Raw genomic sequence first — 1,020,091 nt, 5'->3', positions numbered from 1 at the left:
CCAGAAAGTCGATATTTTCAAAAAAAAATTTTTCGAGATGACACTAAATCTCGACGTTTCATGCAATTCTAAGCCTTTTGGCATCAAAAATTTTTTTTCGATTTCGAAAATTTCATGTACTCCCCCCTATGGTGATTTTTCAAGATATATGAAAATTCCACGAAGTGGACTAAGAAGGCTTGTTTTTAGATTAGCATCACTGATTACAAATAGGCAACGCAAATGTCAAGCACTAGTTTGGAAAAATGATGCTGACTGTGTGACATAAACACTGAAGAATGCTTTTGTGAACTACTCGATTCAATCTGAATCAATTGGTGTCAAAAATGAGCTCAAATTAGTATCACAAATTTTTTAATGAAAAGATGAAACATGTTTTTATGAGACTGTCATGAAAAAAGAGAAAGTCATTATCACACCACTAGGTGGATTAAGAAGGCTTTTTTTAGTTGAATTTGAGAAATAAAACGTTGTTTTCAACCAACATAAATAGTTGAATTGGTTTCTGCAATTTGCAGCTATATGGCGCACTGTCACCGAAAAAACGTTAACACCGTAATGACTACTAGTCACTAGATGGCACACTACTACCGAAAAGAACTTTTCAGTCGCGGTTGTCTTTTCTATATTGGCAGGTATAAATACGATGTTGTATCGGAGAAAAATACATGAACGAAACATAAACTTCTTTTCGAAATTTTTTCTTCTAAGACGCTGTTTCCTTCATTCGACTTTGCGAAATCGATTCTCTCACTGAAAATTTTGAGCACTCGGAAAACAAAAACCGATCACAAGTAGTACACCGGACAGCGTAGCCCGGAAGGTTGGAAGATACAAAAAACATCATCTGACATATACAATTAGAGTGCAACATTCGAAACTCATTTCATTGTTCCGTGTAAAAATATTATTACGCAAAATCGCTTCAAATACGCACAAATTCTGAATAAATACACTTTCCACTAACAGTTTACGTCATTTTCGCATATCGGTTTAGAAATTTATATATTGATGTATCGTAACACATGCGGAAAACATCTAAACAATTTGCAAGCAGTTTCAACAAGACAGTCCCTTTTAGCTTTTTAATGGATTGTTTTGCTTTGAAACTTCTCATGAGTTTTGGGTAATAAACTTGTTGATAAAACCAATTTCATTTTTGTTTTCTTTGTGCTGTCCTTCAGTAATGACAGTGATAGATAAATAGAAACAAATTTTCTGATTTTAATAATGAAATTAGCTGTCAATGAGAATTTCGTGTTGGATTGAAATATTGCTGGCTTGTGTCCAGAATATTCGCCAACTAAACACATTCTCTAAAAATAAGAGTTTTTTCAGCAAAGTAAATTCTCAATTTTAACTAATTTTATAGTTATTTTGGAAATTTTGTTGTTAAAATCAATTAATTCAAAAACAGTAATACGAATTAGGCGCAGAGCTAATTTCGGTCGTTCCGTGCGCCACATCGTTTTGGTTCATGTGCTGTCCGACCTCGCTACCGCTCGTTCGGACCTAACTAAAGCAAAGAAACCTAGCTTTGAGTAGACCGGGCCAACGAGGCGGTTACATGTTTGTATGCAAGAGGCCGCCGCTTCCGACGGCGGGTCGGCGGCCAGCCCAGCCGGCGTCGCCTCGGCGGCTTATGCCGCCGAGCCATCTTGGTTTCGGTTATGTGGCTGTGCCACATCAGTTATACAGAAGGCATAATAACACGAAATAATAATAAGTATAATATGATCTATTCGAAATTATCCTTTCGGCGAAATGTCCCTTTCGGTGAAATGACCCTTTCGGTGAAATGATCCTTTCGGCGAAACGACTTTCGACGAAATGACCTATTCTGCGAAGCGACTTTCGGCGAAATGGCTTTTGGCGAAACGTCCCGCTCCCGCTTTCTCATATCAATCATATTCTCAATACTGATACTGTGGTATACAATTAAAAATATTTCTCTTCGAATCTTAAAATAAACCAAAGAGATTATTTGTGCATTAACTAGTATAACTAACAGAATGGAACAGTTCTCTGACTTCGATGAGAAAACGAAGTGAGTTCCACTTTTGCAGGTATTTCGGGCACTGAAACCCGAGTATAATCGAAGTTGGTTCATATGGCCAGCTAACTAACTAACTAACTAATTAACATTACTCTACTAGTTTTCATTCAAATTTTGAAGATTTTATACGATTTTGACATCCTACTCTAAACGACGAATTTAATTGCATCCAAAAAAATAAGTTTAATTTTCGGTAGGAGCATAAGATCTTTCATTCAAACTTAAGATTAGGAATACCGGACTGCCATCTCTGAGTAAAGTAAGTAGGATCCTTTTTTGAGTATATAACTATTATCTGCCTTTGTTTTTCGAAAACCGGGAACCAGGATAGTCGGAATCGGTTTTTTTGGCTGCCTACTGATAATGGCTACCGATTGGAATACTTTCGGAACCAATTTAGACAACTTTTTACTTTTTTCGTTTCAACTCTTCAAGTGACTGTACACAATTTTTAACACACTTTGTCCTATCATTTCGGAACCAAAAGTCGGATCCGGATGAAATACAGGAATTCCGTAAAGAACTACGAGACCTTTCAATTGAATCTAAGTTGGTCAACATCGATTAAGTCTTTTTCAAGAAACACGCACACATACATTGCTCAGATGGATGAACTGAGTGGAATGCGTATATTGAAACCTAAATATTTGTCAATTCATTAGTTCTGATTCATGTTCCTCCCACTGCTTCATCCTTATAAAATTCAACTGTTCATTGACAACATGTTCACTAATGCGTTCAAACGAACTGTTTCCCTAGCTAAATCGAGACAGACGTACGAGCCTGTGTAAATAACTTCAGGAATCACATTCTTTCTTAAGCCCTGAACTCAAGTTTTAGATGGAATCGCATTGTATTTAGTTCTGAAGGTGACTGGTGTACAATTTCAGAACTAAATACTATGCGTCTCCATCGGATGATAATTTGATGGAGACGCATGGTTTTTCGAATGTTTTTTTTTCAAGTCTGATATTAAAGTCTGATAAATCAAGCGATCTGAAATAATCTAACTATGGACAATTTAATTTGTTATAAGTTGTTTGTAACAGTATTTTTTTGTGATTGTTTTAAAAAATAGTGGTTTTTACGTCCATCTGAGAATGATATACATTTCTCAACTCAGATGGGCTTTTTCCCACTCTGTTAGTCCATTTAGACATCAGTCCGATGGATTTTGTTTAATAAATAAATAAATGAATAAATAAATAAATAAATAAATAAATAAATAAATAAATAAATAAATAAATAAATAAATAAATAAATAAATAAATAAATAAATAAATAAATAAATAAATAAATAAATAAATAAATAAATAAATAAATAAATAAATAAATAAATAAATAAATAAATAAATAAATAAATGAATAAATAAATAAATCAATAAATCAATAAATCAATAATTCAATAAATCAATAAATCAATAAATCAATAAATCAATAAATCAATAAATCAATAAATCAATAAATCAATAAATCAATAAATCAATAAATCAATAAATCAATAAATCAATAAATCAATAAATCAATAAATCAATAAATCAATAAATCAATAAATCAATAAATCAATAAATCAATAAATCAATAAATCAATAAATCAATAAATCAATAAATCAATAAATCAATAAATCAATAAATCAATAAATCAATAAATCAATAAATCAATAAATCAATAAATCAATAAATCAATAAATCAATAAATCAATAAATCAATAAATCAATAAATCAATAAATCAATAAATCAATAAATCAATAAATCAATAAATCAATAAATCAATAAATCAATAAATCAATAAATCAATAAATCAATAAATCAATAAATCAATAAATCAATAAATCAATAAATCAATAAATCAATAAATCAATAAATCAATAAATCAATAAATCAATAAATCAATAAATCAATAAATCAATAAATCAATAAATCAATAAATCAATAAATCAATAAATCAATAAATCAATAAATCAATAAATCAATAAATCAATAAATCAATAAATCAATAAATCAATAAATCAATAAATCAATAAATCAATAAATCAATAAATCAATAAATCAATAAATCAATAAATCAATAAATCAATAAATCAATAAATCAATAAATCAATAAATCAATAAATCAATAAATCAATAAATCAATAAATCAATAAATCAATAAATCAATAAATCAATAAATCAATAAATCAATAAATCAATAAATCAATAAATCAATAAATCAATAAATCAATAAATCAATAAATCAATAAATCAATAAATCAATAAATCAATAAATCAATAAATCAATAAATCAATAAATCAATAAATCAATAAATCAATAAATCAATAAATCAATAAATCAATAAATCAATAAATCAATAAATCAATAAATCAATAAATCAATAAATCAATAAATCAATAAATCAATAAATCAATAAATCAATAAATCAATAAATCAATAAATCAATAAATCAATAAATCAATAAATCAATAAATCAATAAATCAATAAATCAATAAATCAATAAATCAATAAATCAATAAATCAATAAATCAATAAATCAATAAATCAATAAATCAATAAATCAATAAATCAATAAATCAATAAATCAATAAATCAATAAATCAATAAATCAATAAATCAATAAATCAATAAATCAATAAATCAATAAATCAATAAATCAATAAATCAATAAATCAATAAATCAATAAATCAATAAATCAATAAATCAATAAATCAATAAATCAATAAATCAATAAATCAATAAATCAATAAATCAATAAATCAATAAATCAATAAATCAATAAATCAATAAATCAATAAATCAATAAATCAATAAATCAATAAATCAATAAATCAATAAATCAATAAATCAATAAATCAATAAATCAATAAATCAATAAATCAATAAATCAATAAATCAATAAATCAATAAATCAATAAATCAATAAATCAATAAATCAATAAATCAATAAATCAATAAATCAATAAATCAATAAATCAATAAATCAATAAATCAATAAATCAATAAATCAATAAATCAATAAATCAATAAATCAATAAATCAATAAATCAATAAATCAATAAATCAATAAATCAATAAATCAATAAATCAATAAATCAATAAATCAATAAATCAATAAATCAATAAATCAATAAATCAATAAATCAATAAATCAATAAATCAATAAATCAATAAATCAATAAATCAATAAATCAATAAATCAATAAATCAATAAATCAATAAATCAATAAATCAATAAATCAATAAATCAATAAATCAATAAATCAATAAATCAATAAATCAATAAATCAATAAATCAATAAATCAATAAATCAATAAATCAATAAATCAATAAATCAATAAATCAATAAATCAATAAATCAATAAATCAATAAATCAATAAATCAATAAATCAATAAATCAATAAATCAATAAATCAATAAATCAATAAATCAATAAATCAATAAATCAATAAATCAATAAATCAATAAATCAATAAATCAATAAATCAATAAATCAATAAATCAATAAATCAATAAATCAATAAATCAATAAATCAATAAATCAATAAATCAATAAATCAATAAATCAATAAATCAATAAATCAATAAATCAATAAATCAATAAATCAATAAATCAATAAATCAATAAATCAATAAATCAATAAATCAATAAATCAATAAATCAATAAATCAATAAATCAATAAATCAATAAATCAATAAATCAATAAATCAATAAATCAATAAATCAATAAATCAATAAATCAATAAATCAATAAATCAATAAATCAATAAATCAATAAATCAATAAATCAATAAATCAATAAATCAATAAATCAATAAATCAATAAATCAATAAATCAATAAATCAATAAATCAATAAATCAATAAATCAATAAATCAATAAATCAATAAATCAATAAATCAATAAATCAATAAATCAATAAATCAATAAATCAATAAATCAATAAATCAATAAATCAATAAATCAATAAATCAATAAATCAATAAATCAATAAATCAATAAATCAATAAATCAATAAATCAATAAATCAATAAATCAATAAATCAATAAATCAATAAATCAATAAATCAATAAATCAATAAATCAATAAATCAATAAATCAATAAATCAATAAATCAATAAATCAATAAATCAATAAATCAATAAATCAATAAATCAATAAATCAATAAATCAATAAATCAATAAATCAATAAATCAATAAATCAATAAATCAATAAATCAATAAATCAATAAATCAATAAATCAATAAATCAATAAATCAATAAATCAATAAATCAATAAATCAATAAATCAATAAATCAATAAATCAATAAATCAATAAATCAATAAATCAATAAATCAATAAATCAATAAATCAATAAATCAATAAATCAATAAATCAATAAATCAATAAATCAATAAATCAATAAATCAATAAATCAATAAATCAATAAATCAATAAATCAATAAATCAATAAATCAATAAATCAATAAATCAATAAATCAATAAATCAATAAATCAATAAATCAATAAATCAATAAATCAATAAATCAATAAATCAATAAATCAATAAATCAATAAATCAATAAATCAATAAATCAATAAATCAATAAATCAATAAATCAATAAATCAATAAATCAATAAATCAATAAATCAATAAATCAATAAATCAATAAATCAATAAATCAATAAATCAATAAATCAATAAATCAATAAATCAATAAATCAATAAATCAATAAATCAATAAATCAATAAATCAATAAATCAATAAATCAATAAATCAATAAATCAATAAATCAATAAATCAATAAATCAATAAATCAATAAATCAATAAATCAATAAATCAATAAATCAATAAATCAATAAATCAATAAATCAATAAATCAATAAATCAATAAATCAATAAATCAATAAATCAATAAATCAATAAATCAATAAATCAATAAATCAATAAATCAATAAATCAATAAATCAATAAATCAATAAATCAATAAATCAATAAATCAATAAATCAATAAATCAATAAATCAATAAATCAATAAATCAATAAATCAATAAATCAATAAATCAATAAATCAATAAATCAATAAATCAATAAATCAATAAATCAATAAATCAATAAATCAATAAATCAATAAATCAATAAATCAATAAATCAATAAATCAATAAATCAATAAATCAATAAATCAATAAATCAATAAATCAATAAATCAATAAATCAATAAATCAATAAATCAATAAATCAATAAATCAATAAATCAATAAATCAATAAATCAATAAATCAATAAATCAATAAATCAATAAATCAATAAATCAATAAATCAATAAATCAATAAATCAATAAATCAATAAATCAATAAATCAATAAATCAATAAATCAATAAATCAATAAATCAATAAATCAATAAATCAATAAATCAATAAATCAATAAATCAATAAATCAATAAATCAATAAATCAATAAATCAATAAATCAATAAATCAATAAATCAATAAATCAATAAATCAATAAATCAATAAATCAATAAATCAATAAATCAATAAATCAATAAATCAATAAATCAATAAATCAATAAATCAATAAATCAATAAATCAATAAATCAATAAATCAATAAATCAATAAATCAATAAATCAATAAATCAATAAATCAATAAATCAATAAATCAATAAATCAATAAATCAATAAATCAATAAATCAATAAATCAATAAATCAATAAATCAATAAATCAATAAATCAATAAATCAATAAATCAATAAATCAATAAATCAATAAATCAATAAATCAATAAATCAATAAATCAATAAATCAATAAATCAATAAATCAATAAATCAATAAATCAATAAATCAATAAATCAATAAATCAATAAATCAATAAATCAATAAATCAATAAATCAATAAATCAATAAATCAATAAATCAATAAATCAATAAATCAATAAATCAATAAATCAATAAATCAATAAATCAATAAATCAATAAATCAATAAATCAATAAATCAATAAATCAATAAATCAATAAATCAATAAATCAATAAATCAATAAATCAATAAATCAATAAATCAATAAATCAATAAATCAATAAATCAATAAATCAATAAATCAATAAATCAATAAATCAATAAATCAATAAATCAATAAATCAATAAATCAATAAATCAATAAATCAATAAATCAATAAATCAATAAATCAATAAATCAATAAATCAATAAATCAATAAATCAATAAATCAATAAATCAATAAATCAATAAATCAATAAATCAATAAATCAATAAATCAATAAATCAATAAATCAATAAATCAATAAATCAATAAATCAATAAATCAATAAATCAATAAATCAATAAATCAATAAATCAATAAATCAATAAATCAATAAATCAATAAATCAATAAATCAATAAATCAATAAATCAATAAATCAATAAATCAATAAATCAATAAATCAATAAATCAATAAATCAATAAATCAATAAATCAATAAATCAATAAATCAATAAATCAATAAATCAATAAATCAATAAATCAATAAATCAATAAATCAATAAATCAATAAATCAATAAATCAATAAATCAATAAATCAATAAATCAATAAATCAATAAATCAATAAATCAATAAATCAATAAATCAATAAATCAATAAATCAATAAATCAATAAATCAATAAATCAATAAATCAATAAATCAATAAATCAATAAATCAATAAATCAATAAATCAATAAATCAATAAATCAATAAATCAATAAATCAATAAATCAATAAATCAATAAATCAATAAATCAATAAATCAATAAATCAATAAATCAATAAATCAATAAATCAATAAATCAATAAATCAATAAATCAATAAATCAATAAATCAATAAATCAATAAATCAATAAATCAATAAATCAATAAATCAATAAATCAATAAATCAATAAATCAATAAATCAATAAATCAATAAATCAATAAATCAATAAATCAATAAATCAATAAATCAATAAATCAATAAATCAATAAATCAATAAATCAATAAATCAATAAATCAATAAATCAATAAATCAATAAATCAATAAATCAATAAATCAATAAATCAATAAATCAATAAATCAATAAATCAATAAATCAATAAATCAATAAATCAATAAATCAATAAATCAATAAATCAATAAATCAATAAATCAATAAATCAATAAATCAATAAATCAATAAATCAATAAATCAATAAATCAATAAATCAATAAATCAATAAATCAATAAATCAATAAATCAATAAATCAATAAATCAATAAATCAATAAATCAATAAATCAATAAATCAATAAATCAATAAATCAATAAATCAATAAATCAATAAATCAATAAATCAATAAATCAATAAATCAATAAATCAATAAATCAATAAATCAATAAATCAATAAATCAATAAATCAATAAATCAATAAATCAATAAATCAATAAATCAATAAATCAATAAATCAATAAATCAATAAATCAATAAATCAATAAATCAATAAATCAATAAATCAATAAATCAATAAATCAATAAATCAATAAATCAATAAATCAATAAATCAATAAATCAATAAATCAATAAATCAATAAATCAATAAATCAATAAATCAATAAATCAATAAATCAATAAATCAATAAATCAATAAATCAATAAATCAATAAATCAATAAATCAATAAATCAATAAATCAATAAATCAATAAATCAATAAATCAATAAATCAATAAATCAATAAATCAATAAATCAATAAATCAATAAATCAATAAATCAATAAATCAATAAATCAATAAATCAATAAATCAATAAATCAATAAATCAATAAATCAATAAATCAATAAATCAATAAATCAATAAATCAATAAATCAATAAATCAATAAATCAATAAATCAATAAATCAATAAATCAATAAATCAATAAATCAATAAATCAATAAATCAATAAATCAATAAATCAATAAATCAATAAATCAATAAATCAATAAATCAATAAATCAATAAATCAATAAATCAATAAATCAATAAATCAATAAATCAATAAATCAATAAATCAATAAATCAATAAATCAATAAATCAATAAATCAATAAATCAATAAATCAATAAATCAATAAATCAATAAATCAATAAATCAATAAATCAATAAATCAATAAATCAATAAATCAATAAATCAATAAATCAATAAATCAATAAATCAATAAATCAATAAATCAATAAATCAATAAATCAATAAATCAATAAATCAATAAATCAATAAATCAATAAATCAATAAATCAATAAATCAATAAATCAATAAATCAATAAATCAATAAATCAATAAATCAATAAATCAATAAATCAATAAATCAATAAATCAATAAATCAATAAATCAATAAATCAATAAATCAATAAATCAATAAATCAATAAATCAATAAATCAATAAATCAATAAATCAATAAATCAATAAATCAATAAATCAATAAATCAATAAATCAATAAATCAATAAATCAATAAATCAATAAATCAATAAATCAATAAATCAATAAATCAATAAATCAATAAATCAATAAATCAATAAATCAATAAATCAATAAATCAATAAATCAATAAATCAATAAATCAATAAATCAATAAATCAATAAATCAATAAATCAATAAATCAATAAATCAATAAATCAATAAATCAATAAATCAATAAATCAATAAATCAATAAATCAATAAATCAATAAATCAATAAATCAATAAATCAATAAATCAATAAATCAATAAATCAATAAATCAATAAATCAATAAATCAATAAATCAATAAATCAATAAATCAATAAATCAATAAATCAATAAATCAATAAATCAATAAATCAATAAATCAATAAATCAATAAATCAATAAATCAATAAATCAATAAATCAATAAATCAATAAATCAATAAATCAATAAATCAATAAATCAATAAATCAATAAATCAATAAATCAATAAATCAATAAATCAATAAATCAATAAATCAATAAATCAATAAATCAATAAATCAATAAATCAATAAATCAATAAATCAATAAATCAATAAATCAATAAATCAATAAATCAATAAATCAATAAATCAATAAATCAATAAATCAATAAATCAATAAATCAATAAATCAATAAATCAATAAATCAATAAATCAATAAATCAATAAATCAATAAATCAATAAATCAATAAATCAATAAATCAATAAATCAATAAATCAATAAATCAATAAATCAATAAATCAATAAATCAATAAATCAATAAATCAATAAATCAATAAATCAATAAATCAATAAATCAATAAATCAATAAATCAATAAATCAATAAATCAATAAATCAATAAATCAATAAATCAATAAATCAATAAATCAATAAATCAATAAATCAATAAATCAATAAATCAATAAATCAATAAATCAATAAATCAATAAATCAATAAATCAATAAATCAATAAATCAATAAATCAATAAATCAATAAATCAATAAATCAATAAATCAATAAATCAATAAATCAATAAATCAATAAATCAATAAATCAATAAATCAATAAATCAATAAATCAATAAATCAATAAATCAATAAATCAATAAATCAATAAATCAATAAATCAATAAATCAATAAATCAATAAATCAATAAATCAATAAATCAATAAATCAATAAATCAATAAATCAATAAATCAATAAATCAATAAATCAATAAATCAATAAATCAATAAATCAATAAATCAATAAATCAATAAATCAATAAATCAATAAATCAATAAATCAATAAATCAATAAATCAATAAATCAATAAATCAATAAATCAATAAATCAATAAATCAATAAATCAATAAATCAATAAATCAATAAATCAATAAATCAATAAATCAATAAATCAATAAATCAATAAATCAATAAATCAATAAATCAATAAATCAATAAATCAATAAATCAATAAATCAATAAATCAATAAATCAATAAATCAATAAATCAATAAATCAATAAATCAATAAATCAATAAATCAATAAATCAATAAATCAATAAATCAATAAATCAATAAATCAATAAATCAATAAATCAATAAATCAATAAATCAATAAATCAATAAATCAATAAATCAATAAATCAATAAATCAATAAATCAATAAATCAATAAATCAATAAATCAATAAATCAATAAATCAATAAATCAATAAATCAATAAATCAATAAATCAATAAATCAATAAATCAATAAATCAATAAATCAATAAATCAATAAATCAATAAATCAATAAATCAATAAATCAATAAATCAATAAATCAATAAATCAATAAATCAATAAATCAATAAATCAATAAATCAATAAATCAATAAATCAATAAATCAATAAATCAATAAATCAATAGATCAATAAATCAATAAATCAATAAATCAATAAATCAATAAATCAATAAATCAATAAATCAATAAATCAATAAATCAATAAATCAATAAATCAATAAATCAATAAATCAATAAATCAATAAATCAATAAATCAATAAATCAATAAATCAATAAATCAATAAATCAATAAATCAATAAATCAATAAATCAATAAATCAATAAATCAATAAATCAATAAATCAATAAATCAATAAATCAATAAATCAATAAATCAATAAATCAATAAATGAGTGAATAAATAAATAATTAAATAAATTAATTAGTTAATAATTTTATAAATAAATAAATAAATAACCGTCGACATTTTTTCAAAATCTGAAAAAAAAATATCGTAATGTAAAATGGTTTATTTTTTATGTGAAATCTAGAGTGGTACCGAAATTATCAGTACGAATTAAAAATATTCGAAAATTTTGAACATTTTTTTCACATGAAAAACATTTGAAAAATTCTGAAATATTCCTGATTTTTTAAAATATTTTTGCTAAATAAGTTTTTGAAAAATTTAAGTAAAATGAAAATCAAAAGAACCACTCTAACTCCACCAATATGGCAGTTAAAGGGTTAAAATAATAATAATATAGACCCTTTCAAACAGCGTATAGTAATTTTTTTTCTGTTTTTGGGGCAGTTTTTATATGCAAACCCGGCTACACCTTTTGTAAATTTTAGTCTTCCGAGTCAGACAGTCTTGCATTCAATGCTGGGAATGTTTGTGGAGGGTAGAAGTCATCTTCGCAAAATTTACTCATTTTAGCTTCACTTTTGTTTTGGACAATTTCTTCCCATAGTGAGTCTACGTCTAGGTATTGAGCAAGAACACTAGTGTTTGTTGTCTGATGAACAGAGAAGATGCTTGAGCATATGATACCGGTCGTGAGGCGGCTAGGATTTAGACCATGTTCGATGTACGCTTAATCTGATCCAGTCTTGTGGTAGAGCCGTGTTACCACAGAAATTGGTAACGCGTATGCACGGATTGCATAAGAACGCAGGTTCGAGTACTGTAAAAAAAAATTGCCAAAATAACTATGAAATTAGTTAAAATTGAGAATTTACTTTGCTGAAAAAGAGAGAATGTCGCGAACTGGGATATTGGATAGTCTACCTTGGGTACGCAAAGAATTTATTAGTTGAGATCTGACATCACGATACTCCACGCATGTCCAAACGACATGATCAATATCTCGATAACCTTCGCCACAAGCACAATGATTAGTCTCGGAGAGCCCAATTCGAAGGAGATGTGCATCTAACGTGTAGTGATTGGACATGAGTCTGGACATCACACGAATGAAATCTCTACTCACATCCAGTCCCCTGAACCATGCCTTTGTCGATATTTTCGGAATAATTGAGTGCATCCACCGACCCAGATCATCTTTATCCCAAGAAGCTTGCCAGCTGGCAAGTGTTCTCTGACGAGACGAGCTATAGAATTCGTTGAAAGCAATTGGTCTCTCATAAATTTCACCCTCAATAGCACCACGTTTGGCTAAAATATCGGCTCTTTCATTGCCAGGAATGGAGCAATGAGCCGGGACCCAGACTATAGTGATTAGATAATTATTGTTCAATATGTCGTTCAGGCACTGTTTTATTTTGCCCAGGAAAAACGGTTCATTTTTGCCAGCAGCGTTTGAGCGAATGGCTTCAATTGCACTCAGACTATCTGTGAAGAGGAAATAATGGTTTGGAGATAATGTGACGATTACACTCAAACTATAATGAACTGCTGCTAGCTCTGCTATATAAACAGATGCAGGTTCTTGAAGCCTAAATGAGGCCGAAACATTATTGTTGAACATACCAAACCCTGTCGCTTCTTCAATTCGCGATCCGTCCGTGTAAAACATTTTCTCAGAGTCAATATGCCTGAACTTACTTGAAAATATTTTTGGGATTTCCGTCGAGCGTAGATGATCCGGGATTCCACGCACTTCACGCTGCATGGATGTATCGAAAAATAAAGTTGAGTCAGGGGCACTTAGGATGCTGACACGGATAGGAATATATCTTGAAGGGTTGATTTCCTGTGACATATGGTTAAAATATACTGTCATAAATTTTGTTTGAGATCGAAGCTCGACTAGTCGTTCGAAATTATTAATTACCATGGGATTCAGCACCTCACATCTTATTAGCAGGCGTGATGAAAGCTCCCAAAATCGATCTTTTAATGGAAGAACTCCCGCCAGAACTTCAAGACTCATTGTATGTGTCGAATGCATGCAGCCTAAGGCAATTCGCAAACAACGGTACTGAATTCGCTCAAGTTTGATAATATGAGAGTTTGCAGCGGAACGAAAACAAACGCATCCATATTCCATTACTGAAAGTATCGTTGTTTGATACAATTTTATTAGATCTTGCGGATGAGAACCCCACCAAGATCCTGTTATTGTTCGAAGAAAATTTACTCTTTGTTGGCATTTCGTTATCAGATACCTAATGTGTCCTCCCCACGTGCATTTGGAATCGAACCACACCCCGAGGTATTTAAAAGTTAAAACCTGTTGGATCATTCTTCCCATCATATGGAGCTGAAGCTGCGCGGGATCATGCTTTCTTGAAAAGACGACTAACTCTGTTTTCTCCGCAGAGAATTCGATACCAAGATGAACAGCCCAAACGGACAAGTTATCTAAGGTATCTTGCAATGGTTTATGCAGATCAATAGCTTTGGGCCCAGTAACTGAAACCACGCCATCATCTGCCAATTGTCTTAGTGTACATGGGGTTACTAGACAGCTGTCAATGTCATTCACGTAAAAATTATAGAGGAGCGGACTGAGGCATGAGCCTTGCGGGAGACCCATGTAGCTAATTCTGAATGTTGCCAAATCGCCATGTGAAAAATACATGCACTTCTCTGACAAAAGGTTGTGCAAATAATTATTTATAACCGCTGGAAGTCCATGTTGGTGGAGCTTGTCTGAAAGATCATCAATGGAAACTGAATCAAATGCTCCTTTAATGTCTAAAAATACAGATGCCATTTGTTGCTTTTGAGCGAAGGCAATTTGGATGTCAGACGAAAGTAATGCAAGGCAATCATTCGTCCCTTTATTTCTACGGAAGCCAAACTGAGTATCTGACAACAAACCGTTCGTCTCGACCCAAGTGTCGAGACGTCGTAGAATAATTTTTTCGAACAATTTTCTGATGCAGGACAACATCGCAATGGGTCTATATGAGTTGTGATTGGAAGCTGGTTTCCCCGGTTTTTGAATGGCGATAACTTTCACTTGTCTCCAGTCAGGTGGAACAATATTTTGCTCAAGAAACTTGTTGAACAATTCCAACAAACGTCTTTTTGCGAGGTTGGGCAGATTCTTCACCAAGTTGAATTTAATTCTGTCCAACCCTGGAGCGTTATTGTTACAAGACAAGAGTGCTATAGAAAATTCCATCATTGAAAATGGGTTATTAATAAAACCATTATTTGGAGGAGATTCCCGTATAATGCTCTGCGTAGGAACAGAATCTGGGCAAACTTTCCTAGCAAAGTCAAATATCCATCGGTTCGAGTATTCATCACTCTCATTGCCCACGTTACGATTCCTCATTCGTCTGGCCGTGTTCCAAAGAGTGCTCATTGAGGTATCTCTTGACAAACCTTCGACAAAATGTCTCCAATAGCTACATTTTTTGGCTCGAAGTATGCTCTTGTACTTGGTTTCTAAAACCATAAGTTTTTCAAAATTCTGAGGAGTTCCTCCTCCCCGTTTTAGAAACGTCTTGCAAGCATTTTGTTTTGCGAGTTTAGCCTCTGAGCACTCTTTGTCCCACCAGGGGTTGGGAGGCCTTCTGTTAGTCGTTGGCCCAGGAAAGCGTTTAGTTTGGGATTGTTCTGCTGCCTCCAGAATCGAACAAATGAGGAAGTCATATTCTTCAAGTGGAGGGAGCTCTTCCATTGAATTCAAAATACTAGAGATACTACTTTGGTATTTAATCCAGTCGATATTATTTGTCAAATCATATGGAATACTAGCGGAAGTAGCAATGCAATTGCTACTGCTAATTGAGATGATGATTGGTAAATGATCGCTACCGTGTAAATCAGGCAATATTTTCCAGGTGCAATCTAGTCGAATTGATGTTGAGCAAAGAGATAGATCTAATGCACTTGGGCGTGCCGGAGGTCTTGGGATCCGTGTCATGCTACCCATATTTAATACCGTCATGCTAAAATTGTCACAAATGTTTTGTATTAAAGATGATCTGCTATCATTGTAAACGGAACCCCACATAATACCGTGCGAATTTAAATCCCCCAGAATCAATCGTGGTGCAGGAAGGGCTTCAACCATTTCATTAAGCTGTTGCTGTCCAACTTGTGCTTTTGGAGGAATATAAACCGAAGCTATGCAAATATCTTTGCCTTTAATGTTTATTTGGCAAGCAACAACTTCTATACTAGAAGTTGAAGAAATGTTTAATCTATAAAAGGAACAGCATTTCTTAATTCCCAAAAGCACTCCACCATACGGAGAGTCTCTATCGAGACGTATAATGTTAAAATCATTAAAATTTAAAGCTATGTTTGAAGTAAGCCATGTTTCGCATAAAGCAAATACATCACATTTTTGACTATGCAATAATATTTTAAATGAATCAAGTTTTGGCATGATGCTTCGACAATTCCACTGCAGGACAGTGATTGTATCATTTGCGACGGGTGATAAATTATCCATCAAAAGATACAAAACCTGAGACAATTGGCCATTGAGCTGATAACTGCTTCAAAAAGGTTCTAGCTATTGGAAGGAATGCCATTATGAGGGTCTTTAAGGGTTCAGATATATTGAATGCTGAGAAAATCCATTCAACAATTTCCGAAAACTTCAGTAATCCTGTTGGTGGCTGTGAAATGGAGCCCACTGGATTATTATCTTTTTCTGTACTAGATCCTGGATTGGTTTGTGAATTTGACAAACCAGGAGGCACAGTCTTTGGTTTTGACTTTTTTTGTTTAACACGGGGATCTTTTTTTGAAGATGAAATTTTAGGTGTCTTTTTTGGTAATTTGGAGGAAGACTTCTTTCTCTTAACTGACCCTTGGGTAGTGATAAACGAATTACCTTCACTATTTTCGTCAGAGTCAGAGTCCTCTGGTTCCTCTAGATTTGAAAACCCGTTTTCGGTTTCCAAAGGGGGGACATCAATGACCGTTTTAAGCATTTCTGCATATGTGCACTTTAAATGCAGTGCATACTGAAATATCATCATGAGGACTATTCCCACAATAAATACATTTTTCAATTTCCTTGTTGCAATCATTATCTTTATGAGGCCCTTCACACTTAATACATTTTGGTTTATTACTACAGTAAGTAGCTGTGTGGCCGAATTTTTTGCAGTTCGTACAATTCATTACATTTGGAACAAAAAGCCGAACAGGGAGGCGAATTTTATCGACATAGACATGGGACGGCAACGCAGACCCGGCAAATGTCACTCGAAACGAGTCTGATGGGCGATAAACTTTTTTTTCCTCTTCATGAACTACTGAGTACAGTTGTTTGCACTCCAGTATTTTCACACCCTCAAGCATAGAGTTCTTGAAACGACCAACACCATGCTTGAGTAAATCATCTACCGAAAGACTCGCTTCGGTAACAACACCGTCAATTTCGACATCTTTGGAGGGTATGTAAACTTTATACTCTTTATTGAAATGTTCCGAAGAGACAATATCATTCGCGTGTTTCAAATTATTTACCACAACACGAATTTTATCGTTATTTACTTTTATGATCTCTTTGATTGAAGAGTATCGTGATGTCAAACCTTTATTAATTTGAAAAATGTTTAATGGCTTTGATATACGTCTAAAAAAGACTATCCAAGGCCCAGAAGAGCTCTCCTGATATTTTTTCGTTCGTGGGGGTATCGGATTCATGCTAGGATTTACGTCCATGGATTCATCCATTACATTAAAATTTTTAACTAAACTTTAAATAAAATTTGAAACCAACACTACACAGTACTCAATCAAAAGGAAAAGAAAAAACTTCTACCTTGAAATTGTTGTCTATCTCCGTTGCACTGCCGTGTAGATCCTCGTTGCTCTAGATGTTCTTGTTGGATGCTGATTGTTGGATGTGATGCTACTGCTACCTGACATCCAGCACCACTCGATTTCCGATTTACTTTTGTCTTCGCCAGCTGCAACCAGCGCAGGTCACCGGTGTATACCTGCGTGTTGTATGGCAGTGGAAAGACCGAGTTGTCTTGTCTCCTTCTTCCTAGTGCTCCGCACCGATATGCTTCTGCACCGAAGTGCCTTCGCACCGGTGTGCTTTTGCACTCTCCTGCTTCTATGTGCCTTTGCACTCTTCCTCTTCGATGTGCCTTTGCACTCTCCTGCTCAGCACTTGTGGCTGTATATTGCGGCCTGGGTAGAGTTTGGGAAACGCCCTTTGTTGTTTCCTTCACCAGCTTGGCCCAGCACTAGGGCTCTCTTATGCAGCACGACTATACGTTTTAACGGCTGCTGCCAACAGGTCTCTACCTGTAGTTCAACCGTTGTCGTATTTAACGCGTGTAAACCAACCAGCGTTATTAAACTGTACGCTTCTATACACAACCTTCTCGGTTGAACGGTTATTACTGAAGCAGCAGTGCAACTGCTGTCATTGTTTTTTCATAGATAGTTTCAGACTTTCATAGGGTTAGAAATTACGCGGTAATCTACAAACGTTTGCATCGAAATTCGCTACCGTCATCGGAATGTCAGTAAATGAACTTCGTTAAACACATACCGAAGCGTCCTCTAGTTTTCCTGCTCACTAATCGACTTTGCATTGCTAATGAGCTTTCGCCATTCTTGTTAGCATAGTCATTGCTCGACCCGGTGCCATCGTCTGGCCGATCCCAGGATGAGAAACCCAGGCAATTGGGCCCGTTCGATAAGCCATATTTAACTCAGTGAAAGTGTAGTAAGCCTAATGGCAAATAATTAAAGCCTTGTTTGGAAATTTACTATCTTCTAACGAATCCCGGTTTGAATAATCCATGAGATTTGTATTTGCTTTGCATAGCAGGCGATTCTAATTCCTACAATCGATAAACGGCGTGCAAGTTTGCTTATTTACTTGAATGAATTGTTGAATAAGTGGAATATTTAATCGGTTTTACTTTCATAAAAGTGTAGAAAATCTTTGCCATCATCGATTTAGAAACACAAGCTTTTAATTTGATAAGTCAATTTCGTCGGGGCTTTCCGTGGAAATTACTCCACTGCTAAACAGTATCTGCCCATTAACGGTCGATGGAGTGTAAACAGGATCATCGGACAAAACAAGCAAATTTTTGACTTTCTATTAGAACAACCTGGAAGCCAATTAATATTAATGCTTTTAACTGGTACATCGTGCTGCTTCAAAAGCTGGAAAAGGATCAACAGATTAATTTTGCATGCCATTATGCAATATTGAAAGCTTCAATCCGATTGAATCTCATTACTAAATAGGGGAGCTGTTACGTACGTATTTCTACAACCCATTCGCTGCTGAAATGTGTCTAGTAAATAGTTACCTTGACAACGGGTGGAGTCGATTTCAAGCATCGTATTGTGACAATGTTGGTGTGCTTTGATGGGCCTCTGGCGGACCGATTGTATTCAACGTTTAGAAAGTTGTTCAACTAAAATAACGGCATATCATTAAATGGTCGTATCAGGAAAATAATTGAGCCTCATTTTCCAATTTATGGCTCTGTTTTCGCTCTATCCAAACAATCCGCGAACTGTTCGAAAACATTTCATTAGTAGGCCGGAACTCCCTCATAACAATATCCAGTCGGCGGTGAAATCCGTCATAAAAATAAAAAAAACAACGAACGGAAGAAGCCACTCTGAGCTTCAATCGAACCCATTTCGATTACGGTTCACATCTCACCGGATAAGTGCAGTCCGATAGTTCGGCTCATATTTCATCCGCACAATTGATGTGACCCACATAATGGGTTTTGACAGAAGTCATCGATCGTTCCGATATGTCACGTAGAGTTCGAACGGAGCGAAGGCTGACGGGGCTGGCAGCGAACCATAAATCAAGTTGTTTTCCGTGACCCCGAATTCGTTCGGGGTCGGTTCGCGATTGTCGCACCGAGTTGAAGGGTGGTGCAATCGTGAAAAGTTTTACTGTTGAGCGGTAAATTTTAACGCTGCCAGCTTACGTTGGCTCACTGGAACCGACCAGCGAAAGTGATCAGGATGACGTTTGTAGCACTCAGTCGGGCGAGCGGAATAGAATTTGGTTTATGGAATTTTTACGAATACAGAAGCACAGATCTGAGATGGTGTTGGCATGTGAAAAGTGGTCTGCTAATCAGAAAACTTCTTACTTTTACTGCAATAAACTGGATATGACTGGATGACGCTTGGCTTTGTTGATTGGGTGAAATGTTTGTTTTTCTTTTTATCGGATCTCATTCTCGTCGATGCGCGAAATATTTATGTGAAGGTTTCTGATTTTGATGGCGTTACAAACCATGACATCTAGATTTGATTGCAGAGCGTTTTTCTTTTATTTCGACAACATAAACATTTTGGTTAGCTCTCTCTCTCTGGGCACAATGATTTCTTAACTGATTTATATTTCATTGCATTGTGGAATAAAATGGGTTGGGCCTCCAATGTTTCAAAAACTAGGTGGTGTGAAAAGTAGCCAAGTCAATTTATTTAACTTTATTCGCTACAGGTATTTTTTCAGCGATTTTCCTACTTTTTGATCACATTCCGAGTTTGCCGGATGTTCTGCGGAATACTTTTCCACGACACTGACGATCTTCAAACGCGAATAAAATTTTTCGTTGATGAGCCATATTTTGTCATATGGGAACAGAGAATAGTTAGGTGAAGCTGAATTGAGAGAGTGAAGTGGATGGGAAAGCAATTGATATTTCAACAGACATTGAAGCCGATTTGTCGTGTACAGAATCATTGCATGGCTGATGTTACTATTCGATCAGGGTTCCAATATACGACAACAGTCTTATAAGAACAGTGCCCTTTATGTAATTGCATTGAACTGCCAACCAGTATCATTTGAGATACTGCCGCCACAAATTTCTTGAAATCAATATTGTTTTATAGAATATACAGAATCGCTAACCACATAATATTTGCTGAACTTTTTTTGGTTTCTTTCGTCGTCTAGTCTCTCAAAACATCTCAAAAAATCTTTTTTTCTTGTCGTGAATACGACTTACTTTACTATGGGGTGCCTTTTCAAAATTAGCCATATGAATGAATGGGCAGAACCAAATCGTGAATATCTCGACTTGTATTAATGGCAGCATCCTAATTCTTTCACTATTTTTTCAAAAATATGATCAGGAATTTAGGATAATATTTGAATAGTGGGGATATTCCAGAAATAATCGAAATGGAGCAGTGCTGAATGACTTCAAAACGGCTACTACACTATCCTGAGTCCGGATAGTTCAACGTATGTTGCCAGATCAGGGACCTGCTCCATCATCGGTCTGTTTATCATCAATCTTGCTGAGAACATCTCTCATCCTGTTATCATTGAAGAACTCAGTTCCGACCACTATCCTGTTGTGGTGGAAAGTGGGTCCGGTGTTGAAACCCAGCAACGTACTCGACGTGATTATCATCATGTCGACTGGTCAGCATTCAGCAGCAGTGTGGACAACAACATTAACTACGATCGCCATTCAGAATCAGCAGAGGACATCGACAGACAACTAAATGAAGTTGAACGTGCCATCGCCAGAGCTCGTGTCCTAAACATAAGAGAAATACCAATATTCCCTAAATCTATCACCATTGATTCTACCACTAAAACATTAATTAGGTTAAGAAATATTTATCGAAGGCAGTACCAGAGAACAGGACTCAGTGAAAAGAAAACTTCAGCTAATATTCTCACTAATATTCTTAGATAAAGAATGAACGATATCAAAAAAACAGGGAATTCTCAGACCATATCAGTAAGCTAGATAATTATTCTAAACCTTTTTGGAAATTGTCTAAACTTCTTAAAAACAAGTTGAAACCGATACCACTTCTTCGTCTGGATGACTGTTTTCTCATAACAACGGTTGAAAAAACTACAACGAAAAGTGCACAAATCTAATCAAACTGTTCTAGATTTGCACTAAACTGAGGATATTTACCTTCGATTCGCGAAGAAGAAATCCTAATCGTTCTTTAGAAAACTTTTAGAGCCATTAGAACGGCTGATTTTGTGTGAAGCTCTCCACCGTTGTCCTATTTTCGTTGTTTTTTCACCAATGCAAACGACTAGCAGCTGTGACGTAATCGCTCTTGTCGGAAGCGAAACTAGCTTTGCAAACGAAACACAATACATCTACTCGCCGTGGCGATAGAATCCAAACTGATTTAATTTTTGTTAAGAGGTTTCTTTTTACGTGATTTCGTTTGTAGATTTTTCACTAATGAGCGGTCCTAACGGCTATAAGAAAGCAGCATGTAGAATTTTAATGTCGATTATTTCATTTTGGATTTGCATTTCATCGAAAGAAACTATCAGGATGATGTACGAGATTCATTCCTGCCTTTCAAAACATTTCGAACATTTTTTTTCGAAGGATTTGTTGTACAGCAGCAGATATCTTGTTCTCTTCCTCAGAACGCGTTCTGATTGGCTGATGTTGACATGGGTCAAATGAGACAGGTTTTCCAATAGTGTACTATTGAAATACTTCAATGCTGTTGCTATACACGTTTATGTTGAAAAATTTCGATTCTATTGGTAGTTAGATTATATAAATCTTTTCACAGATCACTGAGCTATGAGCTTTGGAAATACGAGAAAGGCAAACGCGCCTTATGAAGTATCCTCTTTGATACTCGTTTATACCAAACATTTCAGAAAAGTTTAATTTTGAATTATTTGAGATTCTGTCACAAAACTGAATATTTTAACATAAAATTGTGATCTTGTTTCCGATGGCATGTAGCAAAAATTATGTTGATTCGGTAGATACAAGAAGAGATATTCACGATCAAAAACTTATCACTCTCTCAGAGGGTAAATTTTCAAAAGGCGCCCCATAGTAAAGTAAGTCGTATTCACGACAAATGCCTAGAAAGGATCTGTCCGAAGAGCTATCGTCCAATCAGTCTCTTATCTTCACTGTCCAAAATGTTCGAAAAAACCGGGACAGGATTGTTTTTTTTTGTTAGATTTTGCAGACACCAATAACACTTTTCCGGAAGAACAATTTGGGTTTAGGAGAGGTGGTTCTACTATTCACCAGTTGGTCAGAGTCAATAACACTCTCTCAAGAAATAAAACTGTTTCGAAAACATCTGGCATGATTTTATGAGACGTTGAAAAAGCGTTTGACAAAGTCTGGCACGATGGCATAGTTTATAAAATGCATCATCTCAACTTCCCAACCTAGCTAGTCAAAATAGTGAAAAACTATCTGTCAAACAGAAGTTTCGAAGTCTCGTAAACAACTTATAATCACATAAATTTCATGTTCCCGCTGGTGTAATAATAAGAAATAAAAAATTAAAACATAAACTATGCAGATAATACCATAGATGTAAAGTTATAAACTGTATCACTAAAATATTGTAGCCACTGTATAAAAATATTGACAAAAAATGGATTAGAAATAAAATATTTAATGTAAAAAAAAAAATGAAAATAGTTCATTTCTTCTTGAGCGTTGGATGGAAGCAGACGTCAGGGCGTCAAGACGTATTCAAACGCATTCATCTGGCACTGCTAACGGATGTGTTGCGGTTTGTACGCAAAGCTAGTTTCAACTCAAACAAGAGCGATTGTATCATACAACAGAGCTGCTGGTCGTTTGCATTGGAGAGAAAGGAAACGAAAAACGAAAAGGGGACAACATTATATAAAATCTGCCATTCTAATGGCTCTAAATGTTATCTAGAAAACTATTAAGATTACTTCTTTGCAAATCGAAGATAAAAATAATCATGATTTGCTTCGTGCACTTTTCACTGTGCGAAGATCGTTCGAGAAAAATGTTCCGAACTGTGCTAAATATCGTAGGGAATTCCACAATTTTGTCCTTCTAAAAGGCAGAAATGAATCCTGTACAGCATCTTGATAGTTTCTTTCAATGAAATATGCAAACCCGAAATGAGATAATCGGCGTAAAAAATCGTTTCAAATTCTAGTAGTGAAAAGGGGGAAAGTTTCACAATTCACACAATCGATCAACTATCAATTCGAATTCGAAAGTAGGAAAGAAATTGTGTCAGTTTTATTCGTGTTCACGACATCCAGTTATTTCTCTGACATTACACACCCGTACTTTGCAAACTCGGGATCCCAAACACGCTGACAAAAAATGGTTGTCAGAACAAAACAAATGGCTTTGTTGACAACATTATCTTCCAAGTATTGGCAGTACATTTCTTGGTCAGGGAGTGCCACTACTTTGCGCACCACTTGAAAAGATCCGGGTCATCTCGCTGAAAGCAGTTTCCCCGAAATGGTTATTTCGCCGAAAGAGTCATTTAGTAAATCTGTAAACAGCAGAAGCTTTTCGTCTGCTTAGCGGTTTATATTGGACTGCTAGGTGGCATAACAGTCCAACACAAACTGTTATGCACCGATGTGTCAATGACGAAGCGTAAAGAAAACATAAACATAATAGTATTTAGACCCGTTTTGTCGTCCTACACTTGTACTTCGGAAGTACGTTTCTTATGGAGGTGCCAATGTTGTGGTGTGTCCGAAGGCTTTGGAATCAGGAATCAGAACTAATTGGCTCAAGAGGCACGTTCCGCTAGTTATTTGGAAATTTGTGTCTTGCTTTGGTTTTGAAACTCCGGACAGTAGGCTAGAATGTGTAAACTGAATGTTGCAGGAGGAGCATATTGGTGGGGATTATCTCTAGAGATAATGTATGCAATGGGATCCGGTAGACAGTGATATTATCGCCTATTCTGTAGTCGAACCGAATCAATCCTATCGAATTTGTGTCTAAAACTATCCCAAATCCGTATCAAAAATAACCTCAATGATAAAAATGTTTGCTAATTCTACCCTTTGAATAGCAACAGAACAGCGGTTTTATCAATCGAATCACTTGTGGATTGACGTCAACGGTGAGTTTCATAATTTTATCTTCTTTTCCATTGCTCACCCGATACAGGTATTTTTATTGCATAAGCAGACTAACTTGCGATGGATTGCGATATATCGAAAATGATCAGATTTTCAAATGAATTGGTTGATCAATTTGTATAGTTTGTAGATGCTTATTTGGGTTTTGACGTAGAACTACATCTTTTTGCCTTTCTCATATAGAAAGGTTATGCAATCACTTGAAAAACCGACTAGTAAAAATTGGCCAAATTGTGTCAAATAATCTCATGGTCTCATGGTCCTATACGGAATTCATGAATTTCATCCGGATCCGACTTCCGGTTCAGAAGTTATAAGGTAAAGTGTATTAAATATTGTACACCAATGGCGGAACGAAAACCGTAAAAAATGTTATAAACTAGACTCAAAACCATTATTCCCAATCTTATGGTCCTACCAAAAATTACTGCATCCTTTCGGAAACAATGAATATATAAATCGTCATTTAGAGTGCGATGGCAAAATCGTATAAAATCTTCAAAATTTGAATAAAAACTAGTAGACGATGTACGTCATGTTATTTGGTGGCCGTACGAACCGACTTCGATTATACCGGTTCTCGAGTTCCGGTGCCGGAAGTGCATATAATACAGGGTCCGGCACTCGAAGTGTAACAAATTAAAAAGGCCATAAATTCAGTTTGGAAAATTACTTTTACTTAATTCAAAGTACAAAATGTGTAAAAATAATACAAAATTCAGAATCAATTCACTTTTGCTCGATATGACCACCTTTTGCCTTGACTATGGCCTTGAGACGGTCAAAAAACGAATCGCAAGCTGCCCGAATGTGACTTGCAGGTGTATTTTGGCCCACTCGCGGACAATAACTTTTTTCAGCGCCTCGAGATTGGTGTATCTTTTAGTTCGGACTATGCTCTCCAAAATGGCCCAAAGAGAATAATCCATTGGATTCGCATCTGGTGAATTCGAGAGCCATTGTGTGGACGTGATGAAGTTCGGAACGTTGTTTTTCAGCAATTCTTGGTTCACTCGAGCTTTGTGAGACGGTGCCGAGTCCTGCTGAAACGTCCATGGTCTGCCACCGAAATGTTTGTCTGCCCACGGCTTCAAAGCAACCTCCAGAATACTTTTTCGATAATATGTCGCATTTACCTTGACGCCAGGCTCGAAGGTCTGAAGTTTGTTACACTTCGAGTGCCGGACCCTGTAGTGAACCAACTTCGTTTTCTTAAGGATGATTTACGCGAGCAAAGCACTGTTTCATTCTGTATGTTATACTAGTTAATGCTCAAGCAATCCATTGGTTTCTTTCTTGAATCGAAGAGAAAAGTTTTGAATAGAATACCACAATATTATACATGAGAAAGCCATCATTACACTACTAGGAGAATTAAAACAAGTTTTTAACTATCTCACCTGGGTGCATTTTCAAAATTTTACGGCACGAAAGTGTAACGAAATTACTTCAGTTTTGATTTCTTCATAACTTTTTCCCTATTTGTGTATTTTCTATAATTCTTTCACGAAACGAATGAAAGAAGATGTAAAATTGTTGTTGATATCACGTTTATTACAAAAACATTGTTTCAATAGTGAATAAATTAAACAAATCTATAAAAAGACCCTGTTCAGTCTATGATAATCCATGAACGGAGACAAATAGGGTGCGCAGGCTGCCATCTACTGCAAGACATTGGAACTACACCCGGCATTATTCGACTCGTGCTTCAGTCAATGACAAATATGAGCCTCCGTTTCTAAAGCCTAACACAGAAAAACAGCTAGTTATTCTGTGAGCATATCTGCTGTTGTACATTCGCAGTTTCGTTTCAAACAAGAGCGATTTCGTCATCCTGCTGCTGGTCGGATGCATCGGATAAAAAGAAAACGAAGAATGGACAACGATGGGGAATATTATACAAAATTAGTCATTCTAACTCCAAATGTTATCTAAAAAACTATTAGGATTACTTTTTTGCAAATCGAAAGTGAAAATCATCAGCTTAAGGCAAATCTAGAATAGTTTGATTGACTTTGTGCACTATTCGCTGTGAGAAATTCGCACCAGACGAGCGCAAATAAAGCTAACATTTGGTTGTATCGCGCTCGAAAAACGTTCCGAACAGTGTTTAATATCGTAGAGAATTCTGTAATTTGGTCCTTCTGAATGTTAGAAATGAATCGTGTACAGCATTTTGATAGTTTCTTTCACTGAAAAACTGTCCTAAACTGCCACACTTTCTCCTAGAATTCAAATGCAATCTTTTGAAACCGAATGGTCCCTTCCAATACTACAAATCGGTCAAACAGTATCAAATCAATTGCTATCTATACACATCTTGAACCTACGTCAACCTCGCGGTTATTTCTCTGGCATTACCTACTCCAAGTTTTTATAAACGTGCACAGTGTACATGCACAGAGTAGTTTGGGTCAATCGGATTGCTCAATATGGAACTGAATATTGTTTTCATTGAACCCCGAATCGAATTGTTGTTCAGTTTGTTCATGTCATATCAAAATACATGTATAAGCCTTCGATGTTACATTTTGATGTAGTAAACCTATTCGGATAAATGATATGGAATTTAAATGCCTTTTGAAGAAAGCTAATTTCAACCCCAGAAGGCTTTTACATGCTCTAAACAAATAAATCTGTGAATCAATAAATATAGATAAATAGTTAGAAAATTTCATGAATATATAAGAATATTAAAAAAAACTGAATAAGTAGATAAATTTAAACGTCAGGGTGGACAAAAAAATCGATTTTTTAAATTTTTTTTGGAAAACTGGTTTTTGTTGAAAGTTTGTATCTTGGCAACTAATGAACCGATTTCTTTCAATTTTTAAATATGTTGTCTGAAAATGATGATAGTTCTTAAGAAAAATGCATAGAGAAATGAAGTTGTGTTTTTGTGGTTGATAACGTCAATTTTATATGGTTTCTAGATAGATGGCGTTATACACTGAGGTCTTTTTATGCGGTTTTTTTACGCGACTTTTTTATGCGAATTTTCAGAGTTAGACGGTTCCCCTTCTGCGTTTTTTGTATGCGAAGTTTCAGAGTTATGCGGTTTTTTATGCGGTACGTAAATTCGCATAAAAGAAGACTTCAGTGTATTTACTAACATTTTTTTCTGAAAATCAAACCAATCTACAAAACATATAAACAAAACTGCAAAACGATACTTTTCGTTTTTGAGTTATAGTATTTTGAATATTTTAAGTCATGCATTTTTCAAACTATGCCAATGTTTAATATTGTTATTGTTATAAATTTTTGTATTTGTTCTGCAAAAACACTTATTTATTCCAGAAAAATATGAGAATGTAAAAAGTTCGATATTAGTGTTTGAAAACGCTAAATGTATAGGTTTTTTGTGATTTTTACGGTTTGTGGATAAAAGACGCTGTTTATTTTTATGTGCAACATTTTGGCTTTTTTAACATAATATATTATTTAAGGGTTAACCTAGTTTTGTGCTAGGGCACATAACCAATTTTACTATCTTTACGTTTCGTCTTACACTCGTCAGTGCAGAGCAGTTTAAATTGAATTGTTTAAGTTTGCAGTAAGCAGTTCAATTTGAACTGCTCTGCACTGACGAGCCTAAGACGAAACATAAAGATAATATATTAGATAATTAGCCAAGCAAAATTATCCGTTCTTTGAATAATAAACTGTTGAAAGTTTTAAGTCGAAATTTAGCCGATAAATGCAAGTCTTGAAATTAAAAAATAACTTATATCTCAAAATCGAAAAGTTTAACTTCTCTAATTGTTCGTTCTGTAACTTAAAAATAACTTAATTTTTAGAAAAAAAAATACGAAAAAAGCAACGCCCTTTAACTAAAACCCTTGAAAAAACGAAAAAAACGTATGCAACCACAAAACTTCACCTTTATTTATCGACGCATTTTACTCAGATACTATTGACGTTTTTAGATTTGAAAATTTAATGTTTTGAGATTCCCGAAATCGACATTTTTTTCTTATGCCAAATGTCTTCGAATTACATGGAACGGCCAGATTTTTTGTCACCTACGACAAAATTTATTCGTTTAATTTCGACTCCGGAACATTTTCCGACTCCGGAAAATTTCCGAACTCGATTTTTTTTTGTCGAATGTCTTAGAATAGCATCGTCAAGATTTTGTGTTATTTTCTGAAAAAAATTTTTTTCCGAAATCTCAACTCTAAGACTTTTTTGTATGCCAAATGTCTTAGAATTGCATGAAACGTGGAAATCTTGTGTTATCTCGAAAAAAAATCATGCAATTTTAAAACATACGACAACGAAAAAATTTCGATTTATTAATTTTAGTTGTTTGACGTAAAGCCGCCATAATCGGTCGGGTGACGGCCAGGATGTAGACCATGTTCGATGTACGCGCTATTGTGTCTGACTGGCGTTTTAGAGTGACTAAAACAAGATTCAGAGTGGCCAAATGGTAGCGCGTATGCACGGAATGCATAACAACGCAGGTTCGAGTTCTGTCTCTGAGCGTATCTTTTTCCAAAAAATCATCTTTTCTGTTGGTTTTTCATTCATTTGGCTTCTCCAATATATGTTTCCGCTCAGTCATTGCCAAACTGAAGAAATTTCGTTTTCTGAAATCTCAAAATTTTCCCAGAGTCGGGATTTTACTAAAAAAAAAACAAAATATCTTGACGTTTCTAAGACATTTGACATAAAATAAATGGTCGATTTCGTAAATCTTAATTTTTTAGGTCCTGGAGTCGATTTTCGATTCGACATAACACTAGATCTCGACGTTTCAGACCATTCTACACAGTTCGTGATTTTACATTTTACATAAATGGAACGTCGTATTTCACACAAATGTTCATTCAAGAACATGTAAAATAATATGATTTTAAAATTACATGGTTTGAATTCGAACGAAATAAAAAACAAAAGATCGTTAGCAGCAGCGCGACTTGAACCGAGAAACATTAGATCACAAGCACATCGGTTACTCAACTGAACCACAGAGCTCATATCTGTACATTGAATAATGTTTGCATATAAATCCATACAGTGGCACTTGGTAGCCGAGTGCAAATTTCACTCGGAGTGTGTAAAATTCTTTGCGAGTGGAATATTGCGTTATTTGAAAAATTAAGTAGTTGTGAATTGTATCGTTTGTAGAATTTTGTCACCTGTAAAATTCATAATTTTTTTCTGTGTAAGACGTTTGGCATCCAAACAAAAAAAAATTTTTCGATTTTAGAAATCTCAAAAGTTCCAGAAAGTCAATATTTTCGAATAATTTTTTTTCGAGCTGTCACTAAACCTCTACGTGTCATGCAGTTCTACGACTTTTGGCACCAAAACCAAAATTTTTAATTTCGGAAATTTTATGTAGCCCCCATCAAAAAAATAATGATTTTTCAATAATTGAAAATCGAAAATTTCCAAACTTTGACCGCCGGGCGGCACTCTTACCCTTATCCGATTTACTTCAAATTTTGAATAGGGGCTGTTTTAAGGTACCTAAACTTTTGAGCACTACCGCGTTACGAAATTAGTGATGCCCCGGAATATTGGCACCATAATATTCATATATCAGCCAAAGAGTGTACCGCTTTCTATCATTTTTTTCATATGGTTTATTTTAACCCGGCTTTAATTGCCCTCGGCATCTTATAGCTTAACGCAATGTGCCTTAAAATATGTTATTAAATAAAAAAAAAAAACCCGGCTTTAATCTTTTTGGTCGTTCACCGGGGGACTTTTTATCTACTCATAACTAGGCGTTTCCAGTTGTACGTGTCATACGATCGTTAATAACAAAATTGATTAATTTGAACAGATATGTTCCTAGTTCTTTCAGGCACCAATCGACAAGGTTAATCAATCGATTAGTGGGTATTATTCACCGATGTTAAGCATCAAGCTCCCGGAAAACTGATCGACTATTTGAAAAATTAAACTGGCATCACTTGAACTAGAAGAAACGGTATTAATGAGGTTCAATGTTTGAATTAAGGGGGTAGTAAGGGATAATTCGAATCAAAAAACACTTTTTATGTAATTTTTTACGGAGAAACAGCTTAAGCAAATTTATTCAAACTATTTTTACATTATAAAGCATCGTTTAACCGTTGTGCACTCGAAAAAAAAAACACCTTTAACCACCCGAATGGGTACCCGGGTACCCATTTTTTTAAATCGCTGTAAGTTGAGCATTTTTCAACCGATTGAAGTAATTTTAGCACTGTTGGATTCAGGAACTTAAGCTCTTTGGGATTGGTACCCATAAAGATGGACATGGTGCTCCTGGTTCCCAGGAACCCGGATATCCTAAATGAGTTCCGACATCGAGGCATTTATACACGGATTTCACGTATTTTTGTAATCTTATCTAAGAATTGCTATATGAAATCAAGTGCTATGCTGAGTTGTTATGTTTATATATTTCAGGGGGCATCCGTTATGTACGTAACATAAAATTTTGAATTTTTCTACCACTCCTTTCCCCCTTTGTCGAGCATTTCTCAATCTTTTCACCATGTATTGTCACGTATTTTTGAAACCTCTCCCCCCTAAACGCGTGACGTACTTTATGTATGTTCCCTTATATACTTCACTTTCTTATCTTCAGTTTGAAAATTATTATGTACTTCAGGCCTATTGCGAGGAGCACGCAATACAATTTTTAATTCTGGCAACAAACATTTCGAAACATCACGAAGTTACTTCCCAAACAGTTTCGTTCTCATTTATATTTCCTTTTTTTCGTTCTATGAGAGTAAGTCCAGAATAGGCCAACTACCCTTTAGATGACGTCATTTTTCTACAAAAGGTTCATTTTGGTACGGCCTTTCTCAAATAGCTGGTTTGGAAAAGTTTCAAATTAGTAAATGACATTTATGGTGGAAAACACAAGTGTCGGAACATTCTACGGAAATCCGGATTAACGGGAACCAGAAGAACCTACTACAGCAATATACACGGCCATCGAAAAGTGGATAAATTTTTGAATTTACCCGTACTGAAAAAATTCAAATCGGATGGAATTTGCCTTAGTTACAAGCATTTTTATTTGTGGGTACCCGGGTACCCATTCGGGTGTTTACGTAATAAAAAAAATTTGAGCCCCCCCATTCGACCCCCCTTACTGTAAAATGAAAAGTCAAAGCATGAGAAGTTATGGTCCAACTAGTTCTTGGAATTGACCGAATTGCAGAATCTTAGTTTAAACCTAACTCAGAAATTTCTTATTTTGAAATTCGAAAAGGTACCCGGGTACCCATTCGAGTGCATAAGGGTTAAAGAATATTTAGTTAAATTCCCGTATACTAATATTGTAAAATAAGGCAGTAACAGAGCATTCCACAAAACCTCACGTTGCGCGGTGAACACGATAACTCGGCGTAAAATTATCTGAAACCAAAAACGTTCCTAAATTTATTTAAAGTTCGATTGATTTGATATATAATTTACGTGCAAGAACATTTAGTATTGTGTCAAGAATTCCATGACATGAAATTCATCGAAATAAAAAAAGTGAGTTCTGATAGCGACCGCCGTGACTAGAACCTAGAATCATTCACATGACAAAGTACGTTCGTTAACCAGCTAAGCCACCAGGCCCGTACCCAGGATTTCGTTTCGGGAGGGGCCCACAAATAAGAAATAATGCGTCTAAGTGATGATTCTTGTGCATTTAGTATTTTTTGCTTTATTTTTTATTGAATATTGAGTGCAAGTATGTAGCATCTTAAGTGAATATGTACTCACATATTTCGGATTGGACAGTGAGAGATTTAAGCAAAAATTTCTATGTGTCAAAGGGAAGGGATCGATTTTTACATTTCTTCTAGTCCTAGCCCCATAGTTCGAATTCGACTTCTAGTTCTGGAAAAGCTGAGTGATGAGTATTCAAACCTTCAATTTCAATGGTGTGTTCTTATAAGCCACGATGCAAGATGGAACAAATATTTCGAAACTATTCAGTAAGCTCTTCTAGTTTTGCAAAATTTGTTGGTTATTTGTCGAACAGATGGTCAAGCCGATTTTAACAAATTTATATTCAAATGAAGTGACTTATAATACCACGTGATCCTATTTAATTTCATCGAGTCAACTTCCGTGTCTGGATCAGAGATGCCTGCAGATTTGTTTGTAAATCAGCAGATTTATAAAATAAGCTGTAGACATGTTTCAGTTGCAGACTTTTTTGTAGACTTTTGAAATCACGTTTTTAGTAGACGTTTGTAAAAATTTTTAAAATTGCTGCGATCTTTTTTTTTGTTCGCTATACCAATTCCGTGCTTCATTCTTTGAAGAAAATTTCGAGTTCGCGGACTTTTTTTCGAGTTTAAATTTTTCAATATATTTGAAATTTTTAGGGGAATATATGCTTGAATATATTTGAAATTTTACAGGGTGATGAGTATAAAATTTAAATTCCTAATTGGGAGTGATGATGTAACAAAAGAAAAATTTTCTTAGTAGCATTCAAAAACTTCAAAACGGAACTCACATAAATTTCTCAGAGCTCACACCGATTTTCAATCGCTCCAATAATTCACACTAATACTTATATTACCGAAATCGGTAATGTCCTGTTCTCTGGCGTATAATAATGAAGTAAGTCAACAGTAACCAACCCACACCATCATCATCAGCATAAGCGAACATGCTTCTAAAGTGTGCTCGCGTTCATCTTTTTTATCCTGAGTATGCAATTGCAAAATCCAGCGGCAGGACATCTTTTTCATTCGCAGAATCTTGCTAAAACTATGATATGTTTGCTCAGTACTAATCTTTATGGCACTTTCTGATCATCTAGTACCATTTCCTTTAAGTTTGACATTGATTGTAATCACTGTGAAACCCGACTTTTGAGCCTCTAAAATAAATTCGATTGCAAAAAGAAGCGGGCTATTTAAAACTGTTTGATAAAATCTTCTAATTAGCACATCTTGTTAGTTGATAACCAAAAAATTCATTTCTGTTCCTGATTCCGGAAATAAAATTACTTTACTTTGCTTTCGGGAGGGGCCCGGGCCCCTTCGGCCCCCCTTCTGGGTACGTGCCTGTAAGCCAAAAAAACACATATCTGTTTGGCTGACAGAAGGTGCATTTAAGTTCATACATACCTGCTAGCCGAATGCAAGTTACAATCAAAATCAGTAAAATTCATGCTAATCTAACATTAAGTCATTACAAATAAATTTTTTTTTCATTTGCTAAATTAGGTCCTTATGAATTACACGTATGCGGGATTAATTAATCTGTAAAATTCCAATTTTTTGGTGTGCTGTTTCATTATTTCCTTGAAATGTTTCACGAAACAAAAAGAAAAGGTAGCAAGATGGATGCCAGCATAACTTTTATTTCGTAAACGACGTAAAAATAATGCAAAAACGATTCTAAACACAAAACATTAAAATCACTCGAGTCTACAAGTTTCCATCGAGCATTATTCTAATAGTTCTCCGCAGGAAAGTGTCATCATCGGTTTTGAGTTTACTCTTAGCAAAAATGAAATTTTCGCTTGGTGTAAATTCAAGCATGCAGTAATTTATTCGATGATGACACAATATTACATCTACTAACATGTGAATATATAAATAAAATGCGTCTCTACCGATGTAAGTTTCAGCTAAATTAACTATGAAGTTAACTTATCTTTCCATACTTTGAATTATGAATGTAAGTGAATCACGACGCTCCTTTTATGTGCATCCTAAAGACGTAAATTTTTCTAAGTGTGTATTAGAGAAATCCAACAAATCGATCCTTTTTAGGGCCAGAAATGGATCCCAAAAAGCTTAACGATATTTTCTTTCGCTGAAATATGCGCAAAAAGAATTGAATTTTACAGGTGACTTAATCCCTCACACGATGTAATTCATGAAGACCTAATTTATCAAACGACGGAAAAATTTATTTGTAATGATTTAATGTTAGATGAGCTTGAATTTTACTGGTTTCGACTGTAACTTACGTTCTGCTAGCAGGTGCGACTGTATGAATTTAAATGCACCTTTTACCAGCCAAGCAGATGCGTGCTTCTGTGGCTCAGTCAAATAACAGACGTACTTGCGATCCAATGATTCCCGGTTCAAGTCGTGGCGGTTGCTATCAGTGTTCTTTTTTTTCAATGAATTTCATGGCATGGAGTTTTAGACACAATATTAAATGTTCTTCGACGTAAATTTGCGTGAACTGCGACGCTTCATTTATGTGAATCTAATAAGATGTAAAATCACAGGTTTTTTTTAAGTGTGTAGAATTAGGAAAACTCAATTTATTTCGTTTGGAAGCTCTTGGTTAGAAACAATTATCCACAAATTCGAATTCAACAGTGACCACAAACAACTAGAATAAGTTATAATAAATAAGAAATAATCTTCAAATCAGATCGCCAAAAAAAAACTGAGAACACAATTCGTAATATTTCATCCATATGTCCATAGATTTATTAATGTATTTTAGTGAGTTTCTGTTCCTTTTACTTGCGAGTGCTGTTCGCAAGATTCTACTACCATTTATTGGAAGTTATTTCGTTTCATTGTGTGTTTTTTTTTTCGGTATTACAAATAAACAAAAAGATACCCCGGTGCCCTTCGGTGCCGGCTGTTTGGTCTAGCAATGTGGAAAAATTTACACGGTAAAAAAAATTCTGATCGGTAATTGTCAGAAGGCTATTCCAGTAAATAAATTTCGTAAACACATATCACGAAGGGTTAGAGATAGGAAGAAAATGAGCTTCATAAAAAAAATGAACAAAAGACAGAGAGCCAAGCCGAGGTCACGTTCGGAGGATTGATGCTTGTTTTTCTTTTTTTTTGTTACGTCAATAGTTGGTGTTCGCGACGGACTGCGCACGGAAACGGTATTTGGGGCTCAAAACAAATGTCTACTCTTGCACTCGGTTTCGGGTTGAGGCCGGTTCCGGGATCACCCCCTGTTTCCGGCCACGATCCGGAATCGAGTGCAAAACAGGTTCCGTACGGCAAATTGTTCGGTTTTTTTTTCTTTGTTTATTCCTGTTAGTTTTGGTCTGCTCTCGCGATCGGAAGAAGCAATCCTTTCTGGTGATCTCGGCTCGGCTGTCCATTGTAAACGGGGTGGAGGAGGAAAAATTTACTATTCCGGAACAAATTACGCTCCGTTGTTGTTGTTTTAGTTTTAGTTTTTGTTTTCTTCTTTTAGCTAGTTGAGTAAGATTCGGTACTCGCCGTTCGGAAGCCTGATGCGTTACACTTAAAATGGTCAACTTTCTGATAAACTACTATCGTGAATAACTCAACCACAATTCCATTTTTGGTTTTGGTAACAAATTCCCAATCAATGTCCTTTCAGCAAATTTATCGTTCTTAGTAGTGCTTGTCTCGGCCGGCAAGCTTCTTGATATAATTTTATTTGTTTTGATTTAGTTATAATTTGTACTGAGAGTCTAGAGATTTTTTTCCATGATTTATTTTTGTTTTTGATTAATAACTATCATTGTTTCCATTTCTTTTAGTTTAAAACTATTTTATTTGATTTTCTTGATTTGCTCTCTCTCTTGTTTTAGGTTTTCATTAGTCTAGAACAGTAACACTGGCTTTCTTCTGATTACTGGTCAGTAGATTAGGTTTTGATTTCCCGCTACGACTGCGCTAACGATAGAAACAGAAGACGACGTTCGTCGGGTCGGCCGCGAGTATTCCCGGATATTTTCCGCTGCTAGAAAATATACTTCAAACTAGAAATCAATTAGTAGAAAAATAGCACTAACTTCTTGAGTTTTTCATTATTTCATCAATTTGAGCCTTAAACTATACACCGCTTTATTTCCCTTCCGTTTTTGCCCAGCAGAGTGCGCTAGCTGTATGTACAATAGTCGGTTTTCTCAAAAGCGCCATCTCTCGTCAGCCTTGTTCGTTAGACTTAATTACAGTTTTGTTCTCTATTTCGGCACAGCGCCGAGAGCAGCTCGTAGAAGTGAGCCTAGGTTTTTCTTTTCTTTTCTGTTTTATCCTTACACACTAAATTGCCACGGGCTTGTGCACGGCCAGCCAGTCAGCCATTTTCTTATTGTTGCTGCTGCCGTCATCGTAGGATTGGGCTGAATTTTACATAAGTTGCTTGCAATTTGCTGCTGCATTAAAGTTTTCTTTTGCTTTTGTTTTTTTTTTTAAATTTCACTTTTACGTCTTCTTGTAGTGGATGCGAGAGTTAAAATGTACAGTTTTTTTCTGGCCTCTCCCCCAGCTTGCCGCTATTTGACTACTTTAATTTGCTATATTATCTTTGAATGTTTTTGCTACATATATACAACTTTTTTTTTCTCTCTCCCTCTTTCTCTATAATACTGTTGATTCTGCTACTCGTTTTATAGATACAAAAAAATCCTACCACTGCTATTGTTAAGTAGAGTTTTATTATTATCCAACATTGTTGTTTTGTTCTAAATATATACTTTTATTTTACTATCTCGACATTTGAGTTCTTTCCCTTTCCGCCCAACACCAAGAGTTGGATTTGAGGAAATGGTTTCTATTTTTTTTTGCTCTATCGGAAGAATCTGCTGTTTCTGATGTTTTTTTTTTGTTTAGTGAAAAAAAAACATCAGTCTACTCGTACAGCCTGTTTTTTTCTTCTGTCTTTTCAGCCAGAGTTGCCAGGCCGATACGGTTCGACGACTTTACTATCTAATGTGCATTCAGGGGACAACGGAATCACACTGCAAAAGGTAGTTCGCCTACTTTGATGATTCTGTTCGAACGGTAATTTTTGTTGGTCTTTTCAGCGGTTTGTGTTAGAGTAAGTTATAATTTGTTGGTCACGGGAGCTCGGCCGGGTATAATAAATACCGTATTGCTACCATTCTAATTAGTTCTGTAAATTAAAAGTTGTTGTGATTTTTTATAATTTTCTTCAGAATGCCATAAACATAAACTTTCTACAAAGTCATTACAAAAAATTTGCAGTGCAATTTTTTACTGAAAATTTTTCGATCTCTCACAGAGATTGGAACACTTTTTGTTGAACGTTTTTAAAAAACATCACCAAGTTTGGGAAAATCAAACTATTCCCCAATATTTTCTCGCCTTAATCTAAAGTCAGTTGCCTTGCAATCACTGTGAAACCTAACTTTCGAACCGAGTGTCATATAGCATTCTACTCAGTTCACCGAAATCCGAAAATGTGTGTGTGTGTATGAAACAAAAATATGAAATGGGTGGATCGTTTTTTTTTCAAACTAAGATTAAAATGAAAGGTCTTATGGTTCTCCCTCAGACTGCTATTGAATTCATTTCGGAAATGTTGGAAAGTGTATTTAAAATTGCCATCCGTCATATAAGGTAACGACTTAATAAAGGCGGGAGGGTAATGTCAGAAACATAACTGTATGACGGGAGTACGAATAAAACTGACATACGAATTGTAAAATGATTTGAAAAGAATATCCTCAAACCGAGTTTAGGAATTATAAAATATAAATTATTGATATCCACTTGCCTAGCGTGCACCAAAACTATCCACCATTCCTTCGAAAATCGTGAGGAATGGTGGATGTTATTCACTTATATACTGATATGATATACACTGCACAAACTAGATATTTCAGGTGAACATCTCGCAAGCCGGTTGTAATGCCAAATAAAAAAAGATCTTGTTTAAATATCATCCATTTTTTTTAAAATTATACTTAGTTGGAATCAGCTAGATGAAGTATTGTCAACATGCCAAAGGTTTTTCTCTGTAATAAAGAACAATTTCGCAATAGGCGAGAAAATCTATTATAAGAGCAAGTTGCTTTTAAATCAATCATAGTTAGGGCATGTTCAGAAGTGTTTCAGTTCTAGATGCATAATTTATGTCAGTTTTACAATTTAAATCTAGGATTTATAACAACATAAACTGGCAGCCCCAGCAGCGTTCTAGAACGGCAGCGTATACCAGTTTTAAATTTGACAGTAGAACTGTTCGAATAAATAAAACTAAAACGGCTTGCTGGGGATACGTTTGTTTCAGTTTCAGTTATATTATAAACCATCCATATGAATCTTGCAGCTGCTGAATTTGCTCTTATTGTCTGTTTTACCAACGAACAAAACATGTAAACCTACTGCACTCCACCACTGAAAATATTGCGTATATAAATGACTCGGTTTTGCACGACACGCTTTGTGCGATGATTCGTTCAACGCATGCGTTAAAAATTTTGGCACTGAATTTCACTGCTTGTTCATACCAAACATTTATGAGAACTTCAGTTTTAAATTATTTGTGGTTATCTCATACTACTTGTCCCAGGATGTCGATTACGGCTATACCGATTCCCAGCTCCCGGTCCCAAAAGTACCGAAAATACTGGTTTGAAACCAAAAAAAATTCACTTCATTTTTCCAGAACTAAGAGAGTGTAAAATTTTTTAAAGAGTCCCTTAGTAATTCACATGAAAATATAACCAATTAGCTGACCCGTCGAACTTCGTCTTGTCCAAAAATTATTTGTTCAAATTTATGCATTCGGACAGCAGAATTGTCAAACGACTAAATGGTTAACGTTTCTCTCCATTATTTTTCTGATAAACTACAATCAACGGCTCACTAACCAGAATTTTGTATTGATAAACTTAACAAAATGTTGAAGAGTTACTCTCAAGTAACTAAAAGTTCGTGAAAAAAAAGGTTTTCAGCATTTTTCACCCCCCGCAACAGAACAAACTTCAAAGCGTTTAGCTGCTTTTAAACAGTGAGAAAGTTTACTCAGAGCTTGTTCTGTACGTTCAAATCGCCCAAAAAGTGCCACTCGAACCTTAGAGTTATTAGAGCTTAGAGTGGGCATTTTTTAGGTACTGTGGAACTTTTGGTTGCTTGGAGAGACGACACTTACATTTTAATTTGATATTGATCTTATCAATTTGAACATTCTTCACAGAATATGACATGTAAAATGGGAGTCTCGTTCCATTACGGTAATCATCTTGAACAATGATCTAATTGCCACTTATTATGTGCGCTTAGTGTAATCTAAATCATTAGAAAGCAAAATGCAAGGAAAATCTCTTACTTCGAGCTTGGCGCTTCTACAGCACAATCTTTTCATTGATTCATTCAAAAATATTCTGATTAATTAAACTCATCTGACTCCATTGAACATAATTCATCAACTGGTAAATGATATCAGAATTTTTTTTCCTGCCTACAGTGGTTTTCTAGAACATATGACTGAACATTCCGTCATCAAGTCACTTGGCAAACAATAATTTTGATACCCAATTAAGCACGATTTTTTCAACGATCTAGTATTCTATTCTTCGACGGTCAAGCACTTATGCAACTCGCGCGAAAGACATCAATCGTATAGATACGTGAGAAAGCCATCATCGCACCACCAAGTGGATTAAAACAGTTTCCTTTATGCAATGTTTTCTTTAAAGACTGTCCCAGAAAGTATGGACGCAACCAAAAACCGCTGCCATTTCACAATGGTTCAGAATCTGTCAATTTTTATGGCTGCGTCCTGTTGTTTACACTCTTCTCTAACCACTTGTGCAGTTGTTTATTCGTTTTCATTAGTTTGTTTCGAAATGCGTGGACTTTCAGCAGAACAACGTCGAAAAATTGTGTACAAATGGTGCACAGAACGCGGACTGTCACTGAGAAAGATAGCAAAAATAGAAGGAGTAAGTGAAAAAGCCGAAGTTCGGTGATGATAACACCTTTGAGGATAAACCGAAAACGGGTCGAAAAGAAGGTCCTGCTAACCCTCAGTTGGATAAACGTATACTGGAGGCGTTCGAGCAAAAGAAGGAGGTTTCAGCTCGGGATGTGGCCAAAAAAGTGGGCACTTCGAAGTCAAATGTTCTTCGTGCTAAAGAACGTTTGAATCTTCGAACCTATAACAAGCAGAAACAACCAAAAAGTAGTCCGAAACCAGAAGCATCGATCAGGCCGACGGTTCGAAAGCTGTGCAATACGATTCTTGCTGGAAATTTGAACTGCATAATCTTGGACGACGAAACCTACGTGAAACTCGATTACAAATCTTTGCCGGGACCACAATGTTATACGGTGCGAGAATTGAAGTCGAAAAATTTGGTAAGAAAGCTATGGTCTGGCAAGCAATTTGTAGCAGAGGTAAGATTTCGAAACCCTTCATCACCACTGCTTCAATTAACAGCGAAATATACATCAAGGAATGTTTACAAAAACGACTTCTACCCCTGACTCGAAGCCACAAAGATCCTGTTCTCTTCTGGCCAGATTTTGCTTCTTTCCACTACTCGAAATCAACGGTAGAATGGTATACTACCAAAAATGTCACTTTCGTCCTAAAAGACATGAATCCACCAAATTGCCCACAACTTCGACCAATTGAGGAATTTTGGGCATTAACGAAGGCACATCTTAGGAAACATGTCTCGGCAGCCGAAACCATTCAACAGTTCGAAAAAGATTGGAAAAAAGTGTCAAAATTTGTCGCCAAGAAGTCTGTACGGAATTTAATGACGAACGTTCACAAGAAGGTGCGCCAGCTAGTCTACAATGGCTAAGTAGCAAATGTTGAGAATAATATTCTGCGTCCATACTTTCTGGGACAGTCTTTATGCCTATGATGTTATTTAAATCGTCATCAGAGGGTCCGATTTAAAGGAGGACATCCAACCATATTTTAGTCACCTCAAGAGTCCCACAGGGTTCTCATCTAGACCCTTTCTAATTCGTATCATTTGTGAACGATATATTAAAACAAATAAAGGTTTGATATATGCCTATGACATGCAATGCCCATTCTCGCATATCAGTCCCATATCGGTTTTGGTCACTTTTGAGCTAACCCGACAGATGACGTCTATTTTTACCCTACTTTCAAAAATTGCAAAAATAATTTGGTGTTAGGTCAGTAAAATTAAAAAAAAAGCATCCAGTCAGGTTTGAAAAGTACTCGCATATCTGTCCGACGCATTAAAAATCACGTTTCAGTAACTAAAAATGTTCACAGATTGCATTCATTATTTTCTTCTAGTCACTGTATCAATATTTAGCGTTGGCAGTGCATGCAAAAATTTAATGTAAGATAAACTATCTTTGAATCGATATTTGGATATACTGCCCATATTTGCATACCAGTCCCATATGGAAAATCAGCGTGTCGAGAAAAAGACGATCAAAATTTTATTTCCGAGTTTTTACCTTTACCTTTACCTTTTAGTTTTATATATATATATATATATATATATATATATATATATATATATATATATATATATATATATATATATATATATATATATATATATATATATATATATATATATATATATATATATATATATATATATAACTTTAGAAAAACTTTCCGAGGCCCGGAGGGCCGAATGTCATATATCAATCGATTCAGCTCGACGAACTGAGCAAATGTCCGTGTCTGTATGTGTGTTGTCAACTAAGAGGTCGAGATCTCAGAGATGGCTGGACCGATTTTGATCAAACTAGTCGCAAATGAAAGGTCCCCCAGTCACCCTGAACGCTATTGAATGGTTTTGAGATCGGATGTTTACTTTTTGAGTTATACGAAGTTTTATGTCAAAATTTTCACTTTTTAGAAGGTATCTGTCATAATTGACCTTGAAAACAGAATATGTTTCCAGACTTAGATTCCGCACGGTAAAAGCTATCCAACAATCCATAGATTGTTAAAATCCGTCCATTTTTAACGGAGATATCGAAATTTTTGTATAAACGACTTTTTCCCCTATTCCAGCAGTAGAAGTTTTGAGCGCTGTCTGGCAAAGAAATGCTTGGGAGCAACATAAAACACGATTTTTTATACTGTTACATACATTTGTTTCTAAGTACCCAAAAAACTGTGTTCAGCATGATATTTTGCCTCAGACCGATTTTAGCACGGTTCGTTTTTGGCAACATAATCGTTCGAATATGGCATATGTAAACCAGATGACGGCAGAATTTTCGAGTTGAAAGCCATTCCATAATTATATTGATTTGAACTACTTACAGCAATAAATGCTGGAAGAACATAATAGCCATATACCATTCGAATCAGTTCGTCGAGATCAGCAAATGCGTGTGTGACAAATAATTTCACTCAATTTTCTCGGAGATGGCTAAACCGTTTTCTACAAACTCAGATTCATACGAAAAGTCGTATACTCCCAAACAAGGTTCCTGAATTATGTTTGGTTCCGACCTCTGGCTCCGGAACTACAGGATGATATGCGAAACGAAATTAAAACTGTGTAACTCATTCTTCTCGAAGATGTCTGAACCGATCTAAGATTCAAATGAAATCTAAGAATCATCTAAGATTCAAATGAAAAGTTTTAAGATTCTATAAAACATCTTGCTTTTCAGTCAAATCCAACTTCCGATTTTGAAGATACAGAGTGGTTAGTATGAAAATGTCTATTTCACATAAATTAATCAGGTTTATCGGGTTAGCAGATTTGGATAGTCGATAATCAAAAAAAAAATTTATTTCATTTTTGGTTGTATTCAGTTTTCGTTTCGAAAGGCACCCAAAAATTTAATTCGCACTACGATTCCTCAAAGATCTCTACATTGATTTTCAAAACTTTTTGAAACAAATGCTACTCAGATCAATTTGTCTGACTTCGGCTACATCGAATTTCGAATTCCGGTTCCAGTGTCGAATCGTTTCTCAAAGCTCAATCGTTTTCTCAAAAAAAAAGCCAAATCGAATTTCAGAAACAAAAATTAAAATTGAAATAAATCCAATGCTGACTTCCGATTCTGGAATTGCAGGAGGATGAATTTTTAAAATTCTAAGTGATATAGAAGATGACAACCCCGAACATCTTTAAAGTTGAACTCAAAACTGTTGTAATTTATTCGTCATATGTCCATACGAATCGGTTTGGGTTATGCTGGTTCCTGAATACCGGATCTGGAAGTACCTTAAATTACCCTGAACTCTAAAGTGGAACTTTTTTCGACATATCATGGAATGTTTATTCGATTGTTACACTTTTAGATTTAAATTCGATCCGATTTGCAGTTTCTTTAAAATCTCAAATTGCCATTTAAAACAACGGACATTAGAATAATGTCATGAAAACTAAAACACTGAAGAATATTCATGCCAAAAACATGCGGATTGATAAAAAAGGTATCATCTCACTGCCAGGTGGATTAAGCACGTGTTTGTCCTAAATTCACTTGTGAAAAATTTTAGTCGCGATTTCCGCAATTTTGATTCTTTCCCAACACTGGTTACATCCACCAACAAAAGGAAATGCTCGTATTACTCAAATACATTTTAAAAATACGTTTATTTAATGGAGCTGTCTTGTTTATTTTACTAAAGCAATCGATTTTTATTCTTCCTAGTCTCAATTTTTGAGAGTCAAACCTTCTGCTAGATGGGTAAAGCATATTTTTTACTCAAGAGCAACAGTCGGAGTCGTAAGTGCAATTCTCCCTTGCAAATGGTTCAGCTTGCGACTGAGCTGCCATCAATCTTCCTCTCTACCATCGCATCGGGCATCCGTTGGTCAGTGTTGAAGGCGTAATTGTAGAATTCGTATATATTTTGGATTGAGACCTCACCACCGTTTTTTCCGAAAGCCCGTCCACACTGTCCAAACTACTTGGTTTCAGTTTTGATTCTGGTAGTCCAGAATGTAAATGTTGGACAATTAAAATTGCAAATTGTTTCAAAGAAAATGTCGGAAACTATCCGACGACGGCTTCAGTCAAAGTTACATGTTCATAGTTTCTTTACTCTGTTAAGCGAGAGACGGATTTTCCGGTTTTGGAGAGATATTTTTTTTTGTAAAAAGGTAATAGTTAGGCAAGTTTCCAACTTATCCGAAGGCGTAAGTGCCTTGCATTATCATAGCTGAATTTGGCATTCTGCCACTATTATTCTGGAGCGTTAAAGTGGTATCAGAATTGAAGCGATATCAACAAACCAAAAAGAAAAGTGACAATCGACGAAACGATTGTCCTAAACCTCAAGAGGAACTTAAAGAAAAAGGTTTGATAGCTTAGCTGATCCAACGAAAATCTAAAAGTGCTCTATATGTTTAGGCTTCTTCATTGGTTGAAAAGTTATTTAATAAAATGTGGCATTCAAAATATATGAAATGGCCGCGATACATGTGACCAGAATTGAGCTGAAGTTTGATTTACAATTCCACTGTTCAGAAACTTTTGATTCCTAAAATTTGCAGAACAAATAATTTCAAATAATTCACTTTGAAAATTTCATTATTGTTAAACTACAGCTAAAAATGATCACTTTTGACAGGCTTTGAGTTACCATCACTAGCAACTTATGGTAACGTCTTCCGTGTAGCGTTTCCCTCTTTTTTTCTCTCATCAAAGAAAACTTTACGAACACCTGTGTGTGTGTGTGATTCCGTCGCACCAACGGAAATAGGAACTGAACGAATGCAAAGCAAATCTCGTAATACTCTAGCTATCACCCAATTCCAGCCCTGCTGCGGGCCGGTCCCTCTCTACAGTTGGTCAGTTGGTTTCGTTTGGATGCCACGCGGTTGTGGCCGGACCATCCCCGGTGCCACTGGCACTGGTAGCACCCACCGTTTCCATTCCACCGGACGACGACAGTTCCCGGGAATCACATTCCGGTATTGTCGTCGCAGTCGTTGCTGCAGCCGCAGCCGCAACCGCCACCCCTTCCATCACCACCGCCAACGTACCGGTTCGGGGGGTCGCACGTCCTGCCGGTGTCTTACCTCTGCTGCCACCAACGCCATTGACACCACCATTGCCGCCGTCGCCACCACCGCCCGGCACGATGCGCCGCACTCAATCGATGTTCATGATTTTTTTAAACGCCTTCCGGAACTCCGGATTGAAGATGGTGTAGATGACCGGATTGACGAAGCTGTTCATGTAACCGAGCCAGGTAGTCAGGATGAAAGCCGTCACACCCGGCTGGCAGGTCATGTCCAGCTTGGTGCACATCGCATCCATGATGTTGCACGTGAAGAACGGTACCCAGCAGATTAAAAATACGCCTATGGATGGATAAGAAACATAAAAAACCGTGATAAGTTTATGTTAGAAACAGTTGAAAATGAAGGCCAGTTAATGAAATTCAATTGATGAAATGAAAAATATTTCGTTGACGACTGTGTTTGAGGTTTTGACAATGGGCAATGGATTCAATCGAACAATCAGCAACAATTTTATATGCTTTTTGATTTTAAATTATATGAAACGTCGTTTCCAGTGAAGCATAAATAAGGTTTTTAATTGAAGTGTTCGTAATGACAGCCTTTGATTGATTTAAATGCCCACAAAAAACTGATTGAAATTATATTAATGAAAGGGTTTTTTTTTTGTATTTTTCACACAACCGTTAGTGAATTCAAACCAAGGGTGAAATTAACCCGGAAAACAATGTTGCATATTTCCTGGTTGCCATTCTCATCCTGAATTATTAAACAGCAGATAAAATGATAATTTAATTACGCTCCATAGGTTCCATAATAACCCGACATAAATACCACCGGCTGGGATCTGATTTCGGCAGGATCCTGAAAAAGAGAGAGAGAGAGAAAAAAAAACGCCTAACCGACCAAACTTTAGGACTTCTGAAACAACAAAATCCCAAAACAATTTACTTTTGCAGTCCATTCAGGTTTCGGCGCGTTGAGCAAACTCGGAAACACTAACCAACACCGAGGCTAAAACCAAAAAAAGAAAACACGGCTGACAGAAAGCACAAACCAACAGAAAAAAAACGAAGCAAAACAATACCGTCAGGCCGTTTTCAGGCGAACGTCGTCCGTTGAAACCAACTGCGGTCGCACACATTCGAGCATCATCAGCCAGAAGTCATCAGGAAGCGACGAACCCCCCATCGCAGACTCTAGCAGAGGACTTTAGCGCTTTAGCAGAGGACCGCAGACATTCTCTGCAATGCGGAGTTCGCGTACCGGAGAAGTGAAATTTGATTAGCGCAACAACCGTGTCCTTGTTGGTAACATTACACATCTCCCGACTGAGCACGGGCACAAAGAGAAACACAGGGACGGGAACTCCCTTCCCCCCTCCTCACACCATAACATATTCTCCCATTCACATTCACGAATTTTCGGATGCTATTTTTTGTGTACTCGAGCCTCATCCACCTTGTCTTCGCGTCCCAGGCTCAGCTGCCGGGGGAAACGTGCAACGTGTGGTCGTTTGACTGCCTAATAAGGTTTCATATGAACTGTGGATTCGAACATTACGTTGTGGAACGTCGGAAGGCAGCAGATTCCGGTGTCCAAATGAGCACTTCTTTACTGAGAGAGAAGTTTGCTGAAAATTGCGTACTCACATGGAATTGTTCATGTTTTGCTTGTACTGTAACTGCCGGTTCGACGGCTATTTCTATGCATAGAAAATGAAATCTAGGTTGTCATATTGAAAAGGGTGTGCCGAGAGGACCGATTCCAACGGAAAACTATGCTTTTGCCAGTGGTGTAACTACGATGAAGGAGAGCCCATGGTTATTTGTGGGAAGAAGTGTGCTAAAAATTTCTATTTAGTGACGTCATATCAAACAAATAGAATACACCGAAACCTTAATAAACGAACTAAACGGGGGATCGTAAATGGAGGTAGTTTGTAAAAAAAATTACGTTGTGTTATGAATGTGGAAACCCTTAAATCATGTGACTGTTTTGGAACGGATGTGAAGAGTAGGTGCCGTAACACAATGTTTGGGATCGTTTTGAAACCCAGTATGGCGGCCTTTGATTTATTGGTATTGCTTGAAAACATTTAAATACCCACTCGGAATCCTAATGCACTGATGAGTCAAAGACGAAATAAAAATATATATTTGAAAACAGTTATGTGCCCTAACACAAACAACTCCTGAATGACTAAATCTGCATTGGCCAGAAAAAGTCGAAAATTCGTTTTCGTTCGGTACGTCAGTGAAGACATCGCCCTTCTTTGCAAATGAAAAGTGTTCTGTATTCAAATGTTCAAATTGAACTGCCAAGTTTTGCATTAAGCAGTTCAATTTCAACTGATATGCACTGATGAGTCAAAGGCGAAGCGTGAACATATTTGATTCTAAAAAATATATGTAATGGAAAATAAAACAATGCCTAAAAAACAGAGTTTTATGAGAAAATCATAAAACTGTTTATGAAAATCTATAACACTTAGGCTATAAACCATTTGGTGAATTATTTTTGTTTTTAGTTATCAGGTGTGCAACTTTGCTTCCGCTGTTTTTTTTTCAAAATTAAAAGCTTCATTGAGAAAAAGTGCTTACAGATGTGTTATTCAAAGTATTGTCCGTCGCTAGCGACAACTTTCTCCCATCTTTCCGGCAATTTTCGGATCCCGGCTCGAAAAAAGGAGTCCTCTTTTGACGCTATCCATGAAGCAATCCATTTTTCCAACTCTTCGAAGGATTGAAAATGTTGATCTGCCAGCCCGTGTGTCATCGAACGGAATAAGTGGAAGTCAGAAGGGGCGACATCCGGGGAATACGGCGGGTGGGGAAGGCTTCCCATTTCAGCGTTTCCAGGTAATTTTTGACCACTTTTGCGACGTGAGGCCGAGCATTGTCGTATTGGAGGATGACTTTGTCATGTCATTGAATCATGCCCTGGGTCTTGAGACGTTTCGAAATGACTTGATGACTCACTCCCAACGATTCGGCAAGCTCTACTTGGGTTTGGCACGAATCATCATCAAGCAATGCTTACAGTTGTTCATCTTTGAAAGTTTTTTTTCTTCCACCACCATGTTTGTCATCGACATCGAAATCGCCATTTTTAAAACGTTGAAACCACTCCCGACAAGTTTTTTTACTCAGAGCAGCATCACCGTAAGTTTCTGAGAGCATTCGATGCGCTTCAGCTGCATTTTTTTTCGAATTGTAACAGAAAAGTAAAACTTCCCGCAAATGGCGAGAATTGGGCACATAAATAGACATTTTCGAACGTGAATAATACGAAAACAAGAACAACTGTCACTGAAACGGCGATAACTTTAAAGGCATTATCATCTATGTATTTTGACCAGCCTCAGCCGGTACAGCCACCTATCGGAAAACGGCGGCAAAGTTGTGCACCTGATATAATTTGACAGACGAGCAGTTATTTTTGACAGTTCAATAATCATTTTCCCCTGAAAACACTGAAAAAAACCTTTTTTAATCCACCTAGTAGTGTAATGATGCCTTTCTCATATTTCTTATGTTTTCAAAAACATCACTAGAAGATTTTTTTTAAACTTGAATAAAATCAAAAATAAAATGTAATTTTGCACATGTTTCCATTTTGACAAACCAATCGTTTTACATCGCTTCGACTCTACACTGATTTTTACAAAGGGCGGATGTATTTTTGCATGCAATTTCCTCAAATCGTTGAACTCGAAAACTTTAAATTATGCAAAAAGGTGTTGAAAAGTTGTAGAAAATTGATTGAGTACTTTCAAAATACTATACCAAAACAAAAATTAGATAACTACAAGTTCAGTTCCAGAATTCAGTTACAGCTCCCGAAATCAGTTCAAGAATTAAGATCCATAATACAAATTTCCAGAATTCAATTCCCGAGTTTAGTTTCAGAATTCAGATAAAAAAAATCAGAATTCAAACTCAAAATTCAGAGTTCAGCTCCAGAGCCAAGTAGCATGTTAAGTCGCTGTCCTATATTTTCATACTGACGGTTCTAGTTTAACAAATGAGTAAAAATTCCTGAAGTTGCGAACACACAGTTGCGTTCTGTTCATTTTGTTTTATTTTGAAGAAAAGTGCGGCATCTCATCCCATTTTGCCAAATAGGTTTTAAAATTGAAATAAGATTGGAGAACTGTTTGCTGCATTCGGAATTCTATTTCTATTTTTAGGGAAGTTTGCAGGCTCTCGCTAACTTACCGACAGAAAAAGGCACTGCAACAAAATTTGTTGTACTTTCGTGAATCATCTTGAGTTCCTATTGTTATGTATAAAAGTTGAACATTTTACAATGTGCTTACGAGCGTTATTACACACCAAAAAAATTTGAATTTTACAGGTGACCTAATCCCTCATACGATGAAATTCATAAAGACCTAATTTGTAAAATGACGGAAAATCTAATTTGTAATGATTTAATATTAGATGAGCTTGAATTTTACTGGTTTCGACTGTAACTTGCGTTCTGCTATCAGGTGCGACTGTATGAATTTAAATGCACCTTTGATTAACAGGCGTACTTGCGATCCAATGATTCTCGGTTCAAGTCGCGACGGTTGCTCTCAGTATTCTTTTTTTTATTTCAATGAATTTCATGCATGGAGTTTTAGACACAATATTAAATGTTCTTTCACGTAAATTTGCGTGAGCTGCGACGCTCCATTTATGTGCATCTAATAAGATGTAAAATCACAGGGTTTTTTTTAAAGTGTGTATGGTCGGCTTTTATGTGTGTCTGTCATTTATAGTTGTTACTGCAACGATGCTCTAACTGTTCAATTTGAACTGCTATGCATTAGCAAGTCGAAGATGAAACGACATCAATTTCACCTGTACCGTAACCCGGAGCAGAGCTGCTCGGCCATCCATGGAAGTTGACCATCAATGTCAACTTCCCTCTCTGAGCAGCCTAGATAGCCGTGTAGTGTCGGTAGCGGTTTCTCAACTGGCTAAGAATAACGCTACGGTCCACCTGTACCGGTGGTATAAGTCCACCAAACAGGTAAGCCGTGTGGCATCCGGCGGAATTATTTTTTACCAAGAATTGATCCACTGGTTTCCTGTTCCATGTCGTAAAAGGCCACAAAAATAGGAACTCCTAAGCCAAGGTGTATTTCCGTGCCGATGGCTGAATGGCTGCAGGAGGTTAAACAATGCAGTCGTGAACGGAATATCTTGGGGTGTTCCCTTACTGTGTTAAGCGAAGCTCTGGCACAGGGGACGACTTCTTTCTTCGCAACTCGTGGGATTTAAATGATTAAAACATTTAAAAAAATCCCTACATGGTTCGCTATAGGCGATTATAAGCCAATATATTTGGTTTCTTGTAGTTGTTGTACGGTTGGTGCTGGAGGTGGAATGTTCGTTACTCTAATTTATAATGGTTAGAGTGGCACAAATCAATCTTCAGCATAAACGTACAGCAACTATGAATCTATCCAGACTTCTTCAAGAAGGTAAAGCTTCTATAGCTTTGGTTCAAGAACCATATTTCCAAAAGGGAAACTTCTACGTTGGAAAATTGTTAAACCCAGTCTTTGTTGCCTTCAACAAGAACGGTATGACTAATCCACGTGAAATGCCTCGAGCATGCATACTTGCAAATAGTGCTCTCGATGTTTCTCTCATATCGGAGCTCACAACTCGGGACATTTGTGCTGTCACAGTTGGTATGACTATTGATGGCATAGACAGGAAATATGTCTAATGTTCGGCATATTTACCGCATAACCAACCTTCGCCAAGCGATGACTTCAAAAAGGTTGTATCATACTGCTGCAAAAGTGATTTACCGCTTGTAATCGGCAGTGACATAAATGCTCACCATATCATTTGGGGCAGCACAGATATAAATTCGAGAGGCTCTGATATAATGGAATTCGTGAGCAGTACAAACCTGCACATAGTCAATGCAGGAAACCGTCCAACTTTTGCGAGATCTGGCAGAGAGGAGGTTTTGGACGTAACTCTCTGCTCTGATAGAATTGCGCATGAGTTGGTGAATTGGCTCGTCTCCGATGAGCTCGAACCTTCGTTGTCTGATCATAAGTACATATTCTTTGATCATTCAAACGTTAAATTTGATATTATCACATATCGTAATTCCAAATCTACAAACTGGGACCTCTATGAAGAGGGCTTGGCGACTAGATTTTACGGGTACCAACCAACAGTTGAAACCCCAATTGATTTGGAAAATGTTGTCGACGAGACAAATTCACTCATAGTTGCAGCATATGAAGAGGCTTGTCCACTTCGGATTGTGCGAGCTACTAGAGGAACTCCTTGGTGGAATGCTGAACTAAGGAAACTATGCAGAAGAGCTTGGAACCACCGACGCAGAGATGGGTCGGAGGCATTCGTGTTGGCTCGAAGGGCTTACAAAAATGCTCTTCGATCGTCTGAGCGAAGTGGTTGGAAAAGCCTCTGCACAAATGTCTCTAGTCTCCACGAGGCTAGCAGACTAAATAAGTTACTTTCGAAGTCTAAGGACTTTAATGTCAGTTTCTTAAGAACTTCAGATGGTGAACACTTGTCTGATGAAAGTGATGTACTTCACTGCCTTTTTAACACTCACTTTCCAGGATGTATGGATCCATCACCGACAGCTCTTCCCGAGACTTTTTCAGGTAGTTACGATTCTTGGGCCCATGCTCGAAGCGTTGTGAATCGGTCAAATGGGCAGTTGAGAGTTTTGCTCCGTACAAATCTTCTGGAAAGGATGGAGTTTCCCCAGTGTTACTGCAGAAAGGGTATGAACATTTCAAACATGTTTTGAAGAAAATACTTACTTTTAGTCTTGCGACTGGGTATATTCCAAGAGCCTGGCAGGAAATAATTGTCAAATTTATTCCCAAAGGCGGACGCGATACTTATGAGGAAGCGAAGAGTTTCAGGCCTATCAGTCTTAGCTCATTTCTTCTTAAAACAGTGGAACGCATAGTCGATCACTATATCAGGAATGTTAGTCTGGGCGTGCAACCGCTACATGGAATGCAACATGCTTACCAGCGTGGAAAGTCCACTACAACCCTGTTACATGATGTTGTGTACAACATTGAAAAAGCTTTCTCACAAAAGCAATCTTGCTTGGGAGTTTTCCTAGATATTGAAGGTGCCTTTGATAACGTGTCTTTCAGTTCAATTCTGGAAGCAGCCCGTGGTCATGGCATACCTTCAAGTATCACAAATTGGATACACGCAATGCTTAGCAATCGACTTCTTTGTTCATCACTTCGGCAAGCAGAGATTAGAAAGCTGAGTGTCTGTGGGTGTCCTCAAGGTGGTGTACTATCCCCACTTTTATGGAACCTAGTCGCTGATAGTTTGTTAAGGAAACTTAATAACCTTGGATTTCCGACTTATGGTTTTGCCGACGATTATCATATATTGATGACCGGTATAAGCATTAACACTCTCTTTGATTTAATGCAGCAAGCCCTGCGATCTGTTGAACAATGGTGTTGTCAGGTTGGATTGTCTGTAAATCCGGGCAAAACATCAATGGTGCTTTTCAGTCATCGTAGGATAATCACAGGAGCTCGTCCGTTGCAGTTCTTCGATTCAGAGGTCACTGTGGTCGATCAAGTTAAATACGTCGGGGTTATTCTTGACTCAAAACTGAATTGGTCTGCTCACATTGACTTCAGGATTAAAAGAGCTTGCATGGCTTTCGGCCAATGTAGACGAGCTTTTGGAAAATCATGGGGACTCAAACCCAGATATATTCATTGGATCTACACAACTATTGTTAGACCAATTTTAGCATATGGATGTCTTGTATGGTGGCAGAAAGGAGAAGTCGCGACAGTTCAGTCAAAGCTAAATCATCTCCAAAGGATGGTCCTAATGGCGATGACAGGAGCATTCACGACAACTCCTACTGCTGCTCTAGAGGCGCTACTGTGCATTAAACCACTACATGTGTTCCTAAAACAAGAAGCATACCGTCTTAGGGTTACAGGGCTTTGGAACAGTAACCCATTAGATTATGCTACCAGCCACACTCGCTTGTTTTCTCAAATGGTTACGTGGGATGAGTATTTACTCGCTCCTAGTGACCTAACTCTCACATGCAGTTTTCCTTTCAAAACATTCAATGTGAGCTATCCTTTTCGTGAGGAATGGTTGTCTGGTTGTCTGGAACGACAACTTGATGAACACATAGTTTGTTATACGGACGGTTCTCTGTTGAATGGTCGTGCTGGTGCTGGTGTCTACTGTCGTGAAATGAGGCTGGAGCAGTCTCATTCACTTGGTAGATACTGTACTGTGTTCCAAGCAAAAATCTACGCGATTCTGTGTGGAGTACAATCGGCACTTCAGCAGTGGATCTGTGGTAAACGAATTTATTTTTGTTCCGACAGTCAGGCAGCCTTAAAAGCACTCAGTTCGAATGACTCACGGTCGAATCTAGTGATCGCATGTCGAACTCAAATTGAAGACCTCAGCATTTCAAATGCTGTTTACTTCTTATGGATGCCCGGGCATTCTGGTATTACTGGAAATGAATGGGTTGGTGAGTTGGCTAGAGCTGGTGCAACGAATGATTTCGTTGGTCCCGAACCAGCTTTACCACTTTCAACTAGTTGGATAAAGCACAAGATGCGTTCTTGGGCTGCATCCAAACATGCCAGCTACTGGCGCAGCTTGCAAACTTGCGCTCAGACAAAAGCATTTCTACCAGATTTAAATCTGAAAATGTCAAATTGTCTACTGCATTTCTACAAGTATCATTGAAGTATTCTGGCCAGAGCTCTGACTGGGCATTTGCAAACTCAATTATCACATGGCTACTATTCAACGTGCTGAGTATTATTCGTGTGATTTGTGTGAATGCGATTATGGTACTTCATATCATCTGATATGTAACTGTCCCGCATTGACGCAGCTACGTATCCGGGTTTTTGGTTCTCCATACATGGTTGAGTCTGTGTATGCGGAGCTAAAATTGAAAGATATTTTCTCGTTTCCTGGAGTGAATGCATCCCTTCTGTATTCACCTTAAATAGGGTTTAGCAGATTGTTTGGCATCCTTTAGGGGTTACCGAATTTACTTCTGCTCGTACATACTGCGAATCGTTCTGCATTCTTCCGGGAGTGCAGAATGGTGTCGCTTTTGTAAGATCTCTAAATCCTCTCGGAGGTTGGAGGTTTTATTAACAGCAGACTGTTCGGGACCTCGTAGAGGTTCAGAATTTACTTCTGTTTCCACTAAATGTGATCCTCAGCAGATTGTTCGGCATCCCTTAGGGATGCAGAATTTACTTCTGCTTTTATGTGTTTTTGTGTCGTCAATTTTTCCCATCCTCCTAGTCCAACCCTTACCATTTCCTTTCAATCCTTCCCTCTTATATATCGGGAAAATGATGCTAAAAACATATTGATGGCAAGGCACAAATCTCCAAATATCAAGGGGAACGTGCCATTTGAGCCAATTTGTTCTGATTCCTGATTCCTGATACTGCAACGATGCTCTAACTGTTCAATTTGAACTGCTATGCATTAGCAAGTCGAAGATGAAACGACATCAATTTCACCTGTACCGTAACCCGGAGGCAGACTGTTTCGTAGATCTCAAAAACAAAACAACTGTTAGTTAGTCAATCAATGCATCACAAGCTTTAAAGTTGTCGACAAGGCAGTTGATCTCTGTTTAGAGTTTTGCAAACGTTAACGATCAATTTCACCGTGTTGCTCCAGTTCGATCTCGAAAACATACACACATACACCCGAACGAAAATTCTCGGTAAAACGAAAGCATCACCATCATCATCCTCATATTGTTTTGTCGTTACATACGCTGTTTCGCCTCGGGAGTAAAGTTTTTTCCCGCATATTCCGACATTGCCTTACAAGGGCTGCTTCGAATAAAAACCGATATGTTTTGCCGTGTTTCTCATATTTTCCGTATACTGCCATAGCTGGGGTACGCAGGGGATAGCGAAGGAATTTTTCAAAGTTTGTACGGCTGTGTGTTTTTCAATGTGTTAGCCGGGGTTCACCCCGTTTGACATAAATGCGGTAGGTATAACGGATAGAAGACATAAAAGAAAAATTTCCTAAATGTCGGAAAAAATGGAGAGAATGGACCAGAATACCGCAACACCAAACACAAAAGAAGAAACACTGCCAACTAACTCAAGTTCCAGTCCGCAATTTTTTTTTTCGCTGTGGGATTTTACAAATTAATTCTTTTTTTTTCAAGCTGAAGTATTATGCCAATTGTTCGTATGCCGTGGCGGTGTCAGACATCGCGCATCCACGTTGAGTTTTGTGGGGAAGGGGGGAGGGTTCTACGTACAACAGCTTCATTAATGCGATGGAGAAAAGTTTTCCGATGTGGGTAAGTATTTTCCCCGGTAGACTAGTTCAATTGTTGCTTGGTACTTTATTTTCATTTTGCTCACTGCTCTTGGGACCCCAGACGTGGTCGGTTCGGTTCGAGAGGGAAAAAAAATTCAAAATCTGTGTGTTTCGTTGAAAGCGAAGGATAAGTTGAAGTTTGGATGGGATCGTGACAGAGCAAAAACATCCCTGCGAAAAACTGTGGCGTAGAATTGTAAATGTCGAATGAATAGCTAATTCAACAGCATGCTTGAGTTCACAAATGAAGCATGGGACGATCGCACGGAGGAAGGATTATTTTTAAACGTTGAATGGTTTATTCTTTTCGTAGAATTTATTTTCATGCAGAGTTTGTGGTGACGTCTGTTAAACCGGTTTTATTTAATAAACTAATTTGTTGGGGTTTTCTCCATTATGAGCTTTTCAGAAAACATAGTGTTTTGCCAATAGCGCATACTGCATGTGTTAGCTGTTTATGTTCAATCGTTAGGTGACGTTGACAGTACAACATGCACTGCTAATTTACTGATGAGTCGAAGACGAATCGCAAAAAAAAACGCAAAAAGTTATGTGCACTTTTTAAATTTGATTGACATTGTTAGCTTTCGCATAATCCTTGGTTTATCGAAATTTGTTGAGTCATCTTCGAGTAGAATTCAGCCGAGGAAAACTGTGTTATTTGTTTAGGTCACTTTTACCATTATTATTCCGGAACCAAAAGTGATCCACAATTTAATAGTACCTTGAAAAAACGAGCATAGGCTTGTCAAAATCGGCTCAGCCGTCTCTGAAAAAATATTGTGGTAAAAAATAACACGTTTTGTCGGTTACATCACTTATACCATCATACCTCCGGAACCAGAAGTCACAGCAAATTGATCTGCAAACTTGATCAATGACCCAATAGTACCTTTCAAACGAGTCTTAGTTTGTAGAAATCGGTAGAGGTAGTAGTTTTTGTGTGTCTCATTTCTCGAAAGGACAATGTAGGGAACATTTGTAGAGCTAATTTGATACTATTATTTTGCTGAAAAAAGTGTGTTGATACGTTAAGGCGTTTAAGAGTTATGCAATGTTTTTGAGTTTTTTGAAGGTATTTTTAAAACTAATTTGAATGAGTTAAAGAAAAAACACCCTTCCAATTTTCTTTTAAACTTTTTCTTATGTTATGACCTTTCAGGAACCGCATAGGATACATTTTCATCTATCTGGCATCTAATGAATATTGATATTTGAAGCTTGACTAGTTTTTGATTAAAAAACAGTCATAACTTTTTACTGGTAACTCATATTTGTTTATTTGTTTATTTGTTTGCTTGTTCCATCTGACAATAAAAGTCTTAATGAATATAAAGTTAAGTTATAAAATCGAGGGTTGCGACACTTTCTGAACAAACTTATGCGATGATTCACCAAAATCGAATAAATTTTCAACTAGGGAGAAAGTTCGAACACACGCTGCAATAGGTTCGTTGGCTCCAAACGATGTTCGATGGAATCTTCGTTGTAGCAAACCTGTTGATCGTAGAGTTCGTTGTGAAACCCGGAAGTCGATGAGAGACAGGATTTTTGGAGAGTCGATTTCGCCGTTGATAATCTTCGCCACAAACGCAGCTTGTTGAATCTTCCTTCGTCGTTCCAGAGTGTCAAGACCTAACAGGCGACATCGATCAGGGTACGGTGGCAGATCCAAGGGATTTCGCCAGGGAAGGTCTCTTAGCGCAAGCCGAATAAATCTTTTCTGAAGACGCTCAATCCGCAAGTTCCAAACGAGTTGATATGGACTCCATACCAAACTGGCATTTTCCAGCAATGGTCGCACTAAGGAACAGTATAACGCCTTCAAACAATGTGGATCCTTAAAATCTCTGCTGATTTTAGCTACGAATCCGAGTTGTTTCGTTGCCTTAGATATTAAAGCAGAACGATGCTGATTAAATGTGAGTTTTGCATCCAATACAACACCAAGGTCATTAACACAGTCAACTCTTGTAAGTGTTTGTCCATCAATTTTGTAGTCGAAGATTAATGGACGAAGTATTCGGTGAAATGTAATTACTTGACATTTGGCAATGCTGATCACAAGATGGTTTCGTCGACACCATGCGACAAATTCATCTAGCAGCTCTTGAAGATGGACGCAGTCCTCATAATTACGAATTACTAAGTACAGCTTCAAATCGTCAGCGTAGATCAGCTTGCATCCATAACCAAGCAGCAAAGCGGCATCGTTGAAAAACAGTGCAAACAAAAGGGGACCCATATTACTGCCCTGCGGAACCCCTGATTTATTCGTAAACGGGGATGAAACTGAGGTTCCCAATTGTACGCGTAGGACTCTACCACACAAATAGGAACTCAACCATTCAACGAACTTGTGTGATGCACCAAGTCGCATCAGTTTACATAATAGAATTCGTTGGTCTATACGATCAAAAGCCGCTTTTAGATCGGTGTATACTGCATCAATTTGTACCCTTTCCTCCATACGCGAAAAGCAGGTCGAGGTAAAATCGAGCAAATTTGTACTAACGGATCGTCCTGGCATAAATCCATGCTGATCGGTTGATATATAACTTTTTGTACGAGGAAGAACAACAGAGCTGACAACTATTTCGAATAGCTTGGAGGCAGCAGATAGGCTCGTAATACCACGATAATTTCTCACATCCTTTCGATCACCGTTTTTGTAGACTGGAAACATGAACGACTGCTTCCATATCGTTGGAAATATACCATGCTCGAACGATTTGTTGAACACGTAACATAATGGTTCGAGCAGAGCAGTTGCACAGCGAGTATAAACGACAGAAGGAATTCCATCAGGTCCAGCCGAGTACGAACTCTTCAGTTTCTTTGCTGCAGCACTGATCATTTCGGGAGTGATTATAAATGTACGCAAATCCACTAAGTTTTCAGGAACATATGATGCGGCGACTTCAGCTTCGATGTTGGAGGCCACTTTCTCAGTAAACACGGAAGCGAAGAATTTAGCAAACAACTCACATGAGTCTGATGTTGATGCAGACGTCACACCGTCAAAACAAACGTTCTGAGGAATGATTGAACATTTTCGCTTCGAATTCACAAAGTTCCAAAAATTCCTGGGGTTCCTACGTAGATCCGTTTGAACTCGCATGACGTAAGCTCTATATAAACCGGCATTCAATTTGCGGTACTCATCACTCGATTTTTTGAAATTTTGTTTTGTTTCTAAGCTCCGCCAACGACGGTGTCTGCGCTGCCAAGCATTGCGCTTGCGCTTTAAATCATGTAAACGTGATGTGGCCCACGGGGGAGAAATAGGTCGTTTAACAAATGGTAAATTTGTACTGAGCCAACGGGAGATAGTACTACAAAACGACGATGCCATCTCATCAACATTATCCGTTTCGCGCAGAGTTGTCCAATTATATTTCTGCAAATATTCCATCAGAGCTGAGAAGTCAATTTTTCTATAATTTAACCGTAAATGTGTGTCTCCCGAACTTGCTGCGTGTCGTGAATTATTGTCTTCAATGGGCAACGAAATTACTAAAGGTGGATGGTGCGGGTCACCGGGTAGGAGCGAAGCTACACACTCGTCAACAAACAATGAGCGGTCACAAGAACAAAACACTAGATCGAGTACCCGTCCGAGATGATTTTTCTTTTGGTTCGACTGATGAAGATTCAAAAAATCCATGCCATCGATCAGCGCCGTACTCGCAGCGGGCAGCGAAGAAGAGTTAAAACAATGCGTGGTATCCAGTCCATAATCCCATACAATTCGAGGCTGATTAAAATCACCACAAACAAGAATAGTTTCATCAGCAGATGCCTTACAGTTTAGTTCAATAACAGTGGAAATGTGTGCCTCTATTACTTCGACGATTTGACTCCTATCAGGAGGGATGTACACACCACATATGAACATTTTTTTTCCCCTTAACAGTGGCACTCGCACACACTTGTTCTAAGCATTGACCATTCACTGTTTCGATCTTTGAGGTGGTGTATTTTTGTGACACAGCAATTAAAACGCCCCCAAAACTTGTTTTGTTACTGTTAAGGGTACTACGGTCACAACGAAAAACATTGAACGATGTTCCAAACAGTTGCAGAGAGTTAATGCGATCGTCAAGTCCGGTTTCAGTCAGTATTATGACATCGTAATTACAATCGCTCGAGGCCAAAAATATATCGTCGATTTTCGTTTTCATGCCACGAACATTTTGGTAATATATCCATATCACAGCGTCTTCAGGATCGTCATGCTGCAACACGGGAACGTTTAATGTAGGAATCGATGAATTCATTGAATAATACTCGCCTCTGGTGGAAACCCGTAGGTTCCCACCGTCATCTGCCGAACGCACTGAAACAAGCCTGTTTACATGGTCTCTGAGTTGGTGGGTTGTATTCGACGGTCGTAGTTTTTTGGCTGAGGTATAAACTCACGAAACAGTAGTCCAACAGGCCATGATGCTGGATCCAACGCTTTAGTTTTCAAGTTGGGATCTAGACCAATTTTGAATGAAACGAACGACATACCAGTGACGTCTTTTCCTTTCGGTACGAGTCGTACGAAATCTGTTGGTTCCGCTATATTCAAACAACGGGATAAGATTTTTTGAACATCACCGTCGGTGATTAACGGATTGAACCCCGAAAGATAAAGCCAGAACTTCTCTTCGTTAGTGAAAATAGAACGAACCGTCAGGTCACTGAAATCAATTTCGTTTATGCCGCGTTCAGTAGGAGCTTGAATAGTCGCTTTATCATCATCCATTCGGCGACGTTTCGTTCCCCTAGGTGTATCCGACGGTGCTGGCCATATACGCTGTCTTTGTGCCGACATATTGTCTATTTTATTATTGAGAGCAACAACCGCTTTAGATAACTCCTGGACTTGCGCTGGTAGATCAATATCACTAATCGAGACGGGCGGTAGAGGTTGTTGGTTCTCAGCAATATACTTGCGAATGCTTCGGCCTTTTAACTCTTCTCTGCATGGTGTACATATAAGTAGTAGCTTTCCGAGATTAAAATAATCTCTCAAACCTCTAGCGTTTATACCGCAACAAGTTTGGCTGATATGTAAGAAGGATTCGCAAAAACCACAACGCATCGGTTCAATATCGTTGACATCCTCTCTGCATTCGCCGCATTGTTTTTTAGCCATTGCGCTTCACACCAGATTCGTGACAAACAGAAACTTTACGAAAGCGTTGTTTATGATGATGACGTATAAGCTACTTGAGCGGGAGCAAGCACAGATCCGAACGATTTGATAAAAGCGACACTGATTTTCTTCCTCGATAAAACACAATCGGTTGATCTTTCACGTTGAAGAACTTCTTGAAGGTTCACCAACATTAAATTGCTAACGATCGGTTGGTAAAAGATACGTTTGCAACACGAATTTTCGAAAAATCTCGACACACAACAGATGTGTAATAACTTCAACTTAACGAAACTTGAAAAAGCTTGGTTGAGCAAAATTGTGCGCAATGATTAGTTCAATAACTCTTCTACAACAACAAAAACATTTTTGAGTTCAATTCAGAAAGTTAGATTTCAGATTTCAATCTAAATGAGGACCACCCTAGTAACTTTTTTCAACAAAAGGAGCGTCATTTGATTACAAACAACTTTTGTGAAGACACCAACTAAAAACAAATAATATTTGATAGTGAAAATATTTTTGTCACGCTAATTTCCCGTTTCGAACCATAGTGGAACGGTAAAACATGTTAAAAAATGGAATAAACTTGATCTTTTATAATGATTAGTGATATTCCGTGGTTTGAGTAACATATATGAAGTAATCGAAAGATGAATTTTCAAACTTGTAGAAATGAGTTTATAATTATAATTGAAATAAAATTTGTTAGTCCATTTGCTCATATTCTATCACTTAAATCAGATCTGTATGTGAACTAATAAAGTTCACCAGAGATATTCAAGTGTATAGGATAGTTTTAAATCATCAATGGCTTATGTCCAAAGAATCACCCGCACGCTATCTCGTGGTGACCACGATGATTCGATCCTTCAATAGCTAATTGATATTTAATATACTTAAACGAACACGGTGTGCAGCAAACGGAAAATTGCACCGACTTACCGCACACAGTACAAAAGCGAATACCCAACGAGCCAAAAACAAAAACGTGAAAACGAATCGTTACTACGGTCGATGAGCTGATGACTGATTTGAACCGAGATATTGCAAATAATCGACCGAAGTATAGAGATAGAAAAGGTAGCTTTGCTCCATGATTTTGCTACATGATAATGCACCACCATCGCACAAGTCGAATCGCGCTAACTCGAACAAATGTTGGCAGTTTCCTATCAGATTTCAATGAAACTTGCGGTACATGAAGACTTTGTCACAAGAAAAATCACTTTGCATACTTTGTTTTCCCAAAAACTATCTAGACTGTATTTTGAAAAGGGCCAAACTTTCTTTACTAATTTTTTTGCAAATGGATGTAGTCTAAAACTGACAAATTTGATTTGAATGAAATTTTGTTACAGGATAGGTGATTATGTTCCTTCCCGATCAACTAGGGATAAGAAAATTGTATCTGGGGTTGTTTCGTTTTTTCTATCTAAATTAGTCATAATCTTCGCCTCGTTAATAGTTAAAATAACAAAAATTATAACTCAATTTAACCTAGGTGACAATAAAATTGTTACGAACCTTAATATGTAAATATCAATATTATATCTAAATTCGTTACAAATTTAGTACGACTTTTCAGCTGTTATAACCCATTTTTTGGAGGAAAAGGCTTCATCGTGCAAATCTAAAAATAGATTTCGCAAAGTAAGATGAAATTGTATACCTTTAGGCGATTTGATTTGCGATAAAAAAAACATGAACAGTTAGGCGACTGGTTTCGAACCGGAAAGTTTTGAGTTGCCAACATACGCTATGATTGCATCGGGGCATGAGAACCAACTGAGGTTCTCATGGTCTCATACGGAATTTCTGAATTTCATCCGGATTCGACTTCCGGTTCCGGAGTTATAGGGTAAAGTGTGTTCAATATTGTATACCGTCACTTAAACCGACGAAACAAGAAAACGTAAAAAAAAATCTAAACTGTTCCCAAAACTAAAACAACCTCAAACATAGTTTTCCGTCGTATACTCATCAATCCCGTTCCGAAAATACCCATATTGTAAGGGTTTTCTTTAATATCAACCAACCGGAAGTCGCCATTTCGAGTTTCGAAAATACCTAAAACATCATTTTCCGGAATCTAATCTTTGAACCCATTCCAAAAATACCCATATTGTAGTAGTTTCATTGAATATAAATAAGTCGGAAATTCCTTTTCGATGTATTCCAAAACCTCTTTTTCCGAAGCAGGTTCGTAAAAAAGATTACGTTATTTGGGATTTGGTTCGTAAAAAAAGGTAACGTATAAAAAGTGTTCGTAAGGTTTGGGTGTAACACTTTTTTTTGTCGGATTTGTCATTTTTCGACTCCCGTCATTTGAAAATAGGCGGTTGAAAAAGTTTGGCAATTTTCAAAAGACTGTTTAAAGACAGTATGAATGCAAACAAAAACCGCTGTCATTTTGCAACGGTTCAGAATCTGTCAATTTTTATGGCTGCGTCCTGTTGTTTACACTCTTCTCTAACCACTTGTGCAGTTGTTTATTCGTTTTCATTAGGTTGTTTCGAAATGCTTCAGCAGAACACCGTCGAAAAATTGTGTACAAATGGTGCACAGAACGCGGACTGTCACTGAGAAAGATAGCAAAAATGGAAGGAGTAAGTGAAAAAGCCGAGCGAAATGCAATCAGGAAGTTCGGTGAGGATAACACCTTTGAGAATAAACCGAAAACGGGTCGAAAAAAGGTCCTGCTAATTCTCAGTTGAATAAACGTATACTGAAGGCGTTCGAGCAAAAGAAGGAGGTTTCAGTTCGGAATGTGGCAAAAAAAGTGGACACTTCGAAGTCAAATGTTCTTGGTGCTAAAGAACGATTGAATCTTCGAACCTATAAGAAGCCGAAACGTAGTCCGAAACAAGAAGCATCGATCAGGCCGAGGGTTCGAAAGCTGTACAATACGATTCTTGCTGAAAATTTGAACTGCATAATCATGGACGACGAAACATACGTGAAACTCGATAACAAATGTTTGCCGGGACCACAATATTATACGGTGCGACAAGGGCAAGTGTTAAACCAGTCCGAGACATTGATTGAAGTCGAAAAATTTGGTAAGAAAGCTATGGTCTGGCAAGCAATTTGTAGCTGCGGTAAGATTTCGAAACCCTTCATCACCACTGCTTCAACGAACAGCGAAATATAAATCAAGGACTACTACTTCTATCCATGATTCGAAGCCACAAAGATCCTGTTGCTTTTTAACCAGATCTTGCTTCTTGCCACTACTCGAAATCAACGGTAGAATGGTATACTACCAAAAATGTCACTTTCGTCCCAAAAGACACCAAATTGCCCACAACTTCGACCAATTGAGGAATTTTGGGCATTAACGAAGGCACATCTTAGGAAACATGTCTCGGCAGCCGAAACCATTCAACAGTTCGAAAAAGATTGTAAAAAGTGTCAAAACTTGTCGTCAAGAAGTCTGTACGGAATTTAATGAGGAACGTTCGCAAGAAGGTGCGCCAGCTAGTCTACAATAGCTAAGTAGCAAACGTTGAGAATAATATTCTGTTGTTGTAGTCTAATATTATCAATATATCGAAAAAATTTTGAATATCTATCACCTGTGAATTATTTACAGCGAAATCAAAGTGCGTCCATACTTTCTGGGACAATCTTTATATCCATTTTCTAAAAACAAAGTACGCAAAGTGTTTTTTTTTTGTGTCAAAGTCTTCGCGTATAACCACGTGCCTCGCTCTGCGTATTACATTTCTTTTCATGCTCTCTCGCATATGTGCAAAATGACTCTCGATAGGCCGGGTGGCCAAGAAAGTTTTTATATTTTCGGTTAATAGTTTGACTACATCACATAAAATCCAATAAAGCTACCGCTTGTTTGACAGCATTTCTGAGCCGATTTTATTTCTTTCTCATTCTTCGTTACGTTACCAGGAAACTGGAGCAGAAAAAATGGCGCTTGCATAGAGATCGACTTACCTTCACAAAAATAACAATCACTTCATTTTTATCGCGACAGCACCTATGTTTTTATGCACTAATCGCATCGAAATTAAATTATCTATACATTGTCAGGATAGATTTTTGATGCATGACATTGAAAGCGAGATATTTAATAAACAAGTTGAAAGTTGCCGTTTTCAGCTATGCAATGAAATTCCTTCAGAAAAAAAAACTTTCCCGACCGCTAAAGTTGATGAATCATTCTGAAATTTTTACAGCATAATCTAAACTAATTTTCCAAGAGATTATCAGTTAGGTTTTATGATATTCGTCACCGTTTCTGAGAAAATCAGATTTGAAGCGTGACCTGACCCTAAAACACACTGGCTTAAGAAATTCGTCCAATGGGAAGTACTTGCTCGTGCGGCTTGCTTACTCACCAGATCTGACCCCATCCGGCTAATGCCGATTTGTCTCGTTCGGCCGCTCTCGTTCTGAACAGAACTTAGATTTTTTTTTTGGAAATTTACAGAGATGGCAAGGTATTTACGAATTGCATAATGTGTAGAAAGCGATGAAACATATTTCGAATGAAACAACTAAAATAACTAACCCTTGTCGTTAATGTATTTTATGTAAGGATAAATAATGAAATTTATTGACCGGTTTTTTTTTCTATGTCGGTTTTTTCGAACTGTTGACCTGCTCAGTTCAAACCACAAACAGAGGGAACGATTAATATTCGAGCTTCAGTTCAATTCGTTTTTTTTTTCAATGGAATCACTGAGCTATGAATTTTTTGCACTTAATGAAAGTGGAATGAAAATTGCAAGCAACTCAAAAAACCACTCACCCGAATGGCATAGGAATTAAATCTGAACTTTTCGAAAATTGCCAAAATCAAACACAAAGTCAGCACAGTCGACGTTTGTCAATAAGATCAATAAGACGCAAAGGGGAAACCAAAACTCAGCACATCAGAATCGAATTATTCCATACGCCTTTTCCGCGTCCAACGTCGTTGCCGTCGTCAGCCCAAATCCGGAATGTAGATATCGTCAACCCCACTGGCAAATATTTGAACCGACCAAGTACCGAACCAAGTCTATCTGTCTGTCTGTCAGCGTTTGCAAAGTGCCACATCCTCCCCTCGAAAGGAGCCCCCGGGTGATCCCATTTAAATTGAATTGAATTCCGACTAGTGCTGACTAGGATTGAACGCTTTTTTTTTTTGGCGAACGTTGCCACGCCCCGTCACTCCGAGTTGATATGTGGCTCGACGATTCGTTCCATATCCGATCTGAATTGCATGCTCGACAGCATCGAATACCCTCAATATTTCGTTCCTTCTAGATAAAATCCCCGAGAAGCAACACACAACTTACCTAACACTATCGCTAACGTTTTGGTCGCCTTCCGTTCCTTTTTCGCCGAGGACTTTTCCCGCTTCTTCTTGGACGCCTTGTTCACCTTGTAGATCGTGAATCTGCTGCACGTTCCGCGATGCCAGAGCCAATTTGTGATGCCCGGAAAATGGAATAAGAACCGAAAAATAAAAAAGGATTTGGTTAGTTATTTTTTTTCTTCTTTCGTTTAGTTTAGCTATTTCTGTTGCTCCTGTCAAGCAAAATATCTCTCCGCGCTCCTGGCAGCGGTAAGACGAAATTCATTTGGTTCAATTAAATCAATTTTGTTGGTTGGTTGGTTAGTTAGTTAGAGCGAGCGATGGTCTTGTTATCCTTTGAAGGATTTTTTGGCTGTCAAAAAAAAAGTAACCGGAAAAATTTTATTTTCATTTTGAATTGGTTATTCATTTTGATTGCCCTGCTTGACTCGACGGAAAGATTTAGCACGCGAAAAATAATGATCTTGCCGTCTTTGATGGAGGCTCGAGTCTATAAAATCAATGACACGGCCCTTGGGGTCAAGGTGTAATTCAACTGACATCTGTTCGATATTACTCCGTTTGTTTTCTTCTCTGGACAATACAAAAATAAAAACGTATGAGCAAATATTGTACCGTGCTTATATTCCACTTCCATAAACTTTTATTAACTCGAACGAGTGCGTGTCTGCCATTTGGACCAGCAGCGCTAGACTTGGCCCCTCAATGTGAGGGCGAAATTGCCTCGATAAACTGGTATCGTAACACATGACTACCAACCATTTGGGGGCTCAAACCGCGCTATTCGAGTGCAGTCAATGAATCACATGGCCGTGTCGTCGCACATGAAAGTCCATTTCAACGGGTTTCCGTTTTTTTTTTGGCCTGGTATCAGAAGCCTCGTAAGGACGATTCCAGTCTCGGTGGAATCACGGCTACGCAGTATTTCATGTACCGAACGTTCGACAATTGCGGCGAAATATGTTCAATCGTGATCCTTGCCGCCAATGGTTCGAAGCAATATGGCTCCACCTGACGGAGGAAAATATCACTTATTTTGCAACGCTTGATTTCCAACAGTATAGAATCTCAAACAGGAATTCAAAAATTCCTGCTTTGGTTCCTATTTCAAAACAAAAAGAAAGAAGCGGTGCCGTACGTCGAGTCGCGCTGTCCTCAGCCGAGTAATGGTGAATAAAAGATGAGTCCTAATCCTTTCCTCTTTATGACGGCTATAATTTCTGAAACCGAGCATGGCATCTCTTATTAGGACTGCAGTGGCCTATCGTTCCAACGGCCTCGTTCGGGTTTTTTTTCCTTCTTTGCTAACCGAGCCTCCGAATGTGACTGTGGTGCTGTTTTTATTTTTTTGCTTCTGTAGTTGTTTGTGGTGGAGAATTTATTTTTACGATAAGTTGTTTCGAGTTGTGGTGAAAAGCGTCGTGCCGGTTGTTAAAATATGAAAACTTATGCGTTATTTTTATGAGCGACATTCGGCACACGGGCGCAATGTTTTATGCAGTTTTTAATTCCGTACAGAAGCTTTGTAGGATTGTGTCTATTTTTGCTGTCGACAGCTTTTGAAAACCAATAGAAAAGGAAATAATATTTCTTTTATATAACTCGTTCGTTCTGATTCTAGTTTTTTTTTTCGAGCGTAAATCGAAAACTTCATTTCGAACTGAACTAGACTAAAGTCTATCACTAGTTTTAAAATTAAATAGTCTACTTTAGACCTTTATACCTTTGGACCTTTAGACCTTTAAACCTTTAGACCTTTAGACCTTTAAACCTTTAGACCTTTAGACCTTTAGACCTTTAGACCTTTAGACCTTTAGACCTTTAGACCTTTAGACCTTTAGACCTTTAGACCTTTAGACCTTTAGACCTTTAGACCTTTAGACCTTTAGACCTTTAGACCTTTAGACTAGACCTTTAGACCTTTAGACAGATCTTTAGACCTTTAGACCTTTAGACCTTTAGACCTTTAGACCTTTAGACCTTTAGACCTTTAGACCTTTAAACCTTTAGACCTTTAGACCTTTAGACCTTTAGACCTTTAGACCTTTAGACAGATCTTTAGACCTTTAGACCTTTAGACCTTTAGACCTTTAGACCTTTAGACCTTTAGACCTTCAGACCTTTAGACCTTTAGATCTTTAGACCTTTAGACCTGTAGACCTTTAGACCTTTAGACCTTTAAACCTTTAGACCTTTAGAACTTTAGACCTTTAGACCTTTAGACCTTTAAACCTTTAGACCTTTAGACCTTTAGACCTTTAGACCTTTAGACCTTTAGACCTTTAGACCTTTAGACCTTTAGACCTTTAGACCTTTAGACCTTTAGACCTTTAGACCTTTAGACCTTTAGACCTTTAGACCTTTAGACCTTTAGACCTTTAGACCTTTAGACCTTTAGACCTTTAGACCTTTAGACCTTTAGACCTTTAGACCTTTAGACCTTTAGACCTTTAGACCTTTAGACCTTTAGACCTTTAGACCTTTAGACCTTTAGACCTTTAGACCTTTAGACCTTTAGACCTTTAGACAGATCTTTAGACCTTTAGACAGATCTTTAGACCTTTAGACCTTTAGACCTTTAGACCTTTAGACCTTTAGACCTTTAGACCTTTAGACCTTTAGACCTTTAGACCTTTAGACCTTTAGACCTTTAGACAGATCTTTAGACCTTTAGACCTTTAGACCTTTAGACCTTTAGACCTTTAGACCTTTAGACCTTTAAACCTTTAGACCTTTAGAACTTTAGACCTTTAGATCTTTAGACCTTTAGACCTGTAGACCTTTAGACCTTTAGACCTTTAGACCTTTAGACCTTTAGACCTTTAGACCTTTAGACCTTTAGACCTTTAGACCTTTAGACCTTTAGACCTTTAGACCTTTAGACCTTTAGACCTTTAGACCTTTAGACCTTTAGACCTTTAGACCTTTAGACCTTTAGACCTTTAGACCTTTAGACCTTTAGACCTTTAGACCTTTAGACCTTTAGACCTTTAGACCTTTAGACCTTTAGACCTTTAGACCTTTAGACCTTTAGACCTTTAGACCTTTAGACCTTTAGACCTTTAGACCTTTAGACCTTTAGACCTTTAGACCTTTAGACCTTTAGACCTTTAGACCTTTAGACCTTTAGACCTTTAGACCTTTAGACCTTTAGACCTTTAGACCTTTAGACCTTTAGACCTTTAGACCTTTAGACCTTTAGACCTTTAGACCTTTAGACCTTTAGACCTTTAGACCTTTAGACCTTTAGACCTTTAGACCTTTAGACCTTTAGACCTTTAGACCTTTAGACCTTTAGACCTTTAGACCTTTAGACCTTTAGACATTTAGACCTTTAGACCTTTAGACCTTTGGACCTTTAGACCTTTAGACCTTCAAATTTCTGCAAATATCACCATCAAGAATTTTTTTTCTAATCTTGAGTAAAATAAGAAGCTTTCTTTGGGTATGAGCTAACACAACCTTTTCAATTTGTAAACAGTTATGTCAAGTTAGTAAGAATTTTTCTTTATTTTGCCTTATCGCACTAAATGATTGAACACACTTTACCATATAGCTCTGGAACCAGAAGTCGGAACCGAATGAAATTAAACAACGACCTATGAGATTATAGGAACTTTTCTTTGAGCCTGTTTATGGAAATCGATCAAATCATCTCTGAGAAAATTGAGTGAGTCTTGTTTTAAACTTTTTGACCACTATTTCCGGTACTTCTAGAACCGGGAACTTGGAACCAGTATTGCCAAAGTCGGTTGGTTCAGTAAGTAACTAATATAGCCTACAAATTGAATCAGTTTTAAACTAAATCTTTAAGAATTTTAACCTCTTTTGTATTGTCACTGTAAATGACGGTGTGAAATTCATAATCTATCTAAGGGAGTATAAGATTTCTTATTTTATGAGTGACATTATTTGACACATACACACACTCATACACGCACAGCCGTATACATTGCTCAGCTTGATGAACTGTGTCGAATGATATTGTTTGTTCACATGATCTTCTGATAACACTAACAAGTAGATACAAATTGAATAAAAGAATTAAAAATTCACTTTTTTTCATCTGAAAATATCAATTTTAATTTTCAACGAACGGAGCAAAGCCGCACGTACCGCCGCGTGGTTTTGCATTGTCATTTTGAATGACGATTTGAATGTTATGACACTCATCGCCCTATAATTTCGGAACTGAAAGTCGAATCAGGATGAAATTTCACAATATATTTGTATATAATAAGAGCTTTAATTTGAATCATGATTCGTGAAAATCGGCTTAACCGTTGCTGAGAAATCGAAGTGAGTTTCGTTTTTGAAGATTTTCTTCACTATTATCGGTACTTTCGGAATCGGAAACCGGGGACTAGTAGTCCCAAAGAAGATTTATATATTTACAAACTAACAAGATCTGCCAACTAGATGAATTTAACAGTCAGTTTTACAAAAATGTGCACCTCGTTTCACCATCGCTTGTGAAAAAATTGTCGTGAAATTGAAAATTTTCACTAATCGCACTGTAACACCGGAAGCCGGATCTGAATATTTTTTTCGGGAACTTTTTAAAGAATTTCAAGATCTTTCATTTGCTTCGTATTTTGTAAAAAATCGGTTGAGAAATTCCCGAGAAAATTGAGTGTGCATTTTTCAATAAATTTGCACATATTTCCTTGTAATTCCGGAACCGGAATTTGGATCCAAATGAAATTCAAGAATAATATATGAGGCCATATGACCTTTCATTTGAATCTAAGTTTGTGAAGGCCATCTCTGAGAAACGTGTGTGACTATTTTTTTCCTTTTTTGGTGCATATCACCCTGTAATTCCGAACCGGGAGTCGGATTCAATTGAAACTCAGGAACTTTGTATGGGACTCTAAGACCTTTCATTTGAATCTAAGTTTGTGAAAATCGGTTCTGCAATCTCTGAGGACACTCAGTGACATTATTTACACACTATACACACTCAGACATTTTGTGATCTCGACGAACTGAGTCGAATGGTATATGACATTCGGTCCTCCGGGCCTCGGTTGTAAAGTCGGGTTTCGAAGCGATTGCATAGCCTTTCTATATGAGAAAGGCAAAAACATCATTCGAACAACATTTAGTAACTTTTCCCTGGAATAATATAGAGAAATAAGGCGGGGATGGAGTATTTTTGAGGATGCTTCTTAGAAATCACGATTTGCGGTGTCCACTGGATCTCAGCGGAAATTAATTGGGAGTTAACAAATCAAAGCAGAATAGTAATAGTAGATGTTTTTCTAGTCCCCAACGGTTTTGTTTGTTTGATTTTTTTTTTATTATTTTGAATTTTTGGTGGTTGTTTAAAGTCAAAACTACGATTTTTCACATAAAAATCCGTTATTTTGTGACTGTAAAATCTCCCTAATGTAACAAAAAACGAAATGGAAAACGTTGGGGTCTAGTATTTTACATGTAAAAAGTGTGAGCAAAAGTTGAAAATATTTGGGACAGTCGATTCCGAATGACGATGGACACGGACGAGAAAAACGCGTGCAAAGTTCATTGTCTATAAAATCGAAGGAAACAGTTTATTGTTCTTGGGGGCCCGTAGGGTCTAACACTTTAAAAAATCATATTTTTTTCTTTTATATTTTCTTATAATTAAACATTACAAGAATGTTTTGTCAAGTTTTTAAGTCAATCGAAGTTGAAATCCTCGTCTTGTGAACCGAGCTCTTGCTTCTTCGCAGAATAAGATTAGCATAGATAAAGGCCCATAACTTCCAATGTTTTGTTTCAATAAGCTTTAAAATTTCATAGAATATTCTTGAAATGTTATACTATAAGAAAATATAAAGAAAATATTAAATGATTTTTCTACAGAAGTGTTAGACCCAACCCGCCCCTAAGAATAAGCAATGTCTGAATGTTACAATCCTTTTTAGGAATTTGACTTTTCTGATTCAAGAGCCTTCGCAGCCGATCCTTTCAGGTCGAGGCTCGAACATACGACAACTGACTTGTTAGACCAGCTGCCCTATGCATTGAACCGCTAATCCGGGCGAAACGTAAGTCATTGAATACTTTCAACTTTCAACTTTCAACTTTCAACTTTCAACTTTCAACTTTCAACTTTCAACTTTCAACTTTCAACTTTCAACTTTCAACTTTCAACTTTCAACTTTCAACTTTCAACTTTCAACTTTCAACTTTCAACTTTCAACTTTCAACTTTCAACTTTCAACTTTCAACTTTCAACTTTCAACTTTCAACTTTCAACTTTCAACTTTCAACTTTCAACTTTCTACTTTCAAATTTCAACTTTCAACTTTCAACTTTCAACTTTCAACTTTCAACTTTCAACTTTCAACTTTCAACTTTCAACTTTCAACTTTCAACTTTCAACTTTCAACTTTCAACTTTTAACTTTCAACTTTCAACTTTCAACTTTCAACTTTCAACTTTCAACTTTCAACTTTCAACTTTCAACTTTCAACTTTCAACTTTCAACTTTCAACTTTCAACTTTCAACTTTCAACTTTCAACTTTTAACTTTCAACTTTCAACTTTCAACTTTCAACTTTCAACTTTCAACTTTCAACTTTCAACTTTCAACTTTCAACTTTCAACTTTCAACTTTCAACTTTCAACTTTCAACTTTCAACTTTCAACTTTCAACTTTCAACTTTCATCTTTCAACTTTCAACTTTCAACTTTCAACTTTCAACTTTCAACTTTCAACTTTCAAATTTCAACTTTCAACTTTCAACTTTCAACTTTCAACTTTCAACTTTCAACTTTCAACTTTCAACTTTCAACTTTCAACTTTCAACTTTCAACTTTTAACTTTAAACTTTCAACTTTCAACTTTCAACTTTCAACTTTCAACTTTCAACTTTCAACTTTCAACTTTCAACTTTCAACTTTCAACTTTCAACTTTCAACTTTCAACTTTCAACTTTCAACTTTCAACTTTCAACTTTCAACTTTCAACTTTCAACTTTCAACTTTCAACTTTCAACTTTCAACTTTCAACTTTCAACTTTCAACTTTCAACTTTCAACTTTCAACTTTCAACTTTCAACTTTCAACTTTCAACTTTCAACTTTCAACTTTCAACTTTCAACTTTCAACTTTCAACTTTCAACTTTCAACTTTCAACTTTCAACTTTCAACTTTCAACTTTCAACTTTCAACTTTCAACTTTCAACTTTCAACTTTCAACTTTCAAAATCAAATCTCTGTAACTTGGAAACTTAGTAGAAAAATTGTGCCGATGAAGAAGCTCTGAGAGATCGATTAAGCATTCTGAAAATATACACACTGAAAAAAAAATCGATGGCTTTTTCAAGAATCGAAAAATTTACCGAAAAACTTCTATTTGAAAAACGTTGCTTTAAATTATTTTTGAATAATTTTATTTCTAGCTAAAGCTGAAGATCAACATTTGTAATAAATTACGCCTTTAATAAATGAAAATTCTTTGCATTTCATTCCTAAATATCACTAAAACACATATTTGGAGAAAAATGGTCACTATGGATGAATTTATTGCTTCTTACTTGAAAGAAAGAATGATGTCATTCTCATACATAACACTGTGGTATTCTATTCGAAATGTTTTTCTTCGATTTTTGAAAGAAACCAAGGGATTGTTTGTGCATTAACTAGTGTAACATACAAAATGAAACAATGGGTCGGTTTTTGTATGTTTTTACACGATTTTGCATCATACTTTAAGCGAGTTCAGTATAGATAAATTTTTCCGTTTTTTGTTTCACTGGTTTAAGTGACGGCGTACAATATTTAACACACTTTACCCTATGACTCCGGAACCGGAAGTCGGAATCGGATGAAATTCAGAAATTCCATATGGGACCACGAGACCTTTCATATGAATCTAAGTTTGTCAAAATCGGTTCAGCCATCTTCGAGAAAACTTGGTGAGATTATTTGACACATACACACACAGACATTGCCCAGCTCGATGAGCTGAGTCGAATGGTATGTGACACACCATTTTTACTAGTAGATTTTTCAATTGATTACATAACCTTTCTATAAAAGAAAGCAAAATGCACGAGTTAATCATCAAACATTTTTTGCAATGAACTAACATTTTTTTTGAGAAACGTATATTTTTAAAGATTTGATTTACTGCATTATTTCTCTTTGATAGAGACATTTTTCTTTGTTTTTTCGAAGATATTTTACTTTCACAAAACTGAAGTACGTGAATACGAAAAAACTGACATGGATTTTCATACTTCCGAACAGTGTTCGTGTTTGCCGATAACTTGGCAGAAAGTGGCTCGATATTTCTCTTTTCATTGTATACAACATTTTGATTCTGGTACAAACTGCTACAAGAGCGCGCTGCCTCTCAATGCATGAACCGTGAGAAAATGTTTCCACATTTCTTCGCTCCACTTCATACTCTGAGTATTTCACGACCCTTAACAAAATATATACAGTCTGGCAATGATCGGCGCTGTGTGGAATTTGCCAAGAGAGAATCGCAAGTTGACAGTTATCGCAGAAAATCGAATCGATAATTCAACTTGATGATTCTCATACTAGGCAACAATATTTCAAAACCCTTGTGTGGAGCATTCACAGACATTTTCATGGACACAACTTATGCAAAGGTTATATGCACATAGTTAGAATAAGCGGCAATAATAAAATGATTCTATCGCAATTATCAACTGCCTGTATAGAATCGGATCGCAAAAAAAGGATTGCTTCAGAGCGAATCCCCACAGTAGCGTGCTAACCTGTGATGCTCAGAAGGGTCATCGAGAGAAATTCGCTCTCGCACTGGTGTCCATTCTATGTTAAATGAACCATGTCTTTTTTTTTTGTTGCTGAGATGATATCTGTCTTCCTTTGATGGCACTGATTGAGTTGATAGAGAGCGTTCTTTGATACGATAAAAACCGTCCTTGTTTCCGAATATCAATACTCGACTAGAATTCAGGAACTAAAACTGAATTCAAAAACCAAATTCGATATCTTGGACAGTCTCAGAATTCAATTCATTAGTTTAGTTCTAGTTATAGAACTAAGCTCATTTGCAGAATCCATGTTCGGAATTTTGGAATTAAATTCTGAAATTGAATTCAGGGATTATTCTGATTCAGGAGTCAGTTCTAAAATTCAACTTCGAAGTTTAAATCTAACATTTGGTTCCAGAATCCAGGTCTCAGATTTATATTCTGAAGTTTGTTCCAAAAATCCAAAAGTTGATATCCTAAATCCGAATTCTGGATTCAAATTCCTAGCATAAAATAAGAAGCCTAATTCAGTCCAAAATCTAGTCAAGAAACCAGTTCCATAATCCAGAAATAGGAAATAGTTTCATATTCATGGTCATCTGGAACTAAACTCTGAAACTGAATTTAGAAACTAAATTCTAATTCTGAAAAAAGTCCTGAATTCAGATGAATCATAATCCTGTTTTTGAGTTTAGACCCGAAATTCCAATTTATTAATTCAGTTCCAAAATCTAATCCAAAATTCGTCTAGTTAAACATTGAGCCTTACTACATCTAAACCATTGTCCGAGCGTGAAATCGTAATCAAAATGAGATTTCCTCATCGTATCCAAAAGTTTGAGTTATTAGGGACTGAGGACAGTACCGTAAAGTGGTAAGTTTTTTGGTATTTTCTCGTTTCAAATAAAATTTTCTTGGAAACGGCGCAGAATACAAAAAACCCACCTGACAATGTCTTCGAAATTTAGTTGAGAATATTCTGTGAAATTTTCAGAATGATTCAGCGGTCGTGTTGTATTTTTTTCTGACTGAAGATCTGCTGATAATTAGAACGCTCGGAAATGCATTCCTCTACTTGTTCATCGAATATCTCGGCTTTGAAGGCGCGTATCATAAATCTACCGTGACAAAGTCTAGATAATTTAGTTTAGATGCGATTAGTACATAAAATCATATATGTTATCGCGATAAAAATAAAGTCTTGTATTTTTCTGTGAAACAAAGTCAATTTCACTGCATCCGCCATTTTTTTCGCTGATAGCATTCTGAAAAAGGAGAGAGAAATAAAATTGGCACGACAAAGCTGCCAAACACACAGACGTTTCATTGTATATAAACACATTTTTTGTTTCGCATTCAATCTTTGTGAAAGTTGAATATTTTTTCATTGTTCATTGGAATCCATGTAATGTCAAACCCATACGATAGATTTATGTGATAAAACTTCTCATCAAAATAATAAAATGTATTCTGGCAACCCGGTTCAGTTTGCTCATATACGAGAGAGTACAAGAGAAATACGTTGCGCAAAGGGATTTGAGCGAGTCACGTGGTCGATTTAAAACTCAACACGCGACCCTCTGTCCTCTGACCTTTTAAGTGACGGTATCAAATTTTAAACTCATTTTACCATATAATTACAAAACCGCAGGTCAGATCCGGATGAAATTTGGGAGTTTTATTTGGGTGTAAGAGACCTTTCATTTAAACGTAAGATTGTTCAAATCGGTCGCGCCATCTCTGATAAAAGTGAGGAAGTAATTCGAAATAGAAATTTTTTCACTAACCACCCTAACCTTTGAAGGATTTATTGGATCAGATTTTGTGTAAATTTTTCTCGAAACGACCTCCAAATGCCGTCAATAGCTTCAAATTGCAAGTTCGGTTATTTATTTGAGTCCAAACGTCTTCAATTGGCCCAAACGCTATTCGAATTATATCAACCCAGAGTACTTCAAAAATTCCGTTTGCCTCCTGTTTTTAAATTACATCGATTGAACCGAGATTTGGGAACTCATCGACATGTTTTACCTATTCGAATGATTCACTCTCTTGCTCATAAACCATCAAACTGACTTTGGTTGCATTTTGCTTGAATCATTTGAGACTTTTAAGAGCAGGAAAAAACTGCTTTAAAGTGCGATGTGTACGTGTGTACCTGAATTGGGGAAAAATGTTGAGATCGAATCAAAAACAATTGTCAGATGATTCATTTTTACAGTACATTCTATCATTCTACTTTACTACTCTCGAGCAATCATGAGGATCGTTCGATTATTCTAATTTAAGAGTATTCGAAATAATTTCCATCCAAAGATAATTTTTGAGTTGTGAGAAATTCACCGGGACAGCTACAGGCACAGAAATAAAAGGAACAAGTACAGAAGCTAAGTTAAGGAAAAAATAAAGAAGGTACAGGAACAAGTGCAGGGAGTACAAAACCAAGTACAGAAATGAGGGAAACAAGTATAGGAAGTACTGGCACAATTGAGTGCAGAAAAAGGCACAGAATGTGCAGATGGTACAGAAGTTACAGGACCAAATACAGAAAATACGTGAGCAGGTATAGAACGTACAGGAAAAAAAATCTGAAACAATCACAGAGAGTACAGGAACAAACACACAAATTACCGAAACAAGCACACAAAGTACAAAATAAAGTGCAGACAATAGAGGAACAAGTACAGAAAAAAGTTAAAAGTTCAAAAGTTGATCACAAATGTTGTCGAGACAACAATTTTGAATGGCAAATTAGAAGAAAAAAAAAGTTTTCATTCCACGCATTCCAACGATGTCAACTGCTATGCCATTTAAATTTGAACGTCATTTTCTCATCCGTTTAACTGTTCTATTACCGTCAATAATCGTTATGAGTCTGTAGCGTGAATTTAGAGTTTTTTTTTTTCAGATGGTAAATTGTACGCTGCCTGTTTGCGTTTCGGTAAACCATCGGTGTTATATATTTTGTCCTGTTGCCTGCGATATAAAAAGGTTGGGGCCCGTATCATAGAGCATTATAATGATTTTTTTCAATAATCATTAAAATTGATGAGTAATTTTGATTTTCTACATATTATATTATATTAGTATGATATTATTGCGCTACGAAGTGTGCTTGGGCCCGGTAGTTAAATTATATCATACTTCTGATGGCATGGAGGAAGAATTCTGTTGTTGCGTTTAGTACAGCTCGAGATATTCACGATTGAGTTCTAGCCATTCTTCCACAGGGCGAATTTTGAAAAGGCGCCCCGTAGTTAGGTAAGACGTATTCACGTCAAAAACTAAGATGAAACGGAGCGAAAGAGACCAATCTATTTGTTGTTTTCGTGTATTTTTAATCATTACGTGTTGTCAATGTTCTTTCTGACATTTTGTATTGTGACAAATTTGAAATTCGATGCGTTAAACGTTTAGAATTCTGAAATAATATTTCAATGTGAAAAATACAGTACTATTAAATGAGAAAATACAGTACGTTTGAGGGTAAAAAACAGTACGCAGTATTTGAGTCGAAAATACATCACAATACTGTAAAATACAGTACGGATACAAGTGTTATGTATCACTCAAGACGGCTACAAGTATTTAATAAATTTAAGAATGTTACGTGGGATGACCTTACAGGAAAAAATAATGTCAGGTCGTCTTCATGGTGTTGGTTGAAAATTGGTTGGTGCAAATATTTTTGAGTTCGCCTCGAGCGCCAGAAACGTTCACTACGGCTCGTTTATAACTGACTGTAATTTAATATTAATAGTTAGTAGAGAATTAATCGATTCAGAAATGCATTAATTCAACACAATCGTATCTACTCTAGTACATCTTAACTAGTCACATTGTTCACCTGCAATTGCTCAGCGTCAGAAAAAAAACCAATCCACCTTCGTGGTGTGTTATGTAAATTCATATCGCTTGTCAGGTCGTTGTTTCCCACCGTTTTGTGATCGCATTTCTAGCGAACTACTGAATGAAAAAAAAACCATTAGCGCCGATACAGCCAAAGGGCCTATCGATAACCTTAGAGTCAATAGAAAAATCGCACTTTACGTGACCAAACGATAGTTCCTTTCTGGAAACTTCAAACAGCTCACGTACTGCCGACTGCCGTTCGACGGCAATTATAATCAACAATTTAAATTTCCTCCCGTCTCGACAGCATCAGTGCCGATCGAGATGCAACACAACGCAGACCGCGACTCGGGCGCCGTCGTGCCGCACTGGTTGAACGATGCTTTCATGCTGGACATAATCCAGCAGGCCCGAAGCGATTATTCGATCGGTCTGTGTCACAACTGTAAATTTCATAGGTTCGAACCACGGGCCAATCACAGCAGCGTCTTGTTCCGGACGACGGTTCACTTCCGCTCGAAACGATCACCGCAGGAACAGGCTATCAGTTTGGTGGTGAAAATCGAACCGCAAAGTGTTCTCCTGAAGAATCGATCACTGTTCGAAACGGAGGTCCGTTTGTATCGCGAAGTTCTACCGGCGATGGGCCGAGTTCTGGCCGACGCTGGGGAAAATTTAGACACGCCCAGGTAGGATTCTGGTGGAACGGAAAAATACTATTTTAAACACTAACCATTTGATTCAGTCTGTTCTATTTCGCCGGTAAACCGACAGGTGTTATTGTGCTGGAAGATCTGTTTCCCGGTGGGTGGATTGGCGGAGGCGAGATCAAACGTTTCGAAGATCTGCAACCGGTTATCGACTCGATTGCCAAGTTTCATGCTGCTTCGTTCGTGCTCAATAAAAAGGTTAGTAAGATGCAGTAAATTGGAGCCGTGAGATCAGACGTAACTAAAGGGTGAAATTTTAGTCCACAAGCCTATCGGATATCAGCAACGTGTTCATGCAGAACAATGTCAAAGGCGCTCGGGACATGTTTCGACAGTTGTTTCATTCCTTTGCTGATGCCGTCCGTAACTGGGAGGGTTTCGCCCAGATCGGAACCAAATTGCAGCATCTTAAGCCATCATTCGAGGATAAATTAAATCAAATCTACATTCCGAATCGGTCCGGCACGGATGGACCTGGGTATAACGTTTTGAATCATGGAGATTTTCATGCCAAAAACCTACTGCACAAGATGAAAACTTCGCCCGGTTCCACCGATCGGATCGAGCGAACGGCACTGATCGATTTTCAGTTGTGTCACTGGGGAACGCCGGCCATCGATGTTCTGTATCTGTTGGATTTGGTCATCGATCGGGAGTTGAAACACACCCACCAGGAACAGATCGTTCGACAGTATCATCGAGACTTTGTGGATTACGTCACCAGAATGGGCCATTTGGGGTGGATTCCGAGTCTGCAGGATCTCCTGGCCGAGTTGAAACGGAGTGCGTTTCTTGGTAATGGATTATATTGGAGTTTAGTTACGATTTAAACTAATTGATTTCTGTTTCGTGTTTTCAGAATTATTCCACATTGTAATCTTCGAACAGTTTAAATACGTCGATTTATCTAAAGTATCGGTGGAGGATTTTGTCGCTGGAAGAGCAAAAAATTCTGGAGTCAACAGTGAAAAGTTTCGTTCCCTGGCTCGGAACGAGTTAAGAGATTTGCAACATCGGGGCATTCTGGATTGAACACATTCACGTCATTATTCATAAACTTTACTAGATTCCAAGCCAAGCGGGCACAATATTTTGGTTTTTAATCACCTTTCCATAAGCCAACTCCGATTATCAGCTCAAGTTATTAGCTTTAATTTGTAATAATCATAATTCTCTGTGGGTAGCAACTTTCGGAATAATTAAAGTAATAACTCAAAATTATGATTCCCTAACCTCGAATCTGATCCTGTCAGCCGGTTGATGATGTCGTGACACTGGGGCACGAAAGAAAAAAAAAGGAAAATGTTGAAGATTAACCTTTTTCTCGACTGGAAAGCAAAGATCATTAGACTGCCATCGGGGAAGCGGACAAATTTGTCTCTCCATCGTCACTGCCACGAGGTTTTCCACTTCCGGTCCAGGCAGGAGACGAATGTCCACTTCAGTCCGGCCGCGTTGTGATTAAAATTTGAGAGGGATGAATTAATCACTTTTTTTTACCCGGCCGTCACCGTTCAAGGCAATTTAAGTTTACCGCGGCCATCCGGAATTCGAAGAGGGTTATAAAAGATTCGGTTCTAATGAAAGCTGTCAGGAGCAATTCCGTAGTCAAAAAAAAAGAACAGTCTCATTAGGATATTATTTGGTCGACATTGAATGAAAGTTAGTTGAAAGCGAAAGTGTAAATCTCTTTCCACCAAATTACGTTGTGATACATGGGCTCTTTTCGAGTGGCTATTCATTGAACCTCCCCCCCACAAAGACGAAGTTCAATGATGAAATATCGCAAGACTTTGCTCGTTTTCGTGATTTACTTGGCACTTAGATTGGTTCCTTTTTGCAGGCATAATTTAATTTGAGTTATACTAACTCATTTGCGGGTAGACCATTTGAATTTGGTGCTTTTTCGAGTGGTTTTCTAGCGCTGGAAATTAGTTTCAAAGTTATTTGAATCCATTCCAGCTTCACGTCGTTAGGTTCTAGAATTTCTTTGTTTCTTGTATAAAATCGCAAAACAAAGAAAATTATCTTCTTCATTTAGTTCATGTTGAATACGCAAATACAGTAGATACGGTTGATACTGAAATTGAGTCCATGTTCCACGTGCCGTACCAACAATCAACAATATTTATATCGCGTTTTTATGTATATCTGTTTCTATTTGTATATGCAAATATTTTCGAAGACTGCTGGAATTTTAAATTATCAGTCAAATATACGTGAATACGTCTTATTTTAATATGGGACGCCTTTTCAAAATTCGACCTGCGGAAGAATGGGTTGAACTTTTCTCGTGAATACCTCGAGCAATTTGTAATAAAATTTTCAACAGTGACAGGTAACCATGATTAACTCAAAAATTAGGTTTTCTCAAGTTTTTGTAAAAAATGAGGAAAATTCATCACGCTTGCTTGCCTTTTCACCCATAAAAGTTTCGTTGTTCTACTTAAAGAGCATAAAAGGTAAACCATTCTCTAAAATCAATCATTTCTTCTTACGCGTCAAATGGAACCGGAACTGGAACTGGGTCGTGCTCTCATTCCGGACGTCGTGGCGAGCATTCGCCTTCCACTAGCAGCAGCAGCAGGGAACTGAATTTTGGATTCAATTTTAGAACTGAAATCAGAATCGGGTTTCTGGTTCACCTGAATTCCGAGCTTAATTTCAGTGAAAATGAAAGTGACTTCAATTTCAGAATTTAGTTCCAGATTACGGGTTCAGAATTAAAAACCATGACTCTGGAATCCTAACTCAGAATTCTGGAACTGGTTTCTTGACTAGATTATCGAACTGAATTTAATTCCTTTAATTATGTTCGGGATTCGAGTCAAGAATTCTGATCGATCTGGATTCTGTAATTAAATGTTAGATCTGAACTCCGAACCTGAATTTAGAACTGACTTCCGAAACAGAATTCAACTCCTGAATTCAGTCACAGAATTTATTTCCTAAATTCAGTTTCAGAACTCATTTCCCGATCCATGCCAGTTTTATTCCTGTTCACGTTCTTCTGTTATGTCTGTGCCATTATCCACTTAACTTTCTTAATTACAAAGGTTATCGAATTGTAATGTGATATCATTACATCATTTCTGTCTCAAATATCCACAAATATCTTATTAACAACCACAGTTTTTACAAATCAACGGTTGCTCTGATGTTTAAGTTATTTAATATTTGGATGCAAAAATCCGATTTATCTCGGAGCTATGTTAATGAAACCATAAAAATGAGTACTCAAAAAGAAACGGATTTATTACACTGAAGGAAAAAATAAAAAAAGTTTGTTCCGATATGGTTTTGAAGAAATTTTGGACTCTCTGTTTGAAGACCTGAAAAACCATTTTGTTCCATCAACTCTTCAGCTCTGTTGCATCCCGAGTTACCATTTATCAATTTCTGTTTTTGATTGCCCAATATTATCAAATGAACGAAGTTCAGGACAGTTGGATGGATTGATGCCCTTTTCGAAGAAATCCATCTCTTGTTTGTCAGGACAACCAGAGTTTTTGTCCGCAGCTGAAAATATCTGGCCAGATCATATCTATTTTGTGAATTTATCGGTTAAAACGCTGCTCAGGATGTATTTAGCCACATATTGATTATTGAATAAAATCACGTCGGAATTTCGAAGTGGGAGCTCAAAATTAAATTTCCACTCCTTTGAAACGAAATCAATCGTTTGATGCCAAAACCTAACCCAGTTTCCACCCTATCTGCTTTCAAACCGTTTGTTTGAAGCAAGTTTCGAACCTAGTTTCAACATTGTTGAACTGAAAATCGAATCAGTTTCGAACCTGGTTTATATATCAGGTTTACTTAAATTCCCGTTGGTAAGTGCGAAACCAACACAGTTCCGTGAAAAGTGTTTGTTTGACGACACTTCTCTGGGTCAGTTGCAGGTTTCTCAAGCTTAAACGATATTAGAAATGTTCTGCACTGAAAGCGACAACATTACGTTAATAGACATTTTTTGTATACTCAAAACGGATGTAGTGGTTCTTGAGACTCATCAACGGTGTAGATGCTTTTATTTTTATATTTCGTGACAAGTTCGTCTCTTAACTGGTTTAAAAAATCTTACGCAATTTATTTAATTCTGTCGTTTTGTCGTGAATACGACTTACTTTACTATGGGGCGCCTCTTCAAAATTTACCCTCTGAGAGAGTGATAAGTTTTTGATCGTAAATATCTCTTGTTGTATCTAACGAATCAACATAATTTTTGCTACATGCCATCGGAAATATGATCACAATTTTATGATAAAATATTCAGTTGTGTGACATAATCTCAAATAATTCAAAATTAAATTTTTCTGAAATGTTTGGTATAAACGAGTTTCAGAGAGGATCATTCATAAGGCGCGTTTGCCTTTCTCGTATTTTTAAAGCTCGTAGATCAGTAATCTGTGAAAGGATTTATAAAATCTAACTACCAATAGAATCGAAAATTTTGAACTTTAACGTGTATCGCAACAGCATTGAAGTATTTCAATAGTACACTATATAAATCAATAGCACATTAAAAAGAAACCTCTTAACAAAAATTGGATCGGTTAGGATTCTATCGCCACTGCTAGCAGATGTATTGTGTGTCGTTTGCAAAGCTTGTTTCGCTTACGACAAGAGCGATTAAGTCACAGCTGCTAGTCGTTTGCATTGGTGGAAAAACAACGAAAAGAGGACAACGGTGGGGAGGATCACACAAAATCAGCCGTTCTAATGGCTCGAAAAGTTTTCTGAAGAACTATTATGATTTCTTGCTCGCAAATCGAAGGTAAAAAACCTCAGTTTAGTGCAAACCTAGAACTGTTTGATTAGATTTGTGCACTTTTCGCTGTGTGAAATTCACAGTGATCGAGATCAAGTGAAGCCTTCTTTGTTTTTGCGAAAAATGTGAAAAAAAAGAATGCTTGCATAATTCATACAATTGATCAACTAAATGATATCCGGAAGTGTTAAGGAACATGTCAGTTGTTTTCGTATTCACGACATTCAGTTATGTCTCTGACATTACCCACCCGCCTTTTTTTATACTAAGCCTTATTGTACAAATAGGTATAAATTTTGAAAATTTCTAAATCTAGGTTGGACTGGAGAAAAACGCCATTGCTAAATTATTTGAACAATTATCATACGAAAAATCGAAAAATTAAAAGTGGAGAAAGTTTCAAACTTAGGGAATTCTGTTCGGTTGATAATCGAAAGGTGCTATTTGATACAACTAAGTCAAATGTTTAATTGAACTGTATTAGTTTTTAACCTAAACAATTATTTTCCCCGTGAATAAAGTTTGTGCACGTTTTATAAGAAAAATTTTATCAGCTTCTTTCATTTCGGCTTTCAACAATTCAAATTTCGGTTTCCAACAATTCAAACGCATGTATTGATAATTAATAATAGTTTTGAAGAACACGTTTTTTCAACAAAAAAAATTGATACCGAACTTATGAAGTATCTAATCATTGGATGCTAATTAAAATATCAGTCGTTGATTGTGGTATGTGAATTATTCAATCATCTCGCGATTAAAGAGCTAAATGCCTTAAACATCAAATGAAAATAAGCAATACCAATCAAAAGTTTGGTAATAAGACAATTAAAAATGAATATATATTGAAATAAATGTAGTATTAAAAATTGCCTAGCAAACTAGTTTGAAAAAATCACTTTATTCTTACAACAAACAAAAATGTATGATTATAACAAACAATCCCGTTAGTTAATTTATTTCAACTAAAATGTTTCTGAATATAACGCGCTACAATTAGTACCTTAGGGGGACGGGTATAGCGTGATGGGTAAGTCGATGGCTTTCACGCAGCTCGCCTGGGTTCGATTCCCAACCCCGCACATAGAGTCAGAAAGTTTTTCTGACCCGAAGAGGCGAATAACATTAATGTTGAAGCCTCTATAAATGAAAACAAAAATAAATTTTTATCTTCAACTGGAGTTAGTCCTTTCATAACTGACTAAATTTAATTTATGTGACTTTAAATAGAATTTATTCGTCACGTAGAGGTCGTTCATTTTGAACAAATTTTTCAAATTAAATTTACTGGGAAATTGTTTGCCAAGAAGTTTACAGAAACGAAAAATTTATTATAGTGTTTTGTAGTTTCAAGCAGCAATATTTCCTATATCAAACCAGATTTTCTTTCATTACTTGGGAGTTCTAACACTAGAAAGCGAGGTTATGTTAAGAAGTGTGTTGAATGAGGGCTACTCCGTTTGGCATAAGCACGTTTGGCATAACGCTGTTTGGAATAAAGCCATTTGGCATAATTTTCATTTGGGAAACGACTATTTCGTATTATGGTCATTTGGCATAACAGTTAATTGGTATACAATTTACAAATCTTTGATCATGCGATAGTCGTTTGACATAACAGATCAACATACTGCTTAATACAATTTGTTCTTTATTAAGATTTTGAAAGGTCTAATGTGGCTACCCCGCCTTGTTTTTGATGACCGAGTTTTTCTTGCAAAATATAAATAAATAAACGGCCACCCAAGTGGTGAGAGAAAAGTGTAAACAACGCCACTTAGACATCATTGTGTCATTGCTGGAATACGCCCTCAAATGTTTGAAAAAGTGGTCGACAATTGGACCTTAAAAAAGATTTTTAGTTCTGGTGGACATATTTCCGAAATCGTTTATCGCCAAGATATCAACTAAAAAAAATTAGGCCATTTCATAATTTGAAATGTGTTTTATTCAAAATTTCAAATCAGCAAGCTCTTAAAAGACACCCTTTATAAAAAACTTTTTCGCCACAGTTTTCGCCCACAACTGCAAATATCTGGCCAGATCAGATTCTGATGGTATTTTTGGTATTTTTGGTTGTCCAATTCATGTTTAACATATAAATTCTAACGATTTATTAATTTTAGTTTGACGTAAAGCCGCCATGACTAAGTTCAGTTTTTGCAATGACTGAGCGGAAATATATATTGGAGAAGGCAAGTGAAAGAAAAACTAACAGAAAAGATGAATTTTTGGAAAAAGATACGCTCAGAGACAGGACTCGAACCTGCGTTCTTTTGCATTCCGTGCATACGCGCTACCATTTCGCCACTCTGATCTTGCTTTAGCCACACTAAAACTCGAAACAGACATAGTAGCAACGTACATCGAAACGGTTCGAGTCCTGTCTCTGAGCGTATCTTTTTCCAACAATTCATCTTTTCTGTTAGTTTTCCTTTCACTCGGCTTCTCCAATATATATTTCCGCTCAGTCATTGCAAAAACTGATATAAATTCTATTCATTACTGGGATTTTACTCTTGTGGTCTGTCGTCGGTTTCCTTTTTTTAAGAGCGAGGTACAATATCAATATTGGCGCGATAATATCGCCAATTCAAAACACATTCCTTTGAACTAAAACCATCTATTACGATTCAAAATACGAATCGGAATTTTACCTCGTTGCTTGCTGAGTGTTTTTCTTGTCCTTCAGTGTGCTGTCCCTCGTGTTGGAGTTCGTTGATATCGTCGAGTCGTTCCGGTTGAGCGTTAAGGCCTGCTGCACCCCGCATCGCACTAACGACAGCGGTTTCAGCGTCACACTGGAAGGATCGAAGGATGGAAGAAATCGAAAGAAAAGCATTATAAATTGCTGAAAGTTTTCATTATGATTAAGCTGAAGCAAAACAATTTATTTGCAAGCGAAACAAATTCCGCTTTTAACATAAGAATGTTGGCAATTTAAATAGTTTCGTTAAGCTAAGATCATCAGCAGAGATTGCCTTGTGACTGTCTGAAGCACACCAAGCCCGACAGCTCATTATGAAGAACAACAAACTCATTTGGATTTGCTTCATGAAATTTTCTCCTCACATTTTAGAATATGGTAATAATCTAATCGCTTGGTGCGTTTGTTACCTGTTCAAAAGTTAAAAAAAAAAACCTGCCAAAGCAAAAACAGATAACGAACACAAAACGAATCGTACCTTGCTTCCTTCCTGGGCGAACCGTTCCTACTCCTAAGCGTAGCGTTTTTATTTACAATGACCGTGGCGGCCACGTTTGGACTGCCGGGTGGGGTCGCATTCGCTGCCAGCACGTCTCCGATGCCGGACGCCGCGTAGCCCGAGTCGTGATTGCCATTCGGGTCGGAGGGAATCTGCGTTGTCGTGATCTGGGCCACCACACTGTGACATGACAGGGCAGGCGGAAGATGAGAGCCATTGCAGCAGCAGCAACAGCAGCAAAAAATGAAACGAAGGTAAAACATAACACAAACTCCAGTTAGTCAGCCTGTCTTCGTGTCTGTCATTTGCCTCGGGCTGAATCAGGGATTATCATGACAATATTCAACAACGTAGGAGAAAAAAAATTAACACATGAACTAGCACAGTCACAGGAAATTAAATACAAGTGCCATTGCGCATACACATGAACATTGCTAACAAAGCACCGGCAATCAGTCATCCTTGCGAGGGTAACTTGGGAGGTCAACAATGATTCTGTACGCTAGGAATAGTGCAATGAAAATTGAAATTTTTATTTGAATAAAAAACGAAAGCAAATTGTGACTTTTGATCAGCACCTTCCCAAACTTGTCAAAGAGTGACAATGAAAATGAGTAAACCGTGCAGAAATTTCAAGCAGTGTAATTAAAAAGTCATTTGAAAGAGACGAGATAAGTAAGCATCACCGATCGTGAAAAATAAATACTCAGCCAACTGAAGCAGCAAAATGATTAAAAATTAAACGAAAATAAGGAATAACGAGAGCAGAATTCTTGGCCTCGGGAGCAGCTAATGAAAGCTATAAAATCTTTCTCCAGGCAGTTCTCTGCTAGCACGAGACGACGAATGCTTCATTTAATGCAAATAAAAATGTGCTATGATAAAGGCTTTTTGCTGATTTTAATCATGGTTGAAGTCTTTTATTGTAGAGCAGTGAATATGTCTTTCTTGTCATGACGCTTCATTCAGTTGAGAAACTTTTAAGAAGAGAGACGAAGCATTTTCTCTCACGACAAAACGAACCCAAAATAACGTCTGCAGAGAGTATCAGTCGAATTTCAGATCTTATTTTTTCATCGGTAAAATGAAAATCTGTGACGTTTGGCTGTAAAGGGTGTCCAAAATATGATAAATCGAAGTAACTACACCAAATAACCGAAACTACTATAGATACGAGCATCAACTGGCAAAAATCACTGTGAATCGTTTTGTGTCATTTTCGATTCTCAAAGCTTCGGTTGAATTTTGTTACTGTACAGCATACGATTTTTACCGAAAACCGAAAATGACCGAAAGGGTGAACGAAAGAAGGAACACAACTTTGAGTCGATTATTCCGCTTATGTCGTTGACAGGGCATGGATCTCGTTCTCTTAATTTGCAAGTGGGGCTGAGAGTGACAATTGTTTCTCGTCATTTTGTTTATCTCGTTTATTTTGAGTCAATGAAAATGGCTTTTGTTAGCTCTGGTAGCGAGTTTTTTTAATTAACAGTGGCTGTAGTTGATACTATAACAGGGGGTAACTGTTCAGAGACTTAATTACTTTTGTTAAAAAAAAAATACAAGATTCATAAGGTATCGGTGTGGAACAGTTATCCTTGATTATAATGAATTTTTTTTTCGGAGATTCAATACAGGTCTTAACGTAGTGAAGAATTTGTTCACTGAATTGACACACAGTTAACTGAGTCTCGTAGTTTACCAGAGGTTTACAAGGATAACAAGGAGCAATGCAAATGATTTTAACGCTTCTAATTCCGAGCTCGTAGAAGAATTTGACTTCTGCTTTAAAACAAGTTTCACATTCAGCACTTGCTTCTTACAATTTCTAATCGGTGAGCATTTTTTTTTTGTCGTCAATACGACTTACTTTACTATGGAGCGCCTTTTCAGAATTAAGCCTGTTCAAAGTAAGATAGAACCTTATCGAGAATTTATGGCAGCAACATAATTTTCTCTCCATACCAATTTATTAAAAAAAATCGGAGGTATGAGATAACTCAAAATTGAAAATTTTATAAAATGTTTGGTATGAACAAGCATTAAGGAGAAATTCATTGCCAAAATAAGGCACACAGAATTTCAACCGGACGACTTGAACGAGTTATCGCACAAAGCTTATCGTGCAAAACCGACACATAGAAATACGGAATATTTTCAGTGATTGAGTGCAGTGGGCTAACGATACGTTTTGTTCGCTAGTAAAACAGACACTAACTATGGATGGTCCGACTATTAATTGACTAATACGAGGGAGACATATTTGCGCATGTTGTTTAAGATGGTCAATTTGGTCATTCAATTTATTACGAAAATGGCCATATAATTGATTTTCTGTTCATTCTTTGTTACAGATCAAAATCTTTGACATAAGCTGTGTGCTGCTCGTTCGGTTCTTAGGCGAGAACTGTGAGTGCTGAATCTGATACTTATCATATATGTAATTCATTAAAAACTCTTTGAAAATCAGTTTCTATAGAAAATACGAGTAGTAAAAATTTGGCTATTCATAACAGTACACCACAACTTTATGAGTTGACGAATCCGATCAGTTATCATGAATCTTATAAAATGCTGTTTTGAATATTCTTGTGAATTTCAAATTTCCAAAGACAGCAGATTCTAAGAAATTTTGTTTTATTGTATCCTTTTATTTTTAATTTAAAACTAATGCTTTTGCTATGTGTTTCAAAAATTTACCAAATATGTTTCGGTACCTCTGAGAATACCAAACTACGAATATTTTGCGTCAAAAATTTAAAAAATATTTGTTTTTATTTGATTTTTTTAACATGTTCTTCGTCGGTCGTTGCCATCAGTTTACTTACAGTATCTGAAAAATGCAATTATTTCAAATTGTTAGTAAGATTCGACACAAATATATTTCTGTTATGTTTGTTCACCTGTTTTGTAATAAAAAGGTATAGAATATTTTTCCGAAGTATAGAAAAGCATGTCAGTCCAGGTGTCAATTAAAAAAATGCAAAATTAACCGCGTAACCTTTTTCTGTTATTATTTTGAACGCCTATAACTCAGTCATTTCTTACTGGACCTAACTCATTTGACTACCAACCGATTTGGAAACATTTAACTCAAACATATAAGACAACATCGTTTCAGTATATCAATAGTATGCCATTGAAAAATCGATTCCAATCGACCTATGTTTTCACGATCCAATCACAGTTTGCCATAATGATGTCACCCTCGACAGAACGAACTATCGCAGAAAAGGGAATCTATAAATATATGCACCGATACATTTTTTGCTTAGCCAACACTTAGCTATGAGCGAGGAAAGAGTAGTTGAATTAGCGAGTGGATGACAAAACTAAAAGTTACATCCATTGCACAGTGGTTCAAAAGCGCAATTTCACACTCTTAATTGATAACTCATAGTATCGTGGTTTTTGAGGTACAGTATCTTCAGAAAAGTTGTTCAGAATGATAGACGCCATCTTTTGGCAAATTTTATTTATGTGATTAATCCTCCTAAAAGTGAGATAAAAATTTTATTTTAGCTCAGGGCCAACATAGGGGCTAAGTTACTTCGACAAAGATGTTCAGAAAGTTATTTCAAACAAACTTGCTGAAGGTACTATTCCCGTAACTTGAGTATAATTCAAGATATAATGTATTTTCTTAAAAGGGTTTCCAAAAACCAAAGTCGTGGCATCTTGTATTATGAGAGTTTCCATGGTAACGAATATATACTGAAATCTGATCTGAAATACAAATTGCAAATGTCAAGGACAAGGATATTTGAAAAGAACATATCTCGCCAGCAGACGATCGCAGACGAGTATTTCAACCACGGTATGAAAGCTCTTTTGAAGTAGTTTAATATGTAAGTGGTCTCATCTGCACCTTCCTGCGCCTTTTGATAATAGACAAGTTAGAATTTTATGCAAAAAAACATGAAAAATTGCTCTATTTCATTAAACTGAAATGGTAGCAGCATAGTATGTTCGAGAAAGTTGTGTAGTTTTTAAAGATGAAAAACTTTGTATAACATGAAAAACTCATATAAATTGAAAATATATATGTTTTCTTACAAAAACTGGTTTTTGGAAACCCTTTTAAGAAAATACATTATATCTTGAATTACACTCAAATTACGGGAATAGTACCTTCAGCAAATTTGTTTGAAATAACTTTCTGAACAACTTTGTCGAAGTAACTTAGCCCCTATGTTGGCCCTGAGCTGAAATAAAATTTTTATCTCACTTTTAGGGGGATTAATCACATAAATTAAATTTGCCAAAAGATGGCGTCTATCATTCTAAACAACTTTTCTGAAGATACTGTACCTCAAAAACCACGATCCTATGAGTTATCAATTAAGAGCGTGAAAATGGGCTTTTGAACCACTGTGCATTGGCTCGCTGGATGGTCGCTTTTACAGGGTGTGCGAAGTAGAGATGGTCGGGTATAGAAATTCTTATACCCGAACCCGACCCGTACCCGAGTGATCAGCAAAAAAATTTACCCGTACCCGACCCGTACCCGATCAATAATTTTAAAAAAATTACCCGTACCCGACCCGTACCCGAAAAAAAATAAAAAAATTTACCCGTACCCGACCCGTACCCGATTAAAAATTACCTGTACCCGTACCCGACCCGAATGAGTAGTAAAAATTTTACCAAAATTCAGTATGGAAAAATTAAAGTGTTTTAGATATCAAGACGTATCAGGCTCTAGTTGGTAAGTAAAATACATTAAACAATGCAATAAAACACAAACGGTTCATTCGATTTCAAAATTTATTTTTTTTCATATTAAAGTACAATCCTTCCGGTTAATTGTGGAATATAATTTCATTCAAATGGCTGCCTCGGCTGGCCTTGCAGTACGCCATACGGTCGGTCCAGTTTTTTAGTACATTTTCGATTGTATGCAGCTTTATTTCAGCTATGGCTGCACGAATGTTGTCCTTCAAGGCTTGAATTGTCTCTGGCTTGTCCACATAACACTTATCTTTGACAGTCCCCCAAAGATAATGGTATAACGGCGTCAAATCACAGCTTCGAGGTGGCCAAACGACATTAGAATTTCGACTGATAATTCGATCTTCGAGGACTGTGCGCAGAAGATCGCTCGTAGCGTTGGCTGTGTGGCTCGGAGCGCCGTCTTGTTGGAACCAAATGGTGTCCAAGTCTTCCTCTTCAAGTAACAGGATCGCTAATCGTGGTGCGGTAGCTCTCGCCATTGACCGTGGCGACGGCTCCTGCCTCATTTACGAAGATAAATGGACCAATGATGCACCAAACCGTCACTCTCTGAGGATGCATCGGCTTCTCCACGATAACGTGCGGGTTTTCCGTCCCCCAGATGGGACAGTTTTGCTTATTGACAGACCCGCCGAGATGAAAATGCGCCTCATCCGAGAAGAAGATTTTTTTGCACACATTCCGCAACATTACCATGATTTTCAAAGTAAAACTGCACTATTTTCACGCGTTTCTCAAGCGTATACACAACCATTTTCGTTCAGCGGAAGGATACAACTAAGTTTCTGTCAAATCAGAAGTGCCATTGAGGTTACTAATGTCGAAATAACCGCTAGTTCAAAAATAAATGTTAGATGGCGGACCCTGTAGATTTCCAATGTCTTTGGTACTTTATACTCATTTACAAATGTCAACAAAAGGGAGTAATATCAACTCAAATTTTTCGAGAAGCATATTTACCCAAAACGTCGTAATACCCGTTGTATTCAATTTTGGGTAGGTATGGTTTTTACGAAACAGTGTGACTTTTGATTCGATTCTTTAGAGCCACAAGTAAGCGTGTTCATTATCTTGACACACAAATAAAAACTCACATTCAAATCACTTGAAAAATCACGTAAAATGATTCCAAATATCAAATTGAATATTATACGTGACGAAAATGAATGTTATGCGAGCATCCCCTAAAATGAATAGAGTATCATCAGTTCGTTTACGTGTATTGACCAAACATCATACAATGTACGTGTATTCCCGGTGTGAAAAAATCAATTTTGAAAATGGTGAACAGTGAGTCCTTCAAGTGTAAGTAGTTTGAACATTCGCAGGAATTTTTTTTTGGTTACAAAATGAATTATGATTTTGATTTAAATTTATCTGTCAACTGTGCCCGTTTTGAAGCCTCACAAACCCACACCCACTATGTTAACGGTAGCTGGTGGTTTTTACAGCAATTGAACTTCTTTGCCACCTCCGGTGGAACCCTCAACGAGTGAACACGGTGAAAATTTGAGTATTTCGCGAGAAAAGATTTTCACCCGTACTTTTGCGACTCCACGTTATCACGTATCGAGATTTTCACTTATAGTCCAGTGAAAAGAAACGAAAATTAACTGGCAATATAGCCCAACTTGCTGTGCCATCAATCGGAGTCATTTCAAGTGAGGTGACACCACCCAGAAGTGAAGAATAAGAAGAACTTCTATGAAGATTTTCTGAAATAAATGTTCATGTTTTTATGGTAAAAATCCTAATGATTTTATGAAAATTTTGAAAATCTCCAACCAATATTTAAAATAACAGTTTTCTTGTATCTGAATGTGATATGAGTACTACACTACATTTTATATATAAATCAAATAATTTTTACTGGATTGTGCATTAAACAGCTTTAAAATGGCAGTCCATTAAAACCTACGTGAAAAGTAGATTCCGACCGCAACATCTTAGAGCTAAGGCAGTGTGTCTTATTAAACATGTTATAAACAAAGTAGGGCGGGAAATATTCACATAACTTTTCACGTAACTATGAATGATCGCTTTTTTAATGAAGAAAAGAAATGTTTTTTTCTCTGGAAATATCAAAACCCCTTGAATCAAATTGTTTATTTTGCGGAAGAACTGTTTTGCAATAAAACATTCTCGTCAACGTGTAAACATATTTATGTGAAGTACAAATGATCGGGTAATCGATCAGAAAAAAAAAATTTACCCGTACCCGACCCGTACCCGAGTGAGCAGTAAAATTTTTTACCCGTATTCGACCCGTACCCGATTGAAAATAAAAATTTTTACCCGTACCCGACCAAAAACCCGTCGGGTACGGGTACGGGTCGGGTTTCGGGTAAAATACCCGATACCCGACCATCTCTAGTGCGAATGACATTTTTCGTCTTCGGTATATTGAATACCAATTAGCTGTATTTAGGACTATCGGCGATAAATTTGTTGGACCTATTTTGGAGCACTGTATCTCGTTGATTTGTTGACAGATTTTGCCACATTAAACTTGATTCGAAGGCATTACTCTAAAATTGTATGCATAAAATGGATTGATTTGTCGACGTGGTTCTGTGCTTACTGAAATTTCTATTTGCGAACAAATCGGTGTTATGAAGATAATCGTAGATACCTTTTTGCATTAAATGTGGCTGAAACACTATCATTGTCTTTATCTATCTTTGATAGTATTATAAGTGAACTTCGACAAAAATAAATAAAATCTTCGATTGAATCGATTCACTGCATATAAAATTAATTAGACTGTAAGTTATTTTTCTCCCGAACACAAGACATGCAGGTTCATAATTTTTCCTAAAGCAAAAATCAGAAGTTTCCAAAAACAACCAAGTCATGTAAATAATTTAAATACAAAGCTATTGACGACTTTTTACAACATGAGTATTTCTGGAATAAGTTTAACGCATATGTATCGAAAATAAATCTTATTTCATATTAAACAGTTCCTTTCGTCTTGGTTTATAGCTTGGAGTTGTTCGTATCTAAAATCGATCGTTCAAGTAACATTAAAACCATATAAGATGACTTTCTGTTGAACAATATTTTTCCAAAACTTTTCATTGTTTGGAAAAGGATAAAAAATCGAAATAATTATTATGAGTCTAATTATCAATTTTCTCTCCCGCAAACGATCTATATGCTTAAACCTAAATAAATTTTTATTTTTTTGATTTGGTGCATCAACCACCAGCTTTATGTATGTATTTATTATGGTAACCTTTGAATCGTTTATTTTTAATGTTTTTTTATTTTGTTGTCTTGTCGGTCGTGTCTTGTAAACACCTCCGTATTTTTTTTAGATCTGCGAATATTCAGTACACTCCAAAAAAATCTGAATTTCACAGGTGACTTAATCCCCCATACGATGTAGTTCATAAAGACCTAATTTGTCAAATGACGGAAAATTTTATTTGTATTGACTTAATCTTAGACGAGCTTGAATTTGACTGGTTTCGACTGTAACTTGCGTTCTGCTAGCAGGTGCGACTGTATGAAGTTAAATGCACCTTTTACCTGCCAAGCAGATGCATGCTTCTGTGGCTCAGTCGATTAACAGACGTACTTGCGATCCAATGATTCTCGGTTCAAGTCGCGGCGGTTGATATCAGTATTCTTTTTTTTTATTTCAATGAATTTCATGGCATGGAGTTTTACACACAATATTAAATGTTCTTGGACGTAAATTTGTGTGAACTGCGACGCTCCATTTATGTGCATCTAATAAGATGTAAAATCACAGGGATTTTTTTAGGTGTGTAGCTACTGAGACCGTATCGGGAGCAAGTCGAAATGTAATTCATTTAATTCAACCATCGAGCTTGTCAATCTGTCTCCGTGTAAAGGTTGATTTTTGTCGTCATTTTCCTTGAGATTTGCGTTCAAACAATCGAACAAAGTTATGTAATATTCGCTATTGATTATTTTTTCATTCTCAAGATAGTCGATGAAGATTTTTCCAAACAAAAATACTTAGGCCATAACCTTCCCACTGCAGTGATCTGATTATTTTAGGAACACCCTAAGTTGCTCTATTAAAATAGCTGTAACACTAAAACCGTTAGAGATACTACAATAGTTTTTTGCGGCAAAGTTACTTGATATAAGTTTATCTACAGTTTTACCGAAGGATGCAGTCCTCTATCTCAACACATATGGAAAATAATTTTTGGATCATCCTAATAATAAGAATCACCCTAATATCATATGCTTCAAAATATGGCTTATCTTTCACTGATCATTTGTTCTGAAGACATCGTAGCGCTAAAGTATAAGGCTAAGCCACAAATGTTTTTGTCCCCCTAAATTGTGGATCCGGACCACTGTGCCGTGTTGACTGACTGTTGTGCTTTTGTACACATCGGATGTGGTTCACTGCCTGCAGTCCACTCAGATGATGATCGGTTTGATTACGTAGTGAAGTGATGGATCCATGTTTCATCCATTGTCACATACCGAAGCAAAAAGTCTGATTTATCACCTGTGAACACAACCAAACGATGCACTGAATAATCAATGCTTTGTTTTTGATCGACTGTAAATAAAAGCGGTACTCTCTTTGAAAAAAAATCTTTGTTATGGTCAAATGCTCATGCATAATTGTAAAAACACTGAATTTTGATATCCTTATGGCCGTAGGATTTTCACGAAGTTTCAATTTACGATTAGAAATAATTTGTGGACTTTTCTAAGTTGTCTGGAGTAACAATCTCGATTGAACGACCAGAACCTTTACCATCATCGGTATCGGTGTAAGATTACGTTTAAATTCAGCTAAACAATAACAAATGGCCATATAGCAGGGTCTGGATAACACTTTGGAAGCCATTGCCGTGCTAGAACAGTACTTTTATCATCAACAGACATTGCAAAGCTAACCGACGAAATTGTTTTGAGCCCATTGTTTTGAAATTTGCAAAAGTAGCTTCTTTTAAATGGATGGCACGTTTTTCTGACTAATTGAAATGTCATGAAATTTCACACATAGGCTTTGAAAGCTGAAAACTTCGAAAACTTCCTATGGATTTGACAATGATAGCACCATCTGTATGTCAGTCAAACGATTTATTGAGTGATGTGTTACCTCCCTTCGCGGCATCTACCTGCCATTTGAATCTAAGTTTGTGTGAATTGGTCCAGCCATAATCGATATAGGTGAGTGCACAACTGATTCGAATGGCATATGATACTCGGCTCTACGGGCCTCGTTTAATTAATTCGGTATTCACAGTGATTGCATATTTTTTTGTTTTTTCACAATTTTTCTCCAATTTTCTCATTGTTTATTCCACGGTTTTTAGGAAATTTAAAAATACATCACACACCAAAAATCTTTCAACATTTTTAGAATATTTTCGAAAACTTTCAAGAATCATTTAGAGGTTAGATTAAGTTTGTGCTTATGGCACATAACCGTTTTTACTTTTCTTTATCTTTTGTCTTAGACTCGTCGGTGCAGAGCAGTTCAACTTGAACCGCTAAGCAGACGTAAAGTTAATGCTATTTGCAAAACATTTTTTACGGTTAATATTGGCCGATTCAGGTATGGTTATTTAGGGGTAAACCAAAGTTTGTGCTTAAGGCTCATAACCGTTTTGAACTGCTCTGCACTGACGAGTCTAAGACGTAACGTAAAGAAAAGATTCAAAAATCAATTATTTAGGGGTTTTGGTATCGCACATGGGTACCGATTTGCTCGAAGTGCAAATAACCATTCCTTATTTTTACGTTTCGCCTTCGGCTCATCACTGCATTAACGGTTTATGGTAAGTGGCGTTAGCAGTTCAACATAAACTGCTAATGCACTGATAAGTGCAACCTAAAAAATTTCGAAAAAAACGACTTTGAGATTGAAAATTTTTTAGATTTTCAAAATCGAAAAACATTTTTTTTGTTTGCTAAATGTCTTAGAAATATATGAAATGTTAAAATCTGGTGTAAACTTAATTTTTCTTTTAAATTGTCGAAAATTGAATTTAAAAATTAATTCAGGATTACATCAGATCACGACGTTTCATGCATTTCTAAAACAAAAACAAGAAGACCGGATAACTTTGAAAATTTGCGTAAAACCAACCGCGTAACTTCGGAAATCCGCGCAACAAAAAAAATACCGAAAAAGGCTCAATAGTTTTTTTTTTCTCAGAATAAATTTCTAAAGTCTTTTTTAAGAGCCGCGCAAAAAAAACACACTAAACTAAAGAAATTTTTGTTTTTGTTGGTAAATGTTTTAGAAATGCATGAAACGTCCAGATCAGGTGTAATCTCAAAAATATGGTTTTGAAAATAATCGAAGCTTTTCTAAGAGTCAGAGAGTTTAATTAGAATAAAATTTCTAAGAAAAACGAAAAAGACAAACAAGAAATCCGGTTAACTTTGAAAGTTCGGGTAAAAAAAAGGAAGCTTCGAAAATCCGCGTAAAAAAGACCTCAGTGTACCGAAATGGGCTTGATATCGATATCGAAAGAATTACTTTAAACTAAATAAAATTTATCTAAATTTGTTAAATTTATCTATAATTATTTGAAAAAAGAATTAATACTGCGAAGATCGGTTCTAGGCAATAACGAATATTTCGTGCCCACAATTTCACTCATAAAAAATTGTCAAACTTCGGCAAAGCTCAAAAGAAAAGCATATGCTCAAAAACAGCAGCAGGAAGTGCAAAAGCAAACTAAATTAAATGAATTAAAATTACTCAGGCTAGCAGACAAGCAAACCAAGCACATGCAGACAAATCAATTAAAACAATTAAAATCACGCACACACAAAAGCAAGCACATACACACATACAATCAGTCGCACGCGTAGCGGAAAGTTGAAAGCAAAAACGAATGAATTGGCAAGGCACGTGAGGGTAGGGGGGGAAGGTGTGCTGGCAAACCAAACCAAACACTCAAAAATGACACACATACTTTCCAGCTTCTTCAACGACTGTGGCCAACATAAATTCTGTTGATTTATCGTTCACAATCACATGACAGTCTTCAATGTCAGGGGACCTGTGAAGCGACCAGAAAAGTTCACAATTAGGACTTTGAATTTGCTTGCCACCGGCACCACACTGCACTCGGATTGGGTTGGGAACTAGTGTATGAATTTTCAAATGGATTAACTTGTGAATGGATTTGGATGGATGGATGTCCCTGTGGAGGCGTTGGGTTGTCTTTGGCTTGTTCTTTGGAGTGTCGTTGTGTGCGAGTGTGAGATACTATCGGATCAAAACATTTACTTGCTGAAATAAGCTGATTTCGCAGGTTTCGTGAAAACAAAACAAAAACCAAATGACATTTCAGCGGTGAAACAAAAATAAAATGGTTCCCAGTTTTTCGTTTCGTGTGTTTCAATCAGAGTTTACAGCATTCGACCACGGCAGTCATGCAAATTTTACACGATCGTAGAAGACATCAAACATCACGGCAGCAAGTAAGGATGGATTGTTTTTGTTTTCTTCGGACAGCACTGTTTAGGTACATGATCGCATCAAATAGCAGGACACAATGAATTTGAGTGTACTATACATCTGTTGGCACGGTATGATTGTGAAAGTGTAGTGGGCAAAGTGTAGGAAAAACTCGCGTAGTCCACATCCCGGACACCTACCCGGCATTGTCATCGTCTTCCTCGTTGGAACCGGACGCCGTATTCGTTGGCGGCTCGTCCGGAATGATTTTGCACGAGCCGCTTTTGGTGCTGCCGTCCAGCTGGGTTTCCACCGCAATCTTCGTTTGAGCAATGTTCTCCATCAGACTTCCACCGGCGGTGATTTCCGATATGTGGGGCTTGCGCGCTGCGCGTTGCTTTTTCGCTCGGGTTCGAAGGGCCTGGAGAAGGTGGAGAAGAAAAACGAAGAGGCTATATTAAATTTGATCTGCTATTATCGGTTGATTAAATAAGTGCATTCGATAAAAGAGAAGGGAAGGAGGGGAAATGACCCATCCAGGAAATCGAGTGTAGATAATAAAGTATTCTCATGGTGGAGCACCGGTTGCTCGCTTCCCGTTTATGAGAGCACTTTGAAGCAATTACGAAAGAAATTAAATTGAAGTGGACTGAACTATTTTACGATAATCAACTTTTGCCACTGTTGAAGCTCGCTGGTTTTCACTAGCAAACTATTGAATTCCATGGAAACTCTTCTTTTTTTTAATGTGGAACACATTTTTGTTTTCTATATAGCGGTGCAAACTAGAAACTCAAGAAAAATACACGTAGAAATGTGGTTTTGAACAATTACAGCTCAGTCAATTTTGTATCAATTATTAATATTATGTCACCATTTGATTGGAAATATTTCTACGTATTGATTTGAATGTTCATAGCCATGTATTTTTCATTTTATATCATTGAAATGTTGATTAATAGCTAGCAGTGTCCTATTTTGGCTGCAAAAAAAAAAAACTCCGGCATACCGGATTTCCCTTCTATACAGTGATGCCACCTTTTCCTGGAGCCAAATCCGTAGAATTTTCATTGAAACGAAAATATTCAAAATTTATCACATTTTTTTAATCAAAACAACGAACATATATATATATATATATATATATATATATATATATATATATATATATATATATATATTTATATATATATATATATATATATATATATATATATATATATATATATATATATATATATATATATATATATATATATATATATATATATATATATATATATATAAATATATATATATATATATATATATATATATATATATATATATATATATATATATATATATATATATATATATATATATATAAGTAATTGACAAATCGATACTTTTGTAATATTAAACACTTACAGCATTCAACAGTTCATATTATGTTTTTTTGGCTTTGCTTTAATGCACATATTATGTGCTAAAATGAAAATTTAATCTTTGTTCAAAATCTTCAAAACATCGCTTACATCCTCTTCAACATATTCGGTTTGGTTAGGACAGGCCCCGTACATGGACTTTTTAAATTTTTGCCTCATTTCTAAAGGTATTATCAGAGTGCTTGGACATCCAAAATTATTCAAGAAATCCTTCGCGCGCAAAATTCCAACCATCGTTTCGTTAGACAAACGATTCCTAACTTTTGTCTTGTTTAAGTTTTGAGCCGAAAAATTCGTTCTGCTGCAGCTGAAGAATGAGGTATTGCTAGAACGGCCAACAATAATTTTCGTAGTAACGGGAAACAAAGTTGCCCATCTCTTCTCTGTCGTGCCGTTTTGTCGCCATTGCTGCCCGTCAACCAATTTGCTCCCGTAACGCGTGCAATCGTGGATTCTGTTGGCAAATGTTAGCACGATTGCACGCGTTACGGGAGCAAATTGGTTGACGGGCAGCAATGGCGACAAAACGGCACGACATTCTCCTCATCGAAATAATGCTGACCCAGAAATCTTGTTCATTTAATGTTTCTTCCAAAGCATAATTTCCAAAATCCAGACTCATAACTTCATTATATTCATTATCCAAAGACTGCCATTCGGTTTTGTCTACCACATGTGGTAAGTGTGGTAATAATGACCCAACACTGTCGAATTTCCTGTTTTTCACGTTAATCGGTTCTAAACATTTCAAACTGTAGAACAGTCGATTCTGAAATGGAAATCTCGCAATCATTTGTGTCGATAGCTCGATATAGAAGTCCTGACACCTTTTACAAAAGTGTTCAACATTTACGGGATCCAGTTTTCTTGAGCTCAGTACCGCTGTCACTCGCACACCGAAATATATTTAAGTGCAATCCTTTAAATTTTCAGCACTAAATTCTAGGTCATGCAAATTTGGAGCAGATTTCATTATCTCTGGTTTAACAAAATATCCCAAAATTTGTCTAACTTTTCTTGTTAATGTGCTGTATAACAGTATAACTTCAGGTTTTTCCGATTGAAATAATTTGTTGATTCCATCGATAATTGGAAGAATAAAATTCAGAAATTCGATATACAACTCAGTTATTGGATCCAACAATATATTGCGAATTTTCATGGCGTTGGATAAATTGTCTACATTTGCTGCTAAACCAAAATAAATTTTGATTGGCTCAAAACGGATAGCAATTGCGTTGACTACTTGTCCTCGTGAAAGAAATCTTACATCGTGTAATCTGGGAATTCGAGTCGGTCTGTACTCTAAAAGATCTTGTATTTTGTCGAACTGTTTCAAACGAACCAGACTAGCCGATATGTAGCTGTAAATATCCTTCAACAATTGTTCCAAATGGTCTAGAAGTTTTTTTGTTGCATATGAGGCACAAAGCGCAATAGAGTGGCAAATACATCGTACATTAATCAAATGCGGATAATCTTTTCGTAATAACGATGTCACAGAAAGATTTTCTCCGACCATCACTGCCGCGTTATCACTACCAATCCCAATCAAATTGATTTTATAGGGAATATTATTCTTGCAAAATATTTCTCGTATAGCACTGTATAAAGATCTTGCGTTTGCTGATTCCACTGGTATCAAATCCAGGAATGCATCACGGATGCTGTTCACATCTTCATCGAAATAACGTACAGTAACACAAAGTACCTTTTCCGTGGATATATCAGTAGACTCGTCAACGATAATACTGAAGAAAGCTTTTTGTATAATTCTGATGAGCCGTTCTTTTTGAGTTTCTCCTGTTACAGCTACAATAATTTTTGTAGCTTTCGTGCGACCCATTCTCAACGATGAAACAATTTGAGAATCCGGAAATGTTGTTTTTAGAACTGGAACCAATGACTCTACAGCCTAGAAAGATACATTTTTATCCACAGCGTACAAGCATAATCTTATGCAGGCATCGATGTTTTTATTTTCTGATACCATAAAATCAGATATTTTTGCAGAGGGTTTAAGGAATGTTTTAAGGGCGTTCTGTTTGTGACACTCTTTGTTTGCGTGATTTTTCAGATCTTTTAAACCTTCATTTTCGTACTTTAAAAATACTTCACACACCTCACAATATGCTTTTTGTTTATATTTTTTAAGCCAAGGGAGTTCCTTCTCCCAAGAATCTTTGAACCTTTGTTCATAACGTTTTGAACCTACAATATTACATTGATATTCTCGAAGTCGTCAAAAGTAGATCATTTTGTAATTGATTCAACTAACCTTTCGACAGACAATTTTTGCCATTTTCCGTACTGTTTCAATCGTTGCTGACACTGTCGCTGTCTTCCAGCGCAACAGACTTGCTCTACTTTTCATATGCTTCTTCTTCCTTCTCACTGTCAGAGAGATCCTCTTCATCACATATTTTAACTTGTTTCAGTGGCGGTGGAACAATATCAGAATCTAAAATATGCGTTTTTTCGTACTTTCACAATATTATGTTTGCATTTACTATTAACTTACCTTGCTTCGTCTTTAATACTCCTCGATTCAGGAAACCTTGCATAATGCGGTTCATTGTAAATTAAAATTTGTTAGCAGCAAACCAATGCATCCAGCAATTGTGTAAACAAAAAATATATTATGGTTGATTTGAAGGTGGGAACATCAGCAATTTCACACGCCTATCAGAAGCTACACAGTTTGGGAAAAATATACGCAGGTACTCAAAAATAACTGATGCTGTTTCGAAGGTGGGAACATCAACAACACACTCGTCAACAACTACACAGTTTGGAGAGACAAATGCAGGGTACCAAAAAAGAGGGTGCAGAATAAACGAGATTAGTTGAAAGAAGGTGGAATACATTGAATTCTGGAAAATGTTGGCAAATCCGTAGATTTTGAATGGTTCGTCCGTAGATCCGTAGAAAAGACAGAAATCCGTAGATCTACGGATAAATCCGTAGGGTTGGCATCGCTGCTGCTATAGTCGACGGTTTTGAAGGAGTAAGCGATATATCAAAGGGAAAGCAGCGCTCTGATTGGTCAATCGAAGCAAAAGCGAAGCTGTTTTAAGCACGCGAAGCTATAAATATAAGCATAATTATAGCTAACGTTTCAGTCTTATGCGTAGCTTGCTAGAGGTAGGTTGTTGCTACAAAGCAAGACAAAAAGTGCCATAAACGATTTTAAGCTTTTATTGGTATGCTCTGATCTTGTGTCATGCAAGATTGGATGAAATCCCATGTTATGTCGTTTCACCTGAGAAATTGACAACTACCCCAGGGTAAATTTTGAGTGCATAAAATTAATTTCTTATTTATATAAGATGAACTCGATTGATAATGAGAAAAAGTTTATCGCTTCAACCGAAATCACAGAATGGTAGTAATGGTAAAGAAACGCTATAAAAATAACTACTTGGATACAAATCTTGAACACAAGCTTGGTGAAGAGAAGTTTAAATATCGATATCCGTACCGCAAGCATGTACAAACATTTAATTGTATACATTTGGGCTATTGTGTAATTTTGTCGGCTACGAAACAAATACAAATCACGATAAATACAGTCTATATTCTGGGTTCGCGTGTTCGGTGTTGATTCCTAATAACGATCAATCTAAGCAGACTCTTGTGCATTTGCGGATTCAAAAGTGTGACTATTAATTGAAAATGTCAATCTTTGGAAATTTTGGTTGCCTTGTTCCACATCAACGGCTCGAGCAACCCCATGGGGCTGATCCTGGTAGTTTTTGTCATTCCATATGCATCTAATTCTACTCTGGTACAATGTCTGCACTGGTGATCCACTACTCTATTAATTGGGTTCAACAGTCGTATATCAAAAACTTGATTGAAATCGATCTTTTATTTGTTAACGAAAAAAATATCACCACTAAATAGGGAAGATCGTTTGTCCAGTTTCATTTTCGATCTGAATTTTATATTTCATAATCCAGATTCGACTCATGAACACTTCGTAAATCGATTTCTATTGGGACTACAAATTCATTCGGTCCGTTTTTTCTAGGGTCAAAAATGCATTTTTTGTCACGACTTTTGCGCCATGAGGCCGAACTCATGAAAGATAATAACTTGATCGTGTCTTTGCTTGTATTCCGTACGTTCTTCTCGTAATGCATGCCTTAAACGAATCAATGTCAACTTACACCGATCGCTCGTTATAGTATCGCCATACTCAAGTTAAGTTCCCAGAATTCATCGTTAATTGAGTAACCGTACCCAGTCACTTAAAGTTTTGCTTGCTCAGTTCCAAGCGCTAAGTAGTCTACTTGCTTCATTGCCTTCACTGTTGGTAGTGAGCAAGTTAGAATGAATAGGCATGGACATCAACTCGATAACCAAAATAACTCTCCGGTCAGTTTAAATCGATAATTTTCAACTGTTTGAAATGTAATGAGATGTGTTTCAAAGTATTAGAAATTAAAACTGAAGAAGGAATCAATTAATTTATGTTTATTCTGTAATTGATATTTCAGCTATCATGACTGGTTTACCTTGTCATCTATTTTCTTGAACCAATTCGAATATTTACAAGCCACTGTCACACTATTGAAGGAGATGTTTCATTACTACAAGAGATCAAGTGACGGTGGTAAAACTGAGCTTCGAATGGAAGAGAAACTAATGAATAACTAAATGTTACCCGTTTGGCACGTCAGCGAAAGTTTTGTGTTACTGCAATAGAGTAATCGTCAGTGTGTTTCACATTCGGTTTCAATTGAATTGAATGAAGTTTTACTGCACTGATCCCCAGTAAAAATTCGTGAAAAAAGAACCCTTTTTATGTTGCCTTTAAGTCAGCTGCTCGCGAGTGAAAAATTGCCTTTCAAATGTGCCTCAGTTTCAGTTCATAAGGCACCCAACTGCCTTGCTTTTGAATCCGTCCCATGGACTTAAACCGTACAAAAACTGCTTGTTGAGTCACTTCCGATAATTCTGCTAGCTCTTCTTGCGTTTGACTCGGATCTTCATCGAGTAATGCAACCAACTGTTGTCGTCGAATGCAGTAATCTCCATTCTTGAAACATCGAAACCATTCCGTTCATGATTTATGAGTTGGAGCACTATCACCATAAATATCCACAATCATTTGATGCGCTTCAGCTGCACTTTTCTTCAAATTGAAACAGAAGACTTCCCGCCAATGCTGCTTAGTGAACATATAATTGCACATAATTAACGGGAGTTACGGATTAAAATGTGCAAAATAAACTATAACAGTGTACTCGATTTTCTCAGAGACCGCTCATTAAATTTTCACAAACTCAAATGAAAGTCTTTATTTGTTTTGGTCATCGCAACTTTGTTCAATTATGGTTGTTTATTGATTTTAAATGAAAGTTCTCACAACCCCATATAACACTATCAATTTTTATCTGGATACGACTTCTGGTTCCGAAATTACAAGCTGATAAGTATCAGAATTGCATTTTCTGGAGCGTGTTTTTATACATGACACGGAAAAATCAAACCAAATATAAAGACTGTCCTAGAAAGTATGGACGCAACCAAAAACCGCTGCCATTTCGCAATGGTTCAGAATCTGTCAATTTTTATGGCTGCGTCCTGTTGTGTGCACTTTTCTCTAACCACTTGTGCAGTTGTTTATTCGTTTTCATTAATTTGTTTCGAAATGCGTGGACTTTCAGCAGAACAACGTCGAAACATTGTATACAAATGGTGCACAGAACGCGGACTGTCACTGAGCAAGATAGCAAAAACGGAAGGAGTAAGTGAAAAAGCCGTGCGAAATGCAATCAGGAAGTTCGGTGAGGATAAACCGAAAACGGGTCGGAAAAAAGGTCCTGCTAACCCTCACTTGGATAAATGTATACTGAAGGCGTTGGAGCAAAAAAAGTTTCAGTTCGGGATGTGGCCGAAAAATTGGGCAATTCGAAATCAAATGATCTTCGTGCTAAAGAACGTTTGAATCTTCGAACCTATAAGAAGCAGAAACAACCTAAACGTAGTCCGAAACAAGAAGCATCGATCAGGCCGAGGGGAAATTTGAACTGCACAATCATGGACGACGAAACCTACGTGAAACTCGATTACAAATCCTTGCCGGGACCACAATATTATACGGTGCGAGAAGGGCAAGTGTTAAACCAGTCCGAGACATCGATTGAAGTCGAAAAATTTGGTATGAAAGCTATGGTCTGGCAAGCAATTTGTAGCCGCTTAAGATTTCGAAACCCTTCATCACCACTGCTGCAATGAACAGCGAAATATACATCAAGGAATGTTTACAAAAACGACTTCTACCCATGATTCGAAGCCACAAGAATCCTGTTGTCTTCTGGCTAGATCTTGCTTCTAGCCACTACTCGAAAAATGTCTCTTTCGTCCCAAAAGACATGAATCCACCAAATTGCCCACAACTTCGACCTATTGAGGAATTTCGGGCATTAACGAAGGCACATCTTAGGAAACATGTCTCGGCAGCCGAAACCATTCAACAGTTCGAAAAAGATTAAAAAAAAGTGTCAAAACTTGTCGCCAAGAAGTCTGTACGGAATTTAATGAGGAACGCTCGCAAGAAGGTGCGCCAGCTAGTCTACAATGGCTAAGTAGCAAATGTTGAGAATAATATTCTGTTGTTGTAGTCTAATATTATCAGTATATCAAATAAAATTTGAATATCTAACACTTGTGAATTATTTACAGCGAAATCAAAGTGCGTTCATACTTTCTGGGACAGTCTTTATTCAAATAGCCGTATCAAGCAGTTATGGTAAGTTGATGACTTCGATTTCTCATAAACGGTCAGACCGATCTTCGTTAACTCAGATTTAAATGAAAAGCATGGCTTCATTAGCTTCCGGTTCCGAAAATACAGGTATGTACCTGTTTTAACCCACCTAGTGGTTTAATTATGCTTTTCTCATAAAAAAATTGAAAAAGTTTAGAAAAGAGTTTTGAAGATTTCTACTGCATAATACTAACAAATTGATGTACTACATTGGAATTTAAGTTAGTGAAAATCTGTTCAATCATATGTGAGAAAGTTTAATGAGCTCAATTGTATCACATTTGAATACTATTGTCGGTACCTCCGGAACCGAAAGCTGTATATCGGCATTCGGTTTATTCAACCATACACTAATATGACCAACAATTTTTTTACGTTTCTTCGCGATGATTTGAATTTTGGAACACTTTGAATTTTGGTACACTGAGCACCCTACCTCCGGAATCAAGGGTTTGATCCGAATAAAAATTGGGATATTTTTATGGTATCTTAAGACCTTTCATTTGAGTCTAAGTTTGTAAAAATCGTTTTAGGTATCTCCGAGAAAAGTGATTAACAATATTTATCACACACACACATACAAACAAACCTTTGTAAAAATCGGTTAAACCATGTACAAAAACATGGGGTGCTTATTTTGGCCATTTTCGCAACTTGGAACCGGATAAAATTTGAAAGCGTTCTATGGGAAAATATGGCCTTTCATAAGAATCTTGGATTGTGAAAATCTGTTAAGCCATCTCCGAAAAAATTAAGTGCATATGTGCAAGCATATACACACAACGGCCTCAGTGTTCTCAAAGTTGGCTTAGCCGATTTTAAAAAATCAATGTTCATTCGAAAGCTGTTATTGAATTATGAAGATCAAATGGGTGTCACTTCTGGTTCCGTACATAAAATGGTATAAGTGACGTAAACGAATAACCGCACATTTTCCTCGGATCGATAAGATGGAAAAAGCATTGCTGATATGAATCGAAGACAATGCACAAAAAAGTATTCCGATCAACATAAACAACTTATAACAAAATTGTAAAACAGAGTACTACGTATGCAGCTTGGCTCTTGTACTTCTTCTCCGTTCATCGGGTGTTCCTCAGGGCAGTAACCTTGGCCCACTACTGTTTGTACTGTTCTTCAACGATGCTGCTTTACTACTTGGAGTTGGATGCAGATTGGTTTACGCTTGTAATATGAGCATTTAACGCTAAATCTCCTCACACATTTCAGACCATGTAATAGGAATATTCAAAGCTAAATCTCATCACACATTTCAGACCATGTAATATGAATATTCAAGACTAAATCTTTCTCACACCCCAGACCACACGCACTTGACAAAATCCAGTAAAAACACCATTCCACAAAAACCTAGAAACCTACATAAAACAAATACATTACCTACATGAAGGCAACTTACGCTGACCCAAAGAAAGGAACGACGTAGACATAAATTTCGACTGCAGAAACAAGGAAGCATCAAGTTTCAAATTGTTATATCATCGTCGAACATTCAAAATAAACATGACCTACTGTGTCACTTCCCCTTCTCTTGACGCCCTCATGTCCACAATTGAATACCAACCGGCACGACCTAGAATAACAGTAACTCAAGAACGCACACTAACTCAAACCGACACTCACGAGAATAACCCAACATGCTATCGCCCGCTCCTCTCCGTATCACACCCGCTCACTCTCATCAAGAAGCTTATTTCCTCTCTTACTCACAAAGTATACAATGGCCGACTCGATACAACTAATCCCACTGGTTAAACCCGACTTATACTGCACGTTCAAACTCCTCCCCCCTAGATTCTCACCAATTGTAAAAGTAAAGAAAATTAATTAGCTAGACTAGGAGAGGATAGGATATAAATTAACGAACTGATTAAATAAAGATTCATTCTTAATCGCAACTTAAACATGTGAGTTATTATTTTAAACGCTGATGACTTGAAGCTGTATGGTGGTGTTGAAGATTGTGTCCATCTTCAGGAGCTTCTAGATATTTTCGTAGACTGGTGTCGACGAGACGTTTTAATAATCAGTACCGTGAAATGTCAAGTTATTACTTTTCATCGTAAAACCAATCCCATAGTATTCGACTATCAAATTGATAGACAACTACTTGATATAGTCGAACTTGTCGATGATCTTGGCGTTTTGTTGGATGCTAGACTTATCTTCAATCAACATCGATCACCATTAATTTCCAAAGCAACGAGGCAAGTCGAATTTATTGCAAAAATTTGCCGGGACTTCATGGAACCGCTCATTGTTTGAAAGCGTTGTATTGCTCGTTTCCCACTACTGGAAAATTAACTCTCCAAAGATATTAGCTCTTTTTGACTTCCGTGCTTCTCTACGCTCGACTAGTCTACTTCAACTCAAGTTCTGTTCTACATCTGGACTCCATGAACCTATAACAGCACGTATCCGAACATTTTCCAAAGTCCAGCATCTATTCGAATTTGGTGAACCATCGCATAAGTTTGCACAAAAATTATCAAAGGTTTCTTTGTTTTAAATTAGCCGTTTGTACCTCGTGTTATCCATTAAGACTACTAATTCAACAAACAAACCAATGAACATAATTATTCAAAGTCTTTCTACAGCAAGAGACGAGAAGAACGTGCCTGGCTTCTCTCTGAAGCAACAAACAGTCGCTTATTTTCGTTTCCCGATTCGATTCTATACAGGCAGTTGATAATTGCGATAGAATCGTTTGACTATTGCCGCTTATTCTAACTATGTGCATATAAACTTTGTATAAGTTGTGTCTATGAAAATGTCTGTGAATGCTCCACACAAGGGTTTTGAAATACTGCAACCTAGTATGAGAATCATCAAGTTGAATCATCGATTCGATTTTCTGCGATAATTGTCAACTTGCGATTCTCTCTTGGGAAATTCCACGCAGCAACGATCATTATCAGACTGTAATGTTTTTTAAGGACCGTGAAATACTCAGAGTATGAAGTGGAGCTAAGAAATGTAGCGAAATTCTCTCACGGTTCATGCATTGAGAGACTCGAGTTCCTGTAGCATCTTCTACCGGATTGAAAATGTTGTATACAATATAGATAGCAATATAGCAGCTTCTGTCAAATTTTCGGCAATCACACTTGGTACATAAGCAATCTTCAGTAACATTATGTTTTAATCTTTGGGCCCCTCCCGAAACGAAATCCTGGGTACGGACCTGATAGACAACGCTCCTGGACATACTGCAATACAACATCCACAAGTGCAAGTAGTTTTTTTTACCGTCCAATACAACGTCTTTGATTCAACCTCTTGATCAAGATTTTGAAAGACTGTACATTTAACAAACATTCAAGTGTATTCTTGATCACTTGGCCAATGATTCATCTATAACTGTGATAGAAAAATGTTCGATGCAGGAATGCGTTCATTTTATATGGACCGCGTGAGATGGTCGAGAAATTATCCTTTTGGCGCATGCAGCAGGAGTTAATTCGGAGAACCATGTAAAAGCCGTGCGGAAAAATTAAAAAAAAAAAAACAAATCAATCTATACACCCGTTCAAGAAATATAGCTTTTTGAAAAGTTTCCCCGATTGTTTGTTTGGACTCTTCTCAAAAGTAACGCTAGAGTTAAAATGGTAGACGCATGATGCAAATTGTCCTCTTCGATCACAAAGAATACTGCAAAATTTGAGTCAAATTAAAACAAAAACACACAAAACTTAATCGACCTTGGAATAAATATGGAATTGCTCAGTATGAGAAAGTTTTCATCACCTAAATTTTGCTATGGCAAATTGTACAACCTAGTAAACAAAAACTGTTTAAATGCTTCTCAGTCAATACCTTCATAAGTCACATTTGGGCAGTGGGGATAGTATCTACAGAAGATTCTAGTCACATACGAGTTACGAGATGCTGGTATGTCAATTTTGCAGAAACCAGCTTCTACCACTTTCAGTGCAGTCAATTTTCTCTGACACCGCTTTTTCAGCAAAACAGTTTCAACTAGTCAAAAAAATTCTGTAAATCTTAGTTAGTTGAAAGCTGAATATAATAATTGCGGTTTTACCGGATCTTCGCTTCTCACGGTGTAGGGATACTTTCTCATGAGAAATTTATGAAAGTTTGATTTTAGATTTTTCGACTACTATTGTCAATATCGAAGCAGCCCAGTAAATTTGCATAGTCATAAACGACCAAACCTACTACATAGGATCAGTTTCAAAAATTTTCTGAAAGTTTTTTCCGCCATTGTTTTGAATGAAGACTTTTGAAACAAGAATTTTTTTCCTTCGAAATTTTAAACCGTGGGACCTGAGTCAGGTCACCTGACCATAATTTCCACAAGTACTTAAAACACCTACTTTCTTGCTGCTCCAAAGTACACCGGTTCTGTGTGAACTTTCTCGATGCATGGAAGTTGAACGATGTATTCAAGAAGCAGCTTAGAAGTTCGTTCGGTTGTGTGGCACGAGTTTTCAAGCGTGAAAAATGACTTGAAAATGGACTGCTTGGAATGCTATTCATGAACGGCGTATCCCATTTAAGCCAAACCAGTCCCTGTTATTCGAACTTTTAGAACTTTTAATTCAAATTTCATAAACACAAGATACATATCCAACCGAAGTTCTTACATTCAAGCTCTGAAAGAAACGAGCTTAACATCAACATCCATCAAATCAAGGCCCTATGTATAACAGACCCTCAGTCAGAGCCTCCGAGATAAGAACGCGATTAAAAATTCCGAAGTCATTATTATCAAAACCGGTGATTTTCAATGCAGAACACAATCAATTCAAAAACTGCGTGTCCTTGCGAAACCCTTCAAACCCATGAACGCGAACGCAAACGCAAACGCAATTCCAAGGCTTACTTTGATGTATCATCCTTCATTACAGCGAACCGCCACATCACGACAAGTTCCGCATAATAAATAGCCTATAACTTTCCTATTCCCACATCGTTTGGCGTGATTCTGAGCTACGAGAGAGCGCAGTAGCATTTCTAATGGCGGCATCGACAACGACGACGACGACGACGCCGAGAACGACGATGGTTATAATGATAGTTTATGAATAATAAAATTTCAATTTCAATACAACCCATGCAAAACCGTGGCTCACATGTGAATTTGAGCAAGCGCTCAGTGGGAAAATCAACATAATTCTTTCTGTGTGCTGGCAACACATTCACAACACAACAAACTATATTCTGGCGCACATCCCTAGCGTAACGATAATAGAATTTGAAATCATAAATAAACTGGTTGCTTCTACGCTCGAATCAGATCACCGGAGAATAAATCACAGATGGAATAGCCTCATTCGTTGCAGTGCCGACGAGTTTTTGTTGTTACACTTTTTGATGGGGAGGTGCGGGAGTGTGAGAATAGTGGAACAATCTACTGTTTATTTGTTCCAACAGAGTAACAAATAAACAAATTCACGGAATTCATGCCGCCTAATGCGGTCGGTCGGATTGGTTGGTTGAAAACGGATGTGTGCTCTGTGTGCGAAGTACCTACTGTAACATAAGTATGCTAGAACTCACCTTAAAAATATTCCAGTATAAAAACACCATTATGATACATGGTATATAAAAACTACTTAGCGACGAGTACACTATAAAATCACTATTGTAGAAAACGCACAGATCGGGCACCCGATCCGGGGTATTGTTTAGTCCTAGTACGATCGGTGACCCGATCGCCGCCGAGATTGCCCACACCAGCAGGATCGTCAGGCACACCCGGCGGCTGTTTTTGTGCTTCGCGTACTTGATCGGCTGCGTCACGGCGATGTATCTGGAAAAAGAGGAAGAGGAAATTGAGCCGATTAGCTTTCCGGTGGTAACAAGTTTGAAGTTGGTAGTTTTTTTTGATGCAACATTCCGGACTGTAATTTGATCAATCTGATTCATTGTTTGCTAGTTGTTTATTTAGAACACTGGTTTCCGTACTTTTTTTGGTCTAATGCCCATTTTAAATATATTATTCGTTTTACTGCCCACCAATTCTGCGACATTCATCATTTTTGCAGTTAACTCAATATTTAAATAAAATAGATAAAAATGATACCAAAAATAATTGGCTTCCCAATCCCAACGCGGTAGAAATTTAAGTTCCTATCGTTTAAACATTGAGCAAGCAAAACAACAACAAAACCTCACCTAGCATTGCTTAACCGGAGCAATAAAGTGAGATCGACTGGTACAGGAATGAAGTTTTTTAGTGCGAAATTTAACAAAAATGTGAACTTAACCGACCGTGCACAGTCAGATCAAATACCAAGTTTTTTTTTCTAGCGGAAAGTCCTCTGAGTTATGTATCATAACATCCACAGTAGTTCAGTTGGCAGAACGATTTCCCCAAATTGGAGAAGGTTACGGACAGATTTATAACTGTCTCTGAAAGCTTATGGCGCCAGTTTTTGGTTTTCATTATTTTCATTTTTTGAGTCATAACTTCAGACTGGTGATAAAGATGTGCATGACTGGGTGTATTACATTTGTTAGTAGGGCAAGGGCTCCCTATTTCATCTCATTTGTAAGGACGTTACCTTAAAAACCTGATTCAGCCACCAAAATCACTACGATTTTTTTCATATTTCTGCTTAATTGGCCTTGCTCCACATTGGGAATTGATTCACATTTCTTGGAAATTAAAATAATAATTAAAAAATCAGCTAAAAACACTTCTGATATGTTCACTACTGTGCTCCTAATTTCATCTCAAAGGTTTTATATTCATCCTATCGTTGGTCCTTTATTCATCCCATAAATTAGCAATGGCGACAGCAATCAAAACCAAAATATTGCACTATTACATTCTCAGGTTCAAAATGTCAGAATTTTCCTTAAAAAGGGTCTAATGCCAACTATGACACAACACACGATATTCAAAAAAAAAACAGTTTGGAATCAATTCGACGTTTAAAATATTTTGGATCGTTTTTATTACCTTTCGTTTCAAATTTAAAATTTTACTCTGCAGTTAATTTGGAGAACTTTAAAAAAACAAAAAAAGAATTGTTACTATTTAGGCATTAGCCCTTCTTAAAATAAAATGCAAAATCTGAGATGCCATTAATTCAGATTTGTCTGTATTGTATAGATTTTTGCATTCGCGTTCGTAAATCAGATTACAGATTTTCTAAATTTAATACAGATTTGTAAGATTCATAAAAAGTGAGAAGTAAAACGTTAGACTTTTCTCTCTGAGTATCTATTAGTATTTGATTACAGTACTTATTAGTGAAAACAGATAGAGCAGACACATATTTTCTATGAAAATATCTGGCATCTCTGTGCACAGCCGATGAAACACAAAAAAAATTGAAAAATAACCATTATGCCAAACGACTTTATGCCAAACGTGGTAGCCCCCATTTAACAGTGTTATGGTGACGTATAGCGGAAAGAAACCAGTGCAACTAGATTTGCCACAATGGTTATTTGATTATTATTTAACACGCTCTATTTGGTAATATTAGAATCCGAAACAGTTTTTTTTATATATAAATATCAATGATATAATTAAACTAATGTCACGGATACCAAAAATACTTGTTGATGATAATTTAAAGAAGAAAAAATATTTTTTTTTATTTAACGTTATGAGAAAACTTGGCAACCTTGCGATACGAAATGGGATGAAAACAAAGCGCAATCAAGTGAATCAAGTGCAAATATTTTTCATTGATTTCAGTGCTTATCAGGTAATTTCAGAAGTCGTTAATCGTTGAATAAACAAGTGGAAGGTGAACATTACTTACTATAAAGTCATCCAACATTGAATAGTGGTGTAATTATGTGAAGTAGTGATCATGTTTTGAGACGAATCGATTAGTAAATATACATAAACATGGTGAATTGTAAAACTTCAGACGAAAGTGGTTCCTAAATCAAAAAGTGAGTTTATTTTAAATGAAAAAAGCGATCGTTGAAGGTTTTTAACTTTTTTTTTGCAATTGGAAAGTGTGGCAAAACCTAGAATAAATGTTTTAAAATGTTCCACAGTTTTGTTCAGGTACGTTTAAAGATATGATTAATGTTCAAAGTTATGAGGTAAAGGAATGAGATGGAAATTGGAGCTGAGATGAAATAGGGAGCCCTTACCCTATTTGGTTCTACGATTGTTAGGAAAACTCCCAAGTTCTCTCACCCAGTAATAACTAAACGATATCTAGATCTGGATTCTGGTCCTGAACACTGGATAAGAATATTGAACTATTGCACAAGATTTCTGAACTTGAGGCAGAATTTAGTAATTATATTCGAAACATGGATCTGGATTCTAGACATGGAGTTAGATTGTGAATCTGAACAGAGACCTTAACCTAGATTCTGGACCTGGATTCTGCGCCAGAATACTGTTTTCTGAACTTCTGGCAGAGTTTCCGAAATTAAACTTTGAACCTATTTTGCACTTGGACTGTTAGCCTGGTTTGAATTCTGAACCTGAGTTCTCTAGAATTCCTCAATTCTAAACTTGAACCTAAATTATTGACAGAGATTCTAAACCTAGACCAGAATTCTGAACCTGGACTCTGGATTTGGATATCCGGCAAGGTTTCTGGATCTGAATACTGAATCTGGACACGGGTTTTAAACCAGAATTCTGGCAGAGATTCTGAATTTGATACAGAAATCTATACTTGGATATCGAACATGGATTCGGATTCTAGACCTGAACCTGATTTCTTGCCTCGAACTCTCGATGAAGGTTTTGGATCTAAATCTGGGGCAGGATTCTGGAGCTGGATTCAGGATTCCAAACAAGATTTTTTCTCAAAAAACTTGACAGAGATACTGGGAATGCACCAGAATCGTGAATCTGGAACTTGATACTGAATTTTGATTCTGAACCTGAAGCTAGATACAGAAACGTAACTCTGGGCTTGGATTATTCGCTAAAATTTTGAATTCTGGGTCTGTCTTCAGGATTCTGAACAAGATTTTGGATTCGAATTTTGAAAATGGTTCTGACCATCTCGATTCTGAGCCTGGACCAGATATGGACGTGATATGACTCGGATACGAGAAGTCACTCAGACGAACTGCGTGAGAAAAGAACAAAAATTGTGATTCAAACCTCGTGAGAACAAAATTCATATCAAAGTTTTGCAAAAGTTTGTTTTCAAAAGGGGGGTAGAAAGGTGAAGTTACGAGTTTAGAATGAAATACATTCAAGTAACGCATTTTCTGACCATGATTGCTTTTCATGAGAGAAGACTTATTGCTCTTGGTTCGAATCCTTTTGATTAAAAAAAATCATGTAAAATTAGCATGAGACATCATGAGAAGTTAAACTGATTGGTTTCATGATTTTTAAATCATGATAGCAGTACCGGATTTCTTTCCGGATGTATTTAATTCAAAATTAGTAGCTCCAATTTTCTACCTGGATATCACTTTTAACCTTCTGCCTCAAGTACTAGATTTGCACTGAACTGAGGATATTTCCCTTCCATTTTCGAGCAAGAAATCCTAATAGTTCTTTAGAAAACTTTTAGAGCCATTAGAACGGCTGATTTTGTGTAATGCTCTCCACCGTTGCTGTTTCACCAATGCAAATGACTGGCAGCTGTGACGTAATCGCTCTTGTCGGAAGCGAAACTAGCTTTGCAAACGACACAAAATACATCTGCTCGCAGTGACGATAGAATCCAAACCGATTCAATTTTTGTTGAGAGGTTTGTTTTTACCTGATTTCGTTTGTAGTTTTTAGTTTTTTCACTAATGGGCGGTCCTAACGGGTATAAAAATAGCCGCATATAGAATTTTAATGTCTATTATTTCATTTTGGATTTGCATTTCATTGAAAGAAACTATTAGGATGCTGCACGGGATTCATTTCTGCCTTTCAGAAGGACCAAATTTAGGAACTCACTGCGATATTCACCACGTGTCGGAACATTTTTCTCGAACGATTTGTTGTTTAGCAGCAGATATTTTGTTCTCTTCCTCAGAACGCGTTCTGATTGGCTGGTGTTGACATGGGTCAAATGAGACAGGTTTTTCAATAGTGTGCTATTGAAATACTTCAATGCTGTTGCTATACACGTTTAAGTTGAAAAATTTCGATTCTATTGGTAGTTAGATTTTATAAATCCTTCCACAGATCACTGAGCTATGAGCTTTCAAAATACGAGAAAGGCAAACGCGCCTTATGAATTATCCTCTTTGATACTTGTTTATACCAAATATTTCAGAAAAGTTTATTTTGAATTATTTGAGATTATGTCAAACAACTGAAAATTTTATCATAAAATTGTGATCATATTTCCGATGGCATGTAGCAAAAATTATGTTGATTCGTTAGATACAAAAAGAGATATTCACGATCAAAAACTTATCACTCTCTCAGAGGGTGAATTTTGAAAAGGCACCCCATAATAAAGTAAAGTCGTATTCACGACAAAATATCTAATGTGGCTACGCCGGCAATGGTTTGCATGTTCAAACATTATTCCTGGCATTTTCTCAGGATTCTCGAATTCTGAATAATGTTAATTATTTTTATTTAGAAAAGAACATTACTTTTTCAGGCTTAGAATGAAATTGAATGCATAAAGACTGTCCCAGAAAGTATGGACGTACTTTGATTTCGCTGTAAATAGTTTACAAGTGTTAGATATTCAAATTTTATTCGATATACTGATAATATCAGACTACAACAACAGAATATTATTCTCAACATTTGCTACTTAGCCATTGTAGACTAACTGGCGCACCTTCTTGCGAACGTTTCTCATTAAATTCCGTACAGACTTCGAACTGTTGAATGGTTTCGGCTGCCGAGACATGTTTCCTAAGATGTGCCTTCGTTAATACCCAAAATTCGTCAATTGGTCGAAGTTGTGGGCAATTTGGTGGATTCATGTCTTTTGGGACGAAAGTGACATTTTTGGTAGTATACCATTCTACCGTTGATTTCGAGTAGTGGCAAGAAGCAAGATCTGGCCAGAAGACAACAGGATCCTTGTGGCTTCGAATCATGGGTAGAAGTCGTTTTTGTAAACATTCCTTGATGTATATTTCGCTGTTCATTGAAGCATTGGTGATGAAGGGTTTCGAAATCTTACCGCAGCTACAAATTGCTTTCCAGACCATAGCTTTCTTACCAAAGTTTTCGACTTCAATCGATGTCTCGGATTGGTTTAACACTTGCCCTTCTCGCACCGTATAATATTGTGGTCCCGGCAAGGATTTGTAATCGAGTTTCACGTAGGTTTCGTCGTCCATGATTATGCAGTTCAAATTTCCAGCACGAATCGTATTGTACAGCTTTCGAACCCTCGGCCTGATCGATGCTTTCTGTTTCGGACTACGTTTTGGTTGTTTCTGCTTCTTATATGTTCGAAGATTCAAACGTTCTTTAGCACGAAGAACCACATCCCGAACTAAAACCTCATTCTTTTGCTCGAACGGCTCCAGTATGTACGTTTATCCAACTAAGGGTTAGCAGGACCGTTTTTTCGTTTTCGGTTTATCCTTAGAGGTGTTATCCTCGCCGAACTTCCTGATTGCATTTCGCATGGTTTTTTCACTTACTCCTTCCATTTTTGCTATCTTTCTCAGTGACAGTCCGCGTTTTGTGCACCATTTGTACACAATATTTCGACGTTGTTCTGCTGAAATTCCACGCATTTCAAAACAAATTAATGAAAACGAATAAACAACTGCACAAGCGGTTAGAGAAGAGTGTGAACAACAGGGCGGAGCCATAAAAATTGACAGATTCTGAACCATTACGAAATGGCAGTGGTTTTTGGTTGCGTTCATACTTTCTGGGACAGTCTTTACTGAGTTGATAGTTCTGTTCAATTGGAATCGGATGACCAAAGCATCAATACTATTTTCTTTAATAATTTGAAACAATTACAATTACCGAAGGATGGGTACAATAGAGATACTAAGTTCAGTTGAAGCTCATCAGCTTTGTAGTTGACAATCGACATTAAATCAAAATATATAATTTTCATTGGTTGGCTTTCGGCCGTTCAAAATTAATTGTTATTCAGAAGCCCGGCACCAATTTCGATCTCTTCCAAGAGCGAAAACATAGAGTGTTAATTTTTATCGAAGGATTCGATCTACTGAGCACCCGTAGCACATAGATTTCAAAATTATATGGGCTGCCGGTGTTAAAGGCTTGGTTCAAATCCTTGTAAAAGGCTATACCACTTTGCAGTCCAGTAAAGTACGACACAAAACTCGTTGCAACAGATTGGATTCTCTTACACTTACGAAGTAGGTTGGTGCCGAGGCAATATCAGAGACTCAGAGCCCAGGGAAGATCTACCAGTGGTGCAAGGCAGGAAGGAGTTCAAATGTTCAACAATCCACCGTAGATGCAAACGATGCTGCTGGAGCTGGCTGCATGGATGCGAGATGCATTTGCTTCCATCGGCCCGCGCCACTCGCAGCCAACCAAAGTGCAATGGAAGTTTCCATTCGAACAGCTCGCAAACTGCATGCTGATTCAACAGTGACGACAGGCACGGAATTTTATGGCCTGAAAGAAGCCCACGCCAGTCGATGGAAAATGTTAAAGCAGAGCCAGTTTAATAGAGAACGAGCCCACGGAGAAATGCATTTCTCTAGCCGCAATCAAAAGTCGTACTGAATTTCAATTTGTGGTTCTTTTTTGCTTAGACATAAAAGAACCCTTACAAAGTTCACAGTTCTCACAGCCGAAAGAAATAGTTTGAGCATAGTATTTCATCAAATTAGCGTGCAGATTTATGTGCGCCAGTCACCGCCAAGGATTGTAAAAGTTGAGCGGAATTGAATCATAAAAGTGATAAGAAATTTCCGGTAATTTCATTACCCACTAATTGGAGCAGGTTAGAGAGCTTCTGATTTGCAACCGGCAAAGTTCATCAAATTAATGTCACGATCCTCAATCAGACCGGCAAAAAGGGGTCCCAGTGCCCCCCCCCCCCACTTCCCCCTCCCGCCCAGCACCCACCGGAAGAAATTCGTCGCTAATTACCTAGAGCCCGCACCGCACGGGTGATTAATTTTCGTTTGCCTTTCCAACAAGGCACCGTGTTTCCGGACGGACGAGAGAAACGAACGGAAATCTCCCGACCAAGAACAGACTTCTGACGAGTCGATCGATCAATCCCCGGACGTCCAACTCTACAACCGGTAAAGTGGGGCTCGAAGGAAATCGGAACAACAACAGCAGCAGCAGCAGGAGCGGCAGCAGGAAAGCCATCACTCTAAACTCGGACAACGAAAAGCTGCTGCTGCTTTCGTCTTGGACCTCCTGGTCTGCCTACTTACCAGCTCCGGTTGGCCGGAAGTTTGAGAACTGCTGAATTATTTGGAAGAAATATTAAAACAATCAATCATAATCATCGGCCCCCGGAGAATCGCCTCCCGAGCCGGCGGTAATTTATCATTTTTTTCCCATCGGTGCGGCGTCGCGACGCTTGTTGATACTGAGTTGATACGTTAGCGGAACTACATCATTGTTTTGTGTCTTTTCTTGATCGGAGACTGGAGCGGAAAAAAAGAGAAAGTGTGTATGTCGCAGATGGAGAAGTTGAAATTTTCGGAAAATTGTGAACCGGCGAAGGATGCGGGTTTGTCACCGAACGGTGGTAGCTTGATGTTAAAAAAGTTGTTTTTTTTCGGTACACCGTCACAATTGATTGAGGTTAAAGGTGTGTGCAGTGACAGCTGGTGTTTTCCTGAACAAAAAGTAAGCTTGATTTTTTTTTCAATTAATCTCCTTGATAGGAATTGTAGTCTAGATCCGTAGACTAAGTATATATTGTTAAAAAAAAGCAAATTATTTCAGTTTTTGCAATGACTGAGTGGAAACATATATTGGAGAAGCCAAATGAATGAAAAGATGATTTTTTTTATGAAAGATATGCTCAGAGACCGGACTCGAACCTGCGTTCTTATGCATTTCGTGCACGCGCGCTACCATTCCGCCATCCTGAACCTTGTGATAGACACAGCTCTAAAACACGGTTTGGCATGAACATGGTCTACATCCTGGCCGTCGCCCGACTAGTACCATACAACCAAACATCTTCTCTGTTCATCACACACTAGTCTTCTCGCTTCATACCTAGGTATTTTCCGCTCAAGCACTGAGTAGGAGAGTGTGTTTATAAACGCTTGTCACTCAAACTTTTGATGTGGAACACATCTTTATTTTCTATATATGGGTGCAAATCAGAAACTCAAGAAAAACTACACGTAGAAATGTGGTCAGGTTTTAAACACTTACAGCTCAGTCTGTTTTGTATCAATTATTAATATTATTTCATCATTTGATAGGAAATATTTCTACGTATTGATTTGAATGTTCATAGCCATGTATTTTGAATTGTATATCATTGAAATGTTGATTAATATCTAGCAGTGTCCTATTTTGTCTGCAAAAAATCTCCAGCATATCGGATTTCCCTGCCATAGTCGACGGTTTTGAAGGAACAAGCGATGTATTAAAGAGAGGCATCGCTCTGATTGGTCAATCGATGCAAAAGCGAAGCTGTTGGAAGCACGCGAATCTATAAATAGAAGCAAAATTAAAGCTAACGTTTCAGTCCTATTCCTAGCATGCTTAAGGTAGGTTGTTGCTAGACAGCAAGACAAAAACGTGCCATAAAACGATTTGAAGCTTTAAGGGCTGATGCCAGTTGTTAGCGTAAAACCGTGTCGCTCGCTGTGCGCAGAGATGGCATTTCACCAGAGTGATACAGGCTAGAGTCAGATTTTTGCCACACCAAGGATGCAAAAAACGAAGCACCGCACAAAGAGGAAAGCGCACTTCTTCTCAGTGACGAATAGACAGCATTTGAGTGTGTGCTTGTGGTTAAAGCAGCTGGCGCGAGTGAAACACATTCTCTTCGCATGAATCGCTCACACGCGCTCTCGTCTAAATACACCCAAGTGACCACTGGCGCGTGATGGTGAGCGAACACTTCTGTGAACATCAATTAATAGAGAGTAGATCTGGCCTTGTTATTAAAAATTTGCAAGGAAAACCGAAAATTTTACGATAAATTGTTTTATTTTGCTAATTTTGCGTATCCACGCTTCATCTACGAAAACCATACAGCAGAGTGCTCACCGGCGTGTACACCTCTGTGAAAGTATCTGCATCCACCTCAGAGAATTTATTAGCTAATGCTCTAGCACTTTGGTGCGATTCAGTGGAAGAGGTAAAAGGAAATAAACAAACGCACTCATGATGCGTGCACACTTTATACAACAGTGGTGTATAAATGTGAAAGAGAAGAGCTCTCGTTGAAGTTGTCAGTGCGAGGGGAGAAATTTTGCTTGCTCTTCGTCACACAGAGGAGATAAACATCTCTGGCTGTGCGTATTACATTTCTCTTCTTGCTCTCTCGTAAATGTGTAAAATGACTCTCGATGTGGCCGGGTGGCCAAGAAAGTTTTGATATTTTCGGTTACAAGTTTGACTACATCACACAAAATCCAATAAAGCTACCGCTTGTTTGGCAGCCTTGATGACCCGATTTTATTTCTCTCTCATTTTTCGTTCCAAGATACAAGAGCAAAAAAAAATGGTGCCGCCATAGACACGTACTTACCATTACAAAAATGACATTCACTTAATTTTTATCGCGACAAAATATATGTTTTTATGCACTAGTCGCATCTAAACTAAATTATCTAGACATTGTCAGGATAGATTTTTGATCCATGATTTTGAAGGCGAGATATTCAATGAACAAGTTGAAAGTTGCCGTTTTCAGCTATGCAACTCTTCCTTCAGAAAAAAGACTTTCTCGACCGCTAAAGTTAAACAATCATTCTGAAATTTTCACAGTTTTTTGATATTCGTCACCGTTTCTGAGAAAATCAGATTTGAAGCGTGAAAATAGCCCTTTATAACGCCCTAAAATACACTGGCCTCAGCCCTTAATTGGTATGCTCTGATCTTGTGTCATGCAAGCTCGGAATTCCATGTTATGTCGTTTCCCCATGAGAAATTGACAACTACCTCTGGATAAATTTTGAGTGCTTAAGATTAATTTCTAATTTATATTAGATGAACTCGATTGATAATGAGAAATAGTTTATCGCTTCAACCGAAATCGCAGAATGGTAGAGAAACTTAACGCTAAAAAACTGCTTGCATAAAAAACTTGAACACAAACTTGACGAAGAGAAGCTTAATTATCAAAATCGCAAGTATGTACAAAGATATAATTGCATATAGTTGGGATAAGAGCAAATTCAGCAGCTAGAAGTTCTACATGGAAGATCTATAATAGAACAGAAACTGGAACAAACGTATCCCCAGCAAGCCGTTCTAGTTTTATTCATTCGACCAGTTCTTCTGTCGAATTTAAAACTGGTCTACGATGCCGTTCTATTTTTTGTATATTTGAAACACGAGTAAAACACTGCTGGGGCAGCCAGTTTTTCTTGTTATAAAATCCAGTTTTAAGTTTTGTAACTGCCATAAATTATACATCTAGAACTAAAACACTACTGAATATGCCCTAATGGTGTAATTTCGTCGGTCATGAAACAAATGCAAATCAAGACAAATGATGTTCGGTGTTGGTTCGGATTGATTGAACTTTTTGATTGTAGATCATTAGAAATTTTGGTTGCCTTGTTCCACATCAATGGCTCGAACAACCCCATGGGGCTGATCCTTGTAGTTTTTCTATGGCGGGTTTTAAAAAACAGATAATGATTCTTAGTGTATTCCAAATTAGACTTCAAACATTGAATAATTAATTTTAAATAATTTCATTATTTTACAATCAACTGCCGATAGCAAACAGTTTTAAATGTTCGATTATCGGTTTTGTTCAATATTCCTTTCGTAATCATTCGCACTCAACACAGCAAAATCTTCTACAAGCTGCCTTTTGTACCCTTCGCCCTGAACTCAAGTGGTAGATAGAAATGCATGGTATTTAGTTCTGAGGACAAGTGGGAACTTATGCATTATTCTACTCCTGCATCTATTTCAGGTGTTGCTGTGATTCAGCAGTCATTTGCTTATCGGTCCGTACAGCTAACAATGTCCATTTCACTCACCAACTAATCGCCAGGTAATCGTTTCTCTAGCCAGCTGGGAAAATCGCGCTCTAGTAAGATTTTCGTCTGTAAAAGGATCTTCAGTTGCTGGAATTCATCGAGAGCTATACCTATGGAATGGTTAGACAATGTTGTCATGATTTGAAAAACGGACAAAGTGTTCATGACGAAAAGCGAAGCGATAGTATGCAAAACGATGAAATTGTTCCTCTTGTGAACCACGATAAGTGCTATGGCTAACGAATTTCCTAACCTTGAACGCACTACTGTCTGCACAATTGCACAAAACTCATGGTACGTAGGTATAAAAGGTTAAAACTTTCAGAATTCAGTTCCAGATACAGAATCAAGCATTCAAATTGAAATGGAGAAACGCTGCTCCTGCGATGTATTAATTATTAATTAAACGGCTCATTTCAGAGCCTCCAGAATTGTTCTGTTAGAATTACTGTGATATTTTTGGAATTAAAAATGTCTTACTGTTCACTGTACGAAACAGTATGACAATGAAAAATTCAAGACTAGCCGCGATAAAAAACAAAATTTTTGCCTCAATGCAGATCCCATAGGTCATTGCAATCCAAGGCTCTTTTCGGGGCCACATATCATCATGAAGAATGATTTGAATTCTCTTAATTTCTCGCCAAAAGCATAGGATTGTTCAAAATGGAAGTTTAAAAAAATGGTTAGCGTTTTTGTTTTTTTCATATGGAAAAGTTATGCAATCTCTGTGAAAACCGAAATTGTTGTTCCGGCTATTCCGGAATTATGAGGTAAAATGTGCAAAAAAAAAACCCATGGGGTTGATCGAGCCATTGATGTGGAACAAGGCCACCAAAATTTCTAATGATCTACAATCAAACAGTTTAATCAATCGTCACACTTTTGAATCCGCAATTGCACGAGAGTCTGGTTAGATTAATCTTGGTTGATAGCCAACACCGAACATTGTTTGTTTTATAGCCGACGAAATTACATCAATATCCCAAATGTATGCAATTATATCTTTGTGCATACTTGCGATACGGTTTTGATATTCAAGCTTCTCTTCGCCAAGCTTGCGTTCAAGTTTTGTATGCAAGCAATTATTTTTATAACGTCCAGTTTCTCTGCCATTCTGCGATTTCGGTTTAAGTGATAAACTTTTCCTGATTACCAATCGAATTCATCTTATATGAATTAGAAATTAATCTTAACCCTCAGGGTACGGACTGGGTTACCGTAACCCGAGCGAAATTTGAAAGAAGCGCCATACGAAGAGAAGTCGGCCAGGGGGGGGAAAAAACTTATAGGTACACACTATTAGTGGCCCAAGCGGCAGAGTCAGTTTCCGCTTTGTGTCCGAGCTAGACACATATAAACATTGTGCTCGGGTGTGGTACACCCAGTCCGTATCGAACGTTACAAAATCCAAAATTTTCAAAAAAATTAAGTTTTAATTTTCGTCTGTTTGCCGCTGAGGAATAAAAAGGTAAGTAAGAATACGTACTCTTTACTTAATTTTGTAGATTCTAACCTCAAAATAACGCGTTGTACATGGTGTAAGCGAAGTATTGTAGTAGATCTCAATCACTTGAACGTACGTCTTATATCGAAATCTTTGCTGCTCGTAGTGAATTATAACTCATTAAATTTTATTTCTTGTAATGATACTACTTGTAATGATACTACTCAACAATATCTGAGAAACAATTTTTTTACGCTCAAAGTAATTAATTTTAACCTTTATCATCATAAATCAACGAAACAACGTTTTTTCGCTAACTCGAAAAAACGCGTATTTTCATTTTTCAAAAAAAATATAGTTTTTGGAATAAATCAAAAAACCGTTATGGACATTTGTAAGAACTACTTTTTACCTTTCAAATGCGAGTTATACAATGTTAATATTTTTTTTTTCAAAAAGTTACAGCATTTTGAAAAAAAACTTTTTTACAAAAAAAATTCAAGACCCGTTCACATTTTTCATTATATTTTTTTTTCAATCAGTTAAATGATTAATCTGACAACTCTATTATATTTTTGAGACAATTTCACACAAAATAAAAAAAATTATTCAAATTGACAAAGTACAGCTCGATATACACCCAATCAAAGTCGCCGGGTTAGGCTAACCCTGTCCGTACTGAACGTAACTTTTTTATAGTCCGTACCCTGAGGGTTAAGCACTCAAAATTTACCCTGGGTAGTTGTCAATTTCTCAGGTGAAACGACATAATATGGAATTTCATCCGAGCATGCATGACACAAGATCAGAGCATTCCACTTAAAGCTTCAAATCGTTTTATGGCACTTTTTGTCTTGCTGTCTAGCAACAACCTACTTCTAGCATGCTACACGTAGGACTGAAACGTTAGCTATAATTTCGCTTATATTTATAGATTCGCCTGCTTCCAACAGCTTCGCTTTTGCGTCGATTGACCAGTCAGAGCGATGCTTTCCCTTTGATATATCGCTTACTCCTTCAAAACCGTCGTCTATGGCTGGGAAATCCGATATGCCGGAGATTTTTAGCAGACAAAATAGGACACTGCTCACTACTAATCAAAATTTCAATCATTTATAATTGAAAATACCTGGCTTGGTACATTCAAATCGAATTTTAGAATTATTTCCAATCAAATAATGAAATAATATTAATAATTGATGCAAAATATATTGAGCTGTAAGTGTTTAAAATCTGACCACATTTCTACGTGTATTTTTCCTTGAGTTTCTGATTTGCACCCCTATATAAAAAATGAAGATGTGTTCCACATAAAAATGAGAAAAAAAGTGCACCAAAATTTTTCGGAGATGGCTGAACAAACTTAGATTCAAATGAAAGTTTTGTTGGTCCCATACAAAATTTCTAAATTTTGTTTGGGTTTTGCTTCCGGTTCCGGAGCTATGGGAAAAATTTTTACGAACATGAAAATATGTGTACTAACCTTTCTCAGAGATGTCGTTACCGATTTTTACAAACTTAGATTCAAATGAATGGTCTTATGATCATTTAAAAAAAAATTGAATTTCATCTGGATCCGACTTCCGTTTCCGGAATAATAGAGTACAGGGTGTTAAAAATTTTAAACCAACACTCATTGGGGCGAAACAAAAAAGATAAACAATTTTCTAAATTGACATCAGAACTACTCCAAAGAAATCGAAAAAAAAATATTTTGAATAATACCACAGTATTATACATATGAGAAAGGCTTCATTACACCACTAGATAAACTGAAACAGGTTTTTTTAAGTCGCATTCGTCGTTTGCCAGAATTTATATTGTACTTTATAAGGGCACAGTTTAAACGAGCCAATGTTATTCGTATATAAGTCAATTCGGTTATGACTCTTACGTTAACCACTCGCCCTTTTTAACGCAATTTGCGAATGAGTGCCAATAGTATAGCCCCTGCTGCAAAATGCGACGTAAAATTTTACATTGATAATTTGTCTAAAGATATTTTAGTTTATTCATATTTTGCAGCAGTTAACAACTGCCCAACTTTTTCGGTAGAAAGATATTAAGAAACGATAGTGTTAGTGATAAAACTTTTGTTTAGAAATGTTTAAAAAAGAACGGGATCGTTTTTGCCGGCAGGAACACTTTATACGACTTTCCCCTAGCTGTTTTGTTTGTATAATTTCTGTGTTTACAGTACTAGGCAGAATCGGTACTCGGTCAGGCCCAGGTAACCAGTAAGCACTAATAATGGCATTAAAATAGCCTTTTATGAGTACCAAAAATGCTTATAGCTCTATATCTGCAATCTGAAAGCTCATCTGTGGTAAATCAAACAGAATTCAGCTTTCAGAATGCACACCAGCCCTAAATAAGCATTATCTATGAATTGCCGTATATTTTGCCAAAGTTGGCCCTAATTCAGTCTTAAGTGCGAATGAAATGCCAATTGGCGATTTTTTGCTGTCATAATGCGGCATTAGTATGGGTTTATTGGTTACCGGGGGGTGTCAGGTTAATATTCATGTTTCCGTGTCTGGTTAGGTTAACTTTTGGCTTACTTGAAACTTTAATACTTGTGTTTTATGGGCTGTGTGTCGTGGGGTTTTGAGTCTTCATGTAAAGGACAATTTTATGAGTTTTTTTTTTAGTGCGTTTGGTCCAGAATGTGTTAAAAAAGATTAGTGATTTGGTTACGTGGGAAAATTGATTATTTGGTTTTGATGGGAAAGTTTGAATCAGTGTTCATATCACAGTATATTGAAAAATAAAAACAAGGCAGTGTTTTTACAATAGTTCAAACCGCAGTTCTGACAATTCGGGCAAGAAAGTTCTAAATCAAGGCGAACAAATTTCTAGATTGAACCAAAATCTTCTATCGCGAAAACACCGATGCAAAGCATTAAACGATGAGAGAAAAGTTCCTTTTAAATAACAAGTATCGGAGATATTTGAATTGTTCCTTCAATTTTGCCGTTAGACAGGAAAACAAAAGCACTGCCGCCCATCTTTGCTTAGTATACAGATCATTTACATTAATGTTCACTCTGTCATCATCTCTCCATCCGCAGTATGACAAATTCCTTCGAGTTTGAATTCCAATGGATCTCGAATCTCGCATGTTCTGTGTTGTCGTCAGTATCGAATAAGCCAATCAAATTTCCTCCCGAAACACCCACAGATCTTCGTTATGGCGGCGTGAGTAAAGGTACACCGTCAGGCTTGCTACCAAAACCAAGCCAACCCCACCCACCCTCATCAAATTACCATACGAAGCGTAATGCAAATACGACAATAATAAAGGCCATCAAACGGAAAACCGTGCGCTCCTTGCAGCACGCGAATGTTTTCATCTTTTATTCATCATCGCTTTAAAAGTCGTAATTGGCTCAACAGCAGCATCACCACTTTTGGCATTATTATTATTATTATTATTATCATTATTATTACTGTTATTATTATTACCCTTGCTCATTTTTCGTCGCCGTTACTGAATCGAGTGCTACGCAAACGCAGGACGGGAAAAGTTGTGACTTTCATAGCATTAAGCACAATTAAAATCATAACGAAGTGTGCTACTGTGTCTGCTGACTCCGGCAGGTTTTTCCCCGTAGTAGCACCGGAACGCCCAATCTGCTTGGCAACCTGCTCCAAGTGTCACGGCAGCCAACCTTGCAGGCTGCTGTCGGAGCTGATGAAGGTGCGATTTCGAGAAAAAAAACTGTTTGATGTGATTGCGGAGCATCCTCGGAGCACTTTTCGGTGCGAAACAGCATGCAAAAAAAAAAAGAAAACCACGCGAATTCGAGTCCATCGTTTAATATGTTGAGCCTTATCTAAATTGACATCAGAACTACTAGCGGACGAAGCAGCGTTTTCTGGAACGATGCCCAATTCTCGATAACCACTGCACTGAAGTTACTGTTCCCGACTGGTAATGTTTTAATTATACACCGCCAGACCGGGGAGAACCGCTGCGATGCGCTTTGAAGAAGTGGTGACGTGGTTTGTTCTTAATGAAGTTCACGTCTTGCCTTGCTGCTCGGTTCAGTGGCCCAAGGAATCAGGAATCAGAACTAATTGACTCAAGTGGCACGTTCCCTAAACTCCTCACGATTGCCCTTGAACTATTTATTTCGAAAATCGACCTTCGACTGTAATTTTCAGGAAAAAAATTGTCTATCAGAAAACTCCCTGAGTAAAAGCTCAGAAAGATTTTCTGCAAAGGCGATTCTCACTGAAACTGATTTCAAATGACAAAAAGCAGTTGTGAAAAGTTCACTAGCGAACATTCTGCTCAATGATATTTAAGAAATAAAGTTTTCAAATTGCATTTTTTTTTATTTTTGAAAAATGAATTTTCTTAGCCTTTATATCTCAGTCATTTGCAAAATATATGATGAATAAGTTCATCTATGAACAAAAACTGAACCTTCTAGAAAATATTCACTGCGCGTAGGGTGGTTGATAAGTGAATCAATAGTGGTGATGTATTTGAAATTTATTCAGCTTCACCATGGTGGTAAAGTATTATCATCAATAAAAGCAGCAAGTGCTGCGATTAATAATAATTATAATAATAATAATAGAAACAATAATAAAAACCCCAAAGCATGTTATGCAGCTGGTTAAAAAAATATTTCTTAATTTAGCTTGAATATCATACGCAAAAGTAACAGAAGCGCAGGTTTTCGCTATGCGAATTTCAATGCGCCATTCAAACGCTGCGTCTTCTGTGTGTTCAAGACATGTAAAATTCTGCGCTCCTGTTATTTCCATACATTAAATTCATGCTAAATAGCGTTTTATTGGGTTTAATCTAAATGGTGCAGCGCAATCAACCATCGGGAACTCAAACAGCCTTTCATCGCTACAATCGCTTTTTGGATTTATTTATTTCAAAGTTGCGATTCAGTTGCCAGTTTATTAGGCAGAGATTTTTTTATTGATTGAAAAAAGTAATAATTAAACCCTGCACGAATCACTTTGGTGTCGAACTGCACTGGTGTATTGGAAATTCAGCATTGAAACATCATCGGAGACTCTTCTCTCGTTTGGTTATCTTTTTAGCGATATTACTGAGGGTGAAAAATCGGTATCAAGTTTCGCTGACACGAAAAATCACTTGTGAACTTTGAGGTTCCGAGTTTGGTGTTTGCTTGTTTCATGAATGAAGTCATTTTTTTCAGTCACTGAGTTTCTTGAACTGAGTAATAATGAAATGAGCATTTTCTGATCATGATCATGATTTTCCCAACACTGCTTGTTTCTGTACTTTCTGTATTTATTGCTGTATTTTTCGCTCTTGTCGCTTGACCTTTCTGTAGTTGTTTCTGTACTTATTCCTGTGCTTTCTGTAATTATTATACTACTTTCTGCACCTGTTACCTTTGGGGTTTCTTCCTGTACTTTCTGAACTTATTTTAGTCTTTTGTGTACCTATTCTTGTACTTTCAGCTCTTGTTCCAGTACTTTTTGAACATGTTCCAAATCATGTACTATCTATGCCTGATTCTGATGTGTCTGTGCTTGTTTATGTTATTTCTGTACTTGTTCATGTTCTTCCATTTCCTATTCTTGTACCCTCCATTCTTGTTCCTGTACTTTTTGCAGTTGTTTTTTAACTTTCTGCACGTGTTCCTGAAATTGTTCTCGTACTTTCTGTTTCTTTTCATATATTTTCTGTACTTATTCTTATGCTTTCTGCAACTAATACTTTTGGTGTATGGTCCTGTTCTTTCTGTTCCTGATCCTAAACTTTCTGTACTTATTCCTGTACTTTCCGCAGTTATTCCTGTATTTTTCGCTTCAAGAACTTTTTTCATTTGTTTCTGTACTTACTCTTTTACTGTCTGTTCTTTTTGTATACTTTCTGCACCTATTACTTTTGACGTTTGTTTCTATACTCTCAGAACTTATTCCTGTCTTTTATGTACTTATTAATGTACTTTCTGCACTTGTTCTAGTACTTTTTGTACATGTTCCAGATCCTGTACTATCTGTGTCTGTTCCTAAATTGTCTGTTCTTGTTTATGTGTTTTCAGTACCTTGTTATGGTACTCTCTGTATCTGCTCGTATCTTTTCTATACTTGTCCCTGTACTTTATGTATCTATTTCTGTATTTTCCGTTCTTGTTCTTTAGCTTTCTGTACGTGTTTCTGTACTTTTTGTACTTATCTCTGTCCTTTCTGTATATATTCTTGTGCTTTCTGCAACTGTAACTTTTGGTGTTTGCTACTATTCTTTCTGTTCTTGTTCCTAAACTTTCTGTATTTCTGAATTTATTCGTGTATTTTTTGCTCTTGTTCTTGGAATTTCTTTATTTGTTTCTGTACTTACTCCTGTGCATTCTGTAACCATTTCTTTTGCACCTGTTGTTTTCGGTGTTTTTTTATGTATTTTTTGAGCTTTTTCTTGTACATAAATTATTTCTGTGCTTGCTCCAGCACTATTTGTATCTATTCCTGTTCTTGTTAAAGCGCTTTATGTACTTGTTCCTGTCCTCTCTGTAGTTGTTTTTGTACTTCTTGTTTTTATTCCTGTACCCTCCACTCGTATTCCTGTACTTTTGAACTTGTTTCCTATCTTTCTGCGCGTATTTTTTAAACTAGCACGTATTTTTAACTTTCTGTACTTGTTTCTGTGCTTTCTGTACTTACTCGTTCACTTTCTGTACTTATTCTGAAGCTACCTGCACCTGTTACATTTCTGTATTTTGAGAATTGTTATTGTATTTATCAATGCACTTTCTGCGCTTGTTAAAGTCCTTTTTGAACATGTTTTAGTTCTTGTACTATCAGTACTTGTTCCTGTACTGTCTGTTGTAATTTATATGCATTTTTGTACTTGTTTCTGTTCTTTCTGCTCCTATTAATGTACCTTTTCATTCTTGTTCCTGTATTCTTTGTACTTATTTTTTAACTTTCTGCATGTGTTCCTGAGCTTGTTATCGTACTTTCTGTATCTAATCACATTTTTCTGTACTGCTTCCAATGATTTCTGCACCTGTTATTTTTGGTGTTTGTTTCTGTTCCTCTTCCCAAACTTTCTGTACTTGTTCATTTACTTTCTATACTTATTATTGCATACTCTTATCTTGTTCTTGAACTTTATGTGTTTGTTTCTGTACTAACTCCTGTGCTTTCTGTAGTTGTTCCTGTATTTCCTGTTCCTATTCCCTTACCTTCCATTTTTGTTCCTGAACTTTTGTACTTATTTCTGAACTTCTGCAGCGTCATAGTCCCTGTCCCTGTCCCTGTCCCTGTCCCTGTCCCTGTCCCTGTCCCTGTCCCTGTCCCTGTCCCTGTCCCTGTCCCTGTCCCTGTCCCTGTCCCTGTCCCTGTCCCTGTCCCTGTCCCTGTCCCTGTCCCTGTCCCTGTCCCTGTCCCTGTCCCTGTCCCTGTCCCTGTCCCTGTCCCTGTCCCTGTCCCTGTCCCTGTCCCTGTCCCTGTCCCTGTCCCTGTCCCTGTCCCTGTCCCTGTCCCTGTCCCTGTCCCTGTCCCTGTCCCTGTCCCTGTCCCTGTCCCTGTCCCTGTCCCTGTCCCTGTCCCTGTCCCTGTCCCTGTCCCTGTCCCTGTCCCTGTCCCTGTCCCTGTCCCTGTCCCTGTCCCTGTCCCTGTCCCTGTCCCTGTCCCTGTCCCTGTCCCTGTCCCTGTCCCTGTCCCTGTCCCTGTCCCTGTCCCTGTCCCTGTCCCGGTCCCTGTCCCTGTCCCTGTCCCTGTCCCTGTCCCTGTCCCTGTCCCTGTCCCTGTCCCTGTCCCTGTCCCTGTCCCTGTCCCTGTCCCTGTCCCTGTCCCTGTCCCTGTCCCTGTCCCTGTCCCTGTCCCTGTCCCTGTCCCTGTCCCTGTCCCTGTCCCTGTCCCTGTCCCTGTCCCTGTCCCTGTCCCTTGTTCCCTGCATTTTTGTACTTGTACAAGTTCCCTGTCCCTGTCCCTGTCCCTGTCCCTGTCCCAAAAAAGTGTTGTAAATATACACGATTTATTCTTACTGTTTATAACTCACGTTTCAATATACAAAAATAAAAAATCGTGTAAACGCATGTCATCTGAGACCGACCTGATCCATTATTTATTCCATTCTAACGTATGTTTAAGTATTGATAAACGTAAATTTACCCATCTGCTTGAAAGGTGGGTATATTTAGCTCACATACAACTCATTCTTCTAAAATTCAGTAATTTTACAAATTAAGATCTTATGAATAGAGTAACTAGAAACTAAGAAAAATTTACATCTTTATAGATGCACATAAATGGAGCGTCGTGATTCACTTACATTCACAATTCTAAGCATGTACAGATGAGTCATATCAGTAACTTCACAGTTAATGTAGATGAAGCTTACATCGATACAGACGCAAAGTTTATTTTTACATGTTAGGAGATTTAATATTGTGTCATCGCCGACGAAATTACGGCATGCTTGAATTTACGTCAAGCGTAAGTTTCATTTTTTCTAAGAGTGTACATCAGACGCTCATTTATAGTATTTTTTAAGATCTTGACCTAAAAAAGACATTACTAATAACTAATAACATTGTGTTTAATTATAACTTAATAATGTATGATTTGGATGTGATTATCTTTTGGTACAAAAAATAAGGAGGTTTTATGCCTACTGGAGAGAGAGACTTAATAAGTATCAACTCCAATGGGCTTTTCCCTGCTCTAAATAAATAAATAAAGCAAGTTTCAAGTTTCAAGTTTCAAGTTTCAAGTTTCAAGTTTCAAGTTTCAAGTTTCAAGTTTCAAGTTTCAAGTTTCAAGTTTCAAGTTTCAAGTTTCAAGTTTCAAGTTTCAAGTTTCAAGTTTCAAGTTTCAAGTTTCAAGTTTCAAGTTTCAAGTTTCAAGTTTCAAGTTTCAAGTTTCAAGTTTCAAGTTTCAAGTTTCAAGTTTCAAGTTTCAAGTTTCAAGTTTCAAGTTTCAAGTTTCAAGTTTCAAGTTTCAAGTTTCAAGTTTCAAGTTTCAAGTTTCAAGTTTCAAGTTTCAAGTTTCAAGTTTCAAGTTTCAAGTTTCAAGTTTCAAGTTTCAAGTTTCAAGTTTCAAGTTTCAAGTTTCAAGTTTCAAGTTTCAAGTTTCAAGTTTCAAGTTTCAAGTTTCAAGTTTCAAGTTTCAAGTTTCAAGTTTCAAGTTTCAAATTTCAAGTTTCAAGTTTTAAAGCTATTTGCATTCATCCTCAGTGTACTCAATATGCACATGACTAAGGTATTTGTTGTCTCGTTTCGTCTTCGACTAGTAAGCATTAGCAGTTTACAAATAGCTTTAATATTTCGATCTGATTAGTGGGTTGTGCAACGAAGATATGTTCTTGTGAACATAAATCTAAATAACCTTCTCTGCTGTTAGTATGAATTTAATGCATTTATGCGACCCCACCAGAGTCACATACTGGCAGTCGGTGCCATGAGTCCAACCGGTGGAAAATCCGTACAAACAATACCGAATCCATGCCGAAAATGGGCCACCTTTCGCCCTGCGGTCCGATTAGCCACGCCTGGTTCAACGTTACAACATTCGAAAATCGTTATTTGTCATTCCATTATTTCATCGCATATTTGTACCCATTTGCAAGTCCATCCGAAATCAACTTGCTCCGGATTAATGCAAACCAATTACAACCACACTGTCTCCCCCTTCCTCTGGTTCCTGTCGGTTGGTTTGGCGAAAGAGAATGCGTCATTTTGAAGGCTTCGGACACACGGAAACAAGTGTATTCAACAGCACCACCACCACCGGACACAATGGGCAGGGAATCGTTCGGCCGCAGGCTGGTTTTGTATGGCAAACAGTTGTTTCGTAACCTGACCCAGGTCCTGGAGTTGTGCCGAATCGTGAAGATCTCCGGTTTGGTTTGGTCTGGTGCGGGTTTGTGGGGTTGGCAGGAGGCGTTTTTGTCACACGGTGGTGTTGTATTTTGGGGATGTTGTTTGTGCATCATCGACCGGTTACATTTCACAGTGTGTGTGAAAGAGATAGAGAGACGCTGGGAATGTTCGGTTTTCTTCTACACGTTCTCATTTCGTTGTTCGGTCGGTTTTCTACAACTGTCGTATTCAATTGTGGTATGCCCTTCGTATTCAGGGCTTTTGTGCGAAGTGGTTTCGAATTCGTCCCCAGCCAGCACAAAGCGAGAGAGCAGTAGCAGAGCCTTTACGATTTTGGTGGGATCCAATGTAAATCCTGGCAAATACACTGTCCCACCCCCCACTGGCCACTAAGTCTTCAGGCTGAACGATCTGTGCCATGCATGAGTTGAAATTTTCGAAACCGAAAATGTGAGTTCACAAAAAAAAACAGTTTGCCCCTCTGGTGGTCGGGGAACCTGTTTTCGGAGGAACCGGGCCGTGGGAAAGGTCGAGCACCGTTGGCTGTGAAAAGCGTTAAGTAGCACAGAACACGGTTCGAAGCACGCAAAACGTTTTAATAGGAATTTAATTTGCCTGAGCAATATCAGTTGGAGCGAAACGATTGTCAGGCAAAATTGAATTTGGAAAAGCTTGCCGTAGAATGGCACAATTTAAAAGCCATTATGATATTAAAGCAAGCTTTAACGTAGAATTTTCCCCCGGTTGATATTGGTTGGGAAAACAGAAAGCCAACCCGGAGTGTAGTACCTCATCGAAAGACACGACATGTGGACAATGGCTTCGTAAATACGCTTCCTCGTTGTTGTCACAAGACTGTAACGATAAATCAAGCATAAAGTTCTGCCAAAACAAATAATCAATATTTACAGCTGACAGTCGATCACCGGCTCTATTTCCCGGGTGGGGTGGTGAGGGGCGAACGTAGGCAGACGACAGCTCACAGCTCAATTGTTCGTCCGGTGGCTCTGAGGACTGCCATGGACTCAGCCGTCCCATCCTTTCGGTCCCATCCCGAAAGCCGATTCTTGAACGCGCGCTGACAGCTCTATTGGGACCGTTTGTGATAAAGAATTGATATTTTTTGTACCCTCGTGACAAGGGGAAATCTCTCATGTAGACAACAATCAATAAGAAGCCAAACAAGAAAACCGAAAATAAAAGACATACAAAGCCGCATCAAGGTCGACGAAAAGGGATACACGAAGCGGGCGAGTCAAAAGCTCTGCCGAATCACCAAACACCTTCCGGCGCGACTGTTTTGCCGTATTTTGTGTTTTTGTTTGTTCGCAGAATGACAACACGCATCCATCATGGGAGAGACGGCTTCCACGCCATCGCAACCAAGTTTCGTCATGCTTTACCGCGAAGAAGAAAGGATTCTCTGTGGTAAATTATTACCGTTCGTTGCCAAATTTTGGAAACCGCGGGATTCAAAGTGGGATTTGTGTTTTACCGACGAATTGCAGACTGGATTCTGGCAGACGATTACTGATAAATGTGCGCATTTTTCTTGTCCCAAAAATGTTAAGAAATTACTGTATTAACGTGAACCACGAAACCCCCAATTATTCTTCCTAATAGTGCGACAATACTTTTCTCATGCCATTTAAATAGTCTCATTATAATATTTATTCAATCCTATTTTTGGCCATTTGTTTATTGCACGGAACGACCGAAATTAGCTCTGCGCCTAATTCGTATTACTGTTTTTGAATTAGTTGATTTTAACAACAAAATTTCCAAAATAACTATAAAATTAGTTAAAATTGAGAATTTATTTGCTGAAAAAACTCTTATTTTTAGAGAATGTGTTTAGTTGGCGAATATTCTGGACACAAACCAGCAATATCTCAATCCAACACGAAATTCTCATTGACAACTAATTTTGTTTTTGAAATCAGAAAATTTGTTTCTATTTATCTATCACCAGTTTATTAGCCACAAAATTCATGAGAAGTGTCAAAACAAAACAATCCAATAAAAAGCTAAAAGGGACAGTCTTGTTGAAACTGCTTGCAAATTGTTTAGATGTTTTATGCATGTGTTACGATATATCCATATATAAATTTCTAAACCGGTATGTAAAAATGACGTAAACTGTTAGTGGAAAGTGTATTTATTCAGAATTTGTGCGCATTTGAAGCGATTGTGCGTAATAATGTTTTTACGCGGAACAGTGAATTGAGTTTCGAATGTTGCACTCTAATTGTACATGTCAAATGATGTTTTTTCTATCTTCCAACCTTCCGGGCCACGCCGTTCGATGTACTACTTGTATTCGGTTTTTATTTTCCGAGTGCTCAAAGTTTTCAGTGAGAGAGTCGATTTCGCGAAGTCGAATGAAGAAAACAGTGATTTAGAAGAAAAATGTTCAAAAAGAAGTTTATGTTTCGCTTATGTGTTTTTCTCCAATACACCATCGTATTTATACCTGCCAATATAGAAAAGACAACCGCGACTGAAATTTTTTTCGGTAGTAGTGTGCCATCTAGTGGCTAGTAGTCATTACGGTGTGTTATTTCGGCGACAGAGCGCCATATAGCTGCAAATTGCAGAAACCAATTCAACTATTCATGTTGGTTGAAAACAACGTTTTATTTCTCTAATTCAACTAAAAAATTAGTTGAATGGATATGAAGTGTGCCTTAGCTAAGAAATGACAATTGGTGAATTCAACTAAAAAAATAGCCATTTCAATAAATATTTTATTATTATCAAGGAAATTAGAATTAAAAAATCTAAATTAGCAAAAGTAAGATTTTTTTAGTTGTCTCAAAAAATAACTAACTAAAATCAGAAAATCAACTAATTTTTTCGCCAAAATGCTGATATCGGTCTTTCCGTGTGTGAACGTATCAAATAACCTAATTATAGTCTTCAAACGAGTATAAGTCTTACAAAACTGAAACGAGAAAAGTTTTGATGTATTAAAAAAACACTGAGATTTGTCTGTTGCGTTACATGTAAAGTGCAACACGGTTTTTGACAGATCACTCGTGAATCGTGTCTTTTTTCATAGTCAAACTTGTTCAGTTTGGTCTATAGTATAATCATGAATCGTCATTTGGTCTATAATTTAGTCATGAATGAACGTTGGAAAAGTTGGAGGAAGATCAAGTGTTTTTATGGAAAAAATGGATAAAGACTGTCCCAGAAAGTATGGACGCAACCAAAAACCGCTGCCATTTCGCAATGGTTCAGAATCTGTCAATGTTTATGGCTGCGTCCTTTTGTTTACACTCTTCTCTAATCACTTGTGCAGTTGTTTATTCGTTTTCATTAGTTTGTTTTGAAATGCGTGGACTTTTAGCAGAATAACGTCGAAAAATTGTGTACAAATGGTGCTCTCAGTTGGATAAACGTATGCTGAAGGCGTTCGAGCAAAAGAAGGAGGTTTTGGAAGTTTCAGTTCGGGATGTGGCCAAAAAAGTGGGCACTTCGAAGTCAAATGTTCTTCGTGCTAAAGAACGTTTGAATCTTCGAACTTATACCGAAGCAGAAACAACCAAAACGTAGTCCGAAACAAGAATCTCCAATCAGGCCGAGGGTTCGAAAGCTGTACAATACGATGGAAATTTGAACTGCATAATCATGGAGGGCGAAACCTACGTGAAACTCGATTACAAATCCTTGCCGGGACCACAATATTATACGGTGCGAGAGGGGCAAGTGTTGAACCAGTCCGAGACATCGATTGAAGTCGAAAAATTTGGTTAGAAAGCAATGGTCTGGCAAGCATTTTGTAGCTGCGGTAAGATTTAAAAACCCTTCATCACCACTGCTTCAATGAACAGCGAAATATACATCAAGGAATGTTTACAAAAACGACTTTTACCCATGATTCGAAGCCACAAGGATCCTGTTGTCTTCTGGCTAGATCTTGCTCCTTGCCACTACTCGAAATCAACGGTAGAATGATATACTACCAAAAATGTCATTTTCTGGGAAAGTCTTTACCATGACAAGCTAAATTGCCGCAACGGGAGTGAAGACCAGCCAGAAGAATAGCAAGAGCTAACAATGCATCCCCAAAATATCACTGTTTGGTATGGATTGTGGGCATTATTCGTTGAAAAGATTGATTTCCTATTCCTGTTAAAAAATCACCCTTTACTGTTTCATCTCTCGATAGGCCCGTACCCAGGATTTCGTTTCGGGAAGGGCTCTCAGATAAAAAAAAAATGTTACTGAAGATTACTTATGCACCTAATTCCCGGTGTGCCTTTTACCGGCGTTCATTACAGACACTTTAAACTTTTACGCTGAAACTGTCATTACGGAGTAGTCAATTGAATTAGTGACTGTGCCCGAGAGAAGGTTATTGTACTACATTTCTTTACTTCATATAGAAAAAATCCAATCCACAAGACCTGTGATGATGTCATATATTCTGAGATCATTCCTACGTTAAATGACGACAATTCACTGCATAGAGTAACACAGCTGATTCGTGGAAAACGGAAAACATCTTTTAAATTTTTAGGTCATATTAGTAGATGGTCATACAAATTTACTGTGGCAATACTGGTTTGGATTCAGCCAAACATGTACTCGAAGTGCGCTTGCGTTCGTCTTTCTAGCCCTAAATAGATAAAGCTTGCTTCATTAAGAATTGGAACAACTTTTGCTCATACTGTGGCGCTTCTGGTAGACGGATTTGGAAGTTCTTGGCGCCCACGTGTCGGGAATTTTGTCAGCTTCACGTTTGATTTTTGACATTCCGCAAATCGACTGTACTTTGTAAACAATTAACATGGAAGCCGAAACACCATTTTTGTACAATTAACGGCTTCCGAGTTACAACGATTTGAAAAAGGCAATTTTTGTGAAATGCAAAAATACATACGCCTTTTTTAAAAATCAGTCGTGAGTCGGATTGACAGAGTTTCATCCAAATCGGAGAAGGTCGATTCTGATTTTGTCACTTTTACGTGAACTCATTCCTGGAATTGCTCAGAAACGAAAAAAAATGGAGAAATATTATGTGGCTGTTGATCTTGTAGATTTCTAACGCTTCGTAACGCTTGTAACTTACAAAAAAAGTAACTCGTGTAATGCTTCGTAACGCCTAAAATTTACAAAAAATAACACAAGTAACGTCTATAGTTTACTAAAATGTAACACATGTAATGCTTCGTAACGCCTATAATTTACAAAAAGTAGCGAATGTAACGCTTCGTAACGTATGTAACTTGCAAAAAGTAAAGCATAAGGAGTGTATAGAAAATGAGCTATCCACAAATTTTTCTTTCAAATTATGAAGAAAAACGATATTTTATTCAAACAAAAAATTTATTGTAGTAGGTTAAACTTAAAGGGGGGGGGGGTAGGTTTGGGCCTAAACGACGAAAAAATCATCATTTTTGCGATTTTTTCCAGGATTATCGTTCAACAAAATAAATTCAAATGTTTTGCATGATAAAAAGCATCATTCGAACAACATTTTGTACCAAACAGAAATTTAGGAACATTTAGCAATTTTTTCGTGGAAAAATATTGAAAAATAAGTCGGTGAAGAGATATTTTTGAGAACGCTTCTTAAAAATCATGATTTGCGGTGTCCACTGTATCTCAGCGCAGACTAATCTGAAGTGAACAAATGAACGCAGCATAGTTAGAGAAGAAGTTTTTCTAGAACCCAACGTTTCTGTTTGTTTTTTTGAAATTTTTTGAATTTTTGGTTGTTGTTCATAGTGAAAACTAGGATTTTTCACGAAACAATCCCCCATTTTGTAACTGTTAAACCTCCCTAAAGTAACAAACAACGAAAAGGAAAACGTTGGGGTCTGATTTTTTATATGTAGAAAGTGTGTGCAAAATATGAAAAAAAATTAATGCAGTAGTTTTTGAATGACGAAGGACACGGACTTTCAAAACCTGCTTTCGAGGAAAACGCGTCTAAAGGTTTTTGTCTATAAAATCAATGGAAACAATTAATTACTCCAGGGTGCCCGTAGGGTCTAACATTTGCAAAAAATCATATTTTTTCTTTTATAATTTATTACAACGGAAAATTTCAAGAATGTTTTTGTCAAGTTTTGAAGTCAATCGAAGTAGAAATCTTGGGCCTGTGCGCCGAGCTCTTGCTTCATCGTAGAATGAGATAGCCATAGATAAAGATCCATAACTTCCAGAGTTTCGTTCCAATAGGCATGAAAATTTCACAGAAATGCTTTACTGTAAGAAAATATAAAGATAATAATAAATGATTTTTCAAAAGTGTTAGACCCTACCTGCCCCTTAAGCATAATGAAAACCGGATGAAATTTAAGTTATTCCTTCACGAATTTTCTAACTTTTGATCAAACGCTCTTCATCAAGTTCCGGACAAGTGTTGCATGCATTTTTTGCACGCTTATTCCCAGCTGCCTTACCAGTCTTCTTGAATACCCTCTCCACGATTGCCCAGTAACGTTCGATGGGTCGAAGCTGAGGGCAATTTGGTGAATTGATATTTTTCTTAACGAAATTTATACACTTTTCCGCAAGCCAATTGAGAGTGGTTTTGGCATAGTGAGCCGACGCTAAATCCGGCCAAAACAGTGGAGGTGTACTATGCTTCTTAGCAATCTCTTTTGGAGACACTAAGATCGATATATTCCTGCATTTATAGTTCCGGTAGAGTAAAAAAGGTTGACTTCAAACCACAGGAACATATTGCTTGCCATACCAGTATCTTTCGACCGAATTTCTCCACTTGAATTGACCTGTCCGTATCGCTCACATCCTGCCCAACAACGATTGTGAACCTGGAAGAGTTTTTGAGTCCTCCTTTACATAAGTCTCATCGTCCATCAAAACGCATGCATCCGAACACTTCTTCTGTTCTACACTTTGTTTCGGGATTTTCTGCTTCTTGTAGGTCTTCAGGTGATTTCGCCTCTTGATACGCTGGATCGTTCCGACACTCGTTCCTGTTTTTTGGCCAAACCACGTATTTACATTGATTTGTTCTTCATGATTAGAGATACCACTTTCTGGTCCAGTTTGGGTTTGGAAGAACCGGGTTTTCTGCCTCTTCCTGAGAGGTCATCTGAAGATTAGTGTTCCCCAAACTTAATGATGGTTTAACACTGGCATGATGAATTTCAAACCGTTTCGCCAATTTTCGCATAGCAATACCCTTCTCACTTTGCCATGTGTCCAGAACCTTAATTTTCACTTTCTTTTCAATACGCGACATTTTGAAATCGCAGAATTTCAACCACACAAACAAGTAAACAAACGGAAGCTGACAGCCAAGCGCACAGCATGCTGTGATCTGAGCATATAAAACCATCACAAATGCATGCGTAAAACACAAACGTATGTTAATAGCTTATTTTTGATACACTCCTTACATACACAAAACAATCTAACATGTTTCAGTTAATTGAATATTGTGAAATGTACATTAATGAATTGTTTAGTTTCAAAGAATCTAAGTAAGATCGTGGGCATTCAAGAATAATCTGGAAAACAAATATTGTATATAATCAGTTTAATATTACTGTGATAAAATCTGTAGAAGAGCTTGCTCATTCAAAACCTGCTCGAGAAAGGCTTAACCGATTATCCATCCAAAATCCCTGAATACTCGAGTAGATCTTAAGACTTGTTTCCACCGAAGTTCTTTGACGACTGGAAACCTACCCTGAACAGCTATAAATAGACAAGTAAGCAATGTGTAGCTATAGAAGTATGAACCACAAACAAAAAGGCGTTAGCCGTTATAGTTCTTGCTGTGACACAGTGTAATCCCTAAGGACAATATCCCCTCTGCTCTGCGAGTAAATTCCAGGTTTCAGTGTATGGGATTTTGAATATGTGACTTTTTCGCGATTCGGTACGAAAACTATTGCATGTCAGAAATTGGGAATGGTAGCTGAAGGTTGTCCCGGGTTGACGGTTCAATGCATAGGGCACTGGTCTTACAAACCAGTTGTCGTATGGTTCGAACACCGACCTGGAAGGATTCGTATTGTCAGTAGAATCGTAGCACTAGCCATTTAATGGTTCTGTACACTCTGAATTGGCTGCGAAATCTGTTGAAACAGAAGGTCAAATTCCACTACAGGAATGTATTACCAAGGCTTTGCTTTTAGCTGAAGGTTGAAGCCACACAACGGTATAGATAACTATAGAACAGAAACTTATAATGTTATAATGAATACTTTTATAAATTTCTTGAAAATGTCCTGCTTAGCCCCGATCTACATTTGTTGGTCGTTTCCCAAATTTATGCTAGGCGCACCAAACCATTTTGTATATTTTTACGTTTCGTCTTTGAATAAATTTGGGGGTAAAAAAATAAGCTTTTCCCCCTTCAACTTATAATAATCTGTACTTGTTTCGTGTTTCGTCCCAGACGTCAAACATTACACTTCGTGTGCAATATCAAAGTGTTTTGCAAACAGCATTAACTTTACGTCTGCTTAGCGGTTCAAGTTGAACCGCCGAGTTTTACATTAGGCAATTTAATTTGAACTGCTATGCATTGATGAGTCAAAGACGAAACGGAGAAAGAACCAAACAACACAATAATTATTGTTTTTTCGATAACGCTTCTTTGAAAATAGCATTGATTGATATTTTCGTACTCGTAAATAAGTCTACAAGTCATTTTTTTTGTTCACCGATCCTACCCACACGGTCAAAAATTTACCTATGAGGCAATGCCGACATTACAATAATGACAGTAGAACCTGTTAAGCTACTGCATAGATTTATTTATTTAGATGAAAATATTTTCAAACATTCATGCTGAGCAGGAGCAGTTAAACAATTGACCCGATTTATAATTAGAATTGAATGGATTACTAGAACCATCTGATCGATTGCAAATGATTGATAAACCAATTAGCCAGTTGAAACCTGTTCGTGTTTAGTTTTCAAACTGTTTGTTCATTGATTAATTGGTTACTAAACAGTAATTATAAACTGTGTCTCGTTTATAATTGCTGAGTTGAAAGCTGTGCTTCAGATGCTCGTTCGACTGATTTACTATTTTGAAATGAGACGAGTATTCAAGCTTAGCTTAGCTCGGAGAGTACGGTTTCAAATTAATTTAAACATAAAAAAAATGCAATACGAAATTCTTTGAATTCGATTTGACAGAATCTGAAAGCCCTACAGTAAAAATCTCTGACCAAACATCAGCTACATTGTACTGCACTCCTAACCAGATAAGAGCACACGGTTCCCCCACCTTTTTATTCCGGTGAAATGAACCCGAAAGCTAAGCTAAGATGGAAAAAGATTGCACTATTCTTCGAAGCTTGTTCACTTTGATTAGAGCACCGGTCCCACCAATCGAACTGATTGCATGCATCTTACCTTGAACAGAAAAAGAAAGATGGATCAAGAACAGAACAGAATCTGAATTTACGGCCCCCGAGCGCTTGACGTGGTGGAGGTGGCACAGCAACATGTTTCCGGTGCTCGAAGGCGTCAATCGTCATCAGCATCATCATCATCATCATCATCGTCATCATCTTCTCTACTTCAATCAAATATGTATGAGAGCGCAATAACGATAGCAAATACGAATCACGAAAAAAATGCAATCTTGGGAAATGGAAAAGCTTCGATCCACGAGTAAAAATATCCGCATGCAATTCTGATTCGCCAGCATTTGAACACGCGGTTGAAAGGAACGTAATTCTCACCGGGTGGTTCGAGGGATCTGTAGACCGAGGCTATTGTATTAGTTTTCGGAGGAATAACCCAACAATCAGAAACGGATTCGTTTCCTAGTAGGATTGTACAAATGGGTGATTATTTACTTAAAATTTACGGTGTGCACCCGCCTCGCACTGATTTTGACCTGTTCTGGAAAACAAGCTAATATTTTCCATCAGTCGGCTCCCGATCAGCGGGGAATAATAAATTTGAAATAGAAATCATCTTGCGAAATAAGCTCGATTGCGGCAATAATACTTCGGCAATAACCGAAATATTATTTGAACTTTTCTTAATTTTTCGTCTTGGACTCGTCAGTGCATAGTAGTTCAATTCGAAGGATTTTGAATAACTTCCGCATTTCTAATGAGTTACCATACATAAACCAATGCACACCCTCTCTTTCTGCTACTATCGCAGAAGACCAAATGTCATCATAGACACACGGAGAGGCATGAGATAGAAGCTTGTGAGAACTTCGTTATCTCACCTTTTGACGAACAATCGTCTCGCCAGTTTCGGTTTGTCGAAATTCCTAACGAAATGTAGGGGAGACCGGAGCTAAGCCGGACATTTTTAGGAAATTAAAAAATGCATCCATTATAATTGAATTTTTACCCAAGTTATCTATATACCGTTTGTGTAGCTTCAACCTTTCGCTTCCATTCCTAATTTCGGACTTAGAAAAACATGCATTAGTTTTTGTACCAAATCGCGATGAATTCACATACTTAAAATCCTATATTGAGGAACCGCGGGGCCAAACCGGAATATAAAGTTTTACACAAAAATGACTAACGAATACAGTAGGGCGCCAAATTTTAAGATAACAGTCAACACAAAAGAAATGAAATCGTGTTTAAAAGGATTGTATGTTTGTTACAACATTGCGGAAGACATAATCCTGCTCGCTGGGAATCTAGGTATTGTCTCGAAACTTTATGCCCTGCAGTACCAAATACTTGATGTTGAAACTGGCTTTAGAGTCTTTATTAAAGACTATTTGATTACATATAATGAAAGTTTTACTCAAATTCTCAGTAAATCTAGTTTTGATAAACGATAAGCAGTAGAATGGAAATATAAATATCAATATTTAGGTGCATGTTTCAAGAATCCATAGAGAATTTCAATTGTGTCCAGTACAGAACCCCGTACAGACAATTCATATCGAGACGCAATAAAAATTTTATTTTCCACGTAATCGAAAGCACTCAATAAATACTGGATTTAGCACGAAATTAACATTTGGAAGCATTAATCAGACCATCATTACAATGCACAGAAGTCAAATATATCCCAAAAATGAGAAATTTTCAAAATAAAACTTTAATGAAAAACGTATTAACATAAATACGATTGACACCAAACTGAGTTGACATAGTGTCATCCAGTTAACTGACGCCAGTCTGTTTTGCGGAATGTCAAAAATCATACGCGAAGCTGACAAAATTCCCGACACGTGGGCGCCAAGAACGTCCAAATCCGTCCACCAGGAGCTCCACAATATGAGCAAAAGTTTGTTCCAATTTTAAATGAAGCCAGCTCTAGGTTCGACAATTCATACTATTTTGTGTTGTAAGATTTTAAAGTTAAGCATTTTAATCTCATTCAATAGGATATTAAGACAATCATTTGAATTAAAGTTCGACCGGTTCACTCACGGTTAGTTTGTTTGGTTAAAAGCTAATAAAACTTGCATGCTAACAGAATTTACGAGCTAGTTTTAAGGATTTTGTTCCATTTTCAATACCCACTTACAATAATTCAATGAAAAGATTATTTCATTCTGAATATTGATTATAGAGACTTTGTTTGTTTTCCAGTTTATTGACTTACTCTATTTCTATTAAACCCAATATTCGAGAATAAACAAACCAAGAGAAAATTCGGCACTTCCGTTACTAAAAAAAATTTGAATTATATAAGAAATACAAGCGAAACAGGGTATTATCAGTTGCACAAAACCTACTTTGTGATAGGATTTTGATCTCACATATATGTAAATATTACTTACAGTGTTAATTGATATCACTACACCGCCGGTACGATATTAGTGTTCTAGCGGTTGTTAAAATTTACAGCCTTGACTCCAATGAAATTATTTCTGTCTTTCGGGCGCACATCTCGTAAGGTAGCTATGATTTGTCTCAGCACCGTATTCAACTAAAATCACACACCGGTAACAGACATTCGTGCCTGTGCCGAGATGCTGTTTCACATGTATGCTCTGTGCCGATGAATTCGCTTGTGTTTTCAAAATCGAGCTACGATATTGGTTTTCGTTTTCTTTATCGCTTGTGCGAAATCGAACATCACACACAGCGTGCTTCGTTCGTAGAGACGGTATTGTGTTTTTCTCATGTACGTACCAGCGGGTTTTCTAACATAGTTCAAACCTGCCTCCTCTCTCCTCACGAAAAATCTAAGAATGGTTTTTTTTAATTCTTTTGGATACTATAATTAATTATAAAATAAATAATTTTTAACAAACGATTTTATATTTATTTTTCACACTTATAGCAATTGATCAACATTTTCACCAACCGAAAAAAAAATCTGAGATCGCGCCCAATCTGTAATATATTTTGTAAGGGTTTCTACGAAATCCAGAGCGATTTTAATTAAGCATAATCTGCACAATGATCCATTTGTAATGAATTTCTTCAGAAAATCTACATAAAAAGATGATTTGAAGAAAAACATAATAGGAGAGACTGGGACGAAAATGTAGAATATATACCTTATGATAAAAAAAATCTATCAAATCGGTACAGAACGATTTTGCAACACGATTTGCTTCGCCGATTCAATGTTTTCTTCAGTAACAGATGTTGTTGGGCGGCCAGGGATCTCATCATGATTCAAGCTTGTACGACCACCTTTGAAGCGTTTATACCACTCGTATGCCTGTGTTTTTCCTAGACACGATTCACCAAAGGCCTTTTCTAACATTAAATCCATTTGCAACACAAAATTTTATGCACGCACGTTGTTCTAAATTTTCATCCATTATAAAAATCGCCACACGAAAATTTTTCAACTCCTTTGTATAGACGCCAAACAAAAACTAATCATACGATATGCGTCAAAATTTGACAGAATGTGTATAAAAGTGTTGCCAACGTTGAGAGAATAAAAGTTTACCGATTGGACAAGCGCGAGAATTTTTGAATGAAAATTCCGGTTCTTATTTGATCATAAGGTATTACCATCAACAAAATATTCGGTAAGGAATTTAGCTGATTAGGATGCGCTGAAATCAATGATTAGTGGATTTAGTCCACGTCCTTTGTCGCAATTTTGTTTTTAAATAGCGATTTATCAGTAATGCTATCCTTTTCTCTCAGCAGTTCAAATACCATTTCTAACTTAAATTGTGTTGTAATTTGATCATGAGCTGCATATGTTATTTGTAACTTATCAATTAGACAAAAACAAATCCATTCACACCCCATATTCGATCACGTCTGACTGACTCCTGCATCAGAATTTGACTGGCCATTTTCTTACAACCCTTTTTAAGATTTTCGAGTTCGAGGATATACGTGGGAATATGTATCTTAAACTAAATGCATTTTTGTTACTGATGGTTGTAGCTTTCGAACAGTATATAACATTCCGAGTGAAAATATTATTTTCCGCACTATTTTTTGTGCAAGACCAAAAGCTAAGTTATTTTTTGAGCAAGACCATAGAGTTAATGTAAACTCTTGCATTGAATTTATTCAGCGTAGCCCAAATTCATTTCATTTGTAAGAACGTTATTTCAAAAACCTGAATTAGCACTAAAATAATTATAATTATATCATATTTCTGCTTATTCGCTTTGCTCCACATTGAGAACTGATGCACATTTCTTGAAAATGAAACTAATATTAAAAAAAACATTAAAAAAAACAGCTAAACACACTTTCTATATGTTCACTACTCTGTTCCTAATTTCATTCCAATGGATTTTTATTCATCCTTTCCTTGGTCCTACATTTCTATTAATCAACGACTGCGATAACGATCAAAACAAAATATTGCACCATTACACGTCGTCGATTACACTCTCAGGTTTCAAATTTTTTGAATTCTTCTTAAAAGGCCTGATGCCTGATGCCACGACATTTTTGGAACCAGTTTAGAAACAATTCGACTTTCGAAAATTATTGTTTCCTTTCGTTTTATATTGAAAACTTTCCTGTAAGGTTAATCTGGATTGACACTTTTAAAAATATGAAAATACCAGATGCACAGCCGATGACATATATCGAAATGAAACCAGAGCTACTAGATTTGCAATTTTTTTATTAGTATTTAACACGCAGGAATATTCGAAGCCGAAACAGTTTCATTGTAATATAAATATCAATAATATAGTTAAACTACTGTCACGGATACCAAAAAAATACTTATTGATGGTAATTTAAAAAAGAAAATTTGGCACTTCTTCTTCCGTACCAGCACGTACCGATGCGTACCGATTTTGTATCATTTTGTATGACAGTTTGAAAGTTTTGATATTCTTTGTCCTATAATTTCGGAACCGGAAGTCGAATCTGGATGAAATTGCACAGCATCTTTTAGGACACTGAGAGCTTTAATTTGAATCATCATTTGTGAAAATCGGTTTAACCGTTGCTGAAAAATCGAAGTGAGTTCCGGTTTTGGAGCTTTTCTTCGCTATTATCGGTGCATTCGGAAGCGGAAACCGAGCACAAGTAGTCCCAAAGTAGATTTATATACTATTAACTAACAAGGTTTGTCAACTAGATGAATTTACCAGTAAATTTTATAAAAATGTGCACCTCGTTTCGCAATTGCTAGTGAAAAAATCCTAATGAAATTGAAAATTTTTACTAATCTCACTGTAATACCGGAAGCGGGAGTCGGATTTGGAAAAAAAATTTCGAGGACTTTTTGAAGAATCTGAAGACCTTTCATTTGCGTCTTAGTTTGTAAAAATCGGTTGAGAAATATCCGAGAAAATTGAATGCGCATTTTCTCCTAGGCACATATTGCCATGTAAATCCGGAACCGGAAGTTGCATCGAGAAAAAATGAATAGTGATCTATGGGACCATGAGACCTATCATTTGAATTTTAGTTAGTGAAAATCGGTTCATCTCTGAGAAAATCGAGTGAGATTAATACACACCCACACACACACATAGAGAGAGAGAGAGACTTGGCAATCTTGCGACACGAAATGAGATGAAAACAAATCGCACTAGTGGTGTAATCATGTGCAAAAGTGATCATGTGTTGAGACGAATGAATCAGTAAATACTAGAAACATCACGAACTGTAAAACTTCAGATGAAAATGTTTCCCTAATTGGAAAATGAATTTATTTTTAATGGAAAAAACGATCGGTGATGGATATTAAATCAGTTTTTAATGGAAAAATGCGACAAAAACTTAAATATATGTATATTTCAAATCATTTCACTGTTTTGCCTTTCTCTATATAAAAGTATTAGAATTGCTGGAGAAACCGACTTTTGAACGGAGCCTTGGAGACCCATACCCAAGTAACAATTCGAATGCCTTATGGTTTTGATTATAATTTATAGGAGTTTTGTAATTGATTTTCCAATCACTACCTGTTTTATGACAACTATAATAAGTGTCTCTTTTGAAAAGTAATATAATAGTTTTTAAAGCTTCTTTAAAACCCTTTACCTAGACTTACAACTTGGCTGAAAATAAAACAATTTGCACTAGAATAAAACCATTCAAACGCTCTTAATATTGCTTTCAAACATTTTCTTTAAAACATTATTGTCAGTTAAATTCTTTCATAAATCTAGTCTTGTGTGTGTGCGTGTTCATTGGATGACAGTTTCACTCAGAGCAAATTTGAGGGTTCTAAAGTACATTTATGACATATTTGTTGTGGCCTATTTGATTTATTGCATCTTACGTTAAGTGTAATTTGCATTAAAGGAAATTTCATGGCCGCCATTATGATGTTTCTTGCCGTAGCTTTTATTGACATCAAATGAACTTCGGAATGCAAAAAAGAAGGAAATATGATGGACTTTCATGATTCATTTCCAGGACGTATGCACAAGTTTTAACGCCACGAAATAGTTTTATACAAAAATGACGATGAATCACAGAAAATAATGTTAATAAATTATGGAGACTTTCGCAAAAACCGCATTTATTTCAAGGCGATTAGTTATAATTAATATTTTTATCCATACATTCACGATAAAAATAAAAGCGCATGAAATTTCTACGTTCGGAAAAAGCTTCAAACTCGTAAATAAAATCTAATAAATTCTTACTGATTCCATTCAAAGCAGACATGACAAACACATAGTCAAGAAAAATATGATCAAAACGACAGTTTATTCATAGCGGAATTCATTCCATCCGAATAAATTTAATGTTAATCGTAAAGCTGGTTTCAAAATTTTCTTGAATTTGGAGTTTGAACGCAGGTTTATGCTGATTCTTCACTTTGCTTTATAAACCTTATGAAGAATGGTCCACTTGGCAGGAACATGCTCTTATAGAGGTTTTCAGAAGGCTTTCGTGGAGTTTAAAGTTTTAATGCAAGATTTATTATGTAGCATTGAAGACAGCTACAAGTATTTATTAATATTAAAAATGTTACTTGGGTAGTGTCATATACCATTCGACTCATTTCGACGTGATCGGAAAATGTCGGTGTGTGTATGTGTGTGTGTGTGTGTGTGTGTGTGTGTGTGTGTGTGTGTGTGTGTGTGTGTGTGTGTGTGTGTGTGTGTGTGTGTGTGTGTGTGTGTGTGTGTGTGTGTGTGTGTGTGTGTGTGTGTGTGTGTGTGTGTGTGTGTGTGTGTGTGTGTGTGTGTGTGTGTGTGTGTGTGTGTGTGTGTGTGTGTGTGTGTGTGTGTGTGTGTGTGTGTGTGTGTGTGTGTGTGTGTGTGTGTGTGTGTGTGTGTGTGTCTGTGCACTTTTCGAAGATATTTCATCGCTCAATTTTATCGGAGATGGCTGAACCGATTTCAACAAGCCTAGGCATTCTTGAAAGCTATTGTTCGATTTTGAAAGTTCGAAGTCCAAATAGCTGTGACTTTTGGTTCCGGAGATATGATTGTATAAGTGACGTAACCGACAAAACACGTTGTTTTTCACCGCTCTAATATTTATAAGGGTACGAATATTTTGGGATATCCCCTAATTTCGTAAGGCGGTGGTACTCAAAAGTTTGAAAGTTTGTTTTTTTTAATTCGACTTTCTGGGACTTAGAAAAATTTTGATATTTTTATTTAAGTCCTAGAAAGTCGATATTTCCAAAAAAAAATTTTTTTCGATTTCAAATTTCATTTCATAGCTCAGATGAAATAGGGAGCCGTTACGTTACATATCAGAAATAACTTTTGGCTCTAAGCAATTAATGTTTTCAAAGTTTTGGAGTCAATGCTTGGAGTTCTAGGATATCATTGAATAATGTCCTCTATTTTCTCACTGTTAATAAACGTTAATAGAAAAGCTCAGAGTCAAAATTCTTACCAAAGTCATCATCGACTCGGACGGACACAGGTCGGTCGTTTGCTAAATATATTCGAACCCGATCGGAATTGAAAAAAAACTACTCACCTGTCTATAGATATTGCCACTAAATTAAATATAGATGAAGTTGAGCATATCACATCCATTGCTATGTAGAAATCACAAACGAAATTTGGCAACGTCCACGCTCCGTTCACCTGCAAGGAAAAAGAAAAAGTCAAAGAACAAATGTTGAACTTTTATAATTTTTAATACTGGCGGAGAAGTCGACAAGAAACTTTTTACGGTTGTGTTCATTGTTCTGGAAAGCTGATTAAATAAAATCATTCCGGCTAATAACAGATCAGATGCTGCACTGCACAAACACTATTAATTCTCCAAAACGGTTAAACAATGAACTGGAATTGGTTCCCACAACGTCCGACCGATCTCCAGAATGACTCAATTAAACGGAATCGGATCAAGAGTCAACCGACCTGGCTGAAAGTTCACTTTGAGCTCATACAAACACAATAACCATTCAGTAGCCCATTAGAACTTTGCCCGATCTGATTGTTCCGCTCGTGTTTCCACCCGGTAGGTTAGGTCTGTCTGCCAAAAATTGCCCCATATAAATTAATTAGCCAGACCCAGGAACCGTAATTACAGCTCTCGAAGCTGGCTGTGTGTGCGAGTGTGTGTCTGTGTGTGTGCGTGTGGTGCTGGATTGCGTGGGGTCTTCCGCAGTTCGTAACCTTTACGACCGACGCCGGAACATGGACCGATGCCCGGGAGTGGCCACAGTGGAATGATATGTTACGCACTGCGGTCCTAATGAGCCACGCAACGTGTGTGTGTGGCTCTGTTGGGCTATATAATTTTTATTAGCCTATTTATATTCGTTTAGGGCCCAGACTAAACCAAAAGGACCTAACGTCGTGCAGATGCAATTAATCACCGACGGGGTGGTGGTGGTGGACTCAGCTGTGATAAAACATTCAATAAGCGGCTATTAATTGGTTGGGGCGGTTTTTTTTTCGTCTCCTGCTGTCGTTGTCTTCCGAAAGCAAAGCACCAGGTACGAAATTGGTAATTGCTTCCGTGGAAATATTGCTCGCTTTCCCCGGAAAAACAGCGGGGACTCATAATCGCATCACTCATCGCCAAAACTTTCGGCTAATAAATGTGCTGCCCGTGTCGAAGAAAAAGATTCCACTTCGCCGTGCCAGTAGAAGTACCTACAGTTTCGTAGGACGACACGACGCTTCTGTCAATTATTATAATGAAATGGTTGCTCTTCGCTTTCCAGAAGGATGTTGGATGGTTTTTGTTTTCTTTTTTTCTTTTTTTTTCCACTACACCGACCATGTCGAGACAGCGCAGATGGAATGATTTCAAATTGCAACGTTCCGGCTTATGAGAATTCGCCTTGATTGGGACTCTGACTTTCCGTCTCGAGAGTCGTATGGAAATTGTTTTACTGCTTATCAGGCATATCCTGTGCCGGAGGATATTGCGAAGCTAATTGTGTTTGTCTTTTCAACAATTTAATCGTACGCCTCGCGGTCCGTCCGTGTTCGGCTCTCCGGCGTTGGAGTCTGTTTAGGGCGGTATTCAAATAATTCTCAATGTGATTATGATTAGACCGAACGAAATAATGAAGATTTGTATCCGGGAATTTCTGAACTTTTCGTTCATTTTATTTTCCAACTTCTGGAAATCGCCACGCATCTGATTGATGCAATTTAAAAAAGTTAGTCTCTGAGTGAGAAAAATATTTGGTTCAACCAGCGAGAAAGTTCACGAGAATTTAATTTGATCGTTTTGTAAACGTGAAAGTCGATTTTTCGATTACTGAAACTTTCAGTAGCTTGGATTGGACAAGATAAAAGACTGTCCCAGAAAGTATGGACGCAACCAAAAACCGCTGCCATTTCGCAATGGTTCAGAATCTGTCAATTTTTATGACTGTGTCCTGTTGTTTACACTCTTCTCTAACCACTTGTGCAGTTGTTTATCCGTTTTCATTAGTTTGTTTCGAAATGCGTGGACTTTTAGCAGAATAACGTCGAAAAATTGTGTACAAATGGTGCACAGAACGCGGACTGTCCTTGAGAAAGATAGCAAACATGGAGCCGTGCGAAATGTAATCAGGAAGTTCGGTGTTCACCTTTGAGGATAAACCGAAAAAAAGGTCGTGCTAACCCTCAGTTGAGTAAACGTATACTGAAGGCGTTCGAGCAAAAGAAAGAGGTTTCAGTTCGGGATGTGGCCAAAAAAGTGGGCACTTCGAAGTCAAATGTTCTTCGTGCTAAAAATACATGAATCCACCAAATTGCCCACAACTTCGACCAATTGAGGAATTTTGGGCATTAACGAAGGCACATCTTAGGAAACATGTCTTGGCAGCCGAAACCATTCAACAGTTCGAAAAAGATTGGAAAAAAGTGTTAAAACTTGTCGCCAAGAAGTCTGTACTGAATTTCATGAGGAACGTTCGCAGGAAGGTGCGCCAGTTAGTCTACAATGGCTAAGTAGCAAATGTTGAGAATAATATTCTGTTGTTGTAGTCTAATATTATCAGTATATCGAATCAAATTTGAATATCTAAAACTTGTGAATTATTTACAGCGAAATTAAAGTGCGTCCATACTTTCTGGGACAGTCTTTAGGATCAAAAGAAAACCGGATCGACCGAGCGCAGTGTACATGTAAGGTGCTTTGCTGATTAGGGTTGCTTAGATTTTTATCGACCTAAAATCAATAGACAAGTGATGATTGAAAATACGGTTAAGGGGACATGTTCCATGTGCAAGCATTTTCCTCATCATCAGGTCTCCCTTCGAGTGAACAATGCACGTTGATGATGCTGTAGTTGTAAAAAAGACCGTCTGACATCCAATCACTTGCTGATGTTACTTACTCAGCAATACGAAGCTAGTTAACAGCTCGTTTGTTGTGCCATAACTTCGATAGTCGGTCGTTGTCCGTTTTTTTCCAGATTTTCTGTTCAGTCCAACAAACTTCCTGAAGCACTTTGCCATTGAAGTTGCAAAAATTATTCTGTCGCAGCCTGTAAAACCAAGCGACTGACTGTTGTATGTACCAAGTCTCCAATCGGAGTCCTTATTTCGCCACGAATATTTATACCGATTGTTTTGGATCTGAACACCGATGACAATTTCAGGAATTTTTGATGATGAAGTTACAGCGAAGACTCCGCGAACAGGAAAACACATTAAATTATGTAAAGCTTTATAACTAGTTAGAATAGATTCTTTGGGTTTCTGAAATTAAAAGTCTAGCACTAATATTTAGAATAAAGATTGACAAATAAAAAACGGTTTCGAAGAATGAAATTGACCCACTTTGATAAAACAGCGAAACTTCTGGTTGATCTCGCATTCACACACACACACACACACACACACACACACACACACACACACACACACACACACACACACACACACACACACAAAATTGTCACGCATTCTCAATGAAAGAAACCATTCCAGCAGTCTCATTTTCAATGTTTTACTGTCTCATTCGTAAATGACCGACACCAGAACAAACGAAGAGAAACGAAGCATTTTCGTTTCTCGTCGAAAAAATGAGAGAGCATAATTGCCAACGTCACTCTTTCCTCTATGACAAAACGAAACCAACCTAACGTCTTCAGGTAGCAACAGCAGAATTTCAATTCTCATTCTTTCATCGATGTATTGAAAATCTGTGACGCTTGGCTATAAAAAGTGACTAAAATATGGCAAATCGAAGTAATTACATCCCAGAACTTCTTTGGAAACCAGAACTATTACAAATTCGAGAACCAACAGTTAAAAGTTATTGTGAAACCTTTTTCTGTCACTTTCGATTCTCACAACTTCGGTTAAATATCGACACTGCATTCTATGGGATTTTCACTGAAAACAGCAAATGACTGAAAGGTCAAATGAAAGAACGAACTCAATTTTGAAACTACTGTTCCGCATATGCCATTGACTCGACATGGATTTCGCTCTCATAGTTTGCAAGCGAAGCTGAGAGAGACAGTAATTTCTTGTCATTTTCGTTTATTTTTTGGTCAATGAAAATGACTTTTATTAGCTCTGCTTAAGAGACAGGTAAGGTCTAGCACTATTGAAAATCATTAATTTTTTATTTGTATATTCTTATACATCGATTGACTTAAAAACATGACAAAACAATCTTGAAATGTTTTATTATAACAAATTACAAATAAAAAACTCGATTTTTTCTAAAGTGATAAACTCCAGGAATAAAATTTTTTCCTTCGGTTTTAAACAATAACAATTTTAACAATAAACTTTAAACGCGTTTTTCTCTGAAGCACATTTCAAAAATCCGTGTCTATCGTCAAAACTACTTTACAAATTGTTTTCAAATTTGTTATACATTTTCTACATGTAAAGTACCAGACACCAACGTTTTTCTTTTCGTTTTTTGTTACTTTGAGAAGGTTTCACAGTTACCAAATGATAGATTTTTCGTGAAAATAGCAGTTTGGGCGTTTAACAACCACCACAAATTGGAAAAATTAACAAAATTTCAAATATAAAAAAATATAAAAAATTTGAAGGCTTATAAAAACACCTACTACAATTATATACCTTGGATATTTTGACTTCTGCTAATTTAGCGTTGAGATACAGTGGACTCCGCAAATTATGATTTCGAAAACGCGTCCCCGAAAATGCTTCTTCACCGACTTATATCCTGATATTTTTCCACGAAAAAATTACAAAATGTTTTCCGAATCTTTTTAAAGACTGTTCCAGAAAGTACGGACCCATTTTGATTTCGCTGTAAATAATTCACAAGTGTTAGATATTCAAATTTTATTCGATATACTGCCTACAACAACAGAATATTACTCTCAACATTTGCTTCTTTCCGTACAGACTTCTTGGCGACAAGTTTTGACACTTTTTTCCAATCTTTTTCGAACTGTTGAATGGTTTCGGCTGCCGAGACATGTTTCCTAAGATGTGCCTTCGTTAATGTCCAAAATTCCTCAATTGGTCGAAGTTGTGGGCAATTTGGTGGATTCATGTCTTTTGGGACGAAAGTGACATTTTTTGGTAGTATAACATTCTACCGTTGATTTCGAGTAGTGGCAAGAAGCAAGATCTGGCCAGAAGACAACAGGATCCTTGTGGCTTCGAGTCATGGGTAGAAGTCGTTTTTGTAAATATTCCTTGATGTATATTTCGCTGTTCATTGAAGCAGTGATTATGAAGGGTATCGAAATCTTACCGCAGCTACAATTGCTTGCCAGATCATAGCTTTCTTATCAAATTTTTCGACTTCAATCGATGTCTCGGACTGGTTTAACTTTTGCCCTTCTCGCACCGTATAATATTGTGGTTCCGGCAAGGATTTGCATCGAGTTTCAAGTAGGTTTCGTCGTCCATGATTATGCAGTTAAAATTTCCAGCAAGAATCGTATTGTATAGCTTTCGAACCCTCGGCCTGGTCGATGCTTCTTGTTTCGGACTACGTTTTGGTTGTTTCTGCTTCTTATAGGCTCGAAGATTCAAACGTTCTTTAGCACGAAGAACATTTGACTTCGAAGTGACCACTTTTTTGGGCACATCCCGAACTGAAACCTCTTTCTTTTGCTCGAACGCCTTCAGTATACGTTTATCCAACTGAGGGTTAGCAGGACCTTTTTTTCGACCCGTTTTCGGTTTATCCTCAAAGGTGTTATCCTCACCGAACTTCCTGATTGCATTTCGTACGGCTTTTTCACTTACTCCTTCCATTTTTGCTATCTTGCTCAGTGACAGTCCGCGTTCACATTTGTACACAATTTTTCGACGTTATTCTGCTGAAAGTCCACGCATTTCGAAACAAACTAATGAAAACGGATAAACAACTGCACAAGTGGTTAGAGAAGAGTGTAAACAACAGGACACAGTCATAAAAATTGACAGATTCTGAACCATTGCGAAATGGCAGCGGTTTTTGGTTGCGTCCATACTTTCTGGGACAGTCCTTAATTCCAGTGATTCTTAAAAGCGTTTAGTTTCATTATGAAAAATTTCCCTCAAAAATGGAGGTTTGAAGGAATTCTAAGCGATTATACCTTGCTACACCCAAACCTCCATTTACGTAATTAGTGGGACTTCGTAAATCGTAAATTATGACGTAAAAAAAGTGTACGTTATTTGGAATTTTCAACGTAAAAAAAAATTTCCCTTTGTATGTATATTATCGGAAATGTATAATTTAATGGATAACTATGGAACAAAAATTATTAGCATTTGCAGGAAAGAGATGTTCTAAGTAGCATCAATTTTCAAGATGGCGACTTTCGGTGTATCGATATTCGTTACACGGGCAAAATTCTGAATCTAGAAATGAGCAAAACGAGTCATGATTTGGGGAAAATAATATATTTTCATGTCATGACAATACACCATGAATAAAACTTTTCGGATCATGAACCCTTTGGAGTGATTTCACTGAAATTTAAACTAACGAACTTCACGTTGTTGAGTATAAATTCAGGCGGTATGTTTTAAAATATGAAGATTTCAAATATGAATTTAATGGAATGGAGTGATGAACGTATCTTGTCGTGAATACGACTTACTTTACTATGGGGTGCCGTTTCAAAATTTACCCTCTAAGAGAGTGATAAGTTTTTGATCTTGAATATCTTTTGTTGTATCTAACGAATCAACATAAGTTTAGCTACATGCCATCAGAAATATGATCACAATTTTATGATAAAATATTCAGTTTTGTGACATAATCTCAAATAGTTCAAAATTAAACTATTCTGAAATGTTTGGTATAAACGAGTATCAAAGAGGATAATTCATAAGGCGCGTTTTCCTTTCTCGTATTTTTAAAGCTCATAGCTCAGTGATCTGTGAAAGGATTTATGTAATCTAACTACCAATAGAATCGAAATTTTTCAACTTCAGCGTGTAAAGAAAAAGCATTGAAGTATTTCAATAGTACACTATTGAAAAACCTGTCTCATTTGACCCATGTCAACACCAGCCGATCAGAACGCGTTTTGAGGAAGAGAACAAAATATCTGCTGCTGTACAACAAATCGTTCGAGAAAAATGTTCCGAACAGTGCTTAATATCGTAGTGAGTTCCACAATTTGGTCCTTCTGAAAGGCAGGAATGAATCCCGTACAGCATCCGGATAGTTTCTTTCAATGAAATGCAAATCCGAAATGAAATAATAGAAATTAAAATTCTTTACGCTGCTATTTTTATAGCCGTTAGGACCGCCCATTAGTGAAAAAGCTACAAACGAAATCAGGTAAAAACAAACCTCTCAACAAAAATTGGATCAGTTTGGATTCTATCGCCACTGCAAGCAGATGTGTTTTGTGTCGTTTGCAAAGCTAGTTTCGCTTCTGACAAGAGCGATTACGTCACAGCTGCTAGTCGTTTGCATTGGTGAAAAACAACGAAAAGAGGACAACGGTGGGGAGCGTCACACAAAATCAGCCGTTCTAATGTCTCTAAAAGTTTTCTAAAGAATTATTAGGATTTCTTGCTCGCAAATCGAAGGGAAATATCCTCAATTTAGTGCAAATCTAGAACAGTTTGGTTAGATTTGTGCACTTTTCGCTGTGAGAAATTCACAGTAATCGAGATCAAGTGAAGCCTTCTTTGTTTTTGCGAAAAATGTGGAAAAGAGGAATGTTTGCATAATTCATACAATTGATCAACTAAATGATATTTGGAAGTGTAAAGGAACATGTCAGTTGGTTTCGTATTCACGACATCCAGTTATGTCTCTGACATTACCCACCCGCCTTTTTTACGCGATTTTAACTAATGTCTCAAATGGTGTACATTTGAATAGCAAAACAGTGAAAAGCACGACGTACTTCTTTAAATCAGAATCATTAACAATTAAAATATTATGTTTTTGAAAAACGACGACACCAAAAATAACGTTTTTACTTGCGTTTTTGTTCCAGTTTTGATTTTGTGTTTCAGAATTTAAACACTTAAACGAACTGCTGCTAGACAAAACACGTGTGAATCAAACCTCTTAAAAAACTACAAGGATCAGCCCCATGGGGTTGTTCGAGCCATTAATGTGGAACAAGGAACCAAAATTTCTAATGATTGACATTTTCAATTAATCGTCACACTTTTGAATCCGAAAATGCACGAGAGTCTACTTAGGGGCTGTCCATAAAAGACGTCACGCCGCAAGGGGGAGGGGGGTGTTTCATAAAACGTGACCTTTTGTGACAGGGGGGAGGGGGGGAGGTTTTTGGAATGTGACGTCCAATATTTTCAATGAGCGCATTTTTGAAATACCTAGCCCTATTTCCTGAAAAAATCTCCACAATAAACGTTTACATTCTATAGAAAAACGTGTATTTGTTGATGTAAAAGCTTCTTCTTGTAAATTCGGAATTGAATGATGCAGGAAATCATTTCTGTTGTGATCAGCAAAAGTGCACAGAGGAGCGAATAAATTAGCGAAATTAATAAATTTTGCCTAATATGAGTAAAAAAGAAAATGATGCCTTCAAACGGTTTAACTTAAGTTATGCACTTAAAATTTTTTCAGTAATTTGATTTTCTAGCATTGATAATAGTCTATCATAAGAATTTCTCTTATCTGATTCTGGTGCAGTTTATTCAATTGTACTCCATTTGAAAAAGGGCGGGAGATCAACGATTTTAGACGTAGATCATGTCATGTCTTATCTTGATCATATGTGATTTTCCTCCACCAACATCAAAGCGTATCGAATCATCCAATGATTGAACTTACATAAATCAAGAATCATTTTAGCTCAAAATCACCACCCATTGTGTAACGGAAGATCAGTACCGATATTGATCGATGTGATTTAAATTTCACTGATCAACTGATAATGAAAAGATTCTCCGGCAGTGATCTCGTTTTGATGAGGTTTTGGTCTTTATTTTCTCAGCGCTGTATGCTACACTAAGGAAATATTATTCTTTACCTAAAACAATAATATATCTATATCGATTTTTCCCTCATATTTGTATGGTTTGTCATACATATTGAGAATGTATTGAGATGAATTTTATTTATTTTGAATTCGCGACATGTGACATAGGGAGGGTGGGGGTCTTTGCTTCTGTGACAATTTGCGACAAAAGGGGGAGGGGGAGTAAAAAATCGTCAAAAAAGTGTGACGTCTTTTATGGACAGCCCCTTACTCTTTATTATGAACCAACACCGAACACGCGAACCCAGAATATAGACTATATTTGTCATGATTTGTATTTATTTTTTAGCCGACGAAATTACATCAATAGCCCAAATGTAGGCAATTATATGTTTGTACATGCTTGCGATACAGATATCGATATTTAAGCTTCTTTTCGCCAAGCTTGTGTTCAAGTTTTGTGTGCAAGTAGTTATTTTTATAGCGTTTCCCTACCATTACTACCATTCTGCGATTTCGGTTGAAGCGATAAACTTTTTATCATTATCAATCGAGTTCATCTTATATAAATAGGAAATTAATCTTATGCACTCAAAATTTACCCTGGGGTAGTTGTCAATTTCTCAGGCGAAACGACATAACATGGGAATTCATTCAATCTTGCATGACACAAGGTCAGAGCATACCAATAAAAGCTTCAAATCGTTTATGGCACTTTTTGTCTTGCTTTGTAGCAACAACCTACCTCTAGCAAGCTACGCATAAGACTGAAACGTTAGCTATAATTTCGCTTCTATTTGTAGATTCACGTGCTTCCAACAGCTTTGCTTTTGCTTCGATTGACCAATCAGAGCGCTGCTTTCCCTTTGATATATCGCTTACTCCTTCAAAACCGTCGACTATGGCAGGGAAATCCGGTATGCCGAAGATTTTTTGCAGACAAAATAGGACACTGCTAGCTATTAATCAACATTTCAATGATATACAATTAAAAATACATGGCTATGAACATTCAAATCAATACGTAGAAATATTTCCAATCAAATGGTGACATGATATCAATAATTGATACAAAATTGACTGAGCTGTAATTATTCAAAACCTGACCACATTTCTACGTGTATTTTTCTTGAGAATATATAGAAAACAAAAATGTGTTCCACATTAAAAAACTTTATGTAGAATTTTTCCAAATACCACGGATTGATTTTTCCTTTTATGTTTTCAAAACATCGTTTGCAAAATCGTCTTATTCAAAATATTTAGGTGAATCAATACAGCTTGTGTTGTTATATCTATGAAACAAATTAATAAAAGTGGCTTAACAATTTTTTTTCTGATTTCCGTTAGATGGTGTTCCAAATTCACAATCGAATTTAATTTTTGGTTTACGCTAGCTCTCGGAATTTTAATCTAGCAACAACGGTCACATCAAATATGTAAGAATACATTCAAACAAAATGTAACATTGATGTTTGTCAAATGAAAAGCGTAGCCGTGTTTAATCTCTTCTGGCGTCAATTTTCGGTTCATTATCTCTATGTTGCCAATTCTCTAACAGCAAGATTATCAAGTAAACATTTTCAATAGTTCTTGCTTCTCAATGTCTGCTCAATGTCCTTACCATTAATCTATTTAGCAATCTATCACATCAAAGGGCAGAGGGTTCAAAGTGATATACGGGTAGAAAATGGGCGTTACGAGCTTTGAAAGCAATACATTCGTCAAGTAACGCATTTTCTAACCATGATTAATTTTCATGGGAGAAGAGCTATTGCTCATGGTTTCATGAGAAGTTAAAATGATTATTTTCATGATTTTCTAATAATGACAGCAGTAACGGATTTCTTTCCGTGTACAAACTATCAGAATATGGATATTTTCGGAACGGGTTTGATGAGTACATGTTAGAAAACAATGCTTGAGTTGGTTCTGAATTCCAAGATGGCGACTTCCGGTTTATTGATATTCCTTGAAAGGCAAAAAGGCTTTTCATATTCTCGAATGCATGGAATAAATATTCCCGTTTTATTTGGTACAAGAGATATATACCAACGGACGAGTTTGGAAGCTAAATTAAGATTTGATAACAAGTGAGAATCAATGTACTTAGATTCTTCGCTGTAAAAGGTTAAAAACAACTAAGTAATTATTTGATAAATAATGACTAAGAAATTCATTTATCTATCTAGTAAGATAACAGCTAATTTTAAAGTTTGTGTAAAAGAAGATATTTTTTTCCACAACGAAAAATAATGTACAATTTAAGTCAAATGATACGTCAAATATTTAAAAAAAGTCAAGATCAAGTACTATGAAAGTCTATGCCAAACATGAGGTACTGTCGTTAATCAAATAAGAAAACCAGTTAATGTTCCCAGACTTTCCACTGGCATGGATCTAAGTAAAGTAAAGTTGCAATAAAAGAATGGCTGACACTTCTACATCCCAAGAATGACGAAAACATGCTTGCTCGGGAAATTCTCATTATCTTTCCGGACGCAGACAGACCGGTACACATCACACATAACTACACAAAGACTTGCCATCAGTTTACATAAACGCGACACCACGTGTTTCGTATTAGATAGAGAGAGAGAGAGAGAAAATTAGTGTGTCTCCACGTGGGGTTTCGCAAGTAATAGCAGATGATATTCAAATACACACCAACAATTCCAAGGCGAACATAAAATTATTCAAAATACCCGCAAACCTGTGGCAAACATATTTCTTCCGAATCAAAGTTCGCTACAACAAGAACAACCGAGAAACTTGACCCACATTTCTTCGTTGAACATCGTTATTCAACCCATGTTAACACATGTTACCAAAACTCACTTTCAGTCTAACCGAACCACAAGTAGCTCGGGCCCCCTCACCTGCAGAGCACTCTCATCCTAATCATCGCACTCTCCGTGTTTAAGATAATACAACGCGCCAGCCCAAAATCGCCAGCCTGGGCATGTTTTCGCCCCACCCGGATCCAACCCTCCGGCAACCGACGACCGTTCCGCAGAGGGTAGAAAGTTTCCCACCCGGTCATGAAGGTAACAAAGATCCGATGTGTTCCGTACACACACCCGCATTCCGTCACACACCGACACGCAGTATTCCGGTGGGATTTTGCTTTGCAGCAATGCTGAGTACGATATAACCTGGCTGATCCAATTTTTGGGCGAGCCTAGGCGAGAATCTGGGCTGGGATGAGAGTAGCATCTGTAGCAACAACCGAGAGTTTGACTCCTTCCGATGCCGTTCCATTCCGTTCCGTAGTCAGCTGCGAAACACCGCAGTCTCAGCGAAAAGTTGTGGATGAGAAATTTACAACCGGTCTTCGGTAATTCCGTTCCGAAAGTTGAGTCTGTCTGTTTTCTTGCTCCGCCGAATGAGGGTTTGGGATGCTTCGATTCGTGTGTTAATTCTACCTGGGTTTTCACCGCAACGACCTGCCCGGGATGATGCCCGACGGGGGTTGAACGTGGGTGGGTAATTGATTTCAACTGGCTTCTCGAGCACATTTTCTTAGGCATGAAGCAGCAATTAACACTTGAAACGTGTCCCAATCTAGCGTTTTAGTTGGGCGCTATCACCTGAATCCTAAGCGGAGGATAGGATTAATGAGCTAATGTAGTAATGAACCGGTTCACTGCCGGCGGGGTTTACCGGGGTAGCAATTTAAAACAATAAACCGACCAACCCGGTAGGTGGGGCAATCGAGCGAGCGTGGATTGGTTAAATTAGTAGGTCTATTCCTCGAGAAAAGATTATGCCGCCGGGTATAGAAATTCATGGCTGGCAGATTATCGGTATGAGTATCGTATCATTCAATCTTTGAATCAGATCCGTTCGAACCCCGTAAACGACCGGAGGTCCTGCGAGGACCATAAAAAATAATAATAAATCGGTACTGTTCCGGGCGAAGAACAATCATCACCGCCAAGTTGATGACCGCCATTAATGAACTTGGCAGGCGAATTATTGATCTACTCCTTCCGGCCGACATCTGGCCGGCACATAAAACGATGGTAAAAAGTTTGCTCCAGATGGAGGCAACAACAAACAAACAAACAAACCAACGAAAAAAAACGCAAACGGCAGAGCAGGATTCCCTGCAATCTTTATCGACGATCCACTCTCTCGAGTGCGATCCGGGTTAAAAACAGCAAACAAACAAATAAACACTTCCTCGATAGAATTACGGAAGCACCCCCCACCGCCACAGAAGGGAGGAAAACCGTTCTCACTGCGACCGACTCATTCCGCAGGGATAAGGAACTGAATCTGTTCTTAAGCTTTTTTCTTTCCCACATTCTGCACCGGACGACTGTGACTATTTAGAGGTACTTTCCGGTGACGTTTACAGTTTCATTAAATGGTCATAACAAGTTAGTGGCACAAGAATTCTAAGAGCTGTTCTCGTTGGATATTTATGATGCTGTTTTGGTGATGGTAGGAGGTTCGAAAACAATTTTTTCCTACCTCTCAGTCGATATTTCGAAGGCTCAATTCATCTAAACGGGATAGTTGTTAAATCAAAGAATAACCGGATGCAAGCAAGCTCCTATCAAATGCCTCACTGGATGGTATCAGATGCTGTTTATACAAAAGTTTTACGTGGATCGGCATTTTAACCAATTCTATTGCGAGGGAAAGTATTTCTTTAAATGAATAGCAGTAAAACTTTGTCCATGTCTTTAGTATGACAAATCATTAATTTTCGATAGACAGAGAGATACACTCTAAAAAATTTTGAATTTTACAGGTGACTTAATCCCTCATACGGTGTAATTCATAGAGACCTAATTTGGCAAATGACGGAAAATTTTATTTGTAATGACTTAATGTTAGATGAGCTTGAATTTTACTGGTTTTGACTGTAACTTGCGTTCTGCTAGCAGGTTCGACTGTATAAATTTAAATGCACCTTTTACCAGCCAAGCAGATCCATGCTTCTGTGGCTCAGTCGATTAACAGACGTACTTGCGATCCAATGATCCTCGGTTCAAGTCGCGGTGGTTGCTATCAGTATTATTTTTTTTTATTTCAATGAATTTTATGTCATGGAGTCTTAGACACAATATTAAATGTTCTTCGATGTAAATTTGCGTGAGCTGCGTCGCTCCATTTATGTGAATCTAATAAGATGTAAAATCACATGGTTTTTTTAAGTGTGTAGGTTCAAAAAAGATGAGTGCATGTTTTTCAATGTACAAATCGTTGTAATTCGAAACCTGTTACTTGTAGAAAACGGTGACAAAAAATAGTTGTAAATCAATTGGGCGTTTCAAAATACCACACAATATCTAATGTTTTCGCCTTTCTTAAGGAGTGTATCGAAAATAAGCTATTCACAATTTTTTTTAATAATGATAAAAAACTAAATTTTATTCAACCTAAAAATTGATCCTTTATTGTACGAGGTTAAACTTGAGCATAATGAAAACCGGATGAAATTTAAGTTATTCCTTCACAAATTTTCGACTTTTTGATCAAACGCCCTTCATCAAATTCCGGACAAGTGTTGCATCGGATTTTTTGGACGCTTAAGCCTAAATTTTTTTGAACTCCTGCATGTTCCCAGCTGCCTTACCAGTCTTCTTGAAGACCCTCTTCACGATTGCCCAGTAACGTTTGATGGGTCGAAGCTGAGGGCAATTTGGTGGATTGATATTTTATCAACGAAATTTATACCCTTTGGCATAGTGAGCCTGAGCTAAATCCGAACAAAACAGTGGAGGTGTACTATGCTTCTTATATAAAGGCAGCAATCTCTTCTAAAGACATTCAGATCGATAGATTTCTGCATTTATAGTTCCGGTAGTGTAAAAAATTGTTGACTTCAAACCACAGGAACATATTACTTGACATACCACTACCTTTCGACCGAATTTCTCCACTTGAATCGACCTGCATGCATCGCTCACATCCTCCCCAACGACGACAGTAAAGTACTGTGTACCTGGAAGGGTTTTTGAGTCCCCCTTTACATAAGTCTCATCGTCCATCAAAACGCATGCATCCGGACACTGCAAAAGACGCGATTGCAATTTCCGGGCCCTTGTTCAATGCTCGCTTCTTCTGTTCTACACTTTGTTTAGAGATTTTCTGCTTCTTGCAGGTATTCAGGTGATTTCGCCTCTTGATACGCTGGATGATTCCGACATTCCTGCTTTTTGGCTAAATCACGTATTGATATTGATTTGTTCTTCATGATTAGAGATACCACTTTCTGATCCAGTTTCGGGTTAGAAGAACCGGATTTTCTGCCTCTTCCTGGTAGCTTATCCAAAGAATAATGTTCCCCAAACTTATTAACAATGGTTTTAACACTAGCATGACGAATTTCAAACCGCTTCGCCAATTGTCGCATAGTAATACCCTTCTCACTTAACCATGTTTCCAGAACCTTAATTTTCACTTCCTTTTCAATACGCGACAATTTGGAAACGCAGAATTTCAACCGCACAAACAAGTAAACAAACGAAAGTTGACAGCCAAACGCACAGCATGCTGTGATCTGAGCATAAAAAACCATCACAAATACATGCGCACAACACAAGTGTATGTGGAAAGCTTATTTTCGATACACTTCTTAAATAGAAAGTATATTTGATCATTGTACATCTTTTTAACTTTTACTGCTACGCTTTTAAAACTGTAACGGTGAAACTATACTAAAGTATGACCTAATGATGACAAACATATTCTGACACACAAATTACACTAAACAGACTAGAGTAAAACAATAATAAACAATGTTTTTATTTGTGTAGATTACCCTATTCAGTAGAGAAAAATTTCGCGTCGTTCTTCGGGAATATTTCAAAGGTTCTGAAAAAATCGACTAGTTAATTTTGTCCGATGTTTACAACTGTTTCGTACTTTTTTTCCACTACATATTTATCCACACCTGAAACTGATTTCTGGACTCTCAGAAACTGGAAGAGCTAAATTCTGACAGACTCCGAATTTCAGGCCCGGAATCCAGATCAAAAATTCAGTTCACGAATTTAGTTCCAGAACCCAAGTTCCGAATTCCATTTCAGCATGCAAAGTTCTAAATGCTGAACCTGAATCCTGGAAATGAATTATGAAACTGAATTTGGGAATTAAATTCTGATACTGAGTTGAGGAATTAAATTTTGGTTCGAAGTTCAGATCTAACATTTTGTACCAGAATCCTGAAAACGAATTCCGCACCTAATTTAATGTACTAAATTCAGTTAATCTAGTTAAGTACCCAGTTTTTTTTAAGTTTCAAAACATAAAATTAGATATTCCAGAGTCTCAGTTTTAATTTTTCATCCTATATTCAGGAACTAAATTGTAAAACTGAATTCAGAAAATTCAAACCTTACAGAAATCGACAAAATCTTGTGATTTTTCATCTTACAAGATGCATATCTTTTTTCACATAAATTCATATCAAAGAACATGTAAAATTGTGTAGTTTGAAAAATATATGGCTTGATATCAAATGAAATAAAAAACAAAAAATAAATAGCAACAGTGCGACTTGAACCGAGAAACATTAGATCACAAAGAACGCTATTTAATCGACTGAGCCACAGAAGCACATATCTACTTAATGAATAATTGATACGTTAAAATTCATACAGCGGTATTTGATAAACAAGTCCAAATTACATTCGGAGCCTGTAAAAATGGAAATGGAATGGAATATTGCGTCATTAGACAAGTAAGAAATTATGAATTGTATCGTTTGTAGAATTATGTTACCTGTAATATTCATAATTTTTTTCTTTGTAAATTGAGTTCAGAATTCATGCGGAGCTCAATCCAGGTTCTAAATTCAGTTTCAAAATTCAGTTCGAATCGAATTCAAATGAGGCTTCAAACAATGTAGAAGGATTGTTTAGCTGCTGCTGGTTGAAGACGACTGCTCGTCACGCCGTTCGAAAAGCAAATGAGAGCTCAACCTGAGCGTTTGAGGTGTTATACCATGCAAAAAGGGTCTGTTGGTGTTGCTGATAGTAAAAGGTCCCCAGTATCAGAGATGTCCATCTCCTCTGTGTGACGAAGAGCAAGCAAAATTTCTCCCCTCGCACTGACAACTTCAACGAGAGCTCTTCTCTTTCACATTTATACACCACTGTTGTATAAAGTGTGCACGCATCATGAGTGCGTTTGTTTATTTCCTTTCACCTCTTCCACTGAATCACACCAAAGTGCTAGAACATTAGCTAATAAATTCTCTGAGGTGGATGCAGATACTTTCACAGAAGTGTACACGCCGGTGAGCACTCTGGTGTATGGTTTGCGTAGAAGAAGCGTGGGGCACGCAAAATCAGCAAAATAAAACAATTTATCGTAAAATTTTCGGTTTTCCTTGCAAATTTTTCATAGCAAGGCCAGATCTACTCTCTATTAACTGAAGTTCACAGAAGTGTTCGCTCACCATCACGCGCCAGTGGTCACTTGGGTGTATTTAGACGAGAGCGCGTGTGAGCGATTCATGCGAAGAGAATGTGTTTCACTCGCGCCAGCTGCTTTAATCACAAGCACACACTCAAATGCTGTCTATTCGACACTGAGAAGAAGTGCGCTTTCCTCTTTGTGCGATGCTTCGTTTTTTGCATCCTCGGTGTGGACAAGAATCTGACGCCAGCGTGTATCACTCTGGTGAAATGTTATCTCTGCTAGTATGGCACCCTGGCCCGCACAAGAATAAATGATCAATTCTCGAACTAGATTTACCTTTTGCACTCGTCCAGTTGTACATCGGAACTGATATGTGCCCGACTACCCCAAAACCATTGTCCGGGTGCGTAAAAGGTATGCTAGTATGATGTGTTTTTTTAATTTTTTCCAAAAGTTTGAGAAAAATAAATTTTTTGAGTCATTTATTGCTATTGAGTTATTTATTGTGTTTAGTGCAACTCGAGATATTGACGATAAAGTTCTACCCATTCTACCCCAGGACAAATTTTGAAAAGGCACCCCATAGTACAGTAAGGCGTATTCATGTCAAAATAGATTCTGTAGAACTAACAATGAAATTATTTACGTTTCGCATTCAGCTCATCAGTGCATTAGCAGATTATGTTGATCTACTAATGCCACCTCGCAGATCAACATTATCCGCTAAGCAGACGTAAAGTCGTTGCTACTTACAACGCACTTATTTTACACTAATTGTGCAATGTCTATTCTGATGTGCCGAAAGTAACGAAACCAATTGACGGCCGCCAACAGATAGTAGTCATTTGGGGGTTTGGAACCTCTTGGGTTCCAGTTTGTGCTAAAGTGCACATGACTAAGTTGAATTATTTACGGCACATCAGAATAGACATTGCACAATTAGTGTAAAATAAGTGCGTTGTAAGTAGCAACGACTTTACGTCTGCTTAGCGGATTATGTTGATCCGCGAGGTGGCATTAGTAGATCAACATAATCTGCTAATGCACTGATGAGCTGAATGCGAAACGTAAATAATTCAATTTAGTCATGTGCAGTTTAGCACAAACTGGAACCCAAGAGGTTCCAAACCCCCAAAATGACTAACAATGAAAGTCACTGGCGTGCTTATACCAATGCACGAAACATTTTTTCGCGGGCCCTGAAGAAGACTAGATGTTAATATATTCAGAGGAAGATCGATCAAAATCAGAAAAACAGCAAAGAGTTATGGAAAATTCTTAAACAGTTACTAAAACCTACACATAGCTCAACAAAAAACCTTAACATTTAATGGTATAAGGAGTGTATCGATAAGTAGTTAGCAACATTTAAACAGTTATTACTCTGAAATGGCTTAATTTTTTGCAGCGTGTTTTGTGGTGACATGTTTGTTTACATGTCAATAACAACTGCGCAAGCGATTGGTTTCGGTACTGTTTATCGTTTCAATGATGAGTCGAATTGATCCGGAAACGCGAATTCAAATTCGCACACTTGGTGCTCAGAAAGTGGAGTCACGTACAACGAAATTGAAAAACGGGTGAAAGTGCACCACACCAGTGTCAAAAATATTATCGAGAAGTTCGGTAAGACCCTTTCCATGAAGGATTTGCCCCGATCCGGTAGGAAAACGGGTCCCAGCCAGCCCGGCCGGGACTTAAAAGTGGTTGAGTACATCAGGAAAAACAACACCAGCATCGGGATGATTCAACGGATCTAATTTCGGAACTCCCTGAAAACGTACAAGAAACAGAAGGTGCCGAAAAAGTCCCTGGTACAATTTTGCGGTCCGGGCAGCGCTCGAGAGTCTTCCTTGGCGTAGGTTTCGTCGTCGATCAGGATGTCTTTATTCTGTAGAATCCGATTATACAGTTTTCTAGCTCTTTTTTTGGCCTGAACTTGCGCCAAAAAAAGAGCGAGAAAACTGTATAATCGGATTCTACAGAATAAAGACATCCTGATCGACGACGAAACCTACGCCAAGGAAGACTCTCGAGCGCTGCCCGGACCGCAAAATTATACGAAATCGGTGTACCAGGACCTGGACGACGCTGACACCACGGTGGCGATGGAAAAGTTTGGGCAGAAGGTATTGGTCTGGCAAGCAATTTGTACCTGTGGTTTGCGGTCGTCGATTTTCTTCACGAAGGGCACAATTAACGCCAAGGTGTACGAGGAAGAATGTTTGAAGAAGAGAATGTTGGCACTGTACAGAAAGCATAAGGCTCCTTCTCTCTTCTGGCGGGATTTGGCTTCAGCCCACTACGCCAACTCCGTTCTTCAGTGGTTGTCAAAAAATAATGTACAATTCGTGGAAAAGGACATCAACTCACCGAACTGCCCGGATCATCGGCCAATTGAAAGGTATTTGGCAATTGTCAAGTGGCACTTTCGGAAGGAAGATACAGTGTCCCAAAACATGCAGGAGTTAAAAAAAACTGGACAGCTGCCACCAGGATAGTCACAAAAGTAACTGTGCAGAATTTAACGAAGAATGTCAAATCCAAAGTGCGAGCGTTTCACAGAAACTAGGATTTTCTTCAACATAATCAGTGAAATGCATAAAAATGTAATTTTTCTACAATATATCGAAAACTGATGTCAAAATATGTTTTTTTTCGCTTTTTTATTCAATAATCAATGTTGCTAACTACTTTTCGATACACTCCTTAACCCGTTGCAGAAGAAAACAACTACAATTTAAAAACAATACATTGCTTGATTTTTGTTTTACAAGCAATTAAGAGCAAAAACATATACCTTAAATTCTCCGCTATCTTGAACGACATCAATTATAGTCGATAGAATATAAAAATTTAAATTTCACAAACTTAGAATTATATCGGAATGTATAGAATTCGAAAATTATTTGAATTTTCTATTAAGTAAATTCCACTCAAAAATCTATCATATAGTTGTTTTACAATTCAAAAAAGTAGAATTACGAATTTAGCACAAAAAATCCCACGAAATTAAGTAAAACCTGTTTTTGTCCACCTAGTGGTGTAGTGATGCCTTTTTCATATCTCTCTTATTCTCATATAACAAAGGAATGATATTCGTCAAACAATTTTGTTTAATTTTTGAAAAACATGAAAGCTAGTGCATAAACTAGTGTAACCTACAGAATGAAACAGTTCTCAGATAGGTTACGCCATCCAATCTAATGAATAAAACGAAAACCGCAGCACGGTGTTGAACAGTCGTTCGCACCGCACGCTCCTATAGCTCTTGGCTCCTGGAAATTTTTTCTGGCTACCTAGAGTTTCATTGATTCAAGGCTTCAGTCTTTTTCAAGGCTACCTGAATCACTAACAGTCTTTTTAAAGACTAACAATTAGTCAGCCTTTCTCAAGGCTATACAAAGAGTGATATTAGAGTGACTAAGAAATTAATCAGCCTTTTTCAAGGCTAGCTATTCAAAGAACTAATCTTCGAACTAATCAGTCTTTATCAACACTTTTCCAAACTAGGAGTCTAATCGAAGACTAATTTAGCCTAGTTAATTTAGTTTAAAATTTCATTCATTTCAAAAATCCCTGCGTCCAACCGGAAAGGCAACAAGCCTAAGGCTAAAAATAATTCAATACGGAATAAATCACAATCCGTTACTCAACATTTTTCTAATAACACTCACGATCTTATAGAATCTGAAAGTAAAAATAAAACACAACGGACGGATTTCCCTTCCGTTGATTCTATGCCGTCTAACAATATTTACGAGATTCTTCCTGAATCCGATTGTAGCGACATAGAAGAAAATTCTTAAAAATCCCAAAATGGACGCTTATCGTTCTGGGAAGAAGCAACAATCTGTGCCACCAGTGACGGTGATGATTACCGACTTCAAAGCATTCCGTACTGAGCTTTCTACTTTTCTCCCGGAAGTAAAAGTCTCATTTCAAATCGGACGAAGAGGAGAATGTCGAGTCTTGGTTGATGGATTGGATGATTACGAACGTCTTATTCGATATTTGTCCGAGAAACTTCATAAATTTTATTCATATGATATAAAATCAGACAGACCCTTCAAGGCTGTCTTGAAAGGCTTATCAAATGATCAAAGTATTGATGAAATTAAAAATGAACTAAAAGAATTGCTTGGTTTTGCCCCTTCCCAAGTAATACTTATGAAAAAAGAGCGAATGGTACTTCGAAACCACGCTCTGGAATTTCCCATGAACTTTACCTAATACACTTCAATCGAAGTGATGTAAACAATTTGAAAACTTTAGAAAAAGTACGTTTCATTTCCCACAGTAAAATTCATTGGGAACGTTATAAACGGCATAACCATATTGCAAACTTAACGCAATGTCGTCGTTGCCAAAAATTGTCAAATGGATATACGGTGTTTGAATTGTCGTAAATCAAATTCGAAAGACGTTTGTCCAATGAATGAAACCACTGATAAATTTTCATGTTCAAACTGCGATGGAAATCATAAACCCAATTATTTGAAATGTCATGTCAGGGAAAAAATTTTAAACGCTCGTTCGCTTAGACAACAAGTCAAATCAATGACCTTAAATTTACAGAACATACCTGAAAATCAAAAAACCGTTACAAATGCCACGCCTAATTCTTCTAAGGCACTTATTTCTTCGAATTTAAAACAAAAAACAGGTACGTCTGCCAATTCGTCTTCTAACGAAAATAATTTATTAACAGGTGCATCGACCTCGTCATCATCTTCTTCTAATGTCAGTTATGCTAGTATAACAGGTGGAAATATACCACTTAATTCTTCTAATGTAAATAATCAAAAGCCAGGACCGCCTTGCAGTTCATCTTCTAACGAAAACAATTTATTAATAGGTAGATCGGCCATATCATCTTCTTCTAATGGCAGTTCCAATGTTCCTTCAATGCCATTTGCTTCTTTAAACGAATCTTCGATTGAATTGATTCGCTCTCTGTATTAGTTAGTAAGTTAGTATATAAGTTCCTTTTCCCCATTAAAAAATACAAGTAGGTTTAGAATTTTCCCTACACAAAAATCTCAGAATTGCGGAAGCAAATGATGTCCTCATGGTAATAACCAAATCATATATTTAATAGGGCTGAAAAGTCACCACTTGTTGCTGAACATCCAATTTAAATCCTGATAATTTAATTTTAACTCATATGCCAATAAATAGTTATTAGAAAAACGCAGCACATTTCCTGCGTACCAACAGTTTTGGGCAGGGGTTGTAAACCTCGGAAAAGTAAAAAAATACAATTTACAAAACTAAAATGTTTTCAAAAACCACCAATAATTTATTGTCGTCTCAAACCTTTGAAGTCACTTAATAAAATAAATGTAATCAGCATATTTAACTGTTTTTTGCTGTAGTCTAACATTCAAATAACCGCGCGTGACTCACGAACCACAGGTTCCCGATCTCTGGGCTAGGGAATTGATTTTATTCCGATAGTTAGTCCGCATGTTTTCCATGCCAAAAAAAAAAGAAATCTGTTTTCATTGACATCGCCATTTTAGTACTCTTCGTGGCATAAGCATTGCTTCAACTGAACCGATGAGTTAAATGATCTTTAAATTCATGGAATAAAAGTCCACCAGCAATCAAAACTCAGATGCATTCCGAAGCCTTTACTTTGTTCTTTTTTTTTAAATGATTATTCAATAACTCTCGATGACGCAATAGGCAGGCAGCGCATTATAACACACTTCAATAGAACCGCCAGTCCAAAAACCACATTTAACTGTCAGTCACCCGTTGTTGATTTTTTGTTGTGGCTTTGCGGGACCTCGAACATGGTCAGGTTTTTTTGCTTGTATTGACTCTAGCATGTGAAACAAATGAAAACGTGCCTCGTGCCGCAAAACAATTTGGTCTGAGAAATCATAATTTCGAACGTTCATGGCCGGCAATCAACCGTCAATTCTGCAGAAAAAAAATGGTACCGGGATGATGCGTTGAAAATCAAAAAAAAAATATCCATTTCTGGTCGATTGTCATTGTCAGACAGAGTCAGGTTTTTTTTTGCTGACGGCTAAATGCGAAACGGGTTTGGGTTTTGGTTTTTGGTTAGTCAATTTATAAGTAATAATTTTACACCCTTCTAGCGTTACAAAATCGCAATTATTACTGAACCTCACAAAAGAAGATTAGTACCGGGAGCTGCCGGATCTTTCGGGCTCAAAAGTCGTATTTTAAAGTTGCTATTGGAGTCTGACATGAAAACAAATGCTTGTCGTATAATCTTTCTTTTATGGAAAAGACAAAAAAAAACCGAGCAAATGTTGCTACCCTTAGTCATAAAATTTCCGAATACGTTCCGTTGAATATCGTAAACGCATTTTTATGCACACTTTATAGTTTAATCCTTTACCCCCACCCCCTGTGGGGTGAGGTGGTGATGCATTCCGAGAAAACTCGTTACGAGAAATGCCAGCTTCAGGCAGCTGTCAAACGTACAGTCGTCACCCCCCAAAAGAAAAAGGGTGACAAAAGTGGCAGGGGAGGAAGAGTCGAATAACCACCCAAAAATAATAAAAAAAACGGATCAAATTTATGGCCTAACCCAACTCGTAAACTTTTGGGTTTTAGTGATTCTTAATGGAGCAACAAGCTGATTAGGATTTTTGATTGTTGACCGGAGTTTTGGGTAAAATATAGGCTAGACAATTTTCTTTCGTGGCTCGTTTGTTTTAAAATCCCCCCGCTTCAAAATGGGGGTTGAACTTTATAAACCGAATGCTATCATCGGTAACTGACCAACCGATCGACCGGTCGTTCGAAAGTGTCAAATACTTGGATATCCAGTGGTAAATCTCGTTTTTATTCACTGTTCTGCAACCGAAAATAAATTGCTGATCAAATGCGGCGTTGCTTCGTGGATTGATTCCTGATCCAGAGGTTAGGTGTACTTCGCTACCGTAGGATTTGATTATAATCCTTGTGTACCACTAAACAAGAAAACTATTATATTGCTTGGAATCGAAACCTCCTTTGTTGATAGTCTCCTGTGGAGAACAAAATTTTATAGCTCTTATACTTCCAACTGATTGCAAATTGCCTAATCTCTGCTTGTCCAACGGAGAGAGAAAAAAAAACTACGTCCGTTCAAAAGTAATATTTCACCGCAACATGAATCCAACCGGTGTTAGTTCTGCTGTCATTTCCACGTACAATTTTCATCGCTCGGCAAAAATCCTGGGCCCGGTTAGCGGTGATTACGCGCTGAATGCCGGGACTCTTACATTTACCTTCACATTTTCACGCTCAACTACCTGCACTGGGAACCAGAACCTGACTCCCACTTGAAGGCGACTAGTGCTTGGCGAAATTCCGTCTCGCAGTCAGCTTTGCTATCTCCTGGTACCGTAAAATGAGGTTACTTTGATTATGTGGCTAACTATTACGTTCGAAAATTAAATTTCAACTTTTTGCACTGCTTTCAAATTGTAAACGTTCGCAGAAACAGAATTCTCTTTTGTCGTGAATACGACTTACTTTACTATGCCTTTTCAAAATTTACCCTCTGAGAGAGTGATAAGTTTTTGATCGTGAATATCTCTTGTTGTATCTAACGAATCAACATAATTTTTACTACATGCCATCGGAAATATGATCACAATTTTATGATAAAATATTCAGTTGTTTGACATAATCTCAAATAATTCAAAATTAAACTTTTCTGAAATGTTTGGTATAAACGAGTATCAAAGAGGATAATTTATAAGGCGCGTTTGCATTCTCGTTTTTTTAAAGCTCATAGCTCAGTGATCTGTGAAAGGATTTATGTAATCTAACTACCAATAGAATCGAAATTTTTCAACTAAAACGTGTATAGCAAAAGCATTGAAGTATTTCAATAGTACACTGTTGAAAAACCTGTCTCATTTGACCCATGTCAACACCAGCCAATCAGAACGCGTTCTGAAGAAGAGAACAAAATATCTGCTGCTGTACAACAAATCGTTCGAGAAAAATGTTCCGAACAGTGCTTAATATCGTAGTGAGCTCCACAATTTGGTCCTTCTGAAAGGAAGGAATGAATCCCGTACAGCATCATGATAGTTTCTTTCAATGAAATGCAAATCCGAAATGAAATAATCGAAATTCAAATTCGATATGCGGCTAGTTTTATAGCCGTTAGGACCGCCCATCAGTGAAAAAGCTACAAACGAAATCACGTAAAAAGAAACCTCTTAACAAAAATTGGATCAGTTTGGATTCTATCACCACTGCGAGCAGATCTATTGTGTGTCGTTTGCAAAGCTAGTTTCGTCTCCGACAAGAGCGATTACGTCACAGCTGCTAGTCGTTTGCATTGGTGAAAAACAACGAAAAGAGGACAACGGTGGGGAGCATCACACAAAATCAACCATTCTAATGGCTCTAAAAGTTTTCTAAAGAACCATTAGGATTTGTTCATCGCAAATCGAAGGTAAGAAGCCTCAGTTTAGTGGGAATCTAGAACTGTTTGATTAGATTTTTTGCACTTTTCGCTGTGTGAAATTCACAGTAATCGAGATCAAGTGAAGCCTTCCTTGTTTTTGCGAAAAATGTGAAAAAGGGGAATGCTTGCATAATTCCTACAATTAATCAACTATTTGATATTCGGTAGTGTTAAGGAACATATCAGTTGTTTTCCTATTCACGACATCCAGTTATGTCTCTGACATTACCCACCGGCCTTTTTTCCTGAATTAAACCCATATTAAGTCTCAGATATAGATTATGTAGTATGTTTAGGAATCGAATCTTTTGAGTGCGAAATACTATAGAAAACATATTCATTTCACTCGTACGATGATAAAAACTATACAAATATGGCCTTATAAAGGAAAAATAATCTTATTATTTGTCTGGATAATTAAAACCATTTTAATTGTTTATTTTTTCTTTCTGAAAGGTAATCTGGAACTAAATTTATTACATTTGTGATAGAAACGAACCACCAACCAAGTTTGTACGCGTCAAACTCTGGACAGATTAAAATAGGATTGAAGTATTTGCTTTTAGATCAATTCAAGACGCTTTTTCTATTCATTCAATTGAAACGTTATTATTCATCTTAACCATTATTACAGTTTCTCAATCAGGCTACAGGAAGAAACTATGAACTTTTGAGTTTAATCCAGTCATTACGTTCTGTGCAAACTTCTCTGCAACCGATTTAGCTGTTTTTGTCCAAGATTTTAGAAATTTTTCTACAGTTGTAGCTTCTTGCTTAAATTTAGATAGTTCTCTCTTCACGAGAGCTCAATACCGCTCGATAGGTCGCAACTCCGGACAATTAAGTGGATTCGCTTCTTTCTTATCAGCATGGACTCCTTTCGCTTTATATAATTCCAAAACATCTGTGACAAGATGCCAAATCCAACCAAAGTAGCGAGGGAACGTGATGGCAGCGTACGAATGGTAACAATCGTTTGTTTAGGCATTCTTCACGATGTATTTCCTTGTTTTTCGTTCCGGTAGTGATGAAACTTTAGCTTGTTCGACCACAGCTGCATATTGCCTGCCAAAATAAATATTTTTTGTAGAAACTTTACCCTTTTTGTCTTGAAATGCTTCTCTACGTCGCACAGTGGTCCAAAATTGAAAAAAAAAAAAACGGTCAAAAGTCTCGACTGACTTTCGCTGATTTTAAAGAGCTAACGTGTCTTCGAAGAAGTTTTAAAAGATTAAGATTATATATTATACATTTTTTTGAAAGTGGAACCTTTTTTTTTAATAACTATATTGTTGATGAGTTAAAATTAAATTATTAAGATTTGTATTGGGTGTTCAGCCACAAGTGGTGTCTTTTCAGCCCTATTATATATATATATATATATATATATATATATATATATATATATATATATATATATATATATATATATATATATATATATATATATATATATATATATATATATATATATATGATTTGGTTGTTACCATGAGGACATAATTTGCTTCCGCAATTCTGAGATTTTTGTGTAGGGAAAATTCTAAACCTACTTGTATTGTGTAATGGGGAAAAGGAACTTATATACTAACTTACTAACTAATACAGAGAGCGAATCGATTCAATTGAAGATTGCATCGATTTTAGTCGTATAGAAAGTGACACCTTAATTTTTTTTAAGGGGGTAGTACAAATTTCGAATAAAAATATTTTTTTGTCTCATAATTTTTTTCTATCTCATTTTGAGGAACAAAACATTAGAAGTATTTTTGCTTAATGCAAAACAAATTTTTTTTTCGAGATATAATCACTTTATTTAAAAAAAAGGGTTGGTTGGTTTTATCTACGTAGAATCTACCTCTATTACCTAAGTATTTACTACAAAGTGCACGTAAACACGCATAAACAAGTTCATGTTTGCACGCGCAACTCAAGCAAATTGTTGTGATTTTTATTTTGTTTACTTTTTGACAATTAACAATATTAGAAAAAATCGGGTCGTCAAATGGTGAGATAACCAAGTCCTCACAAGTTCCTATCTCATGTCTCCTCGAGAGTCTATGATGACATTTGGTCAATAGAACGGCGTCGACTGGGTGCTATCGCCTTCTGTTCGTTAGTAGCAAAATGAGAGGGTGCGAAATGGATTGTAGTTTGAAGCCCATCCTAAAGTGCTATATCATAGTATATTGCAACATGTTGTTTGTAGCATTATTTGTTATATATTGAATTGAATTATATTACATTGTATGATATATTGTTATTATTATTATTATTATTATTATTATCATTATTACTATTATTATTATGATTATTATTATTATTATTATTATTATTATTTTTATTATTATTATTATTATTATTATTATTATTATTATTATTATTATTATTATTATTATTATCATTATTATTATTACTATCATTATTATTATTAAAATGACTCTTGCATACCGAAGATCGTGGATACATTTCAGACCAGGCCATTGCAATTGTCTCGTACTGAAATTTCGTGAAGAATCTGATATCTTCGAACGTCATAGCTTCAATAAAAATAAACTATAGCAAATTAAAAAGGAATTGTTTCAAGTTTGGAATATATAGTTGTAGAATAGTAGCTGTTTAATGTAACTAATCTGTACTTTAATGTAGGTGCATCGCCCAAAACTCTATTAGTGAAAAAGTGGAAAGCTTGCACAATTCATACAATCAATCAACTAACTGATATTCGGAAAAGTGATGGGAGCGTGCCAGTTTTTTCGTATTCACGAACTCCAGTTATGTCTCTGACATTATTCACCCGCCTTTTTTGTCCTGAAATGCTTTTCTACGTCGCACAGTGGTCCAACACTGGAAAAGGACGGTCAAAAGTGTGTACTGATTTTTAAGAGCTAACGTGTCTTCGAAGAAGTTTCACAAGATTATATTACGCTTCTTTTGAAAGTGGCACCTTAATTTTTGTTAAGGGGTAGTACCAATTTCGAATAAAATAATTTTTTGTTCCATAAAAAACATTTTTTTCTATCTCATTTTGAAAAAAAAACATTCGAAGTATTTTTGCTGAAGTTATAAATAATGTAAAAAAATATTTTTTTTGAGGTATATTCACTTTATTTAAAAAAAAAAGGTTTGTTGGTTTTATCTACGTAGAATCTACCTCTATTACCTAAGTATCTACTACAAAGTGCGCGTAAACAAATTCACGCTTGCACGCGCAACTTAAGCAAATTGTTGTGATTTTGTTTTGTTTACTTTTTGACAATTAACAATATTAGAAAAAATCTAAGTGGAACTCGATGCTTTTTTTAATGCCTTTTCAGAGTTAGTTTTAAATATTGAAAATCCGAAAAATTATCAAAAATTCAACACATATTAAGAAAATTGGAAAAATGTTTTCCGAACAAAATATGAAAAAGTATTGTAAAAGTACAAACCTTTACGAAGAGATTTCATTGTTAAACGTGTAAATAAATTGAGTTATCGCGAAGCAACTTGTTTTTTAAGACGGTATGTTGATCGTGCGACGCTCACTTAGAGATGTGCGAAGCAGCTCATACCGGTGAGCAGCTCCGAACTGATCAGCTCACTAAAGGGAATCGATTCAATGTATCAGCTCATCAGCTCATTTAAACTGAACTGAAGGTTTGTTTTGAGCGCCGTTTTTTCGAAATTATTGATGCACAAGGAACAATGCTATGCGAACTAACTTGTTTGCTCATTCAATCTGTTAAAGAATGATAGATACACTTTTGAAAGAACGAACAAAAGCTGATGCACACATTTCTTCTAATTTATAACTCGCTCTTCAAGAACCGAAGATCCGTTCAGCTCGTAACTTGTTCCCATCTTACCAGCAGGGATGCCAGGTCATTTTTTCAAAAATCTGTGATCAAGCCAATGACCTATCTGTGCAAAATCTGTGCACGTTTCCCCGTTTCCATAATAGCTGATCGGAATCATTTTGGTAAGGTGAAGTCTCACTATTTCCTACCGCTTTGTAACTCTTGGTACTAAACTGTGATCAATTTCAAAAATCTGTGATCGATTTCAGAATCTGTTTTCAGATATCTGTGAAAATCTGTGCCATTTTTTAAATCGGTGCAAGAGGTTGACAATCTGTAAAACACAGATTAATCTGTGAACCTGGCATCCCTGCTTACCAATGCGGTGAACTGGTGAGGTGCGGTTCTTTTAAAAAGAGCTGTGAGCTATCAGCTCACTTTAAAGATTCGATTCACTGGAATAGCTCAGGAGCGAATTTCCCATCTCTACGCTCACTGCAAAAGTGAGTTACAGAAATAGCAGACGCGTGACGTTTTTTAACCATTCATGGTTTCAGCATGGCCATAGTGAAAATGAGTCACACGAATAGCACTTATGATATTCTTAGTGTAAAATAAATTGTATTATGACTATATTTTCCTATAAGTATTGTAAAAGTTTGCTGCATTAAGTTGCATATTTCGCTGCAGTACAAGGTTTCCTAGGTAAAAATAGGTGAAATAATGTATAACTTTTACAGAAAAGAATAAACCTATGCATTACCTTCTACAAAACTATGGGATTTTATATTTTCTACAATTATTCCAAATAAAGTATGTATAAAAAACTAACTTGAAACAAGTTATGATTAGAAAACTAGTTTTAAGGGGATTGTCATAATTCAATAACTAAAACTAACTTTGAAAAGGCCTAAAAAAAGTTCCGTTGAGTTCCACTTAGATTTTTTTTATAGTATTAAGCATATCTTTTCCTGTAAATTTGGTAAAAATCAGCTGCATAAAGTTGCATATTTTGCTTCGGTGTAAGGTAAAAAATAGGTAAAAAAAGGTAAAATGTTGTATAAATTTGCCAGGAAACAACAAACCTATGCACTAGCTTCAACAAAAATATCGGATTTTTTATTTTCTTCAATTATTCCAAACAAAGTATGCATAAAAAAATAACTGAAAACAAGTTATGAATAAAAAACTGATTTTAAGGGGTTTGCCATGAAAGTGCCTTGTATATCCGAAACGGTGCGACCTAGACTTTTTGTATATTTGACAAAGTAAATTATTTTCAATAGTTCTAACACTTTGTAGAAAAAAAATCTATCTCTTCAAAAAGAAAAGTTGGTTAATTTTTTTGTCAAAGTAGGCCATGAACAATTAGGGGTAGAATCAAATTTATATATTTGTAAATAATTTCTTAAAAGCAACTATATGCATTCAAAGAACGGTTTGGCAGCTACTGATTTATGTTCACGTTTTTATTGATTCGAGTTACTGTGCGTCGTTCCGTTGCATGGCAGTATAAAAAAACATTACGGGAAGGTCATGAAAGTCGTCCAGCACAAAAGTTTCATCGTCCATTATCACGCTGGAAAACTTTTTCAAATATTCGCGACACAACTTGCGAGACCGGATTTTAACTGTTAATCATTACGGTTGAATACAATTTTCTGCTTGAGCGGCTTCATAACTTGCCTGTGCTTGGAATTTTGCACGAAACTCGTAGGCATTTCCGGTTCCGGAGATACAGTGTGATGTGCACCAAAAAATGGAACAAATATGCACTCTTTTTTCAGAGATTGAAGAATCGATTTTTACAAATTAGGATTCAAATAAAAGGTCTTATGGCCCTATAGCCTAATTTAATTTGGTAATACGTGATAATTAGAAAAAAATGTACACTTGATATTCTCGGAAACGACTTGACCGATTTTCACAAACTAGGATTCAAATGAAAGTTATCATAGTTTCATAAATATTTCTAGAACATTTTACCCAAATCCGACCTCCGGATCCGGTACTAAAGCATGATAAGTGGAAAATTTCATCCACCGGCCGGTGCCGATCGCCAGCTGAAGGCTGGATCTGCCAAAGTCGACCACTGCGACCCCAATACAACATAATCCAATTATACTATCTTAGTTTTAAGTTAATCGTTAATAAAATTAGAAAAAGCCCTTGGCACCTTAGAGCTTAAGCAGTGTGCCTTAAAAAAAATTATATTATTGAACTAAAAAAAAAGTGGAAAATTTCTTAAATTTTTCTCGTACAAAAACAGGTATAAATACCATAAAACTGTCTGATATATTCTTCTACTTTGCGGAACTTGTTAGTTTGTGGGAAAATAACAGGAATTCCCCTTTTCCTGCTCCGAAAGCATCGAAAATAGTGAAGAAAAACTACAAAAATAGAACTCACTTCGATTTCTCATCAATGCTTGAATCGATTTCCAAAAATCTTAGTTTAGATTAAAACTCACATTGTCTCAAAAGCTACTCCGAAGTTATATTCGGATTCGATTTTCGATTCCGGAGTTACACGAACGATGCGTGCTATGCTTTATTTCGTACACGCTATAAAGCAAACGAAACGGTTACGGATGTCTGCTACTGGTGTGTGATATTGGTAAAAAATGGTGCTGCGGTTGATAAAAATTTTAGTTTTTTTTATGATAAGTGCGGCCGAAAGAATAAGGGAATGTCAATGAATTGAAATTTATTTAAAATATAAACCTACATGGGAATTTCAAGCTTCACAATGTGAAAGCAATTTTCATAGCCGGTAGTACAGTAGTACCGTACCGGTGGTGTAGTGATGTAAATTATAACAATAATAATTATAATAATAATAGTAATAGTAAAGAGATATATCAGTTTCATGCTGCTGATTCATGTTGTTTAGCTTGACTTACATATGCAGAAGTAACAGAAACACAGATTCGCTTCGTTTGATAGATTTCTTTAATTGGTTTTATCAAAATAGATCATGAGATAGTAAGTCTAGGTTTAACTAGGTTCAAAACTATTCCAATTGTTTGCTGGTAAACGAACCAACTTCGACTATTCCGGTCATCTGAATCCGGTTTCGAAAGTATTGGAAATAGTAATAAAAAAACTGCAAAACAGCCCAAGTAGCACGTTAAGTTACTGTCCTGTATTTTTCTACAGATTGTGCAATTTAACAAATTAGTTCATATTACTATTGTAGTAACTATTGTGTTATGGAAAAGCGCAATTTTTATGTGTTGTGCAACATATCTTTAAGTTTTTCCCTTGTTACGAACATTTATTCTCAACTATTGTGCAACTTATACAAAAACTCATGCGTCGATCCTATTACAAATGCAGCAATTAAATCAGCGGAAATCAATTGTGAAACAACTACGTAATGTAAACAAGAATTGAATTGATGTTTACAAAAACATAGCAAACATAATTTCTAATGCATAAGTTTCACATTTGATTTTCAATACAACTGCCCGTAACACAACCATGGAACTTTAAAAATATTCTGCACATAAACAAATGGTAATACTACATATTGTAGAATTTATCTTTTATGTTTTAGTAAATAGAAAATCGACAACGAACTGCATTTTTATGGTGAAACATGGGTTCGTACGCCTGAAATTTTCAAGCCCCTTTGAATGTACGTGTTTTGATGATTGCACATCATTTTCTATGAAAATAACAATCTATTCTTTTCAATGAATATGATCGGGAGAGCGTTTAAAATATGTACAAGAAAGTTATCAAACATACACCTTTTCAAACGATTTTAATCATATTGATGGTTCTATTAATCTGAAAATCTTGAAATGAATTTCTCTTCAATATTTTCCAATATGATATCGAGGATAACAGTGTGTTGAAAAGAAAATGGTTCACCCAACGTAATGTTTTATTTTCCTTGAAAAAATGAAATTATAAACATGTAAATATTGAAAAGAGAAATTTTGGTTTTCAGGTCAAACTAGTTGACTTAAACAACAATACAGTTTAGTCATTCATCTTAGTGAACTCGACATTCATGATACTCACTGTAGATATTATTTTGGTGAGCCCATGTACTTTAGTTGAAAAAACAAGTTGCTCAAGCGATAATATATAACTATGAGAGTAACTATGATGAACTTAACTTTTCGTTCAATATCTTTGAAAAGTGATGTCAGGCCTGCTCATTTTTTCGCGAGATGAAAACCGAATACCAATTATCTGATTTGATTTTTGTTTTCATTGCGTATGTAATAATGTATTTCTGAAACTTTTATGATAATATTCTCATGTCGGCAAGCTTTACGTTCATTTCAAGCAGATAAACCTGGTACAACTTATTTGCAAGTTTCGAATTGTTTTTCGAAAAATGAAGAAAACTGCACACACTGACCTAAAATTTTATGAGGTAGTCAAGACAATGGAAAATTTCTGATAAGTTGAACAATTGTTTTTGTTACTTTGTTTTTACATGACATGATGTGAAAATTTTGGCAGAGCTTCTATAACTACTAGTGCAACGTGGGCAAGTTGGTGATTTGCTGCAGAATTGTTTTAGATATACTTAAAATTGTTCTATAGTGATTTTTTTCGGAATTATCGTGAAACCTAACAGGTATAAGTTGCACAACCGGTTTTAATATATTTAAAAATCTTTTTAAACATATCTAACATAAAAAACAATTCTAAAACAATTGTAGAACCTCTTGAAATTTCAATAAGTTACATTTGCTACTTGGGAGATCTCACTCACTTTGATCAAGATGGCCAAATCGTTTTTTACAAACTTATAGGTTTATTTTTAACGGAGATATTGACGTTTTTTGTGAAAGTAACTGAGTAGTCGCTTTTAGGGGAGTTGACTGGACGAATTTTCGCAAACTCAGATTTAAATGAAATATCTCTTTGTCCTACGATTTCTCGAAGAAAGCCTACACTGAATTTCAAATTCGAAACATATGAAATGTTTCACAATTCCTTGGGTGATTTTAACAGACTTCGTCTAGTGGCGGTAATAAAGAAGCTTAAACGTTTTCTCAAGGAGAAACCAAATTTCACAAACAAAAATTCAAATTTAAATACTTATGGTCCTATACAAAATTGGTGAGTTTCATCCAATTCTGGCTTTCAATTCTGGAGTTCAATCGTTGAAGATGACGATACCAGAAATAATATCAAAATTGAGCTCAAAACTGTTCCAATTTATTCGTCATACTACTTTTTGGAAATACAAACCGTTTTGGGTTATGCTGATCCCTGAATATCGGTTCTGGAAGTACCGTAGTATCATGACTAAAAACATCTCATGGAATGATTATTCGATTGTCGCACGTTAAAATGCAAAGGTATCATTTGATGGTTTCATAAAATTTCTCTTTTCGACCCGATTTTCTGTTCCAAAACTACGAGGTAATTGAAATTTTAAACTGCCATTTGAAACGACGGTCAGTAAAATAATTTCATGAAAACTAGAAACACCGAAACACCGAATAGTCTTGTAAAAACGTGTTTAATCCACCTAGCAGTGAGATGATACCTATTTTTATCAATCCGCATGTGTTTTTTGCATGAATATTCTTCGGTGTTTAAGTTTTCATGACATTTTTTGTAATGAACCTCGTTTTAAGCGACAATTTGAGATTTTAATCACTCATTACTCTGTAATGTCGAAACTGCAAATCGGATCGAATTTGAATCTAGAAGTGTGATAATCGATTAAACATGCCATGATATGTAAGTTCCACTCTAGAGTTTACGGTAATTTAAGGTACTTCCAGAGCCGGTATTCAGGAACCAGCATAACCCAAACCGATTCGTATGGCCATATGACGAATAAATTACAACAGTTTTGAGTTCAACTTTGAAGCTTTTCGGGATTGTCATCTTCTATATCGGTTTGAATTTTAAAAATTCATCATCATGTAATTCGAGAACCGGAAGTCATAATTGGATAAAATAATTAATTTTTGTATATAAGTTTGTTTTAATTAAAATTTTTGTTTCTGAAATTTGATTAGGCTTTTTTTGAGAAAACGATTGAGCTTTGAGAAACGATTTTATACTGGAACCGGAATTCTAAAAGCGGTATGGCCGAAGTCAGATAAATTCACCTGAGTAGCTGTACACTTTACATTTGTTTCAAAACATTTGAAAATCAGTTAAGACATCTTTGAGAGATCATAGCACGAATTAAATTTTTAGGTGCCTTCTGATCGACAACTGAATACCACTAAAACTGAAAAAAGTTAATTTTTTTATCGACTATCCAAATCTGCTAACCCGATAAACCTGATTAAATTATGTGGAATAGACATTTTTATACAATCCCCGAAACCGGAAGTTGGATCTGACTGAAAAGCAAGATGTTTTATAGAACTTTGAAACTTTTCATTTGAATCTTAGATGATTCTTAGATTTCATTTGCATCTTAGATCGGTTCAGCCATCTTCAAGAAAAATGAGTTACACAATTTTGATTTCGTTTCACATATCATCCTGTAGTTCCGAAACCAGAGGTCGGAACCAAACATAATGCAGGAACTTTGTTTGGGAGCATACGACTTTTCGTATGAATCTGAATTTGTAGAAAAGAAATTTTCCGAGAAAATTAATTGAAGTTATTTGTCACACACGCATTTGCTGATCTCGACGAACTGATTCGAATGGTATATGGATGTTATGTTGTTCCAGCATTTATTGCTGTAAGTAGTTTAAAACAAAATAATTAAAAAAAAATCTGCCATCATCTGGTTTATATATGTCATATTCGAACGATTATGTTGCCAAAAACGAGCCGTGCCAAAATCGGTACGAGGCTAAATGTCATGAAAAAGAATGCTGTACACAATTCTTTTGGTTCTTAGAAACAATTGTATGTAACAGTATAAAAAATCGTGTTTTCCGTTGCTCCCAAGCATTTCTTTGTCATACAGCGCTCAAAACTCCTACTGCTGGAATAGGGGGAAAAGTCGCTTACAGAAAAATTTCGATATCTCCGTTAAAAATGGACGGATTTTAACAATCTATGGCTTGTTGGATAGGTATTACCGTGCGGAATCTAAGTCTGAAAACATATTCTGTTTTCAAGGTCAATTGTGACAGATACTGTCAAAAAACTGAAAATTTTGACATAAAACTTTGTATAACTCAAAAAGTAAACATCCGATCTCAAAACCATTCAATAGCGTTTTGGGTGACGGGGAGACCTTTCATTTGCGACTAGTTTGATGAAAATCGGTCCAGCCATCTCTGAGATCTCGACCTCTTAGTTGACAACACACATACAGACACACACACATACACACACACACACACACACACACACACACACACAGACATTTGCTCAGTTCGTCGAGCTGAATCGATTGGTATATGTCATTCGGCCCTCCGGGCCTCGGAAAAATTTTCGAAAGTTTGAGCGAATTCTATACCTATTTTTTATATATATAAAAATAGGTAAAAAACACATGTGGTCTGATAAAAAGAAGTTATCATCTCACTGCTAGGTGCGTTAAAAACGTTTTTCTCCATATCTTCTTAAATATGGTCAGCAATTTATGATAAAATTTTGATTAGTATGAGATAACCACAACTAACTCATAATTGCAGCTTTCCAAAATGTTTAGTTTGAACGAGAATTAAGGTGAAATTCAGTGGTGAATAAGTATGTACACGCCGCTTTACGGTACCACACCATCATTGCAATATGGTACACAGCAGGCCAATAGTAGTTACTGACGGGAATGTTAGCGGCGGAAACGGGGATCTCCGCTCGTGGCATTTGAAATGCACGGCTTAGCCTGACAGTGGCGCACCGTAGAGTAACTTTACAAAGGCTGGATCAAATCCGCAGCTGCTTTCACTGTAACTGTTCGGTGAATGTTTGTGTGTACTCCTGTCTGCAAGCGTGGAATCAGGAAATGGTGACTGCACGGAGCTTTGCGCTTGAAGTGTCTCTCAGCAGGTAAATAACCGAGCGGTGGAAGGTGGCTTGTTGGAAAGCATTAAAAAAAATGTGCATTGCGTTACTGTAGAATGCATTTTGTTGACACCTCACTCAACTTCCAGTGTGCAGCATTCAGACAGGAGCAATTATCGCTGGATAAACAGTGGAGATTCTACCGGGACGACCGGGAGCGCAACAGGTTTTTTTCCGCAACGGCCAAGGTCAGTCTACTAAAATCGATTTTGTTTTACGAAGAATCAGGGGGTTATTTTATGTTGAAAGATTGACATGTCTATGTTTTTATGTCAAAAGATTCAGTGACGTCGTAACCAGTAGATTACTTTCTTCTTTTCTCGACCATTAAGATTTCATAGTTTTTTAAAGTAGAATCAAACTTTCAACTACTATGAAACACTATCAGCTCAATTTCAGCAGCATTACGCTGATGAATCGAAGGCGAATAAAATCATTATCATTATCATCATCGTCCGGTCCTTCATCGTCAGAAAGGACCTTGCATTTCGGTTCCATTGAGTGATTAGTAGATCCGCGAGGTGGCAGAAGCCGTCCAACATAATCTGCTTTGCACTAATGAGCCGAATTGAAAACGTCAAAAATTATTATCATGCATTTATTTACAACTGGCTCTTACCTTTTTTCAAAAGGTTGCACAAAAAAATTCATTTAATGGTGACTTAATTCCACATATGGTGCAATTTATAAAGACTTCACTTCCCAAATGACGGAAAATTCCATCTATAAGTTGTTATATTGTGTTAGAATGAATTTAAATGGCTCCAACTGTAATTTCTGTTCGACTAGCAAGTGCTGCTGTAGGAAGTTATATTAACCCGCAATGCGAATGTGTGCTTTTGTAACTCAGTTGATTCACGGACGTACTTTGCGATCCCATGCCCCTCGGTTCAAGTCGCCGCTGTCGCTATCAGTTTTTAGTTTTGTTTTATTGCATTCATGCCATGCAATTTTCGAATCACTCAATATTATATCATTTTGATTGAAATTTCGCGTGTTCTGCGACGCTCCATTTGTAGCTGTAGTTGGGTTAACTGGCCAGTTTCAGGAAGCGGATCAGGATTGAATATAATGTATTAAAAAAGCAGAGAGGAGGATTAAAAAATTACACTATCGTTCCTACCAGATTTTCCAAGTAGAGATTCTAAGTTCCAGTGGATGTAACATGCAGATAGTAGTAGTTAGACGGATATTTCTGAAAAACTGAATGGTTTCATGAAGGGGAGCAACAGTGTCTTCGAATGACCTTTGGACGAAAGTTGCATCTTCGGTGAATGCACGGCAGATTGCTGAAGTGGAAAAGTGATTTGAGCACTCAACTCAGAAGTGAATTCCAAATGTTTTATAAAAGAATTAGTCGCTAGTAGATACCGAGTAGGAATATGATATTGTGTCATACTGAAAGCTAGAACACGTGTCATGAAATTTTGTTCATTAAGCGTCAAGCGCGACTGAGGCCTGCTCATGAAAAATTTGGGAGCAGGTTGACGGATCAACGTGTTGTGAGTAGTTGATGCTGACAACGAAGACTGAAGACATTCCCAAAAGTTTAAATGACGAGTAAAATTTGGGGGCTAATAAATGCCAAATGCAAATTAAACTTGTCATGTCAATGCCCTTACCCCCCAAAAGCCATTACCCTGGGCCTAGAAGCATTGGAATGTATCCAAAAGGTTGGAAATTGAGTTCCGTACGAGTTGAAACGGAGAAAGATAACACATGGTGACGCTATACTTTCTGCTTCTCAGTAGTCAAATCATCACTGGACTTTTGTATCAAACCAAACTAGTTTAATCCGGATACCAAAGTCAAAATGGCCACAATTTGAATACCAGCTCGAGTACATCATTTTTCATCACACTCAGTCACACATTACGGCTTCGGTTGAAAGCTATTTTCATAATAATGAAAAAAAATTCTTAGGCCAAACTTCTTCCTTCACTTCCAAAGGCTAGATGGTTTTTGTCACACAGCAACGTCTTTGACTTTTCTCCAGCGAGTGTTTGCCATCAGTGTTTGAGCTTGAATCGCCAATATCTATGTGCGAACTCTGGATCAGGATTCGGGACTATGATTCCAATTCCGATTCCTTCTCTAAATTCTGGTTATCAATCCTAGACATTCGAATTTTTGTATTTGAATTGATAAATCAGAACACGGAATTTGGACTTTGGCAGAAAGAATTTAGCACAACTTTCTTAAAGAGAAGAACATCTTCAAGTGTGTTCTTTTCTTAACGAACTCAGCCGCTCCGTTTCGGTCGGAATATTTTTTTATCAAAAAGAAAATCGCAAGGAGATTTCGCTTATTTTGTAAATTAGGTATTCCGGTCAAATTTAAGAAAAGAATTTTGTCACTTGAAAAGGAAAATGAAAAAAAAAATATCTCTAAAATATGTTTGCAAGACAAATACCGACAGACAATTCTTTTAGCATTTTATTTTTGCAAAAAAAGTCTGAAAGCCAGTTCTTTTACTAATAAAATTCAACGAAATTATTAAAACTATTACGTAAAAGCTATGGAGGGGCATTATTTGTACAATATAATCCGCACAAAAAAAGATATCGCCGGCAAGAGAAAATAAAGCTGCTTCACCACCGTCGATTTTTGAGAATTGATCTATAGAGTTAATTAAATTTTTACTCGAATATTCAGGCACTCGAAATAACTCCTCAAAGTTTGCATCCGGTACATCGAACGGTTGGCTTAAACATTATAGAAATCGACGGTGGCAAACAGCTTAATTTTCTTTTGCCTCCGGCGTCTCATACTTTTGCTGATTATATTGAACAAATAATGCTTCCTGTGTTGCTACGTAAAAGTATTCTTTAATAATCTTGCCGAATTTAATCAATTAAAGGACCCTCTTTTAGAATCTTTTTCACAAAAAATGTTCCATAGAAAATTATTTTCCTTTTTCCTGTTTTCTTCTTATTTCATTTTGTTTTCTTTTTCATTTTCTTGTTCGTTTTTTTTCTCTTTCTTCTTCTGTTTATTTTTTTTTATTTTTCCTCTTTATTTTTTTCTTCCTTTTCCCTATCTTTTTCATTTTTCTCTCTCTCTCTCTCTCTCTTTTTTTATTTATTTTGTTTTCTTTTTTTCCTATTTTTTCTTTGTCTTTTTTTCTTTATCGTTTTCTTTTTTTCATATCCTTTTCTCTATCTGTTTCCTTTTATATTAATTTTTCTGCAACTGCTTCTTATTATTTCTATTTTTTTTGTCTTCGTTTTCTTCCTTTTCTCTTCCATTTATTATTTGCTTCTGCTTTTCATTTTTCTTCGCCCTTTACTTTCTAATTTTTTCCTTATTTTTTCGTTCATTTTATTTCACCATTCGTTATTTTTATTTTTCTTTTCTTTACTTCTCCTATTTAGTATGCTACAAAAATTCTTATCTAACTGTTTCCAAGTTGCGGTTCTAAGTTCCGTTGGATGTAACATACAGATAGTAGTGGTTAGGCGGATATTTCTGAAAAAATGAATGGTTTCATGAAGGAGCAACAGTGTCGTCAAATGACCTTTGAGCGAAAGTTGCATCTTCGGTGACTGCACGGAAGATTGCTGAAGTGGAGAGGTGATTTGAGCAATCAGTTCAGAAGGGAATTTCAATATTTTATAAAAGAATCAGCCGCTAGTAGATTTCGAGTGGGATTATGATATTGTGTCTTTTTCTTTGTCTCTTTCTTTTTATTATCTATTTCTATATTTTTTCCTTTACTTCTTTTTCTATTTCTTTATTTTTTCCTTTTCTTTTATCTTCTTTAACTTTACGGGAATTCAAAACTTAAGAAAAATAGGCGAAATTACTTTTTTCTGCAATTCCAAGAATATTTGTGACCGGAATTCAGCTGCTGGTTTCTAGATCAGACACTACTTTTTTTTCCTATTCCTTCTCCTTCTACTTCTCCTTTTCCTTTTCCTTTTCCTTTTCCTTTTCCTTTTCCTTTTCCTTTTCCTTTTCCTTTTCCTTTTTCCTTTTTCTTTTCCTTTTCCTTTTCCTTTTCCTTTTCCTTTTCCTTTTCCTTTTCCTTTTCCTTTTCCTTTTCCTTTTCCTTTTCCTTTTCCTTTTCCTTTTCCTTTTCCTTTTCCTTTTCCTTTTCCTTTTCCTTTTCCTTTTCCTTTTCCTTTTCCTTTTCCTTTTCCTTTTCCTTTTCCTTTTCCTTTTCCTTTTCCTTTTCCTTTTCCTTTTCCTTTTCCTTTTCCTTTTCCTTTTCCTTTTCCTTTTCCTTTTCCTTTTCCTTTTCCTTTTCCTTTTCCTTTTCCTTTTCCTTTTCCTTTTCCTTTTCCTTTTCCTTTTCCTTTTCCTTCTCCTTTTCCTTTTCCTTTTCCTTTTCCTTTTCCTTTTCCTTTTCCTTTTCCTTTTCCTTTTCCTTTTCCTTTTCCTTTTCCTTTTCCTTTTCCTTTTCCTTTTCCTTTTCCTTTTCCTTTTCCTTTTCCTTTTCCTTTTCCTTTTCCTTTTCCTTTTCCTTTTCCTTTTCCTTTTCCTTTTCCTTTTCCTTTTTGCCTTTCTCATATAGAAAGGCTATACAATCACTGCAAAAGCCGACTTTTGAACCGAGGCCCGGAGGGCCGAATGTCATATACCATTCGACTCAGCTCGACGAACTGAGCAAATGTTTGTGTGTGTATGTGTGTGTGACAAATATTGTCACTCACTTTTCTCGGAGATGGCTGAAGCGATTTTCACAAAATTAGATTCAAATGAAAGGTCTCATAGCCCCATACAACGTTCCTGAGTTTCATTTGGATCCGACTTCCGGTTCCGGAATTACCGGGTGATATGCACCAAAAAGGAGGAAATAATGCATTAAAAATGTGAAAAAAATGTCACTCACTTTTCTCGGAGATGGCTTAACCGATTTTCACAAACTTAGATTCAAATGAAATGTCCTACGGTCCTATACAAAGTTCCAGAATTCATTTGGATCCGACTTCCGGTACCGGAATTACAGTGTGATATGCACCAAAAATGTGAAAATAATGTCAACCTTTTTACTCGAAATGACTAAACCGATTTTCTCAAACTCAGATTCAAATGAAAGGTCTCACGGTCCTATACAAAGTTCCTGAATATTATTTAGATCCAAATTCTGATTCCGGAAATACAGAGTGATATGCATAAAAATGTGAAAGAAATACATCAAAAATGTAATAATAATGTCAATGTACCGGATGCAAACTTTGAGGATTAAGACGGATTTTTTTCTTTTTTTATTTCAATTTCTATCATTTCTTTTTGTTTTTATTTTTCAAATTTGTCCTTCTTTTCTTGTTTGATTCTGTTTTTAATTTTTCTTCGCTCGTTTCTTCTTAATTTTGTTCCTTTTTTTTCTTGAACTTTATTTTTCCTTTTGTTCTTTTTATTTTACTTTTCTTTAATTCTCCTTTTAATATGTCTAAAAAAACTCTTATTCAACTTGATGGGAATTCCAAATTTAAAAAAATAGGCAAAATTTTTTACTAATTTTCTGTTATTTCATGAAATTTTGTGACCCTAGTTCGGCTGCCTATTTTGAGTTCCGTACCAGGATTTCGTACCTGAATTATGGGCATGGACTCGGGATCTGGATTTTTCGACCTGAATTTTTCATGCGGGACCTTCATTCTGGACCCGAATTTCGAACATGGAATCTTAATTTAAATTCTGAATTCAGATTCTGGACCCAAATTTTGAACCTGAGTACTGGAACTGGATTTTCTGGATTCTGTACCTGGTCTCGAAACATGTATGTTGGACCCGAGTCCTGGATTCTCGAACAAGATTCTAAACTTGACCTTCGGAATGAAATTCATGGCCCTGTATTCTGAACCTGATTTTTTGGTACTACATTCTGGACCTGGATCTTGGTCCTGGAATCTGAACCTGGATTCTTGGCCTTGACTCCGAACTTGAATTCTGAACTTGAATTCAGATTCAAATTCTGATCCTGGTACAGCATTCTGTACTGGGGTTGGAATTTTCGATCTAGATGCTGGACCTGGACTTGGCGCCTGGATGGTGGATCTGAGTTCTGGACCTGCCCTGATTCTGGAACTGGATTCTAAACTTGAACTTTGAATTTAAATTCTGAACTGGACCAGAACCGTAATTCTGGTTGTGAATTCTTGATCTGAATGTCGAACCTGGACTCAATATTTGAATTCCGGAGGTGTATTCCAGATTTTAATTCTGAACCTGGACTATAAACCTAATTAATAAATATGGACTTGAATTCTGAGCCTGAATTCATGACGTGAATTCTGCATCTAGATTCTTGACCTGAATTGTAGAGAACAAAACAATGAAAAAATTTTGATTTGAAAAAATTGCTCTCAAATCTCTCCGTGACGACAATATTTTGATTGAAATCTCAAGTTTTGGGTAAAGCGAGCTCTTGTACCCCAAAAATTGCTTCAAGTTTCTCAAAATAGTGTTTAAAAAACTCATAACAGCATTAATATATACCTAACACATAAATCGAATTGATTTGAGAAGTCTCAATTACAAAACTAACCCATTTCTAGTCATGATAAGCCTGCTATGGATTCTAATTTTTTAACAAACAATATATGAAGTGCATAATGTCTTACTAACAAATTTTGCTTTTAAATTCAACCATATGTGAATATAAAATCGTATGTATAATCCGTAGAATACGTTTTTACTCAGCTTGTTCGCGGTTCATTAGAATATCGTACTATAAGGGACATGCAGTGCCCCTACTTAGATCATCAACTTACTGTGAAGCTATAAAGAAAGTAAAAAAATCTAAAATTCTTTCACGAGAGCAATCAACTGCCTTTTTTGTGGTTTCCCATTTCGGAGGGTAACAGCTAAATGTCATACGCAGATAAATTATTTTTGTATTTATAAATTGTATTGCTCTTTGTCACAGAAAATAGTGTATATTGTGCAGCAAAGTTTCGCAAACCAAATAAAGATTGCGTTACCTCTCAATGTACCAGTCACTCGCATCAGAAGTGAATTTGAATAGCGAGTTTTAGTTAGTTTTATTTTATGACATTGCGACACTAGCTCTTCGAAGTTCGCGACGATAAACATAAGAAGTAAAAAGTTTCGATTTGCTCGGAAATTCACGTCGATGTCATGAACGAAGTGTGAAATCTCACTCCCTCTCTCTCTCTTGTAATGTGATGGGTTTGCAAAACTGTTCACCGAGCAAATAATTCCCGTCACGTTTCGAAAATGATTATTCGGAAAACTTTTGATTGAATTTTTCATGTTCCAACTCGTGTGACACTTGTCTGTCGTAAATTGTTGATTGGCTCTAACTTCTTCAGGAAAAAACTCTGGCCATTTCGCGAATAACAAAAATAAAATCGAAACCTTTTTTTTTCTTGCTTTCGTTAGCATACTAGAAAAGAAAACATACTTTCATGACTCCTCGAATTTGATTCCATTAACTAAGGTTACAAATGTATTGCTTTTCTTTTCGTCTCAACCAGACCAGAACGCACAGAAAATACTTATCTGAAGGGTCGAGTCCTCGCGAAAGGTTCGCTGGGGACCAACACACACAAACATACATTAATCTCATTACCATCGGTGCCATCGTCGGAGGAAGGATCCGGACTCGGAATGGAAGCAGTGTCTTACCTGTAAGGAACGGAAAGAAAAAAGGTATGAAAGTGCATTAGAATCGTAATTCAGTTTCGCAATTTACTTTCTAATCTATTTTAGCAGGGGACACATAAAACGTGATAGTCGACGGCTTCCGGACTCAAAACGTGTCTGCATAGTTTATTTAGTAGCAAATCAGGCTACCCGGAAGAGTAGCCTCGATTCCGAGAAGTGCTGACCGATGTTGTGGTTTCTGGACGGTGATCGAATTTGAAAACTTATCGGTCCCTACAGGGTTCCCGGTGTACCGTGCGGCGAAAGACACGAAAGCTCGTTGGCTTTGTGTCCTGCTCTAGCACGGCGTGCAGTTGATTCGATTACCGTGGCGATGCTAGACTAGCGAAACTGGTTTGTCTCTTTCATTATGGGCTTCTTCCGGAAGAGTCCCCAGAGTACCATAAAGACTCGATTAATTGTCATTATCTAAAATCGATTTATTTGTACCTTCGGGTTCGCATCTAGCAAAACGATGCTTCGTTGCGGAAAACGGGCATTTTCTGAGTTTTTACTTCATACACATTGAAAGTGTTTCAAATGTTTCCATCAGTTTTATGTCAGTTGAGATTCCGAAACTTGTCGACTGTATAGAAAAGTAAACAAGGACTAAGTCAGAATACCAACAATGGTTTTAATCGAAGCTTTCCAACAGTCTGGATTACATGTCAGTCTCGGAAAAGATTACCTCGATTACTCGAGTATTGAAAAATCGTACTGAATCGTAGACAAAAAGGGCAATGCTGTTCCACGATAATGCGCTATCGCACAAATCGAAAAGCGTTCGTGACACACTGAAAAACTACAAGGATCCGGGTTCGGAAGCTAAGGGCTAATATAGCCGAAGTCGGTTTGTTTGTACTTCAACTGACAAGGACTATCGATTAGAATTGATTTGATTCAAGATTCAAATTTTTTTTCCGCGTTTTGTATCGCTACTTCATACAACTGTTTGAAATTTTCAACACTCTTCATCCAGTAAATCCACAACTGGAAGTCGAATCTGGATGCAATTTATGAGCTTTGCATGCAGACATTATCTCAACCCTATATTGAATAAATGTGTGGGTTGTGGTAATTTTTCATTCAACAAACAAAATGGAAACAATCGGACAATGCGAAAAAGTTTAAATTTCGTGTTTTGAGCTCTTTAGAAAAATTGTATATTGACGTAATCCTCTTTTGAAATAATGTATACTAGCTGAATTACCCGGCGTTACTCGGAAATGTTTCGTGAAGGGAAGGCCGAAAAAAATTCTCGAAGTTGTCCTGCTTAGTGAAATACTCCGATTGTAGTGAAACATAACTTAGACGGAAACCCGATCGAACAATACTCCGTTCATGTTCAGACTGCGAATGATCAGTGTCCCATCTCAGATCCCACAATAATCATAATTTTCATGGTATTCTCGACAAATTGGGTCAGTTTTATATTTGAACCCTTTTGTTAGGAACATTTGAAACACTTTTCTCTCTATAAATACCTTCTTAGTAACCTCCGAGTTTCATATCTGTATGTGCTTGTAACGTACTTCCGTACTTCCTCGTCACATTCGACCTACAATACCTTTGGCTTCCATGGCTATAAACACTTGCTACTACCTCCTCTTTATAAAAATTTTTATGACATCATTAATTGCTCAAAATTTTCATTCTGATAATGATTATTTTATAACGAAAGGCTGTTTACCATCATAACTACATTTGTACTATAAAATAGCGTTTTTATATAATTTATTTTACCACGGCTTTAACCATTTTGGTCGTTCATCGGAGAGGAAAACCTATAGAATAATGATTCATTTAATACCAATGTCGTTATAAACTTATTTCCATCACCTTGAGTCGACAGTTTTCTCAATTTACATAATAAAAAGCACATTGATTGTATGATTTCGTCAATTCAGATCAATGTTGAGAATACTTATTCCTCCGCCCTCTTGTGAATATTTTTGTGAACCTCACTTAGTTGCTAAAAATATACTATAATTCTATACTGTACTCGTAAAGATGTACCATTTTTTTTCGTAAAACACGATCAATTTTCCCTTACATTTTCCATGTTCGGTGCACTTGCTACACTCTCATCCTAAAAATAACCTTATAATCTATTTTGATTTAACTTCCCTTTTGTTAGTGAACTTACTACAGATCTCCTCCATGATAACCCTGAGTAGTATAAAATGTATCTGTGCTTTTAAAAAAAATATCGATTACCACCTTTGGTACATGAGCCAAACTTGGTGACGATTCGTTTAGTTGTTTCGTAGTTATGCTGAGAATTAAATACACTCACGTTCTTAGACAGACAAAGATTATTTTCCCTTAGTTCTTTGAATTCCCCGGCAAAATTTTACCAGATCTTTTGAAATTATTTGAAGAAAATTGCGTTGCAATCAAAATAACAACAGCAATACTATCTACTACGACCTTGAAATTCTCGCCACTCTCTTGTTTTACAAAAAAAATGGGAGAAAAAAAATTTATTTTAAAAACCCCTCCTTCTAGTCTAAATGCCGATTCTCTTCAAATTATATAAACTTCGTCACTGTCCTTCTCCCCCCATGTTAAGGACACTTGTTACACACTTTCCCCCCTGAAAATGTCCTAATGATCATCTCTGAAAAGCAAGAAGTATCTGTGCTAAATTTGATAGCAATCCGTTCAGTAGTTCCGGAGTTCTGCCGTTACAAACATTACATCCCCTTTTTAGAGGGACGTACCACATCCACCCCATACGAATGCCCTTATAATCATATCTAAGTTGCGCAAAAAGTATTTATGGTCTTTAAAAAGTATCGATTCTCGTCAAATTAGACAATTTTTTACATGACCCCCTCCTGTTAAGGATTCTACGAAAAGCATTATGTATCTGTGCCAAGTTTGATGGCAGTAGTTTCGGAATTATGCCGTATTAGACATTACACCACCCTTTTTAAAGGCACTTGCTACATCCACTACCCCCCCCCCCCCCCATATCCACATCTAATCCATTACCTCCATTGTTTCTGACACTTGCTATGCTCCCCTATCTAAATAATCCTTAAACCATCTCTGAAATGCACGAAGTACCTGTGCCAAGTTTGGTGGCAATCCGTTCAGTAGTTCCGAAGTTATGGCGTTACAAACATAAAAAACACATCCATTTATATATATATATATATATATATATATATATATATATATATATATATATATATATATATATATGTTGTTACTTTCGATTATATTAACAATTCAACTTTGCTCCTCCCTTGGATGAGACCCTTACTTTATCCACCCGCTCCCACTCTCTTCTTAAAAATGCTCTTAGGATCATCTGAAGCCCAAATAACAGTTCGGCTGAAAAGTTCGTATCGTTTAATAGAAACACACATTTTTTTGCCAAAATTCGTTTTTATTATTCAACATAATTGCCATCAGAGGCGATACAGCGATTATAGCGATCTTCCAACTTTTCGATACCATTTTTGTAGTCCTTTGCCTCAAAATAGGCCTCACTTTCAGCGATTACCTCTTCATTGCTTCTAAATTTTTTACCAGCGAGCATTCTCTTGAGGTCTAAGAACAGGAAAAAGTCACTGGGGGCCAAAACTGGAGAATACGGTGGATGAGGGAGCAATTCGAAGCCCAATTCGTTCAATTTCAACATGGTTTGCATCGACTTGTGACACGGTGCATTGTCTTGATGAAACAAAACTTTTTTCTTCTTCAAATGCGGCCGTTTTTTTGAAATTTCGTCCTTCAAACGCTCTAATAACGCTATATAATAGTCACTGTTGATGGTTTTTCCCTTTTCAAGGTACTCGATGAAAATTATACCATGCGAATCCCAAAATGCAGACGCTATAACCTTACCGGCCGATTGTTGAGTCTTTCCACGCTTTGGGTTCGGTTCAGCACGTGCAGTCCACTCAGCTGATTGTCGATTGGACTCCGGAGTGAAGTGATGGAGCCATGTTTCGTCCATTGTTATATATCGACGGAAAAAATCGGTTTTATTTCGATATAACAGCTCCAAACACTGCTCAGAATCATCAATTCGTTGTTGTTTTTGATCGATTGTGAGCTCACGCGGCACCCATTTTGCACAAAGCTTTCTCATATCCGAATATTCGTGAATAATATGTCCAACACGTTCCTTTGATATCTTTAGGGTGTCAGCTATCTCGATCAACTTCACTTTACGGTAATTGAAAATCATTTTGTGGATTTTTTTCACGTTTTCATCGGTAACAGCCTCTTTTGGACGTCCACTGCGTTCATCGTCTTCGGTGCTCATATGACCAGTACGAAATTTTGCAAACCACTTACGAATTGTTGCTTCGCCCGGTGCAGAGTCTGGATAACACTCATCAAGCCATTTTTTGGTATCGGCGGCACTTTTTTTCATCAAAAAGTAGTGTTTCATCAACACACGAAATTCCTTTTTTCCATTTTTTTCACAATAACAAAAGTAGCTACACTCAAAATGCAATATCTCACAAACTAATAATCAGACAGCTGTCAAATTTATACACGTATCTTTTGAAGGTTGGTACTAACTGAAAATGGTATGGATTTAATTCTAGTGGCGCCCTCTCATAGAAACGATACGAACTTTCCAGCCGATCTGTTAATATCTGTACTCAGCAAGAAGTATCGTTTTATGGAAAATTCTATAAACTTCACATTAAACTTCCTTTTTTAGAGGCACTCATTATATCCACCCCCCACAAATATCCTTAAACCCATATTTGAGTTTTTAAAAATGTATGTATGGTTTTAAAAAGTATCAATTCTCTTTAAATAAGATAAATTTAGACATGGCCTACTCAAATTAAGAACGCTTGCTACATACTCTCTCCCCTGAGAATGTCCTAATGATCAAGTAGCAAGAAGTAGCTTTGCAAAGTTTGATTGCAATACGTTCAGTAGTTTTGGAGTTACGCCGTTAAAAACATTACACCCCCTTTTTAAAGGTACAGCCAACCCCCATATAATCATACCTACGGAATGCAAAATGTTTCTATGGTTGTCAAAAAGTATCGATTCTCGTCAAATTAGACACATTTTTTCATGACCCATCCCCCCTCTGTTAAGGACACTTGCTACGCTCCCTCCCCCACAAAAACATCCTTATGATCATCTCTTAAGAGCAATAAGTATCTGTACCAAGCTTGATAACAATTCGGTAATTAGTTCCGGAGTTATTACATTACAAACATTACATCCCCCCCTTTCTAAAAGCACTTGCTACATCCACCACCCATATAATCATATATAATATATGCAAACTGTTTCTAAAGTCTTCAAAAAGTATCGACTCTCGTCAAATTAGACAAATTTTTTAAGAACCCCCCCCTCCCTGTTAAGGACATTTACTACGCTCCCTCCCCCATTAAAATACCCTTATGACTATCTCAGAAGACCATGAAGTATCTGTGCCAAGTTTGGTGACAATCCGTTTAGCAGTTTCGGAATTATGCCGTTTTAAACATTACACCCCCCCCCCCCTTTTTGAAGACACTTGCTACATTCACCCCCATAGTCATTTCTAAGGTATGCAAAATGTTTCTATGGTTTTCAAAACGTATCGATTCTTGTCAACTTATATGAATTTCTTCAAGACCCCCTCTTGTTAATGACACTGGCTACGCTTCCTTCCCTATAAATATACACCCTAAACCATCTCTGAAATTCTAGAAGTACCTCTGCCAAGTTTGGTGGTAATCCGTTCAGTAGTTCCGAAGTTATGGCGTAAAACTTGCAAACTTACATTCATTTTTATGTATATAGATAGATATATAGATTGAAAGTTATGCAGTTATCCAGAAGAAATATTATCATAAATAAGAAGTAATCTCGAGTAATCCAGATTAATCAGATTTTAAAAGTAATCGAGTTCTCCAGAAACAATCATGGTAATAATGTAGGTAATCGAAGTAATCCATTTCGAGACTGGCAAGTAATCCAAGCTGTTGGAAACCCTTGGTCAATACCTTCCACACAACCCACCTGAGTTCGATTCCCAACCCCGTGCATGGAGTCAAAAAGTTTTTTCGACCCGAAGAGGCGAACGACCTTATGCTTAAAACCTATATAATTGAAACAAACAAAAATAGCAGTTTTCATGCTCGATTCGCAAATAATTAGCAGTTTAGGTAAATAAAGACTGTCCCAGAAAGTATGGACGCACTTTGATTTCGCTGTAAATAATTCACAAGTGTTAGATATTCAAATTTTATTCGATATACTGATAATATTAGACTACAACAACAGAATATTATTCTCAACATTTGCTACTTATCCATTAAAGACTAGCTGGCGCACCTTCTTGTGAACGTTCGTCATTAAATTCCGTACAGACTTCTTGGCGACAAGTTTTGACACTTTTTTCCAATCTTTTTCGAACTGTTGAATGTTTTCGGCTGCCGAGACATTTTTCCTAAAATGTGCCTTCGTAAATGCCCAAAATTCCTCAATTGGTCGAAGTTGTGGGCAATTTGGTGGATTCATGTCTTTTGGGACGAAAGTGACATTCTTTGTAGTATACAATTCTACCGTTGATTTCGAGTAGTGGCAAGAGGCAAGATCTGGCCAGAAGACAACAGGATCCTTGTGGCTTCGAATCATGGGTAGAATTCGTTTTTGTTAACATTCCTTGATGTAAATTTCGCTGTTTATTGAAGCAGTGGTGATGAAGGGTTTCGAAATTTTACCGCAGCTACAAATTGCTTGCCAGAGCATGTCTCGGACAAGTTTAACACTTGCCCTTCTCGCACTATAATATTGTGGTCCCGGCAAAGATTTGTAATCGAGTTTCACGTAGATTTCGCCGTGCATGATTATGCAGTTCAAATTTCCAGCAAGAATCGTATTGTACAGCTTTTGAACTTTTGGCCTGATCGATGCTTCTTGTTTCGGACTACGTTTTGGTTGTGTCTGCTTCTGATAGGTTTGAAGATTCAAACGTTCTTTAGCACGAAGAACATTTGACTTCGAAGTGCCCACTTTTTTGGCCACATATCGAACTGAAACCTCCTTCTTTTGCTCGAACACCGTTTTCGGTTTATCATCAAAGGGGTTATCCTCACCGAACTTCCTGATTGCATTTCGCACGACTTTTTCACTTACTCCTTCCATTTTTGCTATCTTTCTCAGTGACAGTCCGCGTTCTGTGCACCATTTGTACACAATTTTTTGACGTTGTTCTGCTGAAAGTCCACGCATTTCGAAACAAACTAATGAAAACGAATAAAAAACTGCACAAGTGGTTCGAGAAGAGTGTAAACAACAGGAGTCAGCCATAAAAATTAACAGATTCTGGACCATTGCGAAATGGCAGCGGTTTTTGGTTGCGTCCATACTTTCTGGGACAGTCTTTATATCTTTGAAAATATCGTATTCGTGTCAATCCGGTTATGTCCCTGACATTACCCACCCGCTTTTTAATGTGTAACTAATATTAACATAAAATGATTTTAAAGATACGTTTCTTTCTTTAATGATTTCTACTTTAAATGATTTTAAAGATACGTTTGCTGTCTTTTACGCAAAAATATTGAAAAATCAATGTAATTCTTGAAACACCGAAACACTTTTGGAATTTCAGAAATCACAAAAAACAAACGTCTGATCGTTTTGATTGAAGATTAAGCTCGAACAATACGACGGTAGAAGTTCGAAATTCCCTACATTCGCATACAATACCAACAGTATCAGTTACAGTCTGTCGATCTGAATTCAATTTTACCCCAAGAATTTTCCAATCGAACAAAGGATACTTAAACTGGGGATGGAATGAAATTCAATTTGAACTGCTAAGAATTGTGCATTGCATCTAAAATAGTCGAACATAAGCAGAGCCAGAATGAGTCCAGTCCAGTCCAATATAGTATCGAAATCAACCGCAGCAATCATCTTTTACGATGCAATTATGTCTTCCACAAATTTGCTACCCGCCGTTTTTTTCCCGGAATCCGGAGTCTTTATATTCCAGTTCATTTCGTTAGTGCAATTACGTTCGCTAATAAAATCATCAATTTCCGAGATCACTCGGCGAGCGAATGCATCGCTTTGCCTTGTTCGGAACTCCATGCACGTCCAACACTGGTTCAACCTTTCATACGATTCGTACTAAGTGTTATAATAATTCCCCCTTCTACTTCATTCCCTGCATCCATCGGCCGCAGCATCTACAGCATGGTGAGCTGGTGAATCAAACTACGTTACGATATGAAGTAGCCAGCCATTTACGAACGGAACTAGTCTCGTAAATTGAGTCTACGTCGCTTGTACCGTTCCACCACCCACCGGTTCAGTTTCACTTATGTACCCCTTCCACCCCCTTTCAGACACGCACATGAACGCGTATCTTGTATGAAAAATAAGGGTGGCAAATATGAAACTGCTGCTGCTGCTGGTTCTGCCGCTGGCTCGAGAGTCCCTTATTTATTAGCACTAAAAGTCGGAGATGACTAGTTTATGAACGCGTGTGTGGCGGATTGTCTGCGTCGTGCCCTTCTTTTTCTTCTGGGGGGTGGGTGCGACAACACACAGCGAGCCTGTTCAGCAGAGCTTACCGGGGGAGTTAGTAACTGGTACTCGGATAAAAAAAGCTTTCGACTTCTTTCTTCCCCTTCCCACCCACCACGCAACGAATCGACGACGAAAAAAAAAACAAAATGAAACCCAACCTCCTAGCCTAGTTCGAACAACGCATGGAAGCAAAAGATGGCCGGAAAAATCCTTGGCACTCCAAAGCTGAGAGCATTAATTATCCTTTATTTTTCCAACGGGTGCTTGGCGGTGTATTGACTCCGTGCCACAGCCGTACAGAAAGGAGCTTCAAAATTTCACACGCCAGGAGAATTCGGTCCCGGAATTTCTGCCTGAGCTGCCTTTGCGTGGATGTGGATGACAAACAAAAATATACGTTAGTTTACCAGTTTGCAAACTTACTTGTACGCAGCGAACAACATGCCCAGTCACGGTGAATGTCGGATGTACGCCGGAGCCAACAGAAAAAGCGAACCGACAACACAATTCGTTCGGAATTCATAACGCAGCATATGTTCGGATATACACACATGCCGGAATGCTTTTCGAGCATTGGAAAACTGTTATTCCCCATTTCCGGCCACCATAAGCACAATTTTACAGTCGAACTAACGTCCACCCCCGACAGAAGTAGGAGCAGATGGAGGAGGAATGGGACAGCTTTACTGGTTTTTTTTATTCAATAATATAATATAATATTAAGGCACACTGCTTAAGCTCTAAGATGCCAAGGGTATTTACTAATCTTAATTATCGTCTAACTTAAAACTAGAGTAGTATCATTATGTAATATAGTATCTGGCGATCGGTAGTGGCCGGTGAATTGAATTTAGGATGAGATGATTCCAGATGGCGATGGTAATTTTCTATGTTGGCCGCATTCTTCGGTCCGTGAGGGTCCGCGGGAAACACCCCCAGGCTACGAAGGCCCGGCGGGTGGCCCGCATGCTGGTCATTGACTGGAGCGGTCTTCCGGTGATGGTGATGTTACGGAAGAGAATGAAAAAAAGAAGTAAATATTGTGGGAAACGGGGTAAAAAAGGGGTGTGGGAACAAAATGTTTGAAAACGACAGAGATCTAATTAGTTGCCATCGAGATGGTGAAAAAACAGGGAAAGGGGAACGAAAAAGTTAGTGACAAAAAAAAAAGATCTTGTTAATTCCAATGAAGATGGTGGACAGGGACGGGGATCGAGAGAATCGGGCGGATGTTAGTGTCGAACCTGTAGGTGGAGATTATATTTTCTGAGCGAGGAATAACACATTACACTTGTATATCAATGTGTTTAAGGTACTGGTATATGAGAAGCATATATGAACTATCCCGACTCGCCAACACATCCCGAACCGGCACCTCAGGCGGTCTACCTCGGGCCCTGAGGGATTCCAGTAGCTTCGACCTGGCGTCACGATACTCTACGCACGACCACACGACATGCTCGATGTCCTGATAACCGTCGCCACAGGTGCAGAGCCCGTTCTCCACGATCCCGATACGCCGGAGATGTGCGTTGAATGTATAGTGATTTGACATGAGCCGTGACATAACGCGAATGAAATCACGACTCATGTTCATCCCCTTGAACCAAGGTTTCGTCGATACCTTAGGGATAATGGAGTGTAGCCATCGTCCCAGTTCGTCATTCGTCCATGTAGTTTGCCAACTTTCGAGAGTTTTCTGACGAGAAATACTGAAAAATTCATTGAAGCAGATTGGTCTTTCATAAATATCACCTTCTAATGCGCCCACTTTAGCCAATGAGTCTGCCTTTTCATTGCCCGGAATGGAACAATGCGAAGGGACCCAGACTAACGATATTAAATAAGACCGTTCAGATAAAGTTCTCAAATGTTCCCGTATTTTCCCCAGGAAATATGGGGGATACTTTCCTGGCTTCATTGCCCGGAGAGCTTCTATTGAGCTTAGACTGTCCGTGACAATGAAGTAATGGTCTTTGGGCAAGGTTTCAATGATCTCGAGGGTGTACTGAATAGCAGCTAATTCTGCGACGTAAACTGAAGCCGGATCACTGAGTTTGTAAGAAGCGGTGATGTTTTGATTGAAGATGCCGAAGCCTGTGGACTCGTTGATGTTTGATCCGTCAGTGTAAAACACCTTTTCACAGTTGACTGTTCTAAATTTATTATAAAAAATATTTGGGGCCACTTGAGGGCGCACGTGATCCGGAATTCCACGAATTTCTTCTCTCATGGATGTGTCGAAAAACACAGTAGAATCAGAAGTATCCAAGAAATGAGCACGGTTGGAAACAAACGAAGAAGGATTAATATTCTGAGCCATGTAATCAAAATACAAGGACATAAAACGGGTTTGAGAGTTAAGCTCAACTAACCTTTCGAAGTTTTCAATCACCAGAGGATTCAAAATGTCGCATCGAATGAGCAAACGATATGAGAGATCCCAGAACCGGTTTTTCAGTGGAAGAACGCCCGCCAGCACTTCGAGGCTCATCGTATGAGTCGATTGCATGCAACCCAAGGCAATACGCAAACAACGATACTGAATTCTTTCCAGCTTAATGAAATGGGTGTTCGCGGCGGATCGGAAGCAGAAGCATCCATATTCCATAACGGACAATATCGTTGTTTGGTACAACCTGATCAGGTCTCCTGGGTGAGCACCCCACCAAGTTCCGGTTATTGTACGAAGAAAGTTGATTCTCTGCTGGCATTTTTGTTTCAGATACCTAATGTGACATCCCCAGGTGCCTTTGGAGTCGAACCAGACCCCGAGATATTTAAATGTGAAGGCCTGAGCTATGGTTTCACCCCCTAGTTGAAGCTGTAATTGTGCTGGTTCTCGCTTCCTCGAAAATACAACCAGCTCAGTTTTCTCCGTAGAGAACTCGATACCCATTTGAAGAGCCCATGATGATAAGTTGTCGAGAGTATCTTGTAATGGTCCTTGGAGATCGGCAGCTTTGGGTCCTATAATAGACACAACGCTGTCGTCGGCAAGTTGTCTTAGCGTGCAAGATGTGTTGATACATTCATCGATATTACTTACGTAAAAATTGTATAAAAGGGGGCTTAAGCATGAGCCCTGAGGAAGACCCATGTAGCTGAATCGTATTGTCGACAAATCACCATGCGCAAAGTACATGTGTTTCTCAGACAATAGATTATGTAAAAAGTTGTTCAAAACTGGCGAAAGACCATGCTGATGCAACTTCTCAGATAGGATATTTATAGAAACTGAGTCAAAAGCCCCCTTAATGTCTAGGAAAACTGATGCCATTTGTTCTTTACGAGCAAATGCCATTTGAATTTCTGTTGAGAGCAACGCAAGACAATCGTTCGTTCCTTTGCCCCTGCGGAAACCAAATTGTGTATCTGAAAGTAAACCATTAGTTTCGACCCAATTGTCTAGACGAAACAGAATCATTTTTTCGAACAATTTCCGGATACAGGAAAGCATAGCAATCGGCCGATACGAATTGTGATCGGAGGCTGGTTTCCCTGGTTTTTGAATGGCGATAACTCTGACTTGTCTCCAGTCGTGTGGGACAATATTACCCGTGAGGAACTTGTTGAATAAATTCAGCAAGCGCCTTTTGGCGGGGTCAGGCAGATTTTTCAACAAGTTGAATTTTATTCTGTCTAATCCCGGGGCTTTATTGTTACATGACAAAAGTGCAAGTGAGAGCTCTACCATCGAAAACGGTGATTCGTTTGTATTTGGTGTCGCGGCGCGGGTGATCTTCTGTTCCGGAACAGAGTCTGGGCATACTTTTTTAGCGAAATCGAATATCCAGCGGTTGGAGTATTCCTCGCTTTCATTCGTGGTGTTATGATTGCGCATTCGTCGGGCTGTGTTCCAAAGAGTGCTCATAGATGTTTCTTTCGTTAAGCCGTCTATAAACCGACGCCAGTAACCGCGTTTCTTGGCTCTAATCAAGTTCTTAGTTTTAACGTCTAACGCCGCGTAATTCCGGTAATTATCAGGTGTTCCATTTTTTCTGAATTTTTTATACGCGGAGGCTCTCTCCGCGTTTAAATTTGTGCACTCTTTGTCCCACCACGGGTTGGGAGGACGGATGTTAGTTTTTGCGCCGGGTACACGTTTCGTCTGAGCTTGAATCGCAGTATCGAGAATCAAGCCAGCCAAAAACGTATACTCTTCCTCCGGAGGAAGTTGTTGAGTTCTTTCAAGTTTCTCAGATATCGAGGTCGCATAGCTATTCCAATCAATATTTCGTGTGAGGTCATACGAAACATTGATTGTCTTCGATGGTTTTGAGCCGCTGGTGATTGATATTACGATCGGTAGATGATCACTACCGTGGGGATCAGGAATTACCTCCCACGTGCAATCCAACCGTAGCGATGTCGAGCAAAGGGATAAATCCAGCGCACTTGGTCTTGCTGGTGGTGCAGGAATCCGTGTCATTTCTCCCGTATTCAAGATTGTCATATTGAAGTTGTCGCAAATATCATGGATCATAGCTGATCTGTTATCGTCGTGAAGACAGCCCCATCCCGTACCGTGTGAGTTAAAGTCTCCTAAAACCAACGTCGGTGCGGGAAGGAGCTCTATGATATTACTAAGCCACCGATGCCCAACCAAGGCTCTAGGGGGAATGTAGATGGAAGCAATACAAAGGCCTTACCTTTGATTGTAACATGACATGCGACAACTTCAATACCTGGTATCGAGGGGAGGTTAATTCGATAAAAAGAATAGCACTTTTTGATCCCTAAAAGTACTCCTCCATAGGGATCATCTCGATCCAGGCGAATAATGTTAAAATCGTGGAAGTTTAAGGATATTTCAGAAGTTAGCCAAGTTTCGCACAATGCAAATGCGTCACATTTCAGATTATTTACTAGAATTTTAAAAGAATCTATTTTTGGGATGATACTTCTGCAATTCCACTGTAAAACAGTGATTAGATCCGTGACCTCGGTGGATGATTTAGCCATCGAAGGATACAATCGCTGAGAGAAGGGGCCAATTTGCAGTCAACTGCTTCAAATATGTTTTTACTGTTGGCATGAAAGCAATTAAAATGCTTCTAAGAGGGTCTGAAATATTGAAAGTTGTAAAAATCCAGTCCACAACATCAGAGAACTTGATAAGTCCAGCACCTAGTTGGTCGTGGGAATTCCATCTCGGAATTGAATTTTCCGAGACCAGGAGCTTTTTGCTTCGGTGTTGTGTCCCGATTCCCGTTAGCTGTAACTTTTCGAAGCCCTTCGGAAGACACCTTCGAACCCTTACTAGGTAGCTTATGAGAGGATTTATTTATTCTTTTCCTACAGCTATGAGGGACCGCCGAAGATGGACCTTCCAAAGGGTCGTCAGAATCGCTCTCGTCAGTTGACAAGCAGGCATATGGGTTCGTTGTCTGTTTAGGAGGGGTGGCACTTTTAAGCATCTCTGCGAAGGAACGCTTGGAGTGCTCCTTTAGGGAACGCTTCATTCGATCACCTCGCAGTTTGTAAGCGGGACAATCAGAGAGGTCATGCGGACCCTCCTTACAGTAGAGACACTTTTCAGCATCCTTACCGCAAGAGCCGTCCGCATGAGCTTCCCCACAGTTAGCACAACGTGGCTTATTGCTGCAATGGGTAGCTGTATGCCCCAGTTTTTTGCAATTAGTACAGTTCATTACTCGGGGTACGAATAGGCGAACAGGCAAACGAACCCGGTCCAAGAGGATGTAGTTGGGCAAAGCAGAACCGGCGAAGGTCACACGATAAGAGTCTGATTGGGGATAGGACTTTGTTCCATCCCCGGCGATCGATACTGAATGCAATCGCTTGCAATCCAGTATCTTGACATTCTTAAGTGAGGGGTCTTTAAAACAACCCGCCCCGTACTTAAGAACGTCCTCGCAAGTCAAACTCGAATCGGTGACCACACCGTCGATTTCTACTTCGCGAGCTGGCACGTAGACGCGGTACTCCCGCGTAAAAGGATCATTTTGAACGAGCTCATTAGCCTGTTTTGAACTGGTAAACAGGACCCTGAGCTTGTCTGGACGTATCTTATCAAAACTTTTTATAGTATTGTATCGCGAGGACAGGTCCCGCGATATTTTTAAAATGTTCAATTTTTTTTCTTTCGATTTGGTCCGGAAATAAACCGCATAAGGACCGGCCGGTAGTGCGAGCCCATCCGGATAGCTCTTTATGCGAGACTTTTTATAGTCAAGGGAAGTCTCCATTTGATCATCGGGAACGGGGGGGTCAGATTTAGACTAGACATGTTGCGGAGCTACCTCCGCACAGAATTAAGTGAATCGGGGAGAAATAGAACAGTCGAATGCAGGAAGGAAAAAAAAACTAAATAATGATACTTAACTTAAATCCAACGTGGGCCACCAAGGCCTAGCCCTCGTCGATCGGCGTATCGCCGCTGCGATGGTGTGCAAAAAACCTCCGAGAGGAAAAAGCACACTCTTTTTTAATCCGCACAGTGATATCACGTACACCGCTGGGCCTGTTTTGATCGATCGAACAATCACCGGCTAACGGTACTGTTTCGATCGTCCGCTCACAACAATACACTGCTTCAGTATATAATGTGCATAAAACCTCTCACAGGAAAAAGCACTATTGTCTATTACACAATAGCGATCTAGTTTTGATCGTCCGGTCACTTTATCACACACGGCACTGGTTTTCAACGCTTTCGCAGTAAACACAAAGCACGTCCGTTCACTCGGAAGGTTGAAACGGCAATGGCTTTACTGGTTAGCAGTTTTTCAGTTGTTCCGCATGGTGCAGCAGAAACTAGTTTGGAACAAACTTGGAATTTGGCATGCGTTGCAGCGGCGTCCGAAACAAAGTTGAAAACATTTTCTCCTCAATGAGAATTACTGATTTTCCGTTTTCCGTTTAAAGCATTGTAAGGCGTTGTTACACACCAGAGCGCACCGGTTTTATTACTTTCATTACGACAGGATGTCATTCCCATAAACATATGAACTTGACAGTCGTTTACCAAAAAAGCATCATTCAATTGAGACCACGTTGACTAATTCATCTCTGAGGAAATGAATTTCCAAATTTAACCCTATTCGGTCACTACTTTTGGAGCATCTGGTGTATCGGAGTAATCGTCAATGTCTTATGATTCCATAGCCTGCTATTGAATACTATTTGATTCCAGTTAACCGAGTCCGAAGTAACAGGATGATATGTGCAAAAACAGGAAAAATTGGAAATGGTTTAAATTTCTCAAATACTGTGGAACAGATTTTTACAAACTTAGTTTGAAATGAAAGGCCTTACTATTACTCAAAATTTTGCTGAATTTCATCTCTATCCGAATTCCGGTATTGAAATTGCAAAGTGAATAACAGGCGTCATTTGATTTGACGAAAGACGTAGTAAATCTCCAAAATTTTACTCAAAACTATCACAGTTTAAAGATTTTATCATGGTAAAGTTTAAAGATTTTATCATGGCGATTTTGAGCTACCCCTCAAAAACTTCGAAATGGAGCATAAATCGCGTTTGACATTTTGCGGCCAATAAAAACCCATTTTTAACTTTCATGTCTAAAAATCTCAATAAATCGGTACAACTGTGTTCTAGTGTTTAAATGGCCCTTTTTTTCAAAACATCAAGGTTTGCATTTGCAAATGCTGTTAAATTGTTTTTGCTATCACTTCTTAATATTTCAATTCACACTAATCAAATTGCATCGAAAATAGACTATAATTATTTTGAAAATATTAATGAGTCGATTTTTTCGGATGTAGAACCAGTAATGTACCAGGATGTAAATGAGTGACGAGTTTTTTTTTTGTTTGTACAATAAGTACATATTCAAGAATGTCAATTTCGAAATATCAGATAGGGCATGGCACGTCGTGAAATGTGCTTAAAGTGTCACATAAATAATGTGACCTTTGCGTCTGCTTAGCGGTTCAAATTGAACTGTTAGACGGGGATGGCAGTTCAATTTGAACTGCTTTATGCGAAACGCAAAGAAATCGAAACAGAATATGAACTTATTGTACAAACCAAAAACCCTTAAATAATTAGAGAGTCGTTTTTGCCTTTATCATATAGAAATCGGTTTTTGAAACGAGGCCCGGAGGTCATATACCATTCGACTCTCACGACTCTCTCTAGACTCTCTGGCTTCTCTGGACTCTCTGGACTTTCAGAACTTTCTAAGCCCCCTGGTCTCTCTCGAATCTCTGTATTCTCTGGACTCTCTCTGGACTCTATCTGTACTCTCTCTACACTCTCTCTGTACTCTCTCTGGGTTCTTTCTGGACTCTCTTTGGATTCTCTTTGAATTCCCTTTGGGAACCTTCTGGACTCTCTTTGGATACCCTCTGGACTCTCTGAACTCTCTCTAAAATCTCTCTGGACTCTCTCTGGAATCTCTCCGGACTCCTTCTGGACTCTTTGGACTCTCTGGACTCTTTAGATTCTCTGGATTTTCTGGATTCTCTGAACTCTCTCTGGACTCTCGTAGGACTCTCTCTGGACTCTATCTAGACTCTCCCTGCACTCTCTCTGTATTCTTTTTGGAAACTCTCTGGACTCTTGCTGGACTCTCTCTGCAGTCTTCCTACACTCTCTCTGGACTCGCTCTGCACTCACTCTACCATCTCTGTACTCTCGCTGTACTCTCTCTGGGCTCTCTCTGGGCTCTCTCTGGGTTCTCTCTGGACTCTCTTTGGATTCTCTCTGGACTCTCTTTGGAAACCTTCTGGATTCTCTCTGGAAACCCTCTGGACTCTCATAAATCTCTCTGGAATATCTCTGGATTCTCTCTGGATTCTTTATGGACGCTTTCTGGACTCTTTGGACTCTCTGAATTTTTTGGACTCTCTGGATTCACTAAAATTTCTCTGACCTCTCTCTGGACTCTCTGGACTCTCTCTGTAGTCTTTCTAAACTCTCTCTCTCTCTCTCTCTCTCTCTCTCTTTCTCTCTGTACTCTTTTTGGAACCTCTCTGGACTCTCTCTGCACTCTCTCTAAACTCTCTCTGGACTCTCTCTGCGCTCACTCTACACTCTTTCTGTACTCTCTCTGGGCTCCCTCTGGACTCTCTTTGGAAACCTTCTGGATTCTCTCTGGACTCTTTCTGGACTCTTTCTGGACTCTTTCTGGACTCTCTGAACTCTCTCTGAACTCTCTCTGAGCTCTCTCTGAGCTCTCTCCGACGTCTCTCTGGACTCTCTCTGGATTCTCTCTGAACTCTCTTTGAACTCTCTCTGCACTCTCTCTACACTCTCTCTGGGCTCTCCGTGCGCTCTCTCTGGATTCTCTCTGGACTCTTGCTGGACTCTCTGAACTCTCTCTGAACTCTCTCTGAACTCTCTCTGAACTCTCTCTGAACTCTCTCTGAACTCTCTCTGAACTCTCTCTGAACTCTCTCTGTACTCTATCTGGGCTCTCTCTGCGCTCTTTCTGGGTTCTCTCAGGACTCTCTTTGGAATCTCTCTGGACTCTCTGAACTCTCTCTGAACTCTCTGGACTCTCTCTAGACTCTCCCTGCACTCTCTCTGTACTCTTTTTGGAACCTCTCTGGACTCTCGCTGGACTCTTTCTGGACTCTCTCTGGGTTCTCTCTGGACTCTCTTTGGATTCTCTCTGGGCTCTCTGAACTCTCTCTGGAATATCTGTGGATTCTCTCTGGATTCTTTCTGGACTCTTTCTGGACTCCTTAGTTTCTCTGAACTCTCTCTCTCTCTCTCTGAACTCTCTCTGAACTCTCTCTGAACTCTCTCTGAACTCTCTCTGAACTCTCTCTGAACTCTCTCTGTACTCTATCTGGGCTCTCTCTGCGCTCTTTCTGGGTTCTCTCTGGACTCTCTTTGGAATCTCTCTGGACTCTCTGAACTCTCTCTGAAATCTCTCTGGACTCTCTCTAGACTCTCCCTGCACTCTCTCTCTGTACTCTTTTTGGAACCTCTCTGGACTCTCGCTGGACTCTTTCTGGACTCTCTCTGGGTTCTCTCTGGACTCTCTTTGGATTCTCTCTGGGCTCTCTGAACTCTCTCTGGAATATCTGTGGATTCTCTCTGGATTCTTTCTGGACTCTTTCTGGACTCCTTAGTTTCTCTGAACTCTCTCTCTCTCTCTGAACTCTCTCTGAACTCTCTCTGAACTCTCTCTGAACTCTCTCTGAACTCTCTCTGAACTCTCTCTGTACTCTATCTGGGCTCTCTCTGCGCTCTTTCTGGGTTCTCTCTGGACTCTCTTTGGAATCTCTCTGGACTCTCTGAACTCTCTCTGAAATCTCTCTGGACTCTCTCTAGACTCTCCCTGCACTCTCTCTCTGTACTCTTTTTGGAACCTCTCTGGACTCTCGCTGGACTCTTTCTGGCCTCTCTCTGGGTTCTCTCTGGACTCTCTTTGGATTCTCTCTGGGCTCTCTGAACTCTCTCTGGAATATCTGTGGATTCTCTCTGGATTCTTTCTGGACTCTTTCTGGACTCCTTAGTTTCTCTGAACTCTCTCTCTCTCTCTGTACTCATTCTGGAACCTCTCTGGACTCTCTCTCCACTCTCCCTACACTCTCTCTGTACTCTCTCTGGGCTTCTCGCTGGGTTCTCTCTGGACTCTCTTTGGAAACCTTCTGGACTCTCTCTGGACACCCTATAGACTCTCTGAATTCTCTCCGACATCTCTCTGGACTCTCTCTGGATCCTCTCTGGACTCTTTCTGGACTCTCTGAACTCTCTGTGAACTCTCTCTGAACTCTCTGAACTCTCTCTGTACTCTCTCTGGACTCTCTTTAGATTCTCTCTGGACTCTCTGAACTCTCTCTGAACTCTCTCTGGACTCTCTCAGCATGGTCTCTGGACTCTCTCTAGACTCTCCCTGCACTCTCTCTGTACTCTTTTTGGAACCTCTCTGGACTCTCGCAGGACTCTTTCTGGACTCTCTCTGCACTCTCTCTAGGCTCTCTCTGGGCTCTCTCTGGGTTCTCTCTGGACTCTCTTTGGATTCTCTGTGGGCTCTTTGAACTCTCTCTGGAATATCTGTGGATTCTCTCCGGATTCTTTCTGGACTCTTTCGGGACTCTTTGGACTCTCTGGACTTTTTGGGCTCTCTAGATTCATTGAACTCTCTCTGGACTCTCTCTGGACTCTCTCTGAACTGGACTCTAGTCTCTCTGAACTCTCTCTCTCCACTCTTTTTAGAACCTCTCTGGACTCTCTCTCCACTCTGCCTACACTCTCTCTGTACTCTCTCTGGGCTTCTCTCTGGGTTCTCTCTGGACTCTCTTTGGAAACCTTCTGGACTCTTTCTGGACTCTCTGAACTCTCTCTGAACTCTCTCTGAACTCTCTCTGAACTCTCTCTGAACTCTCTCTTAACTCTCTCTGAACTCTCTCTGAACTCTCTCTGAACTCTCTCTTAACTCTCTCTGTACTCTCTCTGGGCTTTCTCTGCGCTCTCTCTGGGTTCTCTCTGGACACTTTCTGAATTCTCTCTGGACTCTCTTTGAAAAACTTCTGGACTCTCTCTGGACACCCTCTGGACTCTCTGAACTCTCTCTGAAATCTCCTTGGACTATCTCTTGATTCTCTCTGGACTCTTTCTGGACTCTTTGGACTCTCTGGACCCTTTGAACTCTCTGGACTCTCTGAACTCTCTCTCAACTTTCTCTGGACTCTCTCTGGGCTCTCTCTACACACTCTCTGTACTCTCTATGGCCTCTCTCTGGGTTCTATCTAGACACTCTAGACTCTATGAACTCTCTCTGAAATCTCTCTGGACTTTCTCTGGATTCTCCCTGGACTCTTTCTGGACTATCTGGATTCTCTGGACTCTAACTGGGCTCTTTCTGGACTCTCTCTGGACTCTCTGGATTATCTCTAGTCTCTCTGAACTCTCACTGCACTCTCTCTGTACTCTTTTTAGAACCTCTCTGGACTCTAGCTGGACTCTCTCTGCACTCTCTCTACACTCTCTCTGTACCCTCTCTGGGTTCTCTCTGGACTCTCTCTGAATTCCTTCTGAACTTTCTTTGGAAACCTTCTGGACTCTCTCTGGACACCCTCTGGACTCTCTGAACTCTTTCTGAAATCTCTCTGGATTCTCTCTGGACTCTTTGGATTCTGTACTTTAAGCTCTTGGACTCTCCGTGGACTTTTGGATATGCCGATATCCAGCTGTCGGTTCCGGAAGTACCGACAATAGTAACCAAATGTGATAAGATGGAGCTCACTTCGCTTTCTCACACATGATTGAATAGATTTTCACTAACTGGCATCTTGTACATAGTATTCCAGTGGAAAAATTTGGTTTACGGAGACTATACAGTAAGTCGAGTGCTTGATCAAATAGTCTAATCATTTACCATACAATCTATAAATCGAACAACAATTATCATACGCACAAACTACTAGGTGTGCGGTTCATTTACTCTGAAATCAGTATCTGTATTTGAAGCAAATTTTAATCTTCAAAGGAATATCTATTTACTTAGATTAGAATTAAAATACATCCCAACCGCATCAAGTCATTTTGAGTTGGTAATTAGTTTCAGGTTCAAGGCGGCTAGCTTGAAACCACCTAACGACTAATCGTCTATTTGCGCCGCCTGTCAAATTTAACGTGCAATCGATTCGGAATTCATCACGATTTCTAACTGAACGCCGAATCGAATGCCGTCGATTTCTTGTCGGACACTGTATTCAAAAAAAAAAACAGTAAGATTCAAAAACAATCGAATCGGTTTAGCTTGGTATGAAATGTAAATTAATTTCCAACTCCATACGACAATTCGACGGGAATTCGATGAGAACGAGATTTAGTTGACTGAACACTTTCTGCTCATTCCAAAATTATTTCATTTCTCGTTTTAACAGTTCTAAATCAAGAGCCCAATAACAATAAATAACCAAATAATCAAGCTTACGGTTTTAGTACTTTCTGTTTCAGGGAATCGATGCTTGACATTGGTTTTACTTATCCAGGGCCAATCGCAAATGTTTTACTCATTGACTTATTCGTAAATTTATAGCCACGGTTTGATACTTCAAACGCTATCCGGATTAACTTTGCCAACTTTTGGGGGGATTTCGAGCTACGCAAAAAAAAAATTTGCGGGACAATTCGTGATACTTTGAAAATCTGTTCTAAGGAACTGTTGAAAAAAAAAATCACAACCGAATTGAAATGAACCTTGTGACAAAAAAAAAACCGCTCAGTGTAATCGAAAACAATTTAGAGATAGCCATGATTTTATATTCCATACTCATCCTGAAGTTTGTCAATTTGTTCTAGGTAGTAAAAGCTGCTGCCTTCCGGAAATAAATTTCACTTGGAATGGCATATCGCAATTTGTTTTTTTTTTTGTTTCCTTTACTGACCTGCAGCTTCTTTCTGTTTCGAAGGCGAAGGCGATGGCGAAGAAGAGCTTTCCACCCACCGGTTGTTTCGGTTTCGGACAGAACCAACGACAAAGACAATGGCTATCGGATATTGGAAAGTTATAAATCAAGCGGATTTAAGACATAACAATGGAACATTATTTTTGGTCGGTTTTATGAGATAGACAGTGTGTTCGACAGGTGTGGGGTGGGGGGGCGGCTCCCATCAATTGGCCGGATATTGGTGGAGAGCTTGATGGGATTATCAAATGATGGTGCGGGATCAAAGCAATAATTTTTGTTTCTATGTTTGCTAAAGGTCGAATGATCGTGACGCGATTGTTCAGCTAATCACGTGCTAAAATTTTCAGTCACTTGTTCTTAATTTCGGCGTTGTAATTTCGTCGGTTCGTTAATCATTCGCGTGGCTTGGCTAATGTACAGGATGTTATAATAAAAATTAATAAATGTAAAAAAAACAACACGCTCATTCACCATTGAGCTCTCAAATTACCACCCCCCAACGGCAGTTTTGCTATAACTCATAATTTATTAGCGTAGGACGAAAAAAAAACAACAATAAATAAATCAACCGACGGTCAATAAATGGGCGGAATGCCGTCAAGCTGCCCTGTCCGCATAATTCGCGTGCACGTCCGGACCGGGGACTTAAAATTGCGGCCACCACGGCCGGTGGACTGGCCGGCCTTTGTTTGCACTTAATTCCGGTAATTATTTTTTTTAATACACATTCGCAATGCGGTTGCCAAGCACGAATCCGATGAATCGCGGTGTTTGCCTTGTGGCTTACCGAAGGGATCAAGGTATTTGTTTTGGTTTTTCATTATTTGAAAAGAGGGGTGGAATGGCCACCGTACTTCGGTGCTGTACGGCGGAATCGGTTGACTCTGGGCATGTTTTTTTCCTGTTTTTTGTTCAAGCGAAACATTTTGAAGGATTAGTAGCTGTGCTCTGTGAATTGTGCCTAATTCGTAACAAGCGAAAATTTCTCAAGCGAAATAATACTCAACCAGCGGTGCCGACGAAGTTAAGTTATTTTCCCACGAAAGATTAATTCCTGCCTTTTTATTTCGCCTCGAAACCTCGCCTCCGGGCTATCGCCTGACTGGAACCTATTACCCCGGACAAAAGCAGTGCACACCCCGTCTTCAAACAAGGATCACGAAAACGACCGGCACCCGGCCCGCGTGTGATTTCTTCCGGCGCGCTCCGTAAGGGGACCGACTGGGCTGGCAGGTGCCATTAATCCTAATTTCAATTAGCGAGGCCTCTGTAGGGCTAGCCGGCAATTAACTGACCTATGCTATTCGTGTGTGGTGCCGTTTATGATGGCTGACCCGCAGTCTGTCCTTAGTCCGACTCATTCTTCGTCTTTCAACCCCATTCAGCCTTCACTCGATGTCCGTTCCGACACAGAAACCACGGTCAAGTACGGGATTGAATTACAGCAGCAGCAGCAACAGATCTTCCGAGGGAACCGACCTGTTCCGAAACAGTAGCATGTGTTTACCACCGCCCACCATCGACCGACCGACAGCAATAAAAATGAATGATAACTGAAAAGCATAACCGGCCAATGCTTTGAATGCTTTTTTTATGGATTCAGCTACACCCAGCAAATTCCAACAGTCCGTCCTGAGAGAGAGACTCAGTAGAAGTGAACACATTTCATCGGACGGATTCGGATTGCCACGAGCCACGGTTTATTCATGTGTGCGATCCCATTGAAGAATCGAAGGAATCGGATTTGTTTCCTTCGGATCAGGAAGGAAGCTTTGCTCCCGGGGGTCGGCATTTTATGGGTGGATTTTCTGCTTTACGACTCGTATTAATTTGTGCAATTTCCGTCCTCGGCCAGGCCTCCCCTTCCTTCGATAATGTAGGTTAACTGCTGAAATAGAATGGTGAAATTGTTTTTCTCTTGCTTGCTTAATAGCAGTGAAAGCTCAAACATATTCCGTTATTGGGTCGATTCATTCCTCATTCGTAGGATGTAATCGAAATTCATTGACTAAAGTATCAACATGCGAAGCACAGGAACTGAACTGAATTGATATTGTAGGTAACTGCTTTTAATAATTTGTGGTTCTCTCGGGTCAAGCAAAGATATAAAAACATAATTTTTTCCAGCTCCGAAGAACTTAAGACTGAACTCGCTCTTCAAGGCAGGTAACAAGTTTATAACAAAAAGCAAGTCTGTTTTTGTGAGTGGATCAAACACCCAAATTTCGGATAAACAAATTATTTATATTTTCGTTATGACATAATGACCTCTAGAGCATGAAAGTTGCACAAATGAGTTATGTTCTCTACACTGAAAATTAAGCAATTGTACCTCAATTATTTTGAGACAGGAAAAATAACAACCAATTTTCAGGAATCACTGCGATGGAACAATCACAAAACAATCAAATCCACAATCATTCTAACATAAAATTATTTTTAAATTTTCATAATAATTGAAAAATCGAACATTGTTAAAAATATTGAAACATACCATAAACAAATTCTTGGCTAATTTGAAATCAATTTTCGAACTAACACTCAAACGTATTTTTATATGAACTCCGTAACATAATTTAGAATTTCAGAATACAATTCCAGAATTCATTTCCTGAATCCAGGCCCTGAATTCGGTTCCGGAATACAGCTCCAAAATTCAGTTCCAGAATTCAAGTTCAGAAATCAAATCCGAAGTTTAGAGCTCCAGAAACCCGGTCCTGAGCTCAGTTCCTGTGTGTAAGTCAAAATTTCGGTTCTAGAATCTAGGTCCAGAAAACGGTTCCTGACTCCATGTTTCGAAATCAGGTTCAGAATTTTGCTCTAAAATTGATTCCAGAATCCAGTTCTAGATCCCGTATTCTGATGTAGAATCCAGGATTACAATTCGTTAATTTAATTCTAGTACAGCTTCAGAATTTAGTTTTAGAATCTAACCTCAAAATTCGGTTGAAGATACCATGTCTCGAAATCAGGTTCAGAATATAGCTCATGAGTTAATGCACAGAACAGAGGTGGAAATAAGCCCATTTCGAGCACGAAATGTGAATCAAGATTTTCGATTGTGAATCAAAAAAGCGAACACCGTGAATTGAAAAATTGGGTTCAAAACTAAAATTGAGATTTTTTTTTAATTTTGGGAACTGTATATTACACAGAATAGCAGCAGATCTTTTGCATACGCGCTCTTTTTATTGTGTTGAGACAAATTTGTTCTCATTCTCAGAAGACAACCATGCGCAGGCGAAGAACTTTTGCTGCTCTCACAAAAACTCGTTCGCGCATATATGTACCGCGACAGAAATGAATATATGTACCACGGCAAAAGATTTTATTTTACTTCCAGTTGATTGATGCTGATGATGATGTTCATGCACTATTTAGATTAAACCCAAGAAAACGCTATTTGACATGAATTTGATTCGTAGAAGTAACAGGAGTGCAGCATTTGAATGGTGCGTTTGAATTGGTGCAGTAAAATCCTGCACTCCTGTTACTTCTGTGTATGATATTCAAGCTAATCAGCTGCGTAGCTCACTTTGTGATTGGACATGTTTCTCTTATCATTATAATTATTATTCATCGCATCATGTATGTTAATATTGTTAGCTGTTTATGATATTACTCCACCACGACGGTATTACTGAATAAATTTCAAATACATCACGAAGCATGGAATTTCGATGCGACCGACGAAATAAACTCCCCTAACGAGCCTAAAAATTATTAATATCGGATAATCCATATCCGAGAAAATTGAGCGGTAATCAGTTTTGACGTTTACGTCACTTATACCATTATATTACCAAAACAGTAAGTGACAACCATTTGAACCTCAAACCTGTTTAATGAACACAGACTAGCATTAAAACGAGCCGAACTTAGTTAAAGTGTTGATTCCGAATCAGACAGTGAAACTGATAACGATGGAGACATTTTCAAACTTTAAATAAAACCAAAATTTATCTTATCAAGAATCATTCGTTTCAAAATTCATCATAATATATACCATAAATATGTGATATGAAAAAATAATACTGAGTATTTTAATTTACTGTGAATTATAAAATTTGTTTATTTCTACCCCTGGTATAACGTTTGATTATGAGTTTTACAGCGGGATCAAGTCAATAGTAGATTAAATCGTAGCTTGAACACCAAACGTTTCGACACCCTTCGTTTTGCGTCTTCTTCAGGAGACCTGAACTTGAATGTTAGGCACAAAATGAATTCTAACAATTGCCATTCTAAATTAATTACCTGGACTGCGATATCTAGTCTCGTGATAGGGCTACCATCTTTGTTGTAGCTGACGAGTCCTCGCTCCGGGACAGACGCTGTTTAGAGCCGCTCTTTACTCATCACACGATAGACATTTATTATACCAGCGAGTATTAGTGTGCATTATTAGACCTCGAATCTTCTAATAACGCGCACTAAGCCAAGAGCATCGGTATCATGTCTAAAATCAACAATTTAGGGCTCCATTTACTTCCTCATTCTCCTATCATCTCTTGGCATATCGTCCTAATCTTCAAAACGTGGGTTTTCAATAAAAATACCGCGGAGGTGTATTTCTCGAATTACACACCGGATCGAAAAGTGTATCAACGAAAAAAAGCTCATAAAAAAATGTCATAACATTTTTGGCATACCCGTTTGTTACTTTTCACCTAATTTAGTATTTTGGAAATTGATCTTTTCGATCTTTTTGATACAATGTAACATTGGCCGACGACGAAGGCAAAGCAGACTCTGTGATACAATTCCTGAAAAACACCAAACTGTACCAAAAAATTTAGTCAATTTGATGTAAATTACATTATGCCGAATACTCGATGGTCCCGAATGACCAAGAAGTTAAAACGTCCTAAATAAAACAAAAAAAATTCATATCTAGGATTTTGTTTCGGAGTTCTGAATTTTTGTCCCAGAATATAAATTCTGGATACGAATTCTGAACTCTAATTAAGGCACTAAATTTAGTTCTAAATATTGGCAAGGAACCAGTTTCAAAAATCTATGTCCAGAATCTAGAATTAGGATTCAGTTTCTGTGTCTAAGTTTTAACTTTTGAACCCGTATTCTGGAACTAAATTGCGAAACTAGATTCCAAAACTACATTCTAAAGCCAATTCCAAAATCCAATCCAAATGAGGCTTTATACCACACAGAAAATATGTTTTGGCTGCTGCTAATTAAAGACTACCGCCTGAGTCTACCTTAAAACCGTCGTCCTAGTACGAAGATAGCAAGTAAGCGTAATGAGTTTTTCACATAGTTTTCAAAAGCTCTAGAAAACTAAGTTTTTGAGTTGTCTATCGTTGTCACACACTGTTGAAAATTTAATCATAAATTACTGACATTATTTCAGCTAGCATTGAGAAAGGTTCAAGTTGTTGCGTTTAGTTCAACTCGAAATATTTACGACTAAGTTCTACCCATTCTTTTACAGGGCATCCCATACTAAACTAAAATGTATTCACGGTAAAAGGGCCGTATATAAAAAAGTGAAATGAAATTTCGCATAGTTCTTCAAAGAACCGATTTGAAAAGTTTAGGAATTAGGAACTGGACCTAAGGTCAAGAACTAAATTCAGAACTTAGAACAGACACAGAATTTAGTGGTAATATAGTTTTAGAACTATATTTTCGAAACTAAATTCAGTTCCGAAATCTAGTTCAAGCATACAGTTACAACATATACCTTCAATAGTAGTCACAAAGTAGTCGCAAAAAAAACCACCATGGATGCGACTTTCCTTAGCTGCCAGCTGCTGCTCAACACAATCCTCTCGAGTCACATCTGCCAGCTTATGGGAATCCGTATTATGATTCATGACACACCCAACGAGTGATATAATATTTATTTAATTTTTATTACCAAACTGAGTTTCATTCTTGTTTTTCTTTTTTTTTTGGCAACGCCCCGGAGGTCGAACCGAAGAATCAACCTGTGTTGGTTGGATTTCTCCGCTCCGAAGTGACATCGCAGCCATGAAACTACCGGCCATTATTTAACTGCTGGCGGGGGGTGCGGGGGGTGCTCTCAGCCGATACCACCCCCCTCGAGTTGGAGGAAATCCTTTATCGCACAACCCAATTGTGTGTCCCGCGTTGTTCGCACAAGAGACCGACAGGCTGCCGTTGTTTGTTTGATGGAGATGAATGGCCTAAATGTGACCAGTGTGTGTGTGTGTGTGAGAGAGTATTTGTGTTTTTGCCATTTCCATGGACGACAGGCTGACTGACGGTGCCACCACCGGTTAATGCGGATACAATCCCAAGCAATTTGCGGAAACTGAATGGATGGCCATTGTATCGTCTTTACATGTGACTGAGTAAAAGAATTGCACAGGACAAGCGCATTGAAGCATGGAGTTACATTGGAGCTACCGAACAGGTCAGAAGCGGTGCAAAAATGTATGATCCCGTAAAACCTTTCACGGCTGGAGTCTGACTTTCAGTCGAAACAGTTGCATTGGAGTGTACCAGGGGAAAGTGGGCAGTAGTGCGGTAGGTCTTGAAGAATGGTTATATCCGATATTTGCAAGGAAATTTCGTCTGCTGTCGGAAACAATAGGCTGTCGCCATAAATTAGTCGAGGGTTCTCGAAGGATGCTACCGGCGGAGACTGCGTGGCTTGGATCGGATTGGCACATATTGATGTGGAACAAACGTGGCATGGCTTCCAGTTTCGTCGGTGAAAATCTTGACAAATGCCTTTGTTGTTGTTGTTGTTGTTGTTGTTTAGTGCTGACCGTAACAGACAACCTGTCGGGTCAATTTGTGTCACTCACATGAAGTGGGATAAAAATAATTTCTTCTTGAATATTCAACTGTGACTATTTCGATATAGTCGCTGAATAAAGGTAGTTGGTTCTTTCAGATGGATTGAGAAAAACTTATCACACTTGATCACCTTTTTCGCACCCGGACAACGGTTTTGAGGTAGTCGCAGGCACATAACAGTTCCGATTTTCTGCTGGACGAGTATAAATCAACAACCTACAGTATGCATCGAGGGTATGACACCAACTAGTATACAAATGCTATTAGCTTCAGAAGGCCTTCCAACAACACCTGACTGTAGAATATATGAGTTTTAATAATTAATACAAAAAAAATGTTTTGAATGTTATACTTAGTATTAAACTTCGAAAGTCTTAATTAACGTTTGTGATTCACCATATGATATCATCCGTCATTCTTGTTGGTTCAAATTTCGAGTGTAAGCTAGGTTTCACATTCTAAGAAGAAAAAGAAGATATGCTTCGCGAGCATATAAATTCGTGCGTGATTCGCCGGCAGCTCATTCTTGCAACTACTTTTGAGATGGACGGATCGTACCAAACCGAGGACACTGCAAGTAAGCAGCCTCAACGGATGCGGCTAGCCAAGAATGGCTCTTCGAAGGGTGCAACGAAGTGCGTGAGACTGACTAAGGATAATCTCCGGAGGGTTGCGAGCGAGCAACCTCATCCAGTGCGGCCACTTAAGCATGTCGGCAGTGAGATTATCACAGCGACTACTGTTCCAGCAATCGGCGCCCACAACATCGATTCTCGACACTGACCACCTTCTACGAATCTTCATCGAAGTGCATCAGGAATATGGAATGAAACCTAAGGAAGCGCTGGCCGACCTGGACTCGTATGGGAAATTGTTGACAAGTGAACACATCCGCCGACTCCAACTAATCCGGGAAGCCGAACACAATTTTACAAGGTCGAATTTTCGGAAATAACGACGCCCTCTACTGAGGTAGTATTCTATAATGACGTAAGTGACTACACTTCATTCAAATCCTCAAATTTCTTCGCATTCACAACAGAATGCGATTGAAATTCTTGTCTACAGTCAGAATTTCAATCGCATGAAAAGCCCAGCCAAAATGAAGGAAATTCAACAAAATATTTTATCATCTTCTTTAGTTATTCTTGGAACTGAAAGTAGTTGGGACGAAAGCGTAAAATGCGAAGAAATTTTTGGAAATAACTTTGACCGTAACTTAGCACTATCCAACAAAAAATCTGGAGGTGGAGTCTTCATTGCAGTAAGTGCTGACTTTTCATCCGACAAAATTGAAACAAATGAATACAAAGAATTTGAAGATGTTTGGACCAAAGTATTTATATCAGGACAAAAACATATTTTTGCCTCTGTGTATTTTACCCCTGAAAATGCTAACAAAACAACTTTCGATCAATTCTTTCAAACCGTAGAGAAAATTATGTCGAATATGGAACCAGAAGTTAAGTTACACATATACGGTGACTTTAACCAACGAAACGCTCACTTCATCACCGATGAACAAAATGAATCCATTATACTTCCAATTGCAGGAGAAAATGAAACACTTCAATTTCTTTTCGACAGAATCTCTTTATTCGGCTTGAATCAAATAAATTCGGTGAAAAATAAACAAAAATCATATCTTGATCTTCTTTTCACAAACTGTACCGAACACTTCTGTGTGAATGCCTCACCAAAACCACTCTGGAAAAATGAAGCATTTCACACAGTAATTGAATACTCCATTTTTATGCATAACATGTCTCTCCCTAACGAAAAAGAATACGAGGAAGTGCCGGAATACCACAAAACAAATTTCGAAGAAGCAAAACGTAGACTAAGTACAGTAAACTGGCAAAATATTTTGAGTATAGTAGGAAACGTCAATGAAGAAGTGGAAAAATTCTATCTAATTATTAACAACTTAATTTCGGAAGTTGTACCAGTAAAAAGAAGAAGAAGAAGTCGCAATAGCAAATTGCCTGTCTGGTTCAAAACGCAATTGAAAAACCTGAAAAATAGAAAGCACATAAGACTTATAGAAATGATAAAAGTGTTATCAATCTACAAAACTACCTCGACATTTGCAATGACCTGAAGATAGCAATCAACTCGGCACACGAAGAATATAATTTTAAAGTCGAAAGCGAGATCGAAGAGCATTCTAAAAATTTCTTTAGCTATGTTAGAACAAAACTGAAGAATAACAACCTTCCTTCCCACTTCGGTTTTACATCTCATCCAAGTCAGTCGATAAAACAAAACCGCTTACGGGACGGAAGAAACCAAGTACAGTATTGTGTAGTGAACAATAGAACGATCTCGAAATGAGTGAATCAAACGAACAGAAGCTACCACCGACACGAAAGAATACAATTGTTGTTAACTTCAGGCAGTGCATTCGATTCAAACTTCGATACGAGAACTTGAAGGTTTGCTTAAGGAGCAAATGCATCTTGGAATTAAACGTGTGCATTTACTTCAATGTAATAAGACGAATAAGGTTGTTTACATCCAGTTTTATAAAGAGTTGGATGCAATTCAATTCGCAAGAAACAATAACAATGTGCACTATGTGGAGCACGAGAACATTAAGTACAACATTCCAGTATATATGGAAGATAGTGCTATAGAAGTGCGTGTGCATGATCTTTCCTCAAGCGTCATCGATTCATATATTCGCAAAACTATGTCCTAATACGGAGAGACTCTCTCTATCGAAGAAGAAAAGTGGAAGAATTTTTTCCCCGGTATTCTAAATGGCGTACGTTTGTTATGCATACACTTGAAGAGGCCTATACCATCTTATGTGATTTTCGGTCAAGATACAAGAATTCCGTGCAAATCACTTGTTACCTATAACAATCAGATGGCCACATGTCAATATTGCCAAGAATCTGTTCACTACGGTAAGCCATGTGATAAACTGGACAAGGAGACAACTACACCAAAGGACAACGGTGCTTCCTTCACACCAACCCCAAGCAACCCCAGTACACCTGTGACAGACGCCAACAACAATGAAGCATCTCCTTCAACGAAACCATCAGTATCCTCTATAGAACAAAGTACACCGGCTGCAGTTAACAACTTATCCTCCAACCAAACAGCCATTGCTACCAATGTACAACAAGGCGCATCTACAGCAACTAGCAACGAAAAGAAGACGGAAATCGACAACAATACCATCGATGCGGCAATGGATGACGAGACGAACCACGAACGAAGTGCCCCTCAATTCTCGCAGGACGTAAATGGAAGCTCCTCTCTCCCTAGAAAAAGGGTGACAACGAGATCCAACTCAAAAACTCGGCCACGTAAAGCTTGTACGCAAATAGGCCTGAATAAAAAATATCTTTTAAATAAACATATGAAACGTCAACCATGCGTCACCTGTTTAAATTTGTACTATGGAGACGCATGGTTAATCAATGCCAATCACATAAGAAAGCGATCTTGCGTGGTCAAATACAAGCAGAATTTCTGGAGGTGACTAATTATTTATGTGTACCACAAGACCAATAAGTAGGATGTGCTTTTCATATCGTGTCTTTAAATTTAAATTTAAAGGCTTTTTCAATCCAATAGCGGCACTTCAATTTTGCAGTAAACTTTATTCAAATATGAATCCAAATTGTTTTCTTCACCAACTCCTGACTATGCTAATGTTCCCTCTGACCAGTGCATTAGACCAATTTCAGTTTCTTATTTCCGAGTCATTTATACCGAACAAACATATTTTGACATACCAGCAACATCGTTATCCGTCTCATAATCCTGAATGATTCATCATTCGGGCTTTTCCCTCTCTCTGTTCCATACCAGGTCCCAGCCAATTTCCCAGTGACCGATTGCTTCGTTGACCCGAATCTGAACCTAATCAACACGAAAAGTCCAGTTTTTACATCCTAAGCAAACAGGTCCCAAAAGTGAGATCCCTTTTTTTCGGGGCCCAAACCTGCTCGAGCCCGGTAGTTTCCGAGCCCAGACAGAAGGAACAGAATCAAAGCAACAAACAGAAAGAATGAAAATGTAACGAACAATAAATCCCACTTTCAGCATTCGGTTATGCAAGCTTTGTCTACACTTTGGAGCTTTGTTTGTTGTAACCACTGGGGAAACTGCGACCTAATCATCCGTTCCGATATGAGTCCCAGGGGTGGTGGCGAGGGGCCCACAACGTGATTGGTTCGGACAATGGAGTAGTTAAGGGTTAGATTAGGCAAAAGTTCCCCGTTTTCCCCCGGAGAGCAATGAGATTTGAGCTATTCAAGAATATTCCCCGCTTTGGACAACAAACAAGTGAGCTTTGTTTGTCGATTAGATAGAAGATTAAGGGCAGAAGAAAACTTGATGCTTTCGTTATGGTTTTAAGTTGGTTTTATGACTTTGAACTCACGCTTTTTTGTGTCATTACGGGTCGTAGTTTATCACTCGGAATCCGATGAACTCAAATAATTTGACTAATTAATTCCCACTCTCGGCATTCGGGACATGACACTGTGGAATGAAAGTCGAGTATTTCTCGACGAAATAATAATGAGTCTCTTTTTCGTTTCGAACGCTTTCGAAATAATAAAATCAAGCCGGCAACCTGCGAAATTAGGTTAGTTAAGACCGGGACTTCGAAGAGACACAATTCTAAGCCCCGTTTGGAGAACATTTCTTGCGAATGCCCGGCAAGTGGGGCGATTATGGGCATGAAATGAAAAAAGAAAGAAATTTTCCAGATTGGCGGACGATTGGATTCGCTTCGGATGTTATTATTTTTATTACTCGCTTTCGTGCTTCTGCGCTTTTTTTTTTAATTTTCGCAAAACAAGTCTGCCAACAGCAGCTAGGAGTATACCAAATTATCAGTCTTGTATTGTGTTTCGTCGTTTCGGACGATTCGAATTTTTTTTTCGATTCGACTTTGTGACGTACTTCGTTGACAAAAAACAAAACGATCCACTTTCAGATAGGGCTGATAATGCGGCTGAGACCGTCGTTTACGAGAAACCAATTTCCAACTAATCTAGAAGAATTTCATTTTGTCAAAAATTAGAAGAGCAGATGATTATTATTATTACTCGACAAATGAACTCTCGGCGGGCGTAGCAATAGGGTTCTTGGGGTTGGAGGCGCGGAACAGCACATGCAATGCCATCATTTTGCGCAATTTGTTACAACTTTATATTATGTTAATAAAGTGGAAAGCCGTATTGCCGTATCATCAAAAGCAACAAAACGTGGTCACCATTAAAAAGGGACAATATCAGCTGGCAGATGGGAAAGTAACGGCGCTCAGGACGATAACCAGCAAAAAAAAGCTTGAGGAGTTCGCAATATATATATATATATATATATATATATATATATATATATATATATATATATATATATATATATATATATATATATATATATATATATATATATATATATATATATATATATATATATATATATATATATATATATATATATATATATATATATATATATATATATTCCGCAATTTCAATATGACGTTTCAAGTGAGTTTCTTGAGGATAATTTATGCATATGCGAAACAATCATATTCAAAATATTGCCAAGTAAGAGCACATCATCTGATGGGTTAGGGAGGAATATGGCAATACTGAAGATACGAGAGGATTCATTCAATGTAGGATTTTAAACATATTTATTACAAAAGTTTCAAACTTATTTATTAACTGAAAATCGTTCAAATATTGCTCTTTAATTTTCAAATTTCACTCAAAGCTAGTGTGGAAATTTTGAGAAATTTGCTCAAATTTGTTCAAAAACCGTTCAATGTTTATCAAAGTGTGTTCAAAGATTTTAAATTAGTTTTAAAGTTGTAAGCCATTTGTTTTTGACTGTAGGGAATGTAGCCAAAGTTATTCCGGAATATGTTCCAAACTCGTTCCGATTTTTTTTTCGAATCGTAATCAAGACTCGTAAATGTTTTCAACATTTTACGAATTTTGTTGACACTCAAAAAGTTTCTTCAATTCTTGTGATTACTGCAAATAAAATCCATTCGAATCTCGCTGAAATAGTTTGAATATTTGTTACTTGCTTGTTAAGAAGCTGTTTAAAGTTTGTACAAATTTGTTCTAAAGTACATTCCTCATCAAATGTGTTCAAAATTTAGTATGAATTTGTTCAAAACTTGCTCAAACTTTTCTCCATAATGGTTCAAAATGAATGCGAAATGTGTTTAAAATTTTTTCCAGCATCGTTAAATAATTGTTTTTAAATTTGTTTCAAATTTGTTCGAAGTTCGTTGAATTTTGAACGAAAAATATTTGATACGATTTTGTAAAAAAAAAAATCACCACATAATAAAAACATGCTCTGCAACAGCTAAAAATTAATTCGTTATTTAAAAGTTAAGGTTAAAATTTCTTTTTGAATTTGCTCAAGATTTTCTCCAAATTGTTTTTTAATTTTGTTGTAATATTCTTCCAAAATTTGTTGCTTTTAGCATTGAGACTTCTTTGAAACATTATTTGTTGACGATTTGTTCGAGATTTGTTCATAATTTATTCAAGTTTTATGTTCGAAATTTGTGTAAATAGGTTGCAATTAATTTTGTTATTTGATTAAAAAATTTTTAAGCTAATTACAGAATGATTTTTTTTTCAAAAATTGAAAAGAAATGATTCCGAAATATCTGAAAATAAATTCTAAATTTGACTGAATTTCTTTTTGAACTATATAAAACATGCTGAAAATTCAGAAATAAATATGAATTGGATCAAAGTTTTTTCGCAATTCATTGAAAATTAGTTCCCAATTTAATCAAAATTTGCTCGAAATGTGTTGGAAATTTGTTCTGATATCGTTCCTTACTGGTTCAAAACTTATTCTAAATCTGCTGAAATTTATTAGAATAATACAAAAATATGTATTAATTCGTTCAAAAATTTATTAGATTTGAAAATTGTTCTGGATCAGCTGAAACTTAATTGGTTGATTGGAAATTGAATTAAATTTGGTCTAAATTCTCAATTTTTTTAAATTTTCCGCTAAATAAATTCCAAAACGTACATCGAACATGGTCTACATCCTGGCCGTCACCCGACCGATACCTTACATCCAAACATCTTCTCTGTCCATCATGTTTCGCGTTTTAGAGTGGCTAAAACAAGATTCAGAGTGGCAAAATGGTAGCGCGTATGCACGGAATGCATAAGAACGCAGGTTCGAGTCCTGTCTCTGAGCGTATCTTTTTCCAAAAATTCATCTTTTCTGTTAATTTTTCTTTCACTTGGCTTCTCCAATATATATATTTCCAAAATTACTTGGTCCAAAATTTGATTAAAAGTTGTTAAGAATGTGTTCAAAATTCATTTCCAATTTTGTTGAAATTTTCCTCTAAATAATTCCCAAATTTTTTTTCAATAAAAGCTAAATTCGAGAAAAATTTGTTCGCGGTTTTTCTTTTGAATTTTCTCAAAACTTATGCTCGAAATTTGTGTAAATAGGTTGCAATCTGCTCAAAAATGGATAACAGTGTGTTCAAAAATTTATGAGAATTTTTTCTGAAATTGGTAAAATTTTAAATAATGTTGTTAAGAACTTGTTCAAAATTTGTTCCAAATTCTTGAAAATCAAAACGTATCAGAAATCAAATTTAACATATTCAGAATTGAACCCTAATTTCATTAAAACACGTTTAAAATTCATTCAAAATTTGCTCCTAGTTCAATCGATATGGTTCAAAAATTATTCACTATTCGGTCAAAATATGCCTAAATTCACTGTTCAAATAGGTCTTAATCTCATATTTATTGTTCAAAACTTGCTCGAACTTTTCTCCATAATATTTCAAAATGAATTCGAAATGTGTTTAAAATTTTTCCAGCATCGTTAAATAATTGTTTTTCAATTTGTTTCAAATTTGTTCGAAGTTCGTTGAACTTTGATCGAAAAATATTTGATATATGTACGATTTTGTTTAAAAAAAACTCGCAAAATAATAAAAATATGCTCTGCAACAGCTAAAAATTAATTCGTTATTTAAAAGTTAAGATTTAAATTTTTTTTTTTTGAATTTGTTCAAAATTTTCTCCAAGTTGTTTTCTAATTTCTAATTTCTTCCAAAAATTGTTGCTTTTATCATTGCGACTTCTTTGAAACAATGTTTGTTGGCGATTTGTTCGAGATTTGTTCATAATTTATCCAAGTTTTATGTTCGAAATTTGTGTAAATAGATTGCAATTAATTTTGTCATTTGATTACAAAACTTCAAAGCTAAGATTTTGTTTTCAAAAATTGAAAAAAAATGATTCCGAAATAACGTAAAATCAATTCGAAATTTGATTAGAATTTGTTGAAGATATTTTTCTGAAATTTAAACTTGTAAACTTGTAAAAATTTTATTCAGAAATAAATATGAATTATATCAAAGTTTTTTCGCAATTCGTTCAAAATTAGTTTCCAATTTACTCAAAATTTGCTCGAAATGTGTTGGAAATTTGTTCTGACATGGTTCCATACTTGTTCAAAACTTATTCTCAATCTGCTGAAACTTGTTAGAAAAATACAAAAATATGTAGTAATTCGTTCAAAAATTTATTAGATTTGAAAATTGTTAAAAAATTGTTCTGGATCAGCTAAAACTTAATTGGTTGATTGGAAATTGAATTAAATTTGGTCTGAATTCTCAATTTTTTTAAAATTTTCCGCTAAATAAATTCCAAAACTTTTTTCAGTAAAAGCTAAATTCGTGAAAAATTTGTTCGAGAATTTTCTTTTGAATTTATCAAAATTTATGTTCGAAATTTGTGTAAATAGATGTGTTCAAACATTTATGAAAATTTATTCTGAAATTGTTAAAATTTTATATAATGTTATTAAGAACTTGTTCAAAATTTGCTCCAAATTCTAGAAAATTCAAACGTATTAGAAAAAATTTAATTTTAAAATTTAAATTTAACATATTCAGAATAGGAACCGAATTTCATTAGAACATGTTTAAAATTCATTCAAAACATGCTCTTAGTTTATTCGAAATCGTTCAAAATTTATTCACTATTTGGTCAAAATATGCTTAAATTCACTGCTCAAATAGGTCCCAATCTCTTACTGAATGTTCAAAACTTGCTTAAGTATTTGAATGAGCAAATAATTTATTCAGAAATTTTTGTTTAATTTCTCTTCTTATTTTTCTTCTGATCACTTTTGATTTTTTTCCAATATTTACTCTTCTTATTTCATTTGTTTTTTCTCTTCTAATTTCTATTCTAAGTTTTACTTTAATTTCTCTTCTAATTTCTGCTATATTTCTTTCAAATTTCTCTTCCAATTTCTCTTCTAATTCGGGTTCTAATTACTCATCTCATTTCTAATCTCATATTCCTTCCAATCTCTCTTCGAAGCTTTCCTTTAATTCCTTTTCTATTTTTTCTTTTAAATTCACTTCTCATTTCACTTCTAATATCTCTTCTAACTTTTCTTCTAATTTTCTCTTCTAATTTCCCTTCCAAATTCTCCTAATTTCGCTTCTAAATTCTCTTATGATTTCTCTTCTTTTTAAATTTCTCGTTTAATTTCTCCTCTAGCTTCATTTTTAATTTCTCTTTTAATTCCTCTTCTAATTTGTCGTCTAATTTCTCTTCTAATTCTTTTTTTAAGATCTCTTGTTAATGCTATATTAATTTTTCTTTTAATTTCTTTTTTAGTTTCTCTTCTAACTTATACTGAGTTTTCTCTTTTAATTTTACTTTTAATTTGTTGCCAATTTTCCTTTAATTCCATTTCCTAATTGTTTTTTGCCTTTCTCATATAGAAAGGTTATGCAATCACTGTGAAAACCAACTATTGAACCGAGGCCCGGAGGGCCGAGTGTCACATACCATTCGACTCAGTTCGTCGAGTAAGCAAAATGTCTGTGTGTGTGTGTGTGTATGTGCGTATGTGTGTATGTAACGTTTTTTTTTAGATAGCTGAACCGATTATCACAAACTTAAATTAAAACGAAAGGTCTTGAGGTCCCATACAAAATTCCTGAATATTATTTGGGTCCGACTCCCGGTTCGGGAGTTATGGAGTGAAATGTGCAAAAAAAGAAAATATATGTTCTAACTTTTCTCATAGATGGCGCGACCGATTTTCACAATCTTAGGTTCAAGTGAAAGGTCCTGTGGTCCCATACGTAATTCCTGAATTTCATGCGGATCCGACTTCCCGATCCGGAAATATAGGGTAAAGTGGGTTAAGAATTGTATACCATCACTGAAAATGGAGAAAAACCTTAAAATATTTTCTAAATCGACCTCAATTTTTTTCCAATTGATAGTTTTTATCAGTAGACGGTCAAACAAACTGATTCCGGTTATTCTTTTAGGAATCGAAGAAAATTATTTTGAAGAATACCACAGTATTATATATGATGGTATGATTGATATGAGAAAGGCATCATTACACCACTAGGTGCATAAAAACAGGTTTTTCTTCTAATTTCTCCTCTGAATTCTATTAAAATTTTTCTTTAATTTTTTTTGGTAATATTTCGTGTAATTTTTCTTTACGGTTCGCTTCTGATTTCTCTACTCATTTTTCTTACAACTTCTATACTAATTTTTTAATTTCATTTCTCTTTCAATTTCTCTTCTTATTTCTCATCTAATTTCGTACCTAAATTCTTTTCTAACTTCTGTTCTATTTTCTCTTAAAATTTTTCTTTTTTAAACTCCTCTTGTATTTTTTCATTTAATTATTTTTTAAATTCTTTTTCTATTTTCTTTTCTTATTTCTTTTGTTTTTTCTCTTTTAATTTATATTCTAAGCTTTCCTTTAATTTCTCTTCTAATTTCTGTTCTACTTTCCTTCAAATATCACTCCCTATTTCTCCTATATTTTTTTTCTAAATTCGCTTCTATTTACTCTTCCAAATTCTCCTAATGTCGTTTCTAAATTCTATCATGATTTCTTTCCTTTTCTCTTTAAATTTCTCTTCTAGTTTCTCTTCTAGTTTCACTTGTAATTTCATTTTTGGTTCTCTTTTAATTTGTCGCCCAATTCCTCTTCTAATTCCTTTTCTAATATCTCTTGTTATTTTTCAATAATTTTTCTTCTAATTTAATTTTTTGATTTAATTTCTAATTTCACATTTGAATTCTCTTACAATTAATCTTTTAATTTCATTAGTAACATTTCGTGTAATTTCTCTATGAAGTTCTCTTCTAAATTCTCTTCTCATTTTTCTTACAATTTCTCTACTATTTTTTTTTATTTCATTTCTTCTTCTTTTGATTTCTCTTCTAATTTCCTATCTGCTTTCGCTTCTAACTTATTTTCTAACTTTTATTATATTTTCTCTTCAAATTTTACTTCTAATTTCTACTTTAAATTTCTCTTCTATTAATTCCAAATTCTCCTCTAATTTGTCTTTTAATTTCTTCTTTCTTTATATTTCTTTCCTAGCTTTTTCAGATATTTCTTTAAATTTCTCTTCAAATTTCTTATCTCATTTCTTCTCTAACTTTACTTCTAATTTCTCTTCTAATTATCGTTCTTATTTCTCTTCTAATTTCTGTTCTGACTTCCATTTAATTTTTACGTAGTTCCTCTTATAATATCTCTTCTTGCTTCTTTTCTAATTTTGCTTCTAATTTCTCTTCTAATGTCTTTTCTAAATTCTGCTCTTATTTCTCTTCTAATATCTTTTCTAATTTTCGTTCTTATTTCTCTTCTTAATCTATTCTTGGTTCTTATTTGATTTATCCTATAACTTAACTTTAAATATATCTTCTTATAATTCTTCTGATTAATCTGATCTTATTTTTTCTTATTCCTCTTCTAAATTTTCTCATAATTTCACATTCAATTTTACTTCCAATTTCTCTTCTAATCTCTCTTTTAAATTCCCTTTCTTATGTTGCTTCAAAATTCTCCTACGATTTCTCGTCGGGTTTTTCTTCTCTATTGTTTCAATTTCTCTTCTAAAATCTTTTCTATTTCCGCTTCCTATTTTGCTTTTAAATTCTCATATGATTCCTCTTTGAATTTACCTTCTCTACTTATTAATTTTTTTAAATTTCTTTTTTACTTTCTTTTCTAAATTCTATTCTAATTTCTCTTCTAATTTCTCTTCTAATTTCTCTTCTAATTTCTCTTCTAATTTCTATTATAATATCTTTTCAGTTTTTTCTTATTTCTCTTCTAAATCTCTTATTATTTCGTTTCTTATTTCTCATATAATTTTTTTTTAATTTTTCTTCTTTTTCCTTTTCTGATTATTCTTATCTTATTTATTAATTTTTTCCTCATACAATACATCTTCTTATTTTTCTTCTAATTCTACTTTTCTTCTTTTACTTCTCTTCAATTTTATTTTATTATTTCTTTTCTAATTTTTCTTCTAATTGTTCTTCTAATCCTTTTTATTATGTTTTCTAATTTCTCTTTTTTCTTCTCTTCTAATTTCTCTTCTCATTGCTTCTAATTTCTTTTCTAATAAGTCTTTCAATTTCTCTTCAGATTTTTTGTCTTATTTCTCGTCTAATTTCTTTTCCAATTTCACTTTTAATTTTCCTTTTAATTTCTTTCTTTTAGTTTTTCATCCATTTTCTCTTCTAAATTCTTTCCTAATTTTCTCATAATATCTCTCCTAATTTTTTAAATTTATTTTCCATTTTCTGTTGTACTTACCTATCTCATATCTACTAATTGTCCTTTTAATTTCTCTTCTATTTTCAATGTTTCTTCTTATATCCTTTGTTAGTTTTCTTCTAATTTTTCTTCTTAGTTCTCTTCTAATTCTCCTTTAATTTCTTTTCATATTTCTTTTCTAATTTCTCTTCTAATCGGTATTCTAATTTTTTATTAATTTCTCTTATATTTTTTTTCATTTCTCTTCTATTTTGTCTACTAAATTTCCTTCTAATATCTTTTTTAATTTCCCTTTATATTTCTCTTCCAATTTATTATTCAATTTTTTCTAATTTATCTTCTAATTTATTTTCTAATTTTTTTCATTTTGTTCGACAAAATGAACAAATTTTAAAATTTGCTGAAATTTTCGATACCTGAGCTGATTATACAGCAGTCTAAAAGTTCTTCGATTGATTCGAAAACGTCGGAAATGAAATTTGTGAAAAGTTTGTTCGAGCTTTGTTCAAATTTATTCCAAATTTGTTCGAATCTCGGGTGCATAGGTTGCAGTTTGCTCAACAATTACAATTTATTCAGAAGTTGATTTGCTCTGAAATTCATGAAAAATATTTCAAAATTTGATAACAGTTCGTAAAGAATAAGTTTATAATTGGTTCCAAAATTCAACCTTGCCTCAAGCTGAAGTAAATGAATTCAGAATTGGATATGAATTTCAATAAAACCCATTTATAATTCATTCGAAATTAGCTCTGAATGCATTAGAATTTGTCTAAAATTTACTCTCATTTGTTCAATATATGCTTTAAAATACTTGCTAAAATGTTTCAAATTTGTTTTCGGATGCGTTCAAAACTTGCTCAAAATTTGACTAAAAACTGTTCTAAATTTGTCTAAAATTTTATTCGAGATTTGTTACTAACAGAAAAGATGATTTATTGGAAAAAGATACGCTCAGAGACAGGACTCGAACCTGCGTTCTTATGCATTCCGTGCATACGCGCTACCATTTCGCCAATCTAAAACAGAGACAGAGAAGATGTTTGGATGTAAGGTATCGGTCGGGTGACGGCCAGGATGAAAACCATGTTCGATGTACGTTCTACTGTGTCTGACTGGCATTTTGGAGTGACTAAAACAAGATTCAGAGTGGCGAAATGGTAGGGCGTATGCACGGAATGCATAACAACGCAGGTTCGAGTCCTGTCTCTGAGCGTATCTTTTTCCAATAAATCATCTATTCTGTTAGTTTTTCATTCATTTGGCTTCTCCAATATATGTTTCCGCTCAGTCATTGCAAAACTGAACTTAGTTATGGCGGCTTTACGTCAAACCAACTAAACATAATAAATTGTTATATCTATATATTTCAAACCAGGGGTGGAAATAAGCAATTTTTTTGATTCACTGTAAATAAAAATAGTCAGTATTATCTTTTCATATCACATATTTATTGTAGATATTATAATGAATTTTGAAATGAATGATTTTTGATAAGATAAATTTTGGTATTGCTTAGAATTTATAAAGGAATTCGATTTCATTTCCCACAATTTGAAACATAACAGCAATTTTAGTTTTGTTACTCAATTTTTTAATTCACGGTGTTCGGCTTTTTGATTCACAATCGGAAATCTTGATTCACATTTTCATGCGCAAAATGGGCTTATTTCCACCCATTTAGTATAACGGTTATACTGTCACATACCGTCACGATTCTATATACGGTTTACGGGCACCATAAATAAACTAATCGAAAACGAGGTAGTTTAAAGTCGATCATGTTCACAAAGTGATAGGACGAACAGTTTCTATATGTTGATATATATTTCAGTTCGTCGAAAAGTCCACAATTCCATCCTATTTAGCCGCCTTTAGAAACACTAAAAAACGCTTCTGGGAGAGTAACAGTTCGGCTGAAAAGTTCGTATCGTTTAATAGAAACACACATTTTTTTGCCAAAATTCGTTTTTATTATTCAACATAATTGCCATCAGAGGCGATACAGCGATTATAGCGATCTTCCAACTTTTCGATACCATTTTTGTAGTACGATTTGTCCTTTGCCTCAACATAGGCCTCAGTTTCAGCGATTACCTCTTCATTGCTTCTAAATTTTTTACCAGCGAGCATTCTCTTGAGGTCTGAGAACAGGAAAAAGTCACTGGGGGCCAAATCTGGAGAATACGGTGGATGAGGGAGCAATTCGAAACCCAGTTCGTTCAATTTCAGCATGGTTTTCATCGACTTGTGACACGGTGCATTGTCTTGATGAAACAAAACTTTTTTCTTCTTCAAATGAGGCCTTTTTTTTAAATTTCGTTCTTCAAACGCTCTAATAACGCTATATAATAGTCACTGTTGATGGTTTTTCCCTTTTCAAGGTAGTCGATGAAAATTATACCATGCGAATCCCAAAATACAGACGCCATAACCTTACCGGCCGATTGTTGAGTCTTTCCACGCTTTGGGTTCGGTTCATCGCGTGCAGTCCACTCAGCTGACTGTCGATTGAACTCCGGAGTGAAGTCATGGAGCCATGTTTCGTCCATTGTTATATATCGACGAAAAAAATCGGTTTTATTTCGATATAACAGCTCAAAACACCGCTCAGAACCATCAATTCGTTGTTTTTTTTTTGTTTCAATTATAGAGGCTTTAACATCTTAGGTCATTCGCCTCTTCGGACCAGAAAAACTTTCTGACCCTATGTGCGGGGTTGGGAATCGAACCCAGGCGGGCTGCGTGAAAGGCATCGACTATCCCATCACGCTATACCCGTCCCCTCAATTCGTTGTTGTTTTTGATCGATTGTGAGCTCACGCGGCACCCATTTTGCACAAAGCTTTCTCATATCCAAATATTCGTGAATAATATGTCCAACACGTTCCTTTGATATCTTTAGGGTGTCAGCTATCTCGATCCACTTCACTTTACAATCATTGAAAATCATTTTGTGGATTTTTTTCACGTTTTCATCGGTAACAGCCTCTTTTGGACGTCCACTGCGTTCATCGTCTTCGGTGCTCATATGACCAATACGAAATTTTGCAAACCACTTACGAATTGTTGCTTCGCCCGGTGCAGAGTCTGGATAACACTCATCAAGCAATTTTTCGGTATCGGCGGCACTTTTTTCATCAAAGTAGTGTTTCATCAACACACGAAATTCCTTTTTTTCCATTTTTTTCACAATAACAAAAGTAGCTTCACTCAAAATGCAATATCTCACAAACTAATAATCAGACAGCCGTCAAATTTATACACGTATCTTTTGAAGGTTGGTACTAACTGAAAATGGTATGGATTTAATTCTAGTAGCGCCCTCTCATAGAAACGATACGAACTTTTCAGCCGATCTGTTATGATATTATGACACACCTAAATAAGATGATATAACCCTGTTGTTATTCGGAAACATACGACTGTTATTGACTCTAGACTTCGTTCGACGGTTCGTTCATTTGTTCGTAGCTACGGAGCAAGCATACAGATCCGAGCTGTTTTCTGTGTACTATAGCTGTATACTGAAGTATATGAAAGCATCAGCAGTCCCCAATGTGATGCTCTCGTATCCCTCCCAAACAGCTGTGTAAATTATGCAAATAAAATATCTGAAATCTAAGGTCGCATGGCAAGGATTGGAAAAACTCACATTCGGCACTGGTTTACTGATTCCGAAAAAACACCAGCAAAAACAAAATCCCAAAATTGAACATCAACCGTACGTTTGTCGAACGAGAATGGGCCCATATTTCGCACCAAACCCTCGTTCTGACATTTGCATCATCATCATCATTCGGATCCGTTCAGACAGGTCAAACCCATCCAATTTAATTCCCTTATCGGGAAGCTACTTTTCGCAAAAACAAACGAATCCCATTTCGGTTCTTGTCTGCTCATTTCAACTCCGAGATCGTCCTCTGCTGCGAAGAGCAGAAACGTATTCAGTTTGGCACATTAGAAATGTCGGCTCGAAGGAACCATCGCAATCCTTTCGGTCGGACGGTCAAAGGCAAGGAAAAAACCAACCCCTTCCGGAGACTGAGAACGAACCCCTGAAAGACCTCTAGCACCGATAACTCATTCAGTGACCCGACCAGTCATCGCCGATTCCATCGTCTTTCCGAAGCCATCGAAAATTATCATTCCATCAACAGCTTGCCATCGCTATTTTTTTGTGTGTGTGTTTGTGCGTGTGTCTCGGAAGCCATAGCGATAGATAGATAGATGGATAGAGAGACAGATAGAGAGGTTGGTCAATTTTAGGACCATTGAGTTTCTTCGGCTTACGGGTTCACCACCCGCCTTAATGAGTGGTTACAGGCGTGATGGAAATAATAACGATGTCTTATTTTTTCTGTCTTCTTTTTCTTCTGGTTGTTGCCATTCGATTCGATGGCCGTGCGGTGCGGTTCATCTTTTTTGTTTTCACCCCGACTGCGAGGCTTGACCGCGTCCTGCGGGACCGGTCGGAGGAGGGAGATGGCAGCAATAATAGTGATTTGATGTGGTAATTACAGAATTTGTTCTGTCACGGCTTATCAGATTTATGTTGCTACAATCGAGTTGAGTCGTGACGAGTCGACTCTCTGGGGAGGGGGGGTTCCGGGAGAAAGTCAAAATGGTAACAAGTTGTTGTACTGGCAAGGGATTTTGTTTTTTTTTCCTTTCCTTTGTTTCCGCTCAATAGATAGACCGATTTATTTGGCGTTGATGAGGAGTCGGATGTCGTCGAACGGTTTTGTCGAGAAGAATCTGATCCATTGGCAGACTATTTATTCACAGCGTGGTAATAAATATTTGCTTTCTGTTAGCAAAATATGAATAAGAATTTTTTGAAACATTTTGTTCGTTTCCCTGCAAGACAGTGGAACACATACAAAACTCATTGTCACATAGAGACATCAAAAACCTTATTTGTAGTGTTTTGAAGATCGGAAGTTAATAATTCCGTTGGACGGGACCAGATCCGAAAGTGGAAGAAACCGACTAGATAATTTCACTATAGACTAATATCTTGTTTAGAATCCACTATACAGTGCACAAAAGGAGTTTTTCGGGGAGTTTTGAATGAGTACTTCCAAGTTTGTTAACTCTCAAATTAGAACTGATCAGTTGCGCTCTACACAGTTGCCAGTTGTTTTATTTTCTTATTTTAATCTTTCTATGTCTCTGCACTCTTAATTTAATCCTTACATTTTTAGGTAATTATTGAACCGTACACTACATTATTAGTTTTTTTATTATTTTAAAATTCAAATAGTCGAAACACTTCATAGCACGGATCTCATAGGTTTTGATCATTCACAGATAGTCATTGCTTCTTCTGATTAATATGATATTCTCGTGATAACTTGCCAGAAGTTGTTTTTTTTTTCGTCTGCGACTCAGCTGTGCAGTAACAGTTTCTATTAAAACACTAGCTCACTAGACGCTAAGCAGACGTAAAGTATCTGCCTTTTTCTGAAACACTTATGCGCACCGAAATGTTTTATGCCTTTTTGTCAGACGTGCCGAAAGAATGAAGCAAACTAACGGCTATCTGTCCGCCAACAGATTGTACCACTGAGAACAGACATCTAAGCTAGTAAAACCTTTTCAAAAAAGCGTATGTATTTTTTGTGTGTCTCATTTCTGGAAAGGACAATGTATGGAACATTTGTAGAACAAATTGATACTATTATTTTGCAGAAGAAAGTATGTTGATACGTTAATGCGTTTAAGAGTTATTGAGTTTTTAAGGTATTTTTAAAACTAATTTAAATAAGTTAAAGAAAAAATACCCCTCCAATTTTCTCTTAAATTTTTACTTATATTATGACCTTTCAGGAACCGCACATTTTCATCGATCTGGCATCTAATAAATATTGATATTTGAAGCTTAACTAGTTTCTGATGAAAAAACAATCATAACTTTTCACTGGTAGCTCATATAAAAAAAGCTTGATTGAGCAAAATTGTGCGCAATTGTGAGTTCAACAACTTTTCCGTAGAACGTTTCACAAAAAAGTTAGAACAAAAAAAGTGAATTTTCAGAAGCCTCCCCCTTTTTTTATTCGGGAAAATTTATGTAACTCTATCAAATGAAAAGCTAGAGAGGTGTTTTTTCCAGCAAAGCTGCTCAAAATGAAATATCCAACAACTTTATTGTACAACAGAATCATTTTGGAGTTCAGTTAAGAAAATTAGATTTCAGATTTCAATCTAAATCAGGACCACCCTAGTAGCTTTTTTCATCAACAGGAGCGCAATTTAATTACAAACAACTTCTGTAAAGACACCAACTTCAAAAAACTAGTATTTAATAGTGAAAATATTTTTGTCACACTAATTTCCCGTTTCGGACCACTGAGCGTTGTATGAGAGCTCAAACGCCAGAGCCCCTTAAGGGATTACTGGGTTGCTCGAAGCGCCTCTACAGGAGAATTTCTACTTGGTGATTGCTTTTTAAAACAACCGTTAAATTTCTTACAGAAATTGAAATCTCTACTTGGATGTCTGTTCTCTGTGATTGTACGTCGTGGGAAGAGGTTTTCAATATTTGAACTGAATTAATTCTTTGATTTTTAGTTTTATTGCAGTTTCATTCATTTAACTTCCTTTTTGGTCCCTTTCTAATTGAGAGTGATAAACAATAAAAAAGCTTTCTAAATCATCCTAGTGGTGTGATAATGGCTTTCTTCTTCTTCAAAAAAATTTTTGCCTTTCTCATATAGAAAGGTTATGCAATCACTTGGAAACCCGACTAGTGAAAATTGGCCCGGAGGGCCAAGTGTCATATACCATTCGACTCAGTTCATCGAGCTGAGCAATGTCTGTGTGTGTGTGTGTGTGTGTTTGTATGTGTGTGTGTATGTGTCAAATAATCTCACTAGGTTTTCTCGGAGATGGCTTAACCGATTATGACAAACTTGGATTCAAATGAAAGGTCTCGTGGTCTCATACGGAATTCCTGAATTTCACCCGGATCCGACCTCCGGTTCCGGAGTTATAGGGTAAAGTGTGTTCAATATTGTACACCGTCACTTAAACCGGCGAAACAAAAAACGTAATAAATTTTCTAAACTGGTCTCAAAACCACACAAATCGAAAGCCATTATCAGTAGGCAACTAAACAAACCGATTCCGGCTATCCTGGTTCTCGGTATCCGGTTCTGGAAGTACCGGAAATAGTTTTTTTTTTATATCGTTTATTTATACCCGGCTTTAACCTAATTTTGGTCGTTCGCCGGGTTTGTATCCAAAAGGGAGGAGGGGGGGGATGAAATCATGGGGAGAGGGGGAGAGAAGGTATTTGTAAATTACAATGTGTTGTTTTACAATTAATATTTATCAAAGGTTCTAGAGTGTTGATGGCCGCGGAGGAACATCCTCGTGGATGACCGCAGGCTAAGTCCGTTCGGATCTAGTTCGCTGTTTTATTCCGAACATCGTTTGGATTGGTATGGCTTGTTTCAACGGGTTGTTCCAACTGTCGGCCGCGGACAACATCCCCGGGGGCCCGCCCCCGGCGGATGGCCGCTTTCTGGTTTTGGCGTTGTGCGTGTAAAAGAAAAGAAAACAAAATAAGATGGTTAGTTAGAAAAATGGGAGGGTTGATAAATGGTTGTATTAGGGGGTGTATGAGAGGAGGGGGTTTCCTTCGGCTGATGTTAGTACGCTGTTCTTTGTCAAAATCTTGTTAGTTCTGCGTCATAGATGGTGGAGCCGTACTTTAAAGACCGGGCGAATGTTAGAAGTCAAGCGGAAAATAGGAGAAACGGAGGCGCTGTCCGTTGGCGGCCGAATTTAGAACGGGAGTCATTAGTGTTTTGGTGGTGAAGGAGAGATTGTTTGGGATGTGATAATGACGGGTTTGGTTAGGTGGTTGCAGTAGGGTTGTGGTTTATTGCAGTGGGTGTGTGGGACGAGAAGTAATGCGTGTTAGGGGGAGATCTGTCGGCTGGGAGTTCAGGCTGCTATCTTGTTGAGCTGGTTTGTGAGCATCGTGAGAGAGTTATGGAAGGGGTTTGTATGGAGGGTTATATGGAGTCGAAAATTTTTCCATCTTTGAGGAGGAGGATTAAAGTTATCTCGGCTACGGGTTCATTTGAAAGGATGTTTCTGATGGAGGTGCCTATGTTGTAATGTTCTCGGAGCTTATGAAGCTCCGGACAGTTGGCTAAAATGTGCTCCACTGTAAGCGGGATATTACAGGAGGAGCACATTGGTGGTGGCTGCCTCGTTAAGTAATGAATGTGGGTGAGGCAGGTATGACCCGTCCGTAGCCGAGACAGTACTCGCTGTTCCCGGCGGTCAGGGCGGTCTGTCCATTTCATCAGATCGCCCTTTATCTTGGGCAGTAGGCCGCCGGATGCTCTCCAATGTTTAACAAAATTGTTGGTGAGTTTGGCCCTGAGATCCGTCAATATGTCGGCTGCAGGGACCTCTGATGCAATCCGGCGACTTTTCCTGCCCATAGCCGCTAGTGTGTCTGCGTTTTCGTTGCCCGGGATCCCGCTGTGTCCAGGGATCCAGCAAACTGTGACATTGCTGCCACAGTATGTCTCAATCGCCTGGACAAAGGGGTGTCCGGATCCTCCCGTCTCCAGAGCGGTAATTACCGCTAGGGAGTCCGAGAAGATCACGGCATCGGACCCCGGGGTTATGATCTTTATACACGCTAGAATGGCGGCAGCTTCCGCCGAGAACACCGAGCAAATGGGGTTTAGGCTGCGGTGAATGGAGGTGTTAGGTCCCCAAACACCGAGCCCGGTGCCAGAGTTTGTCCGTGAGCCGTCAGTATAGAACAAGGCTGAACCTTTGAACTTGTCGGAGGTGATTTTGTTGAAGCATCGTATTGCAACTGCTGGTACCGGCTTGGCTCCTAGGGAGGGTGCCAGTGAAATGTCGATTCTGGGGAGATCCTGTTGATACCAGGGTTTCTTCCAGACTCTGTGTAGGCGGGCCAGTTTAGGAAGTCTTTGTCCGGTGAATTCTTGGTACAAAGATTTCGCTATTTCCAGTAATGTGCAGTTGTTTCCCGATGTTCTCTCTAGGTAACTCAAAGACCTGCGTACGATTGTCCAGGCCAAGTGCCATCTGAAAGGTAGTTGGCCTGACTCTACGCACGCCGCCATTGCTGGGGTACTAGGGAGGAGGTTTGAGGTTAGTCTAACGGCCCTGTTGTAGGTAGGACCGAGAAGTTTAGCAAGGCTAGTTCTACCTATGGCCGTTGCCTCTATGCCGTAAAATATCCGGCTCCATATTAGAGCCTTGGCAGTGTTGATCCCTTGGTGACGATTCCATTTAGGGTGACCGGAGCAGATGGACCGGATGAGGTTCAATCTGGACTCGCAATCTTTCTTTACTTGAGCAAAGTGGTTCGAGAAGTTTAATTTACGATCGAAGATAACGCCGATAATTTTGGGGGACTTCTTGAACGGTACTGTAAATTGTCCGATCGTGACGGGGTGGTCTGTGTCCAGATGTTTTTCCAAACAGAAATGGGAGAGAGTACATTTATTAGGGGCGATATTGAAGCCTACGCTTTCTGCCCATTTGCAGATAGCGTTCGCCGTCTGTTGGATTTTGTTCCGTATTCTTTTTCTGGATTTGCCGGTGACAAGGATGATAATGTCATCGGCATACATATAAATCCGCACCCCTTTGGGAAGGTGTTTGAAAATGGAATTAATTCCTACAAGAAATAGGGTAACGGCTAGTACCGAACCCTGTGGGACGCCATTCTGTTCGGCGAATGTCTGAGATAGGGAATCACCTATACGGACTTGGAAGTTCCTGTTAGCCAGGAAGTCCTGTATGTAGGCACCCATTCGCCCTTTTATGCCCCAGTTAACCAGTTGTCGTAGGACCCCTTGCCGGTTAACTGTGTTATAGGCCTTGGCCAAATCGATCGATAAGGCGTCCGCGTGTAACCCTTCGTTGATCGCTTCGTGTATGGTGTTGCTCAGCGATGCGAGATGGGTTCCAGTTCCCTTTCCTTGGCGGAACCCAAATTGCCTGTGATCTAGTAAACCGCGCTCTTCGAGAAGTGTGACGAGGCGCCGGTTAACTAGCCTCTCGAGCGTTTTGCCAACGCATGAGAGGAGGCTTATGGGTCTGAAGTTTTTAGCGGAGTGTAAATCCGCGCAACCCTTGGGTATAGGAACTATGTGGGCAGTTTTCCAGTTTGCTGGAATTATGCCGGACAACCAAATTTCATTGAAAAGGTTTAGAAGGGCTCTGCGACCGGTTGGCGGAAGATGCCGGAGCATATCGTAGCTGATATTGTCCGGACCGGTAGATTTACCTTTTGCGGAGTTCAAGGCGAAGTTTAGTTCATCCGCAGAAAAAAGATTATTCCAATTTTCGTTGGATTCGGGTTGAATCGACACAGGTGGGCACGGGGCGTTTGGAAGTGAATTTAGGAATGCCTCTGGTAGTGCTGTGTCATCGGATAAAGATTTGAAATATTGGCCGAGATGGTCTGCTATGATGACCGGGTTGGATGTGAAGTTATCGTTTATTTTCAGGGTGAAGCCCTTGTATCTGCGTTTTCCTCTGAGGGCGTTTATTCTTCTCCACAGTTCGGCTGTGGAGGAGTCTGCGGAGATACCACCGAGGAAACTATTCCAGCTGTCTCCTTTCGCCTTGGAAATAGCTACTCTCGATAGGTTTCTGTGGCGACGAAATTCTTGCGCCTTCGCTTCTCTAGAGGGGTGATCTATGGGAGTTTTCTTAAGTGTTCGGAGAGCCTTCCTACGGGCTTTGATAGCATCTGCCACTTCTGGGCACCACCAGTGGACCGCTCGCTTGGGGGGTTTTCCGCTGGATCTTGGAATACTATCGTTGGCTGCTCCGATGATTATGTCCTCCAGTTCCTCCAGGGAAAAGTTAGGATCATTTCGGATCTTACCTTCTATGGAGGTCTCATAGCCCTTCCAGTCTGCACGCTGGTGGATCCATCTGCGAAATCGGGAGGTGTGAGGCTGTCGCTTGTCTAACGAGATCAATATGGGTACGTGGTCGCTGCTGCCAGTGTCGGACCAGGTGGACCAACCGCAGGAGCCGACCGTGTCTCGTGATGCTATAGACAGATCGATGGACGACTGGTATTCCCCCCTGAAAAAGGTTGGGCTGCCGTCGTTCAGCACGACTGCTCCACACTCCTCGACCGCATGAAGAATTTCACTTCCGCGGCGGCTGTTTTTCCTTGAGCCCCAAGCACAGTGGTGAGCGTTGAAGTCACCCAGAACAAGGAAAGGAGGTCGAAGCTGTTGAAGAAGTTTTTTCAACTTCTTACCTACCTCTCTGACTTCTGCTGGGATGTAAACGCATACCACAGTGCACGGGGTTGGTAATTGCAACCTGGTTGCGATGGCAATAAGGTCGGTTGTGATAGGGCAGGGGAGAGAAGGTATATCTGCCCTGACCGCCATGCCGATCGATTGGTGCAAGTTTTTACCAGTATCGGCACTCCAGGAGTAGCGGTGATTTAGCCACGAAGTTGGGTTGGTGCTTTGGCGAAGGTGCGTTTCCTGGAGAGCTATGACCACTGGATTATGAGTGGCTATGAGATGCTGGAGGTCACCTAGCGCGGGACTGAGGCCGTTGACGTTCCATTGGATGGCCAACGTGGTCCCGCTCGACAAGTTATCTGACTCTGAAGAGGACAAACTCTTTCTGGCGAGGGAAGCAGAAGAAGAGGATAGGAAAGGACTATAAGAAGAAGACGTGAAGGAGGTATTATTGGTGTCCAGTGGTGATCGGGGCGGACCGTCCGAAAGACGGGACGCTTGAGTCGCATGCCTTCTACAGCAAGCCGTGATGTGCCAAGAGCATCCGGGAATGGGACTCGAACACACTCCGCGGTCCCGTGTGCGGTACTCGGCGATGTCGGCGCTGTTGTGTGGTTCCGTCACCCCGTCCTGGACCCGATAGCCCACCGAAACTGGTGGGGGGGCAGGCGCAGGGAGGCGGTCATTCTGGGTGGTATGTTCTTCTTCATGTGTAAACTTGCTGACGGGTTTTCGGTAACAAGACGGGCGACCCGCACCCGCTTCTTCCCGGCCGTCATGGGAAGGCTCGGGGGAAGACCACTGGGCACCCGGTAGGGTTGTGGAGGGGTTATGTGTCTGGTTTAGGGTGGTTTCGGTTATTGGATGTGGATCGTTGGTAGGGGGGACTGTATTTCTGCTTGGTGTATTGGAAAAGGTGGTAGTGCGAGCGGAGGACGCCGGGGAGCGGCCGGAAAGGACCCAGGCCGATTCGACGTTCTCCTTTTTCTTTGGGAGATTGATAATGCCTTCTGTTATGATGTAGAGGGGGTTAGTCCCCGTACGGAATATAAATGGTGGCTGTAAAGGTTTAATAAATTAAATTGGATTTATTCAAAAATCATGCTTTCAGTGGAATTGGCGGGTGATACTTCGCGACTCGAGATATAGGTGGTGTGATCAGAGCTGGGTGAGGATGGGATGTCAGGCAGTTCTACCATGATCTGGTCCGGGTGGGGTGGGTTTTTGGTTTTAGGTGGTGAGATGTTGGTGTTCTTTTTCTTTTTTTTCTTTTTATCCCTCTCTTCGGTCGACCCCGAGTCGACTCTCTCGAGGGATCTGCCTTTTCTTGTTGATGTTGCGGTGGTGTTGTCGATGTTGGTGTTGGTATTATTTTTGGTGTTGGTAATGATGTTTTTAATATGAACGTTAGAGGTGTTAGAAGAGGGGTTTTGGTTGTTGGGGGAAGTTGGTTTGAGTTTAGTGACCGACAGGGAAGCCTCCTTCTGGGTAGTGGTCTTTGATTGTTGGTTTTTGGTTAGCTGCTCGATTTGTAAACGCATTTTTTCCATCTGTTTTCCAGCCTCTTCGAGCGCCGCACGAAGTTGGACGATCTCAGAGTCCTGAGCTTGGGTCTGTTTCTGGGAACGGAGAAGAAGTATTTCCGATTTTAGTAGTGCAATTGTACGGTCCTTCTCGTCGCCCCCAGAGGTCAGACGGTCTTGGACATTGTTGGCGAAGGTGGACTCTGGTTTACTATCACGTATCAACGCTCGGGCTTCCGGGAAGGAAAGTCCCCTGTCGGTCTTGAGCTTGATTATTTCCACTTCTTCCAAATATTTAGTGCATTTGTTAAAGCGGGCCGAATGGTTTCCGCTGCAGTTAACACATTTAGGAGGGTTCGGGCATGGGGTCTCTTCGGTGACTTCGTGTCCTTGACCGCATTGCAAACAAATATCCTGGTTGGGGCAGGTACGGGTTCCGTGCCCGAACCTTCCGCACTTATAGCACAACATTGGAGAAGGGTAATACGCTCGGGTGGGGATTCGGACTAGACCGCTATAGATATAATCGGGACGGGAGGACCCATGGAAGGACAGGACCAGGAGTGGGGTTTTTGTTAGGACTCCGTTTTTCCTGGAGTTGATCCTTCGGACAGCACATACTCCTTGTGGCTGAAGGTCTCGCAGGAAGGTCTCCTCGTCGTTGTCAACTGTGTCCCGGTCCCAAATGACACCTTGGACAAAGTTGAGCGTCGGATGAGGGATAACTTCAATTTTCTGGCCGTTGATTAGTTCTTTCATTCCGAGCAGGGCCTCTACGGTTTTTTTTGACGTAGTACGGAGTACGTATTGTGTGCCACGGGCCTCTTTATGGGCGGTTATCGTTCGGGTCGGGTCAAAACCGAGGACTTTCTGAACGGATTTTGATATCACAAATGGGTTTGTTGGTAGACGCGCCTCCGTTTCTCCTTCTTGGTTAACAGCACGGAGTAAGAGAGTTTGCCTATCAATCTCATCACCCGAGTTCAAGAAAGACGGGAGACGAGTGGTAGGTGCGAGGGGTGGAAATTGTAAACTATTGAGGTGGGGGGGGTTTCCAGCCTTTGATGAAGAGGCTGTTGCCCCATCAGGGGGGGCGGGCCCTATCATGGGGAGAGGGGAAAGGTGAGTTGTTGGGGGTTCGTATATGGGGTGTATATTATATTTACTACAGTTAAATTAAGGTGAAGATAGGGTGCTTACCCTAGATGTCCGGTAGGGTCGGAATTTTCTTCTTATCCTTTCGGCAAAAACCGGATTATTCCGGCAGAAAGTTGATCGGTTTCGCGGGCGGTGGATGCGTACCGAAGGCTGGCCGCCGATTCAACGACCTGTATCCACGTGATCGGTTTGATGAACCAGTTCTACGACCTTTATCCACGCGGTCGGGACACTTTACACCTACAACGAACTATATCCACACGGTCGGGATAATGCACGATCACTACTGCACTTCACTTTCCTGTATGAGTACCGTTCGTACGGTATTTTTGTAATGGCTGACTTTACGATTTGTCACCGTCCATGCGGTTTCGTTAGCAATGGCCTCGCCGGATGGCAGAGCCCGTACCCCGGAGTCAGCGCAGAATGGCTGCCCAGAGCACGTGGAGTTTCACTGTGCTTCTACACTAACAGAGGAAATAAAAACTTATAAGAACTGAATTTCGCGGGATATTATCGTGTCTGACTAGACGCCGGCTAGTCCGCACTGAGAAAGTTAAACGGTATCGGAAAAAAAACTTGTGGTTGTCGCAGACGCTTACGAAAAATTTCACTAGCAGAGCTAACGAGTGAACGGACCGAAGCGCTCGAGTGTTCGGTACGAACTGACCGGAAATAGTAGTCATATATACCAAAATAGATCTCACTCACTTTTCTCAGCGATGGTTTGACCGATTTCCACAAACTTAGATTCAAATGAAAGATCTCGTGGTCCCATACGGAATTCCTGAATTTCATCTAGATCCGATTTCCAGTTCCGGAATTATAGGGTAAAGTGTGTTCAATATTGTTCACCGTCACTTAAACCGGCGAAACAAAAAACGTAATAAATTTTCTAAACTGGTCTCAAAACCACACAAATCGAAAGCCATTATCAGTAGGCAACTAAACAAACCGATTCCGGCTATCCTGGTTCTCGGTATCCGGTTCCGGAAGTACCGGAAATAGTTGTCATATATACCAAAATAGATCTCACTCACTTTTCTCAGCGATGGTTTGACCGATTTCCACAAACTTAGATTAAAATGAAAGATCTCGTGGTCCCATACGGAATTCCTGAATTTCATCCGGATCCGACTTCCGGTTCCGGAATTATAGGGTAAAGTGTGTTCAATATTGTACACCGTCACTTAAAATATTTTCGGATACAACAAACATTTAAATCGTAATTTAGAGTGCGTACTAGAAGAGTTTGTGTGTTATGTTAGTTGGTGGTCGGTTCTTTGGTTTGTGGAAATGTGGATGACTCACGAAATCAAAGCATTGTTTTATTCTGTATGTTATACTAGTTAATGCACAAACAATCTCTTGGTTTGTTTCAAAAATCGAAGAGATAAATTTTGAATGGAATACCACAATATTATATGTACATGAGAAAGGCATCATTACACCACTAGGTGGATTAAAACAGGTTTTTTATCTTCTTTTTAAATAATTTGTGACACTAATTTGGGCTCATTTTTGACACCAAATAATTCAGATTGATTCGAGTAGTTCACAAAAGCATACTTAAGTGTTTATGCCACATACTCGGTATCATTTCTCAGACCAACCGCTTGTCATTTGCGTTGCCTATATGTATGAGAACTGTGATGTTAATCTAAAAGGACACCTCTCAATCCACTTAGTGGAATTTTTATAGATCTTGAAAAAGGGGGGATGTTGGAACATAAAATTTCCGAAATTGAAAAAAAAATTGATGCCAAAAGTCTTAGAGTTGTTACCACATCTGGAAACATGGCAACACTTCCAAAAGAAACGACTTTGCCGCCATCGAGAGAACGCGAGGAAAGAAAGTGCCACGAGTGAGCAACAGACTGGGTTCAGTGATTTTCTTAAATAGAACAAGTATTGTTAGGATACTTGAAACAGAAAGCACACTGAAAAGTAAGACTTCTTGAACGTGCGGAAAATGTATGATAAAATATGCTTATTCAATTTCAGTTTTGAAGCGATAAATACACGACTGTCGAAATCAGTGCAACGCTTTCATTTAGTCCTAACAAAATCTTCAAAATTTTCAATGTCGATGCGAGTGACTCGAACTCCTCCCAACCCTAAGCTCAATGCGGAACCATGAACAGACCCGATTCAGCGGATGATTTCGTGCAATGCGACGCTTGTGACTCTTGGTGGCATTTTTCCTGTGCCGGTGTTACGAGTTCTATAAGCGACCGTGCGTGGACTTGTTCAAAATGCGCCCCTCCGCGTGACAAGTCCTCAAAAAGTCCCGCATCATCACGCGCATCTTAACTTACCGATGCGATCAACCGACTTGAACAACGTTTAGAGCTAGATCTTCAACAGAAGTTCCTCGATGAAAAACAAAAGCTGATTGATTCTATCGGGACCGAGAAGACCCGAAGCCATCGGAGCCACGGAAGTTACTGCAAAGGGCGAGTAAAGGATTGGGTAGAGAAAGACACGATTTCGAAAAAGTAGCAACATAATGTAAACCCTGCTTGTACTTGTAGAGCCGGTATTCAGGAACCAGCATAACTAAAACGAATACGTATAGCCATAAATTAATATGATGAATGAACTGCAATAGTTTTGAGTCCAACTTCGAAGCTTTTTTGCGATGGTAATCTTCTATATCAGTTTGAATTTTAAAACTCATCATACTGTAATTCAAGAATCGGAAGTCACAATTGGATAAAATTCATTAATTTTTTATGGGACCATAAATTCTTCAATTTGGCCTTTTCTGAGAAAAAGATTGAGCTTTGAGAAACGATTCGATACTGGAACCGGAATTCGAGAACAAGTGTAGCTGAAGTCAGATAAATTCACCTGCTGTATAGTTTACGTTTGTTTTAAAATGTTTAAAAATCAGTGTAGACATCTTTCAGAAATTGTAGTGCGAATTAAATTTTTGGATACCTACAGAATCGAAAACTGAATACCACTGAAACTGAAATAAGTTTATTTGGTTATCGACTATCCAAATCTGCAAACCCGATAAACCTGATTAATTTATTTGAAATGGACATTTTTATACTATTCACCCTGTATCCCCTAGGCCGGAAGTTGGATCTGACTAAAAAGCAAGATGTTTTATATAATCTTAAGACTTTTTATTTGAATCTTAGATCGGTTCCCAACCCAAGTAACAATTCGAATGCCTTATGGTTTTGATTATAATTTATAGGAGTTTTGTAATTGATTGTTCAATCACTACTTGTTTTATAACAACTATAATAAGTGTCGCTTTTGACAAGTAATATCATAGTTTTTAAAGCTTCTATAAAACGTTTTACTTAGACTAACAACTGGACTAAAAATAAATCAATTTGTACTAGAATAAAAGCATGCAAACGCTCTTAGTATTGCTTTAAATTTTTTTCTTTAAAACATTATTGTCAGTTAAATTCTTTTATAAATCTAGTTTTGTGTGTGTGCGTATTCATTGGATGACAGTTTCACTCAGAGCAAATTTGAGGGTTCTAAAGTACATTTATGACACTCCTGTTGTGGGCTATTTGATTTATTGCTTCTTAGATTAAGTGTAATTTGCATTGAAGAAAATTTCATGACCGCCATTATGTTGTTCTTTGCCGTAGCCTTCATTGACATCAAATAAACTTCGAAATGCAAAAACGAGGAAATATGTTGGACTTTCATGATTCATTTTCAGATCGTATGCACAAGTTTTATCGCCACAGAATAGTTTTATACAAAAATGACGATGAATCACAAAAAATAATTTTCCTAAATCATGAAGACTTTTGCAAAAACCGCATTTATTTCAAGGCGATTAGTTATAATTCTTATTTTTATCCTTACATTCACGATAAAAATAAAAGCGCATGAAGTTTTTACGTTCGGAAATGGTCTCAAACTCGTAATTAAAATGTAATATATTCTTACTGATTGCATTCAAAGTAGACATGACACACACATAGTGAAGAAAAATATCATCAAAACGACAGTTTATTCATAGCGGAATTCATTCCATCCAAAGAAATTTAATGTTGATCGTAAAGCTAGTTTCAAAATTTTCTTGAATTTGGAGTTTTAAAGCAGGTTTATGCTGATTCTTCATTTTGATTTATAAACCTTATGAAGAATGGTCCACTTTGTAGGAACATGCTCTTATAGAGGTTTTCAGTAGGCTTTCGTGGAGTTTAAAATTTTATTGCAAGATTTATTATATAGCATTGAAGACAGCTACAAGTATTTAATAATATTAAAAATGTTACTTGGGTTCATTCATCTGCGAGAAAAATGAGTGACACAATTTTAATTTCGTTTCACATATCATCCTGTAGTTCCGGAACCAGAGATCAGAACCGAACATAATTCAGGAACCTTGTGTAGGAGCATACGACTCTTCATATGAATCTGAGTTTGTAGAAAACGGTTGAGTCATCTCCGAGAAAATTAAGTTAAAGTCATGAAAAAGGTGCTGTACACAATCTTTTTGATACTCAAGAACAATTGTATGATACAGTATAAAAAATCTTGTTTTGCGTTGCTCCCAAGCAAAGCTTTGTCATACAGCGCTTAAAACTCCTACTGCTGGAATAGGGGGAAAAGTCGTTTACACAACAATATCGATATTTCCGTTAAAAATGGCTTGTACCGTGCGGAATATAAGTCTAAAACAAATTGTTTTCCAGGTCAATTGTGACAGATATTATCAAAAAACTGAAAATTTGGACATAAAACATTGTATAACTCAAAAAGTAATCATCCAATCTCAAAACCATTAAAAAGCGTTACGTTGGACTGCTAATGTTACCTCGCGGATCAACATAATCCGCTAAGCTGACAATGTCGATCCTGACGTCTCAAACGAAATCAAATTTACGGTTTTTATTGCTATTTTTTACCTGGAGCTTTTAGTGGAATGTATTCAACAGTTTCACTTTTTCTGTACCATTTAATTCCACTATTTCACTGTCACGTTATTACACTTCAACAAAGTCACTCTACTTTAATGAAGCATAACAAACGTTACAATACAGATACGCGTATTTCGGAATGTTACTTACATCCTTCTAAACAAACCTATAAAACCGATACACTGAAGAAGGATGTAAGTAACATTCCGAAATACGCGTATCTGTATTGTAACGTTTGTTATGCTTCATTAAAGTAGAGTGACTTTGTGAAAGTGTAATAACGTGACAGTGAAATAGTGGAATTAAATGGTACAGAAAAAGTGAAACTGTTGGGTTATTATTGGTTTTGGTTTTTTGGTGTATTTTTAGAATATCTAATCGATTTTATACAATCGATTTGACAATATTTCCGTACTATTAATGGTTTCCGAGTTACACGGATTGGATAAAATTAAATGAAGGTTTGCCATACTGAAGACATGTGCCAAATCATCAAAGTCGGAGAAAATGGATCATAATTTAGTCACTTTTCTTCTGTTTCATAACTAAAAATGTTGATTTTTAAGTCAGTATTGACTCGAATTGGTCGCAACCTCATTCGTCCTAAATAAACGGTTAGTCATATTCAATAGTAGAGAAAAGTTCCAATCAATTCTGAATTATAAGAAACGAAGTTTTTCTACTGTTAATTTTTGTATTTGCTTACCATTTTGTTGGCACTTGAAATAAGAAAAGTAATGGGAAAAATCAGAAACATTATTTAAAATTTTAACTCAAAATCATGAGCAGGATGTAAGCAAGGTGTCACGTATTTCCTTCACTTCCAATGTGATTCTCTATTTATCAAAGCTACCGAAGAGTGATTCTAGTTCGGGTACCAAAATATGAAGACATTATTTTTCGTCACTTATTTATTCAGAATTTTTCTACGTTGCATTCATTCCGCCATCCTTCCGCTGATGCTGTTACTCAGCTAAATTATTTTGCAACCGTGCCTATGTTTCCTGCTTCTTCCTTCGGTTCCCCATTTCCGAACCTGTCAGCGCGAACCTAGCGAAACTGTCTAATTCGAAGTGACACATTCTGGCATATATTGCTTTCACCCGACACACACCCTCCCCCCTTGCTTTCCCAGTCGAGCCTGTACACAAATTAGTCTCCATTATTCATGAGGAATCGGCACATTTCCGACTTTCTACCGGGAAACGTTTGATACACTTATTCGCTTACTCGGAGTATCCCCCGAAGGAAGGAAGGAAGGCACACCTGTCGTCATTAATCTCCGTCTGAATTATTGGAACTGGCTCTGCTGGCATCACATCTTCTTTTGTGCCGGCCAAACCCAAACTCGGAAATGTACGCGTCATCGACATCACCACCGCCATCATCATCATCATCATTACCGTTGCCATCCGGGGAGGGAGGCGGGGTTTTGGGGGATGATAATTCGTGGGATAACAGGCACATTCGTTACGAGTTACAACAAAGCACCGAAAATCACCATCGGTCAGCGTCGGCGGAGACTTTTTGCCGACTTGCAAAAGGTGCACCAATTCCCACCGTGCACGGAATTCGGAATCTCATGAATTTTCCTCGTCGGCCCATTAACATCTCAGCTCGTCTAACAAGAACCAACTGACGCGACCGCCCACGCCAAACCTTCACGCACCGCACCGCACGGCATCGCATCTCGTGAGGGTGTGCAAATGACTGCTATTGTCTAAATTGATCCGATTATTGTCGTTTGTCGGCCGTGTACGGAACATGGCGAAACCAGAACGCATGGAAGTCGGTTGCCAATTTCACCAGGACACAATCAGAGAGTCTATTCTTAACCCGGGTCTACATCCGGTGATGGAAGACACGTCCCGCACGTATCCGGCTCAAATTTCTTTTTTTTCTGTTTGCTGCTGCCTCCACGGTTACCGATCAAAAGTGCGTGAAGGAGATGAACCGCGAAGACGGACGAAGTCAGTTCCTGGCGGAAGGTGAGTTGATCCCGACTAACGAACGGACCCGGAAGGGAAATTGATTCGTCGCAATTGGAAGTTGAGGTGATTTGACAAAAGGAAAATGGGCCTCTAAATTCGAGCGTGTTTGAATAAGTCCCAGTAGGATTCGTTCGTTCCGTTCGGACAGTTCCGAACGGTCATTTATGGACTAGCGAGAATCGCAATCAACTTTTGGCAATGTCGTTCTGGTATGACTTTCGATACCCGAAAGAGTTCAGAATTAGGGAGCCGATTCAATCCGATTTGATCAACGACGCAGAATTCAGAGTCATTAGAATGGTCTTTTGACGCATCCCAAACTACAGTAATTAAATTTTGGGTTTTCCACACAAAAAAATGTTAATCACTTAAACATTTTCCCACACCGCTCACAATCCCAATCACTTTCAATTCTTGCTCAAGCGGAAAAATCGTTTCCACAAAATGTCCAGTTTTATTGCAGCCAACGAAAAAAATAAAAAGCTGATTCAGCAAAGTGTCACCGCTTTTTCGAACCATTAATTAGTTCGCCGCATCGCCGCGAGCACACAGACGGAATGTGAAAATACCGCATCTGGTTTGGAAGCAAAAGCAGAGGGCGAAAATCCAATGACAATCGGAAAACAAAAGTCCCAAAAACAAAAAAAAAACACAAACGCCAACAAGTCCGGCAACACTAAATTATTATTCACGCGAAACAAGCGGAATAACTTGACAAGCACAGAAACGTCCCCCCCCCCCCCGGAAGGTACATGAACACACAAATAAGCTTCCGTTTATAACATCGAAAAATAGTGGTGGCACGTCTTTTACAGCTGTGGAATGAGAAAAGTTAGTGAGGAAGAAACATTCACGCTTAACCGAAGTGTCCAAGTTAATGAAAACAATGCAGCGCTGGAAGTTAAAACATTTTCTGAACTTCTGATAAAATCAAACTGAATCGCAACAACAACAAGTTCACTATTACTCTAGTGCACACAACAAAAAAAAAAAAAACAATCAACCTCAGCATCGATGCGAAACAAAAGTTCTGCCACTAACATAATTAAACTAACAAAGAATAACACTGTGCGGAGTGCAAATAAAAAGACTTTCATTCTGAAAATCAAATCAACGAATCGTGGAAAAGGGAACCACCAGTGTTGGCAGTTTCGTTGGTTACTTAAGTAAATTTTTGGTCCTTGGTTTTAAAATAAATTCATTGGCTATTAAGAATTTGACCCATTTTGGAAATCTGAAACGGTTCACAAAAGTCTTCGGATATTCGAAATTCTCAGGTCTTTCGAGAGTCTTAATTATCTGGACTTACTGAGTCCTGGAACGCTGAAATCTCTGAACTATTTGAATATTCTGAACTCTCTGAACTATCTAAATGCTCTAGTTTCTCTAAAAATTCTGGACTCTCTGAGGCTTTCTCTACACTCTCTAGACTCTATGAACCCAATGGACTCTTAAAATTTCATTCATTCTCTGGACCCTCTCGAATCTCTGAGTAGTTTGAACTTTATGAACTGTGATCTCTGAATTCCTCGAATCCTTCGAACACTCCGATCTCTTTATGGAATCTCTTAACTCTTTGTACTCTATACACTCTTGGGATTCTCTTGACATTCTTGACTTTTTTATCTTTCTTGACTCGTTGTACTATCTGGCAATTCTAAACTATCAAAATATTCTAGGCTCTCTAGAATTAACACTCTGGACTCTCTGAACTCTCAGGACTCTCTGAGCTGTATAGTATTTCTTAACTCTTTGAACTCTCTGGATACTTTGGATTCTTTAACTCTCTGGACTCTTTGGATTCTCTGGACTCTATCTAATGTCTCGCTGTACTCTTCGGATTCTCTCAGGAATCTCTGTGTTCTCTCCGGACACTCTGGATTCTCTGGAATCTCGGGATTCTCTCCGGACTCTTTGAACTCTGTGGATTCTCTGGACTCTTAGAACTTTCTGGACTCACTGGACTCTTTGAACTCTGTGGACTTCGGACTCTCTGGACTCTCTGGACTCTCTGGACTCTCTGGACTCTCTGGACTCTCTGGACTCTCTGGACTCTCTGGACTTTTTGGACTCTCTGAACTCTTTCTTGACTCTCGACACTAAGGACTCCCTCTGGAATCTCTGGACTCTCTTTGGATTCTTTGAACTGTCTGGACAATCTCTGAGCTTTCTGGTATTTCTGAACTCTTTGAACTCTTTGGGTACTATGGATTCTTTGACTCTCTGGACTCTATCTAACCTCTCGCTGGACTCTTCGGACTCTCTCAGGAATCTCTGTGTTCACTCCGAATACGCTCTGGACTCTTTGGACTAACTCGACTCTCTGGACGCTTTGTACTCTTTGGATTCATTCTGGACTCTTAGGACTCTATCAGGAATCTCTGAACTCTCTTTGAATTCTCTGAACTGTCTGGACACTCTCTACTATCTCTTAACGCTCTAGATTCTCTGGAATCTCTGCATTCTCTCCGAACTCTTTGAACTCTTTGGACTATCTGGACTCTCTAGACTCTCTTATCTCTCTGGACTCTCTGGACTCTCTGGACTCTTTGAACTTTATGGACTATGAATTTTCTGGACTCACTGAACTCTTAGGACTCTCTGGACTCTTTCTGGACTCTTGCTGGACTTTTAGGACTCTCAGGATTCTCTGAACTCTCTCTGAATTCTTTGAATTCTCTAGACACTCTGGACTATCTCTGGACGCTCTGGATTCTCTGGAATGTCAGTATTCTCTCCGAACTCTTTGTACTCTCTGGACTCTCTGAACTCTTTGAACATTTCGGACTCTCTGGTCTCTGATGGTCCATCTGGATGCTTCGAACTTTCTCTACTCTGAATTTTCTGGACTCACTGGACTCTCTGGACTCTTTGAACTCTCTGGACTCTCTGGACTCATTGGACTCATTGGACTCTCCGGTCTCTTTCTGGACTCTCGCTGGATTCTTAGGGCTCTCTCAGCAGTCCCTGGACTCTTTCTGAATTCTCTGAACTCTCTGGATACTCTGGACGCTCTGGAATCGCTGGAATCTCTGTATTCTCTCCGAACTCTTCGAACTCTTTGGGCTATCTGGACTCTCTGAACTGTCTGAACTCTTTGGACCCTTTAGACTCTCTGGACTCTCTCTGGACCCTCTGAACTCTCTAAACTTTGACTTTTCTTGACTATCTGAAAACTCTGGAAGCTCCTTCCTTGATTTTCTTGAGCCGGTATATTCTTTAAAATATTGACTTTTAGACTTCCAGATTTTTTCTTGGTTCGTAGGAATCTTTGGACGCTATTGAATCTAAATACTTTTTATGTTCTATTATCACTCTGAATTTTCTGGGCTCTACGGAAATACTTTCAGTTCAGTTTGCACTACCATCATTGTGTGTGTTAATGGCGAACATGACAACTTGTGCGTCTTTAGTGCAGAATCAAATTGCAAAGATTGTGTGAAATAATTTCCTATTCGTGAAAAATTGTGTGCTGAATTAGTGCTTGAATTGTGTTAAATACAGATAAGTAGTGTGTTCTGTGCATGCTTCTATTTGTATTGATAAAAGTATCGAAATTACCGTGCGACGTTCGCCCAAAGAAAGCGGCGTCGTTCCGTAATTTATTGAATGATTATTGTATTGTTTTTGCACCGTTTTTTGTTCTGTGATTTGTTCTCCTCTTGTGTGTGTCGGGCCGCTTGGTTTGTTCATGAAGCATGGGGGAATGCAAGAAGTGTGGGGAGAACATAGCCATATCAGATGTTGGAATTAAATGTTTGGTTTGTGAGAATGTATTTCACCAGCGCTGTTCTGGCCTTACCCGAGCTATTGCTAATTGGGTAGCGGATTTACCGGCGCTATTATTTAAATGTGCAGAATGCTTAGAAGGTAACGTTGTATCTAGTATTGTCGATAACGATGTTCATTCGTTCATTAGTGATATGAAGAAGGAGATGGAGAAACTAACATCCATTTCTGAATCGTTCGCTGGTTTGCGGGAGAGCATCGAAAAACAGATTAATGTCGCAATAGAGAGTGGAATCGAGAGACTGATCAGGTCTTCCAATGAAGCTTTCGAGAGAAAGATGGCATGCTTGGAAAACAGTGTTGCCAAAAAGTTGGAAGATTTGAAAAGTTTACCGATTTAAAATAATATGCAAAATTACAATGAATTGGCTGAAAAAAACAGAAAAAAAATTATTGTTGAGAGGAAGACTCTTTCGGAGTCTGCCGAAAACAAAAATTATTGTCGAATAATGATGAAGAAACGATGCTTGTTGACAATGATAATGACGAAAACAATAATGAAGTTTTTGCTAAAAAGGACATTTCATACGCAGATATTTTATCAGGGAAATCTAAAATTAGAAAAGTTAGCATCAAAAATCGTAAGACTCGCCCGGTTATTGTGATAAAACCGATCGAGTCGTCACAAACGAGCGATGATACAAGAAAATTTTTGAAAGACAAGTTGGATCCAAGGGCACACAAGATTAGTAACTTTAAAAATGGTAAAAATGGTTCGATTATTGTTGAGTGTGCAACAGGAGAAGACATTCAGACTTTAAAAAATAACATCGAATGCAAATTTGGGATTTAATTACAATGCTGTTGTACCCACGCCTGGTAAACCAAAACTGAAAATAGTGGGGATGAGTGATCGATATTCCGCTGATGTATTTATTGATCTTTTGAAAAGTCAAAATCAGGAAATTGTGATTGAAGACGTAAAAGTTGTAACTGACTTTGAGAATCCTCGCTTCAAATATAACAAATATAGTGTTATAATTGAGGTAAATAAGAACACTTATTCTAGCTTGATGGCCGCTGGCAAGGTGTGCGTCGGCTGGGATAGGTGTTCGGTTTTCGAGTCGTTCTACGTATTGCGCTGTTTCAGGTGTGGTGAGTTTGGTCACAAGAGCACCGAATGTAAGAATAAAGAAAATTGTTCCAAATGCAATGCTGCACATAGAACATCTGAGTGTACTTCAACTGATTTTAAATGCGTTAATTGTCTGAAAATGAACACTGTAACACGTAAAATGAATTTGGACATCAACCATCCAGCATTTAGCAAGCAGTGTCCAGTATATTTGAGACTGCTTGAATCGAGAAAGAACAACATAAGTGAATAGCAACTAACGAAGGGGAGATTATCGGAAATATTGTACTTAAATATTGCCGGTTTATCTACTAATTTTGTCGCATTGCGGCATCTTGTGGAGAATAACTGTCCTTTGTTAGTTTTGCTCTCAGAAACACATATAGTTGATTCTGATGCTTTCGATCAGTTCAGTATTCCGGGTTACACTGTTGCTTTTTGCTTGTCACATTCCAGACACACGGGTGGAGTGGCCATTTACGCCAGAGAATCGATTAAGTTCAGCATTCTATCAAACGAAGTAGTTGGAAATAATTGGTTCTTGGGTATATCAGTTGAGAGAGGCATGCAGATGGGAAACTATGGAGTTGTATATCATTCCCCTAGTTCAAGCGATCGCCAGTTTCTGGAAATTCTAGAAAACTGGTGGGAAAATTTTGTAGATTTTAGTAAACTTAATATTATTGCGGGAGATTTCAACGTTGATTGGCTCAGTGATCAGAGTTCGAATCACTTGAAACAGTTAGCAGAATTCTTCAGTTTCAAACAAACTGTGAATGAATTTACAAGAATTTCGAGACATAGCAGAACTTTGATAGATCACGTATATTCCAATTTTGACGGAGTTTATTCGTGTGTGGAGACCGATTGCAAGATTTCAGATCATGAGACAATTGCAATTTCCATAGCGAGTACCCCTAGAGATTGCAAAAACACAGTGAAAATTAAATGTTGGAAAAAATATTCAAAGCTAGCCATGTCTCGACTTGTGTCAAGTAGCTTGTATTGTACGCAGTTGACTGGAAATTTGGATCGCAGGGCATCTATTCTTACGGACGTATTAAAAAAGTGTACTAATAAATTAGTCACTGAAAAGTACGTTAGTTTGAACAGCTCAAGTAGCTGGTACTCAATGGACCTCTCACGATTAAAACGAGAGAGAGATAAACAGTACAAGAGGTTCTGTAGAACTAATAATGAATGTCACTGGCGTGCTTATACCAATGCACGAAACATTTATTCAGGGGCCCTGAAGAAGCCTAGATGTGAATATGTTCAGGGGAAGATCGATCAAAATCAGAAAAACAGCAAGGAGTTATGGAAAATTCTTAAACAATTACTAAAACCTACACATTGCTCAGCAAAAACTTTAACATTTAATGGCAGAGAAGAGCACTCAGAGCAAGTGATACCAGAAAAATTAAACAGTTATTTCGTAAATAGTGTACAGCAGATCAATCAAAGTATTGATTTGGTTGGTGAACCTGTTGAAATAACACAGCCGATTAGTAATTATTGTAGATTTCTTGAATTTCACCCAATCACTTTTGAAAAATTGAAAGATATTTGTTTTATTTTAGGAAAATCGGCTGGTATTGACAATGTTAACTCAAAAGTGATACAAGATTGCTTTCATGTTATCGGTCACGATCTGCTGGACTTGGTAAATGAATCGTTATACACGGGGCATGTGCCAAAAGTTTGGAAAGAATCGCTGGTGGTTCCTATCACCAAGGTTACTGGAACGGATAAAGCCGAGGAGTACCGTCCCATTAACATGTTGCACACGTGGGAAAAAATTTTGGAACTTGTTGTTAAAGATCAGCTGATGAACTATTTAAACTCTAACAGTTTGCTAATACCGGAACAATCGGGATATCGGAAAAGTCACTCTTGCGAAACCGCTTTAAACCTGGTTTTAGCAAAATGGAAGGAGAAAATCGAGATTAAAGAGACTATTTTTGCAGTGTTCTTGGATCTCAAGCGCGCTTTCGAAACAATTTCTAGACCTATACTGTTACAAACATTACAACGCTTTGGTATCGAAGGAGTAGCATATAAATGGTTTGAAAGCTATTTATTTGATAGAACTCAGAGAACTGTTTTCAACGATGTTGTGTCTAGTTTCCAGGGTAATTCACTTGGTGTGCCACAGGATAGTGTTTTAGGTCCGATTTTATTCATTATGTACATAGATGACATGAAGCGAGTTTTACGGTGTTGTGAAATAAATTTGTTTGCTGACGATACTGTTCTGTTCATTACAGCTAAGGATTTGGATGAAGCGGTTGCACATTTGAACGAGGACTTACATTCTCTGGCTCAGTGGTTGAAATTCAAGCAGTTAAAACTGAATGTCGCGAAAACTAAATATATGGTTATTTCTGCTTTAAGCACTGGACGTGAAGCCAACATTGAAATTGATGGAGAGATTATTGATCGCGTTAGAGAGTTGAAGTATCTTGGAGTCATAATTGATGAAAAGCTAACATTCAAATCTCACGTTAACAACATCATCAAAAAGGTTGCCAAAAAGTACGGTGTATTATGCCGTCTGAAAAATGATTTAACGACCAGTAGTAAAATTCTTCTGTATAAATCAATAATCTCTCCTCACATTGACTTCTGCTCATCGATTCTGTTCCTTGCTAACAACACGCAAATATTGAGACTCCAGCGATTGCAAAATAAGGTCATGCGATTGATTTTGAAATGTAATAGATATACTTCCCCTAATATTCTATTGAACGCATTACAATGGCTTTCAGTGAAACAGAGAGTATATTATTTAACAATGGTGCTCATTTTCAAAATCTTAAATGGAATGCTGCCTCGATATTTGTGTGATCGGATTGAAAGAGGAAGTGACTTGCATAGGTAAAATACTAGAAATGCGTCTGATGCGAGAACACCAAGCTTTTTGTCAGCCAGATCCCAGAACTCGTTATTGTACAAAGGGATTCGTTTTTTCAATTCGATGCCAGGACGAATCAAGCGGGCTGCAACATTGAGGGAGTTCAAAAAATTGTGTATTTCACACATAAAATCTATTTTGTAATTGAATCTTTAATGAATTAGTGCAATTTGATTTTTTCGAAAACTGTGTAAAATGACGAAGATTGTATTTATTTTATTTGTGTTTTTTTTTTTGCAAGTAAGACGCATTAGGTTGTTATGTTCTGTATGATGATGATGGATTTTTAATAATTTGTTTAGTTAAAAAAAAAATGAGTTGTCTACAAAAGTATGAGCCTCGCGCGCGCAAAGCAGGTAGAGGCAATCTGGAAATTGAATATGACTGAAACTGGATATGTTCTCTTTTATTTTTGAGAGCTTTAGCATTCTACGTGTCGAGATCGAATCTTAACTTTGTAAGATTTGATGAATTATTTATTGATTATATTTCGGAAATAATAGGGATCGGAAGTTGTTGATGGAATTGGGCTTGGCTCTGCTCATCCGCAGTCTCGTTACTTCATCGTAGCTGATGTGTGTAGCGATGAACTGGTCCGGCGGGAGGGGCCAGGTGAATTACTGTCTGATACTGACAAAGATATCGGGTTCGATTCCTGATTTGTTCAAGGATCTTCCCGGGTTGGAAATTTTCTTGAATGACCCTGGATAGTAAATCGGAAATATTTGAATGTTTTCTTGTTCTCAGTTGTACTTTAGAAGGAGAATCTATACCTGCTGGATTAACCAGATCGTTTTATATTTAGTTAACTGGTAAAAATATGTGATGCAATATTTATTATCATTTAGATAAATCGTCCAGCTCACACCTTTGTAGGGGTATGAGGCGGGACCATCATCATCATCATCATCACTTGTAAACTTTTCACTTCTTCCTGAGCTCTGTATTCCGAGAATGGGATTTTTGAAAGCTGAAACTTGACGATTCAGCTACCTGGAAGCATTGGATCCTAAATCCTAACTTTACTTACTTTTCAGTCTAGTCCTGTTATGTTCCTTGCTGTATCTAACAAACGTCTCCATATGGTCTTCGGAGAATCTGAATACTGCTTATTTTGGACTCCGAACTCGATAAAGGTCAAACTCTGGATTTTACGGTTCTCGCTTAGAAGTCTAATTAGATTGAATTCCGAAATCTAAGAACTCTTCTTTACCAACTCTGCTGCTCGACTGGACTTTGAAGTGTTATCGTTTGGCACTAGGAACTTAGCTATCCTCGTTCTGGACTCGGGAGACATAGAGCACATAGATTTTCGGGACTTTGCATTTTGAACTATTGAAATTCTAACTCCAGACAGTGATTCTGAATCTGAGACTGTACTCGAGTTCTGAGAACTCTGAACTACGGATTCAGTAAACTTGAAACTCTGATGGCTGATTCCTGAATATTATGCACTCTGTATTCTAAACTCTGTTTACACAGAGCTTTGCAACACCCTACAATAAACTCGGAGAACTCTTAGCATTGCCCCTTTTAAATTGAATTCTAAATCCTGGGCTTCAGGCACACTGAACTCTAGATTCAGGCTCAGTGAACGGCGAACACTTAGCTCTTAAATCAATAATCTCTGACATCTTAAAACTCTAATGACTCGAAGCTTTGCTCTTCAGCGACTTTGAGTTGTGGTCTTTTGGTCCCTTGTGACCCAAACTCTTTTCTAAGAAGATTCAAACCAAGTTTGGGGATATTTTCTTCCTGACGTTTCTAGAAAGAGTCAACAGAGTTCGAAGTTCAGAGTATAGGCTTAGGCTAGATTTAAGAGTACCCAGTATTCAGAGTCGCGAGACCTGAGTTAAGCGACTCTGAATACTGGCTACTCTGAAATCTTGCCTTTTATAATCTGAACCTCGAGCTTTGTAGACTCTTTCTAGAATCTAAGAACTATAAACACTGTAGACTCCATACTTTGACCTCTAGGGACTTTAATTGCTGGCCATTTAGTTCCAATTCTTGATTGCGTCGAACTCTGCACGCTTGGGATTTAAAATCCTGTGCACTATGAGCCCTCTGAACTCTGAATTGTAGGAAGGAACTCTTTGAACTGTTGACCATGAACTTTTAATTCTGAAAACTATAGTCTCTCACATCTGAACACTCTGAATTCTGTACTCCTAGGGTTAAGAATTGTGTACCCTAGATTCTGAAATCTATGCACTTGAAGCTCTGAAATCTGCGTACTCTTAACAATGATCTCTGGAATTATGAACTCTAAGCTTTCGGTACTTTGAATCCTGGAATATGGGCCCAAAAATGCAGAGTACGGACTCAATTAGTTGCGAATGCTGTTGCCAGAACCTCTAATCTCTAGCTTCTGAAGACTCTAAATTCTGAATAATAAATTCTGAGTTCTTAGAACTCTTATCCCTGGATTCATCTGTGGATTTTTGACAATATGAGAACGAATTTTGAATGTTGGAGGCTCTAATCACTGACGTCGAAAGAATCTGAATTCTGAATTTTTAGCTACTGGAATTTGATATTTTGTTACTCCAAATGTTGAACGCCGGGGATCCAGGACTTTTGACTTTGATGACTTTCATCTCTGATTTTAAGCTCTCTGCATTGGGATGTTTGAATTTGTAGTTTAGGAAACACAGAAATTTAAATTCAGTAAACTACTTCTGGGAGTTCTGGGGCAATTGACAATCTGCGGACTCGGTAAATTTGGTCTACGCTAGGCTTTTGACACAGAATTCTGAATGTTCACTCTGGATCCTAAGTACCTCTAAGTGGCCTTTCCACTGTTCCTACCGAAACTTTACAAAATTATTCTAACAAAAGACAAGAATACTTCAACAACTTTTTGTAAAGTGCCTTCTTAAAGTTAAAGCAGTCTTAATATTAATAATCATATTTTGACAAACTAAAATGTCTTCAATTTTTCCAAACTTCCTAAGGATTGCTTACCATTCCGTTCTGCCATCACTGCCGGAACGACAGGCGAGACTGGCTGGGGGCACGAAACCATGAAAACCACCCGCCCCGACATCAAAAACGTGTTCCCGCAGTCTATTTAATCTAGTTTTCGATTTTTCGCGATCCCTTTTCAAGCTGTATCAAAAGCCAGGCAGAGAAGGAGACGATGTCAGACCGAGAGCGGTTATGCAAGAATATTTCCTGTGCTGCGGAAAATAGGGCGGAAAACACCAAGAAGGAGAAAAAGGATGAGACGAGTGCAGTGTTGTTTCTGATCATTTAAATGCGGCATTCGGTTGCGATATTGAATTATCGTTGGTTGGAGAAAAGCAATTTATTGGAACATGGTTGAGTTTGAAAGCTTTTTTGGAAGCGTGAAAATAGACTAGTGAAAATTTTTAATCTGTTAGACAGCCTGAGGAAGATATAAAATCTTCTATAACCAAAAGTATAAAATAGCAGAATTTAATTTCAAATTGACTCTTATTTTCACCAAATTTTGATTATTCAACTTCTAAATAAGTTGAAGTGACTTAAAACTTGACATTGCCAGGTCTGGAGATAGAAAAGTAAGAGTCAAATGTTTAGAATTAGTACAATTTGGCTCAAAGCACCTTTATTGGAGAAGTTTGGAGTCAATTTGCTGTCACACGTGTTTCGAATTTTCCTGTAGTTTTGAACCCGCAAATTAGATCCTAATTAAGTAGTACTAATATCTAAGAGTTAAATATCGCCCATGGATCGAATTTTGTCCACTCCGCCTTGTAATTCAAAAAACCGGATATTGGATCTGAATTGAATCAGTAAATTTGTTATGGTACGATACAATTTTTCATTTGAATCTAAGTTTGACAGAATCGATGTTGCTATCTTCGTGAAAATCAAGTGCATATTTTGGTAGCATACACAAACGCACACACACACCTTCCCTAATTTCAATCGAGATAATATGTCGCAGTACGGAAGAAATCTTCCCGCCGAATAGGTAGAGTAAAGGATTTTTCCGCAGTTCGAGATAGTGTGTATTTGTGTATGCGACTACATTCCGTACTACGTAACGTTTGATTGGAGCTGGTAAAATACATTTATTAACCGCTGGAAACCTACAAGAATCAGCCATCTACATGTCAATTCTGTGAGCAACCTGCTCAATTCGTTAAGGTCTTAACTGAAGCTCAAAAAAGAACCCTGAATATCCAATATCCGTATAACAAAAGTATGAATAAAACCAAAAACATGCTGGAGAAGATTTACAGTCGTCAAATTTAAGAATCGAAATGGGGACGGGTATAGTGTGATGGGTAAGTCGATGCCTTTCACGCAGCCCACATGGGTTCGATTCCCAACCCCGCACATAGGGTCAGAAGGTTTTTCTGGCCCGAAGAAGTGAAAGACCTCAAGGATAAAACCTCTATAATCGAAACAAAAAAAAAAAAAGAATCGAAATCTTCTCACAAAAGCCGAGTTTCGTTAAAAAATTTGATCATTTTCAACTAGTGATCAATAACTATACTATTTAAAAAGTATCTCTAAAAATACTTACAAATAACTGTAGTGCAATTATAATATACTGATTTTTTACGTACCTGCAATGAAAAAATAAAACAAATTTATTAGTATTTGATGATCTCGATAGTAAGACTGGATAGAAAATCATTCATGTTTGATAGTTTAAGGTGATATTAAGACAGATCGTAAGACTAATCTTAACTGTTCTCTTGATAGATCCTTAAAAAATATCTAAGTTTCATTGCTCAGGGTACCGCAAAACACTACGGGATACGTGTTTGTGTTAGCGTTGCAGTTGTTGTAATTTTTGAAGTTGTAGTTGCTGTACTTATTTTAAAACAATTACTATTATTTGACTTGAAAACTTACGAACAAAATCTTTAGACAACGGGCAAAAGTATTGAGTAGGTTTGGAAAATATTTCAAACAAATGAGAACGGAATTTTTTTATTAAAATATTATTAAAAAAATCATATAAATTCATTTTGTAAAACAATTGGAACGAGTTTAAAAAATATTTTGAGCAAATTTAAAAAATCGATTCTTAATTTCACAACGATACCAAATGAAAATTCCGATTCTGAGTAAAATATAAACAAATTAAAAATATATTTGGAATGATTTCACAACAAACACAACTGTGAACAAATTTTTATGAATTTCAGAGCACATTTGAAATAAATGGAACAAGTTTAGAAAAAATCACCAACCAGTTTGAATAAAATTTCACGAAATTTTGAACAAATTTAGACTAAATTGACCAAATTTTTAACCAGATTTGAACAAATTTCTAACACATTTTGAGTAAATGTTAAACATATTACAACAAATTTTGATCAAATTTTTCATGCAAATTGTGAAGAAGTTTAGAAATAGTTTTGGGTAAATTTTGAATTGTTTCCGAGATAAATCTTGAATGAACTTTGAACAAATTTCGAACCAGTTTTGTAACAAATGTTTAACATTTTGAGTAAAATTTAAAAAAAAATTCAACACGTTTTTAACAATTTTTGTTTGAATAAATTTTGAAAAAAGATTTTCTCCAGCTAGTACTAATCTTGACCAAATTGGTCAAATTATGAACAAATTTGGAAGGGATTGTTAAGAGGTTTAGAAAACATTTTGATCAAATTTTGAGCAATTTAAAAAAATTTAAAGCATATGAAAAAATGGTGACCTTTCCAAGACAAATTAAAAAAAATCATCAAAATTGTAAACCAATGTTCAAAAATTTTCTGATGAAAATTATAACGGCTTTTGAGAAAGTTTATAACAGATTTAAAAAAAATGTGTATGAATCTTGAACGAATTTCAAAAGAAATTTTAACAAATTTTGAACACATTTTAATCCAATTTTGAATAAAAAAACCATTATTTTACAAATTTTGAATAAAACAAATTAAACAACTTTTAAACACTAATTTAGATAAAGTTTTAAACAAGTTTTGAACAGCTTTTGAGAAAATTTGTGAACATTTTTAACAAATTTTGAATCAATTCGAACCTAACGAATTTTGAAATTTCGTACAAAATAAATGCCAATTTTAAACCAATTCCGAACAATTTGATAACAAAAACGAAAAAAATTTAAACACATTTTGAGCAAATGTTAAACATATTAGAACAAATTTCGATCAAATTTTCATGCAAATTGTAAAGAGGCTAAGAAAAAGTGTTGTGTAAATTTTGAACAGTTTTCGAGATAAATTTTGAACCAATTTTGATCCAGTTCAGAACAAATGTTTAATATTTTGAGAAAAATAAAAAAAAATTACGTATTTTTAAAAATTTTTGTTTGAATAAATGTTTAAAGAAAAAATATTCTCCAGCTAGAACTAATGTTGACCAAATTGGTCAAATTATGAACAAATTTGGAAGGGATTGTTAAGAGATTTTGAAAACATTTTGATCAAATTTTGAGCAATTTAAAAAAAATTGAAATCATTTTGATAAATTGTTTAACAAATTTTGTACAAATTTGTACCCTTTCTTGGACTAATTAAAAAAAAAATTTTTGCAAATAGTAAATATTCACAATGTTCACAAATTTTCGGATAAAAATCTTAACGGCTTTTTAGAAAGTTTGTAACAGATTTCAAACATATTTTGAAAGAATTTTGAACAAATTTTGAAACAATTTTTGACATATTAGACAAATCCAATTTTTAATAAAACCAAACTTTTAACCAATTTTGAATAAAAAACTAAACAACTTTTAAACACTAATTTAGATAAAGTTTTAAGCAAATTTTGAACAGCTTTTGAGAATATTGGCAAACATTTTTTAACAAAATTTAAAACAATTTTTAACAAATGTGGAATCAATTTTGAACAAATTTCGAACCTAACGAATTTCGAAATTTCGTATAAAATAAATATAAATTTTAAACCGATTCCGAACAATTTTATAACAAAAACGATAAAAATTCTGGAAAGAAAATATTCTTCAGTTAAAACATATCTGCACCAAATTAGTCAGACTTTGATCAAATTTAGAACAAATTTTGAAACCATTTTGATCAAAAATGGAACAGTTTTTCAAACAAATTTTGAAGAAATTTGTAGCAAATAAACCTGTAAAAAATTCTGACCAAGTGATGGTCATTTTTGGACTAATTTTGAACAAATTTCCTGCAAATTTTTAGTGAATATTCATCAATTTTTTGAAACATATTAAAAACTTAACTATTTTTGTGAACCGTTTTGAACGAATTTTATTCAAGTTAATAACAAATCTCCACCAAATTGATTAAAATTTGAACTAATTATAATCAAATTACAATAAATTTTGGTCAAATTCGCACAAATTTTGAAATAATTTCAAACATATTTTGAAAATTATTCTAGCATATTTTCAACAAATTTCGAACAAATTTGTAACAAGTTTTGTATAAATTTTTCTTCATTTTTGAACAAATTTCAACATAATGATATTGAACAAAATTTTAAGCTAATTTTTAAACTAACTTTAATCTAATTTGGAACTAATTTTGATCAAATTTGGAATATATTTTTAACAAATTTCGTTTAAATTTTAGATAAGTTTAGATGAAATTTCAATCTAGTTTTGAACAAATTTTATTCTGATTGCAATAAATTTTGGTCAAATTCGCACAAACTTTGAACTAATTTTGAAATAATTTTGAACAAATTTTGAAGATTATTTTAACACACAAGGTCTCAAGCAATTTCTACTTTCTTTTGGATAAATTTCGAACAAACTTTTAACAAGTTTTGAATAAATTTTTATCTATTTTTGAACAAATTTTAATATACACTAAAGTCTTTTTTTATGAGGTCTTTTTTTATAAGGTGCGAAGTTTCAGAGCTATGCGGTTTTTTTATGCGAATTTTCAGAGTTATGCGGTTTTTTATGTGTTTTTTTTTATGCGGTACCTAAACTCGCAAAAAAAAAAACTTGCTACGGCCTTTTTTATGCGTTCAGTGTAATGTGCGCCTTCAGTGTAATTATATTGAACAAAATTTCAAGCAAATTCAAAAACTAACTAATTTGGAACTGATTCTGTTAAAATTTGGAATACATTTTTAAAAAACTTCGTTTAAATTTTAAATAAGTTTTGATAAAATTTCAATCTAGTTTTGAACAAATTTTAATATAATTTTTAAGAAACAAGACTGATTATGTTTTAAGCGAGTTTTGAACTAATTTTAATCCCAATTTTGAGCGAATTTTTGAATGAATTTTGAACGAGTTCTAAACAATTTTGAAACCAATTTTATTAAAAAATTTAAATTTTAACCAAATTCTTGAATAATTTCAATCAAATTTGAAACAAGTAAAGATCAAATTTCGTGCAAATTTGGAACAATTTTTAAAAAATTCTCGATAAATTTCGAACGAATTTCAAACATATTTTTTTTAAATTTCTATTTAATTTCGAGCAAATTTAGATTAAATTGACAAAATTTCAATGTTGAACAAGTTTGACCAAATTTTTAACAATTTTTCAACAAATTTCAAGCAAATAGTGAAACAAATTTGAAACAAATATTGAACAAATAATAACACATTTTGAACAGATGATAAGCAAATTTCGAAAAAAAAATTAATATTTTTGAACGAATATATGCAATTTTGAAAAACATTCAAACAACTTTCGAACCAATTCTGAACTAATTTCGAACATGTTTGAAAAAAAAATTGAACATGGTTTGAAAATGACATTTTTCTAAAGTTTAGAGAGATTTGTAAACAAATGTAGAACAGTGGTAAAAACAAAGGATGATCAAATATTGAACATATTTCTAAGCAATTTAGAACAATATGTTTGAACAAAATTTTGAACCAATTGGTTTGGAACAAATTTTAAAGAATGTTGGAGTGAATTTGAGACCAATTTTGAATTTTATACATATTTGTATTAGTGGTAAAATCATTACAGAACTAATTTTGAGCAAATTGTGAATCAATTTTGAACAAATTTTGTTAGAAGTCTGAACAAAATTTTGATTAAATTCGGATCGAATTTGAAATAAATTTCAAACATATTTTGAATATTTTTTTTTGGAACCTATTTTAAGCAAATTTGTAGTGAATTCAATATTATTCTTACATCCAATTGAGGTACAATTAATTTCAGAACAAATTTTGAGTATATTTTGAACAAATTATGGTCAATTTCAAACTAATTTTAGATCAATTTTCAACAAAATTTGAACAATTAACAAATTTGAAAATAATCATAAAATTGTTATCACATTGCCGATCAACAGCAAAATTTGAACAAATTTTAATCATTTTTTATCAGATTTGTAGAAGATCATATTTTGTACATAATTAAAACAAACTTTAAATAAATATTTTCACAAAACTTAAAAATTCACAATATATTTTACGGAAACATAATTTTTAAAAATTATAATTCCTAAGATACTTTTTTTAAATCTATCAATAAACTTAGAACAAATTTAGCCGTTCTCAGACAACTTGATCAAAAAATGAACTAGGAAACAGGAATCAGGAATCAGAACAAATTGGCTCAAATGGCACGTTCCCCTTGATATTTGGAGATTTGTGCCTTGCCATCAATTTGTTTTTAGCATCATTTTCCCGATATATAAGAGGGAAGGATTGAAAGGAAATGGTAAGGGTTGGACTAGGAGGATGGGAAAAATTGACGACACAAAAACACATAAAAGCAGAAGTAAATTCTGCACCCCTAAGGGATGCCGAACAATCTGCTGAGGAGCACATTTAGTGGAAGCAGAAGTAAATTCTGAACCTCTACGAGGTCCCGAACAGTCCGCTGTTAATAAAACCTCCAACCCCCGAGAGGATTTGAAGATCTTACAAAAGCGACACCATTCTGCACTCCCGGAAGAATGCAGAACGATTCGCAGTATGTACGAGCAGAAGTAAATTCGGCACCCCCTAAAAGATGCCAAACAATCTGCTAAACCCTATTTAAGGTAAATACAGAAGGGATTCATTCACTCCAGGAAGAACGATGAACCCTTCTGACTATAGCTCCTTACCACATTGGGTAAGAAACGAGAGAATATCCTTCAATTTTAGCTCCGCATACACAAACTCAACCATGTATGGAGAACCAAAAACCCGGATACGTAGCTGCGTCAATGCGGGACAGTTACATATCAGATGATATGAAGTACCATAATCGCATTCACACAAATCACACGAATAATACTCAGCACGTTGAATAGTAGCCATGTGATAATTGAGTTTGCAATGTCCAGTTAAAGCTCCGACCAGAATACTTCAATGAAAAATGCAGTAGACACTTTGACATTTTCAGATTTAAATCTGGTAGAAATGCTTTTGTCTGAGCGCAAGTTTGCAAGCTGCGCCAGTAGCTGGCATGTTTGGATGCAGCCCAAGAACGAATCTTGTGCTTTATCCAACTAGTTGAAAGTGGTAAAGCTGGTTCGGGACCAACGAAATCATTCGTTGCACCAGCTCTAGCCAACTCATCAGCCCATTCATTTCCAGTAATACCAGAATGGCCGGGTACCCATAAGAAGTAAACAGCATTTGAAATGCTGAGGTCTTCAATTTGAGTTCGACATGCGATCACTAGATTCGACCGTGAGTCATTCGAACTGAGTGCTTTTAAGGCTGCCTGACTGTCGGAACAAAAATAAATTCGTTTACCACAGATCCTCTGCTGAAGTGCCGATTGTACTCCACACAGAATCGCGTAGATTTCTGCTTGAAACACAGTACAGTATCTACCAAGTGAATGAGACTGCTCCAGCCTCATTTCACGACAGTAGACACCAGCACCAGCATGACCATTCAACAGAGAACCGTCCGTATAACAAACTATGTGTTCATCAAGTTGTCGTTCCAGACAACCAGACAACCATTCCTCACGAAAAGGATAGCTCACATTGAATGTTTTGAAAGGAAAACTGCATGTGAGAGTTAGGTCACTAGGAGCGAGTAAATACTCATCCCACGTAACCATTTGAGAAAACAAGCGAGTGTGGCTGGTAGCATAATCTAATGGGTTACTGTTCCAAAGCCCTGTAACCTTAAGACGATATGCACAAGATAATGCTTCTTGTTTTAGGAACACATGTAGTGGTTTAATGCACAGTAGCGCCTATAGAGCAGCAGTAGGAGTTGTCGTGAATGCTCCTGTCATCGCCATTAGGACCATCCTTTGGAGATGATTTAGCTTTGACTGAACTGTCGCGACTTCTCCTTTCTGCCACCATACAAGACATCCATATGCTAAAATTGGTCTAACAATAGTTGTGTAGATCCAATGAATATATCTGGGTTTGAGTCCCCATGATTTTCCAAAAGCTCGTCTGCATTGGCCGAAAGCCATGCAAGCTCTTTTAATTCTGAAGTCAATGTGAGCAGACCAATTCAGTTTTGAGTCAAGAATAACCCCGACGTATTTAACTTGTTCGACCACAGTGACCTCTGAGCCAAAGAACTGCAACGGACGAGCTCCTGTGATTATCCTACGATGAGTGAAAAGCACCATTGATGTTTTGCCCGGATTTACAGACAATCCAACCTGACAACACCATTGTTCAACAGATCGCAGGGCTTGCTGCATTAAATCAAAGAGAGTGTTAATGCTTATACCGGTCATCAATATATGATAATCGTCGGCAAAACCATAAGTCGGAAATCCAAGGTTATTAAGTTTCCTTAACAAACCATCAGCGACTAGGTTCCATAAAAGTGGGGATAGTACACCACCTTGAGGACACCCACAGACACTCAGCTTTCTAATCTCTGCTTGCCGAAGCGATGAACAAAGAAGTCGATTGCTAAGCATTGCGTGTATCCAATTTGTGATACTTGAAGGTATGCCATGACCACGGGCTGCTTCCAGAATTGAATTGAAAGACACGTTATCAAAGGCACCTTCAATATCTAGGAAAACTCCCAAGCAAGATTGCTTTTGTGAGAAAGCTTTTTCAATGTTGTACACAACATCATGTAACAGGGTTGTAGTGGACTTTCCACGCTGGTAAGCATGTTGCATTCCATGTAGCGGATGCAGGCCCAAACTAACATTTCTGATATAGTGATCGACTATGCGTTCCACTGTTTTAAGAAGAAATGAGCTAAGACTGATAGGCCTGAAACTCTTCGCTTCCTCATAAGTATCGCGTCCGCCTTTGGGAATAAATTTGACAATTATTTCCTGCCAGGCTCTTGGAATATATCCTGTCGCAAGACTAAAAGTAAGTATTTTCTTAAAAACATGTTTGAAATGTTCATACCCTTTCTGCAGTAACACTGGGAAAACTCCATCCTTTCCAGGAGATTTGTACGGAGCAAAACTCTCAACTGCCCATTTGACCGATTCAATCGTCACAACGCTTCGAGCAAGGGCCCAAGAATCGTAACTACCTGAAAAAGTCTCGGGAAGAGCTGTCGGTGATGGATCCATAGATCCTGGAAAGTGAGTGTTAAAAAGGCAGTGAAGTACATAACTTTCATCAGACAAGTGTTCACCATCTGAAGTTCTTAAGAAACTGACATTAAAGTCCTTAGACTTCGAAAGTAACTTATTTAATCTGCTAGCCTCGTTGAGACTAGAGACATTTGTGCAGAGGCTTTTCCAACCACTTCGCTCAGACGATCGAAGAGCATTTTTGTAAGCCCTTCGAGCCAACACGAATGCCTCCGACCCATTTCTGCGACGGTGGTTCCAAGCTCTTCTGCATAGTTTCCTTAGTCTAGCAAGTTCAGCATTCCACCAAGGAGCTCGCACAATCCGAAGTGGACAAGCCTCTTCATATGCTGCAACTATGAGTGAATTTGTCTCGTCGACAACATTTTCCAAATCAATTGGGGTTTCAATTGTTGGTTGGTACCAGTAAAATCTGGTCGCCAAGCCCTTTTCATAGAGGTCCCAGTTTGTAGATTTGGGATTACGATATGTGATAATATCAAATTTAACGTTTGAAAGATCAAAGAATATGTACTTATGATCAGACAACGAAGGTTCGAGCTCATCGGAGACGAGCCAATTCACCAACTCATGCGCAATTCTATCAGAGCAGAGAGTTACGTCCAAAACCTCCTCTCTGCCAGATCTCGCAAAAGTTGGACGGTTTCCTGCATTGACTATGTGCAGGTTTGTACTGCTCACAAATTCCATCATATCAGAGCCTCTCGAATTTATATCTGTGCTGCCCCAAATGATATGGTGAGCATTTATGTCACTGCCGATTACAAGCGGTATATCACTCTTGCAGCAGTATGATACAACCTTTTTGAAGTCATCGCTTGGCGAAGGTTGGTTATGCGGCAAATATGCCGAACAATAGACATATTTCCTGTCTATGCCATCAATAGTCATACCAACTGTGACAGCACAAATATCCCGAGTTGTGAGCTCCGATATGAGAGAGACATCGAGAGCACTATTTGCAAGTATGCATGCTCGAGGCATTTCACGTGGATTAGTCATTCCGGTCTTGTTAAAGGCAACAAAGACTGGGTTTAACAATTTTCCAACGTAGAAGTTTCACTTTTAGAAATATGGTTCTTGAACCAAAGCTAAAGAAGATTTACCTTCTTGCAGAAGTCTGGATAGATTCATAGTTGCTGTACATTTATGCTGGAGATTGATTTGTGCTACTCTAACCATTATAAATTAGAGTAACGAACATTCCACCTCCAGCACCAACCGTACAACAACTACAAGAAACCAAATATATTGGCTTATAATCGCCTATAGCGAACCATGTAGGGATTTTTTTAAATGTTTTAATCATTTAAATCCCACGAGTTGCGAAGAAAGAAGTCGTCCCCTGTGCCAGAGCTTCGCTTAACACAGTAAGGGAACACCCCAAGATATTCCGTTCACGACTGCATTGTTTAACCTCCTGCAGCCATTCAGCCATCGGCACGGAAATACACCTTGACTTAGGAGTTCCTATTTTTGTGGCCTTTTACGACATGGAACAGGAAACCAGTGGATCAATTCTTGGTAGAAAATAATTCCGCTTTGGTGGACTTATACCACCGGTACAGGTGGACCGTAGCGTTATTCTTAGCCAGTTGGGAAACCGCTACCGACACTACACGGCTATCTAGGCTGCTCAGAGAGGGAAATTGACATTGATGGTCAACTTCCATGGATGGCCGAGCAGCCGAATCAATAAACTTAGAACAAATTTAGCCGTTCTCAGACAACTTGATCAAAAAATGAACTAGGAAACAAATATTGATACAAATTTTCAAACGATTTTTAATAAATTTCCTACACAATTTTGGATCGAAATTCAGTTCAAAACAAATATCACACAAATTTGGAACAAGCTTTCGAAAAACAACAAACTCCGAACTTATTTTGAAAAACTATTGCTCAATGTAGAATTCATATTTGAGCAAATTCGTAAATGTTCCAGTTTCTATCATGGAGGGGTGTCTGAAGTCGATTTTTAAAGCTTGTTTTTTGAAAAGAAAATGAAAGAATTGTTTACAGAAACCATCTCAGTAATGAAAATTTCAAAACATTTTAAATTAGGCAATTCGTTTATATTCAGAGGAAGCATAATACTAATATACTGCCTTCGTCCACTATACTTTGTGTTTAATGCTTTTTAGATCAGTACTTGGCACCAGTGCAGTAAAATTCGATTCAATTCATTTGGAATCGAATGTAAAACACACTGACGATCTCTCTACTGCAGTGAACTTCACACTCTGACACACCCAACGTTCACTGACGTACCGAACCGGCAGCATTCAGTTCTTCAATCGATTCTCTTCAAACCAAAGCTCAGTTTAACCGCCGTCAGTTGATCTCTTGAAGTAACAAAATATCTCTTTCAATAGTGTGAGAGCGGCTATCAAATGAGGTTTATGTAAACATTCGAATTGGTTCAAGATAATAGATGAAAGACAAATCAGGTAGCTGAAATATCAATTACAGAATACACATAGATTAATAATTTCCTCCTTCAATTTTCCTTTTCAATACTTTACTCCACTTATAATTCTATTCATTCGAACTTGCTCACTACCAACAGCGAAGACAATGAAGCAGCTAGACTACTTGGCACTTGAAACTGAGCAAGCAAAACTTCAAATGACTAAGTACGATTATTCAACTGACGATGAATTCTGGGAGCTTCACTTGGAAATGGCAGCAAAAGTCATATGAATTTGTATCGGTATGCAGACGGTCAGTGGCCATAAATTTCATTTTCATCTGATATCATTCGATTGAAAATGAAATTTTACTGCACTGCTTGGCACTTACTGCAGCTTGCACTGTATGAGCAACGAATTACAAGTTTTGTTCAGTTGAATTTCTTGCACATTCTTAACAAAGGTCCGCACTTCAAATTCATTTATTGTTACTGATTCTCATCATGGTAGCTTCTAGAACGGCCGTATTTGATCACCAAATTCGTTTAAATCTGTGGTTTGTATGAATTGAGCCACGAAACCATTAATTTGCATTCATTTCAAATTTGCTCTAAATTTTAAAATCGTAGGTTGTTCACTATTCAGCACCGAAAACAACCTTTTAGAAGCACTTGAAACAGCAAATTATCAGCAACATCAACCACAGAAATCCCCTCCTTTATCCGATCCGGACTTTCACTTGCTAATCCGATTGTCCTTCAAATGCCAACACATTTGCAACTCAAGACGAGATCCTTCATTACAATATTCTTCCGCTAGGCAAAACATCGCTTGACTTTGACCCATGCAGGTAGAATCTAATGTGCCGAGCAAATATGTCCCGAGAAAAGTAGTGCACCAACAGCGGATTGATTTAAATTCTGACTGACTGTTTGCTGTTGATTGGATTTCATTTGTGATGCAAAGCACCACACATCAAATGGTAATACAAACAAGGACTTAACAAAATGTAGAACCCTCCAGTGTTCGGGTTGCAGTGGCCCTCATTCGTAGCAATGTAGTCGGTCTCCGGGTAGAACAGCTCCAACCTGCTCTTCTGTACAAGGGTTATGCCTGCTGGGATTCAAAGTGGAAAGCTCGAGTCGTCAGCATATTACTTATAATTTATTTTTAATCTCCTTCCTTGCCCTGGGGGCACTGCCAAGGTAGTTGGTAGCTATTCTATCTTGCCACATAATCTCTATCGTCTCGTTCCTCGCCTAGAAAACCTTCCCAGTGAACGCGTTTTCCAGAAACAAGGTCAAAAGAGCATTTCATCTACCGGAGGAAACTTGGACAAGTCTCAAACCCTTTTATGAGCGCTGCCGTACACATGCAATCACACATCCACAGGCAGAAACTACACAAACTACACGTGTTACGAGGAAACTCATTCCGTTCCTTCTCACCGCAGACAGGTTAGGTTATGAAGATAAATCAAATTAAAGTTTAATCACCATCTCGGCAAGCAACCGCCCTCGGGGTTGAATAACTATTGCTGTTTAGTATGTTTCTTTTGTCGGAGGCGAAATGTGAGATAAGACGGGTTTTGCAGAGGGGAGATCCTTCTTGTGTTCGGCAATGTGGGATGGCATATTCACCATTCCGAAAATCACGAATTCATGCTCAAGCCGGTTTCAACTGGAGATTGGCCTTTTAGTGTAATCGTTTGTAGAAGCAAAAGAATTATAACACCTTTTTTTCGCACCCGCTTCGGTCCACCGCTGTACATTTTGTTTCGTTTTTGAAGACCGACAATTTTCACACACTTGAGTCGGAGAGGCTGTTGTAATACCCATCATCGTCTACAATAGAAGCACCTTATCTGTCGAACAATGTAAAGTTGCACGGGAACTGCTTTTCTGGATGTTGGCTCCACTCAGCCAGTAATCCTTGTGCCGCTCAAATGCTTAGCTGTTGATAAGCTGCTTTCCAGACATCGTCGAGATTTTGTGAGAACATTCCGAAACGCTTTCCACACTAGCATTCTGTGTTGCACCCGACGAGCCTTCAAAGGCTGGAAAGTTTAATATAATGGAGTGAAAAATCTCAAACTCTCAAGCTTCTCGCCATTTAGTTCTGTGCGGGGGTTGCTTTCCGGAGAGGAATGGGAAATCAGCATCGCAAGTCGCTTTGAGGGATTATATTTAAATTGACCTTTAACAATATCAAAATTTGTGCAAACTTCTAATTACCGCTCACGTACGGGAAATAAATCTCAATGAAACGGTTGAAAAAAAAAAATGGCACTAAACATCCTTTTGAAGTATTTGTTGATGTACAGTTAAGGATAAAAAAAACAGTTTTTATAAATTGAAAACATCTGCCGAAACCAAAGGTTTGTGGGCATTTGAAGGTTATGTATCGGCTTTTCTGTCTTATATAAATTAAGAACTTCTTTATTTGATCTTCTTCCGACGTTTCGGTCCTTATTGGACCTTTTTCAAGGAATCTGTAATGTTTATTGTGTCAATTACATTCGTAATTACAATCTATATAAACATTTTAACATTTACCGACAATTATGGTGTTCTTTTGTCTGTTAGTTCTAGTTGAACATATAGTGGTCATACTTTATCTACAACTATACTGCCCATACTTGCATATCAGTCCCATATGGAAAATCGGCAAGTCGAGAAAAAGTCGATTAAAATATTATTTCCGAATTTTTTTTTATATTGTGCTACCTAATGCTAAATTATGGTATTATTAAATGAAATATCGGTAGTACACCTTTACTATTCCAACATTTCAGCAAATAAAATTATTGAAATTTGCACTGAATGGGACTGATATGCGGGTATTTTGCATATGGGACAGACATGAGTTGATATTTTTTTCACATTTTACTGAACATACCCTCAACTTTTATTGCAATTTCTGAGAGTTTATTGAGGATAGATTTCATTCCTTAAGCTAACTCAAAAATGGCGAAAATCGATATGGGACTGATATGCGAGCATGGGCAGTATAGTGAAAATGAATTATTTCAAACTGTTGTGAAAATATCTTGTACAATTTTTATCGTGCACCTACTGTAATTTGCGAAATAATAAATTATAACGTTTATTTTAGACGATCCTAAAAACAGACACTATCGGCGTCACTGCACACTTTAATCAAAATGTCCCTTTTATCATACTATCTGTTGAAACGTTATCTGGTGTTACTCTACTGTGTGTGTATGTGTCTGATTTTGACAAAAATAGTTATACACTGTTTGTTTTTATCCTCTCTTCTCTTCTTGCGAGTGGAACAGTCCAGCATACACAGCATGCAAGTTATTCGTATCTGTTCGATTGTTCACTGTGTTATTCATCGTTATAATTTATTATTTCGCAAATTACAGTAGGTGCACAATAAAAATTGTACAAGATTTTTTCACAACAGTTTAAAATAATTCATTTTCACTATAGTTGTAGATAAAGTATGACCACTATATGTTCAACTAGAACTAACAGACAAAAGAACACCATAATTGTCGGTAAATGTTAAAATGTTTATATAGATTGTAATTATGAATGTAATTGACACAATAAACATTACAGATTCCTTGAAAAAGGTCCAATAATGACCGAAACGTCGGAAGAAGAGAAAATAACACATGGATCAATAAGTCCCGAGACTAACAATGGAAACAACATTTTTTTGCAAAGTTTTTTTTTATTCGTCAACATAATCACCGTTTAGGGTGATACAATGGTTCCAACGTTTTTCCAATTTTTCAATACCATGTTTATAAAAAAAATTATCTTTCGCTTCAAAATAAGCTTCAGTTTCAGCGATGACCTCCTCATTTGAGCCAAATCTTTTTCCCTGGAGCATTTTTTTAAGATCAGCAAAGAGCCAGTAGTCACTGGGGGCTAAATCTGGCGAGTATGGGGGGTGGGGAAGCAGATCAAAGCCCAACTCGTTCAATTTCGCCATTGTTTTCATCGACTCGTGGCAGGGTGCATTATCTTGATGAAAAAGCAATCGCGGCACCCACTTGGAAAAAAAAACCTTTTTCATGTTCAATTTTTCATGAAGGATAGTAAATACACTTCCACATGATATCTGTGTCATCTCAGCAATCTCACGGAGCTTCACTTTACGATCTTTCATTATAATTTTTGTCACTTCACTCACATTTTCCGGTGTAACGGCTTCCACAGGTCTACCCGAGCGTTCCGCGTCATTTGTGTCGGTACGACCACGTTTAAACTAGGTGAACCACCGACAAATCATTGCTTTTGATGGACAAAAGTCCGGATAACATTTTTCAATCCATTGTTTCGCTTGCACGGTGTTTTTACCCATTAAAAAACAATGTTTTATCAAAACACGAAACTCGTTTTTTTTCCATTTTTTAAACAAACTACAAAACGACTTTACTCCAACCTCGATAACTCAGCTGTTTCTGGTCGGATCGACTTAAAATTTTGACCCGTTTCAAGCAAAGGTTAGTACTCTAGAAAGCCGTGATTACTGGTTTACTACGAGCGCCATCTCTGCCTTAGTCTCGGGACTTATTGATCCATGTGTTAAAGGAGTTCATAATTTATATAAGACTGAAAAGCCGATACATAACCTTCAAATACCCGTAACAGTCGTTAACAATATAAATTCAAAAGGTTTGTGAGCATTTTTATTCAATTGATCTGGAGAATTCGTTTCAGGTGCGTGACAAAGTCCACAGGTTTTCATCACATTGAAGAAAGAATGACGTTAGAATGGTTTCGTCTTGTCGTAGGGGAACGAGTGACGTCGGCATTGACACTCCCTATTGTTGAAGTGGAAGACAAAAATGCTCTCTTCGTTTGTTTTAAATGCGATCATTTTCGAATGATGAATTTCTTTTCGGTGAGAAATTAATACACTTTATTATCGTGTTCTGTACTACATAACGTTTCGACTTACTACAAAGAACAAAGTAATTAAAATTACTCGACATGTAAATCATTAGTACTATGAAATGGACATCAGTTGAATCGAAAATTTGATTTAAGACCACGATCGATGTAAAATTAGTTTGGCATGCATTGATTGTTGTATATTTAAAGGAACGCATAGTTCTACTTCAAAAGTATATTAACACTCAAAATTCCAAGCCAAAAAATAAACGTTGGAACGGAAACTTTGAGCTGACATAGCTCATCTGATTTTCAACGAATCTCGGTAAATTTTATACCCTTGAGTTTTGTGAAGTTCGTAGATTGATTCAAAAACTTTGTAGCTGACGATTGGTTAAGGGAAAATATTGAAAATTTGATTTTTCCCGTTCCAGATTTTTTTTCCATTCACAATATGGCCTATCTGCTTTCCTATTTTCTTTCCTTTGGCATCAACTTCGCATATACAATATGTAGAACTCCTACTTTACCGAGTCATAACTTTGATGTTAGTCAACTGATTTTCGAAATTTGGAACCTAACCATTGAATGAGTACAACTCCAGAAATAAAATGCACTGAAACAAACGAAAAATAGCGTTCTCTACCCAAAGCTGTGATGAAAGCTGTAGATAGATGACCTCAAAAAAGGTGGGATTTTTCACAATGATGGTAAATATATCGAAATTCAAAGCGATGGCCTATATATTTTTGCACATTTCATTTTTTCCCAACTACTATTTTTGCACAATCAGAAGAAAACCTTAAAAAATAGGTGAATTTATAAATGTATCTAAGTATTTCATTTTTTTTATATATTGTTAGCGACGGTATTCGGAGTTCTTGTAGCAAAACCCTATTTGTATAGATGTTATAGCTCAAAGCTGAAATTATATTTTCTTAACAATTTTACAGCTACTTAAGAAATTTCTTACTCACATTTTAGTCTCCTACTATAATATCTGTCGCGTAACAAAATGATCTTCTTGATCAAAGAAAGCCTAATCTATATTTTTATAAATGAATTTCAGACTTAAATTAATAATATTTCAATAATTCAATAAATCTCTTACTTGATGAAACTCACTTCCAATTCACATACGTATCTAACATGGCTACTACTGTTCGTTTCGTTTCCCGATCGACTGACGTTCATTTGTCATCACGTTGGCTCAATATTTTGGTATTAGCTCCGAGGGGTATCGTCGTTACAGATTGTCCGTAACATTCTCCCCCACGTGTCGCCGGATGGCTTGCAACGGTGTCATCAACTACATCCAACAGGGCTAGCTTAACGACTGCTCGTTCACGCAAGATACCATTTTTAGTTTGCACATCCACCCTACGAACTCTACCATCCTTACCAGGGTACGCCTTCAGCACTAGTCCTCGAAGCCAGCGATTACGAATGCCTTCATCTACTATCAATACAAGGTCACCCTCTTTGATTGGTCTCACATCTTGGAACCACTTCGTTCTTCTGGAAATTGTGGGTAGATACTCCTTCACCCAACGGCGCCAGAATCCATCTAGCGTATGCTGAATGCGGTTCCAGCTACATCTAATCGCAGTGTTTTCCTCAACTGGATCTTTCACCTGCTGCTTCACACCGCGTGAACCCAACATCAAAAAGTGGTTAGGAGTCAACGCCTCACTATCTGCACTGTCTAACGGAACGAACGTGAGAGGACGTGAATTCACCATATGCTCAGCCTCAGCCAGTAGTGTGTTCAATGACTCCTCATCTAACTTGCGTTCTACCGGAATCGTACCCAATGCAGTCTTCACTGATCTAACCATCCTTTCCCAGCAGCCACCCATATGTGGAGTTGCCGGGGGATTGAATCGCCATTGCGTGTGTTCATCTGTAAAGGTGCTGCTAAGCTCGTTGTTCATAATTTTTATCGATTCCTGTGACAGTTCTCTACTAGCACCCTGAAAATTCGTTCCTTTGTCCGAATAAATTTCTTGCGGTGCACCTCTGCGTGCGATGAACCTGCGAATTGCCTTCTTGCAAGAATCGGTTGAAAGAGTTGCAACAATTTCCAAATGTACAGCCCGTATGGTCAAGCAGGTAAAAAGGGCTACCCAGCGCTTCGCAGTACTGCGTCCAATTCGAATCAAATAGGGCCCAAATATATCAACGCCTGTATACGTAAATGGGCGCACAAAGGGAGATAAGCGAGCCTTGGGCAGAGGAGCCATCATAGGAGCAACAGGAACAGCTTTGTATACACGGCACCATTGACAATTCTTTGAAGCTAATCGTACTAAAACTCGTAATCTCGGAATGTTGAATCTTTGTCTTATTTCATTGACCACTGTCTCGTTATTTGCATGATGGAACTGACGATGATAGAAGTTCACAAGTAACTCCGTCACGCGATGGTATCTAGGTAGAATGACTGGATATTTGGAATCGAACGTGGCAAACTCTGCGGATTCTGTTCGGCTCCTGGCTCTAAGAACTTTGCTTTCGTCAAGTGTCGGGCAGAGTTTCAATATGCTGCTTGAATTTTCTATGGGCTTTCGATCTTCGACTGGTAGCTGGCAGTTCTTTATGAATGTAGCAACCTCGTCGGGATAAACATCTGATTGTGCCCTACGCCACAAACCCTGTTCCGCTGTTTGCAATTCCGCACGTGTTAAGTTTTCTGGCCACGGTCGTTGCTCACGGTGCAACGTGCGAGATATAAAACGATAAACATAAGCAGTGGCTCGTAGTAACCTTTCCCATTTGGAAAACCGTTCTAGATGTATCACTGGTTTCATAATAAAGTGACCAAACACAAACGCTGACCGTGTCTCTTCGGCAGCTTGATCCACAATTGCAATGCAATCTTGGGGCCATTTATCTTCATGGTGGTACAGAAACTTATGGCACATGTAGAACTGAGCGTTCGGTTCGAATGATGGTCCTTTCTTAATCCATTTCGTAGCTTCGTCTGCAACGTTTAAGCGCGATGGGCAATATCTCCATTCTACTGCCTTTGACAATGTTAGAATTTCGTTTACACGGAAAGCAACATAGGGTCGATACCGGCGAAGGTCCTTTGATCTAATCCATTGGAGGGTCGTTTTAGAATCTGTCCAAAATACGACTCGCCAAATTGGGAGAGAGTGGCCTTTAGTGATAGTTTCACGCAAACGAGATCCAATGACAGCTGCCTGAAGCTCGAGACGTGGAATAGAAAGTGGTTGTAATGGAGCGACTTTCGTTTTGCATGCTACCAGTGCACACCGAACGTGTTCCTGTTCAACGATACGAAAATAAGACACAGCAGAGTACGCTTTTTCACTAGCGTCAACGAAGATATGAAGCTCTAAGTTTTTCAAATTTTCCGGATGATAATTCTTGAAATAACAGCGTGGGACCTTGACGCTCTCTATCTTCTGTAAAACTGCAACCCACCGTTTCCAGCGACATAAGAGCTCGACGGGTATCGAGTCGTTCCAGTCAATACCTGATCGCCACACATCCTGAATTAATATCTTTCCGTGGATGACAAACGCAGCGACTAATCCGTTTGGATCGTATATACTCATAACCACGCTCAATAATTGTCTCTTAGTCGGGACTATTTCTCCCGCCAACAGCGGCATGTGGTCCTCGCGAAGGGTTAAAGAGAATGAGAACACGTCCTCTTCCGGCAACCACACCATTCCAAGCAATCGTTCCATTCCATTTTCTTTTTCCACAACGAAATTTTTCACAGTCGTAGGTTTAACAGCTCCAATTCTGTTTAACACCGATCGTTCATTCGAAATCCAGTTCCGAATGTGGAATCCGGCTTTCGCGTGGACTTCTGCTACTCCTAGGGCCATTTCAACCGCTTCGTTTACCGTATCGACGCTATCAAGGTAGTCATCGACATAATGTTTATTACGGATTGCATTAGCTACCTTGGGATGATCTGCTTCGAATATGGTTGCGTTGAGATTTTTAACGTATTGCGAATGAACAGGGGAACATGTCGCGCCAAAGATAGCAACATCAGTTACCATCGTATCAAGAGGTTTCTCCGGTGAATCTCTCCAGTAAAACAATTGTGCACTGCGATCGGCTTCTCTTATCATTACTTGATGGAACATGGCTTCGATGTCCCCACAAATTGCCACTTGTCTCTCTCTAAACTGGAACAGAACAGACAACAATGGTGTTAACAAATCAGGTCCTTTCAGCAGCATGGTATTCAAAGATATGCCGTCGACCTTAGCCGCAGCGTCCCATATAAGCCGTATTTTATTTGGTTTTTTTGGATTTATGACCACACCGAGTGGTAAGTACCAAGTTCTGCGAGGATCAAATCTATCGAGCTCTTCCGCAGTCGCTTTGTGCGCGTATCCCTTTGTCTGAAAATCGACGATTTGTTTCCGAACTTGCTCATATAGCAGCGGGTTTCGCGCTAAGCGTTTTTCTAAACATCTCATCCTTCTTTCTGCCATTGGCCTGCTATCCGGAAATTCAACATAGTCTTGTTTCCAGAGTAGTCCGGTTTCAAACCTTCCATTCTCTAGTCGTCTGGTGGTTTCGAAAAGAATAGAGTTTGCTCGTTGTTCGTCAATGCTTTCCTTACTAGGTGAAGTGACAACGCCAAGACTTTCCACCGCGAAAAAGGTTTTAACATACTCATGGAGATCATTTTCAGTTGAGCTTTCAGATATATGTAACTGCCTGTGTGGAAGTGAAAGTAGTCTCTCTTTCATGTTACCGTAAACGGCCCAACCAAGGCGCGTTTTTGTAGCAATTGGTTCTCCTACCCGTCCTTCTCTCAGCTTCAATGTTGCTAGTAAATGAACGTTGCTTAAACCAATTAGTATCCCAGGTACTGCCGATTGGAAGCTCTGGATTGGAAGCTTTCTCAGATGATCGTATTTGTTTATCATTTCCGTGATATTCATCGTTTGCTTTGGCAATCCAAGTCCATCCACTGTGAATACGTTTGAAGCCATAAAACGTTGCGAACGATTAATACCAGAGATTTCTAGACCTACTTCCAGAGATTCCGCGATATTTTTTGTAACACCCGTCGTCCAGTGAATACAGAGAGACGTTTTCTTTCCTTCCAACCCCAGGGCCATTGCTATCGTACTTTCTATAAGCGTCACCGACGACCCATCGTCGAGAAAGGCGAACGTATCCACTTTTCCATTTTTACCGTATAAGACGACTGGAACTATTCGAAATAGCACCGAGGTGGCATGTTGACGATGCAAATTGAACACAACATTTGGTGTAGACTCGTTTGTTGTTGGATTCATTTGAGGAAGTTCATAATGAAGTAAACGATGATGTCTCTTCTGGCATCCCTTCACTCCGCAAGGTTCGCTCTTACAAGGCCAACGAGTGTGTGGAATCAAACAACGCCTACACAATTTTTTCTCCTTCACAATATTCCAGCGATCGTCTAGCCCTAGGCTGTTGAACTTAGGACAATCACCGGCTATATGATTATCGACGGAGCATATCGAACATGGTTTGATATTATTGCTAAATTGATCAACGTTCTTCTTTTTATTCTTATCCTGTTTCTTGGAAGTTTCTCGATCTACGGTTAAGTGCGTGTTCACGAAACCCTTTTCTTTCAGCTTATTTCGGGGGTCTTCTTTTGATACCTTTGAACTAGGTGTTGCAAACATTGTTACACCACTGGTGGCAGATGCAATTTGCGCCATATAGTCACCGAACACACTAAGGTCAACTTCTGTAAATTGTTGCTGATAGAGCGCCCAATTGAATTTTACGTTTGCTGGAAGTTTATCCACAAGTTCGTGTAGTAGGATAGGGTTTGCTAAATGCTTCTCCATTCCTACTGCTTTTAAGTGCCCACAAAGATTTTGAACCACCATACCAAAAGTCACCAATGAATCTAACTTATCTGCTTTAGGGGAGGGGGCCGCTCTAACTTTGGCGATCATCGTATGAATTATTTGTTCCGGTCGTCCGTACAACAACTTCAATGACGACAATACTTGTGGCACAGTGGATGGATGAAGTAATAGGCTGCTTACTGCTTCCTTGGCACTTCCTTTAAGCGATCGCTGCAGTCGCAGTAGGTTTTCGAAGTCGGAATAACCGCACGTTAATGTCGAGTGGTTGTAGCTGCTTATAAAAAGTGGCCAATCAGCCGGGTCACCTGCAAATATTGGTAATTCCTTGCACACGACGTGTCGGGATGCTATTTGTTGAGAAGTGGGACCTAACGACGGTAGAATCACAGCGGGGGGACACGCTTCGGATGGATGAACATTTTCAAATTTCGGCACTGCCGAAGAAGCAACTAATGGTGAATTCAAAGAGGATGAAAATCGGGTACGACCTCCTACCGGACTTTCAACGGTGGTAGAGGAATGTAAATCGTGGTACTGTGAGGGGTTATCATTCATCTCATCGCTTAACTGATTGGCTCCAGATGGACTTACCGAATGCCGATCAAAAGAAATTGTAAATTTTGTTTTATTATTGTCGTAATCTGCTAATTGATTCTCTGCACGAGATTGCGTTTCTAAATTTTTATTCATACACCGTGTCGTGCCAGATCGGTTGGCTATCTGCTGCTCCAACTTCCATAAACGCTCTAGTTCATTCATCTGCTTTTCTTGGATTTCGTGCTGCAGCTGAAGTTTGCGTTGCCATTCACTATTCCGCTTCGCCTGCTCGCGTTGTTGTTGCTGCAGTTGACGATTTAGCTGCTCTTCGCGTTGATGTTGTAATTGTCTCTCCTTACCGTGTTGATCTTCGAGTTGCTTCACAAGTGCCAGATGGTTTAGTTCCCGCTTCTTACTCTCCTTTTCTTCGTGCGGAATGACCTCCAGCTCGCCCCGCTTCAATTTACTTCGCCATTCATCGAACGCTGATGCAGATACTTTATGAATTTTCGGTTTGCTGTTATCAATCTTTGGTAACGATATCTTCATCATGTTGAGAATAGAATCGACACAAACAGGTGAAACAACAGAGCCTTTGAAACTACTGGAGTTCTCTACAACGGTCGCAATAGAGGCAATCTCATTTATTGTGGCTTCAGACGTTGATATTGTCTGTATAGGAGTTGAATTTATCACTGGTTCCTGATTCGTTTGCTCAGAAACAATAGATGATATTTTAGCTTTTGCTATGGGAGTAGATGTAAAATTTGTGCTCACTAGCTCGACCGTATTTTCACTCAAGGGTTGGACATGATCAGCGCGTTCGGCCATACCTATATGGATGCCTAGACTGGCACTCTCAGTCTGTATTTGCGACTTGACCCAGTTCTCAACCATGTTGGGTGTTTGTTGGCTGTTACTGCTTCGGACACTCAGTTTCTCATCGATATCATCCTGCTGATGGAGAAGTTCGTACTTTTTAGAAAGATACAACCTTTTCCTTTCCAATTGTTCGAGTTTCATTCTTTCCTGTGCGATTTCATCTTGTAGCTGGTGTTCTTCGTCCATTTGTTGCAATTCAAGGGCGATTCGTATTGAACGGGTACTGCTCACATGCGATCCACCAGAATGAACGGATTTAGGTTTTAAGGGCGTACAAGTTCGACACATAAAAGGCTTTTTGTGTGCGGTTGCAGTAGTAACGTTCGCACAAGAAAAATGATAATATAACTCGCATTTCGTGCAACTAATCATATACAACTCTGCATCATTTGGCCTTTCGCATCCTGCGCAATCGTTTCTATTGCCTCGCTCGGTCTCGATGGTAGATATATCGAATGACGATGCTGCATTATCGGAGGTAGTCTGAGGTTGAAGGTTAGGTGCCTCACGTGCTGCTTTAGTCATAGAACGAGTCTGGCGAATAATCGACTTGTGCATGATGTCGAACGTAAAATCTTTGAGTTTTTGTTAGCGACGGTATTCGGAGTTCTTGTAGCAAAACCCTATTTGTATAGATGTTATAGCTCAAAGCTGAAATTATATTTTCTTAACAATTTTACAGCTACTTAAGAAATTTCTTACTCACATTTTAGTCTCCTACTATAATATCTGTCGCGTAACAAAATGATCTTCTTGATCAAAGAAAGCCTAATCTATATTTTTATAAATGAATTTCAGACTTAAATTAATAATATTTCAATAATTCAATAAATCTCTTACTTGATGAAACTCACTTCCAATTCACATACGTATCTAACATGGCTACTACTGTTCGTTTCGTTTCCCGATCGACTGACGTTCATTTGTCATCACGTTGGCTCAATATTTTGGTATTAGCTCCGAGGGGTATCGTCGTTACAGATTGTCCGTAACATATATAAATCAAAACCTAAAGCGAAGCCATGTACATTTTTCTGATTCAAAATATTGGAATCTTCAACAGAAACAATGTATTGATGAAAAAAATTACGTATCCGTTCAAAGAATCTCAAGAAATTTGGTACAAATACAGAGAATTTATATTATAGGAAAAATTTTGCCAAGCGATGTATCTAGTCAAAAGGTTCAAAAGTTATGGCATATTTTTTTATTATTTTAGTTACAAATCGATTTTGACCACAATTTACCAAAAAAAAAAACTTAAAGCTCGGTTTAAATGAAAATCTCAAGAATTTTGTTAAAAAACCTAAACTCTAAAAAGAATTATATTTTTGTATTGGGCAAAATATCTAAAGAATTCACTTAGGGGATGACCCATTTGTGCATGGGGCACATAATCGATTTATATACTTTAGGTTTCGCCTTCGATTCGTCAGTACATAACAGTTTGAGTTGAATTTTCTACATGAAATTTCCGAAATCAAATTTTTTTTTCTCATTGCCAAATGTCCTAGTCTAGACACGTCGCGATCTTGTGTCATCTTGAACAAAAAAATGTTTGACAAACTTTAACTTCGCAGTAGAAATTCACAAAATTTCTGAATTACAAACGAATTTCTTCGGATCTCTTTGAAAAAGTTATTAATTTTTTTTTTTTGTTAAACTGAAGTTGACTTAAATTGCAATCCTGTTGAACAAACCTGTTGAAATAATTCAAGCTTTATATTTTGTCAGCAAATTTTAATGTTATTAGTAAAATTCAAATTTTAAATCTCTCGGTATTGACTGCAAGCGATAGAAATTGTAATATTTTTTTGTCATCTCTCAGGCATCATATTTGCCAGATCTGATGCCGTGCGCCTTTTTTCTGTTCCCGAAATTGTTCCTTCGTGATAAGCGTTTTAAATCGACGTATGGAAGATTGAATTAAGCGTTGGCATATGTGTAAAATATAATATTAATAATTTTGAAATAAATTTTAAATTTGTGAGTTTCATTTACACAATCCAGGTAATTTTCGAGCGAAAAGTATAATTGTAAACAGTCGAATGCCATTTCACTCGAGCGATACACCAGCGTGTAAGTATCATGTCTTTCCTGGGGATGTAACCGTCGAATAACGCACAAAATGGAAAGCGCACTTAACAGCCAAAACCTTGGTATTACATTCCTGTAGTGGAATTTGACCTTCTGTTTCAACAGACTTCGCAGCCGATTCAGAGTGTACAGAACCATTGCATGGCTGGTGCTACGCTTCTACTGACACTACGCATCCTTCCAGGTCGAAACTCGAACATAAGACAACTGGTTTGTAAGACAAGTACCCTATGCATTGAACCGCCAACCCGGGACATGGAAAGCGCACTTCTCAGTGCCACTTAGGTGCGTCCACCCCAGAGAATTTGAGATCTCTGCTCTAGCACTTTGGTGTGATCCAGTACTTGGAACTAGTACTTGCAAGAAGACAAGAAGACAAACATGCGAGTGGTTAATGTCAGAGACATAACAGGATGACATGGTCACGAAAAAAACTTACGCGTTTTTCCACACTTCCGAATATCGAAGGTGTGTAAGGCGAAATACACGAGAGCAAAAAAAGACGGGTGGGTAATGTCAGAGACATAACCGGATGACGTAAATACGAGTAAAATGAATGGTTCAGTTTCTTTGATACTGAAGGATCTGAATTTTGGATCTGGATTCCTGGAACTAAATTTTGAGCCGACAGCTAGAACTGAATTTTGAATCTGAATTCTCTGGAACTGAACTCTGAAGCTGAGTTCTACAACTTAAGTCTGGATTGCTGAACTGATTACTGAATCTGTGTTGTTAAACTAAATTCGAGACCAGGATTCTGGCTCGGAACTGAATTCTTAACCTGAATCCTAGTAATGTACTTTGGACCTAGATTCTACAGCTGAGTGTTAGCTACAGAATTCCGGTTCAGGATTCAGTTTTAAAATTCGGATCCCGAACTCAGCTTCGAAATTCAAATTAATTTAGTTCAAAAATCTGCAGATTCTATTTCCTGATTTCATTTATCCTTCTAGATTGTAAAACTAAATTCTTGTACCAAATTCTAATACTGCACTGTATTTTTGAACTAAATTCTGGAACTACAATTGAATTTTGAATCTGAATTATAATCCTAGATTTCGGTCTGAAGTTCCAGAACCTCAGGTACAGAACTCAGTTTCAGGATTCTGTAACTACTTGAATTCTGAACTCCGGACAAAAACTTTGAAACTGAATTCCGGATAGAAATTTTGAAACGGAATTCTGATCTGAAATGCATCTTCAGTTCCAGAAGTCAGTTTCAAAATTCAGATCTAAGTCCAGAATTCATTTCTGAAATTTAGATCGAGAGCCCAGGTCTAGAATCGAGACTATGATCGCAGTTCCAGAATACAGGCGCAGAATCAAGTTCTAAAATTCGGTTTCAGCTACAGTTTCAGAATTCTGGAACTCGATTCTGGCCATGGATTCTCTACGAGGAACTGATGTTAAGATCTTGATTGTGGAACTGAACAAGAAAATCTGGTCTTGGATTCATAATCTGAAATCCAGTACTGAGCTCTAGAACTGTCAACTACGCAGGCTAGAATGAATGAAGTGTCAATTTATTAGCTTATTCACTTATGAAATATTTAGGAAAATGCAATTCGAATTAGAGTTATTTGTGGTTACCTCATGCTACTGAAAATACTATCACACATTGCTGATCGTATCTTCAATGACTTGGAGAGAAAATTATGTTATATGGAACAAAAGATATTCACGATCAAAAATTTACCAGTCAACCATATGATAAACTCTTAAAAGGTGCTCCATAGTGAAGTGAGACGTATTTACGTCAAAAAACGCCGAGAAAAGTAAGCGAAAATTTTCTAATTCGAATCTGTCAACACTCACTAAACCAATTATTTTCACTTCCAATTTGCATATTTCAACAGATAAGTAATTCTAAAAGTTTTTTAGATAACGTTTAGAGCTCTTTGAAGGGCTGGTTTTGTAGTTCCCCATATTTGTTCACTTTTCGTTGTGTTTTTTCTCAAATGCAAACGACCAGCAGCTAGATGACGCGATCGCTCTTGTTTGAAGTGAAACTCACACAGCGAACGATGCACAAAAAACAGTCACGCGGCAGAACTGAATGCTTGATTCTGTATCTGGAACTAAATTCTGAAATTTTATTCAGAAACTGAATTCTCGATACTCGAACTAAAACTGAGCTGTGGACCTCAACCAACCGAAATGATACACTTGCTTCACTTCCGGTTCAGTCAACTGCACAGATAAGAATGAACGAAATATATCAAGTGTTAACCTTTTATACCTCTCCAGTAGGTAACGCAGAAATGAAATGTTGCTTACTACATCAAAACCGTCGGCTCGGGTACGAGAAAGACAAACACCATTTAAGTTTTATTCTTTGATACTCGTTGATACCAAACATTTCAGAATACATTAGTTTTGAATAATTTGTGATTATGTCATACAACTGAAAATGTTATCATAAATTGATGATCATATTTCAGATTGCATGTAGCAAAAATGATGATGATACGTTTGATACAACAAGAGATATTCACGATCAAAAACTTATCATTCTCTCAGAGGGTAAATTTTGAAAAGCCGCCCCATAGTGAAGTAAGTCGTATTCACGACAAAATTAGAGTTGTGCAGGGGATAAGAGCGATTACGACGCCATTCAAAATGCTATATTCAAATTTATTCATAAATTCATTTAAATTAAAAAAAATCCACAACAATAACATTCTTGACAAACTCGTATCAAAAATACAAATTATCTAGCGATTTGAAAGAACACTCAAAAACCGAAAGCTGTCATATTGGATTTTACAATTTCTAAGACTATAGGTATTAATTTTGATAAGTGCGTAGACAAAAATTATCTATAATTCCTTGCAAAAATTCATTAGCATTAGCATTAACTTATAACCAAGGGTTTTTTTTAAAGAGACAAATAAATCAACTATATATTTTACATACCAGTTTTTCTGAACCAAAAACCTAATCTACCCTAATTACTCATATTGGAGAATCTGAGAATACCGATTGAAACTAAGTATTACTAGGATTGATAGACAACTGATCGCTTTATTGTTTTAAACGATCAATATTATTCTGCGTGTACATAAACTGCTTCGCGAGTAACAACTTGTAAGTATAGGACCGCATTAGCATATGCTTTTGGCTTATTAGAAACAAACCCTATCTATAATTCTTGATATGAAACTGATGACATAAAAAAATTTGAAAGGTAATCAGTTCTTTTATAAAATGATACATAGTAGAGATGAGCTAGGTGAACAAAGAATGAACAATTTTTCTATAGGCAAGAATATTAATTAGGGAGTGTATCGAAAATAAACTATCCACATACGTTTGTGTTGTACGCAAGTATTTGTGATGGATTTTTATGCTCAGATCACAGCATGCTGGGCGTTTGACTGTCAGCTTTCGTTTGTTTACTTGTTTGTGCGGTTGAAATTCTGCGTTTTCAAAATATTGAAAAGAAAGAGAAATTTAAGATTCTGGACACATGGCTAAGTGTAAAGGGTATTGCAATGCGAAAATTGGCGAAGCGGTTTGGGATTTATCATGCCAGTGTTAAAACCATCATTAATAAGTTTGGGGAACACTAATCTTTGGATGAGCTACCAGGAAGAGGCAGAAAACCCGGTTCCTGCAACCCGAAACTAGAGACTCTGCTGAAACTGGAGATCTATCGATTTGAGTGTCTCCAGAAGAGATTGCTGCCTTTTTATAAGGAGCATAGTATGCCAAAACCACTCTGAATTGGCTTGCGGAAAAGGATATAAATTTTGTTGAGAAGAATATCAATCCACTAAATTTAGTTCGCTTTCACAGCTCATCCAAGTAAGTCGATAAAACAAAGCCGCTTACGTTGGGGACGGAAGAAACCAAGTACAGTATTGTGTAGTGAACAATAGACCTCGAAAATGAGTGAACCAAACGAACAAAAGCTACCACCGACACGAAAGAATACAATCGTTGTTGACTTCAGACAGTGCAAAATTCGACCTTCGATACGAGAACTTGAAGGTTTGCTTAAGGAGCAAATGCATCTTGACATTAAACGTGTGCATTAACTTCAATGCAATAAGACAAATAATGTTGTTTATATCCAGTTCTCTAAAGAGTTGGATGCAATTCAATTCGCAAAAGACAATAACAATGTGCACTATGTGTAGCATGAAAATATCAAGTACAACATTCCAGTATATATGGAAGATAGTGCTATAGAAGTGCGTGTGCATGATCTTCCCTCAAGCGTCATCGATCCTTATATTCGCAAAACTATGTCCCAATACGGAGAGATTCTCTCTATCGAAAAAGAAAAGTGGAAGAATTTTTTCCCCGGTATTCTAAATGGCGTACGTTTGTTACGCATGCGCTTGAGGAGGCCTATACCTTCTTCTGTGACTTTCGGTCAGGATACAAGAATCCCATGCAAATCACTTGTTACCTATGACAATCAGTTGGCCACATGTCAATATTGCCAAAAAGCTGTTCACTACGGTAAGCCATGTGATAAACTGGACAAGGAGACAACTAAACCAAAGGACAACGGTGGTTCCTTGAAAGCAACCCCAGTACACCTGTGACAGTCACCAACAACAGGGAAGTATCCCCTTCAACGAAACCATCCAACGTAACCCCTATAGAACAAAGTACACCAGCTGCAGTTAACAACTTACCATCCAAAAAACCAGCTGCAAGCAATGTACAACAAGGCGCATCTACAGCAACTAGCAACGAAATCCACAACAATGCCACCGATGCGGCAATGGATGACGAGACGAACCACGAACAAACTGCCCCTCAATCCTCGCAGGAGGAAAATGGAAGCTCCTCTCCCCCTAGAATAAGGGTGACAACGAGATCCAATACAAAAAAAAATTATCTAAAAACTCAGCTCAATCGGCCACGTAAAGCTTGTACGCAAATAGGCCTGAATAAAATATTTTTTAAATAAAAAAAAATCCACCAAATTGCCCTCAGCTTCGACCCATCCAACGTTACTGGGCAATCGTGAAGAGGGTCTTCAAGAAGACTGGTAAGGCAGCTGGAACATGCAGGAGTTCAAAAGAATTTGGGCTCAAGCATCGAAAACATGCGATGCAACACTTGTCCAGAACTTGATGAAAAGCGTTCGATCAAAAGTTCGAAAGTTCGTGGAAGAATAACTTCAATTTCATCCGGTTTTCATTATACTCAAGTTCATCCTCGTATAATAAAGGATCAATTTTTAGTTTGAATAAAATATCGTTTTTTATCATAATTTGAAAGAAAAATTATGTTTTATCATAATTTGAAAGAAATCCTCATCAGAGTTATAATTTGGAAGACTAAATTTATCGTCGTTAGTGTCTGTACTACTAGCGATCGAAACGTGTTGTAGTAGATTTAATTGATTTTGGGTAGGTTTTGACTCAAAATTAGGTAGCGGATGGTAAGAGTGTCTGTGTGTCTGCACGACACGCTTTGTGCGATCATTCGTTCAATTCATGTGGTTGAAATTTGGCACGCCTTACTTTGACACTGAATTTCACCTTAATGTTTGGTCATACCAAACATTTTAAAAAACATCAATTTAGTGTTATTAGTGGTTCTACCATAGTACCGAAATTGTTATCACAAATTGTTGAACATATTTCCGATGGTATGGAGAAAGACTTATGTTGCTGCGTTAAGTGCAACGAGAGATATTCACGATTAAGTTCTGCCCATTCTTGCTCAGAGTGAACTTTAAAAACGCGCGCCCATAGTGTGGTAAAACGTTTTCACGGCAAAAGAAAAAAAACTACAAAACAAGATCACAAGAACGAGATAGGGATAAATCACTTCAATCAACTGCGTTCTGCCTATCGCTTTAATTCGTCGATAGTCAGTTTGCAGAATTAAACTCTCGGAATGAATGAGCCAGTTTTGCTGACCATCCAAACATTTGCAAATCGACTGGATTTAATTGAAAGTTGTGAATAGCCCATGTATGATGTTCTTCCAAATCCCATAAGTCATAGCAACTTCCCGTAACTCAATCCGGTGTCGAGATTATACCGAATCACTTTCTGATGCAATTTAGTTCTTGCGAAGAAGGGGCTAAGGATTGTTGCATGTTTTCTGTCCTGGCAAAGATAAACCACTTCAAACTGTCTGTAGCTGTGGGCATCGGGTACCGATCCGGTACACACGCTTGCACCGAGTGAAGACAATTTTCCATTCTTCGCCGTGTGCATCGCACCGGAAGGATATGTGCTTTTTCAGTATGATCCTGTGACAACATAAATTCATGTATCCATTTAACATTTTTATTTCAATGATAGAACCAAGTAAAATAGGAATATTTCACTCCCCGGAACCGGTTTTATTTATGGTGGAATTATCACGGTTGGCGTGTGAAAAAAGGGAATAGCAAAATAAAAAGGATGGCCATGCTGCGATATACCGGGGATTATGTGACAGGCCGAGGAATGCAACATCCTGCTGGTTGCTGATTGGTTATGCGGAAAATGCGAAGGAAAAACTTTTTTCCGAAACCGATTATCATGCGAATCTGCCGCATGTTTCCATCGAACATCCAAACTGGCTGGAAGGATTTGCTCTTTTTGTAATCCGAACAAAAGTCACACAATTTCATGAATCCAATTTGGGACAATCTAACTAACCTTCCGTGGGGAAAATGCGGGTTCTATTTTTTTTTGCATTTCAATTCAATGATGCTATTCAAGATTCTTTCTTTCGCTCTATGCTTCACGAATCTACACACAATGCCCGAATCGAAGCGGAAGGAAAATAGCTCTTGTTGCTTGGTTTTCCTTGCGAGGAAAAAAGGTATCGAACGTGAAAATGGGATTTCTGTTCAAGGACTGCATTTTTTTTTTCTTTCGATAAGAACGAAACCTCATTTGCTCCGTATCTCGCTAGCATTATTTGTCGATGCTCATATCGGTATAAGAGTTCTGTGAAAAAAATCTGTTACTTCATCCGATTAAACTTGTTCACAAAACTGTTTCTTGCTTCCGATTTTCTACGGAAGGAACGCTTAAACCGTGTAGCTCGACGCGGAAATAAACTACCGGACTTCCATGTTGTCTCAGTTAGTTTTAGTTAGCAAAACACAAACACAAAAGTCCACATCGTTTCGGGACATCCTCCAGGATGCTACTTACTAATTGCCGACAACAGCTGTCCCGGTTTCATAGCTCAAATATTTACTCTTGTCCTAGTTTCCTCGGTGGATGCCTGATGTCACCAGCGCCAATTCCAGCACATAACGCATTCTTCTATCAATTTTCAGCCCAGGTGTGTAACATTCAATTACACACTTTTGCTGGATGCTACCCCGCACAGTAACTGACTGGAAACTTTTACGCACTTTTACGCTGCTAGCGTTGTCGCCAACAGATTCCATTGATAAGAAACTCAAACGAACCTTCAAACTGTAATTAAACTTTTTCCTTGTAAGAACCCCCTAACGGCGCCACCCAAGCGGCTTCTACCGTCGAACCGGGAAGTCGAAGCAGCAAACATCCAGCAGATTTTCCAATTAACAGGTAATTATCGCAACACTGCAGCGGCGCAGAAAATCTTTCGTCCGGGGAGTTTCGCCAGCTCGAACTCGTGTGATCTACTATATTCGAGCAATCATAAGCACATGTTGGGATGCGTTATGAGCGTCGGAGAAAAAAAAAACAAAGTTTCTTTCCAACTTAATCCAACCGATCCATGTCGGAGTTGTGTAGCGAAGAGGGTTTTTTTTCTCTCTTTCTTTCTTTCTTTCACTTTTCGCTAACGTCCTGTCAGCATGATTTTCCAACCGACACAATCTCCGACTGAGCATGTTTTTTGAGTGGCTCGAATTACCGCAGATAAGCGAACAAATGGAACAATGTTTACCGTGGATGATCGCTTTGTTCGAAAAGCAACACGGTTCCACGTGCGACCGAAACCGGAGCGCTGGAAAGTTGTCGAGCTGTAGTTGTGCTTGTTTTGGTTGCCAACAGCAAATTTGTTCTCCATTTGGCAAACAACGAAAAGTGGGTTTTTCAATGGATTTGGAAACCAACCAGAGGAGAACGGAGAACGTCAGGAATGACATTGACAATGACATTAAAGTGTTTTAATTTTGCTGTTTCATTTTCAAAAGTAATGCGGAATTTGTTTAAAGAATATTGCCAATTCGAATGTCGCCATTTTAACTTGTTTTACGTTTCGTCTTTGACTCATCAGTGCATTAGCAGTTTCCGTTGAACAGCTAATGCCACCTCGCGATTCAACAAAATTTACTTACTGATGATTTAATGCTGATTTACAAAAAGCATTTACTTTACGTCTGCTTAGCGACTTTTGTTGAACCGCGAGGTGACGTTAGTAGGTCAACATGAACTGCTAATGTTACGATGAATCGAAGACGAAATCTGAAACAACTAACATAATCATGTACACTAAGCACAAACCGGTAACCCATGCACTATTTTAAGTACTCAATCTCTGATATTCAATCATCGGTTTTCAATTCCAACTTCTCAAGCTCATTCCAACAGTTTCCTGTCTCGTACAATACAAAGTAAAAATCTGTTTTAATCCACTTAGTGGTGTAATATTACTCATAACATCATAAATATTACTTTGGAATTCCCAAAAACAACTGTTCATTGAAAAGAAATAGGACATTTCATTTGGACTTAATGAGCTTGAGCGACCACCCCTGGTTGCTACTCCGTTACTGATCGGGATTAGCTGAAATTGTACAGGGAGTTTCAAGATGATTCGACCTGCGACTGGTAAACCAACCTTCATGTACATCTTCTGGTAATCCCAGAATTCATTGATCAGTACCGGCGCCGGCCAGTCCCGAACGTAGAACGTCTAAGGAATGGGAAGGGATGTTAGTCCAACACTTGTTGTTACAAGAGCCCGTACTATAAACTAAAAACTTTCCTATTTTTTTTTAAATAAAATTACGTGATACAAAATAAACAAGTGAATAGGATTTAGACAAAATAGTTGACTCATTGCATTAACATATTCTAAACAGTTGTTATAAAATCATTTTAAATCGCCAAATAAAGGTCAACAGATTCCACGCGCGTCTTGATTCTTTATTATTTCCGCTTTATTATTTTAATAATATATTAAAATTTATAATTGGTTATATTGGTTGATCTGGGTAGCCGGCTGCCGAGAAAAATATTAATTTATTGTATGAAATATTAATATCAAGTGTTTTTTTTTTACTATGTATTCAATATTCCGATATATGTTATCTCTGTTATTAACTTTGTAATATAAACAGATTAGTGTAATAGTTGATTTTTATCAACTATTCATAGTGTCAGTAGGATTCATAGTACTAGCCATGCAATGATTCTGTACACTAAGAATCGGCTACGAAGTCTGTTGAAACAGAAAGACCAAATTCCACAAAAGGAATGTAATGCCAAGACTTTGACTTTTTGATATTTATCATTCAATTTACAATCCTGAAAGACAATCAATAACATGGAAGAAGAAAACATTCCAAATAAAATTTTTCTCCGAAGCTAGAAGGAAATTGATAGGTTGAATGAAGAGATAATTTAGTAAAATAGAGTAATCAGAAGTGAAACGTTGAAAATATCTGATAACTGACAGGAAAAAGAAACTCCAGCAATTGTCGCCTTTTACGACGTGGAAGCAGGAACCCAGTGGATCTATTCTTCGTTCATTTTTTTCCGCCGGATTCCACACGGCATCTAGGCCGGTACTGTCCGGAGAGAGCTAATAGGTACTATCAATCTCCTAGTGGACCCCCGTCCCCTAGGACAGTTCATTTGGACTTGATGTAACAAAATCTACAAATTTTGCTTACCCTGTAGTTCCGGAACCGGAAGTAGTATCCACAACAAATTTAGGAATTCCGCAGGAAACTGAAAGACTTTGGATCAATAGGTTGTTAAAATCGATTTGGCCATCTGGAAGAAAAGTGAGGGAGATCCTTTTCTGCAGATTTTGATTACTATTTCCAATACTTCCGAAACCGGATTCAGATGACCGGAATAGACGAAGTTGGTTCGTTTGCCAGCAATAAATATGACCTACAAATTGGGACCGTTTTGAACCTAGTTAAACCTAGACTTACTATCTCATGCTCTATTTTGATTAAACCAATTAAACGAAATCTAATAAACGAAGTGTCAGGCTGACTAGTAATAATTCTAGTCAGTGACGATATCCAGCGCAAATTCCTTTTAATTTCGCTTACGTTGATTTATTTTTGAAATCTTTCGGATATCCGGGAAGAAACAAGTAGGGCATAAGAGCAGAAGTACACTTTTATGCTGGCTACGGTTCTCCAGCGGACTGTACCTATATAAGGGAAAGAAAGTTTTATTTAAACGACTAAAGATACTTAGCCAATTCTCTTGTTCGAGAATTCCTTTTGTTTGATGTGTTCCTGGCGAGCTGGCTTCCTTCTACAACGGCTGGTGGCGACGTCCTTCTGGGATTTCTTTCAAACTGACTGAAACACACTGGCTGTTCTAAAACTCATCTAAGACTACTTTATTTCAATTTTTCTTAAACTATATATACATGAATCTTATGGTAAAAATAATGAAAATGTTGCACGACATGCAGTGCAACATTTATTGCTATCTCCCTTTCTCCTTAGGTGCTGACGTTACCATTCGTCAGCACGGGTAAACAAATTCCTATCTACCTCACTACTACATAGAATTTGGTATTCAATGTTGCGCTTGCATTTCGCGCTATCCTTCTCTATTCCCTATCGCGTACCGACGCTTTCAGAACTTGTTGGTCTTTGTCGGCACGGGTAATCAATTCACATTTCTACCAGACTCAAAACATGACCGTCGCCAGCCTACCCTTTCCTTCTTTTATTGCAGTCCTTTCGGGAATTACGTATTAAATTATTTTATTACCGCAACCTTCCGAGAGCTGATTTGAACGATATTCATTTAATGTTCCTTTTCGGGCAATTGTTTATGTTTGTCCCTTCGCATTTCGTCATGGTCTTTGCTAATTAATTTTACTATTGCCATCGGCACCAGATTACCTGGCGTCTCGACCCAACTTAAGCTTCCTTTGCTATTTGAATTAGCGCTTATTGATGCACATGGGATGCGAGAATTGATGGAAAAATTAATAGCTCTCACGACTGCGCTGGAAACGCTTTATCGGTTCAAATCGCTTCTCGATCATAGTGCTCCTTTAAGCGCGTTGTTTTTTGGTTGATAAATAAATTTATTAATGCCAGTGCAACTGACGCAAACTCTACGCTCGACACGAAGTACGATTCTATTACTTTTGCATATGTAAGTCAAGCTAAACACTAAACAACATGATCAGCAGCATAAAACATGTAGGAGGGTTATTATTATTATTATTATTATTATTATTATTATTATTATTATTATTATTATTAATATTATTATTATTATTATTATTATTATTATTATTATTATTATTATTATTATTATTCACATCACTACACAGCTGGAACGGTATTAATGCACTAGCGGCTGTGAAAATTGCATATTTTTTCAAATAAATTTGAATTCAATGACATTCGTTTATTCTTTCGGTCGCACTTATCGTAATTTTTAACAACCGCTGCACCGTCTTTTACCAAAAACACACATTAGTAACAGACATCCGTAACCGTTTCGCTTTCTTTCTAACGTGTACAAAATAGAACAAAGCACGCATCGTTCGTGTTGTGTTTTCTTCTTCTACGTTGCTCGTACCGGTGTTGTATTGTCATTCTATATAGCGGTTTGAAAGCTTAGACGCTTATGGCCCTGTAACGGTGGAACCGGGGGTCGGATCTCAAAAAATTTCACAGTAGCTTTTAAGACAATGTGAGCTTTAATTCAAACCAAGATTTGTTTAAATCCGTTCAAGCATCGCTGTGTCATATCTTAATAATCAGACTACATTAGTTGATGGTTGTAGCAATAATGATTTTATTTTCAATTTTCAAACTTAACCTAACCTAGCTAACTTACTGTTTCTAGTTAATACATGCTATAGTCGGAGGAGTCAGTTTCATTTACATCTATCTATTTTACTTATGGCTTATGTAGCCCGGATTGGCACTGGTCTAACAAACCAGCAGTCGCATGTTCGAGCCCCGATCTGGAAGGATTCATAATGTCAGTAGGATCGTAGCACCAGCCATGCAATGGTTCTGTATACTCACGGAAAAGCCAGCGATCGCAAAACAACTAAAATATTAGTTGTTTTTCTGATTTTGATTGGTTAAAATTTGGAACAACTAATCGACTGTTGTTTTAACTAATCTGTCATTTTTGATTTATCGTGCTGGCAGCTTAGCAACGACACCCATCAAAGACACGCACCACAAACAAGTAATGAAACGTTTCAGTTGAGCAATGCCAAACACCCTGAGCGAACAATGAAACGTTTCAATGAGATGTCACTCGTGCAGTTGAGCAAAGACACAATCCCATCAAAGTTACTTGTATGCATGAAAGTAAAAAAAAATGTCTCAGTTGTTTCAACCAATTATTCAGTTATTCGAACATAAGACGCCAATTGCAATAAATATTTTTTACTGTAAGCCTCTTCGGGGGGCAGCTAATCGTTCACTGCTTGAACAACGAAAGTTTACCTAATTAACTGCTTATATCTTTATCACTAAACTCACAAAGGATATAGAAATGAACCAAATGATTACAATTCTCAAAAGGGAACTCACCAGAAAAATGGTCACAGGGAATTAGGGAATTTTTTCCTTCACTTGCAGAATCGATCGCTTGTAAACCTATTGCTACAGATACACTTTCAAGAAAATACAAATAGAACCACTTCACTTTAGCAGCAAATTTTTAAGCGTTAAGCGGTTTTAATAACATTGACATGAACTGTCCTAGAATACATTACTCTCAGATGAAATTAAAACATTTATACTGTAGGAATATTTATTTAATACATGGAAAACTTGTTTTACAATTAACTGTTTTATTCTTCTGAATATTTCACTTACATAAAACGACCACTACGCAACTAACATAAATGACGTTCATTTACCATTGAAAATTTTCAATGTGAAACGCATCTGGTGAAATGAAGAGGTTTTTAGTTCTGTGTTTTGCTGTCTTCGTTCTCCGCCAAGTGACAGCATTTGAATACAACAATTTCGGTTACCTGAATGGTTATGTCAAAATCAATAGATATGTTAGTTAAATCAACAACATTTTAGTTGAAACAACCAGGGCGTGAAATAATAATTGCAATATTGTAATTTTGTGATCTGCGGGTTCTCCGTGCTCTGAATCGGCTGCGAAGTCTGTTGAAACAGAAGGTCAAGTTCCACTACCGGAATGTAATACCACGGCTTTTATGTAGCCCGGAGAAAGGCAGTAGGAACAATGTAAAAGAGAGCGGTGTATCGGTACGATCAATTACGATCGGACCGATAGCACCGATAGTGTACCTATTATGCACAATCTATTTTGTCGCTTATGTAGAACGGCGGTACGTGGGAATGCTGTTTCCTCGCCGTGTGCACTATGTTGCAACGCGGCTGGCTAGCATGGGAACTTGATGTGAGCCATCTGGTTTTGCAACCGGCTCTTGGGAAAGGTTACGATCGTTCAAGTGTTTTACGGTCTGTGAGAAATTTGGGATCGATGTATGATTTCTAATTAAGGATACTTTTAGTGCGTGTTGCTTTGATTGTTATGATGTGTGACGTGAGGAGGAAGTGTTAGAGATAGTGAGAATATTGGGAATGTGAGAAAGTGTTTCGGTAGGATTGTGCGATTTGGGTGATCTTGGTTTTGATGAATTTCAAATAATTAAGTTAATATTATTATGCCACATCGCTGAGAAATCGAAGTGAGTTCTATTTTTAGAGTTTTTTTCACTACTTTCGATGCTATCGAAACTGGAAAAGGGGGGACCAGTAGTGCCTAATTAAGTTTAAATACTCACAAACTAACAAGTTCTGCAAACTAGAAGAATTGATCAGACAGTTTTAAGGAATTTCTACCTGTTTTTGACCATCGCTCGCAAAAATACTAATGAAATTGGTAATTTTTCACTTATCACGCTTTAGTTCCGGAACCGGAAGTCGGATCCGGATAAAATGTTCCAGAAACTTTTAGGAAACTATACGACCTTTAATTTAAATCTAAGTTTGTGTAAATCAGTTAGGACATCTCTGAAGAAAGTGAGGGCATATTTTTCCATTTTTTGTGCCTATCGCCCTGTATCTCTGGAACCGGATGTCGGATCGGTATGACATTTAATAGTAAGCTTTGGAACCATGAGACCTTTCACTTGAATCTAAGCTTGTAAAAATCGGTTCAGCCATCTCCGAGAAAAGTGAGTGCATATTTTTGTTACATACACACACAGACATTTTCTCAGTTCGTCGAGTTGAGCCGAATGGTATATGATATGACATGACATGACTCTCTTGTATCTTGTTCAATATAGCCTTGGAAGATGTGGTTCGAAGAGCCAAAATTGACACGATCTTCCGAAAGTCCATGCTGCTTTGTAGCATTGATGACGATATTGATATTGTGACACGTAACCTTGAGAAGATGACGGAAACCTACATCGGACTGAATGCTGAAGCTAGGCGTATCGGACAGGCCATCAATGCGTCGAAAACAAAATACATGAGAGGAAGAGGCTCTAGAGAAGAAACACTACGCCTCCCACCACGAATATTGATAGCGGGTGACGATATCGAGGTGGTTGACGAGTTCGTGTATTTGATCGCCGATAATGACACCAGTAGAGAAGTTCAGAGACGTATTTTGGCAGGAAATTGTGCGTACTTTGGACTCAGAAAAACACTACGATCGAGAAAAGTACGACCATCTACAAAACGCTGATGAGACCGGTTGTTCTCTATGGCCACGAGACCTGGACTATGTTGGCAGATGACCAACGCGCCCGCAGTGTTTTCGAAAGAAAGGTTCTGAGGACCATCTATGGTGGAGTGCAGATTGAAGACGGAGCGTGGAGACGGTGTACGAACCACGAATTGCAACAGCTGCTAGAAGAACCTCCCATATGATATCATTTAAAATGGACGGCTAAAGTCCAGTGAAAATGGTTTTTGAATCTGATCAGTAAGGTATATATGCGAAAAAATCTGAATTCTACATCTCAATAATGAAACGATATCCTCGATCGGAATTTGAAAACTGAATTCTGAACCGGAATTGTGTAACTAAAAATCGACTTCAGATCAAAATTCAGAGTTCAGGGCGCATTCATTTGCCGAACACATGTTCAGTTCCCGTACAACAATTAGGATCTAGGATACAGTTCTGGAATCAAGTGCAGCGCCCTTAGCAAATTTTCCTTTGAATTTACTCGTATTGTAGAAAAAGTAGGAAGTTGTGAAAGAAACTCATCAAGCAAACCCTCATATCAGCGAAACCACAACATTGATGTATAATCTTTGTTATAGAAGCATGAACATTTCCGAGCATTAGTCATCGCAACGATGTTGTAGAAACAAAACACGGACACTAGTCACTGCCACTGGCATAGTGACAGTGGTCTCGGCTCTTCGGTAGAACTTCGGGAGAAAGCCGGATTAATCTCCGACGTAAAATCTCAAGCTCAGCTTGTACTAAAATCTTCAGGTTTTACCCGTAAGTAAATGCTAGGAGTTTAAAAACCCATAGTTGGGAAGAGTTAGAGGCCAGTCAGTTTCAGAGAGTTCGCGGAAAATATCCGTAAGTCTCGACCCGTAGACAGTTCTGTCAGTTTTTCGGATAGTGTACGGATAGTAGTCCGTCAATCAGATGTCAGAGAGTCGCAAGTCACGGTCGTCATAGTTTAGAGTGTAGTCAGTGAAATTTTAAGACGAAATGAAAATATTATTCATTGCGCGATTTACACTATAAGGAAAAAAGGTCGTTCTCGTGTTATTAATCGTATTTCAAGTAGTACCATTCCATGTACAATATCGCTGTAATGAAAAAAACCCGCTTAGTGTGGCAAAAAGAAAAGCATGATAACAGTCCTTTTTATAAAAGTTTTATTGTTCAGGCCATATTGCGTACAAGCTTTAACACATGGATCAATAAGTCCCGAGACTAAAGCAGAGATGGCGCTCGTAGTAAACCAGTAACCACGTCTTTCTAGAGTACTAACCTTTGCTTGAAACGGGTCAAAATTTTAAGTCGATCCGACCAGAAACAGCTGAGTTATCGAGGTTGGAGTAAAGTCGTTTTGTAGTTTGTTTAAAAAATGGAAAAAACCGAGTTTCGTGTTTTGATAAAACAATGTTTTTTAATGGGTAAAAACACCGTGCAAGCAAAACAATGGATTGAAAAATGTTATCCGGACTCTTGTCCATCAAAAGCAACGATTTTTCGGTGGTTCGCCGAGTTTAAACGTGGTCGTACCGACACAAATGACGCGGAACGCTCGGGTAGACCTGTGGAAGCCGTTACACCGGAAAATGTGAGTGAAGTGACAAAAATTATAATGAAAAATCGTAAAGTGAAGCTCCGTGGGATTGCTGAGATGACACAGATATCATATGGAAGTGTATTTACTATCCTTCATGAAAAATTGAGCATGAAAAAGGCTTTTTCCAAGTGGGTGCCGCGATTGCTTTCGATGGAACAAAAACAGCAACGAGTCGATGATTCAGAAAGCAGTTTAAATTGAACGAATTGGGCTTTGATCTACTTCCTCACCCCCCATACTCGCCAGATTTATCCCCCAGTGACTAATGGCTCTTTGCTGATCTTAAAAAAATGCTCCAGGGAAAAAGATTTGGCTCAAATGAGGAGGTCATCGCTGAAACTGAAGCTTATTTTAAAGCGAAAGATAATTTTTTTTATGAACATGGTATTGAAAAATTGGAAAAACGTTGGAACTGTTGTATCACCGAAACTGACATGTAACCAGTTGATTTTCATACGTTATCAGCGTTTTACACGGATGTATCCCGTCTTGATCACAAATGATGTAAGATGGAATTTCTTTGCATAGTTGCATACGTACCACTCGCACGCAATTCCGGATACCCGGAAAAAAATTCCGCCATACTTCTCTTTCGATGGAAAGAACTTCACCGTACTGCGACATACTTTCCCGAACGAACCCTTCGCGGAAACAGTTTTTGGACAGTGAAAAATAAAAGTTACTGAGGGATAATAGCTACTTTTCGGGACAAAACATACAGCACAAGTAGCATAGATCCAGTTTAGTGTTACCGAGAAAAGATAACATGTGATAACGGTCTTGCGAAAAGTTTGCTGCCATTGTGTAAAAGCATGAAAACAGAACCGTGCTGTTAATTGTGAACGGAGAAAAAATAGTATTTCTGATCAAAAGAAACATCCCTCCAATCCTCGACGCACGCCGCTTGGACTGCGCGGCAATACAGGCTATTCACTAGCATCAAAATTTAGTTTACGAAATTCAAATTCGATATTCAGTTCCAAAACTCAATTTCAGAATTCAGTGCCCGTATTCATTTCCTAAATTCAGTTCTAGCACTCGATTCCAAAACGGCACGTTTAGGGGAACGTGTCATTTGAATCAATTTGTTCTGATTCCTGATTCCTGATTGAAAGCTACTATTGGGCCATTGATCACGTTCGAAGATCAAATGACTGCGACTTCTATTTCCAGAAATATGTTGGTATAAGTGATGTAACCGACAAAGCACGTTGATTTTTATCGCTCAAGATATAATTTATAAGGGTGCCAATATTTTGGGATCACCTCTAATTTCGAAAAGCACTAGTGTTCAAAGGTTTAAGCACCTCAAAAAAAAAGTGCCCATGCAAAATTTGAGCTAAATCAGACAAGGGTAAGAGGCGCTTCCCGGTGGTTAAGATTTGAAAATTTTCGATCTTGAAAAAGCACCATCAGAACAAATTGGCTCAAATGGCACGTTCCCCGTTCAACGTTCTGGGACTTTTTGAGATTTTTTAGAATTCGCAGAAAGTCGATTTTTTCAAAAAATGTTTTTTTCGAGATGACATTAAATCTCGTTGTTTCATGCAGTTCTAAGACTTTTGGCATCTACAAAATGCTTGCAATTTCGGAAATTTCATGTACTTGCTTCTTCATTTGAGTCGGATTTCTTACCGGCGAGCATTTGTTTCGATATTAGCGAATTGCCAATAGTCACTGGGGGCTAGATCTGACTGCACTGGGGTCTCTTTTTACGCGGTTTTTTATGCGGTTTCATTTTAAGCGGATTTCCGAATTTACACGGTACGTATCCTCAGTGTTTACGATGGATGAGAATGCAATTTGAAGTGTAATTCGTTCAATTTAACCATCGATGAATCGGTTCTCTGTTTTTGTGCAACAGTGTTGTTTTTCGTCGACTTATGAGGAAGTTTTTCCTTAATTTCTGAATTCAAATTATTTCATAATGCTATGCTAACGCTAGATAGTCGACGAAGATGAAACCATGTGCATCCCAAAATACTATAGTTCACCGGCTGCAGTCCATTCAGATGATGATCGTTTTGATTCCGAAGTGAAGTGAGTGGATCCATGTTTCATCCATTGTTTCATATATAAATAAAAAAATCAGATTTGTTACTTCGTAAACATGTCCAAACACTGCTCTGAATGATCAAGACGTTGTTGTTGTTGACCTACTTTTCTTCATATGGTGCCGTCGTTGAGTTGAGTGTTTTGTGTCCAGAAACCGATTTTCATAAACGTAGATACTGTTGTATATAATTTAGATCTGATTGCCTATCCTTACAATTCTAAACTTAGGAAAATTGAGAAAATTTAGAAATGACTACTGTATTTAAGAAACAACAATAAAAAAACTGCCATTCCGTTCACTCTGCTCACCGGAAACTGTGTACTGTGTCACATTTTAATTTCGGATGTTCATCTGAGCTGCAGACAAACCGATCGATGTGCACCGTTCCACTGACAATGTTACTAGTATGAATGGCATTCGTAAATCTTTTCCCCCTTCCTCATAGCCAACAGGTAAATCGAGTCAGGTCCGCCGCCGCCGCCGCTCCTGTTGATGTCCCTTTCAATTCCAAGTTTACCGTGTGAAACTGGAAGCGTTGAGCAATTTCCCAAGCGCACGAAAAACGCTTGCTGTTTGAAAAATTGACCCATATATCCGGTGTCGTGCCAGAGTTCCCTGCAGTCGGTCCTACAATACTGTGTTCATTCCCGGTGCATTCTCGTTTGATAGTGTGCAGTAGATCATATTTATTGCAAGCACAACCAACTCGGATTTGTTTGTTCGTTTGTTTGTTTGTTCGTGCGTTCGGGCTGTTGCTGAAAGCGATCGAAAAGGTGTGTTACAGCAGAAAGGATGCGCACGGCAGTGGCCATTTATCTTCGGAAAGCTGGTGCCGATCGGGTTCAGAACAATTTCCGAGCCGTCACAGGTGCTACATAAATGCACCAGCAGAGCCACTATCGATGGATCAAGTCCATTGAATGGAACCAGGTTTTCAGGATGGAACTCGTTTCCTTACTGCTAAATGTGGAAACTCGATCAAATTTTCGGTATTCGAGTTCAACATTCGTTAGTAAACATTTGGCTTGTTGTTGATCAACGCAATACCAAAGTTTTTGTTTCCTAACAAATTGATCTGCAGTGCAAAAAAAAACAAACACTTTTGTGCACAGCCCTAGTCTACCCAATTTGTCACCCGTTGCGAAACAATGATCGAATAACTGTGTGTCGTTTTCTCTCTCTCTCTCACTCTCTCTACTGCATTGTCAACACGATTCCTATCAGCCGGTAGCCACTCGTCCTGTTTTTTAGTGTCCTTCACAGAGCTGGAAACAATTAAAGTGTCCCGTCCTCGCATCGGTTCAACAAACCGGGGCCGCAGTCAGTAGAGTTTGCAGCGTGACCACAAGAGAATTATTTAACTACTTTTTCACCATGTAAACCTAGACGGTGAAGGAAGGGGAGCGGGGGGATGGTTCTAGATGAGGAACTTTTAGCACTTTTGACATGACACCCATCCATTCCTCACGCCCCTGGAAAGCAGGCAATGCAGTGTGATGCAATGCAGCATAGGCCGGCTGTGAAAAACTACGACGTCAGCACGCCCAACATCTTCATCATGCACGGCACGTTTTTGTACGAGGTGTTCGCGGCAAGTGTGAGGGCCGGCGGCACTCTCTGTATGTCCCCGCTAGCCTCCGAACCCGTTCCGTTCCGGTCTAATTTTTTTCGGAACAATAACTAACCAAATTGTGTGTGTCATTCATTTTTTTTGGGGCCCTTTGCTGTTTCCGGTGTGCAGAATTTTGTTGTTTCCAGTGCTACTCGAAAAGGGGAAAACTTTTCCTTTGGTTTCGTGCCAGGAAGAAAAAAACTTTTAGCCTGTCATCGTTTTGAAAATAAAAAAAACTATTGCAAACTTTCGATAGGTGCTCTGAACGTTGATTAGCAATTTTCCAGTTCAGAAAATCGGAAACATTAAAAGTTTTCTATCATTTTTTTCTCTCTCTCTAAGTGTCGGTTCGATGAACTCATTTCCGTTGAGGTTCGCTAGAGCTTGTATTTCCGCTGAACCAGTTCATGGACATGTTTTATGGCTGTCAGCCGGGCGAGCTCTGCTTCGTTTCCTAGTAATATATCACTCAGCCGGCGGTTGAAATTTTTGAAATGGGTTCGAAAGTGTATTGAGACTATGGAAGTAAGACGAATGGCCAGCGCATTTCCTTTTTTTTACTGAAATTGAGACTTGCTGTTGCTTCACAAAATGATTGACACAAATCTGTTTTGCTTTTGAGACTAAGCTCACAACATGCGGCAGCTTTGCCTCGAAAGGCAAGCTTATTTACGTTATAATGGATTTTTTATCCTTCTCTGCATGATCGAGCAGATGCAGCAGTGGAATCGGAAAAAAATCCTTGATGCGCGGTTTGCTGCTTTAAACGCTTGGCCAGTTTGAGGAATAAAGAGGGGGGGGGGTTATTTCCCTTGCTATTATTTTATTTGGAAATTACTTCTTCTAATGGCACTGTTTCACACCTATTTTCATACAGAAATCGCTCCAAACTACGAACGTTGCACTAAAAAAAAGCTTTAAAAAAGAATATCCCTCTTTGAAACCGTTTTAAATTAGTTTCATTTTAATTCCAAGACAAGAGAAAAAGGTACTTTGGATGTAAAGAAAACTGCCGCAGAAAATCACCATATTCTAGTAAAAGTACACCATGAACATGTTCTCACTAATCAGAAATTTTGACTTTGTTTATTAGGAGATGTCTCAACCAGGTGAAACCATCACTGGAATTGCATACAGACAAGAATTGAATGCTTGAATTTTGAACCAAACATAGTGTCTTTTACCAATTTCAATGCGGTTTCAGACAAGGTTCTGGCATACAAACTGCTATTATAGAAATAGATCGTTAGAATTGTTACATTGAAGCACACGATTTTACTGAACCAACGTTATTCATAAGTACCTGACAAATACACCACAATTTGTATCCGTTGATGGTGAACGTAGCAACCTCGCTCCTATGAAAATTGCTATACCACAAGGTAGTAATATGTGACCTTTATTATTCCTCTTATACATTAATGATTTTGAGTAACTTGAATCTAAGCGGAACTTCGCTGCCGCTCGTTCGGACCTAACTGAGGGATAGCTCCTAGCTTTGGGTAATCCGGGTAAACGTTCGCAACTAGAGAGAGAGAGGTGATTCGTGCGGGGGCGCTGCCCGCCCGCAGTGGCCGGCGCTTCCGACGGTGGGTCGCCGGCGCACTCGCGGCCTTCGGTCGTCTTGACCTGAATCATCTATGACGAACAGAATATTGTGCTAGCACTAAGTGAGTGGCTTATATAAAATGATAGTGTGCTATTTACTACAGAATTTTAAAAATAAAAAATAATAATGCTGTTTCACCTTATATTATTACATTACATTAGATTAAAATATTGCAAATCCAATTATTATTATGACAAATGGCATTATGCTAAGTGATCATTATGCCAAATAGCTGTTATGAAAAATAACCATTATGCCAAACAGCGTTAGGTAGAAAAAAAGAGAAGGACTATTTTGGGGAATTATTATGGGATCCAAAAAATGGAGTAATCCGAATTTTGCGTAAAGCACTTTTTAATATGTATATGTAAGTACAAAGAAATGATCAGTTTTAAAAATAGAAAAACAAAATGGCGGCATTTCCGCGGAAGTGCTGCATTTTGAGCTGGCCGGAAACATAAGTCAAGTAAATCTTGAACAATCGATTCAAAAATTTTACAGAATATTCTCGATAGTTATCTCCACAGAGGTACACACCCTGTGATTTTACATCTTATTAGATGCATATAAATGGAGCGTCGAAGTTCACGCAAATTTACGTGGAAGAATATTTAATATTGTATCCAATATTCCATAACATGAAAATCATTTAAATAAAAAAAATGAATACTACTTGATAGCGATCACCGCGTCTTGAACCGAGAACCATTGGATCGCAAAGTAAGTCTGTTAATCGACTGAGCCACAGAAGCACACAACTGCTTGGCTTGGTAAAAGGTGAATTTAAATTCATACAGTCGCACCTGCTAACAGAATGCAAGTTACAGTTGAAACCAGTAAAATTCACGTAGCTCTATGTAGCTCTGTGGAGATAACTATCGAGAATATTCCGTAAAATTTTTGAATCGATTGGTCAAGATTTACTTGACTTATGTTTCCGGCCAGCTCAAAATGCAGCACTTCCGCGGAAATGCCGCCATTTTGTTTTTCTATTTTTAAAACTGATCATTTCTTTGTACTTACATATACATATTAAAAAGTGCTTTACGCAAAATTCGGATTACTCCATTTTTTGGATCCCAAAGTAATTCCCCAAAAAAGTCTCCCTTTTTTTCTACAGTGGTGTAACCCCTTAAAACATAAATACATGATCTTTCGTTTCATGCGAAAGGTTTTACCAATTCATGACAACCAAGAGCAATGTACAATACTTTAAGTATCTGGGCATACATTTAGACTCTACGTTATCTTGAGCTCATTATACACCGAAACCTCCGTTTACGAACACTTTTTTTAATGTTACCTCTTTTTACGTAACTCTTTTTGCGAACCAAATCCCAAATATCACGAACCTACCTTCGACCTCCGACCTTTCAATTCCAACAAATATTTTAGTTGAAATAACTGGTGTTTTTATTGAAACAAAATTCTGTTAGTTGAAAAATAAATCGGTTTTATTTGTTTTAGACATTGCAAATAGTTGAATCAACTCGAACAATGTTATTGGTTTGCGAAAATAATCAAAATATACTTACTGATATACGTCATGATCTATTTGAAATATGTTCGGTATGTTGAGATTCATGAAATAAATATCGTTGTTAAAATGAAAAACAGTATTTTATATTGACATGTAATATCATTAGGGCTGGGAAAACCATCGATCACTGCTGATTTCAAGTGATCTTAACCAAGGAATAAATTATCATCACGAAATCAGAACTGATCTGATCTCTAAGTGATTTTGATTTTTATATGATCATGATCATGTCAAGTCGAGATCAGTGAAGATCTAAATTCTAAAAAAAATACTTCTGATTCGATCGGAAATGGTTGATTTAGAAAAACGTTTTTAATCAGCAAAAGTGCCCGGAGGGGCGAGTAAATTAGCGAAATTATTAAATTTGCCTAGAATGAGTATTGAAAGATGATGCCTTCAAACGGTTGAACTAAAGTTATGCACTGATAATTTTAGTCAATTTATATGAGCTTGGGTGCATCAACCGCTGGGAATTGGAATTTTGCGACGGCAATTCAAACGCGCCATTCAATCGCAGCGCGTTTTGTGTGTTTGAAACTCTTCGCTCCTGCTACTTTTATAAATCGAATTCATGTCAAAAAGCGTTTTATTGCTAATGCATGAACATCATCATCGGTATCAAACAGCTGGAAGTAAATCAATGATCGAATTTGAAGCATAAAATTTTTGCGCATACCTGAAAGATTACGAGATGATCATTCATTAACATTTTCTAATTTGTCACCAAATCTTTTTCATCTTAAACAAGGTTAACTTTAACACAACACCGCTGTAAGATAAACACTTGTTATCATAAATTTCTCAAATCGAATGAACACAATTTCACCAAACGCTTTAACCATCGATGTTGTTTTCATTGACATTTTGAAGCGACGCGAACAGATTTCAACTAAAAAAGTTATTGATTTTGCATTGCGATTATTGTTTTGCTTTCAACTGTCTCCGGCATTTGACAGCATTCAAAACCATATAATTTTCAACTACTTGAATATGTGCAAATCAAAAACCATATTGGTTGAATCAAAAAGAAATTAGTTAAATCAACTATCGCAAAAATCAAAAACTGCGATATTGCAATTTTATGATCGAAGGGTTCTCCGTGCGTTATCTTGGAATGTTAATGTTGAACTGGAATGCTACCAAACAGTTCAAAATAAACCGCTAAGCAGAAATAGAGTTTCTACTGAATTTACACCTATTTTCATGCACATATTTGGAGCAGATAATTAAACATAAAGTTACTTTACAAATCGGTAGGTTTCAATAGAATTTAATCGCAAACTAAGCGTTAATTGAAAGATAGTTATATTCATTGAAAATTCAATGCAATCCAATTTAGTTTTGCATCGATGAAAGTTTTCAACCAAAATCTCGATTCAACCCATGTCTAATCCATGTTACAATTGATTTACATGTCGTGTAAATTTCATTATTTCTTTCTGTGTCCTTCTAAATTTTTTTAAATGACATTCCCAGTATTTTTAGATTCTCGGTTTCGGCAATCTGGAATGGACCTCCCATACAGTTATTAATTCGCAAAAATCCTGATTTATGGAAATTGAGTTTTATTTTTGCACACTTTGTTATGATATCTAGAGCTTTGTCAAATTCTTCAGCATTCCGAATAAATATATTCAAATCATCCGCAAAGGCTATCACTCTAAGGAACTTACCATACGTAAGCACCCCGAGTATGCTCTGATCAATCTTGCGCGTATCAACGGTTCAATGTACAGCACGAAAAAAAATCATGCTGAGAGGGCAGCCTGATTCCTGTATTTTAATTTAATTTTTAAGAAAGCCATAGTATAAAACTTTCGATGTTGCAGTTTTGTAGAGTCGTTGTGTGCACAAAACAATTTCCTCAGGCAAATCAAATTTCGCCAGAACTTTCCGAAGAAAATCATGATTAACTATGTCGAAGGCTTGTTCGAGATCTAAGCTCAATAACTTTCCCTTGAGATGGTTATTCTCTGTGTCCTTAATTAATAAACGACGAGCATCATTCAAATTGTCTGTACATGACAGATTTGCCCTACATGCACTTTGTCCTTGGTCTATTACATCAATGGCACTAAGTTGCATTCGATTTGCTAGAATCTTAGTAAACAGCTTATAGTCAGTGTAGAGTAAACAGATTGGTCTTTGGTTATTCAAAAGAGTAATGTCTCCTGGTTTCGGGATCAATGTTACTATTCCACTTGTGAATTCCTTTAAAGGGACGTATTCCCCATTTTAATACGAGTTGAATAGGTTACATAAATCGTTCTTTATGATTTAAAAGTTTGCAATATGAAACTCGTACGTCAATTCATCCGGACCAGGTGAATTTTTCTGTTTACATCATTTCAAGATATTATAGTTTTCTTCACTCTTATTCTTGTCATTTAGATTTTTAATAAAAGAACCATGAAGGTTGTCAATTTCATTTTGTTAATATTCAATTTGTCAGTACAATGGGCGTAGATCCTTTTACCTAGTTTTGTATTGTCGGTAATAAGTTCATTACTCAAGACATCTTTTAATTGAAGGCCGAATGTACTTCTACGATGAATGTGTTTTGAGAGATGATAGATTGTCATTGTCGAATTCTGTTTGTTGATCCTGCAAAATCGAATACGACAAATCAATATCCATACCACGGTAATTTGAAGGGAAAGGAAACAAAAATTTCTTTTCCCCTAAATTTATGCTAGGTGCACATACTAATTTTGACTGATTTTACGTTTCATCTTTGACTCGTCAGTACGTAGCAGTTTATGTTGAACTGCTACTGCGACCTAACGGCGCAACATAAACCGCAGACGTAAGGATAATGCTTTTTGCAAAACACTTGTTTAATGTCTAAACTGACGTCTCTGACGAAACAAATTTCTTGCTTGCTAGTTTGTGGCAATTTGAGGAAATGAAAAACAATAGCAAGCCAAAATTTGTTTCGTCCGGGACGTCAGTTCAGATCAGTGCGGTAAAATTTCATTTTCAATCGAATAATTTAAGATGAAAATGAAATTCATGGCCGCGGACAGTCAGCATATCCCTACTAATTCATCTGACTTTTGCTGCCATTTTCAAGAGAAGCTCCCGGAATTCATCGTCAGTTGATTAATCGTACCTAGTCATTTGAAGCTTTGTTTGCTCAGTTTCGAGTGCCAAGTAGTCTACCTGCTTCATTGCCTTCGCTCTTGGTAGTAAGCAAGTTCGAACGAATAGAATTATAAATGGAGTAAAGTATTAAAAATGAAAACTGAAGGAGGAAACAATTAATTTATATGTATTCTGTGATTGATATTTCAGCTATCTGGTTTGTCTTTCATCTATTATCTTGATCCAATTCGAATGTTTACATGAACCTCATTTGAAGGCCGCTCTCACACTATTGAAAGAGATATTTTGTTACTTCAAGAGATCAACTGACGGTGGTTAAACTGAGCCTCAATTGAAGAGAAACGAGTGATGAATTGAATGCTGCCCGTTCGGGCCGTCAGTAAACATTGTGTGTGTCAGAGAATGAAGTTTACTGCATTAGAGAGATCGTCAATGTGTTCCACATTCAGTTTCAATTGAATTGAATGAAGTTTTACAGCACTGGTTCAGTCATTATGTAAGTGTTTTATAAATTAAAGATGTGCGAAACAGCTCTCACAGCTGCTCACCGAGCTCCGAACCGATCCGCTCACTAAAGTAAATCGATTCAATGTATCAGCTCATCAGCTTATTTAAATTGAACTGAAGGTTGGTTTTGAGCGCCGTTTTTCTTACTCCGTTTTTACCTTTTGTATATACGATCATCGAACTGAGAAAATGTCCGCGTGTGTGTATGTGTGTATTTGACAAATAATGTCACTCAATTTTCTCAGAGATGGCTAAACCGATTTTCACAAACTTAGATTCAAATCAAAGGTCTTATAGTCTCATACAATTTTCTTGAATTTCATTTGGATCTGACTTCCGGTTCCGGAATTACAAGGAAGTATGTGCAAATTGCTTAACCGATTTTCACAAACTAAGAAGCAAATGAAAGATAACCCTACGAGCTGCACATTTTTATAAAACTTACTGATAAATTCATCTAGTTGGTAGATCTTGTTAGTAAGTGAATATATAAAACTACTTTGAGAATACTAGTCCTCGGTTTCCGCTTCCGAAAGCACCGATAATAGTGAAGAAAATCTCCAAAAACAGAACTCACTTCGATTTCCCAGCAACAGTTAAGCCGATTTTTACGAATCATGATTCAAATTAAAGCTCTCATTGTCTTTAAATATACTGTGCGATCCTGATCCGACTTTCGGTTCCGAAATTATAGGGCGATAAGTGTCAAAACATTCGAATCGACACACAGTGGTCCAAAACTGGTGTAGTACCAATTTCTAAAAAAAATTACTTTTTCATAAAACACTTTTTTTCTATCTCATTTTGAAAACAAAAACATTTGAAGTATTTTTGCTGAAGATATAAATAATGTAAAAAAAAACTATTTTTAGAGATATATTCACTTTATTTTAAAAACAGTTTTAATGTGGAACACATTTTTGTTTTCTATATAGCGGTGCAAACTAGAAACTCAAGAAAAATACACGTAGAAATGTGGTCAGGTTTTGAACAATTACAGCTCAGTCAATTTTGTATCAATTATTAATATCATCTCACCATTTGATTGGAAATATTTCTACGTATTGATTTGAATGTTCATGGCCATGTATTTTTAATTTTATATCATTGAAATGTTGATTAATAGCTAGCAGTGTCCTATTTTGGCTGCAAAAAATCTCCGGCATACCGGATTTCCCAGCCATAGTCGACGGTTTTGAAGGAGTAAGCGATATATCAAAGGGAAAGCAGCGCTCTGATTGGTCAATCGAAGCAAAAGCAAAGCTGTTGGAAGCACGTGAATCTACAAATAGAAGCGAAATTATAGCTAACGTTTCAGTCTTATGCGTAGCTTGCTAGAGGTAGGTTGTTGCTACAAAGCAAGACAAAAAGTGCCATAAACGATTTGAAGCTTTTATTGGTATGCTCTGACCTTGTGTCATGCAAGATTGAATGAAATCCCATGTTATGTCGTTTCGCCTGAGAAATTGACAACTACCCCAGGGTAAATTTTGAATGCATAAGACTAGTTTCTAATTTACATAAGATGAACTCGCTTGATAATGAGAAATATTTTATCGCTTGAACCGAAATCGCAAAATGGTAGTAATGGTAGAAAAACGCTATAAAAATAACTGCTTGCATACAAAACTTGAACACAAGCTTGGTGAAGAGAAGCTTAAATATCGATATCCGTATCGCAAGCATGTACAAACATTTAATTGTATACATTTGGGCTATTGATGTAATTTCGTCGGCTACGAAACAAATACAAATCACGATAAATAGAGTCTATATTCTGGGTTCGCCTGTTCGGTGTGATTCCTAATAAGGATCAATCTAAGCAGACTCTTGTGCATTGGCGGATTCAAAAGTGTGACGATTAATTGAAAATGTCAATCATTGGAAATTTTGGTTGCCTTGTTCCACATCAACGGCTCGAACAACCCTATGGGGCTGATCCTTGTAGTTTTTTTTTGTATTATCTACGTAGAATCTACCTCTATTACCTAAGTATTTACTACAAAGTGCGCATAAATACGCATAAACAAGCTCATGCTTGCACGCGCAGCTTAAGCAAATTGTTGTGATTATTATTTTGTTTACTTTTTGACAATTAACGATATTAGAAAATATCTAAGTGGAACTCGATGCAATTTTTTAGGCCTTTTCAAAGTTAGTTTTAAATATTGAAAATCCGAAAAATTATCAAAAGTTCAACACATAATAAAAAAATGGAAAAATGTTTTCCAAACAAAATATGAAAAACTATTGTAAAAGTACAAACATTTACGAAGAGATTTCATTTTTAAACGTGTAAATAAATTGAGTTATCGCGAAGCAACACGTTTTTTAAGATGATATATTGATCGTGCGACGCTCATTTAGAGATGTGCGAAGCAGCTCCTACTGGTTAGCAGCTCCGAACCGATCAGCTCACTAAAGGGAATCGATTCAATGTATCAGCTCATCAGCTCATTTAGATTGAACTGAAGGTTTGTTTTGAGCGCCGTTTTTTTGCGTCCTTTTTCTTTCATATGCATGACCGAAATCATTGATGCACAAAGAACAATGCTATGCGAACTAACTTGTCTGCGAATTATTATTATGTCATATTTGAGAATATCTGCAAAAGTGGCATCCCTGAATGTACTTTAGCCTACTGAGTGAGAGGTAAGATTTCTTATTGACAATGGTTCATTCAATCTGTTGAAGAAGGATAAATACACATTTGGAAGAACGAAAAATGCTCATGTACACATTACTTCTCATTTATAACTCGCTCTTCAAGAGCGGAAGATGCGTTCTGCTCGTAGCTTGTTTTCACTTTACCAGCAGGGATGCCAGGTCATTTTTTCAAAAATCTGTGCTCAAGCCAAAAACCTGTCTGTGCAAATTCTGTGCACGTTTCCCCGTTTCCATAATAACTAATCGGAATCAATTTGGTAAGGAAAGAAAAAGGTCTCACTATTTCCTAACGCTCTGTAATTTTTGGTGCTAAACTGTGATCAATTTCAAAAATCTGTGATCGATTTCAATCTGTAATCATTTTCAGAAATCTGTGCCATTTTTTAAATCTGTGCAAAAGGTTGAAAATCTGTGGAACACAGATTAATCTGTGAACCTGGCATTCCTGCTTACCACTGCGGTGAACTGGTGAGCTGGGGTTCTTTTAAAAAGAGCTGTGAGCTATCAGCTCTTTTTTTAAAGATTCGATTCACTGGAATAGCTCAGGAACGAATTGCCATCTCTACGCTCACTGCAAAAGTGAGTTACCAGAAATAGCAGACGCGTGACACCCCCCGTTTCTTAATTATTCATGGTTGCAGCACGGCCATAGACTAACTGCATATCTCGAAATAGCGATTAAAGCGACACCTTGTGAGGGCTGGCGTCGTCAGCGCGGTACTCTTTAATATCCTTAGCAATGGTCTTACAAACTAAACTCGACTATTTTAATTGATATTATTTGCATAATCAGATGAAGTATGAGCACGGTTATTGAAAATCTCTTTCAAACCATAAAATGTTCTAGTTTTCGTCATAAATCGTTGAGGAAGGGAATAAAATAAGGAAGAGCGAAATGACAACGGATTTCTCCAGGGAACTGTTTTGCGCACCAATAGCTCGCTAAAACGCGAAAATTTGTATTATCCCGTTTTTTAGGTATCTTTACTTCTTGTCGATTAAGGAAACTCGCGTACAAAAACGATTAATCACATTTAATCTCACTTCATACATTTGAATATTCTTGCATCCATGTTTCTGCCTTCTTCTATGAAGGGTAGTAGAATTGCTGAAAAAAACAACTTTTGATCGAGCTCGATCATACGACCAGCTCGACGAGATCGGAAAATGTTTCTCTGTGTGTGTTTGTGTGTTTGTGTGTGTGTATAATGCTGAACCAATTGAAACGTTTGAAAGCTACTATTGAGTTATTGGTGAAGTTTGAAGATCAAGTGGCTATCCTTACCAGTTCCAGAGATATGATTATATAAGTGACGTAAACGACGAATCAGTTTTTATCTACCAGTGATTGTTTTATTTTAGACTCGTTCGTTATTATTTGTTTCAGATAGAAATTATGAAGGAACATTTTTACACCTCCCAACAGGTTTTGGGAACAACTAAGGAAAAACTAACGCATATTAGAGTGCTACGTTTAGTAACGAATCTGAAGACACTCATTTCTAAAAGTATATTTTCATATTTATTTAAGGCCTGAGAACAGTGGGTCGCGTATAAATTGTGAATCGACCACGTGATTCCCTCAATTCCCTTTTTCGTCTGTGTGTTATGATGGTTATGATGGAAAAACTACATTTTGGGAGCCTCATATCAATTATGCTCCTTATATCGACATAAATGCATTTTAAAGGGCCCATGTGTTCGACATATTTTGTTGTAGTAACTTGTTCTATAATTCTTCAAAAAGCTTGAATTCACTACCAATGTATGCAAATTAAAACTTAGCTCACTTCTAATTGGATTAATGACAACTTTGATTTTATTCAAAGAAGAAGACAGTTCCAAACAAAAGTTTTTCTGAATGCAATGAAGTCCCAAAATCAACCTCTGAAACTCTAACAAAAAACGTATTTTGATGTGGTTAGGACCACTGAGCACTCTGTTAAAAGTGAATGGATTTTTGGTTTTGAAACTATGCAATCCAATTATTGCAATTACAAAAAACTGAAAATTTTGACATTCAACTATGTATAACTTAAAAAGTAAACATCAAATCGCAAAACCAATCAGTTGCGTATTGGTGGACGAGAAGACCTTTCATTTGCGTCTAGTCTCGCCATCTCTGAGATCTTGACCTCGTTGTGAACAACACATAACTAACCACACACACACACACACGATCATTTGCTCAGTTCGTTGAGCTGAACCGGTTGGCCCTCCGGGCATCGGAAAATTTTTCGAAAATTCGAGCGAATCCTATTCTTAATTTTTTATATTTACAAAAATATTGTTAAAACTCATCAAAAAAATCTAAATTTTGCAGATAATACGAACAGAAGCGTTCAAAATTCCAGTTGCGTGTATGTAAATGAAGAAAATAGAGACTATTGTAAACTTTGTAAGCTATCACACTTTGTTGGACATTTCATAAGCTCGATGCAGCGCACCGCGCTGGAGACGCTATGCGCCACTTGGTGGCGCTTCCGGAGCTGCGCAGGTAGCCTATAGTGACAATGAGTCACACGAATAGTACTTAAGATATTCTCCTTAGAAAATAAATTGGATTAGGGATATATTTTTCTATAATTTTTGTGAAAGTTTTCTGCATTACGTTGCATATTTCGCTTCAGTGCAAGGTTTCCTAGGTAAAAAAAGGTAAAATGATGTATATTTTTTCCAGAAAAAAATAAACGTATGCATTACCTTCTACAAAATTATGGGATTTCATATTTCCTACAACTATTCCAAACAAAGTAAGGATTAAAAAAAAACTCGAAACAAGTTATGATTAGAAAACTAGTTTTAAGGGGGTTGTCATAATTCAATAACTAAAACTAACTTTGAAGGCAAAAAAAAAGTTCCATCGAGTTCCACTGAGACTTTTTCAAAGTATTGGGCATATTCTCGTTGGAAAATAAATTGGATTAGGAATATATTTTCCTATAAGTATTGTAAAAGTTTGCTGCATTAAGTTGCATATTTCGCTTCAGTATAAGGTTTCCTAGGTAAAAATAGGTAAAATGTTGTATAACTTTGCCAGGAAGCAACAAATCTATGCACTACCTTCAACAAAAATATGGGATTTTTTATTTTATTCAATTATTCCAAACAAAGTATGCATAAATAATAATAATAATGAACATGTTATGAAAAAAAAACTGATTTTAGGGGGGTTGCTATGAAAACGCTTTGTATATTCGAAATGGTGCCACCCAGACTTTTGGTATATTTGACAAAGTAAATTATTTTCAATAGTTCTAAAACTTTGTAGAAGAAAAAAAATTTCTATCTCTTCAGAAAAAAACTTATGGTTTTATGTTTTGTCAAAGTAGGCCATGAACAATTAGGGAAAGAATCAAATTACGCGGTATATATTTGTAAAAAATTTCTTAAAAGCAACTATGTCCACGTTTTGCCTTTATCATATAGAAAGGTTATGCAATCACTTGAAAAACCGACTAGTGAAAGTGTCATGCACCATTTGACTCAGTTCATCGAGCTGAGCAATGTCTGTGTGTGTCAAATAATCTCACTAGGTTTTCTCGGAGATGGCTGAACCGATTTCCACAAACTTAGATTCAATTGAAAGGTCTCCCGGTCCCATACGGAATTCCTGAATTTCATCCGGATCCGACTTCCGGTTTCGGAGTTATAGGGTAAAGTGTGTTCAATATTGTACACCGTCACTTAAACTGGCGGAACAAAAATCGTAAAAAATGTTATAAACTGGACTCTAAACCGTTATTCCCAATCTTAGGGTCAATTCAAAGGTCTTATGGTCCTACCAAAAATTACTGCATATTTTCGGATGCGACAAACATTAGTAGAATTTGTATGTCATGTTAGTTGGTGGCCGTACAAACCGACTTTGATTATACCGGTTCTCGGGCTCCGGTGCCGGAAGTGCATATAATCCCACTTCGTTTTCTTAAGGATGACCTACGCAATCAAAGCACAGTTTCATTCTGTATGTTATAGGGCAACAGCTCCCTATTTCCATCTCATCCCTTCACCTTATAACTTTGAACATGAATAATATTGTACAACCTACCGGAAGCAAACTGTGAAATGTTTAAAAATGATTTGAAAAGCTATTGTCACACTTTCCTTTTGAAAGAAATGGTTTTTAATTCTTCGGTGATCTTTTTTTTTCATATAAAACAAACTCACTTTTCAATTTAGGACACATTTTCGTCTCAAGATTTACAGTTCGTCACGTTTCTGAATATCTACTAATCGATTCGTCTCAAAACATGATCACTATTTCGCACAATTACACTACCATTGAATGTTGGATGACTCCATAATTAGTTATGTTCACTTGCTACTTGTTTAGTTAACGATTAAAAACTTCAAAAATTACCCGACAAGCAATAAAAGTCTTCAAAAATATGAGATGAAAGTTTTTCACTTCGTTCACTTGATTGCGCTTTGTTTTCATCTCATTTGGTTTCGCAAAGTTGCCAAGTTATCTCATAGTGTTACAAAACAAAAATTGTCTATCTTCTTCAAATTATCATCAAAAAGTATGTTTTTGGTATCCGTGACATTAGTTTAATTATATTACTGATATTAATATTTCAATAAAACTGTTTCAGCTTCGAATATTACCACAAAGAACGTGTTAAATACTAATGAAATAACCATTGTGGCAAATCTAGTAGCACTGGTTTTTTCCGCTATACGCCAACACAACGCTGTGAAGTGTGTGTGTGTGTTTCATCGGCTGTGCACAGAGATGCCAGATATTTTCATAGAAAATTTGTATTACTTTGCATAGAAAGTCTATATCTGTTCTATATGTTTTCACTAATAAAATGATGTTAAAAGATAGTTCTTTAGATCTCCGTAAGTCATTGCCCCATTAATTAGATAATTCATCGAGTAAATTTTTTACCAATAATAATGTGGAAAAATCCTGGTGGATACGGTTGTATCGTTTGAGTTGTATATCTGGCAGTCGGTCACCAGAATGTCGGCCAGCCATATTTTTCCAACTGGCAGCGTTTAGTCAGCCATCTGGCAGCCATGCGTATGCGGGTGAAAGTGTAATAGTGGAATATTTTGTTTTGATTGCTGTCGCCATTGCTAATTTATAGGATGAATAAAAGATCAACGATAGGATGCATAAAAATCCATTGAGATGAAATTAGGAGCAGAGTAGTGAAAACATCATTAGTGTTTTTAGCTGTTTATAAATATTAGTTGAATTTTCAAGAAATGTGAATCAATTCTCAACGTGGAGCAAGGCGAATGAAGCAGTAATATGAAATAGTTACAGTGATTTTAATGGCTAAATCGGGGTTTGAAAGCAACGTCCTTACAAATGAGATGAAATAGGGAGCCCTTACCCTACTAGTTAATGCACAAACAATCTCTTGGTTTCTTTCAATAATCGAAGAAAAAATTTTTGAATAGAATACCACAATATTATGCACAAGAAAGGCATAATTAAACCACTAGGTGGATTAAAACAGGTTTTTATTGATTCGAACCACTGTGCGTCATTCAAAATGACGATGCAAAACTAGTACGCGTCGGTACGTGCGGCTTTGCTCCGTTCGCAGCGTGCTTTGTTCAATTTTGTACAGCGTGCAGAGTTGCCACATTAAAATTTACATTTTCAGTTGAAAAATAAGTAAACTTTTAATTTTTTATTCAATTTGTATATACTTATTAGTGTTATTACAAGATCATGATAACGATGCTTTTGTATGAAAGTACACTTATTGCCTTTCTCACATAGAAAGCTTATGCACTCACTTGAAAAATCTACTAGTTAAAATTGTGCAGGGGGCTAAGTGTTCTATTTCATTCGACACAGTTCATCGAGCTGAGCAATGTAAGTGGCTGTGTATGTATGTGTGTGAGTATGTGTCAAATAATGTCACTCATAAAATAAAAAAATCTCGTAGTCCCATAGGTTGCTATTGAATTTCACACCATCATTTAGAACGACGATGCAAAAAAGGGTAAAATTCTTCTAGATTTGGTTCAAAACTGATTCAATTTGTAGGCTATGTTAGTTACTTAATAAACGAACCGAGTTCGGCTATACTGGTTCCAAATTCCTGGTTCCAGAAGTATCGGAAATAGTGGTCAAAAAGTTTAAAACGCGACTCACTCAATTTTCTCAGATATGATTTGATCGATTTCCACAAACAGGCTCAAAAAAAAAGTTCCTATAGGTTGCTGTTTAATTTCATCCGAGTCCGACTCCCGGTTCCAGATCTATGGGGTAAAGTGTGTTTAATCATTCAGTGCGACGATGCAAAACAAAAAAATAACTTGACATAACTGTTTACAAATTGAAAAGATTACGTTACTTCATACCCAAATAGAGTTTCTTATTTTATTCAAGATTGAATCTTGAATCTTCAGAATCTTCTAGTGATGTTTTTGGAAATATAAGTAATATGAGAAAGGCATCATTGCACCACAAGGTGGATTAAAAACCTTTTTTGTTAGTGTTAATATTACCAGTGTTAATCAACTGAGATTAGTTGCGTACACTACAAGGAGGTTTCTTATGGAGCGTCAGAACAAATTTTCTAACCATCAATCTTTCATGTCTGGACCAGAAAGTGCATCTTTCATTCAAGTCAGATTTAAACGTAACATAAGATTTTAAGAGTGATATCAAGGAATAGTTTGATATACACATGATTGGCATGCATTAACTACTAAGCTAACTGTCTATCAAATGTCCTTAAATTAATTCCAACATGTTAACTTCGTCTCTTACAAATCGTATGCTAACCAAACGCGCATCATTTCTTATCCCTCCGTTGGGTTGGGGGCGGTCGAACGGAGAAAGCAGATTTCATTTAACTATCTCTTTTGTTTTACGACTGACTAGCTAAGATGCATGCACATATGGATGCAATGGCCGATCCAACACTCATACGGTCTCGGTCGAGTATGAACTCAGTAAACGAACCTGGCATCGTCGGCAAGTCTTCAATTTAATCTTCCAGCTTCAAACGATTCAAAGGTTCAATCAAAGCAAAACCAGAGATAGTGAAGAAGACCACTTCTAACTGCTGCTGCTGCTGCATTTGCTTTTGCATCTGCTTCTACTGGTGGTGGTGGTCGATTAAAGGACATCCAGTATGCCAACACGTACTCGAAATCAACCGGCGAGGGTGGAGGCTCTTTAGAGCTACGATGTCATGGCCGTATGTCAAAAGCAGCCCGTTTCGTCCGTTTGTTTGTCGGGGGCCTGGAACAACCCACCCCCCGACGTATGTTCGATGGGATGACTGTGAATGCGGAATGGTTATCCGGTTGGAGTATTTCCGAGAGTTCGTTAATTGCTGGGAGTCGAATCAAACAACCAGCTGCTTTTGTCCGATCGGATCTCGTTCCCAGGCAAAACATTGCTGTGGTGTGCTTACTTGTGTGTTTGGGTGTGTTTCGGAAGGAACGAGAAGTACAGGCGGAGTAATTACTTCGAACTAGTGGACTTCTAGCATATTGAACAATAAACTTTACTGTTGGTCTGCTAGGAGGCAGCAGTAGTTTGCATTGTAAATTTCCTGTACAATGCACTCAAATTTCATGCTTTGAATATTCATAGTTTCCTGAATATTCATTCGAAGATCAAAAACATAGCGTTTTCAGTTGATGATCAAGATGCAAACCGAAAAAATAAAAACTGATCTTGGAGTTGGCCAACATAACAAACTTTCATAAGATGTTGGTTGGTGCCCACCGTCACGTCCTTGACACAATGTGACTTACAATACTACTGCACAATACGGGAACAAGAAGCATTTTAACTGCTCCGGGCAAATTCTATTCATTGGTACCGGAAAATTCAACAACAAAAAAAAAATACTTGACACAAACAGAAACCTTCAAGGAGGAAACTGCACAAAATCATGCTTCCTCCCGTGTCAGGAAAAAGGGAAAAGCCAGTCCACCCGACAGGCAGGTTTAGAAGGTGCCCTCGTTCGAAAGCTAGACGTCGGTCGAAGGAATCTGAGCAAAAGCGAGCTTCTGCTGCGGAAACAAGCCACTTATCGTGGCACAATGGAAATACACGCAAGTAAAAAAAACTAAATGAATAACAACAAACACTTCTGCATTCTCAACGTGGTCGGGTTGGTGGTGAGTGAGCAGTGCACCAAAAAACAAGAAAAGGTGGCAACCGGCGAAAAACTATTGCCTTTCTGTGCGCTTTGTTCATTAAGGCGAATTCAGTTGGGCGCATTGTTTCCAGCGAGTGTTCGCCTCGCCCTCCATCGTTTCACATCTTGGCACCAGCTTATTTTTCAGTTTGCACAATTACGGATCCACCTCGGGAGCTGAAAAGAAAATCTTTACGTACGCCTTCACCTAGACCTTGATCCTGGGAGGGAGGAAGGGAGCGGAGGTTCGCCATGATGAAGTCAGTCCCGGAGTCGTCTTGACGTATGCATTAATTGCACTCCGGAGCTAAACCAGAACAACTGCGTTGGCGGACCGAGAGGTGGAGGAGAGGTGAACAGATGATGTTCTCTCGTCAGCCAGTCCGGTTATGGCTTTGGCAGCGGGATTTGCCCGGAAACAAAGTAAATGGGGAAATGTTTCCACTTTGCCTGGCCAGCCAACGTTTGCAGCCAACAGCACCAACGGCGGAAGTCCGACCATATCCGGATGCCGCTTTTGCAGTTGCTTGTTGTAATTTGTCGTGACGCCGAGGGAACAATAAAAGCTTCCAGTAAGTGGACTGGTTGCCGGATTAACACACCGGAAAGAGGGAAAAGCTAGAGCTTGGTTGGGTGGGGACGCTGTCGAGCTGTAAAGATTTGTTCTCAGCGCTCCGTATAGTAATTAGATTCTTTGTTTAGGACTTAACGAGTTGTGACGTAAGTCACACTATTTAGAATAATAAATCCAATCTGCATCACTTGCTGCCTTGGGATTATGGTGAAACAAAGTTGGGAGCGCGTGTGCGGTTCCGGTTTCAAGTTCCATTATTTCTAAGCCGGAGACGGAAACTTGTGCAGGCAACGAATGATGGCTAGAATCTAAATTCTCAAACCCGGGAATGGCACCGGTTCCTCGAATCAATGGTTTTTGTATACTTGATTGGATGGAAGCTCCTTATCTTACTGTTGATTTAACACATGGATCAATAAGTCCCGAGACTAACAATGGAAACAACATTTTTTTTGCAAATTTTTTTTTTTATTCATCAACATAATCACCTTTTAGGGTGATACAATGGTTTCAACGTTTTTCCAATTTTTCAATACCATGTTTATAAAAAAATTTATCTCTCGCTTCAAAATAAGCTTCAGTTCAGCGATGCCCTCCTCATTTGAGCCAAATCTTTTTCTCAGGAGCATTTTTTTAAGATCAGCAAAGAGCCAGTAGTCACTGGGGGCTAAATCTGGCGAGTATGGGGGGTGGGGAAGCAGATCAAAGCCCAATTCGTTCAATTTCGCCATTGTTTTCATCGACTCGTGGCAGGGTGCATTGTCTTGATGAAAAAACAATCGCGGCACCCACTTGGAAAAAACCTTTTCATGCTCAATTTTTCATGAAGGATAGTAAATACACCTCCATATGATATCTGTGTCATTTCAGCAATCTCACGGAGCTTCATTTTACGATCTTTCATTATAATTTTTGTCACTTCACTCACATTTTCCGGTGTAACGGCTTCCACAGGTCTACCCGAGCGTTCCGCGTCATTTGTGTCGGTACGACCATGTTTAAGTTCGGCTAACCACCGACAAATCGTTGCTTTTGATGGACAAGAGTCCGGATAACATTTTTCAATCCATTGTTTCGCTTGCACGGTGTTTTTACGGTTTAAAAAACAATGTTTTATCAAAACACGAAACTCGGTTTTTTCCATTTTTTAAACAAACTACAAAACGACTTTACTCCAACCTCGATAACTCAGCTGTTTCTTGTCGGATCGACTTAAAATTTTGACCCGTTTCAAGCAAATGTTAGTACTCTAGAAAGACGTGGTTACTGGTTTACTACGAGCGCAATCTCTGCTTTAGTCTCGGGACTTATTGATCCATGTGTTAAAAGATTTTCTATATTAAAAGTTTTTTTTTTAAATGAAATCCTTATTTTCAGAAGTAATGAATTTTCTCTCGAGGTAACGGGTATAGCGTGATGGGTAAGTCGATGCCTTTCACGCAGCCCACTTGGGTTCGATTCGCAACCCCGCACATAGAGTTAGAAAACTTTTCTGGCCCGAAGAGGCGAATGACCTTAAGGTTAAAACCTCTATAATCGATTACGGAAAATTTCGGACGATATCTTGTGAGTTTTTGCAAATCGCCTTTAAAGAAATTTAATTGTTCGCCGGTGCAGTGGAATGGCAAATATGCTCAAGCGATTAAATAAATTCCATGAATGGTTTCAACTTCGATTCCCAAGCTTTCAATAACTTTAGTATTGAAAGAAGGTAAAATTCGATGTTTAATTTGCCGTTGGACAAAAATGGCAACTGCACCACCCATTCCAGTAAACCTGTCAAATCGATGAACCACATAATGTGGATTACTTTTCAATTTGACATTTGTTTTAGAAAAGTTTCTGTCATAATGGCAATATGAATTTTGTGAACTTTGAGAAAATTATAAAATTCATCTTCACTCGTTTTTAAAGATCGAGCATTCCAATTTAAAATATTCAAATAATTATTTAACATCACTGTTAAATTTTAAATTCATTATAATATTATTTACGAATTGCCATCCGATTTGAAATGCTTCAAAAAGAGATGAAGTCGAATTCATTCGGATGATCATTTGAAAAAGTTGATCTTGTAGGTAGATCATTTTATTTTCCGTTATATCGCCTAAATCGACTTCGTTTAAAGAACCGAATGGCATTGAAGGAATACTGGTAGGTAGACTGCCATTAGAACTGCCATTAGAAGAAGATTATTTGGCCGATCTACCTATCAATAAATTGTTTTCGTTAGAATATGAACTGGAAGGCGTTCCTGTGTTTTGATTATTTACATTAGAAGAATTAAGTGGAAGATTTATACCTGTTACCAAAGCGTAACTGTCATTAGAAGAAGATGATGACGAGGTCGATCTACTTGTCAATAATTTGTTTTCGTTGGAAGACGAATTGGAAGGCGTACCTGGTTTTTGTTTGAAACTCGAAGAAATAAATGCCTTAGAAGAATTAGGCCTGGCAGTTGTAACGGTTTTTTGATTTTCAGGTATGCTCTGTAAATTTAAGGTCGTTGATTTGACTTGTTGTGTAAGCGAACGAGCGTTTAAAAATTTTTCCCTTACAGGACATTTCAAATAATTGGATTTATGATTTCCATTGCAATTTGAACATGAAAATTTATCAGTGGTTTCATTCATTGGACAAACGTCTTTCGAATGCGATTTACCACAATTCAAACACCGTATATCCACATGACAATTTTCGGTTTCATGGCCGAAGCCTTGGCAACGACGACATTGCATTGAGTTTGCAATACGATTATGCCGTTTATAATGTTCCCAATGAATTTTAATGTGGGAAATGAAACGTACTTTTTCTAAAGTTTTCAAATTGTTTACATCACTTCGATTGAAGTGTATTAGGTAAAGTTCATGGGAAATTCCAGAGCGTGGTTTAGAAGTACCATTCGCTCTTTTTTTCATAAGTATTACTTGGGAAGGGGCAAAACCAAGCAATTCTTTGATTTCATTTTTAATTTCATCAACACTATGATCATTTGATAATCCTTTCAAGACAGCCTTGAAGGGTCTGTCTGATTTTATATCATATGAATAAAATTTATGAAGTTTCTCGGACAAATATCGAATAAGACGTTCGTAATCTTCCAATCCATCAACCAAGACTCGACATTCTCCTCTTCGTCCGATTTGAAATGAGACTTTTACTTCCGGGAGAAAAGTAGAAAGCTCAGTACGGAATGCTTTGAATTCGGAAATCATCACCGTCACTGGAGGCATAGATTGTTGTTTCTTCCCAGAACTACAAACGTCCATTTTGGGAATTTTTGAAGAATTTTCTTCTATGTCGCTACAATCGGATTCAGGAAGAATCTCGTAAATATTGTTAGACGGCATAGGATCAGCGGAAGGGAAATCCGTCCGTTGTCTTTTATTTTTACATTCAGATTCTATGAGATCGTGAATGTTATTAAAAAAATGTTGAATAACGGATTGAGATTTAATCCGTGTTGACTTATTTTTAGCCTTAGGCTTGTTGCCTTTCCGGTTGGACGCAGGCATTTTTGAAATGAATGAAATTTGAAATTAAATAACTAGGCAAAATTAGTCTTCAATTAGACTCCTAGTTTGGAAAAGTCTTGATAAAGACTGATTTTGTGGTAGACTTAATAAAGACTGATTAGTTCGAAGAATAGTTCTTTGAATAGCTTAAAAAAGGCTGAATAATTTTTTAGTCTTGAAGACTGATTATATTAGAATATCACTCTTTGCATAGCCCTCAGAAAGGCTGACTAATTGTTATTCTTTAAAGAGACTGTTAGTGATGCAGGTAGCCTTGAAAAAGACTGAAGCCTTGAATCAATGAAACTCAACCTAATTTTACACTTCACTCTAAATACCACAAATCGACTCGAGTGACAAATGAGTGAGTCGTATGTTCGAGCCTCGATCTGGAAGCGTTAGTGGGATCGTACAATCGGCCATGCAATGGTAAATGGTTCAGAGTTTTCAGATGTAATAACAAGACTTTGCATTTTGTCGATAAAATCTCATGAGCAACAAGTTTGAGTCAAAACAAAGACTGGAGAACAGCATGAGCAAATTTTTAACATTACCAGGAAATACATCTTAATTGACGAATAAATCTACGTAAATGAGGATCCATGAACACTTCCAGGACTGCAGTATTATTCTTAAGCGATTAACGATAACATCGACGATGCGAAGTGGTCGGTATGGCAAGCTATTTGTACCTGTGGTTTATTTACTTCTGAAAGGCACAATAACCTCTAAACTTTATAAAGTGGAATGCATGGAGAAGGGTTCAATAATTAATTTTGATTCAATAACCAATTAAGAAATAATTTATTCGTCTAGTATTTTTCAACAAAAACATTTCTGTACTCCCAAAAACTATGCCAACATCAGTAGTTAACTTAAGATGGATTTTCCAAAAGCATAAAATAGAAGATATTTTTTTCCTAAACCATCTGATGATTTTCCGTAAATGTTGGCAAAAATGGTTGCACTAGAAGTCACAGACGGTGAAACTTTCACTTATCACAGAAGACATTACGATCTCTACGACACTCATCTATCCCTGGGAAGCCGGATCAAAAGTCATCGTCGGCAAATATTTCCCGCTACGGAATTCTCTTTTATCAATTTTTCATCCGGCAGAATCCATTCCAAAGCCGAAACAAACGGTCCGGCAACCATCCACTCGATGTCGTTGAGGTAAAGCAAACAACACATTCGACTCGTCAGCCAGGGACTTCGTAACTTTTTTCCTTCAATCACCGAGAGCCACCGATTCTTCCGCACGGTTGGATTGCGAATTTCAAAAGAAACAAACTAATAGAAGAAACACTTTACCGCAGTTGAACGCGTAACCATTTTTTCTTGACTTTTGTGAGCTCCAACCGGAAGGAAGGAAAAAATTCTGCACATTTTCCCCAAATCGGATCTATTCCGTACCAACCGAAGACGACGACGACGACGACGCCGACGATGACGAGTAATGGTTCTACGGAAGGTTCCTCTCGTGTTCGCCATTATCATCATCGGCAACGACGTGGCCCGTTGGAGGCTTTCCGTCAACGTCTAACGAATGGTAACGCATTTTTTTTCTGCTGCCTATCTCGACAACACTCAACACAAATTCGACAGCTCCTCTGTGGCAGACGGTCGGGCAGACCAAGGACAACGATGACTCGCACCGGGAAGCCGGGCAGGGTTCCGACGGCAGTCGGCATGGAATTTCATTAGCTTGTTATGAGATTAGTATGATACTGCAAATTGTTTCTGGGGCTTACAACCCGTGCTGGTTTCAGTGCGCGCGTTCTTCTATCTTATTTCTTTTTTTTTGTTTTGCTTACGATTGCGACCTGCTGCCTGCGACTAAGCGATACAATTTTTTTTCTCCTCCCCGAAGAGTTTCGGTTAAAAGTACGCGGTAATAAGACCGGAAATCGATTCCGTTTGCGATTCTCGACAGGGAAGTGTGATGATGCAATTTCCGTATCGCATTTTGCTACCTTTCTTGGGCGATCAGAATCGATTCAATCAAGATGATCCCGTTTGGCCTGGGTTGGGGGAAAGCCGAGGAGTGGAAAACCTGGGAACGAAAGGCTGGCCACGCCGGGTTAACGCGTAATGCCGTTGGCCAAGAGTGCTGTATGAAAAGGAGTTTTGGAAAGAGAGAGCCTCTCACTTTCACCCATTCTATTCCGGATCAGGGAAAATAACAATAAGTGGAAAGTAAGTTCAATGAGTCATTCAAACACGTACTCTACGTAAAACCATTATTATAATCAACTTCCAGTTTACGACTTCGGATCCATCGATGTTATTTTAAATGATTAAAATATGGAATTTTTTCGAACATTTTGAACCAGTTTCCGTTTCGTATTTGTTGAATCCGTTTCAGTATATGAAAATATGAACACTGTAAGGGTTCGCAATAAGCCAGGAGCCATATTTTAGAATTTTGAAATGACCTCATACAACGTTTTTCGTTATCGAGTCATAAAATCCGTTCCAAAAATATTTGTATTGCAGAGGTTTTCAGAAAAAATAATCATAAACTGAAAGTCGCCATCTTAGATTTTGAATAGAGTACAAACATCAAATTCTGGCAACTATTCCAAGCATCTGTTTTCAAAATACAGAATGCACAAACTGCCATAGCAAATGTTGTCATATTTTGCCTAAACCTCTTTTAGCGAAGTAGGTTTGAAAAAAAGAGTAACGTAAAACGAATATTTTGAAAAAAAATGGTTTTGAATGAAGGTTCCTTTTGGAACCTGAATTGTTTAAAAATTGCAATTGCAATTATCTCAAAATTATCTTCGAATTGTCCCGAATCAATTTCAAATTTTTAAATTTTTATTGTACATTTACTAAAGCTTAAGTAAACAAGTAAACAAGTAAACAAGTAAACAAGTAAACAAGTAAACAAGTAAACAAGTAAACAAGTAAACAAGTAAACAAGTAAACAAGTAAACAAGTAAACAAGTAAACAAGTAAACAAGTAAACAAGTAAACAAGTAAACAAGTAAACAAGTAAACAAGTAAACAAGTAAACAAGTAAACAAGTAAACAAGTAAACAAGTAAACAAGTAAACAAGTAAACAAGTAAACAAGTAAACAAGTAAACAAGTAAACAAGTAAACAAGTAAACAAGTAAACAAGTAAACAAGTAAACAAGTAAACAAGTAAACAAGTAAACAAGTAAACAAGTAAACAAGTAAACAAGTAAACAAGTAAACAAGTAAACAAGTAAACAAGTAAACAAGTAAACAAGTAAACAAGTAAACAAGTAAACAAGTAAACAAGTAAACAAGTAAACAAGTAAACAAGTAAACAAGTAAACAAGTAAACAAGTAAACAAGTAAACAAGTAAACAAGTAAACAAGTAAACAAGTAAACAAGTAAACAAGTAAACAAGTAAACAAGTAAACAAGTAAACAAGTAAACAAGTAAACAAGTAAACAAGTAAACAAGTAAACAAGTAAACAAGTAAACAAGTAAACAAGTAAACAAGTAAACAAGTAAACAAGTAAACAAGTAAACAAGTAAACAAGTAAACAAGTAAACAAGTAAACAAGTAAACAAGTAAACAAGTAAACAAGTAAACAAGTAAACAAGTAAACAAGTAAACAAGTAAACAAGTAAACAAGTAAACAAGTAAACAAGTAAACAAGTAAACAAGTAAACAAGTAAACAAGTAAACAACAACTGGAAAAAGTGGAACAAGTAAACAAGTTTTCATACAAGTCTATGTTTATCCACAAAGGGAGAATACCTAGGTAGTCAAATTTATATATATTTTTTTAAAGAAACTTTACTTCGTAATTCATCCAACGAAACTAGTTTTTTTTTCAAAATCTCACATCATTAGAGCAATCCCAGAAATGCTTAGCAGATCATTAGACTCGACCTTCTCCGATTTTGATGAAACTTTATGGTTTGCCATACTGAAGCAAACCATAAGTTTTGAACCGATGGAGAGGTCAATCCGACTCACGACTGATTTTTAAAAAGGGCGTATCGTTGTAACTCGGAAACCGTTAATTGTACAAAAATGGTCCAAAATACTACTTTCGGCTGGGTAAAACGTCTAAAAAAATACTGCTCGAAAAACTACTAGTTTGAACTGTTAGAAAATAACTTGAAAAATTTTGTGAAAAATGCATGAAAATATTGCTTGGAAACCGAAACTGCTCGGAAACCTGCTTGATACACTGTTTATAACAGTTGCTCGAGAAAACTGTTCCAAAAACTGCTCGATGAATCTTCTCGAAAAACTGTTTGGGAAAAAACTGAAAAAACTGCATGAACCATAAAACCACTAGAGAAAACTTCTAGACAAAACTGTTTAAAAAGGCTGCAAGAGGAAAATTCTTGAAAAAACACATCGATAAACTGATTGAGAAAAGTTTGAAAAACTGACCAAGAAAACTGCCCCAGAAATACTCATGAATATTGCTTCAGCTACTCATGAATATTACTCAATTACTGCTCTAGAAAACTGTTCAAAAATTGTGGAAAGCTTCTGGAAAAAACTGCTCATAAACAAACTACTCGATAGAACTGCTCGAAAATCAACTTGACAATTTTTTTAAGAACTACTTAAGAAAACTGTTCAAAAATATCAAAAAAAGCGCCAGAAAAAATGCACGAAACAAGAAAACCGTTGAAAAATATTGCTAGATAACAGGAAAACTGCTCAAAAAAGCTGCTTGAAAACCCTGTTTGAAAACTGCTTGAAAAAACTGCGCCTAAAACAGAAGAACTACTTATTTCAATTATGGTTGTTTGTTGATTTTTTTCGGTGAGAATTGAAACAAATTTGTTTCAATTCTCACCGAAAAAAATCAACAAACAACCATAATTGAAGAAAGTTGCGGTGACCAGAACAAAAAAAGAACTACTTATTTGTTAACAATTATTCAAAAATCAGCTTTAAAAGCAGCTGGAAAGAACTCCTAAGGAAAGCTCCAGGAAAAATTTTCTCAAATAACTGGTCGAAAATCAACTTGCAAAATTTCTCGGAAAAACTATTCAAAAAACTATTGAAAAAAACGCATTGAAAAGCTTCAAAACCTGCTCGAGAAAACTGCTCCAGAAACAGCTCGAAAAGCTACCCAAAAATATTGTTCAAATACTGCTTTAGAAAATTTGCATAAAAATTTGCTCGGAAGAAGTGCCCAAAAATTGCTCGAACGAATTTCGTTGGAATCTCGATACTCGATAGAACTGCTTGAAAATCGACTTGACTAATTAAAACAACTTAAGAACACTGCTCCAAAATCTACTCGAAAAACTAACTGCCACAAAAACTGTACGAAACAAGAAACCCGATAGAGAAAATTGCTAGGAAAAACTGCTAGAAATAAGTGTTTGGAAAAACTGCTTGAGAAAAGTCTTTAAAAAGCTGTTTTAAAATCCTGTTCGGAAAACTGCTCGGAAAACAACCCGAAAAGTTATTCAAAACAATTGTTCAAAAAACTGCTAAAACATCTACTCAAAAAAAGTGCCTACAAATCAACTCGAAAGAACTGCTTCAAGAAAATTCTGCTCGAATAACTGATCGAAAATCTACTTGAAAAAACTGCTCGTAAAGCTATTCATAAAAGCTGCAAGAAAAAAAAACTCTTGAAAAAACGTATTGAAAAACTGCTTCAAACAGTTCAAACACTAAAGAAAACTGTTCAATAAATTTTATCGAAAAAAGTGCCCAAAAAGCAACTTGAAAAAATTGATGTGGAAAGCTGGACAAATAATGAAAAAACTACTTAAAAATACTGCTAAAAAATCTCCTAAAAAGTGCATGATAAACTGTACGAAATAAGAAAACCGCAAGAGAAAATTGCTAGAGAAAACTCGGGAGAACCGCTTGAAAAAACTGTTAAAAAATGATACTTGAAAATCCAGGTAAAAAAATTGATGGAGAATCAGCGCGAAAAAAACTGTTCGAAAAAACTGCGTTTGGAACTGTTTAAGAAGAAGTTCGAAAAGCTGTTCAAAATAGTTGTTTAAAGAACGGATAAAAATCAACTCGAAAAAAGTGTCAAAAAAAATAGCTTGGAAGAACTGCCTCAGGAAAAAAAACTGCTCGAATAACTGATCGAAAATTCAATTGAAAAAACTGCTCGGAAAAGTTATTCATAAACGCTGTAAGAAAAAAATATTTAAAAAAAAACACAGAGAAAAGTCTTAATGATCTGCTCGATAAACTGCCTAAGAAATAGCTTAAAAAGCTACTCAAGAATATTGTTCAAATACTGCTCCACAGAACTGTTCGAAAATTTGCTCGAAAAAGAACCTAAAAAGCTTCTGAAAAAAGCTTCTGGAAAAACTTCTAAAAAAAACTTCTAAGAAAAGCTGTTCAAAACAAATGTTCAAAGAACGGATAAAAATCATGCAGCTCGGAAAAAAAAAAGCTGTAGGAAAAAAAACTGCTCGAACAACTGATCGAAAATCCAATTGAAAAAACTGCTCAGAAAAGCTATTCATAAAAGCTGTAAAAAAATATTTACTACTCAAGAATATTGTTCAAATACTGCTCAACAGAACTGTTCGAAAATTTGCTCGAAAAAAGAGCCCAAAAAGCAACTTCTGTGGGAAGCTTCTGGAAAAAACTATTAAAAAATTGTTCGATGGAACTGCTCCTCTACTGTGCAAATAATGGAAAAACTACTTAAGCAAACTGCTCAAAAATCTCCTAAAATGTGTTTAACTGTTGAACTGTTTGAAATAAGAAAACCATAAGAAAAAATTGCTATATAAAACTGCTAGAAACAAGTGCTCAAGAAAACCACTTGAAAAAACTGTAAAAAATGCTACTTGAAAATCCTGTTCAAAACAATTGTTCAAAGAACGGATAAAAATATACTCAAAAAATGTGCAGCTCAGAAGAAAAGCTTTAGGAAAAAAAAACTGCTCGAATAACTGATCGAAAATCCAATTGTAAAAACTGCTCGGAAAAGCTGTTCATAAAAGCTGTAAGAAAAAATATTTGAAAAAACAAAGAGAAAAATCTCGACAAACCGCTCGATAAACTACCTAAGAATAGCTTGAAAAGCTACTCAAGAATATTTTTCAAATACTGCTCAACAGAACTGTTCGAAAATTTGCTCGAAAAAAGAGCTTAAAAATCAACTTCTGTGGTAAGCTTCTGGAAAAACTGCTAAAAAACTACTGGATAGAACTATTCGAAACTCTTTTTCAAATTTCCGCAAATTTTTGAAAAAAAACTACGTAATGTATTGTTGAAAAGTACCAGAAAAACTGTACGAAACAAGAAAACCGTTAGAAAAAATAGCTAGAAAAAACTGCTACAAACAAGTACTCGGGCAAACCGCTTGAAAAACTGCTAAAAAGCTATTTGAAAAATCTGTTCGAAAAATGCTCGAGAAACAGCTCGAAAAACTGTTCGAGAAAACTGTACCTGGAACTGCTCAGGAAGCATTTCGAAAAGCTGTTCTAAACAAATGTTTAAAATCAGCTAAAAAATCTGCTCGAAAAAAGTGCCCAAAACGAGAAAGTTCAAAGTGCCCAAAAAGGTAGCAAAACTGCTAGGGAAAGTTTCAGGATAAAACTGTTCGAACTGGTCGAAAATCCAGTTGAAAAAACTGCTCGGAAAAAAACTATTTGAAAAAGCTGCCAGAATTTTCTCAAATATACTTCTAGAAAATTTGCTTAAAAATCTTCATAAAAAAAATTTGTTAAACTGCTACAATATTGCTGAAAACAATTCCGACGAACTACTCAAAAAAGCTGCCCGAATACATGGCTTGAAAAAAAAATATGTTCAAAAACTGCTCGAAAAGCTTTTCGATAAAACAACTCAGAAAACTACTTGAGAAACAGCAGAATCATTTCGAGCAGTTTTCTCGAGAAGTTTGTCGAGCTTTTTCTCTGCGTTTTTTTTTCAAAATTTTTTTTCTTTCAGCTTTTCCGAGCATTTTTTTCAAGTGGATTTTTGACCAGTTATTCGAGCAGTTTTTTCCGTAAAGCTTTTCTTCTGAGCTGCACATTTTTTGAATAGATTTTTATCCGTTCTTTGAACAATTGTTTTGAACCGCTTTTCGAACTGCTTCCTAAACAGTTCCAAGGGCAGTTTTCTCGAACCATTTTCGCGTTGTTTCTCAAGCAATTTTTTTAACAGGATATTTAAGTAGCATTTTTAAACAATTTTTCAAAGCAATTTTCTCGAGCACTTGTTCCTAGCAGTTTTGTCGAGCAATTTTCTCTTACGATTGTCTTATTTCGTACAGTTTTTCTGGTACTTTGCAAGAGTAGTTTACGTAGTTTTTCAAAAATTTGTGGAAATTTCAAAAAAAGTTTCGAACAGTTCTATCGAGTAGTTTTTTTAGCAGCTTTTCCAGAATCTTTCCACAGAAGTTTTTTCCAGTTGCTTTTTGGGTTCTTTTTTTGAACAGTTCTGTTGAGCAGTATTTGAGCAATATTCTTGAGCAGCTTTTCAAGCTATTTCTTAGGCAAGTTTATCGAGCAGTTTGTCGAGATTTTTCTCTCTGTTTTTTCAAATACTTTTTTCTTACAGCTTTTATGAATAGCTTTTCCGAGCAGTTTTTTCAATTGAATTTTCGATAAGTTATTCGAGCAGTTTTTTTCCTGAAGCAGTTTTTCCGAGCTGCACATTTTTTGAGTAGATTTTTATTTCTTTCTTTGAACAATTGTTTTGAACAGCTTTTCGAACTTCTTCTTAAACAGTTCCAAATGCAGTTTTCTCGAACAGTTTTTCGCGCTGTTTCTCGAGCAATTTTTTTAACAGTATTTTTAAGTAGCATTGTTTAACAGTTTTTTCAAGCGGTTTTCCCGAGCACTTGTTTCTAGCAGTTATTTCTAGCAATTTTCTCTTTTGCTTTTCTTTAGGAGATTTTTGAGCAGTTTGTTTAAGTAGAAGAGCAGTTCCATCGAATAGTTATTTTCCTCAACAGTTTTTTCCAGAAGCTTTTTACAGAAGTTTTTTTGAGTTGCTTTTGGGCACTTTTTCGAGAAAATTTATTGAACAGTATTCTTTAGTATTTCAACAATATTCTTGAGTCTTTCGTTTTCTCAACCAGTTTTTCGAGCTTTTTCTCATGCAGTTTTTCCACAGAAGTTTTTTCGAGTAGCTTTTTTTGCTCTTTTTTCGAGCAAATTTTCGAACAGTTCTGTTGAGCAGTATTTGAACAATATTCTTGAGTAGCTTTTCAAGCTATTTCTTAAGCAGTTTGTCGAGCTTTTTCGTTTTCTGTGTTTTTTTCTAAAATTTTTTGTTACAGCTTTTATGAATAGTTTTTCCAAGCAGTTTTTTCAAGTGGATTTTCGATCAGTTATTCGAGCAGTTTTTTCCCTAAAGCTTTTCTTCTGAGCTGCACATTTTTTTGAGTAGATTTTTATCCGTTCTTTGAACAATTGTTTTGAACAGCTTTTCGAACTGCTTCCTAAACAGTTCCAAGCGCAGTTTTTTCGAGCAATTTTTTTAACAGGATATTTAAGTAGCATTTTTTAACAGTTTTTATGCGATTTTTCCGAGCACTTGTTCCTAGCAGTTTTGCTATTTTCTCTTACAATTTTCTTATTTCGTACAGTTTTTCTGGTACTTTTCAAGAGTAGTTTACGCAGTTTTTCAAAAATTTGTGGAACTTTCAAAAAGAGTTTCGAACAGTTCAATCGAGTAGTTCTTTTCTAGAAGTTTTGCCAGAACTTTTCCTCAGAAGTTTTTTCGAGTTACTTTTTGGGCTCTTTTTTCGAGTAGATTTTTGTCCGTTCTTTGAACAACTGTTTTGAACAGCTTTTGTCGTGAATACGACTTACTTCACTATGGGGTGCCTTTTCAAAATTTACCCTCTGAGAGAGTGATAAGTTTTTGATCGTGAATATCTCTTGTTGTATCTAACGAATCAACATAATTTTTACTACATGTCATCGGAAATATGATCACAATTTTATGATAAATTATTCAGTTGTGTGACATAATCTCAAATAATTCAAAATTAAACTTTTCTAAAATGTTTGGTATAAACGAGTATCAAAGAGGATAATTCATAAGGCGCGTTTGCCTTTCTCGTATTTTTAAAGCTCATAGCTCAGTGATCTGTGAAAAGATTTATATAATCTAACTACCAATAGAATCGAAATTTTTCACCTTAGGCGTGTAAAGAAAAAGCATTGAAGTATTTCAATAGTACACTATTGAAAAACCTGTCTCATTTGACCCATGACAACACCAGCCGATCAGAACGCGTTTTGAGGAAGAGAACAAAATATCTGCTACTGTACAACAAATCGTTTGAGAAAATGTTCCGAACAGTGTTTAATATCGTAGTGAGTTCCACAATTTGGTCCTTCTGAAAGGCAGGAATGAATCCCGTGCAGCATCTGGATAATTAATTTCAATGAAATGCAAATCCGAAATGAAATATCGCCTTTTTTGTTTTTGCGAAAAATGTGGAAAAGGGGAATGCTTGCATAATTCATACAATTGATCAACTAATTGATATTCGAAAATGTTAAGGAACCTGTCAGTTGTTTTCGTATTCACGATATCCAGTTATGTCTCTGACATTACCCACCCGCCTTTTTGAACTTCTTCTTAAACAGTTACAAGTTCAGTTTTCTCGAACAGTTTTTCCCGCTGTTTCTCGAGCAATTTTTTTAACAGTTTTTTCAAGCGGTTCTGTTCTCTTGCGGTTTTCTTATTTCGTACAGTTCATCTTGCACTTTTTAGGAGAATTTTGAGCAGTATTTTCAAGTAGAATCCACACCAAAAGCAGCACTTTTCCAAAATCTGTTAAAAAAACTGCCAACAAAAGGCTCGAAACAAACTGCTCGGGAAATGAAATGCTTGAAAAACTATTTGAAAAACAGCTCGAACGGTTACTCGAGAAAACTGTTTCGAAAACTGCTAGAAAAACTCCCCTAAAAACTGTTCGAGACATTGCTCGAAAAGCTGCTTGAAAAACTTTGTGCTCCGTAAAATAATCTTTTTCTTATGGCCTCTTTATTGTGAAGCTTTCATATACGGCGGTAATGAAAAATCTTCAGTAGAGAATTTAATTTTTTCATAGTCCTGATAAAAACTGATATTGGGGTAGAAATTTTTTCCTTTGATTGATTGTTCATAGTTTCGTAGCAATTTATGTCTTGAGAAAGACAGTTCAACATCGAATAACTTCAGTCAAACATTCACACACATGGCAAATATCGACCACCTGTCTGCTTCACTAGCGGCCCAACCAGAACCGGATGTTCGCTTCGGTTCAAAAAAACCGTTCTACCGCCGTCAAGTCACGGTTCACCGAAGTGTGAATTTTCACATTACTGTCATAACCATCACTTAAGCTGCCGCTCAAAGTATTCCACGTCTGCTACTGCGAGAGGGGCGGGGGGGAAGGGGCCAGAGGGGAACTGACACAACTATGCCCCGTCGTCCTAAGACTACGCACGAGTGGGAAGCAATGCTTCCGCTTCCGGTTCGTTTCAAGCTTCAGGCACGGAGGCAACCGGCCGAGCTACCACCGCCGGCAAGTGTCATAACAACCCGGAATCTCTTTGAGTGGCATCCGCCTGCTCGCTAGAAAGCCCCGCACACATCAGACCCAGTGACTGCAGTGACTAAGGGTGAGGGAAGCGAAGAAGGGATCGGAGTTTCCAATCCACACCCCGTTGCACTTGCTTCCATTGTAACGAGTGTTGCGAAAGCTTCCAGTTATTCATGCTTTATTGTGCCGTCGTGAGTATCTTGATGGCATCCAAGCGGTTGGCGAAAAAAAAAATCCGGGGAGGAAAAAAAAAGAAAAGTAGGAAAATGTGGAGGTCGCACAGCTCAAAGTGCAGTTTATTATTAAATAGTCATTTCAAAGGGGAAAGGGGAGGCGCCGTGCGAATGATGTTGTCAGCAGCAATTTCAAAAGGGCTTTCTCTTCTCGACAAGGCGAAAACTCGAGCAGCCGGAAATGTGCACATTCTGGCTTTTCTTTCCTGTTTCCTAGAGGCGAACCGTCACGTGGCAGGTTGGTAGCGGTTGTGGTAGCGGAAAAGAGAAAGCTTGCCCCCCCCCCCCCGTACACAAGTAGGGATTTTTCAGGCAGGAAACGGCGACAGGAGCAAGGAGGAAGCAAACGGAGTAGCGAGAAAAAAACGAAAGATAGAAATGGGGAAAAGATCAAAACGACCCAGCGTTTCCATTTTCCCACACTCGCTGCCGGGTGATAGCGGTAATGTTGACAGAGTGGTTGAAGAAAATAGATGCCGGCAACGATGCCGGTGATGATGGCGGACACATCTCTTGGAATTAGCAAAGGCCACACGCAGGAACCATCGGAATGGTGGGATTATTTGCGGAAATATTTCTACTGTGAGATGATGAATTCGATGTGTGTGTGGGTGTTCTTAAAGGTATTCGAACGGATGGGTGGTTGAATCATGAAATTCGAGCAGAATTGAATGAAACTATCTTAAATTGGGCGCCAAACACTGACTCTGCTCCTAAGCGGATTGTGAGCTGAGTTCGCAGGCAACAAGTTCTTCAAGTTTACTTTAATGGCTGTGTCTCGTCCCACACTGTCACTAGAAATGACATTCACGATAGTGGTATGAAACCACCACCACCGGACAGGAGATTGATGGTCTCACTCTGTTCCCCGCTCCACCTCGCACTACCTTCGGGCAAAAGCTTACCGAGCGCAGCAATATCGCATAAATGTCCTCCGGGGTACGAGATTAAGTGTCACGGAGAACGATTTATGGCGATTGTGTACGGATATTGGCTTGCGCACTCGACGAATGTTCTACGGGGTCCGAGCTGCGACGAGAAGAATTGTGGCATTTATTGAGAAGTGGCTCATTCCGGGCAGGGTTTGTTATTATTGACTAGTGGTAATCGGGTGGAAATATTGGCCGGCAAAACTCTCCACACTCCGTACCACGGTACAATACTTGCTCGGTTTCCGATTGGAAACCGATTGAACGGTAAGCACCGGCCATCGATTGGGAAGTGCGGAAAATGTGCGGTTATTGGATTCTAATAACCGAAGTATTTTATTTGAGTGGATAAGTTTTGTGAAGTATTCCGTTCAAGTGGTTTCATAAGCCGACCGCAACAAATGCATTTATGGACCAGTATCGAGAAATCGAGGAAATCGTATTGTTGCGTAGGGACGATTTATTTCCCTCGTGGCATATAAAACTAACCATACAAAACTGTGCTCTTCGAAAGGCACTTCTTTGCTGTTGGTTTGTTTGTGTCGATGTTTAATTGTTACCGTAGATTAAGTTTTTCGTATCCAAGAAATTCTGAATGAAAATTTTCTAGAATGTTGCTCTATTTGCTACCGTCCGAAAAGCACGCTTTAGCTGCAGGGTATAGGACAAACACGAAATTGCAACACGCTTAATTCGTAGGTTCCCGAGCTATGTAGCAAGTTATAAAAACTCTACGAAAACTGTGCACACGTCATCAGTATGACAAACAATTGTTTTGCCTGCCTGCCCTCGGCTTCTTAGAGCTCAGGCAGTGTGCCTCCACTTAACACTCCAAATACCAAGCCTGAAAAAAAGTTGGAACGGTACTTTCGAGCTGTCATAGCTCAGCTGTCTTTCATCGAATCTCAATAAATTTTACACCCTCGAATTATGTGAAGTCGAATACTCGAACCGATGGATATTTGACTTTGCGAGGAAAGTTTGTCCAGATTCTGTTCCTACGCATAGCATTATTAGGGAGTCTTCTCCAAACAAAAGTACCATTGATAGCCCATTTTCAATGATGGAATTTTCCATAGCACTCATGTCTTGTAACAATAACGCTCCTGGGTTGGACAGAATTAAATTCAATTTGGTGAAGAATCTACCCGACCTCGCAAAAAGACGTTTGTTGGAATTGTTCAACAAGTTTCTTGAGCGAAATATTGTTCCACCTGACTGGAGACAAGTGAAAGTTATCGCCATTCAAAAGCCGGGGAAACCAGCTTTCAATCACAACTCATATAGACCCATTGCAATGTTGTCCTGCATCAGAAAATTGTTCGAAAAAATTATTCTACGACGTCTCGACACTTGGGTCAAGACGAACGGTTTGTTGTCAGATACTCAGTTTGGCTTCCGTAGAAATAAAGGGACGAATGATTGCCTTGCATTACTTTCGTCTGACATCCAAATTGCCTTCGCTCAAAAGCAACAAATGGCATCTGTATTTTTAGACATTAAAGGAGCATTTGAATTAGTTTCCATTGATGTTCTTTCAGACAAGCTCCACCAACATGGACTTCCAGCGGTTATAAATAATTATTTGCACAACCTTTTGTCAGAGAAACGCATGCATTTTTCATATGGCGATTTGACAACATTCAGAATTAGCTACATGGGTCTCCCGCAAGGCTCATGCCTCAGTCCGCTCCTCTATAATTTTTACGTGAATGACATTGACAGCTGTCTAGTAACCCCATGTACACTAAGACAATTGGCAGATGATGGCGTGGTTTCAGTTACTGGGCCCAAAGCTATTGATCTGCATAAACCATTGCAAGATACCTTAGATAACTTGTCCGTTTTTGCTGTTCATCTGGGTATCGAATTCTCAGCGGAGAAAACAGAGCTGGTCGTCGTTTCAAGAAAACATAATCCCGCGCAGCTTCAGCTTCACATGATGGAAAGAATGGTCCAATAAACATAGAGTAAATTTTCTTCGAACAATAACAGGATCTTGGTGGGGTGCTCATCCGGAAGATCTAGTAAAATTGAATCAGACAACGATACTTTTTAGTGATGGAATATGGATGCGTTTGCTTTCGTTCCGCTGCAAACTTTCATATTATCAAATTTGAGCGAATTCAGTATCGTTGTTTGCGAATTGCCTTAGGCTGCATGCATTCGACACATACAATGAGTCTTGAAGTTCTGACGGGAGTTTTTCCATTAGAAGATCGATTTTGGGAGCTTTCATCAAGCCTGCTAATAAGATGTGAGGTACTGAATCCCGTGGTTATTAATAACTTCGAAAGGCTAGTTGAGCTTCAATTTCAAACAAGATTTATGACAGTATATTTTAACCATATGTCACAGGAAATCGACCCTTCAAGCTTTATTCCTATCCGTGACAGCCTCCTAAATGTCCCTGGCTCAACATTATTTTCCGACACATCCATGCAGCGCGGAGTGCGTGGAATACCGGAACACCTACGCTCGATGGAAATCCCAAAAATATTTTCAAATAAGATCAGGCATATTGATTCTGAGAAAATGTTTTGAACGGAAGAATCACGAATTGAAGAGGCTACTGGGTTAGGTATATTCAACAATGATGTTTCAGCATCATTTAAGGTTCAAGAACCTGCATCTCTTTATATAGCAGAGTTAGCAGCAGTTCATTACAGTTTGAGTGTAATCGTTACATTATCTCCAAATCGTTATTTTCTTTCACAGATTGTCTAAGTCAATTGAAGCCATTAGCTCAAACGCTACTGGCAAAAATGAACTTGGGCGTTTTTCTTGGACAAAATAAAACAGTCTCTGAGCGACATATTGAATAATAATTGTCAAATCACAATAGTCTGGGTCCCGGCTCATTGCTCCATTCCAGGCCATGAAAGAGCCGATAGTTTTGCCAAACGTGGTGCTATTGAAGGTGAAATTTATGAGAGACCGATTGCTTTCAACGAATTCTATAGCTCGTCTCGCCAAAGAACACTTGTCAGCTGGCAAGCTTCTTGGGATAAAAATGATCTGGGTCGGTGGATGCACTCAATTATTCCTAAAATATCGACGAAGGCATGGTTCAAGGGACTGGATGTGAGTAGGGATTTCATTCGTGTGATGTCCAGACTCATGTCCAATCACTACACGTTAGATGCACACCTTCGACGAACTTTATTGTTAGTCAACCGATTTTCGAAGTTTGTTCACCATTGGAAAGGTACTATTTGCTACTCCAAAATATTGGAATCATTACCATAAACAATGTATTGATGAACAAATTTATGTATCCGTTCAAAGATTCTCAAGAAATTTGGTGCAAATACAGAAAATTTCTATTATTGGGAATATTTTGCCAAACAAAATATAATCAAAACTTTTAAATTTTATGACATATATTTTTCTATTATTTTAGTCGGAAATTGATTATGAACACAATTTACACAAAGTACTGAAACTTGGATTTCACTGACAATCTTAAGAATTTTGGTAAATATACCTAATCTCAAGAATAAAATTATATTTTTGTATTGGACAAAAAATCTAAACAATTTATATGCACAACCCAAACGCAATTGATAACTACTAAAATTCTGATTTTGTTTTAGGTTTTCCGTAGAATATCAAAAAAATCGGTAGAATATCGGAAATCTTAAAATTTCCGATATATATTACGTTACAACGTTTCTGCAAAGCAAAGTGAATATATTGCAATCCGTGTTGATTTCATATATTTCATGGAGACGTAGAATTTCAATTTTACTAATAAAATAAGTTTTGTGACAACACAAAAATTTTAAATAATTTAAATAAGACATAGAACGTATTAATATAAGAATTTTATATACTAACCCGTGTAAAAAGAAACCAACTACAATTTAGGAATAATGAATTGCTTGATTTTTGTTTTACAAGCAGTTAAGAGCAAAAACATGTATCTTAAATTCTCCGCTATCTTAAACGACATCAATTATAGTCGATAGAATATAGAAATTTGAATTTCACAAAATTAGAATTATTTCGAAGAGTATAGAGTTCGACAATTATTTGAATATTCTAGTAGTAAATTCCACTCAAAAATCTATCATATAGTTGTTCTACAATTCAGAAAAAGTAGAATTACGAATTTAGCACAAAAAATCTCACGAAATTAAGTAAAACCTGTTTTTATCTACCTAATGATGTAATGATGCCTTTCTCATATCTCTCTTATTCGCATATAAAAAAGGAATGGTATTCTTCAAACAATTTTGTTTGATTTTTGAAAAACATGAAAGCTAGTGCATGAACTAGTGTAACCTACAAAATGAAACAGTTCTCTGACAGGTTAGGCCATCTTTCTCAGCGCAGTGAGTTCCACTATTCCAGGTACTTCTGAAACTGGAATCGCCCGGAATATTCGTTTTGCAGCAGCCTTTGCGATTAGCACCAACAGGTTATCACCTGCAGCTTACATTTGTCTTCGACTCGAAACACAACCTCTCCGTTTGAATGATTTTTACTGAATGAAATCCCTCACTTATGTTACTTTTGTATATAAAATTCATACTATATATGGTAATTCTTTTTTACCAAAAACATGAATTTGAATTTTTATTACTACTACTATCATTATAAATATACAGTAGAGTGCCAATATTTTGGGATCATCTCTAATTTCCTGAACCAATAGGTGGGTAAGTGGTGCCGGCCGGCGGTGAAAGTCATTTAGGAACTAACCTTGTTTGTGCTAGGGCACATAATCTATTTCATTGTGTTTACGGTTCGTCTTTGCCTCGGCGGTTTATGTTGAACTGCAGGTGGCATAACAGTTCAACATAAACTGCTATGCACTGACGAGTCTAAGACGAGACGTAAAGATAATGGCGAAAGTTTGTGAATTAATGATTTATCGGCGATTTACATGAAAATTCCAAAATCTAAATTTTTTTTCAATTCCAAATATTTTAGAATTGGCTGAAACGTCAAACGTTGTCATCTTAAAAAAATTCACCGAAATAAGAAACTTATTTTTTATGCCAAATATCTCAGAATTGCCTGAAACGTCAAAATAACACCAGATCTCGACGTTCGATTTCGGGATTTTTTCAAAAAAAAAAAATTAGAGATGACTCTGATAATATGATGCCTTCTTTGATAGGTAAGGTAAGTAAGACTAACCATAAATCGTAAAATCTTTATAAACTATGAACCTTACCTTTGCAATAGAAGTTCGATTGAAAGATATATCATTCGAGTTGCACATTTTCCCACTCTCAGATTGAAATGAAAAGGGTTAAAAGCGGTGACGAAAACGCTATTTCTAGTTTTTCTTTTTTTTTTGAGGAAGGTAACCATAAATTGAAAGGATTGGAGTAAATTCCGATATTGTGAAGATTCAGAATTGTTGAAGCATTTCTTGAAACTGATGAATGGGGAAGTCTTCCTTTTCCTAAATTTCAAATTGGGTCCATCTCAGCTCCAGAAGTCAGCTCATATACGAAAACCATTAGTTAGAGTGACATTTGATCTTTTTCTGTTCGGCAGACTGATGACTATGACAGTGCTATTGCCCATTTTTCTGCGGTATTGCTTCTTAGAGTCAAAACAAAGCTAATGTATCCGATTTTTTTTACAATTTGTTGAATGAAAGTAGAGTAATCAGCAAAATAACATGGTGACTATACTAATGTGAGACTATAGATACAACAGCACTATCCTAAAATTGTTTAGATCGTTTGTCCAATACAAAAACATTATTATTTTTAGAGATTAGATATATTTACCAGAATTTTTAAGATTGACAGTGAAATCCAAGTTTAAGTTTTTTTGTAAATTTGGTTCATAATAAATTTACAACTAAAATAATAAAAATATATGTCATAAAATTTAAAATTTTTGATTTGATTTTGTTTGACAAAATTTTTTCAATAATAGAAATTCTCTGTATTTGTGATAAATTTCTTGAGATTTTTTGATTGTGAAAAAGTGAAATATTTATATATATTTATATATTTATCGATTTTTTAATGTTTTCTTTTGATTGTGCAGGAATGGTAGTTGAGCGAAAATTGTAGCTGGTATCACTAGCAATCGAATGATGTGTAAAAATATATATTTCATCGCATTGAATTTCGAGATATTTACGATCATTGTAAAAAGTCTCACCTTTTCTGAGGTCATCTATCTAAAGTTTTCATTATAAGTATGAGTAGACAACCCTATTTTTCGTTTGTTTCAGTGTATTTTATTTCTGGACGTGATACCTTTCCAATGGTGAACAATTTTCGAAAATCGGTTGAATAACAACAAACTTATGACTCGGTAAAGTTGAAGCTCTTGATATCCTATTCGCGATGCAGGTGCCCCGTGAATGCAGATAGGGCATATTTGAGCTTGAAAGAAAAACCTTGGAATAGGAAAAATCACATTTTCATTAGATTTTCCTAAACGATCGTCAATAATGATATACTTAGAATAATTTACAAACTTCACAGAACACGAGGGTGTAAAATTTATCGAAATTGGTCAAGTAGCGGCTGAGCAATGATAGCTCAAAGTTACCACTCCAATTTTTTTTTCAGGCTTGGTGCTCCTCTCTTCACGAAGTAGGTTCGTAAAAAAAGATTACATTATTTAAGATTTGATTCGTAAAAAGAGTTACCTAGAAATAGGTAACGTAAAAAAAGTGTTCGTAGACGGAGATTTAGGTGTCGAAAGGCTACGCAATCACTGTGAAAATCGACTTTTCAACCGAGGCTCGGAGGGCCGAGTGCATATTCCATTCGACTCAGTTCGTCGAATATGCAAAATGTCTGTATGTGAGGATGTGAGTATGTGTGTACTATGTATGTAAAATTTTCGCAGAGTTGGCTAAGCCGATTTTAATGAACTTAGATTCAAATTAAAGGTCTTGTAGTCCCATTAACAGTTCTTTAATTTTATGTTTAACCGACCTCCGGTTCCAGAGTTACAGAATGATTAGTGAAGATTTGCCATTCAATTGCAAATTGCTCACTCATTTTTCTCAGAGATGGCGTAACAGATCTTTACAAACCAAGGTTCGAGTGAATGGTTTCATGATTCATTCATTGAATTTCATTCGGGACCGGCGTCCAATTCCGAAATTACAGAGTGATGGGAATTGAAGATTTTAAACCGTCGCACAGTAAGAAAAAAACCCCAGGAAACCCGCAAAGAAATCGGGAACCATGTAAAAAGACAACAAACAAGAGTGTTTCTTATGTAAAAAAAATCCAAGAAATTCAATGGAATGGTTTTTAACGGCCGCACGAATCGCCATCCTGCTCGTTTTACCATAAATGCCCAACAGTTTTAGTGTTTTCTGTAGTATATGTTCTGTAATTTGAAAAGAAATCAGATGCGGTCTACTGAAATAGCTTGATTTTATGTAAAAAAAGTCTGGAGAATCGAATGGAAGAACTTACACTAGCCGTACGAAACGTTTTGGTGGCTATTTTACCCCAACTCCTCCATTTCATGAGATCCTTACTGTAAATCGTCCTTAAATCTTGGTAAAACTTCTTGCAAGTTTGCTAAATCTGGCTTATCTTATGTAAAAAAGTCTGGAGAATCGAATGGAAGAACCTACACTGGCCGCATGAAACGTTCTGGAGGGTCCCGGGTTGGCGGTTCAATGCATAGGACGCTGGTCTCACAAGCCAGCTGTCGTATGTTCGAGCCCCGACCTGGTAGGATTCTTAGTGTCAGTAGGATCCATAGCACTAGCCATGCAACGATTCTGTTCACTAATAATCGGCTGCGAAGTTCGTTGAAACAGAAAGGCCAAGTTCAACAAAGGGAATGTAATGCCAAGACTTTTTTTTTTTTTTACGACTTGACTATTTATTTCATAGGCAATATACATAAGTTTTTCTTCGCCGTGGCATCCACAATACATAGTAGTTTAAACCTAATACATTTCGAATATCATATTAGTATGTTGGTACTCATTAGTTAATCTAAACACTGTTTTTATCAAGCGAGTTGCTATTTTAAATTACATTAAATAAAATACATTTATTTTGTACATGATCTTATAACTATTTCAGGATTGTTTGTATCAGTTCACCACTTATATTCAATATCCTATAGTTGGCTATTGGTTGAACTCATGAAAGAGAAAACAGTTTAACATAAAATAAAATTTAAATTGGAACTCCAATGGATTTAATGAAATGATAAAGAAGTTTCATGTATGGAAGGTCACGACAAGCAAGAATGTCGCGAACTGGGACATTGGATAGTCTACCTTGGGTACGCAAGGAATTTATTAGTTGAGATCTGACATCACGAAACTCCACGCATGTCCAAACAACATGGTCAATATCGCGGTAACCTTCGCCGCAAGCACAATGATTAGTCTCGGAAAGTCCAATTCGAAGGAGATGTGCATCTAACGTGTAGTGATTGGACATGAGTCTGGACATCACACGAATGAAATCTCTACTCACATCCAGTCCCCTGAACCATGCCTTTGTCGATATTTTAGGAATAATTGAGTGCATCCACCGACCCAGATCATCTTTATCCCAAGAAGCTTGCCAGCTGGCAAGTGTTCTTTGGCGAGACGCGCTATAGAATTCGTTGAAAGCAATCGGTCTCTCATAAATTTCACCCTCAATAGCACCACGTTTGGCTAAAATATCGGCTCTTTCATTGCCTGGAATGGAGCAATGAGCCGGAACCCAAAATATTGTGATTAGATAATTATTATTCAATATGTCGTTCAGACACTGTTTTATTTTACCCAAGAAAAACGGTTCATTTTTGCCAGCAGCGTTTGAGCGAATGGCTTCAATTGCACTCAGACTATCTGTGAAGAGGAAATAATGGTTTGGAGATAATGTGACGATTACATTCAAGCTATAATGAACTGCTGCTAACTCTGCTATATAAACAGATGCAGGTTCTTGAAGCTTGAATGAGGCCGAAACATTATTGTTGAACATACCAAACCCTGTCGCTTCTTCCATTCGCGATCCGTCCGTGTAAAACATTTTCTCAGAGTTAATATGCCTGAACTTACTTGAAAATATTTTTGGGATTTCCATAGAGCGTAGGTGGTCCGGGATTCCACGCACTTCGCGCTGCATGGATGTGTCGAAAAATAAAGTTGAGTCAGGTACATTTAGGAGGCTGACACGGATAGGAATATATCTTGAAGGGTTGATTTCCTGTGACATATGGTTAAAATATACTGTCATGAATTTTGTTTGAGATCGAAGCTCGACTAGTCGTTCGAAATTATTAATTACCATGGGATTCAGCACATCACATCTTATTAGCAGGCGTGATGAAAGCTCCCAAAATCGATCTTTTAATGGAAGAACTCCCGCCAGAACTTCAAGACTCATTGTATGTGTCGAATGCATGCAGCCTAAAGCAATTCGCAAACAACGGTACTGAATTCGCTCAAGTTTGATAATATGAGAATTTGCAGCGGAACGAAAACAAACGCATCCATATTCCATCACTGAAAGTATCGTTGTCTGATACAATTTTATTAGATCTTGCGGATGAGCACCCCACCAAGACCCTGTTATTGTTCGAAGAAAATTTACTCTTTGTTGGCATTTCGTTATCAGATACCTAATGTGTCCTCCCCACGTGCATTTGGAATCAAACCACACCCCGAGGTATTTGAAAGTCAAAACCTGTTCGATTATTCTTCCCATCATATGAAGCTGAAGTTGCGCGGGATCATGCTTTTTTGAAAAGACGACCAGCTCTGTTTTCTCCGCAGAGAATTCGATACCAAGATGAACAGCCCAAACGGACAATTTATCTAAGGTATCTTGCAATGGTTTTTGCAGATCAATAGCTTTGGATCCAGTAACTGAAACCACGCCATCATCTGCCAATTGTCTTAGTGTACATGGGGTTACTAGACAGCTGTCAATGTCATTCACGTAAAAATTATAGAGGAGCGGACTGAGGCATGAGCCTTGCGGGAGACCCATGTAGCTAATTCTGATTGTTGCCAAATCGCCATGTGAAAAATGCATGCGTTTCTCTGACAAAAGGTTGTGCAAATAATTATTTATAACCGCTGGGAGTCCATGTTGGTGGAGCTTGTCTGAAAGAACATCAATGGAAACTGAATCAAATGCTCCTTTAATGTCTAAAAATACAGATGCCATTTGTTGCTTTTGAGCGAAGGCAATTTGGATGTCAGACGAAAGTAATGCAAGGCAATCATTCGTCCCTTTATTTCTACGGAAGCCAAACTGAGTATCTGACAACAAACCGTTCGTCTCGACCCAAGTGTCGAGACGTCGTAGAATAATTTTTTCGAACAATTTTCTGATGCAGGACAACATCGCAATGGGTCTATATGAGTTGTGATTGGAAGCTGGTTTCCCCGGCTTTTGAATGGCGATAACTTTCACTTGTCTCCAGTCAGGTGGAACAATATTTTGCTCAAGAAACTTGTTGAACAATTCCAACAAACGTCTTTTTGCGAGGTCGGGCAGATTCTTCACCAAGTTGAATTTAATTCTGTCCAATCCAGGAGCGTTATTGTTACAAGACATGAGTGCTATGGAAAATTCCATCATTGAAAAGGGGCTATCAATGGAATCATCATTTGAAGAAGACTCCCTAACAATGCTATGCGTAGGAACGGAATCTGGACAAACTTTCCTCGCAAAATCAAATATCCATCGATTCGAGTACTCCTCACTCTCATTTCCTACGTTACGATTCCTCATTCGTCTGGCCGTATTCCAAAGAGTGCTCATTGAGGTTTCTCTTGACAAACCTTCCACAAAATGTCTCCAATAGCTGCATTTCTTAACCCGAAGTATGTTCTTGTACTTGGTTTCTAAAACCAAGAATTTTTCAAAATTCTGAGGAGTTCCTCCTCCTCGTTTTAAAAACGTCTTGAAAGCATTTTGTTTCGCGTGTTTAGCATCTGAGCACTCTTTGTCCCACCAAGGATTTGGAGGTCTTCTGTTAGACGATGGACCAAGAAATCGTTTGGTTTGGGCTTGTTCTGCGGCCTCCAGAATCGAACAAACGAGGAAGTCATATTCTTCAAGTGGGGGAAGCTCTTCCATTGAAGTTAAGACACTTGAAATATTACTTTGGTATTTAATCCAGTCAATATTTTTTGTCAAATCATATGGAATATTAACTGAATTAGCAATGCCTTTGTTACTGCTAATTGAGATGATGATTGGTAAATGATCGCTACCATGTAAATCAGGAAATACTTTCCAGGTGCAATCTAGTCGAATTGAAGTCGAACAAAGAGATAAATCTAATGCACTTGGACGTGCAGGAGGTCTTGGGATCCGTGTCATGCTACCCATATTTAGTACCGTCATGCTAAAATTGTCGCAAATATTATATATTAGAGATGATCTGCTATCATTGTAAACGGAACCCCACATCATTCCGTGCGAATTGAAATCTCCTAAAATCAAACGTGGAGCAGGAAGGGCTTCGACAATTTCATTAAGCTGTCGTTGTCCAACTTGAGCTCTTGGAGGAATATATACCGAAGCAATGCAAATGTCCTTTCCTTTAATGTTTATTTGACAAGCAACAACTTCTATACTAGAAGTCGAAGGAATGTTTAATCTATAAAAGGAATAACATTTCTTAATTCCTAAAAGCACTCCACCATACGGGGAGTCTCTGTCGAGACGTATAATGTTAAAGTCATTAAAATTTAAGGCTATGTTTGATGTAAGCCATGTTTCGCACAAAGCAAATACATCACATTTTTGACTATGCAACAAAACTTTAAATGAATCAAGTTTTGGCATGATGCTTCGACAATTCCACTGCAGGACAGTGATTGAATCATTTGCGGCGGATGATAAATTATCCATCAAATGATACAAAACCTGAAAGAGCTGGCCATTGAGCTGATAACTGTTTCAAAAAAGTTCTAGCTATTGGAAGGAATGCTGTTATGGTGGTCTTTAGAGGTTCAGAAATATTGAATGCAGCGAAAATCCATTCTACAATTTCCGAAAATTTCAGTAATCCTGTTGGTGAATGTGAAATGGAGCCCACTGGATTATTGTCTTTTCTTGAGCTAGTTCCTGGATTGGTTTGTGAATTTGACAAACCAGGAGGCACAGTTTTTGGTTTTAAATTTGGCTTTTTAGCTTTAACACGGGGATCTTTTTTTGAAGGTATAATTTTAGGTGTCTTTTTTGGTATTTTGTGGTTTGTTAATCTCCTCTTAACAGACCCTTGAGGAGTGACAAACGAGGTATCTTCACTATTTCCGTCAGAGTCAGATTCCTCTGGCTCCGCAAGATTTGAAAAACCGTTTTCGGTTTCCAAAGGGGAGACATGTATGACCGTTTTGAGCATTTCTGCATATGTGCGCTTAGACCGTGCTTTTAAAGAAAGCTTCATTTTGTCTTTACGCAGCTTAAATGCAGCGCACACTGAAAGATCATCATGAGGGCTTTCCCCACAATAAACACATTTTTCAACATCTTTATCGCAAAGATTATCCTTATGAGGCCCTTGACATTTGATACATTTGGACTTATTACTACAGTAAGTAGCTGTATGTCCGAATTTTTTACAGTTCGTGCAATTCATAACATGCGGTACGAAAAGCCGAACAGGAAGACGAATTTTATCGATATAGACATGGCTAGGCAATGCAGATCCGGCAAATGTTACGCGAAACGAATCTGAGGGACGATAAGACTTTTTTCCATCGACAATAGATGCTGAGTACAATTGTTTGCACTCGAGTATCTTAACTCCCTCAAGCATGGAGTTTTTAAAACGGCCAACTCCATTTTTAAGTAAATCATCTGCTGTCAGACTTGCTTCAGTCACAACACCGTCAATTTCTACCTCCTTCGATGGAATGTAAACTCGATATTCAATAGCAAATAATTTACAGGTTACAATATCGTTTGCCTGTTTCAAGTCGTTAACTACAACTCGAATTTTATCTCTATTAACCTTACAGATTTCTTTAACTTCAGAGAAATGTGATGTCAAATCCTTTGTAATTTGCATCAAGTTTAAAATCTTTTCTTTTTTTCGAAGATAGACTATCCATGGCCCAGTGGTACCCTGTGGATAATGTTTAGCCCTCGGAGTATTTAAACTTTTACTAGTATCCGGAATCGGATTCGGATGATCTTCCATGAGATCATCCATTACATTAAATTTTTTTTGTAAATTAATAATACCAAAATAAAAACTTAGTAAAATTTCAGATATAAGAAATAAAAAATAAATTAAATTAAATCTACCTTGTAGCTGATGTCTCTGTTCCTTTATCGTGAAGAACGACGTGAAGCTCTTCCAACGATTTCCAATTGGCAGTCTTTTGCTGTTTCCAATTGGCAGTCTTCTGTCGTTTACTGCTATCTCAGTTGCTCTGCCGTCGTTGTGAACACCACTGCACTTGCTGTACCTGACCCCAGGTACAGTGCTTTTGCTCTTGGTGGCGATCAAATGCGATGCTTGCAGTGTAGCACCTCGCGATATATGCCGTCTCTTTTGATCCTACGCAGCGTACAAATTCTGGTACCTGGTAGATCAGCACTGGGTTGCTTTAGCACCTCTGTGCCTTTGCACCCCTTCGTCTTCGCACCTTTATGCGATGGCACCTCTGTGACTCGTCACTTCTATGCTCTCGCACCTCTGTGTCTCTACACCTCTGTGCGTATGAACGGGATGGCCTTCGTTGCTAGCTTTCCAGTCGGGAAACGCCCCGAATATTGCGTTTGCTATGGGCAGTTTAACTACCTGAAGCTTAGAATTGTCTCGGTAGCAGCCGTTAACTCACGAGCCAGTACAATCGAAACACAACCTCTTCGCTTGAATGGTTTTTACTGAATGGCCAAGACTTTTATCATGAAATAGAGGAACTGAGGGAAAATACTCACTAGAACGTTTCGTGCGGCCAGTTTGGGTTCTTCTGATCGATTTCCAGACTTATTTTCATGAAAGTAGGCTATTCCAGAATACCGCACTCGACTTCTTTTCAAGTTGCAGAGCGAATGTTATAGGAAACCCCAAAACTGCTGTATATTTTGGGGGGAAAACGAGCAGGATTACGATTCGTGCGGCCATTGTAAATCATTCCATTATATTCCTTGGACATTATTACATAAGAAACGTTTTAGTTTGTTGACCTATCTCACTTAGTTCATGAGTTACAGAATTCGTTGCGGATTTTCATAGATTTTTTCCCACTGTGCGCCGCTCAATGCGACGAAGAAAAGTTATTCTTAACTAGTCTCAAAATTATTTCTATCGACAATCAATTTCAATAGAAAGCCAAACAAAGCCAAAGCAACGGAAATGGTGAAACATTTTAATTTTCAGTTTTTGTAATGACTAAGCGGAAATATATATTGGAGAAGCCAAGTGAAAGAAAAACTAACAGAAAAGATGAATTTTTGGAAAAAGATACGCTCAGAGACAGGATTCGGAGCTGCGTTCTTATGCATTCCGTGCATACGCGCTACCATTTAGCCACTCTGATCTTGCTTTAGCCACTCTAAAACTCGAAACAGACATAGTAGCAACGTATATCGAACATGGTCCACATCCTAGCCGTCACCCGACCGATACCTTACATCCAAACATCTTCTCTGTCCATCAAACACTAGTCCTCTCGCTTTATACCTATTTCTCCTATTTTTAATTTTGTTGGTTGTAGAAAGGCATCATCACACCATTAGGAGGATTGAAACAGGTTAGTTTAGTATGTCGAATTGATTACCTACAACTTCGTGTTTTAATTCACCATTTTTTGGCAATTTGCGCTTTTAAGTTGCATGCATACGAAGAAAGGGCCCGGTTCGAATCGGTTTCTACATTCGTGAAGAATAAATGGTTTGTCATACTGAATACTTGTACAAAGATTAATTCAGATCATTGTATGAGAGGTTGGATGATTTTTCACTCATTTCCTAAATGTATCAAGGGCAACCATAGACCCATTCCCAACCATAAACAATCACATTGCGACATTCTGATCATCGATCCTACTTCCCATATTTGGGACGGCACAAAACAGCGTCTAATCCGAGATGAACAGCTAGGAACTGGTTGGCTGTGCCTCGGAAATCTGATTGTTATTGACAGTCGCATCATGTGGCTAATTATTGCAACTCTGAAACGAATATTTACCCTAACGTCACCTCAGAAAAAAATCCTGAATGTATTTTTTTTTTTTTTTTCATAAATACGTTTATTTCATAGGCAATATACATAAGTTTTTCTTCGCCGTGGCATCCACAATACATAGTAGTTTAAACCTAATACATTTCGAATATCATATTAGTATGTTGGTACTCATTAGTTAATCTAAACACTGTTTTTATCAAGCGAGTTGCTATTTTAAATTACATTAAATAAAATACATTTATTTTGTACATGATCTTATAACTATTTCAGGATTGTTTGTATCAGTTCACCACTTATATTCAATATCCTATAGTTGGCTATTGGTTGAACTCATGGAAGAGAAAACAGTTTAACATAAAATAAAATTTAAATTGGAACTCCAATGGATTTAATGAAATGATAAAGAAGTTTCATGTATGGAAGGTCACGACAAGCAAGAATGTCGCGAACTGGGACATTGGATAGTCTACCTTGGGTACGCAAGGAATTTATTAGTTGAGATCTGACATCACGAAACTCCACGCATGTCCAAACAACATGGTCAATATCGCGGTAACCTTCGCCGCAAGCACAATGATTAGTCTCGGAAAGTCCAATTCGAAGGAGATGTGCATCTAACGTGTAGTGATTGGACATGAGTCTGGACATCACACGAATGAAATCTCTACTCACATCCAGTCCCCTGAACCATGCCTTTGTCGATATTTTAGGAATAATTGAGTGCATCCACCGACCCAGATCATCTTTATCCCAAGAAGCTTGCCAGCTGGCAAGTGTTCTTTGGCGAGACGCGCTATAGAATTCGTTGAAAGCAATCGGTCTCTCATAAATTTCACCCTCAATAGCACCACGTTTGGCTAAAATATCGGCTCTTTCATTGCCTGGAATGGAGCAATGAGCCGGAACCCAAACTATTGTGATTAGATAATTATTATTCAATATGTCGTTCAGACACTGTTTTATTTTACCCAAGAAAAACGGTTCATTTTTGCCAGCAGCGTTTGAGCGAATGGCTTCAATTGCACTCAGACTATCTGTGAAGAGGAAATAATGGTTTGGAGATAATGTGACGATTACATTCAAGCTATAATGAACTGCTGCTAACTCTGCTATATAAACAGATGCAGGTTCTTGAAGCTTGAATGAGGCCGAAACATTATTGTTGAACATACCAAACCCTGTCGCTTCTTCCATTCGCGATCCGTCCGTGTAAAACATTTTCTCAGAGTTAATATGCCTGAACTTACTTGAAAATATTTTTGGGATTTCCATAGAGCGTAGGTGGTCCGGGATTCCACGCACTTCGCGCTGCATGGATGTGTCGAAAAATAAAGTTGAGTCAGGTACATTTAGGAGGCTGACACGGATAGGAATATATCTTGAAGGGTTGATTTCCTGTGACATATGGTTAAAATATACTGTCATGAATTTTGTTTGAGATCGAAGCTCGACTAGTCGTTCGAAATTATTAATTACCATGGGATTCAGCACATCACATCTTATTAGCAGGCGTGATGAAAGCTCCCAAAATCGATCTTTTAATGGAAGAACTCCCGCCAGAACTTCAAGACTCATTGTATGTGTCGAATGCATGCAGCCTAAAGCAATTCGCAAACAACGGTACTGAATTCGCTCAAGTTTGATAATATGAGAATTTGCAGCGGAACGAAAACAAACGCATCCATATTCCATCACTGAAAGTATCGTTGTCTGATACAATTTTATTAGATCTTGCGGATGAGCACCCCACCAAGACCCTGTTATTGTTCGAAGAAAATTTACTCTTTGTTGGCATTTCGTTATCAGATACCTAATGTGTCCTCCCCACGTGCATTTGGAATCAAACCACACCCCGAGGTATTTGAAAGTCAAAACCTGTTCGATTATTCTTCCCATCATATGAAGCTGAAGTTGCGCGGGATCATGCTTTTTTGAAAAGACGACCAGCTCTGTTTTCTCCGCAGAGAATTCGATACCAAGATGAACAGCCCAAACGGACAATTTATCTAAGGTATCTTGCAATGGTTTTTGCAGATCAATAGCTTTGAATCCAGTAACTGAAACCACGCCATCATCTGCCAATTGTCTTAGTGTACATGGGGTTACTAGACAGCTGTCAATGTCATTCACGTAAAAATTATAGAGGAGCGGACTGAGGCATGAGCCTTGCGGGAGACCCATGTAGCTAATTCTGATTGTTGCCAAATCGCCATGTGAAAAATGCATGCGTTTCTCTGACAAAAGGTTGTGCAAATAATTATTTATAACCGCTGGGAGTCCATGTTGGTGGAGCTTGTCTGAAAGAACATCAATGGAAACTGAATCAAATGCTCCTTTAATGTCTAAAAATACAGATGCCATTTGTTGCTTTTGAGCGAAGGCAATTTGGATGTCAGACGAAAGTAATGCAAGGCAATCATTCGTCCCTTTATTTCTACGGAAGCCAAACTGAGTATCTGACAACAAACCGTTCGTCTCGACCCAAGTGTCGAGACGTCGTAGAATAATTTTTTCGAACAATTTTCTGATGCAGGACAACATCGCAATGGGTCTATATGAGTTGTGATTGGAAGCTGGTTTCCCCGGCTTTTGAATGGCGATAACTTTCACTTGTCTCCAGTCAGGTGGAACAATATTTTGCTCAAGAAACTTGTTGAACAATTCCAACAAACGTCTTTTTGCGAGGTCGGGCAGATTCTTCACCAAGTTGAATTTAATTCTGTCCAATCCAGGAGCGTTATTGTTACAAGACATGAGTGCTATGGAAAATTCCATCATTGAAAAGGGGCTATCAATGGAATCATCATTTGAAGAAGACTCCCTAACAATGCTATGCGTAGGAACGGAATCTGGACAAACTTTCCTCGCAAAATCAAATATCCATCGATTCGAGTACTCCTCACTCTCATTTCCTACGTTACGATTCCTCATTCGTCTGGCCGTATTCCAAAGAGTGCTCATTGAGGTTTCTCTTGACAAACCTTCCACAAAATGTCTCCAATAGCTGCATTTCTTAACCCGAAGTATGTTCTTGTACTTGGTTTCTAAAACCAAGAATTTTTCAAAATTCTGAGGAGTTCCTCCTCCTCGTTTTAAAAACGTCTTGAAAGCATTTTGTTTCGCGTGTTTAGCATCTGAGCACTCTTTGTCCCACCAAGGATTTGGAGGTCTTCTGTTAGACGATGGACCAAGAAATCGTTTGGTTTGGGCTTGTTCTGCGGCCTCCAGAATCGAACAAACGAGGAAGTCATATTCTTCAAGTGGGGGAAGCTCTTCCATTGAAGTTAAGACACTTGAAATATTACTTTGGTATTTAATCCAGTCAATATTTTTTGTCAAATCATATGGAATATTAACTGAATTAGCAATGCCTTTGTTACTGCTAATTGAGATGATGATTGGTAAATGATCGCTACCATGTAAATCAGGAAATACTTTCCAGGTGCAATCTAGTCGAATTGAAGTCGAACAAAGAGATAAATCTAATGCACTTGGACGTGCAGGAGGTCTTGGGATCCGTGTCATGCTACCCATATTTAGTACCGTCATGCTAAAATTGTCGCAAATATTATATATTAGAGATGATCTGCTATCATTGTAAACGGAACCCCACATCATTCCGTGCGAATTGAAATCTCCTAAAATCAAACGTGGAGCAGGAAGGGCTTCGACAATTTCATTAAGCTGTCGTTGTCCAACTTGAGCTCTTGGAGGAATATATACCGAAGCAATGCAAATGTCCTTTCCTTTAATGTTTATTTGACAAGCAACAACTTCTATACTAGAAGTCGAAGGAATGTTTAATCTATAAAAGGAATAACATTTCTTAATTCCTAAAAGCACTCCACCATACGGGGAGTCTCTGTCGAGACGTATAATGTTAAAGTCATTAAAATTTAAGGCTATGTTTGATGTAAGCCATGTTTCGCACAAAGCAAATACATCACATTTTTGACTATGCAACAAAACTTTAAATGAATCAAGTTTTGGCATGATGCTTCGACAATTCCACTGCAGGACAGTGATTGAATCATTTGCGGCGGATGATAAATTATCCATCAAATGATACAAAACCTGAAAGAGCTGGCCATTGAGCTGATAACTGTTTCAAAAAAGTTCTAGCTATTGGAAGGAATGCTGTTATGATGGTCTTTAGAGGTTCAGAAATATTGAATGCAGCGAAAATCCATTCTACAATTTCCGAAAATTTCAGTAATCCTGTTGGTGAATGTGAAATGGAGCCCACTGGATTATTGTCTTTTCTTGAGCTAGTTCCTGGATTGGTTTGTGAATTTGACAAACCAGGAGGCACAGTTTTTGGTTTTAAATTTGGCTTTTTAGCTTTAACACGGGGATCTTTTTTTGAAGGTATAATTTTAGGTGTCTTTTTTGGTATTTTGTGGTTTGTTAATCTCCTCTTAACAGACCCTTGAGGAGTGACAAACGAGGTATCTTCACTATTTCCGTCAGAGTCAGATTCCTCTGGCTCCGCAAGATTTGAAAAACCGTTTTCGGTTTCCAAAGGGGAGACATGTATGACCGTTTTGAGCATTTCTGCATATGTGCGCTTAGACCGTGCTTTTAAAGAAAGCTTCATTTTGTCTTTACGCAGCTTAAATGCAGCGCACACTGAAAGATCATCATGAGGGCTTTCCCCACAATAAACACATTTTTCAACATCTTTATCGCAAAGATTATCCTTATGAGGCCCTTGACATTTGATACATTTGGACTTATTACTACAGTAAGTAGCTGTATGTCCGAATTTTTTACAGTTCGTGCAATTCATAACATGCGGTACGAAAAGCCGAACAGGAAGACGAATTTTATCGATATAGACATGGCTAGGCAATGCAGATCCGGCAAATGTTACGCGAAACGAATCTGAGGGACGATAAGACTTTTTTCCATCGACAATAGATGCTGAGTACAATTGTTTGCACTCGAGTATCTTAACTCCCTCAAGCATGGAGTTTTTAAAACGGCCAACTCCATTTTTAAGTAAATCATCTGCTGTCAGACTTGCTTCAGTCACAACACCGTCAATTTCTACCTCCTTCGATGGAATGTAAACTCGATATTCAATAGCAAATAATTTACAGGTTACAATATCGTTTGCCTGTTTCAAGTCGTTAACTACAACTCGAATTTTATCTCTATTAACCTTACAGATTTCTTTAACTTCAGAGAAATGTGATGTCAAATCCTTTGTAATTTGCATCAAGTTTAAAATCTTTTCTTTTTTTCGAAGATAGACTATCCATGGCCCAGTGGTACCCTGTGGATAATGTTTAGCCCTCGGAGTATTTAAACTTTTACTAGTATCCGGAATCGGATTCGGATGATCTTCCATGAGATCATCCATTACATTAAATTTTTTTTGTAAATTAATAATACCAAAATAAAAACTTATGTTTAGTAAAATTTCAGATATAAGAAATAAAAAATAAATTAAATTAAATCTACCTTGTAGCTGATGTCTCTGTTCCTTTATCGTGAAGAACGACGTGAAGCTCTTCCAACGATTTCCAATTGGCAGTCTTTTGCTGTTTCCAATTGGCAGTCTTCTGTCGTTTACTGCTATCTCAGTTGCTCTGCCGTCGTTGTGAACACCACTGCACTTGCTGTACCTGACCCCAGGTACAGTGCTTTTGCTCTTGGTGGCGATCAAATGCGATGCTTGCAGTGTAGCACCTCGCGATATATGCCGTCTCTTTTGATCCTACGCAGCGTACAAATTCTGGTACCTGGTAGATCAGCACTGGGTTGCTTTAGCACCTCTGTGCCTTTGCACCCCTTCGTCTTCGCACCTTTATGCGATGGCACCTCTGTGACTCGTCACTTCTATGCTCTCGCACCTCTGTGTCTCTACACCTCTGTGCGTATGAACGGGATGGCCTTCGTTGCTAGCTTTCCAGTCGGGAAACGCCCCGAATATTGCGTTTGCTATGGGCAGTTTAACTACCTGAAGCTTAGAATTGTCTCGGTAGCAGCCGTTAACTCACGAGCCAGTACAATCGAAACACAACCTCTTCGCTTGAATGGTTTTTACTGAATGATCCTGAATGTAATGTCTTCTAGAAAACTGCAACGGATTGCAAATTATCGCAACTTGCCAACCTTTCAAATTTCTCGGTCCCTTATTTATGAGCTTTCTACTTTTGAAATCATTCGAATTTTAACAATCGCATTTTTAAACCCCTTCTAATAGGAAATATTAACCAAGATTTAAGGACAGTTTCCTATTAGAAGGGGTTTAAAAATGCGATTGTTAAAATTCGAATGATTTCAAAAGTAGAAAGCTCATAAATAAGGGACCGAGAATTTTGAAAGGTTGGCAAGTTGCGATAATTTGCAATCCGTTGCAGTTTTCTAGAAGACATTACATTCAGGATTTTTTTCTGAGGTGACGTTTGGGTACAGTTTCAGTTCCAGAATCAGTCACAAAACAGAACAGCGCATAAATGTTCCATTAGTCTCAATGATCTACCAAGGCTCAAGCCTAAATGACATTCGAAAAATACTGCCTCGTGGAAAATGTTCCCATAGAGTCGGTTATAAAAACAAACGCAAAAGTCAAATCAACCGTGATCACTCTCCGGTAGCATCATCGCATAGCTGTCATCAGGCACAGCTGGTATGTCGTGTCGTAAACGAGCGCTAGTCCTGGAAAGCAAGCAGATGGTGACAGAAGACAGGAGATGAATTGGCTGCACAGCAACGGCGGGAAAGTTAAATTTGATGATCTCGTTCGTCATGGCAAATGCCGCTCGGTAAAATTTATACACATAACTTACCTACCCATCGGTTTTTTTTTGTTTGAGTTCCGACCCGTAGGACGACGGAGGAGCAAGTAGGAGGCACTTACCTGAAAGGAAATAGAAAACAAGGGTTGGCGTGTTAAATGATGGCGAGGTTTAGAATGCTGCTTGCAATTATTATTCGATCAATCATTCCTGCACGGAGGACAATAAAAGTCTGCACGTTTTTCACCCGGCAGCAGACGAGCGAAGGGGGCTTGAAATCAAAATTTCCCCCCTGAACTCATCACGTTCTGTTTGTTTTCGGAAAATGCTATCATGTCCCAAGGTCGACGCGCCACTCGCGGAAACGACTGGGAGTGCCACACGTTTCCGTTCAAGTTCAAGAGCCCGGGCTTTCGATTTGATTGACTTCGCTAGTCACGGGAAAATGATTTTGTTTGCTTGCCAGGCGGCGACCTTGGCAATCGAATAATTTGACGGATAAATGTTGGAAAAAGCTACCGAAAAAAACTAATTTATAATGAAATTTCAGATTTGAATGTTGAACCGTGAGGTGGCATTAACAGTTCAGCATAGACTGCTAATGCACTAGTAAATCGAAGACAAAATGTAATAATATGACCACTTGGTAGTTACGACAACTAAGTCGGGATTACTATCAACTAGTAACGAAATGAAAAAGTGACGATAGTTTTCCAAGATGTCGGTAACATTTTCAGCATACTGCCAATTGGCAATGCCTTGCTCGTAGAAACCACAACCACAGTCTCTAGAACCAACGTCTAAAGACTCTTACTCAAACATATTATGAATAAAGACACAGTTATTAAAATTTATGAAGAGTAAGATGATATTAAATGAGATTTTCTACGAGTCTCACTCACTCACTCTCTTATCATCGCCTGGCCAACCAACCTTCTTCATCCGAAGGGGGCCCTTTGGGGAAAATGGTGTCGCCCAGATTGTTTAAAGTGAAATTAATAGTAAATACTTTGCGCGTCTCTCTCTCTCTCTCTCTCTCTTCTCTTGTATTTTTGCCACAATATTTTCTCCGATCTAACTAATAGAGGTTGGAGACCACATTTGCCTTTGGAATATTTTTCTCACCCGAACACCACACTAACTTCGCTTCGCTGGAGTGGCAAGGATCAGCAGAAAAAAAAACGACGGGGATCATAATTTACGTCATTACAGAATGTAGTTTTTCTTCTCATTTTATAAGCATCGGATCACGTGTGTATTAGACAATGGATTCAGGTAACATGTTCCCGTGCAAATATTTCCTTTCACACGGAGGGGTGGGAAAAACGGATGGCCAACTTTGCTTTTTCGGGTGCTTACTTATGTACCTGTAAGGGGGGGAGGAGCAAGCGTATTGCTTAGCCGCCAGAGTGACATAATGTTGGAAATTTATGTGGTCGCAGTTTGCTGAGAGGTTTTCGTGTGCGCGCTTTGCGAAAACGCTTCCGAACCAACCGCAGACTAATGCAACCAGAATTATTTTTCCCATTAGCTTTGCAATTTATTTGTCAGTTTGCAGGTTGGCACCCAAAAAAAAAAAAGAAAGAACCCCGCTTGTCAACGTTAAAATGTGCTGGATTTGAATCTTTCCGAGTACGCTTGTTCCGACGCAGGACGTTGGGCGGAAAGGCTTGAACGATGAGTTGGCTGGCTGTTTTGCATAAAAGGATGAGATTGTAAATTAGTTTTCCGAATAAAGGCACAGATGATGTGCTGCAAAGTACGAGCCAAACTATGCTATGGAAAAACAGAAGGATATAGTTAAAGTTCTCGAATGATGTCACGTTTTGAAACCAATTTCTGATATTGTTATTTGCTTAAATTCATTTTTACCGTATCACATGTGTGCTGAATGATTTGAACTTGAAACGTGAATTTGAATATAAATCTGTTCAAGAATTCCATTGATCTTAGTATATTTATTATGGAAATAAAATTGCCAATTTTATTAAGGCGGTATGAATACAAAGTGGTCGATAGTATATTCTGGGAATATGAAGTTCGGTCATGTGTTATGAGCAAATAATTTGGTTTATGTTTCTTGTCGATGGTTAGTCGAGGTGTATGGCATGTTGCACCGTCCTGTTGAAACCAGTAGTCATTCCAAGCATTTTCCACGAACAATGGGCGTCACAAAATCATTTTTCATGGCTCGATAACGATCGCCATTAACAGTTTTCGTTGTTCCATCATCGTCTTGGAAAAAAATTGGAACCAATCATCATATCCATACAAACACCACACCAAACTGTTACTTTTTGATCGTATAAAGACTGTTCCAGAAAGCAACGAAAAACCGCTGCCATTGGTTTAGAATCTGTCAATTTTTATGGCTGCGTCATGTTGGTTACACTCTTCTTTAACCACTTGTGCAGTTGTTTATTCATTTTTATTAGTTTGTTTCGAAATGCGTGGACTTTCAGCAGAACAACGTCGAAAAATTGTGTACAAACGGTGCAAAGAACGCGGACTGTCACTGAGAAAGATAGCAAAAATGGAAGGAGTAAGTGAAAAAGCCGAGCGAAATGCAATCAGGAAGTTCGGTGAGGATTGAAAAAAAGGTCCTTCTAACCCTCAGTTGGATAAACATATACTGAAGGCGTTCGAGCAAAGAAGGAGGTGGTCAAAAAAGTGGGCACTTCGAAGTCAAATGTTCTTCGTGCTAAAGAACGTTTGAATCTTCGAACCTATAAGAAGCAGAAACAACCAAAACGTAGTCCGAAACAAGAAGCATCGATCAGGCTGAGGGTTTGAAAGCTGTACAATGCGATTCTTGCTGGAAATTTGAACTGCATAATCATGGACGACGTAACCTACGTGGAACTCGATTACAAATCCTTGCAGGGACCACAATATTATACGGTGCGAGAAGGGCAAGTGTTAAACCAGTCCGAGACATCGATTGAAGTCGAAAAATTCGGTAAGAAAGCTATGGTCTGGCAAGCAATTTGTAGCTGCGGTGAGATTTCGAAACCCTTCATCACCACTGCTTCAATGAACAGCGAAATATACATCAAGGAATGTTTACAAAAACGACTTCTACCCATGATTCGAAGCCACAAGGATCCTGTTGTTTTCTGGCCAGATCTTGCTTCTTGCCACTACTCAAAACCGACGGTAGAATGGTATACTACCAAAAATGTCACTTTCGTCCCAAAAAACATGAATCCACCACATTGCCCATAACTTCGACCAATTAAGGAATTTTGGGCATTAACGAAGGCACATCTTAGGAAACATGTCTCGGCAGCCGAAACCATTCAACAGTTCAAAAAAGATTGGAAAAAAGTGTCAAAACTTGTCGCCAAGAAGTCTGTATGGAATTTAATGAGGAACGTTCGCAAGAAGGTGCGCCAGCTAGTCTACAATGGCTAAGTAGCAAATGTTGAGACTAATATTTTGTTGTTGTAGTCTAATATTATCAGTATATCGAATAAAATTCTAAATATCTAACACTTGTGAATTATTTACAGCGAAATCAAAGTGCGTCCATGCTTTCTGGGACAGTCTTTAGAGACTGTTCCTTAATTAATTGATGGTTTTCAGTGGCATAGAACCGACCATTTTGCTTATTAACGCATCCATTAATCGTGAAGTGTGCCTGAGAATTCATTTTGAAAGTAAAACTGATCAATTTCAGTGCATTCTTATGGTGTGGACTGTTCCATGATAAGTAAATGACGCTTTCAACGCGGATTGTCACTAGTCGATCTTACAATGCTGTCAAAAGTTTTTGGGTTGGAATAGTTTCAGGCCCAGTTTAGAATTTTTTTTAACAGTTTTTGATTCGCATCTTAAAGTGGCGATTTTAAAATTTTAACATTACTCACCCCGCAATTCCGGTAAAAAAAGTTGTATCCGGATGAAATTCTGAAGGCTCTTGATTTGAATCTAAGTTTGTACAAAATCGGTCACGGTCTATCAGAGGAAAGTGGGTAAGTAATCAGCTTCGGTGTTGCTATTTCGCTATCTTTAGGACGTGTGCATCATTCGTAGAGGCGGTGCTGTGTTTTCTTCTTCCGTGCCAGCTCGTACCGGTGCGTACTGGTTTTGTATCGTCATTTTATATGGCGGTTTGAAAGCTTTGCAGAACCGGATGAATTTTCACAGTAGCTTTTGAGACAATATGAGCTTCAACGTTTGTAAAGAAATACTCATAAAATTGAAGAATTTCCACTTATAACTTCTTCTATATTAGAAAAGCACGAGGATGATGAATCAGGTCGTTAGAGCACACAGGGTGGTTCAACAACAACATGAACTAAATGGCACATTACTCTTTAAGGAGTGTATCGAAAATAAGCTATCCACAAATTATTCTTTCAAATTATGATAAAAAAAGATTTTTTATTCAAACTAAAAAATGATTCTCGAGGTTCAACTTGAGCATAATGAAAACCGGATGAAATTAAAGTTCCACTCCTTCATGTTCCCAGCTACCTTACCAGTATTCTTGAAGACCCTCTTCACGATTGCCCAGTAACGTTCGATGGGTCGAAGCTGAGGGCAGTTTGGTGGATTGATATTTTTCTCAACGAAATTTTTAACCATTTCCGCAAGCCAGTGGTTTTGGCATAGTGTGCCGATGCCAAATCCGATCAAAACAGTGGAGGTGTACTTTGCTTCTTATGTAAAGGCAGCAATCTCTTCTGGAGAAAACTCAGATCGATAGATTTCTGTATTTATAGTTCCGGTAGTGTGAAAAATGGTTGACTTCAAACCACAGGAACATATTGCTTGCCATACCAGTACCTTTTGACCGATTATTTGTGCTCTGAACGATGGTTTCAGTTAAAATTCCTTTCTGTAAAATCACCCTTTCGGCAAAATGTCCCATTCGATTAAATAAAAACATGAAATGAAAAAATAAAATTCGGGGCAATGGCATTCGCCGAATTGACCCGCTTCCAAACAAGTGAATGAGTGAATGAGTGAATGAGTGAATGAGTGAATGAGTGAATGAGTGAATGAGTGGATGAGTGAATGAGTGAATGAGTGAATGAGTGAATGAGTGAATGAGTGGATGAGTGAATGAGTGAATGAGTGAATGAGTGAATGAGTGAATGAGTGAATGAGTGAATGAGTGAATGAGTGAATGAGTGAATGAGTGAATGAGTGAATGAGTGAATGAGTGAATGAACGAATAAGTGAATGAGTGAATGAGTGAATGAGTGAATTAGTGAATGAGTGAATGAGTGAATGAGTGAATGAGTGAATGAGTGAATGAGTGAATGAGTGAATGAGTGAATGAGTGAATGAGTGATTGAGTGAATGAGTAAATGAGTGAATGAGTGAATGAGTGAATGAGTGAATGAGTGAATGAGTGAATGAGTGGATGAGTGAATGAGTGAATGAGTGAATGAGTGAATGAGTGAATGAGTGAAAGAGTGAATGAGTGAATGAGTGAATGAGTGGATGAGTGAATGAGTGAATGAGTGAATGAGTGGATGAGTGAATGAGTGAATGAGTGAATGAGTGAATGAGTGAATGAGTGAATGAGTGAATGAGTGAATGAACGAATAAGTGAATGAGTGAATGAGTGAATGAGTGAATGAGTGAATGAGTGAATGAGTGAATGAGTGAATGAGTGAATGAGTGAATGAGTGAATGAGTGAATGAGTGAATTAGTGAATGAGTGAATGAGTGAATGAGTGAATGAGTGAATGAGTGAATGAGTGAATGAGTGAATGAGTGGATGAGTGAATGAGTGAATGAGTGAATGAGTGAATGAGTGGATGAGTGAATGAGTGAATGAGTGAATGAGTGAATGAGTGAATGAGTGAATGAGTGAATGAGTGAATGAGTGAATGAGTGAATGAGTGAATGAACGAATAAGTGAATGAGTGAATGAGTGAATGAGTGAATGAGTGAATGAGTGAATGAGTGAATGAGTGAATGAGTGAATGAGTGAATTAGTGAATGAGTGAATGAGTGAATGAGTGAATGAGTGAATGAGTGAATGAGTGAATGAGTGAATGAGTGATTGAGTGAATGAGTAAATGAGTGAATGAGTGAATGAGTGAATGAGTGAATGAGTGAATGAGTGAATGAGTGAATGAGTGGATGAGTGAATGAGTGAATGAGTGAATGAGTGAATGAGTGAATGAGTGAATGAGTGAATGAGTGAATGAGTGAATGAGTGGATGAGTGAATGAGTGAATGAGTGAATGAGTGGATGAGTGAATGAGTGAATGAGTGAATGAGTGAATGAGTGAATGAGTGAATGAGTGAATGAGTGAATGAACGAATAAGTGAATGAGTGAATGAGTGAATGAGTGAATGAGTGAATGAGTGAATGAGTGAATGAGTGAATTAGTGAATGAGTGAATGAGTGAATGAGTGAATGAGTGAATGAGTGAATGAGTGAATGAGTGAATGAGTGAATGAGTGAATGAGTGAATGAGTGATTGAGTGAATGAGTGAATTAGTGAATGAGTGAATGAGTGTATGAGTGAATGAACGAATAAGTGAATGAGTGAATGAGTGAATGAGCGGTCATTTTTTTTGCAGATGGCTTTTGATAGATAATACAGCATGATATCAAGTAACGTGACAAAATATTCGGTTAATACAAATTTTCCATTTGTTTTCAATATTCCAGCTATCCCGGCACAGACTGATCAAGAAGATATTGACCTTAGCTTACTTTAGTGACAACACAGTTGGAAAACTCGGAGTATACACTACGAAAAAAATCATGCAAATTTACGTCTCCAAAAATGCACCTGGTTTTATTTAAATTTACAGTTCAAAGAATTAAAACATAAATCATGTCATCTGCTTCACAGCTGATTCAACTAAATTTGACATCGAAACACAACTAAAATTTGATTTTAAATGTTGATGATTGTGATATTCTGTCATTACCTAAGAAATTACAGCATGTTTGGATTTAAATCTAGTGCAAGTTTTATTTTTTCTAAGAGTGTAGGAAATGTCAAAGACATATCAGTGTTTTGAACGAAAACATCATTTAAGCAAAATAAAAATTCTGTGTCTTAATACTACTGAAGTTTTTAAAACTAGTTTTTCACTTAACTTTGGCTTATCTATATTTTTTATCGTTCAACGGGCTTATCTAAATATTCCCATTTCTCACTTTATTTGGAAGCAAGTACCTTCTTCGAAAAAAAACCGTGAGATAATCTTGTTTTCTGTCACTTTTCTTGCACTCCTACGAGTAAGAAAACATTGGCAGTACCAACCTTTTTATATCAATTCACTCACTTTCGTATGAGCTGCTTCGTCCTCCTCATGCACTTCGCAGCATCTAATTGCGTCAAGTCGAATTCAATACAAAGCGGAACAGAGAATTCAGTGTTCCTTTCGAACCAAGTCTGAGTAAGCAGCAGATTTGATTCAGTCGATTTTCTATATACGAAACGCGACCCTCGGGGTCACGTTCAAAAATTCGTGAGTGGTTTCAAAGTCTCCGCATAGCCGTTTTTACAATGAGAAAACCAAAACGAAAATTGCACTTCCCCAGTTTGCCACAGGTCAAACTGCTCGAATTGCTCAATCGAACCCAGTAAAGCATCGGAACTTCAGAAGACCAGAGCCTCCGTTTGCCTTCTCACTCCCGGGCCCGCTTCTGTCCTGTAGTCTGCTCTTTCTGTCACTTTCCTAAGGCACAAGACTGAAATGGGAACTGAAACACTTTCCTGCCATCAATTTCCTGACCCGCGAAGCTCAACACTGCTGAAAGGACGAACAGAGAGAAAAAAAAACTAAATGTGTCATTTTCGCCGCCGCCCGTATAAGAGAGAAACCGACGACGTTGGCGTTCGAGTATATAAAGTGGGAACGATGAAAGCTTTCATCTTGCTACCAGAGCTCCGATCACACCGCAACCAACCGGGGCATGACCCCCAGGAGGCATCATCGCTGTCGCTATTAACACCGCCCCCGCGCGCTCGTTTGGCTTCCTTCCAATATGGAAAGAAATCGAGACCAATTGAAGTCAGAAAAGTAATTCAAAGCAAACATTTTGTTCGTTAGTTCACCAACCATCAGCGAGAGGCTGTCATGTTTTCTTTTTCCATCCTTCCAATCGTTCTGGCGTTCTTCCGATTGAGTTCTTTTCCACTCCCCGATTGTTGGCTTGAATTCACAGGGCTAAGTCTGGGACTACCGTTTGGGGATTGCCACCGAGATGGGTTGGTGTTCCGATCGATTGTTACTCTTCCTCTTCGTTCGATTTCATTTTAAAAAAAGACTACTTTTTTTTCGACAAGGTCTTCATTCGTGCCGCAGCTGATTCATTCAACTCTTGCCTTGATTTTACTCGAACATCAACTCCAGCCACAAGCACACACACACACGTACGCACGCACACACAGCTACTACATCCGAAAGTAGCGAATGACATCGTTTACCACCAAAGTTGAGAAAGTGGTATTGATTACATGGAAAAGCTTTCTTCCAGACGCCTCCCCTCGAGTCCTTTTCCCTCCGGACAGTCGAAACGGGACAGCTGCTTGTGTGAACAATGGTGAAAATTTTGCTGTGATTTTTAAACGAACGGAAAAGAAGGGAAGGGAAGGCAGGACGTGGGAACACTTAACAGAATGATGACACGAGCTGTTCGCACGAAACACACTCTTCGGCTCGATAGCTACTATCTATGACACGTATATATGGAATCACATGCTAGTCTGTATTGTGAACTGACATTGATTAAGTAGTGTGCTATCAATTGAGAAACTTTTGCAAAATGTTATCAAATAATAAATTTAATAATCATTTACGACTTATCTACGCTTGAGCAGATCACATTGAACTACTGCTACCACATAGCAGTTCAATAGAAACTACTAAAAAGATGCACGCTAACTATTAAAGACGTAATAGTAATCAAGAAATAGTAAACATGCAGAGGCTCGCCTATTTAAAAGAAATCACTGTTATGTTGCACTACTAAAAATCTGATTTAGTTATTAGTTATTAGTGTACTAATAATCGCAAGGGTTCAGGAAGTCAATGGTTCAAGCAAATTTCGAATTCTACCAGATCCGAAAGGAAACAGCGTTTAGATTTTTCCATGTGTTCGGACCTTTCTGAAAATAGCGATATATCATCAGGTTTTTCTGCATACGATAATTGAGAATTAAAAAAAAATTCTATGTTCTATGTTCTATATAATATGTTCTATATGCTATGTTCTGTGTTCCATGCAGTGTTGGTAGTTGCCGATAATTTGACAGAAGCTGCTCGATATTTATCTACATTGTATACAACATTTTCAATCCGGTAGAAGATGTTACATGAACTCGAGTCTCTCAATGCATGAACCGTGAGAGAATTTTGCTACATTTCATACTCTGAGTATTTCACGGCCCTTAAAAAATACAGTCTGATAATGATTGGTTCTGTGTGGAATTTACCAAGAGAGAATCGCAAGTTGACAATTATCACAGAAAATCGAATCGATGATTCGACTTGATGATTCTCATACTAGGTGGCAATATTTCAAAACCCTTGAGTGGAACATTACATACATTTTCATAGACACAAATTATACAAATGTTAAATGCACATAGTTAGAATAAGCGGCAATAGTGAAATGATTATATCGCAATTATCAACTGCCTATATTGAATCGGATCGCGAAACGAGATTATGCGACCGTTTGTTGCTTCAGAGAGGATCTCCACAGCAGCGAGCTAACCTTTGATTCTCAAACAGGTCATCGAGAGAAATTCGCTCTCGCACTGGTATCTATTCTATGCCAAATGAACCATGCCTTTTTTTTGTTGCTGCGATGATATCCGGCTCTCTTTGATGGCACTGATTGAATCGTGTGAAGAATTGCTATTGGGCGTTCTTTGATACGATAAAAGCCAATAAGTGATAAAAGTCCTTGGTTCTATGTTCTATGTTCTATGTTCTATGTTCTATGTTCTATGTTCTATGTTCTATGTTCTATGTTCTATGTTCTATGTTCTATGTTCTATGTTCTATGTTCTATGTTCTATGTTCTATGTTCTATGTTCTATGTTCTATGTTCTATGTTCTATGTTCTATGTTCTATGTTCTATTTTCTATGTTCTATGTTCTATGTTCTATGTTCTATGTTCTATGTTCTATGTTCTATGTTCTATGTTCTATGTTCTATGTTCTATGTTCTATGTTCTATGTTCTATATAGCCTAAATTTCGTAAATTTCGTAAATTTCGTAAATTTCGTAAATTTCGTAAATTTCATAAATTTCGTAAATTTCATAAATTTGAAAGTTTCGAAATTCTCGTACTTCTGACTTCAGATTTCTGATTTCTGATTTCTGATTTCTGATTTCTGATTTCTGACTTCTGACTTCTGACTTCTGACTTCTGACTTCTGACTTCTGACTTCTGACTTCTGACTTCTGACTTCTGACTTCTGACTTCTGACTTCTGACTTCTGACTTCTGACTTCTGACTTCTGACTTCTGACTTCTGACTTCTGACTTCTGACTTCTGACTTCTGACTTCTGACTTCTGAATTCTGAATTCTGAATTCTGAATTCTGACTTCTGATTTCTGATTTCTGGTTTCTGACTTCTGACTTCTGACTTCTGACTTCTGACTTCTGACTTCTGACTTCTGACTTCTGACTTCTGACTTCTGACTTCTGACTTCTGACTTCTGACTTCTGACTTCTGACTTCTGACTTCTGACTTCTGACTTCTGACTTCTGACTTCTGACTTCTGACTTCTGACTTCTGACTTCTGACTTCTGACTTCTGACTTCTGACTTCTGATTTCTGACTTCTGACTTCTGACTTCTGACTTCTGACTTCTGACTTCTGACTTCTGACTTCTGACTTCTGACTTCTGACTTCTGACTTCTGACTTCTGACTTCTGACTTCTGACTTCTGACTTCTGACTTCTGACTTCTGACTTCTGACTTCTGACTTCTGACTTCTGACTTCTGACTTCTGACTTCTGACTTCTGACTTCTGACTTCTGACTTCTGACTTCTGACTTCTGACTTCTGACTTCTGACTTCTGACTTCTGACTTCTGACTTCTGACTTCTGACTTCTGACTTCTGACTTTTGACTTCTGACTTCTGACTTCTGACTTCTGACTTCTGACTTCTGACTTTTGACTTCTGACTTCTGAATTCTGAATTCTGACTTCTGACTTCTGACTTCTGACTTCTGACTTCTGACTTCTGACTTCTGATTTCTGACTTCTGACTTCTGACTTCTGACTTCTGACTTCTGATTTCTGACTTCTGACTTCGGACTTCTGACTTCTGACTTCTGACTTCTGACTTCTGACTTCTGACTTCTGACTTCTGACTTCTGACTTCTGACTTCTGACCTCTGACTTCTGACTTCTGACTTCTGACTTCTGACTTCTGACTTCTGACTTCTGACTTCTGACTTCTGACTTCTGACTTCTGACTTCTGACTTCTGACTTCTGACTTCTGACTTCTGACTTCTGACTTCTGACTTCTGACTTCTGACTTCTGACTTCTGACTTCTGACTTCTGACTTCTGACTTCTGACTTCTGACTTCTGACTTCTGACTTCTGACTTCTGACTTCTGACTTCTGACTTCTGACTTCTGACTTCTGACTTCTGACTTCTGACTTCTGACTTCTGACTTCTGACTTCTGACTTCTGACTTCTGACTTCTGACTTCTGACTTCTAACTTCTGACTTCTGACTTCTGACTTCTGACTTCTGACTTCTGACTTCTGACTTCTGACTTCTGACTTCTGACTTCAGACTTCTGAATTCTGAATTCTGAATTCTGACTTCTGATTTCTGACTTCTGACTTCTGACTTCTGACTTCTGACTTCTGACTTCTGACTTCTGACTTCTGACTTCTGACTTCTGACTTCTGACTTCTGACTTCTGACTTCTGACTTCTGACTTCTGACTTCTGACTTCTGACTTCTGACTTCTGACTTCTGACTTCTGACTTCTGACTTCTGACTTCTGACTTCTGACTTCTGACTTCTGACTTCTGACTTCTGACTTCTGACTTCTGACTTCTGACTTCTGACTTCTGACTTCTGACTTCTGACTTCTGACTTCTGACTTCTGACTTCTGACTTCTGACTTCTGACTTCTAACTTCTGACTTCTGACTTCTGACTTCTGACTTCTGACTTCTGACTTCTGACTTCTGACTTCTAACTTCTGACTTCTGACTTCTGACTTCTGACTTCTGACTTCTGACTTCTGACTTCTGACTTCTGACTTCTGACTTCTGACTTCTGACTTCTGACTTCTGACTTCTGACTTCTGACTTCTGACTTCTGACTTCTGACTTCTGACTTCTGACTTCTGACTTCTGACTTCTGACTTCTGACTTCTGACTTCTGACTTCTGACTTCTGACTTCTGACTTCTGACTTCTGACTTCTGACTTCTGACTTCTGACTTCTGACTTCTGACTTCTGACTTCTGACTTTTGACTTCTGACTTCTGAATTCTGACTTCTGATTTCTGGTTCCTGACTTCTGACTTCTGACTTCTGACTTCTGACTTCTGACTTCTGACTTCTGACTTCTGACTTCTGACTTCTGACTTCTGACTTCTGACTTCTGACTTCTGACTTCTGACTTCTGACTTCTGACTTCTGACTTCTGACTTCTGACTTCTGACTTCTGACTTCTGACTTCTGACTTCTGACTTCTGACTTCTGACTTCTGACTTTTGACTTCTGACTTCTGAATTCTGAATTCTGACTTCTGATTTCTGGTTCCTGACTTCTGACTTCTGACTTCTGACTTCTGACTTCTGACTTCTGACTTCTGACTTCTGACTCCTGACTTCTGACTTCTGACTTCTGACTTCTGACTTCTGACTTCTGACTTCTGACTTCTGACTTCTGACTTCTGACTTCTGACTTCTGACTTCTGACTTCTGACTTCTGACTTCTGACTTCTGACTTCTGACTTCTGACTTCTGACTTCTGACTTCTGACTTCTGACTTCTGACTTCTGACTTCTGACTTCTGACTTCTGACTTCTGACTTCTGACTTCTGACTTCTGACTTCTGACTTCTGACTTCTGACTTCTGACTTCTGACTTCTGACTTCTGACTTCTGACTTCTGACTTCTGACTTCTGACTTCTGACTTCTGACTTCTGACTTCTGACTTCTGAATTCTGAATTCTGCTCTTGTGCTCTTCTAATTTCTGATTTCTAGCCGAGCCCAAAAAATTTAAGTTTACGATTGTTTACCTCACGATAGAACAGTAATCCTTGTCCTGCAATCTGAATCCTGTTCCTGCTAAAGTACACATGCTGCTAGCGGAAGTCTCTCGAAAAATGAATGAACTCGAAGCAACATAAACATTCGTAATCAGACACGCTTGGAACAGTCAGAGGTCGCATTCGTATTCCCACCCAGCTGCTAGCACAGCTGTTCACAGTCATTTGAATTCGCCCATGTCACACGAATTGTGACTACAAATTACACTTTCAACAACCCGGCACTCGTCTGCGGATTTCTTCTAAACAAGTCAGCAGAAAAAAAATCCAATTATGTTCCTCCCCACCCCCATTGCCTCCATTGAATGCCAGCAAAAGTCAAGAGCGAACCAAAATTGGTAACCTCCAAGCTTTGGTCGCACTTCGACACGGCCGTTCGCGTTTGGTCAAGGTCAGAACGTGTGGTTGGATTTTTCCTTAGTACTGCCGGCTCAGTGCCAGCCAATGGGCCTCCGTAACTGTAAGAGCATTATGGCATGTAGCCCATGTCGGAAAGGCGTTAGTAAGTAATGGCTCTTGCTCACGGTATCCTTCCGATCCTGGCGAAACTACACGGGGGTGCTACGGAGTGTTTGGTATAATCATCGCACGTTGGAACGAAATCGAGTGGAAGAACTACAATTGCAACAGATTGTTGGAGAACAAATTGAATGTGAACCGGGAAAAGAGCTGTAAATTTACGATTGCTGCATGAATGTGAAATTTTTAACAAACTGCTGTTTGAGTCAATTTGCTGCGATTATTGGTTCCCATTGATTTGTTACTGAGTTGAAGGTTAGATTTTGTTGGAATCGTTTTTTTTTTGTAAAACACGAATGGCATCAAAAAGTATCAGAAAAAAAAACAGATCATTCTTCAATTTATCGACATCGGATAAATTCATTTCATTCCAACTCGTAAAAAGATGTTTTCCAATTTCCACGCTGTATCTAATTTCGTTGGCATCCTCCGATTACGATTACATTGAAAGTGGCGTGAGTAAACATGAAAATCAAATAAATTTCGGGTTCTCAATGCCGCGTCATTTGCGGGGACTTTTTCGGACTTTGTTTTCACTAGATAAACCCTCTTTCGCCGTCGAACAGCAACGACAAAAAAATCTCTGAAATGAAAAACGATTGCTTTGGGCTTAAATTTTATCCTTTTTAGAAGAAGAAAAAAAAATGATTTCCTCAACTCCGGCAGAGGAATCGATCGTTTCATTTCGCTTGGGCCAGCCCATCAACCACCGGGCTGGGATAATGGAAAAAGAAGGAAGGCTAGGACAGAAGTCTCATCAAACTTTTAACCACCAATTTGTCATCACTTTTATGATTTTCCTTCAACTTGGTTGTAGGATAATTTTCCTCTACTAGCCGCTGAAGCCGTTTTCTTTGGCTAACGGATTAGGGTGTTGAACCGAAGCGGAGGCCGGTCGAAAGCAATAACGGTAAGGACACTTCTGAGAATACAGTGGCTAGCAGGACACTTCCATCACCAGCCGCCGGAGCACCGTGAAATAATTCGCACTCAATAAAACAGATTGCCAGACCTCAGATTTTTTTTTTTTCGGTTGGACGTGTGTATGGGAGTCGTCAACATGTGACGGTCGAAGTGACAATCTGTTGTTATTGTTTTTTTTTTTTTGGTTTGGAGTAACATAGTTTCATTTAGATAACGTTTCGGAGAAAATGGAACACTTGAAGCGTGTAGACACAAAACGGTGATAAACGAGAAACAATTTGTGGCCATTTGTTTCGGGGGCAGACAGACAATGAAGTTCCGTGAGATCTATCAATGGCATTCGGTCGGATGAAGAAAATCGTTCTGGGTTTTGTCACACAGTGAAATGAATCATTTTTTTTTCGTTGACCTTATTCCACATATGAGCAACGAAACGTATTTATTCTTACATTGATTATTTTACTATGTACATATTAGATTTTTAGGATGATGAAAATAATGTAGGTTTTACTTTTAAATTTCTTCGCAGTGCTTATCACATATTACATCACATCACAGTTGGATAAAAAACCTTTAGTAAGAATAATTTGATACTAAGTTTGTTGAATTCGGTTCAGCATGTTCTGAGAAAAATGAGTGACATCGTTTAACTCAGATGATTACTCAACGCGATGAGTTAAATTGAATGGTTTATAACATTCAGCCGATATTTTCTACCCGAAATCACATGATCTTTTTAGGGGACATGCAGTGCCCCCACATTGAACAAAATTGCGAATTCTTTAATTTTAAAACTAAATCTCATATGGAAGGATTTGATTTTCAAACATTGCGGAGCTCGATTCCGTTCGTAGTCTGCTAAATCAGCCATAGTTGATTGAAATCTGCAGTTTCATGAAAATTCGATGGCCGTCCATTTCCCATACATCCTATTGTCCTACGAATTTACACGTACATGAATGATATACGTACAATATTTTTCAATGAGAAAATTTTTAAAAAATTCAAAAAGTTTAAAAAATTTAAAATATTTTGAATATTTCGAAATGTTTCAAAATATTTCGTAATATTTTGAAATATTTCAAAAATTTTGTGAAATCAGAAAAATTTCAAGCAATCTGTAGAGTTTCAAATATTTCGAAAATATTTCAAAAAAATTTAAAAATTTCCAAAATTTGAGTTATGAAACCCAGTATTTGACGAAAATTTGACCTAGAAGCTAGATTTGAAAAACTTCGCGATTTTGATATAATAGGCGGGTGGGTAATATCAGAGACATTACTAGAAGACGTGAATACGAATAATGTTGTCATGCTTCTTTCACATTTCCGTATATCAAAAATCGTTTGTTTTAGTAGAGTCATTGTGTGAATTTCACAACTTTTACTGGTACGCTTCCGGAATTATTGTTTTACTCTCATTCCGGAAATGAGAGTAAAACAATACAACAAACAATGATGTATATTTGCCTTTCTCATATAGAAAGGCTCAATCACCATAAAAACCGACTTTTTAACCGAGGCACGGAGGGCCGAATGTCATATATCATTCGACTCAGCTCGACAAACTGAGCAAAATGTCTGTGTGTGTGTCCGTCCGTGTGTGTATATGTGTGTATGTATGAAACAAAAACATGCACTGAACCAATTTTCACAAACTAAAATTCAAATGAAAGGTCTGATGGTCCCATAGCCTGCTATTGAGTTTCATTCCGATCCAACGATTCGACGGTTCCGGAGATATAGGATGATATGTACCAAAAAAATGGAAAAAATACACCGATTTTCACAAATCTTTATTTTAATTGAAGCTGCTGTGAAATTTCATCTGGATCCGACTTCCGGTATCGGAGTTATAGGGTAAAATGTGTTCAATATTGTACACCGTCACATAAACCGGCGAAACAAAACACGTAAAAAATTTTCTAAACTGGTCTCAAAACTACACAAGTCGATAGTCATTATCAGTAGGCAACTAAACAAACCGATTCCGGCTATCCTGGTTCCCGGTATCCGGTTCCGGAAGTACCGGAAATTGTGGTCATATATACCAAAATGGATCTCACTCACTTTTCTCAGCGATGGTTTGACCGATTTCCACAAACTTCGATTCAAAAGAAAGGTCTCAAGGTCCCATACGGAATTCCTGAATTCATCCGGATCCGAGTTATAGGGTAAACCTTTATTCCCAATCTCAGGGTCAAATGAAAGGTCTTTAGGTACTATCAAAAATTACTGCATATTTTCGGACACAAAAAAAAATTAAATCGTCGTTTAAAGTACGATGACGAAATCGTATAAAATCTTAAAAATTTTAATATAAACTAGTAGAGTTTATAATTCTTGTTCGTTGATAGCCTTACGAACCGACTTCGTTTATATCGGTTCTCGGGTTCCGGGGCTGGGAGTACATTTTGAATAGCATACCACAATATTATATATGAGAAAGGCATCATTACACCACTAGGTGGATTAAAACAGGTTTTTCATATCTTGTTCCAGAATCGAGTTCAATTCCAGCTTGCAGAATTCTGGATTTCAGAATTAAGTTCTGAAAGTTAAATCAGCAAATAAACTACGGTTCAGAAGTCAGTTCCAAAACAGTACAGATCTGAGATTTTGTTCCAGAATCCAAATTAAGAATTCATATCTTCAATATTGTTCCATAGCTGTGAAGTTTAAATACTGAAACAGAATTCTGCATATGAATTCCGAACTTAAGTTGAATCTCTACATTCCGTTCCAAAATCTAGTCAAGGAAGTAGCTCCAAAAATCTAGTTTCAGATTCTAGAATTAGATTTCAATTCCAGAGTTTTAACTTTTCAGCCTGTATTTTGAAATTTTATTATGAATCTGGATTCCGAAACTAAATTCTAAACCCTAAAATAAGTTCACAATTTAGGTAGACCTGAATCCAGGTTCTGATTTCAGTCCCAAAACTTAATTTTTAGAATTCAGCTACAGAATACTAATCCAAATGAGGCTTTCCACCACGCAGAATGTGAGCAATTCCATACGAAATCGAAGGTCGATTTTTTCTTGCATTTTTTTTTGTTTTGGCTCAAATTTTCCATATGCATTCAATATGATCAAAAGAAACAATTTGCATCAGAAGTTTGTCATTTTTACTTTAGCCTCACTTTTGGGAAGGCACTAAGAAAAAATCCCTTAAAAATCTTATTTTTTTTGATAATTTTTATTCTAAAGCTCTTATTAAAACCTACAGATTGATGGCTACCCCATCCGTGCCTTTTGAAAAATGAAGAAGTTACAGCTGAAACAATTTACAGATATATTCGAAATTTCAAGTTCTCGTTGGAAGATAATCATTTAAACAGTAGAACTAACGTAAATACGTATACGTTTTTCAGTGTATATTTTTTTAGAGTACCCTATAGATTCCCTACTACTTCTTCCTGAACGCCATTTTTGTGCAATTAACGGTTTCCGAGTTACAACGATTTGAAAAAGGCAATTATTGTGAAATGCAAAAATACATACGCCCTTTTTAAAAATCAGTCGTGAGTCGGATTGACCCCTCCAAAACATATGGTTTGCCATACTGAAGCCATGTGCAAAGTTTCATCCAAATCGGAGAAGGTCGATTCTGATATTGTCACGTTTTCGTCTACTCATTCCTGGAACTGCTCATATGTTTTAGAAACGGTGGGTCCGATCGAAGACACTCTGCAATATTTCAGTATCGTTGAAAAAAATTTTGTTTGATTTTTATTTTAGTTCTTAAAAATCAAAAAATAAAACAGAGATTTTTTTCTAATTTTTCGATAAATTGTAGCTGAGGTTCAAATTAAAATACTGTTAAATTTATATAATGGAGAAATAATATTTTTGAAAAAAAGCAAATTTTTGAAGATCGCATAAAATTTTTTTTATTTATTTTTTAACTAAATTTTATGAAAGGACGCTAAATTTCCAATTAAAACTATGTTAATCAAAGTTTTACTTTATGCTACCGTTTTTTAAATACAGCGGTTTGAAAAAAAAACGGGAAATTTTGAATTTTGTAACGATTTTTTGAAAAAAAAACTGTTGTTTTGTTTATCCACCTTGTGGTGTAATGATGCCTTTCTCATATCTCACATATTCTCATTCATTGATTCTAAAAACTAAGAAGGTTTGTCCATAAACTAGTATAATCTACAGAGGTCGTATGACAGTACTCATGTCGGTTAGGTTATCCATTTTTGAATATATGGCTACAATCTTCGGTAATTCATCAAAAACCCAAGAACAAACAAGAAAGCCAAATTAATGTTTGGACGTCTACTGACAATGACAACCGATTGGAATAGTTTTGAGGCCAGTTTAAAAATTATTTTTCTTTTTATTAGGTGTACAACTTTGATTCCGCCGTTTTTTCCAAAATTAAAAGCTTTATTGCGAAAAAGTGCTTACAGATGTATTATTCAAAGTATTGTCCGTGGCTAGCGACCACTTTCTCCCATCTTTCCGATAATTTTCGGATCCCGGCTCGAAAAAAGGAGTCCTCTTTGACGCTATCCAAGAAGCAATCCATTTTTCCAACTCTTCGAAGGATTAAAAATGTTGATCTACCAGGTCGTGTGCCATCGAACGGTATAGGTGGAAATCAGACGGGGCGACATTTGGGGAATACGGCGGGTGGGGCATGACTTCCCATTTCAGCGTTTCCAGGTACTTTTTGACCACTTTTGCGACGTGAGGCCGAGCATTGTCGTGTTGGAGGATGACTTTGTCACGTAGAAACCACTCCTGACACGTTCTTTCAGTTAGAGCAGCATCATCGTAAGTTTCTGAGAGCATTCGATGCGTTTCAGCTGCATTTTTTTCGAATTGTAACAGAAAAGTAAAACTTCCCGCAAATGGCGAGAATTGGGCACATAAACAGACATTTTCGAGCGTGAATAATACGAAAACAAGAACAACAGTCACTGAAACGGCGATGACAATTCGTTAGGCACTGTATACACTCACTTTAAAGGCATTATCATCCTTGTATTTTGACAAGCACCAGCCGGCACAGCCACCTATCGGAAAACGGCGGAAGCAAAGTTGTACACCTTTTATTTCCGGTGCTTCCGGAATCAGAAACCGAGAACCAGCATAGCCGGAATCGGGTTATTTAGTTGTCTATTGACAATGGCTACCGATTGGAATAGTTTCGAGGCAAATTAAGAAATTTTTTTACGTGTTTTACTTCACCATATAATTCCGGAACTGGAAGTCGGATCCGGATTAAATTTAGCAGTTTTGAATGAGACTATGATACCTTTCATTTGAATCTAAGTTTGTTGAAATCTGCCACGCCGGAAATGTGAGGAAGTAAGTTAAAATAAGATTTTTTTCACTAGGGTGATAAGTAACTCCGGAACCGGAAATCGGATCAAAATAAAATTCAGGAACTTCGTATAAGACAATTGTACCTTTCATCTGAATCTGAGTTCATGAAAATCGGTTCAACCATCTCCTAGGAAAATTAGTGCAAACAAATGTTACATACCTACATACACACACATACACAAATACATACATTTTGCGTACTCGACGAACTGAGTCGAATGGTATATGACACTTGGCCTTCCGGACCTCGGTTCAAAAGACAGTTTTCACAGTGATTGCATAACCTTTCTATGTGAGAAAGGCAAAAAGGTTTTTTCCCGAAAGAATTTTATTCTAAGATCTTATGCAAGTTCGAGAGTCGCACATTTTAAAAATTTCGTATTGTTTGATAATATCTAGAATATTTATACTAGCATTACAATTTCAAAATCGTCAAATTAATATTTTATCTACAGAAACTGGAATGAATGAGTGGTATTTTTGTGTTCCGAGAATAGTAATTGCTTTTGAATATTGTTCATTAAGGTGAAATGTAGCAGAATGCACGAGTCACGTTTTTGGATACAACAACTGACAATTTTCTCAGAGATGGTTGAACCGATTTTTTCAAACTCACAAACTCGTTTGAAAGCTACTGTCAGGACATTTAGGAGGCTGTCACGGATAGGAATATATCTTGAAGGGTCGATTTCCTGTGACATATGGTTAAAATATACTGTCATGAATCAAACGATCTTTCAAATGAAGAACTTCAAGACTCATTGTATGTGTTGAATGCATGCAGCCTAAAGCAATTCGCAAACAACGATACTGAATTCGCTCCAGTTTGATAATATGAGAGTTTGCAGCGGAACGAAAGCAAACGCATCCATATTCCATTACTGAAAGTATCGTTGTCTGATTCAATTTTATTAGATCTTCCGGATGAGCACCCCACCAACATCCTGTTATTGTTCGAAGAAAATTTACTCTTTGTTGGCATTTCGTTATCAGAAACCTAATGTGTCCTCCCCACGTGCATTTGGAATCAGGTATCTGAAAGCCAAACCCTTTGCGATCATTCTTCCCATCATATGAAGCTGAAGCTGCGCGGGATCATGCTTTCTTGAAAAGAAGACTAACTCTGTTTTCTCCGCAGAGAATTCGATACCCAGATGAACAGCCCAAACTGACAAGTTATCTAAGATATCTTGCAATAGTTTTTGCAAATCAACAGCTTTGGGTCCAGTAACTGAAACCACGCCATCATCTGCCTATTGTCTTAGTGTGAATGTCGAGACAGCTGTCAATGTCGTTTACATAGAAATTATACAGGAGCGGACTGAGACATGAGCCTTGCGGGAGACCCATGTAGCTAATTCTGAATGTTGCCAAATCGCCATGTGAAAAATACATGCACTTCTCTGACAAAAGGTTGTGCAAATAATTATTTATAACCGCTGGAAGTCCATGTTGGTGGAGCTTGTCTGAAAGAACATCAATGGAAACTGAATCAAATGCTCCTTTAATGTCTAAAAATAGAGATGCCATTTGTTGCTTTTGGGCGAAGGCAATTTGGATGTCAGACGAAAGCAATGCAAGGCAATCGTTCGTCCCTTTATTTATTATACGGAAGCCAAACTGAGTATCTGACAACAAACTGTTCGTCTCGACCCAAGTGTCGAGACGTCGTAGAATAATTTTTTCGAATAATTGTCTGATGAATGACAACATTGCAATGTGTCTATTTGAGTTGTGATTGGAAGCTGGTTTCCCCGGCGATAACTTTATATTGCCTCCAGTCAGGTGGAACAATATTTTGCTCAAGAAACTTGTTGAACAATTCCAACAAACGTCTTCTTGCAAGGTCGGGCAGATTCTTCACCAAGTTTAATTTAATTCTGTCCAACCCAGGAGCGTTATTGTTACAAGACATGAGTGTTATGGAAAATTCCATCATTGAAAAGGGGCTATCAATGGAACCATTATTTGGAGAAGACTCCCTAATAATGCTATGCGTAGGAACAGAATCTGGACAAACTTTCCTCGCAAAGTCAAATATCCATCGGGTCGAGTATTCCTCACTCTCATTTCCTACGTTACGATTCCTCATTCGTCTGGCCGTATTCCAAAGAGTGCTCATTGAGGTTTTTCTTGACAAACCTTCGACAAAATGTCTCCAATAACTACATTTCTTGGCCCGAAGTATGCTCTTGTATTTGGTTTTTAAAGTCAAGAATTTATGAAAATTCTGAGGAGATCCTCCTCCATGTTTTAAAAACGTCTTAAAAGCATTTTGTTTCGCGTGCTTAGCATCTGAGCACTCTTTGTCCCACCAAGGGTCTGGAGGCCTTCTGTTAGACGATGGACCAAGAAATCGTTTGGTTTGGGCTTGTTCAGCGGCCTCCAGAATCGAACAAACGAGGAAGTCATATTCTTCACGTGGGGGAAGCTCTTCCATTTAGTTCAAATTACTTGAGATACTACTTTGGTATTTAATCCAGTCAATATTTTCGGTCAAATCATATGGAATATTAAGTCAAATCATATGGAATATTAACTTAGCAATGCCTTTGTTACTGCTAATTGAGATGATGATTGGTAAGTGATCGCTACCGTGTAAATCAGAAAATACTTTCCAGGTGCAATCTAGTCGAATTGAAGTCGAGCAAAGAGATAAATCTAATGCACTTGGACGTGCAGGAGGTCTTGGAATCCGTGTCATGCTACCCATATTCAATACTGTCATGTTGAAATTATCGCAAATATTATACATTAAAGATGATCTTCTATCATTGTAAACGGAACCCCACATCAGATATTACCTATTTTGTTGCTATGAATTTATGTAAATGCTAATTAGTCATAAAAGTTTATTAAATATACTGTAACATATGGTGTTTTCTGTGAGATTCTTCTTCATCTGCTAACCAAAATTGCCTGTTACTGAATGTTACAAAAAATCACTCATCGCTCGAAGTAACTCATCAAAACATTATGAAACGAAAGCGGGTGAAAAGTTCTATCTTGATTGGCTATGAAGGCCGGAACGAAAACGAAAAAAAAAATAAAACGAAACAGAAAATCCGTCGGGAAACATTTCCCATATTTGATTCGCATCGTTTTACGTTATCTGGAAAATGTAGTTTTTTTTCTCTCTTCAACCGGTGCTGTCATCAACGGGAACTCACTTCGGTTCCGATGCAAGAAGTTTGAAAAGTAAAGCTCCATTGTAATTCCCAACTCGAACGAAGGTCGATCTGTCTGTGCATGACAGCAGAAAATATTGCTGCTGTGAAGAATTTTGCTCGACTAACTCTTCCGTTTTGGGATTTTCCGAACCAATCCGTCCGGACGGGCATCGGACATGAGCCATTAGCATTCCAAGCGGAAAGTTTGATCCCGTAGGCGTTGGAAACAAAATACCTACGAATTAGATCAACACATATATTTCCTTCTAATTAACTGCCTGATGATGGAAACAATTCAAAGGGTGCATTCAAACGAATGATTTTTTTTTCTCCGAACAAAGAAACCTTCTCTGCCAGATACAGCACACCGACGGTTTTATTTCAATTAACAAACGTTAGAATTATCGACCGTTGATGGAGTCATTCACAAACACATCAACGCGTGCGCTTAGTTTGGTTTCATCAGGACGAAAACTACCCGCCCGGAACCAACGAGTCATAAAATTGAATTTCAATCCTCCGTGTTAGCAGCGAGTTTGCAGACGTGTAATAAAGGTGTTACACTGATATTTACAGCCTAACGACATGACGTCGCCGTTGCCATCGTCGTCGGTTGGCACAACCGCCTCCATCGGCATCATCATCATCATCGTCTTCGCACGATTTCACATTTACCAACCAACCACCCATCTTTCGCAAACGATACTTTAAGGGTTCAATTATCTTTATAAATCCGCCCACTTTGCATCCCGCCAGCTTCCCTTCCAACTACTTGTACCAGGGGTAGGGTTCTAAGCGATCCGGTACCTGACTAAAAGTGATTTCATGTGAAAATACCAATCATCCGAATAAACCGCCCTCCCCCCCCATTCCACTGCGGCAGTTTCATACGTGGCGTAGACGATGCTAGGGTTGACGAGAAAAAACAACCGGAAAAACTCGCTACCGATCCTTGCCGTGGTTGCCCGGCGTCGATGATCCGAATCAAGTCCCCGGTTGGGATCTGTTCAAGACGCCGGTAAAAAGGGTAATTTCCTAAACAGCTGTTAGTCAACCACCCCGGCGGGGCTAATGGGCGGTTGCAGTGTCTGCCATATCACATAGGCATTAGATTTTACAAGCACGCAGTTCTTTTCTCTTTTCTCTCTCTCATGCAAAATCACTACTGCGGTTGAATAGCACGGACGCGGGCTGAATCGAGTCTAGGTGCTTTTGCTTTGGGACCGTTCCGTACCGATCATGCACCGGCACGTTATGGCAGCACAAATGCGGTGACAGGTGACAACAGTGGCTGTCATAATCATTTACGCATACACAGCGCTGCTCGGTTCGTGCGGAGTCCGGGTCCCCGCCAGTATAATTATAATGACTCCGGGGATGTCATCCGTAGTGCTAATTACGACTTCCCGTGGGAATGCTGTCTGTCTGTCTGTTTGCCTGTCTGGCTGATGATTTGACTGTGTTCCTGCCGTCAGAACTGGTTCGGGGACTGTTGGATGGAAGATTTGAAGACTCGCGGCGTTGAGAACGATGAAAAAAACATCATCAATTATTTGTTTCGTTATGCGAGTTGTCACCATTTGGCCCCCGGCAATGTTGTGAGCTGTCCTTGTAATAAATACCAATCGTGCACGGAGTCAGAAAGGCACTGCTGAATTATTCAATAGATTACTCAACTTACCGTTGAGTTGTTTTTGATCTGTTGGTTTGTGAACTAATTCTATCAACGATTGAGTAAATAAGTACCTGGTCATAAAGCACGTTCTCGTTTGGAAACGAACGGACATCTTTGCAGTGTTGGTGATTGCCGAAAATTTGACAGAAGCTGCTCGATATTTATCTATACTGTATACAACATTTTCAATGCGGTAAAAGATGCTACAAGAACTCGACTCTCTCAATACATGAACCGTGAGAGAATTTATCTACATTTCTTCTCTCCACTTCATGCTCTGAGTATTTCACGGCCCTTAAAAAAATTACAGTCTGATAATGATTGGTGCTGTGTGGAATTTACCAAGAGAGAATCGTAAGTTGACAATTATCGCAGAAAATCGTATCAATGATTCGACGGAATGATTCTCATACTGGGTTGCAATATTTCAAATCCCTTGTGTGGAGCATTCACATACATTTTCATTCATACAACTTATACAAAGGTTATATGCACATAGTTAGAATAAGCGTGAATAGTGAAATGATTCTATCGCAATTATCAACGCAACCCGTATAGAATCGGATCGCGAAACGAGAACAAGCGACCGTTTGTTGCTTCAGAGAGAATCCCCACAGCAGCGTGCTAACCATTGATTCTCAGACAGGTCATCGAGAGAAATTCACTCTCGCACTGGTGTCTATTCTATGTTAAATTAGCCATGCCGGGTTTTTGTTGCTGCGATGATATTCGTCTCTCTTTGATGGCACTGATTGAAGAGTTGCTAGTGAGTGTTCTTTGATACGATAAAAACCCTCCTTGACTATTACAAAGCAACGCCTTGGTATTACATTCCTGTAGTGGACCATCTGTTTCAACAGACTTCGCAGCCGATTCAGAGTGTACAGAACCATTACATGGCCGGTGCTACGATCCTACTGACACTATGAATCCTTCCAGGTCGGGGTTCGAACATACGACAACTGGTTTGTGAGACCAGCGCCCTTTTCATTGAACCGTCAACCCGGGACGATCAGTACTATTGAGTAATTGTTTTCTATTTAATAACAAGTAAATTTACTGTTGAAATGGATTTAAAACATAATGATTCATATTTTGAATGCACATGTGGTATTAATAAACGATAAATATCCAATATGTCAATAAACCAATCATATAATCATCCTGTTTATTAATGCCAATCGAATTTCCATTCACCCCATTTATGCCCTATAGTCACGTCTGCAAACTCTAGTTCTTCTAATTACTTTGTCCTATATCAATGCTGTTGAATAGGAAGGAAACATGTTATTAAACTGTTTAGAAAGAGTCTTGTTTTGGGGTATGAATAGAGAACATCGAATCATGTCTCTCACAGTGAGTAAATTGAAGCAGAACACGTACCAAGTAACATATTCAATTTAATAAATACTTGTAGTAGTTTCCAGTGTTACTTCATAAACACAGCCAGGGCCGGTGAATCATGTTAAGCCCAGGTGGGTAGTTTTTCAATTTCTAACAATTTTTTTTATTCAATAATATAATATATTTTTAGGCACACTGCTTAAATATTTTGTTTCGTTATTAATTTGCATGAAACGTATAAATTCGAAGTTTGAAGCGTTTTCGGTATTTTGTTTTAAAACGAAATTGCACATTTAAGGATTAAATACGCCACGGAACTACTGTGGGGTTATTCGAACTGTTGACATAGGTTTTGAGTATTAGGGCAGTAGCCTTGTCTTGTTCCGAATCAACTTATTTGTGTGTGCGAATTTTCGAAATTAATTCTTTGAGAATTTTAGTTACTCTGACTGCTAAGTTCGTTGGGGCTGATGATGGAAGGTACTGAGTTCGCGCATGTCATCCTGCCGATTTTCGATCAAAATATGTCTCGTGCGAAGCGAACGGCGCATAAAACAAATCCATAAACAGTCCAGTTGCTGATGTGCATAACACATTGCTCAAAAAGTCCCAAGACTGACCCAAATGTCAAACTTACCTCATTTTTACCTTTTTTACCTTTTTTTATATAAAGGGTGATTTTTTAAGAGCTTGAGAACTTTTTTAAACAATAAAACGCATAAAATTTGCAAAATCTCATCGGTTCTTTATTTTAAACGTTAGATTGGTACATGACATTTACTTTTTGAAGATAATTTCATTTAAATGTTGACCGCGGCTGCGTCTTAGGTGGTCCATTCGGAAAGTCCAATTTTGGGCAACTTTTTCGAGCATTTGGCCGGAATAGCCCGAATTTCTTCGGAAATGTTGTCTTCCAAAGCTGGAATAGTTACTGGCTTATTTCTGTAGACTTTAGACTTGACGTAGCCCCACAAAAAATAGTCTAAAGGCGTCAAATCGCATGATCTTGGTGGCCAACTTACCGGTCCATTTCTTGAGATGAATTGTTCTCCGAAGTTTTCCCTCAAAATGGCCATAGAATCGCGAGCTGTGTGGCATGTAGCGCCATCTTGTTGAAACCACATGTCAACCAAGTTCAGTTCTTCCATTTTTGGCAACAAAAAGTTTGTTAGCATCGAACGATAGCGATCGCCATTCACTGTAACGTTGCGTCCAACAGCATCTTTGAAAAAATACGGTCCAATGATTCCACCAACGTACAAACCACACCAAACAGTGCATTTTTCGGGATGCATGGGCAGTTCTTGAACGGCTTCTGGTTGCTCTTCACTCCAAATGCGGCAATTTTGCTTATTTACGTAGCCATTCAACCAGAAATGAGCCTCATCGCTGAACAAAATTTGTCGATAAAAAAGCGGATTTTCCGAATGGACCACCTAAGACGCAGCCGCGGTCAACATTTAAATGAAATTATCTTCAAAAAGTAAATGTCATGTACCAATCTAACGTTTAAAATAAAGAACCGATGAGATTTTGCAAATTTTATGCGTTTTATTGTTTAAAAAAGTTCTCAAGCTCTTAAAAAATCACCCTTTATATAAAAAATAGGTATAGAATTCGCTCAAACTTTCGAAAAATTTTCCGAGGCCCGGAGGGCCGAATGTCATATACCAATCGATTCAGCTCGACGAACTGAGCAAATGTGTGTGTGTGTGTGTGTGTGTGTGTGTATGTGTGTGTGTGTGTGTGTTGTCAACTAAGAGGTCGAGATCTCAGAGATGGCTGGACCGATTTTGATCAAACTAGTCGCAAATGAAAGGTCTCCCCGTCACCCAGAACGCTATTGAATGGTTTTGAGATTGGATGTTTACTTTTTGAGTTATACGAAGTTTTATGTCAAAATTTTCAGTTTTTTGACAGTATCTGTCACATTTGACCTTAAAAACAGAATATGTTTCCAGACTTAGATTTCGCTCGGTAATACCTATCCAACAAGCCATAGATTGTTAAAATCCGTCCATTTTTAACGGAGATATCGATATTTTTGTGTAAACCTTATTCCAGTAGAAGGAATTTTGAGCGCTGTATGAAAAAGCAATGCTTGGGAGCAACATGAAACACGATTTTTTATACTATTACATATAATTGTTTCTAAGTACCAAAAAGACTGTGTACAGCATCATTTTTTATGACAATTTGCCTCGGACCAATTTTAGCACGGTTCATTTTTGGCAACATAATCTTTCGAATATGGCATATGTAAACCAGATGATACCAGCATTATCGAGTTGGAAGTAATTCCATAATTATATTGATTTAAACTATTTACAGCAATAAATGCTGGAAGGACATGACTTCCATATACCATATGACTCAGTTAGTCGAGATCAGCAAATGCGTGTGTGACAAATAATTTCACTCAATTTTCTCGGAGATGGTTAAACCGTTTTCTACAAACTCAGATTCATATGAAAAGTCGTATACTCCCAAACAAGGTTCCTGAATTACGTTTGAATCCGACTTCTGATTGCGGAACCACAGGATGATATGTGAAACGAAATTAAAATAATGCAATTAATTTTTCTCGTAGATGGCTGAACCGATCTAAGATTCAAATGAAATCTAAGAATCATCTATGATTCAAATGAGAGGTCTTAAAATCCTATAAAACCTCTTACTTTTTAGTCAGATCCGACTTCTGGTTTAGGAGATACAGGGTGATTAGTATAAAAATGTTCATTTCACATAAATTAATCAGGTTTATCGGGTTTGCAGATTTGGATAGTCGATTACCAAATAAATTTATTTCAGTTTGAGCGGTATTCGTTTTTGGATTCGGAATGTACCCCCAAATTTTAATTCGCACTACAATTTCTCAAAGATGTCTACGCACTCCTCAGGTGAATTTAACTGATTTCGGCTACACCGATTTTAGAATTCCGGTTCCAGTATCGAATCGATTTTCAAAGCTCAATCATTTTCTCAAAAAAGACCAAATCGAACTTCAAAAACAAATATTACAGGACTTAAGGTCCCATACAAAATCGGTGAATTTTATCCGATTCTGGAATTACAGATGCTGAGTTTATAAATTTCATGTAAATTGTTTGGCGTAATAATTTATGGCCATTCGAATCATTTTGGGTTATGCTAATTCCTGAATACCGGCTCTGGAAGTACCATAAATAATGACGAAAAACTCTAAAGTGGAACTAACTTCGACATCTCATGGAATGTTCAATCGATTGTCACACGCTAAGATTGAAATTCGATATGTTTTGCAGTTTCGGCATTACAGGGTAATGAGTGATTAAAATCTCAATTTGCCGTTTAAAACGATAAAAAAAGGTATCATCTCACTGCTAGGTGGATTAATCACGTTTTTATATATATAAAAAATAGCTATAGAATTCGCTCAAACTTTCGAAAAATTTTCCGAGGCCCGGAGGGCCGAATGTCATATACCAATCGATTCAGCTCGACGAACTGAGCAAATGTCTGTGTGTGTGTGTGTGTGTGTGTGTGTGTGTGTGTGTGTGTGTGTGTGTGTGTGTGTGTGTGTGTGTGTGTGTGTGTGTGTATGTGTGTGTGTCTGTATGTGTGTTGTCAACTAAGAGGTCGAGATCTCAGAGATGGCTGGACCAATTTTGATCAAACTAGTCGCAAATGAAAGGTCTCCCCGTCACCCAGAACGCTATTGAATGGTTTTGAGATCGGATGTTTACTTTTTGAGTTATACAAAGTTTTATGTCAAAATTTTCAGTTTTTTGACAGTATCTGTCACAATTGACCTTGAAAACAGAATATGTTTTCAGACTTAGATTCCGCACGGTAATAGCTATCCAACAAGCCATAAATTGTTAAAATCCGTCCATTTTTAACGGAGATATCGAATTTTTTGTGTAAGCGACTTTTCCCCCATATTCCAGCAGTAGAAGTTCTGAGCGCTGTATGGCAAAGAAAGGCTTGGGAGCAACGTGAAACGCGATACTTTATAATGTTACATACAATTGTTTCTAAGTACTAAAAAGACTGTGTACAGCATCTTTTTCATGACATTTTGCCTCGGACCAATTTTAGCACGGTTCGTTTTTGGCAACATAATCGTTCGAATATGACATATTGGAAAGATGGCAGTACTTCCGAATTCTGAACAATTTCATAATTATATTGATTTAAACTGCTTACAGCAATAAATGCTGGAAGAACAAAACACCCATATACCATTTGAATCAGTTCGTCGAGATCAGCAAATGTGACAAATAATTTCACTCAATTTTTTACCTTATTTTCGAAGATGACTCAACCGTTTTCTACAAACTCAGATTCATATGAAAATTCGTATGCTCCTAAACAAGGTTCCTGAATTATGTTTAGATCCGACTTCTGGTTCCGGAACTACAGGATGACATGTGAAACGAAATTAAAATTGTGTAACTTATTTTCCTCGTAGATGGCTGAACCGATCTAAGATTCAAATGATATCTAAGAATCATCTAAGATTTGCTGATTTGAGTAGTCGACAACCAAATAAACTTATTTCAGTTTTAGTGGTATTCAGTTTTCGATTCGGAAGGCACCCAACAATTTAACTCGTACTACGATTTCTCAAAGATGTCTACACTGATTTCTAAACATTTTGAAACAAATGTAAACTACTCAGGTGAATTTGTCTGACTTCGGCTACACCGATTTTCGAATTCCGGCTTCAGTATCGAATCGTTTCTCAAAGCTCAATCGTTTTCTCAAATAAAGCCAAACCGAATTTCAGAAAAAAAATTCAAATCAAAATAAACTTATAGTCCCACACAAAATTAATTAATTTTATTCAATGCTGACTTCCGATTCTGGAATTACAGGAGGATGAATTTTTAAAATTCAAACCGATATAGAAGATGATAATCCCGAAAGCTTGAAAGTTGGACTCAAAACTATTGCAATTTATTCGTCATATGGCCATACGAATCGGTTTGGTTTATGCTGGTTCCTGAATACCGGCTCTGGAAGTACCTTAAATTACCGTAAATTCTAAAGTGGAACTCACTTCGACATATCATGAAAAGTTTAATCGATTGTAACCTTTTTAGATAGAGTAATGAGTGATTAAAATGTCAAATTGCAGCTTAAAACGACGGTCATTAAAATAATGTCATGAAATCGGAAGAATATTCATGAAAAAAACACATGCGGATTGATAAAAAAAGGTATCATCTCACTGATAGGTGGATTAAGCACGTTTTCAAAAGAACAAACGCTCAGATGTCAAAATTTCACCTTGATCTCACCGTGGCGTTACTTGTTCACTTATGAAAAAATGGAAATAACGAGTTCTGTATGCTGATAAAGCAACGGTTTGAGAGGTTTTACCCGCACTCGGATCCATTGAAAATAAAGATTTGTGTGTATTCTGATTTCAAACGGGACCAAATGATGCAATCGTCAGAAAAAGTCAAGCAAGGTTTTGATAATCGCGATGAATGAACGCAAAATTGAAGTTCGTAAAATTAAGTATGCTGAAATGGTTAGGACATTAACTGAAAGCGCTTTTATGATCTTACGCAAAAATCTGAGCATATAAAAGGTTTTTTTTTTTTCAATCGAACATAAGCAACAACGCAATAACGATCCAGAGAGCTGTTTGGCACTGTTATCAGGAATCAGAACTAAATGGCTCAAGTGGCACGTTCCCCTAGTTTGTTGGAGATTTGTGCCTTGCCGTGACTTCTCATCATTTTCCTGATGGGAAGGGAAGGATAAAAGGAACATGGATGGGAATTGCGAAGTGGGTGAGGTGGGAAAAACAGCACAAAAACATATAGAAGCAATTCGTTTTGCATCCCCGAAAGGATGCTACAACGTTTGCATGTGCCAAAATGCACCTTTAATAAAAACTCCACCTCCCGAGAGGATTTAGAGATTTTACTGACTGGTACACTCTGCATTTCAAAAGAAACGCTGAATGCTTTGTACGTGCCTAAAGCACAAAACAACATTTCCAATCCCAAAGAGATAAGAATTATTGTTTTTTGGGAGGTAACTTATGTTTTATTACATGAACAGTGACCTTATGGAATCCATAGTTCATCCGAAAGCCCTGTGATTTGAGAAGACCAAAGGACTCGTCATCAATGCTGCAGATAATCAATTGACTACCTGCAACACTGGAGCCGATCCTCAAGATTCTCCATCGAAGCACAGGGATCACTGAATTATGGAAAGCTAACCTTTCAAGAACATTCGGACCCCTCAAGCATTCCTTGTTATTCCAAGGAACACTGAAGGATATCCTATTCTGATGAAGGCTGTATGGTTCTATAATGAACCTATTTACCAGCGCCTTCTAGTTTATCATCTCCAACCGCTGTATGAGCCAGGCACGGCTGTCCTCATTATCCGGGGAGAACCAGACTGCTCCGTATCGCAACCCACATCCATTGAAGCTAGGAATGAATGAAGAGAGTGGCGTTGAATACAAAAGACCGTTGAGGTCTCTAAGCAGATCGTCTCTCAAGTCCGGGGTGAACATACCGTCCACTATACGAACTTGAAGACGATTTTCAATCAAGCGCTCGGACGCCTTCTTAGAAGTGCTGGCAAAATCAGTTCTTTGTTGATTTTGCCTCTTCTTTGAAATTTTCTTCAAACTTTCCGGCGCGTCACGCATTACAGCAATGGCGTCCGTTTCGTTTGACGATGGCGAAACTTCAGTAACCGGATTTTCAGCATCAGAACCTACGTTAACATCATCCATCTCACCAGACTGGGTCTCGTTTGACGATGATGCCACAGTATCAGTAACCTGCATTTGATATCCGGATTCTGGAATAAAATTTTCAGCCATCTTGTCGAAAACCTACCAAAAAGAGAAGTGAAAATTAAACTCTCGAGCAAACGAACTGTATTCGTCAGAGTTCAAAAGCGGAAAGAAAGAATAAGTCCAGCGTAAAACTTCACAAGTTGTAGCGAAAGCTACTACCACTATCAAAATCTGTAATTAGATAGATAGTGGTTTGTAATGTTCACAAAAACCCACACTTTATACCGTTTAAAAAGTATAGTATATGAAAGTACTATAAAATTGTTTCGTGAAACAATGCCACAACACTGTGCAGCTGGAAACTCACACCATCGAATAGAAGTAATATGAGTATATTTTACTTACCTTACTACTTCTACTTATAAGTAGCTTACACATATGCGTATGATCACTGATAGATTGCGAGAGTGAGAAAAGATAAACCCCTCTCCATACCTGCGTAAAGGCAACCAAGGCCTTCTTTTACAGATGTAACTCTTTTATCCGCTGATAATTTGTGATTTCTAAAACTATCACAGCTGGGAAGCCACCGTGTGTAGGTTAGCCAACACAACTCATCTGTTTCAACTACAACATTGTACACACAGTAAACACTATGAGGGAACAGATGAGAGCATCTACTATTTCACTGTATGCGTATTAACACGTGTATAGATTTACGGATACAAATACACAGACCTGTGCCTTTGCTATAAAAAATGGCTATCTTCCGACCCGTGAAATCCGCGAAAAAATCCACGACGATTTGCGCAAGTTGATCACGTTAACAATATCACCCGCACTTTAAAGAGACACTATGGGCTCTGAGCATATAAAAGGTTTTTTTTTCAATCGAACATAAGCAACAACGCAATAACGATCCAGAGAGCTGTTTGGCACTGTTAAGTCGCAATAAAAAGGATTTCTTTCGTTTGTATGAAACAGTGACTCTCCGGAGTCATATTAGCATTCATACGGAGAAAGTCGTCCGAAAATGTAACAGGTATCTGGAACAATCATGGCGTCAGTTTTCAGATACTCGATATATAATAAACATTGACTATATTGAAAAAGAAAGCACCATCTAAAGTGATTATTACATTGAATTATTGATGCGTTTGTAATGCGACATCGAAAAAAACCATTTTTAACCAAGACAATGCTCCGTGCCACAAGTCAATAAAAATAATGGCCAAATTGAACGGATTGGTCTTCGTTCTGTTTCCTCACCCACCATATTCTCAATCACCTAGCCCCCATCGACTACGTGTCCTACGAAGGCCCGACGGGTGGCCCGCATGCTGGTCATCGACTGGAGCGGTTTTCCGTGGGCGGTGAAGGTGATGTTACGGAAGAGGAGCGTACTCGTTGAAGAGCAGAAATCTCACGAAAACCGGGGAAATCCTGATAAAATGTTTTGGGAAACAAGAAAATTAGACATTGTTTGTTACACATTGAAGTTTGAATCTCCAGTTATCTAAAATATATAGATTCATCTACTCGAATCGTTGCGTAAAAATATATCCAAGCAGTATGTGTAATGATATCGAAAATCAGTTGAAAAATAGTTGAGATGTAAATGTTCACTGTTTGCACAGTTTCATTTCCTGTATTTTGAACTTGCACCTAGGTATAGCAAACAAGGACGTAGCCCTACGTCAAACGATTTTTAGTAATTTTATTTTTTTTATCGGCACTTTCCAATACACGAGTGATTCATTGATCAGATGCTTAAGCTCGTCTACTCTGGTTGGAAAAAGTAGAAGTTAAGTTACTAAAAGATTTCTGCTTACACAAATGATCCTTGTCACATCTTACCTTTCTGCTGTATATCTTCACCCCAATACTCTACTAGCTGAGTACTAGGGTTCTATAATTTTGATTTTATTTATTATTCCGAGTTACATTAAAAATATTCTCATTGTTATAAATAATACTTATTCTTAAACCTTCGATATTCATGAATAATACTTTTATTACCATTGTTTTTCGTTAGAATTTTCAGGTGGTTAATTACCTACCTTTGGAATTTTCAGGTGGGTAGTACTACCCACCGTACCCACCTCTTTCAACGGCCCTGAACACAGCAAAACAACTTTAAACTTCTCAAATGCCTACTACAAACCATTATAAGAATATATTGCAGCCTCGTTTTTTTTTTTTTGGAACAGGTTTGATGGTTAGATGTAGAAAAACGTTGTTTGAAGTCGTTGCGATATCCAAAATGGCATCATTAGTAAAAGCTTACATTTTTAAATCAGTATTTAGTAAAAAAACATAGATTAAAATACCAGTCAAATCATTTTCAGATTATCAAGACTGTTCAAACTGCTGAACAAGTTCCAAAATAAAGTAAAATTCTGGATATAAAAAAACTAGAGCAGATGGCTATGTCATCTCCCAAGTAACAATTTTAGTTTTAAAACTAGCTAAAGGGTGATTTTTTAAGAGCTTGAGAACTTTTTTAAACAATAAAACGCATAAAATTTGCAAAATCTCATCGGTTCTATATTTTAAACGTTAGATTGGTACATGACATTTACTTTTTGAAGATAATTTCATTTAAATGTTGACCGCGGCTGCGTCTTAGGTGGTCCATTCGGAAAATCCGCTTTTTTATCGACAAATTTTGTTCAGTGATGAGGCTCATTTCTGGTTGAATGGCTACGTAAATAAGCAAAATTGCCGCATTTGGAGTGAAGAGCAACCAGAAGCCGTTCAAGAACTGCCCATGCATCCCGAAAAATGCACTGTTTGGTGTGGTTTGTACGCTGGTGGAATCATTGGACCGTATTTTTTCAAAGATGCTGTTGGACGCAACGTTACAGTGAATAGCGATCGCTATCGTTCGATGCTAACAAACTTTTTGTTGCCAAAAATGGAAGAACTGAACTTGGTTGACATGTGGTTTCAACAAGATGGCGCTACATGCCACACAGCTCGCGATTCTATGGCCATTTTGAGGGAAAACTTCGGAGAACAATTCATCTCAAGAAATGGACCGGTAAGTTGGCCACCAAGATCATGCGATTTGACGCCTTTAGACTATTTTTTGTGGGGCTACGTCAAGTCTAAAGTCTACAGAAATAAGCCAGTAACTATTCCAGCTTTGGAAGACAACATTTCCGAAGAAATTCGGGCTATTCCGGCCGAAATGCTCGAAAAAGTTGCCCAAAATTGGACTTTCCGAATGGACCACCTAAGACGCAGCCGCGGTCAACATTTAAATGAAATTATCTTCAAAAAGTAAATGTCATGTACCAATCTAACGTTTAAAATAAAGAACCGATGAGATTTTGCAAATTTTATGCGTTTTATTGTTTAAAAAAGTTCTCAAGCTCTTAAAAAATCACCCTTTATTAGCAGTTTGAAAGATTATTTCATAAAACTAGTCTTAAAACTGCAAACTCCACCATAACCGACTGAAAACCATTATGAGGCCATGTTCCAGGAAAGTGGACCAACCATCAGAAGGTTTATAAAGCAAAATTAAGAACTAATGTAAATCATTGTTAAATCTCTTAACCAGTAGTTTGATATTGCTAGAAGAAGTTCTTAAAGCCACTTTAAGGTAAATAATAAACCTTCTTTAGGGTCAAAATGGAAGGATTTGTAAAAATGAAACTGTCATCCTGAGTCATTAGATACAATAAATAATGTTGCGTCTTTGTGGAAAATATTTATGGTGATGTGTGTTTCACATAGTTTTGGAAAAGATGGTTGTGTGAAATAATATATATATATATATATATATATATATGATATAATAATATTTTACATACCACTTTTCTGATTTCTCTAGAACATAAAAAGGCATGCGCTTCAATTTTTATCGTGAAAATGGAGGTAAAAACAGTTTTTCATCTGATCGCCCTCAAAAATATGCAATTTCACCAAAAACCTACAAATATTCTAAAAAATAATTTCAGTGATTCATCTCCATTTTGGTATGAATCAATTTTATTACATTGAGCACTGATCACATAAACAAAGCATATTAAAAATGGAACATGATATTCATTCATTTCCTCTCTTTAATTATAAAGTTTAAATCATATTTCATGTTGATAAAAGATACGGTAGAATATCATAATGGCGGTCATAATTTTATTTTTATAGCTAATGATACTTAATTAAAGTTGTGATAAATCATAGAGCTCTCAACAAATCAGCAATAATGCTACCTTAAAATCAATTTGCTTTTAGTGCAACTGTCATCTGGTGAACAAACACACACATCTGAATCTGAAAAATAAATCTGGATTAATATATGAAACAGTCGTGATTCTAAATATCACGCAGTAAACAAAATTTTCAAAACATTGAATAATTTTCATAAAAAAATTAATTGCAATTGCTGCAACGATAATCTTTGAAGCAATATATGAGTGCATAGTCTGAAAAGCGAGTCCTGAAGGAGTTATTTTTTAATAATTCTTGATGTGTTGACAATACTATCGATTGTGACAATTGATAGTGTGATAGAAAGTGCCCCTGTGCATTGATATATTGATCAAGACTAAACAATACTGAATATTGCCAATCATATTTTTTGTAGAAGGCGCTATATACACACCATAGAGAAATCGTGCAATATTCGGATGACATCTGTCAATTGTTATTGTATCTGATTGTTATGCAAATATCGATTTTTTAGTTTTGACTATTCGAAAATTTTTATTACGCATTACTGAGATCATTGCTTTTATGTAATTGTGTTGTTTTGATACTTCAAACATGATACAACTAATCTAATCATCTTTAAAATGGGAGAATGATTATATTTTTTGCATGTAGTGCAGAATCGAAATTATGTTTTATCAATATATACTGAAGTCTTTTTTATGCGAATTTACGTACCGCATAAAAAAAAACCGCATAACTCTGAAACTTCGCATAAAAAAAAAACCGCATAACTCTGAAAATTCGCATAAAAAAAGTTGCGTAAAAAACCGCATAAAAAAAGACCTCAGTGTATAACAAAACCAACAAAACCATAATTCCAAAATAATATATACTCGCGAAAAAAACTAAAACTGTTCTTCATACGCTCATTTCATATATTGCTCTAGAATTGGGGCCCTATGTAGCGTTGCCAGGTTTACCGATTTCTCAGTATTTATACAGATTTTTTACTTATATACCACAATACATATATGTACTCTGAAAATACCGATAATTCACGGATCGTACAGATAAATAGATAAATAAATAAATACCGATTTTGGTTTTTAACTTGAATACACATTAGAAAAGGTTGTCGCGGGACCTTCATTTTTGCTCACCTAAATGAGTCTTGGTATCATTTTCCTAGTACTTATGTACAAGAGATTTTGATACCAAAATGGTACAGATTGATTTTTGCACCGAATACAGATTTTTGGAAAAATGACCTGGCAACACTGGTCCTATGAAAGTTGGCACCAATACTACACTATTAAAAGTTTATTAGTTTATCGAAGTTGTTTTATTGAGTTTTTCTGAAGTTGGAAAAAAGTTTCCCTCCTATGTTTGCGTTCTTGTGATCTTTTCGAATCGAACTAAAATATAATCGAAAATCATATTCAGCATGCCATTTAAAATCGTCCAAACAAAAGAGAATGGAGAAATCTGTCTCTGTGTTGTACCTTCCAAATGGGAAAAAATGGGTACGCTCCACTGGCCTAAGAAGTCATCTGTAACTAAACTGTGCCGAGACGAGAATTCTTGCCCTCAAGCCAATTGGGAAAAAATTCATTGTATGTTGAAACGTGAGCTGCCATCGTACGTTGATGCATTATGTGAAAGGGAAAGAATGGAGTCATTACCAGATACGGAAGTGGATGACGAAGAAATTGAGCAACCGAAAGCTAAGAAGTTTTGCCAAACAAATGTTCGAAAAGGACACAAAAAAATTAACAGTGTGGTAAAAGATTTCAATGAATTTCTTCCCCTTCAGAAGCAGTATGTCAATCCTACAGGACAAAGAAAATTGATCAACGAGGAATTAGTAAGTAATATAACTACATGGAAGATCTGTTTTCATCACTGTTGCACATTCAAATTGCAGGTTCAAACAGAAAACCAATCTGAAATTATTATTTACGAGGAAAATATTCCATCGAAGAAACTATTCCTGAAGATACTGTTGAATATCTATCAACATCGGAAGAAATTAACAATAACAATACCTCTGGAAGTACTATAACGGAAATAATAACAAATCAATCAGTGATTATCAATAACCAACTTAAAATGATGAATTTCATGCCACAACTTGCAACATCTTTCGAAATACTCAACAAGAGTATACTGTCAATGTTCAAAAAAATGTTCAACCCGACTCTCAAATCGATGGGACTGATAAAATATTTAAAACAATTACTTCACGTGAAGAAATGGACCAGCTGGAAACCGAACTTAAAAAATGAAACCAACATGTTGCATTATATAAATCAACTCAGTGCTGTTTGTGGGAAAAACGGAAAAGCAGATGGACTAAACTGTGCATATCGTCTTATCGATTGCATGATTACTAGAGAAATGATGAACATGTGTTCGTGGACTGGACAAGTACGAGGAAATTGCAAATTGGATAAAAATTTTATTGATGAAACGTTTGATCCGGACATAAGTACACCGAAGATGCCACTGAAGTTCTACACAAAGTTTCGAGCATTATTTTTTAGAGTGATTAGGCTGGCAGATCAAGAATTTTCAGGTCCATCAATATTGACCTTCAACGAGATGTGTTTAGCTTCTGTGATTTCCGATAGTATGATCTCTACACAGTGCTTAACACCTTGATGCCAGTATTGCCCGTTGTCCAATTGCTGGAGATCTACTGTTTGAATCGTTTTCAATAAAGTTCGTGGATCACTGGGCAATATATTAGAAAGACGAATATTTAGAACAGTTAGCAATTTTTTCAACGCAGTATTGCGAATATTCTTTTAAATAAAGAGATGGCTTTTTGGTCAATTGGTTTCTCGTCAAAACATTTATTTTTCGTTAAAGGCCAACGTTTCGAAGGTTATACCTTCATCTTCAGGGCAACTGTAATTTTATGTATTGTTTAGTCACAAAAATTTTTTCCACAAAATACAATAATTTTACAAAATGTACTCACAACGACTACAAATATTTTTCGTCAAGTATGGTGTAACGTTTATAATAGTTGATTGAAAAACGGCTACTCTACACTAAAACACAAAAACGAGACATACGAATTCAATTTGTTTAGAAATTTTGATTCGAATTATTTGTTTTGCCAAGAACTTACACAAGCACTTCCCACGCACATCGACTTCGATTGAGCACTGAAATATTGCAAGCAGCGAATATGGAAGACAGTAGAGCAAAAATTAGAGTGAAACAGATGAAAAATGATAGACAGCGAAATCGGAGGCGAGATTGACAGTTAATGTGTGAGAGAGAGCAACAGACCGGAGTATACAGCATTCAAATTATGCGTGTCGGTTCTGAAGTTAATGGTTGAACTGTCAGTAAAAATGTGGCACATTTCTAATATTTGTAACGCATTAGTTCTGTTTTCTTGATCGAGAATTCTGGTTTTGTTCAGATCAAAACTGTGTTCATTGTCGATCATATGAACCATCAATGCGGTTTTTTTGAACTCATCTATTTTGCTCTCTGTCTTTTCGGAATCCGACAATTTGAATTTTTTATATCGTTGTATTAATGAACGATGTCCAGACAACCGTTGTTTCAGTTGCTGTGTAGTCAGACCAATGTAGGAACTATCGCAATCAATGCAGGGAATGCGATAGATCACATTGCGTCTGATAAGTTTCGGTGTCGGATCCTTCAATTTGGAGAAAAGAGATGCGTTAGTTTTCAAACATTTGAAACCTAAACGCACATTTCTCTGGTTTCGTTTTATAATTTTTGCAAGCGCCGGGGTGAAGGAATCAACGTGATGAAGAGATCTAAATACCGTCTGATCACCGTCCGTTCGGTTGTCCACGTTGGGTTTGTTTATAAATCTATTGATTAATCTATTAACTAGCGAGCTAGGATAGTTGTTGCGGAATAAGTATTCACGCACTGTTTTCTTTTTCTCAACAATAGATTTGCACGTCGACAACCGAAAAACTCTCCCAATGAAACCGGTAGCCGTGTTTAGTTTCTGCTACAGCGGGTGGAACGAGAAAAAATTCAACAATCGTCCCGATGCGACGGGTTTTTTGTACCAGTCGGTGACGATTGTTTGTTTCTCCGTTCTGATTAGAACCATATCCAAGGACGGCAATCGGTTATTGTTCTCCACTTCGTATGTAAATTGAATATGTGAGTCGTACGCATTAAGTGCACATCTCACAATTTTGTCTTTTGGGAGAGCGGTGACCAAATCATCGACGTATTTTTTCAAAAACGGAATCGGTATGTCGATCGTCTCCATCACGCGATCAAGTAGCGTTTCCATCACTAAATCGGCAAGTGCAGGCGACAATGGATTACCCATTGCTGTGCCTGATGTTTGCCTGTAATAAGCGCCACGGAAAACAAAATAGCTGGAGGAGAGATTAAAGTCGACAAGTTGTGTGAACAATTCTCGATCTTTTATGGTTGTATTTTTCTCGATCAAACTCCAATTATTTTGCACCGCTTCGATTACCAGGTCTCGCGGTATGCAAGTGAACAAACTTACTACATCGAAAGATACCAATACATAGTTTGGTGGTAGAGAAACGTTATTTATGAATGAACAAAATTCGTAAGAATTTTGTACATTGTACTTGTTTTGGTCTATCGAGTGTCGTAGAATGCTTGCGAGATATTTTGATAAGTCATATGTTGGGCAATTAATGCATTATAATATGACCCTCAATGGATTACCCTCTTTATGGATCTTGGGAAGACCGTAAATTTTCGGGCATGTGGCATGATATGTAATCAATTGAGACCTGGTTTTTTGGTCGATCATTTTTTGGTCGTGCAATGCATTCACCAGTTGATTGTTTTTCGTTTGTATTTTGTTAGTCCAATCCGAGTCAATGCGTTCGTATGTACTCTGGTCGCCAACAAGAGATAACATTTTGCTTTCGTATTCTTCCTTTCGTATTATAACAGTTTTATTTCCCTTGTCGGCTGGCAAAATACACACTTCAGGATTGTCTCTGATGAACTTTCTGCTGATGTGGTATGCTTCGATCAAAAAACGGTCAACGGCGCTGTTGGAAGGGTTGAAAATACCATTTTTTCTTTTGTTCACGTAATTCTGTAAGATGTTAGTGAACTGGTTCCGGCTTGCCGTTTGTAAAATTTCGTCTGGTTCGAGTTTTAGAATGGATTCCAAGTCTGCTATAATCTTGAAATAAGGAATTTCTTGATTACTCTCGTAAGATAAAGCAAACTTGGGACCATAACCCAACAATATACTTGTTTCTTTTGGAACAGCTACGTTAGTAGTGTTCCGTATCCAATCATCGTTAACTTTGAAATCTAATGGTTTTTCGATTTCAAGTTTTGTTAGTAGGCGCTGAAACTTGCTTTCAGTGCTCACTTTTTTCAAACGGCTTTGCCTAGTGAAATAAGCCTCTTGTGTATTGAAAAAGGAAGTGTAAATATTAACTAGCTCGCTAGTTAATAGATTAATCAATAGATTTGTAAACAAACCCAACGTGGACAACCGAACGGACGGTGATCAGACGGTATTTAGATCTCTTCATCACGTTGATTCCTTCACCCCGGCGCTTGCAAAAATTATAAAACGAAACCAGAGAAATGTGCGTTTAGGTTTCAAATGTTTGAAAACTAACGCATCTCTTTTCTCCAAATTGAAGGATCCGACACCGAAACTTATCAGACGCAATGTGATCTATCGCATTCCCTGCATTGATTGCGATAGTTCCTACATTGGTCTGACTACACAGCAACTGAAACAACGGTTGTCTGGACATCGTTCATTAATACAACGATATAAAAAATTCAAATTGTCGGATTCCGAAAAGACAGAGAGCAAAATAGATGAGTTCAAAAAAACCGCATTGATGGTTCATATGATCGACAATGAACACAGTTTTGATCTGAACAAAACCAGAATTCTCGATCAAGAAAACAGAACTAATGCGTTACAAATATTAGAAATGTGCCACATTTTTACTGACAGTTCAACCATTAACTTCAGAACCGACACGCATAATTTGAATGCTGTATACTCCGGTCTGTTGCTCTCTCTCACACATTACCTGTCAATCTCGCCTCCGATTTCGCTGTCTATCATTTTTCATCTGTTTCACTCTAATTTTTGCTCTACTGTCTTCCATATTCGCTGCTTGCAATATTTCAGTGCTCAATCGAAGTCGATGTGCGTGGGAAGTGCTTGTGTAAGTTCTTGGCAAAACAAATAATTCGAATCAAAATTTCTAAACAAATTGAATTCGTATGTCTCGTTTTTGTGTTTTAGTGTAGAGTAGCCGTTTTTCAATCAACTATTATAAACGTTACACCATACTTGACGAAAAATATTTGTAGTCGTTGTGAGTACATTTTGTAAAATTATTGTATTTTGTGGAAAAAATTTTTGTGACTAAACAATACATAAAATTACAGTTGCCCTGAAGATGAAGGTATAACCTTCGAAACGTTGGCCTTTAACGAAAAATAAATGTTTTGACGAGAAACCAATTGACCAAAAAGCCATCTCTTTATTTAAAACAACATTAACTGGTCGCACCCGCATCAAACAAAGGCGAATATTCTGTTCAATCGCCCATGAACGTAGATCCGCTAAAAGCTGTAGGTTGGCGAACATATCATTTTCTCTGTATTCTTCCTCACCTTGACTGAACTCCGATTTTTCTAATAAATTAAGTGTACCCTCTTGGTAAAAACAGCATTCATGTATGTTTTCGGCATACATTTCCAAATTATCGTATACCGGACTTCCTAAATCTTTTTTGATGGCGTCAGGTTGTGAATTCTCGTGAAACGGATTTATGTTCCGTATTTTAGAGAAATTTATCTTCACTTTCCGCTTGAAGGTACTGAAATTTTTCATTCTTCTCCAGTAATTTTCACTGGAATCCATGTTTAAATATAATTTTATAAATGGAATTTTACAAAAACTTGCAAAAAATTAATATGAACAGTTTTATGAACGGCTTTCAATACCAATATGGGTTTAATGTAGATATATTGAAAACGTCTTTGAGTTTGTAAGCATTGTTTTATGATAGCGTGATCTATATTATTTTTGATTTACTACAATGCAGTAATCGAACCTAGAATAATGCTAAAATCTAGCAAAGGAAATGGTCTTTGAAGAAGGTTTTATAAAAGCACTAAAGACAATTTGAAAATAATTCAGTTGCTTGAAATAGGATGCATTGAATAAAACTGTCCTAAAACAGGTGGTAATTCTTAAATGTATAATAAAACCCTTAAAAAAATTATATAAAACCAAAAAGCATTGAAATTGTTACTTGGGCTTGGAATTCAGAACCACCGCAAACGTCGTTTTCGGCATCTACTCATCAAACCCGTTCCAAAAATACCCATATTGTAGTAATTTCCATGGAATATAAACGAGCCGGAAATGATTTTCGTTGTAAAAAATGGTTTCGTTATCTAGAATTTTGTTCGTAAAAAGAGTTACGTAAAAAGAGTTAACGTAAAAAAAGGTTACGTAAACAGAGGTTTGGGTGTATCCCAGAAGAAACGTGTCATAAATGTACCTTAAAACCATAAAATTTGATATGAGTGAATCTGTCATCCGATGAGCACTCACACACAAAACAAGTTTAATAATTCAGAGAGGCATGGCTTATATCTGTCATAACTCAGTTACTATGAATACACTTCAAACTTTTTAAGCTAAGTTTTGAGTTGTTTCGTTTCACTGTATATTCATTCTGTGCGCAAAACATGTCTGTCACCTCATCGTTGTACGCGTACAGCGTTGTACAGAAATCATTGTACGGAAATCACATGTCTGTCAGTGGTATAACACGAACACCGATAGAGTCCGATTGAACAGGTTGTAAGCAGAGTAAGGCTCCTCATCGATGGTGCCTGTTCCAAAAGCAAAGCTTCGGTATTACATTCCTGTAGTGGAATTTGACCTTCTGTTTCAACAGATTTCGCAGCCAATTCAGAGTGTACAGAACCATTGGATGGCTGGTGCTACGATTCTTCTGACACTACGAATCCTTCCAGATCTGGACTCGAACATACGACAACTGGTTTGTAAGATCAGTGCCCTATGCAATGAACCGTCAACCCGGGACTGTTCAGTACCGATCATTTCGCAGAAATCACATTCATCTAGGTTTACTCGTTTCGCCCATGTCACCCAATGTTCGTTTCGAAGTCTTGATTGAATCTATTAACATATGATTATGATACAGTATCAAACAGTCTAGAAAAATTCCAACCGACTTCTTGTGTTTTTAGAGCGTTTACATCCCTTTCATTCGACAATTAAGATGACTTTGAGATCTGAGTTGTTTTACATGAAACATGTTTCTAGTAATGAAATTTACAACTAATTTAGCTGAATTTCGACATCGAAATAACAGATGCAGTAGGCTGTCATCAAAACATATGAAATATGGCATGCTTGGAAATACACTATGCGTAATTTTTATTTTTTCATAGAGACTTTTCCAACACGCGTCTGAAAATCAGCGCCAGCGGTGCACAAAAAAGTCACTATAAAATAAGGATTATTTCACTTATAAAAAATAAGCATTTAAATACAACTTAATACAAAAAAATCACATCACAAATTAAACAACTCAAATCTTTTATTCAACAAGCCGCATAATGCTAGAATCTAAACATCTTGGAGCGAAAATGTTAGAACTTTCAGCAGCCCTCTAATATTTATACTCATTTCGAAACTATGAGATAGCTTTTTTATCTGAATTGTTGTCCCATTAACATAAACTCTAATGTTTATAGCATACCGAAATGCATGCAACCAATTTCGCATATGCCACAAAACTGGATTCGATTTCCTACAAACCATCGGTGCTTCTGCCTATCCTGCCGACCGACCTGTACCGGAAAATTTGCAAGGCAAATCAAGACATTCTGCGGTGTAAAGAAGATCCTGCGTGCCGGAGGCAATCTAAAACCCACACACCGGATTAAGCAGCCTCCGGAAACCACTAAAATATAGCGTCCCGATGAGGTTTTCTTGTGGCGAGATCTACCCTCACCCAACCAACCAGCGCGCACATAACTAGACAAGCATCGTAATCAAGTCCCCAAAGCATAACCAATTTCCAACCTCCAGCGATGGGCTGCGGTAAGGCATGCAAATGGGAGCCGCCTGCCTGGCTGATATTTTAGGCCGTTCTTACACGGTTTAAAAGCAGGGAAGCCCGCATTTGCGCTTCTAATCTGGAGCGGAAGTGTACATGTACTGCCACCGATTTTCCCCGATTTCGCGTTCCCGGCTCTTTTCTTTTTTTTTTTTTGATCCCCGATGCCGAAGAGTGGGAGCTCAAAGATGGGGAAAGACTTCCTGCTGTCGAGGGAAATTTCGACTGCTTTGTGCGGCCCCCGCCCGGTTGTTCCCGATATGTATGGCATTCGCTGCTGGCAGGCCGGGACCGGTTATGAATAATTCTGTGGCTGTTTATGTCGGGTGAGTGCCGGAATTCATAACTGCGCTGCCAGCGGTCTGATAAGGAAACGAACCGTCACTCTGACCGAAACTCACACCCTCGCGCACAAATCTTTTCTGCCGGAAACTACGGAACGAAACGACGGCTGCTACGATGTAGGAACGAAGTCCACCGACAGTCATCAATTTAGGTTCCGAGGCGAATTGATATTCATGGCGGGCTGTGCCACAACGCCGAATGGCATAATTAGTAAACAGATAATGCTACTAATTCCCCCAGAATTCACGACAGATCGCACACCGGAATAGGGCAGGCTGCCGGTTCGGTCAGAATCAAAGAGCTTCCTCTAAATTGCTGTTCCTAATTCCTAAATTCTGTGTTATTTACTAGATTAAACGACGTATAATTTAAGACCTTCCATATCTGTCTGTGCAAACTTCGAGTTTTTCAACTAACTGAATTCTTTTCCTATGATCGTAAACCAAGTTACGAGAGTTAACGAAAAAACGTTTTCGAAGATCTGAATCTTCTATTGTTCAAACTTTTTTGGTATTGAATTCAAAGATGGCTTTTGGGTCACGCAATTTCCAAAACTGGTTAACAACTGTATATTTTCATCATATGAAAAATTAAAAGATTCACAGTTTCGTCAAAAATAATCTAACAAGGACTACACTAACACTTTTCAAATTAAATGTTTCGAAAAAAACAGCTCTTCACTAAAAGCGCAAACGAGGTATGCGAACAAAAAAAACCCTTTATCACCGACAGTAATTATTAAAAGTTATGAACCAACCGTGAAAACAAAAAAAAACGAAAATGATCAACTAGCTGAAGTTAGTTGGTTTGTGCCAGGGAGAAGTTCAAGTAACCATCCTCTATTAATCTCGTCCTTCGGAGAGGACTGACCGTTGCAAAAAGTAGAGCAATTAATCACCGAAGATATAAAAGTGCAGTGGATCATTTTCAAAAACAGAACCTGTTAGTTGTCTCCATTAATAACAAAGTGTGCTCAGTGTCTAAACCGTAATATTTCAGTGTTGGGAAAAATGGACGGTGGAAATAATCGAAATACAAAAAAAATCACAGTTTCAAGTAAGCAGAAGAAGTAGTTTCGCAACGTACAGCACGTACAGTTGTGCTTGACGGTTTTTTTCGACCGTTGTAGAAAGTACTCTAAAACGTCTTACATAATGTTTACTGTCTGCTCGCGAATTAATTTACTTTTGTTTCGTCGTTCCACAACACATTTCTGAAACTGTCGGCTTTATGTTGTTTGAGATTCTCGTGATGATAGTCGTTTGGCGAAAGTAAGTCTTCTTCTCACGATTCCGCTACGGAATTCGAATGGTGTTTTTTTTTTCAGAACCGGTTCGGTATTTTCTGTTAATAAAACGATTTCAATGGAAAAGCTTTCAACTCTGAGTTTATCTGTTATAAATCCAGCAGTTGTCAGAATTTTCCCGCGTTTGTGGCTCAATGCAAAGGGTGCTGGTTTTTCAAGCCAGTTGTCGTATGTTCGGGTCCCGACCTGGAAGGATTCTTAGTGCCAGTAGAATCCTAGCACTAGCCATGCATTGATTCTGTACGCTAAGAATCGGCTGCGCAAAGTCTGTTGAAACAAAAATGCCAAATTCCACAAAGGTAATGTTATGCCAGTACTTAGTCAGGGCCGGTGAAACATGTTAATCCCAGGTGGGTAATTTTTCGTACGATTTCGAAGTATTATTGTATAAGTAAAAATTATATTTATCCTTTAAAAGGGAAAGGTCGATTTTTGATTAAAATTTTGTTTCGGTGTAACTTTGCATGAAACGCGAAAATTCGAAATCTGAAGCCTTTTGTTTTTTTTCTTGAGTTGCGCCTTCAAAGATCGAATACGACCTAAAACTACTGTGGGGTTGTTAGAGCTGTTGACGTAGGACTACATAACTAATCTCACAATCACTGATGGAAGGTGCTGAACTCGTTCATCCAGTACTTCATAATCGAAAAGTAATGCCTTGGTATTAGATTTCTATTGGCGTTCTCGCCAGATTTTTCTCGCTTCGTCAGACACTCTCACTAACCAGATCTTTTGCCAGATTTTCGCAGATTTTGTCAGATTTCCCGGTTTTCTACGGGTTTTGGCCTCTATACAATAGGTGGTGAGACCTTTTTTTGTAGATCCAGACAAATCCAGAGATTTTTTGAATCAGAGACAGATTTTTGAAAAAATAAACTGGCAACTTCTTTCAGGTCGGGACTCGAATATACGACAACTGGCTTGTAAGACCAGCGCCCTATGCATTGAATCGCCAACCCATGATCGAAACCACCTAAAATTTTCTCGAGTACGAAGAAACAGCTGCTTTTCGATCAAAATGTGTCTCGTGCGTATCGAGCGGCGCACGAAACAAATCCATAAACAGTCCAGCTCAGCCACTGATGTGCATAACATATTGTTCAAAGAGTCCCGGGACTGACCCAAAGGTGACATTTGTGATGTCAAACAAATCTTATTTTTCGAAAGTAGCAACCTTCAGATGATATGTGTTAAATTTTTTCGTCAATCGTTCCACAAACACTAAGCCTACCGATATATAAGTTACTTTTACGTTAGTTACGTTATTTTTTAATTTACGAAAACATGGAAATAACGAAGTCCTTGTATTGATAAAATATTTCTTCTTAAAGGGAAAGTCCAGCACTCAGCAATGAGTTGAGAAGTGTTACTCGCACTCGGGTTCATTGAAAACAAAGATTTCTGTCATCCGGAAAAATTTAGGCAAGTTTTGATAATCGGCACCGATCTGTTTCCTCACCCGCCATATTCTCAATAACCGAACCTCCAGCAACTACTTGTCCTTCTCTGATCTGAAAAAGATACTCCCGAGAAAAAGTATTGGCTCGAATGAGAGAGTCATCGTTGCAACTGAATCCTATTTTGAGACCATGGACATTTCATCTAATAAGTAAGGTATCTAAAAGTTAGAAAAAACTAGATCGATTGCATTGCATTTAAAGGTGATTATGTTAATTAATGAAAAAATCTTTGCACATGAATTGTGATGTTCGTAGTTAGGTCCTGAACTTTTAATAATAATACGGTACCGCACAGCGTGCAAGTCGATTTGTTACTGAATCTTTATTTGTGTGAGTGATTTTCTAAAATGCGAGCGCGCTCATTGAAGAGCAGAAATCTGCTGGAAATCGTGAACTTGTGTATGCGAATCTGTCGTATCCGTTTTCGGAAACCATGACAATGGTTTGGGAAACAGAGAAAATTAGACATGGTTCGTTATTAATTGAAGTTTCTATATCTATATAATATCAATATCAATGCATTTCCAGGCAGTATGTGTAATGATATCGAAAATCAGTAAAAAATGGTTGAGTACGGTTTCATTTGCATTGATGAGACGTTTAAGCTTGACTCCTCTACTAGAAGGTGAATGCTAAGTTACTAAACGACTTCTGCTTGCCTAAATGAACCTTGTCACGTCTCAGTTTACTGTTGTATATTTTCACATCTTTACTCTACCTTGACTACTAGCATTCTATAATTTTGATTTCATTTTTTTATTTCGAGTTGCAATAAAAATATTCTTATTTGTATAAACAATACTAATATTACCATTGTTTTTCTCTTGAAACTTTAGGTGAGTAATTACCCACCTTTGGAATTTTCGGGTGGGTAGTACTACCCACCGTACCCACCTCTTTCACCGGCCCTGCTCTTAGTAGTCAGAATTTGAAATGCACACTAATCCAAAGTAAGCATAATTATCTAAGCAGTCTTAAGAGCAGGTCTTTTTTCGTTACTTTTTTTTCTAAGGGGCACACTAGTTAATCCGGGTTGGCGGTTCAATGCATAGGACGCTGGTCTTACAAGCCAGTTGTCGTATGTTCGAGCCCGACCTGGAAGGATTCTTAGTGTCAGTAGAATCCATAGTACTAGCCATGCAATGATTCTGTGCACTAAGAATCGGCTGCGCAATCTGTTGAAACAGAAAGGCCAAATTCCACAAAAGGAATGTAATGCCAAGACTTTGACTTTGACACTAGTGCACACTTTTTTGAAGTCCCTCCACTAAGTGTTAAGGAGAAAATATTTAGGTCGTTTATTTGTTCATTGGTTGAAACACAAAGTTTTAGGAAATAATAATAGCTGAATTTTTATTTCGGTTTTATTGGGAAAAATTGTAGCTTTGGTTGACACTATACGTATCAATTTTGTTAAAGCAGCTTCCAAAATTTAATCATGTTTTCCTCATATATCTCTTCGTGTTTGCGAACTTTACTGTTTGGGTCCATGGCAGAATAATGATTTTTCATTACCCACGAATCCACATACTTCATAGGGTCGAATATGTTTCGTGGTGGTCCATTAATCTTGATAACCAATAGGGATGCAATTTTTTTATTAGAAGAGAAGCGCTTTTAGGAGTCATTATAAGGTTCATCTGCAAAAATTCGCCTTCTGTTTAGATTTCCTACCTCCATATGGTTGATGTCGCAACAACAGGGGCTATTAGGGGGATTAGTTGTTCTGGTGATTTGATGATCAAACTCATTAAAGGATAGACAAGTATGATCAGCCTAAAAGTGTTCAAATGAGTCATGGTGACATTTCCTTTTTGCGTTCCCCGACAAAAAAAGCCTTACTTGAGAGCAACTGAATATAAATTAGCTGTCATACAATCGCGAACTGAGAAAAAAAGGAATTTTAATCACTTGTGAATACTGTAGTCTGTTTCTGTGTAAGTATAGTAAGATTAATTCAAGTTGAATCTACTAAACAGGATAAATTCAAAAATGAGCTGCAATTAATCGCTCAAAAAGTCCCTAGACTGACCCAAAGATGACGTGTGTAATGTTAAACTAATTAAAATTTACGGAAGTACCAACCTTCAGATGACATGTTTCAAATTTTAACGACAATCAGACTACAAACTGAAAAACTACCGCCATATAACGTTACTATAACATGTGCAAAACCTTGTTTTTATCCACCTAGTGGTGTAATGATGCCTTTCTCATATCACTCATAACATCATATATATTATCGTGGAATTCGCAAGAAACAACTGTTCATTGAAAAGAATTAGGAAAGTTTGTTCGGAATTAATCTAGCAAAATCCTGTTCACCCTGTAGCTCCGGAACCGCAAAAAGTATCCACAACAAATTTATGAATTCCGTATGAAACAGTAATACCGTTTTCGTTTATTGATCAGAGCAGCCCGAAAGCTGATTGAGAGTCGCCCAAACAACGTTTGATATGTTTGTTTTAGCAACCTGAGGTCGCTCTAGATCGGACTCCAATCGCGTAGTTTCGCTCTGAATATTTTCTCGGGTCGCACCACGCATCCAGCCGAGTTTGTTTATTTTTCTTTTTTTCATGAGTTGCTGTTTAGGGCGCGTACCACGTGTTCGTTTTACTCGGAGTCAGAGTAGCCCGCGTCTAGGTTCAAAAACGAAAACGGTATAAGACTTTTCCTTTGAACCTATAAGTTTGTGAAAATCGATTTGGCCATCTTGAAGAAAAGCGAGTGAGATCCTTTTTGCAGTTTTTGACCACAATTTCTAATACTTTCGGAACCGAATTCAGAAGACCGGAATAGCCGAAGTTAATTCGCTCGCCAGCAACAAATATGACCTATAAATTGGAAAAGTTTTAAGCCTAGTTAAACCTAGACTTACTATCTCATGTTCTATTTCGATTGAACCAATTGAACGAAATCTAATAAACGAAGCGAACCTGCATTTCTGATACTTTTGCATATGTAAGTCAAGCTATACAGCATGAATCAGCTGCATAAAACATTTAGGAGAATTATTATTATAACTATTATTATTATTACAACCATTATGATTATTTTTAGCATCACTACACCACCGGCATGGTATTACTGGACTACCGGCTGCGTAAATTGCATTTTTTTTTTTCAAATAAATATCAATTCATTGACATTATTTTATTCTTTCGGTCGCACTTACCATGAAATAGCTAAAATTTTTATAAACCACAGCACCATCTTTCATCAATATCATGCACCAGTAGCAGACATTCGTAACCGTTTCGTTTTCTTTATGGCATGTACGAAATAAAACAAAGCAGGTAAGGAACTGGTACAGCGTGATGGGTAAGTCGATGTCTTTCACGCAGCCTGCATGGGTTCGATTCCCAACCCCGTACATAGGATCAGAAAGTTTTGCTGGCCCGAAGAGACGAATGACCTTAGTATTAAAACCTCTATAATCGAAAAAAAAAAAAAACAAAGTACGGATCGTTCGTGTTGTGTTTTCTTCTTCTATGTTGCACGTACCGGTGTTATATTGCCATTCTATATGGCGGTTTGAAAGCTTTGACAATCGTTGCTCTGTAACTGGGGAACCGGAATGAAATTTCACAATGGCTTTTGAGACAATGAGAGCTATAATTTAAACCAATAAGGAGTGTATCGAAAATAAGCTATCCACATACATTTGTGTTGTACACATGTATCTGTGATGGTTTTTAATGCTCAGATCGCAGCATGCTGTGCTTTTGGCTTTCAGCTTTAAATTCTTTACTTGTTTGTGCGGTTGAAATTCTTCGTTTTTAAAATGTCGCGTATTGAAAAGGAAGTGGAAATTAAAGTTCTGGACACGTGGCTAAGTGAGAAGGGTATTACTATGCGAAAATTGGCGAAGCGGTTTGAAATTAATCATGCCAGTGTTAAAACATAATTAATAACGATTTATTAATTTTTAGTTTGACGTAATGCCGCCATGACTAAGTTCAGTTTTTGGAATGACTGAGCGGAAATATATATTGGAGAAGCCAAGTGAAAGAAAAACTAACAGAAAAGATGAATTTTTGTAAAAAGATACGCTCAGAGACATGACTAGAACCTGCGTTCTTATGAATTCCGTGCATACGCGCTACCATTTCGCCACTCTGATCTTGTTTTACCCACCCTAAAACTCGGAAACAGACATAGTAGCAACGTACATCGAACATGGTATACATCCTGGCCGTCACCCGACCGATACCTTACATCCAAACATCTTCTCTGTCCATCAAACACTAGTCCTCTCGCACTCAATGCTTGATCGGAGAAATAGGTATAAAGCGAGAGGACTAGTGTTTGATGGACAGAGAAGATGTTTGGATGTAAGGTATCGGTCGGGTGACGGTCAGGATATAGACCATGTTCGATGTACGTTGCTACTATGTCTGTTTTCGAGTTTTAGAGTGGCTAAAACAAGATCAGAGTGGCGAAATGGTAGCGCGTATGCACGGAATGCATAAGAACGCAGGTTCTAGTCATGTCTCTGAGCGTATCTTTTTACAAAAATTCATCTTTTCTGTTAGTTTTTCTTTCACTTGGCTTCTCCAATATATATTTCCGCTCAGTCATTGCAAAAACTGATAATTAATAAGTTTGGGGAACATTATTCTTAGGATGAGCTACCAGGAAGAGGTAGAAAATCCGGTTCTCAAAATCCGAAACTGGACCAGAAAGTTGTATCTCTAATCATGAAGAACAAATCAATGTCAATACGTGATTTGGCCAAAACAGCAGGAACGAGTGTCGGAATGGTCCAGCGTATCAAGAGGCGAAATCACCTAAAGACTTACAAAAAGCAGAAAATCTCGGAACAAAGTGTAAAACAGAAGAGACAAGCAGCAACAAGGGCCCGCAATGGACGATGAGACTTATGCAAAAGAGGACTCAAAAACCCTTCCAGGTCCACAATACTTTACTGTCGTCGTTGCGGAGGATGTGAGCGATGCGGACAGGTCGATTCAAGTGGAGAAACTCGGTCGAAAGGTACTGGTATGGCAAGCAATATGTTCCTGTGGTTTGAAGTCAACCATTTTTACACTACCGGAACTATAAATGCACACGAAAAAGCCAGCGATCGCAAAACAACTAAAATATTAGTTGTTTTTCTGATTTTGATTGGTTAAAGTTTGGTACAACTAATCGACTGTTGTTTTAACTAATCTGTCATTTTCGATATATCGTGCTGGCAGCTTAGCAACGACACCCAACAAGTAATGAAACGTTTCAGTTGAGCAATACCAAACACCCTGAGCGAACAATGAAACGTTTCAATGAGGTGTCACGCGTGCAATTGAGCAAAGACACAATCCCAGCAAAGTTACTTGTATGCATGAAAGCAAAAAAATGTCTCAGTTGTTTCAACCAATTATTCAGTTATTTGAACTTAAGACGCCAATTGCAATAAATATTTTTTAATGTTAGCCTCTTCGGGGGGCATCTAATCGTTCACTGCTTGAACAACGAAATTTTACCTAAATAACTGCTTATATCTTTATCACTAATCTCACAATGGATACAGAAATGAACCAAAAGATTACAATTCTCAAAAGGGGAATCACCAGAAAAATGGGAATTAGGAATTTTTTTTTTCACTTGCAGAATGGCTCGCTGATAAACCTAATGCTACAGATACACTTTCAAGAAAATACAAATAGTACCACTTCACTTTAGCAGCAAATTTTCAAGCGTTAAGCGGTTTTAATAACATTGACATGAACTGTCCTAGAATACATTACTCACAGATGAAAATAAAACATCTATACTGTAGGAATATCTATTTAACACATGGAAAACTTGTTTTACAATTAACTGTTATATTCTTCTGCATACTTTCACTTACATAAAACGACCACTACTACCACTACCTGCCACAAATGACGTTCGTTTACTATTGAAAATTTTCAATATGAAACGCTTCTGGTGAAATGAAGAGGTTCTTTGTTCTGTGTTTTGCTGTCTTCGTTCTCCGCCAAGTGACAGCATTTGAATACAACAATTTCGGTTACCTGAATGGTTATGACAAAATCAACAGATATGTTAGTTAAATCAACAACATTTTAGTTGAAACAACCAGGGCGAGAAACAACAATTGCAATATTGTAATTTTGTGATCTGCGGGTTCTCCGTGCAGAAATCTATCGATCAGAGTGTTTCAAGAGTAGATTGCTGCCTTTATATAAGAAGCATAGTACACCTCCACTGTTTTGGCTGGATTTGGCGTCGGCTCACTATGCCAAAACCACTCTCAATTGGATTGCGGAAAGGGTATACATTCCGTTGAGAAAAATATCAATCCACCAAATTGGCCTCAGCTTCGACCCATCGAACGTTACTGAACAATCGTGAAGAGTGTCTTCAAGAAGACTGGTTAGGCAGCTGGGAACATGCAGGAGTTCAAAAAAAAATTGGGCTCAAGCGTCCAAAAAATGCGATGCAACACTTGTCCGGTACTTGATGAAGAGCGTTCGATCAAAAGTTCGAAAACTCGTGAAGGAATAACTTAAATTTCATCCGGTTTTCTTTATGCTCAAGTTTAACCTCGTACAATAAATTTTTAGTTTGAATAAAATATCGTTTTTTATCATAATTTGAAAGAAAAATTTGTGGATAGCTTATTTCCGATACATTCCTTATTTGGGAAAATCGGTTCAAGCGTCGTTGAGAAATCGAAGTGAGTTCTACTTTTGGAGTTTTTCTTCACTACTTTCGATGCTTCCGGAACCAGAAAAGGGGGGACCAGTAGTTCCGAATCAAGCTTATATACCCACACACTAACAATTTCTGCAAACTAGAAGTATTTATCACACAGTTTTATGGGATTTGTACCTGTTTTTCACCATCGTTTGAGAAAAAATACTCATTAAATTGGTAGTTTTTCACTTGTCACGCTTTAGTTCCGGGATGGGAAGTCGGATCCGGAAAAAATGTTCCATACATACACGCACACACGCATATTAGCTCAGTTCGCAGAGCTGAGTAGAATGTTATATGACACTCGGCCTGCCGGGCTTGAAAACTATCACACGGACTCAGCCATATCAAAGTGACGATTTGCTGGTAGTATTTTGATTTAACAAGTAGTCGATCGTACTGATGAGGAGTGCCCAGCTAGATTAAATGAAGTAGCAAATGCAATCAATCGAGCAATAGCTTCACTGGCACTTTGGCACTATTTTGTCGTAATAAACAGGGTTTTTTTTGCATCGGTATGTGACAGTAGACGAAACAGGGATCCAGCATTTTACTTCGTACTCAAAACGGTAGCCAGCTGAGTCGCGTGCAATCGAGGAAAGCAGTCCAAAGCGTCCAGAACCGCCAATGGCAGCTGGAAAAGTTATGGCGTTTGTTTTATTTTGGATCCAGGAATCTATGATTGAGGTAATTATGCGTATTTCTCGAATACGAAGAAACAACGGAATTTAGATGAAAATGATTCTCATTCAAGGTAAACGATGCACGATATAAACCTAAGGCATTATCGAACTGAGTAGAGTGAAAGTCGGTTTGAAACCTTCATTTACGAACTAAACGGGGGTTTGTAAATCGAGGTAGTTCGCAAAAAAAATGTACGTTAATTGGAACTTACTTCGTAAAACAAGTTTACGTTATTTGGAATATACTTCGTAAAAAAAGTTTTGTGTAGTTAATATTTTAAAACCAAATCATGTGGATATTTTCGGAACTGGAACTTTTGATGAGTTGGAGCCGGAAAACAATGTTTGAGGTCGTTTCGAAATCCAAGAAGGCGATTTCCAGTTCATTTGAATATATGACAATATGAGTAAGGGTTTTCGAGAAATATCGATAAATTGGAGGTCACTATATTAAATATCTAAGCGAGCTCAAACATCGTTTATTGATATCTAATCAACAAACTTCGAAAATACACTTATTGTTGGGGTTTTCAAGGAATATCAATAAACCGTAGTTTTTCCGGCATCTGTTAATTAAACCTCTTCCAAAATAACGAAATTGTAAGGGTTTTCAAGAAATACCGATGAGCCGAAGGTCATCATATTGGATTTCTTAACAGTCTCAAACATAATTTTCTGGTACCTACTGGTCATATCCGTTCCAAAAATACTTATATTGTAAGGGATTTGAAGGAATACCAATAAATCGGAAGTCGCCTTCCTGGATTTCGGAACGACCCAAAACATCGGTTTCTGGAATCTATTCATTTTTTTTTCATTTGACGCAAAAACCTCTTTTTTACAAATTACAAGGCACAATTGAAAAGTTACAGTATATTAGCTGAGATATCGCGCTAAATGTGACAGTCCATTTGTATTGTCGGGCGGAAAATGAGCATCGAACAAAGAGCCATCATTAAGACTGTCACTTCGCTCTTTGACACTTGGTTTCGGGCTCATATTCAAAACACCATGTTTCGTCACCAGTCACAATCGAATACAAACAGTGTAGGTTCTTTTTGGCCCTTTTTTTATTTCCATTATAGAGGTTTTAACCTTAAAGTCATTCGCCTCTTCGGACCAGAAAAAATTTCTGACCCTATGTGCAGGGTTGGGAATCGAACCCAGGTGGGCTACGTGAATGGTATCGACTTACCCATCACGCTCTACCCGTCCCTAACTTTTTGGCCCTTTCTAATGATGTCTCTTGCTTCTTGTTGTATTCTGAAGTCTTTTTCGTGTTGTTTCAAAGTGTGCGGAACAAATGGTTTGTGCTCGATCTATCTGAAATACAAATTTTCGGTCGAAATACAATCAATCGACGCTGCGAATATTAATAATTCCAGTTCCATATATTGAAGCGATTTGAGCGTGTTTTTTTTCGTTCACAACATCTTTTGGCCTGCGCGAATGTTCGTCGTCTTCCAAGTCCTCCCGTCTCTCTTGAAAACGTTTAAACCACTCATTAATACGGCTACGGGATAGACAATCATCGCCATAAACTTATTTCATCATTTGATGAGTTTCGGTAAGAGTTTGACCAAGTTTAAACAAAACCTTAATGTTGGCTCTTTGTTCGTAGTTCATTTTTCGACCGACACTACAAATGTGCTGTCACATTTAGCGCGATATCGCAGCTTCTATACGTCCAAATGTAATGAAAATTATATACGGTTTTCATTATTTGGGATGTGGTTCGTAATAAATATTACGTTATTTGGTATTTAGCTCGCAAAAAAATTACGAAACTACCTTGGCGGGAAGGGTCTAACACTTTTGAAAAATCATTTATTATTTTCTTTATATTTTTGTTTAGTAAAACATTTGAATCTGTGAAATTTTCAAGCCTATTGGAACGAAACTCTTGAAGTTATGGACCTTTATCTATGGCTATCTTATTCTACGAAGAAGCAAGAGCTCCGCGCACAGGCCCAAGATTTCTACTTCGATTGACTTCAAAACTTGACAAAACATTCTTGAAATGTTTCGTTGTAATAAATTAGAAAAGAAAAAATATGATTGTTGGAAAATGTTAGACCCTACGGGCTCCCTGGAGTAAATAATTGTTTCCATTGATTTTATAGACAAAAATATTTAAACGCGTTTTCGTCGAAGGCAGGTTTTGAAAGTCCGTGTCCATCGTCATTCAAAAACTACTGCACCATTTTTTTTTAAATTTTGCACACACTTTCTACATATAAAAAACCAGACCCCAACGTTTTCCTTTTCGTTGTTTGTTACTTTAGGAAGGTTTAACAGCTACAAAATGGCGGATTCTTCCGTAAAAAATCGTTGTTTTCACTTTGAACAACCACCAAAAGTTAAAAAAAATTTTAAAAAAATCAAACAGAAACGTAGGGGTCTAGAAAAACTTCTACTCTAACTATGCTGCGTTCATTTGTTCACTTCTGATAGGTCTGCGCTGAGATACAGTGGACACCGCAAATCATGATTTTCAAGAAGCGTCCTCAAAAATACCTCTTCACCGACTTATTTCTCAATATTTTTCTACGAAAAAATTGTTTTTCGACTGATGCTTTTTATCATGCAAAACATTTGAATTTATTTTGTTAAACGATAATTCTGGAAAAAATTCGCAAATTCGTTTAGACCCGCACCCCTATATCAATAGCAAAGACGAAGTCCTACGTCAAAAAAAATACCAGCCTAATACGAAAAAGTATAAAATCATCTCTCACCAAGACAATAGGCCGTGCCACAAGCCAATGAAAACAATGACTAAATAATGTTGAATAAATGTTTAAATAGAGCTAATTACGCTTCGATCTGCTTCCTCACCCACCATGTTTTTCTGATCTAGCCCCTAGCGATTATAGATTTTTTTTTACAGAAATTGATAAAATTGATTGAATAAATGAATTGTTTTAAAGCTTGCTTCAAATCGAATTGGAATAAATCTGGCCAAAACATTACAGGATGGTCGTGGGATCGAATGACCGGCAAAATTCGTTTTTGGAGACACTCTTTTTGGTATAGTTCCGATGTCATTGTCTTATTTGTAACGAAAACTTTCGTTTTTTTGCCGCAGCTGCAAATGCCCTGCCAAATCATAAATTTTCTTGCAAATTTGTCGGCAAAAACAAATTTAAATTTGGCTGGAACATCCCCCCGAGCCGTTGCCAAGTAAAATTTTTGACCTGGGATTTGACCGAAGTCAGCCTTGACACAGGTTTCATCGTCCATCAGAAGACACCCATCAAACTTGGTCAACACCTGGTCATATAGTTTCCGAGCACGAATTTTAACCACACTATTCTGTTTCATGATCCGATTTGGCTGTTTGCTAGCTCGATACGACTTGATTCCTTCCCGGAGTCGAGTTCTCCTCACGGTACTATGGGCAGCACCGAATTTTCTGGCCAAATCACGGTCCGACAGATTAGGATTCCTCTTAATCGTCTTCAAAATCTTACCACGCAATTTCCGGTCGTCAGTTCGACTCCGACGATCGGCTTGAGGCTTCCGAATCGTCGTCAATGTTTTATTATACCGTTTGATAACGCGCCATACTGTATTTCTGGGCAATTTCAGCTGTTTAGCTAGCCTAGATGCAGACCACAATGGATTTTCCAAATAACTGTGCACAATTTTTTTTCCTTCTTTCGGCTTCCATGTTGATTGTTTACAAAGTACAGTCGATTTTCGGAATGTCAAAAATCATACGTGAAGCTGACAAAATTCCCGACACGTGGGCGCCAAGAGCTTCCAAATCCTTCCACCAGGAGCGCCACAATATGAGCAAAAGTTTGTTCCAATTCTAAATGAAGCAAGCTTTACCAAGAAAAGTTGTTTTCCGGGTTAGTCCGAGGACTTTATGAACGATGTGTTACACTTTATTCTACTTTTCAGTCAGTTATGTCGATTCCACGTCATAGGCTGCTTTGGATAAATGAAATGCTTAGAATCTAGTACGAACCGAAAATGTTCTAGTGGAACGGTTACTTCAATTAATTTGGTGTTTGTTGAAAACAATAGATTTTGACCGTCTACTGCACTCACTGAAACCATTGTGGTATCGCCAAAAAGCTGAAAACAAGCGTGTAAAATTGGTTACAACTTTCTCTCCACCGAGACCATCCTCATCCACCCATCCTTTCGGTCCCATGCGAACGCTAAGCAACTCGTGTGAAATACTAATATTTTAGCAATGATTTCAGCATATTAATGAAAATAGATAATTTTCCACTTCTCGGAACAAATTTCAAATCATCGGGGCTGGGAAGCCGCTTCCGCTTCGTCGCATGGCATACGGAGGGGAGTTTTCATCGGGATGCCAACCGAGTACTTCATTTTCCGCTCGCCAGAACAAACAGGCTTACGTTCGGTCGTCCGGTCCCGAATGGCAGCCAAGAACTCCGGTACTCCATCGCCGCCACCAGCCACAGCCAGTGGTGGCATCGTAAGTTTTCCCATTCCTGCCCATTCGCGAACGCAAACAGTTTCCGCCGTCATCCTCCTTGTCGGGCGGGGGTGGAGGGTAATAAAGCTACACACAAACACAAAGCACCGGACGAGTCGGTGTGTGCATTTTCCTTTCACTGCTCTGTCGGTGCAAGCGCCATCAAAATTAATTTCCCTGCCATTTATATCAATCTTCCAGTCTGGCCACTTACCGGCTCCCACCTCACGACTCGCAAACATTTTCACTCGCTCCTCATTAGGGGAGAATGCGACAAACAGTGCGCTTTCCTTTTTGTGTGTGTGCCAGTATGATATCACTAAAATCCCTTGGCTGCAGAAAGGGTGATAATTGTTCGTCCCTGTTTCAAACCCTATCCCGTTCCGTGTTTTTTTCTCGTTGTTTTGTTTGCGACTCCGCCATCATTCGACAGCCGACTATCCGCTGATTCCGTCGTTGACCCACCGTGGAACGGGCAGTAAGCTTTTGTGATTCATCTATCCGTGAGATTGGAGACAACGACGAAAGTGACGGACGGACAGACGGACAGACAGGGTAGTTAGTGAAAAATGAGACTGATAGCATTAATATTAAAATCTGCCATGTTGACTAAAGAGATGGGACACAGACTTTTTTCGTCGTTTTAGTCATCATCATCATCGTCGTCGTCGTTGGCGTTGCGGCTCGGATTAAGGGGAAGGGAGAGTAGTGCTACCGTGGCTTAAATCATGGGGAAAAAAAATGGCAGCAAAATGATTACCAGACGGCGTTGCTCTGAACTGAAACTGCTGAAAGTGGCCACGGCCGGAATAGAAGCGAAGCGAAAAATCAGCTGCCGTCGCATCGCCCCCAGTTTTCGGAGGGATTCGTCATTGATGTCGTTGGTGATTTCGGGATTATCAGGACATTTGTTAGGAATTGTCGTGGGATTAAAGAATGATTTGTTTTTGCGGCTTTGTTTTTTTTTCGTTCTTTCTGTCTCTTTTGTTGATCGCATAAAAAGGATCGACGCAATCGGTTTTGATGACTGATTTGAATTCATGAAATGTAACCATGCACGCCATGCTAATCAATGAAATATACCAATCTGCCGGGGAGGGTTATTCAAACATATTCGAACGTAATGATGAAATGTGTTTTCAAATCAATACGTTGATTGAAGTGATCGGTTGCTTGGAAAAAAAATCATCAGCGTGATTGGAATACCGAGCTGGTGGCGGCGACGGTGTCGGCGAGGTTTCACGTCCTACTTATCGGGTATTTGACAGAAAACGTCAAGAAATCACGTATCGCGTCTTTCGACCTGAAGCGATGCTGTTCCCTAGTCTATCAAAAAATCATATCCAATCAACTCGGTTCGAAGCTGTGTATGTATGTTTTGGCATCAGCCTGTCAGTGCATGTCAGGACAAGCGCTCCCTCAGCCGTGTTCACTGTTCCTGTCGCTATTTTGTCGGGATCATTTTCTACCAAGTATCCGTCGGATGTTCTGACGATATTTCATGCTAACAGCCGATGCTCGAGTAGCTGTTGACTAGATAGGGTAAAATTCATGTGTGGAAAATTATGTCATGCTCAAATCATTCTTCATAATTTTACGATGATACAGTCCTTGGGCTCTTTAAGAATTTCACGGACACTATGGCCAATATTGAAAAAAATGGGATTTTTTCCCTTCTCAATCAATCAAAAAAACTAGCGGACAAAAACAAACATAAAATACTCCACTATGGGGAGCCTTTTTCAAAGTTTACCCTCTGAGAGAGTGATAAGTTTTTAATCGTGGATATCTCTTGTTGTATTTAACGTATCAACCTAATTTTTGCTCCATGCCTTCGGAAATATGATCATCATTTTATGATAACAATTTTCAGTTGTTCAAATATAATTCAAAATTAAAGTTTTTTGAAATGTTTGGTAGCAACGAGTATCGAAGAGTAAAACTTATGATGCGTTTAATTTCCAGTCATCATTTTAAAAACTCATAGCTCAGTGATCTGTAGAAGAATTTATATAATCTAACTAAGAGTTTATATTGGAGATGATTTTCCCAAAATTTCAACCCTTTAACAGCTTTTAATTGGTGGTGCTAGGGTGGTTAATATATAATATATAATAATAATAATAATAATAATAATAATAATAATAATAATAATAATAATAATAACAATAATAATAATAATAATAATAATAATAATAATAATAATCATTTGAACCTATAAGTTTGTGAATATCGTTTTGGACATCTTGAAGGAAAGCAAGTGGGATCCTTTTCGCAGTTTTTAATCACCATTTCCAATTCTTCCGAAACCGGATTCAGAAGCCCAAAATAGCCGAAGTTGGTTTGTTTGCCAGCAACAAATATGACCTACAAATTGGAACAGTTTTGAACCTAGTTAAACCTATACTTATTATCTCATTCTCTATTTCGATTAAATCAATTAAGGAGCGGGTAGGGTCTAACAGTTTTTAAAAATTATTCATTATTTTCTTTCTATTTTCTGATAGTAAAACATTTCAAGAATATTCTGTGAAATTTTGAAGCCTATCGGAACAAAACTCAGAAAGTTATGGGCCTTTATCTTTACCGATCGTACTTTTGAATTTTAACAACCACCAAAAATTCAAAAAAATAAAAAAAATCTTACAGAAACGTTGGGGTCTAGAGAGACTTCTGCTCTAACTATGCTGTTTTGATTTGTTCACTTCTGATTAGTCTGCACTGAGATACTGTGGGCACCGCAAATCATGATTTTTAAGAAGCGTCCTCAAAAATGTCTCTTCACCGACTTATTTCTCAATATATTTCCATGGAAATATAACAAAATGTTGTTCGAATGATGCTTTTTAACATACTAAGCATTTGAATTTATTTTGTTGAACGATAGTTCTGAAAAAATTCTGAAAAAAATTCTTTAGACCCTACTACAAGCCACCCCCCCCCCCCCACCTTTAACGAAATCTAACACACGAACCTGCGTTTTTGTTACTTCTGCATATGTAGGTCAAGCTAAACAGCATGAATTAGCAGCATAAAATATATAGGAGGATTATTATTATTATTATTATTATTATTATTATTATTATTATTATTATTATTATTATTAATATTATTATTATTATTATTATTATTATTATAATTATTATTATTATTATTATTATTATTATTATTATTATTATTATTATTATTACTATAATTGTTATTATTATTGACATCACTACACAACTGGAACGGTATTACTGCACTACGGGCTGTGAAAATTGCATATTTTTTTCAAATAAATTTGAATTCAATGACATTCGTTTATTCTTTCGGTCGCACTTATCATAGAATTGCTAAAAATTTTATAAACCGCAGCACCGTCTTTTACCAATATCACATACCAGTAGCAGACATCCGTAACCGTTTCGATTTCTTTATTAGGTGTACGAAATAGTACAAAGCACGCCTCGTTCGTGTCATGTTTTCTTCTTCTTTCGGTATTGTAAATATTGTCAATCTACATGACGATTTGAAAACGATGACACTCATCGCCCTGTAACTGCGGAACCTGAAGTCGGATTCGGATGAAATTTCACAGTAGCTTTAAAGATAATATGAGCTTTAATTCAAATCAAGATATGTGAAAATCAGTCCAAGCATCGCAGAAAAATCGAAGTGAGTTCTATTTTAGGAGTTTTTCTTCACCACTTTCGGTGCCAGTAGTGCCAAATTAAGTTTTTATGCCCACAAACTAACAAGCTCTGCAAACTAGAAGAATTTATCAGACAGTTTTATGGGATCTGTTCCTGTTTTTGACCATCGTTCGTGAAGAAATACTAATGAGATTGGTAACTTTCTACTTATCATGCTTTAGTTCCGGATCCGGATAAAATGTTCCAAATTTTTTTTGGAAACTATAAGACCTTTCATTTGAATCTTAGGTTGTAAAAATCGGTTTAGCCATCTCCGAGAAAAGTGAGTGCATATTTTTGTAACATACATACACACACTCTCTCTCTCTCTCTCTCTCTCTCACACACACACACATTTGCTCAGGTATATGCCATTCGGCCCTCCGGACCTCGGTTAAAAAGTCGGTTTTCACAGTGATTGCATAGCCTTTTCATATGAGAATAACGAAAATGTTCAAAATTTTCGAATTCTTTCTATTCGCACTTACAATTTTGGTACCATTCTAGATTTTACATCAAAAATAAATCATTTATGAGTACATTACGCTGTACTTTTTCAGAATTTTTAAAAATGTTGACGGTTATAATATCAGACTCGGAAAACCATGCGTCTCCATCAAATTGTCATCATCCGATGGAGACGCATGTTATTTAGTTCTAAAATCATGTATCACATGTCCTAAGAACTAAATACCATGCGTTTCCATCTACAACTTGAGTTCAGGGCTTAGACAGAATTGTCATGAGGAAGGACCAGTGAGAGAAACATGTATCAGAACTAATGAATTGACAAATATTTAGGTTTTAATATACGGTTTAAATATGATGTTTTATTCTGATATTTTATTCTGTACTAAAAATTGAAATTTTTTTAAACTCCTGCATGTTCCCAGCTGTCCTACCCTCTTGAAGACCCTCTTCACGATCGCTCACATCCTCCCCAACGAAGACAGTAAAGTATTGAGGACCTGGAAGGGTTTTTGAGTCCTCCTTTACATAAGTCTCATCGTCCATCAAAACGCATGCATCCGGACACTGCAAAAGACTGCACTGCAATTTCCGGGCCCTTGTTGCTGCTCGCTTCTTCTGTTCTACACTTTGTTTCGAGATTTTCTGCTTCTTCTAGATCTTCAGGTGATTTCGCTTCTTGATACGCTGGATCATTCCGACACTCGTTCCTGCTTTTTGGCCAAACCACGTATTGACATTGATTTGTTCTTCATAATTAGAGATACCACTTTCTGGTCCAGCTTCGGGTTGGAAGAACCCGGTTTTCTGCGTCTTCCTGGTAGCTCATCCAAAGAATAGTGTTCCCCAAACTTATTAATGATGGTTTTAACACTGGCATGATGAATTCCAAAACGCTTCGCCAATTTTTGCATAGTAATATCCCTCTCACTTAGCCATGTGTCCAGAACCTTAATTTTCACTTCCTTTCCAATACGCGACATTTTGAAAACGCAGAATTTCAACCGCACAAACAAGTAAACAAACAAAAGCTGACAGCCAAACGCACAGCATGCTGTGAACTGAGCGTAAAAAACCATCACAAATACATGCGTACAACACAAATGTATGTGGATAGCTTATTTTCGATACACTCCTTATTGTATTCAAACCAAGTAATAACTATATTTAGTAAAAATTCTAAAAAACAATTAAATTATAGTTTCATTGCAGAAAAAAGTATTCCCTAACTCCACCAATATGGCAGTTAAAGGGTTAAAATTTTGGGAAAATCATCTCCAGTATAAACCCTTTCAAACAGCGTATATATATATATATATATATATATATATATATATATATATATATATATATATATATATATATATATATATATATATATATATATATATATATTTTTTTTTTTTCTGTTCGGGTGTAGTTTTTATATGAAAACTCGGCTACATCCTTTAATTTTTAAATGTCACTAATCTCGACGTTTCATAGAATTCCAGCTGAGCTGAAGTAGACTGCCCGTAGTAGCACTTCGTGATTGACCGAATGAGTGAAAATACACAATGAACCGACAAAATGATGCTTGGGAGAGGGGAACCATTCTCACTGTGCATACCCACTGATTCAAAATGGTCAATAACGACACCGGTTACGACCAAAGGCTGTGCTACTGAAGAAGGGAAGGAATGTTAGTCCGATACTGGATCTCCACGAGCATCACGGGATAGGAGATTTGTTAGTAGGGAGGGAAAGAGATTCGGGTATGTTTTGGTAAACAATATGATCTCAACAAAACCTGATTTTCGATACTCAGGAGAAATATAATAAGTAAGAAAAATATAAAATATCTCCAAGGAACGATCTCACCAGTATCACTTTTCTCCTGCTCGCTCTGCTGTCAACAACGCGAGATAAAACACGACCACTGAAAGAATAAAATAAAAACACTCGCGAATGACTCTGCTGCAAACCATATGTCTGGATGACACGATCGACTTGTAAACTTTCATACATTCCATAGAAATCCGACAACACCGACAATGACATGCAGACGGCGCTTCGATCGGTTAAAAGGTTAACATCGTTGAATTTTTGGGCTCTAAATTCTCAGTTTCCGCCGCATGAGCATCTTCAGTTTCGCGGATCAATTTTATTCAATTAATATCGGTAGTGATTTTTAAAATCGATTTAGGGGTTGGCGGCTAATAGATACGTAGACTTTGTTACAAAATTCCACCTTGTATATTTTCCAAATTTTTCCATAATTTCTATCCTTTTTCTTTTTTCGAAATTTGACAAATCTTCAAAAGAAGTGTTGTGGTAGTGAGTTTCACAAAGTAAGTTAAATTTTCGAAAAATGTGTGGAAACACTCCTAGTCAAGTTCCTCACCGAAAAAATATTGACTTAAACATTTATCAAAAGTATTATTTTCACATTTTTCGAGCGAGAATATAATTACCAATCTTGGAATCAAATTTCATATTTATCTAGAATGGCTTTTTGGGAAATTACTAATTTTTTTACATCGATTTTTTTCAGTGTATAACTTAATGAGGTTTTCTTTCAGTTTATTGATCAGACTGCATTTGCGGTACAAGAAAAAAAATTGTGACAGGTCTACACTATGTGGACGTATTTCGCACCAGCTCGAACGAATATAGGCAGCATGCTCTACGATGTCAATGAAATTTTTTGGATATGTGAGCTTAGTTACAAAATGCCACTCGTACTTTCGTTGTTAAGGCGTAATGCGTCTTGAACTCAGTGTTACTTTTTATCAGTACAGAACACGATAACAGACTGGAAAAAGACTGACGATGGAAATAGCAGATATGCAGATTTGCGAAAAAATGGTCAATTCTGAAACGATTAAAGACTTTACAATGAGTTGCCGAAGCCAGTAACGAGTGCATTGAATAAAAAGAATTGTTGCCTTTCTCATATAAAAAGGTTATGCAATCACTTGAAAAACTGATTAGTGAAAATTCAAGTGTCATATACCATTAGACTCAGTTCATCGATCTGAGCAATGTATGTGAGTGTGTATGTGTCAAATAATCTCACTAGGTTTTCTCGGAGAAGGCTGAACCGATTTTGACAAACTTAGATTCAAATGAAAGGTCTCGTGGTCCCATACGAAATTTCTGAATTTCATCCGGATCAGACATCCGGTTCCGGAATTATCGGGTAAAGTGTGTTGTACACATATTGTACACCGTCACTTAAACCGGCGAAACAAAAAACGTAAAAAAAATGTCTAAACTAGTTTCAAAACTACACAAATCGATAGTCATTATCAGTAGGCAACTGAACAAACCGATTCCGACTATCCTGGTTCCCAGTATCCGGTTCCGGAGGTACCAGAAATAGTGGTCCTATATACCAAAATGGATCTCACTCACTTTTCTCAGCGATGGTTTAACCGATTTTCACAAACTTAGATTCAAATGAAAGGTCTTCCGGTCCCATACGGAATTCCTGAATTTCATTTGGATCCGACTTCCGGTTTCGAAGTTATAGGTTATAAGTTATAGTTATAGGGTATTGTGCACCGTCACTTAAAATATTCTCGGATTCAACAAACATTCAAATCGTAATTTAGAGTGCGTACTAGAAGAGTTTGTGTGTCATGTTAGTTGGTGGCCGTACGAATCGACTTTGATTAAACCAGTTCTAGTTCTCGGGTTCCGGTGCCGAAAGTGCATATAATAGTGAACCCATTTCGTTTTTTTAATGATGACTTACGCAATCAAAGCACTGTTTTTATTCTGTATGTTATACTAGTTAATGCAAAAGCAATCCCTTGGTTTCTTTCAAAAATCGAACAGAAAAATTTTGAATAGAATACCACAATATTATATATACATGAGAAAGGCATCATTACACCACTAGGTGGATTAAAACAGGTTTTTTTTATATCGTTATTCTACCCCGGCTTTAAGCTTTTCGGTCGTTTACCGGGGGAAAAAAACTATTGTTATTTCAGCTCAACAGAACATTTTTTTACGATATTCTTCCTCTTGTTGGCACGGTGGATTTTGAAGTAGCATCTAGACCAAGCTAATACGCACTCGTTTCAAAATATGTACTATCTTGTTGCGAAAAAAGCTTCGAAGTGGGAAAAACGATTAATCATATGTTTTCTCACGCATCGCGAAATTCCGACCTACTCGCACACCGAATGAGCGAAATTGTAGAATGAAGTTGAATCAACTGACACTTACGTAATGACAGTGTTTGGCGAACGAGTGATTAGGTGAGGCTTAAAATAATCTGGATCACTACCACTATTTTTATTATTGCAAAGGGTATACCGAATAAAGTGAACGATATAAGTAAGTTTGTACTGTGAGTTATTGGTTAATTTGAACTAAAGTAAAATCCGGATGTAAAACTTCCAGTGGGAACATCATTTTTTAAGTTGCTAGAGCACTTCTAATACAAAATTGTTATTAAACTATAACAAAACATTTCATAATGAATGTATTTAAAGAATATAAATCTGAAAAGTGATGAAAAAATGAATTTATCAGACTCATAGCGTTAGCCAGTTTAACAGTAGCATATTATTGTTATACTTGCCACAAAATTATTTAAATTGAATCATCAAACATACCTGAAAAGAAATGAAAAAAATAAATTAGTGTAATTATTAGAACAGTTTTGCACATTTTGCAACACAAAAACAAAATTTTATTCGTATGAGGGCTCTTTCGTATTCATTATTACCCTTCAAATAAAAACTGTCCCAGAAAGTATGGACGCACTTTGATTTCGCTGTAAATAATTCACATGTGTTAGATATTCAAATTGTAGACTAGCTATCGCACCTTCTTGCGAACGTTCCTCATTAAATTCCGTAGACACTTCTTGGCGACAAGTTTTGACACTTTTTTCCAATCTTTTTCGAACTGTTGAATGGTTTCGGCTACCGAGACATGTTTCCTAAGATGTGCCCTCGTTAATGCCCCAAATTCCTCAATTGATGGATTCATGTCTTTTGGGACGAAAGTAACATTTTTGGTAGTATACCAATCTACCGTTGATTCCGAGTAGTGGCAAGAAGCAAGATCTGACCAGAAGACAAGAGGATCCTTGTGGCTTCGAATCATGGGTAGAAGTCGTTTTTGTAAACATTCCTGGATGTACATTTCGTTGTTCATTGAAGCAGTGGTGATGAAGGGTTCGAAATCTTACCGCAGCTACAAATTGCTTGCCAGAGCTTTCTTACCAAATTTTTCGACTTCATTCGATGTCTCGGACTGGTTTAACACTTGCTCTTCTCGCACCGTATAATGTTGTGGTCCCGGCAAGGATTTGTAATCGAGTTTCACGTAGGTTTCGTCATCCATGATTATGCAGTTCGAATTTCCAGCAAGAATCGTATTGTACAGCTTTCAATCCCTCGGCCTGATCGATGTTCTTGTTGCGGACTACGTTTTGGTTGTTTCTGCTTCTTATAGGCTCGAAGATTCAAACGTTCTTTAGCACGAAGAACATTTGACTTCGAAGTGCCCACTTTTTGGCCACATCCCGAACTGAAACCTCCTTCTTTTGCTCGAACGCCTTCAGTATACGTTAATCAAACTGAGGGTTAGCAAGACCTTTTTTTCGACCCGTTTTCGGTTTATCCTCGGAGGTGTTATCCTCACCGAACTTCCTGATTGCATTTCGCACGGCTTTTTCACTTACTCCTTCCATTTTTGCTATCTTCCTCAGTGGCAGTAGGCGTTCTGTGTACCATTTGTACACAATTTTTCGACGTTGTTCTGCTGGAAGTCCACGCATTTTAAAACAAACGAATGAAAACGAATAAACAACTGCACAAGTGGTTAGAGAAGAGTGTAAATAACAGGAAGCAGTCATAAAAATTGACAGATTCTGGGACAGTCTTTAATCATCCTTTATTACAACTTAAAATTTCTCGATCGGATGGATGGAGGATGGAGATGGATTGAAGATAATTTGGATTATTAATGCCACGAGGTGCAAAAACGAAATTATTTCCCTCGTAAATTTCCTTCGACACAAGTTGACTAGTGGCAATATGTCCAATCGTACTAGAATAAGTTTTTTTTTGTGAATGCAACTTAAGAAGTGACAACAGGCGTTTTTGATGGCTATGATGACTCTATGATGAAGATTTCACTGTTTATTGATTGATTTGACTGCCCGTTCAGATGCCTTACCAAATCTGTTCCATTTTGACGGTTCAGTACATGGGAAACTCGTCCGTACAAGCCAGTTGTCGTATCTTTCAGTCAAGACCTAGAAGGATTCTTAGTAACCGTACGGTCTTAGTGCTAATTTTGCAATGGTTATGTACGCCAAGAATCGACTGCAAAGTTACTTAAAACATAATCGTAAAATTTCACGATATGATTGTAATACCAAGTTTTTGCTTTGGCTTAGCTTTGGCTTTGCTTTGGCTTTGCTTTGGCTTTGCTTTGGCTTTGCTTTGGCTTTGCTTTGGCTTTGCTTTGGCTTTGCTTTGGCTTTGCTTTGGCTTTGCTTTGGCTTTGCTTTGGCTTTGCTTTGGCTATGCTTTGGCTTTGCTTTGGCTTTGCTTTGGCTTTGCTTTGGCTTTGCTTTGGCTTTGCTTTGGCTTTGCTTTGGCTTTGCTTTGGCTTTGCTTTGGCTTTGCTTTGGCTTTGCTTTGGCATTGCTTTGGCTTTGGTTTGTGAGAATTGATTAAACATGAACTTCCAAGATTAAGATTGAGATTAAGATTGACTTTATTCTTATAAATTCGTTAACTTATATAGTCTATTCTCTCCTAGCCTAGCTAATTAGTTCTTACAATTAGGATCACTGAGAATCCGGGAGGAGGAGTTAGAACGCGCAGCGTAAATCGGGTTTAACCAGCGGGACTCGTTGTATCGTGTAGGCCATTGTATATTTTGTGGGTAAGAGAGTGAGTAAAGCCTCTTGATGATCGTGAGCGGGTGTGATACGGAGAGGAGAGGGCGATAGCATGTTGGGTTATTCTCGTCAGTGTCGGTTTGAATTAGTGTGTGTTCTTGAGTTACTGTTATTCTAGGTCGTGTTGACTGGTACACCCAAACCTCCATTTACGTAGCTTATATATGTATATATGTATTAATATACGTACGCATGTGTGCAAATATTTGTATTTCTAAATACATATAAATATTGGTGAATTAAAAGCGATTATTCATATGTATAAATATATACACATATATGCAGACATGTGAGTGTGTAAGCATACATACATACATACATATATAAGGTACGTAAATGGAGGTTTGGGTGTATCAATTGTGGGCCGTGAGGGACGTGCAGAAGGGGGAAGCGACACAGGCTGCTATGTTTTTGTGTTCTATTTTTTCGATGCCATAACGATTTGATGCTTTCTTGTTTCTGTAGTCGAATTTTATGACCACGGCGCTTTTTCGTTGGGTCACCGGAAAGTGCAAGTGTTGACATTTCAGTTGGCTTCATGTAGGTAATGTTATTATTTTATGTAGGTTTCTAGGTTTTCGTGGAAGGGCGCTTTTACGGTTTTTTGTTAAGTGCGTGTGGTCTGGGGTGTGTGAAAGATTTAGTCTTAAATATTCATATTACATGGTCTGGGATGTGTGAGGAGATTTAGTGTTAAAGGCTCATATTACATTTGGCTTTGCTCTGGCTTTGCTTTGACTTTGCTTACAGAAGTCTTCCCAAACATGATTCTTCTGTACAATTTGTTCTTCCTTTTGTTTTTTAAACTTTGACTCTAAGCTTCCTCTGTCCTTCGTGATGTTAATTTATTACCTGGGATTTGTGAAAAGTCAGTCTTCTAGCATTTCTCCATTTGATATACAATGATATCTCATCATTTTCACATCGTTGTACAATATAGTCGCTTGTTTCTTAAATGTCAAATGGCACCTCGAGTGAACAAGAGCACAGTTTCCAGTTGCAAGCTCCAAACCTCATATTACTGCCAACTCTAGCCATATCTCCTGTGTAGAAACACCGCAATCACAAGTCATGGTGGTCGAATAAACCACGAAACACGTTAAAATTATTCAAAGTCTGGCTTTTGTAACCCGTCATGTTCATCTCTCTTCACAGGACAGAACACGTTATGCCGTCGCCACCCGAACCCAAGCAACCGTACTTCTGGTCGAACACGAAGCAAAGTTCTCGAACAGTTTAGAACCATTGCCCAAGTAGGAACAAGTTTGCCCTATAGTTTTACCAACACATCATGCAACACGATATGCTGTCATCGCAATCAATGGGTCCTCTTTCCGAAAAATGCTTCCTTCCGGGATGTGTGTGTGTGTGAGTGTGTGTGTGCAGCACAATGATGTTAACTTGTATGAATATCATCCCCCTGTAATACGATGGAAACTAATGCGGTTGTCACAAATAATGGTTTTCGGTTCTCCGTTGCATGCTTTCCGGTCAGATTTCCCCGCCTGCAGCAATTCATTTCCTAGTGCCAGGACCACTCCAGCTTCAACGATCCCAAAACACAATGTGTAATAATCTGTGCCTGTGTGCCTGAGAACCCGAAAAAGTTTACACCCACAATCCGAAGAACTGTCATTATCACGATCCGAATGTATTTCCATACGTGGGACCTAGGGTGTCCCGGGGATCAAGTTTTCCCAATGCAGAAAAAAAAAAAACAATCTGATAAATGCTTTTTATCAGTTCATTATTGCGACCCTCGCAGCTGAAATTGATAAATTTTAGTTTTTGCTGTTCTGGCAAATAGAACTTTGTTTGTTGATCGCCACAAATCCCACCCGGTTGCAACATCAAATCTAAGGCAATCTAAGGACTACCCCGAAAACTGGTTGTTGGAGCCCTGCAAGTGCCGAGCTTTAGCACAAGCATCATGATTGCGGTTTTATGCATACACTATATATATGCGAATTTCGGTCCTCCGTCCATGATGTCTCCGAGTGCATGCGAGAGCACAGCAGGGCAGAAAATAGTTTTGTGTGGTATTAGGTTTATCCTTTCCTGGCAGCCGACCAACCGTCTCTCGGGACAGTTTCGGCGTTGTCTTCCAAAAAACACAGAAACACTGCTGCTCCAGCCGACCAATGCCTTTTCCCTACTCCCAACTGCTTACTACTTACAAGCAAGTTATCTTTGGTCTGCTGGTGCTGGCAATATTTCGACACCCCTCCGCTCGAAAAAAGGTCTGCGAGTCAACGAGGAAAGGATTTAATGCCTGCTTGAGATGGGATGTTCCACACAAAAAAAAACGACTTACCCCCGTCGGGAGGTATTGAATCATAACAGAAATATATTTCCTACCCACTTTTGCCTTATGGTCGGATTCTTTTCATGCAGTAACAGTTTAATTACACTTTTTTTCCAGTTCAGTTGGGAAGTTGGGAAGTGGTGGCACTCGTGATCTGAGTTTTATAGTTTTTTGGTTTTTTGGGTTTTTGTAATTGACAGTCTCATTTCACTGGAAATTCGTTCAGCGCAGATTATATTTCCACTGCTGAACAATGACATAGCTGTCGTGAATGGTTGAAAATCACTTTTTTTTTCTTTTATGTGACAACCAGCGCCCAAATTAGTGGTGATTTGTCGCTTCTAATTGAACTGAAACTGAATGAGAAAAAATAATGATGATTGGTGAGTAATTTTAATGTCCATCATTTTTCACTTTTCGAATTGTTACATCTCAACTTGATTTGAAAGTTTAGTTATACTCAGTTTAACCCTATAAAACTAATGACAATTAGGGGTTCATTTATATCCCTGTTCGTTATAAAGAGAATATAATGTATGTAGAAGGGCAAAATACTCTCAAGCTCCTACTTCATGCCTCTCCGGCATTTCGGCATCGAATGTATCATCTTCAACGTTAGTAGCATTATGATAGAGTGCAACTGTATTGTTAAACATCGCAGAAGTTCGATTTTCGGCCTTTCTAAGAACGAATGAATCGAATCCCGATTAGAACGGCTTCTTCCGTTTAAATAAAAAAAGATTGATAGTAACAAAAAAAAATCAAGAAACAATTTGAATCAAGTGGATCTCCCTTTTCTTTCCATTACTCAGTGAGCGTGGTGGTACTACATTCGTATGTAGAATGAGAATAAATGTTTCCATTAGTGCCTACTCCCGAAAATATCAACACAATCTTTCGTAACCAAATGATTCTTTTATCAGCACACAAATGGCAAAAAAACTCGTGACTTTTGCTACCCGGAGAAGTCGTATTGTCAATTAAACTAAAAACAATAAATCGGTATTGTGGAACGTTTTTTGCGTAACAGTTCCTGAGTAAAACGATGTTCTAGTGAGTGCTTCAAAACTTCTTTAGAGTAATGGCACGAGCCTAAATCCGGCCAGGAAAGCGTAAGATTACACAGAAAAAAATTATGAATTTTTTAATATGAGCATGTAACACTAAATCTCCTCACACATTTCAGGCCATGTAAAATTTTCAAGATTAAATCTTTCCCACACTTCAGACCACACGCACTTGACAAATTCCCATAAAACGTACTCGACAAATTTCCACTCGACACCATGTCATGAAACCCAGAAACCCACTTGAAATATAAACTTCACCTACATAAGGCGATTAAATTGTCAGCACTTACTTCGACTCAACGAAAACACCGCGTTCATACGACAACAATAAATAAGGAAACATAAGCATCAAATATCACCCAAAACAAAACAGTTATGTCATTTCCCGTTTCTCCACGTTCCACACCTCTTTAAAACAAGTGCCATACGGCATGACCTAGAATAACAGTAACTCAGGAAAACACACTGACTCGAACCGACACTCACGAGAGTTAAACCTGACTACTCTCAACCTCCCCTTTCTGTATCACACTCACACACTTGTCTAGAAACATTACTCACTCTCCCCTACTCAAATACAATACAATGACCGAGACATGTCATTGGTTAAATCAGATTTACGCTGCGCGTTCTAACTCCTCCCCCCGGATTTTTAGCAATCCATACTGTAAAAATCAATTAGGAGAGGATAGGATATAAATAAGTGATTGATTTAAATAAAACATCATTATTATTCGTTTAAACTTAAAGACATGCTGTTCTTATTAAAATTTTACTGGTAACAGAATTCTAGAAACGATACAATTCACAACCACTTAATTTTTCAAATGACGTATTATTCCACTCGCACAGAAATACACACGCTCCGAGTGTAATTTGCACTCGGCCAGCCAGTGCCTCTGTATGGATTTATATGTATCAATTATTCAATGAACAGATATGAGCTCTGTGGTTCAGTCGGGTAACCGATGTGCTTGTGATCTAATGTTTCTCGGTTCAAGTCGCGCTGCTGCTATTGATCTTTTGTTTTTTTTTTTCATTCGAATCAAGCCATGTAATTTTCAAATCAAACAATTTTACATGTTCTTGAATATAAATTTGTGTGAAATATGACGCTCCATTAATGTGAATCTTATAAGATGTAAAAGCACAAGATTTTTTCGAACTGTGTATTGAACAGTTATCCAGATTCTCGATTTAGGAGGACAAAAACATTTGTGGCTTAGCCTCCGGGTCAGAAAAGCCATATTTTAATGCATACGGTATTAGGGTGGCTGTTATTGTTAGGGTGATGCACAAATTATTTTCCGAATGTGTTGAGATAGAGGACTGCAATTTTTGGACAAAATTGTAGGAAAACTTATACCAAGCAGTTTTGCTGAAGACACCATTGTGATATGGCTAACGGTTTTAGTGTTACAGCTTTTTTAAGATAACAACTTAGAATGCTCTGAAAAATAGATTTTTCGCTCCAGCTTATAATTTTTCACTTCTCGTTCTTGGTGTCTTTGGATGTCTTTAAGAGATTATCAAAACCAACTTTTTGATAACTAGCACATACACACTCCAAAAAAACTTCAATTTTACAGGTGACTTAATCCCTCATACGATGTAATTTATAAACCCCTAATTTGACAAGTGACGGAAAATTTTATTTGTAATGACTTAATGTTAGATGAGTTTGAATTTTACTGGTTTCACCTGTAACTTGCGTTCTGCTAGTAGGTGCGACTGTATGAATTTAAATGCACCTTTTTCCAGCCAAGCAGATGCATGCTTCTGTGGCTCAGTCGATTAACAGACGTACATGCGATCCAATGATTCTCGGTTCAAGTCGGCTGCGGTTTGCTTTGTATTCTTTTTTTATTTCAACGAATTTCATGTCATGGAGTTTTAGACACAAAATTAAATTTTCTTTCACGTGAATTTGCGTGAACTGCGACGCTCCATTTATGTGCATCTAATAAGATGTAAAATCACAGGTTTTTTTTAAGTGTACAAGTAGCGTTTTCTGAACCGGAGTTATGAGAAAACCTACACACTTAGAAAATGTTACATCTTTATAGATGCACATAAAAGGAGCGTCGCGATTCACTTACATTCACAATACAAAGCATGTAAAGATAAGTCATATCATTAACTTCACAGTTGATTTAGCTGAAACTTACATCGATACAGACGCAACAGTTATGTTCACATGTTAGTAGATGTAATGTTGTGTCATCGCCGAAGAAATTACGGCATACTTGGTTTTACGTCAAGCGTAAATTTCATTTTTTCTAAGAGTGTAGTACAAAAACATGTTTCTTTTAAACTGCTATAACAAAGATCGAGGCAAACGAAAACAAAAATCCGTTCCTTGCACTTGATAGAAAATACTTCCGAGCATGCTTGTAACATAAATGGAGGAGAAGATAGTTTTTTAAATTGTTTTTATTGTGTTCAAACATTGGGTTTTTTTTTCATTTAAAAATACTCTATCATGTAAGGCTATTAGCTATGGTATTTTTGTCTTCTAGTGCATTGAAACAAATTCAGCTGCATAAACGGATTGATAAAATTCATTTTTTTTTTCCTGAAAAAATAAGGAGGTACATGAAATTTCCAAAACTGAATAAATTTTTCGATGGAAAAAGTCTTAGAATTGCATGAAACGTCGAGATTTAGTGTCATCTTGAAAAAAAAAATTTCGGAATATTGACTTTCTGGGAAATTTCAAAAGTCCCAGAAAGTCGATATTCTCAAAAAAAATTTTTATGGTAATGGTATGGTAATTTTTCAAGATCAAAAATTTTCCAAACTTAACCGCTGGGTAGCACCCCTTACCTATGTCCGATTTAGCTCAAATTTTGCATGGGAACTTTTTTTGATGTAGTAAAATTTTGGAACAATAGCGCTTAACTAAATTAGAGATGATCCCAAAATATTGGCACCCTTATATATGTTACATTAGAGCGATAAAAAACAACGTGTTTTGTCGGTTACGTCACTTATACCATTATATCTTCGGAACCAAAAATCACAGCCATTTGATCTTTGAACTTGATCAATGGCCTAACAATAGCTTTCAAACATGCCTAAGCTTGTTGAAATCGTTGAAAGCGAACACGTACTTTTACACTACGGACTGTTTATTGTCTATAAAAAGGAAGGAAACAATTTTCTGTTTTCTAGAGGGCGGGTAGGGTTAAAGATTTTCGAAAAATCCCATTTTTTCTTAGTGTTTTGTTATAATGAAACATTTCAAGAATGTTTTGCCAAATTTTAAAGTCAATCAAAACAGAACTTTTGGACTTGTGCACCGATCACTTGCATTTTCGCATATGGGATGAGAAAAGTGTTGATGGAGCAGCCCCTTGAACTCACCGTCTCTATTAACCTTGTGAGCCCCTACTTTAATGTAACACCACTGTCGAGTATGTTGCTGTATACAACGCTTCCGTTTCCTAGTTAATAATAATTTCCTTTCTTACGAAATACATGCGTTCGTTTTGTTCTACAAGTTTCGTCGGGTTTTTCGTTGTTGGGCATCCGAAATACCACTTTAGGTTATGGGCCCAGGATTCGTTCTATCGGTTCCGTCGCGCAAATAAGTAAAAGTGTAAACGATGGAGGAGGAAAAACAAGATCGAGTTTTTCTACCGGTATTCGATGGCTCTAACTTTTCCGCATGGAAGTTCAGAATGCTCGTTCTTTTAGAAGAGCATGAACTAGTGGATTGTGTTCAGCGCTACGCTGCTGATATCGACGAGCTAAGAGATCATCCAGATGATAACCAGGAAACGAAAAATAGAAAAACTAGAGAACGCGAGATAAGAGCTAAAAAGGATCGTAAATGCAAATCTCTTTTAATTAGCAGAATTCATGATTCGCATTTGGAATACGTACGGGATAAACAGCACCCGAAGGATGTATGGGATGCATTACATCGGGTATTTGAAAGGCATAGCGTAGCGACTAGAATGCATCTAAAGCGACAGATGCTTACTCTCCGTTATGATACAGGTAGCTTGCAGCAACATTTTCTTCTATTTGACAAACTAGTTCGGGAGTACAGAGGAACCGGCGCAGTGCTAGATGAACTTGACGTTGTGTGTCATCTTCTTTTGACTCTCGGTTCGTCTTATTCGGCGGTCGTTACTGCACTCGAAACTATGCAGGAGGAGGTCCTTACGCTAGAATTCGTTAAGTGTCGACTTTTGGATGAAGAGACGAAGAGAAAAGGCACTGAAGTATACTCAGACACTCATGAACAGGCAGCTTTCTCTGGCCTGAAGCAGCATCATAAACGTAGGAAAATGGAATGTTTCGGATGCAAACAGGAGGGCCATAAGCTGGCAGAATGCCCTGTGCAGAAAAAGGGAAACGAGAAGAAGAAGGATGTAAACAAATCAAAGGCCAATGTAGCAGAACATGATGAATTATGTTTTGCTGGATTCAGCAGGGGCACTGTTCGTTCTGGTGCTACGAACAAAGTAAATTGGTACATCGACTCTGGATGCTCCGACCATTTAGTCAATGACCAATCGTTGTTCGTTGATTTGGAAGATCTCAAGCAACCAGTGGAGATCGCGATTGCTAAAGACGGTGAAACGATCGTAGCAAAACAAGCAGGAACGGTAAAAGTGATTTCTGTTGTAAACAAAAGAGAAATAAAGTGCTCAGTTAAGAATGTCCTGTACGTACCAGAGCTTCGATGTAACCTATTTTCGGTGATGAGATGTGATGAAGCTGGTATGAAAATAGTATTTGAAAAGGATTCTGTTGGCATATTTCTTGATTCGAAGTTGATTGCCACGGGTGCTCGCGTCGGGAAATTATATCGTTTAAATATGTTCGTTGACCGTGAAAATATCGATAATTCATTGTTATCATTCGGGCGTGTGCCGGAAAATCTTAAACTGTGGCATCGGCGTTTCGGCAACTTGAATGCACGAAGCTTGGAAAAGTTAATAAATGATGGCATGTGTGTTGGTTTTAAGCCTGAAGGTGAAACATCGAATAAAAATGTAATTGTTTGCGAACCGTGTGTATTAGCAAAACAGACTCGAAAGCCGTTTCGAATGCTTAATAATCCGAGATCGTCGCGTGTTTTAGAACTCGTACATTCCGATGTTTGCGGGCCGATTAAACCGCTTGGAATTGATAGTATGAGATATTTTGTCACCTTCATTGACGATTGAAGCCACTTTGTGATAGTGTTTTTGATTAAATCGAAGGATGAAGTGCTCGATTGCTTCAAACGATATGCTGCGTTGGTATCGGCTAAATTTGGGCAAAAGATTTCGCGTTTGCGGTGCGATAACGGTGGTGAATATAAAAACCGTTCGTTTCAACAATTTTGTAATCAAATCGGTGTTCAGATCGAGTGGACAGTAGCACACACTCCGGAACAGAATGGTGTATCCGAGCGAATGAACCGCTCTCTCGTTGAACGAGCACGAGCAATGTTGGAGGACTCTGGTATAAACAAGTGTTTTTGGACCTGTGCGGTGCAGACTGCGGCTTATCTGTTGAATCGTAGTCCCTCTAGCGCTATTATGTCTGATATGACTCCGTATCAGCTGTGGGAAGGAGGTAAACCAGATGTCAGAAAGTTGCGAGTCTTTGGTTGTAACGTGTTTGTACATGTACCAAAAGAGCAACGCAGCAAATTAGACTCCAAATCGTGGAAAGGTTTATTCTTGGGCTACGCTAATAATGGCTATCGAGTGTGGCACCCAGCGAAGAGGCAAATATTACACGTCCGTGATGTTGATTTTGTTGAATCTGAGTACGGTGAAAGTTTTCTAAAATATAATGATGACAGAGCTTCTGACGTGATTTCGATTGTCGAAAGAGATAATGAAAAATCGGAGTCCATCAAAGAAGAAATGGATAATGAAAATATTTTGGAAGAATCCTTGAGAACGGGGACAAGCGATGAAAATACGAATAATTCATTTGAACCACGTATTACAGGCAGACCAGTGCGCGAACGGAACCCTCCCGTATGGCAAACAGATTATGAAATGGAGTATGCTGCATATGCGTTGAATGCAATGGAATATGTCGAAGATTTGCCGAGAACTTTAGCTGAAGCAAAAACACGCAAGGATTGGCCGAAATGGGAAGCAGCTGTTAATGAAGAGATCGCAGCCTTGAAGAGAAACAGGACGTGGACTGTTACAGAGCTGCCAAAAGATCGAAAGCCGATTACAAGTAAGTGGGTTTTTAAAATAAAACATGGCATGAATGGAGAGCCGGATCGCTATAGAGCTCGCTTAGTGGCGAGAGGTTTCAGCCAAAAGTTTGATTTCGACTATAGCGAAACTTACTCTCCTGTTGCTAAGCTCGACACGTTACGTACGGTTTTAGCAGTTGCTTGTCGGAATAAATTGGTGGTGCATCAAATGGATGTCCGTGCTGCCTTTTTGAATGGGACACTTACAGAAGAAATTTTTATGGTACCGCCGGAAGGATTTGTTGTCGAGAATAATCAAGTATGTCGGTTGGAAAAATCTTTATACGGGCTTAAACAAGCTTCTCGTGCGTGGAACAGTCGATTTCATAGTTTTATAAAAGACCGTTTAGGCTTTTTGCAGAGCGCCAATGATCGATGTCTTTATGTTCGTGGATCTGGAGAGACTCGAGTGATTATAGTTCTTTACGTAGACGACATCGTGATTGTCGGAGCGACACTGAAAGTTGTGCAACTTGTAAAGAGTTGTTTATCTAATGAATTCGAGATGGCAGATATGGGAGAAATTAAACATTTCCTTGGAATGCGCGTGGAATACAATCGTGTTGGTGGTGTGATGAAGATAAATCAGCGCCATTATCTGGAGAACGTTCTGAAGCGATTTAAAATGGAAGATTGCAAACCTTGTTCAACGCCTATTGAAAACCGATTGAAGTTAAAAGTAAACGACCATAATCGTACCACGCAGCCATTTAAGGAACTCGTTGGTTGTTTGTCATATGCATCATTAACTACTAGACCGGACTTAGCAGCTTCAGTTAATTTCTTCAGTCAGTTTCAGAGTTGCCCCAGTGATGAACATTGGACTCATCTAAAAAGGATACTACGGTATATAAAAGGATCGTTGGACTTCGGTCTTGTTTTCCGGGCGAATGAATCGGCACCGTTGTTGGAAGTCTTTTCGGATGCTGACTGGGCAAACGATTCATCTGATAGACGTTCTATCAGTGGAGGTATTTTTAAAGTTTTTGGATGTACAGTTGGCTGGATCACCAGGAAACAACAGACAGTTGCTCTTTCGTCAACAGAGGCAGAGATATCAGCACTTTGTACTGTGGTTTGCCATGAAATATGGCTAAATCGTTTGTTGCTTGATTTGGGATATAACAGTAAGCAACCGATCTCCGTTTATGAAGATAATCAATCTGCAATGCGAATCGCCGAGGAGTCTCGAGATTTTGGACGTGTTAAACATGTTGATGTGAAGTTTCATTTTCTGCGAGATTTAATCAAATGTGGCAGCATTGTACTCAAATTTCTTCCGTCGACCGATCAGCCTGCGGATATGATGACCAAAGGGTTACCAGTTGCAGCATTTCGACGACACTGCACCGGAGTCGGACTGGTGAATTGCAGTGGCTGAGCAGGGGTGTTGATGGAGCAGCCCCTTGAACTCACCGTCTCTATTAACCTTGTGAGCCCCTACTTTAATGTAACACCACTGTCGAGTATGTTGCTGTATACAACGCTTCCGTTTCCTAGTTAATAATAATTTCCTTTCTTACGAAATACATGCGTTCGTTTTGTTCTACAAGTTTCGTCGGGTTTTTCGTTGTTGGGCATCCGAAATACCACTTTAAAAAGATGAAGGTTCATAGCTTCCAGAGTTTTGTTCCGATAGAGTTGAACTTTTAACATTCTTGAAATGTTTTGCTATAAGTATATGTAAATAAAAAAATGATTTTTCAAAATTGTTAGATATTACCCGCCCCTTAACGTCAGATGCTGTAATAGCATTATCATTATCATTATAAACGTGTTCGGAGGTATTTTTTATCAAATCTAAGTAAAGCAGTTTAAAAATATCATGTTTTTGAACTAGTTATGCTCATAACTCCTGCTCAGAAAACGCTACCTGAATCTGCTAGAATTTGGTACAACTAATCGACTGTTGTTTTAACTAATCTGTCATTTTTGATTTATCGTGCTGGCAGCTTAGCAACGACACCCAACAAGTAATGAAACGTTTCAGTTTAGCAATACCAAACAAGCTGAGCGAACAATGAAACGTTTCAATGAGATGTCACTCGTGCAATTGAGCAAAGACACAATCCCAGCAAAGTTACTTGTATGCATGAAAGCAAAAAAATGTCTCAGTTGTTTCAACCAATTATTCAGTTATTTGAACTTAAAACGCCAATTGCAATCAATATTTTTTACTGTTAGCCTCTTCGGGGACAGCTAATTGTTCACTGCTTGAACAACGAAATTTGACCTAATTAACTGCTTATGTCTTTATCACTAAACTCACAAAGGATATGGAAATGAACCAAAAGATTACAATTCTCAAAAGGGAACTCACCAGAAAAATGGTCACAGGGAATTAGGAAAATTTTCCTTCACTTGCAGAGTGGCACTCTGGTAAACCTAATGCTACAGATACACTTTCAAGTAAATACAAATAGTACCACTTCACTTTAGCAGCAAAATTTTAAGCGTTAAGCGGTTTTAATATCATTGACATGAACTGCTCTAGAATACATTACTCTCAGATGAAATTAAAACATTTATACTGTAGGAATATCTATTTAACGCACATGGAAAACTTGTTTTACAATTAACTGTTATATTCTTCTGCATAACACATGGATCAATAAGTCCCGAGACTAACAAAGGAAATAACATTTTTTTTGCAAATTTTTTTTATATTCATCAACATAATCACCTTCTAGGGTAATACAATGGTTGCAACGTTTTTTTTTCTTTCTGAATCATCGACTCGTTGCTGGTTTTGTTCCATCGAAAGCAATCGCGGCACCCACTTGGAAAAAACCTTTTTCATGCTCAATTTTTCATGAAGGATAGTAAATACACTTCTATATGATATCTGTGTCATCTCAGCAATCTCACGGAGCTTCATTTTACGATCTTTCATTATAATTTTTGTCACTTCGCTCACATTTTCCGGTGTAACGGCTTCCACAGGTCTACCCGAGCGTTCCGCGTCATTTGTGTCGGTACGACCCCGTTTAAACTCGGCGAACCACCGACAAATCGTTGCTTTTGATGGACAAGAGTCCGGATAACATTTTTCAATCCATTGTTTCGCTTGCACGGTGTTTTTACCCAACAATGTTTTCTCAAAACACGAAACTCGGTTTTTTCCAATTTTTAAACAAACTACAAAACGACTTTACTGCAACCTCGATAACTCAGCTGTTTCTGGTCGGATCGACTTAAAATTTTGACCCGTTTCAAGCAAAGGTTAGTACTCTAGAAAGACGTGGTTACTGGTTTACTACGAGCGCCATCTCTGCTTTAGTCTCGGGACTTATGTGTTACTTTCACTTACATAAAACGACCACTACGTAACTAACATAAATGACGTTCATTTACCATTGAAAATTTTCAATATGAAACGCTTCTGGTGAAATGAAGAGGTTTTTTGTTCTGCGTTTTGCTGTCTTCGTTCTCCACCAAGTGACAGCATTTGAATACAACAATTTCGGTTACCTGAACGGTTATGACAAAATCAACAGATATGTTAGTTAAATCTACAACATTTTAGTTGAAACAACCAGGGCGTGAAACAACAATTGCAATATTGCAATTTTGTGATCTGCGGGTTCTCCGTGTATTGGTTTTAATAAGCTCTAAAAGATATGCAAAGACACAAGAAACGAGAAGTGAAAAATGAAAAAGCTGGTGCAAGAAATTTGATTTTCTTAGGAACACTCTAAGTCGTTCTATTAAAATAGCTGTAACAATACCGTATGAGATATGACAATGGCGTCTTCGTCGAAGCTGCTTGTTATAAGTTTTCTACAATTTTGCCGAAAATTTCAGTCCTCTATCTCAACACATTCGGAAAATAATTTTTGGTATCACCCTAATAATAAGAGCCACCCTAACACCATGTGCAACAAAACATGGCTTATCTGTCCTTGATCATATATTCTGAATACTTCATAGCTAGGCCACAAATATTATTGTCCCCCTAAATTGTGGATCCGGACCACTGTTTATTGTGTGACTTTAGAAGGGGAAGTATTGCCACAAACGGAGTGATTTTCGTCCCACATGAACAAATTGCTTGCCAAATCGTGTATTTTTTGGCTAAATTTTTCAAATTCTGCTTTGTTACATCTTATCAAGCTTACGATAGAAAGGAGTCTCGGAAGCTGTCGGAATTGTCATCCATTTGGTAATTTTTGAAGGACATTTCATTTTTGTCCGTTTTCTGCAGATTAGGCTCGATTTGTAATTTCTCCACTCTGGAAAAATGGCTATTGGTAAATTTTACCTTCCATGTTTTCATTAAACTTTTCACTACTCTTTCATTTTGGTTTTGATTCTTGTTGATGTATTGTTATACGTAGAAAAACTATATCTGTGATTATTGATTTCTTTTAATTTTTGATTTTTTTCTACAATAAGTTGCAATTTTGTTGAAATTTCTGGCAGTATTTTATAATTTTTTGTAAATTTTTGCGATTATTTTTGCATCTTTTTTTTGCAATTTTTTGCCCAAATTTGCATTTATTGTTGAAATATTTTGCAATATCTTTGCAATTTTACCTAACATGTCCTATATTCACTTTTTTTTGCTATTTTTGCTATTTTTGCTATTTTTGCTATTTTTGATATTTCTGCTATTTTTGCTATTTTTGCTATTTTTGCTATTTTTGCTATTTTTGCTATTTTTGCTATTTTTGCTATTTTTGCTATTTTTGCTATTTTTGCTATTTTTGCTATTTCTGCTATTTTTGCTATTTTTGCTATTTTTGCTATTTTTGCTATTTTTGCTATTTTTGCTATTTTTGCTATTTTTGCTATTTTTGCTATTTTTGCTATTTTTGCTATTTTTGCTATTTTTGCTATTTTTGCTATTTTTGCTATTTTTGCTATTTTTGCTATTTTTGCTATTTTTGCTATTTTTACTATTTTTACTATTTTTGCTATTTTTGCTATTTTTGCTATTTTTGCTATTTTTGCTATTTTTGCTATTTTTGCTATTTTTACTATTTTTGCTATTTTTGCTATTTTTGCTATTTTTGCTATTTTTGCTATTTTTGCTATTTTTACTATTTTTGCTATTTTTGCTATTTTTGCTATTTTTGCTATTTTTGCTATTTTTGCTATTTTTGCTATTTTTGCTATTTTTACTATTTTTGCTATTTTTGCTATTTTTGCTATTTTTGCTATTTTTGCTATTTTTGCTATTTTTGCTATTTTTGCTATTTTTGCTATTTTTGCTATTTTTGCTAGTTTTGCTATTTTTGCTATTTTTGCTATTTTTGCTATTTTTGCTATTTTTGCTATTTTTGCTATTTTTGCTATTTTTGCTATTTTTGCTATTTTTGCTATTTTTGCTATTTTTGCTATTTTTGCTATTTTTGCTATTTTTGCTATTTTTGCTATTTTTGCTATTTTTGCTATTTTTGCTATTTTTGCTATTTTTGCTATTTTTGCTATTTTTGCTATTTTTGCTATTTTTGCTATTTTTGCTATTTTTGCTATTTTTGCTATTTAGTTTTGCTAGTTTTGCTATTTTTGCTATTTTTGCTATTTTTGCTATTTTTGCTATTTAGTTTTGCTAGTTTTGCTATTTTTAATAATTTTGCCACTTTTGTAGTTTGTATCACTTCTGCTATTATTATATTATTTTCTTATTGTGGTTAGTTTTTCCAATTGTGTTGTGTAGTTCACTTCATTTTTCCTTGGACATTTTTTTCTTTTTCGTTTTGTTTCACCTACGATTTTGGCAGTTTAGCTTACATTTAATTTCCAAATTATTTATTTTGATAGTAAGACATTGATAACTGAAATGAGTCTTTTCCTGATCTGCCTGATAAGATAACATTATTCAGCCATGTAATTCCAACAGATTACATTCACTTCAACAAACACCACTTTTTCTGGGTCAATCATCAAACCAAACAGGAAATTAACATTCTCGCTTGCCACATTCATCAAAACGGCTAATAGAATTATTTTCCATGATATGAAAAATAACCATACCATGCCATCACGCCATCAAATGCGTTCTAATTAACACTCGAGTGAAGAAGCAGAAACACATGTGTGCCTCTGCTGGATTCTGCAGTGCTTTTTCTTCTTTCGTTTTTTTCGTTTCGTGTTTTCTTCGGTGACTCACGTATGTAATTGTGTATGGTACTTTTGTGGTGCTTTGGTTGATACTTCCCAGCACGTACAGCCGAATTCAAGTTTTCCACCATACATTATGCAACAAATTAGTGGCAATTTCCTGTAGAATACTAATTCCAGCGAAATACAGTCTTATTCAATTTCCAGTGCCGCCCAGCAGGAGCAGGCGAGCTTTGAAAGACGCACCACAAGAAAGTGCTTCATCCCAACAGCTGGAAGGGAAACGGATCAACTCTACCTTTCCCAGCCTCTCTAGTGAGCAAGGTGAAAATTAAACCATGTTTATGAATGTATTAATAGAATGAATAAATTAAACTTCATACATAAGAGCGGTGGCAACTTTCTCAAGTCTCGACTCCCTGCAGGGCGCTTTGGCTGGCTGGGAAGACACGATAGCAGAGCACAAGCTTGGTTCAGTAAGGCCATACTAGAATCCATCCAAGCGAACCATCTTTGATCTTTGTCCAGAAGGGGAAAAATAATGCGGACCTGTGCTGGAAGAAAAGGATTTTCCCGTTTAACAGCAGTATTTAGCCTTTCGCCTTCCGGGTTTTTCCGACGGTAAGCGGCAGTCGCTACGGGAAGGAAGGGTAAGAGCAGGATTATGTCTGCTTTGGTATCATCAACTCGGAAAGGTCAGGTCAGCTGGGCACATCGGCTGTTGTCATCGGAGAGTCAAACGCAAAACCAATGCACCAAAATCCTTCTGCGCCTACGTCAGAGCATCAGAGTCGGTCGACGGTCCGCGTTCCGCGATTTACTGTTGAGAATCGGGAGTTTCCTGGAAGTGCAATCCCGGTGGAAAATATTTTCGAAAACATTTTTATACGCGGAAAGGGAATTGAATGGACGACATTTCAAAGAAATCTTGTTTTTGTTTTTGGGAACGATGGAATGAATCGATAAACAGATACCGCGTTTCATGAACCATTCGAGGGTTGAAGGGTTTCGTTGACTTTGAGCTACCAACAAAAGATGAAAATGTTTAATCGAAACTCAAAGTTGATGCATAGGGTGAGGTAATTTTCTAGTTTACTTCAATTGAATCGTTGTAATTACCGGAACAAGTAACATTACTAGTAGTAGATTACTAGTAGTAGAAGGGTTGCGATTTGCGAGCGGTACGAGAGAGGTCGCACACAACAGCGTAAACCAATAAATAAATACACCCAAACCTCCGTTTACGTAAACTTTTTATACGTTACCTCTTTTTACGTTACTCTTTTTACGACATAAATCCCAAATAACGTAATCTTTTTTTACGTTGAAAATACGTCGTAAAAAGAGGTTTTTGCATACAATGAAAATCATTTCTGGCTCATTTATGTTCCATGGAAATTAGTACAATATAGGTATTTTCGGAACGGGTTTGATGAATAGATGTCGGAAAACGATGTTTGAGTTGGTTTTGGATACCAAGATGGCGACTTCCGGTTTATTGATATTCCTTGAAAACCCTTACAATATGGGTATTTTTGGAGCTGGTTTAGTGTATATTACGTAGAAAATAATGTTTGAATATTAGTGGATTGCTGATTGTATCATATATTGTATTAATATTTGGGAAGAGTCGCTTAAAACAAACTATGTTGTGCCTCTAAAAACACGTAATATACTGTGAGTACAAGTGTTTCACTCTGTACTCCAGTACTTTCAAACTTGATGATTTATTGTAATCCGTCCAATGTAATGTAAATTTCAACTGAATATATTTTGCAAATATTATTTAATTTAATTCTCAATTTATTGAATAACTAAGGTTTTCATTGTTTGAGTCATAGTCCTCCATTGATACCTTCCACTATCTATATATGTAACACATGGTGACTGGTAATCGGTGTTACACCCGAAAGGAGGTGATAGTAAACCTTTTATATAGCCAAAATTTGTACAGGAAGGTAGGTCCGAAAATCATCCTCAATGAGTTTTTACCAAAATCAATTTGATTATTGTGTTTACTCTCTAATACAGTCGTCGACGTTTCAAACATATACCGAACGCTTTTGGATGGATAACTGTGGTTATTTAAAAATAGAACTAAAATGTCTTAGTTCATCATTTATCGAGCTGAGTTGAATGATATATAACGATAAGTGTCTCCGAGCTTCAATCAAATTTTTATTTTCATTTAAATCTATACTCTTTCTATAGACAAATGCAAAAATAATGGAATGTACACGACTCAACAGTGATCAAAATCGAAATAGATGTTGAATTGAATTGCATTCAATGAATTAATTAAGACTATATGCATTCATAAGTGACGTGGAGATTTTGCTTCCATACATATTTGTATCATGTGATATAGGAAAAGTGATCTCAACTGTCTTGAGATAAAACTAAGCGCGTTGCAAAACAGTGCCAAACCATATGATGTAAGTTTTCTTAAATCGGTCAGTCTAAACCGGAGCTTTATTGTTTAAGTGTAGGAAATGTACTTGTGACATTGTTTTATGCCTCACTGCCTTTATAACAGGAATTCGAGTCAAAATTTTGATTATGCAAGCCGACTTTCTATCCGAGGCCCGGAGGACCGAGTGTCATATGCCATTCGACTGAGTTCGTCGAGTACGCAAAATGGCTGTGTGTGTATGTGCACATGTGTATGTAACGTTTTATTACACTAAATTTTATAGGAGATGGCTGCAACGATTTTCACACTCTTAGATTCAAATAAAAGGTCTCATACAAAATGTGAAAATAAGTACGCCTTATTTCCGGAACTTTTTCCGGAGTTGAATAAACCGATTTTAACACACTTGGATCAGTTAAAAAAAATCTTCAGGTCTGATACAAATTCCTGAATTTGTTTGTATCTGACTACTGGCTCCGGAGTTATGAGTTGAATGTGCAAAAAAAAAAATAAAATTTTTGTGCTAACTTTTCTCAGAGATGGCGCGACCGATTTTCACAAACTGATTCAAATGGTCTAATAGTCCATTACAAACTTTCTCAACTTCTTCTGGATCCGACTTCCAGTTCCAAAATAATTGGGTAAAGTGTGTCAAAAAAAAATGTGCACACCATTTTTGTTTCAATTGTTTCGCGTATGGAAGTGCGTCGCCATATGCCATTAGTGAGTGTCATTATATTTGAATCTTAAGCGTGGCCATGCTGATATGGACCGATTCATGCATAAGAATGAATAACAGTTCAGGTATTGAAATCAGTCAACGAAAACGAAAACAAAAGTTTTAACAGCAGTTCAAAACTTGAATCTATTCAAATAAATCATATTTACTACAATACTGAAAATAAAATATTACCATTTCTTTCACCAAAGAATGAATCTTAAAATATTTACATCGAAGCATATTCATCAATTTATGTATTTGTTTGACAATTTGATTGTAAGTGTCAAGCTAATATCATAATGAATTTGGAATAAAATTCCTACAGTTTATTTTAAACAACTTTCGTCCAAATATTGACTCGTAAAATCCATTCCTAAAGTAACAATATTATAAAATATTCGATAGTAAGTCATAATTACTCAAACAACGTTTAATAAGAACTGTTCTTAAAACTCGTTCCGAAAACATTCGTTTTGATACGGGTTTCGAGAAACACCATCTTGGATTTTGAAATGACTTTAAACATCATTTTCCGACATCTCACCATTCCATATTAAAATTATTACCGTTCCAAAAATACCCGTATTATGAGGGTTTTCAAGGAATATCAATAAACCGGAAGCCGCCATCTTGGAATTCAGAATCACCTGAAATATCATTTTCCGACACCTATTTATCAAACCTGTTCCGAAAATACCCATATTGTAAGGGTTTTCAAGGAATATCAATAAACCGGAAGTCGCCATCTTGGAAATTTATGTTGATTAGAACATCCTTTTCCTGTAAATACTCGTAATTTTCGTTCCATAACTATCCAATATATTATACATATCTAATAATACATATACATAAGGAAAACTTTTTTTACGTTGAAAATTCCAAATAACGTAAACTTTTTTTACGTCGAAAATTCCAAATAACGTAAACTTTTTTTACGTCATATTTCGATTTACGTAGTCCCGATTATTACGTAAATGGAGGTTCGGGTGTACTAATGTCATACTAATGTTATGGCTACAAATATAGACTAACTGACATTTCAATTGTTCTTGAAACTGGATTATGGCTGATACTGGCAAAATATACGACTGTTCGTATGAAATGCTCATTTATGGTCGGTATGCAATCAGAGAGCTGAATTCTGATTGATTTACAGCAGATAAGCTCATTGATTGTCGATATAGGGCTATAAGAATTTTTAGATCTGATAAAAGGCTATTTTAGAGCTATTGCTAGTGCTTACTGGTTGCCTGGGAAGCAAGACAGTTAACGTACAGGCTGACATGGGCACTCAATCGATATTAGAACATATGAACAATACGATCAAACACAACGATCAAAGCAAGATCATGCCAATGGTACACTACATTATTAAATACTGCATCATAACGGCATTAGGGCTAATTTTAAGTCAATTACAAATTTTTACACAACCACTGGAAAAGGGCAAATTTATTATAAGTTCAAGCGGGAGAAGCTGTCAAACATATCCAAAACGTACTTGGTTTTTAGTTTCGTTTTTTGTTTCCATTTTTGGTGGTTTTTGGGTTTCCTTCTTTTGGATTCCATTTCTGTTTTTTTTTATTTCACTTTTTTGGTTACATATTTTAGTTTTCTTTTTTGGATTCTATTCTTTGGGTTTGATTTTTTGGTTTCCGTTTTCGGTTTCTCTTTCGGTTTTCTTTTGGTTTCCTTTTTTGTTTTTCTTTTATAGTTCCCATTTTTTGGTTTAGTTTTTTGGTTTACTTTTATGGTTTTCTTTTTTAGTTTTTATTTTGATTTCTGTTTCGATTTCTGTTTTAGTTTCTGCTTTGGTTTCTGTTATAATTTCTGTTTTGGTGTTCTTTTATTGGTTTCCTCTTTTGGTTTCCTTTATTTTGGTTTTCATTTTTGGTTTCACCTATTGGTTTTCGTTTTTGGTTTCCTTTTATGGTTTCCTATTTTTGATATCCTATTTTGGTTTCATTTTGGTTTCCTTGTTTCTTGTTTTAGTTTCTTATTTTGGTTGTAATTTTTAATTTATTTTTTTTTTCCTTGTTTGGTTTCTTTTTTGATTTCCTGTTTTGGTTTTTTTTTGTTTCTTTTTTCAGTCTTGTTTTTTGGTTTCCTTTTTAGGTTTCCATTTATGTTTTTGTTTGCTTAACTTCTTTGGTTTTACCTATTTTTATAAATATAAAAAATAGGTATAGAATTCGCTCAAACTTTCGAAAATTTTTCCGAGGCCCGGAGGGCCGAATGACATATACCAATCGATTCAGCTCGACGAACTGAGCAAATGTCTGTGTGTGTGTGTGTATGTGTGTGTGTCCGTATGTGTGTTGTCAACTAAGAGGTCGAGATCTCAGAGATGGCTGGACCGATTTTCATCAAACTAGTCGCAAATGAAAGGTCTCCCCGTCACCCAAAACGCTATTGAATGGTTTTGAGATCGGATGATTACTTTTTGAGTTATACAAAGTTTTATGTCAAAATTTTCAGTTTTTTGACAGTATCTGTCACAATTGACCTTGAAAACAGAATATGTTTTCAGACTTAGATTCCGCACGGTAATACCTATCCAACAAGCCATAGATTGTTGAAATCCGTCCATTTTTAACGGAGATATCGAAATTTTTCTGTAAGCGACTTTTCCCCCTATTCCAGCAGTAGGAGTTTTGAGCGCTGTATGACAAAGAAATGCTTGGGAGCAACGGAAAACACGATTTTTTATACTGTTACATACAATTGTTTCTAAGAACCAAAAGGATTGTGTACAGCATTCTTTTTCATGACATTTAGCCTCGGACCGATTTTGGCACGGCTCGTTTTTGGCAACATAATCGTTCAAATATGACATACATAAACCAGATGATGGCAGAATTTTTTTTAATTATTTTGTTTTAAACTACTTACAGCAATAAATGCTGGAACAACATAACATCCATATACCATTCGAATCAGTTCGTCGAGATCAGCAAATGCGTGTGTGACAAATAACTTCAATTAATTTTCTCGGAAAATTTCTTTTCTACAAATTCAGATTCATACGAAAAGTCGTATGCTCCCAAACAAAGTTCCTGCATTATGTTTGGTTCCGACCTCTGGTTTCGGAACTACAGGATGATATGTGAAACGAAATCAAAATTGTGTAACTCATTTTTCTTGAAGATGGCTGAACCGATCTAAGATGCAAATGAAATCTAAGAATCATCTAAGATTCAAATGAAAAGTTTCAAAGTTCTATAAAACATCTTGCTTTTCAGTCAGATCCAACTTCCGGTTTCGGGGATTGTATAAAAATGTCTATTCCACATAATTTAATCAGGTTTATCGGGTTAGCAGATTTGGATAGTCGATAAAAAAATTAACTTTTTTCAGTTTTAGTGGTATTCAGTTGTCGATCAGAAGGCACCTAAAAATTTAATTCGTGCTATGATCTCTCAAAGATGTCTTAACTGATTTTCAAATGTTTTGAAACAAATGTAAAGTGTACAGCTACTCAGGTGAATTTATCTGACTTCGGCCATACCGCTTTTAGAATTCCGGTTCCAGTATAAAATCGTTTCTCAAAGCTCAATCGTTTTCTCAAAAAAAGCCTAATCAAATTTCAGAAACAAAAATTTTAATTAAAACAAACTTATATACAAAAATTAATTATTTTATCCAATTATGACTTCCGGCTCTCGAATTACATGATGATGAATTTTTAAAATTCAAACCGATATAGAAGATGACAATCCCGAAAAGCTTCAAAGTTGAACTCAAAACTGTTGTAATTTATTCGTCATATGGCCATACGAATCGGTTTGGGTTATGCTGGTTCCTGAATACCGGCTCTGGAAGTACCTTAAATTACCGTAAACTCTAGAGTGGAACTTACATATCATGGCATGTTTAATCGATTATCACACTTCTAGATTCAAATTCGATCCGATTTGCAGTTTCGACATTACAGAGTAATGAGTGATTAAAATCTCAAATTGTCGCTTAAAACGAGGGTCATTAAAATAATGTCATGAAAACTTAAACACCGAAGAATATTCATGCAAAAAACACATGCGGATTGATAAAAATAGGTATCATCTCACTGCTAGGTGGATTAAACACGTTTTCTTACTTTACTTTCACTTTTTGTGGTTCATTTCTGGTTTCTTGATTTAGTTTCTATTTTTTATTTCGTATTTTGGTTTCCTATTTTTGTTTTCCTATTTTGGTTTCCTATTTAGGTTTCATTTTTTGGTTTCCATTTTTTTTGTTTGTGTTACTTCTTTGGTTTTCTTAGTTTACTTTCACTTTTTGGTGTTCATTTCTGGTTTTTTCGATTTCGATTTTTTCGATTTTCTTTTTTGATTTCTTAGTTTTGTTTCTTTTTATTTGGTTTCCTTTTTTGAATTCTTTTTCAGTTCCTTTTTTCGGTTTCGCTTTTTTGTTTCCTTTTTTTGGTTCACTTTTTTGGTTTCCGTTCCTGATATTTTTTTTGTTTCCTTTTTTGGATTCCTTTTTTAAATTACCTGTTTTGGATTCCATTTATTGATATCCATCCCTTTTTGATATCCATTTATGGTTTCCTTTTTGGTTTGTTGTTCTAGTTTTTTATTTTAGTTGTGTTTTTCCTTTTCGTTTCCTATTTTATTTTCCTCTTTTGGTTTAAATTTTTGTTAATTATTTTTTGTTTCTCTGTTTTTGTTTCCTTTTTTGGTTTCAATTTTGGTTTAATTATTTGGTTTCCTTGTTTGGTTACGTATTTTGGTTACATATTTTGGTTTGCGTTTTTGGTTTGTTTTCTTTGGGTTTAATATTTTGGTTTCCGATTTCGGTTCCCTTTTTATTTAATTTTTTGGTTTCGTATTTTTGTTTACTTGTTTGGTTTCCTTTTTAAGTTTTCTATTTGTGGTTTCCATTTTTGGTTTGATTGTTGTTTTCCTTTTTTGGTTTCTTGTTTTAGTTTCTTATTTTGGTTGCGTTTTATGGTTTCGATTTTCTCTCTTGGTTTTCTATTTTAGTTTTCTATTTGTGGTGTCCATTTTTTGTTTCTATTTTGGTTTCCTTGTTAAGTTCTTGCTTTAGTTTCTTATTTTGGTTGCGTTTTATGGTTTCGTTTTTTGGTTTCCTATTATGCTAACTATTTATGATTATCTCTTTTGTTTTCCTTTTCTCTTTTCCTTTTTGATTTCCTTTTTTAGTTTCAATTTATGGTTTCCTTTTTTTTTCTTTTGGTTTCCTGTTTTGGTTATTTCTTAGTTTCTTTTATTAGTCTCGTTTTTTGGTTTTCTTTCTGGGTTTCCTTTTATGGTTTTTATTGGTTTACTTCTTTGGTTTTCTTGTTTTTTTTTCACTTTCCGGTGTCCATTTCTAATTTCGTTTTATGGTTTCTTGAATTAGTTTCTTTTTTTGATTTAGTTTTTTTTGTTTCCTTTTTTAGTTTCCATTTTTCGTATTCTCTGTTTTTTTTTTGGTTTCCATATATGGTTTCAATTTTTGGAATCTTTTTTGGTTTCCTTTTTTGGTTTCTTGTTTCAGTTTGTTTTGTTTCTTTTTTCGGTTTTTTTTTGGTTTTCTTTTTTGATTCCTTAATTTTGTTTCTTTTTTTGGTTACTTTGAATTCATTTCTAGTTAATTTTTTTGGTTCCTTATTTTGGTTTCGCTTTTTGATTTCCTTATATTTGTTTACTTTTTTGTTATCCATTTATGATTTTCTTCTTGGGTTTCCTTTTGTTGATTCCTTATTTAAATTTCCTGTTTTGGTTTCCATTTATCGACATCCATCCATTTGATATCCGTTTTTGGTATCCATTTTTGGTGTCTTATTTTGGTTTCCTTTTTTTTGGTTTCTTTTTTTGGTTTGTATTTTTGGTTTCATTCTGTTCCGCATTCCCTTTTTTCCTTTCTTAGTGTTTTTTTTTGTTCTGTTTTGGGTTCCCTTTTCGATTTCCATTCCTTTTTTGGTTTCTTTTTGATTACTTTTATTGTATTTCCACATTTGGCTACCGTTTTAGGTTTCACTTTTTCGCTTCTAGTTCTTTTTTGTTTTGGTTTGGTTTCTGTTCTCTGGTTTCTGATTTCTGATTTCTGATTTCAGATTTCTGATTTCTGATTTCTGATTTCTGATTTCTGATTTCTGATTTCTGATTTCTGATTTCTGATTTCTGATTTCTGATTTTTGATTTCTGATTTCTGATTTCTGATTTTTGATTTCTGATTTCTGATTTCTGATTTCTGATTTCTGATTTCTGATTTCTGATTCCTGATTTCTGATTTCTGATTTCTGATTTCTGATTTCTGATTTCTGATTTCTGATTTCTGATTTCTGATTTCTGATTTCTGATTTCTGATTTCTGATTCCTGATTTCTGATTTCTGATTTCTGATTTCTGATTTCTGATTTCTGATTTCTGATTTCTGATTTCTGATTTCTGATTTTTGATTTTTGATTTTTGATTTTTGATTTTTGATTTCTGATTTCTGATTTCTGATTTCTGATTCTGATTTCTGATTTCTGATTTCTGATTTCTGGTTTCAATTTTTGGAATCTTTTTTGGTTTCCTTTTTTGGTTTCTTGTTTTAGTTTGTTTTGTTTCTTTTTTCGGTTTTTTTTTTGGTTTTCTTTTTTGATTCCTTAATATTGTTTCTTTTTTTGGTTACTTTGAATTCATTTCTAGTTAATTTTTTTGGTTCCTTATTTTGGTTTCGCTTTTTGATTTCCTTATATTTGTTTACTTTTTTGTTATCCATTTATGATTTTCTTCTTGGGTTTCCTTTTGTTGATTCCTTATTTAAATTTCCTGTTTTGGTTTCCATTCATCGACATCCATCCATTTGATATCCGTTTTTGGTATCCATTTTTGGTGTCTTATTTTGGTTTCCTTTTTTTGGTTTCTTTTTTTGGTTTGTATTTTTGGTTTCATTCTGTTCCGCATTCCCTTTTTTCCTTTCTTAGTGTTTTTTTTTTTTGTTCTGTTTTGGGTTCCCTTTTCGATTTCCATTCCTTTTTTGGTTTCTTTTTGATTACTTTTATTGTATTTCCACATTTGGCTACCGTTTTAGGTTTCACTTTTTCGCTTCTAGTTCTTTTTTGTTTTGGTTTGGTTTCTGTTCTCTGATTTCTGATTTCGGCTTCACAGTTTCTGACTACATATATTTTCAGTATTTATATTCATGTTTTGTTCCACTTTTATAACTTTTTGCGAAATTGCGGAATAATATTTTTAAGATCCTAAAACAATATTTCACTACTCTAATTATGTTTGTTCAATACATATTGGTTTAATTTTCTCACTATTTCCATTTCTTCTCTTTATTGATTCATTATTCTCTCTTAATTTGGTGATTGCTGCAGTTCAAGAACTAATCGTTCGTCTAATGTTTTCAGTTATTCATTTATGGTTTTTATTGGTTTACTTCTTTGGTTTTCTTGTTTTTTTTTTCACTTTTCGGTGTCCATTTCTAATTTCGTTTTATGGTTTCTTGAATTAGTTTCTTTTTTTGATTTCGTTTTTTTTTTGTTTCCTTTCTTGGTTTCCATTTTTCGTATTCTCTGTTTTTTTTTGGTTTCCATATATGGTTTAAATTTTTGGAATCTTTTTTGGTTTCCTTTTTTGGTTTCTTGTTTTAGTTTATTTTGTTTCTTTTTTTGGTTTCTTTTTTGGTTTTCTTTTTTGATTCCTTAATTTTGTTTCTTTTTTTGGTTACTTTGAATTCATTTCTAGTTAATTTTTTTGGTTCCTTATTTTGGTTTCGCTTTTTGATTTCCTTATATTTGTTTACTTTTTTGTTATCCATTTATGATTTTCTTCTTGGGTTTCCTTTTGTTGATTCCTTATTTAAATTTCCTGTTTTGGTTTCCATTTATCGACATCCATCCATTTGATATCCGTTTTTGGTATCCATTTTTGGTGTCTTATTTTGGTTTCCTTTTTTTGGTTTCTTTTTTTGGTTTGTATTTTTGGTTTCATTCTGTTCCGCATTCCCTTTTTTCCTTTCTTAGTGTTTTTTTTTGTTCTATTTTGGGTTCCCTTTTCGATTTCCATTCCTTTTTTGGTTTCTTTTTGATTACTTTTATTGTATTTCCACATTTGGCTACCGTTTTAGGTTTCACTTTTTCGGTTCTAGTTCTTTTTTGTTTTGGTTTGGTTTCTGTTCTCTGGTTTCTGATTTCTGATTTCTGATTTCTGATTTCTGATTTCTGATTTCTGATTTCTGATTTCTGATTTCTGATTTCTGATTTCTGATTTCTGATTTCTGATTTCTGATTTCTGATTTCTGATTTCTGATTTCTGATTTCTGATTTCTGATTTCTGATTTCTGATTTCTGATTTCTGATTTCTGATTTCTGATTTCTGATTTCTGATTTCTGATTTCTGATTTCTGATTTCTGATTTCTGATTTCTGATTTCTGATTTCTGATTTCTGATTTCTGATTTCTGATTTCTGATTTCTGATTTCTGATTTCTGATTTCTGATTTCTGATTTCTGATTTCTGATTTCTGATTTCTGATTTCTGATTTCTGATTTCTGATTTCTGATTTCTGATTTCTGATTTCTGATTTCTGATTTCTGATTTCTGATTTCTGATTTCTGATTTCTGATTTCTGATTTTTGGTTTTTGGTTTCTGGTTTTTGGTTTTTTGGTTTCTGGTTTTTTGGTTTCTGGTTTTTTGGTTTCTGGTTTTTTGGTTTCTGGTTTTTTGGTTTCTGGTTTTTTGGTTTCTGGTTTTTTGGTTTCTGGTTTTTTGGTTTCTGGTTTTTTGGTTTCTGGTTTTTTGGTTTCTGGTTTTTTGGTTTCTGGTTTTTTGGTTTCTGGTTTTTTGGTTTCTGGTTTTTTGGTTTCTGGTTTTTTGGTTTCTGGTTTTTTGGTTTCTGGTTTTTTGGTTTCTGGTTTTTTGGTTTCTGGTTTTTTGGTTTCTGGTTTTTTGGTTTCTGGTTTTTTGGTTTCTGGTTTTTTGGTTTCTGGTTTTTTGGTTTCTGGTTTTTTGGTTTCTGGTTTTTTGGTTTCTGGTTTTTTGGTTTCTGGTTTTTTGGTTTCTGGTTTTTTGGTTTCTGGTTTTTTGGTTTCTGGTTTTTTGGTTTCTGGTTTTTTGGTTTCTGGTTTTTTGGTTTCTGGTTTTTTGGTTTCTGGTTTTTTGGTTTCTGGTTTTTTGGTTTCTGGTTTTTTGGTTTCTGGTTTTTTGGTTTCTGGTTTTTTGGTTTCTGGTTTTTTGGTTTCTGGTTTTTTGGTTTCTGGTTTTTTGGTTTCTGGTTTTTTGGTTTCTGGTTTTTTGGTTTCTGGTTTTTTGGTTTCTGGTTTTTTGGTTTCTGGTTTTTTGGTTTCTGGTTTTTTGGTTTCTGGTTTTTTGGTTTCTGGTTTTTTGGTTTCTGGTTTTTTAGTTTCTGGTTTTTTGGTTTCTGGTTTTTTGGTTTCTGGTTTTTTGGTTTCTGGTTTTTTGGTTTCTGGTTTTTTGGTTTCTGGTTTTTTGGTTTCTGGTTTTTTGGTTTCTGGTTTTTTGGTTTCTGGTTTTTTGGTTTCTGGTTTTTTGGTTTCTGGTTTTTTGGTTTCTGGTTTTTTGGTTTCTGGTTTTTTGGTTTCTGGTTTTTTGGTTTCTGGTTTTTTGGTTTCTGGTTTTGGTTTTGGTTTTGGTTTTGGTTTTGGTTTTGGTTTTGGTTTTGGTTTTGGTTTTGGTTTTGGTTTTGGTTTTGGTTTTGGTTTTGGTTTTGGTTTTGGATTTGGTTTTGGTTTTGGTTTTGGTTTTGGTTTTGGTTTTGGTTTTGGTTTTGGTTTTGGTTTTGGTTTTGGTTTTGGTTTTGGTTTTGGTTTTGGTTTTGGTTTTCGTTTTGGTTTTGGTTTTAGTTTTGAAAATATATCGGCTTCACAGTTTCTAACTACATTAATTTTCAGTATTTATATTCATGTTTTGTTCCACTTTTATAACTTTTTGCGAAATTGCGGAATAATATTTTTAAGATCCTAAAACAATATTTCACTACTCTAATTATGTTTGTTCAATACATATTGGTTTAATTTTCTCACTATTTCCATTTCTTCTCTTTATTCATTCATTATTCTCTCTTCATTTGGTGATTGCTGCAGTTCAGGAACTAATCGTTCGTCTAATGTTTTCAGTTATTCAACTTCTACATATTTGGCATTTCCAATCTCATTTCTTAAGTTACTACACTTTATGGACTCATCACAAGGTTGTATTTTTTTATTTGAAAGGTTCAATTTTTTTCTGTATTTTGACTGTCCCATTCATGCTTTTCACATATTTTCATTAGTTATCAGTCATAATAGCAATTTTTTTTAAATTTTCAACTATTTTTTTATACCGTTTTCAATAATTTACCTTTCGTGTTTACCTATAAACTTATGTTTTGTTATAATCATCTAGTTGTACTGTCCAAATCACGCATGTTTTAAACTTTCACCACTACTTCAATTTTATTCTCCTTCACTTGGCATGTTTTCGTATTTGAATATTTTTCTTATTTAAATTTCTAGTTTAGTTGTGTCAGTAACTTTTTTTCATTAATTCTACTATTAATTTACATGTTCATCCTTTACTCCGTATCTTATATACATAATTATTCATTTTAATAAGACTATTTTTGTTTTATATAGGCTATTTCCTGTACAAAAGTAATACAATTACTGCTGATACCCGGAAAATCGATAAAAAATGTGTGTAAGTTCATATGTGTTAAGGTAAGTTATTGTGACGATAATGTAGGCATGACCGAATCTACTTTTACAAACTCTTATCGCGATCGGAAGCATCTCATCACCGAGAGACTGAGAGCCGTTCCGCCGACTTAGAAGGTTGTTTCGCCGAAAAGGTTACTAAACCGAAAAAGTCATAACGTCGAATATACTGTTAAACTTTTAATACGGAATAGAGCAGAGCACATAATCAATTTCATCATCTTTACGTTTAGTTCTAGGTTGATGTCAGAGTGAACGCGGAACGCGATGCGAAGCGAAGCGATTCAATGCACTTCACTCTGACAGGTTTGCTTTGATCAAATGCAACTAGCTCACACGCTCGCCTAGACGCATCGCGTGACGCTTTCACTCTGACAGAAACCTTAGACTCATCAATGCACGCCAGTTTATGTTGAACTGCTTTGCCACCTACAGTTCAACATAAACCGCTAGGCAGACATAAAGTTATTGCTATTTGCAATACACTTATAATATGCACCTGTCGATTGTTAAAGTTCTTCTTCTTAAATACGCGACAAGAAGCGATTCAATTGTCGAGCATTGAGAGTTCAATTCAGTCGATTTAAAGCACATATAAATATCGTATCAGATTACGTTCAAATCAGATTATGCCACCATTTAATCCCATTAGCAAACGTAATTCAATCGTTCAATTCGTGATGGCATAAACAATAAAAAAAAATGTTGGTCTTATCTCCTTGTCAGCTACAATTAATCGATTCTCCATTCGACTCAGCCAAAGTACATGGATATCAGTTTCCTTAGAAGGATTTTTCCTATTTTGTGTTGGTATAACTAATTCTCCTCTCAACTGTGATCAATGCATAAAAACTCCGAAGCTATCATTTCACAGTCCCAAACGGTCGTGGGATCAATAAATTTACGGCTGATTCATGAAACGTGAGACAGACACCGTTTTGCCGTGACTAGCACCGGATCTAGTTATGTATACGAAAGCACTAAGAACCAACACGAAACGATGTTTGAGTTTTAGTAATAATCGAGAGTCTATGCTTCCACCCAAGAGACAACCCAGCTTCCCACACGCAGTTTGCACAGTATTACATACCGTTACTTCCATTCATTCATTCCAAGAACCTTCGCTCCACACCGGATATGCCTTGGTGCGGCATGCACCGATTCGCAACACTCCGAGCACACACACAGGGAAAGCGAATTACGGCTCCGGAAGTGGATAATGAACTATCCCCAGCGGAAGGCGGAGCTTTCGTCATTTTATCGAGCATAAATTTGTATCCCATTAAAATAATATGTTGCTAATAACGACGTTTGTGCGAAGTCTTTGGACTCACTGCGGGAGACGATTGCTTGTGGATGTGAGAACGAGATGACACATGTTTGCACCGTGGCGAACCTCGACCGGCTGTGATCCTGACAGGAAATGGCAGGCAGTGCTCGCATCGAGTGTGATTATAATACGACAAGAAAGGCCATCGGTTATCCGGTCCTGAGTGCTGATGCTGCGGTTGAGCGGAGCCGACTGCAAGCCGCACCCCGTGAGTTTAGATGCCATTTATTTACGTTGATGATGAAATTGCTTCTGGGAGTGCGTTTGATCCTACGATACTTGAAGGAACAGAATTGGTTTGATATTGAAGCAGGGTTATTGCTTACTATCGCCTTGGTTCGACTAGCTCGAAATAACGGGCGATAGTTGTAATAAGGACAGCAGAGTGCGGTAGGATTTATACGGCCAATAAGATAATCGTAGCAGATAATCTCAGTGTTGCAAATTGGATAGTATTTATCATATTTGATAAGATACCACGATACGACCAGCAGAGATTGCTAGTACTGCCAAATGAATTATGTTTATCGCAATATTTTATCAATCTAAATAAAAAGGCTCTGGATAAGAAAACCGGAGCAAAGTCAGGATACTATTTTACCTTGATTTTACCAGCCGGGAACTGCCATGAATCAAGTAGAAAAATTAGTAGTAGAGGTTCATACAATAAACTACTATGAAATATAATTAGAGAGGTTCTACGACTTTGACAATGTTTTCAAGCTAGAACTCCGTCTCAGGAGTATATTTTCTCACAAAAAAGACTCCTTTGATTCGTTTATAGTTTTCTTTACAATTCCTTCTCGACTCGGCTCGAAGCTTCAAGTTCAAATCGCGCTGTTGCTATCGATCTTTTGTTTTTATTTCATTCCATTTCAAGCCATGTAATGTTCGAAGCACTTAATTTTACATGTTCTTGAATATAAATTTGTGTGCATCTTATGAGATTTTTTCGAACTGTGTAAAACAATATAGTTTTCTTCGACCCTTTTCTCGTGATAACACTATCTTATTGATATTCAAAACATGGACAAAAATCAAAAGTTATGGTTTTTAAATCCAAAAACCGCTGCCATTTCGCAATGGTTTAGAATCTGTCAATTTTTATGGCTGCGTCCTGTTGATTACCCTCTTCTCTAACCACTTGTGCAGTTGTTTATTCGTTTTCATTAGTTTGTTTCGAAATGCGTGGACTTTCAGCAGAAAAACGTCGAAAATTGTATACAAATGGTGCACATAACCGGGACTATCACTGAGAAAGATAGCAAAAATGGAAGGAGTAAGTGAAAAAGCCGTGCGTAATGCAATCAGGAAGTTCGGTTTGAGGATGAACCGAAAATGGGTCGAAAAAAAGGTCCTGCTAACCCTCAGTTGGATAAACGTATACTGAAGGCGTTCGAGCAAAAGAAGAAGGTTTCAGTTCGGGATGTGACCAAAAAAGTGGGCACTTCGAAGTCAAATGATCTTCGTACTAAAGAACGTTTGAATCTTCGAACCTATAAGAAGCAGAAACAACCAAAACGTAGTCCGACACAAGATCGATGCTTCAGGCCTAGGGATCGAAAACTGTACAATACCAGTCTTTCTGGAAATTTGAACTGCATGATCATGGACGACGAAACCTACGTGAAACTCGATTACAAATCCTTGCCGGGACCACAATATTATACGGTGCGAAAAGGGCAAGTGTTAAACCAGTCCGAGACATCGATTGAAGTCGAAAAATGTGGTAAGAAAGCTATGGTCTGGCAAGCAATTTGTAGCTGCGGTAAGATCTCGAAACCCTTCATCACCACTGCTTCAATGAACAGTGAAATATACATCGAGGAATGTTTACATAAACGACTTCTACCCATGATTCGAAGCCACAAGGATCCTGTTGTCTTCTGGCTAGATCTTGCTTCTAGCCACTACTCGAAAAATGTCACTTTCGTCCCAAAAGACATGAATCCACCAAATTGCCCACAACTTCGACCTATTGAGGAATTTTGGGCATTAACGATGGCACATCTTAGGAAACATGTCTCGGCAGCCGAAACCATTCAACAGTTCGAAAAAGATTGGAAAAAAGTGTCAAAACTTGTCGCCAAGAAGTCTGTACGGAATTCAATGAGGAACGCTCGGAAGAAAGTGCGCCAGCTAGTCTACAATGGCTAAGTAGCAAATGTTGAGAATAATATTCTGTTGTTGTAGTCTAATATTATCAGTATATCGTATAAAATTTGAATATCTAACATTTGTAAATTATTTACAGCGAAATCAAAGTGCGTCCATACTTTCTGGGACAGTCTTTACTCACAGTCTTTGGAAAATCGGAGATAAATACGGTACAATTTTTCGCAATAACTACACAACTAGAAAAATCGTGTCTTCTGTCTCCGACATATATGAGCGTCAAAAAGAACTCAATTTTACATTGTGACATACTTTTGAGTGCTAAAACACATGTAAATTTACACGTTTGCTTGAAATACGGGCGTATATTTATATCATTCTTGAATTTTAACTATGAATCCTATTTCTGGATTTTGAAACTGGTTTCAAATTTAGTTCCTTATTCAGGGATTCGAATCAGTCCAGAGAAATGGTTTAGGATTTTATTATCAGAATTAATAAACAAAGTTCAGGATATGAATTTTAGATTCTGAAACTAAATATTAGGTCTGAACACCGAACCTTCATCCAAAAAACGAATTCAAAACCAGAGTTTAATACCTAAACTAAGTTTCAAAATTTAATAAGTCAATGCAGTTTCAGCATTCATTTCCAGAATTCAGAACCTACATGTTGGAGCAGTGAATTGTGAACAAGATTTCTGGAACTAGATGCTGGAACTGAATTCAGTTCCCATATTAGGTCTTGGAATTCAACTTTAGAATTTAGTTCTATAACGCAATTCAGAAAATTCTAAAAATAACTTCAGTTCCTTACTTCTAGAACTAGATTTATGACCTGAGTTTTTGATCTAGATTTGCAGCTGAATTCGGAGCGTGCCCCAGATGTCCATAATAGTTCTTGAATTTCAACAGTTCTGAACATTGGACAAATTACGCAAAGCGGTTTTTTAGAACCACTAAATTATTCCCAAAAGAAGAATTTGTAGTATAGATGCATCGTTAAAATTCTGGGAGCGAAGCAATGAAAGTTGCAATATATACACTATCTAATAAGAATGATTATCTTTATCCGGAAGTGAGAAAGAAACATGTCAGTTTTATTCGTATTCACGTCCTCCAGTTATGTCTGTGACATTACCCACCCGCCTTTTTACACATCTTAACTCGTTACTCAGGAACCGGAAGTCAGATCCGGATATAATTTAATTGCAGGCTATGGGATCGCGGTATTCCGGAAAATTTCAAAGCAGGCCATGGGGCTTCATTTGGAATAAGTGTGCACTTTAAAAAATAGTATTACTCCGTTACTCCAGAACCGAAAAACGGATTTGGACTAAAATTTTTGGGCAGACCATGAAATATGACGATTTCTCAAGGCACACTTAAAGACCTGGGGCCCTAAACTCCAATCAATCACCGAAACCGTGATGAACAGTCGGCAAGAAATAAACCAGACTCTGTTCAACCCCGGCAAGATTTATTGCCCGTTACCGCAAAATCTAATCGACTTTGAGGCTGTGAATGGATTTTCGTGCTTCGAAATCTCGAACCGATGGACGTCGATATCGAGAACAGAGGAAAGAGTGATAAGGAGGAGAACCGCCCCGGCAATCTCCGGTAGTGATTCTCCACGGCAAGTGCTAAGCAAATTGGCTTCCTTCCTGCACACTGCGAATGCGATTGCTGTGAGGAGGCCACTCCGGAAACTAATAACCATTCTCGGGTGCTGCTGGTCTCAGTTTCTAATAGCTATTCGCATAGTTTCCGCTTTACCGGGGTGTGGAAGGAGAACTTCTGGATATAATGTGAATGCTCCTCATGAGTACAATCAGTCAGACGCATCAACACGAACGACTCCCGCCCGCCACCAGTCAATCAAATGACTACCCAACAAAAAAAACACCACTCGAGACAAGTGACTTCCATCGTGTGCGGAAAATTAGTTAGGGATACAACGACAACAACATAAAGAAACAACGATTGAAACGAGCGGAAATGTTTCGCACCGATGCAATTTCATTAACGCACACACACACAGAATGGGAGTCCCACTGGCGATATTCCTGAGCTTGGAATAAACAGCGAACAGCTAATAAATCTTTCCAATTTGACGTTCGGCGGTGTGCACGGGGGTCACCAGGCCTGTTTTCAGGGCAGCGGCGACCGAAGCTTCACCGTAGCGGCTCGGTGTGTGTGTGTGTGTATTTCTGTTGAATCAATAGACTCATTCGAAGAACAACAACCACAACCCAAAATGGCCTTTGGCAAGAAAAGCATATCCCAATAAATCTTTTTGACACCGAGCCTCGCAAACAGGGTCGCGTCGCAGCAGAGTGGGACACCCGGACACAATCTCAATTATTTTTGACCGGTTTTCCCTTTTTTATTTTTTTGGAGTGGGGTAAGTTGTTTCTTCACGAGCTGCACTTGCTGCGGGAAAAATAATGTGATTGTGGTTTCTGTAGTGAGAAATCGAAGAAGAAACCCAGAATAGGGAAGGACTAAACGAGCAGAATTCTATTTTTCTCAGCTTGTTATGTTGGGTACTAACCTATAATGGTCCTTGTGGTACGTGTTTCGAATGCATTGTAACTTTTCCGGTAGAATTTTGGCAACAGACCAAAACTTTAGGTGATATTTTTGAAATAATACACCACCAGTGGCTAATGCGCCTGTTATTTTCGGTTGGAACGATCCCAGTACGATGGGATACATTTTTTTTGCAGCTTCCTGTCTATTAAAAGATGAGATATCCTGTTTCCATTGCGATACAGATAGTTCCGGATCGGCTCTTTTTGTGATAAATTGAAATAGGTTTTGAAATGGCTCGAATTAAGTTTAAAAATGATTGCAATGCAATTAATGGAGTACAGTACAGTCTATGTAGGGAAACGATGCTTCACCGAGATATCAGAATTTTACTTTAACGAATTTCGGAAAAGAGCATGTGAATTTCTGAATCATCGGTAAAACGTCGTGTTGCCAACTAAATCGGCATTCCATCATGCCGAGCCCGAGAATCGGTTTGAAGTGTATAAACAAGTTACGTTTTCGTTTTTCACAAAAATATGTTTTTTATTTCACCTAGATAAAGTCTTCTAAAAATTTGTTTGTTAAGAATAAAAACAAAAACACAGAAATTTTGTACCACTGAAAATTTTAAATAATAATAAAAGTAATATGTAAAAAATTCCTAGATGTTCTCTAGATACTTAGTGAATAAAATTGAACAAAAATATGTTCAATCTTCATGATACAGATTTTTCGGCATCCAGCAGTAGAACACCTCCACGGAAATAAGACCAGCAAAAATGCTGCATCATAATTCTTAAAGAATATTTCTAAAGTTTACAGTAAGGAGGGAGGGGATTGTTCAGAGTCTACGTGGTCTCGAAATTCTGTCAAAAAAAGCTTAAGCTTAAGTTAAATGAAAAATAGGTTTGAAAAAAATGTGGAAGTTCAACTTTGCGAAAAATACACCAGGCTGAACGGGAACCTGCAAACTATCTTTTTGCCGTTAAACTGTTCATTTAATCTACTTTCCGAAGAAGATCCATTTATTTTCCATCGTTTGAGAATCATAGCATCTCATTGCCACATGCCGGTGACCGACTTTTAAAGCTAAGAACGCGGTAAAATAAACGATATAACTTACTTCTAACAAAAATTGTGTATTGTTGCACTCGTTGTATGGCATGTAGTCTCATCTTGTTGAACTACAAAATTCGTCTAGACTACTTTTAAATGTTTCTAGTAACACTAAGCACAAGCAGTTATGAAAATGAACGGCCCAGCACCAATCAAAACATTGTACAGGATTCTGGCTATTGTTTTCGATCTGCTACTGGCTAGTGCTCAAAAAAGTCTAAACAACATATTGTTCCGTTGTTGGGCACAGTACTGTCACGAAAATTTGGAGTATATTCATGAAAGTTCCAAATTTTGGTTTACGTGGTTTATGACCGGTCCCTAACTTATTTCTAAAAATTTTCTTAAAAAAACGCCATACTGAAGAATTTTTTTTAAATTAGAAATGTCTTAGAAATGCATTAAACGTCTAGATATGGGGTAATCTAAACTAGGGGAAATCGCAAATTTTTTTGTTGATGCCAAACATATATCAGAGAAGCCAAATTAATGAAAAACTTAATAGAAAAGATGATTTTTTGGAAAAAGATACGCTCAGAGACAGGAATCGAGCCTGCGTTATTATGCATTCCGTGCATACGCGCTAACCATTTCGCCACTCTAAACCTTGTAATAGACATAGCTTTAAAACCCGACAAGAGAAGGTGACGAGCGATTATAAATACACTCTCCTACTCAGTACTTGAGCGGAAAATAGGTATAGAGCGAGAGGAATACTGTTTGATGAATAGAGAAGATGTTTGGATGTATGGTACCGGTCGGGAGACGGCCAGGATGTAGACCATGTTCGATGTACGTTCTATCATGCCTAAACGTGTTTTAGAGCTGTGTCTATCACAAGGTTCAGGGTGGCGAAATGGTTAGCGCGTATGGACGGAATGCATGAGAACGCAGGTTCGAGTTCTGTCTCTGACATCTTTTCTTTTAAGTTTTTCATTCATTTGGCTTCTCCAATATATGTTTCCACTTAGTCATTGCAAAAACTGAACTTAGTTGTGGCGACTTTACGTCAAACCTACTAACATTTATAAATCGAAAAAAAAATTTTTTTTTGGAAAAAAAACACAAATAAATCGCTTCACTTTGGGAATCCGCGTAAAACAAGCATAAAAACCGCGTAAAGAAAAACCTTAGTGTAATATTTTGGAAGTCAGGTATGAAGCATAGCATATAGTTTTCCGATTAATTCCGTACGCGTACGTGCCGTCGAAAACATTTGATATACTTTAAGAAGTGACGTTACCAATCTGTTTTGGTTAGATTCTCGAATTTTTACTAGTATTCAAAAAATTTTTCTTTCAAAGTTTATTAACAATGGAATGAACAAAATGCGCTATTTCTGTCTGTTCCTGCTCCAAATTTAATGCATCTTCATTGTATTTTTGTCGTATAAATGTTGATAACAAGTGCAGTGCAATGATGAAGTTACGTCCTTTTGCATTTTTCACAAAATGTTTTTCTAGCTGATTTTCTCAATACAAGTAAATCTGCGGGTATTTGCATTGTTTCATTAATTAATCACAGTAGTATTAATTTCTGGTAAAACAGGGATTGGAATTTGTGTAAAATCTAAATTGCTAGAAAAACCGTTTGACTATGAAACATTCTCTTGTAGGAAAGGAAACCTCGATACTTTTGAGAGATTCACCCTTCTTCGGTGAACGTGGTTCAGCAAAGTTGGCAAAGTTGGCGGAAATTTTTTGGTGTTTCGGTTGATGATTTTGTCTGAATTAAACTATGCCTTTTTTGGTCATTAGTTGCTTTTTAAATATTGATTTAGTCACAAATTATTTTCTCAAGTTAAAATTTACGACTACAAATGTTTTTCGTCAAGTAGACTGCAACATTAAAAATAACAGAAGCGGAAACGACTAATCTGCATTAAAAAAAAATTACGGGTGGGTAATGACATAAGCATAACCAGATGACGTGAATACGAATAAAACGGATGGTTCAGTTTCTTTCATGGCAATAAATTTAAATTCCTATATTTGATTTTGATGCTAGATTCTGGAACTTAATTCTGAGTCTGTACTCGAAAACTGAGTTCTGATACTGGATTCTAGATCTTGATTGTAGAGCTGATTATTGAACCTGTGTTCTGGAACTGAATTCGGGACCAAATCTCTGATTCGGCAATGAATTCTAAGCCTGAATCCTAGCACTGAACTCTGGATTTGGAAACTGATCTGCAGTTGAATTTTAGTTACATAAAAAATCTTCAGAGTCTAGTTCCTGAATTCAGTTACACCTGTGAAATGAATTTCAGAACCAGCATTCTAGCACTGAATTCTGATCTCTGACTCTGAAATGCATTTCAGAACTGAGTTCTGAAGACAAAACTGAATTATGGATCTGAATTACGGGCCTGAACTTCGATCTGAAGTTCCAGAATTTCAGGAGCAGAGCTCAGCTTTTTGTATTCTGAAACGGAATTCTAAATCTGAATTCTGGACAGTCTTAACTTCAATTTCTAGAACCAGATTCAAGTCCTCCAGAGTTCATTTCCGAAATTTAGTTTCAGGATCCAGATCTAAAATCAAGATTCTGATCTCAGTTCCAAATTTTGTCTAAAATCTAGACTTCGAATCAGGTTCTGAAAATCGATTTCAGTTTCAGAACGCTTGAACTAGATTCTGTTCTTGGATTCTAGACAAGCAATTGAAGTTAAGATCTCAATTGTAGGAATGAAAAAGAAAATCTGGTTTAAAATTCTGAAAGTGAATTTCAGAACTGAACTCTAGAATTGGATTCAGATCCGGGATTATGATCTGAACTAAACGAGTCAACCGTGCAGGCTTCCTTTTAACCTATTTTACATACACAATATTTAAGAAAACTTTAATGTTGAACTATTTGTGATTGTCTCACACTACTGAAAATTCTATCACAAATTGGTGATCATATCTCCGATAACGTGGAGAAAATGAGGAACGACTTTAAACATTTGTTTTCGAGAGACTACACACTTGAATTCTATTGCTGAATCAGCATTTCATCATGCCGAGCCCGAGAATCGGTTTTGAGTGCATAAACAAGTTACAACGTTTTCATTTTTTTTGTTCATGATTCACAAAAATATGTTTTTTATTTCACCTGATGATGCAATTTCTGGGGAACACTAAAGCCGTTCATTGTGTTTTAAATTTTTTTTTGTTAAGAATAAACATAAAAATACAGAAATAATGTACCAATGAAAATATTAAAGTCTTATTAAAAATACTACATAAAGCAAAGCCTTGGTATTACATTCCTGTAGTGGAATTTGACCTTCTGTTTCAACAGACTTCGCAGCCGATTCGGAGTGTACCGAACCAGTGCATGGCTGGTGCTACGATTCTACTGACACTACGAATCCTTCCAGGTCGGAGCTTGAACATACGACAACTGGTTTGTAAAACCAGCGCCCAATGCATTGAGCCGCCAACCCGGGACAAAAAATACTAAAAAACTACATCCAAACCTCAATTTACGTAACTTTTTCTTACGAAGTAAATCCCAAATAACGTACACTTCTATTACGAACCTACTTCGTAGAACCATTTTTAATCCACCTAGTGGTGTAATGATTCTTCGATTCTTGGAAAACAAAAAGGATTATCCATAAACTAGTATAACCTACAGAGTGAATCAGTATTCAGATCGGTTAGGTCATACCGGAGAAAACGAAGTGATTCCCAGGTACTTCCGATACCGGTATTATAAAAGTCGGCTCGAGAAAAGGGACATGGATTTTGAATCTATGGCTACAATTTTTGGTCGTTAATCGAAAACCAGGAACCAGGAAGGCCGCAATTAATTTATTTGGCGTCTTCTGACAATGATCGGTCACGAGGTAGAGTGAGGAAGGTATTTAAAATAGGATTGTTTTCACCAATCACCCTGTAATTTCGGAACCAGAAGTCGGATCCAAATAAAACTCTAGAACTTTGTATGGGATTATAAGACCTATCATTTGAATTTAAGTTCATGAAAGTCGGTTGAGTGCAAAAATGTTACTTGCATACATACACATACACATACACACACATAAAAAGATCTGGGCCTCGGTTCAAAAAAAAATATGTGTTCTAACTTTCTCATAGATGGCGCCACCGATTTTCACAAACTTAGGTTCAAACGAAAGGTCTTGTGGTCCCATACGTTATTCCTGAATTTTGAGTCAGGAAATTGAATAAATTGAGTCAAATGACCAGAACACGTACTCGAGGATGCATTCCGATGGACGACGAAATATTGGAAGTAAGCTTCACAGACAAAAGCTGTTACATGCCACGGCTCGAAATATCATCGACCGATGTTCAAACTGTTTCTGATTTGGCAAGCGACTTACAGCTGGGGATAAACAATCAGAAACCCACTCAATTTGATCCAATCGAGCAGTATTGGATTGTTGCCAAACGAAACGAGATTCATGTTTAATGATGAGAAATTCAACAAATAAGTACACTGAGGTCTCTTTTTACGCGGGGGATACGCACCGCGTGAAAAAAACCCGCGTAACTTCGGAAATCCGCGTGAAAAAAACCTTCAAACTAAAGAAAAACAAATTTTTTGATGCCAAATATCTTGGAAATGCATGAAACGTCCAGATCGGGTGTAATCTCAGAAATTTTTTTGTCGTGAATACGACTTACTTTACTATGGGGTGCCTTTTCAAAATTAGCCATATGGAAGAATGGGCAGAACTTAATCGTGAATATCTCGACTTGTATTAACGGTAGCAACATAATTCTTTTACCATTTCATCAAAACTATGATCAGGAATTTAGGATAATATTTTGAACAGTGTGAGATAACCACAAACAACTCAAAAATTAAGATTTCTCAAACTTTGAAAACAACGCGAAAAACTCTTTACTTTTGCTTGGCTTTTTCGCGCAAGGACGACGATTTTGAGGTAGTCAGGCACATATCTTCAACTGACTGCGTATAAAAGGGGAACCGTGGTCAAAAATCGATCATTTCTTCTTGTGCGTTGGACGGAAGCAGACGTCGTGGGACCAGCAGCTTCGAAGAGTGCACCTTATGTGTGGTACCAAACCTCAAACGCTCAGGTCGTGCTCTCAATTGCACTTCAGTCGTCAAGTGGAGCAGTCGGCAATGCTTTTATATGGACTTCGATCGTCGAGTGGAGCAGTTGACAATGAAAGCAGACCTTTAGCGTTGTACAAAACCTCAAACGCTCAGGTCGCAGGGCCAGTTTCCCTTCGAGGAAGATCGATTACATCATCCTGTTGGTGGTCGTTTGTATTGGAGCAATATACAACGGGAAATGGACAACAATGTGGAACATTATACAAAATCAGCTCTTCTAATGGCTCTAAAAGTTACCTAAAGAACTATGAACATTGCTTCTTTGTAAATCGAAAATTAAAATTATTTTATCATAAAGAACTATACTGGTTATTTTGTAATATTTGTGTGTCAGAATGTTTGATGTAACTAATCTGTACTGTAGTAGTCAAATTTTAGTAGTGAAAAATGGGAAAGCTTGCACAATTAACACAATCGATCAACTAATTGATATTCGGAAGTATAAAGAAAGAGTGTCAGTTTTATTCGTATTCACGACATCCACACCTGTACTTTTTTTTGACATTACACACCTGTACTTTTTTTTGAAAGTCGACTTTGGGACATAGAAAAATTTTGAGACTTCCAAAATCGAGTTTATTTTTTGATGCCGAAAAAAACCGCGTAACTTCGGAAATCCGCGTAAAATGAAACCGTATTGAAAAAACCGCGTAAAAAGAGACCCCAGTGTAACAAGTCATTCAAACTCTCACAATTCGGTTTGAAAGAATTTTTATACAAGTTTTCCCTATAGAAAATTATTTGTTTTAGACCAACAAATTCTACACAAGGCTGATTTATTCAAGAAAATGGCTGATTAATTTTGGAATTTACTCTGTTTTAGTTTTGTTTTTGCAGTGTAAATTTAAAATTTGAGAATTGGAACCGTACTTGCAAAAAGTGGTCAGGTTTAGAAGATCCAAACAGATTTTCGATATCTTTAGTCAACTACTGTTTAGAAATATTTCTACGCATCGATTCGATGTTACATATCAAACTATACATTTTAGTTATCGGGGGTTTTTGGAATTAAGTAACCAACGTTTATAAATGGATTTGATTTTTTTTTTTACGATTCGTCTTAGGCTTATCATTTCGGTCCATTTTAACATTTTTCTTGAAGAACTACGCTATAATAAAAGTAAGAGAAAGTAAACATCGAATTGCATCTTTTTTAAATAATTCGTATCCTCTTTCTAGTATTACTACAAAATTAGCGTTACGATTTTACTTCGTAAAGAAATAGTACCATCTTTAAATTTAATTTCAATCGATGATTATTGAAGCTTAAATTCACTCTTTTGGAAATATGTATTTTTGATAAAAAATCTTTGATCTGTATCAGAAATTTGTCTAAAAAATCTGTAAAATTGCAGACTAATAAGAAAATAAAAAATACAAAAGACCACACCAAGTTCCTGAATTTTATTCGAATCCGACTTCCGGTTCCGGAATTACAGGGTGATTAATGAAAAACTACAAGGATCAGCCCCATGGGGTTGTTCGAGCCATTGATGTGGAAGAATCAATCGTCACACTTTTGAGTCCGCAACTGCACGAGAGTCTGCTTAGATTGATATTTATTAGGAACCAAAACCAAACACGTGAACCCAAAATATATACTCTATTTGTCTGCGATTTTGCGATACGGATTTCGATATTAAGCTTCTCTTCGACAAGCTTGTGTTCAAGTTTTGTATGCAAGCAGATTTTTTATAGCGTTCAGTTACTCTACCATTCTGCGATTTCGGTTGAAGCGATAAACTTTTTCTCATTATCAATCGAGTTCATCTTATTAAATATAAAATAAAGAATTAGTCTTAAGCATTCAAAATTGACTTTGGGGTAGTTGCAAATTTCTGAGGCGAAAACGACATAACATGGAATTTCATCCGAACTCGCATCACACAAGATCAGAGCAGTCTTGCTGTCTAGCAACAACCTACCTCTGGCATGCTTTACATAGGACTGAAACGTTAGCTATAATTTCGCTTATATTTATAGATTCGCGTGCTTCCAACAGCTTCACTTTTACATCGATTGACCAATCAGAGCGATGCTTTCCCATTGATATATCGCTTACTCCTTCAAAAGCGTCGTCTATGGCAGGGAAATCCGGTAGGCCGGAGATTTTTAGCAGACAAAATAGGACACTGCTAGCTATTAATCAACATTTCAATGATATAGAATTGAAAATACATGGCTATGATCATTCACATTAATACGTAGTAATATTTCCAATCCATTTGTGAAATAATATTACTGATTTTAACTAAACTGACTGAGCTGTAAGTGTTCAAAACCTGACCATATTTATACTTGTATTTACCCTTGAATTTTTAATATGCCCCTCTATATAAAAAACAAAGATGTGTTCCACATAAAAAAATCTTATTTCAAATCAGTTCTTCACTTTTCTTAGAGATGGCGTGACCGATTTCAAAGAAATTAGATTCAAATGAAAAGTCTCATAAAATATTCAAGTTTCATCCGGATCCGACTTCCGGTTCCGGAATTATATGGTAAAGTGTTTTAAAATTGGATACCGTCACTTGAAGCGGCGGAACAAAACACGAACAAAAAATTAACTCGCCTCAAAACTATTTCAATCGGTAGCCATTGTCAATAGATAAGCAAACAACTCGATTCCGGCTATGCTGGTTCCCGTTTTCTGATATCGGAAGCACCAGAAAAAAAAGAGTAAAATAATTTTTAAACTTGTATCAAACTTTTCCAATCGGTAGTCATTGTCAGTAGACGGCCAAACATTAATTTGTCTTTCCTTGTTCTTGGGTTTTCGATGAATGACCGAAGATTGTATCCATAGACTCAAAATCCCAGTCACTTTTTGGCTTTTTGGTCTAACTGACCGCAGTACTTTTTCACTCTGTAGGTTGTACCAGTTTATGGACATACTTGTTTGTTTTTTAAGAATCAAAGAAAATTATTCTTAAGAATACCATACATGCAGAATATGTGAGATATGAGAAAGGCATCATTACACCACTAGGTGGATTAAAATAGGTATTTCATATTTTTCTGCAAAAGACAACTACCAAACTTGCATAGCTTAGGAAAAGATGCTGTTAATGATAAAATTTTTGTGTAAAAAAGTCTTGAATACTTAAAAAACGGAAGGGGGGTGTTTTGGCCAACAGAGGGCGCTTTATAACACTTTCCCCTACAAACATATCCAAAAGAACTATATCAGGGGGGCACTCCATGAAACGGTTTCAAAGAATCGATTTTTCACTGCTATCGTTTTTGAAGTGTATGTATAAATAAACTTTGAAACGTGTAATTCTTTTGTGGAAAACGTTTTCGTTACATCTCAAAGAAAATGAAAAGGTGCACAGCAAAAGGGAGCGAGTATATTTTCACTCGACGTTTTTGTTAAATTAATTTTAATGAATTCCTGGTTCAAACAGTACGTAGGGGTAGATGGGGTAAAACACACCCCCTAAGGAAATGTAGCTATATCTATAGAGAATAACACGGAAGAGTTTCATGCATGACTATCTTCCGTAATCATTATTTCTCAAAATTACGTACAAATACTCACTGAATGCATTGAAAAATACAATAAATATCTTATTTTCCAAAACCCTTAAAATTGTCTATTGAAATATATGTGGGGCATGACGCCCGATCGTGGAAAACATGAAAAATATACATTTTAAATTACGCGAAGTGACGCGAGAACGAAGAGGCAGGATGATCTTAAACAACGAGTAAAAATCCATAAAAACAACGGATCAAAGCTCATGACAACCACGGGGCAATATGCACCCTCATAAAGCTTCTTGTTCTTATTTAAAGAAAGCATTAGACTTTTCGTTGACGAAATATTTGCCAGGTGGAAGATTGCTCACTATTATTCATTAAATTGATAACTTATGCATAATTTTTGTAAGCGAATTCTTGAGCATTTTGCCTCACACAATTCGAGTCGTTTTGCCCCAAAAAATATGAGACGATAAATTTGATGATTTTTCTATACAATTGCAAATACGAGGTCTGTTCAAAAAGTACCCGGAATTCTCATTTTTCTAAAAAAATATTTATTTATTCGTCTACATCTATATGGTCCCCTTCAAAGTAATCCCCCCTAGATAAAATACACTTATGCCAGCGTTTTTTCCAGTCTTCGAAACACCCCTGATAGTCACTTTTTGTAATGCTTCAATCGATGAAAAACGCTGTCCTTTCATGGGTCTCTTCAACTTTGGGAACAGGAAACAATCACATGGAGCAATATCTGGTGAATAAGGAGGTTGGGGCATGATTAAAGTCTTGTTTTTAGCCAAAAAATCACGAATAATGCATTTGTTTTTTTGATCAAAATTCAGCAGTTTTGGAACGAATTTTGCTGCCACTCGTTTCATGCCTAAAACATTTGAAAAAATATGATGGCATGTGCCAACTGTTATGCCAACTTCATCAGCAACTTCTCTAATAGTGATTCGGTGATCATCCATAATCATTTTTTCCACTTTTCCCACATTTTCATCAATTATTGACGTGCTGGGTCGACCGGAGCGTTCGTCGTCTTCAACGTCTTCGCGGCCATCTTGGAAACGCTTATACCACTCGTAAACACTTGTTTTTTACCATTTTTTATATATATAAAAATAGGTATAGAATTCGCTCAAACTTTCGAAAATTTTTCTCGCACGGTAATAGCTATCCAACAAGCCATAGTTTGTTAAAATCCGTCCATTTTTAACGGAGATATCAATATTTTTGTGTAAACGACTTTTCCCCTTATTCCAGCAGTAGAAGTTTTGAGCACTGTATGACAAAGAAATGCTTGGGAGCAACGGAAAACACGATTTTTATACTGTGACATACAATTGTTTCTAAGTGCCCAAAGGACTGTGTACAGCATCCTTTTTCATGACAATTTGCCTTGGACCGATTTTAGCACGGTTCGTTTTTGGCAACATAATCGTTCGAATATGGCATTTATAAACCAGATGATATCAGCATTTTCGAGTTGAAAGCAATCCCATAATTATATTGATTTAAACTACTTACAGCAATAAAAGCTGGAAGAACATAACTTCCATATACCATACGACTCAGTTCGTCGAGATCAGCAAATGCGTGTGTGACAAATAATTTCACTCAATTTTTTCGAAGATGGCTAAACCGTTTTCTATAAACTCAGATTCATATAAAAACTAGTATACTTCCAAATTTGGATCCGACTTCTGATTTCGTAACCACAGGATGACATGTGAAACGAAATTGAAATAATGCAATTCATTTTTCTCGTAGATGGCTGAACCGATCTAAGATTCAAATGAAATCTAAGAATCATCTATGATTCAAATGAGATGGCTATACAATCCTATAAAAATTAGTCAGATCCTATTTCTGGTTTAGGAGATACAGGGAGATTAGTATAAAAATGTCCATTTCACATAAATTAATCAGGTTCATCGGGTTTGCAAATTTGGATAGTCGATTACCAAATAAATTTATTTCAGTTTAAGCGGTATTCTTTTTTGGATTCGGAATGTACCCCTAAATTTTAATTCGCACTACAATTTCTCAAAGATGTCTACACACTCCTCAGGTGAATTTATCTGATTTCGGCTACACTGATCTTAGAACTCCGGATCCAGTTTCGAATCGTTTCAAAAAGTTTAATCATTTTTTCAAAAAGGCCAAATCGAACTTCAAAAACAAAAATTCAAATTAAAGGACTTAAGGTCCCATACAAAATTGGTGAATTTTATCCGATTCTGGAATTACAGATGATGAATTTTTAAAATTCATACCGATATAGAAGATGTAAATTGTTTGGCGTATTAATTTATGGCCATTCGAATCATTTTGGGTTATGCTAGTTCCTGAATACCAGCTCTGGAAGTACCATAAATAATGACGAAAAACTCTAAAGTGGAACTTACTTCGACATCTCATGGAATGTTCAATCGAATGTCACACGTTAAGATTGAAATTCGATGATTAAAATCTCAATTTGCCGTTTGAAACTACGATAATTAAAATAATGTCATGAGAACTAAAACACCTAAGAATATCCATGCAAAAAAACACATGCGGATTGATAAAAAAAGGTATCATCTCACTGCTAGGTGGATTAATCACGTTTTTCATAGCAGACTCACCGTAGGCTCTCTGTAACATTTCGCACACTTGGTTACACTTTATTTCATTTTTCACGCAAAATTTAAAACAAATTCTTTGACTCTTCAATTCAAAAATCGCCGAGCTCAAAAAAACACTTCTACACCAGCCGCTACAAGACAGAATGTAAACAATGAATACAGCTGAAAATTTCACCATACATTAGGAACATATGTACCAACACAACAAAAAAAACATTTTGACCACCGGACTCTCCAGACGCGCGCAATTAAAAAATTCCGCAAACTTTTTGAGCAGACCTCGTACATCGTCTGCATTGGAACTAATTTTAGAAACCCGAATGATTGGCAAAGAAGTTCACTGGTTACATAATTAAAACCGTCCTCCTCACCCTAGAAAATTACTATGGAACGAACATCAAAAATTACTTATCTATATACATATATATATATATATATATATATATATATATATATATATATATATATATATATATATATATATATATATATATATATATATATATATATATATATATATATATATATATATATATATATATATATATATATATATATATATATATATATATATATATATATATATATATATATATATATATATATATATATATATATATATATATATATATATATATATATACTGGGTCCGGCACTCGAAGCGTAACCAATTAAAAAGGCCATAAATTCAGTTTGGAAAATTACTTTTACTTAATTCAAAGTACAAAATGTGTAAAAATAATACAAAATTCAGAATCAACTCACTTTTGCTCGATATGACCACCTTTTGCCTTGACTATGGCCTTAAGACGGTCAAAAAACGAATCGCAAGCTGCCCGAATGTGACTTGCAGGTATTTTGGTCCACTCGCGGACAATAACTTTTTTCAGCGCCTCGAGACTGGTGTATCTTTTAAATCGGACTCCAAAATGGCCCAAAGAGAATAATCCATTGGATTCGCATCTGGTGAATTCGAGAGCCATTGTGTGGACGTGATGAAGTTCGGAACGTTGTTTTTCAGCCATTCTTGGTTCACTCGAGCTTTGTGAGACGGTGCCGAGTCCTGCTGAAACGTCCATGGTCTGCCACCGAAATGTTTGTCTGCCCACGGCTTCAAAGCAACCTCCAGAATACTTTTTCGATAATATGTCGCATTTACCTTGACGCCAGGCTCGAAGGTCTGAAGTTGGTTACACTTCGAGTGCCGGACCCTGTATATCAAAATGGATGTAAGTTTGTATGTTTGTAACGCCATAACTTCGGAACTACTGAACGGATTGCCACCAAACATGGCACAGGTACTTCTTGTATTTCAGAGATGGTTTAGGGAGTATATTTATATGGGAGGAAGCGTAGTAAGTGTCATTACCAAGGGGGGGTCATGGAAAAATTCATATAACTTGACAAGAGTCGATACGTTTTGAAGACCGTAGAACCATTTTGCATACCTTAGATATGACTATATGGGGGGTGGATGTAGCGAGTGCCTTTAAATAGGGGGGTGTAATGTTTAAAACGGCATAACTCCGAAACTACTGAACGGATTGCCACCAAACTTGGCACAGATACTTCTTGCTCTTCTGAGATGGTCATAAGCGTATTTCTATGGGGGAAGGGAGCGTAGTAAGTGCTCTTAACATGGGGAGCTCATGAAAAAATTTGTCTACTTTGACGAGGATCGATACTTTTTAAGACCATAGAAACATTTTGTATATATTAAATATGATTATATGGGGGGTGGATGCAGCAAGTGCCTTTAAAAAGGGGGTGTAATGTTTGTAATGGCATAACCCCAGAACTACTTAACGGATTGCTATTAAACCTGGTACATGTACTTCTTGCTCTTCAGATATGGTTATAAGAATATTTCCATGGGGGGAGGGAGCCTTAACAAAGGTGGTAATTAAAAATATTATCTAATTTGACGAGAATCGGTACTTTTTGAAGACACTTTTTGCACAAATTAGATAAGATTATAAGGATATTCTGTTAGGAGAGGGTGTAGTAAGTGCCTGTTAAAAAAGGAGTGCAATGTTTGTAACGGCATAACTCCGGAACTATTGCACGAATTGCTATAAAATTTGGTAAAGTTATTTCTTGCTGTTCAGAAATAGTCATACAGGTATTTTTATAGGGGAGGAAGCGTAGCAAGTATCATCAACATTTCATAAAATTTGACAAGAATCGATAATTTTTGAAGATCATGCTAACATTGTTCATACCTTAGATATGTTAAATATGAGGAGTGAATGTAGCAAGTGCATTAAAAAAAGGGGATGTAGCGGCATAACTCCGACACTACTGAACGGATTGCTATCACACTTGGCATAGCTGCTTTTTGCTCTTCAGAGATAGTTGTAAGGGTATTTTTATGGAGAAGAGAGCGTAGCAACTATCCTTAACAGGGGTAATGAAAAAATTTATTAAATTGGACGAGAATCGATACTTTTTGGAGACCATAGATACTTTTTATGCAACTTAGGGTATTCGTGTGGGGTGAATGTAGTACTAGAGAGACGTACTACATTCACCCCACACGGAGATGTAATGTTTGTAACGGCGCAACTCCGGAACTACTGAACGGATTGCTATCAAATTTGGCACAAAGAAGCTCTTCAGAAATGATCATTAGGACATTTTCAAGGAGAAAAGTGTGTAGGAAGTGTCCTTAACATGGGAGGAGAAGGTCAATGACGAAATTTGAATAGAATCGACATTTTGACTAGAAGGAGGGGTTTCTGAGAATAAATTTTTATCTCCCATTTTTAATAAAACAAGAGAGTGGTAAAAATTTCAAGGTCGTTTCAAAGGATCTGGTTCCATTTTGCCGGGGAATTCAAAGAGCTAAAGGAAAATAATCTTTATCTGTCTATGAACGCGAGTGTATTTAAGTTTCAGCATAACTACAAAACAACTAAACGAATCGCCACCAAGTTTGGCACATGTACCAAAGGTGGGAATCGATATTGTATGATTTTTTTTTTTGAAAAGCACAGATACTTTCTACACTACTCAGGGTAATCATGAAGGAGATCTGTAGTAAGTTCACTGATAAAAAGGAAGTTAAATAAAAATAGATTATAAGGTTATTTTAATGGTGAGAGAGTGGAGTAAGTGCCCCGAACATGGAAAGTGAAAGGGAAAATTGATCGGGTGTTACGAAAAATTGGTACTTCTTTACGAGTACAGTATATTTCTAGCAACTAAGCAAGGTTCACAAAAATATTCACAAGAGGGGGGGGGGAATAAGTATTTTCAACATTGATCTGAATTGACGAAATCATACAATCAATGTGCATTTTTTATGTAAATTGAGAAAACTGTCGACTCAAGGTGATGGAAATAGGATTACAACAACATTTGTATTAACTGAATCATTATTCTATAGGTTTTCCTCTCCGATGAACGACCAAAATGGTTAAATCCTTGGTAAAATAAATTATATAAAAACGTCATTCTATAGTACGAATGTAGTTATGATGTTAACCAGCCTTTCGTCAAAAAATAATCATTATCAGATAAAAAATTTTGAACAATTCATGATGTCATAAAATATTTATAAAGAGGAGGGAGTAGCATGTGCTTATAGCCATGGAAGCAGAAGGTATTGTAGATCGATTGTGACGAGGAAGTATGGAAGTACGTTACAAGCACATATAGATATGAAACTCGGAGGCTAATAAGAAGGTGTTTTAAATGTTGCTAACAAAAGGGTTCAAAAATAAAACTGATCCAATTTGTCGAGAACACCATGAAAATTATGATTATTGTGGGATCTGAGATGGGACACTGATCATTCGCAGTCTGAACATGAACGGAGTATTGTTCGATCGGGTTTCCGTCTAAGTTATGTTTCACTACAAGAGCATTTCACTAAGCAGGACAACTTCGAGAATTTTTTCCGGCCTTTCCTTCACAAAACATTTCCGAACAACGCCGGGAAATTCAGCTAGTAACAGAGATATAATTGGTTTTTTTAAATTTTTCCAGATATGATTGAACCATCGTTACCAAAATTTCATAGTAATCTGTTGTTATGGCGGACTTTCAGTTTCATTGAATTTTAGTGTAAAAAATTGGTAACTTTTGAGGAAAGCAAAAGGTGCATTATGCCACGGGGATGCGTTTTACCCCATCTTCCCCTATCTCTCGTATTAATAGAAGCTACCATTCCAGAGGGCACTTTCCAAGTGGTTCTGCTTTAAAAGTTCACTCAATTCGCTAAACGCACTAAATTTGTAATGTTCACATCGACCCGTCTGCTACAGTGGCAGTTTGCGATTTTCCTTGTGTGAAAAAGACAAAGATTCTTCCTAAATGTTATGGAGTTTTTTTTTTCTTCCTGGCTCCCCCCGCATACAGGGCCACCTGCGCCCGCATCTGCTGAAAACCTTTCAAGTTGCTCCCGTTTCGCTAACGAACGGATGAAATTTCGTTCCGAAATATAGAGCGGCAGAAGGAATGGCTGATAAAAATATTAAAATGACACTAATATAGCCGAACTTTGGAGAATTTCAATTCCGACTGTGTCACATTCTGCGAAAAGTTCACTCCAGTTGTGCGGTGGAAAAACCGACATCACCCGGGCAGACGTTAGCCGAAAAGAAAAGCCCAAACTTATGCTCACCTAAAAGTTTCAAGAATAACGAATATTTACATTTGATATTTTACTTCGTCTGCAGTGATTATTGTGTGTATATTTTTTGTCTCTCTCTATTCAATTCAAAGACCGAGCCCATCCCGATCTCCGAACACGAACACCGGTGTTCTTCTTCTCCCTCCGGTGAAGCTGCAGTTTCGAGGCCACCACGTTCCAGCATCAAACCGTGCGGCCACGAATAAGTGAAACTTATTTCATATTTTATCGCTAATATTACAGGAAGTAATCTTATTACGCGGCCATTCAGCGGGAGAAAAAACTTTTTCCTCCTCGATTTCCTCGGTAGCAATTTAACACTATTTCGTTCCGCACTATTTTTCCACGCCATGCAGTGCGTTTTTTGAGCTCACGGGAACGGCCGGATGAAACAGAAACTATTTGTGCAAGGGATATAATAATACTAGTGGAAGCCGGTTATTGGAATTTTTATCGTTTCCCGACCGGCACCTGGTCAACCGTTTCCGTTTTGTTTTCTGCCGAGCGCCGAGTGCCGTCTACTTTTTCTCTCTCTCTCTCTCTCTCTCTCTCTCTCTGTTCATCCCTCCAATGCAAAGAGCCGGAACTGTAAGCCGATCAATGCTCAAATGCTTTTGTCGGAGTTTAACGGCTGTCCGCTGGGTCGGGGAGGGATTTGCTTCAGCTTCAATGTTCGTAATTACGGATTTATGATACGACGCTCCGACTGACTTTTCAATCAGCTTTAGCAGCTTTATTAATTCCTCCGGTACGTCAAATTTGCAGTTTGGCGCAGCAGCATTTACTTCGGTGTTACTGCGAACGTTTCCTGATGGAGTACACTTCCGTAACCGGTTGGTCATTTCATTTTCGTTTGGCTATTGTCCGACAGGCTTCACAGTACATAATTTTGCTTTTGAAAAGGTTCACATTTTCCTAAATCCAGTTGAAAAGGCTTTTGCGAATGAACGCATTTATTCCCATGGTACGTATCTGCCATTTTGTTTATTGACTAGTTGGAGGATTACTACGAGCATATCCAGTTTCAACTTGTCATAGAACTTCTAGATCCTGCCTTGTGGGCTAAAATCCAGGTTGGAACTGACTGATAGAAATATGACTACGCTAGTAGAGTGACAATATTTTTTTTTTCAAAACACACCCGAGCACACTCAAGCAAATTCAATTCAATTAAAGCAAGAAAGTATTCAAGTATTGAACATTGAATAGCGTGAGAAGTAAGGTATTCAATGCACCGTCATTTGCATTACATGGGAATAACTCAACAGTGGCAGAGAGATAAAGAGAGAGAGAGAGAAACATGGAGAAAAAACCTGCAGAACACTCAATAAGCAAAAAAAAAAATAAACCCCACCACAAAAAAGCTTTCGACTCGCATAGCCTTGTGAGGATGTAGGGATTGCGGGTGCCGGTGGAGTGGAAATGCAATCAAAACAAATTTATTCAAATCCATCGTCCGAACAACGAATCCATTTGGATTCGTTCGGCACAAACAACAAAGGCAAGCAAGCATTCAACAAATGCAATTCCATTTGAAGCAATTGCACGTTTGCTTAGATATGGCACATGTGGGGATAGTTGCGTTTGGAAATTGGTCAACATTGTTCGGTACGAATTTCGCGGAATTTTAATCTTTTACCGTTTTCCGTTTTTTGAACCTACACGCGGGCGACTCTGACTCCGAGTAGAACGAACACGTGGTACGCGCCCTAAACAACAACTCATAGAAAAAAGAAAAAATAAACAAACTCGTGGTGGTGCGACCCGAGAAAAATTTTCAGAGCAAAACCACGCGATTGGAGTCCGATCTAGAGCGACCCCAGGTTGCTAAAACAAACATCTGAAAAGTTGTTTGGGCGACTCTGGGTCAACTCTCGGGCTGCTTTGATCAATAAACGAAAACGGTATTTAACATGTTCATCGTTTGAACTTTATTATGATGCTTGGAATTTTGGACATAAAGTTTGTATAATGAATAAATTTGAAATTTTCAAGTCCGAAATTTGTTAGTACGAAAAGTTTTCGATTTAGATCTTGAAATTTTGAATTTCGAATTAGAATCTTGAACTTTATAACTTGGACTTGGAATATGAAGCTTGAAACATATATTGAGAATTTGAATCGTGAGAGTTCCGAAAATCTGTCTTGTGTTATCGACTTTCGAACATGAATTTAAAAGATTCTGGACTTGTTACTTGGGGCTACTTGCGACTTTGGACCTGAAACTTGAATCTAGCGATTCGAGATTTGATACGTGGGATTTCATATGTGGGACTTCAGACAAGAGGTTTGTTTCTTCGAATTCATATTATGAAACTTTGAGATTGAAGCCAAAATTCGGATTTGGGATCTTGAGAGTCCAGACTGGGGTTTTTGATCATGGAACAGGTAATTGTAAGATTCACGACTTGTAATTTGGTACCAGAGATGCCAGGAAAAAATTTCAAATATCTTTTAGCTATGGTCAAAAAAGTCTGCAAACTGCGGACTCAGGTTCTCTACTAAGAATGGACCACAAAATTGGTTCAGCAAGCAAAAAAAAGTCCCCAGTTCCCAGTAGAAAGCGACTTGGACTTGGGACTTGGGACTTGGGACTTGGTACTTGGGACTTGGGACTTGGGACTTGGGACTTGGGACTTGGGACTTGGGACTTGGGACTTGGGACTTGGGACTTGGGACTTGGGACTTGGGACTTGGGACTTGGGACTTGGGACTTGGGACTTGGGACTTGGGACTTGGGACTTGGGACTTGGGACTTGGGACTTGGGACTTGGGACTTGGGACTTGGGACTTGGGACTTGGGACTTGGGACTTGGGACTTGGGACTTGGGACTTGGGACTTGGGACTTGGGACTTGGGACTTGGGACTTGGGACTTGGGACTTGGGACTTGGGACTTGGGACTTGGGACTTGGGACTTGGGACTTGGGACTTGGGACTTGGGACTTGGGACTTGGGACTTGGGACTTGGGACTTGGGACTTGGGACTTGGGACTTGGGACTTGGGACTTGGGACTTGGGACTTGGGACTTGGGACTTGCGACTTGGGACTTGGGACTTGGGACTTGGGACTTGGGACTTGGGACTTGGGACTTGGGACTTGGGACTTGGGACTTGGGACTTGGGACTTGGGACTTGGGACTTGGGACTTGGGACTTGGGACTTGGGACTTGGGACTTGGGACTTGGGACTTGGGACTTGGGACTTGGGACTTGGGACTTGGGACTTGGGACTTGGGACTTGGGACTTGGGACTTGGGACTTGGGACTTGGGACTTGGGACTTGGGACTTGGGACTTGGGACTTGGGACTTGGGACTTGGGACTTGGGACTTGGGACTTGGGACTTGGGACTTGGGACTTGGGACTTGGGACTTGGGACTTGGGACTTGGGACTTGGGACTTGGGACTTGGGACTTGGGACTTGGGACTTGGGACTTGGGACTTGGGACTTGGGACTTGGGACTTGGGACTTGGGACTTGGGACTTGGGACTTGGGACTTGGGACTTGGGACTTGGGACTTGGGACTTGGGACTTGGGACTTGGGACTTGGGACTTGGGACTTGGGACTTGGGACTTGGGACTTGGGACTTGGGACTTGGGACTTGGGACTTGGGACTTGGGACTTGGGACTTGGGACTTGGGACTTGGGACTTGGGACTTGGGACTTGGGACTTGGAACTTGCGACTTGGGACTTGGGATTTGAGACTTGGAAATTCATCTTCAGACTTGGAACCGAAAATTAAAGATTCAAGACATGATTAGGTAACTTGGGACAGTATAATATTAATTATAAAATTTGGGGGTTTCGAACTTGAAGATTAATGCTTTAGACTTAAAACTTAGGGCTTGAAACTTGAGAACTGATACTTGACACATGAGAGCTTGTGTTTTGGACTACGGAATTTGAACATATGACTTTGTATTTGGGACCTGGAGCTAGGAATTTTGGGATCTTTGGGACCTGAGATTCATAACTTGAGATTTGGGAATTCAAGGGCTAAAACTTGGGTTCTGGAGCGTCAACTGTAAAACAAAAAGGACTTTGTTTTTTGAATTTTAAACTTGAAGAGCAGAACTCGATATTTTAGCTAGGAATTTGGAACATTGGGTTTGCAACAAGAAATTTAATATTCAAGGCTTCGAACATGCAGCTTGAGACCTCGGAGCGTAAACTACGCATGTGATTCGGGGTTAGAGGGGGCGGGGTTCGGAACATAATTCAGATTTCACACTTGATGATAGGGGACTAGAGAGCTAGAGAACCAGAGAACTAGGGAACCAGATAACTAGGGAACCAGAGAACTAGGGAACCAGAGAACTAGGGAACTAGAGAGCTAGAGAACTAGAGAGCTAGGGAACTATAGTGCTAGGGAACTAGAAAGCTAGGGAACTAGAGAGCTATGGAATCAGAGAGCTAGGGAACTAGAGAGCTAGGGAACTAGAGAGCTAGGGAACTAGAGAGAGCTGAGGAACTAAAGAGCTAGGGAAATAGAGAGCTAGGAAACTAGAGAGCTAGGGAACTAGAGAGCTAGAGAACCAGAGAACTAGGGAACCAGATAACTAGGGAACCAGAGAACTAGGGAACCAGAGAACTAGGGAACTAGAGAGCTAGGGAACTAGAGAGCGTGGGAAATAGAGAGCTAGGGAACTAGAGAGCTAGGGAACTAGAGAGCTAGAGAACCAGAGAACTAGGGAACCAGATAACTAGGGAACCAGAGAACTAGGGAACCAGAAAACTAGGGAACTAGAGAGCTAGGGAACTAGAGAACTAGGGAACCAGATAACTAGGGCCCCAGAGAACTAGGGAACCAGAGAACTAGGGAACTAGAGAGCTAGGGAACTAGAGAGCTTGGGAAATAGAGAGCTAGGAAACTAGAGAACTAGGGAACTAAAGAGCTAGGGAATTAGAGAGCTAGGGAACTATAGAGCTAGGGAACTAGAGAGCTAGGGAACTAGAGTGCTAGGGAACTAGAGAGCTGGGAAACTATAGAGCTAGGGAACTAGAGAGAGCTGAGGAACTAGAGAGCTAGGGAACTTGACAGCTATGGAACTAGGAAACTAGGGAGCTAGGCTTTTTTTTCATTAATTTAGTTATTTAGGAACCTAGACGTTAACGAACTAAGAAACTAAGGAGCATCAGATCATCGGAACTTGGGAACTTGGGAGCTTAGGAACTTCGGAACTTCGGAACTTCGGAACTTCGGAACTTCGGAACTTCGGTACTTCGGAACTTCGGAACTGCGGAACTTCGGAACTTCGGAACTTAGGAACTTCGGAACTTCGGAACTTCGGAACTTCGGAGCTTCGGAACTTCGGAACTTTGGAACTTCGGAACTTCGGAATTTCGGAACTTCGGAACTTCGGAACTTCGGAACTTCGGAACTTCGGAACTTCGGAACTTCGGAACTTCGGAACTTCGGAACTTCGGAACTTCGGAACTTCGGAACTTCGGAACTTCGGAACTTCGGAACTTCGGAACTTCGGTACTTCGGAACTTCGGAACTTCGGAACTTCGGTACTTCGCTACTTCGGAACTTCGGAACTTCGGAACTGCGGAACTTCGGAACTTCGGAACTTAGGAACTTCGGAACTTCGGAACTTCGGAACTTCGGAACTTCGGAGCTTCGGAACTTCGGAACTTTGGAACTTCGGAATTTCGGACCTTCGGAACTTCGGAACTTCGGAACTTCGGAACTTCGGAACTTCGGAACTTCGGAACTTCGGAACTTCGGAACTTCGGAACTTCGGAACTTCGGAACTTCGGAACTTCGGAACTTCGGAACTTCGGAACTTCGGAACTTCGGAACTTCGGAACTTCGGAACTTCGGAACTTCGGAACTTCGGAACTTCGGAACTTCGGAACTTCGGAACTTCGGAACTTCGGAACTTCGGAACTTCGGAACTTCGGAACTTCGGAACTTCGGAACTTCGGAACTTCGGAACTTCGGAACTTTGGAACTTTGGAACTTTGGAACTTTGGAACTTTGGAACTTTGGAACTTTGGAATTTTGGAACTTTGGAACTTTGGAACTTTGGAACTTTGGAACTTCGGAACTTCGGAAATTCGGAACTTCGCAACTTCGCAACTTCGAAACTTCGGAACATCGGAGCTTCGGAACTTCGCAGCTTTGGAGCTTCGAAACTTCGGAACTTTGGAACTTCGGAACTTCGGAACTTCGGAACTTCGGAAAATCGGAACTTTGGAACTTCGGAACTTCGAAACTTCGGAACTTTGGAACTTTGGAACTTTGGAACTTTGGAACTTTGGAACTTTGGAACTACGGAACTTCGGAACTTCGGAACTTCGGAACTTCGGAACTTCGGAACTTCGGAACTTCGGAACTTCGGAACTTCGGAACTTCGGAACTTCGGAACTTCGGAACTTCGGAACTTCGGAACTTCGGAACTTCGGAACTTCGGAACTTCGGAACTTCGGAACTTCGGAACTTCGGAACTTCGGAACATCGGAACTTCGGAACTTCGGAACTTCGGAACTTCGGAACTTCGGAACTTTGGAACTTTGGAACTTTGGAACTTTGGAACTTTGGAACTTTGGAACTTTGGAATTTTGGAACTTTGGAACTTTGGAACTTTGGAACTTTGGAACTTCGGAACTTCGGAACTTCGGAAATTCGGAACTTCGCAACTTCGCAACTTCGAAACTTCGGAACATCGGAGCTTCGGAACTTCGCAGCTTTGGAGCTTCGAAACTTCGGAACTTTGGAACTTCGGAACTTCGGAACTTCGGAAAATCGGAACTTTGGAACTTTGGAACTTCGAAACTTCGGAACTTTGGAACTTTGGAACTTTGGAACTTTGGAACTTTGGAACTTTGGAACTTCGGAACTTCGGAACTTCGGAAATTCGGAACTTCGCAACTTCGCAACTTCGAAACTTCGGAACATCGGAGCTTCGGAACTTCGCAGCTTTGGAGCTTCGGAACTTCGAAACTTTGGAACTTCGGAACTTCGGAAATTCGGAAAATCGGAACTTTGGAACTTCGGAACTTCGAAACTTCGGAACTTTGGAACTTCGGAACTTCGGAACTTCGGAATTTCGGAACCTGGGAACTTCGGAACTTCGGAACTTCGAAACTTCGGAACTTCGGAACTTCGGAACTTCGGAACTTCGGAACTTCGGAACTTCGGAACTTCGGAACTTCGGAACTTCGGAACATCGGAACTTTGGAACTTTGGAACTTTGGAACTTTGGAACTTTGGAACTTTGGAACTTTGGAACTTTGGAACTTTGGAACTTTGGAACTTTGGAACTTTGGAACTTTGGAACTTTGGAACTTCGGAACTTCGGAACTTCGGAACTTCGGAACTTCGGAACTTCGGAACTTCGGAACTTCGGAACTTCGGAACTTCGGAACTTCGGAACTTCGGAACTTCGGAACTTCGGAACTTCGGAACTTCGGAACTTCGGAACTTCGGAACTTCGGAACTTCGGAACTTCGGAACTTCGGAACTTCGGAACTTCGGAACTTCGGAACTTCGGAACTTCGGAACTTCGGAACTTCGGAACTTCGGAACTTCGGAACTTCGGAACTTCGGAACTTCGGAACTTCGGAACTTTGGAACTTTGGAACTTTGGAACTTTGGAACTTTGGAACTTTGGAACTTTGGAACTTTGGAACTTTGGAATTTTGGAACTTTGGAACTTTGGAACTTTGGAACTTTGGAACTTTGGAACTTCGGAACTTCGGAACTTCGGAAATTCGGAACTTCGGAACTTCGGAACTTCGGAACTTCGGAACTTCGGAACTTCGGAACTTCGGAACTTCGGAACTTCGGAACTTCGGAACTTCGGAACTTCGGAACTTCGGAACTTCGGAACTTCGGAACTTCGGAACTTCGGAACTTCGGAACTTCGGAACTTTGGAACTTTGGAACTTTGGAACTTTGGAACTTTGGAACTTCGGAACTTCGGAACTTCGGAACTTCGGAACTTCGGAACTTCGGAACTTCGGAAATTCGGAACTTCGCAACTTCGCAACTTCGAAACTTCGGAACATCGGAGCTTCGGAACTTCGCAGCTTTGGAGCTTCGGAACTTCGGAACTTTGGAACTTCGGAACTTCGGAAATTCGGAAAATCGGAACTTTGGAACTTCGGAACTTCGAAACTTCGGAACTTTGGAACTTCGGAACTTCGGAACTTCGGAATTTCGGAACCTGGGAACTTCGGAACTTCGGAACTTCGAAACTTCGGAACTTCGGAACTTCGGAACTTCGGAACTTCGGAACTTCGGAACTTCGGAACTTCGGAACTTCGGAACTTCGGAACATCGGAACTTTGGAACTTTGGAACTTTGGAACTTTGGAACTTTGGAACTTTGGAACTTTGGAACTTTGGAACTTCGGAACTTCGGAACTTCGGAACTTCGGAACTTCGGAACTTCGGAACTTCGGAACTTCGGAACTTCGGAACTTCGGAACTTCGGAACTTCGGAACTTCGGAACTTTGGAACTTTGGAACTTTGGAACTTTGGAACTTCGGAACTTCGGAACTTCGGAAATTCGGAACTTCGCAACTTCGCAACTTCGAAACTTCGGAACATCGGAGCTTCGGAACTTCGCAGCTTTGGAGCTTCGGAACTTCGGAACTTTGGAACTTCGGAACTTCGGAAATTCGGAAAATCGGAACTTTGGAACTTCGGAACTTCGAAACTTCGGAACTTTGGAACTTCGGAACTTCGGAACTTCGGAATTTCGGAACCTGGGAACTTCGGAACTTCGGAACTTCGAAACTTCGGAACTTCGGAACTTCGGAACTTCGGAACTTCGGAACTTCGGAACTTCGGAACTTCGGAACTTCGGAACTTCGGAACATCGGAACTTTGGAACTTTGGAACTTTGGAACTTTGGAACTTTGGAACTTTGGAACTTTGGAACTTTGGAACTTCGGAACTTCGGAACTTCGGAACTTCGGAACTTCGGAACTTCGGAACTTCGGAACTTCGGAACTTCGGAACTTCGGAACTTCGGAACTTCGGAACTTCGGAACTTCGGAACTTCGGAACTTCGGAACTTCGGAACTTCGGAACTTCGGAACTTCGGAACTTCGGAACTTCGGAACTTCGGAACTTCGGAACTTCGGAACTTCGGAACTTCGGAACTTCGGAACTTCGGAACTTCGGAACTTCGGAACTTCGGAACTTCGGAACTTCGGAACTTCGGAACTTCGGAACTTCGGAACTTCGGAACTTCGGAACTTCGGAACTTCGGAACTTCGGAACTTCGGAACTTCGGAACTTCGGAACTTCGGAACTTCGGAACTTCGGAACTTCGGAACTTCGGAACCTCGGAACTTCGGAACTTAGGAACTTCGGAACTTCGGAACTTCGGAACTTCGGAACTTAGGAACTTAGAAACTTATAAGCTTAGGAACTTAGGCATACTTGGCACTAGCATTTGCGATCTGAGAGTTTTTTTTTATATCTTGAAAGTATGGGCTTAGAATATGTATAACTTCTGAGTTGAGCCTTGAAACTCGATGTATAGATTCATAAAGTTAAAGTTTTGAACTAACATTTCATGCTTGAGATTAGTCATTTGGAATAAGGAACATAATTTCGTAAACTTGAAATTTTTAGGTTGAACAGTTTAGTGTAAGCTTTTGAATCGTGAAATAGGGAATTTTTCACCTGGATTGTTGCTTACTTGGCTACTAAGGATTCGGATTCGACAGTAGTATCAGTCTTTGATTCCAGAGCTTTAGACATGTATTCAAAACCTATAAGCTTTGATTTTGAGACTCAATATCTGGGGCATGAAATTTGGGGTTAGTAACATTGATCTATAAACCTTTAACTTAAGTATAAAATTTTTGAATATATGAAAACTGCTTATTCTCAATGTGAGTCTGAGAATTTGGAATTCGTATGAGAGCTTTATATCTAATATTAGACTAAAAAATCTTCCACTTGTGATTTTTTTATGTGTGTCTGTGTATGATTAAAGCAGACCTTGATTGTTGGTCAACATTTCGGTTGATTGCTCCAGAATAAGGCCTCTTGGTCAGTACTTTCATTGCTAGGAAAAGTTTTTAACAGTTCTTAATACCATTGAAACATTTAGCAAAGACGTGATGTTCTCTGTCATGTTCTATGCTCGGCTACAATGGTATTGGCCCTAAACAGCTAGTAGTTGGGACGCATGATAAAGTGTCGTTTTCACATGCCTCTACTACCCTTCCATGCAGAAATTTGTTCATTTATTTACTCTTTAGCCTTGAATATTTTGTAATCTATCGCAATGTAAAGTTTCGTTTGTATCCCAAATTTCCATTGGTGGTCGGAGAGTTTTCTGGGAAGCACACTTAGATCTCTTCTTTTCTGTTTGTATATGAATGAACATGTTTCCGTTTTATTTCACTTAAACCATAAATTTTTCGTAGCGATTTTTTTTTTGTTAGTACGTATCTTCTTGACATTCAGCACAGAAATAACGAAATAGTTCAAATCTACCTCAAATTTTGACCGATTTCTTCGACGAAAATACTCCCATGTTCCACACGACTCCCAAGTACGTATCTTTGAACCGTTCAACAGATTTCATGCCACCCGGCTCGAGCGTTTCACTCCCTGCTTCCTGGCTGCCACCAACCGAAGGAGTTGAAAGCGCCGCTATTTTTACTTGAAAGAAAAATCAGAATCAGAAGCACACAAGACGCTACCGATTTATTCGACACGGGAGCTGCGTTCCAATTGATGCAGCAGCGTGTGGTGCCTAGTGCCGTTTACCGAAAAGAGAAAAAAAAACTCCCATGCATGGGATTGTAATGGCTTGAACCCTTGGCACTGAAAGGAAAAAGCTTCTTGCAGCTTGCCGTTCTATCGCCAAAAGCAAAAGAACCATTTCCAAGTGCTTTCTGGCGAGCTTAGATGTTTTCCTTTCCGTTTACGCTCCCGTTGCTTCGGGGGGCCCCAGCGAGCCCTCTTGAGGCGCATTGAATCGGTTTGTAGATCGGATTCAATGCATTCCTTCACGCCAGGATGGTCACCGTTTTTCTAGGGTTCGAGGGGAAGAAGAGAAGAAAAAAAAATGATACGGATTTGTCCTACCTGTGCAGGCTTAAGCGAATTCACGTTCGGATTAGCAACCGTTCGAGAGAAATGCTTCAGTTAGAATTTAAATCTAGATTTCCTGCAAGAAGGCTCTTCTCACAGCTGATTTGTTTGCAGTTTTTTTTCTCGGTTGAATGGTGATGTTTGCTTTAGTATACGATACATTACACCCGGTTGTTTATTCTAGTGAGAGATATTCCACTTGTCCTTTCTGATTTTTTCTTCTTATGAAGAAAAAAATTGCGAATGGCGTATCGATAAGCACTAATGCTTTTAAGTATTCGAAATTCTTAGCCAGTGCCAAAACTAACGTTTTGTTGGTATGACTGTAAAAAGTAACAGTCACCTATATGCATTCAGATATATTCTCATCGAATTGTAAATAAATCATAAATAGTATGAATACAATAAACTACTCAATAATGGTATCAAATCACGAAATTAATGCTTAATACAAAAAGCATTTTAAACCACTTTTCACTAAAGACTGTCCCAGAAAGTATGGACGCAACCAAAAACCGCTACCATTTCGCAATGGTTCAGAATCTGCCAATTTTTATGGCTGCGTCCTGTTGATTACCCTCTTCTCTAACCACTTGTGCAGTTGTTTATTCGTTTTCATTAGTCTGTTTCGAAATGCGTGGACTTTCAGCAGAACAACGTCGAAAAATTGTGTACAAATGGTGCACAGAACGCGGACTGTCACTGAGAAAGATAGCAAAAATGGAAGGAGTAAGTGAAAAAGCCGTGCGAAATGCAATCAGGAAGTTCGGTGAGGATAACACCTTTGAGGATAAACCGAAAACGAGTAAAAAAAAGGTCCTGCTAACCCTCAGTTGGATAAACGTATACTGAAGGCGTTCGAGCAAAAGAAGAAGGTTTCAGTTCGGGATGTGGCCAAAAAAGTGGGCACTTCGAAGTCAAATGTTCTTCGTGCTAAAGAACGTTTGAATATTCGAACCTATAAGAAGCAGAAACAACCAAAACGTAGTCCGAAACAAGAAGCATCGATCAGGCCGAGGGTTCGAAAGCTGTACAATACGATTCTTGCTGGAAATTTGAACTGCATAATCATGGACGACGAAACCTACGTGAATCTCGATTACAAATCATTGCCGAGACCACAATATTATACGTAGCGAGAAGGGCAAATGTTAAAAAATTCCGAGACATCGATTGAAGTCGAAAAAATTGGTTAGAAAGCTATGGTCTGGCAAGCAATTTGTAGTTGCGGTAAGATTTCGAAACCCTTCATCACCACTGCTTCAATGAACAGCGAAATATACATCACGGAATGTTTACAAAAACGACTTCTACGCATGATTCGAAGCCACAAGGATTATGTTGTCTTCTGGCTAGATCTTGATTCTTGCCACTACTCGAAATCAACGGTAGAATGGTATACTACCAAAAATGTAACTTTCGTCCCGAAAGACATGAATCGACCAAATTGCCCACAACTTCGACCAATTGAGGAATTTTGGGCATTAACGAAGGCACATCTTAGGAAACATGTATCGGCAGCCGAAACCATTCAACTGGTCGAAAAAGATTGGAAAAAAGTGTCAAAACTTGTCGCCAAGAAGTCTGTACGGAATTTAATGACGAGCGTTCGCAAGAAGGTGCGCCAGCTAGTCTTCATTGGCTAAGAAGCAAATGTTGAGAATAATATTCTGGTGTTGTAGTCAAATACTATCAGTATATCGAATAAAATTTGAATATCTAACACTTGTGAATTATTTACAGCGAAATCAAAGTGCGGCCATACTTTCTGGTACAGTCTTTATGTCACGATAGACAGCTTACAAGTCTTTGTTTAATACCTCCACACGATCGAAATTTGCAATTCAAGTGAAACACATACTTGAACGTTTGCATGTGATTGAAAAACCCTGACTGATACGAAACTGTCGATTTTCGTGTCCTCAAAACGGACTGCACCAATTGTGTGTAGTTTACTTCAACAGTGTTCAGAAATTACAATTATTATCATTCATTTATTTGACCCCGGCTTTAACCGTTTGGTCATCCCCCAGAGATTTTGCTCGTACCACCCATCTGTGTAATGAAAACAAAAATGTATGCAAACCTTTCATTCATCATTCAATGCAATTTTTCAAATGGTTTCTTCATAGTATACCCAAATAATTAAGAAGCATCAGAACGTCTCATGATAAGACTCATCAATCCTACATGCTACTGTAAAGCTGATATAAAACCACAAAAGGCGAAATATTTAGCTGTTATAATGCAAAGGTAAATTGCTAGATTTCTGCACTAGTAATGTTATTATAAAACACAATGAGAAAAAATCGAAATTAAAAGACCGAAAACAGCTTTGCTAATGCTATTGAACATATTAAATTTGGCGTTAAAAAAACACGAAACCGAAATTGAAACAAGACAAAATCACAAAAGAACTGCTCTGAACTGTAAAGTGAATATGTCTGTTGTGATGGTGATTACCTTTCGAATTGGGTAGCTGTAGGGACATTTAGCTCCTATGATTGATATTTTATATTCTGGATGCGTCTCGAACCTAGAAACTTTTCCTTGGCATTCTCTGTCGAAGTGCTGCTTCTTCGATATGAACCAAGCTGAATATATTTGAGCATAGTGAAATATGGTCAATTTAAAACTTATTATATTACTGGTTCGATAGTGGTACTAAATTGATATTTACAGCATAAAATCGTTAATACTTGTACATTTTATATTAGCGCTTTATAATCGCATCGAGCAGACTATGATGCTACGTAATTTCAGTGTTTTTATGCATTTAATTTTCAAACATATGACTTAAGCGCAATGTTTCAGTAGCAATAGAATATTTATATCAGTGCTATCACTTCAGAGCTGAGGCCAGTAGTTCGCGCTCCTCTCTCGCAAATATGCGAATGACTCGCGATGGACCGGGTGGCCAGAAAAGTATCGATGAGGAGTGTATCGAAAATAAGCTATCCACATACATTTGTGTTGTATGCATGTATTTGTGATGGTTTTTTATGATCAGATCACAGCATGCTGTGCGTTTGGCTGTCAGCTTTCGTTTGTTTACTTGTTTGTCGAAGTGAATATTAAGGTTCTGGACACATGGCTAAGTGAGAAGGGTATTGCTATGAGAAAATTGGCGAAGCGGTTTGGAATTCATCATGCCAGTGGTCAAACCATCATTAATAAGTTCGGGGAACACTATTCTTTGGATGAGCTACCAGGAAGAGGCAGAAAACCCGTTTCCTCCCACCCGGAACTGGACCAGAAAGTGGTATCTCTAATCATGAAGAACAAATCAATGTCAATACGTGATTTGGCCAAAAAAGCAGGAACGAGTGTCGCAATGATCCAGCGTATCAAGAGGCGAAATCACCTGAAGACCTACAAGAAGCAGAAAATCTCGAAACAAAGTGTAGAACAGAAGAAGCGAGCAGCAACAAGGGCCCGGAAATTGTATTCGCGTCTTTTGCGGTGTCCGGATGCGTGCAATTTGCTGGACGATGAGACTTATGTAAAGGAGGACTCAAAAACCCTTCCAGGTCCACCATACCTTACTGTCGTCGATGGGGAGGATGTAAGCTATGAGGGCAGGTCGATTCAAGTGGAGAAATTCGGTCGAAAGTTACTGGTATGGCAAGCAATATGTTCCTGTGGTTTGAAGTCAACCATTTTTATACCACCGGAACTATAAAGGCAGAAATCTATCGATCTGAGTGTCTCTAGAAGAGATTGTTGCCTTTATATAAGAAGCATAGCACACCTCCACTATTTTGACTTGATTTAGCGTCGCTCACTATGCCAAAACCACTCTCAATTGGCTTGCGGAAAAGGGTATAAATTTCGTTGAGAAAAATATCAATCCACCAAATTGCCCTCGGCTTCAACCGATCGAACGTTACTAGGCAATTGTGAAGAGGGTCTTCAAGTAGGCTGGTAAGGCAGCTGGGAACATGCAGGAGTTCAAAACAAAATTGGGCTCAAGCGTCCAAAAAATGCGATGCAACACTTGTCCGGAGCTTGATGAAGAGCGCTCGATCAAAAGTTTTTTATTATAATTTGAACGAAAAATTTGTGGATAGCTTATTTTCGATACACTCCTTCTTTTCGGTTACAAATTTGACTACATCATATAAAATCTAATAAAGCTACCGCTTGTTTGGTAGCCTTTCTGAGCCGATTTCATTTCTCTCTCATTTTTCGTTACGTTACCAGGAAACTGGAGCAGAAAAAATGGCGCGTGCATAGAAATCGACTTACCTTAACAAAAATAACATTCACTTCATTTTTAACGCGACAACGCCTATGTTTTAATGCACCAATCGCTTCGAATTTAAATTATCTAGACATTGTCGGGGTAGATTTTTGATCCATGCTTCTGAAGGCGAGATATTCAATGAATAAGTGGAAATATGGCTTTTCATCCTTCACAAAAAAAGACTTTCCCGACCGCTAAAGTCAATGGATCGTTCTGAAATTTTCACAGGATAATCTAAACTAATTTTCTAAGAGATTGTCAGGTGGGTTTTATTGCTCGATTTCCGCATCAATCTGCAACTCCTTAAATTGTACAATGCGTTTCGGTGACGGTCATTGACAAAACTCGACAAAAACTACGGCCCAATTCGAAGTTTGGCGGATGAAAAGTTATTTGGGTTTATTTACTATGCGACTTGACAGTATCCAAAGTGTATAAAACACGGTCACATTTTTGCTACAAATTGGAAAACTTCTTTAGGATTCCGAGTGGGTAATTTACCCACTGAAATTTCGCATACCGGCCAACAAATTTAGCGGGGAAATCTACATTTCTGATGTATTCAAAGGGAAGTGCTTCCCAAATGAGTCGAAATGATCGGGAGAGCTGTTCCAAAGTGTAAATACGGTTTCTTCGGAGCTTCTGCATGATATAGTCCCAGAAGTTTTCAACAGTGGACAAACCTCTTTATATGCTCCAACTATGAGCGAGTTTGTCTCGTCGACTACATTTTCCAAATCAATTGCGGTTTCAATTGTTGGTTGGAACCCGTAAAATCTAGCCGCCAAGCTACTCACAAATCCCATCATATCAGAGCCTCTCGAATTTATATCTGTGATGCCCCAAATGATATGGTGAGCATTTATGTCACTGCCGATTATAAGCGGTAAATCACTTTTGCAGCAGTATGATACAACCTTTTCGAAGTCAATTTGAACAATAGACTTATATCCTGCCTATACCTTCAATAGTCATACCAACTGTGACAGCACAAATATCTCGAGTTGTGAGCTCCGATACATCGAGAGCATTTTGCAACATTATTCAGTATGCATACTCGAGGCATTGCACGTGGCTGAGTCATGAAGCATGAGCAGGAAGGCATGAGATAGGAGCTTGTGAGCACCTTATAGGCCTTGGTCACTTCATGATGATTTAGTACACAAACAAATTCATTTTTCCTAACCACAAGTTGGGAATTGTAGTTGGTTTAGGCCAGAGCTAATAAAAGTCATTTTCATTGACTCAAAAGAGACGAAAATGACGAAAAATTAATGTCACTCTCAGCTTCGCTTGTAAACTATGAGAACGAAATCCATGTCCAGTCAATGACATAAGCGGAATAGTAGTTTCAAAATTGTGTTCTTTCTTTCATTTGCCCTTTCAGTCATTTGCAGTTTTCAGTGAAAATCCCATAGTATGCAGTGTCGATATTCAACCGAAACTGTGAGTATATAAAATGACAGAAAAAGGTTTTACAATAAGTTTTAACTGTTGGTGCTAGAAATTGTAGTAGTTCTGGTTTCCAAAGAAGTTCTGGGATGTAACTACTTCGATTTGTCATATTTTAGTCACTTTTTATAGCCAAGCGTCACAGATTTTCAATACATCGATGAAAGAATGAAAATTGAAATTCTGCTGTTGCTACCTGAAGACGTTAGTTTGGTTTCGTCCTCTTCATAGAGGGAAGAGTGCCGTTGGCAATTATACTCTCTCTTTGTTTCAATGAGAAACGAGAATGCTTTGTCTCTTTTCGTTTGTTCTGGTGTCGGTCATTTACGCATGAGACAGTAAAATATTGAAAATGAGGCTGTTGAATTGGATTCTTTCATTGAGAATGCGTGACAATTTTAAGCTCTGGTTTAGGCTACACAACGGTAACTTGGGTAAAAGCCTAGTTGAAATGGCTGCTTTTTCGATTTCCTATAAGTGTCCGACTTAGCCCCGGTTTGTCCTATTTGCGACCGATCAAATTTCTTCCGATCATATTATATTGATTTATGTTATTTATTTAAAGCTACTTGGTGATGAATGGAAAAATGACCCATTCAGTTGAACAACTCATTTTTCATTTTTAAACATCCGTAAAAACCCACTATCTTCTAAAAGAATAACACAAAATAATTATCAACATACATCTTAAAAACTATTTGTCACAGAACATTTTAAATATCATTTTTCATTTGCCTTTATTTCAAATCAATTATAATCACAATATGAAGACTATTGAAGAATTCGGCGAAATGACCCTTTCGGTGAAATGGTGTTCGGCTGAATGACATTCGGCGAAATGACCCTTTGGGCGAAATGGCTTTCGGCGAAACGGTTTTCGGCGAAATGGCTTTCGGCGAAATGACAGTGATCCAAATATTTGAATAAAAATCTAAATTCATTTTGTAACGTATAGAAAATATATAAACATAGAAAATATTTGTTAACGAATTGACTGGATGATTCGCAAACTCGGCGCAATTCCGGCGCATCAATTTCTACGTTAATCAACTTGTTGGATTTAGCGGCGACGTTAGAGCGAATCGATTCCTATTAGTTGACATCTTTCCGGATATGATGACAGATTCGAAGGATCTCTTCACGGTAGGTTACGTAATGCTAAATAAACGAACCGTTTCTGAACTCATTCAATTCGAACGCATCATGAAAGCTGATACGGTAACCAAACTAGTGAAGCGTTCTCAAGAATAGGAAAGTGAGTAACACAATGCCTTCGGACAATAAGGATCTCTCAAAACCTTAGCGATTTTTAAATGAAATAGAATGATGTGTTATCTTTGAACTGATCAGTAATCGATGTAAATCGAAGGTCAATTCTTATCGAATAATATTTTCAAATTGTTAACCTGGTTAACTCCAATCAGTTCGGAGCCAATCAAATCAATCAACTGTAATCGAATTTAACAGTTTGACCCGTAATGTTTCTAGTTGTTTTCCAATTATTTGCTATATTACGTAATATTTTAGAGGACTTACGCCTTACATACTAACCATTCCAAATGAAATGAACCACATTGCTCACTCGAACAGAAGTATGGTTTGCTTTTATCATGCGTCCAAATTACTAGGTGATGTAGAAAACTTGTTGATGATAAGAGATTTTACGAACAAGTAGAAAATGTTACCATGCTTAAGTAACATTGAGAATTTGCTTATATATCAGGTGTACAACTTTGCTTCCGTCGTTTTCCGATAGGTAGCTGTACCGACTGAGACTGGTCAAAATACATAGTTGATAATGCTTTTAAAGTGAGTATGTACAGTGCCTAACGAATTGTCATCGCCGTTTCAGTGACAGTTGTTCTTGTTTTAGTATTATTCACGCTCGAAAATGTCTGTTTATGTGCCCAATTCTCGCCATTTGCGGAAAGTTTTACTTTTCTGTTACAATTCGAAAAAATGCAGCTGAAGCGCATCGAACGCTCTCCGAAACTTACGGTAATGCTGCTCTGAGTAAAAGAACGTGTCGGGAGTGGTTTCAACGTTTTAAAAATGGAGATTTCGATGTCGAAGACAAACATGGTGATGGAAGAGAAAAAACCTTCAAAGATGAACAACTAGAAGCATTGCTTGATGAAGATTCGTGCCAAACCCAAGAAGAGCTTGCCGAATCGTTGGGAGTGAGTCAGCAAGCCATTTCAAAATGTCCCAAGGCCCTGGGCATGATTCAGAAAGAAGGAAACTGGGTGCCGTACAAGTTGAAACCGAGGGACATCGAGCGCCGTCTATTTGTATGTGAGCAACTGCTTCAAAGACAAAATCGTAAGGGGTTTTTACATCGAATCGTAACCGGTGATGAAATGTGGGCTCGATACGACAATCCTAAACGCAGAAAATCATGGGGAAAGCCCGGGTATGCTACTTCGTCGAAGGCAAAATCGAATATTCACGGCCCCAAGGTTATGATTTGTATTTGGTGGGATCAGCTCGGTGTGATTTACTACGAGCTCTTAAAACCGGGTGAAACCATCACAGGAGACAAAGTCATTCTCCAACACGACAATGCTCGGCCTCACGTCGCAAAAGTGGTCAAAAAGTACCTGGAAACGCTGAAATGGGAAGTCTTGCCCCACCCGCCGTATTCCCCAGATGTCGCCCCTTCTGACTTCCACCTATTCCGTTCGATGGCACACGGCCTGGCAGATCAAAATTTTCAATCCTTCGAAGAGTTGGAAAAATGGATTGCTTCATGGATAACGTCAAAAGAGGACTCCCTTTTTTCGAGCCGGGATCCGAAAATTGTCGGAAAGATGGGAGAAAGTTGTCGCTAGTACGGATAATACTTTGAAAAATACATCTGTAAGCACTTTTTCGCAATAAAAAAAAAAACGGTGGAAGCAAAGTTGTACACCTGATAAATGCATAAAAATGGAGTTTGACGAATTACTACGATTAAAGGGAAACGGTTTTCCGGAATCTGATGCCATTTGAGATATCACGAAAATTGAAATTGTTCCTGAAATTACTATATGAATTTAATTAAGAGGGTGGCATTGCGTATGATAGGCTCGATAAATATCCACTTTACTTGACATCGCTTCAATTAAAATTATAACGGGATCCCATCTAAACTAAGTTGGAAGACAATCAACCGAATATATTCATATCTCCATTTAGAATATTTATTATCAAATGTCAGTTCGCATCGAAAACAGATCAACTGGACCCTGATGCCTTTTTTAGTTCAACTTCAGGCTTCCTGTAATCGACAAAATGGTTCCTATCTCCGGCGTAGCTCCGCTTTGCGGACCTTTCAAATTCAAGCAAATATGTTATTTATGGCCGCCACGTGCAAAAAGCAAAGTAAATAAAAATATACAGCTTTGTCAACCGCGCCTGTCAAACAATAGAGAATTCAAACACAATACTGGTAGGCCCCGTCTTTCATTCTAATCCCTACAACAATCCAGTCTGTCCCCTCAGGCGAACATTCAACTTTGTGTCCCAGCTGTTAGCTCCTCGTTCGTTCCTTCGTTTCTTGCTTCGCCAATCGTCTGATATCCCATAACCATTCCCAGTTAACCCCCCCCCCCCCCCCCCCCCCCTCAAAACACCAACCCAGATCGTATTGATCGCTAATGATGGTCCATCAAAAGCAGCTGTCATTCGCATCCTTCCGATTCGGTTTCGGTTTCGCTATGCGGTGTCACGATCCGTGCAGGGCAGCTGTGCAAAACCCGAACCGGCCCCTCAGGTTCAGTCCCATCGTTAATTGGATTCTTTCTTCTTTACTAACGCTCTAAATACATACTAACCGGGGCAAACGGTACGCCTAATACGGAAGGGAAGAGATTGCATTCGGGGATGTTTTTTTTTTTTATGTCCGATAATTTAAAAATATTACTACATCGTTCGTTCGTATTCACAGGGCGTGAGAGACGAGGCGCCGGATTTCTGTTTTTACGCTTTTGTCAGTGCCGGTGGGGAATTCCTACGAAGGATATTTTTCTTTTCTTTTTTTTTTGTAGCTTCCGTCACCGTCACCATCACCGCTGCCCATTCGTCACCAACGGGGTGACGTACGGCTGGTCATCTCTGCTAACTTCCCGGAGGAGGCGGTGCGTGCCAAAGTGACGACCGGTTTCCTTCTTCTTTTTGTGACCTTGAAGCAACAGGTTCGGAGGAATATGAATTGATGATGAGCTTTCCATTCTATCGGCATGCTTTTTAAATTGGGATAAGCCGGATGATGCACAGCTGAGCCCCCGGTTGTGGAAAAATGAAATTCCTTGGAAAATTTCTTCGCTCCCCGCCAGTCACAGGCTCGAGTTGACCGTCCTCTTCATTGCGTGGCGGTAATTCAAGCTTTTCTTAAATTAGAAGACTAGCCGACTAAGCTTAAAATAATCCAGCTAATGGGAAGAACCAAGCGCTTCGATGTTTTTTTTTTCATCATCAAGCTGATAGTCGGCTTTGTACGATGGAGACGCGTGGTCGTTCAACATGGTGAAAAGAATTCGGATCAATTATAGCGCTCTGAAGCGTAGGATGTGTATTAATTGGAGTTGGTTATTCTAAAAGGTGATTTTTTTGAGGTTAGGATTTTCATGCATTAGTATTTGCTCAGATTTTTTGAGGTTATGATTTTCATGCATTATTATTTGCTCAGTATGCTCTGACATTTCATCATGAATAGACTTACTAACGAGCAACGCTTGCAAATCAGTGAATGGGCCCTAGAAAAGTTGGCAGAAAATCCGCTTTTTTATCGACAAATTTTGTTCAGCGATGAGGCTCATTTCTGGTTGAATGGCTACGTAAATAAGCAAAATTGCCGCATTTGGAGTGAAGAGCAACCAGAAGCCGTTCAAGAACTGCCCATGCATCCCGAAAAATGCACTGTTTGGTGTGGTTTGTACGCTGGTGGAATCATTGGACCGTATTTTTTCAAAGATGCTGTTGGACGCAACGTTACAGTGAATGGCGATCGCTATCGTTCGATGCTAACAAACTTTTTGTTGCCAAAAATGGAAGAACTGAACTTGGTTGACATGTGGTTTCAACAAGATGGCGCTACATGCCACACAGCTCGCGATTCTATGGCCATTTTGAGGGAAAACTTCGGAGAACAATTCATCTCAAGAAATGGACCGGTAAGTTGGCCACCAAGATCATGCGATTTGACGCCTTTAGACTATTTTTTGTGGGGCTACGTCAAGTCTAAAGTCTACAGAAATAAGCCAGTAACTATTCCAGCTTTGGAAGACAACATTTCCGAAGAAATTCGGGCTATTCCGGCCGAAATGCTCGAAAAAGTTGCCCAAAATTGGACTTTCCGAATGGACCACCTAAGACGCAGCCGCGGTCAACATTTAAATGAAATTATCTTCAAAAAGTAAATGTCATGTACCAATCTAACGTTTAAAATAAAAAACCGATGAGATTTTGCAAATTTTATGCGTTTTATTGTTTAAAAAAGTTCTCAAGCTCTTAAAAAATCACCCTGTATAAACAGCACTGGAAAAGCTGTACTGGAGCCGATGCCGACGACGAGTTAAGCAATTAATTTTACGTAAACTATCAGTTAAAACGTTCCTTAATTGGCATTGCATAAATGACGAATTCAAATTACGGGGGTGAAAATTTGTATCATATATGTATAAAATCAGTGAATGAATCAGCGGTTTGATGAGAATATACGGTCACGTACCAGAATATGGTAGAAATAATAATTTCCAGTAACTTTGCTGAAGCAACTAATTTGCCAACTGTATCCGGCGATGTTATATTTTAAAGCCTTTTCCTCTCATACATTTTGATTCGACGGATTTACTGTCAGTCCAACCTCAGTTGGAATAATCCGTCTTTATGAGCTTAAGCCGTTTGACTTTAGCTATCTTGTTGAGTAATTTCAGGCAACTTGGCTATTCATACCATGTGATACAAAACATCGACGAACATTTTACCTTAAAACTGATAGTTTTTTTTTTTTTAATTTAGCTTGGTTTCGAATTTTCCTTGATTTTGCGCTTGGTATCTAGGTATACTTTTTTCTCCAAAAGAACTATAATTTAATTGTCCTTGAGATGTTTTACTAAATATAGTTATTATTTGATTTGAATACAATAAATGTAAGATGACTTATCAGTTCATGAATAAAAACTTTAAACCGTAACAGATCGGCTGAAAAGTTCGTATCGTTTATATGAGAGGGCGCCACTAGAATTAAATCCATACCATTTTCAGTTAGTACCAACCTTCAAAAGATACGTGTATAAATTTGACAGCTGTCTGATTATTAGTTTGTGAGATATTGCATTTTGAGTGTAGCTACTTTTGTTATTGTGAAAAAAATTGAAAAAAAGGAATTTCGTGTGTTGATGAAACACTACTTTTTGATGAAAAAAAAGTGCCGCCGATACCAAAAAATGGCTTGATGAGTGTTATCCAGACTCTGCACCGGGCGAAGCAACAATTCGTAAGTGGTTTGCAAAATTTCGTACTGGTCATATGAGCACCGAAGACGATGAACGCAGTGGACGTCCAAAAGAGGCTGTTACCGATGAAAACGTGAAAAAATCCACAAAATGATTTTCAATGACCGTAAAGTGAAGTTGATCGAGATAGCTGACAACCTAAAGATATCAAAGGAACGTGTTGGACATATTATTCACGAATATTTGGATATGAGAAAGCTTTGTGCAAAATGGGTGCCGCGTGAGCTCACAATCGATCACAAACAACAACGAATTGATGATTCTGAGCAGTGTTTGGAGCTGTTATATCGAAATAAAACCGATTTTTTTCGTCGATATATAACAATGGACGAAACATGGCTCCATCACTTCACTCCGAAATTCCCACTTCACACACGAAATTCCTTTTTTTTTTCATTTTTTCACAATAACAAAAGTAGCTACACTCAAAATGCAATATCTCACAAACTAATAATCAGACAGCTGTCAAATTTATACACGTATCTTTTGAAGGTTGGTACTAACTGAAAATGGTATGGATTTAATTCTAGTGGCACCCTCTCATAGAAACGATACGAACTTTTCAGCCGAACTGTTATATAAAAACCAAAATATTTGTCAATTCAATAGTTCTGATTCATGTTTCTCTCACCGATCCTTCCTTATGAAAATTCTTTCTTAAGCCCTGAACTCAAGTTGTAGATGGAAACGCATGGTATTTAGTTCTAAGGGCATGTGATATATGATTTTACAACTAAATACCATGCGTCGCCAACGGATGATGAGAATTTGATGAATGCTTCTCCGAATGAATTTTTTTTTAAAGTCTGATATTATACCAGTCCACATTTTTTTAAAATCTGAAAAAAATACAGCGTAATGTACTTATAGATGATTTATTTTTTATGTAAGATCTAGAGTGGTACCAAAATTGCAAGTGTGATTAAAAAAAAATCGAAAATATTGAACATTTTTTTCACATGAAATACATTTTGAAAAATTCTGAAAAAAATCAGAGAGGTTTCCCATAATTCCTAAAATATTCATGATTTTTTTCAATTTTTTTGCTAAAGAGGTTTTTGATAAAATTAAATAAAATGAAATCAGAAGAACCACCCTAACTCCACCAATATGTCTGAAGGGTTAAAATTTTGGGAAAATCATCTCCAATCTAAACCCTTTCAAACAGCGTATATCAATTTTTGTTCTGTTTGGGGGCAGCTTTGGTATGGAAACCCGGCTATACCCTTTAAGTTTTCTGAAATGTTTGGTATGAACGAACATTAAGGTGACATTCAGTGCCAAAATAGGACGCGCAATATTCCAAACGCATAAATTGAACGAATCATCGCACAAAGCGTATCTCGCAAAACAGACACATATGGATACTTACTATTTTCTTCGTCTTAATGCAGTGGACCGACGACACGTTTTGTTCATGAGAAAACGAAGTGTGTTTCTCTATTATAGGTACTTCCGGCACCGGAACCCAAGAACCGGTATAATCGAAGTCGGCTCGTATGCTCAACTAACATGCCGTACAAACTCTACTAGTATTTATGAAAATTTTGAAGATTTAGTACGTACTCTAAACGACAGTGGAAATTTTTGTTTAATCCGAAAAATATGCCCATTTTTGGTAAGAGCCTAAGATTTTTCATTAGAACCTGATATTAACTGTATCAGTTCTGCCATCCCCGAAAAAAGTAAGTTTGTCGGTTTTGTTTGGCTGCTTGCTGATAATTTAATTTTAACCAGTTTAGACATATTTTTTACGTTTTTAGTTACGCCGCTTTACGTGAGGACTCAAAATCTTTAGCACACTTTACCCTCTAATTCCGGAACCGGAAGTTTAATCAATATGTAATTCAGGAATTCCATATGGGACCAAGAGAACTTCTATTCGAATCTAAGTTTGTCAAAATCGGTTCAACACATCTTCGAGAAAACCTAGTGAAATTATTTTACACATACAGACATTACTCAACTCGACGAACTGAGCCGAATGGCCTCGACACTTGGACCCGGGCCAATCTTCACTAGTCGATTTTTCAAGTGATTGCATAACCTTGCTATATGAGAAAGGTGAAACCATGATTTTTTTTGTTTTTTGGCTATTATGAGGGAGACACATTTGTGCGTGTTGTTTGAGACGGTCAATTTAGTCATTCAATTTATAGCCAAAATGCTCTTACGATTTATTTTCTGACATATAGCGAAATTGTATATTCTTCTTTTTCAAATGTTCAATTCCATATCAAGAGCCATAGATAGAAGTTGTTTCGAATAGAACAAAAGTTTATGCTAATGCGTACCTCTACTCACATATTTCGTTTCGTGGCAGAGTTGTTTTCTCGACTTTTCAAACCAAACAAAATGATCCGTTGTCTAGCAAACAACAATAATAGTTCTTCTGAATTGAAAAATCTTAGATTCTAATTTAAATATGGTCAGTATCTAACGGGGAAAACAGATCGAAAACTTGACCTGTGCTGGCCATTGTGTAATGAAAACTGTGAAAATGTTACCGCAGAAATGGGACTCGAACCAGTAGCTAACTCCTTACCGGAGAAATTGTTTTGTCAATTAAACTACCCTGCATATGTAAACACATCAGGAGAAAGTCGAATTGACTAGACGGAAACCAGGCATGCTTCGCTGTGTTTGGTCACTACGGCTTTATTCATTGCCGTTTCAACCTTCCGAGCGAACAGACGTGATTTGGATTTACTGCGAAAGCATTGAAAACCAGTTGTGTGTGTATGATAAAGTGGTCGGACGATATTGCGTGATAGACAATAGTGTTTTTTCCTCTGAGAGGTTTTTTTTTCGCATTATATAATAGAACAGTGCCTTATTGTGAGCGGTCGATCGAAACGGTACCGTTAGCCGGTTATTGTTCCGCCGATCAAGGCCAAGTGTGCGGATTATAAACAAGCGGCCATTGTTCCCTGTGTCGATTGTGATCGAACATTGAAGTGAAGTGATACCGTTAGTCCATACAAACTATAAACAGTTTATTTGTGCCTTTTCCTCGGTGAGGTTTTTTGCACCTTCGCACCGAACCGTTAGCTGGTGCTTTGTGCTTTTCCTCGTAGAGGTTTTTTGGCATCAATTGAAGTGGCAATCGACCAAGAGCAGGTCTTGGCGACCGTTCCTTGCAACTGTACAACAAGCTAAGTATTGCTTTTTTCTTTATTCTGCCCTTATTACAGTTTATTGTTGCATCCCTCTTATAATTTACCACTTGCCTAAATACAGGGTGATTTTTTTAGAGCTTGAGAACTTTTTTAAACAATAAAACGCATAAAATTTGCAAAATCTCATCGGTTCTTTATTTTAAACGTTAGATTGGTACATGACATTTACTTTTTGAAGATAATTTCATTTAAATGTTGACCGCGGCTGCGTCTTAGGTGGTCCATTCGGAAAATCCGCTTTTTTATCGACAAATTTTGTTCAGCGATGAGGCTCATTTCTGGTTGAATGGCTACGTAAATAAGCAAAATTGCTGCATTTGGAGTGAAGAGCAACCAGAAGCCGTTCAAGAACTGCCCATGCATCCCGAAAAATGCACTGTTTGGTGTGGTTTGTACGCTGGTGGAATCATTGGACCGTATTTTTTCAAAGATGCTGTTGGACGCAACGTTACAGTGAATGGCGATCGCTATCGTTCGATGCTAACAAACTTTTTGTTGCCAAAAATGGAAGAACTGAACTTGGTTGACATGTGGTTTCAACAAGATGGCGCTACATGCCACACAGCTCGCGATTCTATGGCCATTTTGAGGGAAAACTTCGGAGAACAATTCATCTCAAGAAATGGACCGGTAAGTTGACCACCAAGATCATGCGATTTGACGCCTTTAGACTATTTTTTGTGGGGCTACGTCAAGTCTAAAGTCTACAGAAATAAGCCAGTAACTATTCCAGCTTTGGAAGACAACATTTCCGAAGAAATTCGGGCTATTCCGGCCGAAATGCTCGAAAAAGTTGCCCAAAATTGGACTTTCCGAATGGACCACCTAAGACGCAGCCGCGGTCAACATTTAAATGAAATTATCTTCAAAAAGTAAATGTCATGTACCAATCTAACGTTTAAAATAAAGAACCGATGAGATTTTGCAAATTTTATGCGTTTTATTGTTTAAAAAAGTTCTCAAGCTCTTAAAAAATCACCCTATATAACCTCGTGCTACAGTAAGCACAATGAGTCCTCCCCCTCCAGACGAAGAAATGAAGACAGATCCTAATCCGCCTGTTGTTGACAGTAATAAAACCCCCCAGATTAAGGAATATTCCGATGAACCCTCGCTATCGACCGGTCCATATGTGGTGTACTTCCGGGCCAAATCTAAAGATAAAGCATTGAATTTATTGACATTAAATAAGAACCTGACGTCACATTACCCGACTATCACACAAATAGTAAAAATGCGCTCCGACAAACTCAGGGTCTCGTTGACCAGCTTAAAGCAGGCTAATGAGATCGTTCGAAATGAGCTCTTTACGCGGGATTATCGTGTATATGTACCAGCCCGCGAAGTCGAAATAGACGGCGTGGTCACAGATGCAGGTTTGACTTGCGCAGATATTCTTGAGCACGGGGTTGGCGGTTTCAAAAACCCCTTACTCAAGAATCTGAAGATACTGGATTGCAAACGCTTGCATTCAGTATCGATCGCCGAGGATGGGTCAAAATCTTATCCTCAATCGAACTCGTATCGTGTGACCTTCGCTGGTTCGGCTTTGCCAAATTATGTCCTTCTGGACAGGGTTCGTCTACCCGTACGTCTCTTCGTGCCGCGGGTTATGAACTGTACTAATTGCCAGCAATTAGGACACACAGCCTCCCATTGTGCGAATCGGCCCCGTTGTTCGAAGTGTGGAGAGCGTCATGCGGATGGCTCTTGCGGAAGAGACATTGAAAAGTGTCTCTACTGCAGTGAGGGTCCGCATGATCTCTCAGCATGTCCCACCTACAAATTGCGTGGAGATAAGCTAAAGCTCTTTGAGGGAACGCTCCAAGCGCACATTTGCAGAAATGCTAAAGAGTGCTACACCACCAAGCCCATCTGCAAATCCCTATGCTTGCTTGTCAACAGACGAGTGCGATTCAGACGACCCTCTCGAAGGCACATCTTCGGCCATCCCTCGTAGCAACAGGAAAAGGAGAAATATTTCCTCTCATAAGCTACCTAGTAAGGGTTCGAAGGTGGCCCTTGAGGGGCCTCCAAAAGTAACAGCTAATGGTAGTGTTAGTAAAACACCGAAGCAAAGAATAGCTCCTGATCTTGAAAAACTGAGATCTGATAAGGAGTTTCCAACACTTCCTAAGACAAACAAAAACTCAATTGCCCCTAAAGACCAGTCAAAGAATCAACCAAATGCTGGATTTATTAAATTCTCTGATATAGTGGACTGGATTTTTAAAACTTTCAATATCTCTGACCCCTTGAAAGGTATTTTGATGACCTTTGTACCCGTAGCTGAGACGTTTTTGAAACAGTTGACTGTAAAATGGCCCCTTCTTTCAGCGATTGTATCCTTCGATGGCTAATTTATCCAATGAGGTCAATGATTTGATCACTGTTTTAAATGGAATTGCAGAAGTATCATCACAAAAATTGATTCCTTCAAACATCTATTATATACCACGAATTGCGATGCATTTGCATTGTGCGAAACTTGGTTAACTTCTGAAATATCTCTCAACTTCCACAATTTTAATATTATTCGTTTGGATCGAGAAACCCCCTATGGAGGAGTACTTTTGGGAATCAAAAAGTGCTATTTCTTTTATCGAATTAACCTCCTCTCGATACCAGGTATTGAAGTTGTCGCATGTCATGTCACAATTAAAGGCAAGGACCTTTGTATTGCTTCCATCTACATTCCCCCTAGAGCCTCGGTTGGGCATCAGCGGCTCAGTGATATCATAGAACTCCTTTCCGCACCAACGTTGGTTTTAGGAGACTTTAACTCACACGGTACGGGATGGGGTTGTCTTCATGACGATAACAGATCAGCTATGATCCATGATATTTGTGACAACTTCAATATGACAATATTGAATACGGGAGAAATGACACGGATTCCTGCACCACCAGCAAGACCAAGTGCGCTGGATTTATCCCTTTGCTCGACATCGCTACGGTTGGATTGCAAGTGGAAGGTAATCCCCGATCCCCACGGTAGCGATCATCTACCTATCGTAATTTCAATCGCCAACGGATTAAGACCATCGGAGACAATCAATGTTTCGTATGACCTCACACGAAATATTGATTGGAAATATTACGCAAATTCGATGTCTGAGAAACTGGAAACAACACAAGAACTTCCTCCGGAGGAAGAGTACACGTTTTTGGCTGGCTTGATTCTCGACTCCGCGATTCAAGCTCAGACGAAACGTGTACCCGGCGCGAAAACTAACATCCTTCCTCCCAATCCGTGGTGGGACAAAGAGTGCTCATCACTGAACGCGGAAAGATCTTTAGCATTCAAAAAGTTCAGAAAATATGGAACACCTGATAATTATAGAAATTACGCAGCGCTAGATAAGCAAATGAAGAACTTAGTTAAAGCAAAGAAACTAGGTTACTGGCGACGGTTTGTTGACGGATTAACAAAAGAAACATCGATGAGCACTCTTTGGAACACAGCCCGACGAATGCGAAATCAAAACACCACGAACGAAAGCGACGAATATTCCAACCGTTGGATATTCGATTTCGCTAAAAAAGTATGTCCAGACTCTGTTCCGGAACAGAAGATCTCCCGCGCCGCGACATCAAATACAAACGAAACACCGTTTTCGATGGTAGAGTTCTCACTTGCGCTCTTGTCATGTAACAATAAGGCCCCGGGGTTAGACAGAATCAAATTCAACTTGGTGAAGAATCTGCCTGACACCGCCAAAAGACGCTTGCTGAATTTATTCAACAAGTTCCTCGAGGGTAATATTTTCCCACACGACTGGAGACAAGTGAGAGTTATCGCCATTCAAAAACCTGGGAAACCAGCCTCCGATCACAATTCGTATCGGCCGATTGCTATGCTTTCCTGTATCCGGAAGTTGTTCGAAAAAATGATTCTCTTCCGTCTAGACAATTGGGTCGAAACTAATGGCTTTCTTTCAGATACACAATTTGGTTTCCGCAGGGGTAAAGGAACGAACGATTGTCTTGCGTTGCTCTCAACCGAAATTCAAATGGCATTTGCTCGTAAAGAACAAATGGCATCAGTATTTCTAGATATCAAGGGGGCTTTTGATTCAGTTTCTATAAATATCCTATCTAAGAAGCTGCACCAGCATGGTCTTTCGTCGGTTTTGAACACCTTTTTATATAATCTATTGTCCGAGAAACACATGTATTTCGCACATGGTGATTTGTCGACAATAAGATTTAGCTACATGGGTCTTCCTCAGGGCTCATGCTTAAGCCCCCTTTTATACAATTTTTACGTAAAAGATATCGATGAATATATCAACACATCTTGCACGCTAAGACAACTTGCCGACGACAGCGTTGTGTCCATTATAGGATCCAAAACTGCCGATCTGCAAGGACCATTACAAGATACACTCCACAACTTGTCCACGTGGGCTCTTCAACTTGGTATCGACTTCTCTACGGAGAAAACTGAGCTGGTTGTATTTTCAAGGAAGCGAGAACCAGCACAACTACAGCTTCAACTAAGGGGTGAAACCATAGCTCAGGTCTTCACATTCAAATATCTCGGGGTCTGGTTCGACTCCAAAGGCACCTGGGGATGTCATATTAGGTATCTGAAACAAAAATGCCAACAGAGAATTAACTTTCTTCGTACAATAACCGGATCATGGTGGGGTGCCCACCCAGGAGACCTGATCAGGCTGTACCAAACAACGATATTGTCCGTAATGGAATATGGATGCTTCTGCTTCCGATCCGCCGCGAACACCCATTTCATTAAACTGGAAAGAATTCAGTATCGTTGTTTGCGTATTGCCTTAGGTTGCATGCAGTCGACTCATACGATGAGTCTCGAAGTGCTTGCGGGCGTCCTACCGTTGAAAAATCGATTCTGGGATCTCTCATATCGATTGCTAATCCGATGCGATATCTTAAATCCGATGGTGATTGAAAACTTCGAAAGGCTTGTCGAGCTCAATTCTCAGACCCGTTTTATGTCCTTGTATTTTGATTACATGGCTCAGAATATTAATCCTTCTTCATTTGTTTCCAACCGTGCTCATTTGTTGGATACTTCTGATTCTACTGTGTTTTTCGACACATCCATGAGAGAGGAGATTCGTGGAATTCCGGATCACGTGCGCCCTCAAGTGGCCCCAAATATTTTTTATATTAAATTTAGAACAGTCAACTGTGAAAAGATGTTTTACACTGACGGATCAAACATTAACGAGTCCACAGGCTTCGGCATATTCAATCAGAACATCACCGCTTCGTACAAACTCAGTGATCCGGCTTCAGTTTACGTCGCAGAATTAGCTGCTATTCAGTACACCCTCGAGATCATTGAAACGTTGCCCAAAGACCATTACTTCATTGTCACGGACAGTCTAAGCTCAATAGAAGCTCTCCGGGCAATGAAGCCAGGAAAGTATCCCCCATATTTCCTGGGGAAAATACGGGAACATTTGAGTACTTTATCTGAACGGTCTTATTTAATATCGTTAGTCTGGGTCCCTTCGCATTGTTCCATTCCGGGCAATGAAAAGGCAGACTCATTGGCTAAAGTGGGCGCATTAGAAGGTGATATTTATGAAAGACCAATCTGCTTCAATGAATTTTTCAGTATTTCTCGTCGAAGAGCACTTGAAAGTTGGCAAACTTCATGGAGTAATGACGAACTGGGACGATGGCTACATTCCATTATCCCTAGGGTATCGACGAAACCTTGGTTCAGGAGGATGAACGTGAGTCGCGATTTCATTCGTGTTATGTCGCGGCTCATGTCAAACCACTACACCTTCAACGCACATCTCCGGCGTGTTGGGCTTGCGGAGAGCGGTCTCTGCACCTGTGGCAACGGTTATCAGGACATCGAGCATGTCGTATGATCATGTGTGGGGTATTGTGACGCCAGGTCTGTTTTAAAGGACTCCCTCAGGGCCCGAGGTAGACCACCTGATGTTCCGGTTCGAGATGTGTTGGCGAGTCGGGATATATCATATATGTTACTCATATATAAATTCCTTAAACACATTAATATACAAGTGTAATCTGCGTTAGTTACCCCTGTTCCTCGACTGATGCTAAGAAGAAACTCCACCCACAGGTTCGACACTAACATCCGCCCGAATCTCCCCATCCCTCGTCTGTCCACCATCTTCATTGGAACTAACAAGATCTTTCTGCTGTCACTAAATTTTCTGCTTCCCCCTCCCACGTTTTTTCACCATCTCGATGTCAACTAATTAGATCTTTGTCGTTCTTAGTCATTTTGTTCCCATATCCCCTTTTTACTCTGTTCTCCGTAATATTTACTTCTCTGTATATTTTTTTTTTTCATTTTCCTCCGTAACATCATCATCATTGCCCACGGACGGCCGCTGTAGTCTATGAGATGAATATGGGCCACCCGCCTGGTATTCGTAGCCTGGGGGTGTTCCCCGCGAACCCACACGGACAGAAAAAAGCGGCTAATACCAAGATACTTACCAACGTGTTACATTCAGTACGCCGGCCGGTGCCGATTGCCAGCTGAAGGCGGGATCTGCCAAAGTCATTACATTATCTTAATATACTATCCTAGTTTTAAGTTATTTGTTAATTAAAATTAGAAAAAACCCTTGGCATCTTAGAGCTTAAGCAGTGTGCCTTAATAAATTATATAATTGAAAAAAAAAACTACGGCTTTATTGTTTAGAATGAATGAAGGTTGTTTCACGAAAACATTGGCTGGATCAACAGCTGATTTGTTATTGTCAGTATATCAACCTAAAAGAATTACCCAAAATTTAATAATTTTTGCAAGAATATTTTCTGCTTTTTTTTTCAACCGGTTTGAAATCGAAGAATTCTTAAAATCCAAGATGACGGCTTTCGGTTTGTGGTTATTCTTCAAAATCGCTACTTAAAACTTAAATTAAAAAAAAAACCTTGGAAGGCCAGTTAAGATTTTTTTCTAATTTAAATGACTCCATGAATGAATTCGAACATTGCATTTTTATTGTCATCGTAATCGGTCTGGTCCCCAACACAACCCTGTAGTTTATTGTTCTCGTGTATTCCCGTTAAAATTTTGCAAATGAAGCATTGATAGTTTGCAAAATTAACATTAATTCCACTGGCACGTATGATTATGGATATTCGGAAGTGTGTAAAAAAACATGTCAGTTTTGTTCGCACTCGCGTCATCCAGTTAAATCTCTGACACTACCCACCCGCAATTTTTATTCTACCTTCTTGCCTTTCTCTATGTAAAATGCCAAAAAAATTAACTTTTTAAAGGAAACTTGGAGACCCATAGTGTTACATATCATTCGACTCAGCTCGACGAGATCGGAAAATGTCTATGTGTTTACACCTCTTGAATGTCATCGAATTAAGATTGACTTAACTCAGAACTCCGAATTGAATCAAGAATCATGAATCATAAAAATCTACCATATTTTTAGTTAACTCTATATTTTATATCTAGCCTCTATTCTCCTGTTCTAACTTACTCTCTAGTTTACATGTTTGCTAGGGGAAGTAATAGTACATAAGGATTAGCCAATCGCGTTGCTTCGCGAGGCCATGTTTGATGACGGAGGGAGAACGCGAGAGAAGAGTGTGAGGATCAGTAGCGAGTAATTTTGAGTTTGTTTAATCTGTTCTAAAGAGCGATTGGGTGTCTTGTCGTGAGTGTACGGGTGTACTTGACCTGAATCGGTGAGCTACTGTTTCTTATCTGTTTAATGTCCGTATTTATTTTGTCTGACATGCAGGTTGTTTACAAGTGGTAAGTGATACATGATCACAAGGGTGTTTGGGAAAGTGTCACTTTTTAGGTTAACTGTTTAATTTCGATCAGCGGGTATAGTTCTGCATGGTTTTTAAGTGTTTCGATAAGGGTGGTCTTTGATGCGTGGGAACGTTATCTTAGATTGCGCGACGTAGAGTAGTCATGTTACATGTGTACATGAGTGTGTCTATGTGGGTGTGTACGTAAGAGTGTACCTTTCAACGATTTTTCTACTGCTCGATTGTCTTGAAAATGGTTGAACTGATTTAAACAAACTTGTGATCGTTTGAAAGCTACTACTGGGCCATTGATTAAGTTCAAAGATCAAATGGTTGTCACTTCCGAATCCGGATATATAATGGTAAAAGTGACATAACCGACAACACGCATTTTATTTTTCATCACTCAATTTTCTAGGGGATTGTTTAACCGATTTCAACGAACTTAAGCTGGTTTGGAAACTACTGTTGGTTCATTAAACAGGTTTAAAGCTCAGATGACTTTCGTATACGGTTCCAGTGATAAACTGGAAAAGGTGACGTAAAGGTCAAAACTCATTACCGCTCAAATTTCTTATACATGGAATAATTGTAGGCTCCATCGAGACTAAACTTGAATTGTGGATCGATTTCGAAGAAAACATAGGTAATACTTTCGGTTTTGGAGATATAATCGTACAATTGAAGTTATCGACGGATAATTTTTTTTCTATCCGCACAAGTATTTCAGATGATCTTATTCAAATGTATTATTACTGATACACTAGATTTGATAAATGTTGCCAAATAGGTGACATAAATGGCACGATTAGTCGCTAATCAAAACTTTTCATTACAATTACAACCAAAAATATTCATTGCGATTTATAAAAGTTACTTACAATTAGAAATGTTTATCCCATTTTCGACCATATCCAGTTCGGTACAAAATAGGAAACTGTTTTGCTCTTTTCGCTTTTCGAACGGTATTAAAAAAAATTGTACAAAGTTTAATATATGTACTTTTCTTCTGTAAAAAGTATAATTTTGGAATATTGATTAAACATTAGGTGGAATTAAAAAAAACAACACATTTTTTGTCGTGAATAAAACTTACTTTACTATGAGGCGCCTATTGAAATCATCAATTTATGATAACATTTTCAGTTGTATGGCATAATAACAAATAATTCAAAATTAAAGTTTTCTGAAAGTATCAGAGAACAAAAATCATGCCGTCTTTCTCGTACCTGGGTAGATATAAAATGTTAACACTTGATACATTTCGTTCAGCTTAGTTTCAAGTATCAAGAATTCAGATCAATATTTAATAAATTTCATCGTTCAGCATTTAATCATTTCAAGAAAGATCGATTGCGTCATCCTGCTGCTGATCGTTTGTATTAGAACGAAATACAACGATAAGTGGACAACGATGGAGAACATTACGCAAAATCAGGCCTTCTAATGAATCTAAATGTTATCTAGACTATTAGAACTACTTATCTGGTGAAATACCTATGCAAATAAGAAGTGCATATAACTAGTTTAGTGAAGGTTTGATAGATTCTAATTTAAAAATTTTCGCATTTTTCCATGACTTTTTTTAGCTGGATTTTAAAGGAGTCAGATATTCTAATGTTCATTATATTTGCATTAAAATAAATTTTAAAATTTTTCGTTTTGAATGATGAAGTTTTTTGAACGTGTACTTCCTTTTTAATGATGAAAAACTATACAGATTATTTCATAATATTTAACAGTATGTAAGAATGTTTGATGTAACTAATCCGTACTTGAGTGTAGGTGCATTGTTTCAAATTCTAGTAAAGAGGGAAAAGCTTGCACAATTCACACAATCGATTCACTAACTGATATTCGGAAGTGTACCAGTTTTTTTTCGTATTCACGTCATCCAGTTATGTCTCTGACATTACCCACCCGTCTTTTTCCTTCCGAAAACAACTTTAAAAAAATCAAACCAATTTATTAATTGTTATTGGCTAATTTAACCAAAGCATTAAACAATATTTTGTGTGAATTTTCAACAATACTCTAACAAATTACCAATAATTGGAGCTATTATGGATCAAAATCTAAACTCAAACAAACTGTTGTAAATTGAAGGAATTATATAGAATGTGATACAAAATTATTAGAGCCTACGTGCTCCCTAGAAAAAAATTGTTTCCTGCGATTTTATAGACAAAAAAAATTTAAACGCGTTTTTCTCGAAAGTACGTTGTAACAGCCCGTTTCCATCGTCGTTGAAAATCTACTGCATCAATTAATTTTCAATTTTGCACATACTTTCTATATATAAAATACCCAACCTCAACGTTTTCAATCTTAGTTTTTCTTGAAATTCACACATGATTATGAAATATTATTCTCACAATTATCAGTCATGCATCGATTTTCACTAGCAGATGAAGATAATCGGATGTCGGTAGTGCAATACGCAATGCAAATACAGCGAATGAATAATGATTATTGAGACAAAAACTTTATTTTGATTACAGAATTGATTTACTCTCATGGTCAAATTATATTGAAGAGTTGGATATCTTTTTAATGAAGTCTTTGATTAAACCCAATCAAACGCTATTTAGCATGAATTTTATTTATAGAAGTGACAGGAATGCAGGGTTGTGATCAGCGCTTGAGCCATCCCTCTGCTGAGAAGCAATGTGGTTGGTTGTGTTTGGTCCTGCGCTCCTGTTAATTCTCTGTCTGAAATTCAAGAAAATAGTGTTCATATTTTTGAAACAGCTGCTGCATGAAATATGCTTTGTGATGTCATTATAGTTGCTTCAGTCACTGCATGACATAGTTGCATAGAGTTGTTTGAAATTATTTTCAATTGACATCTGAACTCCGAAAGAATGGTTTGAATCCGATTGTGCCCACGGGTTTTATGAACAACTTTAATTATGAAAATGTGATGAAAATCTCAAAATCATAAAAATCTAAATTTTCAAATATTCTTCACAAGCAAGCATTGCATAACACAAATATGATCGAAGGAACCTTCTATTCGATTATTTCAATCAAGAATTTGGATTGTTCAGCAAAAGTTGATCAAGCGAAAAACTTATAATTACAAAAGATGTATAATATTATACGAACAAAAATTTCTGCATGGATTTTGAAATTCAAATCGATTTTCGACAGTGCCTTGTAACATAAATATTTGTTTTGAGTTTTCAAAAGTTTTCTCTAAATTTCAAAAATTTTCTTACGTATTTTATATAAAGTCGAAACTTGATCGCATTCATTTACCCCAATCGTGGTGGTGAGCTCACTTCGTTCGCATCCCTTGTCGCATAACACCCCTTTTTTCATGAACGTGAGTCGTGATTTCATTCGCGTTATGTCACGGCTCATGTCAAATCACTATACATTCAACGCACAACTCCGGGATCGTGGAGAACGGGCTCTGCACCTGTGGCGACGGTTATCAGGACATCGAGCATGTCGTGTGGTCGTGCGTAGAGTATCGTGACGCCAGGTCGAAGCTACTGGAATCCCTCAGGGCCCGAGGTAGACCGCCTGAGGTTTCGGTTCGGGATGTGTTGGCGAGTTGGGATAGTTCATATATGCTTCTCATATATCACTGCCTCAAACACATTAATATACAAGTGTAATCTGTAATACCTCGCTCAGAAACTATAATCTCCACCTACAGGTTCGACACTAACATCCGCTCGATTCTCTCGATCCCCGTCCCTGTCCACCATCTTCATTGGAACTAACAAGATCTTTTCTTTATCACTAACTTTTTCGTTCCCTCTTCCCTGTTTCTTCACCATCTCGATGGCAACTAATTAGATCTCTGTTGTTTTCAAACATTTTGTTCTCACACCCCCTTTCTACCCCGTTTCCCACAATATTTACTTTTTTTTCATTCTCTTCCGTAACATCACCATCACCGCCCACGGAAGACCGCTCCAGTCGATGACCAGCATGCGGGCCACCCACCGAGCCTTCGTAGCCTGGGGGTGTTTCCCGCGGACCCACACGGACCGAAGAATGCGGCCATCATAGAAAATTACCAACGCCATCTGGAATCATCCCATCGTAAATTCAATTCACCGGTCACTACCGATCGCCAGCTGAAAGCTGGATTCTCGAGAATCCGCGACCCCGATACTACATTACATAATGATACTATTCTAGTTTTAAGTTAGACGATAATTAAGATTAGTAAATACCCTTGGCATCTTAGAGCTTAAGCAGTGTGCCTTAATATTATATTATATTATTGAATAAAAACAAACACCCCTTTTCTGAAATTTTGTAATTTACGAAAGAACAAATAAAAATTGAATGATTTTTCAAAAATGTTAGACCCTACCCACCCCTTATCCAAAACTGAGTGGTAGATACATTATCGGCTCAATTTTAAGAGGTTTGCGTGGTTTCCCGCAGGTTTTACATTCATGTGTCATCCATATTTTCTCGTTCATAGCATCTGCCACATAACATACATCCGACTTCAAACAGCTCGTTGAGCCTGCACTAATTTCCTGTTTTCGCCGGAAGAGGATCGCTGGTGTGCTGTCAACCTCACAGCAAACACCTACGACAGGTAATTAATTTTTCCATATTGTAAGATTATAGCGCCTATGCTCACTTACTCGTATGCGAGCCGAAGACGATAGCAGCCACTCAACGCCAGGCCCTAGCGATTTAATGTCTTCTGTAGCCACACGAGATGAGAAGACGACATCATGAGTAGGAAAGTTGTAAGCATTATTTCAATTTACCTGTTAACGACAGTGGGTTAGGGACATTGTGTAATTATTTGAGCTATAAATCCTCTGACAGCACCGTACGCTGGAAGCGGTGCCAAACCACCAGTTGCCAGTTGTAGTTGGAAATCATTTTGGCTCTTTAAGAAGAATATTGATAAATTTTTATTTGCTTCTTTCTGGGAACCTATTTCAACTAGTTGAATAATTAGATAAGCAGCTTGGTTTTGGTATTTTACCACAAGACAAAACGTTCGCTAGGTAAAATTTACTGGGTTATGTGCGAAGCACGACCGATCATAATGACATTAAAAATGCAATTTTGACACTCTCTCATCAACAGATTTAAATTTGAAAAACAAGCAAATAATTCCGAAAAACTAACGTTACTAATATATCATCGTGAACTACGTTCAAGAAGTATTTAAAACAATATTATTGGCTTTTTTTTGCGAAATTCGGCATCCGTTCGTAAATAAAGATTTCTGTTTACGACAGCGCTGGTCGCAACCTAATCTAATGTTCATCAAGAAATAATATGATTCCTGCGGTAATTCGTTTTCTGCAACCCATCAAAAATGACTGAGTTATTTTTTTTGACACTTTTAATTGACACCCGGCACAGTATAGTGAAGAGTGAAGCATTTTTAATGTCAAAAAAGGTAATGACGTGAATACGAATAAAATTGAAGATTGTGGACCTTTAATTCTAGAACCGAATATTTTGGAACCGAATGCTAGAACTGAGTTCTGCGGCTAAATTCTGAAACTCAATTACAAAGTTAGATTCTGGAACTGAATTCTGAATCTGAACTCGGAATAAAATTTAGTTCCCTTAAATTCTAGAACTGAATTCTGGATTGTTGAATTGTTTGAATAGTGAACTTACTATTGGAATTGAATTCAACACCAGGACTCTGGTTTGACACTGAATCCTGAAGTATTGAACTCTAGACCTGGAGGAACCTTTAGAACCGATTTTTTTTAATTCAATTATGCTTCAAGAATTGTGAAACTGAGTTTTGGAACCAAATTCTAGACTAGCACTGCATTATGGAACTGAAATGTGGAATTCTGGAATGGATTCTGAAATGCATTTTAAGGAAGGGTAAGGGATAATTGGAATCAGCAAACAGCTTAAGCCATTCATTTTTTTTTACATTATAAAGCATCATTTAAATAATATTAAATTAAATTTCCGTATATTAATATTGAGAAATAAAGCGGTAACAGAGCATTGCTCAAAACTCTCCTTTGGGAATCACGTTGCGCGATAAACACGATAACTCGGCGTAGAATTATCTGAAATCAAAAATGTTCATAAATTTACTTAAAGTAAATAATATTGTTATAAATACTTCCAGTCCGAGACATCGATTGCATGGCAAGCAATTTGTAGCTGCGGTAAGATTTCGAAACCCTTCATCACCATTGCTTCCATACATCAAGGAATGTTTACAAAAACGACTTCTACCCATGACTCGAAGCCACAAGGATCCTGTTGTCTTCTGGCTAGATCTTGCTTCTTGCCACTACTCGAAATCAACGGTAGAATGGTATACTACCAAAACTGTCACTTTCGTCTCAAAAGACATGAATCCACCAAATTACTGACAAATTTGACCAATTTTGAAGAATTTTGGGCATTAACGAAGGCACATCTTAGGAAACATGTCTCGGCAGCCGAAACAGTTCGAAAATGATTGGAAAAAAAGTGTCAAAACTTGTCGCCAAGAAGTCTGTACGGAATCAAATGAGGAACGCTCGCAAGAAGGTGCGCCAGCTAGTCTACAATGGCTAAGTAGCAAATGTTGAGAATAATATTCTGTTGTTGTAGTCTAATATTATCAGTATATCGAATAAAATTTGAATATCTTGTGAATTATTTACAGCGAAATCAAAGTACGTCCATACTTTCTGGGACAGTTTTTAGGTGAAGTGAGTTCCATTTTATCACATTTGATTTCTATTATCGGTACTTCCGGAACCGAAGGCTGGATATCGGCATAGTGACATTTGGTTCATTCAACCATGCCCTACATATTTTTTTACGATTCTCTTCAACGATCAAGGGTTTATTTGGTTACAGAGTCTCATGGTCTGCAAACTAGTGAAAATCACTAGCCAATATAAATAGGTAGCTTATGAACAAAGTATTCCTGAAATTGACGTTTTTATACTGAGCACCCTATCTCCGGAACCAAGGGTTTGATCCGAATGAAATTGGGATATTCTTATGGCATCTTAAGCACTTCCATGTCCGAAAAATGTAAGTGACATTATTTTCACATTTCTGGTGCATATCACCCTGTAATTCCGGAACCGGAAGTTAGATCCAAAAGAAATTCAGGAACGTTGTATGCGACCATGAGACCTTTAATTTAAAAATAAGTTTGCGAAACTCGGTTCAACCATCTTGGAGAAAATTGAGTGACATTAATTTCACATTTTTGGTGCATGCCAACCTGTGATTCCGTAAGCGGAAGTCGGATCCAAATTATATTCAGGAAATTTGTATGGGACCGTGAGACGTTTCATTTGAATCTAAGTTTGTGAAAATCGGTTCTGTCATCTCCGAGCAAAGTGAGTGACAATGTTTGTCACACACACACGCACGCACACACACTCGCACATACGGTAAATAAGTCGGTTTTTGCAGTGATTGTATAGCCTTTTTATATGAGAAAGGCAAAACTGATTTACTATTGTCCCTTGTGCCACCTCTTTTGAAAACTAAATTCTGAAAATATAACTGAACTATGTAACTGAATTCTTGTCCGAACCAAAATTTCAGTTCCAGAAGCCAGTTTTAAAATTCAGATCTAAATCCAGATTACTTTTCCAAAATTTAATTCCAAAGTCTAGGATTCCGATTTCAGTTTCCAGAACTCTGGAATTCGATTCTGACTTTGGATTCTGGACGACCAACTGAATTTTTGGCCTGGATTCTGGAAATGAAAAAAATCCTGGATTCTGAAACTGAAACTGTTAGAAAATTTCCATTTCAAGTGCTATATGGTTATCTAATGCAACTGAAAATTCTATCGTAAATTACTGATAATATCTTCGATAACGTGAAAAAAAATTTTTTTAATGCGTTCCAAAAAACAAGAGATATTCACGATCAAAAATTAATCACTCACCCATGTTATACATTTTGAATAGGCGCTCCGTAGTAAAGTAAGACCTATTCATGCCATAACGAGCCGAGAAAAAAATGCCAAATATTTTTTATTAGAATCTATCAGACTGCAAACCTTTACTAAACTGATCATATTCCCTTCCGATTTGCATATTTCAACAGATAAGTATAATTCTAATAGTACTTCAGATAACATTTGGTGCCATTGGAAGGGGCTGATTTTGCATAATGTTCCCCATCGTTGTCCACTTTTCGTTGTATTTTGCTCCAATGCAAACGACTAGCAGCAGGACCCAGCTCAATCGCTCTTGTTTGAAGCGAAACTGGCTCTGCGAACGTCCCGCAGCTAAGGTTACGACCTCGGATACATTCCTCACCCGGTAGTATTTTAAACAAATAAGATCATGCAATTGAAGTGAGTTGCTGATAAAATTTTAATATAGGAACTGTGGTTGTCTTGCTTGTCACTCGGCACTAAACAACAAGAGCGATTACAAATGAACTCATTTCTATTCATTCTGTAGCATTTTCATCTTCCGCTTTCTCAATTCTAAATTAGTGGCATTTGTGTTAACATTTTATCTGCTAAAGTAAACTAATCATCTGCAAGCATTATGAGCAGAATTCCTTAGCTACTTGAAAACATGTAAAAAGAGCTTCGGCGTAACAACACACTTCATAGACGACGTAACATAAACTACAGCGAATTAACCGTGCCTTTAGATTCTAGGGCAGAAAAATGAACGAAATAACCAAAAATTCAAATGTAAAACTAACCATTAGTTGCATTTTTACATTATAAATTGTGTTACTTAAAAAATACAAATGAAATTCCATTGTTGTGTATCATTCATTAGAGATCCTAATGAATTTTCAGTTCTAATTTTCCTGAATGTTTCCAGGAAGTCCAATAAACCTGATTTTTATGTTTGCAATTTTTTAACAAAAATTTAGATCTGTGCAAAATTTCTTTTATTTAAAAAAGAACAATTTTAGGCGAAGTTTAGGGGCACTCGTAGCAAACAAAATTTTGTTGTTAAATCCAACCTTGTCCTAGCAATTCGTAACATACGAACAGGAAATATCATAGTTTTATTATGATATATTTATTTGGTGCAGTGGAAAAACTATTAGATTAAACAAGTAACGCATCAGCTGAAATTTGTCATTAGTTTTTAGTTATCTAGTAGTTCAGATCATTATTTGGCTGCTGCTGAGATGTTCTAGTTCCCTTGCTGTTTTTCATCATTTTGACTTCTGATAAAGTTCGTTGACCTTCTGGACATGTTGAGTTCATTGGTCTGTAGTTTTCCTAATTAATGAGTTAACTTAATTTTGGTTAACTATAAATATAATGCCATAATTTGTAATTTGGCGATACAAGGAGATACAGATTAAACTGTCATACACCTTTAGCAGACGAAAGATAGGAACGAAAATATATCAAATATTGCGCATAGTTTTTGTATGCTTGTTTGTACCGTAGGGACCTACGAGTAGAATTAAAAATGTATCTAAATCAATTTGCAATCTCATCTTATCATCTAACGATTTCAAACCTGTCTTTCGTTGAGTATTGATGATAAGTTAAGCAAAGTTAATGATTTTTTTGTCATTACTAATTAAATCATGTTTCTTCAATAGTCGTCGGTCGCGCTGCGACTCGACTGAATTTTTGTAAGTTCGACCGCCCAGCAGCTTCTCTTAGGTGAGGCTCGTACAGGTGGCAACCCTACCTCCAGCACCCAAGTAGCAATCCGCAACTAGTTATGATACGACAAAGTCCAAACTATGTTGCAACAAGAGCACGAATATGTATTTTATGTTATACTGGTTAAAACAAGGTGACAGCAGTGTTTTTTTTTATAATGTAAACATTAAACTAACTATCATTTGTAAGTTATCGTTACTTGATTCTAACATATCTTTAATCACAGCTATGTTTTTAGCTACTAGTTGAAAAAAGGTTTATTTTCCGTTGCGAAACCATTATAAATACGTTAACTTATATGTGAATCGTTACTGTGAATTGATATAGCAATAACTTAGATATTATAAGATTATAACATATAATTTCTTCATTAATTCAGATAGTTATCGGTAAGTTTTCCCAATGTTATGATAACTAAAATGCAAACAAAACAACCTTTGTTGGTTTGAATATGGCGAACACAGTATGGAGTCTCAAGAAGTGTATGAAACGTAAATAAAACCAGGATATTACTTTTTTCAAAACTACTTTTTGCCGAAAATAGTGAAAGGCAGAATAGTCATTTTTGTTCTATGCACTTTCATAAACACGAAGAAAATAATATAGGGATTGAACATCGATTGTGATAATATTATAGTTCTCATGATATATGAATTTAAAATGATGAGAAATCACTCTACTTGGAATAATTTTGAGCATTCTGAACATAGGGTTATTATTTTGTTTATTTTTTATATCTTTATAAACAGATTTTGATTGAAGGCGCATAAAAAACAGTTAAGTAAAATTGAATTCCGCTCGACAATTTTTGGATCGTTGTGAAATTAGTACCTTGTATCAAGTTTGTGACTTAAAGTACTCTTCTGCTTTTTTATTGAAGATAGAAAAGTATTCTGGATTCATTCAATGTTTATAATGTCGATGGTGACTAAGTTTCAACTAGTTTACTTGAAAACAAGTTATATTCAAGTTATGAAAAGATAAGTTATTTCAGTATGGCATTGCAACATACCGACAACATATTTTTAGCCGATTTAACAACTAGTAGAAACTGCGCTTTTTGATTCATGCAAGTGGTTAGATGTTAGTAACAATCACTCAAATATCTGGTTGCAAACTAGTCACAAACAAGCTAGCGTAACAAAAATTGTTACTTGGGCAGAACTGCTCACAGTACCGATTTTTTTTTTTTTTTATTCAAGAATATAATGTTTAAGGCACACTGCTTAAGCTCTAAGATGCCAAGGGCTTTTACTAATTTAAAATTTACGACTAACTTAAAACTAGGGTTGTATCATTAAGTAATGTCATATTTGGGTCGCAGTGGTTGACTTTGGCAGATCCAGCCTTCATGTGGTGATCGGCCGGTGAATTGAATATTTCATGAGAGTCTTCCATATGGCGTTGGTGAATATTCATGTTGGCCGCATTCTTCGGTCCGTGTGGGTCCGCGGGAAACACCCCCAGGTTACGAATACCCGGCGGGTGGCCCGCATGCTGTTGATAAGTTTCCGTGGGCGATGATGGTGTTGTTACAGAAGAAAATGAAAAAAAAAATATAGCGAAGTAAATATTGCGGAAAACGGAGTAAAAAGGGGATATGGGAATGAAATGACTAAAACGACAGAGATCTAATTAGTTGACATCGAGATGGTGAAGAGACGGGGAGGGGGGAAGCGAAGGTTAGTGACAGCAAAAAGATCTTGTTAGTTCCGATGAAGATGGTGGACAGATGAGGAATCGGGATAATCGGCGGAAGTTAGTGTCGAACCTGCAGTTGAGAAATAATTCTTAGCCACAGTTGAAACAACGTCGATAAATAGGAGGAACTTTCTAAGCCAGATGTAACAGATTACACTTGTATATTAATGTGTTTGAGAAACTGGTATATGAGAAGCATATATGAACTATCCCGACTCGCCAACACATCCCGAACCGGAACCTCAGGCGGTCTACCTCGGGCCCTGAGGGATTCCAGTAGCTTCGACCTGGCGTCGCGATACACTACGCACGACCACACGACATGCTCGATGTCCTGATAACCGTCGCCACAGGTGCAGAGCCCGTTCTCCACGAGCCCAATACGCCACGAGCCCAATACCGGATGTGCGTTGAATGTATAGTGATTTGACATGAGTCGTGACATAACGCGAATGAAATCACGACTCACGTTCATCCCCTTGAACCAAGGTTTCGTCGATAGCTTAGGGATAATGGAGTGTAGCCATCGTCCCAGTTCGTCATTGCTCCATGAAGTTTGCCAACTTTCGAGAGTTTTCTGACGAGAGATACTGAAAAATTCATTGAAGCAGATTGGTCTTTCATAAATATCACCTTCTAATGCGCCCACTTTAGCCAATGAGTCTGCCTTTTCATTGCCCGGAATGGAACAATGCGAAGGGACCCAGACTAACGATATTAAATAAGACCGTTCAGATAAAGTTCTCAAGTGTTCCCGTATTTTCCCCAGAAAATAAGGGGGGTACTTTCCTGGCTTCATTGCCCGGAGAGCTTCTATTGAGCTTAGACTGTCCGTGACAATGAAGTAATGGTCTTTGGGCGAGGTTTCAATGATCTCGAGGGTGTACTGAATAGCAGCTAATTCTGCGACGTAAACTGAAGCCGGATCACTGAGTTTGTAAGAAGCGGTGATGTTTTGATTGAAGATGCCGAAGCCTGTGGACTCGTTGATGTTTGATCCGTCAGTGTAAAACACCTTTTCACAGTTGACTGTTCTAAATTTATTATAAAAAATATTTGGGGCCACTTGAGGGCGCACGTGAGCCGGAATTCCACGAATTTCTTCTCTCATGGATGTGTCGAAAAACACAGTAGAATCAGAAGTATCCAAGAAATGAGCACGGTTGGAAACAAACAAAGAAGGATTAATATTCTGAGCCATGTAATCAAAATACAAGGACATAAAACGGGTTTGAGAGTTAAGCTCAACTAACCTTTCGAAATTTTCAATCACCAGAGGATTCAAAATGTCGCATCGAATGAGCAAACGATATGAGAGATCCCAGAACCGGTTTTTCAATGGGAGAACACCCGCCAGCACTTCGAGGCTCATCGTATGAGTCGATTGCATGCAACCCAAGGCAATACGCAAACAACGATACTGAATTCTTTCCAGCATGATGAAATGAGTGTTCGCCGCGGATCGGAAGCAAAAGCATCCGTATTCCATCACGGACAATATCGTTGTTTGGTACAGCCTGATCAGGTCTCCTGGATGGGCACCCCACCACGACCCGGTTATTGTACGAAGAAAGTTGATTCTTTGTTGGCATTTTCTTTTCAGATACCTAATGTGACATCCCCAGGTGCCTTTGGAGTCGAACCAGACCCCGAGATATTTAAATGTGAAGACCTGAGCTATGGTTTCACCCCCTAGTTGAAGCTTTAATTGTGCTGGTTCTCGCTTTCTCGAAAATACAACCAGCTCAGTTTTCTCCGTAGAGAATTCGATACCCATTTGAAGAGCCCATGTGGATAAGTTGACAAGAGTATCTTGTAACGGCCCTTGCAGATCGCCAGCTTTGGGTCCTATAATAGACACAACGCTGTCATCGGCAAGTTGTCTTAGCGTGCAAGATGTGTTGATACATTTATCGATGTCGTTTACGTAAATATTGTATAGAAGGGGGCTTAAGCATGAGCCCTGAGGAAGACCCATGTAACTGAATCGTATTGTCGACAAATCACCATGCGCGAAATACATGTGTTTCTCAGACAATAGATTATGTAAAAAGTTGTTCAAAACTGGCGAAAGACCATGCTGATGCAGCTTCTCAGATAGGATATTTATAGAAACTGAGTCAAAAGCCCCCTTAATGTCTAGGAAAACTGACGCCATTTGTTCTTTACGAGCAAATGCCATTTGAATTTCTGTTGAGAACAACGCAAGACAATCGTTCGTTCCTTTACCCCTGCGGAAACCAAATTGTGTATCTGAAAGTAAGCCATTAGTTTCGACCCAATTGTCTAGACGGAAGAGAATCATTTTTTCGAACAATTTCCGGATACAGGAAAGCATAGCAATCGGCCGATACGAATTGTGATCGGAGGATGATTTTCCTGGTTTTTGAATGGCGATCACTTTCACTTGTCTCCAGTCATGTGGAACAATGTTGTCCTCAAGGAACTTATTGAATAAACTCAACAAGCGCCTTTTGGCGGGGTCTGGCAGATTTTTCAACAAGTTGAATTTTATTCTGTCTAATCCCGGGGCTTTATTGTTACATGACAAGAGTGCAAGTGAGAGCTCTACCATCGAAAACGGTGTTTCGTTTGTATTTGGTGTCGCGGCGCGGGTGATCTTCTGTTCCGGAACAGAGTCTGGGCATACTTTTTTAGCGAAATCGAATATCCAGCGGTTGGAATATTCCTCGCTTTCATTCGTGGTGTTATGATTGCGCATTCGTCGGGCTGTGTTCCAAAGAGTACTCATAGATGTTTCTTTCGTTAAGCCGTCTATAAACCGACGCCAGTAACCGCGTTTCTTAGCTCTAATCAAGTTTTTAATTTTAACGTCTAACGCCGCGTAATTCCGGTAATTATCAGGTGTTCCATTTTTTCTGAATATTTTGTACGCGGAGGCTCTCTCTGCGTTTAAATTTGTGCACTCTTTGTCCCACCACGGGTTGGGAGGACGGATGTTAGTTTTCGCGCCGGGTACACGTTTCGTCTGAGCTTGAGTCGCGGTGTCGAGAATCAAGCCAGCCAAAAACGTGTACTCTTCCTCCGGAGGAAGTTGTTGAGTTCTTTCAAGTTTCTCAGATATCGAGGTCGCATAGCTATTCCAATCAATATTTCGTGTGAGGTCATACGAAACATTGATTGTCTTCGATGGTTTTGAGCCGCTGGTGATTGATATTACGATCGGTAGATGATCGCTACCGTGGGGATCAGGAATTACCTCCCACGTGCAATCCAACCGTAGCGATGTCGAGCAAAGGGATAAATCCAGCGCACTTGGTCTTGCTGGTGGTGCAGGAATCCGTGTCATTTCTCCCGTATTCAAGATTGTCATATTGAAGTTGTCGCATATCATGGATCATAGTTGATCTGTTATCATCGTGAAGACAGCCCCATCCCGTACCGTGTGAGTTAAAGTCTCCTAAAACCAACGTCGGTGCAGGAAGGAGCTCTATGATATTACTGAGCCGCCGATGCCCAACCGAGGCTCTTGGGGGAATGTAGATGGAAGCAATGCAAAGGTCCTTACCTTTGATTGTAACATGACATGCGACAACTTCAATACCTGGTATCGAGGGGAGGTTAATGCGATAGAAAGAATAGCACTTTTTGATCCCTAAAAGTACTCCTCCATAGGGATTATCTCGATCCAGACGAATGATGTTAAAATCGTGAAAGTTTAAGGGTATTTCAGAAGTTAGCCAAGTTTCGCACAATGCAAATGCGTAACCTTCAGATTGTTTACTAGAAATTTAAATGAATCTATTTTTGGGATAATACTTCTGCAATTCCACTGTAAAACAGTGATTAGATCCGTGACCTCGGTGGATGATTTAGCCATCGAAAGATACAATCGCTGAAAGAAGGGGCCAATTTGCAGTCAACTGCTTCAAATATGTTTTTACTGTTGGCATGAAAGCAATTAAAATGCTTCTAAGAGGGTCTGAAATATTGAAAGTTGTAAAAATCCAGTCCACAACATCAGAGAACTTTATAAGTCCAGCACCTAGTTGGTTCTCTGATAGATTTTCAGGGACGTTTGGGGATTTTGTTGTCCCGGGAAGTGGTGGGAATTCCATCTCGGAACTGAGTTTTCCGAGACCAGGAGCCTTTTGCTTCGGTGGTTTGTCCCGATTCCCGTTAGCTGTAACTTTTCGAAGCCCTTCGGAAGACACCTTCGAACCCTTACTAGGTAGCTTATGAGAGGATTTATTCATTCTTTTCCTACAGCTATGAGGGACCGCCGATGATGGACCTTCCAAAGGGTCATCAGAATCGCTCTCGTCAGTTGACAAGCAGGCATATGGGTTCGTTGTCAGTTTAGGAGGGGTGGCACTCTTAAGCATCTCGGCAAAGGAACGCTTGGAGTGTGCCTTCAGGGAACGCTTCATCCGATCTCCTCGCAGCTTATACGCAGGACATGCCATTAGGTCATGCGGACCCTCCTTGCAGTAGAGACACTTTTCAGCATCCTTACCGCAAGAGCCATCCGCATGAGCTTCCCCACAGTTAGCACAACGTGGCTTATTGCTGCAATGAGTAGCTGTATGCCCCAGTTGTTTGCAATTGGTACAATTCATTATCCGGGGTACAAATAAACGAACAGGCAAACGAACCCGGTCCAAGAGGATGTAGTTGGGCAATGCCGAGCCGGCAAAGGTCACACGATAAGAGTCTGATTGGGGATAAGACTTTGTTCCATCCCCGGCGATCGATACTGAATGCAATCGCTTGCAATCCAGTATCTTGACATTCTTAAGTGAGGGGTCTTTAAAACAACCCGCCCCGTACTTAAGAATATCCTCACAAGTCAAACTCGGATCGGTGACCACACCGTCGATTTCGACTTCACGAGCTGGCACGTAGACGCGGTACTCCAGCGTAAAAGGATCCTTTTGAACAAGCTCATTAGCCTGTTTTGAGCTGGTAAACAGGACCCTGAGCTTGTCTGGCCGTATTCTATCTATACTTTTTATGGTATTATATCGCGAATTCAGGTCCCGCGATATTTTTAAAATATTCAGTTTTTTTTCCTTTGATTTGGTCCGGAAATAGACCGCGTAAGGCCCGGCCGGTAGTGCGAGCCCATCAGGATAGCTCTTTATGCGGGACTTTTTACTGACAAGGGAAGTCTCCATTTGAACATCGGGAGCGGGGGGGGGGGGGGGGGGGGCAGGATTTAAAATAGGCATAGCGGAACTACTTCCGCGCAAAAACAAATGATTCGGGGGGAAATATAATGGTCAAATAAAGAAATAAAAATAAACGACGTAAAGGTACTTAACTAAGATCCAACGGGGGACACCAAGCTGGACTTCGTCGATCGGCGTATCGCCGCTTTGATGGTGTGCAAAAAACCTCCGAGAGGAAAAGGCACACTTATTTATAATCCTCACACAATGGCCGCTTGTTTATAATCCTCACACTTGGCCTTGATCGGCGAAACAATAATCGGCTAACGGTACCGTTTCGATCGACCGCTCGCAATAAGGCACTGTTCTATTATATAATGCGAAAAAAAAACCTCTCAGAGGAAAAAGCACTATTGTCTATCACACAATATCGTCCGACCACTTTATGACACACACACAACTGGTTTTCAATGCTTTCGCAGTAAATCCAAATCACGTCCGTTCGCTCGGAAGGTTGAAACGGCAATGAATGACAGTACCGATTTATTCCATACTGAACCATAGAATCAAATAAAATTTTGATGTTCATTATTTCATTTCAGATTTGCATATTTCAGCAAAAGAAACTGTCAAAATGCTGTACGGGACTCATTTCTGGCATTCAGAAGAGCTAAATTGTGGAATTCTCTACGATATTGAACACTGTTCGGAGAATTTTTTAACGCAAAACAGTAAAATGCTGGCTTTATTAGCACTCGTTTGGCGCGAATTTTGCACTGCGAAAATTGCACAAACCTAATCAAATTATTCTACATTTGCACTGAACTGAAGATTTTTATCTCGGCAGCAGGGCTGCTTCCTGTGCGGATTGATTCAATACTGAACTGAATTCTCGGCACCGGAACTGGAACTGCGCTCTGGACCTGACCCAATAAACCTTTCATGCCTACCCCGGAACTCTGGAATTCGATTCTGGCTTTGGATTCTGGACGAGTAACTGAATTTTAGGTCTGGATTCTGCAAATGAAAAAAATCCTGGATTCTGGAAACTGAATTTCAAAACTGGACTCTAGAACTGGATTGAAATTGTTACCTTCTTTACTTATCGAACATGTTAGAAAATTTCCATTTCGAGTTCTATATGGTATACAACTGAAAATTCTATTGCAAATTACTGATAATATCTTCGATAACGTGGAGAAAAATAAATTTCCATATGTTCCAAAAAACATACATATCCAATAAAATACATAAATAGGGAAAAAAATTTTTACGTTGAAAATTCCAAATAACTTTTTTTACGACATGATTCGATTTACGAAGTCCCGATTATTACATAAATGAAGGTTTGGTTGTATTGTGGCCTCAGACACATACGCCCTTTGAAAAAAGTAGTCTTCAGTGAAAAACATTTTTAGAGCAATGAAAAAAACTTTAATTTCCATACCAAACACGCATGCAAAGTTTCGTGGAATTGCTCAAATACTACAGTTTGTAGTATGTTTTAAAGTGGTTATATAGTAAAATCCATTCTATTACCTACGAGGAAAGTGATCCACATGTAGCATTGACTACCAGAAACTCAAGCTTGCTACGTTTTATTCACTCGACCTATAATGGTATAAGTGACGTAACCAACATACCGCACTTTGGGGACGGGTATAGTGTGATGGGTAAGTCGATGCCTTTCACGCAGCCCGCCTGGGTTCGATTCCCAACCCCGCACATAGGGTCAGAAAGTTTTTCTAGTCCGAAGAGGCGAATGACCTTAAGGTTAAAACCTCTATAATCGAAACAAAAAAAACATACCGCACTTTTTTCTGTCCGTTCAACGATTTCACCAATCCAAAAACTCGTTTTAATGTTCCTATAGAACCATTGGTCAAGTTTGAAGGTTAAATGGCGATCGCTTCCGGTTTCGAAGACATAATGGTATAAGTGACGTAACCGACAAAGCGTATTTTTTATATCTGCTCCATTTTCTCGAAGATGGTTGACTCTAATAAAAAAAATCTCTGCCTCGTTTGACAGATACACTGATTGACACTTCCAGAGATATACTATTATAAGTGACGTAACCCACAATCCACACTATTTTTGCCTATAGTCTACATTTTATTATTGATACCTCTCGGTTCTGCGAATGTTACCGGATGAGCGACGTGAACATTAAATTAAAATCAAAATTTAGGTAAATTTCTGGTGAATTGTCTGATTCTGTGAGACAAACCCATGTATAGTAGCAGGGATTCCGAAGAATAAAGCTTCATTGAAATTCTCCTCTTTCGCTTCTGTATACAAAATACAGATTCCATCTATCCAGTTTTGTAGTTTGTGGAGAAAGATTTGTTTTTCTAAAGATCTATATTCACATAAGTTATTCATTCGTTGAACTTCGTGCCGAGTCAAATGCTAGCTAACCGAAATCGTATAGGTCATTGCCATTGAATAAACCTTAGCCATTTCTGAATTGCTATCGATTTCGACCCATCCAAAAGTACACCAGATTAAAAACACTTTCGTCATCCATCGTCAAGGCGATGTAGAACCATACCATTCTCCGAAAAAAAGAAAAACTCACTGCCCTTAGTTGTTGGTCCTTCGTCGGGAAAAAGGGGGAAACGGTGATCCACATGGCATTCGTATTCGCGGAACGGTCCAATGGCCATGCTGGTGCAAACGATAAAAATGCATTGTATTTATTTTGCGAACTGTTTGCATATGAGTGCTGTAAAGGTTTTTTCTTCTATTATTTTGCGCTACAATGCACCTGTATTCCAATAACAGCCTCACTAGCTGGTGTTTGTTCACGTTCGAAACGAATTACATTTCGATATCAATCGCCATTTTCAGCGCAGTGTTTGATTGCGTTGCGGATGATGGCTTCAACATGGAAATTACAATTCCATTCGCCGGTGTTTGAGAGACTTGATTACATTTGGCATGAAGCTCACCAGGCTTTAAAAATCTCGGAACCGGTTGGACCGAACCTAAGTTTCGGAATGTATTCGATTTTGGGACCAAATTTTAACCTACAACACGAGAACACAAAACCACACCCAGTCTAGCAAAGAGGTGAAAACTTTCCCGACCACGTCAAATGCGGGACCCAGACGAAAGGCTTCAGGAAAGTTTCGCTCAGCACATGGACAATTTAGTGTTTAATATTTCAAAACCGACACCGGCAAACTTCGGTCAAAATTAGAAACTTTTGATCGTGCTCCAAAAGCCGTGCGACCTACCTGTGCCTGTTCACGGACAAAGAAAAATAGTTGTTCCGTGGTAGTTTCTCGGTAGATGCCTTGGTCCTGCCAGTGCAGCGGGGCTAGTTCTCACACACAGCTCTGTCTGGCCGACTCTTGTGCTGTTTTGCTGCAAACTTTCCACAAAACTTACACTCTTCTATCCTATCTCGAGAAGGTAATTTTAAACGCCTGGTGTTCAGTGAAAAAGGATCCACGATTTCTCATCTCATTTCGACAGTTTGTAAACCTCGGTCTGCCAGCGTGGGAGTCAGCCTTCTTGTGGGTCAACGCCTTCAGCAAAAGTTTGCAATCCTTTGCGCGTCGTCTTCGTTGGGTTAAATTTGAAATGATATCTGCGTGAACTGCCCACCGTTCCCAAAGTTTTCATTCGACCGAATGATTTCGAACGGTTTGCCGAATGTTTGTTTTGTTTTTTTTATGCTCTGTTCTATTGTTTGGATTGTTTTTCCTTGCACCGATACCCGAAAAGAATTGTTTGATTTTTTTCTGTGCTTTTGTTACTTGTTTATTTTTTTGCTTTCATTCTGACGACCGCGGGTCGGAGTTAGATCGAATCAGCCGCCACTCGCCGGAAAGGTGATGATGGAAATTGCCGCAGAAGCCAACATTCGAACAGGGAAACCCATTTGCGTGTGTGGGAAGGGAATGACTGTATCGGAAGGGTAATTACCGTGTTTATTGTTATACGAACATCATTACGGTTGCCTGTTCAGTCAGTCCTTGAATAACGATCGGGCCGGGACCTTGAATTTTATTGTCACAAATTATTGAGACTGTAATTCTGTCAGCATTGTGTGTTTATATTTGCTTGCAGAGGAGAATTGATACCGTATTTTGTCGTGAATGAGACTTCCTTTTGGGTTACGGTTTCAAAATTTACCCTCTGAGAGAGTGATAAGTTTTTGATCGTGAATATCTCTTGTTGTATGTAACGTATCAACATAATTTTTGCTACATGGCATCGGAAATATAATCATCAATTTATGAGAACATTTTCAGTTGTATGATATAATCACAAATAGGTCAAAATTTAAGTTTTCTGAAATGTTTGATAGCAACGAGTACCGCCGTAGGTATAAAAGATTGGTTGGTTCAGGTCCTGAGCTCAGTTCCAGTTTCAAGAATTCAGTTAAGTATTGAATAAATCCGCATAGGAAGTAGTTCTGCTGCTGGATGTTCGCAGAGCCAGTTTCGCTTCAAACAGGAGCGATTGCGCTAGATCCTGCTGCTGGTCGTGTGCATTGGAGCAAAATACAACGAAAAGTGAGCAACGATGAGGAACATTATGCAAAATCAGCCCCTTCTAATGGCACCAAATGTTATCTGAAGAAGTATTACAATTATACTTACCTGTTGAAATATGCAAATCGGGAGGGAATATAATCAGTTTTGTGAAGGTTTGCAGTTTGATAGATTTTTTAATTTTTGATCGTGAATATCTCTTGTTTTTTGGAAAGTATTAAAATTAATTTTTCTCCACTTTATCGAAGATATTATCAGTCATTTGCAATAGAATTTCCAGTTGCATATCATATAAAACTCGAAATGGAAATTTTCTAACATGTTCGATAAGTAAAGAAGGTAACAATTTCATACTTCAATCATTCTAGCCTGCCTGGTTGACTCGTTCAGTTCAGATCAGAATCCAGTTCTAGAGTCCAGTTTTGAAATTCAGTTTCCAGAATCCAGGATTTTTTTCATTTCCAGAATCCAGACCTAAAATTCAGTTACTCGTCCAGAATCCAAAGCCAGAATCGAATTCCAGAGTTCTGGAACTGAAATTGGAATAGTAGACTTTGGAATTAAATTTTGGAAAAGAAATTTGGACTTGGATATAAATTTTAAAACTGCCTTCTGGAACTAAAGTTTATGTTCGGACAAGAATTCAGTTATATTTTCAGTTTTAAAAGAGGGGGGGGGGGGTGACAAAGGGATAAAAGGAAATCGTTTTTTGCCTTTCTCGTATAGAAAGACTATACAATCAATGCAAAAACCGACTTTTGAACCGAGTGTGTGTGTGTGAGTGTGTGACAAATAATTTCACTCACTTTGCTCGTAGATGACAGAACCGATTTTGACAAACTTAGATTTAAATGAAATATCTCAAGGTCCCATACAAATTTCCTGAATATCATTTGGATCCGACTTCCGCTTACGGAATCACAGGATGCCATGCACCAAGAATATGAAATTAATGTAACTCAATTTTATCCAAGATGGTTGAACCGACTTTCGCAAACTTATTTTTAAATCAATGGTCTCATGGTCGCATACAACGTTTCGGATTTTCATTTGGATCCAACTTCCGGTTCCGGAATTAAAGGGTGATAAGCACCAGAAATGTGAAAATAATTGATTTCGCTGTAAATAATTCACAAATGTTAGATATTCAAATTTTATTCGATATATGTAACTGATAATATTTTACAATGAATACATCATACTATGGGGAGGAGTTAGAACGCGCAGTGTAAGTCGGGTTTAACCAATGGGACTAGTTGTATCGAGTCGGCCATTGTATACTTTGTGAGTGAGAGAGGAAATAAGCTTCTTGATGAGAGTAAGCGGGTGTGATACGGAGAGGAGAGCGCGATAGCATGTTGGGTTATTCTCGTGAGTGTCGGTTTGAGTTAGTGTGTGCTCTTGAGATACTGTTATTCTAGATCGTGCTGGTTGGTATTCAATTGTGGACATGAGGGGCGTCAAGAAGAGGGAAGTGACACAGTTGGTTATGTTTATTTTGTGTGTTCGGCGTTGACATAACGATTTGAAACTTGATGCTTCCTTGTTTCTGCAGTCGAATTTTATGTCCACGTAGTTCCTTTCTTTGGGTCAGCGTAAAGTGCAAGTGTTGATATTTTAGTTGCCTTCATGTAGGTAATGTATTTGTTTTGTGTAGGTTTCTAGGTTTTCGTGGAATAGTGCGTTTAGGGGATTTTGTCAAGTGGTCTGGGGTGTGAGAAAGATTACATGGTCTGAAATGTGTGAGGAGATTTAGTGTTAAAGGCTCATATTACAATACTAGACTACAACAACAGAATATTATTCTCAACATGTGCTACTTAGTCCTTGTAGACTAGCTGGCGCACCTTTCTGCGAGCGTTCCTCATTAAATTCCGTACAGACTTCTTGGCGACAAATTTTGACACTATTTTCCAATCTTTTTCGAACTGTTGAATGGTTTCGGCTGCCGAGACATGTTTTCTAAGATGTGCCTTCGTTAATGCCCAAAATTCTTCAAAATTGGTCGAATTTGTCGGCAATTTGGTGGATTCATGTCTTTTAGGACGAAAGTGACATTTTTGGTAGTATACCATTCTACCGTTGATTTCGATTAGTGGCAAGAAGCAAGATCTGGCCAGAAGACAACAGGATCCTTGTGGCTTCGAATCATCGGTAGAAGTCGATTTTGTAAACATTCCTTGATGTTTATTTCGCTGTTCATTGAAACAGTGGTGATGAAGGGTTTCAAAATTTTACCGCAACTACAAATTGCTTCAGGAATCAGGAATCAGAACAAATCGGCTCAGATGGCACGTTCCCCTTGTTATGTGGAGATTTGTGCCTAGCCATAAATTTGCATATCATCATTTTCCTGTATCAAAGGAGAAAGGGAAATAAGGAATGTAAGGAAAGGTAAGGGTTGGAACAGGGAGAAAGGAAATTGACGACACAAAAGCAGAAGTAAATTCTGCACCCGGTCAGGATGCTGAACAGTCTGCTAGAAAAAACAGAAATTACAGCAGAAGTAAATTCAATACCTCTGAGAGATACCGAACAGTCTGCTTTGAAAGCCTATCAATAGGTTGTTATTTTTGTTTGAGCCTTTTCTGATGAACAGCTCGCACAAAAATTTTCTGAAACCCGTAATTCATACAAAATTTCTTCTTCTCAAGAAGACCAAGAGAGCAGTCATCGATACTGCAGAAAAACAAGCGCTTCTCTGCAATAACCGGACCAGCTTTTAAAATCTTCCATCGAAGAAACTGAATCTCGGGGTTCTGGAGTTGCAATCGCTTCAAAAGATCGACATCAGCCAGTCTCTCCTCTGAGTCCCAAGGAACAGAGAGGCTAATCCGATTTTGATGCAAATTGTATGGTTCTATAACGAACCTATTTTCGCCAGCCTGTTCGTTTATCAGTCCCAGCTTGTGCTTGAGCCAGTCACTGCTCTCCTGATTCTCCGGGGAGAACCAGACGATGCCGTATCTGAGCCCATGCCCCTTGAAGCTGGGAATAAAAAACAAAGGTGCCGTCGAAAAGAGACACTTATTTAGATCTCTAATTAAATCGTTTTTCAGTTCCTCATTGAACATTCCGTTCAACATACGGATTTGAAAACGATCAGTTTTTCCGGGGACTACTTCTCCAGATGGAGAAATACTGTTCTCGGAGGAGTCTTTCTTGCGAAGTCGCTTATTTCGGTTTCGCAGGAAATTTTTCCCATTGCCATTGTTCACATTTTGCTTTTTCTCAGTAGCAAACAATGCATTGGATGGAGTATCACTCGTATTTTGAGCGCTCTCAGGACCGCTTCCTCCAACATCCATAATCTGGTCGTTTCGAGATTCCATCTCGGAAACAACAGAATCTTGGCTGCCAGAAGCTGCAGCATTCGAGTGCTCAGGTGTCGGAGTGATGTTCGTAGCCATTTTCGAGAAAAAAAAGGAAAATTGGTTTAGAAATTCTACAATCAAAGTAGCGTGCGTTGATAAATACAACCTTTCGCGATGGCGATTTGAAGTAAAAGAAAGATCAAAGAACGCTATCTAAGAGCGCCAATGGTACTTTCTAACACTATACCCTGTTATAAGGGAGCAAACGAACAGAGAAGATCATTACATACAAAAACTTGCCAAAAGGCACTTGTGTTTAAGGTGGACACTAATAAGGGCGGGGGTCTCTCCGAGACAACTACCACAACAGTCCACTCCGAGACAGCTACCCAGTAGTGTGACCCTTGACATGTAAAATAACATTTTTACGAACACTAACTCCTTAGAGATGTGTCATTTGTCTAGCAGATTGTTCCATTTTTCGAGAGCGCGCGAGACACAATGAGGCCTCGCGATACAAGCACCGCTCCCAGAATCAGCAACGGAACACATTACCAGAAAGAGACACACACCTAATTGCCTCAGGTGTTGTAAATCATATCTGCTTAGTAGCGATGTCAGAGCAATAAGTGTCTTACGCACGCTCCGATATCACTAAAAACACCGTGTGAAGAAAACGAATCTCATACTCCGGCAGCAGATGCTAGCCGTGGGGCACACATTCTACTACCGCACAAGACCCGCTCCACACACACGATTTGGAAAAGCAAATGTTAAATACAAACACTTTGATCGCTATAAAGTTGAGCCACATTTCTCTTATAGAATGCTCTCACCACTATCTTCGTGGGCACCGTCAAGCACAAGACCCAAAAATTGTTTAGGTCATGCGCTCGAAAAACCGATCCCCACAACCAGCAATGAAAGTCACGACAGCAAAGAAAACTCACACCTTTATAGTTACTTTGACAAAATTGACTAGACACGGCACCGGATTACGCAGCACGTATCAAACCCCAGCCCGCCACTATCCCTTCATACGGTCTCGTATGTGAGGCAAACGACATGAGCAGAGAATATACGTAAATATAAACTATCCTACTCACCATATATACAGCCTTGCAAATAGCCTGTTGAGATAAGACTTACCATTACACTGATGTGATGTTTATGTGGGAAGGCTATATGTACTTAAACAATGGTAAACGAAACAAAAATTTTTTGAGTACCATTTTGATGGCTTTATCCACAGGCACCAAAAAGAAAAACATAAAACATACATGCATTATGTAAATCATGCTGTGATAGCCATTATTTACAGATGACTTTCTCACTGATAAAATCATTTTATCACAAAAATAAAACATTTCTGCTTTCCGAATCTTGTACTTTATTTGATGGTCGTGCAAACATGCAGAACTAACACCAACTGAAGCGTGATAAATCATCGCACACATGCACAAAAGGGCAAACAATGAAGCCCAAGCACCAGACACCAAACCAATGGTTGATATGATTTAAAAATCACTTAAATTAGCATTAAAGCCAAACGAAATGCATCACTCGCGACACCGAAGGGTTCACGTTCCCCCTTTAACGAAAATAAAAGCGCCACATCTCGCGCTCCCTTCGCTTGTAATCGACACTAAGTCGAAGAGCGGTAGAAAAACACGTCCACTCCACACGACGACTCTACTACTTCCTTCGTTAATGCCCAAAATTCTTCAAAATTGGTCGAATTTGTCGGCAATTTGGTGGATTCATGTCTTTTAGGACGAAAGTGACATTTTTGGTAGTATACCATTCTACCGTTGATTTCGATTAGTGGCAAGAAGCAAGATCTGGCCAGAAGACAACAGGATCCTTGTGGCTTCGAATCATCGGTAGAAGTCGATTTTGTAAACATTCCTTGATGTTTATTTCGCTGTTCATTGAAACAGTGGTGATGAAGGGTTTCAAAATTTTACCGCAACTACAAATTGCTTACCTCAGTTCGGTTTTACATCTCCTCCAAGCCAGTCGATAAAACAAAACCGCTTACGTTGGAAACAGAAGAAACCAAGTACAGTATTGTGTAGTGAACAATAAACCTCAAAAATGAGTGAACCAAACGAACAAAAGCTACCGCCGACACGAAAGAATACAATTGTTGTTGACTTCAGGCAGTGCAAAATTCGACCTTCGATACGAGAACTTGAAGGTTTGCTTAAGGAGCAAATGCAGCTGGACATTAAACGTGTGCATTTACTTCAATGCAATAAGACGAATAATGTTGTTTACATCCAGTTTTTTAAAGAGTTGGATGCAATTCAATTCGCAAATGACAATAACAATGTGCACTATGTGGAACACGAGAACATTAGGTACAACATTCCAGTATATATGGATGATAGTGCTATAGAAGTGTGTCACCGATTATTATATTCGCAAAACTATGTCCCAATACGGAGAGATTCTCTCTATCGAAAAAAGAAAGTGGAAGAATTTTTTCCCCGGTATTCTAAATGGCGTACGTTTATTATGCATACACTTGAAGAAGGCTATACCTTCTTATGTGATTTTCGGTCAAGATACAAGAATTCCGTGCAAATCACTTGTTACCTATGACAATCAGATGGCCACATATCAGTATTGTCAAAAAGCTGTTCACTACGGTAAGCCATGTGATAAACTGGACAAGGAGACAACTACACCAAAGGACAACAGTGCTTCCGTCACACCAACCCAAAGAAATCCCAGTACACCTGTGACAGTCACCAACAACAGTGAAGCATCCACTTCAACGAAACCATCCAACGTATCCCCTATAGAACAAAGTGCATTAACTGCAGTGAACAACTTACCATCCAACCAACCAGCAACTGCAAACAATGTACAACAAGGCTCATCTCCAGCAACTAGCAATGAAACCAACAACAATACCATCGATGCGTCAATGGATGACGAGACGAACCACGAACGAAGTGCCCCTTAATCATCGCAGGAGGGAAATGGAAGCTTCTCTCCCCCTAGAAAAAGTGTGACAACGAGATCCAACTCAAAAAAAAAATTATTTAAAAAATCGGCTCAATCGGCCACGTAAAGCTTGTACGCAAATAGGCCTGAATAAAAAATATTGCTTACCAGACCATAGCTTTCTTATCAAATTTTTAGACTTCAATCGATGTCTCGGACTGGTTTAACACTTGTCCTTCCCGCACCGTATAATATTGTGGTCCCGGCAAGGATTTGTAATCGAGTTTCATGTAGGTTTCGTCGTCCATGATTATGCAGCTCAAATTTTCAGCTAGAATCGTATTGTACAGCTTTCGAACCCTCGGCCTGATCGATGCTTCTTGTTTCGGACTACGTTTTAGTTGTTTCTGCTTCTTATAGGTTCGAAGATTCAAACGTTCTTTAGCACGAAGAACATTTGACTTCAAAGTGCCCACTTTTTTGGCCACATCCCGAACTGAAACCTCCTTCTTTTGCTCGAACGCCTTCAGTATACGTTTATCCAACTGAGGGTTAGCAGGACCGTTTTTCGATCCGTTTTCGGTTTATCCTCAACGGTGTTATCCTCACCGAACTTCCTGATTGCATTTTGTCACAGTTCGCGTTCTGTGCACCATTTGTACACAATTTTTCGACGTTGTTCTGCTGAAAGTCCACGCATTTCAAAACAAACTAATGAAAACGAATAAACAACTGCACAAGTGGTTAGAGAAGAGTGTAAACAACAGGACGCAGCCATAAAAGCTGACAGATTCTGAATCATTGCGAAATGGCAGCGGTTTTTGGTTGCGTCCATACTTTCTGGGACAGTCTTTATTCATTCGAACTTGCTCACTATCAAAAGCGAAGACAATGAAGCAGCTAAACTGCTTGGCAATTGAAACTGAGCAAGCAAAACATCAAATGACTAGGTACGATTATCCAATTGACGATGAATTCTGGGAGCTTCACTTGAGTATGGTAACAAAAATGAAATGAATGAGAAGATATATGCTGATAATCAGTGGCCATAAATTTCATTTTCATCTTATAGTATTCGATAAAATATGAAATTTTACCGCACTGCTATCCACTGTAAATATTTGAAAAAAATACGTTAAAAAAGTTTGACCCTTTTCAAAACACAAGAAAAACGAGATATGCAAAGTGGCTAAAAAGAACAGCCCTATCGAGTTGTTCGAACTGTTGACATAGAACTACACAATTATTGTCTAGCTTTGTTTTGAACATACAGGCAGAAGTGTTTTTGTGTTATTTGAATCAATTGAGGAAAAAAATTCTTTAGGGATTTTTGAGGCTCTGGAAAGATCTGATCAGTTCGTTGGTGTTGGTAATGAGAGGGGCTTATCATCCAGCGCTTCATGACCGAAGACACTCTGCATTTTCTTCGAATTCGAATAAACAGCAGAATTCCGATGAAAATGTCTCGAACAGCAACCCAATCAAATCCACGGATGTTTATTTTATAGAAACTGTGCTTATAAACCTTCTCTGCTAGCCGGTTCGATACTGAATCTTGTTTTGTAAAGAGGCTTTATTTAAATGCAAACACACAAATTGAAGAGTGGAATTCGAATGAATACTGTGAACTTGTGTGTACGAAACTGTCGTCTTTGCTAGGGGACGCCATAATAACTGCTTAAAAAACAGAGAAATAAATTGACACTGTTTGTTAGCAATTGAACTTGAAACATATGCTTTTATCTATTCCAATGAATGCGTAAAAATATTTACAAACAGTAGGTATGCTGATATCAAAATTCAAATAAAAAATTCAGTTGAATTACATGGAATGAAAAGTCCCAGGCCTCTCATAGATAAGACGTGAATATTTTCGAACCATGTATATTTTTGTTGATAGCTAGCCTCTAGATGGCCCAAAACCAAATTTCATGACAATCCACAAGTATTTGAATCGACGGATTTGAATCGTGTCCGACGAGTTCTAGTTTTTATCAAGCTATGGAAAAAGACGAGTTTCGTGTCCTAAACTGTGAAATTGAATGGTTTGCGGTACGGATTGGTCCACCATCCCTCGTATTATCCAGACCTGGCCCCCAGCGACTATTATCTATTTCCAAACCTGAAAAGAATTTTTCACGGAAAGAAATTTCCGTTGAATGCTGAGGTCATTACAGGAACAGACGCCTATTTTGAAGGCCTTGATAATTCTTTTTTTTTTTTTAAGGGTATCAAAATGTTGGAGGACCGATGGGTCAAGTGTATTGCTTTAGATAAGTAGCTCCCAAACTTTTCTGGTCGAATGCCCATTTTGAATATAATATTCGTTCTATATTAATTAAATTTTCCGGCAATCGAATCATCATTTTACAGTTGTTTCAAGATTAAAATGTAAAATAGATAGAAATGGTACAAAACATAATTTTCTTCCCAATCCCAACGCAGTGGAAATTAATTGGTAATTCAAAATCCTATCGATCAAACATTGCGTAAGCAAACTAAAGTCAATAGAGACACAACGATATCTAACACACAATTGCTCAACCGACGAATTAAAAAGAGATCGTCTGGTAGAGGAAATGTACAATAAGTTTTTGTGTGCGAAATTCTACCACAGAAGACCGAATAAAATGTGCACCACACCGGCCGTGAACAGTCAGATCAAATACCAAGTTCTGTTCCTACCGGGAAATCTTCTGAGTTGTGTATCATCACATCCACAGTAGTTCAGTTGGCAGAACGATTTCCCAGAACGATTCGTGTATTGTAACAGTCTCTGAGAGCTTGTGACGTCAGTTTTCATTTTTTTTTTAATTTGTCAGTCTGTCTTTTCTTTGAGCAATAGAGAAAAGTTCTGCCTTAGGTGTGTTTTCTTGATAAGTAAGTGACAACACTGTGTTTTTTTTTCTCAGGTGCTCGCCCAAAAGTAATTTTTCGAGTCATTTATGGTTTTGGTTTGACTTGTGTAAGAGACAAAAACGAAAACATTTGAAATCAAACAGTTTATTTGTGACCCCCAAGGTTCCACGGAGAAAATAACGACAAAAATTAAGTTTTAGGGATAAAGATGTGAATGATTGTGTGTATTACTTTTGTTAGTATTTGGTTCTACGATTGTTAGGAAACTCACAAGTCCTTTCACTCAATAATAACTGAGCGATATCTAGACCTGTAGTCCGGTCCTGAACACTGGCTCTGGTTATCGAACAAGGTTTCTGGATCAGAATTCGAACCTGGATTCTGGACTGAGATTCTTTATCCGGATATGAATGAACTTGAAGCAGAATTCGGTACTTGGATTCGGAACCTGGATCTGGATTCTAGACCTGGATCGAGATTGTGAACCTGAACCTGAATTCGAAGCATAGGCTTGGACTTAAATTCTGGACCAGAATTCTGTTTTCTTAACTTTTGACAGAGTTTCTGATACCTAACTTTGAACCTAGACTGTGGACGTGGTTCCTGACCATTATTTTGCCCTTGGATTGTGAATTTGGACTGGATTCTGGATTTCTAAACTTGAACCTAACTTATTGACAGAGATTCTAAACCTAGAACAGAATTCTGGAACCCAGGGCCCGACGAGTTTTCTGGTTCTTACTACTGAATCTGGACATGGATTTTGAACCAGCATTCTGACAGAAAGTTCTGAACCTGAAGCAGAAATCTGCACTTGAATTCTGAGCATGGAGTCGGATTCTATACCTGAACCTAGTTTCTTGGCTTGAACTACTGACGTAGATTTGGAGTCTTAATCTGGAACAGAATTCTGAACGTTGGATTCAGGATTCTAAACAAGATTTTTTACTCTGATAATTTGACATGCACCAGAATCGTGTACCTGAAACTTGATCCTGATTTTGGATTCTGAACCTGCGCCTCGATTCAGAGGAACAGAACTCTGGACTTGGATTCTAGGTCCAAATTTTGTAGCATGATTAGGAATTTTAATTCTGAATCTGAGTTCTGTACCTGCATGCAGACCTTGGATCTGTATTCTGACCCTGAACCAGTATTCTCTGCTTGGATTCAGAACCTGGACCTGAATGGAGTAACTTGACCTAACCTCTGAACATGAAGTTGAGATCTGAGTGCAGAATCTGAATTCTGAACCTCGATTCGGGACTTCGATTCTGGACCAGAATTCTTAATCTGGACCTGGATTCTGGAACGAGATGCTAGACCTCAACTATTGACCTAGGATATGAATTTTGCACTTGGGCCCAGATTCTGGACTAAAATTTATGACAGAGTTTTTGTCGTGAATACGACTTACTTCAATATGGGGCGCCATTTCATAATTCACCCTCTGAAAGAATGATAAGTTTTTGATCGTGAATATCTCTTGTTGTATTTAATGAATCAACATAATTCTTGCTACATGCCATCGGAAATATGATAAAAGAGTATCAAAGAGGATAATTCATTAGGCGCATTTGCCTTTCTCGTATTTTCAAAGCTCATAGCTCAGTGATCTGTGATAGGATTTATATAATCTAACTACCAATAGAATCGAAATTTTTTTCTTAAACGTGTATGGCAACAACAGTGAAGTATTTCAATAGTACACTATTGAAAAACCTGTTTCATTTGACCCATGTCAACAACAGCCAATCAGAACGCGTTCTGAGGAAGAGAACAAAATATCTGCTGCTGTACAACAAATCGTTCGAGAAAAATGTTCCGAACATCGTAGTGAGTTCCACAATTTGGTCCTTCTGAAAGGCAGGAATGAATCCCGTACAGCATCCTGATAGTTTCTTTCAATGAAATGCAAATCCGAAATGAAATAATCGAAATTAAAATCAGTGAAAAAGCTACAAACGAAATCACGTAAAAAGAAACCTCTTAACAAAAATTGGATCAGTTTGGATTCTATCGCCACTGCGAGCGGATGTATTGTGTGTCGTTTGCAAAGCTAGTTTCGCTTCCGACAAGAGCGATTACGTCACAGCTGCCAGTCGTTTGCATTGGTGAAAAAAACAACGAAAAGAGGGCAACGATGGAGAGCATCACACAAAATCAGTCGTTCTAATGGCTCCAACAGTTTTCTTAAGTACCATTAGGATTTCTTGCTCGCAAATCGAAGGTAAATATCCTCAGTTTGGTGCAAATCTAGAACAGTTTGATTAGATTTGTGCACTTTTCGCTGTGTGAAATTCACAGTAATCGAGATCAAGTGAAGCCTTCTTTGTTTTTTTGCGAAAAATGTGGAAAAGAAGAATGCTTGCATAATTCATACAATTGATCAATTAGTTATATTCGGAAGTGTTAAGGATCTGGATTCTGAAAAATAATTCTCAATTTGGGCATGGACTTGGGTTCTAGGCCAGAATCCTGATCCCGGATTCAGATTCAGGATCGGAACTCCTGGCAGAGTTTTAGAACCTGAACCTTGTCTTTTCACCTGAATTCTGGACCTAGTTTCAGAACATGGACCAGGATTCCTGACCGGAAATAGGGATTCGAACTCTGGGCCTGAATTTTGGACCTCCTGGTTTCTAGACTTGAACTCCTGACAGGGATTCATAGATTTTCGTTACCTGAATTCTGAACATGGTGTGAATTGATTAAAACATGGGTTGATGTTACTTCCAAGATTAAGATTAAGATTGATTTATTAATATCAGTTCTTTAACTTATAAAGTCTATTCACTCCTAGCCTACCTAATTAGTTTTTATAATTAGGATCACTGAGAATCAGGGAGCAGAAGTTAGAACGCGCAATGTAAATCGGGTTTAACCAATGGGACTCGTTGTATCGTGTAGGCCATTGTATATTTTGTGGGTAAGAGAGTGAGTAAAGCTTCTTGATGATCGTGAGCGGGTGTGATACGGAGAAGAGAGGGCGATAACATGTTAGGTTATTCTCGTGAGTGTCGGTTTAAATTAGTGTGTGTTCCTGAGTTACTGTTATTCTAGATCGTGTTGACTTGTATCGATTGTGGGACATGAACGTGCAAGTGTTGATATTTTAGTTGCCTTCATGTAGGTAATGTTATTATTTTATGTAGGTTTCTAGGTTTTTGTTAAGTGCGTTTGGTCTGGAATGTGTGAGGAGATTTAGTGTTAAAGGCTCATATTACAATGGACCTCGGCATACATTTTGGACACGAATTCTTATCCCAGACCTAGATTCTGGATCTGTATTTCTGAAGAAATTTTCGATCTGAACCAAAATTCTGATCCGGGAAGCAGGATTCTGTATTTGAACAAGATTTTGGACTCGAATTCTGGAAATTCAACAGAGATCCGAGGCATACCCCAGAATCGTGAATGTGGAACTGGATTCTAATTCTGAATTCTAAACCTAAACCCGAATTTCTCTATTTTGTATGGATTGAATTTGAAAAAAAAAGACTTGATATGAATTTCTAATGAAACATTTAAAATCTTTTCATACATTCGTTCATTTGCGTTCATCTTCTCACTTTCATTATTTACTCTCAAATTTCACAAGCATTTAACGGCATTTACCATCACTGCTCTAGATGGAGATTATACTGAAGAAAAAAAAAGATTTCACGGTAAAAAATCGACTTTGTCTTTGTTAGGCCCGAAACTTGAAAACTTGAAAAATGAATATTAATCACCAATATTTAAAAGAAGTCTAACAGCCTTGACAGGTTAGGACCTAATCGTTTCTACGAAGGATAATTAAATTATACTGAACTAAATGAGATTGATTCCTTCCTTTACTCTGACACAAAAAGCAACTGAGACTGCTTAATTATTCATCAATTAAATGACATAATTTGAGCATCAGGTGCGTGGGAAAGTTTTTTTTTCATTTTTCGACCAGTTTGTTTCGGATCGAAATCATAAACTTGGACCATAATCCATCCCTTATGCAACAGTACTACACACTTACGCCCACTTGGAGAAATTTAATAAGCTAAACATAATAACAAAGGAATTCGAACGAAACTTTTCCAGAGTTGAACGGGGGGCTAACTTTCAAAAGCGATACGTGAAACACTAATCTGACAGTTTTCCATGGGAGTTGTTTCGAACCGGGTTGCCGGGTTGGTCAAACATAATCCTGACTCATTAACTTAATCCGCTCCTGTCCAGCTTGGTGGCATGGTTGCTTCGTAAACGAGCTGCATGAAATTATTTAAATTTCCCTTGAGCCACTTCATCTGCAGCAGTGCTTCGGTGGTTCCATCCGAGCCATCAGTAATCCTCCCGGCCGGGTGGGTGCTGCAGGAATGGCAGGCTTTCTTCCCTTTTCAAACCACTACTGATAAAGTGGCATAGTTTCGCAACGAAATGGGTATTCAATCGATTACCGTCCGTCCGGACAAGGCCGTTGCCCGTCATTCACTCACCCCGAACAGAAATGATGTATAAATTTTATCGATTTATTATTCCGAAATAATCTGAACCACTTGAACCCATCAGAACCAGCGTTTGCCAGAAGAAAAGGAAAGATAATGAAGGGCTCTCTCAGGTCTCTCGGGTCCGTCATCACCGGCATGCTGGCGGTCGTTCTTCGCAGCATCAGCATCAGTATCCGTAGCGGACCGGATGCAGGGCGCAGGAATTGATAGACCGACCGACCGACCGACCAACCGGCAAGTGGTAGGCCCAGTTTGCATTTCCCAACCGTTTCGGCCGGGTAGGTTGGGGTGCTGAAAATAGAACAAAGACCTCCCCGATAATGGCGTCGGTACTTGGTTCGTCCATCATCGTTTCTCTGAGTTGAAACGGGGGATCCGGAACCACTGATTGTGCGAATCGTGTGACGACCGACCGGGTCTGGGCGACACGCCGTGCCTTGCCCGTGTGCTGGAATGGAGCAGAAAGATGGAATGAAAAATTTTCCATCATCAATTCCATTGTCTTTCCGCAGGGCACAACGACTCTTATCTATCGGTCTTATTCTGCAGAGCTTGCTATCGGCACAAAAGCGGACCGGATAAGGATCCTACCCCCCCCCCACCCCTCCCTCTCGTTTTCCCATTACCTCCGTTGTCACCTTGGACTCCGTCTGCTTCCTACCGTTGTTGGCATATCGTCTCCTTTCAAATGGTAACAATTTTCCGACGTCCATTCGAAAGGCAAACATTGGTTTGTCGGTTGGTCATCTGCCTCCCTTGGATGGGAAATTAATTTAGTTGTTTCTACTGTGGATGTTTCTGCTGTTGTTGTTGTTGTTACTACCGGCTTGCTGCAGGATCCAGTTGGTTCCGTTCCAACAGAGAGTGGCTTTTTGTTGTGAAGATTAGATGTTTCTTCCTAAATATTTGTTTGTTCAATTTAAAGTGCTAACATGCAACGTTACGTTCCTTTCCAGCTTCAATCTTAGCTGAACTCGTGCCAGGAGGAGTTGAGGAAATTCTGATACGCTGCATGTACCACTTGCAAACTGTGTTAAATATAGTCCGAATACAGAATCTACACGAACACTAGTCGAGTGCAGCACGTACACAATCTTTTTTTTGCAAGTGTTCTTGTTTGGCTTCTACCATCCAATGGAAGACAGATTTTCATGAGGCGTTCCCTGGATTTTAATATCAGTGAATAGCTTCGTTACTTTCATCACTCATGAAAGTTTCAACAAGTTTCAAGTTTTCTTTCCCTGATCTATGCAAACTGCCCAGACAAAAAGTAGAAAAAATCCAGGTCCGCCGTGCGCACTAAAAGTAATTTTCCTGATGAAATAAAAGCAGACACAAAAATCAACAAGTTCCTCGTTCGGCTCCAGGGAAAAATCAATTACACTGGCAATTGCCGTGGAACGGACACCAGCAGTGTTAAGGTAAATGCAACCAGAAATTCCCCCCCCCCCTGCCACTTTTTGGCTTTCATCGCATTACCCTTGCCAATGTCCATGTCGGAAAAACAGATACCAGACCAGTCCGGTGCAACGCTAGCTCGTTTTTCCTGTCGGTTCGATCGAGTCGACTGGCTGAAACACATCAAATTACGCAACGGAAATGAGGACCTGAATTATTCATGCCGGTCAGTTGGCGGCACAGGCTCTGGCGGTGAACGCAACACAGCCTAACCATGTTCTAACTTTAATGGCCACCATCCACCGGATGATGTCTAGTCGAAGGCAAAACAAAACGAAACTGTCGCTGTTCGGCGACTGGGCCCCAAAGTGCTAGTTGAATCTACCAATCCAGTTAGTTACTTAGTTAGAAATAAGTTAGCGACGCGGGCGCGACGTGAAAGCAAATCGCATTAAACCGTGGTCTAATTTACGAACCGGGGTTAGTTTAGGCGTTGTTCCAGTATTTGCAACCGACGGTGCCGTTTGAAATAAAAATTAGATTTTGAGTTAGCAGCTGGCGGTAGCCCTAGGGACAGCTCCAAGAAATAATAAAGTATGCAGATGGAAAAATTGGTAGGCTGTGGCGACCGCAGGGCATTTGGGACGGAAATTGATTGGGGTTGAAATATGTCTAATCGAGTCCAATTTTCCTCACTCGGTAAATGGGAGAGCGCAGCTGTTGGCAAAGAAAATTGAAGACCTTAAACTTCACGAACAACTTTTTGCAAACAAGGGAATTTAGTAAAGACGATTGATTGCTAAAGAATATCAATAATTTCAATTTCATTTTCTAGACTAGACTAGACTAGAATCAGAAAAAATTGGCTCATAACGACACGTACCCTAGACTAGACTAGACTAGACTAGACTAGACTAGACTAGACTAGACTAGACTAGACTAGACTAGACTAGACTAGACTAGACTAGACTAGACTAGACTAGACTAGACTAGACTAGACTAGACTAGACTAGACTAGACTAGACTAGACTAGACTAGACTAGACTAGACTAGACTAGACTAGACTAGACTAGACTAGACTAGACTAGACTAGACTAGACTAGACTAGACTAGACTAGACTAGACTAGACTAGACTAGACTAGACTAGACTAGACTAGACTAGACTAGACTAGACTAGACTAGACTAGACTAGACTAGACTAGACTAGACTAGACTAGACTAGACTAGACTAGACTAGACTAGACTAGACTAGACTAGACTAGACTAGACTAGACTAGACTAGACTAGACTAGACTAGACTAGACTAGACTAGACTAGACTAGACTAGACTAGACTAGACTAGACTAGACTAGACTAGACTAGACTAGACTAGACTAGACTAGACTAGACTAGACTAGACTAGACTAGACTCGACTAGACTAGACTAGACTAGACTAGACTAGACTAGACTAGACTAGACTAGACTCGACTAGACTAGACTAGACTAGACTAGACTAGACTAGACTAGACTAGACTAGACTAGACTAGACTAGACTAGACTAGACTAGACTAGACTAGACTAGACTAGACTAGACTAGACTAGACTAGACTAGACTAGACTAGACTAGACTAGACTAGACTAGACTAGACTAGACTAGACTAGACTAGACTAGACTAGACTAGACTAGACTAGACTAGACTAGACTAGACTAGACTAGACTAGACTAGACTAGACTAGACTAGACTAGACTAGACTAGACTAGACTAGACTAGACTAGACTAGACTAGACTAGACTAGACTAGACTAGACTAGACTAGACTAGACTAGACTAGACTAGACTAGACTAGACTAGACTAGACTAGACTAGACTAGACTAGACTAGACTAGACTAGACTAGACTAGACTAGACTAGACTAGACTAGACTAGACTAGACTAGACTAGACTAGACTAGACTAGACTAGACTAGACTAGACTAGACTAGACTAGACTAGACTAGACTAGACTAGACTAGACTAGACTAGACTAGACTAGACTAGACTAGACTAGACTAGACTAGACTAGACTAGACTAGACTAGACTAGACTAGACTAGACTAGACTAGACTAGACTAGACTAGACTAGACTAGACTAGACTAGACTAGACTAGACTAGACTAGACTAGACTAGACTAGACTAGACTAGACTAGACTAGACTAGACTAGACTAGACTAGACTAGACTAGACTAGACTAGACTAGACTAGACTAGACTAGACTAGACTAGACTAGACTAGACTAGACTAGACTAGACTAGACTAGACTAGACTAGACTAGACTAGACTAGACTAGACTAGACTAGACTAGACTAGACTAGACTAGACTAGACTAGACTAGACTAGACTAGACTAGACTAGACTAGACTAGACTAGACTAGACTAGACTAGACTAGACTAGACTAGACTAGACTAGACTAGACTAGACTAGACTAGACTAGACTAGACTAGACTAGACTAGACTAGACTAGACTAGACTAGACTAGACTAGACTAGACTAGACTAGACTAGACTAGACTAGACTAGACTAGACTAGACTAGACTAGACTAGACTAGACTAGACTAGACTAGACTAGACTAGACTAGACTAGACTAGACTAGACTAGACTAGACTAGACTAGACTAGACTAGACTAGACTAGACTAGACTAGACTAGACTAGACTAGACTAGACTAGACTAGACTAGACTAGACTAGACTAGACTAGACTAGACTAGACTAGACTAGACTAGACTAGACTAGACTAGACTAGACTAGACTAGACTAGACTAGACTAGACTAAACTAAACTAGAACGTCGAAATAACGTCGAAATAACGTCGAAATAACATCGAAATAACGTCGAAAGAACGTCGAAAGAACGTCGAAAGAACGTCGAAAGAACGTCGAAAGAACGTCGAAAGAACGTCGAAAGAACATCGAAAGAACGTCGAAAGAACGTCGAAAAAACGTCGAAAAAACGTCGAAAGAACGTCGAAAGAACGTCGAAAGAAACGTCAAAAGAACGTCGAAAGAACGTCGAAAGAACGTCGAAAGAACGTCGAAAGAACGTCGAAAGAACGTCGAAAGAACGTCGAAAGAACGTCGAAAGAACGTCGAAAGAACTTCGAAAAAACGTCGAAAGAACACCGAAAGAACGTCGAAGGAACGTCGAAAGAACGTCGAAAGAACGTCGAAAGAACGTCGAAAGAACGTCGAAAGAACGTCGAAAGAACGTCGAAAGAACGTCGAAAGAACGTCGAAAGAACGTCGAAAGAACGTCGAAAGAACGTCGAAAGAACGTCGAAAGAACGTCGAAAGAACGTCGAAAGAACGTCGAAATAACGTCGAAAGAACTTCGAAAGAACGTCGGAAGAAAGTCGAAAGAACGTCGAAAGGACGTCGAAAGAACGTCGAAAGAACGTCGAAAGAACGTCGAAAGAACGTCGGAAGAACGTCGAAAGAACGTCGAAAGAACGTCGAAAGAACGTCGAAAAAACGTCGAAAGAACGTCGAAAAAACTTCGAAAGAACGTCGAAAGAACGTCGAAAGAACGTCGAAAGAACGTCGAAAGAACGTCGAAAGAACGTCGAAAGAACGTCGAAAGAACGTCGAAAGAACGTCGAAAGAACGTCGAAAGAACGTCGAAAGAACTTCGAAAGAACGTCGAAAGAACGTTGAAAGAACGTCGAAAGAACGTCGAAAGAACGTCGAAAGAACGTCGAAAGAACTTCGAAAGAACGTCGAAAGAACGTCGAAAGAACGTCGAAAGAACTTCGAAAGAACGTCGAAAGAACGTCGAAAGAACGTCGAAAGAACGTTGAAAGAACGTCGAAAGAACGTCGAAAAAACGTCGAAAAAACGTCGAAAGAACGTCGAAAGAACGTCGAAAAAACGTCGAAAAAACGACGAAAGAACGTCGAAAGAACGTCGAAAGAACGTCGAAAGAACGTCGAAAGAACGTCGAAAGAACGTCGAAAGAACGTCGAAAGAACTTCGAAAGAACGTCGAAAGAACGTCGAAAGAACGTCGAAATAACGTCGAAAGAACTTCGAAAAAACGTCGAAAGAAAGTCGAAAGAACGTCGAAATGACGTCGAAAGAACGTCGAAGGAACGTCGAAAGAACGTCGAAAGAACGTCGAAAGAACGTCGAAAGAACGTCGAAAGAACGTCGAAAGAACGTCGAAAGAACTTCGAAAGAACGTCGGAAGAACGTCGAAAGAACGTCGAAAAAACGTCGAAAAAACGTCGAAAGAACGTCGAAAGAACGTCGAAAAAACGTCGAAATGACGTCGAAAGAACGTCGAAGGAACGTCGAAAGAACGTCGAAAGAACGTCGAAAGAACGTCGAAAGAACGTCGAAAGAACTTCGAAAGAACGTTGAAAGAACGTCGAAAGAAAGTCGAAAGAACGTCGAAATGACGTCGAAAGAACGTCGAAGGAACGTCGAAAGAACGTCGAAAGAACGTCGAAAGAACGTCGAAAGAACGTCGAAAGAACGTCGAAAGAACGTCGAAAGAACTTCGAAAGAACGTTGAAAGAACGTCGAAAGAACGTCGAAAAAACGTCGAAAAAACGTCGAAAGAACGTCGAAAGAACGTCGAAAAAACGTCGAAAAAACGACGAAAGAACGTCGAAAGAACGTCGAAAGAACGTCGAAAGAACGTCGAAAGAACGTCGAAAGAACGTCGAAAGAACGTCGAAAGAACTTCGAAAGAACGTCGAAAGAACGTCGAAAGAACGTCGAAATAACGTCGAAAGAACTTCGAAAAAACGTCGAAAGAACGTCGAAAGAACGTCGAAAGAACGTCGAAAGAACGTCGAAAGAACGTCGAAAGAACTTCGAAAGAACGTCGAAAGAACGTCGAAAGAACGTCGAAAGAACGTTGAAAGAACGTCGAAAGAACGTCGAAAAAACGTCGAAAAAACGTCGAAAGAACGTCGAAAGAACGTCGAAAAAACGTCGAAAAAACGACGAAAGAACGTCGAAAGAACGTCGAAAGAACGTCGAAAGAACGTCGAAAGAACGTCGAAAGAACGTCGAAAGAACGTCGAAAGAACTTCGAAAGAACGTCGAAAGAACGTCGAAAGAACGTCGAAATAACGTCGAAAGAACTTCGAAAAAACGTCGAAAGAAAGTCGAAAGAACGTCGAAATGACGTCGAAAGAACGTCGAAGGAACGTCGAAAGAACGTCGAAAGAACGTCGAAAGAACGTCGAAAGAACGTCGAAAGAACGTCGAAAGAACGTCGAAAGAACTTCGAAAGAACGTCGGAAGAACGTCGAAAGAACGTCGAAAGAACACCGAAAGAACGTCGAAGGAACGTCGAAAGAACGTCGAAAGAACGTCTAAAGAACGTCGAAAGAACGTCGAAAGAACTTCGAAAGAACGTCGAAAGAACGTCGAAAGAACGCCGAAAGAAACGTCAAAAGAACGTCGAAAGAACGTCGAAAGAACGTCGAAAGAACGTCGAAAGAACGTCGAAAGAAACGTCAAAAGAACGTCGAAAGAACGTCGAAAGAACGTCGAAAGAACGTCGAAAGAACGTCGAAAGAACGTCGAAAGAACGTCGAAAGAACTTCGAAAAAACGTCGAAAGAACACCGAAAGAACGTCGAAGGAACGTCGAAAGAACGTCGAAAGAACGTCGAAAGAACGTCGAAAGAACGTCGAAAGAACGTCGAAAGAACGTCGAAAGAACGTCGAAAGAACGTCGAAATAACGTCGAAAGAACTTCGAAAAAACGTCGAAAGAAAGTCGAAAGAACGTCGAAAGGACGTCGAAAGAACGTCGAAAGAACGTCGAAAGAACGTCGAAAGAACGTCGAAAGAACGTCGAAAGAACGTCGAAAGAACGTCGAAAGAACGTCGAAAGAACGTCGAGAGAACGTCGAAAGAACGTCGAAAAAACGTCGAAAAAACGTCGAAAGAACGTCGAAAAAACTTCGAAAGAACGTCGAAAGAACGTCGAAAGAACGTCGAAAGAACGTCGAAAGAACGTCGAAAGAACGTCGAAAGAACGTCGAAAGAACGTCGAAAGAACTTCGAAAGAACGTCGAAAGAACGTCGAAAGAACGTCGAAAGAACGTCGAAAGAACGTCGAAAGAACGTCGAAAGAACGTCGAAAGAACGTCGAAAAAACGTCGAAAAAACGTCGAAAAAACGTCGAAAGAACACCGAAAAAACGTCGAAGGAACGTCGAAAAAACGTCGAAAGAACGTCGAAAGAACGTCGAAAGAACGTCGAAAGAACGTCGAAAGAACGTCGAAAGAACGTCGAAAGAACGTCGAAAGAACGTCGAAAGAACGTCGAAAGAACGTCGAAAGAACGTCGAAAGAACGTCGAAAGAACATCGAAAGAACGTCGAAAGAACATCGAAAGAACGTCGAAAGAACGTCGAAAGAACGTCGAAAGAACGTCGAAAGAACGTCGAAAGAACTTCGAAAGAACGTCGAAAGAACGTCGAAAGAACGTCGAAAGAAACGTCAAAAGAACGTCGAAAGAACGTCGAAAGAACGTCGAAAGAACGTCGAAAGAACGTCGAAAGAACGTCGAAAGAAACGTCAAAAAAACGTCGAAAGAACGTCGAAATAACGTCGAAAGAACGTCGAAAGAACGTCGAAAGAACGTCGAAAGAACGTCGAAAGAACGTCGAAAGAACGTCGAAAGAACGTCGAAAAACGTCGAAAGAACTTCGAAAAAACGTCAAAAAAACGTCGAAAGAACGTCGAAATAACGTCGAAAGAACGTCGAAAGAACGTCGAAAGAACGTCGAAAGAACGTCGAAAGAACGTCGAAAGAACGTCGAAAGAACGTCGAAAAAACGTCGAAAGAACGTCGAAAGAACGTCGAAAAAACTTCGAAAGAACGTCGAAAGAACGTCGAAAAAACTTCGAAAGAACGTCGAAAGAACACCGAAAGAACGTCGAAGGAACGTCGAAAGAACGTCGAAAGAACGTCGAAAGAACGTCGAAAGAACGACGAAAGAACGTCGAAAGAAGGTCGAAAGAACGTCGAAAGAACGTCGAAAGAACGTCGAAAGAACGTCGAAATAACGTCGAAAGAACGTCGAAAGAACGTCGAAAGAACGTCGAAAGAACGTCGAAAGAACGTCGAAAGAACGTCGTAAAAACGTCGAAAGAACGTCGAAAAAACTTCGAAAGAACGTCGAAAGAACGTCGAAAGAACGTCGAAAGAACGTCGAAAGAACGTCGAAAGCACGTCGAAAGAACGTCGAAAGAACGTCGAAAGAACTTCGAAAGAACGTCGAAAGAACGTCGAAAAAACGTCGAAAAAACGTCGAAAAAACGTCGAAAGAACACCGAAAGAACGTCGAAGGATCGTCGAAAGAACGTCGAAAGAACGTCGAAAGAACGTCGAAAGAACGTCGAAAGAACGTCGAAAGAACGTCGAAAGAACGTCGAAAGAACGTCGAAAGAACGTCGAAAGAACGTCGAAATAACGTCGAAAGAACTTCGAAAAAACGTCGAAAGAACGTCGAAAGAACGTCGAAAGTACGTCGAAAGGACGTCGAAAGAACGTCGAAAGAACGTCGAAAGAACGTCGAAAAAACGTCGAAAGAACGTCGAAAGAACGTTGAAAGAACGTCGAAAGAACGTCGAAAGAACGTCGAAAGAACGTCGAAAGAACGTCGAAAGAACGTCGGAAGAACGTCGAAAGAACGTCGAAAGAACGTCGAAAGAACGTCGAAAGAACGTCGAAAGAACGTCGAAAGAACGTCGAAAGAACGTCGAAAGAACGTCGAAAGAACGTCGAAAGAACGTCGAAAGAACGTCGAAAGAACTTCGAAAGAACGTCGAAAGAACGTCGAAAGAACGTCGAAAGAAACGTCAAAAGAACGTCGAAAGAACGTCGAAAGAACGTCGAAAGAACGTCGAAAGAACGTCGAAAGAACGTCGAAAGAAACGTCAAAAAAACGTCGAAAGAACGTCGAAATAACGTCGAAAGAACGTCGAAAGAACGTCGAAAGAACGTCGAAAGAACGTCGAAAGAACGTCGAAAGAACTTCGAAAAAACGTCGAAAGAACGTCGAAAGAACGTCGAAAGTACGTCGAAAGGACGTCGAAAGAACGTCGAAAGAACGTCGAAAGAACGTCGAAAGAACGTCGAAAGAACGTCGAAAGAACGTCGAAAAAACGTCGAAAGAACGTCGAAAGAACGTCGAAAAAACTTCGAAAGAACGTCGAAAGAACGTCGAAAAAACTTCGAAAGAACGTCAAAAGAACGTCGAAAGAACGTCGAAATAACGTCGAAAGAACACCGAAAGAACGTCGAAGGAACGTCGAAAGAACGTCGAAAGAACGTCGAAAGAACGTCGAAAGAACGACGAAAGAACGTCGAAAGAACGTCGAAAGAACGTCGAAAGAACGTCGAAAGAACGTCGAAAGAACGTCGAAATAACGTCGAAAGAACTTCGAAAAAACGTCGAAAGAAAGTCGAAAGAACGTCGAAAGGACGTCGAAAGAACGTCGAAAGAACGTCGAAAGAACGTCGAAAGAACGTCGAAAGAACGTCGAAAGAACGTCAAAGGAACGTCGAAAGAACGTCGAAAGAACTTCGAAAGAACGTCGAAAGAACTTCGAAAGAACGTCGAAAGAACGTCGAAAGAACGTTGAAAGAACGTCGAAAGAACGTCGAAAAAACGTCGAAAAAACGTCGAAAAAACGTCGAAAAAACGTCGAAAGAACGTCGAAAGAACGTCGAAAGAACGTCGAAAGAACGTCGAAAGAACGTCGAAAGAACGTCGAAAGAACGTCGAAAGAACGTCGAAAGAACGTCGAAAGAACGTCGAAAGAACGTCGAAAGAACGTCGAAAGATCGTCGAAAGAACGTCGAAATAACGTCGAAAGAACTTCGAAAAAACGTCGAAAAAACGTCGAAAGAACGTCGAAAGAACGTCGAAAGAACGTCGAAAGGACGTCGAAAGAACGTCGAAAGAACGTCGAAAGAACGTCGAAAGAACGTCGAAAGAACGTCGAAAGAACGTCGAAAGAACGTCGAAAGAACGTCGAAAGAACGTCGAAAGAACGTCGAAAGAACGTCGAAAGAACGTCGAAAGAACGTCGAAAGAACGTCGAAAGAACGTCGCAAGAACATCGAAAGAACGTCGAAAGAACATCGAAAGAACGTCGAAAGAACGTCGAAAGAACGTCGAAAGAACGTCGAAAGAACGTCGAAAGAACGTCGAAAGAACGTCGAAAAAACTTCGAAAGAACGTCGAAAGAACGTCGAAAGAACGTCGAAAAAACGTCGAAAAAACGTCGATAAAACGTCAAAAAAACGTCGAAAGAACACCGAAAGAACGTCGAAGGAACGTCGAAAGAACGTCGAAAGAACGTCGAAAGAACGTCGAAAGAACGTCGAAAGAACGTCGAAAGAACGTCGAAAGAACGTCGAAAGAACGTCGAAATAACGTCGAAAGAACTTCGAAAAAACGTCGAAAGAACGTCGAAAGAACGTCGAAAGAACGTCGAAAGTACGTCGAAAGGACGTCGAAAGAACGTCGAAAGAACGTCGAAAGAACGTCGAAAGAACGTCGAAAGAACGTCGAAAGAACGTCGAAAGAACGTCGAAAGAACGTCGAAATAACGTCGAAAGAACTTCGAAAAAACGTCGAAAGAACGTCGAAAAAACGTCGAAAGAACGTCGAAAGAACGTCGAAAGAACGTCGAAAGAACGTCGAAAGAACGTCGAAAGAACGTCGAAAGAACGTCGAAAGAACGTCGAAAGAACGTCGAAAGAACGTCGAAAGAACGTCGAAAGAACGTCGCAAGAACATCGAAAGAACGTCGAAAGAACATCGAAAGAACGTCGAAAGAACGTCGAAAGAACGTCGAAAGAACGTCGAAAGAACGTCGAAAGAACGTCGAAAGAACGTCGAAAAAACTTCGAAAGAACGTCGAAAGAACGTCGAAAGAACGTCGAAAAAACGTCGAAAAAACGTCGATAAAACGTCAAAAAAACGTCGAAAGAACACCGAAAGAACGTCGAAGGAACGTCGAAAGAACGTCGAAAGAACGTCGAAAGAACGTCGAAAGAACGTCGAAAGAACGTCGAAAGAACGTCGAAAGAACGTCGAAAGAACGTCGAAATAACGTCGAAAGAACTTCGAAAAAACGTCGAAAGAACGTCGAAAGAACGTCGAAAGAACGTCGAAAGTACGTCGAAAGGACGTCGAAAGAACGTCGAAAGAACGTCGAAAGAACGTCGAAAGAACGTCGAAAGAACGTCGAAAGAACGTCGAAAGAACGTCGAAAGAACGTCGAAATAACGTCGAAAGGACGTCGAAAGAACGTCGAAAGAACGTCGAAAAAACGTCGAAAGAACGTCGAAAGAACGTCGAAAGAACGTCGAAAGAACGTCGAAAGAACGTCGAAAGAACGTCGAAAGAACGTCGAAAGAACGTCGAAAGAACGTCGAAAGAACGTCGAAAGAACGTCGAAAGAACGTCGAAAGAACGTCGAAAAAACTTCGAAAGAACGTCGAAAGAACGTCGAAAGAACGTCGAAAAAACGTCGAAAAAACGTCGAAAAAACGTCGAAAGAACACCGAAAGAACGTCGAAGGAACGTCGAAAGAACGTCGAAAGAACGTCGAAAGAACGTCGAAAGAACGTCGAAAGAACGTCGAAAGAACGTCGAAAGAACGTCGAAAGAACGTCGAAAGAACGTCGAAAGAACGTCGAAATAACGTCGAAAGAACTTCGAAAAAACGTCGAAAGAACGTCGAAAGAACGTCGAAAGAACGTCGAAAGTACGTCGAAAGGACGTCGAAAGAACGTCGAAAGAACGTCGAAAAAACGTCGAAAGAACGTCGAAAGAACGTCGAAAGAACGTCGAAAGAACGTCGAAAGAACGTCGAAAGAACGTCGAAAGAACGTCGAAAGAACGTCGAAAGAACGTCGAAATAACGTCGAAAGAACTTCGAAAAAACGTCGAAAGAACGTCGAAAGAACGTCGAAAGTACGTCGAAAGGACGTCGAAAGAACGTCGAAAGAACGTCGAAAGAACGTCGAAAGAACGTCGAAAGAACGTCGAATAAACGTCGAAAGAACGTCGAAAGAACGTCGAAAGAACGTCGAAAGAACGTCGAAAGAACGTCGAAAGAACGTCGAAAGAACGTCGAAAGAACGTCGAAAGAACGTCGAAAGAACGTCGAAAGAACGTCGAAAGAACATCGAAAGAACGTCGAAAGAACATCGAAAGAACGTCGAAAGAACGTCGAAAGAACGTCGAAAGGACGTCGAAAGAACGTCGAAAGAACGTCGAAAGAACGTCGAAAGAACGTCGAAAGAACGTCGAAAGAACGTCGAAAAAACCATATTCAACAAACCGATTTTCAGCGTCATGGCATTCGCTCCTTTTTTGTTGTCTTTTGGAGAAGAGTATTTAAACTGAAATGGAATATTAAAAATCGCTCTGTATTTTTATGATAAACGAAATTCGAAATCAATTATCTCAAATCAAACGAACGCACATTTGTACTCAGATCGATTTCCGATCCACTGTCCTAAGTTTATTGCCCTTTTAAAACATTAACTTCGATCCCGTACAACCTCGACGCTAGCCGGTGCTGGCCACTCCGCTTCGGAAGTAGGGATACACTTCAAGCTTGAGATCTAAAACGATTACGACCGTTGCGTTTTCAATCTGCTTTAGTGCCAACCGAAAGCGTCCATTATTGAGCAACGTTCCATTCAATTGATTTCCCGTTAGTAGGAGAGGTCGAAATTATTTCATCATTGGAACTGCTCGGCTGCGGTTCAGAACCAGACCACATCCGGTCCGTCCCGTTCCACAGTTCGGGCTCCCGATTTGTCTGATGGATTCGTTGAAGACGGTGATGAGAAGAGGAGAACGACGAAAACGGTTTCATTTTGTTAGGAAAAACTTTTCAGCCTCAGGAAAATTGCGAAAGTCCCTCCTTTTCGTTTAGAAAGTCACTGCGGCCATTGTCAGTACGATTCTCCCGGAATCCAGGATATCCAGCTGTCCTGCTCACACAACCAGTGCCGAATTACCCGTCAAATGTCGTTGCTCGACATCAGAAATTCCTTCACCCTATCCACACTCACACAGTTTCACATACGAACATTCACACTGATCATAATGTCGTAGCATAAATACGACGAGTTGACAGCAATGGGGACCAACCGAGACGAATTCCTTCTTTCACATATGTATGATTCTCATCATAACAACGACACACTTTGACTCCGGCTGGCGTATCTTTTATTTGCCAGTCTGGTTTGCCACCCTCCGGGGGCCCTCTGCTTTAGCTTTGGCTTTGAGAGTTTGACGTACAGCTGAACAAACGAAATCCAACCGGGTGCTGCTGGGTGTGTATGATGGAGTATGAATTTAATATGATTCATCCAGCTGGAAGAATGCAACATATGAGCGGGTAAACTCAATGATAAGGAACACAGACAGGAATCCGAGTAGTGCGCCGAACAGAAGTACCTTTCTTGTTTTTTTTCTGCTCCTTTCCACTAATCCTGTGCCAGCAGTCTGTTTGTGCCGTTTGCGTTTACATCCCAAACCCCAACCACCCCACTTGATGAAATTTCTTTGTTCTTTTTGAGGCAGCACCCGAAACGAATGTTTTGAAAATTAATTCTACGCATTGTTTGCTGCCGTTTTTTTTTTGCTTTTCTGTTTTTGTTCTTTTTTTGTTTTGTTGTTGTCTCAAAATTACTTTAGCCCTGCGGTTTTGAACTTCCATTAGCACAGATGTTTCCTTAATGAATTTCAGAGGGCGACAGCGCTAACGCAAAGCCGGAACCGAAAACCGTTTCCATAAACCGGCAATGAGTTTTCGGTTGCCCTTAATTTTAGTGAAACATAAATCAAACACCGAACTCTTCAACGTGGAAGCTGATAGTCGAAGTCGAAGTTCCCCCGCCCAAAAACACCCTCATCAACGTATCCTTCGAAGTCCAATTTTGGGGCCCCCAAAAGTGGCATCCCGTCGTGCAAAAGTCCACATTCTTTCACGGATCTGGTAAAAGTCAAAAGTGCCCCGAGCGACTTTTAGCACTACGACCGAAATTTTCGTTCGTTTCCATAAAAGACGATATAAATAATTCATGTTTACTCACTCTCGCAAAACCGCAACCATAACAACCGTGAAGAAGCGCGTGAACCGGAATAAATCCGTTGAAGGGCTCGGTCGGGAGAGGGGAGAGCACAGCAAAAGGCCCGAAAGATCGCGGTGGATCCTGAAGGCGGAGATATAATTTTAAATGTCATGCCATCCCGAAGAATCCGAACAGAATACCGAAAAATGCTGAATATTTTAACAGGAAACAGATGCAGCATTGTTAGTGAATGGCAGCGTAAAATGTGGGTGAAATGCAGCTGCGAATATATTTAGAATTGGCTTGGTTTTCTCCTCGTACACGGACGGATACACGTAGCTACCAACAGCAAGACGAGCCGAACTCGAAAGAAAATAAAAACCGGACCGACCGACCGACCGGAGGCGGCTGGAGGCAGTGGAAGCCACATTGTTGTGATAGTTGCTCTCTGATAAATTTCTGGCGAAATCCAGTCCGACTTTTTTGTGAGTTTGGAAGAACACATTCCTGCGCTTCCGAACCGTCGTAGTTCAACCTTTTTTCCAGTCCTCTGGGAAAACTCCGACAAAGATCCCCTCTCTCCTTGCCCGGGTCGAGTTGATAGATGAAAAAAATAAATGGCTGGACCTGTGCGCCATCCATACCAAAGTTGGTAGAACCTCCGCAGAACAGAATTAATTTCCATTCATTTTATACGGAAACAAAGTAGTAAAACACTCCAGAAGTAGGATGAATCCGCGTTTTTATTTTTGTTCGTGTGTGCGATGGATCAGTAAGTATCATCACGATTGTTGAAATAGATCAAACTTGATAAACATTCAATCAGTGTTACTATATTTCTTCGCAATCGGAAACAATAAATGGATTTCCGATGCAGATCCTGGTCAAAATTCGAAAACATTTTGAAAATTTAAAGTCAAAGTTGTTCACTGTAGTGAAAAACAATCTCAGTCGCAAATTAGATGGACAGTCGATTTTTGATTACGTTATTCACAGTCGTTCGAACGGTTGGCATAGGACTACACCCAAACCTCCATTTCCGTAATAATCAGGACTTGGTCAATCAAATTATGACGTAAAAAAATTACGTTATTTGTAATTTTCAACGTAAATAAAATTTTCCCTATGTATGTAAACTATTGGATATGTATAATATAATGGATAACTATGGAACAAAAAATATTAGTATTTGCAGGAAAAGGATCAATTTCCAAGATGGCGACTTTCGGTTTATTTATATTCTTTGAAAACCCTTATAATAATAATATAATAATATCACCTCAAACATCGTTTTCCAACATCAAACCCGTGGAACCCGGCGAACGACCGCAACTTGGTTAAAGCCGGGTATAAATAAACGATATAAAAAAAAAAAAAAAAAAAATCAAACCCGTTCCGAAAATACTCATATTGTAAGGGTTTTCAAGGAATATCTTTAAACCGGAAGTCGCCATCTTCGAATTCAGAGCCACCTCAAACATCTTTTTCCAACATTTACTCATCAAACCCGTTCCTAAATTACCCATATTGTAAGGGTTTTCAAGAAATATCTATAAATCGGAAGTCGCCATCTTGGAACTCTGAGCCACCTCAAACATCGTTTTCCAACATTTACTCATCAATCCCGTTCCGAAAATACCCATATTTTAAAGGTTTTCAAGAAATATCAATAAACCGGAGGTCGCCATCTTGGAATTTCGAGCCACCTCGAACATCGTTTTCCAAAATATACTCATCAAACCCGTTCCGAAAATACCCATATTATAAAAGTTTTCAAGGAATATGTATAAACCGGATGTCGCCATCTTGGAATTCAGAACGACCTCAAACATCGTTTTCCAACATCTACACATCAAACCTTTTCCGAAAATACCCATATTGTAAGGGTTTTCAAGGAATATCTCTAAACCAGAAGTCGCCATCTTCGAATTCAGAACCACCTCAAAAATAGTTTTCCAACATGTACTCATCAAACTCGTTCCGAAAATACCCATATTGTAGTAATATCCTTGGAATGTAAATGAGCCGGAAATGATTTCCTTGTATGCAAAAACCTTTTTTTACGAAGTAGGTTCGTAAAAAAAGTTTACGTTATTTGGGATTTTGTTAGTAAAAAAAGATTACGTTAATTGGTATTTTGTTCATAAAAAGAGTTACGTAAAAAGAGATAACGTAAGAAAAGTTTACGTAAACGTAGGTTTGGGTGTACATTACTACAGGGTCCCGCACTCGAAGTGTAACCAACTTCAGACCTTCGAGCCTGGCGTCAAGGTAAATGCGACATATTATCGGGAAAGTATTCTGGAGGTTGCTTTGAATCCGTGGGCAGACAAACATTTCGGTGGCAGACCATGGACGTTTCAGCAGGACTCGGCACCGTCTCACAAAGCTCGAGTGAACCAAGAATGGCTGAAAAACAACGTTCCGAACTAACAGTTTATGGTACCGGAATCGGGGTGTGGGGACCAAACTTCACCCTGCACCGGAGCCTACCTCCGGAGAGCTCGGTATTCTCTGCGGAGGCCGCAGCCATCTTCGCTTGTATTGAAGCTATCCCCCCGGGATCCGAAGCCGTGATCTTTTCGGACTCCCTGTCAGTTATCACTGCCTTGGAGGCAGAAAGATGCCGGCACCCGTTCGTCCAGGCGATTCAGGAATACACCAATGACCAAACCACTGTGTGCTGGATCCCTGGGCATTGCGGGATCCCGGGGAACGAAAGAGCTGATGAGCTAGCGGCCATGGGCAGACAGTCACCACGATATATATCGGAGGTCCCAGCCGCAGATCTGATCACCTACTTCCGGGAGAGACTCCAGGAACATCTTGTAAGTCACTGGAGATCTTCTGGAGGATACCTCCCCAAAATCAAGGGGGAGGTGATCCGATGGACTGATCGACCAGATCGGACGGAACAGAGAGCCTTGTCCCGCCTTAGGGTGGGCCACACCCGCCTTACACATGCCCATTGCATCGCTCGTGGCAGCCCTCCCTCCTGCCAACACTGTGGAGTCAGGCTCTCGGTAGAGCACATCCTCACCTACTGTCCCGAATTCCAAAACCTTAGATCCCAATACAACATTAGCTCCTCTATCCGCAACGCTCTCTCCAACGATCCCGTCTCCGAAACTACCCTAATCCTTTTCCTTACAGACGCCCGCCTCCTAAACCAAATTTAGTATCTTCCCCTCCCAACTAAATCCCCCTCAACTACCCCATCCCTCCTCCTCCTCCTTCTCTTTCAGAATCTCGGCGAAGACTCAGCATCCACTGCCCGGACCACCCGGACCACCCGGACCACCCGGCCGCTGCCGCACACCCAGTCGAGAAACTACACTGCTCCATGGGCCATCCGCGGGGGGGGCCGGAATGTCGACCAAGGCCCCCTTAACTTTCAACCACTACACGGACGCGACAGAAAGCAATCCGCCACAGACCCAGCACCTAAGCGGCCATCCGCCGGGGGCGCTGCCCTCGGGGATGTTACCCGCGGCCCGAAGCTGTAACATCAATCTCAGTCCAGCACAGAAAAATAGTCTTTAACGTAGTCTTAAGCTTATCCCTATCTTCTCTCTTTCTCTATCTCTATCCCCTCACAATCTAAGACATATGAACCGATACCATGAATTGTAACTATTATTACTGACTTTATGTAAAAACTCCCCCCCCCCCTTTCCCCGAAATGCCCCACCTTATATCTCCCAGCCACTCCCAAACCCCTACCCCAATCTGATACATACCCGGTGAACGACCATTATTAGGTTAAAACCGGGGGTAAATAAACGATATAATAATAATAATAATAACGTTCCGAACTTCATCACGTCCATACAATGGCTCTCGAATTCAACAGATGCGAATCCAATGGATTATTCTCTTTGGGCCATTTTGGAGAGCAAAGTCCGATTTAAAAGATACACCAGTCTCGAGGCGCTGAAAAAAGTTATTGTCCGCGAGTGGGCCAAAATACACCAGCAAGTCACATTCGGGCAGCTTGCGATTCGTTTTTTGACCGTCTCAAGGCCATAGTCAAGGCAAAAGGTGGTCATATCGAGCAAAAGTGAATTGATTCTGAATTTTGTATTATTTTTACACATTTTGTACTTTGAATTAAGTAAAAGTAATTTTCCAAACTGAATTTATGGCCTTTTTAATTGGTTACACTTCGAGTGCCGGACCCTGTATTGTCAAAGTAAAGATTAATTTTTGTTATTAATATTAAAGCTTCATTTTGTGTGATCTCAATATACTTATTTGCGAAGTCTATGCCGAACACACTTTTGAAAATTTTGTTTTGAAAATTTTTTAATGCCCTGAAAAGATCCATTTTAGTTTTTTTATTCGTGTTGGTTATGAGAGGTACTGATCAATATCATCCAGCACTACTCGATGATCAAGCTTTTCCAGTAGTTTGATTGAATGCAAAAAATCAGCAAAATTACCATTGGAAAAAATGCCTCTCGTGCGGGGCAACCGGTACATAACATAAATCCACAGAAGGTCCACTTGCTGATGAACACAGGAACCTCCAAACTAGTAAACGTTATAACAATTTAGTGACCGTAACTTGTATGAAACCAATTCATGGAACAAGTAGAAGCCATATCAACGTGCATTTCAGCTTGTGTTCACACTTTATCCAACACAGTCGAAAATCACTTACGGTCGAGGCGACAGAAACAAAGACCATACAGTGTAGTGAACAATAGAATATACAAAATGGCCGATTGTCTGGTTGTTAGGGGGAAAAGAATGAAAGCCGTATTAAGGGATGGCATGCTCCCCTTGGGTTAGTAAAGGAGCGTCAGAAGGGTCTGACGAGTGGTTGGACATAAGCCTTGCCATTGTGCGAATAAAGTCTCGGCTCACATCCAACCCTCGGAACCAAGCTTTCGTCGATACCTGTCGTATAATGGAATCTAACCAACGTTCTAAACTTCCATCATTCCAGAAGGTTTGCTCTTGACGAAAACGACTGAAAAATTCATTGAAGCAGATTGGTCTTTCATAGGTTTCACCTTGTCCGCCATCTCATTGCCCCTTACGGAATAATGGGACCCAAACCAATGTAATCTGAAATGATTTTTCAGATATAGCACTCATTTGTTCCCGTATTTCCCCTAGGTAATACGGCGAGAACTTTCCAGGCTTCACTAAACGAAGGGCCTCAATAGAGCTGAGACTGTCCGATACAATGAAGTAATGGTCTGTGAGAAAAGTGTCAATGATCATAAGGGTATACTGAATTGCAAGATCACTGAGTTTGTAGGAGGCGATGAAGTTTTCATTGAACATACTTTAGAATTAGAAGTATCAAAGGAATGTACACGGTGAGTATTGTAGGAAGAAGCATTATTGGTATGTGACATGAAATTAAAGTACAATGTCATAAGTCGTCTTGGTTCGAGAATAAAGTTCGACTAGTCGTTCAAAGTTGTCGAAAACCAACGGATTTAAGACACTACATCGAATGAGTTGTCGATATGAGAGATCCCAAAAACGGGTTTTCAATTGGTGATTGGTACAGCCTTATCAAATCTGTTTATTGAAGTCCCCACCGAATTCCAGATACTGTACGAGGAAATTTGATTCGTTTTTTTGGCAGTTTCGTTCCAGATACCGATGGTGACATCTCCAGTTACCTTTGGAATCGAGCCAGACCCCAGAATACTTGAATGTGAAAGCCTGAGCTATAGTTTGACCCACTAGTTGATGCTCTAGTTGTGCAGGTTCATACTACCAACACAGTTTTCTCCGTGGAGCTGTAGAGCCCATGTAGACAAAGTGTCCAAGGTAGTTTGTAATGGTCCTTGCAGATCTGAAGACTTGCCTCCTGTAATAGATGCCACGCCATCATCTGCAAGTTGCCTTACCGTGCAATAGTTTTCAAGACATTCATCGATGTCTTTGACGTAAAAGTTTTAAAGAAGAGGGCTAAGGCATGAGCCCTGGGCAAGGCCAATGTAGCTAATTCCGAAGATTGTCAAATCTTCGAGTCTACAATAAGTTGTTTAAAAGTGGGGAAATACCATTCTTGTGTAGCTTCTCCGAGTTTCCGAAAACAGGAAAGCATTGCAATCGACCGATACGAGTTGTGGTCGGAGGCTGGTTTGTCCGGTTTCTGAATAGTGATAACTCTCACTTGTCTCCAGTCTTGAGGAACAAAGCTCTGTTCGACGAACTTGTTGCATAAAACCAAAAGAAGCTTTTTCGCGATATCGGGATGATTTTTGAGTAAGTTGAATTCAATTTTATCACGCCCTGGGGCATTGTTGTAGCACGACAAGAGGGCAAGAGAAAACTCCGTCACTTGGTCCGTGATTTGAGATCACTTGGGTTTTTTAGTGTCCCTGGAAGCTACAAAGCTCTGGTTTCTAGTATTTTAAGATATTTGCGAGGAAGCTTAGGAGAGGACAAAATTAGTGTTTTCCTGTTTATTCCAAGCTGAAAAAAGAAGGTCCTTTGCCGGGGTCATTTGAAACATCAACGTCAATCGACAAAAAAGCAAACAGGTTATCAGGAATAAGTAAAGTAGCACGTTTAAGGATTTCCGCGTAAGATTCTGTGGAATGCTCCCTCACGGTTCGCTTTAGCTTATATTTATATGTTTATATTTCGAGCACTCAAAAAGCACTCGTTTATCGTTTATCGTTTATCGTTTATCGTTTATCGTTTATCGTTTATCGTTTATCGTTTATCGTTTATCGTTTATCGTTTATCGTTTATCGTTTATCGTTTATCGTTTATCGTTTATCGTTTATCGTTTATCGTTTATCGTTTATCGTTTATCGTTTATCGTTTATCGTTTATCGTTTATCGTTTATCGTTTATCGTTTATCGTTTATCGTTTATCGTTTATCGTTTATCGTTTATCGTTTATCGTTTATCGTTTATCGTTTATCGTTTATCGTTTATCGTTTATCGTTTATCGTTTATCGTTTATCGTTTATCGTTTATCGTTTATCGTTTATCGTTTATCGTTTATCGTTTATCGTTTATCGTTTATCGTTTATCGTTTATCGTTTATCGTTTATCGTTTATCGTTTATCGTTTATCGTTTATCGTTTATCGTTTATCGTTTATCGTTTATCGTTTATCGTTTATCGTTTATCGTTTATCGTTTATCGTTTATCGTTTATCGTTTATCGTTTATCGTTTATCGTTTATCGTTTATCGTTTATCGTTTATCGTTTATCGTTTATCGTTTATCGTTTATCGTTTATCGTTTATCGTTTATCGTTTATCGTTTATCGTTTATCGTTTATCGTTTATCGTTTATCGTTTATCGTTTATCGTTTATCGTTTATCGTTTATCGTTTATCGTTTATCGTTTATCGTTTATCGTTTATCGTTTATCGTTTATCGTTTATCGTTTATCGTTTATCGTTTATCGTTTATCGTTTATCGTTTATCGTTTATCGTTTATCGTTTATCGTTTATCGTTTATCGTTTATCGTTTATCGTTTATCGTTTATCGTTTATCGTTTATCGTTTATCGTTTATCGTTTATCGTTTATCGTTTATCGTTTATCGTTTATCGTTTATCGTTTATCGTTTATCGTTTATCGTTTATCGTTTATCGTTTATCGTTTATCGTTTATCGTTTATCGTTTATCGTTTATCGTTTATCGTTTATCGTTTATCGTTTATCGTTTATCGTTTATCGTTTATCGTTTCTCGTTTATCGTTTATCGTTTTTCGTTTATCGTTTAACGTTTATCGTTTATCGTTTATCGTTTATCGTTTATCGTTTATCGTTTATCGTTTATCGTTTATCGTTTATCGTTTATCGTTTATCGTTTATCGTTTATCGTTTATCGTTTATCGTTTATCGTTTATCGTTTATCATTTATCGTTTATCGTTTATCGTTTATCGTTTATCGTTTATCGTTTATCGTTTATCGTTTATCGTTTATCGTTTATCGTTTATCGTTTATCGTTTATCGTTTATCGTTTATCGTTTATCGTTTATCGTTTATCGTTTATCGTTTATCGTTTATCGTTTATCGTTTATCGTTTATCGTTTATCGTTTATCGTTTATCGTTTATCGTTTATCGTTTATCGTTTATCGTTTATCGTTTATCGTTTATCGTTTATCGTTTATCGTTTATCGTTTATCGTTTATCGTTTATCGTTTATCGTTTATCGTTTATCGTTTATCGTTTATCGTTTATCGTTTATCGTTTATCGTTTATCGTTTATCGTTTATCGTTTATCGTTTATCGTTTATCGTTTATCGTTTATCGTTTATCGTTTATCGTTTATCGTTTATCGTTTATCGTTTATCGTTTATCGTTTATCGTTTATCGTTTATCGTTTATCGTTTATCGTTTATCGTTTATCGTTTATCGTTTATCGTTTATCGTTTATCGTTTATCGTTTATCGTTTATCGTTTATCGTTTATCGTTTATCGTTTATCGTTTATCGTTTATCGTTTATCGTTTATCGTTTATCGTTTATCGTTTATCGTTTATCGTTTATCGTTTATCGTTTATCGTTTATCGTTTATCGTTTATCGTTTATCGTTTATCGTTTATCGTTTATCGTTTATCGTTTATCGTTTATCGTTTATCGTTTATCGTTTATCGTTTATCGTTTATCGTTTATCGTTTATCGTTTATCGTTTATCGTTTATCGTTTATCGTTTATCGTTTATCGTTTATCGTTTATCGTTTATCGTTTATCGTTTATCGTTTATCGTTTATCGTTTATCGTTTATCGTTTATCGTTTATCGTTTATCGTTTATCGTTTATCGTTTATCGTTTATCGTTTATCGTTTATCGTTTATCGTTTATCGTTTATCGTTTATCGTTTATCGTTTATCGTTTATCGTTTATCGTTTATCGTTTATCGTTTATCGTTTATCGTTTATCGTTTATCGTTTATCGTTTATCGTTTATCGTTTATCGTTTATCGTTTATCGTTTATCGTTTATCGTTTATCGTTTATCGTTTATCGTTTATCGTTTATCGTTTATCGTTTATCGTTTATCGTTTATCGTTTATCGTTTATCGTTTATCGTTTATCGTTTATCGTTTATCGTTTATCGTTTATCGTTTATCGTTTATCGTTTATCGTTTATCGTTTATCGTTTATCGTTTATCGTTTATCGTTTATCGTTTATCGTTTATCGTTTATCGTTTATCGTTTATCGTTTATCGTTTATCGTTTATCGTTTATCGTTTATCGTTTATCGTTTATCGTTTATCGTTTATCGTTTATCGTTTATCGTTTATCGTTTATCGTTTATCGTTTATCGTTTATCGTTTATCGTTTATCGTTTATCGTTTATCGTTTATCGTTTATCGTTTATCGTTTATCGTTTATCGTTTATCGTTTATCGTTTATCGTTTATCGTTTATCGTTTATCGTTTATCGTTTATCGTTTATCGTTTATCGTTTATCGTTTATCGTTTATCGTTTATCGTTTATCGTTTATCGTTTATCGTTTATCGTTTATCGTTTATCGTTTATCGTTTATCGTTTATCGTTTATCGTTTATCGTTTATCGTTTATCGTTTATCGTTTATCGTTTATCGTTTATCGTTTATCGTTTATCGTTTATCGTTTATCGTTTATCGTTTATCGTTTATCGTTTATCGTTTATCGTTTATCGTTTATCGTTTATCGTTTATCGTTTATCGTTTATCGTTTATCGTTTATCGTTTATCGTTTATCGTTTATCGTTTATCGTTTATCGTTTATCGTTTATCGTTTATCGTTTATCGTTTATCGTTTATCGTTTATCGTTTATCGTTTATCGTTTATCGTTTATCGTTTATCGTTTATCGTTTATCGTTTATCGTTTATCGTTTATCGTTTATCGTTTATCGTTTATCGTTTATCGTTTATCGTTTATCGTTTATCGTTTATCGTTTATCGTTTATCGTTTATCGTTTATCGTTTATCGTTTATCGTTTATCGTTTATCGTTTATCGTTTATCGTTTATCGTTTATCGTTTATCGTTTATCGTTTATCGTTTATCGTTTATCGTTTATCGTTTATCGTTTATCGTTTATCGTTTATCGTTTATCGTTCATCGTTTATCGTTTATCGTTTATCGTTTGTGCGCACAAGATTTGCTGCGTGATTTGCTTTCTTGAGTCAAACAGTAAATTAGATTATGAGCGAAACGTTTTTTATTTATATTTTTCATTGTCACATTTTGGTACAGTCAACAATTTGCAACCAAAAACAGTTGATGCAAAAATTTTATAAAAATCATGTTGTCGAAAAGTAACGTTGGAACTTATTGTAACTTGGTATGATAAGATGTGAATTCGAAACATTATTTGGATTTCATTTTCACCAACTCAACTTGTTTCATTTTATCATTATTATTGCCATTAACATTTGTTGTTATTAAAATAGTTTTCACCAAATGGCCGAGCGTTGTCGTGATGAAAAACTATGGCATCGTTTCCTTAACTGGAAAATATTTTAAGTTCGCATTTAAATGCATGTATTGGTCATAATTCAAAACTAAACATCTTATTGTATTCATAAAAGTCAAATCGACGCCGAATACATTAGCATACAACGTCAAATCAATAGAATTTTGCCTTCGCCGTCGACCTTAAAAGTAACCGACATCATTATATTTCATATTTCAAACGGCGCACAGATCTAAAACAAAACTGGAAACTTTGGAAAGCCCATTCCCCCCAACTCACTCGAACGTGAAACCTTCTGCTCGCTGCTCTACAATCTATTTAATCGACGAATCCCAAATGGACCCAAATGGTCGAACGAAAAACGAAAATGAGTGCACTTACCAGCACATATACGGCAAACGGCATCACCACGACCGCAACCAGCAGATCGGCCAACGCGAGCGACACTATGAAGTAGTTGGTCACCGTTTGTAAAGTCCGCTCGCGACACACCGCCAGTATCACTAGCACATTACCGAACAGCGTCAGGATCGGAAACAGCACCAGGATCAGGCCCCAGTAGTTATAGTGGACTGCAAGCAGAGAGAGAGAAAAAGAAAAAAATATGAGAAAACGGGAATTAGTGCGGTTATTTAATTGCATTGCATTGGATTCTGATAAATTCATTCGGTTTGCCGTGGCGGATGAACGAAGTGCCAATGTTTCGCCGGAGAGAGACTCGAAACTAGAAAATCATAATTGGTTTAATGTTATTAGTAGCCAAACGGGTTGAAACGATCGCCAGACTAGCGAACGTGACGAAACAATCTAAATAATGGGATAACAGAACGTTTTAGATTGCATATACGGTGATGTAGTACGTACGTGTAGAGAATAATAAAAGGAAATTGCACAGCTTTTCCATTGAGTCATTGTGGAACACATACCATAATTTTTTTTACGTCGATTTTGTAGAGATAATTCCTTTAGCGGGTGCTTGAAATATATATCTTCTATGATCAGAAATATTGTTCTGCACCTGACCTTAAAATCTGCACAATTTTTTTTTGAGTTCGAGAGAATCAAAATAGTATCATTACAACACCCCGAGTGAATTGAAACATTTGTTTTTTTTTATTTCTAGTAAGAAAGAAAAAACCTTCTGTACTATAGAAAACTACCATGCGTTGCCTTTAGATAATAATTCAATGAAGACGCATGGTTGTTTGAATGGTTTACTCTTGATAACATCAAGAGCAGTGAAACGACTGAGGGTTTACTGAGGGTGTAAATAATTCATTTCTTACTTTGGAATGGTAAGAATTTCCTAAGCGAAATAAATCAAAATTCTAATTATTAGGAGTTATTGCTAAAGCTCACTTCACTTTCTCACATATGATAGAATAGAATTTTCTACCTTAAATTCAAATGGTATAGTAAACTCACAATTGAACGAAAGTTTCATTAGATCGCTTATTATTAACAACACAATGCTTTTATTTATCATGTGAAAATTTTAAGAACATTGAATATATGAGTCAAGAACATAGACTCTGCGCGTCTTAATTTTGAGAGATTGTTTGTGCATTAACTAGTATAACATACAGAATAAAACAGTGCTTTGATTACGTAAGTCATCCTAAAAAAACGAAATGGGTTCACTATTATATGCACTTCCGGTACCGGAACCCGAGAACCGGTATAATGAAAGTCGGTTCGTACGGCCACCAACTAACATGACGTACAAACTCTTCAAGTACGCACTCTAAATTATGATTTAAATGTTTGTCGCATCCGAAAATATTTTAAGTGACGGTGTACAATATGTAACACACTTTACCCTATAACTCCGGAACCGAAAGTCGGATCCGGATGAAATTCACGAATTCCGTATGGGACCAGAATACCTTTCATTTGAATCTAAGTTTGTGGAAATCGGTCAAACCATCGCTGAGAAAAGTGAGTGAGATCCATTTTGAAATATATGACCACTATTTCCGGTACTTCCGGAACCGGATACCGGGAACCAGGATAGCCGGAATCACATACACACACATACACACACATACACACACAGACATTGCTCAGCTCGATGAACTGAGTCGAATGGTATATGACACTTGGCCCTCCGGGTCAATTTTCATAAGTGGGTTTTTCAAATGATTGCATAACCTTTCAACTTTTTTGTAGCAAAGGCATCTCGTTGTTTAGGATTTGTAACGAGAACGGAAAAACATTTCACAGACATTTACTGCTTGAAGTCTCTATATTGCTCACTCATTCGTACAACGCTCGAGTACTGCTCTACGATATGGAACCCATATTACCTTAACGGCGCCCACCGAATAGAGTCGGTACAGCGAAGATTCGTCCGATTTACTCTTCGACAGCTACTTTGGAATAAGCCTCACTAGTTGCCTAGCTACGAAAGCCGTGGATTATTGATTGGACTCGACACTCTTTTTCATTCGACGTGATTTGTCCCGTGCTATGTTGATCGCCGTCATATTGAACAACAAAATAGACTGCCCCGCATGTCTTCCTTCGATTGCCTCTTAGTCGTACTAATTACGGATACAACGGTGCTATTATTGGTCTACAACGAACTTTCAATCGAGTATCTGCTGGATTGGAGTGAAAAACAGAAGTTCCGAAATCTGCTGAACTATGCTTTCGCGTAAAAGTCTTGTCATTCATAATTAGCCGGTGCGGTTCTATTATCATCTGGGTGTACAATTTACGTGCATAACTAACCCCCATTCCCTAACAGAGACGACAATGTCGTATATATAAGATCACAGACGATACTATTCAAAAATTATCCCTTCACATAAGTAAAGCTAGTAATGAACCAATTTGCATTCTGTGCGGTTCGTAACAACGTGGAGAAGGTTGCAGTATTCGTCATCCTCTCTTCACCACCATACGGAAGAAAATAACTATGAGCAAATTTATTGCTTCAGATCAGTGAAACCATTTTCAAGTGGTGAATTGAGAGATTGAAAATAACGCCCATATTTATGCTGAGCTCATACACCGAAACCTCCATTTACGAACTAAACGGGGGTTCGTAAAAAGAGGTAGTTCGTAAAAAAAAGTTTACGTTATTTGGGATTTGTTTCGTAAAAAAGGCGGGTGGGTAATGTCAGAGACATAACGGGATGTCGTGAATACGAAAACAACTGACATGTTCCTGAACACTTCGGAATATCAATTAGTTGATCAATTGTATAAATTATTCAAGCATTTCCATTTTTGACATTTTTCGCAAAAACAAAGAAGGCTTCACTTGATCTCGATTACTGTGAAACTGTTCTAGACTTGCACGAAACAGAGGATATTTACCTTCGATTTGCGAAAAAGAAATCCTAATAGTTCTTTAGGAAATTTTTAGAGCCATTAGAACGGCTGATTTTGTGTGATGCTCCCCACCGTTGTCCTCTTTTCGTTGTTTTTTCACTTATGCAAACGACTAGCAGCTGTGACTTAATCGCTCTTGTCGGAATCGAAACTAGCTTTCCAAACGACACACTATACATCTGCTCGCAGTGACGATAGAATCCAAACCGATTCAATTTTTGTTAAGAGGTTTCATTTTACGTGATTTCGTTTGTAGCTTTCTCACTAATGTGCGGTCCTAACGGCTATAAAAATAGCAGCATATTGAATTTTAAATTCGATTATTTCATTTCGGATTTGCATTTCATTGGAAGAAACTATCAGGATGCTGTACGGGATTCATTCTTGTCTTTCAGAAGCACCAAATTGTGGAACTCATGATATTAAGCACTGTTCGGAACATTTTTCTCGAACGATTTGTTGTACAGCAGCAGATATTTTGTTCTCTTCCTCAGAACGCGTTCTGATTGGCTGGTGTTGACATGTGTCAAATGAGACAGGTTTTTCAATAGTGTACTATTGAAATACTTCAATGCTTTTTCTATACACGCTTAAGTTGAAAAATTTCGATTCTTTTGGTAGTTAGATTATATAAATCCTTTCACAGATCACTGAGCTATGAGCTTTCAAAATACGAGAATGCAAACGCGCCTTATAAATTATCCTCTTTGATACTCGTTTATACCAAACATTTCAGAAAAGCTTAATTTTGAATTATTTGAGATTATGTCACACAACTGAAAATTTTGTCATAAAATTGTGATCATATTTCCGATGGTATGTAGCAAAAATTATGTTGATTCGTTAGATACAACAAGAGATATTCACGATCAAAAACTTATCACTCTCTCCAATCGATTCAGCTCGACGAACTGAGCAAATGTCCGTGTGTGTGTGTGTGTGTGTGTGTGTGTGTGTGTGTGTGTGTGTGTGTGTGTGTGTGTGTGTGTGTGTGTGTGTGTGTGTGTGTGTGTGTGTGTGTGTGTGTGTGTATGTGTGTTGTCAACTAAGAGGTTATGTTTATGTTTTTTGACAGTATCTGTCACAATCGGCCTTGAAAATAGAATATGTTTTCAAACTTAGATTCCGCACCTATTACCCTATCCAACAAGCCATAGATTGTTAAAATCCGTCCATTTTTAACGGAGATATCGAAATTTTTGTGTAAGCGACCTTTTCCCCTATTCCAGCAGTAGAAGTTTCAAGCGCTGTTTGATAATGCAATGCTTGGGGGCAACGTGAAAACGATTTTAAATACTGTTACATACAATTATTTCTAAGTATCGAAAGGACTGTGTACAGCATCCTTTTTCATGGCATTTTTCCTCGGACCGATTTTAGCACGGTTCGTTTTTGGCAACATAATCGTTCGAATATGCCATGTGTAAACCAGATGATGGCAGCATTTTCGAGTTGAAAGCAATTCCATAATTATTTCAGTTTAAGCTACTTACAGTAATAAATGCTTGAAGAACATAACTCCCGAATACCATTCGACTCAGTTCGTCGAGATCAGCAAATGCGTGTGTGACAAATAATTTCACTCAATTTTTTTCGGAGATGACTCAACCGTTTTTTACAAACTCAAATTCATATGAAAAGTCGTATGCTCTCAATCAAGGTTCCTGAATTATGTTTGGTTCCGATCTCTGGTTCCGGAACTACAGGATGATATGTGAAATCTAATCAAAATTGTGTAACTCATTTTTTTCGTACATGGCTGAACTGATCAAAGATTCAAATTCAATATAAGAATCATAAAAGATTCAAATGAAAAGTTTTAAGATTCTATAAAACATCTTGCTTTTCAGTCAGATCCAAACTCCGTTTTAGGGGATAAAGGGTGATTAGTATGAAAATGTCTATTTCACATAAATTAATCAGGTTTATCGGGTTAGCAGATTTGGATAGTCGATAACCAAATGAACTTATTCCAGTTTCAGTTGTTTTCAGTTTTCGATTAGTAAGGTACCCTAAAATTTAATTCGCACTACGATACACACTCCTCAGGAGAATTTAAATGATTTCGGCTACACCGATTTTCGAATTCCGGTTCTAGTATCGAATCGTTTTCTCAAAAAAAATTAAATCGAATTTCAGAAACAAAAATTCAAATTAAAATAAACTTATGGTCCCGTACAAAATTAATTAATTTTATCAAATTTTGACATCCGATTCTGGAATTACAGGATGTTGAGTTTTTAAAATCAAACCAATATAGAAAATTACAATCCCGAAAAGCGTTAAAGTTGGACTCAAAACGATTGCAATTTATTTGTCATATAGTCATACGAATCGGTTTGGGTTATGCTGCTTTCTGAATACCGGCTCTGGAAGTACCTTAAATTACCGTAAATTCCAAAGTGCAGTTCGCAGTTTCGAAATTACAGAGTAATGAGTGATTAGGGTCTGAGGCCAGTGTGTTTTAGGGTGATTTAGAGGGCTATTTCTACGCTTTAAATCTGATTTTCTCAGAAACGGTGACGAATATAATAAAAACCAACTGACAATCTCTTAGAAAATTAGTTTAGATTATTCTGTGAAAATTTCAGAATGATTGTTTGACTTTAGCGGTCGGGGAAAGTCTTTTTTCTGAAGGAAGAATTGCATAGCTGAAAACGCCGTCTTTCAACTTGTTCATTGAATATCTCATTTTCAAAAGCATGGATCAAAAAACTATTCTGAAAATGTCTAGAAAATTTAATTAAGATGCGATTAATGCATAAAAATGAAGTGTCGCGATAACAATGAAGTGAATGTTATTTTTGTGAAGGTAAGTCGATTTCTATGGCGGCGCCATTTTTTCTGATAGAGAAATAAAATCGACTCAGAAAGGCTGCCAAACAAGCGGTAGCTTTATTGGATTTATGTGATGTAGTCAAACTTGTAACCGAAAATATCAAGAGTTTCTTGACAACCTGGCCACATCGAGAGTCATTTTGCACATTTGCGAGGGAGCACGGAGAGAAATGTAATACGCACAGCGAGCCACGTGGTTTTACGCGTCCTACTGGCCTCAGCCCTTAAAATCTCAAATTGCCGCTTAAAACTACGGTCATTAAAATAATGTCATGAAAACTGAAACACCGAAGTATATTCATGCAAAAAGCACATGCGGAATGATAAAAAAGGTATCATTTCACTGCTAGGTGGATTAAGCACGTTTTTATGGTTTGTCTTCGTCTCATTGACGGGTTAGCAGTTTTTATTAAATTGCTAAGTAGATTCAGCGGTTTAATATAAACCGCTAAGCAGACGTAAAGTTAATGCTATTGGCAAAACACTTTGTGCTATTGCACCGAACTGCCATGTCTACACTGACGTCTCCAACGAAACAGATTGCAGAATAAATTTAGAAAATATATTTTGAACCTCTCAAATTACCACAATCTGGACGGCCAGCACTGACGAGTTCTAGATGGAACATAAAGAAAAGCAATTGCAAACATAGGATTTGTCAAAAGACATGAAACGCGTTAATGTGTTGGTTTCAATAGCGGGCTTAAAATAATAGCATTGAAAATTAAATTTGGCTTTTATTCCATAATTGTTTTTTGATCTATTTTTGAATTCTTGGAAGAATTGTTCTCTTTCTTTCTCTATGTGCTGATTTGGTGAAGTGCCCAATCAATCTCCTGTCTCATTTTGTTCGACTCCGTTTTCCTACCAATAACAATTTCCTAGCTACAACGATTTGAAGAAATCGCAATACTGATATATATTCGTCCTTTTCAAAAATCAGTTGCATGGATGCTGTTAGAGTCTGCAATTGATCAGTTTCTTTGCTGATCATCGTGTGTTAGGATGACGAAATCGCCAAAGAAGTTTACTCAACATTCCCGTGATACAATTATGTTTTCCAGTATGTTGAACTATTATTTATCGAATCATTGCAACGAAGTGATTTCACTTCGGAATATCACGGAATATTAACTTATTTTCTGTAATTGCCTTTAGAAAACATCAATAATCGTTTAGCTTATGAGGAGTTTGAAAAAGGCAATAATTTTTTTCATTTTTAACTGTTTCCACCCCAGCAGAAAGCTAGTTCCGGAATGATTGCAGCTTGTCCCTTTTACTTTCGTCTGCCCATCCATTCTGCGAAGAGTAGTCCTATCTGTTTAGTCTTTTCGAAGGTAACCACGATTTTCATTCTCAATCCCGTTTACTCGCAGGCGAAATGAGCAACAGATGAGCACAAGTTTTCAGCTTAAATCCCAAATTGAAATTAGATTTGGGAATTTTGCCAGCGGGCAGAGTTTGCGAAGGATGGCCCGTTCTCAACATACTTTACACACACACAGACACAAACGCACGAAAATGAAACATGCTGTTTTATGTTGGTTGCTCATTCGTTGCGTGGCCCGGCAGCTGAAGCTTTTCAACGGACCGACTGGTCACTGCCAGGATGGTGTTTGATGTTCGCTGGTTTGGATGATGCACAGAAGATTCACTGTGGCCCGGCAGCTGGAGACCAGTCAGCAGCATCGAGCCGGAAATGATTTTACACATTTCTTGGGTCGCCTCCGGGCGTCCAGCAGAGATTGTAATTTATCTTTCTTTTTGTTGTGTTTTTTTTTTTGGGGCTCCGTTTATTTGCACATTAAGTTTAATGATTTACGCTCGGTGGTTCGTGGGGTTTTTCTTTGCCATTTCCGCGTAAATAAACCGATTCCTTAATAAGGATTACGCGTGTAATGTCTTTCGCAAGCTGCCCGGGCGTGTCCCTAACCTAATTACGCCGCTGACTGGTATCGTGTTTTTGATTTCATTAAAAAAACAAACGACGACGACGACGACCGACGATGCTTTTGACCGGAGCCCGGCAATGAGTTTTGTGATGGAAAAAGAAAATCGAGAGCCCCTGGAGAGTGGTGGAAGAACTGTCCGCCCTGTCGAATGATGATAGAACGATCGTAAACTGAGAGGGAAAGGGAAAACAAAAACGGCCGGAAAATAATCATTTCATCAGCAGCCAAGTGGAAAAAGAGTTACGATCCGGAGGCCGTCAGCGAAAAGTTGGTACACGGGAAATAAGCTCTTTACGGGGATGGTTCCCATTTCGGCGCATTACACTACACTTTCGTGGTCGGTCATCCTTTTCATCAATTAGGTAATGCTGGTGGCTGACGAACGATAGGAGGTTTTATGGTCCGGGAAATTGGGCGATCGTTTTTCTTCCCGGCTGCAGCAGCGATCCATTTTGATAGATGATTTGGAGTTGTGGAGTAATTTCGAAATTGGGCAAGCCTACGATCGATGGGAGATAGCTTTTTTAATAGCCCAAAAATAAGTTGCATCTTATTTGCTTGAGGCTAGGTTTAAAGTTCTCAAAATCGGATTACGCCAGCAAGAAAGCAACTGCTTGAACTTGCAAAATCATCGATTTCCTAAGCAACCGAAACACCGGCCCGGGCCAGCAATCGTTGTTGCCAATGTTTGCCCATGTAATGTCGCTTATCTTCGCCAAAACAACTACCAACCAGGATGATGCGTTACCACCTCTAACATGGTCCTGTCTCGGGCGCCGTTTGCCGGCATACTTCCCGCATATTTACGCTTGGTAGAACCAATCTCCGTTAGACTCCAGTAGCCTCCGGCAGCGCAACGATGGCAGTGCCTGCAGTCGGTGGAATGTAGGTAAGTAAACAATCGACCAGCTAGCTCTTAGCTGATGCGGGATCCCTTTTAACTCTTTCCGCTATCCAGCGTTCCAGGAATGAACGACCGTTCGTCCTTCATTCGTCCGTGTATTTCGGATTTGCAATCTCGTGAGCACATGCAAATCAACAACAGCCACAGTTGGAGTGTGGTGGCGCGGTGGTGGAACTTACTCCATTCATTCTCGGGGTGGTTCGGTCTGTCTGTCTGTCGGTTTGAGACTGTGTACACCTGCACGGGCATGTACCATTTTCTTGGCTTGACGGTTGTCTACAACAACTAACCGGGTTCTACTTCTAATTGCCCCACGTCTGTCGGTTTGCTACTGCATAACGGTTAGAACCTGTGGAGTTTGCACGGAAGGGACGGATACTGTGGCAGTGCCGGAATGTGCCTGCGCAGGAGAAGGGGAAAACAAATATCCGGAACTGTTCATATCTTGCTGAAATGGTCTGCTCAAATTTGCACAGACATTCGCTAAACTAGGTCGGTCGAGTGGGTGCCAAAACGTAACCGTACTGTGCGAGTGAAGCACATTCCGGACTGACAGAGGCGTTGCCAGGAATCGAGATGTGTTTCGAGAGAAGGGTCGCCACAACGAGTGGAAATGAGTTTCCGGGAAAAAATCCGAAATTTGATGAGATAGTCAACGACATGTCAGCATTTGAAATTAGATAATATTAATTTTGAAATGAATTTGATTGATATTTCGTACAATCTAAAATAGTATAGAATTGTTCTGACCGTAGTCTGTTTTCGAAAAAATGCTGCAGAAACAGCATATAGGGTCAGAAAGTTTTTCTAGCCCGAAGAGGCGAATGACATTAATGTTAAAGCCTCTATAATTGAAACAAAAAAAAAATAATAATTATTTAACGAATATTTTTGAATTTTTTAGGGAATAAATAAAAACATACTCGCTTTTATCATGTGCTTAGGGGAACTTAACTCTTTTTGGTGGTTTATGTTGTACTGCTATGTGGTAACATACAACATTTCAACGTAAACTGTTAGGTACTGACAAATCGAAGACGAAACCTAAATAAATGTATACTACCCGGGTAGGTGTAAATAGCAAATAAAGATCAAAATAATAACAACTTTTACCATCATATCTTGGCTTGATGTTTCTGTGTTATCACAGCGATACTTGATATTTTCGTGATATTGCATCCAAAGAATCAAGAAATTATACAATATCTGTTTAAAATCAAAATTAGTTATAATATTATATTTTGTCATTAATGAGCTATTTCAATTTCATAAAGTAAATTGATCCAGTAGTTCTATCTTCAAATAAAATACTATTGAATAAACTGCATCAGAATCAGATAAGAGAAATACTTATGATATTACTCTATTCTGAATGCTAGAATATAAAAATTTGTGAAATTCGTCTTCTATGAATATTTTGTTTTTGGTTTCATATTACAATGACAGAATTTTATATTTTGTAGCTATTTTCTCATGCAAGTTTTGTTATGATTTTTGATATTTCAACTCTTATTTCAAACTAAATAATGTTAATTTCTACCATTGAGATGTTTGGTTTTAATAACAGAATTTGTTATTGTTTTGCAAATCACTTCTACCCGGGTAGCTACCCGAGCAGAGTGTGAGATCAAATAGAAAACTTCTTTTGATGTTGTGATGTTCGCATTTATCGATTCTTCAATTTGCTGTTGTTTTGGACGTTTTGAGTGGCGAAAATAAAAATCGAAAGCAAAAAGATATTCCGATGATATCAAACAAAAAACTATGTTTGCTAACAGCGAAAGCAAACTGAATTCTGAATAAGATATAGATTTTGTCGTGAATACGACTTACTTTACTATGGGGCGCCTTATCAAAACTTACTCTCTGAGAGAGTGATAAGTTTTTGATCGTGAATATCTCCTGTTATATCTAATCAATCAACATAATTCTTGCGACATGCCATCGGAAGTATTTTTTTTTATTTAAAAGGTATTTTTATTCAGGCCTATTTGCGTACAAGCTTTACGTGGCCGAATTAGCCGATTTTTTAAATAATGTGTTTTTTGAAGTGGATCTCGTTGTCACTCTTTTTCTAGGAGGAGAGGAGCTTCCATTTTCCTCCTGCGAGGGTTGAGGGGCACTTTGTTCGTGACTCGTCTCGTCATCCATTGATGCATCGGTGGTTTTGTTGTTGATTTCCGTCTTCTTTTCGCTTTCCTTGATGTTCGCAGTCTTGAGCTCGTTGCTAGTTGCTGTAGGAGCGCCTTGTTGTACATTGGTTGCAGTTGTTGGTTGGTTTGATGGTGAAACAGGAGTACTACGCTCACTAGTTTTCGTTGTTGAACGGTTGACCTTGTCTTTGGTTGAAGATGTCCTTTTCGCAGTTTCGGTGCAAGGTTTACCGTAGTGTGCAGGTTGTTCACAAAACTGGCATGTAACCAGCTGATTTTCATAGGTAATCAGCGTTTTACACGGATGTGTCCCACCTTGACCACAAATGATGTAAGATGGAATTGCCTTACGTAGATGCATACGTACCACTCGCTCGCCATTCCGGATGCCGGGGAAAAAATTCCGCCATACTTCCCTTTCGATGGAAAGGATTTCACCGTACCGCGACATATTCTCCCGAACGTACTGATCGGTGACCTGCGGGGGGAGGTCATGCACACGTACTTCTATGGCATTGTCCACCATGTGCACAGGGATTTTGTATTCAATGTTATCACACTCAACACTGTGCACCTTGTTGTTAACCGAAGCGAATGCAATTGCATCGCTTTCACGTTTAAACATAATGTACATACAGTTAGACGCCTTGTTGAATTGAATCTCAGTTACTTTATTAGCGTCTAGATGCATTCGTTATTTAACACTCCTAATACCAAGCCTCAAAAAAAGTTGGAACGGTAACTTTGAGCTATCATAGCTCAGTTGTTACTTGACCAATTTCGATAAATTTTACACCCTCGAATTTTGTGAAGTTTGTAGATTATTTTAAGTATATCATTATTGACGATCGTTTAGGAAAAACTAATGAAAATCTGATTTTTCCCGTTCCAAGTTTTTTTTAAGCTCAAAACGTGCCCTATCTGCGTTCATGCGGCACCTGCATCGCGAATCGGATATTGAGAACCTCAAATTTACCGAGTCATAACTTTGTTGTTAGTCATTCGATCTTCAAAATTTGATCACCATTGGAAAGGTATTACTTCCACAAATAAAATGCACTGATAAGAACTAAAAATAGGGTTGTCTACCCAAAGTTATAATGAAAACTGTAGATAGATGACCTCAGAAAAGATGAGACTTTTTACAATGATCGTAAATATCTCGAAATTCAAAGCGATGACCTATATATTTTTACACATCATTCAATTGCTAGTGATACCAGCTACAATTTACGCTCAACTACCATTCCTGCACAATCAAAAGAAAACATTAAACATTCGATAAGTTTATAAATATATATGAATTTTTCATTTTTTTTACATGATTGTATATAACTCAAAAATTAAAGCGATGACATGTACATTTTTTTGATTCAGAATATTGGAATCATTACCAGAAACAATGTATTGATGATCAAAATTATATATCTGTTCAAAGAATCTCAAGAAATTTGGTACAAATACAGAAAATTTCTATTATTGGGAAAATTTTGCCAAATAAAATCAAATCAAAACTTTGAAATATTATGACATATATTTTTTTATTGTTTTAGTTGTAAATTTATTATAAACAAAATTTACAAAAAAAAACTGAAACTTGGATTTCTCTGAAAATCTTAAAAATGTTGGTAAATATACCTAAATTCTAAAAACAATTATGGAATTGGACAAAAGATCTAAACAATTTTCATGCACAACCCAAACGGAATTGATAACTACTAAAATTAGGTTTTTTTATTTTAGATTTTCCGTAAAATCGCAAAAAACTGGTAGAAGATCGGAAATTTCAAAATTTCTGATATATATTGCGTTCCAACGTTTCTGCAAATCAAAGTGAAAATATTGGAATCCGTTTTGATTTCATCTGTTTCAAAGAGACGTAGAATTTGTTTTTTAATAATAAAATAAACTTTGTGACAACACAAAAATTTTAAATTATTTCAATGGCTTTGTACAATAAGAAATAGAGCGTAGAATTATATGAATTTCATATTCTAACCCATGGCAAAAGAAACCAACTACAATTTAAAAAAAAATAAAGCTTGATTTTTGTTTTACAAGCAATTAAGAACAAAAACATATATCTTCAATTTTCCGCTATCCTAAACGACATCAATTATAATCGATAGAATATTAAAATTTAAATATCACAAACTTAGAATTATTTCGGAACGTATAGAATTCGAAAATTATTTGGATTTTCTATTAGTAAACAATTCAGAAAAAGTAGAATTCCGAATTTAGCACAAAAAATCACACGAAATTAAGTAAAACTTAAGTGTTCATTTGCTGCTGGTCTAACTTTGCAACGCTTGAAATCTATACAAATTGAATTTGGTCTTGTAGGCCAAGATTCCGGCTTTGTTAGATCGTATTTGACCATTCCGTACACTCTATTGTTCACTGTACTGTATTGTATTTGTTTCTGTTGTTTCGACCGTAAATGATTTTCGACTGCTTCGTGTGAGATGCGAGCACGAACTGCCATCGGAAGTATGATCCCAATTGTATGATAAAATTTTCAGTTGTGTGACATAATCTCAAATAGTTCAAAATTAAACTTTTCTGAAATGTTTGGTATAAACGAGTATCAAAGAGAATAATTCATAAGGCGCGTTTGCCTTTCTCGTATTTTAAAAGCTCGTAGCTCAGTGATCTGTGGAACGATTTTTATAATCTAATAACTACCAATACAATCGAAAATTTTCAACTTGAACATGTATTGCAACAACTAAGTACACTATTGAAAAACCTGTTTGATTTAACCCATGACAGCACCAGCCAATCAGAACGTGAGATGTCTGCTTCTATACAAGAGCATCCATATAAAAGTTAAGTCGGCGGAAATCCCAAAAATATTTTCAAGTAAGTTCAGGCATATTGACTCTGAGAAAATGTTTTACACGGACGGATCGCGAATTGAAGAAGCGACAGGGTTTGGTATGTTCAACAATAATGTTTCGGCCTCATTTAGGCTTCAAGAACCTGCATCTGTTTATATAGCAGAGCTAGCAGCAGTTCATTATAGTTTGAGTGTAATCGTCACATTATCTCCAAACCATTATTTCCTCTTCACAGATAGTCTGAGTGCAATTGAAGCCATTCGCTCAATCGCTGCTGGCAAAAATGAACCGTTTTTCTTGGGTAAAATAAAACAGTGTCTGAACGACATATTGAATAATAATTATCTAATCACTATAGTCTGGGTCCCGGCTCATTGCTCCATTCCAGGCAATGAAAGAGCCGATAATTTAGCCAAACGTGGTGCTATTGAGGGTGAAATTTATGAGCGACCGATTGCTTTCAACGAATTCTATAGTTCGTCTCGCCAAAGAACACTTGCCAGCTGTCAAACTTCTTGGGATAGAGATGATCTGGATCGATGGATGCACTCAATTATTCCGAAAATATCGACAAAGGCATGGTTCAGGGGACTAGATGTGAGTAAGGACTTCATTCGTGTGATGTCCAGACTAATGTCCAATCACTACACGTTAGATGCACATCTCCTTCGAATTGGGCTCTCCGAGACTAATCATTGTGCTTGCGGAGAAGGTTATCGGGATATTGATCATGTCGTTTGGACATGCGTGGAGTATCGTGATGTCAGATCTCAACTAATAAATTCTTTGCGTACCCAAGGTAGACTATCCAATGTCCCAGTTCGAGACATTCTTGCTTGTCGTGACCTTTCATACATGAAACTTATTTATCATTTCATAAAGAAAATTGGAGTTTCAATTTAATAACGGCCCCTTTCAAGACTTAGTTCTGATCCCAGCTGCGTCCATGAGTTCAACCAATAGCTAAATTAGAATAAAAATTATGTAATGATACAAACAAACTCGAAACAGTTTATGAAATTATCAACAAAATGTCTGAAAATAACAGCTTATTTTATAATTTATAGAAGTTAATCGTTTGGCACAAATAATATTTCCGAGTAGACTTTATAATTAATGACGAGTTACCTATAATGATGTTTAAGTAATAAGAGGAATATGTTTTAATAAATTCAAATCGTTGTGACTATGTTAGAATTAAATTAGGATAAGAATTTTATGTAAAAATGATGCTACGGCGAAGAAAAACTTATGTAAACTGCCTTAAGAAATAAACGTATTTAGGAAAAAAATATAAAAGTTGAGTGGTTCATTTTTCCTACCATTTACTGAGCAACTGTTCCCGAAACAAGACACAAACGAGAGCAACATCGAGGACCTCACGAAATCCAGTTCCAGCCGGGCCGGTACACAACAACGATATCACACCAGAAGGGATCAGTCGTCAGAACTTGTTGATTGTGACAATTCAAGGCACTTTTTAGTACAACAGTTAATCATTAAGAGTTAATTAAACGTTCAATATTTCCTACCAAAAGATTCATCAAGATGCAAATTAAAATAATTTGCATCATTTGTAAATTAAAATCATTTGCGTCACTAACACATTCAATTACGAACGGCAATGCGAAAGTGATGATGTTGAACACATCTTTATATTAGTATGGGGTCGTGCGAAAACATGTCATGCGAAACAGGGTTGCCGTATATGCAGATTAATCTGTATTTTATATATACATATATATATATATATATATATATATATATATATATATATATATATATATATATATATATATATATATATATATATATATATATATATATATATATATATATATATATATATATATATATATATATATATATATATATATATATATATATACTAGCTGACCCGTCGAACTTCGTCTCGCCCAAAAATTTGTTCGAATTTATGTTTTCGTACATCAGAATTGTTAAACGACTAAGTGGTTAACGTTTCTTTCCATTATTTTTCTGATTACTTAACCTACAATCCACAGAATTTGACACACATTTGCTTTAGCCCGAAAAGAAATATCACAAAAAATTAATGTGAAAATTTGAAATACTTCTGTTAAGAAAATCGAGCAAATGCACAGATTCTCATCTCTAATTAAAGAGTTTTTATTCTAGAGTTGTTCATTCGGTAGAGTAGGATATATTTACAATTAGTATTTAGCCCAAGTAACCAAAAGTTCGTAAAAAAGATTTGGCTTAAGCAACATACAAAGACTCCGTTTTAAAGAAATTGCTCATACTTGAATGTACACCCGACGCAACAGCACAAACTTTGAAGCAGTTCCTAATACAGTTTTTAAACAGCCAGAAAGTATCCTCACAACTTTTTCTATACGTTCAAGTTGACAAATAGGCGTATTTTAGAGCTCTAACAAAGTAAATATTTTTCAGGCACTGTGGAACTTAGAAGTTGCTTAGAGAGACGACGCTTTACTGATCTTACCAATTTGAAAAAAAACTTTACAGAACATGAAACATAAAATTGCAGTCTCAATCCATTATTGTAATCATCTTGAACATTGATCTAATTGTCACCTATTATGTGCTTATCTATTTCATTCGAAAGCAAATTGAAAGAAAAAACTCTTAGTTTACCTTTAGAGCTTCTACAGCTCAATCTTTTCATTGATTCATTAAAAAATTTCTGATTTGCTAAACTCACGCTCACAATGGCCAATATTATTCATATGACTTCATCACACAAAATCCTTTAACTGGTAAACGATATCAGAACTTTTTCTGTTGCCTACACTGCCCATATTCGCTTATCAGTCCCATATCGATTTTCGCCAATTTCGAGTTAGCTTTAGGAATGTAATCTATTCTCAATATACTCTCAGAAATTGCAATAAAAGTTGAGGGTTTGTTCAGTAAAATGTGAAAAAAATATCAATCCCATTCAGTGCAAATTTCAATAATTTTATTTGTTGCAATATTGGAATAGCAAAGGTGTATTACCGATATTTCATGTAATAATACCATGATTTAGCATTAGGTAGCACAATAAATTAAAACAAATTTAAATAAAATTTTTATCGTCTTTTTCTCGACATGCCGATTTTCCATATGGGACTGATATGCAAGTATAGGCAGCACAGCGGTCATACAGCCATTTGCATTCCGCCATTATTTCATTTATGTCGTATTCACTTGATTCTAAACCTAACCCAGTTTCCACCACCAGTTTTGTAAAACCGTTTGTTTAAAGTCAGTTTCGAACCTAGTTTCAACGTTGTTGAACTGAAAATCGAGTCAGTTTCGAACCAGGTTTTTATATCAGGTTTACTCAAACCCCCGTTGCTAAGTGCGGAACCAACACAGTTTCGTGAAAAGTGTCTGTTTGATGAAACTACCCTGGGTCAGTTAAAACAGTCATGTGCATTCCGCCATCCGGTAATTTTTCAAGCAATAATTTCGATACCCAATTAAGCACGTGGCTCGAATCGACAAATCGCATGGATCAAGTATGCATCCACACAAAACTACTCGTTGCGCGCCAAACGATTTTTCAACGATCTAGTATTCTATTCTTCGATGACCAAACACTTATGCAACTCGTTATGCGCCAAACACCTATCAATGATCTAGCAATCATTGGCGACTTTTTCAGTGGAAAATTCCATTGTCCATACAAAATAACTTTATTGGTTTTTCCCACTTTTCCGGTAAGTTTTCCTAATTTTTTTGATGTACGAACCCGGTGGGGGTAAAAACTGATCAAACAAAAAAAAAAAGCATCTCAATCCGTCCATCCGTTCTTACGTGATGCGATTACAAAGAATGATCTCTGCATTTTTATATATATAGACTAGCTGACCCGTCGAACTTCGTTTCGCCCTTTTTTTTTAAATTTATGTTTTCGGACAGTAGAATTGTCAAACGTTATGCTGTTAATGTATCTTTCCATTATTTTACTGATTACTTGGCTGCGATGAATTCATAAAAAAATTGTGAATATGTTAAAAGCTTTTGTTACGCAAAAATAAAGTGAATGCACCGCGAATCATCTTTTGAGTCAGTGCATCGAATAGCGATTGTTGATCTCTCTCAGACTATGGTTTCGACATATGGAATAAAAAGTGAAGCAAAAATAACTGAGATGACTACTTTAAATTGATTAGAACAAATTTACAAAAGCTGCCCTCGCGACTTGTAGTTCGTCACTTCTCGCTAGTCTGGTGATATTATTTAATCGTGTTTGATGAATGTTCGTAGCGTGACAATCACAGGAAAAAATTTCCATTAACAATTTAGCGATAAAACTTTATTTTTACTTTTAATGTATGACTTCTGGTCAGTCAGTAACTATTTAGTAAATTTTTTGGTGTGGGGGAGTGCGGTGGGCAAAAAAATAAAAATTTTAACATTTCAGAGACTCGGATGTTTCGCATCGCTAAGTTCGACTGCTCTGGTAGACGGTAAAAGTTTAGATGCGAGAAATCTTCTTCTTACTTAAATGAACCTTGTCACGTCGAATTTTCCGCACTTTATCTTCAAATCCTTACTCCTCCTTGAGTACTATGGTTAGTTTGATATTGTTAAAAAATCGAATGATAAAATGAGTAATTCTTGGACATTCGAAAGTTCAAGTTACCATTCTTTTAAATATTGTATCCATTAACTTTTACATGAACACTGCATTCGTTTAATAGTTTTATCAATAGTCATCTCATTAGTAAACACCACATAATTTTGTTTAGTACCCTGGAGTTCGGCACTGAGAATCTATATCAGAAAGTTTTATATGAAAATAATGTGCAGTTCTTCTGTTATAGAGGAGTGAAAATGAGGAGTGATTGTACCAGTATTCAGTTTATCGATCGAGTCAATGCATAAAATCTCACAACTAATGGTTTTCAATCCACCAGAATTTACCCGACGCGAACGAACTTCAGCATGCTAAATTCAAAGCAAACCATCAGAACTTTTGATCATGTTTACGGTATAGCTAGAACACTTATATGCGTTCCATCATTGAATCATTTGGCAATCAATAATGTTGATACCCAATTAAGCACGTGGCTCGAAATGACGAACCACATAAATTCACACAAAACAACTCGTTGCGCGCCAAATGATTCTTTCAACGATCTAGTATTCCTTTCTTCTACGGCCAAACACTTATGCAACTCGTTATGCGCCAAACACTTATCGATGATCTAGCAATCATTGGCGACTTTTTTAGTGGAAAATTCCATTGTCCATACAAAATAACTTTATTGGTTTTTCCCACTTTTCCGGTAAGTTTTCCTAATTTTTTTGATGTACGAACCCGGTGGAGGTAAAAACTGATCAAACAAAAAAAAAAGCATCTCAATCCGTCCATCCGTTCTTACGTGATGCGATTACAAAGAATGATCTCTGCATTTTTATATATATAGATAGATATATATATATATATATATATATATATATATATATATATATATATATATATATATATATATATATATATATATATATATATATATATATATATATATATATATATATATATATATATATATATATATATATATATATATATATATATATAAGCTATATGGTTCAGAATCTGTCAATTTTTATGGCTGCGTCCTGTTGTTTACCCTCTTCTCTAACCACTTGTGCTGTGGTTTATTCGTTTTCATTAGTTTGTTTCGAAATGCGTGGACTTCCGCAGAACAACGTCGAAAAACTGTGTACAAATGGTGCACAGAACGCGGACTGTCACTGGGAAAGATAGCAAAATTGGAAGGAGTAAGTGAAAAAGCCATGCAAAATGCAATCAAGAAGTTCGGTGAGGATAACACCTTTGAGGATAAACCGAAAATGGGTCGAAAAAAAGCTCCTGCTAACCCTCAGTTGAATAAACGTATACTGAAGGCGTTCGAGCAAAAGAAGGAGGTTTCAGTGCGGGATGTGGCCAAAAAAGTGGGCACTTCGAAGTCAAATGTTCTTCGTGCTAAAGATCGTTTGAATCTTCGAACATATAAGAAGCAGAAACAACCAAAACGTAGTCCGAAACAAGAAGCATCGATCAGGCCGAGGGTTCGAAAGCTGTACAATACGATTCTTGCTGGTAACTTGAACTGCATAATCATGGACGACGAAACCTACATAAAACTCGATTACAAATCGTTGCCGGGACCACAATATTATACGGTGCGAGAAGGGCAAGTGTTAAACCAGTCCGAAACATCGATTGAAGTCGAAAAATTCGGTAAGAAAGCTATGGTCTGGCAAGCAATTTGTAGCTGCGGTAAGATTTCGAAGCCCTTCATCACCACTGTTCCAATGAACAGCGAAATATACATCAAGGAATGTTCACAAAAACGGCTTCAACCCATGATTCGAAGCCACAAGGATCCTGTTGTCTTCTGGCAAGATCTTACTTCTTGCCACTACTCGAAATCAACGGTAGAATGGTATACTACCAAAAATGTCGCTTTCGTTCCAAAAGACATGAATCCACCAAATTTCCCACAACTTCGACCAATTGAGGAATTTTGGGCATTAACGAAGGCACATCTTACGAAACATGTCTCGGCAGCCGAAACCATTCAACAGTTCGAAAAATATTTGAAAAAAGTGTCAGAACTTGTCGCCAAGAAGTCTGTACGGAATTTTATGAGGAACGTTCGCAAGAAGGTGCGCCAGCTAGTCTACAATGGCTAAGTAGTAAATGCTGAGAATAAGATTCTGTTGTTGTAGTCTAATATTATCAGTAAAACGAATAAAATTTGAATATCTAACACTTGTGAATTATTTACAGCGCAATCAAAGTGCGTCCATACTTTCTGGGACAGGCTTTAAATGGGAGCGAGTTCTATTGAGTAATTTATCATCGCGGTAACGCTCGGCCACATATGACGGCTTCATTCTGAAACATTTGAATTGAGGACATTTAGGGATTTTTGGTTTGTAAAAAAAAGCACATATGTTATTTTGTTTCAATTCACGTTTCGCCTTCGGCTCGTAAGTGCTTGAAGCACTTCTGCGGCGACCAGTAGTCAACCGTCGATCGATTTCCACGAAATAAGTTCAAATGAAAGGTCTCATGGTTCCATACAAAGCTCCCAATTTTTATCCGGACCTGACTTCCGGTTCCGGAATTACAGGATGAATAGTGTTGAAATTATCGAACAGCTATACAGAGCGGTGATGCAAACACGAAAATAGATTTCAACACTGGACTCAAATCATTTCTAATCGATAGGTCTTGTCAGATGACAGCCAAAAAAAAACGACCTCGACAATAGCACTACCCGGTTTCCGGTTCCGGATTCACCGGGAAAATTGTTCACAAAACTCCAAAACCGAACTCATTTTTCTCAGCGATGGCTTGACCTAATTTCGCGAATTAGTTTCAAATGTAAGATCTCATGATTCCATACGTAATTCTCATCCCGATCCGATTTCCGGTTCTGAAGTTACAGGGTTATGAGTGTCAGAAGTTTCAAACTTTCGTATATAAACCGCGAACACAATACCGCCTCTACGAGCGAAGCACGCTAAAAACGCAAAAGAAAACGAAAATCACCCCGAGGCTTGATTTTGAAAACACTAGCGAGTCCATCGGCATCGAGCACAGTTTTCATCCGTTTTGAAGAAAACAGAATCACGGCGTAGGCACGAATGTTTGTTATCTGTGTGTGATTTTGGTTGAACACGATGCTGAGGTAGAGACAACTCATAGCCTTACCAGTTCGCTTTCTCATCTCATCCAAGTCAGTCGATAAAACAAAACCGCTTACGTTCGGGGCAGAAGAAACCAAGTACAGTATTGTGTAGTGAACAATAGAACGACCTCGAATTGAGTGAACCAAACGAACAAAAGCTACCGTCGACAGAAAAGAATACAATTGTTGTTGACTTCAGGCAGTGCAAAATTCGACCTTCGATATGAGAACTTGAAGGTTTGCTTAAGGAGCAAATGCATCTTGACATTAAACATGTGCCTTTACTTCAATGCAATAAGACAAATAATGATGTTTACATTCAGTTTTATAAAGAGTTGGATGCAATTCAATTCGCAAATGGCAATAACAATGTGCACTATGTGGAACACGGATACATTAAGTACAACATTCCAGTATATATGGAAAATAGTGCTATAGAAGTGCATGTACATGATCTTTCCTCAAGCGTTATCGATCCTAAACTATGTCCCAATACGGAGAGATTCTCTCTATCGAAAAAAGAAAGTGGAAGAATTTTTTCCCCGGTATTCTAAATGGCGTACGTTTATTATGCATACACTTGAAGAAGGCTATACCTTCTTATGTGATTTTCGGTCAAGATACAAGAATTCCGTGCAAATCACTTGTTACCTATGACAATCAGATGGCCACATGTCAATATTGCCAAAAAGCTGTTCACTACGGTAAGCCATGTGATAAACTGGACAAGGAGACAACCACACCAAAGGACAACGGTGCTTCCTTCACATCAACCCCTAGCAACCCCAGTACACCTGTGACAGTCACCAACAACAGTGAAGCATCCCTCTTCAACGAAACCATCCAACGTATCCCCTATAGAACAAAGTACACCAGCTGCAGTTCACAACTTACCATCCAACCAATCAGCAACTGCAAACAATGTACAACAAAGCGCATCTACAGCAACTAGCAACGAAATCAACAACAATGCCACCGATGCGGCAATGGATGACGAGACGAACCAAGAACAAACTACCCCTGAATCCTCGCAGGAGGGAAATGGAAGCTCCTTTCCCCCTAGAAAAAGGGTGACAACGAGATCCAATACAAAAAAAAAATATTTAAAAATCGGCTCAACCGGCCACGTAAAGCTTGTACGCAAATAGGCCTGAATAAAATATATTTTAAATAAAAACACTCATAGCCTTTGAGCGTTCGAGAGAGAAAAAATCATTGAATTTATTGTTAGTGGGTATTGAAAATGAAACAAATCCCTAAAAATAACCAGTAAATTTTTCTAGCATATAGGTCTTATTAGTTTGTTTGTTTGGTTGTAACAAACTAACCGTGACTGAACCGATCGAACTTCGATTCAAATAAATGTGTTTTTTTATTCCTATTGAATGCGGTTGAGTTTTATCCGGATATGGACTTTTTGGGTGATGAAAGCAAACAAATGCCGAGCTTTCATGCACTTGGCGACACAAAAAAAGTAGAAAATTTTCGTAAAAGATTGAAGAGCTATTTTAATCTATTGGTCTGACAATTGATGGCCATAAAAATCGACTGCAACAGTCTCCGAATTTCGGTTTCGGAAACAGTTATTAAAAAAAATTAAACCAGGTTTTTCCTTTTTATAACGTCTATGTATAATAGTCAATATTTTCTGTTTCTTGCAACGCTCAGCTTATCAGAGACAATGAGTCTCTTTTAAAAAAGATAGTCATTTAAACACTAAAACATGATTCTACAGATAAAAGGACCCATCATGACCTTTTTCCAGCAATATCCGTTCTCGAGATATTTGGGCATGTAAATCAAAGATCTGGTATTTTTGTCGATTTGCGCGGCATTCGTACTTTTTAAAAATTACTGTTAGTTTTACTGAAAATGAGTTTCCTTCGAATCTGAGTATTTGAATTCTGATGACTTGCTTCTTATTTCTGGAATTGCCCCATTGCATTTGATTACTTTTTCGTAATAAATAACATATGCTATTTCAGCAAATTTCAGCATTCGTTTTCAGCTGAGTGATGCATATCAATTACAAAGAGGTTTAATAAATTAATAATATTTTCAAATAACAGCACTCATGGAATCAATCAGGACAGTTCAGAGTTATAGTAAATTAAGTGAAACTATTCGAAATAATGCACGACTTTGGGGGTAATTATTCTGCTGTCAATTGTCTAAGTCTGGATATCTTTTCACCCGATCATTCAACCAAAGCCACTGGCAAGTACCGATGCAGCGTTAGTAAAACGATCACATCCAGACAGCATCCCAGGAGGTAGATTCCGTCTACGACCACTTGCTACGTCCCTGCACTTCATCATCAACCTCCGGACGGGGAAAGAGCTCTCAGCTCGCTAGCTGAAAAGAAACATAAATATGATTTCATTCTCTTCGTAATACCGACCGAGTTATGACATCTCAATATTAATAAATTTAAATTCTGTGCTGCTTGAAGTCCTCATCCACTTGCCCCGTCCCGTTTCCACTGTAATAAACCTCGCTGGACGAGAGGATGGTAGAGCTGACAGCAAATGAAGCCACTGGTGACAGCTTTATGGTACTGTAGATAGAGCACCTTTCGGGTATTCGGAGCCGGAAGGAGAGGTGGGCTTTTGCCATGAATTAGCTTTTTAACGAAATGAGCTATCTCGCTCCGGTTTTCGAGAGAGGTGGCAGTAAAAACGCCGCGCGTTCGAGCTGTATGACACGACCTTGTCATTTATTAAATAAGCTACGTGAGACCCATCCATGAAGAACCGGGAGCTCCCGAGTTTCCCCTGCGAAGTGGACTCGGTTTGAAGTGCACACAAATAAGTTGCGGAGCGTCATGTTCTGTCAAATTTCGTTATTCAATTTGTAGAAGCGAAATTTGGACTTGTTGCAGTAAATTGGCCTCTAAGTGACTGGCACGTTTACGACCACTAATCGCTTCAAAGTTTCTTTTGTTCGGTCGGTTTTTTTTCTGCTTTCTCCTGTCGGCTAATGAAAAATTTACGACTTTGGCAGCTGTTTCCTCCGGAACATCTTCACTCGGTCGTCCTTCGTTGTGGCCACTTCAGCAGACCTGTGCCACCAGGCGGTGTGGGCGACTCATTGTCCCTAGACGCATCGAACGTTCCGAGCGAGTCATCGATTTTCGGTGTGTGTGTGTGTGTGTTTGTTTCACGCAAGTTTTGTGCGAGCTTTGATTCCATTGCCTCAATGAACTGTAATTAAAATTTATCGTGAGACACGACAACTTTCACAACGGAAAATGTTTTGCCCCGACTGTGGTGTTTCCGCTTTACCCTGCCGGCACGCGGCCTGCTCCGTCCGCCGTTCGTGACGACCCGGTGAAATTGCCCGACTGGAGACAATTTTCCCTTATTTATGAACTTTGGCTGCCCAAGCAAAAGCCCACTGATACTGCCGACCAGTGCCAGTATAGTAGGCTGTGGCGAAAATTGGAGGCCATTTTATGAGACCCCAGTGGGTAATTTCTCAAAGCGGACCGACAGCAGCAGCAGGAGTTGACAACCGGGCGGAGTGTAATTTACTTGGCAAGTGGTCGTCACAATAAGAAAGCAAAAAAAAAGTTACCAAGCCGAAAATTGAGCCCAGCTTGAGCAAAAAGGAAATGAGGGTCGAGGCGTTCCGACATTCAACAGCGACTTCCAGTGTGTAAGTTATGACTGGCAGAGTACGGAAAGTTTCTACTTGGACTTTGCGTGCGTACAAGAGCAAGGACGGAAATGTTGTGTTCAAGTTCGTAGGATGATTAAATACTATTTGCTTCCAGCTGGAAAATTTCCTTCCAAACATCAGAATTTATTGAGTGTACAAATGACTTCAGAGGGGTTTTGCATAAGATGATGTCGCTAATAGTGAGACTATTGGGCAATCTTGACACTATTTTCATGCGTAAGTTTATCAATAAAAATAAGGGCAGGATATATTCTAAAGTTTTCTGCGAACTACGAATTAAAACTTGCAAGGCAAAAAATAATCGCAAAGTAGGTGTCGTTCGCTTATAATTCGAAAACGATAAATCGTAGCACGTGTAAACTTGTGCTTATCAGATTTCAGAAGGTTTCGCGATTCTGCAATAATTTGCCTATCTATGCGTACACTAAACAGAGTCCGTGGTAATCGTTTTTGTGATTGAATTTTCATTGATTAGTAAAGAAGGTAAAAGTTAAGTGCTTCATTCATTCTAGCCAGCGTAGTTGACTTTTTCGATTCAGATCATTTTTTTTTTTTTCATTTTTAGAATCCAGATCGAAATCCAAGGCCAAAACCGAGTTGCTGAATTTTGGAACTGAAACCAAATATTAGAACCAAATTTTAAGCCTGTATTTTAGAGCTGAAATCTCTAACCAGAAATCTAGATCAGGAACTTTATTCTGGACCTAGACTTTGAAACGAAATTTCTGGACTTGGATCTGACTTATAAAACTGAATTCTGGAACTGAAATTGACGTTCAGATCAGTTCCAAAATGCAGATGTATTTCCAGAATTCAGAAAATGCATTCCTGAATGCAGGTTCAGAATTCAATTACAGAATGCAGATCAAGAATTTGCATTCCGAATTCAGTACTACAATTCTAGAAGTGTAACTGAATTCAGGAACAAGATTTTGAAGTTATTTAAATTCAATTCCAGATTTGGATTCTAGATTTGAATTTCGTAGCTGAATTCTGAATCCGAATTTAAAAACTGAAGGCTGGACCGGATTTCCTCAACTAAAATTCAACTGCAGACCAGAATTCAGTCGACGGTTTCCCGATCAGATGCACATAACGAAATCATAACACAAGTATATCAACAGTTGATATGTATAACAATTTGTGTTATTTTGAGATATTTAACAAATGAAAACAATTGAAAGTTAAAACTTATGATAACAATATAATAACAAAATCAGTTGTAATGTTTTATTTTCGTTTGCAAGACTCATAATAACGTTCATTAGTTATAAAAATGAGATCTTCCGTTGCTTTATATCGAAATATAATCACGAAACGAACCCAGATCACTAAATGAATTATTCATTTAATAAAAAAAATTCAACAATTTTGGATTGAAACGATGCTAAAAGTTAGCTGTGTTATAGTTTTTCTGTGTTAAATTTGCTATCTTATTTATTCCAACTGTTGTTATAAATTTCTGCTTTCGGACTGCTGTAGTTAAATCAAATTCAATAATAATTGTGATGTAAACGTTTCAAAATCTGTTACGATTTTGCTCCCGCTAGAGTCTTTTTTGTTATGATTTTTGTTATTTTAACAGCTTACCAGCCAAAAATAATTCAAAATTTGTTACAAAATATTTCTGAAATAAATTACTCCAGTTGTTATAATTCTGTTATTACCATCTGATCGGATCAGTGTCAGGATTCAGGTTCAAAATTCGAAATCCTGGTCCCGAATTCGGTTCCAGAACACAGGTTCAGTGATCAGTTCAACAATTTAGGTTCAGAATTTAGTTCTAGAATTCAATTTCAGAATACAACTCCCGAGTTCAGGTTTAGAATTCAGTTTTAGAATCCAGCATAAAAATTTAATTCCAAAACTTAGGTCCTTAGGAATTTAGTTCTAGCATTTTATTGGTATTCACGTCATCCGATTACGGCTGCGACTTTACCCGCCCATCTTTTTTTCGAAAATTAATTAACAAAAGTTATTCCATTTTTTCACGGTTTGCCTTCGGTTCATCAATGCTTGAGGCAGCTAAAATTGAACTTCCATCCAACTTTAAATTGTTTCTGTGGTAGACCAAAAACTGCGTTCTTGTCGTCAATTGATGATGATTTTCTCATCCTGGATGCATTAAATTTTACGAGAGTTCCCACGGATAATCTTATGTCGTTTTCGCTCGATGCCAAACCTAACCCAGTTTCCACTCTAACTGCTGTCAAACCGTTTGTTTGAAGACGGTTTTCAACCTAATTTCAACGTTGTTGAACTGAAAATCGAGTCAGTTTCGAACCTGATTTTTATATCTGGTTTGCTCAAACCCCCGTTGCCAAGTGCGAAATCAACACAGTTTCGTGAAAAGTGTTTGTTTGATGAAACTACCCTGGGTCAGTTTCAGTTTTCTCAAACAAAAACGACATTAGATTTCGCAGGCGCATGTTGAGAGCTGCGAAGAGGGCAAAGAAACTAGTACACTAAAACATTAATTTAGCCGAACTTAATTTACTCGAATTTAATTTACCCGACTTTTTTACGCGTTTTATTTGAAATAACGCGATTTTTTATGTAATTTACGCGATGATCGCCTAAAAAAAGGTTTTTGCATAATGAAGGAAATCTCAATTTATATACCTATATAAAACAATCTAAGATGATTCAGGGAATTGAATATCGTAATATGTACATTAATGTTTAGTTTCAAAGAATCTAAATAAGATCGTGGGCATCCAAGAATTATCTGGAAAGCAAATATTGTATAAATTATCACTTTTATGTGACTATTAAGTGCGGTATGTATTTGTAGTACTATTCACAGGAAGTTGACATACTGTGATAAGCTCTGTAGAAGAACTTACTCATCCAAAACCTTCTCTAAAAAGGCTTTAAGGTGTACCAACTACCAAACACGACCTGAAGTTCAGGCCTTAAGATCTACCAGTGTAACAAAGTGCATTAACGCGAACGAACGTTCTCGGTCCATATTCGTGATGCCACATGCGATCAATAGGACAACTGTGATTTCTCTAGGCCATCCAAAAACTACCTGGAGTTGTAGCTCTACGACTATGAACAGCATTGAAAAATTATACATACACTGCTGAATGTTCGGTGTAAATCTTAAGACTTGTTTTCACTGAAGGTCTTGGACGACTGGGAACCTACCTGCTATAAATAGACAAGTAAGCAATGTGTAGCTCTAAAAGTATGAACCACAAACAAAAAAGACATTAGCCGTTATAGTTCTTGCTGTGACATAGAGTAGTCCCTAACGGCAATAATCCAAGTAGTTCTTAGATCTTGGAACATCTCTTGAACATTTCCATAGTCTCAGAACATACTCAGAGGGTCCTCAGGCGCTAAAGCATCGGACGTAGTAGGACTGTTCATGTTACGCTGAAATTTTGAAATAACGCGATGTTTCATTTAATTTACACGAAATTTTATTTACGCACCCCCGGCTCTGCGCGTAAATTGAGGTTCCAGTGTATGACGAATTGTGGGAAAAGGTGTAGGAAAGTGTAGTGCTATTGAAAAAGGTTTCGTAATGAGGAAAGTTAATTTATTAATTTATGTCGTTTGTTTATAGCCCGGGTTGGCGGTTCAATGCATAAGGCACTGGCCTTACAAGCCAGTTGTCGTATGTTCGAGCCCCGACCTGGAAGGATTCTTAGTGTCAGTAGGATCCATAGTACTAGCCATGCAATGATTCTGTACAATAAGAATCGGCCGCGAAGTCTGTTGAAACAGAAAGGCCAAATTCCACAAAAGGAATGTAAGGCCAGGATTTTGCTTATACCCGGTTTTAACCTAGTTACGGTCGTTCGCCGGAAGAATGCGGAAAGTTGAAAATAGTAGAAAAGTTTTTTGATTCAACATTTTCTAGTACCACATTTTTAGAATCTCGATCAAGAAGTCGAAATTCATTACGGCAGCCCTGCTTCAATCCATCTTGCTGTGTAATGATGCTTTTCTCATATTATTCATTATCTTCTCTTTTTTTCAGCATGATTCATCAAAATACTAAAAATTGGAAAATAGGCAGAGACGTTTGTATAATATTACTGCGTTTTTATTCCACATTGGAAAAAAAAATGTAATTCCTCTCTCAAATTGAGAACGCACAGCATATCACAAGAGGCTCCGAAATTCTATCACCTCAACTGATTTTTAAGCTTACTGATTTATTTACCACTCATACTCTCCAGAGCCCAATATTTCCAGATTAACTTATGATCATCAGAAGTTAGTTTTCAGAAAAGCTAGTCTTTAACAATTACAAAGTGCATTTACTTTGAAATATCAACTAGTCTCATTTTTGGAGCACCTTTTCATTAGATGAACACATGTGAGAAAATGTCCAATGCGGCTGCTCGTTCGAACCTAACTTAAGCAAAAAGAAACCTAGCTGAAGACGAATATTCCTTTAGAAAACTGTCCCGTAGGTAATAAAATAGACAGCAGAATATCAAACCAGCGCACAGTGGGGAAAAAACGATCAAAAACGCGACTTTGCTCAATAATTTTATAAAAACATGAGCAAATATTTTCAAAATTTGTATATCTTATGCAAATTTTTCTGTAGAATCGATTTATGATAGTTAGAAGATCCGCAAAATTCACTATCATGCCCGTTTTGCTCCAATTCCTCTTTTTTCTGACTTTACTTCGAAAACTAACTGTGAAACTCAGCAAAAAATTCAATTCGACCAATCGGAAGTTATTCCTGATATGCTCATAAGTTATATAAATGGATTGTTTTTAATAAGATTGACCACAAATAACTATATTCTGTTTCAGCCCCAGTCATCTTCTTCAATGAATTTACAGAAAAAAAGTTCTACTGATCGGTGTTTGGACCAATATTGGTTAAACAAGACAGTTCTATGTTTCGCATATAACCTCAAATAATAATTAACAGTTAGTTCTATGATCGCATGCATCGTGCTACATCGTTTTACCTCAATTTTCCCACAAATATGATTTTATGTTGAATTCAGATTTACAATCCCGAATCAGATCCAATATGACCTACCAATATTGGTTCATATTACGTACAAAACATCTGTAATTCAATTAAACACAATTAGAATGACAGTACTAGCCTGTTTAACCCGTTTTACCTCAATTTATTTCATAAATCGTTTGTCTGGTTAAACTTTCTTTCGCATACCGAAAGCAAAATAATTGCGGTTGATGAAAATCGATTGATATTACGAAGAATACAATCGATTTGTTAGACTTTTTTACTTAGAAAACACTCTATTTGCTTGTTCTTCGGTGTCATGTTATATAGTTAAGGTTGAATACAATGCAGTATAAAAATTGAACTTGGGGTAAAATGAACATGATAGCGTCACGTGTGGTGCTTCTAGATACGTGGAATAGATTTTACTGACCATTTTACACCAAAAAAGTGCTTTGTGGTCAGCTGTATCATGCCTCCAAAAAATCGTTGCGTTTTTGGTCCATTTTTCCCCACTGTGCAGCGTTTGACGGCAAAGCAAATAGTGATGATAGACTAACGGTGCGTTGTGTGTTTGCTTTCTGTTGGATGGGTTTCCATAGAGACAGGACTATAATTGAATGCTGTGACACCCGAGTAAAGCAAAGCATGCTTGGTTCTTCCAGTCAATTAATAGTTCCAGTTTTCACATGCAGGGTTAGTTGCATTCGCATGTAATTTTTCCCGTTAAATACTGATCAAATTTAAAACGTCCCGTTTGGCGAAATGACTGACTGATCCAGAAAGCTACCAGAAATCTTCCGAAGGTTTCCTAATACACCCGAACCTCCATTTACGTAATAATCGGGACTACGTAAATCGAATTATGACGTAAAAAAAGTTTACGTTATTTGGAATTTTCGACGTAAAAAAAGTTTACGTTATTTTAAATTTTCGACGCAAAAAAAGTTTACGTTATTTGAAATTTTCGACGCAAAAAAAGTTTACGTTATTTGGAATTTTCAATGTAAAAAAAGTTTTCCTTATGTATATGTATTATTAGATATGTATCATATATTGGATAGTTATGGAACGAAAATTACGAGTATTTACAGGAAAAGGATGTTCTAATCAACATAAATTTCCAAGATGGCGACTTCCGGTTTATTGATATTCCTTGAAAACTCTTACAATACGGGTATTTTCGGAACAGGTTTGATGAATAGGTGTCGGAAAATGATATTTCAGGTGGTTCTGAATTCCAAGATGGCGACTTCCGGTTTATTGATATTGCTTGAAAACCCTTGCAATATGGGTATTTTCGAAACGGGTTTGATGAGTACATGTCGGAAAACTATATTTAAGGTGGTTCTGAATTCCAAGATGGCGACTTCCGGTTTATTGATATTCCTTGAAAATCCTTACAATATGGGTATTTTCGGAACAGGTTTGATGAATAGGTGTCGGAAAATGATATTTCAGGTGGTTCTGAATTCCAAGATGGCGACTTCCGGTTTATTGATATTTCTTGAAAACCCTTACAATATGGATATTTTCGGAACGGGTTTGATGAGAACATGTCGGAAACGATATTTGAAGTGAATCTGAATTCCAAGATGGCGACTTCCGGTTTATTGATATTCCTTGAAAACCCATACAATATGGGTATTTTTGGTACGGGTTTGATGAGTAGATGTCGGAAAATGAAGATTGAGGTGTTTCTGAATTCCAAGATGGCGACTTCCGGTTTATTGATATTCCTTGAAAACCGTCACAATATGGGTATTTTCGGAACGGGATTGATGAGTAGATGTCGGAAAATGATGTTTAAAGTCATTTCATAATCCAAGATGGTGTTTCTCGAAACCCGTATCAAAACGAATGTTTTCGGAACGAGTTTAAAGAACAGTTCTTATTAAACGTTGTTTGAGTAATTATGACTTACTGTCGAATATTTTATAATATTGTTACTTTTGGAATGGATTTTACGAGTCAATATTTGGAAGAAAGTTGTTTAAACTAAACTTTAGGAATTTTATTCCAAATTCAATATGATATTAGCTTGACACTTACAATCGAATTGTCAAACAAATACATAAATTGATGAATATGCTTCGATGTAATTATTTTAAGGTTCATTCTTTGGTGAAAGAAATGTTAATATTAAATTTTCAGTATTGTAGTAAATATGATTTATTTGAATAGATTCAAGTTTTGAACTGCTGTTAAAACTGTTGTTTTCGTTTTCGTTTACTGATTTCAATACCTGAACTGTTATTCATTCTTATGCACGAATCGGTCCATATCAGCATGGCCACGCTTAAGATTCAAATATAATGACACTCACTAATGGCATATGGCGACGCACTTTCATACGCGAAACATTTGAAACAAAAATGTTGTGCACATTTTTTTGACACACTTTACCCTATTATTTTGGAACTGGAAGTCGGATCCAGATGAAGTTGAGAAAGTTTGTAATGGACTATTAGACCATTTGAATCAGTTTGTGGAAATCGGTCGCGCCATCTCTGAGAAAAGTTAGCAAAAAATTTTATTTTTTTTTTTTTGCACATTTAACTCATAACTCCGGAACCAGTAGTCAGATCCAAACAAATTCAGGAATTTGTATCAGACCTGAAGAGTTTTTTTTAACTGATCCAAGTGTGTTAAAATCGGTTTATTCAACTCCGGAAAAAGTTCCGGAAATAAAACGTACTTATTTTCACATTTTGTATGAGACCTTTCATTTGGATCTAAGAGTGTGGAAATTGTTGCAGCCATCTCTTATAAAATTTAGTGTAATAAAACGTTACATACACATGCGCACATACTCACACAGACATTTTGCGTACTCGACGAACTCAGTCGAATGGCATATGACACTCGGCCCTCCGGGCCTCGGATAGAAAGTCGGCTTGCATAATCAAAGTTTTGAATCGAATTCCTGTTATAAAGGCGGTGAGGCATAAAACAATCACACAAGTACATTTCCTACACTTAAACAATAAGGCTCCGGTTTAGACTGACCGATTTAAGAAAACGTACATCATATGGTTTGGCACTGTTTTGCAACGCGCTTAGTTTTATCTCAAGACAGTTGAGATCACTTTTCCTATATCACATGATACAAATATGTATGGAAGCAAAATCTCCACGTCACTTATGAATGCATATAGTCTTAATTAATTCATTGAATGCAATTCAATTCAACATCTATTTCGATTTTGATCACTGTTGAGTCGTGTACATTCCATTATTTTTGCATTTGTCTATAGAAAGAGTATAGATTTAAATGAAAATAAAAATTTGATTGAAACTCGGAGACACTTATCGTTATATATCATTCAACTACATTGGACGGATTACAATAAATCATCAAGTTTGAAAGTACTGGAGTACAGAGTGAAACACTTGTACTCACAGTATATTACGTGTTTTTAGAGGCACAACATAGTTTGTTTTAAGCGACTCTTCCCAAATATTAATACAATATATGATACAATCAGCAATCCACTAATATTCAAACATTATTTTCTACGTAATATACACTAAACCAGCTCCAAAATTACCCATATTGGGGGTTTCAAGAAATATCAATAAACCGAAAGTCGCCATTTTGGAGTTCAGAACCACCTCAAACATCGTTTTCCGACATCTACTTATCAAACCCGTTCCAAAAATACCCATATTGTAAGGGTTTTCAAAGAATATCAATAAACCGGAAGTCGCCATCTTGGTTTTTAGAACCACCTTAAACATCATTTTCCGACACCTACTCATCAAACCAGTACCGAAAATACCCATATTGTAAGGGTTTTCAAGGAATATCAAGAAACCGGAAGTCGCCATCTTGGTTTTCAGAACCACCTCAAACATCGTTTTCCGACATCTACTTATCAAACCCGTATCGAAAATACCCATATTGTAAGGGTTTTCAAGGAATATCAATAAACCGGAAGTCGCCATCTTGGTATCCAAAACCACGTCAAACATCGTTTTCCGACATCTACTCATCAAACCCGTTCCGAAAATACCCATATTGTAAGGGTTTTCAAGGAATATCAAGAAACCGGAAGTCGCCATCTTGGTTTTCAGAACCACCTCAAACATCGTTTTCCGACATCTACTTATCAAACCCGTATCGAAAATACCCATATTGTAAGGGTTTTCAAGGAATATCAATAAACCGGAAGTCGCCATCTTGGTATCCAAAACCACGTCAAACATCGTTTTCCGACATCTACTTATCAAACCCGTATCGAAAATACCCATATTGTAAGGGTTTTCAAGGAATATCATTAAACCGGAAGTCGCCATCTTGGTATCCAAAACCATGTCAAACATCGTTTTCCGACATCTACTCATCAAACCCGTTCCAAAAATACCCATATTGTAAGGGTTTTCAAGGAATATCAAGAAACCGGAAGTCGCCATCTTGGTTTTCAGAACCACCTCAAACATCGTTTTCCGACATCTAGTTATCAAACCCGTACCGAAAATACCCATATTGTAAGGGGTTTCAAGGAATATCAATAAACCGGAAGTCGCCATCTTGGAATTCAGAAACACCTCAAACATCGTTTTCCGACATCTACTCATCAAACCCGTTCCGAAAATACCTATATTGTGCTAATTTCCATGGAATATAAATGAGCCAGAAATGATTTTCATTGTATGCAAAAACCTCGTTTTACGAAGTATTTTCAACGTAAAAAAAGATTACGTTATTTGGGATTTATGTCGTAAAAAGAGTAACGTAAAAAGAGGTAACGTAAAAAAATTTTACGTAAACGGAGGTTTGGGTGTACAAGGCAATCGTTGATTAATTTGAACTGCCATCCACTGACTAGTCGAAGATGAACCGTAATGAAGACTGAGCCGATTTGGTTTGCCTTTGCGGTTGCGAATTTTGTAAATACGATTGGTGAGCGTTCGTGTATAAAAAAAAGTTATGTAATATGACAAACTATGAGGAAAAATATTTGCATTATTTTGGTATAACCTTTATAAATATTTGTCATATGTTCTGCGTGTGTTGTGTTGTACATTTAGCTCAGCACGGTCCTTTGTAGCCAAACTCCTATTCAACATCAAAGAAAGTTAACAACATCTTTGCATGAATTTGCCCTGTGGAAGCTGTTTTCCGAACCGGAAGGGAAAACCAATACAGTAAGTAATTTATCTGTTTTACTTTCCAATAATATATTGCTTTCGCCCATCCGCCCACCCGGAGCAGCTTTCATCAATAATTTAGCGAAATTGAGCAACCAGTCTTATTTGATTTTCCATGAACTCCGAGCGCCCCAGCCGAAATTAGCCTTCCTCCACCCCGTTCCGACGACGGCCGACGACCAAAACCGGGACGGGACCGACTAGTGATGTAACGGAGCATGGGACCAATCGGCAAAATAATGAATTTTACTAAAGGTCAACATTTTCCGCGCAAACTGCCTATATTGTTTATAGTCGGCTTACGTCGTAAATCTAAAATGAGCTAAACGAAATGGTTTCTGTTGCCGAACTTGGGGCTCCGGAACAGGGAAATAAGCTCAAATGTGCTGTGGCAATGAGTCCCTGTGTTAGGCCCCAGCGTTAGGTCTGCAACTCGAGCAGTCGTCAGTTTCATCTTTTCGAGAGAAAGTAGCAATCCCAATAAAGACCACCCACCCGCCTGCCTTTCCAACGTTTATCGGAGCAGGGGACAGGGAGGTGTATAATTACGGCCAAGCTTCTTATACAGCCTAACAAGTTTCAACGATTTTACGAAGCAGTTTTAATTTAATTATTAATTAGTCGAACAGCAAAAGATTCGCTAAGCTGGTTCGAAATGATAATGGCGATAGCTGGACGAGTTGAGGTTCGAACCGTTTCGTCGCGAGTCAAGACGGTGAATATTCAATTTGGTGACGATAGTTATCGGGTCAATTCCACGAATTAGACGGTGCAAAACAGACTAATGTATTTTTGCTGTATCGGGAAATGGTCTTGGAATTGGTTTGGGAGGGGAGGGAAAATGTTCAAATTTATTGATAGGCAAGATTATTCCCCTATTTATATTCATCAGTCGAACAATAGCGGGTCGATCACATTTTCTACGAATCCAGACTAAATCAGTTTGGTACCGATGAACTGAACTTCGTTAAAATGTATTAATTCAACCTGAAACGTAAATGTATATCCATTACAGTAAAGCGCAGCAAAAAAAAACCGAAAGCCCATAAATTCGATCATGTTTGGATAAAGTACTCGCGAAAAGTTCATCTAGTGCAATCAATTTCCTCGTTCGGACTCTACAAAATCCTTTCGTCCTCGCACAAACGCGACAAACCGACGACGACCGACGATAGCAAAACCAAAGTCCATTAAATTTTTGTTCCCCAAAACAGAATGAAGAAAAAAAATTGGGAACAAAATTTGAAACAAACAATTTTCCATTCCGTTTATTCATGCTACTCACCATCACTCGGCACGATGCAGGTGGTATTCGCGAGTGTGCAGTTGATCTGGAATCCCGATCCACCGGAGCCTGTCCCGAGCAGTGTGTCGTTCGGTGGGCCACTTCCATTATAGTTGTAAAAATATTCACCAAAATCCTCCAGTAGCAACATAAAATTGCTTCCACCGGGCGATGGGTAACCCTCCCGGGGGGCCCCGTCCGCCCCACGGCTACCATTCCGAACTGTTTCATCACCGTAGTACAGCTGGTAGGCAGCACTGGACGTAGCTGCGGCAACCGATGCCGAACCGTTGGCACTACCGTTGGCGCTACCATTTCCGGCGGCACTACCAGCGGCAGCGTTGGACGAAAGTCCGAGCTGATTGAGAGAAATTCCCGGTCCCGTGTAGGAAGACCTTCCCGGGCGGCTGTCGTTGACGGGCGGTGATCCTTCACTAAACAACCGAAAATAGTCCGGCGAATCCCACCCGGGAACGGCGGAATCGTTAACCGTCACCATGTCCCCGAAGTTGCAGTAGCCACTATCAACACCACCTCAACCGACAACACCACAGACAAAGCACTTTTTTTCTACCTACCGGTTTCACACAGCTCAGTCGTGCGTGCCGGGAAATCGCTGAACGCGGATTAGACCTATAGGAAGCACGTCACCGGCAGTTTCAACAATCCCACCTCCACCACCACCTTCATCATCATCTTCATCATCACGGCCATGCCGGATGCAGTCACTCTCGAACGATTTTCACGGACACTGTCGAAATGTTTCCTCTCTCTTTGCCACCATCATTGCTGTTGCTGCTGTTGTGGTTGCAACTGCACTTCGCTACGGGGCGGCACGTGCAAATCCAATTTTCATATTCGGCCACCATACGAATGCACCGGAGTGTGATGTTTGTGACGGTAGTTGCGTGTGGGGCATTTCCTATTGTTGTTGTTGTTGTCGGGACTCTGAAATTGATACAGACAGGAAACAAACAGTTCAGTTTTTGGGTGGAAAATCCGAGTTTTGTTTTGAGGCATAATTTCGATGAACTTGCAATAGCTGGAAAGAGAGAGAAAGAACAACAGGTACGTGAATGTGGCTAATATGTGTGTGTGTGAATAATTTCCTATGGGAATTCGTAACTTGCGAGCAATAAATCAGTCAGGCTCAATCGACGGATCCGATTTTTTTATGATGTTCCATTAAAATTCCGTCTTCAACTGGTCAGTGCTTAACAACTCAAATTAAACCGCTAGATAAACATAAAGTACAACTCTGCTTGAGCGTCACTGATTAAAATGTCTACTTTGACGTTCGGAATGAAAGAAATATGAAGCATTCCACGCAAAATCAGCCACCAAAAATTTTGTTTATTCAACTAACAAGTTTATTTCGGTAAAGAACTCGAAAATATTCGACATGTACTTTTTTTTCCAATATGGTACGTGAAATTTTCGAGATATGATTTTTTGAAGTTTTCTTTTTTTAGCCTAATTTTTTTCTTATTTTTTTGTTGAAAAAAGAATCCTTAGGGGTTTAACTCAATCTTGGCAAAGTTTCAGAGTGGAAAGATTAATACTTTCGGAGCAGTGAATTTTTCAATCACGACCCGCACGCGCGAAGTGTACCGCAGCGCAACTCGCTCGAACACGGGCTTAACTTGTCGACATATGTCGCACCACTGATCGAATCCTAACTTTGACAGTTTATTGTTAGCAACGTTTTTGTTAAGATTGCGGTGTAGAAATGAATTCAAAAATCAAAAACATTCGTTGCGACCAGTTTCTTCATCCCTTCTTGAGAATTCGATGATGTTTTGTGTGCACCGTGTAGGCAGGACGCGAGTAAAATTGGGGCAAAGGATTTACGTGAGTATTAAAATATTGATGACATACAGTTTTTAAACAGTTTTTTTTTTCTTCAGATCGTTTATTTGATATGGCACATAACTTTAGCTCAGAGGTGCCAAAGTCTGTATTAGATTTTTTTGGTATAATATAATTACAATTATTATTTAATATATATACGAGGTCTGTTCAAAAAGTTCCCGGGATTTTTTTAATTGCGCGCGTCTGGAGAGTCCGGTGGTCAAAATTTGTTTTTATTGTGTTGGTACATATGTCCCTAATGTATGGTGAAATTTTCAGCTGTATTCATTGTTTACATTCTGTCTTGTAGCGGCTGGTGTAGACGTGTTTTTTTTGAGCTCGGCGATTTTTGTTAGTTTAAACAATGGAAAAATTGAAGAGTCAAAGAATTTGTATTAAATTTTGCGTGAAAAATGAAATAAAGTGTAACCAAGTGTGCGAAATGTTACAGAGAGCCTACGGTGAGTCTGCTATGGAAAAAAAAACAAGTGTTTACGAGTGGTATAAGCGTTTCCAAGATGGCCGCGAAGACGTTGAAGACGACGAACGCTCCGGTCGACCCAGCACGTCAATAATCGATGAAAATGTGGGAAAAGTGGAAAAAATGATTATGGATGATCGCCGAATCACTATTAGAGAAGTTGCTGATGAAGTTGGCATATCAGTTGGCTCATGCCATCATATTTTTTCAAATGTTTTGGGCATGAAACGAGTGGCAGCAAAATTTGTTCCAAAACTGTTGAATTTTGATCAAAATTACAAACGCATTTTGGCTAAAAACAAGACTTTAATCATGCCCCAACCTCCTTATTCACCAGATATCGCTCCGTGTGATTTTTTCCTGTTCCCAAAGTTGAAGAGACCCATGAAAGAACAGCGTTTTTCATCGATTGAAGAGATAAAGGCAGAATCGCTGAGAGTGCTACAGAGCATTACAAAAAGTGACTATCAGGGGTGTTTCGAAGACTGGAAAAAACGCTGGCATAAGTGTATTATATCAAGGGGAATAACTTTGAAGGGGACCATATAGATGTAGACGAATAAATAAATATTTTTTTAGAAAAATGAGAATTCCGGGTACTTTTTGAACAGACCTCGTACATACACATACAAGGTTTTTGGGAGAGTTAAAGAGTGGGGAACACAATTATGTTTAAGCTATAGAAAATTTAAGGTTAGTGTTAAAAAAAAGGAAGCCGAATTACTGGCGGTTACTCCAGGTTAGTATGGAAAAAAACAAATAGTTACATACACACTCACACAATATACAATAACACAAAACAGATAATAATAATGTAATAACTTCAAAGTCTTCGTGTAATCTTCGTTTCATTTTGACTCAAAATTTCCCATATGTGGTTACCAAAAACCAATTAGTACGTCACAAGATGGCATTTCGGGGAGAGGTGAACTGTAAAGGATGTAAATAAAGAGAAGCAGTAACTAGATTGATAAACCAATAGTTTTCAGAAAGATGTAAATCGAGTACATATAAGTGCAATCGCGACTTGCTAGTGCATCTCGCACCGGCACATTGGGTGGCCTACCTCGGGCCCAGAGGGAGTCTCTTAAATGTAATCTTGCGAAACGATTCAGCTCAGACAGGATATTTATAGAAACTGAGTCGAAAGCCCCCTTGATATATAGGAAAACTGATGCCATTTGTTCTAAACGAGCAAATGCCATTTGAATTTCTGTTGAGAGCAACGCAAGACAATCGTTCGTTCCTTTCCCCTTGCGGAAGCCGAATTGTGTATCTGAAAGCAAACCATTAGTGGCCCAATTGTCTAGGCGAAATAGAATCATTTTTTCGAACAATTTTCGGCTACAGGAAAGCATAGCAATCGGCCTATACGAATTGTGATCGGAGGCTGGTTTCCCTGGTTTTTGAATGGCGATCACTCTCACTTGTTTCCAGTCGTGTGGGACAATATTACCCTCTAGGAACTCGTTGAATAAATTCAGCAAGCGTCTTTTGAAGGTGCCAGGTTGATTCTTGTTACATGACAGGAGCGCAAGTGAGAACTCTACCATTGAAAACGGTGTTTCGTTCCTGTTTGATGACATGATGCGGGTGATCTTCTGCTCCGGAACAGAGTCAGGACATACTTTTTTAGCGAAATCGAATATCCAGCGGTGAGAATATTCCTCACTTTCGTTCGTGGTATTATGGTTGCGCATTCGTCGGGCTGTATTCCAAAGAGTGCTCATTGATGTTTCGCTCGACAATCCCTCTACGAACCGACGCCAATAACCGCGTTTCTTAGCTTTAATTATGTTTCTCATTTTAAAATCTAACGACGCATATTTTCGATAGTTATCTGGTGTTCCATTTTTTTTAAACGCGATGAAAGCTGAAGTTTTTTCTACTTTCAGTTCTGAGCACTCTTTGTCCCTCTCTTTGTTTTGAGGATGGATGTAATTTTTCGCGTCGGGTACACGTTTGGTCTGGGATTGAATCGCGGTATCGAGAATCAAGCCAGCCAGAAACGTGTACTCTTCCTCCGGAGGAAGTTCCTGTGTTGTATCTAGTTTCTCAGATATCGAATTTGCGTAGTATTTCCAATCAATATTTCGTGTGAGGTCATACGAAATATTGATTGTCTCTAATGATCTCAATCCGCTGATGATTGAAATTACGATCGGCAAATGATCGCTACCGTGGGGATCGGGGATCACCTTCCACTTGCAATCCAACCGTAGCGATGTCGAACAAATGGAAAGATCCAGTGCACTTGGTCTCGCTGGTGGTGCAGGAATCCGTGTCATTTCTCCCGTATTCAAAATGGTCATATTGAAGTTATCGCAAAGATCATATATCAAAGTTGATCTGTTATCATCATGAAGACAGCCCCACAAAACCGTCGGTGCCCAATCGAGGCTATTGGGGGAATGTAGACGGAACCAATGCAAAGGTCTTTGCTTTCATTGTGACTTGACATGCGACAACTTCAATTTCTGGTATCGAGAGAAGGTTAATACGATGGAAGGAATAGCACTTTCAGATACCTAAAAGTACTCCTCCGTACGGGGTTTCTCGATCCCAGCGAATAATGTTAAAATCGTGGAAGTTGAGGGGTATTTCAGAAGTTAACCATGATTCACATAAAGCAAATGCGTCTCATTGTAAGTTGTTTATTAGGAATTTAAAAGAATCTATTTTAGGAATGGTACTTCTGAAATTCCACTGTAGAACAGTGATCGAATCCTTAATCTCTTTCAATGATTTAGCCATTGAAGGATATGCTCGCTGAAAGGAGGGGCCATTTTGCAGTCAACTGCTTCAAAAATGATTCAACTGTGGGAATAACAGCTATCACAAAGCTTTTAAAAGGATCAGGCATGTTGAAAGTAGATAGGATCCACTCCACGATGTCGGAAAATTTTATAAACCCAGCACTGGTCTGATTCTCTGACTGATCTCGTGGAACACTGAGGGGTTTCGATGTTCCAGGAAGTGCTGGATACTCTTTGTCGGATCTAAGATTTCCTAGAACTGGAGCAATTTGCTTTGATTTTTTTGGAGCACTAGATGTTTAGATGTTGTATTTGATGGTCCCTGAGAAGATATCTTTGGGCCTTTACAGGGAAATTTGTTGGACGTAATATTTTTTCGCTTCCTAAAACTTCTAGGCACAGTAGAAGATGTACCTTCTTGGGGATCGTCAGACTCACATTCGTCAGCTGACAAGCAAGTAAAGAGATTAGTATTGGTCGGTGGTGTAGCTTGCTCTAGTATTTCAACATATGAACGCTTGGAACGCTCTTTCAGAGACTTTTTCAGTTTATCTGCGCGTGATTTATATGTTGGACATGAAGAGATATCATGAGAAGTATTCCCACAGTAAAAACATTTTACAGAATTTCTACTGCACGAGTCGTCCTTATGATTTGCTCCACATTTACCACACCTATCTTTATTACCACAGTGAGAAACAGTTTTTAAACAGTTGAAATCATTCTATGATTTAGTTTTTCTGGTTTACAAAAACTGAATACTTCAAATATGTCCTGGGAAGAGAAAACTGTCATTTTTGATTCCTTGTCTTCGTGTAGCTCAACATAGTGCAATGATTGTGTTCCAACAATAGTTTAACATTTATCACAAAACTCGATCGTCTTTCAAAATTCCGATTGCAACGACTTGGAAGGAAAATCTTCTAAAATATATTGATGGGGCATTCCACGCAAATTCAGCCACCCAAATTTTGATTTTTTCATCTAACTATTTTTTTTTTTCGGTAAAGAACTCGACGTAACGAATGTTTTTGATTTTCGAATTCATTTTTACATCGCAATCTTAACAAAAACGTTGCTAACAATTACCTGTCAAAGTTAGGATTCGATCAGTGGTGCGACATGTGTCGACAAGTTAAGCCCGTGTTCGAGCGAGTTGCGCTGCGGTACACTTCGCGCGTGCGGGTCGTGATTGAAAAATTCACTGCTCCGAAAGTATTAATCTTTCCACTCTGAAACTTTGCCAAGATTGAGTTAAAGCTTCTTTTTACCTTTTTTGTATATAAACACCTGTTTTAAACCACCTAGTGGTGTACTGATGCCTTTCTCATGTATAATGTTGTGGTATTCTATTCAAAAATTTTCTCTTCGATTTTTGAAAGAAACCAAGAGTTTGTTTGTGCATTAACTAGTATAACATACAGAATAATACAGTGCTTTGATTGCGTAGGTCATCCTTAGGAAAACGAAGTGGGTTCACTATTTCACGCACTTCCGACACCGGAACCCGAGAACCGGTATAATCGACGTCGGTTCGTACGACCACCAACTAACTCTACTAGTTTTTATTCAAATTTTGAAGATTTTATACTATTTTGCCATCGCACTCTAAATGACGATTTAAATGTTTGTTGTATTCGAAAATAAGGAGTGTATCGAAAATTAGCTATCCACATACATCTGTGTTGTACGCGTGTTTTTGTGATGGTTTTCTATGCTCGGATCACAGCATGCTGTGCGATTGGCTATCAGCTTTCGTTTGTTTACTTGTTTGTGCCATTGAAATTCTGCGTTTTCAAAATGTCGCGTATTAAAAATGAAGTAAAAATTAAGGTTCTGGACACATGGCTAAGTGAGAAGGGTATTACTATGCGAAAATTGGCGAAACAGTTTGGAATTCATCATGCCAGGGCTAGAACCATCATTATTAAGTTTGGGGAACACTATTCTTTGGATGAGCTACCAGGAAGATGCAGACAACCCGGTTCTTCCAACCCGAAACTGGACCAGAAAGTGGTATCTCTAATCATGAAAAAATAATCAATTATTACTATTATATCGTTTATTTATCCCCGGTTTTAAAAATAATCAATGCGAATACGTGATTTGACCAAAAAAGCAGGACCGAATTTCGGAATGATCCAGCGTATCAAGAGGCGAAATCACCTGAAGACCTAGAAGAAGCAGAAAATCTCGAAACAAAGTGTAGAACAGAAGAAGGAAGGCCCCGGAAATTGTATTCGTGTATTTAGCAGCGTCCGGATGCATGCGTTTTGATGGACGATGAGACTTATGTAAAGGAGGACTCAAAAACCCTTCTAGGTCCACAATACTTTACTGTCGTCGTTGGAAAGGATGTGAGCGATGCGGACAGGTAGATTGAGGTGGAGAAACTCGGTAGAAAGGTACTGGTATGGCAAGCAATATGTGGCTGTGGTTTGAAGTAAACCATTTTTTACACTACCGGAACTATAAATGCAGGAATCTATCGATCTGAGTGTCTCCAGAAGAGATGACTGCCTTTATTTAAGAAGCATAGTACACCTCCACTGTTTTGGCCGGATTTAGCGTCGGCTCACCATACCGAAACCACTCTCAATTGGCTTGCGGAAAAGGGTATAAATTTCGTTGAGAAAATTATCCATCCACCAAATTGCCCTCAGCTTCGACCCATCCGGTTTTCATTATTCACAAGTTTAACCTCGTACAATAAAGGATAAATTTTTAGTTTGAATAAAATATCGTTTTTTATCATAATTTGAAAGAAAAATTTGTGGATAGCAATTTTCGATACACTCCTTATGCAGTAATTTTTGGTAGGACCATTAGACCTTTCATTTAAGCCTAAGATTGACAGTTTTGAGTCCAGTTTACAACATTTTTTACCGTTTTTGTTTCGCCAGTTTAAGTGACGGTGTACAATATTGAACACACTTTACCCTATAACTCCGGAACCGGAATTCGGATCCGGATGAAATTCAGGAATTGTTTTCTACAAACTCGGATTCATATGAAAAGTCGTATGCTCCCAAATAAGGTTCCTGAATTACGTTTGGATCCGACTTCTGATTGCGGAACCACAGGACGATAAGTGAAACGGAATTATAATAATGCAACTCATTTTTCTCGTAGATGGCTGAACCGATCTAAGATTCAAATGAAATCTAAGCACCATCTAAGATTCAAATGAAAGGTCTTAAAATCTTATAAAACATCTTGCTTTTTAGTCAGATCCGACTTCCGCATTAGGAGATACAGGGTGATCAGTATGAAACTGTCACATAAAAAAGGTATCATCTCACTGCTAGGTGGATGAAGCACGGTTTTACTGATATTTTTTATTCTATTTGTAGCGAAATTTCTTAGGGTGCCGGTAACCGAACACTCTCCCCTACATATATATGGTCGGATGCTACATTTAATACTATGTGATATTAGTTCAAACGATTCGGTATACTGTGCAACTCCTTTATTTTAAACCCGGGAAACCGCTTTAAGAACTTTGTTCATATTATTCTGAATCTTTTGAAGTATTCTATTCCTGGTAGTATGTTAATCCTTGAAAGCAAAATTTTTTTATCGATTGTTTCGTGATTGATTAGGAGCTTTCACTAATGTTTCAAATAATGATTAAACCTGTTTGGAAAATGTATACACTGAGAAAAAAACTTTTTCCTTATATCTTGAAAACATTAATTTTCTCCAGAAGGGCTTGTCCTAATATTTATATTTTCTGATATGCTGTAACATACAACTGATGTAGTTTATTGCACTATGAGTAAAGATGGGAGAGTAACAACTGAAAAAGTGTTTTTTTTTTGTTTTTCAAAAAAAAATTTTTTTTCAAGTTTTCGACTTTATGAAACAACACAAACACAAGTACAAAATACTGAACACTACCGCTTTACTAATAATAGTGGATTTTTGTTATGTTAAAGCATCTTATTAAACTATGTAAAATGAAAAATGACGAAAACAATGACGTTGAGCAAACATGCATAAAGTGGTCTTCGTGGTTCAAATTTGGGATTTTTTTATATGGACTAAGTTCCGGACAACAGAAAAAGTGCATGTGGTGGGATCAACTGGGCGCTATTTATTATGAGCTACTCAAATTTGGTGACACCATCACTGGTTCCATATACATACATATTACACTTGCTGCGTTTGGACAGAGCATTGCAGGAAAAGCGGACGCAATATGAAGATCTTCATGGCATAGTATTTTTGTTTCATGACAATGAAAGACTCAATGTTTCGAAAGATGTAAAAGCTTTTATTTAGTAAACGCTGCAATGAAAATTTCTGCCTCAGCCACCATTTTTTATCAGACATTGTTTCATACGGTTGCCATTTGCTCCAATCCATGACGCATAACTTGTCAAGTCAGTTTCAAAAACTACGACACCACCAAAAATTGGATCGATTCATTCGTCGAATCTGAGGAAAAGGAATTTTTCAAACGTGGTATCCGAGTCTTACCAGAAAGATGACAGAAAGTGGTACATAACGATGGACTATATTTTGAAAAACGGTACTGCAATGATAGTCTCACCAAAAATCATGAAACTTAACAGAAAAACCGCTGCTAATTCATTTCAACTCCTGATATATTATAAATAGATCTATATAACGACCTTAATATAGGTGTTTTGTGTTATGTATGTTATTAATATTCTGATTTTTTTTATCATATAGCCGTTTAATTAAATTTTACTCGCACCGCCTTCATTTACAAAAGTATAGCCCTTGTCTTTGTGATTTTTATTGTCGACCTGGCAAACAATTGAAAATAACCTTTAAAGTGCAGAGATGTGCAGGATCGCATAGTGGTATTTGAAAAGTAGAGAAAAAATGCTATGAAATCAAATACTAATGAACAGTGGCAGCCCATTCCTACCTGTATAGAACCCTAATCGCAAAATATCGTCATTGCACCATATATTTTATATGAAAGGATGAAAAGAAAGTTTACAGTACCCTATCTTTGAAAGGATATGGAGAGATTATTTCTTATTCGAAAATTTTTATACTTTAAACTGTAATCCTTCACTTATCTGAGAATTCAAAAATAATAATACAGTGCAGGAAAAAAATAAATTTATTTTTTGGATTTCTGCCACCTTGGCATCACTGTGCACCGTTTCGCTCGTAAATGGAGATTCCAGTATGCGCACGACCCAGTCGACAAACCAATCCAAACGCACAGTTGCCTTCACCCAGAGATTACAGGCAATCTACTCAAGTGAACACGGTACGCAGTAGACGAAAAATGACATCCACACACCGCACACAATGCAAAAGCGACTATCCAGCGAGTGGATGGAAGTTACTCGGTTCTGTCATTCACACAACATCATCATGGCTGTGAAAACATAGGTCGATTCAAACCGATTTCTTAATAACATGCCATTGAAATACTGAAACGGTTTTGTAATACATAATTAGGTTAACTGTTTCCGAATTGATTGGTTGTTAAATTATATCAATCCATCAACAAATGACTGAGTTATAAGCGTTCAAAACTATTACAGAAAAAAGTTACGCGGTTAGCACTTTTCAAATTGACACACAGCTTCGTATAGTGAAGAGTAAAGCATTTTGATGCCAAAATACAATTTTTCATTCGTTTCAAATATACTACGAAAACAATTCGACAAACTGACATTCAGTGAATTGACCATTAAGAATACAGACTCCGCGGAATGGTAGTTCTCGGTCCAAGTGAATCAATACGCATGAAATTCATTTATTATTCCGTTCAAGTTTATCCAAAAGAAAAATACATCGCCTTGCGAGTCAAAACACTCAGCATCTAACTTTCAAAAATCATTTGGGCTAGGCATGGTCAGTCTTTCCTAATGGCCAAAGTATTCAGATTTAACGTGGTTTCCACTACGAATTTGGTACCATCGCAACCCGAACGAGAAAGGAACACCAACTTCCTAGCAGAGAGTAATTCTCTCGATGAGTTCTGATATAAATATAATTTGATTAGTAATTAAAACGACAAGAATAATGTAACAAGTTTCATTGGGGCACGTAGTTTCAATATGCTATTGAATTCTTCCGGTCAGGATATGTTCATAATTCGATTATTTTTATGATCTTGTAATCTTGCAATCGCAAAACGTTTTCATTCTCCCAGGGCCCGATGAGGTTATAGCAAAGTTAGCGATGAAAGTAATACAGAATAACTTTAGCAATGTCATTTCATGAATATGCAGTTCACGTTAGACGATTGCTTTGCTGAAGAACTTTTAGCAGATCCGTGTTCAAACCGCTTACAACCAAGAGTATTGGAATAGAAAATCACGTTCTTAAAGGTTTCAACACCGAATATGTACGGGGAAATTGCCAATACTTTTTCGGAGAAATTCATCGCAGTATGACCGAAACACAATCAATTCTAAGATTGAAGTCTTCCATTTTTCTTCGCGAAGCCATTCCAATCTCACTTCACTGCCCGGACTGATCCATTTGGTGATTTCACCCCCGTTACACTGTATGATTTACTAGTCCCCCATAAAAAAGGACCCGGTTCCGGGGAGTTTCTTTTTTTTTCTCCAATAAATAGCCCGAAAAATTTAAATTACCCCATAAATCCCATTATCCATTTCGCTACAACACACACACACACTAATGTAACTGGAAGTTTTCTGCTAGACCTGCGTGACAGAGCAATTAAGGTTTAATCCCCGATAAACTCAACCCGGGAGCGGATCGGAATCGGTCGAACCTTTCGGCCACTATTTCTTCTCCAGCAACGCAGCGCTCAACCGGCACCACCCCGAGCTGATAATTAATTATTGATTGTGTTGAATTTTTCATTTCGGCACCAACACCTGCAGCAGCACCGGCCACCATCGTGCTCCTACTCCTCACCCCACCAACCGAGGGGTCACATTTCCTTCTCGCGTCTCAACAATCGCGTGAAAGTGCCGACGAAACTTTCACACCACGCTCCGGATGAGCACATATTCGAGCCAACGATTTCCTTCGTCCTGCTGCCACTGGTGGCCACTCTCCAAGAGGACACGATTAATTATTGCGTTGTTTGATCACACTCACTTGGTCTGCCGACCATCATCACCAACACCGTGGGAAACCATTGTCAGATAGTGGATTTCTCTACTCGCAGCCGGCCCCTAGTAAATCTCATATTATTTTCCATGAATTATTGTTCGTAATTTCCCATACGAAATCGCAATGAACCGTGCATGGGTAGCTATTATTATTCCGTTTTTTTTTGTCGAAATTCAATTAATTTTTTTTCAGGCGTGAAAGTATAGTCGGAGACCTCTTAGGTGACAGTTCGGCAGCAGGGACGCAGGATTAATTTCACGGTGGAGTGGCTGCAAAAAAAAACTGAAAACACAAAAAACCCAGATAATAATGCGTCGCTAATGCAGGTAATTACACTACGAAAGTCGGTCGGTTGGCAGAGCGAACGAGCCAGGGCAAAATAAGCAGAAGCTGTTGAAATGAAAGTGGACACAGGAAATAATTGGAATTGTTGGTAGCAGAACAAAAAAAACATTCCGCTGATTCACAATTGCAATTAAATCGATAGCCGGAATTAATGATGAATCGTATATCGTTCTGGCACATTGTTGGTCACGGAAAATTTCGAACGTAATAATGGAAATAATTTTTTTGTCGTGAATACGACTTACTTTACTATGGGGCGCCTTTTCAGAATTTACCCTCTGAGAGAGTGATAAGTTTTTGATCGTGAATATCTTTTGTTGTATCTAATGTATTAACATAATTTTTGCTACATGCCATCAGAAATATGATCAGCAATTTATGATAACATTTTTCTCGTACCTCAGCATGCATAAAAGGATAACATTTAATATATTTCGTTCATTCTAGCCTGCGCAGTTGACTGAGCAGGAAGTAAAGCAAGTGCATCTTTCCGGTTGGGTTAGGTCCAGAGCTCAGTTCCAGTTCTATAACTACCAAGAATTCAGTTCAATATTGAATCGATTGTGGGACGTTCGCCGAGCCAGCTTCGCTTCAAACAAGAGGGATTGCGTAATCCTGGTGCTGTTCGTTTGCATTGTGGCAAAATACAACGAAAATTGTAAAGCGATGGAGAACATTGTACAAAGTCAGCTCTTCTAATTGATGCTTCATTTATTCCTGCCTACATAGTTGACTCGTTCAGTAAAGATCAGAATCCAATTCTAGGGTTTAGTTCTGAAATTCAGTTTCAGAATCCAATACCTGATATTTTTTTCAATTCCCAGAAGCCAGAGATAAAATGCAGTTCCTCACCCAGAGTCCAAGGCCAGAATCAAGTACCATAATTCTGGAACTGAAACCGAATTTCAGAACTTGATTCTAACTCGGACCGAGTTCTGGATCTGAGATCAGGATTGATTGGAGACCTGAGCCTCGGATGTGCATTTTGAAACCGAATTCTGGAACTGAAATGTCAGATCAGAAAATCCAAAATCCGAGATCCAGGAACACAACTCAGATCCCAAATTAAATTGTATTTCATTAATTAAGTTCTAAACCGCATTCCAGAGTCCAGGTTCGAAGCTCTAAACCAGAATGCAAGTCTAGTGGAATAATTTCAATGGAATAATGAGGCGTTTAGTGGAATAATTTCAATGGAATAATGAATTTTAACACCATTCAATTCTACTATATATAGCGAAATTGCATGGTGGTAAAATATTATTCTACTCGACTTTGGTTCCAAAGTTCAGTTGTACAATTCTAGAAGTGTAACTGAGTTTAGGAACTAGATTCGGAAGATCTTTGAACTACATTCTGGATCTTTTGAGCTGAATTCTCGTTCCGAATTTGAAAACGAAATGTTGGACCGAAGTTATGTAACTAAAATTCAGCTGCGGATCAGAAGTTCAGTGCTTGGTTCAGAATTCAAAACCCGAAAAAGTATCCCGGTCTCGAATAATGAGTTTAACTATTCAGAACTCAGTTACCGAGTTCAGGTTCAGAATTCAATACCCGAATCTAGCGTCGAAATTAAGTTTCAAATATCAATTCTAATTCGAATCAAAAATTCGGTTCCTGAATTCCAGTTAAAAAAAAATCAGAATCGTTAACGCCAGAGAAGCTGACTTCGTATTCACGTCATTCAGTTATGTCTCTGATATTACCCACCCGCCTTTTTTGCTGCGAGCTCATGAGTGGGAACAGGAAAACCCGCAAATATTCATTTCCATGCCGGTAGGTTTCGGGAAAGACATATCTTTCGGAATTTCACTGCATTATTCTACTTATCGTTAATCTGCTAATCAATCAGTATTTTCTTAGATAAATTTGAGTACAAAGCTGTCAAAGTGTTGAATTATATTAATGAGTATAACCAATATATTGCGGGATATCGTCGTAGTGAAATCTTCAATGTCTCTACCCAACCAATGTCAGTAAGATAGCGATCTACATCGCTCAAATACCTTGCAATGTAAATTAATACTACAGTCAACTTCATCATGCCAAAGCCAAACCTCCCGAGAGTTGGTTTGGAGAGCTGTCATTGAAATCAGTGATTTTAGTTTTTGCCTTTGTCTAATTTTAGAAAGGTAATAGAATCGCTGGAAAACCCAATAGTCGAGCGGAGATCGGATCAAACAGTTCAAATTGAACTGCCATCTCGCGCCTAGCGGTTTAAATTGAACTGCTCAAATGGTAGCTCAATTTGAACTGATTTAAGCACTGATGAGCCGAAGGCGAAATGCGAAGAAATACAAGCAAAATATGTGCTTTTTGAACAAACCAACAAAACCCCTGAATGTGTGAATTCCTGTTACGGAGAGGAGCAGGTCATTACGGCAGGTCGAAAGTCGTTTCGCCGAAAGGGTCATTTTGCCGAGAAGGGACAGTTCACCGAAAAGGAAACATCGATTTATTGAAAGATGGCGTTTTGGCCAAGTGTTGCTTCACAAAATATTTATTTTGCGTTAAAAGCCGACGTTTCGAAGGAATATCCTTTCATCTTCAGGGTGAAAACGACAACAAATATTTTTATGATGAAGATGAAGGAATATTCCCTCGAAACGTCGGCTTCTTACAAAAATTAAAAATATTGTAAAGCAACACTGGACTAAAAAGCCATCTTTCAATAAATTACAACAAAGTGGTCGTACGGTCTTCACAATATGGAAACATCGATTATTTATTATTCAAATTCTGGTTATTTATCCAAAGAATTTTTTTTTTATATTTATATCTCCTAGAGAATTCTTATGGCGCAGCCACATAACCGAATCCAGCTCAGCCAGTCAAAGCAAAATAACCTGTAACCGCTACGCTTGCCCGGTCTACCCAAAGCTAGGTTTCTTTACTTTAGTTAGGTCTCTAATCGAGCGGTAGCGAGGTCGGATAACACACGAACAAAATGATGAAGCCGCAGCAGATATCATCTTTCATTTATCTTTATTTTAAATCAATTCCAATTACGATACTAAGACAAGTGAAAGATGTTCAATTGCGATACTAAGACAAGGCGAAATGTCCTTTTTGGCGAAATGGCATTCGACAAAATGATCCATTCGGCGAAACGACTTTCGGAAAAACATTAAATAAATTGAAAAATTCAAAAATGAACGCATCACGCAAAAGTACGATCTTCACACCATATCATCTAATTCCTACTTGAAATCTTCATATTCTGAAATATGACACCTGAATTTAAGTTACGAGGATCACCATTGAAGCAGAGACACGCCTGAAGTTATACCCATCAGTATGAAGAGAGTTACACTTAAAGGGTGTAACCGGGTTTGCATATAAAAACTGCCCCCAAACAGAAAAAAAATGATATAACCTGTTTGAAAGGGTTTGTATTGGAGATGATTTTCCCAAAATTTTAACCCTTTAACAGCCCTATTTGTGGAGTTAGGGTGGGTCTGGGTGGTGGGTGATTTGCGTTTGATTTAAATTTTTCAAAAACCTCTTTAGCGAAAAGATTTTAAAAAAATCATGAATATTTTAGATATTATGGGAAAACTTTTTGATGTTTTACAGGCTAAAGGCTACACGCCACAGGCCGAAATGTGCAGAGATACCAGTGGTAACCTTCTCACGAACGAACGTGAGGTGATCGACAGGTGGAAGCAGTACTATGACGAGCATCTAAATGGCGAAGCACAGGATACAAAGAACGGTACAGGAATCAATCTGGGTGCACGCTCAGCCGACGACAGATTCTTAGCCCCTGATCTGTCGTAGATAAGTGAGGAGATCGGCAAGCTGAGGAACAACAAAGCCGCGGGCAATGACCAGTTGCCAGGCGAGCTGCTCAAACATGGCACGGGCTAGAGCGCTACACTGGATGATTTCTAGGATTTCTAGGATTCTACCACAGGAATGGATGGATGGAGTGGTATGTCCCGTCTACAAAAAGGGCGATAAGCTCGACTGTTGCAATTACCGCGCAATCACATTGCTGAACGCCGCCTACAAGGTACTCTCCCAAATCCTTTGCCGTCGTCTATCACCAATAGCTAAGGAATTCGTAGGGCAGTACCAAGCGGGATTTACTGGAGCCCGCGCCACTACGGATCACATATTCGCGATAAGACAAGTACTCCAGAAGTGTCGTGAATACAACGTACCCACGCATCACCTATTCATTGACTTCAAAGCGGCATACGACACAATCGATCGAGAACAGCTATGGCAGATCATGTACGAATACGGTTTTCCGGATAAACTGACGCGATTGGTCAAAGCAACGATGGATAGAGTGATGTGCTACGTCCGAGTATCTGGAACGCTCTCAAGTCCCTTCGAATCTCGAAGAGGGCTGCAGCAAGGTGATGGACTCTCTTACCTCTTGTTCAATATTGCTTTTTAAGACGTGACTCGAAGAGCGAGGATCGACACGGGTGGCACGATCTTCCGAAAGTCCATACAACTTTTTGGCTTCGCTGACGATATTGATATTGTAACACGTAACCTTGAGGAGATGACGGAAACCTACATCGGACTGAAAGCTGAAACTAGGCGTATCGGACTAGCCATAAATGCGTCGAAAACAAAATACATGAGAGGAAGAGGCTCTAGAGAAGAAACACTACGCCTCCCACCACGAATATTGATAGACGGTGACGATATCGAGGTGGTTAACGAGTTTGTGTATTTGGGCTCACTGGTGACCGCCGACAATGACACCAGCAGAGAAACACAGAGACGTATTTTGGCAGGGAATCGTGCGTACTTTGGAACAACGCTTCGATCGAGAAAGGTACGCCAACGCACGAAATTGACCATCTACAAAACGCTCATTAGACCGGTTGTTCTCTATGGCCACGAAACCTGGACTATGTTGGCAGAGGAACAACGCGCCCTCAGTGTTTTCGAAAGAAAGGTACTGAGGACCATCTATGGCGGAGTCCAGATGGAAGACGGAACATGAAGACGGCGTATGAATCACGAATTGCAACAGCTGCTAGGAGAACCACCTGTCGTACGGACAGCTAAAATCGGACGTCTACGATGGGCTGGGCATGTCATAAAGATGTCGGACGACAGCCCAGTGAAAATGGTTCTTGAATTTAATCCGACTGGTACAAGAAGAAGAGGAGCGCAGCGAGCAAGGTGGATCAATTAATTGGAGGGTGATCTCAGAAACATCCGTGCCTTGAGTGGCTGGCGATGAGCAGCCATGGACCGAGTAATTTGGAGACGTATTCTTGATACAGCAAACGACACCCCAGGCCTATAGCTGTTAGGTAAGGTAAGTAAGGTCGATTTCTAATGAGATTGTAATGCGAAAGATATCATTATGTTACACCACAAGGTTGATTAACACTCCTAATACCAAGCCTAAAAAAGTTACGCGAAGCACCAAGCCTCAAAAAAAGTTGGAACGGTAACTTTGAGCTATCATAGCTCAGTTGTTACTTGACCAATTTCGATAAATTTTACACCCTCGAATTTTGTGAAGTTTGTAGATTATTTTAAGTATATCATTATTGGCAATCTTTTAGGAAAAACTAATGAAAATTCAGACTTTTCCCGTTCCAAGTTTTTTTTTCGAGCTCAAAATGTGCCCTATCTGCATTTATGCGGCACCTGCATCGCGAATCGGATATTGAGAACTTCAACTTTACCGAGTCATAACTTTGTTGTTAGTCAACCGATCTTCGAAATTTGTTCACCATTGGAAAGGCACTACTTCCAGAAATAAAATGCACTGAAAAAAAAACGAAAAATAGGGTTGTCCACCCAAAGTTATGATAAAACTGTAGATAGATGACCTCAGAAAAGATGAGACTTCTTACAATGATCGTAAATATCTCGAAATTCAAAGCGATGACCTATATATTTTTACACATCATTCAATTGCTAGTGATACCAGCTACAATTTACGCTCAACTACCATTCCTGCACAATCAAAAGAAAACATTAAACATTCGATAAGTTTATAAATATATATGAATTTTTCATTTTTTTTTTCACATGTTTGTATATAACTCGAAAATTAAAGCGATGACATGTACATTTTTTTTATTCAAAGTATTGGAATCATTACCAGAAACAATGTATTGATGATCAAAATTATACATCCGTTCAAAGAATCTCAAGAAATTTGGTACAAATACAGAAAATTTCTATTATTGGGGAAATATTGCCAAACAAAATCAAATCAAAACTTTTAAGTTTTATGGCATAAATTATTTTTATTATTTTAGTTAGAAATTTATAAACATATGAACAAAATTTTCACAAAAAAGTGAAATTTTAAAAATTTTGGTAAATAACCTAAAACTCTAAAAATAGTTATAATTTTGTATTGGACAAAAGATCTAAACAATTTTTATGCACAACCCAAACGCAATTGATAACTACTAAAATTCTGATTTTGTTTTAGGTTTGCCGTAGAATCTCAAAAAATTGGTAAAAGATCGCAAATTTTAAAATTTTCGAGCAAAATTAAAAGAAAAAACCGCACTGGTAGATCATGTCATACGGTACCAACATAATTTTGATTTAGGTCAGACAAAAATCATAGATCGTAGTTTCAAATCCACTTCTTTACCCATACTTGAAATGTGTCATATTGTAAACACTCCTAACACTATCAATCACCGCACAGACATAGACGGTTTAAGTACTACATACGCAGGTGTACTCCACACAGTTAAAACTATCCACTCTAAGATCTCTAGATCAAAAGCACAACAGAATGATAAAATATCATCTCACTATTCTCGCTCAAGCTCAGCCACGCAAATAAGTTCACTGAATTCAGCACCATCTCATCATTTACCCACCATCTTTGAAAGTGACGTTAGGTAGTGCATAGTGGTAAAACAGGCTAATGTTCAAAACAAACGTTATTAGTGCAACGTAAGAAATCAGTTTAATTAAAATATTTTAATGATTGTAAATGATCAGGTTTTCGTGATCGCACATATGTTCTTTGTATTTTTTAGAAAAGTGACGAAAGAAGCTTTGTTATTATGTAAACAACCGTTCGTGGGCATACGATTTTTAGACGAGGAACGATAAGATAGTGAGTTTTTTAATATTTTTGTAATATCTTTTATAACCAATAAACTTACAGTTTCCCTTGAAAAAGACCATAACCAGTGGTCGAAACGTCGGGCAGTATATAACAGCCGTTCTTCTTTAACAGACCGCTAAAGCCGAAACCTTAATAAATGCATTTTCGAGTTATATTGCATTGCACAGTGGTCCGGATCCACAATTTAGGGGGACAAAAACATTTGTGGCTTAACCTTATACTTTAGAGCTATGATGTCTTCAAAACAAATGATCAGTGAAGATAAGCCATATGTCGATGTACATGGTATTAGGGTGGCTCTTATTATTAAGGTGATCCAAAACTTATTTTCCGGATGTGTTGAGATAGAGGACTGCATTTTTCGCCAAAATTCTAGCTAAACTCATATCGAGCAGCTTTGCTGAGGACACCATAGTAGTATCTGCAACGGTTTTAGTGTTACAGCTAATTTTAAAGAGCAAATTAGGGTGTTCCTCAAAAAATCAGATTTTTTGCTCTAGTATTTATATTTTTCTCTTTTCGTTTTTTAATCTTTGAACATCTTTTAGAGTTTGTTAAAACCAATTTTTTAATGACTGGCGTGTTCAGGTGGCGTTTTCTAAACCGAAGTTATGAGCAAAACTAGTTCAAAAACAGGTTATTTTTAAACTGCTATATCTAACATTGAGGAAAATGAAAAAAATCCGTTCCGTTCTCCGTTTGACGTTATTTTCGAGCATGTTTATAAAAAAAGGCGGAGGACATATTTTTTAAAATTTTTTTAAAATTATGTTCATACATTCGGTTTTTTCGTTGAAAAATATTCGTATCAGTCATTTATTAGCTATATAAGGTATTTTTGTCTTCTAAAGTGTCAAATTAATTCAAGTGCATATTCGGGAAGAAATCGTTCTGCATTCTTCGGGGAATGCAGAATGGTGTCGCTTTTGTAAAATCTCTAACGTCTCTCGGTGGTTGGAGGTTTTATCAACCGTGCATTTTGGCACCTGCAGATCGTTCAGCATCCTTTTGGGGATTCAGGACGATTTATTTCTTTATGTTTTGTGCTGTTTTCCCACCTCACCCAATTCCCAATTCCCTTCCATGTTCCTTTTATCCTTCCCTTCCCATCAGGAAGTTGATGAGAAGCTACGGCAAGGCACAAATCTCCAAAGAACTAGGGGAACATGCCACTTGCGCCAATTAGTTCTGATAACATAGGTGCAGGGTTTCATTCAGTAAAAAGCATTCAAACGGAGAGGTTGTTTTTCGAGACGAAGACAACTGTAAGCTGCATTAGCAGTTTCATAAGTACCTGAAATAGTGGAACTCACTTCACTGAGAAAGATGGCCTAACCGATTTGAGAACTGTTTCATTTGTAGGTTACACTAGTTCATGCACTAGCTTTCATGTTTTTCAAAAATAAATCAAGTTTGAAGAATACATTTTTATATGAGAATACGAGAGATATGAGAAAGGCATCATTACACAACTAGGTGGATAAAAACAAGTTTTACTTAATTTCGTATGATTTTTTGTGCTAAATTCGGAATTCTACCTTTTCTGAATTGTTTACTAACAGAAAATTCAAATAATTTTCGAATTCTATACATTCCGAAGTAATTCTAAGTTTGTGATATTTAAATTCTAATATTCTATCGATCATAATTGATGTCGTTTAGGATAGCGGAAAATTTAAGATATATGTTTTTGTTCTTAATTGCTTGTTAAACAAAAATCAAGCAATAATTTTTTTTAAATTGTGGTTGGTTTCTTTGGCCATGGGTTAGTCTATGAAATTCATATAATTTTACGTTCTATTTCTTATTGTACAAAGCCATTGAAATAATTTAAAATTTTCGTGTTGTCACAAAATTTATTTTATTATTAGAAACAAATTCTACGTCTCTTTGAAACAAATGAAATCAAAACGGATTCCAATATTTTTACTTTGATTTGCAGAAACGTTGGAACGCAATATAGATCAGAAATTTTGAAAATTCCGATCTTCTACCGATTTTTTGAGATTTTACGGAAAACCTAAAACAAAAAAAAACTAATTTTATTAGTTAACAATTCCGTTTGGGTTGTGCATAAAAATTGTTAAGATCATTTGTTCAATACAAAAACATTATTATTTTTAGAGTTTGGGTATATTTACCAAAATTTTTAAGATTTTCAGTGAAATCCAAGTTTCAGTTTTTTTTTGTAAATTTTGTTCATAATAAATTTCCAACTAAAATAATAATAAATTAATGTCATAAATTCAAAGTTTTGATTTGTTTTTTTTTTGCAAAATTTTTCCAATAACACAAATTCTCTGTATTTGTACCAAATTTATTGAGATTCTTTGAACGGATATATAATTTTGATCATCAATACATTGTTTCTGGTGATGGTTTCAATATTTTGAATAAAAAAAAAAGTACATGTCATCGCTTTAATTTTTGAGTTATATACAAACATGTGAAAAAAAATGAAAAATTCATAAATATTTATAAATTTATCGATTTCTCAATGATTTCTTTTGATTGTGTAGGAATGGTAGTTGAGCGAAAATTGTAGCTGGTATCACTAGCAATCGAATGATGTATATAAATATATAGGACATCGCTTTGAATTTCGAGATATTTACGACCATTGTAAAAAGTCTCATCTTTTCTAAGGTAATCTATCTACATTTTTCATTATAAATTTGGGTAAACAACCCTATTTTTCGTTTTTTTCAGTGTGTTTTATTTTGAAGATCGGTTGACTAACAACAAAGTTATGACTCGGTAAAGTTGAAGTATTCAATATTTTCTATGCGACGTTTATGCCAAAGGAAAGAAAAATGGAAAGCAGATAGGGCATATTTTGCGCGTGAAAAAAACTTGGAACGGGAAAAATCAAATTTTCATTGGTTTTCCTTTGCCAATCGTCTGCTACAAAGTTTTGGAATCAATCTACGAACTTCACAAAATTCGAGGGTGTAAAATTTATTGAGATTCGTTGAAAAACAGCTGAGCTATGACAGCTCAAAGTTACCGTTCCAACTTTTTTTGAGGCTTGGTATTTGGAGTGTTAAAACAAGTTTTTCTGTTTAGTGTGTAAAGTGGATGATCGGCAAATGGACGCGGTTCTTTCATCGCCGCATTTCATTTTCATATACCGTTTTCTTTTTTAGAACATAAGAGTGGGAAGTACGGTTGAATACAGTAATTAGATTGATTATATGCTTAAACACGTTAATTTTTCTACCGATAGTTGTTATCTGAAAAATGTGTGCTCATTAAAACAAAATCATTATTTTGATGGTTACGACTTAGTTTGTACCCTTAACTAGCGCACAACCTAATTTCCACAACGACCGCTCCAGTTACCCTTCAGAAAAAAAATAAAAACATTTCCCCAAGCCCGGGCCTGCTTGGTTGCCGATTGCTTTCAAGGTGAAGCGTAAGTGGGTAGCAATTGAAAGGACGAATGACATTGTTTGTGCATAAACATTCAGAATGGGAATGGTTTGACGAATGACGCTGCTCGAAACACTCTCACATGTACATACACACACACACACGTTCATACGGAAGTAGGCAAATTTCATCAAACTTGTCGCTTTCATCGAGCAGTACAAAGGGCAAAGAGTCATCAAAGGTAGCTTTGAGTAACAATTTGCTTCGTCCTTTTCCGGAAGCTTCCGGCTTGTTTTTTTTTTATTTTTTTATTTTCCTTGTTTGCTCTGGTTGGGCCGCACATATGAAAGCAACCAGGCAGGGCTTGTTTGTAGATAACTAGGATTTTTTTTGTCGTCACAAGCGTACAGTGGGGTCTCGTACAACGCGGATTCGTTTTTGCCGGTATTCGTTGTTGCCGGATAACCGCGATAAACGGGACCCAGAACATATGGGATTTCGACTGATTGGAGCTGTGGACGGTTTTCTCGCTTCGGTCAACAGATAGAGCCACACAATCTTCGGCCAACTTGTTGTAGATACTTAGACCATCAATTTAGTGTAGTTTGACAGACCATTAGTTGAGAACTGCTCCGCTAGGGGCGCTTTGAAACATGCATGATATAAATCATTCGCTTAATACAGACAAAACGATTTGAGCTTCAAGTAACTCGCAAATTATAGTATTTTGAAGAATGCGGGAATTCGGAAGTTTGTCAAACAGCAAAAGTATTAACTCGGACTTACTTCATCAGATGTAGCTAGTGTGCTTGAACACAGATATCAATTATCAGAATTATGTTCTTATAAAAAAAACTAAAAGATATAGAGCGGTTTTGTTTGTTGGAAAGTTGTTAGGAATGTTATAGTTTACATTATGAAAACTGTGCTAGTTGAGAACTTTCCCACAGAATGGCACTAGTGTGATCACAATCTTACAATATAAAATTTATTATGTGATATCTCTAAAACCTGATGATATAGATTGGCGGTGTTTTCGGAAACAAAGTAGAGGAGGTAAAAACAGATTAAATAGTGTGAACAGTTGTAAAAATTTTTCACGCTTGGTGAGGCTGGTGTGCAATTCTGGGTTGGAAATTCCTGTAATCTTGATTTATTTGGATTTATTAAGATCGTTTTTTCGAGGGTTTACAAACTGGTTAGAAGATTTATAAAAGCTTGTGTGTGATAATTTAAGAGCAGTGTATCTTCATCAACATTGCTTGGTTTATCAAAAAGTATTCGATAATGTGAACAGTAGTTTAGTATTCGAAAAAAAGGTTTGCGCTATTGTGATCATGATGACTAAGAAATCTATTTTTTGGGAAAATTATATTTGTTTGTTTCGTGATTTATATTAGTTGACGGTAGAGATTTCTTATACAATGCTTGTGTAGGAATTCATAGCTGTCTGGTCGCGGACAAACTTGATCAGAAATATGATTACTAATATAAAAATAACTACAATGCAACAGAGACAACGATCATAGACTCTTTCATTCGTTTGGTTGTGTTAGAGACGTGAATATATAATTGATTCCTATAAATACGTTGTAGCTAGCTTTCTGATCATCTAGTAGAAATTAAGCAGATAGGGCATTTTTTTCAGGCTTGGTATTTGGAGTGTTAATAATGTAGCTAATCCACGTGCTTTAAAAAAATTGCAGCGTTCGAATCTCCCAGTACACTACCGGAGCAATAAAAAAGGCTGGATGACTCGAGAAATTTTCCAAGATTGGGTGCAAAACTGTTTCATTCCCGAGTTAGAACAATTTTGCTTAAATCGCAATATCGGAATTGCTTTTATTGCATTGAATTAGTTTTAGTTCAAATTAAGTCATCAACGTTGAAAAATTACTGGAAAAAAATACTTCCATCCTTTTTTTGGAGCCTGGTACACAAATCGATGATATTGAGAACGAAAGAATAATTTCGGAAATTTGTGATTTCGGTGAAAAGATGGGTGCTGAACATCCTTCTCGTGAGGAAATTGATGACATCAGCGCTGATAAATTGATTACGACAGAAGAAATTGTCGCTGATGTTACGCAGATACAGATGGTATAGACGATATTATTATTCCACAAACAAGCGCTGAAGAAATCAACTTAAAAATTTTGCTACTCAACGAATTGAAGAACTTTTGTTCTTTGGATAACAACATCGAACGACGAGAACAAATGCAACACATCCTTAGACAATCTTATACACAACTAAAGAACTTAATGACTGAATGGAAGAACGATCAGAGTGAACAAAACTAACCACAAATATAACTTACTGTACGATTAATAATTTGAATAATATCTTCATTTTCGACTATTTTTGATACTATTTGTTATTTAAATCAATTCAACCTTCCACAACAATTCCTAAAACTAACATTAGCCAATGATTTTAAATTAATTAATCCTTTCAAAAATCTGGATAATAACAAATTCCCGCAGGAACAGTTTGATTTTTTCTCCAATTGATGCGGTCTGAATAGAATTCTATTCTTTCTATCGCAAACGCTCAACAGTCGTATTCGACCATATCGTTTCCCGGAATGTTTTCAAACGGAATTCGACCGAAGAGGATTTGAGAGTCCTGTTGTAAACAAAACTTAATTTTGAGGATAACATCAAATACATAATTTTCGGAGAACTAGCGATTACATTTAGTATCAAGACCTTTAAAAACATGTATTGCCTATAGGCACTATATTGTGAACTGTTTCGCGATTCTTGAAAATGGTACTGTCTTTTTGGCTCTTTATTTTTAACTCGACATCCACCGCGTCGAAGCCATTCAGAATAAACTTCTTCGATTTGCTTTTCGTAGTTTTCCTTGCAGTGATCCCTATAAACTTTCCAGCTGTCAGTAGTGTTATAAATTTATCGATTTTTACTTTTTATCAGTTCACCGAAATATGTCTTTGGTCGTTTACGTAGCGATTTTGTTACAATCTCGAATTGGTTATCCGCACTTGTTACAAAAACTTAATTTAGACATTTACTGCCTGATGAAGAGTGTGACTATGAAATTTTCGCTCCATTGGTCTTTTTATTGTTCAATAAAAAAGGTTTAATTCAAACAAAAAATAAAATGAAATTATATGAGCAATATATGTCACATTTTATGTATTTAACGTTATATATAATTGTATTAATAATCAAAACATTAGGTATGAAATTCGAGTTTTCACTCTATCAAGTTCCTCAGAATTCAGATGTCGAAAGCTTATTCATCTTAATATCTTAGTAACTTACTAACGCCTCCTAGAGAAACAGTTTAAAATCTGTCTCTCCTTCATATACTTATTCAAAAACTGATCGATAAGATCACTCTCATAAACAAGTATGGTATTCAGTTACAGAAGATCACATTGTAGATACAATAAGAACTGTTTCATCAATCATTCAATAGGTATTGGAACCTTAAAACACCTTCTCGAAAAAACCATCTTAATAAGTCAACATGATTTTGAGTTGCAGGAATTTCGAACACTGAATTGCACACTAGAGTCAGCCATTCGAGAAATTTCAATTACACCATTTGATTTGTTTTGACCTCCGGAACATTCTTTCCGAAAACACCGACACCACCGAAAGTAAAATATTCGCGATATTTCATGTTCAAACTGTTTTTCTATTGTGAACATATGAATTATTTCATGCTCTTTTCAAAGCGCCTCTGTCGGAGCAGTTCTCAACAAATTGTCGGTCAAACTACACTAAATTGTTGGTCTAAGTATCTACAACAAGTTTGCCGAAGATTGTATAGCTCTATCTGTTGACCGAAGCGATTTAATCGTTCGCAGCCCCAATCAGTCGAAATCCCATATGCTCTGGGTCCCGTTTATCGCGGATTCGCTTTTCACGCCCCCGGTGTACCGCGTTATACGAGACCTCTCTGTACTTATTCCCTGGATCGGGGTTGGTTGGGAATTGAAAATTTGCACAGGGCTCCTGAAACCCCTGTTCCCGTTTCTGTTCCTGTTCGGCGGGGGCTGCAGAGTGGGCTGGGGTTCAGAGTAGCGGAACACAAAAAATACGCCTATGCCGGAGAAAGTATCGCCACTTGCGCTCGTTATGGCATTTCCACCTCAGCAGGGTGATGTTTGATGGCAGTCGACGGTGAAAATTCCTCCCTCCCGTGCTCCGGCCGGCTTCGTCGGGTATGCAGGTGTCGAACGGGCCTGCGGACTGTACGGTGTAACATTTCATTTACTACCGCAGTAATTTGTTATTGTGATACAATTTACTGTGGTAATTTTTTTTGTAACCTGTAACCACGAACCTTCATCACCATAATCGAAATTTTTGAAATATGTGTTTTCATTAACGCAAACAAAAACCTGTGCTGAGCTCACATAAATCGCAGTCCCGTTTTAAACTTTTATCCCCATCAAAAAAAGTGGCCCAAGCGTGATGTGTGTGCGTGTGTGTTCGTGTGCTAGCACACCGTTCCCCGCTCATACAGGTGTGTGAGCAAAAACCATAGAAGGAAGGAAGTACATCAGGTGGAAGAAAAATGAAACATAATTTAGAAGACGGAGCCGCGTTTTGTATTCATGATCAGATATGAGGTGCTCACCGGAGTAAAAAAAAAACGAAATTGTTTTCCATCGTGGTTTATCTCGGGCGTGTGTGTTCGTTATGTGGGCATAATTTTTTTTCTCTTTCCTTCAACCCAACACGCGCTGCCACGTTCGTCGATGATGAGGTCGATTATGGGCATCAACGAGATTTCTAGGCGGTGGTTTTTTCGTTGCTTTCCCTATCGTGATAATATTTCTTCTCGCTCCTCTTTTTTCGCTTCCACGATTGATGCCGGGGATGCTTCGCGAGGGCACACGGTTCGAACATTCCGGCAGCTGATCGACGGGACGGGAGAAAATAAAAAAAGAGAAGATGATTAAATGCATCTGAATAACTTATTTCGGGTGAGCAATGATGGACCGAACCGGGAATCTTCTGAATGATGGATGAACGGAACGGTTTCGAGCGGTGCATAACAGGATGGATCCAGTTTTCCAGGATTTTCGAAAAAAAGGATAAATAAATAAGCAGCTGAATGTGAAACTACTTTGACTGTGGTTTCAAGCGCGGCACGTAGCATGATGGAAATCTTTAATCACGTTCTTGATATTTATTTGAAAACAAGAAAAAAAATATTTGTTATGATATATTAAAATTCTAACACTCCATCAATGCTAAGAACAGTTGTTCTAGCTTATTAACTCTCAGTCCAGTTACTGTTTAAAAATCTGATAGAAGCCCATGTTTAACCCGTCAAGTTTTGCCTTGAAAAAAAAACGGATAATCCCCACGTTGTTTCGAAACCAGCCATGACGCTTGGGTTGGGAACGTTGGGCACCGAGTGCGAGCAGACTTCGACCCAACCGACCCGTTTGCTGATGAATTTAATTCTGAATCCTTCATCAACTCGGTTTTAAGTTGTAATTATTTTCACAACTTTTTCCTCCGGTCACTGAATGCTGTTGGTTGGTTGGAGCAGATAACGATGGAGGTCTATAGTTTTTGGTGTGATTTAATTTTTTGCTGGTTTATGATCCGGTTTCTGGATTTATTACTGCACTGTATTGGTTTCTTGTCCGAATAATGCAGGCAGCCTGTGGGCTGTTTGAATAAAATAATTTTTTTACTAGCGAAAAATGATCGAACAAATAGTAGATATCCCGGACTCTCGAACTTGAGCCGCTTTTCTTCCGACTCTCTGCACATCTGCCTTAATTGTACAGTGAGTAAGACGTTTGTTTTTCCTGTTGACAACCTCTACACCTCTTGAATGCTAACCTGCGCGTGTAATAAGGAATGTATCGAAAATAAGCTATCCACATACATTTGTGTTGTACGCATGTATTTGTGATGGTTTTTCATGCTCAGATCACAGCATGCGGTCCGTTTGGCTGTCAGCTTTCGTTTGTTTACTTGTTTGTGCGGTTGAAATTCTGCGTTTTCAAAATGTCGCGTATTGAAAAGGAAGTGAAAATTAAGGTTCTGATCACATGGCTAAGTGAGAAGCGTATTCCTATGCGAAAATTGTCGAAGCGGTTGAAAATTCATCATTCCAATGTTAAAACCATAATTAATAAGTTTGGGAAACACTATTCTTTGGATGAGCTACCAGGAAGAGGCAGAAAACCCGGCTGTTCCAACCCGAAGCTGAACCAGAAAGTGGTATCTCTAATCATGAAAAACAAATCATTGTCAAAACGCGACTTTGCCAAAAAACAGGAACGAGTGTCGGGAAGGTCCAGCGTATCAAGAAGCAGAAAATCTCGAAAAAAAGTGTAGAACAGAAGAAGCAAGCAGCAACAAGGGCCCGGAAGTTGTATTTGCGTCTTTTGCAGTGTCCGGATGCATGCGTTTTGATGGACGATGAGAGTTATGTAAAGGAGGACTCAAAAATCCTTCCAGGTCCACTGTCCAATTTACTGTCGTCGTTGGGAAGGATGTGAGCGATGCGGACAGGTCGATTCAAGTGGAGAAATTCGGTCAAAAGGTACTGGTATGTCAAGCAATATGTTCCTGTGGTTTGAAGTCAACCATTTTTCACACTACCGGAACTGTAAATGCAGAAATCTATCGATCTAAGTGTCTCTAGAAAAGATTGCTACCTTTATGTAAGAAGCATAATACACCTCCACTGTTTTGGCCGGATTTAGCATCGGCTCACTATGCCAAAACCACTCTCAATTGGCTTGCAGAAAAGGGTATAAATTTCGTTGACAATAATATCAATCCACCAAACTGCTCTCAGCTTCGACCCATCGAAAGTTACTGGCAATCGTGAAGAGGATCTTCAAGAAGACTGGTAAGGCAGGAGCAATTCCAAAAATGAGTAGACGAAAAAGTGACAAAATCAGAATCCACTTTCTCCGATTTAGATGAAACTTTGCACATGGCTTCAGTATGGCAAACCATAAGATTTGAACCAATGGAGAGGTCAATCCGACTCAGGACTGATTTTTAAAAAGGGCGTATGTATTTTTGCATTTCACAAAAATTGCCTTTTTCAAATCGTTGTAACTCGGAAACCGTTAATTGTACAAAAAATGGCGTTCATGAAGAAGTTGTAGGGAACCGATTGGGCACTCTAAAAAAAATATGCACTGAAAAAAAATTTTGATTTTCTTTCTCAATAATTACAAAATAATCCGAAAATGTTAAATAAAAACAAGCATGGTTTTAATTTTTTTTTTGATAATTTTTATTTTAAAGCTGTTATTAAAACATATAGATTGATGGCTATCCAATCCATGCCTTTTGAAAAATGAAGAAGTTACAGCTAAAACAATTAACAAATATATTCGAAATTTCAAGTTCTCGTTGAAAGATAATCATTTAAAGAGTAGAATATTATTCTACAGGTTAAAGGCAATAGATTTGTTCATGATATCCTTTCTTCTAAAAGTAGCTGTTCTTGAGATACTTGGATATTTAATTATTACACCATTTTTTATATTTCCATGAATTGTTTATTTGCTTTCTATATCTACAATTATTACATGTATATGAATAATTCTTAATTATATTTAAGGTTTTATTTATGTCTGACGCAGCTGCCTCGCAGTACAAAAACAGAAAGAAAAATTTTCAGTGTATTTTATTTTAGAGTGCCCTATCGATTCCCTACAACTTCTTCCTGAACGCCATTTTTGTACAATTAACGGTTTCCGAGTTACAACGATTTGAAAAAGGCAATTTTCGCGATATAACATACGCCCTTTTTAAAAATCAGTCGTGAGTTGGATTAACCACTCCATGGGTTCAAAAATTATGGTTTGCTTTACTGAAGCCATGTGCAAAGTTTCATCCAAATCGGAGAAGGTTGAGCCTGATGATCTGCTAAGCATTTCTGGAATTGCTCATATATTACCTTGTAATTCTGGAACCGGAAGTCAGATAACTATGAAATTTAATAGCAATACTTGTCCTTGCTCCGAATATTCGAGTGTATTGTTCGCTATGGAAACTGTTTCGAAATTCCGAAAAGATGTTTCTACTCTGATTGTGAACCCATGAGACAAACTCATGAGCAGTGCCGTAAAATTTCATTTAATTTCATTTAGTTTTCATACTTAATACATACACCGTTCACTATACTTCAAAGAACGCTCACTAGCAACTCTTCACACGATTCAATCAGTACCATCAAAGAGAGACAGATATCATCGCAGCAACACAAGCCGAAGTTAGCACGCTGCTGTGGGGATTCTCTCTGAAGCAACAAACGGTCGCTTATTCTCGTTTCGCGATCCGATTCTATACGGGCAGATGATAATTGCGATAGAATCATTTTACTATTGCCGCTTATTCTAACTATGTGCATATTACCTTTGCATAAGTTGTGTCTATGAAAATGTATGTGAATAATTGTCAACTTGCGATTCTCTCTTGGTAAATTCCACACAGCACCGTTCGTTACTAGACTGTAATTTTTTAAGGGTCGTGAAATACTCAGAGTATGAAGTGGAAAGAAGAAATGTAGAAAAATAGCATTGAGAGACACAAGTTCTTGTAGCATCTTCTACCGGATTGAAAATGTTTGTATACAATATAGATAAACATCGAGCAGCTTCTGTCAAATTATCGGTAACCACCAACACTAATTGAAACCGTGTTGAACTGACGTCAGTTTCTCTCTTGAAGTAAAAAACATCTCTTTCAATTGACTGAGAGACTGCCCCTCAACTGAATTCCTAGTTAAAATTCAGTTGGTTTAAGATAATAATTGAATGGTAAACAAGGTCAAACACAGAACGTACTTAAATTTATTGTTTTATACTCCAATCTTCATTTATAATACTTTGGAATACGTCTCAATGCATACCAAAAGTTCGGAAATTATACATTCACAGTTTCTGGTGAAAACTGTAAACTCAAATGGAAACCGACACCTTATGTTTATTGTACCAGTCGCAATAATTTTCTGTCATCGAGCTGACCAATTCATTCGAACTTGTTCACTGTCGACGGCTGAGACAGAGAAACAGATGGATTCATTGGCGCTTGAAACAACGCAAGCGAAACTTCAAATGACTAGACATGGTTATTGAATTGACAATGAATCCAGTGGATCTCATTTGATTAAGGAGTGTATCGAAAATAAACTATCCACAATTTTTTCTTTCAAATTATAATAAAAAACCCTTCTTAATCCACCTAGTGGTGTGATAATGCCTTTCTCTTCTTTCATAACATTCTCATGAAAATATGTTTCATACTTTTATTAAATAATTTTGGATACTAATTTTGACACCAATAGATTCAGATTGATTCGAGTAGTTCACAAAAGCATGCTTAAGTGTTTATGTCACACAGTCAGCATCATTTTTCCAAACTAGTGCTTGACATTTGCGTTGCCTATTTGTATGAGAACAGTGATGCTAATCTAAAAACCCTTCTTAATCCACCTAGTGGTGTGATAATGCCTTTCTCTTCTTTCATAACAGTCTCATGAAAATATGTTTCATACATTTATTAAATAATTTTAGACGCCAATAGATTCAGATTGATTTGAGTAGTTCACAAAAGCATGCTTCAGTGTTTATGTCACACAGTCAGCATCATTTTTCCAAACTAGTGCTTGACATTTGCGCTGCCTATTTATATGAGAACAGTAATGCTAATCTAAAATAAAAAAGCCTTCTTAGTCCACTTAGTGAAATTTTCATATATCTTGAAAAATCACCATAGGGGGGAGTACATGAAATTTTCGAAATCGAAAAAAAATTTTTGATGCCAAAAGGCTTAGAATTGCATGAAACGTCGAGATTTAGTGTCATCTCGAAAAAAAAAATTTTTTGAAAAAATCGACTTTGGGACTTAGAAAAAATATGAAAATTTTTCTAAGTCCCAGAAAGTTGATTTTTTCAAAAAAAAATTTTTTTGAGATGACACTAAATTTCGATGTTTCATGCAGTTTTAAGAGTTTTGGCATCAAAAAAAATTTTCGATTTTGGAAATTTCATGTACTCCCCCCTATGGTGCTTTTTCAAGATCGAAAATTGTCAAACCTTTACCACCGGGCAGCACCCCTTAAGCATGTCCGATTTAGGTCAAATTTTGCATGAAGGCTTTTTTCGAGGTGCTTGAACTTTTGAGCACTAGAACTTAACGAAAATAGAGGTGATCCCAAAATTTTGGCACCCATATATATATATATATATATATATAAGAGCGGTAAAAATCAACGTGTTTTGTCGGTTACGTCACTTATACAATTATATATCTGGAACCAAAAGTCACAACCATTTGATCTTCGAACTTGATCAACGGCCCGACAGTAGCTTTCAAACGAGCCCAAGTTTGTTAAAATCGGATCAGCCATCTCTGAGAAAATTGAGCGCGTTCAAATACAACGCTTTTTGTCGGTTACGTCACTTATACAATCATATCTCCGGGACCAAAAGTCACAGCCATTTGATCTTCGAACTTGATCAATGGCCCGCCAGTAGCTTTCAAACGAGTCCAAGTTTGTTCAAATCGGTTCAGCCATCTCTGAGAAAATTGAGCGCGTTCAAATACAACGCTTTTTGTCGGTTACGTCACTTATACAATCATATCTCCGGAACCAAAAGTCACAGCCATTTTATCTTCGAACTTGATCAATGCCCCGATAGTAGCTTTCAAACGAGCCCAAGTTTGTTAAAATCGGTTGAGCCATCTCTGAGAAAATTGAGCGCGTTCAAATATCTTCGAAAAGTGCACACACATACACACACACATACACACACACACACATACACACACACACACACACACACACAGACATTTTCCGATCTCGTCGAACTGAGTCGAATGGTATATAACACTATGGGTCTCCGAGGCTCCGTTCGAAAGTCGGTTTTTCCAGCAATTCTAATACCTTTCTATAGAGAAAGGCAAAAAGCCTTCTTAGTCCACTTAGTGAAATTTTAATATATCTTGAAAAATCACCATAGGGGGGAGTACATGAAATTTTCGAAATCGAAAAAAAATTTTTGATGCCAAAAGGCTTAGAATTGCATGAAACGTCGAGATTTAGTGTCATCTCGAAAAAAATTTTTTTTGAAAAAATCGACTTTTTAGGACTTAGAAAAAATATGAAAATTTTTCTAAGTCCCAGAAAGTTGATTTTTTCAAAAAAAAATTTTTTTGAGATGACACTAAATTTCGATGTTTTATGCAGTTTTAAGAGTTTTGGCATCAAAAAAAATTTTCGATTTTGGAAATTTCATGTACTCCCCCCTATGGTGCTTTTTCAAGATCGATAATTGTCAAACCTTTACCACCGGGCAGCACCCCTTAAGCATGTCCAATTTAGGTCAAATTTTGCATGAAGGCTTTTTTCGGAGTGCTTAAACTTTTGAGCACTAGAACTTTACGAAAATAGAGTTGATCCCAAAATTTTGGCACCCTTATATATACAAGAGCGGTAAAAATCAACGTGTTTTGTCGGTTACGTCACTTATACCATCATATATCTGGAACCAAAAGTCACAACCATTTGATCTTCGAACTTGATCAACGGCCCGACAGTAGCTTTCAAACGAGCCCAAGTTTGTTAAAATCGGATCAGCCATCTCTGAGAAAATTGAGCGCGTTCAAATACAACGCTTTCTGTCGGTTACGTCACTTATACAATCATATCTCCGGAACCAAAAGTCACAGCCATTTGATCTTCGAACTTGATCAATGGCCCGCCAGTAGCTTTCAAACGAGTCCAAGTTTGTTCAAATCGGTTCAGCCATCTCTGAGAAAATTGAGCGCGTTCAAATACAACGCTTTTTGTGGGTTACGTCACTTATACAATCATATCTCCGGAACCAAAAGTCACAGCCATTTTATCTTCGAACTTGATCAATGCCCCGATAGTAGCTTTCAAACGAGCCCAAGTTTGTTAAAATCGGTTGAGCCATCTCTGAGAAAATTGAGCGCGTTCAAATATCTTCGAAAAGTGCACACACATACACACACACATACACACACACACACATACACACACACACACACACACAGACATTTTCCGATCTCGTCGAGCTGAGTCGAATGGTATATAACACTATGGGTCTCCGAGGCTCCGTTCGAAAGTCGGTTTTTCCAGCAATTCTAATACCTTTCTATAGAGAAAGGCAAAAAGCCTTCTTAGTCCACTTAGTGAAATTTTCATATATCTTGAAAAATCACCATAGGGGGGAGTACATGAAATTTTCGAAATCGAAAAAAAATTTTTAATGCCAAAAGGCTTAGAATTGCATGAAACGTCGAGATTTAGTGTCATCTCGAAAAAAAAAATTTTTTGAAAAAATCGACTTTGGGACTTAGAAAAAATATGAAAATTTTTCTAAGTCCCAGGAAGTTGATTTTTTCAAAAAAAAATTTTTTTGAGATGACACTAAATTTCGATGTTTCATGCAGTTTTAAGAGTTTTGGCATCAAAAAAAATTTTCGATTTTGGAAATTTCATGTACTCCCCCCTATGGTGCTTTTTCAAGATCGAAAATTGTCAAACCTTTACCACCGGGCAGCACCCCTTAAGCATGTCCGATTTAGGTCAAATTTTGCATGAAGGCTTTTTTCGAGGTGCTTGAACTTTTGAGCACTAGAACTTAACGAAAATAGAGGTGATCCCAAAATTTTGGCACCCATATATATATATATATATAAGAGCGGTAAAAATCAACGTGTTTTGTCGGTTACGTCACTTATACAATTATATATCTGGAACCAAAAGTCACAACCATTTGATCTTCGAACTTGATCAACGGCCCGACAGTAGCTTTCAAACGAGCCCAAGTTTGTTAAAATCGGATCAGCCATCTCTGAGAAAATTGAGCGCGTTCAAATACAACGCTTTTTGTCGGTTACGTCACTTATACAATCATATCTCCGGGACCAAAAGTCACAGCCATTTGATCTTCGAACTTGATCAATGGCCCGCCAGTAGCTTTCAAACGAGTCCAAGTTTGTTCAAATCGGTTCAGCCATCTCTGAGAAAATTGAGCGCGTTCAAATACAACGCTTTTTGTCGGTTACGTCACTTATACAATCATATCTCCGGAACCAAAAGTCACAGCCATTTTATCTTCGAACTTGATCAATGCCCCGATAGTAGCTTTCAAACGAGCCCAAGTTTGTTAAAATCGGTTGAGCCATCTCTGAGAAAATTGAGCGCGTTCAAATATCTTCGAAAAGTGCACACACATACACACACACATACACACACACACACATACACACACACACACACAGACATTTTCCGATCTCGTCGAACTGAGTCGAATGGTATATAACACTATGGGTCTCCGAGGCTCCGTTCGAAAGTCGGTTTTTCCAGCAATTCTAATACCTTTCTATAGAGAAAGGCAAAACCCTTCTTAGTCCACTTAGTGGAATTTTCATATATCTTGAAAAATCACCATAGGAGGGAGTACATGAAATTTTCGAAATCGAAAAAAAATTTTTGATGCCAAAAGGCTTAGAATTGCATGAAACGTCGAGATTTAGTGTCATCTCGAAAAAAAATTTTTTTGAAAAAGTCGACTTTTTGGGACTTAGAAAAAATATGAAAATTTTTCTAAGTCCCAGAAAGTTGATTTTTTCAAAAAAAAATTTTTTCGGGATAACACTAAATTTCGATGTTTTATGCAGTTTTAAGAGTTTTGGCATCAAAAAAAATTTTTTATTTTGGAAATTTCATGTACTCCCCCCTATGGTGCTTTTTCAAGATCGATAATTGTCAAACCTTTACCACCGGGCAGCACCCCTTAAGCATGTCCGATTTAGGTCAAATTTTGCATGAAGGCTTTTTTCGAGGTGCTTAAACTTTTGAGCACTAGAACTTTACGAAAATAGAGTTGATCCCAAAATTTTGGCACCCTTATATATACAAGAGCGGTAAAAATCAACGTGTTTTGTCGGTTACGTCACTTATACAATCATATTTCTGGAACCAAAAGTCACAACCATTTGATCTTCGAACTTGATCAATGGCACGACAGTAGCTTTCAAACGAGCCCAAGTTTGTTGAAATCGGATCAGCCATCTCTGAGAAAATTGAGCGCGTTCAAATACAACGCTTTTTGTCGGTTACGTCACTTATAGAATCATATCTCCGGAACCAAAAATCACAGCCATTTGATCTTCGAACTTGATCAATGGCCCGACAGTAGCTTTCAAACGAGCCCAAGTTTGTTCAAATCGGTTCAGCCATCTCTGAGAAAATTGAGCGCGTTCAAATACAACGCTTTTTGTCGGTTACGTCACTTATAGAATCATATCTCCTGAACCAAAAATCACAGCCATTTGATCTTCGAACTTGATCAATGGCCCGACAGTAGCTTTCAAACGAGCCCAAGTTTGTTCAAATCGGTTCAGCCATCTCTGAGAAAATTGAGCGCGTTCAAATATCTTCGAAAAGTGCACACACATACACACACACACATACACACACACACATACACACACACACACACACACACACACAGACATTTTCCGATCTCGACGAACTGAGTCGAATGGTATATAACACTATGGGTCTCCGAGGCTCCGTTCGAAAGTCGGTTTTTCCAGCAATTCTAATACCTTTCTATAGAGAAAGGCAAAAAGCCTTCTTAGTCCACTTAGTGAAATTTTAATATATCTTGAAAAATCACCATAGGGGGGAGTACATGAAATTTTCGAAATCGAAAAAAAATTTTTGATGCCAAAAGGCTTAGAATTGCATGAAACGTCGAGATTTAGTGTCATCTCGAAAAAAATTTTTTTTGAAAAAATCGACTTTTTAGGACTTAGAAAAAATATGAAAATTTTTCTAAGTCCCAGAAAGTTGATTTTTTCAAAAAAAAATTTTTTTGAGATGACACTAAATTTCGATGTTTTATGCAGTTTTAAGAGTTTTGGCATCAAAAAAAATTTTCGATTTTGGAAATTTCATGTACTCCCCCCTATGGTGCTTTTTCAAGATCGATAATTGTCAAACCTTTACCACCGGGCAGCACCCCTTAAGCATGTCCAATTTAGGTCAAATTTTGCATGAAGGCTTTTTTCGGAGTGCTTAAACTTTTGAGCACTAGAACTTTACGAAAATAGAGTTGATCCCAAAATTTTGGCACCCTTATATATACAAGAGCGGTAAAAATCAACGTGTTTTGTCGGTTACGTCACTTATACCATCATATATCTGGAACCAAAAGTCACAACCATTTGATCTTCGAACTTGATCAACGGCCCGACAGTAGCTTTCAAACGAGCCCAAGTTTGTTAAAATCGGATCAGCCATCTCTGAGAAAATTGAGCGCGTTCAAATACAACGCTTTCTGTCGGTTACGTCACTTATACAATCATATCTCCGGAACCAAAAGTCACAGCCATTTGATCTTCGAACTTGATCAATGGCCCGCCAGTAGCTTTCAAACGAGTCCAAGTTTGTTCAAATCGGTTCAGCCATCTCTGAGAAAATTGAGCGCGTTCAAATACAACGCTTTTTGTGGGTTACGTCACTTATACAATCATATCTCCGGAACCAAAAGTCACAGCCATTTTATCTTCGAACTTGATCAATGCCCCGATAGTAGCTTTCAAACGAGCCCAAGTTTGTTAAAATCGGTTGAGCCATCTCTGAGAAAATTGAGCGCGTTCAAATATCTTCGAAAAGTGCACACACATACACACACACATACACACACACACATACACACACACACACACACACAGACATTTTCCGATCTCGTCGAGCTGAGTCGAATGGTATATAACACTATGGGTCTCCGAGGCTCCGTTCGAAAGTCGGTTTTTCCAGCAATTCTAATACCTTTCTATAGAGAAAGGCAAAAAGCCTTCTTAGTCCACTTAGTGAAATTTTCATATATCTTGAAAAATCACCATAGGGGGGAGTACATGAAATTTTCGAAATCGAAAAAAAATTTTTGATGCCAAAAGGCTTAGAATTGCATGAAACGTCGAGATTTAGTGTCATCTCGAAAAAAAAAATTTTTTGAAAAAATCGACTTTGGGACTTAGAAAAAATATGAAAATTTTTCTAAGTCCCAGAAAGTTGATTTTTTCAAAAAAAAATTTTTTTGAGATGACACTAAATTTCGATGTTTCATGCAGTTTTAAGAGTTTTGGCATCAAAAAAAATTTTCGATTTTGGAAATTTCATGTACTCCCCCCTATGGTGCTTTTTCAAGATCGATAATTGTCAAACCTTTACCACCGGGCAGCACCCCTTAAGCATGTCCAATTTAGGTCAAATTTTGCATGAAGGCTTTTTTCGGAGTGCTTAAACTTTTGAGCACTAGAACTTTACGAAAATAGAGTTGATCCCAAAATTTTGGCACCCTTATATATACAAGAGCGGTAAAAATCAACGTGTTTTGTCGGTTACGTCACTTATACCATCATATATCTGGAACCAAAAGTCACAACCATTTGATCTTCGAACTTGATCAACGGCCCGACAGTAGCTTTCAAACGAGCCCAAGTTTGTTAAAATCGGATCAGCCATCTCTGAGAAAATTGAGCGCGTTCAAATACAACGCTTTCTGTCGGTTACGTCACTTATACAATCATATCTCCGGAACCAAAAGTCACAGCCATTTGATCTTCGAACTTGATCAATGGCCCGCCAGTAGCTTTCAAACGAGTCCAAGTTTGTTCAAATCGGTTCAGCCATCTCTGAGAAAATTGAGCGCGTTCAAATACAACGCTTTTTGTGGGTTACGTCACTTATACAATCATATCTCCGGAACCAAAAGTCACAGCCATTTTATCTTCGAACTTGATCAATGCCCCGATAGTAGCTTTCAAACGAGCCCAAGTTTGTTAAAATCGGTTGAGCCATCTCTGAGAAAATTGAGCGCGTTCAAATATCTTCGAAAAGTGCACACACATACACACACACATACACACACACACACATACACACACACACACACACACACACACACACACACAGACATTTTCCGATCTCGTCGAGCTGAGTCGAATGGTATATAACACTATGGGTCTCCGAGGCTCCGTTCGAAAGTCGGTTTTTCCAGCAATTCTAATACCTTTCTATAGAGAAAGGCAAAAAGCCTTCTCAGTCCACTTAGTGAAATTTTCATATATCTTGAAAAATAACCATAGGGGGGAGTACATGAAATTTTGGAAATCGAAAAAAAAAATTTTGATGCCAAAAGGCTTAGAATTGCATGAAACGTCGAGATTTAGTGTCATCTCGAAAAAAATTTTTTTTGAAAAAGTCGACTTTTTGGGACTTAGAAAAAATATGAAAATTTTTCTAAGTCCCAGAAAGTTGATTTTTTCAAAAAAATATTTTTTTTGAGTTAGTGTCATCTCATTTCGATGTTTCATGCAGTTTTAAGAGTTTCGGCATCAAAAAAAATTTTGGATTTTGGAAATTTCATACACCCCTCCCTATGGTGCTTTTTCAAGTTCGAAAATTGTCAAACCTTTATCACCGGGCAGCACCCCTTAAGCATGTCCGATTTAAGTCAAATTTTGCATGAAGGCTTTTTTCGAGGTGCTTAAACTTTTGAGCACTAGAACTTAACGAAAATAGAGTTGATCCCAAAATTTTGGCACCCTTATATATATAAGAGCGGTAAAAATCAACGTGTTTTGTCGGTTACGTCACTTATACCATCATATATCTGGAACCAAAAGTCACAACCATTTGATCTTCGAACTTGATCAACGGCCCGACAGTAGCTTTCAAACGAGCCCAAGTTTGTTAAAATCGGATCAGCCATCTCTGAGAAAATTGAGCGCGTTCCAATATCTTCGAAAAGTGCACACACATACACACACACAGACATTTTCCGATCTCGACGAACTGAGTCGAATGGTATATAACACTATGGGTCTCCGAGGCTCCGTTCGAAAGTCGGTTTTTCCAGCAATTCTAATACCTTTCTATAGAGAAAGGCAAAACGATATTTTATTCAAACTAAAAATTGATCCTTTATTATACGAGGTTGAACTTGAGCATAATGAAAACCGGATGAAATTTAAGTTATTTTTTCACGAATTTTCGAATTTTTAATCGAACGCTTTTAATCAAGTTCCGGACAAGTGTGGCATCGCATTTTTTGGACGCTTGAGCCCAAATTTTTTTCAACTCCTGCATATTCCCAGCTGCCTTACCAGTCTTCTTGAAGACCTTCGACACGATTGCTCAGTAACATTCGATGGATCGAAGCTGAGGGCAATTTCGTGGATTGATATTTTTCTCAACAAAATTTATACCCTTTTCCGCAAGCCAATTGAGATTGGTTTTGGCATAGTGAGCCGACGCTAAATCCGGCCAAAACAGTGGAGGTGTACTATGCTTCTTAAATAAAGGCAGTCATCTCTTCTGGAGACTCAGATCGATAGATTCCTGCATTTATAGTTCCGGTAGTGTAAAAAATGGTTAAATTTAAACCACAGGAACATATTGCTTGCCATACCAGTACCCCAACGACGACAGTAAAGTATTGTGGACCTGGAAGGATTTTTGAGTCCTCCTTTACATAAGTCTCATCGTCCATCAAAACGCATGCATCCGGACACTGCAAAAGACGCGAATACAATTTCCGGGTCCTTGTTGCTCCGCGCTTCATCTGTTCTACACTTTGTTACGAATCTGCTTCTTGTAGGTCTTCAGGTGATATCGCCTCTTGATATGCTGGATTATTTCGACACTCGTTCCTGCTTTTTTGGTCAAACCATGTATTGACATTGATTTGTTCTTCATGATTAGAGATACCACTTTTTGGTCCAGTTTCGGGTTGGAAAAACCGTGTTTTCTGCCTCTCCTGGTAGCTCATCCAAAGAATAGTGTTTCCCAGACTTATTAATGATGGTTTCAACACTGGCATGATGAATTCCAAACCGCTTCGCCAATTTTCGTATAGTAATACCCTTCTCACTTAGCCATGTGTCCAGAACCTTAATTTTCACTTCCTTTTCAATACTAACAGCCTAACAGCCGAACGCACAGCATGCTGTGATCTGAGCATAACAAAACCATCTCCAAAACATGCGCACAACACAAATGTATGTGGATAGCTTATTTTCGATACACTCCTTATGACCACAAAAGACAAATTAATGAATTGGAATACACTGACAGTGAGAGGTCAGAAATTTCAATGAAATTTTACCGCACTGCTCATGAGTACTGATCATACAGAATTTTTTTGTTTCATTCTGATTATAGAGGTTGTAACCGACGACACGACCAGGCACTCCGAAGGAAAATCGGAATAAAATTTGTTCGTGAGCGATTTACCGCCAGTTACCGCAAATATAGCGACCCCTTGTTAATGATAAAAATGAAATTCTTAAGCAACACTGTTCTGGTTGCTACAACATAGTTACCAAGGTATCCTAGAAATAAAAATAAACAAATAAATTGAGAAAGTTCGTCTGAATTCGAATATCACAAGATTGCTTCTGTGAAGTTTTGAAGATTATTTAAAATATTTCTCATAACAGATTTATAATTTCAGTTTGACCATATGGTGGTGTTTTGGAAGAGCCTACAAGATTTTTGATTTAGTATGCTTTTAAATTACCATTTAATTGTTTCCTGATAAGAAATGAAGAGAGCGTGTATAAAACAGCCCAAGAATACGGCCGGTTACTCACTCAAATTGTTATCTATCCATAGAATAAATATCGATTCTATTATGACACGACCGTCCGCAGTATAATGCCTATTCATTTGTTTTTCAATAAAATACTAATAATAGTTGTTGCAAAGGTATTTTACTTCACATCTCGTTGATGGATGTTCTGCTTGTACAAGTATCAAGTGTTTGAATACGGGTGGATTATCTTAAATATGACTCGCAAAACTTTTAATTCAGTCATATCAAAAATATTTCTTCACTAAGAATCTTGGTGAAGTTAATCTAAGTCGTCTTAATCGTTTTAATTTTTCGTCATATTTTCCCTGTATGAGTTTTTATTGATATTTTGTAGAATTGGTAACCATATAAGCTAACCATTTGAATTAAACCCATAATACATTTATAATTGCAATTTCGTATTCTTCCTTTGCGACATACAATAGAACCGTGGTGAAATACTTGTTGATTTGTTTTGCTCTATTCAATTTTTTCAATTGAACAACAAACGTAACCAAGGATATTGTTATTCTAGAATCAACAGTTTATCAACCTGGGTTGCCGGTTCCGAACATATTTACCAAGATCTCATTTTGACATTACGAGTTACTAAGGGGTAGTTAAATTTACGATACAGTTTTAAAAGCGAGTGCCAATAAAAACTCGAATCGAACCCAAGTGCTACGTGAAATGCATCGACCCATTACGCTGTACTCGTCTCCAGATAAGGAAAATATATAAATCTGTATGAGCACTGATCATACAGAAATAAGTGCAGATGACAAACTAAATTTTAAACATTGCCATCATAAACCGAAATTGACTATGGTTACGACTAACTACACTATCTCAAATACAAACAAGAATTCAGATTTTGAGAAGTCAACAATATAATAACTATAATTTCTGCTAATAACAAGAAATTGGATGTAGCTGCGATATGTTAACCAACTGACCCTCAAGTGTCGCAAGGTACTGATGAGAACAGGAATCATAACAAACATTTTTATTTTACTCCTATTTTATGTTGCAAAGCTTAGAACACTACATATCAATTTGGAGCCTGACCAGCAGCCGATACGAGACATAAAGAATCATTTCTATAACGGACACCAGCATCCTGTACTCGGAATCGTTGATATTTTTTTTTACATATAAAACAAAACAAAGAGCCACTTCACTTTATGACAGATGTCCAGTTGACGTTATTTAATTAATTCATTTTGCGCCAGAACGTACGGCGTTAGCATTGCAAAGCATTAGCGGTTTCAAGTCCGAAGATCTTCGCGAATTCATCCAGCATGACCCGGAGATAAAACTGAAAAGAGAAAATTAGCACGCGCATCTGCTACCTACAAAACAATGTACACCAAATGCATGCAATTAGTAATTATCCTGTCGAGAGAAGAAGATTAATTTTCAACAAAAGACTAGCAATCCTACTCATAATGCAACGCTCTGGGTACCAAGAAATGCAAAAGCCCGGCGGTGTATAAATCCAGAATCTGCCGTGTCAAAACAGCAGTTGCTCAAATTAACTAAGCTACTTACCGGGACATAAGACTGTCGGATGGAAAAAAATATATTTCTCTCCGACGTCTAGCATGTACCTACTAAGTTATTTCCGAGATTATAAAATTCTTTCCATCTCTGCCCCTCTTTGCGACTCAGACGCCCGACGAGTTCCAAAGCACGATGCTGCACACATCTGCTGTCCCACTTTGGTACCGTACCGTACCGTACAGAGAAGCAAAGCTGACTTGTAATAAATTTTCATATCCTGTCGCCTTACTTTCTTCTTCTGGCACTGCAAACTTGGTTTCGTGTTTTTTTTATCATCGAGTCGATTGCCAATTCCGTGACGTAAATATCGCCAAAATATTAGAGTCTTAATCATGTGGACGGATCAGAAGACGCTTTTTTGCGTTTGGTTTCGCAGTGAAGCAGAACCCGCCGGGCAATTGATTAGACGACTGAACTGGGATGTTGATTCTGTTGATATGTTCTTGGCGGGTTCGCGAACATTAAACGTTCCGCATTAAATGTTCCCCACTGCGGAATACCACAGAGTCTGCCAGAAGTGAAAGTTGAAGAGGTTTTCGGGGTTTCATACCAAACGTTCTGCCGGGGGTTTAAATGCTTTTACTTTGAAAAGTGAAGTTTTAATGCACTTCCGCTGCAAAAATAAAGCAAAGTTGGAAGCTAATTGTACTACATGTAAATGTTTCTAATTTTCAGATGATTTTAAGCGGAAAAAATTACCCCACAATGTAAAATCACCGGCAATGTAAAGTATTTAAAGTTTACCAACAAAAATAACGGGCACCTGAGTTCGATTTGCCAGCACCGTACGTAGAGTCAGCAAGATTCTTTGATCCGATAGGCGAATGACAACAACACAGAAACTTCTCGGTATGATTAGGGAACTATTAAAATTATGATGCCGTTTTTTCAACCGTGATAACTAGAACGCTCAGGTGCAGAATCTCAAAATTTTGTTCTAACATAAACATTCTTTATCTTCGATTTCCGACACACCATTGGAACATTTCCGTTCATACCTTTTGCTTTAACGTAGTCGACACCAATTGAGACCAAATAATAACCGAAAACGAGAAAACAAAACGATAACGAAAAAAAATAATAGACGAATGAAATAGCGAAAGTGAAACTAGCGAATAAATATCCGACAGAAACTAGACTCGACGAGAGTGTGCTAGACATGATCAGTAAGACGATCGCCTCTCATGAAGATTTCATTCTCAGCTTACACTCAAAACATCTCAACGCGGCAAAACGTGCCGGTATAATTTCGATAACACAAAAGCAAAAGTAACCGCTTTACTCAGAAACTTTGCGTAGAAAAATCAGCATTACTTCGAAAATGCGCCTAAAAATACCGCAGAGTTTCGATTTTTTTTTGTCTGATGTTTTGAAATTTATAGAAACGTCGAGGTACCAAACAAACAAAAATTATGGAAACCTCAATTCGCTTTTGACATTTCCGAAATCGATTTATTTATATCAGATATCTTAGAAAACCTGAAACGTCGAGTTATACATAGTAGGAAAAATAATTAAAATACACTGAGGTCTTTTTCACACGATTTTTTATGCGTTTTCCGGTTTTTAATGTTTTGTCTTAGAAATGCATGAAACGTCGAGATCTGGTGTAATTCCGATTTTTTTCAGTCAATTCTCTGACACTAAGAAAATTTCCGATATTTTAAAAAAAAAAAATTCCGATTTCAGATGTCTCAAAGTCGGTTTTTTTCTGTGATAACACCAGATCTGGACGTTTGATGCATTTCTTAGACATTTGACATCAAAAAAAATCTCCGGTCTCAAATTCTCTAAGACCGAGAGCCATTTTCTTTCAACAAGTTAAAAAGACATTTGGCATAAAAAAAATTGATATAAAAAAAAACGCATCCGTTTTGCGGATTTTTTCTACGCGGATCTGCGAAGTTACGCGTTATTTTTTTAAGCAGATTTCCGAAGTTTCGCGTTTATTTTTTGCGTGTTTTTTTACACGGTACGTATGTCCCGCGTATAAAGAAACCTCAGTGTAATTCGATTCTGGGGCTTAGAAGGTTGGTCCAAATTTAGTTTCTAAAAAATAACAGCAGATCTCGACGTTTCACAAATTTCTAGACATCTGACATAAATACCGCTCGTACATTGGTTTTTACGAAAAACAGTACATTTGGCCAAAAAAGCAAAAAAATACAGCAACATACATCGACTTTAAAAAACAATACATTTTACGGCACACATTTTTCCGGAAATAATGAATAAAAAACAAAAGCATCTCACGATGAAAACAGATTGATTATGTAATGAGACTCGCGAAAAAGCCACAGCAGAAATGGCTGTGCAGGATAGCTTAATTGGCAACACGATTTCCCCGGATAGGAGCTAGCTACGGGATCGAGTCCCGTCTCTGCAGTAGCTTTTTCGCGGTTTTTATCACGCAGCTGTATTCGCATATCATTTTTTTTTTTTAATCTGTTTTCAAATGTAAAACTAGCTCAATACGGCTCTACGTCTTGACAAGACTAAACAAATCGATAAAAGCAAATAATTAACCAATGATTTTATTTGTTATTTGCACGAATTAATCATCAAACATGTTTTGAGAAGCGGATATTATTTATAACAATCTTTAATAATTTAAGTGTTTATTTTATTATTTTTTCTTTTTTGGTGTGCTGGGACATTTTTCTGTTTTTTTAATCATCAAAATTCCGCAAAATTGTCATGTGCTATGAACATGTATGATTAATGAAAAAAAAAGTTGATTGCATGCACTAAAAACCCTTCTTAATCCACCTAGTGGTGTGATAATGCCTTTCTCTTTCTTCAAAACAGTCTAATGAATGTTTTATCATTTTATGAAATAATTTCTGACACTTATTAAGCTAATCTAAAAAAGTCCCAGAGAGTTGATTTTTTCAAAAAAAAATTTTTTGAGATGACACTAAATCTCGACGTTTCATGCAGTTTTAAAACTTTTAGCATCAAAAACAAATTTAGATTTTGTAAATTTCTTGTACTCCCCCCTATGGTGCTTTTTCAAGATCGTGCTTAGGGGCTGTCCATAAAAGACGTCACGCTTTTTTTGGCAATTTTTGACTCCCCACCCCCCCTTTGTCACAAATTGTCACAGCAGCAAAGACCCCCCACCCCCCTATGTCACATGTCACGAATTCAAAATAAATAAAATTCATCTCAATACATTCTCAATATGTATGACAAACCATACAAATATGAGGGAAAAATCGATTTATTACATGCTATCATTAGATTAAAAAAATATCTCAAAAACTACAAAACCATCGAAATTATTTTATCAATATTAATTGAATAATTTTACAAAAGTATTTGATTGGAATTGATAAAACATTTTAATCATCTGTTTTAATTCTCCTAGGGATACACAGATATATTATTTCTTTAGCAAAGGAATAATATTTCCTTAGTGTAGCATACAGGGGTGAGAAAATAAAGTTCAAAATCTCATCAAATCGAGATCACTGCCGAAGAAGATCGCTTGTGATCTTTCCAATAAAGATCACTTATGATCACTGATCAGTGATCTTTAAATCACATCGATCAAAATCGGTACGGCTCTTCCCTCCTACAAAATCGGTAGTGGTTTTGAGCTAAAATGATTATTTATTCATGTAAGTTCATTCATTGGATGATTCGATCAGCTTTGAACTTGGTGGAAGAAAAGTACATATGATCAAGATAAGACATTACGTGATCTACGTCTGAAATCGTTGATCCCTGCTGAGGGATGTGAAAATTAATAACAGCAATCCTATAAGAATGTTTAACTAAGGATTACGCGTGTCAATGAGACTTTTCCAAAATCATGGAACATTGTCATTTTTTTTTATCTTTGGAAAATGCTCGTTTAACACATATATTCTCGTTCGATGCATCACTTGTTCGATTTCGCAACCGTTGTTTCATTCGCAATAAAATGAATACTAGATTAAGAGAAATAAATGCTAGATGAAAATTTCATGAAAATAATAAGTTTGGATCGTAATCACATTGATATTGTTAATTTGGCAGCATTCACTACGCAATAGCAATGCTCCATGCAAAATTAGTTTAGAAAAATATTTCACACCACATAGTGATTAGAGCGACAAAAGACTTTGTTTTAATTCCAGCTGGTTGATGCTGATGATGATGTTTATGATGATGCACTACATTGATTCAACTCAATAAAACGCTTTTTGACATGACATTGACATTGATATTTATGGGAGTAACAGGAGCACAGGGTTTGAGCACACTTGCACTCCTTCCGGGTAGATGTGAATAGTAAACGAAAATCAAAATAATAACAAATATTACCATCATATCTTGTCTTGATGTTCCTGTGCTTTCATAGCAATACTTTATATTTTCTTGATATTTAATCGAAGGAATCTTCTTGATAGATTAGACAAAATCTATTTAGCATCAAGATTTGTTATTATATCTTATTTCGTTATTGATGAGGCATACCAATTTCATTAAGTACTACAATTGATCCAGTGGTTCCTTTTTCAAATGGAATACAATCGAACTGCATCAGAATAAGATAAGAGAAATTCTTATGATATACTATTCTCAGAGCAAGAAAATCAAATTACTGAAAAATTCGTCTTCTATAAATGTTTTGCTCTTGCTTGGAAATTACAATGGTAGAATTTTAAGTGTTTGTTGCACTTTTCTCATGCAGACTTTGCAATGATTTTTGATATTTTAACTCTGATTTTAAACTAAATAATGTTATTTTCTATCATTGAGATGTTTGGTTTTAATAATTGGTTTGCAAATCACTTCTACCCGGGCTGTTATTTCTGTGTATGATATTCAAACTAAACAAGGTAATTTAATCAGCTGCATGACATGCTTTATGATTGAACATGTTTTTCTTATCATTATAATAATTGATAATCACAACATGTATATTTATGTTATTTGCTGGTTTTATTGATATTACTCCGCTAACATGGTATTGCTGAATGAATTTTAAATACATAAAAAAGTATGAAATTTCAATGCGACCGAGCAAACAAACAAATTCTTTCATTCTTTGTTTGGTTTATATTCCACATCTGCTTACTACTTATCATAAGATTTTCGAAGGTTAAAAAATCCATAATTCCAAGCGATTGGTGCACCCAAACTCAAATACATTGACTAAAATTGTCAGTGTATAACTTAAGTTAAACCGTTGGAAGGCATCTTTTTTTACTCATATTAGGCAAAATTTATTAATTTCGCTAATTTACTCAACCCTCCTTGAACTTTAGCTGATCACAGCAGAAATGATTTCCAGCATCTTTCATTTCCGAATTTACAAGCTTTTTCATCAACAAATACACGTTTTCCTATAGAATGTAAACGTTTATTGTGGAGATTTTTTCAGAAAATAAGGCAAAGCAGTAATATAATTAGGTATTTCAAAAATGCGCTCATTGAAAATACTGGACGTCACATTCCAACAAACCTCCCCCCTCCCCCCTGTCACAAAAGGTCACGTTTTGTGAAACACCCCCCTCCCCCTTGCGGCGTGACGTCTTTTATGGACAGCCCCTTAAACTTTTGAGCACTATCGCTTTACGAAATTAGAGGTGATCCCAAAATGTTGGCATCCTTATATATATATATATATATATATATATATATATATATATATATATATATATATATATATATATATATATATATATATATATATATATATATATATATATATATATATATATATATATATATATATATATATATATATGTATATAAGAGCGGTAAAAATCAACGTGTTTTGTTGATTACGTCACTTATACCATCATATCTCTGGAATCAAAAGTCACAGCCATTTGATCTTTGAACTTGATCAATGGTCCGACAGTAGCATTCAAACGAGCCCAAGTGTGTTAAAATCGGTTCAGCCATCTCCGAGAAAAATGAGCGCGTTAAAATCTCTTCGAAAAGTACACACACGCACACACCTCTTTTTTGAGGCACTTCGACCGGACGGCGGCGTCGATAACATCGATGCGACCGAACTGAGAAGAAGAATGGTGATGACTTGCGACACCACAATGCTGCGAAAATCGGAACCAACGAATAGCCGCCGCCCAGCTTACTGGTGGAACGAGACGCTCAGTACGTTACGAGCTGCTTGCCTCAGAGCCAGGAGGCGGGCCCAGAGAGCAAGGACAGAAACAGAAATAGAGGAACGCAAGTCGGCTTTTCGGGAAGCCAGGTCTGCTTTCAAACGGGAGATTAAGCGTAGCAAATCAAATTGATACAATAGACTGTGTCGAGAAGCAGACGCCAATCTCTGGGGGGACGCGTATCGAGTTGTGGTGGCGAAAATTAAGGGTCCGTCCACCGTAGCTGAATTGTGCCCGAACAAGTTGAAAGAGATCGTGGAGTGTCTCTTCCCGAAGCACGACCCAACTACTTGGCCACCAACACCGTATGGCGAAGAAGAAGCCGACTCTTGCCGTTTTTCATTGAAAAACACTGGTGGCGTAGATTGCTATGATTTTGCACTTTCGAGCAAAAATGCAACATTCTGACGGTGTTTCATTGCGATTTCTGCTCGAAAGTGCAAAACCAGAGCAGTCCACGCCACCAGTGTTTGTCAATGAAAAACGCCATCTGTTGATCGGCAAATTGCTAACGAAGAGCTTACACAAGCCGCAAAGCGACTGAAAGCCAAGAAAGCTCCAGGCCCGGATGGGATACCAAACGTGGCGTTGAAAACCGCGGTTCTGGCGTATCCAGACATGTTCCGAACTGTGTTACAGAAGTGCTTGAACGAAGGCAACTTCCCAGACATGTGGAAGATCGAGAAGCTGGTGTTGCTGCCGAAGCCAGGTAAACCACCGGGTAATCCTGCCTCGTATAGGCCTATTTGCCTGCTGGACACACTTGGGAAACTCCTGGAAAGAATTATTCTCAACAGGTTGATGAAATGCACTGAAGGCGAACGAGGATTGTCGAACATGCAGTTCGGTTTTCATCAAGGAGTGTCGACGATTGATGCAATCCGGACAGTGCTTGAGAGCGCTGAGAAGGCGTCCAAACAGAAGCGAAGAGGTGACCGATACTGCGCCGTGGTTACAGTGGACGTGAAGAATGCTTTCAACAGTGCCAGCTGGAAGGCCATCGCCACAGCACTACACCGAATGCGGGTCCCAGATTATGTTTGCCGAATCCTAAAGAGCTATTTCCACAATAGAATCCTGGTGTACGATACGAACGAAGGACAGAGGTCAGTGCGAGTGACGGCGGGCGTCCCTCAGGGATCCATTCTCGGGCCGACTCTCTGGAACGCTATGTACAATGGGGTCTTGACACAGCAACTTCCCAGAAAAGTGAAAATCGTGGGCTTCGCGGACGACATATCGTTAACGGTGACGGGCGAGTCTCTCGAAGAAGTAGAGGCCTCGGTGACAGAGACGATAAGCACGATTGAGGGCTGGATGAACGGAGTCAAGCTACAAATAGCTCACCACAAAACGGAAGTGTTGTTGGTGATCAACTGCAAGTCGATCCAGCGTATCGAGATAGATGTAGGGGGACATGCGATTTCAACTAAGCGAGCTCTGAAACTTCTCGGAGTGATGATCGACAACCGGTTGAACTTTAACTGCCATGTCGACTATGCCTGCGAGAAGTCCGCGAAGGCGATAAATGCAATAACGAGGATCATGCCAAATGTCGGTGGCCCGAAAAGCAGCACAAGACGTCTGTTAGCTAGCGTATCTTTGTCAATACTACGGTATGGTGCTTCTGCCTGGGGAACAGCATTGAAAACGAAGAGGAACCGTGAAAAGCTCAACAGAGCATTCCGGCCTATGGTCATACGAGTCACGAGCGCCTACAGGACAATATCGTCGGAAACAGCAAGCGTTATCGCCGGAATGATCCCAATCTGCATTACCCTGGCGGAGGATATCGAGTGTTATCAGCGTAGAACCACCAGAAACGTGCGAACGATGGTTCGAATCGATTCGATGGCGAAGTGGCAGCAGGAGTGGGACAGTACGGAGAAAGGTAGATGGACTCACCGGCTCATTTCACATCTGTCGCCGTGGATGAATAGACAACACGGAGAGGTAAACTTCTACCTAACGCAGTTTCTATCTGGCGATGGTTGTTTCCGGAAGTATCTGCATCGATGTGGTCACGCCGCGTCTCCATTTTGTCCGGAGTGTGAGTATGTTGAAGAAACATCTGAACATGTGATATTCGATTGTCCCCGATTTGCGCAAGTACGTAGGGAAATGCCTGCCCTAAGAATGGATAATATATCTGAGGAAATGTGTCGTAAAGAAGGCACGTGGAATGCAGTAAACAAAGTGGTAACACAGATACTCTCGAAGTTGCAGCGAATATGGAGATATAGGGATCAGCGAGTAAGCGTCGGATCGAGAGAACTTCCTTCGTCGGTGTAGTCTTGAACCGTCGTCGGGGACAATATGAGTTGACCACGTCATAGCATCGTAAGGATACGAGTATCGAAAACGTCGGTTTCGAGAGAACTCCCAGCGTCGGGGAACTCTCTGTCGCGGTAGGCTAGATCCTTCGGCGGGGACTAGTCGAGTAGCCACCACAACACCGACTTGTGTCGTCGGGGCGCCAGCGAACCAGAAGCTATGCCCAACTAGAATCGCCGGACCGACCTCGGCACTCTCTCGTGTGTCCCGTGTGGTGTAACAGGAGACTCGGTGTCGGGAGAGCCTTTTTCGCCAGTAAACTCTCCGTCGGTGTAGTCTAGATCTTTCATCGAGGATTAGAAGAGTAGATCGTGGCGTAGCACCGTTAAGATAGTCCGGGTGTCCCACGTGGCGTAAAAGGGGATTCGGTGCCGGGAGAAATTCCCTAGCCGAGGAATTCTCCGTCTGGGCAGTCTAGGTCCTTAGTCGGGGACTAGACGAGTAGACCGTAGCGTAGTACCGTTAAGATCGTCGGGGCACCAGTGAACCGGAAGCCATCCTCCAACTGGCATCATTGGATCGACCCTGGCATCTTTACGGTCGGGCCGTGGACGGGTACCGGATGCGCCGGTTGCGGGAGAATTTTTCTTCTCCGGGAAACTCTCCGTCGGTGTAGGCTCGATCCATCGTCGGGGATCAGTCGAGTAGTCTGGCGCGACGTAGCGGCATTGGGTCGTCAAGACGCCAAAGGTGCATCGAGATGGATAAAGAGAGAAACGCAGGAGCTCATTTTCTCCCAAACGAAAAAGTGCATGAGCACAGCCTCCCCCAAAGTAGCTTGACAACTACCGAGCGCGTGAGCTGGGAAAGTACATAACGTATTCCACCTTGTAAAAAAACACACACACACAGACATTTTCCGATCTCGTCGAACTAAGCCAAATGGTATGTAACATTATGGGTCTCCGAGGCTCCGTCCGAAAGTCGGTTTTTCCAGCAATTCTAATACATTTCTATAGAGAAAGGCAAAAATTGAATTATAAACTAAAACTTTATTTTAAAAAAATCGACTTTGAGATTTGGAAACATTTTGAGATTTCTGAGAAGAATTTTTTTAGTATTAAATGTCTTATAAATGCATGAAACGTCCAGATCTGGTGTAATTTCAAAAAAAGTTTTTTGTTTTTTGAAAAAATACTTAGACACCGATTTTTGAAATCGAAATTACTTTTCGATGCCAAATGTATCAGAAATGCATGAAATATACGAGATCTAGTGTAATAATCTAAAAAAAATCGACTCCGGGGCTTAAAATTTGAGATTTCAGAGATCGAATGTTTGAGAAATGTATGAAAATGTCTTAGAAATGCATGAAACTGCCAGATCTGATGCAATCCGAAAAAAAAAATTTATGAAAAAATCGACTTTAGGACTTTTTCTGATGCCAAATGTACTGAAAAAGCTTTAAACTTTCAGATCTGGTGTAATCTAAAAAAAAAGTCCTACAAAATCGGCTTTGTGACTTAGAAAAATTTTGAGGTTTCCGGAGCGGAATTTGTTTTTTTGTCGTGAATACGACTTACTTTACTATAGGGCGCCTTTTCAAAATTAGTTATATAGAAAAATGGGCAGAACTAAATCGTGAATCGACTCGAATTGTTATCATGGCAGGAACATAATTCTTTCACTATTTCATCAAAAATATGATCAGGAATTTAGGATAATATTTTGAACAGTGTGAGATAACCACAAACAACTCTAAAATTAAGTTTTCTGAAATTTTTAAAACAACGCGGAAAACTCTTTACTTTTGCTTGGGTTTTTCGCGCAAGGACGACAATTTTGAGGTAGGCAGGCACATATCTTCAGATGAACGTTATAAAAGGGGAACCGTGGTCGAAAATCGATCATTTCTTCTTGAGCGTTGGATGAAAGCAGACGTCGGGGCGAGAAGACGCATTCAACCTCAATTCAACCTGGTTAAAAACCTTAAACGCCCAGGTCGTAGTTCTCATTTGCCTTCCGGTGGTCAAGGCGAGAAGACGCATTAAACCAGTTTTGCATTATTTGGCACTGCAAGCGGATGTGTCGGTTTGTAGGCAAAGCTAGTTTCAATTCAAGCAAGAACGATTGCATCAGCTGCGGATGGTTTGCATTGGAGAGAAAGAAAACAAGAAACGAAAAGAGGACATCATTATATAAAATCAGCCGTTCTAATTGTTCTAAATGTTTTCTAAAGAACTATTAAGATTACTTCTTTGCAAATCGCAGGTAGAAATCACCAGTTAAGTAAAAATCTAAAATAATTTGATTTGCGTCGTGCACTTTTCGCTGTGCTAAATATCGTAGAGAATTCCACAATTTGGTCCTTCTAAAAGGCAGAAATGATTCCGTACTGCACCTTGATAATTTCTTTCAATGAAATATGCAAATCCGAAATGAGATAATCGACGTCAAAAATTGTTGAAAATTTTAGTAGTGAAAAGGAGGAAAGTTTTGCAATTCACACAATCGATCAACTATCAATTCGAATTCGAAAGTGTAAAGAAATCGTGTCAGTTTTATTCGTATTCACGACATTCAGTTACGTCTCTGACATTACACACCCGTACTTTTCTATGTCAAATGTCTTAAAAACGTATGAAATGTCCAGTTTAATTTAGAGATTCCCGGAATCAAAAATTTTGGTTAAGCCAAATGTCTTAGAAGCGCATTAAACTGGAGATTTCCGAACTCAATTTCATCAAATTTGGTGTAATCTCAAAAAATATTTGGGCTCGATTTTATTTTGATGCCAAATGTCTTAGAAATACATAAAACTTCCAAAAAATTCCTAGCTCGAAAAAAATGTCTTTCGAAAAATAATCGACTTTGGGACATTGAGGTTTCCGATATACATTTTTTTTCTCTCATTGCCAAAATTATTATTTGGAAGAAATCGATTTTTTTTTGTATATTTAAAAAAAATCAGGATCTCTAAGTGTCATGCAATTTTCAAGACAAAACAAGAAAACCGGATAGCTTTGAATATCCACGCAAAAAAAAAACGCATAACTACGGAAATCCGCGTAAAAAACGCAAAACTAAAGATTTTTTTATGTCAAACGCATGAAATGTCCAGATCTGATGTCAACTCAAAAAAATATTTTTTTTTATCGACTTTGGGACTAGACATATTTTGAGCTTTCTGAAATCAAATTTTTTTTCTGATGCCAAATGTTTTGAAAACTCAAAAAAAAACAGACAGTCAAGATCTCAAATTAAAAAAAATATTTTTGCATAAAGTTCGACTTTGGAACTTTGAGATTTCCGTTGTTTTTTTTTTATGCCAAACGTCTTAGAAATGGATGAAACTTACAGATCTGGAGTAGCCTCGAAAAAAAAATTTTTTTAGTCGACTTTGGGACTTTTTTGACTTTGGGAAAAATTTTGCGATCTCCGATGTCAAACTTATTTCTCTTGATGACAAATGGCAAAATTTTTTGTTTCAAAATAAAAATCGTTTTTTTTTGTGTCAGAGAGTTGATTTAAAAATGAAACGGGATACCTCCAGATCTCGACATTTCATGCGTTCCTAAGACGAAACAACAAAACAGGAAAACTTCGAAAAATCGCATAAGAAACCACGTGAAAAAGACCTCAGTGTAGTTCCGACCATAGAGAGACATCTAGCCGTTTGGTTCATGTTGATACGTGCTATCCGTTTTTTTTTCTGCCAACTTATCGGGCAAAGCGGGGTACTGTGCTTCAAAAATATTCATGAATATTTGTTAATGTCCGTGGCATTATCAGAATATTATTAAAAGCACCCGGGTTTTTTTCTTTCCAAAATAGTCTGAATAATAAAGCAGCAAATATTTAATATAAAAATAGTTTTTTATTATGATCAGTCGTTGAAGACAGTGCAAATTTTTATGCGCAAAAAAATTCTTATTTAGATAGTGAAAACAATTTATTGTATTGCTTGGACTTTAACACTTTGTGGAGGAATCTATCAGATATCTAACAACATTTCCATGACCATTTTGTCCGGCTACAAACGTAGGTGTGTGACCATGCTCATTTTTAGTATCAACACTAACGCATTGTTTTTCCACCAACCATGTAATTAGATCCAACTGCCCAGACGAGGCAGCTTCATGAAGGACAGTGTTACCACGATTGTCTGTAGCATTTGCCTGAGCCCCATGCTCTATCAACCACTTTGCTAGCTCTAATTTACCTTTCTGGGCAACAAAATGTAGTGCTGTTTTGCCATCTTTATCCACAGCATCAATCTCAGCTCCATTCCTGACCAAAAACTTAAGTCTATAATAGTTCGAGTTTTTATGTAATATTGTTTGGCCATCTTTGTTACGAGCATTGGTAATAATGCCCAATGTTTTAGGATCTTGTTCTATCTCCTCAAAGCTATAAATAAGTTTTACATTCTCATGAACTACAACGGTATTACATTGATCAGAGTACAGTCGATCGATGAAATGAAGTAAATTAATAATATCTTGACGAAAAGCAAAATTTGCAGGAGTTTTATTTTGTGTATTTCTAACGTCATAGGCTGCTTTGTTTTGTAATAAGAATTGTACCAAATCAAAATAATCCTCTCGAGCAGCATAGTGTAAAAGCGTATTACCTTGACTATCACGAGTGTTAACTATTACGCTAAGGTAATCAACATTACAAAGCTTTACTCTCTGTAAGTAATCAATAATCGACTTGGAATTATTCCTCTGTACACCATTGAAAGCTTTATCGATTGCATCAAGTAGATTAATACTTTTTTTCTCCTCAAAATCTATTGGTGCTTCATTTTGTATGCCTTCAGCTGTAAAAATAGCTTCGTTTTTTAATAATATATTAACAATCTCTACTTGATTCTTTCTGGCAGCCGACTGAAATGGGCTTTTACCATTTTTATCTATAGCATTAATATTTGCTCCTTTACTGATGCAATTTCTAACCACTTGTATGTTATTTTTTTCTATAGCATCAAATAAATCTTTAGTTGATTGAAGCACCTCAACAACATTATAATGATTATTTTTCTGTGCGAGATGCTCAGGAAGATCACCTTTATTATTTTTAACACTGAAGTCTGCCCCTTCTTTTACCAGGAGCGCAACTATTTCACTGCTACCGTGCTGTGCTGCACGATGCAATGGCGTATCTCCTCGAAAATCTTTGACCGTCAAATCCATGGAATGATAATCTTTTGTATGGGCCATCTGATCTCTTACGGTGAGATAATCCCGGTTGAATTTTAATAAACATTTTATTGCTTCCGAATCATTTAGGTCTGCACCGACGTGTAATAAAGTACTTCCTTGGGCATTTCGTGCATTAAGAATGAAAATCATAGGGTTCAATGGATCATACACATCAGGATGCCACAGACCTCCAAAATTTCGTTCATTCAACAATTTATCGTCTAAATCCTGCATCAAATTTTTACTACGGAAAAGGCTGTCAATCAGAGACAATAAATCAATAGTTTGACGCGATAGGAAGAAATCAAAACGTGATTTTAACAAATCCATAGGTGTTTTGCTACTTTTATCGGTCGCATCGTACATAGCGCCGTATTGCAATAGCAGTTCTGCGATATGACCGAAATTCCGCTCAACAGCCAAATGTAATGGTGTTCTACCGTAATTGTTCTTAGCATTAACATTAGCTCCTTGTTTCAGCAGAAATTTTACAAACAGTGCCTCTCCTGATGTTACTGCAGTATGCAAGAAAGTTTCCCCATCTTGATTAGCAATATTCACAGTACTAAACGTTGCTCGGAAAATTTTTCTCGCTGTAGCAATATTTATATCACTACGACTTCCAACATTGGCATGGCATTCGGTTATAAGATATTTTATAGAGCCCATTTCATCCTTTGGGTACGATACAACATTTGGAGAGAATATACATTGTTTCAAAGCATAGTCCAAAACAGTCATTCCGTTTAGCTTAGTAGCAATATTAATCTGTGCCCCTTTGCTTACCAGATATTTGATTACGTCTAGTCTCTTTTCTTCCGCTGCATAGTGCAAAGGAGTTCTACCATCACTAGCAGCAGTGTTAACATTTGCCCCGTGATCACATAAATACTTGATCATTTTCAAATTCCCTCGATCTGCTGCATAGTGTAATGCAGTAATTCCAGAATCCGTCGTAGTAAACTTACGACAGTTTTCCCATAAATATTTTACAATATTAAAACGATTTTTTACAGTTGCTATACCAATATACGTATTAAAATCTTTCTTTTGTCCTTGATTTTCTACATATTTAAAAGTCTCGATGTGACCTTGTGATGCCGCGGATAGCAAAGTTAAATAAATATGATTCACATTATTCATAGTATTTGTTGCGCCATGTCCTAGTAAATATTTTATAGCCTGTAAATGATCACTATCACTAAGTTCAACAGTATTGTTGACGTGATCTAAAGGTGTACAGGAATTATCTCCTTTGTTAAGAATTCTCAGTCTTTTTTCTACATCTGCTATGGCTCCCAACAATGCATCCACTACCTTTATGTGCCCATGTACGAAAAAGGAAGATAATAACCTCGGATACCTGTAACCCTCATCATAATCTAGAACGGCATCGGGAACTTTGAGTGACAATAAACCAACAACTGGCCATAATTTATGAAATTGATATGCATAGGCAGAACGGGACTGCGCAGAAGCATATAACAGTAATTTCTTTTGTTTTTCTCCGTTTAGTGCATTACTATCAGCACCATTCAACAACAAAATACAAGCCAAATTCCAATTTTTCTGTTCGGCAGCATAATATAAACAGGTTTTGCCATTGTTATCCTGCTTATTAACAAAGTTTACCAGTTGAGACTGTGCATATTTCACTTCATTAAAAACACTACTACCTACCACCGTATCTATTTGCAACGGTGTCCTAAAAATATGATCGTTGATGTCAATGTCTGTATAATAACTTTGCAAATACTCACTAATTTCTGCATGACCATATCTACTAGCATAATGAAGGGATGTTTTACCGAAAATGTCCGAACGTAAACCGTTAGAACCTGCTGCCAATAAAACCCTCACGATGTGAATACTTCCTGTCTGAACTGCTAGATGCAGGGCTGTTCTTCCTAATCTGTCAACAGCTGTAACATCTATGCACTGTTTATACAACAAATCATTGATTGTAGATAAATTACAGTCCAAGGTAGCCACATGAATGGGAGAGTTTTGTGCCAAAATACGATCAATAAAATTACGAACCACTTCGTTACTATCTTTAAATATTTCACCGAATAAAAAGCTTTTCACCGATTCATATTTTGATGGGTTGGACATTTTTTTCTCTAAACTGCGAGTAAACAAAGTTGCAGCAAAGTATTCAGCGAAAGTTTTATGTATAAAGTAAACATTTTTCGCATTCCCCACGGACTGAATAATTCCCACTGATTTCAGACAGTCCTCCGCTTCCGGTGCCAGAAGTTCATGTTGGCCAAAAATTAGTTCAATATCCGTTTGGACCACGTTAGGAAACAACACCTTGAAAGCTAAATACTGATGATCCTTGTTAAAGCATTTCGTAAGCTTATTTCTTATGTACGGAGAATAACTGTCAAGATGAGTTTTTTCCTTAAAGTAAACATCATATTTGGCTTCAATAAAATATTTATAAATATCTACTATATTGAGAGCTTCAAAAGATGGAACTGAATGCCCTTGACCATTGGTAAACGTTATGACCTGCCTTTGGAAACCCTCCGCCAACAAACGTAACTGTAACGGAATACCCATAAAACGAGACATGTTTTCTCCAAAAATGCCAGCAACTTTTTCAAGTAACGCCTTGGCATAAAGTTCAACCTTTGATTGAAGGTCCTGTTCGCTATTTTCATTAGACATCAATGTCAAATGGACTTGCCAGTAAACGTTGAGAAACTGTTTCTGTTGCTCGGACTTAAACTCTTCAAATGTAGTAGCAAATATTGATAAACCATTTTCCAATTCGTGCATTTTGTAGGGTCTTGTACAAACCCAAATTGAGGCAGAGGTGTGCTGTTTCAGAAATTTTAACAAGAAAATCACTGTTTCTTGATATTCGTCATTGATGATTTCGTCAAAACCATCAAACAGTAGCAGTATTGGTTGATGATCAGACAGCTTCGGTTTCTGTAAACGATATTTGAATAATCGCTTCGTCAACTGACTATTTAGACCACTACTTTCGATTGCGGATAAAAAGTTTATAACATGATCCACATCGTATAACCGTTGTTCGTGTTTAGTTGGCAACAATGCTATTCTATCCTGACAGTCCTTAAAATCGATTCGAATTACCCAGTCTGTTGCGATTTTTTGCTCCGATAAACTAGTTAAAGTAGTCGTTTTACCCATACCGGGCTCATCAACGAGAATTACTACTTGATCTTTGATTGCTTCAATAAATTTAGTTTCATCATAGGGATCCGGTTTTTTGTCGATATGCTTACGTAATACATCTAACGAACCATGAGATTTACGCCAAATGAAACGTTTATTAGTATCGTTGCTCTTTTCAAAATGCAACCAATGAACAGGACCATTTCCGTTTTTTACTAATTCATCAAACTTTTCCTGTCCATTCTGTTTTTGAGTTATTGTATTTCGTTTTAGTTTTTCCTCCTTCTCTTGGTCTTTTAATTTAAATATTTTTAATAAACCTTCCTTATCTAATCCAGTGAACAGGAATAAACTACCAGGCTTATCTTCAGTCAACTCATTTTCTATGCTATCTTTAATGATGATTTTTTCCTGATAATTAAATTCTCTCCTAAGATAAAAATTAGGATTATAAATTTGTCGCAGGTGAACCCGCTGAGATGTCACTTCTATCCAATAAACTATTTTCTCAGGATTGTTATGACACAAGGATTTAAAACTTTGTATGTGATGTTCTTTGTTACGACCTAGTGTTACACTGATTCTTGTCTCAGCAGCAGCGACTTGTTGTCTTATGTAATCAGCCTGCGCTGCGTTATTTCCTTCTTCCACCTTTAATTTTCTTAGCACTTCATTTTGTACTGCTTCAATGTTGTTCTGATCAATGCCGGTGATCATAAAAAGACTGGGCGGGTCCGAGGTTTTTGATAATTCTCTCACTAAATTCTCCACTAGAACTTCCTCATTAATTCTTGCATATGCTGCTTCCAAATCTTTCAAAAGTGGTGGTGATTTTCCTATGGTTATTACTTCGTTCTTAACAAGCTTCATCAATGTGTCTAGATCAATGAGTTGCTTTGCGTTCTCATCGTTCTGATCTATTAATCTATTTAACATGATAACTTCGCCTTGAAACATTACTTCTCTCTCCAAAAGTTCGCTCTGTGATATTTGAGTAAGGTCAGTAAAGCTAGTTGTGTCCTGCTCACTTTCAAACTTACCCTTAAACTTTGGATCATTTACAAATTTATTCATCAATGTATCATTTTGTTTAGTAATTAAAACAACTTTTTTGACTGAATTAATAATTATGTCAGATAATTTATCATATAACTCCAGCGTATTTTTTAAATCAATATTACCTTCTATAACTAGCAGCCTATGACTATAAGAATGAAGTACAGTCGTTAAATTTTGCTGCTTGCTTGATCGTAGAAGTGAGCTTAATTCTACAAAAAGGAAATTATCATACTTTTCATTTTCCAATACTTGGTAAAGTTTAATCGTGCTCAAAAAACTGTCTTGTGATGTAATAAAATACAGCATTTTATGATCTGAACTTTTTCCAAACAGGAAATTTTTCAAATCATCAGAAATGTTGTGTTTAAACTCAAGATTATATTCTTTCAATCTCCCGCAATATTCTATGCTGGAGCCAATGGATATTAAACTATCAATTTTTTGCGTTATTTCGTCCAGAAAAATCCGTCCCTCCGCCGGTGTCAAAAACCGACCCTTGTCACCAATTTTCTCTTTGAACCATTGTAGCATTTTCCGCTGTATGTGATCGGCAACTAGTTCACTAGTTAGATCTTTAAATTTGCTATCTTTGCTCACCTCACTCTCAATGATATTGCCAAGCTCAACCTCGTTCGGTTGATCAACTGCAAACACTAAATGATCTAGGAAGTTTTCTATTTGATCATCGGCTATTGTCTGTGGCCAGCCTACATTTGGATCACTGTTTCTTTTGACAACAGAAGAGAACTTTACCTCCATCGCTTTTGTGAATTCATTGAGATCTTTTAGATTAAATACAAAATCTGCACCTAATGTTTTGTTTTCAAAATACTGCATAAGTTCTCTCAATTTGATTAATTTTTTCACTTCTGTCATTGTTCTTTTGTTTTTCTTTTCAAATACGTTGAAATTTTTCATTTCATTTTTCAGAACATATTTAAACTTATTTGTATTCTTCTTTAATACTTGTTCGCAAATCTCTTGAAATCTTCTAGTGTTAGACGCTAAATCTTGTGTCTTATTAATAAATTTATCATAAAATTGTATGTATTCATCTCTAACATCAAACACTTCTGTTACAATAATTGCCTCATAATCTGCAAAAATACTTCCGTGTTGAATTGTTATAGGTTTTTTGTCTAAAAGATGATTTATTAACTCCACAGCTAGTTTGGCTAATTTATAGTTCTCTAGTTTCGGTTTCAATTCCCTAATTATATCCTTATGAAATTTGTAATGTTTACTACTTTTAGAGCTACTTTCTAAATTTAGAATTTCATTTTCTTTCCTCGTTACTGGTTTAACTTGGCGTTTGACATCATCGGCTAAGGCGATATTAGTGTAAACAATTACCTCTTTGATCACACCGAATGATTTTTTTTCTATCGTTTTCTGGTATGAGAAAAAGTACTTTACTAAACTATAATCTCCTGCGCTTTCGGTTAGTAAATCTTCATAGCAAATTTTTTTCGATTCATCTAATCGATGTTTAGCTTGTAAGCATAAACTTTCTTCTGTTTCCTTTGCATTACTATATTTAAAAACTATATCATCAAACTTCCCTGCATTTTCCATCTCGGTTGCCAATCTAAACGAATAACATTGCTTTATTCCTCGATATAAAAACAATGTCAGTAGTTTGATTTGGTACAGACTTCCTTCGATACCGGCCGTACCACTTTTTCTATAAGTCTCCTCCATTTTACTTATTATCTACTTTTGTGTTATCAACTGATAACAAATTAGTTCCTCTCTAACTGCTCGGTATGATTCAACGCTTGTGCGTATTTGCAGTAGGGCACGATGATTCGATTTTTACTCGTCCCGTGCTGGTTGCTTTCGCCTTAAGAAAAACTTCCGTCTAGCGTTGCAGAATAAAGAATCTAAAAAAATTCTCAAATTTCTCAATTAGCAATTAGAGATTATGAAGTCATAGTAGACACTTACAGTTTTAGTTCTCTCTCAAATTAAGCAAATCGCGCATCTTAAGCATCGGATATAAACGCTGCCTATGTTTACTGGAAACTGCACAAAATGATGACGAATAATTTGAATTGTTTCATTCAAATTTCAATACCTACTTGTATGAAGCTAAAATCACTCTACTTAAGTATCCACGTTGTTCTGTGGTTTTTTCGCACAAAAAATTGTGCATGTATCGTTTGCTAATAAAATAGATTCATTCAATCTATAACGTGTTATTTATCACAGCACAGCTAAGTAGGTTTAAAAAAAACTAATACTTTAAATACAAGTTCACACTTCAATTAACAATTTGCGATCTAAATTTCGTGTCATTCGTACAAAATCCCAAAGCGAACTGTTCACCCACGATTAGAGATGACAGGTAAAAATTTCAAACATATTCAGACAGGGTTGCCAAAGTCTGTATATCCGAAAAATAAATCTGCAGTTAGTAAGTATGTTTTTATTTCTCTGTAAAGTATGATACGCTCAACTGACTTGGCGAGCAAAAAAAAATCTGTAAATTTTGTCTGCGAAAAACTAGATTTTCAAAAGTCTGCACAACAAAAAATGTAAAAATGTCTGCAGCACGACAGAATTACAGACAAATCTGCAGATCTGGCATCTCTGCTCACGATTCACTATGGTACAGGTTGTTATCGGAGCTGCCAACTTAAAAGCTGTGTTTCAACACGAGCGATCTATTTACTGTGGCTCTTATATGCGATCAAAAGTTGTGCGAAGCGCAATGAAAATCTGTGTCTGTTCAACGAAACATTCTTAAAAATTGGCAGAAACCTGTAAATTTTGAAGAAAAAAAAAATCTTTGATCTGTGACGCACAATCTGTGTAATAAAATACGCGAATAAATCTAGATTGTTACAGAAAAATCATTGAAAATGGTAACTCTGGTTCTCATGCCATTGCGGTGCGGTGTGGTATTGGTGACTATCGAAGCCGAAACCGTACAAGACATTGATTATTCTGCGCACAATCAGCCAAGATAAGATAGAACAGCCCGCGTTACGATAAGATTAGCTCTATGGTGGCCACTTTGAGGACTACTTTGATCGTATTCCCTCAGGGCTTGCAAATTTAAGCAACGAATATTAACTAAAAAGTGTTACCCTCTGTGCTATTCACACACATTCGTATGTCAGGTAAAAGACACAGCGCAACACCGTAAACATTGCCTGTATGACTTTACTTCGCGTCTTGTAGCACGCCGCGCAGCAAAGCCTTCTTTCTCGTACAATACTAACGTACATTTCATTACATTGTCATGGATTGCTTAGTTCATGTGTCTGAGCTCTCGTGCTGGCAATTTACTAGGCAATGGAATTGGTCTGCTCAGTAGCATATTCTCTCACGCATACAGTTTCTCTCTTTATAGGTCTCTCATTCAGCTATGTCAAGCAAAGTGTTCACAGCAGATGTTTTTTGTTGCTTCGTTCGTTCGAGGATTCACAATACAATCCCTGAATTAGACTGAATTGTGGCATTACGTATCGCTTTCGACCACATGATCGAGATCCTAACAATGTGGTACTAGATTTCGACTGGCGCTGCTCATTTACATAGCAAACATAGGTAAAAAAAACCCATATAAATTGCAATCATGAAAAAGAATGCAACTGTGAATTATTGTTTAGGTATTTTCGATTACATTTATTCGGTTCAAGTACAGAAAAGAAGAAAAATGTTTGTAATACTGCGATTGTAAGTTGCAACGAAATTTTTCTGAACACATTTCTGAAATTTAAAACAAGAAGCCGATTCGTTTCCACTCCATTCGAAAGAGTAAAGAATTTTTTCAAGCGTGTTCTTGTACACAATTTATAGATGAGCTTCTGAAATTATATTAAAAAATTCTGTAATTTTCATGTATTGTTGTAAGTCTAATACAATTTACGTCATCTATATGTGTAGTTTCAATCAAAGGCTTTTAGGTTCTGCAGATTTCATTGTAGTATTTTTTATATTTATTAAGAGATATTGCTTTAGCTTTCAGATACCAGGAGCAATCCATTCTTTGTAGTTATCATAATCTGTTTAGGTACTATTGAAGAGTCAAATACATGCTAATAGCACGAGATTGTGATGCTTTTGACATATTCCATATACATTGAAGGTGTTTGGACAATTTTTTCAATTTACTTAAGATAGATATATGGATAAAAACATTATTCGCTCATTATTATCTGACGTTTTCTGTCCACAGGATTATGAAATTTGATTTTCAAACTACAGTTACTGGACATAGGTTAGTTTCGACTTACTTTTGTTATTTTAAATAAATACCACGCAGCTTTCAATTAATATGCTTTTTAAACAGTTCAACTTGTACATTATTATGTATTCTAAAACTCATAGTCAATAGTTTTGGTTCCATAATGCCAAAACTTTTCGGTAATCTAACACTTCTTCGAGTGAAGTCGAACGAAGCTCAATGATCGACTTCGAATCGAGAGCCATAATACGAAACGTGGTCGGTTCGATAAAATTTTAGTCGAATCGAGATACATAATGCCACCACTGATGCTGACAGCATGATAAGTTCAAATTTTGAAAATAAATCTGTATAAAATGTTCAAAACGACGAATGTAACAATGAGAAATTCTCTTTGTTTACTTTCTCTTTCGATTATTGCGAAATATTCCTGCATTTTTCGGTAATGCCTTCAGTGCAGATTAAAAGATGATAGCTTTAGTTAATATTATCGTTAAATAATTGGATAAAATGATTGCTAAGAATACCGTAATAATCGAAAGAGAAAGTAAACAAAGAGATTCGAGATTGTTACATTCTTCGTTTTGAACATTTTATACAAAAATATAATGCAAAGGTAAACAGCACTCATCACTTATGTGTTATTATTCTATTTTATGTTAGCTTATAAGTTCAACAGCTTCGTGCGATCGTTATGTCACACGTCGATTATCACATATCTTTTTCAAAGGAATTTATATGATTATTTATAGCAAGTAAATTGAGTGATTTCTGAGATGTCAATCCAACTTTCAACAAAAATATTTGATAATTCCAAATGAAAGAAAAATAACCTGATTTTTGCAACTTTAATGCAAATTTTATGTTTCAAGATGTTTATCATGAAATTCACACAACGTTTTTTTTTCAGTTTAGCAGCGAATAATGAAATTGAGTATCAGATAATATAATTGCATCGATTTCATAACAGTTCAAATAGTGCAAAAAATGTTTCATAAACAAAGAATTTTTTTTAGAATTTATATAGCATTGCTAGAAAAAATACTTTTTTTTTTTTTTTTATTCAATAATATAATATAATATTAAGGCACACTGCTTAAGCTCTAAGATGCCAAGGGTATAAAAAAAAAAAAAAAAATACTTCTTATCAAAGCCCGGTTCTGGAGATAAAGTGGGAAAAATGGCGTAACCGACCAACCAAATGCACTCTTTTCTATTCCCACAATTATGGCTCGGATATGGCTCAACCTATTTTGACATACATCGGCTCGTTTTAAATCGGCTAAAGAGTCAATAATCAAGTTCAACTGTATTAGTACAGATACAGTCGGATCCGGAAATGTTACCGAATATGCAACGTAAGCTGAAAAGCACACGTTTTGTAAATTATTCGAATCAATCTGGGTGCAACTGGATCTACCTAAATAAGACTGTTCGATTGACAAAAGGAATGCAATTCATTGAGGAAACGGTTTTGACGTAGGACTACGTCTTTCTTTACTATACTGTCATTTCGCACGTCTAGAGCTTAACGAAATTAGTTTGGATTTGAATTAATAGAAACTCGTTTCTTTGTTCGATTACTTTTTTCGATTGTTTTACTAAACTAAACCTCAACATTACGTATATTATTTGAACACAATTTAAACAGTGAAACAGTTTGCTGGCATCAGTTTACGTTTGACTACGGAGGGTGTCACGTCGAGTGTGGCCTCGGAAGTCTAAACTATACCCGGTATTGGTTAGCATCAAACAATGGAGAAAATCAACAAAACAGCTATTCTCAGGGCCAGATGCGAAGTAAAGTTTTGGCATTACACTTCTTTTGTGGAATTTGAACATTCCTGAAACAGAATGATCTCGCAGGCGATGCATAGCGTACAGAATAATTGCACAGCTAGTATTACGATCCCATTGCCACTAAGAATTCTTCCAGATCGAGTTTCGTACTTACAACAACTGGCTGGTAAGACCAGCGCTCTGTGCAATAAACCACTAACCCGGGACGAATCAATCAAGCACGGTAATTTCTTTCACTGAAATATCGAAAATATTCGACACGTACCAAGTAAACCAGGATTACTCTAATTTATTGCAAGTAATCCAGCAATTGGTGGATTACATTAGGAATCCAAAAGTAATCATTAGTAATTCAAAGTAATCCAGGTATTCGCTTATTTTTTTCAAATAATCCAAAAAATCCGTAAAAAACTTAAAATAATCCAGTAATCATGTAGTAATCCGTTTTGCCTTTCTCTATAGAAAGGTAAAAGGTAAAGCTCCGAAGACCACTAGTGTTATATACCATTCGACTCAACTCGAAATTGGTTCTTCAATTTGGTGCATGCTGCTTCTAATATATCTTCGAAACCTATCAGCACTTACCCTCACGGGCTACATACGGAATACTGCCAATAAACGAGATATTTTAACGATAATAATTTCGCCATCGAGCATCCTGATTTTAACAAAGTTTGTTTCACAGTTACTGTTCAGTCTTTCAGATCAACATCAAAATCAGCATAAGGGAGAAGATCTTTGATGTCAACAATCATTTCGTAGGTTATACTTTCTTTATAATCTGCCTGCATATACGAGGCGTCGTTGTCAGGTTCTAATGTAGTATGTATTCCATCGACTAGTTTCGTTGGTTTGATTTTACGTTTTGAATCTGATTTCCAATCTACTCCAACATAATTTATATCTTTAATGGCTTCTAATTTGGCTTATTCGATGATATATTACTGGGCATTGATTCAGGAACATACACTCGAACACTATTGGATGGATTTGCTTGTAAACTATTTTGAAATTCATACGATCCATATCCGTAATTGGGCAGATTAGAGTCAAGCTTGGAAGATTTTTTTTTGTTTTTTTTTTTGCAGCTTCTCTCTAAATGCCGGCATGACGTTTCAAATACGCCTAACCCTGTAAATCCAGAACCGGAAGTCGGATCCAGAAAAAATTCAATAACAGATTAAGAGACTATAAGACCTTTCATTTGAGTAAAACTTTGTGAAAATTCATTTGTTTATTAGAACATGAAGTGAGTTTTTTTACTAGACATTAGAAAGCTTACAGTGAGATCAGCGTATTGCGAAGTGTTGAGAATTGTAAATGTTCGAATAATGTGTATTGTAAATGTTATACAAAAAAGGTTTTGTTTTGTGAAAAACTACGGGAGATGTGCATCGCGAAACATGGAATACCGATAAAGACTGTCCCAGAAAGTATGGATGCAACCAAAAACCACTGCCATTTCGCAATGGTTCAGAATATGTCAATTTTTATGGCTGCGTACTGTTGTTTACACTCTTCTCTAACAACTTGTGCAGTTGTTTATACGTTTTCATTAGTTTGTTTCGATCAGAACAACATCGAAAAGAGCGTCAAAAGATAGCAAAAATGGAAGGAGTAAGTGAAAAAGCCGTGCAAAATGCAATCAGGAAGTTCGGTGAGGATAACACCTTTGAGGATAAGCCGAAAAAAGGTCCTGCTAACCCTCAGTTGGATAAACGTATACTGAAGTCGTTCGAGCAAAAGAAGGAGATTTCAGTTCAAGATGTGGCCAAAAAAGTGGTCTGGAAAGCAATTTGTAGCTGCGGTAAGATTTCGAAACCCTTCACCACCACTGCTTTAATGAACAGCAAAATATACATCAAGGAATGTTTACCAAAAATGACTTCTACCCATGATTCGAAGCCACAAGGATCCTGTTGTCTTCTGTCCAGATCTTGCTTCTTGTCACTACTCGAAATCAACGGTAGAATGGTATACTACCAAAAATGTCACTTTCGTCCCAAAAGACATGAATCCACCAAATTGCCCACAACTTCGACCAATTGAGGAATTTTGGGCATTAACTTAGGAAACATGTCTCGGCAGCCGAAACCATTCAACAGTTCGAAAAAGATTGGAAAAAAGTGCCAAAACTTGTCGCCAAGAAGTCTGTACAGAATTTAATGAGGAACGTTCGCAAGAAAGTGCGCCAGCTAGTCTACAATGACTAAGTAGCAAATGTTGAGAATAATATTCTGTTATTGTAGTCTAATATTATCAGTATATCGAATAAAATTTGAATATCTAACACTTGTGAATTATTTATAGCGAAATCCAAGTGCGTCCATACTTTCTGGGACAGTCTTTATATGCCATTTCAAATAAAGTTCAATCCATTGAAATCCTTTTATTTTTCATTCAAAATTACCCAACGGTAGCAAAAATTGCATTTGGTTCTTCAACACGGTTGGAAACACGTCCACATGTGGGCTCTGATACCAAAGAACTCGCTTGTAGTTTCAAATCCGAGCTTAAGTTTTCATAAATAAATAAATAAATAAATAAATATAATTTTGAGGCACACTGCTTAAGCTCTAAAATGCCAAGGGTATTTTCTAATCTTAATTGACCGCTAACTTAAAACTAGAATAATATCATTAGGTAATGGCGTATCGGGGTCGCGGATTCTCGAAAATCCAGCTGGCGAACTGCAGTGGCCGGTTAATTGAATATAGCAAGTCAGTCAAATGGCGTTGGAGAATATCTTTGTTGTAAGCATCATTCGGTCCGTGTGGGTCCTCGGGAAACCGAGGGCCCGGCGGGTGGCCCGCATGCTGGTCATCGGCTGGAGCGGTCTTCCGTGGGCGGTGAAGAGACAAGGAAGTGGGATCGAAAAAGTTAGTGACAAAAAAAAGATCTTGTTAGTTCCAATGAAGATGGTGGACAGGGACGGAGATCAAGAGAATCGGATGGATGTTAGTGTCGAACGTGTAGGCGAAGGTTATACTTTCTGAGCGAGATATAACAGATTATACTTGAATAATAATGTGTTTTAGGTAATGGTATATAAGAAGCATATAGAAACTATCCCGACTCGCCAGGAATGAGAGTGAAAGGAGAGGAATGACCTTAATGTTAAAACCTCTATAATTTAAACAAAAAAAGTATATTGACGTAATCCTCTTTTGAAATATTGTATATTGAAAGTAATGCAGTAATTTCAGAAGAAATATTACCATAAACAAGAAGTAATCCCGAGTAATCAGATTTTAAAAATAATCGAGTAATCTAGAAATAATCAGGGTAATAATGTAAGTAATCGAAGTAATCCACTTCAAGACTGACAAGTAATCCAAGCTGTTGGAAACCCTTGGTATTTATAGAGAGAAAGGTGTTTTAAATGTTTCTAACAGAAGGGTTCAAATATAAAACTGACACAATTTGTCGAGAATATCATGGAAATTATGATTATTGTGAGATCTGAGACGGGACACTGATCATTCGCAATCTGAGCATGAACGGAGTATTGTTCAATCGGGTTGTCGTCTAAGTTGTGTTTCATTGCAATCAGAGTATAAATGGGGTGGACAATTTTTTGCCTTCACGAAACATTTCCAACCAACTACAGAGCGAAACATTCAATTTACCAGCACTTTGGGAAAGTCCAAAAAAAAATGCACTTCCACGACGGAGCCGATGATGCAAACTTGACAAAAGGAAAACTCGCTTACACTAATAAATCGGTTGGGCGGAATGAATAATGAAAATTAGTCGTCGCTCGTACGAAAACAGTTCCTGCTTTATTTTATCCCACACGTACCCGGTAAGGAGAGTAATCTCCGTTGGTGGTATTTGTGCACGAAACGATGCATGTGCATCCGTTCCGTGGAGTGTCCTTACCAAGATCACGACGATGGAATTTTCAACCGGCTTCTACACCGCGCTTCGGGATTGATTCGGAAGGCCAACGCTCCACGGCAGATTGATTCATTTCGTATGCAAATTGATTCGTTTGAGAAACCGGTGGAAAGAAAAAAACTCCGTACCCTCGTGAGAGCCTATTCACTCGACGTCGTCTTCTGTGACCGTACCTCCACCATCGCATCCCATCGCATCCCATCGCATCGTCGGGTGCGGTCTGTGCAGAATGCCGTAAAATAGTTCCGCGCGGTAGCTCTTAAGGAACATCGCACGGGGCTGTTGGCTTATTCCTTACCAAATGCAGTGTGCTCCGGCTGAACGAATCCGAGGATTCGAGCCGTACGACGGTAGAAAACCAAACGAAGCCATCGTCGAGCCTACGCGAGGCGCATGTAAATTGCTTCCAGCAGTGTGGTGAAGTATTCTTCAAGATACTTGCCGAGTCAGGCCGACGTCGCCGTTGTCGTCGTCGTCGTCGTCGTTGTGACCGCCGCCAGTGACAGTCGCTACAACATGGACGACCAACATAACGGAGCCCTTTCAATCTTCGTCGGTGTCGGTGAATTAATTTCCGGCAAAATTGTGTTTAAAATGAACACGATGTGATGCTTGAAGGGACATTATTCTGATGTTTATGTGGAGGTTCCTAAATGAGATTCGAGGGCGTTGAGCTGCCTTTTGAACCGAACAAAAACTAATTTGCGTGCGTGTGTTTCGTTTGGTCCTTTGGTCCTGGACGGATTCCGTCTGGGTGTCTGGGGCACGTGTAAGTGAAACCATCGTTCGGTTTGGTTGAATTATAATAGAGACATTTGTTTGTTTACTTTCCACCAACGGGTATTAGTAAAGTCAGAGACAACCACACTGACGTAATTCCTTCAGTGAAAATGTCAATACAAAATGATAAAAATCGAACCCACCAGGACCCTACCGAAAAACCTTTCGAACATCAAACAGTCCGGCAGCATAGTGTAGCAATATATAACTGAATTCATACGTGCCTAGCATTGAAAATCTAGACGATTGCCAACAACATTTGAATCAAAATTCAAAAGTATCACTTTTCAACACAGGATATCGAGAAGAATACGTCGGATGAATTTAAAAGCAATCAAATATTGAAGTCTTTGATATTTCAAATTTATTCAGAATCATTTTAACCATAACGTTTTAAGAAAAGTCTTCAATAATTTGATATAGAGAATAATTTATATTTTCATTCAATGACACGTTTGATAGGTAACCAATTCAAGACTGCAGGTCGACGCAATTTACACTGATTTTACGCCAGCGTTTGATAAAATACACCATCAAATAGCAATAGCCAAACTGGACAGACTTGGCTTTAATAGTGCTCTACTGGAATGGATGCAGTCATATCTAACTGGTCGTGAGATGTCTGTGAAAATAGGAAACAGGATAACAACACCATTTACTGTTAGCTCTGGAATTCCTGAAGGAAATCATTTAGGACCGTTCATATTTTTACTCTATCTCAACGATCTTAACTTCACTGTAAAATGATTCAAGCTATCATTCGCTGATGATTTCAAACTATATCATCTGATAAATGGTCAGGATGACGCATGCTTTCTACAAGCTCACCTTGATGCTTTTGCAAAATGTTGTCATGTCAACAGGATGGTACTGACATAAAATCCAATAAACCGAAAACATCAAAACTTTCTTAGACACCCGGCAACATCGAGAGTCATTTTGCACATTTGAGAGAGAGAGAGAGAGAGAGAGAGAGAGAGAGAGAGAGAGAGAGAGAGAGAGAGAGAGAGAGAGAGAGAGAGAGCGAGAGAGCATGGAGAGAAATGTAATACGCAAAGCGAGCCACGTGGTTATACGCGACCTACTAGCCTCAGCCCTTAAGTGAAGAATAACTGTTTTAGGTATAAAAAAATTTTAATAAATAATAATCTCTCCATATCTTTTCAAAAATAGGTCTACTGTGAACTTTCTTTTCATCCTTCCATACAAAATATATGACGCAATGATGATGTTTTGCGGCTAGAGTTTCAAATAGGTAGGAAAAAGCTGTCACTGTCCAGTAGTATTTGATTTTATAGCATCTTTTTCTCTGTACTTTCCAAAAATCACTATGCGATCCTGCGCATTTCTGTACCTCAAAAGTTTTTTTTTCAATTGGTGGTGAGGTCAACAAGTAAAATTCCAGAAACATGGGCTGGACTTCTGTGTGATGATCATATTTTACTATTTTTTATTTAATCGTCATTATTGGCCTGAGAATGCCCGTTTTGTTGAATTTCTCCATTGTTTGACACGTAAGCACCAGTTAACCCATACTGGGTATAGTTTTGACTTCCGAAGCCACACTCGACGTGAAACCCTCCATAGTCAAACGTAAACTGATGCCAGCAAACTGTTTCAATGTTTAAATTGTGTTTAAGTAATATACGTAATGTTGAACTTTAGTTTAGTAAAACAATTAAAAAAAGTAATCGAACAAAGAAAAGAGTTTCTGTTAATTCAAATCTGAAATAATTTCCTTAAGCTCTAGATGTGTGAAATGACACCCTCACCCAGACGTAGTCCTATGTCAAAACCGCTCCCTCAAGGTAATGCATTCCTTCTGTCATACGAACAGTCTTATTTAACTAGTTCCAATTGCTTCCAGATTGATTCGAATAATTTACAAACGTGAACTTTTCTGCTTACGTTGTTTTTTCGGTAACATTTCCGGATCCGACTGTATCTGTACTAATACAGTTGAACTTGATTATTGACTCTTTAGCCGATTTAAAACGAGCCGATGTATGTCAAAATAGGTTGAGCCATATCCGAGAAAATTGTGCGAATAGAAAAGAGTACATTTTGTTGGTCGGTTACGTCATTTTTCCCACTATATCTTCAGAACCAGGGTTTGATAAAAAGTATTTTTTCTAGCAATGCTATTTTAATTCTGTAGACAGGCATCAGTTATAAAAACTGCGTTTTTTGTTTTGTTGTGGAAGTTTAACACTGAACTCATTTTTTTATTCAGATACTCTCAAGTCTACTTTTATGCGGATTTTTCATAAGAATGTCTTATGCAAAGTTTCAGAGTTTTTTTTTTCATATCTACACGGAGAACCCTTCGATCATAAAATTGCGATATCGCAGTTTTTGATTTTTGCGATAGTTGATTTAACTAATTTCTTTTTGATTCAACCAAAATGGTTTTTGGTTTGCATTTATTCAAGTAGTTGAAAAATATGTTGTTTTGAATGCTGTCAAATGCCGGATACAGTTGAAAGCAAAACAATAACCACAATGTAAAATCAACAACTTTTTTAGTTGAAATCTTCAAAATGTCAATGAAAACAACATCGATGGTAACAGGAGCGAAGGGTTTCAAACACACAGAATGCGCTGCGATTGAATGGCGCGTTTGAATTGCCGTCGCAAAATTCCAATTCCCAGCGGTTGATGCACCCAAGCTCATATAAATTGACTAAAATTATCAGTGCATAACTTTAGTTCAACCGTTTGAAGGCATCATCTTTCAATACTCATTTTAGGTAAATTTAATAATTTTGCAAATTTACTCGCCCCTCCGGGCACATTTGCTGATTAAAACGTTTTTCTACATCAATCATTTCCGATCGAATCAGAAGTATTTTTTGTAGAATTTAGATCTTTACTGATCTCAAAACAAACAAACAAATAAAACCGATTTATTTTTCAACTAACAGAGTTTTGTTTCAATAACAACACCAGTTATTTCAACTAAAATATTTGTTGAAATTGAATGGTATGTGTCCTCACTAATTGACAGCATTTTTTTTCAAACAGTTGAATTAGTTGTTTCAACCATCGTTTCTGCTAATAGAAAAACAAAAATGACAGTTTAGTTAAAACAACAATCGATTAGTTGTACCAAATTTTAACCAATCGAATTCAGAAAAACAACTAATATTCTGGTTGAAATGGGATCGCGGGTTGTTCCGTGTAGAACAGAATAAAAACTGTTTATGCCAGATGCCTAGAAATTTTAGAAACGTCGAGGTGTGCTGTTATTGCTTAAAAACTAAACTTTTTACGCGGGAAGCATCACAAAGAAATCTATGTGAATTCTATTTTCGGAGTTTTTCTTCACCACTTGCGGTGCTTCCGGAACAAGAAAAGAGTGGACCATTAGTGCCGAATTATGTTTTTATGCCCGAAATGGTGCGTATAACTTCAAACAGTCGCACTTGCTAGCCATGTATGGTTTTGACTTTCGTTGTGCGTAACTTCATCGATCTACTGCCACAGACTTCATTGGTAGGATAGTTTCGGCCACCATGATGCTCTCGACCAGTCAGTGTTGAACAGTCGTTCGCACCGCACGCGTATAGCTCTTGGCTCCTGGAAATTTTTTCTGGCTACCTAGAGTTTCATTGATTCAAGGCTTCAGTCTTTTTCAAGGCTACCTGAATCACTAACAGTCTTTTTTAAGACTAACTATTAGTCAGCCTTTCTCAAAGCTATGCAAAGAGTGATATTAGAGTGACTAAGAAATTAATCAGCCTTTTTAAGGCTTGCTATTCAAAGAACTATTCTTCGAACTATCGCGTCTTTATTAAGACTATCACAAAATCAGTCTTTATCAAGACTTTTCCAAACTAGGAGTTTAATCGAAGACTAATTTAGCCTAGTTAATTTAATTTAAAATTTCATTCATTTCAAAAATGCCTGCGTCCAACCGGAAAGGCAACAAGCCTAAGACAAAAAATAATTCAATACGAAATAAATCACAATCCGTTATTCAACACTTTTCTAATAACATTCACGATCTTATAGAATCTGAATGTAAACATAAAAGACAACGGACGGATTTCCCTTCCTTATATTCTATGCCGTCCAACAATTAACGAGATTCTTCCTGAATCCGATTGTAGCGACATAGAAGAAAATTCTTCAAAAATTCCCAAAATGGACGCTTTTCGTTCTGGGAAGAAACAACAATATATGCCACCAGTGACGGTGATGATTTCCGACTTCAAAGCATTCCGTACTGAGCTTTCTACTTTTCTCTCGGAAGTAAAAGTCTCATTTCAAATCGGACGAAGAGGAGAATGTCGAGTCTTGGTTGATGGATTGGAAGATTACGAACGTCTTATTGGATATTTGTCCGAGAAACTTCATAAATTTTATTCATATGATATAAAATCAGACAGACCCTTCAAGGCTGTCTTGAAAGGCTTATCAAATGATCAAAGTGTTGATGAAATTAAAAATGAAATCAAAGAATTGCTTGGTTTTGCCCCTTCCCAAGTAATACTTATGAAAAAAAGAGCGAATGGTACTTCTAAACCACGCTCTGGAATTTCCCATTAACTTTACCTAATACACTTCAATTGAAGTGATGTAAACAATGTGAAAACCTTAGAAAAAGTACGTTTCATTTTCCACATTAAAACTCATTGGGAACATTATAAACGGCATAATCGTATTGCAAACTTAACGCAATGTCGTCTTTGCCAAGGCTTTGGCCATGGAACCAAAAATTGTCATATGGATATACGGTGTTTGAATTGTGGTAAATCGCATTCGAAAGACGTTTGTCCAATGAATGAAACCACTGATAAATTTTCATGTTCAAATTGCGATGGAAATCATAGATCCAATTATTTGAAATGTCCTGTCAGGGAAAAAATTTTAAACGCTCGTTCGCTTCGACAACAAGTCAAATCAACGACCTTAAATTTACAGAACATACCTGAAAATTAAAAAACCGTTACAAATGCCACGCCTAATTCTTCTAAGGCACTTATTTCTTCGAATTTAAAACAAAAAACAGGTACGCCTTCCAATTCGTCTTCTAAAGAAAACAAATTATTGACAGGTAGATCGATCTCGTCAACATCTTCTTCTAATGTCAGTTATGGTAGTATAACAGGTAGAAATCTACCACTTAATTCTTGTAATGTAAATAATCAAAACACAGGACCGCCTTGCAGTACATCTTCTAACGAAAACAATTTATAAATCGGTAGATCGGCCAAATCATCTTCTTCTAATGGCAGTCTACCTACAAATATTCCTTCAATGCCATTCGCTTCTTTAAATGAAGTTGATTTAGGTGATATAACCGAAAATAAAATGATCTACCTACAAGATCAACTATTTCAAATGATCATCCGAATGAATTCGATTTCATCACTTTTTGAAGCATTGCAAATCGGATGGCAATTTGCAAATAATATTATAATGAATTCAAAATTTACAGTAATGTTAAATAATTATTTGAATATTTTAAATTAGAATACTGGATCTTTAAAATCGAGTGAAGGTGAATTTTATAATTTTCTTAAAGTTCACAAAATTCATATTGCCATTGTGACAGAAACTTTCCTTAAACCAATTGTCAAATTGAAAAGTAATCCACATTATGTGGTTCATCGATTTGACAGGTTTACTGGAATGGGTGGTGGAGTTGCCATTTTTGTCCAACGCAAATTAAACATCGAATTCAACTTTCTTTCAACACTAAAGTTATTGGAAGCTTGGGAATCGAAGTTGAAATCATTTATGGAATTTATTTTATCGCTGGAGCATATTCGCCATTCCAATGCACCGGTAAACAATTAAATATCGTTAAAGGCGATTCGCAAAAACTCACAAGATATCGACCCAAATTGTTCGTAATAGGGGACTTAAATGCTAAGCATGTCCAGTGGAATTGTAGGCAAAATAACAGTAATGGTAAAATACTTCATAATCAACTCTCAGCTGGTTACTTCACTGTTCTTCATCCCAGTAATCCGACTTGTTTCTCTTCCGTGAAAAACCCGTCTACAATTGATCTGGTTCTAACAGATCAAAGTCACATTTGTAGTGAACCGATTACATATGCTGACTTTTACGCAGATCATCTTCCTGTAACATTAAGACTTTCCAACGAAGCTATAATTAATCCAATTAGCTCTATATTCAACTATCACAGAGCTAATTGGTTGGATTACAGATCTCATATTGAAAATCATGTGGATCATGAAACTAAAGAAGTTGAACAAATTAAACCATATTCTAAACCTTTCTGGAAACTTTCTAAGGTTCTTAAGAAACCTCAGAAACCAATTCCTGCTCTCAAGGAAGGAAATTAAATACTTCTTACAAATGGCGAAAATGCTCAAAAACTTGCTCAGCATTTCGAGAGTGTCCACAATTTTAATTTGAACGTTGTGAGTCCTATTGAAAATGAAGTCTCACTGAAATATGATCATTTTTCAACCCAAGTGTTATCACACGATGACATTATTGAGATGAATTTTGATGAAATTAAATCAATTATTAGGAAACTCAAAAACATGAAGGCTCCTGGTAATGATGGAATTTTTAATATTCTTATTAAAAATCTTCCCGATGTTGCCTTGAGACTCCCGGTTAAAATTTTCAACAAGTGTTTTTCATTAGCTTACTTCCCAAAAAGATGGAAAAACGCTAAAGTAATTCCTATCCTCAAACCTGATAAAAACCCAGCAGAAACATCAAGTTATCGACCAATTAGCTTACTTTCTTCTATCAGTAAACTTTTTGAAAAAATTATCTTGTTGAGAATGATGTCTCATATAAATGAGAATTCAATTTTTTTACCAGAGCAGTTTGGATTTCGTCATGAAAAGTCACCACTTGTGGCTGAACACCCAATTTAAATCTTAATAATTTAATTTTAACGAAATATAATAAATAGTTATTTTAAAAAAATGATGCTCTCGAATCTAATATTTCACCATAATAGCTCCCTAATATTAATCCATCTTTTCTCTTTCCAATCCTCATCGACTTGCCTCTCAACAATTAATGGTTTATGACGTTCATACTTTAAACTTAATATCAAACACGTAAACAAGAATCAGCTGTCAAAATCAAAACAATCTCTACGAGAGCAATAATACTACAGTTAACCGTTCCGTGCTGGATTTCAATTATGGAAACTCATTGAAACAAAACGAGTTTGAAGAGTACATTCAGATCGAGGCTGTGAGAGTTTCAGTTTTCGATAAGTTTTAAAATATGGCAACACATATTTCAATTGCTTATTGTCAATGATATGTACAAAGTATACAAGACTGTTTTTTTTGTCATGTGTGCTTATCATATTCCCCCTTTCTTATTAGTACTTCTCTAAATTCCACGTACCTATAAACAGGAAAACAACAATCACAATTAGTCATACCCGTTTGAGTGCCTAATATAATTTATGTATGATTCTGATTCTGTCGGATCTTCACCCAATTAGTGATGTAAAAAACCGGCAACCTTCGGCACACTGCAAATGAACAACCGGGAAATATTTGCGTGATAGCAGAATTTACAATTAATTAGGCCCGCAGTGTAGGTAAGTCTGCTTTTTCCCGTCCGCCTACACAACAGCTGAAGTACATTAAACAAGATAACGCTATCAGCTATCTTAGAATTCCTCGCTCAGAACTTGGCACATGCAGTAAAATCCCAACTCTCCCGTGCTCCCAGCTGAATACAAGTCGAGAGTGAGATGACAACTGTTTCGCAGATTAGGATCTCCCAGAAAGAACCCCGCGCACGGCAACGGTGGAACGTAAATCAAATCTTCACCTAACAATCTGAACAATGGCAGCAAGGCAACGAAGCACGACTGGTGATTAATTCAAAAGATAAACAGTCCCAAAATAAACATTGAATCAACCGACTGCCATTATATGGAATGCCAATACAAAAGAACAAATGGATTCAATCTCGGAGGACGGTCCCGGGAGGCCTTTCAGAATGTTACCTTTATGTTGTGAGCACAAAAAAAGAGACCTTGGTCACACCCTTCGCCGAAAGGGAAAGTTCTCTGGTTCGGGAGGAGTGTTTTGCTTCTTTAGCATAATTCAGTATTGCGTTTCAAGAGCTGCGAACTCATTACTATTATTACTACTAACTAACTTTCCCGAACGAACCCCCTTGAATTGATCGAATCCTGGCACCCGATCAGTTCACGCCACTAACGATGTACTTACTATTGGAACCGTGGTGGTCAGCCAGGAGGAAGAAAAAAATAACTTTTCACCATTAGCTGCTCTTGCGTCAAGTGTCCATTTCTTCCTGCCGACCGAAAATCCTAGAGCAAGTGGATTCGGTTGGATTTTGCCGTCACCAGAAGTTTGCAAGGGGGCTTTTGTATTGTTCCGCTCTCCTTCGAACGCAATTACCCGCAGCTAACCAGAGCTGGCAGAGAGGGCGCTTTCGGTAGCAACAACAACCACATCAACTACGAGAAAAAGTTCCGGTAAATATTAAATAGACTGTCAAGTGGAGAGATCCCAAATAATCACTGTGATGGGCGAAAGTTTGTTCTGCCTTGTTATTCATGTACCGTGGCGAAAAATTGACCGACTTGGGCGACTGGCGAAACAAGCCGAAATGTTCGCAGAAATGCTATTCCCGTCCCCACTCGGCACAGCATTGTTCTATTGTTTCTGATCCGCGCCCGGTTCAAGTGTGTAAGCGCCTGGTTGAACCCGGGCTTGGACTGGTCCGCACCTTCTGTTAATATGTTGACGTGCGTGAAGTGAAAAAGTTTTGTGCCAGCAGCGGTTGTAATGATGTTATGATTTCTCTTCAACATACACTCCGAGCAAAATCCTGCCAAGATGAGATGGGAGATGGGGATGGAAAATGTTTCTATAAATAGGCCAACCGGTGGTCGCTTCCGTCAGAACCGATCTAATTCTGTACCACCGTCACGAGGCGGGCTGGAGTGGAGAAAATACTTTCACTGAGGAGGCCAACTTTTCGGTTCCCATCGGAGCATGGAGTACCCACTCGATGTCGAAATTTCCAAGCCATTTCATCGACGAGTTCCAGTGCGGATTGGGCAGGTAGGTATTGGCAGGAGAGCGCCACCCACCTGGGACTAAGGAAAGTGATCAGACCAAGTGGTTCGGAGGAGTTTGACGTGATGTGTATTCAACGGAACCACTCGACGTTTCGGGAGAACGATTATTCAGCCACCGCTGCTGCTGCTGATGATGATGATGATGATGAGGATAATGATGATGATGATATGTGAAGTTGTTGACAAGTTCGGAAAAAAGTGTTGATGTAAGGCATAGACGAGTATAAATATCTGCCGGAGCGAGGATTTTGTTTTTTTTGTTCGGATGACAAACGCACGGTCTGGTGGGTAAATTTATCTTTATTCGATGGCAAATAGAATAGTGCAACCGATAGCTGCCACTCAGAGGATTATTGTCTCGTTCGTATCATTTCACGTTTTGCTTTTACCACCAAAGAGCGGATGAGTTCAATAGATCATTGAAGCATTTGCTTTCTCACGTTGAATCAATCTGGAAACAATACTGTCTATGTCTAATGAATGATAGGGGAAACTGGGGCGAAAACGGTAAATTTTCAGTATTTTTACGGGTTGTCAAATTCGTATAAAAAGTCACATTATAAACTATATTTTAAAAAAGGCGAGTGGGTAATGAGATAACTGGATGTCGTGAATACGAAAAAACTGGCACGCTCCCATCACTTTTCCGAATATCAGTTAGTTGATTGATTGTTTGAATTGTGCAAGCTTTCCACTTTTTCACTAATAGAGTTTTAAGCGATGCACCTACATTAAAGTACAGATTAGTTACATTAAACAGGTACTATTCTACAACTATATATTCCAAACTTGAAACAATACCTTTTTAATTTGCTAATATAGGAGGCTAGGTACGACAAATTTGTAGTTTATTTTCATTGAAGCTATGAAGTTCGAAGATATCTGATTCTTCTCGAAATTTCACTACGAGACTATTGCAATGGCCTGGTCTGAAATGTATCCACGATCTTCGGTATGCAAGAGTAATTTTAATAATAATAATTATAATAATAATAATAAAAAGAATAATAATAATAATAATAATAATAAAAATAATAATAATAATTTTTTTCCCTTTATAGGCTGCTCTGGCCGAGGGGGGTGGTCCACGCTTTCCATACCAGACGAACTAGGCTATGGTGCCCAAATGAACACTAGTAACGAAGGAGGAAACCCTCCAGCATATAACCCAAGCGACAGATTCCTTTGCGGCAATCAATTTGCAACGAAAGATACGAATATTTTTTATTGCAAGTTCGCCAGAGAATTTGTCACCTGAGCAGGAAGTGTGTGCTTCACCCTGTAACCAGTCAATCATTGAGTCGTGCGTCTGTATTGTATTCGTATTTTGTCATCCTACCAACTGCTTCTGTGTCTTAAATGTCCTCGTCGATGAAACTTTGGAAAATTTCGCATTGCATCCGCTTCGGACTTGGCCCTGATTTCCTATATAGTCTTTTATGTCTGAAGCGGTACAAACGATTATTACTTTAAAGTTCCTAAATCAATGTAGATATGTTTGGTCTACTAACACTATCCAATCTAATCTATTCTGATTGTTTCAATCTTTGTCGATGTTACGTTACTTTTACTTTTGCCCCATTGCATTGCTTTTTACTCTACCGGAGAAACCAGTTAATATCACAAGCTAATAGATTATCGAGAGAAAAGGTATAATAATAAGATTGATAATAATAATAATTACAATAATAATAATAATAATAAAACTGACTGTAAAAATTGTATTGCACTCACCTTTTTCTTCCAGCATCACACACCTTACCAAAAGTTAGGTTATAAAATAAAATACTCATCCTGCAACACTATCCTGGGACATTCTAGGGTTCCTCATTTTTTCTTGGCCTTGAATCTTCGATGACAATCCTTCACTTGAATAGTCTCATTTAATTTAGTTTTTCGTGATGCACATAAAATAAAATAAAATCAGATGTTAGTGATTTCGTTAAATTATATAATGTAAATTATATAATGCGCATTTAACACTAGATTTCCCAAGGAAGTCACAATATGTAAACAATGGAAGGATTGCTTAAAATTCTGTGATCTTTATTTAACTCTTAATTTAACGCTATAAGCACTTAGGCACTCTGCACTAGCTTTTAGTTAGTTAGTCAGTGACTTTCTTTCTTTCAATCATTTTGACTGCTTTTGAGCAATTTAGGTCTAAACTAAGTTTTGGGCCTTTTAGTGTTGAGCACGCATTCAGGAAACAAGAACTACATGTATTTCGTGAAGAAATACTAGGTGTGATTGTATGAAATGGTCCACGTGAACCGTTCCCCTCCAGAAACACACATCTCACACTCTTAGTTAGAATGTGACATCTGTGCCCAAGTTGGAGAAATCTAAGTACATTCAAACCTTTCCCGATTTGAGAGTGTATTCACACCTGATTAATCAGTTTCGCCGTCATTGCAATTTGTAAACATCACCGATACCAAACCGGATCGGAAAGGTTTGAAAGTTCCTAAACGGTTCATAAGATATCAATTTACTCATATTCCTGATAACAATAGTCCTCCTTTTAGAATTAAATTCATCAAGTTCAGGACGAATATGATATATTAATATTCATCCCAACTGAACGGAAATGTTAGCGATCGCAAAAAAACTAAAATATTAGTTGTTTTTCTGATTTTGATTGGTTAAAATTTGTTACAACTAATCGACTGTTGTTTTAACTAATCTGTCATTTTTGATTTATCGTGCTGGCAGCTTAGCAACGACACCCAACAAGTAATGAAACGTTTCAGTTGAGCAATACCAAACAAGCTGAGCGAACAATGAAACGTTTCAATGAGATGTCACTCGTGCAATTGAACAAAGACACAATCCTAGCAAAGTTACTTGTATGCATGAAAGCAAAAAATGTCTCAGTTGTTTCAACCAATCATTCAGTTATTTGAACTTAAAACGCCAATTGCAATAAATATTTTTTACTGTTAGCCTCTTCGGGGGCACCTAATCGTTCACTGCTTGAATAACGAAATTTTACCTAATTAACAGCTTATATCTTTATCACTAAGCTCACAAAGGATATGGAAATGAACCAAAAGATTACAATTCTCAAAAGGGAACTCACCAGAAAAATGGTCACAGGGAATTAGAAAATTTTTCCTTCACTTGCAGAATGGCTCGCTGGTAAACCTAATGCTACAGATACACTTTCAAGAAAGTACAAATAGTACCACTTCACTTTAGCAGCAAATTTTTAAGCGTTAAGCGGTTTGAATAACATTGACATGAACTGTCCTAGAATACATTACTCACAGATGAAATTAAAACATTTATACTGTAGGAATATCTATTTAAAACATGGAAAACTTGTTTTACAATTAACTGTTGTATTCTTCTGCATACTTTCACTTACATAAAACAACCACTACGTAACTAACATAAATGACGTTCATTTACCATTGAAAATTTTCAATATGAAACGCTTCTGGTGAAATTAAGAGGTTTTTTGCTCTGCCTTTTGCTGTCTTCGTTCTCCGCCAAGTGACAGCATTTGAATACAACAATTTCGGTTACCTGAATGGTTATGTCAAAATCAACAGATAAGTTAGTTAAATCAACAGCATTTTAGTTGTAACAACCAGGGCGTGAAATAACAATTGCAATATTGTAATTTTGTGATCTGCGGGTTCTCCGTGTGGATCAAAATAATTCAAATTGGTGATCAATTACAGGCATAAGAATGCTCGAAACCACCTAATGACCTATTGTCAATTTCAAGCACTATTAGTCCTGTCCACTCCGTGATTGATCCAGACAACATAATAATTTTCATCTTTTGCATTTATAAGCGAACGATCGATCGCGGTATGGTCCGACTTTGTCAATACGCGAAGTGTAAATTGACTCCCACCCCCATCCACCAAGCGGGGGTACGCGCCCTGTAGCTCATCATCCAAAGCCCAGATAATAATAATAATAATAATAATAATAATAATAATAATAATATTAATAATAATAATAATAATAATAATAATAATAATAATAATAATAATAATAATAATAATAATAATAATAATAATAATAATAATAATAATAATAATAATAATAATAATAATAATAATGATAATAATAATAATAATAATAATATTAATAATAATAATAATAATACAGATTACTCTTTATATATGGCAACCCTGTTTCGCATGGCATATTTTCACACGACCCCATACTAGTATAAAGATGTGTTCAACTTCATCACTTTCGCTTTCTCATTGCCGTTCGCAATTGAATGTGTTAGTGACGGTGTGAATTATTTTAACTTCCATCTTAATGAATCTTTTGGTAGGAAATATTGAAAAGTGCTTTGAATGGGCCTTGCTGGACTTTTTGGATGCCTTTCTACCGGTTTTCGGTGCCATCGTACTGACGGTGTCTCGTACGTTTCTGAGTAGCTGCTTTAACTTAAATGACGCTATTTCTCACATCACATTTCATTTTATACCTGTTACTGCCGGCGGTGTACGGACAGCCCCTTTGCCAAAATTCCTTTTCCTGTTCGCAGAACGAGAAACAGTAAGACGACAGGTCCTCGATGTTGCTCTCGTGTGTCTTGTTTCGGGAACTGTTGCTCAGCAAATGGTAGGAAAAATGAACCACTCAACTTTTATATGGATGCTCTTGTATAGATGTAAATCAAACAGGTTTTTCAATAGTGTACTATTCGAAAACTTCAATGTTGTTGTAATACACGTTCAAGTTGAAAATTGTCGATTCTATTGGTAGTTAGATTATATAAATTCTTCTACAGATCACTGAGCTATGAGCTTTCAAAATACGAGAAAGGCAAACGCGCCCTATGAATTATCCTCTTTGATACTTGTTTATATCAAACATTTCAGAAAAGTTTAATTTTGAACTATTTGAGATTATGTCACACAACTGAAAATTTTATCATAAAATTGTGATCATATTTCCGATGGCAAGTAGAAAAAATTATGTTGATTCGTTAGATACAACAAGAGATATTCACGATCAAAAACTTATCACTCTCTCAGAGGGTAAATTTTAAAAAGGCGCCCCATAGTAAAGTAGGTTGTATTCACGACAAAAGAGAATTCTGTTTCTGTGAAAGTTGACAACTTAAATGCAGTGCACAAAGTTAAAATTTAATTTTAACCCATAGTAAAGTAAGTCGTGTTCACGACAATAAAAAGCAGGAACAGCAAAGCAGGACAACTGAAACCTTTTGAACCGATAAGGACTTGATCAAGTACTTAGAAAAGACAACTGAATGGCTATCTGTTAAATGTAAAATTTAGGAACACCACTTATTTATGGTGCGATAGACATTTTTGTTCTGCGGTCGTGATTTGTTCTGAAATTTTTCATAAAAAATCTCACAGAATAAATATCATAAATAAACAAACAAACCGCGAGCATCTGAAAAATGCGGAACGACCTCTCACTGGTTCGCATTAATCATACAAATCCATTTGTTAGGCTGTCGCCTTTGCAATTTCCCTCGAAATTTAAATCTGTGCCCGACTCCTTCGCACCTCCCTCTTACCCGAAAAAAACCTCGACTCCTCCTAGCTGGTAAAAATTACAAACGGCTAAGACGAAAGCCGGACACTCCCAGCTTCCGGAAATAATGGTATCCATAAATTAGCCCCATATCCGTTGGGGCCATCTTCTCCCGTGGTAACCGCCCCCCCCCCTTGCCCCCCACCTATTGCTTACACCCACACGTTCGACATGCACGGGTTTTTGACTTTAATTTTTCTGCCTTAGCTTAGCACGATTTTTCAACGTCAGCTTTTCTCGGTTGGCAATCGATTCCGGTTTCGTTGGGAGCCGCGTGAAACACACCGCGAAGAGGTACGCGGCATAATCCAGCCAACCGGGACAGAATAAACACATTTTCCCATCCGAATCCGGACACACTCGCGCCCACACACACACCGCAGGTCATTCGCGGGCTCGATTCGGATTTGGCCAAACCGAAGCTGCCGGGAAGCTAAGTCCAACCATGAGCACTGTTTTTGGGTGGCAAACTAAAGCTCTGTTCTGCAGACAGTGGACCAGCATCCGGATTCAGTATTCAGCTCAACTTCCCTGTTTTTTTCCTCTCTCTCTTCCATATGCCGTGTGTGTGTCTGTGGCCCGGCGCACACCGTGGGGATCAGTCGATGGTGCACGAAAAGGACAGTGAATAATGGCACGGTAGCGGCGGGTACATCGCGTGGATTGGCAGGTGCCAGAGCACTGTACGAAAGTGCGATTCTATGTGTTTGTGTTTGTGTTTGCGAACCATAGACAAGCCAAAAGAAAAACAGAGAAATGGCATTAAGCTCAGGTTGAGCTGCCTTTCAAGCATGTCCTAGCTGTTCCACGGGGTGGGCTGCCCCGGAGAAAAAAGTGTCGGCGAAGGCACGTGATACGATGTGTACACATCACATTATGCTGTTTATGAGTATTTATGTAGGTACCGGCAGCATGTTCGTCAGGGGAGTGAATGGAAAAGAAAAGAAAACGCTTCAGGTCGAGATGATGATATGCAGATGAAATAATGCGGGGGGCGCCCGTTTCTGAACAAAAGGCTCGTATTTTCATATGAAAAACTTCATAATCATATGGTCTTTGTAAAACTTGGCAAAAGGTGAATCCGTCCGAAAGCTTTTTAAACCCATAGAAAGTGTAGCCGGGTGTACGAAATGATGGAGCGAAAAATTCAGCCGGATTGTGTACAATGTTTTTTTTTCTTCTGAATGTGTCCTACGGATCAGCAAGCATTATTAGATAACTCTTTCTAGGTGGAAAGTGTGTGTTTTTTAGTATAATAGCTGAAGAGAGTTTCATGTTGTTTGGTCGCAAAAAGAAACGATGAGAAAAAGTTTTCTGAAACGATCGTTTTATCGTAGCGTTAGGAATAGCAGCTTTTTTGAATTACCAAGCGGCAGTCAGTTTCGATTGGAACTGGAAAAGTTCCTGGGATTAAAGTCTGCTCGTATCGCATAAAAAGTAAATTGAACAGAATTTAAAAACCTGGATTAGCCGGAACCAGCGAGGAACCGTAAACAAGAAGTTTTGATCTGTTTGCTTTCAAATCTCATCCAGTCGATAAAACAAAACCGCTTACGTTCGAGACGGAAGAAACCAAGTACAGTATTGTGTAGTGAACAATAGAACGACCTCGAAAATGAGTGGACCAAACGAACAAAACTACCGCCGCTACGAAAGAATACAATTATTGTTGACTTCAGGCAGTGCAAAATTCGACCTTCGATACGAGAACTTGAAGGTTTGCTTAAGGAGCAAATGCATTTTGCCATTCAACGTGTGCCTTTACTTCAATGCAATAAAACAAATAATGTTGTTCACATCTAATTTTATAAAGAGTTGGATGCAATTCAATTCGCAAAAGACAATAACAATGTGCACAATGTGGAGCACGAGAACATTAAGTACAACATTCCAGTATGTATGGAAGATAGTGCTATAGAAGTGCGTGTGCATGATCTTCACTCAAGCGTCATCGATCCTTATTTTCGTAAAACTTTATCTCTATCGAAAAAGAAAAGTAGAAGAACTTTTTCCCTGGTATTCTAAATGGCGTACGTTTATTACGCATGCGCTTGAAGAGGCCTATACCTTCTTATGTGACTTTCGGTCAGAATACAAGAATCCCGTGCAAATCACTTGTTACCTATGACAATCAGATGGCCACATGTCAATATTGCCAAAAAGCTGTTCACTACGGTAAGCCATGTGATAAACTGGACAAGGAGACAACCACACCAAAGCGCAACGGTGCTTCCCTCACACCAACCCCAAGCAACCCCAGTACACCTGTGACAGCCACCAACAACAATGAAGCATCCCATTCAATGAAACCATCCAACGTATCCCCTATAGAACAAAGTACACCAGCTGCAGTTAACAACTTACCATCCAACCAACCAGCAACTGCAAACAATGTATAACAAAGCGCATCTACAGCAACTAGCAACGAAATCAACAACAATACCACCGATGCGGCAATAGATGACGAGACGAACCAATAACAAACTGCACCTGAATCCTCGCAGGAGGGAAATGGAAGCTCCTCTCCCCCTAGAAAATGGATGACAACGAGATCCAATACAAAACAGTTTTATCTAAAAACTCAGCTCAATCGGTCTCCTACAGCTTGTACGCAAATAGGCCTGAATAAAAAATATCTTTTAAATAAAAAAAAAGAACTTTTGATGAAGAGACTTGGCAATCCGCAACTAGTTCTGCTACGACTAAGCTCGAACTATGTTGCAACAAGAGCACAAACATGTTTTCTTTAGGTTACAACTAGCGGACTCCTGCACAGATATGGCATTTCACCAGAGTGATAAACGCTAGAGTCAGATTTCTGCCACACCGAGGATGAAAAAAACGAAGCACCGCACAAAGAGGAAAGCGCACTTCTTCTCAGTGTCGAATAGACAGCATTTGAGTGTGTGCTTGTGGTTAAAGCAGCTGGCGCGAGTGAAACACATTCTCTTCGCATGAATCGCTCACACGCGCTCTCGTCTAAATACACCCAAGTGACCACTGGCGCGTGATGGTGAGCGAACACTTCTGTGAACGCTTCATCTACGAAAACCATACAGCAGAGTGCTCACCGGCGTGTACACCTCTGTGAAAGTATCTGCATCCACCTCAGAGAATTTATTAGCTAATGCTCTAGCACTTTGGTGCGATTCAGTGGAAGAGGTAAAAGGAAATAAACAAACGCACTCATGATGCGTGCACACTTACACAACAGTGGTGTATAAATGTGAAAGAGAAAAGCTCTCGTTGAAGTTGTCAGTGCGAGGGGAGAAATTTTGCTTGCTCTTCGTCACACAGAGGAGATAGACATCTCTGCTCCTGCACACATCGTAGCGCAATATCATTAGATATCCCGGGCCCTGTGGTGGAGGAGGAGCACTATGAGGGAAGCTGAGCTGCAAGCAACCGGGCGGGTCATAGGTGGTGGATAATGCTTAGTCGCGATAGCAACTCGTTGTGACTCGCGACCCGAACCATGTAGCGGGGGCTGACTGCAGGTGTGGGTAGGACGAGGTAGTGGGCCCTACACGTTCTAGGCCTAAAAACCACAAGACCTAAAGCAGTTGGCCCTGACAAGGCGAGTTGGCACCTGGCCCAAATCTCTCTCTTCTCGCGGTCCTTCAGCGTTACTGCAAGATTGGCGCAGGCCTAGCTAGCCGCCCATAAAAAGGGCTTGCTCAGGAATTCAACAAGAAAATTTGGATGGATCTAATCGGCTCAGACCTTTGCGACGGAAACGGACAAGAGATTGGAAACTCGGTACGTGGAACTGTAAGTCTCTCAACTTCATCGGAAGCACGCGTATACTATCCGATATAGTGAAAGACCGCAAGTTCGACATCGTAGCGCTGCAGGAGGTGTGTTGGAAGGGGTCTACGGTGCGGGTCTTTCGCTGGAACCACACCATATACCAGAGCTGCGGCAACACACACGAACTGGGAACAGCTTTTATGGTGGTGGGGGAGATGCAAAAGCGTGTGATCGGATGGTGGCCGGTCAGCGACAGAATGTGCAGGTTGAGGATCAAGGGCCGGTTCTTCAATATCAGCATAATTAACGTGCATAGTCCCCACCTCGGAAGTAGCGATGATGACAAAGACGAATTCTACGCGCAGCTGGAACGTGAATACGATCGCTGCCCAAGACATGACATCAAGATCGTCATCGGCGATTTCAATGCTCAGGTTGGCCAGGAGGTGGAGTTCAGACCGGTGGTTGGGAGGTTCAGCGCCCACCAGCAAACGAACGAGAACGGCCTAAGACTCATCGACTTTGCCACCTCCAAGAACATGGCCATAAAAAGCACCTTTTTCCAGCACCGCCTCCTGCACCGATATACATGGAGATCACCCATGCAAACGGAGACACAAATCGATCACGTCCTGATTGATGGACGGCATTTCTCGGACATTATCGACGTACGAACCTATCGGGGCGCTAACATCGACTCGGACCACTACCTTGTGATGGTTAAGCTGCGTCCAAAACTGTCCGTTGTGAATAACGTACGGTACCGGCGCCCGCCGCGGTATAATCTGGACCGACTGAGGGACACCGAGGTCGCAACTGCCTACGCGCGGCATCTCGAAGCAGCGTTGCTAGCGGAGGAGGAGTTCAATGATGCTCCCCTGGAGGACTGCTGGACCAGAACTAAAGCAGCCATCAGCAATGCTGCGGAGAGCGTCCTGGGATACGTGCCAAGGAGTCGACGGAACGAATGGTTCGACGGCGAATGCCAGGAGATATTGGACGAGAAGAATGCAGCACGCGCAGCGATGTTGCGTCAAGCCACCCGTCAGAACGTGGAATCGTATCGACAGAGACGAAAGCAGCAAACTCGCCTTTTCCGGGACAAAAAGCGCCGCCTGGAAGAGTCGGAGAGAGAGGAGATGGAGATGCTGTATCGTTCTCAGGATACACGGGCGTTCTACAGGAAGCTGAATGACTCTCGCAACGGCTTCATGCCGCGAGCCGAAATGTGTAGAGACAATGAAGGTGGCATCCTGACGGACGAACGTGAGGTGATCGAAAGGTGAAGGCAGCACTACGATGAACATCTGAATAGTGCACAGGCGGACAATCAGGTGTTGGAGGAGGAAGATTATGTCAGTGTTGCAGCCGACGGAGATGTACCAGTGCCCACTATGAACGAGGTCAAAGAGGCTATCCAACAGCTCAAGAACAACAAAGCAGCTGGTAAGGATGGTCTAGGAGCAGAACTCTTCAAAAGGGGACCGGAGAAACTGACGGAATGCATGCACCGAATAATCGAAGAGATCTGGGACAGAGAACAGCTACCGGAGGAGTGGAAGGAAGGGGTCATCACCCCGATATACAAGAAAGGTGACAAATTGGACTGTGCAAACTACAGGGCAATCACAGTGTCAAATGCCGCCTACAAAGTGTTATCCCAGATCCTGTTCCGGCGCCTATCACCACTGGTAAATGGATTTGTCGGGAGTTATCAGGCCGGGTTCATCAACGGCAGATCAACAAACGACCAAATCTTCACTATACGGCAAATTCTCCAAAAATGCCGTGAATACCGGGTCCCGACGCATCATCTGTTCATCGACTTCAAAGCCGCATACGACACGGTAGACCGTGTAGAGCTATGGAAAATAATGGACGAGAAAGGCTTCCCTGGGAAGCTGACAAGACTGATTAAGGCTACGATGGATGGTGTACAGTGTTGTGTCAAGATTGCGGGCGGTTTCTCTGAACCGTTCGAATCACGTAGGGGATTAAGACAAGGTGATGGGTTGTCCTGCCTGCTGTTCAACATCGCACTTGAAGGAGTTATGCGAAGAGCGCGGTTCAACATGCGGGGCACGATTTTCACGAGGTCCGGACAATTCGTGTGCTTCGCTGATGACGTGGATATAATCGGTAGAAACAAGGAGACGGTAGCAGATCTGTATACCCGACTAAAGCACGAAGCAGCACGAGTAGGACTGAGGATAAATGTGTCTAAGACAAAGTACATGCTGGCTGGCGGAACTGAACGCGATAGGCAACGTCTGGGCAGCAGTATTACGATCGACGGCGACGAGTTCGAGGTGGTTGACGAGTTCATCTATCTTGGCTCACTGGTGACTGCGGACAACGACACCAGCCGGGAGATCAGGAGGCGCATTATATCCGGAAGTCGTGCCTACTATGGACTCCACAAAACATTGAGATCCAGGAAACTTCACCCCCGCCTGAAGTGCACCATGTACAGATCACTGATAAGACCGGTGGTTCTCTACGGGCACGAAACGTGGACAATGCTCGAGGAGGACCTGCAAGCACTCGAAGTCTTCGAAAGGAGGGTGCTGAGAACGATCTTCGGTGGTGTGCAGGAGAATGGAGTGTGGAGGAGAAGAATGAACCACGAACTAGCGCAACTCTACGGTGAGCCAAGTATCCGGAAAGTAACCCAGGCTGGAAGGGTACGGTGGGCGGGGCATGTCGTGAGAATGCCGGACAACAGCCCCACCAAGTTGGTGTTCACCTCTAATCCGGCAGGTACAAGACAAAGAGGAGCACAGCGTTCACGGTGGCTGGACCAAGTGGAGCGAAACCTGGATAGTATCGGGCGCCGACTTGGTTGGAGGCAAGCAGCCATGGATCGAGTTACATGGAGAAGAATTGTTGATCAGATAAAATCCTAAAAGATGTAATATCAGAAATATATATATATATATATATATATATATATATATATATATATATATATATATATATATATATATATATATATATATATATATATATATATATATATATATATATATATATATATATATATCATTAGATAAGATGCAAAAAATCAAAACCACTATCAACATTAAAGATTATTTAAATGTTTCACTGGTTGCAAATAGTTGTTCTATAAAGAACCAATTTTTTGTTTTCCATTTTCGGTAAACATAATTTCTGCTGAATTTCCCCAATCAATTTCATGATTCACATTGCTCTCGGTATGAGTTTTGTACCCTAGCTGATTAGTCCTGGCGTGGTAGAATATAAAGTTAACGGAATTAATCATCCTGAATTTTATTGGTAGATAATCTGAATCGAAGTCTGTTTGAGTACTAAAAATAGATCAATTGTAGAAGGGTTTCTCATAGAAGATAAACTAGTTAGGCTGTTTGGAAATAAAACTGGCTAGAAATCAGTGGAGAATTGGTACACCGAAACCTCCATTTACGAAGTAAACGGGGGTTCGTAAAAAAAGTTTACGTTATTTGGAATTTACTTCGTAAAAAAAGTTTTGTGTGATAAATGTGGAAATCGCCCATCATATGGCTATTTTCGGAAAAGATGGGAAGAGTAAGTGCAAAAAAAAGTGAAGTTTGGGCTATTTTCAAAATCCAAGATGACAGCTTCCGGTTTATTTATATTGCTTGAAACTCGCAACAATATGGGTATTTTAGGAACGGGATTGATGAGTAGATGCCGGAAAACGATGTTTGAGGTGATTTTGAAATTCAAGATGGCGACTTCCGGTTTCTTGATATTCTTTCAAAATCCTTACAATGTGGTTATTTTCTAAAAGAATTGATGAAAAGGTGCCGGAAAACAGTGTTTAGGGTCCAAGATGACGACTTCCGTATCATCTATATTCGTTGAAATCCCTCACAGTATGGGTATTTATGAAAGGGATTTGATGTGGTGCCATGAAAACGATGTTTCTGATCGTTCCGTATCCAGAATGACCATTTCTGGTCATTCCTTGAAAATTCTCACAATATGGATATTTTTAGAACAGATTTGGTGTGTGGGTACCCTGTGCTATTTTTGCTATTTTTGCCATATTAGCTATATTTGCTATTTTTACTATTTTTAATTTTTTTACTATTTTTACTATTTTTGCTATGTTTGCTATGTTTGCTATTTTTGCTATTTTTGCTATTTTTGCTATTTTTGCTATTTTTGCTATTTTTGCTATTTTTGCTATTTTTGCTATTTTTGCTATTTTTGCTATTTTTGCTATTTTTGCTATTTTTGCTATTTTTGCTATTTTTGCTATTTTTGCTATTTTTGCTATTTTTGCTATTTTTGCTATTTTTGCTATTTTTGCTATTTTTGCTATTTTTGCTATTTTTGCTATTTTTGCTATTTTTGCTATTTTTGCTATTTTTGCTATTTTTGCTATTTTTGCTATTTTTGCTATTTTTGCTATTTTTGCTATTTTTGCTATTTTTGCTATTTTTGCTATTTTTGCTATTTTTGCTATTTTTGCTATTTTTGCTATTTTTGCTATTTTTGCTATTTTTGCTATTTTTGCTATTTTTGCTATTTATGCTATTTTTGCTATTTTTGCTATTTTTGCTATTTTTGCTTTTTTTTCTTATGTTCGAGAAAAACCGTAACGATTGTCAATTGTTTTAGACAAGCATTGATTATGTTGTAAAAAGAACTCGTCGTTTTTTTATATCACATAGAAGTAAAAGCACTTGAACGTAAATTGCTTAGCTTCATAGGATTCAATGAAGGGATTCGGAACGATGTCTACTAAGGCTTTTGGCAAAATGAGAACAAAGCTGTGAGATCAACATCGACAGGTGATGGATTGACTGACATAAATTCCCTTCTATCGCTACGTTTCATCGCTCTCGATCAGCCTAATTGTTCGTGCCGTCTCGACCCGAAATCAATTGCCCTTCGTGTTCGGCTGAGCTTTATCAACTACCGCAACGGATTCTAAACAGTCCCTTTCACCGGGTCTATTATGCCTATAAATTTATTATCCCTGCGTTTTGATTAATTGAGTAGATTTCCGGGGCACACACAACGCTTCGTTCCTAGCTTTGTCCCCATCACCCGGTTCTGTCGCTATCTAAACGTCAGTTTACAAGTGTTTACCAACGCCCAGCCTAAGCTGCAGTTTCAATCTAACCGGGGGAATCCGCGGCCTTGTGCGGGGTAAACTTTTGATACCATGACCACCTTCAGTTTGCTTACTTCCTGTTTCCTGCCGGGCATGACCAAGTTTCGTGCCCCAGTGAAATCACGCAACATTCTTGTGAGGCTCGTCTGCCTGTTTTGCTCCCCCTCCTTAACCTCATGATTGTTGTGTTCTCGTTCCGGGCTAACCTCATTCTTCACTTTGAATTCTCCCCCAGGGAATTACGAAAAAAAACGCATGGCTTCGATCGTCCTTTCGTTGTCGTGCCCCCGTTCTCCTTGCATCGGAAAATCAACCGTAAAATTGGCACTGCGTCGACTGCCGCGGCGGAAGGGGCCTGGCGTGGCGTCGACGCAGTAGGAGATGAATTTATGATGAAGCATTTCGAACGAAAACGAAGAGAGGAAAACTCGGGCTCGCTGTTTGCCTCCCGCTGTCAGGTATTAGCTACATTTCCACAAGTCGTCAAAAACTGTCAAAAAAAGTCCGTTAATAAGGCCTCACGTTCTTCGACAGGACCTGGCAGAGAAGAATGGTATGCAATCGAGAGTTCAAACGACCGTGTAATTAAAGCAATTAGTTGGAAGAACGTTTCAGTTTCGTTTCGTTTTCGTTCACCCGGGTCAAGAATTTCCGAAATAGTCGATCGGATTTATTGCGCTTTTCGAGCAACTCAAAACGGCTGCCGTTTGATTGGAGGAAACTTTTCAGCGGAAAATTAAATGTGTTTTTTCTGTTCTATTTTTCTATTGTATGCTGCTACGGGGAGAATCCCTGGCATTTCAGCGGGAACGGCAAAATCAAGTTAATTTATTTTCATTCCAGAAATAACGTGGAAATCTAATTCGATTCTAGGAATCTTGATTGTCGCTGCGATGGAATTAATTGCATTAGTTATCGTCGGACGGAAATATTTTGAAGGGAGTGCAAATGCCGCAGCATTTCATTTTTCCGAAATGAACCTTTTCAAACTCAAACTTCATCTTATATCTCAGAGGAGCTATGCAAAGTTGAGGCAAACACAAGTTATTTCGGCCAGGAATTAAACTTTTTTATTCCTAGATCACGCTGGGTTAAGATAAATCAAGTTTCATCAAAACTGAGTTATCGTGCAAAAATGATACGTAAATAAAATATTGCAAAATTAAGAGCTCCACGAAGAACCAAATCCAACAAAAGTTGTTCGCGCTCGAAGCACAAACAAATGATGGTTTGTTTTTTTATATATAAACGGACATATCGCTTCGGATTGTTACTTCAGAAGATCGCGAGCCCGTCAATTCTGATTGGTATACCACCATTTGTTTGCTAGAAGTTTTTCATGAAATACGGAAAACAAATGCAAGACACAAAATCTTTCTTCATCACGACATTGCAAGCTCTTACACATCGGTTCAAACAACCAAATATTTGAGCACCCAAAACGTCGAATTGATGGGCCACCCGCCGTATAGTCCTGACTTGGCACCTAACGACATCTATTAGTTCCCTTCCGTGAAAAATAAGCTCCGTTGAAGCGTTCAAAAACCATGTTTTGGGGGTACCTCAAGAAGAGTGGAAAAAATATTATGAAAATTGGTTCAAGCGTTAGCAAAAGCGTATTGATCATCTGGCGGAACGTTTCGAAAAACAATTAAACCATTTCCGATCAAATATAATGCTGTTTTCATTTTTGGGCTAAATACATAGGTAACAACCCTCGAACCAACCACTTTTGACCTGTTGATACCGTGCTTTATAAGGACACAGTTCGAGTTCCAGCAAGCCATTGTTGCTCGTATTCACGTCAATCCGGTTATGTCTCTGACATTACCCATCCACCTTTTCCTAATGTTTTCTGAATTAACCATCTTAATTAGACGACCAAAAGTTTCACCATAATCGTTATCTGTACGAACACGTTTAAATTCTGGAAACCTATGCCAAATAGTTCACTGGAGTCCGGATAGTACTTTTGAAGTCATTACTGAGCTTGGACAGTATTTTTTCATCAAGAAGTAATGATAAATTTACAAACAAAATTGTTCTGAATCCTTTGTTTTGAAAATGACAAAAGAAGTTTCACTTAAATAGTTACTTTTTTCTTACCAATCAAAATGAAATTTCACTCACAGTTTTTCGAAAGTTGGTACTTCATAAACGCAGTAGTCAGAAAATGCCGACAGTTGTAGACCGGAGCCGCGACTCATCATGGCCGAACATTGTCAAGATGAAAACTTACAGATTCATGTACGGACTCACATTTTGGCCTGTATTGATGCCCGTTTGAAGCGAATAATTCGAAAGAAATGGAGTTGATTTTAAGTAGTTTGTTGTAACGCAAATTTTCAAAACTATGCAATTATTCTTTTCAAGCAAATTTTCAAAGTTCTGCGATTTTCTCATTTTGACTCGAACATGCACGAATCGTCAAGATCTGATATAGCATCTAAGTAAAAATAGTTTTTTTTTCAAAACGACTGTTTTAGACAGAACACCAGATCTCACAGTTTCGTACATTTTTAAGGCAACTAGCGAAAAAAAATGTTGGTTTTTCTCTAAAAAATTACTGAAAATCGACTTTTGTTATCACTTTTGGTTTTGGAGATATAATGGTATAAGTGGCGTAACCGACAATACGCACTTTTTGCAACCCCTAATCCTAGAAATAGCAAAACTGATTTCAACAAGCTGTGAATCGTTTCGAAGAGATTAAAATCTTCTGTCACTTATCAAGTTTGAAGTTCTAGCTCATAAGATTTAATGTTATGAGTGTGGTTTTCGAAAAAAACACTTTTTTCTCAACGCTAACTTTTCTCAGAGATGGCTGAACCGATTTCAACAAGCGTAGGCTCATTTGAAAGCTTCTGTTGGATTATTGATCAAGTTGGAAGACCCAAATGCGGTCACTTCTGGTTCGGGGATATAATAATCTAAGTGCCGTAAATAACAAAACTCTTGTACTCTTGAACCCATTTCAACAATTTTAAGCTCTTTCGGGACTAATATTGGGCTGTGGATTGAGTTCAATGATCATATGGCTGACAAGATCTGACAGCTGGTTTCTAAATTCCATAGAGATAGGGGTATAATTGAATGCTGAGGTGACCAAGTAAAGCAATCAAAGCATGCTTGGTTCTATCAGTCAATTGGGCTGTTTCATCATGTGTTTTCATATGCAGGATAATTTAATTGAAAAAAAAACAATTTCCCCGGTTAAGAGCTAGTGGGTTCGAGTCTCGTCTTTGTGGTAATTTTTTTGTGGTTTTCATTACATAGTAGCATTCGCATGTCATTTTTCTAATGACGGCTCTGCTTCTAAACCAAGACTAATCCCAATCATTGAACTGGCTTCTTTTTCCAAAAAAATATTTCTCTTCTTATTCCGATTGCTCCCTGTTATAAATAACACATCCCTCGCGAACACTGTTGCCAGTAGAGATAGTTATTCATTCTGAAAAGCTTCACATGCGGTTATTCATCATAAAAACGTGCTTAATCCACCTATCAGTGAGATGATACCTTTTTTTATCAATCCGCATGTGTTTTTTTCATGAATATTCTTCGGTTTTCATGACATTATTTTAATGACCGTCGTTTTAAGCTGCAATTTGACATTTTAGTCACTCATTACTCTATATAAAAAGGTTACAATCGATTAAACTTTTCATGATATGTCGAAGTGAGTTCCACTTTAGAATTTACGGTAATTTAAGGTACTTCCAGAGCCGGTATTCAGGAACCAGCATAAACCAAACCGATTCGTATGGCCATATGACGAATAAATTGCAATAGTTTTGAGTCCAACTTTCAAGCTTTTCGGGATTATCATCTTCTATATCGGTTTGAATTTTAAAAATTCATCCTCCTGTAATTCCAGAATCGGAAGTCAGCATTGAATACAATTAATTAATTTTGTGTGGGACTATAAGTTTATTTTAATTTGAATTTTTTTCTGAAATTCGATTTGGCTTTATTTGATAAAACGATTGAGCTTTGACAAACGATTCGATACTGGAGCCGGAATTCGAAAATCGGTGTAGCCGAAGTCAGACAAATTCACCTGATTAGTTTACATTTGTTTCAATATGTTTAAAAATCAGTATAGACATCTTTGAGAAATCGTAGTACGAGTTAAATTGTTGGGTGCCTTCCGAATCGAAAACTGAATACCACTAAAACTGAAATAAGTTTATTTGGTTGTCGACTATTCAAATCAGCAAATCTTAGATGATTCTTAGATATCATTTGAATCTTAGATCGGTTCAGCCATCTACGAGGAAAATAAGTTACACAATTTTAATTTCGTTTCACATATCATCCTGTAGTTCCGGAACCAGAAGTCGGATCCAAACATAATTCAGGAACCTTGTTTAGGTGCATACGAATTTTCATATGAATCTGAGTTTGTAGAAAACGGTTGAGTGATCTTCGAAAATAAGGCAAAAAAATTGAGTGAAATTATTTGTCACATACGCATTTGCTGATCTCGACGAACTGATTCAAATGGTATATGGGTGTTTTGTTCTTCCAGCATTTATTGCTGTAAGCAGTTTAAATCAAAATAATTATGAAATTGTTCAGAATTCGGAAGTTCTGCCATCTTTCCAATATGTCATATTCGAACGATTATGTTGCCAAAAACGAACCGTGCTAAAATTGGTCCGAGGCAAAATGTCATGAAAAATAATGCTGTTCACAGTCTTTTTGGTACTTAGAAACTATTGTATGTAACAGTATAAAAAATCGTGTTTTACGTTGCTCCCAAGCCTTTCTTTGCCATACAGCGCTCAGAACTTCTACTGCTGGAATATGGGGGAAAAGTCGCTTACACAAAAAATTCGATATCTCCGTTAAAAATGGACGGATTTTAACAATCTATGGCTTGTTGGATAGCTATTACCGTGCGGAATCTAAGTCTGAAAACATATTCTGTTTTCAAGGTCAATTGTGACAGATACTGTAAAAAAACTGAAAATTTTGACATAAAACTTCGTACAACTCAAAAAGTAAACATCCGATCTCAAAACCATTCAATAGCGTTCTGGGTGACGGGGAGACCTTTCATTTGCGACTAGTTTGATCAAAATCGGTCCAGCCATCTCTGAGATCTCGACCTCTTAGTTGACAACACACATACAGACACACACACATACACACACACACACACACACACACACACACACACAGACATTTGCTCAGTTCGTCGAGCTGAATCGATTGGTATATGACATTCGGCCCTCCGGGCCTCGGAAAATTTTTCGAAAGTTTGAGCGAATTCTATACCTATTTTTTATATATATAAAAAAAGGTAAAAAAAATCAATATTAAGCTACATTGTTACGAACGATAATGACCACACTTTTTATTCACCCTGCAGATACAATAATTTCAACAACTGTCATTTTCGACCGATCATGAGCTGGTCCAAAGTCTTAAGGTGCACGGCTTGTTTTGACAGCGACCAGGAATGCCAAAAAATTTAAATCTGTACTTTTCGGAAGAAAAATTCTAGCATCATATATGTAAACCAAAACTAAGTTACATTACAACGATTTGTGTTTTAGTCTATGTTAAGCTAGCTTAAAATATGATTAGTATCTAACGGGGATGCAGATAGGAAAATTGACATGCGAATTCAGTTATGTAATGAAAACCACGAAATCTGCTTCTCCGTTAAATACTGATCCTATTTAAGTTACATTTGTTTCTTTACGTTACTGCTTGGACTCTGTTCATTTATAAATTTATTTTTTCAAAATTGAGTTATTTTATGTGCAAAAATTTTAAAAATGAAGCGAAATCCGAAAAATCTGGCAAAAAATGTGGTTTGTTAGAGTGTTAGAAAAAAATCGACATTTGCCAAATAAATCTGATACATTGGCAACACTGTCAGCGACCGAGAGATTTGAGACGAACATTAAAGACTGTCCCAGAAAGTATGGACGCACTTTGATTTCGCTGTAAATAACTCACAAGTGTTAGATATTCAAATTTTATTCGATATACTGATAATATTAGACTACAACAACAGAATATTATTCACAACATTTGCTACTTAGCCATTGTAGACTAGCTGTCGCACCTTCTTGCGAACGTTCCTCATTAAATTCCGTACAGACTTCTTGGCGACGAGTTTTGACACTTTTTTCAATCTTTTTCGAACTGTTGAATAGTTTCGGCTGCCGAGACATGTTTCCTAAGATGTGCCTTCGTTAATGCCCAAAATTCCTCAATTGGTCGAAGTTATGGGCAATTTGGTGGATTCATGTCTTTTGGGACTAAAGTGACATTTTTAGTAGTATACCATTCTACCGTTGATTTCGAGTAGTGGCAAGAAGCAAGATCTGGCCAGAAGACAACAGGATCCTACAAATTGCTTCCCAGACCATAGCTTTCTTACCAAACTTTTCGACTTCAATCGATGTCTCGGACTGGTTTAACACTTGCCCTTCTCGCACCGTGTAATATTGTGGTCCCGGCAAGGATTTGTAATCGAGTTTCACGTAGTTTTCGTCGTCCATGATTATGCAGTTCAAATTTCCAGCAAGAATCGTATTGTACAGCTTTCGAATCCTCATCCTGATCGATGCTTTTTGTTTCGGACTACGTTTTGGTTGTTTCTGTTTCTTATAGGTTCGAAGATTCAAACGTTCTTTAGCACGATTTGATTTCCTGTTATCCTCACCGAACTTCCTGATTGCATTTCACACGGCATTTTCACTTACTCCTTCCATTTTTGCTATCTTTCTCAGTGACAGTCCGCGATCTGTGCACCATTTGTACACAATTTTTCGACTTTGTTCTGCTGAAAGTCCACGCATTTCGAAACAAACTAATGAAAAGGAATAAACAACAGGACGCAGGCATAAAAATTGACAGATTCTGAACCATTGCAAAATGGCAGCGGTTTTTGGTTGCGTCCATACTTTCTGGGACAGTCTTTAGAAAACGGTCCTGCAAACGATAGTTTCTCTTAGTCATACTAAATTTAATTCACATACAATGAATCATATTCATCAATGTATTTGAAACTCAATGTCGAACTGATGACATTTCAACGAGAAATTTTCATTCGTTTAATTGTAAAGTATATTCCACATGGGGATTAAATGCATACTTGTTGCAACCAATGTACTGTCATAAGTTTACATGTATTTGTCTGAACAACTGGATTGTGAGTGCCAAACCGAATGACTAATAAGTGTCATAAATTTAAAGAAAATCAGATGTTTTATTGAAGAAAATTAAGATTAATATCTTCAGGATTCAATATGGTTTCATTTAAAAAAGTTTGAACAGATTGAAACTTGCAATTAAAGTGTCCAGTAAAATGCGGCCAATTTAAGTGTGAAATACTCTGCCCGACGGCCTTGCAATCCCATAGAACGCTATTGAAGTTTATCTTGATTCCACTTCTGGCTCCGAAATTACAGAAATATAAATAACATACAATTTCACTAGTTTTGTTATGCGCATGGCAACGTAAACACGACTTAATTCCTTTAATTTTTATATTGTGGATGTTTTGTTAGTTTATAACCGAAACATTCAATTTTCGATATATCGGTTGCCAGTTCCCGGTTTCGGAAGTGCCGCAAATAGCAATCAAAAACATCAAAAAAGGAACTCACTTCATTTTCTCAGAGATGCCTGAGCCGATTTTCACAAACTCAAGTTCTAGTTAAGGGTCCAACGGTCCAATAAGATGCAATTGTATTGTATTCGGATTCCGATTATTGAGTGCTTAATATTACAAATCATAAATTAGAGCGACGTGGCTAAAAACAGTGTTACGATTTGATGTTATCAAATATCACCGCTGAATAAAAAATCACACTCGATTGTAGGCATCGATTATCACTATCCGTAAAATCAACAATGATTATGATCACTCGAAGGGAGTATGAACAAAATCTCATCCCGTTCAATATCACCATAGTGATGTTCAATAAATTCACAATTGATAATGAAACGAAAGGGGACGGGTATAGCGTGATGGGTTATTCGATATCTTTCACGCTGCCCACCTGAGTTCGATCCCCAACCCCCGCACATAGAGTCATAAAACTCTATAATTGAAACAAAAAAAAAATTAAATGATTATCAGCCCTGCTGCGATTTGCACCGGAAATGGTTATATTCAATATGGTGGGTGATGAACTAAAATTCCATTTCAAACTAATTTTAATATGCCATGCTGTTATTAAAAACAATTATAATGACATCACAAAACATGTTTCAAGCAGCAGTTTCAAAAATATTAACACGTTCTACTTAAATTGCATACAATGAAGTAACGGAAGCACAGGATTTGACTAGAGCGAACACAAACAAGCGTTCGAACCAGCCCGGTGGAACGGCGCTCTTTCAAACACTATCGTACCCGGGTAGATAATTAGCAAACCAATATCAAATTTTAATATTAAAATCATACATCTCATAGTTCTAACAAAGTCTACATGAGAAACTAGCAACAAAATATCAAATTCTGTCATTGTAATATCGAAGCAAGAACAACATAACAGATCGGCTGAAAAGTTCGTATCGTTTCTATGAGAAAGCGCCATTAGAATTAAATCCATACCATTTTCAGTTAGTACCAACCTTCAAAAGATACGTGTATAAATTTGACAGCTGTCTGATTATTAGTTTGTGAGATATTGCACTACTTGTGTTATTGTGAAAAAAATGGAAAAAAAGGAATTTTGTGTGTTGATGAAACACTACTTTTTGATGAAAAAAAGTGCCGCCGATACCAAAAAATGGCTTGATGAGTGTTATCCAGACTCTGCACCGGGCGAAGCAACAATTCATAAGTGGTTTGCAAAATTTCGTACTGGTCATATGAGCACCGAAGACGATGAACGCAGTGGACGTCCAAAAGAGGCTGTTACCGATGAAAACGTGAAAAAATCCACAAAATGATTTTCAATGACCGTAAAGTGAAGCTGATCGAGATAGCTGACACCCTAAAGATATCAAAGGAACGTGTTGGACATATTATTCACGAATATTCGGATATGAGAAAGCTTTGTGCAAAATGGGTGCCGCGTGAGCTCACAATCGATCAAAAACAACAACGAATTGATGATTCTGAGCAGTGTTTGGAGCTGTTATATCGAAATAAAACCGATTTTTTTCGTCGATATATAACAATGGACGAAACATGGCTCCATCACTTCACTCCGGAGTCCAATCGACAGTCAGCTGAGTGGACTGCACGCTATGAACCGAACCCAAAGCGTGGAAAGACTCAACAATCGGCCGGTAAGGTTATGGCGTCTGTATTTTGGGATTCGCATGGTATAATTTTCATCGACTACCTTGAAAAGGGAAAAACCATCAACAGTGACTATTATATGGCGTTATTAGAGCGTTTGAAGGACGAAATTAAAAAAAAAACGGCCTCATTTGAAGAAGAAAAAAGTTTTGTTTCATCAAGACAATGCACCGTGTCACAAGTCGATGAAAACCATGTTAAAAATAAACGAATTGGGCTTCGAATTGCTCCCTCATCCACCATATTCTCCAGATTTGGCCCCCAGTGACTTTTTCCTGTTCTCAGACCTCAAGAGAATGCTCGCTGGTAGAAAATTTAGAAGCAATGAAGAGGTAATCGTTGAAAATGAGGCCTATTTTGAGGCAAAGGACAAATCGTACTACAAAAATGGTATCGAAAAGTTGGAAGATCGCTATAATCGCTGTATCGCCTCTGATGGCAATTATGTTGAATAATAAAAACGAATTTTGGCAAAAAAAATGTGTGTTCCTATTAAACGATACGAACTTCTCAGCCGAACTGTTATTTGTGAAAGACGAATTTTTCAACTATTGGATATTCGCAAAACTATGTCCCAATACGGAAAGATTCTCTCTATCGAAAAAGGAAAGTGGAAGAATTTTTTCCCCGGTATTCTGAAAGCGTACGTTTGTTACGCATGCCCTTGAAAAGGCCTATACCTTCTTATGTGACTTTCGGTCAGGATACAAGAATCCCGTGCAAATCACTTGTTACCTATGACAATCAGATGGCCACATGTCAATATTGCCAAAAAGCTGTTCACTACGGTGAGTCATGTGATAAACTGGACAAGTAGACAACTACACCTAAGGACAGCGGTTCTTCCCTCACACCAACCCCAGTACACCTGTGACAGCCACCAACAACAATGAAGCATCCCATTCAATGAAACCATCCAACGTTTCCCTTACAGAACAAAGTACACCAGCTGCAGTTAACAACTTACCCAACGCCTGTCAAATAGGTAACGATTGTTCCGCCAATAACAGTGATACCGAACCAATGGACGGGAGCGTGAATAGTGAACCACTGCTCCCCTTTCATTCGAACCACTGCTCCCCTTGCATTCGCCTCTCCTCCAAGGAAAAAAATTACTACAAAATCAAGGAAAAAAGGCGGGTGGGTAATGTCAGAGACATAACTGAATGTCGTGAATACGAAAACAACTGACATGTTCCTTAACACCTCCGAATATCAATTAGTTGATCAATTGTATGAATTATGCAAGCATTCCCCTTTTCCACATCTTCGAAAAAACAAAGAATGTTTCACTTGATCTCGATTACTGTGAATTTCTCACAGCGAAAAGTGCACAAATCAAATCAAACATTTCTAGGTTTGCACTAAACTGAGGATATTTACCTTCGATTTGCAAGCAAGAAATCCTAATAGTTCTTTAGAAAATTGTGATTCTTCAGAAAATTGTGATTTTGTCCACCGTTGTCCACTTTTCGTTGTTTTTTCACCAATGCAAACAACTGGCAGCTGTGACTTAATCGCTCTTGTCGGAAGCGAAACTAGCTTTGCAAACGACACAAAATACATCTGCTCGCAGTGGCGATAGAATCCAAACTGATCCAATTTTTGTTGAGAGATTTCTTTTTACGTGATTTCGTTTGCAGCTTTTTCACTAACGGGCGGTCCTAACGGCTATAAAAATAGCATTTAGAATTTTAATTTCGATTATTTCATTTCGGATTTGCATTTCATTGAAAGAAACTATCCGGATGCTGTACGGGATTCATTCCTGCCTTTCAGAAGGACCAAATTATGGAGCTCACTACGATAATAAACACTGTTCGGAACATTTTCTCGAACTATTTGTTGTACAGCAGCAGATATTTTGTTCTCTTCCTCAGAACGCGTTCTGATTGGCTGGTGTTGATATGGGTCAAATGAGACAGGTTTTTCAATAGTGTACTATTAAAATACTTCAATGCGTTTGCTATACACGTTTAAGTTGAAAAAATTCGATTCTATTGGTAGTTAGATTATATAAATCCTTTCACAATTCACTGAGCTATGAGCTTTGAAAATACGAGAAAGGCAAACGCGCCTTATGAATTATCCTCTTTGATACTCGTTTACACCAAACATTTCAGAAAAGTTTAATTTTGAATAACTTGAGATTATGTCACACAATTGAAAATTTTATCATAAAATTGTGATCATATTTCCGATGGCATGTAGCAAAAATTATGTTGATTCGTTAGATACAACAAGAGATATTCACGATCAAAAACTTATCACTCTCTCAGAGGTACCCCATAGTAAAGTAAGTCGTATTCACGACAAAAATGTTTTATTGTAAAACGGCCGCGTTAAGCTCGAGTGAAAAAGAGCCGAGTGAAAAAAGTACGGATGTGTAATGTCAGAGACATAACTGGATGCCGTGAATACGAATAAAACTGACACTCTTTCTTTATACTTCCGAATATCAATTAGTTGATCGATTGTGTGAATTGTGCAAGCTTTCCCATTTTTCATTACTAGAAACGATACACCTAAACTAAAGTACAGATTGGTTACATTAAATAAAAAATTAAATATTACAAGCTAACTAGTATAGTTATTTATGATAAAATAATGGTTGTTCTGCAAAAAACCTTTAATGATAGGCGTTCGTGATGGAGAGTGACGAGTTGAGTTCGAACGTATTCTGAGTCGATGCTATGCATTCTATATAGCAAATCAGCAGAAAGTTCTACTAAAAACTACAACTGGTTGAAAAATGGGCCGTATACAGTATAGTGAAGGAAAATTTCGCATAATTCTTTAGGTATACAATTATGGTTCTGAATAGCAACATGCAGAATTTACTTCATTTTAGACTTGAATATGTCAGTGAAAGAAATTTTCAAAAGGCTGCACGGGATTAATTTCTGACATTCATAAAGGTCGAATTATGATAATATATTAAAAACTGATGCGAATTTTGCACTGCGCAAATTGCACAAAGCTAATCAAATTATCCCAGCTTTGCACTACACTGATGGTTTTAATTACCTATTTGCAAAGAAGCAATCTTTATAGTTCTTTAGATAACATTTGGAGCCATTAGAAGGGTTTTGCATAATGTTCCCCATTGTTGTTAATTTTTCGCTGTATTTTTCTCCAACGCAAACGACCAGCACCAGGATGATGCAATCGATCTTCTTTGAAGGGAAACTGGTTCTGAGGCCTGTGCGTTTGAGGTTTTGTACCACGCAAAACGTCTGCGCTTTCATTGCCCACTGCTCCTCCTGGCGATCGAAGTCCAAATGAGAGCACGACCTGAGCGTGTCACGCTTTATACTTGGTTTATTCTTACTGATGTTGGTGGGATAACCTCACCTCGACATCCAGTTCCGTCTGAACTACTAGAAGAAATGAACGATTTTCAATCAAAGTTTACCTTTTATACTCGTTCAGGAAATAATCGGAGCTTTACTACCTCAAAATCGTCGTCTGGGTGCGAAAAAGGCAAGCAAGCGTGATGAATTTTCCTCATTATTTCCAAAAGTTTTAGAAAACTTTGTTTTTAAGTTATTTATGGTTATCTGACGCTGTTGAAAATTTAATGACAAATTCCTTTTTATATTTCCGATAGCTTGCAGAAAAAAATATGTTGTTGGGTTAACAACATCAAGAGATATTCGCGATAAAGTTCGGCCTATTCTTGTACAGGGTAAATTTTGAAAAGGCCCCCATAGTAAAGAATGTCGTATTCACGAAAAAAAACTTCATAATAAAGACTAATTTTGTTGCTAACAGATATTGTACTATTTATTGATTCGTTTGATGAAATATCACGAAAATATCAATTATCGCTATGACAGCGCAGAAATATAAAGACAAGATATGGTGGTAAACACAGCTTTTCAGCAGATGGCTGGTTCAAACACTACGCAAGATGCTGCGCTCCCGTTACTTAAATAAATCAAATTCATTCTAAATAGCGTTTAATTGGGTTTAGATCAAGAAAGTAAGTCTCTGTAATCAATTTTCAGAATGTTTTTTCGTTGTATTTGCATTGCAATACAGTTACCGACATCTGAACATCATCATCTGCTAGTAAAAATCGCTGCACTGCTGATAATCGGGAGAATGGTCATTCATAATCAAATGTGAACTTAAATACTATAGTATTTCCACTCAGCGGCGATATTTGGCTACACTGATCAGAAGTGACTATGCTGATTCAATAATAATCTCAGAAAATCAAACGATTTTCGTTATCATGATCAAAGATGATTTTGTGAGCGATGATCACCGGCGATTACTCTTGGTGATGGTAACTGATTTTTGATTTTTTGAGAATTGTAATGCCAACACGCCTAAAAACAAAACAAAAATCATCAAAATTTGGCTCAAAATAATTACAAATTGTATTTCATGTAGTTGCTGACCAGAAGAACCAATTTCAATCATATCTTCTACTAGTTCCCGATTCCGAAAGTATCGGAAATAGTAGTCAAGAACTTCAAAAAGGTTCAATAAAAGATTTAACGATTAAAGAAATATATCACCGGAATCCAATCAAGAGCTCCATTCAGTGGATAACCTTTACGGGGATTGTGATCCATGCGCATTTTAAGTTACTGAAGGGATTCTCATTGCGGATGTAGTTTAAGATTGTGAACATATGAGCAAAGTCACATTTTTCAGCTATATCTCCGGAAAAAAAAACAATATGTTTCATTCTACGGTGTAAATCAGTAGATACGTATGTAGGACTATAGAATATAACATTACAAAAAAAATGAGCATTAAAACAGAAGCATACATTTTAAAATTGATCAGTATCTAACGCAGAAAATAGATTGGAATTAATTTTAAATTCCTCGCTGCACTCGACTACCGGAAGTAATACGCCTTACTTTAAAGAAATCAACGGCGCTGATAATGTATTCGACTCATCTACATGCTTTCATAGTCTAAAGAATATTTTCCGACACGTATCTGCATTTATGAAAACGTAAGCGGATTTGATATCGTGTTCTCGGTCCCTCGTTCGGATCTGATTCGCACCCAAGAAGTTTGCGTGAATTGGACACATGCTCCATATTATTCCCGGTGCCGCACTGCTTATAGCAGCATGACAAATATTTGCCTACTGTTCGGCGTAGCATTTTATGCGAATTTTTTTTTGTTGCTTCGATCCCCCAGCAGTCACCCTCCGATGGAGAGAACAGAGAGCTGCTGCTGCTGCTGCTACTCCGGGGGTTATGATATTCCACATTCGATTGGTATTCGGATCGTTTCAATAAGCCACCTAAAGAATTGCTCGAAGAACGTTCACTGCCAGTATTTTTTTTCTCTCTCTCTGCCTGCTTTCTCCGGACCGAAGGTCAAATGCCGATATTGGATTCCTGCCTGGCATGTCTTCCATTTTAGCTTTTGCTGCTGCCGAAGATATTTGGCAGGTAATGTGCTAATAAATGAAACGCTGGGGATGAAATTCGCAGGGGAAGCTGCCGGAGAGCTTCAATAGATAAAAATCCAACCGCATTCCTGTGCAGATATCTGTTTCAGTATCAACGATTCCGGTTTCGATGGAATGACCGTCGTTTGGAAGGCACTTCAGCACACCACTCAAAGTTCCGAGCATCAAATTGATGAAATTAAAGCCGGAAAAAAGATTTAATTAATTTTGTACCCACCTCCGGCTATTCGTGCCCAATGAAAGCTGTTTTGCCAATTGCCACGAATCGATTCGCCAGTGCAGTGCTGTTTCCTTCAGGGCAGGCGATTTTCCGACTATCCTTTTCATCCTAATGGAATTTTCGGTTCCTTCGGGATTTTCTGTTTACCATTGCTGCCCAGTTTTTGGTCTAATGAAATATGATAAGGTCAACGCCGGGCTTTGATTCGTTTTTCGACTGAGTGATCGAGTCCAAGTCCTAGGGAGAAAATTGAGCCAGGGAGTTTGAGATTGAAAGCAGTAGCAGAGGACCCAATCGGTGAATTGACAGTTTTGTTCGTGGAATTTTCTTTTGAAGATGAAGAGAAAGAAACCGAAGATTGTATGAATCACCGAAGTAAACGTGGCGTTCGTAAGTCTATTTGTTAAAAAAAGTTTCTTGTTGCCGCGAAGTTCAATTCTTTGAACTTTTTCTATTCATAATTTTCATTTTTCCTAATCGAAACTTCAAGACGGGTAAATCACTGAGAGATCGTTTTCAGGGACCGGATCCATTCCCAAACAGATTCAGACTGGAAGGGGAGTTTAAAAGAGCGTTGTTAACTTTAAAACAATGTCAAGTACACATCCGAGTACAGAGCACCGTTTGACGTATAATTTCCGACAAAATTAAGCAAACACCCCTTTTAAAGCAGTAGGCTTAACAGTTCCATTTCAGCTAGTGAAAAATGAAGCAGACTGAAAACACGAAAAAGTTGTAGCAAGCTAGGAAAGAGCTGTCGCATTGAACAAAAGCAGTAGAAAGTAACGTTTGGTGTGTACACGGAAAAATCTAGCCTACTTGATACAAACAAATTGTTCTTGATTTTGGTAAAATGTTTTTCGTTAACTTCAGCTTGTGTTAACTAATTGTACTTCTAATTATTTCCTTGTTTTCCAGATAGATGATGTTCTATGTTTTGTGTTACTGTACACTCAGGAAAAATGAGTAGTGAAAATTATAAGGCAAATCTTATGATGCATAAAAAATCACCAAAATCGTCAATATGAAAAATATATCTCTATTATAATGTTTCTGACTCTGCAAAATGTATCTCATCTATCACTATTATAGTTTTCATTCGAACAACTAATGAATACTAGATTATATGAGAGATGCATATAAATTTCGCACAATATTTCAAAAAATTTCGTATGAATTTCACAAGGCTTTTTATTAGAATTCCAATTTTCGTGACTTCATAAAGCGGTCCTTTCATTCGCATACGATATTCTTGTGGGTAAAAACCATACGATATCATTATAAAATTCCATATATTTTTGCCTGAGTATAGCTAAACCATAAAAGGCTTTATTTCTTGGTATTGATTGACGAAACTGTTTAACAGTTTTTATCGTGCATCAAAGAAAAAAATTCCAGCTTACGAACCAAATTTCGATCATATAAGCCATGCATTACTTTTCATGTTCAATCGAGGGAAAAAATGTCTAAGTGCCATCATGAGTTATGTGATTGCACCATGAGATGCTAGGTGGCACAACAGTTCAACATAAACTGTTAAGCACTGGTGAGATGGAAACAAAACGTAAAGGAAATCAAAACCGGTTATGTACCCCAAGCACCAGGTATAGCTATCGGATGAAACATCCAAGAAACTCGTGAATACGTATTCTATAATATCACTGTTAATTAAAACCAACGATTTTGTGTACTTGAAATAAAATAAGTTTTTAATTATTTGTCACAAGAAAAAAAAAATTCTAACTAAATCTAAACGTTTTGAATTAAAAAAAAATAAATAGATTGGAGTTTGCATTGATTGTAAATGTGTTTACATATTTAAAGTTATTCTACGGAGTAGGTAGGTTTTTACATGCCATCCCTGTTAAGCACAAAATTAGGCTAAGCTCAAAATGATTTAGACAAAGTTTGAGTTTGATCTGATTAGCGTTATAGGTTGTGTAGACAAGTGCTGGATGAGAGGAGAAAGTGGCGAGTGCAAGTCGAGCAAACGGATATGTTATTATTGAGATGAGAATATCATCCTGCCATGATGAGTACATTTGAAGTATTAGAAATTCGTTCCATTATATTCTGGTGTACCAAAAAGGTCTAAGAACGATTTTCATGCGCCTTCGTTGTTTCCAGATGACGTTTCAACAGCTGATAGTTAGAGTGTATTATTGTTTCCATTTCAGTCAGTAAATCTAGGAGTTTCAAGTGTCGATTCACTTAGTTGTTATCAAAATTCGAAATATTTTCCTGAAAATGCACAAGGAGATCGTGCCTAAATGTTGTACTGTTGGACAAAATATTGAAAGTGCCAATAATTCGATTTTTACCGAAAAATTAGATAAATAAGCAATGTGTAAGTGTGGAATGCTTTTGAAATAATTAATGACAACTGATACGATGACAGTGGATGTTCGGGAATATGTGCCGCGACGCCTACTTCCCATGATCCGAAAGTACTACAATCCGGTCCTGATTTGGTATCAGTGTATTACGTGAAAGGCTCGGTAGACTAGACTGCAAAGCCAACGGAGACGTTTTCGATGAATCTTCCTAACTGCCCTCATGCCAGAACAATTTATACTAGCTGGGCCCTAACACAGGCATATTTGCGGAAACATATCCAGTACAGTGGAACAAAATATTGATTTCAGCTCCACTGTTTCGTTTTTACTCGATCGGTGGAGTTGTGTTTTCGAACACTAGGTTTAAAGTTTGTAAGGGATTCAGTATGGGGAAATTGATTTTTTACAAAAAAACGTGTTTAATCCACCTAGCAGTGAGATGATACCTTTTTTTTTATCAATCCGCATGTGTTTTTTGCATGAATATTCTTCGGTGTTTTCATGACATTATTTTAATGACCATAGTTTTAAGCGACAATTTGAGATTTTAATCACTCATTACTCTGTAATGTCGAAACTACAAATCGGATCGAATTTGAATCTAGAAGTGTGATAATCGATTAAACATGCCATGATATGTTAGTTCCACTTTAGAGTTTACGGTAATTTAAGGTACTTCCAGAGCCGGTATTCAGGAACCAGCATAACCCAAACCGATTCGTATGGCCATATGACGAATAAATTACAACAGTTTTGAGTCCAACTTTGAAGCTTTTCGGGATTGTCATCTTCTATATCGGTTTGAATTTTAAAAATTCATCATCATGTAATTCGAGAACCGGAAGTCACAATTTGATAAAATTAATTAAGTTTTGTATATAAGTTTATTTTAATTTGAATTTTTGTTTCTGAAATTTGATTGGGTTTTTTTTGAGAAAACGATTGAGCTTTGAGAAACGATTTTATTCTGGAACCGGTATTCTAAAATCGGTATGGCCGAAGTCAGATAAATTCACCTGAGTAGCTGTACACTTTACATTTGTTTCAAAATATTTGAAAATCAGTGAAGACATCTTTGAGAAATCATAGCACGAATTGAATTTTTAGGTGCCTTCTCAATTGACAACTGAATACCACTAAAACTGAAAAAAATTAATTTTTTTTATCGACTATCCAAATCTGCTAACCCGATAAACCTCATTAATGTATGTGAAATGGACATTTTTATATTGATCACCATGTATCCCCGAAACCGGAAGTTGGATCTGACTGAAGAGCAAGATATTTATAGAATTTTGAAACTTTTCATTTGAATTTCAGATGATTCTTAGATTTCATTTGAATCTTAGATCGGTTCAGCCATCTACGAGAAGAATAAGTTACACAATTTTAATTTCGTTTCACATATCATCCTGTAGTTCCGGAACCAGAGGTCGGAACCAAACATAATTCAGGAACTTTGTTTGGGAGCATACGACTTTTCGTATGAATCTGAGTTTGTAGAAAACGGTTGAGTCGTCTCCGAAAAAAATTGAGTGAAATTATTTGTCACACACGCATTTGCTGATCTCGACGAACTGATTCGAATGGTATATGGGTGTTATGTTCTTCCAGCATTTATTGCTGTAAGTAGTTTAAAACAATATAATTAAAAAAAAATCTGCCATCATCTGGTTTGCATATGTCATATTCGAACGATTATGTTGCCAAAAACGAGCCGTGCTAAAATCGGTCCGAGGCAAATTGTCATGAAAAAGGATGCTGTACACAGTCTTTTTGGTACTTAGAAACAATTGAATGTAACAGAATAAAAAATCGTGTTTTCCGTTGCTCCCAAGCATTTCTTTGTCATACAGCGCTCAAAACTCCTACTGCTGGAATAGGGGGAAAACTCGTTTACACAAAACTTTCGATATCTCCGTTAAAAATGGACGGATTTTAACAATCTATGGCTTGTTGGATAGGTATTGCCGTGCAGAATCTAAGTCTGAAAACATATTCTGTTTTTAAGGTCAATTGTGACAGATACTGTCAAAAAACTAAAAATTTTGACATAAAACTTCGTACAACTCAAAAAGTAAACATCCGATCTCAAAACCACTCAATAGCGTTTTGGGTGACGGTGAGACCTTTCATTTGCGACTAGTTTGATCAAAATCGGTCCAGCCATCTCTGAGATCTCGACCTCTTAGTTGACAACACACATACAGACACACACACACATACACACACACACACAGACATTTGCTCAGTTCGTCGAGCTGAATCGATTGGTATATGTCATTCGGCCCTCCGGGCCTCGGAAAAATTTTCGAAAGTTTGAGCGAACTCTATACCTATTTTTTATATATATAAAAAAAGGTCAAAAGTAAGGGTGTGTAATGTCAGAGACATAACTGGACGTCGAGAATATGAATAAAACTGACACGATTTCTTTATACTTTCGGATTCGAATTGATAGTTGATCGATTGTGTGAATTGCGAAACTTTCCCCCTTGTCTTTACGAAAATTTTCAACGATTTTTGACGTCGATTATCTCATTTCGGATTTGCATATTTCATTGAAAAAAACTATCAAGATGCTGTACAGGATTCTTTTCTGACTTTTAGAAGGACCAAATTGTGGAATTCTCTACGATATTTAGCACAGTTCGGAACATTTATCTCGAACGATTTTCGCACAGCGAAATGTGCACTAAGCAAATCAAATTATTTTGGATTTTCACTAAACTGATGATTTCTACCTTCGATTTGCAAAGAAGTAATCTTAATAGTTCTTTAGATAACAGTTAGAGCAATTAGGACGGCTGATTTTATATAATATAGTCCACTTTTCGTTTCTTGTTTTCTTTCTCTCCAATGCAAAGCACCAGCAGCTGATGCAATCGTTCTTGCTTGAATTGAAACTAGCTTTGCGTACAAACCGACACATCCGCTCGCAGTGCCAAGTGATGCGAAACTGGTTTAATGCGTCTTCTCGCCTTGACGACCGGAAGGCAAATGAAAACTACGACCTGTGCGCAGGGTTGCCACATTCAAATCTGCATTTTTTAGAAGAAAAATCTGTAAATCTGTATCAGGAGATCAACAACCTGTATTGAAAATCTGTATATGGAATGTGATAAGAAATCGAAAGAGCACGGAATGAAAAAGTCTTTAGAACACAAATTTAAAGATACCATAACTTTGCTTGGTCTGATTTTCATGAGTTTGAAGTTGGAAAATCGCTGGAAGTTATTTTTGAGTTTCAGCCTCTCGAAATGATGATTTGATGTAAAACGTTTAAGATCCAATCTGAATGTGAGAAATTCTAGAAATTTTTGTTCGAAGTATAGTTCGAGACTGCTTAAAATTGCTTGAAAAACTACTTGAAACTGCTCTAAACAGTACTCGAAACCGCTCAAGAACCAACTCAAAAAACTCCAAGAACTATTTGAAACTGTACAAAAATTGTTGTGAAACTGATCGAAAAAATACTCGAAACTGCTCGAAAAAACTACTCAAAACAGCTTCAAAATTATGTTCGGTAAACTACTCGAAAATACTCGGTGAACTACTCGAAAATATTCGATAAACAAATTGCACGAAAAACTTCTTGAAAATGCTCAGAAACTACTCGAACTATTGCTAGAAAAACTGATAAAAAAACTACTTGAAACTACTTTACTTTGAGAAACTATGAAAAATAAAACGAAACATGTTATAAAAAAAATACTTGAGTCTGCCCAAAAATCTATTTGAAACTGGTCGAAAAACTACTTGAAATTGCTAAAACACAAACAACTCAAAAATAACTCGAAGAAATGCTTGAAAAACTTGAGGAATTACTTAAAAAACTATTTGAAACTGCTCCTGAAAAATACTTGAAACTGCTTTAAAAACTACTTGAAAGTTCTGGAAAACTACATGAAAAATCACTCGAAGCATCTTTCGAAACCGCTTACAATTTCTGAAGAAACTAGTTACAACTTCTTTTAAAACTGCTCGAAAAATTACTCTTGAACAATCCGAAGAAATGTCAAAAAATCACAAAAATCTACTTGAAACTGCTCGAAGACTTCTTTAAAAATATGTTTTTTAAATTGTTTTTCGAGCAGTATCGAGAAGTTTTTCGATCAGTTTCCAGTAGTTTTTAGAGTTTCCCGAGCATTTCTTCGAGTTAGTTTTGAGTTTATTAAACTGCTCAAAAACCAACTCATGGGACGGGTATAGCGTGATGGGTAAGCCGATGCCTTTCACGCAGCCCGCCTGGGTTTGATTCCCAACCCCGCACATAGGGTCAGAAAGTTTTTCTGGCTCGAAGAGGCGAATGACATTAATGTTAAAACCTCTATAATTGAAACAAAAAAAAACCAACTCAAAAATAACTCGAAGAAATGCTCGGGAAGCTCTAAGAACTACTTGAAACTGATCGAAAAACTTCTCGAAACTGCTCGAAAAAACTACTAAAAATAAAAAGATTCTAAACGATGCTCGGAAAACTACTCGAAACTGCTCGATAAACATCTCGAAGAATAGCACGAAGCTTCAAGTAGTTTTCTGAAATTGTTCAAAAAACTACTTGAACTACTCTAAAAACGATTTAAAAAAAATCGACGCTGCTAAGAAAAACTACTCGAAACAAAATTATAAAATTGCTTGAAAAACTACTTCACAATGAAACTGCTCAAACATCTTCGTGAACCTAGTCGAAAAACTATTTGAAACTGTTATAAAAACTACTTGAAACTGTTGGAAAACTACTCGACTGCTTAAAATTCCTGGAAAAACTACTTAAAACTGCTTTAAAAACTACTGGAAAAATTACTACTTAACAATTCGAAGAAATGCTCAAAAAACTACTTGAAACTGCTCGGAAACTACTAAAGTCCGCCCCAAAAACTACTTTAAAACAAATGAAATGCTCGAAAAACCGCTCGAAATTAGAACGGCTTGAAAGGGCTCTAAAAACCACTTGCAACTCATCTAAAACCGAAAAACTACTCGAAATTGCTCGAAAAAACTACTCGAAAAAGAAAATTAAGGATGCTTGGAACACTACTAAAAAATGCTCGATAAAAATATCGAAGAATTGCTCGAAACTGCTAGAAATTGTTCGAGGAATTACTTGAAACTGCTCAGAAACTATTCGAAGCATTGCTAGAAAAACTGATCGAAAAACTACTAACAAACTACTCTAAAGACGATTTAAAAAAAATCGAAACTGTTTGAAAAACTATTCCAAACATCCTTCAAAACTACATGAAACTGCTCAAAAATCCTTTTGAAACTGGTCGAAAAACTACTCGAAACTGCTCAAAATACAATTAAAAATAACTTGAAGAACTACTGCTCAAACTAGAAACTAGTTGAAGAACTACTTGAAAACCTACTGGAAACTGCTCTAAAAATTAAGTCTAATTATTTTTACTATCGTTTATAAGGTATAATGCAATTGGCAATATTCTTTTTTATTACCTTACGTTACGACCCTGTCTGTGTTTACTGTCCTTGATATTCTCTTTTATGTCAGTTTTATCCTCTTAATCAAAATTAACACGATAAGTTTTATTTCGAGAAACAATAGTACCATTATTCAATATATTTCATTATTCAATTTTTAATACACGCCATCAAAAATCTGTAGAAATCTGTATTTCTTGCCTAAAATCTGTAATCTGTATATACAGAATCTTGGTCACAAATTTGTCTGAAAAATCTGTAAAATACAGATTAATCTGTATATATGGCAACCCTGCCTGTGCGTTTCTTTTTTTAACCACGATGCCGCTGTTTCAATGCGTCTAAAAAAACGTCGACTAAAAAACACTAACTTTCATCATTCTCATGGATTATAACTCTTACATGGTTAGTGCCTGTTTTACTAGCGAACAAAACATGTCGTAAGCCCACTACGCCCAATCACTTCCCAATATTCCGTATTTCTATGAGTCAGTTTTGCACGACACCCTTTTGCGATGGTTCGTTCAATTCATGCGATTAAAATTTTGCGCGCCTTAGTTTGGCACTGAAATTCATATTAATGCTAGTTTATACAAAACATTTAAGAAAAACTCAATTTTGAGTTATTTTCGGATATTTCAAACTGCTGAAATTTGTCCATTAATTGCTGAACATATTTTCGATTGTTTGGAGATAAAATTATGTTGCTGCTTAAATACAACAAGCGACATTGTCGGTTAAGTTTTGCCCATGTTTGTACAAAGTCAAACATCAAATAGCTTAGTTCGACGAGATTGGGAAGTGCCTGTGTGTATGTTTTTACATTTTTAACAAATTTTTCTCTCTCTTCTAATTTTTTTTCAACAAACTTAGACTTAATTGGAATGTGCGTGAAGCTCCACATTCAAGATGCTGTTCCTTTCGGTTCCATAACTACAACAGTCAGTGTTAGGAAAATCATGATCAGAAAAAGTTCATTTCACAATCACTCGTGAAATAATCAGTTCAAGCAATTTTCAAAAAAAAACTCAGTGACTGAAAAATTCACTTCCGATATTTTCATTCATGAAACAAGCATCCATAAAACTCTGAACCTAGAAGTTCACAAGTGAGGTTTTGAATCAGCGAAACTTAATGACAAATTTTCACTCGAAGAAATATCGCTAAAGAGATAATCGAACGGAAGAAGAGTTTCCGATGATACTTCGATGCTAAATTTTCACTACGTTTCAGTTCGACACCGAGTTGATTCCTGCCTGATTTAATTATTATGTTTTTATCAATAAGAAAATCTCTACTGAATAAATCAATACCAATAAACACTACTCAGCCAAATTCATAGAAGTAACAGGAGCGCAGCATTTTACATGTCTCGAACATACAGCAGGTGCAGTGTTTGAATATCGCGTTTGAATTGACGTAGCAGAAGCCTGCCTGCTCTGCGTACGTTATTCAATCTAAATGGAATGGTTAATATTTTTTAATCAAATGCATAGCATGCTTTGTGATTTTTTGATGTGGAACACATCTTTATTTTTTATATAGGGGTGCAAATCAGAAACTCAAGGAAAAATACACGTAGAAATGTGGTCAGGTTTTAAACACTTACAGCTCAGTATATTTTGTATCAATTATTAATATTATTTCATCATTTGATTGGAAATATTTCTAAGTTCCGATTTGAATGTATCAAGCCATGTATTCTCAATTATAAATGATTGAAATTTTGATTAGTAGCGAGCAGTGTCCTATTTTGTCAGCTAAAAATCTCCGGCATATCGGATTTCCCTGCTATAGACGACGGTTTTGAAGAAGTAAGCGATATATCAAAGGGAAAGCATCGCTCTGATTGGTCAATCGATGCAAAAGCGATGCTGTTGGAAGCACGCGAATCTATAAATATAAGCGAAATTATAGATAGCGTTTCAGTCCTACGCGTAGCATGCTAGAGGTAGGTTGTTGCTAGACAGCAAGACATAAAACGTTTTGCAGCTTTAATTGGTATGCTCTGATGATATGTCATGCAAGCTCGGATGAAATTCCATGTTATGTCGTTTCGTCGGAGAAATTGACAACCACCCCAGGATAAATTTTGAGTGCTTAAGATTAATTTCTAATTTATATAAGATGAACTCGATAGATAATGAGAAAAAGTTTATCGCTTCAAGCGAGTCGCAGTATGGTAGGGAAACTTAACGCTATAAAAATAACTGTTTGCATACAAAACTTGAACACAAGCTTGGCGAAGAAAAGCATAAATATCGAAATCCGTATCGCATGTATGTACAAAGATATAATTGCATACATTTGGGATATTGGTATAATTTCGTCGGCTACAAAACAAATACAAATCAAGACAAAAAATGTTCGGTGTTTATTCCTAATCAAGATGAATCCAAGCAGACTCTCGTGCAATTACTGATTTAAAAGTGTGACGATTGATTGAACTGTTTGATTGTAGATCATTAGAAATTTGGGTGCCTTGTTCCACATCAATGGCTCGAACAACCCCATGGGGCTGATCCTTGTAGTTTTTATAAATGTTCCCATTTTCATTACAACTATTATGAATCACAGCACTTGCTGCTTTTAATAATGATGTAGTGCCGAATAAATTTCAAATACATCTCCACTATTGGTCCACTTATCTATCACCCTACGCACACTATACATTTTCAGACAGTTTCAATTTTTGTTCATCGGCTAATTTATTCATCATCTATTCTGCAAAGGGTTGAGATACAACGGTTATGAAAATTCATTTCCCAAAAATCTTCTGCTCGAGAATCATATGAGATATATTTAATGTGCGAACTTTTTTCTTGAACATCATCGAGCAGAATGTTCGCTAGTGAACTTTTCACAACTGATTTTTTGCCATGCGAGATCAGTTTCAGTGAGATTCGCGTTGGTAGTCGATCAGTACCCAACTTTTCTGCAGTGAGATTTCTGATCGATGATTTTTTTTTTGTCTAAAAATCACTTGTTTAAAATTTCTGTCGCGATTTTTGAAATTTGGATTTTTCCCAACACTGATAACGGTAGAAGTGACGTATCCGACAAAACGCTCATTTCCCTCTTTGCTCTAGACCGATTTTAATAAACTTATACTCAATTGAAAGCCACTCTTAGAATGGGAACGAAGCTCTAAGATCAAATGGCTGTTTCTTTCTGATCCGGAGATTCAATGGTAGAAGTGACTTATCCGACAAAACGCTCATTTTGCTCTTCAGTCAATTTTTACGTAGGTGTCAGAACCGATTTTAACAAGCTAAGGCCATATGGTTCATGTATCACACTCGAAGCTGCTCAATTGGCTGTCCCTTCCGGTTTCGTAGAAATAATGGTAAAAGTGACGTAATCGACAAAAACGCACTTTTTTCCCTCTAACTGATTTTAACAAACTCGTTAAAAGTTACTCTTGGGTTGTTGTGAATCAAGTTTGAAGATCAAATGGCTGTGATATCTGATTTTCGGAGTTATAATGATATACGTGACGTAACCGACGGAACGCTCTATTTTGCCTTCCCCTTAATTTCCTCGGAGAAGGCTAAACCCGTTGTCCACAACTTTAGATTCTATCAAAACTACCATTGGGATTTAGCTCAATGATCAAATAGCTGACTTTTTCGGTTTGAGAAATATAATCGTATAAGTGACATAACCGACATATAGTTTTTTGGCATTAAAAATGCCTTACTCTTCGCTATACGGGGCCGGGTGTCAATTAAAAGTTTCAAAAATAGTCGCGTAACCTTTTTGTGTCATAATTTTGAACGTTAATAACTCGGTCATTTTTTGAAGGATTGTTATAATTTTACAACCAATCGATTCGGAAACTTTTAACTTAAACATGTATGACGACGTCGTTTCAGTATTTCAATAGCATACTATTGAAAAAATGGTTGGAATCGACCTATGTTTTCATCCACCAATCCCTGTTGTACAAAATGACGTCAACTTCTTGTTCGGCATAGGAGGCTTTGCGTCATGCATAAAAACACCGTATCGTTATGCGTAGTATCATAAATCAAATAAACATAGATTTCCCAGTGTAATAGTAATGAAGTTGAGCAACCCGTGACACCAAAAGCACCGTCTGGTGGAGAATGGGTGCGTAAATGCTCCTAAAATGCATGCAAAAAGTTGCCTGCGCATTTAACACAACCACAGTAGCTAATGGAAAAAAGTACACCCGTTTGTCACTAGAGGTGCTGTTAGTGTCACCGTACAGTGAGAAATCTATGTTTATTTGATTTATGGTAGTATGAAGAGAAATCTATAAATATAGGCTGCACAATATTTCTTTGCCTAGTTGATGTTTGACTGTGAATGAAACAAGTAGCAAGTAGCTTGTCCAATGAGCTGATGACTGGATTGTATATGCGTTCACTTGCTGGATTGTCGCTTTTGCATTATGTGTTGGTGAAATTTCCTGTTGTCTGCGCAACACCGTGTTCGCTTGAGTATCTTATTTAACATCTAGCTTTTGAAGAACCGAATCAGCGTGGTTACCGATTCTTTTGAAATATCCCATGTATTTAGCAAATTTTTGGTCGATTTTGCCATTAAAAATGTCTTTCACTTCGCTTCCCGAGGCTGGGTGTCAATTTAAAACATGCAAAACTAATCGCGTAACATTTTTCTGTCATAATTTTGAAAGCTTATAACTCAGTCATTTGTTGATGGATTTATATAATTCGACAATCAATCGATTCGGAAATATTTAACTTAAACTTATGAGACAACGTCATTTGAATATTTCAATTGCATACCATTGAAAAATTGGTTTGAATTGAGTATTTTATTTTGGTTCTCTGGTAACTATCAGTCCAATTTAGAATTATCGGCGATAGATTTTTCGGATCTAATTTGCAGCGCTTGTTCCTCGATGATTTGTTAATGGATTTTCCTCATCTAAATGATTCCAAAGCTTCAATATTGTAAGCTTCAAAATGTTTTAATTTGTCAACGGATCGGTTTGCATACTTAAATCTCCATTCCCATACGAACAAAACGTGACAATGTGACTGAACAAGTCGTTGTTCCACAAGAAATTAAACGCTTCAAAAGATTCAAAATTAAACTCTGAAACTTATTTAAAAGCGGTCCTCGGTTTAGTAGTATAAATGAGATCCACAGGCTCACTTATACAGTACAATTAGATGCAATATCGTATAGTTTCAAAGATAAACTCAAGGTAAGCTTACCTGCGATTTTACATGTATCGTTTGAATAGGAACCCTTGTAGAATTTGGTTAACCGCCAGTTTCAGTTCAATTATTATTTGCTTCAAAACAATAAGCGTCTGATGGCTACACAAGTTGTAACTATGACAATGTTCATTCATGTGTTAATAACATCAAGTTACAATATGAACAAAATTTCGGAATTTTGTTGCGTATCCATTCAGTATATTCCTAATATGCCAAAGCGAAAATCAATGTGAGTAACTAAATATATTATGCGGACTGTTTCACATGTTTTCTTCCTCGTATTGTTGCCATATTATTTACCGACACTTCCCGAAGATTATCGACGTTTTTGAAGGATTAATAAAATTACACCATTACTGAGATTACTGGTACAACATTCTCTTGGATCGATTAACTGTCTATAAAATTAATAAGTCCACCCAGTGAAAGACTATTATTAGGTTAAAACTGGGGGTAAATAAACGATATAAAACAAATCAAATTAATAAGTTTGTACGTTTCTAGAAAATTATCATCATAAAATAAAATAGTTTCATTAGTTCAAATTTAAATCTTTAGGTTGTTTGTATCTAAAATTGAGCTTTCAAGTAACTTTGAAGTGTAGTGAAGTTTAGTGTATCATAATCAATATCATCTTTATTTTGTATTTATTATGAAGACCCTAGAAACGTTTCATTTTTAATGTTATTGTGCTCGGTCGTGTCTTGAATACAACCCTCTAATTTTTTTCTATCCGAACAATTCTTTCAGAATGTGACCAGTGATCAAGTTCAAATGGATTATTGCTGATACTTTCGGCTACAGAAAAGTTGTCGAACAAGCGACGTAAGAGTGAAGCTGGCTTTTGTGAACTACCCGATTCAAATTTGTGTCAGAAATTGTCTTAATGAAAAAACAGACTGTTTAAAATGGCCAGAGAAAGGTGTTATCACTCCACTAAGTGGATTTAGAAAAAGTTCCAAATAAAATAAACCCCCCCATTTCAGACTCATCTTTTCTATACTTTATTAAATACGCGCCATAAAACCAATGCCGCAGCACGTCTAGGCCAAACCAAGTTCTTATTCAAACAACTAACAAAGCACGAACTTGGGGAACACGAAACCATGCAATAAAATAATTTCCGCAAAATTTAATTTTCTCCTATACCCGGCAACTCTAAGTATTTCCAGTACATACATCACCGGTACGGTTGTACGAAAACACACACACACAACCCGGAAGATTTAGGTTACGAAAATTACGTGTTTATTTTGTGGAAAAGTGCAACGAAAGCGAACAGCCGGATATACATCGTTTCCCTCTGCCAAGGGGTTAGAGGACCAAGCCAACAGCATTAGGTTAGAAGAAAATATTGGGGAGAATCTAGCCACGGTCTTCTATGTAGTAAACATGACATGATGGAACGGCAAACCCCTAACTGGTTCAAAACTTTGCTCATCCGGTGATGCTATCCGACGATTGATATTAAATTTAACGCTCCACCGACTTTTATTTCGAGACACACGGGCAGTTGCCGCATGTTTATCTAAAATTAGAACAGGAGAAGCACAAAAAAAAACACCATCATCTATTCCGGTCCGTGGTTGTATTCCCCGGGAACTGCTACAACCCCGAATCGGTTAAGGTAAATTTAATGGACTCGAACAGGTTTAACCTAATTTTGTGAAGAGTACGCCAATCGCCCCCCTTCATTGCCACTATACCTGGATCGAAAGCATCGGAGCCAACTCGAATCCGTCTGTTTTTCCGGATGAACAAGCTTAAATATCACCAGAACCGCACAGCGGTCCCCGGGTCTTCGGTCCTCTCTCGCAGGACCTGATGTACAAATAAAAATAATAGCACAGATACACTACACTATGTTACTAGGCACAAAAGCAGAAGCCTCCATTTGATGAGCCAGTGGGAAGTTGAGTGAGTAAATATCTTCCTGTGGTTATTTTTTTATTGTTCATTCCTTCTGCCCAGATTGTTTCGCCTCAATGATATGCATAGAATATCGATTTTAGTAATTGAGCATGATTTTTTTAGGTTTCCCACTTGAAAACACTCGCCGTTGGGTGTCGTAGTGTTAAACTAACATGGAAAGTTTATTGAATCGAGAAAATTATTCTAGTTAGTGTCACAGGTTTTCCGGCTGTAAGGGTCATGAAATTAGGTGAAGCAGTGGCAATATATAGCAGTTTGAATTTGCATTCCAGTGAAATACATTCAATCTTATTTATCATGAGAGAAATTTAACAATTCGGTTCTTTTGAGAACCCACAATCGACCTCCAAAAATATTTGTTCTTTTCTTCCATTGATAAAGCAAACAATATTGTAATTCAACACGCGTGCAGTTCTGTAATTATCTCGAAAAATCTCTGTTTTGAAGACAATCGGCATCAAAAAAATTTCAATTTCAGTTTTTAAGCCGCCTTACAAAGTTAGGGGATCTTACTTTACTATGGGGCGCCTTTTCAAACACTGACTTCGTACCAGAATGGGTGGGACTTAATGGTGAATATCTTTTGTTGCATTTAACGCAACAAAATAATTTTTACTTCATACCATCGGACATATGTTCAGTCTTTTTCGATGAAATTTTTAATAGTATGTGATTACCACAAATAGCTTGAAAATGAACTTTTCTAAAATGTTTGGTATGAACAAGCATCAAGGTAAAATTTAGTGCCAAATTAAGGCTCGCAAAATTTCAACGGCATGAACTGAACGAATCATCGCACAAACGGTATCGTGGAAAACCGACACATAGAAATACGAAATATTTCCAGTGACACGTTTCGTTCGCTAGTAAACAGGTACTAACTATGCATGGTTACAGTCGATGTTGAACAGTCGTTCGCACCGCACGCGTATAGCTCTTGACTCCTGGAAATTGTTTCTGGCTACCTAGAGTTCCATTGTTTAAAGGTTTCAATCTTTTTCAAGGCTACCTGGATCATCAACAGTCTATTTAAAGACTAACAATTAGTCAGCCTTTCTCAAGGCTATACAAAGAGTTATATTTGAGTGACTAAGTGATACAAAGAGTGATATTAGAGTGACTAAGAAATTAATCAACCTTTTTTAAGGCTTGCTATTCAAAGAACTATTCTTCGAAATAATCAGTCTTTATTAAGACTACCACAAAATCAGTCTTTATCAAGACTTTTCCAAACTAGGATTCTAATCGAAGACTAATTTAGCCTAGGTAATTTAATTTCAAATTTCATTCATTTCAAAAATGCCTGCGTCCAACCGGAAAGGCAACAAGCCAAAGGCTAGAAATAATTCATTACGGCAAACATCACAATCCGTTATTCAACATCTTTCTAATAACATTCACGATCTTATAGAATCTGAATGTAAAAATAAAAGACAACGGACGGATTTCCCTTCCGCTGATCCTATGCCGTCTAACAATATTTACGAGATTCTTCCTGAATCCGATTGTAGCGACATAGAAGAAAATTCTTCAAAAATTCCCAAAATGGACGTTTGTAGTTCTGGGAAGTAACAACAATCTATGCCTCCAGTGACGGTGATGATTTCCGACTTCAAAGCATTCCGTACTGAGCTTTCTACTTTTCTCCCGGAAGTAAAAGTCTCATTTCAAATCGGACGAAGAGGAGAATGTCGAGTCTTGGTTGATGGATTGGAAGATTACGAACGTCTTATTCGATATTTGTCCAAGAAACTTCATAAATTTTATTCATATGATATAAAATCAGACGGACCGTTCAAGACTGTCTTGAAAGGCTTATCAAATGATCAAAGTACTGATGAAATTAAAAATAAACTAGAAGAATTGCTTGGTTTTGCCCCTTCCCAAGTAATACTTATGAAAAAAAGAACGAATGGTACCTCTGAAACACGCTCTGGAATTTCCCATGAACTTTACCTAATACACTTCAATCGAAGTGTTGTAAACAATATGAAAACTTTAGAAAAAGTACGTTTCATTTCCCACATTAAAATTCATTGGGAACATTATAAACGGCATAATCGTATTGCAAACTTAACGCAATGTCGTCGTTGCCAAGGCTTCGGCCATGGAACCAAAAATTGTCATATGGATGTACGGTGTTTGAATTGTGGTAAATCGCATTCGAAAGACGTTTGTCCAATGAATGAAACCACTGATCAATTTTCATGTTCAAATTGCGATGGAAATCATAAATCCAATTATTTTAGATGTCCTGTCAGGGAAAAATTTTTAAACGCTCGTTCGCTTAGACAACAAGTCAAATCAATCACCTTACATTTACAGAACATGCCTGAAAATCAAAAAAACCGTTACAAATGCCACGCCTAATTCATCTAAGGCACTTATTTCTTCGAATTTAAAACAAAAACATGGTACGCCTTCCAATTCGTCTTCTAACGAAAACAATTTATTGACAGGTAGATCGACTTCGTCATCATCTACTTCTAATGTCAGTTACGCTAGTGTAACAGGTAGAAATCTACAACTTAATTCTTCTAATGTAAATAATCAAAACACAGGACCGCCTTGCAGTTCGCTTTATAACGAAAACAATTTATTAATATGTAGATCGGCCATATAATCTATTTCTAATGGCAGTTCTAATGGCAGTCTCTCTACAAATATTCCTTCAATGCCATTCACTTCTTTTTCTCTACTTATAAGATCAACTTCTTCAAATGAAATTCGACTTCATCACTTTTTGAAGCATTTCAAATCGAATGGCAATTTGCAAATAATATTATAATGATTTTAAAATTTGACAGTGATGTTAAATAGTTATTTGAATATTTTAAATTGGAATGCTCGGTCTTTAAAATTGAGTGAAGATGAATTTTATAATTTTCTCAATGTTCACAAAATTCATATTGCCATAGTGACAGAAACTTTTCTTAAACCAAATGTCATATTGAAAAGTAATCCACATTATGTGGTTCATCGATTTGACAGGTTTACTGGAATGGGTGGTGGAGTTGCCATTTTTGTCCAACGGCAAATTAAACATCGAATTTTACCTTCTTTCAATACTAAAGTTATTGAAAGCTTGGGAATCGAAGTTGAAACCATTCATGGAATTTATTTCATCGCTGGAGCATATTTGCCATTCCAATGCACCGGCGAACAATTAAATTTCTTTAAAGGCGATTTGCAAAAACTGGCAAGATATCGATCGAAATTTTCCGTGATAGGGGACTTAAATGCTAAGCATGTCCAGTGGAATTGTAGGCAAAATATCAGTAATGGTAAAATACTTCATAATCAACTCTCAGCTGATTACTTCACAGTTCTTCATCCCAGTAATCCGACTTGTTTCTCTTCCGTGAAAAACCCGTCTACAATTGATCTGGTTCTAACGGATCAAAGTCACATTTGTAGTGAACCGATTACACATGCTGACTTTTACGCAGATCATCTTCCAGTAACATTCAGACTTTCCAACGAAGCTTTGATTAATCCAATTAGTTCTATATTCAACTATCATAGAGCTAATTGGTTGAATTACAGATCTCACATTGAAAATCATGTGGATCATGAAACTATTTTAGAAAATTCTGCGGACATCGACACAGCAATTGATAATTTGAATCATTACATTATCGAAGCTAGAAATCTTTCAGTTCCCAAAGCTCAAACTAAATTAAATTCTCCTATCATCGATGACAACCTTCAACTGCTCATTCGGTTGAAGAATGTTCGTCGACGACAATATCAACGGTCTCGTGATCCTTCTATGAAGAACATAGGGTTTACAAAAAGAAATTAAACCTAGATTTAATCTTTTGTGAAATGAAAATTTCGCTAAAGAAGTTAAACAAATTAAACCATATTCTAAACCTTTCTGGAAACTTTCAAAGGTTCTTAAGAAACCTCAGAAACCAATTCCTGCTCTCAAGAAAGGAAATCCAATACTTCTTACAAATGGCGAAAAAGCTCAAAAACTATCTCAGCAGTTCGAGAGTGTCCACAGTTTTAATTTGAACGTTGTGAGTAACGAACATGATAAAATCAAATAAATCTTCTGGGTTATCCACTGAAGTTTCTCTTCTAGACATAGAAAAAGCATTCGACAGTGTTTGGCAGAAAGGTTTAATAGCAAAAATGTCTGATTTCCAGTTTCCTATTTATTTGATCAAAATGATTCAAAATTATTTAACTGATCGTACTCTTCAGGTTAGCTATCAGAATTGTAAATCTGAATTGCTACCCGTACGAGCCGGTGTTCCGCAGGGTTCGAGCGTAGCTCCAATCTTGTATAATATTTTCACTTCTGATCTTCCAAATCTACCCGTTGGTTGTCAGAAATCGCTATTCTGTGACGACACAAGTTTGTTAGCCACGAGTAGAAATCTAAGAGTGATCTGCAGTCGCCTACAAAGAAGCTTAAATATTTTCAATGATTATCTGTCAAAATGGAAAATTAAACCAAATGCAGCAAAAACGCAATTAATTATCTTTCCTCATAAGCCAAGAGCTTCTTTTCTTAAACCAAACAATAATCACATTCTCAAATTGAATGGCTTGGAATTAATATGGTCTGATCAAGCTAAATACTTAGGTTTAACGTATGACAAAAAACTCAATTTCAAGGATCACATTGAAGGAATCCAGGCAAAGTGTAATAAATATATTAAATGTTTATATCCTCTTATAAACAGAAATTCTAAGCTCTGTCTAAAAAACTAATTGTTAATTTATAAACAAATTTTCAGACCAGCCTTGCTTTATGCAGTACCAATTTGGTCAAGTTGTTGTTCAACCAGGAAGAAAACGTTCCGAAGGATTCAGAATAAAATTCTGAAAATGATTTTGAAGCGTCCTCCCTGGTTTAGTACAAATGAGTTACACAGACTCACAAATATAGAACCATTAGATGTAATGTCATATAATATTATAAGCAAATTCCGACAAAAATCGATGCAATCTTCAATTAAATCGATTCGCTCTCTGTATTAGTTAGTAAGTTAGTATATAAGTTCCTTTTCCCCATTACACAATACAAGTAGGTTTAGAATTTTCCCTACACAAAAATCTCAGAATTGCGGAAGCAAATGATGTCCTTATGGTAATAATCAAATCATATACCTATAATAGGGCTGAAAAATCACCACTTGTGGCTGAACACCCAATTTAAATCTTATAAATATTGTATTTAAACCAAATTTAGTTATTTAAACCAAATTAATAGTTGTTTTGAACCGAGAAATCAATCCTGAATCTGCTTACTGTAAACTAGAGCTTGATTGCTCAGAACAAATGTTGATTGGGCTGAATCAAACCAGATTTGCTGTTATCGCTATATCAACAAAAAAATCTTGGAACTACCAAAAATTTATTAAGTTTTCTTACTATAGGTTGTTTCATTTCGTTTCTATTCTGTGTAAAACCCCTTGGTTATTCATTACAATATTTCACTATTTCTCATGACTTTTTTAATGAAATTTGAGATACATTTGGCTAGCGCTTGGTAAGTGTATTTCAATAATTTATAATAATTTATAATTTATTATGCACTATGGCGGATTTCGGTTTGTCGAAATCGCTATATTATCGGGTTTGACAAGAAAGTTTTTGAAATTAATATCATATTGATTCCAACTTAAATTTAGAAATCCTATATGTATGGATGTATGTGTGAAGCCACCATCAGTTCAAGGCATTACCAGTGGATGCAGGTAGACTTACAGTAGATCCGAATTTGATTATCAGATAACTTTCATATTACTGCTGTTAAGAAGGCCAAAATGGGTGCCTTTCAGCAATAACATCCAGCCATATAATAAAAGAATTCGCTGCACCAGCTTAAACCTGCCTGATGGTTTATTTGTTAGAAGGGTGCGTCTTACTCATTTCAGACCTTCTGGGGAAAACACACAGCTTTCCCCTGTGAATCGGGTTGACATTTCACTCCTTCATCCAGTCATTCACTTGTAAGATACCCTGATGCACTCCCATCCCTCTTCCCTTACAATGTACTTGAGCATAGTATTATATAATGTAACATAATACACTTTAATATAATTTCCGGCAGTATAATACAATAAAATACAATATAGTATAAAACGGTGCAAAATCGTATGGTACAGTGTATTATAGTCTACTATAATATTTAATGATGAATATAATAGTATCATAATGTTATGTGACATAATATAGTAAAATATACCATAATATATTATAATATAGTTTGGTCACTATACGACACTGAATATAATAAAATATTATTATGCATAAAATATAAAAATGTAATACATCACAATGCAATATAATACACTTTTAATTGTGTATTAAAAGAAATACCTTACAATACTATATAAAACAATACCAAACATTGTCCCATAATGTAGTATAATATAGTACAATATAATATAATATAATACCACAAAATATGACGTAATATAATATGATACAATTTAATAATATATGTGTAAAGTGAAATGTTTAGTATGGAAATGAAAATTTAGCTGATAATGATAAAGATTATAATAATGGTAACAATAGTAATAATAATAATAATAATAATAATAGTTATAGTAATAATAATACTTAAATACTACAAAATAATATAATTTAACATAATATAGTATAATATATTTTAATTTAATATAATATAATACAATGTCATACAATATAATATATTATAAATCAATATATAAAATAACAGTTAATGTAGAGTGTCAGTTATGCTCTTCTATCTTCGCAATACTGCAGGAAGTAAAATATTTCTCTTCTAATAACAATAATAATATCCACAGCTATAAAAATAATATATGTTATTATTATTGATGACAAATTAATAATACTAACAATAAATATAATAATGAAAATAATAATAAAAAACAACATAATATAGTACAATGAATTATATAATAAATAATAGAATGAATAAAATGATATGTTGCGATATGCTATGATATTATATTACTTCAATTTATATGTCATTTCTCATCCTCTCATTCTGCCATCAACGCATTCCATCGACCAATTGTCACCACAGATATACGTGTAGGCATAAAACAGGAACCAGTGAGGACCAAGCTCACCTTGTGACGACCTTGATATTTAGTTAAAATTTACTTTAAAAATGATAACTTATAAGGAAAACAAATTTATATTTTGCGCAGAGGAACGTAGTACTACTCATAATAAACCCTATAATATAATATAATATAATATAATATAATATAATATAATATAATATAATATAATACAACATAATGCAATACAATATAACATAATATAATAGAATACAATATAATATAATATATATAATATAATACCATATAATATGATATAATGCAATGCAGTATAATACCATACAACATAGTATATAATAACATAAAATAGTGTAAGGCGATAATATGTGAAATAATATGCTATGATACAATATAACAGTTAATGTTGCAGTGTAAGTTACGCTCTTCTAATAATAATAATAATAATAATAATAATAATAATAATAATAATAATAATAATAATAATAATAATAATAATAATAATAATAATAATAATAATAATAATAATAATAATAATAATAATAATAATAATAATAATAATAATAATAATAATAATAATAATAATAATAATAATAATAATAATAATAATAATAATAATAAAAATAATAATAATAATACATGATGTAATAAACAACAGAATTATATGTTGTAATATACTATGATAAACACTGCACTTTAGGATGGGCTTCAACCTACATGCCATTTCGCACCCTCTCATTCTGCTACTAACGCAGAAGGCGATAGCACCCAGTCGACGCCGTTCTATTGACCAAATGTCATCATAGACGCTCGGGGAGGCATGAGATAGGGACTTGTGAGGACTTAGTTATCTCACCATTTGACGACCAACTTAAATTTAGAAATCCTATATAACCACAAAATATTTATTGTGGATTTTTCTAATTTAAATGTATTTATGAACGAATTTGAACATTGCATTTTGAATGTCATCGTAATCGGTCTTGTCCTCTACAAAACCCTGTAATTTATTGCTCTCGTGTGTTTCGCCTTATACCGGTAAAATTCTGCAAGTGAATCGTTGAAAGTTTACAAAATTAAGACTTTTTTTAGCTCAGAATTTTGAAGCTAAGCGGTTATTCATCTCTCGCATAAAAAGACTTCAGTGTGTAGAAGATGTTCCGAGGTCTTCGGGATGAAACAGCCAAGAACGTGACTGAAAGTTCGGCCCAAATATACATCTTAAATTTTTAATGTTGATATAATAATAGATGAAACAAAAATCACAAATAAGTATTACTCTCATTCTTGGTATTCCAATTCTATGGTGCCCGGAATTAAATCGCGAGTCTTCGTATTGATCCAGCAAGCACAGACCTTCGGATTCCCAAAAGTGGCAATTTTGTTTAGATTTAGAAAACGTAAAATGTGCCACGATAAATTCGGTGATTTTCTCAACGGATTAAAACAACAGACCAGTTCAATGTTCAATGCAAAGGAGCATTCTCAAGTAACAATTCTTACATTAAAAAAAAAAATTTCACAGATGCCCTAATCCCTCATACCCTCAATCCTAAAGATTTAATTAGCATGAATTTTGGTTTCGACTGTAATTTGCATTCGGCTAGCAGGTGCGACAGTATGAATTTATATGCACCATTTACCAGCCTACTAGATATGTGCTTCGGTGGTTCTGTCGATTGAAAGACATACTTTGTGGTCTAATGATTCTCGGCTCCAGTCTCGGCTGGCGCTAGTATTATTTCAATTGCTTCATGTCATGGAATTTTCCAATTACACGCAAATTTACGTGAACTGCCACACTTCATTTATGTGCATCTTATAAGATGTAAAATTTTTTTTCGAAGTGTGTATGCAAGCTTTGTATAAGCATATAACGCTGATATGGCAATGGCAATGGAGTCCTGAATTTGCATTATATTCGCATGTGAAGTGGATGTAGAACTTGGTTTAATGCATTGCATATTTTCATAGGTTCAGCATACAAATTCATGCTATGATTAGAGTTATAAGTCTCGTTCATTATTTGCCAGTGAAAACTGTTATACTCTCTCGGTGCGCGCTGTATTTGGCTCGTCAAAATTAACACTACAGTACCTTTCGTTAGCTCAGATCTTGTTTTCCTTTGCCGGTGCATTTCCACAAAGCAGTGAGTTGCTAAAATCACGATTCGCAAAGTAAAACAACTTTCACCGAGTTTGACGTGGAACATTTTTCAATGCAGTCGATTTTTTTTTCGATTTACAACGGCAAACATTGGAACACGTTCTACGGACTAGAAAAGCTCCCTGAAGTGCACCGAATAGTCGTAGTACAACAAGTACGTGACCGATCCGGGTCGAGTCGAGTCGAGTTGTTCCGGTTCCGTACTCAAAAATCAGACTTCCTCCAATACCTCGAGGGATCAATCTCGGTTGTCAGAGTCCATGGAAATTACTGCGGACGCTGGCTGGCTGACTGGCTAGCTAGCTAGCTAAAAGTATCCAAGGCATGCCACAGTCGCTTCCTGACCGATTGCGGATGCCGGGAAGCGAACGCACTTTTTTCCCTGGTCGGTTCCGCCATAGTTGCTCTGGGACCGACCTTTGCCTAGCTAGCTCCTGCCGGCACAGAGAGTATTGTAAGTTCGACCATTACGGTGATGATGTTACGTCGTTTTTACATCCGTACAATCTGTGTAGGTACTTCATTTTCGTCCACCCACTGGATGATTGATGACTGCAGTCAGGCAGTTCGCATTTTTCGTTTAGGTACCGAGTTCCGAGTGTTTCCATTCATTTCCAGTGATTTCACTTCACCGTATGGTGCCTTGATTGCCGAAACAGTGCTGCCAGATAGGCAGGGCCCATGTGGCGTTTCCGTAAATTTATTCCAGACATCGTACCAATCATAATCAAACACGCGGAGCAGCAGCAACAATGGGTTCGTTCCAGCGATCTCTATGAATCGAAGCCGCCGATTTTACATCACATCGCCGTCAGCCGTTTGCCGTCTGGACTGGCGTTTTGAATGGCGTGCCGCGTTCGATCTTCATAAAACATTGGCTAGCTTTTACGATGATGACAGCTCAAGTATCCTTCCGGGCGCTTGGCAGCTCGTAAAAAAAGAAAACTAGAGCACCATCCGTTGACTGTCGCCTGCTGCCGCCTTCTGTTTGGGTAGGTTTTTTTTATGTTGTTCCCATTTCCGCTTTTCCCGCCGACGAACGGACGGGCAGCGCTTCTCGGTTGCAACCGTGGCCGGGGAAATGATTCTTAGCGCGAAGTTTGTCATCGTTCCGGTTTACGTCCGTCTGCGCCCGGTACGTCTCAATAAATGGGAATGAACTGATGATACTGATTGAATTATGCGGTGTTCATTCCTCGTTTTTTCTTCTTCTTGTCTCTCCCCTTTGTGTGTTCAGTACAAATTGTCACACGATTTTCGATTGTTTGACATTTCTCTTTGAATAACAATGGGACAACCGGCTGTTGCTGCAATCAATTTATCGAATCGAATACCGTGACCGAGTTTTCTGATTGCCGGAGTAAGATAACGGATCGACGGGATTTTTTTTTGCCGTGACTCCAGGCGACTGCCAGTGCTGGTGGAAAATGGGAGGCACTGGAGGAACGGAAATGGGTGGAATTTTAACATAAGGAATTGAAATTTCTTCATTACTCGTACAGTAGAAGATTTGTTGAAACGGTTTTGTATTGGATCTTATCGAGGAATAAATTGTGATTGAAAATAAGCCATGAGAAATGTTTGTAGTTGTTTATTGGAGATTTAAATCTTTCCTTTTCCAGTAGGCGTAAACCTCCTTATTTTTAATTATCTGGAAATTTGCAATTTGAGGATCATAAATGGTTTATATACGTAAGTACAATGAAGCTACTGATATTTGAATATTGCGGCTTTGTAGTGAACTTACTTCTTTATTTCAAACGTCTATAATTTTAGTCAATTCAAGTCTACACATATTTTGTTGATTGTTCAGTAATCTACATGCTTTTTTTCGAAATTCGTTAAAGTAATATGCTGATATATCAGTAAAGCGCGTACTTCTGCCGAAGTTTGACATAATACTATGCTGAATTTGTCAGTAAACAACAAATATACCGAAATCAGCATATCCGTTTGACGGGATTTTGAACAGGGAGTTTGCTTTTACTGAAACTCGGTAAAGCACTTGTCACCTAATGTTTCTTTTCGATTTTGCGAAGCTTTTTTTTTTTGCTCGTGAAAAAATGGCAGAAGGACTAAGATTTTTGTATTTCGTAACAAGATAAGTAAAATTAAAAAAAAACTATTTTATTTTCCATAAATACGTTTATTTCTTAAGGCAGTTTACATAAGTTTTTCTTCGCCGTAGCATCACTTTTACATAATATTCTTATCCTAATTTAATTCTAACATAGTCACAACGTTTTGAATTTATTAAAACATATTCTCTTATAGCTTAAATATCATCTTAGGTAACTCGTCATTAATTATGAAATCTACTCGGAAATATTATTTGAACCAAACGATTAACTTCTATAAATTATAAAATAAGCTGTTATTTTCAGACATTTTGTTGATAATTTCATAAACTGTTTCGAGTTTGTTTGTATCATTACATAATTTTTATTCTAATTTAGCTATTGGTTGAACTCATGGACGCAGCTGGGATCAGAACTAAGTCTTAAAAGGGGCCTTTATTAAATTGAAACTCCAATTTTCTTTATGAAATGATAAATAAGTTTCATGTATGAAAGGTCACGACAAGCAAGAATGTCTCGAACTGGGATATTGGATAGTCTACCTTGGGTACGCAAAGAATTTATTAGTTGAGATCTGACATCACGATACTCCACGCATGTCCAAACGACATGATCAATATCCCGATAACCTTCTCCGCAAGCACAATGATTAGTCTCGGAGAGCCCTATTCGAAGGAGATGTGCATCTAACGTGTAGTGATTGGACATGAGTCTGGACATCACACGAATGAAATCCCTACTCACATCCAGTCCCCTGAACCATGCCTTTGTCGATATTTTCGTAATAATTGAGTGCATCCACCGACCCAGATCATCTCTATCCCAAGATGCTTGCCAGCTGGCAAGTGTTCTTTGGCGAGACGAACTATAGAATTCGTTGAAAGCAATCGGTCGCTCATAAATTTCACCCTCAATAGCACCACGTTTGGCTAAATTATCGGCTCTTTCATTGCCTGGAATGGAGCAATGAGCCGGGACCCAGACTATAGTGATTAGATAATTATTATTCAATATGTCGTTCAGACACTGTTTTATTTTACCCAAGAAAAACGGTTCATTTTTGCCAGCAGCGATTGAGCGAATGGCTTCAATTGCACTCAGACTATCTGTGAAGAGGAAAGAATGGTTTGGAGATAATGTGACGATTACACTCGAACTATAATGAACTGCTGCTAGCTCTGCTATATAAACAGATGCAGGTTCTTGAAGCTGTTGAACATACCAAACCCTGTCGCTTCTTCAATTCGCGATCCGTCCGTGTAAAACATTTTCTCAGAGTCAATATGCCTGAACTTACTTGAAAATATTTTTGGGATTTCCGTCGAGCGTAGATGATCCGGGATTCCACGCACTTCACGCTGCATGGATGTATCGAAAAATAAAGTTGAGTCAGGGGCACTTAGGATGCTGACACGGATAGGAATATATCTTGAAGGGTTGATTTCCTGTGACATGTGGTTAAAATATACTGTCATGAATTTTGTTTGAGATCGAAGCTCGACTAGTCGTTCGAAATTAATAATTACCATGGGATTCAGCACCTCACATCTTATTAGCAGGCGTGATGAAAGCTCGCAAAATCGATCTTTTAATGGAAGAACTCCCGCCAGAACTTCAAGACTCATTGTATGTGTCGAGTGCATGCAGCCTAAGGCAATTCGCAAACAACGGTACTGAATTCGCTCAAGTTTGATAAAATGAGAGTTTGCAGCGGAACGAAAACAAACGCATCCATATTCCATCACTGAAAGTATCGTTGTTTGATACAATTTTATTAGATCTTGCGGATGAGAACCCCACCAAGATCCTGTTATTGTTCGAAGAAAATTTACTCTTTGTTGGCATTTCGTTATCAGATACCTAATGTGTCCTCCCCACGTGCATTTGGAATCGAACCACACCCCGAGGTATTTAAAAGTTAAAACCTGTTGGATCATTCTTCCCATCATATGGAGCTGAAGCTGCGCGGGATCATGCTTTCTTGAAAAGACGACTAACTCTGTTTTCTCCGCAGAGAATTCGATACCAAGATGAACAGCCCAAACGGACAAGTTATCTAAGGTATCTTGCAATGGTTTATGCAGATCAATAGCTTTGGGCCCAGTAACTGAAACCACGCCATCATCTGCCAATTGCCTTAGTGTACATGGGGTTACTAGACAGCTGTCAATGTCATTCACGTAAAAATTATAGAGGAGCGGACTGAGGCATGAGCCTTGCGGGAGACCCATGTAGCTAATTCTGAATGTTGCCAAATCGCCATGTGAAAAATACATGCACTTCTCTGACAAAAGGTTGTGCAAATAATTATTTATAACCGCTGGAAGTCCATATTGGTGAAGCTTGTCTGAAAGAACATCAATGGAAACTGAATCAAATGCTCCTTTAATGTCTAAAAATACAGATGCCATTTGTTGCTTTTGAGCGAAGGCAATTTGGATGTCAGACGAAAGTAATGCAAGGCAATCATTCGTCCCTTTATTTCTACGGAAGCCAAACTGAGTATCTGACAACAAACCGTTCGTCTCGACCCAAGTGTCGAGACGTCGTAGAATAATTTTTTCGAACAATTTTCTGATGCAGGACAACATCGCAATGGGTCTATATGAGTTGTGATTGGAAGCTGGTTTCCCCGGCTTTTGAATGGCGATAACTTTCACTTGTCTCCAGTCAGGCGGAACAATATTTTGCTCAAGAAACTTGTTGAACAATTCCAACAAACGTCTTTTTGCGAGGTCGGGCAGATTCTTCACCAAGTTGAATTTAATTCTGTCCAACCCAGGGGCGTTATTGTTACAAGACAAGAGTGCTATAGAAAATTCCATCATTGAAAATGGGTTATTAATAAAACCATTATTTGGAGGAGATTCCCGTATAATGCTTTGCGTAGGAACAGAATCTGGGCAAACTTTCCTAGCAAAGTCAAATATCCATCGGTTCGAGTATTCATCACTCTCATTGCCCACGTTACGATTCCTCATTCGTCTGGCCGTGTTCCAAAGAGTGCTCATTGAGGTTTCTCTTGACAAACCTTCGACAAAAAGTCTCCAATAGCTACTTTTTTTGGCTCGAAGTATGCTCTTGTACTTGGTTTCTAAAACCATAAGTTTTTCAAAATTCTGAGGAGTTCCTCCTCCCCGTTTTAGAAACGTCTTGCAAGCATTTTGTTTTGCGAGTTTAGCCTCTGAGCACTCTTTGTCCCACCAGGGGTTGGGAGGCCTTCTGTTAGTCGTTGGCCCAGGAAAGCGTTTAGTTTGGATTGTTCTGCTGCCTCCAGAATCGAACAAATGAGGAAGTTATATTCTTCAAGTGGAGGGAGCTCTTCCATTGAATTCTAAATACTAGAGATTCTACTTTGGTATTTAATCCAGTCGATATTTTTTGTCAAATCATATGGAATACTAGCTGAATTAGCAATACATTTGTTACAGCTAATTGAGATGATGATTGGTAAATGATCGCTACCGTGTAAATCAGGAAATATTTTCCAGGTGCAATCTAGTCGAATTGATGTTGAGCAAAGAGATAGATCTAATGCACTTGGGCGTGCAGGAGGTCTTGGGATCCGTGTCATGCTACCCATATTTAATACCGTCATGCTAAAATTGTCACACCCCACATCATTCCGTGCGAATTTAAATCCCCCAGAATCAATCGTGGAGCAGGAAGGGCTTCAACCATTTCATTAAGCTGTCGCTGTCCAACTTGTGCTTTTGGAGGAATATAAACCGAAGCTATGCAAATATCTTTGCCTTTAATGTTTATTTGGCAAGCAACAACTTCTATACTAGAAGTTGAAGGGATGTTTAATCTATAAAAGGAACAGCATTTCTTAATTCCCAAAAGCACTCCACCATACGGAGAGTCTCTATCGAGACGTATAATGTTAAAATCATTAAAATTTAAAGCTATGTTTGAAGTAAGCCATGTTTCGCATAAAGCAAATACATCACATTTTTGACTGTGCAATAAAATTTTAAATGAATCAAGTTTTGGCATGATGCTTCGACAATTCCACTGCAGGACAGTGATTGTATCATTTGCGGCGGGTGATAAATTATCCATCAAAAGATACAAAACCTGAGACAATTGGCCATTGAGCTGATAACTGCTTCAAAAAATTTCTAGCTATTGGAAGGAATGCCATTATGAGGGTCTTTAAGGGTTCAGATATATTGAATGCTGAGAAAATCCATTCAAAAATTTCCGAAAACTTCAGTAATCCTGTTGGTGGCTGTGAAATGGAGCCCACAGGATTATTACCTTTTTCTGTGCTAGATCCTGGATTGGTTTGTGAATTTGACAAACCAGGAGGCACAGTCTTTGGTTTTGACTTTTTTTGTTTAACACGGGGATCTTTTTTTGAAGATGAAACTTTAGGTGTCTTTTTTGGTAATTTGGAAGAAGACTTCTTTCTCTTAACTGACCCTTGGGTAGTGATAAACGAATTACCTTCACTATTTTCGTCAGAGTCAGAGTCCTCTGTTTCCTCTAGATTTGAAAACCCGTTTTCGGTTTCCAAAGGGGGGACATCAATGACCGTTTTAAGCATTTCTGCATATGTGCGCTTAGACCGTGCTTTTAAAGAAAGCTTAATTTTGTCTTTGTGCACTTTAAATGCAGTGCATACTGAAATATCCTCATGAGGACTTTCCCCACAATAAATACATTTTTCAATTTCCTTGTTGCAATCATTATCTTTATGAGGTCCTTCACACTTAATACATTTTGGTTTATTACTACAGTAAGTAGCTGTGTGGCCGAATTTTTTGCAGTTCGTACAATTCATTACATTTGGAACAAAAAGCCGAACAGGGAGGCGAATTTTATCGACATAGACATGGGACGGCAACGCAGACCCGGCAAATGTCACTCGAAACGAGTCTGATGGGCGATAAACTTTTTTTCCCTCTTCATAAACTACTGAGTACAGTTGTTTGCACTCCAGTATTTTCACACCCTCAAGCATAGAGTTCTTGAAACGACCAACACCATGCTTGAGTAAATCATCTACCGAAAGACTCGCTTCGGTAACAACACCGTCAATTTCGACATCTTTGGAGGGTATGTAAACTTTATACTCTTTATTGAAATGTTCCGAAGAGACAATATCATTCGCGTGTTTCAAATTATTTACCACAACACGAATTTTATCGTTATTTACTTTTATGATCTCTTTGATTGAAGAGTATCGTGATGTCAAAACTTTATTAATTTGAAAAATGTTTAATGGCTTTGATATACGTCTAAAAAAGACTATCCAAGGCCCAGAAGAGCTCTCCTGATATTTTTTCGTTCGTGGGGGTATCGGATTCATGCTAGGATTTACGTCCATGGATTCATCCATCACATTAAAATTTTTAATCAAACTTTAAAATAAAAAATGAAACCAACACTACACAGTACTCAATCAAAAGGAAAAGAAAAAACTTCTACCTTGAAATTGTTGTCTATCTCCGTTGCACTGCCGTGTAGATCCTCGTTGCTCTAGATGTTCTTGTTGGATGCTGATTGTTGGATGTGATGCTACTGCTACCTGACATCCAGCACCACTCGAATTCCGATTTGCTTTCGTCTTCGCCAGCTGTAACCAGCGCAGGTCACCGGTGTATACCTGCGTGTTGTATGGCAGTGGAAAGACCGAGTTGTCTTGTCTCCTTCTTCCTAGTGCTCCGCACCGATATGCTTCTGCACCGAAGTGCCTTCGCACCGGTGTGCTTTTGCACTCTCCTGCTTCTATGTGCCTTTGCACTCTTCCTCTTCGATGTGCCTTTGCACTCTCCTGCTCAGCACTTGTGGCTGTATATTGCGGCCTGGGTAGAGTTTGGGAAACGCCCTTTGTTGTTTCCTTCACCAGCTTGGCCCAGCACTAGGGCTCTCTTATGCAGCACGACTATACGTTTTAACGGCTGCTGCCAACAGGTTTCTACCTGTAGTTCAACCGTTGTCGTATTTAACGCGTGTAAACTAACCAGCGTTATTAAACTGTACGCTTCTATACACAACCTTCTCGGTTGAACGGCTATTACTGAATGAAACTATTTTATTCGCAAATATAATTATTAAGGCCTGAGGCCACTAGATCGCGTAAAACCACGTGGCTCGCTGTGCGTATTACATTTCTCTCCATGCTCTCTCGCAAATGTGCAAAATGACTCTCGATGTGGCCGGGTTGCAAGAAAATTTTGATAGTTTCGGTTACAAATTTGACTACATCACATAAAATCCTAGAAAGCTACCGCTTGTTTGGCAGCCTTTTTGAGCCGATTTTATTTGTCTCTCATGTTTCGTTACGTTACCAGGGAACTAAAATGGCGCCGCCATTGAAATCGACTTACTTTCACAAAAACAACTTTCATTTCATTTTCATCGCGACAACATCTATGTTTTTATGCACTAATCGCATCTGAATTAAATTATCGCGACATTGTCAGGATAGATTATTGATCCATGCTTTTGAAGGCGAAATATTCAATGAACAAGTTGAAAGTTGTCGTTTTAAGCTATGCGATTCTTCCTTCAGAAAAAAGACTTTTCCGACCGCTAAAGTCAATCATTCTGAAATTTTCACAGAATAATCTAAACTAATTTTCTAAGATATTGTAAGTTGGGTTTTTTTTTATATTTGTCACGTTATATTCGTTTTTGAGAAAATCAGATTTGAAACGTGAAAATAGCCCTCTAATAAATCCTAAAACACACTGGCCTCAGCCCTTAAGGTATGAGGACAGAGGGTCACGTGTTAAGTTTTAAATCGACCACGTGGCTCGCTCAATTCCCTTTGCACATCGTATTTCTCTTGTACTCTCTCGTATATGAGCAAACTGTACCGGGTTGCCAGAATAAATTTTATTATTTTGATGAGAAGTTTTATCACATTAATCTATCGTATGGGTTGGACATTACATGGATTCCAATGAACAATGACAAAATATTCAACTTCCACAAAGATTGAATGTCTGTGTGTTTGGCAGCCTTTTATTTCTCTCTCCTTTTTCAGAATGCTATCAGGAATCCAAAGCGAAAAAAAATGGTGGATGCATTGAAACTGACTTTGTTTAACAAAAAAATACAAGACTTTATTTTTATCGCGATAACATATATGTTTTTATGTACTAATCGCATCTAAACTAAATTATCTAGACTTTGTCACGGTAGATTTATGATACAAAGCCGAGATATTCCATGAACAAGTAGAGGTATGCATTTCCGAGCGTTCCAATTTTCAGCAGATCTTCAGCCAGAAAAAAATACAACACGACCGCTAAACTCAATGAATCATTCTGAAAATTTCACAGAATTTTCTTAACTAAATTTCGAAGACATTGTCAGATGGGTTTTTCTGTATTCTGCACCGTTTCCAAGAAAATTTAATTTGAAACGGGAAAATAGCGAAAAACCTACCACTTTACGGTACTGTCCTCAGCCCTTAATATCTGCTTTTTTCAGGTAGAGAAACTTCGAGATCTGGTTTTATCCCGAAATTTTTTTGAAATCAACTCTTTGACACTTCGAAAATTTTCGATTTAAAAAAATGTTCATATTACGCCTAATCTCGACGTTTCATGCATTTCTAAGGTTGCTGTCAGAGTGAAAGCGGTGCGAAAACAGTACATCGCATTGAATCGCTTCGCTCCGCGTTCCGCGCTCACTCTGACATCAACCTAAGACATTCGGCATCAACAAAAAAAAATTTTCGATTTTGAAGTCCCTAAGTCGATTTTCACACCAGATCTGGACATTCCATGGATTTCTAAGACATTCGACATAAAAAAAACATTTTTTCTTTACTTTTGAGGTTTCTTTTATGCTTATTTCCGAAGTTGCGCGGTGTTTTACGCGGATTTAGAAGTTACGCGATTTTTTTATGCGGATTACCGAAGCTACGCAGATTTCCCAAGTTACCTTCTTGTTTTGTCTTAGGAATGTATAAAGCTTCGAGATCTGGTATTATCCTGAAATTTTTTTATGTCAACTCTTTGACACTTAGAAAATTTTCGATCGAAAAAAAAATGTTCAGATTACACCAGATCTCGACGTTTCATGCATTTCTAAGACATTCGGCATGAAAACAAAAAATTTTTTTTTTGATTTTAGAACACTCAAAGTCTCAAAGTCAATTTCCAAAAAAAAAATCAGATTACACCAGATCTACACGTTTCATGCATTTCTAAGACATTTGGCATAAAACAATTTTGGTTAGTTTTGAGTTTTTTTACGCGGATTTCCGAAGTTACGCGGTTTTTCAACGCGTTTTTTTACGCGGTACGTATCTCCCGCGTAAAAAGAGACCTCAGTGTAATAAAACACCCTCTTTCTCCAGCCTTTGCTTTTGTGACTTATTTTTCATACAATAATAAAGAAAAAATCCATTCCACGTTCGATTGCTCGGCAATGCATGATTCAATCCTGATCGCTTTTGCCGAACTAACAGTTAAATGTCTGCTGACAAATTCGGCAATAATTGACGGTTAATAAACTTAGAATTGCCGAGATTCTCAGTAATTTTACATTTTGCCGAGACGATTACCGAGCACTCGGCTGTGCGAATTTCGCCATTTTCTTTTGCTGAGATTCAGCAAAAAAATTTAAGTGTGTATGTCAAGTCAATTATAGAACCTTGATCTCGTATAGCCCGCCTCTGGAAAGAATTGAAAGCTTTCCTAAAGGAATATAGAAATCACAAAAAAAAAATCTGTCAGGCTCCTGGAATTTTTTCTTGGCACCTAAAGGTTTTCTATTTTAAAAGTGTTTTGAAACGAAATCCTTGTATTCGGAAGTAGTAAAATTTTTTCTAAGGCTATTTAAAAATCAGTCTTTCTCAAAACATTTTCAATATAAAAATAAATTCCTAGAATATAATCATGACTAGTTATTTTGCCGGAAGGACTTTTTCTCCGTTAAACTAATCCTTTTTCTGCATTCTGACATCATTTCAGAACTAAATTGTAGCGACACGAATCGGGGGTTCGTACAAAGAGATAGTTCGTAAAAAAAGTTTACGTTATTTTGGAATTTACTTCGTAAAAAAGTTTTGTGTAATTAATGCGAAAACCGCGTATCATATGGTTATTTTCGGAACGGATGTGAAGAGTAAGTGCAAAAAAATGATGTTTGGGCTCGTTTCAAAATCCAAGATGGCGGCTTCCGGTTTATTGAGATTGCCTAAAACCTCTAACAATATGGATATCTTCGGAACGGAATTGATGAGTAGATGTCAAAAAACAATGTTTGAGGTGGTTCTGAAATCCAAGATAGCGACTTCCGGTTTGTTGATATTCCTTGAAACCCCTTACAATATGGGTACTTATGGAAAGAGATTGAAAAGTAGACGTTGGAAAATTATATTCGAGGTGGTTTTGAATTGCAAAACAATGCCATTTTCCTTGAACTTGGTATTCCTTTCAAACACTATACCGGAAGTCACCTCATTGAATTTTGAAACGAGCTCAAACATCGTTTATTGGTATCCAATATGTTTCGGAAATATCTTTGTTTAAAGGGTTTATGAGGCATATCGACAAACCGGAGGATGATATATTGGAATTCGAGACGACACCAAACATAGTTTTGCGGCATCTGTTTATTAAATACTTTCCAAAAATACCCATATTGTTAAGGTTTTCTACGAATATCGAAAAACCGGAAGACGCCATCTTGTATTTTAGAACCACCTCAAACATCATTTTCCGACATCTACTTATCAATTCCTTTTCGAAAATACCAATATTGAGGTAGTTTCCATGGAGTCAGAACTCGCTTCCGATGTATGCCAAAACCTCTTTTTACGAAGTAGGTTCGTAAAAAAAGTTTACGTTATTTGGGATTTATTTCGAAAAAAGAGCTACGTAAAAAGAGGTAACGTATAAAAAGTGGTCGTAAACGGAGGCTTGGGTGTATTCTAAAATTCCTGAAACGAGCGCTTGTGATGATTTTAGATATTAAGGGCTGAGGCCAGTGTGTTTGAGGGCGTTTTAGAGGGCTATTTTCGCGCTTCAAATCTTATTTTACCTGAAACGGTGACGAATATCATAAAACCCAACTGCCAATCTCTTAGAAAATTAGTTTAGATTATTCTGTGAAAATTTCAGAATGATTCATTAATTTTAGCGGCCGTGAAAGTTTTTTTTCCTAAACAAAGAATTGCAAAGGCATGCATCAAAAATCTATCCTGACAATGTCTAGATAATTTAATTTAGATTTAGTGCATGAAAACATAGGTGTTGTCGCGATAAAAATGAAATGCATGTTATTTTTGTGAAAATAAGTCGATTTCTATGGCGGCGCCATTTTTTCTGCTCTTATTTCCTGGTAACGTAACGAAACATGAGAGAGAAATAAAATCGACTGAGCAAGGCTGCCAAACAAGCGGTAGCTTTATTGGATGCAGACACATTTTATGCAAACTTGTAACCGAAAATATCGAAACTTTCCTTGTTATTTTGTACATTTGCGTCATTTTGTACATTTGCGAGAGAGCATGAAGAGAAATGTAATACGCAGGGCGGCTCGCTCGCGTGCTTTTTCGCGACCTACTGGCCTCAGCCCTTAAATTCCGTACTGCGCTTTCTTTGTTACTTCCGCTAGTGAATGTCTCACATCGAATCAAACAAATAGGATATTATATGATATTCGAAATGTATTAGGTTTAAAGTACTATGTATAGTGGATGGATTAAAAAATTACATAACTCCAAAACAACATGGCTTTTTCAAAGGTCGTTCTACGTCAACAAATCTCCTGGAATTCATTTAATTCACTTTGGAAGCTATGGACAATGGAAATTATGTCGAAACTCTCTATACGGACTTCAGCAAAGCTTTCGACAGAATTGACATACCATGATTACTATTCAAAATTAAAAAATATGGCATCGAACAAAAACTTTTAGAATGGCTTGAATCATATCTCACAAAACGTAAACAAATTGTACGCTATCAAAACACATACTCCAAATCAATAAATGTCACTTCAGGTGTTCCCCGAGGTTCACATTTAGGCCCTCTTCTTTTTGTCTTGTACGTAAACAACATTTCCTTCTTACTCAAACATCTAAAAGTACTTGTATATGCAGACTACATGAAGCTTTTTATGGAAATAAAAAATGCTGTAGATACTGAAGTATTCCAATATGAAATTAACGTATTCAACATTTGGTGCAATAAAAGCTTACTACAACTAAACGTTAAAAAATGTAGTTCAGTAACGTTTAGTAGAAAAATCATGTCTCCTACTATTAACATATATTTAGGAAACCAACCTGTAGAAAAATGTAAACGTATTAGAGACCTAGGCGTAATTTTAGACACAAAACTTACTTTCGTGGACCATTTTAATACAATTGTCAATAAAGCAAATAGTATGTTAGGCTTCGTTAAACGTTTTAGTCATAATTTTCAGGACCCTTACACAGTAAAATTATTATATACAACATACGTCAGGCCAATTTTGGAATACTGCAGCATAGTATGGAACCCATGTACCTCCGTACACGTAGAACGCATCGAATCTGTCTAAAGACTAAACTGGACTACATTTCCTCTTCCATCATATAAAGCGCGTTGTATGCTCATAAACTTACAAACTCTCGAAGAACGCCGCAAAGCTACAATGCTTTATTTTATCAACGACATTATTTCTCAACGAGTACAATCTGAATCATTGCCTTCACAACTAAAATTTTATGCTCCTAGTCGCCATCTCAGAAGTCGTCAAATATTCTCAAAAAAAAAAAATAAAACAAATTATGCCAAAAATAATCCTATTAATCAAATGATGCGCTTTTATAACGAAAACTGTCCAGGAAACCATTAAAAGAAAAATTGAAACCAAATCTTAGGAATAATGTATAGTATATAAGAAACCATAGTAACTTTTTTTTTGTCTGTAATCTGAATTTGTTTGACGAATAAATAAATAAATAAGATGCCATACTCCGTTGGAATTTTACCATGAAACAGTACACCCCAGAAGAACGCGCTGACAATGTTCAGCTTTATACTCAAAATGAGGCCAACTTTTGGCGAAGAATCCTAAAGTCAGATGAGGCTCATTTCACGTTAAATGGATGCATTAATAAGTGAAATTGTCGGTTCTATGGCACTGAAAACCTTCAATTAATTGAAGAATAGCCAGTTGATTGGTCCCTATTTTTTCCAAGACGATGATGAAGCAACGAAAACTGTTAATGGTGATCGTTTTCGAGCCATGATAAACGATTGTGTGGAAGTGCTTTGAATGACTACTGGTTTCAACAGGACGGTGCAACATGCCATACAGCACAACTAACAATCAATTTATTACGACCATTGTTCTCCGGACCAGTCATATTAAAAAATTGTGATTTTTAGTGGCCTTTGAGATCACCCGATTTGACGCCATCAAAAAAAAATTTTGTTTGTGGAGCTATTTGAAATCCAAGGTATTCGTTGATAAGCCAAGAACCATAGCTCAACTCAAAGACCATATGCGATTTGAAATCGCTGACATATCGATTGTTTCATTGGCCAAAACGATGGAAAACGCCGAAAAGGGTGCACATTTTGTACTCAAGCCCAAAGATTAATACATTCACGCGGAATCATTTTCCAAAAAAAAGCTATAACATATATCCTTGAACCAAAATAAATGAAAATCGAAATGAAAATATATATAAACGTTTTTTCATATATTTTGTTCAGAAACAAATGCTGTACTTAGTATAGTGAAATTAAGTGGAAAGTCAAATAAACTCAAAATGCCGGATATGTTAAATTTACTCCAAGGATGGTTTAAAAAAATTATCTTCCTGTTATCTCTGATGCATCTAAGTTATACATTAAATTGACCGAAAGAAGCTTTGAACTTTAATACTATAAAAATGTCCAGAGGCGTCTCGTCCTCATGTACACCTTGTGCACTGAACAACCGATCATATTGAAGGAATTAATTGCATCCCCCCATCCGCATGCAATTATTTTTATACTCTCTATTTTTTCGATGAAAGCATGTCGGATGGCTCCGAATACAAAATAATGAGTAATTAGGGCAGCTTAGGGAGAACTGCATATTGCGCCAATAACAGTCAAACAATCTTTTCATATCGCATTGCCTTGGTGCTCTGAACTCGAGCACTTTGCCTTGTGCACCGAAATGGCGTACACACATCTTATGATACATCCAACTTAAAATTTCAAGTATCTCTTGTCGCTGTGTTAGTATCGTTTCCGTGCACACGAGTTACTGCACAGATTCAAGAAGAAAAGAAATCACTCAGTTCAGTTCTGAGATTTGTTGCTCTCTCTCTGTCGCTTTTGGTTCTGTGAGAACTTGTATGCACACCTTCAGGAGAGGCTTATGCTTATGGCAGTTGAAAACGAACTGCTGTCTCAGTTGCAACGTTGAAGCGGTTTTATTGATTAAGTTTTTGAAAGAGTTTCTCGACCTGCAGAGCGCCGAATTCTTCTATTTTAACGATGATACGAAATAAGTTTGGAAAAAAATCCCTTCTAAAAGTATATCGTTATTTCATTGTATTGAAAAACACAAGCAAATGTCCATTCCTCGAGCTTTGGTTTTCACTTACAATGAATTGTTATATATGATATTGTACCACTTAATCAGTGCAAAACCTGTGAATTTTGTCACGAGGCGCCACTGAAAATGTCAAATATTTAGCGATATTTAAAAATACAAACATATAAACAAGACAAACATATTTTTTTCTAGTTAAAATTAAACATTTAGATTAAGCTTTCAATGCATTTTAGAGGTTCGCGAACTTTTCTGTTTATTATTTAACAACTAAACAAGACGGGTGGGTAATGTCAGAGTCATAACTGGAGGACGCGAGTATGAACTCAGAAACTGATTCTAGAAACTAGCTTCTGAAACTGGATTCATGTAGTAAATTCTGAATCTGAATTTAGGCACTACATTCAGGTTCAGAAGTCAGTTTCAAAATTTTGATACGGAGTTCAGATCTAAAATTTTATTCCAGAATCCAGATCTAGAATTCATATCTAGACTTGTTTTGTTTCAGAATTCTGAGTTCTGTTCTAGAACGAGAACTCTGGATACGAATTCCGAACTTGAGACACTAAATTCAGTTTTAAGATCTTGTCAAGTAACTAGTTCTGGAATTAAATGCCTATTCCGAATTCTGAATTCAGTTTAAAAATTTAGTCTTAGGATTCAAACGAAATGAGGCTTTACAAGTAAATGAGTGCGCAACCTGAGCGTTTATACCACGCCCTGTTTTTGCTGCTGATGAACTTTCCTGAGGCTGCCTCAAAACTGTCGTCCAGATGCGAAAAAGGTAAGTAAGCGTGATGAGTTTTCCTGATTGTTTCCAAATGTTTGAATAAAAAAATTAAATACACTGCACAGTGGTTCAAAGGCCCAATTCCACGCTCTTAATTGATAACTCATTGAATACGTGGTTTTCGAGGTACAGTACCTTCAGCAAAGTTGCTCAGAATGATAGACGCCATCTTTTAGAAAATTTTATTTAGGTGATTAATTCCCCTAAAAGTGAGATGAAAATATTATTTTAGCTGAGGGCCAAGATAGGGGCTAAGTAATTTCGACGAAGTTGTGCAAAAAGTTATTTCAAACAAATTTGCAGAAAATATTATTCCCGTGACTTGAGTGTAATTCATGATATAATGTATTTTCTGAAAAGGGTGTCCCAAAACCAGTTTTTGTAAGAAAACATTATCATTATTAAAAACTACACAACTTTCTAACCCATACTTTGTCGCTATTATTTCAGTTTAATGAAATAGAGCCATTTTTCATGTTTTTTACCGAATTCCAAATTGACGCGGAAAGGTGAAGATGAGACCACTTAAAAAATTTTACTACTTCAAAAGAGCTTTCATACCGTGGTTTAATTACTAGTCTGCGATCGTCTGCAGGCGAGATATGTTTTTAAAATATCCTTGTCCTTGACATTTGCAATGATAAGGTACATTGTATGTATGATAAGATTTCAGTATATATTCATTAGCATAGTACTTGTCAGAAAATATGATTTTTTTTTTGCACATTGAAGTCGTGTAAAATTGTGCTGTGCACTATTGAAAATTTAATCATACATTGCTAATCATTTTTCTGGTGGCATGGAGAAAGGCTTGTGTTGTTCCGTTAAGCGTAACTCGAGATATTTACTACTAAGTTCCAGTACCCATTCTTCAACGGAGCGAATTTGAAAAGGTACCCATAGTAAAGTAAGAAGTTTTCACGTCAAAACGCTCATGGTTTATACCCATACATATAACAGTGCCTGTTTTCCTAGCGAACAAAACGTGTCGTAAGCCCACTGCATTCAATCACTGAAAATATTCCGTATTTCTATGTGTCGGTTTTGCACGATACGCTTTGTGCGATCATTTTGTTCAATTCAAACGGTTGAAAATTTGCGCCCTATCTAAGAGTCTTTTCGAATTTATTGTAACACAAGCAAAATGATGATAGGAATGAACATTAATTGGTAAGAGAATTTAAATTTTATGCGACAGCAGTTTTAGTCCATGACAATAAACAACCACATAAATTTTAATAATTATAACTATAAAGATACACCTGAAAGTTCTACTTTCCAGCATAACCAAGTTTAACTAAAATATTTCACACTATTCTAATATGGGGGGGGGGGTTCTTAAGAGCCTAATTTAAACCTTCCGCACGTAAATTTATGCAAACGAGACCACAGCCCGGGGCTTTGGTAGGTAGGCCGGTCCTTCTTTACGACTTGAAAACATTTCGTTCTAACGAACACCACTTAATTGTAGACCTAGATGTGAATATTTTCATTCTCGGCATACACCTGCCAGGCAAGGTGGAGAGTGGAGGGGGATGAGGAATGTCAATGCCACTTCAATTAATGTCCTTTCAATGCAAATCTCCACCTCAAGAATGGTACACGAAACCGCCTACAACCGAACGGCGTATGTCCTGCTCTCTGTCGGAAAAGCATGGAAAAGAAAGGGAAGGGAAGGGGGAGGAATAATGGAACCGCAGAATAAGGTCAAGACCGATTAGCTTCGCATGCTGCCCGTGGACTTGGCAGGCTGGCTCGGACCGCGCTGGCATGTAGCACCATCACGGGAGATATATATCAAGAGCAGGCGATTGAATCATTCATCAAGTGGTACAGGATTTCGATTCAATCGTCGGAAGTCCGATGGCGAAACCGCAACCACACAGGGCTTAGCTGGATCAGGGCGTAATTAGATGGTAAGGATTTAATAAGTACTTGAGGCAGTGAGATTAGGCAGCCGAAATAGTTTTCATTACCATAATCAACGTGTAGCACTCAAAGCGGGGGGAATCGTTATTAGAAGGAAGAATTTATTCGGTTCTGTCGAACCTCCCATTTCGCCTGCCTACCACCAGGAAAATCGGCAATTGATTCGGGAAGTCCTTCCGATTTTGCGGTTTACTAAGTATGGTGATAATGTACACGTGTTCATTATGAAATATTCAATACGGTCTACTGTTGTTCAGCTGGAAGTATTTCAGTCCACGAAGTTAGTATATTTGTCAACCTCTAATGCTAAATATTGTAATTGTAAATTGTTTAATAAAATATGAGTTTGAATTACTTTCATGCGTAGAAAACACGAAAGCATGGTACAGACTGCCATACAATGAGACGAAAAATGAATTTATTCTCTAGGTATTATTCGAGAAATAGATTGAAAGGATACAGTTATTAACCCACAAAATGCAGAATGATAGATGGAAATTCAGAAATGACCAGAATCAAATCTAAAGATATGTAAAATTACATCTGAGAGAATATTAGCACAATTAGTAATCATGATCAGTGTTGGTTTAATCTTTCATCAGCTATCATCACCGAAAATATCATCACAGGGTATGAAAAAAATCCCATCATGCGCGCTCCAATGCAATATGGAATAAATCATAAATGCCTTTACCCGTCGTGTGATGGAAATAGATATATCCATGAGTGTGTATAATTGCGAATGCAAATTTGTTTGAAAAATTTGTTTGCTGTTCAACGAAGTTATTGATTTATTTATGTTTACGACATATCGATGCGTGATTTTGCGCAGCCATTTAACCGAAGCCAAGACAATGCCGGCTGAGCTTGCCATCAGCCCGCCTGGTCAGAAACGGTGGTAACCGTCTGGTTTGCTCGGTCTACCCAAAGTTAGGCTTTTCGACCTCGTTTGGTTGCGCTCAGTTAACGGAAAATACCACTCAAATTTGTCTGAGTACTACATGATAGCAAGTTATTTGTAAAAATAATGTCAGCATGTTTTCGAGAATTGGTAATCCCACAAATATTTACAAGTAAGTTTAGGCATATTGACTCTGAGAAAATATTTTACACGGACGGATCACGAATTGAAGAGGCTACTGGATTTGGTATATTCAACAATAATGTTTCGGTTTCATTCAGGCTTCAAGAACCTGCATCTGTTTATATAGCAGAGCAAGCAGCAGTTCATTATAGTTTGAGTGTAATCGTCACATTATCTCCAAACCATTATTTTCTTTTCACAGATAGTCTGAGTGTAATTAAAGCCATTCGCTCAAACGCTGCTGGCCAAAATGAACCTTTTTTCCTGGGCAAAATAAAACAGTACCTGAACGACATATTGAATAATAATTATCAAATCACAATAGTTTGGGTCCCGGCTCATTGCTCCATTCCAGGCAATGGAAAAGCCGATATTTTAGCCAAACGTGGTGCTATTGAGGGTGAAATTTATGAGAGACCGATTGCTTTCAACGAATTCTACAGCGCAACTCGCCAAAGAACACTTGCCAGCTGTCAAACTTCTTGGGATAGAGATGATCTGGATCGATGGATGCACTCAATTATTCCGAAAATATCGACAAAGGCATGGTTCAGGGGACTGGATGTGAGTAGAGATTTCATTCGTGTGATGTCCAGACTCATGTGCAATCACTACACGTTGGATGCACACCTTCTTCGAATTGGACTTTCCGAGACTAATCATTGTGCTTGTAGCGAAGGTTATCGGGATATTGATCATGGCGTTTGGACATGCGTGGAGTATCGTGATGTCAGATCTCAACTAATAAATTCCTTGCGTACCCAAGGTAGACTATCCAATGTCTCAGTTCGCGACATTCTTGCTTGTCGTGACCTTCCTTGCATGAAACTTCTTTATCATTTCATTAAGTCCATAGGAGTTCCAATTTAAATTTTATTTAATGTTAGACTGTTTTCTCTTCCATGAGTTCAACCAATAGCCAGCTATCTTATATTAAATAAAAGTGATGAACTTATACAAATGAACCTGAAATAGTTATAAGATCATGTACAAAATAAATGTATATCATTTAATGTAATTTATAATAGCAACTCGCTTGATAAAAACAGTGTTTAGATTAACTAATGAATACCAACATACTAATATGATATTCGAAATGTATTAGGTTTAAAATACTATGTATTGTGAATGCCACGGCGAAGAAAAACTTATGTATCTTGCCTATGAAATAAACGTATTTATGAAAAAAAAATGTTTTCCAGAAAATTTTGCTTCAAGGATCTTTTGAATCTGAGAAGATCAATCAAGAGTTCTCAACAAATACAAGAAAATGATTGCCTATAACAGGTGAAATTGTAGATGTACGATTTTTCGTCATCAAAATGGGTTCTGTCATCAAAATGGGTTCTGTTATATATTATAACAATTTTTTCACGAAATTGCGGAACAAAAATTGCGATTAGTTTCGGTACGGTTTATCGTTTCAATGACGAGTCGAATTGATCCGGAAACGCGAAAGAAAATTCTGCACACTTAGTGCTCAGAAAGTGGTGTCACGTACAACGAAATTGCAAAACGGGTGAAAGTGCACCACACCAGTGTCAAAAGTATTATCGAGAAGTTCGGTAAGACCCTTTCCATGAAGGATTTGCCCCGATCTGGTAGGAAAACGGGTGCCAGGACTTAAAAGTGGTTGAGTACTTCAGAAAAAACCCATCGGCGTCGACGCGGGATTTGACCAAGTAGTTCAACACCAGCATTGGGATGATTCAATGGATCAAAGTTCGGAACTCCCTGAAAACGTACAAGAAACAGAAGGTGCCGAAAAAGTCCCTGGTACAGCAAGGCCAAAACAAGAGCGCGAAAACTGTATAACCGGATTCTACAGAATAAAGACGGATGCATCCTGATCGATGACGAAACCTACCCCAAGGAAGACTCTCGAGCGCTGCCCGGACCGCAATATTATACGAAATTGGTGTACCAGGACCTGGAAGACGCTGACACCATGGTGGCGATGGAAAAGTTGGGCAGAAGGTGTTGGTCTGGCAAGCAATTTGTACCTGTGGTTTGCGGTCGTCGATTTTCTTCACGAAGGGCACAATTAACGCCAAAGTGTACGAGGAAGAATGTTTGAAGAAGAGAATGCTGTCACTGTACAGAAAGCATAAGGCTCCTTCTCTCTTCTGGCGGGATTTGGCTTCAGCCCACTACGCCAACTCCGTTCTACAGTGGTTATCAAAAAATAATGTACAATTCGTAGAAAAGGACATCAACCCACCGAACTGCCCGGATCTTCGACCAATTGAAAGGTATTGGGCAATTGTCAAGCGGCACTTTCGGAAGGAAGGTATAGTGTCCCAAAACATGCAGGAGTTCATAAAAAAAAACTGAACAGCTGCCACCAGGAAACTCACAAAAGTAACTGTGCAGAATTTAATGAAGAATGTCAAGTCCAAAGTGCGAGCGTTTCACAGAAACTAGGATTTTCTTCAATATAATCAGTGAAATCAGTTATTTTTCTACAATATATCGAAAACTGATGTCAAAATATGTTTTTTTTTTCGCTTTTTTATTCAATAATCAATGTTGCTAACTACTTTTCGATACACTCCTTAGCTTCGATTCCTTCCATCAAAAAGGCACAAACAAAGTAATTCAAAACCATACTGTAAGTATTGCTTTTTCATTTTGTGTTCTTATCGGCTAAAATGTTTCAGTGTAGTACCGACCAGATTAGATTCAATGCAGAGTATAAAACTGTTTGGCTTTGAAATGATTCGTTCCCAAGAAATGATGACCAACCCACCATATATCGGACGAATTTGAGCAGCTATTTTCAAAGCGGTCAGGTTGATAAAATAAATCATTTTTTGGACAAAAAGTTAAATTTTGAAATAATTTTTCACCTCTTTTAAACCACCTTACGATGTAATGACGCTTATATTTTTATAAATATCATTAGACGATTCTTCCAAAATATTTCATTTGAAACTTCATTATAAACTAACATATCCTTTCCAATTTGTGAAAAATTATACCAAATTGAGAAGAATTTCCCCGTTTTTGTAGCGATCTCTCTCTCTCTCTCTAAGCGACGATTTAAATTTTTTTGCACATTTAACTCTCTAGTTCCGCAACCGGAACCGAATAAAATCAAATATTAGCTTATGGATCACAACCCACTTCATTTGAACCTAAGTTTGTGGAAATCTGTGCAGCCATCTTTGAGGAAATCAAGTTAGTTCCGTTTTAAAGTCTGTAAAAAGAGAAGGTCAAATGACTCATAAAGATTGCTAACGCCAAGATTGTTTTAGTGTTAGTAGTGTTTTGGACAATTTTATACCAACTATTCTATGCTATGAAAAGACTTGACGGTACTCGGTCCGAACCATTCTTGCATTGCATACGGTCTAGCCCCGGTCTCGCTTACTACACCGAAGTCATTCCTTTCGTGACCGTCGTATCGATCGGATGGTAGTTTGCATTAGAGCAGCTGTGCGTTAATCCATTCTAATCCGTTTCAAGGTCATTTAATATCAGATCTTTTGTTCGTGAGCTTGTGCAGTAGATCAATACAGTATAAACAATAAATACCGTTAGACAGTGCCGGGTGCTATTGTGTTAAAACAATAAGAACAGTGAACCGACGTTTAGTGTGGTGCCGTGAACCGGTGCTGTGTGCATATTTATTCTCGGAGGTCGTTGTAACTAACGCTTGGCCTCAGCGGCCGAGTTGCTACGGATCATTAGCTAAGTATAATATTTTTTCCCTTCGTGTCCCTTTATCGTCTTATATTTTGACTCCCCCTATAATTTGCGCGGAACCTCAACCGCGCTATGGCAAGTCCATTAAATTCTCCCCTGCCCCCCGAAGATAAAATGGAAACAGATTTTAAATCTGCCCCAAATAGTAAGACTCACCGGGTTAAACAGTATCCCGAAGAGCCTTCACCCTCGGCCGGCCTTTATGTGGTTTATTTTCGGACCAAAGAGAAGAATAAACCGCTTAATATTTTGAAAATATCTAAAGACTTGGAGTCGAAATATACAACATTGAAATTTATTTCAAAAATTCGTCCCGATAAGCTCAGGGTCTCGTTGACCAGTCTGAAACATGCTAATGAGATCGCTCGAAACGATCACTTTACGCGGGACTACCGCGTTTATATACCAGCTCGCGAAGTCGAGATAGACGGAGTGATCACGGATCCAAGTCTGACATGCGAGGACATTCTCAAACATGGGGTCGGATGTTTTAAAGATCCCTTGCTTAAGAATGTCAAGATACTGGACTGCAAACGTTTGCATTCAGTATCGATCGCCGCGGATGGGACAAAGTCTTATCCCCACTCGGACTCGTATCGGGTGACCTTCTCCGGCTCGGCTTTGCCGAAATTCGTTCTCCTGGCCAGGGTTCGTCTACCTGTACGACTTTTCGTACCACGGGTAATGAATTGCACTAGTTGTCAACAACTAGGACACACAGCTTCCCATTGTGGAAATCGGCCCCGCTGCTCGAAGTGTGGAGAGAGTCATGCGGATGGCGTTTGCGACAGAGACATTGAAAAGTGTCTTTACTGTGGGGCGGCCCCGCATGACCTCACAGCATGTTCTGCGTATAAATTGCGTGGAGATCATTTGAAACGATCTCTCAAGCAACGATCAAACCGCTCGTTCGCAGAAATGCTGAAAATCGCCACACCACCTGAACAGAACCCCTACACCTGTTTGTCTGCGGACGATTGCGACTCTGACGATCCTCAAGAAGGTACATCTTCAACTGTCCCTCGTAGTTTTAGGAAGAGGAAAAATATATCATCTCCTAAACTCCCTAGAAAGGGTTCGAAGATATCTCTTGAAGGCCCTCCAAAAGTAACAGCAGAAGGAAGTGTTGGTAAAAAAAACGAAAAGAAGAAGCCAAAAGCTCCTAGTTCCGGAGACTTGAAATCGGAGAAAGAATATCCAACACTTCCGGGGACACCCAAAACCCCGAAAGTCCCCAAGGAACCAGAAAACACATCAAGTGCTGGACTTGTAAAATTCAGTGACATTGTGGACTTTATATTTTCCGTCTTCAACATTTCTGACCCCCTAAAAGGTATTTTGATGACTTTCCTGCCAAAAGTTAAAATGTTTTTGATGCAGCTGACTGCAAAATGGCCCCTCCTCTCAGCAATCGTTTCCTTCGATGGCTAATTTTTCGAACGAGGTCAAGGATTCGATCACTGTTTTACAGTGGAACTGTAGAAGTATCATCCCGAAAATAGATCCTTTTAAATACTTAGTAAATAATCTGAAATGTGACGCATTTGCATTGTGCGAAACTTGGTTAACTTCTGATGTATCACTAAACTTCCACGATTTTAATATTATTCGCCTGGATCGAGATAATCCCTACGGAGGAGTACTTTTGGGGATCAAAAAGTGCTATTCCTTCTTTCGAATTAACCTCCCCTCGATATCAGGTATTGAAGTTGCCGCATGTCATGTCACAATTAAAGGCAAGGACCTTTGTATTGCTTCCATCTATATTCCCCCTAGAGCCTCAGTTGGGTACCACTGGCTCAGCAGTATCATGCAACTTCTTCCCGCACCGACGTTAGTTTTAGGAGACTTTAACTCTCACGGTACGGGATGGGGTTGTCTTCATGATGATAACAGATCAGCTATGATCCATGATATTTGCGACAACTTCAATATGACAATCTTGAATACGGGAGAAATGACACGAATTCCCGCACCACCAGCAAGACCAAGTGCGCTGGACTTATCCCTCTGCTCGACATCGCTACGGTTGGATTGCACGTGGAAGGTAATCCCTGATCCCCACGGTAGCGATCATCTGCCTATCGTAATTTCAATCGCCAGCGGATTAAGACCATCGGAAACAATCAATGTTTTGTATGACCTCACACGAAATATTGATTGGAAATGCTACGCAATATCGATATCTGAGAAACTAGAAACAACACAAGAACTTCCTCCGGAGGAAGAGTATACGTTTATGGCTGGCTTGATTCTCGACACTGCGATTCAAGCTCAGACGAAACGTATACCCGGCGCGAATACTAACATTCGTCCTCCCAACCCGTGGTGGGACAAAGAGTGCTCATCACTGAACGCGGAAAGATCTTTAGCATTCAAAAAGTTCAGAAAATATGGAACACCTGATAATTATAGAAATTACGCAGCGCTAGATAAGCAAATGAAGAACTTAGTTAAAGCAAAGAAACTAGGTTACTGGCGACGGTTTGTTGACGGATTAACAAAAGAAACATCGATGAGCACTCTTTGGAACACAGCCCGACGAATGCGCAACCAAAACACAACGAACGAAAGCGAGGAATATTCTAACCGCTGGATATTCGATTTCGCTAAAAAAGTATGTCCTGATTCTGTTCCGGAACAGAAGATATCCCGCGCCGCGACTTCGAATACAAACGAAACACCGTTTTCGATGGTAGAGTTCTCACTTGCGCTCTTGTCGTGTAACAATAAGGCCCCGGGGTTAGACAGAATTAAATTCAACTTGTTGAAAAAGCTTCCTGACTCTGCCAAAAGGCGCTTGCTGAATTTGTTTAACAAGTTCCTCGAGGGTAATATTGTTCCACACGACTGGAGACAAGTGAGAGTTATCGCCATTCAAAAACCTGGGAAACCAGCCTCCGATCACAATTCGTATCGGCCGATTGCTATGCTTTCCTGTATCCGGAAGTTGTTCGAAAAAATGATTCTCTTCCGTCTAGACAATTGGGTCGAGACTAATGGTTTACTTTCAGATACACAATTCGGCTTCCGCAGGGGTAAAGGAACGAACGATTGTCTTGCGTTGCTCTCAACCGAAATTCAAATGGCATTTGCTCGTAAAGAACAAATGGCATCAGTATTTCTAGATATCAAGGGGGCTTTTGATTCAGTTTCTATAAATATCCTATCTAAGAAGCTGCACCAGCATGGTCTTTCGCCGGTTTTGAATACCTTTTTACATAATCTATTGTCCGAGAAACACATGTATTTTGCACATGGTGATTTGTCGACAATACGATTCAGTTACATGGGTCTTCCTCAGGGCTCATGCTTAAGCCCCCTTTTATATAACTTTTACGTAAACAACATTGATGAATGTATCAACACATCTTGCACGCTAAGACAACTTGCCGACGACAGCGTTGTGTCCATTATAGGACCCAAAGCTGCCGATCTCCAAGGACCATTACAAGATACCCTCGACAACTTGTCGACATGGGCTCTTCAAATGGGTATCGAGTTCTCTACGGAGAAAACTGAGCTGGTCGTATTTTCAAGAAAGCGAGAACCAGCACAACTACAGCTTCAACTAGGGGGTGGAACCATAGCTCAGGTCTTCACATTTAAATATCTCGGGGTCTGGTTCGACTCCAAAGGCACCTGGGGATGTCACATTAGATATCTGAAACAAAAATGCCAGCAGAGAATCAATTTTCTTCGCACAATAACCGGAACTTGGTGGGGTGCAAACCCAGGAGACCTGATCAGGCTGTACCAAACAACGATATTGTCCGTAATGGAATATGGATGCTTCTGCTTCCGATCTGCCGCGAACACCCATTTCATTAAACTGGAAAGAATTCAGTATCGTTGTTTGCGTATTGCCTTAGGTTGCATGCAGTCGACTCATACGATGAGTCTCGAAGTGCTCGCGGGCGTCTTACCGTTGAAAAACCGATTCTGGGATCTCTCATATCGATTGCTAATCCGATGCGATATCTTAAATCCGATGGTGATTGAAAACTTCGAAAGGCTTGTCGAGCTCAATTCTCAGACCCGTTTTATGTCCTTGTATTTTGATTACATGGCTCAGAATATTAATCCTTCTTCGTTTGTTTCCAACCGTGCTCATTTCTTGGATACTACTAATTCTACTGTGTTTTTCGACACATCCATGAGAGAAGAAATTCGTGGAATTCCGGACCACGTGCGCCCTCAAGTGGCCCCAAATATTTTTTATAATAAATTTAGAACAGTCAACTGTGAAAAGATGTTTTACACTGACGGATCAAACATCAACAGGTCCACAGGCTTCGGAATCTTCAATCAGAACATCACCGCTTCGTACAAACTCAGTGATCCGGCTTCAGTCTACGTCGCAGAATTAGCTGCTATTCAGTACACCCTCGAGATCATTGAAACCTTGCCCAAAGACCATTACTTCATTGTCACGGACAGTCTAAGCTCAATAGAAGCTCTCCGGGCAATGAAGTCAGGAAAGTATCCCCCATATTTCCTGGGGAAAATACGGGAACATTTGAGAACTTTATATGAACGGTCTTATTTAATATCGTTAGTCTGGGTCCCTTCGCATTGTTCCATTCCGGGCAATGAAAAGGCAGACTCATTGGCTAAGGTGGGCGCATTAGAAGGTGATATTTATGAAAGACCAATCTGCTTCAATGAATTTTTCAGTATCTCTCGTCAGAAAACTCTCGAAAGTTGGCAAACTTCATGGAGCAATGGCGAACTGGGACGATGGCTGCATTCCATTATCCCTAGGGTATCGACGAAACCTTGGTTCAGGGGGATGAACGTGAGTCGTGACTTCATTCGTGTGATGTCTCGGCTCATGTCAAACCATTACACCTTCAACGCGCACCTCCGGCGTATTGGAGTCGTGGAGAGCGGTCTCTGCGCTTGTGGTGACGGTTATCAGGACATCGAGCATGTCGTATGGACGTGTACGGAGTATCGTGACGCCAGGTCTTTATTAAAGGACTCCCTAAGGGCCCGAGGTAGACCACCTGAAGTTCCGGTCCGAGATGTGTTGGCTAGTCGGGATATCTCTTATATGCTTCTTATATACCAGTACCTCAAACACATTAATATCCAAGTGTAATCTGTTATACCTCGCTCAGAAAGTATAATCTCCACCTACAGGTTCGACACTAACATCCGCCCGATTCTCTCGATCACCGTCCCTGTCCACCATCTTCATTGGAACTAACAAGATCTTTTTTTGTCACTAACTTTTCGTTCCCCCTTCCCCCGTCTCTTCACCATCTCGATGGCAACTAATTAGATCTCTGTAGTTTTCAGACATTTTGTTTCCATACCCCCTATTTACCTCGGTTTCCACAATATTTACTTTTTTTATTTTTTCATCTCTTCGTAACATCACCATTACCGCCTACGGTCCTACGCTCCAGTCGATGACCAGCATGCGGGCCACCCGCCTGGCCTTCGTAGCCTGGGGGTGTTTCCCGCGGACCCACACGAACTGAAAGGAAGCGGCCATAGATAGCACCAACTGGAAGTCATGCAATATTCAATTCACCGACCACTGCCGAACGCCAGCTAAAAGCTTTTTCCAAAAATTCTAGACGACATAATCTAATGATACTATTCTAGTTTTAAGTTAGTCGTTAATTAAGATTAGGAAATACCCCTGGCATCTTAGAGCTTAAGCAGTGTGCCTGAAAATATATATTATACTATTGAAAAAAAAAAAAATACACCGAAGTCATTTTTGCGCAATTTGCTATGCGATTTTCCTACGCGTTTCGAAAGTTCCGCGTTTTTTTCCCAAGTTATGCGGTTTTTATGTAAAGTTTTCAAATTGTGCGGTTTTCTTGTTTTAGCTAAGAAATGCTCGAAGCGGTTCAATAGTTATGAAAGATTTTAACAATAAAATACACCTTTTTTAAATAACGGTTTCTAAAAATGGGGCAATCCGAAAAAAAAATTTCGATTGAATTTGATAGCTTGTACTTTTTTATATAATATGAGAAAAAACTGGAAAACAGTTATTTTTCTATCTCATATAAATAAAAATTTTGTGCAAGTATTTTTGTACGTTATCATATAGCATGACAGCGAAGAATATTTCATTTGAACAATTTTAACAAGGTTATCAACCCTACTTTCATACCATGGGTTCAACTACAAAAAAGTCGTTAAAAGTTCCGTTTTGCGCGAGAAAAACGCGAGAGTGTTCGTTCGTTTGAGATTGACTGCAGTGAAAAAAAAAACGAATTAAGTTGTACAAGATCACATCACAAACGAACTATTTTTTTTCCATAAATACGTTTATTTCTTAAGGCAATTCACATGTTTTTCTTCGCCGTAGCATCACTTTTAAATAGAATTCTTATCCTAATATAATACCAATATAGTAACAACGATTTGAGTTTAATAAAACATATTCATCTTATATTTTAAATATCAGATTAGGTATTTCGTTATTTATTATTAAATCTACTTAAGAACATTATTTGAACCAAACGATTAACTGCTATACATTATAAAATAAGCTGAAATTTTTATACATTTTGTTGTTGATTTCGTAATCTATTTTGAGTTTGTTTTTATCAGCACAACATTTTTATTAAAATTTTGCTATTGGATGAACTAATGCACGCAGTAGGAGTCAGAACTAACCCTCAAAAGGGTCAATTATTTAATTGAAACTTCAATTGTCTTTATGAAATGATAAAGAAGTTTCATGTAAAAAAGGTCACGACAAGCAAGAATGTCTCGAACTGGGACATTGGATAGTCTACCTTGGGTACGCAAGGAATTTATTAGTTGAGATCTGACATCACGATACTCCACGCATGTCCAAACGACATGATCAATATCGCGATAGCCTTCGCCACAAGCACAATGATTAGTTTCGGAAAGTTCAATTCGAAGGAGATGTGCATCTAACGTGTAGTGATCGGACATGAGTCTGGACATCATCTGAATGAAATCCCTACTCACATCCAAACCCGCTGAACCAAGAATTTGTCGATATTTTAGGAATAATTGAGTACATCCACCGACCCAGATCATCTCAATCTCAAGAAACTTGCCAGCTGTCAAGTGTTCTTTGGCGAGTCGCACTATAGAATTCGTTGAAAGCAATCGGTCGCTCATAAATTTCACCCTCAATAGCACCACGTTTGGCAAAACTATCGGCTCTTTCATGGCTTGGAATGGAGCAATGAGCCGGGACCCAAACTATTGTGATTTGATAATTATTATTCAATATGTCGTTCAGGCACTGTTTTATTTTGCCCAAGAAAAACGGTTCATTTTTGCCAGCAGCGTTTGAGCGAATGGCTTCAATTGCGCTCAGACTATCTGTGAAGAGAAAATAATGACTGGGAGATAATGTGACGATTACACTCAAACTATAATGAACTGCTGCTAACTCTGCTATATAAATAGATGCAGGTTCTTGAAGTCTAAATGAAGCCGAAACATTATTGTTGAATATACCAAACCCAGTAGCCTCTTCAATCCGTGATCCGTCCGTGTTAAATATTTTCTCAGAGTCAATATGCCTGAACTTACTTGTGAATATTTTTGGGATTTCCAACGAGCGTAGGTGTTCCGGGATTCCACGCCCTTCGCGCTGCATGGATGTGTCGAAAAATAAAGTTGAGTCAGGGACATTTAAGAGGCTGACACGGATAGGAATATATCCTGAAGGGTTGATTTCCTGTTACATATGGTTAATTTTTACTATCATGAATCTTGTTAGAGATTGAAGCTCAACTAGCCTTTCAAAGTTATTAATAACCAGGGGATTCAGTATCTCACATCTTATTAGCAGTCGCGACGAAAGCTCGCAAAAACGATCCTGCAATGGAAGAACTCCCGCCAGAACTTTAAGACTCATTGTAGGTATGTGTCGAATGCATGCATCCTAAAGCAATTCGCAAACGACGATACTGAATTCGCTCCAGTTTGATAATATGAGAGTTTGCAGCGGAACGAAAGCAAACGCATCCATATTCCATCACTAAAAAGTATCGTTGTCTGATACAATTTTATTAGATCTTCCGGATGAGCACCCCACCAAGATCCTGTTATTGTTCGAAGAAAATTTACTCTTTGTTGGCATTTTGTTATCAGAAACCTAATGTGTCCTCTCAGCGTGCATTTGGAATCAAACCACACCCCAAGGTATTTGAAAGTCAAAACCTGTTGGATCATTTCTCCCATTATATGAAGCTGAAGCTGCGCGGGATGATGCTTTCTTGAAAAGACGACCAGTTCTGTATTCTCCGCAGAGAATTCGATACCCAGATGAACAGCCCAAACGGACAATTTATCTAAGGTATCTTGCAATGGTTTTTGCAGATCAGCTTTGGGTCCAGTAACTGTAACCACGCCATCATCTGCCAACTGTCTTAGTGTACATGGGGTTACGAGACAGCTGTCCATGTCGTTTACATAGAAATTATACAGGAGCGGACTGAGGCATGAGCCTTGCGGGAGACCCATGTAGCTAATTCTGATTGTTGCCAAATCCTCATGTAAAAAATACATGCACTTCTTTGACAAAAGGTTGTGCAAATAATTATTTATAACCGCTGGGAGTCCATGTTGGAAGAGCTTGTCTGAAAGAACATCAATGGAAACTGAATCAAATGCCCCTTCAATGTCTAAAAATACAGATGCCATTTGTCGTTTTTGAGCGAAGGCAATTTGGATGTCAGACGAAAGTAATGCAAGACAATCATTCGTTCCTTTATTTCTACGGAAGTCAAACTGAGTATCTGACAACAAACCGTTCGTCTCGACCCAAGTGTCGAAACGTCGTAGAATAATTTATCGAACAATTTTCTGATGAAGGACAACATTGCAATGGGTCTACAAGAGCTGTGATTGAAAGCAGGTTTCCCCGGCTTTTGAATGCCGATAACTTTCACTTGACTTCAGTCAGGTGGAACAATATTTTGCTCAAGAAACTTGTTGAACAATTTCAACAAACGTCTTTTTGCGAGGTCGTGCAGATTATTCACCAAGTTGAATTTAATTCTGTCCAACCCAGGAGCGTTATTGTTACACGACATGGGTGCTATGGAAAATTCCATCATTGCAAAGGGGCTATCAATGGTACCATTGTTTGGAGAAGACTCCCTAATAATGCTATGCGTAGGAACAGAATCTGGACAAACTTTCCTCACAAAATCAAATATCCATCGGTTCGAGTATTCCTCACTCTCATTTTCTACGTTACGATTCCTTATTCGTCTGGATGTGTTCCAAAGAGTGCTCATTGAGGTTTCTCTTGACAAACCTTCGGCAAAATGTCTCCAATAGCTACATTTATTGGCCCGAAGTATGCTCTTGTACTGGGTTTCTAAAGTTAAGAATTTTTCAAAATTCTGAGGAGTTCCTCCTCCTCGTTTTAAAAACGTCTGTAAAGCATTTTGTTACGCGTGCTTAGCATCTGAGCACTCTTTGTCCCACCAAGGGTTTGGGCTTGTTCTGCGGCCTCCAGAATCCTCACAAACGAGGAAGTCATATTCTACAAATAGGGGAAGCTCTTCCATTGAAGTTAAAGACACTTGAAATATTACTTTGGTATTTAATCCAGTCAATATTTTTTGTCAAATCATATGGAATATCAACTGAATTAGCAATTCCTTTCTTACTGCTAATTGAGATGATGATTGGTAAATGATCGCTACCGTATAAATCAGGAAATACTTTCCAGGTGCAATCTAGTAGAATTGAAGTCGAGCAAAGAGATAGATCTAATGCACTTGGATCTTGGGATCCGTGTCATGCTACCCATATTTAGTACCGTCATTCTAAAATTGTCGCAAATATTATATATTAGAGATGATCTGCTATCATTGTAAACGGAACCCCACATCATTCCGTGCGAATTGAAATCTCCCAGAAACAATCGTGGAGCAGGGAGGGAACACTTCCCGAGTTTTTTCAATAAAAAATGACATAAGACGCATACGCCATTCCGGGTACCATGAAACAATTCATCATACATTTTCGAACATTATTCTCGGATGCTTTCGGATAAGAGAGTCTTGTTCTCACAATTCGACGGCAAAATACTCTAGGTGCCATAGAAAATTAAAAGTTAGATACCATGCTAACTATTGTTCTCAACAGTAAATTTTACGCATAGCTGAAGGAATTGTATATACCTTGAACTACTAGTATTGTTTAATAGATTTCTTTTCACTTTCTCGACTTGCGTTTCGAGCAACGCTTCAATTTTATTGACAATAAATTAAATTTGTTCATGCAAGAAGACCACTTTTCTGTCTTGTTCACGAGACTTATTCATCACGAAACATTATCTTCCGCGAGGCAATCTTTCTTTGTTACTGTTATCGTCATAATCTCTGTTCGATCCAGTGACTTTGCAAAACATTCAAAATAAATTTGATACCTTTGTTAGCAAACAATTATGGTAAACTTCAACCTACCGCGCCCGCACCTTCGGGAAATAAACGTCTTATCGCACCATAAAATTTGAGCAGTGGCTGAGGTGATTTCCGCCGTAAAAACGCTTAAGCTTAAAACTCAAGCCCATCAATTTGGTAGAACTTGCTAACATGCTAACACAAGTATTAAACTGATGTGGCGTACAAACCATTAACTTTTCCGATAAACATCTGTCTGTGAGATCCGATAGGTTCGGAATCGTTCCCATTAAGTAGAAACTTGCTCTCTTGCTCTTTCGCTCGCTGTGTGTGGATGATTTATGCTAGAACACATCTCATATTGTTCGATAGAGAAACTTTTGCCTTTTTTTTTGCTGTGATAAATTTAACGTGTCTGAGCAGCACATTGTTTAATGCTGCCCCATAAATATTGATACTCGGTTATCGCGCACTAAAGTTTTCCACTTGACCCGTACGAATTAGAAACTGGATAACGATCCCCAGTCTAATCTGCTACCGAGCCTTTTTCCGATCGTATTTTTCATTTTCTATTACTCGTTTCATGCCCCATGGGGGGGGGGGGGGGGGGGGGGACGCAGTTTTCTGTTAATATTTACGGGGCGAAAAAAAAAGTTACAGTAGCAATTACAGCCATGTGAGGGTGTGTGCGGTCTACCGAGCGAACCGAACCGAGCCGATCAGTGAGCCGATGGCAAAGCAGGGTTAAAATTATTTGCTTCCCGGGAAATACTTTTCGCACCTCCGGAATGATACAGTGCCAAATTGAATGGTGGCTTTCCACCCCGAAATAGAAGCAGTAGTTCCAAAACCGCGAAGCGGGAAAACCTCTCTTGTTTACGATGGCAGAATTTTATGACCTGATGATGCCCGAGGAAGGAGAAGAGTGGTGAAACGTTTGATTCTGAGCTCGGGCTGAGTTTTGCGAATTTTGGGGGGGAATCCGGGTTTCGTTTCAGTTCGCAAAAGCATCGGTGTTTGGGGGAAGGGGGAGATGATTATGTGTGTGAGTGTTCCAATTATGCGAGCGGAAGAATGCTTCCGAATTCCGCACTCGGAATTTCTGCCAAGGGGATTAGAACCGAAGGAGTAAATTGATTCGTGAGTAAGTCGTATTTATTGTTTCTTTCCGGTTGCGGTTGCGGCTGACATTTTATGGTCCTGTTTGTGGGATGCGCTTGATTATGTATGTCTGTAGACTGCGGATGTTAGACTTAGAGGGCTGCCTTGTTTATGGGTTCGCGAGTTACATTTTGTGCGGCTTAGGAACCAGTTCCAAGTACGCAACATTCGGCACCACATTTAGCACCGGTTATAGGTCCGTAAATTTAAACGAAAGAAGCTTCGCTTTAGGCTCATAAAATGAAGTACTTTATGAATTGTGCTCCGATTCAATTCGCTCTTCGCAAGTCCCGTTCAAAGTATGACTGTCTTTTATTAACAAGCACTGTAGTATCACTAATTTATGAAGCATTTACCCTTACAATTTCCTACTACGTAGGTGTGTTAATTGAAGAAAACCCAAAATTCAGTAACTTATCACAGTGCGAGTTGGGACCAAACGCCTACACTTCTATGGTGCAAACAATAGCTGTCAAATAAAGAAAACAATTTAATACTCAGAAAACAATCCCACTCAAAACGGTTATGTGAAAGTAAGACAATGCGCTGGGGGTTTCATTTCCGGCTTCCGCATTCCGTATTACCAAATAAGTAACATTCCAATACTTTCGGGCAACACTTGTCCAAAGCGCCCTAGATCCGTCATTCCTTTAAAAAAAAAAAGAAATATGGGACACTGTCCAAATGGGAATTTCCTGTTTCCTGACTCGAAACAACCTCATGCAGGTTATCCATCGGTGTGTGTGCGCCCCAGAAGAAGGTCGTCGTACCGCACCGTTGTGTATTTGTCCTTACCAACAATACTTTACCGTATCAAAGGAGCGGAAAATCCTTCTTGCTCCGATCCGACAGAATGATTATGGCAAAAAATATGGATATTGCATTGTCGTTATCGTCGTGTTTGCCCGCCGTTGAATCCGGCGACTAAAGTGACCCAAATTTCGTACGTGTCGAAATGATCCCGAAGAAAAGCTACCGTCCGACTTCTTTACGATGTTTACATATCTCGCTCGGTGGCGGTGGTGGGGACGGTTTCGGGAATGAAATTCTTGACCGGCAGTTATGCGGTAGGCGGCCGGACGGACGGACGGACGGACGAAACAGGCTCTACATGGCTCCCCATTTTATTTACTATGCCCCAAAAACGGAAATGCGTTCAAAGTAGGTAGGTTGAAAAGAAGAAAAGTGAAAATGTTCGTACTGCCCCAGAGGTGTTCTGGCTAGGCTGACCAAAGACGTGAGATGAAAGACGAAGGACGAAGGACGGGAAGTCACAAGATATTTGCGCTTATTTGAAAAGTTGTCGTCGTGCTGACAAGTGGTTCTCTTTGTTCGAGTGTGAGTGTTGTTCTTTTTTTTTTTTTTGGATGAACACAGCAAGGATTTCGGGCCCACTTGAACATCATTCGGGAACTGATTGATGTTGTTTGGACGACAGTTGGGATTAAACGGCCGGTACTTGGGAAAAGAAATATTTGAGCTCGTTTTTGCTTATGAAGAGAAAAATGGAAACAAGATGATAAAGTGGTGAAGTGTGAATTTGACATCCTGTTATATGGGCTTTCTTTGGTTTATGCTACCAAGAAAAGGTAGCGTGTTAGGTTCGGTTTGTTTTATTTTTACTGCAGTACGTTTTGAAAATCTCTTTTTGCTCGGTGTGATAGCAATCGGTTTTCATGTTTTATTAACCTAATAATAAGAATAGCGACACAGGATACCTGTCGAATCTTACTGGCAATCCTTGGCAATCGGCAATCTGTTGCATCCGAAAAGTATGTTTAGTTTGTGATGATCGTTCTTATGCGCAAAATTACCGTTATAGAACATTAGATTACGAATAACGAGACGAATGACTTTAAGGAGGTCAGCTAGTGTGATGGGCATTTTTAAATCCTATTTTGGGAATTTATTTTAAACTTGTAGTAGGTAATGTTAGAGACATAACCGCGAGATTGACGTAGGACTGCAGTCAACAAGATCATTTTAAAAATGCACATTTATTTTGGTACATTGTACATCAAGTAAAATCTCATGAGATCCTTGTAAAATGCTTTGGATTCCGAAAAAATAAACGAATGTTACCATTTCTCCAACTTTCAACATGTACTAAAGACTGTCCCAGAAAGTATGGACGCAACCAAAAACCGCTACCATTCCGCAATGGTTCAGATTCTGTCCATTTTTATGGCTGCGTCCTGTTGTTTACACTCATCTCTAGCCACTTGTGCAGTTGTTTATTCGTTTTCATTAGTTTGTTTCGAAATAAGTGGACCTTCAGCAGAACAACGTCGAAAAATGGTGTACAAACGGTGCACAGAACGCGGACTGTCACTGAGAAAGATAGCAAAAATGGAAGGAGTAAGTGAAAAAGCCGTGCGAAATGCAATCAGGAAATTCGGTGAGGATAAACCAAAAACGGGTCGAAGAAAAGGTCCTGCTAACCCTCAGTTGGATAAATGTATACTGAAGGCGTTCGAGCAAAATAAAAAGGTTTCAGTTCGGGAGATGGCCAAAAAAGTGGGCACTTCGAAGTCAACCGTTCTTCGTGCTAAAGAACGTTTGAATCTATAAGAAGCAGAAACAACCAAAACGTAGTCCGAAACAAGAAGCATCGATCAGGCCGAGGGTTCGATTAAAGTCGGAAAATTTGGTAAAAAAGCTATAGTCTGGCAAGCAATTTGTAGCTGCGGCAAGATTTCGAAACCCTTCATCACCACTGCTTCAATGAACAGCGAAATATACATCAAGGAATGTTTACAAAAACGACTTCTACCCATTATTCGAAGCCACAAGGATCCTGTTGTCTTCTGGTTAGATCTTGCTTCTTGCCACTACTTTAAATCAACGGTAGAATGGTGTACTACCAAAAATGTCACTTTCGTCCCAAAAGACATGAATCCACCAAATTGCCCACAACTTCGACCAATTGAGTAATTTTGGGCATTAACGAAGGCACATCTTATCAAACATGTCCCGACATCCGAAACCATTCAACAGTTCGAAAAAGATTGGAAAAAGTGTCAAAACTTGTCGCCAAGAAGTCTGTACGGAATGTAATGAGAAACGTTTGCAAGAAGGTGCGACAGCTAGTCTACAATGGCTAAGTAGCAAATGTTGAGAAAAATATTCTGTTGTTGTAGTCTAATATTATCAGTATATCGAATTAAATTTGAATATCTAACACTTGTGAATTATTTACAGCGAAATCAAAGTGCGTCCATACTTTCTGGGACAGTATTTACTATTGTCGGTATTTCCGGAAGCTGGATATCGGTATAGAGATATTCGGTTCATTCAACCATACACTAATATGACCTACAAATTTCTTTACGATTCTCTGTGACGATTTGAATTTTGGAAAAAATGACTATCAATGGTTTATTTGGTTACAGACTCTCATAGTCTGCTAGCTAGATAAATTCACTAACCAATATAAAGAGGTAGCTTATGAGCAAAGTATTCCAGAAATTGACATTTTTATACTGAGCACCCTACCACCGGAACCAGGGGTTTGATCCGAATGAAAATTGGGCTATTCTTTAGGCATCTTGAGACTTTCCATCTCTTAGAACAGCGATTGACATTATTTTCACATTTTTGGTGCATTATTTTCACATTTTTTATGCATATTTTTTTATCTTACTTCCGGAACCGGAATTATTGTTTTAAATATCAATTTTTGTTCTAAATATCACTTTTGTTCTGAATAATTTTTGTTCTAAATATCAATGTAAAGGCATATTAAATATATAGATATGGAAATATAGCCCTTTAGAGATGACACAAATTCGCTATGAAATCACCTATTTGTATTACATGAAACTGTCAATCGTGATTCCAGCATTGTATATAAATGCTTACTTTTCGGGAAACCGAGTGTAAAGATTATTATTAGATGGAGAATTTGATGAAACTTTGGACAAAACCAGTCAAGTGGGTATCGAAATCGCTTTTAAGAAACAAGTACTTCGACAAAAACATGTGCGCGGTTGTAAAAAATCCAGGTCAGTTCCAAAATCGGATCTTGAAACAATAGGGAATCGATAATTTGACCGTGTTCAATGTGGTAAAACAGTTCTTATAGATCCAGACGACGACTAAATTTCGCGCCAGGAAGCTGTATCACGAGTTATTGGTGCAGCCGAAATGCATCGTAATGGACGGCGAGACGTACATTGAACCGAACACCAGACAGATCCCCGCCCCAGAGTTTTTTGTCGGTAAGTTACGCCTGGTTCGAATAATTTGCCAAGAAGAATACTTTATGTGGCAGGCGATCTGTGGAAGCGAACAAATCAAGCAACGATAATCAACGAACACCGAAGGGAGAGCAATGCGGGAACATTTTGGTTTGATGATTGTTTTCACTATTTAAATTAGATGTTTATTGCATATAAAAAGTTGCACTGTCTATAGTGACTAATAAACTGAAAACTAGTTTTATACTAGGAATTCGTTACAAGAAGTAATTGTTCAGAGCGATTTGCAAAAAAATATGAAGGGGAAAATGGGGTACTTAATAAAGTTTCATGATAATTAACATTGAGAAACATTTATGAATATTAATGAAGTCAATATTTCGCCAACAATGGATAAGTTCAGAAATCACACGGAGTAGAAAAATAAGTTTTGCGTACCATTCTATCGAGAAAAAATCAGTTACGCCGAATACAATGAAAATTAAATTCTAAATTTGGGGACGGGTATAGCGTGATGGGATAGTCGATGCCTTTCACGCAGCCCGCCTGGGTTCGATTCCCAACCCCGCACATAGGGTCAGAAAGATTTTCTGGTCCGAAGAGGCGAATGACCTAAGATGTTAAAGCCTCTATAATTGAAACAAAAAAAAAAAAAAAAATTCTAAATTGTATCAGTAAGATGTACCATAGTTTGCACTCACTCGGGCAAAGTAAGGTTACACGATTCAATACTTCGCTTTGCTCCCGGAAAACATTTTTCTTTTCGACTCGTAGCAAATACAATAATGCTCGGAAACGAAAAACATAATACGTTATAGAAACTCAAAAGAGAGCACTATGAAATACTTCGAAACTTTTATTGTTCAATATGGATCGAGATAACTCACGTGCGATTGAAAATTTCGAACGATTTTAACGACGCACCAAAACAAAAGACTCGTACTATAAAAATAATACTAACAAAAAAACTGACCGAAACCCACGGCAAAGTTCAGGAGTGTTTAAAACGAAATTCCAATTTTTTTTTGGTAGCCGAGATCATAAAACAGAAGCGATATCAAGCATACCCTGCTTCGCCCCCCTTTCCCCTACCGACCTTATTTAAAATAAATTATTTCAATGCACTGCTTTCGAATCGATGAATATTTTACTTTGCTATGGAATCTCCTCCAAATAATGGTTCCATTGATAGCCCTCGTTCAACGATGGAATTTTCTGTAGCACTCCTGTCTTGTAACAATAATGTTCCTGAGTTGGACAGAATTGAATTCAAAAAATCTCATCAAAAGACGCTTTTTGGAAGTTTAAGCAACTCATCGTTTAAACAAAGTGTTTCTAAGCAATGTTATACATATTATTCGTGTAATTAATTCATTCACCCATCCTCGATGCGATTATCCTGTCTATACTCATGCCCGTCTCGAACAACGTTGAACTATTCACTGCACGAAGGAGAGAAAGGGTGAAAATGAATAAGCAATAATCACAGAGCACCCGAATCTACTAATGCATTCTGCGCTGCTGGTATACATCGTGCATGTTCGTTTTATACATTCGATTGTCATTCGTTTACTTTACTCTTCGAATTGGTTCGAATAGCGTCACTGCGATGATCGTTGGATTCCATTCTTCGTGAAGCACTCTTCATCTAATAAATTCATCATATCTCGTGAGGTACCAGCAATGGGGCAGTGCTGAGATATGGTTCATCACACACACACATAAGACTATGGTACTAACCCAAAGGAAAACGTCTCAATTTGCTTGTTTCAAAGACAGCTTGAACGATCATCGCGAATTAGGTTTTGACGATGATCACTGCATGAATATTCGTTCCATATTCATGTTAAGTCATTCGGGGGTATTTTCCATGCGAATAACAACTGCAAGGAATAGATCTTCGTGCGAGCATCGAAGCAGCGTCGGCTTCGTTCGCACCCGAATATACGGACAAGTCCGAATATCAGAGCGATTATCCAACAAGAGCGACGGGAAGCGAACGATGATCATTGGCGTTAGTTGCATTTTTGATATTAGCACAACATTGTTTCTAAGCAGATTAACTAATGAATTACGAAATACTAATATGATATTTAAGGAAAATAGTAGTAATCAGTAGCTAGTATTATTAAACACAAGCCGTTTTGATTGTATTCGAAATATATTAAGTTTAAAGTACTGTGTATGGTGAATCCTACGGCGAAAAAATATATTATCTTATGAAATAAACGTATTTATGGAAAAATATGCAATGCTTGACAGCATAAGTCATATATAATTTTCTCCAAGTAAACTTGCGACGAGTTCAGTAAAATTTTGAAGGGAACAAAATATATTCTGTCAAAGACAGTGACTCAATTCAAACACGGCTGATAATACTAAGATTATACAAAATCAGAGCTAAAATTGCATGACAATAAAGAGTTTAAGGTAATTTTATATGTTCCAATTAGTGATATTGAATGAAACTTTCGTGAAATGAAAGATAATTATAGGGTTTAATTGTAAACTTGGAAAATTCTTCCTTAAATTTCAAATATAAATTTGATTGTTACTTTGAAAGAGTATTGCTTAAACAGTGAAAATATTGCACTTGAAATAAGATGCCACTCTTAAAAAAGCATTTTCCTGATTAAAGAAAATGAGTTTTAAATTCTGATAATAGAACTTCAAATACCACGACATTCACAGCAACTGAACTGAAAAATATTATTTCCAAGTAGTGCCCGGAAGCATGCAGAAATTTGCTTTTGTTTGTCCAGTAAATTGTCCGCAAAGAAAACGTCACTTCCAAGCCCGGTTCAACGGAGGGAATGTCAAATTCAACCGAAACAAAACAACAAAAAAACAATCCCCGGAATAAATCATCCCCAAAACAATGGAATGAGGCTGCTAGCCATCGGCTATTTGAGGCGCCAGTGACCTACAACAGTTCACCCCTCCGACAACCAGAATGAAAAAAAAAACATAGGCAACATTCCCACTGCTGCTTGGAAAAACCAACAGCACAGTAAAAACTTGAAAAATGGAAAGTATATTGTTTACCTCGTCGTATAAATGCAGAACAAACACCATCAGCAACAAACGGGCTCCGCGTTCGTCTTTTTTCTTTTATCTGCTGACACTATTTTTCACCGGTCGTTTGGACACCACTGACACCAGGATGCGCCACTTTCACCCCCTTCCACGGAATAGCACCGTATTTCATTAGCTTCTTGAGCACTTGGTTTTTTTTTTCGCACAGGTTCAACTTTTTTTCTCTCTCTATTTGGGAGGTAATTTTTCTTCACTTTAACTTGCCAAGGTTTCGCTTCGCACTGTTTCAACAGATCCTTGCGCAATCATCTTCAGGACATCACTTGCTCGTCGTGATTATTCCTGGCACTTTTTTTTCCTCGAGCTTTGATTGAGCAAAAAATATCCATCCAGTTCCCCGTCTAGTCCGAGGCTCGGCTGGTTGAGCCGGATTCTTCTACCGCCACCACGACACATAAATAATAACAGAAGCACGTACTTTCGGGTTTTTTTTTTGTTTCCGGTGAGAACGAGCTGTTTTTTTTTTATTATTTTTTGTTGCTAACTGGCTTACTACGATGCTGCTTCAAGTTCGGCGTTTTGCCGTTTTGGGGTGGCTAACCATAAATCTTTACTGAAAAACACTTTGCGTTTTTCACGTGCAATTTTTGTTACTTATTCAAAAAGCTTGATGTTATTGACAAGCACTTTATTGCCAGGGTTGGGATGATGGCTGCCACCCAGCATCCAACAATAAAAGTATGACAGACCACCGTACGACCGAAGTTTATTGATTTTAAAAACTCACGCACCTTTATGCTGATGCGATCATTTTCTGTTTCTTTTTCTTCTTACTACCACCCTTCGTTACTACACTGCCTGTCTATCGGGGAATTGGGGGGGAACCGACCAACCTCCGTGACATCGATTTTCCGTTTCGCACCTACCAGGACGATGACGGTTAAAGGGTAACTGTTCGCGCTGTGTGTGTCATCAATCTCTTGGCACTGCAAAAACTTTACTATTTTTATCGCGGCCCCATTCACATCGATTGGACCAATCTAAACTAATCTAATTCCGGCACGAGTAACTTCTTCTGCTTAACACACACCCAATCTTGTTCCACCCACACTTTGCCCACCCCATTACATAACAATTTATTAGAACGGTCCATGGCCCGTCGCACTTGCACAGGTCTTCACATCTCAAACCGAAAAAGTGTACGGATGCCTCAGCACGCACACACACACACACAGTCACAGCTGCAGTCACCGATCAGCCCCAGCCTCCGACGAGGTCCATCGTGGGGCTGTGGAACTACCGCTGATGAACTCTTTCAACTATGACAATTCGCGCGCGGGATATTCAACTCAACAAAAGTACCTTCCCCATTAACCCGCTCATCGACGACTTCGACTGCTGAAAATTCTAGTCTAATTCGACAGCCACCATCTGCTGCCTCTGCTACTACTACTGATCGAAGGAAGAAGAGACAAACAAGGAAACGAACTAAGCGGCATCTCGTCGAAACGGGAGCTGAGTACGGTTTGTGTCCTTACAGCGACGCGGATTCTGGCCAACTGAAGCCTCCACGGTCACGGTTCCACGCTAGACAGACTGGCGGCTCGTCAAAATTCACGACCGTACCTACTGAATGGGAAACACCTTTGAATATCCTCACGAAACGGTGATAACAAGTGGCTGGCGAATGGTTTTTCGTACACGAACCGCTTCCAGTCGGCACCCGACTGGAATTCCCGGCTGGAAGCTTCGCACTCGTTGAGGCGACACGAAACCATGGAAGAGAGTGAGAGAAACAGAAAATGGAAGCTCGACGAGAAAATGAACTTGTCGATTATATCCTGAGCGGGAGCTTTTCGGCCAACCATTTTCCGAGTGCTGACAAGGACGCGTCGTTCGTCGATATTCGAATCAAAACAAAAGCAACTGGTCGCTTCGATCCGGTGAGCGCGAGGAACGGAGTTGGATGCGGTAATCGATTTACATAGTGAAAACGAGGATATAGGATCGGAATTACTATATTTTTCTTAGGATACAAATCCGATCTATTCATGAACTTGGATATTCTGAGGTGTAGTTGAATTTTGGTCACATTTGAAAAATAGTCATTTAAACACTAGAAAGTGGTTCCAGAAATTACCAGTAGAAAAGGGCTTAAATATGTTTTACTTTACTATGGCGCACCTTTTCATATTTCCTTATGTACAAGAGTGGGTAAAACTTCATCGTGAATATAGTTTGTTCTATTTGACGTAGCAACATATTTTTATCTCCATATCATCGTAAATATGGTCAGCAATTTATGTTTTTTTTTAAATAACTATTTATTGTAATATGACTTAAAATTAAATTATCAAGATTTAAATTGGGTGTTCAGCCACAAGTGGTGACTTTTCAGCCCTATTATATATATATATATATATATATATATATATATATATATATATATATATATATATATATATATATATATATATATATATATATATATATATATATATATATATATATATATATATATATATATATATATATATATATATATATACATATATATATATATATATATATATATATATATATATATATATATATATATATATATATATATATATATATATATATGATTTGGTTATTACCATGAGGACATTATTTGCTTCCGCAATTCTGAGATTTTTGTGTAGGGAAAATTCTAAACCTACTTGTATTGTGTAATGGGGAAAAGGAACTTATATACTAACTTACTAACTAATACAGAGAGCGAATCGATTCAATTGAAGATTGCATCGATTTTTGTCGGAATTTGCTTATAATATTATGTGACATTACATCTAATGGTTCTATATTTGTGAGTCTGTGTAACTCATTTGTACTAAACCAGGGAGGACGCTTCAAAATCATTTTCCGAATTTTATTCTGAATCCTTCGGAACGTTTTCTTCCTGGTTGAACAACAACTTGACCAAATTGGTACTGCATAAAGCATGGCTGGTCTGAAAATTTGTTTATAAATTAACAATTTGTTTTTTAGACAGAGCCAAGAATTTCTGTTTATAAGAGGATATAAACATTTAATATATTTATTACACTTTGCCTGGATTCCTTCAATGTGATCCTTGAAAGTAAATTTTTTGTCATACATTAAACCTAAGTATTTAGCTTGATCAGACCATGTCAATTCCAAGCCATTAAATTTGACAATGTGATTATTGTTTGGTTTAAGAAAAGAAGCTCTTGGCTTATGAGGAAAGATAATTAATTGCGTTTTTGCTGCATTTGGTTTAATTTTCCATTTTGACAGATAATCACTGAAAATATTTAAACTTCTTTGTAGACGACTGCAGATCACTCTTAGATTTCTACCTGTGGCTAACAGACTTGTGTCGTCACAGAATAGCGATTTCTGACAACCAACAGGTAGATTCGGAAGATCAGAAGTGAAAATATTATACAAGATTGGAGCTACGCTCGAACCCTGCGGAACACCGGCTCGTACGGGTAGCAATTCAGATTCACAATTCTGATAGCTAACCTGAAGAGTACGATCAGTTAAATAATTTTGAATCATTTTGATCAAATAAATAGGAAACTGGAAATCATTCCCACCGTATCTGTCGACGCGATCGGATGTGTATTCGCTTTAATCCAGTCCAGTACAGTCCGCATTAATCCGCTTTCAAGGTCGTTCTTTTGTTTTCGCAGTGTCGATTGTGATCGGACACTCGGGTGTGCGAGTGAGTTGAGTTTTTTTTGCACCGAGTTAGATATCGTGATTTGTGCTTTTTCTTCGTGGAGGTTTTTTCACCGTCACACAGCCATAGATAGACAATTGTGATTGTGCTTTTTTCCTCACGGAGTTTTAGGCATCTATTGAAGAGGCAATCGACCAAGATCAGGTCTTGGTGGCCGTTTGTTTTTGCAGCCGAACAAGCTAAGTATTGTTTGTATTTTGTTGCTATCCTCTGATTATTTCACTTACACCATACATAATCAAATCTGTGCGGAGATAGCTCCGTGTAATAATAATGGTTCCCCCCCCCTCCGGATGAAAAAATGGAGACAGATCCAAAACCACCCCCACTTGTCCCTACCCCTTCAGCTGACAATAAGATTCCGAGGGTAAAGAAGTATCCCGATGATCCTTTGCTTTCGACCGGTTCCTGTGTGGTCTATTTCCGGACCAAGAACAACAACAAATTTAACCTTATAAAAATATCTCACGAATTGACTTCACGATACTCTACTATTACACGTATTGATAAAGTACGCCCAGGGAAGCTTAGGGTCTTGTTAACCAGCTCAAAGCAGGCTAACGAGATCGTTCAAAGTGATCTTTTTGCGCGGGAGTATTGTGTCTACGTGCCAGCCCGCGAAGTAGAAATAGACGGCGTAGTCACAGATGCGAGCCTGACATGCGAAGATCTTCTTAAGTACGGGGCCGGCGGTTTCAAAGACCCCGTACTTAAGAATGTAAAGATACTGGATTGCAAACGGCTGCATTCAGTGTCGATCGCCGGGGATGGTACAAAATCCTATCCCCAATCAGACTCTTATCGAGTGACCTTCGCCGGCTCGGCATTACCCAACTACGTTCTCCTGGACCGGGTTCGTCTGCCTGTTCGTCTCTATGTGCCGCGGGTCATGAATTGCTCCAATTGCAAACAATTGGGGCATACAGCCTCTCATTGTGGTAATAAGTATCGTTGTGCTAACTGTGGAGGGGCTCACGCGGATGGCTCTTGCGGGAAGAGCATCGAAAAGTGCCTCTACTGTAGAGAGGACCATCATGACCTCGCGGCATGCCCTGCGTACAAACTGCGAGGAGATAAATTGAAACAGTCTCTCCAGTCTCGTTCCAAACGGTCTTTTGCAGAAATGCTCAAGAGTGCTACGCCACCTAAACTCACCGGAAACCTTTACGCTTGCTTGTCAACTGACGAGTGTGATTCTGACGATCCCCAAGAAGGTACATCTTCGGCAGTCCCTCACAGCTATAGGAAGAGGATAAATATTTCCTCTCACAAGCTCCCTAGCAAGGGTTCGAAGGTATCTTCTGAGGGTCCCCCAAAAGTAACAGCAATGGGAAGTGCTGGTAAAATGAAAAAACCAAAGCAAACAGCTCCTGATCTTGAGAAACTCAGATCTAAAAAGGAATTCCCGGCACTTCCTGGGTTATCAAAATCCCCAAGTGTCCCAGAAAACCAACCAGAAAATCGACCGAGTGCTGGATTCATAAAATTCTCGGATATTGTGGACTGGATTTTCACAACTTTCAATATTTCCGACCCCCTGAAACAGCTTATGATGAGTTTTATACCCACAGTCAAAACATTTCTGAAGCAGTCAACTGCAAAATGGCCCCTCATTTCAGCGATTGTATCCTTCGATGGCTGATTTATTGAACGAGGTAATGGATCCGATCACTGTTTTACAGTGGAACTGTAGAAGTATCATACCGAAAATAGACCCCTTCAAAGTATTAATAAACATCTTGGAGTGTGACGCATTTGCCTTATGCGAAACATGGCAAACTTCTGAAATACCAATTACCTTCCATGATTTTAATATAATCCGCTTGGATCGAGAAAACCCCTACGGAGGAGTACTTTTAGGGATCAAAAAGTGCTATCCCTTCTACCGGATAAACCTCCCTTCGATACCAGGTGTTGAAGTTATTGCATGTCAAATCACAATGAAAGGCAAGGACCTTTGCATTGCTTCCGTATACATTCCCCCAAGAGCTTCGATTGGGCACCAACGGCTTTGTGACATCATGGAGCTCCTTCCTACACCTACGTTAGTTTTAGGAGACTTCAACTCTCATGGTACGGGATGGGGCTGTCTTCAGGATGACAACAGATCAACTCTGATCTATGACCTTTGCGATAACTTCAATATGACAATTTTAAATACGGGAGAAATGACACGGATTCCTGCACCACCAGCAAGACCAAGTGCGCTGGATCTTTCCATTTGCTCGACATCGCTACGGTTGGATTGCACGTGGAAGGTAATCCCTGATCCCCACGGTAGCGATCACTTGCCTATCGTCATCTCAATTGCCACCGGATTAAGACCATCGAAGACAATCAATGTTTTGTATGACCTCACACGAAATATTGATTGGAAAAGATATGCAAACTCTATATCTGAGAAAATAGAATCAACACAAGAACTTCCTCCGGAGGAAGAGTACACGTTTTTGGCTGGCTTGATTCTCGGAACCGCGATTCAAGTTCAGACGAAACGTGTACCGGGCGCGAAAACTAACATCCGTCCTTCCAACCCGTGGTGGGACAAAGAGTGCTCAGAGTTAAACGCTAAAAAATCTGCAGCGTATATCATTTTTAGAAAAAACGGAACACCTGATAATTATCGGAATTACGCGGCGTTAGACATGCAAATGAAGAACCTAATTAAAGCAAAGAAACGCGGATACTGGCGCCGTTTCGTTGACGGATTAACAAAAGAAACATCGATGAGCACTCTTTGGAACACAGCCCGACGAATGCGCAATCGAAACACCACGAACGAAAGCGAGGAATATTCTAACCGCTGGATATTCGATTTCGCTAAAAAAGTGTGTCCCGACTCTGTTCCGGACCAGAAGATCTCCCGCGTCGCGACAGCGAATACAAACGAAACACCGTTTTCGATGGTAGAGTTTTCTCTTGCACTCTTGTCGTGTAACAATAAAGCCCCGGGGCTAGACAGAATCAAATTCAACTTGTTGAAAAATCTGCCTGACCCTGCCAAAAGGCGCTTGTTGAATCTATTCAACAAGTTTCTTGATGGTAATATTGTCCCTCATGACTGGAGACAAGTGAGGGTTATCGCCATTAAAAAACCAGAGAAACCTGCCTCCGACCACAATTCGTATCGGCCGATTGCTATGCTTTCCTGTATCCGGAAATTGTTTGGAAAAATGATTCTCTTCCGCCTAGACAATTGGGTCGAGACCAATGGCTTGCTTTCAGATACACAATTTGGTTTTCGCCGGGGCAAAGGAACGAACGATTGTCTTGCGTTGCTCTCAACCGAAATTCAAATGGCATTTGCCCGTAAAGAACAAATGGCATCAGTCTTCCTAGATATCAAGGGGGCTTTCGACTCAGTTTCAATACATATCCTATCTGAGAAGTTGCATAAGCATGGTCTTTCACCAGTTTTGAATAACTTTTTGTATAATCTATTGTCCGAGAAACATATGCATTTTGCGCAGAATGATTTGTCGACAATACGATTCAGTTACATGGGTCTTCCTCAGGGCTCATGTTTAAGCCCCCTTTTATACAATTTTTACGTAAACGACATCGACAAATGTATAAACACATCTTGCACGCTAAGACAACTTGCCGACGACAGCGTTGTGTCCATTATAGGACCCAAAGCTGCCGATCTCCAAGGACCATTACAAGATACCCTCGACAACTTGTCGACATGGGCTCTTCAAATGGGTATCGAGTTCTCTACGGAGAAAACTGAGCTGGTTGTATTTTCAAGGAAGCGAGAACCAGCACAATTACAGCTTCAACTAAGGGGTGAAACCATAGCTCAGGCCTTCACATTTAAATATCTCGGGGTCTGGTTCGACTCCAAAGGCACGTGGGGATGTCAAATTAGGTATCTGAAACAAAAATGCCAGCAGAGAATTAATTTTCTTCGCACAATAACCGGAACTTGGTGGGGTGCTCACCCAGGAGACTTGATCAGGCTGTACCAAACAACGATATTGTCCGTGATGGAATACGGATGCTTTTGCTTCCGATCCGCGGCGAACACCCATTTCATCAAGCTGGAAAGAATTCAGTATCGTTGCTTGCGTATAGCCTTGGGTTGCATGCAGTCGACTCATACGATGAGTCTCGAAGTGCTGGCGGGCGTTCTTCCACTGAAAAACCGGTTCTGGAATCTCTCATATCGATTGCTGATTCGATGCAATGTCTTGAATCCGACGGTGATTGAAAACTTCGAAAGGCTTGTCGAGCTCAATTCTCAGACCCGTTTTATGTCCTTGTATTTTGATTACATGGCTCAGAATATTAATCCTTCTTCGTTTGTTTCCAACCGTGCTCATTTCTTGGATACTTCTGATTCTACTGTGTTTTTCGACACATCCATGAGAGAAGAGATTCGTGGGATTCCGGATCACGTACGCCCTCAAGTGATCCCTAATATTTTTTATTATAAATTCAGAGCAGTTGACTGTGAAAGGATGTTTTACTCTGATGGGTCAAATCTCAACGGATCCACAGGCTTTGGTATCTTCAATAAAAACATCACCGCTTCGTACAAACTCAGTGATCCGGCTTCAGTCTACGTCGCAGAATTAGCTGCTATTCAGTACACCCTCGAGATCATTGAAACCTTGCCCAAAGACCACTACTTTATTGTCACGGACAGTCTAAGTTCAATAGAAGCTCTCCGGGCAATGAAGCCAGGAAAGTATCCCCCATATTTCTTGGGGAAAATACGGGAACACTTGAGAACTTTATCTGGTCGGTCTTATTTAATATCCTTAGTCTGGGTCCCTTCGCATTGTTCCATTCCGGGAAATGAAAAGGCAGACTCATTGGCTAAGGTGGGTGCATTAGAAGGTGAAATTTATGAAAGACCAATCTGCTTCAATGAATTTTTTAGCATTTCTCGTCAGAGGACACTCGAAAGTTGGCAAACTTCATGGAGCAATGACGAACTGGGAAGATGGCTATACTCCATTGTTCCCAAAATATCGACGAAACCTTGGTTCAGGGGGATGAACGTGAGTCGCGATTTCATTCGTGTGATGTCTCGACTCATGTCAAACCACTACACATTCAACGCACATCTCCGGCGTATTGGGCTCACGGAGAGCGGTCTCTGCACCTGTGGCGACGGTTATCAGGACATCGAGCATGTCGTGTGGTCGTGCGTAGAGTATCGCGACGCCAGGTCGAAGCTACTGGAATCCCTTAGGGCCCGAGGTAGACCACCTGAGGTTCCGGTCCGAGATGTGATGGCGAGTCGGGATAGTTCATATATGTTTCTCATATATCAGTACCTTAAACACATTAATATCCAAGTGTAATCTGATATACCTCGCTCAGAAAGTATAATCTCCACCTACAGGTTCGACACTAATATCCGCCCGATTCTCTCGATCCCCGTCCCTGTCCACCATCTTCATTGGAACTAACAAGATCTTTTTTTTTTGTCACTAACTATTCGTTCCCCCTTTCTCCGTCTCTTCACCATCTCGATGGCAACTAATTAGATCTTTGTAGTTTTCAGACATTTTGTTTCCATACCCCCTATTTACCTCGGTTTCCACAATATTTACTTTTTTTTTTCATTCTCTTCCGTAACATCACCATCACCGTCTACGGTTCTACGCTCCAGTCGATGACCAGCATGCGGGCCACCCGCCGGGCCTTCGTAGCCTGGGGGTGTTTCCCGCGGACCCACACGAACCGAAAGGAATCGGCCATAGATAGCGCCATCTGGAAGACCCATGCAACATACAATGGATTCTAAAAAATCTAAGACGACATAATCTAATGATACTATTCTAGTTTTAAGTTAGTCGTTAATTAAGATTAGAAAATACCCTTGGCATCTTAGAGCTTAAGCAGTGTGCCTAAAAATATATTATATTGTTGAATAAAAAGAAACTGGAAATCAGACATTTTTGCTATTAAACCTTTGTGCCAAACACTGTCAAATGCTTTTTCTATGTCTAGAAGAGCAAGTCCAGTGGATAACCCAGAAGATTTATTTGATTTTATCATGTTCGTTACTCTGACAAGTTGAGGAGTAGTTGAATGTTCATGGCGAAATCCAAACTGCTCTGGTAAAAAAATTGAATTCTCATTTATATGAGACATCGTTCTCAACAAGATATTTTTTTCAAAAAGTTTATTGACAGAAGAAAGTAAGCTAATTGGGCGATAACTTGATGTTTCTGCTGGTTTTTTCAGGTTTGAGGATAGGAATTACTTTAGCGTTTTTCCATCTTTTTGGGAAGTAAGCTAATGAAAAACACTTGATAATTTTAACCAGGAGTCTCGAGGCAACATCGGGAAGATTTTTAATAAGAATATTAAAAATTACCAGAAGCCTTCATGTTTTTAAGTTTCCTAATAATTGATTTAATTTCATCAAAATTCGTCTCAATAATATCATCGTGTGATAACACTTGGGTTGAAATATGATCATATTTCAGTGAGACTTCATTTTCAATAAGACTCACAACGTTCAAATTAAAATTGTGAACACTGCTGAGTAAGTTTTTGAGCTTTTTCGCCATTCGTAAGAAGTATTTGATTTTTTTTCCTTGAGAACAGGAATTGGTTTCTGAGGTTTCTTAAGAACCTTAGAAAGTTTCAAGTAAGGTTTAGAATATAGTTTAATTTGTTCAACTTCTTTAGCGAAATTTTCTTTTCGCAAAAGAGTAAATCTATGTTTAATTTCTTTTTGTAAATCCTTAACTATGTTTTTCATAGCAGGATCACGAGAACGTTGATATTGTCGTCGACGAACATTCTTCAACCGAATGAGCAGTTGAAGATTGTCATCGATGATAGGAGAGTTTAATTTATTTTGAGCTTTGGGAACTGAAAGATAATGTAATGATTCAAATTATCAATTGCAGTGTCGATGTCCGCAGAATTTTCTAAAATAGTTTCATGATCCACATGATTTTCAATGTGAGATTTGTAATCCAACCAATTAGCTCTATGATAGTTGAATATAGAACTAATTGGATTAATTAAAGCTTCGTTGGAAAGTGTGAATGTTACTGGAAGATGATCTACGTAAAAGTCAGCATGTGTAATCGGTTCACTACAAATGTTACTTTCATCTGTTAGAACCAGATCAATTGTAGACGGGTTTTTCACGGAAGAGAACAAAGTCTAATTACTGGGATGAAGAACTGTGAAGTAATCAGCTGAGAGTTGATTATGAAGTATTTTACCATTACTGTTATTTTGCCTACTTTCCATTGGACATGCTTAGCATTTAAGTCCCCTATTACGAAAAATTTCGATCGATATCTTGTGAGCTTTTACAAATCGCCTTTAAAGAAATTTAATTGTTCGCCGGTGCATTGGAATGGAATATATGCTCCGGCGATGAAATAAATTCCATGAATGGTTTTAACTTCGATTCCCAAGCTTTCAATATTTTTAGTATTGAAAGAAGGTAAAATTCGATGTTTAATTTGCCGTTGGACAAAAATGGCAACTCCACCACCCATTCCAGTAAACCTGTCAAATCGATGAACCACATAATGTGGATTGCTGTTCAATTTGACATTTGGTTTAAGAAAAGTTTCTGTCACAATGGCAATATGGATTTTTTGAACTTTGAGAAAATTATAAAATTCATCTTCACTCGATTTCAAAGATCGAGCATTCCAATTTAAAATATTCGAATAATTATTTAACATCACTATTAAATTTTAAATTCTTTATAATATTATTTGCGAATTGCCATCCGATTTGAAATGCTTCAAAAAGTGATGAAGTCGAATTCATACGGATGATCATTTGAAAAAGTTGATTCTGTAGGTAGATCATTTTATTTTCAGTTATATCGCCTAAATCAACTTCATTTAAAGAAGCGAATGGCATTGAAGGAATATTTGTCATTAGAAGAAGATGATTTGGCCGGTCTATCTATTAACGAATTGTTTTCCTCAGAAGATGAACTACAAGGCGGTCCTGTGTTTTGATTATTTACATTAGAAGAAATAGGTGGTAGATTTCTACCTGATATACTAGCATAACTGACATTAGAAGAAGATGATGACGAGGTCGATCTACCTGTCAATAAATTGTTTTCGTTAGAAGACGAATTGGCAGGTGTACCTGTTTTTTGTTTTAAATTCGAAGAAATCAGTGCCTTAGAAGAATTAGACGTGGCATTTGTTACGGGTTTTTGATTTTCAGATATGTTCTGTAAATTTAAGGTCGTTGATTTGACTTGTTGTTTAAGCGAACGAGCGTTTAATTTTTTCCCGTGACAGGACATTTCAAATAATTGGATTTATGATTTCCATTGCAATTTGAACATGAAAATTTATCAGTGGTTTCATTCATTGGACAAACGTCTTTCAAATGCGATTTACCACAATTCAAACACCGTATATCCATATGACAATTTTTGATTCCATGGCCGAAGCCTTGGCAACGACGACATTGCGTTAAGTTTGCAATACGATTATGCCGTTTATAATGTTCCCAATGAATTTTAATGTGGGAAATGAAACGTACTTTTTCTAAAGTTTTCAAATTGTTTACATCACTTCAATTGAAGTGTATTAGGTAAAGTTCATGGGAAATTCCAGAGCGTGGTTTAGAAGTACCATTCGCTCTTTTTTCATAAGTATTACTTGGGAAGGGGCAAAACCAAGCACTTCTTTTAGTTCATTTTTAATTTCATCAAAACTTTGATCATTTGATAAGCCTTTCAAGACAGCCATGAAGGGTCTGTCTGATTTTATATCATATGAATAAAATTTATGAAGTTTCTCGGACAAATATCCAATAAGACGTTCGTAATCTTCCAATCCATCAACCAAGACTCGACATTCTCCTCTTCGTCCGATTTAAAATGAGACTTTTACTTCCGGGAGAAAAGTAGAAAGCTCAGTACGGAATGCTTTGAAGTCGGAAATCATCACCGTCACTGGTGGCATAGATTGTTGTTTCTTCCCAGAACGACAAGCGTCCATTTTGGGAATTTTTGAAGAATTTTCTTCTATGTCGCTACAATCGGATTCAGGAAGAATCTCGTAAATATTGTTAGACGGCATAGGATCAACGGAAGGGAAATCCGTCCGTTGTCTTTTATTTTTACATTCAGATTCTATAAGATCGTGAATGTTATTAGAAAAATGTTGAATAACGGATTGTGATTTATTCGGTATTGACTTATTTTTAGCCTTAGGCTTGTTGCCTTTCCGGTTGGACGCAGGCATTTTTGAAATGAATGAAATTTTAAATTAAATTAACTAGGCTAAATTAGTCTCCGATTAGACTCCTAGCTAGCCTTAAAAAAGGCTGACTAATTTCTTAGTCACTCTAATATCACTCTTTGTATCACTTAGTCACTCTAATATCGCGCTTTGTATAGCCTTGAGAAAGGCTTTTAGTGATTCAGGTAGCCTTGAAAAAGACTGAAACCTTGAATCAATGAAACTCTAGGTAGCCAGAAAAAAAATCCAGGAGCCAAGAGCTATACGCGTGCGGTGCGAACGACTGTTCAACACCGACTGAGCAATTTATGTTAAATTTCAGTAGTGTGAGATAACCATAAATAACTCAAAATTGAAGTTTGCTCGAATGTTAGATATGAACGATCATTAAGATGAAATTCAGAGCCAAAATAAGCCGCGTGAATTAAACGAAGCATCGCACATAGCGTATCGCGCAAAACCGACACATAGAAATACGAAATATTTTCAGTGACAGAGAGCAGTGGGCTTACAACACGTTTTGTTCGTTAGTAAATCAGACACGAACTATGGATGTTTATAAATCATGAATATTTTTAATTGACTAACACAAGGCAGACACATTTATGCATGTTATTTAAGACGAACAATTTTGTTTTTCCATTTATAATCAAAATGCTTATCTTATCCCGCCTATAGCGAAATTGTTTATTCTTCGTTACAGATCACAATCTTCAACATGATGACAATACTTCACCTAGTTTTGTCGTGAATATGACTTACTTTACTACGGGGCACCTTTTCAAAATTTATCCTGTACAAAAAAGGGTAGAACTCAATCGTAAAAATCTTATGTTATACTTAACCCAACATCATAATTTTTTCTGCAAACTATCGAAAATATGATCAGAAATTTGTGATTAAATATTCAACAGTGTGAGACAACCATGAATAACTCAAAAATAAACTTTTCTAAAACCCAGCACACTTGCTAGCCTTTTTGTAGTAGTCAGGCAAATATCAGTACCGATGTTCAACTGAACGAAGAAAAAAGGTAAACGGTCGGAAATCGATTATTTCTTCTTGAGCCTTAGACGGAACTGGACGTCATGATGAGGACTTCTGCCCGAATCCAATGCTCAGATCTTGAATGTTATTAGAATTATTATTCGCTTTTCGGGCGTCGTGGCAAGCAGTCGCCTTCTCAACCAGCAGAAGCCACAACAGATTATCAGTAATCACATTCAGCTTTTGAATACTGAACCTGGATTCGAGAACTGAATTTTGGATTAGATTATGGAACTCTTTCCAGAACAATTTCAGGTTAAGAGTTTGTTTTAATAATGTAATTTCCGAAATTAGTCCCCTAATACATGATCATAATTTAAAACTAAGACTGTCGAATTGATTCCTTATTCTGGAGCTGGTTTCTTAACAAAATTTTGGAACTGAATTTATGTTCGGAACACGAATCCAAAACTCTGATTCAGAAATACAATTTCAGAATTCTGGAACAAAATTCATACCAATAACTAATAGATTTGAATTCTGGAGCTGAAGGCAGCTCCAAACCTGAATTTCACAACTAAATTCCTGAATTATGTTTACTTCCTAAATTCAGTTTCAAAATTTAATTTCTTATTTCAGATTCAGAACCTAGAACCTGCATACTGGATCAAAATTCGGAACTTAAATTATGGAACTAGATTCTAGAATTAAGTTTAGTACCGGAAAATGGGTTCAGTTTTAGGATCCAAAAACTAAATTCATAAAATGATTTATTGATCTGAACGGAGAACCCTTCGATCATAAAATTGCGATATCGCAGTTTTTGATTTTTGCGATAGTTGATTTAACTAATTTCTTTTTGATTCAATCAATATGGTTTTTGATTTGCATATATTCAAGTTGTTGAAAAATATGTTGTATTGAACGCTGTCAAATGCCGTAGACAGTTGAAAGCAAAACAATAATCGCAATGCAAAATCAACAACTATTTTAGTTGAAATCTGTTCGCGTCGCTTCAAAATGTCAATGAAAACAACATCGATGGTTGAAGCGTTTGGTAAAATTGTGTTCATTCGATTTGAGAAATTTATGATTCCATAACAAGTATTTATCTAACAGATTTGGTGACAAATTAGAAAATGTTAATGAATGATCATCTCGTAATCAAATGCGCAAAAATTTTATGCTTCAAATTCGATCATTGATTTACTTCCAGCAGACTGTTTTACTTCCATCTGTTTGATACCGATGATGATGTTCATGCATTAGCAATAAAACGCTTTTTGACATGAATTTAATTTATAAAAGTAACAGGAGCGAAGGGTTTCAAACACACAGAACGCGCTGCGATTGAATGGCGTGTTTGATTTGCCGTCGCAAAATTCCAACTCCCAGCGGTTGATGCATCCAAGCTCATATAAATTGACTAAAATTATCAGTGCATAACTTTAGTTCAACCGTTTGAAGGCATCATCTTTCAATACTCATTTTAGGTAAATTTAATAATTTTGCAAATTTACTCGCCCCTCCGGGCACTTTTGCTAATTAAAAACGTTTTTCTACATCAATCATTTCCGATCGAATCAGAAGTATTTTTTTAGAATTTAGATCTTTACTGATCTCAACTTGACATGATCATGATCAAAAATCAAAATCTCTTAAAGATCAGATCAGTTCTGATTTCGTAATGATAATTTATTCCTTGGTTAAGATCCCTAAAAATCAGCAGTGATCGGTGGTTTTCCCAATTATTACAAGTCAATATAAAATACTGTTTATATTTTAACAACGATATTTATTTCATGAATCTCAACATACCGAACTTATTTCAAATAGATCATGACGTGTATCAGTAAGTATATTTTGATTATTTTCGCAAATCAATAACATTGTTCGAGTTGATGCAACTATTTGGAATGTCTAAAACAAATAAAACTGATTTATTTTACAACTAACAGAATTTTGTTTCAATAACAACACCAGTTATTTCAACTAAAATATTTGTTGAAATTGAAAGGTATGTGTCGCCACTAATTGACAGCATTTTTTTCAAAAAGTTATATTAGTTGTATCAACCATCGTTTCTGCTAATCGAAAAACAAAAATGACAGTTTAGTTAAAACAACAATCGTTTAGTTGTACCAAATTTTAACCAATAGAATTAAGAAAATCAACTAATATTCTGGTTGAAATGGGATCGCGGGTGGTTCCGTGTATCGAGACAGATAACTGAGAAACAGCTTTTTCAGCACAGAAAGACCGAAATCAGCATTTTGGCGAAAAAATTAGTTGATTTTCTGATTTTAGTTAGTTATTTTTTGAGACAACTAAAAAATGCTGTGCTGTTATTTTTTAGCTAAGGCACACTTCATTTCCATTCAACTAATTTTTTAGTTGAATTAGAGAAATAAAACGTTGTTTTCAACGTTGTCACCGAGAAAATGTTAACACCGTACTGACTAGTAGCCACTAGATGGCACACTACTATCGAAAAAAATTTTAGTCGCGATTGTCTTTTCTTCATTGGCAGGTATTGTATTGGAGAAAAATACATAAACACAACATCTATTTCTATTTGAAAATTTTTCTTCTAAGTCGCTGTTTTCTTCATTCGACTTCGAGAAATCGACTCTCTTACTGAAAACTTTAAGCACTCGGAAAACATAAACCGAATACATATACAATTAGAGTGCAACATTCGAGACTCACTTCACTGTTCCGCGTAAAAACATTACTACGCACAATCGCTTCAAATGCGCACAAATTCTGAATAAATACACTTTCCACTAATAGTTTACGTCATTTTCACATATCGGTTTAGAAATTTATATATTGATGTATCGTAACACATTCGAAAAACATCTAAGCAATTTGCAAGCACTTTCAACAAGACTGTCCTTTTTAGCCTTTTAATGGATTGTTTTACTTTGACACTTCTCATGAGTTTTTGGCTAATAAACTTTTTAATAAGACCAATTTCATTTTTGTTTTCTTTGTGCTGTCCTTCAGTAATTATGGTGATAGATAAATAGAAACAAATTTTCTGATTTATTAACAAAATTAGTTGTCAATGAGAATTTCGTGTTGGATTGAAATATTGCTGGTTTGTGTCCAGGATATTCGCCAACTAAACACATTCTCTAAAAATAAGAGATTTTTTCAGCAAAGTAAATTGTCACTTTTAACTAATTTTTTTGTTATATTGGAAATTCTGTTGTTAAAATCAACTAATTCAAAAACAGTAATAAGAATTAGGCGCAGAACTAATTTCGGTCGTTCCGTGAGAGCATTACGAGAATGATGAAGGTCGAATACATTGTAGCAATTATAAAAGGTTCGTAATAACCGTAGTTAGTTCTAGATGAGAGTATTCTAAGAAATGGTTGGAAACGAACAGTACGGCGATGACTATCTAAGTGTAACAATTGTAGAAGATCTGAACAGTCTATACGAAATCAGTGACAAAAATGACCTTACAGACGTCACGTCGAACAGAGAGCAAATCTAGGTCAATCAGCTTGCAACGATCTTCGTAGCTCGGGAGGTCCACGGAAGACGACGAAGTTCAAAACGGACGAATTTGCGTTGGATTGAATCAAGGCGTTGAATGTCTCGAAGGTAGAAATGATGCATACTCTAGAGTTGAGCGTATCAAGCTACCGTTAATAATTTTGTCTTTGTCAATTTGGCAAAGATGAGTGATGGGATCATAAAACTTTTCCTTTGAATCTTAGATGATTCTTAGATTTCCATATCATCCTGTAGTTCCGGAACCAGAAGTCGGATCCAAACATATTTCAGAAACCCTGTTTGGGAGCATACGACTTTTCATATGAATCTGAGTTTGTAGAACACGGTTGAGTCATCTCCGAAAAAATTAAGTGAAATTATTGGTCACACACGCATTTGCTGATCTCGACGAACTGATTCGAATGGTATACGGGTGTTATTTATTTATTAGCATTTATTGCTGTAAGTAGTTTAAATCAATATAATTATGGAATTGCTTTCAACTCGAAAATGCTGCCATCATCTGATTTACATATGTCATATTCGAACAATTATGTTGCCAAAAACGAACCGTACCAAAATCGATCCGAGGCAAAATGTCATGAAAAAGGATGCTAAACACAGTCTTTTTGGTACTTAGAAACAATTGGATGTAATAGTATAAAAAATCATGTTTCACGTAGCTCACAAGCATTGCTTTGTCATACAGCGCTGGACCGATTTTTACAATCTATGGCTTGTTGGATAGCTATTTTTGAGCGAAATTTAAATCTAAAAACATATCCTGTTTTCAAGGACATTTGTGACAGTCATTATCAAAAAACTGAAAATTTTGACATAAAACTTCGTATAACTCAAAAAGCATCCGATCTCAAAACCATTCAATAGCGTTCTGGGTGACGGGGAGACCTTTCATTTGCGACTGGTTGATCAAAATCGGTTCAGCCATCTCTGAGATCTCGACCTCTTTGTTGACAACACACATACAGACACACATGCACACATACACACACACACACACACACACACACACACACACACACACACACACACACACACACACACACACACACACACACACACACACACACACACACACACACACACACACACACACACACACACACACACACACACACACACACACACACACACACACACACACACACACACACACACACACACGGACATTTGTTCAGTTCGTCGAGCTGAATCGATTGGTATATGACATTCGGCCCTCCGGACCTAGGAAAATTTTTCTAAAGTTTGAGCGAATTCTATACCTATTTTTTATATACGAGGTCTGTTACAAAAAGTACCCGGAATTCTCATTTTTCTAAAAAAATATTTATTTATTCGTCTACATCTATATGGTCCCCTTCAAAGTAATCCCCCCTAGATATAATACACCTATGCCAGCGTTTTTTCCAGTCTTCGAAACACCCCTGATAGTCACTTTTTGTAATGCTATGTAGCACTCTCAGCGATTCTGCCTTTATCTCTTCAATCGATGAAAAACGCTGTTCTTTCATGGGTCTCTTCAACTTTGGGAACAGGAAAAAATCACACGGAGCGATATCTGGTGAATAAGGAGGTTGGGGCATGATTAAAGCCTTGTTTTTAGCCAAAATGCGTTTGTATTTTTGATCAAAATTCAGCAGTTTTGGAACAAATTTTGCTGCCACTCGTTTCATGCCCAAAACATTTGAAAAAATATGATGGCATGAGCCAACTGATATGCCAACTTCATCAGCAACTTCTCTAATAGTGATTCGGCGATCATCCATAATCATTTTTTCCACTTTTCCCACATTTTCATCGATTATTGACGTGCTGGGTCGACCGGAGCGTTCGTCGTCTTCAACGTCTTCGCGGCCATCTTGGAAACGCTTATACCACTCGTAAACATTTGTTTTTTTCATAGCAGACTCACCGTAGGCTCTCTGTAACATTTTGCACACTTGGTTACACTTTATTTCATTTTTCACGCAAAATTTAATACAAATTCTTTGACTCTTCAATTCTTCCATTGTTTGAACTAACAAAAATCGCCGAGCTCAAAAAAACACGTCTACACCAGCCGCTACAAGACAGAATGTAAACAATGAATACGGCTGAAAATTTCACCATACATTAGGGACATATGTACCAACACAATAAAAAAAAATTTGACCACCGGACTCTCCAGACGCGCGCAATTAAAGAATTCCGGGAACTTTTTGAACAGACCTCGTATATAAAAAATGGTAAAACGAACCTTTCTAAAAATGTTCAGTTCGCCAACCGCCCTGATAAGTGGGTCAATAGCGGTGATGCATTCAAAATTTATTCGGCAATGCTGTAGTGGAGAAATACTATCATCAATAGAAGCAGCAAGTGCTGTGATTAATATTAGTTATAATCATACTAAAATGAGTAATGAAAAACCAGTGTGAAAGCTATGCAGCTGATTAAAAAACATTGCCCAATTTAGCTTGAATATCATACGAAGAGCCAATTCTAACGCGCCATTCAAACGCTATGCCTGCTGTGTGTTCGGGACATGCAAAATGCTGCGCTGCTGTTACTTCTATAGATCAAATTCATGCTAAATAGCGTTCTATTGGGTTTAATATAAATGGTGAAGCTGGAATTAAAACAGCCTATTGTCGCTATAATCACTATTTGGAATGTGGAAATAAATATTGTTGTTCATATTCACTACCCTATGTACATCGAATTTATTCAGTGCAAATTTTTTATTGATGCAAATATAATAGTTAAATCTTGCACGTATTACTACGGTCTCGAACTGAATCGTAGTGAAAATTCAGCATCGAAATATCATTGAAGACTCTGCTCCCTTTTTGATTTTTCTCTAGCGATATTTATGTGGGTAGAAATTCGTCATCACGTACCGCTGACACACACAATCACTTGTGAACTTCGAAGTTCAGAGTTTTGTGGATGTTTGATTCATGAATGAAAATCTTGGAAATGATTTTTTCAGTCACCGAGCCTTTTTTTTTGAAAAAAAAACCTCTTGAACTGACTTTTTCACAAGCGGTAATGAGTTTAGCTTTTGTTGATCAGGATTTTCCCAACACTGCTAGCGAACTTTATCAATTTCGAACGTTGGGGTCCGCGCAAAACAATTATAGTTCCAGAGAAACCGGCGAAATAAAATGTTTGGCAGCCAGTGCTCTAAACAAAAAGCGAAAATGCTGCTGCCTTTTTTAAAAAATGAGCGAAAGGAATTAAAGTTTTGTTCTTATTTTTGACATTTCCTGTGCATCTAAGGGTGTTCAATAGGCCGATGCGATTACCTTTGTCTAGCATGATGAAACCATGTCCAAGATGAAAACATTTAGAACCTGACAATCTTTTTATATCTCTTGTTCGCACTTATAGTTGTACGTTAAATTTCATATAAAGTCATAGAGTGAACAAAAAATCACTCAACGGTCGTCAAGACGTGTCACCGATGAAAATTCTTTCCAACCAAGAACACGACATGCACTCAAACGATGGCGCCCGTCGTGTCGCATCACAAAACAGAGCAGCAGAAAAAGTGGTAATATTTAAATACGACCATCTTGACATGCTGCTCCCGAGCGCGCATTTTCACCGGTAGCTGGCGGCGGCCCGAGTATATGCAAAAATACAATATTTATCGCATCCCGACGCAATTTCCCCCGGGACACTGCGAGCAACTTGGTGCTACCGACTCGGAGCTGCATTCCATTACGACTTCGTGCTACTGAGTGCCCGCCACCCCCACAGTCCTCTGCGCTCTGCCAGTGCATCCACACGACATATTCGAACGCGTTTGTTGCACGGCATATGAGTATATGTTTGCGCATTTGTAATGCATGGATACAGGAGAAAATTGTTTCGTGAGTTTCCATTGGATCCCACTCCCATCTCCGGCGGTAATCTAGTTGAAAAAGAATTTACTGCTCCCATTGCTGCGTTGGCGAAGATTGTGCCAGTTAAGAGCTTTCAGATTGTTATTACTTTAATTAATAGCAAAAGTCACGATGGTGCTGATTGAAAGTGGAATGCCACAATTGAAATGTTAACAAAAGCCACAACCTACGCGGTATAACCTTCAAGTATCCTTTTCACTGGCTGCCAACTCATATGCGCGCGAGTTCGTTAGTGTCGGGAGGAGGGCGAACCCATGAGAATTCCCTACCCGGGAGCGAGAGACGAATATTGGAACAAGATTGCTTTTTGATCACACTGTTTCCCATTGTTGGAACACCAGCAATTGCACGGTCAATAGCAAACGGTACAATTGTTGCATTTCGTGTCCTTGCGGCATGGAGTAGCTTGTTGTTTTTTTTTTGTTGCTGCAGCTGCTGTTGTTATTGTTGCTGCTGATCTGCGTTTGTTCGTTCGCCATAATTGAGGACCCTTTCTGTGAGCTGCTGCGAGACATGCTGGAATTGGCGAAATTAATTCTTGCTTTTAGTGGAAGCTTACAAGGACGGAATTTTCAGTCATCATAAATTGACGGTTTGAGAGCTAAAAACGAAGGAAACTTTCGTTCCATTCATTGGATGTAATTTCATGGCAAATTACATTGTTGATGTAAGGCGGCTTTAGAACCTTAGCGTAGTATTATTTTTTATATTTTCGCATTTTCATTTCTGAAATTTGTTACCGATGATAAAACATACACAAGTTGTAGTTTTTCGGTATGTCAGGAAACACTTCGGTTGCTCTTCGGTGCAAAAAAGAGTTTTGCGAAAAAAGTATTAACTTATCGCCAGCTTAGCGAATTATGTAGATCCGCGAGGTAGCATTCAACATGATCTGCTAATGCACTGATGAGTCTAAGACGAAATTTGAAAAGTGTATATTCAAATTGCCAATAAGATAAGGTAGTATGGAGCTTTTTAATCAGATTTAGAGGCAGCGCTCAAAATGAATTTATTGAAAATGAATTAATCCTGCCCCCTCCCGAAATAAAAAAAAACAGATATATAATTATTTAGAAGGTCTCAGATATGTGTTACGCAAATAACAAGACAGTAAACGTAAAGAAATGTAATACAATAACAGTTCCAGTGGAAAAGTTTAAAGTGTCTGCTAAAAACATACACGGAACCAACCGCGATCCCATTTCAACCAGAATATTAGTTGATTTTCTTAATTCTATTGGTTAAAATTTGGGACAACTAATCGATGTGATGTGTGATGTGAAGTGAAGCCACCATCAGTTCAAGGACTTGCCAGTGGATGCGGGTAGACTTACAGTAGCCCCGATATGACTCATCCATTCACCTTCTTACTATAGCTGTTACCGAAAAGCGAACAAAAAGGGTTGGGCGGATACGTAAGTAGAGTCACTTACTCGTATTCCGCGGGAATAAAAGATGCTCTTCCAACCATAATATCCAGTGCATGGATGAAGCATATCGCTATACATGCTTGAACCCGCCTGATGGTTTGTTTGAGAAGGGCGCGTCAGACTCATTTCAAACCTTCAGAAGGAAACAAGTTTCCTTCAAGTGACTTGGGCTGGCTCTCCACAATCCCTCGTCCAGTCATCAATTCGTCCGATGCCCCGATGCTCCTTCCCCTTTACGCCCCGTGCAAAATGTTTTATATTGATAAATACAATGAAACATAGTGTAATGAAATTAATATAACATAAAATGATATAATAGATTACAAAATAATATAATATAACATAATATAATACAATATATTATAAAACAATATATAAAATAACAGTTAATGTAGAGTGTCAGTTATGCTCTTCTATCTTCGCAATACTGCAGGAAGTAGAATATTTCTCTTCTAATAACAATAATAATATCCACATCTATAAAAATAATATATGTTATTATTATTGATGACAAATTAATAATAATAACAATAAATATTATAATGAAAATAATAATAAAAAACAATATAATATAGCACAATGAAATATATGAATGAATAAAATGATATGTTGCGTTATGCTATGATATTATATTACTTGAATTTATATGTCATTTCTCATCCTCTCATTCTGCCATCAACGCATTCCATCGACCTTTTGTCACCACAGACACACGGGTAGGCATGAAACAGGAACCAGTGAGGACCAAGCTCACCTTGTGACGACCTTGATATTTAGTTGAAAGTTACTTTAAAAATGATAACTTATAAGGAAAACAAATTTATATTTTGCGCAGAGGTACGTAGTACTACTCATAATAAACCCTACAATATAATATAATATAATACAACATAATGCGATACAATATAACATAACATAATAGAAATATAATATGACATAATATAATAAAATATAATATAATATAATACAATATAATATGATATAATGCAATGCAGTATAATACCATACAACATAGTATTTAATAACATAAAATAGTGTAAGACGATAATATATGAAATAATATGCTATGATACAATATAACAGTTAATGTCGCAGTGTAAGTTACGCTCTTCTAATAATAATAATAATAATAATAATAATAATAATAATAATAATAATAATAATAATAATAATAATAATAATAATAATGAAAATAATAAAAATACATGATGTAATAAACAACACAATTATATGTTGTAATATACTATGATAAACACTGCACTTTAGGATGGGCTTCAACCTACAAGCCATTTCGCACCCTCTCATTCTGCTACTAACGCAGAAGGCGATAGCACCCAGTCGACGCCGTTCTATTGACCAAATGTCATCATAGACGCTCGGGGAGGCATGAGATAGGGACTTGTGAGGACTTAGTTATCTCACCATTTGACGACCTAATCGATTGTTGTTTTTTTTTTTTTTTTTTTTTTTTTTTTTTTTAATTTGACGACTAATCGATTGTTGTTTTAACTAAACTGTCATTTTTGATTTTCGATTACCAGAAACGATGGTTGAAACAACTAATTTAATTGGTTGAAAAAAAATGCTGTCAATTAGTGAGGACACATACCTTTCAATTTCAACAAATATTTTAGTGGAAATAACTGGTGTTGTTATTGAAACAAAATTCTGTTAGTTGAAAAATAAATCGGTTTTATTTATTTTAGACATTGCAAATAGTTGAATCAACTCGAACAATGTTATTGGTTTGCGAAAATAATCAAAATATACTTACTGATATACGTCATGATCTATTTGAAATATGTTCGGTATGTTGAGATTCATGAAATAAATATCGTTGTTAAAATGAAAAACAGTATTTTATATTGACATGTAATAATTGGGAAAACCACCGATCACTGCTGATTTTAAGTGATCTTAACCAAGGAATAAATTATCATTACGAAATCAGAACTGATCTGATCTTTAAGAGATTTTGATTTTTGATCATGATCATGTCAAGTTGAGATCAGTAAAGATCTAAATTCTAAAAAAATACTTCTGATTCGATCGGAAATGATTGATGTAGAAAAACGTTTTCAATCAGCAAAAGTGGCCGGAGGGGCGAGTAAAATAGCGAAATTATTAAATTTACCTAAAATGATGCCTTCAAACGGTTGAACTAAAGTTATGCACTGATAATTTTAGTCAATTTATATGAGCTTGGGTGCATCAACCGCTGGGAATTGGAATTTTGCGACGGCAATTCAAACGCGCCATTCAATCGCAGCGCGTTCTGTGTGTTTGAAACCCTTCGCTCCTGTTACTTTTATAAATTAAATTCATGTCAAAAAGCGTTTTATTGCTAATGCATGAACATCATCATCGGTATCAAACAGCTGGAAGTAAAACAGTCTGCTGGAAGTAAATCAATGATCGGATTTGAAGCATAAAATTTTTGCGCATACCTGAAAGATTACGAGATGATCATTCGTTAACATTTTCTAACTTGTCACCAAATCTTCTTCATCTTAAACAAGGTTAACGTTATCACAACACCGCTGTTAGATAAACACTTGCTATCATAAATTTCTCAAATCGAATGAACACAATTCCACCAAACGCTTTAACCATCGATGCTGTCTTCATTGACATTTTGAAGCGACGCGAACAGATTTCAACTAAAAAAGTTATTGATTTTTCATTGCGATTATTGTTTTGCTTTCAACTGTCTCCGGCATTTGACAGCATTCAAAACAACATATTTTTCAACTACTTGAATATATGCAAATCCAAAACCATATTGGTTGAATCAAAAAGAAATTAGTTAAATCAACTATCGTAAAAATTAAAAACTGCGATATCGCAATTTTATGATCAAAGGGTTCTCCGTGTAGGTTCTAGTAACTAGAATACTATATTTAGTATCAGTTTTCTCTCATCATTGTATAATTTCTAAGTTTTAGTTTTAAGTTATTATGTATTATGTATTATTTGGATCATTCTAATCTGTTGATTCAAAAGATGAGGAGGTTTTATGCCTGTTGGAGAGAAAGTTTTAACTAAATTATCTACCAGCTTCACAAAATTCGAGGGTGTAAAATTTATCGAAATTGGTCAAGTAACAACTGAGCTATGATAGCTCAAAGTTACCGTTCCAACTTTTTTTCAGGTTTGGTGCTCCGCGTAACTTTTTTAGGCTTGGTATTAGGAGTGTTAATGATGTATGATTTCAGAACTAAATACTATGCGTCTCCATCTGATGATAATGTGATGGTGGGGCATCGTTTTTCGATTAATTTATTTCTTTAAAAGTCTAATACAACGTAATATACTTATAAATGATGTAATTTTGATGCAAAATCTTGAGTGGTACCATAACTGTTAGTGCAAATAAAAAGAATTCGAAAATTTTGAGCATTTTGTTTTTCATGAAATACCTTTTGAAGTAGTCTGAAAAAAAACGGAATGTTTTCTTAGAGCAGCTTCAGCAGCTAGAAGTTCTATATGGAAGATCTATAATAGAACAGAAACTGGAACAAACGTATCCCCAGCAAGCCTTTCTAGTTTTATTTATTTGACCAGTTCTTCTGTCAAATTTAAAACTGGTCTACGATGCCGTTCGTTTTTTTTTGTACATTTGATACACTAGTAAAACACTGCTGGGGCTGCCAGTTTTTCTTGTTATAAAATCTAGATTTAAATTTTGTAACTGACATAAATTATGCATCTAGAACTAGAACACTACTGAATATGCCCTTATGATTCTTTCCGGGATAAATTTTGAAAGGATTGATTCGGTATAAAACTTTTTTTTTTCGAAAAAATTTAAAGAACCTCTCCTTAAATTATTCCCAGCACGTACTACTGGAAATATTTTTCTTCAAAGGTCACCCAAGTGGATTTAACCGTTTGCCACATGTTTGATCGCACAGACAACGTCAGCCCAGTTTCAATTGGTTGATAGCAGAAAAAAAAACGTAGTTCACATAACATTTTCCCATCCTAAGCGAAATCCGTACCTTCGGTTACTAATGACACCGGAAGGCGGTGGTTTGGGGTAAGTGTTTAGATATCATCGCAGGACTCCCGCCATGTGCGTGTTATGTGGGCATTGCATTTAGTCAGTGAGGCACGTTCGCCAAAATGCGTGACACTTTTCTCGCTACTTTTTTATCCAGCCCACCCAGTCGGTTCGCAATATCCGAATCCGAATTCACCGAGTCGCCTAAAAGCCGACCAAACAGAAACGCGTGCGAAAAAAAACAATGGTGACCCATCGGTATGTGTTTCCTCTTCACCCAAATTCTGTCACATTGTGGTCCGGTACTGTCACTGTGTTACTACTGTGCCCGATGACGACAATTTAGCACTTCCCACCTCCCGGCTGACCAACCCGGCAACCGGTCGGTCGGTGCTAAATCTACGGATCATGTTGCGAATTTATCATACGTGCACACACCCGAATTCTTCCCACCCCCAAGGGCTCCACCACTCGTCCCGTCTGGCAGTCCTCGTCGCTCTCAAATTACGGCGTGCAGATTGGAGGAATGGAATCCGTCAAGCCCTGAAGCGGTACTGTGTCCAAGATGTCCCCGGAAGGCCGCTCGGTACGATAACGGATATTAAATGACCCCACTGTAAGCGAAGGAAAATATTTGGGAAATAAACCGAATACCAAATACCAGCTAAAACAATTCGGGAATGTTCATCCTCCCCCCCCCCCCCCACACACACAAGCCCCCACTATTCAACCTTGGAAGGCAGAGTCTTGCTTCGATTTCCGCTTGTATGTGCGCTGGCTTCATTTTCCCGAGCACTGCCGAGTGCCGTCGGGATGACTGACTATCCCGGTGTCATCTCATCTCTTATGATGGAAGTCAATTACGTGGTTGTTTTTGATGTCGATTCCAACTGACAAGTTGCTGAGAGCTGCGATGACATGAATTGGATTTTATATTTCGAGCTCAAACACCGGTCCCAGATGCAGATGAATAATTTCAAGAAAATAAGCGAATTGAATTGAAAGCCCAACAGCAGGACTGACCCAGCCAGCAGGGGATTCGATTGGGTGTCCTCCAGAAGCAAAGTTTTCTGTTTGATGATGTTCGAACACTGTTTAAAGCACTTTCCAGCACTGTCCCACGGAACGGAAATGATCGAACTGTGAAGTTAGCGTTCGAATAGCGGAAGCACACATGTGTGTCTGACGCAAAACATACATTTATGCCACTTTAGATATGTTGAAAATTAATGCGAAATACGTGTTGCTCAATTTACATTTAATAAAATAAATCTCCCGGCCGAAATATGATCCAGCTCTCTGGGGGGATGTGAGTGAATGCTGTCGGGACATCCGAAACCAGGAGGCAGACGGGACTGCTGTAACCTACAACCGTCATCCGGGGATTGGCTTTTGGAAAGAATAAACCTGCATGGCAAGACCGGGAACATAATTCAAAACCACACAAATTACAAAGTTTGACAAGTGTTGTCTCGGTTTGTTCCAGGCAAACTCCGCCCATGATAAATATCATACCGTGGGGGTAGTAAATACTGGAAAAATCTTTTGATTTAGCCACTGCTTTCACGTTCACAGTCGCAAATATGCAAATTTCAGCCGGCACAAGAATGCTGTGCAATTCACTCGGATTCAGGTGAGCGAAAATAACAATCTGCTCACTGGGACTTCCGCTTATCTCGCTGAGGACCGAGTAGAATGGGTGGGAAAGTTTTGATGAAACTTGTACCATCGCGATGGTCGCATGAAGTTGAGACTAGAATTAATGACGATCAGTCTTGTGATGAACATAGGTGAGAAAAAAACAAAAGCTTATTAACTTCTAATCACTGTCCCAATTTGGGACATGACAACATGATTTAAATAGACGGACTGTACTCGAACAAAATTAAACACTTTCATTAATTTGCGATTTGCTAAGTAGTTCCGTGTATGGCTAACGATTTGAAGATGTGACCAAACTGCAAAGGTTTTAATCAGATAAACGCGTTAATTTAACACTCAATTTTCTCACAGATCAAATTCGAAAATCAAATGTATGTCGCTTTCGATTCCGGATATATAATAACATAAGCAACGTAACCGACAAAACGCACTTTATTGCTTACCACTCAATTTGCTCAGAGATTGTTGAACCGACTTCAGCAAACCTAGGCTTGTTTGAAGGCTAACCTTGATCAAATGACTGTGACTTCTGGTTCCGGAGATATAATGGCAAAGTGGCGTAACCATCTGAACGCGCTTTTTCTCATCGTTCAAATTTCTTGTGATAGCTGATCCGTTTTCAATAAAGTTAGGCTCGTTTGGAAACTACTATTGGCTCGTCAATCAGGTTTTAAGTTCAAATGGCTGTCACTTCTGTTTCCGGAAATATGATCGCATAAGTGACGTAAACAATCTCAACTTTCTCGAAAAAGGATTAATTGATTTCGATATTTTTAGTCACGTTCGATCCTGAAATTGGGTTGTGGATCGAGTTCGAAATTCATATGGCTGACACTTTTAGTTTCGGAGATATAAGGATTGTAACGAAAAGTAGTTAGCAACATTCAAACAGTTATTACTCTGAAATGGCTTAATTTTTTGCAGCGTGTTTTGCGGAGACATGTTTGTTTACATGTCAATAACAACTGCGCAATCGATTGGTTTCGGTACGGTTTATCGTTTCAATAATGAGTCGAATTGATCCGGAAACGTGAAAGAAAATTCTGCACACTTGGGGCTCAGAAAGTGGTGTCACGTATAAATAAATTGAAAAATGGGAGAAAGTGCACAACACCAGGTTCAAAAATATTATCGAGAAATTCGGTAAGACCCTTTCCATGAAGGATTTGCCCCGATCCGGTAGGAAAACGGGTCCCAGCCAGCCCGACCGGAACTTAAAAGTGGTTGAGTACACCAGGAAAAACCCATCGGCGTCGACGCGGGTTTTGGCAAAGCAGTTCAATACTAGCATCGGGATGATTCAACGGATCAAAGTTCGAAACTCCCTGAAAACGTACAAGAAACAGAAGGTGCCGAAAAAGTCCCTGGTACTGCAAGTTCAAGCCAAAACAAGAGCGCGAAAACTGTATAACCGGATGCTACAGAATAAAGACGGATTCATCCTGATCGACGACGAAACCTACGCCAAGGAAGACTCTCGAGCGCTGCCCGGACCGCTATAATCTACGAAATCGGTGTACCAGGACCTGGACGACGCTGACACCACGGTGGCGATGGAAAAGTTTGGGCAGAAGGTGTTGGTCTGGCAAGCAATTTGTACCTGTGGTTGGCGGTCGTCGATTTTTTTCACGAAGGGCACAATTAACGCCAAGGTGTACGAGGAAGAATGTTTGAAGAAGAGAATGCTGCCACAGTACAGTAAGCATAAGGTTCCTCCTCTCTTCTGGCCGGATTCGGCTTCAGCCCACTACGCCAACTCCGTTCTACAGTGGTTGTCAAAAAATAATGTACAATTCGTGGAAAAGGACATCAACCCACCGAACTACCCGGATCTTCGGCCAATTGAAAAGTATTGGGCAACTGTCAAGCGGCACTTTCGGTAGGAAGGTACAGTGTCCCAAAACACGCAGGAGTTAAAAAAAATGGACAGCTGCCACCAGGAAAGTCACAAAAGTAACTGTGCAGAATTTAATGAAGAATGTCGAAGTCCAAAGTGCGAGCGTTTCACAAAAACTAGGATTTTTTTCAATACAATCAGTGAAATTCATTAAAAATGTAATTTTTCTGCAATATATCGAAAACTGATGTCAAAATATGTTTTTTTCGCTTTTTTATTCAATAATCAATGTTGCTAACTACTTTTCGATACACCCCTTAATCGTACAAATAACGTAATCGACAGAATATTGTTTTTTTCTATCCGTATATTTTTTCAAATAGTGATCTATGATCTCGTTCAAATGTTTTATTGCTGTCTGAAAAAATGTTACCGAATCAGTAACATAAACGCTGAAGCTTGCTTTGTGAGCTACCCGAATCAATCGGAATAAATTTGTGACAAAAATGAATTCAAAATTCAAAAATTATCTAAATAAGAAGACAAAAAAGAGGTGGGTGGGTAATGTCAGAGACATAACTGGATGTCGTGAATACGAAAAAACTGGCACGCTTCCATCACTTTCCCGAATATAAGTTAGTTGATTGATTGTGTGAATTGTGCAATCTTTCCCCTTTTTCACTACTAGAGTTTGAAGCGATGCACCTACTTTAAAGTACAGATTAGTTTCATTAAACAGCTACTATTCTACAACTATATATTCCAAACTTGAAACAATTCCTTTTTAATTTGCTAATATAGGAGGCTAGGTACGACAAATTTTTAGTTTATTTTGATCGAAGCTATGAAGTTCGAAGATATCTGATTCTTCTCGAAATTTCAGTACGAGACAATTGCAATGGCCTGGTCTGAAATGTATCGCCGATCTTCGGTATGCAAGAGTAGGTTTAATAATAGTAATAATAATAATAATAATAATAATAATAATAATTATTATTATTATTATTATTATTATTATTATTATTATTATTATTATTATTATTATTATTATTATTATTATTATTATTATTATTATTATTATTATTATTATTATTATTATTATAAAGATTAATCTGTATATATGGCAGCCCTGTTTCGCATGGCATATTTTCACACGACCCCATACTAGTATAAAAATGTGTTCAAAATCATCACTTCCACTTTCGCATTGCCGTTCGTAATTGAATGTGTTAGTTACGGTGCAAATTATTTTAACTTCCATCTTGATGAATCTTATGGTAGGAAATATTGAAATTTAATTAACTCTTAATGATTATCTGTGGCACTAAAAAGTGCCTTGAATTGTCACAATCAACAAAAACTGAGATGGTTCTCGTGTATGTCTTGTTTCGGCAACAGTTGCTCAGAAAATGGTAGGAAAGCGACAAAATTCAACTAGTTCTTTATGATTATCTTTAGCAATGAGAAGTGCTTTGAATGGGCCTTGCTTGACTTTTAGGCTGCCTTTCTACCGGTTTTCGGTGCCATCGTGCTGACGGTGTCTCGTGCGTTCAGAGTAGCTGCTTTAACTTAAATGACGCTATTTCTCACATGACATTTCGTTTCATACCTGCTACTGGCAGCGGCGTACGGAAAGCCCCTTTGCCAAAATTCAGTTTTCCTGTTCGCAGAGCGGGAAACAGTTAGACGACAGGTCCTCGATGTTGCTCTCGTGTGTCTTGTTTCGGGAACTGTTGCACAGCAAAAGGTCGGAAAAATGAACCGCTCAACTTTTATATAGATGCTCTTGTATAGATGCAAAGATCTCGTGTTCTGATTGGCTGGTGCTGTCATGGGTTAAATCAAATAGGTTTTTCAATAGTGTACTATTGAAAAACTTCAATGTTGTTGCAATACACGTTCAAGTTGAAAATTTTCGATTCTATTGGTAGTTAGATTATATAAATCCTTCCACAGATCACTGAGCTATGAGCTTTCAAAATACGAGAAAGGCAAACGCGTCTTATGAATTATCCTCTTTGATACTCGTTTATACCGAACATTTAAGAAAAGTTTAGTTTTGAATTATTTGAGATTATGTCACACAACTGAAAATTTTATCATAAAATTGTGATCATATTTTCGTTGGCATGTAGCAAGAATTATGTTGATTCATTAGATACAACAGGAGATATTCACGATCAAAAATTTATCACTCTCTCATAGGGTAAATTTTGAAAAGGCGCCCCATAGTAAAGTAAGTCGTATTCACGACAAAATATTTTAATGAAAAGGCGTTATTACACCATTTGGTGGATTAAGAATTTTTTTTTTTCAATATGGATTGAGATACCTAACGTGCGATTGAAAATTTCGAACGATTATAACAACACACCGAAAGAAAAAACTAGTGTCATAAATATAATACTTCTACAAGAAAATTGACGAAAACATATAGTAAAGTTCAGGTACATTGCGTAAAATTTAGGTTTTTTCAGATTTTTATGAATGTTCAAATAAAATGATTCATTTGTCGGGAACATGTCCCTAGACACACTTCTCAGCTTTCAACGTGTTATTTCTATCAAAAAAAAATGCGGGTGGGTAATGTGAAAGACATAACTGGATTGACGTGCCCAAACTGTGACCTTGAAAAGCACGATATCAATTCCGGCGAACGAAAAATGCAGGTTGCAATTGGACTAAATAAGATATAAATTATATTAATAAGTCTAATATCAAATATGATAACATACAACGAAAGTGTTGGCAGTAAAAAAAAAATAGTTCTTCATAGTAACGCATGCGCTATTCAAAATAATAAACTTTTATACTAGAGTTGTTTTACAAATCAGAGAAAATATTCTGTTAAGAACAACATTCCTTGTATCATGAACATTTTGTACACAACCATGTAATTGTTTTAATAGTCTAATATAATTCAGATGAGGATGTTAGCATTCATCAGCACCTCCAATTTTCGTCTGCTTCGGCACAAGGTTTTGTGAAATTTGTAGATAGAATTGCAGGGAATCACTCCGCATATCAGGTTTATTGTGGTCACGTCTTACCTCCTCAGCAGCTTGTGATTGAAAGAGGTCGATGTCAGTTACTGGTTGCTCTCGTTCGTGGTCAAGGATTGCTGTGTCGAATGTTGATGGGTTTTCGTTCTGACACTGATGTAGCTGTCAATTATGAAACATTTTATATCCATATCCCACAGGTTTCATCAGTCCTCATACAAATTTACTATCTGAGTGGTTAAGGGCTGTAAAGTGTGTTTTAAAGGGCTAAAGACTGTCCCAGAAAGTATGGACGCAACCAAAAACCGCTGCCATTTCGCAATGGTTCAGAATCTGTCAATTTTTATGACTGCGTCCTGTTGTTCACACTCTTTTCTAACCATTTGTGCAGTTGTTTATTCGTTTTCATTAGTTTGTTTCGAAATGCGTGGACTTTCAGCAGAACAACGTCAAAAAATTGTGTACAAATGGTGCACAGAACGCGGACTGTCACTGAGATCGATAGCAAAAATGGATGGAGTAAGTGAAAAGGCCTTGCGAAAAGCAATCAGGAAGTTCGGTGAGGATAACACCTTTGAGGATAAACCGAAAACGGGTCGAAAAAAAGGTCCTGCTAACCCTCAGTTGGATAAACGTATACTGAAGGCGTTCGATCAAAAGAAGGAGGATTCAGTTCGGGATGTGGCCAAAAAAGTGGGCACTTCGAAGTCAAATGTTCTTCGTGCTAAAGAACGTTTGAATCTTCGAACCTATAAGAAGCAGAAACAACCAAAACGTAGTACGAAACAAGAAGCATCGATCAGGCCGAGGGTTCGAAAGCTGTACAATACGACTCTTGCTGGTAATTTGAACTGCATAATCATTGACGACGAAACCTACGTGAGTCTCGATTACAAATCCTTGCCGGACCAGAATATTATACGGTGCGAGAAGGGCAAGTGTTAAACCAGTCCGAGACATCGATTGAAGTCGAAAAATTTGGTAAGAAAGCTATGGTCTGGCAAGCAATTTGTAGCTGCGGTAAAATTTCGAAACCCTTCATTACCACTGCTTCAATGAACAGCGAAATATACATCAAGGAATGTTTACAAAAACGACTTCTACCCATGATTCGAAGCCACAAGGATCCTGTTGTTTTCTGGTCAGATCTTGCTTCTAGCCACTACTCGAAATCAACTATATACTACCAAAAATGTCACTTTCGTCCCAATAGACAGGAATCCACCAAATTGCCTACAACTTCGACCAATTGAGGAATTTTGGGCATTAACGAAGGCACATCTTAGGAAACATATCTCGGCAGCCGAAACCATTCAACAGTTCGAAAAAGATTGGAAAAAAGTGTCAAAACTTGTCGCCAAGAAGTCTGTACGGAATTTAATTAAGAACATTCGCAAGAAGGTGCACCAGCTAGTCTACAATGGCTAAGTAGCAAATGTTGAGAATAATATTCTGTTGTTGTAGTCTAATATTATCAGTATATCGAATAAAATTTGAATATCTAACACTTGTGAATTATTTACAGCGAAATCAAAGTGCGTCCATACTTTCTGGGACAGTCTTTAACAATAACTAAGCAGAACACTTTTTAATGGAAGCACCGCTAACAATTCACGTCATGAGAATAGGCGATAAGAAACGCATATGAATTGAGCTCTCCACAATGTATAGTTTTGAACAGTGAAAAAATAATGATTTATATTAGTCTTGTAGGAGGTAGAGCCATCTTGAGCTAGCTTCAAATTTGATCAGTATCAATTGGGGAAGACATATTGGAAAATGACATGCGAAAGAAACTATGTGATGAAAACCGTCAAAATATTAAGGCCTGAGACGGGACTCGAACCCGTAGTTAACTCCTAACCGTGGTATTTTTTTTACCCTGCATATGAAAACACACGAAAAAACAGCCCAATTGTATTATAGTCCTATTCTTATGGGAACACATCCAACACAGCGCTGTCAGATCGACTTTCCAACCGATTGATCACGCTCATCTATCATTACATTATGAAAAAACAGACTTCCTTGAAATCTGTATGAAATCAGTTTTTTTTGCAAAATCCGTTTAAAATTCAGTAAATTTTACCAAAGTACTTGAAAATCAGTAGAATACTGAAAAATCCGTATCTGGTAACCCTGATCCAGCAGTAAATCAAACACACACCACATGTCTATCATCATTTCTGCTTTGCCATCCGATGCAGGTTTGAGACTTTGTATTTGTCTACTTTTGCTGCCTTACTTACATTTCAAAATAATGCGGTATTTGAGCTAATTCGGTTAAACTCATCTATCGCTAAGGCAATCTAATTATACAGAGATGCCAAATTATATCGTCAACGTGATGGTGAGCTCACTTCGTCCGCGTCCCTTGTTGCCATTTTTTTAAAGTCGCGATTTGTCAGCAATGCTATCGTTCATATTTCATTGCAAACTTAAATTGTAATTTTATCATCAACCACATATTTTATTTTGTATGTATGCGAAAATGATGGCATTGCAAGGGAACACGTATCCACCAGTTGATAGTGGGATCTTTCCAATGGAATGCAAACGTAGATAGGAAGAACAAATTAGTTAGTCTGACCAGGCAATTGGTTCTCTGGTAAGTCGAGTATGAAACTGAAATAAATCATATTTATTTTTCAATGTTTAGAAGATGATTTCGCTTGAACGAACTGTCACGATTGCAGGAGTTTCCCTTAGCCTAAATTCGATTACCAGATATTTTAAGTGTTTCAAATTTAGTTATGGGTAAGTCGATACCTTTCAAGCAACCCACCTGGGTTCGATTCACAACCTCACACACATGGGCAGAAAGTTTTTTACTGACCGGAGAGGCGAAAGCCTACTAATTCACTTCACAAATCAGTGTTAGCTAACGCAACATTCCTAACAATTTATGCAGTAGGCGAGCAAAACTTTTTCAATCGTACGAATACAAAGATGGAGATCAAGATTGCATTTGTTATTCATTTATTTGTGTAACTAATAGCTGTATCAGTTAATGTAATGATCGATCGAACATTTTCTTCTGGGTAGTGCCAAAAAGCTCAATAAACAGGTTTAATCTTTAGGCCGCTTAGGAGATTTCGTACATTTTCTATTCGAAGTAGCGTGTCAAGTTGTCAGCTCTCGCAGGAATCTGAACGATGTACGAAGTACATTATCATGCCAATCTTTTATGGACGCATTTACACTTTACTTTAGAGCATGTTCTGATAACTTTTCGCTGAATTGGCGATTGACCATTCTCCAGAAGCGTCAACGATAGTGTTAAACCTCCTCTCCTACTAACCGGAAGCAGCTGAAACATGAAACAGCCAAAAAACGATGGCTCGTAACTTTTCCTACGATTTCCAGCAAATAACAAATTATGCAATCTGCCATAAGACAAGGTTCGCATTCGACCGTTCCCGGGGTGAACATTCTGCGAAGCATTTAATTTGCATACAGGGACCAAATTTGGTAATTTACATTCAACTAAATTCCTCTTGTATACCAAATAGGGATCCTTCCCCCTTTGGTTTAGCGAGTGGCGAACCCGAGACCCAAAAATGCGAAGGACGGCGAAGTTTATTCCCAATTTGTAGCCGGACGCAAATTTCATAATAATCGATAAATCGAAAATAAATTTATCCGTGAAACTCTAACAGCACCAGTTTCAGCACCAATTGGATTAATCAGATTAAAGCGTGCCATTTCACATTTCACGGACCGACCGTCGGAAACCAATACCAATACTTACGGTTCGTTGCTTTGATTCAGCTTCCAGCACGCGGGCGATGATTTTTCAAACCTCTTCCCGGACCGGCATTGTGTGCGTGATTGGGCTTATCGTTGATGGGATCTGGCCACTGCCCGCCTGCCCACCCGCGCTCATTCAACCGTGCAAAGTGGCCAGTGCCGTGTGACCTTTTCCATATTCAGCAGGGAATAATTACTGCCGGTGGGAGGCGGTCAACCATTCTGCCTTTTTTTGGGTGTGGTTGTGTGTGTGTGTCTGCTGTATTGGTATTTGATTCCCCTTCTAAATGAGATTAAATTTCGAACGATCTTGAAGTCATTTCGATTGACCATTTCGGGAACTTATTCGTCTCAAAGGAAAATGGCGAATGAAAGCCAAAGTTCTGAAAAGGGCAACAATAAAATCATTCCGTTTTCAAGAATTGGTTTATTTCATTTGATACGCATCATAACTTTTCGAATCACTTTGTTGTTATAATCACCGATTGAATAGCAGTTTCAGATAGTTGGAAGAAATTTAGGAGCGACTTGTGATCCCACCGGTTTATTCATGGAATCTTGATTGCTTAAACATAATTTTTCACTATTGATTTTATTGGTGTCGACCGTGAAACTGTGGAAGAGGATTTTTTTATCTCCGCAAAAATAAGCATTATTACTCACAAGTAATAACTAGCTGGCTTGTACTGCGTTCCTATATACGAAAACTGGCCTGTAAGACCAGCGTCCTCCGTATCAAACCACCAATCCTGGACACTATGATAATAACATAAACCGTAGATGTATATTACCAAAAAATATGACTTTTAACGACATTACAAGTAATAGATACTCTCTGTCAACTTGATTGAGAGACTCGGATATTGCACGTGCAAACATTGTTGCAAAACAAATGGTTTACTACATATACTGAAGACAGGTTTCGGAGTTCCATGGAATCGGAACAAGTCGATCCTGATTTTGCTACCACATCTGTCGTTAATTTATGGAACAGTTTTTTAGTAGGTATAAAACTCAAATTACCCATATTTTTTATTATGGATAAAAAATCAGCAAAATTTTGGTTTGCCATCAACCGTCTTGGGTAAATTAAACGGATTTCATCGTATTCAGACCAGGGCTTGTATTGTGAATCCTCAAACGAACGAAGCAACAAAAAATATCTGCTGTGAACACTTTGCTTGACATAGCTGAATGAGAGACCTATATTAGAGAGAAACTGGATGCGTGAGAGTATATGCTACTGAGCAGACCAATTCCCCTTGCCAAGTAAACTGTCTGTGCTCTCAGTCTCAGTTAACACATGAACTAAGCAATCCATGACAATGTAATGAAATGAAGGGTTCGCTCTCGTTAGTATTGTACGAGAAAGAAGACCTTGCCTCACGGTGTGCTACAAGACGCGAAGCAAAGTCATATAGGCAGTGTTTACGGTTTATTTTTAAAAAGTAGGTTTACAGAAATCATTTTTAACATAATGTTCGCATTCCAAGACCAAATTTGATCACATTTCAAACATACTTTAAACATTTTATAGCAGAAGTTTTGCATTTGAGCCCATTTTCAAAACGATCAATTTGTTTCTTGGCAGTTTACACTGTGTATATATCCGAGAAACACTAAAAGCAATGTTCTTTAAGTTAATATTCATCGGAACTAAAAGTTATGAAACTAGTTTCCTCATAGGCATCTACAATATTAGAACCATTCATCAAATGCTAACCTCATGAAGCATAGGTCTCAGCAAGCGGGCATATTCATGAACTAAAGAACGAACGAAGCAGCTCTCCTGGCTTGGGTTGCGCTGTGAATTCTACCTGACATACGAATGTGTGTGAATAGCACAGATGGTGAAATCCTTTCGTTCATATTCGTTGCTTCAATTTGCAAGCACTGATTCAGACAACTCAATCAAAAATCGATCGTTTGGCTACACTTGGCATATGCTAAATACTATTCCAAAAGCATACAGGAAAAGTTATAGGACTACTGGGGTGGAATCATGTAAGGTGATAAGTGACTATCACCTATTGGTGATAAAGAGGTGATCACCAGAATGTTTGGAATCACCGAAGGTGGTCACTTTTACTATCACCATCACCGGTGATTCACTCCATTTATCATCTGTAAAGAAACGTCAATTTTTCAGGAGTAAAATATGAATGTGGCGTATACCGTTGATATTAGAAGCAGTAACATATGAATGTGACGTATACCCATATAATATTTTAAAATCTAAATTTTTATTCCTATAGTTTTTAATCTCATTCATTAATTCGAGTCATGTTTATCAATGATGATTTGTATGGATCGAAGAGTAACGTTGAAAAAAATTGCCTCGCGAGTATGGCAAACTGCGCACAAACAAATAAAAGAATTCATTTGTTGGTTTAATTTAGTGCCGATTTTAATTTTTCAATGGAAATCAATGTCACAGTCAGTTCTTTGAGATAAATTTGTTAGCTTTGAAATGACACGAATTGTTAGATCTTCTTGATGTTTCACAACGGATGGCATTCCTCTCGAATGAGAAAGATCCGTAAAATAATTTTGTGAATAGTTTTCATTCACTTTACGATTATGGCATTTTTGTAGTACCATGATCACAGAGCTATCGAAAGCTAGTTCCATTTTGGAAATTTTACCCACCGGTACTACGAATATCCACTATGATTAGCAACTAATTGTCCAAAAATATTGCCTGATTTATTTATTTATTTTTTTATTTATTTATTTATTTATTTTTCTCTAATTCATCCGACAATAAAAGGTCTTAATGAATATAATGTAGTCAAGTTATAAAATAGTGGAACGTAACACTTTCTGCGCAAATTTATGTGTAGGTTCGCCGAAATCGAAGAGATGTTCAACAGTCCCAAATGTTCTGATGCATGCTGTTATCGGTTCATAGAATCCAAACGTCGTTCGGTGAAATCTCGGTTGAAGTAAACCAGTGGAACGTAGCGATCGTTGTGAAGCACGGAAATCAAGACTCGATAAAAGCTTCGAAGAGTCAATATCGCCGTTTACTATTTTCGCAACAATAATTGCTTGCTGAATTTTTCTGCGCCGTTCCAGTGTGTCCAAACCAATCAGACGGCAGCGATCGGGATACGGTGGAAGATCTAGCGGATTTTGCCAGGGTAGATTCCTTAGAGCGAATCGAACAAATCTTTTCTGCACACGTTCAATTCGTAAACTCCAAGCTAGTTGATACGGACTCCAAACTATGCTAGCATTTTCAAGTATAGGCCGAACTAGCGAGCAGTATAATGCCTTCAAACAATGTGGATCCTTAAAATCACGTCCGATCTTAGCAATAAATCCTAATTGTCGAGTCGCTTTTGTAATTAGTGTGGAACGATGTAAATTAAAAGTTAGTTTGGAATCCAACAAAACACCAAGGTCATTAACACGATCAACTCTTTGAAGCGTTTGTCCGTCAATTTTATAGTCAAAAAGTAATGGATTCAAAATTCGGTGGAATGTTATGACCTGACATTTTGCTATGCTGACGATAAGCCAGTTCCTTCGACACCAGGTAACAAATTTATCCAGAAGCTTTTGAAGGCGCACGCAGTCGTCAATAGAGCGTACCTCAAGGTAAAGTTTCAAATCGTCGGCGTAAACTAATTTGCAGCCACTATCGAGCAGCAAAAAAGCGTCATTAAAAAACAGCGAGAACAGAAGTGGACCCAAGTTGCTGCCTTGAGGTACACCAGATATGTTCGAGAACGAGGATGACATACAGGAATCAAGCTTGACTCGTAAGACTCTACCACTTAAGTAAGAGCAAAGCCAGTCAATGAACTTTTGTGTTGCGCCCAGACGCGATAACTTGCACAAAAGAATACGGTGATCAATTCGGTCGAATGGCGCTTTTAGATCAGTATATACGGCATCAATTTGTACTTTTTCCTCCAAACGTGAAATACAGGTCGAGGTAAAATCCAGAAGATTAGTACTGACCGAACGCCCGGGCATAAAGCCGTGTTGATCAACTGAGATGTAATGTTTTGTACGAGAGAACAACCCATTGCTCACTATTATTTCGAAGAGTTTTGAAGCAGCAGACAAATTCGTTATACCACGGTAGTTCCTTACATTGTTACGATCACCGGTTTTGTACACGGGAAACATATAAGACTGCTTCCAAATTATCGGGAAGATTCCTTCCTCAAATGATCTATTGAATATCAAGCAGAGAGGAACGGCTAAAACAGTTGCACAATTGCTGTAGACTGCTGCTGGTATACCATCAGGGCCGATCGAGAATGAACGTTTCAATTTCTTTGCCGCTGCAACAACCATTTCAGGAGTAATATCGAAAGTGTCGATGTGCACTAAATTCTCAGGAACATCCAACGCTGCAACCTTAGCTTCGATATCAGAGGCAGTATTTCCAGCAAATACCGAAGCAAAGAACTTGCAAACAAGTCGCAAGACTCCAATGTTGATTTGGATACAACACCATCGTAACAAACAGATGAAGGAACTGATGAAGATTTGCGTTAAGAATTCACAAAATTCAACTTTAGTTCAACTCACAAGAAGAAAATTAAGAACGTAGTTTAATCTTTTTGCCTTTCTCATATAGAAAGGTTATGCAATCACTTGAAAAACCGACCAGTGAAAATTGGCCCGGATGGCCAAGTGTCATATACCATTCGACTCAGTTCATCGAGCTGAGCAATGTCTGTGTGTGTATGTATGTGTGTGTATGTGTCAAATTATCTCACTAGGTTTTCTCGGAGATGGCTAAACCGATTTTGACAAACTTATGCCGTTTTTCATTGAAAAACACTGGTGGCGTGGATTGCTCTGGTTTTGCACTTTCGAGCAGAAATGCAACATTCTGACGGTGTTTTATTGCGATTTCTGCTCGAAAGTGCAAAACCAGAGCAATCCACGCCACCAGTGTTTTTCAATGAAAAACGCCATTAGATTCAAATGAAAGGTCTCGTGGTCCCATACGGAATTCCTGAATTTCATCCGGATCCGACTTCCGGTTCCGGAGTTATAGGCTAAAGTGTGTTACATATTGTACACCGTCACTTAAACCGGCGAAACAAAAAACGCAAAAAAAATTCTAAACTGGTCTCAAAACTACACAAATCGATAGTTATTATCAGTAGGCAACTAAACAAACCGATTCTGGCTATCCTGGTTCCCGGTATCCGGTTCCGGAAGTACCGGAAATAGTGGTCATATATACCAAAATGGATCTCACTCACTTTGCTCAGCGCTCGTTTGACCGATTTACACAAACTTAGATTCAAATGAAAGGTCTTGTGGTCCTATACGGAATGCCTGAATTTTATCCGGATCCGACTTCCGGTTCCGTATGAGAAATTTTGAATAGAATGCCACAATATTATATACATGAGAAAGGCATCATTACACCACTAGGTGGATTAAAACAGGTTTTTACTCGTTCAGTTGAACGAGACTGATATGTCGCTCACTAAGTCACGACCATCTAATTCTACTGAAAATATTAGCATAGATTTTCATGTTGTTACGTTATGTGCAACAGGAGATGTCTACATTCATAAACTTATTACATTTCCAGAAAGCAATTTATCTTTGACTCTACGAATACCCCAATGATATTCCCTCAAATAATAATTACAACATAAATGAATTGATTTAATTGATAAATACTACCGTTCATTCTATAAATTCTTAAAACTATACAAACTAAGTTACTTTTCATTTTGGTATTTAACTTTGACACAATCGCAGTACGAATTTCATTAAAAAAAATTATCCTCTCCGACCAATTTTGGTAGGTTATGTTATATCAGTGGCTTAAAATTCACCTAACGGACAATAATTTATAAAGCCACTTCTCAAAAAATCAAAAAGCAATGTCTTGGCATTACATTCCTTTTGTGGAATTTGGCCTTTCTGTTTCAACAGACTTCGCAGCCGATTCTAAGTGTACAGAATCATTGCATGGCTAGTACTATGGATTCTACTGACACTAAGAATCCTTCCAGGTCGGGGCTCAAACATACGACAACTGGCTTGTAAGACCAGCGTCCTATGCATTGAACCGCCAACCCGGGACAAAAAATCAAATCACTACTAAAAGTGATAACTAAATTGCTATCACCTCCATTTTGACATGAAGGTGATTAAACCGTGGAGACTATCACCTTAAGTAATGCCAACATTTGATAGTGATGTTAGCCTTTCAACAGTGGTGACAGAACTTGGTGATAATCACCTTACGTGATTCCACCCCTGGTTTTGGTACTTCCGGCGTCGGAAACCGTGGATTGTAATAGCAAATGTTGGTAACAAACAGACAGAATTACAATTCCAAAACTGAGCAAAATGTGTCATGATTTCTTGAAAAAGTATATATTTAGGTTTGATGATTAAAAGTTCTTATTTTCAAGAAAACGTTTAAACACAACGCACCTTACGTTGCTGGATATAAATTCAAGCGTAATGACCTACTTTGTAATATATGGATATGAATATATATTATATAACGACTCCAACTATGACATGAACGACTGAATTCAAAAATTGGATAAGGTGCAACATTGGTTTGTAACACATGGATCAATAAGTCCCGAGACTAAAGCAGAGATGGCGCTCGTAGTAAACCAGTAACCACGTCTTTCTAGAGTACTAACCTTTGCTTGAAACGGGTTAAAATTTTAAGTCGATCCGACCAGAAACAGCTGAGTTATCGAGGTTGGAGTAAAGTCGTTTTGTAGTTTGTTTAAAAAATGAAAAAAAAAACCGAGTTTTGTGTTTTGATAAAACATTGTTTTTAATGGGTAAAAACACCGTGCAAGCGAAACAATGGATTGAAAAATGTTATCCGGACTCTTGTCCATCAAAAGCAACGATTTGTCGGTGGTTCGCCGAGTTTAAACGTGGTCGTACCGACACAAATGACGCGTAACGCTCGGGTAGACCTGTGGAAGTCGTTACACCGGAAAATGTGAGTGAAGTGACAAAAATTATAATGAAAGATCGTAAAGTGAAGCTCCGTGAGATTGCTGAAATGAGACAGATATCATATGGAAGTGTATTTACTATCCTTCATGAAAAATTGAGCATGAAAAAGGTTTTTTCCAAGTGGGTGCCGCGATTGCTTTCGATGGAACAAAATGCACCCTACTACAAGTCGATGAAAACAATGGCGAAATTGAACGAATTGGGCTGCTACCCCACCCCCCATACTCGCCAGATTTAGCTCCCAGTGACTACTGGCTCTTTGCTGATCTTAAAAAAATGCTCAAAGGAAAAAGATTTGGCTCAAATGAGGAGGTCATCGCTGAAACTGAAGCTTATTTTGAAGCGAAAGATAAATTTTTTTATAAACAACATGGTATAGAAAAATTGAAAAAACGTTGAAACCATTGTATCACCCTAAAAGGTGATTATGTTGATAAATAAAAAAAAATTTGCAAAAAAAATGTTGTTTCCATTGTTAGTCTCGGGACTTATTGATCCATGTGTTAGGACACCTGCTGTCTCTTTGAACAGGTCCGATAATACAGTTTCGACTAAATTTAGTTAGTTATCCAACCATCCAACCAATCGTCTCAAATTTTCTACTGCAAGCAGTTGAGTAACGTGGTCTGAAAAATAGAAAAACCTTTGTAATTAGTGGCGTTATGCTCATTTACGGTGTTGTGTACTGGTACTATCAACGTTACTTACCAATCTATAAGAAAACAATACTCTGCAGCAGGTTGAAAAGCAAAGATGTAACATGGTAGCAAGTTAGTTACTATCCTATTTGATCCACCAATTCGTTGTAGGTGCACTTTTTCAGTGTCTTCTTCCGTCGGTCGATTTAAATTAGATTTAATTTACCGGTTAATTTTGTATTCGGATTTTTCATTCATAGTTTTGTTTTCGGTTCTTGCAGAAGAAGATATTTTTTGCACTTTTCAAAGATATTTTTACGCGCTCAATTTTCTCAGAGATGGCTGAACCGATTTTATCAAACTTATGCTCGTTCGAAAGCTACTGTCGGGCCATTTGTGCGCATTTGAAGCGATTGTGCGTAATAATGTTATATATATATATATATATATATATATATATATATATATATATATATATATATATATATATATATATATATATATATATATATATATATATATATATATATATATATATATATATATATATATATATATATATATATATAGTTTTCAAGACAATCGTTAATTTTCTAAGTGTTAGAGAGAGATTTTTTTCAAGCATTTCTAAGACAAAACAAGAAAATCGCATAGCTTCGGAAATCCGTGTTAGAAAAAACCACGTTGCTTTGGAAATCTACGCAAAATAAAACCGCCTAAAAATTACCAAGCCGCTCTTGATCATATATTTATAAATTTCAATTTAATATTTGGAATTATTCAAATACGAGTATTAGTAATCGATTATTATTACGCTGTAACTTATTAATTATGCTGAATACAAGCTGAATGCTTATTGGATACCAACGACCAAGCGTTTGCTTCCAATAGAAGTAAAATGATAACGCATGGTTTTTTATTATTGGCGAGCAATGTATCTTATATTTTGAATGAATTTTAGCTTTTCATGGTGAGAAATGGTGCAAGGAACTATACGCGTTTTTCATGGTTTCAGATCAGAACAAATCAAGTACAAACAGGTACATTCAATTAAAAACAACCAGTCAACGATTTACCGATTAATCGTTTTCTACCGAGACATCAAAAAAGTATTTGAGCAATTCCACCGCAAATGACAGATTTTTTTCTTAAATTTTATTTTTGTATTTTTTCATTTGGTATTATTTAGGGCCAATTTGCATCATCAATTTGCCCTTTTTACTCTAGCCTTACTTTCGATAAGAGACTAAGCAAAAATCGTTTGGAAATGTTCAATACTATATGTTTCAGAAACGGTGGGTCCGATCGATTTGGTGGCTTCTGCAATGTTTTAGATAATTATAAGAACTATGTAAAACAAATTTTTCGTTCGTATTTTATTTTTAAAAAAAACACCTAAAATTCAAATTGCTTAAAAAAAATTTTTTCGAGTTTTTTTTTTCCTTTTTTGCCTTTCTCATATAGATGGCACCTATAAAACCGACTTTTGAACCGAGGCCCGGAGGACCGAGTATCATATACCATTCGACTCAGTTCGTCGAGTACGCAAAATGTCTGTGTGTGTATGTGTGTATGTAACGTTTTTTTGCACTAACTTTTCTCGGAGATGGCTGAACCGATTTTTACAAACTTAGATTCAAATGAAAGGTCCTGTGGTCCCATACGTAATTCCTAAATTTCATCTGGATCCGACTTCCGGATCCGGAAATATAAGGTAAAGTGTGTTAAAAATTGTATACCATAACTGAAAAGGGCGAAAAACCGTGAAAAGTTTTCTAAATCGACCTCAAATCTTCTCCAATTAATAGTTTTTATCAGTAGACGGTCAAACAAACCGATTTCGGTTATTCTTTTAAGGAATCGAAAAAAATTATGTTGAAGAATACCACAGTATTATATATGATGGTATGATTGATATAAGAAAGGCATCATTACACCACTAGGTGGATTAAAACAGGTTTTGATATGCTGTAACTGAAGTCCAAAGTAAAATACTGTTGAATTTCTAATATAAAGAAATAATATTTGAAAAAATTGCATATTTTCATTTTTCTTTCTACAGTTCAAAAATGCAAATTTTCATAAAGTCATAAAGAATGCATATGCAAAATTAGAGCCAAATTTAAAAATTCAAGAAAAAATCGATTTGTATATAAGTACAAGAAAAGTTACAGAGAGTATAGGAACAGATACAAAAAGTACCGGAAGAAGTATAGGAAATACAAGAGAAAGTGCAAAAAGTATAGTAACAAGTACACAAAAAAGTTAAAAGTTAAAATGTTATTGAGGCAACAATTTTCAATGGTAAATTCCAAGGTAAGGAAGTATTTATTCTACACATTCCAATGATACCCACTGATATATGCTATTTTAATTTGAGCGTCTTCAATTTCTTATCCATTTGGCTTTTGTTGTTACCATCAACAAAGCTCGGTGTGGTTTGTGGTGTGAATTTGGAGTATTCAGTTTTTATTGGTGGTATCAGAAAAAACCAAACCAGTGCGAGATTGACGTTTAAATTTAAATGACAATTCGAGGCGGTATTATTGGAATGCTTTGAACAAAAACTTCTTCACCTTCGAATTTGCCAGTTGTTGCTTCGAACTTTCTTACAAAGTCAGAATAACGATCTATGTTCAAGTCGAATTCAAAAGAACTTTTTTTTTCTAGCTCAGTGGGTAATGAAGAGTAATTTTTTTGCCGGTATCTTTCTGGCAACACTGTTTTTGAAAGATCGCGCGTGAATTGTGTCTTGTGTCATTGTCAAACTTGTTCAGTATGGTCTATAATTTAACAATGAATTTACGCTGGAAAAATTGTGTTCAGCGACGGAGCTCATTGCTGGTAGAATGAATACGTCAACCAGCAAAATTACCGCATCATGGAGTGAAGACCAACCAGAAACATTGCAAGAGCTACCAATGCATCCCAGAAAAGTCACTGTTTGGTGTGGATTATGGGCCGAATGGTGGAATTATTCATGAAATACCGACCGAAATGTTGGAGAGAGTGTGCCAAAACTGTAATTAAAGAGGAGCCGCGGCCAACATTTGCATGAAATCATCTTCATACATTAAATTGTATTGATTCTTCTATCGATTCCAATAAAAGTTTCATAAATTTTCTCAAATTTCGAAGTAGATTTTTAGTGCTCGCATTCTCAAGATCCCAAAATAATTCAAGCAAAATACATGCAAAAGTCGAAACAGTTTATGTGCAACTGGGGGGGTTGGTTCAAAGAGGTGTCAATGAGTTCCTAAGTCCCGGTGATGATGATGATGATTATGCTGATGATGATTATCCCACCTCATACCCCTACAAAGGTGTGAGCTGAACGAGTTATAGTGATAATTAATATTATTACATACTTTAAAAAGTTTTCAAAAATAGTAACGAACTGGTTAACTTAGCAGGCATAGATATTCCTTCGATAGAGAAGCTGAACAAAACGAAATTACTATACGACATTATATAATACAATTACTATCCAGGGTTGATCAGGAAAATTTCCAACCCGGGAAGATCCTTGAACAAATTAGGAATCGAACCCAATATCTCGACCAGTATCAGACAATAATTCACCAGGCCCTTCCCGCCGGACCAGTTCATTGTTTATCACCACCAGCTACGATAGAATAACGAGACTACGAATGAGCAGAACCAAGCCCAATTTCATCAACAACTGTAGATCCCAGCATAACTCAAGAAAACCATAATTGGTCTCAAACAATAACATCTCTTAATTCAGCCATATTCCATTTCTAGATTGTCTTTGACTGCGTTACGCGCGCGGGCTCAAACTTTTCTAGACAACTCATTTATTTTTTTATCTATATTAACTCTAAAATACTAATAACAAAAAATCCATCATCATCATACAGATCATAATAACTTCTAACATCTACAAAAAATAGTGATAAGTCAAAATACATTCTTCTTCATTTTACATAATTTTTAAGAAATCAAATTATAATAAATATTTTTAAATCTAGCACGTTTAATTTGTCTGGGCATCAAATTTAAAAAAAAATATTCCTTTGTACATTAGCAAGTTCTGTGATTTGCCTAGTAGAAAGTGTGGTGTTCTTACATCTGATGCATTTCCGGTATTATATCTATGTAAATCACTTCCTCTCTCAACTCGATCACACGAATATCAAGGCAGCATACCATTTATTAATTTAAAAATTAACACCATTGTTAAGTAATAAATTCTTTGTTTGACCGAAAGCCATTGAAATGCACTCAGCAGAAAAGTAGAGGAAGTGTATCTATTACATTTAAGTATCAATCGCATGACTTTATTATGCAGTCGTTGTAATTGCATGATTTGTGTACTATTAGCAAGAAACAGACTGGATGGACAGAAGTCAATGTGTGGTGAAATGATTGATTTATACAGAAGAATTTTACTACTGATCGTTAAGTCATTTTTCAAACGACGCAATACTCCGTACTTTTTGGCAATCTTTCTGATTACGTTATTAATGTGAGATTTGAATGTTAACTTTTCATCAATTACGACTCCAAGATACTTCATCTCTCTAACGCGATCAATAATCTCACTATCAATTTCAACGTTAGCATCATGTCTAGTGCTCGCAGAAGAAATAACCATGAATTTTGTCTTTGTGACTTTCAATTTCAATTGCTTGAATTTAAGCCAATGTGCCAGAGAATGTAGGTCTTCGTTTAAGTGTGCAACAGCTTCATTATAATGCTTAGATGCAATAAACAGAACCGTGTCGTCAGCAAATAAATTGATATCACAAAACCGTAAAACTCGTTTCGTATTATTAATATACATAATAAATAAAATTGGTCCTAGGACACTGCCTTGAGGCACTCCAAGTGATTTATCTAGAGAACTAGAAACAAAATCGTTAAATACAGTCTTTTGTTTTCTATCATATAAATAGCTTTCAAACCATTTGTATGCAACTCCTCCAATGCCAAAGCGTTGTAGAGTTTGTAACAATAAAGGCCTTGAGATTGTTTCAAAAGCGCGCTTTAGATCCAAGAAGACTGCAAGAATAGTCTCTTTAACTTCGATTCTCTCTTTCCATTTTGCTAATACCAGATTCAAAGCGGTTTCGTAAGAGTGTCCCTCTCGGTACCCCGATTGTTCCGGCATTAGCAAATTGTTTCCGTTCAAATAGTTCATCAACTGATCCTTAACTAAATGTTCCAATATTTTCTCCAGCGTGTGCAACATGTTGATGGGACGGTACTCTTCGGCTTTATCCGTTCCAGCAACTTTGTGAATAGGAACCACTATTGATTCTTTCCAAACTTTCGGTACGTGCCAAGTTTGTATCGATTCATTTATCAAGTTTAGAAAATCGTGTCCGATAACATGAAAGCAATCTTGTATCACCTTTGTGTTGGCATTATCGATACCAGTCGATCTGTTCAAATTAAAACAAATATCTCTTAACTGTCCAAAAGTGATTGAGTGAAACCCTTCAAAACTGCAATTGTTATTTATCGACTGTGTTATTTCACTAGGTTCACTGTCCTGATCAATACTCTGATTGATCAGTTGCACACTGTTTATTAAATAACAGTTCAATTTTTCAACTATGCTTTGCTCACACCGTTCTTCTATCCCATTAAAACTCATGCTTTTTGAAGAACTATGTGTTAGCTTAATCATTTGTTTAAGGATTTTCCACAACTCCTTGCTATTTCGTTGATCTTGACTGATGAGCTGAATGCGAAACGTAAAAATAAGTAAATTTAGTCATGTGTACTTTTGCACAAACCGGTACCCAAGAGGTACCAAAACCCCTTAATGACTACAACCTGTTGGCGGTCAGAATGCCGTCAATATGTTTCGTACTTTCGGGACGTCAGGAAGGACTTAAGCAAGTGACTTGTACGTAGCAAGTACTTTACGTCTGCTTAGCGGATTATGTTGATCCGCGACGTGGCATTAGCAGATCAACATAATCTGCTAATGCACTGATGAGCTGAATGCGAAACGTAAAAATAAGTAAATTTAGTCATGTGTACTTTTGCACAAACCGGTACCCAAGAGGTACCAAAACCCCTTAATGACTACAACCTGTTGGCGGTCAGAATGCCGTCAATATGTTTCGTACTTTCGGGACGTCAGGAAGGACTTAAGCAAGTGACTTGTACGTAGCAAGTACTTTACGTCTGCTTAGCGGATTATGTTGATCCGCGACGTGGCATTAGCAGATCAACATAATCTGCTAATGCACTGATGAGCTGAATGCGAAACGTAAAAATAAGTAAATTTCGTTGATGTTGATCGATCTTTCTCTGAAAATACTCATATCTAGTCTTTTTCAAGGCTCGTGAGTATATATTCCGGGCATACGTGTATCCACGCCAGTGAATTTCGTTGTTAGTTCTGCAAAACATTTTATACTTTTTATCCCTCTCTCGCTTCAACCGTAAAAGGTCTAAAGAGTACCACCGGCTCGAGCCAGTCAAGCTAACGTTTTTCTCAGATACCAAACAACTAGTACACCTTTTCAACACGTCAGTCAGAACAGCCAAACAGTCAGCAAATAAATTGATATCACAAAAGCGTAAGACTCGTTTCATATCATTAATATGCATAATAAATAAAATTGGTCCTAGGACACTGCCTTGAGGCACTCCAAGTGAATTATCTAGAGAACTAGACACAAAACAATAAAGGTCTTGAGATTGTTTCAAAAGCGCGCTTTAGATCCAAGAACGCTGCAAGAATAGTCTCTTTAACTTCGATTCTCTCTTTCCATTTTGCTAATACCAGATTCAAAGTCAGAACAGCCGCTCTGTAAAATCCAGGCTTCTTGATACCAGTTAAGAAATAGCTTGGCTTGAGTATTTTTCCAGCATTTTATTTTAATTTTCTTTTCTTTTAGTATGGAACCTCTCGTCAAGTAACCTGAGATTGTTTCATGATCTGATATCTTACAACCGTCCGCCACTAATGAACGAATACCGTCAAAATTTGAATACACGTGATCTATTAAAGTTCTACTATGTCTGGAAATTTTCGTGAATTCATTCACAGTTTGCTTGAGGTTGAAGAATTCTGACAACTGTTTCAAATGATTCGAATCTTGGTCCCTGAGCCAGTCAATATTGAAATCTCCTGAAATTATATTCAATTTACTGAAATCTAAGAAGCTTTCCCACCAGTTTTCTAAAATTTCCAGAAAACGACGGTCACTTGAACTAGGAGTCCCGGTTCTAACGATGATTTCCGAAAAATAAAGGTAAAAATGAGTATAGGGTACGGAACTGTTCAAAGCTATCTTAAACGCGAATAATTTCAAATCTCAAAGTACTGAGCAAGCGAAAACGACATTAATCGAGCAGAGCAAAGTCTTGGCATTACATTCCTTCTGTGGAATTTGGCCTTTCTGTTTCAACAGACTTCGCAGCCGATTCTTAGTGTACAGAATCATTGCATGGCTAGTACTATGGATCCTACTGACACTAAGAATCTTTCCAGGTCGGGGCTCGAGCATGTGGATCGAAATAGTGAAACACATGGATCAAGTAGGGTTAGTAAAAATTCCACACCGCTCGTTGCGCGCCAAACGATTTCATTAATGATCTAGTATTCATGTTTTGCTATCCAGCGGGAAAGCATCGCACACCTGGATACGCGCCAACCAATCATCTAAAATTTCCTATTCCATGTATACCAATTTTGTTAATTTTCCCTACTAGGTTTAGATAATATACCTTAAAAGCGAGCTGCACGATACCGAGGATATTTCGGTTGCGGTTAACACCTAATCGAATACGTTTAACACTGTCGAGTCACTTAGTGGATGTAGCTTTATTTTCTTTCTGGAATGGCTTGATCTAAATTTGAAGATGTAACTTCCAGCAATCAGTACAAAAAAAACCCTCAAGCATAAAAATTCAATTTCTTTTTCCACAAATCTGCGCAGTAACATTGATAGGCTTCACTTCACACAAATAATAGGTTCAAACCAATTATTAATTTTTCCACCTCGCCGAGAGCTTCCGAAGGACGGACCCCCAACCCAACCCCGCAAAGCAAACGGCCCCCCGATCCCCCGGCAGTGTGAGAAAGGGTTCACTCGATATCTTATCTCAAACAGATACCGTTGGCAAACAAGGCAAATCATTTTTTTTTTTGCTTCTTCCCCCGGTCTGACAGCCGGACAGTGACACGAACCGTCAGTTGATCAAAACCGTGAATCATGAACACGGCACACCGGTTACGGATCTCATGACAAAGGGGCACGTACTCCACCACCATTGCGATCCCTCCGTCAGATAGGCTTCAATTCACGATTATGATTGGTCGGCTTAGATAAAGGCAAACATTGACATGGCTTCTCAACAACACCAACCGGATAGTCGTAATGCTGCCTTCCATAGTAGGTAGTAGGAATTCTACCCACACAGAACGAATCCTTTTTCTTGTCGGTTGGCTTGATTGGGATGAACAATCCTTTCTGCGCTAGAAAAATCATGAGTCGGACGGATTTTTCACATCCCCGAACCGGACCGGACCGGAGATCGACGAAGGACAACCACCCCTCCCCCGCCTCCCTCGATGACGAAGGACAGATTATTGTATGCTAGAAATTGAATGCAAACATGCGAAAAATAACGATTACCTCACCGGTTGCTGCGTTGCGTCTCAATGAAAATCAGAAAGTAATGAGTTCATGTTATTGTATGGGGAGGCAAAAAAAAAGTTCTGACATCAACGTTGCTAGAAAACCAGTGGACTAAAGAGCAAGCCTACCGCCGGGACAAGACGAAAGTGCACACCCCGGACGAGCGTACAAAATCTGGACGTACACACACTTTACGGTTAGTGGAAGTATATGCTCGGTCGTTATGAAGCTTCCGAACGAAACCGGACCGGTGTCCGAAAAAAAAATAAAGTGTATGAATACAAATTTATAGTGTTGTGATAAGGCGATCCCCGACTCACCGAAGGAGAGAAAGGATGTTCTCTTGTCACGTAAAAATTCGTTCCAGGAAATCCTTCTACAGCAGATCCGGAACCGGTGTAGGTAAAAATGATGATACGTACTTTTGACTCTTTCCGGAGCCGGAGTGAAACTGCTGTCCGAGTGGTGTATCGATTAGCAAGGATATGGCTTTTGTCTGTCATGTTGCTTCGGTTCTTGCCCAATCAAGAATATATCAACATGAACAATAAAACGGATTTGAAAGGGTACACCAACAGTCACGGTTCGTTTTGCGATAGTAGAACTTAGTAGCAAAGCGGACGAGTCTGAAGAAATTGAACTAAATGAAAGCAGTTAGTGAAATGGAACATTTTTGTATTTATTTAATTCGTATGTATTCAATTTGAATACTTGAAAAATAAGCAATGTTTCCAGTTCAGAATTCTGACTTCCGGTTCCAGAGTTACAGGGAGAAAATCATTTAGAGCAACGATGCAATAAATGTTGTGTAAATTTGGCTCAGAACTGTTTACCAATTGAAAAATTTATGCTAATTTATACTCAAGTAAACTTCTTATTTTTTCAATCAATATTCAATGAATTTTTTTTAAAGAAATAATATTCATGAAGATATTTGTTCAACTCCCGGCATTGCTCGGAAATGTTCCGTGAAGCCTTAAGGGGCTTAATTTATTCGATAACTTATACAAAATACATTCAAACGGTAGTAAGTGAAGTAAATGTTGAATCTAAAAAAATCGAACCCGTTTTGTTACAATATTTACTTGCTTCTGTTCTGCCGCCACTTAATTTCGGGTGAAAACTACCAATACAATAAAAAATAGTCTAGATGAACAACGTAGAGTCAAATAAATGGTTACCTTCCAACATCGCGAAAAAGTTAAATATATTATCAACGTAATCCAATAGTTTATTGTGACGATTCATTTTCAAATATTTTGTTGAAATCAGGCATCCCTGCAAGCAGCTGATCGGTGTTGTCAAACGAGGGGAAACCAACTAGTAAAAAAAACTTTTACATAACACAAGGGGTGTACAGATAGTAAATAGTTCGCGCAGTACAATATAGGTGGAACTAGTGCATCACGAAAAATTATTTTTATAAGAATTTACTCATACTGTCATGTCTGTTAGTCTGTGGTAACAATTTCTAGACCAAAACGAAGTTATCGTCATTTTGTTCCAGTTTTCACATCTAATTTCAGATCGTAATCGTGATTAGAAATCATAATTTCATATTTTCAAATCGTGCGAAAGCTGCGAGTGATGTTTATTGTTGTCATGGGCAGAGATGCCAGATTCACAGATTAGTCTGTGTTTCACAGATCTTCAATATGCTGCACGAATTTAAAAACTGACACAGATTTCCGATAGCGTTCACAGAATGGCAACCCGAATAACCAAAAGTTCAGATAAAAGGAACTGAGTTGTCTAAGGCAGCCTACGAAGTTCATGAATAGCATTCTAAGCAGCTCAATTTTAAAGTAATTATCCACATTTTAAAGTTCGCGCGAAACAACCGAACGAACTTCTAAGCTAATTGTTCAGTTTCTAAGCAGCGAGAGAATTCATGCGGAATTTGTTCTGTACTTTCAAGTTGTAAATGGATGTTTTTAGTAATTGTAGTACTTCTGACTGCTTGAGAATAAGCCTCCCAAAAGTCTTGAATTCTCTAGGGAAAACAGAATGACAATGTATTTCCGACAAGGCGCATGAAAGTGTCGATACTTTTATTGCTCACGAAAATTATCCCGTTTTGCTATGCTTTTATAGAAAGAGGACACAGATTTTGCACAGACTGATTTTTGAATCGAACACAGATATTTCAAAAAATCACTTGGCATTCTTGGTCACGAGCAAATGTTTTGTTTCGAGCATTTTGAAGGAAAATTACGCATTGGAACTTATTTCTTAAAATATTAAAAAAAAAAAAAAAACGATTGTGATGTATGTGGGTATAAACTTCAATCGGAACGCTATTGTAGGATTAAAATGCAAATTATAGCATATATTTTTATCATTTTTTTTTTTGAATATAGCATTGCACAGTGGGAAAAATCTATGAAAACCCGCAAAGAATTCTGTAACTCATGAACTAATTGAGATAGGTCAACAAACTAAACCGTTTCTTATGTAAAAATGTCCTAGGAATTCAATGGAGTGGTTTACAATGGCCGCACGAATATCAATCCGGCTCGTTTTACACCAAATGTACAACAGTTTTGAAACCTTGCTTTACAACAACCTCAAATGAATTACTATTATTATCTCCCTTGATCATGTTACATATTAGAGATGAGCAAAACTGTTCATTTCAAAAAACCGTTCAGTGATACAAGGTTCTATTAAAAAAAACTAGTTCTCGAGAGCCGTTCGTTCGTTCTTTTCGTAGTTAGTTTGCTTGTTTAAAGCCTAACCGAGACACCGTTCTTTTCGCAGTCTACCGTTCTCGAAAGAGAAAACGGTCCACTACTTTGAACTGAAGAGCCACCGTTCTCAAAAAAGAACTATTGGTCATTCATTCTTCCAAAAGAACTAATTCTTTTGATTCGTTCGCGGACGGTTTGCCCATCCCTATTACATATGCATAGTTTTTGGAGAAGTTTATCAAATTTTGCGAATTTGAACAAACTCTGAACAATTTACCAATCAAACCAAAGCACAGTGGAAAAAAAACAGAAAACCCACAAAGAAATCGGGAACCATGAAAAAAGGCAACAAACAAGAGTGTTTTTTATGTGAAAAAACCTGTTTCAATCCACCTAGTGGTGTAATGATGCCTTTCTCATATCAATCATACTATCACATATAATACTGTAGTATTCTTCAAAATAATTTTCTTCGATTCTTAAAAGAATAACCGAAATCGATTTGTTTGACCGTCTACTGGTAAAAACTATCAGTTAGAAAAGATTTGAGGTCGATTTAGAATTTTTTTTAAGGTTTTTCCCCATTTTCAGTGATGGTATACAATTTTTAACCCACTTTACCCTATACTTCCGGATCCGGAAGTCGGATCCGCATGAAATTCAGGAATTACGCATGGGACCACAGAACCTTTCATTTGAACCTAAGTTTGTGAAAATCGGTTGGGCCATCTATGAGAAAAGTTAGAACACATATTTTCTTTTTTTGCACATTTTAACCCATAACTCCCGAACCGGAAGTCGGATCCAAATAATATTCAGGAATTTTTAATGACCCTTCAAGACCTTTTATTTGCATCTAAGTTTGTGAAAATCGGTTCAGCCATCTCTGAGAAAAGTTAGTGCACTTATTTTCACAATTGTTTGCATCTTTTACCCCATAATTCCGGAACCGGAAGTCGGATCCAACTGATATTCAGGAATTTTGTATGGGACCACAAGACCTTTTATTTGAAGTTTGTGAAAATCGGTTCAGCCATCTCCAAGAAAAGTTAGTGCAAAAAACGTTACATACACACACACACACATGCACACACACACACACATGCACACACACAAACACACACACACAGTATTTTGCGTACTCGACGAACTGAGTCGAATGGTATATGACACTCGGCCCTCCGGGCCTCGGTTCAAAAGTCGGTTTTCACAGTGATTGCATAATCTTTCTATATGAGAAAGGCAAAAAATGCATTTCAATTGGATTGAAGTTGTCTTATTCACAAAACTGGCATGTACACGCAAAAACCAGCGATCGTAAAACAACTAAAATGTTAGTTGTTTTTCTGAATTTGAGTGATTAAAATGTGGTACAACTAATCAATTGTTGTTTTTGAATTAAACTGTTATTTTCGATTTATCGTGCTGGCAGTGTAGCAATGACACCCGGCAAAGACACGCTCCACAACGAGTAATGAAACGTTACAGTTGAGCAATGACATACACTCTAATCGGAATATAAAACGTTTCAATGAGGTGTCACTCGTGCAACTGAACAATGACACAATCCCAGCAAAGTTATACCATTCACAGACATGTGATTTCCGTACAATGATTTCTGTAGAACGCTGTACGCGTACAACGATGAGGTGACAGACATGTTTTGCGCACAGAAAGAATATACAGTGAAACGAAACAACTCAGAACTTTGCATAATTTTCCAGCTCCGATGATCGATAATATAGAAACCAAAAATTTTTGCGGTTTGAAGTGTATTCCTAGTAACCGATTTATGACAGATATAATCAATGCCTCTCTGAATTAAAACTAATTTTGCGTGTGAGTGTTCTTCGGATGACAATTTCACTCATATCAAATTTTAAGGTTTTAAGGTACATTTATGACGGGTTTGTTCTGGGATACATGATTTTTACCTTCATTATTTAAATGTAATTATCATTAGGGAAAATTTGATGTCCACAATTTTGATGTTATACCGTAAAATCAAATAAAAATAGAAAATGGAGAAGGTATGAAAGGCTTTTAGAACTAACTTTCGGAACACTAGCACTATTCTTTATGCAACAAAGCTGATTTGTACCCAAAAGGTGAGTACTCACCAAATTTTGTTTGTAAATCATGCCGACTTTTGCAAAATCCGAAAAAATTTCAAGTTGTTCAGTAACAATTCCTTTTTTACCAGCATATTCACAATAAAAATAAGAGCGCATTAACTTTTAACGTTGAGCCTCAAAATAGTAAATAAATCTAAGATATTCTTATTATGTAACCAATAAAAACGGCATGGCACATATTCCAAAAAATGCAGTTTATTCATTACGAAATTTTCATGAAAAGAATTACGTTTATCATAAAGCTGATTTTAAAACTTTCTTGAATTTGAAATCATTCCGAAATAGATTTGACATAGGTTTGAAGCTTCGTTTTACTTCATAACGCTTATGAAAAATGGTCTACTAGGCTGGAATATAATCTCATTATGATTTTATTAGGATTTTGAGGAATTTAAAGTTGTGACTACACAATTGGTTTATTGATATATTGGATATTTATCGTTAATTATTACCACATGTGCATTCAAAATGTGAATCATTATGTGTTCTAAATTCATTTCAACAATAAATTTACCTGTTATTGAATAGAAAACAATAACTGAATAGTGCTGATTTTATGTACAAATATGAATATATTGTTTTCCTTATTTGTATTTAAAAACTTCACCAAATTTATGAACATTCCTTGGTTTGACTGCTTTTTGAAAATAAGCTAAAACGTTGATAAAGTGTGTAAGTTTTATGCTACTGGTTAGCATTTTACAGAGATTTTTTTTTCAAAATAAAACAGTTGTTGTTTATTATTTGATACTCTGAAGAAGGAAATATTGTTTTGTGAGTTCACCATCGCTCGTCAATGGCGCTGGTAGCAGTAAACAGTGATGTGATTTTGCACAGTACAACGATAAATGACCGTAGTACGGAAATCACCGTTGTATCATGATGCTCGCGTGATACCACCGTGATTTAGGGTGACAGACATGTGATTTCAGCATTACCTGTATGCATGAAAACAAAAATGTCTCAGTTGTTTAAACTAATTATTCAGTTATTTGAACTCAAGACGTCTATTGTAATAAATATTGTTTTACTGCTACTCTCTTCGAGCAGAGAGCTTATGTTCACCGCTTGAACAACGGAATTTTGACTAAGTAGCTGCTTATAACTTTATCACTAAACTCACAGACGATATAGAAATGCAACAAAAGATTTAGATTACCTAGAGGGAATTCGCCAGAATGGCTCGCTGGAAGAGCTTTTTTGATTACGTTTTCAAGAATGTCGCTGATAAGCCTAATGCTACAGATGCACTTTCAAAAAATACAAATACTACCACTTTACTTTAGCAATAATTTTCAAGCGTCAAGCGTTTTTAGTTACATTGACATGAACTGTCCGAAAATACATTACTTGTAGGTGAAATTAAAACATTTTTACTGTAGAATATTATTTAATACATGGAAAACTTGTTTTAATATTAACACCACTACGTAACTGACATAAATGACGTTCATTCGCCGTTGAATTTTCAATATGAAACGTTGCTGGTGAAATGAAAAGAATGTTTGTTTTGCGTTTTGCTGTTATCGTTCTCAGCCAAGTGACAGTATTTGAATACAGCAATTTCGTTTACCTGAATGGTTATGGCAAAATCAACGGATATGTTAGTTGAATCAACAACATTGTAGTTGAAATAACCAAGGCGTGAAACAACAATTGCAATATTGTAGTTTTGAGAACCGCGGGCTCTCCATGTAATCCGTTGATTCTCGTAAGTTACCAGCGATTTACAAGGATGTCTCCCGTCCTATCCAAAAATCACTTAAGATGGAAGCAATGGAACATACTTAATACCCGCACGCCATTCCGGATATCGGGCGAAAAATTACGCCTCGTACACAGGGATTTTGTATTTCACGTTATCATACTCAACACTATGCACCTCGTCGTTAGCCAAAGCAAATGCAATTGAATCTCGGTCACGTCTAAACGTTTTTTGTTTGAGACTAGATGCTGTTTTCTATTTTCCTGCGCTCATGAACCTCTGGCTTCGGAACCAAAACTCAAATCTGGGCAAAATTCCGCAGTCGCAGATGGGACCAGAATACGCTCTTTTTTAGTATTAGTTCATGAAAATCACCTTAAAAGCGATTGCATGATCTATTTATTTGACAAAGTCATTATCCCGTAAAATGAAGTGCTACTCTACTAAACGCAAATTACCTATCTCCTAAATCGTTGGCAGTTTTGGGATGGCTGCTGGTTCAACCCAACCGATCACGAACCAAACTGGCATTAAATACCAGAACTGATTAATTTCGTTTCCTGTGTCAACCCTTGCCCCGAACCAAACAACAAATCAAGTTTAATGGCGTCATGCACTGAATACTCATGCGTACGGCTTTTAATTACTGGTTAATAGCTTCAGAGACAACCGGTTTTTCGGGCTTCCATGCGAAACGAGCTAATTAGCAGAAAAATGCTAAACATTCCAGCTCCAGCGGGCTATAAGTGATGTAATTTGCATGCCAAAAAGCCATTCCCCATTTCAATGATCTCACTGTAATCAGAAAAGATTTCCGGATAAGCTCGGGGTCGACCCCCTCCCGGAAAAAAAGCTTTCAAATCTACCGGACAAGATAATAGACATATGCTAGCGAGGAGGCCTTTGGAAGGTGGGTGGGGAGGCCAATGATGGTGCCACCGCAAACCGAACCATCCGTAATAATGGACGAGAATAAATGTTCCCGTAGTCTGCCAAATGTACCGACCAGCCAACCAACCGACATGTAAGTTATTGGCAATGAGCGAACTGGAAAAGGCTCCCCTGGAATCCGGCAACAACAACAGCAATAACAACAAAAAAAACGTTAGTCGGTATAGAAAACGATTTTTTACACTTTCCCAACCTTAATCAAATTGGCCCAAAATGGGATTAAACGGAGCGGAAATGGTTTCGGCTTTCTCCGGCCAAACGGATATTGGCGTACTTGTATCTGTTGCGCAATGTGCATGATGAGGTTCGAAGGTTGTCCGAGGGTTTTTATGACACTCTGTGAGTTGAGTATAATCGAAATAGTGTGGTGGCTCTTTCAAATGAATACGAATAAACGAATCCGGAGAGGGGGAGGGGATCCGTTGACGGGTCTAGGAATAGCGATGGCCAGTTTTTGTACGGGAAGTCGTGTCGTTGTGTAGAAGAGTCGGTTTGTTTAGTTTCGGTTGAATTGGTGAGCAGTAGACGTAAAATCGGGATTTCTCAGGGGCTCAGGGAACGATCTTTTATACGATTGTGGTATTTGAGACAAGTACTTGAAGTTGAGTCGAGTTTTCATAAGTTTTTTTTTAAGTTAAAACGTTTTTATTAGGTGCTCTTTACCGAAAAGAAATTTCTTTAATTTTCTTTACCGAAAAAATGAAATTCATGTCTAAATTTCTTTAGAAGAATATGTTACTACTAGCTGACCCGTCGAACTTCGTCTCGTCCAAAAATTAATTGTTCGGATTTATGGTTTTGGATAGCAGAATTGTCAACCCATTGACTATGTGGTTTACGTTTTTCTCTATTATTTTCCTAATTACTTAACCTACTATCAACGAAATTCGGCACACATTCACTTTAGCTCAAAAAAGAAATATCACAAAAAATTAGTGTGAAATTCTTCTGTTAAGCAAAAATTTAACAAATTCACAGATTTCTTTTCTGAACAGTCCGTTTTTTAAGGAACAGGTACTCATACGTGAATGTTCACCCGGCAGAACAACAAACTATGAAGCAGTTTCTTATACACAAAAAAAAGTCTATTTCTGTGTTCGGTAATAATTTTTGCGGCAATGATCTGTAAAATATTATTTTTACTGAAAGAATTTATCCAACTTACGGTCATCTTTCTACGGAACTACTAAATATCGGAAAATCGTATGTAAAAGATACGATACATTTACTGACACGGTCTGTGAACTGTGTGAAATGTCATTTCTCTTGACGAATTCAGTTGACAAAGTTTAACCAATATTCGGAAAATTAATAAAAAATTATGAAGAATTTCAGTAATCATCACTAAAATATTCAGCAGAAATACACGGATAAAAATCCATTGCCGGTACCGTGATTAAGAAATTATGAAAATCGTGAAACGTGTCTTCTCATGAGAATATTCCTATTTTTTTTTATTTATAACAATTTTTTATTCAGGCCAATTTGCGTATAGCTTTACGTGGCCGATTTACCCATGTTTTTGTTACATAAAATTATTTTTTTATTGTTGGATCTCGTTGTCACCCTTCTTCTAGGGGGAGAGGAGCTTCCATTTCCTTCTAGCGAAGATTGTTCGTCATTTTGTCCGTTGCTCATATCATCCATTGCTACATCGTTGGAATTGTGAGTGGTTTCCGTTTCCTTGTTTTCATTGTTGATCGCAGTCTTGGGTTCATTTGCAGTTGCTGTAGATGCGCTTTGTACATTGATTGCCGTTGATAGTTGGTTAGATGGTGAAGGTGCTTTTGAAACAGGAGCACTGCATTCACTAGTTTCCGTTGTCGGGTGGTTGTCCTTGTTTTTGTTTGTTTTGTTTGTTTTCGCAGTTTCAGTGCATGGTTTGCCGTAGTGTGCAGGTTGTTCACAAAACTGACATGTAACCAATTGATTTTCATACGTAATCAACGTTTTACACGGATGCATCCCGCCTTGACCACAAATGATGTAAGATGGAATTGCTTTACGTAGTTGCATACGTACCACTCGCACGCCATTCCGGATACCCGGAAAAAATTCCGCCATACTTCCTTTTCGATGGAAGGAACTTCACCGTACTGCGACATGCATTCCCGAACATACCCCTCGCTGGTCTGCGGGGGAAGGTCATGCACGCGTACTTCTATGGCATTGTCCACCATGAACACAGGGATTTTATAAAGGGTGATTTTTTAAGAGCTTGAGAACTTTTTTAAACAATAAAACGCATAAAATTTGCAAAATCTCATCGGTTCTTTATTTTAAACGTTAGATTGGTACATGACATTTACTTTTTGAAGATAATTTCATTTAAATGTTGACCGCGGCTGCGTCTTAGGTGGTCCATTCGGAAAGTCCAATTTTGGGCAACTTTTTCGAGCATTTCGGCCGGAATAGCCCGAATTTCTTCGGAAATGTTGTCTTCCAAAGCTGGAATAGTTACTGGCTTATTTCTGTAGACTTTAGACTTGACGTAGCCCCACAAAAAATAGTCTAAAGGCGTCAAATCGCATGATCTTGGTGGCCAACTTACCGGTCCATTTCTTGAGATGAATTGTTCTCCGAAGTTTTCCCTCAAAATGGCCATAGAATCGCGAGCTGTGTGGCATGTAGCGCCATCTTGTTGAAACCACATGTCAACCAAGTTCAGTTCTTCCATTTTTGGCAACAAAAAGTTTGTTAGCATCGAACGATAGCGATCGCCATTCACTGTAACGTTGCGTCCAACAGCATCTTTGAAAAAATACGGTCCAATGATTCCACCAGCGTACAAACCACACCAAACAGTGCATTTTTCGGGATGCATGGGCAGTTCTTGAACGGCTTCTGGTTGCTCTTCACTCCAAATGCGGCAATTTTGCTTATTTACGTAGCCATTCAACCAGAAATGAGCCTCATCGCTGAACAAAATTTGTCGATAAAAAAGCGGATTTTCCGAATGGACCACCTAAGACGCAGCCGCGGTCAACATTTAAATGAAATTATCTTCAAAAAGTAAATGTCATGTACCAATCTAACGTTTAAAATAAAGAACCGATGAGATTTTGCAAATTTTATGCGTTTTATTGTTTAAAAAAGTTCTCAAGCTCTTAAAAAATCACCCTTTATTTAACATTGTCATGATCAATACTATGCACCCCGTTATTACCCGAAGCAAATGCAATTGCATCTTTTTCACGTTTAAACATAATGTACACACAGTTCGACGCCTTGTTGAATTGAATCTCACTTACATCATTAACGTTTAGATGCATTCGTTCCTTAAGCAAGATTTCAATTTCGGTTGCTGCAGGTCTAACTTTGCAGCGCTTGAAATCAATACAAATTGAATTTGGCCTTGTAGGCCAAGTTTCAGGCTTTGTTAAATCGTATTTGCCCATTTCGTACACTCTATTGTTCACTGCACTGTATTGTCTTTGTTTCTGTCGTCGCGACCGTAAGAAATTTTCGACTGTTTCGTTTGCGATGCGAGCACGAACTGAATATTCCTATTGGTAATGATATTATTAGCAAAATGATTTAATCATGAAAATTTTTATGATATTTGCTAACAAAATTATCAGTAATAGGCATGGTCTCATGAGAAGACACGTTTCATGATTTTCGTAATTTCTTAACCAAGGTACCAGAAATGGATTTTTATCCGTGTACAGATCTGTCAAATAACATCATTTTCAGACGTAAATATGTGAAAATTTCTAGATTTGTAGAGCAAAAAAAAAGTGGTGCAAATTGATTGCTGTGCACAAAATAGATAATACTGATTCCTGGCGGTAAGTTTTCATTAAGTGAATATATTCAAAAAGCTAAAAAGCATTGAGCAGCCGAAAGACATTTCATCCTTTTATTTGTATAAATTATTTCTGGAGAGCAAATGTAATTCAATTCATTCATCACACGCAAATAAGTTAATTAATCGGATGGAAATATTATTTGAAAACAAAATTGCTCCTTCCTTTCACAGATCTACAAAACGAAATTTTCCTAAAACCAGTAATACTTTACGGGTCAAGACGTTTACATAGGACTTAGGATTGTTTTTTAATTTTCGCCGAACGTCGGTATTGAATGATGAAGAAGTCAGTAGAATTATAACAGATTGAAGTTCAGTGGAACTCTACTCTCTCATTCAGCAAATGAAACTTTTACTGAACGGATTACCGAATGTTAAGCTGTTTGAAAGTCAGTAAAATTGTACCGACATCCGTGAAAACAGTAATTCGGTGTGTACAGTTTTTTGAACACTGATATCTAATAGTCACATTCAGTAATAGCCGTTCAACCGAGAAGGTTGTGTATAGAAGCGTACAGTTTAATAACGCTGGTTAGTTTACACGCGTTAAATACGACAACGGTTGAACTACAGGTAGAAACCTGTTGGCAGCAGCCGTTAAAACGTATAGTCGTGCTGCATAAGAGAGCCCTAGTGCTGGGCCAAGCTGGTGAAGGAAACAACAAAGGGCGTTTCTCAAACTCTACCCAGGCCGCAATATACAGCCACAAGTGCTGAGCAGGAGAGTGCAAAGGCACATCGAAGAGGAAGAGTGCAAGGCACATAGAAGCAGGAGAGTGCAAAGGCACACCGGTGCGAAGGCACTTCGGTGCAGAAGCATATCGGTGCGGAGCACAAGGAAGAAGGAGACAAGACAACTCGGTCTTTCCACTGCCATACAACACGCAGGTATACACCGGTGACCTGCGCTGGTTGCAGCTGGCGAAGACAAAAGTAAATCGGAAATCGAGTGGTGCTGGATGTCAGGTAGCAGTAGCATCACATCCAACAATCAGCATCCAACAAGAACATCTAGAGCAACGAGGATCTACACGGCAGTGCAACGGAGATAGACAACAATTTCAAGGTAGAAGTTTTTTCTTTTCCTTTTGATTGAGTACTGTGTAGTGTTGGTTTCAAATTTTATTTTAAAGTTTAGTTAAAAATTTTAATGTGATGGATGAATCCATGGACGTAAATCCTAGCATGAATCCTATACCCCCACGAACGAAAAAATATCAGGAGAGCTCTTCTGGGCCTTGGATAGTCTTTTTTAGACGTATATCAAAGCCATTAAACATTTTTCAAATTAATAAAGGTTTGACATCACGATACTCTTCAATCAAAGAGATCATAAAAGTAAATAACGATAAAATTCGTGTTGTGGTAAATAATTTGAAACACGCGAATGATATTGTCTCTTCGGAACATTTCAATAAAGAGTATAAAGTTTACATACCCTCCAAAGATGTCGAAATTGACGGTGTTGTTACCGAAGCGAGTCTTTCGGTAGATGATTTACTCAAGCATGGTGTTGGTCGTTTCAAGAACTCTATGCTTGAGGGTGTGAAAATACTGGAGTGCAAACAACTGTACTCAGTAGTTTATGAAGAGGGAAAAAAAGTTTATCGCCCATCAGACTCGTTTCGAGTGACATTTGCCGGATCTGCGTTGCCGTCCCATGTCTATGTCGATAAAATTCGCCTCCCTGTTCGGCTTTTTGTTCCAAATGTAATGAATTGTACGAACTGCAAAAAATTCGGACACACAGCTACTTACTGTAGCAATAAACCAAAATGTATTAAGTGTGAAGGACCTCATAAAGATAATGATTGCAACAAGGAAATTGAAAAATGTATTTATTGTGGGGAAAGTCCTCATGAGGATATTTCAGTATGCACTGCATTTAAAGTGCACAAAGACAAAATTAAGCTTTCTTTAAAAGCACGGTCTAAGCGCACATATGCAGAAATGCTTAAAACGGTCATTGATGTCCCCCCTTTGGAAACCGAAAACGGGTTTTCAAATCTAGAGGAAACAGAGGACTCTGACTCTGACGAAAATAGTGAAGGTAATTCGTTTATCACTACCCAAGGGTCAGTTAAGAGAAAGAAGTCTTCTTCCAAATTACCAAAAAAGACACCTAAAGTTTCATCTTCAAAAAAAGATCCCCGTGTTAAACAAAAAAAGTCAAAACCAAAGACTGTGCCTCCTGGTTTGTCAAATTCACAAACCAATCCAGGATCTAGCACAGAAAAAGGTAATAATCCTGTGGGCTCCATTTCACAGCCACCAACAGGATTACTGAATTTTTCAGAAATTGTAAAATGGATTTTCGCAGCATTCAACATTTCTGAATATCTAAAGACCCTCATAATGGCATTCCTTCCAATAGCTAGAAATTTTTTGAAGCAGTTATCAGCTCACTGGCCAATTGTCTCAGGTTTTGTATCTTTTGATGGATAATTTATCACCCGCCGCAAATGATACAATCACTGTCCTGCAGTGGAATTGTCGAAGCATCATGCCAAAACTTGATTCATTTAAAATTTTATTGCATAGTCAAAAATGTGATGTATTTGCTTTATGCGAAACATGGCTTACTTCAAACATAGCTTTAAATTTTAATGATTTTAACATTATATGTCTCGATAGAGACTCTCCGTATGGTGGAGTGCTTTTAGGAATTAAGAAATGCTGTTCCTTTTATAGATTAAACATCCCTTCAACTTCTAGTATAGAAGTTGTTGCTTGCCAAATAAACATTAAAGGCAAAGATATTTGCATAGCTTCGGTTTATATTCCTCCAAAAGCACAAGTTGGACAGCGACAGCTTAATGAAATGGTTGAAGCCCTTCCTGCTCCACGATTGATTCTGGGGGATTTAAATTCGCACGGAATGATGTGGGGTTCCGTTTACAATGATAGCAGATCATCTTTAATACAAAACATTTGTGACAATTTTAGCATGACGGTATTAAATATGGGTAGCATGACACGGGTCCCAAGACCTCCTGCACGCCCAAGTGCATTAGATCTATCTCTTTGCTCAACATCAATTCGACTAGATTGCACCTGGAAAATATTGCCTGATTTACACGGTAGCGATCATTTACCAATCATCATCTCAATTAGCTGTAACAAATGTATTGCTAATTCAGCTAGTATTCCATATGATTTGACAAAAAATATCGACTGGATTAAATACCAAAGTAGAATCTCTAGTATTTTGAATTCAATGGAAGAGCTCCCCCCACTTGAAGAATATGACTTCCTCGTTTGTTCGATTCTGGAGGCCGCAGAACAATCCCAAACTAAACGCTTTCCTGGGCCAACGACTAACAGAAGGCCTCCCAACCCCTGGTGGGACAAAGAGTGCTCAGAGGCTAAACTCGCAAAACAAAATGCTTGCAAGACGTTTCTAAAACGGGGAGGAGGAACTCCTCAGAATTTTGAAAAACTTATGGTTTTAGAAACCAAGTACAAGAGCATACTTCGAGCCAAAAAATGTAGCTATTGGAGACATTTTGTCGAAGGTTTGTCAAGAGAAACCTCAATGAGCACTCTTTGGAATACGGCCAGACGAATGAGGAATCGTAACGTGGGCAATGAGAGTGATGAATACTCGAACCGATGGATATTTGACTTTGCTAGGAAAGTTTGCCCAGATTCTGTTCCTACGCAGAGCATTATACGTGAATCTCCTCCAAATAATGGTTTTATTAATAACCCATTTTCAATGATGGAATTTTCTATAGCACTCTTGTCTTGTAACAATAACGCCCCTGGGTTGGACAGAATTAAATTCAACTTGGTGAAGAATCTGCCCGACCTCGCAAAAAGACGTTTGTTGGAATTGTTCAACAAGTTTCTTGAGCAAAATATTGTTCCGCCTGACTGGAGACAAGTGAAAGTTATCGCCATTCAAAAGCCGGGGAAACCAGCTTCCAATCACAACTCATATAGACCCATTGCGATGTTGTCCTGCATCAGAAAATTGTTCGAAAAAATTATTCTACGACGTCTCGACACTTGGGTCGAGACGAACGGTTTGTTGTCAGATACTCAGTTTGGCTTCCGTAGAAATAAAGGGACGAATGATTGCCTTGCATTACTTTCGTCTGACATCCAAATTGCCTTCGCTCAAAAGCAACAAATGGCATCTGTATTTTTAGACATTAAAGGAGCATTTGATTCAGTTTCCATTGATGTTCTTTCAGACAAGCTCCACCAACATGGACTTCCAGCGGTTATAAATAATTATTTGCACAACCTTTTGTCAGAGAAGTGCATGTATTTTTCACATGGCGATTTGGCAACATTCAGAATTAGCTACATGGGTCTCCCGCAAGGCTCATGCCTCAGTCCGCTCCTCTATAATTTTTACGTGAATGACATTGACAGCTGTCTAGTAACCCCATGTACACTAAGACAATTGGCAGATGATGGCGTGGTTTCAGTTACTGGGCCCAAAGCTATTGATCTGCATAAACCATTGCAAGATACCTTAGATAACTTGTCCGTTTGGGCTGTTCATCTTGGTATCGAATTCTCTGCGGAGAAAACAGAGTTAGTCGTCTTTTCAAGAAAGCATGATCCCGCGCAGCTTCAGCTCCATATGATGGGAAGAATGATCCAACAGGTTTTAACTTTTAAATACCTCGGGGTGTGGTTCGATTCCAAATGCACGTGGGGAGGACACATTAGGTATCTGATAACGAAATGCCAACAAAGAGTAAATTTTCTTCGAACAATAACAGGATCTTGGTGGGGTTCTCATCCGCAAGATCTAATAAAAATGTATCAAACAACGATACTTTCAGTGATGGAATATGGATGCGTTTGTTTTCGTTCCGCTGCAAACTCTCATATTATCAAACTGGAGCGAATTCAGTATCGTTGTTTGCGAATTGCTTTAGGGTGCATGCATTCGACACATACAATGAGTCTTGAAGTTCTGGCGGGAGTTCTTCCATTAAAAGATCGATTTTGGGAGCTTTCATCACGCCTGCTAATAAGATGTGAGGTGCTGAATCCCATGGTAATTAATAATTTCGAACGACTAGTCGAGCTTCGATCTCAAACAAAATTTATGACAGTATATTTTAACCATATGTCACAGGAAATCAACCCTTCAAGATATATTCCTATCCGTGTCAGCATCCTAAGTGCCCCTGACTCAACTTTATTTTTCGATACATCCATGCAGCGTGAAGTGCGAATCCCGGATCATCTACGCTCGACGGAAATCCCAAAAATATTTTCAAGTAAGTTCAGGCATATTGACTCTGAGAAAATGTTTTATACGGACGGATCGCGAATTGAAGAAGCGACAGGGTTTGGTATGTTCAACAATAATGTTTCGGCCTCATTTAGGCTTCAAGAACCTGCATCTGTTTATATAGCAGAGCAGCAGTTCATTATAGTTTGAGTGTAATCGTCACATTATCTCCAAACCATTATTTCCTCTTCACAGATAGTCTGAGTGCAATTGAAGCCATTCGCTCAAACGCTGCTGGCAAAAATGAACCGTTTTTCCTGGGCAAAATAAAACAGTGCCTGAACGACATATTGAACAATAATTATCTAATCACTATAGTCTGGGTCCCGGCTCATTGCTCCATTCCTGGCAATGAAAGAGTCGATATTTTAGCCAAACGTGGTGCTATTGAGGGTGAAATTTATGAGCGACCGATTGCTTTCAACGAATTCTATAGCTCGTCTCGCCAAAGAACACTTGCCAGCTGGCAAGCATCTTGGGATAGAGATGATCTGGGTCGGTGGATGCACTCAATTATTCCGAAAATATCGACAAAGGCATGGTTCAGGGGACTGGATGTGAGTAGGGATTTCATTCGTGTGATGTCCAGACTCATGTCCAATCACTACACGTTAGATGCACATCTCCTTCGAATTGGGCTCTCCGAGACTAATCATTGTGCTTGCGGAGAAGGTTATCGGGATATTGATCATGTCGTTTGGTCATGCGTGGAGTATCGTGATGTCAGATCTCAACTAATAAATTCTTTGCGTACCCAAGGTAGACTATCCAATATCCCAGTTCGAGACATTCTTGCTTGTCGTGACCTTTCATACATGAAACTTATTTATCATTTCATAAAGAAAATTGGAGTTTCAATTTAATAAAGGCCCCTTTTAAGACTTAGCTCTGATCCCAGCTGCGTCCATGAGTTCAACCAATAGCTAAATTAGAATAAAAATTATGTAATGATACAAACAAACTCGAAACAGTTTATGAAATTATCAACAAAATGTCTGAAAATAACAGCTTATTTTATAATTTATAGAAGTTAATCGTTTGGTTCAAATAATATTTCCGAGTAGATTTCATAATTAATGACGAGTTACCTAAGATGATATTTAAGCTATAAGAGAATATGTTTTAATAAATTCAAAACGTTGTGACTATGTTAGAATTAAATTAGGATAAGAATATTATGTAAAAGTGATGCTACGGCGAAGAAAAACTTATGTAAACTGCCTTAAGAAATAAACGTATTTATGGAAATCTAATAGTCACTTACTGTGTGCGCATAGTCTAATCTAAATCATTAGGAAGAAAAAAGGTAAGGAAAATCTGTTAGTTTGACCTTAGAGCTTCTACAGCACGATCTTTTCATTGATTCATTAAAAAAATTTCTGGTTTGTTGATTTTGCCCAATACTATTCATCTGCCTCCATTGAACGCCCAATTTATCAACTGGAAAATGATATCAGAACTTTTTCTCCTGCCTACAGCGGTTTTGCTAGAACATATGACATAGTATTCCGTCATTAAGTCATTTGGCAAGCAATAATTTTGATACCCAATTAAGCACGTGGTTCGACGTAATGACGTATCACATCACATCACATCAAGTATGCATGTGAAATCTTCACACAAAACAACTCGTAGCGCGCCAAACGATTTTTTCAACGATCTAGTATTCTTTTCTTCGACGGCCAAACGCTTATGCAACTCGTTGTGCGCCAAACACCTATCGATGATCTAGCAAGCATAGACAACTTTTTCAACGGAAAATTCCATTGTCCATACAAAACAACTTTATGAATTTTTCCCACTTTTCCGGCAAGTTCTACTAATTATTTTGATGTACGAACCCGGTGGGGGTAAAAACTGATCAAACAAAAAAAGAATCATGTAAATCCGTCCATCCGTTCTTACGTGATGCGATTACAAAGAATGATCTCTCTGCATTTTTATATATATATATATATAGATAGAAGATAGATAGATAGATAATAGATTATCGTAGCATGTTAAGTTGCTGTCCTGTATATTTCTACTGATTGTGCAATTTATCAAGTTAGTTTATATCACTATTCTAGTAACCGTTGTGTTATGGAAAAAGCGCAATTTTTCTGTGTTGTGCAACATACTTTCAAGCTCATCCGTTATTACGAACATTTATTCACAACGATTGTGCAACTGACACAAAAACTCATGCGTCGATCTCATCAAAAAGGCAGTAATAAAATCAGTGAAAAAACATTTGTGAAACTCGTGCAATCTACTACGTAATGTAAACAAGAAATGGAATGACGTTTACAAAAACATAACAAACATAATTTCTAATAAAAAAGTGTCACATTTAATTTTCAATACAACTGCTCTCAACACAAATATGGATCTTGTAAAATAATCTGCACATGAAAAATGATAATGCACATATAGAATTAATCTTTTGTGTTTTTGTAAATGAAAAATAGACAACGAACTGCATTTTCATGGTGAAACATGTATTCGTACGCCCGAAATTTTCAAGCGCCTTTAAATCAACGTGTTTTGATGATTGTACGAAAAGTTCTGTAATAATAACAGTCGATTATTTTTAATGAGAATCATCGGAATGGTGTTTAAAATACGTGTATTCAAACATTCTTTAAAATTCTCAGACGATTTTTATTAAACTAATGTGTAATTAAACCTGAAAAACTCGAAATGATTTTTTCTTGCATATTTTCCAATATAGCATCGATTGTAACAGTGAGTTGAATAGAAAATGGTTCACCCAACGTGATGACATATATTATCTAAATAACAGGAAACATTAACATGTTAATATTTCGGAAAGAAATTCTCTACGTTTGGTTTTTTTATCAGTTTTCTTCTAGTTGAATTAAACAACAATACAGTACAGTCATTTATCTTAGAGAACTCGACTTTTGTGATACGCACTGTAGATATTATTTTGGCAAGTCCGTATGCTGGAGTTGCAAAAACAAGTTGCACAAGCGGTAATATATAACTATGGGAGTAACTATGATGAAATTAACTTTTCGTTCAATATCTATAAAAAATGATGTCAGGTTTGTTTTTTTTTCGCGAGATGAAAACCGAATACAAATTATCTGATTGATTTTTGTTTTCATTGCGTATATAGCCCGATCAGATGGTAATAACAGAATTATAACAACTGGAGTAATTTATTTCAGAAATATTTTGTAACAAATTTTGAATTATTTTTGGCTGGTAAGCTGTTAAAATAACAAAAATCACAACAAAAAAGACTCTAGTGGGAACAGAATCGTAACAGATTTTGAAACGTTTGTATCACAATTATTATAGAATTTGATATAACTACAGCGGTCCGAAAACAGAGATTTATAACCAAAGTTGTAATAAATTAGATAACAAATTTAACACAGAAAAACTATATCATAGCTAACTTTAAGCATCGTTTCAGTCCTAAATTGTTAAATGATTGTTTTTCTTAAATGAATAATTTATTTATTGATCTGATTTTTTCTTTTAGTTTTTTGAAATTCCGATCACTATATTATCATTATTAGCAACGGAAAAACTCATTTTTTCAATTGATGAACTTTATCATGAGTCTTGCAAATGAAAATAAAACATCATAACTGATTTTGTTAATATATTGTTATCATAAGTTTTAACTTGCAACTGTTTTCATTTGTTAAATATCTCAAAATAACACAAATTGTTACACATATCAACTGTTGATATACTTGTGTTATGATTTTGTTATGTGCATCTGATCGGGAACGCTGTATTCCTGCAACATTTATGATAATAATCTAATGTCTGCAAGTTTTACGTTCAATTCAAACATCTTGCACAACTTTTTTGCAAGTTTTGAATTTTTTATCAATGTTTTCCTAAAACTGAAGAAAACTGCGCACACTGATCTAAAAATTCATGAGGCAGCCAAAACAATGCGGACTCTGCAAAAATATAATTTTTACAGCAACGTTATCAATTCGGCTTAGCCTTTTTTGCCATGCGGAGAGCATCAGTCATTTCACTAATTTTTCTTCCACAAGAGATCTATAGCTATTTCGACGTACATTGTGCCCGGTACAATTATGACAGCCATTTGGAAAGTTTTTGATAAGTTGCACAATTGTTATAGTTACTCCCGTTTTACATGTCGATGTGAAATTTTTTGTAGAGCTTCTAGTGAAACATTAACAAGTTGGTGATTTACTGCACAATTGTTTTAGATGTACTTAAAGTTGTTCTACAGTGATTTTTTCGGAAGTATTGTGAAACTCAACAGTGATAAGTTGCACAACCAATTTTAATATTTTAATATATATTTCGAAACGTATCTAACATAAATAACATTTCTAAATAAGTTACATTTGCTACTTGGGTAACTTATGCTCCCACAAAGAAAAATGTTCCATTTATTTTATCGTTTTCTTATTTTATACTCTATTCTCTCCTGATCTAGCTGGTTAATTCTATTTACTATTTACTCTAGGTGGGAGGAGTTAGAACGCGCATTGAAAGTCAGATTTAGCCAATGGGATCATTTGTATCGCGTCGGCCATTGGATACTTTGTGAGTAAAAGAGGAAATAAGCTTCTTGATGAGAGTGAGCGGGTGTGATACGGAGAGGAGAGGGCGATAGCAGGTTGGGTTATTCTCGTGAGTGTCGGTTTGAGTTAGTGTGTGTTCTTGAGTTACTTGTCGTTCTAGTTCTTGTCGGTTGGTATTCAATTGCGGGCATGAGGGTGTCAAGGAAGGGGAAGTGTCACAGTAGGTCAGGTCTGTTTGTTTTCAATTCAATGGTGTGTAACTTAATGCTTTCCTCATTTCGCTTGCCGAAATTTATGTCTATGTAGCTCTTTTCTTTGGGTCAGCGTAAATTGCCTTCATGTAGGTTGCCTTCATGTAGGTAATGTGTTTGTTTTGTGTAGGCATTTTGGGTTTTCTTGGAATGGTGTCGAGTGGAAATTTGTCGAGTACGTGTTTTTTTTTTTGGAAATTTGTCGAGTACTTGTTTTTGGAAATTTGTCAAGTGCGTGTGGTCTGGGGTGTGAGAAAGGTTTAGTCTTAAATGCTCATATTACAACATGATGGTTTTTAAATGCAATTTCCTCATTTTTGAAAATGAACTAATCGCATTACGCGTTGCTTTCAAAAACACTTAAGTAAGTTAAAAATTTGGACTAAATCCGATTGCGGCTTACTTAAAAGTATTTTTTTTTGTTAATTTTAGACAATTTTAAATTTGTTTAAGGATTTCAGTGTATAATTTCTAGAGTGCTAATTAGAGTGACTATAATCAGAGTTACGACAGCTGTTCGTTTGGAATGACAGCTATCAGTTCCAAACGAGTAAACGACCTGTCAATTCAAAGTAAAGCTAATGGAATGTTTTGAATTGTTGCCAACATTACGGTTGAGAAGTCGATACTCTGGTTATAGGCACTCTAGTGCTAATGAATGTCCTATTATATTAATGCCATTTGCAGTTTCCGAGTTGCTACGATTCAAGGGAAATTCTGGAAGAAAAACCTCAGTTTATTTTCTATAAACCTAGGTTGAATTTGTTTGTTAACTGATTTGCTTAAGGGATAAGGGATAATTTAAATCAAAAAAATTATTTGTAATTTTTTACGAAGGAACAGCTTAAGCAAATTTATTCAAACCTTTTTTACATTATAAAGCATCATTAAAAGAATATTTAGGTCAATTTCAATTTTTGATTATTTACATGAGAAGAATTAAGAGGTATTTGTCTACCTGTTACCAAAGCGTAACTATTATTAGAAGATGATGATGACGAGGTCGATCTACCTGTCAATAAATTGTTTCCTATGGAAGACGAATTGGCAGGCGTACCTGTTTTTTGTTTTAAATTCGAAGAAATAAGTGCCTTAGAAAAATTAGGCGTGGCATTTGTAACGGTTTTTTGATTTTCAGGTATGTTCTGTATATTGAAGGTCGTTGATTTGACTTGTTGTCTAAGCGAATGAGCGTTTAACATTTTTTCCCTGACAGGACATTTCAAATAATTGGATTCATAATTTCCATCGCGATTTGAACATGGAAATTTATCAGTGGTTTCATTTATTGGACAAACGTCAAACTTTTCGTCACTGGTGGCATAGATTGTTGTTTCTTCCCAGAACGACAAGCTTCCATTTTGGGAATTTTTGAAGAATTTTCTTCTATGTCGCTACAATCGGATTCAGGAAGAATCTCGAAAATAATGTTAGACGGCATAGAATCAACGGAAGGGAAGTCAGTCTGTTGTCCTTCATTTTTACATTCAGATTCTATAAGATCGTGAATGTTATTAGAAAAATGTTGAACATCGGATTGTGATTTATTCCGTATTGAATTATTTTTAACCTTAGGCTTGTTGCCTTTCCGGTTGGACACAGGCCTTTTTGAAATTAATGAAATTTGAAATTGAATTAAATAGGCTAAATCAGTCTTCGATTTGACTCCTAGTTTGGAAAAGTCTTGATACAGACTGATTTTGTGGTAGTCTTAATAAAGACTGATGAGTTCGAAGAATAGTTCTTTGAATAGCAAGCCTTAAAAAAGGCTGATTAATTTTGAGAAAGGCTGACCAATTGTTAGTCTTTAAAAGGACTGTTAGTGATTCAGGTAGCCTTGAATCAATGAAACTCTAGGTAGCCAGAAAAAAATTCCAGGTGCCAAGAGCTATACGCGTGCGGTGCGAACGACTGTTCAACACCGACTGTGCAGTGGTCGTGTTTCATCTCGCGTTGCTGACAGCAGAGTGAGCAGGAGCAAAGGGATACTGGTGAGATCGTTCCTTGAAGATATTTTATATTTTACTTACTTATTATATTTCTCCTGAGTATCGAAAATCAGGTTTTGTTGAGATCATATTGTTTACCAAAACATATCCGGATCTCTTTCCCTCCCTACTAACAAATCTCCTATCCCATGATGCTCGTGGAGTTACAGTGGTACCCGCGGTCTCTAGAAACAACGAGTATCGGACTAACATTCCTTCCTTTCCCTCAGTAGCACAAACTTTGGTCGTAGCCAGCGTCGTTATTGATCATTTAATAAAAAGTTAGGAGTGAGTGGGTATGTACAGTGCAAATGATTTGCTTCTCCCAAGCTTCATTTTCTTGGTTCATTATACATTCCCACTCATATGGTCAATCTCGAAGTTCAACTACGGGCGATCTACTTCAGCTCAGCTTAATTGGCAAAACAATTTCCCCGGTTAGGAGCTAGCTACGGGTTCGAGACCCGTCTCTGCGGTAACATTTTCGTTATTTTTCATTACGCAAACGCATCCTAACAAGACTAAAACAAATTCTTCCAGCCATAATTGATTTCGTATGAACTTCGGATGTAATTGTAGCATCATTCATTTGGTTTATTTTCCTTCTACCAGAAAACCACATTTCACAGAACGAGAATTGACCACAGTTGGGTAATTTGAAACAATGCGGGCTCACAATCCAATTTGGTAATCAAGCTTGTGGAAGAAATTTGCTTTTTGCAAGTAACATTTATATTCCTCAGCTGCAGGCTGATATGTTTCAGTCCTTCTCTCATATTAATCTCCGGAATCATATACCAAATCGAATGTCCAGTGCATCGCTCGTTTGCACGATGCAGTTTCCAGCAAAACCAAAAAATCATTGAAATATGTTTGTGGTCAATTTACAGCACCGAATGGGTGCATAAGAGATTCATTTCCCCTCCGGGAAGAACCGGATGTCTAAAATTGAATTTCATCAACTCTAAGTAAGTAGTATTTTCAACCATTTTCTTTGAACCGGTAATCAAATACGAAATCAATGTATCATTCGTATCACGCAGCTGCATTCCGTGCCGAGGTCTTCCGACAGCCGGAGATCCTTTGGCATCGCAAACAATAATATCTCCTCATATAATCTTGTTAGGACTCTGGAAAATATAAAATTCTTCTTTGTCATTACTCGACCGGGTGACGATATCTCATCGTACTGCAGCTCCACCATAGCCATAGATTAAATATAAAGAGATTTAAAACGAGCATAAATTTTCTCATAACCTTTTCATATTCTGTACATTCCACTGTGCCAGTTTCTTCCTACCCGGCAGGAAGCTTCCCGCAGCATCTTTACACCAACAACAGCAACTGCTCCTCCCGGATGGAATGGATTCCTTCACTCATCCAGAGCTTTTCTTTGGCCGTGGCAGAGCTAGGAAATTCGTTATCTCCACGTCCCATCGAAACCAGCGTCCTCGCGTATCGCATGAATCCAAAACGGAACCCACGTCAAATCTAACCTCAAATCTTACTCTGCATTTATTGAATTTGTTTTGGCTTTCATAACGCATAGCTCGACTTATCTCGATCAAAGGGGTACATTTCGGATCGCTTCGTTTCGCTTTGGCTTTGCCGGTTTGCATCAGTCAGTGAGCTACTACAAGCCCAGCACAAAGTGAGCCATTTTGGTTGCGGAGATGCTTCAACGCTTAGACTCATCACTTTTTCTTTCCCTGAAAGCATTGAGTTTACCAATCCGCTTCAGTCAACAGAACATAAATATAACCAAACTTTGGCAACACCCAAAGTAAGCGTCGGAATGGAGAGGACAAAAAAAAGAATATAACGACATCCCATCGCCAAAGGGAACAGAAGAATGTCAATCTTAGATGAATTGCTTCGAAAGACAAAAAAAAACGGTACATGTTACCTTCGAAGCAAGGTAGCTTCCGTACCTTACGACGGCACGGTAAGCCTGGAGCTGGGATGATGAAAATGATTTCCCCTGCATGCAATAAATATCGGTAATCAATTTTCTTCTATTTGTGTTACTTACGATGGATTCAGCAGGGGTACAATTTTTTTCAGAAATAAATTTCGAGTTCGTAGCTCCACCATTCCGGAGCCGAATTGCTAATCTTTAACCCATATCCGGATGTCGAGAGCATGCGTAGGAGATAATGTGTGTGCCTACATTCTATCGGTATATTAAATTTGGAATACAAAGAGTATGTTTTATTGTCCTAATTCCCATAGTTATGGAATTGCAAATAATTGACCGAAAAGGAGAGGGCTAATGTCCGTTTTTGTATCTACTACCTTGATAAAAAAAAGTTTCCGGAATTTATTCAGAAAATTAAAAATACAAGATTATTCATCAAAACCAATACTGTCCCCTTCAAAGTACCCCCCATCGACAGCAACACACTTATGCCAGTGCTTGATGAAATCCTCGAAACATTTTTTATATTCAGGCCATCAGAACCATATGCGATTTTTTCCATAATTTCATTTCGGGTGCTGAAACGTCACACGGTGGTGATTCCGGGAACTTATTTTTATCAAGGTATTAAGCGTAAAAGTATTTGACGAAATGCGCTTATATTTCCATATGCTCGATTTTAAGTGTTCTTTATTGAAAAAATGAAATGTTTTTTTTGTCATGAAATGAATGTTGCTATTGAAGGTGTTCATTTTTTAGAGTCAATAGAAATGTAGGAATAATCTGTCATTATCCATTTCTAACATGATTAATATGAAGAAATATTTTCATTAAGCTATGATACCAAAATATAACCAAACTGAATGGAATAAACACATCTATGACAGATAATGAAATTCAAACAGAATAAATAACAAAGGACCTACGGAGATAGTGTGATGCAACAAGTCGTTGCAACATATATTGAACCTATGACTATCAGTTCTTAATGCCTTAAATTCAAGTTGAAGCAAGAGTTGGATCGAGGTTCAATTTCCTTATTGAAATTTTTTTTCTGCCAGCAAGCTCTAATATCCGATATAACGTGTTCCAAATAATTTTTTTTGTACTTCTTCCGTTTGTACCAAGAGTGCTGCTGATATTGACATCGATTTTTGCCTTTCTCATATAACAGATCGGCTGAAAAGTTCGTATCGTTTCTATGAGAGGGCGCCACTAGAATTAAATCCATACCATTTTCAGTTAGTACCAACCTTCAAAAGATACGTGTATAAATTTGACAGCTGTCTGATTATTAGTTTGTGAGATATTGCATTTTGAGTGAAGCTACTTTTGTTATTGTGAGAAAAATGGAAAAAAAGGAATTTCGTGTATTAATGCAACACTACTTTTTGATGAAAAAAAGTGCCGCCGATACCAAAAAATGGCTTGATGAGTGTTATCCAGACTCTGCACCGGGCGAAGCAACAATTCGTAAGTGGTTTGCAAAATTTCGCACTGGTCATATGAGCACCGAAGACGATGAACGCAGTGGACGTCCAAAAGAGGCTGTTACCGACGAAAACGTGAAAAAAATCCACAAAATGATTTTCAATGACCGTAAAGTGAAGTTGATCGAGATAGCTGACACCCTAAAGATATCAAAGGAACGTGTTGGACATATTATTCACGAATATTCGGATATGAGAAAGCTTTGTGCAAAATGGGTGCCGCGTGAGCTCACAATCGATCAAAAACAACAACGAATTGATGATTCTGAGCAGTGTTTGGAGCTGTTATATCGAAATAAAACCGATTTTTTTCGTCGATATATAACAATGGACGAAACATGGCTCCATCACTTCACTCCGGAGTCCAATCGACAGTCAGCTGAGTGGACTGCACGCGATAAACCGAACCCAAAGCGTGGAAAGACTCAACAATCGGCCGGTAAGGTTATGTCGTCTGTATTTTGGGATTCGCATGGTATAATTTTCATCGACTACCTTGAAAAGGGAAAAACCATCAACAGTGACTATTATATAGCGTTATTAGAGCGCTTGAAGGACAAAATTTCAAAAAAACGGCCTCATTTGAAGAAGAAAAAAGTTTTGTTTCATCAAGACAATGCACCGTGTCACAAGTCGATGAAAACCATGCTGAAATTGAACGAATTGGGCTTCGAATTGCTCCCTCATCCACCATATTCTCCAGATTTGGCCCCCAGTGACTTTTTCCTTTATTTTTACGTTTCGTCTTTGACTCATCAGTGCAGAGCAGTTCAAATTGAACTGCTTAGTGCTACACTCGGCAGTTCAATTTGAACCGCTAAGCAGACGTAAAGTTTCTGCTACTTACAGAACACTTTTTGTTTTGCAACGAAGTGCAATGTCTTTTGTGACGTGCCGAACGAAAACGTGTTTTCGACTATTTCTGGCCGATGCAGGTATGGTCATTTAGGGGTTAGCCAAATTTTGTGCTAGGGCACATAACCGTTTTCATTATTTTTAGCAACCAAGGCCCAGAGAGCCGAGTGTCATTTACCATTCGACTCAGTTCTTCGAGATCTGTCTGTGTGTATGTATGTGTGTACGAGGTCTGTTCAAAAAGTTCCCGGAATTTTTTAATTGCGCGCGTCTGGAGAGTCCGGTGGTCAAAATTTTTTTTTATTGTGTTGGTATACATGTCCCTAATGTATGGTGAAATTTTCAGCTGTATTCATTGTTTACATTCTGTCTTGTAGCGGCTGGTGTAGACGTGTTTTTTTGAGCTCGGCGATTTTTGTTAGTCTAAACAATGGAAGAATTGAAGAGTCAAAAAATTTGTATTAAATTTTGCGTGAAAAATGAAATAAAGTGTAACCAAGTGTGCGAAATGTTACAGAGAGCCTACGGTGAGTCTGCTATGAAAAAAACAAGTGTTTACGAGTGGTATAAGCGTTTCCAAGATGGCCGCGAAGACGTTGAAGACGACGAACGCCATGGTCGACCCAGCACGTCAATAATCGATGAAAATGAGGGAAAAGTGGAAAAAATGATTATGGATGATCGCCGAATCACTATTAGAGAAGTTGCTGATGAAGTTGGCATATCAGTTGGCTCAACGCCCCGATTTATGGAAAAACAATTCATGGGTTTTGCACCACGATAACGCACCTGCTCATTCATCGTTGCTTATTCGTGAATTTTTGGCTAAAAACAAGACTTTAATCATGCCTCAACCTCCTTATTCGCCAGATATCGCTCCGTGTGATTTTTTCCTGTTCCCAAAGTTGAAGAGACCCATGAAAGGACAGCGTTTTTCATCGATTGAAGAGATAAAGGCAGAATCGCTGAGAGTGCTACAGAGCATTACAAAAAGTGACTATCAGGGGTGTTTCGAAGACTGGAAAAAACGCTGGCATAAGTGTATTATATCTAGGGGGGATTACTTTGAAGAGGACCATATAGATGTAGACGAATAAATAAATATTTTGTTAGAAAAATGAGAATTCCGGGTACTTTTTGAACAATTTTCTCAGAGATGGCGAAACGAGGTGCACATTTTTATAAAACTTACTGCTAAATTCCTCTTGTTGGCAGTTATTGTTAGTTAGTGAATATATAAAACTACTTTGGGACTATCAAGTCCCAGGTTTCCGCTTTCGAAAGCACCGATAATAGTGAAGAAAATCTCCAAAAACGGAACTCACTTCGATTTCTCAGCAACGGTTAGCCGATTTTCACGAACCATGATTCAAATTAAAGCTCTCATTGTCTTTAAAGATACTGTGCAATTTCATTCAGATCCGACTTCCGGTTCCAAAATTATTGGGCGATGAGTGTCAAAACATTTAAATCGTCATTATACAAAACTGGTACGCGACGGTACGCGTGGCTTTGCTCCGTTCGCAGCGTGCGTTCAGGTGGAAAAAAAGTTAATTTATAAATCTTTTATTTGGATGGGGGGGGGGGGGGTTAAGGTAGGGTCTAAACGATGAAAAAAATCATCATTTTCACGAATTTTTTTACAGAATTATCGTTCAACAAAATGAATTTGAATGTTTTGCATGATAAAAAGCATCATTCGAATAACATTTTGTAATTTTTTCGTTGAAAAAAATGGAGAAATAGGTCGGTGAAGAGGTATTTTCGAGAACGCTTCTTAAAAATCACGATTTGCGGTGTCCACTGTATCTCAGCGCAGACTAATCAGAAGTGAACAAATGAACGCAGCATAGTTAGAGAAAAAGTTTTTCTAGAACCAAACGTTTCTGTTTGTTTTTTTTTTTTTTTAATTTTTTTAATTTTTGGTGGTTGTTCAAAGTGAAAACTACTATTTTTCACAAAAAATCCGCCGTTTTGTAGCTGTTAAACTTTCCCAAAGTAACAAATAACGAATAGGAAAACGTTGGGGTCTGTTTTTTTATATGTAAGAAGTGTGTGCAAAATTTGAAAAAATATTGGTGCAGTAGTTTTTGAATGACGATGGACACGGACTTTCAAAACCTACTTTCGAGAAAAATTCGTTTAAAGTATTTTGTCTATAAAATTAATGATAACAATTGATTACTCCAGTGAGTCCGTAGGGTCTAACATTTTCAAAAAATCATATATTTTCTTTTATAATTTATTATAATGAAATATTCCAAAAATGTTTTGTCAAGTTTTGAAGTCTATCGAAGTAGAAATCTTGGACCTGTGCGCCGAGCTCTTGCTTCTTCGTAGAATGAGATTGCCATAGATAACTTCCAGAGTTTCGTTCCAATAGGCTTGAAAATTTCACAGAAAATTCTTGAAATGTTTTACAAAAAGAAAATATAACGAAAATAATAAATGATTTTTCAAAAGTGTTAGACCCTACCCGCCCCTTAATTTGTTAGTGTTATTCAAAAATCATGATAAAGATGCTTTTCTTTAAAAGTACACTTATTGCTATTCTCATACAGAAAGTTTATGCAATCACTTGAAAATTTACTAGTGCAAATTGACTCAGAGGGCTAAGTGTTCTATATCATTCGACACAGTTCATCGAGCTGAACAATGTATGCGTCTGTGCGTGTATATGTGTGAGTGAGTGTCAAATAGTCACTCATAAAATAAAACATCTCGTAGTCCCATAGGTTGCTATTGAATTTCACAGCGTCATTTAGAGCGACAATGCAAAAAAGGGTAAAATTCTTCTAGATTTGGCTTAAAACTGATTCAATTTGTAGGCTATATTAGTTACTTACTGAACGAACTGACTTCGGCTATACTGGTTCCAAGTTCCCGGTTCCAGAAGTACCGGAAGGAGTGTCAAAACGTTGAAAACGAGACTCACTCATTTTCTCAGAGATGATTTTATCGATTTCAAATAAAAGTTGGTATAGTCTCATAGGTTGCTGTTTAATTTTATCCGGGTCCGACTTCTGGTTGCAGACCAATAGGGTAAAGTGTGTTTAGTGCGACGATGCAAAATAAAGGAAGATTCTCATTAACTTGACATAACTGTTTACAAATTGAAAATGTTATGTTAGTTTCTATCCAAAGAAAAAAAAGATTGAAAAAATTTTTTTTCATAGAAGTGATGTTAAAAATATAAGTAATATGAGAAAGGCATCATTACACAACTAGGGGGATTTAAGAAGGTTTTGTCATTTCATTCATGTTAAACGTTTTTTAAAAATGAAAAAAAGAAGAAAAGTTTGACCGAGATAACAAATTTCTGGGATTCCTGTTCTTAGTTGAAGTTAGAGTAACTTTTTCATCGTCGCACTTCAACACTTAAACGTACATTTAAACTTGCTTCAAACATAAACTGTTTCCGAATGACAAACTGTTCCATTGTTGGTGGTATGTTTATCACTGCATCGATTTGACGGCATGACGGAGCATCCCCTGCATTCCTGCACTGGTGCAATTTCCCCAGTGCAATTTCAGTTGCGGAAAGTTGCCGTGCGCCATCGATTGGCCCCTGATATTTACGATCACTTTTGGATGCACAAATTTTTTTTGTCCCTGGTCGCCTTCGGCAAAGAGTTTCTTTCCTTTGTTCGACTCGACTTCGAGAGGAAACAATTTTCTTGCTTGTTTAACGAGCCACTTTCATCGATATAATTTCCTGCTCTCGTTCGAAGTACGAAGTATGGCAAGTGAGTCAATTTTTCCCGGAGAAGATAACGACGTATTTAGGAAGCGCTTTCATGGTGTTTTTTTTTGGTTTGTTTGCACCCAGGACAGCTTCTCAGTTTTCTTAGATAAACGAGATTTTGTCGTAGAATGTGCTAGAACAGACTCAACTCAGAAATTTTTTCGTTCAGCGACTATTATTAAAATATGAAATAGGATGCCGGAACAAAGAGACTTTTAACATGTGTTTATTCCGGTCAGTTTCGTTATGTTTGGGTATCATAGCTTAATGAAAAATGTTTTTGTTATATTGATCATGTTAGAAACCATATGAAGAATGACAGATTATTCTTACATTTCTGTTGACTCTACAAAATTAACACCTTCAATAGAAACATTCATTTCAAGACAGAAAAACATCAACATGGTGCGCATCTAATCTGAGCTTCTTTAGGAACTCGAATACTTTTACGCTTACTACCTTGATCAAAAAGTTCCCGGAATCACCACCGTGTGGCGCTCTTAATCACCCGATTAGATTTCTTTTTTTTAGGTTGCCACATCTGTCATTGATATTCATTACATATTGATTACATCTGCGATTGTGCGTGTCCTCGATTTTGTGCACTTTTCAAAATGGAATTGAATTTGCAACAACGAGTTTGCATTAAATTTTGCGTTAAAAACGGTTTCAATGATGCGACGATATTTCAAATGTTAGCAAAGTGTTTCGGCAATGATACTCTTAAGAAAATAGTCGTTTCTCAGTGGCACGAACGTTTCAGAGATGGCCGTGAGTCTGTGAATGGTGATAAGAGAAGCGGTAGGCGATGCTCACAGTGTTGTGTATCATGAATACCTTCCACAAGGCCAGACCGTCAACAAGAAGTATTATTTGTGCGTTATGAGACGTTTGCGTGAAGCAATTCGCCGAAAAAGACCAGAATGTAGGCAAACAACTAACGGATCTTGCACCACGATAACGCAAAAAAAACTGCAAGGATCAGCCCCGTGGAGTTGTTCGAGCCATTAATGTGGAACAAGGCAACCAAAATTTCCAATGATCTACAATCAAAAAGTTCAATCAATCGTCACACTTTTCAATCCGCAATTGCACGAGAGTCTGCTTGTATTGATCTTGATTAGGAACCAACACCGAACATTGCTTATATTATAGGGTGTGGAAAAAATCATCTTTTTTGCGAATTTTTTCCGGAACTATCGTTCAACAAAATAAATTCAAATGTTTTGCATGATAAAAAGCATCATTCGAACAACATTTTGTAATTTTTTCGTGGAAAAATATTGAGAAATAAATCGGTGAAGAGGTAATCATAATTTGCGGTGTCCACTGTATTTCAGCGCAGACTAATCAGAAGTGAACAAATGAACGCAGCATAGTTAGAGAAAAGGTTTTTCTAGATCAAAACATTTCTGTTTGATTTTTTTTTTTAATTTTTGGTAGTTGTTTAAAGTGAAAACTACGATTTTTCACGAAAAAATTCGCCATTTTGTAGCTGTTAAACCTCCCCAAAGTAACAAACAACGAAAAGGAAAACGTTGGGGTTTTTTTATATGTAGAAAATATGTGCAAAAATTGAAAAAAAAAATGGTGCAGTAGTTTTTGAATGACGATGGACACGGACTTTCAAAACCTGCTATCAAGAAAAAAGCGTTTAAAGTTTTTTGTCTACAAAATTAATGGTAACAATTAATTACTCCAGTGAGCCCATAGGGTCCAACATTTTCAAAAAATCATGTTTTTTCTTTTATAATTTATTATAATGAAACATACCAAGAATATTTTGTCAAGTTTTGAAGTCAATCGAGAAAGAAATCTTGGGCCTGTGCGACGAGCTCTTGCTTCTTCGCAGAATGAGATAGCCATAGATAAAGGTCCATAACTTCCAGAGTTTCGTTCCAATAGGCTTGAAAATTTCGTAGAATATTCTTGAAATGTTTTACTATTAGACAATAAAAAGAAAATAATAAATGATTTTTCAAAAGCGTTAGACCCTACCCGCTCCTTAAGTTTCTGATTTGCACCCCTATACAGAAAAGCATCTTTATTTTCACATCAAAACACAAATACCATTCAGCAACCACCGAACTCACCTGATTTGGCCCCCTGCGACTTTTTCCTGTTCGATCGACTCAAGAAACCGCTTCGTGGAACGCCTTTCTCATATTACCAATATTTTCGGAAACATCACTAGAAGATTCTGTCAAGATTTTTTTTCAAACTTGAATAAAATCAAAAACTTTCTCTGGTATAAACTACCATCACCTTTTCAATATGGAAACAGTTATGCCAAGTTAATATAGATTCGAATTTGGCAACCCTGCACGTTACACAAAATTGAACTAAGCAAGCTGTGTGCTAGGCGGTAGTGTTTTCTTCTTCTTCTTCCGTACCAGCACGTGCGTACCGATTTTGCATCAATTTGTATGACAGTTTGAAAGTTTTGATACTCATTGCCCTAAAATTTCGGAACCGAAAGTCGGATCTGGATGAAATTACACAATAACTTCTAAGAAACTGAGAGCTTTAATTGGAATCATGATTTTTGAAAAACGGTTTAACCATTGCTGAGAAATCGAAGTGAGTTCCGGTTTTGTAGCTTTTCTTCACTATTATCGATGCTTCCGGAAGCGGAAACCGAGGACTAGTAGTCCCAAAGTAGATTTATATATCCACTAACTAACAAATCTGCTAACTAGATAGATTTAGTAGTAAGTTTTACTAATGAAATTGAAAATTTGCACTAATCGCTCTGTAATTCCAGAACCGGAAGTCCGATCTGGATCAACTTATCGAGAACTTTTTAAGGAATTGCAAGACCTTTAATTTGCATCCTAGTTTGTAAAAATCGGTTGAGAAATTTCCAAGAAAATTGAGTGCGCATTTTTTCATAGATTTGCACATATTGCCTTGTAATTCCGGAACTGGAAGTCGGATAAAGATAAATTTCAATAGCGATCTATGGGACCATGAGACCTTTCATTTGAATCTGAGTTTGTGAAAATCGGCCATCTCTGAAAAAATCGAGTAACATTATTTGTCACCTACACACATACATACATACATACATACACACACAGACATTTGCTCAGTTCGTCGAGCTGAGTCGAATGGTATATGACATTCGGCCTTTCGGGCCTCGGTTCAAAAGTCGGTTTTCACAGTGATTGCGTAACATTTCTATATGAGAAAGGCAAAAATGTTTCGATGATTGGATCAAGCACTGCCATAAGTGTGTTGCTGTCGATGAATGAATGAATAATCTTGTATTTCTAATTTTCGAATTACATTCAGGGATATGGTCTTTAAACTTGATTTCAGTTCATTCGTTTGCGAGAAGAATTTCGCTCGTTTTTGGTTGGTAAGCAACCAAACTGAAATGACAGAAATTGAATGATGAGGTTCTTACAGAATACATAGAATGCATGCTCATGGACGACGAAGCGTACCTGAAAATGGGTTATGAGGGACTTCCCAAACAAAAGTTCTTTAAGGTCATTGGTCGAGACGATCTCTAGCTAGTTCGAATTCCATTTCCGCCGATGAATTCACAATAAAGTTTTGGATTTGGCAAGGTACTTGCATCTTCGGACTAAAAACCCGGTTTCAGATAATAAACAAGACTATGGGTTCCCAAATATACAGGAATGAGCACATGTAAAGATTTGGCCTGATTTGGCACTCAGCCACTACAACGGAGACGTACCAAAGAGGTATCCAGACAATGGAGCGAACATCAGTCCTTCAAACTGCCCCTAGTTTCGAATAATTGAAAAATATTTAGCAATTGTCAAGCAGTGGTTGAAGAAGAGTGGAAGAAACCAAATCGTTACATTTTTTTCACTATTTTTTCCATTAACAGAGTTCCAATATAAATCAATTTTTCTGCATCTCGATATAAAAAGACTCAACCTTTAGTTGCGATTTGGCGAAACGATGTTGAGAGAAAGATCCCATTCAAGACGATGGGTTCAAGGCGGAATGGAGGCACTGAGATGAATATAAAGACATTCATCCTTCGGCTAACGACCTCCAAACAAGATGCCTGCTGTGCTACAGATAGCAAAGCCATAGGTTTCCAGTTTTTATCAAACTGTACTCGGTCACACCCTTGCAGACCGATATCTGAAACATATATGATATTTTGATTGACTAAATTTCTCAAAATTGCATACCATCAAAACCAATTGCCAGCGTTAGACCTTATTGCTACGATGAACAGCATCCGACCATAAACCAGAGATGTTCTCAATAACAAAATTGCCACCCTTGTTCTCTCCTACACACACACGCTTGAGCAGTCCGGAATGGGACGATAAATTTGTGCATCATCATCAAGCCACATCCGCCGGAGATCGGTTCTAACCACTTCCCCATTCCCACAAGGATTGGCCTCATTCGCATTCCGACCGGGTACATTCCAGCTCTAATTGCCCCCAATAAAATTTTACAGTATCTAAATTTTTACGTTTCACAACTTTAAGCGCAAGCTTTGCCTTCAACTGCTGCCACTGTCAGGCGTTGAATCGATTCGTTACGCCATTCGAATCCATCTCCCATTTCGTACGCATTCACCACAATTCAGAACACAGGTCGCGACGCGGCATTCCAAACCATCTGACGACAAAGAGCGCAAGGAAAGAGGCTTTTGCTTTCGGAAGTGTAGGGAGCTTCTTGTGACGAGTTTTTCTTTCGTTTTGCTACCCCAATCGGCTGGCAGAAATCGGTTCCCCTTGTTATAGTCTTTTTGCCGTGCGACTCCTGGGGGGAGGAAACAGATGCTGGCAGATTCTAACGGAAAAAAACTATTTAAATTACCCAGACTTTTTAGTGATCTTTGCCCAATTTAAGTCAGCTTCTAGCGCCGAGTTTAGCCTATCTCTCATTCAACTTGCGCCAGCTGACATTCGACTTCCGTTTTTTTCGAGAAAAAGTATTTTTCCTTTTAGATTACCAATTTGAAAAATAATCCGCATGTCTGATTACGATAATCAAACCCATTATTTTTAGAGATCTAATAAAGAGTTAAACAGGTAAAAACCTGGTCCCAAAAAACATATGACTCTATCCTGCATCCCCAGGAGAAGAAGAAAAAACCCGAATCGGCAAGCTCGACTGAACCCAATTAGGTCGCCAGCGCGTTTAGAATTCCGACGGCGTATTGCGTTTCATCTATTGGGCCAATCCGGCGAATTGATGGCATTATGTGCTGTTCCTCCGTCCCGGATGCATGCATTCACGAGAAAGAAACGAAGGAACAAATTGGCTGCAATCTAACACATGAAAATCATTACCCCGTCAGGCACCTGAAACTCTGCGCTATGCATTTCAATCGGACACCAGGAGAGCTCGATCGACCACGAAGTGCCCCACGTCTTCGGGTGGAAATTGCATCCAGTAAGCTTCACACTGTTCGCCAAGATAATAGCAATGAACTGGAACTGGAAGCTGCTGATAATGGAGAAAAATTCGAGATTGGAATTTTCGGCATGGTTTTATCTAGTAAAACGCCAGCGTTTCGGAGCGTAATAACATATTTAATTTCTTTCTAATTCTGGGTGGCTTTTATGGTCCCCAAAGAGAAACAATTAATTACTGGAAATTTCATCATTAAATAAATTGAACCATGAACTTCAATTGAACCATGAAAAACCTGTTTTATTCTACCCTAGTGTCTTTCTCATATTTCTCATATCCCTGATGTCTCTCTCATATCTCTCATATTCTCATATATAAATGTGAGGTATTCTTCAAAATTATTTTCTTTGATTCTTGAAAATCAAAAAAGTTTGTGTATAACCTAGTATACCCTACAGAATGAAACAGTTCCCAGATCGGTGAGGTCATCTCTGAGAAAACGAAGTGAGAACCACCAATCCACTATTACTTCCGAAATTGGAGTCCCGGAACTGAAAAAATTGCAGTCGGTTCGAGAAAAGTGAGTGAGATCCTTTTTAAAGTAACTAGTTTGTTTTTTTTTATAAAAGAATAACTATTTATTGGAATATAAGTTAACATTAAATTATTAAGATTTAAATTGGGTGTGAATTTGCTTATAATATTATGTGACATTACATCTAATGGTTCTATATTTGTGAGTCTGTGTAACTCATTTGTACTAAACCAGGGAGGACGCTTCAAAATCATTTTCAGAATTTTATTCTGAATCCTTTGAAGCGTTTTCTTCCTGGTGGAACAACAACTTGACTAAATTGGTACTGCATAAAGCATGGCTGGTCTGAAAATTTGTTTATAAATTAACAATTTGTTGTTTAGACAGAGCTTAGAATTTCTGTTTATAAGAGGATATAAACATTTAATATATTTATTACACTTTGCCTGGATTCCTTCAATGTGATCCTTGAAAGTGAGTTTTTTGTCATACGTTAAACCTAAGTATTTAGCTTGATCAGACCATGTCAATTCCAAGCCATATAATTTGAGAATGTGATTATTGTTTGGTTTAAGAAAAGAAGCTCTTGGCTTATGAGGAAAGATAATTAATTGCGCTTTTGCTGCATTTGATTCAGGCCCGTACCCAGGATTTCGTTTCGGGAGGGGCCCAAGGTAAAAAAAATAATGTTACTGAAGACTGCTTTTGTACCTAATTCTCGGTGTGCCTCTTACGGGTGTTTTTAACAGACACTTTAAACTTTTCCACTGGATCTGTTATTTCTTTACGTTTACTGTCTTGTTATTTCTGCAACACATGCCTTAGGCCTTCTAAATAATTATATATCTGATTTTGATTTCGGGAGGGGCCCGGGCCTCTCGGGCCCCCCCTCTGGGTACGTGACTGATTTGGTTTAATTTTCCATTTTGACAGGGAATCACTGAAAATATTTAAACTTCTTTGTAGGCGACTGCAGATCACTCTTAGATTTCTACCTGTGGCTAACAGACTTGTGTCGTCACAGAATAGTGATTTCTGACAACCAACGGGTAGATTTGGAAGATCAGAAGTGAAAATATTATACAAGATTGGAGCTACGCTCGAACCCTGTGGAACACCGGCTCGTACGGGTAGCAATTCAGATTTACAATTCTGATAGCTAACCTGAAGAGTACGATCAGTCAAATAATTTTGAATCATTTTGATCAAATAAATAGGAAACTGGAAATCAGACATTTTTGCTATTAAACCTTTGTGCCAAACACTGTCGAATGCTTTTTCTATGTCTAGAAGAGCAACTCCAGTGGATAACCCAGAAGATTTATTTGCTTTCATCATGTTCGTTACTCTGACAAGTTGATGACTAGTCGAATGTTCATGACGAAATCCAAGCTGCTCTGGTACAAAAATTGAATTCTCATTTATATGAGACATCATTCTCAACAAGATAATTTTTTCAAAAAGTTTACTGATAGAAGAAAGTAAGCTAATTGGTCGATAACTTGATGTTTCTGCTGGGTTTTTATCAGGTTTCAGGATAGGAATTACTTTAGCGTTTTTCCATCTTATTGGGAAGTAAGCTAATGAAAAACACTTGCTGAAAATTTTAACCAAGAGTCTCAAGGCAACATCGGGAAAATTTTTAATAAGAATATTAAAAATTCCATCATTACCAGGAGCCTTAATGTTTTTAAGTTTCCTAATTATTGACTTAATTTCATCAAAATTCGTCTCAATAATGTCATCTTTTGATAACACTTGGGTTGAAATATTATCATATTTCAGTGAGATTTTATTTTCAATAGGACTCACAACGTTCAAATTAAAATTGTGGACACTCTCGAACTGCTGAGTAAGTTTTTGAGCTTTTTCGCCATTTGTAAGAAGGATTTGATTTCCTTCCTTGAGAGCAGGACAATTCCTGCTCTCAAGGAAGGAAATCAAATCCTTCTTACAAATCCTTCTTTCTGAGGTTTCTTAAGAACCTTAGAAAGTTTCCATGCACGGAACCACCCGCGATCCCATTTCAACCAGAATATTAGTTGATTTTCTGAATTCGATTGGTTAAAATTTGGTACAACTAATCGATTGTTGTTTTAACTAAACTGTCATTTATGTTTTTCGATTAGCAGAAACGATGGTTGAAACAACTAATTCAACTGTTTAAAAAAATGCTGTCAATTAGTGAGGACACATACCTTTCAATTTCAACAAATATTTTAGTTGAAATAACTGGTGTTGTTATTGAAACAAAATTCTGTTAGTTGAAAAATAAATCGGTTTTATTTGTTTGTTTGTTTTGAGATCAGTAAAGATCTAAATTCTAAAAAAATACTTCTGATTCGATCGGAAATGATTGATGTAGAAAAACGTTTTCAATCAGCAAAAGTGGCCGGAGGGGCGAGTAAAATAGCGAAATTATTAAATTTACCTAAAATGATGCCTTCAAACGGTTGAACTAAAGTTATGCACTGATAATTTTAGTCAATTTATATGAGCTTGGGTGCATCAACCGCTGGGAATTGGAATTTTGCGACGGCAATTCAAACGCGCCATTCAATCGCAGCGCGTTCTGTGTGTTTGAAACCCTTCGCTCCTGTTACTTTTATAAATTAAATTCATGTCAAAAAGCGTTTAATTGCTAATGCATGAACATCATCATCGGTATCAAACAGCTGGAAGTAAAACAGTCTGCTGGAAGTAAATCAATGATCGGATTTGAAGCATAAAATTTTTGCGCATACCTGAAAGATTACGAGATGATCATTCGTTAACATTTTTTTAACTTGTCACCAAATCTTCTTCATCTTAAACAAGGTTAACGTTATCACAACACCGCTGTTAGATAAACACTTGCTATCATAAATTTCTCAAATCGAATGAACACAATTCCACCAAACGCTTTAACCATCGATGCTGTCTTCATTGACATTTTGAAGCGACGCGAACAGATTTCAACTAAAAAAGTTGTTGATTTTTCATTGCGATTATTGTTTTGCTTTCAACTGTCTCCGGCATTTGACAGCATTCAAAACAACATATTTTTCAACTACTTGAATATATGCAAATCAAAAACCATTTTGGTTGAATCAAAAAGAAATTAGTTAAATCAACAATCGCAAAAATCAAAAACTGCGATATCGCAATTTTACTATCGAAGGGTTCTCCGTGCAGAAAGGTTTAGAATATAGTTTAATTTGTTCAACTTCTTTAGCGAAATTTTCATTTCGCAAAAGAGTAAATCTATGTTTAATTTCTTTTTGTAAATCCTTAACTATGTTTTTCATAGCAGGATCACGAGAACGTTGATATTGTCGTCGACGAACATTCTTCAACCGAATGAGCAGTTGAAGATTGTCATCGATGATAGGAGAGTTTAATTTAGTTTGAGCTTTGGGAACTGAAAGATTTCTTGCTTCGATAATGTAATGATTCAAATTATCAATTGCTGTGTCGATGTCCGCAGAATTTTCTAAAATAGTTTCATGATCCACATGATTTTCAATGTGAGATCTGTAATTCAACCAATTAGCTCTATGATAGTTGAATATAGAACTAATTGGATTAATTATAGCTTCGTTGGAAAGTCTGAATGTTACTGGAAGATGATCTGAGTCAAAGTCAGCATGAGTAATCGGTTCACTACAAATGTGACTTTGATCTGTTAGAACCAGATCAATTGTAGACGGGTTTTTCACGGAAGAGAAACAAGTCGGATTACTGGGATGAAGAACTGTGAAGTAACCAGCTGAGAGTTGATTATGAAGTATTTTACCATTACTGTTATTTTGCCTACAATTCCACTGGACATGCTTAGCATTTAAGTCCCCTATTACGAAAAATTTCGGTCGATATCTTGTGAGTTTTTGCAAATCGCCTTTAACGATATTTAATTGTTCACCGGTGCATTGGAATGGTAAATATGCTCCAGCGATAAAATAAATTCCATGAATGGTTTCAACTTCGATTCCCAAGCTTTCAATAACTTTAGTATTTAAAGAAGGTAATATTCGATGTTTAATTTGCCATTGGATAAAATTGGACTCCATTGGACTCCACCACCCATCCCAGTAAACCTGTCAAATCGATGAACCACATAATGTGGATTACTTTTCAATTTGACATTTGGTTTAAGAAAAGTTTCTGTCACAATTGCAATATGAATTTTGTGAACTTTGAGAAAACTATAAAATTCATCTTCACTCGATTTCAAAGATCGAGCATTCCAATTTAAAATATTCAAATAATTATTTAACATCACTGTTAAATTTTAAATTCATTATAATATTATTTGCAAATTGCCATCCGATTTGAAATGCTTCAAAGAGTGATGAAGTCGAATTCATTCGGATGATCATTTGAAAAAGTTGATCTTGTAGGTAGATCATTCTATTTTCAGTTATATCGCCTGAATCAACTTCATTTAAAGAAGCGAATGGCATTGAAGGAATATTTGTAGGTAGACTGCCATTAGCAGAAGATGATATGGCCGATCTGCCTATTGATAAATTGTTTTCGTTAGAAGATGAACTGCAAGGCGGTCCTATGTTTTGATTATTTACATTAGAAGAATTAAGTGGTAGATTTCTACCTGTTATACTCGCGTAACTGACATTAGAAGAAGATGATGACGAGATCGATCTACCTGTCAATAAGTTGTTTTCGTTAGAAGACGAATTGGCAGGCGTACCTGTTTTTTGTTTTGAATTCGAAGAAATAAGTGCCTTAGAAGAATAAGGCGTGGCATTTGTAACGGTTTTTGATTTTCAGGTATGTTCTGTAAATTTAAGGTCGTTGATTTGACTTGTTGTCTAAGCGAACGAGCGTTTAAAATTTTTCCCTGACAGGACATTTCAAATAATTGGATTTATGATTTCCATCGCAATTTGAACATGAAAATTTATCAGTGGTTTCATTCATTGGACAAACGTCTTTCGAATGCGATTTACCACAATTCAAACACCCGAAGCCTTGGCAACGACGACATTGCGTTAAGTTTGCAATACGATTATGCCGTTTTTAATGTTCCCAATGAATTTTTATGTGGGGAATGAAACGTGCTTTTTCTAAAGTTTTCAAATTGTTTACATCACTTCGATAGAAGTGTATTAGGTAAAGTTCATGGGAAATTCCAGAGCGTGGTTTAGAAGTACCATTCGCTCTTTTTTTCATAAGTATTACTTGGGAAGGGGCAAAACCAAGCAATTCTTTTAGTTCATTTTTAATTTCATCGATACTTTGATCATTTGATAAGCCTTTTAAGGCAGCCTTGAAGGGTTTGTCTGATTTTATATCATATGAATAAAATTTATGAAGTTTCTCGGACAAATACCGAATAAGACGTTCGTAATCTTCCAATCCATCAACCAAGACTCGACACTCTTCTCTTCGTCCGATTTGAAATGAGACTTTTACTTCCGGGAGAAAAGTAGAAAGCTCAGTACGGAATGCTTTGAAGTCGGAAATCATCACCGTCACTGGAGGCATAGATTGTTGTTTCTTCCCAGAACTACAAACGTCCATTTTGGGAATTTTTGAAGAATTTTCTTCTATGTCGCTACAATCGGATTCAGGAAGAATCTCGTAAATATTGTTAGACGGCAGAATCAACGGAAGGGAAATCCGTCCGTTGTCTTTTATTTTTACATAAAGATCGTGAATGTTATAAGGAAAATGTTGAATAACGGATTGTGATTTATTTCGTATTGAATTATTTTTAGCCTTAGGTTTGTTGCCTTTCCGGTTGGACGCAGGAATTTTTGAAATGAATGGAATTTTGAATTTTGAATAATAGTTCTTTGAATAGCTTGCCTTAAAAAAGGCTGATTAATTTCTTAGTCACTCTAATATCACTCTTTGTATAGCCTTGGCTGACTAATTGTTAGTCTTTAAAAAGACTGTTAGTGATTCAGGTAGCCTTGAAAAAGACTGAAGCCTTGAATCAATGAAACTCTAGGTAGCCAGAAAAAAATTCCAGGAGCCAAGAGCTATACGCGTGCGGTGCGAACGACTGTTCAACACCGACTGTAACTAGTTTGTTTGATCGCCTACTAACAATGACTACCGATTGGAGTAGTTTTGAGATAAGTTTAGGAATTATTATACGTTTTTTGCTTCGCCGCTTCAAGTGATGGTATACATTTTTTTAACAATCTTCACACTGTTATACCGGAGCCGGATGTCGGATTCGGATTAAATTCAGGAATTCAATATTGGACAAGACGTTTCATTTGAATCTAATTTTGTCAAAATCGGTCAAGCCATCGCTTAGAAAACCTAGTGAAAGGCCCGTGCTCAAGGGAGAAGAGGAGGGGAGAGGAAGGGGGTTGGGGAGTTTTAATGGAAACCTTTTCAACATTAAGTTTTATGAACAATAGAGTACTTATTATACGAAAGTGCAAATAACTTGACAATCCATACTTCGGTCTCAGAATTTGTTTTACCGTGGCGATATTGTGGATCTTTCAAAGTTTTGCGACCTTCCCACCTTTTGAACCCTCCTCCCTTGAACCCCCATCCCCCTAGAACTCCATGCTATATTTCGATTAAACAATTACGAAGATCAAAAGCTCATGTGACTTTTGTATATGAAATTCATACTATGTAGGATAATTTTGAGCCAGAAACATGAAATATGGTTTGTGATTGGATTTTATTATTACTGTTATCATTATAATTATACTGACTGCAAAAATACTATACATCACGAATCATAGCTTCGGTGACGGTTTTCGATTTTTTTTACCGCGTGTACGAATCGAACACAGCACATAGCGCGCTTCGTTCGTAGAGGCGGTGTTGTGTTTGCTTCATCTGTACCAGAGCATGTAAGTACGGGGCGCTTTATATGAAGGTTTGAAATTTTTGACACTCATAACCCGGTAGTTTAGCAAGCTGAAGTCGGAAGTCAAGATGAAATGGAATGGAGTTTGAATTAATCTGGAAACTATTCGATTCACCTAAATTTGTTTCGAATATAAGTTCAATGAAGAAACTGTTTTGATTAGACTATATGAATGACAAGAGAAAGACGTTATCATAACACTGGATGGATCAAGAGTCGGAAAACTGTTCCCTACTGCCCACCTGTAGCTTGTTTTTAGTAGGTCATAATGTCTAAATGGTCAACAGGTGGGCAATAAATCTTAAATAGTGGGCTTTCCCATTAAATCTATCGGAGAAAGGGTAAAATTAAATGTGTTTATGACATGTTTAAATACAAATGTAGAAATTTTTTCAAGAAATCATTGCTAAATTCCCTCCAGGATCTAACCAAAATATTAATTGCAAAGATCATGGTAATATGGCATCAATCAATTCTTGTGAGATTCATATGAAGACAATATAAATAAGCATTTGAAAACTTAAAAGGTGTTATGATTAAAAGTTTTTCAATGAAGATTCGAATTATGATTGTACTCTGAGTTGAATTCACACAGAGTAAAGAAAAATAGATTCACGATTATCCGGGCCTGTCGTTCAGCAAGTTTTGTACTGGTTTACTCCTTGGTAACTTCTCTCACCAGAACAACTGCATCTTGCCAGTTTTCCTTAAACTGCAACTCGCCAACAACAGCCTGTCGCTTCTTCTTGGGTTGTTTCAGAATTTTTCTATTGGGCATAGCTCTGGCGTCTTGGGAGTAGGATTAATTTCCCTGAGCCGGGCGTTATTCGTGAAATACCATTATATGATGGCGAGATGACAAATCCTGCCAAAACAGAATGGAGCACATATAATATAAACACATCATATTCCTGTTCATGAAACTCTTAAAAATCCGATAGTGTTAATGTAGGTTCCATCATCCTATACCCTGTAATCCAACTTCATTAGCTGTTTGTGAGACCGACTAATTCGATTTCACTGTTCTTTACGTTTTGTCTTCGACTCGTCAACTCACCTAAATAAAGACTTAATTTGCTTATCTCACGATTTAGACTAGTCACATTCTTGTTAGAATACATTTTAGCTAGTTTTTTAATTCGATGGCCGGTTGTAAATGGCATCCCCAGCTCACTTGCGAAATCTTGGATGGTGATGCAGGAGTTCCACTTGAAACAGATGGCAACTCTTTTCAATAATTTCGGGAAATTCGGCGTTTGATTTCTACCGCTTCCGATTCAGTCTTCTTGGCGATCGACAAACGTTCTACAAGTACTTTCATTATATTAGTAACAGTTAGTTTTGCCACATTCATCAATACTTCGCGTGCGGGTAGGTTGGATTTTTGCGGTGGACGAGCAAAATTTTGACACTCTTGTTTCGATGCCATTTTAACAACCAAGAATGAAACAGTAGACACGGTTTTGTATGGATGTAAATTATTTCAAATTCAGGGGGGAATTTCATAAACAATTACAAGGGGCCTCAATGGGTAATTCGCTCTCCCCATTTTTATGCGAATTATTTATGGCAAACCTCGAAGAACTTTTAAATAAACAAGGATTACTACCTAATCGCTGTTGGAGATATGTTGATGATATATTTTGCATCATCAAGCGTAACGATTTTTTTAGATACCATCAACAATTTACATAGGAACATAAAATTCACCTGCGAGAGGGAGACAAACAACAGTTTACCTTTGTTAGATTTTCTTATTATACGGGAGGCAAAAACTTTATTTTTCGAAATATATAGGAAGCCAACCAATACAGAGCGAGTTATACCTAATATTTCTAACCATTCTCACCAACACAAAATGGCAGCATTTCACCATATGTTTCTTAGAATTCTAACCTTACCGCTCAGAGATGATGCGGTAGTGAAAGAGAAAAATTTTATCTTCGAAATTGGAAAGCTCAATGAATATCCGGAGCGCTCAATCCAAACAATCCTCGATAAGAAATTAAGATAATTGAAAAAATTATCACTTACAACTTTGACCCCCCTATCAGAAACCTTGAAAAGAATATCGGTAGACTTCAACTCTAACATGGCATATCCACTTAAATCAAAATTAAAACCCTTTGGCTTGGATTTAGTGTTCAGTAGTACTAACTACCAGTTGAAAACTTTACTAGGATCTACTAAAGATCCTACTGATAAATTGAAAAAATCGGGGGTATATAAAATTTCATGTTCTCATTTGGATAAATTATACATTGGACAAACAAAGAGATCATTAGATATCCGTTTCAAGGAACACATAGCGGAAATAGGGATAGCATCCAAGGATTTGGAACGGGGTTTATCACACCATTTCAAGTCGAAAGTAGCTGAGCATGCCTTTTCCGAAAACCATGATTTCACTACAAATGACATAAAAATCTTAAGACAAATGTCCAACCCATGGAAATTGGATTCGGCAATAAGTCTAGAAATTTTCAAACATAATTCCACTTCTTTACTAAACAGAGACCAAGGAAATAGGTCTTCCTGGCTTTTTAAGTTACTACCTACACACAGGGGACAGACAAACATAGAAAACACTTAACCTCTCCCTACCCAAAACAAATTAGATATTTTTTTCGAGGTATTTTTACCTGTTGTAGGAATCTACCTACTTCCGTTTTATATAAAAGGAACAACATTGTAGCATTCTTTCAATAATTAATGTTCCTTAACACTTCCGAATATCAATTAGTTGATCAATTGTATGAATTATGCAAGCATTCCCCTTTTCCACATTTTTCGCAAAAACAAAGAAGGCTTCACTTGATCTAGATTACTGTGAATTTCACACAGCGGAAAGTGCAAAAATCAAATCAAACAGTTCTAGATTTGCACTAAACTGAGGACATTTTCCTTCGATTTGCGAGCAAGAAATCCTAGTAGTTCTTTAGAAAACTTTTAGAGCCATTAGAACGGCTGATTTTGTGTAATGCTCTCCACCGTTGCTTTTTCACCAATGCAAATGACTGGCAGCTGTGACGTAATCGCTCGTGTCGGAAGCGAAATTAGCTTTGCAAACGACACAAAATATATCTGTTCGCAGTGGCGATAGAATCCAAACTGATCCAATTTTTGTGGAGAGGCTTGTTTTTACTGGTCAGCTGTCACCAGGAAAGTCACAAAAGTAACTGTGCAGAATTTAATGAAGAATGTCTAACCCAAAGTGCGAGCGTTTCACAGAAACTAGGATTTTCTTCAATATAATCAGTGAAATGCATGAAAATGTAATTTTTCTACAATATATCGAAAACTGATGTCAAAATGTGTTTTTTTCGATTTTTTATTCAATAATCAATGTTGCTTACTACTTTTCGATAAACTACTTATGTATCAATTCCTGGTTGGAAATCCCTATCATCTGCTTGTAGCTCTCAAATCGTTTCTACTTCCCTCATCTTACGAATCTCTTTGTCGTTTATTGTCATTTTTTTCTTTTTTTCGAGTTCATATCATCTTCTTTCACACTTGCTTCCGGTAAGGATCTCGTAAAGATATTAAATACTCATTAGGCGGTATTTGGCCCTCGTCTAGACGCGATGAATTGCAAAAGTCTTTTCTGCGTGTAAACCTCTTAAAAACCTTCCTTCTGAAACACCAAGAAAGAGGAACCAAAAAAAACACGGATCCCGGATCACTGCGCCACAATACGGAATACGAACGGTTGGTTTCATTTGCCAACCGAATTAGTTCCATGTTTTCGTTTTTGTTTCGCGACTATAAAAAACAAATCCACCGAGCGCCCGACAGACCTTCCAATTTCCGGTCGATATTGATGTCCACCTCTAGAACACGGTGGCTTTACGAAACGGGAGGGGCAGTACGAGAGAAACAAATTGCGGCAGCCTGCCTGCCCCAGTTCGGCTCGAAACGAAATGCCGCTTTTATCTTCTCTCTCCGGCAAGCACATCCTCATCATTACCGTCGAATTTTACGGGAGCCGGAGGAAATCAAGGCGGATGGTGGGGGAGGAGGAATCGGTCTGCCGGGTTGACTGCCACCGGATACGTTAGTCGGTTGGACGGATTTCTCCCACTCCATAACGCATGAATGAGCGAAATTTAGAAAGCGATTCCCCCAAGATGTGCCCATAAAACCAAATTGCTTCTGACATCGGTAGCCGCAGCAATGTTTCTAGAATCGAGACAGCAGCAACTGGAGTTGCTTATGATAAGGATATCGCGTCGGTGTTTGAAGCCAGTCGAAGCGGGGCCGGGGACGGGGAGTTCGAATGATTCGGTTTCTTTTGGTCGGTTCCGTGATTTAACCTTATGAGGTATTTTATTTTGTCTCTCGTTAGTTTTGACCTGCAACGAATGCCGTTTAAAAATGGGAATGCGCATACACACGAGAAGATGTATTCTTTTGGAAAAGATTTTTTTTTATTGTTTTTTTTTCGGTAGGCTTTTGGCCTTGGGCGTATTCGAATTTGAGCTTCTCATTCGGAATTTTGAGCGAAACGAATTCGGGACGAAACCGAAAAAAGCTTTGAAATCCCAACAAAGTTTGGTTAAAAAAATGGAAAAAAATTGTTATGTATTCTGAACATACATTCTTTCGAAAATATCTGTGTGAAATGTCATTGAGATCGGAGCATTAAATTTTAAATGACAGCCGTCCACAGCATGCAAGTTTCATAGATAAGCACTTGGGGAAAAACGGGATCATCTCAGATATGCTTTTTTTTAATATCTCAAAAATATGATCAGGAATTTAGGATAATATTTTGAACAGTGTGAGATAACCACAAGCAACTAAAAAATTAAGTTTTCTGAAAATTTTAAAACAACGCGAAAAATTCTTTACTTTTGCTTAGGGTTTTCGCGCAAGGACTACGATTTGGAGGTAGTCAGGCACATATCTTCAACTGAACGTTATAAAAGGGAAACCGTGGTCGAAAATCGATCATTTCTTCTTGTGCGTTGGATGAAAGCAGACGTCGGGGAGAGAAGACGCATTCAAAAGGCGGCATCGGAGAGCGCACCTTCTGCGTGGTTAAAAACCTCAAACGCCCAGGTCGTAGTTCTCATTTGCCTTCCGGTCGTCAAGGCGAGAAGACGCATTAAACCAGTTTCGCATCATTTGGCACTGCGAGTGATGTGTCGGTTTGTTCGCAAAGCTTGTTTCAATTCAAGCAAGAACGATTGCATCAGCTGCTGGTGCTTTGCATTGGAGAGAAAGAAAACAAGAAACGAATAGTGGACAGCATTATATAAAATCAGCCGTTTAGTGAAAATCCAAAATAATTTGATTTGCTTCGTGCACTTTTCGCTGTGTGAAAATCGTTCGAGATAAATGTTCCGAGCTGTGCTAAATATCGTAGAGAATTCTGCAATTTGGTCCTTCTAAAAGGCAGAAATGAATCCTGTACAGCACTTCGATAGTTTCTTTTAATGAAATATGCAAATCCGAAATGCGATAATCGACGTTAAAAATCGTTTAAAATTTTAGTAGTTAAAAGGGGGAAACTTTCCCATTTCACACAATCAATCAACTATCAATTCGAATTCGAAAGTGTAAAGAAATCGTGTCAGTTTTATTCGTATTCACGACATCCATTCATGTCTCTGACATTACACACCCGTACTTTTTTTAATAGTTAATATTCACAGACACTTGAACCAGATTTATTTTTCATGTAAAACAAATTCATTGTTTACAATGAGTTTTTGTATAGAATTTTTTATACCTTCGAAATCGATTTTACGAGTATAACAACAACAGATAAAAAAAACAATAATATAATATCGATCGTTTGAAATGCGATTAAGGAATAGTATTTCTTCCGGCTTGAGAAACATTAAAATGCATTCCATGGTATTTGATTGATCTAGGAGATGTGTAAATGATTAAATTTCATTGATTTGAAAATCAACAAGCAGTTTGTGTTTTGCTAAGTTTGTGATTTTAGATGTGGAACACATCTTTATTATTTATTAATTTTTGCGCATTTATTATGGTGCCAATTTTGTTGAGTTCATTTTATTTGGGACCATTTTAATTTGACAAGTTTTTGCGTGTTTTTGCATTTCTTGTGATTTTTTTTGGGAATGTGTAAGTTTTAATGTTACGTGTAAACCATTTGGTGTATACTTTGGGCAATTTATATTTATAATTTAGTATACACTTAGTGTCATTGTTGTGCATTTTTAATGTGGAACATATCTTTATTTTCTGTATAGGGGTGCAAATCATAAACTCAAAGAAAAATACACGTAGAAATGTGGTCAGGTTTTAAACACTTACAGCTCAGTATATTTTGTATCAATTATTAAGATTATTTCATTATTTGATTGGAAATATTTCTAAGATTTGTTTTGAATGGTTTCAATTATAAATGATCGAAAATTTGATTAGTAGCGAACAGTGTCCTATTTTGTCTGCTCAAAATCTCCGGCATACCGGATTTCCCTGCCATAGACGACGGTTTCGAAGGAGTAAGCGATATATCAAAGGGAAAGCATCGCTCTTATTGGTCAGTCGATGCAAAAGCGAAGCTGTTGGAGGCACGCGAATCTATAAATATGAGCCGACGGTTTCAGTCCTACGCGTAGCATGCTAGAGGTAGGTTGTTGCTAGACAGCAAGACAAAAAGTGCCATAAAACGATTTGAAGCTGCGATTTGGTATGCTCTGATCTTGTGTCAGGCCTGAGAAATTGACAACTACCCTAGGGTAAATTTTGAATGCTTAAGATTGATTTCTAATTTATATAAAATGAACTCGATTGATAATAAGAAAAAGTTTATCGTTTCAACCGAAATCGCAGAATGGTTGTGCAAATAATTATTTATAATCGCTTGGAGTCCATGTTGATGGAGCTTGTCTGAAAGAACATCAATGGAAACTGAATCAAATGCTCCTTTAATGTCTAAAAATACAGATGTCATTTGTTGCTTTTGAGCAAAGGCAATTTGGATGTCAGACGAAAGTAATGCAAGGCAATCATTCGTCCCTTTATTTCTAGGTAAACCAAACTGAGTATCTGACAACAAGCCTTTCGTCTCGACCCAAGTGTTGAGACGTCGAATAATAATTTTTTCGAACAATTTTCTGATGCAGGGCAACTGGTTTCCCCGGCTTTTGAATGGCAATAACTTTCACTTGCCTCTAGTCAGGTGGAACAATATTTTGCTCAAGCAACTTGTTGAACAATTCCAACAAACGTCTCTTTGCAAGGTCGGGCAGATTCTTCACCAAGTTGAATTTAATTATATCTAACCCAGGAGCGTTATTGTTGCAAGACATGAGTGCTATGGAAAATTCCATCATTGAAAAGGGGCTATCATTGGAACCATTATTTGGAGAAGACTATCTAATAATGCTATGCGTTGGAACAGAATATGCACAAACTTTCCTCGCAAAGTCAAATATCCATCGGTTCGAGTATTCCTCACTCTCATTTCCTACGTTACCTTTCCTCATTCGTCTGGCCGTATTCCAAAGAGTGCTCATTGAGGTTTCTCTTGACAATCTTTCGACAAAATGTATCCAATAGCCACTGAAGTTTCTGAAGTCAAGAATTTTCCAAAATTCTGTGGAGTTACTCCTCCTCGTTTTAAAAACGTTTTGAAAGCATTTTGTCTCGCGTGTTTAGCATCTGAGCACTCTTTGTCCCACCAAGGGTTTGGAGGGCTTCTGTTAGACGATGAACCAAGAAATCGTCGAATCGAAGTCGAGCAAAGAGATAAAACAGTTCGGCTGAAAAGTTCGTATCGTTTAATAGAAACACACATTTTTTGCCAAAATTCGTTTTTATTATTCAACATAATTGCCATCAGAGGCGATACAGCGATTATAGCGATCTTCCAACTTTTCGATACCATTTTTGTAGTACGATTTGTCCTTTGTCTCAAAATAGGCCTCAGTTTCAGCGATTACCTCTTCATTGCTTCTAAATTTTTTACCAGCGAGCATTCTCTTGAGGTCTGAGAACAGGAAAAAGTCACTGGGTGCCAAATCTGGAGAATACGGTGGATGAGGGAGCAATTCGAAGCCCAATTCGTTCAATTTCAGCATGGTTTTCATCGACTTGTGACACTTGTGTCTTGATTGTGAGCTCACGCGGCACCCATTTTGCACAAAGCTTTCTCATATCCAAATATTCGTGAATAATATGACCAACACGTTCCTTTGATATCTTTAGGGTGTCAGCTATCTCGATCAACTTCACTTTACGATCATTGAAAATCATTTTGTGGATTTTTTTCACGTTTTCATCGGTAACAGCCTCTTTTGGAAGTCCACTGCGTTCATCGTCTTCGGTGCTCATATGACCAGTACGAAATTTTGCAAACCACTTACGAATTGTTGCTTCGCCCGGTGCAGAGTCTGGATAACACTCATCAAGCCATTTTTTGGTATCGGCGGCACTTTTTTTCATCAAAAAGTAATGTTTCATCAACACACGAAATTCCTTTTTTCCATTTTTTTTTTCACAATAACAAAAGTAGCTTCACTCAAAATGCAATATCTCACAAACTAATAATCAGGCAGCTGTCAAATTTATACACGTATCTTTTGAAGGTTGGTACAAACTGAAAATGATATGGATTTAATTCTAGTGGCGCCCTCTCATAGAAACGATACGAACTTTTCAGCCGATCTGTTATCTAATGCACTTGGACGTGCAGGAGGTCTTGGGATCCGTGTCATGCTACCCATATTTAATACCGTCATGTTAAAATGGTCACAAATATTGTATATTAAAGATGATCTGCTATCATTGTAAACGGAACCCCACATAAGAACGTGCGAATTGAAATCTCCCAGAATCAATCGTGGAGCAGGGAGGGCTTCGACCATTTCATTAAGTTGACGCTGTCCAACTTGAGCTCTTGGAGGAATATATACCGAAGCAATGCAAATGTCCTTTCCTTTAATATTTATTTGACAAGTAACATATTTCTATACTAGAAGTCGAAGAATTTTTAATTTATAAAAGGAATAACATTTCTTAATTCCCAAAAGCACTTCACCATACGGGGAGTCTCTATCAAGACGTATAATGTCAAAGTCATTAAAATTTAAGGCTATGTTTGATGTAAGCCATGTTACGCACACTATTTGACTATGCAACAAAACTTTAAATGAATCAAGTCGACAATTCCACTGCAGGACAGTGATTGAATCATTTGCGGTGGATGATAAATTATTCATCGAATGATACAAAACCTGAGAGAGCTGGCCATTGAGCTGATAACTGTTTCAAAAAAGTTCTAGCTATTGGAAGGAATGCCATTATCAGGGTCTTTAGATATTCAGAAATGTTGAATGCTGCGAAAATCCATTTTACAATTTCTGAAAAATTCAGTAATCCTGTTGGTGAGTGTAAAACGGAGCCCACTGGATTAGTTGGTGAAATTGACAAGCCAGGTGTCTTTTTTGGTAATTTGGGAGGGGACTTTCTCCTCTTAACAGAACCTTGATGAGTCACTATTTTCATCATAGACAGATTCCTCGGGCTGTAGATTTGAAAAATGGTTTTCTGTTTCGAGTGAGATGACATCAATAATTGTTTTAAGCATTTCAGCATACGTACGCTTAGACCGTGCTTTTTAAGAAAGTTTCATTTTGTCTATACGCAACTTAAATGCAGCGCATACTGAAAGATCATCATGAGGACTCTCCCCACAATAAACACATTTTTGAATATCTTTGTCGCAAAGATTATCCTTATGGGACCCTTGACATTTTATACATTTAGACTTATTACAACAATAAGTAGCTGTATGTCGAAATTTTTTGTATTTATCATGGATACCTTAGAATTATTTCATATTTAATGTAATCATTCTCGGTCGTGTCTTTCATACAACATTTTATTTTTTTTCTCTCCCCTTTTAAACAAGAGCATTAATACTGCTATGTAATGCTTGGTGTCATCAACTAGTTATAGGGTTATAGATTTAGTTTTCATTTTTAGTTTTAATTGTTAGTGATAAGTCCAAATGTATCTGTTGGATCATTGTAAACTATTGATACAAATAATGAGAAGGTTTTATGCCTGCTGGAGATAGAGAGATTACCATCTCTTTTTATCTCCATCGGACTTTTTCCTGCTCCCAAATAAACAAACAAACCGTTTCAATATTGACTACAAAACTGAAGCCTTTTCTAGTGTCATTAGGTTTGTTTCAATTGACCTATCAATGACAAAAAAAATCGAGTTGTCATTAGAATTATTTTTAATTTGATTAATTCTCTGAGTGTTCAGTTTATTGAAATTACATAAATGCTATGGTCTTTCGTTTATTATACATGGCTACATTTCAATAAAACCGTGAAATTTCAGGCGCCCAATTGAAAACAAATACTTCATAATAATTGCAATTGCTATCGACCCAATTGTTTAGTACGATGAAAATTTGTTTTTGGTATCAGTAATTATGTATTACTGTACCGATTCAAAGCGGAACCTGTAAACGGAATTACTCATGATAAACGAATTAATCCCTGCCTCGTTCCGCAACGTGCATTAGAATGTTGCATGGGTTTGTAAAATTTAATCGTTCGACCTTTCATTGAAGCGGTTGATTAGCGGTACGGTTTGCAATTAATAAAAGAGACCGTTGTCACATTCGATAATTCCCTCCGATCGTGGGGAACGCAAGCTTCGTTTAATCAAATATTTAACCACCTCTGTTGAAACTAGCAATAGACGGCCGATGAACTCCATTTGAGTCCATTGGGTCAACAACACATCAGGCACGGTCACAAATCAAACTACTAATTGAATCGTTCACTTTTCAGCGCGCGGGATGACATCGCAACAACACCGACCATGACCACGTGGAACAAAGCCCACTCGAGATATCGAGAACACAAAACCCACCGGAGAGATTCAGGCCACTATAATGGACACATTCCATGTATTATTACGAAATGGGCAGCTTCCGATTCGGCCAGGTAGGATTACTCTTCCTGCCTGCGGCTATGCGTCACTTTTGCCATCCTTCCCCGAGCTGGATTCCATCTATAATGGGTCCATCTACCATCACCCTGGAGCTGACGTGGTTGTCCTCCGGCACCAACGTTTCATTCTAACGACATAATTTATGTATATCGCGACCAGTTTAGCGCGTGGACGTTGTCATCAAATCAGGCTTTTAGCATGTGTAATTGTTTAGCATTAATATTTCAATGTAAATAGCAAACGACACGGTTTGAATAACGGCAGTCACTCGACGCACGGGCAGTGGGCTCATTTGGGAACGCACTGACTCCCCAACCCCCTCCCTCTTGGAGATTGTTGCCTAGTTCCTAGCAAATCCACTGGATAGGATAGGTGGTTTTAGTGAGCCCTGACCTGGGAAGTTTGTACCGGACATGATTATACGGCGCGATAAAGTTGATTAGCTAATAATTCATTTTGAAACCAGATAAATTGCAAATGAAGATTGAATGGATGATGTGATAAACAATTTGCACGCAGCTGAATCGCAAACAGGCGTTAGCAGATAGATAATTTATCGATAGTTGCAGCAAAACGACCACGCCGGAGGGACGGTTGGGTCCGGAAAATATTTGGTGCCCTTCAAAGTGGGTCTCTACTGGATGTCATGTGGCAGGTATTGATCTGTTCATCATCTTTTCTCGACTGATTTAGAACTTTTTATCGAAAAATTGGAAAACATTGGATCGAAATATAGATAGCACTGAAGTTTAAACGATTATGTTTTCTAATAAATCTGTCAAAATACACTGGAATGTTAATATAGAAGCATAAAATAGGGGAAAAATGTTAACTTCTTTCGAATAGAATTTCATTAAATTCATGTAAATACTAGCTGACCCGTCGAACTTCGTAGCACCAAAAATTATTGTCGGCAGCCTTGGGGCATTTTTTACATGACATTTTGACGTCAACATTTCATAAGGTCACATAAACCAATAAGAGTTTTTACATTTTTATATTACCACTCAAACTTTAGAAAAAATTTCCGATGCCCGGAGGGCCAAATGTCATATACCAATCGATTCAGCTCGACGAACTGATGTGTCCATGTGTGTGTGTCTGTATGTGTGTTGTCAAAGAGGTCGAGATCTCAGAGATGGCTGGACCGATTTTGATCAAACTAGTCGCAAATGAAAGGTCTCCCCGTCACCCAAAACGCTATTGAATGGTATTGAGATCAGATGTTTACTTTTTGAGTTATACGAAGATTTATGTCAAAATTTTTAGTTTTTTGACGGTATCTGTCACACTCCACTTTGAAAACAGAATGTGTTTCCTGACTTAGATTCTGCACGGTAATAGCTATTCCAGCAGTAGGAGTTTTGAGCGCTGTATGACAAAGCAATGCTGGCAGCATTTTCGAGTTGAAAGCAACATGTTATGTACTTACAGCAATAAATGCTGGAAGAACATAACATCCATACACCATTCGAATCAGTTCGTCGAGATCAGCAAATGCGTGTGTGACAAATAATTTCACTCAATTTTCTCGGAGATGGCTAAACCGTTTTCTACAAACTTAGATTCATATGAAAAGTCGTATGCTCCCAAATAAGGAGCATACGACTTTTCATATGAATCCTGAATAACGTTTGGATCCGAGTTCTAATGGTGGAACCACGGGACGATAAGTGAAACGAAATTAAAATAATGCAACTCCTTTTTCTCGTAGATGGCTGAACCGATCTTGGATTCAAATGAAATCTAAGAATCATCTAAGATTCAAATTAAAGGTCTTGAAATCCTATAAAACATCTTGCTTTTTAGTCAGATCTGACTTCCGCATTAGGAGATATAGTATGAAAATGTCAATTTTACATAAATTAATCAGGTTTATCGGATTTGCAGATTTGGATAGTCGATAACCAAATAAATTTATTTCAGCTTTGGCGGTATTCAGTTTTCGATTTGGAAGGTATTCGATTTCTCTAAGATGTTACCAGTGATTTTCATACATTTTGAATCAAATGTAAACTATACAGCCCATCAGGTAAATTTAACTGACTTAGGCTACACCGATTTTCGGATTCCGGTTCCAGTATCGAATCGTTTCTCAAAGCTTAATCGTCTACTCAAAACAAAAACCAAATCGAGTAAAAAGAAATCAAATTAAAGGATTTATTGTACCATACAAAATTAATGAATTTTATCCGATTCTGTCTTCCGATTCTGAGTGAGTGATGAGTTTTTAAAATTCAAACCAATATAGAAGATGACAATCCCAAAAAGCTTTAAAGTTGAACTCAAACCTATTGCAATTTATTCGTCATATAAATTTATGGCCATACGAAATGTTACTCGCTTTCTGCCTACACAGTGCACACAAAACATCATTTGCTTGCAAAAATATCGAATTTCTCAAAAAGGGAAGAAGAAACTGGACGCAAAGAATGTGTTTGATTTTTTAATTAATTTTTACAACCCGATCTTAATTGAAACGTTGCTAACAATAAACTGTCAAAGTTAGGATTCGATCAGTGGCGCGACATGTGTCGACAAGTTAAGCCCGTGTTCGAGCGAGTTGCGCTGCGGTACACTCCGCGCGCGGGTCGTGATTAAAAAGTTCACTGGTCCGAAAGTATTAATCTTTCCACTCTGAAACTTTGCCAAGATTGAGTTAAACCCTTAAAACTTCTTTCTACCTTTTTTATATACAAAAAAACTGTTTTGATCCACCGAGTGGTGTAAGGATGCCTTTCTCATGTATAATATTGTGGTATTCCATTCAAAATTTTTCTCTTCGATTTTTGGAAGAAACCAAGGAGTTGCTTGTGCATTTACTAGTATAACATACAGAATGAAAGAGTGCTTTGCTCGCGCAGGTCATCCTTAGGAAAACGAAGTGGGTTCACTATTATATGCACTTCCGGCATCGGAACCCGAGAACCGGTATAATCAGAGTCGGTTCGTACGGCCACCAACCAACATGACGTACGAACTCTACTAGTTTTTATTCAAATTTTGACGATTTTATACAATTTTACCATCGAACTCTAAATGACGATTAGAATGTTTGTTGTATCCGAAAATATGCAGTATTTTTTGGAAGGACTATAAGACCTTTCATTTCAGCCTAAGATTGACGGTTTTGAGTCCAGTTTACAACATTTGGTTTTTATTTTGCCAGTTTAAGTGACGGGGTACAATATTGAACACACTTTACCCTATAACTCCGGAACCGGAAGTCGGATCCGGATGAAGTTCAGGAATTCCGTATGGGACCATGAGAAAACGAAGTGAGACACACACACATCCGTTCTGTTACAAATACTGTTAATACTGTTACTTGCAATTGTTTCGAAGTACCAAAAAGACTATGTAAAGAATCGTTTTTTATTACATTTTGCCTCGGACCGATTTTGGCACGGTTCGTTTTTGGCAACATAATCGTTCGAATATGACATATGTAAACCAGAAGATTGCAGCATTTTCGAGTTGAAAACAATTCTTGTAGCAATAACTGCTGGAACAATATAACACCCATAAACCATTCGAATCAGTTCGTCGAGATCAGAAAATGTTTCACTTAGTTTTCTCGTACAAGACTCATCCGTTTTCTACAAATTCAGATTCATATGAAAAGTAGTATGCTTCAAAAAAAATCCTGAAATGCGTTTGGATCCGACTTCTGGTTCTGGAACTACAGTATGATATGTGAAACGAAATTAAAATTGTGTAACTCATTTTTCTCGAAGATGGCTGAGCCTCTAAGATTCAAATGAAATCTAAGAATCATCTAAGATTCAAATGAAAAGTTTAAAGGTTCTATAAAACATTTGCGCAACTTTCGGTTTCGGGGATACCGGGTTATTAATATAAAAATGTCTATTCCACATAAATTAATCAGGTTTATCGGGTTAGCGATTTGGATAGTCGATAACCAAATAAACTTATCTCAGATTTAGTTGTATTGAGTTTTCGATTAGGAAGGTACCCAAAAATTTAATTCGCACTACGATACACACTCCTCAGGAGAATTTAACTGATTTCGGCTACACCTATTTTCGAATTTCGGTTCCATTGACGAATCATTTTTCAAAGCTCAATCGTTTTCTCAAAAAAAGCATAATCAAATTTCAGAAACAAAAATTCAAATTAAAATAAACTTATATTCCCATGCAAAATTAATTAATTTTATCTAATTTTGACTTCCGATTCTTGAATTACAGGATAAAAGGCTATAAAGTTGGACTGAAAACTGTTGCAATTTATTCGTCATATTTTCATACGAATCGGTTTGAGTTATGTTGGTTCCTGAATACCGACTCTGGAAGTACCTTAAATTACCGTAAACTCTAAAGTGGAACTTACTTCGACATATCATAGAATATTTAATCGACTGTCACACTTTTAGATTCAAATTCGATCCGATTTGCAGTTTCTACATTACAGAGTAATCACTCAATCGCAAAATTGCCGCTTAAAATGACGGTCATTAAAATAATGGCATGAAAACTGAAACACCGAAGAATATTCATGCGAAAAACACATGCGGATTGTTAAAAAGGGTATCATCTCACTGGTGGATTAAGCACGTTTTAGTAACTGTATTTGAAGGGTATGTTAAATTTCTGTGCTCTGGATTTTAGTATATGTATGTATATGTATTATATTATTACATTATTCGAACTACATTTTGCAATTTTCTGATGGAAAAATATACAAAAATAAGTCAGTGATGAAGTTTTTTCGAGAACGCAATTTCTCAAGTTATGACTTGCGGTGTTCTTTGTTTCTCAGCGTAGATTTATCAGTAGTCAAAATATCAACGCAACGTAGTTGTAGTAGTGATTTGTTTTAGTCTTGTTAAGAAGTATAGCCGTTTCGAGCTAGTTTTAAATTTCATCTTTAGTTAACAAGAAAACCAGATTTAAAAAAATGACATGCGAATACAACTATGTAATGAAACCGGCGCGAAAAAACTACCACAGAGACGGGACACGAACCCTTAGCTAGCTCCTATCCGGGAAATTGTTTTGCCAACTAAACTACCCCGCATGTGAAAACACATGAAGAAACAGCTTAATTAACTAGAGGAACCGAGCAGGCTTTGCTGTGCTCTGGCGCCACGATATTCAATTATAGTCATATCTTCATGGTAACCTTTCCGCCAGCCATCAAGTACACATCGTATCGCAGGTCTATCTTCACTCTCTGCTTTGCCATCAGAAACTGATTTGAGATTTTGTTTTTGTTCTTTTGATTGCATTTGATAGTTTATACCTTTTTGTATAGTATGTGAAAAAACTGTTATTTTTCTATTTCATTTAAATAAAAATGTCGTTCAAGCATTTTTGTACGCTTTCATACAGCATGACAGCGATTGATATGAAGAATATCTCATTTGAACAATTTCAACAAGATTATCAACCCTGCATAGTCTTTCATATCATCGACCTAACTACGCAAAAGGTCGTCGTGTTCATCCGTTTGAGGTTGATTGCGGCGAAAAAAAACGAACCAGGTTTCAAAAGATGACATCACAAACGAACTCACGATGAATAAAGTTCATGTTTTGACATGAACCGGTATTTTGTTTAAATTTATTGGGGGTACAAATTGAAGGAGCAACGTCAGGAGAATACAGCGGATGCGGCAAAATGTCCCACTTGCACAATTTCAAATACTTTTTCACGGCTTATGCGACATGAGGCCGAACATTGTCATGCAAAAGGATAACTTTATTATGTCTTGGCTTGTATTTCGGCCTAAATCAATTTCAGCCTATAGCGATCACCCTTTATAGTATCGCCTAGTTGTAGTAGCTCATAGTACACAACACCCTTTTGGTCTTACCAGGTGCACAACAAAACCTACGAACCATAAGTATTCGGGTTTGGTGTTTATGTTAAGTTCGATCTCAACAGTTGACCGGACATAGCGTACACAGTTTCAAAAAAAATCATCGAATTTTACCTTCTTTCAACAATGAACTTATCAAAAGCTTAGGAATCTAAATAGAAACCATTCATGAAATCTGGTACGCTGGTGAACAAAAATTTTCTTTAAAAAGCGATTGGCAAAAATTCATAAGGAGACCTAAATGCATAATATTTTCAGTGACATCGTGCTCAAAATAACCGAAAAGAAAAACTATCTCATAATCAACTCTCTGCTAGCTACTCCTCAGTTCTATCTTCAAATAGTCCAACTTGTTTATGTTTCGTGAGAAACCCCTCCGAAATTGATTTCGTTATAACAAATCAAAGTCACATTTGTAGTGAACTGATTACATTTAAACCAAATAAAGCCATCGATCGTGGTGATGTCCGTATCAAGTTCAGATTCTTTTTTTACCGATAATATCGCAAGAAGGCTTATGATCTGGCGATTGCGGACGAAACCCTCAGCTTTTTGAGACTATGGATTTTCAAATTTTCATGGAGGAGAACCTGAAATAGCGTTTTCCTCCATACAATAAAGCTTAGAATGAGCCAGTACTGTTTTTGCCTGATTTGGCAAGCAATAGTGATATCAAGACACCGGGCTGAATTCCTTCGGAAAAGACGATAACGATACAAAACTGATTCAATCGAAATATATTGGGCAATACTCAAACAGAATTTCAGGAAGTGACTCGAGATGCGACAGAGGCGAAAAGATGGTTGAGCAAAATTGACACTCTGGTTAGTCAACAAAGTATCCAAAATATGATGATTTGTATTCGAACAAAAAAGATCGATATTTCATCAAAATCAAAGCGCAATAATTTTTTCGTGATTTTTCCTTTGAAGAGCAATAAAACTCAGTACTGTTCCTCCATTTATATTGTTTCGAGATAAATCTGTCCAGATATTAAATGACTCACGCCAGGGCTGCGATTCACAGTATAAGGCGCCCAGTTGCGTCGTATGTGCGAAATAGATTTTTCTTAGGCAGAATTATTCTAAGTAAAATCATCAGCCATTCAATGAAATGTGGATTCATTTTTCGGTCAATAGTGAAATAAAACGGATTCTTTTTTATATTTACCGTTTCGACGCAATGCACAGTAATCCGAAACGGGAAATTAGCGTGACAAAAATATTTCGCTATTGAAAATTCTAATTTTTGTAGTTGGTGTCTTCACAAAAGTTATTTGTAATCTACTGGAGAATCTTTTGATATAAGAGATCATTAGGGTCGAATCAATCCTTTTGATAATAAAATAATGCAAATCTTAAATCGAAAAATCAACTTTTCCGACTTTTTGTAAGGCAATTTAAACATTAATTTAAATTAGTTCTCAAATTTCTTTTCCAACTTTTCTATTGTATGGCCTATCAGAAACCGCATTTGGTTCATTTTCATAGATCTGACATCTGTTGAATATTGATAATAGAAGGTTGACTAGTTTTTGATGAAAACACAATCATATCTTTTTAACGGTAGCTTATATTGAAAATCTTCGGTGACCAAACTATGTGCAATAATCAGCATGACAAGTCTTCAGAGGACGATTCTCTCATAAAAAGTTGGAATAAAAAACGTGACTTTAAGAACCACCCCACTTTTACTTCTAAAATAATGAGACTCGACCAAATGAGGAGCTTGGAAAGCGACCCTACAATTGTGCCGTAGAGTACAATAATTTTAGAATTCAATTTAAAATAGTTAGATTCCAGATTTCAATCCAAATTTGAGCATCCCTAATGATCTCTTACACCAAAGACGCGCCAGTTGATAACAAATAACTTTTGTGAAAACACCAACTACTAAAAACTAATATTTAATAGCGAAAATATTTTTGTCACGACAATTTTCCGTTCCGGACCACTGTACAATGGAGGCTTCCTTATGTGTCGCGCACAGCTCTCGACTTGTGCGATGGTACATTGTCATGCAGAAAAGCACATTTTTCTATCTGAAACTTTCCCGTGACTCATCGACATCTGAAAAGTGTTACTTTTTTGTTGAACTCTCAACGTATTTACTATTTTTGAAAATGTCATGGTAAGATTACGATCGCCCTAAACTTTCACAAGCGCTCTAGAATGCTTTTTTCTTTAACTAAACATCAAAAGCAACTCATGGTACATAGTTTTACATGATGCTTTTGTGTTCGACATTGTGCACATTGTTGTCTTTAGCCAAATCAATTTGTTTGTGTTTTGAGTAAAATTGAGTGTTTAGAGGGCTATTTGCTTTATTCAGTTGAAACAAATGCACTTGCTCCATGTGTTGCATTTGTCCATAAGTAAGCGTTTTGCGCTGGTTCCGGGTTGGCAGTTCAATGCATAGGACGCTGGTCTTACAAGCCAGCTGTCGTCTGTTCGAGCCCCGACCTGGAAGGATTCTTAGTGTCAGTAGGATCCATAGTACTAGCCATGCAATGATTCTGTACACTAAGAATCGGCTGCGAAGTCTGTTGAAACAGAAAGGCCAAATTCCACAAAAGGAATGTAATGCCAGGACTTTGCTTTGCTTTGCTTTGACTTTGCTTTTGCGCTGAGTATGTAGTGATATTTCCTGAAAAAAACAGTATGCAAAATTTAGCTGAAATAATCGAAATTTAAAAAAAAAAAATATGCAATTACACTTTTCATAGTTCTCTATATTGCATGGGCGCTGCTGTTTTGTATGGTGGTGGTGCGAGAAATACACAGTGGGTTCGGCGGCGTTATATCATGAGAAAGAATTCCATATAAAAAAATGACACGAATTTATGCATTGAGTTTTGTGTTGAAATAACAACGAAATGAATACGATGAAATGAGTATTATAATAAATCGATCATTTTGTAAGGCACTTGACGTTTACAATACAAAAAATGCCCAATTCTGTTTAGCTCAATGTAATGCAATGTAAGAATAAATCAGCTGGCTATTGTTTACAATTCGATTTCAGCCTTTTTCACAAAATGAGGACCGCATTCGCTACGCGCTTCGAAGCAGTTTTTCTGTGTGCTCGCACCCGAAAGGTCCCAAAATGACCCAAGTTGCCGCGGCGGAATGCATGCAAAAGTCGGAACAGTTTGTGAATAAGAGGGTTTTTATGTTCAATATTAATGAAACTATTTAACCAACGTTTCAATCTCACCTCAATGCAAGACAACTGAATTCTAGATTATGCCCTTAAAAGATTAGGCTGAGAAACGTCTTTTGTAACTATGGAGGGTAAACTTTCGGTAGATAGCACAGAATTAGAACACTTCAAGTTAGCTCTCAAAAACAGACTGAACGAGCTCTGCTCGTTACATTTATTTTTCTTCTTAATTTTCGATAGCCACTTTATGGCCGTGCTGCCAGTAAGCAGGACTATTTAGATTTGTCTTGTTTTTGAAATAATTAATATACATAACAACTCTTCCCTCTTCAGTTTTTCGATTCTTTCTAGATTTTATGTACAAAGAAACTTCATTATATACATGAGATGTTCAAGTAATCTTTCGAATTCTGATTGTCAGAAATATAGATAATCTCGTACAGTCCGAGCCATTTTTTTTTTCGTTTTGATCGCCTTGGTGTTTCCGAACCCATTAAGGTCTCCTTGATTTTCCTTTTCCTCGAAGCGGTTTTCGTCTCTTTCAGTGTATCAGCCTCGGGAAATCCCAGGAAATCTGGTTCGTCTGTTGTTTCCGATACTTGCTGATGTGTTGAAGGCGTTGAAAGAAAAACATTTGGCCTGGACAAGGCCATTGTGTCCTTAGACACCCTCAGCTGGTTTCGATGTGCCTCTACTCGAACGTTTCCAATGAAAATCTGAAAGATATGTTTTGAAACACGTTTTAGAAATACTGCTTTCAGCCATCTAGCTTTTATATATGGATCGTGGTTCTTATACCAGATTTCGTCCCCTTCTTTCAGATTATCTATTGGATCATTACGTTCCTCACGGAACGTGATCCTTTCAAACTCTTTGTTTTCGTCATATTTTGGGGGCGATGAAATCAAATGATTTTTGTAACCCAATTTAGGGTTAATTAAATCTAACAAGGTTTTTGGTTTGTATGATAAAATCTTTTCGGATGGAAATAGTCCATCCCCCGTCAAACAATTATTTCTATAATTAAACAAAAACAAATATTTCAATTCATCTACAAAAAATTTGCACTTTTCCCAGTTAACCTTAATGTTTGCCTTTTGTAATCTTGTTAGTATTTTAAAAACTTTAATTGAGCTGTCGTTCAGGTCTTTACCTGAAATGAGAACGTCGTCTAAATAACAGCAAACCCCCTCGAGTCCTTCAAACACTTGATCCATTACTTTTTGGAAGATGGATGCACTCGAGGAAGCCCCTTGGGGCAGTCGATTGTATGTGTATAATCCTTTGATTGTATTAATCACCATAAAGTGTTTTGACATCTTTGATAAGCTTAATTGGGTATATGCCCCCTCCACATCCAATAAGCAACATATTTTGCTTCCTGCCAGATTAGCAAACAAGTCTTGCATCACTGGCAGAGGATATGAATTAGCGATGATATATTTATTGATCGAAACCTTACAATCTATCACCAATCTTATTTCTTTATCTTTTTTTATAACTATAATGACTGGTGATGCCCACTCACTAGTTTGGATCGGTGTTATAACTTTTTGTTCTTCTAATTTGTCTAAATATTTCAAAACTTTTTCCTTTAGTCTGAAAGGAACGTCATATGCTTTCTTAAATATTGGTAAATTATCTTTAAGAATTAAATTTGCTTCAAATCCTTTAATTGGTAATGAGAAGTCTTTTTTAAAAATATCTGAAAATTTTATTTTGATTTCTTCTATCATGTCTAATTTCTTATCATTTACCCTATTGATCAGTTTTTCATTCGAGAAAAAATTTCTCCACCCCTGGAAAAATTTATCCAGCCACGGTCTACCCATCAAAGGAAAGAAAGATTTCTCGCAATCTAAAACTACTAAATTGCGATGAAGCTTCAAACCATTAAGTTCTACCAAAACATTTACAAACCCTTCAACTTTCAATTTTGATCCGTTTACCACAACCAATTCTTTCTCACACTTTTTAATGGGTTTATTGAAAATGGATTCATATTGTTTTTTTCCGATTACCGACACGGAAGTCCCACAGTCTACTTCCATTTCTATAATGACACCATCAATTTTACATTTTATTAGGCAAGGATTATTGATACAATTGATTGACGATACACACATACATTCCCAATCACCTGTATCTTCCTCTTCGACGTCACTTTCTATATTGCTCGTCCTCATCCTGCTCACGATGTCGGTCAGGTGTCGCTCCGCACTGGGTCCTGGACTGAAAGAGTCCACCACGTTTATCGTCTCTTTCTTTAAATTTCTCAGGGCGAAACATTTCTTTACAATGTGTCCTTTCTTTTTACAGAAAGCGCAAACCAAATTGGAATAATCAGGCTTTGTTCTAGTATCCCATTTGTTAAATTTAGTCTCATATTTTGCTGGATTGCCATTAAAGCTTTTTCTCGGTGTTTTGAAACCTAAACGATCTTTAACTGGACCTCTCGATGTACCCTCTCCAGGGTCCTGCCTGTTCTTAGTCTGAATAGACTCATACATACGCAATCTATTTAATACATTTAAGGTTGGACTCTGAGAAACAGTACCAAGATGTAAAATCTTAGCATTAGCTCCCGCTATTACCCAAGTGGCAATAATCTTTTCCGCCGATTCGAGGGTAAGATTTTCTTCATTAAGAAGTCGCTGTTGTAGGGCCTTATCGTTTAAACCTGCCACGACTCTATCCCTGATCGCAGCATTCTTATGATCGCCAAATGTGCAATATTCTGCTTGTAATTTCACGGATAAAATAAAGTCCTCGACGGATTCGTCCAGTTGTTGTGATCTATTGTGAAACTTAAATCTCTGAATCATATCTGATTCCACCTTATCTAGTCTTGCTTTTAATCACCAAATCATTATAAGAAGCTTCTTGCAGACTCCCATTAGGAAAGAGAAGCTTTAACTCAGCAAAGATTACTGGACCTCCCAAAGTAATAAAATGCGCTTTTTTTGCATTCTCGGCAATATTGTTCATCATGAAGTAATACCCCAGTCATTCCTCCCAATCGGAAAAAGACGAGCCCTTGCGATATGGTTCGATGGTGGTAATCATATTGGCATTCGCCATCTTGAAATTGTAATATGTTATATATATAATAAAATGCCAATGCTTGTGAAACAAAACGTTTTACGATAAAAATTTAGATAATAATCGACTCACCGCTCGTTTTATGGTACTTAACCAAACCAGTAACCAATCCAGCAACCAATTTCAGTTCACCAGGAGAATGATTTTGACCTTTGTCACTTCCGAATTATATGATTTGTCGTCTAGAAATACTCAGAAAAGTTCCTGCTAACTCCTCAGCTTGCGTTTTTATTTGTTTGTGTCACACAACCGGAAAATAGAAAGAAAAACCAAGCATTAACTTGAGCGTAATCTCACTGTTATACAGCACAAATACAGATAAAAAAATCAACGACCCTTATTAAAATTGCTATAACAAAATGGCGTTCAATCCACATGTACGATGAATCCTATGAAAGCTATAAAACACGTGCTCACCTTATTGATTTATATTTTCTTTCCTTTAATCTTGTTGATAACGATCAACACTGAGTTTTACGAAATTAAACGATTTACCTGAGAATGATTGGATTCTGCTCGCACCAGTTTATGCTACAACGGAAGAGAGAAAAAAACCCACGCCACAGAGAACAAAAGAAATGCTATTGTTCCCACTGGTTCATTTGCCTCGTCGCCAGTTTTTATGTTCAATATTAATGAAACTATTTAACCAACGTTTCAATCTCACCTCAATGCAAGACAACTGAATTCTAGATTATGCCCTTAAAAGATTAGGCTGAGAAACGTCTTTTGTAACTATGGAGGGTAAACTTTCGGTAGATAGCACAGAATTAGAACACTTCAAGTTAGCTCTCAAAAACAGACTGAACGAGCTCTGCTCGTTACATTTATTTTTCTTCTTAATTTTCGATAGCCACTTTATGGCCGTGCTGCCAGTAAGCAGGACTATTTAGATTTGTGTTGTTTTTGAAATAATTAATATACATAACAAGGGTGAATCATTTTAAAGAGGTGAAAAAAATCGTACGGCACTGTTTGCATACATTTGATTGCAAATAATTTTAAATTTCGAAGTACTTTGCAAAAAACCGATGTTAAGTGAAAACCATGTGCAAAAACGTCTTGAATGAACAAAGGAGCAAAATGGTGTCGTAACCTTGGATTGGCCCTCTCGGTCGCCCGATGCCAATCCAACTGAGAACGTTTGGGCTCAAATGAAGATGAAGCTTGGGAAAAACCGACCACACAATTTGAAACAGCTTGTTCGCCGAATTCACAAATTCGAAGATCGTTTTCAGAAGAATACTCGCAAAATCTCGCTCAAAGTATATCTCGAAGGTGTCAAGCCGCCATTATTAACGCTGAAGGAGATTGGACCTTGCTAACAATGTATTTGCATGCAAGTTTTTGATCTAATAAAACAATATTCAAAAGTATTTTTATGTTGAGTCTTTTCATTTTCTCACAACAGTGACCACGCTCTTATGTAAAGGACTGTATAAATACTAGTGGTTCATAGTTATGGTGTAATAGTGATCAATATCAGAAAAGATTGAATTAGAATATATTTAAATTGTGAAATATTCTCAAATCCATTACGAATCAATAAGAGTCTCTGTTTTACAAGCCAACAAAACGTATGGTAAGCCCACTGCGCTCAATCATCGAAGATATTGCTAGTTTCTATGTATCGGTTTTGCCTGTTACGCTTTATGCGACGCTTCGTTCAACTCAAAGAGTAACAAATTTTTTGGTGCGCGTATATTTTGGGACTACATTTCACCTTAACATAACTGTCAAAATCGAATCAATTCAACTTCATTTTCGGTTGTTTCTACAAATCAAACAATTATTGAATTTGCTTTGGTACTAAACGTGAAAAAAGCAGTAAAGTTAAAAAAATATATTTAATTTATTTTTTAACTGAACTAAGTAAACAATTGAACCGGGTTTAAGGGTCGCATTTGTCACTAAACACTCAAAATATATCTTATCGTAATATAAATGAACATGATTTAAAACTCTCACTACGAGACTTTCCGTTTCTTCTGATACACTACTGCACAATCCTTACTTTAAAGTAGCTGTTTTTCAAGCTGAGCTTAACCTACTCCAGTAGCAATAATTGATTAATAGGTACGTCATAAAACCTTCATCAATCAAAATCAACACGATCGCCTCACGTCAAGAATTTGGAACGTCGTTCTTGCAAACAACAGCCGCTCACTGCGTTCCATTGACGGACGGTGCAACGTGACGAGCTAATTCCCCTAGTAGGCTGGGGGCCATTTGTTAGCTTGACAGCTAATTAGACCCTATAAGAACGGATAGCATGGCAACGGCTTTTCATTTCTGCAGGCCCATATTTTATCCCAACGGAAGTGTATTCCGTTCGATTGAAGTTCATTGGCATTTGTTTGCAGTTGTGTCGAAGCAGCGTCGTTTGCAGCAGAAATGTGTAGTGTTATTTTAGGTTAACAAGGTAAAACAGCAGGAAATAATATCTAATGCTTCGATGGGATAAATTTACGAAATGCTCGTTTTGCGCCGTGTCCCTCCCAGCAAACACAAACTGGCACCGGAACCATTCGGATTTGAATATCACACATTTCCGGATTAATTCTCCTCTGGGGCCAGTTGGAAACTGTAATCGGTGACCCGGCACAATAACCGAAGCCCGGTGATGAATTGCGTTGTCGTGCCGCCACCCGTCAGTTAGCTGCTCAACATAGCCATTGTTACCAATGCAATGAATGATTGCGAGAGTGATTGTGTGCGCGAACGGTAAGTGATCACGGTGTGCTTTCCTAAAACCCGACGAGGCTCTCATTAACTTGTGAGTGTGCACAGGAGCGCAATGCGGATTCGCACGTTGGCTTCGGAGGTTATGTTCTGACTGGTGTAATTAATTGAATAATGCTTTCCTAGCTGGACATCGGTGCATCCGGTGAAACGCCACTCGAGTGTGTTAGCGAATCGAATTGCAATAATGGTTTGCTTGGTCACGCAAATCATTCCAGCTGGTTTTGGCCTTTAATTCCATCGCTTCTTATTAATTCGATACGCCGTAGGAATTGATCACCAGTCGACATAGAATTTTGAAAAAAAAAAATACGTACTACCGAATTCTTATTCAATTAAACTTGTAACTTTTCAATTTTTTCGTATACAGAGACGCCACGCCACTCTTCATCTTCTGTTTGACAATTGATCAATATTTCTCAACTGGGCGGAACTGAGCGGCAGTTGGGAAGATTGAGGTCCTCTTCGTAGAAATCATTCCCGTTGTCCCGATCCGGCTCTTCTGTAGCGGTAGTAACAGTTTTCCAAATAAGTCCAAAATATTATATATGTGAGCTTTTATGTGCGAAAATATATGCTTTTTCAGGCACTCTTACTTGTAAACATACACAGTTCAAAAAAATCTTGTGATTTTACATCTTAAAAGATGCACATAACGTCGTATTTCATACAAATTTATACTCAAGAACATGTAAAACTGTAAGATTTGAATACTACATGGCTTGAACTCGAATGAAATAAAAAACAAATAATCGGTAGCAACAGCGGGACTTGAACCGAGAAACATTAGATCACAAAGCACATGAATTAATCGACTGAACCACTGAGGCACATATGTGCTTGTTGAATAATTGATACATAAATCCATACTGCGGTAATTGGTAGCCGAGTGCAAATTACAGTCGGAGCGTGTAAAATTTTTGTGCGCGTGGAATATTGCGTCATTTGAAAAATCAAGTAGTTATGAATTATACCGTTTGAAGGTAATGGTTTTTCAGGAACGAAAAAAAATACAGATACAATAGAATTGATAAAAACGCATCCCTTTTTTTCTCTTCTAATTTTTTGTTCATACCGTTACTATAACACAAATTATAACAAACAAATAAATCAATTATTTAGGGATTAACCTTAATTTGTGGTAGGGCACATAATTTCACTATCTTTACGTTTCGTTTTAGAGGCTGATTCAGATGGTCATTATTGTTTATTGTGTATAAAATCGAAGGAAACAATTTATTTCTCGTAAAATTATATTCTTTCAAGAATGTTTTGTCAAATTTTCAAGTCAATCGAAGCAGATCTCTTGGGCCTATGCGCCGAGCTCTTCGCAGTATGAGATAAGGAATGATAACTTCCAGAGTTTTGTTCCAATAGGTTTGAAAATTTGACGAAATATTATTGGAATGTTTTACTATGAGAAAATACAAAGAAAAAATAAATGATTTTTTAAAAGCGTTAGACCCTACCCGCCCCTTAAAATTCCGAAAAATGGCTTTATCTTCGTTGGTACTGAACCGATTTGTATATGATATCAATGGAATTTTTTGACTGTTTACACTAATAAGGACTAGCACCGACTTTGATTTGAGCATTGGACAGTTTCGAAAATTGAAAATGTCGGAGCAAGTACTTTAAAATGACCTATGCATCTCAACAATTGTTAAGAAACTTAGTAATAGCTATCGCGATAACCTACTTTTTTTAATAAATCTTTCATTTTGACACTGGTGATAAGTTATCAGATTTTTATTCGTATTTTGACATCAAACAAATAAATTTCTACAGCTCTTCACAAGAGCGGATCGAACTCGTTCAACATTCTTTGGTGTCCGGACAGTCAGAGAACCTGATTTTACCAAATTTTCCACCAATAAATTCAAAGTATTACGCAAAGAAACCGGCATACTCGACTTTTATTTCAAATGTTTGTTGTGGGACTGATTCTTCAAAAACGAGTTATAAATAAAAACGCGGTGAGCGACACTCCAGTGCTCCATGATGGAAAACTACTAGACGAAAACGGACCTTCATTCTTCTACCTTCCGATGCCGTCTTCGGGTTTTCTCTTCCTTGTTTGGTTCCAGTGTTACCGGAAAACAAAATGTATATGAGATCCAGGTAATGTAAAACAAAGCCATCGGTTTCTGTTTTGGAAAAAAAACTACGAAGAAACTACAAATAACCGTATAAAAACAGTTAAAAATTTCAAGTATGCATTAGGGAACAAACACTAATTTGAAAGTATGTTTTTTCTGTTGCACTAATTGTTCTAATAATGAGAAATTTTTCCACATTTTCGGGAAATTGACAAATGTATAAACAATATTTTTTAATAAATTTGTCCCGAAACTACGTTTGGTACATCAAAATATGCATCTTTCGACAGAAATATGTACTATTGGAAATTGGAAATTTCGTTTTGAAACACGTTCTAACTTCACTATGCCTTTCGTCAATTTTGTTATAGAAATATTATATTTCTGACAGGAGTCTTTTGTTTCGGTGTTTCGTAGTGCTCTCTTTCGCATCAATAACAAGCTCTAGATCTGGTACATTTAATTATTTATTTATTCGGCCTTTAACCACTAGGGTCAATTGCGCACTGAGGGAAGGAACTGTGGTAAATCATTCTGATACAATTTCGACGCGCAAAAAGAAATCAAACTTTCATTGATTTTGTCATGAATACGGCTTACATTGCCTTTTCAAAATCTACCCCCTGAAACAGTGATAAGTTTTTGATCATGAATATCTCTTGTTGTGTCTAAGGTAAATGGAAATATGATCATCAATCTAAGATAACATTTTCAGTTGTATGGCATAATAACAAATAGTTCAAAATTGAAATTTTCTGAAATGGTCGGTTTCAATGAGTATGAAACAAGAAAACGGTTTTGATGTAGTAAGCGCCATTTCCTTTCTGCGTTATCTACTGGGTAGGTATAAAAATATAGCACATGATATATTTCGTTCATTCTATCCTGCACAGTTGGCTGAGCCTGAAGTAAAGCAAGTTAGTTCAGGTCCTGAGCTCACTCCCTGTTCCAGGACCAAGAATTCAGTTCAGTATTGAGTCAATTACGAGATATTCGCGAAGATTGCGTCAGTCTGCTGCTGGTCGTTTGCATTCGAGCGAAATACAACGAAAAGTGGACAACGATGGGGAACATTATGCAAAATCAGCCCTTGTTATGGTTCCGAATGATATGTAAAGGATTATTAGATGGACGTATCTGTTGAAATATGCAAATCGGAAGGTAATATAATCCGTTAGTTTTTCTCGGCTCTTTTATAATTGAATTTTGTGTGTATTGGTTTGAACGCGTTTTGTTGGCTTCATATTATTGTTCATCACATTTGCATTACACTAGATTAAATTTTTTGTATGATTTAGATTTCATAATATTTAACTGTAGATCAGAATATTCGGTGTAACTAGCAGTAAAAACCCTTCTTAAGGGGGGGTTGGGGGAGTAGGGTCTAAATGATGAAAAATATCATTATTTTTGAGAATTTTTTTCAGAGTTGTCGTGCAACAAAATAAATTCAGATTTTTTGCATGATAAAAAGCATCATTCGAACAACATTTTGTAATTTTTTTGTGAAAAAATATTGAGAAATAAATCGGTAAAGAGGTATTTTCGAGAACGCTTCTTAAAAATCATGATTTACGGTGTCCACTGTATCTCAGCGCAGACTGATAGACCCCAACGTTTCTGTTTGTTTTTTTTTTTTCATAATTTTTTGAATTTTTTTGGTTGTTCAAAGTGAAAACTACGATTGTTCACGAGAAAATTCGCCATTTTGTAGCTGTAAAACCTACCCAAAGTAACAAACAAGGAAAAGGAAGACGTTGGGCTCTGGTTTTTTGTATGTAGAAAGTGTGTGAAAAATTTGAAAGAAAAATGGTTTAGTAGTTTTTGAATGACGATGGACACGGACTTTAAAAACCTGCTTTCGAGAAAAACGCGTTCAAAGTTTTTTGTCTATAAAATCGATGGAAACAATTTATTACTCAAGGGAGCCCGTAGGTTTTAACATTATCACAAAATCATATTTTTTTTCTTTTGTATTCTTTTATAATGAAACATTTCAAGAATATTTTGTCAAGTTTTTAAGTCGATCGAAGCGGTCCTGTGGACCTGTGTGCCGAGCTCTTACTTCTTCGCAGTATGAGATATTCAAAGATAAAGGCCCATAACTTGCCGAGTTTTCCTCCGATTAGCTTGAAAATTTCACAGAATATTCTTGAAATGTTTTATTATGAAAAATACAAAGAAAATAATAAATGATTTTTCAAAAGTATTAGACCATACCCGCCCCTTAATCCACCTAGTGGTGTGATAATGCATTTCTCTTTCTTCAAAACAGTCTCATAAAAACATTTTTTATCTTTTTATTAAATCGTTTGTGGCACTAATTTGGGCTCATATTTGACACCAATTGATTCAGTCTGAATCGAGTAGTTCACAAAAGCATTCTTCAGTGTTTATATCACATAGTAGGCATCATTTCATAGTGGAATTTTCATAGATCTTGAAAAATCACCATGAAATTTCCGAAATCGAAAGAAAAATTTGATGCCAAAAGACTTAGAATTGCATGAAACGTCGAGATTTAGTGTCACCTCGAAAAAAAAAATTTTTTCAATAAATCGGCTTTCTGGGACTCTAAATATCTAGTTTTTTTAAGTCCCAGAAAGTCGATTAAAAAAAAAGGTTTTTAGATAATACTAAATCTCGACATTTCATGCAATTTTAAGATTTTTGGCATCAAAAAAAATTTTGGATTTCAGAAATTTCATGTACTCCCCCCTATGGTGCTTTTTCAAGATCGAAAATTTTCAAGCTTTAACCGCTGGGCAGCACCACTTGCCCATGTCCGACTTAGCTCAAATTTTGCATGATGACTTTTTTCGAGGTGCTTAAACTTTTGAACAATAGCGCTTTACGAAATTAGGGATGATCCAAAAATATTGACACTTTTATATACATTAGAGCGGTAAAAATACAACGGGTTTTGTCAGTTAGGTCACTTATACACTCATATCTCCGGAACAAAAAGTCACAGCCATTTGATCTTTTAACATGATCAATGGCCTAACAGTAGCTTTTAAGGATCAAGAGTAAACCAGGTTTGCTAGTGTTAGATTTTATTGTATTACGACCGTTTATGTTGTAGATGTGCATTTGACTTATTTCCAATACACATACAAAATACACTTGATATTTCAATGAGTAGTATTGATATTGATAAAGATCGATATTCGATTATTTTTCACGCGAACTTTTAAAAAGTGTTAAGATATGAGAAAGGATTGAAGTGTGAACTTTGAGAAAGGGTTAAATTGGTATACACTATGTCGTTTTTCTGTACTGTTGCACGAGTTGTTAATAAAAATATACAAAATTATTTGTTTTTCTTTAAATTTTTAATGGAAATTTGATCTAGAATTACTTTTTTCACAAGAAATTCATTGAAAAATTTATTAATTTTAGGTTCAATGTGATTTCTGAAGTATGATTCATCTCTTCTAATTACTTTGGAAATATAATCACTAACATTGCTTGCATTGATAAATACAATCAAAGCGTTTGGAACGTCGCATATGTGCATAGATGTTTGAGACTCCACAATCATTCTTCTATCAATCATGATTTCACCGTTACGTATTTGGCATCCAAGTTTATTGTTGGGCTTTTTCACAAACTCTGAAATTTTATCTGTTTTCTTCAATGATTTTTTCTTAATAATCAACAAATATTGTTTATCTTCAGATATAGCTGAAAAAAAAACTTTATTTATTGATTATTAAAATTTTATTATACGAACCATCTGCAACGCAACACAAGAAACTATGACAACTATCAACAACCATGCGACTTCCTGTCATTGAATAACCATGGTTGTCTTTTAATATACCAATTACAGATCCTACGAGAGATCTATTTGATTTTAATATGTTCCATGTATTGGAGGTTAATATAATGGTTTCACATTTTTTATCTAGTGTTTTTATTGTAGAACCAATGATATCAGCAACGCATTTCGATAGTATTCTACCTTTTGAAAACTCTTCCATTTCGGTTACGCTTAAACATTCGTTTAAGCGCTTCTTGGATAATTCAGTCATCTACAAGTAATACCCGGGACAATATATTGATATCTATGCTATGAAAATATGAAAATGCAAGAAATTCTAACCTCGTATTGTTTTTTAATGACAGGCGTTTCTTTTTCGAAGTCTATATCTTTCACTTCCACAGTTTCTATTTCGAATCCATAATCGTGTTCCACAGCTGGGTTACTTGACACAGCTTTTCTACTGTAGGAGGGACGCTTTTTTGATTTAGCAGTTGCAGCTTTCAAATTTGCCTTGTCAATATCCAATTGCGTTAGTAGCTTTCCGGGGCTATTTCCGGTGTAGAGCTTCATGTAAGTGTGATGCCACTGAAAACCCTCATTGTGTTGTAATGTAGTTATCCACACCCTTCTCTGGTAAGATCCTCTACTCGTAAGATTTATTCGTTTGCCGACATTATACTTACTAAGGCGACAGAAAATATTTTCAGCACTAAAACGGTTTATTACATAAGTATTTATGTATATATATATATATATATATATATATATATATATATATATATATATATATATATATATATATATATATATATATATATATATATATATATATATATATATATATATATATATATATATATATATAATTGTAAGGAAAATCATTTCTTATAAACGTAACTTACAGATTGCTGGTTTTGTTGTGTTTAAGAAACTCCGCCTTAGCTGTCAATGCATCGACTGCCTCCTGAACCTTTGAAAAAATACCATATCTTTCTAACAACGGTACTTGGCAAACGTCATCTGTAGATTTTTTCGTGCAAAAATAACTTCGACAATTATCATGTTTCCCATAAACATGGGAAGGGACATTTCGAATGTCGTAACGAAGGCCTTCTACATCAGTACCACCCGTGTCATTAGCACAATGTATAATTGCACTTCGAACTCCAAAAGTAATTCGTTCTATATTTTTCGATACCAAGTCTCCAACATCTTTTGGGACTTTAATCTATAAACGGTAGATATTGATAAACTTAAACGATTTTTAGACACTTTCAGGTGAAATTTACAGCGAAAAGATTCCGGACTACTGAATGCATAAATACTACAGTTCTACGATAAGTTGTGTTTAATTAATTGATCATGTTCGAATTTGGTTGCCCGAAGGGCTCTGAATATTTCAATATTTCGAAGAAATTCTAAATTTATTTGTTTCACAATTGAAAATAAATGTAATTCTGAATCGTTTTGAAAAATTTTTGACATCCATATCAATGCTTGATTAGATATGAACGAAAAGAAAAAAGTGGAATATAAGACATAATTGCTGCAAAGATGATTATGAAATTTTAAATATTCAACATTAATGATTACCTCTCGAAGCTTTCTTCCACAGTTTTTGCAAGCATGATTGCAGCATAGTTGATGTTCAATAGATGGTCCGTATTTGATGGCATTCTTTAGCTTTGAGACCGTAGTCGAATCGCCATCAGTTGTAATTGTGGTAAGTAAAAGGTTTTGCTTTTCGAGTTTACGGAAGCCCTCAATCATGATATCTGGTTCCATACTTCCTGAAGATTTTGAAAAATTTCTGTAGCACTTATGCTTTGAGCCGGTCTTTTTTAGGCGATCGTTTCGAACACATATGGAACATCGCTTGTTCCTAACGCCAACGAAAAGAATTTTTTTCGATTTCTCCCCGATTATTACGCCACAGCCAGAAGCAGAATTGAATCTAGTTCCGTAGCTCCTTTTAGCCCAACTTCCATCTAAAGCAACCTTCACTTTGACTGGAGCATCCCCGTTTACGGAGAATCCTTTTCCTTGGATCTCTGCAATGCTTTCCCTTTTCTCTTGTTCTGCTGCTCTCCTCATCGAATCGTCTTTTGCTTTTTCTAGTATATCGTCCATTTTAACCTCATCCAAAGCAAAAGTTTTCTTTGGCATAAACGGTACGTCGAGAAATGCTAAAAATTCACGAGTGTGGCTATATGTACCACCCGTACACAATGTTGCCCAAACGACACTTTTACGAAGTACTGGCTTATCAGACGGTTCAATAGTTTTTATTTTGAAAAGGGACTCGCATTTATCGCATTTGAACCATGTTGTGGAAACCATTGAAGAATATTGTTCTCGATATATGCACAGAATACCTGAACATTTTCTAGAATGACTAGCTTGAGCTTCTAGTAAACACTTGCATACATAATTCCAATCCACTATTCTACGTCCTTCGACAGCATTCCAACATGGATTTTTAATATGGGCATTTCTTTGCATATCTATAACGCATGACTTTGTATTTTTAGTACTCGTATTAGGAACATCCATCTAGAGCTGTGCGCCGCCGCGCCACGCCGCCGCCGCCGATAATTTCGACACGCCGCCAATTTAAGAAAAAGATGATCAGCGCGCCGGTTATCCCATTTTAATCGTGCCGCCGATAATATTACATCAGCCGAAAAAATGATTTTGTCAATGTGGAAAATTGTTTACAGTTTTCATGAAAATTCATTGGAAATTACAGTACAGTCACTTTCCTCCTACTTATACTGAAACTCAGTACTACCGACGACACGACCTGCCACTCGTCTATCGAAACTGTATCGCAAATTTAAGTACCCCTCAGTAACTGGTAATGTCAAAATGAAATCACCTGAAAAACTATTGAAACTGGCAACACAAGTTGACGAATTATTGATTTTGAATAACAATTATCGAAACCTTGGTTACCGCTTATTGAAGACTTGAGGAATGTAAACAAAACTAACTGCCTCGAGTGGGAAATCCTTATTTCGCGGCAAGTTACAAGTTCTGCAGCATCATTAGACGTCTCGGCGGCAGTGGATCGATTAGTTCAGCTGGGGCTCGAACATATGAAAAATCCAGCGCAATCAGGTTTCCGTATGTGACCAAGATCTTTTGTATGGAGTACCTCTGTTGCGAAACTTTTTATCAGTCCAATCATCGAAATTCATTATCGAAATATGAATGATCAAACTGAATCGATCTGGTATATTTGTACTATTCTACGAGATGCATGAAATTCGAGTGCAGCAAATCAAAGATACTTTAAACTTTGAGCTTTATTTTTTAATCCATTCCAGAATCGCACTTCATATACAGGTACAAATACACCGAATTCATATTTGCCCTTTTCTAATGATTTTTGAAAGTACAATTATTTCAATTGTTCCACAAATCTTTGTATATTTGCTACTTCTGAGTTTGTTCCAAATCGTTCAACCCTCGTTGCTGATCAGCGTACATGTTGTAAAACAATACGCTGGCATATTTTAGACATTCGAGAAACTCCTCTACTTCTGTTTTGTTATTTGAATACCTTCGCAAAGCGCTTTGTAGAATTTGATGAACATGAAAGACACTTGAAAAGTGCGGGAATCAAGCTCCTCTGATCAAAATTATAAGTTCTTAAATGCATTCAAATAATTTGATAATTTATTCTCAAGCAGAAAATAGTCAATAACTACGATTTCCCGTAAGGTGTCTGGAACCTGTTGAAGTAGTCGAATGTCAAGAATATCGGATTTCTTCGTTTGTTTCGTGCAGAATGGTAACTAGTTCGTAGCAACTTAAACAGTGTTGCTCAAGAAAATTATTTTTATCATTGTCAAGGGGTCGCTATATTTGTGGTAACTGGCGGTAAATCGCTCATGAACACTTTTCATTCCGATTTTCCTTCGGAGTGCCTGGTCGTGTCGTCGGTACTACCGTTGTCAACCGAAGCCAATGTCATTTGATTCAAAGTCTATTTTCTGTCTTTATTTAAAAGGTTTTGAGCTATTGGCACATTATCGCAACATTATCGGTCGCGACATCTGAAAATGAAAAATGGAACCAAGAAAAGGAGGGTTCTTCCGAAAAAAAAATAATGTTAGGTTTTTTCGGATTAACATTTTTTTTAGAAACCAGTGTAGTGTTGATTTCTCGGGTACTAGAATGTTTAGCGATCGAGTACCATTTATTTTGGATACTTTATTTGTTATTTCCGGGCATTTGAAAAATGGTATTGAACAAAGTTTCATGCTCCATTCTAAATAAACGTTAGTTTTCGCACAATAAATTAAGATCAACGTTACCAACTCAAAGTAAAAAACATTTTCTTCTGCTTCTACTATGACTTTTCAAATGAATTTACCCGTTTTTATAAGAAATCGTTACAAATGTGAAGTAATTAAAATTTGAATTTGTTAATTTGATATTATTTTTGATATCTGAATGAATTTGAGCGCCAAATCGATTTTATATTAATTACATACGTACGAAAAAGATATACTTATTTTTTGAGTTGATAAAACGATTTTTATACATTATAATTATCAACTATGTAAAAAGCGATTTGAAAAATAGTTCCGAATAATAAACTTCATATTTCTTGCTCATAATAAAAAAAACCCTTTGTATATGAATGAAATATTTATTTAAACAATAGTCAACCATCTCCAAATAATCGCACTTATACTCATCTCAATTTCTCTTCTAATTCGATGCATTCGAAACCATTTACCATCTCTATTCACTACGTTGGCTTTAATGGATCACATAAACATTAGGATCTTTGATTGTAGGTCGACAAAACAATAAGATAGAGAAATTGTCCTGTGTGAATCAATATTAAAATTTTTTTATATGTTTATAATTGATTACGCCGAATCGCGCCGCCTCCGCCGCCGATGTTTTCAGGAAACAGCGTCACGCCGATTCACCGCCGCCGCTGGTCAAAAAGACGTTTCAGCCGCCGATGTTGACATTTTTGATCGGCGCACAGCTCTACATCCATCATTGTATCGTTCTTGTGATTTATCTAAAATATTTGGAAGACATTATCTTCAGTTGTTTATGATCATGACTGAAACTAATTCTTAAAGCCTATTTGAGAGCAATTTGAATTACTAAATGGCATTATCGGCAGTATTGTAAATTAATTTTCAGATCACAGTTGATCATTCCCTGCTTTGTTAATAATGAACTTACTTTGAGTGTATAGTTCCTATCATCCTCAGTTTGGAAAATATCAGATATTTCTTCAAATGAACTCGCAGAAACTGCCAAAGTTGTAGGTACGGAAACGCACTCATTGACGTCAATCTAGAATGACAGTACATGATTCGCATTTAGAACGCAGCGAAGTAAGTGTTACACTCGCCAAATCGAAAACATTTTCCGGCTTTAGTTGATGTGAATATGCATCAACTAAAACATCAGTAGAACAGATAGCTGCAGTTCTGCTAAAAGAATAATAAACTTACCATGTTACACTCATTTTGATTCCAATCCAATGAAGCTGAGCACAAGTGCTGAAAAAAACTCAACTGTTAGTCAGCAAATATATTTCTTCATAGTATGTCGTTTGAGAACAAACCCCTTGCATTTTATTTATATCAAAGTCAACTGGCCAAACAAGCTCTTCAGAGTCTAACCCAATAGGAATTTCTTCCCAATAATCATTCGACTCAGTGGATTGGTCAACGCTCTCGTCATCATACATGTCTATACCATGCGTTTTCTGATCTATAAAAGCACGTTTATCGTTCAAATTCTGCCTTGCGACTTTTTTCCTGACCTCTCGCCTCAGTGCAGCCACCTGCGCTTTCCGTTTTATTGGCATGCTAAAATACAAGTTGCGATATTTGAAAAGATCGTTGTTACCGTAAAGCATTGAAAGCATCACGAAACCCAATAGAATAATTTAATATATAATATAGAAAGTAATCATTTTTACAAATAGTTTACCGTTGATGAAAAGTTTTATCTTGAATTGTATATTTAGGCTACTTGATATTTCGTGAAACTTTATATATTTTTAATTATTTGTATAACGTGTGTCAGTTTTCGTCTGTTTTACGCATAAATTTGAATTATTTTTCCTCGTGAATAATATGAAAATATAACCCTATTTCTATAAATGCATAACAATTTTAACTGATTTTTTCATCCTTTCAAACTATATGATGATTAAAATTAGAAAGTATTCATTAATCAGAAATATTCAGTTTGTGGTATGTAATTATATGTTTCAAAATTATATATTTTCATAACCATATTTTTATTATGCGCGAAAATATTTTTTTAAAGAAATAAACTCGGAAAAAAAACATTACAGTGTATTTACTTCGTAAAATAATTATATTTCGGAATATGCTTCGTATAATGTACTTTTACAACACTGTATGCTTCCAAGGTAGTGGCATTAAAAAAGGTTCTATCTAGAAATAAATGTCCATTCATGAAGTTCATGTACAGTCTTACACCTCGATAAGAGCGTTCAATGTTATTTCGTTATAAAGGCGTAGCTACCAGCAGATAACTTTGATGGTGTGATACATAATTTCCCATTGAGGCACGGCATACTACTACTAATGTAACAAATTTTGTGCAGCATCTACTGGGTGTGCAGAATTTATATTTTCAGCGCTGCCAGTTAATCAAAGTAATATATAAAGAAGAAGAAAAATACATTTTATTTTCCAAACATGTCTCCTAAAATCATTTTGGAGTACTAATTCTAGGTTTATAATTTGAGGTTTACATTTGTTTATCATTATTTGTTGGAAAATATCACAAATTTCGAACTTAGATATAAATTAAAATAAAACTATTCTAGCAACATTGTATCAGCATAATTGTATGAGTTGACTAAATTGTAAACAAACAACAGTTTAATATTTTCGTTTAAAATTCAGTTTTATGAGAACCTAGAGGATTTTGTGTCAGTTTTTTTTCAACTTGTGCCTTCGTCATACTAAAACAATTGATTCTATTTTGTTGGAAAGCTAAGAAAAGGTAAGAGAATCTTCATTTTTCCACAAAATCAGCAAGTGAAAATGCACACGGAAATGTGTTGGTAGCTGATCAAGTGGCTTAGTGTGAAGAAGAAGAAATCGGTTTTATTTTTCGACTGCAGTTTTCATAAAAACTAAAAGATGTAGAACTTACCTCTTTGTTTTTTCCAAATCACAAATCAAAACACGAACAACCGATTCGTTGCTTATCTCGTTCTGTGGTGGTTTTATCGAATAAAACTGATAAAAATGTACTAAAACTTGTATTTACGCACACACTTTTTACTTCACCTACACACTTGCAAAGAGTCTTGCTCCTTAAACGAGCATAAGTTTGTTAAAATAGGTTCAGCCATCTCTGAGAAAATTGAGAGCGTATAAATATCTTCGAAAAGTGCACACACACACAGAGTCGAATGGTATATAACACTATGGGTCTCCGAGGCTCCTTTCGAAAGTCGGTTTTTCCAGCAATTCTAATACCTTTCTATAGAGAAAGGAAAAAAGGATATTCGGAAGGGTGAAGGAAGAGCGCCACGTCATCCAGTTATGTCTTTGACATTACCCACCACTTTTTTCGATAAAACGGTACACAAAGCTTCATTGTTCAATCCAAGTAATGTTTCAGCTTTCTTTTGTAAGACAAAATAAATTTTTTTCAAACCATCAGTTATTGACGGGATATTGACTTCATGAATATTTGTCAATTACAGTGCCCGGAAAAAGTGGGCTAAAACTCATATCGTTCTTAACAATTACTCAAACAAACGAATATTTCAGTTAAACATATCTTTTAGTCGGGTTACTAGTCCTTAAATACAGTGCAAACTTTTATTCTCAATAAATATCTCATTTAAATAGTGAAAACAATCATTAAACCAAAATGTCTCATATATAAAATCGACTGTTGAACCGAAGCCCGGAAGGCCAAGTCTCATATATCATTCCATTCAGCTCGTAGAGATCACAAAAAGTCTGTGTGTATGTGTGTGTGTGCAAAAAATATGCACTTTATTTTCTCGGAGATGGCTGAATCGATATTCACAAACTATGACAGTTCTTATGATCCCATAGAACGCTATTGCGTTCTGTTCGGGTCGGACTTCCGATTCAGAAATTACAGGGTGACATGTACGAAAAAATGTAACAAAATATGCATTTTCTCGGAGATGGCTGGTCCGAGCATAGATTCATATGAATGACTATACTTTTTCATTTAACGCTTTTTAATTTTATCCTGATCCGACTTTCGGTTCCTGAGTTACAGGGTGATACGTATAAAAAATTACCCAAAAAAACGCACTCAATGCTCTCGCAATTGGCGGAACAGATTTTTACAAACTTAGGTTCGAATGAAAGGCCTTATATTTCCGTATAACATTAACGATTCCTTTTCGGATACGACTTCCGTTTCCGAAATTACACGACGATAAGCAGAAAATATTCATTTTAAGAGCGTATTACTAGATTTAACAATGAGAAAACGGAGAAATTGTTAGTTATTGAACTTCATTTATGATATATCGGTTATTAGTTCCCAGTTCCCGACGCACCAAGGGAAAAATTTCTTCAAAATTTATCTCAAAACTGTTCCTATTTGAAAGTAATGTCAGATACAGGTCAAACAAACGGACTTCGGATATACCCACTCCCAGCTCCCAGTTCCGGAAGTACTGGGTTCAAGACGGAACTAATTTCATTTTTCCAGTGATAATTTCAATTTGCAGGTTTCGATAGTTTATGGCCGAACGAATTTCCATGTTTGCACTCAAGATTCAATGTAAAGTGTTTTTAAAAATGCCATTGCGATATTTATAAGAGTACTAGCGGACCCCTGCACACTTCGTAGCGCAATAATATTAGATTAGGTGTAGAAAATCAAAACTATTTATCAATTTTAATGATTATTGAAGAAAACTATCATTGTAATGCTCTATGATAGTAGCCCCAACCTTTTTATATCGCGGAAAACAGGACAAAATATATAAAACCGATGGTTTGCCGAAACGCAAAAAGGCAGCGTACAATTTACCATCCGAAAAAAACTCTAAATTCACGCTACAGACTCATAACGATTATTGACGGTAACAGAAAAGTTAAACGGATGAGAAAATGACGTTCAAATTGAAATAACATAGCAGCGGGCATCATTGGAATGCGTGGAATGGAAACTTTTTCTTCTTCTAATTTGCCATTCAAAATTGTTGTCTCGACAACATTTGCGATTAACTTTTGAACTTTTAACTTTTTTCTGTACTTGTTCCTCTATTGTCTGCACTTTATTTTGTACTGTGTGTGCTTGTTTCTGTAGTTTGTGTGTTTGTTCCTGTACTTTCTGTGCTTGTTTCAGAATTTGTTCCTGTAACTTCTGTATTTATATTTGTACCATCTGCACATTCTGTACCTTTTTCTGCACTGAATTGTGCCAGTACTTCCTATACTTGTTCCCCTCATTTCTGTACTTGGTTTTGTACTTTCTGCACTTGTTACTGTACCTTCTTTATTTTTCCTGAACTTAGCTTCTTGTAGTACTTGTTCCTATATTTATGTACCTGTAGCTGTCCCTGTGAATTTCTCACAGCTCAAAAATTATCTTTGGATGGAAATTATTTCGAATACTCTTAAATCAGAAAAATCGAACGACCCTCATGATTACTCGGGATTAGTGAAGTAGAATGGTAGAGTGTTCTGTAAAAATGAATCATTTGACAATTGTTTTTGATTCGATCTCAACATTTTCCCCAATTCAGGTATACATGTACACTTCACACTTTAAAGTAGTTTCTTCCTGCATTTAAAATCCCAAATGATTGAAGCAAAATACAACCAAAATCAGTTTGACGGTTTATGAGCAAGGGAGTGAATCATTCGAATATGTTAAACATGTCGATGAGTTACCAAATTTCGGTTCAATCGATGTAATTTAAAAACAGAAGCAAACGGGATGGTTCGATTACATTGAACGAAACTGTTCATAGCCACTCAAATGCAAATAATTTGAAATTTCGAAGTACTCTGGGTTGATATAATTCGAATCGAACTTGCAATTTGAAACAATTGACGAAATTTGGAGGTCGTTTCGAGAAAAATTTACACAAAATCCCGTCCAAAAAATCCTTCAACGGTATAGCACGGGAAAAGCTTATGAAAAATTTAAGCCGAAAATAAACAGAAAACATCCTTCCAATTCGAATCCAATCGTTATAAAAAGTAGAGAGCCGAACAGTTTTGGTGTTTGAGTTAACTATCTTAATTTGAAGCTGCTGAGGTGTGCTGATCCTGTTGTCTCAGTGCATTGTGAAAGCATTAATTATATCTATCAAGAAGATACAATTCACATTTTCTGGAAGTTTAGGAAAACAACGAATCATAAAAGAACGTTAATCACTTTCTTTTCTTATAGTCCTTTTTTAATTTGACTTCACGATATTGGAAAATGGAAACCTGTATGCTGTTCATTTGGCGCCCTTACTTAATCGAACATGTGATTCGAAATAAAGAAACACGTGAATCAAGTAGGCTCAGTGAAATTTTTGCACAAATTAGCTCGTTTGGCGCCAAACGGTTTTTATTAATAATCTAGTATTCATATTTTGCTCTCCAGCGAGCAGCAACATTGCATAACTCGATACGCGCCATACAATCATCGGAGATCTAGCATGCATTGAGTGGAAAATTACCAATTCTGAACGAATCAATTTTCTAGTTTTTGTATACTTTCCCGAAGTACAGTGCCCTATGCATTTAACCACCAACCCGGGACAAAAAGGCGGGTGGCTAATGTCACAGATATAACTGGAGGACTTGAGTACGAATAAAACTAAATAAAGCTTCGTTCACTCTTCTGGATATCGATAATCGTTCGTAATAGCTTATTGATTGTGTGAATTTCGCATATTTTACCATTTAGCTTTCTGAATGAGAACCTTTCCTCGATACTAAAATATATCTTACGTATTTAGTTGCATAAGAATCCAGATCAAGCATTCAATTCATGAATTAAGTTCTTGAATTCTGGATCTGAACCCATTTCCAGAATTCAGCTTCTGAATTTAACTCTAGAACTGAGTTCTGAAGTTGAATTCCGATCCTGAATTAGGGAACAGAATTCAGTTCCAGAACACAATTCAATTCCAGCCTGCAATTCGGAAAATGAATTCTGAAACTGAAAACAGCCAAGAATTCAAATTATATTTAGTTGAAAAAAACCGATCATGGTAAATTTTCACTGGTTCAAAAATAGTTGCAGGGTTCTCATGTCTTTGGTAATAAACTTTGTTTATTCCCCTGTTTTCGCAATGGAAACCCGAATTCTTGTGCAGATTTTCCATTTTAATTCAATTTGAATGGATCTTGATACGGACTTGTGCTTCAACTATTTAAAACCTTTCTGAGACTAATACATTACTACTATTTACTAGAGGCTTTCCTCAAACTCATTCGTGAATCGTAAACAATTCTAGTGGACAAACTTTCATCGATTATCACGTCCACCCACTTTCGAGCTTTCGAACATTCTTCGAAAAAGCTCTCAAATGAATCCACATCCATTTGCTCTATTCGGCGGTTATCTGCTCCCAAGCTTTACCGTTTCTGTTCATTCCGGTTTGGCTCGGCTCCGGACCCGAACGCTGCCACCGACGACGAATAGTCCTGCCAGGCCGACGGTGCACAGCCAGTCGGTCGGAAAACACTGAAATGTATGTGACCCAGTGTGGCCACGAGCAATGCCATTTATTTATGTACTAAGACCAAAATTACGAACCTCTGAACGCTGAGTGGGAAGGATAACTGAACTGACGAGCTGACGAGAAATGTCGTTTCTTCGCCCTCGAACGGAGTTTGCTACAAACTCCGATTGGAAAGAGCAAAGCAACATGTGTTTCCACAACCGAAGCGGAATGAAAACTAAGCCAACTTTGAGCCGCCTGTGAATGGTTGGGTTGGGGAAAATGAGAGCAGCAAAAGTACGCTGTTAGAATGCGTAAGATAAGTTTTAAAGAGTTTTTCCCCCGTCCTCTTGAACGCACTCGTTTCTCGGGAACTCGCATCAGTTGTAAATGAAAAAAAAGTTGCGGCTGCTGAAAGAAAGAACAGCCAATTCCTCTGGCTCTGGAACTCTGCGAGGAGGGTGTGCTTCGGCGGTGTACGGCGAATACATCGATTGACTGGTTTTCCTGAGTAGCTGATGTTGATGATGATGATGATGATGATGATGGTACGAATTGCAGCATCCCAAAGTTGGTCTTTGTTTTTGCGGCTCGTCCGGGAAATGGATATAAAGCTCACCGAGCGTCAATATCATCTCAATAAGTTGGAAGACAAACAAGTCGTCGCGGAACGATCGGAAAGAGTTACAAAGTGGAAAGTTTTCCAAATGCTTTTCACTATCTGCTGGGTCCGGATGTTCGTACCTACGGAGAAATTTGTTCGATTGTCTATGGCAAAATTGACACTCGAAACGATGTCCACTGTGAATGCGATGAAGTGCACGTTTTGATGGTGGTGTTTGTTGTAGCGGAGGAATAATCCGGTTAACAACCACTTGTGAAGTTTAAGTATGAACTGAAACGAGTATAGAATATAGAGATGATAAAACTGTTTTATTTCTTCTAATTACCATTTATTTGTTTCATCATTTTCCAACACTTTTGTTTAATTTATTTGATTCAATTAAATACCCAGTTATCGACTTCCGGTTTATCAATACTATTTGAATACATTTCTCTAACCCGAGCCGACGATTTTGATGTAGCAAGCGACATTTCAGTTGTTTTTGTAAAGAACGGTTAATCTTACAAAAGTAAACAAATCCATTCCCTCTCTTCAACGAATAAATGCTTAAAAATCCTACAATTTTGCTTCAAAAATTTGGATTTTACAAAGGTGTTAATCTTAGTAAAACCAAAAACTATAAAAGGTGAAACTGTAATTCCTTTTATGTTATTTGGTTTTAATTGCCGCATAATGTCTACTATATCGATTTTGATTGGTTCTTTTCGGCAAGCATTAACTGAGAGAGACGAAAGATATGAAATGAAAAGACGGATAGGTATTCTAGATTGAATCAGTTATAAATTTAGAACGGAAAAGTTAGCCTAGGCAGGCTCATATAGACATGATCAGAAGAAAGAAATGAATTCTATTTTACCTTCTACTTGAGGGGGTCGAACACTAAATTCGAGTCCCCAAGTATGGTCGTGTAACAAGTGTAGTTCTTCACCACACTATGCTACTGACAAGTACTAAGTAGAAAAAATGATACCTAAGGAACTATTAGAATTACTTATCTGTTGAAATATGCAAATCGGAGGTGAAAATACTCTGTATCGGTTTATATGTATCAATTATTCATTAAACAGATATGTGATTCTGTGGTTCAGTCGATTAACAGACGTGCTTTGTGATCTGATGATTCTTGGTTCAAGTCGCGCTGTTGCTATCTATCCTTTGTTTTTTTATTTTATTTTCAAATCACATAATTGAACATATTCCTTAACACAAGTTTGTGTGAAATACGGTGCTCCATTTATGTACATTTTCGTCTTTCTTATATAGAAAGGCTATACAATCACTGTGGAAACCGACTTTTGAACCGTGTGTGTGTGTGTGTGTGTGTGTGTGTGACAAATAATGTCACTCGGTTTTCTCAGAGATGGCTGAACCGATTTTCACAAACTCAGATTTAAATGAAAGGTCTTACGGTACCATAGATCGCTATTTAATTTTATTCCGATCCTACTTCCAGTTCCGGAATTACAAAGCAAAATGTGCAAATATATGATGAAATACGCACTCAATTTTCTCGGAAATTTCTCAACCGATTTTTACAAACTAAAATGCAAATGCAAGGTCTTGAAATTCTTTAAAAAGTCCCCAAAAAGTTGATCCAGATCCGACTTTGCGTTCGGTTTTTACAGTACATTTCAATTTAATGGGCATTTTTTCAAAAGTGATGGTGAAACGAGGTGCATTTTTATAAAATTTGCTGATAAATTCATCTAGTTGACATACCTATTGATTTCCTACAACTTGTTCCTGGACGCCATTTTTGTGCGATGAACGGTTTCCGAATTACAACGAGACCCGTAAACAGTTTTAGCTGTAACTTTTTCATTTTTCAAAAGGCACGGATGGGATAGCCATCAATCTGTAGGTTTCAATAACAGCTTTAAAATGAAAATTATTAAAAAAAATTAAAGCCATGCCTTTTTTATTTAACTTTTTCGAATTATTTTGCAATTATTGAGAAAAAAATCAAAATTTTTTTTCAATGTATATATTTTTAGAGTGCCCAATCGATTCCCTACAACTTCTTCCAAATAATGTCACTCGATTTTCTCAGAGATGGCGTGACTGATTTTCACAAACTTTAATTCAAACGAAAGATCTTATGGTTCCATACATTGCTATTGAATTTTATTCCGATCCGACTTCCAGTTTTGGAATTACAAGGCAATATGTGCAAATCTATGAGAAAATACACATTCAATTTTCTCGGAAATTTCTCAACCGATTTTTACAAACTAAGATGCATATAAAAGGTCTTGAGATTCTTCAAAAAGTCCTCGAAAAGTTGATCCAGATCCGACTTCAGGTTTCGGTATTACAGAGAGATTAGTAAAAATTTTCAATTTCATGAGGATTTTTTCACAAGCTATGGCGAAACGAGGTGCACATTTTTATAAAATCAAGTGGTAGATGCATCTAGTTGGCAGTTCTTGTTAGTTGGTGGATATATGAATCTACTCTGGAAATACTAGCGTCCGGTTTCCGCTTCCGAACGCACCGGTAATAGTGAAGAAAAGCTCCAAAAATGGAACTCACTTCGATTTTGCAGCGACGGTTAAATCGAATTTCACAAATCATTATTCAAATTAAAGCTTTCAATGTCTTCAAAGATACTATGCAATTTCATCCACATCCGAAAGATTCCGGTTCCTAAATCATAGGGCAATCATAGTATCAAAACTTTCAAACTGTCATACAAAATGATGCAAAATCGGTACGCATCGGTACGTGCTGGTACGGAGGAAGAAAAAATCGCCCCCGCCTAGCACACAGCGTGCTTTGTTCAAATTTTTATGGCGTGCAGGGTTGCCACATTTAAATCTATATTAACTTAACATAACTATTTTCAAATTGAAAAGGTGACGGTAGTTTATACCGCAGAAAGTTTTTGATTTTATTCAAGTTTGAAAAAAAATCTTGACGGAATCTTCTAGTGATGTTTTTGAAAATATAAGTAATATGAGAAAGGCATGATTTCTCCACTAGGTGGATTAAAAAAGGTTTTTAAGATGTATAATCACCAGATTTGTTCGAACTGTACAGATTGATAGATTCTAATTAGAAAATTTTCGCATGCTTTTCGCGGCTTTTCTAACGTAAATATGTCTCACTTTACTATGGAGCGCCTTTTAGGAACTTATCGTATGGGCGAGTGATAAGTTTTTGATCGCAAATATCTCTTATTTCATTTAACGCATTAAGATAATTTTTTCTCCACGTCATTGGACAGAAATTTCAGTTTTATGTAGTAGGAAACCACAAACAATTTAAATTAAATTTTTCTTAAATATTTAATAAGCGAAAAAGGTAAAAAAAATAGTGCCTCATTAATTCTAGCCTACGTACTTGTTTCGATCAATTCAGACCAGAATCCAGTTGTAGAGCTCAGTTCTGAATTTCAGATCGAGAATCTAAGACCAGATTTTCTTTTTCATTTCCAGAATGCAGATCCAAAGCCAGAATCGAGTTCCAAAATTCTGAACCCGGAACTGAAACCGAATTTTAGAACATGATTCTGCGCCAGGATTCTTAAACCAAAATCTTGGACTCTCGAGCTAAATTTCAGAAATGAATTCTGGACTTGAATCTGAATTTTGAAACCGACTTCTGGAACTGAAGAATTTTTGTCCGGAATTCAGAATTCAGGGTTAAAGTTTCTGTCCGGAATTCAGTTTCAGAATTCTGAACCTCAAGTTCTGGAACTTTAGATCGAAATCCTGGATTTTAATTCAAATCAAAAATTCAATTGTATTTCCTGAATTCAGTTCTAAAATGCACTCCAGAATCCATGTTCAGAATTCTGTTCAGTGCATGACCAGGATTTAGTTCAAAAATTCAGTTCTACAATCTAGAAGAATAACTGAAATCAGGAAATAGATTTTTGTACTTAATTTCAAGATCTGAATTCTTTCAATCTATTTCAGTGCTGAATTCTGGAGTCGAATTTGAAAACTAGAACCTGAAGCGGACTTCTGTAGCTAACACTCAGCTGAAGTATGCTAGGATTCAGGTTCAGAATTCAGTGCCGAGCCAGAATCCTGGTCTCGAATTCAGTTTTAGAACACAGGTTCAGTAATCAGTTCAACAATCCCGAATTCAGTACCAGGATTTAGTTCCAGAACCTAGCATTTAAATTGAGAACTCAGATTTAAAATTCAGTTCTAGCAGTCGGTTTCAAAATTGGGTTCCATAAATTTAGATAAACAATTCAAATTCATAATTAACAAAAAACTGAACCATTCAATTTGAACTGCTATGCACTGATGAGTCGAAGACGAAACGTAAACATATTGATAGCGGTTATGTGCCCTAAAATCGAAAACGCGTTTTCATTCGGCACATAAGAAAAGGCATTGCACTTCGTTGCAAATGAAAAGTGTTCTGTGAGTTCAGTTTCACATCTCATCCAAGTCAGTCGATAAAACAAAACCGCTTACGTTCGAAACGTAAGAAAGCAAGTACAGTGTGGTGTAGTGAACAATAGAACGATCTCGAAATGAGTGAACCAAACGAACAAAAGCTACCGTCGACACGAAAGAATACAATTGTTGTTGACTTCAGGCAGTGCAAAATTCAACATCCGATACAAGAACTTGAAGGTTTGCTTAAGGGCTGAGGACAGTACCGTAAAGTGGTAGGTTTTTTGCTATTTTCCCGTTTCAAATTAAATTTTCTTGGAAGCGGTGCAGAATATAGAAAAACCCACCTGACAATGTCTTCGAAATTTAGTTGAGAATATTCTGTGAAATTTTCAGAATGATTCATTGAGTTTAGCGGTCGTGTTGTATTTTTTTCTGACTGAAGAACTGCTGAAAATTGGAACGCTCGGAAATGCATACCTCTACTTGTTCATCGAATATCTCGACTTTGAAGGCTGGTATCATAAATCTATCGTGACAAAGTCTAGATAATTTAGTTTAGATGCGATTAGTGCATAAAAACATATATGTCATCGCGATAAAAATAAAGTATTGTATTTTTCTGTGAAACAAAGTCAGTTTCAATGCATCCACCATTTTTTTTCGCTTTGGTTTCCTGATAGCATTCTGAAAAAGGAGAGAGAAATAAAATTGGCTCGACAAGGCTGCCAAACACAAAGACATTCAATCTTTGTGAAAGTTGAATATTTTTTCATTGTTCATTGGAATCCATGTAATGTCCAACCCATACGATAGATTAATGTGATAAAACTTCTCATCAAAATAATAAAATGTATGCTGGCAACCCGATACAGTTTGCTTATATACGAGAGAGTACAAGAGAAATACGATGCGCAAAGTGAATTGAGCGAGCCACGTGGTCGATTTAAAACTCAACACGTGGCCCTCTGTCCTCAGACCTTAATGTTCCTTATCACCCGTCACTAAACTTCCCAAAGTTACAAAATTGGAAATTTTTCTATGATTTTAAAAGTCTCATTGATACGCGTTATCCATAGTTAGAAATTCGCGTAGGACTACTGTTGTTGTCACTAATTTTCGCACCCCTTATCGGGATCAACGATTTTAGACGTAAATCAATCGGCACCCCTATCTGATCTTGCTCATATGTGATATTCTTCCACAATGCTCAAAGCTCATCGCCTGCGCATGGTTGTATTCTGAGAATGAGAACAAATTTGTCTCAGCGCAATAAAATGAACGCTTATGCTACTCTGTGTCATATACAGTTCCCACATTTTTTTTAAATACTCGCAATTTTGGTTTTGTTATCCAAGTTTTTAATTCACGGTGTTCGGTTTTTTTATTCACAATCGAAAATCTTGATTCACATTTTCGTGGGCAAAATAGGCTTATTTCCACCTCTGATTCAAGCAATATCGATGAACTGGTGGTCTCCAGTAAAAATCGATTGCAAAATCGTTTTCTTAAACACATCTACTTTTCAAATGATATAAAATCATATTGTAATGGTCTTCATGGTGTATCCATACATCTTAACTCAACATATTGATATTTGAAACGCGCTTAAATATCATTTTCCGGCATCTTATTATCAAATCCAATCAGAAAATATCCATACTGTAAGGGTTATCAAGGAATATCAATAAACCGGAAGTCACCATCTTGGATTTTCAAAATACCTCAAACATCGTTTTCCAGAATGTACTCATCGAACCCGTTCCAAAAATACCTATATTTTAGTAGTTTCCTTGGAATATAAATGAGCTGGAAAGTCGATTTCTAGTAGCTACATGCATTAAACTACCAATCCTTTCTTCCCAAGTAGATCTGCATTAGGACGTGGTCGGCGTCGATATTGATCAGCATGTAGTATGCAGTTGACACAATGTGAAACTACGTGCTATTCTCAAGCAAATTGTTTCAGAAAAAAATCTTTTGCAAGCTTAATTGGTGATAACCGAGTAGCAACACACGGGCGGTCTCTAATGCTAATGTTAATTCTGTTATGTCACCTAGCAGTTCAATATAGACTGTTATGCACTGATGAGTCAAAGACGAAATGAAAACATGCTTAAAACGGTTATGTGCCCTAGTACAAAATTGGGCTAAGCCCTGAATGATAAAATTTTTATTTCAGTAGAAATGGTCTCTCTATCCTTAAAAAAATAACCATACCATACGTAACCCGTGTACAAAGATTCCAATTCGAAAAAAGTCTATCCTAATTTTGCAAACTCACTGCTGTTATTTTCAAGAACAGTACCTTTACTACAAACAATGAGAAGCTGTAAGTTATTCACAATAAATAGTATCTTGGGCCCTGGTAAATAAATCAATGAATAAAAATAAATAGAAAATAAGTTTCCCGATAACATCAATCTTTGTATTTTATTTCGATTACTAATAATTGAAAACAGCGAAATGCAACACGAATGATTACGGAAAATCATGAATAGAAAGAAAATTGCTCCGAAAAGGGACCGACACAAACAAAATGAAACGACGAAACATCCTGCACTTGTCGCTAGGCAACAGTTTCGATTATAAATAACATCGAACTTGAAAACACTCAAAATAATGGATTTTATTCAATTACCGCGGGTTGTTACCCACGCCGAAAATGTGGCGGCTGCTTTCTGACGATCGATGGCATGCTGACATACCGTTCGGAAAAACGAGCGGCCTTCAAATTCCGAACCCGGGGAAAGCACGCACCTTGTGACGTGTGCATCACAGCTTTTCCTCGCATTTTGCATCATGAAATATGAGACTCACCGGAAAGATTCACCTTCCGGAAACGGATAACCAAAAAGGGTTTCTAATTTTAGGAACTATTTCTAATAGATTATTGAGACCCAAAAAAATATACTTTTATAGAAAAACTCATAAACTCTGTGTAATCTTTTTATGCCACGCAAGATGGAGCCTTCCAAACCTGACGAGTAAATTGAACATTTATCATCCCCGGCACGGCTTTTTCACCGCCCATTTTTTTTTACTCCGTCTCTTTCAACTGCGTGTTCGTGTCCGTTAGGCCTGATTAGCATATCTAATTAAGGGTCTGCAAACTTGTCTACTGCCATTGGCAAGGCGTGTGTTGTGAGTGTGTGACTATAGGAAACCACCTTACCAAGTTGTGACTCAAATGACTCTATCCTTCAGCTTCGTGGGCTAAATTCTTCCTTCTGTCAGCTAGTCACTCGGTAGAATAACTACCATCCTCCATAGAAATGTATTCCCTGGCGAAGCGAGGTGGATTTATGGTCCCCGTTCACCGGTCCCAAACCTACCAGAAGACAAGAGAAGGCTAGACTTAAAAATAACTAAATAATAGTACCAGACGGCCACAATGGAGCTAATTCTATATATTAGATATAACCGGTTGAAACTGTGACTGTGTCTCACTCGAACAGAACGCCTCCGATCCAACAATCAGTAGGATTCGCCGTCCTCGGCAATTAATTGTGACGTTCGTGCTTCGAACAATCGATTGGACCTATTCAATTTCCTTTCTCGAATCACTATGTTAACATTTATTTCATGCCATCTAATCTCATCAATTCGAGTGAACGATAATCGAAAGCTAATCGATAATTATATAGTAAAAAATATAGATGTGAAATGTGAAGACTGTGGAAAGATAAATGAAAAATATTAATAGCAAAACTTTAAGTATAAAACGGAAAAAGTTAAATTGTTAAAAACATTGAGTGTAAATTAAAGAAGTGAATGTGGACAAAATCATATAAACAGTACCAGTTTTGTAATTTTAATTGTAGCATTTTGTCTCTAAAAATAAGGCTACATTATAAACTAGAATAACAATTACATATATGATTTGAACATAAACAGCAAATCTTTAAGTAAGCAACAAAAGAAAAATAATGAGCGTAGTCAGTGAAATCAAAATTGAATAGAACAGAAAGAAAAAAGGCGTGTATAAAACAGAAAAACGAAGAGTGCAAAATGCCAAAAGGTGCTTTTGTTTTCGAAAACCCTGAGGAGTAAGAACAAAAAGCGCAGGATCAAAGAGGCAGCTGAAAAAAAAGATCATAAAAATGAATGGTATCATGAATAAATTCTAAAGCGTAGAAGAAATGCAGAAATGTACAGATATAATGGAGAGTGCAATAAAGTAAAACGGATATTTAAGAAAGAAAATGAAATCATTTAGAATGAAAAATGTGAAAGAATCTGAACTAAGCTGAAAAAAGTTGAAAGAAAGAAGAAAGAGTATGAAGAAATATGTGTAGTTTAAGAAGAAAAACATTCTGCGAAAAAAGGCAACAAATTGAGGGAACACAAATTCAAAGAGTGAAAAAGAAAATAAAGAGCCAAGTTGAAGTAAGTAGCAGCAATAGTAAAGAGTATGTGAAGCTTAATATGTAAAAACAATTCAGACTTGGAAAAAAGAACAAAAAGATTTAGAAATAGAAATGAAAGCTTCATAACAAAAAACGGAAATTTTAAATATAAATCAATGTGTTGAAAAATAAAGGCAAAAAGTAGAGCAATGTAAAACGAAGAGAGTCAAAAAATTAAACAATTAAAACCTAGAGGCGTGGAGAGAAAAATAAATAAAATAAAAGTTTAAATAAAAATGATACATTCAGATCTTACATATTCGTCAAACGAAGAAAATACAAGAGAAGTGAGTAAAATAGAAAAGATGCAAGTGGAAATAATAAATAAGAGTCTAAGACGAAACCCAAAGAAAAATAAAAAAAAAACAATTATGCAACCTAAGCACAAAATGAGCACAGACCTAAATGAATGAATGAATTATTGTTGATGGAAAAACGAAAACTGTCAAAAGAAAAATGAAGCGATCAATACATAAAATGAACAGTGCAAAATAAAAAGAACTACAAATCAATCTGAAATTAAACGAAGAATATAACAAAAGTGTGGTAAGAAAACAGAGACGTGTAGTAAGGAAAAAACATAGCATAACAAGTAAAAATTAAAAAGAAATAATTAAGGAAAAGAAAACGAAGAGTGAATAAATCGCAAAACGAAAATTTAACGTGTAAAGATATCCAAATTGAAGAAAGAAAATTTTCAGGGTAGAAAATATGAAGAAGGCTTTAGAAAAAAAAAACATATTGGAAAATACAGAACAGAAGTGAAAACTGCTTAAGAAAAATGAAAAGTTTAGAAAAGGAAACAGAGACTAAGAATATCATAAGAAAAACAAAGAAAGCAAGATGAAAAATGAAGAGTGTAAGAATCAAATCGAAAAAAATGCTAAAAAACTGAGATGCGCTTTCAGAAGAGAAGGTCGTTTTAGAAATCATTAAAATGATTCTAGAGATAAAAATTAACAGTGAAGAAACTGTCAAATATATGAGAAGGTAAACAATGAACACGATCGCAACAAACAAAATGAAGCACTTATAAAATGAGAGACAACATGAAAACAAAAGGAATGTAGAATACCGAACGAAACACTGAGTGTTTAGAACCACAAGCAGTAAAACTTTTAAAAAATAAACCTAGGGTAAATCGAAAAAATAACGGATCGAAACATAAATGAGAAGTGCAACAAGAATAAAAACATCTTGCTTGATATGAGAATCGACAAATGGAAAAAGGAAAAAATATCTAGCAGCAAAAATGTTCAAGATTATTTCAAAACATGTAATAAAATATAAGGACATAAACATTGTTGTAAGAAAAAGAAAAAAATTAAAGAATGGAAAACGATATTCAAAGAATGTGAAAAAAGGCAGTTTGCAGAAGAAAAATTTAAAACAATTGCATGTAGATAGAAAAATTAAAACAAACAGAAAATTAAAAATATAGTGCAAAGTGTCAGATGTGTAGAGAGTGGAAAATAGAGAGTATTAAAAGATAAATGAAGAATCTAGCAAAATAGTGAAAAGAAACCGAAGAGTAAAAACTTTAGAAAACATTAAAAAATCTAAACGATTCGAAAGGAAAATAAAGTGTTTGAAGAAGTAGTGAATGGTAAATAGTAAAAAAAGAAAATCACCATTGATACGAAGAGTGAAAAATAGATGAAGTATAGATGAAAAGTGCAAAATGAAATTGAAAAAGTGTTCAGAAGAAAACAGTAAAGAACAAAGACCTATATAGAACATATGTAACATAAGCGTGAAATAAAATGTAGAGAAAATAGAGAGAAATATGAGTGGATTGAATATGTATATAACGACAAAAAAGGAAGAAAATAATGAAAAGACAGACTAAGCACAAAGAGAAATGAAGCGATATAACAAAAGGAACGTAGGAGAAAATCGAAAAAATACGATGAAGACAAAAAAGCTAAAAGTGAGGAATTTTTCCCCTCATGAAGAAAGATGAGTGAAGAATAAAGACTATTTTGTGATAAGAGGAAATTGTAGATTGAGTGAGGAATGACGAAACTATAGAAAAGGGAGAATTAATGTTTCAATCAAGAAATAAGAATCAAAATCTAGGTAACCTCTTAAAATTACTTAAATGCCGACTTCGGCAAAATATACTGCTAAGCATTGATAATGCATATGGATGGCTAGTGTGCATTCACGATTTTGAATACTGATCGACTTACAACTAATAAGCTTTCAGATTGCTAATTTTAAACTAAATGAATTATCGACGCCCGTAAGAGGCATTTTTTTAGCCAATATCAATGCTTATTAGATACAACAGTGCAGAGTGAACAAAGTGAACAGGGCAAAGCGAAAACTCAAGAATGAAAAGAGTGAAGAACGAAGAATGAAGAGTCAAGAAGTAGGAGTGAAGAGTAAAGAAGGAAGAGTAAAGAATGAAGATCGAAAAGTGAACAGAGCAGAGTGAAGAATGAAGTGTGAAGAGTGAAGTGTGAAGAGTGCAAAGTGAAAAGTAAAGAGTGAGAAGTGAGAAAAGAAGAGTGAAAAGTGAAGAGAGAAGAGTGAAGAGTGAAGAGTGAAGAGTGAAGAGTGAAGAGTGAAGAGTGAAGAGTGAAGAGTGAAGAGTGAAGAGTGAAGAGTGAAGAGTGAAGAATGAAGAGTGAAGAGTGAAGAGTGAAGAGTGAAGAGTGAAGAGTGAAGAGTGAAGAGTGAAGAGTGAAGAGTGAAGAGTGAAGTGTGAAGAGTGAAGAGTGAAGAGTGAAGAGTGAAGAGTGAAGAGTGATGAGTGAAGAGTGAAGAGTGAAGAGTGAAGAGTGAAGAGTGAAGAGTGAAGAGTGAAGAGTGAAGAGTGAAGAGTGAAGAGTGAAGAGTGAAGAGTGAAGAGTGAAGAGTGAAGAGTGAAGAGTGAAGAGTGAAGAGTGAAGAGTGAAGAGTGAAGAGTGAAGAGTGAAGAGTGAAGAGTGAAGAGTGAAGAGTGAAGAGTGAAGAGTGAAGAGTGAAGAGTGAAGAGTAAAGAGTGAAGAGTGAAGAGTGAAGAGTGAAGAGTGAAGAGTGAAGAGTGATGAGTGAAGAGTGAAGAGTGAAAAGTGAAAAGTGAAGAGTGAAAAGTGAAGAGTGAAAAGTGAAGAGTGAAAAGTGAAGAGTGAAGATTGAAGAGTGAAGAGTGAAGATTGAAAAGTGAACAGTGAAAAGTGAAAAGTGAAGATTGGAGAGTGAAGAGTGAAGAGTGATGATGCCATATATTCTGCGATCATTTACATTCCTACCTTAAATGACGACAATTCACTGCATAGAGTAGCACAGGTGATTCGTGGAGAACGTAAAACATCTTCTAAATTCATAAGTCATATTAGTTGATGATCATACAAATATACTTTGGCTATACTGGTTTTGGATTCAGGTTCCAGAAGTAATGGTCTGAAATTCCAAACCAAATATCTCAGAGATAAATTGACGTATGAGTACAGATAGTAGTATAGTGCGAGGAAACCACATCAGGTAAAGGAGGATGATGCCCAAGTAATTGAAACCTGAACCGATGATTTTAACCATGGTAGCGATGCTCATGAGCTTCATCTAAGGCCATTTTATAGCGATTTCGGTCTTCAATCATTTAATTAATGCACGCTAATCCTCCAAAACTATACTATGGTGATCACAGAAAACCGACATTGTGATCTTTACATCCCATTGAAACGCCCTACGAGGCACTCGTGCCGTTTCGAAACACTCGTCCTGACTTCAGTCCATTGTTGGGTAATCATTCTGTTCTCTGGCGTATAATAATGGATTCAGTCAAACATGTACTCGAAGTGCGCTTGCGTTCGTCTTTCTAGCCCTAATTAAGTATGTGCGGGATCCAGCGGCAGGATATTTTGCTCGTCTCCAGAATCTTGCTTAACTCAGACATGTTCGCGCACTTTCTCTTTCCGGTCGTTCAGAACAATTTTATGTATTATTATTATGGTTATTTATTTTTCCCCGGTTTCATCCTCCATTTTCCATTTTCCTTCAAAATTAGATGCAAATTTTCATTTCGATAAGATATGTCATCGTGCTAGTTTTGATGAGTTAATTCCATGTCGTTGTTGGATCATTCCTTATTATTTCATAATTTTAACATTTCCAGTAGAATTTGGATGCCGAAACTCTTGTAACACTTTTTAATACTGCTTTTTAATACTGTTTCGTAGCACACAAAACTCACCAAAGATTAACGGATGTAACGCTTTGAAAATGTAACACATGTAACGCTTTGTAACTCCTCGAATTTACAAAATAAAAGTTACGCATTTAACGTTACAACCTATAGCTTACAAATAAGTAACGCAAGTAACACTTCGTAACGCCTGTATTTCACAAAAGAATAACACACGTAACATCTACAATTCTCAAAAAAATTAACTCATGTAACGCTTCGTAACGCCAAAAACTTATACAGAGTAACACATTTCACATTTCGTAACGCATGTAACTCACAAAAAGGAACGCTTCGTAACGCCTGTAACTTACAAAAGAAAACGTTTCGTAACGCCTAAAACTTACCAAAACGTAACGCAGGGAACTCATCGTATCGCTTGTAACTTACAAACAAGTAACGCTTGCTACATGCTACGTGAGGTATAACTCTCAAATTCGGATGCCAAAACTCCAGTTAAGCTTTTAATACCTATAAATTAAAATAAGTAACACATATAATGCTTCTTAGCACACAAAACTCACAACAGACTAACGGATCTAATGCTTGTATCATTTAAAAATGTAACGCATGAAACGCTTCGTAACTCCTAAAACTTATGAAAAAGTAACGTATGTAACACTTTGTAACTTCTAAAATTCACAAAAAAGTAATGCATGTAACGCATATGACTCACTAAAAAATAACACATGTAGCGCTTCATAACGCCTGGAACTTACAAAAAAGTAACGCATTTAAAACTTCGTAACGCCTATAATTTACTAAAAAATAACCCATGTAACGCTATGATTCACAAGAAAGTAGCGCATGTAACGCTTCGTAAAACCTACAACTTACAGAAAAGTAACGCATGTAACGCTTCGTAACTCCTAAGATTCACAGAAAAGTAACGCATGTAACGCTTCATAACGCTTGTAACTTACATAACAGTAACGCTTCATAACGCCTATGACTCACAAAAAAGTAACACATGTAACACTTCGTAACGCCTATAACAGTAGCGTTTGTAACGCTTGTAACTAAGGCCTATGATTCACAAGGAAGTAGCGCATATAACGCTTCGTAACGCCTATGACTTACAAAAAAGTGTAAGATTCCTAAGATTCACAAAAAAAGTAACGCATGTAACGCTTCGTAACGCCTATAACTCAAAAAAGGTAACGTATATAACGCTTCGTAACGCCTATAACTTACAAGAAAGTAACGCTTCGTAATCCCTATAATTTACGGAAAAGTAGCGCATGTAACGCTTCGTAACACCTACAACTTACAGAAAAGTAACGCATGTAACGCCTAGTAACTCCTAAGATCCACAAAAAAGTAACACATGTAACGCTTAGTAACGCATGTAACTTACATAACAGTAACGCTTCGTAGCCCCTATGACTCACAAAAAAGTAACATATGTAACACTTCGTACAGTGTATAACTTAGAAAACAGTAGCGTTTGTAACGCTCATAACTTACTAAATGTAACGCTTCGTAACGCCTATAATTTACTAAAAAATAATGCATGTGACGCTTCGTAAGGCCTATGATTCACAAGAAAGTAGCGCATATAACGCTTCGTAACACCTATGACTTACAAAAAAGTGTATCGCTTAGTAACCCCTAAGATTCACAAAAAAGTAACGCATGTAACGGTTCGTTACGCCTATAACTTACGAAAAAGTAACGCATATAACGCTTTGTAACGCCTAAAGCTCACAAAAAACTAATGTATATAACGCTTCGTAACGCCTATACTTACAAGAAAGTAACGCTTGGTAACCCCTATAACTTACGGAAAAGTAGCGGATGTAACGCTTAGTAACTCCTAAGATTCACAAAAAAGTAACACATGTAACGCTTAGTAACGCATGTAACTTACATAACAGTAACGCTTCGTAGCCCCTATGACTCACAAAAAAGTAACATATGTAACACTTCGTACAGTGTATAACTTAGAAAACAGTAGCGTTTGTAACGCTCATAACTTACTAAATGTAACGCTTCGTAACGCCTATAATTTACTAAAAAATAATGCATGTGACGCTTCGTAAGGCCTATGATTCACAAGAAAGTAGCGCATATAACGCTTCGTAACACCTATGACTTACAAAAAAGTGTATCGCTTAGTAACCCCTAAGATTCACAAAAAAGTAACGCATGTAACGGTTCGTTACGCCTATAACTTACGAAAAAGTAACGCATATAACGCTTTGTAACGCCTAAAGCTCACAAAAAACTAATGTATATAACGCTTCGTAACGCCTATACTTACAAGAAAGTAACGCTTGGTAACCCCTATAACTTACGGAAAAGTAGCGGATGTAACGCTTAGTAACTCCTAAGATTCACAAAAAAGTAACACATGTAACGCTTCGTAACGCCTGTAACTTACATAACAGTAACGCTTCGTAGCGCCTATGACTCACAAAAAGTAACACATGTAACACTTCGTAAAGTATATAACTTAGAAAACAGTAGCGTTTGTAACGCTCGTAACTTACTAAATGTAACGCTTCGTAACGCTATAATTTACTAAAAAATATCACATGTGACGCTTTGTAAAGCCTATGATTCACAAGAGAGTAGCGCATATAACGCTTCGTCGCGCCTATGACTTACAAAAAAGTGTAACGCTTAGTAACTCCTAAGATTCACAAAAAAGTAACGCATATAACGCTTCGTAACACCTATAACTTACGAAAAAGTAACGCATACAATGCTTTGTAACGCATATATCTCATAAAAAGTAACGTATATAACGCTTCGTAACGCCTATAACTTACAAGAAAGTAACGCTTTGTAACCCCTATAACTTACGGAAAAGTAACGCAAGTAACGCTTCGTAACATCTACAACTTACAGAATAGTAACACATGTAACGCTTCAAAACGCCTGTAACTTACATAACAGTAACGCTTCGTAACGCCTGTGACTCATAAAAAAGTAACATATGTATCACTGCGTAAAGTATATAACTTAGAAAACAGTAGCGTTTGTAACGCTCGTAACTTACTAAATGTAACGCTTCGTAACGCCTATAATTTACTAAAAAATAACGCATGTGACGCTTCGTAAGGCCTATGATTCACAAGAGAGTAGCGCATATAACGTTTCGTAACGCCTATGACTTACAAAAAACTACAAGGATCAGCCCCATGGGGTTGTTCGAGCCGTTTATGTGGAACAAGGCAACCAAAATTTCTAATGATCTACAATCAAAAAGTTCAATCAATCCGAACCAACACCGAACATCATTTGTCTTGATTTGCATTTGTTTTATAACCATCGAAATTACACCATTATCCCAAATGTATGCAATTATATCTCTGTACATACTTGCGATGTCGATAATTAAGCTTCTCTTCGCCAAGCTTGTGTTCAAGTTTTTTATGCAAGCAGTTTTTTTAGCGTTAAGTTTCTCTACCATTCTGCGATTTCGGTTGAAGCGATAAACTATTTCTCATTATCAATCGAGTTCATCTAATATAAATTAGAAATTAATCTTAAGCACTCAAAATTTATCCAGGGGTAGTTGTCAATTTCTCATAAGAAAACGATTATAGATTCGTGTACATCCAACAGCTTCGCTTTTGCATCGATTGACCAATCAGAGCGATGCTCTCTCTTTGATATATCGCTTACTCCTTCAAAACCGTCGACTATGGTAGGGAAATCCGGTTTGCGGGAAATTTTTTTTGCAGACAAAATAGGACACTGCTAGCTATTAATCAACATTTCAATGATATACAATTAAAAATATATGTATATGAACATTCAAATCAATACGTAGAAATATTTCCAATCAAATGGTGACAAAATAATAACAATTAATATAAAATTGACTGAGCAAATTGTTCAAAACCTGACCATATTTCTACGTGTAGTTTTTCTTGAGTTTCTGATTTGCACCCCTATATAGAAAATAAAGATGTGTTCCACATCAAAGTGCAACGCTTAGTAACTCCTAAGATTCGAAAAAAATAACGCATTTAACGCTGCGTAACGCCTATAACTTACGAAAAAGTAACGCATATAACGCTTCGTAACACCTATAACTTACGAAAAAGTAACGCATACAATGCTTTGTAACGCATATATCTCATAAAAAGTAACGTATATAACGCTTCGTAACGCCTATAACTTACAAGAAAGTAACGCTTTGTAACCCCTATAACTTACGGAAAAGTAACGCAAGTAACGCTTCGTAACATCTACAACTTACAGAATAGTAACACATGTAACGCTTCAAAACGCCTGTAACTTACATAACAGTAACGCTTCGTAACGCCTGTGACTCATAAAAAAGTAACATATGTACCACTGCGTAAAGTATATAACTTAGAAAACAGTAGCGTTTGTAACGCTCGTAACTTACTAAATGTAACGCTTCGTAACGCCTATAATTTACTAAAAAATAACGCATGTGACGCTTCGTAAGGCCTATGATTCACAAGAGAGTAGCGCATATAACGTTTCGTAACGCCTATGACTTACAAAAAACTACAAGGATCAGCCCCATGGGGTTGTTCGAGCCGTTTATGTGGAACAAGGCAACCAAAATTTCTAATGATCTACAATCAAAAAGTTCAATCAATCCGAACCAACACCGAACATCATTTGTCTTGATTTGCATTTGTTTTATAACCATCGAAATTACACCATTATCCCAAATGTATGCAATTATATCTCTGTACATACTTGCGATGTCGATAATTAAGCTTCTCTTCGCCAAGCTTGTGTTCAAGTTTTTTATGCAAGCAGTTTTTTTAGCGTTAAGTTTCTCTACCATTCTGCGATTTCGGTTGAAGCGATAAACTATTTCTCATTATCAATCGAGTTCATCTAATATAAATTAGAAATTAATCTTAAGCACTCAAAATTTATCCAGGGGTAGTTGTCAATTTCTCATAAGAAAACGATTATAGATTCGTGTGCATCCAACAGCTTCGCTTTTGCATCGATTGACCAATCAGAGCGATGCTCTCTCTTTGATATATCGCTTACTCCTTCAAAACCGTCGACTATGGTAGGGAAATCCGGTTTGCGGGAAATTTTTTTTGCAGACAAAATAGGACACTGCTAGCTATTAATCAACATTTCAATGATATACAATTAAAAATATATGTATATGAACATTCAAATCAATACGTAGAAATATTTCCAATCAAATGGTGACAAAATAATAACAATTAATATAAAATTGACTGAGCAAATTGTTCAAAACCTGACCATATTTCTACGTGTAGTTTTTCTTGAGTTTCTGATTTGCACCCCTATATAGAAAATAAAGATGTGTTCCACATCAAAGTGCAACGCTTAGTAACTCCTAAGATTCGAAAAAAATAACGCATTTAACGCTTCGTAACGCCTATAACTTACGAAAAAGTAACGCATATAACGCTTTGTAACGATAATATAACTCACAAAAAAGTATCGTATATAACGCTTCGTAACGCCTATAACTTACAAGAAAGTAACGCTTCGTAACATCTATAATTTACGGAAAGGTAACACTTCGTAACTCCTAAGATTCACAAAAAAGTAATGCATGTAACGCTTCGTAACGCATATGACTCAAAAAAGTAAAGTATGTAACGCTTCATAACGCCTATAATTAACAAACCCCTCCCCACCTCTCTGGGTACGTGACTGTGAATAGTCAATAGTGAGTAGTGAATAAGAAATATTGAAATTCGAATCTTGAAAAAATAGGTGAAGGTTTGTAGATGTACAGTGCAAGAAACGATGCGAAAATCATCAGAATGGACAGAGAAAAATGACAATCAACGTATGAAGATATAAGCAAGAAAGATTGTAGAAAAAATGAAATATAAAAAAATTGAAACAATAGAAAATAGAAAAGTGAAATTAGCAAAGCGGAAACAGAACAATAGAAGTATGGTCAAAGCAGAATCAATAAGGTTAAGTTATGATTCATGATTCTTGGCTGACAAATCGATACTCGTCACTGTACTTTCTTCATCTTGCTCTCTTCATATTCCAGTATATGCTTAAAAATACTTTCGAGCAGCATAATATGAAAAAATCTCTTTCCTTTATTGTTCCAGGAAAATAGAACATTCATAGAATAAAATATGATAAAAAGTTATTGAACTGCAGGGCTTGCTGTAGATTTAGGATATGAGATATTTAACTTGATCTGATCAGTACAGAATTAATCTGTTCCTGACCATCAGATCCTAAAAGAACACTGTCAAAGTTATATCTCTCGATGAGCACCTGCACAGCATAATTACTATTTATATTTTTTTCTGGTTTCATAACATCGAAATAAAATTAGCAAATAATTGCATTAAGCGGGAAACTGTACTAGTAGAATCACATCCTACGGAGAGAACAGGTTCCACTGATCATACAACGCTTCTTCACCCAGACGACCACGAGAAACAGTGCACGGATAGTTTATCCTTAATTATCCTTTTCAAGTAAAATTAGATTGAATTGAAATGTCCCATCCCGTGCGCACGGAACGAATTCTCAAGAGCATCAATTTTCCGGTTCTTCTTCATCTTCCAGAACTCCGGTAAATGTCACTGTCTGCCTACTGCTGGTTGGAGGGAGAATTGCCAAACAAAAAACGTAATGCTATAAATACTATATGTCGTAGGAGAACGGGTTTTCATTAAACATGAGAATCTGTGAAATGGATGTGTAACCGGGCTACAGGAAAGGAAAACCTTTGCACAAGAAATCAGTTCGATGTCAAGAAAAGTTTCGATCAAAATTCGTGAAATCATGAATGATTATTTAAGTTTTGTCACCACTGATACTTCAACTTATATTTAACTGAAAATGTTTAGAATAGGATCAGTTTCAAGTAGCCTTTCTGATTTATGCAAATATTATAAATTATGGTATATATGATGGAAGAATTATAGCTGGATTCCATCTGTTTACAACGACAACCGTCTTATTTTAGTAATTTTCACTAATTTACGCTGTAAAAGCCAAAAAGTAAACACGATCGTGACTCGCGGGATTTTTCAGAATACGAAAGTACCACTGCGCCAAGTACCATCACTCCGCTTCCGGTTCAAGGCCGGTTCAAGATCTGTCGAAATTAAGTGTCGCACTTGAGAAGAGCAGAAGCTTGTATGGCATTGTCCTACCGAAGCGTTTAATTGGAATCACTCGCACCAGTTCCGGGCGGCAAGAGATTCTTCTCACGACGCCAGTTTTTGTATATCTAACAATGCTGCAAATCTAAATCACTCGATTGAGATGGCTGACGACGGCCTGGTCCCAGCAAAGGATCACGACGGAACAATGCACGGGAAGCTAAGTTCTATGCTGCACTGATTAATAAAGCTGGTGTGTAGGGTTGGTGTTCCGGGTTTTCGAATTTCGAATTAGAATTTCGAAATAACTATCCTGACTGTAATACGATTCTGAACTGCACAAAAAAAATCTAATTTTTACCCCTTCTTGAGCTTTACTAACGGAACCGAAACCCTAACCAGCAACCCTAGCCAGCTTGCCTCGAACGGAACTCGTTGCCGGTTGCCGGTTGCGACAAAAAAAAAACAAGACGGCAGGGGTCCCATTGTTCGCGATGCAAGTTTTTCACCAGACAAAAAGTTCCAATTTCTTTAACAATTTGTCAGCGTAATTCAGCTTGCTGTCAGCCGAGGCCCGTTGATGGATTTACGCCTGCGAATCGTTCGCTGACTGCTGCTGCTGCTGCGTGCATAAGATGGAATTTAATTGTTTTCATTTGAGATCCTAACTCGAAAGGAACACAACTGCACATTCCTGGCACGACTGTTGGATCGTTGGAATTGAAAAATGGCTCTGCTAGCTGCTGTCGCATGTCAGTAGATGCTTTATTAGCAGTATTTGGAAAGTTGTAGCAAATAATGTTTTTCGCTCAACTCAACTTCATCAGACTTATTATTCCGGTGCAAAGTTTGGAATAGCTACAGAAGAACTTCTCAACTTCAACAATAAAATTTTATGAAACAAACAAATAAACAAGCAACCTAATAACGAATTATAATGATAAAATAGAATTCAAACATGACAAGAGCTAGCCTAATTTATCAACACTTGAGTACGGTTTCCTACTTGCCCTTGCTGATTACTTTTCTTATGTTTTCTGGGCTAAGGAATACGACATAACTAATTTTAGAATTCAATTTCGAGCCATCGTTCTACAGCCTCTCTGTACTCCCATTCCTGCAACAGTGAGATCAGCATCATCTCCTCGGGCATTCTTGTTAAATGTCCAGCTCGCTACAATTTACCACCGGGTTTTATCCGTTCATCAATGTCAGCATGGTTGCATACGTTGTACAGCTCATGATTCATGTCATCCTGAAGAACGGCACAGACTTTTTCTCTTAAACAGCACTCCCAAATTCCCTTCCGTTAACGAACTGAAAGGTTGCAACAAGTGTCATCGACATTGTATGGATCAAATTTCATGTGGGTCTGCAAGTCAAAAGATATCAGCAGACGGCCGCGAAGTCCGTAGAAAGTTCTATCAGTATTCGCAATCTGTTTTTTTTTTCTGTGGCTAGAATTTTTATTACATGTTACAGTATTTTATTTTTGGTAAAGTTTATGGTCATGATAATCTAGCAGTTTTACTCGCGAAAAGCGCGAAAGCTTCGGCTATAAACAACAATAATATCTACGTACTAAAAACGTCCCAGGAACTATGGATGCAACCAAAAACCGCTGCCATTTCGCAATGGTTCAGAATCTGTGAATTTTCATGGCTGTGTCCTGTTGTTTACACTCATCTCTAACCACTTGTGCAGTTGTTTATTCGTTTTCATTAGTTTGTTTCGAAATAAGTGGACTTTCGGCAGAACAACGTCGAAAAATGGTGCACAGAACGCGGACTGTCACTGAGAAAAATAGCAAAAATGGAAGGAGTAAGTGTAAAAGCCGTGCGAAATGCAATCAGGATATTCGGCGAGGATAAACCGAACCAGATGGAAAAAAGGTCCTACTAACCCTCAGTTGGATAAACGTATACTGAAGGCGTTCGAGCAAAAGAGGAGGTTTCAGTTCGGGATGTTGCCAAAAAAGTGGGCACTTCGAAGTCAAATGTTCTTCGTGCTAAAGAACGTTTGAATCTTCGAACCTATAAGAAGAAGAAACAACCAAAACGTAGTCCGAAACAAGAAGCATCGATCATGCCGAGGGTTCGAAAGCTGTACAATACGATTCTTGCTGGAAATTTGAACTGCATAATCATGGACGACGAAACCTACGTGAAACTCGATTACAAATCCTTGCCGGGACCACAATATTATACGGTGTGAGAAGGGCAAGTGTTAAACCAGTCCGTGACATCGATTGAAGTGGAAAAATTTAGTAAGAAAGCCATGGTCTGGCAAGCAATTTCTAGCTGCGGTAAGATTTCGAAACCCTTCATCATCACTGCCTCAATGAACAGCGAAATATACATCAAGGAATGTTTACAAAAACGACTTCTACATTCGATTCGAAGCCACAAGAATCCTGTTGTCTTCTGGCCAGATCTTGCTTCTTGCCACTGCTCGAAATCAACGGTAGAATGGTATGCTACCAATAATGTCACTTTCGTCCCAAAAGACATGAATCCACCAAATTGTCCACAACTTCGACCAATTCAGGAATTTTGGGCATTAACGAAGGCATATCTTACGAAACATGTCTCGGCAGCCGAAACCATTCAACAGCTCGAAAAAGATTGGAAAAAAATGTCAAAACTTGTCGACAAGAAGTCTGTACGAAATTTAATGAGGAACGTTCGCAAGAAGGTGCGCCAGCTAGTCTACAATGGCTAAGTAGCAAATGTTGAGAATAATATTCTGTTGTTATAGTCTAATATTATCAGTATATCGAATAAAATTGGAATATCTAACACTTGTGAATTATTTACAGCGAAATCAAAGTGCGTCCATACTTTCTGGGACATTCTTTATATAAAGCCAAGAAGCATGTGAAATTTATTATCGATGTTCCCGATTCTCTATGCATCGGATTTACAAATCACAAATCTGAGCGCTATATTAAATATCAAGTTTGAGAGTCCATCATCCTGCTTCAAAAAATTCAAAGTTACATTGGTCCTCACAATAAACTCGCTTTACACTTGATTGTAATTCATCAAGATTCGCAAGAATTTGCCCAATCGGTTCAATCGGAAAGCTATTGATTTATTATTTTTTAAGTTGGTTTGACGTAAAGTCATCATAGCTAAGTTCAGTTTTTGCAATGACTGAGTGGAAACATTTATTGAAGAATCCAAATGAATGAACACAGAAAAGTGGATTTATTTTGGAAAACGATACGCTCAGAGACAGGACTCGAACCTGTGTTCTTATGCAATCCATGCATAGACGTTTACCATTTCCACCACCTTAAGCTGTGGTAGACACAGTTCTACCACAAAACTGGGATGGTAAGCGTACATCGAACAAATGGTCTAAATCCGAGCGGGCTCAGCCGTCTTGCTCAACAATCAATCGCAAGGAAACCAAACAGATAGCAAATAATGTACAGTAAGGAAGCGCAAGAGAGTCGAAATAAATCAATTCGCAAGTATAGGTAGTTCCATCCGCAGAAATTCAATCGTTTAGTGAATCAAACGATTTCTTTTAACGTCTGATCCTGTAATAGCATTATCGAATAGAGTAACAACCAACGTGAGTGTACTCCATCTTTCCTATTATGCAGCTGAATTAGTTTTAACACGCTAGAAGACAGCAATACATTATTTTAATATGTATAGCTAATAAATTTCTTACATGAAAGAGCATTTTTCAACGAAAAAACCCAATGTTTGAACACAATTTAACAACTTAAAAAAAATATCTCCTCCGCCATTTTTATTATAAACATGCTCGAAAGTATTTTCTATCAAATGAAAGAAACAGATTTTTTTTCATTTGCTCCAATGTTAGATATAGCAGTTTAAAAATGATCTGTTTTTGAACTAGTTTTGCTCATAACTTCGGTTCAGAAAACGCTACGCCATCAAAAAATTGGTTTCAAACTCGAAAAGATATTCAAAGACACCAAAAACGAGAAGTGAAAAATAAGAAAGCTAGAGCAAAAAATCTGATTTTTTTTGTAACACCCTAAGTTGCTCTATTAAAATAGCTGTAACACTAAAACCGTTAGAGATACTACAATAGTGTTTTTGGCAAAGTTGTTTGATATAAGTTTTCCTACAATTTTGCCGAAGATTGCAGTCCTCTATCTCAAATCATACGGAAAATAATTTTTGGATCACCTTAATAATAAGAATCACCCTAATTCCATATGCTTCAAAATATGGCTTATCTTTCACTGATCATTTGTTCTGAAGACATCATAGCTTTAAAGTATAAAGCAAAGCCACAAATGTTTTTGTCCCCCTAAATTGTGGATCCGGACCACGGTGGATTGACAGGATTATATTTTGCTTAATTTGACCTTTTATGACTTTCTAAAAATGATTTACTGGTTCGTAACTGACGGCTAGATATTTAAAAATTAAATTGCTCTAATAATGGAGCTGATCGAATGCGTTGAAAGATAATGTCGCTGATAAATTGAATTATTTCAAAGTCGTGATGTTCTTTAAGTGTTCGTATATTGATGAGCATGCAGCGTGCTTCATATGATGGTAGAAGAAATGCTGTCCAGTTTAATTCACGAAGTGCATATTAAAGAAATGGTTTTTGGATCGGTTCAATCCGGATTCCATACAGCAATATTCTAGAATAGGTCTTTCATATGTACACTATAATATTATTATTGTAGCTGGCAGTCAATTTTACATTCTTCTAAAATTTGATTTCCTGGATGTATGTCTTCAGATAGAGTTTCAGTTTTCCTTCTGAAAGTTATAGAATTACACTTTTTACCTTGAGATTGATTTCGTTCTGGAATCTTGCTGCGTCATTGATATTTCAGATCCATGAAGAGTTTCATGTCGTCAGCATATATAAGCACTTTTAGATATTTGAGTATGTCCGTAGAGGTGCATTTGGGATAGAAAATTTTTGCTTTTAAGTTAAGTTTTTGTGTAGTTAAAAAAGTGAGAGGATAATGTCAGAGACATAACTGAATGACGTGAATACGAATAAAAGTGCCATGATTTTTCCACACATCCGAATATCGATAATGGCATCGACGTCCTTAACAAATTATATTTATTTAATCGGATTATCTAGGGTTTCTATTATGAAAAAAAAATTAGAAAAATGGTCTTTTGTTGAAAAATCTACTCAAAACAAAGCAAGCCCAATCAGATAATGAATCGGATGCAATTGATGTAGACCAATGTGATAACGAAATTCAATTAGAGGAGGAAATCAAAAATATTGAATCTCCAAGCAGTGAAAATGGAGATCTTTCTGATATAGCTCCTTACAAAAAAAATCTGAAAACGAAAACGAAGATGGAGTTTTTCGTGACAAAGCTCCTATTAAAATAAGAGCTAGAGTTATTTCTGATTCTTAAATCGAAAATGATCTAGACGCTATTGATGTAACTTCTGATAAAGAAATTTCAACCGAAAAAGCTATTGACGGTACTTTATGGGAAACATTGAACGAAGGCAGAAACGTTGGGAGGTCATCGTTTTATACTATATTCAAAGATGTTTATGGTCCAACTGCCTGTGCTAAAAGGCATATTATGCTTGGCTCGGCAAGCAGCGCATTCAATTTAATAATTGACGAAAGTATGATGTCGTATATAAAATCATGTGCCGAATTCGAAGCTTGCTAAATTTTAAATCATAAGGAATGTATGGTTACAAAATCACAAATGCGGGCCTTTGTGACAAACCTGATGTAAACATAACGATCGATAAGTAATTATTTCCTAGCTAATTAACTGGAAACCGATTTACATAACAAGTACCGAAAAAGCTCGATAATTTTGGCTGGCGTCTGATGTTAGACGCAAATATCTTGTAAACGGTGTACTGTACTTGGGCAAGGATGAAACCCGAGGATCAAACATTCCCTTGAGCGAATTTGTAGTAACTAAGCTTTCTGAGCCATATTTAAGCTGTGGACGAAATATTACTACAGATAGTTTTTTTTTACTAGCATTTCACTTGCAAAAAAAGTTACTTAAAAAGATAACTACTTTAGTCGGTAATATACGTGCAAACCGAAAAGAATTGCCTAAAATTGCGAAAGCCAAGAAAGATAAAATGACACAGTTTTTTACAAAACCGTATAGATCCTAGAATTCTACCCTAACCATATATAAAATCAAACTCAATGAAAAAGTTTTACTACTAAGTTCAAAACATAAAAATACAACAATTGAAACGAATATGAAACTTGTTCCAGAAATAATAACCTATTATAATAACTCCAAGTATGGAGTTGACGTACTTGATCAAATGGCCCGGAAGTATAACGTTGAAGCAAGTTCACGTAGGTGGCCTATACAAGTTTTCTACAATATTTTAGACTTAGCAGCCATCAATGCTTGGATTCTGTACAAAGAGACGACTCAAGCAGTGGCGTCTCGTGATCAAATTTACGAGTTGTGCACTGCTTATATGGTATGATATCAGAACCGTTTCGACGTTGCAACTGAGACAGCAATTTGTTTTCAACTGCCATAAGCATAAGCCGCTGAAGCCTCTCCTGAATGTGTGCATACAAGCTCTCACAGAGCCTATTTGACCAGTTGTGCAGTGCACGAGGTGCACATGAGTACGAGACGCCACTGACTATTATCTTTGAGGGGCTGTCAAAGATAAGTGTTATGTGGACAAGCCAGAGACAATTCAAGCCTCGAAGAACAACATTCGTGCAGCCAAAACTGAAAAAAAGCTGCATACAATCGAAAATGTACTAAAAACGTGCTTAATCCACCTATCAGTGAGATGATACCTTTTTTTATCAATCCGCATGTGTTTTCCCTTTTTTCATGAATATTCTTCGGTTTTCATGACATTATTTTAATGACCGTCGTTTTAAGCTGCAATTTAACATTTTAATCACTCATTACTCTATCTAAAAAGGTTACAATCGATTAAACTTTTCATGATATGTCGAAGTGAGTTCCACTTTAGAATTTACGGTAATTTAAGGTACTTCCAGAGCCGGTATTCAGGAACCAGCATAATCCAAACCGATTCGTATGGCCATATGACGAATAAATTGCAATAGTTTTGAGTCCAACTTTCAAGCTTTTCGGGATTATCATCTTCTATATCGATTTGAATTTTAAAAATTCATCCTCCTGTAATTCCAGAATCGGAAGTCAGCATTGAATAAAATTAATTAATTTTGTGTGGGACTATAAGTTTATTTTAATTTGAATTTTTTCTGAAATTCGATTTGGCTTTATTTGAGAAATCGATTGAGCTTTGAGAAACGATTCGATACTGGAGCCGGAATTCGAAAATCGGTGTAGCCGAAGTCAGACAAATTCACCTGATTAGTTTACATTTGTTTCAATATGTTTAAAAATCAGTATAGACATCTTTGAGAAATCGTAGTGCGAGTTAAATTGTTGGGTGCCTTCCGAATCGAAAACTGAATACCACTAAAACTGAAATAAGTTTATTTGGTTGTCGACTATTCAAATCAGCAAATCTTAGATGATTCTTAGATATCATTTGAATCTTAGATCGGTTCAGCCATCTACGAGGAAAATAAGTTACACAATTTTAATTTCGTTTCACATATCATCCTGTAGTTCCGGAACCAGAAGTCGGATCCAAACATAATTCAGGAACCTTGTTTAGGAGCATACGAATTTTCATATGAATCTGAGTTTGTAGAAAACGGTTGAGTCATCTTCGAAAATAAGGTAAAAAATTGAGTGAAATTATTTGTCACATACGCATTTGCTGATCTCGACGAACTGATTCAAATGGTATATGGGTGTTTTGTTCTTCCAGCATTTATTGCTGTAAGCAGTTTAAATCAATATAATTATGAAATTGTTCAGAATTCGGAAGTACTGCCATTTTTCCAATATGTCATATTCGAACGATTATGTTGCCAAAAACGAGCCGTGCTAAAATTGGTCCGAAGCAAAATGTCATGAAAAATAATGCTGTTCACAGTCTTTTTGAAACTTCGAAACAATTATATGTAACAGTATAAAAAATCGTGTTTCACGTTGGTCCCAAGCATTGCTTTGTCATACAGCGTTCAAAACTCCTACTGCTGGAATATGGGGGAAAAGTCGCTTACACAAAAAATTCGATATCTCCGTTAAAAATGGACGGATTTTAACAATCTATGGCTTGTTGGATAGCTATTACCGTGCGGAATCTAAGTCTGAAAACATATTCTGTTTTCAAGGTCAATTGTGACAGATACTGTCAAAAAACTGAAAATTTTGACATAAAACTTCGTATAACTCGATAAGTAAACATCCGATCTCAAAACCATTCAATAGCGTTCTGGGTGACGGGGAGACCTTTCATTTGCGACTAGTTCGATCAAAATCGGTCCAGCCATCTCTGAGATCTCGACCTCTTAGTTGACAACACACATACAGACACACACACATACACACACACACACAGACATTTGCTCAGTTCGTCGAGCTGAATCGATTGGTACATGACATTCGGCCCTCCGGGCCTCGGAAAATTTTTCGAAAGTTTGAGCGAATTCTATACCTATTTTTTATATATATAAAAAAAGGTAAAACATGCAATAATACACAAACGGTTCATCCGATTTCAAAATTTATTTTTTCATATTAAAGTACAATCCTTCCGGTTAATTGTGGAATATAATTTCATTCAAATGGCTGCTTCGGCTGGCCCTTCAGTACGCCATGCGGTCAGTCCAGTTTTTACCTTTTTTTATATATATAAAAAATAGGTATAGAATTCGCTCAAACTTTCGAAAAATTTTCCGAGGCCCGGAGGGCCGAATGTCATATACCAATCGATTCAGCTCGACGAACTGAGCAAATGTCTGTGTGTGTGTGTGTGTGTATGTGTGCGTGTCTGTATGTGTGTTGTCAACTAAGAGGTCGAGATCTCAGAGATGGCTGGACCGATTTTGATCAAACTAGTCGCAAATGAAAGGTCTCCCCGTCACCCAGAACGCTATTGAATGGTTTTGAGATCGGATGTTTACTTTTTGAGTTATGCGAAGTTTTATGTCAAAATTTTTAGTTTTTTGACAGTATCTGTCACATTTGACCTTGAAAACAGAATATGTTTTTAGACTTAGATTTCGCTCGGTAATACCTATCCAACAAGTCATAGATTGTTAAAATCCGTCCATTTTCAACGGAGATATCGACATTTTTGTATAAGCGACTTTTCCTCCTATTCCAGCAGTAGGAGTTTTGAACGCTGTATGACAAAGCAATGCTTGGGACCAACGTGAAACACGATTTTTTATACTGTTACATATAATTGTTTCGAAGTTTCAAAAAGACTGTGTACAGCATCCTTTTTCATGACAATTTGCCTCGGACCAATTTTGGCACGGTTCGTTTTTGGCAACATAATCGTTCGAATATGCCACATGTAAACCAGATGATATCAGCATTTTCGAGTTGAAAGTAATTCCATAATTATATTGATTTAAACTACTTACAGTAATTATTTCTGGAAAAACATAACTCCCATATACCAGTCGACTCAGTTCGTCGAGATCAGCAAAAGCGTGTGTGACAAATAATTTCACTAAATTTTCTCGGAAATGGCTAAACCGTTTCCTACAAACTCAGATTCATATGAAAAGAAATATACTCCCAAATAAGGTTCCTGAATTACGTTTTGATCCGACTTCTGATTACGGAATTACAGGATGATATGTGAAACGAAATTAAAATAATGCAACTCATTTTTCTCGTAGAACCGATCTAAGATTCAAATGAAATCTAAGAATCATCTATGATTCAAATGAGAGGTCTTAAAACCCTATAAAACGTCTTACTTTTTAGTCAGATCCGATTCCTGGTTTGGGAGATCATAAAAATCTCCATTTCACATAAATTAATCAGGTTTATCGGGTTTGCAGATTTGGATAGTCGATTACCAAATAAATTTATTTCAGTTTGAGCGGTATTCGTTTTTGGATTCGGAATGTGCCCTCAAATTTTAATTCGCACTAGAATTTCTCAAAGATGTCTACACACTCCTCAGGTGAATTTAACTGATTTCGGCTACACCGATTTTAGAATTCCGGTTCCAGTATCGAATCGATTCTCAAAGCTCAATCATTTTCTCAAAAAAGACCAAATCGAACTTCAAAAACAAATATTACAGGACTTAAGGTCCCATACAAAATTGGTGAATTTTATCCGATTCTGGAATTACAGATGATGAGTGTATAAATTTCATGTAAATTGTTTGGCGTAATAATTTATGGCCATTCGAATCATTTTGGGCTATGCTATTTCCTGAATACCGGCTCTGGAAGTACCATAAATAATGACGAAAAACTCTAAAGTGGAACTTACTTAGACATCCCATGGAATGTTTAATCGATTGTCACAGGTTAAGACTGAAATTCGATACGATTTGCAGTTTCGACATTACAGGGTAATGAGTGATTAAAATCTCAATTTGCCGTTTAAAACGACGATAATTAAAATAATGTCATGAGAACTAAAACACCTAAGAATATCCATGCAAAAAAACACATGCGGATTGATAAAAAAAAGGTATTATCTCACTGCTAGGTGGATTAATCTCGTTTTTTTAAAAAATGTCACATGGATTGTACTTCTGGATCAGAAGATCAAAAACTCTGTATACGATCCGGCTTCTCAATAGAAGCTGAAGAGTCAAATCACCAAATTAGGTATACCACATTCCATCATGTCTAATGAAGGGGTCTGCGGGGAAGAGGAATGAACGTTTACATATATTTCATTACTGATCAACGTATGTTTTCTAAAAGTGGTATAAAAGCCTTAAAAGACATTGTGCAATTTCAATCAGATTCGACTTCCGGATCCAAAGTTATAACTTTCAAACCGTCATACAAAACGACGATGTAAAACCGCTACGTGCTGGACCGAAAGAAGAAAACACCACCGCCTTTGCGAACGAAGCACACAACATGCATACAGGGTTGCCACACTGAATCTTTATTTGCAGGCGAATAATTTGTAAATCTGGATCAGAAGATCAAAAAATTGTATTGAGAATCTGTATGATAAGAAATTAAAGCGCATCATAATGAAAAAGTGAATCTGAAAATGGTAGCTACTTCTTGTTCAAAGGTAGCATTCATTGTAATGTAATTGACAATCATTTCTTTTTACTATCTTACATTATCACCAAGGTAAAATCTTTCCACCTTATCAGAAGAAATTACGTTAAAATAATTGCAAGAAAAGATAAAATAGATAAACCGTCATTGAAGGAAGGAATCATTTGTAGTGTTTACCATCCTTGATATTCTCTTTCATTCAATTTTCACCCACTCGATAGTATTGTCACAAAATCATCATAACAATTATATTCTATAAAAGTATACTTATTGCCTTTTTCATATAGAAAGTTTACACAATACCTTGAAGAATTAACAAGTGAAAATTGGCCTAAGTGTCCTATACCATTCGACACAGTTCATGAAGCTGTCTGTAATGTCTGTGTGTGAATAAGTGTCAAACTATGTCACTCATTTTTTCGAAGATGGCTTGACCAATTTTCAAAAACTTAAGCTCAAATGAAAGTTCCTATAGTCTCTCATAGGTTACTGTTGAATTTCATCCGGGTCCGACTTCCGGACACAATTGCTTTTCGCACTTGCTCTTCTTTCGACGCTATCTTCGATCTGAAAGCTTTTAAACAATGAACAGACATACGTCAGTCTGCGAATTATTTCACGCGTTGATGAGGTATTTCCAGAGATATCAGCATTTAGGGGTGTCGAGGTTTTGTCGCAAAGGAACTTTAAGCACAACTTGTTAAAATTGGCTTGTTTCACAATTGCTACTGAGCGTTTTTTTTTTTGTTGAATATGTTAGAGAATTGATTTCACACCTTATTGTATCAAAAAGTAAAAAGCATTCATATTCCTGCCTGTGAAACAAACTCAAAAACTCAAACTGAAACGATAGAACGATTTTTTGGTGATTGTACAATAAGTTCATTCGGTTAGTTTCATTTCCGGTTTCAAAATAACAAATATTGGTGCTGTGAAACATAACGAACAAGAAACTTGTTGCACATCTTACAAGCAAAATGCGCTTTTCAAAACGCACAGTCGTCATGAGATGTGTTAAGAAATACATTCTAAAATGATTCAGACGTGTATCATTACTATTAATTAGGTAATAATTCTTAAGTATTAATTTTTGTTCAAAAGAACATTCAAACTATTACACCCTTTTCGTCGCGTCTTACGTCCTATTTCAACAACAAACATTAAAGCCGTTTTTTCAGCGCTTCTATTTCATGACTTTTTCCACAGTATAAACCATTAGTTGAGTGCAGTAACAGACTAACAAAAACGATCGGAATTCATTGGAGTAATATGCGATCAATTTTCTTAATTCCATACGCGAAAGATAATACGAAAAGCGCACGCCACTGCTTTAACATTACAAGCATTCTTGTGCCGCAAAATCCGCAGACGCTAAACAACAAAATTATATGATTTCAGTGTGTGATAAATCGGTTCGCTCTATAATCCTTCCGCAGAAAATGTTCAAGCTCTGCTAGCTGTCACGACGACACTTTGCAGTGCTATTACTCATAAACACTTGGGGAACTGGAACTTGGAAGGGTTCATAAAATCTGCTACCACGGTGGCGCTCGCCTGTAATAACGATAATTGTGCAACTTTGATGAGGATGAAATCGAATTCCTACCAAAAGATGGACTGAACTGAATTGGTTCGGTTTCGGTTCAACTTGTCGAAGGTACAGTCAAGGTGGAAGCTGTGCGGAATATTTCCACTCGGAGCCTCGGACTATAAAAATGATGTGGTTTCAGCCAGGCGGGCCCGGATCATGTTTGGCTCCTTCGAGACACTGGTCGGTCTCACTTAAGCTCTCGTTGTTTTTTTTTTGTTCTCTTCGCATTTCTGATTTATTACTTCACTTTTGCTGCGAGTGCGATTCCCATTGGAGTCGGAAAACCAGAGTCAGCATTTTTCTTCGATTTAAAAGGCTTGGCTGCTCTGCTGCTACCTACCAAAAGCCGTTTGGCTCCGAACACATTCCACGGCGGTGAAAATGCCAATGACAGAACCACAACACTATTCCAAATATGTTTCTGCGAACGTGCGTTTTAGTTGAATGAATAAATTATCTGTTTTACTATCTCGGATCGTTACTTGTACGTGTACTTTAGCCTGCAGCCCATCGAAATTGATCAGCCCATCGGCTTGCGGATCGGGGGAAAAGCCTGTACTAGTTAAGACGACTGCGAATCATCGACTGTTAATTAAACTCCGGGCAATTTCCGGAACGTCAGCACCACTGACAGCAACCTGTTTCTTTTTTTTCTCAAACAACCATTCCATTCCGAAAGGATAAGCCCAGGATGAAGTTCACCGGAAAGAGCAACGGATTGTTTGCACACTCGCAGTGCCTCAGGTCGTCCTTATTAACACAAATAGTGGAAAGCTTTATCTTCTCATTAGAACTACTACGAATAGTAAAGAGCTCTGGGGAGGTTTCCGTACGAGGCTTAACAACTTCATGACAATCCGATTTTCTATCGTTTAAAGCTTACTTCGAAAGGCCGAAAATATGAAAGGAGGCCTCCTGGGAGAGCATTTTGTGTTCAAGATAAAATGCATTATCATAAACAGAGTAACACTTAAGGCTTCCTGACTTTTTCTGTTTCAACCGATCCGAATATATCCGTATGTCGGTATGTGAGTTGGGAATTAAGATATGCTTCAGGTCAGTTCCTGGCTTCCATAACGGAACGATATTACCGGCTGGCAGATGTCTCCTGATATCAGTGCGATTGTTGCACAAACAACACTACGACTAGACATTAGTTCTAACTAATCTGACCAACTCAGCTCAGCATTTTTCCTTGGGCGTGTTGGAGTACGGAATCATGTCCCCGTTAGTCGGGCTTATCTGCACTCTCTCGTGCTTGTTTTCATTGTTATATCGGATATGATTAACGATGATTGCGCCAATAGTGTACACTGAAGTAGTTTTCATCGGGCTATTTTATTCGGTTGCAAGTCCTGATTTATTTCATTAGCTTAGTGAACATATTCAAATTGCTACATTCGGAGCGAAAGGGCGACGGGAACAACTCCTGTGCTTCCGATGCGTGTTACCCAACCAAGGGGTTGTTCTGGAAGTCCATACATCTTGTAGATGTATTGTCTAGAGCACCACAATATACCTGTAGTATGGATCCTGATTCCAAAACAGAACAGGCGGTTAGAAGTGATAAACACTTTTTTGTTTTTGGAAAGTTCTGCTACCAAAAAATATATCCGCACTGATTTGTTGCTTGACAACTGGGAAACTCTATAATGATAATCTTTTCCCAAGTTGTGCTGACAAGTCGACAAATTTTGGTTTCATGCCTGTGTTGTACGCATGTATTTGTGATGGTTTTTTTATGCTCAGATCACAGCATGCTGTGCGTTTGGCTGTCAGCTTTCGTTTGTTTACTTGTTTGTACGGTTGAAATTCTGCATTTTAAAAATGTCGCGTATTGAAAAGGAAGTGAAAATTAAGGTTCTGGACCGAGGGGGACGACACTTAAAAACATCACTTTAAAACCAAAAGGATGAATCGTCTTTTTCGGTGGTATATTTTCTTGCAGCTGCTTGTTCATCTTTACTGCGCATAGTAACGGATTTTTTGGATTGATCGTTTTTTGCTGAGTTTTTTTCGAGTTAGAAATGTTACCATGGTGATTTAAACGTTGTTGATAACAATATTTGTTTGTATAAATGAAGCTACTACTTAGTAGAAGAATGATGACTGAGCTGAATATTCATATGTCGTTTTCGCTTGATGCCAAACCTAACCCAGTTTCCACTCTAACTGCTGTCAAACCGTTTGTTTGAAGCCAGTTTTGAACCTAGTTTTAACGTTGTTGAACTGAAAATCGAATCAGTTTCGAACCTGGTTTCTATATCAGGTTTGCTCAAACCCCCGTTGCTAAGTGCGAAATCAACTCAGTTTCGTGAAAAGTGTTTGTTTGATGAAACTACCCTGGGTCAGTTTCAGTTTTCTCAAACGAAACCGACAATAGTTTACTTACAGTACGGTACAGTTTACTTGATCTAATTTGGTTTTTATCAGACGAGTAGAGAGCAATATCCCAACATGGATTTCGATGCAATGCATTGTTCGGTGACTATAATTACACAACCCATCTGAAGAACTTACTCCAGATTACTAATGAACAATAAAATCGAACCGGTATCATGCACAGCATCAATTCCTGGATTTTACCATGTCAAGACTTTGTTCACACATTTTATGATGAAGACAGCGCAAAAGTGACCCGATCAACAAGGGAGAACAAAATTGTATCTGGGGTTGTTTCGTTTTTTCTATCTAAATTAGTCATAATCTTGGCCTCGTTAATAGTTAAAATAACAAAATTTATAACTCTATTAAACCTAGGTGATAACAAAATTGTTACAAACCTTGATATGTAAATATCAATAATATATCTAAATTTGTTACAAATTTAGTACGACTTTTCAGCTGTTATTACTCATTTTTCGGGGGGAAAGGCTTTATCGTGCAAATCTAAAAATAGATTTCGCGAAGTAAGATGAAACTGCATACATTTAGGCGATTTGATTTGCCATAAAAAAAGTCATGCACAGTTGTTGAGCGACTGGGTCCGAACCGGGAAGTTTTGAGTTGCCAACATACACTACGATTGCATCGGGACATGAGAACCAACTGAGGTTGGAAGGATATATTGGCATCATATAATAACTAGTGTAAGTCCATATTGCTACAAAAATAATCTATCGCTCTCCACCTCTTTCGTCGTTTCCTTCCAACCGGCATAGGAATGACAAAGGGGCTATTTCAGAATTATGGGCAAGCTTTTTTTGGTACTGAAGAAAAGTTGTAAACGAACGGAAAGAACTGAGTTTTGTGAAACAAAACTACCTTATAGAATCTGAGGAAATTAACTAATGAATGAAAGTTTTTCATTTTTTCTTCTTTGTTCCAAGAGGGTCGACTTTCAAATAACATTCGAATCAGTTCGCTAGTTGCAGTAGTGAATTGTCTGTACGTGTATGTGTGTCGATTGGCGGGTATATTTGATTAAAATGTGCACTTAATTTTCCCGGAGATGGCTGAATCGATTTTCGTAAATTTAGATTAGAATAAAAATTTGTTTGAAAGATAATTAAAAATCAGAAGAAGTGTATATAACATCGATTCGAATAGCAAGTTTTTATGATTGATGATGAACCAATTGCGATTAGTCACATTAGTTTGCGATATCCGCATCCAGAAGCCCCGCAAGTAATGTTCAAAAACCATCAAAATTGAACTTTCATTCGGGTTTTGATTGTTTGATATCTACCTAGATTGACTCACAGCAAAAATGATTCAAATGGAAAGTCTCACAATGCGGGTCGGTTGCTTTAAATTCTACATTGCGAATTTCAAAGCCCGAGCTCATGGTTCCGGATTGGAAGTAATCAAAATACTACGAAATGAGACTATCATAAATTTATCAGATATGGATAGATTGAACTTTTCAAATCGAAGGTAATATGGTGCGATAAATCGTTTTGTCTGATTCATGAATGTAAAAATATTCATGCAATGATATAGATGACAACGGGCAAAATGCGATATCTGCAATTTGTAGATCTTATTAATTGATGACCTAACCAAATAATTCCGATTTTACTGATTTTGAATCCAAAAATTGTGAAAGTGATTCGATATTACTTTAGTTTGCTTTAGTCCATGATGATATCATTAGCGCCACCAGTGAACATTTTTCAATGTAATATTAAGTATTATTATTTAGAACTACGTAAAAAATGACAGATCAACATAGTTTAAAGTACAGCAAGAACTAAACATAAATCGATACGAATTTTTTAAATTTTTTTTCTCTATTTTCAGTACATCCGGGGTCCGGTAAAACTAAAGTCGCAACTAAAAGACCTATAAATCGAAGAAGTATTGAGCTGAGTTGAGATTTTGTTTTTCGTTTATTGCAGCGTCACTTTCGAAGACGTTTTGAAATTTTTAACACTTATCACTCTGTGTTTTCGGAAACAAAATACGGTCACCGATAAAATTGAAGAATTCAAGCATTCATTTGACTCCAAGCTTGTGAGAATCATATCTGAGGAAACATTGCAGAATTCAATAAACTGAGTTGAATGCTGAATCACTTTTTCCAATATTTTTTAGTTGAGTTTTAAAGCTTTTGGCTTACCTTTCTTTGTTCGTAAGATTTTTATTTATTTTTAGCGCAAAATCATCTTTTTCGGCTTGAAAGTCATAAATATGATCAACAAAAGTGTTTGAACTCATTTGTTCTTAATTCTCTAGTACAGTTTTACCTGAAATATAACGGCCCTTAATATAAAATCTGGACTTGCTATAAACTTAATAAAATCTAAATGTTTGCTTATGATTTGGAATCATATTTATAAGATAATGAGATATAAATATTAAGATCATATATTATTTTGATAGAAACCTGTTATGCTCTGTTGATCGGAGATGCTTATCAATATATACTTTCTGGATCACCAATATTTCTTTCCAGTCATGTCACTATCAAATCAACTTCATATTCGCACAGAATTGAAATGTGGATCTCCGGTTTTCAGTACAAAAAAATTTAAGTTGTGTCCAAATCGAGTATATTTAAATATATTACGTTTAAAAGTAATTCTCAAATCTTAAATAAATATTGTTCAATATGTATAAATTTTCATGTCATAAACTAATATAGGGAACTTTCCTCAAATGCTATTAGAAACTTAAGATTATGACAGTTTCACTAATGCGAAACCAATATAAATTTACTCTCAGCATTATGTGTGTACATAGTTTGATTTGTTATCGAACTGTAACTACTGTATTTTAAAATTCATTTCAAGGATCTTAAAAGAGAATAAATGTATCGGATTTCCCAGATTTTCAAACGTAATAAAATATCTCATGATCACAGTTCCGGGTTCACGTTTCCTAGTAACTATCAAACCAAATTCTCATGCAATTTTAATTACCCAATTACGTATTTTACACTACCGGAACTATAAATGTATCCAGAAGAGATTGCTGCCTTTATATAAGAAGCATAGTACACCTCCACTGTTTATGGCCGGATTTAGCGTCGGCTCACTATGCCAAAACCACTCTCATTTGGCTTGCGGAAAAGGGTATACATTTCGTTGAGAAAATATCAATTCACACAATTTCCTCTCAGCTTTGACCCATCGAACGTTACTGGGCAATCGTGAAGAGGGTCTTCCAGAACACTGGTAAGGCAGCTGGGAACATGCAGAAGTTCAAAAAAATTCGGGCTCAAGCGTCCAAAAAATGCGATGCAACACTTGTCCCGAACTTGATGAAGAGCGTTCAATAAAAAGTTCGAAAATTCCTGAAGGAATAAGTTAAATTTCATCCGGTTTTCATTATGCTCAAATTTAACCTCGTACAACAAAGGATCAATTTTTAGTTTGAATAAAATATCGCTTTGCCTTTCTCTATAGAAAGGTATTAGAATTGCTGGAAAAACCGACTTTCGAACGGAGTCTCGGAGACCCAAAGTGTTACATACCATTCGACTCAGTTCGATGTAATCAGAAAATGTCTGTGTGTGTATGTGTATGTGTGTATATGAGTGTGCACTTTTCGAAGCTGTTATTACCGCTCAATTTTCTCAGAGATGGCTGAACCGATTTTAACATACTTGGGCTCGTTTGAAAGCTACTATCAGGCCATTGATCAAGTTCGAAGACCAAATGGCTGTGACTTTTGGTTCCAGAGATATGATGGTATAAGTGACGTAACCGACAAAACACGTTGATTTCTACCGCTCTTATACATATAAGGGTGCCAATATTATGGGATCACCTCTAATTTCGTAAAGCTCTAGTGCTCAAAAGTTTAAGCACCTCGAAAAAAGCCCTCATACAAAATTTAAGCTAAATCGGACATGCATAAGGGGTGCTGCCCGGTGGTAAAGGTTTGACAATTTTCGATCTTGAAAAAGCACCATAGGGGGGAGGAGTACATGAAATTTCCAAAATCGAAAATTTTTTTTGATGCCAAAACTCAAAACTGCATGAAACGTCAAGATTTAGTGTCATCTCACAATACTGATTTTTCTGCTGCTTTTGACAATAATCGGATCACAATTTCCAAATTGAGTAGACTTGAATTCAATGGACCTTTTCTTAATTGGCAGTGCTCATATTTGACTTACAGCAACATGTCAGTGAAACTAAGGTATTGCATTACGTCTCCATTTCCTGTCAGCTCCGGGACCCTCAAGGTAGTCATCTTGGACCATTTATATTTCTACTTTGCCTAAACGATTTAAACATTAAATGCATGAATATGCTAACAGTTCGGCTGAAAAGTTCGTATCGTTTAATAGAAACACATATTTTTTTGCCAAAATTCGTTTTTATTATTCAACATAATTGCCATCAGAGGCGATACAGCGATTATAGCGATCTTCCAACTTTTCGATACCATTTTTGTAGTACGATTTGTCATTTGCCTCAAAATAGGCCTCAGTTTCAGCGATTACCTCTTCATCATCGCGTGCAGTCCACTCAACTGACTGTCGATTGGACTCCGGAGTGAAGTGATGGAGCCATGTTTCGTCCATTGTTATATATCGACGAAAAAAAATCGGTTTTATTTCGATATAACAGCTCCAAACACTGCTCAGAATCATCAATTCGTTGTTGTTTTTGATCGATTGTGAGCTCACGCGGCACCCATTTTACACAAAGCTTTCTCATATCCAAATATTCGTGAATAATATGTCCAACACGTTCCTTTGATATCTCTGTTTTTTTTTCACGTTTTCATCGGTAACAGCCTCTTTTGGACGTCCACTGCGTTCATCGTCTTCGGTGCTCATATGACCAGTACGAAATTTTGCAAACCACTTACGAATTGTTGCTTCGCCCGGTGCAGAGTCTGGATAACACTCATCAAGCCATTTTTTGGTATCGGCGGCACTTTTTTTCATCAAAAAGTAGTGTTTCATCAACACACGAAATTCCTTTTTTTCCATTTTTTTCACAATAACAAAAGTAGCTTCACTCAAAATGCAATAACTCACAAACTAATAATCAGACAGCTGTCAAATTTATACACGTATCTTTTGAAGGTAGGTACTAACTGAAAATGGTATGGATTTAATTCTAGTGGCGCCCTCTCATAGAAACGATACGAACTTTTCAGCCGATCTGTTATGCTGATGATTTTAAACTCTCTTTCGAAGACGCCAGATTTTTGCAGTCGCAACTGGACATTTTAATAAACTGGTACAGAGTAAACCGAATGACTGTTAATGCTTCAAAATTTGCTGATATTTTATTCACTCGCAAACGTTCTTTAATTGAATTTGACTACATGATTTTACAAATCGTTCTTAGACGATAATCGTGTATTAAGGACTTGGGAGTTATCTTGGATTCGAAACTGAATTACGTGTGACGAAAGACTTCAAACACATCTATTGTCTAAGAGTTCTACACTAAAACATGCAGCTGTTGTTTGGTCACCCTAGTATCAAAACGACATTCAACGCATAGAAGCAATTCAACATAAATTTATTCGTTTTGCGCTTCGTCAACTACCATGGAGAGACCCCCTAAATCTACTGAGGTACCAAGAAATGTATTCAAGCCAGTTTCCATTGCTGATCTTCTCCAATTACGAATTGATTACTCGGAGCTGTTATGTTTGATAGATTTCGACTCCTTCTGCTAGAACCAGAGATGCCAGATCTGCGGATTTGTCTGTAAATCTGCAGATTTCGTACATAGTGCTGCAGACATTTTTTGTTGTGCAGACTTTTGCAGACTTTTGAAAATCGGGTGTTTCGCAGACTTTCGTAAAAATTTACAGACTTTTGAAATTGTCGCGACCCTTTTTTTTTGCTCGCCAAGTCAGTTCAGCGTATCAAACTATATGGAGAAATTGCTGCCAGCAAGAAATACTTGCTGACTGCAGATTTTTTTTCGGATATACAGATTTTTGCAACCCTGTCTGAAGAGAAATTTTTACCTGCATCTCTGGCTAGAGCAAACTATGGCCACAACGAGTCATTGGTCAGTATGTGCTGACAGTTCAAACGCTGTTCAAGTCAGCTCGACTTTCATCTAAAGCTTGCTTCAGATAGAATAGGAACAAAGACAATTGCCTGTATTTCAGTTGTTTATTATTGAATTCAAGATCATTTTTTATACAAATGTAGCGTTTTCTTCATACTTTTAAGAAAAAATACGGATAAAAATAATCGTCACGGTTTCGAAGGAATTCTCGAAGTTTTCCTGTAACACGGCTCATTAGGCGGCGCACACCTTCTTCGTCCATCGTTTTAGCTATCTTGTTCCACCAGGTCGTCATCTTATTGATGTCTTTGACAACCTTTCCCTTCGCCTTGAGTCTCCTCTTCATGATTGCCCAGTATTTCTCAATAGGGCGGAATTGAGGGCAGTTTTGGTGGGTTAAGGTTTTTCTCTGCATACCATTCTCGAAGGAATTTGCTGTAATGACAGCATGCCAAACCTGTTTTTGGAAACACTCTTTTTGGTATAGTTTCGATGTCATTGTCTTATTTGTAACGAAAACTTTCGTTTTTGCCACAGCTGCAAATGCCCTGCCAAATCACGAGTTTTCTTGCAAATTTGTCGGCAAAAACAAATTTAAATTGGCTAGAACATCCTCCCGAGCCGTTGCCAAGTAAAATTTTTAACCTGGGATTTAACCGAAGAAGACACCCGTCGAACTTGATCAGCACCTGGTCATATAGTTTCCGAGCACAAATTTTGACCATACTATTCTGTTTTATGGGCCGATTTGGCTGTTTGCTAGCTCGATACGACTTGATTCCTTCCCGGAGTCGAGTTCTCCTCTCGGTACTATGGGCAGCACCGAATTTTCTAGCCAATCACGGTCCGACAGATTAGGATTCCTCTTAATCGTCTTCAAAATCTTACCAGGCAGTTTCAGGTCGACAGTTCCACTCCGACTATTGGCTTGAGGCTTCCAAATCGTCATCAATGTTTCTTTATACCGTTTGATAACGCGTCATACGGTATTTCTGGGGAATTTCTGCTCTTTAGCTAGCCTAGATGCAGACCACAATGGATTTTTAAAATAACTGTGCACAATTTTCCCTTCTTTCGGCTTCCATGTTGATCGTTTACAAAGTACAGCCGATTTTCGGAATGTCAAAAATCATACCTGAAGCTGACAAAATTTCCGACACGTGGGCGCCAAGAACTTCTAAATCCGTCCACCAGGAGCACCACAATATGAGCAAAAGTGTGTTCCGATTCTAAATGAAGCAAGCTTTAACCCATGATACTATCAGGAAATTGTTTTCTGAAACACTATCTCTTTGAAAATTATTCTTTAGTTTAAAGAATTTAGTTATATAGTTGTAATAGTTAATAACATGAAATTTATCATTTGGATATTGTGTAATCTGTTGGTACAAAAGATACGGTGGTTTTATGCCTACTGGAGACAAAGTGATAGATTGATAATAACTTGTCTCCAGTGGGCTTTTCCCTACTCCACAAAGAAATAAAGAAAATAAGAAATTTTCTCGTTTAATTGTACCTGTTATTTTGCTGTCTGATTTGTGTCATTTTTGTGGTATTTCGTGTCATTGTGTCATTGTCTTCTGTCTTATGTCCTCTCTCGTAAATTTCATTGCAACGTTCTTTCGTAACAACACCGAGGCATCCACAGCCAAATTCACGTAGCAAATCCGTGCCGAAAATATCCCTATTGTAAAAGTTTTGAAGGAATATCAATAAACCGCAAGTCGCCATCTTGGGTTTTGAAACGACACCAAACATCATTTTCTTTCACCTATTCTTCACATCCATTTCGAAAATTGCCATATGATTGAGGGTTTCCACATTCATGACACAAAACTTTTTTCACGAACCAAATCCCAAATAACGAAAACTTTTTTGACGAACTACCTCGATTTACGAACCCCGTTTAGTTCGTGAATGAAGTTTTCGGTGTATGTTTTTTCATAAAGAAGTTATGATAAAATAACACACATTTTGTCGTGAATACGACTTACTTTACTATGGGGCGCCTTTTCAAAATTAGCCATATGGAAGAATGGGCAGAACTTAATCGTGAATATCTCGACTTGTATTAATGGCAGCAACCTATTTTTTCACTATTTCATCAAAAATATGATCAGGAATTTAGAATAAAATTTTGAACAGTATGAGATAACCACAAACAACTCAATAATTAGGTTTTCTCAAAATTTGAAAACAACGCGGAAAACTCTTTACTTTCGCTTGGGGTTTTCGCGCAAGGACGACTATTTTGAGGTAGTCAGGCACATATATTCAAGTGACTGCTTATAAAAGGGGAACCTTGGTCGAAAATCGATCATTTCTTCTTATGCGTTGGATGGAAGCAGACGTCTTGAGAATGATTTAATCAATCAGCAACTTCGGAGAGAGCACCTTCTGCGTGATTAAAAACCTCAAACGCTCAGGTCGCAACTCATATTTGGACTTCAGTCGACCGGTTGAGCAGATGGCAATGAAAGCAGGCCTTTTGCGTGGTACAAAACCTCCAACGCTCAGGTCGCAGAGCCAGTTTCCTTTCGAAGAAGATCGATTACATCATCCTGTTGGTGGTCGTTTGCATTGGAGCAAAATACAACGGAAAATGGACAACAATGTGTAACATTATGCAAAATCAACTCTTCTAATGACTCTAAATGTTACCTAAAAAACTATAAAGATTGCTTCTTTGTAAATCGAAAATTAAAATTACCAGTTGATCAGTTTTTTTTTTGCAATTCTCACAACAAATTCGCAACAGTGTTTAAAATCCTTTATATCCAATCAGTTTTTAATATCTTAGAAAGTTGTACAATTTGGCTCTTCTGGGATGCTAGAAATTAATCCCGTACAGCATTTTGTTAGTAACTTCTACTGAAATATTGAAATCCGAAATGAAATAATCGACATCAAAATTCTCTAAGGTGTCATTTAGAACCATAATTTTATACCCAAAGAATTATGCGAAATACAAACCTTCTTACCGAAAGCGGAAGAAGCAGGAGACTCCAACAGAACACATATCAGTTTTGCATTCACGGACAACAGGTCATCCTGGAAATAGAAGACGGAAGTCAGCGATATCCATCAGAAGTCAATGGTATCCATCGGAATTTGAACTCAGCTCGTCACTCTCCATCACGAACGCCTTCATAAAAGGTTCTTTTCAGAACCACCATTATTTTATCATAAGGAACTATACTGGTTATTTCGTAATATTTGTGTGTCAGAATGTTTAATGTAACTAATCTGTACTGTAGTTTAGGTGTATCGTTTCAAATTCTAGTAGTGTAAAAGGGCTTGCACAATTCACACTATCGATCAACAAATTTATATTCGGAAGTATAAAGTAAAAGTGTCAGTTTTATTCGTATTCACGACATCCAGTTATGTCCCTGACATTACACACCTATAATTTTTTTTTAAATTCATTGTTTTCAAGATAACAAAAGTTTCTTCACTGTCTTAAAATTTCAGTCATAGTCTTTTGAAAGTTAGTACTTCATAAACGTCATATGGATTTGACTATGACAGCGCCATCTGTGTGTCAGTGACCAAGGGTGGCAAAAACTCGCTCATAAGATTCGATTTTTTCTATTCATCAGCTCACCTCATGATTTAAGATGCAATCCGTAAAATGATGGTAAAGATGAAAATCATCGCTGATATAAACAAACACACTCACCTACACTCACCTATACAGAGCACCGCTGACATCAAATTATGATGGTATTGATGGTTCTCAGTTTTGATTTCATGCATTTAACTCTCATTCCTAGTTTTGAAAAGAGAGTACTGAGTTTGGCATCACCGTACCGAGCTACATCGGTGAGTGTATGCTTAATCCACAGAGCTGCCAACCAGCGATGCCAACACTACGGATTTCTGTCTTTTCTACGGATCTACGGATAGACCACTTGAAATCTACGGATTTAACATAATTTCTTCAAAAAATTATTGACTATTCATTTTTTATTATTTCTAAAGATAGAAAAGAAAAATAATTGTATATTGTCACATCATTGTTAGAGATATTTTTTCCCTCATGTCTAATTATCAAACATCTATCGTCACCGATTACTCATTTTTGGAAGTCTGTCTTTATCGCTTAGAATTCCAAACTGGTAATTTTACGTACCTTTTGATTTTTTTTGTATTTGGTATTTACTAATTTTTATTCTGAACATGTAGACGCATTTAGTGAGTTGTTTTGTCCCGTACGGAAAGTTTGTCTCAACGGAGCATATACGAGCATAAGTAGACTTGAAGCCAAATCTACGGATTTGACCTCAGGGAAAAGTGGCATCACTGCTGCCAACACAACCCAGATTTTCGGTTTTGTTTTTGCTGGTACTCAAAACGAACACGAGCATTAATGTACGAAAACAAATGTCGAACCGTAGCGTGATGTATACCATAAACGACTGAATTTCATGTCTCGAGCTAAACACAACTGGCTACTGAACCGAATGCGTTTTCCAGCATACGAGAACATGTCTTGAGAATTGTATTGAAATGGCATCGATTCGAACGTTGGCCGCCCATGGCAACTCTGGTGGATGGGGAATACAAGCGAGACAGTGTCTTAAGAATCTGATTCAATGTGTTGAACACATCAAATTACAACTCACAAATCGTCTCTCAGTGGGTTCTAATATTTAATGTGCACTCAGCGCTCATCTGCTGATTGCTTGACAATACGATGTCGAGACGATGTTTTCTTTACACAAATGGTTACCCAGTTACTCAACTCGTTCAGCGAAGCTTTTGAAACCGATTTGCAGGTGAGCTGAACTTGGTGATGATGAAGTACTGAGTTGATTATTGCCAGCCCTGTCAGTGACACGACTTATTGAGTGATGTGTTAGGCGTTGTACGTTCGCAGGTCTGAACTGAACAACTTTGACGAGGACACATGCTGCGAATCATGCGGGATTGGTAAAAAACAAAGCACTGAGATAAACCGAGCAGCAGAAAAATCACTCCTTCTGATTCTGATAAAATTATTTTATGATATTATTTTTTTTATGCAGATCGGGAACCAAACGAAACTCTAGCAATCAATTTCTCGAGAGCTGAAAGCTGACTCCGACCAAACCCTGTCAGCTTGGAGCGAGAGGATGTTACCAATAATTTGTTCGGGAAATGTGAGAGCTGGATATCTTGTTAATAGGATGACTTTGCTCCGACTCTAAATAAATTTTTAGTGACCATTTTTAAATTTCTTCAGTGAAATCTTTAACATCATCTAATGGAGATCACTTTCCATTTGAGTCTAAAGTTTAGCTTAGTCATTTGCATGAGACTGATGGGCGACAAATTCCATTCTTCTGGTCTCGTCCTCTGAATTTTTTTTTCTCCACTTTCAAGAGAGGACTGTGCAGTGAACGTGATTTTCGGTGGCCATTAGTGATCTGAGCATGAAATTTTACTGTACTTACCATTCATCATAAATGGCTTTGCAATGTTCTAATGTTATACATATAACTTAAAAGCAAAAACTCCTGCGAAAATGATATTCTTCTAGGTCATATGGGTGATAAAACTTTCTTGTTTTTGTTCATAATATTTTTCACTGTCCTTAATTTCTTTGTATGTTTCTCGGTTGCTAGTCGGTGCCCAAAGTGGCGCGTTCCGGCATGATCTAGTGCGTGTCCTTCGGCTAATGTAACATCAGTGATTTGTGATTTGGTGTGCAATCCGCTCGAATATACGTTCGCTCCCGCAAGAATCGCCGAGTTGCCTCTGTTAGACATCACGGTCACGTTTCTGCGACACGCATAAATGTGCCATTTGGTCATCTACGAATTCCATTTCCGTATTTTGTTCCATCTATGTATATGTATATACAACCGGCCGAGACATAGAGAGAGAATAGTGCTGGTCGCGGCTTCAGTGGGATGATAAATTTTAAATTTATGACTGTTTGAAACCTGAGCTTCCTTCCACCGGCAGGCGGCGGGCCAGCAATCAGCACGTGCTAACGATGATGGAACGGTGAACCCTAAGCCGACCAGTGTCAGCAACAGCACTAGTGATTCGATATATTCTGCTCACATTTCATCTCGCATCGTACGATGGCAAAAATCGGTGAAAGGAGATTACTATCAGCACCTCAACTCGTGCCGTGGTGAATCCACCGGAAGCCCTAAACATATTAGTTTCAGCGTTCCCCCATCCTTCCTCCAACCGGTTTCGGCTTAGTCAGAACGAGAGAGAGCACGCAAGCCATATCTAATAAATTATAAGCGTGATATACCACTTTTACCTGACTCTTCTCCATCATTTTCTCCGCCGGAAGTGCCTCACCGGGAGCCTGCGGCAGGCTTCACCAACCGGGCGACCGAAGCCTTACTTCGAGCGAACACCAGACCCGCCAGACTCCAGCGGGAGAGTTTCTGTATCTGTATCTGCCAAAGTGGAAATTGATACTTTCGCCACGGTCATCGACAACCGGCTCCGTTTCCTTCCGACACAAACGAATGAACGAACGAACGAAACCAGATCCACTCGGAATGGAGATGAAGATATTATTGCGCCATAGAGCCGCGAACACACAGAGTAATATTACACCAGCCGATTGCATCAATGCATTTCGTGTTCTGCACCCCGGAAGGAATAAATTGCCTCGGGGGGGCCAACCAACGGTGGATTGAAGGAAATTGTTGCAAAATTTGTTTTCTCCCTTTTACGTCGATCTTCTGAGTATGAAACCCTGGGATATGTTCGGGCTAATTTTTGTTTTATGTTGTCCTCCTTCGATATATGGATTAAGTATATCTTATGGCGAAACTTAGATGAATGTGTTTTTGAGCTTTAAGGCGATTGGTCGGTAAATGACAAATGCTTAATCAAATTTCGGTGTTCAAAAGAATGGAACATGAGCAGTCGGTCATCTCACCGGAAACTATGGTTTGGTCTATTTTAAAGTAAACTCCCCTAAATCACGTATTCACTAGTAGAAACATTATATATGATACATTCTGTGGATGCACAATTCGGATGCTGTAATTGAGTATTTAACTTGAGCGTGGTTTTGCACAGTGTAATGTGTAATGTCACTCAATTTTCTCAGAGATGGCTGAAGCGATTTTTACAAACTTAGATTCAATTGAAAGATCTTAAGGTCCCATACAAAGTTCCTGAGTTGTATTTGGATTTGAATTCCGGTTCCGGAGTTATAGGGTGATATGCAGCAAAAAAAAAATAAACAAAAATAGTCACACACGTTTCTCAGAGATAACTAAACCGATTTTCACAAAATTAGATTCAAATGAAAAGTATACAATTTTCTTGAATTTTATTTGAATCCGACTTCCGGTTCCGGAATTACAAGGGAATATGTGCAAAATTTATTAAAAATGCGCACTCAATTTTCTCGGAAATTTCCTAACCGATTTTCACTAACTAAGAAGCAAATAAAAGGTCTTAAAATTCTTTGAAAATTCCCGAAAAGATGATCCGGATCCGACTTCTGGTTCCGGTATTACAGTGCGATTAGTGAAAATTTTCCATTTCATGAGTATTTTTTCACAAGCGACGGCGAAACGAGGTGCACATTTTTATAAAACTTAGGGGAAGGTGTTCGGTTGCCGACACCCCACCGTAACTTTTGACAGAAAGCAGATAGCGTCATTCCAACAAATGTCATGTGTGTGTGTAATAACAGGCTGTTCTTTTTGTGCCGAATGCCAAAGCAAACCAGACGCTTGTACTTTTTTCTGCGCTTAACACAAATTTTAATTGCGTGAAAATCAACACAAAAGCTTTTTATGACTTTGTTTTTCATAGTATCATAAATTGCAAAGCATGCATCGAAAAGGTGAGTGGATTGAGTATTTATAAGGCGAAATCGATCTATTTCATGATTCAATATCAAAATTTTCGCACTCAAACTTATTTTTCGTCATTTTTTAAATGTCTACCGATTTCTGTTACCGGCACCCCATTTTTTTCGACAAATCGCGAAAAATTGTCAGTGATATGCAGTGATGCCAGTCTGTAATTTTTTTTGTCTTACAGACTTTTGAAAATTGGTGCGATCTTTTCGTTTTTTCCAGCTGAAATTATTGTATTACCTGGCATCTCGGGTGATATGCAACACGAGGACAACTTGACGGCTTCAATACATCCGTCATATAAGTAATATCTTTGGTTCTCTGATTCTGTCATCCATGGCGACTTCGAACAAATCGTCCAAGTCAAGGAAAATGAACTTTAATGCACTAATTAACGCCTTTAAACGTTGCTTAGTGGATAAGAAGCCAATAAATTCGACTGCAGCGAAGTATTCAATCCCGCGAAGTCGGTGGAAGACCGGCCAAATCATTGGCTAAGAGAGCCAAGGCGAAGTCACCATCAGACAACGAAAACTTTTGTCCAAAACCCCTCCGAAAAGAATAAACTCCATTTTTTCTTTAAATAATTGCAGTTTTTACTTATATTTTTCCATTTCTGGCGAAATTTCTTGGGGTGCCGGTAACCGAACACCTTTTTTGGAATGGCCAAAATTTATTACTTTACTAAATTGATAATAAAATTTATGCCCGCATAATGTGCACTTAGTCAGAAGTTATAAGCTTAAAAGAAAAGGGTTCCAAAGGGTTTAATTCATCCAGTTGGCAGATCTTGTTAGTTAGTGAATATATAAAACTACTTTGGGACTACTTGTCCCCGGTTTCCGATTCCGAGAGCAATGATAATAAGAGAAAATCTCCAAAAACAGAACTCACTTCGATTTCTCAGCAACGGTTAAGTCGGTTTTCACGAATCATGATTCAAATTAAAGCACTCCTTGTCTCTAAATATACGCTAAAGTCTTTTTTTATTCGTTTTTTTTATACGACTTTTTTATACGAATTTTCAGAGTTATGCGATTTTTTTATGCGAAGTTCAGAGTTATGCGGTTTTTTATGCAAATTTTCAGAGTTATGCGGTTTTTTTTTATTCGAAGTTTAAGAGTTATGCGGTTTTTTCATGCGAATTTTCAGAGTTATGCGGTTTTTTTATGCGGTACGTAAACTCGAATAAAAAAAAACTTCAGTGTACTGTGAAATTTCATCCTGATCCGAATTTCGGATCCGAAATTATAGGACGATGAGTGTCAAAACATTCAAATCGTCATTCAAAATGACGATACAAAACTAGTACGCGACGGTACGTGCGGCTTTGCTCCGTTCGCAGCGTGCTTTGTTCAATTTAGTATGATGTGCAGAGTCGCCACATTAAAATTTATATTTTTCAGGTGGAAAAAATGTAAATTTATAATTCTTTTATTCAATTTGAATCCACATGTTAGTGTTAATTCATGATCATGATTCTATAAAAGTACACTTACTGCCTTTCTCATATAGGAAGTTTATGCAATCACTTGAAAAAATGACTAGTGAAAATTGACCCAGAGGGCTAAGTGTTCTATATCATTCGACACTGTCGAGCTGAGCAATGCATGTGAGTATGCGTCAAATAGTGTTACTCAAAAAATAAAAAAATCTCGTAGTCCCATAGGTTGCTATTGAATTTCACACCGTCATTTAGAGCGACGATGCATTGGGTTACACTTTTGAAAAATTATTTATGATTTTCTTTCTATTTTCTGATAGTAAAACGTTTCAAGAATATTCCGTGAAATTTTGAAGTCTATCGGGACAAAACTCAGCAAGTTATGGGCCTTTATTTTTACCGATCTCATACTACAACGAAATAAAAGCTGCGCATACAGATCCCAGATTTCTGCTTCGATTGACTTAAAAACTTGACAAAACAGTCTCGAAATGTTTCATTATAACAAAATACAAAATAAATAATATGGCTTTTTGAGAATGTTAGAGCCTACGTGCTCCCTTGTGTAATAAATTCTTTCGTTCGATTTTATAGACAATAAACACTAAACGCGTTTTTCTCGAAAGCAGGTTTTGAAATTCCGTGTCCATCGTCATTCAAAAACTACTGCACCATTTTTTTCAAATTTTGCACACACTTTCTACATATAAAAAACCAGACTCCAACGTTTTCCTTTTCGTTGTTCGTTACTATGGGGAGGTTTTACAGCTACAAAATTGTCGATTTTTTCCGAGAAAAATCGTACTTTTGAATTTAAACAACCAACAATACTTGTTGATGATAATATAAAGAGGAAAAACAATTTTTTTTGTAACATTATGAGAAAATTTATCAACTTTGCGAAACCAAAAAAGCGCAATCAAGTGAACTAAGTGAAAAACTTTCAACAACTCATACTCTTGAAGACTTTTTTTGCTTCTCGGGTAATTTTTGAAGTTTTTAATCGTTAACTAAACAAGTGGCAAGTGAACAATACTTATTATGAAGTCATCCAGCATTCAATAGTAGTGTAATTGTGCGAAATAGTGATCATGTTCTGAGACGAGTCGTTTAGTAGATATTTAGAAACATGACGAACTGTAAATCTTGAAACGAAAATGTGTCCTAAATTGAAAAGTGAGTTTGTTTTAAATAAAAAACCTGTTTTAATCCACCTAGTGGTGTAATGATGCCTTTCTCATGTACATATAATATTGTGGTATTCTTTTCAAAATTTTTCTCTTCGATTTTTGAAAGAAACCAAGAGATTGTTTATGCATAACATACAGAATAAAACAGTGCTTTGATTGCGTAAGTCATCTTTAAGAAAACGAAATGGGTTCACTATTGTATAAACTTTCGGCACTGACATGACCCACAAACTCTTCTAGTACGCACTCTACATTACGATTTAAATGTTTGTTGCATCCGAAAATATTTTAAGTGACGGTGTACAATATTGACCACACTTTACCCTATAACTCCGGAACCGGAAGTCGGATCCGGATGAAACTCAGGAATTCCGTATGGGACCGGAAGACCTTTCATTTGAATCTAAGTTTGTGGAAATCGGTCAAACCATCGCTGAGAAAAATGAGTGAGATCTATTTTGGTATATATGACCACTATTTCCGGTATTTCCGGAACCGGATACCGGGAACCAGGATAGCCAGAATCGGTTTGTTTCGTTGCCTACTGATAATGACTATCGATTTGTGTAGTTTTGAGACCAGTTTAGAATTTTTTTAACGTTTTTTGTTTCGCCGGTTTAAGTGACGGTGTACAATATTGAACACACTTTACCCTATAATTCCGGAACCGGAAGTCGGATCCGGAAGTGGGATCCGAATGAAATTCAGGAATTCCGTATGGGACCACACACACACACACACATACACCCACACACACACACACACACACACACACACACACACACACACACACACACACACACACACACACACACACACACACACACACACACACACACACACACACACACACACACACACACACACACACAGAGAGAGAGAGAGAGAGAGAGAGAGAGAGAGAGAGAGAGAGAGAGAGAGAGAGAGAGAGAGAGAGAGAGAGAGAGAGAGAGAGAGAGAGAGAGAGAGAGAGAGAGAGAGAGAGAGAGAGAGAGAGAGAGAGAGAGAGAGAGAGAGAGAGAGAGAGAGAGAGAGAGAGAGAGAGAGAGAGAGAGAGAGAGAGAGAGAGAGAGAGAGAGAGAGAGAGAGAGAGAGAGAGAGAGAGAGAGAGAGAGAGAGAGAGAGAGAGAGAGAGAGAGAGAGAGAGAGAGACTTTTCACTATTTCAAGTGATTGCATAACCTTTCTATATGAGAAAGGCAAAAAAGATCACCGAAGAATTTAAAACCATTTCTTCCAATGAGAAAGAGTGACAATAGCTTGAATAATCATTTGCAAACATTCTACACTTTGGTTCAGGTACATTGTAAGATATTATTCATGTTCAAAATAATAAGAACAATTCCAGAATTGAGTAGACGAAAAAGTGACAAAATCAGAATCGACCTTCTCCGATTTGGATGAAACTTTGCACATGGCTTCGATATGGCAAACCATAAGTTTTGAACCTATGAATCCGACTCACGACTGATTTTTAAAAAAGGTGTATGTATTTTTGCATTTCACAAAAATTGATTTTTTCAAATGAAACTCGGAAACCGTTAATTTTACAAAAATGGCGTTCAGGAAGAAGCTGTAGGGAATCGATTGAGCACTCTAAAAAATATATACACTGATAAAAAAATTTGATTTTATTATCAATAATTAAAAAATAATCCGAAAAAGTAAAAATTAAGGTTATAATTTTTTTTATAACTTTATAACTTTTATTTTAAAGCTGTTATTAAAACCTACAGATTGATGGCTATCCCATCCGTGCCATTTGAAAAATGAAGAAGTTATAGCTAAAACAATTTACAGATATATTCGAAATTTCAAGTTCTCGTTGAAAGATAATCATTTAAACAGTAGAATATTATTCTACAGGTTAAAGTCAATAAATTTGTTCATGATATCCTTTTTTCTAAAAGCAGCTGTTCTTGAAATACTTGGATATTTAATTATAACACCATTTTTTATATTTCCATGAATTGTTTATTTGCTGGCTATATCTACAATTATTACATGTACATGAATAATTCTTAATTTTATTTAAGGTTTTAAGTTTTTGAAAATTGTATGAGTATTACGTGCATCGTCATTCGAATACAGTCTTGTGACGATTGTGGTTTCTGAAATCGGAACGAAAGAATGGTATTTCTGTGTGCCTGGAATCATTTTGGTATCCTTATAAACACTACTCCACTCGGTCACACCCCGTTCATATTTATCTTGTGACACGTAACAAAAAGACATGGCCGTGAATGCATCTCGACGTCTCTGCTCTGCCCATTCACATAATTGTTTTGCAGTTGTGATTGGGTGTTCATGTAGTTTAGCCAAACTTTTTACGTCGTGCCATTCGCTTTAAATTACCCCCGAGTGCATCACATGGTCCTTTACCATGAGAAGTAGCAAAAAAATGCCACTCAGCATCAATGTTATACATTGATTTAAATTTACAGAGACTTGCAATTTTTTTTCTGTTTTTGTACTGCGAGGCAGCTCCGTCAGACATAAATATTGCTTTTTTAATATGAATTTTGTCTTTCAAAAATGACATTAAGTGTGAAATAAATACTTGAACCGCGATGGTATCGTGTTTAAGCACTTCTGAAATCACAATGAAACTTAAATATTTAAGCTCTTCTGATTCTCTATAATAAATTTCAAACGGATGAATCGTTGCTTGATCATTACTCCAATAGTGGCTCTGAACAGCATCCTGAAGCACAAATGAAAAATTTTCTGAAAAATCACAAATAATTACAAGTTTTGTCTTTAAATTAGATTTTGGCTTTTTAAGAAAATCAGATTGCTGATTTTTAATAAAATCATGAGTCACAAGTTTTTCTAATTTTTCGCAAAAATATGCTGCAAATTCTTCTACTGGTTTGACAAATTTCTCTAGATCACATCTGTCAGTAGAAACCCATTGTTCAAATCTTATCTCAGTCAAATTGTCTAAAACGCTGTGAATGTCAACCAGAACTTCCAAGCAACTTGCAGTGTTTTGGTCTTAATGCTGCAAATGTACTAAATCCAATATTTCGATCTAGAAAATTTCTCCTTATAACCCAAATAAATTTCTTTAAATGATTAATAAAGCAATCGTTTTTGTTTGCGTTCACACTTTCCGTTCATTTTGACTGTGACGCAATCTCTTGATTCCGGCATTACTCTGCTGACGTCATCGCTGTTGAAATATTGAAGCACCTCGTTTTCTATCGTTTCGTTCCTGCTGCGTTCCGTTTGTTTCTTAGCTTTTTTGTCGTCCGTTGATTCTCTTGCCTCCGACACAATGTATTTGTTCGCCTTGAATTGGGTGGCTATTTTCTCCTTTGACCACAAGTTTGGCAAGAATGACAACAAACGCACTATCTTATTCCTAGTGCAATCAGGCTTAGCAAACTCCTCTATCATTTTAGTAATCACTTCATCCAACTCTGCTGCTTTCGTTTTGAGTAATTCTGGATCTTCTTCATCCGCCGGGAATCCGAATATTTGCTTTTTTATACCTCTTGAAATATCCAAAAATTTACTGTTTAAATGATTATCTTTCAACGAGAACTGGAAATTTCGAATATATCAGGTGTACAACTTTGCTTCCACCGTTTTTTTTTTCCTAAATCAAAAGTTTTATTGCGAAAAAGTGCTTACAGATGTATTAATCAAAGTATTGTCCATCGCTAGCGACAACTTTCTCCCATCTTTCCGGCAATTTTCGGATCCCGGCTCGAAAAAAGGAGTCCTCTTTTGACGCTATCCATGAAGCAATCCATTTTTCCAACTCTTCGAAGGATTGAAAATGTTGATCTGCCAGACCGTGTTACATCGAACAGAATAGGTGGAAGTCAGAAGGGGCGACATCTGGGGAATACAGCGGGTGGGGCATGACTTCCCATTTCAGCGTTTCCAGTTATTTTTTGACCACTTTTGTGACGAGAGGCCGAGCACTGTCGTGTTGGAGGATGACTTTGTCATGTCGCTCTTGATATTGTGGTCGCTTTTCTTTCAGTGCGCGACTAAGGCGCATCAGTTGCGTTCGGTAGCGATCTCCTGTGATGGTTTCACCCGGTTTTAAGTGCTCGTAGTAAATCACACCGAGCTGATCCCACCAAATACAAATCATAACCATGTTTGTCTTTGACGTCGAAATCTCCACTTTTAAAACGTTGAAACCACTCCCGACACGTTCTTTTACTCAGAGTAGCATCACCGTAAGTTTCTGAGAGCATTCGATGCGCTTCAGCTGCATTTTTTTATTCGAATTGTAACAAAAAAGTAAAACTTCCCGCATATGACGAGAATTGGACACATAAACAGACATTCTCGAGCGTGAATAACTGGAAAACAAGAGCAACTGTCACTGAAACGGCGATGACAATTCGTTAGCCACTGTACACACTCACTTTGAAGGCATTATCATCTATGTATTTTGACCAGCCTCAGCCGGTACAGTCACCTATCGGAAAACGGCGGAAGCAAAGTTGTACACCTGATATCTGTAAACTGTTTAGCTGTAATTTCTTCATTTTTTAAAAGGCACGGATGAGATAGCCATCAATCTGTAGGTTTTAATAACAGCTTGAAAATAAAAATTACCAAAAAAAATTAAAACCCTGATTTATTTATTTAACTTTTTCGTATTATTTTGTAATTATTGAGAAAAAAATCAAAAATTTTTCCAGTGTATATTTTTTAGAGTGTTCAATCGATTTCCTACAACTTCTTCTTGAACGCCATTTTTTACAATTAACGGTTTCCGAGTTCCAACGATTTGAAAAAGGCTTTTTTTGTGAAATGCAAGAATACATACGCCCTTTTTAAAAATCAATCGTGAGTCGAATTGACCTCTCCATCGGTTCAAAACTTATGGTTTGCCATACTGAAGCCATGTGCAAAGTTTCATCCAAATCGGAGAAGGTTGAATCTGATGATCTGCCAAGCATTTCTGGAATTGCTTATAAGTGAAGGGATGAGATGGAAATGGGTGTTCAGATGAAATAGAGAGCCGTTACCCTATGAAGTGCACTTTTCCAATCCATCGAAGAAAACCATTTGGTATTGGTTTGCTAAAACGTGGTGGGCCAAACACCGATGGTGCTGAACGTACTGATTGTCCAATTGAGATGGTTACTCCTTAAAAACTGAAAAAAGTTCTTAAATTGGTTATATCTAATCGTAAATAGAAATTGCGTCAGATATCAGAAGGCAGTGTGTTCACAATTATTTTACCTTGAGAAAGCTCTCGAAGTGAGTGCCACGTTTCATTCGATGAAACGACGATTCAGAGCATTGTTTGGTCATGTTTACAAGGAATAAATCAATTTTTTTGTGTCGATATGTAACAATGGATGAAACATGGATCCATCATGTGACACCGGAATCAAAACCATCATCAACTGCAGTGAACTGCAGCTGATGAAGCACGTTCAAAGCCACACCAGGTAGCTGGGAAATTGGTTTCTAATCCCATGCTCAGTGGTTTCGGTGGAGTAACGAGCTTCGTTTATTCGATTTATTCGTGACCTAATTGAGTGCGTAAGTTTAAGTCCAGAAAAATGAGTGTTTATTTTTTATACTCCCGACACGTGCTTACAAGCTATGATTTATGTCTCGGACCCAAAGGTATTCGCAGTTTTTGCACCCCTTCCGACAGCGAAGAAGATTTGCGACTGGAACGTAGCCAATAAAAGTGTAAACTAATAACCGGTACTCTCCTGGTACCTTGAACTTCTCTTGGATGGTAATGCAGCCCAACGGAGGCAAGATATGGTGTTCCTGATAAAGCATATTAACGTTATTTCAGTTCCACTCGGTATTCGTTCCATTTGTGTACACTCCAACGTATCCAAATGGAAGTTTCCACGCTGTGCCAAAATCATATAATTAAATAAACAACTAAAACAGCTTCCATTTCTACGGATGGAGGATTACGTTTTTTTTGTTGTTGCTGCGAGTACGTTTACAATCAGTGTTGCATGCAAATTATGAGTACATAGTGATTTCTTCATACACAACAGTGTACTTCCGAGCAATAATCCACTCGATGTTTATGCGGGGGGGAAAATATTGATCAATAACGGACGAACATTAAAAATAGTCAAGAATAATCCTTTTAAGCCGCTCACAGCGAACTGACTCTTGTTTTGTACTTGTTAAGCGTGAATGTATTAACACACACAAAAAAACGCAATAAAAATTATTCCCATAGCTGCATGCTGTGCTTTTTCCTCGATTCACTTTTAATGGCATTCGTCGGTTTAACGCTGCCGGGATTTGGGGAGACACACAAACACACGAGAAAAAAAGACCGAGTGAACATTATAACGATGAAAATTAAACTGCATCACGCTACCGGCAGCATTAACCTTGCTCACGGTGGCCCCATTACTGTAAACCGGGCACATGTAAATTCGTCCTCCAGTGAAAATTTCGTGGCTGTCTCGAATACGACCGGAAAGCGGGCTGCTAACGACGTTGCGTTGACTTCCGGTGGGTGCGATTGTGTGAGAAGAAGCCCGCGCGTGAAAGACCCACTCTGCAACCAAGAAATCCAACGTCATCGTTGCCGTCCTCTTCAGCTGAGAAGTAATAAAAGTGTCGTTAAAGAATTGCTCGGCTCTTTTACGACACTGCAAGACTCTCCAGCGTGTGATCCGGAAAAATGGGTTCTACTAGAGGGAAACATTGTCGGTCGACGTTTGGCCTTTAACGAGCCTCAGCTTATTTAGCGTGTTTTGATTCGCGCTACGTGAATTTGGCTGTGGCTTTGGTCTAATTTAGTTCGTTCCCAAGTCTGTTCTACAATTTGGAAGAAAGTTTACTGGCTCGGTGTTGTTACGCTGCAAAGAAATTTAAGACAGAATCTTCACAGTTCGAAAAACTCTTGTGATTTTACATCTCATAAGATGCACATAAATTTGTATTTCGCACAAATTTATTTTCAAGAACATGTAAAATAGTGTGATTTGAAAACTACATAGCTTGAAATCGAAAGAAATAAAAAACAAAAGATCGATAGCAACAGCGCGACTTGAACCCAGAAACATTACATCACTACCCGAGTAGAGTGTGAGATTAAAAAGAAAACTCAATTTGATGTTGTGCTGTTCGTATATATCGATTACTTAATTTGCTATCGTTTTGGTCGTTTTAACGGTTAAAAGATCAAAATCGAAAGCAAAAAAAAATGCTGTGTGACATCAAACTGGAAACTAGTTTTGCTTTCAGTGAAAGCACATTGAAAACTTAATATGATGTGGGTTTTCTCGAAATGACACGTCACGAACATAATCTAAAAATAGAACAGCCAAACAAGGTCCGGGATAGTATATATTTAGGCGATATTACTCGCAAGCAAGAAAAAAGATTTTATGCAATCTCCATATTAGTCGTAAGCAAGAAAAGAGATTTCATGCAATGTCCACACTACCGCGGAGAGAATCCGGTTTCGAACTTAGGTGTTTTGGAATGTGAACTTTTGGCGATTGCTATGGACTGTAAGCGCTAGCTATCAGGAGATGGAAATGTTTGATTATATGACAAGCAGTGTTGTTTCACAAAGTTGTATGTAGGTAGTTTCTGTCAGTGCACACTCGTTGCGTCGCTTCCATCCCGCTTCCACCGTGAATAGCAGTGGGGCTATTTGAGTACAGTATAAAAATGTTCTCTTTGTCCTTCTCATATCCAAAGCTGTAGCATTCAAACATTATAACATCAAATTGAGTTATCTACTTGATCGCATATAACTCGCACATGTAATCACTTTGAAATACGAATCAACTGATCATGAAAAGATTCTCCGGCAGTGATCTCGATTTGATGAGGTTTTCGTCTTCATTTTCTCAGCCCTGTATGCTACACTAAGTAAATATTATTCTTTACCTAAAACAATAATATATCTGTGTACTTCTAGGAGGAATAAAACAGAGATTTAAATGTTTCACCAATTCCAACCAAATACTTTTGTTAATTTATATAATTGATATTAATAAAATAATTCCGATGATTTTGTAGTTTTAGGGATATTTTATAATCTAATGACAGCATGTAATAAATCGATTTTTCCCTAATATTTGTATGGTTTGTCTTACATATTGAGTATGTATTGAGATGAATTTTATTTATTTTGAATTCGTGACATGTGACATAGGGGCGGTGTGGGGTCTTTGCTTCTGTGACAATTTGTGACAAAGGGGGGATGGGGTGTCAAAAATCGCCAAAAAAAAGCGTGACGTCTTTTATGGACAGCCCCTTAATGAATAATTGATACATCCAAATCCATACAGTGAAACTTGGTAGCAGAGTGCAAATTACACTCGGAGCCAGTAAAATTTTGTACGAATGGAATATTACGTCATTTGTCAAGTAAAGTAGTTATGAATTGTATCGTTTTTAGAATTAGGTCACCTATAAAATTCAAAGTTTTTTTTTCTGTGTATGTCTTATATAAAATCTTTTAGACTAGCTCTTAGGCATATACACCGAAACCTCCATTTACGAACTAAACGGGGGTTCGTAAAAAGAGGTAGTTCGTAAAAAAAGTTTACGTTATTTGGGATTTACTTCGTAAAAAAAGTTTTGAGTGATTATTGTGGAAACCGCGCATCATATGTTTATTTTCGGAACGGATGTGAAGAGTAAGTGCACGAAAATGATGTTTGGACTCGTTTCAAAATCCAAGATGGCGGCTTCCGATTTATTGAGATTGCCTAAAACCCCTAACTATATGGGTATCTTCGGAACGGAATTGATGAGCAGATGTCGGAAAACGATGTTTGAAGTGGTTCTGAAATCCAAGATGGCGACTTCCGGTTTGTTGATATTCCTTGAAAACCCTTACAATATGAATATTTTCGGAATGGGAATTATGAGTAGTTGACAGAAAACGATGTTTGAGGTGGTTTTAAAATCCAAGATGGTAACTTCCGATATGTTGATATTCCTTGAAACCCCTTACAATATGGGTACTTTCGGAAAGAGATTTAAAAGTAGACGTCGGGAAATTATATTTGAGGTGGTTTTGAAATGCAATACAGTGGCTTTCGGTTTATTAGTATCTTTTTAAAGATTTTGCCATTTTCCTTTAACTTGGTATTCCTTTAAAACACTATACCGATCCGAAAATATCCATATTGTAAGGGTTTCCAAGGAATATCAACAAATCGGAAGTCGCCATCTTGGATTTAAGAATCACCTCAAACATCGTTTTCTGACATCTATTCATCAATTTCGTTCCGAAAGTACCCATATTGTATAGATTTTCAAGGAAAATCAACAAACCGGAAGTCGCCATCTTGGATTTCCAAAATACCTCAAACATCATTTTCCGGAATCTACTCTTTAAACCTGTTCCAAAAATACCCATATTGTAGTAGTTTCCATGGAGTCGGAAATCGCTTTCGATGAATGACAAAACCTCTTTTTACGAAGTAAGTTCGTAAAAAAAGTTCACGTTATTTGGGATTTGGTTCGTAAAAAGAGGTACGTAAAAAGAGGTAACGTATAAAAAGTGTTCGTAAACGGAGGTTTGGGTGTAGTTCACGTGACATGATTGATGAAATAAAAATTGTTTAAAATAACAGCTTAATATTAACTAGTTTGATACCTTTTGACCGTTTAAAAATTTGTAGTCCTGAAAAAGACCATTCGGTTTCGAAAGATTGCGTTTGTATTTTAAGGAATGTATCGTACGCTCTTCATCAAGTTCCGGACAAGTGTTGCATCGCATTTTTTGGACGCTTGAGCCCAATTTTTTTGAACTCCTGCATGTTCCCAGCAGCCTTATCAGTCTTCTTGAAGATCCTCTCCACGATTGCCCAGTAACGTTCGATGGGTCGAAGCTGAGGGCAATTTGGTGGATTGATGTTTTGGTATTAAAAATGCCTTACTCTTCACTATATGGGGCCGGGTGTCAATTAAAAGTTTCAAAAATAGTCGCGTAACCTTTTTGTGTCATAATTTTGAACGTTAATAACTCGGTCATTTGTTGATGGATTGTTATAATTTAACAACCAATCGATTCGGAAACTTTTAACTTAAACATGTATGACAACGTCGTTTCAGTATTTCAATAGCATACTATTGAAAAAATGGTTAGAGTGGACCTATGTTTTCATCCACCAATCCCAGTTGTATAAAATGACGTCAACTTCGTGTTCGGCATAGGAGGCTTTGAGTCATGCATAAAAAACACCGCATCGTTATGCGTAGTATGAAGAGAAATCTATAAATATATGCTGCAAAATATTTCTTTGCCTAGTCGATGCTTGACTGTGTATGAAACAAGTAGCTCGTCCAGTGAGCTGATGACTGAATTGTATATGCGTTCACTTGCTGGATTGTCGCTTTTGCATTATGTGTTGGTTAAATTTCCTGTTGTCTGCGCAACACTGTGTTCGCTTGAGTATCTTATTTATCATCTAGCTATTGAAGAACAGAATCAGCGTGGTTACCGATTCTTTTGAAATATCCCTTGTATTTAGCAAATTTTTGGTCGATTTTGCCATTAAAAATGCCTTACACTTCGCTTCCCGAGGCTGGGTGTCAATTTAAAACATTGAAAACTAATCGCGTAACATTTTTCTGTCATAATTTTGAACGCTTATAACTCAGTCATTTGTTGATGGATTTATATTATTCAACAAACAATCGATTCGGAAACATTTAACTTAAACGTATGAGACAACGTCATTTGAATATTCCAATTGCATACCATTGAAAAATTGGTTTGAATTGAGTATTTTATTTTGGTTCTCTGGTAACTATCACGCCAATTTAGAATTATCGGCGATAGATTTTTCGGATCTTAGATTTTTCCCATTTGAATGATTCCCAAGCTTCAATATTGTAAGCTTAAAAATGTTTTAATTTGGCAACGGATCGGTTTGCATACTTAAATCTCCATTCCCATATGAACAAAACGGTGGAGCGCAAATGGATTCAGTATAAAGCTGTATTCATCTTTTTCATTGAATGTGACTGAACAAGTTTTGTCCCACCAGGAATTAAACGCTTCAAAAGATTCAAAATCAAATTCTGAAACTTGTCTAAAAGCGGCCTCCTCGGTTTAGTAGTACAAATGAGTTCCTCAGGCTCACATATACAGAACAATTAGATGCAATATCATATAGTATCAAAGATAAACTGAAGGTAAGTTTACCTGTGATTTTACATGTATCGTTTGAATAGGAACCCTCGTAGAATTTGGTTAATCGCACGTTTCATTTCAATTATTATTTGCTTCAAAACCATAAGCGTCTGATAGCTACACGCGTTGTAACTATGACAATGTTCATTCATGTGTTAATAACATCAAGTTACAATATGAACAAAATTTCGGAATTTTGTTGCGTATCCATTCCGTATGTTCCTAATGTGCCAAAGCGAAAATCTATGTAAGCAAGTAACTTTTTTATGCGGATTTCACATATTTTCTTCCTCGGATCGATTAACTGTTTATAAAATTAATAAGTTTGTAAGTTTTTCGAAAATTATCATCATAAAATAAAATCGTTTCATTTGTCCAGGTTTAAATCTTTAGGTTGTTTGTATCTAAAATTGAGCTTTCTTGAAACTTTGGATTCATCATAATTGACTTCTAGTTAAAGGACGTTATTCAAAAACTTAACAATTTAAAAATTTGTGGAAAGGGAACAAAATTGAATAGAATCAATTATCAACAAAGAATCTAATTGTCAATTTTATCATTCGCTAACAATCTAAGCGCTTAAACTAGAGCAAGTTTGTAATTAGTCAACTGAATAAGTTCTTAGTTTAGTGTATCATCATCATTATCATCTTTAATTTTGTATTTATTATGGAGACCCTAGAAACGTTTCATTTTTAATGTTATTGTGTTCGGTCGTGTCTTGCATACAACCCTCTAATTTTTCTCATCGAAATTTATACCCTTTTCCGCAAGCCAATTCAGAGTGGTTTTAGCATAGTGAGCCGACACTAAATCCGACTAAAACAGTGGAGGTGTACTATGCTTTGTATATAAAGGCAGCAGTCTCTTCTGGAGACACTCAGATCGATAGATTTATGCATTTATAGTTCCGGGAGCGTAAAAAATGGTTGACTTCAAACCACAGGAACATATTGCTTGCCATACCAGTACCTTTCGACCGAATTTCTCCACTTGAATCGACCTGTCCGCATCGCTCACATCCTCCTCAACGACGACAGTAAAGTATTGTAGACCTGGGAGGGATTTTGAGTCCTCCTTTACATAAGTCTCATCGTCCATCAAAACGTATGTTTCCAGACACTGCATAAGACGCGAATACAATTTCCGGGCCCTTGTTGCTACTGGCTTCTTCTGTTCTACACTTTGTTTCGAGATTTTCTGCTTCTTGTAGGTCTTCAGGTGATTTCGCTTCTTGATACGCTGGATCTCACTCATTTCTGCTTTTTTGGCCAAATCAAGTATTGACATTGATTTCTTCTTCATGATAAGAGATACCACTTTCAGGTCCAGTTTTGGGATGGAAGAACCGGGTTTTCTACCTCTTCCTGGTAGCTCATCCAAAGAATAGTGTTCCCCAAACTTATTAATGATGGTTTTAACACTGGCATGATAAATTCCAAACCCATGTGTCCAGAATCTTAATGTTCACTTCCTTTTCAATACGTGTCATTTTGAAAACGCAGAATTCAAGTAAACAAACGAAAGCTGACAGCCAAACGCACAGCATGCTGTGATCTGAGCATAAAAAAATCATCACAAATACATGCCTGCAACAAACATGTATGTGGTTAGCATATTTTCGATACACTCCTTATCAGTGATATTTGAAAGAGGATAATGATCACTGACAGTTTTCTAGTTAACTTTTCTGTAGACTTGCAGACTGATTTGTAAATTTGCCGACTGAATTCTTCCCGATGACAAAAAGGATATCGGTAAGACCTTGTGTGGACAAGTATGTCGTCCTGGGTAGTAATTTTATGTCTTACTGCATTAGTAAAACTTAGGTCGATATAGAAGACATCTTGAAAATTTGTAGCGAGGTCTAACAGCTTTTTTCTCTCTTCATCATTTCAGAATTCTAGTCTGAGTCGGTAGAACAGTGGTCGTTTTTTCTAGAAGGTGGTTTTGTGGCATAGCAGTTTCAGAATTGAACAATTTTACTTGAACTAAACAGGTGGCTTCTACTTCAATCGGGTCATATGAAAAATTACTGATAAAAGCATTAGCATGGTTTTCTTGGAAGTTGTACAATCCGGAATTTATAACTATTTCTCGATGGATTATTAAATAATTTTCGATTGAGAAATCTTCGTCTTTGATGATCTGTTAGTGAATAGGTTAATCATTTTCGTTTTATTAATATTTAGATACAATGATATTGATTCGGGATATTTCTTCGGCATCTTTATTTTTGAGTTCTCCAAAAATCAGTTGATGATTTTGAAAGTGCATTCTTACGTGATTTATTTTCTTGTATCAGTGATTGAAACCAGGCGCAGCAACTATGGGGGAGCAAAGCACTTTTTGCCCCCCAAAAGATTTATTGGAGGGGCCATGCCCCCCAATATTTTGGCAACTGGAATAAATATTAGAAAGTTTGCTAGAAATATCTTATGATATAACCCTTTTTTCTGTTATCTCCGTAGTTCGTCTCCGTAATCTTCCATATTTCTTAGCTAAGTTACTAAAATTTTTGAACTAATTTTCTACATTGTGAAATGTGCTATGCTTTCCCGCTTTCGAATATTGGTTATTACTGGAATAGTGGGTAAAATAGTTGTGATTTTTACTTGGTTGCTTTGTTCTAACCTCTCCTTTTCCTTTATAAAAATGCTTTATATGTAGCAAAGTTCAATGATCTGTAGTAATAATTTTTTGTGCCCCCCCCCCCCCCTTATTTCATGGAACTTGCCGCCCCTGATTGAAACAACCTCATCCGCTGGGTCTATGGAAAATACTTGACTAATTTATAATAGCTACAAATTGATTCCAACGAGAGCTCAACAACTAGATCGATTGGCAATGGATATCAATTGATGCCCGTTTTGAGCCACGGTTTGTCAGCAAATACGATTACGCTGTGGTTTTACCAATTACTCCTACAATATAGAATTCGACTACTGTACGATAATTGGCAATGACAGCTACAAGGTTGCACCGGTTTCGTGCTTGTATGCCTGTGGCTGTAGCAAAATTATAACTCCCTTACAGCCCAGACGTCTACCAGCAATGTCATGTGCTGGTAAATTTAAAATTGAATTAACAATTTTCCAACACAAATTGGCTTTATCCGATAGAGTGGGAACTGGTGGGTATGTGAAACATTGGTGACCGTGGAATTCGCTTATTTAAAAGCCTCCTGGTGTTTGATTTACCCTGACCAGCATTTTGTTCCGTGGGAAGTTTGGCGCTGTCCATCCCGACAGTGATAGACATATATTCGTCATGTTGAATTGGTGAACTGATTGGGAGCAGTCAGGAACAGGACGTGTTTTTGGTGTAAAATATGTGTGAATAATGTCAAGTCTATATTTTTAAAATAATATCAAATGTACATCTGATTAAAAGTACATACCGCGGGAAACAAAATTATCGTTTAGTATACTACTAAGAACTTAAACTAAACAGTGACTTTATAATAAGGTCAAACAATGAGAGCTTTCCAGTTATTACTGCCTAATTATAATCCCCCCGATGGCTTTTCTCCAGCAGGTCAGCAGATTACTAACCAAACAACTATGCAAAGCGATGAATAGCGAAACGAGAAGGGAAGCTTCTTTTGCAAATTTGTTTTCGAACTAAGAGCCGACATTCTATCTATTGATATGTACCACATTTCCATTCATCTTTATGAGAACAATTTGTCGATATCGAACCACTAAAAATAACAGGAATATTGAAAGGGGAACCGATTCAACAATTCAACAGACAAGCACCCCAAATTAGAGAGTAGCGTCGCTCCACCAGTGAACCTTTATCCGTAAATCAAACCATCATTCAATAGCGCTAAAATCGTACCAAAAAAAAACATTTTCGGAAAATTTATGGCAAGTTATTGACTCAGGCGATTCCCATCGGCCAGACAGAAGAAAGCACTTCGCTTCGCCAGCCATAATGCAATTGATGCTGCTGTTGCTGCTCCTATTTTACGATGCGATGTGGTACGCCTAGAGTCATCTTCTCATTTTGGCACAAGTCCTCGGATTACCCCGGGGGGGGGTTTTATTTAAGAATCCATTTCGATTACGTGAGAGTTGACGGTCAGGGCGAACCGGCACGAACCGTCGGGAGATGGATGCGTTCTGCAGGTTCTCCCGGCGCTAGGGAGGATCGTGGATTGTAATTCTTTTTTTCTCATTTGCTAACGTCCAGCGGGAATTGTAAATCAAATGGAGACAACTACCGGGAGCCATTATTTGTATTAATGTCGGAATTGTTTTGATGCGCCTATCAGTGAAAGTGTGCTTTCCAATTCGGTAATATTATTAAAGAGCTTTTGCAAAAAAGTGAATGTTGCTTACGACATGAACCCACAGAGTACAACAAATTAAAAAACTACAAGGATCAGCCCCATGGGGTTGTTCGAGCCACTGATGTGGAACAAGGCAACCAAAATTTCTAATGATCTACAATCAAACAGTTCAATCAATCGTCACAGTTTTGAATACGTAATTGCACGAGAGTCTGCTTAGATAGATCAACAACGAGAGTCTGCTTAGAATCAACACCCAAAATTATTTGATTAATAGCCAACGAAATTACACCAATATCCCAAATGTATGCAATTATATCTTTGTACATACTTGCGACATGATTTTGATATTCAAGCTTCTCTTCGCCAAGCTTGTGTTCAAGTTTTGTATGCAAGCAGTTATTTTTATAGCGTTAAGTTTCTCTACCATTCTGTGATTAACTTTTCCTCATTATCAATCGAGTTCATCTTATATCAATTAGTAATTAATCTTAAGCACTCAAAATTTACCCTGGGAAGATGTCAATTTCTCAGGCGAAACGACATAACATGGAATTTCATCCGAGCTTGCATGACACAAGATCAGAGCATACCAATTAAAGTTTCAAATCGTTTTATGGCCCTTTTTGTCTTGCTGTATAGCAACAACCTACTTCAAGCATGCTACGCGTAGGACTGAAACGTTAACCATAATTTCGCTTCTATTTATAGATTCGCGTGCTTCAAACAGTTTCGCTTTTGCATAGATTGACCAATCAGAGCGATGCTTTCCCTTTGATATATCATATACTCCTTCAAAACCGTCGTCTATGGCAGGGCAATCCGATATGCCGGAGATTTTTAGCAGACAAAATAGGACACTGCTCGCTACTAATCAAAATTTCGATCGTTTATAATTGAAAACACGTGACTTGATACATTTAAATCGAATCTGAGAAATATTTCCAATCAAATACTGAAATAATATTAATAATTGATACAAAATATACTGAGCTGTAAGTGTTTAAAACTTGACCACATTTCTACGAGTATTTTTCCTTGAGTTTCTGATTTGCACCCCTATATAGAAAATAAAGATGTGTTCCACATCAAAAGATTCTCACCAACCAAACACAGGCTACATGTACATACAGCTTTTTGGGTCCCCATGTTGCATTTCCACGATATTGCAATGGCAACACCATTTCACTGAATGGAGAAAGTTTGGAGATTTAAATGCAAGATGCTTCTGAAGGAATATCTGTTGCACTCGCGCTTGCGCCACATTAAGGACAATGACGACCAGATTTTAAAGAAAGAGTGGATGTGAAAGTGTAAGAAAGACAGCGCAAGATTTGCACAGTATTTGATGCGTAGTGCTGAACGAACCAACTTTGCAGAAACATAGCTAATCTATGTTCATTTATTCCATGAAAGCTTTAAACATATCCGACTTATATAAACTTTTGGTGATAATTTTTGTCAGATGCATATTTTTTCGAGTACAGTCCTAAATAGGTTTATCATATTTATCATAGTGAAACTTGATCAATGATCCAGCTGTTCAAAGCTTTGAACGAGTCCGAAATGGTTTAATTCAGTTTATTGATCTCTGGGGAAATTGAACATATAGAAGAACATGCGCCCCTTATGCTCTTATATCTCCTAATCCGGAAGTATTCGCTATTTGCTCTTAAAGCTTGATCAATGAACTATTAATTGCTTTTAAACGAGCCGGAGTTGGTTAAAATTAGTTTAGACACCGTCAAGAACATCGAGCAAAAAGAAAATAGTGCACCTTATCGATTAAATCAATAATACCGTAATAACTCCTGAACCGGAAGTGTCAGCTCATTGATCTTTGAGTGTGATTAATGACCCGCTAGTAGCTTTCGATTTAGCCGTTTCCGAGAAAATTTAGCCAAGGATGGCTTTTATCGTATTAAAGAACGTTCACTGGCAACTCTTCACACGATTCAATCGGTGCCATCAAAGAGAGACGGATATCATTGCAACAACAAAAACCCTGCATGGCTCATTTAACATTAGAATCGACACCAGTGCGAGAGCGAATTTCTCTCGATGACATTTCTGAGAATCAAAGGTTAGCACGCTGCTGTGGGGATCCTTTCTGAAGCAACAAACGATCGCTCATTCTCGTTTCGCAATCCGATTCTATATGGGTAATGGATAATTGCGATAGAATCATTTTATTATTGCCGCTTATTCTAACTATGTGCATATAACCTTTGCATAAGTTGTGTCTATGAAAATGTCTGTGAATGCTCCACACAACGGTTTTAAAGTATTGCAACCTAGTATGAGAAACCTCAAGTTGAATCATCGATTAGATTTTCTGCGATAATTGTCAACTTGCGATTCTCTCTTGAGAAATTCCACACAGCAACGATCATTATCAGACTGTAAATTTTTTTAAGGGCGTGAAATACTACTCTTCATACTAGTATGAAGTGGAGCGAGGAAATGTAGCAAAGTTCTCTCATGGTTCATGCATTGAGAGACTCGAATTCTTATAGCATCTTCTACCGGATTGAAAATGTTGTATACAATATAGATAGCAATATAGCAGCTTCTGTCAAATTTTCAGCAATCACCAACACTGAATTTAGCAAATAGAAAATTCATTGAAAAATACATTCGAGCTGAGTTGAAACTTTACTAACCTCCCAGACTACGATCTAAAGTCGGTTCAACCAATAACTTCATATCCTTTCTACAGGGAGTAGCAAAATAAATTTTCTTGTTCAAGCGTTTATTTGTTAGTAAATTTTGAAAGTTCGTATAGTTTTTGCGGTTCAAGCACTTGAGACAAGCACAAGGAAAGACCAAAATCAGCGTTTGGGCGAAAAAAATAGTTGATTTTCCGATAGTGGTTTTTTTAATACTAGTAACAGTAAGGTATTTTTTGAGAAAACTAACAAAATATTACTTTTCCTAATTTAAATTTTGTAATTTTCTTTTCTTATAATATTGATAATGATAATATTAGTATAAATGGCTAATTTTTAGTTGAGTTCACCAATTAAACGTGCTGTCATTTCTTAGCTAAGACACACTCAATTTCCATTCAACTATTTTTTTTAGTCAAATTAGGAAAAAAACAATTTGTTTTCAACCAACTTGAATGGTTAAAATCAACAGAAGGTGTTCACAAACTCAAAAATTTTTTGTTCATTTCAATTGATATTAGTAGTAGATTTTAGAAACAATACTTTTAGTCGGTGTGGAACAGTCGTTCGCACCGCACGCGTATAGCTCTTGGCTCCTGGAAATTTTTTCTGGCTACCTAGAATTTCATTGATTCAAGGCTTCAGTCTTTTTCAAGGCTACCTGAATCACTAACAGTCTTTTTAAAGACTAACAATTAGTCAGCCTTTCTCAAGGCTATACAAAGAGTGATACTCTAATATAATCAGTCTTTTTCAAGACTAAGAAATTAATCAGCCTTTTTTAAGGCTAGCTATTCAAAGAACTATTCTTCGAACTAATCAGTCTTTATTAATACTACCACAAAATCAGTCTTTATCAAGACTTTTCCAAACTAGGAATGTAATCGAAGACTAGTTTAGTCTAGTTAATTTAATTTCAAATTTCATTCATTTCAAAAATGCCTACGTCCAACCGGAAAGGCAACAAGACTAAGGCTGAAAATAATTCAATACGGAATAAATCACAATCCGTTATTCAACATTTTCCTATCAACATTCACGATCTTATAGAATCTGAATGTAAAAACGGACCACGGACGGAAATTCCCCTTCCGTTGATTCTATGCCGTCTAACAATATTTACGAGATTCTTCCTGAATCCGATTGTAGCGACATAGAAGAAAATTCTTCAAAAATTCCCAAAATTGACGCTTGTCGTTCTGGGAAGAAACAACAATCTATGCCACCAGTGACGGTGATGATTTCCGACTTCAAAGCATTCCGTACTGAGCTTTCTACTTTTCTCTCGGAAGTAAAAGTCTCATTTCAAATCGGACGAAGAGGAGAATGTCGAGTCTTGGTTGATGGATTGGAAGATTACGAACGTCTTATTCGATATTTGTCCGAGAAATTTCATAAATTTTATTCATATGATATAAAATCAGACAGACCATTCAAGGCTGTCGTGAAAGGCTTATCAAATGATCAAAGTATTGATGAAATTAAAAATGAACTAAAAGAATTGCTTTGTTTTGCCTCTTCCCAAGTAATACTTATGAAAAAAAAAAAAGCGAATGGTACTTCTAAACCACGCTCTGGAATTTCCCATGAACTTTACGTAATACACTTCAATCGAAGTGATGTAAACAATTTGAAAACTTTAGAAAAAGTACGTTTCATTTCCCACATTAAAATTCATTGGGAACATTATAAACGGCATAATCGTATTGCAAACTTAACGCAATGTCGTCGTTGCCAAGGCTTCGGTCATGGAACCAAAAATTGTCATATGGATATACGGTGTTTGAATTGTGGTAAATCGCATTCGAAAGACGTTTGTCCAATGAATGAAACCACTGATAAATTTTCATGTTCAAATTGCAATGGAAATCATAAGTCCAATTATTTGAAATGTCCTGTCAGGGAAAAAATTTTAAACGCTCGTTCACTTAGACAACAAGTCAAATCAACGACCTTAAATTTACAGAACATACCTGGAAATCAAAAAAACCGTTTCAAATGCCACGTGTAATTCTTCTAAGGCACTTATTTCTTCGAATTTGAAACAAAAAACAGGTACGTCTTCCAATTCATCTTCTAACGAAAACAATTTATTGTCAGGTAGATCGACCACGTCATCATCTTCTTCTAATGACAGTTACGCTTTGGTAACAGGTAGACGTCTACTTACCAATATTCCTTCAATGCCATTCGCTTCTTTAAACGAAGTCGA

General features: G+C 37.3%; 3 protein-coding genes and 1 long non-coding RNA gene across 6 annotated transcripts; 1 reads left to right on the top strand and 3 right to left on the bottom strand.

Moving 5' to 3' along the window:
• Positions 1 to 45,356: 45,356 nt before the first annotated feature.
• Positions 45,357 to 808,459, bottom strand: LOC131432793 (dopamine D2-like receptor). 3 transcript variants are annotated; one of them, XM_058599309.1, is made up of 11 exons: positions 806,839 to 808,459; positions 629,708 to 630,655; positions 593,283 to 593,473; positions 154,290 to 154,399; positions 114,235 to 114,487; positions 100,686 to 100,906; positions 99,998 to 100,084; positions 88,311 to 88,511; positions 87,783 to 87,926; positions 67,029 to 67,132; positions 45,357 to 46,536 (listed from the first exon to the last, which is right to left on the bottom strand). In XM_058599309.1, the coding sequence occupies exons 2-11, from the start codon at positions 630,204 to 630,206 to the stop codon at positions 46,325 to 46,327; spliced, it is 2,022 nt and encodes a 673-aa protein (XP_058455292.1). In that variant the 5' UTR covers positions 630,207 to 630,655; positions 806,839 to 808,459; the 3' UTR covers positions 45,357 to 46,324. The 3 variants fall into 3 exon arrangements, with proteins under 3 accessions (XP_058455292.1, XP_058455293.1, XP_058455294.1); XM_058599310.1 differs by having other exon boundaries at positions 67,029 to 67,129; XM_058599311.1 differs by lacking the exon at positions 99,998 to 100,084.
• LOC131432794 (uncharacterized) lies at positions 79,954 to 81,449 on the top strand. The gene is made up of 4 exons (XM_058599313.1): positions 79,954 to 80,333; positions 80,390 to 80,552; positions 80,615 to 81,149; positions 81,214 to 81,449. Exons 1-4 carry the CDS (start codon positions 79,969 to 79,971, stop codon positions 81,384 to 81,386), a joined length of 1,236 nt encoding a protein of 411 aa, XP_058455296.1. The 5' UTR covers positions 79,954 to 79,968; the 3' UTR covers positions 81,387 to 81,449.
• Positions 686,153 to 694,444, bottom strand: LOC131432792 (uncharacterized). Its single transcript, XM_058599308.1, has 3 exons — positions 693,796 to 694,444; positions 693,662 to 693,739; positions 686,153 to 693,597 (listed from the first exon to the last, which is right to left on the bottom strand). Exon 3 carries the CDS (start codon positions 693,413 to 693,415, stop codon positions 686,267 to 686,269), a length of 7,149 nt encoding a protein of 2,382 aa, XP_058455291.1. The 5' UTR covers positions 693,416 to 693,597; positions 693,662 to 693,739; positions 693,796 to 694,444; the 3' UTR covers positions 686,153 to 686,266.
• Positions 808,460 to 940,493: 132,034 nt separating the features above from the next.
• On the bottom strand, positions 940,494 to 943,102 carry LOC131432573 (uncharacterized). The gene is made up of 3 exons (XR_009229901.1): positions 943,046 to 943,102; positions 941,084 to 941,197; positions 940,494 to 940,913 (listed from the first exon to the last, which is right to left on the bottom strand). It is a non-coding gene; the product is annotated as an uncharacterized LOC131432573 (long non-coding RNA).
• Positions 943,103 to 1,020,091: the final 76,989 nt, after the last annotated feature.

This window comes from Malaya genurostris, chromosome 2 (assembly GCF_030247185.1).
Source record: "Malaya genurostris strain Urasoe2022 chromosome 2, Malgen_1.1, whole genome shotgun sequence".
Taxonomy (NCBI): domain Eukaryota; kingdom Metazoa; phylum Arthropoda; class Insecta; order Diptera; family Culicidae; genus Malaya; species Malaya genurostris.
The sequence above is the reverse complement of the archived record's forward strand: the minus strand, read 5'-3'. Positions and strand labels throughout refer to the sequence as shown.

What these genes read in the sequence shown, in the direction of transcription:
- LOC131432794 (XM_058599313.1), top strand. Translation starts at nt 79,969, where the DNA reads ATGCAACACAACGCAGACCGCGACTCGGGCGCCGTCGTGCCGCACTGG. An exon ending in CGTTCGTGCTCAATAAAAAG is followed by an intron (nt 80,553 to 80,614) that starts GTTAGTAAGATG and finishes GTGAAATTTTAG; the next exon opens with TCCACAAGCCTATCGGATAT. An exon ending in GAAACGGAGTGCGTTTCTTG is followed by an intron (nt 81,150 to 81,213) that starts GTAATGGATTAT and finishes TCGTGTTTTCAG; the next exon opens with AATTATTCCACATTGTAATC.
- LOC131432793 (XM_058599309.1), bottom strand. Translation starts at nt 630,206, where the DNA reads ATGGTGACGGTTAACGATTCCGCCGTTCCCGGGTGGGATTCGCCGGAC. An exon ending in TATACTGGAATATTTTTAAG is followed by an intron (nt 100,907 to 114,234) that starts GTGAGTTCTAGC and finishes CACCTTCTCCAG; the next exon opens with GCCCTTCGAACCCGAGCGAA. An exon ending in AACGTTAGCGATAGTGTTAG is followed by an intron (nt 46,537 to 67,028) that starts GTAAGTTGTGTG and finishes ATCCATCCATAG; the next exon opens with GCGTATTTTTAATCTGCTGG.
- LOC131432792 (XM_058599308.1), bottom strand. Translation starts at nt 693,415, where the DNA reads ATGGAGGAGACTTATAGAAAAAGTGGTACGGCCGGTATCGAAGGAAGT.